The sequence below is a fragment of the Ascochyta rabiei genome, chromosome 2 (assembly GCF_004011695.2).
Source record: "Ascochyta rabiei chromosome 2, complete sequence".
Lineage (NCBI taxonomy): Eukaryota > Fungi > Ascomycota > Dothideomycetes > Pleosporales > Didymellaceae > Ascochyta > Ascochyta rabiei.
The window spans coordinates 893,564-1,941,437 of NC_082406.1; the positions used below are offsets into that span (position 1 = coordinate 893,564).

Below are 1,047,874 nucleotides of genomic sequence, written 5' to 3' on the forward strand. Positions count from 1 at the left end.
AGTCAGCATTTGAGCATGTCTTGTCTCACACGACACTGGCGGATAGCAACGTACACTTGTCTGGGCTGACAACATTGCCACTGTCATCTATCATTTTGAAATCGATTGCAAGTTCGTCCATGGTCATGCCTCCTGCAGCCAGTACAAAGGAGGTTACTCGGAGTACAAGAGATGTAAGTTTCATTGTAGCGGTCAGAGGTGAAAGGTATCAAATAGTTTAGTGCGACCAAACAGAGCTGCAAAAATGTGTGTTGGAAATGAAGACAGAAAGAACTCAAAATGACAACTAAGTAGGATTGAAAATAATACTAGCAGAGACAGATGCAAGGCAGGCTTCATTTATGCACCCGTCTTTGCTTAACAACTGCCCTGCTATATGGTGCCAAGACCTTGACTGTTGATGTAACAGCATACACATAGTCCAACAAGTAAGGCTATAAGTTTCCGATGGGTTTCAAACCTTTGATACCTCAGTAATCGAGGCAGCTTGTCGGCGTAGATATTGCGGGGACGCACAGACTGTATAATATGGCCGAGAAATGCCTTAGGCTGGTCGCGACACATAGAATAGTTTTAAGAAGAATCTGAAACCCTTTACACATTCCGATCGGGTGTGGTTCGGCCGACTCGGCCATTAGCTGGAGTCAACTATTTCATGCCGCCATGATTTTGGAGTGGACATTCATCAGCGTGCTAGTGCCAAGTTCGTCCGCTTCATGCGGGATGGGCAGACCGTGTGTCAGATGCCGCTCGCTCTACGTAAGGCTGAACACTTCGAAACTCCTCAGAGCATCAATCCTGCCATGACTGCTCTTGATGACAAAACAACAATGGGATGCGTGAGTATTCGTGTACCTTGATCATGTGTAACATGCCGAGACGATCCAAGAACTATTCGGCGTTATTGTAGGCTTTCAGAAGACATAAAGATGAGCTGGATCACCATCAATCAAAGTCATTATCATCATCACTACTCCTACATTCACAGCATTCCAACTTCTTCTTCTTCACACAACCGACTGGCTCGGCTTCTGTTCTCTCATAAACCGCCTTCTTCCACTGTCCAACCAATACACAATCCCTAAAACATCTTTTCTACATCCCGGACATATCACATCCACAACAAACCTATCAAAATGCACGCCTCAACCATCGCAGCCATTCTCGCCTTCACGGCAGGCATGGTCACCAACGCTGCGCCTGTTCGCACAAACACGTCTCTGGACCAGCTCAGCGCAGCCTTCCAACCCCTGCCTGCCGACGTCAAGCGGGAAGCCAACCCTAAAGGCCGCCGCCCTAGTGCTGGCGACGTTCTTGACGGAGCAGCCGACGCCGCTGGCATTGTTGCTGATGGAACCACCATCGCAGCCAACTCTAGGCGGGAAGCCAGCCCTAAAGGCCGCCGCCCTAGTGCTGGCGACGTTCTCGATGGAGCAGCCGACGCCGCTGGCATTGTAGCTGATGGCACCACCATCGCAGCCAACTCTAGGCGGGAAGCCAACCCTAAAGGCCGCCGACCCAGTGCTGGCGACGTTCTTGACGGAGCTGCTGATGCCACTGGCATTGTAGCTGATGGAACCACCATTGCAGCCAACTCTAGGCGGGAAGCCAGCCCTAAAGGCCGCCGCCCTAGTGCTGGCGACGTTCTCGATGGAGCGGCTGACGCCACTGGCATTGTAGCTGATGGAACCACCATTGCAGCCAACTCTAAGCGTGACCCCAAGGGCCGTCGACCCAGCGCTGGAGACGTTCTCGATGGAGCAGCCGACGCCGCTGGCATTGTTGCTGATGGAACCACTATTGCAGCCAACTCTAAGCGTGACCCCAAGGGCCGTCGACCCAGTGCTGGAGACGTTCTCGATGGAGCAGCCGACGCCGCTGGCATTGTTGCTGATGGAACCACCATTGCAGCCAACTCTAAGCGTGACCCCAAGGGCCGTCGACCCAGTGCTGGAGACGTTCTCGATGGAGCGGCCGACGCCGCTGGCATTGTTGCTGATGGAACCACTATTGCAGCCAACTCTAAGCGTGACCCCAAGGGCCGTCGACCCAGTGCTGGAGACGTTCTTGATGGAGCAGCCGACGCCGCTGGCATTGTAGCTGATGGAACTACGATTGTCAACAACTCGAAGAACTAGTTTTACAACACGGCAACTAACAACGATGCTGGTCATCTTCTGGTGTACGGGTTCTTGAGCTTGGAATTCGCCTGTAAGAGATTTAAGTCTCTGGAGGAGTTCTTTGTAGTTAGTGCTGTTAAAGAAATAAAAAAATTTACATTTGTACTTTGCAAGGCTCCACGTACTTTATAGGTCTAAGTCAGCTGCTTAATTCTGCAGGTTCCGTACTCTTGCTAAGAGTAAACTAATACTGCAACTACTTTGCAATACAACAGCGTTACACTGAGATGCTCTGGTAGAAAACTTATGCCCAATATGGAAATACGTAACCTATAGCATAGCGGCCAAGAATTCTTCGAGCAGAAGATACTACACTCCAATGCTGCATAATTAATCGTATAGCTCATCAAAACAAACAATCTCAAGCTCCTTAATTCGTCCAGACAGATTATATGGATTCAAGCACGAAACTCGGTCGGATAGCACGGACGTCGAACAGCCGCGCACGGGTGTGGGGTAGGTGTTTCAGTCTTCTAACGCTGTGATATGTATGATCGTTCTTAGCTGTCCCACCTAATCGGGACATATACTATATCAAGTGCGCCAAACGAGCGAACAGGTAGAGACGAATATTGGACTACTGCTGCAACGAGCATACTAGTCTTTTTTTTTCAACTTCAGCTCCTCTTCTGACCCGTTCGGGAGTTGCGTCTTAGCTATCATTTTCCTGGGGGTTCTCTCAAGGCCTGCTATAGACTGTCGCTCCCAGACACCATCTGCACCGTACTCTTGCTTATCCTAGCCGTCCAGCTCAAAAGCAATGGTCATAAAGATATTGTTTTTATGAAATTACGACCTTTCCTTGCTGTCAAGGACATTAGAGCCACGGCTAGCGGACGTGTACGTACAGCTCTTTACCATACGCGAAGCCTGTGGCATTTGCAGTGTCAAGGTTCACTGAACTTTGGATCCACATCGAAGCTTCTCTGGCCATGCGCTCAAGAGTACGGTAAAATTATCGTCGAAGTTCGCTAAAGGCGCAGTGAGGGAATGTGAAAAATTTTAAGGAAGCAAGCGTGTTGTATGACCGCCAGCCTAAGCTGTGGAATGAGCGGGAACTCCAGACACAAGAGCACTGTGTCGTGTTGCCAGTACAGCGATGTATTAGTTGGAGCATAAAGCTCTCACTCGTCCATTCTTCTTCGATGGTTTGGTCAAGGTATTTTCGATCGATGTCTGGTTGAGAAGTGGCGTTGTGAACGTCCAATACAATTTCTTTCATGTCCGCTGACGACAAATTGTCTTTTGTTTTGCCGTGATCGTAGTGCTTGACACAAGGCTTCAGAGAACAAGCAGTTAGAAACCATTTGGTGACGGCGCTTGGCTAATATTCAAGATCACAGAAATGATGAAAGTTAAGGCTCGTATCTGAAGATGCGGGATACCCCAAAAGTGTATTTGTCAATATCATCGAGAACGGCAACGGGTCTTGCGTGCATGGCAAGTTGGTATGGAATTCTTTGCGCCATATCAAATCTTCTCCTTCAAGACGAACGTCTTGCAAAGACGGCTGGTGGATTGTCCATCCGGTAGCATTTTTGGTAAACGTGCAGTTGTTGGCGATCCCGAGAACGCTGCCGCTGATCACCAGATCTTCGTACATGGCACAGACAGCTAGTCTGACAAACGCCAGGTAAGGATATGTTAAACTAGAACTTTGCATGACGGGTTTGTGGCTTCTGTCGCTACTTAAGTTTTGAAGCTTGTTTGGTGAGACGACGAGGCGGACTCGCGAATATGTGGGCTTACATGAACCGCGCAGCCCAAAAGAGCGAAAACAGACACAACACATGGTGATATGTGTAGACATGCAGAAATGCCTTACGTTTCGTATTCTGCGGAGAATCAGTTAGACCTTCGAAAAGTTGGAAGGTCTCGAAATCAACTTGGCACAACCTACTAGCAGATTCAAAAACCAAAGTGGCACAACCTACTAGCAGAATCTCGAAATCAACATGGCACAACCTGCCCGATTAGTTTGACAGGTCCGCAATTACCGGAGACGTGAATCCGTGCAATTGTTTCCTCTAAACTGTACCATGACAGATAGCAGGTCAGACAGGCCAGCTTGTTCCAACGTGCATGGCCTCGTGTATCAGCTCAAGGTTTTTCAATCATGATACAGAAATCACAATAGCCATGATCGCCTCAACAATAAGAAAATCAACAACTCCTCGAGCACGTATATTTCGATTTTCTTACTACTTCACAACCATCATCAGTTTTCCCTTGTAATGCATGCATGACGCTGTTACTAAAATGGGGAGTCCGTTGCTTTCCTTATTTGACCTGCGTCTATATAAACTTTTCCATCAGATTGGTTCCGGAGCGAGAAACAGCGCGCTCGATGATGTGACGTGAGTGCTATATCCATAAAGGAATAGCAGAAAGATGATGGGATGTAGAATAGCTTCTTCGACCATGATTAAGTTCGTAGATGAACGATGAGACGGAGATTGGACTGCACTAGCTGCATCTTCGCCTTGATGATTTTCGATCCGGGTGATGGCATTGATGAATGGAGTATGCGTCTGTGCTTTCTCAGTTCGAGGCAAGGAAGGAAACGAAGAGCAAGAGAGGGACATTTAAGAGGCCCTTGGTCTTTCTTAACAGATCCTATATTTGACAAAATCTTCATTTGCATCCATTGCCCTCAAGACATTTTGAATTGTAGACTGGTCGGCTCGTGAAGTTCCTCGTTGCGAAATTCGAAATTCAAGATTTGAGAAGCCAGGCTGGTGCATACGGCACTGAGTACACTGTTTTGAGTTCCCAGTGCACGCTTTAGGTTTCACATCTCGATTTTGAGGGAGAGGAAGCTGCATGGTGAGAACAGGTACTTTGTTCCGAAAATTGGATGAAATATGACTGCTACTCGGCGAGTGTAGTACAGCCAAAAGCAGATCAGGAAAGGAGAACATAATCGCAGAACTTTGAAATTTTCATGCAGACAAAGCACATATACTTCATTTGCCTGCTTTCAGATTGGAATGTGGTGGTGTGAGGAAGTTGGGAAAAGATATGGTTTGGAGGTTTTGTATACCCCGGTGTTGGAGTGGGGAAAAGATGGGACTTTGAGTTTTGTTTGTGCAGTTGGGTTTATCTCATTCTGGTTCTAAGAAAACAGAGGTCTCGTACATGGAGGCGTCGATCATATATCAGAAGAACAGTAGGTGACCGGACCTCGTGTTTGGTGAATGGAAGCCGAGATAAACGATGCTTGACTATTGCAATGGGATCTTAGTAGATCATATCGTGCATTCGAAAATTTAAACTTAGTTTGCAATATGAAGTAATCACGACAGCAGCGAATTGCCAGAAAGTAAGAGCGATTGTAGCATGTGTTTCTGCTCTTCGACTTTCGACTAAAGAAGTAGTAGTTTTGAGCGTTTATGAAACCCTAGCAAAGCCGCCTTTATAGTTTACAGGGTGTTCAACCCCATAGCTGAATATCGTGTATATGTGCATAAGGATTTCTGCCAGTCACGCAGCCAGAATTGCAAAAAAGCCCATGAACACAAATTTCATAGATTTAGAGAAGATACAGAACATCGGACCATCCAGAGAAATTCTCATGGCATCTCCGCAGTGGCGACTTAGGTGATAAGAGGAGCGAAGTCTAGTGAGGTCGGATACGATTTTTGTAGCCACGCCAGCTTCAACTGATATATAAAGCCAGCTCGACGTACATTCTGGTCAAACCAGAACTCTACTATCGACATTTATTTTACCTTTTCTTTTTCGTTCGGCCGGGCTAACAAAAAGAGCGGGAAAGAGCAAAGAGCCACTATCAAATTACACGGTGAATCCTAGGACGGAAAAGTCACACATGGCGTGAGCCGGACTCGCTCTCGATAAAGACTCAGCAAAGTTGGCGTGAAAAGTAGAGATGCAAAGGCTCTTAGTAGGTGCTGTGTACCGTTGACTTGGTCCTGAGGACAAAGGTAAATCTTCTAATAAGAATGGACCAGTATGCGTCTTTCCCATGCCTATTTGAGAAGACGGCCATGAAAGTAATTTGGAGTCTCCCAAGGTATATGAGTATGTCTGTCTCACGATATGGAAGGCAAGAATGACTTTTGGGCAGACGCTTGAAGAGAACCATGAACATGTTGCCGAGTACACTACAGTCGAACGGAGAAGCCTTTACGTGCCCATGTTTGTCCAGTGACCAAGCTGTTTGCCGTGGCGTATTCGCCTGTGTACAGCTCTTGTTCCCACCTCATTCACTGATCTACACTCTCATGCCACCCCGCCTCATACTCCCCTCTTCCGTCCCGCCGCTCTTCTCCCAACCGCCGGCTTCCCTCCTCCCCAAAGCTCTCCGCAGGATCCACTCCTTCGCCGTGACCGCCTCTTCTTGTCCTTCTTGCCCACCTCCGACGAGACTGCGCAGCAAGACGTCGTCTTCAGGACGACAGAAGTACACAAGACTATACCTTGTCACCTCACCCTGTTCTCCAGGGGGCGCAACAACGCGGTGTATGTTGCTCCGCAACTGGCCGTCCGAAAACTTAACCAGCGCATCGCCAAGATTAACCACGCAATGTCCCGGTAGAGGCTTGACATAGCACCACCCATCCTCACACAGCTTCTTCTCGACAGAATTCGCAGCCTGCGACGTCTCATTCGGCGGGACAGGTTCCATATGCTTCGGCAGCCTAACCTGCAAGCCCCCCAACCGATTAAACAGCACCGTCACACTCCCAAAATCCGTATGCTCGCCAAGCGCCACACCCTTGGTCCTCTGTTCCTGCGGCGGCGCTCTAACGAACCGAATCTGATCGCCCGACCGCTCCATCAACCGGTGCAGCGCCGCCAATCCACCGCTACGCCGCGCCGTCTCCGCGAGCAGAAGCCGGCTCGACAGCAGAGCGATAACTGCCTCGCAGATCCCATGACTGCGCTTGATATAGCGTGCAAACAACCTCCTCTCTTCATCAGCGCTCAAACACGCAGGACTCGGCAATTTCTCCGCCAGCCCAAGGACATCGTCTTTCGAAATCTGCTCACGCTCTTATCAGCACCGCCTCCCTGCAACACGCACGCAACATCATACAGCTAGCACAGCTCAACTCAACTCAACTCACATTATAGAATTCATTCCTATCCCTTGTCCCCTCTCTATCGATAATCCCCTCTCCATACCCCTTGTACCCAAAGTAACTCCCTCTACTCTTGAAATCGTACTTGACTTTCTCTGCGACGGACAGGTCGTAGAAGGCCGCCATGAGTTGGAAGAGTTGGTCCGCGTCGGCGAGGAGGGCGTCGCCGTCGCCCTCGGCTCCGCGTAGGTCCAGGTAGAAGAAGCCTAGCTCTTGGCATGCGTGCCAACACCGCTCTTGCTCTTCTTCATTGCGGTTGAGCAGCTTGGCGAGTGAGATGCGGAGGAGTGGTGCGGTGGGGACATTGTCAGGGAAGGGAGGCAATTTGGTGAAGGAGGATGCTAAGGACGAGGGCGAGTTGTCTGAATGTGGCATTGAGGGTGTTGGGTTTGTGTTTGTGAGTTTACTGCGAGCGAGAAAAAATGAATATTGAAGTGCTGTTGAAGATGGTCAGGGTGGACCGAGGTGTACACGACATGCGGGTGCGGGAGAGCTACTGGAAAACGCGGGGTAAGTCGGATGGATCGACGTCGAGACATCACAATAACATGTTTGTGGGAGCGAGTAGGAGACACACATTTCATTATCTATCCACAGATGTCACCAAAGATTCCAGTTCATACCCGAACCAAGCAGCACTTGCTTAGGCGCGAGAGTGAACCCTGCCCAAGGTAGTACGCCAGCCAAGCAATGAACACTAAGTTTATGAACACAATTCAAGACCGGAACGAACTCCCATTGCCTTCGTTATACATGTTGACCTTTCAGTAGTCAGTACAAGTAGGGACAGGAAGGGAGAGGAGTGGGACTCACCATCGACGTTGCAACAAGGGCTTACAGCCTGGAGCCGTGAACGACCTTGTAGTCAACAGCCATCTCGAGACCGTCGTCATTGATGACGAGGATACGGACGGAGCCGCGGCCGTTGTCGAAGGCCTCGGCAAGACGGGAGGCAAGACCGCTCTGGTCGAGGACGGGGAGACCCTGCTTGACATCGCCAGACTCGGTCATGGCAACAACACGGCCGTCTTCGCGGATGTCGAGAACGCGGTACTGCTTGAAGACAGGGCCGAGCATGTTCTGGACAATAACCGAGGGGGCGGGGTTGGAGATGAAGCTGGACTCCTCATGAAGCTGCTTGGTGAAGAGGTCGACACCAAGGTAGCGGTGCTGGCCAGTCTGGGAGGAGGTGGTGATGCGGATGACCTGGCAAGGGCGGCCCTGGAGGATCAGGAGATCGCCAATGCGGATGTGGTGGCAGGGGATGGTGATGGTGTTAGCGGAAGCCATCTTGCGTGCGGTTGCGGGAGCGGCCGGGACGTAAGGAGTAACTGCGGGAGCGGGAGCGCTGACACGGACGGGCCTCTGGACAGGAGCACCGGACGAGACGGGGCGGCTGGGAAGAGGGGCGGGGGCGGCAGACACGTGGGAGGGAGCGTGCGAAGGAGCGCGCGAGGGAGCGTGAGATGGAGCGGCAGAGACGTGAGAAGGAGCACTGGTGGTGTACTTCTCCTTGACAATGATCTCTTCCTTGTCGTCGGAGTACTTGTGTCCGGCGTAGGAGTGCGAGTCGGAGTGGTGGTGGTGGCGGTGGGGGTGGATGGGGTGGGCTACGCGTTCAGCAACCTTGTGGGCGACTTTGTGGGCAGCGTCGGAGATACCGTGACGGAACGAGTGGTATTGACCTTCGTTGTCGTAGTATCCCATAGAAAGGCGGCGGTGCTTGGGGGCGTCGGCAGTGGAACGAGCAGAAGACTCTACTCGGACCTCAGGATAGCGTCGGTCGACGGTGTCCTGGTGCTTGGCAGTGAAGGTCTCGCGGGTGACACGAGAATCCTCGACGATGGGGCGGGTGCGTTCACGGAATTGGCGCTCGGAAACGTCAATCTGGGTGGGCGCGTAGTCGGTGGCAGGGCCGTGGACAGTGTCGAAGTGTCTGTCGTAGGAGCGGTCCTTGATGTCGAGGTGGGAGTGGGAGTGGATGTGGGAGTGGGTGGCAGAAGGTTGGGGCGGGAAGCTGGTGGAAGAAAGGGCAGGTCAGCTATAGGCAGGGAAGAGGAGGTGAGGGAAAAGTGGGGACATGCGTGTCGCTCTGACAACAACAGAGCGATTGGGTTTAGCGGCGGCCCGAGGCTTCTAGTCGCCAAGCTCAGGGGCTGGGGTGGTTGGGCGCTTGTGTTGTGGGGTGGACTGTGCTGCATGCGCTGGCACAACACCGGGAAAGCAGGAATAACAATGCAAAACAAGGCTAAAAAACGTACCGGTCAGACTGGCGAGACTCAAACTGAGACTGACGGTCAAACTGCGCGCGCTCGGGCTGGCGGTAGCGCGTTTCCTCGTGGATGTGGACTTCCTCGTGGTGCTGGGGCGGCGGCGGCGGCGGCGGCGGCGGCTGCTGCTGCTGCTGCTGCTGGGGGCGACGGCGTTCTTCGAAAATGCGGACCTCCTCCTTGATGTGCGTGTCACGGGGAAGCTGCTGGGCTGGCTGGGGCTCCTGTTGCTGGTGCTGGTGCTGCTCCTGGTGCTGGTGCTGGTGCTGGTGGACGGTGGCAGAGAAGGATTCGTGCGTCTCTTCGTGACCTTCCCGTCCGTGTGCTTGTGGCTCAGGTAGCTTGACTTCGCCTTCTACCTTTGTGCTGGTGGTCTCCTGGATGACCGCGTTCCGATACGCAGACGGGAAGACACTGAAGGGGATCGGAACCTGGGCTGTCAGCGCCTGTCACCGTTTGACTTCACCGCCGCCTGGGGAAGCTCTTACTCGCGCTTCAAAATCCAGTTTGCCGGAGTCGGTGCGTTATTCTCAAAACCCTTCGAACCGTTCGAAAACAATTCGAAAGGAATCAAGAACAACTTCTTGGCTCCTTTGGAGGGTACGTGGGATTGCCGGTAATGTGCAGCGACGTGATGGTGCAGTAGCGGGGCGAGGTGGAGGAGAGACGGAGTAGTGAGGCGAGGAGGGGGTCAAGTAGATTGGCGGACAGGTGCCGTCAGCTGGGACGTGTTGTGAGCGACGGTTTCACAGGGCAGCCCGGCGCTGCTGGGAAGGAACGATGGGGAGCTGTCCGCATTGGGAAATGGCGTGTTTGTGCCTGTGTTTAGCGCGCTGCAGCCTCCTTTTTCCGCTCTCGACGCACTTCCTCCACAACGCCTTGTTTCGTCACCGAGGCATCTGGCAAGACGCAATTCCAGCTGCTGCGCACTGCGCGGCTGTTGCCCGGTCGATCGGCGCGCATTCAGCGACGCAATGGCGGCAAATTGACTTTGGACTCCACAGAGCTGCCGGGAGCTTCTCCCACCCTTGCGCCTGGACATCAGCATCACCAGTGGGCCCACCGCACACGCGTGGAGCGTCTCGATTGGCGTAAACAACGGCCCTTATCCCGCGGTTGATATGGTTCGCGCCCAAGAGGCATTTCCAGGCAATCTCGCAGCTGAGCCTGCCCGTGTTGCGTGTCCCCGCTGCAACACGCCCTGGCCTGTTCCCAGCCACTCATTTTCTTTCGCGCTGTGGTTGGCCACTGCTATCGAGGGGCTTGCGGGAGGCCGGGGTAGCTTGTCCGTCGATCGCAGCTAGTCGGCCCAAGCTTCACATGCAACAACACGCACAAACACAAACCAGCACGCTCCGACAGAATATCCATGCGAGCTGCCAGCTCTGCGCCATCTGGACGTCGCAGGTGGAAAAGCTCGAGCAAATGCTCGTTGTTTTAGCTGGGTGGAGAGCAGCTCGCCTGCACTGTACCACGGTTTCTCGGCGCTATCACACGTCATCGATGCCGCACCAAAGCCAACAACGGTACAACTTTGAAGAACCCACCCACCCTTTTACGTTTGCAGCAATGTGAGACCAAAGTGTGCAATTCCTTCCAAGAGGTTGTGGAGCAAGTCGGTCCTAAAAGAAGGTAGTCACTGCAATTTGGTGCGACAAGGGACTGTGATGTGCTCTACCTGCAACAGACAACTGGCTCGAGTCTCCTGACGACTTCCAGTCTCCACTGTAAATTCTCAGAATGGACCGTTGCTGTATTTTGCCTTCCTGCAACATGAAATCCATCGACGTTAGAAGATTCTTCCATACCCAACAACTCTGCATCTGAATTCGACAGAACGGCATTCTGCAACGATGGCATTGCTTGCAGTCGGGACCATCGAACTCGCGTGTTTGACGACGAGCAGTTTCCTGAGGGGGAGCCCAGCTGTGACCTTGCTGAAGGTCCACTGTGGCGTGTCAATCCTGAGAAGCTTCGGACACGTCTTCGAGTGGAAAGTTCTTCCTGGTCCTCCAAAACATCTGATCGTAGAGGGGAAATCTGTAAAGGTCGAATCGTTCGAGTATGGTCTCTGGTCTGCTTTGGAAGAGTGTGCTTTGCTCGAGTAAGAGGATGCAGTACAACCAGCTTCTAACAGGCGAAGAGATATCTGGCCGGAGTTTTCGTTCCTGCTGGTTTGTCTTGACCCCGTCATACGTCGCCTCGTAATAGTACTCGATAGAGTCCATGGCCACCCTCTCCCTCAATCGGTGCTGGTATGACACTCAATCCAACGAGTCTATGGCACAGTTACTTGCGGCTACAGTCAACCCGTGCTTGACAGACACTTGTCGATACCACCCAAGCGATCAATCCGTCTTGCGGTCGGAGTAGAGTCCAGTCTGAGAGATTGTGGCGTCTGTCGGCAGACAACCTGCATGTCGTGCAGCCATCAGATTTGTCCAACGGTACTCGATGTAGCGAGCATCTTCAAACCGTATCTGTCAACCAACACCACAAGCCGTCCGAGGCCGGTGCCTTCCGATCTGTGTGCTACGTCGAACGGCCGCAGGATGATTACCTGCATGAGTCTCCCAGCATCCTGATGCTGTTGCTGCCGAACCAGGAACTCGTCATGGCTATGCTCTCCACCCTGCGTGTCCAGTGATTGATACCCTGAGAGATGCCCCGCTCTTGTGCCCAGAAGTTCTCTGTGTTGCCCAGCTTGGACGCTACTGACATGGGTCAGGGTGACACAGTACCGTTTCTTGACGTCGGCAAGCGAACCGAAGCTCACCGACTTGCACACCTTATAACCGATCAGGTCCTCTCACATATACCGTTTACCGGGATAACGCTACTCTAAGTATAGCAGGCCCTGCGGTTATGTTACCTGATTACCTATTTGAGGGTATGACATTCCAAGCCACGGCCGCACTAAGGTACTCTACGAGCATTCCGATTACCCACCAGCTCCATCTCCACGCGCAGATGACAGCTGTCAGCAGTCGCCTGTCTCGCTCAGCGCCATCTATCTAAGTTACAGTGGAAGAGCAATCGCCCCGAAGCAGCCTCGAGGTGACTGAAAAGAACATTGCCACCAGATATGTCTTCGCAGGGTCAGCGATGTCAGGTCACGACCTAGATGTGAAAATCCCTGCCCATTCCAATCCAGTCCAGACCCGTTACGTTGCCTCGTAACCTTCAGCACTCAATTGGGAAAAGCAAGGCACTGAACGATCATTAGCTCCCTTGTGCCAAAGCGACAAAGCGATGTTCACTGTGGAAACGCGGGATGCGATTATGCGTGCTGTATAAAGATTCTTGGCCCCTGGATCTTCTGCACTTCACCGTGTTTGCTCTGCAGGTCGGAAGCTATTGAAGTCAAACCATTCATTCACGGTCATTGATTCCCCAACTACAAATAGCACTGTTCAATCACATCATCTGAAAAAACGGTCAGACCTGTCAGACTTCGACACAAGATGCGTTTCACAGCATCATGGGCGTTGTTGTCGGCACTCCTCAATTCGGCAAGTGCGAGATTTGTGATGTACGCGGATGAGTAAGTCTTGTGAAATCGACCCCCTTCTCTATCTTCCACTGAACCTAGACAGATGGCATCCCACTCGTCCAACTAACGCCCAAGATTGTGCTGGCATCGATCATGTTGTCCTTGCCTTTGGTGAGTTTGCCTCTGTGGCACTATGTGCCATTGCTAATATTCTTTTAGCCTACGCAAACAACACTGCAGGTTATTCGCCCAAGGTTCCGATATCTACCATCCGTTCAGAGTTTCCCAATGCAAATATCATGATAGGCAGGTACTACCTTATCGAACTTGGACGGGACGTGCTAACGAAAGACAGCTGTCGGTGGATGGGGCGACGACGCCGGGTTCAACACCGTCTCCAACTCGGACACCAGCATTCACAAGTTTGCAAACGATGTCAACACTATGCTTAAAAACACCGGTGCTGATGGCGTGGGTCAGTATGGAATTTTCACGTATGCAAAGACTCAACTGACACATGCAGATATCGACTGGGAGTACCCAGGTGGCAACGGTGCTGACTACAAGCAAATCTCCAACTCAGCCAAATCCTACCAAGTCGATGCCTTCCCCAAGCTCCTTGCAGCGACTCGAAATGCCATCGGCCCTAAGAAACTTCTCTCGATTGCTGTACCCGGCAAGAAAGGTATACGTCTCCCTGTTCTAGTACAGACTCTTACTAATGAAACTAGGTGATATGATTGGCTTTACTTCGCAAACAGGCCCTAAGATATGGCCCTCGGTCGACTACATTAACGTCATGTCCTACGACTTGATGAACCGCCGTGACAATGTAACACAGCACCATACTTCCGTCGCCGGCTCCGAGGACACGATCAAGAACTACCTCGACATTGGCGCGCCAGCATCAAAGATCAATCTAGGCTTCGCGTACTACGCTAAGTACTTCACCACCGCCGGCGATTGCTCTGCCTCTCCTCTCGACTGCCCTATTGTGCCCGCCGAGGACCCCGTTACGGGAAAGGACTTGCTCACAAGTGGGGCGTGGACATTTGAGAAACAGCACATGGCACCCGTGGATGCAAGCAGTCTGACAGTGAGCTACGATGGTACATGCGGGCCTGACAAAGGAACAAAATGCGCCTCAGGATGTTGCAGTCAGTATGGCAACTGCGGCACTTCTCCTGAGCACTGCTCTGGCGCGTGTCAACACGCTTTTGGGACTGGGTGTACCGACGCCGACGTCGCTGGATCGTGGCAAAACGCCGCCAAAAACGGAGTCACTGACCAGCGGGCTGGCGGGCAGTACTACTTCGACCCCGCCAACCGCCTTTTCTGGACATGGGACACACCTGAGCTCATCTCTCGTAAGTTCGATGATATTGTCCGCAAGTACAACCTTGGCGGCGTTATGGCGTGGAGTCTGGGTGAAGACAGCAATGACTGGAGCCACGTCAAGCGCATGGCGAACGAACTGAAAAAGTCGCCATCGAAGCCGTCAGCGACGTACGCACCGAAGCCGACAAGTAACAGGCCGAAGACGAAGCCGAAGCCGAAGCCTACGACGTACAAGCCTCAGTCTCCCGCAGCACCGACTTACAAGCCCTCTCCTCCCGCTCCGAAATACCCAACTTCAAACAACAACGACTACCACTCCCTCCCCGGCAACCCAACCCTTGAGTCTAACCCCAACCTGCCCTACGACGTGGTGTGGGTTGATGGCGTATCCGACGGCTCTGGAAGCGACTACACGACCGAACCAGGCTCACCAGACGGCTACACTGTGGTACGGGTGGACAAAAACGGCGTACCAGAGACCACGGAAGCACCAGCTGCTCCCACAGCGCAACCACAATACGCAGCTCAAGCAGCACCTCAGCCTCAGCCAACGTACGACGACGGCTCGTGGAGCCCGGGGAAGTACGACCGCCAGGCAGCCAAGGTCCCAGGGACTACGGAACAAGTGGCGCATTACGAGCCGCCGGCTGTAGAGAACGATAAGCCACAGGAGCAATCCTGCCACCTGCGTAGGGTCAGGAAGAGAGATTCGAGGGGGAAAAGCGCCAGGAAGAGCGTGTAGGTCATGTTTTAGGTTGGCTGTCAACCAAGTGTTGGAGTAGTGTGTGGGCTATGTAACTAGTGCAGTGCAGCACGGAACAGGGGCAGATATATTACTAGGTATATAGGTAGACTAGCTAGCCAACCACCATCACGATACACTGCATTCCTTCAAGGGCACCTGCTATCTTTTGGTCGAACAGAAGCATGTCTAGCCTTGCTACCCATCAACGGAGAGTTGTCGAGCATCTACATAGATGGAGAGGACGCCGCGAATGGAACGCGCATGAGTGGATGCAACGAACGTATCGAGAATGGCCCAATCGAATCATTCGAACCCATCTCAACCGGCTGATCATCCACCTTTTCCACGCCCCCGTACCTCAGGAACTGGATGCCTGATGCCTGATGACTGACTGACTGACTGGTTGACTAGTTGACCGTCTATCCATCACAAATCCCATCCCACCCCATCCCGCGAACCAAGAAGCTTAAATCCAGCGAGTAAAGACAAGTATGCATGCGCACGCAAACACCTCTACAGCGCAAGCCACCACCACCACCACTACCAAGCGAATGGGTATTTAGGCTTGTGTTTGCGTTTGCGTTTATTTCTGCGTCGAAGTTTATTTCAAAATCGCAGAGTATCACACACTCCCACCCCCCTTCCACCCATCGCCCAGCACCTGCTGAGGGCGTCGCTGGTGCAGAGAGTAGAGGTGGGGAGAGGGAGAATCGGGATATCATTGGGGTTTGCAGAGACTAGATGGGTAAGTAGGGAGGTTGTGAGTATGATGGTCGTATAAGGAAATAGAAGAACGAGTAAGATACAGGGGGAGTGAGAGACGGGGCAAACAGTGCTTGCAAGCGACTGCAGGGAATTACAAGAGGACTTTCTTTGATGATAGTCTGGTCATTACTTTCGCTTTTCGGAACTCGTCCGTCTTACAACGTTGATACAACAACACATCCTAATTCAAGACGTCTCCACCCACTTCAAACACACATCTTTGTCAAGCGCTGCGTAGAAACGCTCTAGAAAACTAAGGACTTGCATCATCGCCAGAGCGCAGGAAAGATGCAGAAATAATGACGATCTAAAAACCCCCAAACATAGGAGGTGCAGTGACTGGAAGAGGTCTCCGCTTGTCCACATTACCAAAGCCTTAATCGCAAAGGCTACCTACGCCTTGACGGTGCCCTTCTTCATGCCCTTCTTGCTCTTCTTCTCGCGCTCCTTCTCCAAGAACTTTCTCTGCTCGTCTGCGCTGAGCCTGCCGAGCTTGGCGTCGCGCTGCTCCTTCTTGAGCTTATCGGCAGCGAGCTTACGCTCCTCAGCCTTCTCCTCCTCGTCGAGGCGGCGGATCTTGGAGATCTGCTCCTCGCGTGTCTGGCGAATGCGGCGGAGTGCTTCGGGGCGGAAGTGCGCAGCCGAGGCAAGGTGGTCAGGGAGGCGCAGGAACTGGGTGAAGATGGGCAGGGTGTTGGTGTAGTCAGATTGCAGCTTCAGGGAGAGGTTGATGCGCTTGCGGGGCTTGGTGTCGTCGAGGCTGGAGGAGTCAGCAGTAGTTAGAGGCAAGGGTAGAGTATACATACGTCTTGGGCTGGTCCATGGGCTGGTCGCTGACAACCAGAGCTTCGAAAGCGTCGCCGGCGTCCTGGATGGCCTTGACGAGCTCAGGGGTCAGGAGTGTGTCAGTGACTTCGGCGCTCTCGCTCATGACGGTGGTCCAGACAGGGAGCTTGGCGTGGTCGCGGGTGGTGGTCAAGGACAGGTCGTAGCGGTCGTCACGCAGGCGCTTCATGATGTCCTTGTGCACTACAGCGAAGACGAAGCCGTCGAAGGTGCTGTTAGGGACCTTCTTGGCGTCTGTCTTGCCGTACACAGGGGCAATCTTGGTCTCCTGGCCGTCGAAGACATAGGCGGTGGCCTCGAGGCGCTCTTGCGGGGGCGGGAAGCTCTCGAAAAATAGCGGCAGGATGTGCTCACCAAAGCGCAGGAAGGGATTGAAGCGTTTGGCGAGGGTCAGCTTGAAGTCGATAAAGGCGGTGTTCTGGCGGCCGGTGGCGTAGGTCGTGTACTCGTCGGCCTTCTTCTCGCGGAGGACCTTGTCCAGCTTTGCAGCCTCGACCAGAGCGCCCGCAAGGTCATCGTTGCCGACGCCGGTCGAGCCCTCGGCGGGCTTGAGGTAGCCGACCTGGACGAACTCGTTCTGCAGGATGGGGACGTGCGACTTGGCCCAGTTGCGCGCCTTGCTGCGGTTACGTTTGGTGCCCCATACGTGGACGGCGATGATGGCGAACAGGAAGGGCAGAATGTACATCTCCAGCTTGAAGTCGTCGAGCGTCGTGCGCTCCCACACGCGGTACCATGCCGTGTACGGGCGGCTAGCAATGCCAGTCGCAGCGGCGGGCACCGACGACGTGGTCAGCGAGGCAAGATCTACCGGCGAGGGGTCGGGCGCGCCCGCGTAGTCGGCAAAGTCTGCGTGGCCGTGTCAGTCATGGGTCGCGTGGTGGTGGTGGTGGTGGTGGTGGTGGTGGTGGTGAGGGGATGGCGCATGGCCGCGAGAGCTCTACGTACCACCGTCATCAACAGGCGCCACCACGGGCTTCTGGGCGCCGAAAAATGCCTTGACAAAGTCGGCCATTGTGTTGTCTGGGGGCCTCAATGGATGGCGAGCGAGGATGGCGTGCGGTTGAGGCAAGACGACGGGAGCTTGGAGGAGCAGCTCGGTTAGCGCAATGGCACGCTAGCACCAACGTGGGGTGCTATGATGGAGCGGAGCCATGGAGCTACCCCAGCTGTTCACCTGGAGCTGTGTAACTGCTGCAAGTGGTGGTCTCGTGCATGTCACGCTTCACGTCATTGCAGGCTGTAGTCGCAGGTCGCAATCAATGGTGCATGCAACAGCATTGATCATGACTACCACCGGCCATCACGCACAGGAGTGCGATTGCGCTGCCAGCATCAACCATCACTCACAAGCACACACGCGCGATCAAATCTTCGCAACTGCATGCGGCACACAACCACTCAGCGACAAAGGGAACTGATATTTCAGGCTCTGTTATCTGTACATTGTCTATGCGGCCCCTACGGATATCACCACGCGTGCACTCTAGTTCTTGCCGAACCAGGTCTTGTGTCCCTGGAAGCTGTCAGTCACCAAATCGTCTCGAAGTCGCTCCTGAAGACTCACAAGAACAAGACGGCCCATCATGTACATGGAAGCACTGAGGGAGCCGAAGAGAACGACCTTGTAGGCGGGGATCATCCACTTGCCGCGGGCCTAGTGACTGGTCAGCATTGCGCCCTCCTGTTCACTTCTTGTCAAGCTGTTTCTCCGCAGCCGTTGCCACTGCCACTACTGCTGCTGCCTCGATGCAGAGTGTCCCAGCGTCTCCCGCCCAATCACATCCACCTCTTTCCAGCTCATCTTCCCACTCCTCATGTCGAACGCACCTTCTCCCAGGTCCTCAGGCCATCGTGCTTCTGGAACTCGCGCTGGTATGCGGGAACGTTGTTTTCGCGGAAGACCCAGCTGCAGGCGGTCAGTACGGATTATGACTGTGTGGGAGTGGGAGCAGCCGCGCCGCCGAGCTCCCGTTCGCTTCGAAATCGCTACGCGCAGCTGCTTTAAGGACGTACCCTGCCATTGTGAAGAGTGGAGAGGTGTGTGTGCGGTGTTGCGGGGGCAATGGGTGGTTTGGTGCGGTGTCGGTCAAAGTGAGGTTGCGTCGAATGATCCGGCAGCAGAAGGGCGAGCCCTGTCAGGCTTGGCGCCTCTAGCCGCATTCGGCCCGCAACTTTTGGATATGTCCAACGCGAAGAAGCACATCACGCGCTTCATTCGTCAATGGGTTCAGTCCACGCTCCTCTACCTCGAAGTTGATGCCACCGGCCTTGGACAGGCTCCTCGCCAGCCCCTCGGCCCTGCGACTGCTGCGATCCATTGTCACCGCCTCCGAGCTGTCTGCATGCCACACAACCGTTCAATGCTGTGCAGCTAAAAGCATCGCAACCAAGAGACGTTCCTACACGCAAGACCATGGAGTGTCGGTGAGCCGCAAATGGCGGCGGTGGAACGAGCAGAAGGCGGTTGTCAGCGATCGAGAGAACGTCCTCAGGGCGTTGCTCGACGACGACGTCCCTGTGAAGATTGAACACGCACCAGCAGCAGATCCCGCAGAAACACTCGATGCTGCTCATGACGAAATCGAAGAACCAGCCGAGGACCGTGACGAGGCATGGGCTTCCAGACTCGCCCATCACGAGCGTACCGACGGCCTGCGAGGCATCCAAGCCATATGGAACGCCCGGCGCAAGGAAGGATACAACCTCCCAACCAGCAACACGACCAACGCTCAATTTTTGTGGGGGACCTTCGCTAGGCACCCGAAGCTCGTGCCGTATATCATAGACCACGCGGTCGAGCTGCAGCAGGAGATGGGGGAGACGTATCCGCGCGTATACAATTTGGTCATGGCTCACTGGCTGGTGCGGAAGCCAACAGATGCTCTGGAGTATCACCACCAGATGCTAGTCAAGCTGCGTCTGAGAAAGCTACCACTGAGGGAGCTGGCATGCGCCGTACGGAATTATGGGCACACGGCGCAGGAAGCACTGTTGTACATCTACCGTAACAGCAACGAGCGCGACCTGTACGACGAGATCGTACCTCGTCTTGTCGAGGCCGGGAACACTGGCATGGCCCGTCGATGGCACAACCTCTGCACGTTTCGAGGCGACCTACCCTCCAGCTCCTTCGCCGCCCACCCTGCTGTTCAGATCTTCACCGCCGAATCCTCTGCACTCGCCAATCCGAACGTCCACTTCGACAAGTCCAAACGTGAGAATCCAAAGCTCAACAAAGACCTTATGCGACGGCTGCTCGGGCGCGACACTGCACCTGTGCGTTTCGAAGACTCCTTCACAGCGCGCATGTTCGCAACGAGAACCCTCCAGATTGAGTCCATAATCAAGGGATTGACAATGGTGGGCGTAAACGAGATTGGTCCACAGGCAGTTTCAGCCATGGTTTGGCGGACGCAGCCCATTACAGATCTCCCTCGACGTTTCGCAGAGCTCCGGGCTGCAGGCATTGCACTGCAAGGCAGCGTCTTCTCTCTTGCATTGGAGAAATTCGCCATGGAGCAAAAGTGGGATCTGGTGCGTAGCATGCTGGAGAGCGATCAACACCCAGATGTCTATGGAGATGTAGATACACAACGCTCGCTGCTGACCTACTACCTGGATCAGAAAGACTTGAGACAGGCCCAGCGCACGCTTGCCATTCTGACGCTCTTCTACAACGACGCAAGCCGGGAATCTTGGAACCTACTTTTGCAGCTGCGCATCAGGCACTCCGGCCCGCAAGAGGTATTCAACACACTTCTTGAAATGCGCAGCCACGGAACAACGCTATCCAGTACCACCATTGCTTCCGTCAGGGATATGCTAGTACGACGGCAGCGTGGCCACCGACCATCTCCTCGTCGCGGCTTCGATGACTTGCGATTCGTCACCCGCTTCTACGTCACTGCCCTCGAAGCCGGCATGGCACGCATTCCACCTGAAAGCTGGTACGAGATCATCCGGCGCTTCGGTATGCAAAGCCGTTTTCGTGAGCTAAAACGTCTTCTTTTGTGGCTATTGTGCTGGTATGCACCTCGCCGCAACTCTGAGTTCCCTGACCTCCCGCGGTCTCCCTTCTTTGATGACGCTACGACCAAGCTGCGACGTCTGTACCCAACCAACAGACAACACTACTACAATTTTCCTTCCGGCGTAAAGCAGGAAGATTCCGACCGTCATCCAATCCGTAAACTGTTCCCACCGTCACTACAACAAGGTATCGTTGTCTGGGGCTTCCGCGCCAGTCTGCTTCGCACGGCACCGCTCGAGCAGTCTATCCTCGGGACAATCGCAGCGAAGCACCACCATCGGCGCAGCCTGCTCAGGAAAGGCATCATTAAACGTCTGAACTGGAACACTGGCCTTAGACTGCTTGTTCAACTGCGCGACCTAGGGCTGCACGTGCATCGTCACACTGTTACCAAGGTCTTGCAAGCGCAGTTTGTCAACCTCTTTGGCCACGGCCACTCAAGGCTCAAATCCAACCGCATCATGGAGCAGACAAACACCACCCCATACGCCAAATACGTGCGCGAAGCCAACGAGATCTGGGGCAGTCCGCTGCTCACCGAGCCGCAGAACCTCGGGTTCGGGAAGCTGGACGCCCATCTGTGGCACCCACGGTTCAAGAGGAGAGTCGCCAGGAAAGACGAAGTCAGCCTCAAGCAGGCTATGCGCGAGCAGTGGGAGCATGGGTACGAAGCCGTAAAAGAGGTCGAGGTCGAGACCGAGCATCAACCAAAAAAAGAGCACAACCCTGCGCTCGACGAGTTGAGGAAAGTGGCTGAAGCGCACGCAAAGGCGAAGAAACGGTGATGAGGTTTGTATATCATCATGTAACATTATAGGCTTGCACGGCGATACCCCCAATGTACATATACCAATACCAACTTCAACCAACTCCTCGTGCAAAGTTCCACTCACATTCCATGTTATACCGTCCTTGCCTGGCTCACGTTCACTCACCATTATAAACATAGCGACGAAGCTCGTCTCTTCCTAGCATCTCTGCATTTCTTCAACAAAATCAAACCCAAAATCAAACTCAATCTCAAAAATGCAACCAAAACATCAATACACACCAGTAGCTTTTTTCCACACTTCGTGAGTTCAAAATAGTGCCGAATCGACAACAATATGTGTGCAGCTGCCGAGCTATGACCAGCCCCATGCTTCTGTCTCTCTGCCGTCGCTGTCCTCGAAAATTCGCTGCTGCTGATACATGTGCTGCCTGTATTCAGACTCATCGGATATGCACACATATATTTGTGCATCATTTTAGTATGTGATCACTGTCAATTCGCTCACTCCTTCCTACATCGCCATCTCTACCTCTGCTTCTTCGTCTCTTACTCATAAACGTCCAAGGTTTCAGTCTATGTTCCGTCGGTCCTTTCCGAAGTGTAAACCAGAAAAAATGAGACAATTATTTGATCAAATTGCTCAAAATTGAGGATATCGATCGGGATGACTGTGCTCCGTCGAGTCTACAAAGTATCGGAGCGTGCAACGTGTGTGTCACCCTCTAGCATCTCTAAGCGCGACAGTTATCACACATAAGACACACACACAACTTGACTTTACTTTAGATTTCTACTCCTCTGAGCCAGGCATAATACGGCATACCATCGTTGCCGTAGAGTAGGAGTACAAGAAACTAGTTGTACGTTTTTTCCCTTCTTTTCAAATCCCTACTAAACCGGATACCTCCCAGCTATGCACAGCTCACTTCCGCCCTCAGCCTCAATCATATCCCTCTCTCTTGAACAAGATAAACCAACTTCTTACTCGCAGTCGCTACAAGCCAATAGTCTGATATGAAAATTGAAATCTCTGCAACCCGGTTGGTTGAATCCGGAAGGCTTAACCAGGGTCGGTATGCCGTTTTCGCCTCATCACGCTGACTTTATCACTTTTCTTCGAAATTTCAATTGAGACATGCTCTCATTGAACACTGGCTGACAAGAGGGGTGAAGTTCCAAAGAAACAGCAACGACGGTACAGCCCTGGGCTAGGGGCGTTACGAAAAATAGATCTATCAGCTTATCCTGAACACAGAAACGCATGTTATGTATCCAGGCGTGTGTCATCATGCAAGTACGTGAGATAACGCTAAGCGGCCATCATAGCAGGGAGGTATCAATTTCCAACTCACGACGTATTTCTGCATCACTCTTATTCGACAACAGAGCCCGTTCATCGCGTCACGTAAAGGTTGCAGAATCCAAGTAGGAGGAGTCAGATTTGCGGTGGGAGTTTGGCGGATGTACCAAACGCCAATGCTGGAGAACTTTTTCTGTCAACGTTACTCAGACTGAAATACCGGCAGGTCATGAATTATCGTCAGGTCTCGACTATTGGCGACAAAGAATGAGAATGCGTTTGGGTTACCCATTGGGGTTCACCAAACTCGGTAACAGTGTGCTAGAGAAGGCACCAGGAGTTTGCGCGTCGGAAGTTGTATTTTAGGTGGAAGCAGGCGCAGTCTGATCTTGGTGGTGCTGCCGTTCAAAGCGACTTGCTCTTTCTTCCAGCACCGTTGTGTGTCTCCTTCTGCCAACTGTGTGCGTTGTTTACTGTGAAAAGTGGAAGTGTCTAAGGAAATAGTTGAGAGAACTCTCTACCCGCACCGGCAATATCGATAGATCAGCCCATTCCAAGGTACCGCACCCAATATTACTCTTGGAGCTAGCCGGTTGTTTGCTGCCGCATTCTTAGTGCTACGTACACATTTGTTATATCCCTGTTGATTCTCACTTTACTGGAGAGCTGCCTACCTACATCTAAGCTCTATGGCTGGCAAGAATCGCAGAAGACGCAAGAAGAAGCTTACTTCACCCACACCTACACCGAACGCCGAGCCCACCTCCCCACCGCTCACGACTACTACTACCACCGCCAATCATGGAACACCTCAAGCACACATCGATGACGTTCTTAAAGCGGAGAATATAACAGAGAGCGTAGGCCTGATGCTGAAACTGCAGCAACAGAAGATTAAGTCCTTGGTTCGCATGAACAACTCCAGCCAAAGCCTCCGTAGCGAGATGGTGCAGCTCATGAAAGAGAACGCAGAGTGGAAACAGGAGAACGAACACTGGAAGCAAGAGATTGAGAACTGGAAGAAAGAGAGCATGGTCATCAAAACGACGATGGTATGGGCTCAAGCTGGAGGCTGCACGCACCTTGACGGCCGAATTCTCGAGGACCTGGAAGATCTGCGCTGGCATATAGTCCAGGGCAAAGAGGACGAATTACTGCAGGTAATGGAGCAGATAGATCATAACTTTCATGATCCAGAGCAACGGCAGACCATGCGGAACAAGTACTGCGAGGATAACAAGGTGGTATTGAAGGCTCTTGAGCGCATGAGGATCATCGCAGAGGCTACCACCAAGAAGTAGCAGGTAGAAATCTGGGTTGAGCAGAGCTTAGAGTAGATCTTACAGTTGAAGGTGTTCAAGAAGATGAGGAACGAAGGATTGAGCAGGAGCTGGATCGACGACAAAAGACGCCTGACATTGAACTAGAAATGCAGCACACAGTAAGGTCGCCGGATCTTAAAGTGCAGTGGATATTCTTCGCTTGTTGTATCTACGTTTATGCATATCTGAACTTGCTTGGCTGGATATCTGCCTTAGTGTAAGCATACCTGACGTGCGAGAAGCCACCGCATTTAGATATACTCTCACTGCGCAAGCATAGCATCGTATCGTTTGCCTGTATACTATGCTCATTCCAAGTCATTGCAACGTCCGAAGAATGGGCCTTTTGAAGGCAGCCTACGTTGAAGTGGGACGTTAGGAGAGGAGATTTCGTAATGTGCAGGCCAGTCCGCGTTTCCAATCAGGGCGTTGTATTACAAGAAGCAAGTCTCTCAGTTCGTATCATTGAGGGGTATGAGCATCACTGTACTTCCTGAAAGTAGTCCATGACTGTCTGTCTTCGATCTCCACTCTACCAAGATGTCAATGGCCGTGTGCTTTGCAATCGTGATCACGGGCTGGTCACTTGATATCACTGGTCTCAAACCTAAAGCCAATGAAGTCGCAGCAGGATTCAGCGTAGGTCGACTTTTAACACGCCGAAAACACTGATGTTGTGGACATGATGCAATTCTGCGTTCGAGCGGGGTAGATTATCCTTCAAGGGGGGTGCCTGAACGGAGTAGAAATACGAGCCGCTTGCACTGAGCATCTAGTGATCTTTTACAAGAAGAAGACCCTGGCTGCAGCAAATCGTTTTTCTACTCCGTTCAGGCACCCCCCTTGTTTACGTCAGTGAGTTGTTGGACAGAACTTCGGGAATCTGCCCGTATTCTGTTGGCGTCGGGGCATTGAAAACAAAGCGCAGCGGTGTACAGACTGCGACCCTGTCTGTTTAGGTAAGTTTTCCATTTCGACAGCTACAGAAGACATACAATAGATGACGTAGTCGGTGAGAGCCTCATCGTGCCTGAGCTATTCGTAACGCTCGGGAGAGTGACTGCCGTATGCGAATGGGATCAGCGCAAAGGATCAACAAGCTCGTGGGGACGTTTAAAGATTTGCGCTCAGCATCGTGAGTCGTGCCGAGAGGTGTTGAGTGGTGACCTGATAGATCGTGAGGTATAGTCCTTTTCAAGTGGAGCAGAAGCTTGTGGCTGACGTTTGTAGACCAGTAAAAACGCGCATGATGCTCGGAGTTGGCATTTACCAGTACTCAGTGTTATGGTGGAAGCGGTGTGAGCCTCAGATGCTCGGCGTTGTTGATCGAGTGGGAACAGCAAGGACTGGGCACCTTGTCAGAAAGCGCCGAACGGTTCTGAAGGTAACAGCGCTGCCCGAAGAGAGTCCGACCGTGAGGTCTGTTGAACTCGGAAACAATGTGCAGACGTCAGTGCCCCACCAGGATGGCATCGTGTAGGGCTGTGGTCGTGAGGCTGTAGGGAAATCCTGGTCATTGTTTTTGTAAGCTAGCGGAACATAAGCGAGCAGTTGGTGGCGATACGTCTTATTGGCCGATGTGGAGTAGCGGTGTACAGCGGTGAATGCTTCGAAGGACGGCGATACGAATAAGGACGTTCTGCTGATGCAGCCTCGGTTGGATTTGTTGTTTGATGGCTTGCTAAGTGTGCTACAAACCATTCTCATCAGTGGGCTTATCGGAGGGCGTAATGAAGATGCACCTGCAATCTTGCCCTCGAAGATTGCGGCGAAAAAGTAAAACGTGCGGGGACGAGCTGTTATAATTAGCACGAGATGTTTTTTGTTCGAGCAATAGCCCTCTGAATGAGACCAAGAAAATGGAAAAGAATTATAAACCGACCGTGCTCAACTCGCTACTGCTACGTTTGGACATTAGGATACAAGGCTTAGAAACCGAGGTCCAGATCTCAACACCCTATATCGGAGGCGAACAGGTAGTACAAGATGGTCACAGATCTTGTCGGGTGCTCCGAACAAGGGGTTTGCATCAGGCACGACGTGACACAAACTTGGAGCGAAGGTTCTGACCCAGGTGATGCGAGCCAGGATGAGACGCGCAAAACTACCAGCCCGCTCACTTTGTGAAGGTATCGAAGAGAACAGGGGGTTGTAAGCTGATTTTGGAGGCTGATGGCATCGGCAGTCATGTGTCGGCACAGACTACCGGATAGTGAATCATACTGTCAAGTTTCGGCTGCGCTAACACCCGATGCTCCTCGAACAGGTGGTCAGAAAGAGTCTCTCTGGGTTCTGAGTGGCTGAAATCTTTCGTGTCCGCACAAATTGGAGAAACTTGGCTGGCTGGTCAGTAAAGGGTGGCTGGCTATTGGTGAGCGACATCCGATCACATGGCAATCTGCCATGGCCAACGCCCTCACCAGTCACACAGTCGGTATAACTGTCACGAAGTTGTAGCTTGTAATGAGATGGATGCACGTCGTAGTGGTGTACTGCGACCGCGTCATTTGCAACTCCTGCCAGGTTTCTTATCTGTCCATGACTGTTTGAAAGCACGCTTCAATAATCAACATGTATTGGGCATCAGGCGGCAGACCTGTTCACGCAAGCAACTCGTCACCTCCTTGGCAGAACGCGCAGGTCAGTCGTAATGAAGGTGAAGAGTACCTTCAACGGTTCTGTCGGCTTGCCCACAGCCACAAGCAAGCTGCAAGTGAGCATTTTCGGGATGGAACGCGTCGACAAAGTGGGCTCAAGCGGGGAGGTGTGAGAGAATGAGGCTGGGATCGAGGGCTCTGGTTGTTCTGGTCAGATGTCGCGATGTCGGTGTGTGCCCCGCACTTAGCGCCGGCCCTTCTTTCCACTCCCTTCCCTTCACGTCCCCCACCTCTTTGCTACATCTCGGTTGCGCGACTCGCGCTGGCGCTTCAGCAGCAGAAGAACGGGCGCTTTTTGTGGGACTTTCGATCGACATGACCTGCAGCAACGCTCAGTTCTTCGTGCTGCATTGTCTGGTGGCCGACGCATTTGAGCATGCAGCCTGCAGGTGCCATGTCCCACTCGGTCATCTGCCACCCAATGCTAGCTCTTCGCACCACACCCCTTCGGCCAGAGTGCCCACTTGACCTGTCATTCCTTTCCCTGCGCCTTGAAATCCCTAGCCTTTTCGTCCATAGTGAACTAAGCTTTCCGTGCTGATCCGCTAATGTAGGACACCCTGGACATGGCTGCATGGGCGGCATCTTGGTTCTGTACTCCAGTGTCTATATAGTGCTGCATGAATCCCCCAGATCTGTTTTGGGCACCCGGGAAGCTCGAGGAGGATTTCTAGGAAATAACAACAACCAAGGGCTACTTGACACTCATCTCAACACTGTTGCCTCCGACTAGTCCTCCGTTAGGCAAACACCATCACCACCCACCTGTCTTACATCGCATACTGCGCCTTCCTGTGACTCGTACCCTCGAGCTACACATAAAAACTTCATACGACCCGCCTCCACAACAGGTGGAAGCAGATCTGGCACAATTACCACTTCTGTTCCCATCGAACAGTAGTTGCAGACACCCTGCTCTGTTCAGTATTGACCAGCTGCGGGCCGAGGAAAGGAAAGGGGATATCATCCACAGATTCTGTCGTAAAAGTCGAATCTAGTGCAGCACCATCGATCTCAGTCCTCCCCTCTTCGCCGTTCAAAGCATTAAAAGACACCATCTCAGCTATGCCATCCTATCTGCGAGCACCCCATAGGTCCTTCTCATTTCCCCCATGTATCGATAGCGTCGAGGCCGAACCTGCGTACGATGCTGGGTTACCAGATATTGACGAGGAGCCCTTCGCTCACTTCTTGACTCCGCTCAGCGAAGAAGACGATCCCTACGACCCCATGTCGCTGAGCGCAGGGATCATTGGTCAAGATGGCCCACGCACGAGCAGAGCATCAAAGTTCAAGTCCAACGTCTCGGGCAAGTGGGCACGATATGTCAAGCAAAACCATACACAGCTACACACACGGTACCATGTCCCAGCGATACCCGAAGAAGACGAAGAATCCTTTATGGGTCTCGACGACGACCGTCTGAAGTACACACCACAAACAGTCGCACATACGTCTCCACGGATCACCATCACAGAGCCAACACGTGGTCGCGCTCAAGAACTTGTGCAACGCAAGGAGCGTAACCGACGACAACGATCTTCGCGTACGCTCTCCGGTCATCGCCACTCCTGGCGCGAACCAAGTCCTGAGCTCTTTACTGTCGACGAGTCAGAGGAAGATGAAGTGGTAGTCCGGCGTGCAAAGACACGCAAGGCGAAGGATGGCGCAGAACGCCGTAGGTCATCGACCCGCTCGAAGTCAAGAGCGAGGACCGACACGGCAGAACGAGCAAAACTGTGAGAGAGCATATTTTTGTGGAGAGAAGATAGAACATTTGCATTGGGAGGCGTTTCTGGTTTGTTTTTTTCCAGGTTGACGCATTTGCAAGGCGTTTCATGGCTTTGGCGCATCACATATCCGGCATTGGGTGGCGTTTTCGTATTGTTTGAGCATTAAAGCATAGCCAAACCTGCATTGGGCGGCGTTGGGGCGTGAGCATTTACGAAGCGATCGCATCAGATCGAGCGATGAGATGAGGTTTGGGGACTGAATGAAAACCATCGTGATCAACAACTCACAATTTTTTCCGTTGCAGTGATCTTTCACGACGATGTTTGCACGAGTCAGTCTTGCACCGACCCCCACACTTGCACCCACTAGTCATGCATACCAGACTTGGCACAGGCTCGTGACCTCACCCCGCATCTCTCACATCGATTCCGCGCTACCTTTGCATACGCAGCATCGTACTCTTGCGCGCTTACCGCTGAAAATCTTCCACTATACGAACTAGGGATTCGCCATTGGGCAACACATACTCTGTACCAAGAGCTACTGCTTTAACAGCATGAACCTCTAGAGTCTTCCTTTCTCAAGTTACACACCCTGCTAAACCCAGCATAGCGCCGCCCATCAGCTGTCACTCCACAAAGTCCCTGTCTCAGCCATGAGAAGCAGGGGCAACCACCACGGCTCCTCCCGCCGAAGTTTGACACTTTGCAAGTTGATCCTGATGATCTTTACCCGTACAGCACATCTAAGAAAAATAGTGTGTGACAGTGTTTTGTGCGGGCTTATCATCGGCGCGACTTCGTCACGAGGGGGCGCAGGTGATGTGCGGTTTCAGCTGCGCAATAGGTAAGTCGGTTTGGTAGCTCTAGGGTATTTCGTGATGTAGAAGAACAGGTGTGTCTTGGCCGGCTTTACAAGTGCGGGGCTGTATGTATAAGGGAAGGCGGAGCGAGGTTCGATAGGAAAGCTTTATGGAAATCTTCAGTAGCGTGCGCGTGCACTGAATTTACATTTTACACAACGACATGTGCAGAACATTGCTGTGTGTGAATATCGTTGACATTCGTATCTCTAACAAGATCGTGATACGTCATTGATCCATTACGGAGAAGCGGATGCATTGGTATCATTGTCATCGCCGCCCGCGATAAGCCTCAATGTCGGTTGCTAAGTAATACTGAGTACGTCGAAACTATTTGTGAGGGTTGCGGCAATGGGTATAACTTCCAAACGCAGTGAGCGTTTGCTGATTGTAAACTATGGTTGGAAATGGAGGTGCGGTACGTCACTATTGTCAATCAGTTACACTTTTCCCCTGTGCCGGAGACGGCAGCTTCCCGCTATCAATGTGCTGTTAAGCTTATGACACCATCGTGCACAAGGGAACTGTAGGGCTGGCACTAGGCGCGAAGCTCTTGGGCACCTCATAAAGCTCAATACACAAAACAAGTCTTCTTGCTTAAGGCGCCCATCTTTTCCAAATCCTGTTGCACCTACAGTTGTCAACGTGGCCGCGGCGTGCGGCCCCATGTATATCGTAATCACTTACAAGCTGGGTGCTATCAGCAGGAATCATTTTGTCGATCGTTCAACTCTTAGTTTACAGTATTACAGTCCGTGCCGATGGTATCATTGTAAGGTGGCCCTCTACGTGATATAGTGAACGTTTCGTCGAGATGGCGGCTAAGGAACAATAAGTGAAATAATTGGTACAAGGGATTGCCTGCACGGAGTAGAAATACGAGTTGCTTACACTGAGCATCTACCATACCTAATAGTGATCTTTCACAACAAGAAAACCCCGACTGTGGCAAATCGTATTTGTACTCCGTTCAGGCACCTCCCTTGTAGAATGATGTCGGATACAAGCGAGCTAATACTATGTACAGGCGGTGGATGCAGCAGTGAAAGTGGGGGTTATCAGTACTGACATGTACCCTTGCTCGTACCCAGGACATTTCGAAAACAGGGGCCTTGCATCGATCCTACATTTGCGTCAAGCACATTGTCGCGCAACGCAAAGTTGCTGAAGCTATCCCAAGCTTCCAAAATGCTGGAGAGTGCGCCGTTTTCCAGCTCGGGTAGCTGGCATCCTATTTTCTTGTCCAGGCGAGGTCTCGTTTATGAGGACGACATGTCTCGTAGGAGCTATGGAAGTAGGAGATTGTGGATGACGTCGCCAGCAGCACTAAAAACCTACTAGTGAAGAACGTCTAGGCCTTCAAGTATGACCCCATTCTTACAACGACACAACGACGCTGATGCATATCAAACCACGGATCTCACACATTCAGGTTGTCGGACTCACTGCCACAGCTTCCCGCCAGCTGCGAATATGCAACACTAGCAGCAATGCAGCACCAGCCACGTTGGAATTTCGACAATGAAACACTTTCATTCACGGCAATTTAAACCCGTTCTCAAATCTGGGCGCATTGCTCGGATAATAGACTATCGAGAACCTCTCGTTGATGTAGCAGGGGCCGTTTTGCAGCTCCCGGAGTAGACTTCCGGCAGACCATCTCCTTCCAGCAACCATGAGGCGGCAGTGAGCATACTGGTCGAATACATGCATAGCATGTAGGATCCTTTGCATTGCAGTGTGTGCATAACCACTTTACGCCGTTAGGTTGCGATGACTATGAGATCACCAATGACACGCGTTGATCGAGAGCAGTACACCTATGCATCAGATCGGACGGCGTTTTGAAAATTCGGCCAAACTGCAAGCCTGTAGGGATTTGATTGCATATTGTGAGACTGACCCTTCACTTACCTAGCAATCGTCTACTATACTTGGTAGCTGGCATAAGTAGTGTAGGTAGAGACGCTTAACAGGGGTACTCAGCTGTAATTTTTAGGTAAATTAAATTAATTACTTAGTATTTTGTAGCTTATCTGACGCGTACGTTGTGAAGATCGGACATAGGTCTCTAGATAGTTAATCTGGGCATCTGTGAGAGTGTGTGGGCAACTAGGTCGCCTCCTTAGAGTAACCTGTTTACTAGTAAGGGCATAGCTAACTTGTCTCTCTGTAATGTTTAGGAGGTTAGCAATAAACTAATAAGTATAGCCAGCCAGCCAGAGAGTCTAGACCTAGAGATTCTTATCTTGTAAGAGGTATTAGTAATAGGCAGGAGTAGATGGCTGAGTAGATAGACGAGATGGCTGAGATAGATAGCTAGCAGATAGTTAAGATGGCTAAGATAGCTGAGATGGCTAAGATAGCTGAGATGGCTAAGATATAAGGATAAGGGTGTAGGGCAACAGCACGTAGATGCTTCTAGAGACAAGAGACATTGTATTATATACAAAAATGGGGAGGATTTATATAATTTAGTTAATAGAGCCATTCCGCGACCTCCGGCTTATCCCGGACCCACCTACACTACTTTTGCCAGCTACCAAGTAGTAGTTGCGAATCTAATCCAATGCGCTGAACATCGGTTTCTAACAACCTGGACGAAGCTGGGCATATTGGACATTCTCTCAGTGAACTGGTTTGTAAGCCATTCTCGCGCCTAATCGATGATATGCATGCTCTTGAGACATCAAGACGAAGGTTTGTTGCAGACCTTCCCAAGGCCTACACACGCAAGCATTTTATCGTTGAGACACTTTTCCCCACTGAAGTCAGTTGCCAGACCAGTTGCCGACTATCGCAATTGTGGAGCCCGATGGTGAATTTGGGACGCGCCTTTCCTTTCTTGGCAATCATCCCATCTTGCACCGCAGCATGATAACCATGGTGCCTTGGATCCGAGACATTTCAATCGTGGACAAGATTGAACAGGGGCAGTCCATTAATCTTGACTCCAGTTCTTCGCAGAAGGGCCGTGTGCCGAACGAAACAGATACCTAAGGGCCCAATGTGGAAATCTCCGTCTGTAGTAGCATCCATCGCGTGCTGAACGAATGCGCGCCACCAGATTACGAATAATTGCCATCGATGGTGTTTCAAATATTGAGTGCACCTCGGAAGCCAAGCACAAAGTATAAGTTGACGGCGCCCAGGAAGTCTTGTACCAATGCTTGTCGAACGCCTGTAGCTTATTCTCTCGCGACCCAAGCTGTTAGCACGAGTCAAAACCATGGGTAAGTACCAGTCGATCTCTCCAAGACATGAATTCATCTCGTTGACAATACATAGCTGCCAACCACGACATTCATGAGAAGGACCTAGAGTCAGCATCTGCGGCCTCACACTCTTTGTCAACTACCGAAGACCATATTGCACCTACGATCGAAGAACATGCAACCCTGAGAAAGGCTGCTGGTGGCATCCCTCCGGTTGCATATCTTATCTGTGTGGTTGAGCTTGCCGAACGTGCATCATACTATGGCGCAAAAGGTGTCTTCAACAATTTCATGCAATTTCCTCTCCCTAAGGGTGGCAACGGAACGGGTGCTGTACCCAAGAGCAACCCGAACGGCCATGCTGGTGCATTGTAAGTCATGATTGTAGACTTTGGTTCGTGCACAGCTGACATGTCATAGGAATAAAGGTCTCCAATTCGCATCAGCTATGAGCATCCTTTTCACCTTCCTGGCCTTCACTATTCCAATCTTCGGTGCCTGGTTGGCCGATGCTAAGATCGGGCGCTTCAAGGGCATCGTTTTGGGCGTACTTATTGGTGGTGTGGCACATGTCATCATGATTGGTGGAGCCGCGCCTGCTTTGCTAAAAGCTGGCAAAGGCGTCGCACCCTTTATGATCAGCTTCATCCTGCTCGCCGTTGGTGCTGGTATATTCAAGCCACTCGTCGCACCTACCTTGCTCGACCAGTATGAGCATCAGAAGCCGTACGTGAGGACTTTGAAGAGTGGTGAACGGGTCATCATCGACCCAGAGACCACCATCCAACGCATTCTGCTTATCTTCTACGGATTCATCAACGTTGGAGCCTTTTTCGCCATTGCTACAACTTACGCGGAGAAGTACCTGGGTTTCTGGATCGCTTTCCTCCTCCCTGGAATTGTTTATTTTTTACTGCCACTCCTTTTGTTCTTCATGAACAAGCACCTAGTCAAGAAGCCCGCACTGGGATCTGAGCTTGTGCAGTTCTTTAAGATCATGGGTGCTGCAATTAAGGGCAACAAGGGAAAGCTTTGGGGCAAGGGTTATTGGGATGCCGCCCGGCCTTCAACTCTTGCAGCCAAGGGACGTACCGTTACCTGGACAGACAAGTCTGTCGACGACGTTTACCGTACACTCGAAGCTTGCCAAATCTTCTTGTACTTCCCTCTGTGGAACTTGAACGACGGTGGCATCGGCGCTGTTCAATCGAGTCAGGGCGCTGCCATGACAACCAGAGGTGTACCGAACGACTTGCTCAGCCATTTCAACCCACTGACAATCATTGTCTTCTCGCCGATCCTCAGTCATGGACTCTATCCTTTGCTCAGACGCTATAATATCAAATTCGGGCGCATCAACCGCATCACGACGGGCTTCATCATCGCGGCTATTTCAGGTGCCATTGGTGCTATTGTTCAGTGGCGTGTTTACAAGACATCGCCCTGCGGCTACTACGCGTCTGATTGTGATGGAGTTTCATCACTCACAATCTGGTGGCAGCTGCCTAATGTCATGTTGGGAGCCATCTCCGAAGTTTTTGTCAACGTCACTGGTTATGAGCTGGCTTACGCTCGTGCTCCTCCCAGCATGAGATCGATTGTCATGGCTTTGTTTTTATTCAACACTGCGCTCTCGCAGGCACTTGCTGAACTCTTGATTCCCGTGATCTCGGATCCTCATCTCATCGTAAGTCAACCCGCCTTCAAATTCCATATCGCGCCAATGCTAATCTAATGAACAGTGGGTCTGGGCAGGTCCGGCCATCGCTCTTGTTGCGCAGACTGTCATTTTCGTCTGGAGGCACCAGGGCATCAACGATGATGAGTTTATGGTGTACGAGGATGAGACTCCAGTGGAGATCGTCCAGGCTGTCGACACGGAGAAAAAATAAGGACATGACCGTAGAAACTGGAAACAGTGAGAGCCAAGTTCTGGTGGGATGGTCATCTGCTCTCGTAAATATGCAGAATGTTGGTGCCTACACACAATACCATTGTATCTTCATATGAAATCAAAGGTGTCGTTTCATGAAAGCTTGTCATGCCCGCAGAGATGCGCTTTGCCTGCTCCCAAAGCACTGTGGCGAATGTGACATACTACGAGCAGCACGAGCATGCAGCAGCATATTCTCCGCCTAGAAGACCAATTTCTCATCTCTCATCAACCCGACAGTTTTTCTCGTGTTTCATAAAGCCAAGACGCGGCGCCTCTAACTCCTTACAGCCACAAGTCTGCCTATGGGCTTCAAACAGCAATCCAGCCAGAGTCCCATCTAGTCAATAAACCCTGTAGTCTTTTATACAGTTCAAAGTGAGCAATACTTGAATGAAGTGGCTCCCAATGCCTCCAAGTTCAAAGAGAGCGCATATTTTTATTTGAGCTCTTCTGTGACAGAAACGAGTCTCTACATAGTCCCGGCTTATTAGTGACCATCGGTAATACGTCTGAAAACTGTGAGCCTGAGCTAAACGTTCGCAGCATTTTCACGAGAACTTCCTCGAGGCGGTCACTTCAGACTCCACCCTGGTTTTCAGCGCGTGAAAACATTCGACTGGCAATGTCCAACCGTCGTCATGACAGAGCAACCGAAGGCCGACCATTGAGGCAGTAGGGACGACCTTATAGCAATTTATTTTGGCTATGCTCTCACACAGCAACGCAGTAACAAGCAAGATTCAAACTGAAAGAGCACGGGGCTAGGAGCAAGCTTGACGAATTTGCTGAAGGCAACGGTGCTTTCAAGGAGCTTCTCCTACGTCTGCTCAAAACTGTGTCAGAATGCGATATTTTAACTATGAACTGCGAGACGGTCTAAATCAAATCGATGCTCTCTGGGAGAGGCGATTTGACATCAACGAGAGACTAGCTGAACCCTGCCTGTTTAGAGCTGTTTGCTAACGACTCTCGGACCAGTGCAGTAGGGTCGACAAGGAATTGCGGAGCTTGAGAAGTCGCAATGCAGCTCTATAAAGAAAGAAAAAAAGGAAGGAAGGAAGGAAGGAAGGAAGCGATGGTCAACGCAACACATGGTAAGGAAAAATCCACACCATCATCACGATTCCTTCCAGTTAGAGCCGGAATCTGAGATTACAGAAAATATGCAACAATATCTGACCGCGAGCTGCACAATGTGGTACTTGCTCACCTTGGGGCTTAAGAATACATCGACAGATTCTTGACCGATGATACATCCATAAGATGTGGGATGCATGAGAGGATACAACCGTGGAGTGGCTCAATCGGCATTGACGGCAGTCAACTCAACTATGACGGTGAACAGATCGACTTCGGCAGTTCATAGTACACGCTGAGAAAGGGTCCTCACAGAGATGAACATGATGAGCAAACGTCGAGTCATAATTCATTCCATCGTGCTATATAAATCTTCATGTCGTGAGCTTTCCTAGCTTTCCATACCTTGATGCAAGATGACAGTCCTAATGACTCATTGAAACCCAAACGCCGTCGCAATGCAATAAAACAAAACCTCATGGCGAATCGTCAAAACGTGTTCACACGCCAAAAGCAACAGCGACTACAACCGCCACGACGACCGCCAATAAACTGCCCTGCGCCTTCGCCACACCACCCTCGCTCTCTTGCGTTAATGGCGCTGTACTTAGACTCCTCCTGCCAGTGGCCCCTGTAACACCGTTTGCAGCATCTACGCTCGCGATCGCAGGCCCAACGTTGAAGAAGTCGACCATCACGGCCCACGGCGCCTTGCCGTACACACTAGTACAGTTGCTTATACTCGAACCGAGACTACCATATCCGGTCTGGGCGTTTGTGGTGCTTGCGTACGTCTCGTTAGGACTCTGGATACCGAAAAGCTGCGTCTCGTACAGAAAGTGGTTCATCACAAAGAGACGACCTGAAGAAGCGACGGTGGATGTGGTGAGTCCGGTCGGGCGGCTAGGTGTGCAGGAGTAGTTGCTTGGGTTCACGTTCTCGTAACTGTTCTCGAAGGTGTAGGTGAATTGGTCCATAAGGAAGGGATACTGTGGCGATGCTTCACTGAGCGAGGCAACAAAGGTCATCAAGCGCGTACCATTGCCGATCAGGTTATCAAGTGTAGGCCATGTTGTGGGGATGCTGGTAGAGGCCGGTGTGTAAGCGTATTCTGAGATGCCAGAGGAGTTGAATTGTGAGCCTAGGTCGGAGGCAGTCGCGGAGTCGGAGTTAACGATGAGGACCGTGACGACATCATTCTGGTTCTTGTCCATCCATGTTTTGATTGTTGAGAGCCAGGATTCGAGAGTACCGGCGTCGAGGAGATCGCAGGAGCTGTGGCAGAGATGCCATTCATTTGCACCGGTTCCGTTGTTGTTCTTGTGCACTTGCGCGGAGAGAAATCGCACGCCGGCATCCAGTTGGGTTGTTGTGTCGTAGTAATGGTTACCTGAAGTGGAGAAGGATGTGTTCTTGTTACGCAGGAAGGGCGAATCGTGCGCTCCGAGTTGTGTGATGTTGTTGTAAGCTCTCGAGCACAATGATGGCGAGTTGTTGCATGCTGTTTGTGCGGTGGCAGTCGAGTAGAGGAGGGCGGACGCCGCCACTATACTTCTGAAGAACATATTGTGTGGAAACAAGGTGGACGTTCTGGGATTTGAACGATTTTGAGCAGCAGTAATATTGCTTGACGGAGATTGGAGAGCAAAGAATTCGTCAGCTACAAATGGAGTCCGAAAGCGACAGTGATTGTGTTTGTTCGTTAATCACAAACCTCACAAAGAGCGAAATAAATCAAAAGCGTCAATGGCCAGGGCAGGCGCTATGTTATAACAAGCAGCGTCTCAGTGCACATACCGGTGGCACTATCGTCAGCATGGCTGTGGCATGCGTACCGCAGTCAAATAGTGGAGCCAGTCGTCTTGCACACCACACATGCACAGCCCCAGAGCCGCGAAGAAGTTTCAGGCGGCGTCGTCAGCATGCCGGCCGAGCACGCCGCGACGCGTCCGAAACGTGGGACATTATGCGATTTTCGAAATTCGCTGGCTGGTTGACAGCACTCAAACGGCCCAGCAACGGCGCCTTGTCATCCGGAAGGTTGGAGTGTGGATGCAGTGTGGTTGGCGTGATGACTGAAGTGATGTCAATCGGTGGAGTTTGTGTGGACCCTGAGGCGGGTGTCTGTTTTTAGAGTGGCTGAATCCGCGTGGATTTGGCGCCGATCAGTACCACAACGCTACGGAGGCGTTGGAGGCGTCATCTTGCCTCTGCTCATCAAACATAGGAACTGTCATAAAGAGAAGCCTCACCTGCTTGAAAACGTGCCACCGGTTCGTTGTGTGAGGGATTTCTCGCCGCGTTGGTCCACCTAGATCGACTTTTTATCGATCGTCGTGACCCCAGCCTCCACTTCTCTAGGCTACACGTCAGCACTTCTGTTCGACGGTCATTCTGGTTTTCACGCCGCATATGCTTGTAAAAGTAGGCGTTTGCTTGCATATCGCTTGTGGTCTTCGTTATTCGGTTCATGTTATTGCCCAACAAGTCGAGCGATGAGGATTAATTGGAGAAGCTGTTCAGCTGACATCCAAACAACGCCCAATCTCCGCGAGAATGCAGCTACGTAAATCAAAGCTCGCCTCTAGCATTTGAAAATCAGTTCCCGCCCAGGTACGATAGTGTCACTCTCATGTCGTGCCTGCTTACCCCAGTTACAGTTCAGCCTTCAATCAGTCTGCACCTGGTCAGGAGACGTGGAGCAGAGCAGCGAGATTTCAACCTGCCGCAATATTACCAAATCGTCCCGATATCCACGTTCAAAGCAATGGATCTACTTAGAGTATTTTAACGCGCCTCTTCTACAACAATTTTGCCTTCACGTTGTCGACGCGAACTAGTCGCCACCGCAGTCCCTCGTCCTATTTTAGTACAGCCTTACCTACCTTTGCGGTCTTCTGCAGGTCACTCGCATGGTACCCTTCCAGCTCGATCGCTTGCGGTTTATCCTGTAGATAAAAAAGCGACAGATCAGATGACTCCCAGACCTAGTTCGGTTGGTGCCATGGGCTATTGAGACCGTTATTTCAATTTGCCAAAGAACTGTGTGAACTAGCAGGGTGGTAGAGGAATAAGTCATGACCAGTCGAAATGTGTACATAAGGTCATCTGTCATGCGGATCTATTGGCAGTAGTCGGCGAGGCGGACCAGTTTCTTGCGTTGTCTGTGAAGCTTTCACATACGGAATCCGCGCGATGTCCCTTCCGGTCTGCGTTGAAAAGGTAATGATGCTCGTTCTGTACCCTCAGCAGTATTGACAGGGAAAGGGGCCGAATCTGTAGAATCTGGCCCCACCGCCTTCTTCTGACGTTTGGAAGTATTTTGAGTATCCTCTACAAGAACATGGTCCTAACGAACATGGTCCGTGCGAATAGCAGAAGGACCAGCAGTCTGCATGTTTGCTGCGTTAGCAACAATCGAGGATATGTAAGGTCCTGAATGGTGTCGTGCCATGTAGGATGTGGAAAGGCTCATTACAAAGGGCATCTTCAGCTTACTAGTACCAAGCACGTCTGAGCCTTCATGAGTATCTAAGCCAAGCGGGTAAATACAAGGACATGTGCAAGCAGTTATACAAATGGATTCTTGTTACCGGTCAGACGCAGAATATGACCACCCGTGTATCACTCCAGCCTCAAAGTTTGTCCCTGCCACCCATGCACGCCACACCTCCTTCACCATACTGTCTTGTCGTACTTCGAAGATATCTTTCCATGATGGTATTAGAGCTTTTGCACCAAACCCTGTTAGTATACGGTTATTTATACTATTGAGCACACGATATCGACTCAAATATAATACAGTGACACAAAAACTATCTATCAAGGGGTATCCGAAACGGATGCGCTTCCGTGTTGAATACAAAGTCATCCAAACTGACTAGACTCGGGTCGCTGAAAATTAGGTAAAAGTACTTGAGCGTCTCCGCCATCCAGAAGCTCTCCATGCTGTCTTCTTTCTCTGGCGGATTCTTCATGACATCTCGGATCGCGGCGTTAGCAAACTCTGTCTGAGTGCTGTTCTCAATCGCCTGGAACATGTCCCATGCTATGTCTTGATAGCGGCGCTCGCCTGTAATACGGTACATGTAGAAGACGGACTCAATTGTCTCCGGTCGGAGAATGTATCGGCCATCTGGGACGCTGCTGAAGGGATCTGATTCCGATTTTGAGCTGGGTTTCGAGACGTACTCGCATTCGGACAATGTCGGACAGGCCTCTAGTGTATAAAGCTCCGGCATGATGCCGTTGGGTGCATTTTTGTATGCCCAAGCGCAACCGTCGGTAAGTCTGCGACCAGTCTCGAGATGGGTGTGGTTTTCGAATATTTGCCCACCAAGAGCTAGCATTCCTCCTGCAAAACAGATCAAATGCTGTCCGATGTTATCTTTCTTCCCATCGTTGTTGCCAGTCGCAACCAGTATATCAGCCTTGTCTTCCACCATTGGCCGAAACAGCGTGTGTTCAATTGCCGTCGCCATCGAATATTCGTACATTTTACGATACTGTGCTCCCACAGTACCTTTTCCGCTTAGCAGTTGATACATCTTGGGGAGATACTCGTACGTTGAATCAGCCATGGCGCCCAAGGTGAACCCCGAACTCCCCGTCAGGTCAGGCTTCGACATATCCACCACAACCGGCCACATGCCTGGAAGCTTTGTTTTTCCCTGCTGGCTGTCCAATACGTCGGTTACCCTTGATATAGCATCAAAGTAACGCATATCTCCAGTAAGCTGCGAGAGGCGGCTGAACTCCAAGCCTGCTGAGGAATGCTCCGCTATCAGTCCTGATTGCATCGGTAGCTGCTCTTCTCCAGCGGCAGCTTTTACTGTATTCCATCTAGAGACTGGCATTCTGTTCGATGTGTCGAATGAGGCATACGCCATATCAGCGACCTCAAGAGCCTTCCTGAGCAGACGCGAGTCGTGGCAACCGGAAATGTCGTATGCACCTATGAAGCCACCTAGGTACCGTATGATGATCTCAAACATGTTCACATCGCCGGAACCGCTTGGACTAAAGTCAATTTGTAGGGCAGCGTCAACTGCTTCTGCGAACTCGGCCTCCATGCCCATGATCCAGAGAGTGTCTAGGCTGTCAACTAGTGTTGCCCCCCATCCTCCAAAAGTGGTTCTGGCGCTCCCTGAAATAGGAGTGAGCTCGTCTTGAGTCCATGCTCTGTCTCTGTACGACTGCCAGCCTCTTTTGAAGACCCTTTTCACTGCGGTCTGGCGCCTCACAATCTCAGCCTTGGCTTCCGATGTTGGAGACTCAAAGGTATGCTGGATAGGCTTTTTGGGTACGGACTCTTCTGAGGGCAACTGAACATATTTGTCGACCGGATGGTGCACAGGAATAGCTCTCCAGTCGAAACGGTCCTGAGTGTCGGGTTGTAAAGCTGTACTAGGCGGAACCGTTGGGCAAGCATGTGAACTTGCGATGTTGGACTCGGAGCACGCCGCCATCCCAGGGCGTGTTTCTGTTGCTGAAGAGCAACTCTCATGATTGAGTGTAGGGTGTGTTGAATTCCGAGTTGGGAGCGCGAATTGAGTGGACAATGTGGTTACGATGATGACAAAGATGCCGACTGTTGCAAGAACAAACGCATACCGCCATCTCTTGATAAACATGGTTGTGGTAGAAATGTCAGGTGCAGTCATCTGCGACTGTAAAGATTTGAGGTTTGGAGATGCTTGGAGGACTGAACAGCGACGCCTCTCACTTGGCGCGTCTAACTTTAGCCGCCAGGTACAGCTGTCGGACTCAGTGGTACGGTGGAAGGTCACAGCCGGCGCACGCGCCTCCTAATGTAATGCAGCGAAGATAGCACATAAAGACCCCTGCTGTTGTTGGTGTGTGGGACATCGTTGTGGAGAATCGGGCCAATCACGCGATGGTATGTATACGGCGTAGTCGACATGAGACGGGTGAACTACAATCCCACCGAAGGCCTCATCCAGTAAGATAGCCTCGAGCGTGTACCACTTCTACGATGAAACCTGTTGAGTAAAGGGCAATCTCTCGTCCCTGGGTCGACTTGCTACGTCGAAAGTCACCGATTCAATAGGTATTTTTTTAATCTAGTCATAATTGACAGTGTTCTCTGAAGTTAGAACTGATTCCTGGTCATGAACCTCAACAGAGGAATAGCACCACCTCTCACATTTTCTTACGTAGAATCACTCAATGATGTCGTTTGATTGACTGCTTGCTTTTTTCCACTGCTGCCCTGGCTATGCATAAGCGCTCACGAGATCCTGGTAGAAAGCGCTGCACGGGATAGCGGAGCGCCATGCATGCATGCATCGACTCGGCCAATGAAGGCAACGCCTAGGGCCGTACTCTTACACCGAAGGATGAGAACATAGCGTGTACTACATATCCGCGCGAGGCGCTAATCTCAAATAAACCTAGCTTGAAGCAAAATGCTCTTGTAGGATCTAGACTATGACAGGAACGGCCACTTCAAACTCCTCACAATAAGCCCCAGTAGAGATTGGTCAGAGTTTGAAAGACCTAAGCCGCCTGACATTAGTAGAGCTAGAAACCCTTCACTGCCATGGGAGCCTTTTGTGTATAGCAAGGTCGCGGTCTTTCAATCACACTCATTGCGCTGTCGTTACGATACAGTCTTGGTACTGGCTCGTTAATCACGATGCGCTTAATTCTTATATTCTTCTTATCAATTGCATATTCACCCTTTCTGGCACTGTGTCAGTCTGTACAGGAAGATTGGACTGCACCTACACTTCCGGACCGGACCTCTAGCGCGCAAGTAGGCACCTCGTACACAATCAGCTGGAATTCAAACTTGAAGAGCTGGTTTCCCACATACTGTGCTGCGTGTGACGCTGCAAAAGTCGACCTCTGGGTCACCAGTTTTAGCAGCTATGAATACACTTACAAGATTGCATGTGAGTGCAGTGCGTTCGTCGAGTATGGATACGACAAGGCAAGGAAATCTGACATGACTTGTAGCTGGCATCAATGTAGTTGCAACATCCTCGTATCGATGGAATGTCGATATAGATACATCTGCACTACTAGCAAGCCCTGATTGGGTATTTCGTTTTGTCCCTTCTGGAGCGGCAGCCAACAACAGACAGCAAATCTCGTCGGCTGGCTTCAACATCACTGCTCCAGCAGAGGCATCTCGATTTGCCAGCGCAACCTCTACAAAAGCGAGTAGGTTTTCTGGGCCATTAATGAGAGGGCGGACCTTGTACTAAGAGGCTTGTAGGTATCACCTCTCCAGCGAGAGATACATCCGGATCCGTCGAAGCACCTACATCGTCTGCTGTGGCTACTTCTCAATCGAACAGTAGGACTCTAAGCCGCCATGTGCGGGTGTCGTGCTAATATCATTGTCCAGCAATAGCAACAAATCCAACGACCATGCCACCAGCAATAACAAATTCAACCCCTGCACCATCCTCAGCACCGCAAAGCAAAGCATGGATAGCCGGTGTGATCATCGGACCCATCGTCGGTATCGCTCTAGGCGCCAGTCTCCTCTGGCTCTTGATACGGCGGAAACGAAAACAGCGAGCTGAACATCATTACCAGGGGAACCTGGGATACGAACCCGAGTACCACCCAGCAGCTTTCCCCAGGAATACAAACGCAACGGACAAGAACACTGTGCTAGTTGGTCACGCACCCATGTCGCCGCACGTCTCAGAGCTGCCGCCCGATTCTCAGCCGCGGCATTTACAAGCAGGATATCAAGCAGAACTGCCAGCGCCACTGCAATAATAGTAGACAGAGCCTCAATAATAGGCGCAGTACCGTAATGAGCTGTTTGGTAGGTCTATTTCTCAAGTCTGTATATTTCGGAGTAATTATCCTTAGATAGGATAGGCGGATAGACAGGAATTCTTCGTAGTCTACACGTAACATCTGTATATCTACTATCCTGTCATTGTTTGATTACTTGAAACTCTGATCCGGCATCTTGTCTGTATCCGCCCGTACTTCTGCTCTCTCTATCAATTGCACCACCTCCCCACCTATCCACTTGCAACAGCAGTTACTTGCTGCTCCTGCTAAAGTAAAAATCTTAGGTTAAACAAGTTCTCCCACACCCTTTTCTGAAAAGAGCAGAGCTTTAGCAGAGAGGGAGAGTTAGTAAAGAAAAGGCCTGAGAATAGGTGTGAGAAAGAAAGAATCATAACCCTACCATCAAAAAGGAATTTCACTCTTGGAAAAAAAAAAAAAAAAAACTGGAATCTGCTTATCAAAACTCCAATATTAGGTATAAAGCCAGACCTATCAGTAGTGAGCAGCTGTGCTTATTCGATTACAAGAGCTTACTCTCTGAACCAACCTCGATGAACGATACCCTCATTGATGTACAACACCCCTACTAACTACAATACATCTTACGCCTGCACGTAGACGTGCCAGTATTGCGAACTACTCGTCTACTTGCTACGATTCACATCACGTCTCCCACCGCGTAGTCATCAACATTAATACTCCGGATCCCAAAGATGTACAAAACCCATCCAAGTCTCACCTAAATATTTGTAAATGTTCTTAAATCTCCTGTGTGCAGTAATGGTGGCAAGTGGTAAAGCAAGAACTCATTAATTGTTGCCGTACAGAAACAAAAATAACACCTCCAAGTACCGCACCCAAGTACAAGACTAGCTACTATCTACCCACTTCGGTCATGTTCTTCGGTGTACGGTGATTGGATGGATTCTAAAGTGTGAAGCGTGAAGGATCTAGATAGGTTCAAGCAGAAGACGCCCGCTAATCCAAAGTACAATGCAGCAAAGAGAAGAAGAAAACGAACTCAGGTTTAAGCAGCACCGTACCGTCTAATGCCCGCTCGCGCCAAAAACAAGATTGATACCCAAACAAGTGATCATGACCAAGAGTCCATACACAGCTAGACCCAGCGCTGCATTGCGAAGGAGTCCGCGTCTCCAGTCGCGGTTCTCGTTGCCCTCTCTACTCGCGCCTCCTTCTACGCCAGACACGAATTCATTCTCGTCGTCCTCGTCCTTGACTAGGCGCTGGTGATGCGGCGAGTCTGGGTCGGAGATCTTGTAGTAGAACAGGCCGGGTAAGATGAAAGAAATGGTCGTTGAGCCGGTGCTGCCGACGTAGGCTAGCACGAGGGAGAGTGAAGAGACGGTCATGGCGGTGACGAAAGACAGGACGATGAGGATAGTCGTCACGATGGCAAATCGCATGTCGCTCATCTCGACCTTGGGTTTTGCGGCTTCATTGCCGACGAGCGAGTGGCGTGTAGGACTGCCTTCGCGGCTCGAGGGCGAGCGGCGGCGTGGGCGCCATTTTGCACATGCGTCAAGACTGGCGCGGCAGGGATGGATCTGCAGCGGATAGGAAAACATGACTAAAATGACAATGGCGAAACGACCGATGGTGGCTGCAGCGGCGGTGGGGTACATGCTCACAATGTTGCCTTTGATGTTGTCGCCGTAAGACAGGTAGCCCGTGATGCCGGTGAGGATGTAGAGAGCACAGGCGCCGCCGATGGATGCGCCGATAACGGTGGTGGTGCGGAAGTGCGAGTTGTTGGCGATCTCGTTGAGGATGGAGAACATGTTCTGGTGGCATGTGTACGCGAAGACAATGACGGGGAAGGCAGCAAGGGCACTGACAGGACCAGCCCATTCAAAGACTCGGACGGTGCCGCGCGAGGCAAGCGTGTCACCTTTGAGGTAGTGGGCCACAACCAGGATGACGAGGTAGGCGATGGAGAAGAGAGCGATGATGGAGGTGTATTTGAGCGAATCGAGACGGCGCAGGAAGGAGAGAGGGATGACAATGAGCCTGGACGTGTCAGTGTGCGAGAGAGGGAGGGAGGGAGAGAAGGGTAGGGTGGGCGTACATGAACGCTGTGATCCAGAACTGCCTGTCGACGAGGAAAGTGACATCCTTAGCGCTGGGCACGAAGCCCACGACTACGCCGGGCATGAGGTCGCCGATGATGATCAGATAGCTCACTGCCACGCCAAAGCACTTGATAGCGATGGCGGCGTCGAAGAGAATCGAGGCATTTGGGTAGGTCAGCTGAGACAACGCCGCAAAGGAGACGTGACCGCGGTCGATGTATCGTGCGCAGCGGGTCTGGAGGTAGAGACCGAAAGCTGCGGTGAAGCCAGCCCAGGCTATGACGAAGATACCGAGGAAGATGCCCATCTTGGAGAGGGCCGAGGGCATGGCGAGGAGGCCCGCGCCAAGGACTAAGCATGGTCAATGTCGTGTATCTTGGTCTTGTCACAGTGTTGGACGCTCGTACTGGTGTTGGCCAGATTGATAACGCTGGATATCCACGACGCCTGGCCCCGGTGGCCGACATCCTTCTTCCCACGCCCGCGCCTGCAGTCGTCAGTACCTGCATACACATGTCTCCCGGCCATGGCGCGCCTACCGTCGCCCTCGCAGCGACCCCGTGCTCGCGGACATGGGATCGTCGTGTGGCTCGGATGCGATCGCGGAGTAGTTAGCCATGCTCTCCGTCAGTATTGCGCGCGTCGTCGCACAGTCATGCGGTAGGGAGTAGAGGTGCCACGGAGAAGGGAAGTGAGGCGCAGATAAGCGAGTGTAATGCGAGGTGCGGACAGGCAACAAGCAACGGCCATGTCGAAATCCCCGGCCTCGCTGACGTTGAACTTCCCGGTCGCAATCCGAGCCAAGTGGGCCCACGCGCCAAGGGGCACGCGATCGCGTTCACATGCCGAACTAAGACAACACACCCACGGACACCATGGACGAGTACGACGAGGCGGTGCTGTTCACGTACGGCCTGCTGGAATCGCGGCTGGAGCGCTTGGGCTACCTGCTGAGCGGGCCCAAGAAGCCGGCCGAGGAGAAGCAGCAGACGATCCCGGACCGCATCCACCGCATCGAGCAGTCGCTGCAGCAGCTGGCGGGGCACACGGCGTTGCTGGACCATGTGAACGAGCTGTGTATGGGCTGTCATGGGCACAAGAAAGAAAGCAGCGCTGATGACGGCAGTGACCAAGCACAAAGACGTCCTCACACCTCCACGCCCCACCGCAGAAGACACCGTCCCTCTCTCGACTTCCCAAAAGTCTCTCCTTGTGGTTGAGCGCGCGACCTCCTTCGCGACTATCGCCTCTCAGCTCAAAGCCCTCGATGACCAGCAAATACCCACCACAGACGGCTTTGTCAAGCTTGCCAAGCTGCGTCCGCGCATCGCCGAAGCAGAGCAGCGGCATCTGCAGCAGGCGCTGAAGATTGCTGAGCTACGGAGACGAAGCGGGCTGCTGGTGCAGAGAGATAAGCAGGTGCATTGGGTGGCAGCAGGTAAATCCTGGGCAGGACATCAGGAGAGGCTCGTCAAGAGCTACAAGGCGCTGCAGAGGGAGGAGTTTCGCAGGAGGTCTGAGAAGGAGGGGAGTGAGGGCAGCGAAGGGAGTGAGGGGAGAGAGGGCAGTGAAGGGAGTGAGGGCAAAGAGGAAGGGAGTGAGGGGAGTGAGGGGAGTGAGGGGAGTGGTGAGAAAGTGAGCGAGCTGTGAGACGGCACAGTGCCTCCTCATACGACGAGTGCAATACCATGATACCCAGAGAATAGAAAGTTGGACTTCTCCACCATGCAGAGACGCAGAAGACAACCTTTCCAGGTCTTGCAACGACTAGCTGGTGGTCAAAACACCAACGACCATGGTCAAGTGCTGCCAGACGAGGACATGTCAAGCAGCCCTTGATCTCGGCCCACTTGCACCCAACACCACGGCATGATGACATAGATGCACCTATGACGTCTCCCACACGCCCAAACATGCCCACGGTTGGCTGCTGGCTGCTGCCCGTGGCATTGGGAAACACTGCGTCATGCCTCGACGGAACGACATGGACAGGTCAAACAGAATCTATCGGCAAGTCACATTCTTCACACGTGGAGGTGCTGAGATGACGATGGTGCGCGCTCCAATCCAGGTTCTGGGCGGTGCGGTTGTGAGGGTATCGGTGCCTGGTTGTAGGAGTCGTGTTTCAGCGGCGTTGCAGAAGGAGGGCGGACCGTGGCTAGCTGCGCAGAAGCGGTGATGTTCCGGGGGGTGGGTGAAGACACGTGCTGCGTGGAACCTGCAGTGACATGGACGGTGATGCAGGATGGGATTGTGAACAGTGCGAGCATGTGCAGTGCGCCTGGAGATGGGTGTGCGTGGTGACAGTGCAGACAGGACGTGTTCCAGGGGTCATGGCTGTGGGGTCAAATTGGTCTGCCATGCAATTGAACGAGTGTCCCCTCCCAGAAAGAAGGAGGTAGCCACTGCACGCAGACTGGGCCTGTCTCTCGACGGTCCCACTGCTGAGCTGAAGATGCTGCTGGAGTACTTTGTGTACTTTGTGTACTTTGTGTACTTTGTGTACTTTGTGTACTTTGTGTGCTCTGCAGCCACTCAGCATCAGTAGAGCACAAGTCGCGGTTGACCTGGCTGACGTGGTGCAGGCGCATCGCCAATCCAAATTTAACACGCGCGTCCCCTTCCAGACCCCGTTGAACAGGCCCGGCCATCTCCAAGCGGGCCCTCCCCCAGCCCTACTGCAGACCAGGAGGCCAATCGCTCGCAGCGGCTTGGCCCATCCTGAAACCGAACTGCTGTGCTGCACGCTGCTCCTCTCCCAGCGCAATACTTGACTGGCAGCTTCCACGGCCCTCGACACCCACGCAGCCCTCGAAGCCTCACCGACTCTGCAGCCGCCGCCGCTGCCCTTGCACAGAGTACCTGGCGACTGGCCATCTGCCTATCCGTGCCGCAGTCTGCCTCAGTGCCTGTGGTCCGCCTGTGATCCGCCTGTGATCCGCCATAGCCGCAGCGTCGTATTGCGCCGCGCGCCGTGTGCTGTCTGTACATAGCAGCCACCCTCCCCTCACGCGCGCCTGAACCACTGGACATCGACCCTTAGCTGGACTGACGCTCGACACCACCCGCCGCTCCTTCACCACCACCACCTCCACCACCGCCACCACCACCACCGCTGCCTGCACGCACGCACGCCGACCACCACGCTCATTCTTCCCACGGCCGTCGTTCTGCCTCGCATCCCTTAATCTCACGCCCGCCTGCTCCGCTACATGCCCGCGTACGGCTCCACCGCATCGCCCTCTCTGCGCAAAATGGAATCCGGCTACGGCAACGGCTACAACGGCCAGCGTGCCGCCTCGTTCAGCGTCGGCCGCATTATCGGCGACCCCTTCGCGCTGGCCACCATCTCTATCGGCATTGTCAGTCCGCCTGTGTGCTGCGCTTGCGGCTGAACGCTAACTGTGTGACAGCTCGCCTGGATCATCGCCTTTGTGGCCAGCATCATATCCGCCATTCGCGGTGGCTTCCCCAACTTCGCCTGGTGGACCCTGGTCTTCATGTTCTTCTGCATCGTCGGCGTCACCGTCACCGTCGCTTCGGACGCTGAGAGAACCTACCATGTGGCTGTAGGTCGAAGAACCCTTGGTAGCTGGATCGCCTGCTGACCCACCCAGATTGTTGGTTTCCTTGCTGCAGGACTCGTCTTTACCACTTCCTCGGTCAACTCGCTCGTCTACTCGCCAATTGCTCCCTTTGAGGCCGCCGCTGCTGGTTACATCTTGCTCTCCATGATCGCCGTACGCCTTCCCCTTATATTCAAGAGAACACACCACTGACAAGTGCAGATTGTTTGGATCTTTTACTATGGCTCCCAACCGAGTGCTGGCCACCGCACTTTCGTCGACTCGTACGCCCTGCACAAGGAGCAGCCCGGCTCACGCTCCTCGCGGCCCATCTCCAACGGCTACACCAACCGCCCACAAACCCAAATCTCCAACAGCCAGCAGCCGCAGATGTACACCTCGGCCCAGCTCAACGGCTTCGAAACGTCATCCCCCGTCTCCGGCTACCCCGGCGGTCCCCCAGGAGCTCAGGGCCGCAACTCAGCCGCCCCACAATTCGGCGGCATGAACGCGCAAACACCCACGCAAGACGAGCCCGCCGAGCAAGGCATCGAGTACCCGTACCGCGCCAAGGCCATCTACAGCTACGAAGCGAACCCCGACGACGCCAACGAGATCAGCTTCCAGAAGCACGATATCCTTGAGGTCAGCGACGTCAGCGGGCGGTGGTGGCAGGCGAAGAAGCCCAACGGCGAGACGGGCATTGCGCCGAGCAATTATCTCATCCTGCTGTAGAGGACTGGATCTTCTGCATTGTATCTTCTGCCTAATGACCTCACCACGACTCTCCTAGCTGTACGATACATTCGACCGACGAGACTATTTGGCAGCCCAGCTTAGCTGGGTGGAGGGATGTTATTTGAGAGGGCTTTTTTTCTAGGCCATTTTGCCGGATGAGAAGAAAGCCATGTTCGTCTGACTTGCATCTCATCCACCAAGTGTTTTCTTCAAGCCGCAAGAGGAAAGGACAGACGAACGGCGAGGAGAGGAGAGCTTGAGGCAGGGAAAATTCGCTTCGATTTTCTTCTGCACGATACCCGGACCATACCACACCATACTCGCGTCTGTCTTTTTCCTTTAGATAATTTCAAATCTTTTCGTCCACTCATCTTCTTCCTCTCCTTTCGCCATCTAGGGGTTGTTTGACACCACTTTTTTCTTCTTTTCCACTTTTTTTCTTCTCTTCTGACGCGTTGGCTTGCAACCAACCACCACCTCCAGTCCCTTGTACAAACTTTCATCCATTCATTCTTTTTCCCTTTTTCTTTTTTTTTCTCCATGCTGTTTGGCATGCTGTTTCATACTTGAATGCATAGCTGGTGTTTATCATCTATCCTCCGTTCGCCGTCGTTCGTCTTCCGTAGATAGCCTCAATGGCAACCAACAGCAGCACCGACCCAGCACAGCAACACCGTCTTCCCACCAAGTGACATGCCACGCTAGACAAAATAGCCAACTCGCAAATGAGCCACGTCGGCTCCCTGGATTCAAAACACTACCTCGCTATCCTGTCTCGTTCGTCTTGTTAGGGTCCTCTGGATTCATTTCGTTTACTTCATCTTGGGCTGGCTTCGTGTGCGTTTTTGCTTCCTGACGGCGCCACAATGGGAGTTCCTCTGTCCCAGACCAGGGGTGCCCGTGGTATGTCGACTGTTCTGTTCGGGGTAGAATGTGCTTGGAAGCTGGGATACTGGGATGCGAGTGTTTTGTGGTTTCATTTCCTCTTATTCCTTCTTGGTGTTGGTGTTACAGAATATACAAAGCCCTCTTCTTATACCAAGGATGGAAGATGGTATAATACGGTACAACATCCACGTTCTCTTCCTGTACTAAGAAACAAACCAGATAACGCCCGTCGATGCATCGTGTGCGGCTCGCCTGTCTGTCGCCATCTCTCATGTGCCCAACCTCCTAATCGGCGCTGCCCAACGTGTCCACCAAGGTCGTGTAGAGCGGACCGTAGACAGATAACGTGCTTGCTCCTCTCCATCTTGAATAGCTGCAACTCGAGTCCCAGTGTATCGCTCTCGGGGTACTCGTCATTTTCTCCTCCAAGTTGCGCGTTTACGCCTCGGCCTTCTGCTCCTGGGTGACGGCGGCTTCTGCGGGGGGTGTGGCAGGCGTCTCTGGTATTATCGACTTGGCGGCTGAGTCGGCCTTGATGACCTGGCCCTGGATCTGCGAGATGCGGTACTGCGGCTCGAGAATGCCAACCTTGGGTGTTTGTGAGTATTGTGCTTCAATTGTGGGTTTCAATCGCACTGCGCATGCGCCTTGCATCTTGTGTCGAATTGAAGGTCACAACGTACCATGCTCAACAACCGCCACGCCGTGTCACTCGGCTGCGCACCCACACCGACCCAGTACCGCGCTCTGCTTACATCCAGCTTGATGTCCTTCCACGGCCGTCCATGGGTGTCGCCTGGTCGTGGCGGCTGCGGGATTGGGTTGTATGTGCCGAGGACTTCGAGGGGCCGCGAATTGCGCGCGGTGCGGACGTGGGTAAGCACAATATTGTAGAAGGGTGCGTGCTTCTTGCCGAAGCGCGAGAGGCGGATGCGTAGGACCATGGCTGGGTGGCGGGCGTGGGGGCTTTGGAGACACGACGGGTGCAATGGAGATGCGACTGCAGTTATGGACGCGCGAGACGTTTTTGGACCGGGGTTTTGCCGATAACTAAAAGCACGTGATGCAGGTGAAGGAAGACTGAGGCTGGTTCAATTTCTACCTACACGTTTGACTTTTGTTATACAGGCTTGCAAATAGACTTGCAAATGTGTGCAAAGCGACACCTAGGTTCTGACGTTCTTCCATTCTGAGACGACCATCCATGTCCTCACTTGAGCTGTGATGTAATCGTACCGCTTGAATGGCTTGAGCAATTGTTAATCTTCACAAACGCAGCATAACCAGCAATCTCACATATCTCAACATGGCGCTTCGCGTACGTGTCGATCAACATCGCTCCTTATAACCACTGACTACTACGCCAGACAATCTCCGCGAAAAGCGCAGCAGCGCTCGACCAAGAGCTCATGTCCACCGGCGCATTTTCCATCGACCAGTTGATGGAACTCGCTGGCCTCAGTGTCTCACAGGCACTCTTCAAGCTCCAGCCTCTCAACAAGGGCAAGAGGATCTTGGTTGCATGCGGCCCAGGAAACAATGGAGGTGACGGGCTCGTTGCTGCACGTCACCTTTTCCACTACGGATACCAACCGACCATTTACTACCCCAAGCAGAGCAAGAATGAGCTTTACCAAGTGAGTTTAAAGAGTCTAGAACGGTGTAGATGCAGAGAACCTGACAGCCCCAAGCGACTGAAGAAGCAACTGGAGGACTTAAAGGTTCCATTCACAGAGGATTTCAACAGCGCACTACAACAAACCGACCATGTCGTCGACGCCATCTTCGGCTTCTCGTTTTCTGGCGAAGTTCGTGAGCCCTTTCCCAAAGTGATCGACGCTTTGGCATCAACCAGGGTTCCTGTCCTCGCGGTCGATGCTCCTTCGTCATGGGACATCGAGGACGGACCGAGGGAGGATGGACCAGGCAAGGGATTCATGCCGCCGGCTCTCATCAGCTTGACGGCTCCTAAGCCGCTGGTAAAGTGGTTCAAGGGAAGGCATTTCTTGGGAGGACGTTTCTTGAGCCCGGCGATGGCGGAGAAGTTTGGGCTGGATATCCCAAAGTACGAAGGGCTGGATCAGGTGGTTGAAGTACCTGTGGAGAGCGAAAAACTGTGAATATTACTAGAAAGGTATTGCATCTCATAATCACACATGGAACTGGGCATCAAAGCTCGGATTTACCATGGTGTCTGTTGTTGCGGCTTTCAGAGTTCTTTCGTACCTCCCGCCTTCAGCTAGTTCACTTTCCCCGCAACCGCGGCTGACGCTTTCCTTCGGTACATGCGGTCTAATCCCGTCGTGCCAACCCCAGCTTCTACGACGTGACAGCTCTTGTGCGTTTCTTGAGCCGCTTCATAACCGAAACGCGAGGTCGTGCTGTGCCGTGAAATTCTTCTTTCTCCCCTGCAGCTATTCATACCGACGTAGCAACCTCCAGTTACCGTCCTGTTCACATTTGTCTCTTTCATTGTTGTGGTACGCATCAGCAGGCAGGGATCAACAGTCGCAAACTAACAAAGTGTAGAGGGAGGTTTGGAAACATGGCCTCCAAAGCACCATCGAGGGAGGCTCTGACGCTTCTCAAGCACTCCATTCGCCCTGCGACAGCCATCCGTTCGCAGGTGCAGTCGCGTCTTGTTCCTTGCGCTGGTGCTTCGCTGCGTTCTCACGCTCACGCTCACCCGTCGCGACAAATATCACGGAGTACTGCGACTTTCACGCACTCCCACCATGCCGACGCCGTGTCTGTTATTCCTACGTTGGTGGACACCAACTCGGCAGACTTCAAGGAGAACAGGCGCGAAATGGAGGAGGTCACCGACAAGTTGAACGACTTGCACTCCAAGATCGCGCAGGGCGGACCACAGAAAGCAAGAGACAAGCACCTCCAGCGCGGCAAGATGCTCGTCAGAGATCGCATTACAGCGCTCATTGACCCGGGTACGCCGTTTCTGGAGTTGAGCCAGATGGCTGGTTACGAGGTCTACCCAGGAGAAGACACGCCTGCGGCTGGTATCGTAACTGGCATTGGAACAGTCAATGGCGTTCAATGCATGGTGGTTGCAAATGACAGTACTGTCAAAGGAGGCACATACTACCCACTTACTGTCAAGAAGCACCTCCGGGCTCAGGCGATTGCACAGGAGAACCGTCTACCCTGCATCTACCTCGTCGATTCTGGCGGTGCAAACCTGCCTCACCAGGCTGATGTCTTTCCAGACGTCAACCACTTCGGCCGCATCTTCTACAACCAAGCACGCATGTCCGGCATGGGCATTCCCCAGATCAGTGTCGTAATGGGCCCCTGTACAGCTGGTGGCGCCTATATTCCCAGTATGAGTGATGAGAGCATCATCGTCGAAAACCAGGGTCACATCTTCCTCGCTGGCCCACCGCTTGTCAAGGCGGCGACTGGCGAAGTTGTCTCGGCAGAGGATCTCGGTGGCGGCAAGCTTCACAGCGAAGTCTCAGGTGTCACGGATTACCTAGCGGTCGACGATGCACACGCGCTCGTCCTGGCAAGAAGGAGCATTGGCAACCTTAACTGGCACCGCAATCAGACTGTTTCCGTGAAACCTGCGTTCAAAGAGCCATTGTACGACCCAAAAGAGTTGAATGGCATTGTGGGAACCAACTTGCGCAAGCAGATTCCGATACACGAAGTCATTGCACGTATCGTAGACGGATCATCATTCTCAGAGTTCAAACCTCTGTACGGCTCCACGCTTGTCACTGGGTTTGCAACCATCTACGGGCATCCTGTTGGCATTGTAGCAAACAACGGCATCCTTTTCAGCGAAAGCTCACTCAAGGGTGCTCATTTCGTCCAACTATGCGGCAAGCGCCAGATCCCCTTGATCTTCCTGCAGCACATCTCTGGCTTCATGGTTGGTCAGGACGCCGAGAAGGGCGGTATCGCGAAGAACGGCGCTAAGCTGGTTACGGCTGTCAGCTGCGTCGACGTGCCAAAGTTCACAGTAGTCGTCGGATCCAGTGCCGGCGCTGGTAACTACGGAATGTGGTAAGTGATCCCTGCGTAAACTGGGTCAATAGAACACTTCGGACTGACATGATCCGCAGCGGTCGTGCTTATTCTCCTCGCCTTCTGTTCACCTGGCCTAATGCAAAGACATCCATCATGGGCGCAGAGCAGCTGTCCTCGGTCATGGCAGCTGTGGGCAAGTCGGACCCCGAGCTTAAGAGCAGGATTGAGCACGAGAGTCAAGCTACATTTGGATCGGCAAGACTGTGGGATGATGGCGTCATCCCTCCTGAGCACACAAGAAGAGTGCTTGGTATGGGATTGCAGATGGCATGTGGTGGACAGAACACCGGTGTTGAGAAGGAGAGTAAGTGGGGCGTGTTCAGGATGTAGATTTCAGGATATATATAAATGGCTCCAATCTAGCTTGCATGAGTGAGCGCTGAATTCACTAGCGTCTTGGCGTAAGCTACAAGCTTTCCGGATAGCGAGCCCCTGACCACAAGCTCCACCCAAGCCTCTTGCCAACGAACCCTCTATCGCAGAAGGACGTGAACTAGAGGGCTGTTTGGTCTATGCAGTGGTAATACCCCAAAAACCTTCCGCAAGCAGCGCTGGTGCGCGCGCAGTCACGACGTAATGCGCGATCCACACTTTTACCTCTCTACCGGTCAGCAAATCTCCAGTCTGACCCACAGTAGTGCCACTTTTCCGCAACAGGAAGGCCCCACCATCAAATTGAGATCGTATAGGGTTGTGTGAATGGTTGGAAGATCATGGACGGGTACACGCACACGAGTCTAGGATTGTTGTGAGGTCAACCTCGCGTGTGTGGTACGAGGGGTAGGGTTGCCAATCAACGAGCACGCCTCGTTGGATCCTGAAAGCGGAGTTCGCATCCCATTCCATACACGCGCATCCGGCAGTGTGATGTGCACGATTATCCTCGTGCTGCTGATTTTCGTCTCTCCTTAACACTCTTTCTTCACGCAGTGATTCCGTCGCTCGTTTTCTTACTCCTACGTCATTGCGCTTGAGTGAGGTTTCGGTGCCAGCTACTCGACTTGTTCGATTTATTCACATGCTCGCTTCGAGATGAGGTGGTTTAGTTCTGCGCAAGCGCTGGCAGCGCTTAGCCTGCTCTCGTCTACGTCCGTTGTGCGCCCGCTGGTTAATGCGATTGACTTGGATCCTACACAGCCTGGTGCGTAGTCTTTGTAGCCTCTTTCAGCACCCACAAAACACTAATGCGCAAGCGCAGACTCGATCAAGGATGCATCTTCAAAAATCGCATCAGAGCTGGTTGCGCAGTATGCCAGTAAAGATGCCAGTGGCGTGCACGTCCTCGGTGGCTACCCTGGAGTCCTGTACCCGCCGTATTACTGGTGGCAAGCTGGTGCTATGTTCGGAACGTTGTTGGACTACTGGCGTTATACTGGTGATGATCAATACAACGACATGATGCACGAAGGTATGGTACATCAATTTGGAGAGCATCTGGATCTGGTAGGCTTCCGCGCAGAACTTGCTGAGAATTCAATTCTGACACCGATAGATGCCAAGCAATCAGTCCAAGAACGAAGGAAACGACGACCAGGTCTTCTGGGCTTTCACTATGATGTCGGCCGCCGAGTACAACTTCCCGGCGCCTCCTGATGATAAGCCAGGCTGGCTCGCAATGGTCCAGTCTGTGTTCAATCAGTTTGTCAAGCGCTACAACAAGGAGGTCGAAGATGGCAACTGCAAAGGTGGGATGCGCTGGCAGATTTATCCCTGGTTGAACGGGTGGACCTACAAGAACACTGCCTCAAACGGCGGACTTTTTCACCTGGGCGCCAGACTGGCCATGTTTACAAAGAATGAGACTTACGCCGAGTGGGCGGAAAAAGCGTACGACTGGATGAACGACAGTGCGCTGCTGGACGACGACGGCACTGTCAACGACGGCATGTCCATGACCACCAACCCACCCTGCAAAGAAGCAGACAAAACGCCCTGGACATACAACTACGGTATTATGATCGCCGGAGCTGCATATGTAAGTTCAACTCCTTTGCTCCTATCCCTTTTTCTATCACTAACAGGCCTAGATGTACAACCATACTAACGGAGCTGACAAATGGCGCAAAGCTCTGGAGCGTCACCTGAACAAAACAGACCAGTTCTTCCCCCAGTACTACAAAGGCATCATGACAGAAATCTGCGAGGCGAAAGAACTGTGCAACACCGACCAAGAGTCCTTCAAGGCTTACCTCTCCCGCTGGCTAGGCATATGCGTCCAGATGGCACCCTGGACCCACGATCTGATCATGCCGCGGCTGCAAACCTCGGCCAAAGCCGCAGCGCAAACCTGCGTCGCCCCCTCCCAGCACGGCGCAGGAAGCTACGCGTGCGGTATGCGCTGGTGGTGGAACGGACACGACGGATACCAGGGTGTAGGGCAGCAGATGACGGCTCTCAACCTCATCAGTGTGCTGAATGTCGATCGCGTCCCGCCGCCGTACAGTAGTAAGACTGGTGGTGAAAGCAAGGGTGATTCGAGCTTGGGGACAGGGAGCGTAGACGATGATATTCCGCAACTGCATAAGACCCCCGTTACTACGGGGGATAAGGCAGGCGCAGCCATATTGACCATCTTGGTCGTCGCGTTTGTGTTAGGGGGTGGCTGGTGGTTATGCATTGAGTAAAGTCGAGACAGATTTGGATACCCGCCATGAGACGGCGATACGAGAGAACAACGGATTTTCGGCGTCTGTATATGGTTAACAAGGTCTGTATATACCAACAAATCCTATCTATACCCATCAAATCGCATTCACAGAACTCTAGCCTACAAATTCGATTAGGCTTGCTCGGTTTAGGAATACCTCGGCTCAATGAGTTGCGGGGCATTATACCGTGTCCGTGCGCGCAACAACTAGAGTCGCGCAATAACCAAATCATTACAACTACACTATACTTTAACGCGTTATAACTTAACAACTATAGCAGCTATTAATAAAGCGCTTATAGCAATTAATGTGCTAAAACTAGGCAAAAAACTTATATATTAGCATTTTGCTACTAGGTTTAGCGTTAACTGCGTAACTCTAGCTTAGAGACATAAGCACGTTTAGGACTCCTAGGAGACTAAGGATATTAACTAGCAACGTTTAACACTATAACAGGAGATAGAGCTTATAAAGTATATAGAGTTACTTAGTACTTATTACTTACTACCTACTAGAGAGATAATCTAGAATTTCGCGTTGCTAGTAGCTCAAAATCTAGTTAGTAAGAGCTAAGTTACCTACTTTATTAACAAGTACTCTATCTATCTTATCTTGCGTTACTCTACTAGGATAGATTAACTATATTATAATGCTAATTCCTATAATAAATATACACTCTACTTTAACCTACTACAGCACAAAATCTCTAAATACTCTATTAAGGGTTGCTACATAACGTACTCTACAGGTAAGCGGATTAAACAGGTAAGCAGATTACTCTGCCAAGACTACACTAAATTTCTACCCTATTATAGCTTACATTAGCCTACTTTAGCCTTATATACAGTAGTGTAGTATATAATATTATTTAGAAACATCTTCTACAGCCTTCTTATATATACGTAAGTTATGTCTAATATTATAGCACTTTGTACAGCGTCTTTAGGTTACTTCCCCTCCTTTAGCACGCACTTACTTCTTTGCCTTCTTACTATTACTACACGCCCTAAACTTAGTTAGAGTAGTTAATTAAAGGCCTTCCTTAGCTGTTAGGACTCCCTCCTGCTATAATTACTTTCTTTTATGCGATTTACGTCGCATAGCAGCCTTATTTGCTGCTTAAAGCCTAGTAATCTCCCTTTAAGCTAATACTAGCTTATACGCTACTATAGCTGCGCCTTTAGTAAGCTTTTTAAAGGCCTTAACTATTAAAGTTAGTAAGCTGCTTACATGCCTTTAAATCCTCTCTTAAACTAGTGTTAATTGCGACCCTAATTGCAGGGTAGTGCTTAGGGTTTAGGACTGCTAGGGCTTATCTTCTATAGTAGGTAGTAGTAGGGTACGTAGGCAGATATCAAGACCTATTATAACCTGTTCTAGGTTAAGAGGGACTATTCTAGCGCCTTAGAAGCCTTCTTAGATATTGCTAGAAGTAAATATCTCCTTATAGGCGTCTATAAAGTATAGTAGGAACTTAGTTTTAGTAATATAAGTAATATAGTTATATATAAGATTCTTAGCTTAGCGCCTATATACCTTCTTTAGAGGGGTAAAATAACCTACATCTAGTAGTTATAAGAGGTAAGATAAGTGTAGAGGCATACATAGTATAACAATCTTTACTTTCTTACAGTATTGTTAGAAGTTAAGGGAGTTATAGCTCTTGTAGCTGTTAATAAGGAGCAGCTAGTGCACTCTTTAGGTGCGCGTCTTTGTATAGGCATTAAAGTGCTTTAACTAGTCTAGACTAAGCTTGTTAGTAGTCTATCTGTTCTTAGAGACTCTAATAACCTAGTTATAGGTCAGATTGTCCTCTTTATACTAGGCAGAGAGGTAGTTACAGCCTTTAAAGATAATAAAGGGTAGAATAGCCTACCCTATACTATTAATGCCCTATATAACTGTTATCTACTCTTAATTACCCTACTATACTACCTTTAGCTGTCCTTAACGCTCTAAGCCTATAATAACTACTCCTATTAATATCTAGCCTATTATAAAGCCTATCTTATTAAAGTTGTACATGTTATTGTTCTAGATACTATACTTAGCTTTAATATTTGCTATAAGCCTAAACTAGCCCCTAATAATCTCTAGATTCTTATAGAGGGCTCTCTTGTAGTTATACTTACAATTAAACCTTACTTTAAGGTTAGGGCGGCGCTTAATAAACGTGTTAGGCTAGTTTATGCTAACATAGCCTATATTACGCTTAGCATATAAAGAATTAGCTATATTAGCTATAGTAGCTAGCTAAGGGGTAAATCCTTGTATATCTAGCTTAAGGATATACTTAGCAATTACGTCCTCCTTAGTCTAGTCTATAATCTGTTAAACTAGCGTATAATTAGCTTGTGTAGGTTGTTCTGTATATTAAGCGTGTAGTGTGCTGTAAGGCGTGTTATATATAGCTGCAGCGCGTTATACAGTAAGTATTACGTCTTATTTAATTGCCTAGAGCGCAAGCTGTATTGTAGCTTCTCTTAAGGGCGTAGATTAATGTTGTTGTTAAGGCATTGCGTGGTAAGGTGGAGGTTTGGTGTGGTCTTGGCAGAGTGATCCGCTCACCCGTTTGATCCGCTTACCTGTGGAGTACGTTATATAATATAAATAAGAAGGGCTTTATAATTAGTATTATAGGTAGAATAAAACATATGTTTAGTAAGTATATATAGATAAAGGGAGAGATTAAAGCATCTATCTAGGATAGTAACTAAGCTTAGCAGACGCTTATAGCGTGTGTGTGTAGTAATAGAACAGTACTACTACTAGGCATTATCTATAAGTTAGCTAACGCTAGCATTAAATTAGACTAGGTAGCTAAAATTAAGCTAGAAAAACACTCTGTAATAGTTATATTATCTTTCTTAGGGTAGACAAATAGGGATATAGGCCTTACCTAGCTTAAGCAGGTATTTAATTACTACACTAAGGAGAAAGCACAAAGAAAGTAGAGGCTTTTAATACTAGATAGCTACAGATCCTACGTAACAATAGACTTTATTAAGTACTATAATAACTACAAGATCCTCCTAGCTGTTCTTCCCCCTTACTTAACCTAAACGCTCTAGCTGCTTAATATAGTACTGTTTAAGCCTCTATTAATAGTATACTTAAAAGCAGTTATAATATATATCTATAAGGCTTAAAATAACACACCTATTACTAGAGTAGACTTCTTCTGCCTATTCTAGCCAGCGTAGATGTGTAGCTTTACTAAAAAGCTAATACTTAAGTTCTTTAAGGTAATAGGTATCTATCTACTTAATCCTAACATTATCCTCTACTACTTTGTTAAAACACTAGAGAGCTTAGATTTAGATAGGTCCTTATTGTCTATTTATAGCAATAAGGATTAGCTTAAAATAGAGATGTTGTTATAGCATGTAGTTAAAAACTAGAGTAAGAGTAACATTAAAAAGATAAGACAATTAATCTACTATATTTTAGTTAAAACCTTACTCCTCTAGTATAAGATAGATAGCCTTAAAAAGACTCTAAAGACACAGAAGAAGTACAAAAAGAAGAGTAAAACCTTAGACTTACAGTAACAGCAGGAGTACTATAGTAGTGCAGTGTTCTAGTTACCTAGAAAGGTTAACAAAGCACGCTTCTGTAAGCAAGTTAGACAACGTAAGAAGAAGGAGGAGAGGCTTAGAAAAGCTACTAGTAAGGAAGTAGCAGCTGCTAAGAAGCTAGTTAAGGAGAAGGAGAAGGAGGAGAGGCGTGTGGCATAAGAGGCAGCTAAGGTAGTACGTAAGAAGGAGAAGGCTAATACAGTAAATTAGAAGGCTAAACAGAAGGCTAAAAAGTAGTATTAATAATAAGAGCTTAATGCTGTAAAAGCTATATAATTACTTTAAAAGGGTAAGAAGAAAGCTTTATAAGTAACCTAGCTAAAAAAGCGTTAAAAACGTGGTCCTAGGGATAATGTTGGTGGTTGTAGTCCCCCATCGCCGTCCCTAGCTCCCCCACTCAAAACCACATTACGTGGCCGCAACGTTAAGTTACCAGCCAAATTTAAATAGTATATCTTTTTTGCAAGTAATTAATTAGTACTACACTATAAAATTATAAAATAATAGCTGTTGTAGGTGGCTCTATAGCCTTATCTAATTTTGAGCGTTGAGGTGGTTTTCGGTCGTTGCGCGCACGGACACGGTAGACCGACAGACCCAACTCCAAACGCCATTAAACATTGTTTCACAGCAACAATGCCACTCACTGTTCACTGATTCTTCTTTCAAGAAAGAAAGCAAGGTATATTAATGCTTACCACCATCGCTGCAACCTCTTTCAATCGCCCCAACTCGATTTTCTAGTCTAAGACAAGAGAATAGCAACCTGTACAAGCACCTGACGCACTCGAAAAGCCTCTATCAAGAACGAAACCCCGAACATATATCTTGAAACCTCTCTCACGCGACCCACAAATCCTCTCACGAATCTCCTCTCTGTCTCTCTCTCTCCATAGCTACCAAAATGACAACCCAAAACAAGCATCCCCTCCCCACTCCACCCTTCTACCCCATCCCCAACATCAACAACCTCCGCGACGCAGCTCTACATCCGCTGCCCACCCCCCATGGCAAGCTACGTCCCGGCCTCCTCTTCCGCAGCGCCGACGTAAGCAAGCTCGACCTCTCAGGCTGGCAAGCCCTGCACGCCCTAGGCATCGCGCACGTCTTCGACCTACGCAGCAAGCCCGAAGTAGAGCGCGGACAAGCCAGCAGCGGCACGCAACCAGAGTGGCAAGCAGCGATGGAGAAAGCAGACGTGCAGCGCACCTGGGTGCCCGTGTTCAGCGAACAGGACTACTCGCCCGAAGGCCTCGCGGGGCGGTACGCAAAGTACATGGCCTCGTCTGTGCAAGGCTTCGTGGCGGCGTATCGCGATATCCTGCGGAGTGGGGGGGATGCGTATCGTACCATCTTCCTGTACCTTGCCAATCTGCCCGTGTCGGCTGCTCACGGCGCAAACGACACGCCACCGCGCGCCGCGCTCATCCACTGCACAGCGGGCAAAGACCGGACGGGGGTTTTCTTCGGTGTTCTGTTCGACTTCCTCGGCGTGGAGCGCGGCGCTATCGCGGAAGAGTACAATCTGACCGAGCTCGGATTGCAGGACGTTCGTGAAGACGTAGTTGGGCGCCTTCTCCAGTCGCCGGGGTTCAGAAAGTACATGCTGAGTCTGATGACGGGGGAGGAGTTGAGCAAGGAAGAACTAGCCAAACTGATTGAGAAGGGGGATGCACAGGTGGAAGAGGAGTTGGCGGTTTCACCAGAGGTGCGCGAGGAAGGAAGACAGGCGGCGCTGAGGATGATCGGGGCACGCAAGGAGAGTATGCTCGCGACGCTGGACATGGTGGATCGCGAGTTTGGTGGGTCCGAGAAGTATATGAGAACGGTGTGCGGGCTGAACGACGATGATCTGGAGAAGCTACAGAGAGTACTGGTTATCAAGAAGTGACTCCCTGCAGGATCGTCCATGTTGTAGTGCTGGCGAACTTGGTCAAGCATTCGTACAGAAACAGCTGGTCGGTCATTGCCAAGGCTCGACAAAGATAGAAGAAGAGGAAAGCCTGTGGGGACCTTGGTTGGTGTAAATCATGCAGGCTAGACTTAGAATCTCATACGCTGAATCTAGACAGTAATCTTTTCATTGAGTAGCAGGTTTTACCTCATCGTCTCAACCCATCGTCGATGACCTGATTATCTGTAATTGGGCAAGTCTTATAGACATAAACGCTTAGGACTGTCGACCTAGCAACTTTTGATGAAAGATGAATGGCTTCGAAATCAAACATCCGCCCACGCTGGTAGTACTTTTAGACTGAGAAGTAGGAGACCAGGATACTGCAGAGACGAACAGCTATTACTCGGCATTTTTTTACACCACACTTAGGATGAGAAAATCAATGCGTGATCGATCACGATTGGACATCTGGGACCGGTCGGAGCACCAAAGTCTTCCACTTCTGCACAAAGCCCCTTTCAGAGACAGGAATCTTCTCTTGTGTATATGCGCCCTCAGTGCCCTCAGTAGCTGTGTCTGGTTCCTTCACTGTTTTAGGATTCTCAGAAAAATCACTTGGAACTTGGGGTGCGTGGCAAGCTTCGACATCGACGACGGTCTCCGTTGATTCGGATTTGGGAAGGTTCTTCGAGGGATGCTCAGCAACGTATTCATCGTAAGTCTTTCCAGCTTTCTTTGCTTCTTGGCGAATGTGTCGTACGCGCCAGAGCCAGATGGCTTGAGATGCGAAGATGCCCGTTTCAAGCAGCATACTATTAACGTCAGTAATAATCCACCAGTGACAAGAGAGCCACGTACCAAGCAATGTACAAGCTGCCACCGAGGGCATCAAACCACTGCTGTGCAACTAAACAAAATTAGTGGAAACTGATAGTATCTGGGGCGAGCAGACTCACTGAGAGCCATCAGAGAGAAGAACGCTCCAGCATAGTCGATGAGCAGAAACCAAAAGTCTGTTGCAGTCAGCAGAAGATCGCTCACTGCACTAACATGCTACCCACCGATGCCAATAACTCTGCCGCTGCGTTTTGCGAGCTCGAAGTACGGTGGTATCAACCCAGCGATCTGGATGAGCGTAGCTGAAATCGCCATAAGCATCATTGGCCACTTGACACCGCGATCATAAGGACCCTGGGCGTCGCAGATTAGCTATACAAGTAGACCAACGTCTCATCAATTACTCACCTGAAGAGCGAAGATCAGAATCACCTCCATGACTGCAAAGCTTGTCGCAAGAAGAATGGTAGCCACGGTTGCAGTCCAGGTTTTCCACTTGCTATTGATGCTTAACAGCTGAACAGAAATCTGGCATTCGAACTTACTTGTGGTAGTAGAGCGTCTGCCCCCAGGAGATGAGTGTGAGACCAGCAAATGCTTGAGGCTGGAACTGAAGAGCAAAGCTGAAGTTCTGCTTGAGATTAGCCGCAAGTCGAACATGGTGGTGGATGTTTGGTACCTGTACAATAGCGTAAACACCAAATGGCACGCCGCCTATCGAAGTCAGTATGAAGCTGTGATGGCGGCACCAGTGACTTGCATATCGACCAGAGAATCAGCATCGATCCGGGTAAGCCTTCGGTGCTCTTCCTCTGGTAGTTGTGCCATATTCTGGACTTGTTAAAGGTGCTTTGTCAAACACTTGGTGCGACGTACTGTGGAATAATCTGTTGAGGTTAGTAAAGATGACAAGGCTTATGCGTGTGAGCTCATCTTACCTGAACACACCAGCAGCTGGGTTCGAAGCATTGTTAGTGAAGGAGTTCTCGGGCCATTGAGAGCGATACATACACTGCAGTGTTGTTAGCAAATGAGAGACAAACATCATTGAGCGACTTACCAGTTCCGATCGTCTATGTTTGGCAGATACACATTAGTACAGCCACGCGTCTCGCTGTCGTCGATAAGGTCATGACTTACACCAAGCACATCTGCTGCCTACAGAAAGGTCAGCCCAGGCGAATTGGATTGTAGAACACTTGAGGCACTCACGGGCGGTATCGACACTTGTGGCCTGTCCATAGTCGAATTATGTCTAACAAGAGGAGCAGAGATCGGGAGGGCAAAGATCGATGGCCACGGATCCGTCCGGGAGCGAGGGCACGCAACAGTAAAGTAGGCGTGGAAATCGCACTGGTGTCAAGGTGAGAGAGGGTGTGTTGTGGAGTGAGAGTGAGGTGTGGGCTTTCAGTCTATGAGATTTTGCGCCACGACAACGATGATGCAGACTCTCAGTCACTGCCGCGAGCTGTACTATTAAACAAAAGCAAGAACGAAGCCGGGGAAGGTACCAACCACAGGGGCAGGCAGCAGCAATGCAACTAACCTGTCCCCACAAATATAGGACTGAACCCACAAACATCACTTGCAACGGTAATTGTGGCCCAGGGCTGGCTGCGGAAAAGGCGAATGTGTCTTAACGACAAACTACCAAACGACCTTTTTCTTAGCTCTGCCGCCGCAGTCGCGTGCAGAGGCAGTGGACGCGGCTCGAAAAAGATCCATGGTGAGCTTTTGGGTACACGCTAGAGTAGTTCAGTGACCGGGGAACTGCTGCCCCTGCATCCGCGCCGGAGCCGAACTGATCGCACGAAGCGATGGACTTCGCTAAGTGGTGAATGGCTTGAAGGGGCGTGCAGGGGGTTTGCTCACTTTCCTCTCGATCCGCAATTCGATTGGCGAGTGCAGTTTGCCTCTCGCATTTCCCCATCCGGTCTGACAAGCCACCCATCCTGATTGTGTTGGGATTGGTGACGGAGTGATTCACAGCTCTACTCTGAGACGTAAGAGTTCCCGGCATTGGCCGAGGAGACCCCGGCTACCGGCTGTGTGCGTCCTTTGGCAGAAGCCATTCTGCTTGCAGTCAATATCATCGACCCTTGTAACACGGCCTGAAGACGTCTCTGCGCTACTTAGGGAGGAGGGGATGTGACCTGCCGCGTGGCGTCAGATATCACGCTGCGAAATACTGTGCAATGCTCGCTCAAGCACGCGGAACGGTGCTTTGACACGGCGAATGAAGGAATGCTGTGAGACCCCCATGACCCGGTATTTCCGAGCCAGCACGAGGGATCTCCCACGCTGTGATGATGTCTTTACGATTGGCCGGCTTTGATGTTCGAACAAATGCCAGATGACGCTCGGTTGTGGCTAGCAGGAGGCTCTGCCATGTTCCCCATCTGAGCGTACGCCCCTGATGTGGCGGTTCCTGGATCCTACGGGCTTGCAGCGGTTTGCAGTACCTAGTCCTCGACTCATAGCACCGCATCTGGAGTATCGCTCTAGTTCAGTCCATTGCTTGATATCACGATGCAGCCCATATACAGCCAGTATGAAGCAGAACAGGCAGCAGGGCCAAGTCTCTGCGACGTTTGGGGATATGCTTCCTGTCGTGATAAAGTTCTCCTCGCACCGACTGGTGGCTGGGTTATTGTGACTAAAATTTAGCTTGGACTTCCGCTGGTCTGGTCTACCAGATCTTTAGAGCCCGCTAGTTGCCCAGTCTTGGATTTCTTTTGCAACCGCGCAAAGCGCGATAAATCACAGAATCCCGAGAAGACGGGTCGTGGTGATGAGGCGTCTTTCCACTAAGAGACGAAAGGACCTGAGTATGCAGGATGTATGCAGCTCCAGCCGAAAGACCAATCAACGAACCAAAGTTCATTAACTGCTACACCTCGATGCACCGCTTCATATCAAAGGGACGTTGCGCTCATGTCCGTCGCTTGTCGAGTATGCAGAGACCAGACCTTTGCGTCCCTTTTCCTGTTGCACATTTGCGTTAAGCCGCTGCTGCCGTCGCGACGTGTGCGTTTCGGCGCACTCACCGAACAGCATTCCTGAAATGTGGCACGACGTAGAATTCCAAATGGGGGCTCCCAGGGCCACGGCATCGCTGGACTGAAGGACATCATTATTCCTGGTAACACCGCTCTCTTGTCGCACACTTCTTTAGCAGAACCAATGGCAATCGCGAGGGAGGTGGCATTCTGGCTCTCCGCACGGTAGGCTGTGCCGAGTTCTGCGACCAGCTCGTAAACTTCTTGACAACGATCGTATCTCTTGTTGATTTGTCTATATTGGCACCACGTATCGGTGTGCATAGTACACGTTGGTAGGTCGAATGTGTAGCGAGATTCTCATTGGAACGGCCCGGACGATGGTGACCACGCCCTGGTATGCTACGGCAAGCCGAAGGTGAGAGTGACAACAGCAGCTCATTTTTCGACATGCTATGTTCTTCGGCACGTGCCAGAGCAATGGGTATCCCGCTGTGCATACGTGTGGAGATCCTAGACCAAAGAGAACAGACTCGATGGTGTGTCGGACAAGAATGACGAAGATGTCCAGGGTATTCGGACGGGTACCGATGTTGACGATATAACAGCTGAAAAAAAGGGTGTCAAGACTGGACAGTATGAAACCATCCATCTCTGCATACCTCTACAGGCAACACGGAAAGAGACCGTTCTCGCTCGGATAGCTCATAAAACAGCACAACTTCAAGAATCGGTTGGCTAGGTCCTGCAAAAACTGATCTGTGTGGTGCATGTAGCCACCAAAAAGGGAGCCGATCGTCTTGGGCCGCTATGTTGGAAGTGGCGTGGAAGGGAGATTGTGCTGACTGCAGCTGTTCCTTCGAAGCTGTTCGATGAGCGGCAGCCGCGGCGAGAAGTCAGAAATGATATCACTTGAAAGAATATGGAAGCCTGTACGGCTGGCAGGTGGAGGACCCCTAGCGACAGATGTTGGAGACATCTGCATGCTTGTGCTGAGCTGGGCTGGATCAGCGGAACATGGTACAGGTCCCAGTCTAGCTGCAAGTGCCCCAGATTGATTTCCAAGACAGAAAATCAGCGTGAATCACGAGCGTGTCTGACTGTGAACGCTCAATGGTGAGCTCATTAGCTCTGAAAATCCTCGCTGTTAGGTATTGTTCTCGCCACTGAGACATCAATCGTGAGAGTGTCAAATGTGCTGATGGCTGAGACCGTTTGGAATGACTGCTGAAAAGGAGGCAGCTACGGTTTCATTGTCGACGAGCGCAAAGTACAGTCGTTCGTTGATCATTCACATGCGTCGCGGCAGTGGCCAGTTGCTCTGCACATCGGCGAGATGGTGCAGAGGAATGATGCTCTGGTTGGCGAAAGGACAAGAAGGTCTTGCTGCCGGTGACATGAGAGTGCCTGGCTATGAGGGCAGAAGAAGGTCGCACGCAGCGATAGATTGAGCTTGCTGTAAGATGCGGTGTTGGAGTAGGCAAATTGGCTGACGGCGTGCTACCATTGCGCATGCGAGGGTTGCAGAGTGTGAACGCCGTCGTTATGCAGTCGAAAGGCTGAACAGAGGTGTTTGTGTGTGATGACGACGAGGATGTGAGAGCTTGAACGATTGGTCGTGCTCGGCAAGTGCCCAATCGAGCGACCACAGGAAGATATAGAGGACAGCCATCACTTTTGGGCAGATCTCGCAAGGGACTGTGATGGCCCTTTCACAAGCATGAGGGGTTGCGAAGCCGTGCAAGTAATTATAAAAGTGGATTACTATCTCCTACATGAAAACCAAAAGGCGGGGGAATAAGTATCGAAGCTTTAAAGAAACATATGAGAAGTAGCGTCATGTCGAGACGGCATGCAACACCGCCTGGGGTAAGAAGAACAAAATCCCAACGTCCCTATCTTCAACCTTGAGCATCCGCAACGCACACGCTCTTCATTACAAACGCCGTACTGTAATCGATAGGTTTAGGTCCGCCCAATGTTGTGTCGAATGGAAAATGCGCTACCCGCGGCGACCTGACCTATTGAGTGACGCCTGAGCCGGGAAGGTAGTCCGGATATTACAGTTGTATGTTGGGCGATTCGGCTTACGCCTCCTCCGGCACATTGTCTTGCAGATGACCGCTCTGCTCCCTGTGCATACGGGCTTCGATCTCCTTGAGCTGACTCTCGCGAGCCAACAATTCTTGTCGCTTCTCGTTAATTTCACGCTGTACCTTGACTTCGATCTCGCGGAGCTTCTCCTCCTCACGTCGCAGCTGCTCCTCCTTGAGACGGACTGACTGGCTGGCAAGGTCCTCAGGGTTCATCGACGAGCCACTGTGGTGTTGTTAGCAGTAATTAGCGGAATGCGGCAAGTGACGTACGCTTCAGCCCCGCCTTCCACACTCTTGCTGAGCTTCTCAGTACGGTAGTTCTCGTACAAGAAATCGTGGGTGATTTCCTTTAGATCAGCCAAATGGCTGTGGAGCAGTGCGCTACGGACGGCCAAGAAGTCTGAGTGGCGGGGGTTGTCGACTTCGACGATACCCCATGGGTACTGGCGGGCTCGTACACGTCGACCGTTGATCTCGACGACATCCTCGGATCCTACTATGGCAAAGGGCATGAGTCCACGCAGCTCAGCGTTCTCCTCGACTGTGTCTTCGTCGTCTTCCTCGATGTCGTAAGGGAAGTTGTAAACGGGGATGCGGTAGTGCTCAATGTCCTCCATCACAAGCTTCTTCGACTCGGCCAGCTCGGCGGGGGTGAGCGAATCGGCTTTGCCAATAACGGGGATAACGTTGACACGGGGCGAGAGGCGCTTCATGAGCTCGATGTCGAGTTCGCGGAGACTGTATTGGTCAGTACCACACGACACGTTGTCATTTGGCAACATACCCATGGCCGGTAGGTGTGATGAAGTACAGCAGGACGTGCACACGGTTGTCGCGGAATCGGGGGTTACGCTTAATACGCGATTCCTCTGCAAGAATGTCATCGTACTGACGCTCGAGGTAGCCAACGATCTCTCCGAAGCTGGGCAACTGTCAGCTTGTACGACCGCCAGAGCGGATGCGGCATTGCGTACCTGGCCTCGTTGTCTATCTGGTCGCCGAAACCAGGGGTGTCGACAATTGTCAGTGAGATGCGCGTGCCCTCCTCATCGAGCTCTGATACGACTTGTCAGCTATGCTTCCTTCCACGGCAGTTGTGCGCGTGTTGTCTGGGGGCCAACACACCGACTGTGACAGGCTGGATCTTGACGCCCTCCTCGACGTGGGCGGTGCTGGGGTCGTCCGACTCCTTGTGCTCGAGAACCGGCTTGCCGCAGAGAGTGTTGACAAAGGTCGTTCGGCCTATAGGCGGTATCGATTAGTACGTGCATGGCTGGCGTGTCGAGTGCCGTAGGAGCGTACCCGTGCCTGAGGCGCCGCAGACCATCAGACAGAACTGGATGCCCTTCTTGACATTCTTCTTCCTCCTTGTCTTGAGCATCTGTCGCAGCGTTAGCGGGGGCTTCTCACATAGGCTGATGTGGCCGCGGCGGGTGTTGCTGGGGCATGGCGGGCCGCCAGGGGAGGGTGCGGTCTCGGGGACGGGCGTACTGAAGACATGGCCGGCTCTGAAAGGTGGGCGTGGTATATAGCTGCGGGTGTCGTGACCTGGAGCAAGGCGGCTGCAGGCGTGAGGATGGGACGGGATGGGTGGTGAGACGAGCGCGTGGCTGTCAATGGTGTTGTGGAGGTGTCGTCGAGAATATTTGGAGACGTTGGCAGCAGCTCCCTGCGCAATGCAAAGGGGCTCGCTAGCGGCCGCAACCCCGGTCGTCGTCTCCTGTCTTGGCGCGAGCGCGTTGGCCAAACCGAGAAGGATGCACCACCAACACAGCAAACACGCAAGCAGTCAGGCTGGTGCAACGATGGCCTGCTTGGCGCTGACACGCCGACACCATGGCTGTTGAGATGGCGGACCAGGGAGAAAAGAACGGAAGCTGTGCGCTGCTTGACCGCATGCCTGGAGGGCAGGGAGGGAAAACGCCCGAGACCATCAAGCCCTCCTGAATGTGTTGCTGTGCTTGACTAGATCCAAAGCCTCTCTCTGGCCATCGAGAGAGTACCGCTACAGCTCTACGTCACTTCAAGATGGAGACCCGCGGCGCAGTAGGCGCTGTCGTCAACCTCGGACCTCCGCACCCTTCCAAGCATGCACGCACCTTGCTCGTCAGGATCATTCGGACAGACCAAGAGCGCAATGCAGCTACTGAGGTTGAGCAATTGGCCTACTTCCAGCCGCCAATAACGCTCCCCTTTCACAGCGTACGTGGTCAATCCTCAGGTATACACGAACCCACGTGCACATGTGCCGGCTCGCGGCGACTACAGAATAGCCCCGCAGATCCATGGGAGCTTGGACTTGGGCGTGGGTCCACGTCCGGAACCACAACCCGACCCTCCATCAACCGTACCGCGCATCCACCAAATATTGTCTCAGGCGGTGCTGAGGCTCGTCTAGCATGCTGCCATACCTCACAGCAAAGCTTACTGTGCCGTTTGAAAGGCTAACTCACACGCAGCCGTTGCCTTGACCGTGCTTTGCCTTGAACATCTGATGCCCCACACTCCATCACACAACATCCTTTTTATCGCTGTCTTCATCTTCAGCACGGCGAGATGAACACCCGCCCAGTCTTGGACTCTGACAAGGGCCCTTTCGCCCTGTCTGCCTCGTTCAACGCAGACAACTCCTGCTTCTCCATAGCACTCGAGTCAGGGTTCCGCGGTAATGGCTCTCGCCAGCAGCTCGACTGAATATTCGCTCACCCGCGCAGTCTACTCATCCAAATCTGGTGATCAAAAGGTCGCAAGAGGTACATATCGCCTGAGCACTTTCTGTCTACTAGCGACTAACACCACACAGAGGTTGGCGGAGGGATCGGTTGCGCTGAAATGCTCGGCACCACGCGCTACATCGCCCTAGTTGGAGGAGGGAAGCAGCCCAAGTTCCCGCAGAACAAGGTCTGTCCCGAGGACTCCAGCTGGCACCTGCTCTCTCATACTGACATTACCTACGAGGTTCAAATCTGGAACGACGCAACCCAGCAAGTCTCTACCTCGCTTGAGTTCAAGACGCCCATCCAACGCGTGCGCCTCTCGCAGACGCATTTGATCGTCGTCCTGCTCAATAAAGTCGGCATATACAAGATGAAGATGCCTCCCGAGAAGGTTGCCGACTACGAAACCATAAACAATCCCTTCGGCCTGTGTGAGCTGGGGAAGAACACGGTCGCATTCCCAGGCAGAGCCGTTGGCCAGGTCAAACTGTTCGACCTGACCACGCACAACGTCAGCATCATCCCTGCGCACGAATCGCCCCTGCGCGCCCTTGCCCTCAGTCAGAACGACTCCCAAGTAGCCACTGCAAGCGAACAGGGCACGCTGATCCGCCTCTGGTCCTTCCCAAGCTGCACCAAGCTTTCAGAACTACGGCGTGGCGTCGATCCAGCCGCCATCTTCTCACTCGCCTTCTCACCTTCTGCCACAACGCTCGCCGTAACAAGCGATAAATCCACCCTCCACATCTTCGACATTGCGCAACCCAGCACCCAGCCCCCAGATCCAAAAGACCACAAATGGAAACTCCTCTCCAAGGTGCCCCTCCTGCCGCGCCAGTTCTCAGACACCTACTCCAACTGCTCCGCGAAATTCGAAATGGGCGACGAGCCCGCCAATTTCGGCCCAGCAGCCAGATCCGCAACGCTGAATGCTGGGATACCGGGTGTGCCGGGCGGCAGACCCACGAAAGGGTTGCTCGGCTGGTTGGACGATCAGACTCTGCTCATCATCGGCGCTGGTCAGGATGCGCGGTGGGAGAAGTTCAACGTCGGGTTCGACGATGCGGGAAAGAGGGCAGTGGTGCGGGATGGGTGGCGGCGGTATCTCGACTAGAAGGCTGGGCCTAGCGTTCCTCCCATCGTTATCACGGAACATCAAGCAGGGTCAACGTGTCAAGGTTGACAATGCCTGCATGTACTAGGCGTTGAAATACCCGGGAGTTCGGTTCGTCTTCCATCACGGACATGCAATGCGCGTGCGCCAGAGACAATGAATGCATGGTGTGAGATAGAGAAGAGGAGACAATCTACGCGTCTAGGGCATGCATATCCTTTCGTGCAATTCAGTCGTATGAAAACATGATAGAGAAGTATTCCTCCTCTTCTTGCGATAAACCCACTGAAAAACGCCACGGCCCCTACAAAGCTTTTGGGTCGTCCTGGTATGACGTCCAGTAATGCAAAATATCCAGGATTCGCTCTACTTCTACGAGGGCTTGTCGCAGCCGATGCGACCCAACAGCTCCTTGTGATCCCCATGGCCGGGGATGCTGATACCACTGGCCCTCGAGCTCTCGCGCCTCGCCTGGCGCCTCTGGCTCGCACCGTTCATACGTGCGAACGTGAGCGCATCAACACCCACCTCTTCCTCCAGTGGCTGGCTCATGCCGCTTTCTGTGCATGTCGTTGCCATGTTCAGAATCGTGTTCGTCTTCTCAGTCTCCTCGATACCCTCGTCATCTCCCTCATCGTCAGAGCGAATATCCTCGGGAGCATCCCCCTTCATCACCTTGTACACAACCTTCGCGATTGTGCCAAACCATATGAGACAGAAGACCTGTAGTGAAAGGAGGAGTGCGAGGAAGTAGTATCGGAGGTTCGGATTCCAGCAGATAGGACCGTTCTGGTCGGTGTACGCTTTGAGTAGGTTGCTCCAAGGCGCGTTGCCGCCGAGGCGGTCAAATTCGGTGGTGTTGGACATGGGGACGAAGGCATTGTTGGAGTAGTAGCAGCCGGGTGCCATGTCGACAGGGGCGAAAGCGTAGATGGACCAGCAGACCATCATGTACAAGATGTGGCGGGTGAGGATCCAGGAAAGAACAAAAGCCCCAAAGGCAATATCACAGGCATTGGTGTAGCCCATGTATTTGAGGAGTTTAGCGGTCTAAGATGGTTAGCTGGTGAAAGGAATTTTACTACTGCATTGCGCTTACAGGGAGGATGATGTCGACAAAGTCCATGATGCACAGGATCACGGTACCGACGCGCATGTGGTAGTAACCGTAGGAGAGGAACATGAGCGCGGTCGTGAAAACATGGTGCGTGAGCATCTGCGTGTAGTCCTTGCGCTTCTCCTCAATGTTGACAACAAGAATCTGCTGGATCCAGAAGCCCCACTGCACAAGGTAGTACCACTTGAAAAGACCGTCAACCTCGCGGAAAGGCCAGCCTTCCCAGATGCCGTGGAGGTTCAGCCAGAAGTCCGAATGGTACATGATGTACTGTAGCGTGTTAGCCTCTGTATTGGCGCCTGCACTACTTGCGCAACCAACGTACCATGCCCAACGACCAGGAAATGGTGTAGTAAACGATCAGCCATGCCTGTTCCTTGAACCTGTCAAGGCCCTTCTTTGTCCTGATGCCTCCCAATCTGGCCAGCGGGTCCAGCATATAGTCCATAACCGCGACTCGAAGACCGGTGAAGGCCACAGTCCAGAAGATGACGTAGGGCAGATCGTCGGTGCCGCACCCGTACATGTTGGTGTCTGGGTTGTAGTAGGACATTTGGAAGAACTTGGTGGTTCGATCTCGCGCGCGAGGGAAGGAGAAGTGCGTAAGGAAGAGCAGCGAAAGGAGGTTGACAGAGATACCTGCAATATTAGTGTTAGCAGAGTGTATATGCGTGGACAGGCGGTGTCTCGTAGTGTGGTCATACCAATCTGGTGGTCGCAAATCAGCGTGCACAGCGAAGCCATCAGGCCCTCATCCTCGACCTTCTTGGGTACCGTTTTCCGCCGTTTGGGAGCGATTGCCGTTTTCTGATCCTGCGATTGGGCCATAGGTGCACCATTGGCGGTAACGCTGCCGTTTTGCAGCGCTGTTTTGGTTGGCATGCTAGGCTATGGTTTACGAGGCAAGTATGCAATGGCAGTGCGCAGCGCAGTTGAACAACAATCGAGAAGGTCGAAAGACTAGACGTGTTGCGGTGCGTGAAGAAGGACAATGTCGGTGCTGCAGAGTGCAATTGAGCGCTCGTCTTGCGCCGAGAGTGCGTACGTGGTCCAACAAGCCGCCGTGGTACCTGCCTGCGATTGTCTGTGTTGTAGCGAGCGGCTGGGTTTCTCCGTGATTCTTAGTAATGGGCAAGCATTGGGTCGTTGGGCGATAGCAAGGGAGATCGCAGGCGCTGTGCAAGTGCAGCTCACAGCCAGCGGGGGTTGTGGACGAGGTGTTTCGGCGGTTGGGCGGTGTGGAGCCAGAAGATGTTCGAGGTCCAAGACGTGATAGGCAAGCGCGGCGGATCCCACTCTCCTGATTTGGCGGCAGAGATGGCACAACGATTGTGTATTCAGAGGGGACAATGTCCCGGGCGTGAGTGCGCGTCTGTTTTCACAACACCTCAGCGCCGTGGGAATTCTGGACAGGTGTCGCGGAAGCTACTGTAGCTACTTGTCGCATTCGTGGAGAACGCTAAGAATTCGCTTGATTTTGCTAGTTCAAGGAGATCTTGAGAGGGCCGAGCGACAGCAATTGCGTGCCACACGAGGGGGTTGTTGAGAAAAGGAGGTGGCAACTGTTTAGATCTGCACATCCATACCGGACCCTGTCACCTTTTTCGTCGGAGCCCTTGCGAGTCTCCCTGCACCACGCCCGTCTGGTCTGATTGTCCCTTCACTTCTCGCCAAGTCCTCCGAGGTCAAGGGTCCACCAGCCTCGCCTGACAGCCAATCATGCACCCATGCATTGTCAACGCCGGCTCCATCGCTACCCCGCGGGCGCACGGGGCATGGAACATGCCTTCGGTCGAGGCTGTTGGCAGTTCAAACATTGCGTGTTTGCCTCTACTTTTAGGGGGTTGAGTGGATAAAAAGATGTATTAGAAATAGCTAACCACGCAAGAAGCCTTGTGATATCACAACCAGAGATGTAATAAACCAACGCCTTGAAAATTGTCGCAAATGAATGCCTACACCATTTACAGTGTACTGCTAACAACTGGAGCTTTGTGCTTTACTGCTGATTCTGCGAGTTCAAGATCCTCAAAATGGATAGGAACAGGTTGATGACGTCGAGGTAAAGCGAAATAGCAGCAGCAATCTCCTCCTCGACGTGGTAGTGGCGCATAATTAGCTGAGTGTCAATCAAGATGTATCCGGAGAAGATGAGAGCCGAGACAATGCCGTAGCCAAGCTCGACCTTGCTGTTGTATGGGAAGAACGCAGCCATGAAGCCAAACAAAATCAGGATCCAGATGCCACCAAAGAGGTATGGAGCCCAGTGCGTGAAGTCGTACTTGCTCTGGCAAGCAAACAGGCTCAGAGCAATGAATATGCCCACTGTGAACGCAAGCGCAGTGAGGACAATCCTGGATTCATACATGGAGACAATGACGGAGACCGAGTAAGCCTCCATGGCAGTGAAACCAGCGAGAAATGCCAGGTTCATGGGGTACGACTTGCGCTTCCAGAAGGTGAGGCCAAGGAAGACAAAGGTACCAATGAGCGACACCCACATCATCCACTGGTTTGCCTGGATCCAGTTCCGGTATGTGACAGAGGTCATGGAGAGTGCGCTGACACCGGCAGTTGCGATAAGCTGGACGGTCCTGATACTGTCAGTACATCGGACCTGAGAAATGTTGAGTGCTGGCCAGCTTACAAAATGGCGTACACCTTCCTGATGAAGGCCATGCGGATATCGAGTGTGGCCTCAGCTACTACGCCACCGAATTTGAAGTCATCCGGCAGGTTGTCATTTTCGCCTCGAGGGACTCCTCGCAGCAGAGCTTGCTGGGGATCTTCTGCCTGGTAGGTCGGTGGCGCCTGGGAGGGCGACGACTCCTCGAACGAGTCGCGCTGAGGAACGTTCTGGTATTTGGGACCGGCCATCGCGGTGTTGTATCGATGTTGCTATGCGATGCGCAACTACAGGATGTGTGCGTCAGGAAGTCGGATGCGGTGTTGGAGATCGTAGGGTAGGTCTGGAGGCGGTGCTGGTGTTAGATCATGAATGACGCGTCCGTGCGCGGCTTGACATCATGCACGTGGACCCAGTCTTTCTGGAGCATTCTTCCTGAACAACAGTGCGACCTACCTATACACAGTACAAGGCTTTATGTGGCAACAAACCAGGGTTATGGAAATCGATAAGCCAGTTAAACTCTCCTGGTCTCTCTAATTCATCAACTTATTGCTGAATCGCAAAATTGGTTCGAGCTCTGTCACGAGTGTCCTGCCCCCTCGTGCCGTACTATTATGTTCATTAACAAAATTCAACAATTCCCCTTCAGCAGTTCAACTCGTAATGATAGCCAGTCACTCGCCCAGGAAGTACTCTCGATGGATTTGTAGATTGTCGTCATACGTGTCGACAATTCACATGTGTCGTGTCGAGCAACAAAACTCGGTATGCGGCCAAGGGAGGGGTCGTTATCTCGCTCCATCTCTCAGTATCATTGCTGCACCACGCAAGGCACTCATTGCGGCCACGTCAGCTCACGCACCTCTTTATTTTGACGGCAAAGAAACCGGCCTTTTATGTGCGAGGTGCTCCATCCCTTTGAAGTCTTCAAGAAGTCTGGATTCGAGGTCGATCTCGCATCCGAGACGGGCTCTTACCAAGCTGACTGGCTTTTGCAACAGAAGGAGTGGCTGAAGGATGAGGAAAGAAGAGTCTGGGAAGACCACAACAGCGAGTTCCGTAGCAAACTCGACAAATTATTGAAGCCTGCTGATGTCAAGTGGGAGGAAGTATGTTGTAATATCATCAGGCGACAGGACCGAATTTGGAGCTGAAAATCGTACAGTACGGGATCTTCTTCGCTAACGCGGGCCACGCAAGTCGGATTCACTACCCTGACGCGAAAGGTGCAGTATCGCCTCATGTCCCGCGCAGCAGGCTTAGACATACTGACATGTCTGCATTCAGGTTTATAGTCCATTGCTGCCAACAAGTATAGCCGGGGTGACATCATCTCTGCAGTTTGCCATGGCGGTGCAATCTTCCCTGGCATCAAAGACAAAAAGACCGGAAAGTCCATCATCTCCGGCAAGGAAGTGACTGGCTTCACGACACAGGGCGAGATTGAAGAATGAGTTATATATACGATCAAGTCCTGATACAAGAATGACATGGACGAGCCTCATTGCACTGGAAAACTCAGCATCAGTCCACGCACCTACAATCGCCACTGACACCAAGCTTACGGTGGCGGCATCTGCGGCACGTGACGGACACCCTTTGTCGTTTCGTTTTCGGGAGACAATGGATCGCGAGTCAAGTGGCACGAATAAGGATCAGTAAACAGACACGTTTTGGAAAGACACTGGTGGGAAAGTCAACTAAATCCGAGTAGGTTGCCATCATTTGTGGAATATTAGCTACACCTTATAACTTAGTGCGATGAATGATGCTAGATCTACTTTATCAGCAAAACGTAGTACAAACAGTATTCCACCACATTTTGCATCAACAGAACTCTCTGAGGAAGCTTGGATAGTCAATTTTGCATTAACATGATACTTTTCTGGTGTGTACGGCCACTCAAACATTCGAGCAAAGTGTCAATCCTGCACCACCTGCTCCGCGGACAACAGTACAGCGTCCGTTGCGCTCGCGAGAACCGACTCCGCCGCATAATCGAGATCCACCGAGGCCGCTGAGTACGCTGTTTGTGGCGGAGGACGAGGACGCGGTGGGTGAGGAGGCGGATGACGCTGGGTTGGCGGCGATAACGGCGATGGCAATTGCGATCGGCAGGTGGATGAGCAGGTGGAGAATGCATTGGCTGTTACCACCGCTGTAGAAGAGAGGACTGCGGGCTCATCTGGGTCAGCTACTGCCGCGTCAGTGGCTCAATCAAGCCAGTGACAGCGTCCGGAGTCGTAAATTGAAGAACTTTACTTTGTTTGAGAGCTTCATTACAGTGTTATGCTAAGACATTATAAATAGAGTGGAGGTTAACCTACTCCAAGGAAAAGTAAGCTACTTACTCATGAGGTATGTATATAGATTTTAAACTCCATTCTAAAGCAGTACTGTCTGACGCAGAGCAGAAATTCTCAGCGTTACAATTAACATGCTAGGGACTTAAAGGCCAGCAAGTTGTGTTCTAGATCAGCACGAGGGTATCTTCGCAGTATACTAGTGACAGGACTACTGCTTTACTAGACAGCTACGCATGATACAAGAAGAAATGCTGCGTTGCACAAATACTACGTAGGGTGCAGACAGAAGAGCAATTAACTTACAATGCACAAGACTTAGGGTCTAGTATCTAAGCAAAACTGATACTTACTACGCTACAACTTTCTTGCATACACCACCTGCACCTGCAGCTGCTGTACTAACACCTTATCGTTACATCCACTATGACGAGCGGCAAAGGCTCCTCCAATGTCGTCGGCGTCCGCTACGGTGTCAGCAGGGAAGTCGGCGAGGGTTCCTTTGGCATCATCTTCAAGGGAACCAAATTGCGCAATCAACAATAGGTTGCCATCAAAGCTCGAGCCGCACGGCAACGACGTAATTCAACTACGCAATAAATCCCGCACTTCCACGACTCTTGCAGGCTCCCGTGAGTTCTCTTGCTCTCCTTGTCGTTCATCCCCGATCTGCGTGTGAGAGGCCGCAATGATCAGATGCACGGTGACAACATGGAAAATGTGTGGTTCGAGATGAGTAACATCAGAGGGTAGTGAGCAACTGTTTCCCCGGAGAATTTCCTCCAAAATAGACAGCAGTTGTGTGTATTTTTGTCTGCTGTATTGTATTCAAGCACCTGTACTTCGGAGGAAACGAACATGCATCTCGTCCAATTGGGACAGTCCCGGGGCAATACTGGGTTGCCGCATACATAGTATCATCTAAGCAAACATGAGCAGTCTCTCGACGTCCATCTTCCGCTGGAATACCCTCTTTGAGATGGGTACTTATTGTATTCTATGAAAAGTGTTGTGTGAGACATAGTCGACAGAACGCTATTAGTGTAAAGAGATCAAAGTTCATTGGTACATCTGCAACAAGCTAACATCACTAAATCATGACAATAAAAGACTGGAGATACGAATACTCTTCCAGCGAACTCAGTGTTCTCAAACAGCAGGCCGTACGGCAGGCACACTCTCCCCTGCCGCCGTAATATCAACCACAGTGTTTACCCCAATCAAAGGCATCTGTCCACTCATCCCTGCCATCTTCCCATTCGCGCACGTCGGCGTATTGTTAGGCGGTACCATCTTGCACGTCTGCAGCACACCCCTCAAACATCTCGCATCATCGATGTCGTAGAATTGGGTGTGTGTCGCCCAGAAAGACTGCGGCTCCGAAGCAGCACACTCGACGTATTTATTCGGACTCTTTGCAATCACAGGCAGTGTTCCGTCAGGCAAGATACCTACACACTGATCCATGGCCACGTGTTCGTACTTCACGCCGTCCCACTTTGCCTCAGGAAGCGTGTTGATGGTCCTCCAATCTGCGCCGTACTTGAGTGTCTTGTACGCGTCCATGGACACATCGTAGGACCCGCCAGACTGATCGATATGGAGGACAGTGATACTGTTGCCGTTTGGTGCGGTGAGCTTGATGCACGGGTTGTTGCACGGGGGTACAGTTGGGAAGTAGGCGATGCGATTGGTGTTGATGAGGCAACCAATTACGCCCATCGAGGACGAGTACTCGACGTGTGAGTCTAGCGCGATTGTGCCAGTCGTAGCACGGGTGGTGAGGTAGGCCTTGTCCGATTCGAAATGTGAGCGCCGAGGCAGGGCTAGGGTGGTGGGGGCTAGCCCAATGGCAAGTAAAGAAGCAAAGGTAGGGAACGTCTTCATGATGAAAAGAGTGTGGGTTTCGTTAATTGAAAGAGTGTGAGTTGACAAGAAGAAAACAGCAAGCCGTGCCTGATATAGAACGAGTGACAGGAGTGCTAGATGGTGCTGAAACGCAACAAAGAACGATTGTGCAAGAAACGAAGTCGACCAGCGAATGCACTATACAAAGCAGGACGAAAGATGTGGAAATGAGCGTTGGTGGTGCCTGCATGGTGCAAGTTTGCTGGTTTTGTACTTGCTGTTCTGAGAATCGGAGTTGGGACTATGTGGACAATCCATGCTTCACATTGCCCGTGCAACGGAGTATGGTTATACACTCGTGCTGCTCAACCATTGGAACTCCGCATTCTCCACTTCTCGCGCCCATGAACTCAAGCGTATGTTCTGCGCAACGGTCATGTAATGGGCATATGCAGGAAAACCAGCGCCACCAACTAGAGGCAATGCAAAGCTTACCATCCCTTGAAACATCCACAGAATCTTAGACACAGAGATGCTTTGTCAATTGCACATAGCTGCAGACCGTGGCGTATCTCCTTTGTTGTTACAAATCTACTATCGAAAAAGGGCATGTGCTGACGCTAACGGTAAAGATACTGATATCAGATGGCGTGGAAAGCAAGTAAGCACATCCGTCCATTCAAATAGCAGCACTGTACAATGTTAAGATGGTGCCCGGATTAAATCGTGGAGACTTTGTGCTGATAAAGCAGCTGTGTGTTATCGACAGGACCGGAGTGCTTCAGCAGTAGTACGTCATCTAATTCATGAGACAATGAACATGTTTTCGGCCGAAATCAACGGTTTCAAGAGTTGCCGTATCGGGCAAGAACGATTATATGTGACCGAGCCGAGGCGTCCTCTTTGATCGCTACTAAAGCCCTTAATTTTCTCTACTCTGCACCAATACTGCCAACGCCGTATTCATACTTTCAGACATGCAACAATTCAGCCGGAAGGATGAAGACAGTTACGACTTGACACACCTTGCTTTTTGATAGCTCGCTCGAAGGGCGAGGCGGGGGCAGCTGCATAGCTTCCGTCCCCCCGCGGGGTACATTAGACCCTTGCCATTTACTGACTGATATCTTCTGTGCAGCTATAAACATTAAATTTAAATAGCAATCTTTTCCAAGGCCATATTGTTGTCTAGTCATCGTCTTGTCGATCAACCCTCCCTCTGTTCCACAATGTCGGCCGCCCAAGCTCTCCGCGAGAAGCAAGCTCCCATCAAAGAAGGGTACCGCAAGGACCCTTCTTCTGCCATAGTAACCCTAAAGTCCACCGGCTCGCTCGACGACTCCTCGATAACATGCAAGCTTTCGACCGGGGCCGCTGTCAAAGAAGCCTCCCGAATCGCAGGCCTACACCCCAAAGCGGGCGGTGACGAGTTCGCAGTATCAGGCGAGCTATGCTCAGGCGACATGCTTCTCGACGCCTTGGTGGCTTGCTCGGGAGTTACTCTCAAGGCTGTTGCAACTGCGCTTGGACTTCCTGTCAAGTCAGGCACGGTTACTGCAGAAGGTGATCTCGACTTCAAGGGCACAATGGGCGTCGACAAGGCGGCGCCAGTGGGTATGACGGGCATACGACTGCAGTTCAATATTAAATTTGGGGAGAAAGACGACGGGAGCGAGGTCAACGAGGACGATCTTGAGAAACTGGGTAAGCTGACAGAGCGGTATTGCGTGGTGCTACAGACACTGGCCAAGAAGCCGACTATTGGCGTTGTTATGATCGGTAGTGGAAAGCAGGGAGACAGTATTGAAAGAGAGATCATGCATGGTAGCAAGTACTGATTGTTCGGAGCCATTTCAATCATGCATCGACAGCCGTTTGCACAAGATGTTTGTTCCTGCATGCACTTCCGTCGTCTGGTTTTAACTTCTTAATCAATGTCTCTCTTAATGCGTGCCACGGTCTTTTCCTGCACCCACTCGTAGCCATATTGTATTCTGCTCCTTTATACTTCGTCCTCTTTCTTCTACTTCACCACGGATCAACAGTACCCCTGAGTCACCAAACAAAATCAGGATCGATATCAGCAGACTGTTAACCAGCCCACGAATCCATTTCAGTGCCTTGCGTGTATTAAGCCTTGAGACCGAGAAGCACTCACCTCCGTCCGCTGCAAGCTAACATCGAACCCAGACAGGCAAGACCTGCCTAGCGGATATCATTTTAACGAGAGTGGTAAAAATGCAGGGGGCCGAGAGGCAGGCATCGCAAGCTGACGCAAAGAAAGAGAGAGAATATCACAATCTACACTGAAAAGATGTGTCAAGCCCCTTGCCAACTACCCCCTCGCTCGACATCTCGTCCGTGCCGACGGCAGAGGAGCTGGCTTTTCACTCGCCTCCTAAATTCTTCATGGGATCTCTCAACCCTTCTGATCGTTTTGGTCACGAACGCTGTTTGTGGCTGCCAGAGTTGAGTCCGTTTGCCCGACACGTTGTCGCGGGGGTAGCATGGAACTTGATATGCTTGGTGTCTGTGGGATCTGTGGGAAGAGAGTATTACGGAAGCGCAGGAATAGTAGATAAGGAGCAGTGGTACAAACACCAAGACTGCAAGAGAGCAGCTTCAGCGCCGCTGCCGCGTTGTTCTTCAATAATCTCCAAGCACTTCGATTGCGATGGCGCTCAGTGACTCTTCACCGAAGCCTGGATGCTACACATATATCGAACATCCACATGCAACTCTGAGATATCTCTACCAATACTCGAAATGGAACCAACGTGTTTTTCCCCATCTGAGAGACAAGAAGGAAGCGATGACACCTATTATTCCCAAGGCGGCTTTTTGAGCTGCGATAATTCTTAATCATGTCATGGTAGGGTTGACGGTTGCGTCAAACGTTAGATGTAAAAATGCCCGACTGTTAATCGCTACACCAGAATAAACAATCAGTGTGTGGATATTCAAGTGAGAGAAGATGTCTTTTTGGAGAATTCTTTTTGGGAATTCACGAGAAGCGTGATAGAGCGATTGAATAGACATGCACTGATGTCTGCACGTGGGATCACAAAGGCCACTGCAATCGCTCGCACCACGAGATTGAACAGCCCGCAAAAGCGGCCCTCAACAGCATGAAGCTGCGCTGAATCACCTACCTATCTATACACTTCAGGATTAAAAAACCCCATCGGAAAAAGAGGCAGAGGAGACCTGACTCTATTGCATCCACATCACTGCATCGTGCAATCCATCCGGTCAGCATGTCCGGTGAACATGTCCGGTCAGCACGATCTTAGCCTACTACTAGTCCACCTGCACGGATGGTGGAACACCGAGTTTGCGTGCGATAACAGCACGTATCGCCGGGAGCCTGGACCACGAGCAGTCAACACGACGAGATCTGGAAATATGATTGGACGTGAACGGGTTGACTGGTTTTCCAGCTGGTGTTCACGTTCGCGTCTGGTGCCTGGCTGCAAAAGCAGCGCTGGCATGGGCCTTGCAAGTCCAGTGGCAAGAAGTTTGCCGCTATTTCCGGGGCGTATCTTGGGAAATTGGTCCTGTCAGCTGCTGTAAGTTCTGCTAGGACACTGTTAGTTGACAGAGGAGATGTTCACAAGGATGCCACCGGTAATCGCGCGTGCCCTTCGCTTGTGTTCGGAAGCTAAGTCGTCGTAACTCCGACTTTTGTGACTTAACCAGGTTGGACCTATTACTGGAACATTCAGCAGTAGGATCGCTGGACTCTCACCATCACGATCCACGACAGATCTGCAAAGTATGTCTGCAGAGTGTATCTGCGTGAGTGGTCCCACGGCGGTGCGTTGAAGGGGAGACATCTCTCTGTGTATCTTAGAACAGAGCACACCTTCCAGTAAATGTACGAAGGATAGTCTCGAGAATATGACTGCAAAGGCCAGAACTCAATGTGAAATCACGTAAGACTCCCCAGTAGGATGAGAGCATTTCGTACCATTCATGAATGGTTGATTGAGCTTGCAGATTCAAGTGCAGCAACCTACCCTTGATCTTTGCACTCGCCCGCAACACGGAGCTTTTATCGCATGAGATGGGTGGATGCTGCGTTTCTGGATCAGCCGTACGCTCTAAAGTATGCAGGTGTATCGGGCCCAAAGCGATGGGATCAATACTCCTATTTACAACGGAAGATTTCATAGAAGCGAGCCGGTGGTTTCGTCCATGTGCACGCGTTGAGACAGTTATGACACTTGATAGCGTGGCGCCGCGCATCTTTCTCCATTCGTCGTGGAGTTTGGCACCTGCATGACAAGTAGCGGGTGTTGACAGAAGCGCGTGCAGATCTTTTTTAAAGACCTAGTCAGATGCAGGTCTGGCTTTTGTGAACACTGCTGGCTCACTCACTGTTACAGCAGGCTTGAGGCTTGCATAAGTTCCTTTGGTAAACACTAAGCCACCGTTTCGATGAAAATTTAACCTAGTGAGATCGCCGCAGCGAAATGCTCCAATTGAAGGTACTGAAGGGGTTACTTCAGACTCTGAGTGGACGGCTTGGGCAGCAAGATCAACGTCGCCAAGCTTCATAATGCTGTTTCGCTTATTGTACGGCTTCTGCAGTTGCAGAAGTTGGTGGTATTCGGAAGTTCCATATACGGTTGCTTGCTTCCGTTCAGTTGCTATCACGTCTGCCTTCGTGATCAACACCGACCATTATTTTCTCCGGGTGATGGGGAGAATGGTATAATGCTGATCCGGAAATGTAGAAGCTCGGAAATGCACTCGTGACTGTCGCTCTCCATCACAGCGAACCGATCGGATTGCATTGATTATACACGCCCTTTACTGGATAACTTACCGAAAAGCCCCACTGGAGCACGATTTATCTCGGAAGGGGTTCATCCGAGCTGTGTCGTACAAAAGTATAGGTTTATCCACGTCTGACCCACTGCGGAGAGTCAGCAGTAAAGTATGATATTTGCAGCTGTGAACCCGGAGGTGACAAATCTTCAGAACAGGCAGTTGCAATGCTATGAGTCATGCGCCCGTGAGATCGCCAAATCGATCTGCACAATCCAGAGTAGACAGGCAGGAAGAACCGATCTCGGCCGGATAAGGCTCACTGGCGCAAAGGGTCCGCACGTAGCGGGCACTCGCTCAACAACCGTGCAGGCCGAACCAAACCCTTCTATATATTAGCCTTTGAGCGAGACCAGAAGGAGGTCATGACATTTTGGGTCGCTCGACTGTGAAGACACCAGGAGAAATCGCCGATTTGTAGGGCGAAGCCACCCAATAGTTGTGTTTAATTTCAAGAGGAATGGGTTGACTAGCTCCAGATCTTAACACTGGTAAGATGGGTCGGCTCCACTTTGGCAAGTGATGCAGGCATGCAACGAGCATACGGCGATGACGCTGACGTGGCTGGGATACGAAAGCTCAGCAGCTGGCTGTCGAGGTGTTGTCGAGGATACGTGCCTGTTTGTGCAGCTGTGACCTTCCACTTGTGCACGCTACTTGTCTAGATCATTCTGAGCACTTCATGTGCCAACATGGCGGCAGGTGCGTTTCATGTCGCAGTAAGGTTTCGTGATCGGACACAGATGACAATGGTACATGCTATTCTGGGTGTTCTTGTGTGCAGGTAGCGGAAGGATGTACAAAGCAGAGGGTAGACTATGTTTCAGGTAGTGATGACACTGATGAGGTTCTCTTCGATCGAAGTACGTGTGTTGACTGGTTGCGCAAAGGTAAGATTAGAGCCTGCGCCAGGTTTGACTGATCTCGGTCTTGTTGGCAAGCAGTGAATTATTGAGGTGGCAGAAGAGGGGTATTGTGCACCGACAGCGATGAGATCTGTTCTACGTGACAATTGTATTCTTGTCCGACGATGTGAAGAGATGAGCTTGGCACTGGGCTGTCCATGGCGAGATTGTAAGTCAGAGAAGAGACCTGTGAAGCGTGAGCTTTTCTGTTCCAGAACACACGCGTGGGAGATGATTGCTTTGAAACAGTGAACCGAGTGATCACCAAAGAACTTGTTAAGACGATTGAACACTTGATAGTTGGAAGCGTTAGTGAATGTGATCGATACAGAGAAAGATATGGTATGGCTTGCTGTCGAGCACTGTGACGAAGCGTGCATGGAAGCAATCTGCAGCCCTGAAAGACCCCGAGGTAGTCCGTTATCGTGACTAAATTGTGGCTCGCCAGTTCACAAACCATTCGACCCGAACTGCGCGAGAGTGCATTTTGAGGCAGGGGTAATTCAGCTCCCAGTCAAGGGTATCTGTCCCAGGAACCGGGTATTCATTGATGTTGTGGATGTTGACGAGTGAATGTCAGAGCTTTTCGACTGGAGGGGAATTGACGCCACCAATCAACAGCGGCAGGGTTGCGCATGACACCCATGTCTCGTACCACGCAACGATGGGATCCGAACAATCGCACTCGCGAGCTGCATGCACGAACATGTGTTTCTCGTGATAAATTCGCAGTACCGTGACAGACGTTGACCCTGGAGAGAACGGACCATGTTCCGTCTCGGTGGCAGAGTGCAAGCCTCGGACGGGTGTCACGAATGTCACCACGTTCGTTTTGCTGGTTGGTGTTGCCTAGCACCCTGTTTCCCGACAGACACAGAGCGCGGCACCTGATTTGATCGATTGTACCACTAAGATCAGGACGGTGACCGGCATCGTTGTCACGCAGCACGGTCCTTGGTGTGGCACTACCAACAGCGTACGCTCAGTGATTATGCTGGCGAAGGTAATTTTACGGCTTTTTTTTTGTCTAGAATTTGCATCTGATCTTAGTGTGTTGTGGTCATGGCGCCGCCAGGTAGTTGCAAGCAGACTAGCGAACAGGCCGTCAAGCGCCTGGCCCGATGCGAGAGTTTCTGAAAACAATAGTTTGGACCGAATAGACCATGTTTGAAAGACCGGGTGCGGCGCAATCTTGAAGCCAGGTTGAGGGCTGCACCCGGCTGGAGGGCGTCTGTGGCCGACGTGGGATGGACCGTAGGACAGGATACTGTGTCCTGCTCATGCAAGGGTTTCTTCACGATCAGCGTGTTTCTTGTCGTGGGTCCTGCACCGCGATACCTACATGGTCACCGATGAAAGGCGCAAAGTCGAGCATCCGGCTCCGGCTTTGATGTTGGCGAGCAACCGAAAAAGGCTGCAAGCATGCTTTGAAGCTTGCTGCGTCTGCATTCTAGTCGTGACGCGATGGCGACGCTACGTAAACTGACAGCCCCTGGATGATGGCGCCAAAGAACGGAGGCTTGGCAAAGCAGCAACGAACAGCCATCGCGCACAAAACGAAGTGACGGACTGTCAGGCGGTCAAGTGCTGCCGTGCGACCATGTGGCGGTCCCCAGCGCTTCCGCATGGTCGCATCGTACCTTGTGCAAGGTCTCGTTGGAGAGGGTGAAGATGCAACTGCCCGTCCAGGGGATCAATCGCTGTGAGGTTCCGAGAAGGAGGCTCGCCGTGAGGCTAGGATCCTGCAGCCGAAGATGTTCGACAGTGGTCATAACCAACCCCAGCTGCGGCAGGCGGGGCCTGCGTTGGCACACAAGCCCAGACAGATGATGTGAAAGACGGGCGGGAGCTGGGCTTGGTGGACAGCACGGATACCAAACTCGACGGAGCGCAAAGACACGTGCTGCAGGTCCGGCTCGGCTGCCGAATCTGACAATCAACAGAAATTCGAGAATCAAGATTCGAGACTCGAGACGCGAGACGCGAGACCCGAAACGCGCTGGACAATTAAGGTGTTGACCATGGTTTCGCAGCATTTGAATATGTGCAACGTGGTGGCAGGCAGAGGCAGAGGCAGAGGCAGAGGCAGAGGCAGAGACGGACAGTCTGGAGGCCCTACCGCTGCATCGCTGCCTCTGAACTGGGTGAGCTGGGAGGCTGTGCTCGGCGCTGCGTGATGGGCGTGTGGAGGCGTGGAGGGCGTGGAGGGCGATGAGGGCGGTGTTTGGTGCCGTGTTTGATCGGCCGGCTAGCGGGAAAGATCAGCGCGTGTCGGGAAGGGGCGACCCTTGATCGAGGAAGGTGCGTACATCCCTGCTGCCAATCACGGCCCCCGACGCGTCGTTGCACCTCCCCCAAACTGCAATCGGCGGCGTTAGACAGCTGTCAACCGCCCGCACCCAAGAAAAAGGGGGCTTCCTCCACCCGCTACCAGGTCCAGCGCTGACGGCCAGTCGTAGTTTGACATCATCGCTGTCATTGCAGTCACCGTTAGTTTGGTGCTGTCCACCGCACGCGTGCACACGTAGCGTTTCTTCCGTCGAGGCTGACGTACGTAGCATCGACGCCAGCAGCATCGTCCACCGCTGTCCTCGAGAGTCGAGTTCCATGGCAGTCGTGACTTTGCTCGGCTCTGTACGTGCGTTGGCGGTTCGCGCAGGGCGACGACGTGATGGGCCCGTCCAATCCATTGCCGTCTGCACTGTCCACGAAATCGCTGTCCACTGTCCACTGTCCACCCACGGCTCTCCTCCGCCTCTGCTTCATGGCCGACAAGGAACATGACACCGCCGTGGACCGTGATGGCTGGCAAACCATCTCGGTTTCGTCGACGACAGGTAAGCATGTCGTTGTCCCAGCTGCTATTCCTGTAACACTTGTGACCGCCTCTTTTTCCGCCCAAAACTCTCTGCTGCAGCATTAGTCCATCTCAGCTGTCGACACGACAGCGAGCCTTCCGCTCCTGGCTGCTGGAATGTTTCTGTAGCACAGCTGTACACGCCCGTCAGCCACCATCCTGGTTTGGGCCTGCGGCAGCTGTCTGCCGGGCACGGTGCCATTTGCTGGGGCTACAAAGGAGCCATCAGCCTGGCTCCGGCGTGCACAACAGGTTACCATCTCGGATGAACCTCCACGCTGGTCGAGGGTACGGTCGCAGACAGTGTCGTTCACGTTGCGTCTGCCCCTGCGAACTTGCGGAGAGCCTTTCGTGGCCGTCTGCCCCAAAGCATCCCACTCGCATACCCCTTCAGCCGTCATCATGCTACCGTGCGACCGGTCCCTGGTACAGCTGGCTGGCAGCCGGTGCGAGCATTGGCCCAGCACCAGACAGCACGACTGGGATGCTTGGGGGCACATGCACGAACTGCTTTTGTTTGGGTGAAAATGCATCCGGCCTCGTCTGCGCCCACGTTGAGCGAGGAATGGGGAGGGCAGGGTCAGGGCAAGTGCACGCGAGCGAAACGCGAGGCTGTGAAGTGCGGAGAGGGTGAACTTTGTCATGCACAAAGTTGGTCGCGGGCAGGCGACGCGGGCCTTGAGACGGTCGTTTGCAGGCCAGCTAGATGTTGGCCCTCGCCCGCTGTCGCTCGTATGGAACGTTGTGAGGTCGCTGCAGCAGCCAGCGTGTGAGAGGTGGGAGCGCAGATGAGGTAATCGACCCGGAGCCAGTCAAAGGCACGCAACGAACGAGGCCGTGAACAGAAGCAACCCCTGCCCGTTTCCACGTCGAGTCAGATGCAGCAAGATCTGCGTCGATACAAGTCTGGCAAGTAGTCAAGAGTGGAGACAGGCGGCGACGCTCTCATGGCGCACCCGGCGTAAGGCCTGCAGCACATAGCGCGGCTTCACCACCGGCTCGTGCCTCGAGTCCTGCGGCGTAGTGGGAGGCCCTTCTGTTTCCTCTTCTAGCCAGAATCCGCGTCGCGCACGCTCGGAGAATACAGGCCAAACCTTAACTCGCACCTGTCAGAAGCGCAGACGTCGTGCTAGACGCGCCTGTCTGTCCCCCGCTGGCGCTTGCTAGCATTCCCCTGGCGCAGTACCTGGGTGCAAGATCGCGCTGTACGGCCCGTTGCAGTCTTGCTTGGCCCAGAAACGCCTCCGTCGTCGTGGATCTGTTCTTAAACACCTTGCGCCCGCTGACAACTCCTACGAACTGCTGCGTGCTTGCGCCGGCTCCTTCCCTCCCACTCAATTGCGACTCCACCACCTGTACATTTCTCCAGCCAACTCTAACTTGCTGTACTTAATTCCGGTCCCGCAGCGCACCAAGGTTCCTTTTCGAGACTACTATATCTGCGATATATTCCGTGGTTGTTGTTGCCCTGGTTTTTTGGCACCCCACGTCTTCCATCACCCTTTCCATCGTCACCACTTTGCGTGTTCGCTATTGGGTAAGTACTTTGTAACCAGCCTTGGGTCTCTGCTTCTTCGGTTCAACATGACACGATCAATCAGTCGACACACTGTCGACTGTCATTCGCTAGAGTTACCATCGTGAACCATGGATCAACTTCACTCTCCAACAGTCGACCATGTTCTGACATTTTCTCCATACAGTATAAAAATCGCACTGCCGGTCATGGAATATCTTACACTTCAAGATATTCCGCATCGCCACTGCAACCCAGTAAACTCACACAGAATGGCTTCCCTGTCAAGTGAGAGGCCTGTGGGACACATGGCAGCGGTATGTCAATATTCTTCTCTTTCTTCGCGCTCTCCAGACTCTCTTTATACGATCCTTCCTCCCGTCACCAAGTCCACTGGCTACAGATACGCCTGCCGTATCAAGAAACGTCAACGGGCAGCGGCTCAGCCCAACCGCCCCCTCCGCGAAATTTCCCTCCCTGAACACCCCGCTTCCCCTTTTCCCTCACCCGCATGCTCGCGTCGAGGTCTAGAGGGCGATCTCTTTCGTTACTCGCTCGAGTGCGATATAGACCCTCTCAAACGCGACTATGCTCTATCCGCCACCCACCCAGAACGCAGCCTTTCGAAGCGAGAGGAGTACACTGCTTGGTGCAATACTAAGACCAGATCGCAGAACCACCTTCAGCGAAGCTCGCCACCCTTGCAGCCCGGAGAGCAGAACCTCCCTGGGAAGCTACCCTCATTTAATGAGGTCAGTACCCTCCGCAGGTCAAGTCCCTCATGTACTAACAATCCTTGAAGTTTGTCCAGACCACTATTGAAAGAACACCACCACATACGCCGTCCCGGAGAAATGATTCAACCGAGAACTCCCCACGGGTACGCCCGCAATTCGATGATGTAGCCTGGTCAGACAGCAAGCGCAGACGCGTTGATACATTGGGCGACATCTACGCTCGTCCCTCCAACGCTGCAGAGTACCCGCCGGCTGATCTTCGCCGTATGAGCTCTGCCATTGATCCAGCACTGTATCATGCAGACTCTACTCGGACCCGACAGCAATCAGCAGGCCCTAGTCTCCATCGTCCAAGCTTGCCCTACCCTCCTCCTGCACCAGCGTCCACACACGCACGTCATCAGTCTCAACCAGTCGCCCAGAGTCATCCATCCTACCAACAACCTCCCATGCACGCACACCGAATGGTTGTACAGGGCTCTTACGCACAACCCCCGCCTCAACCTGGAATGATGTATGAGCGCAGACAGAGCTACTACCAAGACCCGCACATGCAGCAGCACGCCTATCCATACGATGACCGCCGCGAATCAGTGTACTACGCTAACCAACAGTTTGCTGCGCCGCCGCCTGCGGGGTACGAACAGGGCTACTACGATGTCAGGTTCCAGCAGCATGTTGGTGTCGATCACAACGCGTTCAACCGCAAGCGACGCGGTAATCTCCCCAAAGAAGCCACGAATCTGCTAAAGGAGTGGTTCAACGCAAACCGTCAGTCACCATACCCTAGTGAAGACCAGAAACTTGATCTGTGTCGGGCAACCAACTTGTCCTTGAACCAGGTATGTTGCTATCTTAGTCCATGTTCAGCACGCGGCCCGACGTTTGCACTACGTCTGCCATCCTTCAGTTGCGTTCAACGTGCTGTTTGGTTTCAAAACCTTCAGGCCGTCAATATCTAGTCCACATCGGGCATGAATTTTTAATAGAAACAATGCTGACGACATTACAGGTCAGTAACTGGTTCATCAACGCGCGTCGCCGTGCCCCGCAGAAAGAGCAACGAGAGCGCGAGGCCAACAACAGTACCGAGCAGTAGCCAGTCTTTGGCCCGACTCCAAACTCGGTAGCGTCGGTACTGCTGGTACACAGAAGCCGTTATTTTCATCATCTTGCAACTGGACATGCTTTGAAGTCGTCGGATATTTCGACGCAAAATTATTTCGTCATCAAAGGCTCAAAGCCCTTTTCTTACTGTCACACGGGCTCTCAACCGGTACACGCATCATCAGGTGTCAGGACGGACCATTCTTTCCTTACTGTACGTAATTCTCCTGATACCAATATGGAGCATCAAAAATTGGGCATGGGCGTGGGTTTGCACATCTCGGCAAGGCGTCACTGGCGTTCCCACGCATACAACACGACGTGGACGACGTTGGATTTCTGATTTCAGTACTTAGTGTTAATCAACTTGAACTCACCATCTTTGATCACCCCGTAATCATGATGCTTGATATTGGCCGCAATTGAGCTCGTGCAGCACTGACCGTGCAGGCCTCAGACCATGCAAACATCCAATCAACCTGACGCGGAAGCAAAAAGGGTCGAGAAAGAAACTATCGACCAATCCGCCACGAAAAGGTGACTTTTACTGGTGAAACGCGCGCACCCTGTTGCTCCATGCTTTGCGTCCGCACCATCAATGGCACCGACCGCCACCAGATCAACAGACTATTGAAAACCGCATCGAGCCACCGCCCAGCCACGGTCTCCGCACAGAGTTCGCACATAAACTCAGCACAAAGTTCGACAATCTGCGCAACTAACGGCTACCAAATCTTCCTTCCGCACTTGGAACATCGACAGGAGAGGCGCTAGCCAAAGCTACTGGTACAAACACACACAATCATTTGACAGTAGTGCATCGTAGCCGGGTATGTTAGCAGCCACCCTGTGCGGAGAATAGCTATTCTCGAGAACGACAGGGTTTTTGGTACCCTGGCTCGGCAGGTGCGTTGATGGTGTTTCATGCATGCCGTGGGTAAACCTTGCCTAGCGGGTGGGGGTCATGCACTGTAAAAGAAACTTGACGCTTAACGGCCGGCACATGCTGCTTACAAGGCTGTTCCAGGGGTTCTGTTTGGTCACGTACACGCAAGGAAGATGGCCAGCCTGGCGTCAAACGAAAACGGGGAGCGTGTTGGACGACACAGAGCGTGGCTGGGGTTGTGTGGGTGGTGTTGCAGGATTTGCGATCCAACGCAGTTCCCAGACGGTGCCTCGACCACCGAGTCTCCACTCGAGCCAGACAGACAGACGGCGGTTGTGGGTTAGCAGCACAGATAGCATCAACGCTCATCTGTCATGGCCGTCATGACTGTCCTGCACTTCACTTGTAGACCCAGGGTAGAGTATTGGAAAGCACACACACACACACACACACGTCAAAAGTGGATGTCGCAATAAACCCTTGTCTGATCGACGCAAGGTTTCCCTCCCCCTCCCATTTCACAAGCTTCCCACCACGATTTCCCACCCGCGCAAATCCGAGGCCTGCAGCACAGCACATCCCGCGGTCCGCATCATCCATCGCGCAAAGATCGAGATTGCTTGTCAGCTTGGAAGTGGCGATCAATCGCGTAGCGCAGTCTGGCCCTGATGGCTCCTCTGGTGCGGGGACCGGCCCGAAGTGCATTAGGTAGACCACACCCAAGGTCCATCGTGTACCATGTCCACAATCGCGAGTCAACGGCTTTCATGGGGGGGATCCTGGTGCTGACAGTGGCGATCACGGTGATGCAACGGCGGAGGAGTGAGGCGGTGCGGGTGTCATTGCAAATTCGCGGGAATGACCCGCAGAGGTGGGAGTGAGAGGCCTTGTGACAACCGCTTGAGGGTTAATGTTGGCCCATTGGCGTCGCGACGGGGTCTGAGCTGGAATTGAATCTAGACATGCAGACCGTTGGGGCGAGACGTCTGGATTGGGAAGCCGGCCAGCAAGCACCGGAGGAATGACGATAGGAGGGCCGTGGAGGGTGAAAACCTGCCACGGGAGATATTTCGCGTGCATCTTCTGTTACATGCCTACGACCGAACGCGTTCAGGGTGCTGCCGCCGGGGCACGTGTGTCATGCTGCAAATCTGGCCATTGTGTTCGAGCAGACTTGATTTCCGTACCAGCACTGGAAGGACAACGACATTACCGACACGAAGATTCAGTCTACAGCAGGGACACGTATGCAGGACTGTAGAGCCAGATGTCTCCAGTTCGCCTACACGCAGCCACAAGCGATGGACACGTCCAGCATCGTAGCTCACCCTCATCCACGGATCTCACGCCCTGATACCGGTCATCGCAACGTCAAGACGTTGCACGAAAGGCAGCGAGGTTCTGATTCGTGAGAGCCGCTGGTCCGCAGCAGCTATTGGCGCCTTGGGTGCTGCGAGGGGAGAAGCCGTAGTGTACCAGACTGGCTGCATCGGTACTGACCCACTGGCACGTACTGCTCGTGATGTCTGGACGACTGACTTGGATACGGCATCTACCGAACGAGGTGCTAGCAGGTGTCGTCTCGTCAGCGAACGTGTCGAACACATGTCGATTGCATGACGTTGGCGCAATATGTGGGTGAGCGATTATATGTGACACGGTCAGTACGCAAGTTTCCATGGCTCTAATCAGATAGTCATGCAGCAGAATGAAGTTCGTTACCAAGTATGTGTTAGCTGCGATGCATATGTATATACGTATGAGGGTATCTTCCAAACGCCAGGAGAATGCTAGAAGGACATAACTACCAATGTTCAATAAAGAAGTGCTAACTTCACGCCGGGATTGTGTGCTTCGTACTGCCTCGCCATATCGTAGACCAGCTCGCCCCACTCAAACTCGCCTCGATTACTTTTGTGTGTATTCGGGCTGTGCTTGATGGGCGTCAACCAGTCGAGAATGTTATTGCCCATGACGTCTTTCCAGCCCATCATGAGGCTAGTGTACCAGGGATGCTCGTGGGGCTTGGTCTGCATGACAACGTAGGTGCGTCCTGTACCGCGTTGAATGGTGGTCAAAACGGACCAATCGTCGTGGTCTTGCGATTTGTCTTTTGAAGAGAGTGTTGATGGGAGGCTTGATCGTTCTGGAGTAGCGATTAGGAAGGCGATATTCTGAACGCCGCCTCGCTGGATGCCTTCCACAGACGTGTAGTTGATACAAAGATTCCAGCCAGTCATGCAGCTCATGGTGAAGGTGAAAATGCAGAACAAAACTGCGACAGCGATCACACCTATCCAGGTGCCCGGGCGTGAGCCAGTCTGTATAGAGTCAGCATCGAGGTGCCAGGCCTTGCAAGAAGTTTGTTGCTCACCTTTGCAATCCGCTCGCCCAAAAATACCGCACTCACGATCCACGCGTAGGCTGTGTACAAGGCCCCAAAAGAGACAAACTGCATAAAAAACTTGTGCGTGGTCTCTGCAATGATACCGCCGGCCCAGGGACAGTAGTGATCCATTTTGCGTACACAGCGACCCAGCTCCTTGCAGTGATGCGTTCTATCTGGCTTCCAATTGTGGCACTTATCACACCATAAAGGCATGCCTTCGTAGTCACAAATGTACGCGTCGTATTCGCCAAGCCACGTGGTCGTGACTTCTTTTTTCTCTAGCGACACATCCCCTAAAGGCGTGAGGTCCGGTCTCGACCATATGACCTGTAGAAGGCGCAGCCATGGTATAAGAAGTAGGAGAAGGAGCACGGCGTATACGACGATAAGAGCGATGCCGGTGGCGCGTCGAGGCTGAATGTTGAAGTCGTGGCGGAATTCGGCGGAGGGATCGATCAGGTACTCTATGCATATCTGGTATACAAGAACCCAGGTCACGTAGCCTATTGCGCCGAACTCGAGTAGGGGCATGATTACCGATGTCGATTGTCCCAGGCGCTGCTCGAGGGCAGACTGGTCGCGCACGTCGGCCTTTGTTGCGCCCGCTGCTGGGGCTACCGGGGGCGCCATCTCGAGGCGAAGAAGGCGAGCCTCACGAGGGAGCGCGATTGTACGGCGAAAGACAGTGTGTCATGGTCTCTAGGCTGGGACGGTAATGAAGGCTGAGGTTGTCGCTTGGCGCTGCGCCTTGATCGCCGCCACGATTTCGAGCGGAGACGTCATGCCGATCTGTTTACCTCAAAGTCAACACCATCGATGTATCACCAGGTTGCTAAAACCAATTCTGGATCGCGTAAGACCATGCATTCGCGAACCTTGACAAGACCGTTGATCGAGGTAGCCATTGCACATGGAGTTCCACACTTGTAGCTGACGTGGACACGAGTCGTTGTCAGCTCTGAGCTGGCAACTGCAGCTACCGCACTGCAAGCACCTCGCAACTTCAAGTGCTACCTTTCACAGCCTGCTTTGGCTTTCTTCCATGTTCACTATCATTATCGCTTTTGCTAATTTACTGCTGGTGTAGCTGCGGTTGCGCATTCATTGTGCTCCCTTGCCAACGCGCTCAGCGGCCTACCTGACGATGCTGGTCCGGACCAACCGCTTCACTCACCGGTTCAGCCTTGCGGTATGCCTTTCTGCTCAGCCTGCTTCAAGGTTCGAGGTACCATGTTCTCGGCTGCGGGCTATCTGATGCATTGAGCCGGGCACTTCATTGTTGGGCATATCATAGGTCGCTTCGTAGTCGTCAAGTATCGCAATGAGGCGAGCGAGGGCAAACGACAACGAAAGAAGTAAACATAAAACACATCAGGGAGCCTGTATAAGTGGGTGGCGCTCTGAAAAACGAAAAAGGGCGGTCAGAAGTCCCTCACCGCAACATCCGTCAGGGCGCGTTCAAGGGAAACTTAGAGCACGAAGAGGGACGAGACGGTTTTTTGTATCTCAAGTACGGCCATACCCTTTGTTATTGAGTTCTATGCTGACTGATCGTGAACACAGCTGCACAAGGTTACCGACTTCTTCTTACTCGACTGGCGTCTGACCAGCTATGTACCCTGGCTGTCGGGAACTCGGCCGTCATCGAACATACTCAGTCCTGGCGGATGCTGTATATCAGTACCAACAGGCGCCACCGGATGGTCAGCTTGCACAGCAAGTCACCGGCGACGACTAGCGCAAAGGTCAGAGCTCTCAACCTGGTCCGAGGATCCAACGTGGTCAATTACACATCTTGCGCAGCCCGGGCCCGGTCTGACTGTCAAGCTCTGAGCACGCCCAGTAAAATCAACTGCAGTCTCGGCCATCTAGCATATAGCATTTCTGCGGCCTACGGCGACCGGTAAGATTGTGAAGTAGGCGCATGGACTTGTCGAAGCGAAGAGTACAGACGTGACCAAATCCGCAAACTCACAATTTCGCATCACAATCGGGGCAGATGTAGCCGTGCTCCTGGCATTTTCTAGAGTCTGTATGCAGGTGTCTCGCTAATTTTTACGTACAGCGTTTGCAATTTTCATAAACCCAAGGCCTCTGTTGATGATCAGGTACGAGATCTTGCGGCCTGGTATGCACAGTACGCCCACCACCCTGGAACTGAGCGCAGCTGAATACGAGCTGCGTCTGGCCGATATATTACAGTGGGACCAGGTTTAACTTACACTAAGTCAGGTATGCTGAGTAGCAGGCGAAGAAGGCAAAGACGCGCTAATCACGGACCACAATTCACGCCTGCACCAGCCTCACTTGCCTTAGGCAAAGTGCACCACGAAGACTAACGATTGTTGCCGCTGATTCACTGGGATACCTCTATCGGTGCTGTCTACTCGGGAAACCTTTATTTGTTACAGATTTCTAGGTCTATTTTAGCCAGAATGCCTGCCAAGACCATCTCAGAGGCCTTATCCGCGCTTGATACGGCCAATCATGGATGCGAAATCTGCCCAACATGCCCATCCATGGCCTCAGCACGACAGAATCCGTTGACAGAGCACGTGTAAGGTCGAGAACGTATGCTTTGGCCACGCCGCAAGGTTCCATCCTAGAAGTCCTCTGCCACAATGCTGCCCAGCTCAGGCCTCCAAACGCCTCCCGATGGCCATACTGCTTCACCACTACTGCCTTCAGACTTCGCCCCGGTAATGACCATCATGATTGCCCTCAGTCATTCTCGAGCAGAGACTAGGCAAAGAGAGTGGCAGTGATGTAAGCAGGTCCTCCGTCAGGACAAAAAGATATATCAAGGTCACTATGCTCCCTTATCATCATCATCACCATCACCACCACCCATCAACATCATCAAAGCATTGCTTCGGCACCAAGTTCATCGGCTTTAAACAATCGTCGAGATACATTCCACACCTCCCTCAGCAATAATGCCAGTTCAGTCCACCATGCAACCTCTCTCCACCGAGATCTTCAGTCTTCAGGAGCTCGCCCATGTCAAGGAAAGCCTTCGGTCGCCTTCTGCTTCAATGGCCGCCCCAGTGCTGTCTGCTCTCCATCTGTCGTCTTTCACTCTTCCACTGGCTGAACCCTTCGCCTCTGTCCTCCTCACCACGGCCAACCACCCTAAAAACGTTGGTTTCTATGGTGATAACCACCATGGCGGTGCCCCCAGTGACGGAGATACTTTGTGGTACTGTTGTGTCTGCGGAGATGGCGGCATGAGCGCCTGGCAGGCGAATTGTCACACCTGTGGTCACACTTGTTGTGGTGCATGCCAAGTTGAAGCCGTTTAAGCAGCTTCTTCAACTTTGGGTCCCACTATGACATCCTTAACGGCTCTTATCTACCGGACGAACTCTTTGCTGATGTTCTGTTGCCTCCATGACATGGTGGCTGCGGTCGACAAATACTCATTGACGATTGGGATGTCTTGCAATACAATAATAGTGTACTGTTGGTCATGTACAAGGCCAACCAGTCTTCTTTGATCTCCCCGACGCGGCTCAGTCTGTCCTTTCCTTGGTTTGTCGTTACACTTCTTTGATAGCATTTGGCACAAATTTCTTTGGTTCTCTCGCTCTACTCATTGAATTTGAAGATTGGTTCTTGGAGGTTTCTGTCGTTTCCCTAGGCGGGCATCTACCGGCGCTGGTCATCGTAGCTAGATACCCATCATTCAGCAATCTATACAAATCTCTTAGAAATCATGCGTCAACACTGTTGCAAACACTCGTGACTCTCTGCCACTGGTATCGGAGAGATTCAACTGATCTACGAACAAGGTTGCAAGCGAGAGCAGGATCAAGCCACCCGAGCATCCCAGTCTTCATATTTACTTGAGGGTGTAGGGAAAGCTCAAACACACGTTTGGAAATCCTCCGGGGGCCAAAAGAGGCTCTGAGACTTGGAAGGGTGGCAAAAGATTAGGTCAAGGCTGCAGTTGTAGCGCTAGTGGAAGAGACAAGGCAGTGCAGCGGAGGCATGATACAAAGTCCTTCGCCAAGACTCAGCCTTAGGCATCTTGCTTGGCCATTATTACGGGCAGTCAAAGTCGTGGCCCTCATCAACAGACTGTTGCCATGGGAACGACATCACCTTAAGAGCATGGCGGTGACGACATCAGTACATGCCCTTTGCGCAGCCTGGTTGCCTAGGAACGATGCCCCTGACCAACTGCAACGGGACTTGTCAGCTGACTCCCTAACGTCCCTCTTGCCTTCCGCCCCACTTTAGCTTTACTTTCCGAGAGGAAACCTAATTTTTGCCTGCTTTTCGTTGGAAAACTGTCAAGGCGCATTTGCACGACAGTGGAGAGAGGTCCACTTTTACTGAGTGGCCTCTTTGTTACCATACCTCGCAACTTCAACAAAACCTAAATCAAACTAAGTACAGTGTCTTTAGTCTCGACTTTGAAAGCAAAGCTGTCATGCAAGTGCATAAGACATGTTAGCTAAATCGCCATTTCGGATGCAGCCTTGCAGGATGATGGAGGCATCGCACGTGTCGAATCCTTCGACGGGTACCTTATCCGCACCATGGTCTTGTCCTACTCCCCAGATGTACTAGCAAGCATTGCCACAAGTCGGTGGCTCTGTCGGCGCGTCTAGCCGCTCTTGGCCTGCGAAGAAGGCTCCTAACCTCAGTGCTCAGGCTGCTGTCACTTGCTCAAGTCCGAAGGATGCGGTTCAAGGGACTTTTGGAGGAAAAACAAAGCCACCATGCCTCCAATAGACTGTCATTCTGAGTATTGTAGTGGATTGGGATGGGTGCCATTATTCCTTCTTGCAATTTTCAACTATCGAACGTTGTTTGCCACATACTCAGGCGTCCGTTCCAATCGTCTGGTAAAGAGGCACCACCTAACAGCCACAATCACTCCGGGCATACAACGAGGCGAAAATGAAGCATAGAACTTTGGTGATGACTTTTGAAGTGGGCCTGTTGCAAACGAGAGGGCAGAGGGCAAGAAGGGCAAAGTGGCGGTGCGATTTTGTGCGATGTCGGCCAACATCGTGAGTGAGGCATACCAGAGGACGTCGGAGTCCTTCATAGGTCTATAACAACTCTTTCTGCTCGTGTCAGGTTAGAGAACACCACCCAATTCCATCGCTTCAATAGCACAGTACCTTTATCATCAAGCTTTGATCCAAACTCTTTGCACACCTCGTCTTCTTTTATGAAAACTGTCTGGTACTGCTGCCAGTGCAAAAACGGACCGATGACTATCATCAATAACCCGAGGTGCTCGAGTGGCGAGTGCCAGCACACTCGATGCAGTGACTGCGAGACTGGAACCGCGCACGCCGAGTATGACTTCGCCCTCGACGACACCAACACTCACGGCTTCGCTCCTCTGAGGCACTTCCATGCTAGTTCTGTACACGTTCATGGCGAGCTTGTCGATGGCAATGTGACCTACAGGTGGCAGTGTTGCTACTGCCATGCCGACAACAGCTGCGATCACAATGCTGGGTGCTACAATTGCTCGCACTGGAGGGATGCTTGCTGTGCGGTGTATGCGGTCAAGAACTAGTGGAGGGCTAGGTGCTGAACAGGAAAGCCTTTGGTAGTTTCAATTCAGGTACGTTCTGTCCAGTCGCTATTTCACCAACTCTTGCTGATCATTTCAGATTCGCAATTTGATTAGGCGTCTGGGCCTGGCTATTGTTGTCCATGTTGTACTTTCGCTTTCGATCGCATGTGGCGTATGGCGTTCAGTAGATCGTACTTCACCACTATACCCTCTCTTTGTGTCTCTCTTCTATGTTTTGTCGTTGCTCTTTGCCAATGTATTGGTGTCAAGGCAGGAGGTCCGGTTAGGGAAGCTAGCGTAAGGTAGTCCTGCTTTACGCGCAGGCTTGTCGCGTGCTGAGCTATGATATAGCCTTCCCACACATAGTGTTGAATGCCATACTTTGTTCTCAAAGGCTTGATCAACTCAGATGTAATATAGAGTGATCTGTGGTGACCGACGACAGATAGAGTCGGCGATGTCCGAATTGCCGAGCGGCTGCCTGATCGCGTCCTGTTGGAGTCAGGGACCACAGCAACACACATAAATGCATGTAGATACTAAACTATATCTCACTGCGCCAAACCACAAGACAGTTAGTTTGACAAAATAGCGGGAGAGAATGGGTGGAGTGGAGTCGAGGTAGAAGCTGCGAACCAGCGATCGGCGGGGTAACGTTCCAAGCGAAGAAGTAAGATTCCCATTTAGTGGGTAAATCGATGGTTTCCCAAAATTTCCATATTGAGTAGTTGAGCTAGCGCCTTTCCTCTATAGCCGAAACTGTAGCCAATCATAGCTGGCAGCGCAAGCATATGCAAAAAGTAGTAGAATCTTGATTGCACCATTGGCTGTCTCTGATCGTCCAACCAATATATTCAGCATTTGCATGGAGGTATTCCTCGCGTCTACTGGATAACGTGAGCAGAGCGAAATGGACGATGCTAAATATCAAGCAGTTCTACAAAGTGTACTGGTAGAGAATCTTATAGTACTCATGTACGAAATCCACAATCTTTTCAACAGCTCGATTTCCTTTACATGTTATGGAGTCACATGATACCTACGCTACATATCCCCTAGAACAGCTTAAACTCCACAAGCCTGACCTTCTGACCATCCTTTGGCGAGAATACGATCCTGACCTGGCTGCTGCTCGCCTCCGACCATGACGCTTCTGTGATACCGTTGGCTACGGGCTCAGCGTACTTAGACTCGGACACATCAACCCACGAATCGCCGTTGGCAACTTGGACACGGTAGCCAGTTGGCGCATCGAAGCCCTGCTCTGCATTTGCAAAGAAAGCAATCTCAGCGCTGCTGATAGCGGTAGAAGAGCCAAAGTCGACCTGGAACCAGACATTGGTGCCGTTGCCCTGAGGTGTGCTCCAGCCGTTAGCGACTTCGGTCTCAGGGAAGAACCAAATCCGGCCATCAATCGCGCCGTAAAGAGAAGCAGCATCAACACCAGAAACCGAGGCGCTGCCGGCGGGGAATGCAGTATCGGTACTGAGCTTGACGGATTTGGCGATCTTGCGAGTGATAGCGGGGGGTGCAGTACGTCCAAGCTGAACGCTCAAGCGGGCGAGAGTAGGCGAAGAAGCAACTTCTTGACCATCGACTTCGACCTTGAGACCTGCTGAGCCGTAACGTGAACCATCGGCATCCCACTGCACAGCGATCTCATGGCCGTGATATATGATCGAGTCAGCACGGAAGTATGAAATGGCAGGCGCCTCGGCAGCAGGATTGATCTCAAGAATATCATCGGCACTGGGGCGAATACCGACAAAGCCGGAGAGAATCAAGTCAACGAATCCAGAGTGGAAGTAGTGAAGGGACCGCTTCAGTCCGACGATTGGATAGCCGGTATCTGGGTAGTAGTCCTCCTCAAGGTCTAAAATGTTGCCACGCTCAGGGTTGTAATGCAACCTAGCGTACTGTTGTAGGAGCTTAGTATAGTCGCTCCGACTGATGGTACCGGTGGCGGTTCCGTCGGGGTAGTGATCGAGAAAATTCGCAAGACCGGTAAGCACCTGAGTCGTCTGAAAAGCCCATGACGGGCCTGACCACTGGCATTCTGGCTGTGTACCGTTCTCTTCCACATAGCGGTACTGGCGCATGTAGTATTGGTATGTGGGGCCGACGGTGCGGAGGCCATGAGAGCCCGCAAACTCGTTGGTATCTAGAGCGTGCTTCCACGCCTCGGCGAACTCAGGAGTGTCATCTGGCAAATCGTGAGCCCAGGGAACGAAACCAACAAGCTCACGGCCACGGATGAAGTCCCAGTACTTGACGAATTCGTTGTTAACCTGGAAACGATCGATGAAGTGCTCCAGAGTCGAGTTCCAGAGGTCGTTTTGCACGCGGCTTTTGATGTCGGCAGCCCTTTTATTATAGGTTATGACGGTATCATTAGAGGTGCCCTTCAACTGAGCAAGCTTCGCGATTGAGATCGCGTTGTCATACTGGTAGGAGTTGATACTCGGTCGGAAAGCGTTGCCTCCGGTGAAGCCGTCTGTGCCATTGGTAGCATCAATACTGGAGATGGTGTATTCGGTGGCATCGCGGAGCGGCTCTACATAGTAAAGACCCTTTGATGTGTCGAAGGCGTCCTGCCATGCATCAAACACGGACGTCATAGCGTCCAAGCGCGCAGTAGCATCCGTAGCGACACCGTCAACAAGATAGCCCTTATAAACCGAGGCTGCCATGCTCTCAGAGAACTGACGGGTGTTACTATTCGAGCTAAACATGAACGTGGCGTAGTCCTCCTTGAAACGTCGATCACGGCACCAGCGGCCTTCAAGCAGATGGAAGCCCGTAGCATCGTTTAAAGACGCCCATGGCTTGGTCTGCCAGCCCACGTCGTCCAGAAACTCAGTCGAAATAAAGCCGCTTGCGCCAAGGTCGCGCTGGTGGGCGCGAAATATGTTCCAACGGTAGTAATAGACATCGGTGAGATCCCTGTCGCTGGTCTCGAAGAACGGGATGCGATTGCGGTACCAAGGCGCATCGTTGCCAAAGTACTGCTTCGCCAAAGCATCGCCATCAAGAGCAGCCTGCACCTCGGAGAGCAAAGGCAGCAAGGCAAGAGCAGAGATACTGTTTCGTCTCATCTTGGCAAAAAGGTTTTTGCTGTGCAACGAACAGGAAAAATGAGTTTGTGGTGGCCATGTACAGGTGCCGGCACGCTTTTATCCTCCATTGTTCCGCCATCGACGTGGGTGTCCGCTGGGGTGTAAATGGCAATGATGCGCAGAGAGGCGAACCGAGCACAATGAAGTAACCTTGCTGTAGCAAGTTTACCGTATTCGTCAAGAGATGAACCTCCGTCGGCATTTTGACCGAGCGAGGATTTATATTAACCCTGCAGGATTCCCCGCAGAAGTTCGGATAGTCGCCGTGGGGCTATTCCTCCGACGACGGCTCCGTCAGCTTTCAGATACGCGATTACGCGAGCCCTGGCTGGTGCAATTTATAGCGCATGGCCCGGGTCTCGTTCTTGTACGAACAGCGACATGAGATAGATAGTGACAGACAGTGGCATGCTTTTTGTGCGAACGCAGGTGCGAGGCAAAGATAGCCAAGAGACGTGGTTTCCACTGAACAAAGGCAATTCGCCGGTGGGCTGCGGTGGGTCCCGGTGGGCGTCTCTTGTCAGGCCACGCCGATCGCTCACATGTTGCGATGGCGATCGAGTTTGCAAATCCCGAAGATGGGTTTGAATATGACAAGATGAACATACGGGAAAAGTGCAAAGTACCATATTGCGCTCGCATTGTAACGCGTGAAGATCGCGGCGGCCGCCTGGCCTCAGACTTACCCAAAGCGGTTAGTGCCTGTTTCTCTCACTCACTCACTTCCCAAGCTGCGAAGTACCTCCGCTCTCCACACCACACCACACCACACGACAGCACGATGAAACGGCGAAGGGAAAGCGCAGGTCCCGAAATCGACAGAGCCTATGTTAAGTTCCAGTGGTGAATGGAGCCTTGGCTGTGTGGTGTTCTACTAACACGATTAAGTACTGAGTGCCGTCACTCACGCCCATTTTGGGTTTGAGCCTGAGTCATGGCTCGACCTTGTCTGTGAGAGTGTGATGATGATATATCTTGGTACCATCAACAATCCTAGGCTGAGGCACTCTGGATATCCTGAGTCTCCCTTCATCAACGATCACCTATACGAAGTGTTCGAGCAGATCCGATCCGATTGCGATCTGGATACTCCACTTGCGCTCGGCCTCAACTCAACCTGGAGTTTTGCACAGGGCAGGCGAGGCCCAGAAATCAAATCAGGGCGCGAAATGCGTCAACTATGAAAGTGTCGCTCCCCAGCCAGACGATCCACCGTTCAACCGTCGAGCTTGGAGGTCGGCCGATCCGACCAAGCCAAGAGCTGATCGGGTCAAGTGTTACAACTGCGTGAACTACCTCGATACCAATGGCAGAGAACGTCCAGAACGGTTAGAGGTCAGCCGAGCAGCCGACAGCCACGAGTTCCGGCCCAAAAAGCAATCAGGGTGAAAGCCGCCTGCACAATGCGAGCATGAAGGCTGCAAAGGCGCCACGTATCGTTTCTACAGTCGACACCTTAAATACTATTGCACCCTCATTATTGGCCGAGCGAGAGACGAATCGGACATGGATGCAGAGCGAGGTCCGACCCAGATCAAGTCGAAGCCAGATCGTGATCGGCCAAGCTGCTGCGAGGCTGATGGCTGCGCCAAGACCAAGATGAAATTCGTTGGGCTAAGCAAGAAGTTCTTCTGCAGACCTCACGAGCTTTGAGCGCGCAGCGGAAGGGACTTGATATTGAGATCCGAGAAGCCTCTTCAGTGTGAGGCTGGCCCTTGTGATCGGACGAAGTTGAAATTCTATACCGCGCATCGCAAGTGGTACTGCACAGCACACCAGACAGGTGCAGAGAAAGGGCGAAACATTCGCTCCTATCGCGTGCAAGAAGCCGAGAAAGTAGAAGAGAGAGGGTTCAACTTGCGATGGAATTTTTTGTTGGAAGGTGGTTTCCACGGGTGGCTATTACCGGTTCAGGCTACTCTGGTTATCCTCAACAGCGCGTCTTCCGACGTCTGAATCCATCCATCTTACACTTGACTTTCAATACTGTCGACGTGGGAGGTGGCTTCTGCCAATGCCAGGAGATTCGGGGGCGGGGTAATGTTGCGTCTGGAAAGCCTGATTCTACACGGGCTAAATGTATAGCGGCTCCTCGCGGCAATACCTTCCGAGTTGTTCCTAGGATGGATGATTGACGTAGCAGGTCGATAATGAGCTATCTGCTTATAAGTTCTCGGGTATATCTTGGTCTATCACAGCTCCACCACTCTACCCATAAACCCATTTGATCATAGCGTCCCATACTCTGGTCGCAGCCCGCTGATGGCCAACTAGACTGCGCAAAGTATGTAAACCCATTTCTGGGGGACCGAGGGTTCCATCCCAAATTACACCTTTGGCGGCGGCGCTGTTCTCGTTGGAGCTGCGATACCCCTTGGTGTGGTCGAATTAACGATGGACACATTCCTCAAAAACACCAGCTTTGCTGCGCTCCAGGGTGACTATACACTCACTAGTCTCATCACTGGGTTTTCCATGATACCAAAGGAAAATCAAAGCAAAGCAATCAAGTTGTCGGAACCCTCTACACACGAACCTACCCTTCCTTGCTCGCTGAACAAGCAGAAAAAGAAGAACTGAATTTTTCATTGGCTTCTGTTCCATTTCTGCTTTGCGAGTTCCAAGTCTTTGCGAGTTGAAAGCTCAGGGTGACTGCTTTGATGCGTAGCCGATGTGAGGTGTTTTCTGCTACTAGGCGCTGTGCTATAGACTGCTTCCTGTATACGCTCGGATGGAGACACTATTAGTCATAGCGAGGAAAGAGAGGAACAGATAGAGGAATAGGAAGAGGAAAGAAAGAAAGAAAGAAAGAAAGAAGGAAAGAGACAATTATCAAAGGTAGACGCGCTTTATGGTGAGATGGAAGGAGCTGCTATAAGTGCTGAATGTCATTACATTGACTGTTACTTGAAACATTGTGCAGTATTTTATTACGTGGCGTAGCATAACACAAGATGGCCTACGTACCTACATACATGTACTCTCGGAATCTCACCACATGCTCTGAGCATAGCTATCTTCAATATATAAGATAGGATGAATAAATACGTCCAGTTTTGTTTTTTTCAAACATCTGTCAACACCAGAAACGCCTCGACTTAGGGTATAACCGCAACTACCACAAAGCTGCGCCTCCTCCTCTCCCTCCCCTGCCCCTCTCTTGTCCACCCCTTCAGCCTGTACGCTAACAGAGTCCTCTCGCTCATACCGGCTAGCTGCCGTACGCAATCTCATAGCCCAGCAGGACCTCGGTGGTGGCGCCCTCCCAGCCGCGATTTCCACCGGTGCTGATCATGAAGGAGCAGGTGGGGTCGAGGTAGAGCTGGGAGATGACGCCGGTGCGGTGGCCGGGGACGATGAGGAAGGGGGTTGCCGATGTGTTTTGCGAGGGGTTAGAGCCGAGGGATGAGTTTGTCGTGTGCGTGAGGTCGTATTGGCGGAGGATGTCATAGGAGGCGCTGGCAGGTGTCAGTAAGCGGTACGTATAGTGGTGGAAGGAAATAGGTATGATAAGAGAATGAGCACGCACCACACAAGCGTCCGCCCGTTGGGCATGCTGCGCACTGCGCTTACGGGCCCGCTGACGCCGGGAAATCTAAAGGAGCGCTCGGGCTCGCGGAAGCCCTTGTGCAGACTGTACTCGTCGACGGTGCCGTTGCGCCGCCCGGCGTAGATGTAGTTGCCATCGGGCGACCAGCACGCATTCATGCACCAAGGCGGGGTCCCACGCGGAGGCTGCAGGCGCGCCAGGGGTGAGGGCTGGCGGCGGTCCCAGATGGAGATGGAGCCATCGATGCTGGCGGAGAGGAAGGTAGACTCGGAGGATGGCGGGAGGGACGGGGCGGAGGGCGCAGCGGGGGTGATTTCTTCGGCGTGGGGCAGGCCGTTGGTGAGCGGCGTGGGGTCCGAGGGCTGGGTTGGCAGGGCTGCGGACGGCGACTTGGCTGGCTCGTCTGGGGGCGGCTGTGGCTCTGGCTGTGTCTGCGTGTCAGGCGCCTGCACGGGCCCACCCATGTCCATCATGTCCATGTCGGCGCTGTTGTCGTCGGCGGCGGCCTGGATGCCGTTGGCGATGGCGCGCGAGAACTCGTCATCGTCGTCGTCGTCGCCCATGCCAGGGAGGGCGGCCGAGGGGTTGTTGTCGGCGCCATCACCAAACAGCGAGTCCTTGTCGCCGCCGTCGCCAAAGAGCGAGTCGTCGGGCGAGCCGGAGGCGTCGTCGTTGGAGGGCTCGTCCTTTAGCGCGGTGGGACGGGATGCGGCGTCGGTGGCGCCGTAGGGGCGGGGGCGGGCGGCGTTGTTGGAGGAGAAGGTGGTGCTGGAGAGCGAGAGTGCGTCGGTGTCATGCGGGACGGGCAGGGTGGACAGGGGCCGCTGCTCGATGGCGGAGATCTGGGTGCCGGTTGTGGAGAAGGTGCGTTTGATGGCGCCCGTGTTCAGGTCCCAGTCGTGGATGGTCTTGTCCCAGCTGCCGCTCAGGACGGACGTCTCGTCGTGGGCCAGGGTCAGGACGGAGACGGCCGAGGAGTGGGCGCGCAGGGTGTGGATGCGGTGGCCCTCGTTGTGGCGCACCGACTGCAGGTTGATGGCGCCGCCCTCGGTGCCGGACAGCAGCCACAGCGACTGGTGGTGGACGGCCAGCGAGTAGACGGGCGAGGGCGCGTCGGCACCGGGGGTGCTGTCCTCGTTCTCCCAGTACGACAGCAGCACGCCGGCCTTGGTGACCGAGTCGACAAAGGGGTGGCGCTGGGCGACGGTCAGGGCGAGCTTGCCGTTGGCCGTGTCGATCCAGTTGAACTTGCGGATGTAGCCGTCGGCGCCGCCGCTGAAGACCCAGCGCATGTCGGGCGTGGCCGTGATGGCGTTGATGGACGTGCTGTGCGGCGCCGCGATGGTCGGGATGATGTCGTAGACGGGCGTCGTGATGGCCTCGGGGCGCACGCTGGGCCGGAAGGACAGGCTGCCCCGGCTGCCCAGCGCGCCTGTTGCTGCCGCTGCCGCTGCCGCTGCCGCTGCCGCCGTTGGGCTGGGGGAGGTGCGTGTCACGCGGGGGTTCGAGTTGGAGGGGCCTGGAGTGCCGCTGTTGGGGAGGCTGTGGCGCTCGTCCTGCTCGTCATCGTTGTCGTTGTCGCCGTCGCCGTCGTTGTCGTTGTCATTGTCGCCGTCGCCGTCGCCGTCGCCGTCGCCATCGCCGTCCTGGTCCTGGTCCTGGTCCTGGTCCTGGTCCTGGTCCTGGTCCTGATCGTCGTCGTCGTCATTGTCGCCCTCTGCATCATCGTCATCGTTGTCTGCGTCGTCATCGTCGTCGCCGCCCTCGTCCTCGTCGATGTCCATGGCGTCGTTCTCCTCCTGCTCCTGCTCGTCCTCGTCCTCGGCGGAACCTGCACTCAATCAGCGTCCTGCAAAACACGGGCGCGCGCGAGATCATGTCCTACTTGCGCCGTTCTCGTCATAGTCGTCCTCGTTCATGCTGCCCCAGACAGCTCGCGCGCATCTGCTGCTGTGCAAAGTCCAGTCCCCCAACGCGCGCCGTCACCTGCGCGGGGGCCAATGCCCCGGAGCTACTGCGCGTCATAGGGCTGAATGCGCGCCGAATCAAGCACCGACCTCCAATCACGACATGACATGGCCCTGACTGCACCCTCGCTCACGTCAAGTCTCAACATCTGCGTCCTGTACCGCGACGTCGTGGGGTATGGCGATTTGGGTCATGTTGCTCGTGAATCATCTCCGCTTTGCCGCTTTGCCGCTTTGCTGCTTCCCGCCCTGCGCGGCGCGAGATCAAGGCTCCCCCGTGCAATGAATCAAACACAAACCTGTCTTCATGTCTAACCACGTAGCAAGACAACAGACTTGACCGAGACCGTCCATCCTTTCGTTGGCCCGTTTAACGAATTTCAAGCAATCTCGGGTTTGTGCGAGGGCCACTAGAACAACCAACAAGACTGCCCCCACCTCATCTCTGCCGTTCATGGCTTCACACAGATTGCAAGACTGCTCATGAGAAGCTCAGGCTCTCAGACCACTCTACACGGCCTTTTCCATCACCGAATCACTGCGCCTCATCTCTCCTTGTTGTCTCTGCTAAACGAGTTTGTCTCGTGCTTGTACCATGTGTGAGAGCGCACGCCTGGGTCTCTGCATGCCTTCCCTTCTCGTCTACTAGCAAACGACAACCGTCTAATCAAGCTTTACCTCACCTCCACACCACCTCCCCGTACAAACCAATCTGCAGAGATCTTCCATTCTTCCAACGCTCTTTTCCCCCGCACCTAGTTCGCTTCTAGTACCGTCTCGTAGCCCAACGCTGCTCCACAACTAAGCATGGCCAAAAAGCAGCGCAAAAGGTCTGGCAGACCCAATCAGCAGGGCCAAAACTCGACTGTCCGCGGCCCAGGTCAATTCCAAGCACAATCGAGCAACACGTACGCAAACTTGGACGGCGGTCCTGCAGATGGTGAGTGATCCCATGTCCGCACAGGCATCAGTGCCGTCGTAACCTCCCACCTCTCCTGCGGCATCTTCGTTCTTTTACATGCCCACCAATCTGAACCCTTACATGCGTCAGACTCACAAAGAACAGGTGGCGAATACAACGCTCACTTGACCGAACGATTCGGCAATACAGTGCCGCGCAACGCGCAGGTCCCACACGATGACATCCCCGAGTCTGTTCCTACACGAATCAACAATGATATCCGCAAGTACTACGAGGCCGCCAACAGACCTGTCGCAGGAGCCGGCGCCTGGCTCGACAGGCCCGAGATTCCACATCCGTCGGAGATTTTGCGAGACGAGCCCGCCTTCACCGCCAAAGAAGCACTCATCCAGACACAAGACGAGCCTCGGCCAAAGAAGATAGAGGGTGCCTATGACAACATCGAAGATTACCTACGCACCGAGTACGAGCTCATGCGTGAAGACGCCCTGCGACCACTGCGCGAGGCCGTAGCGGAGGTTCGCAAAGATGCATGGAAAGATGAGGCGCAGTACGAAAAAGACGTGTGCATATACGACCCTGTATATATCACTTCGCTGATTTTTTGCCCTCGAGGGTTGGCAACACGCGTGGCCTTGTCCATGTCGCGCGTCAAGAAATTCATCCGGTACGCAAAACGTAAACACTCGACGAGCATCTGCTGACTTCAACAGCTGGGAGCAATCCAAGCGTCTCATTACAGGCACGCTGGTGGCTTTGTCGCCGTTTGGCGACGCTTTCCAAAACACTTGCATTCTGGCAACAGTAGCTGCTCGACCCATGTCAGCGTTGCAATCAAATCCTCCTGAGATCGACCTGTTCTTTCCGCACTATCACCAGCAGATTGACCCTATGCAAAAATGGATTATGGTCGAGTGCCGCGGCAGTTTTTTCGAAGCCAGCAGACATACGCTTATGGCTCTCCAGCACATGATGAGAGAGCCATTTCCGCTCTCTGAACATCTCGTGGGCGTGAAGAAGGATGTAGAGCCCCCTGCGTACATCCAAAATAACCCTTACGTCGATCTCAGCTCTCTGGTCAGCATGGAGGAGGCGTCGAATTTCGAGAATGTTGATGTGCTAGAAGAATGGCCCCCGAACAACACAACTTCCCTAGACATGTCGCAATCACGGGCACTGAAACGCATGCTTACTAGCAAAGTTGCTATTGTACAAGGGCCACCCGGTACCGGCAAGACGTTTGTGTCTGTCAAGAATTTGCAGATCCTACGCGACAACCTTCGCAAGGACGATGCGCCAATCATCGTCACTGCACAAACGAACCACGCTGTCGACCAGATCTTGAGACACACCCAGTCCTTCGAGCCGAACTACATCCGACTGGGTGGTCGCAGCAAAGATCCAGACATCAAGAAGCGCACCCTGTTCGAGGTCCGTTCTGCCCTACCTCGACGAAAGCGTCCGCACAGCCAGAAAGTTCAAGCTACGATTGCGATGCGGAAGGCGACGGTGAATTGTCAGAAGCTGCTAGCACCACTCGAGTTGGGTAAGGGGGCCCTGGACCATCGCCTGCTGAAGCGGTTTGGCTTACTCACCAACGACCAAGCCGAATCACTGGAGATGGATGAAACCATTCTCGGCCCTCCAACGGATGCAGCGCCTGGCGAAATGATGGCACAGTGGCTTGGCAAAGCTCTCACAGACTGTCGCCGTCCATCTGGACCGGAGGAATTTGGTTGGGAGTGGGAAGAGGAAGATTTGGAGATCGAGCAGCTGCAGGAGCTTGAAGCGGAGGCTGCTGCTCAAGATGACGAAGACATTGAAGCCCTCAAGGGTCAGGTGCTGCTCCTGAGCGACAACTACAGGGGTAAGGCCAGCGGCATATTGAAGGATATCGACATTCAAGAAATTCTCAACACCACGCCAGACCTTACGACGATCGAATACACCAGGCGCGGACATATTTACAACTACTTGATGCGTCGGATGAAGAAGTTGCTGTTGACTGAAGTGCAGGTCATCGCAAAGACATACCATGATGCTGTCCAGCAGCGTCGTGTTGGAATGTGGGAGGAAGATGTCAATCTTCTCAGCAAACAACGTATCATCGGCATGACTACGACTGGCTTGTCAAAGTACCGCGCTTTGATATGTGCTGTTCGTCCGCGTATTGTGCTTGTCGAAGAGGCCGCCGAGACTATGGAAGCACCCGTCACCGCAGCTTGCATCCCCACCCTCGAACATCTCATCCTCGTTGGTGATCACCAGCAACTGAGACCACACACTCAGGTCAAGTCCTTTGAGGATGCTCCGTACCATTTGAACCTATCGCTGTTTGAGCGCTTGGTCAACAACGAGGTTGCCTACGACACGCTCACTCGACAACGACGTATGATTCCGGAAATCCGGCGTCTTCTCTATCCTATCTACAGAGATACCCTGAAGGACCATGCCAGCGTCAAGGACCCGAGCAATCGGCCGCCGGTCAAAGGTATGGGTGGCGTTAACTCCTATTTTTTCACGCACGAGTGGTCGGAGTCGCGAGACAGCAACTCGTCCTGTCTGAACGATGCCGAAGCTAGGTTCATTGTGGGGTTCTTGGACTACTTAATATTGAACGGCGAGCTACCAGCGGGTATCACTGTATTGACCTTTTACAACGGCCAGCGCAAGCGCATCCTGCAGCTGCTTCGATCCCATCCGAATCTTCGCACGTACCCATTGAAAGTCGTCACTGTAGATTCGTACCAAGGAGAAGAGTAAGTAATTTCCCGATGCTAGCCATTGCTTTACGCTGACTGTGGCTGCAAGAAATGACATTGTTCTTCTGTCACTTGTGCGATCGAACAAAAAACACTCAATCGGCTTTCTCTCGAACGATAACCGTACCTGCGTGGCACTGTCCCGGGCCAAACGTGGCTTTTACATGTTTGGAAATGCTGAGCTATTGGCTTGCGAATCCGGTACATGGGGCGAGGTCGTCAACATCATGTGGAGGACTAAAGTGGAAACTCGCCAGGAGCGCCGCATCGGGTACTTCCTCCCTCTCAAATGCACGCAGCATCAGCGTAAGATATGGATAGATTCCATCGACGATTGGGACCTTATCCATGGAGGTTGTGACCTGAAGTGTGAGGGCAAGTTATCGTGCGGCCACCAGTGTCCTTACAAATGCCACCCGTGAGGTACGTTTTTTTCCTGCATTGCATCCGCTAATACGAAACAGGTTCGAGCACAATCAGGTCAACTGTATGTTGTCGTGCTCTGTTAAGTTGGCTTGCAATCACCAATGCATGGGTACGTCAAGCATAAGGAGAGTCAGCATTCCAGAACGACACTGACGGAACTGTAGAAACTTGCTGTGAGCCGTGTAAGTGCCAAACTTGTGACCGACGTGCTGGCGGTCGTAAATCAATGCTCAAATCGACCACGAACGGCGCAACGTCGTCCCGGCACCCGACTTCAACGTCGCGCGGTCTCCTTCTCGACTCTGCATTTCAGACCCCGGCAAACCCACCTCCGCAGTCAGGTTCGCCCGAGCAGTGGCACGCATACGTCAACGGCGGTGCACAAGTCGATGACGCTCGGATGTTGCAGAAGCGTCGGGAGGAGGAGGCTCTCTTCCGGGAGGCTCACCGCAACGGCACGCCACAGCCTGTTGTCACTGATGCAGGCAAACTGATCGAGACTTCCCCTCGGAAGCCTGCCCCTTCCATCTCCAGCAACACTAGTCTGCTCGTAGATCTTGATGTTAACACCAGCTACGACGCGCATCCACTACATTCAGAACAGGCCTCATATGCGAGTGCTGCTCGCACTCGTGCATCGACGCACGGAGGTTCGGAGTGGAGTCTTCTCGACTAGGTTGTGTCGGCGGTCTCAATGGATGTTCGAAGCATTACCCATGCTTCATCAAAGCCCGAGAGGTGTGAGACGAGAGCGTAGATAGTACCACGGCAGATAGCTCCTGACGTAATGAGACTGAAAGTCTCGGGTATCTCCATCTCTTTACCTGTCCGCTCGCTTCAGTATCTCTTACTACACATTACACATTACAACCCCTCTGGCCACTTCTCGGACCTCCCTCTCTGCAATGTCCCCTTACGCGTCCCCCTCCCTCTCCCCGTCATACGCAACCTCAAAGAGCCCGCCCGCCAACTCAGCCACCCCGCCTCCCAAGCCCTCCAATGCGCGCGTAATCCCCTCCACCGTCTCATCCTGCAACTTCCCCCTGCGCGAGTAGAAGTCCACGCCCGCCGGCGTGAACAGCGTCTTTGCGAAATACGTCACTACCCACTCGTTGCCCGTGCTGCCTTCGGTACCGTAGCCAAGAATCTCCCATTTGGAGGTGGCGATCATGAGGAGACCGCGGCCGCGCCACGTGTATGTGAGACTTGAATTGTCCGCCTCTGCTGTTCCCTCTGCTGAAGCTGTGGCAGTAGGGGCGGTGGATGCAGATGCAGATGCAGATGCAGATGCAGATGTAGATGTAGATGTAAGTGTGGAAGAAGCTTTATCCACGCCGCGGACCCTCGACATCTTCTTCTTGCTCTTGTCCAGAGGCTGGTAGGTCACTACGTCGTCGAGATCTAGGACGCCTTGGGTTCGCGTCGCTAGCGCCGTGTACGTGATCCGTACGTTGCGGGATTTCTTCCACATGGGCAGCGTCGAGTGCGTTACGTTCCAGCTGCCGCTTAGCCAGGCGAGGGAGGGTGGCGGGACGGAGGAAGGACTGGGGGTGCTGGAGGTGCTGGGTTGGCGGAGGGTGATTGAGGGGTGGGGCGAGGTCATTGTGAGGGTAGTTGTGACGTTTGCTGATCGGACGGTGTGTTTGTCGCGCGAGAGGGATGTATTCACGAGGGCAATGTCTTGTGGAGTAGGTGAGACTGCTGCTGGAAAAGCTTGGAGAGTCGCGTTTGCGGTGAAGGTATCGCCGGAATGGACGTCTGAGGTGGGCGCCGGTCGTGCTGTTGTCAGTTGAGCCGCAATGTCACTGGGAAGAGTAGCTGCGAGGAGGAGATGGCTGTGTAGAGAGTGGATTTGCTTGGTGCTATGTGTTTTAATATCTATGTAGGAGGCGATCGTCGCGCCAAACAAGTGTCGACGCGTGTGGTGTGACGCGCCGGAAGGGAGAGGTTCCGGGTATCAACAGATATCGTGGTCCGTGCTTGAACCCTCTTCTCCCTGCATCACAGCTACATTTCTAAATTGTAGTTTCCTGAAGTTTTGTTTTGTGTTGTGGGTTTTTCTCGGCTTCTGGTGTACTTGCCTTGTGTAACCTAACGCGAGCTCTTAGTGCGACTCTATGGTTACTCTTACAGACCACAAGAGAGTGTCTGACGGTTATCAGAGACAAGCTTATGTAGCATCATCATTGATAGCATGCACAACATTACTTAAAATTAACAAGAGAACTTAGAAGATAGTTTGAAGACTTCATCCCAGTATAACCTTAAATCTAAGGAAAAACTCTTCCAGGTATCACTACAAAGCTCATACCCCAGCATCTCTCGCTGATATCATGGCACGACTACTGCTCATTAGAGACGGATGCCTGATTGAAACGATCGACCCGAAATAGGCTCTTCCAGTGAGCAGGTGTTGTAAGGCCGGGCGAAGCAATGGGCAGCATGCTGAAGAGCTATGTCAACCTATCGGACCACAGAAAAGTTGGTACGGGGCTCCTTACCGCAGACGACTGCCATGTTCACCTCGACGGAACCCAGAATGCAAAACAGAGCATAGTCGTGCGGCATCTGCGTTGTAGCTGTGTTGTATCTGACCAACACTATCAACGCCCCGGCCGATGTGGCACAGACTCTAGTTGACGTAACGTGGTAAGCAATGCGAAGACGCAAAGCGAAGGATGAGCTTACACGAAACCACTCATGAAAACACCCATGATCGCACATTTCTGACGGACGTTCAATTGGAGCTTATAGACTTCCAGAATGGGCAGTAGCAATATGATCATGTCCAAGAGGAAATGGATGGAAATTGTGGCCAGATAGAAGTCCGTACTGTCGATGTTGCACCTAGCGTGTGGGACTTTTGTGTTCCATATAGCGGGTACTGGAATGCAGCGAAACACCAGCATGAACGTTCGAAATAAAATCCACACAAACGAAAGTGCCAGCATTATGATGATCGGTATCCGGAGGACGGAGTGTTTGAATAGTCGCCAGTACAGCAGTAAGATAGAAGCTTTAGAAGAAGCGAGCGAGAAGGCATAGCATAATGAGTTGTAGAACGCAAGACGTCTTGAGTGGTATAGTATGCTCTCTCTTGCGCTGTTGTCGAGACACGAGGGTATCTTTTTGCCAAGCGACCAGTGAACGGTCCCTACGTATCAAGCGTCAGAACTGGGATGGAAAAAAAAATGGTATGCCAGGGTTCGGGCTATTACAATACAGCATAGTGGTACAATATCCAACTGCAAAAACCTGCGAGGAAGCCCTGATTAGCTTTCGACCAAGAGTCGGGTGTTGGAGTAATTTCTGGCTTACGAAAGCAGAGACGCAGAAGTAATCATCGAGCCACCAGTTGACCCGTGTGAGGCGGCGAGCGCAGGCGCGCAGTATGAGACTCGAAAAAGCAGCGATCCCTGTGACGCCGATACCGACGTAGATGCCAACTGGGAATCCGACCATGTTGGCAGGAACAAGTTCCTGAATTACAAAAAAGTATCCCAGTATTGGTCCTGACACCAGGAAAAGAGTCTTGCTGTGTTGGACACGTCGGATGGGTAAGTAAGGTGTGTAACAGGGTCGCCACTAATGCCGCAAAGCAGACGAATGTATAAGATCAGAATGTGCGCAAGAGTGGGTCGAGCGCCAGCCATGTATGGAAGCGGAAGTCAACTTGCAGGCTGCGAGATACTATGCTCAGCTAGTAATCACAAAATGCGTATTTACGGAAGGGTGTGGACATGTCTTTCTACTTCAGACAAACGATATCATAGTCTTGCCGCATTTTCTCATGGATCATGCTGCACACGAAGGTTTGCATGTCCACTAACGAGCTGTGTAGCGTTGTTGCAGTTCACAGGTAAAATTAGTGGTGCTAGGCTTATACGTGAGGAAAAAGCTGCTTCGAATTCTGGCTTAGTAGGTCATGGTTATGTACTGCCCTAAGCATAACAGCTCTGCTTCTTCTGAGGATATCGAAATGCAGTTTTTGCGTATATACAGAGGACTGTCTTGAGGAAAGACTACTCTGCGTCGAAAGAGTTGAGCCCGGCTTTGTATTGGGCTTGACGTGGCCCCAGTGCACCTGCTCACAAGCTATCTCGAGTAGACCAGAACATTCTGCATGGGATGCAGTCTCTGATTCTTGTTGGAACCTTTCGAGATAAAGTGACAAGGTCCGGACGGCGCAATTGGCTATGTGTTTCGCGAAATACAGGACAGGGAATGAAGCCTGATTCGGGACTACACAATGCTTCCAAGGCCACATTTCAAGCATCGACCAATCAAGCTCTAATGGTTACGGATCTTACCTACTCGGAATGCACACTATGGCAATGTCTTAAACAAGCACTGCTTACGGAACTAGTCGGTGGACTAGCGCCTGACCGGGTCTGGCACCAGTGACTCAGTTAGACAGAGTCTGGTGCTAATGGTTTAGCTAAAAGCATTGCACTTCAAGTGTGAACGCTGTTTGTTGTTGCACCAAGCGTTCGACTTTCAGTTCAAACCAACCGCTCAAAGTATACGCCTGATTGTCAGTCGACTCACTTCTCCTGCATTATCCTGGAATGGGATATTAGAGCTGCCTGGCGGTCAGGACAAATTAGATGTATTCACGCTCCATACATTACAGCCAGTGTACTCATAGCAAAGTGCACAATGATGGAGGTTGGAGTGACGTGGCCACGGAGGAGTTACAGACGTTGATTGTGCTGACGTTCTGGGACCAGTGCACTAGGTAGTCTGCTTACGTGAATAGCGCGTCTCTGACGTTCAACAACGAACTATCTTACACTTCAATTCAATGTTTTTTTGTTACAGGTTGCATGTAACGATTTCGCTGGAATCCTCTTTTTGATCGAGCACCGTCTCTGCATCATTGAGCACAGCTACTCGTAGAGTCTAGAAGTGTGAGCTTCACGTGTGGGTCTCACCAATCGGAGCCCTTTCTCTAAGGGTTTTGGCAGAGGTTGCAGAAACGTGACTTGCGAAGACTACCCGTGAGCATGATGGAGATGTCGAGGCTGCTGATGTTTTCGGACTAGCACGGTCGGCGGTGAGCGGGGCGGTGTGGGGGCCAGTCGCCGCCCGCCAAAAAAATAACTTGTTGATTGCTTCACCTGCTCGACCTGCTGCACTCGATTCGCAATCCGCCATGACAGTCAAGCGCGAATCCGACGACGACGCCAGCGCGCGCACCAAGCGTGTCAAGACGGAAGACGGGCACGGCGAGGTCAAGCGCGAGAACAACCCGTACCTCAGCCACTGGAACGAGTCGACGGCCGTCAAGCGCGAGAACAACCCGTACCTCAGCCACTGGAACGAGTCGACGGCCGTCAAGAGCGGAGACGGCCTCGCAGGCTTCCGGCGCCATGCCACATCGTCGGAGCAGGCCATGGCTGCCGAGGACGGGCCCAGCAATCCGTTCACCGGCCGTCCGCTGTCGAGCAAGTACATGAGCATCCTCAAGACGCGCCGCGACCTGCCCGTGCACCAGCAGCGCAACGAGTTCCTCAAGCTGTACCAGGAGTCGCAGATCCTCGTCTTTGTCGGAGAGACGGGTTCCGGAAAGACGACACAGATCCCGCAGTTTGTCCTCTATGACGATCTCCCCCAGCAGAGCGGCCAGATGGTCGCCTGCACCCAGCCGCGCCGAGTCGCCGCCATGTCGGTTGCGCAGCGTGTCGCCGACGAGATGGACGTGACGCTGGGCGAGGAAGTCGGTTATACGATCCGCTTCGACGACAAGACGGGCCCCAACACCATCATGAAGTACATGACCGACGGCATGTTGCTGCGCGAGGCCATGCACGACAACAACCTGTCGCGCTACAGCACCATCATCCTTGACGAGGCTCACGAGCGTACCCTGGCCACCGACATCCTGATGGGTCTGCTGAAGGAGGTGGTCTTGCGCCGCAAAGACCTCAAGCTCATCATCATGAGCGCCACCCTCGACGCCACCAAGTTCCAGAAGTACTTCCACAACGCCCCACTGCTGGCTGTGCCCGGTCGCACGCACCCTGTCGAGGTCTTCTACACCCCAGCGCCCGAGCGCGACTACGTCGAGGCTGCCCTGCGTACCGTTCTGCAGATCCACGCCACCGAGCCCGAGGGTGACGTGCTGCTCTTCTTGACCGGAGAGGAGGAAATCGAGGATGCCTGCAGGAAGATCAGCCTCGAGGCCCAGGATCTGACACGAGAGGGCGGTGCCGGTCCGCTCGTCGTATACCCGCTGTACGGATCACTTCCTCCTGCCCAGCAGCAGAAGATCTTCAGCGCGGCACCGCAACCGCTGACACCAGGCGGACGTCCCGGCCGCAAGGTCATCGTGTCTACCAACATCGCCGAGACATCGCTCACGATCGACGGCATCGTGTACGTTGTCGACCCTGGCTTCAGCAAGCAGAAAGTCTACAACCCGCGCATCCGTGTCGAGTCTCTCCTTGTTTCGCCAATCTCAAAGGCCTCTGCCCAGCAGCGTGCTGGTCGTGCCGGTCGTACACGGCCCGGAAAGTGCTTCCGTCTGTACACCGAGTCCGCCTTCAAGAAGGAGTTGATCGAGCAGACGTACCCTGAAATCCTGCGCTCCAATTTGGCGAGCACAGTTCTTGAGCTCAAGAAGCTGGGTGTGGATGATCTAGTGCACTTCGATCTGATGGATCCGCCTGCACCGGAGACGCTCATGCGTGCGCTGGAGGAGCTCAACTATCTGGCGTGTCTCGACGATGAGGGTGAGCTGACAACACTGGGAAGGCTCGCCTCGGAGTTTCCACTGGACCCTGCGCTGGCTGTCATGCTGATCACTTCGCCCGAGTTTTACTGCTCGAACGAGATCCTGTCCCTGACCGCGCTCCTCTCCGTTCCCCAGGTCTTTGTCCGCCCAGCAAACAACCGCAAGCACGCCGACGAGATGAAGGAACTGTTCGCGCACCCCAAGGGCGACCACCTCACCATGCTTAACGTCTACCATGCGTTCAAGGGCGAGGACGCGCAAGCCAACCCGAAGCAGTGGTGCCACGACCATTTCCTGTCCTATCGTGCACTGCAGCAGGCTGACAATGTCCGCATGCAGCTTAAGCGGATAATGGAGCGCTCCGAACTTGAGCTCATGTCGACACCATTCGAGAACAAGAAGTACTACGAGAACATCCAGCGTGCGCTGGTTGCGGGTTTCTTCATGCAGGTTGCCAAGCGCGATGGCAACGGCAAGCAGTACACTACCGTCAAGGACGAACAAACCGTACTGCTGCATCCAAGCACGGTGCTTGCTGAGGACAGCGAATGGGTTGTGTACAACGAATTCGTCCTGACGACCAAGAACTACATCCGCACCGTGACCAGCGTCAGGCCAGAGTGGCTTATGGTGAGTGCCGCGCCGAGCGTGTCACTACATGGCTAACGTGAACCAGGACATCTCGCCAAACTACTACGATCTGTCGACGTTCAAGAAGGGTGACATCAAGACGGCGCTGCAACGGGCGTCGACAAAGCTACTGCGCAAGGAGGCCGAGAAGGGGAGAAGGTGAGGAAGCGAGGAAGCGAGGAAGCGAGGAAGCGAGGCAGTGAGCACAACGTTTCGTGTTCTTGCCCCTGCCCATGCTAGGTCAGGACGGCGTTTACATGGGCAGATGTTTTGATCTGGAGTGTGGAGATGGATTTAGAATCGACTGCACGTATTATGGACTACAAGCAATCACCAAAAAGTTGTTCATGTCTCTTGATTCAAGATACGATCTGAGCATCTTTGCCTGCTCGTTTAGAGTAGGAGTCTTTGCATGCTCGTTTAGAGTAGGAGTCTTTGCCTGCTCGTTTAGAGTAGGAGTCTTTGCCTGCTCGTTTAGAGTAGGAGTCTTTGCATGCTCGTTTAGAGTAAGAGTCTTTGCATGCTCGTTAGGGTAGGACTGCACCAGGTTCTTAACGCGACGTGAGCAGCCAACGCCCCACTTGCCGCCCCACATGAACCTCCATGTCGGTGTCCCACCTCCAGAGCCTCCGACAACTTTTTCTCGACGCAGCTTCACCGAGTCGCAATCCGCATTGCGCGCTCCACCCACATCGGCCACGTTCAGAAAGCCGACCGACGCACCGCCAAACCGCCCGCCATGGCGCCGATGCCCGACGACGACAGCCCGCTCCTCTACACGGAGCGCATTTCGCAATTCGTCGCGCTCCCACCCGCGGCGCTCGCAACACCGCTCCCCGCCCTCTGCGCCTCGGTCCTCTCCCCACTGCTCCTCTCCTACCTGGCGCCCGCGCACGGCGTGGTGCTCGCGTACGAGGACGTCGCGCTCTCCTCGTCGCCGCCCGGCCCGACCAGCCCCGCCGCCTCGCAGCCCGCCACAGCGCCCGAGACGGTCATGCTGCGCCACGTCGACGAATACGCCAGCCCGTTCCTCTGGGTGACGGCGACGTTCCTCGTCTGGCGCCCCCGGCCCAACAGGTTCATCACCGGCCGCGTCTCCCACCAGAGCAAAACGCACTTGACCCTCTCGTGCCTGAATCTGTTCCCCGTCTCGATCCTCGCGACGCACTTGCCGCAGGGCTGGACGTTTGCGCAGCGCGACGCAACGGCGGCGGCGGCGGCGGCAGCGGGGGCGAACGACGGACGGCTGGCGGACGAGGGGGGCGTGTGGGTGGATCAGGATGGGGAGGAGGTGGGTGGGGATCTGAGGGTGCGGCTTTTGGATTTCGATGCCAGGACGGATGGCAAGTCCAGGGGCAAGGGACTGCGGCTTGAGGCCAGCTTGTTGAGCGAGGACGAGGAGAAGAGGAGGAGGGAGAAGGGCAAGGCCAAGGGCAAGGCCAAGCGGGGGATTCTCAAGGCGCAGGCTAGCCAGGAAGCGGATGTTGAGTAGGCGCTGGGGGGTCATGCATGGTGCGGCGTTTTATGGCGAAGGATTGTGTGTCAAGTCTCAAATGGGGGTATATTTTTTTGTTCCGGATACTCCACACCAAATGCCAGTATACGAATGCAACGAAGCAACCAATCAGTCCATCAATCACAAGTAGTCCTTCTTCCGCCCCGTGCGTGTGTACTGGTTCAGGTGCCACTCGACATCGCCCTCCTTGTTGTCCAGCGTGCCTGCCCGGATCTCAAACAGACGCATGCTCATGCGCGGCCCCACCTCGGCCAGCTCGACCGACTGGTAGCCGGTCTTGACGAAGACGTGGTGGCGGACTTCGATTGTGTCTTCGATGTTCTTGAAGCTGGGCGTGTTAGCGCGGGCTGTGGTGGACTTGGCTCACTCTGCAGACTTACGTGACGACACGGTTCCCGATCTTGGCGGTGGGCTCGCGCGGCGGGAACAGGTGCTTCAGGACCTGCACCACGCGCTTGCCCAGCTTCGACTCGAAGCCCTCGAAGATGAGGTGTGGGTACGACTCGGACACGGTGCCTCGCGCGCTGTTGGGGATGTCGGCCCTCAGCACGACGTTGTGCAGGCTGAAGCTGGCGGTGGGGCCGTGGGGGAAGTGGCTGACGGTGAGGGCGGTGGGCGTGCCTCTGTGCTCGTGCAGCAAGACAATGTCGCTGAGCCCGCTGCTCTTTGCGCTCTCGACCAGGTTGTTGAGGATCAGGTTGCCGCGGTTCAGGCGCACGCTGGTGGGCAGCAGCAGGCGCATCTCCTTGGCAAAGGTGCCCAGGCGCGACGACGGATCGCGCGACGTCGTCACCAGAATGCGCGGGTCCACGACGCCCGACAGCTGTGCGTACTCGTCGTCCAGCCCCAGCTCCTCTTCGACGGTGCGGTCTGCGCGGCTCTCATCGTACTTGAAGTCGGCGCGCAGGGCCTCGTCGTCGGCCAGCTCTCGGGTGAGCGGCTTGCCGGATGCCAGGGACGCCTTGAGCGCGGCGCGTTTGCTGGCGAGCTCGGCGTCGCGCAGTGTGAGGGCGCGCCGGTAGAGGTAGTCGCGGCGCTCGCGGGCCTGTTTGCGGATCATTGTGTCGCCGACGGACGGGTGGGTGAGGCGAAGCCGGGAAGAGGGGTCGAGGTTGAGGTTGAGGTAGAGGTTGTGGTAGAGGTTATGGAGCGGTCAGGGTGGACGGTGTGGAGCGGTCAGGGTAGAGGTTGTGGAGCGGTCAGGGTAGACGGTGTCGTCGTCCAAGGTTCGTCTCGTCGATACGCATGCAACGGTCGTGCAAGGCTCAAGCAAGGAAATTTTGGAGAACCCTGGCTTATCTCCGCTCGTCCTCCGTTAGCGTAGCCCCACTCCTCGAACACACGCAAGTGCTCAACTCCATCATGCAGACCGCTTGCAACCAATCGAGTAGGACAAGACTACCGCGATTCTGGTGGAAGTGGCAGACTATCAGTATGCGCGATCAAAGCCTCTAGCTGTACTATCAAAGAGTTTAGGACGTCGTAACCTATCTGTCCAGCAAGGCGAGTGCCCGCCCCGCTCTTGACAACAGCATCATGACAGGCACTGGGACTTGGCTCCCACCTTGACCTTCCCCATCAAGTTTCGCGAGCCTGCCAAAACGGCGGCTCAAGACGTCTTGCCCAGCATTGCCAACCATGATAAGACGGTGGCGAGTGGAGTGCTGGCGAAACGAGGCTGCTTAAGAGCCCGCAACGCCCAAGAACCATGTACCTGGCCAACAGAACTCACTACCTCTGCCATGATCACATGCTCCACCCCAGCGGCAGCCGTCGCGTTGCTTGCGCTGGCATCTTCTGCCAATGCACAGTTCCCTGCCGAGCCTGCAGGCATCAAAGTCCTAGAGTCCCGCTTCGGTGACGGCGTGACCATCTCGTACAAGGAGGTACTCGGCACCAGCACCCTTTGTGTACTTGGTGGTTGACCACACCACCCAGAATGACCTCTGCGAGACCACACCCGGTGTCAGGTCGTACTCGGGCCATGTGCATCTTCCACCCGGCACTGCAGAGCTAGGACAAGGCCAGGACTACCCCATCAACACGGCAAGGCGGCCCTACTCTCAACCCCTCGTCGACGACCCCACTGACGACAGCGTGCAGTTCTTCTGGTTCTTCGAAGCTCGCAACGATCCGTCCAATGCACCGACTGTCATCTGGCTGAACGGAGGACCGGGCTCCTCTTCCATGTACGGCATCCTCGAAGAGAACGGTCCCTGCTACGCAAACCCAGATTCAAACTCCACCCGTCTCTCCGAGTGGAGCTGGAACAATCAAGGTACGTCGGCTGTGGTGGTGCTGATTCTTCAGATACTGACGGATTAGCCAACATGCTATATCTTGATCAGCCTGTTCAAGTCGGTTTGTGAGTTGTCGTGTTTTATGTTTGAATCGTGTTAAAGGATTGCATTTGGGTTGTCATGTCTTCATGTTGAATCGTATTGAAGGATTGCATTTGGGCTGTCATGTTTTCATGTTGAATCGTATCAAGGGTTGCATTTAGGTTGTCATGTTTTCATGTTGAATCGTGTTGAAGGATTGCATTTGGGTTGTCATGTGCTGACCGGTCGCAGTTCATACGACACCCTCCAGAACGTGACGAGAGACCTACTCACGGGCGAGGTTAGCCTGCTGAATGCCACCGACCCGGTGCCAGAGCAGAACACCACCTTCCTGACCGGAACCTTTCCCAGCCGCGAACCCAACAACACGGCTTTCGGCAGCGTGAACGGGGCCGTGGCTGCATGGCACTTCGCCCAAGCCTGGTTTCAAGAGTTTCCGCACTTACTCCCAAACGACACGCGTCTGAGCCTTGCCGCTCAATCCTATGGAGGCCGCTACGGACCTGCCATGTTTACTTTCTGGGAGGAGCAAAACCAGCGAATCGAGAATGGCAGCTGGGACGGTGGAGAGGGCGAACAGTTCATCCTGCACCTCGACACGCTGCTCATGATCTCAGGGTGTGTCGATCGCTATGTTCAGTACCCATACTACCCGCAGCAAGCGTTTCGCGGCAACGGATACGGTATCGAAGCCGTCAATGAGACTGTATACAACGCCATGGTCGAGTCCGTGCCAGAGTGTCTCCAGCGTATCCAAACGTGTCGTGATGCAGCAGCCGAGTCGGATCCGGAAAACCTAGGCATAGACGCGACGGTCAACGAGCTCTGCGAAGAGGCCGAGGGTTTCTGTCGTTCCCACATTGTCAGCCCTTATACGCAGTATTCTGGTCTGGACTACTACGACATCACGACGCAGTCACCTCCCCCGTTCCCACCGCCTTTCCACGAGGGCTTTCTCAACCGGGAGTGGGTGCAAGCCGAGTTGGGCGTGCCGCTCAATTGGACGGGCAGCTCTCCACAGGCCTCGGCAGCGTACCGAGACATGGGAGACTATCCTCGAGACTCGTGGCTAGACGACCTGGCATTCCTCCTGGACAATGGCATCAAGGTCTCGCTCGTGCACGGTGATCTGGACTTTGCGTGTCCGGTAAGATGCCACCGCAAGTCTATCTGCATCGCTAACTGTGGCAGTGGGCCAGCGGTGACGCTGTTGCGAAGGCGATCAACTGGACCGGCTCCGCTGGGTATGCGGCCGCTCAGTACGCCGAGATTCAGACCAACGACTCGTATGTCGGCGGTCTGGTGCGCCAACACGGGAACCTGAGCTACGTGCGTACCTACCAAGCCGGCCACGCCATCCCTGCGTACCAGCCCGAGACAGCGTACAAGATCTTCACGCGCGCGCTGTTCAATCTCGACATAGCGACGGGCACCGAATCCACCGCCGGCAACTACACGAGCACAGGGCGCGACGATGCCAACGTGCAGCTGCAGGCCACGCGGCAGGACCCGACGTACTGCTACACGTATGCTCCCGACGGATGCTACGACTGGCAGCAGGAAGCCCTCTCGAACGGCACGGCGTCGATATGCAACTGGATCTTTGTCGACGCCAACTCGACACGCCTGTTCCCAGAGGTCATTGCACGCTGCCGGGCTGAGTGGGGTGCAGGTGCGCAGCATGAGACGACGCCGGGGAACAGCAGTCACGAGCTGGCCGAGTTTGAAGGCGCGGCAGGGAGGCTTGGTGGCCGTGGATGGAGTGTTTCGACTCTGGTCGCGGTGGTGGTTGCTGTTCTTGGCTTTGTTGCGTGAGCCTTGAGGCCTGCCCTCTTCTGCTGACCAGCCGATGTGCGAGAAATCGGCGAGGGTGTAGAGAAATGCATTTCCAGTCTTGCAACGCGTTTCTAGGTTGCCGATAGGTAGTCTGAAGCATAGCATTCAATAATTACCCCGTGTGTTGTCATGGACTTGTTCTCGCCTCGTGACGTCGTAAGAATGCACGCTTGCTGGGCCAGGGGGTGCGGCGTGCAAGGGAGGGGAGGGGGGGTCCATTTTTAGCCGTGCCTGGTTTTCCCCCCACCAACGCTGCACGGTAGGGAGAAAGCGAGTGCCCGTCTACTCCCCGCGGCGAACACGATGAGCACAGGCTACGGCGACGACATGGAGGCGCTGCCCGTCTTCTACATCGGACAGCACGAGCGCAAGCGGGCGGTGGAGGTGTCGGCGGAGCTGGTGCAGCACGCGCAGGACCTGGGGGTATGTAGGCACCATGGGCCATGGGCCGTCTTGCGGGCGCTGTTTGCAGGCGCCGTGCGTGGGCTGACGCCGGCAGTACGACATGCTCTCGAGCCCCATCACAAACCATCACTTCCACACGCGCGTCCTCGGCCTGCTGCGAGCCTACACCGACGCCACCTCCAGCACCGCCAGCCCCGACGCCACCTCCAGCCCCGACGCCACCTCCAGCACCGCCAGCCCCGACGCCACCTCCAGCCCCGACGCCACCTCCAGCACCGCCAGCCCCGACGCCACCTCCAGCCCCGACGCCACCTCCAGCACCGCCTGCACCCCCAACCCCGCCTGCACCCCCAGCACCGCGCAGCCACCGCCGCTCCCCCTCGTCGCCGCCCTCGAGCGCTTCGACACGGCGCTGGGCCCCACCGACACCATCAGCCAGCTGGTCACGTACGCGAGCTCGTGGACCGACCTGTCCTCGCCAGACCCCGTCATCGCCCACCTCTCGCGCCAGGTGCTCCACCTCGAGGTCGCCTACGCCTCCTTCTGCGGCGCCGTCAACATCGTCGTCCCGGGCCCGCGCCTCTCGCACGGCCAGCATGGCGTCGCCCAGTACGCCCGCGCGCTCAAGGAGGCCCTGTCCACGGCCGCATACCTCCAGTTCCACGTCCTGATGCCTGTCGACGCCACCAACGCCCCGCTCGACCACCAGGACGAGCTGGGCGACCTCGACCGCTTTGCAAACCCTGCCGCCGGCCCGCCGCAGAACACCACCACACACCCCTGGGCCTCGTGGGAGGCATGGAACACCGTCCGCTCCATCTGCAACTACCACCCCCGACTCTCCCTGGCCCTCGAGCTGCCACGCAAGCTCCCCTCCCTGCCCATCCAGGCCCGCTGGTTCTCCGAGCCTGTTCGCCTGCTCACCATCCCCTCGTCCTCGTTCCTCGTCAACGCACGCGCCTCTTTTGTTCTGTCCAAGGCACACCAGTGGTTCCTCTTCCGCTTCGCCCGCCTGCGATCCTCGCCCTGGCTGCTGCTGTCCGACATGGGCCCGCTGCCAGGCATCGACGACCCCGACATGATCATGTCCTACTCCACCGGCCACCTGTCGCCCTCGGCCGCCGAGGATGCTGATCCTGCCGCCGACCCCACCCCTGCCGAAGCCGCGCAGTGGAAGAAGAAAGCCGCAAAGACGAGCAGCAGCAGCAGCAGCGACCCCACCCCGCATCTCAGCTACCTCCGCTACCTGCAGCGCAACCAGCCGCCCAAGAGCCAGATCGAGCGCTTCGGTGGAGGCTTCCAGGACTACCTGCAGAGTCCGCTGCAGCCGCTCTCGGACAACCTCGAATCCATCACCTACGAAGTCTTCGAAAAGGACCCGATCAAATACGAATGGTACGAGCGCGCGACCGCACAAGCTCTGAAGGACTGGCACGGCCAGAACAAGTCGACCAGCTCGGAAAATGGCGCCGTGGTGGTGGCCGTGGTTGGCTCAGGTCGCGGTCCGCTTGTTACACGGGCATTGAACGCCAGCGCCAGCAGTGGCGTGCCTGTCAAGGTCTATGCCATTGAGAAGAATCCCAACGCCTACGTCCTGTTGCAGCGACGCAACGTGGACACCTGGGGCGGCCGGGTGACCGTAGTCAAGACGGACATGCGCGCCTGGAAGGGACCGACGCAGCCAGACGGCACCTTTGGCAAAGTAGACATCTTGATCAGCGAACTGCTGGGTAGCTTTGCCGACAACGAGCTGTCTCCCGAGTGTCTCGATGGCGTTCAGCATGTTCTGAACCCCCAACACGGCCTCTCCATACCGTCCAGCTACACTGCGCATCTCACGCCTCTTGCGACGCCGAGACTGTGGGCAGACATCTACGGCCGCAGTACCAGCGTGGACCCCACTGCCTTTGACATTCCCTGGGTCGTCATGCTCTCCCAGTTCGACTATCTTTCTACAACCAACGCCGACACCATTGCCTCCCAGCAACTGACCAACAGCACCAAGATGAACCACTTCAACCTCGAGGCGCCCCTTGCACCCATTGTCCGTACGGCCTGGCAGTTCTCCCATCCTTTGCCACCAAGTACGCTTGCGCAATCAGCCTTGCGCAGGGGCGGATCCGCGCTGGGTGGTGGAGGCGGCTTCGTTGGCGGGGACGGCGCCAACGAGCACAACTACCGAGACTGCAGCGTCTCCTTCCCCATCCGCGAACAAGGCGTGTGCCACGGTCTCGGTGGGTACTTTGAGACTGTGCTGTACAGCGGCTCGGAGGGGCCGGTCGAGCTGTCGACAAACCCAGTGACGATGGATGCCAAGTCCAAGGACATGATCTCGTGGTTCCCAATCTTCTTCCCCTTGAAGGTACGTTCATGACCACCTCTACGAGAGCAAGACCTACTAACGCGTGCAGACGCCTATGCAGCTGCCCGCTGGCTCCGAAGTCGAGGTGAGCATGTGGAGACAGACAGACGACCGGAAGGTGTGGTACGAGTGGCTAGTCGAGAGCTTCATGACGGTCAATGGGCAGAGGATCAAGCTGGGTGTGTCTGACCTGCACTCGAGCAAGAGCAGTGGATGCTTGATGTAGGTGTTTTACCATTAGATCTGAGTGTGGACACCGCCGTCTACTATGGTATCCGGCGAAAGTAGAGTCCCATGGTCAGTGCAATAGGGGGGAAAAGTACCAGGTTTGGCAAGTTCCACTTCCGAGGTTTTCTTGGTCTTACACCAATCAGCAAGCGCTTCCTCTCTTTGTCATATGCTTAAGCATCCGTGCACGCTTGTTATAAACACCGAGTCCGAGCTATCCGGGTGAGGTCCCGGCTCCGAGCTTCCGCACATCCGCGTCATAGCTCCAGCCCACCACCTCTACTTTGTCCTTGCTTCCCTACAAACACCCCAAGATAACCACCACAATGCCACCTTTCTGGACAATCGGCTGTCTCTATGGCGCGTCCAGCGTCATGCTCGGCGCATTCGGCGCACACGGCCTGAAGAAGCGCATCAGCGACCCATCGAGAATGGGTACGAGCGAAACTCATCTACTCTCCTTCACGACTGACTCCACATGCAGCAAACTGGGGAACGGCGGCACAATACCAGCTCGTCCACTCGGCCGTTTTGACCTTCGCCTCCGTCGCCGCGCCACAGAACACCGTTGCCATGGGCCTGCTCACCGCGGGCATGACCATGTTCTCCGGCAGCTTGTACCTGCTTGTGCTGGACCCCCAGCGGTTTGGAAAATACCTGGGGCCTGTGACGCCTCTTGGGGGGTTGTGCTTGCTTGGAGGCTGGGTTGCGCTGGCGCTTACGAAGAGGCCGATCATGCCCAAGTTCAAGTGAACGGATGCAAGTGGGGGAATGGCAATATGTGAAGGGAAGGATGCGTGGTGTAAGATGTGTTGATACGAAGACATTGCTGCATGGCTTGTTTCCACCGCTCTATACTAGTGCGATGCCCGTCAAGTCTCCCAGCTCTGGGAATAGCACTTTCTTCTTCCGCGACGCCAGATCGACTTCGTACACGCCGCCTGCCAGGTCGCTGACGTACGCTTTCCTCTCCTCCTTGTCAAGCGCCAGACCAATCGCTTCGTGGAATCGTGTGGCCAGGACTTGCACCTCACCGACCTCTGTACCACCGACGGAGGCGCTGTTCAGCGAATTGCCTCTCGGCGGATCGCCGCGGTCGGTCCAGTACAGCACGCGCCTCTCCTCATCAAGCTCGAGGTCGATTGGCTCAGGAAGGCGGTCCAACAGCAGCTCCTTCGACGCCTCGGCATTGTCAATCTTGGCCCGAAATATCCTGCCCTCGAACCCCTTCGACAGTCCCTTTTGGCTCCAGTACACATCTCCCCTCGGCGCATCGACGGCAATCCCAACGCACCAATTCCGCTTATCTTCTCCATCGCCCTTCGCTGCATCCCCAGCGTCGACTAGAACCTGCGGCTGCGCAGGCAGTGTGTCGACGCAGGCACGCATCACCTTCATCCCCTCCCTGTCACACCAGTAGATCCACTTGCTCCCCGCGTCCTGGACAAAGCTAATCTGCTTGGGCGTCCAAACGCCCACATTCCCCTGCTCGACTACGACGTGACGGTCCGATCCGTCGAGGTTTGCGCGCGAAATGCTGCCGCTGTTCGTGCTGAGCGCGCTGCCCATATGGGTCCAGTACATGTGCCCCGAGGCGTGATCGATTGTTATCCCATCCGGCAGCGTCGACATGTTGGAGATGACATTGTGCTCGTCGGTGCCTGACGTGCTGGAGGAGATGATTCGACCGCCTGAGAAGTTTGGCGTCGAGAGCGCGCAGTCGAGGATGTAGAGGCGCCTTGAGCGGGAAGCGGACGGGGGGAGTTCTTGAACCGACGGCATGTCCGTGAGGCGTCTGAGCTTTTGAAAATCGCGGTTCTGATCGTCTGCGCAAGACTATGCTGGGTGGAATTCTTGGTTGCACGCTGGGCGCGCGGCCTATATCACAATCTCACGGTATGCAAGCTTCAACCCATCTACAATCTCTCATTGCGTCGGTCGGATCCACATCTTCAAAGTTCCCTATCGGCGACACCATCGACACCGGTCGGCCAGATGTGCGGCGGCCCATGCCGCAGGAGACACTACGTGCGAGCAGGTGGTCGAGCTCGGCCGAGGGGCTCGGGTGGGTTATCAGATGGCGCTAGGAGCAGGGCCACGCTACACTGGACTTGTACACACACGCCGTCTAGGTCCTTGTTCCTTGCAGATGACGAGGAATTAACCATGAATCGACCGTTGGGGTCACTTCTGCAGGACGGTAAGAATGCTTTCAGTTACAGGAACTAACGATCAACTCTGAACCCATCACGAACATGTAGAGTTACGGTCTGAGATATCGAATACGGTCATCACCATCTACCCACCTATTCCTGCTGCCGCCCTTTCCTCGCCTCGGCATATCCGTCCCACTCCTTCCTCATATTCAACAGCTGCACCAACTCGGAATCGCGCTGCGTGACCAGATCATCAAACTTCCTCTCTCTGACGGCATCCATTGTGCTGTCGACCCACTTCTTCTTCAGCGCGTCGTCAAGCACCGGGTCTTCCTTGGCCCACCAAGTAGTCACTGGCTCGAGCAGGTGATCTGCCATGTGCTGTGCGCCGTGCTCGCCGCCCGCAAGATGGAACAGCATGTTAGGACCCATGACGCCCCATCTGAGACCTGGACCGTAGGCCATGGCGTCGTCCATGTCGGAGATGGTGCAGGTGTCGTTCTGCAGCATGGATAGCATCTCGCGCATGAGTGCGGCCTGCAGCCGGTTGGCGATGTGGCCGACGTTCTCCTTCTTGACGTGGACGGCTTTTTTCCCCATGGCGTTGTAAAATGCCATTGTTCGGTCGATGGTGTCTTGTGATGTCTTTGTTCCGCCGACGACTTCGACAAGCGGGATTAGATGGGGTGGGTTGAAGGGGTGGCCGACGATGACTCGCTCCGGGCTCGATGAGGCAGACATGCCTTCCTGGATTGAACTGCATGTTAAACCGCTGGAGGATGTCGCGAGGATCACATCAGATCGTACGAGACCAGCCATCTCCTCGAACATCTTCTGCTTGAGCTCCAGTCTTTCCGGTCCGTTCTCTTGCACAAAGTCTGCATGTTGCAGCGCCTCCTTCAGGTCGGTTGTGAAGATGATCTTGTCGGCAGACGCAAAGAGGGTCTTCTGCAGACCGAGAGATTTGAGCACGGGGAGGGCATGGGCGACCAGCTTCCGTAATGTTGTTTCCGCAGCGGCGTTGATGTCAAACGCCGTGACTGTCAAGCCTTGGGCAAGAAACAGCGCTGCCCATGAAGCGCCAATCGAACCGCAGCCGACGATGGAGACGTGTTGAACGGGAAGAGTGGTGGTGGAGTGAGGCATGATGGGAAATGATAGACCAGGACGAGAACATGCAAAGACAACCGTGAACCCAAAACGAGGAAATCTAGACCACGAAGGTTGGTATCGACAGAAAAAAGCTATATAGCACCGACCTATTTTACCACCAGTACCTTCGGCCGCAACTAAACACAGACTCGCACCATGCAGCATGCAGCATGCGATTTAAACGGTGATAGCTCGGACAAAGCATCATCGCGTCGATCTGATCTGATCTGATCACCATTTCACCGGTTCGGGCCGAGTTCAAAATTTTGATCCTGAGACAACCATCTTAATCACCGTCAACAGTGATGAGTGAGAGAGGCAGGTACAAGCAAGATAGGCTGCCCCAACCTGTCGGCCAATATCGGCGGGTGTACTTGCGGTGTAATGCGGAAGGTTGCCGCTGCTTGCACGGCTGCGTGGCATCTCAACGTCCGGCGATATTGCAGACGCGGCTCGTACGAGTTGCTGCTTGTATGCGGAGCTGTTGGACCCGCCATGTACCTGGGGACTGACAGGGGTGGTGCTGTGTATGGCAACGAACGTCAGAGGGTTGTCATATAAGTAAGTGCGGTGCCATGACTGCCTTCTCTCTGCTCCAACATAGTTCCCTTGATTCACCAGCTCGTCAACATGGCTTCACAGGATCGCATCACCAATGTCTACGGTCCAGGCACTTATACAGACAAGTCCTTCGTTCCAGTGCCAGAAGATACGACTCGAATCTTTCGACTCATTGCGTCGCAAACCCCGGGCTTTACACAAGATGAAGCACTTCTGTCCAAAGTCAAGTTCACCGGCGAGGAATATCCCGTCATCCCTGGACCCATCAAGGCCACTTCAGTAGCCGCTGCTTTACATGCCATGTGCGGTGTCGTTGCAGACGAAATCCTTACCTTGAGAGGCTCAAAAGATGGGAGCCGCCAAATCACCGTCAACACGACACACGCTACGTTATGGTTTGGCTGTGTAGCAACTGCCTACCTCAACGGCGAGGATGTGCTCAGCATGGCGGCGCAAAAGAAGTTGGGCGACGTCCTACCAGACTGGGAACAAGGCTGGACCGACACACCCTTGAAATACCGCGCAACAGCACTATACCCTACGAAATCTCCAGAGACGTGGTACTCGTTCCACGGCAGCATGGATGCCAACCCGGTCCTCGAGAGTATTGGTATTGACGCGGGCGCGAACGTGTCGACCAACGAAGAGGCTGCGAGGCTCATCGCCGAACACACGAAGAAGTACAGTCCCGAAGAGCTTGAGATGAACAACCTTGTCAACGGCTTCTGCGGCTCCATCTGCTTCACGCCGGAGCAGTGGAACAAGTCTACAATGGGCAAGTCTCTGGCAGCCCATCCCCTCGTCAACGTCAAGCAGCACACGCACGCCGTGCCGACTCCCCCCATCTCCTTCCCACCTCTGAATCCACAAGATCCCCGTCCGTTGGCGGGCGTAAAGGTCATCGAGCTCACGCGCGTCATCGCCGGTCCGGAAGTTGGCACGATCCTCGCTTCCTTTGGCGCAGATGTCATCCGCCTCAACGCACCACACTTGCCGGATATCAACATCATGCAGCTCAGTCTCAACGCAGGGAAACGCACATCCACGGTAGATCTGCGCAAATTCTCCGATCGTGAGCGGCTGCACGCGCTCCTCGCCGACGCCGACGTCTTCATCCAAGGCTTCCGGCTGGGCAAGATGAAGAAGTTCGGCCTCGGGGTGGAGGATCTCCTCGAGATGGCCGGCAAGCGCGGGAAAGGCATCGTCTACGTTTCGGAGAACTGCTACGGTCCTGACGGGTACTACAAAGAGCGACCGGGGTGGCAGCAGATTGCCGACGCGGCAGCCGGGTCAGCGTACGTGACGGGCCGCGCCCTCGAGGTTACGCAGGGACTGCAGAAGCACGAGACTGTCCTGCCCAGCTTACCCATCTCGGATATGTCGACTGGTGTCCTCGGCGCCCTGGGGGCGATGCTCGCGCTGAGGCAGCGCGCGACGAAGGGAGGCAGCTGGGAGGTCCACGCTAGCCTTGCCGGCGTCAATGCGTATGCGCTCAGGGAGGACGTGGGTTTGTACCCGCTGCAGACTGTCATCGAGTGTCAGGAGAGATTCCAGTGGGGCGAGATGAGAGGGAGTCACCACGTGCTCGATCTGATGGTCACTGTGTGGAAAGGGTGGAAGAAGGTGCTCGGCAACTACTTGAGAGAGGAGAGTGGGTGGTATCAGAGTTTCGAGGGCAGTGCTTTTGGAGGGGGGAAGCTCAGTATGCTGAAGCCCGTGCCGCAGTCTGAGGGGGATGACGGTGCAAGGTGGTTGACGCCTAGTGTGCCATATGGAGCAGAGAAGCTGGAAGATATGGCATGGTTATCGTAGACTAGTCTTCTAGAAACTGAAATGACCAGTAAGGTTTCCAGTCTGCAATGACTGCCACGCCCAATCGCCGGAAACCCGCTGCCCTTGAACCTTCACAGCTGAATTCCTCACCACCATGAGCTCTTTCAAACGAGTACACAGCCAGCCCCGAGAGCTTCAAGCGACACACCATCGTTTGCGCCGAACCCACCTCTCTAGACAGACTCTCGACTACTGTAAACCCAGCACCAGAAACAGCCGCAAAAGACGTATCACGACACCAGCCGTCCAAGCACCAGACACAGACCTCCCTGCTCAAAACACAACACACCGACTTCCCGCAAGCCCATCGACGCAACACGCACATGAGCGACACGCATGCACAAACCAACGCCACCTCTTTTCCAACTATCTATTTATTTATCTGCTACAAATATAAATACACCACATCACACTCACTTCTCAACCGAGCTTCTGTTCTATTAGATCACACGCCCTGAATATTAATTCACTTGGTGCCCTGCCTCTACACTATACTATACTATACTACACTACACTATACTATATTACACTACACTACACTACACTATATTACACTATACTACACTACACTATATTACACTACACTACACTACACTACACTACATTACACTACACTACACTACACTACACTACACTACACTACATTACACCGCACCACACTACATCACACCACACTCCTCCTCGCCGCAACCCCAACGCTACCAAGCAGCCGCGCCACCCCCAGCCAGCCCCCGCACACCTGCGGCTCGCTCGGGCTCTCGAGCCGCGCAAAGTACCCGCCGTACGCGCATTCCTGCTACAGGGTCGACGGCGCGGTGGCCAACCTCAGGGCCGGAGAAGGGTGTGGGTGTGAGTGTGAGTGTGGGGTTTTTCGGTGCGTTGCAGCGGGGCTGCGGGCGTGGTGGGCCGTTGTGCGGTAGGTGACTGGGCGGTGGGTTGGAAACGTGGAATGTCGTTTCTGGGCTGGGCTGGGGGGGGCTACTATTGTGGGCGGGAGTGATGGGAGTGGGGAGATGAGGGTGGCTGAAGTGTGTTGATTGAGTGGTGGACCGGAAGGCTAGGAAAGCTGTGTTTCTCCAGAATCACCTGGCGGTGTACGCGAATAGGGATTGTGGGTGGGTTTGGTTGGTGTTTGTATTGCTACGGGACCTGGTGGACTGAGAGGTTCTGACGAGTGCTAAGACATCGAGTACCTCTATCATGGTATCACGAGCTTGGCAGCGTGACAGGTCGTCTGGATATCAAGAATCAAGCCCCCGTCTTCTCCACGTCTCGCTGTACTCAAGATCGCTCAAAGCAGTACCAGCCCTTGAATTTCCGCTCCGTGGAAACGTAGTTCTCCCAGCCCGACCAACCCGTCCAGACCTCTGCATGTCCAGCGCCAGGATCGCACGGCTTTCTAGAACACAAATCAGCATATCCAACATTGACACAGACGTATCGTATCGTGACTCACTCGTAGAAGAAGCAGGTGCATCCAGCATCGACCTTGGCAGCAACCATGGTGCCCTCCTGGCCCTTCTTGCCGCGGAACTCGTACTTGAAGAAGCGGCACACCATCTGGTCGGCTGGGATATTGGCCCACACCTGGCTGTAGAACTCCTGCACTGTGCCGTCGTTGAACTTGTACTGGCCGCACGAGAAGCGGGGTGCGCCGCGCCCGTCGAGAGTGGTGTTGCCTGGGTCGACCTTGGGGTTGGCGGACATGGTCGAGGTGTCGATGTCGTGCGTCGGTGCTGCGTTGACGCTGAGGCTGACGGTCAGCAGTAGGAGAGTGGCGATTAATTTCATGGTGGCTCTTGTAGGAATTTGGAGGCTGGGGTTGAGTGAGTGAGTGAGTGAGTGGTAGTTGGTGAGTGAACGCAAAGACGGGATTTTGTAGAATCGCAGTGGGGCATAAGTGCACCTTCACCTGACGGGAGAAGCGGCAAACGGTAGAGAAATACGTCATGTTCTGGGATTTACTTGGCTCTCTCACATATTGAAACGAGATACGGGCCCTGCAATAGTAAAGTGAAGAGCTGAAAGAGATGAAGAATATGAGGTCCACCGCTGCTAGCGATACATCGTTCGCTCCACAATATTCACCACTTCTTCGAAGAAAGATTGGCGGCTTCGAACTTGGCGACCCATTCCTGTATGGAGATCAGTAAATACTCTGCAAGATATGCTCGCTGCTGCACTCACATAGGCCAACGACTCGCTAGTGAAGCATTTGTACCATTTCACTCCGCGGCCAGACAAGTCGACATCAGTATGGCCACCAGTCAAGTACTCCCAGGTCTCAGGCTTCGTGTCACTGCATTCATTGGTGTTGAATGCAACACACACGCACTCGTCATCAACGCTCCAGCTCTTGGCATCAGCCCCGATGCCATGACACTGGTTATCGCCAATTAGAGTCTCGCCAAGGCTAGTTTTGTCCTGGATGGTTCCGCAGCCTGGTGATGTTGGGCTGGCGAGAGCGAGAGGAAGGACGAGAAGGATTGCGTTGAGGAAGTGCATCTTGTAATGTCGGGTTGTGTGGAAGTTAGGGAAGCTGTGGATGTGGATGTGAATATGGCACTGATGATTGCTTCGAGGCAGTCACTTTTATATCGTTTCTTACTTTTATACACTCAACTCTCTTTCCTGTGATCTGAGTAGAGCTGATGCATCTGGCAGTCCCTACAATGGGGCGCCCTTGGCCGGGATGAGGCTGAAACTAACGTCTTTGTTCGCTTAAGATGTATGCATGCACTGAGCCTTTTGGGAATGCACCAGGGTTCTTATGCACTTAGAACTGGCCTCTCCATTGGCCTAGAAATCATGCTTTATTTATAGACTCATGTCTTGAAAATTATTGTAGCGGGATTACCCTGTGTGAGGAACCTATGAGCGACGTTCACAAGTCTCGGCCCACGTTCCCCAACTTCCTTCCTGTCCTAAATGATGCTTCACGCTTGAGGAAACCTGGTCATACTGCTCTCCCTCAATTCATTGATGCTTGAACCCTGCAAACGAGATTGTGTTCGAATGTAAATACAGCAGATAGCGGAAAGTTCGAAGGGGTACGTGCTGATATCGCATGTCAATTCTTAGGCACTGTTTTGGTTTTCCGGCTAATGCAGTGCGCGTTCCATACTCTATGGATGAACATCAATCGATGTTGCTGTTCCTCACAGAAGTGAAAGCAGCTCCCGGAGTGTCGCGGCGCCGTTTGTAGTCATATTTCGCTTCATGACCCCAATCGTGGCACTATTTGAGCAGAGCTCATTTTCTACCCTCGAAACTACGTCTCACTCAGTCAACCAAATAATGCTTCTGGAAATCGTAATCGCATTTCTTCTGGCACTCGCCAACGCTCGAGTACTGCAACTTTCGAGCGGCCACTACAACTTCACGAATGTCGCCGTCGTAGCTGGAGACGAGCCGCGTCCTTTCTTTCTGCCTTATCCTTTCGCCACCGAGGACTTCTATGACATATGCAAATGCAAAGGCCAGAACTTCTGGCGAGCCATGCATTCTCCGAGTGCAGACGCCGGCAAACTGTTCACGCCAGTCCGCGACTCTTCTGAGAGTGTTTACACCGACACAGGTAAGGCAAAACTTCCTGTGTATCTGCTTTGACTAAGACCTTTCTATAGCTGCCCTGACAACGTGGTCTTGGAAGGATGCGACAGTGCCTGCAATCAACTACAAGTTCGATAAGGCGTGGGGCATTGACCACGTCCTACGCGCCATTGGCGTCTCCGACAAGGCCACAAAAGACGGAGGTAGCATACAAGTCTTCAGAGTTGCCCATGGCGACGCTGATGCCGACGCTGGTAGCTTTGGGCCAACTCCATACGATAACCAGCCGCAGTACACGTCTGGCGGTCAGAGCTTCCGCGTCACAGGCAGCGAATACACGTTTGGTTTTGACACCAGTGGAGGTACATATTTGAGTGATCCAATCTCATGAAAAGACTAATAATTGTCAGTCCTTCTGGCGATGAATCGCAAGTCACCCCAATACGCCGGCGGCCAGCGTAAACCCAAAGTCGAGGGCGACGGCCTACCAGACCTCCAATCTTTCTCTGACATCGCTTGGTTGAAGTGGAAAGCGACTACGGGTACTGAACCCTCTTCTTTGCGATATTTCGCTAGCATCGCTATCACCAACTTGGAAACAAGAGGCGTCTTTGCAAAGGTGTTGGACAAGGCCCAGTACAAGGAAGTCCCAGCGTGGCCCGGATACGATGTTGATGCCAACACAGATGAAGGTGCAGCTCTCATGGGTAGGTTCCCGCTCGAAACACCCGATCTTGGTCTCTAGACTGATCATGGTGTTGAATCGACACTAACAACCCCTAGGAACACCCAACGCGCTAGCCTTCAGCTATATTCTTGTACAGCACAAGGCCTCGCTTGGAAACCTTAAAATCTCCAAGATAACACTCTTCAAGAACAGCCTGAGATTTGCTGATGCATGCATGCTGTTTCATGTCGATCGAGTCGCGTTGCAGGATATGGAGGGTGCAGCTCATGCTCGTTTGTAAGCCAGATTACCTGTAGTCAACCAGAAACAAATAGAGCGGGAAGCAGTGACCTCACCATAGCCTAAAGGGTAGTCAGCTGAAAAAAGTTATCCAAATCATTCTGTGATCCTGGGGCACTCAAGTGAAGGTGAAAGAAAGGCTCCACGGCTGATCCACTCCCCATGTTTATATCTTAGATTCTTGCCCCATCACTTGTACAAAAAACCTGATCTGACTGTCAACGACCTCAAAATGAAGCTCCGGAATCTGGTACTAGTGGGCTTCATTGTCGGCAGTCTCCAGTTGCACCTTCCGACACCACCTACCGGCAGAGATGTTCAGATCGCTGACTACCTCACAAACTACACGCTTCCAGCCACAGCCTTCAATACCACCGATGATTTCGCTAAACTTGCTGGTGATGGTACCCCTCCACCGATACCACCGCGCCCAGCCCCAAAGCCTCCCATCGGAGCACCCCTAAGACTCGTCTTAAGCGCAAGCGATGATGTCTGGGAGAAGGCCAAGTGCAAGGGTGCCAATTTCGTGCGGGCGATGCGCGGGTCTGACAGGGAGGCGGGCAGCATATTCAGACCGCCACGTGATTCTGCTGTCAGCAAATTCGATACTGTTGGTATGGTGCTCAACTCCAGGCTTCCACTTGCGTACTGACATATAGGAGTTGATAGTGACCTTGTAAAGTGGGGTTGGACTCAATCATCAGAAAGACTCAACGGCGAATTCGAGGCCTGGGGCGTCGAGGACGTTCTGAGAGACCTTGGTATCGACGATAGATGTGCTAACGATGGCGGATCCATCTTTTGCATCCTTTTCGCCCATGGCGAACGTTACCAAGATGCCAATAAAAACTGGGTCGATGTCGATCAGCAAACTTACAACGTCGATGGTAGAACATATCGCAAGACGGGTGCGCATTATGGTCTAGCTCTCGAGCCCCATCAAGGAGGTCAGTAGAATGCCACGTGTTTTGTGATCGTTTGTTAACGCAATGGACAGTCATCATTGCGATGGACAGGAATTCGCCACAATCTGCCGGCAAGGAGCGCATGCCTATCATTGAGGGTGACAACTTGCCTGCTCTTCGCCCATTCTCCGACATAGCATGGTTTAGCTGGAAATCTGTCGCAATCGATGTAAAGAACCTGAAGTACTTCTTGTCCTTGTCGATTGGCAACGAAGAAACCCAGTCTATTCTCTCGCGTGCTATTCGAGAAGGCATCCCTGGTGGGCAGGGCTTCCCATTGTGGGGGGGCTATGAGTTCAGCACTGACACTCCTGAGGGACAAGCCATCTTGGGTCAGTTCTGGTTGTAAAGTAGCGATGCGATATACTGATAGTCAACAGGCACACCAAATGCACAAGCCTTCAGTTACCTTCTCTTGCAGCACAAGGCGACACTTGGCAACCTGTACATCTCCCGAATTCGAGTCTTCCGTGATAACCGAGAGCCCGAGCCTGCACCAAATCTGCTCCTCATCGTGGAGCCAGTGCCGGCAGATAGTAACGTTGGTAAGCCGGAAGATCAGCTAAACGTAAAACAGGGCAGGAGGGGGCGTCGCGGTGCGCACGATCTGAAGTTGCGAGCGAATTTGTAATCTCGTAACGTGCTCTAAGCGCTTCTGTCCCACAGCTGTTGCAGTTGTAAGGACGTAGAACTCAGACGTAAAGGTTAGACGGCGGTCACTATTGGAGTCAAGATGACATATTGAAGTTAATATAGTTCAATTGATGATATTTAAGCGATAGTTCCACTTTCTCCAGTCCGAAACACTATCGTGTTGATTCGACGCCAATACTGTTTCAAAAATCAACAATGTATAGTCATAGAGCATTGTTCACCCGAAAGCCCGTAGTAGAAAATCACCGCGTTCTTTGACATTGCTACTTGCTTTCGTGGCAGGTATACCACGTCGGTCTCGGCTCTGCAAAAAGCGGTTCGTGCCATCGATCAGTTGAACCTGTGTATTGCGGGACTGGAGCGTTCTTCAAGCAGTCTTCGACAATCCTGTCTTTTGTTTAGCAGTGCTTTGTCAAAGTTGAAGGCTTATACACACGAGTAAAAGCGGCAGGTACAGCCCCCGTACAGAGTGTACGCAAATGCATCCTGGTAGTTGCCAATGGTTTCGTTGTAGTAGAACAGCGTGCAGCTTTCAAGTGCAAATATCCCAGCGACTGCACTGCTGTTCCAACGAGTACGCACGTAGCCGCAGTTGTACGGATCAGACGGTGGGGAGGAGCCCTCGATAGGTGCCGAGTACGTGACTTCAACTGCCGACAGCAAGGCAGCGACAAACGAAGCTACAAGCATGATCGGAAGAATTGTGTAGAAAATCAAGAAGCCTAGCTACGCTGCTGCTGCTGCTGCTGCTGCTGCTGCTAGTGAGTAAGTAGTTGTGGAAAAAAGCCAGGAAAGAGTCTAGCTTTAAATACCTCCACATTGGTTATGTACGTCGTCCTAGCGTACTCAAGATCCTACAAGTTGCCAGTCTACATATAGCGGCAACTTCAGGTGATTCGTTAGCAGATATTGGAATAGATGCGGTGTGGAGAATGCACAAATATTACGATCCACTCAACATACACCCATGCCTACTGGCTGAGAAATCGTACAACCAAGCTGTCAAGATGCAAGATTCCGATGGCAACGTGGTTACCTGTACCTCGGTGCACTTCTGAATGGGGCTGCCGAGCGTACCACAACCAGTCGTGCTCTACCTCATGACGCAGACATTGATAGTCTCGTCTCATTGTAACTAAGTGAAGCATTGGCGAAAGGCGGGCTTGCAAAGTCGGTGAAGCAGATGAAGCCATGTTGACGTATGCATACGGCCGCTACAGATGGTTGATTGCCAACCGTTTGGTGTACAAGCAAAGCCTGTTGTTGTAAGCATGATTTTTTTGATTGCGCTTGCTTTTGATCAGGGTGTCTTCTATCATGTCCCAGACGAGTGATTGGCTGTATCATGCCATGAACGAGAGCCGCTTGGACGTGTAGCTGTAACTGTGAGACGCTGGCCACGACGTAGCCTTTTCCGGCAGTAACACGAGGTCACAGCTACGGCCGTAGACCTAGACACCGCCTTTTCAACACAAAGATGTGAAGGTTAGAGCCCTCAGTGACGTTGCTGTATGTTATACCTGGGGGTCGTGGGCCAAACCTATTGCTAAGCAATATAGCTGGCTAAGTTGTACGATGAGTTCTTAGGTAGTAGAGTAAGTGTCTATTAGATGTTTCTTATCAGATTCCAAATCAACATTGTGTCGAAGAGCGTTTGCCCAGGCGAAAGCAGAACGAGTCGAGAGCACTGGGGAAGATGAGGTACAAAGGATGGACGATGGACAATATGATGTTGTAGGCTGCCCCACTTGTCGGCATTTAGCGTGCACATGAGAACGCGCAGCGACGCGTCGAAAGATCAACTTCCAATAGAATTGTGTAGACCGCCCATCCCTTCAAATGAGTAGGGCCAGCATCGAGCAAGCCCTGACTGGGCTGGTGCCCACTCTGAATGGGCCACTCCCTTCTGAGCTTGTTGACATTGCTTTGTCTCTCCTGGCTCGCTCACGCAGCGTTGCGCATTCGCTGAAGCCGGACGAGGAGATTGCGCGTCCGTACGCATGTGCGCAGCTGGCATGCGAGAGGTAGAACTACATCTTTCACGATGGAGATGGGAAGCTGACAAATCCATGTAGACTGAAGAAACGACTCAATCTTCCCTCAATAACATCTCGCCCACCATGTCCGCCACGGGTGTACACCAAGCTGTACAACTACCTCGCCAGCGCCTTGCCTGACTCGACGACCCCCCGCGAGCCACAAACACCACGAAAAAATCCAGTATCTGCTCCAGTTTCTGCCACAAGTACACCAAGGACCGCCAGAAGGACACCACAAACAGCCCAGAAGATCGACGTCAGAGCCGGAGAACCGCCAGCATGGGTCATGCCCTGCATCCGTACACTCGCAAAGACTTTCTCCTACCCACTCGCAGCACCCCATATTTACACCGGCGTTGAGTCCATACTGCCACTCATGGCGCGCATGACCGCCGCAGCTGTCGAGACACCCAGCAAACGACCACGACGACCTGCGAGCACAACACAAGCTACCATGGCAGCGATTTCAGATACCAAGATATTTGGTCTGGTCGTGGTGGTGTTTCTCTACGTTCTGACCAGGATGACGGATCAGATTGTCACGCCTGAGCAGTACACCGAACGCCGTGAAAAGGCTGTCCACACCCTTTTGGAGCTGCCCGCTGCCAAAAACGTTGCATATGATGAGCTATCGCCGGAGACAGAAGACTTGATGACCGTGGCACAGCAGGAAGGCTGGCTTCGGATGGAGTGGTTCTTGAACATCTCTCCTCCAAAGGACGTAGACGAGATGGAAGGCGTCGAGACGACAGACGAGAAAACATCTCTTTTGACAGGAGCCAGAACTCTAGGACTCAGAAGTGGTGGTAGCGACTACATCGGCCTTGGGACCATGCTGCAAGACGCGACCGACTATCTGGGCGAGCGTCAACGAGAAGACTACAAGATATGGAAGGCGAAGATTATGGCTCGTATTGAGGAGATGGAGGTTGGGTCATAACAGGTCGCTTGTTCCCCTCAACAACAAACAAAGAGACCGACTAGGGTGTCATTACAATCGCTTCAGGACTAAACTACGCCTTTGCCGTGGTGGGTTGCTTGAAGTATTTGCTGGGAACAAAAGGCATCTTGGTCACCACCGCCTTCCTCTTCTTTCCACGTACAACAACGTGCACCTCAGTGCCGGCCTTGTGCAAACCATCCTTGATGTACCCCATGGAAATGTTCTTCTTCAAAGTGGGCGAGGGGCAGCCGGAGGTGATGTTGCCGATCTTCTCGCCAGACTCGCTGACAATCTCAGCGCCTTCACGAGCAGGCGAACCCTCGACGATCAGGCCAATGCGGCGTCGCGACACACCACCACCGTCTGACTTCTTCTTCAGTTGCTGCAGGATTACGGAGTCTCCGTGGAAGCCGCCCTTTGCGCGGCGATCTTTTCCGATGATCCAAGACAGCGCTGCCTCGACGGGGGTTGTGGTGTCATCTAAGTCGTGGCCATAAAGACACATGCCAGCCTCGAGACGGAGGGTGTCGCGTGCACCGAGGCCAGCAAAACGCAACTCATCCTTGGCATTATCGAGAAGGAATTGGGTGACGGCTTCGGTAGCAGAAGAGGGGATGCTGATTTCGAAGCCATCCTCTCCAGTGTATCCTGCGCGACTCACCAGCACCTCGACGTCTGTACCCTTGATCGTCGCTGGGGTGCATTGACCAAAGTACAACGACTTGAGCGTAGTGGTTGACTCGTCGGCAAGGATGCGAGAGAGGAGGGTGGCAGACAGGGGCCCCTGGAGAGCAATCAAGCCCTGTCCATCAAGGATGTTCCACTCGACGGCCTGGTCAGGATTCTGCTTCTTCCATGATTCGAGTTGTTCAGACAGGTAAGCTTTGTCCTTCTCGCGACAGCCAGCGTTGGTGACGACGTAAAATCTGTCTGGCAGGCGCGCAATGACAGTATCGTCGACGATGCCTCCAGTCTCGGGGTGCAGTAGGGTCGAGAGAGTCGACTGATTCTCGGGCAGGGTGGAGAGGGAGGAGGGAGTGATGCTCTCAAGGAACGCTTCAGCGCCGGAGCCGGAGAAGTGGTGTTGTACCCTAGGGGTGCGTTAAAAGGATAGCTGCTGGAAGTGTCGTATTCTCGCTCTCTTACATATGTCCCACGTCGAACAGGCTGGCCTTCTCGCGGGTCCAGTGGTGTGAGTTGATAATGCTCTGGTCGCTGTACTGCACTGGCATCTCATAACCGCCAAAGGGCACAAACTTGGCGCCATGTTTGCTGTGAAGCTCATACAGACCCGTTCTCGCCGGTTTCTCTCCAGAAGCCTCGGACGAGGCGTAACGGACGCATTGCTGCAGCTGTCGTACCTCGAATTTGTGGAGGGCTATAGCTTGGCCAGCTATGGTTCGAGTAGAGTACTGTAGCTTTTGAGCAGATTCAAGTCTCAATGCGCGAGTTGCAGAGGCATTGACAGCCGGCCGCAGCATTGCAACAGCTCTTTTCGAGGCCATCTTCGAGGGGTGGAGGAGGAATGGTCCCCAGAGCTTCCCCGACGGCCAATAATACGGCAATTCACGGGCGTTGGCCATACGGCGCGCGAACAGACCAGTGACGCAGCTGGTCCAAGCTCTATGCCACCAAGGAAGCTGCGATCCATAGCCTTATGCGGGCATTACATCCCATACCCGCCTGTCACCACACTGCGCATCCGCCCACAACACGCCCGGCCACCAACATGTCCAAGGGCTCCAAGTACCTGCTGGTGTCGCTGCCGACGTCCATCTCGCCCAGCAACCATGTCGACGAAGCCCTGACGGCCCTGCGCTCCACCGTCACCAATGACGTTGGATCCACCTACCCGTTCGCGATCCCCGAATTCAAGATTGGTACCCTCGATGCGCTGGTACAGCAGGCCGATGAGCTTGCGAAGCTTGAGGCTGCCTGCCACGGTGTCGTAGGCAAGGTGGGGGACAGCCTGCGCACAATCTTGGACGGAGACGAGGACAAGGTGCAGCAGCAGAAGACGATCAACGACAAGCCCGTGGAGCAGTACCTGCGCACGTTCCAGTGGAACAAAGTAAAATACCGCGCAGACAAGCCCATCGCAGACCTGATCGACCTGCTGCAGAAGGAGATACAAGGCATCGACAACGACGTCAAGGCCAAGTTCAGCCAATACAACCAGACCAAGTCCGCCCTCGCCGCAGCAGAACGCAAAAAGACTGGAAACTTGGCCACCAAGTCGCTTGTTTCGGTAGTCAACCCCAATTCACTGATCCGCGACTCGGAGTATCTCGACACACACCTCCTCGCCATTCCTAATGTAGTGGTCAAGGACTTCTACAAGTCGTACGAAGAGCTCACACCCATGGTCGTTCCGCGCTCCGCCAATCAGCTGGCAAAGGACGATGAGTTCACGCTGTTCGCCGTCACCACTTTCAAAAAGTATTCGACTGAGTTTGTGCACAAATGCAGAGAGAAGCGGTGGACACCTAGAGAATACAAGTACAAGGAAGGCGGCAAGGAAGAAGAAGCCAAGGAGGCAGACCAGTTGACCCGGGATGCACAGAAGCAATGGGGTGAGGCCCTGAGATTGGGGAGGACGGGTTACAGCGAGAGCGCCATGATCTGGATCCACGTGCTTGCATTACGCGTCTTTGTCGAGACAGTGCTGCGGTATGGCCTGCCGCTGGACTTTGTCTGCGGTCTCATTCAGGTATGTCAAAATTCAACCGCACCAGCCCGACCCAAACACATACTGACCAATACTACAGACGGACGCCAAAGCTGCGAAAAAAGCAAAGACAAATCTCGACACAAGCTACTCTTACCTGGGTGGCAATGCTCTTGGCCGCGACAACAAGGGTCGGGTCAAGAAGGACGACTCTGCTTTGACAGCTGAAATGCAATCATCCGGGCATGCTGGTGATCAAGAGTACACGGCATACGTTTACTACGAGTTTGAGATTGTATAGATGGTTTCAAACGAGTTGACGAAGCATCATCAGGTGCATGTATAGAACACAAGCGAGCAATTTTACACATTTTGACAGCAAAATCAACTGCTCGTCAGGTGGTTGTTGCCCTGACATGTGAAGTCGTGGTGATAAGAATGTGGAGTTAACAACTCTTGGCGCGGCGCTAGAGGGATGCCGCTTCGCAGAAAAGTTCATCTTCAAGACCAGACACAATCTCACCAGCAGAGCGCCACAATGCCGTCCACACACAATGCAGAGAAGCCATGGGATACGGACGATATCGACAAGTGGAAGGTTCGCGCACAAAGGATTACTTTGAACGGGAAGATTTTGTTAACATTTCGTCCAGATCGAGCCATTCAATCCCGAAGACAACGTTGCCGGTCCCTTCACTGAAGAGTCGAGTTTCTCTACACTGTTCCCCAAATACCGCGAGCAATACCTCAAAGGCTCCTGGAAGTTCATCGAGTCGGCGCTGAAGAAGCATGGCATCACTGCTACGCTCAACTTGGTCGAGGGCTCCATGACAGTCGCGACCACACGAAAGACGTACGACCCGTCGGCAATTCTGAGCGCGCGCGACCTCATCAAGCTGCTTGCGCGTAGTGTTCCTGCGCCGCAGGCGGTCAAGATTCTCGAGGACGACGTGGCTATGGACATCATCAAGATCAGGAACCTGGTGGGCAACAAGGATCGCTTTGTGAAGAGACGGCAGCGCATTCTGGGACCGAACGGTTCTACGCTCAAGGCGCTCGAATTGCTCACAGAATGTTACTTGCTGGTGCAAGGAAACACAGTCGCAGCCATGGGCCCGTACAAAGGCCTGAAGACAATACGCCGCATCATCGAGGACACAATGCACAACGTCCACCCAATCTACGCCATCAAAGAGCTCATGATTAAGAAGGAGCTCGCGAAAGACCCCGAACTCGTCAACGAGAGCTGGGACCGATTCCTGCCCAACTTCAAGAAACGCTCCCTCAGCAAGCGGAGAGTACCTCACAAGGTCACCGACAAGACCAAGAAGACATACACACCCTTCCCGCCGGCGCAGGAGAAGAGCAAGGTGGACCTGCAGATCGAGAGTGGAGAGTACTTCCTTGGCAAGCAGGCAAAGGAGCGCAAGGCACGGGAGGACCGCGACACAAAGATGAAGGAGAAGATGGAGGACAAGCGGAAAGAGAGACTAGCCGAGTATGTTGCGCCAGAGGAGGACGGCGAGGAGAAGAAGAAGAAAAAGCGGAAGCGCGAGGAAGGGGAGGAGAAAAAAGAGAAGAAAAAGAAGAGGGCCTCAAAGGGGGAAGCAGAGGAAGCATCGTAGCGGATTCCTGGCCACGGTCGCGCCGAAGACAACAGACACAGCCGTGGAGAAAAGTCTGGTTCGATCAAGGAATTGTGTGTTCTCATATCACGTCGACTCGTGGCATGATCAGCGACAAGAACACTCAGCATTTATTGGTGTTCAGGATAGTTACAAGGTTCAATACCCATTGCATTTCCTCTCAGCTGCAACACCGCTTTTGACTTTTGGTTGGCTAGTCGCGAAGTTGGCGCACTAGCTTGGCTAACGTGGTCCAGACGACTTACGTCTCGGACGGTTTATCCTCCGATACCCCAGGCGTTCTTCATCTCCGAGGCTGAGGATGCCTATCTGGACGTCGCTTTCAGCTATTTCTCTGCAGGACCCTTCATTTCACTTATCACGACTATCATGTATCCTCTCGCGCTGTTTTCTGTTCTTTTAGCTGCGCTTATGTGCTCAGTTCATACGGCACGTGCGTACACCGTCCTCGATGGGCAATGCTGGCCTGAAACCACATTACAGACTGTCACGCTCCAGTCACACATTACAACTACCCCGTCCAGGACGGTTGAACTCGCGAACCCTATCATCAGTCCTCCCAGGCCGTCGCCAGTTTTCCATCTTCCGTGGCCCTGGACCTTCCCACCGCTGTGCACCTCTCCTCTTCCTAGCATACAATCCAGCTTGTGTGTCTTCACAAGCACAGCCTTTGCATCAGGCCGTGGCATTTCCATCGTCACTACCCCAGAACTCGCTGCACATTTTGCTTCCCTCCCTGCCTTCACATCTCCTGCACTAGAGACCGACAAGACCAACAAGTTCAGCGGATCATGGTTCACGTCTAGCATCCCACACAAAGGCACCGGAACCCTCGCCCTGCACAATCTAGCGCCCCACACGCAAATCCTGCGCTACACACCAGTATTTCTCGCCCACCTGGAAGCTGACCTTCCAACGCTCGACCGTGAGGCCCTCTGGCGCGTAGCAATCACGCGCCTCCCATCAGCAGCCCGCCTCTCTTTCTTGGACCTAACCTATATCTACGGCGACGCGCGCGTGCGCATCCAAGACGTCACCAAAGCGAATACGTTCCAGCTCTCCATCCGCGACGCCAACCACCTCGCCATCTTTCCGGAGACCAGCCGCTTGAACCACGACTGTGCGCCTAATGCGCAGTACGTGCTGGATCCGAACCTGCTGACGCACACTGTGCATGTCACGCGCGAAGTCCCCGAGGGTGATGAGATCACAATCGCGTATACGAGTCCCCTTGACAGCGTAGCCACGCGGCGCGAGCGGCTGGCGGATGGCTTCCACTTTGAGTGTCGGTGTCAGAGGTGTCTTCATAGCGAGCGCTCAGATGGAGTGCTGGCGCGTATCAGTGAGTTGCAAGGCCAGTTGAATGATTGGAGCGCTGCCTCGCGTGCGAGTCCGGACATGGCGGAGGAACTGCTGAGCTTGTATGTTGGGGAGGGGTTGGAGGGTTTTTTGGATGTGCCGTATGGGTTTGCGGCGTTGGCATTCAATGCAGTCGGGAGGATAGACGAGGCCAGAGTATGGGCTGGAAAGGCTAGAAGTGCGGTGATTATGAAAGATGGTAAGGATGCGGACGCGTTGAGGATTTGGAATAGCTTGTTGGACGACACCGAAGCGCATTGGAGTTTTAGAAAACGCTTGTAGATGGGTAATTAGACGCAACTGGTCATCGATGTTACCTGAGGCTGATATGAATACGCAATTGTCAAACTGTCTTTATAGACGACTCAGTATTTCTATAGTACTAGACAGCTGTCCAATGCCTGCCGACAACCTCCGGAATTGCTAAGACCTGCTGAGTGGTGATCGCTGGACCCAGACTATTCGCAATGGAGGTCCCTAGTATCTTTGACCTGGCAATTAACCACATGCCAGTATTCCTTCTCTTTTTTGCTCCATTACTGTGGCAACGTACTTGCTCGATCAACCCGGTTGCTCTATGATGATCGGAGAGATCCCAGCAGCGCTTTTTCTGCAACTTCACAGGCATCGTCTCGTCTTCAACAACGCCAGTACAAGACTCTGAATACTTGTAAGCGACATCCGAGTCAAGTCCATAATATGAGCAGGCATAGCGTTCCCACCAATTTGAAGGACAACGGCTGTCGAATTTTCATCGCCCAAGGACATCTAGCAGAGCGTTTTCAGCTGCAACTGTGCCCAGAGGTACTGTTCTAAAAACCCTCGAAAAGAGCATGCTCAATGCCGAGAGTGCGCCTGCTCGCGCTCACAAAAGTAGGAATGCATTCTACACGTTTGACGGCTACGATAGTGCCAAATATCCAAAAGTCTTACTTTTGCGGCGTCACCCCGTCCTTAACTGATGCAGTCGCTGCCTCCGCTATGCTTGGCCTCGGTGGAGCTTCATGCGGTTTCTCGACATCCTCTTCGATGGCACCCTCCTGCACCCTCTTCCGGTCGTCTTTTTTCTGAAGGAACTGAATTATTACCGTCAGAGATATCATTGCAGCGCCAAAAATCGCGGCCGCCGTAAAACCGGCGTGAAAGCGTGGTGCATCGATCGTTCTCCAGACCGCAATCGTGTACCAAATGATGTTAATGTAGCTGAACATGTTCGAAGCAGCGATCACGAAGCCACGCATCTCGTGATCATGCGGTATGAGGTCGGAGTACCATGCGAAATACGGTCCTGGTACGCCTGCTGAAAAGTACGAAAGGTAGTACGCAAAATACTTGACTCGATCAGAAACATTCCAGGCGGCCAGTATGCTAATGCCGATGAGTGTGCCCATCTGCATGACGATAATGACTGGCCATCTACGCCCTTTCAACAACGGCGAATCTGAGATCATACCAGCAGAGATTTGTACAACTACCCCAATGGCGACTTGTCCGGTAGGCCAGACGTTCCTCTGATATACGGAATGGCCGTTGGCTTTCAACCACAGAGCAAATACGGGTTGGTGAATTGGAAAGCTGGATTGGATGAAGAAGTAGCCAAGCGGGAGCACCCAAAACTGCCACTGTTTCGCGATGCGAAAGAACTTTTTCCGGTTCCATGGATTATGGCCGAGAGGCTTCTGACCTTCCGCAATAAGACGCTTGCGTTGTTCGTGGGCCTCTTCTTCGGTAATGTAGAAAGCCCTGGTCGTCTCGGGAAAGTCCGGAATGAAGAAGTAGCCGAGAAACGCAATCGGCAACGAGATGATGCCGCAAACAATGAACAGCCACTGTTGGAGTCAGTCGACGAACCCAGAGATGAGATTCTGAACCTTACCTGCCAGCCTTGCTTGCCGTATCTGCCGTCAAGACCTGAGTACGCACCAGCCTGCAGATAGCCACTGAACATGCTGGCAAGTGCTGTGGTACAGTAAAACAAGGCGACTCGTTTCCCCCTTTCGCCCTTTGTATACCAGCTTGACACCAGGTACTACGAGCCGTCAGCGTATTGTTGCGTTTGAGGGAAAAAAAAACCTACGATCATCACAGGGAAATAACCACTCTCGCAAAGCCCGACCAGGAAACGAATAGCATACAGCTGCGAGACGCTTGTAACCGAAGATGTGCAAAATGTCAGGATAGACCACAGGATTTCCAGGGTGGGGATCAAGATCGATGGACGCACTCGCGTAGCCAGCATCACAGCAGGCATCTGACCGATCACATATCCGGCGGTGAATACATTACTTGCGTACGTCAGCTCGCTGCCGTGCATATTAAGCGACTCTTTCATCTGGAATCGTGTTTAGTATACGCTGGTGCTGAATGGCAGAGCTGACATACTCCGGAGACATAGGCATTGCTGATGTTCGACTGATCGAGGTTCTTGCTGAAGTACCCAAGACAAGCGGAGGTCAACAGAAAGCAGTCCAGTTTGAATAGAAACCATTTCTCTTGCTTTGGCTTGTCGGGGTCGTCCCAGACTACTCTCTGAACAGCCCGATGTCCTCTGCGTAATGCTCCGACAAGTCCTGGTTTTTCCCATGGCTGGAGATCCTTCGTAGCAGGCGGGCTGGTGTCTCGCAAAGATGGCGACTTGTGGACGCCTTTGGCTTCGGTCTCAACCTCGGGCGGTACCTTGGAGGTCATGTTGGCAGAGACTGCAAAACTAAGTGTCGAGTGCGGACATTCTAACACTATGTTTATATGCCGACTATGCAGTGCGTCCCGTTCTGCTAAGCTATTACGACATTAGCCCTCCAAATCACTATCAGTTGTTCCGCTGTCAATCGATGTCTGGACAAACAGTGCAACGAATAGAGCTCGTCACAACAAAGTGTGTGCAGTAGCGACACCGGCGATCGCGCCATGATCCCAGTACTTTACGTTCGCAGCCTAGTGGATCACATTGAATGTTCAATAGATCCACGTGGAGAGAAGTATCCTACAAGGGGGGTGCCTGAACAAAGGCTGTGGCAAATCTTATTTCTGCTCCGTTCAGGCACCCCTTGTACGCGTGCCGCCCCGTGTCTATCAAGACTCATGTTTATTGTGCAATAGGACCGACTAACTCGATTGACACAACGCGAATCAGAGGCTCGCGAAGCTCGAGAACACGATCACGTGTCCTCTCATTCACCCTCGCGGTTATGGCAGTTAAGGAAGCTTCAGTGAGCAGTCAATCATAAAACACAACCCAAATTTACAACCCCGACAATCTCAATTATTCGAGGGTCCTGCTCATGAGAGCCTCGCAACGAGGTAAATTCGTCATGCGAGGATCCCATTACGCTATCTGATAACGGGTACCAACGATCACAAGCAACCTGCGGGGTAACTGCACAACCCACTTCTACTCGGGAACGGCATGTAACACCACATCCTTACAAATTCACAATCCAATGAGCTTGGTAGGATCAAGACAGTTGCTTGTGCTGCAGTCGTGTGCGCTTACAACCGGACTATCTCCGAACATGCCACTTGTATGTCCTGTGGAGTCGAGGTGCAGGTGCAATGAGTGGAGTGTTGATTGCGACATTCGAGGCTGAGGTGAGGGAATTGCTTGCTTTGTAAGAGGATAAAAACATGTCTTGGAAACGCTATTATACATATCATCGGTAGCTCTTTCGGTCACTGTCTAGACATACAGCCAAGGCTTGCTTCTTCGACCATGGCAACGACAACGATCGAGACGAGCAAAACTTCTGCTGCAGGACAGAGAGATCTGTCTCAATACGATTTCACTAACCGGGAGCCGTACGTACATCCGCCTGAGACGAAGAAAGATCTTCCCTGGGCCGAGCTTGTTACGCTTGACCTCGAAGATTACACTCGCCCGGGTGGAAAAGAGCGATTGTCGAAACAGCTCGAACATGCCGTCCATCATGTCGGGTTTGTATGTTGCACCTTATCTTTGTTGTTCGAAGACATATGCTAATGACCAGTTAGTTCTACGTAAAGAACTTTGGCCTCTCGCAAGAACAGGTCGACAGACAGTTCACACTGGCAAAGCACTTCTTCAAGCTCCCAACATCTGAAAAGGAGAAGTACGAAGTCAACTACGCAGAAGCCGACTACAATGGGTGGCGGCGTCCCGGTCGTTCTCTGATCGCGCAGGCAAAGGACAATATCGAGATCTACAACATCCCCAAATTCACCGATGACTTCAAGGGCAAATACGATCAGCCTGACCTCCTCAAGGCTCACCTCCCTGAAATTGAAGTCTTCCAGAAGGCATTGCACTCAAACGTGGTGCTTCCCCTGCTGCGTCTCTTCGCCATCGTACTCCAGCTGCCAGACGAGGACTACCTTGTCAAGTAGCACACGTACGAGCGCAAGAGCGAGGACCACTTCAGGTACATGATCTACCACCCACGCAGCGAGGAGGAGTGGGCGCTAGCCAAGCATGGCGCAACAGGCGGGCACACCGATTTAGGGACGGTAACACTGCTCTTCCGCCAGCCGGTCGCGGGGCTGCAAATCCTCGGCGAAGACGGAAACTGGACATGGGTGTCTGCGCAACCGGGTACCATAACCGTCAACCTCGCAGACACAATCTCGCACCTCACCGGCGGCTGGCTCAAGTCGTCGGTCCACCGCGTTGTGGCGCCGCCAGAGGACCAGAGACAGTACAGCCGCACGGGACTGCTGTATTTTGCGCGTCCACACAATGATACGAAGCTTTTGCCTATAACGGATAGTCCGGTGCTGGAGAAGGCTGGCGTGAGGCCGCGGTTTGACAAGATTGTGACGACGGAGGAGTGGGTCAAGGCGAAGCAGACGCTGCAGTTGAACCCGGAGATTGCGGCGAAGCGATGGGCAGAGCGTGGGGACGGGACAGTAGAGGTGCTCGCAGGTTTCCATGACAAGAGGTATAAGGAGTAGGTTGGGAGATTGGCGTAGATGTTAACATGAGTAGTTATGAGTGTTTGTCGTCGCTGTTCTGAGGATCTAGTATAGTCTTGACGGCTGCACAATGTTTCTCACAATCGAGAACACCTTGAATTATCCGAGCATTGTCGTTCATCTGCTCGTGTTCCAATTTTCTCCAGTTGTGCCTAGTGTTCCTAGAGACCTTCGCCGCAGCTTTGTTCAATCCCTCTCCGTTATCGAAATCATCATCGCGGCCACGCTTTTGACCCATGTTTCCCGATTGACCGTACGATTTAAGGTATTCGGTATCTTTTTCTTCTGTGTGCTTGCTCTTCTTTCCCTTGTCCTGACCTTCACAGAACTCGCAGCAGCCAAGCTCGACCCTTCATCATCGCCAACCTCATCGTCCAAGCTATACTCCTGGTGCAAAGATGCGTTTGAGTCGTCGTACCAGTTCTCGTCATAATTCGTAAAGTCCTCCAATTTCTCGACATCTTGCTCAATGACCAGCTCGTCAACTTCGCAAATCACTTTTCCGGGTCGCTTGCTATCTCCAGCCAGTGTGACCACGTACCGAGATGCAGACTTCTTGCCAGGGAAGTTTGCGGTTTTAGGGAACCTCTTCTTCGAAGCACGCAATATGTCGCACGCGATAGTGAGAGCGTTTACTGATATGTCGCGCTCGTCCTGGCCCATCTCGGCTACGCTTGCAAGAGCCAGAAAGGTGCTCAGAAGAGGATGGTGCTTGTACATCGGGTTTTTACAGAAGAATGCGATAAGCTTGAAGATAGGGTTGGTGTGTAGTGAGGCGCTGATAAGATAAATTCGGCTGCCAGTAGGAAATTTTGCTGCAAAAAGCCGGTCGATAAGCCAAAGTAGATCACCGGGGTTGGCAGACAGCTGGTGTTTAAGCTTTTGAACAAGACATGATCTTCTTCTTTGAGAACAATGATGTCTTTGCCGCCGACTCCTGTGTTAAGAACGTCATCCCCAAACAGCGCGATGAGGACCTGTTCTCGAAGATTGAGAACTGCGACATCCAGTTGCACATCTGCAGTTGCATCGGTGACGGTATGAACTGTCGCCGCAGACAGTATCTCGGGACAGTCTATGGCCGTAGCCTTGTAGAAGTGACCTAAGAAAGAGCGTAGCGACTTCGAGTACATGTCCGATGAATGGCGGTCCCATGGTCTGTTCTTGGACTGACCACAGTAACGTAACGTAAAATAAGCGTTATCGGCCGCTGCCTCGATCCTTTCCATCCATTGAAAGATTCGAGGGTTCGTGCAACGTACCTTGTAGAGTGCGTGGGAGATCGCGGACTCGCACCATGAACGTGCGGATGTAGAAGACGTGCGTGTTTTCGGGAGGATCATTGTCGCTCGCAGTAAATGGGTCTAATTTCATTATAGAGTTCAGCATCAGCAGTGTGACATGGAGCGCGTCTTCGAGAAGCAGGCGCCGCTGCCTCTTGGTCGAGGCTGACAAGACGCGTCAGTAAGAGCACACGAACATTTTCAGACCGAACGTACGAAACAGGTAGGCATCAACGAAAGTGCTTCACCTTCATTCGCGGTAGAACTAAGCCATGAAGCTTCAGTCTCTCAATGAGAACCTGAAATACGGCAGCTCTGAATAGCTTGAGCGTTGCAAAGCCCTTCATGAGGTGTCGGTGAAGCAAATAACCTCCTGATCACTGTCACTTCTGATGTGGCGGACATTCGAGAGTAGCTTCTTAGCTTCTATGTGGTTGTCTTGATGTTGAGGTACCAATCTGCGGATGAGGACCTGGGCCTGGGTCGATGGTGGAACGCCTACGCTCCATAGTCGGAAGCCACCGTTCTGGCAATCTCGGCGCTGTGAGTTATTGTAGGAAACCAGATAACAACTAGAAAATGGACGCCAGTTTGTGCGGTTTTTTTTTTGCCAAGCGTGTCTGTGCATCAAGGACCCCGTAGAAGCAGGGCGAAGTGAAGGATGGTGAAAGGGCAGCGTATGTGGCAGATAGAGCAGAACAACTTCCACCGCCGTACCATCATCAACGAAAGACATTCACGAAATCTCACATGTAGAGCGATGTATTGTTGGATATTGACGGTACATCAAGATCTGGGTTGGTTGGGAGAAGTGGGTCTGATCTCTGTGACCAGTGAGTAAAGATGGTGAACGTTAGCGCGAGTACCGAACTGGGTACAGGTGGTTTTGCATGCTGAAGTACAGCTGAGATTGGAATAGGTTGATGCGACATCATGATATGAGTGAGAAGACCCGGTGACAATGGAGAATTACACAAGATCAGGCGCTGTAGGATCCGAAATGAAAGGCTGTACGTTGCTGTGATGAGCGCAAAGCAGGGAGAAAATATGCGTATAAGGAGAACGTAAGAAACTTGAGCCCGACATGACTTACCCTCAGCAATAGCATATGAAATGCATCACTTTGATCGTTTTCCAGGCTCTGAACATTTAATCAACGTTGATGCAATCCGCCTTCTATTAGGGACCTGCATGTCAGCAATTCGTAAGCCGGAACGTCTCCCTGTAATGGCATTGATCCCTGGTCCTGCAAGTGCCCAAATTGTACGCATCAAAACACATCTGCCAACAACGCCTCCGTTTGTCCATGTTACGCCGTTATGCCCAGGGAAAATTACAACTCCACAGCACGCCTGTCTCGAAAAGATGATCATGCATAGCCCAGGCTTGCTTCATGGTCTTGTGCGCCATGCCTTGGGTGGGCTTGCCGCTGTAGCCACCCTTCGTCCCTCCACCAGGGCAACCTCCCCTCCTTGGGCTCGATGTCTAAGTGGGTGCTCGGGGCAGCATCGCACTCGGCAGCATGTAGACCCTCGAGATCGGCCGGCAGCCCTTGTTCTAGCCTGTCACGCTTCGTCTTTGCGATTTGAAACTCCATATAGTTCTCAAGCAGGACCTCCTTGGCGGCCCACTCGGCTTTGCGCTGCTTCTCGAGGGCTTCGGCTTCCAGGCGCAGTGCCTCGCCCTCCTCGGTCGCATACTGCAGGGTGCGTCGCAGCGCGTGGAACAGGGCGTCGGCGGGGAGCGACAGCTCGGCGGGCGTGAGGGAGATGTCGGGCGGGAACTGCACCATGGTGGGCGCGCCGGGGGAGGCGAGGTCCTGGATGTATGTGATGTTATTGTGGGCGTGGTCGGCGTCGGGCGGATGCGGTGTAGAGGCAGATGCGGACGCAATTGCGGACGCAGAGGCAGCGGGTGGGTGCAGCGACGAGGGCGAGGCGGGCGTGCTGGCCTTTGATTCCGAGGGCCGCTTGGCTTCGTTAGAGAGAACGAGCTTGATGCGCTGGAACTTGTTCGAGGGATTCGATGAGTGGTGCTTGGGGACGGGGTCGGAGGGCCGCAGGGCTTCAGTCTCGTGGACGGTGCGCATGTGCTTTGCGAGGGCGTCGGAGCGAGTGAAGGAGCGGTCGCATTCTGGGCTGGGTTAGCTTGTGGTGATGGAGGCTTCATAGCCCGAGGCTTTCGAGGCAGCGTACCGGGCAGAGTGCAGTAAAAGGGCTTCTCCCGTGTGTGGCTGCGCATGTGGGCGCGCAGAGCATAGCCGCTCGCGTGTGGGATGCCCTTGCGGGTGCAGTCGCTCCATTCGCAGCTGTACTTCTTCTGGCGCGTGCCGATGTGGTCGTCGTGCAGGTGCTCGACCAGGTTGTCCATGTTCTCCACGTCGCCAGCCTCGCAGCCCTCCCACTTGCAGACGGTGACCTGGTCCTGCCCGAATTCGTCCTCCTGCGACATGCCCGGATGGTGGTTCGGTGATGCCGGCAGCGAGCCGTCGCTGTCCTCGGAGATGTCGCCCACGTCGCCCGCGTCGCCTACACGGCCGACACGGCCGACACCGCTCACGTCGTCGACGGGCGGCGCGTGATTCAGGCGCAGACGCTTGCTGGGCCGCTCGTGTACGTCGGGCGTTGGCTCCATGCTGCGACGGCGGCCCTTGATCTCCTCGGGGAAGTCGTCTGATGCATAGTCAGACAGCTCCGAGGGCGAGTCCATGGCGGGTAGAGGGATGGAGGTGGAGGTGGAGGTGGAGGTGGAGGTGGAAGCAGAGGCAGAGGCAGAGGTAGGGACAGAGGCAGAGGCAGAGGTAGGGACAGAGGCAGAGACCGAGGTAGAGACCGAGGTAGAGGCGAAGGCAGGGCCTGTCGGGGTGGGCGGAGAAGTCGCGCTGGCCACGACAGTCCATGGCAGATCAATGGCACGTCCCGTCCATGTCAAGAGCTCCGCGCTAATGAGCTTGGGCCAGCCGTTGTCTTACCTGCCGCACTTTGAGAACTTTGTCACTCTCCCTCCAACACCACACAACACAACAGGTAAGCTTCCACTCCCCGTCCCAACTTTTCCATGATGATTTCAAAGAGTTCTGCAATTCCAACGGTCAGGCCTCACGGCTCGGTCGAGTGCGGATTACTCTATACACTACTATTTTTCTGATCTGCCACACCCATTCCCAAGTATACACTTTCTGCAACCTCTCGCACACCTTGCTAACGAGCATGTTCAGCTAGGCACTTTACCCTTCTCAAGCCCAGGACAGCGCCGCAACTTCCTTGTGGTACCTATCGCCAACAATTGGGAACTTTTCCAGAATCGCGGAGAGCTCCTTCATGTCCGCCTCGTCGAGCTGCGCAGGCTTCATGTTCTCCTTGACCCTCGCCGATGTGGTAGCTCCCGGGATGGGGATGAAGGTAGGCATTCCTGCCTTACCGCTCTGGTGCAACACCCACCCCAATGCAATCTGTCCAGGCGTGACGCCCTTCTTCTGCGCAATCCCCTCAACTGCGTGCACCAGCTTGACGTTCTCGTCGAAAACGTCTGGCTGGAACCGCGGCAGGTGACGCAGCATCGAGTCGGGCTCCAAGTCACTGTGCTTTTTGTACCTGCCCGTCTGTGATGCCGTTAGTGAGGCTGCAATTGCGTGAATCGAGTGCGTTTTACCAAGAACCCCCGGCCAAGAGGCGAGTACGCCACGATGGGGATGTTCAGCTCTGCGCATGCTTTTGCAACGCCGTTCTCGAGGATATCGGTACAGAAGAGTGAGAACTCGACCTCGACAGCCGAGATCTTGTGCACGCCGGCCGCCTTGCGGATCGAGTTTGCGCCCACTTCGGACAGACTGATGCCGCCGAGCTTGCCGGCCTTGACGTACTCGGCGATGTAGCTGATAGTGTCTTCAATGGGCGTGTTGGGGTCCACACGCGCACATTCGAAGAGATCAAGACTCTTCTTGCCATCGAGCCACTTCAAACACTCGTCGATACTGCGCTGCACGTTCTTCTGGCTGCCATCAGGCTTCATTTGGCCCGGCAGCAAGCCGCCCTTGATGGAAAGCACAACCTTGTCCGCGTCCTCTGGGTACTTTGTGAAGTACTCGTTAAGAAGCTGCAGTGAGTTGGCATCAGGAGGCCCGTACAGTTCGCCGCCGTTCCAATTGTTGGCGCCCAGAGACAGCGCCGTGCGCATCGTCTCGAAACTCTGCTCCTTGGGTGGGGGGCTTTGGCGCCATGTGAGGCCTGTTGTGTGTTAATATGCAATGTTTGCGTGACGAAAAAACACGAGACACTGACCCATGAGGCCGAAGCCTATTTGTCCGACTTGCTTGCCTACGAGTTCCGGCATTTTGATTGCAGGTTGTTTGATTGACCGATGAATTGATTTGAGTGTTTTGGTGGCGGTCCAAAGGCGGGGCAATTCAGAATGTCGATGATATCACAAAACCTCGCGTGTTTGCTGCTTCTTTCTTATTCTTGCTACGACGCCCTCTTGAATTTATACACTGTTTTGTTTCTCGACTTGAGCCCAAAATTGATGTTTCCCAAGACATGTCGGCAGCCTCGCGCTCAAAGTCTCCATCTTTGATATGGGTGGTGACGGTAGGACCCTGCTCCCGCGCTATGCCTTACCTCCTAACTCCGACCTTTACCATACACAGATGACGATGCAGATGACGACGCGAGATCTGGTTCGCTTTTCGGGCGGATAACTGTTGTCCGCTGGGGAACTGCGATGCAAGAGCAATGTGGGTTTTCAAAGGAGGGACATCTCAATGATTTGAAGACACATGGGTAAGGTTGCTAAGCATACGAAGGAGCTCGTTTTTTTTAGTCAATCATTCGCGTGGAACATAAAAAAATCAGCAAATCCTTACCAAATTATACCCTACAAATAGTAGAATAATAACAGCATAACGTAGTTATATCTTATAAGACTAAGCTATCTTATAAAGAAATACTTCTTTAAAAAAGTTATATAGAATTTTTTTTTTTTTTATAGTAAGAAAGTAGTAAAAGAGATCTTCTACTTCTTCTTAATAGTAGCTTTTTACACGTACTATATTAGTAGTAAAATAGATATAATTTTTATAAAAAGTAAATAACTATATAGGACCTTACTTATACTATAAGATAGTATAAATTTAATAAGTTAATCTAGGTTACGTAGCTAGGGTGTCTACACTGAAGTAAGAGGTGTGTTTTAGTAGGTAAGGGCGCGCAATTGGCCAAAAAAAAACGAGCTCCTTCGTACGGTAGTATGCAAGGAGAGCTACGAAAGTCACAACTCGGCACACGCAGTTTTCTTTATGACAACCGTCCATTTGTGTCTTTCAAGTCACCACTCAAGCATGTACTGTCAACAAGTATCTATAATCTATATCCGATGAGACATTCAGATTGAGCAGCGTTACAGGTTGATCTGGAGTTAAACTCCTTGCCACCTTATCGCTGAGCTGTCCTCCAGGTATAATACTCAGCTATTGCAGCGACAAGGTTTCGGGCCCAAGACATCACTCACGTCAAATGGACTACTGTCTAAGTTCACAATTCAGTGTTTGGGGACATGGTTCTTGCTACTAGAGGAACTTAAGATATCGAACTGCAGAGCAAAGAATTTCCTAGTCTCATCAGCTCATCTTCAAGCACAGGTTTGATTCGTTCATCGATTCAATCCTGGGATGGCTTATTTGCTCGCTGAGGATTTCCGCATCCAAGATCTATGGTCGCATGGGCGTACTGATTAAATGCACTCACAGGAAAGCAAGGGGCCTTGGAATGCACTCAACCCACAAGAAGCTCAATCATACAGTTAGTACCAGGTTTTCATTCTTAATGTTGTCAACAAATCAACATAAATCATAGGCCGATGTCTGTTCAGTTCTGGTAAAGGATGTAAGCATGGAAATCAACACTTCTGTCGTTAAGTTCATAGCATATACATGGTTTCTTACCTTGTTCTCACTCCATGAATATTCAATTTTAAAAACCTTAAAACCAGTGAGTCCTTCATGTAAGCTGGAAGATTATGCCTCCACTATATCCCGCGACTGTTGGATCAGATCTTTGGAAGTTCTGTTGTACTGTGTAGCCAGAAGGATGTCCACACATGACCCAGGCGAATCTCGGCCAGGCCACACCGCTACTATCCCAACCCCCCACTTCTGGACGTCCCTTGTAAGAGACGGCTTTGTGGAGAAGGGTACCTGTCGGACATGCCTGTTTCAAGTCTCCAAACCTAGTATATTAATAGTTAATGTGAGCCCAAATTCCATCAACAAATGGTCTTGTGGTGTAAGTTTCAACTCATCCCTTCACCAACAACACAACCTAACAACCAATCAGCTAGTGGTATGATTGTAAGTTAACCCAAATCACATTAACTGTTCATTCCTAACATTCAACAGCTCGCTTAGGGTACCTAAGTAAACGTGCGAGAGGCCCCGCGTTCGAGTCGCGGCAAGACCCATTTTTTGCCAACAGAAACATACCGAGCTTTCTCAGTCATGTCAGCCTACTTTGCGCCACTAAGCACCATCGACATACTCAGGGTCGATGAATCAAGCCTACACCGCATTGTCTGGACAAAATAGCTCTCTCTTTCTGTCGGTCAATTTTGTGAAATTCCGGTTTGGCTTGGGTTTCGACCAAAAACTCCCTTTTACTTTACTACAACCAACGAAAAAAGCAGTAGTCAGCTGCAGTAGCCTGATAGGACGCTGATGTAATCTATAGCCAGGAAAAGGTCCTGTATTTTTGTGATTTTGTTGCCGTCTTGGTTTACGGGGGGGAAGCCTCTGTCAGCACTTGTTGCTACAGTCACATTTCCCCGTCCACAACCAGATTATTTTTTATTGGCTGCGATCAGTTTTCCCTTTTGGTCGTTGACGCTCTATTACAAGATGTTTTGTATGTCATTAAAAAATGAGTTTAGGAGCGGGCGCATTGATGTCGACCGGGATCCATACGCCAAACGATGCAACACAACAGCGTTTATCAAAGGAACCGCGGAAAGAGTCACCGAACCGTCCCCCCCCCCCCCCCCCCCCTCTCTCAGAGATTGTTCGAGAGGAACAGTTGCAGCTTTTCTTTATTAGTCGTTTTTGGCACTGATGAGGTGCATTGAACTTTAATTGGAGTCAAGACACATAGTTGCAACAAAGATGACAAGCGCCTCAAGATGCAGAAGCATCAAAGCTTTCCTTCGTTTCTACCTTGGAAAGCATGAGCCGCAGACACCACAGGACCGCATAGATTCTGGTATGACTGTGAACGGCATGTTCGCAAGTCTAGCGCGCCACGTGGAGTTCTGGTCAAAGCTTGTCGAGCTTCACAAAACGTCGCCGCCCCAGAGACCGCGGAGAGCAATCACCAACACTCGCACGCGATAGCATCAACTTGCACGATACCAGCAGCATGCAATTCCGTTGGCATTACCCGTTGTCGCCTGGTACGGGTGCTTGGGGCGCACCCAATTCGAACCATAAGTATGTCCGCGATCAGCGCGGTACCTGCATTCGCGCCGAGACATATTGCATATAGAGGCTGACTTGCTATTCTCTTATAGCTTTTGCGAAGAAGTCCGTACACAACTACGACAGATTGCGTTCGCTGAGCTCACCATACACAGGATTACAACATCACGCCTTACATTGGTGAATTTGTCAACACAGTCACCAATTCCATCTATGGTACGACCCAAGTCCTTCCACTCCTGCATGTGCACTGTGACTCACCTTTTGCAGTCTTCTACGGCATTCACGGGCTTCGCAGAGTCCAGCCTTGTAAAGATGGAGGGCTTTGGTCTACGCTAGCGTTTCCGTACTGGGGCCTCATCGGCGTTGGTCTGCTTTCGATGTGGTTTCATGCCACACTCAAGTATCACAGTCAGATGGGTAAGTCACTATCAATTTTTTACACCTTCGCCATATATCTGTCGCGAGAGAGGAAGAGTCAACAGCCGGCTGTGACTTGTGGTGATGCGGATTTACCAAAGGTCTCCGGACAGATTCAGGCTCTAAAATTGTCGTTCGACCGGACACCTTCACGCAGTTACCATGCGACCTCTACATAGGGTCTCAGATTTGACTACCCACTACAGCTCACAAATTCCAAAGATCGGACTGACCGAATATAGGTGATGATCTGTCCATGTTTCTGGCTGTCGGCGCATTGCTCCATCAGCTGCTCTGCTTTGAGGCTACGCCAGCCCAACGGAGAAACTACACTGTTGTCATCCTTGGGATCTTGATTCCTGTTTCAACCTACCATGTCATGGCTGATGAGATCTACGTGCACGAAATCGTCTTCGCAGTGATGGTGATCATGGTGGTGCGAAAGACGCAAAAGTTGATTCGCGAACGAGTCACGAATGAAGAGCATAAGAAGCGCATGGGCCAACTGGCTACTTTTGGCATTGGTAGGTATCCAGGATGTACTTCTAGCACACCCGCGCTAATCACTGTCCCAGCCAACTTTCTCTTTGGCTACTTCCTCTGGAGCATCGATTTCCACCTCTGCAGCTATGTCACCAAGGTCAAGCACTACGTCGGACTTCCCTGGGGTTTCCTTTTCGAACTGCATGGGTGGTGGCATATCTTCACGGGCATCGGCGCATATATTGGCATGGCTCTCACCGAGTACCTCGTCACGATCGTCGAAGGCCAAACCGACCGTGTTGAAGAAGGCTTCGTTTGGCCTGTGAAGGCTGTCCTGAGGGACCTCGATGCAGCTGGACCTACGAAGAAAGATCGATAGTGGATGTTGGGCTATCGGAGTTTTTACTTTTTCCAGCGCAGCCACTTCTCCATGATCTTCAGGTACGAGGGTCTTGGCCCACAATTGATGTAGCATTTGGAAGAGGAATTGAGTTGTCACAACTACGTCACTGCATATCTAAGCATCTGAAACAAACGAGTTTGAAAGGTATAGGCTTTTGAAGATTTCGTCACATTTGCCCATGTCTCATCTGCATTTCCAAGTTCACAGCTACGCGTGTCGCTTTACCAGCCGAACACGCTGTCCCCAGACGCGTTAGTGGTTGCCGGAAGGAGCGGCCCTGTTTAGGATCACCATGACGTAGTGCCTTGCTTCGCTCGGAGGCACATTCCACACTTCAAAACCACGACAAACTCCTTACCTTTACCTCCCTTCAATCTGACCAAATTGCACATCTCTCCAAACACCACCGACCATTCAACAATTCCTCATTGACCTTCTATCCTCTCAACATGGACGTACGTGTTTTCTCGAAACGATGGGGAGGGACAACGGGCTGACGAGTTTGCGCAGGTCTACTACTTCTACAGCTACGGCACTGCCGCTTGGTTGGGTACATTTAAGCGTTGCGAACTTCTTGACATATGCTGACTGTATCGAAGCCACACAGGCTGCACCACTCATCGCTAGCCCCACGATGATTGCCGCGCTGCTCTCCCCGGAAGTGCGTGACGCTACAAGTACGTTCTCCGCAAGTGTACAACCACATCGTCAGCCACTGACCCATCTGTAGTGCTTGAAGTCTACTTCTCCCGCACGCTCGGCTTCACCCTACTCACGGTGGGCGTGCTCACCGTTCTGCTCACCGGCTCTGTCCCGCTTTCGAGTAGTCTTGCAGAAGGTTCGTCTCGTGCCGGTCATGGCAGCTTGGGTTTTATCTGACATGTGCAGGTGTTTCAACAGAGAATACCGACCCCAAAGCCCCCTACGCGCTTCCCACCCTGACCATCACCGCTCTCTTCCACGCCGCCACCGCCTTTCATTGCTACGGATTGTGGACCGAGACGGGCGTCACTTCGTTCAGCCTGGGAAGCTTTGGCTCTGGGTTCTTTGCATTGGTTGCGCTGTGGTGTATTCTGTTTGCCAGCAGCAACGGCAAGATCAGCCGGAAGACGGGCGCGGACAAGAGGACGAGTGGGTTTCCTTTCAAGAATAACGAGGCCGACAAGAGAAAGGCCAGGTAGAGGGTTTGCTGACGCTTTGCAAAGCTTGAACAACGACATATGAGCTGGCTGAGGGGAATGCATGTGGGAAAATGCAGATGATGGCTACGCAGCGATTGAAGCAGTTTCTGGTTGAGCCACGACAAGCTCTATGGCTGGTAGCACAAAAGAAAAGGGACATGCATATTGGCATAGGATTGGAGCGAGCATATACATTATTTGGAAAGCCAGTGAGTGAATTGGTATCGTTAAGCTGCCGTATCCTTGTGGACACGAATCCGTGTCCTATACTACCTTTGGCATTGGCCAGAACCACAGGATGCCTCTGTGGCCATCACAAGACCCTTGTTGTGCTTTGTTGAACAGATGGAACAGTTTGTAGTATATACTGGAAATCGAAAAAAAGTAGCGAAGCAGACGGTAGAGTTCGACGAAAAGCTTGGGAAATCACGTGCTCATAATCAGGAAGCACCATGGGAAGTTTGAGCGGCTTTGGCCAAGCAATGGTGGATTGCTGTGTTCCTTAAGTCATTCAGAATTGGGCTCGCTGCGAACATGAAAGAAAAGACAAAAGTTGGGCTATACCTTCAGACACAAAATTCAGGATTGGCACAGACAGGCTCATTTGTAGCAGTGACAGAGTACTTGAGCCTTGAGTGCTTTAACCAAAAGGAGTTAAGGACCCTTGCCGGCCAGTGTACTAAGTCATGACGCAAAAGCTTCCAACAAACTTTCGGCGACACGCAAGCTGCGCATTTAATGGCCTTTCAAGCTGCATCATTACCAGCTATCTGGGATGCGGAGCCATGTGCTTCAGGCGTTGAGCGCTTCAATGACTAATCATTGGATTGTTTACAAGATCACAACATTGTGAATCTCGAAACCCCACTGACTCAGCCCTGATTGCAGGCAGACTGATAGTTGCGAGGCGATGATAGCAGGAGAACAAACTGCAGGCATTGCGACGTGACTTTCTTTGTTCATGAATGGATCTTGTTTCATGACGTGAAGAGTTGCACTACTTCTCTAAGAGTCGCGCAACTACACTACGTGCTCGCTATATCAGACTGTGACAATAGTAAAATTTAGATTACACGTACAGGAATCTAGATGCTTGAAATCGTAAAGTGCGCAGAGAAGTGCTACATGCTTTACAGTGAGGAGAATGTGCGTACCTAGGTAGATAGCTACGTATCTAAACTTAAACGACCTAACAATTACACAGTGGAAATCTATAGGAATGGTCAAAGAGCACTTGCTTGCAACATTGCAGCAATTGATTGTAGTTGCAGCTATTAATCGACGTTGTACGATGAGCTACGTGGGTGATGTTGAGAAACTGCTTATTTTGGTATGCTGGCATTTTTGTCACCCTTCGCAACTTACAGAACCAAGCTCACCCAGCAGCTCGAGGTACCGTCAGCTGGGTACATGGGCTTCGCAGTGGTCACGGCCTGTCCTATCTCTTCTTCACAGCGTTCTAACACCAATTTGTGCAATCGGCGGGCCCAAAACATTCAGCTCGCAAGGTCACCTGAACGACAGGGCGCTCGCTCGGCGTACGGCAAGCATGCCCTCCTTTTCACAATCATCCACTTCATTCACACGCACTAGCACCTACTATATAACAGGCACATTCTCCATAGATATAACATCAATCCTAAACTCTTTTTCTGTTCTACACCGTGTTCTACGGAACCTTAGTACTAACATATCGTAGGACACTTTTCAATAACCCAGCTGGTATTGCCCAAGGTATCATTGGTGCCGCCCTTGCTCTTGGCTCAGTCATTGGCTCTCTCGCCGCTGGATACGTATCAGACAAACTTGGTCGCCGTGATGCCCTGCTCTTCTCGTGTGTTTTCTGGCTCGTCGGAACGGCCCTTCAGACTGCTACCACGGGGCGTGGCATGCTGATAGGTGGGCGTATCTTGAACGGGATTACAGTCGGTATCACATCATCTCAAGTACCCGTCTACCTTGCCGAAGTTGCGAAGCACTCGCAGCGTGGCACCATCATCATCATTCAACAGCTGGCCATCGAATGGGGTATCCTCATCATGTACTTCATTGGATACGGCTGCTCGTTCATCCCAGGAGATTCGTCATTTCGAACAGCCTGGTCCATGCAGTTCATTCCTTGTGTATTCTTCATGATCGGCCTGCCCTTCCTGCCTGAGTCGCCTCGCTAGCTTGCCATGAAGGACCGCACCGAGGAAGCCATCCACATTCTTGCAAACATCCAGGCCGGAGGCGACCTCAACGATCCTTACGTTATTGCCCAGTACGAAGAAATCGTCACTGTACTCGCTGCTGAGCGCGCTGCGCTCAAGGGATGGAGGAAGTTCGTCTACAATGGCATGTGGCGCCGAACCCTCGCTGGCTTCTCCGTCCAGGCGTGGCAGCAACTGTCTGGCGCCAATGTAATGACATACTACTGTTGTTCAAGACAAGCGACTATACAGTCAAACCTCAGACAAAGCGTCAAGTCTCAGACAACTGAGACATCTGGTGAAGATGTGCCTATATAAAGAGCACATCGGCCATAGTTAGATAGATAGAACTTTTATCTCAATGCAACTTAATTAGCATAAATAACAGGTTATAAGCCCAGGCAATTCAACTGCCATTATAACAACCACTAACCCCTTTAACGCATCTGGTAACAACCTGGGTGTTAAGGACCTGTCCTCTTACAAGATCACCAAGCTTACTAGACAACAAAATTACGCCAAATAGGAACAAGACATCAAAGTTGTTGCCCAATACCTCAACGTCTGGAACCAGATCAACAGCACTCAGATGTTAGTTGACAAACCTGAGATGCTTCTGTACCTGAAAGAAGCCTTTAAGGCTGTGCAACGTGACACTACTAGACAAGACGACCCAAACTTAACAAACGATCAACCACTTCCAAAGCTTGCGCCACTTATTAATAGGGCCAAGAAGAGCTTTTACTAAATTATTATAATAAAGAATGCTAAGAAGAAGTACAAGCAAGCACTTAAGGAGTATAATTAAATCAAGAGGAAGGGTGGCAAGGCACTGACTCTATTGCGAATCTATGTCTTAGACTCTATTCGCTCCATACTTAACGACTTTGCCGACGCCCACCTTGCATACTAATACCTCAGGAGGCAATACCAACTCAACAATTATTAGAACCTCCAGATCATCCACAAGGAGATTGAAGCACTCACACTCAAGGACTGCAAGGACCTTGATGACTTCTTTAGTCAACTGGAAGACAACGTTCTGCATCTGAGGGAACTTTAAGGATTATACGACGACGTCGCAGTACAGGCCAAGATCTTCAGGTTACTTACTCCTGAGTTTAACGAGACTGCGCGCTTCATGAACCTCCTTTACAACCGACAAGGTTCAGAATGGCCTTCTCTTCACAACATTAAACGACAACTACAAGACGCTGAGATTAACATTAAGCGCAACAAGAAGGACAAGAAGGACAAAAACACTAACGTCACTCCCGACAAAAAGAAAGACGAGGAGAAGGGCACTAAGTGTCAAGTCTAAGGTTGCAGGGGTTACAATCATAGTGAAGACAAGTGTTTTGTTAAACATCCTGAGCTTAAACTAGAGTGGCTTGTGCTTAAAGAAAAGGAACGCAACAAACACAACAACAAGTCCAGCAACAGGCCTAACAAGCAAGCAAGCTTCGTGTTCAACCTAAACAGTAGCGACATTTAACAAGCTCTTAAACAAGCCCTTAAACTCCAGCGAAGCACTTGTAAGCACACAGCATTTTACACTAACTGTCACTCATCTAATTAGCCTAACAATAACAACGTTGTTTAATTCCAACAATCGCTTAACACAGCACACCTAGTTATGGAAAAGCTTAAGACTGTAGTCACAACTACTACGACTGGTCCTGCCTTCCACGTCAACAGCTATTCATCTAACTGGCCCACCACGTTAACAGACGATGCTGACAACACCTTAAAGGTCCAGAATCCTGACCAAAGCAGTACGTACTCACTCCTAGTATCCCAAAGTCCACATGCTAATACTCTAAACAGACTAAGGCATGCACTAAAGGGTATCATAGGGTTTGAGGAAAGACTGGGTTTAGGAAAGGAACTGGAACTGAATACGGTAGTTAGATTAGCTCTCACAGATGACAAATGTAATTCCTTAACGGAAGAATGGATTATGGACTCTGGTGCAAGCATGCACCTCTGCAACAACAAGAAATAGTTTACTGAATTTGCAGACTTACCCACAAAAACAGTACATGTGGCCAACACTAAGGCTAATCTCAACATTACTGGCGGAGGTACTGTCACCCTTGACGTCCAGACTAAGGAAGAAAAGTGGAACTAAGTCACGCTTTTAAACGTACTCTACGCACCCGACGCTATGTGCAATCTCCTGTCTGTATTACAGTTAACTAGCAAAGGAGCAAAGGGCTACGTTAACAAAACATCCTTTAACATTATCTACAATGACGACCTACTTATGGACGCCACAAGCTACAAGGGCCTTTTTAAGCTTAACATGTACACTAGCTAACTATATACCTTTGCTGGCACATTATTAACTACTGATGAATCAGGCCAGCTCAATGCCGCTGAAAACAATGATGGGCTTGAGCAGTCTGATGCTGCCGAGAACAACGAGCCTGAACAACAAGCAGAGACGCTAGGCTTCAATTTCAACGATCGCGTATGGGCACTCTATAGAGATCTTGGACATATAAGCCTTGAAGCTATAAGTAGGCTTGCGGACATGTTAGAAGGCATGCCAGCGTTAAAGAAGGAGATTAAGGCTTGGATAGGGCAGAGCTGTCTAGTGTGCAAGGTCACCACAGCCATCGTACGAGTACCTAGGGATCTAGCCAGCTGCACCAGCTAAACCTCAGGGGATCTCCTACACCTTAATGTATGGGGACTATATAGGATCAGGGGACATGACTTAACCAGTTACACTCTAAACGCGGTTAATAACTTCAGTCGATACTAATGGAGCCGTTTGATGAAGTCAGCTAAGTCTACTAGTCATGTCATCGACCTTCTCCGCGAACTGAGAACAGCTGAGAACTTGACTATTCGGTGCATCAAAGCTGACAATGCTCTTATCTTAAATAAGCTTAAGGAATACTGTGTAAATGAGGGCATACGCATCATTACTAGTGCCCCGTATCGTCATCAACAGAATAGAGTCATCGAGCGAGCTATTCAAACCACACAAGACAGATCCACAGCAATGCTTAGAGACAGCTAACTTGGCGCAGACTAACTAATCTTAAAGACGATTCTTAGGATTATCAACATCAAGACCCAAGAATTAGTAACCAACATAAACTTGTTAGAAACTCTGTAGCCTAAGGCTTAGATGCACGCTGTCTACATTAAGAACTATTCACTAACAAGGGCACTTAAATTAAAAAAGACACCTTTTAAAGCGTTGTATAACCAGAAACCCAACATGTCTAATATAAGACTGTGGGGAGCACGTGCGTACGTATTAATCCCTGACAGCGCCAAAGTACAGTACCATGCCAGCAAGCGAATCTGTAAACTGCAGCCACAGGCCTGGATAGGATACTTCATGGGCTGTAAAGGCGACGCCAACTTACAAATCTAGAATCCTAAGAAGACAAAGGTAGAACGAGTTGATATCGCAGCTATCGCACGTAGTAAGAAGACTGATGATCCTTAACTAGAGGGAACACAAACTGCGACACTGAGACGCACTGACAACAATAACAAAGACTTGTCTAATAATAAGTCTGACGCCTCCAACAATCCTAACAGACCTAACAATCCTAACAAGTCTAGAGTTACCTTAAGACATCTCGTAGTCACACAAGAGACTAATAAATTAACCTTAACCCTAAATCCCAAATGTTGCTCTTGTGCAAAACAGGGATGCGTTTGTGACGGCACCCCTCCTTTTAACAAGAAATGTTCTAAATGCAAGAAGGCTTAACATGTGTGCGCACCTTAGAAACAAGCTCTAGATGTTAAATGTTGCGCTTGTGCAAAGGAAGGTCGCACATGCAACAGCACCTCACCCTTCTACAAGAAATGCTCTAGTTGTAAGAAGCATCGACAGAAGTGCGTGCCCCAGGACTACTAAGGAGATGCAGGCCACCTACCTGCAAACACTAGACTACCTACTGAACAGAAGTGCAAGGAGTGTAGAATGAGGAGTCAAACATGTGATGGGGCACCACTATTTAACAAACCTTGCTGGAACTGTAAATATTGGGGCGTTGACTGTTACGCGAAAGAAATGGGACCACCTAAGTCCTGTGGAGAGATGACCTGTAAGAACAAGTGCGCTTTATGCAAGACTGCCAAGTTAGCGTGCAATAGTAAGCAGCTGTGCAGCTAATGCGTTAAGCGACAAAAGAAGTGCGTACCTTAGAAGCTCAAAAACGCACTTAGGGAGACTAAGTGCGTTAGGTGTGGTACCAACTCCTTAATCTGTAAAGGACGACCCTGCACTTATTACAAGAAAGAAGAAAAGGTTACCTGGTGTGTATGTCCGAACGCCAACAATACTAACACTAAATATGCCACATTAAGAAACACCTCAGAGTTCTATAATAATCCTAAAGTGTGCAGACCATGTGTACAGTACAATCGCTCGCACACAGGACAGTAGAGGGAATGCAATAGTGAAATTCCATATAACTACTACAACAACAATAACAAGGCAGGGCACTATGGTGCTCCTAGTGAGACACAATTCACCTAATGTACCTACGACGTTTGGGAAGGCGTTCAACTACAACTCACAGATTTCTGGAGAACTAAGAATCGTGAAGCTTCACCACTACGCGGTGAAGCTTCAGGGGACAACTCAGATTCTTACCACTCCAGCGACGACAAGGACTATGAACCTAGTTTAGATAACAACAATAACGAAACCTCAGATAATGATAGCGATGAGTCTGACTCAAACAACGACAACGACAGCGACTAAGATGACGACAAAGGTGCTAAGAATGACACTAACAATCGTGAGATTAAAGATGACGAAGAAGATTCTCTATTTATCCCCAAAGAACCAGAAAACAACTCTTAACAGCAGACTAACTAACTAACCTAATACTTGCTTATGCTTACATTAGCAGAATTAAAGTAAACAGTACAGGACTCCATCACACTTTAACAAGCCAGGAAGTTACTAGACTGGCTACACTACCTTAATGCTATAAAGACAGAACACAGACAACTTATTAAAAACGAAACCTAGAAACTAGTTAAGCGTCCCACTGATAGAAAAGTACTTTTAGGACGATAGGTACTTCGCACTAAGACTAGAGCAGATAGAAAGATTAAGAAATACAAGGCTTAATACGTGGCACGAGGCTTTGAACAAGTCTACCTACTAGACTACAACGAGACCTTTGCAACAGTTATTAAAGACTTATCTTAGAGAACTCTCTTTGCACTTGCAGCACTATTTAGTTGGGACATCTATTAGATAGACTTTGTTACAGCATTCCTAAATAGCGAAGTATGTAAAGAGATCTACATAGAGCAACCTAAAGGATTTAAAGAAGGAAAGAAGGACAACGTGCTGCTACTACTTAAGGCACTCTACAGCCTTAAGCAAGCTCCCTAAAAGTAGTATGAGAAACTAACTAACTATCTTCTACTAAGCAGCTGGATAGTATCTAAGTTTGACCTATTAGTGTACCTTCACCCTAAGTTGAAACTACTGATAGGAGTATACGTTAATGACATACTTCTTACAGGAGCAGACATTAATTATATTAACTAAGCTAAGAAAGATCTTACTTAGAAGTTTAAGATAAAGGACCTAGGTAAGTGTGCGTACTATCTCGGTATGCACGTTAAGTGGCTTAATAATGGTATCCTGGTTCACCAGCGCAACTATGTTAAAAAGATCATTAAGCGACGCTAACTATAAAACCTTGTATAAACCCAAACACCATACAATGTCACAGAGCTGTCAGGCATTACAAAGAACCAAGAAGAAGCCTTAAGTAACCTTAAGAAAGAGTATTAAGCAATAGTTGGTGAGTTGCTGTATGCAGTAATAAAGACCTAACCTAACATCAGCTATATAGTCGGCGTCCTATCACGATACGCATCTAATCCCTCACAGTTCTACATGGACCAAGCGATTCGAGTGTACCAGTACCTGAACAAGACCAAGGATACTGGGATCTTCTTTCCCTACAATAACCAAAGCCCACTAGTTAGCTACACTGACAGCGACTGGGCCACTTGCAAGGATTCGCGCAAATCTACCAGCAGATAGATTGTTCAACTTGGCAACGCTCCCATTTTATACAGCTCAAAACGCCAGCGCATTATCGCACAGTCTACCTAAGAGGCTGAATATGTTGCCGCTGCAGAACTGTCGAATAAGCTAGTGTGGGTTCAGCAATTACTCTCTAAGATCCTAACTCACGTTGGTAAGAAGGATCTGGACATTAGACACATAAACACCGTTATTAAAATTAATAACAATAGTGCACGTCTACTATCTAAGAATCCAGAGCACTATTAAGTAGCAAAGCACTTTAGGATTAGATACCACGTACTTTGACAAAGGGTTAAGGAAGGCGTACTGCACCTTAATCGCGTGAACACAAAAGATAACACAGCAGACATCTTTACTAAGGCACTGAAGCGGGAGGACTTTAAGAGACTCTGCAACTAACTAGGTATGCGTAGTCTACAAGGCTCGACTGAGAGTAGCTCGTCAGGGGGGGTGTTGTTTAAGACAAGCGACTATACAGTCAAACCTCAGACAAAGCGTCAAGTCTCAGACAACTGAGACATCTGGTGAAGATGTGCCTATATAAAGAGCACATCGGCCATAGTTAGATAGATAGAACTTTCATCTCAATGCAACTTGATTAGCATAAATAACAACTACGTCGTTTACATATTCTACATGGCAAACCTCTCAGGCAACGTCAACCTGATTGCTGGAGGTGTTCAGTATGCCCTGTTCATCATCTTCTCCTCGATCATGTTTTTCTTCGTCGACAAGATTGGCCGAAGAACGCTCTTGATCTATGGAGCTCTGGCGATGGCTTTCTGCCACTTCGTCGTTGGTGGTGTTATGGGAGCCAACGGCGTTAGCGTTCCTGAAGGTGTCAACGGTGATGTCAACATCGTGATCCGGGTTACTGGACCGCCTGCTCATACGGTCATTGCCTTCTCCTACCTTCTTATCATCATCTACGCTCTCACCCTTGCCCCCATCTGCTGGATTTACGCTGCCGAGGTCTGGCCTCTTGAGACTCGTGCCACTGGTATGGGTATTGCGGCCATCGGTAACTGGCTGGTACGTCGAATCTCACTCTTTGCATCCACCAAAATACTGACATAGAACAGTTCAACTTTGCTATCGGCCTCTTCATTCCTCCTGCCTTCCGCAATATCACACACGGCCTTTTCTTGCTCTTCGGAGCATTCTGTGTGCTGGCCGCAGTTCAGTTCTGGTTTACCTACCCCGAGACTTGCGGCAAGACGATTGAGGAAATTGAAGTCCTCTTCAGCAACCAGGGCCCCTGTGCATGGAAGACTAAGAAGGGTTCCGAGCGTCTCCACGAGGAGATCAACGCCGTTGCTACTGCTCAAGCCAAGGGTGTGGCTCGCGATAGCATTGAAAAGGTCATTGCCAAGGACAGTGCTCAGCACAACGAGAAGGCTGGCGTCGTTTGAATTCTCAAGAGCTGAAGAGCTGTTTTGTGTTCCTGCCTAGGATGACGATCAGTACGAATAGGTGTAATGTTTTGTTGTAAAAGTTGATAAATGCTTGAAGAAGATACCCAACGCGACGATCACAGCCTGGGCATTCGATGCGAGTTCTAAATATAATTTATTTAATTATTTCCCCATAACTTAGCCTCGCGATGAAACTGGCACCATATCTGCCTGCGTGCCACCTCCATTACCAGTTATCAGTAGAGCAAAAGTCAACGTACCAGAGTTACAGGAGGTATTCAGTATCAATCTTCAGACTTCTGACAACTGGGACAACGCGCTAACAGACTAGAAATTCTTTCACCAAGACTGTAGAATACTCAGAGCTACATTCAAGGCCATTGCCAAGATTTTTAAGGAGGCGATTACTAGGATAGTGAAGTCACACCGCATTGACAGTCGACAGAAAGACTCTCCTTCGTATGCTGCTATCACCAAATTACTTTGCACACATCTCAAACGGAGATGAAAAGGAAGCCCTGACTCCTTGTCAGGTGTGGCTCGGTTATCTAAGCTGTGAGTCACGGCGATCTTGAACCACAGTAACAGCTCTCCAGCTGATCCAGGTTTCCACCCAGATTTTCTGAACAACAAGGTTTTCTCTCTTCTCTCATCAATCGTCCATAATCGATTCTCTACTCTGCTGACGGCCCAAATACACTAAACACCCCGTCTCCATCAAGCAGACAATTTTATCAAAAACCACCATAATGCCACCTCTTTTCACCATTGAAGAGATCGAGGGGACTGACATATCGGATGTCATGTTGGCTGAAGCTGCCGCACTCTTCTCGTCGTCGTATGGAGTGTGGGGTCCACTCGCCTCGGAGAAGATGGGGAAGTCCTGCAAACCCGGTATGAGTCTTTCTCTCTGATATCCCAATCTACTGCCTTCTCCGCCATTCAGGATTCATCGTCTCTCTACCTTCCCAAGCATCCCCTTCATCCACAACAACCACTCCCATCATCCCCCAGTTCGCGGCTGTAAAGTTCAGACCATCTCTCCCCTTACCAACCCCCTTCTCCCCATCCCCTAATTCTCAACTGAGAAAATCCACAGGCAACCGCATCACCCTCACGCCCTCGCGCCTACGCGATCAACACCTCCCGCCCGCTGCCCCCAGCATACTAATCCGCAGCCTCTCCGCGGGCCAGCTAGCTGGCCACGCACTCGCCACGCGCTGGCAGCACGCCGGCCGCACCATCTGCTGGGTGACGCAACTCTGCGTACACCCCGCACTTCGGCGACAGCGGGTCGCTACAGAAGTACGTCTCGCCGCCGTCATCTTCTATCTGTACATCCCACCCCATCCCATCCCATCTCATCTTGAGTGTTGGGATTAGCAAAGGATTGTTTGCATGCGCGGTACTAACACACCCACGCACAGATGCTCCGCGCGCTGAGAGAGCGCCACAGCAACGCCACCATCTTCGGGATTCTGTCGTCGCATCCAGCGGCGATACTGGCTGCGCTGCGGGCGTTCGGGCGAGGCATCGAAGAAGACGTTGATCTGGACATGGTGCGTGGGCGCGCGAGGGGCATCATGGACGCGTCGCCGGTCGAGTACGTCAAGGGTGCGAAGCTCGTGGGGAGTTTGTTCGGGCGGGAGCGCGAAGATGGGGAGGCGAGTGTGTATTGTGCGGATACAGAGTTCTGGGTTGACCATGCCGAGCCAATGGCTGCGCTGAAGGTGGTTAGGGAGAGGGGTGTGGCGTGACCGTTTGGCGAGTTGCCTGAGGGATGTGAGTTCCTGGTGTTGGTTGGGAAGTAGACGAGGAACCAAATTCAACGCAGCTCAATCACTGAAGATTTGCAGGTCAAGTGGATGCAAAGCCATCAAGCCGAGTTTGTCAATCGGCACAAATTGCTATATACCGATCCGTGACTTTACTTCAGCTTTGGCTATTGATACCGCCCTCACAGCACAAAGTGAGGAACTCCATCGCTAATGCAACAACGCCAACCATGTCAGACCCATCCAGATGTGGGGTATACGTGTACGTAAGGAAAACAGCGAGTATAGCCTTCAACAACAAAGAAGGAAGGCTGTGTACGAAGACATTACAGCAATACAAAGATACAAATTCTAGGGTTCAGAGAAACTGTTCTGCCGCGAGAGGCCACAGCCGGAAGAAAACGGGCCGTCTTGATCTGAAGCAAGCAGAGGCGAGAGTGGAAACATGCACGTGGGTGTCGTACTCTGTGTTGAGGAGCGGCGGTTGGAGAAATGACGGCGGCGTGTAGGGTCACCTGCTCGCACTTGTGCATCAGCTAAGATCCACAGGCAGACAGAGTAGAGTATGGATATGCACAGGACTAGCCGTAGTGGGAGTTTTGCCTACTGCTGCTCCCACTCTGGCTCCCCGAGTCTGTGCCGGGCGTCTGGGGCTCCAGACTGAGCTGTGCGCGCAACGTCATGATCCATTCGTGCTGGAGCAATTCGACGGCGCTGGCGCGCTTGTTCGGGTCACGGTCGAAGCACTTCATCAGGAAGTCGATGCCCTGTTCGCTGAGTTGGTCGCGGGTGGGAAGCTGCGGCGGATCGCCTTGCGCGATGTGGTACATAATGGCCCACTCATTGTCCATGGATGCCCACGGGCGGCGACCCGTTGCCATTTCAAGAATCACGCAGCCCAGCGACCAGATGTCGACGGCGCCATGGCGACCTGTACTGCCGCCTTTGATAACTTCTGGAGACATGTACATGGGCGTGCCGGTCATGGAGCCTTGCTTCTCGCGGCGGGTGGTGTTGTCAACGGCGAGGGTTCTGCCTTGGCGGGCGATGAGCTTGGCCGCACCAAAATCGACAAACTTGATGACACCGTTGTGATCGAGAAGGATATCTGTGAGGGTTAGTAGGATACGGGAAGACCACAGAAACAATACATACTTTCAGGCTTGATGTCGCGGTGAACGACCCTTGCGTCGTGGAGATAGGCAAGACCTTCCAACATCTGCAGCGCATAGACCATGATGACCGTCTCGTCTTCGATGCGACCGTGCTCAAGCAAGCCAGCAAGAGAACCGCCAGAGCAGTATTCCATGAAGATGTAAACCTTGTCTCTGTGGGGCTCGATACCGTAGTACGAGACAATGTTAGGGTGGTCCAGCACCTGCAGCACACCCATCTCATCCTTGATTTGAGCAACAATGGTAGGGATGAGCTGAGGGTCCTGGAGACGAATCTCCTTGACAGCCATAAGGTGACCAGAATCGAGGTTCATGGCGGCGTACACAGAACCGAATGTACCTCCACCGACGAACTGGCCCTGTTGCCATCGCAAAGTAACGTTGGTTGCCGAAGAAGACAGATAAGTGAGTGCGCGATCGGCCTCATTAGAATCTTCAAGCACCCTGCCCAGCGCCTGTCGTTCGGCTTCCTTCTCTTTCCTGAAGGTATCAATCTCTTCGAGCCTCTGCATCCACTGCATCTGCGTCATCTCGATAGACTCTTCGTCATCTTTCGAGTTCTTCGGGTCCAACAAGCTCTTGCCTGCGATGGCGTTGAGCCGTTGCCTCTCGGCTTGTGCAGCAATGGTCGACCTCGCACCCATGATGTCGAAATGTGATATCAATACTGACATGCACCCTGCCACCTTGGCGCGTAGCTTTGTATACTCCTCGTCGCTGATAGAGAGGATGTTCTGGCCACGCGTCATCATCATTGCGAATTCCAGCGCTACGACAGCCCATCGGAAGGTCTTTCGATCTGAGGCTACGCAGTCATCGCAGATGAAGCTGACCCAGTCCAGAGCCAGCCTGGTCAGCTTGATGTTGTTCATGGCTCGCCGGTTGTAGTCCATATACAGCACGGAACGCTGACCAAACTCAGTGGCGAAAGCGAAACAAGTCTGGATGAGATCCTGGCAGTCTAGACCGACCGTCTGCTTCCGGACAATCTCGACGCTGTTGATGATGGTGTTTGACAGCGTGTACGCCGTCTTCTTGATCTTCTGCAGCTCCGAGTTAACACGAGGAAGGTTGGCCCTCTGGTCGATGAGTGTGTTCAAGTACATGCCGATGGCCTGCAGGAAAGATGCGTTGGCGTTGGCAAGGCGCTGTTGAGAACCGTCGGCGACTAGTCGTAACCTCCCAGCCTTCAGATCGAGGTGCGGTTCGTGAATGTTGCCGGACATCCTCTTGCCAGACCAGTAGAGGGCGTCTTCTGGTCTGATGATCAGGACGTATGGGTTCGACGGATCTTCGGGACCTTCCTCAGCGTGGTAGCAGGTGGTGAGTAAGGATTGGATATCGTTGGGGCGGTTCTCCAGCGTCGGCGAGGCGATGATGTAGACGCCGGCGTTGTTGCCTCCAGTCGTCTCGACGAGAAAGTGTCCGTTGGCCATGAGGCACTCGTACAAGTCGTTGAGCTGCTCATCGTCGAGGTCAATATGGTTGATGTTGTACTCGGTGCAATTCTCGAACCTCTGCGTCAGGATCCTGGAGAAACGGAACAGCTTACGCTGGCGGACACGGACAGAGTCGAGGATCTGCTTGTACCGCTTCTCCATCTCAGCGCCTGTGAGCTCGTCGGGCCTGCGCTGCAGCTCACGCTCAAAGTGAGCGCTGAGGCGGGTAAGTGACTTGGAGGTAAGGATACTGAACTGCTCGGCAGTCTCGACATCGCCACCCTGGAGTTGCCTGCCGAGTCTGTTGCAAAAGTCCCACTCCTGCTCGAGGATTTCAGCTTCCTTGAAAGTGTTCTTGTTGGCAGCCAGCTTCCAGTTGAGCATCCTGAAATAGAACTTCAACGCATCGAGGACAACACTGTCGAAGTTCTCCTCAATGCAAGGGGGAAGGTCCCAGCCTGGCTCTGGCCGCGAGATGACCAGGTAGCTCTCCTTGACCTGACCAGCCATGCGGAGCAGGATCTGGAACTGGGCAATCATCTGCTCAGCCATCATGACGCCCTGCTGTGAGGGGTCCTTGATCTTCTTTGCGTACGACAGTCGGACACGGATAATCTCCTGCAGCAGGCGCGAGGGAAAGTTGATGAGGGTGAGCAGCTCCTCGATATAGGGTGGGAGATGGCGCTCAGCGAAGCCCTCTGCATTGGTGATCAGGGTGCTCTTGGCCTTTTGGATGACCTTCTCGAGCGGGATGAGCAGGTTGGTCTCGCCCTGCAGCGACTTGAGGCCGTCCTCCTTGAGGATGCGGTCGATGAACGAGGACTCGTCGGTGAGATGGTGGTCCTGCGAGGAGCGTGGGCGGGGCTTTGTGAAGTCGAGCTCCTCGTTGCCGACCCACATCTTCAGGATGGCCATCTCGGTGTTGATGAGGACGGTGGTGTTGTCCCAGGCGATGACGGCGTCACAGGCGTCGTGGTAGGCAGGCGAGGCGGCCCTGGGATAGGCAGCCTCGAGGGCCTGGCGGGTAGGGTAGGCGCTCTCGATCTTCTCGATCTTCTTGACAACGTCCTGGACCTGCTGCTGGGGCGTCTGGCCGGCCTCGGTGGCGCCCTCGACCTCGAAGGAGATGATGGTCTCGAGCAGCGTCTTGATCTTGCCGCGGGCGTCGTCGACGATGCGGCGCTGGGCCTGCAGCGAGCGGCCGCAGACGCGGGCGCGGATGCCCATCCAGATCTCGGCCTTGAGGGTGCTGTCGCCCTGCTGCTCGGTACTGCCAATCAGGCGCTTCTTCTCCTGCTTGACGACGTCGCCGGTGAGGACGCTGGCGAGCATGGAATGCCACTCGAGGCGCTCGCGGTTCTCGGGGATCTTGAGCTCCTCGATGGAGGGCTGCATGTCGTCGTTGCCGTAGTACAGCAGCGTCTCCTGGTCGTAGGGGTCGTTCTCGGCGTAGTCTGCGGTCGAGGGCGACTCGTCGTCGGTGCCGCTGTCGGTGCTGTAGCCCAGGCTCGGGGTGCGCATGGCCGGGTCGAAGGCGTAGCCATCCTGCTCGTCGCCCTGGGTGATGCGCTGGACGTAGGCCTTCTCCTGGGCGCGGTAGTCGGCGTTGGGGTTGGGGTTGCGGCGCGAGCGCGTGGCCGAGTTGTTGCGGCCGCGGTGCGAGGCGGTGGTGTTGAGCGAGAACTGCTGCGGACGGCGGGCGGGGTTGTAGGCGTTGGAGGGCGTGCGGACGGCGCCAGGGCGGGGGGTGCGGGCAGCAGAGGCGGCGCTGGCGTGAGGGGTGTGGGCGCTGTGCTGGGCGCTGTGCTGCTGATGGGCGCCCGGCGGCGGCAGGTCGGCCGTCATGATGCGGATGCTGCGGGTGCCCTGGGGGTTCTGGGTGCTGTAGCTGTAGGGCAGCGGAGGCAGCTCGTCGGCGCCGCTGCTCATGGGTTGCACGGGCGGCGCAAATTGATACTGGCCCTCGTCCATGGGCAGCCCGCCAAGGCTCGCGTTGCCCGCGTCGGCCTCGTGCACGTAGTCCGAGTCGAAGGAGCCGTCAGTTGAGCTCGAGCTCATGCGCTCCGGCGGCGCGGGCGCGTTGACCACGACGGGCTTGGGCGAGCTCATCTTGTCGTCGGCGGCCAGCAGCGGGTTGTTGCGAGCGACGTTGAAGTGCACCCTGGCCGGGGGCGAGGACGAGGCCATGGTGATGCGGGTGCCCTCTGCCTCTGGTTGGCTGGCCTGCTGGTTCCGCGGTCCGCGCAACGAGTCCAGCCGCTTTCTTCTTTCTTCTTTCGTCTTTCGTCTTTCTTCTCTGCTTATTACACGGTACGCCTGCCTGCACGAACAGGGGCACTGCAGTCAACAAGTGTGTCGACGTCCGCCGCGCATTCGCTGCTGATAGACGAGCTTCTCTCTAGCGTCTGCACGCTTCCCATGGCCTCTTTCATCGGCCGATGTGAGCAGCTAGGCCACTGAGCCACCGAGCCTGCGAGCCACAGGTGGCGAATGCGCGCCATCTGCAACAGGCCTAGCCCATCCAGGCCTGCACCGAACCTCCGCGACCTGTCCTTGCACGGCGCCTGAACAGTTTGAACGCAGCTCCAGAGTCCTCCAGAGTCCAGCGTCTCGGGATCGCCGCCAGGATGCCGCTCTCCAGCCTGCTCTGAGCCCCTGTACCAACGAGTCCAGAGCTCTTCTCGCAGGCGCCTGCAGCCTGCAGCTCGGCACTTTGCAGCCATGACACAATCTGACTTCTAACAAAGGACCATGTGAGCTGTCGAGACACAAAGAGTGAAACTCTGTGCAAATCGAGCATGGCAAAGCAAGGCTCGCGAGTCCAGGATAGAGAGCAAGAGCAAGGACGATAGTATACTATTCTCATTCTCATTCAACACCGATAACCAAAACCGTGCCAGACTCCGCGCTAATCCAACAACGCTCAACTCGACTAAAAAACAGTGTCGTGTGAACACTTGCTGGTCGTTGGCATACATGTCTATGCCACGACTCAAAGAAGCTCCTCGTAGATGTTCCTTAACACGGCTCGTCCGTCCAGGACCCCCTTTTTGCCTGCCATGACCACCTTGCCTGGGACCTTGGTCTCAGGATATCTCTTCTTCCTCAGGCTCCTTGCGTTGGCACCGTGGGTCGAACTCGTAATATCACCCAGCGCCTTCCTCTTCTTGCTCGGACTGGCATCGGGGCTTGTCATTGCAGCATTCGCCCTCGAGCTGTGTGGCTGACTGGCTTTGACCGGCGATTTGCCCGTCTGACTGAGTCCTTCGTCGAAAGCATGGCTATCCAACATGTCGCTCTGTAGGTCGAGAACCCAGCCCTTTTCGCGACACAGCCCGACCATGTCGCGCAGCAGCTCGTTGCCAGAGAGTGTCTTCTCGCTACCCAGAATCACGAGCTTGCTCCGCGCACGTGTGAGCGCGACGTTGACTCTGCGGCGGTCCTTGAGTAGATCACCGACTGTGCCTGTTTCGTTGCTGCGCACGCACGACACAAGGATAACTTCTTTGTCACGGCCCTGGAACTTGTCCGCTGTATGCAGTTCCACTGCAGGTGCTGCGGCTGCAGCAACAGGCGCGACGCGCTCCGAGGACTGGGTTTGCGCGTGTGTGGATGAGAGGCTGGTGCGCAGCAGTGCGAGCTGCGAGCGGTAAAAGGCTATGATGCCTATCTCGGACGCCGACACGCCAAGGCTGAGAAGCGAGATGGTGAGCTGGGTGATCAGACGGGCCTCGAGGGTGTTGATGATGCGGGAGCCGGATTGGGATTCGAGACAGGCAGAGATCGGGTCCGTGTTGATGAAGACTACTGGCTGGTCGGGCGAGAGAGAGCGAGAGAGCCAGCAGACGGGGGACTGTGGGCCCGGACACTGAGTGACCGCGGCTGAGCGAGGTGCGAGTGCCTGCCGGTGATGTGCACCAAGACCAGATGGTTTGGGCAGAGCGAGTCTTCGAGAGGCGACGCTTGGTGTGCCACACTTCAAACGACCGGAGTAGATAAAAGTGTTTGACAGGAGCATGACCTCGGCGCACATACGGTACTGATGCTCCAGGCTGACAACAGCTTGCGGATGTGACTCACACAGGAGCTTGAAGAGCGAAACGTCCAGACCGCCCTCTATAGCTTCTTTGTTCTGGACCAATGGAGGCAGCTGATAGTGATCGCCAACAAGAATAAACTTTTGCGACATGCGGATTGGTCCCAGACAGACGGGCAGCGTGATCTGAGAGGCTTCGTCAACGATGCAGTAGTCAAAGATGCGGCGACTGAAGAGCGGATGATTGATCGTGAGACATGTGGTAGCCACGACCGGCGGTTCCATCCAAGACTTCTCGAGCTCCTCAACACTGTCTTTGGGCTCCGCTACCAGCGTCGCAAACCCACGAACTTCAGGGTGGATCTTTGCCGTTGCTCCCAGGCGGAGGATGCCGATATCGTCATCGCGAATCTTGAGCAGGATATTGTCGACCGCGGTATGGGTGTAAGAAGTAAGGAGAACGCTCTTGCCCTTCGCGACGAGAGTCCGGATGATGTGGGCAATAGTAGTCGTTTTGCCCGTGCCAGGCATACCCAAAACCAGAGCATAGTCCTTGGCAGACATGACCTTGGCCACGGCAGCTTTTTGGTCCAAGTTCATCGACAGCTGCGACGATTGCGGAAGCTCGACAGCACTCAGAACCGGATGGAATACAGGTTTTCGTCCATCGACAATCAAGGCACGAAGATCTCGAGCTTTGTAGACGTTGTCATCCATGATCTGTATGAGGTTGTTGCGCGCTGCCGCCATACCGTTGCTGAACTCATCCTTATCCAATCGATACAGCACCGGTTCTTCGTCGACCTCGTATTCAGCTGCAGGCTCGCCCTCCTTAGTGACCTCCATGATGCCGGCGAAAGTCTGGTTGCTGTGGGCGTCGAAGCCGGGGAGTTTTGTACGAGAATTGTGCAAGCGTCTGTCAACGGCGACCGTAATCCGTCGCTTTCGGACGTTCGTGACGTAACCGTTCGCCAGTGCGAAGTGACCTTGCTCATCCGATACTACCACAGGTTCTCCAACAGTAAGCTGGGACTCAGTAAAGGAGAACCCTGGCGTGGAGTGTTGCTTGACGAAAGTGTAGCTGTATCGATTGATCTTCTGCCCGAGCTTCTCTTCTTGTCCTGAGCCGGGCTCTAGGATGACATTTGAAAAACAACGTCCTAGCTTCTCACGCTCGATGCTTAACATCGTCCATAGTTCCCGTCGGAACTTCATCATGTCTGTCTCCTCTTTGGTGAGCAACATGTCCCACTTCTTCATGAAGTCGCTGTCTGTGGGTTTCAGCGACTTAACAAGGTCATCGTACTTCTGCTTCGCTTTCTTGTTCAGTCGCTCACCCTCACCGTCCTCAACTAGCTTGTTGTAGAGGAAACATGACTCTTGAGCATAGCAATTGCCACACTTGAAGTCTTCTTTGAGCATTGGCGGCAATTCGATGCGATCTCGCACGTAGCATGCTAGTTCGTTGCGCTGGATGATCATATGGATGATATCATTTCGAACAGCGGGAATGCGGATAATGGCTGATGTTTCGAGGTAGTACAACATTCCGTATGCAATATCAACATCTACACGGGTCAGTGTTATCGAGAAGGTAAGGGCTAAACATACCGTATCGGTTGGAGAGCAGCAAATTATACAAGGCTGTTTGAACAGAATGTGCACTGTTTGACGAGTTCTTTCCTGTCTTGACTTCGAAAGGAACGGTCAGAGTGCGCTCGCCTTGATCATCTCGCATAGTCACTTGTACTGTTGCGTCGATGTTCCCCTTCAATCCATACATCGGCGACCACACATGCTCTTCAACATCGAGGAGTTTGTTGATGCTCATTGTCGACTGGGGTCCGTTGCGGTGCTGCACAACGCCATCGGCGCAAGGCTTGGCGCGAATGAAGATCTCGGCCCAGGCTTGCATTTCCGGCAACTTGCTGGTCATGTGCTCCTTGACCTCATTGCAGGTCGAGTTGATCTCAAGAATAGTCTCGAACTTGCTTGGAAGGAGCCTGTCAATCGTCGACAGCAAGAAGTCTGTGTCCCATTGATTCACTTTCAAGGCTTCTTGGAAAAGCTCGTGAAGAAGTGTTCCATATAGCATCGGCGCGTTTGCCCTACTGGTAGCCTTGATCCGGTCCTGCAGCACTGCTCGTCTCAAACAGCCATAGGAGTCTGCAACAACAGTAGCCGAGATCAAATGATCTGGGTGCAGAACCAGCATGTTGTGGTGATCATCGACGACGCATTGCCCATTCGATGAGAACGACCCAATGACATGAACGTAGGCACCTACGGTACATGGTGTGTCGTACCAGGCTTGTCGTAGGGATATTTGTTTTGATATTCTTGTTTTTTCCTCGTCGACCAACAAAATCTGCCGATGTGTTAGCTAGCCAAGGTATGACTGTGTCACACTACGTACCTTCTCAGGCCTTTGTTGACCTCTCTCGACGGGGTACGAGCCTTCAATCACCTGCTTGATGAGGTACCGTTGAATGGCCCGAGTATCCTGTTGGCTCTTACAAACTTAGTCATACAGATTCATTACGGGTAATAGCGTGTTCTACATACATTATTCGTCGCTGGCGTTTGAGTGGCTGCTACTTCTGCAGCGGCAAACTCATCAGGGTCTATCTCATCCCCAAAATCATCAGAGTCATCATTAACCAGATCAACAACCGGTGCAGCGCTGACTGCGGGTGCAACCTCTGGCAGAACCTCAGACAGATCCCCAGACAGATCATTGAGCTGTGCTGGTGATTCCAGCGGCCTATCATCGAACAGAGATGCCACCTGCTCAAGGTCTGCAGCAAACACATCATCGTCGTCCTCTATTCCAAACTCGTCCTCGCTATCGGCGTAGACCAGAGGTGCTGCAACGAGTGATGATACAGGCCGTGTTACAGGCTCTGCTGGTATCGAAGCATGTCTCTGTGATCGTGGCGACACCTCAGTCTCGAGGGTACCGACATTGACCGCATCAGCCATGTCGGTATCGAAGTCAACCTCGCCAAAGTCATCAGACGACGCAGAAGACTGCCGTTGCTCCGTAGCCCGTTGCAGACCAGCGTCATCTTCTGGAAAATCTTGATCATCGAGAGTGTCTGCCGCTTCGAGTTTGTAGTTCTCAGCTTGCATGGTTTCAGGTGCGTCTTCTTCAGCGGCTTCCCTCGGTGTATGTCTTTTGAGGGGAGATTCGGGAAACTCGATCAGTCCCTCCCCAGCGTCGGGGGGCGGAGAAGAGCTGGACGGTAGCTGTGCCTGCGAGTTCGAGATGGACTCCTTCATTCTCTGAACAATGCTGGCAAGGTTCGATGTCGGTGCGTGCCCTTGCATCACGCTGTCAGAACTCGGAGCAGCGGCAAACACGTCCTCGGCATCGTCTGGTTGATCACCGTGAAAGACGCCGTGTGTTCTGCGCTTCTTCCTCGTCGAAGCAGGGAATTCAACGCCACAGCTTGCCCAGCGCCGAAGTCCATTGACACTGCCAGCAGCAGCAGCAGCGGATCGAGGCGACGATTCGTTAATGAGGTGCGCAAAAGACACGGTCTTGTTCACGGTTGGTGTTCCTTTGTTGCTCGTGTACCGCGACCAGAGCTCCGTCGCAGGGTCAGCCTGGGGTGTTGTGAGGCCTGCCTTGAACGCATGCAGCCTTGGCTCTTCCTGTGACGGCCCAGCCGGGGAAGAGCTGCGGGCACGTTTCTTGTTCTTGCGCAGTACAGGTGTGTTGACTGGCTGCGACCCCCGCCAATACAGCTGCTCCTCAGGCGATAGAACTGCATGCGCCGCGTGTCTGGACGTGTCGTCGATGTTGCCTACCAGATCGGCCAGTGGCAGTCTGGCGCCCGGTGTCGAGGGTGGCGGAAAGGTCTTGTTCTGGGGCAGTCGCGGTGTCTCGAAGGCGTTTTCAATGTCTCTAATGACCTTTGACGTCTTAGGCGTCTCCTTCGCCGTCGACGCCTTGTCCGGTGCAGCGGCCCGGTTCTCCTTCTCGGCCTCGCGCTCCTTTGCAGTGTCGAGGGGCAGCGTGTCGTCAAACTGGAATGCCTTTAGCTTCGTGCGCGTCTGGGTCGAGGGCATGATAGGCGGGCCGGTTACGACGTGCCGCGCCACAGGAGCCCTGTCGCTATGCTGGTGGGGGGAGGGTGGAGCGTTGCGTTGGCGGTGCCATTGGCCTCTGGCGTGCTGGAAAGACGGTGTGAGTGAAAGGCGAGAGGGATACGAGTCAGCAGCGGTCAACGTACCTTGGCCCGTGGATCCTGGTCGAAGAATGACTTCTGACGTGTGGACATGAGGACATGAGAAATGCATGCGTTGGAGCGTCTAGCGGCGAGTGGAGCTCCGGGAACGCGACACGCGACGCGACTGGCACCCCTACGCGAACGCGAACCGAACTGCGGGCGGCGCAAGCAGAGTCACGTGCTCGGCTTTGGCCGGCGATATCGGTGTTGTTTGGATGGATGGAGAGCTAGGTAGCCGTCCGTGCATGTTAACGACTGCAGGTTGCAACGCAGTCGGCCAGGCGTTTGGACGAATACGGGGATTGCTGGGCTGCAAGGCGCCCACTCCTACGGTCCTTGAACGGCAGACCTGGGCAAAAAGAGCCTTGTCTCCCTCACCAGCAATCTGTTGATCAACCTCGCGGACGGACGCGGGCCGTGAAGCTCGGACGTGTTGGGATATCTTCCCCAGATCTTGTCCCACTCGCTCACTTGACCGCCAGCCGCTCCTTGCTCGCACTCCCCTCCTCCTTCTTGTCCTTTCCCTCAGCCGCCGCCAGCAACATGTCTTCCCCCGATGCGAAGCCCCTGCCTTTCGTCTACCAGTTTGCGGCTGGTAAGTCTCAATTGCCGAATCTCGGTGAAGCTCCGATGCGCCGGTGCGACGACTCACTGTGAATATTTGCTGTTTTTGCGGGCGTCGCATAGCACGCAATTGCACTCCAGAGGTGCAGCGCTGTTGCTCACGAGCTTCTCGGGTGCTACAATGAGCCATACAGGTGCTAACAGCTGACAGGTGCCGTGGCTGGTGTGTCAGAAGTGAGTGCGCATGCGATTAGAGGGTGCAGCTCTTCCCAGACCCAATATGCTAATGGAGCATGCGCATAGATCTTGATCATGTGAGTGTTTGCTGTGTTCACAAGACGCACAGAGCAATCGCTAACTTCTTTATCAGGTACCCGCTGGACGTCGTCAAAACCAGGATGTGAGCGAGCACACGAGCGGCTGCGCATTGCCCTTTCTAACACTATATAGACAGCTTCAGACCGGAAAGGCCACGGGTGAGGATGCCTACAATGGTATGCTGGACTGCTTCCGCAAAATCGTGAAGAATGAAGGGTAGGCTTGAAGCCCTCGGTGCGCTCGGTAATCATACTAACGCACAGCAGCGCCTCGAGGCTGTACCGCGGAATCAGTGCGCCTATTCTTATGGAGGCACCGAAGAGGTGAGGCTGCGCCAAGCATCAACCTCTTGACTAGAACGTGGTATTGACGTGAACCAGGGCCACGAAATTCGCCGCAAACGACTCGTGGGGTACCTTCTACCGCAACCTATTTGGCCAGGCCAAGATGAACCAGTCTCTCTCCATTCTCACCGGTGCGACAGCCGGTGCGACCGAGGCCTTTGTTGTCGTTCCCTTCGAGCTCGTCAAGATCCGTCTCCAGGACAAGGCCCAGGCGCACAAGTACAACGGCATGGTGGACTGTGTCACCAAGATCGTCAAGCAGGAGGGCCCTCTCACCCTCTACCAGGGCCTCGAGTCGACCATGTGGCGCCACATTCTCTGGAACGCTGGGTACTTTGGCTGCATCTTCCAGGTTCGCGCTCTCCTGCCCGCAGCAAAAGACAAGAAGGGCCAGATCACCAACGACCTGCTGTCTGGTGCCGTGGGTGGTACTGTCGGCACCATCCTGAACACTCCCATGGACGTTGTCAAATCGCGCATTCAAAACTCATCAAAGGTCGTAGGCACAGTGCCCAAATACAACTGGGCATTTCCCGCTCTCGGCACAGTTTTCCGCGAAGAGGGTTTCGGTGCCCTCTACAAGGGCTTCACACCCAAGGTGCTGAGATTGGGCCCAGGTGGTGGTATTCTGCTCGTTGTCTTCACTGGCGTCATGGACTTCTTCCGCAGCATGCGCGAGGGAAAGTAGGTCCATGAAGACCGAGCATAGCGAGAAGTGATTGGGTCTTTGAGTGGGCGAACGGAATCCCCATCTCTTCCTGCGAGCATACCAGCGGCAATTTTTGGCAAACGAACCGTGGTTGTAACGCTGTTCTAGCAGTCCGACAAATACATTTATCCTTCAAAAGCACAAGCTTTTATTGTTTTGAGCATCTGTGACTGAGGTCTGACTACCGTGGCTGTGCATACTCGACTCCTAGGTAGGAGTCGTTGGTAGTGTGAGCCAGATCCTTCAATAGCTGGAAAGAAAAAAGACCTGTAGTCTTTTAAGCATCTGTACACTTAAAACATCTGCGAGCTACTCCAAATGCCTGCTGATATATGAGGAACGGACGCTTGTATCCGGATGACTCATGCAACGTGAGAGCCTTTTGCCGAGCAATCGTGACGTATGTATAGACATTGCACAGCAGCGTTTCAGCAGACATCTCGAACATCGTCGACGTCATGGCCTAGAACGTTGAACGCGTTGGCATTGAGTCAGAGAGCCACGCGAAGCACAAGATCAGCCTTACAAATAAATGCACCCTCAGCGAACCTTAAAAGACGCCGAACAATGCTTTTCATCACAATGCCATTCGCTCGTTTCGCATACTGCCGAGCCAGCCGAGCCATGCAGCGCTCTCTTTCGTCGATGTCAGATCGCCTTGTGCGCTAGCGCCGATCGCGTAGAGCCGCACCGTCATTGACTTCACGATGACTGCAGATGATGCTGAATCGAGAAAATCTCATCGAGTCTCATCGAGTCTGTCCAGAAGAAATGTGTCAAGCTAAGCTTTTCACGGCCAAGGAAAGCTTGCTATCGCGCTTGATGCTCTTAATTCGCAACATTAGCCCAGGCATCCGCGGAACCTGAAATGGTAGCCTTTGTGGTAGTCGGTCAGGGATTGTCCGGAGTGTATGATGTCAGTGTCTGGACTATGATAAAAATGATAGCTGTGCTCCCTGCGGTGTACACGGTTGATATCTCGCATCCTCGCGTACCACCCATCGGTCAGCAGTCATGGTGGCCGACCTCATTCGCGACTCGCCGTTCGGGCATATCGTGCGTCTTGTCACTCGCAACAAATGCTTCCAGTACCCGGAGGAAAACGATCCCAACCTCTGGAAGAAATACGTCAACCAGGAAAAGTCCGGCTACGTTGCACACCACGGCAACACATCACCACCTGAGGAGGAGGTCGAGGAACTGCAACGGGCCCGCGGAGTAAGAGAACGCGAGGGTTCAGAGAGCTCGAATACAGAAGTCGGTGACGACTATAACTATGCGAGTGGCGTGAGGATAGACCAGGAGAAGGGCAAGGACCTGCATGTCATTGACTGGTATGGACCAGACGATCCACAGGTATGTCAGCTCTCCAAGTGCTAGCATATCATCACTGACAGCCAGCAGAACCCGCGCAACTGGAGTCGAGGAAAGCGATTCTTTGTCACTTTTGAAATCTGTTTCCTCACCTTTTCCGTCTACATTGGTTCCGCCATCTACACTCCCGGTCTCCAGGATGTCATGACTAGCTTCGGCGTCGCCCAGGTCCCGGCTACCTTGGGTCTGACCCTTTATGTCGCAGGATATGGACTTGGTAAGCACCTATCATACATCCACACAATGAAAGCGACTAATTCCTATGTGCAGGCCCAATCATCTGGTCTCCGTTGAGTGAAATCCCCCAAGTTGGACGGCTGTGGGTGTATATTGGAACACTGTTCATCTTCTGCTGCTTCCAGCTCCCCACTGTCTATTCAGTCAACTTTGGCATGCTCCTCGCATTCCGCTTCCTGACCGGCTTCTTCGGATCTCCCGCCTTGGCTACCGGGGGCGCCACCATCGCCGACATGTATCGACCGCAGAAGCAGGCCTACGGTCTCGCTGTCTGGGGTATTGGCGCCGTCTGCGGTCCTGTTGTGGGCCCCTTGATCGGTGGGTTTGCAGTCCAGTCTGGCGGCTCTGGCGTCCTCAAGGGCTGGAAATGGACCATCTGGGAGCTGTTGTGGTTGTCATCTTTCTGTCTTATTTTCCTGTTCTTCTTCCTGCCCGAGACCAGCTCCTCCAATATCCTGCACCGCCGCACCAAGCGCCTCCGCAAGCTTACCGGCAACGACAAGTTGACGTGCGAGTCGGACATGATATCTGCGGAGATGAAGCCCATGGATGTTGTGCAAATGTCTCTCCTCAAGCCCATCACGCTCAACTTCCAAGAGCCGATCGTCTTCCTCCTGAACTTGTACATTGCCCTCATCTACGGCCTACTGTACATCTGGTTCGAGTCGTTCCCGCTCGTCTTCACTGGGCTGTACGGTTTCAACCTCGGTCTCGAAGGCGTCGCCTTCCTTGGCATCTTGGTCGGCACGCTGATCGCTGCCGTCATCCTCTTCACATGGCTCTACATGTACCAGGAGAAGCAGTTTGACGAAAACGGCAACATCGCCCCAGAGAAGCGCCTGATCCCAGCCATGGTCGGGTGCTGGGGGGTCCCCATTTGCCTGTTCTGGTTCGGCTGGTCGTCTCGCGCGGACGTCCCATGGATCGTGCCGATCATCGGCACGGGCTTCTTCGGCATATCGGCCTTTACCCTCTTCAACGCCGTGCTGCCCTACCTCAGCGACGCCTATCCGGACAACGTCGCCAGCGTGCTGGCCGGCAACGACCTCATGCGTAGCGCGTTCGGCGCGGGCTTTCCCCTCTTCGCTAACGCAATGTACATGCGCCTCGGCATCGACTGGGCGAGTAGTCTGCTGGGCTTTTTGGGCATTGCGTTTATCCCGATTCCGTTCTTGTTGTACAAGTTCGGTAAACAGATCAGGCAGAAGAGCAAGAACGCTCGGAAGGACATTTGAGGATGTGAGACGTGGGTGTGGAGGTGCATTGCTGCGTTGCTGCGTTTAGCGAAACCAACTAGTGTAATGTCTTTATTAGATGCTTGAGCGCTGCTGTATGAATAATACATGTCGACTTTACTTCCACTATCTTCTCCACTACATGCCGTCGTGCGTTTGATCCTGTATCAAGAGGAGACTGGCAATGAACAGATACACGACAGAGCTGACGAAGCCTCATATTTACAACGAACGCTATAGTCCAAAAAAAAGTCCACAAGCGAACTATCATTAGAGATGCAGGGCCTCCTATAGCGCATAAGAACAGGATAGTCCTAATGGCCCCTGTGTCAGTGCGTATTCAACGCTACTGCATTCGTATGATTCTTGGTATAGAAAGTACATCGGCTCTCTCCAGAATAGATCGATTGACGTAAATCTACAGCAGATCAGCCTCGTCTACATTCTCCCCTCTCCGCGCCGCCAAATACACTCTTCCGCTCTCGTACGCGCCGAGATACAGTCCCGCGCCGACAAACGTCCACACGGCCCGCAGCGCCCCGCCGCGCCACAGGCCCTTGTAGCCCTGCTCTTGGACAATCTCCTGCGTGATCTGCCACGTGCTCTTTTGATTCTGACGGGAGTTCTTGACCGACTCGCCCAGGGCATCGACAAGCCCGGTCTTCGCACCGCCGTTGGATGTGCCGTTCTTCCGTGCGGAGTCGGAGCCATGCTCGCCCGAGGCGGCGCTCAGCATGATGCGCGTCTTGAGCACATCGACGGGTGTCGTGATTACGGCTGCAACCGCGCCCGCGCTCCCTGCGCTAAACGCCGTGATCATGCCGCTCTCGACTATCGTACCCCGTGTTAACCCTTTCTCGTCTCGGTACTCGCGGATGCCCTGCTTCAGCCGCTCGAACATGGGGAACTGCATCGCGGTGAAGGGCAGATTGCGGCCTGCTAACGAAGCGTAGCCGCGCCACAGGGCTAGAGGGTTCGAGCGAAACTTTTGAAGCGTTTGGATCGTGGCGTTGGAGGAGGAGCGGTCAGACGATACCATTTGTGCGTTTTGCTTGATGACTTCTGCTGGGGTGAGGATGGCGCAGGATACGAGTTCGGCCAGGGACGAGGCGGCAGCGTGGATGACGGGTGTGGGAAGGAAGCCATTGGGATATGAGGATGTCGAGTTGAGGTCAGTGAAGAGTGATTTTGTGCGTTCGTAGGTGGTGAAGAATGCTCCCGCTGCTGGTTGTCAGTTTGCAATTCTGAACCCAGCATCATCGTCTTCCATTTGAAAAATTCCCGGCTCTTTCTGCACGCTCAACGAGATAGGACGTTCATACAGGAAGGTAATGTTGCGATAATCACACTGCCGATTCCCTGATACATGCCGCGAAACAACGCGGGACTCGGCTTCCCCGTCGCCGAGTTTGTGTACAATCGTGCATAGTCTGAAGATTGGAACCGCGTCTTGAGTGTGTCGAGTGGGTATACAAGTAAGTCTACAGTGAACGCTGCAACTGCGCCAGCCTAAGCAGTGTCAATTGGTACCTTGTATGACTTGGTCAAGACGTACAATGAGAATATCGCTATTGGTGTTACCAGACATTTAGAGAACAAGAATTGGAAATAAATGTAGATGTCTGATTAGATTATGCATGTGGCCGATCAACTTTTCAGACGCGAGTTGACTGCAGGAACGCGACGAATCAAATACGTCACCGATTGGTCTCCGATAGGCCAAGCTGGACCGCACGTGAGCAACTCATTCACAGCAACAAGGATGCTGTTATGTACAAACCATCTAATCTGATAAACATCATTAGCAGACGGTCTGTCTGCTTATCAAGATATGTCGCGTAACGACTTCGTTTCAGTAGTTTGTATTCAGCTAAGGGGTATCTATAATTTCAACTAATAAGCACATCTCGCTGGGACTGTGTCGCTCACTCCGTGCCGTCTAATAACATCCCGGCGAAGTTTTATACCATACAGTATCGCTGAAGGGAGGGTATTCACATCCCAGAGTCTATACCAGTGCCATGAACTCCTGTGAGAAGATGACAGTAATGTCAGGATTCGCTTAATAATATAACGCCGGTGAAAACACTTTTCATGATTCATGTTTCATGTTGTTGCCAGGTCACAGCTTTGTGTCCTGTCGGGTTGAGTCACTCAGTCTCCGGTAGGGCGCAGGTAACGTTCCACTTGGCCCTGGCCGGGCACTAGGCCCTTGCGTCGTGCTGCGACTGGTCGCACCCGCGTTTGTGCTTGCAGAGGGTCTGGAAGTCGAAGTCGACGTGGAAGTGGTTCGCTGATGTATGGTTGCACTCATGAGCCAATGCAGCTGCATGCGCATGCTGTTGATGGCGGCGTTGGTGTGCAGCATCTCGTCCTTGTTGCGCTGGCTCTCATTGATGACCATCATGGTGGTGCGGCCTTCGACTTCTGTGAGCGTGTTGGCGATGCGAGACACTTCGTCGCGCAGGTTGTCGTGCAGCGTGAGGAGATGATGGATCTGCGAGTCGAAGGGTGGTTCGTTTGTGCCGTTGTCGTTGCTGTGGCCGGCGTGTGAGATTGAACCTTGCGGGAGGCGGAAGTCGGCTGCGGCATCGTTGGGATCCAAGTGATCGGCCACAGGGAACGAGGCGTCGTTTGCGTTGGACGGATACAGCATGTTGGTAATGTTTGTGAGGCCGTCCTCGAGGATGCCCACCTTTCTCGCCAACGGCTCCATGCGCGCTTCATTCCTCTCGATGCGAGCTTGCTGGTCCCGAAAGTGCGGGGCCATGGTGGCCATGGCGCATGCCAGCTCGTGCTGTATCACGTCGGCGCGCTCAGATCGGAACTTGCAGCCAACAATGGTACCCTGGCAGGAAACGACATGTTTCGGACACGCGTTGTTGATGTGGGACTTGAGGTCCAGTCGCAGCAGGATGGCGGCACAAAGGGCGCATGAAGTGGTGCGGTTGGGGCACAGCGCCCGCTGGTGTTCCTAACGTAATGGTTAGCCAGGGCTGGCGAGGCTGCCAGCGGGGCGGCGTACCTCGAGATCTCTCCTCATCAGCGAGGTGTGGCAGTCGTCGCAGGTGACGGTGTAGTGCAGACAGCCCTTGTGGAAGTCCTTCTGGGTGGTGTGCAGGCGGCAGTCGGCGGCCGGACACTCGACGGGCGTGTGCTCGCAGTACAGCATGACGTGGTCGTGGACATTGACGCGGTGGTCGAGCCAGGTGCAGCCGGACCTGGTGTTGGGGCACTTGACGAGCAGCTCGTCCAGCATGGTCTCGATGATCCTGGGGACGGGGCGAAGCGCGTGCTCGGCGTCGACGTGGCGGCGGCAAGTGGGACACGTCTTGCGGGCCGAGGGCTGCGGGGCCCAGGCGTGGTCGAGGCAGTCGCGGCAGAAGTAGTGCTCGCAGGGCAGCTGGACGGGGCGGTCGAAGGGGGCGTGGCAGATCAGACACACGAGGTTGCTGTCGGGCGCGGCCGGGTACTCGAGGGCGGCCATGTCCGGGGGCAGCTTGAGGCAGGTGCTCTTTCGACGCTTCGACGAGGGTGAGTGGGATGCGCGGAGGGCCAGGGGCGAGGGGGCGCTGGGAGGGCCACCGACCACACGCAGTTCGGACGGCTCGGACAGCGCGTCTGCTTCGTTGGGCAAGCCGCCGTGGCTGGAGGCCCGCGAGTTGCGCCGGTCGTTGGGCGGCGGGATGGGCGACGGCGACGACATGGCGGACGGGGCGCGGTCGGCGACGGGGATGAGGCTGACGAGGACAATGAGGTCGACGGTCGACGAGGAGCAGCCGTGCGACAGTGCGGAGGTGGAGCGCGTTCGACGAGGAGGAGGAGGAGGAGGAGGTGGTGGTGGTGGTGGTGGTGGCCGCTCAGGACAGCCGTCGTGACTGCAGGGCACCGGCGAGGGCTGTTATATGCGCGGACGGGCGGGCAGGAATGGAGGCATGGCTCTCCCCAAGCACAAGCACAAGCACAAGCACAGGCACAAGCACAGGCAGAAAGGGAGCCGCTGTGGATCAGCAATGTTGCGCCTGCGTTGTACAGAGCAGAGACATGGACGCAGCCACTGCGGAGCCTCCGACGCGGCTATGGTCCGGGGGCCGAGGCGCGTGATTGGGCGCCGGCGGCTGTCAGCAGGGCCCATGGCCAGCATCCACGACGACGGCCAGACAGCAGCCGACGCCAGTCCGTTGCACTTGCGCCTGTACTCGTCTGTGTGCTGCATGGGGGTGCTGTAGACCGCAGATCCATTCTACAGCCCGTGTCATTCGCACCCGCAGCCACCACGCGCGCACATCTCGCCAGCCCTCAGCCCAGCTTCGCCGTGTCTTGGGAGGCATCCATCCATCCGCACACTCCTCACCACCACACCACATTACACCACACCACATTACACCACACCACATTACACCACACCACATTACACCACACCACACCACACCACGCGCCACACCACGCGCCACACCACACGCCATGTCGACCAATCCGCCGCAGCTGTTCCTGCTCGCCGACCACATCAAGCTCTCGCTGCTCGAGCGCCAGCGCGCCGTCTCCCTCAACCTGCCCTCGCACAGCCAAGACAGCCAGATCTCGCGCTCGCTGGAGCAGTTGCGCTCGGGCATCGAATCGCTCGAGTCGCAGGTCGAGGACACATCCGATGAGCACGACTCCCCTCTGCTCCAGCAATCGTCTGCCAAGCCTAACAACACCCAGATCCATAACGTCCCAACTCCCGCGCCTGCGCACCCAGCTCACCGAACTCTGTGCGCAATTCCCATCCACCTCCACCTCCACCTCCACCACCTCGCCCACACTCGCCCAGCCCAACGATCCCTCGCTCTCCGCCGACTTCGCCGCCGCACAATCCAAGCCCCGCCACGCCTCCAAGAGCGTCCGCTTCACCGACAACGACGATGGAGACGCCGACCCCAACCGCTCGGCCCTCTTCAATGCACCCTACCGCGACGACCCAGCCCGCGATCCAGAAGCGCCGCCGGACCACACCCACCTGGACAACCAGCAGATCCACGAGTACCACAGCCAGGTGCTGCGCGACCAGGACGACCAGCTGGACACGCTGAGCGCCTCGATAGGGCGGCAGCGCGAGCTGAGCATGCAGATTGGCGACGAGCTGGACGGGCAGGTGATGCTGCTGGACGAGGTCGAGGAGGGCGTCGACCGCCACGATGCCCAGTTCCGCCGCGCGCGTGGGCGGCTGGACCGCTTCAGCAGGAAGGCGCGCGAGAACTGGAGTCTGACGCTGATCATCGTGCTCATCGTCACTTTGGTCCTGCTCATCATCATCACAAAGTGACGGACGGGCCGGGAGGGAAAAATCTCTCATGTATATATGGCGCTTCAAGCCAAGGTGCACTTTAGGCCAACGCCAACCTCCTCCCTCGCCTCGGCGCTCTGTTTCAACGTGACTGAGATTTCCACATTGGCAACGACTAGAACGTACACTACATGCCACAGATCCACCGCTCTCCGCCGCCACCACCGCCACTACCACCACCACCACAACAGCCACTGCTTCCGTCACGGCAGTCGCGAAAGCGATTCACGCCACTGGAAAAAGAAGCAAAATAGAACGATGACGACGACGACGACGACGGCGACGATGATGATGATGATGATTGTAGGTCCCAGATAAACGCCGTTCTATGCAATGGTAAAGTGTAGGTCGTAGGAGCCAAAGGCCGTCGCTAAAGAAGAAGATGAAGAAAAAAAAAGGTAAAGGAAGATGAGGGGACCAACACGAGGCGTGCTCAGCCTGCGCAGACGCGGGACGAGAGCAGGAAGGGTATCGCGGTGTAGAATATGCAAATGAAACGCTCTTCAATGGGAGATTCGCGGTGCTGAGCCCTGCCGCAGACAGCCAGCATGGCATGGTGACGGGTGACGGATGACGGGTGACGGGTAACGTGACCGGTGCATCGAATGAATGTCGAGTGTCGAGTGTCGGGTGTCGAGTGTCAAGTGTCGAGTGTCGAGTCCTGGCATGGGCGAGAGGACGGCCTGCTCGAGGTACGTATGGTGATGCAGTATGGTTGTGACCCATTACAAATGCATGTGTGCTTGCGCTCTCATCCGCTCAGGGCAAGTCGAGCGCCTTCTTCGACTTGTCGTAGACCACATAGGTAATGGACACGGCGGGAACAACCTTGAGTAGATTCGGGGTCAGGCCTCTAAACAGACCTCGAACGCCCTCGCCCTGAAGCGTCTGCCGTGTCACGTCCATGATGCCCGTGTACGTCTTGGGGTGTAGAACGGTTCCTTGGCTCTGCAGTCGAGTCCGCAGCACGTTGAGCGGGTACACCGCACTGGCTCCGAATGCGCCAGAGAAGCCACCAATGGCCGCCGTCATGAAACCGCCTGGTTCGGCGTCTGATTCGTGGCATCCGAGCTTTTTGGCGTTGCGTCTAGCGACATAGCGCTTGAGGTATTCGAAAGTCCCAAGATCGAGTGCCGCGTAGGGGAAGATTCCAAACAGACCCATTGGCAGTCCGCGATAACAGGCGACAATACCTCCACTCTGCCACATCTTCTTGGCTGTCGCCCAAATAAGGCGGTTGCCATGCAGTCCACCAGCGACCGTCTCACACTGCATCCGGCTGTAATCGATGAGTATGCGCGTTTGGCCAGGATGGTGCGGACTTACAATTTCAGGGTATCGATGGGGTAGACGGCGAACTGCGAGACCATACCCGCAACTCCGCCTGAGACGAATTTGGACCAAGAGTGGATGGCCCCTGGGTCGTTGTGGCCTTCAAATTTGGCAAATGCGCGCTTGGTAGCCTGCTCTTGTTAGGGATGCATTGGCGGCCTCTTGGTGATACTTGCCTCGTATGCGCCAAACTTGATGGCTGACTCTGGCATCACCTTGATGACGTTCAAGCCGTTTCCTAGTATGGTTAGCTATGTTGCTGCAGGTGGAACAATCACACCTACCAGCATAGAGACTACGCATGCCGCCGGCCCGCCATAGCTCCTTCATGGCCACGGCGAGTGGCTCCCATGCGCGGACGGCGCTCTTGAAAATATTGCCAGATTTCGCCGCAGCCACGACTTCTTGCTTGACGGCGGTTTGCGCGATAAGGTACACCTTCAGTCGGTCGAGGGGAGCGGTCGATGTGCGAGATACAATGCCTGCAATGCCTCCCGCCACGAAGTAGCCTGGATTGGGAACACAACCAATCAGCATGGTTCCGAAGCTCATGATTAGCCCCCTCTGCGACTCGATGAAAGGAGAGCCAGTCTCCCCATCGTCGAAACATGGCGGGAGTCGTTGCGACATGGCGGAATGTGGAGCAGAAGCCATGTCTAGCGGTACGGCGTGATCTGATGGAAAGCCATAGCGTGGCGTCTTCGCGACTAGAAACAGGGAACCAAGAAAGAAGTGAAGAAAACGCTTTGAAGTACCTAATCCTTGTATGGTGTCGTCGCTTACGAGGACGTCGCCTTCGGCGTTGATTTTTAGTGTTGCATTGAAGTATGACATGACGGCTTGGAGGTTCGGCGCATTGACGGGTATAAAGAGCAAAAAATCGCTGTTCGGCGTCAGCGTAGTCGATGCTAGAGGTGCAGATAGCCATACCGCCATTCCTCAAAACTGATATGTCCATCCCCGTTGGTATCCACTTCGGAGAAGAAGTTATCGAGCTTGGTGTTCGGGACCGCGAGGCCAGCGCGTCGCAACGCACTTCGAAGCTCGTCTTTGGAGAGCTTTCCGTCGCCGTTGTTATCGATGCCGCGGAAGAGCGCTAGTAGCTCTTTTTCCGTTTCCTCGACAAAGGTTCGAAATTCTGTGCATTGTCGGTCAACAGCCGTGGTCTATGTTCTCCAGGTAAGACGGACCCTTGTAGGTTATGCGACCATTGCCGTCCGTATCGACGACCTTCATGACCTCGCCAAGGAGCTCGTCCGCGTTCTTGAGAGCTGCAACACGCCTGTCAGCACACCTCCAGCTCGCGCCTGCAGTACCCCGGTAGGTGGCGTCTCTTACGATGGTCCAGTTTGCGCAGGCCCTTCTTCAGGCCTGCGAGGTCCAGGTGGCCCTGCTTGCGCATGTCGAGGGTCGCCCATAGCTCGTCTGCCTTCGCATCGGCGACGCTTGCCGTCTTTGTGTCGTCCATGGTGGCCTTGCTATCTTCGGTCTATCATGACTGTGCCGCGCGACGCACGAGGAGGGACGGCTCTCGACTGTGGGCGAGGAGAATGACTGAAAGGATGGGAGCGGACAGGGAGCGGATTCGTGGGATTCGCTCGTGGGGTATGAGATCAGAGGGCTGAGGTCGGAGGGCCAGGAAAAGGCTAGCGGAGCAGGAAAGGGAAAGCCTGCAGTTCGCCGGTTTGGCGCCTCGGCTGCTATTTCCGCGCTCTCACCGGCTACCATTGTGTACTCGGCCAACGACGTATCGCGTGAATACAATCGCTAGGCTGGGGACAAGTGAGTGTCGGAGCTGCACCGTGTTCGGATCCTCGCAGCTCAGCTTGTTTGTTAGTCGCTCCTCCAACATTGGGGTGAACAGGCGTTAGGCATGTGTTGTCTGGCTCTACGTATTCGAGCTTTCTGAACTTTGCTCTGGCTATGATTCTGACTCTCCCTCGAGGGCAAACAGGGTCTCTACCGCACGTCAAAGGGGCACGAGTCGGTGTGTTTCGTGTCCGCCATCTGAACAGCATCATGGCGTCGAATTACTGGGAGTCAACCCAGCGGAAGTTCTGGACCTTCACCAAGCAGCAGTTGGCACTGGAGCGCAAGATGATGGAAGAATCGGAACGAAATCTCGTCAGCCTGTACCCTTTACCAGACAGACGGCACTTGAGTATCTACTTCTATCACCGTACGTCGTTTTGACCATTCGCCGTGTCACAGTAGCATGCATACTAATCGGGGTAAGAGTTATCGAAGATGGCCAGACCACTGGGCATTCGACAACAGGCACTGGCTTCAGCTCAAGTCTACGTCCGGCGTTTCTACACAAAGGTCGAGATCCGCAGGTCGAACCCGGCGCTCGTCCTTGCAACGGCTCTGTATCTAGCCTGCAAGATGGAAGAGTGTCCCCAGCACATCAGGATGGTGCTGGCAGAAGCTCGGCATTGCTGGGGTGAGCGTCCTCCCGTGTACGAGATGGTGCCCTACTGACAGTCCGAGTAGACACATCCTTCAACGACATCTCCAAGATCGGCGAATGCGAGTTCAGTCTGATCTCGGAGATGAACTCGCAGCTCATCCTGCACCACCCGTACCGCAGCCTCAACGAACTACAGACGCAGTTCCAGCTCACACAGGAGGAAAACGCCCTTGCGTGGTCCATCATCAACGATCACTACCTCACCGACTTACCACTACTGCACGCACCTCACGTCATCGCCATTACAGCCATGACTCTCGCCATTGTGCTCAAGCCCACGCAAGGCGGGCTGCAGATGAGCGCCGCAGGGACGGCAAGCGCGCTCCAGGCCCTGGGTAATGCGAGGGGTGGTGGTGGAGCCGGCGCGCAGGGCAGGGTGCAGAAGCTGATAGACTGGTTGGCGGAGAGCAACGTGGACATTGACGCTGTGGTGGAGACGACGCAGGAACTGATCAGTCTGTACGAGGTGTGGGAGAGCTACACAGACAAGACGTGCAAAGATCAGATTGCAAAGTTTGTCAAGGCAAGGGGGCTGGACAAGTGACGGAGGATTGTGCAGCATTGACAGAGTTGAACTGCGACCTGACAGAGACATGCGCGAAGTAGAAGAGTGAGTACTAGTTATAATATAATTACAGAAACATGCACGAAATAGAAGAGTGAATACTAGTTATAATACAATTACAGAAACATGCACGAAATAGAAGAGTGAATACTAGTTATAATACAATTACAGAGACATGCGCGAAGTAGAAGAGTGAGTACTAGTTATAACATAATTACAGAAACATGCACGGAATAGAAGAGTGAATACTAGTTATAACACAATTACAGAAGCATGCACGAAATAGAAGAGTAAATACTAGTCGCAACACAATGACAGGAACAAAGTAGTTCATTTACAAAGATGGGCGAGAATGCAACAGCCAGTCCCAAAGGTGCCAACACATGATGACCGTTGTACCCGAACATGGGCGACATGTTCTGAGTGGGGAGATGCTGATATGAGGTGTTTCGAGCATGGGGAGATCAATGCGTAGCTGCTTGCTTGCTTGTCCCGCGAGTGTTTGCGCCGGGATTGGCTTGTCATTTTTGAGTCGATCATGTGAGCCCTGGCAGGCCAGCAAGCACGGGCAGGCCATGACCATGACAAGCGCAGACATGGGAATGTTTACTGTTGTGGAGGCTGTTTTGGGCAAGGCTGGCGAATTGGCATTTGGTGGGCGGCAGTTGGATTGTGCTTGAGCTCGATGGGAACGAGCAGGCCATGCGGGGAGGCGCAGCTATTTTGGTGGTCAGGGTCAGGGGCCACGATTGGTTACCGGAGGCAGACCGAGGGTTTCGTACGTCACACAGAAGACGGTGGGGCCATGCGTGGATGACGGAGCAAGTCAGACATGGACAGCGTCTGGCCGTCTGGACTCTGGACGAGGTGTTTGAGATGGCTGGGTGAAGATGTGTGGTTGCGCGATGCTAGTCACTGCTGCGAGGCGACGTGTGAGACATGCACCACCTCCGTGGGCGACCGTCGACCGTCGACAGATTTGATGAAGGGCGCTGGCTGCATTCCAGAACAACGGTAGGCGGCTGCATAGGGGAACGATATGCACCCGTCGCAGGGACGAGTCACGAAAGCCAGGCAGGACTGCCCGCGCGGCTCCCGTGCTCCTATAGGCTGCAGCAGCGTCGAGGACTGGCAGCGTCGAGAGTGGAGAGAGGAGGGTGCGCGCGCCCTTGCCGGCGAGGGACCGACAGCGCACTGCTGCTCTCGCCGTGGGACGACCAGGGGGCCAGCCAGACTGCGTGGTGCAGTGGCGGCAGCGTGCCTTCCCCTGGAGGCCGACAAGAGCGCTGGGCATGCGGGCTTGGGGAGGAGCGGTCAGGCCCTCAGGGCAGCAGTGTGGACTGTGTGGTCACTGGTCGTCTGCTAGCCACTGGCCGTCTGCTAGCCACTGGCCGTCTGCTAGCCACTGGCCGCCTGCTAGCCACTGGCGAGCTGGACGAGGCTGTAGCGTGCAGCAGCGCACAAGCGTGCTTTGTTTGACCCTCCGCGCCCGCCGTCCGGGGGTGTGCGGTTGTGCGGGTGTGCGGGCGTGCAGTTGTGCGAGGACGCTCTGCTCGACGCTCTGCTCGCCGCCCAGCTCGCCGCCTAGCTCGCCGCCCAGGGACTGGCACTGGAGGCTGCCGCCTGCTGGCTTGCTGGCCCAGGCACAGGCACAGGCGGCCGTCTGTCACAGTGTCACCGTGTCACGGCTGCTGGCAACAGTGCGCACGGCGGACCACGGGTGCGATGCGTGCGCGCCGGAGCCTCTTCGCTCGGGCGGGCGCGGGCCTGGTCGAAGACAACGAAACGAACAGACGTCCGGCCAAAGCGCCCGCCAGCCAAAGAGGCATGGTGCAGGCGCAGTGGCGAAGTGCGCGCCCAATCGCCGCCTAGCACCCACACAAGGACCCACCCTCTCGCTAGCCACGCCCGCTGACTCGCTGCGCTTGTGCGTGCCATTCAAATCGCCCCAACCCTTCCCTTCCTGCTCCTCGCTCTCGCCTGCACCCAAGCGCTCCCATTCCCACCTCCCGCCTCCCGCCTTCAAGACATCTGAAGACATCTGCTCCGCCTCGTACCGCAACCCGCGTAGTTACCCCCCTCGCCCCTCACACCCTCGACCGCTGTCTCGCGCCCTCTGCTGCTCACCACCACTCGACGCCCCCCCTCTGCCGGCTTTGCCTGGTTGTGACACCGATCCCTCGCTCCACCGCCCTTCTGCGCAGCCCCCCGCCACCGACTTCCATCCGCTCTCCCATCAGCACGACCAGCCACCATGTCACAGTTCTTCAGCTACGGTGCCCAGCACCACACCCACCACCTCAACGCCCACCAGCACAACAACAACAACAACAACACCAATAACAACAACAACCACCACCACGGCGGCCGATCGCGGCGCGCACCTCGCATCTCGGCCCAGCACCAGCAGAAGCAGTTCCGCCAGGTCCGCACGCCCAAGGAGTTCAACGTCGAGCCTCCCACGTCCATCGCATTCAAGCGGGACTTCGAGGCCGCCCGGTCCTTTGACATTGAGGACGACGAGATGTTCTGCCCCTTCCACCTGCTCACCGAGGATGATGTAAGTCATTCAGCCCGCGACATTCGCCACCCGGTCATGTCGTAGCATCTGCCACAACAGGCACTGACACGATGCATAGCTGCAGTCCATCCACTCTTCGGGGTCGGACCGCTCGTCACTGTCAAGCGGCTCGCCCGAGCAATCGCCGCTGCAGCATCAATTGCAGCCCACCCCCTCCTTTGTTCTGTCCACGGCAACCAACCCATACACGCCCTCCAACTTCCAGCAGAACAACGCTTCGCAGACCAAGCTGCACCAGCCACTAGCGCAGCGCACCCGCAATGCCATCCCCATCGTCGACCCCTCGACACGAAACATTGCCAGCCCACCACCGTCCGTCTCCCCCAACCGACAGATGCAGCAGCAGTTCATGTCGCAGCGACGCTGGTAGGCTTCGCAGGCACGAGGCTCGGCGACTGTCCGGTTCGGTGTTGCGGCGTCTTCCGTTGCTTGCTAGTGGCTGCCCTTCCACCAGGATCTAATTCTTCTTCTTGATATCCTCCGGAGGATCAACGTCTATACCATGACTCTCCCACCTGTACAAATCTACGATATCTTCTTCGACATCTTGGGTATACCACTCGCACCTGCAACGGCGTTGCACTGGCGAAACACACCATTCTCGAATAGACCGCGGGAGCCTCCTGTCTCCAAGCGATTACGCATTACGGCGGTTTGCACAATTCGGTGTTTTTGGGTCGCATTTGGGGTTATCATCAGCGTTCTAAAGACTTTGAAAATCTTCTGGGCTACAGATATCGGTGTTCTGTAGCGTTGCTGCTTACTTTGCTGTTGCCCGGCTTGCCTTCCCAGGCGGCCATTACACAGGGTAGATTTCTTTTGTCCGGTCGGTTCTCGGTTTCAGCGGTCGGTCTATACCAATTGGCGCGAATTTCGAAGCGGCGGTGTCAAAGCGTGTTGGGCTCATTGGTTCTGGGTGCATGTCGTCTGGGTGTCTGATCAATCATTGTACGACGCTGGGATGATTCTACGCAGTCACTTGGCGTGCCGGGTCTTGTTTTCCTTTTTCTTTTTTTCCTTTATTCCTTGTATGAGGCTTCACATACGACCCTATGAGCGGACGGTTGGGGCTGATCTTCTTGGATGTTTTGGTCTCATTTTCTGGATTTCCTTGGGGATGCCGTTTTCCTCATACTTGACACGCCTCTTATCGAGGGCAGTGAAATATCTTAGGATACGCAATCGCAACTAACCCACTCTTCATCACTCTACCTCCAATGCATTGTGACTCAGACTCAAATGATACGCACTGTTAGGAGCCTGGTCTGATGCATCAGCAACGGCAGCGGGGCATCCGAAGCTCTAGCTCCATGGCTTTGCTTTCACCGGCGTGTCACTGGTGACCGGCGACCTTCAGGAAGGTCTGGCGATATAGGAGATAGGAGACCCAGACAGCTTTGTGTGATCATGTGCGCATGCGGGGTACGTGACCATGCAGCTCAAGGGATCTCTCAAAGCAACACGAGTCTCGGGTGTGAAAACAACGACAGACCTCCCCAACACAAGGATAAAAGCAAAGCAGAACACGTTAATCCCACGCGGGGGTGCCCGTTGAGCACATGCAGGAGCACAGTAGCCCTCCCTATCCGCCCACGGCTGCGTGCCGTGGGGAATGTAAGTTCATCGGTCGCTGTCACTACCACAACAAGCCCTCCCGCCTGCGACACAATGGTCCAGGCACAGTATCTTGTGCGATGTGGGCGCGGGCCAGTGCTTTGATATTGGCGTTGCGTATTGGACGTTCGCGGCCAGACGCACCATTCGTAATGGTGATAGCTCCGTACTGACGTCATAAAGTCTTCCTTGGCCAGTACCGAGGATGGCTTCTTCAGCTTTGGTAGAGCTTGTGTTGTCCTTTCCTCCGCGAACTATCATCACTGCAGCCAAGCCAGACTTCCCTTCTCTCAATTCCATCCACGCTGTCAATTGAGATACTTGAGGTACCACGACGCCATAATCTATCACTAGAAACTCCAACAACCTCACCGCACCTCCAAACAACACGAGCAAGATGTTCTCCGTACGCTCCATCGCCGCCCGTCGCGCGCCTTTCGTTTCCGTCAGCACTGTCCAACGCGCTGCTTTCTCACAGTCAATAGTGCGCTGTGCGGGCAAGGAGACCAAGCTCCGTACGTGCAGTTCTGTCGACACGACGCGTGGTGCTCTCCGCGGCCGAATGACTAACACAACAACCAGACACCGAGGGCCGCGCAGATGAGGCGGAGCAGCTCAAACAGAAGCAGCTGAAGAACCAGAAGGAGGGCAAGCAGCACTGGGAGGAGGGTCTCGCCAGTGACAGCGAGAGCATTGTATGTATATCCGCATGAAGCACTCTTGAAGCTACACCTTGCGGTGCGTTTAGAGGCTATGCTAACACCTACGGCAGATCAAGGCTGACAGGAGCGAAACCAACGCCTCGACCGAGGACTCGATCAAGAAGCTTCAAGAAGAGACCGCCAAGGTCGCCGGCAAGAAATAGAGAACCCGCCCCACAAGAATTCAGCTGCCCAGGGCATAAGCGAAAAGAGGAGCGAGCAGATATCCACAGGAAGGGGCATTATACTGCCAGATGTATACGATCAGTTTTAACAAAGCTGAGACGAGGACATGACTGTCATATCTCTTTAAATTAACAATTCAAACGACCATGTTTCGAACCTGACGCACTTGAACATCTGACGCTGTTTAACATAGGCTCAGTTGCACTATCAACGATGGTGACTACTCACAGCGATCACCAAACAGCAGGCCCAACGATACAGACTCAAGCCACGAACCACGCAATCTCACTGCAGCTTCGCTAGCCTGTCACCAAGCACTGTGTATCACTCACAGCTGACTCGTCTTCAAACTACAGTCCCCGCAAAGTTTGAGTCATCTGTGGGTAACATAGGAACGGGTGTCAGCATTCTACCAGACGATGGTCGTACTTGAAACCGAGTATAGCCCATGGAGTGATTTGTCGGGGGTGTCAGATTCTGGGTGGATGATGTGTGTGTGTGTGTGTGTGTGTGTATGTACGGTACAGATTATATACCATGTCACACATGCTTCGACGGAAGTTGGAGCCTACTGAGATGACATGGAGGCACATAGAACCCGCAATCTTTCCTAGCAAGTTGCCGGGATAACAATCCGACCGGAAGGATGCAGTCACCGACTCGATATGCGGCGATATGCGATGGTTTAGTAAGAACCACGCACACCTTGTAGCGTGCTTGTGTTGTATCGTGTCTATTAGGGTGTTATAGATTATCTACTACTGAAGCGCCTGGGAAAAAATGCAGACTTGTTAATAAAGCAAACCGTCCCAATCTCCAGAATCAATCAAAAGGGTATATAGCGCCACAACCAACATCCCCAGCACCAGCACCAGCACCAGAGCAGCCCAAGAAAAAGAAAGAACCCCCCCCCCCCCCCCCCATCTCATATCAGGCCATCACCTCCCTTTCCCCTTGGGACTCCCCGCCCGCGCCCCAACCGGAAACCACCTAACGCCATCGCGCATCCGAATCGCAAACGCCAAATACGCCTCCAGCGCCTCCTCGGGCGTGTCGAACGTCTTGTCCCGGTGCGTCCACATCGTGAGGTACCTGTCCGACGTCGCGTCCTTGAGCGCCACGTACCACGCTCCCGAGGACCGCTGCTTGGGCACAACCGTCAGCCGCCGCCCCCCGAGCCCCGTCACGCCGGAGACTTGCTTCAGGCATGCGCTCTTCAGCATCGTGAGCGCGTCGGCGTCCGGGTCGGAGATGGGCGAGTCGACGCGCTTGGGAGGTGACTTGGACCGCTTGGATTGGGGGGGTGTCGAGGGCGTCTTTGCTGAGGCGGGTTTTGCGGCAACGGCGGGTTTTGGAGATGATGTGAGTTTGGGTGTAGAGGGAGCTTTTGCTTGGGATGCGGCTTGGCTTGATGATGTGGGTTTGGGGGATCCGATTTTGGGGGACGATGGCTTTGACGTCGGCTCCTTGGTGGCCTTTGTCTTTGAAGAGGGTTTCTTTGGTGTAGATGCTTTTGCAGGCGATGTGGTCCTCGGGAGTGTGGTCCTCGGGAGTGTTAGGTTCGGGAGTGTTGGATTCAGAAGTGTCGTCGTCAAAACTGTTGTTGGTGGAGGTGTGGCTTTCGGGGTTGCGACCTGTAGTGTTGGTTCCTTCGTCGGCGCAGTTTTCGATGACTTGGTCTTCGAGGACGAAGCCTGGGCGTTCGCAGGCGTGTCTTTGGAGGAGCTCTTCTTCGCTGTCGCAACACTCCCCGGTTTAGGTTCTGGCGTAAGATCGATCAAAGACGCGACTGGGGCGCCCGTCGGTGCTGCTGAGAACTGCCCGTTGGCGATCTGGCGCGCGCGCTCCTTAACACTGACAAACATCTTGGACGGAGCGGTAGAGTACACGTACAGCAGGATGACCCGGGGGATGTGCACACTTTCTATTATTCCCACGACTCGTTCAGCACGCTTTGGCCACTGTGTGCACAAGCCTGCACACCCCAGAGCTGCTAACGAGAGGCCATGTTAGAGTCAGGAGGATGGTGGCGACCGAACCGTAATTACCGCTCTAGGCACCAGGAAAAGGGGCGAAACTGTGCAACTTGAAGAGTAACCAGAATAGCTGACGGCAGAGCGCGGCTCCCGTCAGCAAGATATTATGGTCACTCTTGCAACTGTCCCCCCATGCAATATCTCGATGCGCATGTCTTGCATGATCGCGCATGCAGTGAGAGCGTGTGGGTGGGATGCAGCCCTAACGCGTCGATCTGGTTCGCACACTAACATTCCATCTGTGCATGAGCTTGGATCGCTATCACGTTTGATCCAAGCGTCTATGTGCGCATGCGAGCCAGTCTAAACACGGACTGTAAAATGTTGTCTTGAGCAGAGTTACCACTCCGTACTTGTGGGTCTCAATGCAGCGAAATCGCTCACGGGATTGTGGGCATGTCCACCATAATCTGACGTGTGTGCGCAGCACCGTGATTACACGCCCAGCCTGACAAGCTCCCACTTCTATTCCCTTGTCGTCATCTTGTTTGATGCAGATGCAGCCCTAAAGGTAGTCCACGTTAGTAGCGGCTATGGATCGTTCGATGTCTTTTCTATGACAAACGATGTCGAAGCGGTTGACTCGGTCGTTATGGGCGTATACAGTGTACCGTAATGTACGTCCACTTACAACAACATTGAGATGCGTTGATATCTACCTAATGTTTTACGCGTAGGAACGAATCGTTCAGCAGTGCAGAGGGTTCGTGGTTCCAGCTTCGCGCTGCTTATTGTCCAATCGAGAGCCCTGGTTCCTGCTGAGAACACCTACTGCCGACAGATGTGTGCGAGATTTATATGAAAAGGTTTTGTATACAGACAATTTATTATATTAAATTTCTACATACAACCATAGGACGTTAAAAACAAGATCTCCTGTCTAGACGGCCGTTTGTTGTAGCACTATTTTAAGAAGACCGTTGTGCGCATTTTTATTTTTAGAAACTACGCCTCTAAATAAGCCAAACTTTATCTAGATTAATTTACTGACCCTCTATATTATATAAACACTGAACTAGAAATAAGGTTCTAGTCTGTAGGCTTTATAACGTACTCCACAAGCGAGTAACCAGCACAAGCAAGTGACTGGAGCAATTTTACACCAAAAACTAGGATTTTTGCACTCTAATATCTCCTCCCACACTAGTTAGATCTGTCTAGAAATTTTAATTCTTAGCTGCACCTATATAATCTACAAGCTGCCTAGACAGCTAGGCTATAGCTGTTATATATGTTAAGGCCACAGCTCTGCCCACTATGCTAAGCATGCCTTAAAAAGGTAACAATGCTCACTTTGATAGTGAGACAGCGGCCAGAACAGTACTTATTGCTATTAGAGGTCAGACGTGGACGCATCCACATGCCTGAGGCTAAGAGTCTGAGGCCAAGAGCCTAACAATATACAAGAAGTTATTGAAAAAAAGCTAAAATACAGGGGTTATTTCGACCCACTCTTCTGTATCTCTACACCTGTTAAAAAATACGATTAGAGCTTTTTATAACTTAAATAATACCATTCTATAATATCTATTTTAAAATTGAAATGAATTTTATTAAGTAGTTTAAGAGATATTAAGCTCTAGATCTTTGGTTTTCTCTAGTTGAATCGCTCCAGTTACTCGCTTGTGCCGGTCACTCGATTGTAGAGTACGTTAACACGCTAACTGCTAATAACTAATAAAGCTATACTGGTAACTACGCTGCCTACATAAGTAAAATACAGACATAAGACCCTACACACCCAAAATTCATTAGAATCTAACGTACACAATAAAGCGAAATACAGATATAAGACTCTACACATTAAAGATCTATTATAATCTATCTTAACCTAGCTAGGATATACCCTCCTAAGCATCCTAGAGCCTATAGACGTCTAGTTACTGCACGCTGCCTAGTTATTTAACCTGGTCTTTTGTAAAAAGAATTGAATTTGTTAAACACAGACTACTCTCTTCTTAAACTATCTTATCCTATTAAAAAAGATCTTATCTTTAAAGAATATAGAAACTAAAAAACAAACTATCTACATAATAGATAGTACCTGTTACTGCTTAGAATAATAGAAGTCTCTAATAGGTATAGGTATTTACTGTTAGGCGCTAGGCATAGAGGTACCTCTGCTAGTCTTAGTAAGCTACTATAGGGCTAGTTAGCCCAGACTATATAAAGGTGTTAGATGTTATTACTAATACTCTAGTAATTAGTCTTATTACTACACACTACGTACCTTTATTTACCTACTATTATCTTTAACCCTATTCTTCCTTATAATTACCTTATATACTCTTTATATTCTAATTACTCTTATATTATAATTAAAGATAGACCTAAGCTACTATAGGTCTTAAACTAAATTATCTAGGCTTACTATCCTTAGAGAGGGACTAAGACAACCTACCTGTAGGAGAGCTAGTAGAGCGTAAGGTAACACCTCCCTTTGTAGATAAGGAGATACCTTAACAGACACTAAGTGTCTATAGTGCCTTAAGAGGATCTATAGGTCCTCTAGGTAGTATACCTTACCCTAGAATTTATATCTATAGGGTAGTTTTAGCTAAAGAGGGTTAGAATAGCCTAGAAGTAGGTAATTAGTAATAGGAGTTAGAAAACTTGTGTAAATAGTTGTTAGAGATAAAAGACTAAAAGAAACATTCTTCTTTTTATAAATTTAGACGTAAATATAATAAAGAAGATCTAGTAATAATCCTATACTTCTAAAAAGTACTAAAAGAAGTAGAGAAACTATAATCTTCTCTATTTATATATCTTCTATAACCTAAACCTTTATAGAAGTATATAAAGCATAACTACGCTATATATAACTATTAGAAGAGAGATTATAAGAAATAATTCCTCTAATCCCTAGTTAATTTCCTTATAGAGGAGTAAAAGATTAACTTTAGTATAAGGTACCTCTTAGAGAACCTAAAGACGTTGTAGTAGGCTTACTACACAACTAACTACTGTAATTAGCTAACCTAGGAACTATTATAGTAAGAGCTAAAAAGATTTATACTAGATACTCTAGGAATACTACCTAAATATAAGTAAGTAGTATATAAATCCTTAAAGTAATATAAGCTATAGAAATCTTAGTCTTCTATAAATCTATTAGACTTTATATGTCTACTATAGGAAGAACTAGGTAACTTATATATACTAGAGCTCTAATTCTAAAATATATTACTGTATTGCTCTCTAGTATATAAAATAACCTATTTCTAATCTCCTATAAATAAAGAAATTCAATCCTAAGGGTTAAAAAATAAGCTAATATTATTAAATAGAGACTAGGTTATTATAGCTAACAGCTACCTAAGAAGACTCTAGCTAAGGGTAAGATAACTAACAAAGGACTATAGAAGCACTAATTTAGTAACTCTAGGTTAGAAGGGAATATAAAAACCCTAAAAAGGTTATTTTAATTCTAAGAAGTTCTGTAAGGAGCTAATAAAGGGTAAAAAGGGCTAAGACAGGCTATATAAGGGCTAAAACGCGTACCTTAAGTGTAGAGAAACTAGTTACTACTACCCTAACTGCCTAAAGCTAAAGTTAAATTAGAAAGACCCTACTCTATATAAGTTAGGAAAAGACAAGAGGCCTAATGTAGTGGAGTAAAAGTATAAGGCCGACTAGCGAGGGCTTAGAAGGCCATTAGGGTTTAGGTGCACGTGATTATTAGGGGTGTTAACTAGCAAGGGCTTAAAGGGCTATTAGGGATTAGAGGCACGTAATTGTTAGGAGGGTATATTAAATAATCTTAGTAAGCTATTAGGGCTTGCTATTAAAGACAACTACCTTCTTACATTAAGCAATATTCTTACCTATAAGATAGTAACTAATATACAACTTAAACACCTATAAACCTTAGCTTTAGGAAGGCTAAGGCTACTATAGCTAGTACTTAATAGGACATTAATATACAGTATATAAAAAAACAGTATCTTCTTTATAATGTCCTTTTACGTAATTATAACACAGTGTTTATAGAACAGGTCTAGTAAGCAGTTACATACTAAGCAGTAGGCCTAGAAAAACAGCATAGAGCAAAAGGTGTTAGATAGATCTAACACTAACAGTACAGAACTAAGCTATACTTAGGAATCTATTAGGACTTACAGTAAAAAGTCTACACATACTAGTAGTACAGAACTAAGCTAGGCTTAGGAATCTGTTATAACTTATAGTAAAAAGTCTACACATACCAGCAGTATAGAACTAAGCTAGGCTTAGGAATCTATTAGGACTTACAGTAAAAAGTCTATACAGTTATAATAGTTACAGCCCTTACATACAGCATGCATAGTCCTAGTAAGAAAGTGTTCTTATAGTTTTGTTAATGCTATAAAACCCCTGCCTATTAGATAATTATATAGTAACAGGAAATAACAGAAAGGTATAACAGAACTAAATTATAAGGAAATACTAATAAGCTATTAGAATATAGCCTAGTAATCCTATAGGCGTTAGAATAAGGGTAAGTAATAGTAATATAGATATAGGAGCTATAGAAGAACTAAAGAAGCCCCTTAAAGGATACGTATAGAGAACACCTAAGCAAAGACTATTTAAATAAGATAAAAGAACACCTTCTAATAAGTAACTACCTATAAATTTTAGCATTAATAAATGCCTAAAAACAAAAATAGTAACTAAAACTTGCTAGTATGTTAAACACTCTAACGTACAAAGCTCTCTCTAGTACCTATTAAGATGCTGTAAGGGGAGGATTTACTAAATTACCTGTAGAAGTAGAAACTATAGCAGATTATCTCTATCCTAAAAATTTAGAGACCCTAAAAGCGTTGCTACTAAGTAATAATGCTTTAGGAGACCTAGACTTACGCTAAATCCTTTCTATTATTGCTAATGGAGTAGGACATATTGCCTAGGAGAACCAGCGCACCTACGCTAACAAGTAAGCCCCTTTTGCAGACGTACCCCTGGTATTTAGTAGAGAAAACATAACCTAATTCCTAAAGGAGATTGAACAACGCTCTAGTTTCTACTAATGGACTATTAAGGCAAGCTAGGTAATAGAGAAACTTAAAGCGTGTCTAATAACTACTCCTGCCTTAGTAACTATCGACTATACAGAACCTCTGCGGCTAGTAATTAGATTCGTAGACAGCAGCAAGAAAGGTTAGGGAGCAGTTATCTAATAGGAAGACCTAATAGGCTGTTAGCACCTAGTGCGTTACAAATTAGAAGTCTAGTCTACTATAGAACAAGGCTAGGACTTAGGCAAATATAAGTATAAAGCATTATTACTAGCTCTTAAAAAATTCTGGCTATAGATATATAGCATCTACTTTATTATTAAAACAGACGCCTGCACCTTAGTAGATTAGCTTAACCACAGTGCTACAGACCTTCTAGGAGCCCTAATTACCTAATAGTTAGCCTTACTTAATATATAGGAATTTAAGGTTTAACATGTTGCAGGAAAGAAGAACGTGGTAGTAGACGCACTCTCTAGATAACTAGAGAGAAAGGGATAGAAAGCCCTAAGCTAGCCTAAGGAAGATAGTAAGGACTTTATTAATAAGCATCTTAGATCTATAACAATATTAAACAACCTAATAAGCTATTAGGATCTGCAGCACGCATACTAGGTAAACTTAATTAACCTTACAGTATTAGAATCTTTTTATACAGAATACTTCTGTAATATTACATAATAGCTACTTATAATAAAGAACCCTAATAGTCTTTCCTAATTAGACCTACTCAAGCTAAGAAAGAAGGCCTTAAGATTTACTGTTATTAACAACGTCCTTTAGGCAAAAGTAGCACCTAATAAACTATTAAGACAAGTTATTAATAATCCTAACTAGTAGGAGGAGATTATCTGCACCCTACATTACAAATCTAGGCATTAAGAAAGAAAAGGAATATAGTAGAAGAGCTAGTGCTAATACTTCTAGCTAAAGATGTTTAATTAGCTTAAATAATACATTAAGGCCTGTAAAGAATGTTGGTTCTACTCTGCCTAGTAGTTTAATAAAGAACTATACTTTATAGTTAGCCCTAATAGTCTATAGGAATAGATTATAATTAACATTATATATATACCTATTAGAAGAGAAAACTATAAATATCTAGTAGTGTCTTAGGATTACATGTCTAGATACGTAGAAGCCTAGGCAATAGTTAAGAATAACTTAGCAAGCGTGGTTTAATTCCTAGAACAGGATATCTTTGTAAGGTAGGGTCTTCCCCTAAAGATATTAATAGACAGTAGACCTAAAAACTAAGTACTAGTTAAAGCGCTAACAAAGCTTTATAGGATTAACTAGGTAACAGTAAGTACCTTCTACCCCTAGGCCTAAGGACTTATTAAGTAAGGACATAAAGATATTATTAGCGCGTTAAGAAGAATAACTAGTAACTAGACCTTAAACCTATACCTAGCGTTATAGGCAGACTAAGTTACAGTAAAACAGTTAATAGGGGAGACGCTAATATACTTAGTGTGTAGGAAGGAACACATTCTACTAGTCTAATTATAGATACTAACCTAGTAGACCCTACTATAGTCTATAATCTAGACTACTACAGAGCTACTAGCACTTAGTGCAAAACAATTTAAGTACAGGGACGAGCAGCTTAGAGAGGTAGTAGATTGTGTTATTTAACTAAGGGAACTAAATAAAGAATATTTTAATAATTAGGCAACACTTAGGATAATTCTAGTAGACTATAGAGACTTAATATTACTATAAGACGTAGTCTGTAATATTAATATAAGCTAACTAAATAAACTTATACTAAAGTAGAAAGGTCTATTTAAAATTATAAGGAAAATAGACAAAGGAACATACATACTAGAGGAGCTTAGTAGAGTAGCACTAAAAGGAACATACGGTAGAATAGGTTAACTAAGTGCTATTAATAAGAAACAATAGACAAAAGAACAGTGCTAGCTAAGGACTTAGAAACAGAACCTAATAGAATACTATAAATAATAGTTAGTTAGGGTCTACTTACTATAAATAATAATAAATAAGTAAACAGTAGAGTATAAAGTATAGGATAATATTAACAAAAGCTAACTAATAGATTTTAGCTAAGGGTTAGCTAAATATTTAGGTAGGGGAAGGGGTTATAATAAGGAAATAAAAACTAAGATATTTTTAAATTTTAATACTAACAGAACTAAGGACAGCACTAGCAAAGGAACATATTAAACAGCACTAGAAGAACTACTACAGCCGCCACAACTAGATTTTTTAGGAGCATTACTAGGGCTATAGTAATAATATATAGAAGGAAGCTAGGAATAGTTATTATAACCTTAAGCTAGAGGCGTGTAAGGAGACTAAGCAGCAGGCTAAGCACCTAGGGAGCTACAAGCCAAATCGCCCTTAAGAACCTAGCTAATAGAAGAAGACTAACAGTAATAACCTAGAGGCCTATTAGGGCGTAGTAGAGAACTAGGCAGAGAATAACAAGGGCTGCTAAAACTCTCTATAGTATCCTTAAAAACGCTAGAAGACCCCTCTTAAGAGATAGATGTAGGACTATAAGTAGAAGTAGTATAAGTTATAGAAGAGAAGCTAGCTAAGCGTATAAACTACCCTAACCTACTATTAGTAACTAGGGGAGAACTACTAGGGGTATAGAGAGGCTTATCTAAGTCTATGTTATTAGCCTCTAATATAGTATTAGTAACGTACTCCACAGGTGAGCGGATTAAACAGGTAAGCGGATCACTCTGCTAAGACTACACTAAACCTCCACCTTACCACGTAATGCCTTAACAACAACATTAATCTACGCCCTTAAGGGAAGCTGCGATACAGCTTGCGCTCTAGGCAATTAAACAAGACGCAACGCTTACTGTGTAACGCGCTGCAGCTATATATAACACGCCTTATAGTACACTACATACTTAATACACAGGACAACCTATATAAGCTAATTATACGCTAGTTTAATAGATTATAGACTAGACTAAGAAGGACGTAATTGCTAAGTACATCCTTAAGCTAGATACACAAGGATTTACTCCTTAGCTAGCTGCTGTAGCTAATATAGCTAATTCTTTACGTACTAAGCGTAATATAGGCCATGTTAGCATAAACTAGCCTAACATGTTTGTTAAGCGCCGCCCTAACCTTAAAGTAAGGTTTAATTGTAAGTATAACTACAAGAGAGCCCTCTATAAGGATCTAGAGATTATTAGGGGCTAGTTTAGGCTTGTAGCGAATGTTAAAGCTAAGTATAGTATCTAGGACAATAACACATATAACTTTAATAAGACAGGCTTTATAATAGGCTAGATATTAACAGGAGCAGTTATTACAGGCTTAGAGCGTTAAGAACAGCTAAAGGTAGTGTAGTAGGGTAATTAAGAGTAGACAAGAGTTATATAGGGCATTAATAGCATAGAGTAGGCTATTCTACCCTTTATTATCTTTAAAGGCTGTAACCACCTCTCTGCCTAGTATAAAGAGGACAATCTGCCCTATAACTAGGTTATTAGAGTCTCTAAGAACAGATAGACTACTAACAAGCTTAGTCTAGACTAGTTAAAGCACTTTAATGCCTATACAAAGACGCGCACCTAAGAAGTGTACTAGCTGCTCCTTATTAACAGCCATAAGAGCTATAACTCCCTTAACTTCTAATAATACTATAAGAAAGTAAAGATTATTACACTGTATATACCTCTACACTTATCTTACCTCTTACAACCACTAGATATAGGTTATTTTGCCCCTCTAAAGAAGGTATATAGGCGCTAAGCTAAGAATCTTATATACAACTACATTACTTATATTACTAAAACTAAGTTCCTACTATACTTTATAGACGCCTATAAGAAGACATTTACTTCTAGCAATATCTAAGGAGGCTTCCAAGGCACTGGAATAGTCCCCCTTAACCTAGAACGGGTTATAATAGGTCTTAATGTCCGCCTACGTACCCTACCGCTACCTACTATAGAAGATAAGCCCTAGCAGTCCTAAACCCTAAGCACTACCCTGCAATTAGGGTCGCAATTAACGCTGGTTTAAGAGAGGATTTAAAGGCATGCAAGCAGCTTACTAACTTTAATAGATAAGGCCTTTAAAAAGCTTGCTAAAGGCGCAGCTATAGTAGCGCATAAGCTAGTGTTAGCTTAAAGGGAGATTACTAGGCTTTAAGTAGTAAATAAGGCTGCTATGTGACGTAAATCGCATAAAAGAAAGCAATTACAGCAGGAGGAAGTCCTAACAGCTAAGAAAGGCCTTTAATTAACTACTCTAACTAAGTTTAGGGCGCGTAGTAATAGTAAGAAGGCAAAGAAGCAAGTGCGCGCTAAAGGAGGGGAAGTAACCTAAAGACGCTGTATAAAGTGCTACAATATTAGACATAACTTACGTACATGTAAGAAGGCTGTAGAAGATGTTTCTAAATAATATTATATACTGCACTACTGTATATAAGGCTAAAGTAGGCTAATGCGAGCTATAATAGGGTAGAAATTTAGTGTGGTCTTAGCAGAGTGATCCGCTTACCCGTTTAATCCGCTTACCTGTAGAGTACGTTATCTATTTAGCAACTAGTATAAGAAGGTAGAGCGCTAAAAGCCTATTTATTAATACTTAAGAGAGTAATTTAAAAGCCTAAAGCCTGTAAAGGAGAAGTAAATTTCCTAGCCCTGTAAATTACTTTAGCAGCAGCAGTAACAGCCGAGAGTTAATTACAAAGGAAAGCATAAGAAGAAGTAACTAATAACCCCTTATAGCAAACTAAGTAAGAAATATCCTAAGTAGTAGAGATCTTATAGCTAAGGCTTACTACCTCTTCTTCTAAGGTTTTCTAAGAGTCCTTCTAACTAGCGGTAAAAATTTTTATTAGTAAAGTAACTGTAACTAGTAAAGGAGTTATTAGTGTCTTAGTAAGCGTAAGCTTTAGCGCAGCCTGCCTTATAGTAGTTAGCCTTAGTAGAACTAGGCATTATAGAAGTAGCGCAATAAGCAATAGCTAAGAAGAAGTTAGCAGAAATAAGGCTTAATAGGATATTAGAACTGCTAAAGAAATATTTCTTATAACTATTAGTAAAACACTTAGTATAACAGCCTAGTAGGTTAAGATTACTATTAGTATTATAAGCCTAAGCACATAGTGCAGACCTCTTCTAATAATAATTATAGTAAGCATTAGGATAGTTAGGGTTATTGTAAGTAGAGAATTAAACAGCAGCATTAGTTATAGTAAGTAAGAACCCTTAAATAAGAGGACTATAAGTATAAATAGTATATAGAGGTTAGGAACTATTATTAATAGCAGCTTAATTGTCCTGCTGTTAGGCGCTAAGAGTGTCTAGAGACGCAGGATTGCTAGAAACTTAGGTGCGTAAAGAATAGTAGAGGTAATAAAAGAAGTAGGGTGCCTATATATAGTATATAGTGTTAGAATTAATATAGTAATTCTCTCTAGAAGGTAGAGTGTTAAACTAGCAGATGCGTGTATAGGCAGCAGTAATATTATAAAAAAAAGAAGAAAGATTAGCTCTACTAATAAGGGCTATTGTAAGAGCTTCTATAATGTTATGCGCTTAGGTGCCGTCTATACTGTTGTTTAGGAAAGAAAGTACTAGGAAGAACTATTATTAGCCTATTAGGGTTAAAAGAGAAGAAATAAGGGTCTTATAAATAAGCTAAGCTTATTCCTATAGGGAAAGACAACAAGCTTTAGTTAGGCTAACGCTAGACCCTATGCGGCCTTAACCTTTAGGTAGAAGCTTCTTACTACTGCTGCTACTACGCTTAACTAGGGATCTAAAAGACAAGGTAGATATAATAAAAGAGGAGGTTAAAATAAGGGCTAAAAAGCCTAATGTGTTATTAAAGGTTAAGGAAGTAGGAAGTTAAGAAGTTTAATAAAGTAGAAGTTAAAAATAATAAGGAAGAGAAGGAGTAGATCCAGGGCTGCTTATAAAAGTCCTGGCTGCTACCCCCCCTATAGCTATAGTGCTTAGATACGTTATTCTAAAGGAACCTAAAGCTAGTAAAAGTTATTTGCTATTATATTAGTAAGAGTAATATTACCTAGTAAAAGCTAGTAGGTTGCTAGACTAGGCTAAACAACCTACTAATTAGTAGGCCTAGGGCTAGAGGGTTATAGGTTCTTAAACAGTCTAATAGGCTATTAGGTTATCTTCCTCTAATAACATAGGCGAACAAACATACAAGTAGGAGATTTACTAGATAAATAAACAGTAGGCACCTAGAGTTACCTTAGCTGTTATAGTAAGCAGATTAGGTTACATATAAGGTTCTTTCTTAAAGTCCTAAACTAATAGGGCTTTAGGAATTAGTTATAAAAGGCCTAGATGCCTAGATACTAGAGTAAATGTGTTTAGGTAAATGCAAACTATTAAGCAACAGCCTAATAAACTACTAGGTAGTGCTAGGAGGTTGTTTAAAGTAAAGAGGCTTAGAGGCAAATATTAGTAGGTCTTCTGTTAGGCTAGACAGTAGAGTTATAGAAGGGTAGAACAACAGATAGAGGCAGGCGTAAGCTTAAGGGGACTAAGCTCTAAGAGTAGAGGAGGAGTGTAGTAGAGTAAAAGTACAGGGTTAACTAGTAAGGGCTTAGAAGGCTATTAGGGTTAAGGTGCATGTAATTATTAGAGGTGTTAACTAGCAAGTGCTTAAAGGGCCATTAGGGATTAGAGGCACGTAATTGTTAGGAGGGTATATCAGATAATCTTAGCAAGCCATTAGGGCTCGCTATCGAAGACAACCACCTTCTAGCATTAAGCAATATTCTTACTTACAATATCTTAGATAACAGCGTTCTAAGCTAGACTTAGATTATATAGGAAGGAACACGCTTACTTACTCTAAGTAGCTAATAGAGAATTAATACTAAATAAACTGCTAAATAAGTTAAAATTAATAGTAGTAACCCTATAGATACAGGGGCACTATAAGGAAATAAAACTAGGCGTCTTTATAAAGGCTACGCACAACGTTATACTATAACTTCCCTAGTTATAAAAGCACAACCTATAGATAGATTAGGCATAAGAAAAACTTTTATTAGAAGGATGTAAATGCGGCACTAATGTATCTACGCCTACGCAGCGCACGCAGCAGCTAGTAGATAAGAAGGAGATTAACAATGTCTCTAGTACCTACAACAAACAACAGACACCTAAAATCCTCTATTTACTTCTTAGAGCATAGGCTCGTACTATAGGACTTTAAACACATATTTACTATCCCCTTTTACAAACACGCTACAGTAGCAAAAGGGTAGAGGTTAGGTAGGCGTAGGGTACATTACGTGATGTACCCCTACACTACCCTACCTCTTCCTACGCTAATTCCTTACTAAAAGGGTAGGGGCAGGCTAGGGTAGGGTTTGGGGTAGGGTCTGTAGGGAAGAGGTAGGCCTAAGTAGGGCCCGTAGGCGTCAGCGTGTAATTCTTTAACTAAAGCAGCTATTGCAAAACTTTGTACTGCAGAGATATAGAGAAAACAAAGCGCTTTTAAACAGTCCATATATTATAAGACTTTAAGCAAACTTAGTAGGGCTAGAGTAGTTGTTATGTTAGCCTATATTATAACATCCTAGAATTACAAAACAACTACTATAATTTAACTAGTCTTACCTAAAGTCTTACAGTATATAGACTGTCTAAAAGTGCTTCCTTTACTCTACATTTCTGCAGTACAAATTCTTATAATAGCTGCTTTAATTAAAGAGTTACACGCTAACGCCTACAGGCCCTACTTAGGCCTACCTCTTCCCTACAGACCCTACTCTAAACCCTACCCTACCCTGCCCCTACCCCTAGTCCATGCAGACTGTACCCTACCCCTACCCTACACTAGAGGTATCTCTACCCTACTTCTACCTAACATCTGTGCAGAACCTACCCTACCCCTACCCTATGTAGACCCTACCTCTACTCTACCCCTACCTAACGTCCATGCAGACCGTACCTAACCCCTACCTAACCCTAGGGTACCCCCTACCCTTTTGCCAGCGGAAAACACGCTCCTTAAATTACTAGAGTAGCTTAAACACTCTTGTCTTATATAGTCTTAGACTTATACAGGACGTTAAACTTATTAATTAACGTACTCTACAGGCGAGTCGCCTACATAGGTAAGTCGCCTACTTTTGCTAAGCCTCTACTAAACCTCACCCTATAATAGCCTAAAACACCACAAACTAGCGCTGTATAAGGCAAAATAAGCTGTAATATTACTTAGAGACTACTTCTATATTATTCTTATATGTTTACACGTTATGTCTAGTCTTACTACACTATCTACAGTGCCTTTAGGTTAGCTTAGCCCTATTAGCGCGCACCTACTTCTTTACCTTCTTACTATTACTACGCGCCCTAAACTCTGTTAGAGCTGTTAATTACTAGCCCTCCTCTACTGTTAGGTCCCTTCTGCCTTAACCTGCTTTTATTTATATGATTTCTGTTATGTAGCTGCCTTATTTACTATTTAAAGCTTAGTAATCTCCTATTACGCTAACACTAGCCTATACGTAATTATTACTACCCTCTTTAATACCTTCTTAAACGCTTTAACTATAGGGGTAGGTAAGCTATCTATATACCTCTAAATCCTTATTTTTACAAGCGTTAATTACAACCTAAGTTTAAGGGTGTTGCTTAAGGTTTACAGCTGCTAGAGCATGTTATTAATAGGTAGTAGTAGTAATAGAGTGCGCATCTTTACATTAAGGCTGCTTATAACCTGTTCAAGGTTAAACAGAACTTGTCTAGCGCCTTAGAACCCTCCCTAGATGTTGCTAGGGGTAATTACAGCGTTATAGGCGCGTATAAAGTATAGCAGGAACTTAGTCTTTATAATATAGTTAATCTAGTTATATATAAGTATTTTAGCTTAGTACCTATACACCTTCTTTAAAGTAGTAAAATAACTATATTAAGGGACTATATAAGGGGTAATAAGTAAGTAGGTAAATAGAGAGTAATAATCCTACTATCCTTACAGTATTACTAGAATCTAAGAGAGTTATAGCTCTTATAACTATTAATAATAAGTAAATAGTAGATGCTAATAGTACGCTCCTTTGTATACCTGTTAAAGTGCTTTATCTAGTCTAGACTAAGCTTATTAGTAGTCTAGCCGTTATAAGAGACTCTAATAACCTAGTCTTAAGGCAGTTCCTCTTCTTTATACTAGGTAGAGAGGTAGTAGTAGGCCTTAAAGATAAGGAAGGCTAAAATAGCCTATCCTTTAGCATTAATGTTTACTATAGCTGTAGCCTACTCCTAGTTACCTAGTTAGACAGCCTTTAGCTAACCTTGTTATTCTAAAGTTATAATAACTACTTCTAGAGAGATCTAGCCTATTATAAAGCCTATCTTGTTAAAGTTATATATATCTTTATTCTAGATACTGTACTTAGCTTTAACATTAGCTACTAGGCTAAACTAGCCCTGTAGGACCTTATAATCCTTATAGAGGGCTCTCTTATAGTTATACTTATAATTAAACTTAACCTTAAGCTCTAGATATAGCTTAATAAATCTACTAGGCTTATCTGTGCTAATAGAGCCTAGATTATGCTTAGTGTGCAAAGAATTAGCTATAGTAGCTACATCTAAAAGCTAAAGGGAAAATCCTTAAAAGTCTAGCTTAAGAACATGTTTAATAATTACCTTCTCTTTATTATTATCTAGCTTCTGTAAGTTAGCTATAGAGTTAGCGTGTAAAGGTTGTCTTATATATTAGTTACTTAGTGTCTTTTAAATAACCCTGTAGATAGCCGCAGCGCATTACTAAGAGAGAGTTACGTCTTGTTTGTAAGCCTAGAGCGTAAGCTGTATCTAAGCTTCCTTTAACGCGTATAAATAGTAGTGTTAAGAAGGCATTAGTGTAGGAAGGGTAGTTTAGTAGGGGCTTAGCAAAAGTAGGCGACTTGCCTGTGTAGGCGACTCGCCTATAGAGTACGTTAATTAATTAATTAAGTATAAACTATTAAGTAATAAATTATACTACAAGCAGGTAAAGGTTATTCCTATCCTGTTAACTGCTATGTATTACGGAGATAAAAGTATACAGAAGTAGCCCTATTAAGCCCGGTTAATGCTAGGAAGCTAATATTTAAACACAGGTGTAGTGCTAAAGATAGATAACGCCTTAAGTATTAACATACTAATACACATCGGCTTATCTACATTCTAGTGTGTTACTAGAATAGTAGGCAAAAGCCCGTCTACAGACGCGTACCTCTTCTAGTAGTAATGCTTGTTTAATTATACATAAATTTTTAGAGTAAGAGACTAGTATATAATAGTATAGATAAATAACAATCGTAAATATAGATTACGTACTTAATAGGTGTAAAATAAATCCTGTGTTAAAGTCTTATCTAAGTTCTATAACTATGTAGGCGTCTAAAGCTTGCTAAGCAAGATTACGTAAACATTAATCCATTGCAACAAAGCAAAATTTCGACATAGGGCCCTGCACACCAAAAAAACATTAGAATCTATCTTAACCTAGCGAGAATATACTATCCTAATCTTCCTAAAGCCTCTAGGCGTCTAGTTACTGCACGCTGCCTGGTTATCTAACCTAATCTGTTATAAAAATTTTCTAATTTGCAGAGCACAGACTACCTCTACAACAACAATCTTATCTTATCTTATCTTCTAAGATCTTATCTAAAAGAACACAATAACTAACAATTTATCCTATCCCTACTAGATAGCAACAAGCCTTTCCTTAGCTTTCTGCTTTTAACCCCTTCTTTCTACTCCTAGAGGTCTACTAGTTAGGCTAGTAAGAATAGAACAAAGGCAAGATTAGTAAAGCTTAGACTGCCTTTTCCTTGTTTTTTAGCCCTAAAAAGCAGATAGAGACTAGGTACCTCTTTCTGTGCAAAAACAAGCTCTCTTCTAGTTATTTCTTAGTTATTTCTTTTTAAAAGAGAAGGAAACCCCCTTCTAGGACCAGGACCTAGGACTATAGAACTAGAACTACCACCTAATAGAGAGCACTCTCTAAACACTAGGACAATGGAAATAAGCCCCTCTAGCTCCCTAACCCCTCTAGGAGAGATGTACTAGCCTACACTAATCCCTAAACCTCTGTCTATACTCTTATTGTTAACACTAGACCTATAATCTACTATAGGAATACACTAGCCTAGTATATTTAACAGAACTGTAACGTTACCTCTACCCCCTGCTCCCTCTAAACAACCAGCTAGCAGACCTGCTACTCTAACAGCACCTAGGCTCCCCCCTTTCTAATTTAACATAGCTACTAGGCCTATTACCTAAGCTCCTATTACTAAGACAGTAAAAGAAGCTCTATCTATCGCTAGGACAATAGTTATTTAGGCTTCTTCCCTGGCCACATTAAATAAGGAAAAATTAAACCTTCTAGACCTTCTAGAAATCTTCTAAGACTGTAAAGAAAACAACAGGATAAACAAATAAGGCCTCTCTATTCTACTGTCCTAAGTATTAAACCTTAAAACAGTGTCTAAATTAATTAAAACAAGAGCAAAACTCCTTTAAAAACCTACCCTAGCTACTAAGACTTCTACTATTTAACCTTCTACCTAGCCTACTTTATACACATCTGTAGCTTTAGCTAACCTCCCTAAGAACACAGACTAGCAAACAGTTACAAAGAAGAAGCAACCTACTATTATTAAGAACGCTCTAAGTACACGCTAACTAGTTCCTACACTAAAGCAAGAACTACCCTCTTTTACCCCTATAGAGATGTGTAATGCTTTTAATAAGGCCTTTATAGATAAAGGAGTAAGCCTCCCTATAATTGCTTCTGCTAGCCTAAGTAGAAAGAACAACATTGTTCTTACTACAACGCCCTCCTTTACAGCAAAATACCTACTTAAAAACTAAGTAATCTAGTAATTAGTTACTACCTATAAGGAAGCCCTCCTAATAGAACTATAGCACAAAGTAATCCTACACAACATCCCTACGTCTCTAGAAACAAACTAGGACCTAGAGGTGCTTAAGTTAGAAATAACTACCTTTAACAAAGGCCTAATAATAGTAGAAAACCTATTCTAGCTAACAAGCTATAAAAGGAGATAAAAGTAATAACTAGGATCTGTCTATATAGCGTTTGTTGTTAGACGCTAGGCCTAGGGGTACCTCTAGTAGTCTTGGCGAGCTACTATAGGGCTAGCTAGCCTAGACTATATAAAGGTGTTAGAGGTTATTACTAATACTCTAGTAATTAGTCTTATTACTACACACTACGTACCTTAATACACCTACTATCCTCTTTAACCCTATCCTCCCTTATAATTGCCTTATACACTCTTTACATTCTAATTACTCTTATATTATAATTAAAGATAGACCTAAGCTACTATAAGTCTTAAACTAAATTATCTAGGCTTACTGTCTTTAGAGAGGGACTAAGACAACCTACCTATAGGAGAGCTAGTAGAGCGTAAGGTAACACCTCCCTCTGTAGATAAGGAGATACCTTAACAGACACTAAGTGTCTATAGTGCCTTAAGAGGATCTGTAGGTCCTCTAGGTAGTACACCTTACTCTAGAATTTGTATCTGTAGGGCAGCTTTAGCTAAAAAAGGCTAGAATAGCCTAGAAGTAGGTAATTAATAATAGGAGTTAGAAAACTTGCGTAAATAGCTGTAAGAGATAAAAGACTATAAGAAACTTTTCTTTTTTTATAAACTTAGACGTAAATACAACAAAGGAGATCTAGTAATAATCCTATTCTTCTAAAAAGTACTAGAAGGAGTAGAGGAACTATAATCTTCCTTATTTATAAACCTTTTATAACCTAAACCCCTATAGAAGTATGTAAAGCATAACTACACTAAATATAACTGTTAGGAGAGAGATTATAAGGGATACTTCCTTTAATCCCTAGTTAATTTCCTTATAGAGGAATAAAAGATTAACTTTAGCGTAAGGTACCTCTTAGAGAACCTAAAGACGTTATAGCAGGCCTACTGCATAACTAACTGCTGTAATTAGCTAACCTAGAAACTAACGTAGTAAGAGCTAAAAAGAATTATGCTAGATACTCTAGGAATACTAGCTAAACGTAAGTAAGCAGCGTATAAATCCTTAAAGCAATACAAGCAGTAGAAATCTTAGTCTCCTATAGATCTGTTAGATTTTATGCGTTTAATATAGAAGGAACTAGGTAACTTATATACGCTAGAGCTTTAAGTCCTAGAATATATTACTGTACTACTCTCTAGTATATAAAAGAACTTGTTTCTTATCCCCTATAATTAAAGGGACACAATCCTAAAGGTAGAGGAACAAGCTAATATTATTAACTAGAGACTAGGTTAGCATAGCTAACAGCTACCTAAGAAGACTCTAGCTAAAGGTAAGACAACTAACAAAGAACTATAGAAGTGCTAATTTAGTAACTCTAGGTTAAAGAGGAACATAAAAACCCTAAAAAAGTTATTTAAGTCTAAGAAGTTCTGTAAGAAGCTAGTAAAGGGTAAAAAGGGCTAAAACAGGCTATATAAGGCCTAAAACGCGTGCCTTAAGTGTAGAGAAACTAGTTACTACTACCCTAACTGCCTAAAGCTAAAGTTAAACTAGAAAGACCCTACTCTAGATAAGTTAGGAAAAGACAAGGGACCTAAGAGCTAATCTTCTCTCTTATAGCCTATATTAAATTGTCTAAAGAGAAGAAGGAGAATATTTCTCTTTATAAGGTATTATACCTAGAATATATATGCCTACTTACAGTTAAAGTATCTATAGGCAATATAGAGAACGTAGAAGCCTTAATAGATAGAGGGTTACAACTAAACTTAATTTTAGTTCTCCTAGCAAAGGAGTAGGATCTAGGGGTTACACTATTAAATAAAATAGTAGCTAAAGTTGTAGGCAGAGCAGTATTACCTATCTATCGAGTAACTACAGTAGAAGTATCTATTGTTAACTCCTGTAGAAGACAGGAGGTCTAATAGATATCTTTTGTAGTTATAGACCTACAAAGGTATAAGATATACCTTAGATTACTCTAGATTAACTAGACAAACCCTAAGCTAAGCTATTTAAGCTAGCGTATGCTCTTCTAAGGGAAGAAGTATAGGAACTCTCCTAAACTAGAGAAAATAGCGTTAGAAGATGCTAAAGAGTTTAAACGCACTATAAGAAGTCCCTTAGTAGACGTTTATATATGTATAGTAAACTTAGTAGGTATATATAACCTAATATCTGCTAAAAAGGGCCTAATTCTAGAAGTGTATTGTAAATATGTGCACCTAGGATTAGAGGATAATACTTAGGTCTACGCTAGCAAAAGGGTAGAGGGTACCCCGGGGTTAGGTAGGGGTTAGGTACGGTCCGTACGGACGTTAGGTAGGGGTAGGGTAGGGGTAGGGTCTACATAGGGTAGGGGTAGGGTAGGGTCCACACGGATGTTAGGTAGGGGTAGGGTAGGGGTACCTCTAGCGTGGGGTAGGGGTACCTCTAGCGTGGGGTAGGGGTAGGGTACAGTCTGCACGGACTAGGTGTAGAGGTAGGGGTTAGGTAGGGTAGGGTTAGGTAGGGGTTAGGTAGGGGTTAGGTAGGGGTTAGGTAGGGTTTAGGTAGAGGTTAGGTAGGGGTTAGGTAGGGGTAGGGTAGGGTAGGTTAAAGTTACCTAATCTTCTATAATACTACAGACAACATACTTAATAGTATACTACTTAGAAATGCTATAAACATAAAGAACTTAATTTTAAAAGATTTAAATAGAGGATAGAATTCTAGGATATTCTCTATTTATAACAGCTATTTATTACAGAACTATGTATCCTAATAATGTAGTAGCCTTACTCTCTTTCGCGGCCGCCGCTCTTACTAAGATAGAGTTAATAGACTAGTTTCTTTAGTACTACTACTGTGTTGCTCTTCTTCTATCACCTCTGTTTCTAGACTAGGACAAGCTAGTAGCTTAAAGAGATTATCTAGCTTATCTAAAGCTACCTCCTCCCCTTCTTGTATCTGTGCTAAAGCAAGAAAATCCTTTAGAATTATAATCTAGCGTATTGTAGTAGCAGATAACCTGTGCTGTTAGTCTCTAATTACATCCCTAGCTGTGTTAAACACCCGTTTAACTCTAACTTCTGTTATTAGTACTGTAAGTATATCTTTTGCTACATAAGTAAGTTGTAGATAAGTTACAGCGTTAACCTTCTACTAATCTAGTAGATTAAATCTATCTCCCTGTTGTATGTAAGGGGTACTAAGATAGGCCTCTCCTTCTTAGTAGGTGTAAGCCACCTCCTCGTTATTATTAGACAGGTTTAAACTCTAACTGTAGGATAAGAAGCTCCTATTAGGTTGCTAGACTAATGTTGCGGGTTTTTAGAACTAATTATCTTCTACTAACTATTAAACAGGGTTGTAAAGTACTTATATAGAGCAACCTAAATTATTGTTATTATAACAATCTAGGTATTATAAGAATTACTCTTAGTACATATACTTATCTTAAACTTTCTAGGTATTATTCTTATAATGTAGTTAGTAATAGTATGTAATAAACTGCTGTAATAACATTACCTTATACATAGTAAGCTTCTAGCTTAGATCTAAAATAGTTGCATAGTTAAACAAGAACCTACAACTATCCTCTGTTTTAGAATAGTACTTAGACAGCTTAACACAACCCTTTTGCGCAGCTGCTTTTACAACTTCTAGCTATTCTAAGTTATTAGCGTGACCTAGGTTGTCGCTAAGCTCTTTAGTTATCTAATCTAAGAAATTAAATAGCTAGTTATACATTAGCTAGATGTGCTAGATAAGGGGCTTATAAGTCTTACTAAGGGTACTAGATGCCTTCTTAAATCGCTGTAGTATTATTGTAACAGCCTAGAGGTGCTACCACTAGTTGCTGCTAGTTAAAGTTTCTTAAGATCTTTAAAATTAGCTTCTGCTACCTTATTATATGTAGAAGCACCTTCTCTACAGCTTAGTGCCTTTAGTGCAATTTCTTGCTCTAACTATTTGTTAATGTAGACCTAAAGCTTTAGTGCGCGCTTACACATATTATAGGTAGAGTTCTACCTAGTCCTAATATCTTATATAACTAATAGTTAATAATTTACTAGAATATTACTCTATAGTGTAAGAAACCTCTTAAATTATTGTGGTAATAGATCTATTGCAATGTAGATAGCTTAGATCTGTGTTACACTTAGTATGTAATAAAATTATGTAATAAATAATATCTACCTTCTAGAGAGAGTTTAGAATAGACATGCTGTTTTTAATACCCCTAATATAGTGTTACTGCAGTCTTTATGCATACTCTAGTTCTAGTAATACCTAAAGGTAGAGATAGTAAATAATGTCTTATATAACAAGGTTAATTATATATACAGGATAAGGAACAGTATTCTCTCTACTATCCTAAGTAATGTTGTTCTGCTGTAGCAACCTCTCTAAGGTCTGTAATAATAAACTGTTATTACTAGCATTATTACAAGTAATAGCAAGCAGTTGTTTTGTAGTTTTAGTTTCCTAAAGAAGTTAAAGAACTTACTATGCTATAGAGGATCCTGTATGTTTTCTACGTATAGGAAAAAAGTCTAAAAGGACTTCTTATAATTTCTAGCTCTTGTTTATATAGTAACCTTTAATAGCTAGGAAGCTAAGGTAATTACTTGCAGTCTAGGCATCTAATGCAATAGACAATTTAGTACTAGAACTAAGATCCTAGAGAAGAGCGTGTTCAGTAGCCTTAAATTAGCTCTAGAATATCTGGCTAAATTTATAACAGGTAGTTATTACAGCTTCTAGCCTTAGGAAGTAGATAAATTGTTAGAATAACGGCCGTTTAATTGTTTAAAATAAGAGGTTGTTGTTAACAACTAATTACATAAGCTCTGTTTTAAAGGCTAAAGCAGAGTATACAGGATTAGAAGAAAACTAGTTTTTATTTTACTAGCGGGCAGTGTATAGATATAATAGGAGGTTTAACAAAGTATAAGCAGGATTCTTAATTTGTCTATAGGCTTATAAACTAAGGTATTAGATAAGATGCTTAGTCCTACAGCCTTTTATAACTAGGTACTAAAGAACTAACCTACAGTTATAACAGTATACGTATAGATAGCTATCTTATACCTAAGAGGCTTTACTATATCTACTCTAGATCTAGCCTAAGCAAGTTAGTGCATCCTAATGTAGCTTTTTAGAAGCAGGATTGCTTCCCTATAATGTAGTTGTCCACCACTAATCCTATGCTATAATAGTTGCCTTACTATTGCTAGTATTAGGGTCTAGGGATACTGGCTGTTTAATAAGATATAATTGTTTTAGAAACGCCCCTTTAACAAGTTGTGTAGCAGAGAAAGTAAGAGTAGAAGAAGCTTAGGTAGAGTAGAAGGTGTGTCTACTAGTAGTAATAACATATATGTTATATATAGACGTAACAAATATAGATATTTAATCCTAAGGTAATAGGATAATAGAAACACTTTTTAATAAACTGCCTAGGGCAAGCCTAAGCCCTAAGTCCCTAACAGCAAGATTGTTATATTTAGTGCTAGGAACTAGTTGTTTTACTATTTTCTTAGGGTTAGCTTAGATATATTAAGCGAGTTTCTAATTAGGTAGAGATATAAAATAATAAATTAAATACAAATTAGCAGATCTTACAAAAGAGGCCATGTATGTGTTAATTGGCTGTTATTTTAAGCTAAAACATTAGCTCTATATCTAATCTAGATCTATCTTATTATTGTTGTTAGATCCTTTAGATCCTAATTCCTCTACATCTTTTCTAGCTAACAACTTATAAAATTACTTATTAGTCTTATACACATTTAGTATAGATTAATAGTACTCCTCTAGCTTAGAATTAGACTCTTTAATCTCCTCCTTACACTTATTATTGTTAGGTGCTAGAATAAATAGGCAATAGCTGACAAGCTTAGTATCCTAACTAATCTTATCTAAGAGAGACAGAGGTTTAGTTTAACTATAGTAATTAGTAAGTGTATGTAATAATATAATGTAATAACTTACAGCTAGGTATTATTAGTTGCAACTACTATGCTCTTAGGTAACATATTATTACAGAAGGCCTCCTATTCTTCCTTCTCCTTCTTACTCTTAAAGGTGTTATCTTTAAGTTTTTAAAGACCTTACTAATACTCTTAGCGGAGCAGTTTCTTAACAACGCCGCTATTAGAAAAGAGCTGTTTGTTACCTTAGCCTATAGTAGTCTAACTAGTAGTAGAACTGTCTTAAGTAAGTTCTGCATGCTTTCTAAGTGCCTGTTAGTGTGCGCGAAGATCTATTTTATGCTTAAGATTATCCTACTTCTTATAAACAGTCTTAAGCTTGTTTTTAAGCTACTTAGCTGTTCTTAGTTAGTAAATGTTTGTGATAAGAAGCTGTAATAACTAACTACTAGCAGATAACTTAAAGCGTTGCTAATCTACATCTTCTTTAGTCTAGGCTACTATTACAGCTTAAACATTAAGATCTGCTAAAGCATAAGACTAGTCTTAACCTGACTTCAGCCTAGCCTGGTATTTTGCTGCACAATTAGCAGCCTTTGCCTTATTAATAATTTCCTTCTCTTTGCTACGCAAGGCAGCTTAATTTCTTTATTAAACTGCGCGGATACTGTTGCTAAGCTCTCCCTTAAATAAGACTTTTGTGCTAGTCTTTTAGCCTACAGCCCTAATCTAACTATAAGAATTAAGGACTTAATTAATCTTATAGTCTCTTAAATAGAAACCCTAGTATTGTTAGCACTAACTGTTATAACAGGCTGTAATAACTACCTTATTTAGTTAATCCTACTTCTTAGCGGTAAAGCCAGCTGGTATACTAGTACCTGTAGTGCTAGCAAAGATTAGCATATCTACCTCCTCCTCCTCCTCCTTCTTAATATCATTAGCGTTAGGTTTAATTATGCTGACTGTGATAGGAGGCAGTAATAACGTGTAGTATTATATAAACAGAAGGTATTATAGATGTAGAAGGTGTTATAGAAGAGCAGGGCAGTAGTAAGCTTTTTAGTAGCTAGTCTGTGCTTAACCTGTCCCAGTTTTGCTAGCGCAAAAGTAACAAACGCTAGCGCTGTTGCAACAAAAAACATTAAAACCCCTTCTAATAATATTAAAATAGCTTAGAGCTAGGTGCAACCTATGTTAAAAAAATATGCTTAGTAAATATGCAAAATCTATAGGTTATTATAGTTTAGTATTACATAACTGTTTATGCATTATAGTTGCAATAATCCCTACTTATAATAGATTTTAGTTTTCTTACGCTAGGCAGCAGCCTCTACTAGCGCTTAAACAACAAACGCTAGCGCTAAAGCAACAGGAAACCTTTACAACACGTCTTATAATATTAAATTAAATTAGAATTAGACGTAGCCTAGGTTAAAAGAATATGCTTAGCGTATTTGTACTATCTATAAGTTATTACAGTTTTTATTACATAACTGTTTATACATTATAGTTACAATAATCCCCTACTTGTAATAGATTTTAGTTTTCTTGCGCTAGGCAGTAGCCTCTACTAGCGCTTAAACAACAAACGCTAGCGCTAAAGCAAAAGGAAACATTTGCAACGCGTCTTACAATATTAAATTAAATTAGAATTAGACGCAGCCTAGGCTAAAAGAATGCGCTTAGCGTATTTATATTACCTGTAGGTTATTACAAGCTTTTATTACAGTTACACTAGTGCATAATAGTTGTAATAACTTTCTACTAGCTACAGATTCTGATTTTCTTATGTTAGGTAGCAGCCTAAACTTTTGCAGCGCATAGACCTCTGCACGCGTTATTACACTAACCTATTAACAAACTCTACTATTACCTTTTACACTATAATACTACACTATTACAACAGCTATACTACTACAATTTTGCTGCGTAACCTAGGCGTACTATAATATTACAGCCTACTATTACAGCTATTACAGCCTGCGAGCTATTACACCTGCTATTACACTTGTTTTTACAGCCTACTACTACAGCCTACTATTACAGCCTACTACTACAGCATACTATTACAGCTAACTATTACAGCTAATATAGCTAGAGGTTGCAGGAATAAGGCTGTCCTAAGCTAAGGATTAGCTGTAACTAGCGGCACGCTAGTAAGGAAGCCCTTAGCAGCTAAGTCTGCCTGTAAGGCGCCTACTCTGCTACTAAAGCGTAGGTACTATTACAAGGCTAGCAGTATATTATTATATTCTATTATTACATTTAATAACTAATTCTAAGGTAGTAGTTACGCTGCGCAATATCTGTTAATACTAGAGGTTAACTAAATTGTTAATACCTAAGATGCTATTCTTACGCGTAGTTTAGGAAGTTGCTCTTTAACTAAGAAATAATCTTTAGTTCTAAGCTAGCGCTCTAGAGGCTCTTTAGGAGTCTGCTAAGTCTTTTCTTATTAGTGTCTTTAAAGGTATATGTTAGTTTCTTACAGAAGTATATAAAACTAATATTTAAAGATGTAAACATAAACGCTATCTATGTAAGGTAAGTTACTATTTAGGTAAAGGATATAGCCCTTGCAAAGCGATACTACTAGAGGCTTATTAGTGCCCCCTACTAAATAATTATATATTATAAGAGGGGAAAAAGAGAGAACTAGGGTTTTATAGAATGTTTGTATAATATACGCTGCTAATTAATAAACACACCTATATATAATAATTGTCTGTAATAATATTTAAAGCTTAACAACTAAAATATTTAAACAAAAAAGGCTTTAATAGGATAGATGTGTAGTCACGTAATGTACCTAACCTCTACCTCTACCCTATGTAGACCCTACCCTACCTATACCCCTACTCTATGTAGACCCTACTCTACCTCTACCCCTACTCTATGTAGACTCTACCCTACCTCTACCCCTACCCTATATGGACCCTACCCTACCTCTACCCCTACCCTATGTGGACCCTACCCTACCCCTACCCTCTTAGCATGGAATTAGCGTGGGTAGGGGTAGGGTACGGTAGGGGTACATCACCTAATGTACCCTACCCCTACCCAACCCCTACCCTTTTGCTACCGTACTCTACTAGAGCATAGAGAGCACAACCTAGCAATTAATATTACAGAAGGATCTACTTCCCCCTACTAACTGTTATACGGACTATCCACAACAGAATTAGAGATACTTAGGAAGTATCTAGCAGAATATCTATAACGTGGCTAGATACAACACTTAAGGTCGCTAGCTAGGGCGCCTATTCTCTTTTTAAAGAAGAAAGACAGTAACCTATAACTGTGTGTAGACTATAGAGGTCTAAATAAAATAACAGTTAAAAACTGCTATCTATTGCTACTAATTACAGAGATACTAGAATAACTAGCGTAAGCTAAGTTCTATACTAAACTAGATGTATATAAGGCGTATTACTGTATCTAAATTAAGAAAGGGGATAAGTAGAAGACTACTTTTTAAACTAGGTATAGATATTTTAAGTACATAGTAATACTATTTAGACTTATAAATGCTCCTGCCTAATTTCAGGCCTATATAAATAAGGCACTAATAGAATTAGTTAATATAACTTATATTATGTATCTAGACAACATATTAGTATACTCTAAGACAGAGGAAGACCACATTAGACACGTTAAGGAGGTCTTAGAGAGGCTTTGCAAAGTAAACCTCTATATACGCTTAGATAAGTATAAATAGCACTGTTAACATATAGAGTACCTTAGGTATATAGTCTTGCCTAAAGAGGTAAGTATTAACCTAGACAGGGTTAAAACAATCTAAGAATAGCTAATTCTGTGCATAGTTTATAATATCTAAGTATTTATAGGCTTTATAAACTACTATTAGAGATTTATTATAGGGTTTTCTAAATTAGCCTTACTATTAACCTAATTAACCTAGAAAGGGCTAAATTTAGCTAAATCTAGTTAAGTAATAAGGAAGAAGGAGAGTTAGCCTCTTAAACTAAGTAAAGAATCCCTATAAGCTTTCTAGAATATAATGGATTTATTTATTAACGTACCTATCTTAGTTTATTTTGTACCTAGGAGACAGACTAGGATAGAAGTAGATGCCTCTAGAGGCGCTATCTTAGGAATCCTTAGTTAACTAGTCCCTAGGGAGGGGAAGCTGGCCTAATAGAGGCCTGTAGACTTCTATTTAAAGAAGTTAATCTAAGCAGTGTATAACTATAATACTTATAACTAGGAACTTCTTATAATTGTCTAGAGCCTACAGTATTAGCAAAGATACTTAGACAGTACCTTCTTTAAGATCTTAATAGATTACTAAAACCTAAAATAGTTTATAGAGATAAAGGTTCTTAGCTATTAGTAAGTAAGGGTATACTTAGTGTTATCTAAGTTTAACTTTATAATTACTTATTACCTAGAGTCTATAAACCCTGTAGATAGACCCTTACAGCATCCTAATTATATAAGAGAGGCGTAAGACCCCTTATAAAAGTAAAATAAGGCTTTTATATAACTACTTTAGGAGATCCTAACTAGAAGGAACCCTAATACTCCCCTAGTAGCGGCTATAACCCTTTATTTGTCTATAAAAGGAAGAAAGAATATAAGAGATCTTAAAAGAGAAGAATTAAGAGAGAATAGTTAGACAGAGCTAACAACAGACTTAGACAACACAGACAAACTCTCTAGCACTAAAACAGAGTTAAGCAACGTTAAAATAGGATAAAATAACCTAGAAAAAGACAATATAGCTAAGGAAAGGCGTATCTTGCTTATAAGGCTAAAAGATAAAGTGTAAGTTATTAAAGAACGTTACAATAACCTAATATTAGGACACTTTGGAGCACAAAGGACCTTAGAGAAGATTTAGCGCAGATATACCTAGAAGGGCATTAATAGGGATATATCTAAATACTACTATAACTGCTTAGTATGTAGGAGATTAACTGCTGCCTAACACAAACTATACAGGTTACTACAACCTTTACTAGTACTAAGCTAACTATAGAAAGACGTAATAATAGATTTTATTACAGAACTACCCTCTAGTAAGGTGGCTAGGTTAGTGTACAACTTAATACTAGTAGTAGTGTGTAAATTAACTAAAATGTTATATTATATACTAGCTAGAGCTAATTAGGATAGAAAAGACCTAGTACATACCTAGATTAGAGATATTATCTGCTTACACAGCGCGCTAGCACAAATTATCTTAGATTAGGGGCTGCTAATAAACCTAAAGACGTAGGAAACCTTTAACTACTATTTAAACTTAAGATAAGTCTTAACGTTAGCCTATTATCCCTAGACAGATAGCTAAACAGAAAGGCAAAATCAGACTCTTAAACGGTACTTACATTACTATTATACTCTAGAATAAGATAATTAGGCCTTATAGATTTTAATTGCAGAATTTGTATATAATAATAGTATTTACGCATCTATAAATATAACACCTTTCTAAGCCTGTTACAGTATAGATCTAAGGAGCACAGATTAGCCTACTCTAGTATTAAAATGCAGAGAATCTCCCCTTATAAAGGAATTAGCTGCTAGAGTTATTGCCTTATAGGCTACCTGTAAAGTAAATATAGAAAAGTTAAATAAGTATTAAAAGAAGCACTTAGATAAGAAACGACTACTAGCACCCTTTAAAGTAGGCAATAAAGTACTAGTCTCTAGTAAGAACATTAGGACAGTACGCCTAAAAGAGAAGCTAGACTAAAAATACCTAGGACCTAGAACTATTATAGCCTAGATTAGCCCTAGTGTATATAGAGTAGACCTGCTAGGAATAAAAGAGATCTACCTAGTATTCTATGCGTTACTACTAGACCTATACACACTAAGAAGTTAACTTCTAATTATATAGGAATAAATATAAGAACCTATAGTTAAAGGGGAAGAGAAGGTGTAGAATGTAGAAAAAGTCTTTAATAGAAGGTAACTAGATAATAGACAGTAGGAATACCTTATTAAGTAGGACAGATTCCCTAAATTAGAAAACTCCTAGGAAATTAGTATGAATCTATCTAAAGAAGTGCTAAAATAATACTAGAAAACTATAAAGTAACTGCTTAGACTACATAATAAGATATTAAGGTTAAAGTCTAAAAAAAGAGGGGACTAAAAAGGCTAAATACCTTTACTTAATTATAATTTTTCCCTATAGGGGTTTTTTTATTAATAAGTATTTAATAGTTTACGCTAAGGGAAAACATAACTCTACCTTACCCTAAGAAACACAGACTAGCTAAAGTAGACATCTTCTAGCCTATCATAGCTATTTCTAATATAAGGAAATAAAAAAACTTACACGCTATGTTATATAGTTATAATTGTAAGTAAATATAGAAGAATTAGTATAGAAGAACACCTTTCTAGTATTATTTAGACTATCTAAGAGTGTAATGTACCTAATTGCTATATTAGCCTAAGACTGTCTACTAACTACAAACTTAGGTATTATTAATCTAAACCTTCTATTATAAGGAATATCTATTAACTATAACTACTACTATAGGTATAAGTAGTAGCCTTATAACTACTATAAGGCTTCTTAGCAGTAGTAGCAGCGGCAGCAGCGTTAGCAGCAGCCTGTCTAGCAGCCTCCTGCTCCTCTTGTTCCTTCTAGAGTCAACTAAGGGTCTTTCTAGTGCTAGTAATCTGGTACTTTAACTAAAAGAAGTTAGACATTATTAAAATAGGTTAAAACGTGCTAAAATACCTTCTTGTAGGGGGTAATAGGCGTATCTAGATTAGACTCGCTACTACTCTCCTCTAACATCTTCTTTTACTTTATCTTAGCCTTAACAGCGCTAGCCTTAGACTAATCTTACTTCTTAACGTAGATACTAGATAAGGTTAACTTATATATATAAGTGTTGCTATTATAGAGTATAAGTAGCTCTTCCTATAGTAAAAAGTTTCTATAAAGGTTAGATTATACTATAATAAGCTAAAAAGAGACAGAACGTACTCTTAAATTATACCTAGCAACAAGCTAGCCTAGTTAACAATAGACTTACCTATTACAGTCTTCTTATTAATAGACATAGGCGTAGTAGTAGTAGGTGTTATAGGGGTAGTCTTAACGCTAGTTGTATTAATAATAGCAGTATAAGTAGTAGTAACTAGGCAGTAACTAGAGTAAAGGCGCGCTATGTTGCTAGAAAGCCTTAAATAGCTGTTAGCGTACTTATTAGGGCCCTAAACGTGTTAAAAGATGCTAGAACAAGCTAAAAGGAGACAAAATACGTACTAATAGGTAATTCTTATTACTATTATAACACTCTCTGTAGTAGTAGGCCTAGGCTTCCCTATAGCGCAGGCTACCCTACAAAGCTAGGTTAGTAGAGAAACAACAGTCCCTATAGACATTACTATTAGTAATGTAGTAGAGATAGAGTATGTAGTACTGCTTAGCGGTCTTACTATTCTTAGTAATGTTAATCTTGTAGTAAGCAGGCATTAACATAACAGCTATAGCAAATAGTAGTTAGTAATAGTTAGAAACAGTTAGTAGTAGGTAGTAGTAGTTAGGAGTAGTCTAAAGAGGTTACTAGGGCGTATTATGTAGTGCTATCTGCTAAAACGTGTTAGAACGTGCTAGAAAGACCTAGAAAGTCCCTTTACTATCCTTACAAAAGTGCTAGACAGAATAGGTTAGTACTTACTAAAATAAAGTAGGATGTAGTAGTAACTAATAAAACTAGGGGTATAGATAGCTTATATGCTGCTAGCTACCTAGTTAGAGCTTTAGCCTACGCAGGTGGCTGCCTAGACCCTAGAGGTAAAGTAAGAGGTAAGAGAGGATTTCTGTTTAACTTTTACTAGGGAAAGGTAGAATTAGGATTAAGCCCTATCTAGCCTTATAAGGCGTCTAAAACGCCTAAACCTAGTTAGAATTGGCTATAACAGGACAGACAGAGTAAACACGTCTAAAGCTAGGCTAAAATAATATAGTATTACTAATTATACTATTATTTAATCTAAACAATCTAGAGAAGGGAGGCATTATTAGACGCTAGGCCTAGGGGTACCTCTGCTAGTCTTAGCGAGCTACTATAGGGCTAGCTAGCCTAGACTATATAAAGGTGTTAGAGGTTATTACTAATACTCTAGTAATTAGTCTTGTTACTACACACTACGTACCTTAATACACCTGCTATCCTCTTTAACCCTATCCTTCCTCGTAATCGCCTTGTACACTCTTTACATTTGTAATAGAAAAAGAAGTATAATAAGCTATATAGAATAGACTATACCTACTAAGAGCTATTATAAGAGTAGAGAGGTTTATTACTACACCTTCTACTACATAATACTAAAAATGTTAGTAATTTAGACACATAGAGAACAGATGCCTAAATAGTACTATATACAAAATATGCGTAGATAAACACCCTACAACACTATATAAGTGTAATATAGGTAGTACTACAGGAAAAGCCTATATACACACTATTCCTAAGTGTATAAACTATAAAAAAGTATATATAGCAGATAGCATCTAATATGTAGCCTATAAGGCTATAATAAACGCATAAAAATATTTAGAATGCTAGACAACCTAAAGGTTCTATAGGTAAATCTAAATAAGAGCGTATAAGCTATAGAGAGCGCCTTATAACTTATAGTAGAACTACCTATAGACCTTACCTTAGTATAAGAACTATAGCTTACCCCTACTTAATAACAACCTTTAGACTACTTAGACACACACTCTGTAAACTACCCCTCCTTTACATAAATCCTACCTCTACTACAGGACTACAGTATAAGGCTACGCGTTCTTATCTACATTCTACGTTTAACAGCAGTATAAATCTCCCTAACTGCAGATTTAAGCCCTAACCTAGACTTTCTAGCTATTATAGTCTAGTAGTTTAGGTTAAACTTTATAATCTATAATATATACAACTAAACAAACGCATAAGGAACAATAACAGTAGAGAGAGAGCTTCTAAATAGCTGCACTCTGCCTAACTTAATCCTACTAGGGGACTTTAACACCTACCACCCTTAGTAGGACCCTACTATAACTACTATAACACTAAAAGCTAGTAGTTTTATTACCTAGATAGAAGAGTAAATCCTAGAGCTACTAAATAACCCTGGCACAGGCACCTTCTACAGGCTAAAAATAAGCAGGGAAATTATTCTAGACCTTTCCTTTGCTACACACAGGCTTACAAACTAGATAGAAGACTAGTAAACCCTAGCAGGTATAGGCTTAGACTACCTAGGCATTCTATTTATAATTATACTGTCTAGAACACAACTCCTAAATAACTCTACTCCTTAATTTAACACTAAGAAGGCAGACTAGAACCTTTTTTATAAGGAGCTAGCAAAGGAATTAGTAAAAGGCCCTGCTCTAAATACTATAAGCCCTAGACACTCTACTAGCACCTCCCTACTTCTTATCTAAGGAGAGGACAGAGAACTAGAGAAGCAGCTAGAAGTAATAGGGAAGGAGCTTACTATAGCAATAACAAACACAGCTAAAACTACAATCCTATAAAGCTCTACTAGTGCAAGAAGTAAACCTTAGTAGAACCTAGACCTAAAATTACTTAGAACAAATATGCTTAGTAAACAACGCCTCCTCTAGAGAGAACTAGTAACTAGCTCTACAACCACATATATATAGAAAAGGGACTACCTAATTACTATAAATAGATATCTATAACTAGTAAAAGTAGTAAAGCGCAACTACTAGAATTGATTCCTAGATAAAGAGGACATAAAATTAATCTTTAAGGTAATGTCTTATACTAGGTCTGTAGGTAACTAAAACATACCTGCTATATAAGGCCCTAGGGGAATAGAGAACTCCTTTTAAGGCAAGTGCTCAGCACTAAGAGACACTCTCTTCCCTAGCCTACCTTCCTCTCAGCCTATAGAGTGGAAAACCTACTAAAAAGGTAGCTAGGAATAGCTACCCCTTTCTAAAGAAGAGCTAGAACACGCCTGCTTCTTACAAATCTAAAGTAGCTCCCTAGGACTAGATATAATAAACTAGGAGATTATTACTACAGTATATAAAGTAGAAACAGAAGTATCCTTCTATATATTCTCTACCCTATTTAATTACAGGTACTACCCTTAAATCTAGAAAAGAGTAATAGGAATTATCCTAAAAAAGCTAAATAAACTAGACTATACAGCCCCTAAAGCCTATAGGGTAATTACTCTCCTAAGCTGCCTAGGTAAAGTTACAGAAAGACTAGTAGCTAAACAACTTAGTATACTAGCAGAAACAACTACCCTACTACACCCTTTATAACTAGGTAGAAGAGTACAAAAATTAGCTATAGACACTTCTTTACTGCTACTAAAGTAAGTGTAAGAATAAAGGAAACTAAAGCGTATAATGAATACAGTGTTACTAGACATTAAAGAAGCCTTTAACTACGTCTTACTAGGCTAACTACTTACTATCCTACAACAACTAAAGCTACTGTGCAGCCTAATAGCCTAGATCTAATTATTCCTCTCTAGACGCTAACTATAACTGTCCTTTAATAGAGAAATAGAAGAATTTAGTAATATAAACGCTAGAATCCTATAAGGAAGCCCTGTCTTACCTATTCTGCTCCTAATATATATTAGACCTCTATTCTAGTTAATTACAAACTACTTACTATCCTACCTAGATAACCTAGCTATTACAGTATTATCTACTAGCCTAAAGAAAAACATCTGTCTGCTAGAATAAGATATAGCCAGCCTATTTATTAAAGGATCTAGCTGTGCAATTTAGTTTAATACGCTAAAAACTAAACTTATCTACTTTACTATAAGCTAAAAAGCAGAAAACTACACTCTTACCCTACTAGACACGTCTACAATAACTCTAAAAAAGACTATTAAATAGCTAGGAATCTACCTTAGCAATAGGCTCTCCTTTAAGGAGCATGCTGCCACAAGGATTAGCTAAGTAAGAAACGCCTTCTACAGAATGTGCAGACTAGCAAACAGCAGTAAAGGCCTTACACCTACTACTCTCTAACAAATATACCTAGCCTATGTTACTAGCATAGCAGACTATAGATGCTAGGTCTTCTAGAAGCAATAAGCTAGGATAGCAAAACAACTACAAGGACTACAGAACCTAGCACTTAGAAGAATCTTAGGCACCTTCTAAACCTTACCTATAATTCCCTAAGAAGTAGAGGTAGCACTAGCCCCTCCTATAATAAGGCTAAACACTGTAATAAGAAAGTACGCCTTTAGAGCTAGGAAGCTCCTAAAGAACTACCCTATCTACACTGCTATAACACAGCTAAAATCCACCCTATAAAACACAGACCTAGACTCTAGTACAGAGTAAGGAGAAGATAAATATACTAGGCTAAGAATAGGACCTTCTATATAGCTTATGCAAATTATATAGTTTATAAAAAAGGCTATACCTAGTATAAGAGAAAAGAAACTAAAAGACTTCTACTTCTGCCTTTAGAATAAGGCTATTATATACTAAACTAAAATCTTAAGACTACTAAAAGAAGAAGAAGTAAAAGTATATAAAACACAGATTCTATAAAAAGTAGGAAGTAATATACTAGCTATCTACATAGACACTTCTTCTATAGAGGGAGGCCTAGAAATAGGAGTAGGAATTACAGTCCTAGACTATAACTAAGAGCCTAAGGAAATCTATACTACAAACTATAATATTAGCAAAGGCTAAATTATATATAATAGAGAACTAGAAGGAATAATAAGAGGCTTTAAAATTACAGCTACTATAGCTACTACAGGACAGGACGTCTAAGTCTTTACAGATAACTAGGCAGCTATCCTAAGACTAAAACCTCCTTTAAACAATCCTAGATAGGCTTAGCAAATACGCTGTATAAAGGCAGCTAAAACTATTAAAGATAAAGGAGCTACTATAAGCCTTAAATAGACCTCTAGCTACTAATACATTATAGGAAACAAGAAAGCAGACCTTCTAGTAAAAGAAGCAATAAAAAAGAGGCCTACCTTTAACGCTATAAGCATTGCTATAACTAGAATTTAAGTAAAGGCTAATATAATAGATAAATAGGATTATAAACTAGTTACCTACACAGCTAAAGTAAACCTAAGAAAAGTAGACACCTACACAGTAAAATACTAGCTAGGACTAACAAATAGGATAAAACTACCTAAAAACACAAAATAAGAGGTAGTAAGTGCCTACTACTAACTAAAACTAGGATATAGATAAAATAAAGCATACCTCTACAATATATAGAAGGTTAATAGCAATAGATATATCTGCAGATACACATAAATAACATAACACCTTCTACTTAGCTATAAAGAATACAAATAAGTAAGAAAAATAATACAGGATAGCCTATAAGGACAATAACTTTTAATACAACTACTACTACACACAACCTAGAGGCTAGGGAGTTCTAGCTACTCTAGCTTTTATTTTAGATACTAGAATAGGCACCTATAAGTAGTACCTACAATAAACAACAGACACCTAAAAATACTGTTAACTCCCTAGAGCATAGGCTCTTACTACAGGACTCTAAACCTATATTTACTAACGTACCCCACAGGCGAGCCGCTCAACAGGCGAGCCGCTCACTTTTGCCAAGCCCCCACCAAACTCCACCCTATTATGGCCCAAAACAACCTAGTTTAGTGCTGTAAAGTGCAGTATGGCCTGTAATACTATTTAGAAACTACTTCTACCTCTTTCTAACACGTTCGCGCGTTGTGTCCTGTCTGATTGCACTGTCCACAGCGTCTTTAGGAGGGCTCACCTCCTTTAGCGCGCACCTGCTTCTTTGCCTTCTTCCTATTACTATACGCCCCAAACTCCTTTAGAGTTATTAATTACAGGCTATCCTTAACTGTTAGGGTCCCTTCTGCCTAAACTTGCTTTCTTTTATGTAATTTTTGTTGTGTGGCTGCCTTATTAGCAGCTTAAAGCTAAGTAATCTCCTGTTACGCCAACACTAGCTTATACGCAATTATTACTGCCCCTTTTGCTACCTTCTTAAACGCCTTAACTATAGAGGTAGGCGAACTATCTATATGCCTCTAAATCCTTGTCTTCACAAGCATTGATTGCGACCTAAGTTTAAGGGTGTTGCTTGGGGTTTGCGACTGCCAGAGCTTGTTATTAACAGGTAGTAGTGGTGATAGAGTGCGCAACTTCACATTAAGGGCCATTATAACCTGGTCTGGGTCAAATAGGACTAATCTAGCACCTCAGAACCCTCTCTAGATGCTCTTAGAAGTAATTGCAGCATTGTAGGCGCGTATAAAGCATGGCAGGAACTCTGTCTTTATAATATAGTTAATCTAGTTACGTATAAGTATTTTAGCTTAGCGCCTATACGCCTTCTTTAAAGCAGTAAAACAACCTACATTAAGGGGCTGTGTAAGGTGTGATAAGTAAGGAGGCAAATAGAGAGTAATAATCTTGTTATCCTTGCAGTATTGCTGGAATTTAAGAGAGTTATGGCTCTTATAACTATTAATAATAAGCAAATAGTAGGTTCTAATAGTACGCTCCTTTGTATGCCTGTTAAAGTGCTTCAACTAGTCAAGACCAAGCTTGTTGGTAGTCCAGCCGTTATTAGAGACTCTAATAACCCAGTCGTAAGGCAGATCCTCTTCTTTGTACCAGGCAGAGAGGTAGTAGTAGGCTTTGAAGATAAGGAAGGCTGGAATAGCCTATCCTTTGGCATTAATGCTTACTATAGCTGTAGCCTACTCTCAGTTGCCTGGCTGGATAGCCTTTAGCCGACCCTGTCGTTCTAAAGCTGTAACAACTGCTCCTAAGGAGATCTAGCCTATTATAAAGCCTGTCTTGTTAAAGTTGTATATGTCTTTATCCTAGATGCTATACTTAGCTTTAATATTAGCTACTAGGCTAAACCAGCCCTATAGAACCTCAGAATCCTTACAGAGGGCTCTCTTGTAGTCGTACTTGCAATTAAACTTAACTTTAAGCTCTAGGTGTTGCTTAACAAACGTACTAGGCCAGTTTACGCTAATAGGGCCTAGATTGCGCTTAGCGCGCAAAGAATTGGCCATAGTAGCTACATCTAAGAGCTAAGAGGAAAATCCTTACGCATCTAGCTTAAGAACATGCTTAATAATTACCTCCTCCTTATTGTTGTCTAGCTTCTGTAAGTTAGCTATAGAATCTGCGCGTAAAGGTTGTCCTGTGTGTTAGTTGCTTAGTGTCTTTTAAGGGACCCTGTAGATAGCTGCAGCGCGTTGCTAAGAGAGATTTGCGTCTTGTTTAAGAGCCTGGAGCGCAAGCTGTATCTGAGCTTCCTTTAACGCGTCTAAATGGTGTTGTTAAGAAGACATTGGTGTAGGAGGAGAAGTTTGGTGGGGGCTTGGCAAAAGTGAGCGGCTCGCCCGTTGAGCGGCTCGCCCGTGGGGTACGTTATCTCCTTTTACAATCGCGCTCCTTAAATTACTAGAGTAGCTTAACTGCTCTCGTCTTATATAGTCTTGGACTCACACAGGACGTTAAACTTATAAATTAAATCAAATCAAATCAAGATTACGTAAATCAGTATTTCACTATTGGCCTTAGAGTACTGTATTCTATGCTATACCCAGCCAAGACAAAACATGACGTTCTTCCAGAAGTATTGATAGACGAAGAACTCACAAACAAGTTGCCGGATGTGCTTTGTCTTCAAACGGCCAAGCTTGGATCCATTGACTTCTCTCCTCTTCGGTTTTTGCATAGCGATTGAGAAAGTCCTCGCGACATCGGGCCAACCGTTCCTTGTACACGGAGTAGTTGTCATGATTGACCCAACCATCCCATCCCTGGTATGCACCAATCTCGGTCAGAATCTCATGCATTAGCTCAACACCCTGGCTCCAACTTGTCTCGAGACATTGCTGCTGGGTCCTATCCTTAGAATTGAAGGAAAGAGGGCACGGTATAGAAGACCCAACACACGTGGTCCACTCGTCTTGAAGTCGGATGAGCATTCCCTGGAGGACTGGCTCTCCATCACTGAAGATTGAGCTTGCCAGTCCAGTAATTTGACCGTGTAGGGTTTCTCGAAAGTGCAACGCATGAGCAATCTCTGGACATTGCCTGAGCATTAGTATCTCATAAAGCTTATAGAGAGATTGAGCAGCTCGAAGGTTCTTAGCTTGATGTTGTGCCTCCTCACTCATGTCATCAAAGCCATCGGGTAGTGTTATGGGCTTCAAGCCTTCTGGTATTGGCCCATCGAACTCGATGAGCGAAGGGTGGCGTGCTTGGAGGAAGAGCGGGGAAATGTTAACCGCTTGCCAGTCGATGATATTAAGGATTTTTGTCGGCTGGGAAGGGTCAACGAAGATGTTGTCACCATGCAGATCAGAGTGCCATAAAGTAGGCTTTGATAGGTTGACATCTTTGGGCAGAATATGGGTTGCGACTTTCAGATAATCCTGGAGGACTGCGATCTTCAGCGCTCTGGTTGGATGGTATTGGTTGGGGCCGCTGAATAACCCTTGCTGGGCAGGATACGACGAGAACTTATCAATGCACGCTAGCTCTCGGGCGGCGCGAGAATGGATAAATTCGCCAAGTGAAGGCCCTGTTATCTAATCAGCTTGAGATGAACATGACAGCAGAGGTAAGGGAACTTACACGGCCCTCGATTTACTTCGACGGAGTCTCTTCCTTGATCAAAGAAGGCTCTGTTAGTTGTTGGGCCAACTACAAAGGCTTCTCCGTTGTCTGTCGAGTTGACTGAGTCAAGGTGTTGACTTGGGCTCGGGGTAGGTAGATCCTTCGCATAATACAAGCTCCCGTACATGGGGAAATTGGCAGACACAAAGGCTTTCTCGTACCCGACTAAGGCCCTGACAACCTCAAGTCTCTCCTCCCAAGATACTTCATGCCATATCTTGCCCAACTCCACCCCTCCACTGCGCTCCATCAAGATGTACTCTGCTTTGACGGGATTGTCGGTCGAGGAGCTCCAGCCATATACCCGGGGCGCTGGGATATTAAGGACGTTTCGCACCTGCGACGTAACTAATTGTCAGCAGTTATCAGTTGTAATGGGTCAGGGAGCCTGTACGTAGTCCATAGTGGCGGCTTCGCTGGCTGTCGTTAAGTGCGGCCGTCCAGCATTCGGGTTCGGTAGTTTGGCAATTAATTCTCGGCCATCGTCCATGGTAATCAGGAAGACCTTGCTGAAGTTTCCTTCAGGCAGTTTTTCAACCTTAACGCAAGAGCGAGCTCCGATTGCTTGCGCTGAGACTTGGAGGAGTCCTGACAGGTCGAACTTAACGTAACGTCGAGCAAGCTGATACTTCTCATTCCAGAGCCACCGACCCGAGGTATAATTGTAAAACTGCTCCACATCGCAGTCTCGAGAGATGTCGACGTCGTGGGAAGTCATAGTGTACTGCCTGGAATGCGGTAGTGAGGACGAAGTTGGTTGAGCTAACGTCGCGAACTGAGAATAATTAAAGAGCTGTCGGCGAAACCAACTAATTGATAAGGATTTTAGAATCGCATTCGAGGTAGACGCTCGATAAACAGTAGCTGAGGCAGCAAGGAGTGCCATACTGAATGCGATCGAGGCAGAGAAACACTTCGCGTCGCGAGATAATGTCGAGCTGTGCTGGCGCGCGCGTAGGCGCGCTATTTGACGATCAATGCCACTACCGTGTCCGTGCGCGCAACGACCGGAGTCGCGCAACAACCGAAAACCACCTTAACGCTCAAAATTAGATAAGGCTATAGAGCCACCCACAACAGCTATTATTTTATGATTCTGTAGTGTAGTACTAATTAATTACTTGCAAAAAAGATGTACTATTTAAATTTGGCTGGTAACTTAACGTTGCGGCCACGTGATGTGGTTTTGAGTAGGGGAGCTAGGGACGGCGATAGGGGACTACGACCACCAACATCATCCCTAGGACCACGTTTTTAACGCTTTTTTAGCTAGGTTGCTTATAAAGCTGTCCTTTTACCCTTTTAAGGTAATTATATAGCTTTTACAGTATTAAGCTCTTGTTATTAATGCTGCTTTTTAGCTTTCTGTTTAGCCTTCTAATTTGCTGTATTAGCCTTCTCCTTCTTACGCACCACCTTAGCTGCCTCTTACGCTACACGCCTCTCCTCCTTCTCCTTCTCCTTAACTAGCTTCTTAGCAGCTGCTACTTCCTTACTAGTAGCTTTTCTAAGCCTCTCCTCCTTCTCCTTATATTATCTAACTTGCTTACAGAAGCGTGCTTTATTAACCTTTCTAGGTAACTAGAACACTGCACTACTATAGTACTTCTGCTGTTACTGCAAGTCTAAGGTTTTGCTCTTCTTTTTATGCTTCTTCTGCGTCTTTAGAGTCTTTTTAAGGCTATCTATCTTATACTAGAGGAGTAAGGTTTTAACTAAGATATAGTAGATTAATTGTCTTATCTTTTTAATGTTACTCTTACTCTAGTTTTTAACCACACGCTGCAACAACGTCTCTATTTTAAGCTAATCCTTATTGCTATAAACAGATAATAAGGACCTATCTAAATATAAGCTCTCTAGTGTTTTAACAAAGTAGTAGAGGATAATGTTAGGATTAAGTAGATAGATACCTGTTGCCTTAAAGGACTTAAGTATTAGCTTTTTAGTAAAGCTACACATCTACGCTAGCTAGAATAGGTAGAAGAAGTCTACTCTAGTAATAGGTGCGTTTTTTTAAGCCTTATAGATGTATGTTATAACTACTTTTAAGTACGCTGTTAATAGAGGCTTAAACAGCACTATATTAAGCAGCTAGAGCGTTTAGGTTAAGTAAGGGGGAAGGATAGCTAGGAGGATCTTGTAGTTATTATAGTACTTAATAAAGTCTATTATTACGTAGGATATATAGCTATCTAGTATTAAAAGCCTCTACTTTCTTTGTGCTTTCTCCTTAGTGTAGCAATTAAACACCTGCTTAAGCTAGGTAAGGCCTATATCCCTATTTGTCTACCCTAAGAAAGATAATGTAACTATTATAGAGTGTTTTCCTAGCTTAATTTTAGCTACCTAGTCTAATTTAATACTAGCATTAGCTAACTTATAGATAATGCCTAGTAGTAGTACTATTCTATTACTACACACACACGCTATAAGCGTCTACTAAGCTTAGTTACTATCCTAGATAGATGCTTTAATCTCTCCCTTTATCTACATACGCTTGCTAAACACATGTTTTATCCTGCCTATAATACTAATTATAAAGCCCTTCTTATCTATATTATATATATAGCAACCCTTAATAGAGTATTTAGAGATTTTATGCTATAGCAGGTTAAAGTAGAGCATATATTTATTATAGGAATTAGTATTATAATATAGTTAATCTATCCTAGTAGAGTAACACAAGATAAGATAGATAGAGTACTTATTAATAAAGTAGGTAACCTAGCTCTTACTAACTGGATTTTAAGCTACTAGCAACGTAAAATTCTGGATTATCTCTCTAGTAGGTGGTAAGTAACAAGTACTAAGTAACTCTATGTACTTTATAAGCTCTATCTCCTGTTATAGCGTTAAACGTTGCTAGTTAATATCCTTAGTCTCCTAGGAGTCCTAAACGTGCTTATGTCTCTAAGCTAGAGTTACGTAGTTAACGCTAAACCTAGTAGTAAAATGCTGATATATAAGTTTTTCGCCTAGTTTTAAGACATTAATTACTGTAAGCGCTTTGTTAATAGCTGCTATAGTTGTTAGGTTACAATGCGTTAAAGTATAGTGTAGTTGTGATGATTCGGTTGTTGCGCGACTCCGGTCGTTGCGCGCACGGACACGGTAGGCGCCTTGGCTGAACGTCACCCGCTGCCACGCGCCGACCAAGAAAGAGCCCGATCAGCGAATAGTAACAGAAACACCAAACGATACATAAATAGACTGCGCGTATGTTCATATAATCCCACAAATCAGTGGTATCCGCAGGGCGTGTCTGTTGCTGAGACGTTATCTGTTTCTATCAATGTTGCTTCGTACTAATGGACCACATCGAAGCTCCATAGGGTGAGATGAGGAGAGCCAGCTTCGCCACAATTTTAGCGCCGCAATGTATTACTGTCGCGTAGGCAGCTGGCGCTTCGATAAACGTATCATCAGTGTTCGAAGCAATGCCGAGATCAAGTTTCCTGACGGCAACACTGGCGATGAAAGCGGCACAGGCGTCCTGGAGTAATCTCCCGGTTCAGAAACTCGATAGAAAAGGTATAAGAGGAGCTCGATCCAGACAGAGTTGTAATCAAGTCAAAGACAAGAACAGTATACCAAGTATTGTACCTCCACCACCAAAGTTAACCCCCTTGAGAAGTTCTATCTTGTATGCAAATCCGATGTTGAGTAAGCTATGTCTGACATATCAGAGCTATAGATACAATGTCCAACTCGGTCAAAAAGGCTATCCAGAAGCTATTCGACGATGCTGCGAAGAGCAAATCCGCAATGTCCCGCCTTCTCAATCCAAGTGCAGACGGTGCGGGAGGTCGTGTCTACCCCGCCAGGAACGCTAAAAACGACGCCAAGTATGGAGTCCGCGTTGACAAGGGGGAAGCGGTCCACGGACAACCAAACAAACTCCGACTCCATCTGCAGATCAACTCCAATGCAGAGAGCAAGACCCTCCGAGATCTAGCGAAAAAAGATCCTCATCGTGTTGTTTCCACTGCCGATGTCGACACTCAGCAAGGTGCTACAAAGGAGGGTCTAGAAGATCTAGAAGCACAGTTCAAGAATAATCTCAGGGTTTGAATCTCTACAATCAACACGCTATCTCTATTTTAACCCTATTTCCAAAATTGTACGAAATGGGGCCTTACTCAGAACAGTTTAGCAATTAAATGGAAAGAATTTTGCTTGGTATAGCATTCTATGAACTATTTCTTAAAAAGGCCGTGCAAACTCTTCTAGGAAAAAAAAAGGCACATATGTACATTAACAATGTCTCCCTAACAGACTTCAGCAACGGGGCTCGCACAAATCACAGCAGTGTTGGGAATGCAGACGATCACTACTGAGCTTTAGCTATAGTATTTATTACGTGATATGTGCAAGCAAAACGAACAGGGTGATTCTTCTTATCTTATAAATTAGACACTCTCCAGAGCTTACGTAACCCTGTCTAACTAACAAATTCAGGCTAGATTACCTAATTAAACTTTCTAGCAGTATCTTAAAACGTCTTAGACTATCTAGAACTATATAAACTAATTAGAGGTAAATAGAGTAAAGCTCTATAGAGCGTCTAAAGGAAAATAGAACCTTATTTAGTATAAATCTAATTTGGCTTTACAGAACAAGGCATCCTACCTTTAATAGAGTACTTTTACACCTTTACTATATCTAAAACTATTATTTTACTACTGTTTAAAAGTACTTATTTAACAATGTTATATAAAAAACTCATTACTACTACTATTATTAGGGTGCTTATTAGTGTGTTGCCTATTTGCCCTATCTACCCATCTCTCTAACCTTCTAACTAACAACCTCTTATTACTCTCTTAAAGTAACGTAGCCCTGTTACTATCTTTAGAACACTTGCTGTTATAATACAAACTTGCTTTATTAAGCCTACTTTCTAATGCGCCTATTATCTACTTCTCTTTACTCTCCTAGCGTTGCTGTATACCTACTTTTAACCCTAATCTTTAGACACCTATTATACAGACTAGGTACAAAAAAAGTTATATTCTTAGTACAGGACGTAAGCTATAACAGGCAACTAATAATATGTTAAATAAGGGTCTGTTAACTGCAGGTCTATTAACTATAGAACTGTTAACTTAAGGCTTAATATTGTAAGGACTATACCTTATATCCAAGCGGAATTTAAATCTTATAGTTTAGACCCTCTAAAAGACTAGGTAGTTGTTTAAAGAGTTTATTTACGCGTTAGTTAGTATATAAATGCATAATTAGAGCATAATAGTGTATTACTAGCAGTATAGCTAGTTAGACTAATAGCAAAGAGTTATAAAGACAGCTATAGATAACCTTATAGGGTATTAGCTCTAGTAAGAGAAGCATTCTGTTAAGAAGTACATAGTAGAGCTAGATAGCCTTGTTATGTATAAGCTGTCTAGGAGGTTTACGTTTAATATAATACTTAAAACTCTAAACTATTAAAAAGTTGTTTAAGTAATCTACTATTACGCGCTACACTAGTACAGGCTTCTTAAGAAGCTTTATACTAACTGTTAAGCTAGTTAACTATTCTATCTAAAGACTAAGAAGGAGAAACTAAACTAGTTAATTCTTATGTTAACCGGTATAGTTTTTTTATGCTAGGTAGAAGAAGAGGTTAAACACTATATATTTCTGTATTAATCTAAACCTTTAAAAATTATCTATTAGCTAACATGTTATTACAACGTTATTTAGCTTAGGATATTACTAATTATATAAATCTAGTCTATAAATTATAAGTATACTTATAAGATAACGTACCCCACAGGCGAGCCGCTCAACGGGCGAGCCGCTCACTTTTGCCAAGCCCCCACCAAACTCCACCCTATTATGGCCCAAAACAACCTAGTTTAGTGCTGTAAAGTGCAGTATGGCCTGTAATACTATTTAGAAACTACTTCTACCTCTTTCTGACACGTTCGCGCGTTGTGTCCTGTCTGATTGCACTGTCCACAGCGTCTTTAGGAGGGCTCACCTCCTTTAGCGCACACCTGCTTCTTTACCTTCTTCCTATTACTACGCGCCCTAAACTCCTTTAGAGTTGTTAATTATAGGCTATCCTTAACTATTAGGGTCCCTTCTACCTAAACTTGCTTTCTTTTATGTAATTTTTGTTGTGTGGCTGCCTTATTAGCATCTTAAAGCTAAGTAATCTCCTATTGCGCCAACACTAGCTTATACGTAATTATTACTGCCCCTTTTGCTACCTTCTTAAACGCCTTAACTATAGAGGTAGGCGAACTATCTATATACCTCTAAATCCTTATCTTTATAAGCATTAATTACGACCTAAGTTTAAGGGTGTTGCTTGGGGTTTGCGACTGCCAGAGCTTGTTGTTAACAGGTAGTAGTAGTGATAGAGTGCGCAACTTCACATTAAGGGCCATTATAACCCGGTCTAGGTTAAATAGGACTAATCTAGCACCTTAGAACCCTCCCTAGATGTTCTTAGAAGTAATTGCAGCATTGTAGGCGCGTATAAAGCATGGCAGGAACTCTGTCTTTATAATATAGTTAATCTAGTTATGTATAAGTATTTTAGTTTAGCGCCTATACGCCTTCTTTAAAGCAGTAAAACAACCTATATTAAGGGGCTGTGTAAGGTGTAATAAGTAAGAAGGCAAACAGAGAGCAATAATCTTGTTATCCTTACAGTATTGCTAGAATTTAAGAGAGTTGTGGCTCTTATAACTATTAATAATAAGCAAATAGTAGGTGCTAATAGTACGCTCCTTTGTATGCCTGTTAAAGTGCTTTAACCAGTTAAGACCAAGCTTGTTGGTAGTCTAGCCGTTATCAGAGACTCTAATAACCCAGTTGTAAGGCAGATCCTCTTCTTTGTACCAGGCAGAGAGGTAGTAGTAGGCTTTAAAGATAAGGAAGGCCAGAATAGCCTATCCTTTGGCATTAATGCTTACTATAGCCGTAGCCCACTCTTAGTTGCCTGGCTAGATTGCCTTTAGCCGACCCTGTTGTTCTAAAGCTGTAACAACTGCTCCTAGGGAGATCTAGCCTATTATAAAGCCTGTCTTGTCAAACTTGTACGTGTCTTCATCCTAGATGCCATACTTAGCTTTAATGTTAGCTACCAGGCTAAACCAGCCCTGTAGAACCTTAGAATCCTTACAGAGGGCTCTCTTGTAGTCGTACTTGTAATTAAACTTGACTTTAAGCTCTAGGTGTTGCTTAACAAACGTACTAGGCCAGTTTACGCTAATAGGGCCTAGATTACGCTTAGCGCGCAAAGAATTGGCTATAGTAGCTATATCTAAGAGCTAAGGGGAAAATCCTTACGCATCTAGCTTAAGAACATGCTTAATAATTACCTCCTCCTTATTGTTGTCCAGCTTCTGTAAGTTAGCTATAGAATCTGCGCGTGAAGGTTGTCCTATGTGTTAGTTGCTTAGTGTCTTTTAAGGGACCCTGTAGATAGCTGCAGCGCGTCACTAAGAGAGATTTACGTCTTGTTTAAGAGCCTAGAGCGCAAGCTATATCTGAGTTTCCTTTAACGCGTCTAAATAGTGTTGTTAAGAAGACATTGGTGTAGGAGGAGAAGTTTGGTGGGGGCTTGGCAAAAGTGAGCGGCTTGCCCGTTAAGCGGCTTGCCTGTAGGGTACGTTATATAGAGGTATATATAATCCTATTATATCTATAATACTCTATAACTATATATAACTGTCTACTACTATCTACTACCTTCTTTTATAGCTTATAGCTGTTATAGACTAGCCTTAGAGTAGAATGCAATAAGGGTTAATATGGTATTGTATCTCTTATAGAGGTAACACGTTGCATGTCCTTCTAATATGTCTGTAGGGCACGTAATTGTCCTGTCTCGCTTAAGGCTTAGACAAGGTCTAAGCCTATAACATACCTTCTTTCCCTATCCCTCCTAGGCTGTCTGTACTTTTATTAGGTCCTTTTTATATTTAGCGTAGCTTAGGGGATACTAGTAGTAGGTAAACCCTAGCCTACTAGGGCTGGTTGTAGTTGCGCAGGGGTCTAGCTCTTAGTAGTTAGCTGCTTGTCTAGTCTGTAGTTTACCTAGAGTGGTCCCTATACGCACCTAGGTTGTTTTTGTTTTACCTAGTACACCTACCTAAGTTAGACACTTGTACTACTCTACGCTTCTACCTAACCTACCTATAACATACCTACCTAAAGTTTTATACGCGCTCTTACCCTACCTACTATATCTATTATTACCTCTAGTTATAGCTATTAGGCTACTAGTTAAGGAGCTAGTAGTTCCCCAAGAGGGGGTAGTTATAGTCTGCTATAGTCCCTCCCCTCTACCTATAACATACCTATAGTATTTCTTATCTATAGTTTCTAATCTAGTTATAAGGCCTAACTATATATGTAGAAAGCTTACTACTGTTATATAGGCAACTACAAAGTTAAGAGTAACTTAGATAATAAGGACCTAGTCTCTGTCTCTGCTAGCGCTATCCTATACTACCTCTGCTACCTTCTTACTATTCTTACTAGCTAGTCTTATAAGTGTCTATATCTGTTATAGGTCTACTTACTTACTAATTTCTTCTATAGCTAACTACATTCTAGGTGCTAGTAAGACCTATTATACCTACGCTAAGCGTAAGCGTATATATATTTATAATAATAACCTCTTTACTATAAATACTAAGCTCTACTATACCTAGTGTAATTTTAAGCAGTATATTAATATACATATTCCTGTTCTAGCCCCTTATCTCTAACTAATAGTAGCTAAGGCGTTAGTACGCGCTAGTAACGCCTATATTAAGATGCCTAGCACCTAGAGTATAGGTAGTAATAAGGCTAACTAGGGGCGTTAGCCCATTTTCTACTATAAGTTACCCCCTTATTACTACTGTAGGTTTTCCTTTCTAACGTAAAATTTTTACTAGGTGCCTACTATAAGCACTAGTAGGTATATAAGGCTGTGCTTAACCTAGCCCTAGCTAACTCTACACTAGTAAAGTAGTTAACCTCTACTTACGCTGCCTATTCCCCTGCTAAGCCTAGTACCTAGGTTACTCTGCCTGCTATGCTGTTGTCTAGGCATTATAGTAGTAACTAACTAGATACCTACTTCTAGTAGTTTATAGCTACTGTAGGGTTAGCCTTCTAGTCCTAGACTAAGCGTATAAACTACATAGAGGTAGTCTAGGCCTATACTACTATAAGAATTTCTGTCTATATTAGGTACGCAGCTAACTAGATCTAAAGGACGCAATTAACTAAGTTAAGCGCCTGCTTTCTACGCCCTGCTGCTGCCTAAAGTACACCCTGTTATCCTGCTTATCCTACTACTACTGCTCTAACTCCTCTAATAAGCGCTGCTTGTCTGTCTGCTAGCTCTGCTTACTACCCTACTATTACTGCTCTCTCTCCCCTACAGAGTTGCCTACGCCTCTATGCGCGCTGCTCTCCCTTCCTTATAAGGTCCCCTACGCCTTCTTACTATTACTGCTTCCTCTCCCCTATAGAGCTGCGCGCGCCTACCTACTGTTACTACTTACCTTCCCCTATAGAGCTGCGCACACCTAACTACAACTTTAAAGAAATATTATAGTTAACGCGTAGCAGTACTATTAAGGTAGATGTAGGGGGTGGCAATAATAACTATAAGGTTAACTGCTGCTGCTATAACACGCAGAACTAGGCCCTAGACGTAGCTACTAATACCTGTTATTCCCTATTGTGACAGAGCTTGGAGGACTATACTCAGGTGATCGATTGATTTGATTAGTGTCTATATATTTGATGTGTAACGTGTTGCTTAAGTACAAAGGAAATTTGGTCATCACGTGATCTCGCTTACTCAAGCTTTGTGGGCGACCCTTAGGAGCTCAGTGGTTAATTGTGGAGAAAGGAGCCACTCAACAATAATCCGCAAGCTTGATTGGATAGGGGAGCACCCCATTAGTCATCCACAGGCTCGGCTGCGCGACACACCCCCCAGGTGATCCCAGCCGGGATCGCCTGTCTTCTGAGAGCTGCTGCGTAGGTAATCAGGCTCTCAAATTCTTAACGTGTTTCACCAGTAAGCGGCCAACACCAGTATCCGGCCAACCCCACCAAAACCAGCCTAACTTGGCGTGCAATTACTCCACAACCACGCAGTCGAATTGAGTAAGGTTTCAAAGCATAATAGATTAGATAGCTCTACATTAAGTCCTGTTGTGGCCTTGCACGTGGCATTTGCTACACGTTAGTAGTGCTCGCTGACGCCGTAGGGCAGCGTCAACCTGGGCCTCCTCCTTAACCACATTATTAGCCTGTAAGACTAGTAATTAAGCTTCCTTAACCTGTAGAGCTCCCCTACGTGCTATATACTGTCTATGCTTTTAACACTTATATTACTAGCGTTAATTTAAAGCACGTAGCTTAGCGTTCTTCTAAGTTAAGATTGTTGCTGACTGCATTGCAAGCTAACAACTCTTAACAAGCTGGGATATAGCTTAACTAGTTAGACTCTATAACTAATGCTTAAGGAGATCTTGTATAAGGCAAGCTTGCTGCTGAAGCTGGTTAACTGTACGTGGTGTCTCTGCTGTCTACAGCCCTGCTAGTCCTGCTGCTGTCCCTGGTAGTGATAGTGTTCTAATAACAGTAAGGCATGACAGGACACGCTCTGGATTAAATAGGATAAGCCCTGTTGCTTGAAATCCAGCCTTAATATTGCTCTCTAATAGAGCAGTTGGTCTAATCCTCAGGTACATCTATAGGAAGTCAAGCTTATTAACATAGAAGATGCTTTAGCGGGCAAGCTTAGACACCTTATGTCCATACACCACCTTAAGAGGAGAGTAGCAGCTAACATCTAGTGGCTAGAGAAGGTGTGAGGTGTGAGGAGGCATACAGAGGGTAATAATCATGTTGTCCTTATAGTACTGATCAAACTTAGGTGTAGCGTGGCTGCTGTAACCGTCAAGGATAAGTAGCTAACAAGCACCTAATAAGCGAGTCTGTGTGTGCCTGTTAAAGTGCTTCACCCAGTCAAGGCCTAGCTCATCTGTTGTCCAGCCGTTGTCACTAACAGCAACAGTCCAGTCAGGTGGGAGGTCTTGATACCAGCTGGCCTGGTAGAGCTTCCCTGCTAGTATGAGGAAGGGTAGGATAGACCAACCTGACGCGTTAACACACTTAATTATTATTACCTACTTATAATTGCCTGGCTAAACGACAGTAGCGCGTCTAACTGTGTTAGAGCTAGTAACAACCTTAGACGTTAAGGCAATACCTATTATAAACCTAGTCTTATTAAAGTTGTAGATGTCCTTATTAGGTATCCTATATGTAAGGCGTGTCTCCTCTACTAGCCTGAACCACGCGCTAATCCTGACAGGATCTTTACAGCGTGCCCTTTGTGAATAGAATTTCCTATTCTACTTTGTCTAGAGTTCTAGCTGGCGCTTAATAAAGCGTGCTACCCAGTTCTTGCCTAGCGAAGGAGGAGGAGGATTTTGGCCGTAGGCAGCGAGGAGAGTGTCTGCTATTCGTCGCACATTAATAATCTAGGGTAGAAATCCATAACAATTAAGGTCTAAGATCTACTGAATAAGGGACTGCTCTTTAACAGGGCTAAGCTTAAGGTTGACAGACGTTGTCGCGTCTTTTAACTTAATGCTCTGGAGGCGGCGGCGGAGCGTTGTACAAGGCACCTGGTAGAGCAAAGCAGCCCTATTTTTTAACTAAACGCGTCCTAATTTAACAGCAGAGGCAGCAAGAAGGCATCTACCCTCTGTAAGGGAGGCTTAAGTACGTTGTGGTTGAGCCATCACAGTTGGGATGAAAGAAGTTTGACGCGTTTTGGTGGGGTTGGCCGGATACTGGTGTTGGCCGCTTACTAGTGAAACACGTTAAACCAGATTTCCGAGCTTGTGGTCGGTAGTTTCGATGCTCTCTAGTGGTCTTGGTTTGATCGTAACCCGTTGCTGACTCCAATTGTTCTGCCGAGCGGCTGAAGTAGGTGGCAGACGCTCGTTTAGCTGCAGATTCCTTGTTACTAAGCTGCTAAGTATCCTTTCCTATGCTTGTTTCTTACAAACCTTATTAGATAAGAGGGATAGTATAGACCAGTAATTGTCTATTTACTGTTAAGCTAGTAACGTCGTGCTGCCTAGAGAAAGTTGCATTCACTCTCACTTTTACTAGGCGTTTTAGAGATCTATATAACCAGCTTACCTGCTTGTTTTTCTCTGTTTCTTTAACTATCTCTATTAACATAGCCGTAAGTATACCAATTGCTGGTTTCGCGCTCCTCAGACCTACCCTACATGCTTCTTTGTTGTTTTGCTAGGTTTATGTTTCCTCTGTAGTTGTAATAGCTTAGGGGAGCGTCTATTTAAGCTTCCTGTCTTTGTTTACCAGCTCTTTTAAGTAGTTTTATTAGCTTTAGCGCTTTCTATAGCCTTAAAGGCTTTTTTAGACAGCGTCTGTTCAAGCTTCCTGGCCTTGTTTTACCAGCTCTTTTTAGAGGTTTTGCTGACTTTGGCCTATAGAGAGAACCTAAATTCAAGCGCCTTGCGCGCACTGCCGCCGCTACCGCCGCCCAAGCTGCTGCCCGTGCCGCCAGCGGCTCTGCCGCGCCCGTGCCTACACCCACAACCACGACCATAACCACGACCACAACCACAACTGCGCCTAAGCCTGCGCCTGCAGCTTTGGCTGCTCCTTCTGCTGCTGCTGCTGCTACTGCTGCTGCCGCCGCCCTCACCGCCGCCGCCTATGCAGCCTCGCTGCCGCCGCCGCCACCTTGCGCGCTGCCTGCGCCCCCCCTACCAGCTTGCAACCCGTCGCAGGGCGCTCGCAGGATCATTCCCTGCGAGCGCTGCGTCGACGCGCTTATAGTGAACAGTTTGGTGCCTGTGTGCGTTAATTGTGTTAGTAGGCAGGGAAGGCGCTGCTGGCGTTGCGCCTAAGGGTATTTGTGCCGCCCCCTGTAGGTTTTGTTTAAATAGCGCTTGTAAATAGTAGTCTAACAGCTTGTTTAGCAACATCCGCCTTAAGCCCTTTAGGATTAAGCTAGTTAATAAGCTTATTTACTTAGGTAGAGTGATAACTTCTGTAAGCAATTATAACTTGTTGTTTTTTATTAGCTAACAAGCTTATAGTAGGCGACTGATCTGCGCTGCGCTCTCTGCGTGGTGAAGGGCCTGATCAAGGATAGGTACTTCTTCTAAGTACCCTCCTTAGTTAGGTTAGGTTTTAGAGCTGCTAGATACCTATAGGGAGGGGGCTGTCCTTCCTATACATAGTTTAAAGAATTTGCTAAGCCCTATAGCTGTTAGTTAAGCGCTTAAAAGAGCTGCCACTAGTAGTTACAGGTGCTCTTTTGCCTATTTAGGGAGGGGGTTGTCCTCCCCAGCAATACCACAATCTTCTGCCTCTCCCTTAACCTGCTCTTTTTCTATGTAATTAATGCTAAACAGGTTCAGGTGTAAGACAAAGCGCTCGTAAGCCTGTCTGGGGAGCGCTTTTGTGAGACTGTTGGCTGGCATCTTGCTCGTTTTGAGGTACGTTACCTGGAGATTTCCCCTGGCGTACTCTTGTTTTAACTACATATTCTAGATATCTACATAGCGCAGCCAAGTAGTAAGCTGCTCGCTCTCTTCTACTACTAATTAGATTGTTTGTTAGTTGTTGCAGAAAATCTCCTATAGCACCCCTAAGTCTAGCTAAAGTTCGTGTAGAAACCGTTTAAGAGCTGCTGCTTCCTTAGCCACATGCTCTAACGCTAACAACTTAGCTTTAGTGGTTGAAGTTGTCACTGTTAATTAACGTGCTGCTTTCTAGATAATTAGACCACTAAAGAGCTGCACAATATACCCCTAAGAGGAGCGTCTAGTCTCCTAATTGTCAGCAAATAACGCGTCCCTACAGATAAGCAATTGGCTGCCTTAGTGAGCTCTGTACTGTATCCCTAGGTGCTTTGTTTAATAGAGGTAAGCTATAACCTAAGCTGCTGCCTTAAAGTAAGTAGCTCCTAGATTTGTAAGATAATAGGACAGCTGAGAGGCGGCATACGCTACATCTGGTTGGATCATAATTGCTGTGTAGAGGATAGATCCCACCCGCTCTTAAAACGCTTTAACTTCTTGCTTTAAAGCTTGCCTGTTATGCTTAAGTAGCTCTTCTATCAGGAAGGGGACTGTTAGGAAGGATCCCTTCTCTACTACTCTAAATTTGGTAGCAAGCTTGTTAATATAGGCGTCGTGCGCGAGTGTAATAGTTCTAGTAGTTCTGTCGCAGATAATACGCACTTCTAGAAACCATTCAGCAGCTCTATAGTCTTCTATCTGGTATTTAGCCATTAATGAGCTTATAAGATGCTTTGCAGCAGCTTAATTGTCCTTATAATAGGCTAGCAGAATATTGTCTATATAGAACAGTAGCACTATCTAGCGTTCAGCGTCATAGAACAAGCAAGGTTCCTCTTTTAACGCAATTAGGCTAAGCTTCTAGAGAGTAGCTGAGAGCTCTTTATACTATAGAACCAGCGAATCACATAACCTATATAGAGCCTGTAGAAGTAGGACTACCTTCTTAGGTTTTGTGAAGCCATCTGGCAGCTTGCAGAGCACTTGGGGTTGGTCCTGGCGGCTCGCGTTAAGAAACGCGCCTGCGACGTCATACTGATAGAGCTCCAGGTTAAACTGGGCAGCTATTGCCACCATGGTGCGAAAAGACCTGGAGGCGAGCGTTGTGGCGTAGGTTGAGACAATTAAATCCTTAGCCTGTAGATCTCCGCGTACACAGATCCTTGCCTTACATTTAAGGAAGTAACTATCTTAATCCAGCTTATATATAAAGACCTATTTAAGCGGCAGAGGCCTAGCTAAGGCGCTTGCTTGGTCTATTTCTTTCTAGGTTCTCTTTTCTATAAGTGTGGCTATCTCTTTCTTACAAGCCTGGCGAAATAGAGCTCCTAGTGGGTGGTAGGCGAGATCCTTCCATTTCTTTGGCAAAGGTGGGAGCTCGTCACGGTGCGTGCGCTGCTCTGAAGGGATTTTTTCCTTCTTTAAGACAGACGCCGCGAGCACCGCGTGGATAGTAACAAGCTCTCTTCTACTTATGCCATATTTGTTTGTATGTTCAAACAGTAGGTAGATAAGCCAGGAGTACCTGTGCTTTCTTATAGAGCTTATTACTAAGTACTGTCCTACTCTATCCTTATAATCATTAGCAGGTTCATTGCGCTCGCGGTCATCTATCCGGCGGCTCCGCCTTGTAGCTGGACCCCAGACTCTCCGTTAATACGAGCGTCTCGTTACTGCCTCATCTGCTCCTGTTGTCCTTTAAGAAGGTATTAGAACAATCAGCAATATAGGTCTTAGTAGATCTTCTTCCTTAAGATCCTTATTATCTACTAGCGCGCTCCCTTCCTGATCAGGTAAGTGCACTTCCTGTGAGCCGTTAGTTAGATTCTCCTCTTCAGGAGCTTCCCTGCCTAAGGCCAGTGGCTCTGGCTCGGGCGTTAGGTTGGGGGATGGGAGGCCTGTTTCTTGGTGTCGTTCTGCACAGATCTCTAGCGGCTTGCCAGCCAAGCTTGCTGCGCGTACAGTCTCTGTCTCAGGAGCTCCATTGTTACTAGACTAGCCATCTAGCAATTAAGATTGCTCCTAAGTGTTACCCCTAAGCTGATGCTTAGAGGACTTGCTGAGCGTCAGGTCTCTGTTAGGGAGCTTGATTGCTTCTCCTACGTTTGTAATCTCGCCAGGTTTATAGAGGATTTCTACTACTGCCTCTGCTTCTTTAGCGCTTATAGTAGTAGATTTATCTACTCTATTATAAAAGAGCTCCTTATTAAAGGTTACGTTACGTGTTGTTATAACCTGGTTAATTATAGGGACCTATATCTAATAGATGTTAGATACTTAGTACCCTACAAGGTAGCTAATATGCCCCCTTAGAGTGACTTTAAAGCCCCTCTAATTACGCCCAGCTGCTTGTTCCTTATTTAAGGGGTAGGCTCGGCAGCTGTAGGCGTAAATCCCGCTCTAATCGGGTCTTAGATCTGCTGTTGCTACCCTTACCTGCTCTGGCTTATACTATCAGAAATACTAAGTAAACTAGAGATTAAGCTCCTTATTTAGGCTCTGTAGCTTGTGTGCGTGTGATAGGCTTATGTTATAGAGCTATGCCGCCGCTACAACAATCTCTGGCCAGAGCTTCTGGGGTAGATTTGCTCCGCTCCTCATCTTGATAGATTTTGTGATTATCTCTTAACCAGCTCTTTCTGCTCCTCTATTCGGCTTGTGTGTGTATGGAGGAGAGGGATCTATATCTATTCCCTAATTAAGCGCCCAGCGCTTATATGCTAAGCTCCCTTTCTACAGAAGTGTTGCTATGTTATTGTCTTAGCTAATTTTACAGATTTAGAGCTTATACTAGGTACATACCTAGCTTATAAAGTTTGTAAGGACCTGTAAGATCTCTAGTTGCGTTTTATCTTATAAAGTAAACACAAAGAGCTTTCTACTATAGTACTCCTTAATCACAAGCGTCCATAATTCGCCTCCCCTGCCTAACAGCATATTAAACAGGTCCCAGCCAACTCTCTAAAACAGTCGTGCTGGTCTCTCTCTCTTTCTCTGTAATATTACTTGCTTGGCGTAGGTTGTTAAGCAAATCTTACAATCTTTTTGGAGCGTCCCGTTGATACGCACGCTGCGCGCCTTTGTTACCAGCGCTTAAAGAGCCTCTAGGCCTAGATGACCAGCTCGGGCGTGCCACAGCTGTTCAGGCGAGCTGCGTGGGTAAGATTTATAGGATCGCTTTGTTGTTACTGCGTTGAGGATGAGAGGATAGAGAGAAAGTGGCTTATATTTAAGGAAAGTGAGGTTATAAGCGCGCTTAAGAGTAGCACATACAACGCTCCTATTAAGATCTTTAATATATCCCACACAAAGAGAGCTGTCCAGACCTAGGTAGCAGACTCCTTTCTCTTAGAGGCGAGCTTCTGAGATTTGTTAATATAGAATCCTTCTATAACTACAATGTTCTAAAGGAGCAGGTCCTTAGTGTATAGGCCGCGCTTTCTGTACAAAGCGTTCTTAAACAAGCAAGCTCCTCGTCTGGATATAGGGAGCGCCTAGGTACCTGCTTCCACCGTGTCGGTGGGCCCAGCGGGGCAGAAAGATCCAGGTACCAGCCGATTTGCGCTGTTAACTAGGTGCGTAGCAGCTCTATTGTCTAAAATAGTACTATCTGTTAATAGATAAGCGTTGAAATCCATAAGGTTGTATACCCTAGATCCCACGTTCTCTACTAGATTTGTTATTAATTTTAGATTAATTAGAGCTGCTTAGACGTTGCCAGGAAACTCCACTTTCTTAGTTTGGCTAGTGGCAGCTGAAGTAATAGCTAATGGAGCGTTTGCAGTCCATCTGAGCCGCTCTATTGCCTTTTAGGTTTCTTTGTGCTCTTAGTATCTAAGCCTCTAGCAAGTCTCTTGCTTGTTCTTTTTGCTTATCTGAACAGGTGGTAAGGAGCTCCCTCTAACAGCAGTTTTAAGGAAACAGCAATTAGTAGGCTTCTATTTATAGGTCTTGCCTTTTTGTTTATAAGGGCAGACGTATCCTAAGGAGCTGCTAGCGTTGTTCCTAGAGCTCCTGCCCGCGTTATTTTGGCTAGATAGAGCGTCTGAGCGGGTACTAAAGGTTGCAAAAACGCCTAGGTTATCTTTACCTGATCTTATAGTATGCTTATGCATTAACCTACTAAAGACCCTTAAAACCTGGTCTAGATTAAGCGTTTCAAGCCCTAGGATACTGTCCTGGATGATCCTTTAGCTTATTGTGCGGGCCCACTCTAGGGCGATCTAGTGGCTTAAGGCATCTAAGAAGTCTTGTACAGCAAGCTCCCTAGTAACCTTAGAGAGCTTATATAACTTGGCTCGCATATACAGGTATAACTATTTCTAATACTAATCCTGTAGAGCAGCTCAGCCTTGCCTGGCAGCTCCCAGGTGCTGCCTGTACTCTGCTCTGACCTGGTTTTTAGTGCTTATATCTGTTAGAGCGAGCTCCTCCTTTAGGGCTCGTACAAGCGATTGTAGCGTTATAGTGTTTTAGGTAACAAGCTTCACCATTACTAGTAACAGGATCGCTAGGCTTACTGTAGTATTAACCCAGTTCCAGAGCTTCTGAAGGCGCTTGGCCTTAGCTGCCTACTTGCTTGCTCTTATTTTGTACCTAAGGAGCTCTTGGTTGTAGGTCTTAAGGATCGTTAGGCCTGCAGGAGGCTCGTCGGGTTGGACGCTCTGGGCTCGGGTCGATTGAGCCGGCGGTTGGGTGGGGGCGGAGCCTATGATAGGTAGCCTAGAGGCTCTATTGTGCATCCCTGGGGCGTCTTTAGCGTCTAGATCTACTAAATCCCATATGTTACAAAGCTTAGCGTGCCACGTAAGTTAAATAAACTAATTAGGCTAATCAGACCTTAATTTGAGTTAATAGGGTCCTGTTAGGATACCTAAAAGAGCTTAAGTATTATAGTTGACTAGCTCGCCTATAGTAGCAGTTGTGGAGTTAGGATAAAAAAGATAATTAGGCAAAATTAGAGCAGTTAAGCAATGTCTAACAAGCTCGTTGCTAAGTGCGCAGGGAGATCTACTGTGCTTAGGAAGCCAGGCTTATAACTGTAACAGAGCTTAGAGGACTATACTAAGGTAATTAATTAATTTTATTAGTGTCTATATATTTAATGTGTAACGTGTTGCTTAAGTATAAAGGAAATTTAGTTATTATGTAATCTTGCTTACTTAAGCTTTGTGGGCGACCCTTAGGAGCTTAGTGGTTAATTGTGGAGAAAGGAGCCACTTAACAATAATCCGCAAGCTTGATTAGATAGGGGAGCACCCCATTAGTTATCTATAGGGTCGGCTGCGCGACACCTATCTATAAATAATAATATCTTTTTTAAGTCTTAAGGCTTACTACTAGTTACTAGGTAGTATATAAGTAAGGTAGTAGTATACTATTACTATAAGGTCTCTAAGCTCTTCTATACTAGACTTTATACCCTATATAGTATCTCCTAATAGAACCCTATAAGGGTTATTATAAATAATAAAAGTTTCTTCATTTCTATATCTACTTTCTATATACTATATGTATTACTATAAAGACCTTCTAGGCCTTTATATCCTATAACCCTTCTAGTAGTTTCTACGTTAGCTTTATATATCCCTTCTATTTAACTAGAACCTAAAACTTATTCTGCCTATAAGCTCTCTTTTCTTTTAGCATAGACTCTACCTCCTATTTAGCTAGGGTTAGGTTATCCTCTTCTAGGATAACTAGCAGGCCTAGTCTACTTTCCTATAGGCGCTGTGTTAGTAACAGGTTAGAAGCTATACGTTCTAGTAGGTCTATATACACTATCTTATAGAGGTTACCTAGTAAATCTAGAGTAACTATTAGAGGGGTAGGAACTATAACTACTGTATACTAGGTTTGTAACTAGTCTAGCTTCTAGCTTAGCCTGTTAGTTTTTATATTATAGAGAGAAAACTATACCTTATCTTCTATATAGTACTGCTCTACAGGCCTATAGCTACAGTCTATTACATTCTAGGTGCGTTGTTACACCTATACTATAGCTACCTAAGTAAGCTCTATACCTTACTAGAGGTAGTTTAGAAAATAGACTGCCTATCCCTATAGTGTGTTCTAGCTAATAGTTAGTAGTACTATTGTGTGTAGGAGGTCTATATTATACCTATAGAGGAGTAGGTTAGAACTAACCCTAGTAACTAAAGAGTTACAATTGTCAAGTGCTAGTTAGTAGGCTAAAAGATAGTTAGGCTAGTTATCCTGTTTAAAGTTAACTATAACCTGTAGGACTGCCTACACCTCTTAGTTAGCACATTCTGTCCCTCTATCTATCTAGGGGTAGTAGGCTGTAGAGAGTAGCTAGTCTACCCCTATAAGGCTATATAGTGTTGTCTAAAAATATCCTAGCTAGTATAAGCTGCAGTCTAAGATTATAGAGCTAGAAAAGCCTTAAAACTACTACTATGTGTTATAGAAGACTTTAGCGTAATATTCTATAGTTATAGAAGTTATTACCTTAAGCTGTACATACTTAGAGAGGTAATCTATAATAACTAAGAGATAGCGCAGTGCGTTCTTATTAGCCTAAGAAAGGTTAACTATAAAGTCTATAGAAATCTAGAACTAAAAATAGTTAGTAATAGGCAATAGCTAGAGTAAGCTCTACTATTAGCGCTGTAACACATGTATACTAAAACAGTAGTAGTTATAGATATAATACTAAACGTTCTATAATATCCCCTTCTAGTAGAAGTTACGTCTAATAATGTAGAACGTAGTGTTAGTACCTAGATAGCCTGTTAGGTTAGATTTATATACCTTTTAGATTATTATAGTTATAAGTAGCGTCTAATATAGAACCTCTATAACTCTACGCTATAGTAGTATACTGTAAGTACTAAGCGTATAATCTATAATTTACTAAGTAGTCTTAGCCTTAGAAGGGAACTAGCAGGCCTTATTATAGATAGTAGACAGGTATACTATATACTCTACGTCCTGCTAAACATCTTTATTCTATAGTAATTATATATACATATTAATAAAAAGTAAGGGTATATTGGGGCCTAGTGTACTAATTACTAATACTAAAACTAGGGTTATTATCCTATAGACCCCCCCTAACCTCCTATTATAGTCCTGTTCCTAGCAGCATAGCACATCTAGTTAGGCTGCTAGGCGTTCTAGGCAGAAGCAAAGGTAGAAATAGAACTTGAACAGCTCCTCTGCCTATTAGTACTGCCTCTTACTTAGCCTGCGCGCTGTAGTAAAGTACTAGAGGTTCTTATAGTTAGTTAGGATAGTAAACAGCCTAGTAACAGACCCTAATTTAGCTACCTAGACCCTTAGGCACTTTATAACAGCAGTTAACTCCTTATTATAGATAGTGTAGTTCTATTATTCTATTATAAGTGTAGTAGAGTAGTATACTACTAGGTAAAGCACCTTCCTATACTATTAAGAAACGCAGCTACCTAGTACCTTACTAGAGTAGTCTACCTCTAATAGTGTTTCTTACTTAGGGTCCTACTAGGCTAGGACTAGTTCTGTTATAAATGTGTTCTTTAGCCAGTAGAACGCAGCGTCCTCCTCCTGCCCCTACCTAAACAGGGTATCCTTCCCTATAAGTTAATTAAGTAGAGCAGTAATATTAGAGAAGGCTAGGATAAAGTCCTAGTAGAAGTTAGTAAACCTTAGGAAACTGCGGACCCTGCATAAAGACCGTAGGGCTTTCTAATTATAGATAGCCTTAACCTTCTTAGGGTTAGAATAAATATCCTTTCTAGCTTCTATAATATATTGTAAGTAGTATACTTCCTTTGTTATTAATATACACCTCTTAGGATCTAAATACAGCTCTATATTACGCAGGAGCGTAAGGACTCTGCTAACCTTTCCTAAGTAGTCTGTTCTAGACCTGCTACTATAAACTAGGACATTATCTAGGTACGCAGTAGTATAGTTGCCTAATATCTCTTAATGCACACTGTTAATGTAACGCTAGAAGGACGCTAGTGCTCTAGCTAGGCTAAATAGGCAGACTAGCTACTTAAAGAGCCTAAAACGGGTACAGAACGTAGTAAGGTGTTTATCCTCTTCTATAACACAAATCTAGTAAAATGCTAAATAAACATTAACCTTAGAGAACTAGCAGGCACCCTCTAGTGTACGCAAGGTCTTCTTAATAAGAAGAAGTAGGTATTAGTTAGTAATTATAATGCTATTAAGTACGTAATAGTCTACCCACATACGCTACCTACTAGAGGACTTTTTAACTAGCAGGACTAGGGCCCTTATTGGGGAAGAGGAGGCACAGATCTACTCCTTATCTATTAGTGCTAACACCTATTTCTGTAGCTTAAGTAGCTAGTCCCTTAGCATGTTGTATAGAGGGCCCTAGGGTAGAGGCTTCTTCTTTCTAGACTAGTTGCGTTATAACTGTATGTAGTAATCTATCTAGCCCCTATATAAAGGAAGGCTAGCAGCCTTACTCTTATTAAATAGGCCCTAAAACTAGACTAACTTAGGGGGAAGAGGGTCTACCTCCTCTGCTGTCCCTTACGCTCCTAGAGATTAAACTAAGAAGATCTTAGTAATGTTATAGAGGCTTATAGAGACAAACTAGTCCCTAGGCAGGCGCTTCTAAAGCCTATTAGCTAAGGTCTTATTAAACTTAGTTACTAATAGGAGAGCTATATAAACGTTTGCTGTACGCTGTAAGGATTTATAGATAATAAGGTTCTCTACCTATTATATCCTTAGTATGCCCTTTTCTACGTCTAATACTACACCCTCTTATTAGAGCTAGGGTTTCCCTAAAATAATATCCTAGCTTAGACCTAGCACTACGTAGGCTATAGCCTGTAAGTGCTACCTATCTAAGTTATACCTAAACAGGACTAAATAGGAGATTATAGAATTTCTACTAGTGCCTACTACTTACACTAAGTGTTGTAGCAGCACCTTAATAAAGTCTCCTTCTAAGCGTGTAGTAAAGTTATTACTTACTACGCTAAAGCATTTACACCCTAAGTCTACTAGCGCGTTAGCCTAAATTACCCTATTAAGAAATAATAGAATATAGAATAGGGGCTTGTCTATAGAGTCTGTAATAGCTCTTCTAGCAGCCTATAATGCCCCTACACTAGTAGTCTCCTCTACTAATATACTTCTACAGCGCTTCTAACTTAGACTTATATTAGGAGTAGCTAGTTTCCCCTATATAAACTAGCCTCTTTCTTACCTAAGATTATTACTGCTTATACTGTAGTTACTACTATATTAGTATAATCCTAGCAAATATATCCCCCTTTACTGCAACAGGTACATAGGTTAGCCTTCTAGCGTTACTAAAATACCTTATTAGGAACCTACGTAGCCTAGTTAGGAGTAGACTACTTCTAACCCCTACACTTAGCACTACTACTAGTGCAAACTGTAGACATAACTGTTATCTTAACATTACAATTCTTATTATACCTAGGTAGCGCCTAGGTAGAGATATAGCATAGCTAGTTTTCTATAGCTATAGTCTTAACATCTATAGTAATAGACTTATACTCTATAATAGCTGCGTTATAATCTATATAAGTTACTTCTTAGTTTATTACTATATTATAGATGTTTGCGTTTAGGGCCTAGTAAAGCTTTAATAGGCGTTGTTCTCTGTCCTAGTAGAGGCCGCCACTTTACACTAGTAGCTGCTTAAACTAGATAAAAAAGTCTAAGAATAACTTATTAGGCCCTTAACAGACACTTTCTAGTTTTGCCTAGGCCTGTTCCTAGCTATAGTTATTGCTGTAGCAGAATTCTAGGTATGCTAGGAAGTCCTCTAGGGTCTACATACCTTAGGTACCTCTAATCTTATAGAACAGAGCTATATCTTATTACATAGACATACTAAGCTAGGACTATATAAAGGTAAACATGTCCTATAGCCTACTAATAAAGGACACGTCTACCTATAGCTTATATTCTATTATAACCTACTACACCTTAAATAAGAATTTATCTCTAGTAAAGGCCTTACCTAGAGGAAGAGGTTTCCTATAGGCTGTAGACGTCTACATAGAGGTATGTAGGCCTAGGGTAGACGCTAAAAACAGCGCTTTATAAGGCAGGTTAGGGGCTAGGGTAGACGTTAATAGGTACAGCATTACTCCTAAGGAGGATAATAGGACTGTAGACGTAGGTCTAGTATAGGCATTAGCTGTTTATACTAGAGACTCTATAAACATATATATATTAGAGTTATTACGCTTAAGTAATACTATACGCTTATTAGTAGCTAATAAGGCTTACTATAGGTTTGTTATAAACTATAACATCTAGGCTATAAATTCCTAAAGGGTTAAGGGGACAGATTTGTCTAAGGGGTTATTCTAGGAGCTAGCTAACATAGTATAAGTGCTAGCTATTCTCCTAGAAGAAGAGATATAAATGTTATAGACTAGCCTTAGGGTAGGATGTAATAAGGGTTAATATAGTATTATATCTCTTATAGAGGTAACACATTACGTGTCCTTCTAATATGTCTATAGGGCACGTAATCGTCCCGTCTCGCTTAAGGCTTAGACAAGGTCTAAGCCCATAACAATAGTAAGTAATAAGCGCTAGCTAATATATATTGGATTCTAGTTAGGTTTAGTAGCTTACTATTAGTATATAGAATCTTCTCTATCAGAACACATATAACCTCTAAGCCTACACAGTGTATAATAAAATAAACTTTACTAATTAAATACAATATAAAGAATTTATCTATAATATAGAGTTCTCTAACTTTATAAATACTACCTAGATAGTTTATTATAAAATCTTACGTAGTAGATTAACATAGGACATGCACACTTTAGCTATCTACTTAGTTTATTAGACGTTATGCTTAATAACAGTATACTTAATTAGGGTAAGATAGGTACTTATATCTTATACTTCTTTATTATAGAGGCTGTATAATTACCTTACGTAGTGTAGTTAAGAGTTTTGCTTAATGTAAGAAGGTAGTTGTATTAGAAATTACGCCCTAATAGCTCGCTAAGATTATCTAATATACCCTCCTAACAATTACATACCTCTAATCCCTAAAAGCCCTCTAAGCCCTTACTAGTTAACACCCCTAATACTTACGTGCACCTAAACCCTAATAGCCCTCTAAGCCCTCTTTACTTAACCCTATACTTTTACTCTACTACACATCCTCTCTACCCTAAGAGCTTAGTCCCCTTAAGCTTACGTCTAGCCTCTATCTGTTGTTCTACCCTTCTGTAGCTTTATTGTCTGTTCTAACAGAAGCTCTACTCTTATTTGCCTATAAGCCTCTTTACTTTAAGCAACCTTTTAGTATTACCTAGCAGTTTTTTAACCTGTTGTTTAAAAGTTAGTCTTTATCTAACTACGTTTACTTTAGTACTAGGCATCTAAGCCTTCTACAAACAGTTCCTAAAGCCCTATTAGTTTAGGACTTAAGAAAGAACCTTATATATAACCTAATCTGTTTGCTATAGCAGCTAAGGTAAGCCTAGGTACCTGTTAAATATCTATCTAGTAAATCTCTAGCTTATTTGTTTATTTGCCTATGTTGTTAGAAAAAGGTATCCTAATAGCTTATCAGACTATTTTTAAGTACCTGTTAAAGTTGTACTTTTGTTAAAGACCGTAAGCACTAATTCTATTGGTTCTTAGGGATAAGCACTAGTAGATTAGTTAGGGTTATTAACTAAGTAAAGCTTATGCAGATAGGGTGCAATAAATAGTACAGAGTAGACTGTCTAGGTTAAGAGTAGGTTAAGATTCTAAGGACAAATTTAATTAATAAGGTTAAACACAAACTATAAGGGTTATGTTCCTACTAACTATAAACTAAAGAGATACAGTACTTACTAATAAGTAACTAGAGTTAGTCTAATAAAATATATATAGGTGCTTATAGATAAGATTATTATACTATACTTATTAATAAGTAGTTATGTATATTATACTTGTTAATAAGTAGTTACATAATATCCCTATCTGTTTTGTCCTTATCTACAGTTTATTCCTTTAGGGTAGAGTTAGGGGTCCTAGTTAGCTAGTACTTAGGTTTGTACTATACTCTAGCACAGAATTATAACACTACCCCCCCTTTCTCTTTAGTTTGTTCTTAAACTATATAATTATCTATTAAAGTTTTATATAATCTTTAATCTCTATATCTAGTAACCTATACGTTAAGATGTTCTTATAGGCCTATAATATTAGTCTTACATTAGAAATCTGTTAAGCTAATACAGCTACTAAAGTCCTCTGTAATTATTATAGCTTTAGCAGCTATAAGTGCTATATTATGCTAGAAAGTCTAAAAGGTCTAAAGTGTGCTAAGTGTATAAAGGTGTTATAGACTAGCCTTAGGGTTAGATGTAATAAGGGTTAATATAGTATTGCATCTCTTAAGGAGGTAACACGTTGCGTGTTCTTCTAATATGTCTGTAGGGCACATAACTACCCTCTCTTACTTAAGGCTTAGATAAGGTCTAAGCCTATAACATACCTCCTTTCCCTATTTCTCTCTAGCTAAATGTATTTTGCTAGGTCCTTTCTACATTTTACGTGGACTAGAGGGACGCTAGTAGTAGGTAAACTCTAGAACTAGTTAAAGTTGCGTAAGGGTCCGCCTCTTAGTAGGTTAGCTACTAGTCTAGTCTGTAGTTTACCTAGGGTAGTCCCTATGCGCACCTAGGTTGTTTTTGTTTTACCTAGCGTATCTGCCTAAGTTAGCTACTATACTACTCTACACTTCTACCTAACCTACCTATATTACACCTACCCTATCTCTATATTATACCTACGCTCTACCTACTATATCTATTATTACCTCTAGTTATAGCTACTAGGCTACTAGCTAAGGAGCTAGTAGTTCTCTAAGAGGGGGCGGTTGTATTCTGCTATAGTCCCTCCTCTCTACCTATAATGTTCCTCTAGTATTCTTTTCTATAGTTTCTAATTTAGACGTAGGGCCTAACTATATATATAGAAAGCTTACTGCTATTGTATAGGCAACTATAAGGTTAAGAGTAACTTAGATAATAAGAACCTAGTCTCTGTCTCTACTAGCGCTATCCTGTGCTACCTATACTACCTTCTTACTATCCTTACTAGTTAGTCTTATATATATCCTACTTCTATTATAGGCCTACTTACCTGCTAACCTTTTATAGCTAACTACATTTCTAGCACTAGTAAAACGTGCTGTACCTACGCTAAGCGTAAGCGCACTTATATTTATAATAATAACCTCTTTACTATAAACGCTAAGCTCTACTATATCTAGTATAACTTTAAGTAGTATATCTAAGTATATATCTCTGTCCTAGCCCTATATTCCTAACTAACAGTAGCTAAGATATTAGTACGCGCTAGTAACGCCTATATTAAGACACCTAGCACCTAGGGTATAGGTAATAATAAGACTAACTAGAGGCGTTAGCCTGTCTTCTACTATAAGTTACCCCCTTAACACCTCTATAGGTCTTCCTCTCTAATATAATAGTCTTATTAGGCGCCTACTATAAGCACTAGCAGGTGTACAAGGCTACTCTTAACCTAGCTCTAGCTAACCCTACGCTGGCAAAGCGGCTAACCACCTCTTACGCTGCCTGTGCCCCTACTAAGGCTAGTACCTAGGTTGCCCTACCTACTACGCTGTTATCCTAGCGTTATAGTAGTAACTAGCTTAACGCCTACTTCTAACTACTTATAGCTACTATAGATTTAGCCTTCTAGTCCTAAACTAAGTGTATAAACTAGATAGAGGTAGTATAGGCCTATACTACTATAAGTGTTTCTATCTATATTAGGTGCGGAGCTAACTTAATCTAAAGAATGCTATTAACTAAGTTAAGCGCCTACTTACTATGCCCTGCTGCTGCCTAGAGTACGCTCTGCTGTCCTACTTATCCTACTACTACTACTCTAACTCCCTAAACAAGCGCTGCTTATCTGTCTGTTAGCTCTACTTACCTCCCTGTTATTACTACTCTCCCTTTCCTATAGAGTCGCCTACGCCCCTACGCTATTACTACTCTCTCTTTCTTATAGAATTACCTATGCCCCTATACTATTACTACTTCTCTTCTTCTATAAAGCTGCGTATATTTACCTACTATTACTACTTACTTCTTCTTATAGAGCTACACACGCCCTACTATAACTTTAAGAAGATATTACAGCTAACACGTAGCAGCACTATTAAGGTAGATAAGGTAGATAATAACAATAACTATAAGGCTAACTATTACTACTATATTATACAGAACTAGGCCTAAAATATAGCTACTACTACCTATTATTCCCTGTCTATTAATAACTCTATCTTTTTTAAGTCTTAAGGTTTACTGCTAGTTGTTTAGTAGTGTAGAGTATAAGGCAGCAACGTGCTACTACTGTAAGGTCCCTAAGCTCTTCTGTGCTAGGCTCTATGCCCTATACAGTATCTCCTAATAGGACCCTATAATAGTTATTATAAATAATAAAAAGTCTTTTCTTCTTTATATCTACTTCTTATATAGTATATATGTTGCTATAAAGACCTTCTATGCCTTAATATCTAATAACGCCTCTAGTAGTTTCTATATTAGCTTTATATACCCCTTCTATTTAACTAGAACCTATAACCTATTCTACCTACAAGCCCTCTTCTCTTTTAGAATTACCTCTACCTCCTATTTAGCTAGGGTTAGATTATCCTCCTTTAGGATAACTAGTAGGCCTACTCTGCTTTCCTATAGGCGCTGTATTAGAAGTAGGTTAGAGGCTGTACGTTCTAGTAGGTCTATATGCACTATCTTATAAAGGTTACCTAGCAGATCTAGTGTAACTATTAAAGGGGTAGAAACTGTAACTACTATGTACTAGGCTTATAACTAGTTAAGTTTATTACTTAGCCTATTAGCTCTTATATTATAGAGGAAAAAATACACCTTATCTTCTATATAGTACTACTCTATAGGCCTATAGCTACAGTCTGTTATATTCTAGGTATGTTGTTATACCTATACTATAGCTGCCTAAGTAAGCTCTATACCTTACTAGAGGTAGTCTAGGAAATAGACTGCCTGTCCCTATAGTGTGTTCTAGGTAACAGTTAGTAGTAATGTTGTCTATAGGAGGTCTATATTATAGCTATAAAGGAGTAGGTTAGAACTAACCCTAGTAACTAAAGAGTAACAATTGTTAAGTGCTAGTTAGCAGGCTAGAAGGTAGTTAGGCTAGTTATTCTGTTTAAAATTAACTATAACCTATAGGACTGCCTACACCTCTTATTTAGCGTACTCTATCCCTCTGTCTGTCTAAAGGTAATAGGCAATAGAGAGCATCTAGTCTACCCCTATAAGGTTACACAGCGTTGTCTAAGAATTTACTTGCTAGTCTAAGCTGTAGTCTGTAATTATAGCGCTAGGAAAGCCCTAAAACAACTTATATATATTATAGAAGACCTTAGTATAATATTCTATAGTTATAAATGTTATTACTTATAGCTGTATATACTTAGAGAGATAATCTAAAATAACTTAGAGATAGCGAAGTACGTTCTTATTAGCCTAAAGAAGGTTAACTATAAAGTCTATTAAATTCTAGGACTAAAAACAGTTAGTAATAGGCAATAGCTAAAGTAAGCCCTACTATTAGTGCTGCAACACATACGTGCTAAAATAGTAGTAGTTACAGATAAAACACTAAATATCCTATAACATCCCCTTCTAGTAGAAGTTATATATAGTAATGTAGAATATAGCGTTAGTACCTAGATAACCTATTAGGTTAGATTTATATGCCCTTTAGATTATTATAGTTATAAGTAGCTTCTAGCGTAGAACCTATATAACCCTACGCTATAGCAGCGTGCTATAAGCACTAAGCGTGTAATCTATAATTTACTAAGTAGTCTTAGCCTTAGAAGGGAACTAGTAGGCCCTACTATAGACAGTAGACAGGCGTGCTATATACCCTACGTCCTGCTAAACACCTTTATTCTATAGTAATTATATATGTGTGTTAATAAAAAGTAGAAGTATACTAGGGCCTAGTATACTAATTACTAATACTAATACTAGAGTTTTTATCCTATAGACCCCCCCTAGCCTCCTAATATAGTTCTATTCCTAGTAGCTTAGTATATCTAGTTAGGCTATAAGGCGCCCTAGGCAGATGTAAAGGTAGAAACAGAATTTTAATAGCTCTTCTACCTAGCAATACTACCTCTTACTTAGCCTACACACTGTAGTAAAGTACAAAGGTTCTTATAATTAGTTAGGATAGTAAACAGCCTAGTAATAGACCCTAATTTAGCTGCCTAGATCTCTAAGCACTTTATAACAGCAGTTAACTCCTTATTATAAATTATATAGTTTTATTATTCTACTATAAGTATAGTAGAGTAGTATACTATAAGACAAAGCACCTTTCTATACTATTAAGAACAGCAGCTACCTAACACATTACTAGAGCAGTCTGCCTCTAGTAGTGTCTCTTATTTAGAGTTCTACTAGGCTAGGACTAGTTCTGTTATAAATGCGTTCTTTAGCCAGTAGAACGCTACATCCTCCTCCTGCCCCTACTAGAACAAGATATCTTTTCCTATAAGTTAATTCAGTAGAGTAGTAATATTAGAGAAGACTAGGATAAAGTCCTAGTAGAAGTTAGTAAACCCTAGGAAACTGCGGACCCTGCGCAAAGACTCTAGGGCTTCCTAATTACAGATAGCCTTAACCTTTATTAGATTAAGGTAAATGTCCTTTCTAGCTTCTATAATGTATCTTAGGTAAAGTACCTCTTTTATTATAAATAAGCACTTCTTAGGATCTAAATACAGCCTAGTATTGCGTAGGACCATAAGGACTCTGCTAACCTTCCCTAAGTAGTCTATTCTAGACCTACTACTATAAATAAGGACATTATCTAGGTATGCAGTAGCATAGTTGCCTAATATCTCCTAAAGCGCGCTGTTAATGTAACGCTAGAAGGACGCTAGCGCTCTAGCTAGGCTAAACAGGTAGACTAGATACTTAAAGAGTCTAAAACAAGTGTAGAATATAGTAAGGTGCTTATCTTCTTTTATAATATAATCTAGTAAAACGCTGTATAGATATTAACCTTAGAGAACTAGTAGATACCCCCTAGTGTACGCAACGTTATTTTAATAAGAGGAAGTAGGTACTAGTTAGTAATTATAATACTATTAAGTGCGTAATAGTCTATGCATATACGCTACCTGCTAGAGAACTTCTTAGCTAGCAGGACTAGGGCCCCTACTAGGGAAGAGGAGGCGCATATCTACCCCTTATCTATTAGTGCTAACACCTGCTTCTATAGCTTAAGTAGCTAGTCCCTTAGTATGTTATACAGAGGGCCCTAGAGTAGAGGCTTCTTCTTTCTAGACTAGTTGCGTTGTAACTGTATATAGTAATCTATCTAGCCCTTTTATAGAAAGAGGCCTAAAGCCTTACTTTTATTAATTAGGTTCTAAAACTAGACTAACTTAGGGGGATAAGAGTCTACCTCCTCCGCCGTCCCTTACGCTCCTAGGGATTAGACTAAGAGGATTTTAGTAATGTTGTAGGGGCTTATAGAGTTAAACTAGTCCCTAGGCAGGTGCTTTTAGAGCCTATTAGCTAAGGTCTTATTAAACTTAGTTGCTAATAGAAGAGCTATATAAATATTTACTATATACTATAAGAACATATAGACTATAAGGTTCTCTACCTAGTATATTATTAGTGTGCCTTTTTCTACGTCTAATACTACACCCTCTTATTAAACCTAAGGTTTCCCTAAAATAATGTTCTAGCTTAGAGCTAACACTACGTAGGCTACAGCCTGTAAGCGCTACCTGTCTAAGTTATACCTAAATAGGACTAAACAGAAGATTATAGACTTTCTACTAGTACCTACTGCTTATACTAAGCGTTATAGCAGTACCTTAATAAAATCTCCTTCTAAGCGCGTAGTAAAGTTATTACTTACTATACTAAAGCATTTATACCCTAAGTATACTAGCATATTAGCCTAAGTTACCCTATGAATAAATAATAGAATATAGAATAGAGGCTTGTCTATAGAGTCTGTAATAGCTTCTCTAGCAGCCTATAATGCCCCTACACTAGTAGTCTCCCCTACTAATATACTCCTACAGCACTCCTAACTTAGACTTATATTAGTAGTAGCTAGCTTCCCCTATATAAACTAGCCTCTTTCTTACCTAAGATTATTACTACTTACACTATAGTTACTACTACGTTAGCATAATCCTAGTAAATATGTCCCTCTTTGCTGCAACAGGTACACAGGTTAGCCTCCTAGCGTTACTAAAATACCTTATTAGGAACCTACGTAGCCTAGTTAGGAGCAGACTACTTTTAACCTCTATACTTAGTACTACTACTAGTGCACACTATAGACACAGCTATTATCTTAATATTACTATCTCTATTACACTTAGGCAGCGCCTAGGTAGGGCTATAGCGTAGCTAGTTTTCTATAGCTATAGTCTTAACGTCTATAGTAAAAGATTTATACTCTATAATAGCTACATTCTAAGTTATATAAGTTACTTCTTAGTTTATTACTATATTATAGATATTTGCGTTTAGAGCCTAGCAGAGTTTTAATAGACACTGTTCTCTATTCTAGTAAAGGCTGCTACTTTGCACTAGTAGCTGCTTAAACTAGATAAAAAAGTCTAAGAACAACTTATTAGAACTATAACAGACGCTCTCTAGTTTTGCCTAGGCTAATTACTAGCTGTAGTTATTGCTGTAGCAGAATTCTAGATATACTAGGTGTTAGGCTCTTAGCCTTACTCTTAGCCTTAGGCATGTAGATGCGTTCACCTCTAACCTGTAGGAAGCCTTAGGGCAAATAAGTACTGTTCTAGCCGCTGTCTCACTATTAAAGTAAGCATTGTTACCTTTTTAAGGCATGCTTAGCACGGTAGGCAGAGCTGTGCCCTTAACAGTTATTATCTAAATATCTGCTACTCTAAAGGCTAGGGCACGGCCTAGGAATTATCCTGTTAATTCTAGACTAGGACGTTACTATTAGACCTATTATTTAGAAAACAAGAAAAACAAGTTTAAAATAAGGCAGGCATCTAGTTAACCTAGAGAAGCCTTAGCTAAGGGACTATCTTAGTCTAATTTCTAATACTTATTATATATATTATCTGCACAGTTCTACTTAGCCCTATTTCTTAGGATCTGCTTAGCCCTATTCCTTGGGACTTAGGACAAGAGGAACATAAAAGACAGAGACTAAGTTGCTCTAACAGACAGAGTAATTAAGATTACTTTAATTATAAGAAACTATTTTCTACTTAATATAATAGACTACTAAGGATTAATATACACTACTATAGATAACCCTTTAGACTCTATAGAGACACTGTCTTCCCTAACAGAAAACAGCTATTAGGTTGTTATTCTAATAAAGGGAAGGTCTATCTAACTATTCTTTAATAGAAAGGAGGTTATAGAGTTCCTTAATAACTATAACTATATAGCAGAATATAGAGGGTTAAGTAAGAAGTAGAAGGTTAGGGTCCTCTCTAACTACTACTATAATTACTGTAGGAGGTTTATTAAACGCCTAAAACTATATACTTTAGATAATTAGGTTAAGCTTTAGATAGCTATAAAGAATTACTAGAAAGACTAGGACACTGCTTAACGCATAGGTAATTAAGCGTTCCTTAAAGCCTATATTAAAGACACCACTTAAGCCTTCCCTAGACTATTATACTACTATACTAACTTTATAGTATATAGTAATATATATTAGAAGAATAATTAAATTCTAACCTCTAAGGAAGGATACTACTTCTTCTTAGGACTGCTAAAAGTTAACAAAGACCTTATCCTCTTTAACATACAAAACAAGCTAGATATAAAGGATTAATCTTTATTTATACTTAATAATATCTATAATTTTATAAAAAGAGTGTATAAGCAGCGCTAAGGCTTAAAGAAATTAGCGCTTAGAAGGGATAATAAATATACTAAGGAAACCCAGTGCCTTATAAACAGCACTAAGGAGCTAATTAACGCTAAGTCTATTATTACCTAAGCTAGGGATTAACTGGCTAATTAGGGTAGTAAGAGTAAAACACCCCTACCTCCTAGTGTTAATAAAGACGTTAAAGAGCTTGTCTAGGCAATAGGCAGATAGAAGCTATCCTTAGCAGAGGTTAGCACCCTTATAAACTCTAACAATTAGATAAGAGAGATCCTTTAGTCTCCTACTAATTACGCTTACTTTATTTCTTAAGCAACTAGAGCTAGTGCTACCTAGGAAAGGAACGATAGCTCTTACATTACTAACGTACCTAGAAACGTTAACCTAAGATAAGAAGTAAACTACTCCTAGGGAAGAGAGTATAGTAACTCTTGTAATATATGTAGAGAGCTAAACTACTAAGCCTATAAGTGTAAATTATATAGAGCACTTACCTACATAGGGTAGTGTAGTTTTTAACTTAACTAAGACAGTTAATGCAGATACTACTTTAGTCCTGCTTACTATTAAATTAAACCTATCTAAGGATCTGTCCTGCCTACTTATTAACTTAATTAGTTAAAACAGAAGATTTAAGAGTACTTTAAAGTTTTACAGGATGTCTTAGACTAGCTAGCCTCTGCAGTTAAGCCTAATCTATTTAAAGGTGTAGACTCTAGGCCTAGAGGGGTAATGTATAGATCTAGGCTAGGCCTAGATATAGAGGGAAAGATTATTAAAAGTATTAGCGCACTAACTATAATAGATACTTATAAGCTAGACTATAAGTTATTACACTCTTTTTAGAACTTCTAAATCCTTAACAATAACAATTATAAAGTTTATAGTCTTAATTATATTAATAACAGGGACATTATACTAGGGGCATATAACGTTAAAGATAGCTCCTTCTTAAACGCAGCAACTAGGTAAGATAAGGCACGCGACTACTAAGTTAATACTATCCTAGAAAGAGCTTAGAGGGCTGCAGTTAGGAAAGAAAGACCTTTAACGTTTTAATAAGCTACAGTTGAGCAAGTATACAAGAATGCTAGAGATAAGTTAGTAGTAGATAATAAAGACTTATTAGGGTTAAGCCCTTTGCTAATAGAGAGCAAGTAAGTAATAACTTTTACTAGTTAACCTTACAGTTAGCTGTATGCTATTATTAAACCACTATTATAAGAAAGGGTATTAGAAACTATTCTACTATTAAATTTGCAAAAGAGAAAGCAGTTAATAACTAGCTTAGACAATAGATTAGTAGACCTACTTAAACTATCTAAAAACAAGATTCTAACTGTAATTCTTTGTTAAGAAGTATAAGGGATTACTGTTAGAGACTTAGTCTCCTAGAGTTATATCTAAGCAATGTTCTAGAAGCTTATAAAGGAGTTAGACTCTAACCTAATAGTTAGTAAGAGCGTTAACGTAGCAATCCTAGGGGCTAGAGGTTCTAACTAATTAGGAGTTAACAGGTCTTACTAGTTAACTGCTAATTAGCTAGAAATTATAAGGGTCTGCACTAACGCTAAGTTAAGCAAAAATTACCCTATAATTAAGAACAGCAGGGCTTAATACTTTAACGTTAGATTAGAGAGGAATGCTTATAGGAGCTACTAAGTAGAAGTATACAGTAATACATAGGACAATAAAGATCCTCTAAATAAGCTAGCTAAAACTATAGAAACTACTAGGTTAGAGAAGCTAGTGTGCTAAGATTTACTAACATGCTAGGCTTATATTAGGTTACATGCAGTTAGCTACTTAATTAACACTAGAGCTTAGATAAATTTAATAGAGTTTAGTGTCTCTTAAGCGCTAGGAATAGTGTATAAAGAAATAACATACCTAATAGGAAAAGAGTAGGGCGTTATTACAGCTAATAGTAGCATAGATCTATTTGTTAGAACGTTGTAGAATGTTCTAGTCTAGATTAGAGAAGTTATAACCTTAACGCACTTTAGACTTGTAAGGAACCTAATAAGATTAGTTATCCTTAGAACGCTATAGTGCTTGTTAGCAAAACTAGCTATACAATAGAACATCTTTAGAAGAACTACGTGCTGTATTATATCTAATAACAGTAGAAGGAACGCTACCTTTATTGTATTAGACCTATCTCCTTACTACTCTACCCTAGTTAAGTATAACTAGGATAAGGGAAAAGTTAGGGGAACTCCTTAATTAGGCTAGGATGCTCTAATACTAGTAAAGACCTAACAATACTAAAGTTCTATTACTTAGTAGAGGTAAACTACTACTTTCTACGTACAACTATAGATTTATAAATCTTAAAAGGCCTAAGTAGTTTTATCTTTACACAGAACGATGCTAGCAATCTCTAATAGATCTCTAAGGGAGGGGACCCTAGGTAAGTAAATGCGGATAAGGACTTCCTTATCTTACTATCCTAAATAAACTTATAATTATTAAGGGCAGGAGGTTAGCATAATATAGTTAAAAACTAAGAAGTTAACACACTCTATAAATAAGTAGGTGTAAAAGTTTAACCTGTTAATAATTTACAACCTAATAAACCTATAGAACTTACTTAGGAAGACTAGAAAAGAGTTGTATATAAACAACAGCAGCTAATACTTAGTTTAAGGCTATATAACATTAGGCCTTTTAATTACTTACTTAAAAGGCAATATGCCCCTTTCCTAAGAGGGAAAAGGCTTACTTCCTAGAGAATAAAAGATTAGAAGTTTAGTAAAACTCTATTCCTAGTAGAGATAGTACTCTTTAAGGAAATAATCCTAAACAGAGAAGTAGCTATAGCTTTTACTTTTTCTAAATCTAGGTAGATTTAGAAGGAGGTTTCTCCTCTATACTAAATTAGGACAATTCTACATAAAGCTTAGCAGGTTAAGACCTTCCCTGTTGTAAGAAGCCTAGAAGGAGAACTTGTTAAGATGTTAAACGACAGGTTAGAATAAGAAATACTTAAGTAATGTAACAGCTAATACAGAAACCTATAGCATTTAGTGTCTAAGAAAGTATTAGATAACCGACCTTGCTAAACTAAGTTAGGGGGTTTAGGGTTAACCTTAGTTAACTTAGGGGCTAGCGGCACATACACATAAAATAAGCCATTAAGATAGATAATTATTAATTAATTACCTTTATTATTATCTTTGCACATTAAGCATATTATCTGTTATGGACTAGCCTTAGAGTAGGATGTAATAAGGGTTAATATAGTATTATATCTCTTAAGGAGGTAACACGTTACGTGTCCTTCTAATATGTCTATAGGACACGTAACCGCCCTATCTTGCTTAAGGCTTAGACAAGGTCTAAGCCTATAACATACCTCCTTTCCCTATCTCTTCCTAGCTAAATATATTTTATAGGGTCCTTTCTGCATTTTTTGTAGATTAGAGGGACGCTAGTAGTAGGTAAACCCTAGAGCTGGTTGTGGTTGCGTAAGGGCCCGCCTCTTAGTAAGCTAGCTGCTAGTCTAGTCTGTAGTTTACCTAGGGTAGTCCCTACACGCACCTAGGTTATTTTTGTTTTATCTAGTGCACCTGCCTAAGTTAGCCACTGTACTACTCTACGCTCTTACCTAACTTACCTATCTTATGCCTACTCTATTTTTTTGTATTACGCCTATATTTAACCTACTATGTCTGTTATTACTTCTAGTTATAGCCACTAGGCCACTAGCTAAGAAGCTAGTAGTCCCCCTAGAGGGGGCGGTTATAGTCTACTATAGTTCCTCCCCTCTACCTATAACATTCCTCTAGTATTTTTTTTCTATAGTTTCTAATTTAGTTATAGAGCCTAACAGTGTACGTAGAAAGCTTGCTACTGTTATATAGGCAACTATAAGGTTAAGAGTAATTTAGATAATAAGAACCTAGTCTCTATCTCTGCTAGCGCTATCCTATACTGCCTATACTACCTTCTTACTATTCTTACTAGTTAGCCTTATATATATCCTACTTCTATTATAGACCTACCTACCTACTTACCTTCTACAGCTAACTATGTTCCTAGTACTAGTAAGACGTGCTGTACCTACGCTAAGCGTAAGCGCACTTATATATATAATAACAACCTCTTTATAAAGAGTGTATAAAGCAATTATAAGGGAGGTTAGAGTTAAAGAGGATAGTAGGTGTATTAAGGTACGTAGTATGTAGTAATAAGACTAATTGCTAGAGTATTAGTAATAACCTCTAGTACCTTTATATAGTCTGGGCTGGCTAGCCCTATAGTAGCTCGCTAAGACTAGCAGAGGTACCTCTAGGCCCAGCGCCTAACAATACCTCCCTTCTCTAGATTGTTTAGCTTAAACAATGGTATAATTAGTAATACTATATTGTTTTAGCCTAGCTTTAGACGTGTTTACTCCGTCTGTCCTGTTATAGCTAATTCTAACTAGGTTTAGGCGTTTTAGACGCCTTATAAGGCTAGATAGGGCTTAATACTAATTCTACCTTTACCTAGTAAAAGTTAAACAGAAATCCTCTCTTACCTCTTACTTTACCTCTAGGGTCTAGGTAGCTGCCTACGCAGGCTAAAGCTCTAACTAGGTAGCTAGCAGCATATAAGCTATCTATACCCCTAGTTTTATTAGTTACTACTATATTCTACTTTATTTTAGTAAGTACTAACCTATTCTGTCTAGCACTTTTGTAAGGATAGCTAAGGGATTTTCTAGGTCTTTCTAGCACGTTCTAACACGTTTTGGCAGATAGTACCGCATAAGCCGCCTTAGTAACCTTTTTAGACCGTTCCTAACCGCTACCACCTACTACTAACTATTACTAACCATTACTAACTATTACTAACTACTATTTACTATAGCTGTTATGTTAATACCTACTTGCTGTAAGATTAACATTACTAAGAATAGTAGGACTGCTAAGCAGTGCTGTATACTATTTCTCTACTACATTACTAATAGTAATGTCTATAGGGACTGTTATTTCTCTACTAACCTAGCTTTATAGGGTAGCCTGCGTTATAGGGACGCCTAGGCCTACTACTATAGAGAGTGTTATAATAGTAATAAGAATTGCCTATTAGTACGTGTTTTATCTCCTTTTAGCTTGCTTTAGCATCTTTTAACACGTTTAGGGCCCTAATAAGTACGCTAACAGCTATTTAAGGCTTTCTAGCAATATAGCGCGCCTTTACTCTAGTTATTGCCTAGTTACTACTGCTTATACCGCTATTGTTAATACTGCTAGAGTTAAGACTACCCTTATAACACCTACTACTACTACGCCTATGTCTATTAATAAGAAGTCCGTAATAGGCGAGTCTATTGTTAACTAGGCTAGCTTGTTGCTGGGTATAATTTAAGAGTACGTTCTAACATGTTTTAGCTTATTATAGCATAATCTAACCTTTATAGGAACTATTTACTACAGAAAGAGCTACTTATACTCTATAATAGCAACACTTACGTACGTAAGTTAACCTTATCTAGCATCTATATTAAGAAGCGTAACTAATCTAAGGCTAGCGCTGTTAAGGCTAAGATAAAGTAAAAGAAGCTGTTAGAGGAGAGTAGTGGCGAGTCTAATCTAGATGCGCCTAATACTCCCTGCAAGAAGGTATTATAGCACGTTTTAACCTGTTTTAACAATGTCTAACTTCTTTTAGTTAAAGTACCAGATTACAGGCACTAGAAAGACACTTAGTTAACTCTAAGAGGAGCAGAAGGAGTAAGAGGCCGCTAAGCAGGCTGCCGCCAATGCTGCTACTACTATTACTGCTACTAAGAAGCCTTATAGTAGTTGCAAGGCTACTACTTATACCTATAGTAGTAGTTATAGTTAGTAGATGTTCCTTATAATAGAAGGTTTAGATTAATAATACCTAAGTTTATAGTTAGTAGATAGTTTTAGGCTAATATAGCAATTAGGTGCATTACGCTCTTAGATAGTCTAAATAATACTAGAAAGGTGTTCTTTTATACTAATTCTCCTATATTTACTTATAATTTTAACTATATAACGTAGCGTATAACTTTCTTTATCTCCTTATATTAAAAATAGCTATAATAGGCTAAAAGTTATCTGCTTTATTTAGTCTGTATTTCTTAGAGTAAGGTAGGGTTATATTTTCCCTTAGCGTAAACTATTAAATACTTATTAATTAAAAAACCCCTATAGGGAAAAATTATAATTAAGTAAAGGTATTTAGCCTTTTTAGTCTCCCCTTTTTTTAGACTTTAACCTTAACGTCTTATTACGCAGTCTAAGCAGTTACTTTATAGTTTTCTAGTATTATTTTAGCACTTCCTTAGAAAGATTTGTGCTAATTTCCTAGGAGTTTTCTAATTTAGGGAATCTATCCTACTAAATAAGGTATTCCTGCTGTCTATTATCTAGTTACCTTCTGTTAAGGACCTTTTCTATATTCTAAACCCTCTCTTCCTCTTTAACTATAGGTTCTTATATTTATTCCTATATATTTAGGAGTTAACTTCTTAGTATGTATAGGTCTAGTAGTAACGCATAGAATACTAGATAGATCTCTTTTATTTCTAGCAGGTCTACTCTGTATACACTAGGGCCGATCTAGGCTGTAATAGTCCTAGGTCCTAGGTATTCTAGTCTAGCTTCTTTTTTAGGCGTACTGTCCTAATGTTCTTACTAGAAACTAGTACTTTATTGCCTACTTTAAAGGGTGCTAGTAGTCGTTTCTTATCTAAGTGTTTCTTTTAATACTTATTTATCTTTTCTATATTTACTTTGCAAGTAGCCTATAAGGCAATAACTCTAGCAGCTAATTCCTTTGTAAGGGGAGATTCTCTACCTTTTAATGCTAAAGTACGCTAATCTGTGCTCCTTAGATCTATACTGTAACAGGCTTAGAAAGGTGTTATATTTATAGATGCGTAAATACTATTATTATACGCAAATTCCGCAATTAAAATCTATAGGGCCTAATTGTCTTATTCTAGAGTATAATAGCAACGTAAGTACTGTTTAAGAGTCTAATTTTACATTTCTGTTTAGCCATCTATCTAGGGATAATAGGCTAACATTAAGACTTGTCTTAAGTTTAAATAGTAGTTAAAGGTTTCCTACGTCTTTAAGTTTATTAGCAGCCCCTAATCTAAGATAATTTATGCTAGCGCGCTGTGTAAGCAGATAATTTCTCTAATCTAGGTATGTGGTAGGTCTTTTCTATTCTAATTAGCTCTAGCTAGTATGTAATGTAACATTCAAGTTAATTTACATACTACTACTAGTATTAAGTTGTACACTAACCTAGCCACCTTACTAGAGGGTAGTTCTGTAATAAAATCTATTATTACGTTCTTCTATAGTTAGCTTAGCACTAGTAAAGGTTGTAATAACCTATACAGTTTATGTTAGGCAGCAGTTAATCTCCTATATACTAAGCAGTTATAGTAGTAGTTAGATATATCCCTATTAATGCCCTTCTAGCTACATCTACGCTAAATCTTCTCTAAGGTCCTTTGTGCTCTAAAGTGTCCTAATATTAGGTTATTATAACGTTCTTTAATGACTTGTACTTTATTTTTTAGCCTTATAAGTAAGATACGCCTCTCCTTAGCTATATTATCTTTTTCTAGGTTATTTTATTCTATTTTAACATTGCTTAACTCTTTTTTAGTACTAGAGAGTTTATCTGTGTTGTCTAAGTCCGTTGTTAGCTCTGTCTAACTGTTCTCTCTTAACTCTTCTCTTTTAAGATCCCTTATGTCCCTTCTTTCTTTTACAGACAAATAAAGGGTTATAGCCGCTACTAGGGGAGTATTAGGGTTCCTTCTAGTTAGGATCTCCTAAAGTAGTTATATAAAAGCCTTATTATACTTTTATAAGGGGTCTTACGCCTCTCTTATGTAATTAGGACGCTGTAAAGGTCTATCTGCAGGGTTTGTAGACTCTAGGTAATAAGTAATTACAAAGATAAACTTAGATAGCACTAAGTATGCCCTTACTTACTAATAGCTAAGAACCTTTTTCTCTATAAACCATTTTAGGTTTTAGTAATCGGTTAAGATCTTAAAGAAGGTACTGTCTAAGTATCTTTGCTAATACTGTAGGCTCTAGACAATTATAAGAAGTTCCTAGTTATAAGTATTATAGTTATACTCTACTTAGATTAACTTCTTTAAATAGAGGTCTACAGGCCTCTATTAGGCTAGCTTCCCCTCCCTAGGGACTAGTTAACTAAGGATTCCTAAGATAGCGCCTCTAGAGGCATCTACTTCTATCCTAGTCTGTCTCCTAGGTACGAAATAAACTAAGATAGGTACGTTAATAAATAAATCCTTTATATTCTAGAAAGCTTATAGGGATTCTTTACTTAGCTTAAGAGGCTTACTCTCCTCCTTTCTTATTACTTAACTAGATTTAGCCAAATTTAGCCCTTTCTAGGTTAATTAGGTTAATAGCAAGGCTAATTTAGAAAACCCTGTAATAAATCTCTAATAGTAGTTTATAAAGCCTATAAATACTTAGATATTATAAACTATACGCAGGATTAGCTATTCTTAGATTGTTTTAACCCTATCTAGGTTAATACTTACCCCTTTAGGTAAGACTATATACCTAAGGTACTCTATACGTTAATAGTGCTATTTATACTTATCTAAGCGCATATAGAGGTTTACTTTAAAAAGCCTCTCTAAGACCTCCTTAACATGTCTAATATAGTCTTCCTCTATCTTACAGTATACTAATATATTGTCTAGATACATAATATAAGTTATATTAACTAATCCTATTAGTGCCTTATTTATATAGGCCTAAAATTAGGTAGAAGCATTTATAAGTCTAAACAGCATTACTATGTACTTAAAATATCTATACCTAGTTTAAAACGCAGTCTTCTACTTATCTCCTTTCTTAATTTAGATATAGTAATACGCCTTATGTACATCTAGTTTAGTATAGAACTTAGCTTACGCTAGTTGTTCTAGTAACTCTGTAATTAGTGGTAATAGATAGTAGTTTTTAACTATTATCTTGTTTAGACCTCTATAGTCCACATATAGTTATAGGTTACTGTCTTTCTTCTTTAAAAAGAGAATAGGCGCCCCTACTAGCGACCTTAAGTGTTATATCCAGCCACGTTATAGATATTCTGCTAGATACTTCCTAAGTATCTCTAATTCTGTTGCGGATAGTCCGTATAACAGTTAGTAGGGGGAAGTAGCTTCTTCTATAATATTAATTACTAGGTTATACTCTCTATACTCTAGTAGAACCTAAGTATTATCCTCTAATCCTAAGTGCGCATATTCGCGATTCACTTCTAGAATTAGGCTCTTTTTAGCAGATATTAGGTTATATATACCTACTAAGTTCACTATACACATATAAACGTCTACTAAGAGACTTCTTATAGTGCGTTTAAACTCTTTAGCATCTTCTAACGCTATTTTCTCTAGTTTAGGAGAGTCTCTATACTTCTTCCCTTAGAAGAGCATACACTAGCTTAAATAGCTTAGCTTAGGGTTTGTCTAGTTAATCTAGGGTAATCTAAGGTATATCTTATACCTTTATAGGTCTATAACTATAAAAGGTATCTGTTAGACCTCCTATCTTCTATAGGAGTTAATAATAGATACTTCTACTGTAGTTACTCTATAGATAGGCAATTCTGCTCTGCCTACACCCTTAGCTACTATTTTATTTAATAGTGTAGCCTCTAGATCCTGCTCCTTTACTAGGAAAACTAAAATTAAGTTTAGTTATAACCCTCTATCTATTAAGGCTTCTATATTTTCTATATTACCTATAGATACTTTAACTATAAGCAGGTATATATATTCTAGGTACACTACCTTATAAAGAGAGATATTCTCCTTCTTCTTCTTAGACAATTTAATATAGGCTATAAGAGAGGAGATTAGCTCTTAGGTCCCTTGTCTTTTCCTAACTTATCTAGAGCAGGGTCTTTCTAGTTTAACTTTAGCTTTAGGCAGTTAGGGCGGTAGTAACTAGTTTCTCTGTACTTAAGGTATGCGTTTTAGGTCTTATATAGCCTATCTTAGCCCTTTTTACCCTTTACTAGCTCCTTATAGAACTTCTTAGACTTAAACAACTTTTTTAGAGTTTTTATATTCCCCTCTAACCTAGAGTTACTAAATTAGCGCTTCTGTAGTCCTTTGTTAGTTATCTTACCCTTAGCTAGAGTCTTATTAGGTAGCTGTTAGCCATGCTAACCTAGTCTCTAGTTAATAATGTTAGCTTGTTCCTCTACCTTTAGGATTGTGTCCCTTTAATTATAGGGGATAAGAAACAAGTTCTTTTATATACTAGGGAGCTGTACAGTAATATATTCTAGGACTTAAAGCTCTAGCGTATATAAGTTACCTAATTCCTTCTATAGTAGACGTATAAAATCTAACAGGTCTATAGGGGACTAAGATTTCTACTACTTATATTACTTTAAGGATTTATATGCTGCTTACTTACGTTTAGCTAGCGTTTCTAGAGTATCTAGTATAATTCTTTTTAGCTCTTGCTATGTTAGTTCCTAGGTTAGCTAATTGCAGCAGTTAGTTATGTAGTAAGCCTGCTACAACGTCTTTAGGTTCTCTAAGAGGTACCTTACGCTAAAGTTGATCTTTTATTCCTCTATAAGGAAATTAACTAAGGATTAGAGGAAGTATCCCTTATAATCTCTCTTCTAATAGTTATATTTAGCGTAGTTACGCTTTACGTACTTCTATAGGGGTTTAGGTTATAGAAGGTTTATAGATAGGGAAGATTATAGTTTCTCTACCCCTTCTAGTACTTTTTAGAAGGATAGGATTATTACTAGATCTCCTTTGTTGTATTTACGTCTAAGTTTATAAAGAAAGAGAAGTTCCTTAGAGTCTTTTGTCTCTTACAACTATTTGCGTAAGTTTTCTAACTCCTGTTGTTAATTACCTACTTCTAGGCTATTCTAGCCTTCTCTAGCTAAAGCTGCCCTATAGATGTAAATTCTAGAGTAAGGTAAACTGCCTAAAGGACCTATAGATCCTCTTAAGGCACTATAGACACTTAGTGTCTGTTAAGGTATCTCCTTATCTGTAGAGAGAGGTGTTACCTTACGCTCTACCGGCTCTCCTATAGGTAGGTTTTCTTAGTCCCTCTCTAAAGACAGTAAGCCTAGATAATTTAGTTTAAGACTTATATTAGCTTAGGTCTATCTTTAATTATAATATAAGAGTAATTAGAATATAAAGAGTGTATAAAGTAATTATAAGAGAGGATAGAGTTAAAGAGAATAGTAGGTGTATTAAGGTACATAGTATGTAGTAACAAGACGAATTACTAGAGTATTAGTAATAACCTCTAGCACCTTTATATAGTCTAGGCTGGCTAGCCCTATAGTAGCTCGCTAAGACTAGTAGAGGTACCTCTAGGCCTAGTGCCTAACACTCTTTACTATAAATACTAAGCTCTACTATACCTAGTATAACTTTAAGCAGTATATCTAAGTATATGTCTCTATCCTAGCCCTATATTCCTAACTAACAGTAGTTAGGGTATTAGTAAGTGCTAGTAAGGCCTATATTAAGACGCTTAGCACCTAGAGTATAGGCGCTAATAAGGCTAACTAAGGGTGTTAGCCTGTCTTCTACTGTAAGTTACCCCTTTAGCGCTCCTATAGGTCTTCCTTTCTAATATAACAGTCTTATTAGGTACCTACTATAAGCATTAGTAGGTGTATAAGGCTACTCTTAACTTATCCCTAGCTAACCCTACGCTAGCAAAGCGGCTAACTACCTCTTACGCTGCCTGTGCCCCTGCTAAGCCTAGTACCTAGGTTACCCTACCTACTACGCTGTTGTCTAAGCGTTATAGCAGTAACTAGCTTAATACCTACCTCTAGTAGTTTGTAGCTACTATAGAGTTAGCCTTCTAGTCCTAAACTAAGCGTATAAACTAGATAGAGGTAGTCTAGGCCTACACTACTATACGTTTTTCTACCTATATTAGGTATGCAGCTAACTTAATCTAAAGGATACTATTAACTAAGTTAAGCGCCTACTTACTACGCTCTGCTACTACCTAGAGTACACTCTACTGTCCTGCTTATCCTACTACTACTACTCTAACTCCTCTAATAAGCGTTACTTATCTGTCTGTTAGCTCTGCTTACCTCCCTACTATTACTACTCTTCTTCCCCTATTAAGTTACCTATACCCCTACGCTGTTGCTACACTCCCTCTCTTATAGAGTTACTTCTACCCCTATACTATTACTATTTCCTCTTCCCTATAGAGCTACGCTTGTTTACCTACTATTACTACTTACTATCTATTATAGAGCTACACATACCCTACTACAACTTTAAGAAGATATTATAGCTAACGCGTAGCAGCACTATTAAGGTAGATAAGGTAGATAACAATAATAACTATAAGGTTAACTGCTACTACTATATTACGCAGAACTAGGCCTAGAACATAGCTACTACTGCCTATTACTTCCTATCTATTAATAACTCTATCTTTTTTAAGTATTAAGGCTTACTGCTATTTGTCTAGTAGTATTAAGCATAAGGTAGCGTTGTGCTAACGTTATAAGGTCCCTAAGCCCTTCTACGTTAGGCTGCGTGCCCTATATAGTATCTCCTAATAGAACTCTATAAGGGTTATTATAAATAGTAAAAGTTTCTTCTTCTCTATATCTGTTTTTAACGTACTATGTGCGTTACTATAAAGACCTTCTATACTATTATATCCTATAACGCCTTTAGTAGTTTCTATATTAGCTTTATATATCCTTTCTATTTAACTAAGACCTATAACTTATTCTACCTATAGGCCCTCTTTTCTTTTAGAATAGACTCTACCTCCTATTTAGCTAGAGTTAGGTTGCCCTCCTCTAGGACAACTAGTAGGCCTAGTCTACTTTCCTATAGGCGCTGTGTTAGTAATAGGTTAGAAGCTATATGTTCTAGTAGGTCTATATACACTGTCTTATAGAGGTTACCTAGTAAATCTAGGGTAACTATTAGAGGGGTAGGAACTGCAACTACTATGTACTAGGCTTATAACTAGTCTAGCTTTTAGCTTAGCCTATTAGTTTTTATATTATAGAGGGAAAACTATACCTTATCTTCTATATAGTACTACTCTATAGGCCTATAGCTACAGTCTGTTATATTCTAGGTATGTTGTTATACCTATACTATAGCTGCCTAAGTAAGCTCTATACCTTACTAGAGGTAGTTTAGGAAATAGACTACCTGTTCCTGTAGTATGTTCTAGCTAACAGTTAGTAGTACTGTTATCTGTAGGAGGTCTACATTATACCTATAGAGGAGTAGATTAAGACTAACTCTAGTAACTAAAGAGTTGTAATTATTAAGTGCTAGTTAGTAGGCTAGAAGATAGTTAGGCTAGTTATCCTATTTAAAGTTAACTATAACCTATAGAACTACCTATACCTCTTAGTTAGCATACTCTATCCCTCTGTCTATCTAGAGGTAGTAGGCTATAGAGAGTAGCTAGTCTACCCCTATAAGGCTATATAGTGTTATCTAAAAATGTCCTAGCTAGTCTAAGCCGCAGTCTAAGATCATAGAGCTAGAAAAGCCTTAGAACTACTACTACGTGTTATAGAAGACCTTAGCGCAATATTCTATAGTTATAGAAGTTATCGCCTTAAGCTGCATATACTTAGAGAGGTAATCTATAATTACTAGAAGATAGCGCAGTACGTCCTTATTAGCCTAAGAGAGGTTAACTATAAAGTCTATTAAAATCTAGGACTAAAAACAGTTAGTAATAGGTAATAGCTAAAGTAAGCCCTGCTGTTAGCGCTATAACACGTGCGTGCTAAAATAGTAGTAGTTATAGATATAATACTAAACGTCCTATAATATCTACTCTTAGTAGAAGTTACGTCTAATAATACAGAATGTAGTATTAGCCTCTAGATAGCCTGTTAGGTTAGATTTGTGTACCCTTTAGATTAATATAGTTATAAGTAGCTTCTAACATAGAACCTATATAACCCTATACTACAGTAGTATACTATAAGTACTAAGCGTGTAATCTATAATTTACTAAGTAGTCTTAGCCTTAGAAGGGAACTAGTAGGCCCTATTATAGACAGTAAACAGGCGCACTATATACTCTACGTTCTACTAAACGCCTTTATTCTACAGCAATTGCATATACGTATTAATAAAAAGTAGAGGCGTACTAGGGCCTAGTATACTAATTACTAATACTAAAACTAAGGTTATTATCCTATAGACCCCCTCTAACCTCCTATTATAGTCCTGTTCCTAGCAGCTTACTACATCTAGTTAGGCTACTAAGCGTCTAGAGCAGAAGCAAAGGTAGAAATAGAACTTTAACAGCTCCTCTGCCTATTAGTGCTGCCTCTTACTTAGCCTGCGCACTGTAGTAAAGTACTAGAGGTTCTTATAGTTAGTTAGGATAGTAAACAGCCTAGTAACAGACCCTAATTTAGCTGCCTAGACCTCTAGGTACTTTATAATAGTAGTTAACTCCTTATTATAGATAGTATAGTTCTGTTATTCTATTATAAGTATAGTAGAGTAGTACGCTACTAGGTAAAGCACCTTTCTATACTATTAAGAAAGGCAGCTACCTAGCGCCTTACTAGAGTAGTCTACCTCTAATAGTGTTTCTTACTTAGAGTCCTACTAGGCTAGGACTAGTTCTGTTATAAATGCGTTCTTTAGCTAGTAGAACGCTACGTCCTCCTCCTGCCCTTACCTAAACAGGATATCCTTCCCTGTAAGTTAATTAAGTAGGGTAGTAATATTAGAGAAGACTAGGATAAAGTCCTAGTAGAAGTTAGTAAACTCTAGGAAACTGCAGACTCTGCGTAAAGACTGTAGGGCTTCCTAATTATAGATAGCCTTAACCTTCTTAGGATTAGAGTAGATGTCCTTTCTATCTTCTATAATATATCCTAGGTAGTGTACTTCCTTTATTATAAATACGCACTTCTTAGGGTCTAAATACAGCTCTATATCGCGTAGAAGTGTAAGGACTCTACTAACCTTCCCTAAGTAGTCTATCCTAGACCTGCTACTGTAAATAAGGACATTATCTAGGTACGCAGTAGTATAATTACCTAATATCTTCTAAAGCGCGCTGTTAATATAACGCTAGAAGGACGCTAGTGCTTCTGCTAGGCTAAATAGACAGACTAGCCACTTAAAGAGCCTAAAATAGGTGCAGAATATAGTAAGGTGCTTATCTCCTTCTATAACACAAATCTAGTAAAATACTAAACAGACATTAACCTTAGAAAACTAGTAGGCACCCTCTAGTATACGTAAGGTTTCCTTAATAAAAGAGAGTAGGTACTAGTTAGTAATAAAAATGCTATTAAGTACGTAATAGTCTACGCATATACGCTACCTACTAGAGAACTTCTTAACTAGTAGAACTAGGGCCTCTACTAGGGAAGAGGAGGCGTAGATCTACCCCTTATCTATTAGTGCTAACACCTATTTCTATAGCTTAAGTAGCTAGTCCCTTAGCATGTTGTACAGAGGGCCCTAGAGTAGAGGCTCCTCTTTTCTAGACTAGTTGCGCTGTAACTATATATAGTATTCTATCTAGCCCCTATATAGGGGAAGGCTAGAGGCCTTACTCTTATTAAATAGGTCCTAAAACTAGACTAACTTAGGGGGAAGAGGGTCTACCTCCTCTGCTGTCCCTTGCGCTCCTAGGGATTAAACTAAGAGGATTTTAGTAATGTTATAGAGGCTTATAGAGACAAACTAGTCCTTAGGCAGGCGCTTCTAGAGCCTATTAGCTAGCGTCTTATTAAACTTACTTGCTAATAGAAGAGCTATGTAAACATTTGCTATATACTATAAGGATTTATAGATAATAAGGTTCTCTACCTGTTATATCCTTAGTATGCCCTTTTCTACATCTAACTCTACACCCTCTTATTAGAGCTAGAGCTTCCCTAAAATAACATTCTAGCTTAGACCTAGCACTACGTAGGCTATAGCCTATAAGTGCAACCTAACTAATTTATACCTAAACAGGACTAAATAGGAGATTATAGACTTTCTACTAGTATCTACTACTTACGCTAAGTATTATAGCAGCACCTTAATAAAGTCTCCTCCTAAGCGTGTAGTAAAGTTATTGCTTACTACGCTAAAGTATTTACACCCTAAGTCTACTAGCGCGTTAGCCTAAATTACTCTATTAATAAATAATAGAATATAGAATAGGGGCTTATCTATAGAGTCTATAATAGCTTCTCTAGCAGCCTATAATGCCCCTGTACTAGTAGTTACCCCTACTAATATACTTCTACAGCGCTTCTAACTTAGACTTACGTTAAAAGTAGCTAGTTTCCCCTATACAAACTAGCCTCTTTCTTACCTAAGATTATTACTACGTATACTATAGTTACTACTACGTTAGTATAATCCTAGTAAATATGTCCCTCTTTGCCGTAACAGGTACATAGGTTAGCCTTCTAGCGTTACTAAAATACCTTATTAGGAACCTACGTAGCCTAGTTAGGAGTAGACTACTTCTAACCCCTATATATAGCACTGCTGCTAGTGCAAACTACAGATATAAATGTTATCTTAACATTACTATCCTTATTATACTTAGGCAGCGCCTAGGTAGAGGTGTAGCGTAGCTAGTTTTCTATAGCTATAGTCTTAATGTCTATAGTAATAGACTTATACTCTATAATAGCTATATTATAATCTATATAAGTTACACCTTAGTTTATTACTATATTATAGATGTTTGCGTTTAGGGCCTAGTAAAGCTTTAATAGGCGTTGTTCTCTGTCCTAGTAGAGGCCGCCACTTTACACTAGTAGCTGTTTAAACTAGATAAGAAAGTCTAAGAACAACTTGTTAGGACCTTAACAGACGCTTTCTAGTTTTGCCTAGGCCTGTTCCTAGCTGTAGTTGTTGCTGTAGCAGAATTCTAGATATACTAGAAAGTCCTCTAGGCTCTATACACCTTAGGTACCTCTAATCTTATAGAATAGAGCTATATCTTATTATACAGATATACTAAGCTAGGACTATATAAAGGTAAACATGTCCTATAGCCTACTAATAAAGAACACGTCTACCTATAGCTTATATTCTATTATAACCTACTACGCCTTAAATAAGAATTTATCTCTAGAAAAGGCCTTACCTATAGAAAGAGGTTTTCTATAGGCTGTAGACGTCTGTATAGAGGTATATAGGCCTAAGGTAGACACTAAAAACAGCACTTTATAAGGCGGGTTAGAGGCTAGGGTAAACGTTAATAGGTACGGTGTTACTTCTAAGGAGGATAATAGGACTATAGACGCAGGTCTAGTATAGGCGTTAGCTATTTATACTAGGGACTCTATAAACACGTGTATATTAGAGTTATTATACTTAAGTAATACTATACACTTATTAGTAGCTAATAAGGCTTACTATAAGTTTGTTATAAACTACAACGTCTAGACTATAAATTTCTAAAGGGTTAAGAGGATAGATTTGTCTAAGAGGTTATTCTAGAAGCTGGCTAACATAGTATAAGTGCTAGCTGTTCTTCTAGAAGAAGAGATATAAATGTTATAGACTAGCCTTAGGGTAGGATGTAATAAGGGTTAATATAGTATTATATCTCTTAAGGAGGTAACATGTTGTATGTCCTTCTAATATGTCTATAGGGCACGTAACCGCCCTATCTTAGTTAAGGCTTAGATAAGGTCTAAGCCTATAACATTATCTAACAATTAAGATTCTTACTAACACTACTAAAATACCCTTTTAATATGTTGCTATTAACTATACGTAATTTAATCATAATTCTTATAGATTACATAACCTACACATATTAGTTACATTAACTATAGACCTACTGCGCCTCTCTAGACGTATAGGAGAAGATAGACCTAAACTAGACTATTCTTCTAAGGACTAAGCTATAAGTACCTAACGCTCTAGACATTACTAACTATAAGAGATGGCTAGCCCTTAGCAATAATAAATAAGGAAACCCTTAGCTTCTAAAATTCCTATCTAAATTATTAGCTAATAGCCTAAAGGTATAGAAGAAAGATAATAACTATTAGAAGAGCTGCCTTAAATCCTATAAGATAGCAGATAGAGACTACTATAAGGAATAAACTAACCTAGATAAGGTAGTAATGTTTATGTAAAGCTTAGTATTACCTTACCTTATAAAGAACTGCTGCTAATTAGGTAAATTAATTTAAACATAGCTTATTAGCCTTAAATACATAGTTAGTATTAATGCTAAAGAAGAACAATTACGCGTACGCCACTAATACCTAGCAGCCCTTAAACTAATAAGATAACCTAGGAGCTGGGATACCTAGCTCCTTAAGTATAATTATGCTGTAACTAATACTAAAATAGAGGGTATTGCTAAAATATATAATATATAAGACACTATCTAAGACTTCTTAGATTTAGTAATAAAGATAGCGCTAACCTAGGAAATAGCATTCTAGAACTATAGTAGACAAGAATAAAATATAACTTATAAAGAAATAATAAAACGCTTCTAAGAGTATATAACTAAGTACTACCCTAAGGGGAGATAGTAAAGGGGCGCCTTTGCTGCAGGGAATAACTTAAATCTTACTACTAGTAGTAAATCTACCCTAGACACTAATAGGGACGCCTCTTATGTTATTAAAGATATATTATCTACTCCTACTACATAGGAAGTTAGGGAAGACATTATTAAAAACAGAATATTAGTTAAATTACTACATCTAAGTAGTCCCTAAGAGGGGATACAGCAGTAGCTAGAGGAGCAGAATGCCCTACTTGTAGATAATGCTATAGACTAGAAGATTACTACTACGTCTATAAAGATAAAGCACTAGAATAGTTTACCCTACGTAATAGAATTACTAAGATAGTACAATTTAGGATAGAACAAAATGCTAACCTTTAATATTAGGTTAGATCTGCAAAACAAGCTTGCACTAAGACACTAGCTATTAAGACATCCTAAATACTAGAGGCACCTCTAGAATAACTTTAAGGATAGAAGATATTAATAATTAATATAAGTCTTGTTAAAGAATTATACAATATAGAGCTACTAAGCTACCCTCTTAGGAACTCCTTTATCTTTAACTTAGAATTAATAATCTATATTATAAACAATAAGAATTAAATATAAGACCTTACTCTACCTATATTAAATAATTACCTATAGGTAGAAACCTTCTAGGTATAGATATAGGGATATAGTACTGTCTATCTCTATCTATTAAATACAAGCTAACTAACTACTCTTAAACTACATAATATAGCATAGTGCCTACACATACCTTGCAACCTTATCTCTTTCTAATAACTACGTTAACAGGGCATCTAGTAGGACACAAAAGGAGATCTAACTTAGCTTAGACGAGTAGACAACATAGCTATTACGTCCTTAGATAAACAATATAGATAATAGGTACTTAGAGAACAGCTATAGGTAGTATTTATAATATAATTTACATAAGGCTAAACACCTAAGACTACTACTACTCGGCTATAGCATAAGCAAATAGGGCACCCTAGAGCTCCTACTATTAAACACCTTATCTAATAATCTTAGAGGGTAAGAGTTAGGGGTATTACTACAGTCTAATGTAATACTTACAGATAAGCTAAGAATAAGAGGTAAATTAGTTAAACACTATAAATAAGCAATAAAGGACTAGAAGAACATATAGTAATTAAGTTCTACTTATATAAAGAAGAAAGCTTTACTAAAGAAAAGAGCTAATTACTTGCTATTAATAGGCAATCTGGCTTCCTCTAGGACTTCTATTTTAAAGATAATTAACTAGAAAAGATAATTATCTACTTCTTAGACACTCTTATATAATTCCTATTAAAATAATATAAGATCTAGGTTAAGGTATTTAAGTATAATAGTAAAATTACTATAATAAAACTAGAAGTATTAAGATAGTGCGCTGCATAATTAATTAGGCTTAAGCCTTCTATACTAGACACCTAAGTATAGAATAGAGGTGCTAAACGCTTAGAAGGTATAATAAAAGATAAGGTACGCACTATAAGATTAGACGTAAACCTACTATAGAAAATATAGCTAGAGATTATAAGGGTAGTAGTATACCTACACAACTAAACACTAAGGTTATTAAATAACTAGAAAACACCCTATAATATGTTCTTTACCTATATAGCTTAACTAGCTAGCCTAAATATATAAAGTAGGAAACTAAACTAGGTATATCTAGAAGTATATAGATGTAAAGCCTTTACTCTTATAAGTAACACCCTTTAGAGAATATTATAACTCTAGTAACTAGACCTAAGAGTATAGGTAGGATACCTAGTAGGATACTAACCCTTAAATATATATTAGATATAGATTCTAACCTTAGTAAGAGTTATTAGCACAAGAGACGTAATCTTTAATAAGGATACTGTCTTTAGTAGCTAGACTTAGGACCTAATAGACAACCTTATACACAGTACTCTTAAAGAAATAGTAATATAGACAAGAAGCGTAAAGCTTCTACCTCTACCCTAAAATAAGGCTAAATTCTAGTTATTCTATAAGAATAACACTATTATACACTTAAATACTATAGAAGATTAAATAGAATATAATAATAGATAGAAAGCTAGACATATATATCTAACTCCTCCTCTAACTCTACTACTAGTTACACTATTAATAAATATGTTATTACTATTCTAATTAGTAAGAGGTAACAGCTAATTAGGAGTTAGCAGGTGGCACTAGTTAACTGCTAATTAGTTAGAATTAACGCTAGCGTAATCTTAAGGAACTTTATAAACTATTCTATAGAAAGCTATATTTATAGCTAGTATATAAGGCAGATATATAGGCACATACTAGGGTAATAATATTAATAAGGCTAGGTTAAAACAAATACTAATAAAAGGGCTTAAGCCTTATTAAAGCTAACTCCTACTAGAGCTAACAGCACAATTAAACCTAGAGGACCACCTGCTTTACTAATAGTTTAAAGAAGCTAAGAAAGAACACCTTAGCAGCTATTAGAATATAAAGTTATAGTCTAAAGTACCCCTAATAAAGACTAAGGTAGTAGAATACTAGATACTTAACTATATGTAGGTATATACATATAAGCTTAATAAGAACTACTACCTACTTAGATATAAGGCGCGACTAGTAGTCTAAGGTAACTAGTAATAAAATATTACTTCTAAAGATACCTACGCAGCAACACTAGCTAGCAGGTCCTTTGGAATACTTATAGCAATTCTAGCAGTATATAACCTAAAACTTAAATAGTTTAATATTATAAATGCCTTTATTTATATATTAATTAATAGAGAGGTCTATATAAGGATACTATATAGGTATTAGAAACTAGGTACTGTTCTATAGCTATATAAGGCACTATATAGACTAAGAATTTCTCTACTCTTCTAGTAGAAGAAATTTATATCTACTCTAATAAGCTATAGATTTACAGTTATTCCCTATAAACCCTACTACTTACTTAAGAATAGAGTTACTATCTTCTTCTATATAGACGATATTATTATAGCTTATTACCTAACTAGAAGATATAAGGCAGATAAGGCCCTTAGCTATATTACTAACAAATACTTTATTACAGAAGGAAACAATCTGTAATAGTTCCTAGGAGTAGTAATAACCTAAGATTAAGATAACCTAAGGATCTTCCTCTTATAGGCGTTATACATTAACAAAATTATCTCCCTAGTAGATAAGATAGACATATAACATAACACACTAATATTAAGTATTAAGCTTCTACTAAATAAAGGGGAAGCTGCAGCATTAGAAATTAACAGATACTAGAGAAAGATTAGATCTCTTCTCTTTACTGTAGTTACTACTAGGCCTAATATTATCTTTACTACATCTAGGCTAGTATAGTTTCTAACTAACCCTAGATAGTAGTACTATAACGTAGTAGATTAAGTACTATTATACCTATAAGGAACATAAGACCTATCCCTTACCTTTAGAGGTAACAAGCACCTAGTAGTTACTAGTAATGTTTTAATTACAAATAATACTCTTAATAGAAAGAGCTTCTAAGGATATACTATTAAACTATATAGAGGCCTTATTACCTAAAGAGCTAATAAATAAGATATAGTTACTACGTTAATAACTAAAGCAGAGCTACTTACCCTAGTATAGGTTGCTAAGAAAGCTATCTTTATCTTATAACTATTATTAGAACTTAGTATACACCTCTTATAGTTAACAATTACTATTTAATATAATAATACCTAGACTATCTAATTAATTAATAAGTAAGTCTTAAAACTTTAAACTAAACTATAATATGTAGACGTTTACAACTACTAGCTATAATAAGAGGTAAATAAAGGCACTATAATAGTAACCTATATCCTATCTACTAAGATGTTAGCTAATAGACTTATAAAGGCTCTGCCTATAAGTAAGTAGTTAACCTTTCTAAGGTAGCTAGGACTAAAGAAAACATACTAAACAAAGAAAGCTAGCTAATACCTAGATAGAATTACTTAACTAAAAGCTCTCTAACCTAGAGGTACAATAACAGCTAGTTATATCTAGCTTTAATTAGGGCCTTAAAGCTAAGGAGGTGTGTTAGATAACTAACCTTGCTAAACTAAGTTAGGGGGTTTAGAGTTAACCTTAGTTAACTTAGGGGCTAGCGGCACACATATAAAAAATAAGCTATTAAGATAGATAATTATTAATTAATTACCTTTATTATTATCTTTGCACATTAAGTATACTATCTAACAGAAATATAGTAGATTTTAGTTTATTAATAACGCTTAACACATAAATAGGGTCTCTGTTTAAGATATAGGAACCCTACTAACTACAGAAAGTTCTCTAAGAGGTTTACTAGCTGTAAGATTATTTTACTTATAGACTTCTTCTCTAGTTATAACTAGATAATACTGTATTAAGATAGTAGAGACATAACAGCGGTTATACTACTAATTAGCCTTTTATAATTATATACCTTAGTTTAAGAGGCTACTAACTTAATAGCTGTCTTCTAAAGAATTATAACTAAGATTGTTAAGGATTACTAGCTAGATACGCTTCCTTTTCTTAATAACGTTTCTAGCAGTAGTCTAAAGATAGATTATAATAGTAAGGAGGCTTTACCTAGTATTAGGTAATATATACTCAAGCATATCTAGTAACTAGATAGGGTTCTTACAGACGTAGAAAGAGCTAGCAGTATAGTATTAGGACTAAAATACTACTAGGGACATAATTAATTAGGGGTAGTTAGCTATAAAGTTTTAGTTAAAGGCGATATCTAGTATAAAAGAAAGTTAACAAATTTATAAATTAGCTAGAGTGTTAGAATACAAAGGAGGTCTAGATGTTTATAGGAATTATAGTGTACTACTACATCTAGATACCCTTATTTGCCTTAAAAGCAAAGCTACTATTCTAGTTATTAAAGAATAACGCAGTGTGGTAATAGGGCAACGTAGAATAGAGCTTAATGTTACTCCTAAAAGAGCACATTATTAACGCACCTGCGCTTATAATAATATCTTATAAAAATCCTAGTTTAGTGTTTCTCTTAGTTAATGTAAGTAATAAAGGCGTAGGAGTATACCTTAAGCAAATATACCTACATAGAAAACAACAACTATATAGGTTTAAAAGCACTGTCTAGTCTAAGGTAGAAAGTAGGTAGTACTTAATAAAGCTTAAATATAAGGTAGTTATTTAGGTACTTAAGAAGTTTAGGATATAGTTATATAGTATACACTTTATTATTAAGACTAATACCTGAATATTAATTACCTAGCTAAACAGGTTGTTATTAAACCTTTTAGGCTTAGTTATAAACAGGTAGCTTACTATAATTCTACTCTAGAACTTTAAAATACGCTATGTACTAGGAAAGAAGAATATAGTTATAGACGCACTATTAAGATACCTAAAGCTAGAGGGGTAGGAGAACCTAGACAAGCCTAAATCTGACGTTAAAGAGTTTGTTAAAAACCTAATAGTAAACGTAGTGCTAAGTAACTAGGTTAACATAAGGACTACCTAGATTCTAAGACAGGAATACTTCTAGGAAGTAGAGGATATTACTATTTTTCTACACTCCCTAAAGACCCTAGCTAGGTTAAGTAGGAAAGAGTGCAGAGCTTAGAAGAAGAGCGCTATAAACTTCTTTAAGAGAGACAGCTACTTATTCTAAAAAACATTAAGGAATATTACTATTAGGCGTGTAGTTAATAATGTAGATTTCTACACTAAAGTTATAAAGAATATCTACTAAACTATTAGTTATAGAAGTATAAACGTAGTATTCTCTATAGTCTCTTAACAATACTACTAGCTTAATATATATAGAAGTGTTAATAGAAAAATCTCTACATATAAGAAGTACTAACTTAGAGTAACTAAGATTATAAAAGATATACTAACTAGTACCTACTTCTATATACTATAGGAGTTAGTTACTATTAATATTATGTATATGCTAATAAGCAGAGGCTTCTAGTACCTAGTTACAGCTAGAGAATACTTCAGTAGGTAGATAGAGGTAAGGGCGCTTTATAATAATAAGTTATTAATAGTAGTAAAGTTTCTATATAAAGACATTGTCTATAGGTAGAGCACTATAAGAAGACTTATAGTTAACAGTAGACTAGACTTTACTAAAGTAGTTAAGAGGCTTACTTTAATCTATAGGATTAAGAGGGTATAGGCATCTGCATACACCTCTTAAGTAATAGGAAAAGTAGAAGGTAGACATAAACCTATTATTAATACACTTATAAAGCTTAAGGGGTTATAGGTAGACAACCTTCTAATAGTACTCTTAGCTAACAGGATCTCTATATAATCTATAGGATACTTAGCATATTAACTTATTACTAGCTAGAACCTAGTTCTTCTAATTAAACTGTTATTACTAATATAGCAAACACTACTATTCTAGAAGGTTAAGAATAGGGATTAACTACTTGTAATTAGAGGTATGTAGTTAGATCTCTAGAATTAGTTCCTTAAAGATGTAGTTAGCACAACTAATTAACTAAGAGCGTTAAAAAAGGAGTATTAGGACAATAACAACAACGTTTAGCATAAGCAGATTAACCCTAGAGACCTAGTTCTACTGTAGGACTTAATAGGATAAATTAACATGTCTAGAGATAAGAAGTTAAGGAAGAAGTAGCTTAGGCTATACTAAGTGTTACTTAACAGAACGCAGCTAGATAGGGGCACCTATTTACTTAAAGACCTTAATAGAACTAGTATACTATATATAGTACTAGAGTAGAGAATAAAGAAGTATTATAAGCGTTTACTAGAGGATATTTAGTTAGAAGAGATAGGACTTATAAAGGTATAGAGAGAGAATACCTAGAAATAAAACTATAAGGATATGTTTCTACAGAGCAGACAAAGTAAAGCTGCTAAGAATTTAAGCACCCCTATTCTAGTAGATAAGGGAAGAACACCTACTAGTTATAATTTACTAAGTATTAAAATCTACTCTTAACCTCTTATATAGTATAAAAGACTGTAATATAAAATATATAATAACTTATCTAATTTAGACTCTAATAATAAGAAATAGTAGTATGGTTTATAGAACAGACTGCTAAAGATAGAGAGGTAAAGTTCTAACTACTAAAGATACAAGCTAATTAGCAGTTGCTAGGTCTTACTAGTTAACTCCTAATTAGCTAAAACTTAACGCTAGTAAAAATAACTTAGCCTAGGTACTTACTAAGTATAGAGAAAGGTGTAAGCTAATAGCTTATAACTAAAACAATTATTTATAAACAGTTAATAATTATAGTAAGTAAATATAAGTAAGTAAAACTATAAATAGTAGGTAAAAAATATAAATAGTAAGTAAAAGCGTAGAAGAAAAGCGGGCCTATAGCTGCCTAGGACACTCTTAAAGCAGAGCTACTCTATTACTTCTAACTCTCCTTCTTATAATATTAGCTTATAACTCTTTATATCTACTTAACTATACCTAAAGTTTATAATATTATAGTAAAGGGCAATTACACAGAAAGAGCTAGAACTAAGAGAAGAGGTAGTGTAGTAGTTATTAGTCTTAAAGGCTATTAAGAGTAAGGACATTACTAAGGTTGCTAATATCCTAATGCTATATATAGAGAGATCTACAGTTAGCTAGTTTATAATAGAGATTACTTAAGAAGAGCTACAGGCGTAGAGGGAAAGGCTTAGCTTCTAGATATGTGTAGCAGTTACTAAGTTTAATAAATTAGCAGCTATAATATACTTAATATTAGATATTATCTAGTAAACACTAAACCTAGTTATATAATACAGAGGTATAAGTAACTTTAATAGTGAATACCTAATAATCTAATTAGTAATAGACTATAACTAGAGGAAGATAATAGAAATAGTATAAGCTATAAAATACATCTACAAAAATAAGAGTAGTAAAAATATTCTAGTAAATATAGTAATACTATACTGCCTATAGTCTACTTTAGAGTATATAATACTTAACTTAATTATATACTATATCTACTAAGTAGACGCTAATAACCTTACTAAGTTTATTAACTTAGTAATGTACTAACGCCTATCTATATTATAAAAGAGAAAGGATAAGTTCTATAACTTAAGTAACTAGAATACAATCTACTAAGCCCTTAATATGTTCTAGCAGGATATAATAAGCTTTGTTACGCACCTGAATAATAAGACCTACCTACTTATACTAAAGGTAAAAGCATTAGGTAAAGGCGTACTAAAGCTAAAAGCAACAGAGTAGAACGTGTGCCTAACTAGGGACCTAACTTTAAAAACATACTAATAGTAGATGTAAGCACTTACACTATAGAAGACCTAACTACTAGCACTAATCTTTAACCTAAAAGGTGTTAGAACACTCTACTTACTAAAAGAAAGGATTACTTAGGAGTAGGCAGTATTAAATACTATAATGTTTAGCTCTAAGAACTTCCTTACACTAATATAAGCAGCGCTAGAGTATATTCTTAATAGAGTTTAGACACTAGCCCCTTTAGCATTACTATCTTAGTTATAGTTACTTACTAAGCTAGTAATAAGTATAAGGACTGTAGGTTAATTAAGTGTTTCCCTAGAAGGATTATCTCTTACCCTAATAAGGCTATAGACTAATATAAAGCTATTCCTAATAGGTAACAAATTCCCTAAGGATGTTATTAAAAGCATTAAGTAAGAACACTAAAGAACCCTGTTGTCTACAACACCTAATACCCTTTACTAGATAGCCTTTAAGTTAGGTGTTAATAAAATAGAAAAGTAGTACTGTATAATAGATATAATTTATAAGTACTAATGGTCTAGAGGAATATAATTTAGCTCTAATACTTTAGTGCTAGAGGACTATTAAACTAGGGAATAATTGTTAATTAGGCTATTAGAATTTAGGTTATTTTAAGACGTTATAAGCCTAGAAGTTAACTACCTATTAATATTAGACATTTAGTCTATACAGAAAGACATAGAGATTAGTAAAGACGTAATAAATAATATCTAGAATAGTGCTAAGTGTAAATACACTAATAGTTAATCTGCCTTTTTCTTCTTTATATAAAGATTAGGTAAAAGCTTCTTAAGAATCTAGAGTGTATAAAGCTCCTAGATATATAGGTCTAAGAGTGCTGTAAGAGAGAAGAAACTTAAAAGAAGAAAGGTGCTAGTAGAAGAATAATTACCTACTATATAATTAACCTATTATAAGTTTACTTTCCTTATTTCTAGTATACTATAGGTAAACTTAGCTTACTAGTCTGCACTCTTAATACTACTATAATATCTAACCTACTTATACTAATACACAAGAATAAGACTAGTAAGAGAAAGTAGAGAAGTAACCTAAAAACTAGAATTCTGTTTTAAGAGCAGCTCTGTGCACTAAACACGATAGATAGTCTACAGTCCTATTAATTCTACCTAGTTCCTATAGTACTTAACCTTAACTAGAATAAATTTATCTCTAGGCACCTATCTTAACATTTTTAAGCTAAGGCAGATAGTCTAAACTAGAAAGGCACTATTATAGTCTCTATGTTTGCCTCTATGTTTTAAAATAATCTAGAACTCTAAAAAATAGTAGATAAATACTTTAATATATATAACTATTATACTTATATAAAGTATAGTAAAAGTAACCTAGGGTAGTATAGGATTATATACTACTCTATTATCTAATAGCTAGTAAGAGGTAATCTGTAGTACAAGCTTTACTATATAGTACTCTACTAATAAACTAACTTAATCTTCTACCTATACTACACTAAATACACTAAGCCTAGAGATTAGACGTTCTTTAAGCACGTAGATTATAACCTCTATAACACTATAGAGTTAGGTAGAGAAATAGACATAATATAGGGCTTAGTATCCTTTAATAATAAAGATATAGATAACTATACTATTTCTCTAAAAGGCTTCTACATTTTAGTTCTAGAGTACTTAGCTTAGAGAAAGATAATAGAATTAAATAACGTAATAGTTATATTAAGGGGTAGGTAGATATAGTTAACTACTCTAAGTTAGTATAAGATATAGTAAGTGCTAAGTAGAAGAAGTATCCTTATAATTATAGAAATATTAGAATCTTCTACCTAGCACTACTATATAGGTCTACTAGACTATCTATAATAAGGTGCTAAACTATACTCTCTTAGTACGTGCTAGTTATAGAGAATAGAGAAACTATAGAGATTTTAGAGATAGAATTATATAAGAATATTACTAGTTCTTATTAGATGCTTACGTTAGGACCCTTAATACTATTAGGTTATTTAAATAAGTATAGTAGTACTCCCTATGCTTTCCTAGCAGATATAGCACTAACTTTCTCTTTCTAAATTTCTAAAGCTATCTATTACTAGGCTTAGTATAACTCTTACCTAGTCTAGCAAGAGATACTCTGTATTTTTAGCCTTAATAATAAGGATCTTATAAAGTTTCTTTAGAAGAGTAGAGATAATAATATTGCTATAGTAAAGAGGCATTAGCAGTAGGTAAAGATGTCTAAGAAGTATTACTTTAGGGCTAATAAAGAGCTAGGTATCTCTAATTAATCCTTCTTTACTAATAAAGGAGTAGTACTAGAACATAAGAAAGGATAGAAGTTATAGAATAGACACCATATATAAGAGAGTACTCTTAATAAGTTATTTAATAGTCTAACTATTAAAGTAATAGAGGCTACTACCTAGATAACATACAAATTAGGCAGTACCTTAGACTAGGGTTTATTAAGACACGTACTAGACTCTCCTACCCCTAAGCTATTAGGAGACTCTAGCTAATAACCTACTTAGGAAACTAGGGCCTTAACAAGATTGCAGAAACAGGGAGGTAGCAAGGGAAAGGAATAAGCGGAGTAATAAGTAGGGTTAGTAATTAGTTTAGAGTTAAGTTTTAACTTAGTTTATTTACTTAATAGGGCTAAGCTCTTAGAGAGAGGAGGTTTATGCTAGTGCACATAGTAACTTCCTTAGTAAGAACTAGAATACTTAGCTAGTATATATAATCTAGCTAGTAGAAGGGTATAAGAGACCTTAATAGAAACTATTAAGGTACAACACCTATAACAACAACTAGAAACACTTACTTATAGAATCTAACTACTGTATTACCCTTCTCTTTAACTCTTAATAATAATAATAATAAGTATTCTTTCTAATGTGCCTACTAACAGGATGCTTTAATACTTATACTAGAACACTACTAGTACTATAAACATTAATAAGTCTAACCTTTCTATAGTAACTATAGTAAGCTTAATATCTAGCTTATATAATATAACCTCTTCTTTACATTCTAAGGTAAGAAGGTTTCTAAGATTAAATAAGTAGTCTATATAGCTAGCGTTATATATAGTAAGGTATTAAACTAGATTAAACTCTTTATACAGCAGTACTAAGCTAGTAAAGCTCTAGACAACGTAGATGTGTAGATAAGAGACTTTAACCTATTTTGTTTAATATAAAATAATTTTAAAATAAGTAATATAACTATAAATATAAACTAAGAGAACACTTCTTATATAAACTATAATAAAGACATTATAGGATAAACTATTTCTAAGTAGATATAGTTAAAGCTATAATATAAGCTATAGAAGTCTAGTAATACTTATAAGCCTAGTAATAGGTATATAATACCTAATAAATTAAATAGAGATATTATCTAAGCTCCACTAGTCCTAACTAAGCCTCTAAAAAGAATAGTAGTTAAGGAATAGAAGAAATACACAGATTCTGTAATAAAAACCTTAGAGTTAGAAGTAATCTGTTATTTATTACTAGCTAATATATAATATCTAAGATTAGTAAGCCTATACTACTAGCAGTACTAGTATAATAAACTATTTAAAACTAACTTTTTTATACCTTGCTTATAATTGTGTTAAAACGCGTTTTTAAAGGTTTCTTCCCTAATACTAGAATAAACCTAGTAAGACTAAGTAAAAATAAAGACTATAAGATTATAAATATCTAAGTATAAAAGCACTAAAACTAAATCTAAAACACTAAGTGTTTTACTAAGGGATAACCTAAAACTAGATCTAGCCCTATCTAAAACTAGATCTAGGCCTATCTAAAACTAGATCTAGGCCTATCTAAAACTAGAAGCTATCTATCTAAAATAAAAGGAAAACGCAGAGATTGTTTATTCTAGATTATCTAATCTTAGGAAGAATAATTACTACTTTCTGTCCGTAGTTACTAAATTAATTAGTTTAACTATTACTTCTAATTTTAACATATTTAAAGAAAAGATTAAGCTAATCTTTAGAGTCTCTACTAAACTACATATTACGTAACGTAACATCTAGAAGAGTAGACAGGATAAGCTAGCTGCTAACTACGCTGCAGAGTTTTAGCAGGTTACTGCTAACACTATCTAGAATAATACTACTCTAATTACTATATTCTAATAAGAATTAAAGCCTAAGGTAAAGGAAGAACCTATGCGCACTAGAGCGAGCACAGAAACCTTTAATAAGCTTATTAATACTACTAATAACATTAACGTATAAATCTACAAACTTTAGTAGAAACTTTAAGACAATTCTAGAGCACGCACTACTTTTATTGCTACTAACTAACGCCTACTTAGGAACTAGTAGCGTAACGACCTAAATAAAGGATAATATTAAGGCTGTAATTAGCTAAATATAGGTTACTATATTTATAGTAACACTTAGAGTAGATACTATAGACCTAAAGTAATAGACCTTCTAAACCTTAATAAGAGACTACCTAAGTAATAGAATAAGAAGCCTAGAGGGGGTAAGTAATTATTAGGCAGTAAGAACTACTATAACTGTAGTAAACTAGGCTACTATTTTAAAGATACTAGATAACTAAGGTTTACTACTAGTTAAATATACTTACCTATAATTATAATAATATAGATACTAGTAAATAGGAGATTCTTACTAATAATATAGGATAACTACTAGAAGACCTAAAGTCTAGTCTAAAGGATAATAATAATTGTATTATACCTCTAATTTATATATTAACACCTTACTAAGACGCCTAGACAGGTAAGAAAACAGAATACTACTCTAATAATAACTAGTAATACTACGCAGTAGAATGTAAGTAGACTAAGAGTAGCGTCTAAATAGGCAAGAAATATAATAGACCCTTCTAGAAACAAGGAATGCGCTACTTTACCTCTAATAGTAGAGAATTAATAGTTATAGAACTAAAAGCTTAAAGCGTAAAGAAGAATAATGTAGATAATAATATTATAGCTTATAAATAGACAGAAGATAGAGCTATAATATAAAAACTAGAATAATTAGCTAGATAGCGCTTTTAGTGCAAAAATAAAGATTTCTATTACTTAATATATAAAGAACTTATTAGCTCTATAGTAGGACCTCTAATAGAAGAATTTATACTAGGACTCTAAGAACTTATCTACTACTTCTAAAAAGATATTAATAATAGTAAACAGTTTACTAACAACCTAGAAAAAGCTAACAACTAGCTTTAGTATAAGTAAGAAACATAGCTTAGCCTAGAACGTATATAGAAGTAGAAAGAAGAGCTACTACTAAACAGGAGTAGAAAGCACCTGTTAGTAGGCAGAGAGAGAGAGATAAAAGAAGAGGAAGAGTAGATGTAGAGAGGTTAATTAATAGTAAGGTAGGTAATTAGGTGTCCGTCTATTAGATAGATAGATACCCCTCTTATACCTAGCATCTAAGGGATTACTAAGGTTATCTCCCCTATTTACTAGTATTATTAAGGTAGTTACTCTATGCACTAGTATAAACCTCCTCTACCTTAATAGTATAGTCCTATTATACCACAATAGCTACTACTAATACTAATTCTAATCTAATTCTAAAAAAACTAAAACTAATACTAATACTAATTCTACTATAGACAGATGTTAACCTTGTAAATAGTCTAAACAATCCTATTTTTAGTCCTAATTCTAATTCTAATACTAATACTAATACTAATACTAATACTAATTCTAGTACTAATAGCTATTAGTAGTATACTAGAAGAGATACTAAGAGGTACTAAGAGCAGTATATAATAGAAGAGGACTAACCTATAGATAGTTACTATTAATAGAGAGGTAGTACTAGGGTATAATCTATAGATAGCTAGGTAGATAGAGGTAGTACTAAGGTGTAATCTACAGATAGCTACTAATAATAGATAGAGGTAGAGAGATAGTGCTAAGGTGTAATCTATAGATAGCTACTAATAATATATAGAGGTAGATTCTCCTATCTAATTAGATACTACTAGGTAACACCTAGTAGGTACTAATTAGCTAGTATATAGCACGCCTTAGAATCTAATAGATTCTCTAGATCTACTAGATATACTAGATCTAAGTGCTAATAAATACGCTAGATATACTAGAAGAGGTACTACTAGATCTACTAGATATACTAGAAGAGGTGCTAAGAAGTGCAAAGTAATATAGTAAGAATAAGGGTCTCTCTCTCTACCTACTATACTAAGCCCCCTATTTAGGTTACTAATTTGAATAGGAGTAGGAAGCACCTATTAGTAGGCAGAGAGAGAGAGACAAAAGAAGAGGAAGAGTAGATGTAGAGAGGTTAATTAATAGGAAGGTAGGTAGTTAGGTGTCCGTTTATTAGATAGATAGATACCTCTCTTATACCTAGTATCTAAGGGATTACTAAGGTTATTCCCCCTATTTACTAGTATTACTAAGGTAGTTACTGTATATACTAGCATACTACTAATTAGCCTATAACTATAGTTTATTCTAGACTACTAAAACCTAAAATATAGAAACCTTATAACGTACCCTACGGGCGAGCCGCTCAACGGGCGAGCCGCTTACTTTTGCTAAGCCCCCACTAAACTTCACCCTATTATGGCCTAAAACAACCTAGTTTAGTGCTGTAAAGTGCAGTATAGCCTGTAATACTATTTAGAAACTACTTCTACCTCTTTCTAACACGTTTGCGCGTTATGTCCTGTCTAATTGCACTGTCCACAGCGTCTTTAGGAGGGCTTACCTCCTTTAGCGCGCACCTGCTTCTTTGCCTTCTTCCTATTACTAAGCGCCCTAAACTCCTTTAGAGTTGTTAATTACAGGCCATTCTTAACTGTTAAGGTCCCTTCTGCCTAAACTTGCTTTCTTTTGTGTGATTTTTGTTGTGTAGCTACCTTATTAGTAGCTTAAAGCTAAGTAATCTCCTATTGTGCCAACACTAGCTTATGCGCAATTATTGCTGCCCCTTTTACTACCTTCTTAAACGCCTCAACTATAGAGGTAGGCGAACTATCCATATGCCTCTAAATCCTTGTCTTTACAAGCGTTGATTGCAACCTAAGTTTAAGGGTGTTACTTAGGGTTTGCGACTGCTAGAGCTTGTTGTTAATAGGTAGTAGTAGTGATAGAGTGCGCAACTTCACATTAAGGGCCATTATAACCCGGTCTAGGTTAAATAGGACCAATCCAGCACCTTAGAACCCTCCCTAGATGTTCTTAGAAGTAATTACAGCATTGTAGGCGCGTATAAAGCATAGCAGGAACTCTGTCTTTATAATATAGTTAATCTAGTTACGTATAAGTATTTTAGCTTAGCGCCTATACGCCTTCTTTAAAGCAGCAAAACAACCTATATTAAGGGGCTGTGTAAGGTATAATAAGTAAGAAGGCAAATAGAGAGTAATAATCTTGTTATCCTTATAGTATTGCTGGAATTTAAGAGAGTTGTAGCTCTTATAACTATTAATAATGAGCAAACGGTAGGTGCTAATAGTACGCTCCTTTGTATGCCTGTTAAAGTGCTTTAACCAGTTAAGACCAAGCTTGTTAGTAGTCTAGCCGTTATTAGAGACTCTAATAACCCAGTCGTAAGGCAGATTCTCTTCTTTGTACTAGGCAGAGAGGTAGTAGTAGGCTTTAAAGATAAGGAAGGCCGGAATAGCTTATCCTTTAGCATTAATGCTCACTATAGCTGTAGCCTACTCTTAGTTGCCTAGCTAGATAGCCTTTAGCCGACCCTGTCGTTCTAAAGCTGTAACAACTACTTCTAAGGAGATCTAGCCTATTATAAAGCCTGTCTTGTCGAAGTTGTATATATCTTCATCCTAGATACTATACTTAGCTTTAATGTTAGCTACTAGGCTACACCAGCCCTGTAGAACCTCAGAATCCTTACAGAGAGCTCTCTTGTAGTCGTACTTGCGATTAAACTTAACTTTAAGCTCTAGGTGTTGCTTAACAAACGTACTAGGCCAGTTTACGCTAATAGGGCCTAGATTGCGCTTAGCGCGTAAAGAATTGGCCATAGTAGCTACATCTAAGAGCTAAGGGGAAAATCCTCGCACATCTAGCTTAAGAACATGCTTAATAATTACCTCCTTCTTATTGTTGTCTAGCTTCTGTAAGTTGGCTATAGAATCTGCGCGTAAAGGTCGTTCTATGTGTTAGTCGCTTAGTGTCTTTTAAGAGACCCTGTAGATAGCTGCAGCGCGTCGCTAAGAGAGATTCGCGTCTTGTTTAAGAGCCTAGAGCGCAAGCTATATCTAAGCTTCCTTTAACGCGTCTAAATAGTGTTGTTAAGAAGACATTAGTGTAGGAGGATAAGTTTAGTAGGGGCTTAGTAAAAGTAAGCGGCTCGCCCGTTAAGCGGCTTACCTATAGGGTACGTTATAGATAGTATACTCTAAGAATAGGTTTATAATCTACTATAATAAGAAGCTTAGTAGAGGATAGTTTTCTATATAAAAAGGCCTCTATTATAACTAATAGTACTAGTGTTATAATAACCTATGTAAACTTTATCTTATTAATAACAGCTAAAACGTATACTTTTCTAGGATAGATAACCTATAAGCTACAATATAAATATAAGTAGTATTTAATAGAAATAACTATAATATATAATAGTAGAACTACCTTAATATAGATTATTAGAAGTACTATAGTACTAAGAAATCTAAAGGGTTTAGTAATAAGGGGGCTTTTTTAGGCTAGCGCCTATAAGCCCTAGGGATTAATCTATTAATAGTGTTAGAAACAGTTACCTTATTAAGCTACCTATTAAACTAAATAGAGTAGTTTTAATAGTATTCTTATACTTAGTAGTATAAGTAAGTTATATATCTAGAATAGTAATATAGTAAGCTAGACTTAAATTATATTATAAGAAGAACACTTACTTACTCTAAGTAGCTAATAGAGAGTTAATGCTAGATAAACTACTAAATATATTTAAGGTAATAGTAGTACCCTTATAGATATAGAAGCACTATAAGGAAATAATTCTAGACGTCTTTATAAAGGCTACGTATAACTTTATACTAGGACTTCCCTAGTTATAAAATTATAATCTAAAGATAGAATAGATATAAGAAAGACTTTTATTAAAAGGATATAAATATAGTACTAATATATCTACGCCTATACAGTACACGTAGTAGCTAGTAGATAAAAAGAAGATTAAAAATATCTCTTTAATATATAAGACGTGCTAAGATAGAGAAGTTAACTCTATAGATACTAAACGCCCTATAGATTATAAAGTAAAAGTTAAGAAGGAGAAGGGTATACGTCTTACTATCTCTAATATTTATAGACAGTATATAGAGATATATAGAGAAGAGCTTATAGTAAAAGCTCTACCTAAGTATTAACCTTAGAATTACGAGATTAAGCTCTAGAAAAGAAAAACACTAACCTTTAGGCTATTATACTAGTTATTTTTAAGAAACTTAAAGTAATTTATAAGTATATTAAGGATAACCTTAAGAAGTAATTTTTTAGAAGATTATAATAACCTGTAGGGTATCTAATTATGTTTATTCCTAAGAAGGATAGTAAGATATAACCTTACATTAACTTTAGAAAGCTTAATAAAATTACTATTAAGAATTACTACCTACTTTAAAATATTATAGAGTTATAGAACTAGCTAGTAAAATCTTAGTAATTTACTATATTAGACCTATAAGGCGTATACAACCTTATATATATAAAGAAAGAAGAAGAATATAAAAAGGTATTTAAGACGTAATATAGACTCTATAAGTACGTTATTATACTATTTAGTCTAACTAACACACTAGTAATATACTAAAAGCTAATTAACAACGTTCCTAGAGCATACCTTAATAGATCTATAGTAATATACCTAGATAATATCCTAGTATACTTAAAGACACTAGAGAAGCATATAAATAACGTTACTAAAGTGCTAGAATAGCTAAGATAGGCATATCTATAGCTTAAACCTAAAAAGTATAATTAGTATAAGGAATAAGTTAAATTCCTAGGGTATATTATAGGACGATATAGAGTTAAAGTTAGACTAATAAAGGTAGAAGTAGTTAAGACTTAGTAAACGCTAAAAATATTTAAACAGATCTAGGAGTTCTTAGGATTTATTAACTTTAACTAACGCTTTATTAAGGTCTACTCTAAGATTACAATCCTACTAATAAGGCTTACCTAGAAAGATACACTATTTAAGTAGAAATAAGAATAAAATAATATATTTAAGGCACTTAATTAAGCCTATATTACACCTTCTATATTAATTATATTTTATAGTAGTAAACTAATCTATATAGAGTATAATGCCTTAGATCTTATATTAGGCGTATATATTATATAAAAAGAATAGACTATAGTACTCTATTACCTACTACTTATATAAGCTCTTAGAACCTAAAGAACACTAAAATATATATAATAAAGAACCACTTATAATTATATCTACTCTAGAACATTAGTAACTATATATAGAAAGTTACTTAGAACTTACTATCTATACTAACTACAAGAACCTAGTATACTTTATTACTACTAAGGTCTTAGATTAATAATAAGTACGTTAGTCTTAGTTACTTAGGTAATATTAATTTAAAATATTATATATACTAGGTAAGAGTAATAAAAGAGCTAATGTACTAAGTTAATGCTATAACTATACTAGAGAAAAAATAATTAACCAGTTTATAGTATTAGGTATTAATAACAATAGAAAACTAGGACTATTATAGTAGTTAAATAACATAATATAAATAAAAAACAAACAGCGTATTATATTAGACGTATTAGAGGAACTTTAGAATAAAGATATTAATAATTACTATAATAACCTTTTATATACATACTCTAGAATTACACATATAATAGAATTTATTAGGTAATACTATAAGTTTAGTAATATAAAGAATAAGGTTACTAAATATATTAAGAGCTATATTAACTATTAGTAAAATAAACATAGTACACACGTAAGTTATAAAAAAATATAGATAATAGAGCTACCTATAGCACTATAAATAAACATTAGAATAGATTTTATTATATAGCTACCTATCTTAAGAGGCCCTATTACTAGATATAACTATAACTTAATACTTATTATAGTTAAAAGATTTTCTAAGTACGCTAAAATAATACTATTTTAATATAATTATACTATAGAGTAGCTTATATAAGTATTTCCAGATTAACATAAAAGGTATTATAGTATACTAGAATTAAATATAAGTAATTAATATTAGCTCTTTACGTTAAACTACTAGACTACGCTCTTAGCAGCTATTAGTACTAAGAAGAAGCTTTTAACATTCTATTATCTATAGATAGATAGATAGACTAAAAGAAAAATTAGACTATAGAAACATACTTATAGATATACAGTAACTAGTAGTAAGATAACTAGGTTTTACTATTACCTATAGTATAGATTATATATAATAATAAATTATTAAAAGTAATAGAAGAATTACTATTCTTTCTTAATTATAGAATATATCTAAATTTCTTTTTAAGAAGTCTAAACACGCTAATTTAGACTAAAATAATAATATCCTTAGTAGTAAGTGTTTAATATAAAATAAATTAAAAAATTAAAAGTAAGTAATACAACTACAAAGATAAATTAAGAGAATACTTCTTTAACAAACTATAAAATTACAGCTTAAACTATTTCTAAGTAGATATATTTTTAGAACTACTTAAACTCTAATTATAAGGATTAATAAGGATATAAGAAACATAATAGATTTACTAAAGAGACTATTTTAGAACAGTGCTTAAGAGCGCTAGGGATTAATTAATTAAGTCTATTAGGGCTAATTGCCTTATAAAGCTTACTATTATATTTAATAGAGTAGAGCTATTAGTATTATAAGACTTAGAAGCCTAGAAAAACTATATATCCTATATAGTAGTAGAAGAAGCTAGCCTTTAACTATAGTATAAGGAAAAGCTATACCTATTATAAGTAGCTAATAGAGAGCTAATACTAGAGAAAGAAAGAATTATACTTAAAGCTTAAGGTACCCCTCTAAGGATATATAACTATAAAGAGAAGTTAGACCTTAAAATTCTTAAGATAGCTAGCTATAATATTATATTAGGACTAGTATAGTTTTAAGAGTATAATCTATAAGCTAACTAGAAAAAGAAATATATCTTATTTAATAGATATAAGCACTATATAGCTACACTAATACCTACGTCATATATACTATAGTTAGTAGATAAAAAGAAGATTAATAATATCTCTTTAATATATAAGACGCGCTAAGATAGAGTAGTAAGCTAGCTAATAACTACTAAGATAGTAGGAGATAGAAAGAGTACAGCTAAGAAGAAGGATAGTATATCTTCTAATATACTAGATAAATATAAAAGTTATATAGAACTCTTCTAGTAAAATAGAATAAAAAAGTATTACTATAGTATAAATAATAGGACTATAATAAAAAGCTCTAGAAGGGAAAGGAACTACCCTTTAGACCTATGTATAGACTCTTAGAAAATAAACTTAAGGTACTACGTAAGTATATTAAAAAGAACCTTAAGAAAGGATTTATTAGAGAATTAAAATTTCTAGTAGAATTCCCTATTATCTTTATATATAAGGAAGATAGCTTACTACGCCTATATATTAACTATAAAAAGCTTATTACTAAATATTAAGAAGTTATAAGATGGACTTAGTAGAGTATAGTACTTTACTATACTTAATTTATATAGAGCGTACAACCTTATACAAATTATGAAAAATTAAAAGTAATAGTTAAACTAATTAATTTTCTAACTACAGAGAGAGAGTAGTATTTATTTTCTATAAGATTAGATAATCTAGAACAAACAATCTCTGTGTTCTCCTTATAATTTTAGATAGTTTAGCTCCTAGTTTTAGATAGGTCTAGATCCGGTTTTAGATAGGCCTAGATATGTTTTTAGATAGCCTAGATCTAGTTTTTAATAGGCGTAGATCTAATTTTAGGTTAGCCTTTAGTAAAACACTTAGTGTTTTAAATTTATTTTTAGTACTTTTATACTTAGAGTATTATAATCTTATAGTTATTATATTTACTTAGTCTTACTAAGTTTATTCTAGTATTATAAATTAAACCTATAAAAACGCGTTTTAACACGATTGCAAGCAAGGTGTTAAAAAGGTTGTTTAGAATAATTTATTACACTAGCGCTGCTAGTAGTATAGGCTTACTAATCTTAGGTAGTATACATTAGCTAGTAATATATCTTATCTAAGAGGTGCTAGTGTAATAAATAATATATTACTCCTTTCCCTTAGGTTTTTAGTACAAAGTTTGTGTGTTTCTTCTATTTCTTAACTACTATTCTTCTTAGAGGCTTAGCTAAGACTAGTACAGCTTAGGTAATATTTTTACTTAGTTTATTAGGTATGTTATATCGATTACTAGGCTTATAAGTATTACTAGACTTCTATAGCTTATATTATAGCTTTAATTATATCTACCTTAGAATAGTTTAAGCTAAAATTTTAAAGTTTATTTAAGAAGTATTCTCTTGGTTTATATTTGTAAGTATATTACTTACTTAAGTATAAATAATTATTTTATATTAAATATACCCTCTTAAGCAATATAACTATCTTATAATATTTAGCTTATTTAATAAGGTAGTAAAGGTAGGTGTATTTAGTACTTTTATAAATATATTTACTAGTTATTCCTTAGTTAGTATAGAGTTAACGTCTATTATCCCTTCTAGATTCTTTTCTTTTATAAAGTAATATTGTATATCTATATACTTAGTTTTAGAGTATTATTCTAGGTTTTTTACTAGTGTAATAGCAGGTTAATTATTACTAAATAGATAAAATTTCTCTTCTCTAAGATTTAGAAGTTAATTAATATATAGTTGGTTATAGATACTTATTAAATAGGTATATTCTTTAATAGCTTCTTTTAGAGCTATGTATTCTACTTTACAGCTACTTAGAGTAGTTAATTTTTGTAGTTTATTAGACTACCTAATAGGGGTGTTATTAAACATAAATATATAGCTAATTATTCTTTTTTTAGTAGTTAAATTACCTTTCTAATCAACATCCTTATATCTAAGTAATATGAATACTTATTATAATTTAAACAATAATCCTTTTTTTCTTATGTAAATTAGGTATTTAAAAATTCTATTAACTGCTATAAAGTGTTCTTTAGTAGAGTTAGATATATATCTTACGCAGCTATATATACTAAATATTAATTTAGGTCTAGTATAGGTAGTTAGGTATATTAAATTACCTATATCTTACTAGTATAGTTTTTTATCTTCTAGGTTTCCTTATTCTTTATTCTTTTATATCTTTACACTAGCTTCTGCTAGTATACTAACAGGATTTAAATTTAGCTTACTATATTTTATTAATGTATCTCTAATATACTTAGTTTGTTTTAAGTAAAAAGACCTTCTTAGTCTATATCTTATTTTCTCTATCCCTAGAAAATATTTTGCTTTTCCTAGATTACTTAGTTTGTTTAATAAAAAATAATTTAAAAAGTAAGCAATACAACTATAAGTATAAAAACTAAGAGAACACTTCTTAAATAAACTATAACAAGAAATTATAATATAAACTATTTCTAAGTGGATATAGTTAAAGCTATAATAGAAGCTAGAGAAGTCTAAAAATACTTATAAGCCTAGCTATAGGTATAACACACCTAATAAACTAAATTAAAATATTACCTAAGCTCTACTAGTCCTAACGAAGTCTTTAAAGAGAATAGAAGTTAAGGAATAGAAGAAATACACAAATTTGTAATAAAAACCTTATAGTTAGGAGTAACCTATTATTTATTACACTAGCGGACCTTAGACTAGATACATTACTAGCTAATATATAATATCTAAGATTAGTAAGCCTATATTACCAGCAGCGCTAGTGTGATAAATTATTTTAAACTAACTTTTTAACACCTTGCTTATAATGGTGCTAAAACGCGTTTTGTAAGGTTTCTCCTCTAATACCAGAATAAACTTAGAAAGACTAAGTACAAATAAAAAATATAAGATTATAATACTTTAAGTATAAGAGTACCAAAAATAAATCTAAAACACTAAGTGTTTTACTAAGGGGTAATCTAAAACCAAATCTAGCCCTATCTAAACTAGTTCTAGGCCTGTCTAAAAAACCAGATCTAGAAATATCTAAAACCAGATCTAGGCCTTTCTAAAACCGGATCTAGGTCTACCTAAAACCAGATCTAGGCCTATCTAAAAACTAGATCTAGGCCTATCTAAAACTATAAAGGATAAATACTACTCTCTCTCTATAGTTACAAATTATTTAATTTTACTATTACTTCTATAACTATTACTTCTAATTTTTATAGGTTATAAGCCTAGGGCACTATTACCTAAACAATATCTAAACTAATTATCTCTTAATTACGGCGCACTATTACCTAAATAACATCTGAATTAATTGTTTCTTAATTAACACCTCTTAGAGTTAAAACAGTACAAATTTACAACTTTAAAATTAAAAATTTCGGATTCTCTTAAAATGAAAAAGCTCTCTAGCAAAGCTAATTACGAATTCTAGAGCAACTAAATAATTGCTATCCTTACTACTAAGGATCTCTATAATACTATCTATAACAATAATAATAAGCCTATTATTAACCTAACTACTATAGACAGAAAGATAAAAGTATATATTATACTTAGTTATAAAAAAGGCCCTAGTATATAAAATCAAAAGTGTACTACTACTATAGATTACTAGATTATTCTAGTAAATCTATATTCTCTAAAAGGACTTAAAGCTAGATTTCTTCTATTAAAAGATTTTTTTCAATTCTATCTCTAGAACCTCGATTTAATAGAAAATTTCCTAAGCAGAATTTAATATCTTAATAATAATTTAAGCTTAAAAGGAATTTAATTACCTAAGTAAGTAGTACTTGCTTATGTACTTAACAATTTAAACCTAAATTATAAGAGATTTGTTTCTACTATTACTTAATTCTTTTGTTAGAATTTAGATAAAATAAATATAGAAATACTATTTTCTAATTTAATTAATAAATCCTGTTGCTAAATAAGTATTAAAAAAGTACTATACTAAACAAAACATAAACTTTACTAAAAGAATAAGATTATAAAGTAATACTATTATAATAAATACAAAGTATATATACATTAAATAAGTAGTTATAAGTTTCTTAATATAGAGAAGAAACCTAATTAGTTTAAAACTAGATATACCTATAATTCTATTTAATAATCACCTAATCTAGCTAAGAATATACTAGAAAAAAGGGTTTAAAATAAATAAGATTAAGCTCTCTTATCTCTAGATTAAATAGATCTAGATTTACTAAGGGATTTAGATAATAAGGTATATTATAATAATAACCTACAGTTTAGTTTAACTAAAGCTAACTTAATACTAGATTTAGAAAGTACTTAGTATTCAATATGCAATAGGTTACTGTTTTTAAAAGGTAGTTTAGTAGATAAAGTAATTAAATTAGGCTAGGGTAATAATACTACTATTAATATTGTAGCTATTAGAAATATATACTTTATAGTAAATAATATAAAAGTTAAACTAAATAATTACCTCTTTCTACTAAGCTTCTCTATAAACCTTTTATCTATTTAAAAATTAATAGAAAAAGACTTTAAAGTAAACTTTTTAAAAGAAGAAGCTATCTTAATAAGTGATAACCTAGTTATTAAAGCTAAGTATGCTTATAACATGTATATACTAGACCTTATAAATAAGATTATTATTAAAGATAGCTTTATATATAATTTAAACTATAAGAACTATATACTCTACTTAGATCCTAATAAATCTACTATAGAAAAGATAGAACTATATTATAATAGATTTAGATATAAAAGTATAGATACTATAAGTAAACTACTTAATATTAGAGTATAATAAGATTCTTATTTTAACTATATAGCCTATATACAGGCAAAACAAAGTAATAATAAATTAAGAGTTATAATAGATAAACCTACTATTTATCTATAAAAAGTTGTAATAGATATTTACAGACCTATAACTTCTAGTTTAAAAGTAGGATATAGATATATTATCTTTTTCCTAGATAGTGCTACTAGGGAACTAAACTTTAAGCTCTTAACACAAAAATTAGAGGCTCTAGAATTATTTTAAGAATATAAAATAAAAGTAGAAAACTAATCTAATCTATCTAATAAGATAATAGGACTAGATAATAGCAAAAGATTTCAATAATTCTCTATTAAAAAGATTTACTATTAAAAATAGTATAATTTATTAATTTTAAGTACCTATACACCAGAATAAAATAGTTTAATAGAGAGAATTAATTAAACTATTATAGAAATAACTAGAGTTTTACTATTTAATGCTAATATAGATCTTATAAACGAGGTAGAGGTAGTTAAAACAGGTAATTATATATATAATATAACTCTACACTTCTATTTATCTATATTACTATTTAAAAAGATCTATAATAAAAAGCCTAATCTAGATAATCTAAGGATTTAGGGCTTAAGAGCATACTATTAGGATAAATTAATAGGCCTTATAAAGCTAGCGCCTAGAGCTAATAAATAAATTCTTATAGGTTTTAACTAATATAATTACTATATCTTAGATAAATTATCTTAGATAATTATACAAATAAGAGATGCTTTAATCCTAGAAGGTAAATTTAATAATATTATTAAAAATAAAGATAAAATTATAATAGACTTTAACAAAGAACTTAGTAATAATAAAAGAAGTTATTAAAAGTTTTATAATATAACTCTAAACCCCTATTTATCTATATTACTGTTTAAAAAAATGTATAATAAATAACTAAATTTAGATAATCTTATAATTTAGGGCTCTAGAGTAAAGTATAAGAGTAAATTAATAGGCCTTATAAAGCTTAAGCCTAAAGCTAAGAAAGATATTTAAATAGGTTTTAACTAATATAATTACTATTTTTTAGAATATTTATCTAAGAGGATTATATAAACAAGACATGCTATAATCCTAAAAGGTAAATCTAATAAGAATACTAAAAACTAAGATAGAATTATAATAGACTTTAATAAAGATCTTAGTAATAATAAAAGAAATTATTAAGAGTTCTTCTATAAGAATAATAAATAAGATACTAGAGTAGTGTTAGATAACCAACCTTACAAAACTAAGTTAGGGGTTTAGAGTTAACCTTAGTTAACTTAGGGGCTAGCGGCATACATACATAAAATAAGCTATTAAGATAGATAATTAAAAATTAATTACCTTTATTATTATCTTTACACATTAAGCGTATTATCTAACAATTAAGAGTCTTACTAACACTACTAAAATACCCTTCTAATATATTACTATTAATAATACGTAATTTAATAATAATTTTTATAGATTACATAACCTATATACCTTAGTTATATTAACTATAGACCTACTACCCCTCTCTAGACGTATAGGAGAAGATAGACCTAAATTTGACTATTCCTCTAAGAACTAAGTAATAAGTACCTAACGCCCTAGAAATTACTAACTATAAGAAGAGGCTAGCCCTTAGCAATAATAAATAAGAAAACCCTTAGCTTCCTAAAATCCTATCTAAACTATTAGCTAACAGCCTAAAGACATAGAAGGGAGATAGTAACTATTAGAAGAGCTGCCTTAAATTCTATAAGATAGCGGATAGAGACTACTATAAGAAGTAAGCTAATCTAGATAAGGTAGTAATGTTTATCTAAAGCTTAGTATTACCTTACCTTTTAAAGAACTACTACTAACTAGGCAAATTAATTTAAATATAGCTTATTAGCCTTAAATATATAGTTAGTATTAATACTAGAGAAGAATAATTACGTGTACGCTACTAATACCTAGCAGCCCTTAAACTAATAACATAACCTAGGAGCTAGAATACCCAGCTTCTTAAGTATAATTATACTATAACTAACACTAAAACTAAGAATATTACTATAATATATAATATATAAGACACTATCTAAAACTTCTTAGATTTAGTAACAAAAATAGTACTAACCTAGGTAATAATATTCTAGGACTCTAGTAGACAAAAACAAAATATAACTTATAAAGAAATAATAAAACACTTCTAAGAGTATATAAGTAAGTACTACCCTAAAGGGAGATAGTAAAGAGGCGCCTTTACTGCAGAGAATAACTTAACTCTTACTACTAGTAGTAAATCTACCCTAAACACTAATAGAGACGCCTCTTATATTGCTAAAGACGTAGTATCTACTTCTACTACATAGAGAAGTTAGAGAAGACCTTATTAAAAACAGAATATTAGTTAAATAACTATATCTAAGTAGTCCTTAAGGGGGGATATAGTAGTAGCTAGAGGAGTTAAATACCCTACATATAGACAACGCTATAGACTAGTAGATTACTACTACGTCTATAAAGATAAAGTAATAAAATAGTTTACCCTATATAATAGAATTACTAAGATAGTATAATTTAGAATAGAACAAAATACTAACCTTTAAGATTAGGTTAGATCTATAAAACAAACTTATACTAAGACACTAGCTATTAAGAGACTCTTTAGACACTTTAAAATTTAGACATAGAGCTCTATATACTAGAAAAACATTAGAATCTATCTTAACCTAGTAAGGATATACTATCCTAAGCTTTCTAGAGCCTTTAGGCGTTTAGTTGCTGCACGCTACCTAGTTATCTAACCTAATCTATTATAAAAAATTTTAGATTTATAGAGTATTAACCTCTCTAAAGAAAATAACAATCTTATCTTATCTTATCGTCTAAGATCTTACCTTAATAAACACAATAACTAATAAAACATCCTATCCCTACTAGATAGCAACAAGCCCTTTCTTAGCTTTCTACTTTTAACCCCTACTTTCTACTTCTAGAGGTCTAATAGTTAGGCTAGTAAGAATAGAACAAAGGCAAGAATAGTAAAGCTAAGACTACCTTTTCCTTATTTTTTAGCTCTAAAAAGTAGATAGAGACTAGGTACCTCTTTCTATACAAAAACAAGCTCTCTTCTAGTTATTTCTTAGTTATTTTATCTTAAAAAAGAGAAGGAAAACCCTACCTAGGACTAGGACCTAGAACCTAGGACTATAGAACCGGAACTACCACCTAATAGAGACTAATCTCTAAACACAGGGATAATAGAAATAAGCCCCTCTAGCTCTCTAACCTTTCTAGGAGAGATGTACTAGCCTATACTAATCCTAAGACCTCTATCTATACCTTTATTATCTATACTATACCTATAATCTACTCTAGAAATATACTAACCTAGTATATTTAATAGGACTATAACATTACCTCTACTCTCTACTCTCTCTAAATAACTAGCTAGTAGACCTACTACTCTAACAGCACCTAGGCTTCCCCGTTTCTAATTTAATATAGCTACTAGGCCTCTAAACTAAGCTTCTATTACTAAAATAGTAAAAGAAGCTCTATCTATTACTAGGATAATAGTTATAGAGGCTTCTTCTATAGCTACCTTAAATAAGAAAGAATTAAACCTTCTAGACCTTCTAGAAATCTTTTAAGACTATATAGAAAACAACAGGATAAATAAATAAGGCCTCTCTATTCTAGCTTTCTAAGTATCTAACCTTAAAACAGTGTCTAAATTAAATAAAATAAGAGTAAAACTCCTTTAGAAACCTACCTTAGGTACTAAGACTCCTACTATTTAACCTTCTACTTAGCCTACCTTATACGCATCTATAGCTTTAGCTAACCTCTCTAAGAATACAGACTAGTAAATAGTTATAAAAAAGAAGCAACCTACTATTATAAAGAACTCTCTAAGTATACGCTAACTAGTTCTTACACTAGAGTAAGAACTACCCTCTTTTACCCCCCTAGAGATGTATAATTCTTTTAATAAGGCCTTTATAGATAAAGAAGTAAGCCTCCCTATAATTACTTCTACTAGCCTAAGTAGAAGGAACAATATTGTTCTTACTACAACACCCTCCTTTACTATAAAATACCTACTTAAGCTCTAAGTAATCTAGTAATTAGTTACTACCTATAAGGAAGCCCTTCTAATAGAACTATAGCACAAAGTAATCCTACACAACATCTCTACGTCTCTAGAAATAAACTAGGACCTAGAGGTGCTTAAGTTAGAGATAACTACCTTTAACAAAGGCCTAAAAATAGTAGAAAACCTATTCTAGCTAATAAGCTATAAAAGAAGATAGAAGTAATAACTAGAATCTATCTATATAGTGTTTATAATAGAGAAAGAAGTATAATAAGCTATACGTAATAGACTATACCTACTAGAAGCTAGTATAAGAGTAGAGAAGTTTATTCCTACACCTTCTACTATATAATACTAAAAATATTAGCAATTTAGATATATAGAGAATAGGTACCTGAATAGCACTATATATAAGATATACGTAGATAAACACCCTACTATACTATATAAGTATAACACGTATAGTACTACTAGTAAAGCCTATATATATACTATACCTAAGTATATAAACTATAAAGAAGTATATATAGTAGATAGTATCTAATATATAGCCTATAAGGCTATAATAAACGTATAAATACACTTAGAATACTAGATAACCTAAGAATTCTATAAGTAAATCTAAATAAGAGTATATAAGCTATAGAGAGCACCTTATAACTTATAGTAGAACTTACTATAGACCTTATCTTAGTATAAGAACTATAGCTTACCTCTACTTAATAATAACCTTTAGACTACTTAGACACATACTCTATAAACTACCTCTTCTTTATATAAATTCTACCTATACTACAGGACTATAGTATAAGGCTACGCGTTCTAGCCTACGTTCTACGTTTAATACTAGTATAAATTACCCTAACAGTAGACTTAAACCCTAACCTAGACTTTCTAGCTATTACAGTCTAGTAGTCTAGGTTAAACTTTATAATCTATAATATATACAACTAAACAAACGTATAAGAAATAATAATAGTAGAAAGAAAGCTTCTAAATAGCTAAACTATACCTAACTTAATTCTGCTAGGGGACTTTAATATATACTACCCTTAGTAGAACCCTATAATAACTACTATAACACTAAAAGCTAGTAGTTTTATTACCTAGATAGAAGAGTAAAACCTAGAGCTACTAAATAACTCTAGTATAGGCACCTTCTACAGGCTAAATATAAGTAGAGAAAGTATTCTAGACCTTACCTTTACTATATATAGGCTTATAAACTAGATAGAAGACTAGTAAACTCTAGTAGGTATAGGCTTAGACTACCTAGACATCCTATTTATAATTACTATGCCTAGAACACAGCTCTCTAATAACCCTACTCTCTAGTTTAACACTAAGAAGGCAGACTAGGACCTATTTTAGAAGGAGCTAGTAAAGAAATTAGGAAATAGCTCTACTCTAAACACTATAAACACTATAAGCCCTAGACACTCTACTAGCACCTCTCTACTCCTTATCTAAGAAGAGGACAGAGAGCTAGAAAAGCAGCTTAAAGTAATAGGGAAGAAGTTTACTATAGTAATAATAAATATAGCTAAGACTATAATTCTATAAAGCTCTACTAGTGTAAGAAGTAAGCCTTAGTAGAACCTAGACCTAAAACTACTAAGAATAAACATACTTAGTAAACAACGCCTTCTATAGAGAGAACTAGCTACTAGCTCTATAACTATATATATATAAAAAAGAGACTACCTAGTTACTAGAAATAACTACCTATAAATAGTAAAAGTAGTAAAACGCAACTACTAGAATTAATTCCTGGAAAAAGAAGATATAAAATTTATCTTTAAGGTATTATCCTATACTAGAACTATAGGTAACTAAAGTATACCTGCTATATAAGGCCTTAGAGAAATAGAGAATTTCTTTTAAGGTAAGTGCTTAGTGCTAAGAGATACTCTCTTCTCTAAACTACCTCCCTCTTAGCCTATAGAATAGAGGACCTACTAAGAAGGTAGATAGAAATAGCTACTCCTTACTAAAGAAGAGCTAGAATATACCTACTCCTTACAAATCTAAAGTAGCTCCCTAGAACTAGATATAATAAACTAGAAGATAATTACTATAGTATATAAAGTAGAAATAGACATATTCTTCTATATATTCTCTACACTATTTAACTATAGATACTACCCTTAAATCTAGAAAAGAGTAATAGGAGTTATTCTAAAAAAGCTAAATAAACTAGACTATACAGCCCCTAAAGCCTATAGGGTAATTACTCTCCTTAGCTACCTAGGTAAAGTTATAGAAAGACTAGTTACTAAACAGCTTAGAATACTAGCTAAAACAACTACCCTACTATACTCTTCCTAACTAGGTAGAAGAGTATAGAAATTAGCTATATACACCTCTATACTACTACTAAACTAAGTATAAGAATAAAGAAAACTAAAGCATATAATAACTATAGTATTCCTAGACATTAAAGAGGCCTTTAACTACGTCTTACTAGGCTAACTACTTACTATCCTACAATAACTAAAGCTACCCTACAGCCTAATAGCCTAGATCTAATCCTTTCTCTCTAGACGCTAACTATAACTATCTTTTAATAAAGAAATAGAAGAATTTAGTAATATAAACGCTAGAATCCTATAAGGAAGCTCTATCTTACCTATCCTATTCCTAATATATATTAGACCTCTATTCTAGTTAACTATAAACTACTTACTGTTCTACCTAAACAACCTAGCTATTATAGTATTATCTACTAGCCTAAAGAAAAATCTCTTCCTACTAGAAAGAGATATAGCTAGCCTATTTGTAAAAGGATCTAGCTATATAATACAGTTTAATACACTAAAAACTAAACTAATCTACTTTACTTTAAGCTAAAAAGTAGAAAACTATACTCTTACTCTACTAGATAGTTCTACTATAACACTTAAAAAGACTATTAAATAGCTAGAAATCTACTTTAATAATAGGCTCTTCTTTAAGAAGCATACTGCTATAAGAATTAGCTAAGTAAGAAACACCTTCTATAGAATGTATAGACTAGCAAATAGTAGTAAAGGCCTTATACCTACTACCCTCTAATCAATATACCTAGCCTGTATTACTAGTATAGTAGACTATAGATACTAAGTCTTCTAGAAGTAATAAGCTAGAATAGTAAAATAACTACAAGGACTACAGAACCTAGCACTTAGGAAAATCTTAGGTACCTTCTAAACCTTACCTATAATTCCCTAAGAGGTAGAGGTAGTACTAGCTCCTCCTATAATAAGGCTAAACACTATAGTAAGAAAGTACGCCTTTAGAGCTAGAAAGCTTCTAAAGAACTACTCTATCTATACTGCTACTACACAGCTAAAATCTACTCTATAAAATATAGACCTAGACTCTAGTATAGAGTAAAGAGAGGTAAACTATACTAGGCTAAGATTAGAACCTTCTATACAGCTTATATAAATTATAAATCTATAGAAAAAGCTATATCTAGTATAAGAGAAGAGAAACTAAAAGACTTCTACTTCTACCTCTAGAATAAGGCTATTGCATACTAAACAGAAATCTTAAAACTACTAAAAGAAGAAGAAGTAAAAGTATATAAAACATAGATGCTATAGAAAGTAGGAAGTAATTTACTAGCTATCTATACAGACGCTTCCTCTATAGAAGTAGGAATTATAGTCCTAGACTATAACTAAGAGCTAAAGGAAATCTATACTATAAACTATAATATTAGTAAAGGCTAAATTGTATACAACAGAGAACTAGAAGGAATAATAAGAGGCTTTAAAATTATAGCTACTATAGCTACTATAGAATAGAACGTCTAAGTCTTTATAGTTAACTAGGTAGCTATTCTAAGACTAAAAACTTCTTTAAATAAGCCTTGATAAGCTTAGTAAATATACTGTATAAAGGCAGCTAAAACTATTAAAGATAAAGAAGCTATAATAAGCCTTAAATAGACCTCTAGCTACTAAGACATTATAGGAAACAAGAAAGCAGACCTTCTAGTATAAGAAGTAATAAAAAAGAGGCCTACTTTTAACACTATAAGCATTACTATAACTAGAATCTAAGTAAAAGCTATTATAAAAGATAAATAGGTTTATAAACTAGTTACCTATAAAGCTAAAGTAATCCTAAGGAAAATAGACACCTACGCGGCAAAATACTAGCTAGGACTAATAAACAGAATAAAACTACCTAAAAATACTAAATAAGAGATAGTAAGTACCTACTACTAACTAAAACTAGGATATAGATATAATAAAGTATACCTCTATAACCTATAGAAGGTAGATAGTAATAGATATATCTATAGCTATATACAAATAACGTAATACCTTCTACTTAGCTATAAAGAATATAAATAAGTAAGAAAAACAATATAGGACAACCTATAAGGATAATAACTCTTAATAAACCTACTACTCTACACAACCTAGGGAATTCTAGCTACTCTAGCTTTTATCTTAGATACTAGAGTAGGTACCTATAAGTAGTACCTATAATAAATAATAGACACCTAAAAATTACTATTAACTCTCTAGAGTATAGGCTCTTACTATAGGACTCTAAACCTATATTTACTACGTTTTACAACTATACTTCTTAAATTACTAGAGTAGCTTAACTACTCTCGTCTTATATAGTCTTAGACTTATATAGAATATTAAACTTATTAATTAATTAATTAATTAACTAGCTATTAAGACATCCTAAATACTAGAGGTACCTCTAGGATAACTATAGGGATAGAAGTTATTAATAATTAATATATGTCTATTTAAGAATTATACATAATAGAGCTACTAAGCTACCCTTTTAGAAACTTCTTTATCCTTAACTTAGGATTAATAATCTATATTACAAATAATAAGGACTAGATTTAAGACCTTACTCTACCTATATTAAATAACTACCTATAGGTAGAAAACTTCTAGGTATAGATATAGAGATATAGCACTATCTATCTCTATCTATTAAATATAAGCTAACTAACTACTCTTAAACTATATAATGTAGTATAGTGCCTAGACATACTTTATAACCTTATCTCTTTCTAATAACTACGTTAATAGGGCATCTAGTAGGATATAAAAGGAGATCTAACTTAGCTTAGATAAGTAGATAACATAGCTATTATATCCTTAGATAAATAATATAGATAATAGGTACTTAGGAAATAGCTATAGACAGTATTTATAATAAAACTAATATAAAGCTAAATACCTAAGACTACTACTACTCTACTATAGTAAAAGCAGATAGGGCACTCTAGAGCTACTACTATTAAACACCTTATCTAACATTCTTAGGGGGTAAGAATTAGGGGTATTACTATAGTCTAATGTAATGCTTATAGATAGGCTAAGACTAAGAGGTAAATTAGTTAAACACTACAATTAGTAATAAAGGGATAGGAGAGCGTATAGTAATTAACTTCTACTTATAAAAAAAAAAGCTTTACTAAGAAAAAGAGCTAATTACTTACTATTAATAGGCAATCTATCTTCCTCTAGGACTTCTATTTTAAAGATAATTAACTAGGAAAGATAATTATCTACTTTCTAGACACTCTTATACAATTCCTATTTAAGTAATATAAGATCTAGGTTAAGGTAATTAAGTATAATAGTAAGATTACTACAATAAAACTATAAGTATTATAATAGTGCACTGTATAATGAATTAGGCTTAAGCCTTCTGTACTAGACACCTAAGTATAGAATAGAGGTACTAAACGCTTAGAGGGTGTAATAAAAGATAAGGCACCTACTATAAGATTAGACGTAAACCTTCTATAGAAAATGTAGCTAGAGATTATAAGAGCAGCAGTATACCTATATAACTAAACACTAAGGTTATTTAATAACTAGAAAATACTCTATAATGTGTTCTTTACCTATATAGCTTAACTAGCTAGCTTAAATATATAAAGTAAGAAACTAAATTAGGCATATCTAAAAGTATATAGATATTGTTTAATATAATAATTTAAAAAGTAAGCTATACAACTACAAATATAAAAACTAAGAGAATACTTCTTAAAAAAACTATAAGTAAGAAGATTATAATATAAACTATTTCTAAGTAGATATAGTTAAAGCTATAATAGAAGCTATAGAAGCTTAGAAATACTTATAAGCCTAGTAAATAGGTATAACATACCTAATAAACTAAATTTAAATATTACCTAAGCTCTACTAGTCCTAACTTAGTCTCTAAAGAGAATAGAAGTTAAGGAATAGAAGAAATACACAAATTTTGTAATAAAAACCTTATAGTAAGGAGTAACCTATTATTTATTACACTAGCGCATCTTAGACTAGATACATTACTAGCTAATATATAATATCTAAGATTAGTAAGCCTATACTACTAGCAGCGCTAGTGTAATAAATTATTCTAAACTAACTTTTTAATACCTTGCTTACAATTGTGCTAAAACGCGCTTTTTAAGGTTTCTTCTCTAATACTAGAATAAACCTTATAAGACTAAGTACAAATAAAAAATATAAGATTATAATACTTTAAGTATAAGAGTACTAAAAATAAATCTAAAACACTAAGTGTTTTACTAAGGGGTAATCCAAAACCGGATCTAGCCCTATCTAAAACTAGATCTAGGCCTATCTAAAAAACCAGATATAGGCCTATCTAAAACTAGATCTAGGCCTATCTAAAACCAGATCTAGGTCTACCTAAAACTAGATCTAGGCTAATCTAAAAACTAGATCTAGGCGTATCCGAAACTATAAAGGATAAATACTACTCTCTCTCTGTAGTTATAAAATTAATTAATTTAACTATTACTTCTACAACTATTACTACCAATTTTCACAGAGTTAAAGTATCCTTACTAGATTTATTTTTAGTTCTTTAATAAGTTTAACGTTATTTTCTATTAGAAAAACATTATATATATAGATTATTAGATAGATATTTATCTTTTTATTTATTAAGATACCTTATTCTATAAATATAGGCTTAAAATCTAGTTTACTTAGTATAGCTTTTAGGTATAGATACTAGGCTCTAGGTATATATTTTATTTTATAACTTAGTTTATTTAATTTATAAACCTTAGTCTTATCTTTAAAAAGCCTATAGGTGATTATATATATATATCTAAATCTATAGGTATATATAGAAAAGTGTTTTTAAAATTAAGCTATATTATTTCTAAATCTAGAAATACTGTTATAAATAGTAGAAGTCTTATAATATCTATTCTTATTATATTTATAAAGGTTTCTAGGTAGTCTAGTCTATAGATTTAGCTAAGCCCTTTTATAACCTATCTTACTTTATATTTAATAATGTTGTAATTAGAGTCTTCTATAATCTTAAACACCTACTATCCCTTTAGTGCTCTTCTAGTTTTAGGTAGCTCTAGTAGTAACTAGGTATTTTGCTTCTTTAGTTAATTAAACTCTAATTTACAAGCTTTAAGCTATTCCTTATTATTTTCTAAATTTATTACTTTAAAGTAGGTAACTAGCTCTAGACTAGTATTACTAGTTATAAATACTAATCTATCTTTTAAGTTACTATAGTAGTTGTAAATACTACTATTAGTTTACTCTTAGTTTTATATACTATTAGAGTTACTAGGTAGACTATCTACTCTAGTATCTTAGTCATTATTCTCGTAGAAGAACTCTTAATTACTTCTTTTATTATTACTTAGTTCTTTATTAAAGTCTATTATAATTCTGTCTTAGTTTTTAGTATTATTATTAAATTTACCTTCTAGGATTATAGTATCTCTTGTTTGTATAATCCTCTTAGATAGATATTCTAAGATAAAGTAAATATATTAGTTGGACGCTATTTAAATTCCTTTCTTAGCTCTAGGCTTAAGCTTTATAAGGCCTATTATTTTACCCTTATAGTATGCTATAGAGCTCTAAATCCTTAGATTATCTATATTTAGTTATTTATTATAGAGGTTTTTAAATATTAATATAGATAAATAGAGGTTTAGAGTTATATTATATATATAGATAGCTGTTTTAACTACCTCTACCTAGTATAGAAGATTTATATTAGTATTGAATAGTAATATCCTAGTTATTTCTATAATAGTTTAAATTTTCTCTCTATTAAACTATTTTGTTGTAGCGTATAGGGGCTTCAAAATTAATAAATTATACTATTTTTAATAGTAAATCTTTTAATTAGAGAATTATTAAATTCTCTACTATTATCTAATCCTATTGTCTTAAAAGATGGATTAAATTAGTTTTCTACTTTTAGTTTATATTCTTTAAAAGATTCTAGGCCCTCTAATTTTTGTTTTAAGAGCTTAAAGTTTAGTTCTCTAGTAGTACTATCTAGAAAAAAGATAATATATCTATATCCTACTTTTTAACTAGAAGTTCTAGGTCTATAAATATCTATTCCTACTTTTAATAGATAAATAGTTAGTTTATACATTATAACTCTTAATTTATAATTAGTTTATTTTACCTATATATAGGCTACACAGTTAAAACTATAGTTTTATAGTATTATAATATTATATAGTTTACTTATAGTATCTATACTTTTATATCTAAATTAATTCTAATATAGCTCTACCTTATATATAGTAGATTTATTAGAATCTAGGTAAAGTACATAGTTCTTATAGTTTAATTTATCTATAAAGCTATCTTTTATAATAATCTTATTTATAAGGTCTAGTATATATATGTTATAAGCATACTTAGCTTTAATAACTAGACTATCTCTTATTAAGATAGCTTCTTCCTTTGTAAGGTTTACTTTAAAGTCTTTTTCTATTAATTTTTAAATAGATAAAAGGTTTATAGAGAAGATAAGTATAAAGAGGTAATTATTTAGTATAATTTTTTTATTATTTACTATAAAGCATATGTTTCTAATAGCTATAATATCAATAGTAGTATTATTACCCTAGCCTAATTTAATTACTTTATCTACTAAATTACCTTCTAAAAGCAGTAACCTATTACAAATTAATTGCTAAGTACTTCCTAAATCTAGTATTAAGTTTAGTTTATTAAACTAAACTGTAGGTTATTATTATAATGTACCTTATTATCTAAATCTTCTAGTAAATCTAGATCTATTTAGTCTAGAGATAAGAGAGCTGTATCTTATTCTTTTTTAACCCTTTTATCTACTATATTTTTTAGCTAGATAAGGTAATTGTTAAATAGAATTATAGGTATATTACGTATTAAACTAATTAGGTTTCTTTTCTAGATTTAAAAACTAGTAACTTCTTATTTAATGCGTATTTACTTTAAAGCTTTTATAATAGCATTGCTTTATAAACTTATTCTTTTAATATAATTTATGTTTTGTTTAATATAGTACTTTTTTAGTACTTTTTTAGCAAGAAGAATTATTAACTAAATTAGAAAATAGTTTTTCTATATTTATTTTATCTAAATTCTAATAAAAAGATAAAGTAATAATAGTAACAAATCCCTAATAATCTAGAGTTAGATTGTTAAAAACATAATTAAGTACTACTTACTTAGGTAATTAAATTCCTTTTAAGCTTAGATTATTATTAAGATATTTAATTTTGCTTATAATGTTTCACTTAAATTAAATTTCTAGAGATAGAATTTAAAGAATTTTTTTAATAAAAGAAGTTTAGCTATAAATCCTTCTAGAGAGTATATACTTACTAGAGTAATCTAGTAATCTATAGTAGTAGTACACTTCTAAATTTATATACTAGGGCCTTTTTTACAACTAAGTATAATATATACTTTTACCTTTCTGTCTATAGTAGTTAGAATAATAATTAGCTTATTATTATCATTATAGATAGCCTTATAGAGATCCTTAGTAGTAACAATAGCTATTATTTAGTTACTCTAGAATCCGTAATTAGCTTAGCTAGAGAGCCTTTTAGTTTTAAGAGAATTTAATATTTTTTAATTTTAAGTTAGAATTGTATATTTGTACTTTTTTAATCTAAGAGATGTAAATTAAGAAATATTTAGTTTAGATATTATTTAGGTAACAGTGCGCTAGGCTTATAAATTGTTAAAAATTAGAAGTAATAGTTAAACTAATTAATTTAGTAACTACAGAGAGAGAGCAGTATTTATCCTTCCTAAGATTAGATAATCTAGAATAAACAATCTCTGTGTTTTCCTTATAATTTTAGATAGATAGCTTCTAGTTTTAGATAGGGCTAGATCTAGTTTTAGGTTACCTCTTAGTAACACACTTAGTGTTTTAGATTTATTTTTAGTACTCTTATACTTAGAGTATTATAATCTTATAGTCTTTATTTCTACTTAGTCTTACTAGGTATATACTAGTATTAGGGGAAAAACCTTTAAAAACGCGTTTTAACACGATAGTAAGTAAGGTGTTAAAAAGTTAGTTTAGAATAATTTATTACACTAGCGCTGCTAGTAGTATAGGCTTACTAATCTTAGATAGTATATATTAGCTAGTAATATATCTAGTATAAGATACGCTAGTATAATAAATAATAGATTATCTCTAACCCTAAAGCTTTTTTTACAGAATTTATGTATTTCTTCTATTCCCTAACTACTATTCTTTTTAGAGGCTTAGTTAGGACTAGTAGAGCTTAGGTAATATCTTTATTTAGTTTATTAAGTATATAATACCTATTACTAGGCTTATACGTATTACTAGACTTCTACAGCTTATATTATAGCTTTAACTATATCTACTAAGAAATAGTTTATATTATAATCTCTTTATTATAGTTTATTTAAAAATTATTCTCTTAGCTTATATTTATCGTTGTATTGCTTACTTCTAAGTTATTTTATATTAAATAGAAGTAATACTAAAACTAATTAATTTTGTTACTACGGAGAGAGAGCAGTATTTATCCTTTCTAAGATTAGATAATCTAGAATAAACAATCTCCGTGTTTTCCTTATAATTTTAGATAGATAGCTTCTAGTTTTAGATAGGCCTAGATCTAGTTTTAGATAGGCCTAGATATAGTTTTAGATAGGCCTAGATCTAGTTCTAGATAGGCCTAGATATAGTTTTAGATAGGCCTAGATCCGGTTTTTAATAGGCCTAGATCTAGCTTTAGGTTACCTCTTAGTAAAATACTTAGTATTTTAGATTTATTTTTAGTACTATTATACTTAGAGTATAATAATCTTATATTCTTTATTTTTACTTAGTTATACTAGGTATATTCTAGTATTATAAAAGAAACCTTAAAAACGCGTTTTAATATAATTGTAAGTAGAGTGTTAAAAGGTTAGTTTAGAATAATTTATTACACTAGCGCTGCTAGTAGTATAGGCTTACTAATCTTAGGTAGTATATATTAGCTAGTAATATATCTAGTCTAAGAGGTGCTAGTGTAATAAAAATATATTATCTCTAACCCTAAAGCTTTTTTTACAGAATTTATGTATTTCTTCTATTCCCTAACTACTATTCTTTTTAGAGGCTTAGTTAGGACTAGTAGAGCTTAGGTAATATCTTTATTTAGTTTATTAAGTATATAATACCTATTACTAGGCTTATACGTATTACTAGACTTCTACAGCTTATATTATAGCTTTAACTATATCTACTAAGAAATAGTTTATATTATAATCTCTTTATTATAGTTTATTTAAAAATTATTCTCTTAGCTAATATTTATCGTTGTATTGCTTACTTCTAAGTTATTTTATATTAAATAGAAGTAATACTAAAACTAATTAATTTTGTTACTACGGAGAGAGAGCAGTATTTATCCTTTCTAAGATTAGATAATCTAGAATAAACAATCTCCGTGTTTTCCTTATAATTTTAGATAGATAGCTTCTAGTTTTAGATAGGCCTAGATCTAGTTTTAGATAGGCCTAGATATAGTTTTAGATAGGCCTAGATCTAGTTCTAGATAGGCCTAGATATAGTTTTAGATAGGCCTAGATCCGGTTTTTAATAGGCCTAGATCTAGCTTTAGGTTACCTCTTAGTAAAATACTTAGTATTTTAGATTTATTTTTAGTACTATTATACTTAGAGTATAATAATCTTATATTCTTTATTTTTACTTAGTTATACTAGGTATATTCTAGTATTATAAAAGAAACCTTAAAAACGCGTTTTAATATAATTGTAAGTAGAGTGTTAAAAGGTTAGTTTAGAATAATTTATTACACTAGCGCTGCTAGTAGTATAGGCTTACTAATCTTAGGTAGTATATATTAGCTAGTAATATATCTAGTCTAAGAGGTGCTAGTGTAATAAAAAATATATTACTCCTATCCCTAAGGTTTTTATTACAAAGTTTGTGTGTTTCTTCTATTCCTTAACTACTATTCTTCTTAGAGGCTTAGCTAAGAGTAGTATAGCTTAGGTAATATTTTTATTTAGTTTATTAGGTATATTATATCTATTACCGGGCTTATAATTATTACTAGACGTCTTTAGCTTATATTATAGCTTTAACTATAGATTAAGCTGTAATTTTATAGTTTGTCTAAAAAGTGTTCTCTTAGTTTATATTTATAGTTGTATTATTTACTTTTAATATATTTAAATTATTTTATATTAAACACACGTAAAGGAAGGTAAGGAATAGAAGATAGTGTTTAGAATATGTTATAGTTATTATATATAACGTGTTTTACTACTAAGTAGTATAACACTACTAGGTAGCGCGCTCTTACTAACATTATAACTATTATAGACTATTATAATAATACTACTATAGTACTATACGTAATAATCCTATAATAAAGGTATACTCTACCTTACTATCTAAACTATAGAAGCTACTATACTAGATAGTATAAAATACGTATCTAAGGTATTTAACATTCTAGAAACAATACTAAGATAGTAACACGCTAGAAAGCGCGCCTAACGTAACTGTTAACCTAACTTAAGTAAGCTAGATAAGATAGAAAAGGAGGTAATAGTAGTATATATATTTAAGCTAGATATATAAGAAATAGGCGCTATAAGAACTATAGTGTAAGAAATAGGTAATAATCTTCTTACTACACGCAGTAAAGAACCTATTAGTAAGAACTAGGTAGATAGGTTTAGGACGCATACTAAGGAGGTTAAGCTTTAACATAGTTACTTAAATAATTATTAATAAGCTCTAAATAAAGATCTAAATATTATAGAGCTCTAGATTAAGCTAGTTAGAAAATAAATAAGAAGTATAGAAATCTAGATAAAGACATATATAACTTTAATAAGTCTAGCTTTATAATAGGTATAATTACTACTTAAATAGTCTTTATAGGCTCTAAGAAGTAAAGTAATTCTAAGAAGATATAGCTAGGTAACTAAGACTAGGTTATAATTATCTAGGGTATCTGTACTAGTAGATAGGCTGTTCTACCCTTTATTATCTTTAGTAGTAAGGTTCTTATATTAAGCTAGTACCTAGACCTACCTTATAAATAGGTAATAAAGACTAGCACTAATAGCTAGATAATAAATAAGCTTAGTATAAAGAAGCTAAAGTACTTTAATAGGTTTATAAAGAAGCATACTATAGGTATATACTATCTACTAATTATAGATAGCTATAAGAGCTACTAGAGCTATAAATTTTATAAGTCCTATAAGAAATAGAGGATTATTACTCTCTATATACCTTCTTACTTATTATACCTACTATAGCCGCTTAATATAGGCTGTTTTACCCCTTTAAAGCAGGTATACTCTACTATAATTAATAACTAGGTGAGGTACTCTATTACATATAGATATAAAAGAGATGTTCTTACTAGCTTTTTATTATACTTTTAATTAGATAATTATTAAGAAAAATATTCTAGTAAGCTTTAGAGGCTCTAGTTTAGTACTCTATAACCTAGAGTAAGTGCTATTAAAGCTTAATATAGTGCTTTACACGCTAACACCTCTACTACTAGAGGCTACTCTATAGAAGTTAAAAACGCTAGCTACTCTAAAAGAGATAGAGGTGTAATTAACGCTAGGTTGTAAGCGCATATAAAGGCATAGAGAATTACTAGTCTTTTCTCTTCTATAGGCTGTTAATTTACTTATAAAAGGTATAGCTATTATAGGTTATAACCTAGTATTATAGGTATAGAAACTAGCTTATATCTATAAGGTAATAGCTACTCTAATAGAGTAGTATAGTTATAAAAGAAAGTATATTTAAATAGAGAAGATTTCTATAGTAGGTAACGTATATAATTTAATAGCTAAGAAGAACTATAGTAGTAGGTAGGTAGCTAAACGGCCTATAAAGAGGGTATGTAAGAAGAGGTACTATAGGTATTATAGTAACACTAGCTATAATATACATACCTATATAGGAGAAATTATAGATATAGATAATAGTAACACTTCTAAATAGTATATTAGGCTAGTATAATTATTAGTACAGTGTTATAGTGTAGTAGTAAAAGTCTATAATAGTTATAATATAAGTAAGAGTACGCTACTTAGTAGGGGTACGCTGCTTAGTAGTAAAACACGTTACCTAGTTATACGATTTAGGCTAACTAATATACTAGCTACGTGCTAGGCTCTAATTAATAACATATTAAGAGTGTATCTAGATAGAATAATAGTAGTATACCTTAAAAACATATTACTATATAGTAAGACGCTAGAAGAACATATAATCTACGTTAAGGAAGTATTAGACTACCTAGAAAGAGTAGACCTCTACTTAAAGCTAGAGAAGTGTAAATAGCATAAGGAAGAAGGAGAATTCCTTAGCTATGTTGTAAGAAGATATAGAGTAAAAATAAGCCTAAAAACGATTTAGGTTGTAAAGGATTAGTTAACGCTAAAAACAGTTAGGGGAATTAAGAAATTCCTTAGCTTTATTAACTTTAACTAATGCTCTATTAAGGACTACTCTATAAAGCACTACTACTTACTAAGCTAATAAAGAAGAATATTCTAATAGGTATAAGAAGACTTCTTCTTCTAGTTACTTAAGTAAGTATGCGTAGAACTACCTACAATAATTATATTTAAGAGTAGAAAGCTAATTTAAAATAAAACTAATACCTTAGACGTAGTATTAGGAGATTATACTATATAGGAACGAGATAGCCTATAGCACCTAGTTACTTACTATTTATAGAAGATTATAGAACTAGAAGAAAATTATAATATATATAATAAAGAACTTATAGTAATTATATTAGCTCTAAAATATTAGAGAATCTATATAGAAAGCTATTTAGACCTTACTATATATATAGACTATAAGAACCTAGTTTATTTAATAATAATTAAGGTTCTTAATAGAAGATAAGTTAGATAGTTAGAGCTATAAGGAAGGTATAAGTTTAAGATACTATATATCCTAGAGAAAAATAATAGTAGATCTAATACACTTAGTTAATAACATAACCTTATAGGAATAAAAAAATTAATAAGCATGCTATACTTAAAATTAATAAGAATAGATACTTAGAATTATTATAGCAGCTTAATTATATAATATAAGTTTAGTAGAAATAATGTATTATATTATAAGTACTAGAGAAACTTTAAGGAGAAATAATAGCTAGTTATTATAATAACCTACTATATAGACACCCTAGAATTACGTATATAATAGAATTTATTAAACGCATTTTAACTTAAAAAACTTAAAAAATAAGGTTACTAAGTATAGTAAGAATTGTATTAATTTTTATTAAAATAGGTATAGTATACATATAAAATACAGAGAAATAAAGGCTTTAGAGCTACTAACAGCGCTATAGATAAACATTACTATAGACTTTATTATATAACTACCTATCTCTAAAGACTCTTTTATAGAATATGCCTATAACTTAATATTTATTATAGTAGATAGGTTTACTAAGTACGCTATAATAATACCTTTTTAATATATTTATACTATAGAGTAACTAGCTTAAGTATTCTTAGACTAAGTAATTAGGTACTACAGTATACTAGAATCTATTATTAGTAATTAAGATAACCTCTCTACGTTAAACTTTTAGAGTACGCTATTAGCAGCTATAGGTACTAAGAAGAAGCTATTAACTACCTATTATCTATAGATATATAGATAAATAAAAAGAATAAATTAGACTATAGAAACATACCTATAGATATATAGTAACTAGTAATAGAATAACTAGGTTTTACTGTTACCTATAGTATAGATTATAAATAATATTAAATTATTAGAAGTAATAGATATATTACTATGCTTTGTAAATTATAGAAGATACCTAAATCTCTTTACTAGAAGCCTTAATATAACTATTTAGACAGAATTAGTAATCTTCTTAGTAGCTAAACTAAAAGATGTATACTAGAAATTACTAGAAAGTATTAGTAAAGCTTAAGAAAAAGCTATCTCTTATGTTAACTAGAAAGGAAAAACAGCACCTTAGCTAAAAGAAGGGGATAAAGTCTATCTTCTTATAAAAAACATTTAAACGCAAAGATTAACAAAAAAACTAGACTATGTTAAAGTTAGACTCTTTTTTATTTTAAAGTAGATAAGCCTAGTTAACTATAGACTTAAAATACTAAAAAATATAAAGATCTACCTAGTATTTTACATATCGCTATTTAAACTAGCTAACTCTAGAACGCCTATCTAGACGAACTTCTATTACTAAGCTAATAGTAAATACTAATAGGAAGTTAAAAAAATAATACAACACTAAAAGGAAGGTAGCTAGAATAAATATCTAGTTAATTAGTTAGTATACTCTAACTTAGAAAATATATAATAACTAACTACACACCTTATAAACTGCTAGCAGTTATTAAAGAAACTTAAAGAGACTAATTAGGCAGTGCTACGTAGTTCTCCTAGTACTCTAGAGGCTAGCCTTTAAAGGCGCTATAGGTACTAGGCAGTAATATATACTTATTAGATAGATCTAACTTAATAGTCTCTACCTCTAACTATTCTTACTCTTTAATACTATACTTCTCTACTATAATAGCCTTCTTTATATAATAGTCTAATAAATCTATTTATTATTATAACTACTTCTAACGCGTATAAGCTACATATAAGTCTTCTATAGCCTTTTTAAAAACATATAGTACTTTAATTTATATCTTATAACTCTCTTTTATATATATACATAACTTTTCTTTCTTAGACACTAGTTAAGTAAACTTAGATTAAATTACCTTTATGTTATAACATTACCCTAAGTAAATATACTTACTATATTTTCTATACTAGATATAAATCTTATATACTTAGTTATACTTTATATAGGTTTTATATTTCTATACTATAATATCTCTAAAGAACTTAAAAATAATTATATAAATAATAACAGTAAGCTAAACTTAGGACAGTTAGTTATTTTAGCATTATTAAGATCTGCCTAATAATTAAGGAAGGGCCCTGCGTTATATAAATAATCTTTAAAAGACTAAGCTTAAATAAAAGGGGGATAGTATTATAGTCTATAGAATATAGAAAGGATTTATCTTATTATAGTAGCTGTAGTATAGTAATTATAAGAATAAAAATAAATAATAAGTAAGTTATAATTACAGTGTTAGCACTTAGGTAACTGCTAATAGAACACGTAGCCTAATTAGGGCTTATCGTAATTAGTATAATAAGTAATTAGTATTATTAGTACTTAGTACAATTAGAGGAAGTATAATACTAATAAGTCTATATTGCTACTATAATTAATAAAGTATAAAGTTTATAGATATATGACTCTTATAGTTTATATTAAACTTTATTAATTAACTTTATTATTAGAATATCTTAACCCTGCTAATAAAACAGATAGTCTTCTCTTTACTCTTTCTTATATCCCCTAATTACTACAGTCTTTAACTAGATAACTACCCCCTTAAGAACCCCTACACCTACTTATTCCTAAGACCTAATTAAATAATTACTTACAGACTATATCTAATGTGTAAAACTTAATAGTAGCTTACTATAGATAATTAGCTCTACTAAGCTATAAGCGGCTTATAGTAGATAACTAGCTCTAACTATATATAAGCCTCTATAAGTTAGTCTATACACTTACTTATACAACCTATTTATATATTTATAGTAAAGTTAGTAGTATATATAACCTAAAAACTACTAAAAAGAGCTAGATTTAGGAAGTATAATGCAAATATACGTAGTTAATATTTAAAGATAATACTTAGGTTCTACTAAAGTATAGAGAGTATAATTTAGTAATAGATCTCTAAGAAGTGTAACGTAATAGTTACCTAAAGCCTTATCTAATTCCTCTCTAAATTATTACTAACTTAGTGCTGTTACATCTGTGTCTACTCTACACCCTAGGCTAGCACTCTAATTCTTTCTAACTCTTATAAGGTATAAAAGGCATAAGGTTAATAGGTATAGAGGGCTAGTCTTTAAGTATTCTTTTATATAAGACCTATAGAAATAGAATAATTCTCTATATAAACTATTCTAGTACTTCTATACACCTTGTAGCAGATACCTACCCCTTTTAGAGACTTCTATTATCCTACGTCGTTATAAGAAGGAGCTACTTCCTCTTACTAACTATTTTAAAGACTTTCTATAATAGAATTAGAGATACTTAGAAAGTATCTAGTAGAATATCTATAACGTAGCTAGATATATTACTTAAGGTCGCTAGTAGAGGCGTTATTTCTTTGTTTAAAGAAGAAAGATAGTAACCTTAGACAGTGTGTAGACTATAGAGGTCTAAATATAATTATAGTTAAAAACTACTATCTATTACCTCTAGTTATAAAGTTACTAGAATAACTTCTATAAGCTAGCTTCTATACTAAACTAGATATATATAAAGTATTTTACTATATTTTAATTAAGAAAGAGAATAAGTAGAATATAACGTTTTAGGCTAGGTAAGGTACTCTATAAGTAAATAACCGGTATAAGTAAGTAACTAGAGTAATTTTATACTACAAACAAGGTTTTTTACAGTCTAATATATCCTCTAATACTAATTAGATCTGTCTAGAAATTTTTATTTTTAGCTATACGTATATATTCTATAAGTAGCCTATATAGATAGGCTATAGCTACTATATATAAGGATTTATTAAGAAAAGCTAAAGTTTAGAGGTTATTTAGAACTACTTTTCTATATCTCTACACCTGTTAACAATTACAATAAGAGCTTTTAATAATTTAAATAATACTAGTCTATAATATCTAATTTAAAATTTAAAAGAATTCTAATAAGTAGTAAACAGGAGTAGGAAGCACCTGTTAGTAGGCAGAGAGAGAGAGAGACAAAAGAGAGAATAGATGTAGAGAGATAGATTAAGAGGTAGGTAGATAGTAAGGTAAGGTAAGGTCTATCTATTAGATAGATAGATGCCCCTCTTATACCTAGCATCTAAGGGATTGCTAAGGTTATCCCCCCTATTTACTAGTATTACTAAGGTAGTTACTCTATACACTAGTATAGTAGTAAACAGAAGTAGAAAGCACCTATTAGTAGGTAGAGAGAGAGAGAAGAAAGATAAGAATTAAAGATAGATATAGAGATAGATTAATTGTAAGGTAGGTAGTAAGGTGTCTATCTATTAGATAGATAGATAGCCTTTCTTATACCTAGTATATAAGGGATTACTAAGGTTATTTCCCCTATTTACTAGTATTACTAAGGTAGTTATTTAGTGTACTAGTATAAACCTCCCTAACCTTAACAGTATAGTTATATTATACTATAATAGCTACTACTAATACTAATTCTAATCTTAAAAATACTAATACTAATACTAATACTAACTCTAATATAGATAGATGTTAACCTTCTAAATAGTTTAAACAATCCTAATCTTAGTTCTAATTCTAATCCTAATACTAATAATAGTACTAATTCTAATACTAATAGCTATTAGTAGCGTACTAGAAGAGATACTAAAGGGTGCTAAGAGCAGTATATAATATAAGAGGACTAACCCTTAGATAGCTACTAGTAATAGGTAGAGAGATAGTGCTAAGGCGTAATCTATAGATAGCTAGATAGATAGAGGTAGAGAGATAGTGCTAAGGTGTAACCTATAGATAGCTACTAATAATAGGCAGAAGTAGAGAGATAGTGCTAAGGCGTAACCTATAGATAGCTACTAATAAAAGATAGAAGTAGTACCTTCTCTGTCTAATTAGATACTACTAGGTGTTACCTAGTAGGTACTAATTAGCTAGTATATAGTATACCTTAGGATCTAATAGATCTACTAGATCTGCTAGATATGCTAGATCTAAGTGCTAACAGATACGCTAGATATACTAGAAGAGGTACTAAGAGGTACTAAGCAACGTAGTAAGAATAAGGTTCTCTCTTTCTGCCTACTATACTGTGCTACCTAGTTAGGTTACTAAATTTAGACAGGAGTAGGAAGCACCTATTAGTAGGTAGAGAGAGAGAGATAAAAGAGAAGATAGATATAGAGATAGATTAATTATAAGGTAGGTAGTAAGGTGTCTGTCTATTAGATTAATAGATACCCCTCTTATACCTAGCATCTAAGGGATTACTAAGGCTATCCCACCTATTTACTAGTATTACTAAGGTAGTTACTCTGTGTACTAGCACAGTAGTTATAGACATATTAAGCTCTATATCTTTAGTTTTCTCTAGTTAAATCGCTCTAGTTACTTACTTAAACTAGTTCCTTACTTATAGAGTTTAGTAAAGATAATTTAAATATATAGTAACGCTGTTTAGACTTATAAATACTTCTACTTAATTTTAGGCCTATATTAATAAGGTACTAATAGGATTAGTTAATATAACTTTTATTATATAATGCAGTTTATAAGTAACCTATCTAACCTAAGTAACCTATCTACCCTACTAAAAGTTAATTTTTACTTAACTTCTTCTACAGTACTACTACTCTTTATTATATTTTATAGAAGACAGAAATATTATATAGACTTGTTACTATTAGATAGATCTCTAATTCTAACTATATAAGTGTAAGTGTTGTAGCTAGTCTCTCTATAACGCCTGTAGCGCCTCTATATACGCACTCTTCTTTTAGACTCTTTACTATCTTTCTCCCTACTACCCTCTTTTTTAGCAATTAAATCTGCTCTCTCCTCTACTATAAGCGTCTTAGCTGTCTAAACGTACTTTCTCTTTTAAAATTCAACCTCTGTTGCTATCTCTACTACCTTTTAAAGCCTAGCTATTTCCTATTATATAAATATAGTTTTATACCCTAATAACGTAACCCCTTTATTAAGGTGCTTAACAGCTCTAAGTAGTAGAGAAACTAGAGAATCTCTATGCTGTTGCACGCAATTATAAATTAGTGTTAATTAAGCCTTAATCTTACAAAGGTTGCCTAGTGTCTTAGAGTTCTAGGGAGTTGTTACGATCCTGTGCTAGGGCACGGCACAAACATAAGTACTAGCCAACTAAGACCCCTAACTCCGCCCTAAAGGAACGAACAGTAGAGAAGGACAGAACAGATAGGGATGTTACGTAACTGCTCGTTAACAAGCATAACATATGTAACCGCTTGTTAACAAGCATAATATAATATGCTTGTCTATAAGCACCCTTATGTATTTTATTAGACTAACTCTAGTTGCTTATTAATAAGCAATGTATCTTATTAGTATATAGTTAATAGGAACATAACCCTTATAGTTTGTGTTTAACCTTATTAATTAAGTTTGTCTTTAGAATCTTAACCTGCTCTTGAACTAGACAGTCTACTCTGTACTATTTATTGCACCCTATCTTTACAAGCTTTGCTTAGTTAATAACCCTTACTAATCCAGTACCCGTACTTATCCCTAAGAACTAATAGAATTAGTGCTTACAGTCTTTAACTAAAGTACAACTTTAACATTTTAAACACCCCTAAGATAAGTACTATCAGATCCTGTGCTACCCCTAGCAACTCTACGTCTAGCGACGTTGACATAGACGTAACTGCTACCACTAGCACTATAAACGTTAATAAGCCCGATCTCTACCACAGAGATTGCAGTAAACTCAACGACTGGCTTATACAGTGGGACCTCTTCTTTACCTTCTAAGGTAAGAAGGTTCCTAAGATTAAACAAGTAGTCCTTGCAGCTAGCTACATGCGTAGTAAGGCGTTCACCTAGATTAAGCCCTTTGTGCAGTAGTACTAAGCTGGCGAGGCCCTAGACAATGTGGATGTATAGATGAGAGACTTTAACCTATTTAAAGAGAAGATTAAGCCAATCTTTAGAGTCTCTAACGAACCACACATTGCCTGTCGCAACATCCAGAGGATTAGGCAGGACAAGTCAGCCGCTGACTACGCCGCGGAGTTTCAGCAGCTCGCTGCTAACACTGACTGGGACGACACTGCTCTAACCACTATGTTTCGACAAGGATTAAAGCCTAAGGTTAAGGAAGAACTTATGCGCACCGGCGCAAGCACTAAGACCCTTAACAAGCTTATTAATACTGCTATTAACATTAACGTACGCCTCTACAAACTCTAGCAGGAGCTCTAGGACAACCTATAAGCTCGTACCACCGTTATTGCTACTAACAGGCAGCTACTAAGGAACTAGTGGCGCAACAACCTAAACTGAGGACAATAAGGAGGCCGTAATCAGCTAAACACCGGTCGCCGCATCTACAGCAACACTCAGAGTGGATACTTTAGACCAGAAGCAATAGACCTCTTAAACCTCATTAAAGGACTACCTAAGCGATGGAACGAGAAGACAAAAGGGGGTAAGCAATCAGGAGGCAGCAAGGACTGCTACAACTGTGGCAAACCAGGCCACTTTGCCAGGGACTGCCAGATGAACAAGGTTCACTGCCAGTTAAACGTACTTACCTGTGATTACAATAATATAGAAGCTAGTAAATAGGAAATTCTTACTAATAATATAGGACGACTGCTGGAAGACCCAGAGTCTGGTCTAGAGGACGATAACGACTGTATCGTACCTCCAATTCGTGTAGCAACACCTTACCAGGACGCCCAGACAGGCAAAGAAACGGAATACTACTCTAACAACGACCAGCGATACCACGCGGTAGAATTCACGCCAGAACTCTAAGAGCTCGTTCACCGATTCCGCAAGGAAATCGACGACGGTGAACAGTTCACCAACGACCTGGAAGAAGCTGAAGACCAGCTTTGGTGCGAGCAAGAAACACAGCTCAGCCTAGAACGTATGCGGAAACAGAAAGAAGAACTACTGCTAATTAGCCTACAACTACAGTACATCCTAGATTACTGAAACCTAAAACACAGAAACCTTACATAGACAGCATGTACTAAAGACAGATATATAATCTACTATAACAAGAAGCTTAGTACAGGATAGTTCCTAGCACAACAAGGCCTCTGTCGCAACTAATGGTACTAGTGTCACAATGACCTGTGTGAACTTCATCTTATTAATAAGCGCTAGAAAGCACACTTTTCTGGTACAGATGACCCATAGGCCACAATACAAATACAGCTAGTAGTTAACAGAAGTTGCTACAACGCACACTGGCAGAACTGTCTTAATGCGGACTGCAAGAAACACCGCACTACCAAGGAATACGAAGGGTTCGGTAATAAGGAGACTTTTTTAGGCCAGCGCCTACGAGCCCTAGAGATCGATCTATCAATAGCATTAGGACTAATCACCTCATTAAACTACCTATCAAACTAAATAGAGTAGTCTTTTTAGCACTCTTAGACTTAGGAGCACAAGCGAACTACATATCACAGACAATAGTGTTCTGAGCTAGACTTAGATTATATCGCAAGAAACACGCTTATTTGCTCTAAGTAGCTAATAGAGAATTAATGCTGGACGAACCGCTGATCATGTTCGAAGTGATAGCAGCACCCCTACAGATACAGGGGCACTACAAGGAAATAAACCTAGACGTCTTTGTAAAGGCCACGCACAACGTTATACTAGGACTTCCCTAGTTACAAAAGCACAACCTAAAGATAGACTAGGCATAAGAAAGACTTTTGTTAGAAGGTTGTAAATGCGGCACTAATGTATCTACGCCTACGCAGCGCATGCAGCAGCTGGTAGATAAAAAAGAGATTAATAATGTCTCTTCGACACATAAGACGCGCCAAGATAGAGCGGTTAACTCTGCAGATACTGAGAGACCCACAGATTACAAAGCAAGAGTTAAGGAGGAGAAGAGTGCACCTCCTGCCATCCCTAACGTTTACTAACAGTACGCAGAGATGTTTAGAGAAGAGCTTATAGCAAAAGCTCTGCCTAAGCATAAACCCTGGGATCACAAGATCAAGCTCCAGGAAGGAAAGACACTAACTTTCAGGCCACTATACTAGTTATTAGAAAAGGAACTTAAAGTACTTTACAAGTACATTAAGGAGAACCTTAAGAAGGGATTTATTAGAAGATTAGAATTACCTGCAGGGTACCTAATCATGTTTGTTCCTAAGAAGGATAGCAAGCTACGACCTTACATCGACTTTAGGAAGCTTAATAAAATCACTATTAAGAACCGCTACCTGCTCCCGAACATTACAGAGTTGCAGGACCGGCTAGCAGGAGCTTAGTACTTTATAGCGTTAGATCTACAAGGCGCGTACAACCTTATACGCATAAAGGAAGAAGAAGAATAGAAGACAGTATTTAGGACGCGATATAGACTCTATAAGTACCTTGTTATGCCGTTTAGTCTAACAAACGCACCAGCTACGTGCCAGGAGTTGATTAACAACGTCCTAAGAGCACACCTCGACAGAACTGTGGTAGTGTACCTAGACGACATCCTAGTGTACTCTAAGACACTAGAAGAGCACACGAAACACGTTACAGAAGTGCTAGAATACCTAAAGCAGGCAGACCTACAGCTTAAACCTAAAAAGTGCAAATGGCATAAGGAGGAAGTCGAATTCCTAGGGTATATTGTAGGACGACACAGAGTCAAGATTAGTCTAACAAAGGTGGAAGTAGTTAAGACTTGGCAGACGCTAAAAAACAGTTAAACAGATCTAGGAATTCTTAGGATTTGTTAACTTCAACCGACGCTTCATTAAGGACTACTCTAAGACCGCAATCCTGCTGACGAAGCTCACGCGGAAGGATACACTATTTAAGTAGGGAAAAGAACAAGACAATATGTTTAAAGCACTTAAGCAAGCCTGTATCGCACCTCCTACATTAATCACATTTTGCAGCAGCAAACTGATGCGCATAGAGACTAACGCCTCAGATCTCACATTAGGCGCATATATTACATAAGAAAAGGATAGACTATAGCACCCTATCACATACTACTTGCGCAAGTTCTTAGGACTAGAAGAACACTACAATGTGCACAATAAAGAATTGCTTGCAATTGTCTTAGCCCTGGAACATTAGCGACTATACGTAGAAAGCTGCTTAGAACTTACTATCTATACTGACCACAAGAACCTGGTATACTTTACCACAAGTAAAGTCTTAAACTAACGCCAAGTACGTTAGTCTGAGATGCTTAGATAATACAAATTCAGGATACTATACACTCTAGGCAAGGACAATAGTAGAGCTAATGCACTTAGTTAACAACACAACCTTGTTAGAGAAAAAACAATTAACCAGTTCGCAGTGCTAGGAATCAACGACGATAGATCACTAGGACCATTGCAGCAGCTTAACAACATAATGCGGATCAAAATCGACCAGCGCACCACATCAGATGTACCAGAGGAACTTCAGGACAAAGTTATTGCTAATTATCACAATAACCTGTTACACAGACACCCTAGAATTACACGCACAATAGAACTTATTAAACAACACTACAAGTTTAGCAACATAAAGGACAAGGTTACTAAATACATTAAGAATTGTGTTAACTGCCAGCAAAATAAACACAGCACACACGCAAAATACAGAGAAATGCAGGCAATAGAGCTGCTAACCGCACTATAGACGAACATCACGATAGATTTTGTTACACAGCTACCTACCTTAAGAGACCCTGTTACTGGATACGACTACGACTTAATCTTCGTTATAGTTAACAGATTCACTAAGTACGCCAAAATAATACTGTTTTAACATAGTTATACTGCAGAGCAGCTCATATAAGTGTTCCTAGATTAACACATAAGGCATTACAGCATACCTGAATTAATTATCAGCAATTAAGACAAGCTCTTTACGTTAAACTACTGGACTACGCTCTTAGCAGCTATCGGTACCAAGAAGAAGCTTTTAACAGCCTATTATCTACAGACAGATAGACAGACTGAAAGAACAAATTAGACTATAGAAACATACCTACAGATATACAGCAACCAGCAGTAAGACAACTAGGTTTTGCTGTTACCTATAGCACAGATTGCATACAACAACAAATTGTTAGAAGTAACAGAAGAATTACTATTCTTCCTGAATCACAGGATGCACCCAAATCTCTTTACCAGAAGTCTGGACACACTAATTCAGACTGAATCAGCAATATCCTTAGTAGTAAGACTGAAGGAAGTGCACAAAAAGGCACTAGAAAACATTAGTAAGGCTTAAGAACAAGCAATCTCACATGTTAACTAGAAAAGAAAAACAGCACCTTAGCTGAAAGAGGGGGATAAAGTCTATCTCCTTACAAAAAACCTTCGCACACAAAGACTAACAAAAAAACTAGACTACGTTAAAGTTAGACCCTTTTTTATTTCTAAGCAGATAAGTCTAGTTAACTATAGACTTAATCTGCTAAAGGATGTAAAGATCTACCCAGTGTTCCACATATCGCTATTAGAACCAGCCAACCCTAGAACGCCTATCTAGGAAAACTTCCATTATTAAGCCAACGGCGAGGATAAATAGGAAGTTAAAAAAATAGTAACACATAAGGGAAATGGTAATTAATAAAGGTATCTAGTTAAATAGTTAGGATACCTGGACTTAGAAAACATATAGGAACCACCTGTGCACCTTATAAGTTGCTGCTAATTAGTATGTAAGTACTATAATTCGCAACAGACTCTTTAATTAAACCAAGAACGCCCTAGGTAGCTGGCGAGGCACATATGCTAATGGACGCTGCAGGACAGTTAGGATTAACTTCCTTAGCCAGGTCTAACTCGCCAGCCTTAACTATTCCATTCGCCAAACACAGCGCCTTTTGCCGCACACGTTCATTTGCCTGTTTTAGAATTTTCTTATTACGCAACAATCGCGCAATAACAGTTATAAGGAGCAACTTGTCTTCTTCTACCTTTTTCTTATACTCCTTGCAAGTCTTATCTAACAACGCCTAAGACATGTTTACACATGGCTTGCCAGCCTTTATACACTTGGCACACTTTAGACCTTTTAGACTACTAGGCATAATAAAGCACTTGTAGCCGCTAAAGAAACAACAATTGTAAGGGACTTTGGCAGGTGTATTAGCTTAGCGGATTTCTAATGCAAGACAGATGTTGCAGGCGTGCAAGGACATCTTAACTTACAGGTTACTAGATGCAGAGATTGCAGATTATATAAAACTCTAAAAGACAATTATATAGTTTAAGGACAAACTAAAGGGGAAGAGGGGATAGTGTTACAATCCTGTGCTAGGGCACGGCACAAACATAAGTACCAGCCAACCAAGACCCCTGACTCCGCCCTGAAGGAACGAACAGTAGAGAAGGACAGAACAGATAGGGATGTTACGTAACTGCTCGTTAATAAGCATAACACACGTAACTGCTTGTTAATAAGCATAATATAATATGCTTGTCTACAAGCACCCTTATATATTTTATTAGACTAACTCTAGTTACTTATTAATAAGTAATGTATCTTATTAGTATATAGTTAATAGGAACACAACCCTTATAGTTCGTGTTTAACCTTATTAATTAAGTTTGTCTTTAGAATCTTAACCTGCTCTTAAACTAGACAGTCTACTCTGTACTATTCATTGCACCCTATCTTTACGAGCTTTGCTTAGTTGATAACCCTTACCGATCCAGTACCCGTACTCATCCCCAAGAACCAATAGAATCAGTGCTTACGGTCTTTAACTAAAGTACGAATTCAACAGGGGTGTTCTTTAGCTGTAGTAGAGTAAATATATAGAGGACTACGTTAAGCTTTAATATTATAGCGTCTAGGTTATATAGGACTAGTCTAGCACCTCTAAAGCTTATACAGATATTCTCCTTTATAATTACCCTCTTAAAAGCTACTTTAAAGGCTAGTAGGAAGGCTTCCTTCTTATTCTGCTTAGTGCTGTACTATGCTAAGCTACTAATCTTATCTCTATATACCTGCTTTAAAGGTAAGAAATAACCTATATTAAGTAGCTATAGTAGGTGTAATAAGTATATAGGTATATAGAGAATAATAATCTTTGTTTTCTTATAGTATTTATAGAGTCTATATAAGTTATAGCTCTTATAGCTATCTATAATTAGTAGTCTATATAACCCTACACTATACGCTATTATATAGGTATTAAAGTACTTTAACTAGGTATGACTAAGCTTATTTAACGTCTAGCTATTATAGCTAATCTAAATAACCTAGTCCTAGGGTAGGTTGTAGAACTAGGAGGAAATAAGGACCTTACTAGGGAAGATTAGAAAGAGTAGTAGATCCTACTCTTCTACGTTTACTTCCTAGATATATATAACCTACCTATAGTTTTCTAGCTATATTCTCTTTACGCTTTACTTCTTAGAGCCTATAAAGACTATCTAGCTATAAATAACCTCTATTATAAAGCCTATCTTATTAAAGTTATATATGTCTATATCTATAATACTATACTTTGTCTTTATATTAGCTACTAGCTTAAACTAGGGTGTTATAACGCGTAGATCTTTATTTAGGGCTTACTATTAATTATATAGACAACGTCTTTAAAGCTTAATCTCTAGGTAACACGTTCTAAAGTTATCTACCTAGTACTTACTAATAGGCTTTCTACTATACTCTATAAGCAGACTATTTACTATATCTTACACTTTAGCCTTTTTAGTACCTATCCCTTATAAATTAAGGTTAAGTAACTGTTAGACGAGTGCCTTATCCTCTAGCTTATATAGCTTCTTTAATTTAGGCTTGTAATTATGTTTTAGGAGGGCTTTAGCGCGTTAGTCTTATAGAGTGCTTTAGGGAACGCTAAAGGCTGTAATAACATGTCTTTTACTCTTATTGTAATCTTTAATTATAGCCTAGATAGTAAGCTATAATATACCTTTAGTATAGAGTTATTATATATTATATTGTAGTAGTATTATAGTATAAGTGTAAGAGTGTTAAAATTTTAGTAGGGTAGATAGGTTACTTAGGTTAGATAGGTTACTTATAAACTATATTATCTAGATAATATACTAGTATACTGTAAGATAGAGGAAGACTATATTAGATACGTTAAGAAGGTCTTAGAGAGGCTTTATAAGGTAAACCTCTATATACACCTAGATAAGTATAAATAGCACTATTAATATATAGAGTACCTAAGGTATATATTCTTACCTAAAGAGGTAAGTATTAACCTTAATAGGGTTATAGATAACCTAAGAGAAGCTAATTTAGTATATAGTTTACAATATTTAAGTATTTATAGGTTTTACAAACTACTTTTAGAGGTTTATTATAGAATTTTCTAAATTTGCCTCGCTACTAACCTAAATAACCTAGAGGAGGCTTAGTTTAGTTAGATCTAGTTAAGTAATAAGAAAGAAGAAGAGTAAACCTCTTAAGCTAAGTAAAGAATCCTTTTAAGCTTTCTAGAATATAAAGACTTTATTTATTAATGTTCTAATTGTAGTTTATTTATACCTAAGAGACAAACTAAGATAGAAGTAGATGCCTCTAGAGGCGCTATCTCTAAAATCCTTAGTTAATTAGTGCCTAGGGAGGGGAAGCTAGCCTAATACAGGCCTGTAGACTTCTATTTAAAGTAGTTAATCTAAGTAGAGTATAGCTATAATAATAGTAATAAGAAACTTCTTATAATTATCTAATACCTATAATATTAGTAAAGATACTTAGACAGTACCTTCTGTAAGATCCTAACTAACTACTAAAACCTTAAATAGCTAATAGAGATAGAAGCTCTTAGCTATTAGTAGGTAAGGGTATACTTAGTGCTATGTAAGTTTATTTCTAAAATAAATTACTATCTAGATTTTACTTACCCTATAGATAGACTCTTATAGTGTCTAGATTATATAAGAGAGGTATAAGACCCCTTATTAAAGTATACTAAGGCTTTTATCTAACTACTTTAGAAGATTCTAGTAAGAAGGAACTCTAATACTCCCCTAGTAGTAGCTATAACCCCTTGTTTGTCTATAAAGAGAAGTAAAGGCATAAGAGATTTTAAAAGAGAAGAACTAAGAAAGAACAGTTACACTAAGCTAATAACAGACTCTAATAACATAGATAAACTCTCTAGTACAAAAGGCGAGCTAAGCAACGTTAAAATAGGCTAAAATAGCCTAAGAAAAATTAACTTTATAAAGAAAAATAAATCTAGCTTATAAGGCCTAAGAATAAGGTGTAAGTAATCTAAGAATGTAATAATAACCTAATATTAGAACACTTAAGAGTACAAAGAACCTTATAGAAGAATTAGCGTAGATATACCTAAAAGAGTATTATTAAGAATATATCTAACTATTTATATAACTGTTTAGTATAACGTGTTTTACTACTAAGCAGTTACTACTACTAAGTAGTTACCCCTTACTAACATTGCGACTATTATAGACTATTATAATAATACTACAACAACGTAATACGCAATTAACCTATAATAAAGGCACACTCTACCTTACTATCTAGGCTACCTAAGCTACCTCTTCTAATACTACAAAACATATTTCTAGAGTATTTAACGTTCTCTAAACAACGTTAGTATAATAACGCGCTAGAAAGCGCACCTAACGCAACTGTTAACCTAACTTAAGTAAGCTAGATAAGATAGAGGAGAAGGTAATAGTAGCACGTATACTTAAGCTAGATATATAAGAAATTAGTGCTAAAAGAACTATAATGTAAGAAATAGCTAATAATCTCCTTACTACATGCAGTAAAGAACCTGTTAGTAAGAACTAGGGAGACAGGTTTAGAACACGTACTAAGAAGGTTAAGCTTTAAAACAGTTGCTTATATAATTATTAATAAGCCCTAATTAAAGATCTACGCGTTATAGAGCTCTAGTTTAAGCTAGTTAGGAATATAAAGGAGAAGTACAGAATTCTAGATAAAGACATATATAACTTTAATAAGTCTAGCTTTATAATAGGTATAATTACTACTTAGATAGTCTTTATAGGCTCTAAGAAGTAAAGTAATCCTAAGAAGATATAGCTAGGTAATTGTAACTAGGTTATAATTATCTAGGGTATCTACGCTAGTAGGTAGGCTATCCTACCCTTTATTATCTTTAGTAGTAAGGCTCTTATATTAAGCTAGTATATAGGACTACCTTATAACTACGTAATTAAGACTAGCGCTAATAGCTAGATAATAAATAAGCTTAGTATAAAGTAGCTAAAGTACTTTAATATATATATAAAGAAGCGTACTATAGGCATATACTATCTACTAATTATAGATAGCTATAAGAGCTACTAGAGCTATAAATTCTATAAGTACTATAAGGAACAGAAGATTCTTACTCTCCATATACCTTCTTACTTATTACACCTACTGCAGCTGCTTAATATAGGCTGTTTTGCCCCTTTAAAGCAGGCGTACTCTACTAAGATTAATAGCTAGGTAAGGTACTCTGTTACGTAAGTAAAGAAAGAACTATTCTTACTAGCCTTTTATATTGCTTTTAATAAGGTAATTATAAAGGAAAATATCCTAGTAAGCTTTAGAGGCTCTAGATTAGTACCCTACAACCTAGAGTAAGTGCTATTAAAGCTTAATGTAGTGCTTTGCACGCTAACACCTCTACTACTAGAGGCTACTCTATAGAAGTTAAAAACACTAGCTACCCTAAAGGAGATAGAGGCGTAATTAACGCTAGTTTATAAGCGCATATAAAGGTATAGAGAATTACTAGTCTCTTCTCTTCTATAGGCTGTTAATTTACTTATAAAAGGTATAGCTATTATAAGTTATAATTTAGTATTGTAGGTATAGGAACTAGCTAGTATTTGTAAGGCAATAGCTACTCTAATAGAGCAGCGCAGTTATAAAAGAAAGTATATTTAAATAGAGAAGAGTCTTATAGTAGGTAACGTATAGAATTTAATAGCTAAGAAGGACTATAGTAGTAGGATAGCAGCTAAACAGCCTGTAAAGAGGGTACGTAAGAAGAGGCACTATAGGTGTTGTAGTAAGACTAGCTATAACACGCGTACCTGTATAGCAGAAATTATAGATATAGATAATAGTAACGCTTCTAAATAGTATATTAGGCTAGAGTAATTATTAGTATAGTGTTGTAGTGCAGGAGTAATAGTCTATAATAATTACGATTTTAGTAAGGGGTAACTACTTAGGGGTAGTAACTGCTTAGTAGTAAAACACGTTATAAGAGATTAAATACTATCTAATATAAACTATATAGGTTATTATAACCTTTACTAGTACTAAGTTAACTCTAGAAGAACGTAATAATAGAATATATTATAGGATTACCCTCTAGTAATGTAGTTAGGTTAGTGTACAACTATATACTAGTAGTACATAAAATAATAAAAAAATTGTATTATATACTAGCTAGACCTAATTAGGATAGAAAAGGTCTAATAGATGTTAAGATTAGAAAAATGATTTAATTACATAGTGCCCTAGCACAAATCGTTTTAGATTAGAGGCTTTTAATAAATTTAAAGATAGAGAAAACCTTTTACTATAATTTAAACTTAGGAAGAGTCTTACCCTTAGCCTATTATCTATAGTAGGATAGTTAAATAGAAAGGTACAATTAGACTCTTAAATAGTACTTATATTACTACTATACTCTAGAATAAGATAAATAGGTCCTATAGATTCTTAGTATAGAATTTGTATATAATAATAGTATTTATATATCTATAAATTTAATATCCTTCTAAGCCTATTACAGCATAGATCTAAGGGGCGTAGATTTACCTACTTTAGTATTAAGAGGCAGAAAATCCCTACTTATAAAGAAATTAGCAGCTATATTGTCTCTCTTATATACTACCTATAAAGTAAATATAGAGAAGTAAAACAATTACTAAAAGATATACTTAGATAAGAACCAACTACTAGCACCCTTTAGAGTAGGTAATAAAGTACTAATCTTTAGTAAAACATTAGCATAGTACGTCTAAAGAAGAAGCTAGATTGAGAATTACTAGGACCTAGGACTATTATAGCCTAGATTGGTTCTAGTGTATATAAAGTAGGCCTTCTAGAAATAAAAGAGATCTATCTAGTATTTTACATATTACTATTAGATATAAATTTACTAAGAAGTTAATAACTAACTATATAGAAACAAATATAAGAAACTATAGTTAAAGGGGGAGATAGGGTATTAAATATAGAAAAAGTCCTAAATAGAAGGCAGTTATTAAAGAGACAGTAGAAATATCTAATTAAATAGAAAGAATTTACTAACTTAGAAAATTCCTAGGAGATTAGCACAAATCTGTCTAAAGAAGCGCTAAAACAATACTAGAAAACAATATAGTAACTACTTAAGATACGTAAAAGACGTTAAGGTTAAAGTCTTAAAAAGGGTAGAATTAATAAGGCTAAATTTCTTTACCTAATTATGAATATTCCCTATAAGGGTTTTTAAATCGGTTAGTAAATAATAGTTTACGCTAAGAAATAATATTACTCTACCTTACTATAAGAAATACAGACTAGCTAAAGTAGATAGTTCTTAGCCTATTGTAGCTATATCTAATATAAGAAAGTAAGGAAAGTTACACGCTATATTATATAGTTATTACTATAAAGATATAGTAGAGAATTAGTATAAAAGAATATCTTTCTACTCTTATTCTAACTATCTAAGAGTATAATACATCTTATTACTATATTAGCCTAGAACTATATACTAACTATATACTTAGTTATTATTAGTCTACCCTTATTACTATAGAGAGACATTTTAACTAAAACTAGTACTATTAGTATAAGTAGTAGCCTTATAAGCGTAAATCTTCTTAGTAGTAGTAGTAGTAGTAGTAGTAGTAGTAGTAGTAGTAGTAGTAGTAGTAGTAGTAGTAGTAGTAGTAGTAGTAGTAGTAGTAGTAGTAGTAGTAGTAGTAGTAGTAGTAGTAGTAGTAGTAGTAGTAGTAGTAGTAGTAGTAGTAGTAGTAGTAGTAGTAGTAGTAGTAGTAGTAGTAGTAGTAGTAGTAGTAGCAGTAGTAGCAGTATTAGCGGCAGCCTTTTTAGCGGCCTCCTACTCTTCCTTTTCCTCTTAGATTTAACTAAGTGTGTTTCTAGTACTTATAATCTAGTACGTTAATAACAAAAGGAGTTAGATTTTGTTAAAATAGGTTAAACTATGCTATAATACCTTCTTATAAAGGGTGTTTAGCGCGTTAGGATTAGATTTACTACTACTCTCTTCTAACATCTTCTTTTACTTTATTAAAGCCTTAACAGCGCTAGACTAAGTTTAAGTATACTCTTTAATATAGATGCTTAATAAAGCTAACTTATATATGTTAGTGTTGCTATTATAGAATATAAGTAGGTCTTTTTATAGTAAATAGTTTCTATAAAGGTTATAAGATGCTATAATAAGCTAAAGGAGATATAACATACTCTTAAATTCTACCTAGCAGTAATTCAGCCTAATTAACAATAGATTTGCCTAGCGTAGTCTAGTTATTAATAGATATAGCTGTAGTAGTATATGTTATAGACGTAGTCTTAATACTAGTAGCATTAATAACGTAGTATAAGTAGTATTAACTGTATAATAACTAATATAAGAGTGCGCTTAGTTACTAGAAACACTTAAATAGCTGTTAGCATCCTTATTAGAGCCTTAAATATGTTAAAAGATTCTAAAACAAGCTAAAAGGAGACAAAACACGTACTAATAGGTAATTCCTATTACTATTAGAATAATTTCTGTAATAGTAGGCCTAAGTGTTACTACAGCGCAGACTACCCTCTAAAGCTAAATTAATAGAGAAATAATAGTCCCTTTTTATATTACTATTAGTAATATAGTAGAGATATAGTATATAGTGTGCTAGTATATAGAGTAAATACCTTAGTAATACTAGTAAATAGGGGGGATAACCTTAGTAATCCTATTAGATACTAGGTATAAGAGGGGTATCTATCTATCTATTCTCTCTCTCTCTCTCTCTCTCTTTCCTAATGTGCCTGCTAAACAAGATGCTTCGATACTTATACTAGAACAAAATAGTAACCTAACTATGGGGCATAGTATAGCAGGTAAAACTAAAACTCTGCTACTCTAAAGGCTAGGGCACTTCCTAGGAATTATCCCGGTAATTCTGGACTAAGACGTTATTATCTTAAATTCTGCCACTCTAATAGCTAAGGAACGCCCTAGGAATTATCCTGTTAAATCTAGACTAGGATGTTATTATTAGACTTATTAGCACGCCTCTTAGCACGCCTCTTAGCACGCATCTTAGCACGCCTCTTAGCTTACCTCTTAGCTTGCCTCTTAGCACGCCTCTTAGTACGCCTCTTAGCACCTCTTAGCACCTTCCCTAGCACATCTAGTAGATCTAGTAGTACTTAGATCTAGTATATCTAGTATATCTATTAGCACTTAGATCTAGTATATCTAGTAGATCTAGCAGATCTATTAGATCCTAAGGCATATTATATGCTAGCTAATTAGCACCTACTAGGTAATACCTAGTAGCATCTAATTAGACAGAAGAAAATACCTCTATCTATTATTAGTAGCTATCTGTAGGTTGCACCTTAGCACTGCCTCTCCCTATTACTAAGTAGCTATCTTATCTAGATTAGTATTAGTAATAGCTATTATAGCATAAAAGGACTATACTATTAAGGTAGAGGAGATTTATACTAGTGTATAGAGTAACTTTCTTAGTAATACTAGTAAGTAGGCAGAATAACCTTAGTAATCCTATTAGATACTAGGTATAAGAGAGGTATCTATCTGTTATAATCTATAGAATAAAGAAAGGATATAAGCTAATTATAGTATATATAGCATAGTAAGTATAATAAGTTATTAGGCTTAGTGTAAGTAAACATAACAGCGTTAACACTTAGTAAGAGGCTAAGGATTATGTAATATAATTAGGCTTAGTATAATTAGTACGATTAGTAATTAGTGTAATTAGTAATTAGTGTAATTAGTAATTAGTGTAATTAGTAATTAGTGTAATTAGAGAATCCTTAACACTAATTAGTCTATATTACTACTACTATTATTAAAGTATATAGTTAAGTAGGAACACAACCCTTATAGTTTATATTTAACCTTATTAATTAAGTTTATCTTTAGAATCTTAACCTGCGCTTAAACTAGATAGTCTACTCTGTACTATTTAGTGCAACCTATCTTTATAAGCTTTGCTTAGTTAATAACCCTAACTAATCTACTAGTACTTATCCTTAAGAACTAATAGAATTAGTGCTTATAGTCTTTAACTAAAGTACAACTTTAACATTTTGAACACCCCTAAGATAAGTACTATTAGATCCTATGCTACCCCTATTAACTCTTTATCTAGTAATATTAACATAGATATAACTGTTACTACAAGTATTATAAATATTAATAAGCCTAACCTTTACTATAGAGATTGTAGTAAGCTTAATAACTAGCTTATACAGTAGGACCTCTTCTTTACCTTCTAAGGTAAGAAGGTTTCTAAGGCTAAATAAGTAGTCCTTGCAGCTAGCTACATGCGTAGTAAAGTGTTTACCTAGATTAAGCCCTTTATACAGTAGTACTAAGCTAGTAAGGCCCTAGATCATATAGATAAATAGATAAAAGACTTTAACCTATTTAAAGAAAAGGTTAAGCTAATCTTTAGAGTCTCTAACAAACTACACATTACTTAACGTAATATTTAGAAGATTAGACAGGACAAGTTAGCTGCTAACTACGCTGTAGAGTTTTAGCAGCTTACTGCTAACACTAACTAGGATAACACTGCCCTAATTATAATCTTTGCATAAGAATTAAAGCCTAAGGTAAAGGAAGAATTTATACGCACCAGCGCAAGCACAGAAACTCTTAATAAGCTTATTAATACTGCTATTAACATTAACGTACAACTCTATAAACTTTAGTAAGAACTTTAAGATAACCCTAGAGCACGTACTACTGTTATTACTACTAATAAGCTGCTACTAAGGAACTAGTAGCGTAACAACCTAAATTAAGGACAGTAAGGAGGTTGTAATTAGCTAAATACTAGTTGTTACACCTATAGTAACACTTAGAGTAGATACTATAGACCTAAAGTAATAGACCTCTTAAAACCTAATAAGGGACTACTAAAGTAATAGAATAAGAAGCCTAAGGGGGGTAACTAACATAGAGGTAGTAGCGACTGCTACGACTATAGTAAACTAGGCTACTTTATTAGAGACTGCTAGATAAATAAGGTTTACTGCTAGTTAAATATACTTACCTGTAATTATAATAATACAGATACTAGTAAATAGGAAATTCTTACTAATAATATAGAATAACTGCTAGAAGACCTAGAGTCTAGTTTAGAGGACGATAACAACTGTATTATACCTCTAATCAATGTAGCAACACTCTACTAGAACGCCTAGACAAGCAAAAAAACAGAGTACTACTCTAATAACAACTAGTAAAAGGTAGATAACCTACTAGACACCTTAGGGTAAGAGTTTAACTAAATTAGCGCTCTACTAGTACGTAAATAAGAACGTATAGCTTAACAACGCCAGAAGGCATAATAATAAAGAAGCCTATTACTAAATATATTAAGAACTTGTTAGTCTAGTAGGAGTACCTAAAATTACAGAAATAACACTAGAACGCTAACAGCTTGTTTACTAGTTTAGGAAAGAAATTAATAATAGTAAATAGTTTACTAATAACCTAGAAGAAGCTAAAGACTAGCTATAGTGTAAGTAAGAAACATAGCTTAGCCTAGAACATATATAAAAGTAGAAAGAAGTACTACTAATAATTAGCCTACAACTATAGTATATTCTAGACTACTAAAACCTAAAATATAGAAACCTTACGTAGATAGTATACACTAAGGACAAGTGTATAATCTACTATAATAAGAAGCTTAGTATAGAATAGTGTCTAGCATAATAAAGCCTCTATTATAGTTAATAGTACTAGTGTTATAATAACCTGTGTAAACTTTATCTTATTAACAAACGCTAGAAAGTATACTTTTCTAGAATAGATAACCTATAGGCTACAATATAAATATAGCTAATAGTTAACAGAAGTACTACAACACACGCTAGTAGAACGACCTTAATGTAGATTATAAGAAGTATTGCAGTATAAAGGAATTTAAAGGGTTTAGTAAAGAGGGGACTTTTTTAGGCCAGCGCCTACAAGCCCTAGGGATTAATCTATTCATAGCATTAGGAACAATTACCTTATTAAGCTACCTATTAAACTAAATAGGGTAGCCTTAATACCACTCTTAGAGTTAGGAGCATAACTAAGTTATATATCTAGAACAGTAATATAGTAAGCTAGACTTAGATTATATTATAAGAAGAATCCTTACTTACTTTAAGTAGCTAATAGAGAATTAGTGCTAGATAAACTGCTAATTATATTTAAAGTAATAGTAGCACCCCTATAAATACAGAGGCACTATAAGGAAATAAACCTAGACGTCTTTATAAAGGCTAAGCACAACGTTATATTAGAACTTCCCTAGTTATAAAAGCACAACCTAAAGATAGACTAGGCGTAAGAAAGACTTTTATTAGAAGGATGTAAATATAGTACTTTTACATCTATACCTACACAGTGTACGCAGCAGCTAGTAGATAAGAAGAAGATTAATAATATCTCTTTAACATATAAGACGTGCTAAGATAGAGTAGTTAACTCTGTAGATGCTGAACGCCCTACAATTTATAAAGTAAGAGTTAAGAAAAAAGAAGTGTACTATCTGTTATCTCTAATATGTATAGACAGTACGCAGAGATATTTAGAAAAGAGCTTATAGTAAAAGCCCTACCTAAGCATAAACCCTAGGATTATAAGATAAAGCTCTAGAAAGGAAAGACACTAACTTTTAGGCTATTATATTAGTTATGAAAAGGAATTTAAAGTACTTTATAAGTACATTAAGGAGAACCTTAAGAAGGGATTTATTAGAAGATTAGAATTACCTGCAGGGTACCTAATTATGTTTGTTCCTAAGAAGGATAGCAAGCTACAACCTTACATTAACTTTAGAAAGCTTAATAAAATTACTATTAAAAACTACTACCTGCTTCTAAATATTACAGAGTTACAGGACTAGCTAGTAGGAGCTTAGTACTTTATAGTGTTCGACCTAGAAGGCGCGTATAACCTTACATATATAAAGAAAGAAGAAGAATAGAAAATAGTACTTAGAACGTAATATAGACCCTATAAGTACCTAGTTATGCTGTTTAGTCTAATTAACGCACTAGCAACATACTAGCAGTTAATTAACAACGTCCTAAGAGCACACCTTAACAGAACTATAGTAGTGTACCTAGATAATATCCTAGTATACTTAAAGACGCTAAAAGAGCACAAATAACATGTTATGGAAATGCTAGAATGCCTAAGGTAGGCAGACCTATAATATTAAACCTAAGAAGTGTAAATAGTATAAGAAGGAAGTTAAATTCCTAGGGTATATTATAGGACAATATAGAGTTAAGATTTATCTAATAAAGGTAGAACTAGTTAAGACGTAGCAGGCGCTAAAAACAGTTAAACAGATCTAGGAATTTTTAGGATTTGTTAACTTTAACTAAGACTTTATTAAGAACTACTCTAAGATTATAATCCTGCTAATAAAGCTTACATAGAAGGATACACTATTTAAGTAGAGATAAGAATAGAATAATATATTTAAGGCACTTAATTAAGCCTATATTACACCTTCTATATTAATTATATTTTATAGTAGTAAACTAATGTATATAGAGACTAACGCCTTAGATCTTATATTAGGCGTATATATTATACAAGAAAAAAATTGACTATAGCACCCTATTACTTACTACTTATATAAGTTCTTAGGACCTAAAGAATGCTATGATATACATAATAAAGAATTACTTATAATTATATTAGCTTTAGAACATTAGTAACTATACTTAGACAGCTACTTAGAACTTACTATCTATACTAACTATAAGAATCTAGTATACTTTACTACTACTAAGGTCTTAAATTAATAACAAGTATGTTAGTCTAAGATATTTAGATAATATAAGGTTAAGATATTGTATACGCTAAGCAAAGATAATAGTAGAGCTAACGCGCTTAGCAGATAATATAACCTTACTGGAGAAAAGACAATAAACTAGTTTATAGTACTAGGAATTAATATTAATAGGTTACTTAGACTATTACAGCAACTAAATAATATAATGCAAATTAAAAATAAACTGCGTATTATATTAGACGTACTAGAGGAACTTTAGGATAAAATTATAGCTAATTGCTATAATAACCTACTATACAGACACCCTAAAATTACATATATAATAGAACCTATCAAGTAACACTACAAGTTTAGTAATATAAAGGATAAGGTTACTAGATACATTAAGAACTATGTTAACTATTAGTAAAATAAACATAGTATACACGCAAAATATAGAGAAATATAGGTAATAGAGCTGCCTACAGCACTATAGATAAACATTATAATAGACTTTATTATACAGCTACCTATCTAAAGAGACCCTATAACTAGATATAACTATAACTTAATCTTTATTATAGTTAATAGATTTACTAAGTACGCTAAGATAATACCTTTGTAATATAGCTATACTATAGAGCAGCTTATATAAGTGTTCCTAGATTAACATTTAAGGTTTTATAGCATACTAGAATTAATTATAAGTAATTAAGATAAGCTCTTTATAATAAGTTATTAGACTACGCTCTCAGCAGCTATAGGTACTAAGAAGAAGCTTTTAACAGCCTATTATCTATAGATAGATAGATAGACTAAAAGAATAAATTATACTATAGAAATATACCTACAGATATATAGTAACTAGTAGTAAGTTAACTAAGTTCTACTGTTACCTATAGCACAAATCGCATATAATAATAAATTATTAGAAGTAATAGGAGAATTACTGTTCTTTCTAAATTATATAATATACCTAAATCTCTTTACTAGAAGTCTAGACACGCTAATTTAGACTAAATTAGCAATACCATTAGTAGTAAGACTAAAAGAAGTACACAAGAAAGTGCTAGAAAATATTATTAAGGCTTAAGAATAAGTAATCTTATATATTAACTAAAAAAGAAAAACAGCACCTTAGCTAAAAGAGGGATATAGACTCTATCTCCTTATAAAAGACCTTTGCACATAAAGACTAACAAAAAAACTTAACTATGTTAAAGTTAGACCCTTTTTTATTTTAAAGCAGATAAGCCTAGTTAACTATAGACTTAATCTGCTAAAGAATATAAAGATCTACCTAGTGTTCTACAAATTACCATTTAAACTAGCTAACTCTAGAGCGCCTATCTAGAAGAACGTCTATTACTAAGCTAATAGTAAAGATTAATAGGAAGTTAAAAAAATAATACAACACTAAAAGGAAGGTAGCTAGAATAAATATCTAGTTAAGTAGTTAGGATACCCTAACTTAAAAAATACTTAGGAACTAACTACACACCTTACAAACTGCTAGTAGTTATAAAAGTAATTTAAAGAGACTAATTAGGTAGTGCTACGTTGCTCTCCTAGTACTCTAAGGGATAGCCTTTAAAGGCACCCTAAGTACTAGGCAGTAATAAGAACTTATTAGGTAGATTAGATAACTTAATAGTCCCTGCCTCTAACTACTCCTAATCTTCTATACCGCGCTTTTCTACGATAATAGCCTCCTTAGTATAATAGTCTAATAAATCTATTTATTATTATAACTACTTCTTACGTGTATAAGCTACACGCAAGTCCTCTATAGCTTTTTCTAATATTTAAAGTACTTTAGTTTATGCTTTGTAACTCTCCTTTATACGCATACGAATTTTCTCTTTCTTAGAAGTTAGCTAGGTAAACTTAGATTATTTACCTTTACGTTATTACGTTGCCTAAGGTAAGTATACTTACTACACTTTCTAGATTAAACGTAAACCTTATACACGTAGTTATACTTTATATAAGTTTTATATTTTTACACTATAATCTCTCTAAAGGACTTAATAAATTTGTATAGACAATAACAGCAAGCTAAACGTAAGATAGTTAGTTGTTTTAGCATTGTCTAAACTACCTACTAATTAAGGATAGGCCCTACGTAATATAAATAAGCTTAAGAGACTAAGCTAAGATAGAAGGGGGATAGTGTTACAATCTACAGAATATAGGAAGGATATAAGCTAATTATAGTGTATAGGGCATAGTAAGTAAAACAACTTATTAGGCTTAGCGTAAGTAAACATAACAGCGTTAACACTTAGTAAGAGGCTAAGGATTATATAATATAATTAGGCTTAGCATAATTAGTGCAATTATTAACTAGTGTAATTAGTATTTAGTGTAATTAGTATTTAGTGTAATTAGTATTTAGTGTAATTAGAGGATCTTTAACACTAATTAGTCTATATTACTACTACTATTATTAAAGTATATAGTTAAGTAGAAACACAACCCTTAAAGTTTATATTTAACCTTATTAATTAAGTTTATCTTTAGAATCTTAACCTGCGCTTAAACTAGATAGTCTACTCTGTACTATTTAGTGCACCCTATCTTTACAAGCTTTACTTAGTTAATAACCCTAACTAATCTACTAGTACTTATCCCTAAAAACTAATAGAATTAGTGCTTACGGTCTTTAACTAAAGTATAACTTTAACACTATCTATCTAATAGACAGACACCTTACTATTAACCTATCTATCTATTCTCTCTCTCTCTCTCTCTCTCTCTGTCTTTCCTAATGTGCCTAATAAATAAGATACTTCGATACCTATACTAGAACAATAGTACTACCTAGTAGTTTTACTATAATTTTAAATTTTCATCTTATAGTAAGTAGGTATAGACATAACAGCAACAGTAAAAAGTAGTTAGTAGCAGTTAGTAATAGTTATTAGTAGGTAGTAGTAGTTAATTAGAGTTTAAAGAGGTTACTAAGGCGTAATATATAGTACTAACTGCTAAAACGTATTAGAAAGTGCTAGAAAGACCTAGAAAATCCCTTAGCTATTCTTACAGAAATGCTAGACAGAATAGGTAAGTACTTACTAAAGTAAAGTAGAATATAGTAGTAACTAATAAAACAAGGGGTATATATAGCTTATATCCTACTAGCCTTCTAGTTAGAGCTTTAGCCTGCGCAAACAGCTACCTAGACCCTAGAGGTAAAATAAGAGGTAAGAGAGGACTTCTGTTTATCTACTACTAGGTAAAGGTAGAATTAGTATTAAGTCCTCTCTAACCTTATAAGGTGCTATAAATGCCTAAAGCTAGTTAGAATTAGCTATAATAGAACAGACAGAGAAAACACGTCTAAAGCTAGGTTAAAATAATGTAGTAATACTAATTATACTATTTTTTTTTGCTAAACAATCTAAAGAAGGGAGGCATTATTAGGCGCTAGGCCTAGAGATTTCTCTAATAGTCTTAGCAAGCTACTATAGGGCTAGTTAGCCTAGACTATTTAAAGGTGTTAGAGGTTATTACTAATACACTAGAGATTAGTCTTATTACTATATACTACGTACCTTAATACACCTACTATCCTCTTTACCTCTATTCTTTCTTATGTTTACTGTATACACTCTTTATAAGCTAGATATACTAGTTAGGCTAGTTAGCACATAATTTAGCTATAATAGGCTAGTTAGTATACTCTAAGCTTATAAGCTATAGGTAATAAGCTTACTTACAGTAACAATAGTGTTTAGACAGTTAATATAGAGATATATAGGTAATTAGAGTAATTAAGCTATATTTTATAAGCTCTTTTACTAAGTGCGTAGGGAGATCTTCTACCTATAGGAAGCTAGGCTTATAACTATAACAAGCTTATAAAACTAGGCTTTATTAATTAATTATACTTAATTAGTGTCTATCTACATACTAATATTCTATGTTAAATATTTATAAAAGAGATTTTATTATTATATAATCTTACTATATAAGTAGCTAAAGTACTTAGAAGGAGATTAGTTTATAAGGAACAGCTTACTATCGATAACTAAATCTGCTAAGGTATAAGTAGCTTATAGTAAATAATTAGCTCTAACTACATATTAGCCTCTGTGTATAGGTCTACACGCTTACTTACGTAATATATATTTACTAGTAAACTGTCCCTTTACTATATACTAACCTCTTAACCTTTACTAATATATAGCCCTACTATAATATACTCTTAACACTTTTAAGGTACTAGGTGCTCTACCTTTTCTCTTAAAACTACTACTACTACTACTACTACTACTACTACTACCACCACTACTACTACTACTACTACTACTACTACTACTACTACTACTACTACTACTACTACTACTACTACTACTACTACTACTACTACTACTACTACTACTACTACTACTACTACTACTACTACTACTACTACTACTACTACTACTACTACTACTACTACTACTACTACTACTACTACTACTACTACTACTACTACTACTACTACTACTACTACTACTACTACTACTACTACTACTACTACTACTACTACTACTACTACTACTACCTGCTACGCTTACGTCTTTAATATAAGTACCTCTTAGGCAGTACTAAATAATAATATTACGCGGTTAGCCCTCTCTTACTAGGCTCTTTTAATTTTAGAATATCTACTTACTGTACTTTAAGCCTTCTAGCAGTAGTTTAATTAGGAACTTTGTATTAGACATTATATACTATGCCTAGAACTTTTTAAACTACTATAGAATACGTATACTAAATTTAAGAAGTCTATATATAAGAAGAGCTTACCTAACTCTCTATATACCTTATACTTATACTACGCTTATTACTTTAGAAAAATATAAATCTAGTATACTCCTCTTATAATCTAAATCTAGCGTACTACCCTGATACTTACACTATAGCAATTTAGTTATAATTTCGCTACCCCTTAAATACAGACTTATATTTAGATAATTTAGAACTAGACACTATATCTGCAATAGCTTCTAACCTAAAAAGTAACTACGCTTTACCTAAGACATTTTAGTTACTAGAAAACTACACTATAGTTAATAAAGACACTCTCTCTGTCTACACTAACAAAAACATAGAGACCTTAATATTACGATTCTGTGCTAGGGCACGGCACAAACATAAGTACTAGCTAACTAAGACCCCTAACTCTACTCTAAAGGAACGAACTATAGAGAAAGATAGAATAAAAAGGGTTATTGTATAACTGCTTATTAATAAGCATAACACACGTAACTACTTATTAATAAGTATAATATAATATACTTGTCTATAAGCACCCTTATATATGTTTATTAGACTAACTTTATTTAGTAATTAATAAGTACTCTATCTCTTTAGTATAAAGTTAGTAAAACCACGGCCCTTATAGTCTGTGTTTAACCTTATTAATTAAGTTTATCTTTAGAATCTTAACCTCCTCTTAAACTAGATAGTCTACTCTGTACTATTTAGTGCACTCTATCTTTACAAGCTTTACTTAGTTAATAACCCTTACTAATCTACTAGTACTTATCCCTAAGAACTAATAGAATTAGTGCTTATAGTCTTTAACTAAAGTACAACTTTAACATTTTAAACACCCTTAAGACAAGTACTATTAGATCCTACGCTACCCCTAGTAACTCTACGTCTAGCGACATTAGTATAGATATAACTATTACTACTAGCACTATAAATATTAATAAACCTAACCTTTACTACAAAGATTATAGTAAGCTTAATAACTAGCTTATACAGTAGGACCTCTTCTTTACCTTCTAAGGTAAGAAGGTTCCTAAGGCTAAATAAGTAGTCCTTACAGCTAGCTATATATGTAGTAAAGTGTTTACCTAGATTAAACCCTTAATACAGCAGTACTAAGCTAGTAAAGCTCTAGATAATATAGATAAGTAGATAAAAGACTTTAACCTATTTAAAGAAAAGATTAGGCTAATCTTTAGAGTCTCTAACAAACTACACATTATATAACGTAATATTTAGAAGATTAGACAGAACAAGTTAGCTGCTAACTACGCTGTAGAGTTTTATTAGCTTACTACTAACACTAACTAGGATTATACTACTCTAATTCCTATATTTTAATAAGTATTAAAGCCTAAGGTTAAGGAAGAACGTATGCGCACCAGCGTAAGCACAGAAACTCTTAATAAGCTTATTAATACTGCTATTAACATTAACATACAGCTCTATAAACTTTAGTAAGAACTTTAAGATAATCCTAGAGCATATACTACTGTTATTACTACTAACAGGCTACTACTAAGGAACTAGTAGCGTAATAATCTAAACTAAGGATAATAAGGAGGCTATAATTAGCTAAATACTAGTTGTTATATCTACAGCAACACTTAGAGTAGATACTACAGACCTAAAGTAATAGACCCCTTTAACCTTAATAAGGGACTACTAAAGTAATAGAGTAAGAAGCCTAAGGGGGGTAACTAATACTAAGGCAGCTAGGACTACTACAACTGTAGCAAACTAGGCTACTTTACTAGAGACTGCTAGTTAAATGTACTTACCTATAATTATAATAATATATATACTAGTAAATGTTATAGGTTTAGACCTTATCTAAGCCTTAAGCGAGATAGGATGGTTACGTGCCCTATAGACATATTAGAAGGACACGTAACATGTTACCTCTATAAGAGATACAATACTATATTAACCCTTATTACATCCTACCCTAAGGCTAGTCTATAATATTTATATCTTTTCTTCTAGAAGAACAGCTAGCACTTATACTATGTTAGCTAGCTTCTAGAATAACCTCTTAGATAAATCTGTCCCCTTAACCCTTTAGAAATTTATAGCCTAGATATTATGGTTTATAATAAACTTATAGTAAGCCTTATCTACTACTAATAAGTATATAGCATTACTTAATATAATAACTCTAATATACGCGTGTTTATAGAGTCTCTAGCATAAATAGCTAACACCTGTACTAGACCTACGTCTATAGTCCTATTATCCTCCTTAGAAGTAACGCTGTACCTATTAACGTCTACCCTAGCCTCTAACCTACCTTATAAAGCACTGCTTTTAGCGTCTACTCTAGGCCTATATACCTCTATATAGACGTCTATAGCCTATAGGAAACCCCTTCCTATAGGTAAGGCCTCTACTAGAGACAAATCCTTATTCAAGGCGTAGTAGGTTATAATAGAACATAAGCTGTAGGTATATATATCTTTTATTAGTAGGCTATAGAACATGTTTACCTTTATATAGTCCTAGCTTAGTATGTCTATGTAATAAGATATAGCTCTGTTCTATAAGATTAGAGGTACCTAAGGTATGTAGACCCTAGAGGACTTCCTAGTATACCTAGAATTCTGCTACAGCAACAACTACAGCTAGAAATAGGCCTAGGCAAAACTAGAAAGTATCTGTTAAGGTCCTAATAAGTTATTTTTACACTTTTTTATCTAGTTTAAGCAGCTACTAGTGTAAAGTAGTAGCCTCTACTAGGATAGAGAACAGTGCCTATTAAAGCTCTACTAGGCTCTAAACATAAACATCTATAATATAGTAATAAACTAAGAAGTAACTTATATAGATTATAATGTAGCTGTTATAGAGTATAAGTCTATTACTATAGACATTAAGACTATAGCTATAGAAAACTAGCTATGCTATATCTCTACCTAGGTACTACCTAAGTATAATAGGGATAGTAATATTAAGATAATAGTTATATCTACAGTTTGCACTAGCAGCAGTGCTAAGCGTAGAGGTTAGAAGTAGTCTGCTCCTAACTAGGCTATATAGGTTCCTAATAAGGTATTTTAGTAATGCTAGAAGGCTAACCTATATACCTATTACGGTAAAAGAGGATATATTTGCTAGGATTGCGCTAACGCAGTAGTAACTATAGTGTAGGTAGTAATAATCTTAGGTAAGAAAGAGGCTAGTTTATATAGGGGAAACTAGCTGCTCCTAATATAAGTCTAAGTTAGGAGCGCTGTAGAAGTATATTAGTAGAGGAGACTACTAGTCTAGGGGCATTATAGGCTACTAGGGGAGCTATTACAGACTCTATAGACAAGCCCCTATTCTACATTCTATTATTTATTAATAGGGTATTTTAGGCTAATGTGCTAGTAGACCTAGGGTATAAATACTTTAGTATAGTAAGTAATAACTTTACTGCGCACTTAGAAGGAGACTTTATTAAGGTGCTGCTACAACGCTTAGTATAAGTAGTAGGCACTAGTAGAAAGTCTATAATCTTCTATTTAATCCTGTTTAGGTATAACTTAGATAGGTAGCACTTATAGGCTGTAGCCTACGTAGTGCTAGGTCTAAGCTAGGATATTATTTTAGAGAAGCCCTAGCTCTAATAAGAAGGTATAGTGTTAGACGTAGAAAAGGGCACACTAAGGATATAATAGGTAGAGAACCTTATAGTCTATAAGTTCTTATAGTATAAAATAAATATTTATATAGCTCTTCTATTAGTAACTAAGTTTAATAAGACCCTAGCTAATAGATTTTAGAAGCGCCTGCCTAGGGACTAGTTTGTCTCTATAAGCCTCTACAATATTACTAAAATCCTCTTAGTTTAATCCCTAGGAGCGCAAGGGACAGCAGAGGAGGTAGACCTCCTTCCCCCTAAGTTAGTCTAGTTTTAGGACTTATTTAATACGAGTAAGGCCTTTAGCCTTTCCCTATATTAGGGCTAGATAGATTACTACATACAGTTATAACGTAACTAGTCTAGAAAGAAGAAGCCTTTACCCTAGGGCCCTCTATATAACATGCTAAGGGACTAGCTACTTAAGCTATAGAAATAGGTATTAGCACTAATAGATAAGGGGTAGATCTACACCTCCTCTTCTCTAGTAGAGGCTCTAGTCCTGCTAGTTAAAAAGTCCTCTAGTAGGTAGCGTATATACGTAGACTATCACGTACTTAATAGCATTATAATAACTTACTAGTACCTACTCTCTCTTATTAAGAAGACGTTGCGTACACTAGGAGGTGCCTACTAGTTCTCTAAGGTTAATATCTGTTTAGCATTTTACAGGATTTATATTATAGAAGAAGATAAGCACCTTACTACGTTCTATACCTATTTTAGGCTCTTTAAGTAGCTAGTCTGCCTATTTAGCCTAACTAGAGCACTAGCGTCCTTCTAGCGTTACATTAACAGCGCGCCTTAAGAGATATTAGGTAACTATACTACTACGTATCTAGATAATGTCCTTATTTACAGTAGTAGGTCTAGAACAGACTACTTAGAGAAGGTTAGTAGAGTCCTTATACTTCTATACAATATAGAGCTATATCTAGATCCTAAGAAGTATATATTTATAATAAAGGAAGTATACTACCTAAGATATATTATAGAAGCTAGAAAGAACATTTGTTCTAATTCTAAGAAGGTTAAGGCTATCTGTAATTAGAAAGCCCTATAGTCTTTACATAGGGTCTATAGTTTCCTAAGGTTTACTAACTTCTACTAGGACTTTATCCTAGCCTTCTCTAATATTACTGCCCTACTTAATTAACTTATAGGGAAGGATATCCTGTTTAGGTAGGGGCAGGAGGAGGATACAGCGTTCTACTAGCTAAAGAACATATTTATAACAGAACTAGTCCTAGCCTAGTAGGACCCTAAGTAAGAAACACTATTAGAGGTAGACTGCTCTAGTAAGGCACTAGGTAGCTGCCTTTCTTAATAGTATAGGAAGGTGCTTTACCTAGTATTATATAACTTTACTATACTTATAATAGAATAATAGAACTACACTATCTATAATAAGGAGTTAACTACTGTTATAAAGTGCCTAGGGGTCTAGCTAGCTAGGTTAGGGTCTGTTGCTAGGCTGTTTACGATCCTAACTAACTATAAGAACCTCTAGTACTTTACTACTACACGCAGGCTAAGTAAGAGGCAGCACTAATAAGCAGAGAAGCTGTTAAAGTTCTATTTCTACATTTACTTCTGTCTAGGGCGCCTAGCAGCCTAACTAGATATGCTAAGCCGCTAGGAACAGGACTATAATAGGAGGTTAGGGGGGGTCTATAGAATAATAACCCTAGTTTTACTGTTAGTAGTTAGTATACTAGGCTCTAGTATACTTCTACTTTTTATTAACACGTATATATAATTACTATAGAATAAAGGTATTTAGTAGAATATAGGGTATATAGTGCGCCTGTCTACTATCTATAATAGGGCCTACTAGTTCCCTTCTAAGGCAAAGACTACTTAGTAAATTATAGATTATATGCTTAGTGCTTATAGCACGCTGCTGTAGTATAGGGTTATATAGGTTCTATGTTAGAAGCTACTTATAACTATAATAATCTAAAGGGCACACAAATCTAACCTAACAGGCTATCTAGAGGCTAATGCTACGTTCTATATTATTAGACGTAACTTCTACTAAGAGTAGATATTATAGGACGTTTAGCATTATATCTATAACTACTACTATTTTAGCACACACGTGTTACAGCGCTAATAGTAGAGCTTACTCTAGCTATTACCTATTACTAACTGTTTTTAGTCCTAGATTTTAATAGACTTTATAGTTAACCTTTCTTAGGCTAATAAGGATATACTGTACTATCTTCTAGTTATTATAGAATACCTCTCTACGTATATACAGCTTAAAGCAATAACTTCTATAATAGTAGAATATTACGCTAAGGTCTTCTGCAACACGTAGTAGCAGTTCTAGGGCTTTCTAAGCACTATTATTATAGACTGTAGCTTAGACTAGCTAGGATGTTTTTAGATAACGTTGTGTAGCCTTATAGGAGTAGACTAGCTACTCTCTACAGCTTACTACCCCTAGACAGACAGAGAGACAGAGCGTACTAACTAAGAGGTGCAGGTAGTTCTATAGGTTATAGTTAACTTTAAGCAGGATAACTAGCCTAACTATCTTCTAGCCTGCTAACTAGCACTTAACAATTATAACTCTTTACTTACTAGGGTTAGTTCTAACCTACTCCTCTATAGTTATAATGTAGACCTCCTGCAGACAACAGTACTACTAACTATTAGCTAGAACATACTACAGAGATAGGTAGTCTATTTCCTAGACTACTTCTAGTAAGGTATAGAGCTTACTTAGGCAGCTATAGTATAGGTGTAATAACGCACCTAGAATATAACAGACTGTAGCTATAGACCTATAGAGTAGTACTATATAGAAGATAGAGTATATTTTTCCCTCTATAACGTAAAAACTAATAGGCTAAGCTAGAAGCTTAACTAGTTACAAGCCTAGTACACAGTAGTTACAGTTCCTATCCCTCTAATAGTTACCCTAGATTTACTAGCTAACCTCTATAAGATAGTGTATATAGACCTACTAGAATATATAGCTTCTAACCTATTACTAATACAGCGCCTGCAGGAAAGTAGACTAGGCCTGCTAGTTATCCTAGAGGAGGGTAACCTAATCCTAGCTAAATAGAAGGTAGAGTCTATCCTAAAAGAAAAGAGGGCTTATAGGCAGAATAAGTTATAGGTTCTAGTTAAATAGAAGGGATATACAAAGCTAACTTAGAAACTACTAGAAGCGTTATAGGATATAAAGGCCTAGAAGGTCTTTATAGTAATATATACAGCATATAAGAAGTAAATATAGAAAAGAAGACCTTTTATTATTTGATAATAACCCTTATAGGGTCCTATTAGGAGATACTGTATAGGGAATAAGGCCTAGCACAGAAGGGCTTAGGGACCTTACAGTAATAGCACGCTGCTACCTTACACATATACTACTTAGTAACTAGTAGTAAGCCTTAAGACTTAAAAAAGATATTATTATTTATAAATAGGGAATAACAGGTAGTAGTAGCTATGTCTAGGACTCTAGGGCCTAGTTCTACACGTTGCAGCAGTAGTAGTTAACCTTATAGTTATTATTACCACCCTCTATATCTACCTTAATAGCGCTGCTATATATTAACTATAATATCTCTTTAAAGTTGTAGTTAGGCGTGTGCAGCTCTATAGAGGAAGGTAAGTATTAATAGTAGGTAGGCGCGCGCAGCTCTATAGGGAAGAGGAAGTAGTAATAGTAAGAGGGCGTAGAGGACCTTATAAGAGAGGGAGAGTAGTACTAGTATAGGGGCGTAGGTAACTCTGCAGGGGAGGGAGAGTAGTAACAGTAGGGTAGCAAGCAGAGCTAGCAGACAGACAAGCAGCGCTTATTAGGGGAGTTAGAGCAGTAGTAGTAGGATAAGTAGGATAACAGGGCGTACTCTAGGCAGCAGCAGAGCGTAGTAAGCAGGCACTTAACTTAGTTAATAGCGTTCTTTAGATCTAGTTAGCTATACACCTAATATAGATAGAAATTCTTATAGTAGTATAGGGCCTATAGGCCTAGACTACCTCTATATAGTTTATACGCTTAGTTTAGAACTAGAAGGCTAACTCTATAGTAGCTACAAACTATTAGAGGTAGGTATCTAGTTGGTTACTGCTATAACGCCTAGACAACAGCGTAGTAGGTAGAGTAACCTAGGTACTAGGCTTAGCAGGGGAATAGGCAGCGTAAGTAGAGGTTAACTGCTTTGCTAGTGTAGAGTTAGCTAGGGCTAGGTTAAATACAGCCTTATACACCTACTAGTGCTTATAGTAGGCACCTAGTAAAAATGTTATATTAGAAAGGAACACCTATAATAGTAATAATGGGGTAACTTACAGTAGAACATAGGCTAACGCCCCTAGTTAGTGTTATAGACTAGCCTTAGGGTAGGATGTAATAAGGGTCGATATAGTATTGTATCTCTAAAGGAGGTAACATGTTACGTGTCCTTCTAATATGTCTGTAGGGTATATAACTGCCCTATCTTACTTAAGGCTTAGATAAGGTCTAAGCCTATAATATACCTTCTTTTCCTATCTCTCCCTAGCTAAATGTATTTTATAGGGTCCTTTCTGCGTTTTACGTAGATTAGAGGGACGCTAGTAGTAGGTAAACTCTAGAGCTAGTTATAGTTGTGTAAGGGCCTACCTCTTAGTAAGTTAGCTACTAGTCTAGTCTGTAGTTTACCTAGGGTAGTCCCTACACGTACCTAGGTTGTTTTTATTTTATCTAGCGTACCTGCCTAAGTTAGCTACTATACTACTCTACGCTTCTACCTAACCTACCTATCTTATACCTACCCTATTTTTTTTTTTATTACGCTTATAATTAACCTACTATATCTGTTATTACTTCTAGTTATAGCTACTAGGCTACTAGCTAAGAAGCTAGTAGTCCTACTAGAGGGGGCGGTTATAGTCTGCTATAGTCCCTCCCCTCTACCTATAACATTCTTCTAGTATTTTTTTTCTATAGTTTCTAGCTTAGTTATAGAGCCTAACAGTATATGTAGAAAGCTTACCACTATTATATAGGTAACTATAAGGTTAAGAGTAATTTAGATAATAAGGACCTAGTCTCTATCTCTACTAGCGCTGTTATATACTGCCTATACCGCCTCCTTACTATTCTTACTAGTTAGCCTTATATATATTCTACTTCTATTATAGGCCTACCTACCTACTAACCTTCTACAGCTAACTATATTTCTAGTGCTAGTAAGATATACTATACCTATACTAAGTATAAGCATACTTACGTATATAATAATAACCTCTTTACTATAAATACTAAGCTCTACTACGCCTAGTATAACTTTAAGTAGTACATCTAAGTATATGTCTCTGTCCTAGCCCTATATTCCTAGCTAACAGCAGTTAAGGTGTTAGTGCGTACTAGTAACGCCTATGTTAAGACACCTAGCACCTAGAGTATAGACAGCAACAAGGCTAACTAAGGGCGTTAGCCTGTCTTCTACTGTAAGTTACCCTCTTAGCGCCTCTATAGGTCTTCCTTTCTAATATAACAGTCTTATTAGGTGCCTACTATAAGCATTAGTAGGTATATAAGGCTACTCTTAACTTAGCCCTAGCTAACCCTACGCTAGTAAAGTAGCTAACTACCTCTTACACTATATATGCCCCTACTAAGCCTAGTACCTAGGTTACCCTACCTGCTACGCTGTTATCTAGGTGTTATAGTAGTAACTAGCTTAATATATACCTTTAGTAGTTTATAGCTACTATAGAGTTAGCCTTCTAGTCCTAAACTAAGTATATAAACTAGATAGAGGTAGTCTAGGCCTATACTACTATAAGTTTTTCTGCCTATATTAGATATATAGCTAACTTAATCTAAAGAATACTATCAACTAAGTTAAGCGCCTGCTTACTATGCTCTGCTACTACCTAAAGTACGCTCTGCTGTCCTGCTTATTCTACTGCTGCTGCTCTAACTCCTCTAATAAGCGCTGCTTATCTGTCTGTTAGCTCTGCTTACCTCCCTGCTGTTACTACTTTCCTTCTCCTATTAAGTTACCTATACCCCTATGCTGTTACTATACTCTCTCTCTTATAGAGTTACCTATACCCCTATACTATTACTATTTCCTCTCCTCTATAGAGCTGCGCTTATTTACCTACTATTACTACTTACTATCTATTATAGAGCTGCACACACCCTACTATAACTTTAAGAAGATATTATAGCTAACGCGTAGTAGTACTATTAAGGTAGATAAGGTAGATAACAACAACAACTATAAGGTTAACTACTACTACTATATTATGCAGAACTAGGCCTAGAATATAGCTACTACAGCCTATTACTCCCTATCTATTAACAACTCTATCTTTTTTAAGTATTAAGGCTTACTACTATTTGTCTAGTGGTATAGAGCTTAAGGTAGTATTATACTAACGCTGTAAGGTCTCTAAGCTCTTTTATACTAGGCTATATACCCTATATAGTATCTCCTAATAAGACCCTATAAGGGTAATTATAAATAATAAAAGTTTCTTCTTTTCTATATCTATTCTTAACGTGCTATATGTATTACTGTAAAGACCTCTTATACTATTATATCCTATAACGCCTTTAGTAGTTTTTACGTTAGCTTTATATATCTTTTCTATTTAACTAGAACCTATAACTTGTTCTGCCTACAGGCCCTCTTTTCTTTTAGGATAGACTCTACCTCCTATTTAGCTAGAGTTAGGTTGTCCTCCTCTAGAACAACTAGTAGGCCTAGTCTACTTTCCTATAGGCGCTGTGTTAGTAACAGGTTAGAAGCTATACGTTCTAGTAGGTCTATATACACTATCTTATAGAGGTTACCTAGTAAATCTAAAGTAATAGTTAGAAGGGTAGAAGCTGTAACTACTATGTACTAGGCTTATAACTAGTTAAGCTTCTAGCTTAGCCTATTAGTTTTTACGTTGTAGAGGGAAAACTACACTCTATCTCCTATATAGTACTACTCTGTAGGCCTATAGCTACAGTCTGTTATATTCTAGGTATATTGTTATACCTATACTATAGCTGCCTAGGTAAGCTCTATACCCTACTAGAAGTAGTCTAGAAAATAGACTACCTATCCCTGTAGTGTGTTCTAGCTAATAGTTAGAAGTACTATTATCTGCAGGAGGTCTATATTATAGCTGTAGAGAAGTAGGTTAGAACTAACCCTAGTAACTAAAGAGTTATAATTGTTAAGAGCTAGTTAGTAGGCTAGAAGGCAGTTAGGCTAGTTATCCTATTTAAAGTTAACTATAGCCTATAGGACTACCTATACCTCTTAGTTAGCCTACTCTATCTCTCTGTCTATCTAGAGGTAATAGGCTGTAGAGAGTAGCTAGTCTACCCCTATAAGGCTATACAGCGTTATCTAAAAATATCCTAGCTAGTCTAAGCTACAGTCTAAGATTATAGAGCTAGGAAAGCCTTAGAACTACTACTACCTGTTGTAGAAGACCTTAGCGTAATATTCTGTAGTTATAGAAGTTATTACCTTAAGCTGCATATACTTAAAAAGGTAATCTATAATAACTAAGAGATAGCATAGTGCGTTCTTATTAGCCTAAGAAAGATTAACTATAAAGTTTATTAAAATCTAGGACTAAAAACAGTTAGTAATAGGTAATAGCTAGAGTAAGCCCTACTGTTATTACTATTACATATGCACACTAAAATAGTAGTAGTTATAGATATAACGCTAAATATTCTATAACATCCCCTTCTAGAAGAAGTTGCGTTAAACAATGTAGAATGTGGTGTTAGTACCTAGATAGCCTGTTAGGTTAGATTTGTATACCCTTTAGATTATCGTAGTTATAAGTAGCTTCTAATATAGAATCTATATAACGCTACGCTATAGTAGTGTGCTATAAGCACTAAGCGTACAATCTACAATTTACTAAGTAGTCTTAGCCTTAGGAGGGAACTAGCAGGCTCTATTATAAATAGTAGACAGGCGTACTATATGCCCTACGTCCTACTAAACGCTTTTATCCTATAGTAATTACATATATATATTAATAAAAAGTAGAGGCGTACTAGAGCCTAGTATACTAATTACTAATACTAAAACTAGGGTTATTATCCTATAGGCCTTCTCTAACCTCCTATTATAGTCCTGTTCCTAGCAGCTTAGCACATCTAGTTAGGCTGCTAGGCGCCCTAGGCAGAAGCAAAGAGAGAAACAGAACTTTAACAGCTCCTCTACCTATTAGTGCTGCCTCTTACTTAGCCTGCGCGCTGTAGTAAAGTACTAGAGGTTCTTATAGTTAGTTAGGATAGTAAACAGCCTAGTAATAGACCCTAACTTAGCTGGCTAGACCCCTAGACACTTTATAACAGTAGTTAACTTTTTATTATAGATAGTATAGTTTTATTATTCTATTATAAGTATAGTAGAGTAATATACTACTAGGTAAAGTACCTTTCTATACTATTAAGAAAGGCAGCTACCTAGCGCCTTACTAGAGCAGTCTACCTCTAATAGTGTTTCTTACTTAGGGTTCTACTAGGCTAGGACTAGTTCTGTTATAAATGTGTTCTTTAGCTAGTAGAACGCTATATCCTTCTCCTGCCCCTACCTAAACAGGATATCCTTCCCTATAAGTTAATTAAGTAGAGCAGTAATATTAGAGAAGGCTAAGATAAAGTCCTAGTAGAAGTTAGTAAACACTAGGAAACTGCAGACCCTACGTAAAGACTGTAGGGCTTCCTAATTATAGATAGCCTTAACCTTCTTAGAATTAGAATAAATATCCTTTCAAGCTTCTATAATATATCCTAGGTAGTATACTTCCTTTATTATAAATATATACTTCTTAAGATTTAGATACAGCCCTATATTACGTAGAAGCGTAAGGGCTCTACTAACCTTCCCTAAGTAGTCTGTTCTAGACCTGCTACTATAAATAAGGATATTATCTAGGTACGCAGTAGTATAGTTGTCTAATATCTTCTAAAGCACGCTGTTAATGTAACGCTAGAAGGACGCTAGTGCTCTAGCTAGGCTAAACAGACAGACTAGCTACTTAAAGAGCCTAAAACAGGTATAGAATATAGTAAGGTACTTATCTTCTTCTGCAATATAAATCTAGTAAAACACTAAATAAATATTAACCTTAGAGAACTAGTAGGCACCCCCTAATGTACGTAACGTCTTCTTAATAAGAGGAAGTAGGTACTAGTTAGTAATTATAATACTATTAAGTGTGTAATAGTCTACGTATATACGCTACCTACTAGAGGACCTTTTAACTAGTAGGACTATGGCCTCTGCTAGGAAAGAGGAGGTGCAGATCTACCCCTTATTTATTAGTGCTAATACCTGTTTCTATAGCTTAAGTAGCTAGTCCCTTAGTATGTTATACAGAGGGCCCTAAGGTAAAGACTTCTTCTTTCTAGACTAGTTACGTTATAACTGTATGTAGTAATCTATCTAGCCACTATATAGAAGAAGGCTAGAGGCCTTACTCTTATTAAATAAGTCCTAAAACTAGACTAACTTAGAGGGAAGGAGGTCTACCTCCTCTACTGTTCCTTACGCTCCTAGGGATTAAACTAAGAGGATTTTAGTAATATTGTAGAGGCTTATAGAGACAAACTAGTCCCTAGGCAGGCACTTCTAGAGCCTATTAGCTAGGGTCTTATTAAACTTAGTTACTAATAGGAGAGCTATATAAACATTTACTATATACTATAAGAACATATAGATTATAAGGTTCCCTACCTATTATATTATTAGTTTGCCCTTTTCTACATCTAACACTACGCCCTCTTATTAGAGCTAGGGCTTCCCTAAGATAATATCCTAGCTTAGACCTAGCACTACGTAGGCTACAGCCTGTAAGCGCTACTTATCTAAGTTATACCTAAACAGGACTAAATAGAAGATTATAGACTTTTTACTAGTACTTACTACTTATACTAAGTGTTATAGTAGCACTTTAATTAAGTCTTCTCTTAAGCGCGTAGTAAAGTTATTACTTACTACACTAAAGCATTTACACCCTAAGTCTACTAGCGCATTAGCCTAAAATACCCTATCAATAAATAATAGAATATAGAATAGGGGCTTGTCTATAGAGTCTGTAATAGCTCCCCTAGTAGCCTATAATGCCCCTAGACTAGTAGTCTCTTCTACTAATATACTTCTATAGCGCTCCTAACTTAGACTTATATTAGAAGTAGCTAGTTTCCCCTATATAAACTAGCCTCTTTCTTACCTAATATTATTACTACCTATACTATAGTTACTACTGCGTTAGCACAATTCTAGTAAATATGTCCCTCTTTGCTGTAACAGGTATATAGGTTAGCCTCCTAGCGTTACTAAAATACCTTATTAGGAACCTACGTAGCCTAGTTAGGAGCAGATTACTTCTAACCCCTACGCTTAGCACTGCTGCTAGTGCAAACTGTAGACATAACTGTTATTTTAATATTACTATCCTTATTATACTTAGGCAGCGCCTAGGTAGGTATATAACGCAGCTAGTTTTCTATAGCTATAGTCTTAATATCTATAGTAATAGACTTATACTCTATAACAGCTACATTATAATCTATATAAGTTACTACCTAGTTTATTACTATATTATAGATGTTTACGTTTAGAGCCCTATAGAGCTTTAATAGTTACTATTCTCTATCCTAGTAGAGGCTGCCACTTTATACTAGTAGCTGCTTAAACTAGATAAAAAAGTCTAAGAATAACTTGTTAGGACCTTAACAGACGCTTTCTAGCTTTGCCTAGGCCTATTTCTAGCTGTAGTTATTGCTGTAGCAGAATTCTAGGTATGCTAGAAAGTCCTCTAGGCTCTATATACCTTAGGTACCCCTAATCTTATAGAATAGAGCTATATCTTATTACATAGATATACTAAGCTAGAACTATATAAAGGTAAATATGTCCTATAGCCTACTAATAAAGAACATATCTACCTATAGCTTATATTCTATTATAACCTACTACACCTTAAATAAGGATTTATCTCTAGTAAAGGCCTAACCTATAGAAAGAGGTTTCCTATAGGCTGTAAACGTCTGTATAGAGGCATATAGGCCTAGAGTAGACGCTAAAAATAGCGCTTTATAAGGTAGGTTAGGGGCTAGAGTAGACGTTAATAGGTATAGTATTACTTCTAAGGAGGATAATAGAACTATAGACGTAGGTCTAGTACAGGTATTAGCTATTTATACTAGAGACTCTATAAATATATATATATTAGAGTTATTATATTTAGGTAATACTATATACTTATTAGTAGTAGATAAGGCTTACTATAAGTTTGTTATAAACTATAACATCTAGGCTATAAATTCCTAAAGGGTTAAGAGGACAGATTTATCTAAGGGGTTATTCTAAGAGCTAGCTAACATAGTATAAGTGCTAGCTGTTCTTCTAGAAGAAGAGATATAAAAATTATAGACTAGCCTTAGAGTAGGATGTAATAAGGGTTAATATAGTATTATATCTCTTATAGAGGTAACACGTTGTATATCCTTCTAATATGTCTATAGAGCACGTAACCGCCCTATCTTACTTAAGGCTTAGACAAGGTCTAAGCCTATAATAGTTAGCCTTATTACTACCTATACTCTAGGTACTAGGCGTTGTAATATAGGCGTTACTAGTATGCACTAACGCCTTAGCTACTATTAGTTAGGAATAAGTAGCTAGAACAGGAACATTTATATTAATGTACTACTTAAAATTACGCTAGGTATAGTAGAGCTTAGTGTTTATAGTAAAGAGGTTATTATTATAAACGTAGACGCGCTTACGCTTAGCGTAGGTGTAATAGGTCTTACTAGCACCTAGAACGCAGTTAGCTAGAAATTAGCAAGTAAGCGGACCTATAACAGACGTAGGTACTTATAAGACTAACTAGTAAGAATAGTAAGAAGGTAGTAGGGGCGGTACAGGACAGCGCTAGCAGAGACAAGGACTAGGTCCTTATTATCTAAGTTACTCTTAACTTTGTAGTTACCTATATAATAGAAGTAAGCTTTCTACCTATATAGTTAGGCCCTATAACTAGATAAGAAACTATAGATAAGAAATATTAGAGGTATGTTATAGGTAGAGGGAAGGAACTATAGCAGACAACAACCGCCCTCTCTAAGGCGACTACTAGCTTCTTAACTAGTAGCCTAATAGCTATAACTAGAGGTAACAACAGATATAGTAGGTAGAGTAAGAGTATGTATAAAAAATTAGGTAGGTGTATTATAGGTAGGTTAGGTAGAAGCGTAGAGTAGTACAGTGTCTAACTTAGGTAGGTGTGCTAGGTAAAACAATAACAACCTAAGTGCGTATAGGGACTACCCTAGGTAAACTATAGACTAGACAAGTAGCTAACTACTAAGAGCTAGACCCTTACGTAACTACAACTAGCCCTAGGGTTTACCTACTACTAGTATCCCCTAGGCTATACTAAATATAAAAAGGACCTAATAAAAGTATATATAGCCTAGGAGAAATAGAGAAAGAAGGTATGTTATAGGCTTAGACCTTATCTAAGCCTTAAGTAAGACGGGACAGTTACGTGCCCTATAGACATATTAGAAGGATATACAACGTGTTACCTCTATAAGAGATATAATACTATATTAACCCTTATTACATCCTACTCTAAGGCTAGTCTATAATAGTAAATAGGATATTCTTACTAATAACATAGAATAACTACTAGAAGTCCTAAAGCCTAGTTCTAAGGATAATAATAACTGTATTATACCTCTAATTTATTTAGTAACATATTACGCAGCTAAGCCTGTAGATAACTAATAGGGTGCTTCTCTATCTAATCGAGCTTGTAGATTATTGTTAAGTGGCTCCTTTCTCTACAATTAACTACTAAGCTCCTAAGGGTCGCCTATAAAGCTTAAGTAAGCAAGATTATATAATAACTAAATTTCCTTTATACTTAAGCAACACGTTACACATTAAATATATAGAAACTAATTAAATTAATTAATTACCTAAGTATAGTCCTCTAAGCTCTATTACAGTTATAAGCCTAGCTTTCTAAGCACAGTAGATCTCCCTACACACTTAGCAACAAGCTTATTGGACATTACTTAACTGCTCTAATTTTACCTAATTATCTTTTTTATTCTAACTCTACGACTGCTACTATAGGCGAGCTAGTTAACTACAATGCTTAAGCTCTCTTAGGTATCCTAACAGGACCCTATTAACTTAAATTAAGGTCTAATTAGCCTAATTAGTTTATTTAACTTATGTGGCATGCTAAGCTTTGTAACATATAGGATTTAGTAGATCTAGACGCTAAAGACGCCCTAGGGATGTATAATAGAGCCCCTAGGCTACCTATTATAGGCTTCGCCCCCACCTAACTGCTAGCTTAATTAACCTAAGCCTAGAGCGTCTAACCTAATAAGCCTCCTATAGGCCTAACAATCCTTAAGACCTATTACTAAGAGCTCCTTAGGTATAAAATAAGAGCGAGCAAGTAGGCAGCTAAGGCCGAGCGCCTTTAGAAGCTCTAGAACTAGGTTAATACTACAGTAAGCCTAGTAATCCTGTTACTAGTAATAGTAAAGCTTGTTACCTAAAACACTATAACGCTACAATTGCTTATATAAGCCCTAAAGGAGGAGCTTACTCTAACGGATATAAGTACTAAAAACTAGGTTAGAGTAGAGTATAGGCAGCACCTAGGAGCTGCTAGGTAAGGCCGAGCCGCTCTATAGGATTAGTATTAGAAATAGTTATACCTATATATGTAAGCTAAGTTATATAAGCTCTCTAAGGTTACTAGAGAGCTTACTATATAAGACTTCTTAGATGCCTTAAGCTACTAGATCGCTCTAGAGTAGGCCTGCATAATAAGCTAAAGGATTATCTAGGACAGTATCCTAAGGCTTAAAACGCTTAATCTAGACTAGGTTTTAAGGGTCTTTAGTAGGTTAATATATAAGTATACTATAAGATTAGGTAAAGATAACCTAGGCGTTTTTACAACCTTTAGTACCTGCTTAGACGCTCTATCTAGCTAAAATAACGCAGGCAGAAGCTCTAGGAACAACGCTAGCAGCTCCTTAGGATACGTCTGCCCTTATAAACAAAAAGGCAAGACCTACAAATAGAAGCCTACTAATTGCTGTTTCCTTAAAACTGCTGTTAGAGGGAGCTTCTTACTACCTATTTAGATAAGCAAAAAGAATAAGTAAGAGACTTACTAGAGGCTTAGATACTAAGAGTATAAGGAAACCTAAAAGGTAATAGAGCGGCTCAGATGGACTGCAAACGCTCCATTAGCTATTACTTCAGCTGCCACTAGCCAAACTAAGAAAGTGGAGTTTCCTGGCAACGTCTAAGCAGCTCTAATTAATCTAAAATTAATAACAAATCTAGTAGAGAACGTAAGATCTAGGGTATATAACCTTATAGATTTTAACGCTTATCTATTAATAGATAGTACTATTTTAGACAATAGAGCTGCTACGCACCTAGTTAACAGCGCTAATTAGCTAGTACCTAGATCTTTCTGCCCTGCTAGGCCTACTAACATAGTAGAAGTAGGTACCTAGGCGCTCCCTATATCTAGATAAGAAGCTTACTTATTTAAGAACGCTCTATACAGAAAGCGCAGCCTATACACTAAGGACCTACTCCTTTAGAATATTATAGTTATAGAAGGATTCTATGTTAATATAATCTTAGAAGCTTACCTCTAAGAGAAAGGAGTCTAGTACCTAGGTCTAGACAGCTCTCTTTGTATAGGATATATTAAAGATCTTAATAGAAGCGTTGTATGTGCTACTCTTAAGCGCGCTTATAACCTTACTTTCCTTAAATATAAGCTACTTTCTCTCTATCTTCCTATCCTTAACGTAGTAACAACAAAGCAATCCTATAAATCTTACCTACGCAGCTTGCCTAAATAGCTGTAGCACGCCTAAGCTGGTTATCTAGGCCTAGAGGCTCTTTAAGCGCTGGTAACAAAGGCGCGCAGCGTGCGTATTAACAGGACGCTCTAAAAAGATTATAAGATTTACTTAACAACCTACGCTAAGCAAGTAATATTACAGAGAAAGAGAGAGAGACTAGCATAACTATTTTAGAGAGTTAGCTAGGACCTGTTTAATATGCTTTTAGGCAGAGGAGGCAAATTATAGACGCTTGTAATTAAGAAGTACTATAGTAGGAAGCTCTTTATATTTACTTTATAAGGTAAAACGTAACTAGAGATCTTATAGGTTCTTATAAACTTTATAAGCTAGGTATATACCTAGTATAAGCTATAAATCTATAAAATTAGCTAAGATAATAATATAGTAACACTTCTATAGAAAGGGAGCTTAGCATATAAGCGCTAGGCGCTTAATTAGGGAATAGATATAGATCTCTCTCCTCTATACACACATAAGCCGAATAGAGGAGCAGAAAGAGCTAGTTAAGAGATAATTACAAAATCTATTAAGATAAGGAGTGGGGCAAATCTACTCTAGAAGCTCTAGCTAGAGATTGTTATAGCGGCGGCATAGCTCTATAACATAAGCCTATTACACGCATATAAGCTACAGAGCCTAAATAAGAAGCTTAATCTCTAGTTTACTTAGTATTTCTAATAGTATAAGCTAGAGCAGGTAAGAGTAGCAACAGCAGATCTAAGACCTAATTAGAGCGGGATTTACGCCTACGGCTGCCGAGCCTACCTCTTAAACAAGGAATAAGCAGCTAGGCGTAATTAGAGGGGCTTTAAAGTTACTCTAAGGGGGCATATCAGCTACCTTGTAGGGTACTAAGCATCTAACATCTATTAGATATAGGTCCCTATAATTAACTAGGTTATAACAACACGCAACGTAACCTTTAATAAGGAGCTCTTTTATAATAGAGCAGATAAATCTACTACTATAAGCGCTGAAGAAGTAGAGGCAGTAGTAGAAATCCTCTATGAACCTGGCGAGATTACAAACGCAGGAGAAGCAATTAAGCTCCCTAACAGAGACCTAACGCTCGGCGAGTCCTCTAAGCATCAGCTCGGGGGTGACACTTGGGAGCAATCTTAATTGCTAGATGGCTAGTCTAGTAACGAAGGAGCTCCTAAGACAGAGACTGTACGCGCGGCAAGCTTGGCCAGCAAGCTGCTAGAGATCCGTGCAGAACGACACTAAGAAACAGGCCTCCCATCCCCTAACTTAACGCCTGAGCTAGAGCTACTGGCCTTAGGCAGGGAAGCTCCTAAAGAGGAGAATCTAACTAACGGCTTACAGGAAGTACACTTACCTAATTAGGAAGAGAGCACGCTAGTAGATAACAAGGATCTTAAGGAAGAAGATCTACTAAGACCTGCATTACTAATTGTTCTAATACCTTCTTAAAGGACAATAGGAGTAGATAAGGCAGTAACAAGACGCTTGTATTAACAGAGAGTCTAAGGTCTAGCTATAAGGCGGAGCTGCTAGATAGATAACCGCGAGCGCAATAAATCTGCTAATAATTATAAGGATAGAGTAGGACAGTACTTAGTAATAAGCTCTATAAGAAAGTACAGGTACTCCTAGCTTATCTACCTACTATTTAAACATGCAAACAAATATAGTATAAGTAGAAGAGAGCTTATTACTATCTACGCGGTGTTTACAGCGTCTATCTTAAAGAAGGAAAAAATTCCTTTAGAGCAGCGCACGTACCGTAACGAGCTCCCACCTTTGCTAAAGAAATAGAAGGATCTCGCCTACTACCTACTAGGAGCTCTATTTTGCTAGGCTTATAAGAAAGAGATAGCCACACTTATAGAAAAGAGAACCTAGAAAGAAATAGACTAAGCGAGCGCCTTAGCTAGGCCTCTGCTGCTTAAATAGGTCTTTACATATAACCTAGATTAAGATAGTTACTTTCTTAAATATAAGGTAAGGATCTGTGTACGCAGAGATCTACAGGCTAAGGATTTAATTATCTTAACCTACGCTACAACGCTTGCCTCTAGGTCTTTTCGCACTATAGTGGCGATAGCTGCCTAGTTTAACCTAGAGCTCTATTAGTATGACGTCGCAGGCGCGTTTCTTAACGCGAGCCGCCAGGACTAACCCTAAGTGCTCTGCGAGCTGCTAGATAGCTTTACAAAACCTAAGAAGGTAGTTCTACTTCTACAGGCTCTATATAGGTTTCGTAATTTGCTAGTTCTATAGTATAAAGAGCTCTTAGCCACTCTCTAGAAGCTTAGCCTAATTGCGTTAAAAGAGGAACCTTACTTGTTCTATAATGCTAAACGCTAGATAGTGCTACTGTTCTATATAGACGATATTCTGCTAGCCTATTATAAGGATAATTAAGCTGCTGCAAAGCATCTTATAAGCTTATTAATGGCTAAATACTAGATAGAAGACTATAGAGCTGCTGAATAGTTTCTAGAAGTGCGTATTATCTGCGACAGAACTGCTAGAACTATTATACTCGCGCACGACGCCTATATTAACAAGCTTGCTACTAAATTTAGAGTAGTAGAGAAGGGATCCTTTCTAACAGTCCCCTTTCTAATAGAAGAGCTACTTAAGCATAACAGGTAAGCTTTAAAGTAAGAAGTTAAAGCGTTTTAAGAGTAGGTAGAATCTATCCTCTATATAGTAATTATAATCTAACTAGATATAGCATATACCGCCTCTTAGCTGTTCTATTATCTTATAAATCTAGAAGCTACTTACTTTAAGGCAGCAGCTTAGGTTATAGCTTACCTCTATTAAACAAAGCACCTAGGGATACGGTACGGAGCTTACTAAGGCAGCTAATTGCTTATCTGTAGGGACGCGTTATTTACTAACAATTAGGAGACTAGATGCTCTTCTTAGGGGTATATTGTGCAGCTCTTTAGTAGTCTAATTATCTAGAAAGCAGCACGTTAATTAACAGTAACAACTTCGACTACTAAAGCTAAGTTGTTAGCGTTAGAGTATGTAGCTAAGGAAGCAGCAGCTCTTAAACGGTTTCTACAGGAACTTTAGCTGGACTTAGGGGTACTGTAGGAGATTTTCTGTAACAACTAACAAATAATCTAATTAGTAGTAGAAGAGAGCAAGCAGCTTACTACTTGGCTGCGCTATATAGATATCTAGAATATATAGTTAAAATAAGAGTACGCTAGGGGAAATCTCTAGGTAACGTACCTTAAAACGAGCAAGATACCAGCCAACAGTCTTATAAAAGCGCTTCCTAGACAGGCTTACGAGCGCTTTGTCTTACACCTAAACCTGTTTAGCATTAATTATATAGAAAAAGAGCAGGTTAAGAGAGAGGTAGAAGATTGTGGTATTGCTAGGGAGGATAACCCCCTCCCTAAATAGGCAAAAGAGCACCTGTAACTACTAGTAGCAGCTCTTTTAAGCGCTTAACTAACAGCTATAGGGCTTAGCAAATTCTTTAAACTATGTATAGGGAGGACAGCCCCCTCCCTATAGGTATCTAGCAGCTCTAAAACCTAACCTAACTAAGAAGGGTACTTAGAAGAAGTACCTATCCTTAATTAGGCCCTTTACTACGCAGAGAGCGCAGCACAGATTAGTTGCCTGCTATAAGCTTGTTAGCTAATAAAAAATAACAAGTTATAATTGCTTACAGAAGTTGTTACTCTACCTAAGCAAACAAGCTTATTAACTAGCTTAATCCTAAAGGGCTTAAGGCGGATGTTACTAAATAAGCTGTTAGACTACTATTTATAAGCGCTATTTAAACAAAACCTATAAGAGGCGGCACAAATACCCTTAGGCGCAACGCCAGCAGCACCTTCCCTGCCTACTAACACGATTAACGCATATAGGCACTGAACTGTTTACTATAAGCGCGTTAACACAGCGCTTGCAGGGAATGATCCTGCGAGCGCCCTGCAACAGGTTGCGAGCTGGTAGGGGGGGCGCGGGCAGCGCGCAAGGTGGCGGCAGCGGCAGCGAGGCTGCATAGGCAGCGGCGGTAAGGGCGGCAGCAGCGGCAGTAGCAGCAGCAGCAGCAGAAGGAGCAGCTAAAGCTGCAGGCGCAGGCTCAGGCGTGGTTGTAGTTGTAGTTGTGGTTATGGTTGTAGTTGTGGGTGTAGGCACAGGCGCAGCAGAGCCGCTAGCGGCACAGGCAGCAGCTCAGGCGGCAGTAGCAGCAGCAGTGCGCGTAAGGCGCTTAAATTTAGGTTCTCTCTATAGGCTAAAGTCAGCAAAACCTCTAAAAAGAGCTAGTAAAACAAGGCTAGGAAGCTTAAACAGACGCTGTCTAAAAAAGCCTTTAAGGCTATAGAAAGTGCTAAAGCTAATAAAACTACTTAAAAGAGCTGGTAAACAAAGACAGGAAGCTTAAATAGACGCTCCCCTAAGCTATTACAACTATAGAGGAAACATAAACTTAGTAAAATAACAAAGAAGTGTATAGGGTAGGTCTAAGGAGCGTAAAACTAGCAATTAGTATACTTACAGCCATATTAATAGAGATAGTTAAAGAAACAGAGAAAAACAAGTAGGTAAGCTAGTTATATAGATCTCTAAAACGCCTAGTAAAAGTAAGAGTAAATGCAACTTTCTCTAGGCGGCATAACGTTACTAGCTTAATAGTAAATAGACGATTACTGGTCTATACTATCTCTCTTATCTAATAAGGTTTATAAGAAACAAGCATAGGAAAGAATACTTAGCAGCTTAGTAATAAGGAATCTACAGCTAAACAAGCGTCTACTACCTACTTTAGCCGCTTAGCAGAATAATTAGAGTTAGCAACAGGTTACAATTAAACTAAGACCACTAGAGAGCATTAAAACTACTAACTACAAGCTTAGAAATCTAGTTTAAGAATTTAAGAGCCTAATTACCTATGCAGCAGCTCTTAGAAGACAGGCGATCCTAGCTAGGATTACCTAGGGGGTGTGTCGCGCAGCCAAGCCTGTAGATAACTAATAGGGTGCTCCCCTATCTAATTAAGCTTACAGATTATTGTTAAGTAGCTCCTTTCTCCACAATTAACTACTAAGCTCCTAAGGGTCGCCTACAAAGCTTAAGTAAGTAAGATTACCTAATAACTAAATTTCCTTTATACTTAAGCAACACGTTACACATTAAATATATAGAAACTAATTAAATTAATTAATTACCTAAGTATAGTCCTCTAAGCTCTGTTACACAACACCTTACTAGAACGCCTAGATAGGTAAAGACACAGAGTACTACTCTAACAACAACTAGTAGAAGATAGACTACCTACTAGACATATTAGAATAAAAGTTTAGCTAAACTAGTGTAAAGGTAACACGTAAAGAAGAATACATAGCTTAACAATACTAGAAGCATAACAATAAAGAAGCCTACTACTAAATATATTAAGAACTTGTTAGTCCTATAGAAGGACCTAAAATTACAGAAATAACACTAGATCTCTAACAGCTTGTTTACTAGTTTAGAAAAGAATTAACAATAGTAAACAATTTACTAATAATCTAGAAGAAGCTAAAGACTAGCTTTAGTATAAGTAAGAAACATAGCTTAGCCTAGAACGTATGTAGAAGTAGAAAGAAGCACTACTAATAATTAGCCTATAACTATAGTATATTCTAGACTACTAAAACCTAAAATATAGAAACCTTATATAGATCGTATATACTAAAGATAAATATATAACCTACTATAATAAGAAGCTTAGTATAGGATAGTTTTTAGTATAATAAGGCTTCTTATATAACTAATAGTACTAGTGCTATAATAACCTATGTAAACTTTATCTTATTAAGAAACGCTCGAAAGCATACTCTTCTAGAGTAGATAACCTATAGGCTATAATATAAATACAGCTAGTAGTTAATAGAAGATACTACAACACATACTAGTAGAACTACCTTAACACAGATTATAAGAAGTATTGCCGTACTAAGGAGTTTAAAGGGTTTAGTAAAGAGGGGACTTTTTTAGGTTAGCGCCTATAAGCCCTAGGGATTAATCTATTAATAACATTAAGAACTATTACCTTATTAAGCTACCTATTAAACTAAATAGAGTAGCCTTAACAGTACTCTTAGACTTAGGAGTATAAGTAAGTTATATATCTAAAATAGTAATATAGTAAGCTAGACTTAGCTTATATTATAAGAAGAACACTTACTTACTCTAAGTAGCTAATAGAGAATTTATACTAGATAAACTACTAATTATATTTAAAGTAATAGTAGCACCTCTATAGATATAGAGGCACTATAAGGACATAAGCCTAGATATCTTTATAAAGGCCACATATAATATTATACTAGAACTTTCCTAGTTATAAAAGTATAACCTAAAGATAGACTAGGTATAAAAAAGACTTTTAATAGAAGGATGTAAATATAGTACTAATATATCTACACCTACACAGCGTATACAGCAGCTAGTAGATAAGAAGAAGATTAATAATATCGCTTTAACATATAAGATGTGCTAAGATAGAGTAGTTAACTCTGCAGATACTAAACAGCCTACAGATTACAAAGTAAGAGTTTAGAAGAAGAGGAGTGCACCTTCTACTATCTCTAATATTTGTAGACAGTATATAGAGATATTTAGAGAAGAGCTTACAGTAAAAGCCCTACTTAAGTATAAACCCTAAGATTATAAGATTAAGCTCTACGAAGGAAGAACACTAACTTTTAGGCTGTTATGTTAGTTAATAGAAAAGGAACTTAAAGTACTTTACAAGTATATTAAGAAGAACCTTAAGAAGGGATTTATTAGAAGATTAGAATTACCTGCAGGGTACCTAATTATTTTCGTTCTTTAGAAGGATAGTAAGTTGTAACCTTACATTAACAATAGGAAGCTTAATAGAATTACTATTTAGAACTGCTACCTGCTTCTAAATATTACAGAGTTGTAGGACTAGCTAGTAGGAGCTTAGTACTTTACTGCGTTAAACCTATTAGGCACGTACAACCTTATATACATAAAGAAAGAAGAAGAATAGAAAATAGTATTTAGGACGTAATATAGACTCTATAAGTACCTAGTTATGCTATTTAGTCTAATAAACGCACTAGTAACGTGCTAGAAGTTAATTAATAACGTCCTAAGAGCACACCTTAACAGAACTGTAGTAGCGTACCTAGACAATATCCTAGTATATTTAAAGACACTAGAGGAGCACAAATAACATGTTACAGAAGTACTAGGATGCCTAAGGTAGGTAGATCTATAGCTTAAACCTAAAAAGTGTAATTAGTATAAGAAGGAAGTTAAATACCTAGGGTATATTGTAGGATAACACAGGGTAAAGATTAGTCTAATAAAGGTAGAAGTAGTTAAGACTTAGCAGACTCTAAAAATAGTTAAATAGATCTAGGAATTCTTAGGATTTGTTAACTTTAACTAACACTTTATTAAGGACTACTCTAAGATAATAATCCTGCTAATAAAGCTTACGCAGAAGGATACACTATTTAAGTAGGGATAGGAACAGAATAATACGTTTAAGGCACTTAAGTAAGCCTATATTACACCCTCTATATTTATTATATTTTGTAGTAGCAAACTAATATATATAGAGACTAATACCTTAGATCTTATATTAGGCGTATATATTATATAAAAAAGAATAGACTATAGTACTCTATTACCTACTACTTATTTAAGTTCTTAGGACCTAAAGAACGCTATAATGTGTATAACAAAGAATTACTTATAATTATATTAGCCCTAGAACATTAGTAACAATATATAGAAAGCTATTTAGAAATTACTATCTACACTAACTATAAGAACCTAGTATACTTTACTACTACTAAGGTCTTAAATTAATAATATGTATGTTAGTCTAAGATACTTAGGTAATATAAATTTAAGATATTATATACGCTAGGCAAGGCCAATAGTAGAGCTAACACACTTAGCTAACAACATAACCTTACTAGAGAAAAAACAATTACCTAGTTCGCAGTGCTAGAAATTAATAATAATAGGTTACTTAGACTATTGTAGTAACTAAACAATATAATACAAATTAAAAGCAAATAGCGCATTATATTAGACGTACTAGAGGAACTTTAGGATAAGATTATAGCTACTTACTACAATAACCTACTATATAGACACCCTAGAATTACATATATAATAGAACTAATTAAGTAATACTATAAGTTTAGTAATACAAAAGATAAGTTACTAAATACGTTAAAACTATATTAACTATTAGTAAAATAAACACAGTATATACGCGAAATACAGAGAAATATAGGTAATAGAGCTATTAACAGTACTATAGACAAACATTATAATAGACTTGATTACAAAGCTGCCTATCTTAAGAGACCTAGTAACTAGATACAACTACGACTTAATCTTTGTTATAGTTAACAGATTTACTTAGTACACTAAGATAATACTATTTTAATATAGTTATACTATAGAGTTACTTATATAAGTGTTTCTAAATTAATTAATAAGGTATTATAGCATACTAGAATTAATTATTAGTAATTAAGATAAGCTTTTTACGTTAAACTACTAGACTACGCTCTTAGCAGCTATTAGTACTAAGAAGAAGCTTTTAACAGCCTATTATCTACAGATAGATAGATAGATAGAGAGAATAAATTAGATAATAGAAACATACCTACAGATATACAGTAACTAGTAGTAAGATAACTAGGTTTTACTGTTACCTATAGCATAAATTACATACAACAACAAATTGTTAGAAGTAATAGAAGAATTACTGTTTTCCTAAATTACAGGATATAGCTAAATCTCTTTACTAGAAGTCTAGACATGCTAATTTAGACTAAATTAGCTATATTTTTAGTAGTAAGACTAAAGGAAGTACATAAAAAAGCACTAGAAGACATTAGTAAGGCTTAAGAACAAGCACTCTTATATGTTAACTAGAAAAGAAAAACAGCACCTTAGCTAAAAGAGTGTTATGGACTAACCTTAGGGTAGGATATAATAAGAGTCAATATAGTATTATATCTCTTAAGGAGGTAACACGTTGCGTAACCTTCTAATATGTCTGTAGGGCACGTAACCGTCCTGTCTCGCTTAAGGCTTAGACAAAGCCTATAACAAAGAGGGAGATAAAGTCTATCTTCTTATAAAAAACCTTTGCACACAAAGACTAATAAAAAAACTAGACCACATTAAAGTAAGACTCTTTTTTATTTCTAAGCAGATAAGCCTAGTTAACTATAGACTTAATCTGCTAAAGAATGTAAAGATCTATCTAGTATTCTATATATTGCTATTAGAACTAGCTAACCCTAGAACGCCTACCTAGGAGAACTTCTATTAATAAGCTAACAGTAAAGATAAATAGGAAGTTAAAGAAATAGTAATATATAATGGAAATAGCAACTACTAAAGGTATCTAGTTAAATATTTAGAATACCTAGACTTAGAAAAAATATAGAAACTACCTATATACCTTATAAGCTACTACTAATTAGTATAAAAGTACTATAATTTGCTATAGACTCTTTAATTAAGCTAAGAGTACTCTAGGTAGCTAGTAAGGCATATATGCTAGTAGACGCTATAAAACAGTTAGTATTAACTTCCTTAGCTAGGTCTAACTTACTAGCCTTAACTATTCTATTTACTAAATACAACGCCTTTTACTATACGCGTTTATTTACCTATTTTAGAATTTTCTTATTATATAATAATTACGTAATTACAGTTATAAGAAGTAACTTATCTACTTCTACCTTTTTCTTCTACTCCTTATAAGTCTTATCTAATAACACCTAAGATATATTTATATATAGCTTACTAGCCTTTATACACTTAGTATACTTTAGACCTTTTAAACTACCTAGTATAATATAGCACCTTTAGCTGCTAAAGAAATAATAATTATAAGGGACTTTAGTAGATATATTAGCTTAACAGATTTCTAATATAAGACAGATATTATAGGTATATAAGAACATCTTAACTTATAGGTTACTAGATATAGAGGTTACAGATTATATAAAACTCTAATAGATAATTACGTAGGTATAAGGACAAACTAAAGAGAAAGGGGGGATAGTGTTATAATCCTATACTAGGGCACAGCACAAACATAAGTACTAGCTAACTAAGACCCCTAACTCCGCCCTAAAGGAACGAACAGTAGAGAAGGACAGAACAGAAAGGGTTGTTATGTAACTGCTTGTTAATAAGCATAACATACATAACTACTTGTTTATAAGTATAGTATAAAATGCTTATCTATAAGCACCCTTATATATTTTATTAGACTAACTCTAGTTACTTATTAATAAGTATTATATCTCCTTAGTATATAGTTAGTAGGAACACAACCCTTATTATTAGTGTTTAATCTTATTAATTAAGTTTATCTTTAGAATCTTAACCTTTTCTTAAACTAGACAGTCTACTCTGTACTATTTATTGCACCCTATCTTTACAAGCTTTGCTTAGTTAATAACCCTAACTAATTCACTAGTACTTATTCCTAAGAACCAATAGAATCAGTGCTTACGGTCTTTAACTAAAGTACGACTTTAACACTTAAGTAATAATAAAACTCTTTCTGTCTACAGCTTTAATAATTTAGAAGCCTTAGATAATGATTCCTAGCAACATTCTAGTAGATCTAACCACAATTATAACATTAACTCCTCTAGATCTAACAACACTAGCTTAGCTTTTACTAGCTATAGTAATAACAACAATCACTATAAGTAAGCGCCTACTTAAGATAACTTCTATCTAGTTAGTCTATACCTACAATAAACCTATAGCTTTAGTAGGTTCTTACACTCTTAATCTACTATAATATAGCTAGTCCTGTATTAAAATAAGTAACAGGTTACCTAATACCCCTCTACTAAACAGTTTCTCTCTACTAAAACAGTTTTTCTCTACTAAACAATTCTCTTAACTAAACAGTTTTTTATTACTAAATAATAACTCTCTTCTATTCCCTTATATAAGCTCTAAATAAGCTAGAGGATAATTTTTAGGTTATAGGGTTTATATAGTGGAAAAAATACTAGAGATTTTTCTTTTATATAAGGATTAGAAGAGACCTACAGAACACTATTAAAGGTATATACCTAAATTATACTCTAATTACTAATAGGTTATTATAGAAGTTTTCTATATATACTTTTTATTTGTTTTTCTTCTACTCTTACTTAAAACCTATTAGTATTAGGCTCTTACAGCTACCTGTATACAGACTTCAGCTTAAAAGACTTTACTATTTATAAGAAGGGGCGCATGTTAGGACATCTGCTAAGGTAAGATAGTAGCCTACTAGTATGTGTACTAGCAGGCTCTATTAACCTTAGTCGAACCTTCCTTTACTTGCCTTTACTTTTTCTTGCAGAGAGCATAGCTGCATAGGCCTTACTACTATAAGTAGGTCTCTCTCTCCGCCTTCTTATAGCTTGCGGTCTGCTATTTTGTCCACTCTACTTTCGAATCTATCAGTTCACCAGATCGCTACTTTTATGCTTGTGAAGTCTGCCTTACATTTTACTAGTAAAATGCGTGCATCACGCGAATCCGCGCATCACGCGCACGGACACGGTAAGAGGCAGCTGCCTCCTTCCCCACTTTTCAAGTCTTCGACGCGCCTCTCCACGACTTCCCACGATGCCTTGTTGTTTTGGTCGGTGATATTTCAGTGCGTGACTTGCAGTCTCAACACGTTGCGCACTATGGTACAATCATCATCTGTGCTTGCAGGATGTGAGACCTGCGTGCCTGGGAGTGCGACGCGTGACCAACCACCTCAAGCCCGCACGACACATGCTCAGGAAACATGGAGCACGAGCTCACGTCACATATGCTTTGACTGAAATAACCGCTGCTGGACAGACATCCTGTCGCTTCTGATGTAGACCTAAATTCCCGCCAGCTAGAATCGCTCCCTCGTTCACAACATGGCAACTCTTTTGCGGCCAGCATCCCCTGCAGAGGACTTGCCGCAGTACTATCAAGACCTGGGCGACACCGACATCACAAACTGCTTCCGAAACTTTGATCTCGAGAAGAACTTTGATCGCTTCGACAGGCAGACGCGGAGCCCAAAGACCACCAACTTCTGCCTGGACTTTGGTGAGGATGAAGCGTTCTGTGCCTTCGATCTTGCTGCGTTCTCGTACTCGCGGCTCCTGGAAGCACCACGACCTCCACACTTGCACACACGATGGATCAACATATGGCAGCCCTACAATCAGAAGGACACACTCCGCTTGATTGGTCAACACTACGACTTCTCGCCGCGCTTGCTGAGTATGATGTGCAGTGATCCGGTACCGGCGCGCTCTGGAAGTTCGAACATGGACAGAAGCGTCTCTACACTTCGATCGAGACTGTCGCATCGTTCTAAGCACTCAAAATCAAGCAGCGAGAAGTCAAAATCTGGGTCAAATAAAAATACCATTGATTCAGAGGAGAGTATTGGAATGACAGAGCTGATGCACTCCACACAACTGGAGATGGTGCGTGACCTTACACACTACCAAATTGTTGAGGACGTTTGGCATTGGTCTACGGTAGACTGGGGTCGTCGATGTGAGTTTCGTAGTGTTTCGCTAGGCCGCAAACTGACAACTCTCAGATTTGTGCCTAGGGTACAACACACTCCACAATGTGCACAACAAGCAAACACACCACAGTCACCATCATGCAGGTCGACTCAACCGCGACCAGGACATACCCTATGGCAAGCGAGTATGGAACTGGCTTCTGTTGTGCGAAGACAAGACAGTGATCTCTATCTCTGAAGATCCTTTCCCATTTGCCAACGGCGAAGTGCATGGGTGGGATTTGAGAATGTTATACACAATCCGACGGAACCTGGTCAACGTGTTTCGACAACTGACTAAGGCACCAACGCCTTTGGCAGATGCTGCTCTTACTCAACTACCGATCCGACATCGTATCGGTCACAGCGAAGAGGAAACCGCACATCGTGCCACCGATACACCTGGTCTACTGTTCTACTACTTGTTCGAGGATTGGGGAACTACTTTTGGCCTAATATCGCGCAGTGAGGAAGGTTACTCCGCCGAGCTAGATCGTCTCGTAAGTTCGCACGAGCACAGCCGAATGATCTTTTTGCTAACTCTTCGTAGCGCAAGGAAATGTTGATTAAGGCGGATTTGACTCACGTTGATCAGCTGCACCACATCGGATGCCAGCTTGCGGTCCTACGCCGCGTTTACCACTCATACGAACTGCTCATCGAACGCATCCTTGAGAAACGAGAAGCTACACTAGCATCGCTCAAGAACTCGCATGTCATGTCCCATGCTGAGTCAATGCTCTCATCAATGCACAGTACAGAGTCTCCAAATCCGCTGCTACCAGAGCTTGCAAGTTCGCTGGGTGTAGCACTTAGTTCAGCTGCTAGAGTACGTTTCGAACGGCTCAAAGACCGCATCATTCTCTATGCCTTGAGCGAGATACAAGAGTGCATCGACCAAAAAGACTCACTGGTTATGATGAACTTCAATCTTATCGCTATTAAGGAGTCATTCAGTGTGGAACGTTTGACGTGGGTCACGCTAGTTCTGGCACAGATCACTATTCTCTTCACGCCGGTGACTCTCATGACTGGCTACTTCAGCATCCAGTTTAAAGACACCGAGTTTGAGATCAAAAGTTACTGGTGGGCCTTTGCCATCGTCTTGAGCCTTTCGCTGCTCATGTTGTTCATGTTCAGCTTCCTGAGTGGCACTTTGAATGGACACATCCTCTCAAGGAGCTGGAGCAGAATGATGTTAGACCTCAGCAAGCGGTGGTGGGCGCATCGAAAAAAGCGAGACAAGACCCTCTGATGCTATGCTTGCGCGCTGGCAGGGGCGAGGACTGATTACGCGCCTGATGCATAGAGTAGGCTTGAGTTCAGACTGTAGAAGCAAATACTGGCAATCGCAGAGTTTCTTTGCACTTTCCAAATGCCGTGTTTCGGTGCTGACAATTATCGGGTTCGTGATCCAGATGTCCCACACCAGTACAGTCCGTTCATCTGGCAGAGCTGCGTGGGGAAGACGTTTGCATCTGAGACACAAATTGTCAATTTCGTTGCCAAGACAGGGTGTCGTTACGAGATCAGTCACTACTCTTTTCAATCAGAATTTCGAGTCAATTACGCCGCGTGCCAAATTTACTACACCTCCCCGCGGAAGTACTTCCAAATCTCAGCACAATTCCCACAGACAGTGTTGTGTCCAACAGTCACCTCCTCCAACGCTATAAACACCATTTACTAACCGCTCAAGGCATCGCAAATTCTCTAAGTACCTTTTGTCCACTCACAACATCTCGCTCAGGATATCCACCCACAGCACATTCTAAGGGACTTTCAACAACACTTACGGCCGGAGGGCTGTAGTCTCGACTATCCAATGCGAGTCGGACCGAAACGATTGATCTGCTTCACATGGCATCGACGGAAGCGTAAGAGTCGCAGATCCCAAGAGGTGCGTGCGACTTGCCGAGCGCCTCTTATGTCGAAGCTACACAAAACGCCATACCGTGCCTTGACTGTTTGTCCTCGTCACCTTAATTTAACATGTCACTATCATTGCTGCGCTCTGCAAACAGATCGTATTGCAAGATGTCTTGGCTTGCTCACCGTTGAGTAGCTATTATTCTGCAAATCTGTCGTGCCGATGACGAACGGACGCTTCAAGCAGAGAGTCTCTACACGATCTCCAATCAATGAGCGCGACGAACGATGATCTGGAGGATAGATGGATTCTATATCTAGGAAATTCAGATCGACGCCCAAGGCTACTTGCAACAATGACCAACGACAGTATCGGGCAATCTGTACAGTCCTAGCGGTCCTCACAGAACACATACGAACCCACTGTCCGTCTTTCCGAGGTGTTTACATTACGACTGCCTGGTACGGCACGTGGCATTCACCGTATCGGCAACTTCAGTCTCCCGTGACTATGAGAACCGCGACCCCCGAAGAAGAAGCACTTTGGCCTTCGCCAAATTTCGAGAACCCTGAAAAACTTCATGGACCAATTATTGGGGTCACCATGACTACCTTCATCCTGGCTGTCGTCTGTAAGTCGAAGAATGACAATTTGATTCGGTGTTCTCGGTCTCCCTTGAGTACGAGTAGCCAAGGGGACCTGTCTTGAAACTCAATGCTTGGTCTTCCTCCCCTTCTGAATCCATTTCAAAATTTCATGATTTGTGCCTGCCTTCCATCTTCTTTCCATTAGTCTCTCTGTTAGCTAACGGAATCGAAACAAGTCTTGGCCACACGAACGCTCGGAAAAAGAATCCTTCGGCAGAGACTGGTAGCTGAAGACTACCTCATATTCGGTGCTATGGTACCTGCCCTAGGTACATTTGTGACTGCAGTACTAACCTCTCACAGCTGGTGGCCTTACCGACGTCGATTTTCCCATTAGTGTGTCTCAATCTAGGTCTCGGATTGCACGTATGGGACCAGAAGCCGGAGTGGCACACACTCTATGCAAAGGTACGCAAAACTCAGTTTCTGATGCTATCAACGGGACACTGAAACATGGTAGCTCAACTTCGCATCTGACATGTTCTTCCCAACGGCCTGTATGTTGACCAAGGTCTCTCAATGCTTTTCCTACTTACGACTGTTCCCTGGACGTTCAAACGAGATTTTTTGCCACATTATGATCGTCTTCATCACGAAGTATACAATAGGATGTATATTTATCACTTTGCTGCAGTGCCGTCCCATACGCGCTCACTGGAGTTCCAAGACTGGCTCAGATTGCATGAATACACGTGCTACAATCGCTGCCATCGCTACACTAAACAGCTTCAGCGACTTGATGATCTATTTGTAAGTGCTCAGTAGAGTTCAGAGGCCCATCTAAACAACACAGGCGGCCCATGAAGCCACTCTTGATCCTTCAAACGCCGGCAAAGCAAAGATGGGGACTCGTAGTTTTGCTTCTAATGAGTTTGCCTCCGTGCATAGCCGGGCTGCTGAGACTCTATTACGTGCAAGCCTTTTACGACTCCGTCGATGAACTATGTGAGTACTTCCAAAGCTTTACTAGCCACGAAAGCTAAGTTCCCAAGGGAACGCAAGTGTCGTATGGGCGCTCATGATGATCGAGATGAATCTTGGGATAGTGTGCAGCTGTTTTTTCGGCGTACAGCCGATGCTCGCTCTCCTCTTCCCTCGATTCTTCGCCGGTTTCTACCCGTCAAAAGATGGCTCACCACCACGAACTCATCGGCAGGGGAGTGGTTACCCTAGCGCCTCGGAAGCATATCCCCTCTCTGACCTGTCCACCAAGCCAGGAGAGCAGAGAAAGAATCAACCAGATAAATTCGAAGCTCTTTGGACGCCAGAGGGCAGAGGCTCGAATTTTGCTAGTGCAAGCTCGAGCGGTAGGACGCGTGGCGAACGGTTGGCGCCAGGAGTTATTACTGTAGACATGGAGTTTACTGTTGACGAGGAGATCTCACCGTGTAACTCGCCGATGATTGAGTACAGTGGGAAGATGGGTTTCCTCATGGACAGGCTCAGTGAGGATTGGACAGGTGCTTAATGATGTGTGTAGGGAGTACCAGAAGATTGAAATCCACGTTTGTGTCCTTTCGCTGCTTTCTCGTAAACGTTGGTGCGAGACCGCAATGCGAGTAAGAGTCAGTGTTCACTGCACTTCTCATCTTGTTGTAATGTTTCGAGCGCATTGTGCTGGTAGCCCGTGACAAAGATCAAATCTAACCAGAACTTGTGTAAACTACAGGGATGTCCTTGGTGCGGATAGTCTTCTTGCTAGCTATTAATGTTGCACGAGCCAAACGAGATGCAATCGTAGTCGAGCTGACGAGTGACTTTGACCGTCGCTTGGGAGCAAGTCTGTGTTGTAGTATGCGTGGAAGTCGTGCGCATGGTCATGGAAGCGCGCTCACGCATCGGCCGCTCGGCACTTTTCTCCCGAATAACTTGAATCTTTCCCATCGGACCTCCGCATCCTCCAATTCGCACACGCCGGTGTCGCACGCCATCCACCATGGCCTCGTTGCACTCGATACCACGCTTCCTGCTGCCGCGCCCACCTCTCCTGGTCCGGCAGCCGCGCCTTACGCAATCACTCCTCCCGTCCTCGTCCGCCGTGCGCCATGTCTCCAACGCGCGCCAGCTATCCGCTGAATTCGAGCGCCGCCGTGCCGCTGCCGCCAGCACAAAACAGCGCGTCATCCCCCAGCCGGACAAGTACCGCCCGCCATCGCACAGCAGGACATTGCCGCGCCGTGCAGATCCCGGTGTCGGCAAGGTGTACGGGCCCAAGTTGAGCGAAGAAGACAAGAAGCGCATGGCGACGAAGAAGTACCCGAACATGATGAGTCCCGAGGGCACATTCAGCCATTGGTTTCTGAACAACCGGATCATTCACCTATGGATCACCATAGTACGTCACATGCGGTCCTCCTCGTCTCATTTATCCCAAAGGAGATGAGATGATACCGAACAAGCAAGGACGGCCAGCTAAACTAAGTCACGCATAGGGCATCCTAGTCTCGCTCGCCGTTGCGACGTGGTATATGGATTTCATGTCCAAGACCATCTTCGCATCTCTCCTGCCCGACCGCCGCGAGTTCCTGCGCCACCCAATCCAAACCAGCAAGCGCTTCATGGAGGTCTACAAGATGCACGTGGCATACACCAGCCAGCTCTGCTCGGAACAGCGGCTGAAGAAGGCAGAGGAGGTCGAGAAGCGGAAGCAGTACAGGCTCGAGAGGCAGCGTGAAGCTGAGGAGAGGGGCGAGGAATATGTCGAGGATCCGAGGTACTATGTGGGTGAGGATGGTGTGAGAAGGAGGAGGGTTAAGAAGTGGTTTGGTATCTGGGAGTAGGAGCGAGGATTCCGAGTCAAGATGCGGCGCGGGAGAGAATTTAGTGGAGGGAGATCTTGATGAAAAGGAGCGATTGTACGATAGCTGAGAAGAGCCAGGTACGGACCTCGGGAGAGTTTCCGCGCTTCAAATGGTTCCATGACGAACAAGACCGGGGCAGATCACCTCTTGGATACATTGACGAGAGCATCACGTACAAGCATGTACAGAACCCGGTATACATACACACACAAACCACCATGACATTCACACTTCATCAACTATACGCCCCGGCCGCCCAGCTCTTCCTGCTCTCTTTGCTATCTTTACCCTCGAAGAAGATGTCCACTTGATGAGGATCGCCGTTCTTGCCCTCGCGGTAGTCGTACCTAATCTTCTTCCACTTGAGCTTAGGATGGTCTTTAATCTCATCACCACTCATGTTCATGCCGCCGCCCTCCTTGCCAATACGGCCCACAACGGGACTCAAGAGCATGGCCGTGCTGAAGAAGCTCTCGTCCCTGACAATGGTGCGGTTCGCGAAGAGCAGCAGACAGCACAGCGCGGCGAACTGGATGAAGCAGATCCCGCCCAGTATGCTGAAGATGTAAGGCCAGTCGACGGCAAGCTGCTGGCCCTGCGTCGGCACGACATACTGGTCCGTGACGTTGTGTCGGATGCCGTGGTCATCGAAGGCAGCGATGGCGCCGATGGTGAAGCGCATCAGCATGTCTTCTACTTCCGATGCGTTGACAATGTGCGAAGGAGACCATCTGGATCCCCGCGTATAGGTCCGGAATTGCATATCGTCCCAGTTGTCCCACGACGTGCCGGTCCATCCCATGGCTCCTGATGCCGTGCGGGCGAATTGATCAGTGCCGAAGACGGCGTCTGAGTCTTCTTTGCTCTGGAGGGTGATGTCATTCTTTTCCTTGCCAGATCGAATTTCAGAGACGGTGCTGTTGCAGAGGAACAGCGACGTTTCGTTGACAATGTTGCCGAGTCGGTTCTGGAGAACGGTGAAGTTTGTGCAGCGTGCACCACATGCCTCGGGAATCGAGGCCATCCATGTGAGCGCCCCTCCAGCGTATTGAGGAAGATAGAACTTATCCCATTCTTTGCCTGGCGCTTTGCCTTTGACGAAGGCAGTGTCGTCTGTCGAGTTTTCCACAATCTTCCCACCTACTTCAACTGTCACGCATGTCGTCGTAGTTGAGATGCTGCGGTTACTCAGGATGTAGTCGGAGTACGGATGGTTTGGGTTACGGTTGAAGAAGCGGTATTCATCGGATCCGTTGTCGAGCTTGTACAATGGTGTGCCTGCAAGTCCCGAGAGGTCTTTTTGCGTGTCGTTGGGAGCGAACTCTGGGTAGACAATGGCTTCCATACCATACATCCATGCCGCTTCGAGCGCGGTGGCGTTGCTCTTGGTTTCATTCCCAGCGGTCCACCGCGTCAGGTCTGCTACGGTGACATCACCATAAGTAAGAAGCGGAAAATCGGATGTGTCCATGGGGTAGAAAAGAGAAGAAACGGCCACAAGTACTTGCGACCCAACGTTGATGGCAAGCCAGATCAGACAGACAAGCCATGTCCACTTTGTGTCATCCTGTCGTACGTCCTTGAACCAACTGAACTTCCGCAGGTACTTTCGGCGTCGCACCAAAGGTAGAGAGATGACCATCAACTTGACGACGTTGCTCAGTCTTTCTAGCCCAAGCATCAGATCAAAGGCCTCCAGGGATACGTATCGCCGACTCAGCAGAGACCAACGAAGGATCCCCGCATAATTCTGGAGCGAGGCGAGCAGATTGAGACCCAAGCAAAGGGAAAGACCAATCATGAGGGAGTTGAACACCCTGACATCCTTCTTTGACAGTACGATGTGTCCATTGAACCCCTCCCAAGCTTTCAACGCGATACACATAAGTGCGCTGAAAAAGATGGTGACCAGGAGCTTGTAGCCCCCGGTCTTGAACAGATATTTCCGAGCTTCACTGTGATCGAAATGTTTGACGTGATGATGACGGCTGTGGTGATTTAACAGAGACTGGTTGTCAGAGTCGTGCTTGCCGAGAGGGCCGTTAAGCGATATGTATGAGCCACTCTTGTCGCCACGAGTGAATGCATTGGGTGACGTTAGCGGCGAAGCGTATATGTTCTCCATTGCAATATCGCCCCCATCATAGCTCTGTGGCTCATCGGACGGTGACACTGGTGTCGACGGAGATGGAGTTGATTGAAATCCTGATGCAGACCGCGGGGATAGGAGATTTGGATCCTGGCTCATGATTGTGGCTGAGGAACTTGTCTGTAGTGCTAGAGGCCAGAACAAGCGACGACGGTGGAGGGTTTCTGAACAGGCCGATTATCGATACAAAAGTCCCAAGAAAGAAGAACAGGATCCTCTTCAGAGAACAGAAATCACGCGCATGCTGATTCAAGGCGACCGTTGGTAAGGCTGAGTCGGGTGGTGGTCAACGTAGAGTGAGGAGGCCGCTGTATCTCAAAAATTCGGTAGCTGGGCGGAAATGACCTATTATGCACCTCCAGCCGTTGTCTTGACACCCACTTTCCGAAGGTGGTTTGCGTCTTTGGGGGCCAGAACGAGGGGCCCTAGCAGACTCTCAACTTTCAGCTGTCGCAGCCAAATCAAGCTCTAGGTGTTAGCAGAATCTTCCGAAATGAATGATTCATAAAGTTACAGCTATGAACAATCGCGATCAGTACCAGTCGTGAGAGTGAAACTCTGCCAACTCTTCGCGAGAGGTTGGGTATCATCTTCAACCACATGCGATCGGCAAAGGTTGCTAATTCTGGTAGACCTAACTTGTGGTTGGGCAAGCCACTGGATCATTCTATTCGCTTGTCATGATAAGGCCTACATTGTTGCGTGTTATCTAGGCTGACTGAGGCTAGATCACAAAGGACAATTTGGGGGCTGAAAAAGATGGCGTACCGGGAGCGTATCCTGTCCTGGCACTCACGTGCAGCACGTAGAAACGATGGAACAACCCGGATGGAAAAGTGAATAGAGCGATACGAGAGGTTCTTGTGAAGAGAACGGCCATGTATAAGACGCCGTACTGGACATGGTAATCATGCTGGAGATGAGACCAGAGAAGGTTGAAAAGCGGGGTGAACAGATCGCCAGCGCTTTTCCTGCTCCACACAACGTGACAGAATCAAGACTGCGAAGAAAGCACTGTGAACCATGTCGGCACTCTGACGATGCGTTTTAAAGCACGGCGAGTCACAGCTCCACGAGGCTGGGGTGAGATGCGGGACGACTACGCGCTTTGACGTTGCTTACATATCTCCGCCTACCATTGTGGACCCTCAACCTTACCGCCCTCGTGATACTGGATGACAAATGACAGGGTTTTAAGCAGTTGTCACAGAGTTTGCTGCTACTTGACTTCCTTGGCCCTGCAGCCGACTTGAAATACTGGAAGTTCCAACGAGACCCGCCACAATGCCATCCCAGACTATCTTGTACGATCTGCCCTCTCAGCAGGGTACAGCGTGGTCGCTCAACCCATGGAAGAGTGAGTGTAGAACTGCTCTGGCAGAGCCCAAAGCTGACAAACTCAGCGCGTTTGGTTTTGAACTACAAAGGTATCGACTACCAAACGGAGTGGGTAGAGTTCCCAGATGTCGAACCCAAGATGAAGTCATTGTGAGTATCTAGCTACACCTAAAATGAGGAAAGATGACCAATCTTAGACAGGGGACTACCGCCAAACTCCAAGGACGCGCCCGGATACTTCACCGATTACAGTATTCCAGCGATCAAGTATGAAGACGACACGTACGAGATGGACTCATGGCCCATCGCGCAGGAGCTCGAAAAGCGATACCCCAGCCCGTCTCTCCACCTGGATGACCCGGTGACTGTCAAGATTCGTGACCACATCTCCGTAATCCTGGGTCCTATCATCCTACAATTCCTGCCCAACGTTGCAGACCTGCTACCCGGAAGATCGCAAGAGTATTTCATTAAAACCCGCACGGAAACCTTTGGCAAGCCTCTTTCGGAAGTCCGCAAGGAGGCTTTGGCAAATGCCGAGGAGGGCTGGAAGGCGGCACAGGGGCCATTGAAGGAGGCAGCTGACTTACTGAAGAAGCACGATGGACCTTTCTTCCTGGGACAGGCCGTGTCATATGCAGACTTCATCTTCGTCTCCATGCTGTACTTTGTCAAGTGTCTCGACGAGCAAGTATACCAAAGGTTGGTATCTTTCGACCCGGCATTCACCAAGGTCTACGAAGCCTCTAGACAGTGGTTCACAAAGGACAACTAGGCCGCAGCTCAGTAGAATAGCATGCCGTCTCTGTTAATAGAGTCAGTATGAACGACAAGTCCAGAAGACCGAATTCACGGATTGAGAAAGTTGAGACGTTTCTGCCAGAATTTTGTCGTGTTGATAACCTCAACGGCTTTCCTGAGCACCTCTCGGTCCGATTCAACATGCAGATTCTGGACCGCATCATTGGCCGTGAAGAACTCGGGCTTAAGCTGCTCTTCCCCAGGCCCTCTCCGACTGTATGCGTCGTACTCTTACACTGCTATATACCACGATGCTTGGTCCCACTCCCTTTCGGTAGTGTTCTGATTGTAGATGAACGGCTCGATGATGTCTACCTGGGTGCGAGCTTCGTCAGGGACATCAGCGGAGTCGTTAGGCACACAAGCTCATGTGGGCATCGTGACAGGGAGCAGTCGACACTGCAGGCCAGTCTCTTCAGCCACTTCTTGTACAGCGGCATCTTTCAATGTTTCGCCATCCTTTAGGGAGCATCCATTCATTTGTGCTCAGCAGGCTGGCGAGACACACTTTAGCGTTCTGCGGTTTGGAGGAGATCAAGAGTACTGCGCCGCAACTCTCGACGAACTGGTCGGAGGCGTGCTGCTATGTGACGAAGCTCGACTCAGCCATTTTGTGATGGGTAACGTGAGTTGACAGTAGCAAGCTGCTCGACATCCCCTTATCGCGTGTGCACGTGGAGTGCTTGGTCTTGTTCCCCCCCCCCGCACCCCACCGTATCCTCTACTCCCCCTCTTGAGAGAGCTAGAGTGTGGTAAGCATCCATGGAGATCCTCCCACTATGTCCGTCCAATTCCCGCCCCCAGATCGACAATTTCCGATCCTCTAGGAGCGCGTTCCGACACCTCGGTGGCATTGCCGCGGACCCCTATGATCTCATCACCATCCAACGTCATGATGTTGACTGCGAGTACCTCAAGTAATTATCCGCATCTGCACTTTTGAGTACCAATCGCAGCACAAAATGTTTGCCTCTTCGCTTCGCACAGGCACGTCAGCTACCAGGCTATCACAGCTTACACGACAATTCACGACTACCTCAAGATTGGCATACAATGGCACACAATCGACGCTCAACACGGGCGCAAAGATCCCAGCCATTGGTTTTGGCACTTGGCAAGACAAGAACGCCCAGGAACCGTGAGTCTCAAAATAGCGTCCATATGTAGGTGCAACTATTTACAAGTACAGAGCCGTCGCCAAGGCACTGAAGGCCGGGTACCGCCATATCGATACAGCCCGCATCTACGGCACCGAGCCTGCAGTGGGCAACGCGATCAAAAAGTCCGGCATTGCGCGCGAGGACATCTTCCTTACGACCAAGCTATGGAACAACTCGCACCACCCAGACGACGTCGAGAAAGCACTTGACGCGTCTCTGAAAGATCTCGGCACCGACTACGTCGACCTGTACCTCATGCACTGGCCATCCCCATTTGCGCGCAGCGACGACATGTTCCCCAAAGACAGCGCGGGCAAGATCAAGCCAGGGTCCTCGGACTACGTCGACACGTACAAGGCGATGGAGAAGTGTTTTCAATCTGGCAAGGCGCGAGCCATCGGCATCTCCAACTTCAGCCGTGCCGAGCTCGAGCGCCTACTCAGCTCCACCTCGGTCGTGCCCGCAGCGCACCAGATCGAATGCCACCCGTACCTGCAGCAGCGGGGGTTCACGCAGTGGCACGCCGAGCACAACATCCACGTGACGCAGTACTCGCCCTTTGGGAACCAGAACGCCATCTACGACGCGGGTGCGGGCATGGGCAAGCTGATGGACGACCCCGTGCTCGTTGAGATTGGCAAGAAGCACGGCAAGTCGGGCGCCCAGGTTGCGCTGGCGTGGGGCATTGCGCAGGGCCACAGCGTGATTCCCAAGAGCAAGACACCGTCACGCATTGCGCACAACCTCGAAGGCGATTTTAGGCTGCCGCAGGAGGACCTTGAGCGGATTGCGGGGATTGATAAGAAGATGCGGTTCAACGACCCGTCGGACAATTTTGGGTGGGCGTTCTACCAAGATCTGGACGGTAAGAAGAAGTAGAAGAAGTAGAAGAAGTAGAAGTAGAAGAAGTAGAAGAAGTAGAAGTAGAAGAAGTAGAAGTAGAAGAAGTAGAAGAAGTAGAAGTAGAAGAAGTAGAAGTAGAAGAAGTAGAAGAAGTAGAAGAAGAAGATGAAGCAGCAGCGAATGGACGCTGGTGTACGTGGATGAGGAAAGCATGAGACAATAGCATTCAACCAATACGATCAACTCAAGTAATATCATGGTCAGGACTCCATCCCGATGATCAACGACAAACGACGAGTGCAAGTGCAGAACCAACGCTGCGAGAGGTATCATGGAAATGCAAAAGCGCGTGCAAGAAAATGCAAAGACGACCACGATCCAAGTCGAGACGGGCAAACAAAAACGCCTGGCCATCCATCCATCCATCCATCCATCCGTCCATCCGTCTATCGTTCTGCCGTGCAACTCCCAAACAGAGGACAATTAAACAAAGCAAGAAGTGAACTCTTCATCACAGCTCCCAGCGTCTTCCAGTGTCTTGAATTTTTTATTTTTTTCTTTAGAGAGCACACTCAGGTAAACCGAGTGACCCTCTTGACGCCCCTCCTCTTCTGACTCATGACCCTCCTCACAGGCCGGGTAGTGCCCCTTCTGAGCCCGCGCTCGCTCCGAGTGCTAGCAGCAAAAGCCGGCGTGAAGCGCGTGATGGCGCATATGGTGCAGGGCTTGCCGAGCTGGTCCGCGTGGGCGGCGTGGAAGGCACGGGTGCCGTAGAGACGCAGGGCCATGGCTTCGACGTCGATGCGCAGGACCCAGGCCGAGCCGGGGCCGGGTCCGCGGATGACGGGCGAGTTGAGGAGCGTGGGGATGCTGAGGTGGTATTGGCGCTCTACTTCGTCGACGGTCTGGGGGAGTGGGGTTAGCTGTGTGCGTGGGCGTGGGCGTGGGCGTGTGAGATGAGAGCAAGGGGCACGTACCAAGGTTTGTCTGTAGAAACAATCCTCGCATGCGGCGATTAAACGCTTCACTACGGGAAACGGGTAACAGTCCAGCCCGACGTGGCAGTATATGCAGAGTCTCGGCGCGTGCTGCAGCCACAGTCGGCGGTACACGATGTGGCTCAGGTCGGGATACACGCAGGCCGCGCCGTGCGTGTCGAAGTGGGCAAAGGGCAGGTTGAACATGTTGCACGTCCGCACCAGGTGGCCGCAGTAGCTTTCGACGAGGCCATGGAGGCGTCGCGAGGTCAGCGAGAGGACGTGGAAGGGATGGCGCAGGGTGTTGAAGTCGAAGATGTCGGCGGCCCAGCGGCGTGCGTCCGGCAGCGTGGTCAGGTCTTCGCGGTTCTTGATCTCGAGCTTGGTCTGGCGCGGGAAGTCGTGGGCGCTCTGGGCCTCGGTGAGGCCGGGCAGGCGCGAGCGGGGGTGGACGAGGTGGGAGAGGATCTGGTTGACGATTTCGACGGGGAGGCGTTCGAGGGAGCTCTTGGTCAAGGTGCTGGTGGTTTGGGTGTGCGAAGTGCTCAGTTGGTGTGCCGGGTACAGCGAGTCCAGCGGCAGCAGCGAGAGCGCAGGAAAGTCATCGTTGTTGTCATTGTTTTCATTGTTGTCATTGTTGTTGTCGTTGTTGTGGTTGTGGTTGTCATTGTTGTTGACGTTGTGGTTGTGGTTGTCGTCGTCGTCGTCACGGGCCAGCGTGGCATCGAGATGGTGGTGGTGGTGGTAGTGGATTACGCGGGGGAGGGACAGAACAGCGGCCATTGAATGAGCAGACACGCACGGCACACGGCACACGGCACGCACAGCACAGGACAGAGGGCAGAGGCGGGCAGCAGCGGGCAGCGGGCAGCGGACAGAGGCTGGATGAAGGATGCAGCCATGCAGACAGCCGGGGCAGGGCGTGCCTTATACTGGCTGGGCTGGCGACGAAGAAACGACCTGGCGACGAGATACGGCACAGCGGTCAAGCAGGCCAGCAGTCGAGGGCAGTCGGGATGCCGACGAGGAGTGCCCCTCGCTGTGAGTGGCCGTGGACGTCTGGTTGCGGCGCAGCGACGGGACTCGACGGGCACGGCTGCATGCCAGATCACGCACGCGTCGGATCGGTGCTAGATGAGGCCATGAGCAGATTGGCGAGCGCAGCACGGCGAGCTGCTTTGTCGTCGCCGCGCGAGTCGGTATCGTTGACCGACAGGGGGGTTGCGCCCAGCTCCGCGCCCAATGAGGAGCGTGGAACGGGTGCAGATACATAATTACTGTGTACATTCACACATGCGGTGTGTGTGTGTATTTGTTTCTTGGCGGATTTGTGCAAGAGAGTCGACCCGTGCTGTAGGGATGGAGTCTTAGCACGGGCTCTTATTCCAGGCCTGTTGGTTGCTGATGGATCCTCAAGGGCGTGCGTGCCATGTCGTTGCCGGCGACTCCATAGGGGGGGGGGTATCTTAGTAAGCATACAATACGTCCACACGTGCAATACTACGAGCTTTGTACAAAATTGGGGCTACACATCGCATGCCTTTGTCCCGGCCAATGAGCGGCGGCGACGGCAACCAGCGCCCCCAACTGCACGGCGACCCTTGACACGCAGCCAATAACCTCGTACCCACCACTGCGTCTCTCTACGCCGCTGCGTCTCACGTCTCGTCGGTCTTTGCGTCTGCGTCTGCGTCTGCGTCTGCGTCTGCGTCTGTGTCTGTGTCTGCGTCTGTGTCTGCGTCCGCGTCCACGTCCGCGTCTGCTCACTGGCCGCCCAGCAGACGACCATGGCTGCTCAGGCCCGCACAGGTCCTGAAGGCGCCCAGGCCCAGGCCGCCGTGCGTGGTGCGCCGAGCGCACAGCACCTCGCCAGGGACGCCTCTGCCGCCAGGGACGCCGCCGACGACGACGACGACGACGATGTCGAGGGCGCCGTGTGGGAGACGGCCTCGCTCTTCGAGGAGATACTCGACGACGTCGCCGCCTTCGAGCACTCCACCAACAGTACGCCGCAGCCACGCCACGGCCCACCACCCACCACCCACGGCCCGCCCACTGCTAACACCCCACCCAGACACCGAGACATGCACCGCCGACGAGGCCCGCCGCCTGCGCCAGCGTCTCCACGCCGTCGGTGCCAGCCAGTTCGTCATGGAGAACATCACCTCGGAAAGGATGACGGCCCGCAAGCTGTGCACCGCCTTCAGCGTCCGCATCCCCCGCTTCCTCGACGATGCCCCCGACGAGAGCTTCTACCAGCTGCTCGGCCTGGCCATCAACCGCGAGCTGAACAAGCGCCCGCGCCTCGACCAGTACCGCTCCCTCGACGACGCCGCCCGCCTGCTGCAGGACCGCTCCAACGTCATGGTCATCACCGGCGCCGGCATCTCCACCAGCCTGGGCATCCCCGACTTCCGCTCCAAGAACACGGGCTTCTACTCGCGCCTGCGCGCCATGGGCTACGACGAGCCCGAGCAGGTCTTTGACATCCACAACTTCGACGAAGACCCGCGCATCTTCTACCAGCTGGCTGGCGACATCGTCCCCGACCTGAAGAAGTGGACCCCCACCCACGAGTTCATCCGCCTGCTGCAGGACAAGGACAAGCTGCTCACAAACTACACCCAGAACATCGACAACGTCGAAGCCAACGCCGGCATCCGCAAGGAGAAGCTGATTCAGTGCCACGGCTCCTGGGCCACGGCCACGTGCAGAAAGTGCAAGTACAACGTTCCCGGCGAGGACATCTTCGACTCGGTGCGCGCCATGAAGCCGGCCGAGTGCAAGCGCTGTGTCGCCGAGATTGCGAGCCAGAAGCCCGGCCTGAAGCGGAAACGCACCTCCAACGGCCACGCCAACAGGAAGAAGCGCTCGAGCGACGAGGACTCGGAGTCGGACGGTGCCTTTGACATACCCCAGCCCGGCATCATGAAGCCCGACATCACCTTCTTTGGCGAAGCGCTGCCAAACGACTTCTTCGACCATCTAAAGGATGTCGACAAGGACAAGGTCGACCTCGTCATCGTCATGGGCACGAGCATGAAAGTCGCGCCCGTCTCCGAGATCCCCAACTTCCTGCCCCGCCATGTGCCGCAGATCTTCATATCGCGAGACGTAAGTCCAACACCCCGCATTCGACTGAGCTTTTCGCACTAACATCTGCAGCCCATCCATCACATCAACTTTGACATCCAGCTGCTGGGCGACTGCGATGTCATCGTCGCCGAGCTCGCGCGCCGTGCCGGCTGGAAGCTGGACCACGACATGCTGCCCGAAGACCAGACCGTGGACGTTGTGTGCATTGACGAGGAAGAGCACGAGTACGGCGTCAAGCTGCGAAACGCGAAGCCGGTAGTCGAGCCTCGGACGGAGCTCAGGCTGGAGACGATGAAGCAGGCCGAGCTCGAGATCGAGACCGAGCCAAAACACACGACACGCACAGACCGAGAAAGCAAGAACCCACAGCTCAAAGTCGAGTAGCACGAGGCGTTTGAGGATCCGCGACACAAAGACGACGACGGTTGGGCGAGGAGCGATTACTACCATTGCGGGCGTTGAGGGCTACAGAGGGCATTTCTGCACGGCGTTGTTCGGTACTGCATAATGAGCGGGCGGGATTGCGGGATTGGGTGTTCACGACTGGGCTTGGCAGATTGATACCAGAAGACGTGTTGCGATCTTTTCATAGACTATGCAGTTTCTCACTTTCTCTCATCTCGTACCCGAACGTCTACGAATGCCAAGCCATGTGCGTAGGGCTGGAGCATGTGCCCACGCGATGACTGGCCCCACACGGGACTACGCGCCGCGCTAGTGGGCTTTGGAGCTTCAACCTGCGGTTCAGCTTTCTCCACAGGAAAATACCAGCAACAGCCCTACACGACCAAGCTCACCCCTTTTCAGACGCCGGTCCGCGCACCATGCTGGACCTGCACCGCCCTGACGCCTCGAGCGATACCAAAACCTACTTCTCGCACAGCATCCTGCCCGCGTACATGGACCCGCTCAACACGTCGACCAAGAAGAAGCCCTTCTCCACATTCGCCGCACAACCGCACAGCCACACGCTCGACCTCGTCCTGCCTGCTGAGCTGTGGGATGTCGTGCGCGCGTACCCCGGGCCCAACGAAAGTGTGTACGCGCGCGCTTTCCTCAAGTTATCCGACATCCTCGACCAAGACTTTCTCGATGCCTATGTACGGCAGGGCATGGTGAGTCTGCTGAGCGCCGGGCGCGAGAAAGTGGACACGCGGATCGAGATCGTGCGAGGGGTGCTGCGGATCGAGATGGATCGGCCGACGTACGAGCGCGCGGGGCTGGTGGGCGTAGCCATGGAAGACGGGGGTAAGAAACACGCGCGCGCACGGTGGAGGGTGGAGTACAATCTCACGCTGCCGTCGGCGCGGAAGGGAAAGAAGGGATTTGAGCGGTTGCGCTGGGCGGCGCGGAACGTGCTGAATGAGAGCAAGAGTTGGCTGTTCTGTAGCGCGAATCCATCGTTTGGAGAGAGTGTGAGCGATGGGAGAGAGGTGTTGAGCCAGCATGCGCCCAAGATTTTCAAGCTGGAACCAGAGGTTACGACATTAAAGGGGACAGTCGTGCCCAAATTCAATGTTTGCGGGAATGGTTTATCCGGGTTGTACGACCAGGACGATGCGCTTGCGCTGCTAGAATGGCTGGACATGCTCAGCTTGGGCTCAAGCAGGACCAACGAGAGCGACAGGGTAGACAGCCATCTGTGCCGCTACGACGTCCCCGAGTTCGGTCACGGTACGGAAACGTGCGAGCTCGTGCGAGTGCGATGGCATGGCTTCATCACGCCCGAGTTCGCGAAAGATCTGTTTCTAGCGGTGTGGAAGAGCGGGTTTAAAGCCAAACACGAAACAAACAAAAGGAAGGGCAGCATCGTCCAGCACGATCAAGATGGTGATAGAGATGAGAATGACACTATGGAGGGCACACAGGATGAAAACAAGACAGAGAAGTGGTTCAAAATGAGTGCGCAGGCATTCGGAGGCAAGAAGGCGTGGTCGCTCATGCAGTTCCCCAACCGAGAAACGCTGGTGTGGGAAATCGAGGCTTGAACGGTCTGCTTGTTTCAAGCCAGCATATCGTGTACGCTACACTCAGCTTGGAGCGTCCACGATTGTCGTCCCGTGGTCCAACATCTGGGCCAAATCATCCAAATCCACAAGGTGTGCCAGTAGTCTAGCCTCACAGTCTAAGCACAACGACTCCGCGGTGACACATCGTAATGGACCGAGAAACAAAAGACAAAGACGCAGCTCCGACATCGCCAACAAGCACACTCCATGCGATAGCCACATCCAGCTAAATTGCTAGTTACGGCTAGCACCATCTGCGTGTACCACTCTGCATTTTGTAGACACATCCAGAGACGACGTCGAGCTCGACACCAACTATCGTCGTCAGCACATCCTCCGAGCCACGACTGCGCAAACGGCTATCCTTGCAATGTGTTGAAGCACATCTCTGCGAGCAGAGTGTCTAGGAAATGTGTCGTGCTGCTCGAGCACGGAGTCTCTCTCACCCTACCAGTCATCAAATCCGAGTCTTCTAACGCGAGTCTTCAAACCACGAGCAAAGCGAGCAAAATAGGCAAATCAGGATCCTCGAGAGAAGCACTGCAACACCCTCAGCCAGAATCTCGGCCTGGGGTCTCGATACCCCACGAACATGAGCGTTGAGCCTTGAGTGAGTGCTGTAGTATCACGCGCTAGCTCAGTCAGGCTGTTTGGTCTAAATAGCTCGTCAAGTGCCTCGCGAAGCAAGCAGAGTGAAAACTGGCGCACCTGGATCCTTGTATCAACGCCCGTCAACGTCCAGCACCCTGGGATCCCTCCGCCTGCCATTTCGATTCTCTTGGTGTTAGTACTCCAACCAGGACGTTACGAGTTGCCGTTGCGTTTGCTGGTACTGAATGCTGCATGTTTGATGAACTAGCAGGGCGGTGTTTGTGGATGAGGCGTTGACGTCGGGAGAGATGGATCAGAGTCAGTGAATGCAGTGGTGCTGTTCAAAAAGACTGCTTTACACTCTACTAGATTGGATAGTAGAGAGAATCAGTCTTGTACAATCTACCACTTGCTAGAACCAACAAACCCACTGTCCAATGTTCAACCTCTGTTCGTGTACAGATAGTTAGACGTAACACCGCCTCCCCATCCCAAGCCCCCTCCACGCACAGTCTCGCGGACCGAACACACAACGTACCTCTAGACTTGGTCACACGCAGCTACTTGACCCTCCACTCGTGCGCCTCTTTTCGAGATTATAACGGCAGCTGATTTCACGGCAAATACACCCCTCACGCGTATGTCCGTCTAACATGTATTTGCTCAATCAAAGTGTGCTCGGGCGCGGCAAGTGGCTACGTGGACAATCCCAATATACGGCAGATCACGTTGCAGTGTATGATACGTGCAATGTCTTTGGTGAACACCACTCCTGTAGACTCTGATTTGTCTCGTATCTAGAAACGAATCTACCGCTATCGAGCATTACTCTTCTACTCGCTCAAGTTTTTGGTAGTATGTTCCTCTTCCCCGTCCTATGACTATCGATGCTGGCACCTTGGATCTTCTCGAAGGGTGGATTGGTTCGGTAAGGTTGACCTGTGTGTAGTTGGTTCTGGCTGACTTCGATGCATGATGACGATGGAGATGATGATTGGAGACTGGGTAGATGGCATGGGAGAGGGGTAAGAAAAGCAGCCTTGAGTCTGAGACATCACAGCTTACCGTAGCAAGGCTCTTGAGTACTCGGAATCTCTCTAGGGCTTCCTCCCCTCCCACCTCAGTCGTGTGACAAGCAGGAACGTGCTGTGATACTCTGCAGAAAGCTCGGCTATTCTGAACACTGGCGAGGTGTCACAACCGCTCGAACCCCTACCCGTTGACCTTGACGATTGCGTCCTGGTGAGTAAATGCATTCACCGGCCAGTTTGGATGCCACAATTTAGTTTGCGGCCTCGAGCTAGAAACACACGCGAGAGATATCGAGTAGCACATCATATCATGGTGTTGATTACATCCGGCTCCAAGCCCACTACAGCGTCTTGCATGTTGACACTGACATGCCGGGTCTTAGTCGCAGTGGTGATTGGCCACTGTAGACTGCTGACTGAACACATGGGATGGACTGAGACAGGGAACCTGCTGCCGGTGTCGGCAGTTGAGAACCGACCTGCATGTGCCAGGAGATCATGCGAGTGGTAATAGCTGGTCTACGTAGCATATGTCCGTGTGACGCGAAGCTCCTCTGGTACCGAAGGAAGGTACCAGGTCTGCGTGAGGTTCTGACTCGACGTCTTGCTAGACCGATGAAGTGCTGAATCAAGGCTGATGTCTTGATCGTGTATTTTTGCCTTTCATGGAAATCTCGGTGAGTGGGCTCGTATGACGTGTCTGCACAGCTGCCAGGCATTATCTTACTACATGACATGTGCCTATTTGTAGACCATGAGCAATGGCAAGCAGGCAGGCTTTGCGCGTGCATCAGGGCAGCTGCTTATTCACAGCACACATTTACAGCAGCACTAGACGGTGCTAAACCTTGGAACCCAACATGCATGTTCAGCTTGAGCTTGTTGTTGGCTGTCCTACCGTTGTCTCGGTACTTGTCGGCATTTGTGTCCACTGAAGTCTTTTAGCTGCTATTTGATCGCATAGCTTAGTGCTTATGCTGGCGGCATGGCACGCTGCTTTATCAATAGCTTGCCCGTCGCTAGCTCAGCACTCCTAACGAGTCAGTCGAGACCATCACTAAGGCTCACCTGACATTGCTGAGTGAGGCGTACTTCGTACATCGTCTGCATTGCCCGCTGAGAAACGTGGGCAAGTCCGCCATATCCGTGCCCCTCGTATGTAGACACCGATCTGGTAATCTACGCTGACTGTGTTGTACATTGCAGCGTCCAAATATCCGCAAAATTCTGCTTGCTCGAATCTATGATCAGCACGGATGCTGCGAACTCTCCGCTAACGTGTTGTGTATCAGGAGTCAACTTTGCAAAAGGTTGCGCGATGCTGCGAGAGCAGCGTTGATTAGATCAGATGAGAGCAAAGACTTCTTGAACTCTTGTCTTGTTGTTGGTGGATACTGGTAGCGCGGAACGCCATTTCTGAAACCAACGAACCGATATCTCGAGCGTATACGTCCAATATTGATTTTATCGGTGAGCCTGCTGGGCCGCAGTAGAATGCACTGCAGTACGGAGGAGCTCGCAGTATGTCGGAAGGTCCGTCACATGTGCAGCCTCGTATCGCTCTCGACATATGCCGACCGACCAGTGATGGGAGAGATGAGAAAGCTTGAACAGACTCGTCGTATTGATGTGTTGCCGGGCAAATGTTCCGCGCTCGAGGGAGGCCTAAATTCGTCTCCGCATTTTGGGTTCCATCTCACACTAACATCCGTAGCGTCCACTCAACAAAACATGGTTTCTTTACCTGCAAAGACTTAAGCGCAGCGCGTGTGCAGGAATACCCCCGACTTTGTGGTAGTCGGTAGCGAGAGCCTGAATTGTTTGCGTGAAACATAACTGAATCCAGACATCCAAGTGCTCTGGTGCCGTTATTCTGGATACGCGGATCCCTCTCTTTCCGCGATCAGCTGATCACTTCGCGCACACCATGAGCAACGACTACCAAGCTGACTGCGGCTTGGCAACAAAGTCGTTCTACCACAGACACCACGAGTAATACTCCCGAACGCTGCAGTACTTGTCGTCGGAATGTCGAGCGTGCAGACCTGAATGATGAAAACGCCCCAAGAGGCACAGCACACCGTCGCGCCTCCATTGATGACCTTGACATTTGTCTGATGTAGCCCAAGCGCCAACCTAAGCGATTTCGGATATTGATTGAGGAGATCCATACCCTGGGGCGATCGGATTTCCGTTATCGTAGGCGCGCCGCGATTCTGCACAGCGTTGCCACGCTACCGCCCGTGTAACCCGAGATCCTCGTGTTTCTCACACTGCGGTCCGGGCCCAGAAGTCGTGGCACACGTACCTATCTGGACGGCGAGCAGTAACGCTGTGGCGGGGTAAGCGAGTGCTTTGCTAAGCATGGCAGGGGTGATCTGCAGGGATGATCTGCAGGGGTTGTTGCAGGGATGAGATCGCACAACCCCACACAACCTTGTGCTGTGGCGCAGTGGAGTCGCTTGTTCATGACTGCACGGATTGAGGCATCTCTGTGCATACTGCGAAGGTTTGTTTTTCTAGAACATGTCATGTCACGCGCATCATAAGCACCAAGATAGAACAAGCGGGTTAAAGATATTGTGACATCTCGACAGCGATTTAGCCTGGCGTGGGCGGAGGGAGATGCGGGGTTGAGTACTTGATTGAGATATTATGAACTCGTGCTACGTATTAATGCAGTGGATTATATGGTATCGACCAAGGGAATCAACGCCAAAGCGATGAGATGATGAAGATGCAGAAATGCTAGATCAGTCGTCGCCAGAAATCTATCAATTCCATCCGAAGTGCCCACCTGCTTTCTTGCAAGCTGACACCGAGGCTGTTGGAGTGACTGTAGTGTACTTTGTGAAAGTGGCGCCCCAGGTGATGGTCTTTGTGGTAGTCGCCCAGCCAAGTTGAAGTCGCGTCTTCGTACGTGTAGGCAGCGTGGTTGTGTGGGTGAGGACTCCAGAGAAGACAGTGGCAGGTGGCAGCGTTGACGTGCTGGTTTGAGTAAAAAGAACGGTCTCCGTGGTAGTAATAGGATCAGCAGTGATAGTAGTCGTTGTAGCGATAGGAGTTTCAGCAGTCAGAGTAGTAGTTGGAGTGTCTGGAGCGCGGCGTTCGAGGCCTTGAGCCTTTGCGTTGCGCTTCTGCTTGGCTGCTTCAACACGTGCACGCGCCCACTCGTAATCAATAGCACGATCAGATCGGCGTACGTGGCGGCTGTACTTGGGCAGACTGGTGGGTGTGGCCAGCGCCGCAGGGTGGAGAAGTGTAGGAGTGAAGCGGCAGGGCTTGTCTGGCTTTCCAGGGCGGCCGGGTGTTGTGCAGGTGGCGGTCGCTGTCTTTGTAGTTGTACTGAACACCCGTGTCGCATCCAGTCTAGTCTTTGTCATCGTCTTCGTCGACGTTGTCGTTACTGGTTTAGGCGTAATGGTCTTGGTCTTCTTGGCTGTTGCGCTTGGGACGGTGACAGTTTCGAAGGGACCAACCTCAGTCACAAGCAGCGATGTTGTACTTAGTATCTCAGTTGCGATAGGAGTGGTGACTGTGCTGAGTGTGACCGTTGGCGTGAATGTGCTCGTAATTTGTGTACCTAATGTAAGGTAGAGATCTGAAATCGTTAATATGGGAGTATCATGATAGGCACTTCTTACATACCTCGCTGCCATGCGAAGGGCTGAGCAGGATAATCACCATTGTTACCCAAGATCAGAAGAAGCCAGTGCCCAGAAGACATCTGGTTCTTCAAAATCGGACATTTCGACAACTGTGGTTCATCCGCCGGGGTGGTAGGAATATCGTCACAAAGATACTCAGTGTCATCAGGGTCGACAAGCAAGATGTCCGCAACGCCTGTATTGCACCCTTTAAAAGTGGAAACACTGGTAAACGGATCGCTGGAAAGCGAGTTGATGAAGTAAGACCCCTCATCGACAAAGTCGACACCGTAAGAGTAGCATACAGAGTCAGGGTCAAATACATCTGAGACGGCCAACGAGAGCAGAGCAGCAAAAGCTGTCAGGGAGAAAGAGCGAGAGACAAACATGACGAAGTGGAGTAATTGAAGATGATGGCCGAAGAACGATAGAAAGTGAGTAGTGTATACTTGGACGGGCAATATCGTCTTTTGTACCTTACAACCTCAGCGGGCTAGGTAATCCTACAGCTATCTCACCTAGTGACCCGCATACTGGATTCGAGTGTTTACCGAGTAGGGCCCTGATCAGACGGCTTGACGAACTGCAAATAGCTATCCGTAAGTGCTGTCTCGTCTCGCACGGTCAAGTGGAATCAGTACATAAGCAGACTAGAGGAAGAAATGGGGTGTATTGGCGAGTGCCCCACGGTAAGCTCGCAGGCAGTACAGCCCGCATGCATGTTCAGTCCATCGAGAGTCATGGACCGCTTGTTGCGTAGTCAGAGTCTGGTGAGGCCGAAGTTCTGCGTTAGCAAGCAAGGAAAATGCGACCTGCTGCAAAGCCACTCGGAACCTTGTCCAGTCGGCACTTGAAGTCCGTGCACGGTTAGCGCGAGATGCGTTTCCAATTTAGGCTTCACGTCACCACTCCTCCACATACACCTGCATGTTCTTACAGCCGATCTGATCCGGCAATCACGATGTTGCCATCGTGTGACAGTGTTCGTGCGATAATGAAATCTTTGATGGGGAGATTCAGCCAGGTTTATGTCACGCCAAGGCACATGCACTCCAACCTTCAACGACACGAACAACATGCAGCCCGTATTCACGCACTGATTTCCGTGCTTCCAATCCTAGATATTCTCCACCCTCACTACCTCATATGGTTTCAGGCATGTCGTAAGTCCGACCTGTCCCTAGCGCTCTCCCAACAGTACGAACCGGCAACTTGGCCTTGTTATTCAGGGTTCTGTAGCTCGAGCTACACCGCAGGATGAAAAGACAAGTCATCTCGTGTTCCGCATGATGACGGAGTACAACATAACCCGACCATTCGGGTCCCTGAATCCCTGCCAGCTGAGCCTTATGGAGCTGACTAGAGACGTGCAAGGTTAGGAAACTTAATCAATAAGTATCGAGAACCAGCTGTAAGCAAAGTAATGAGTAGTCATGAGCCACCTTGTCAGCCTTGTTGTACTTCCGTAACTTAGAGTCATCTCTCAGGTACATGTGGACGAGGAACTCTCAAACAGCACTCTATCGTTGCTAATGCACACTTCCTTAGCGGCAAAGACCGGCATGCAGTAGCCCGTTCTCTCTTTGGCTTTTAGCGCATCGCGAAATGTTTCCAATCAGGCCCACCAGGCTTTGCGGTCATTAGCTCGTTCAGGACCTATGCTTTGTATCCCTGCCCATTTTGTTGATGTCAGTCACAATATTTGCAAATTCCGGACGTCCAGTGCATGCTTCCGTGTGCCTTCGCCCCATCGGGTTGCAAGCGAAGAGGCGCCGCCGCTAGCCTGTTCGTATCAACTCGTCTAGTGTCGTCCATAATGGAGCCTCCTACGACAACCTTTCAATAGATTCTGCATGGCTTGATGCGAGATCTCAGCAGACCCACAACCTGTGGTGGGACGAACATCCTTGCGGATGTTGATCGAGTTTGGCCAGGCTCAGCTGCTTATGACGGACGAAAACTGCTGCCAGAAGCAGTAAGCTTGTGCATGTCAGCTAAACAATGCAGTCAAGGGAAGTCTAGTGTCGTTGCTCTCAAGACTGCCGGTATTCTCGTGTCCATTCCGTAAAGGCCTATGGTACACTTTCTGGCCTATCATACTGACCGACAGTCGGTTCTGACCCGAAAATAGGCTTTCCTTCCCCTTGCACGCGATCATGCTGTCGGTGTCTCCAACACATCGCCCGATAGTCATGTGTCAGGCCGTCAGGTGTCAGATCTAGCCTCGTGGTCGTTATCTTGGGTCTTTCTCGTGCCGACATGTAGTGGCAAAGCCACCAAGTATTGGTGTAGCTGTACAGACGCTTCTACCTTGGCATTCCCTTGAATGTAACACGCCGGGCAAGCGAGGTTAGCGTCCACCGAGCATTGCCACGCCCATCTTTGACGGCTGAGTATAGATTCAGCATAAATGAAGCTTCGACCTTGCTTTCGTCTAATTTTATGCCAATCCGACCAGAGATTTCACCATTCTTCTAGCCTGGCCGAGTCTTCTTACCTTCGTTCATCTATTTCTGGGCTTTGACAGTAACAATGTTGTTTCGTTCTTTGGCCTACTGGCTATCTGCCGGCTCACTCGCGTATGCCAGTGCCATCCCAACCTCTCTTGTTGAGAGACAAGACGGCGCATGTACAAACACAGCTCGAACACGCAATTGTTGGAGCGATGGGTACAGTATCGCCACTGATTTCGATGCCAAATCCCCTCCAGATGGTACAACTGTCACTGTACGTCTCCAAAATCCACGTGGTGCTATATACACTGACAATAAGAAAGTACAACCTTGAGATCTCGAACGTCACAAAACCACATCTTGATGGCAGTGCTGGAAGTCGACAATTTCAACTTATCAACGGTCAATACCCAGGACCGACGATTCGAGCAAAGTGGGGTGACACCATTGTCGTGAATGTCAAGAACAACATGCAAGACAATGGCACCGGAATTCATTGGCACGGCATTCGCCAGTTGAACTCATGTCAACAAGACGGCGTCCCTGGCGTTACAGAATGTCCAATTGCCCCCGGGAAGACTCGCCAATACAAATTCAGAGCGACCCAGTTCGGCACGACCTGGTACCACTCTCATTGGTCTGCTCAGTACGGGGATGGTGTGCTCGGGACCATGATTATCGATGGCCCCGCTACAGCCAATTACGATGAGGATCTGGGTGTGCTGCCACTTACAGACTACTACTACACACCAGCTTTCACTCTCAATGAGGTAGCACAGCACTCAACAAGGGGCCCTCCCGCTCCAAATAACATCCTTGTCAACGGTACTCATGTCAACGCAAGCGGCGGGGGCAAATATGCGAAGATGACTGTCACCAAGGGGAAAAAGTACCGCATCAGGATCATTAACACCTCCGTGGACAGCACTTTCAGTGTTTCTCTTGATGGACATCCCTTCACTGTTATGACTGCCGACTTTGTTCCCATCAAGTCTTATATCACCACTCAGGTGACGCTTGCTATTGGCCAACGTTACGATGTAATGATCAACGCAAACCAGACGGTGGATAACTATTGGTTCCGCGTAGCCGTAGGAACAGACTGTGGATCCAACTCTATGATCGCTTCTGGCGTCCAAATGGGCGCCATCGTTTCTTATTCAGGCGCGTCCAGTGGAAACCCTACGTCTACCGGTGTCGCCATGCGAACAGCCTGCGTCGATGAAAAGACCAGCGATCTCGTTCCCTTCGTCCCGAACACCGTACCCTCATCTGTAGTCGGCAGCGCTGGCAAGCTCGAAATCGGATTCAGCCAGGCAGCACCAGCCAACCTTGTCCGCTGGCTCATTGATGGCACACCGATGATCGTCGATTGGAACAACCCCACACTGGAGACAACACTCGCTGGATCGGATAAGTTCTATGCCAACGCCAACATCCATGAGATGTCCACTAGCAATTGGTATCTGTGGTGGATCCAATCAACAGCTGCTATCCAGCTTCCGCATCCTATCCATCTTCACGGCCACGACTTTTACATCGTCGGCGAAGGGAGTGGGACTTGGGACGGTTCGACTACAGGTTTGACGCTGAACAACCCTACCCGTCGTGATACTACAACAATGCCAGTTGGTGGTTATCTGCTGATAGCATTTCCTGCGGATAATCCAGGAGCTTGGGTGGTAAGTACTCGTACTTTCCCTCATTCGGTTATTTAGCTAACAACGATTTTCAGATGCATTGCCACATTGCATGGCATGCGAGTCAGGGACTTTCGATGCAGTTCCTGGAGCGCAAAGGTGAGATTCAGGGCGCGATTGGTGGCACGTCAGATTTCAAGAAGGGCTGTGATGAGTGGGATGGGTACTGGTTCGACGGAAACCATCCGTACAACCAGACCGATTCGGGGCTCTAGAGCTTTGAAGCTTTGCAGATCTTGAGCTGATATACGGGATTTCTATCGTTTAGCCTACATTCTGGACCTTTCAACACATATCTCACAAGCCATACCCATCCACTGCTCGCATTGGAATGTGTTTCTGTGTAATATTCGGCCAAATAGAGTGCTCGATCAAATAAAAATATTCTTGGACAGACACCCGGTAACGGTTCTTTTCGGCCGTCGAAAAACTGAGTAGCGTGATGCGCTTTTCTTGTGGCATTACGTAGTGAATAATGCCCAGTAACCCGGGATACAGTTTGTATGTCGCTTGGTTCGAGCAAACTTTCTCTCAAGCAAAGACCTTTCGTAGAGTCTCATGATGTTGATGGGACAGATCGTCGAACATTGCAGCCTGGCGTTGGCTGAAACTTTTCCTTGTTTCAGCAGCAGTCCAATAACGATTGACTTCAATGGGATTGGTCGCCCATTGGGGCTGCATGTTGTCTTCAATAATTAGTTACATTTGATGGAAAAAGCGTCTGAATGTGGTAACGAAAGGATTTACTCACTCGTGTGCCCAAACACTGATAATTCGCGATTTTTGAAGGTCAGAATCAAGGAAGCTATGTCACACAGCTCGAACTGACTGAAACAATTATGCCCTATGTCGAGTGCAAGCTGAATCTCACGACCAGGCGTCCTTTGCTTCACCGACCATTTTTGACGTAGCTCTTTTACCCGATTGGTCCATTTACATCTTTGTTTGAGTCCAGTTTGCATCAGTTGCTCGAGAGATACCATGCATGATCGACCTGAACGATTCAACACTCCCTGAGAAAGATGTTCTCCATCGGATTGCCCAACTGCTCAGCGGTAGCGTGAAATGTCTCGAGCAACGGAACATCGCGCATGAATTGACCCAATGGAAACTTGCAAGGATCGACTGCACATATATTGATCTTAGATGTCGATCGCCCATTGTTATAGGATCGCCAGATCGCGTATTGGATGGCGAAAAGGAGGGAGCTTGTCCAGGACATTAAGTTGTCCTGTTCCTCGCAGCCAAAAACGTATTTGTCCAGATGCATATGCAACAGTTTCGCTGCTCTCCTCTTCTCTACGCCCAGAATGTCCCTTTGGCCGCTGTTCTCTGATCCGACTATGCTTGCTCTAGAAGCTATTATACTGTCGTCGTTTCTTCCCGGACTCACCGCGTCGAAAGTCCGGAACAAATACTTCGGTACGTCCAAACTGAGGGATCTTTCGTGTAAGCCTACTGGCGGATGGAAGAGTGTTGGTCCACCAGGTGCATGGTTCAGTGCGCGGACCCAGAAGTCTACCCAATCTTGTCTGTCTTTCTGGCTCGCCTCAGACCTGCGCTCTGCTTGTGCTTGAAAATCTGCAGCATAACCATCATCCAGAATAAGCCGATTCTCATGTTCATAGTACTCCTCACTCTCAAAATCGGGATCGTATGGCCATTCTTGTTGGGCTTCTTCGAATGGATCGAAATAGTGATCAGCGTGCAACACGCCAGAAGGGTTGACAGATTGCTCATAGCTCTTTTCAGCAACCCTCAACAGTATGCTCTGATCGTTGGAGATGTTGAAGGATTCATGGACAATGTTTTTGATTTCTGCATCGAAATGGGACAAGAGTTGCTTTATCGGGGGTCTGCAGAACTCGATATCTGTCGTTCGATTGCCAAGCGAATTGAGCTGTCGGATGACCGATATTTCTATCGATTCCGTCATCTTATCGATCGTAGTTCTTAGGTCTGATATGATACCCGTGAGTTTTCTGGTCTGTTCATGAAGCGAGATCACTTCTGCAATCGGTATACAGCCGAAGGCAGGTGCATCGTCAGCTAAATCTCTGACTGATTGCGCTTGTAAGACGATCGTGTTTGTCGACTGATCAAGTCCCTGGATAGAATCTTGTAGATACGCCAAATGGTTGGGTATTGAGCTGGGTCGTTCTCGTTTGCGACTCTCAGATGCATTTCCAGAAAGAGTGAAGCCGCGAATCGAACCCTCTATGTCGTTGACGCTATTTTGCATTGTGGTCTGGAAAACTGGAAGGGCGGCAATTTCAAAAGCTCGTCATATGGTATGAACAGAGTTGGAGGGTGTGGAAGGTCTATGTATACCCCACTGTACACACGAGCGGGGTAATTCTACACATGGTATGACCTACGTGCTGCAGATATGGTAAGCTCCAAACCAATCGCGAACAACAGGTGCAACACTCGTTTCTGGAGATTTGCCAAAACTCAAATAACAATCCTGTGATCCGATGACGTTGATCTAGGCTATCGTGACTAAGCTTATGTTGTATTTGTGAAGGGTAGTTGGTGTTCCCATTCACTCTGCCCCAGGAGAACATGATATGATACGAAATGTACTAGACAACAGTGAGATTGGAGCCAAAGCGATTCTGTTCTCCTTGCGGAAGACTGCCAGTGAGATTGATCAAGTAAGTGCCACAACATTTGATCACGGCAGTAGCCAGAGCGAGACCCTAGCGCCTTGCGTACCTGATCTAGTGGTCATGACCTCGGCTGCAGTTGCTTGTTGTAGCGACTTCTTGCGAGCACTATCATCGACTTCTTATTGTCCCAGTTTTCCTTCGTTTTGAACGCGTAACATGGCGTCACCGTCACAAGAGGAGGACGCGCCTCTGCTCAGTGGACACACGACCTCTGTTCGGAATGACGCGAACAATTCTCCGAATGTTCTGTCAAAGATTCCAGCTCAGCTTGTGTTCAAGATAGTGGCTGCCATGTACTCGTTCGCCACACTCGGGCTTTTCAATTCGTCGATCGGCGCATTACTTCCTCTGATCGCATCTCATTACGACTTGTCAGATCTACACGTCTCTCTGGTCTTTGTTGTTGGCCCAGTAGGCTACATAGCTGCTGCCCAAACGAGTTCATTGATTCACCACCACTTTGGCCAGTTCGGTATCGCGCTCATCGGCCCGGCGTTGCAGATCATCGCTGCAATGCTGCTATCGTTACACTCGCACTTTGCTTTGGTCCTTGTAGGATTTGCCGTGCAAGGCCTTGGGACAGGATTGCTTGATGGGAGTTGGTGCGCGTGGGCTGGTAGTATGGAGAGAGCGAGCACTATCTCTGGGTTGCTGCACGGAAGCTTCTCTGCTGGGGCAGCAGCAGCTCCTGTGCTCGTCACGCTCATGACTACCAGCCGGTATGCTTGGTTCGAGTGGTACTATGTACTGGTAAGTGATCAAATGCACCTATACGATACTATAACTCATGATCAATCAAGGGCGCTCTTTCCGTTCTTGATGCTCTATTACTTTGTACTGCGTTCCGGTTTGAAACAGCATCAGTGTATCGTCACGGCCATCAGTCCGAAGAAATGGATAACAAAGGCCGCGCCAACGCAATGCTCAAATTCCCCGCCACATGGTGGTGCGCGGCGTACTTCCTCGCAGACGTGGGTGTAGAAACGGCAATATCAGGCTGGGTCGTCTCGTTCATGCTTCGAAGTCGGCACGCAACTCCCTACCTCGCAGGCCTGTGTTCATCTGGATTCTGGGCGGGTATGGCTATTGGCAGGCTTATATTGGGCCCGTTGACGGACAGAGTTGGGGTGCGGAAGGCTACTGCGCTCTATTTCGCTCTTGCCATCTGCATTGAAACATCATTTGCGATACTGTCGAACAATGTTTCCTCAGTTATTCTCATGGTAATTCTGGGGTTTCTCGTGGGCCCTTTGTTCCCATCTGGCGTTATCGTATTGACCCAACTGCTACCAAAAGAGCTGCACGTAGCTGCAGTCTCTTTCGTTGCGTCACTGGGCCAAGTTGGTGGAGCGTTGCTGCCATTCGGCATCGGCGCGGTCGTGGAAGGATTGGGGATTGGCATCTTCCGTTATGCGATTTTGGTGCAATCGATACTGGCAATGGTGATCTGGGTGGCCTTTGCCAGAATCCGACCGGCAGTATCTATCACTTTGGATAGAAGCTCAACGCACGAGGATTGAAGACAGACAATACACAAACATTAAAAGTCAAATAATACGGATCAATGAATTGTAGACACTGGTATTGGAGGTTTTTCAATTCAATGGAATCTTGTCGACCAGCGACTCGACCCTAAGTCTCTGTGGTAGGGATCCTGGGTGCACTTTCAAGAGTATAATCTATGCGCTTCTCAGTACCTGCAATAGGTCCCAATTTCGTCTCGCTGCCCCAATCATTGTCTGCCATCCCACTTTTATCATGGCTCCCCATACTCCTGCTTGTAGTTCCAGGCCATTGCCCGCTCAACACACGCCTAGGCCTGCTCTTAGCTTCGTAGCTGAAATGCCTCCCTCTGCTACAATCGCGAGTGTTGGATCTGCCTTGCGTCCGGCCAATCTTGCCATTGAGCAGGTAACGGAAAGCAGGCAGTGTTGCGACGATGATGGACACAGACGACTCGATGTGACTCCACATGCTCAAGAGCACGGGGCCATCAGCAACGGTGCTAGGGTCTCTGGCGACTTTGGAAGTGGCTTTCGTAACTTGTGCGAGGCGAGCGAAGGCAAATGCTATAATGATGGTTCCGAGCGAGAAGATGACGGCCAGACCGAACTTCTGGAGTGCAGAAACTTGAAGCTTGCGGAGCAGATTGAGGGGGAGGATCATGATGATGGCGTCTGCAACGACGTCTGCGCTGGTTGCAAACTTGATGGATGTATCTGCTCGAACGAGGTCCTCGGGATCACTGCAGCCGGCTAAGGAAGTTGTCAGTGAGTTTCTAACACTTGGCTACGATCAAACATACTAGCACTCCAATATTTTGGTAGTGGCCTGCAAGTTAGGAAGTTGGAAAGCATGCATGCCAGATACAATAGCAAAACCATGGTAAAGCATGCCCACCACGCTTTGATGTATCTGGGTAACCCGTTCAGTAGACGACGGAAGAAGAAAAGGATAGAAAACTTTGCTGTGAAACGTCAACATCTGTCCCAGCAATCCACTCAAACCGTAGCCTGAGACACATACCAGCCCATAGAGTGGTCCAGAAAAGAAGCATTTGACTGAACATGAGCTTGAGAGACGTCTGCGTCCTTCCGATGAATTCATCAGCTGGCAGTGGCATCGGAGTGGTCGGGTCTTGCATCATAGCAGCAGTGTATGCTCCAGCTAGGTAGAATTGTGGCAAGACACGAGTGATCACAACCGTAAGTCCCGTCAATGTCAGGAAACCAAAGAAGACGAAGTGATCATCAGCAAAGACTTGACGTTGTGAGTGCCAGCGTGTAAATACCCGCAGCGCAGTGAGAATCGATGATATACCCCAGAGCGTCCATATTAATAGCTATATATAGTGAGCAAATGGATGGTAATACACAGTGACACTCACCATGAGATGAGTGTAGTCCAGAGTTGCTAAGGTAGCCATCGTATCTGCAGCGAAAATTCCTGAACGTCTTGCACGAAACCCAAATCTTCGCACATCAGCAAGAAAAGTAGCGAGGCTACTAATCTACAGATCAAACCCCAAGCAAAGGTTCGTTGGTCGATGCCGGTTTGGTGTTCAAGGCCCGCTTCCATCCCGTGTCTGCACACGGCAAGCCGTGTCTACACAGGCTCGGGCTGCTCCTGCAGGAGTCAGGCCCCTGCATGTATGCAACACGGAAATTAGTTTATGCATCAGGTTACAAATGCATGAAGGGAACTTTTCTTCCGACAAAAACGTCAGTGGGTGGCGTTGAGCATTCAACGTTCGCTCGGAACCGCCTGAGTGCGACCCCGCGAAGAACAAAATCACACAAGGCGCCTGCTAATCTAGTAGCGGCTATGCTTGCAAATGTATTCGAGCAATTTATGCTGGTCATAGAAGTTTGAGTGTGTAACTTGGATGCTGACTCGGACTGAACTTTGCCTAAGCATTCGCAACCTTCCAACCACCGACCAGCAAGTTTGTATAGATTCTCAGGGAATCATACTTAGTACGGATCAGTTTGAGCTTTCGCAGGTTGGCAGCCGGATAGCTCTGGAAGACGCGCTGCCCTTTGCCAGCATCGTTCATGTAGAGGTATTTAGCACTGTACGACTTCTGAGCCAGACGGGCGTTGATGTCGGCGGTGATTGTATCCGCAATACTCTGGACAGTGTCATCGTCAGAAGCATTCGACCAGGTCCAGTTCTCGACCATCCAAAAGAAAGGCGCTTTCGAAACATCGACACCCTGCGGATTACCTCCATTCTTAACACTTTCCTCGAGGAAAGACTTGGTCACCGGCTGAAACGTAATGGAAGCTTGCAAGCCAGCGATGCCCGCCATCTTCGATGCTCCTGAAAGGAACATATCGTGAACATCTTGAACAGCTTCTCTGTTCACTACAGACGACAGTGTCCGGAATGCCTGACGCAGACCATTCGGTTGCAGAGCATCTGTCGCGGCGATGTATTCAGCCAGCGGTTGCAGTGTGTAAGAGTCGGCAACAGGCGGTAGTTGGGGGGCAGTGAAGTTTTCGAAGGCCGTTGGACTGTCTGTCAGCGAGTCGTAAAACTTAGCTGCAGCGTAGGCAGTCAGATTGATTGAGGGGAAGGTCAAGATTGTGGGGATGATGGCCGCTTTTGAATCGGCTGATGCGCCGAACTTTCCAAAGTTGTACACGCCATCGAGATAACCTTTGGACTGTGACTGGTCGTACTGTGCAATGCCAATGTGTACTTTACTCGATGGCACAGTCTTCAGATCAAATCGCGTCACGATACAGAAAGAGTTGCCGCCACCTCGGAGCGCCCAGAAGAGATCAGAGTACGCGTTTGTAGCAGTGGCTTCGACGATAACGCCGCTACTCAGTACGCACTTGTCCCGTCAGAAAGAGTGCGTACAGACGGAGATGGAACTGACCTCGTACTTCACTACGTTGTCTGAAGCAAACCCATGTTGCGAGGAGTAGAATGAGATGCCTCCACCGAGGAGCAAACCAGGTACGCCTACGTGGCCGATACGGCCTCCAACTGCTGCAAGGTTCGATGGTGCTAGGTAGGAATAGACATCTCCCCATCTGTTACCTGGGCCGACCGAGACTGTGGATTTGTCGGAGGACAGCGCCAGGGTAGTGAGATTGGAAGGCGACAGCAGTATACCCGAATTATTGATACCATTGTATCCAGGAATGGGCATGTGACCTCCACCTCTAACAGCGAATTTGGACAGAGTCAGTGTCACTGTTGTGACCGCCAAAGACACTTGTTGCGCATTCTGAGGGGCAAAGACGCAGGCAGGGCCGTTGTTGTTCGTCGCCGACCAATAGACTGAGGTGTCAGCCGTGCTTGTTACAGTGCCAAAGCGCATCTTACCTGACTGTGTTTCGTATGTGTACCCAGCAGAACCCGGGAAGTACGTCTGCTCAGGGTACTTCAGCTTGAACTTGGCACAAGCCACTTTCTCGCCACCAGAGAGGCTGCTGACACTGGACGTTGCAGCAAGTACTGGCGCAGCTAAGAGCAGCGTAGTAACAGATGTGAGTATCGCCATTGTTAAGATACTAGTGTGCCAACTGAGTGATGAAGCGGGTGAGGTGGGTGTCTATGCGGCTTTTATGTCGAGGCAATGGGCAAGTATTCGCCTGCTCGCGTATTTGACGGCTCATCTGTACCCATGTCTTTCGACCGTGGAGGGCATCCTTCGGTCGTGAGATGGGTCTAGCTGCGCAGGTACCTACGGCTCAAAGCCGAGTACTGAACTTCTCAATCGTGACGCAGCCGTGGCTGAAGGTTCCGTGCGAATAAAGCTGCATTCACGCGGAGATAAACCGATATCATGGCACGTCTATATTTTTTGTAGTGTGCAGAATTGACCGTAATGCTGGCTGTTCATTAACGTTGGAAGGGCCGCGGGTCGCGGCTGCCGCGTTAGCGTGGAGCTAGCAGGCCTCCTTCTCTGTGTGGAGGGGACACGGGAAGCGTCTCTAACCACGTTCTATTAGACAATTTTGGGGGTGGCAGAACCGATTTTGCAGAACCAGAGATCATGTCCCGTGGTCTGCCTATCTCCTATATTGACTGAGATTCCCGTCTGCACAGTCTTCGCTTGTTGCTTGCTAAAAGAATTGGATACGAAGATCAAGACACAAGAATTACTGTAACATTCAAGACGTGCTCTTCGAAGCCTCGCAGTGCTCCTTTCTACGTGTGTGTTGCTGTCGTGTCGTTTCTAGTTTTCCATAGTCCAACACTACTCTCAACCAAAAAACGCAAGGTGAGACTCACAAGAGGAAGGTGACCTCGGACTGAAAAGTCCTTCACACTTCGAGGAGCTTGTCTGCTGCCTGACCGAGTGATTCACTAATCTGAAGTGACCAGACATTCCAATAACATACACTGCCGTTCTATTCGTCTCTGATCTCTGCTTCAAGGCCAAGCCGGGTCCTCGACTCTCCTGAAGCAGGCCACGTACTTCATGCCATTATTCCTTGTGACTTTCTTCCCCTCCTCAGTCTCACTTCTCATAAGCCTAACACACTCATCCATACCCTCCCCAGTCTCTCCCTCCCCTTCCTCAAAAACCCTCTCCACCCTCTCAAAGCTCGGGTGCTTTTCGAAATGGCCCTTCATCCACTCATGCAGATCCTGCACATCAGTAATCGTGTACACAATTGCCCCTGGCTTTAGCACATACGCATACTCCGAGTTCAGCGTGTAAGAGACGATGCGAGCCTTGTGCTTTCGCTGCTTGAAGTGCGGATCAGGGAAACAGAGGAAGATTTTGGAGAGTTGCGCCTTCTGGAAGAAGTTGGGGAGGAACTTCATCGTGTTTGCGCGGATGCAGGACGCATTTTGGTAGGCGCCGGTCGCGGCATTCTGGACGCGCAGGGCGCGCACTTTCTCTTGCACATACTCTGTGACTGATGTTCTGATCTCTAGGCCTAAGTCATAGTTAGTACGGCTCTCGGAGGGGTTTGATGGCGAGGGCAGAGCAACGCACCAAGCATCAGTGTATCTGGGAATTTTGGTGCCAGCGCGAACAATAAGCCTCCAAATCCGCAGCCAATGTCGGCGATCTCGACGTTCTTTGTAAGTGCTTTAGTAGTCATGCTCTTCTCTTCCTCGTTTGAGTCATGTGACTCGTCTTTGCCCTCGACCGCATAAGTGGGGTACAAACTTGCCCAGTCCATATCTGCAGGACTTTTGGGACTACGCAGGCTTAGCAAAGTATTGACAATCTCGCAGAGGTGTATTTACTATGTGAGGGAGTGGTCCGAAAACGGGTTGGCATGGGCGCGCTGCCGGTAGAATTTCTTCTTTGGCAACGCTGCATCGTTCTCTATCAGCGTCTTCTTGTATTCTTCGCGCTTTTGGCGTTTTGCTGGCTCGCCGGGCATCGTGTCTGTTTTGCGCTTGCTCATGGAAGTTGTGCTGATCTGCAGGTTGGTGCTGGGAGAAGTTTGGTGTTGGAGGCGAGAGTGGATTGGCTGATTGACACGAAGCGAAGCTGAAGTGGAGTCAAGCTTTTTCGTTAGCCTCGCCCTTCATGATGCTCCGCTGGTTTTGCGGAGATGGCAATTCACCGATGGGTGTCGCGGATCGAACATGACGTAGTGTAACATATGCAGGTCTTGGTAAGCTGCCAACAGCGGGAGTGTCGAACTTAGATTCGATTTAGAATAGAACCCACGCCCTTCAATCGCGCACTGCGTAAAGAACGGTGAGGTGTGAAGTTTGATACACGAAACGTCAAGCCAAGCCCAAACACGCTGCGCCCAAGTGCTAATCCCACACAGTATGCCAAATCATGCAATCGTAATTAACAGAACTCATAGGTGCCCTGGCACCCGTGATCTTCAACATGCTCCAGCTGAAGCTTCTGGAACCTGCATGTCGTTAGTGCGATGAACCGCGGAGATGGTGAGGCTCACTTACTTTTCGCTCTTCGCGTGGAAGTAGATGCCTTCGATGCTGCCTGACACCTGATTGAAAGAGATGTAGTAGAAGCCCTCGAAGCTAGCCCCGCTGATCGTCCTGACTGTGTGGTCTGGCACCAGAAAGTACTCTTTCCAGCGCATGAACAAATGTTCTTTCTGCGTCCAGTCTTTGGATACGGCATCTGACCGCGACAAGTGTTTCGAGAGCGGTTTGTATGCTGGAAACCGCGCCCAGTGCTGCCGATCAACTTTCTCGTTCGAACCCCATTCCGGATGTTGCGTGATGAAGGTGTACTTGTTCCCGATAATCTCGCCTTCAAAATACGTAGTCAGACTGGGATGGTCATCGGTGAGACCTATTGTCGCATTAGTCTTCGCTCCCAAGTGGACTGAGCCGCCGGTGATGCAACATGCAATGCGCACCTTGAATGCGCAGGTATCCACACATGAATGACTCGCGCATATCCACATGTTTGATCTCAACATCCACTTCATATTGTTGGCGGTCGGAGGTCTGGCTGCCCTTAAAACGACTGCCGGGGCGGAGGAGCGACGAGGAAGAGTTGGGGAAGAACTGCCCGCTAGTCAGCGAATAACGCTCTGCACATCGGTTGTCTTTCAGGCATGGTATGGGCGCATACTCGACGGGCAGGGAATGGAGCAGCTAAATGGCTGGGGGTGAACCGAATGGCCAGCGGCGCAGCGGCGGAGAGCGGCGAGGCTAGAGATGTGCGCGTATCTTCGGCGCCATCGTCGGTCGCCGTCATTGGTGTTGGAGTGTCTCTGTTTGGTGCTTCTATGCTTGCGCTCGATGGCTTGCTATGTGTCTCGGCTGGCGACTGTTCGCGTGTGCCATGTGGCGGCGGTGTGGGCTGTTGCTGCATCGATCGGCGTTGTGCAGAGTCAATATCGTTGATGGCGCTACTGTCGCGGGTGCTGCTCGGTTCGTGAGCAGTCGAGAGGCGTGCATCTTCGGGTGGGCACGTTGCGCGGTTGGCGATGCTGCTCTCGTGCTGCTCCACCTGCGAGACCACCGCATCATCGGGAGTCGGCATAGTCCGATCGAGAAGAAGCCAGGGCCACAAGCTGAGAGTTATTGATTACGCATGGGTTGAATCCAGGTAAATGAAGGCGGGACGGTCGAACTCGGATAATGGTAGGTTTGCGAAGGGTTGAGGTATGCTTCTGTGAATGATGGAATCCGGCGCGATGAGTCGAGTGGATCCGTACTAGCTGGCCGCTTGCTTGCGTTCGCGGGGAAATCTAGTTCCACGTGGGGGCGACGGTTTGCATGCCGCAAATCACACAACTGCACTTTCTGTTTGTTCAGGTCGCACGAGGTATAGGCAAGGTGCTTGTCTTCTTCGTTTTAGTTTAATCGACTGTACGATCGTGGTTTGCAACCGCCAAGCTGCGTAGCTAACCTTGCTTCAGCCTCACAGATCAAATATTCTTCCCACCACATGGCTCCATGGACCCTTTTTGGAACTGGCAGCTATGTCAAGCCAGCCGCCACATACCCCAGGCGCCTGACCCTATAATGAGCCGGGTCTGGATGCATTCGTAATTCAATCGCGTGGGAAGTTGTCGCCCAACGAGACATAACCCGGCGCCTCCAGCAACCACCCTGATTTCTAGATAGGCTTGATCTGTGCATTGTGAGCGTTGTGCAACCTTAGAGTCGAGACTTTCGCACCTTGAAATGCAGAGAGATTAACGAGAAGACCAGGGCCTTCAAATCCTGAACTAGGTAGTAGAACACACGGAGTCCTTCCGGGTCTGATGAGTCTTGTACATCTTGCAGAGATCCGATCTTGGCAGTCTGTCAACGTCAGTATGTGCCTAGTCGTGTGGCCTCGGAGGGTCAACATGCCTCGAACGAGATGTGCTCGCTACCCAACCTGATCTCGAGCTCTTGACGACCATCCTTGTTCTTCTGTGGCCACTTCGTGTCGTCTTCCCTACGCCTAGTCAGCAGTCCGCTGTTGGATAGGCAGAATAAAAACACACTTCAAGATCTCACTTTCCTTGACAATGCGCTTGATCTCAGCGACCAGTGCATCGCTAACGCACACTAAAAGTGTCAGTGACACGAATCGTAGAATAGACGAGAGTTTCGTACTCTCTTTTCGAATAAGGGAGTCATTGCGATAGTTGGAGTTGTTGGCGTATCGTGCAGATGCACTGCGACCATCTCCCAGCACCCGGAAGTCGAATTCTGTTGGACTATCAGCACTGCTGCCCAGTGTCTTGGTGGCTCAACATGTACCCAGAAACTCGTGTCCAAATCGGCCTTGGTGACCTGAGCTGCACAGTGATCAGCATCAAACACGTGCACACGGTGATGACACGACCCACTAATATCTCAGATAGAATGGCTCGCTGCTCATCGTGACGGCTGGCGTGCGACTGGAGCGCAAGTCAAATTTTCAGTGGAGCTGATTGATATCTGTGCTTTGCGATGTCCTGCTCTGCGGCTCACGATCTTCGGCGGCGGGCGTGAGGACCCCTGCGACTTTGGCGAGCGGCTGCCAAGCGGACTAGTTCCACTTTGTCGAGCAGACACCTGGACAGTGTACGCGGTCCTTGAAGCAGCGCAACCCCATAGTCGAAGAAGCCACCGTTGCGCGCAGGGCAATTCGATCTCGTCGCCATACCCTCGCAAGCTGCAGCTCCACCGGGCCCAACGCCGTTCCTACAGCCGAGTCTGCCATCGATACACGTAGCATCCCACCTCCCACGGCCACCAAGGGCACCGAGACCTGACGACCCACGAACGTTCACCACCATTGCTGCTGGCAACAGACACTGCAACTGCACATAGCAGCGAGCACAGCTAGGCCGGCACCATGGCGTCATTTCTCGAGAATGCGTACAGTCTGGTACGAAGGGAACACCTGGCAGCATAGCGACGGAGCTCCAGCGAGCTGACGGACCACAACAGGTGCACCAGGACAATGCGGCCGACGTGCCCTCCGACAATGAGCTCAAGACAGCTCTGGAGAAAGGCAGCGATGAGCAGAAGATCGAGACAATGGTGCGTCCACATCATTGCGCATGCCCCGCGGCGGTCATGCAGCAGCACGGCTAATGACCAAACAGAAGAAGATTCTTGCCATCATGCTCAATGGCGACGCGAAAACGGGCCTTCTCATGCACATAATACGATTTGTCATGCCCAGCAAGTCGAAGCCGCTCAAGAAGCTCATGTACTTCTTCTTCGAGGTCTGCCCCAAGCACGATGCTCAGGGCAAGCTGCGGCAGGAGTGGATCCTGGTATGGTACGTATACGCTATGGAACGGCGGCAAGATGATATGCTGACTGTGTGCAAGCAATGCCATTCGATTCGATCTGCAGGCACCAAACGAATACGTACGAGGAAACACACTGCGCTTTGTGTAGGACCTTCGATGCTCAGGGTAGGAAACTTGCTGACACTACTCACAGCACGAAGCTGCGCGACGCAGAGCTTGTGGAGCCACTGCTACGTAAGCTAATACTTCTCAGTCGTGGCAGTAGACATGCTGACTTATCCCCTCAGAACCTGTCCGACAATGTCTTACACATCGGCATGCGTACGTCCGCAAGAACGCCACCTTTGCTATTGCATCCATCTTCACTCACCTGCCCGAGCTCATGCCGGATGCGCCCGACCTGCTTACCACTTTCCTCGACGACGAGAACGACCCAACTTGCAAGCGCAATGCTTTCGCCGCTCTCACATCGATTAGCCACGACAAGGCTCTCGAGTATCTGAGCACCGTTTTCGATGCGATTCCAAACCACGAAGAGCTTCTGCTTCTCGCTGAACTCGAGTTCATCCGCCGAGATGCTGCTGTCAACCCAGGCAACAAGGCTAAATACCTGCGCCTGATCTTTGACCTTCTCGAGTCACAGGTGTCAACCGTCATCTACGAAGCCGCACACGCCCTGACCACTCTTACAAGTAACCCTGTAGCTGTAAAGGCTGCTGCAGGGAAGTTTGTGGAGCTGGCTGTTAAGGAACCTGACAACAATGTCAAGCTCATCGTTCTGGAGCGAGTCAACCAATTGCGAGGTAAGAATGAGGGCGTCCTAGACGACCTGACCATGGAGATTCTCCGCGTTTTGTCGAGCACCGATCTCGATGTGCGCAAGAAGGCACTGCATATTGCCATGGAGATGATCTCCAGCAGGAACGTCGAAGAGGTGGTGCTGCTCCTGAAGAAGGAGCTGATGAAGACTGTCGATGAGCAGTACGAAAAGAACTCTGAGTACAGGTCGATTCTCATCTCCGCCATCCACCAAGCTGCTATCAAGTTCCCTGAAGTTGCTGCGAGTGTTGTTGGTTCGCTAATGGACTTCATATCCGATGTCAGCAGCAACGCATCCGCTGTCGATGTGATCTCCTTCGTCAAGGAGGTTGTCGAGCGCTTCCCGGACCTCCGTCCTTCCATCATCGAGCGCCTCGTCTCGACCCTTGGAGAGGTCCGCGCCGGAAAGGTCTACCGAGGTGTTCTTTGGATCATCGGTGAATATGCTCTCGAAGTCAAGGACATTCAGGATGCGTGGAAGGGCATCCGGTCATCTCTGGGCGAGATTCCTATTCTTGCATCCGAACAGAGATTACTGGACGATGCATCAGAAGGCAAGGAAGACTCTGACCAAGTCAACGGACACACCAAAGCAGCGGCCCCCACAGGTTCACGAAAGGTTCTGGCTGACGGCACGTATGCCACCGAAAGTGCGCTCACATCTTCGGCTGCAGCCAAGGCGAAGCTGGATGCGGTCAAGAACTCGCAAAAACCTCCGCTGCGTCAACTCGTTCTTGATGGCGACTACTATCTCGCTACAGTCCTCTCGAGCACGCTCACCAAGCTTGTTATGCGATACTCTGAGCTCTCAAAAAACGCTGCACGAACAAATGCTCTGCGCGCCGAGGCTATGCTTATTATGATCTCTATCATCCGCGTCGGACAGTCGCAATTTGTTAAGACTCTTATCGATGAGGACTCCGTCGACCGCATCATGTCCTGTGTACGGTCGTTGTCAGAGTTTTCGCAGAAGAAGGAACTCGAGACCGTCTTCCTGGAAGACACACGAAAGTCTTTTGCGACCATGGTTCAGACCGAAGAGAAGAAGCGTGCAGCGAAGGAGGCCTCGGAGAGAATGAAGTCTGCGGTCAATGTTGATGACTCTTTCAACATCCGTCAACTCAAGAAGAAGGATGCGGATGGCAATGACGAGATTGAGCAAGACTTGGAAAGGGCCACAGGAGGCGATACCGCCACTGAAGACCTCTCATCAAAGCTCAGCCGCGTAGTTCAGCTCACCGGTTTCTCGGATCCTGTCTACGCCGAGGCCTATGTCAAGGTATGTTTTGTTGTAGCAGATTCACTTACTCGGACTAATCTCTGTAGGTCCATCAATTCGACATTGTACTTGACGTACTTCTCGTCAACCAAACAACCGAAACTCTACAGAACCTCACAGTCGAGTTCGCAACTCTTGGTGATCTTAAGGTTGTTGAACGACCACCGACGCAGAATGTTGGCCCCCACGACTTCATCAACCTGCAGTCTACCATCAAGGTATCCTCGACCGATACCGGCGTCATTTTCGGCAACGTGCTTTACGAAGGCGAGAAGGGTGTCGATTCTAACGTGGTCATCCTGAACGACGTGCACGTCGACATCATGGACTACATCAAGCCCGCGCAGTGCACAGAGACACAGTTCCGAACAATGTGGACCGAGTTCGAATGGGAGAACAAGGTCAACATCAACTCGAAAGCCAAGACTCTGCGCGAATTCCTAAAGCAGTTGATGGCTTGCACCAACATGAGTTGTTTGACACCTGAAGCATCGATGAAGGGCGACTGTCAATTTTTGTCTGCCAATTTGTACGCCAGGAGCGTATTTGGTAAGTCGATCCAAGTGGCTGTCCAACAGTTCCACATGCTGACCATATACAGGCGAGGACGCTTTGGCCAACTTGAGTATAGAGAAGGAAGGCGACAACGGCCCAATCACTGGATTTGTCCGTATTCGCAGTCGGTCGCAAGGGTTAGCGTTGAGCTTGGGGTCGTTGAAGGGGTTGAACAAGGTCGGTGTTGCATGAGCGGTTTGTTGATTGGGTATGATTATGATAATGCGGTGCCCCAGCAAAAGTTTGGGTGTGGGAGATTAGAGTTGTCAAGCATTGCTCGTCGCGGTGTTGGCGTATGTAGCCTAAGACGTCGAGTTACTACACAGCATCAACGTGCGTTTCCCAACCTCCGCGGGCGATCCCAAGTTTCGTACCTGAACGCGCTTGCTCACCACGTGTGTGCTCTGATCACCAACTCGGGTCACGGCTCAACACTGGCGGCGCCACAACGTCACCTGCGGGAATATCGGAATTCTTCGTCCCAGCCTCCAGACTGCCGATATGGGCGTGCGGCGGTGATCATCTCTGATTGGCTGATTCACGGAAGTTGTACCGCGCAATCCCATGTAGACGTGCAGCTTCAGGGCAAGCTTGTCAAGCTTCAATGAAGCCTACGTGCGCCGGAATAAGCTCATTAGCAGCAGTGCGGGTCATGCAGCTATAAAATGAGGAGCTGCGCCCATGAAGCTGGGCAAAAGCTTGACAAAGCTTGGCCCTCAAACCCTCGTTCAAGATGCATTTCCGTCCTGCTGCACGCGCAGCTGCCGTGCTCGCAATTGCGGCGCTTTTTGAAGCAGCTCCTACAACAGTTCAGGCATCGTCTAATGCTGGCTCGCCCAGCTTCGATGTCTATCCTCCCTCTGGGAGTACGTCGGCTTCCCAAACGTGTGGATAGATGATTACTGACTTGTGCATCTACAGCTGTAGTCAACTCTTCGCTCTTCCCACCGGAGTCTGTTGTCGGCTTCCCAGGCCCAACGCCCACTGGTGTCGAGCCCAATGCCATCCAGACAGCTCCCTCGTACCCCTACAACGACAACAAAGCCAGCTCGTTTCCCCTCATTGTCCCGCAACCCCACGGCAATGACGCCGAATCCAAATTCGACATCAGCAGGTACTGGGGCAATTTGTCGCCATGGTATTCTCTCCGCTCCGCAGACTACGGTCTGCCTGACGCAAACCCTCTTATTCCTGAGGGATGCGACATCACCCAGGTCTTGTTGCTGTACAGACATGGTGCTCGCTACCCCACAAGCGGTGCCGCACCAGCCACTTTTGCCCAGAAGCTTGTAAATGCGACAAAGGCAGGTGGGGTGGCTTTCTCAGGCGAGTTGTCTTTCCTGGGCGACTGGACTTACAAGCTCGGCGCTGAACTCCTTACACCGTTTGGTCGTAGCCAAGATTTCTTGCTCGGCGTCGAGTACAGGCAGTTGTACGGACACTTGCTCAACAACTTCACTGCTGCGGGCACGCTGCCTGTGTTCAGGACGCAGAGTCAGGACCGCATGGTCAAAACGGCTGAGAACTTTGCTGCCGGTTTCTTTGGCGGTATGTGATATCGATGGGCAAGGCGCTTCCAAAGCTAACGTCAGAATAGTGCCGGAGTATATGAGTGAGGTCAACATTGAGATTATGGTAGAGACGCCGAGTGTGAACAACTCTGGTGCCCCCTACGAGGTCTGCTTGAACTCGAACGTCGCTAGCAAGGGAAGTATTGGAAGTACTGTTGCTGCAAAATATGCTGCGAATGCTTGTAAGTTACTCGCCGACTCAGCTGACTGCGAACATGCATATTGACATCCATGACAGTCAACGCCACCATCGCCCGCCTTCAGTCGCAGGCTAAGGGCATAAACTTCACTGCAACCGACGCCATTGCCATGCTACAGCTCTGCTCATATGAAACCCCCGCGCTCGGCTACTCCGCCTTTTGCGACCTCTTCAGCGAAGTACCTGTTCCCTCTCTGTCCCACACACCAAACCACTGACCCCTCTCCAGGAAGACTTCCTCAACTACGAGTACTACTACGACCTCTCCTTCTACTACAATAACGGCCCAGGCTCACCTGTCGCCGCTGCGCAAGGAAAAGGCTACCTGGACGAATACATAGCGCGCTTCACGGGTAAATATCCGTCCGCTAACTCAGCACTCAACGAGACGTTCGACAACACGACGACGTACTTCCCGCTCACGCAGTCCATCTACGCCGACGCGACGCACGAAGTCGTCGTCCTCGACGCACTGATGGCATTTAATTTAACTGCCCTCTTCGACGGCCCTCCGCTGAGCCCCACGGGGAACGAGCACGCCAATTCGTTTGTCGCAAGCCGAATCGTGCCCTTCGCCACGCACTTCACAACGCAGGTGTTGTCGTGTCCTGCCAAGAGCCCTAGCAAGCAGATCCGCTTCATTGTGTAAGTGCCCTGCATCCTCGATCCCCCCAAGAGAAAAGCCAACTGACATGGCCAGCAACGATGCCGTCATCCCCATCAACGGATCCTACCCAGGCTGTCCCGCAGACAAGGATGGACTGTGCTCCTTCGACAACGTCGTGAGCGTGCTGCAGAAGCGCAGCGCCGAGATTGACTACGCACATGATTGTCTGGGAAACTACACTGCGTCGCCGGGCGTGAACTACAACGGGCGCGCGCCGAGGTCGTGAAATCGTAGACGCTAAATAGTAGGAGTGGTAAATAGTGGCTTGAACACGTAAAGTTAAGTCAGAACTACCATCCATCAAAACCTCATTGTTCCCCAACAAAAGCCGGTCAACATTCCCCAACCCCACCGGCAGGCAGTGTGGAGTCGTCGATGTGCATGAACACAACCTGCTCCTTGCCAATCAAAACAACAGATGGAGACTTGAACATCATGTGCGATTGTACAAGCGCAGAGAGCAGCCGTGTTCTTGACACAGAGCCGTGAGAAGACCCCCCGGGAAAAAAAGAAACAAAAAAGAGGCATCGAAAAAAACTCAATCGGATAGCTGAGACTGGTTTCGATCCAGTGTCCTCCGGGTTATGAGCCCGGCGCGCTTCCGCTGCGCCACTCAGCTTATCATCCAATCGATACACAGCTCAACATATTAACAAAAATATAATGCCTTGTTCCAAACTCCACAGGAGCTGCTACGACACGGTGTGCAGCGACGGCGAGGCTGCAGTGGAGGAGCGTGAAGCGAGTGTTTCCGACGATGCCCGTTTCCCCGTTTCTGGCAGATGGGTGGGTCGAGGGCGGTGGTGGCGCTAACGGCAGGAGCGAACGGACGGACGCTACTGCGATTCTGTGCACCGTCTGCCTGCCTACCTACCTACCTACCGACCTACCTACCTACCTACCTACCTGTCTGTCTGTCTGTCTGTCTGTCTGTCTGTCTGTCTGTCTGTACAAATGAAGCCAGCCGGGCGTCCAGCTACGATGACAGGCTAGGTAGAGGAGCTAGAAGATGATTGGAAAAAGAAAAGAAAAGAAGAAAAAGAAAAGATAAAAAATGGAATGGCGATGCATCGTCACGGTAGAACAGACGGGCAAAGTAGGTAGACTGTGGATTGCGACTGCAGCGCTTCGGTGGTATCTTGGATCTACAAAACAAGTGAAGAACAATGGTTGATTACTGTGCGCCGTTCCCCTCTCTAGTGCCTATACACCGCGCGCTTCGCACAAATGTCCGCTCTTGCTCAGCACCGTGCCCAGGCCTCTGTGGACCTCGACCTGGAAGCCTTCAAAGGGAACCTTCTCGCCGTCGATGCTGATGTAGCCGTCTTCCTGCAGCTTGGGGATGATGCGGTAGGCTTGTATTTTCTGGTAATCGACGCCGTCCATGTCGAAGAAGGTGTGGTTCTCGACGGCCATGAGCATCTTGACGGCCGTCATGCGCGGGATGTCGCCGCGGATGCGCACGAGGTCGAGGCAGCCGTCTGAGGGGAGGGAGGCCGGGAAGAAGTTTGCGTCGGGCGACATGTAGGCGATGTTTCCGGCGTAAAAGTTGCCGAGCTTGTCGTGCGGGATCAGCTCCCAGGATGGCGGGAGCGGGTCATTGATCGTGCCGTGTTGGAGAGCTGGGAGGCCGGTCTCTGCTGTCGGTACGGGGCGGGCGTCATGCAAAGGCGGCGGTTGGGAGGCTTCGGCGCGGTAGGCTTCGCGAACGGCTGCCTTGTTGTCGTGGACGACCTTGACGGCGATATCGGCGGGGTATATGGTTTGGGTCATCAGGCGCACGAGGAAGCCCCAGGTGAAGCGCGCGCTCCCCATCCAGCGCAGATGCTCGGTCGCAAGGTCCGTTTCCGCGACGATGCCGACGGACTGCGAGAGGAACGAGAGGGTGCGGCGGTCGCCTTGTGTTATCGAGGCGAGGTCAAGCGGCGTCCGCAGCCCTTTGACCAGGGCAAGCGCAGCCAAGCTGGGGCTGTCAGAGCCGTTGAAGTTCAGGCTCAGCGCGTTGCCTGTGCCGCAGGGCAGCTGCGCGACGGCGACTTTGGCCAACGCTCTCGCAGCGTCTGGCCTCTTGCCCAAGCCGTTCCAGACCTCGTGCGGGATGCCGTCGCCGGAGCAGCATGCCACCACGTCGTATGCGTCAATGTCCAAGCCCTGCGCAATCTCGACGCCGTGGCCCTGGTGTTGGGTCTTCTCCACGTCCAGCGTGCAGCGCGCAGCGGCCAGGATGGGGGCGATGGACTTGTGATACATCTTGACGGCGCCTCCCTGCCCACCAAAGGGGTTCAGCAGCACCTTGATGCGCTTCTGCCTCTGCGATGCGCCGTAGGCACGGTCGAGCAGCTTCTCGATCCATGCCTCAGCCAGGCGACTGTCCGGCTTGTCGAGCTGGTAGCTGACAATGGCCGGGCGCACGACCTTGGGCGAGTCGGCGTGGGCGTACTGGATGGTGATGTCGCCGTTGTCCGAGTGCTCGGCCCAGAGGATGTTGTACAAGGGGATCGCGCGCGTCGACTTGCTCCTGCTGGGCAGAGAAAGGCCGCAGCAGCTGGCGCCCTTGGTGTCCTGCAGCCCTTGGTCTGGCGGCGTCAGCGTACAGTGACGTGCAATGCAATGAAGAAATGCACGCACCCAGGACGACCAAGGAGTCGGTGCCTAGTGTCAGCGAGGCATCGCGCGCGACAGCGAGCGTGTCCGGGGCGCTGGCTGCACCGACAGCCGGCTGGCTGGGTGTGGGAGCGAGTGAGGGGTCTCTGAAGGGATCGTCGTGGCCTCCATTTGCAGCCATGGTTACGAGAAGCGAGTGTAGGGCGACTTCGGCATGCTGGAGAGCGCAGATCAAGGCGCGACGTGAGATCAGACCAAGTGCGCCGTCACAGCTTCACGCTCCATGCCAACGCCCGGCACGGATGCCCGCGGGCTCACTAGCGGCATCACGCCGACGATCAGGAACGCTGACGGCTGACCGTACCTCTGAGCCTCACTGCCTTGGACATGCTCAGCGCGGATTCCTCGTGTGTCAGACAGTCCCCGGGCGATGTATCGACTCCTGCATCTGCAGTGCATGGTTGGAGTCTTGGAATAGATGGACTGGATTGCATTCAATTTATCGACTTGTTGTTTAGGTGCATGCACATGATATTGAACTGTGGTGATTGGGGGTGTGTGTGTGTGCATGTATCAAACTGCGTCTTACAATAGCACAGCCTCTGCGTCTGTTTATGCCAAGTACAGAAGTGATGAGAACCCCCCAGCACAAGACGATGCAAGCGCATTGGGTTTCGAGCAAAAGAGGCATGCAGGCCGAAAGTAGACGGAATCGCAAGACACAATCGTTCAGACATGTACTATTCATGTCATGGTGTGGACATGACCTGCTCTCCACCCCGCCGCCCAATGCAAAGCCCCTCTCGCAAGGGTATATGCTGGATAAATTGCGCCAAAAATAGCCCGGAATCCCCCTTTCCCTTCCCTTCCCTTCCCTTCCCTTCCCTTCCCTTCCCTTCCCTTCCCTTCCCTTCCCTTCCCTTCCCTAAACGCCAATGATGCTGAACGCTCAAAGTTTCGGCTCTGCAGCTGCGGCCGGAAACGGTAAAATCAGACGAGAAACAATCTGCGCGCAGAGGACTACCGGGAGACGAGGACTCTGTCCACGGCGGCCGTTGCGAGCTGAGAAACATCGGCGATGGAGCCCTTGACGTCGACAATCTCGACGTCCTTGAGCTGCTTCACCTCGAGCTCGTCGGGCTCCTCGAGTGCCGCGAACTGGCTCTCGACCATGCTGTCCTTCATGTAGTGTCCCTGTCTGCCACGGACGCGGGCGAGGAGCGTCTCCTTGTCGGCGCGGAGGTATACAAAGTGAACGTTGGCATCTGGCTCCTCGTCGTACAGCCTGGCGGTGCGGATCACGTCGCGGTACTTCTTCTTGAGAGCGCTGCAGGTGATGACAACGCCCTTGGCGCCCTGCTTGAGGTCCTGGAGGGCTTGGTCGCGCAGGAGGATCAGCCAGTCCCAGCGATCCTCATCGTTCAGCGGAATACCTGCGGCCATCTTGTCGATGTTGGTTTGGGGGTGATACTGGTGGCGGTCAGTGTGAGGGCACGGGCGATTCACAAGGGTCGTCCTACCTCGTCGCCCTCGATGTATTCGAAAGCGTAACGGTCGGCAAGGACCTTGGCGATGGTGCTCTTTCCGCAGCCCGCAGGACCGGTGACGATGAGGATGTGATGACGACTGGGGATGACCATTTCTGCGGTCTTGACGGCGCTCAGGTTTGCGGGTGAGGTGGATGGTGAGCCGGCAGTAGATGCAGGAGGCGTAGGCAGCGACACATAATGTACGGGAGTGGAGTGCGTTTGCTCGATGGTCTGCAGCATGTTGGCTGTTGGCTGTTGGCTGTTGGCAATCTGTTGAGAGGGGCGATTGTTTTCTGGTCAACGGGGGCTAGTAGGAGTGGGTGATGGAGTGACGGAGTGACGGAAGCTGGGCATCCACGCAGGCATGAGGAGATGGGGTCAAGCTGGGGACTATATAGTGCTGGAGATGGAGGCGAGGCAGGCTATGCTGGGCACTGGTAAGCAGGGGCGGCCGTCGTCTCTTTCAGCTGGGGCAGTGCGCATCATAGAACGTGGGTGCGTGTCTGGAAAGTCTGGAAATTCCTCCCGCACCCATGACGGCAAGGGTAGGACCAGAGTTTGGGAGCACAGCGGTGGGAGCCAAGGCTTGATCTGTGCCCATACCGGATGCGACGAGGGAGAGGGAGAGTCTCGTGTGCGTCGGCGTTTGAAAGTTTGGGCGTGCCGGTGCGCGTGGGATGGTGCAGGTGGCGGATCAGGCAAGGCGTCGCGTTGGCGGATGGAGACCCCGCAAACGCACCCCGGTCATGGTCAGGTACTGGTGCGTCGTGCGCGTGGCGGCATGGCCCTACTAGGTATGTATGCACAGCGCAGTGCAGCACACTGCCAACACAGCATCCGGCCCGGCAGCCCAGAGCTGCCATCGGGTGGTGCAGCACATCAGCCATCAGCAGCGGCGCAGTCTTCGGTCCAGAAGCTGAGCTGCTGAGCACATGGCTGACGGGCAAGCGAAGGGGTGAAGAGATTGGATAATAGCGCGTGGGGGTCACGCTACATGCTGAAGTCTCTTCCGAGCCGGCGAGAGTCGAGCCTTGAGCCTTGAGCCTTGAGCCTTGAGCCTTGAGCAGCAGCAGCAGCAACAGGTCGTGTGGGAGCAGCAGCAACACGTAGTGTAGGAGCAGCAACACGTCATGTGGGAGCAGCAACAGGTCGTGTGGGCACAGCGCCAGAGACAGCATGCTGGAAACCTTCCAGATGCGCTAGAGCAGCGCCATTCTGCGAGGCAGCACATCCCGAGGCAGCCTCCGCTTGCTGTGCAGTGTTGGTGCAGTGTCGCGCAGATTCGCAGTCCAGTGCTCTCCGCCGCAGCTCCCGTCTGGGCCGAAGCACGCAGACGGCCCACGTGATGGTTCCGAGGCACCGTGAGCGCTGACGTCGAGACCGGCCTTTCCCACCTTTCCCACAGGACAGGCACCGCTTAGGAGCTGTGGGAAGGTCACGTGCGCTAATCGACGCCCATCGGGGCAAGCGTAGATCAGCTGCTGTCTTTCCGGGGAGCTGCGCTACCCAACACCATTGCGACCGCGCCGACCACCGACCACCGACCACCGACGACCGCCGACCGCCGACCGCTGCATCGACTCCAGGAACGCGCCCAGTCATCTGCAGCGCCGTCGCCGCCATGTCCTACTTCTTCTCCACTCCGGTCGACATCGACATTGTCCTCGAGGACCTGGACGACCGCTCTGCCGTCGACGTCAAGCTCGACAAGAACCGCAAGGAAAAGGTGCCGCTGTACCTCGATGGCGAGTCTGTCAAGGGCCAGGTCACAGTCAGGCCCAAGGATGGAAAGCGGCTGGAGCACACAGGCATCAAGGTGCAATTCATTGGGACAATTGGTGCGTGCCTTCCTACCAGCGCCTGGCCCCTAGTCTAATGCCCTGTCCGTCGACACCATGGCGCTCCAATGCTGATACAACATGGCGCAGAGATGTTCTTCGATCGCGGAAACCACCATGAATTCCTCTCCCTCGGCCAGGAGCTTGCAGCCCCGGGCGAGCTCCAGCACCCCCAAACCTTCGAGTTCAACTTCAAGAACGTCGAGAAGCAATACGAGTCGTACAACGGCATCAACGTGAAGCTGCGCTACTTTGTTCGCGTGACCGTATCGCGCCGAATGGCAGACGTGGTCAGGGAGAAAGACTTGTGGGTCTATTCCTACCGGATACCACCCGAGACCAACAGCTCCATCAAGATGGACGTGGGCATTGAGGACTGCCTGCACATCGAGTTTGAATACTCAAAGTCAAAATACCACCTCAAGGATGTCATTGTAGGCAGGATATACTTCCTCTTGGTGCGGTTAAAGATCAAACACATGGAGCTGTCCATCATACGGAGGGAAACAACGGGAGCAGCACCCAACCAGTACAATGAGAGCGAGACGCTAGTCCGGTTCGAGATCATGGATGGCTCCCCATCGAGAGGTAAGACCCACGATACCGTGGCATGTACATTGCACTGATAAGGCTGTAGGAGAGACGATCCCAATCCGGCTATTCCTTGGCGGCTTCGACCTCACGCCCACTTTCCGAGAGGTCAACAAGAAGTACTCTACCCGCTACTACTTGAGCTTGGTACTTATCGACGAAGGTGTGTATCTCCTTATCACTTGACATCTGCCTGGCTAACATGCTTCAAGATGCTCGAAGATACTTCAAGCAGTCGGAGATTGTGTTGTTCCGACAAGCTCCAGAGGGATTGACATTGGCGCAAGAGCAGAATAAGCTCATGGCGGTACCTTGAGTAGTCTGTTAGATACCAGAGGGCCGGTACAGGTTCGCTAGGCGGCTCCACAGCCTCGACGTCCCCGCCTCAGAGAAAGAGCACCCGCGGGATTGGAGACCGCTGAAAGCTCCTCCGCACTCCAAGTGACAACATCCTTGGACAGGTAAATACCACTTCAATAATGATACCAATACCAAAATGGCAGTACGGCGAATCTGGCAATTCCCACCGATGTCACCCCCACGTGTCCAAGCGCCTGCACGCTAACAAAGCTGTTTGCCTGGATCGGGGCACTCGGCCCGGTACGCTACGCTTCGGATTTCTTTTCGACAGAAGTTGCTTCGACCAATTGTTTCGGTAGTCGGCCGTCTGCCGCGCTTTCACTCGGTTTTGGCCTGCAAGCCAGCTTTGGTGGGAAGAGAAATGCTTTGTTGGTGCCAAATCGAACAAAAATCTCATATCTCGAATGCTGCTGAATGGACAAACTTTCAGAATATACACGTCTCACATCAAACTGTTGATCAAGTCTAACTGAGCCTCTCGTCACGCACGATCGATCGCAACATCGCCGCGAAGAAATTGGAGTGATCCAAGCTGGTTTTGACCGCTGATGGATCGCTTAGCAGGGTCGAATCCACATCCATCGCGACGATAGCTGAGTGATCGTCGATCCATGTAAGTTCGCCACTGTGTGCAAAACCACAATGCCCACTTCTTCTTCCCTTTTTTTTTTACGTCCGGCGCCGTTCATTGAGGCTCTTTTCGGGTCTGCCCGCTGGCTGCCAAGCACCTAAGCTACTAATAGCCATTTATGGGCATACGCTCCTCAACGGCAAGGTCACAGCAGGAGCAACGACACATGTTCCACTCTGTCTTTGTCGTCTCGGCGGTGTCATGCTGACACCACAATGCGTCAATCTCAGGCGAATTGTCGCTGCTGATGAAGTGTGACTGCTTGACTTATCTTGCAAAAGGCATACGGACCACTTTTTCTGGGTGATCAACATTGCGATCGGCAGCCTTCCCTGTACCTGCGACGACACTGGGACGACACAAGTATCTAGATTAGGATCTCTCGCCTTCCACAGCCTGTTGCAGTCAGTAAAGAATGGAGCTCTGAGACGGGAAGAGGCCTGCTCATTCGCTGTGCAGACCATGTCTGGTGCGAGTTTGACCGAGAAGTGGAAACCAAAGTTTTGCTGCGATGACGTCGCACATGCAATTCTTTCGATTTCCGTGTTCAAGATGAAAGCTTTCCCATCTTTATTAGAACGATCAAGCTTCCACCGTCGTTGATCGGGTAAATCAGCCGCAGACTCTTCAGCATGGCGGAGTCCCATCCCAATACGTCCGGTAGGTACCCTACATCGAGCGAGCGTGTACTCCACCGTCCCCTCCCAGTGACGGCACCGAACAATGGAGCCCAATTCTGAGACTGACTGAATCCCTTGCAGAGCCACAGAATTACTTCGACCAACAACCTAACAGCCAGTCTGCACCACAGAGACCACTTCCTCGTGGCATCAATACCGGAAGCAGCATTGGAAGAACCAGCACTTCTGGCTTTGATGCACCACACGATCCTCGACTAGCAGCCAAGCGTAACGATACGACACGGTCCAATATGGAACGGACTCAGACCAACCAGACGGCAGGGACGAGCGATACCCAAAGACTTGAGAAGAAGCAGCAACAGTTGGTCGACGTGGAAAATGAATACTTCAAACTCAACCCCTGGTATAACCAGCAAAAGGAAAAGCCCGTGTTTGGTCTTGGCCAGCCCCTGCCGCATACTATGCGTCGTGGTATGTGGTGGGGCAAAAGTGACCTGAAGAAGAGGCTGGACGACCTCAAAGCAGAAAAAGACGACTTGCAAGCAGGAATAGACGCACGTGACGGACTGGATATAGCGAAGGAGAAGGGTAAGTTCTGGCGTTGACCCCAATTCCAATAAAAGCCGATTGTTAACCAGATATCCTAGAATCCGAGAACGAATCGGAAAGTTCTCAGACTCCCCTGAGGCGAGGCCAGTCTTCACAGCCCCAGAGCTTGGAGCAGTGCCAGTCCTACAGCCATGGTCGCATGCCAAATGTGCGACAACCAACATCCAATTCGTACTCCATGGCTGGAAATCAGCGCAACGATGATGCAGCATCACAACGTGCACCGATCAACGAACATGGCCTGACTGAAACTGATCAAGGGAATAATGGACGGAACAACTTTGGCCTCCAGGACGGCCTCCATCCACTTCAGGAACTCGACACTGGCGCTACAACGCAAACACAAAAAGAAGAGAAGGAGATCAAGAAGCGGGAACATGAAGAGCAACAGGCGTACTACAATCAATACCGCAACCCAATTGCAAGATTACGGGCACAGTACCCTCAGGCACCAGCTGAGTTCCTTGCTGTAGGAGTACCAGTCGCGTAGGGTTAAACATGGCTGACATTTCCAGACATTCGTATACCTTTTCCTCGGGATAGCAGCCAATTTGTCTATCGCGACTTCGGCAGAATCAACAGGCAACTTTGAAACACAGGCCTGGGCGTGGGGCTTCGCCGTGACGGTAGGTATCTACTTGAGTGGTGGTGTATCTGGTGGTCACCTTAGTCCTTGCATTACCATTGCGCTCTCTATATTCCGTGGTTTTCCATGGCGAATGGCGATTGTGTACATTTGCATGCAGATGCTTGCTGGCCTGGCCGCAGGAGGCCTGGCATATGGGCATGTCTCTACTCCGATTCTATCTCAAATCGTGCTAATTATTTATCAGCCTGTACTATGATGCAATCAACTCCATGGACCCAGGACATACGCTCGACATAACAGGCAAAGCTCTCTTTCCCAAGGGACCTGCCTTCACAGCAACGACAGCCTTCTTCAATGACTTTGTCTTCATGGCCGTCTACACCTGCATTGCCTTTGCCCTTGGAGATGACCAGAACTCACCTCCCGGGCAAGGTATGACTGCTTTGGTCTTTGGCTTCATGGGATACCTCATGATGGTCTCACTCGGCTACAACACCGGACTTGGAATCTCGCCTGCACGCGACCTGGGTCCCAGGCTCGTTGGCCTCTGGGCCGGCTACGATTCCTTCAGTGATGCGTACTGGGCGTATGGTCCATTCGGTGCAGCTATTAGTGGTGCGATATTCGGAGGATTCATTTACGACTTGTTCATCTTTGTGGGTGGAGAGTCACCGGTCAACTACAGGTGGCCCAAAAAGGGTGACATTAAATGGAAGCTCCACGAAAGGAAGGAGGAGGCAAAAGACAAAATTCACAGCGTAGCTTAGAGCGATGGTTGACCTGATAAAGAAAATTACGATTCGCCATGTTTCAAGGGTCGTGGTATTTGATCACTCCGGAAATAGGGGTGGCTGTCCCCGCATCCGATTGGGAACTAGGCGCAGCTTGTAGTCCGTCATCCTTTCCAGCGACCTCACTAACACTTACTAAACACCCACTAGTGTTCACTTCTCGTGGGGCTGATTGAGGTGGTTCCAAAACATTCCGGGCTACAAGGCCATAATGTCTGCGAAGAGTAGCTACCTTCATCCGCAGAGTCACGACAGATTTGGACCTGATACCTTGACCCGTGTCACCATCATCAAACTTCTATACCACGCCGGCAATACCTGTACTAGGCTTCACGCATCTGCCGGCACCACGATCGTCTAACTAGCAATGGCGCATTCGGCCGCTCTCGATATGCCGTCAGGAGGAAGCTCGTCACTAAAACCTACCACAGAGAAGGAAGAACACAGCAACAATTTGTCTACAGTCGGGATGCGCGAGCGAGTCAAGCACATTACATGGGCGTGGTTTTTGTCGACAATGTCAACGGGCGGGCTGACAATCGCTCTCGCGGAGACGCCACACAAGTTTACCGGTGAGCACGAACACAAGCTGACACAACGGAAAGAGCTGACTTGCGTGCAGGACTCTACTACATTGGCCTCATCGTTTTCTTCTTCAATATTTGCATATTCATGCTCCTTTGCATCTGCACGATAGCACGAGCCGTGTTACACTTCCAGCACTTCAAAAAGTCGTTCACTCACCCAGCAGAATCCTTCTTCCTAGGCTCTTTCTACCTCAGCATAAGCGTCATCATCGGATCCGTCCAACTCTACGGCGTCACGTATGGCTCCGGCTACCCATGGCTCGTATCCGCAATGAACGCCCTGTACTGGATATACGCAGCTATCTCCCTCACGAGCTCGCTTTTCCAATACTACATTCTCATAGCATACAGTCCAGTCCGGCCTGTTCCCTTCCTGCCGAGCACATTCCTTGCAGGCTACTCGGCAATGCTGACGGGCACCCTGTCCTCGCTCATCGCAGGACACCAGCCCCCGGGTCGAGCAATGGCGATCATCATATCCGGATGTGCATACCAAGGCTTTGGGTGGATCATATCGCTCATATGCACTGCATTCTTCATCAAGAACCTCATGGAGAACGGACTACCCCCAGCACATCTGCGTCCTGGCTTGTTCATCCCAGTGGGATCAGGCGCATACACGATAGTTGCCCTCATCGGGCAGGCGAACGCGATACCAGAATCGTACGGGTATTTCGCTGCTCATCCCAGAGCCAAGAGCATATTGCAAACGGTTGCCCTGTTCTGCGGCATCTTTCTGTGGTTGTACAGTTTTTGGCTATTCGCGTTTGCAGTCGTAGGGAATGTCATTGTGGTGGGCAAGATGCCGTTTTCGCTTACGTGGTGGGCGTTCATCTTCCCAAACGTGGGCTTCATGGTGTCTACAGTCATGATAGGGAACGAGTTGGAGAGTGAAGAGATACTCTGGGTAGGCAGTGTTATGACTGCGTTGCTGGCTGCCATCTGGTGTGTTGCGTTCATCGGATGTATTAGGGCGGTATGGACGAAGCGGATAGTGTGGCCTGGGAAGGACGAAGACAAGGACCGATGATTGCTCAAAAGAAGTCCAATATACATCAAGTCATTGAATCGCAAGGTTGTCGCTGTGGTTCGACATGTTCTTCCACGCTCACGCCAGGGGTAGTGCACCCCCAAGATTGAGGGACTCGACAATGCCAAGTATAGTCACGATGAACCTTCAGCCAAGAGATCGGAAAGGCGGAAACTGAGCCGCTTACAGATTTAGGCCTCCGCTGTGTGGCTTGGGCATTCTGTACACCTGCAGGGATCGACTTTGGCCGTGACCGCGCCTCCTCCGGAGTGAAGTCCACAGCATGCCGTTCAACATCTGGACCCCAAGGCGTATCTTCTTCTCATCATAGTTTGATGCTCACCGGTTGGCAAATGTGCAGGGTGTTACAGCATGGATGACATCATCTCACTTCGCTTCCAATTTCTCTGCATCCTTCTACATTCGCACTACGCCATTTGACCACTTCTCCCTGAACGCCTCACAGTACTATGACCAGATCTTGAAACAAGTAGCCTGAGATCAAGCACCTTACATGTGCTGGTTGAGGCTGGAAAAGGCTTGATCTTGCGACGAGGCGCAGTAGACAGCGCCATACGTGTACGAAGAACGGCTAGTCCTCCACAGCTGCACAAGTATGCAGAAGCGTGCAGTACCACAAGGCACACTGCGCCAATCGTGGTGCTGTGATGAGCTGAAGCAAGAACCGAGATGGGGCTTGACAAAGTTTGCAGTTTTGGCCCCCAAGCCCATGGGGGCCGTAAATACACAGCGGTCGGGGACGGGACAGTGCGCACCATTCTTAAAGGCAGCTGTCATTCTTGCCAACATCTCGACGTTTTCGCAAATTCCGTTATTTGGTTGACGACTTTTTCTTTGCGACTGCATCAAGAGAGGTTGACATTGAACGGTTACCGCATCAAGATGAAGTTCTTATCGACTGCCTTCTCGGCCATGTTTCTCTTCGAACTCGCACTCGCGCAGGTCTCTGGCCAGGCAACATGTTACTTTGCAAACGGAACCGCAACACCAAAAACACCAGACTATCTCCAGTACCAAGCTTGCAGCGGAAGCGCAATCTGCTGTGGATTGAACCGTTCCAACCCGTCAAACGGTGATCCAGCCAAGGGCTTCACGAAAGACGAATGTCTGCCAAACGGTCTGTGCCAGAACAGAGTGACAGAGAACGGGGTCGGAAAGGTGTCATATGTGCGTTACAGTCTGATCACGGAACCTTCACCCAGCTAACAGGTTTTAGTGGGTGGATTTCTGCACCAACAGTGACGTCTCTGGGGGCGGCTGTCTAGACGTCTGTCATGAAACGAAGAACGCGTTTGGAAACACGGCATTGACACCTTGCGACGGAACCGCTACCAGCGATCGTTGGTGCTGCGGCGGAAAAACTGACTGCTGCACATCTAACGTTGGCGTTGTCCAACTCGCCCAGGTATTGGGTGGCAGCTTATCAAGTATCGTAAGCGCATCGAGGAGCTCGACGATTCCGAGCTCGGCAGAAAGTTTTCGTGCAGCGGCAACAGAATCGTCGACTTCCCCGGCATCTGCGGACGCATCGTCTACGCCATCATCTACCGGCGCCGCTTCTGGACCAAACTCATCTTCCAGTTCATCCTCAGGCTCCGGCTCGAAGCTGTCTGGCGGTGCCATAGCTGGGATCGTCATCGGCGCGCTAGCCGGCGTGGCCTTGCTCGCAGCAGCCATCTTCTTTGCCCGCCGAGCAGCAATGTGGAAGAAGAAGGCGTCAGCTACCCCTGAGACAGGCGTAGTCCCGCCGTACACACAACACACCAACGGTTACGGATCAGCGGGAGCATACGACACGCCTACGAGCGACAAGTATGCGCATGCTAATCAAGGGGAGATGTACGGGAGCGGGCTGCCACATGAGCTTCCTGGAGGGGCGATGGACAGTGAGCTGCCTGCACAGGACTCCCCGAAGAAGTGAGTGAAGATGGAAGTCCTCCCAAAGAGGTTGCATTGGCCGAGGTGGATAGAAGGAAAGTAAAGAAGAAATACAGATGATTACTTCAACAGTAGTGAAGGTCCAACTCACCGAAACCTCGCCGTCAATAGTCGCCAACCAGTGCAATACAAGAGTATGTACGACCTGTCTTCGGGTAAATACTGGGCTCGATATAGCCGTTGCTCAAATATATGTACCCACCCAAATTTGGAACGATAACGTATGAACGGAGACTAGGAACGCAGACAGGTAGGTAAATAGCTAGCTTTCTGTGGTTGTCACGTTTTGCCCTGCATGCTGTCACCCGACCTGTCACTCTCACTGACAGCTGGCCAGTCGGAACCTCTCGCTTGTTCTCTCGCTTTTTCTATGACATGATTCCGATCGTAACAGTGTAGATACGGGGTGGACGCATACATTCGAATAAATACAAGGGGGGTGCCTGAACCGAGTAGAAGCACGAGCTGCTTGCACTGAGCATCTAGTGATCTTTTACAAGAAGGAAACGCCGGCTGTGGCAAATCATGTTTCTATTCCGTTCAGGCCGGCCCGCTTGTAGCATGCTACAGATCAGTGATTGTTGTACGAACGCTACCCGAGGACAATATTGGGATTGTACATGACCGGGTGGTCCCGCAACGACCAGACCCCCACATACCGGGACCACTTAACCGACTTTATACATACATATATATATATACATATATATATATATTAAACCACGGACGAGTGATCGCACCTCAAACGCAACCTGCTTGAACATCGACCCTCAAACCAAGACAGCAATGCATATCCTCGGCCTCGCCAACGGCAGCATAGACGGCAACTCAACCATCCTGCTCAAAGCCGCGCTCCAAGCCGCAAAGAACTCGAACCCCAACACAACAACATCATGGATCCACATACCCTCGCTCTCCTACCCGCCCAATGCCGGACCCCTTGCCAACGCACCCGACGTATCCATGGGGTCCAACGCAGGAAACAATCAGCACGGCCAATCAGCTAGCAGCAGCAACAACCCCATCCCAGACGACCGCCCAGCCCTCTACGAAGCAATCATGCACGCCGACGCCCTCATCTTCAGCAGCGCAGTGTACTCGCACCAGCCAGCGGGGTCGCTGAAGGCGGGGCTGGACAAGATCCTAGGGCCGTACACGGACCCAGTCTTCGCCTCGCGGATCCTCGACGGCCAGGCGCGGGGCGACGCAAAGTACGCAGGCATGGCCGTCGACGCGCGCGTGCTGCGGCCGCGCGTGGCGGGCTTCCTGGCCGTCGGTGGCAGCACGACGCCGGACCAGTTCGCCATGGCGCTGCCGACGCTGCATCTGTTCGCGTACGGGCTGCACGTCAAGGTCGTGGACCAGCATGTCGTCGGCGGCTGTGCGAATCCGGGGGCCGTGGTGCATGCGCAAGAGGGCGAGGTGCTGAGGCGGGCCGAGGAGCTGGGGCGGCGCGTGGCGAGCCAGATGGGGAAGGGGTTCGATGAGGCCGAGTATCTTGGGCCCGAGGTGGAGGGGGGTTGTCCGCATTGTCACTTGGCAAAGTATGATTTCTTTGGGGGCAGCGAGATGAAAATGGGCTGTGTTGTGTGTGGGAATACAGGGAGGTTCGTCGTGGGCGACGAGGGGAAGGTGAAGGTGCGGTGGGATGAGGACTCGGACTATTGCTGTATTACGTGGAGGGGGAAGCAGAAGCATCTTGATGATATCTTCAAGAATGGGAGTGCAGAGTGGAAGGGTCTGCAGGGGAGCAAGGAACAGTTGCGGGAATGGAGGGAACTGGATGTGGGAAGAGTAGAATTGCCTTCAGAACAGCAGGCCAAGTTATGAGCACCTTGGCTCGGATGCAGTAGTTGATTACAATATATACCATCGGTGTGAATACATGACGAGGCGCTATGCAAGACTCGTCCTGAACGTCGTCCTAGGCCTGAGGTAGAGCTTGTACCTTACGATGCAGTGACAAGCACATAGCTTGTGATCGCATCCATCCTCTCCTTGGTCAACTTCAGCCCGACTTTGAGCAGCTCTCGCGCAACGTCCTGGTGCTCCTGCTCCAACTTCTCAAATTTCTCCCTAGTCAACAACCATGCCACACTGTCGTTCTCTACCGCCACCGTTCCTGTGCGATCCGTTTCGCTGAAGAAGGGCAGCTCGCCACAAGTTGTACCAGGTAGAATGACTTCGAAGAAGCTGCCCTGATCAAGCTCATACTCTGCGCGGAACCGGCCCTTTTCCAGGATGTAGAAGCCGTCCGGGTCGTCTCCTCTCGAGTATAGAAGGGAGCCGGCAGCGAACTCACAGCGTGAGAAATACGGCGCAACTACATGCCAGAAGTCCTCGTTTTGAGTCGACACGTCCTCAAAAGTTTGAAGAATGATTTTCAGGGGTTGCGCAAAGTTTTTCCAGCGCGACGGTACACCTTGGACAGAGGGTGCAGACTCATTGTTATTGGATGAGTCCGGGAAGGAAGACGTGTCCGAGTCGGAATTATGAGCGGACTCGCGCATAGTCGAGCGAGCAGCCATGAGGCGGGCACCGCGGCGAGGCGAGGCGAAGTCGGGATTGAGCGAGCTCGGTCCAAGAGATGACGCTGGCGAGCCACCGGAGGGAATGGGTTCGGCGTTGAGGTTCTTGGCGCCGCTGATAGACATGGGTGGAGTGATCTGGCGCTTCTTGACGTGCGTGCTGCAGTGCCTGTGGAAGACTTCGAGAAGCTCGTTTTCGCACGATTCGAGTGCCGTGTTAAGATCCTCGAATACCTGAGGAGGCGGCGGGCTCTCCTCGCCTTCCGTTTCGTCAAGCAGGCCTACACTCTGAAGAGATTTCCCTACGTCGTTGGCGAAAGATACGCCAGAAAGGATCATCTTGACGTTCTTGCTGCCGAGGATGCGATTGATGCGCTGAAAGCCTTCGCAGCCCGAGAAGTCTACAGCGGTGACGTGGGTGAAGTCGACAATGATGAAGCTTACTGGTTGCTCCTCAAAGTGATCATCGTCAATTAGCGATCGCAAGTTCTCTTCGACAGAGACAATGGTTCCAAAGAAGAGGAAGCCGCCCAATTTGACAACGCGAATCTGGCCCCGGACCTTACTGAGGTAGCGGCAGTCCGCTCGAGGGCGTCGCACGGTCGATTCAGCAACAACGCCGCTATACGACCCTCGGATAGCTGGATGACGGGAGCTCTGGACGACATAGCTGACGCAGGCTAGAACAATGCCAACAAAGATACCTACAACGAAGTCGTGGACACCCATGATCAAGACAATGGCCACAATGGTAAGGTACTCGAGTTTGTGGCACTTGCCGAAAGTGTCCCACAGAGCTTCTTTCATGAGGTCAATGCCGAGCAGGAAGATGAGGGCTCCGACGAGGCAGATGGGGATGTAGCCGACCATGGCTGGGCCGGCGATCCAGACGGCAGTTGTGGCAGCAGCAAGCAGAGCGCCGGCAACGCGGCTGTCGCCTCCGTTCGCAATAAACATGACACTATTCGCGTACACCAGGTAGTTCTGGCGCTGTCAGTCCGATTCTCAAAGCGGGCGCGTTCACAGAAACGTACCTGGATGCTACCGACGAAACCAGACAGCGTGTTTGAGATACCATGTGCCATCAGCTCACGGTTCACGTCGAGATTGTCCTCTTTCACTGCAGCGCCCAAAGCTGGCACGTTGATGGGTACGTGGATGATACCAAAGAAGGAGAGAGCGAACATGGTCGGTATGCAGCTAGCCAGCGCTGATACATCAATGAGCCAAAATTCTAGGCGGTTGTCAGCAACGTGATATCGACGTGTTCGAGGGCCACTCACTGAAGTAGGAATAGAAACGGTAGAACTTGACGCCCGCCTCAGGCTGCTCAAAGATCCAGCCTGCGTCGCGAGCGTCTTGCAAGTCCACCCGGAAGATGCCTTTTACAAAAACGTAGAAGGTTGCAAAGATGAGAACGAAAAAGGCAGGCAGGACGAAGGGGCTCTTGACCATGCGTTGCATGAGCATGATCGAGATGGCAAGAACGAGGGGAATGATCCACAAGTACCAAGTGTCTGCGGAGAAGAGCTTCTGCAAGGTAGGAAGATCGTAGTTGAGGTTACCCTCGAGGCGGGCAGAAACTTCGATGCCCGTGACGAAGAGGAAGAAGCCTACACCGCCAATGCAGCCGATGAGGATGTGTCGAGGAAAGAAGCTGACCAAGGTGCCGAGCTTAAAGCCTCCCAGAGCAAGGAAGATGAGGCCAGTAAGGATGGAGCTAAGACAGTAGGAGGTGATGGTCGTGGCCATGATAGCTTCGGGCGACTCGCCCTCCATGCGTTCCATGATCGAGTATGCCATCTTGTGGAAGAAGGGGACAACCTCGATCATCTCCGAACCAACACCACCCTTGAAGGCGGACAGACCCAAGGAGTAGCATAGTTGCGACACTATGCAGCTGACGAAGAAGATGGAGATGCCGTCAGGGCCAGTTTGGCTGAAGATGGGAGCACCGAGGGGAAACAGGATGTAGCCATAGGAAAGTGCATCCAGGATGTTCAGGAGGAGTCCGAGGAAAACGGCCGTCAATGTCTGTGCACTGTTCAGGGCAGCTGACACGAGGGCGTCCTTGGTGTAGGTCTTGGGATTGGTCAAGGAGCGGCTGAATCCAAGGAGATGCTCTCGGCTTGTGGCCAAAGTGTCCTTGACACGCAGAGGAAGGCTTTTGTTGGGCGAACGGCCTCTGCTCTTGCTCTTGCTCTTGCTCTCGGTGCTCTTTTGTTTTGGCTGCGAGTCGACGCGCGGGAGTCTTGCGGCAGGTAGCAGCGGTGTTCGCTCCGTGTCCTGCACGACAACATCAGGCAGCGCTGAGGCGGTAGATGCCTTGCGGCCCATGTCCTGCCATGGATGCAGTATGGGGCTGAAGAAGCTGTGATCTGCGCTCTGTGGACCTCCAATGACGGTTACGGGCGTCTCCAGCTCGCTGTCTTCCTCGATCGTGTCCTCCCTTGTCGAGTCGATGGATCCTCTGCCATGCTGATGCTCAGATAGCGGGCGGGATCCAGGGGAGTCCGGCTCTGTGAAGCTGTGGCTGTGGCTGTGGCTGTGGCTGTGGCTGTGCGGTCGGTCCTGGTATTCTTCCGAGTCCAGGGCGTACGAGGCCAGTTGGGAGCTTCTCTCGCGCACACCCTGTGACGAGTATTGCGGCGTGTCTGGAGAGCAGTCAGCTACTGTGCGTCCGTGTTGGTCGGTTGCCGTGCCATACCGGTGAAGCCGTGCGAGGTCTGATGCGCAAACGAGCGAACGGGGTTGCGCGAGAAGGACTGGGAGAGCGCGGTGGAGGCGTTGGACTGCGCTCGTATGCGCCGGGCCCGGGCATGTGTCTGCGACTCGACGTCCGTGTTGTGCTGGTCATGGACAAACTCGCCGTCGTCCACGTTGTCGCCGGTGAAGGGAAGCTGCTGCTCGGCCGACTGGGTGCTCCAGTCGCGATGCGGGAAGAGCCGTGCGGGCATGGCGGCAGAGACAAGAGTACGGTAGGGAGACTACGGCGCTGTAAAAGGCATGCCACGGCCAGTGAGACAGCTCAATGGCCAGCGAGCTGGGGTTGGGGAGTCGCTGATCCAAGGACACGCAAGTGCTGGTTCCGGATGCGGATGCAGATGCGGATGCAGATGCGGATGCGGACGCGGACGCAGACGCAGACGCAGAGGGCGGTCGACCGTGGTTCAGGGCAGCGGCAACGGCAACGGCAACGGCAACGGCAACGGCAACGGCAACAGCAACAGCAACAGCACAGCAACGGTCACGGTCTCGGGGGGGAGCAGAGGGGCGGAACCTCAGGGACAGACATGCTATCGAGCATGGCTCGGTACCATTTAGATAGCGCCGGGCAAGGAGCGTGCTAGGGCTGAGCGCAAGTGCACAGGACCCAGGTCAGGTTGTTGAAGGAAGATTTTGCCCTCCGCCCATGCTGCCGGCTGAACCTATAATCCATGCAGCCTGGATTCCCTGGAACATGCCACCCACGTCATGGCACTACCGCGGCCCCATCGTGCCGCTGCCACCACCCATTGTCTAATTAGGTAGCATCAACGTGAAGACAGCACGCATCCCCACACAGGACACCTCCCCTTCTGCCTCTGAGAGCATCTTCGCCCGTCGCCATGATGGCGTGACATGGCTTCATCCTCAATCGCCGCGCGGCTCCACCAACCTTGGCTCGCTTCTGGCTCAACCGCACAAACGCCCTGCGTGAACGAGCCCCACCCACCGCAGCTGGCTGGCCCCTCGACGCGTTCGTGCGGAGACAGCCGTGCATCCTGGTCCTCCGATGCTCGCAGTGCCTACGGCTGTCGAGTGAGGTAAGCCGTCAAGGGGGGCGGACGACGTGGTCGGAATGTAAATGGCCCACTGCAACCAACTTCAGTGTGCAGCTGTCAGCACACTGACCCTGCTCGGACAGCTGTGTGCTCGACTCAGCCTGTGGAGCACCGCAAGCGCTTCTCCCCGACACCGCAGATGATGCTCGCTTGGGCGCAAAGCTCGAGAATGCGGTACAAGCGCGAATTCGCAAGAACTTCAGAAGGCTCATCGGTCGACGAATAGCCATACATCCCGGTACTGTGCCAATGCACTCCCGCAGGAACGGCTAGGATATGCACCATGGCCACAACGAGCGTACCCGCTGAACATATCTGCTCCATCTATGCTCTATTTCTTCCTCAACGCTGACCTACTTCCGTCAGCTCAACTGGACCATGATGCAGTGAGCGGCCCATGTATCCGCAGTTACAGTAAACCAGCAGGCCCAGCCACAGGCGGAGGCGCTGCGACGGTTGGAACTGACTTACCTCTTCGAATCTTGGTGAGTGGTGCTGCGAGTGCGAGATACGCGACATGTCTTGTTCAAACGGCGAACGCGGAAGGCGGGAGGAAGGGGCGGGAACAGACATCCCATGGTGCCATGGCGCTGGGGCGTCGCAGTGCGATCGAGCTCGTTGGCTTGTCCGTCAGTGGCTGGAGAGGGGAGAGGACGCAGAGGCGACTGGCTGGGCAGCGAAGCACCATCCAAGCAAAAGAAGCGTAAAGCGAAAGGGAATGTAACTACCTCTCCATCCCAGATCCGTGTACCACTCAACCGCGATTCTTCGTCCCAGCGTACCATGACGCCAACCGCGTCTCGATCAGCCGTCTTCTGCCCCTTCCACCTTGTCCCGAACGAACCAGTCACCTACACACCAGCCTTGGAACCCGTAGTCTGCTCGCAAAGAAAAACACACGGCAGACACGGCAGACTCGGACACTCCGCTCTCTTCTCTCCAACAGTGTTCCAGCCCAAGAGCTCCCGCGCGTTTGTTGATGTGGTAGTTATCCCTCATCCTCTGGCTGTGGTAGATGGAATCGTTGGCATGCAGAAGTGAGAGGTGGTAGTAGGTGTTGAGTGTTGAGTGTTGAGTGGAGTGTTGAGATCGTCGAGCGTCGAGCGTCGAGCGTCGAGCGTCGAGCGTCGAGTGTCGAGTGTCGAGTGTCGAGTGTCGAGTACTAGATCAGAGTGTACAAGGAAACAATCCCACAAACGACACCAGAGCTCTAGACGCGTCGGCACAGGGGGGTAAACGAGGAGGGAAGTCTGCGGGTCTACAGATCTGCAGGACGAGGCAACGCAACTCTAGCTGCGACGCCAGCACGGCGGTGAAAGCTCGCTGATGCGATTCTGATCCCCCCCACTCGTCCACTCATCCATCTATTCGTCCATCCGTCCATGTATCATCCATGTATCATCCATGTATCATCTATGATCATCCATGATCATCCATATATCATCCATATATCATCCATATACCATCCATACATCATCCATATACCATCCAGCAGATGCTTTCCGCTGTCAAAACCACGGCAGTCCACGTAGAACAAAGTCAATGGCATTACCTGCCCCATCCCAGCTGATGCGGTGCCATGCCGTGCGGTGCTGTGCTGTGCGGCGCATTGCATTGTGGTGCGCTGGCACGCGATACCGAAACGGGGAACCAGCAGTTGGGTGGGGGGAGGGGGGATATCCAATCGGCGGTTTCTGTCCATGAACGCGTGAATCGAATGTGACAACGCAGCACGGCGTAGTGCAGTGGAGTGCAGCACATGTGGGGGAGTTGACTTTGCGGGACGGAGTATATAGGGTGGGGAGATGCTTGTTTTGCTTGCTTGCTTGCTTGCTTGCTTGCCTGCTTGTTTGCTTGTTTGCTTGCTTGTTTGTTTGCATTGCACGTTTTGACGATCCCTGTTTTGACGGGTTGGTGGACACTTCGATGCAGATACAGGGGCAGTGCTCGCGAGGAGGAGATGTGCAGGGGTGGAGTGGTAGTGTTGGAGTGTTGGAGTGTTGGAGTGTTGGGGGGAAGAGAGAAGGACAGAAAGAAAGAGAGAAAGAGAGGGGAGGACGGTCTGCGGTCTGCGGTCTGCGGTCTACGGTCTACTCTGGGGGATGGAATGAAACGACAAGACAAGAGAAGAAAAAGGAAGAAGAGCATAAAGGACGAATAGCATCCCCCCGTTCTGCCAAACCCAGCACCTTCACTTCACAGCACCATCCCAAGCAGCCGCCTCACGCAGGGCGACACGAGGTTGCCCAGCGACTGCCTCCCCAGACGTATGCACCTATGTGCACACCGATGAAGAAAACGGCGCGAGAACAAGTCAGAAGAAAGAAAGAGTGCCGCCGCAGCCTTGGCCAGATCAGGAATCCTCACCTCGTGGAGGGTTATCGAGCTCGGAAGCCGCCTACACGCGAAGACCGGCTCTCGAGGCCGATATGGCAGAATATGCGTGTGGTGGCTTGAGGAGCTCGAATGGTGGAGTAGTAGGCGTGGTAAGAGTGAGATGATACGAGCTGATCCGAGCTGAGCTGAGATGTGAAGCCTCCTGACCCTACCTCAACCGACTGCAGCACGCACTTTCTGCGCGAGAACAAGATTTATCGACACGCGTCCGCGATCGGTGGCAGACAGGGTGGTGGTGGTGCTGAGAAGAATGATTGAAAGCAAGAAGAACGGACGAATGTGCTTACGGAGGCGGCGTCAGAAGCCACGCGCCTTCGATACGCGGCTGGGCTGCTAACCTTGGCGTCGCCACACAGAGCTCCCATTTGCACAAAAGAAGCTCGTGGACGACGAGATGAATGTTGAGAACGCGGCAGGACCAAGGTGTAGACCTTGAAGATTCCACCGCTTGGTTTGCATTGCAGACTGGACTGCGAGAGGGCACTGCCTGCTCCCGACCCTTCACGGGCGTCATGAACATTACTTCTCACATGGACCGGCAGTGTGCACCAGGGCCAATAAGCACCATCTCCCCAAGACTGTGGGTAGGGGAAGAGCAAAGGCGATTATGTCATGACTTGCACCTGGCCTACTGGACGCAGAGAAGAAGAGCGTCGCCAGCCAGCGAGGGTGCGTCATACGGGCTGTGGCGCGCGGTGTGCACAGGCGCCCATCCACTCGGGGAGAGGGAGTGCGGGGGGCAAAACGTCAAGCGGGATCCCTGCGCTTCACAACACCACCTCAGAGAGCGGCCGATGATCATGGGGCCCATCCGCTGCGCTCCGAAGGCGCTCCAGCCCCGATGCGCAAGAAGCTTAGCCGAGGACGAGCTTGTGCAAGCTCCTCGACGCTTCTGTCTTTTATTCTTCTGCTTCACCGCGTTTTGCGACCGTCCTTGGACGACGGACGTCGAGGATGCAGACTAAAGAGTCTCATGTCATGCAAGTTATATGCAGCGATAGTGCAGACCCCGCTCTAACGCAGAACCGTTAGCCGTCGTCCAGCCTAGAACGGCTGTCGGGACCTCTGCTTGCGATCGGCGGTTGGCTTGCGCTTGGTGAGGGCTGCACTTTCACCAGCCCACCCGACCACGGTTGCCTCACGACCACGCTCGCGACATCAGGGCAAATGGACGGGGCTGGAGTAGAGGTAAGACAGCTGGCGAATGTGAGGGACAGGGCCTGTCTACTGTGCTGATCAGCGGGTACACCAGAGGCACCCCGGGCGGAGGTATTGCATTCTTGGTCAAGGCGATCCATGACTCGCGACGCTGGTGGTCTTCTGCAAGGATGTGGAGAGGTCCGTTATCAAGAGAGAGGATCGAAGGTGCGGTGAAGGTGCCGAAAACTGCGCTAGATATCGAGTTGATTCTCCATGTCAAACGACGTCAAACGGTGTGCCACATCGTCAAGATTCGCATGTGAGCAGGCCGCACACCGATCAATCAGACAACGAGAATGGACTCTGTGAAAAAGGTGCGTGACGATAAGACGTGATTAGGTGAACAGCCTGTTTCAAGACCCTGGTAGCGGAAGGGTATGTTTCGAAGGATAGGTAAGGCTGGTCTGTATAGTCCACTGCTCGTTTTGCGCGTGTCACGTCGGCCCACTCCACCATGCCTATTCTAGCCACACATGGCAACCGCATTGCTCTGCTTAGTCGTTCATCCAAGCAGCGACGCGGTTTCCTGCAAAGCGCGCTCCAAACCGTAGACCTGTGGAGCCCATGGGGAAGTAGGAGACGGTGAACCAGAGCAAGGAAACCAGTTGCGCAATGACGGCAACAAAGGTGAGAACCGTGCTGTGGAGCTAATCACGCGGGCGTGGTTAGCGAAGAACACACAAGCTAAGAGCGAGGTGGGTGCGTTGGGGTAGATGGACAGGGGTTGCGCAAGCGTAGTGCGTCCAAGGGTTGGAGGTGGGAGGTGGGAGGTGGGCGGATGGCGACACTTACACCAAGAGAGAAATAGAGCGTAAGTGCAATGCTCCCGAAATAAGCGGCAGTGAAGGGAAGTCGCGGACCAGAGATAAGATGCTGCACTGGAGCGTCGTCAGCAGCTGGAATACGGGTGCGGGTGTGCAGCCAAAACCGCGACAAGGCTTGCTTACCGTACTGGATGGGGCCCATCATGACACTCCAGGCCGCCAAAAACAGAACACTGCCCATGGTCCACCTGGAGATGGTTAGTGCTCAGGCTCTACCAACAGGTCCTCTTGACGAAGCCGGGTGGGGAAAGGATCCGTCTGCAGGCTGCAACGCGCCGAACCTTAGACCCGCATGATCGCTGCAGAGGGTTCAGCGCCGATCGCCGGTGGCTAGGCGAGGCATGTCAAGTGGCAGATGGCGTCGGTTGTGCAGGCGGAAGTTGCACTGTCCGTGGGTGGGAGCGTTGCCAACCCATGTCGTGGGAATGCATGCGTTCGCATAGCCGTACCGAAGGACGGAAAGGGTATGTGCCACTGCCCATCTGCCCGATACGACTTGGTAGTCAAGTAGAAGGCAAATGAGGGGACGCTGCAACCAGCTGCAAGGGAGACGGAAAAGGGCGCAGATGACTTACAGTATGGCAAACTTGCGAGGTTTGACGATAAAGATGGGCGTGAACATGAGCCCGATGCAGGTAGCAAACATGGCCAAGGCTGCCAGTAGCAGTCCACCGAAAACGAGTAAACGGTCCCAACGACTCACTGCAGCTGTTTGTCAGCAAAGTCTGTCGAGACATGGGCGAGCCTCAAGGTGCATGCACCGACGTGATACGCAGGAACTCCCTTCCGTCACACGCAGCGAGTGGCCGTGGGCAGTGAGCAGGACCTGTTGACAGCCTGAGATTCAGGGCCATGGGACTTTGCTCAAGGCGACATGCGCTTCTCCACATTGCCATGGGCTCGGACTTGGATGACTCCCCTCTGAGGCTAGCCAGGCGGAGTGGAGCCAGTCTCACCTATGGGTCTGCTGAGGCCATCACCAGGACCCCCACGGCTCGCTGTGGCATTTTCAGGACACAAGAGGACCAGGGCGACCGCGCTCTGCAAGGACCCAACGCACTAGAGAATGAAGTGTCTCGGAAGAGCAGGAGGGAGGCCACAGACGGCGTAGAGAGCGATGGACGGTGCACGGCCAGGGTAGGGGATTTGTGTACTTACGCGCAAAGAAGCCCTCCTCCTCTTCTCTTCTGGTGGGCGCGGGGAGCGGGGCACCAGGGTTTGATTCTGAAATGGGAAGCCTAACGTAGCCACCTGCACCGAACAGGTTGGAGACTCTGTCCGCGATGGAGGGAGGCGCCGTGTTGACAGGCGCATCGGGCTCTCTCCTGGTCCAGCCTAGGGAGTTCATTGACTCGCGAAACGAGGCAGAGGCCATGTTGGTGCTTGGGTCGCAAACAAGGCCACGAGATACAATAGCGCCCTGTCCAAGAGCGGAAGCCTGTTTTGGGTAGTTGAGATGGAGAGGTAGCGGCGGCTCGTGCAAAGTGGTGTGCCAGAAGAAGCTTTTGCGCGAAGCCGCAGCTGGCGACACACGGATGTGCGGGAGCTTGATACTGGCTAGGTGGCAGGCGCAGAAGGTGGGCGCTAGCGATGCGTCGACTCAGCTGTCAGCCTGGTCGCGGTGCCGGGGTGTGGGGTTTGGTGATTGTGGGGGTGCACGGATGGCAGCTAGCACGACGGGCGATGACGGGCGATGACGGGCGATGACGGGCGATGACGGGCGATGACGGGCGATGACGGGCGAGCTAGAAGTGGTCGAAGTGGTTGAAGTGGTCGAGGTGGTCCAAGCGGTTGAAGTGGTCGAGGTGGTCCAAGCGGTCCAAGTGGTCGAGGTGGTCCAAGCGGTCCAAGTGGTCGAGGTGGTCCAAGCGGTCCAAGTGGTCGAGGTGGTCCAAGTGGAAGTGGTCCAAGTGGTCCAAGTGGTCGAGGGCAGAACGGTGCTCGGCCGGGACGGAGGATTTCGTGCAGATGATCGACTGCGGTGTAGAGCAGGTAGGGGAGGGGCAAAGGGCAGACGTCGGGCGGGCGGCGAGCGAGGCTTGTGACAGGCACTGGGGTGGTGGGTGGTGGGTGGTGGGTGGTGGTGTGTCTGCTAGCGACTGTGTATGGCGTCGACGCGGCGGGCAGGGCAGCTATGGCGAGGGAAAACACGAGGCACCGGGCAAAGCAAGGCCGTGGGGTGGGTGATTGGGTGGGAGACGATGGCAGGGCGACGCGTTGTCCAGAGCGCGATTGCACAGGCGGCAATGGAACAGTCACTACGATGGAGAGGCCTGGCTGCTGGCTGCTGGCTGCTCGCTGCTGGCTGGGGGGGAAGGGGGTGTGTGTGAGGGAGGTGTCGATGTTGGGAGGCGACTAGCGCAGCAGAGCAGCGAGCAGCGAGCAGCCGGCAGCCAGCATGGAAGCTCGAGCTTTGATTCCAGCGGACCCCGGACGTCTCAGGCTCTTAGCGCGCGATCGTCTCCCGCAGCAGCAGCAGCGAGGCGCATCGCCCACCGAACGTCTGCGAGCACCACACACGGACGCCCGTGTGCATGTTGCTTGCTGGCCTGCTGGTGGGCCTGCTGGTTGGCCTGCTTCTCCGCTGCTTTTGCTCGACAGCCGTTGTTGCCGTACACGAGGCACGGCTGTGTGCAGGCTTGTGGACGGATGCTCGCTGGTGAGTCATGTCGCGGCACGCTCTTCGTCCTGGAGGGTGGTGGTGGTGTCTGCTGGGCGGCGGGTGGGAACCATCTAAGACATGGGCTACATGAGCTTCACCCCCCACCCACTGCGCCCGCGGCTGATGGCTCGCAGGCCAAAAGCGCCCGACGACCAGGGGCAGCGGAGGCCTGCGTAGTCGTAATCGATCAATGCAGTGTGGGCAGACCGCCAGCAGCCAGAGCCGCACCCAGGACGGCAGGCGTTTGGGTATAAATGCAACACGACGCACACATACCACAGCACTCGGCTCCTCGTCTACCTGGTACATCGCCTGCTGTCCATCCATGCACCCATATACTACAGTGCTCGGCTTCTCGTCTACTTGGTGCACCGCCCACCGCCCACCGCCCACCGCCTACCGCCTACTGCCTCCCCTACGCCTCCTAGAGTAGCAACGCCGGACGACCACGGGCCGAACTTCCCTTTCACCGTGCACGGTACCTTCACCTGCCTCCGTCGATCCGTCAGCGCCAGCCAGTCAGTCAATCCATCAATCCATCCGTGCCAGTGTCCGTGCCGTGCCAGTGCCAGTGCCAGCCCGTCTCACCACAACGGCTGCCGCCCTCTCCGCCTGCACACAGCAGCATATCTGCTGCAGGCCCTCCTGTTGCTTTTGGCCTGGCTCGTTTCAAGCCCCAAACCCAGCTACCGCGCCCCGCCACTACTGCCATCCGCGCCATCCCTCTGATTCGCCCGCACCCTTCGCCTTGGCAGTCCGCGCCTAGCGACACGACACGATCCTCGCCTCTGCGCTGACCGCCTTCTGCCTGCTTTGGGCTCTCCCACACCGTGGCCCGACCCCGTCGTCTCGCCTCCGCTGCTGCCCCAGCGCTCCAGTGCCCCAGCGCTCCAGCGCTTCCGTGCTCCATTACTCTGTTGCTCCTTTGCTCCATTGCTCCATTGCTCCATTGCTCCCACTGTGTTCCCCTCCTGCACTGCACACTGCTGCACCCCCGCCGTGCGCCGCTGTTCTTTATCCACCAAACTCCGGCACCGGGGCCACAGCCCACCCTGGCACCTCTCCCCGCCATACACCGACCCTCTGCTCCCTATTCCACACCCAGCACCCTTCTCCACCCACGTTGCACAGAGCACTCCAGACCGCGCTCTCCTTCCGCACCCCCCCCCCCCCCCCCCCGGACGACGCCTCGCCCGCTTCCGCACCCATCTTCGCCCTGCCACCCCTCGTGGGCACGCAAACAGAGCAAACCTGTGCCACCAGAGCCGCACCTCCGAGCGCCTCCCTCGCCCAACTTTGCCGTGCCTTTGAACGCACCACCCAGCCGCTGCGGGACTACCATCGCCGGCCCTCGACGTCAGTGCCTCTGCCTCCGTGCTTGTGCTTGCGCCTTCTCTCCAGACCAGGTGAGTCAACCCACCCTCTTTCCCTCACCACCACCACCACCACCACCACCACTCCACCCGCCACCACCACCACCTCCTACTCCTCCCCCTCCCCTCCTTCTCCTTCTCCCCCTCCACTATCGCAGCATCGATAGCTAGCCGCAGCCTGCCTCGCGCGGTGAGATTCTCCGAGAGCAACACCGCGGTAGTGTGCGACTGTGTTGACTGCTTTGGTCCTTTGTACCACGGTCCCCACAGTGCCAGGGTGCAGTGCCGCTGCCGTCCTCTGTTGCTCGCTACCTGGCTGTGCGCCACACTCATGCAATCAACCTTGGATCCGTTCAACATTTCATGGACCAGGCCTCTTGCGCTGACACATTCCTTCCCAGACCTTATCTGCGCGTCAAAGCCACGAGCGCCCTCCATATCCTGCACCGAGAGCCTCCCAGAACCGGCCTCTCGCAACTCCACTCCTCCCTTCACATCTGTCAACACCCACCCCTTCGGGATTTCTGTCTCTGTTCAGAACAGAGTGGAGCTAGGTAGTGTACGTGCACTGCTCTACTGCACGTAGTACGGTGTCCGGTGAGCACTGCCTCCCAGACGGCCCTCGTCTGCAGACTGAGACGCGGCACTAACTTTCTGCCCGCAGGCGAGAACAAACCTGCCTCAAGAACACGAGGGGCTTGTTAGCGACTATCAAGCATCACAAGCGACTTGCCTAGCTTGCTCAGTGTCCTTGTGCGCAAGATAGCAATCGGTTGCCAAGGCCCTTCTTATAGGGTCACAGACCGTCTCGTGGTGCAATCATACTGCACCGCATTCCTTAGTCACTTGCCGGGTCGGAGACAGTTCGTTTCATCCACCAGTCCGGGAAACCAGCATCGGTCCCCTCGGCCTCACACCTACATTCCCCGGTCCACTGTAACCTAGTGATGTCAAGTAAGTGAAGCCTCCTCCCGTCATGAGCACCCCCTTTAGTCTTCTTGCCTCTTTTATATGGCTCCACGCCGCCCCTGCTCGTCCTCTACAGAACTTCCCTTCTCGGCCTTCCCATCATGTACTACGAGACCATACTGACTGTCCCTCAAGCGGACGCTCTCTTCACTCCTCCTTCATCCTACTCTCCACAGAAGACCCTCGCTAGGTTGGACCTTCGGTTGGATTCCCACTCTGACGACACACTAGACGCTGATATCTTCAACATGATCGGTACTGGATCGCCTCAGCCATACATCAAAGAGGAAGTCGACGACATGCAGTTCAACTCCGGCCGCTTTGGAGGCCACAACGGTTTCGACATGAACCAGCCATACAACAACAACAACAACAACAACAACAACAACAACAACCACCCCCACTTCAGCTCAGCACACGAGGGTGCAAGTGCAATCGACCCCTCGAACCTCACCATGAGCGGGAGCATGAACATCAACAGCCAGTTTGGATCGACCAGCTACGTCCACGGCGCTGCAAACATCGCAGACGACGAACTTGCAGACTCACTGGGATTCAACGGTTTCGGCCAGGACAACCTGAACCAGCCAGACTTGTTCCACTCCAATGCCAACGCCTCGAACATCAACCAGATCTACTCCAACACCCCAGACGATCTGCCCATCCAAAGCCCTTTTGTGCACCCGGGCGGCTTTGACTTCAACCAATACCAATCTGGACCCCAAAGAATGGGCTTCCCCAACAGCATGCAGACCAGCTCGATGCGACACCGAATGGCCATGAGCAGGACTGGTTCTGACACCCGCACCCCAATGTCGCCAAAGACTCCGGCCATGGCCAGCCTTCACCTTGGCACACCTGACTCGGGCAACTTTGCATCTCAACCCATCATGACCAACATGCACCGTCATCAGAAGAGCGTGTCTGGACAGTGGGAAGGCACGCCTGGCAGCGCTCACTCGTGGATCGACTCGCCCACGCAGTCACCTCACACAGCATCGTTGCACCACCAACAGATCAACGAGGTCATGCACGGCAAGCATGCGTCCTTGCCTAACAAGGTCGACATTGGTCAAACCCAGGACGCGAAGAAGCGCCGTCGCCGCGAGTCCCACAACCTTGTTGAGCGTCGTCGTAGAGACAACATCAACGAGCGCATCCACGATCTGTCTCGTCTCGTACCTCAGCATCGTCTCGAGGACGAAAAGATCCGCAAGCACATCAACAACAATGGTCCCCTCTCACCAACAATGGGTGCCACTGGTATGTCGCCACCACAAGCCACATCCTTGCTGGCTGGTGGTAGTGGCAGACGAGCTGCTGGCAACATCACCCAAGGCTTGCCCATGGAAGAGAAGGACAAGGGCCCAAACAAGGGGGATATTCTCAATGGAGCCGTCAGCTGGACTCGTGATCTCATGTGGATGTTGTACAAGAAGATGGAGGAGAATGAGGAGCTGGCCGCCCGCCTTCGACAGGCTACTGGGGAGGAGTGGCCCGAGATGACCGAAGACGAGAAGCGCATGAAGACTGAGATCTTGGAGGCCGTCGAGAAGAACGGTGCCGGTACTTTTCGATACTCTCGTGGCCCAGGCTCTGGCCTTCGAGTGCCCAAGCACACTACCCTTGCTGGCGAGCCTTTGTCCGGCCTGTCGCCTCAGAGCCTCAGCCCTGGCATGCAAAGCACAGGCAGTGGCTCCGGCTCCAACCAGCAACAGTACTGGTCGAATCAAGCTCTCAAAGAAGAAGACGAGTACGGCATGGACATGGGTTGAGCGCTTCCAGACTCGATTCCCTTCCCGATGCATCTTTCCTTGTCTCTCACTCGGCTTTTCGATTCCATGATACCCCGCGATACCCCGCATCCGTTTCTGCATCTGCAGATGCACTTACTAGACCCAAGTGGCGAAGAGAGTCCGATGCCCTGGACCATCATGTTCGAGCTTGCCAGATACGCTACTGTGATCACACTTCGACACCATCTACACATGTCGCCTGTCTCTGCTGGCCAAGGATGGACGGCAGTCGCACTCTGCAGCTTGCATCCCATCACTTCCCATCTCCTTACATAATATGTCTGGCCACACTATGGCTTCATCGCACAGTTGGCGTCTGCAACACACCTCACTATGGGGCCCGCATCATGAAGCAAGGATGGTTGTCCGAGCTTCAGACGAGGACCTATTGTCTTCATGTTCTGTTTACTTCATCACCCATTCCATCTCGTTTGTCAGGCTTGACAGATTGCATGGGCAGGCGTGTGTCGGTGTTCAAGGTCCGTCGCTTCTCCATGAGGGCAGACGCCACAGTCCTCGGACGAGGCAAGTCTGCCCATTGTCTTTTCGCAGGCATGCTTTTGCGATTCTGCTGTTGTCTCAATGATTTACTCTATTGTGGTATCTGTTTGCTAGCGCCAATAATCATATTCATGCAACCATCGCCCTTTTCCTGGCTCCGTCTGTGCTTGTGTGAAACCATGTGTGCCCAGGGCAAACCAAGGCTCACCCGCCACCTTGTCCATCAGGAATGGCAAGGCAACCGAAACCGCGTCTGTCCTCCAAGCCACCCAGGCAGAAATCGTCATAGCATGGGTCCCGCGCTGCCCAAATCCGTCTCATTGCCACTCGCACGACGCAGTCGCATCTTGACCTGCTTGCTTTTTTGTTTCCTTGTTCCTTCCTGCTCAAGACAGGGTAGGGTCAGTGAGTGAGCTTGGATACCTGTTCCAACGCCTCTCCTTTTCTCTTCCCTCTCTATTTATCCACGTCTTGACTCTGTCTGACCCTGATTCTGACTCTGACTCTGACTCTGATTCTGATCTCTGATTCTGATCTCTGATCTTGTCTATCCCTTACTCTCTGCATTTTCACTTTGGGACTTTTGCTGCATTCAGAGATGGAGATCCTGCCTGGCCTACCCCAACCTAACCCAACCCAACCCAAACCTGATCTGATCTGATCTGATCTGATCTGATATAACCTGCCACCGTTCAATACCCATGGTTGCGTGTCTGCATCTGCGTCTGCGTCTGCAGCATGCACGATCGCAGTAAGTGAGAGAGAGAGAGAGAGAGAGAGAGAGAGAGAGAGAGACAAGGCAAGGCGAATATGAAAGTGGCGTAGGTGGAGGAGCCACCCCAGTCGTGTGCCATGACTGCAATGCATGTATCCACTTCACTGCGCGCACAAACCCCCCAGCGCAAACCCGCATGATGGCGTCGCAAAGAACAATCGCGCACCGCAGCAGATGACGCGCAGCGCCACATGTCTCTACCCCTCCTGCTGAACCCTCCCTCCTGCACCCACACTCCAAAAGGGGGACAGGGACGCGCCAGCCGGCCCCGTGGGATGCCTGCGTGCTTTTTGGCTGGCTCAGCAGCTATGTGCACACAGACACGCACAGTCGCGGATTATGACGACTTGCAGCACGGACTTGGACAGTGTGCTGGGGTCAGTTGGGACCGGGGAGGACGTTGGAGGTGGGAGGGCACGAGACGCTTTGGTAGCCGTGCAGTTCGGGGTAGGAGGAACTGCGGCACGATGGGGGTTGGGGAGGTGTTGTGGGCACAGAAGGGGGGGCCTGCGCTGCTGTGAATGATAGCTAGCCCGCCCGCCCGCCCGCCCCCTGATGGATACTGCAGTGGAGGCAGAGCAAGAAGCGTAGCACGCAACCGAGTCATGTCACTATCCGAGACAGGTAGCTCAGCAACGCTCCAACGGCCGGCACGCCACCCAGTCTTGTCTGGCAAGCTACCCACCCGTCGACATCGTCGTACACTGACTGACCAAGGCAACCACAGCAGGCAAGCCAATCAAGCCCAGCGGAAGGTCCTCGACAGTATGCAGCGCAACCAGCGTCCCTGGCATGCGCGGGCGCATAGTACCATGATTATGATATCGGCCTTTGCGTGCCTGCTATCGCACTGCAGCAGGAGCATTAGCATGACTTCCCAAAGCCACTAGCAAGCAGCCTGCGCCAATCCCTAGTCGCGAGCTGGGTCCTTGGTAGCGATATCAAAAGACCCACTACCGATTGCACCGCATCATTTCCCCCATCTCGCACCACCTCGTCTCGACGTTAGCTCGCGGGATGCCACCCACACACGGATCTGATCGCATCATCCGGTCGCTTCTGTTTCAAGCCTGCAGTGCACGGTGGGCGCAAAGCTTGGTAGAGTTTGCGTAGCAGAGTCCTTGTTGGTAGCTAGGGTGGAGGATGAGGGGTCGTTCGGTAGTGTCAGCGAAGACTGTTGTGTGACGTTGCACCCTCTCGTCTTCCGATCGACAAGATCTTGCCCGTATCTGATCCGTGGGGGGTGGTGGACGTCTCAGTTGGGTCATCGGTGGTGGAAGAAGCAGTGCTTGCGGTGCAGAAGCGCTGGTTGTGCAAATCCGAGTTGGCAGCCAAGGAGCCTGGCGTACTGACGCGATCGTGATGAAATCAAGTTTATTGAGGTGCGTATTATGAACTGCATCCGGTGCCTATTGCAGATATCAAAGAGTACTTGCCACGCTGTGCGACCTGCACTGCCTGGGGGGCTCACCTGTTGTGGCGCATCCGGGTACAACGACCCTGTCGTCTACAGCATATGTCAATCTGTCAGTCATACTATGTCTTTCCCTTTGCTCTTTCCGATAACATCCCTTTACTCCAGATGCCAGCCCCCTTTGCCGAGACTTTGTCCCGCATCAATTGTGTCCAGAGGAAAAGTGGCTGGTAGCCTGTCAAACCTGCAGCCCTAGACATGAAGGCTCCACTGGAATCCCGCTGACGACATGGGCGTCGGCTGATATGGTAGGCGTGCCCAGAGGGGAGCGTAGGACGAGTCGGTGGTTTCTCGGTTGCTCGGTTGGTGCCGAACCAGTGTCCAGGAGACTAAGACCCTTCATTCCGACAGTGAAGGGGCAAATCTAGGAAGTGCGGGGTTTATCGTTCCCTTGAGGTTGCGGCGGATGGGCTGGGGTTGCAGTCGGAGTAGGAGCACTGGGGCCGCCGCCGTCCTCTCCGAAGCCGAGGTTCTTGAATGAATCAGGAGCCATGAGATTCCTGTGGGCACCAATCGAGTCAGTGACATGTTCTTCCTGATTCTGTTTGGGGCAGCGATGCGCTTTGTTCGGATGCTGCCGACGCAGTGCAACGGTGATGTGTGGAGATGTGGATATCGTTGAGGGGGCAACTGTCCCGTAGAGGACAGTGTCGGAGCGCTGGTGGACGGAAAGGGCTGGCAAGCGACCGATTTGACAGGCCAGACGTTTCAGATCTGACAAGAGATGAGGAATGAGGGCTGCTGCATCTCTCCCTTGCGTGCGCGCAGCTTCCAGGCCCAATGTTCCCAACGACCTGGTTCGAAAACTTTGACAGGTCGGTGTGACAAGCTCCTCTTCTCTCCCTTGCTCTCGCCAAGGGGTGGGGCCCTGGGAGATTGTCGCAACGAGACAGGCTGTGTGGAGAGGAAGGAAGATCCGGTACGTACCGATCCATCCGACAGGACAGGTATGCCTTGGACAGATTGCGGCATTCAGAGTCGTTGGTTCCACGGTGTGATTTGATGCACCTGAGGTAGGATAGCATCATGTCCTTGCACTCGCCTGGAATGCAGCGTCAGTCGCTGCGCGGTAGTGTGGTGGATGGACGAAGCGTACCGTCGTGATCGAGCGGGAAAGAGCCGCGCTCAGGACTGCGAAGATGGTATCAGCGGAGGTGGAGCAAGACAGGGAGGGCCCAGGGGACAGGTAGGTTTGGCTGTGGGAAATGCAGCAGATGCAGCAACGTACGGATTGGGCTTGATGACTTTTTGCCCGAGACCGGCGCCACCAAAAGAAGCCATGACGTTGAAAAGAAATCGTGGTCGGCGTAGTGTTGGTAGCCGTGTGGGCGTGTGGGCGTGTGGGCGTGCGGTCGTGTAGATGGATGGATGGATGGATGGTTGGGTGTTGGTCGAGTGAGCTCTGATTAAAGTCGCGCGCGAACCAACGAACCATCAGAGCGGAGCGTCCCGCAGTGGCGCGCCATTCCTGCAGTTCGAGATGACGTGACGTGCAGCACCGTTCCTGCACCACAACCAAGCACACAAGTTCTCAGATCAAGCTTGTCATGCAGAGTCGGCAGAGAGTATGAGCTGGTGTGCCCTCTCTTGGTTCCGTCCAGCACCGCTAGTGTTCAGGCGAGCTGGTGGCTGAGTGCGTCCTCTCTGCCCATGCTGCACCTCGGTTCCCTGTGGCTGGTGTCTGTGGAAGCTTGACACCTACCTAGGAACGATGGCTCGCCCTCCCATGGCAAAAGCAGCTGCAAAACAGACGCCTCGACTGGATGTCGAAGCAACAAACGCCTCGAATGGATATCGAATTAGACTCGAGAACTCTACCCAAAGCGGCTAGATCCCCCGCGGCTCCGCATCCAACAGCTCCCCCACCGCGACCTACACCCGTCTGAGCATGTCCGCACCACCCAATGGCGCTGCCGCTACCTCAATCGCCCAGTCTCCACGCAATCCTGCTAATTACCAAGTCGCGCTCGCTGGGACCTCGCCTTGTCTTCCACTACCCACCGCTATCGCCCTCGGCCGCGGCTCTCGCTGCAGCCAGGGACCCTTCCTGGTACCGCAACGAAGGCTCCACCGCAAGTGTTGATTCGCATAGTTCCAACAGCGACTGGGACAGCAGCACGGAAGCTGACGAGAACGATGACCTGGAACTGGGTAGCCGCACGAGCGGTCGTGGCTCTGGGCGAACAGGCCCCAGCGGAAGCCGAGACAGACTGAAGCTCGGTATCGGTGGCTGGGGCAGACAAGAGACTATCGACGAGGAAGACATCGGTGATGAAGAGGACGCTGGCGGGCGGCACCGCGGCGGTGACTACGACTGGAACTCGGTCCTCGGCTTCAAGGTTGATGCGCTTGAAAAGATACTGACGCCGAGTGAGGATTACAACAAGAGACGCTTCGAGCTTGGTGTGGAGGGCATCGTCTTTGTCGGCGCACCCATGTTTGTCAGGGAAGACGGCCTGTGGAAGAAGCTCAGGCGGAAGAAGAAGAAAAAGTCTGAGCTGCAGAAGATCGAAGACGGCGATCTAGTTGGCAATCTGTCCATCGCAGAAGAGGACTTCGAACCAGAGCCGTTCATATACCCCCCAGGCTTTGAGCCAGGCTATGGCCACGACTCGCCATCCGTACCTGGGTCCGTGGCGCCTTCCGAAGCAGGGTCTGACGCTCGTAGCAACTCCACAGCCGGACACGAAGACAGCCCTGATATGACCATGTTCAATGTTGTGTTCGTGCTGAATCCTCCTGCTTTGGAACACCAACGATGTGTCAAGGAGATGTACGACAACGTGACACGAAAGTATGCCAAAGCCCTGAAATACGAGCAAGCCAGGTTTCAGTACGTCTGGAAGGAATCGAAGCGCATCATCGACTTCAAGCAACGTGCGAAAGAGAACGGGGAATCAATCAGTGTAACATGGAGGTACCTTACCGCCACTTCACCATTGGCTAGGTCGATAGCCATATTGTACGATGCCATCTCGAATGACAAGATTGCGCACATCCATTTTGATGCTACCTTCAACACATCCTTTCAGATACCTCAAGCCATATCAACACCATACTTACCAAGCGCCCTCGAACCGCAGATGCCCGGCCTGTGGCTTACGACATCGAACGTTTTGCTAGATGAGCAGGAAGCACCCATGACACAGCATGCAGCTCTTCTCCTGCTCGAGGATCCTGAGGTCTTGATCAAAGATCTGGGCGGCGAGTCATCTGAGAACGGAGTCGCGATAGCTGGGTTAATCCGGAGAATCATACCCACAAAGTCTCTGTTTAAGATCTCAAAGAAGCACAACATCTCGGCCCATGACATGCAGTACATAGCCTCGCACTTGGTCTACTGGCGGCGCGCTCGGCTGATCGACCCTCTGTCGCAACGAGATACCTACATAGTGTCTCCAAACGCAGACATGAACTCCCTGCCTGCTGCAGCCGCCTCGTTTGCACGGCAGTTTCCAACTTTGCCATCGCTGCCGAAATTCTTGAGTCTACTATCGGGGACTCCTCGCATGTACAAGAGCTTCATTCCCACCTACGAGCACAGAGACACTTACCTCGAAGTACTTGCATGGCTGATGCGAGGCGGTTGGGTGACACAGCTGCGAACGTTTGCCTGGATCCGCGTCACTCCCGAGATCAAAGCTCACGTAGCAGTAGAAATGGAGCGAGAAGAGCGGATGAAAAAGGCCGAAGAAGCGAGGAGAGAGCTGATGAGCGAGAGCGGTTCGGTAAATGCATCGCTGTTCTCTGACAAGCGATCAAGTTTGCTGTCTGAAAGCACAGCTAGACCACTCACACCGATGAAGTGGCGTCGAGATAGGAGCGCCGACACCTTGGAAGAGATGGAGTCTAGCACAGTACTCAGCCCTCGCATCACAGCGACAGGCTCTGCCAACTACTACCGAGGTTCGCCGGCCCGCCCAGCCTCAGACGCGGGGAGCAATAGCAGCCAACGGACCACGATCGCTCTGAACGCCGCAGGTCGACCCGACTCGCCATCACATCTTCTGCCTCACAACAACAACAACAACAACAACAACAACAACAACAACAACAACAACAACAACAACAACAACAACAACAACAACAACAACAACAACAACAACAACAACAACAACAACAACAAGGTGCACAAGCCGAGTCGGCTACACCTCAAACCTACCTCACCATCGCTCAACGCCGTGAGCTCGCCACCTCTGCCGGTAGAAGAGGATCTCATCCCACAGCCGCACCTGTTCAAACCCAGCCTGATCCTCAGCCCCAAGAAAGCCTCTAGCGTCGAGGCCCGCTGGCTCGAAGCGATTGGGAAGACGTTTGAAGAGATCGACCACCACCATCCTCGACACCCATCTTATCCCGTCAACAACCCCAGTCCACCGAAACATACAGACAGCATCCTAGGTATCTCAGGCAAAGAGCTGAAAGAGCAGTGGCCGATGCTGCAGAAGCATTTGGACGGTAAACACGCCATTGAGGATGTCGCGCCAAGAGAGGGGATGAAGAGGAAGAGGGTCGCTGTGCTGTTCAATGCAGTGAGGGAGAAAGGGTGGTTGGTCGTTGTCCGGCATTGGTAAGATAGAACGTCGAATTCAGGGCCTAGCCGTAAGCACGACACAAGCAGCTCCGGGTTGCCCAAAGGGCGGCAATGGTTAGGATCATGTGTATTTCGCATGCTATCAACAGTGGTTTTAGCGTGAATGCTAGTATACCATTTGTGCTTCTTTCACCATCTCAATCTGTTTTGCAAATTTGGCTTGTCTTCTCGTTCACACACCGTGTCGCGACAAGCCCTACATTGGTTCGTCTGGCAGAAAGCTGTTACTGTATCTCAGAATGTGGTGGTGTGTACCCCGCCGCGCCTCAGCCACCCGGGCAGCCACTCAGGCAGCCACTTCGATGTCATAGCCTCAAGAGAATGCTCCCAAAACAATCACCACAGTGACTCCCAATACACTCGACTCGACTGCGCCCTTCCGCACGCTCGTGTTTGGCTGCCCGCATAGTGTGAGTTACCGCCCTTGCTTGAGTCATCGTCTGCCGCGTATTTTGTGCCTTTTTCTTGCTTTGTTGCCTGTATGGCAGCTTCTTTCCGTAAAATATCCCCGCTCCTGCTTGTTCAAACTGCATTGCACTCGACGTCGGGCTCACGTCTGCGCCTCCACCAGACGCTCCATACACTAAAAGCACCGGCGCAGAAACCGTCATCCCTTATCGTCCGCCTCACCACCACCGCAACCATGGCCCATCGCGACCGCGCCCCGTTCGTGGCTCAGGACCCAAAGGAGACCACAGCACTCATCCACTCGTTGCAAGCGCATGAGGGCAAGAAGGGAAAGGGTGGCTTCTCGGTCAAGAAGCACACATTCACCCTGCCCAATGGCCGGACCGTCGACTCGTGGAAGATGAACGACTGGGACTACAAGAAAGAGCACCTTCCCACATACGCGCGAGGCCTGTTCACATACACCAACCTTGACGGAAACAGCGAGATTGCTGTACGAGGCTATGACAAATTCTTCAACCATGGAGAAGTCAGTAAAACGGAATGGAAAAATGTCGAGCGGAACACCAGAGGGCCATATGAGCTGAGTGTGAAGGAGAACGGCTGCATCATCTTCGTCTCTGGTCTCGACGACGACACACTACTGGTCTGCAGCAAGCACTCCACAGGCGCACGCGGTGATGCCGAGCTCAGCCATGCGTGTGCAGGCGAGCGTTGGGTGGAGAGGCATATTGCGACCGTGGGAAAGACGAAGGAAGATCTTGCGCGAACATTGCGGGCAATGAACGCAACACTGGTGGCTGAGCTGTGCGACGACGAGTTCGAAGAGCATGTCCTCGCATACACACCCGACCAGGCTGGTCTGTACGTTCACGGCATTAACCTCAACCTGCCCGAATTTGCGACATATCCTGGGCACCTGGTCGACAAGTTCGCAGATGAGTGGGGAATGAAAAAGGTCGTTTATGTCATCGAGGACGACATCGCCAAAGTCAAAACGTTTCTGGACAAGGTCGCAGAGACTGGCAACTACAATGGGCGCGACACCGAAGGGTTTGTCATCCGATGTCAGGCACGAGCAACCGACGGTGCGCCCTACGAGGATTGGTTCTTCAAGTATAAGTTCGAGGAGCCGTATCTTATGTACAGGCAGTGGCGTGAGTGCACCAAGGCTATGATTGCTGGTAAGCCTCCACGCTACAAGAAGCACAAGGCCATCACCGAGGAGTACTGCGACTTCGCGCGCAAGAAGTTCGTGCAGAACCCCGGGCTGGCGAAAGCTTACAATCATAACCACGGTATCATCAAGTTGCGTGATGATTTCCTGTCATTCCGAGGCACCACAGGCGCAGAGATTATTCAGCAGGAGCTGAACAACGGTGCACAGGAGAGCAAGTCGGTCAACAGAAACATTGTGCTTGTGCCGATCGCGACCATCGGCTGCGGCAAGACAACTGTTGCGCTTGCACTGGTGAAACTGTTCGGATGGGGCCATTTCCAGAACGACAATGTCAAAGCAAAGAAGGGTCGAGGCCAGGTATTCGCTGACACCATCTCGTCACTGCTCATCACCAACCCTGTCGTCATTGCCGACCGCAACAACCACCAGAAGCGCGAGCGAGACCAAATCATCAACGATATCTCACGCACCGTGAAGGATGCTCGCTTTGTTGCACTACATTATGTTCACGAGCGATCAAATTATGATGCCATCCGGGACGCGACACGGAAGCGTGTGCTCGATCGCGGCGACAACCATCAGACCATCCAGGCCGGATCAAAGGGTTCGGGTGAAATTATCGAGATTATGGAGGGCTTCATGCATCGCTTCCAGCCTCTCGATCGCTCAGAGGCTCCTGACGATCTCTTCGACCTCGTCATCAACATCGACCCTGTTCTCGACTCACGCCAAAATCTGGAGACAATTATTGGCAAGATGGCGGAGACGTATCCTGCGCTGTTCGAAGGTAGAGAAATGCCTACTGATATTGACATGGACGAAGCAATCCAGTGGGCCATGAACGACTACACACCCGACTTCAAGATGGACCTGTCGCGAGGTGGGAAAGCCGGGCCAAAGAGCCAACAGCTCAACAACAACCAGATCCTCCAGAACATGCAGAAGAGCGACGGCGGAGGCGCGAATGGGGGGAAACAGTCGCAGGGTGATACAAGGTCCAAGAAAGCACCGCGCATGGAGTACTTTTCCGTCAAGCTAAGTGCTTCCCGTGTAAGCTCAATCCTCGATGCTGTGTTCAGCGAAAAAGGCCCCGAGGCTGCGCGTCTCTACAACCATCTGAAGCAGCAGCGTCGTGTTCAGAATGAGTTCCACGTCACGCTCATCCACCGGGCTTCAGCAGCTCAAAACCAGCCATACTGGGACAAGCTGATCAAGCTGAACGACACAGTCCAGACGACAGCCGCGAATGGAGGTGCCGGGGAACCTGAATTAGGCAAATGCGGCGTTCTCATGGAGCGCTTGATTTGGGACGATCGCATTATGTGCTTTGTGGTGCGTCTCAACGGCTCCAGCACGCTCCAGTTGGAAAGTGAGGCGGGCACGACGACCGAGGAGCTGATATTTGAGACTGTCAATCCAATTGCGCACGTCACTGTTGGTACGGCAAACCAGAGCATCAAGCCCAAGGAGAGCAACGACCTGCTGCAGCGATGGCTGAACGAAGGTTCCGGCGCGGAGACCGGCATTGGAGAAGCCATTGTCAAGGGCAATGTGGTGCTGGATGGAAGCGTCCGAGGTGTACTGGGACGACTGTAGATTAGTCGTGGGCGACGCAGGTTGGTTTCTCGCGAGCAGTTTGTGGACGACACGGTCGGCGTTCACTCCGAGAGTGCGAAACGTTCAGAGAGATCCAAGTCAGCGATAGGAAAAGTATGTTGAACAGGCCACGACAACAATAGGGTTTTCATGAACCGACAAGCAAGATAGCATACATGGCGTTTAGCGGCAGCATCTGAGCTACTGCGTTCTAGGAGCAGGTCGAGAAGTAGCACGCTTGCACGAAGCACGGTACCTACCTCGACAACCTTTTATGGTGATGATAAAATCATCATGCATTTTCTGCACACTATCTGTGCATTGGGTGTTTCTAGTTTCACAGCAAGTTGTCGTCATGCATAATCGCGTGTCATTATTCTGTTCGAGGTGAGGCCCAGTGAATGGTCCTTGCTTCTTCAGACACGTGCAGTCACCCGCTGCGACCCAGCTCGTAGCTCCCCAGCCAACAACGACTCGAAGACTCGAGGCGCGAAGTGGCCGATCCGTTTCCTCGCGCACACGCGACCGCAGATCGCAAATGGCGCCTCCCTCACGCGCGCGATCGGTGGGGAAAAGCTCCTTCTCGCCCGCCTTTTCTCGACTCAAGACGTCCGCATACGTCGATGTGCTCCGCCCGAACGCCTCGGTTTCCGCATCGCACTATGTTCGCACAATCAGCTGGAATGCATCGGGCACGTTCATAGCGACCGGCGCCGCAGACCGTACATTGCGCATCTGGAATCCCGAGAAGACGAATGTCAAGAACTCGACAGACCTGCGCACACCGGGCGCACCAGCTGCGACGTCACTCGAGCGCGTCGCCTTTCACCCCATCAACGAGAATGAGCTCGCAAGCTGCAGCACAGACGGCATGGTGAGATTCTGGGACATACGGTCAAAAGCGAGTGTAGGTGAAGTACGAGTCGGCGAGCAGCCCTTCACTCTAGCATGGGCCCCAGATGGCAACGGGATAGTCGCAGGGCGCAAGGTATGCTCTCCAGTCACCATACCCCACTCTCGCCATGCTGACCTGGCAGGATAACGTTCTCGTCTCGATTGACCGCACCGCCCTCCGCACCCTCGCCGAGCACCGCCAGCCCGTCCAGACCAACCAGTGCGTCTTTGACTGGTCCGGCGCACATCTCTTCCTGACCTCGGGCGACGGCAGCATCAAAGTCGTCGACTACCCCTCCTTCACCCCAGCCCTAACCCTCAATGCACACACGTCCTCATGCTACGCCATCAGCATGTCACCCTCGGGCGAATACCTAGCAGCCGGTGGCGGCGATGCGCTTGTGTCGTTGTGGGATACACAAGAGTGGATCTGTGTGCGGACGTTTGACCTCACCAAGGAGCCTGTCAAGAGCGTGGACTTCAGCTTCGACGGCAGCTACATCACCGCGGGCAGTGATGACAAGGACGAGAAGAAGATCAAGATTGCGCATGTCGAGTCAGGCGAGGTGGTGCACGAGGTCAGCGTAACAAGCGCGAGTAGCGTGGTTAGTTGGCACCCGTGTCGCTATGTATTGGCCTACTCGGCGGAGGCGCAGGGATTGAGGATTGTGGGGGGTATCAGTTAGGCTTCACAGAAGAGCACGGAGAAGAGGATACAGACGGGAGGCATAGCGTGGAGGCACAGGAGAAGGACAGAGAAAGGAGACTGAAGATTTAGGCAGGCACGAAGCTGGTTGAGCGTCAAAGAGCTCAGAGAAAAAGAGCATCTGAGATCAATTAGACAACCCAGCTTATCCATCAAGAGCAGGACGACATTTGGAGGCCAATATTCGCACGAAGTACCCCATCCATGCCACCACACACAATTGGACATAGCCTCCCAGCGCATCCACAGATCACGGTGGACGTCCCGCGGCTAAATTTAAAGCCGTGACGCCATCATGGGCCCGGGTCTGTAAGCAGCAAACCAGCGATCCATTCCTAGCACTCCGTGACCCTCCATAACTCTCGCTCCTGAAGACACAAGCGAAGCATCAACCAAGAATGGACATTCTCTCCCAGATCAACCCGGCCTCCCTCTTTTCGGCCAAGGGCCTGGTCGTGGTCATCACCGGCGGCGGAAGTGGTGCGTACCCAAGCTCGAGCTTCAAGCTAACCCCTCCATGTGCCCCACCATCAACACTGCTGATGCATCACCATTAAGGCATCGGCCTCGCCATCGCCGCAGCGCTGCACCAGAACGGCGCCTCCAAGATTTACCTCATTGGCCGTCGCAAGAACGTCCTCGACGATGCAGTCGCCAAGCTCGAGTCCTCGCCCTCGGCACCAAAATCATCCGAGTCCTCGGTCCTCTCCGCCATCTCCGCCGACGTGACAGATCTCGAGTCCATCCGGAAAGCTGTCGCCCAGATTGAGAAGGAGGTCGGCTACGTTGATGTTCTGATCAACAACGCTGGTGTCTTGGGCCCCAAGTCCGGGCAGCCAATCCACGATGCGCAGTCCATCGAGGCGGTCCGCGACGCTATGATCATGGGCATGAACGGCAACGACTGGAGCCAGGCCTTCGAGATCAACACAAAAGCCGTCGTCGGCGTGTCTGCGCTGTTCCTCCCACTGCTTGAGGCTGCGAACACGCGTCGGGGGTGGGCACCGGGTCGCGTGACCGGCACAGGGAATGCCAGGCAGCGCGACACAACCAAGCTGAAGGAGGCTGGTGTAGACGACGACGACGACCGCATGGCTCACATCATTACGGTCGCCTCAGTTGCCAGCTACATGCGCTGGATATCCGCCGGCCTTGCATACAATGCAACGAAAGCTGCAACAGCACAGATTGGCAAGATTTTAGCGACGTTTTTGGCAGAGTGGGGGGTCAGGAGCAACATTGTATGCCCTGGGCCGTATCCCAGTGAGATGACGAGTTCGAATCCGCCCGTGTATGGCACGAATCAAATTCCGCAGGGACGCATGGGAAACGTGAATGATATGGCAGGATTGATTCTATTCATGGTGGGCAAGGCTGGAGCGTACATGAATGGCACAAGCCAGCTTACGGATGGGGGCAGGACTGCGGTGTTCCCTTCCACATACTGATTGCTCGTATATAGGTGTGTGGTATAGCTACAGTGGTTTGATGGCTCTGTAATCTCTGAACACTATTTACCAAGTGCACCATAGGCACGACCAGTCCCTCCAATCATTTCAAGCTTTTGTCCGAAGCAACTTCAGTCTAGCAAGCGCCCATGTGCGATGCTCGAAGTCGCCTCAGTCTCCACGTGTGGATGACGTCAAGAAACTCAAGTCGCCTCATCTACTCAACCTCACCCTAGCATTACTCAGTATAGACACCACATTCACAGAGATCTTTCAAATCAATACCCAGTGCCTACCCACCTCAATATCTTAAACACACACACCACATACACACATCAACATGTCCGCTCAGCCCAACGGTAGCAACAACATGGAGAACCCCGGTCTCATCGCTAGCCACGCACAATATGTCAAGGGCGCTGCTGAGGTATGTCTTCCCTATATCCATATTTCACTGCAGGTTTCATCCGCATGCTTGAAGCCTCTCCGCACACCACCTCCATTATACTGACCTCAACAGGCGACAATTGGCTCCGTAACCGGCAACCAAGCCTGGGCAACCTCGGGCGAGCAGGACAAGAACCAAGCCATCGACGCAATGAAGGCCGCGAGCGAGAACAGAGATACCTCTCAGGGATACGGTGGCGTTGAGCAGGCGGCGGGGAATTTGGTTGGCTGTGAGGGTATGCAGAAGGAGGGTGCTGAGAGCAAGAAGCAGTAGGAGCGAGATCACATCGGCCTAGTAATACCAATAACGATGCGTTGAACACTATCCTGGTCCACATAACAGCACGTTCGAAGGCACGGCCTCAACCTTCAACCTACTTGTGACAAGTCGACGGCTTTGACTGACTGGCAGAAGCAGATGGTGAGGCATTCCAGCTGAATTTAAAGATTCATCACAGCATTGTCGACTTCGCATCAGTATAGATCTGAAGAAGAACACAACTGATTCGAAGTTGTAGGATGGGTGCGAGGGTGATCGACCCACGGCAGACTCTAGGCGAACCTCGGCATTAGTGGAGCTTTTCACCTTCCTACCCTGGCGACTTACAAATCAATACATTGCGCAATGCAACACACACTTTACTTAACATGAGTCCAAGTACCTCGCTTCTTCTCCTGCAGAGCCTCTAGAGTCAAGACTGTAGACAGTAGACCAGGCTCATCACTTGCAGTTGGTGCCTTTTCAAGTATCAACGCCCACACTACAGACCACACCGAAAGTATTTGCAAGAGAAAACACCATCAACATGGCACCACCCCCTGAGCTCAATGTCGGAGTTCCCGACCTCGAGTATTTCACTCCTCAGCACGTCACCTCCCCCGGCACGCCAGTGTCTTCGACACAAGAAAAGCCAGTTCCCGCACTGTTCCAACCGCTCACCATCCGCGGCACGACCCTTCGCAACCGCATTCTTGTCGCGCCCATGTGCCAGTATTCAACAGCGTCTCATGGTCCAGCAACCGGTGCGCTGACGGACTACCACATCGCTACTCTGGGCCACTACGCGCTCAAAGGCGCGGCGCTGGTCATGTTCGAAGCTACGGGTGTCCAATTCAACGGCCGCATATCGCCAAACTGCCCCGGAATATGGAGCGATGCACAGATCCCCGCATTGCGCCGCGTGAGCGACTTCATCAAATCCCAGGGCAGTCTTAGTGCCATTCAGCTAGCCCACGCCGGGCGCAAGGCGAGTACCTGCGCGCCCTGGATTGCTGGAGCGCAGCGCACGAGTGGGGGAAAGAGAAAGGTCAGTGTGCGGGCAAGCGAAGCCGCGGGTGGGTGGCCCGACGATGTTGTAGGGCCTATGGGGGGTGAGGAGTGGACGTGGGATGAGAAGAAGTTGGATGATGAGGTTGGTGGGTACTGGGCACCGCGAGCGCTGAGCGAGACAGAGATTGCTGAGCTGGTGGCGGACTGGGCCAAGGCGGCGGAGAGAAGTGTCAAGGCAGGTATTGATGTTATTGAGATTCACGGCGCCCACGGATATCTCATCCATCAATTTCTCTCGCCCCTCACAAACCAGCGGACCGACAAATATGGCGGGAGTTTCGAGAACAGGACGCGGCTGCTGCTTGAGATTATCCAAGCCATCCGCGCCGTCATTCCGCAGTCGATGCCGCTGTACTTGCGCATCAGTGCAACCGAGTGGATGGAGGAGACGGACCTGGGCCAGCGCCTCGGTAGCTGGGACGTCGAGAGTTCAATCCGCCTAGCCAAGATCGTAGCAGGGCTAGGCGTGGATCTCCTGGACGTCAGCAGCGGCGGCAACCACGTGCAGCAGAGGCTCAATCCCTTCGACACCAAGGACTACCAGACACGCATCGCCTCGCGCATCAGAGAGGAAGTCAAGAAAGACGGCGGCAAGCTGTTCATCGGTGCCGTAGGCCTCATCACCGAAGCCGAGCAGGCGCGCGACATAGTCGAAGAGGGCGGTGCTGCCCTTGCTGCGCGATCCAGCGACCCAGACATTGCACAGGAAGCGCGCGCCGCTGTGCGCATGACCGATTCCCACAACGGCGCCAACGGTAACGAGCCCCAGGCTGATGTCATCCTGGTCGCGCGGCAGTTTTTGCGCGAGCCCGAGTGGGTGCTGAGAGTGGCGTGGCAGCTGGACGTGGACGTTGCGTGGCCGAACCAGTTCCTGAGGGTGCGGTTCCCGAAGCTGTGAATGAAGTCAATAAAGAGAGACGCACATCATGATAGATTCTGGTCCTAGAGCAATGCTAGATGGATAGATACACGATGATTTATTGCCATCCCTTCATAGGAAAAACATGCCCTTCTCCGCATATTTTACCTCATACCACTCACACACATCAGCCTTCAAACCACCGCGCCCATTTATCCTCCAGTCCCCGCCGTCATTAGCTGGATCGTACCCCTCCCAGAGACAGACATCTATACAGATATCAGTTCCTCTTCACGTGCAATCAACCAGATACACCCAACCCGGATCAAACCAACAGGGAAAAAGAAAGAGATAGCTGGCAAAGCCTTTCTAAAGCGAGCAGATTGCAAAACGCCGGAATGAATGTCCTGGATCTTGCAGATATGTTTTCTACCGGTGAGACGGGTCAGCTTCTTTGCTTGGGAAGCACACTAATCGCTGTTCCTAAGGGGGTTTGTAATGTCCTGCGTGGGTTGGTGCTCAAGCTGCCAGCAAAGGCGATAACCACCAAGATGCCGATGCCCTGTGGTATTTATGTGAGTGGACCCTCACTCTCAACAGTTAGAGCTGTTGTACTAAGTTGGGTGTCTTTGAGACGAGGTGGCTGGTTGTTAGGTGGATGAACGAATAGTCCGTACGCTTTGCAATGACAGTGTGGAGACCTCGTCACGGGCAACTTGAACTCGGGGGAGAATGCGTGGGTCTGGGATGGATTGATTGTGAGACGAACTATGGCCGAATGACGCCCGTATCGGTACATGAACATGACCAAGACTAGGGGTGTAGCCTAGTCGAAGAACGTCTCATGCGAAATCTTGTGCTCTATGGAATCGCATCGTTGAGATAGTTTCGCCCAAAGTAGCCCGACAACTGCATCGCGTGCTGGAACCTGTGGATATCCTCATCTTTGACCCATGTCCTCCATTGCAAAGCCTCCATGAAGACCATTTCCGCATGCCGCAGCTCAACACCTGGAATCCGCAGAATCAGTTGCTAACCGCGCGCACTGACATCCAGCATGCTTGCACATGCAATTCTGACCGCAATGGTCGTCCACAGCATCGTATAAGCAACCCCAACAGGATGTTGGGCGGGTCTGCACTTGCGAAACCTCAGCAGCAAGATGAGCGCGTATGACAGGACGTTTTCGAGGTCGATGCACCGGGTGCCATTTGTGTATATTGTATTGATCAAGACGGCAACGATACAGTCCGCGTGCACCGTCCTGTAGTCTTTCAGGTGCTGCCGTTGCGACGCTGCCGCCGCGGGTACGAAGATGAGTAGCGCATCAGGAGGTGCGTTACAGATGAAGCTCGCAAGGAACGAGGCGTGTGCGAACGTGCCTACAGGCCAGGGGTACTTTATCGGTAATCCGGTCATGGCCGCAGCCATAAGAGCAGCTCGTGGCAGGAAACGGACGTTCATAGTCTAAGGTTTGTCAATTTATGCGGATTGCTAGAGTGACCTGTGTCCCAGAAGATGCAGGATATCATGCGCCTGTAGAATGTGCCTGTAGAATGTGCCTGTAGAAGACGAATGTTTGGCTTGCTTGGACAGCAGGAAAGATGGACTGAGAGTGTCGTCGGCTGTGGGACGTACAAGTAGTACTGAGCTAACAATGTTGCTATATGTGAGGCGATATAACGATTGCTGCCTCAATCAAGGCCATAGTTTGCATTGGCGTAGGAAGTCCATGGGCTTCAAGCCATACTCACCATCTGGCGTCTTAGAAACAAGTCGTTCCTTCCTATCCACGCCCTTCTAATGGAAGTTGTTAGAAATCTTCACGCAGGCGCGGAGTCAGTTGTCTTGAGTGTTGGGGATGCATGGCTGAAGACTCCATTGGACCTCCGTGAAGGTCAAGTCCAAATCGCCATAGCTCTCGTGAGTACCGGAACGTTTTGGTGAGCTGGAATCTGACATAGTTACAGGCCAGTTGTGCTCTTCCATGAGCCTTGCAGACTTTCGTGCCTACCGTTTCAAGCAGCTCTTAGGAAAAACACTTCTAAACATCGTGGGCTCTTTGACTGTTCGGCGACGTCTATCGATATCCATCGTGCTTGGTAGGCGTTGAGAGCTTTCCCTGTTTCATGCATGTTCGACACTACAAAATAATAGTTGACGAAATTGCAGAATGCATGAGCCTTGCCGTACCGCAAAAATAGTGTCCCGCCTCTGTGACTCGTGTGGACTGGTGGAGTGTGTTAGAGCGCATCGTAGTCGGCGGTGCTGGATGACGACAAAAGCACGCCAGTCCATGCCACATGGGGAGAAATCGCGCCCGGAAGATCGCCATGACGGGAAATCGTAGGCCTCCACACAAGAGCTTCATCGCTTCCTGCTTCAAGGCTTGTAGCGTCGCAGCACGCAGCCCATACTCTTACAGCGATTCCTGGACCATAGTGCTGGATACCAATACCAGGTCCATGGGTTCGTACTCGGAAATGAACGTGCATTCCAGAGTTCTCGGGTCAAGCAGAACTTTTCATCCATTCATGGTGCGTAGTATCACCTTACGTACTGCAGCACGCCTATGCATTGTTGTGACTGTCGTTCGATGAAGCTTCAAGCCACTGGAGTTTCACCGTCAAGGGTGCAGTGCCCAAAGTGGTCGGTGTAGGCACGGTAGCCGCGGCTGTACCTCCCAAAACCACCAAGCGCCTCACCAACCCCGACATCTCCACCAAACTAGCAAATTTACGCACCAGCACCTGACAACTAGCAGGGGCCACAAGCGGAGGACTATCCTTTGTAAGACCTCGATCGAGTAATAACCGGCACGACCAGGTCGACGAGGCTGGTTGTCGGGCGTCTCCGTAACCTACTCTGCAGCCGTGATCTTGCCGATGTAACGTCTTATCGGCACTGGGGCGTATTGCTCGGTAAATTGACAAACGGTTGGGGATCACTAGTGAGAATCTGGGGGCCCGCGTTCTCCCCACACCGCCTGTGCTCCATGAGGCGGGAAAGTATACATGATGCATATACTTACATTTAGGTCGCGCGAGGGGTGCATATAAGTTGGCGACGATCCCATATCTCCACGCTCATCCGCATCATCAGCTTTTGTTGCAGTCGGTCTTCTGTGACTTTTGGCACCATGGACGCCGTCCGCAGCGCTTCCGTCACCTCAGCTCGGGTTCGCACCGACGCCGCCTTCAAAAACCGCTGGCAGACTCTGTTTAAGAACCCCAAGATCTTGATCATAGCCTTTTTTGCTTCGTAAGGCTACAGAGCTCCCTTGTTTAGGCCCTCTCACTAACACTGTATAGCTTTGGAGGCTTCGAGTATGGCTATCAACAAGGTGTTCTGGGCCAGTCTCTGGTCATGACCCGTTTCAAGGACAACTTCCCTTCTGTCATCGAATCAGCCTCCGCCACAGGTTGGCTCACCTCCATTCTGCAGCTGGGAGGTATCATCGGATCCCTCTCCGCCGGTGTTTTCGGTGAAGTCTTCTCTCGAAAGTACACCATGTTCAGCGCCTGCTGCTGGGTCGTTCTCGGATCGTACCTCTACATCGGAGCTTCACACCACAACCCTGCTATGCTGTATGCTGGACGCTTCTTTACCGGTATCGGTGTCGGTACCTTCTCTGGCGTCGGTCCTCTCTACAACGCTGAGATCGCACCCCCAGAGCTTCGCGGCTTGATTGTCTCCTTTTATCAATTTGCAACTATCTTGGGTATCATGCTTTCCTTCTGGATCGGCTACGGCTCCAACTACATTGGCGGTATTGGTGAGGGACAGAGCAACATGGCGTGGATGCTTCCCTCCATCATCCAGGGCATTCCAGCCGCCATTCTCGCCGTCGGCATTTGGTGGTTGCCATTCTCTCCTCGCTGGCTGATCAAGAAGGGCCGCGACGAAGAGGGTCTCAAGACACTTGCTTACCTGCGTAAACTCCCCCAGGACCACGAGCTCATTCAAGTTGAGTTCCTTGAGATCAAAGCCGAAGCCCTATTTGAACGCCGCTCTTTCCAGAAGAACTTCCCCAACCTGGCTGCCAAGGAGCAAGGCAGCGTTTGGGTCCGCGAGTTTGCGCAATACTACCAGATTTTTCGCACCTGGGACAACTTCAAGCGTGTTTCTACAGCCTGGCTGGTCATGTTCTTCCAGCAGTGGAGTGGTATCGACGCGATTATCTACTACGCCTCAAATGTCTTCGAGTCCGTGGGTTTGACAGGAGGCACTCAGGCTCTGCTCGCCACTGGTGTTACCGGCGTCGTGTTCTTCGTCAGCACGCTGCCTGCTATGGTCATCATCGACAAGGTCGGCCGCAAGCCCATGTTGCAAGTTGGCTCCGCCGTCATGTTGGTCTCCATGGTTCTTGCCGGTATCCTGGTGGCCAAGTTCCAGCATGACTGGGTCACACACAGCGGTGTGGGATGGACTGTCGTCGCTTTCATCTGGGTCTACATAGGCGCTTTCGGTGCCACCTGGGGACCTGTGTCTTGGACACTGGTCTCCGAAATATTCCCACTTTCCATCCGATCCAAGGGTGCTTCGATCGGCGCCTCGAGTAACTGGCTCAACAACTTTGCTGTTGCCTTTTACGTTCCCCCGATGCTCAAGGCTTGGACGTGGGGCACATACATCTTCTTTGCTGTCTTCCTTGCTGCCGGCATGGTATGGGTGCACTTCTGTCTCCCAGAGACAAAGGGTGCCACTCTTGAGGACATGGACAAGGTGTTCGGTAGCCGTACAGGTGAGGAGGATGCTATCTTGCTGGCCGAGGCGAGGAGGGAAATTGGACTGAGCATGAACCTTGAGACGGAGGCGATCAAGGCGGCGATGCATGGAGAGCCTAACGAGAAGGGCACCGTCCGTGTCGAGCAGGTTTAGGAACAGACTACATGTGATGTTGAATAAGGTTATTAATTTATCTATCAACTACGACGAACCTTGTCTTTGGATTTTGTTCACGATCTTCGTAATTCATTGTCTTGATCTGGCATCTCTGCTAATACCCTTATAAGTACGTTATTATTATCGCGGCAGCAGTCAACATCGAAAGCTCTGCTTTTTGTATGATTGGCGAAGTTAGCTCTTCCTGTGGTACTGCAGCCCATCTCACGAACACAGCAAGCGTCGTGCGTGCATTGCACTCGTGCAAAAATAAAGCTCTTTGCTGGGGGTTGACAGGAAAAAAAGATGTCGCACGAATTGGCGGTACCGTGAATCGAACACGGGCTGGCGCGGATCTGGATCGGAACTCTAGGAGTTCGCCAGCCACAACGCGACGTCATACCACTAGCTGTAGAGTTGTTAGACGCTGCGAGGGCGATGGTTGGTTGAGTGAAACTTACACCATACCACCCAGGTGATGATTGATGGCGGCAAACTGAAATTAAAAAATTATATACGACACATTTACTACACAGTCTCCTTCCAAGACTCAACTGTCAGAGTTTGGCTTCAAGGCAGCTTCGTATCATTGTGGGGTGCAACGTGGACTTTGATGTTTACTAATGGCTTGCTGTGATGGCTGATTGGTCTTTCCCATTCGAGACTTCTCCGCGCCGACTTGCGGAAAGTAAAGTTTGGTCGCACGCGCAACAATCTTCAGCTCCCATCACCGCCAGCGCGCAACATGGCCCAACCTGATGCGAAGGGTGCAACGACCAGCGGCGTGTCCGCCGGGCCCGTCAAAGCTCCCAAACCTCAGAATCCTGTGTTCAGAATGATGGGTGCGCAAATACTGGAACCATCTGCCTACTCCTCTACTTACCGCATACAGGTCTCCCCAACATTCGCATGAAGCTTCCTTCGCGCAACTGGTGCATATTCTGGGGAGTCATTGGATCCTGGACAGCTGCAGTCCAATACGATCGTTACGAGAAAAGGCGGATACACAGAAAATATGCGAAGCTGGTAGAACACATCGCACAAGAGCCGTTGGACGCGCAACAGCTGCCTCGCAAACTTTCCATCTACATCTCTGCCCCGCCGGCTGACGGCCTTGTGTCTGCGCGCGAGCACTTCACCGAATACATCAAGCCCATACTGGTCGCCGCTGCGCTCGATTGGGATGCGGTCGAGGGTCGACGGGAAGGGGATGTCAGAGCTGGGCTAGCTGAGCGGATACGAAAGCTGAGACAAAAGAGGGGCGAACAGGCTCGCGAGCCTTTCGAGCCAAGTACAGAAGACGAGGTGGAAGCGTTGAGGCAGAGATCTGGTGTGAAGAGCTGGGATGGACCGGGCGGAGACATCGTCGTTGGGAGACATGCATGGAAAGAGTACATCAGAGGTCTTCACGAGGGCTGGCTGGGACCTCTCGATCCTCCCGCATCCGCAGAACTACCTGCTGAACTTGCCGCTCCTGCGGTGGAACCGACACCTACACCGACGCCAGCACCGACTGAGACCGCACCCGAGGCTCTTGCCGCTACCACTACCACTATCCATTCGTCGACCACCGATGATGCGTCGCCCACCGCTACATCCGAGGCTGCCAAGGCAACTGAAGCCGAGAAGCCAAAAGAGGAGGAAAAGAAGGACAAGAAGAAGAAGAAGCAGCCCGCACCGTTCAACACCACCGCCGACTATGAACATTCGACTGTCGCCCCGACGTGCCCACGTTCCCTCGGTCCTACCGCCGTTGTTCCTCTCCCTCACCTTCTCGGATTCTGGAATTTCCCCATCCGCATCTACCGCTACTTGAACAAGCGCCAGGTGGCAGAGGATGTGGGCAGAGAGACTGCTGCTGCTGTACTCGGTGCTTTCCGGCCCTTTGAAGCAGCTGGAGAAGCGTCCAGCCACGACGACAGCAGCGCACAATGGGAGCAGCAACAGGCACTTGCGTTTGAAGAGTCAAACTGGCACAAGTCTGTTCGCGAGCGCAAAGACGACAACGGCAAAGAGCGAGTATGGTTGGACGACATGGTGCTCGACCCTCGCATTGCTGAGCGCATGAAGAGGTTTGTGCTGGAACCTGAGGCGGAGGACCGTGCCAAGAAGGTGGACACTTCCTCCGACTCGTCGTGGATCAAGTCTCTGTGGCCTGCGGAGAAGAAGAAGCCCATGTGGCAGGGACTGACCGACGATGAGTAAGAGCATCTGGTCGTGCCATGCTTCGCCCGTGTTGTGTAATGGAAATATGTAAGAGTAGCTATGTAGCATGATGCATGGTCGGCGCACTTTGTATACCACTCGATTTCACTACCGTAGACGCAAGATGCTGCTCTCATCACCTGAGAAGCGAGGCTGGTCGAATCGGGCTCTCAAAGGTCAACCCCCACGTGGAAGCTAGCGCATGCACCCGCATGGTTGACGCGCCCCACTAAGATCGAAGCTTCGAGCCTACATTTACAACTACACGCACTATCTCGATCTACCCATCACACTGCACCTCCACACTGCACCTCCCATACGCTGAGTCGACAGCATAGCTTCTTGAAATACAGACATACCAGAGCTTGCCGACTTCTACCCTCTTACACCTTCACTCGCCGTCATGGTGAGTTTCTACCCCGCCGAGCTAGCTAGCGAGGTAAATATGTGCTAACCTTGCGCAGGCAACCAACCAACAGTCTAGGAAGCGCCTTGCGCTCGCCATTCTCGACTTCCTCCAGACCTCGCAGACCGATGGCTCGGTCACGCCAGACAACGCCGAGCAGCTCGAGGTTGCTGCCAACTGCATTGCCGAAGCCTTTGAGGTTGACGCCGACGACGCCGCCGCAAAGAAAGACGCTCTGGGCGGCCAGAATCTGCTTTCCATCTACAACGTCTATGAGAAGCTAAAGGGAAAGACCACTGCCTCGACAGAGGGCAGCTCATCCGCCACCGAGGCTCGCCCCGCGACCCCCCAGACGCCCTCGACCAGCGCCTCAGGGCCAGGCGGGCCGAACAAGGATGAGGCAGAGCGCCTGAAGGGCCTCGGAAACGAGGCAATGAAGAAGAAGGACTACCCTGCTGCCGTCAAGCACTACTCGGCCGCGCTCGACGTCGTGCCCCTCAACCCCATCTACCTCTCCAACCGCGCCGCCGCACACTCGGGCATGGGCAAGCACGAGCTGGCCAAGGAGGATGCCGAACTGGCAGTCGCTGCCGACCCCAATTACTCCAAGGCTTGGTCGCGTCTCGGCCTCGCAAAGTTCGTCCTCGGCGACACAAAGGGCGCCATGGATGCCTACAAGGCCGGCATGGATGCCGAGGGCGGCGGCTCAGAGGTCATGCGCAAGGGCTACGAGACAGCGAAAAGGAAGTACGAGGAAGAGGGCGGTGACGTCGGTGCTCCCGAGGCCTCGCGAGGCGCACCGGGCGCAGGCGCAGGTGGTATGCCCGATTTATCGTCGCTCGCTGGCATGCTTGGTGGTGGCGGAGGCGGAGGCGGCGGCATGCCCGACCTCGCGGGGCTGATGCAGAACCCTATGATGAGGCAGATGGCGCAGAACCTGATGAGCAACCCGGATATGCTGAACAACCTCATGTCCAACCCCAGGTTAGCTGAGATGGCACAGCAGTTTGGGGGAGGAGGTGGTGGCGCAGGCGCAGGCGCTGGTGCGAGCGCGGGTGCTGGTGCTGGTGCTGGTGCTGGTGCTGGTGCTGGTGCTGGTGCTGGACGTGGATCTGGCGGCGGGGCTGGTGGCATGCCAGACCTCGCAAGTCTCATGAACGATCCCAACATTGCTGAGATGGCACGCAACTTCATGGGTGGAGCTGGAGGGGCTGGCCGTGGAGCCCCGCAGTAGAGTGCTTTTGACTAGGTTTGCAGAGTCTCGGGACCACTTCATACATGCATTTGTGGCTCTTGCTCCTAAGATAATGATATCATGTCCATGTTCGAATCGTGTTTGACGCTATGCAGTGTTCCAAGCTGTACCTCGTCTTTATGCTCTGTCTAGCATACTTGCTCGGTTTCTGTGGTTTCACACATTCTTCTCCAGCCCTACTCTTTGAGGCCTGACAGTCAAAACTTCCTGTGCTCTTTCATGCAGTCTCATCCTCTTTACGATATCTGCATCGCTTGCTCACAAAGCCATGGTCCACAGCCCGTCTCCCAGGTAGTGCCCAGCCTCGCACGCCTGCCCCTTCTTCTTCTCCCTCATCTCTGCAGTCCCCATCTTCAGCACGCCAACCATACACGCCGTCTCCTTGCCCTCGGCCTCAATCACCACCACCGTTCCGGCCTCCAGATCCTCTGACCCATACCGCTCCTGGTCCTCTGGCGACAAATCTTTGCTTGGCAGACGGCCCCCAGGAGAAGTCATGCCCGGTGCCATGAGCGCGGCGCCCGAGAGCACGAAACGGATTGCGCCGCGATCGATGCGCAGGCGGTGGAAGGCGGTGGGGTACTTGTGTACGAGGGTCAGATGGGGGATGATGGCGTCGTCCATGTGTTGGAAGAAGAGGGGTGTCGAGTTGAGGGTGTAGAGGGACACGCGATCGGGTCTGGAGAGTGTCAGTCAAGGTCGCGCGGTGCCTATCGAGCTGTTCCTTGGAAAAGGTTGGCGAAACTCTCGACATGGTTGAAGGGACGCGGTACGACGTACAGCTTGACGAGGTCTAACTGCTCCTTCTTGGGTAGGATGTCTTCGATGTAGGGCTCAAGTTTGGGGTATTCTTCGAGGACCTTGGACCGGATTGCGCGCTGGGCGCTCGATTTTACTTTCGACTTTGCGCCGGCCGAGATGCTGATGGCGTTAGTCCCTAGGTGGTGGGTTGTCTGGAAGCACATCATACTCTTTCTTGAACATTTTGGCAGTTGTGTGGTGTTGTTGTCTGAGAGCTCCGTTTGAAGGTTCGCGGTTGTTGTTGCTACTCCAAGTGCCCCGCAGTTGCGCGTGGAGGGGCACGCACGGTGGAGCCAGACATGTGTCATGGGCAAGGCGTACAACATCGTTTGTCTGTTCCTCTCTCCTATACCCTGCTGCAGCTTTCAAACAACATCAACATCCGCGTTCGATCTCACTTCACAGCATCAGACCTTTGACCGGCGTGTCTCGCACCAGCGCACAACTCTTCTGATCCTTGACGGGCTGAAAACCTAGTTAGTCATGGAGACGTCAAAACCTAGGATGTAATCCGCGAATCCAAGTTCGGGCCACTGTGGGTCTTCTGTGAACTTTTTTGCCAAGCGTTTCCTAAATGTGGTAGGACGTATACGGTTTTCTTCTTTCTGTGTGTTCTGTTTTACTTCTCAACGTGGTCAAGACCCTTTCCTCTCTTCCTTCTTTCCTCTCTCCCGACTCAGTCTAGAATGTCGTCCAAGATAAGAGCACCGTCTTTTGGATCACAGACGTACTGGGAACATCGTTTTACCAAAAACACCGCACCGTTTGACTGGCTCTCCACACCGTGCGCTTTGGACCCATTCATCAAGGAGGCACTGCAAGATGTTGGCGAAGTGAACCCGCAAATACTACATGTGGGTTGTGGGTCGTCAATGCTGTCACATCATCTGAAGACGCATGTCCGAAGCGCGCAGCAAATTCATAACGTCGATTACTCAACGGTCGTTATCGAAACGGAGAGGCAGCGCGAGATTGCTACGTCGAGAGCTAGTGAGAAACAGGGGAACGGTGACGCCCCCATGCGTTGGGACGTTGTAGATCTCCTTGACTACACATCCGTTGCTAAGACCTGCGCCTGTCATCCATATTCAGTCATTGTTGACAAGTCCACCTGCGATGCTGTCTCATGTGCCGACGACGTAGTTTGCCCACTTCCGTATGCCTTGGCTACCAGAGAAACTACCGCAGCCGAGATGCGGTCTGAGGCTGAGCCCAAACAAGTTCGGGTCCAACCCCTGTATGTATTGGCCATACATCTAGCGCTCGTAACAGAGCCAGGTGCGAGATGGGTAGCACTTTCATTCTCCTCGGAGAGATACTCATTCCTCGAAGAGAAGACTGCACGTGTCGAAGAAGATGATACAGCAGACACTGGCATTCCAGATCCCAGACTTTTTTGGACGGTTGTTGTCAAGCACCCGATCGAGGCGGAACAGCAGGAGGACAGCAACGGCAATGGAGTGACGCATAGACCGAAACTGTATCACTGGGTATACTTGCTACAGAGGACGCCCGTGCCCCTTGTCATTCGCAGCGCTTAAATCCTCGTCTTCAGCCATTACGCTAACTTGCCCGGCACAAATGGCATCCCTCCACTCAGTCCACCATCCACAGCCCACGCCTGCGCGTTGACATAGCTACTCTCGTCGCTCGCCAAGAACAGGACCGCTCTCGCGATCTCATCCGGCTGCCCACCCCTCCTCAATGGGTTCAACTGCCCAATCTTCTTCTCGCTCCCCCTCGCTCGCGCCGCATCATACGTAACCCTGGTCATGCCCGTCTCAATGAGGCCCGGACACACGGCATTACACCGAATCCCGCTGCCAACCAGCTGGTACGCACACGTCTGCATCAGGCTGATGACTGCCGCCTTGCTGGCAGAGTAGTCTGTAGGCCCGGCATTGCTCTTCAGGCCTGCAACGGAGGCAGTGCCGATGATACTCCCACCAGGATACGGTTTCTCTGGACTGGTCTTGCGCATGGCGAGACTGCCATACTTGGCCGCCAAGAACACCGAGAGCGCATTGGTTCGCATGACCTTCATGAAGCCCTCGCTGTCCTCCTCCCAGAACAGCTTCCCACTGCTTATCCCTGCGTTTGCGAAGAAGACATCGAGACGGCCGTACATGTCCACGGCTTCCTGCACCACGGCTTTGACGGCAGCTTCGTCAGCGGCGTCGAACTGGCGCGTGTGCACTTCCACGCTGGGATACAGCGAAGCGAGTTCGCGCTTGTGTAGGTCAAGGTTGGACTTGTCAAAGTCGCAGAGGTACAGGGCGCGACTGCCGTGTCGGGCGAATTGATGGGCAGAGGCGCGGCCGATGCCGATGAGGGAGTTGGCGCCGGTGACGATTATCACCTTGTCTTTGACGCGTCTGTAGGGGGTTAGTCAGGATATCCTCAAAGTAGTAGGAGGGATAAGGAAGTACTGGTTGCCGAGGTCGCCAGCTATGCTTCGAACACCGGGCTGGCCTTCAAAGGTTGGCGGCTCGGGCAAAGGCTCGGAGAGCTCCTTGCTGAACCTTGTTGGCTTGACTTTCGGTGCTGCTGTTGGCATTGTGAGTTACAGCAAGCTGGAGTAACAGAGACAGATCGTAACGAGCAGTAAGGTTAGAGTTGTACTGTTGTAGCATTGAGGCGCGAGCTGATGTGTGACGGCTGTTGGATTGCGGAGTTCGCGGTTGCCAAAGCTGGGGAAAGACCTCGGCAATTCGGAGGTCCTCAGTGGGGCATGTGCATGGCATGCATCCAACTTTGTGTATCAGCTTCATTTGGGTCTGGCGTTTGTGGCTATGCTATCTCAATATACCTATTCATCGAGATCGGTGACAGTGTCAGGCCATCTGTTGTTCGTCATCGACCATGAGATGTCGATGCACTAAGCTCCGCCCTGGGTTTGGAAACGCTCTGGCACACCTGGGGACGTTTCGCCAGATAGCCAAGAGTGCTGGAAGCCCAATACGTCCCGAGCCACTCGGAAGCTCTCAAGATGGAGGCCTATGCGTGAAGTGACCTATTCCTCACACCCCTGACAGCACATGTTGAGATTCCATGTTTAACAAACATAGATCGATGCTCTTCTCAGCAATCGCCAATTTCATCTCCCTCTTCCTCTTCCCCTGCCCCGTCCTCGCCCGCCGCCCCTTCCTCGCCCACCTTTGCCTCTGGGCCCTACTCCTGATCGTTCATAAATCTTGACCTCGTCAAAGGGCGTATCAGCAACTCGGATGTAGCTAGGCACTCCGTTGTCGACGACGGCCAGAAGCACGTTTCTGCACCCGTGCTTCAGCTTCTGGTAATGCTGTGCGCCAACCTTGGGCCTGTCTTCGGGCACCTGTGCGAAGAGGTCGTTCAGTTGTGCGCTTGTCGGGATGGGGGTTTCGCGCGCATTGATGACACAAATTCGGAAGTCGGGAGCGCCGCGTGCAGTCTTGCGGAAGCCGGACGTAGTCCTGTAGACGTCGAAGTGTACACGGAAGGGGTTGTCGGCGGCCGGCGGTAGGATAAACGACGACGGCGCTTTGCGGTCGTGGGATGGAATAATGTTCAGGAGGCGATACACGTCGCTGTAGCTTCGGTAAAGCCCTGGCTTGATGAGTGGGCCGAAGGAGAGGCTTTCGGGAGTAACTGTGTTCGACGGCTGGCTTATGCGTCGCCAGATGTCCGAGAAGAAGCGTGTGAGAATGCTCGGTCCCGGCATCCCGTCGCTTTGCGCATTCGCGTCTTGGACCAACAAGTCTCCACGATCGTCGTTCCATGTGCCTGTGCGGAATACGACGTAGCCGGATCTCTTGAGTCCTGCGTATACGTTGTACATGTCCAGCGTCAACTTCCCACCGACGCCTTCTTCGTACCCAATGAAGGCAGCATAAGCTGCTTGTAGGCTCATTGGTGCGCCCTCTTCTGTCCTGTGGCTCTGTGGTACGCCCTCTTGCTCCTCGACAGGCCACCTGCAATCTAAGCTTCCCCTCTCAATCATGAAGAGCGCCTCTTCTGGCAGCAGCCATTCCTTTCCGCCTTTCGAGCGTCCGATGGTCTGGAAGTGCTGCGACTTAACTTTTTCGACACAGACCGTGTTTGTCTCTGGGTGGTATTGCGCTAAGATGTGGTTCTTCTGCGTGTGCGTTCGCTGCCAGGACAAGACGCCGTACATGGCCTGCCGCGAGGCTTCGAGGGTGTCGAGCTGTAGGTTCGTCGCGTGCGATTCAAAGTCTTTCTCCCCGCGCTTGGGTAGGGATAGATGCGCTACGTCGTGGCCTCCTCTATCGTGAGCCGGTTAGCTTCCATGCTGTACGCAAGTTGAAGTAGGCTTCGCACATTAGCTTGTCAAGGAAGCGGAAGTCCTGCGTTTCCTCGGCAGGGTCGTGCTCCACGCCTTCCTGCACGCCTAAAAGCGAGACATCTTCGTCTGCGTCGGCCATGGCGAGTGTAACGAAGACTTGAAGCCTCTAATCGTGCAGAATCGAACACTACCGTTGGGGGCCATGACTCGTGCAGGGCTGAACCCCAATCGATAACGAATCTCCTGCGTTTGCGTTTGCGTTTGCGTTTGCATCTGGCCGGCATTCATTTCTAAAGAAACGTCAACTCGAATAGAATAGTACTCCAAGGCGCCTGCTGTTCTTCCAGACAAAATCTCCGGTCAACGACAACAGCTCAAATTTGCACCTAGAACATTCGAGACATCTTCGAGCAACAAGTTCTGGGGTCAACATTTACTTCTTCAATCGTGTGATAAACGCGCAAGAAGTATCATCTCAATGCCTGTTCACGCATCTGGCCAAACCAACAGGACGAGCCTATCGAGCAAGGTGACAGCTCGTACGAACGGGCCCGGCTTTCAGCGCAAAAGGAAAGGAACAGGACGTTTGGAAAGTCTCGGAGCTGTCAACTAGGTTTCCCCATTCCAATCAGGGACAAAGATTCGCATCGACCTTGCAGCGAAAGGTACACTGTTCTCGGCACTGCAAATGACTGATGGAAATGCGCAGACGGCTCATCCGAGAATTACTGGAGGTGTTCAAGCAAGGTTTGCCTGAGGATTCATTGATGCATAGACAAGAGTGGCTTGTTACTGCGCCACTCCTCAGCCACCGCCACAACGCGCATGATACCGGTAATGAAGTTTCACGATGTTGCACAAGTTTGCGGGTAGCACCACACTATCGTCGGAGCACTGTCAATGAGGCCTTTCCGTGTCGAATATGCGATGTCAATGGTCCTAGCGGACGGTGCCCTTTCGACTTCTGCACCATAATGCCACCACATTGGCCTGACTTCTCTCTTCACCATAGGCTAACACGGTGGAAATCACTGTCCAGAGCTGGCCTCCAGCATCAAGATGAGTCCGCGTCATCAGGACACGTGGAAATAGATATGTGGCCCCTCCCTTCACTCTCAGGCAGACGTCTATCTTCCGGACCATCGCACGAGGTGCCGCCTCAAGTCGAGGTAACATTCGACCCCACACTATTGATGAGGACGCGTAGAGCAGGCAGCATGAGAGATGGATTCGGTCAGTGGGACAGGGTCATAGCGCGTCGGAATAATGGTAAAAGAAAAAAGGCGAAGGCAGTGCAAGCTTTCCCATGCCGGCAACTATGGAGAAGCCAAGCACTTGGCACCTTATTTTGCGACGTACGTTATCCACACCCCGATCTCCTGAGCGATTTGTTGCACGACCAAACTTCCTACCAGCATCATCGAAACAGTGCTGGGGCCAGGTCGTGACCTTAGGAGAATGGCGCTTTGCTTGCCCAGGCAATAATGGAGCTCACCCGCTCTGCATCGCAGACAACAGTTAGACTTGGCCATCGTTACCTCCTGCAGCTGTACCCCCGTCGTCATGCTCCGCTGATCGCAATCCAATGAACGCTCCCTGCTCATTGAGCCAGTCGATCCTGTAATCGTTTCTTCCACCGTTCAAACAGCCTGCTCTGCGGTTTCATGGTTCTTAGATTGCGAACCCGAAGAATCCACGCATTGCAAGCGCACTGTACTCGAGATATTATGCGTATGCCGTCTGCCTATGCAGCGAAAACAGTTCGCTCCGTCTGCTCTGCTAGTCTGCAGGTCGACACTGGTACGAAGAACGGTTGACAGGTGCCGCTACAGCATCACAGCCGCCGACATTGTCATGCACGACATGCGAAACAAAGTCTGACATTTCTCTAGCCTTTTCAGATTCACAGTATTGCTTCCTTACTGAAGCAAACTATGGGACAAAAGCCTGGAACGGATTCCTTGCGGACGCTTTCCCCCATTTTCGATCGCAGCCGCCACCCCAGTGTGTCCAGTTTCGAAAGAAATGAGCTTAGTTTCGCGCCAAAAAAAATCTCCGACCGCACTATGATCACCCTCTACCTTTCCTACATCGGACGCGATAGTAAGTTTCAAGCGATGCTTGGCATGGCGGGAACGCGAAAGTGTCGAATGCTCACTCTAGTTGCGGCTCCAGTGTTCATGCTGGTTCCCGCTGTGCTAGCTTTGATACAAGGGGGGTGCCTGAGCGGAGTAGAAATACGATTTGCTGCAGCCAGGGTCTTCTTCTTGTAAAAGATCACTAGATGCTCAGTGCAAGCGGCTCGTATTTCTACTCCGTTCAGGCACCCCCCTTGTAGCATTCGCGAAGCCCGGGATACCGGTATGGGCCCACCAAGATGGGCCGCGTGAGTATAAGAGGGAGCGGCAACCACACCCACCGTTTTCTGCACTCCTCATCGAGCCATCAACAGTCTCTTCAACTTCAAAGTTTCCTTCACTTCTTTCTCTATAGTTGCTTGACGCACACTTTCGCTACTCACACCTCCAACACTCCTTGAATCTTCCAACACTCCTTGAATCTTCCAACATTCCTTGAATCTTGCGATTCTCATCACCGACTCCCAAACAACCCAACAACCATCAACATGAAGGCTTCCGTCGCTGCTTCTATCTTGGCTCTTGCCACCTCCGCCTCCGCCAGCCCCTCCTACAAGGCGCCCAACAACTTCTTCAGCCTTAACAAGCGCGCCGCTCTTCCCATCCCTGCCTCCAAGGGCACTGTAACATTCACCGCGCCCAAGCAAATCAATGGCAGCTTCGACGGTGGCCTCAAGACCTACGGCCGCGGTGTTAGCTGCACTGGTCAGGCTGAGGGCGGCGACTCTGATGCCGTATTCTCGCTTGCCGACGGTGCCACTCTCAGCAACGTCATCATTGGCGAGGACCAGATCGAGGGTATTCATTGCCAGGGCTCTTGCACACTCAAGAATGTGTGGTGGGCCGCAGTCTGCGAGGGTAAGCATGGTCACAGTCTAACCCCATCTCTGCACATGCTGACAATCAATCAGATGCTCTCACCCTGAAGAAGGACGGTGACGCGACCATCACCGGTGGAGGTGCTACTGGCGCTGAGGATAAGGTCATCCAGCACAACGGTGCCGGTACAGTTACCATTGATGGCTTCCAGGTCGCCGACTTCGGCAAGCTCTACCGCTCCTGCGGAAACTGCAAGCAGAGCGCCGAGCGTCACGTTGTCGTCAAGAACGTCAAAGCCTCCAACGGTAAGCTTCTTGTCGGCATCAACCCCAACTTCGGCGACACTGCCACCATCGACGGCACCACATGCGCTAGCTCCGTCAAGGAGATCTGCGAGGAGTTCCAGGGAACCACCCAAGGCAACGAGCCCAAGTCCGTCTCCACCGGCGCTACCGACACCTGCAAGTTCAGTCCCATTGCTTCTTGCTAAGCGGATCGCTTCGAACACGGTGGGAACGAGCCTTTGGCTCATGGCCAACAAAACTCGGTGATTGGACTTTATAGCGCTGGGCGTCATTCTTTTCTTGTAGAGACTCTGTGTCAGCGATGCATGGATATTGAAAATCAACGAAAATTTACTTTCGTACATCTTTGCATTCGCATTTTTTTTTGATATGTATTGGTCAAAATCCGTCTTACGAACTTCAACTTCCTCCTTCAGTCATCACAATTTTCATGTCTTACTCTCAAATCGTCATTAGTTCCCATCTTGAACGCCAAAGTAGCCACGAGATGAGAGAATCCAAATCAACCTCAATCGTCAGAAACCGTTTCTGAATCACCTCAAATCCAACGTCACCGGACCTTTACTCCTTGATCCATCCGGGGTTTACTAGAGTCCTGTATCAAAGTCACACTCCTCCAATCGAAGTCCGCCCAACAATCTACCCATGTGCGTCTTTTCTACGCCCTCTCCCTCTTTCCGGATCTTCATAAGCAGAGCACGTAGAAACTGCACCGGTGAGGTATCCAGCCCACACGTTCCGCTGGGTGGATCGATGAAACCATCGGCGAAAACATGCTGATCGAGACCAGGTATACCTCTCAGAAGACCCAAGAAGTCGCACACAGCTTCGTACTCCGCAAAAGAGCGGAGATACAAGCTCCCCGAGAACAGGTTCAGCTGCACTGTGAGCGACAAAGGAACGCTACTCTCGTCAAAGCCTTGACCAACGTTGAAGAGCTTGAGCTTGTCGAGCGGAGCAAAGCTCATGTTGAATCGTGGCGCAAATAGGTGCAGCGTTACCTTTTTGCGTTTCGTAATTGTCGACTGCAACTGGTTCGCTTCGTGCGGGCTCAGTATGATCAGATGCTTGATGACGTTGAGGTGTGCCTGGTCAGGAACAGACAAAACCCACTGGACGGGTCTTTGGTAAGAATCGGAGACGAAGTCTGCCTTTTTCGAGCCAGCAGGGATCTTGACGGTCCGCATGAAGTCTTTTGAGACCAGCAACTGCTTCGGAAATCGAGTGAGGTCGCAATGCTTAGCAGCACTAGTCGATCCAAGAGCCTCGAATGCGGGCTCATATGCCGTTGAGGGATTGCGAAGCTCTCCAGTGTGCGCCAAATCTGTCAAGTCTGGATGTAATTGGTGCTTCTCAGCAGTCATCCTAGGCGGGCGTTCAATTTGTCTCTCTTCTTCAATCTCGGGGCTCAGCTCTCGCTACAAAGGATTAGCTCTGACAGGTAAATTGAAAGTCTATACGACATACCTCCTGTTCCTCCTGCAATGTGGCCGAGTTGATCCCTAGTGCCCCAAACTCCAAGCAACGCGATATCAGCTGCATGATACATGGATTGGTCAGATCCCAACCCGCAAATTGGTTGGTAATGCCAGTGACAGCCTTATACCGATCCTCAATGCTCTGTGCTTCATCTTCCAAGAAAGATTGGGCTTGTGCTAAGGTGGTTTTCGCGCCATCGAGAAGGTACTTGTGTCTCTCGTAGCGGTGACCTTGGACAGCCCAGAGCGGCATGCTTCTTGACAAATCGAGCCAAGTCTCGCCAATGCTCCAACACAATACATCAGTGACTGTGATGAGGGCGCCTTGTTGTCTCTGCGTTAGCTCACAGATTCTGGTAGAGATCTCCTCCGGGGCTACGAATACAACTGATTGCCCTTTACCAAGTTTTCGAAGGCGCATACAGGCTAGGGCGTTGTTAGCACATCATGGTTGCTGTCAATCGACTTGGTTGACTCACCCTGTACCAAACGGTCTTTCGTCAAGTTTGCGCCCAAAGTCACGGCAGCTCTGTAGTCTCGTGGGAGCTTCAAATCCGTTCCACGGGTATGTGCTTCATCCAGGTAAACAAGACATCGATCAAGCTGCTTTGCAAATGGTGATGTCTGGAAAGATTCAATGCATCCATGAATGTCTAGTACAGACAGCTCCTCATCCTTGAAGAAGACCACTGCTTCCGTTTGATTATTCTTGCGTTTAGAAAGCCAACAACGAGCGACTTCGGTATTGTTCATCTCGAGGATCAGTGCACCAACATCGAGTACTACACGAACTTCGGGCTGCATGCTGTTGATTACAGCAAGGAGATGCTCGGCATCAGTCCCGATCGTTCTAGCTGATAATCGTTCCACGGATGTCTCGTGCTGCAGAAGATAGCTGAGGACCAAAGCATTGGTATGACTCTGACTCGGCAGATCAAGATGCTTAACAGCGAGAGGCAATACGTGCAGAGTGTCGTTCGTGCCACTGAAGCCGGTTGTGGGATGCTTCTTCACAGCACCGAGATCCCAGCCTGATGCAGACAGCTTCGAAGGGAACTCCTTCATCGCTCTTGGAAAGATGAGGTATGTCAGATAGTAGTTGATAGCCGCTCGAGAGTAACGCAGATACGGGAAGATCTGCTGAACGCACATGATACGATCCTTGATGCTGACCCCAGAAAGCTGTCGAAAGCCAGCCGGAAGACCGGGAGCTGCAGTACAAACCCAATCATCATAATGAATGTTTGATTGGTCAGAATTGAGGAGGTGAATGAAGGTATCAAACAATTCGTCATCATCGAGGCCACCATAGTAGAAGCTTAACAGTGTCAGGAGAATGACAACGTCTGGGTGCGAGAATTCGGAGCGTGGCGATGGCGAGTCCTTGGCCTTATAGGGCACTGCAAGCTTCGTGCCTGGAGTTCGAGAGGCATCGAGACCGTAGTTCACGCGCCAGCGCTTTTGAGCCAAAGAAAATCGTAACACACCACCGGCTATAAGACCGCGCACAAGAAGGAGCGGCTCCTTAGTTGCTGGCGTCCAGAATCTGCTTTCCTCTACGGCACGGACATCTTTGGCGGACAGCTCCGTTGTCGATATGTAGCGAAGGACGGCCTCTTGGATTTCTGGAGGCTGACTGCGGATCGGCAATCCAGTCAGACCATACTTGACGATGTGTTTCATGAGTAAAGCGAGCAGGGCTTCAGCTCCATCATCGCGTAGGATTCTCACTCGAGGATATCTGCAGTCATTGCTATGCTCGACTTCGATCGAAAATGGTAAGATATCCTTGACTTGCGTCGCAAGTCTTGGAATAAAGCTCAAGACCTCTTGAATGAGCAGCCAACGGTCTGGGGCGAATCCAACGGATCGCTGAGATCCCATAGTGTAGACCAGCTCAAACTTAACACTAAAGTTTTCGTCGCTCTCATCGACGATATCGCGCGACTTATCATCGAACCAACGTGCGGTATCGAGAAGTACTCTTGCAGTGGCAGGCTTGTCGGTCAAAAGGCATTCAATGCCCATAAGTTTGAAAGAGAGAATGTGTTCTGGTTGGACCAAGAGGACTCCTCGGTGAGCCATACACTCTTGGCAAATCTCGAGAATAACTCGTGCATCACCTTCGTTCAGTCGGAGATCTCTAGAGAAAGGCATGTGGTAGATGCGGCGGTTTAGCAGGCCTCCCAGCTTGGCAACAAGCATCTCGAGCATTTGTTTACTCTGAGGTTTTGCTACTATCACTCTCACCAGCCTGTTTCAATAGTTAGCTACTGCTTTAGAATGCGCATGAAGGCCGAAATGGTCAAACATACTTCTTCCTATCTGTAAGAGCGGCAGCGACGATTGGGATGATTGTAGACGACTTTCCCTCGCCCATGTTCAACTGCATCACGGTATTCTCAGCATTTGGTGGCTGCATCATCTTTTCAGCAATCGTTGCTTGCACCTCGCGAACCATGATGCCACTCTCAGCTTCAAGGAGCAGTGTTTCTGGGAAGACTTCAGGGTTCCAATTGAGGTGGCCGACGTGGCGCAGTTCTTCGTTCAACTCAACAGGCTTATCACAGAGAGCGACTAGTCTCTGCGCTCGATGTAAGTTTGTGATAGCCAGGCCATATTCGATCATGACAGCCTGCCAGGGTCTTGAGAGGAGATCATAACGGTCATGATTTAGTTGACTGAGCCAGAAAGTTGGCGATGTACGCGGAACTTGGCCTGTCATGAAAGCAATTGAGGTACTATAAGTACTGCCAATCTCGAGAGGTTCAGTGAGCTTGAGGTTGAACTTCTTCAAGTATTTCTCGCAAGATGAAAGGTATTCTTGCAGCAAACCTCGAGTCTGGTCATTCACAAGACGCTCCCCCATGTGCTGTGCGTCTCCTTGTTTGTGGAGCGAGCAACAGCTGGCGCGTAAGCTGTCGACGTATTTTTTCTCGCAAGCAGAACTTGCACGTGACTCTAAAGTTCGACAGAACAGCTCGAGCCGAGTTTGAACCTCAGAGTCAGACGGGAGAAGCTTTTGGGGGACCACAGGCAGTTGTGGCTCATGTGGCGCGCGCAGTATGTTAATGTCCTTTGCTTCAGGCCAAGTGCTGGATTCGTTTGGTGGAGTCAACGCGAAGACTGTTTCTGGGGCGCAGTATCGTTCACTATCTCCTAAACTGCTCTTCTGTACTGGCTGAAATGCACCGAATCGAGGCATGCTAACGCTCCTAGCTGGTAAATGTTCGATGATACGCGCGATTGAGTCCATGTACGCCTCAAAACTCTGGTTATCAAACCAGTGTTGGAATAATACTCTCACCGTACCCATCGCAGATGTCGTATCCAAATACTTGTCAAGGTGCGTGGAAGATGGTGTTTCCGGATTTTCGCGCGGCCATTGAGTCTGCAGTCCAGAAACGAAAGAGTGCACAGCTGTTTGTTTGCGACCGCAGAAAATGTTCCTAATTCGTCTCAGGTGTTGGTTGTTTGTTTCAGATCCCTCTTTCGGCAACATGGCTTCCGACGAGCTCTCATAAGATCGGGCGTTGCTCTCAACTACGGCTTTCACCTCGTAGACATTGAAAGTGCTTCCTCGCGATAATTGATACTGTGGCTTTATCGGAGTCAGTATGGAGGCTAGTGCTGGTACCCGATAGAATGCAATAAGGGCGCGAATGACATCCATGTCCGCTTTGGAAGCGTAAGCCATGGTTGACAGCCATATCATAACATCAAATTGGTTGTGGATCGTTGGAGTTATGGCCAAAGAACGATGGAGTGTGCACCAAAGATCTTGCATCAGTGACGAAGGGGACTCCAACCACTTCGAGTCGTACCGTAGGACAAGGAGGCTACTATCAGTCCTGGGGCCTGTAATTTTTGCTTGATAGAAGTGGGTTTGAAGCACTTTGAACTCTAGAAGCGGTTGATCAAGCGAGGCTTGCTCTCGGACAGTCATCGAAGCAGCCAAGAACGCTCGACGCCCTCGTTCGGAACATGTTTGTCTGTCTCGCGCGTCGTAAGTAGTGTCGGTATCGGTTCTGAAGAGCTCGGCTCCAAACCCAGCAACCTGGAACGTGGACAGGCGGGCTGCAGCGCGCTGATGAAGTTCATGGTTCATCGAAGTCATCCAGGCAGTATCGTTCTGGTTAAGTTCTGCAAAAACGTCGGTTGAACGAAACAACATCATCTTTTTCTCATGAGTGAAGATTTCTTTGACAAGAACATGGAAATCGCCATGCTGAGAAAGAGGTGACAGATTGGTGTTCCATTTGATCTTCTGCATGACACGTTCGTTTGCTGGGTAAAACGACCTGCTCGGCGAAAGCACAGCTATCATGTTCAGCAGCTTGATGTTTTCTAGTGTGAGGCCGCTGAAGGAGCGGACAGCCGAAGACCTTAAGATTGTTAGTGCCGCTTCGGTTCCGGTTTTGCATGTGAGTAGATCGGGTAGGGAATGCGATGTGAGCGCGTGCAGATAGCAAAGCATGAGCTTGCTTTGCAGGGATCCATTATCCACGACGCGTCCAAGTATCGTATCTAATTGGTAGACATGAAGCGATGTCTCGGAGTCTCTCCGGATGTTCACTAACGTCTGATGGTTGGAGACTTTGCTGAATTGAACGACGCCGTCAGGAATCAACACCAGTCTATCGTTCGCAGCTTGTGGATGTCGCAGTACTAACTTGCTTGTCAGACCGACCAGTGTTCCCAAGCTTTGATCGTCATCCAAGATCATCCCTCGGTACTGGCGCGATTGAATTCGATCATCGCCACTGGCTACGTCGAAAACGAGTTTGAGCCGTGGTAATTCGACCACGGTTAATCTCAATTGCTTGTCATACAGTATGTGAGTATGAGATTCATCTTCAACCGATTTGAACAGTGATGAGATTATTTTTGCGGTGTCGCTCCTCATGTTTACAAGCAATTGCGAGCCCTTAAGGAGGCGCCAGGATTGTCCGTATCGTCGGAGGTGCCACTGATCAATACTGGAAGACTGCCATGGACTCTTCCGCGGACGAAAGACGATCTCCTGACTTTGATAATCGTACCAGTGTGTGAAATGAGAAACAAAAGCATGAGGCATTTGCTTTGTGAACACGTGTTCTGGTATCAGGTCCAGTCTGCCAAATGTAAGCGCATGACTTCGATAGGGTCAATTGCAGAAGATTAATTGGAAATTACAAGATTAGAGAACCAATCACTTACTTGTTGTCATTGAGGAATGCTACTACAAGCATATCGGCTCCAGTCATGCCAAAATGTAGCTTATGCTCGTGGTAAGCTGCTTTGGCAGAGAATCGCATACCAGGCTCGTCGGTAGGAGCGACTTCCAATGCAGAAGCTGAGAACAAAGATTTGTACATCGGGTGGTTCAAGTACTCCGACGGAAGACGAGACAATGGCAGACCATTCACCAGAAGCTCTGCTGTAAGCAAATTGATATGAACAAGAAGCTTTCCTGAGGCGATACAAAGCCACTGATGATAGGGACTGTCAAGCATACTCAAACTTGCATGTTTTCCCGGGTGAAAGGCTGACCAACAAGCCAGTATAGCGTGGTTGAGACCGGTGCAGTCTTGAAGGATACTGTCGCGCAGCTTCGGAAGGATACGATACATGAGCGAATGCCATGCCTGGAGCGCACAGTTCTGGAGATGTCCTGAACTCGAAACGAGAGTCTTGTTCTCTTGTACTGCAATGGAACATTGTAAGAGCATGGAAATTGCACCTTCTTGATGCAAAGCAACTTCAACGAAGTCATGCTCCACATCAAATGTACTTACTCCGAGTAACGCAATTTCTGTTGCTCTGGAGAACAGTTCTGTTCGCTGTTCGTCATGGGCTGATGAAGCTGCCCGTGTTCTGAGGCGGTGAAACCACGTGACGGAGACACGACGAGCTTCATGGAGAAAGTGTAGACTGCGTTGGCGGATGTCTGCCGATGATGCCAGGCTGAGTATGCGACAAGCAAGCTGAACGAACGTTGATACAGCCCTCCAGGACTCCCAGTTTTCCTCCACCCGTTGCAAAGCAGTCTCAAGCTGTGCCAACATTGTAGAGCCAAAAATTGGGTCTGTCAAGATGTGGTGGCTTGCACGCTCAACACGAGCACTAGGAGGGCCGACTTGAGTCACAATTTGCGATACTAGACACTGTGTCTCAACCTTCGTGAAATCTAGGGTTGGAGTTGCAAGTTGTGTGAGTATGTTTGAGTAGAAGATATTGCGACCTAGCGGGAGCGTCCCGAACGCTTTGTACTCTTCAATGGAAAAGTGAGGCGGGCAATCTGACTGACAAGCCATCACCTCGTTTGGTGCAACGCCGTCAGGCGCAGAGGCTGGCTTGCTGAGATACCGCTCAAGAGCCTTCGAGCGTCCAGGCATTTGATACATGCACCTCTTGTGGATGTACCCGGTCGGACTCTGAGGTGAGGTCCACATATTGCAATTGACATCATAATATGCATATTGCAATGCGTTTCGCAGGCAAACATCCTTGTCTTCGAGATGACACACAGCGCCCTTCTTCTTACGATGAGTTGCTGAGTGAGGTTTGACGGAGGATAGAGGAACAATCCGTCGTGAATGGTATTGGGTGTCGAGCAAGTAAGACAAATCGCAATGCTTGTTGAGTGTGTACGAGCTCTGAGGCGTCACTGAAGGACTCTGCTTGAACCCGAGCACATCACTAATGATGTATGTCGAGACATCTCGCCAGACACTGAATGAAACCGGAATGGCCAGTTCGAAGACGGTTGCCTTCGCAGCTGATTGATCAGGGGAGAGTGGCCACTCATGGATCTCGATGTCAAGAGCATCGGCCTGCTTCTTCAGTGAGCACCGGAAGCATCCCTTCTTGTGCACAGAATCGGTATAGCCATGGTAGGAATTGGTGACTATGGTGTGGAATTCACATTTTCTAGCGTCGTATCGATCCATAAGGTCTTTGTGTTTTGCTTTGAGTCGAACAAGCTCTTCACGTTTCTGCGCACGTTTCTTGCATGCATCTTGCTCGATTTGCGACAAGAGAGCATGAAGGCGAGTAGTCTGGTCGAAGTATTTTACGGCAAACGATTGACTGTTGCCGAAATCCCGGTAAAGTGACACTTTGTTGGTAGCAGCTTGCTCTCGCGATTGCACGTACAGCTCCACAATCTGTAAACGCCTCATCTGGCTTCGGAGAGGGAGTAACAGACATTGAAACTCGACCAATCGAATTTCGGGGTCGTAGGTTGACAGTAGAGGAACGTCCCTACATGCTGATTTGTCGCAGGCAATCCACAGCTCGAGAATAGTCAAGTACATGATGGAAATATTCACTGGTACTCTTGCGTATGCAGCACTGGCGAGACTATGATAGCTCTTGATCAAGGTGTGAAGTTTGCTGCAAGTACCCTGATCATTGCGTTGTGTCTCAATCCACTGTTGAAGGTGGTGCTCGACCCAGCTTTCCAACGAGGCGAGATGAAAAAGCCCATACTCTCCAGCAGCGGTGGAAATCTCTGGTAGCTTGCACTGCGTAGATATCGGGTATGGATGTCTGGGCTTGAAGTCGGCATGAGTTGTGGTTGCCTGTCTGGTGTGAACGCTGTCAAGGAAGGCGTCTAGCTTGGGCAGATACAGATCAAGGGAAGTCTCAGGTCGCAGAGACTTGAGGTCTTTGATCCTGATGTTCGCGTCGGTACTGTTCATCTGAGCTTTCCATTTTTCGTTCGCAAAGGAGAAAGCATTGACCACAAGAGTACGAATATCATGGATCCAAGAAGACTTCAGGCATTGCAGTTGTGACAGGCCTTCAAGCTTGCGCACTCGTCGGACAATCTTAGCATTGAGTATATGCGTGCGGTCGCTGCCAGATGTTGACCAATGATTCTTGGAATACCCGAGAGTACGTGCAAGCATGTGTATGACGAAGGCCTTGTACAGGCCATCTCCAATGGGGTAGTCGAGACCTTGGCGGGTGAAGAGCAGCTGCAGGGTAACGCGAATCATAAGCCACATGGGCGAGCGTCTCCATGGTTTGTAGGCGGTGTTCCACAATGTCTCCTCGCGAGTGTTCTTCGTAATTCGAACAACATCCTTAGGTCTTCCCAGGGCGGCGATGACGTTAAGGAGATGATCTGTTATCATCCCAGGATGGGTTGTGTCGCGCTCTTCATCGTGATCTTGACCTGCTTTCCGAGCCTGAGGCTGGAATCCAGGGGCGACCTGGGTACTCATCTTGGAGATGGTGTTCGCTAGCATGTCTGTCAGCCCTTGTTCTTGCAGCTTGGAAACCGAAATCTCCGCCGCAAAGCCAGGAAAGCTGCGAATGAGCCGACCATTGAGCATGGCGTTCTTGTTATCAGGGGACAGTTCAAAGAACTCAAAGGTGACTTGGCTGTCCTCACGGCTGATAAGGACGCCTGCGTTTTGCGCCTTGACCTGGAGTGGTATGGTGCCCGTGCAGTTGCCCTCAGCGGTCTGGTCCAACAGCCTTCGTAGCTGAACCTCACTGACGTTGCCGGAAGTGTCTTGGCAATACTTCAGGTTCTCAACTGTTGCGATGGCGTGTGTGACGATCGCTTCATGCTGGCTCGCAACTGAACACCTTAGGTCGCGGAGGGCCTCCAGCGTCGTACTTAGGAGACAGCGTTCGTACCCAGCCTCGTAGTCGTCTTCTTGGGGCAACTTTGGTGGCAGCGCGATGTGATGGACCAGATACGACGTCGCCGCGGCTGATGGAAATTGCCCACTTGAGGGAGCCATCGGGCTGGTCGGGCTGGTCGGGCTGGTCGAACTGGAGTCTGCGAATGGAATGTCAGCTTAATGGTCTCTTAGCCGCAGTGGAGCTACAAAACAGGTAGGACCCACGAGGATGATTTCAAACCGAAGATGTAGACCTCTGCTGGTCTTCTACAAAACTTTCAAGATGTAACGGATACAAAATCAATGAGGCGGCGTAGAGGCGGTTCGATGAGCGTATTGCGAGGCGGACGCGAACACTTTATGAAGGTGAAAAGAAGCCCTGTGCGGGTGAACTGAAATTCTCGTGTGTTGCTGCGCCCAATAAGTACTACAAGCAAACGAGGTTCCCCTTCACCGTGAAGCGCCCACTTACCGCAGAGCAAACTTGAGTAAAGACGTCGCGAAAACATCGCCGCAGGATTCTCCCAGGCAGCAATATATTTGCTGTGATCAAGCGCTATGTTTGGATATCAGACTGCGCCAATCCGCTAACAGGTCAGATAGCAACCTTCAAAGGTGTTGATGGGTTTGTACCTTACAGCCCTGCGGCACGGACAGGCACAGCCAGCATGCATGGCAAACCGCCTATGAGGCAGCCCGCACAATGGAGTACAAGCCCGTATGTGCACTCCGTCACGTGCTCTCTAGAGGGTTGGTTTCCTGCTGTTGAGTACTGAGCAAACATGTCTTCAGTTCCAATCGGTGCGTCCGTTCGAAACGTCACTAGGGAACTCTGCCATTGTGATCCGAGCTTCTTCCCTCTTCTTCAACAAACAGCGCGAATTTAGTCGTTAAATATTGACTTTATTCTGCGGCTCTTCCCCCATTGTTTGTGGAGAATTGTTTGAAAGGAACAATTCCAACAGTTGCTTCCTCAGCTCTTCTCTCTATCTGATACCACGTCGTATGTGCATCCTCACAGCACTCGTAATGTGATGAATCACTTATCTGAATGATATTCTCTATCGCTTTGATTGTATGCACTCTTTAACCTTGGGCCTGTGATTCGGAAGCTAGGTACGTGGACTTTGAACACTCGTCTACCTCGTCAAGGTACCCTATCAAACTTGCCATGCACTCCACAACTCGACTCCGACTCCAAGCACTTCGTTGTTGTTGAAACGCGACGTTTGACAAGCCTGTGGTGGCACCTGCCGCATGCCTAGCGCCGACAGGGTGCACCGCACCATGCCAGATGACGACACTGAACCGGCAACCGCGCGCCACTCGCACTTTGCTCACACGGCTCCAGAGGCTCGGCTGGTCACTTTTGAGAAGAGGTGTCGCGCGCCGGTGTACGGGATGCTGGTGCTGCTTTCGCATGACCAAGGGACCGCACAGCTGGTTGTGTCGGATCGAGGCGGCGTCGCTGTTGGTTAGGGTCGTGACTTGGTCGGAGGCGAGAACGTGAAGATTAGGATTCATTATTAAATGCTATCGTTACTGTACTGCTGCTCATCGTCATCAGATGTCGACATAGTGATTGTGATGCAGCGAGTGCCCCCAGCCCAATGCTTCGTGGGTGATGCTGCCAAAGCAACTCCTGAACGCCTGTAAGATCGGATTCGTTTTCGAATGTGGTGAGTGAGCCTCCAAGCACGCCGTCACTCTCTATCAACCGTCTCCCGTTCTCCGGTTTACCGAGTCTCAGCCGGGTCGTCGACAGATTGTCGTGGCATTGACTTCAGCTCTTCCCCTTTGCCACTCTCGGCGCGCTTTCGTCCGGTTAATGAGAAGTGGTGCCCTGCAGACGGCCTTTCTTCCTGCTTGCTGTCTGCATTGCTGTTGTTGTCGCCAAACCGCGAGAAGAGGCCGCGCTTCTTCGCTGGTGCGGACTTGGGCTCATCGTTCAATCCTACGTCCTCGAACCCCTCCTCTGGTACCCGGTCTGTGCTTTCGCTCGGGCGCGCTTGCTGCATGGACGAGCGAGGCGTTGCTCGTGAGCGACGTACGTCGAGCGAACGCCTGGTGTCTACGGACCTTCTGGCATCGAGCGACTGTCGCGGGTATGTTTCGGCGGTTATGTCTGTGATGGGCGAGCGGGCGGAGATGTCCTGGGGCTGTAAGTGGGGTACTCTAGGTCGCACACTTGATGCATTGCCAACGTACGAAGGATCGTCTGTACGAGTCAAAGCTCTCGCGGGAGATGTTGAATGGCTCCGTCTCGGCCAACAAGCTTCGGTGGTTGGAGGACGTGGTGGATGTGTTGGACTTTGAATGCCAGAAGGTGGGCTTCTCCTGTTGCGGGGACGGCTGGCGAACGTGTCAATATGGGAAGATGACGGAGGCGATGCCTGTAGTCGCAATGCCATGGCGATGGCGATGGCGATGCTTCAGGTGTCAAGAGGGCATCTTACGGGCAGGTACACTCCGCTGTCGTTGATTTCTAATGCTGCCGTAAGCGCCCGTTCCTACAAAAACGCAAGATGCGACCGCCTTTGCGGAAGCACGTGGGAGGCCTCACCACTCAGTTTGTATTCGGCCGAGTCTCTGGTCTGCAGCGGCTGCGCGCCTGAGACTGCTGTGCTCGTGAAGCTGTTGTCGGTCGCTGTGCGTTGCGCCTCGTCGCTGGCTTCAGCGCCCGGCGCACGACGGAATGGGTTGCGGATAGGCATTGTGGTCAGGCAGCAGGGGTGGAACAAGGGGATACGAGCGGAGTGCGGGGTGAAAGCGTTTCTGTTTCTGTTTCTGTTTCAGTTTCAAAGGCGTGGTGTTGAGGTCATTAATAACAGAGTCGGTCGTGGTCGGGCTGATCGGGCGTGAAGATGTCATGGACTGATAGGGAAGGAAGCCACGCCGAACCAGCTTGCAGTAGGTACCTACAGCTACGGGACTCGGCAACCATGTCATCCGGGAGCCATGGGCGCGAAAGCCTTCCTCCGTCTCTGTCCACCACCAGGCGTGTTTGTCTGGCATCAACAAATTCCAGTCACCTCAGCGACGAGTCGGGGGTGAGCCATGCACGTTGTTCGCAGTAGCCGCCAGGGACGCCTGTTCACCATGCCCTCGAGACCCTGCATCTGCGCGATCTCGACATCTCGAGACCAGGCACCCAACGCCCAACCCGGCACCAGCGCGTCTCAGCAGCCAGCCTCGAGCCGCACGCTAAAAACAGATGTTGTCTTGACGTCGAGGCGTGACATGAATTATCGCGAGGCTCGGCGCCTCCTACTGTAGCTGCTTCATCGAATTCGTGCGCATCTGCATCGTGGATTGGGAACCTTGGCCCTACTTTACCGTGACTTGGTACGATGACCAGATCGCCTCTGCTTGTAACACGCCTCTCTTCTTCCGCCCGACTGCAAGGCGTCGGTCTGGGTTGGTTGCTCTGATCTTCATCGTGCCAGTTAAGATTGGGGCCTGTCAGCCAAATGTAAAACACCTGTTTGACCGTTGAGCATGGGCCCTGGCGCCCTTGCTTGTCAGCGGTAGCCAGAGCACCATACCCGAGGGGCGTACAGCCTGAGCTCGAACAGCAAGTTGCACGTCGCAACGTTTTTCTTTGGGGACGCGACCGACATGACCTCACGTGGTGTTTGGTGTTCTGATCATGCTGCGTTGGTTCCATGCACTGGCCACGCCAGATTACCGTACAGCAATCTGATGTGCGAGCCGTGAGAATCTCGGTGAAATCTAAAGCTGTTTCCCGAATACGATATGTGCTGTGAAGCCTTGCTAGCGCACGTGTTCGGGTTACCCGTGAGACCAGAAGTCGTTCAAGCTGGAAGATGCCCATGTCCCAATGCTGTGCCATGTCGTGCTGACGACCGTGGATGGACGTACACGAGGGTACTGCTCCATCCGGACAAGAGGGGAGCTGGCTGACAAGTCTTGGGTAGACACCTAGCCATCTTGTGCTTACCTACTCTGTGCATGTTGATGCTGGTCGATGATCGGCTGGTCGTGGCTGTGAACAACTGCAGGGTACAGTTCAGGATTGTGTCTGCAGCCGTGACTGCAGGCCGGGTGTCTAGCAAACATGGAGTGGCAACGTGGGTTTTCCATGTCTATACAGTACAGCGAGGTACTGCATACAGCCTACACCTACACCACACCTACACTACACTACACCACACTACACCTACACTACACCTACACTACACCTACACTACACTATACCCACACTACACTATACCCACACTACACTACACCCACACTACACCTACTCTGGTCCTGCCGTGTTCGTAGATTACGCCTACGCAAGCCGTGTGTCTCCTGGCGCGAACTGAGCCTCGGTTGACCATGTTCGCGTTGGCCCAAGGTCGTCTGTTTGGAACATGAAGATCCCAATCAAAGCTGAACGTGACAGCGTTGCTTCGGTTCACGTGTGCGTGCGGCTCCGCTTGCGGACACGAGCACCGATGATGTGTTGTCAATTATCGTCTGCTTCGCACGCGAGCCTTGGTGGTGATGGGCGGTCGTCCGAGGCGGTAGGTAGCTGAAGACCAACACCAGATGCATCTGATGAAGCCGTCAGAGGAGGCGGAGCTCGGTGTCTGCGGCCCGGCAGAACAGCCCTGGCGCGTGGCAAGCGAAGGAGTGCATGGAAGATTCTGCTACCTCGCAGAAGCTCGATGCGAACTGGGATTCAGCGTGCTGCAAGGCGCTCACTAGCCGGATCGAAAGTCTGACTCTGCTAGATGCGTGGTCCAATCGAAGCTCCATGTGGGGGGCTGCCGCTAGTATGGGAAGCGCAGGACCACAGTCCACGTCCGAATGGTGTATAGGGTGACCAGAGAAGCAAATGCGTGGGCAGTGCATTGCCTCTCACGGGTGAGTGCAGCTGGAGCGGTGTGTGCTGGGGTGGTAGCCGTTACACAAATGCTGTGCTGGGTGGCATCAATATCGGTTCCCATGCAGTGCTTCGTTTTCGCCAGGTCCGAGTGCTGGCAGCAAGGACTCGAATGTGGTCCGCTCCGGTGGTCAGCAGCAGCATGGACAGCAGGGCCGTCACGCTGGGCTTCCATCATGGTGGAGAAGGTTGCAAGTCTTGCGCACTCGGATCACGATGGCGGAGTGGGACACACGGGTGGGCAGGTCGTAGGTGACGGGTGAAGGGTCGTGTGCATGACTCTCTGGTGTATTAGGTAACAGCTGCCATGGAGCCTTTTGGCAGAGAGCAGCCAAGGGCCCAACGGGTGCCCTGTGGACGCGGAGTGTCTCGGGGCGTTGATTAGCGAGTGGGAGATTGCACGCCTGATTGTTGAGTGTGGTGATGTGCGGTAGTGAGCTTTTGACTAACGTGTTTCACCAGTAAGCGGCCAACACCAGTATCCGGCCAACCCCACCAAAACCAGCCTAACTTGGCGTGCAATTACTCCACAACCACGCAGTTGAATTAAGTAAGGTTTTAAAGCATAATAGATTAGATAGCTCTATATTAAGTCCTGTTGTAGCCTTACATATGGCATTTGCTACATGTTAGTAGTGCTCGCTAACGCTGTAGGGCAGCGTCAACCTAGGCCTCCTCCTTAACTACATTATTAGCCTATAAGACTAGTAATTAAGCTTCCTTAACCTATAGAACTCCCCTACGTGCTATATACTGTCTACGCTTTTAACACTTATATTACTAGCATTAGTTTAAAGCACGTAGCTTAGCATTCTCCTAAGTTAAGATTGTTACTAACTGTATTACAAGCTAACAACCCTTAACAAGCTAGGATATAGCTTAACTAGTTAGACTCTATAACTAACGCTTAAGGAGATCTTATATAAGGTAAGCTTGCTACTAAAGCTGGTTAACTGTACGTAGTGTCTCTGCTGTCTACAGCCCTGCTGGTCCTGCTGCTGTCCCTAGTAGTAATAGTGTTCTAATAACAGTAAGGCATGACAGGACACGCTCTAGATTAAATGGGATAAGCCCTGTTACTTGAAATCTAGCCTTAATATTGCTCTCTAATAGAGTAGTTAGTCTAATCCTCAGGTACATCTATAGGAAGTCAAGCTTATTAACATAGAAGATGCTTTAGTAGGCAAGCTTAGACACCTTATGTCTATATACTACCTTAAGAGAAGAGTAGCAGCTAACATCTAGTGGCTAGAGAAGGTGTAAGGTGTAAGGAGGCATATAGAGAGTAATAATTATATTGTTCTTATAGTACTAATTAAACTTAGGTATAGTATAGCTGCTGTAACTGTTAAGGATAAGTAGCTAACAAGCACCTAATAAGTAAGTCTGTGTGTGCCTGTTAAAGTGCTTCACCTAGTCAAGGCCTAGCTTATCTGTTGTCCAGCCGTTGTCACTAACAGCAACAGTCCAGTCAGGTGGGAGGTCTTAATACCAGCTGGCCTAGTAGAGCTTCCCTGCTAGTATAAGGAAGGGTGGGATAGACTAACCTAACGCGTTAACACACTTAATTATTATTACCTACTTGCAATTGCCTGGCTAAACAACTGTAGCGCGTCTAACTGTGTTAGAGCTAGTAATAACCTTAGACATTAAGGCAATACCTATTATAAACCTAGTCTTATTAAAGTTATAGATGTCCTTATTAGGTATCCTATATATAAGGCGTGTCTCCTCTACCAGCCTGAACCACGCGCTAATCCTGACAGGATCTTTACAGCGTGCCCTTTGTAAATAGAATTTCCTATTCTACTTTGTCTAGAGTTCTGGCTGGCGCTTAATAAAGCGTGCTACCCAGTTCTTGCCTAGCAAAGGAGGAGGAGGATTTTAGCTGCAGGCAGTAAGAAGAGTGTCTGCTATTTGTTGCACATTAATAATCTAGAGTAGAAATCTATAACAATTAAGGTCTAAGATCTACTAAGTAAGGGACTGCTCTTTAACAGGGCTAAGCTTAAGGTTAACAGACGTTGTTGCGTCTTTTAACTTAATACCCTAGAGGCGGCGGTGGAGCGTTGTACGAGGCACCTGGTAGAGCAAAGCAGCCCTATTTTTTAACTAAACGCGTCCTGATTTAACAGCAGAGGCAGCAAGAAGGCATCTACCCTCTGTAAGGGAGGCTTAAGTACGTTGTGGTTGAGCCATTACAGTTGGGATGAAAGAAGTTTGACGCGTTTTGGTGGGGTTGGCTGGATACTGGTGTTGGCCGCTTACTGGTGAAACACGTTATGAGAAGCATTGATTACATCATTCGACGTTGAGCGCACAAAGGCCTGTATAGTCTTGACAGTCTTGTGCATGTAGCATGAAGCATGGAGGGAGCATGGAGGGAGCATGGAGCATGTAGCTTGTAGCTTGTAGCTTGTAGCTTGTAGGCTACCTAGCCGCAGCCGTGCAAGAGGAGTGGAGACGAGAATTTGCGTAGGTTTGGCAACTCGCAATCGATAAGCAGGCACGGGCGCCATGGAGACGAAGCATTCCGTTCCATGACGGCTGCCGCTACGTAGTGACCGACACGCTCACGAAACAAGGTGCAGTCGAAAGGCGGGCAGGAAGCGTGAAAGGCTTGAGGGGAGGGAATCCCAGGGCGTGGAGCAAGGTGATTGGCGTCTCTGTGAGTCTGTGTGCAGCCCTGGCCAACGCTCGCCGTCCGCAAACAAGGCAGAGGCGTTCGCTACGGGCTGGGCCAGGGGCCAAGGCCGTGAATGATGAATGATGAACGATGAACGATGAACGACCAGTGTTCAGTCTCCATGTCGGCCGCCAGGAGACGAGAGGAGATGGGCTGCAAGCGACGACGACGGTGACGCTGAGAATGCGCTGTCACACGGCGTGCTTGTCGCGGCGTCGCGCTGCATCACTGGCCAGCTGGCCAGCCATGGCTCCACGCACCGCCTCAACGCGCACGGTGCCGATCGACAGTCGGTCGACGTCCCAAACACTCGCGCCATCATCATTATTGTCTATTTCGGGGCGCGGTTTGGCTGTACCGCCGTCACCCGTGCATGCACCGACCCCTGCCTCGCTGCCTGGCTGCCTCGCTGCATCCCTGCATCCCTGCCTCCCTGCCTCCCTGCATCCCTGTACCCCTGCATCCCTGTACCCCTGTGCTCCCCCCCCCGCCTACGCGCCAAACCCCTGTCTTGTCTCGCGGCGGTGGCGCAAAGCCAGCAGACGAGACGCAGGCATGGCATGGCACCAAGGAGCGCGCCATGGAAGCGCAAGGATGCAGAAGTCTTCCCTCCGTAGCAAAGTTTCCGTCGTTTCCTGCGCACAGGCCGCGGGTCTCAGTTGGGCGCGCATCTCCTGCTGGTCTTACTACTGCTGCTGCTGCTGCTGCTGTTGAGCTGCTGTGCTGCGTGCAATATAACTCCGCTGTCCCCGTGCTTTGCCTTTGCGCTTACTGTGCCCCGTTCTCTTGACCATCCCCTCCCAGACCTCTCCCAGACTCCAAGACCTCCCCAGCACGTCTTCTTGGAAAGCCACTATCCTCAGAGCCAGAGCCCGAGTCAGACGCAACCCACCGGCACAAACACACCCAGCCGTCGTGCTCGCGCTTTCTGCGTCCTGCTACCTGCCTCGTTGCACACCTGTAGGGTCCGCTAGTGACACCCGTTCCCTCGCTCGCCAACTCGACGTTCCACACTCGTTTCCACTACCGCGCTGCTCTTCCCAGGGTCCTCGACCTCAAAACCCCCGCCTTGTACCCCAGCCTGGCCTGAACAACCTCAGCCGCTCGCTCTCGAGACCACGCTTCCACGCTCGCTGCCATCCACACGACCGTCGATCCTCATCTATTTGGACCCTCTCCCGCCGACGCCCGTTGACAGTGCGCCCAGCCTCTTCTCCGTTGCTGACAAGGCTTCGCCATTGTTTTGCATCTTCCCTTGTTGGGTGCTTGGTGACTAGCCTTGTTCCTGCCGAGCGTCGACGTCTTATTGTGCCTTCCTGCCTCTCACGCCTTTCATCCACTATTCTTACCCTGACCACCTACCTCTCACATTCTTACCACCGCAACCATGGCTTTCGGTCAATCAGACGGCAACGAGTTCTTCATGTCCTGGGCACTGTGGCAGAAGATGACTTTCGTGAGTGACGCTACTATCAACCGACAACGGTCCCTCTTGCTAACGAGTGCTAGGTCTTGGCCTGTGGAATTGTATAAACCCACCCATCCCTTCTTACCACCAAGCTCTGCTGACAATCGCAGGTGGTTACCATCTTCCTTGGCTTCTGTAAGCTCTACTACGACCGCAGCAAGCTCCGCAAATACACAAAGGTCGACAAGGGCAAAACGGCCGCCACGCCCGAGATGCTAGAGTCGCAGCCCGTACAGCAGCTGCACGCAGAAGAGATGAAGGACGACATTCCATTCGGTGTCCGCGCCATCGAGAGCGGAATCGAAGTCGACGGTGTCTGGATCTCACGCTCCAACACACCGGTTGGTAGCAGCCGTGCATCCATCATCTCCGAGAACCGGCTGCCTCGCAGCTTCAACAACTCTGCGCTCGAGCTTCCTCACATGTCGTACGCCTCGAGCCGTGGCAGTTCTGCAGCACCCAGCTCCTTCGACCGTGCCGTTTCTGCCGAAAGGCTTCCTACCAACGACTCGCGCTCTGCGTCGCCACCCGACCACGTGTACAACAATCGTCCTGACCCTTCGTCCGCGCGCTACAGCCAGTCCAACCTTGCTCGCAACTCTACCACTATGCCGAACCTTGAACAGGCCCGCTCGGGACCTCCTTCTCGTGAGTCTTGCCGTGATGGAATGCTCAAACGCACGCTAATCGGCTCGCCAGCACACAACGCCCAATCCGGAGAGTCCAGCGGCTCCTCCAAGAAGTCCAGCCGCCGCACCAGCGACGAGTCCGACTACATGGCCATCTCGCAAGACGTCCGTGCATACGAGACAGCACACATTAGGCCCGCTTCCGGCGCAAGCCCAATCGACCCCCGCACTGACCTCGATCTTCTCCAGAGCCATCGTATGTCTCACGTCGCCGAGACCGGACAGCTTACTCCACGAGTCCGCAAACCAGGTAGCAGCGGCGAGTGGGCCAGCGTGGCGGACAACCAGGTTGCTACGCACAACGGCGTCAGCTACTTCATGCCCCAGAAGACACCCTCTCCTCCTCTGCCTCCCCTCGTTGACCCGAAAGAGGAAGCCGCCGGCTACGCGTCCAGTCACGCCCTAGATTCGCAACCTCAGTACCAGTACCAGTACCAGGATCAGACTAGCCACGGTGTCCCACTTCAGGAGTCGTATGCACCAAACGCGCCCTACTACCCTGACACATACCAAGTCCGCGGGCCCCAGCACCAGCCGTCCTATGATGAGGTTCCTTATGAAGTTCAGACAATGCAGAACAACCAGCGTCCTGAATCTCAGGTCCTACGCAGCGTCAACTCTGGCTTTCAAGTGCTGAAGCCAGGCACATTCGCTACACCATCGCCCGAAGAAGTGGAGATGACAGACAGGAGTGAGAGGAGACAATCCACAGGAAAGAAGCTACAAAAGAAGCGTCGCTCGTCTGGGGAGTCCAGGAAGTCTGCCTTCACTGAGCAGGTCTAAATTCCTTGCTTTGGCCCTCCTCCTAGCAGAGTCCCACGGCGCTGGGTCATCGCGTACACGTCGCGACCGCCATCTTGGGTCTTCCGTACAGCTTTGTACCACTTTCACGGACCGGACTCTGCGCTAAGCCTCCGAATGCGTTGGCATCTATCACTGCATCGGAGTTTCTGAGCGTCTTTACCATGAACCGACTGAATCTTGGGGGCTTTTCTTGCATCCTGACTAGCTGCATGTATGCTAACTAAGAACATTACTGTCACGAGCGCGCACTGGACTGCCGCGCAAAAGGGGCACAAGGCTGCACCCAATCACCATTTTCGGCGTTACAGAGCATATTGGTTTAATTGACGATATAATGATGAGTACATAGCCGTTCCATCATCGGCACACAGGAATGCACAATACATATCTACCTGCCACAGACCTTCCACCCACTGCACTTCCGTCCTTGATCAGTTGTCAAGTGTTGCACCACTAACCTCACTACCAAGGCAAAGCACAAGCCCGAAACAAGGATTTGGGTTCCTACGTTGCAGCTCGGGCAGCTTAACCCTCGGCTTTCTTAGCACCGAGCCACGCCATCTTACGCACTCTGTCGTTTGTGCGTCTCTATGCTCTCCGTGGAAAAGTTGCCAAGTAGCGAGGCAAAATTAAGGTTCTGGAGCCATTGGTGACAAGTCATGTTGCGTTCTGACCGGTGTCAGAGCGGTACCGTGGGCCGAGTCAGCGCTTGTGGAAATGCTGCTGCCAGGCCGTTCGACGGCGCCATCTCCCCACCCATCGGCTTGCCGTGCTCGGGAATGCGACCACTCAAAATCGATGAAAGCGTGCGCGTTCCTGGGGCCGCCTGCTTTTGCCGGCGGTGTTTGTGAGCGATGCTTGGTCCTAGAACAGGTCGATGCTAGGAGACGCCATGTCTAAAAAAGGTGAACTACTTGTACATGGTCGGTCGATCGTACGGAGAACTTCGCTCAACGAGCTGTGACGTCTGAAGAACAAACGGTTGCTTGGACTGAGGTCCTTCGCTGGCAGTCTGACGCGCAAGGTCTGACATCGAACAACGAGACTGGGTGTAGAGGCGGGCGAGCGGGAGGAAAACAGCGCGGCCACGACTACGGCGAAGCAAGGCACAGCACGGGTGGAAGCCACGGCAAGGCGCGCATGGCACAGTTCGCTGGTTCACTGGCCACGACCCAATATCTCCACATCTGACCCGCCAAGACTCCTCGTTTCTCGATGCCCCATCAACAATCGATAAAGAAATTTGCCTAGCGCTGGCCATCTTCTTACAACCAGTGTGCATTGGGAGGCCCAGACTAGGGTGGGGCCCTGTGGCATTGGAGTTCAATCTGCCATCGCTGTTATACATCGTTTGTGTGGTGCGTCAACGTGGAGATGAGAAGCTTCGCGTCAAGCGTAGACGATGCACATCACCTTGGCAGAGAAGCAAGGCGCTCGCAAAGTCAAACACAACACACCTGCGGTTGGTGTACGGTGGGGTAGGTTCTGTGACATGGGCGCCCGCGTGCTTGCGCCCGCCTCTTACTTGCAAGCGAAGCTCACTTGCTTGCCATCGGGGCAAGGGATTGATGGAAGGAAACCGTCAGCGAGCTGAAGTGGCGTGCAGCCTTGCAGACCGATGAATGTGTCGGTACCGACCGAGTACGTACGGCCTTGCCTGAAAAAGTGGAGGAAGCTGGGCATGCATTTCCTCGTCCATCTCCAGCGTTGCTTTTGGCTCCAAGTCGAACCTTGCTGGATCTGCACAGGGTGTCTCACAGCATCACAAAGTCTGAACAGCCCATGCATGCACCTGCAGTACCCATAGCTGTACACACGTACCGACATGTAGTCATTGAGGCGTATGCTCGCTCTAGCGACAAAGATGATTCATCACGACAATTTGTATACTTTGCACGCCTTACACCGCAAAGCCTGCATCTCCCTGTCCGTTCGAGCAAGGCGACAACGTCATCTGCACAGCCTTCTCCGCCCGAAGCTTGGAAGAGGCAAAAGCGGGGTATATGTTGTGCGCTGTCAAGGCGAGACGCTGATGTTGAGGGTGGAGCAAAGTGGTTCGAGTTGAAAGCTTGACTGCATCTGCACTGCATCGAGCGTCAGGGCGAGTAGGCCTACATACAACACAGTTCAAGGGTGTATGTAGGACTGGACCCCAGTCGTCTGTCGTTCTAGTTGCACGAGCGCGTTATGACGGGCAGCACGGAGAAGATTGCGCACGCTTTGAAGAGGTCCCGAATTGCCGTGCGTCTGCAGGCGGAACGCCGAGCACAGGGACGGCCATAAAGACCTGCGTATAGTGAAGCCATGGACGGAGTTGTGCAGAACCATCATTAATCCGAAACGCAGCAGGTTAATTAGCTCATGTGCGAGAACATGAGGGCTTCTTGGAAACGCAACCGTCGTTGTTCAAGGGTGAACATGGGCACTGAAGAAGGATGCACCCACTGGTCAAGAAATGACGGAACCTGCTGTAAATGAAGTAAAAACCGTTGGTTGTGTTGACGACTAAATTTACACTGCAACTTTGCGCGAGGAGACGTGTGACCAACAACGCCGATTTTAAAATAAACAACATATCGATCATAAGAGTCAGAGAGGTAGTTCGCCATGTGTGACAGACAGCTCACTAACACCCTGGATGTGCCTTGTGTGCACAGTTGTTACGTCGATTTCTCGATTTTCGTGTCGCTCTTGAAGCCACCACCTTGCACTTGTTCATTGGCGATGCTTGAGCTCTATTGGTCATTCCTTCTTTGACCCTTTGTATCATCTTTCCATTCTTGAATAACGCCTTGTCCTTGTCATCACCTGCATGCCCATGACCAAACTTGCTATAGCCCTGCTAGTTGCCGAACTCGTCGCGGTTAGACTGATCTTGTCCCTTTTGCTGACCTTACTCTTGACACTTCACGTTATACTTCTACCCCTTGCTATCACAGCATCCTCACCCACCACCTTAGCTTCTCATCTCGCTACCTTGACCGATAGATTGTGGCTTATTGCTTGTGAGTAGCTAGCAGTAGAAGGGCGAGGTTGATCACGGTGGGAAGCTATTCACCAGCAACAGAAGTAACAGCACTGGACTGACCAGCAGACGAATCGGGAAATCTCGGATCACAAACGAGCCGGCAGCTGAAGACTGCCTGGGCGTTAAATGTAGCACAGCTGGTGATCTGTCAAATACCCCATGTGCGACTTTCAGATAGTGACAATGTTAGGCAAAGTAAACCCAGAAGTTTGCGAAGCCTTGTCTAATGACCTAGCTGTAACTGGAGTTTGAGGAAGACGCGGCAGTAGTTGACTCGGTGCTTGCAGGAGCCGAAGTCGAAGGCCGGCCATCAGTTGGGGCTGAAGCTGACACGAAAGAAGCTGATTTGGCAGCAGCTGGTGTGGAAAGCAAATACACTCCTTGAGGGTCTGTCACCAATAGGAGTTGATGTAGGAAGCAGGAGGAGAGCTTTCACAGATTGGCGTCGCTCAAACGTCAAAAACGCAGCCTTACAGCGGAATTAAGCGCAGTTCAATGTTGAAAAAATCAAGAATATAGACACCTGGAACGTGCCGTCAGATGATGACCTGACAAGCAGACGCAGGAGACATGGGTAAGAGAACCTCGATACAGACCTCATACTCTGGGGCAGACCTGCCGTCCTAATGAGCATAACAGAATGTGACGTTTAGCCTCGGTGAATCACTTCAATATATAGAGACTGGAGCAGCTGCAAGTGAAGCTAGAAAAGGAGCATGTAGACGAGGTTGCTGAAGCGTGCGTGTCCTATGTTTGCTTTCAGTGAACAGTGAGTTCAAGGCTGGAGCACACTTTAGCCACCAGTACCGAAATATTCGTTCCCAGAGCCCAGACCTGTACCGGTCGTTTGAGGTAGCTCATGATGAGTGCGCCGCTACAGACTTTGCTCTGAGGCTGTAATGATGCTGTATTGATGGCGGTCCATACAGAGACGGAGATGGTGCCCCACATGCTAGTCACTAGCGCGTATTCCATCAAAAAGTTCTGTGACGAAGCATACGCCTTGCCGAACGACAGATCCACGAAAACGCAGCAACATGGCCGGAATCAAGCGCGACTCTGCGGCAGCTGCTGTGTCGGCGAAAAGTAAGAAGGACAAGTTGGAGAAGAAGTCGTCCAAGGGCGAGTCCAAGCATGCTGTCAAGCCTGTGAAGAAAAGCCACAAGGTTGCTGAAGCCCTCGAAGAATCCGACACCAGCGAGCAGGACAACAGCTACGGCGGCTTTTCCGCCAACCCGGACGTTGACATGGCCGACAGCGACTCGGAAGAGCAGCCAAAGTCCAAGACGCAGAAGCGCAAAGCAGAAGACGAGCCCACGGAAAAGAAGAAGAAGTCCAAGTACGAGACGCCCAAGGAGATTTCGTCCAAGCTGGCCGACATGCATGGTAAGCAACCAGCCTCCTGTGTCTCCGCAATCCTCGACTCACCCAATCGCAGCCAGCAACTCGCGCGAAGCACACGCAAAGCAAAAGGCCCTTGCCAAAGAACGCAAAAACGCCAAGCCGAACGCCGACGTTATCGAGCGTTCCAAGAAGCTGTGGGAGAAGCTGCGTCTCAAGTCGCACGTCGACAAGGACGAGAGGAAAGAACTTGTCAAGGAGCTCTTTGAGATCATCACCGGCCGCGTCAAGGACTTCGTCTTCAAGCACGACTCCGTACGAGTCATCCAGACAGCAATCAAGTACTCCACCATGGAGCAGAGAAGAATGATTGCGCGCGAACTCAAGGGCGAGTTCAAGGTGTTGTCTGAGGGCAAATACTCCAAGTTCTTGATCGCCAAGCTGGTCGAAAAGGGGTGAGTTCATCAAGTACAGATTGACGTTGTGTTGACTGGTGACTGACAAAGCTATAGTGACCCAGAGATTCGCGACCTGATCATCACCGAGTTCTACGGACACGTCAAGCGCATGATCAACCACCCCGAGGCAGCATGGATCTTGGATGATATCTACAGAGCAGTTGCCACACAAGAGCAGAAGAACCGCCTTTTGCGCGAGTGGTATGGTGCAGAATTCTCCATCAAGGGCCTTGGGCCGCAGGGCACAGACAGTGCAGACCTGGCAACCATCCTTGAAGAGTCACCGGAGAAGAGAAAGCCCATCATGAGTTACCTCGAGAACCAGATCAATTCTCTGATTCAGAAGAAGCTCAACGGCTTCACCATGCTGCACGACGCCATGTTGCAGTACTTTCTTGTCTGCGAACCAGGCACAGAGCAAGCGAACGATTTCTTGGAGCACCTCAAACCTGACCCAACCCTCAAGGAGGGAGAAGAGGCCGACAACGTTGACTTGATGAAGAACCTAGCATTCACAAAGTCTGGCTCTCGACTCGTATCACTTTGCTTCGCATACGGCTCAGCAAAGGACCGAAAGTTATTCCTGAGACCTTACAAGGACACAATCGAGACCATGGCCTTCGACCAACATGCGCACCATGTTCTCCTTGCCGCCTTGGCCGTTACAGATGACACCAAGTTATCTTCCAAGTCGATATACAGCGAACTTCTCCCAAGCAACGACACCCTCGCCGAGAAGGTCCTAAATCTTTGCAACGACGCACGCGCCCGCACGGTTCTTCTTTACCCCTTCGCCGCTGATGCCAAGTGGTTCCTAGACGACAGCACACGCGAGCGTCTTACAGAAATCTACACAATCCGGCAAACAACCTCCAAAAAGGACCCCAACACTCGTCTCCAGGAGGTCACCAAGAGCATAGAGGCCCAGCTCCTCAACGCCATTACCGCACGTGCCGCGGATTTTGCATCCTTTACATTCGGTCTGCAATTTATGGGTGAGATCCTTGTTGGGGCGCCGGAAGTCGAACCAAAGACACGCAAAGAGGCGCTTGCTGAGGTTGCGCGCCTGTCGCAGTCGATTCTTGGCTCTTCGCTGCCGGCCAGTGCTGGCGACAGCAAGGCCACCAGTCACGGTAAGAACATGCTCAAAACGCTTGTCCAAGGCGGCAAGTTTGACCCCCAGGCCAAGAAGGTCGTGCCTGTCACTCCAGCGCTTGGGTTCGCGGACATGCTCTGGGCAGAGATCAAGGATAACGTCGTTGATTGGGCCACCGGCGAAGGATCGTTTGTTATTGTTGCGTTGACTGAAGCCGAGGCTTTCGAGAAGAAGAACGAGGTGCTGAAGGCACTGAAGAAGGACAAGAAGAAGCTGGAGACTGCTGCAGGGCCAGCAAAGAGCAAGGATGCAGATGCGAAGGTTAAAAAGGGGAAGAAGGGCGAGAAGAAGGAAGATGCGCCCAGGGGTAATGCTGGCGCGAGGATATTGCTTGAGAAGTTGTAGACTCAAGGCATGTGGCGTCGAACAGGAGTTATCTCGATAGGGCAAAAGCTTCAACTTGTGATACCCAGGACTTTTTTGTACTAGCACATCTGGTTGTCAATTGTGGCAAGCCTTCTGGACGTGGTGACATGGATGATGCATCAGACGCCTGACGAAGCATCGTGGCTGCACACGCAATATCTGATTGCACGTGTTGTCCTTACTAAAGAGTTGACACCATCTTGTATTCCGGCGGATCAGTGGGGTCTGAGGAGATTGACCAAACACAAGGCCTTGATCTTCCTCGTACATCTCTTCCTCCCTTGGGTCGTTCTGTCTGACCACCATGTTTCTGCATCGACTTCTTCTGCTGTACTGCCAGCCATGGCGCTTTTAATCCGTCCTCTGCCTCACGTTCCGCTCGCCCTGCTCCGCACCCATACCCGTGACGACTTCTTGGATGAGCTCCCTCAATTGCTGCTGCACTTCGTCCGTTTGGAAATCTTCTCGTGCCGCCAGCTCATCTATCCTTCGCCTGATCTCTGGATCGGGCGCCTCGCCAACAGCATCCTCTGCCATGGTTCCCATGTTGATCTGCACGCCGTTTGGCAGTGGTAGTGGAGGAGGAGGAGGATGCACACCATTCGTGGCTAACGTTCCAGCACTCGCGGGCTCACCATCCGTCCTCAAGGCCATTAAGAACTGATAGACCTCATGCCCCTCGCCTTCCTCTTCCCCAATCTTCTCCTCTGCCGTCCTGCCCTCTGCATTCCTGATGCTCACGTCGGCGCCCAGCTCTTCGACTAGGCATTTTGCAACATCTGTGCTCTCTGTCGCAAACAGTGCAGTTTCACCGTCTTCGTCGAGGAGGTTGACGTCTACCGAGTACTTCTGGACCAGCTCGCGCAAGACGCTGAGCTGGTTGTACGAGGCGGCGGCGTGGACGAGCGAGTAGCCGTGCGCATCGCGGGCTGAGGCAAGCTGGGGGTGTTGAGCAAGCGACTGAAGGATGGACTGGGGGCGCGTGTCGATGAGGTTTAGGAGGAGATCGATAGTCGGTGTCGGGAGCGCCATGTTGAGCGCGAGTGCGGGCGTGTTGTAAAGGGGCGTATCTGTGCTGGGCCCGTGTGATCGCACTGCTTGCTGGCAGTTGCAGCGCTTCTTCCTTCCCTCGCACAATTCAACATGACGTCGGCGGAGAATTCACACATTTCTAGGCGCGTGCCAAGCCCCGCCGTTGCCGGAAGGGAGACCGACCCAAGGCTGATGTTCGCCATGATCAACACAGAACAATTGCTGAAGAGACCCTTTGTGACCCCACGTGACCTGCCTCGTCAACAGCCCAGGAGCACAGACAGGTGTTGGCTGCGGCAAAAACTAGGACGCCGCAGCTGTTGGCTCTCGTTACGCCCCTGCAACGCCGTCGGGGCGGCTAGCAGCTGAGACGTGCCCAGAGTCCAGCGGGCGTCGACACCATACGGAGCTCTCAGGGACACAGCCTCAGCCAAACGTAATACGCGTGCTTGGCGCTGGTCGTGTGCCCTTCATCAGTGACCAGGCGCCATATTTCGTCTGCCTAATCTTCCAGCTTTGCAGTCTACTGCTACCATCTCTGTATCATCCCTTCTTCACCTGGTCGACGCAACACGTCAACCTGTGGCCGTCGTTGATTATCCAGAGTCATCACAAAGTGCGACCATAGATCGGCCCTTCAAGCCTTGCTACACTCAGCCAAGCCCTATGCGCTCATCTCTTTAAGCGTCTTGGATCCCTTTGCGCTGTGCGCGCTCGTTTCGCCCTTGCTGTCTTTCCACCTCGCAGTTGTTGTAGTCACACCACCGTGTACAACACAGTGCAGAATGCCGACCGTCAGAAGCCTCAGCATACCGTCAGTACGACTTGTACTGTCGTACATCTTCGACTGGATTTGCATCATCGCCATTGCCGCTGTCGGTGCAGGCTGGGAGTTCCTGACGCCCTTCAAACGACCCTTTTCGCCCGTCAACCTCGATATATCGTATCCCTTTGAGAATCACGAGACCATTCCAACATGGCTCATGGCTGTCATTGGACTCGTCATTCCTGCAGCCGTTATCTTCCTCGTGTGTATTGTATTTGTACCAGGACCGACGGCCAGCCGTGGCACGCCCAAATCGCTCATCTGGAGGAGAAAGCTATGGGAATGGAACACAGGTTGGATGGGTCTTGCGCTGTCTCTTGCGACTGCCTTCATGATTACCCAGGGCATGAAGCTGTTATTTGGAAAGCCGCGACCTGATCTACTTTCGCGCTGCCAACCAGACCTCAGCCGTCTTCAAGAGACGGCAATCAACGACATCGTTGGCGCCGAGTTTAATGCAGCATGGGTCTTGGTGACTGATGCCATATGTACCAGCACAGACGAAGACATCATGAAGGATGGGTTCAAATCCTTTCCCAGTGGCCACGCCAGCTGTATGTTCACCCTTCTTTTCTTGCCGACCTCTGTTACAGCTGCTAAGATCAACCAGTCTCTTGGGCAGGTCTGCTCTACCTGACGTTGTTTCTTGCATCCAAGTTCTCGGTTGCGATCCCCTTCCTCGCACCTCGCCCTTTCTCGACCAATACAGCCTATACGTCCGCCGTCACCCCCTCCAATCTCAAGTCGCGCGGCTCGACCGACCGCTCGATCCTCCCCGTTCACAAGCAGGAGTCCACACTGTCCACCTCCGGATACACCGAGAATGATACCGTAGTACCAATTCGCTATCAGTCGGCAGCGCCACCCGTGTACACACTCGTTTTGATCCTGACACCGGTTGGGACGGCGATCTATGTTGCAAGCACACGGTTCACCGACTTCAGGCACTTCGGTTTCGACCTAATTTTTGGGAGTTTGATCGGCATCACAACAGCATGGTTCTCGTTCCGCTGGTACCATCTGCCCATCACACGTGGAGCGGGGTGGGCTTGGGGCCCGAGGAGCTATCAGCGTGCATGGGGTATTGGTGTTGGGGTGGGCAGTTACGTTGGGACCGAGGGTTGGAGCAGGGTTGGTAAAAGTGAGATACCGAGGAACGGTGCACGTGTTGATGATGGCGTGACTGGTGCTCATTACCAAGGTTACTCGGCGGAGGCGACGAGCCAGGATGGAATCATTGAGATGGAGAGACGCGACGGGATGAGGGGTCGGGGCGATGGTACAACGGCGAACGAGCCATATGTGCCGCATACACAGGGTGGGCATGCTGTCTAGCATTCTTCAAGGGTGAGGGTAACGTGAAAATCGAGCATAGCACCAGTATGTTGGCTGGTTGACTTGATAATTCTGTACTTTGAAGACCGAAAAGTATACTGATGCCTCACTTTTATAATCTCTATGTTTACGTACAATACTTCCGTAGACGACGTTGGGTTCACAATGCAGGTTTACAATGCAATACATACGAAGCTATAAAGAGTGCCGAAGTACAAGCAGAAAACCGCTGTCTCAGCCATTCCACTCAGAAGAAGACAGTGTGTTGCTATTCTAACTAGTAGCAAGTCCATTGAATGTGTTTGGATACATTTGGATCAGGTTCGCTGACCTCTTGAACAATTCGGCTTCGCTGTCTGAATGGATATCAGTGCGTTTCGCTGTGTTGCAGGTTGAGAGGCCGGCGGTAAACATTCAGTCAGGGTCCACCATCGCTGGCCAATGTTAATCGTCGATCTGCGATTTCACCCCTTGATTTGCTAGCACGATCTTGCCCTGCTCCTTGCTCGCCAAACTACCTTAAATCAGATGTGAAACCCTGCTGGACGATGACATAGAAGAGGCTGTGCGCACCTTCTTCACTTTCATTTATAAGTATCACTATCTTACCTTCTTTGGCGCGTCTGCGACCGCAACACTTCTCGCCCATACGGCGTTTACGAGCCCCTTCTTCTCTACGTGCTGTCGATCAACATTCCAGTCTCACAAATGTTTAACGCTATCGGGAATTGTTCTTTTGTGCCAGAATCGGTGCAGACTGATGCGGGCGTTGCAGGTGCTGGCGTAAGCCGCCTCCTTGGTTGATATGAAGACTATACTAACAAAGCCACAGACATTGCTTTCATTCATCATCACCAACTTCATCTCCTTGTTCCTCAGCGCTATCATCATCGTCCTCGGCCTGCGCAAGTCGACTTCTGCGCCAGTATGCCGTAAGCTACTGCAGTCTCTATCTGATCAGCAGATCGTTACGGGTATTGGCATTCAGTCAATAGGTCTGGCAAAAATGCAATCGATGGTGCCGTACCACTTCTTCATCATCTGGCTTCTTTCGCTGCTTTCGACGGCAACAAACCTTGCGACTCTGCTTGCGCTTGTAAACGACTTCAGGCGTGATTGGGTGCTGAGATGGCTGAGGCAATTCTTCATGCTTATCAACCTGTTCCTTGGCGTTCTATCCGGTATCTTTATTCTGCAGACAGTATTAAAGAACGTGGAACCACGACTACCGATCGCTTGTGTGTGGGAGGTCGAAAGTCGTGGTAGCTCGCCCAACGCCGCGCTTAGCATTGTTGGGACTATCGCTGTCATTACCGCTCAAGCCGTCGTCTTCGTCTTGTCAACATGGTACCTACACAATCGCGCCAATCCGGCATGGCTCAAATCTGTCCAGGTCGTAGGGTTGTTCGCACTATTGACTATGGGTGTTGGAGCGACCGTCCGTGTGATCATGGAGTCCCAGGCCTTTGGCAGCCCACCTAAGACACTAAATCTCACTGGGCCCAGCGAGAAGTCATGGAGTTACGGTCAGTTACTTCCTTTGTTGTTGCTGGTGATGCCGTTTATCAGCACTATCGAAGTCATCAGGGGCGAAACCAGGATGCCACCAAGCAGGGTGGATGACGATACAGCGCCGCTTTTTGTAAACGACATGGAATTTCAACCGAACCCTTTGGTGGGCAGCAGCACTAACAGTCTGTTTCGAAAGTAAGCAAGTACGCTGATTGATGTGGGATTATCGAGAGATGAGTCTTGCAAATCACTTGTTGTGTGTTCAAAACGGGAGCATAAAGGAGAAAAATGCGGGACGTGATTTTACACAGTACATGAGCTCAAGGCTTCATAAACTTGACAACATTTTTCTTCGAAGACACGGCTGTTGGCCTACGTCCGCCCGCCCATAGCCCTCGCAGCCTCAACAATCGTCTTGAAACACAGTCCAACGCCCAAACACCAGACCCCGGTCCGTAGTGCTGTTGGCCCTTATGTCTTGTAAGTAGAGTATACGACCAGGTATAGGTTGTTTTTAAAGGACTAGGTACACCCCGTAACTAAGTGCCAGCTAAGGCGGGATTATACAACTAGACTTAAATTGTTAGCAGAAGCACACTGAAATTTCAGCTACCTGCATCCTTACCCTTTTAAAGCTTCTTAGATAACTTAAATAACTCTTTTATAATATAATCTTAGTGTAATACCTCTAATAGTGTAAGCTTTAAAGTAGAACCCTATTAATTAACGTATGTGTCAGGCGCTGGGCCCGGAGGTACCTCTGCCAGTCTTGGCGAGCTACCATGGGGCTAGTCAGCCCGGACTATACAAAGGTGTCGTGTCGGAGGTTATCGCTGATACACCAGCGATTCGTCTCGTCACTACATACTTCGTACCTCAATACACCTGCTATCCTCTTCAACCCTATCCTCCCTCGTGATCGCCTTGTACACTCTTTACATATATTAGATAATCTCAGCAAGCTATTAGGGCTTAGTATCTAATGTATCCACCTTCTTACATTAAGCAATACTCTTACCTACAAAATAGCAACCAATATGCAACTTAAACACCTACAGTCTTAACCTTAGGAAGGTTAAGGCTACTACAGATTAAGTACTTAATAGGACACTAATAAACAGTACGTAAAAACAGCATCTCCTTTATTATGTCTTTTTGCGCAGTCGCAATACAGTATTTGCAGGACAGTTCCAGCAAGCACCAAGCAGTCACATACCGGGCCAGGCCCAAAGCACAGCACAGAACAGTAGGTGTTGGACAGATCCAACACCAACAGTTACAGACCCGAGCTAGGCTCAGGAATCCAGTGTGGAGTGAGCGACTCGCTCGGTGAGCGACTCGCCCGTGGGGTACGTTAAGCATTTTTAAAAAACATTGTTCTTCTTAGGTTATTTAATACTGTGTTCTAAACACGTTGTGAGTTTGTTTAATTGAGCGAAAGCTAGGGCCTAAATAAGGATAGTCAGTGGTCTGCTCCCCAAGTCTCATGGTCCGATGACATGATGCCTCGTTGTTTAACTCCGGCAATCGGCCTTGACGTCACGACTTGGATACGCTCTCTAGTTGTAGAGCTGCCTGACTTTACCCATGATCCCTTTCTAAACACTTTTAATTTGCGGAGTTTATATTAGAGATGTCAATCCCAATCACCAGCAGCTCCAGCAAGGAAACGCGCGCTTCGGTATTGGAGAACGAGTTCGAGAAGTGTCCAGATCCGGTAGCCCTTACTCAGAATCCCGATCCATCGAAGAACTCATCATCAGGCGTGGACTACGAACCGTACCCGGAGCAGTCCATGCAGCTCAACGCGGAGAGAGAGAAGATTGTGCAGGCGATATGCAACTTGTACTCAGGCAGCGCGAGTAAAGAAGACATGATGGTCTACGCCGAGGAAGCCATTTATGACGATCCATGGAGTTACTGCGATACACGATACAAGATCGCTGGCCAGTGGTACGGTATGTGTTTGCTAAAACTGAAGACCACAATGTCTTTCACTCAGTCACTAATGCATCACCCAGGTATTCCGAAGATCATGAAGTCCACTAGGACCATTAAGACCCAGGTTGTGTCGTCAAAGCAGGATGAAATCATCTTCAAACTGCAACAAGAATACACGCCAAAGCCAATGCCTATTGCTAAGAAGGTGAACAGCCTGGTCACGTTAACACTGGATCAGAATGGGAAGGTGAGATATCACAAAGATATGTGGAACGAGAAAGACTACAGCCACGAGGGTCTCGGCAAGATCATGAAGGAGCTGAATGGTGACCATTTAACAAAAGTCACACAGCCGCCAGAGGATCTATAGATGTATGCAGTTTGCGCAGGTGATCCAAGTACCCCTTAGTACAATAAAGAGACCAACCTAGTACAAGAAATCTAATTCTGTCCTCAAGCCCGGCTTTGTCCTCCACGAGTTTCGTTAACACCTAGCCACCACGCGCGCGAGCACACAAGTGCTGTGTAATGGTCAACAACTGCATCAGTTAGCGTAGTAAGCAGTTCCAGTCAAGAAGGGAACTTATAAAAATGTGCCGTCCCAGCGTCTGGGACAGCTTTGAGAACCACCTACAGACCACCAGTCACCACAGGCACCCTCGTATACTTCACTGATTGTATGAATAACTGTTCCTGGCATTGCCTCAATCAAACTCCCGAGTTCCGACCAAAAGCATTTCGCAAGAGTACGACGTGGCGAACCATCAAGCCCAGAACAGCATGCAGCATGCAGAGACAGATCAAACGCTGCAGACAATGATCGTGGACAGGCCTAGGCCTTGAGCCTCGCTTTTAAGAGGTCCCACTCTCAAAGACGTTTATGATGCAATGCGCACATGATCATATCTCGCCACGTACAGCCGTTGGTAAATCTGACGGAAAACGTCTCGATTGCTCGATACTTCTGGGTAGCAGCCGTTTCTCAGAGGTTCGATTGAAGCTGTCCAAGTCAAGGTTCACGCAATCAGTGATGCTTGAGAAGAAGCCGCGTCAGTACCCCATCGAGCGTCGCTGGATTCTGCACCTCATCATGACTCCGACCCCGTAAACGGCACCCTAACCCAGATTGCAGAAACATCGCACGAACCCATCTTCGGCACTAGGATCCTGGGCAAGCCTGCACAAGAGCTTCTCTCTGTATGTGTTGGCATGACTCTCTGAGACAAGTTTTTGATTCCTCTCCAGTCTGTGATGAGCCAGAGGGCACTGGTACGCGGACAAAATACATCATCAAAAACCGCAATAATAACCACTGCAAGTATGGCTTGCTCGGGGAGAAGGTAGACGCTCGTTGAATAACATACGTTGAACGTACTTCTCGACGATTGATGCGACTGGTCGGACATCACACTTGTATGTGACAAATGTCGGATTGCGAAACCGCGACACGGACTCAACAGCTCTTCGGACAGCGTAGGTGGGTGGCAATCCAGGTAGGACCTACGTCCTTGTCGGAAAGATGCGCGGGAAGCATTGCCGAAGCCGTGTTACAATGCGATGTAGTCAACACAAGATACTAGCACTGCTGATCGTGTCCAACAAAGACAATAACCCTCGTACGTACCCAAGCAATCCCAGGGTTTCGGCTCCAGAGCGTGACGGATTGCCATAGAGAGACAATACCAACCTGAGACGCATTGAGACCTCGCTGGGCTTGCGCCTTTCCGACGAGTGGATCTTGCGACGGCCGAAGCCGAACAGGCTGGCATATCTGTGTGTCAGGCTTGTTCGCAACATCCGTGCTCTACCTGTGCCCATGGGTGGCTTCGAGAGGTCGTAGGGACACGCTTTTGATGTTGGTACTCGGTGTGGCAGCTCCCTTTGTGAGAACGAGCAAAGAATGAGAACAGAGCTCTGGCATGTTTCAGATCCCGAAGACAGTCCTCGTTTGAGGTGTCGGACATCTTCCACTGGATTACTCCAACCTATGTGACCATAGAAGCCTGAGAGTTGTCCTTCTTGACCAGAGTCTGTTGTACGGATGAGAGTGTCGACGTGGTTCTTGGGTAGAACTTTAACGCCCCAACAGGCACATGACAAACCAATTTGAGCCGAAGCTCCCGTACCTCGAGCCTCTCTTTAGCGCGTAGTCTCAGAACACTCACTCAGGGTGACATGTCAAGCGACCAAGGCCGGTCGAAAGGTCGGCGACGTAACCGCAAAACTCTACACCGCGCCTTGAGCGGTGAACACCGAAAGATGATTAGGGTTAAGATCCGAGCATGCCCTCCTCGCACAGCTAGCACAACCCAACACCATGAAGCTGGTTTGAGAGCCTCTGGCGCGTGAGGGCCATACAAACCGTGTGAGGCGCAGCGAACCGCATTCCAAATGGAAGACAAACATCGGTAACTGTATGGAGAGTGACATGCAATCGAGCTTGTAGAAAGCGAGAGAAGGTTTGGAGCCGAAGATGACTTGCGCGACGCTCCCACCATCCGGGGCATTGTCAGGTGCTGTTGCCGGGATCGATTTTGTCATGACTTCGGTTGAAGCAGACAACGACTGGAGAGAATGAGATGCGTTGTGTGGTGATTGTTTGTCGAGAACAGTGTTGTGTTGTGTTGGGCGACAAGAGCGACCAGCACGACGTGGACGCGACAGCGCTAGTGCACCTGCAGCATCACGTGGGCTTCCAAGTAAACAGCACATCCCCCACAGCTCCTTGCGTTACCACAACTAACATCTCAACACCAACTGTAACGTTATGGGAGCTGTCGAGCAAGCGATAGATGCCGCTGCAAACTTCGTCGGGCCCTTCGTAGACGCGGACGCGAAAAACGGTACGCAACGTAGTGGCGAAAAAAACTACGACACTGTCGCGCTGGTCCGTCAGGCTATAGAACACCTGCAGGCTATCAACACCGCAGACTTGGCCGCAGATCCCGACGCCCCCTACGATGTTTCTCTTGCCGGTGTTGTATATGGATTGCTAGATCTTACTATATCACTCGGGATCCTCCCATATCTCTCCTCGGGTGTTGCGTTCAGTCAGCGCCCTCGATCCGTCCTGGTGGCAACATTCACGGTGTCTTCGCGTCAACATGAAGGGCTCTTATCAGAGACTCTATCATCACTGCTTTCTATACTGAGACAAAGGGAAGGAACGGGCCTGCAGCCTCTCATCGCTCAGCGATCACTTCCTGACATCATCTCTGCCCTCGCAGAACTTGCGTTTGCCCCCCAGCGTACTCAGCAATCTCACTCCATATTCGAGCCAGCTTACAACGATCTGCTTGCTTGTAGTCCGATCTCGCGCCTGCTGCCACTACTCACAACTTTTCTCCAGCAACCGCTCCCAGCATGGCTGAAGCCCCGGATGGCAGCAGAGCTTGCAGCGGTTCCTACCCGCCCTCATGGGGTCCGACATGTTATCGAGTTCCTCTCGATCTCATATCTGTCCAAAAATACGCAGATCCCAAGGGATGCGTCTGGTCCACAGTCACGGGTTCCGATACCCTTGGAGGCTGTGACCCAGGCTTCCAAATTGCTGGTCTCGCCGCCAAGAGAAACAAATCAAGATGAGTGGATTCGACAACTAGCACCCCAGCTTTGGAGTCTTCTAGATGGAGACGAAGGGAGAGAATTAAGCAGAGCTGCAGGCCAAATTATCGCAGGGGGAATCCTCTGTAAGAAAGCCACTGGTGCACCGGGCACTGTTGGATGGAAGCTTTTCGCGCAGCCAATCCTTGAAATCATTTCCCCTGAAGGCACTGCAACAGCGGTGTCGCGAAACAGCACCCAAGACCGAGTCGTTGTACCCGACCAAGACTTGCTGTTGGGTTTGCAGAGGCTTTCAGTCATCACAACATCGTACTCACATGCGGGTCTCATCAGTAGACTTGTCGGCCCTGTTCTGCTTCCGCTTTGGGCATTGCTCAACTATGCTCGATCGAAGCGGTCGCTCGACAAAGTTTGGGGTGATCTACCACGTCGCATAATATCTAGATATATAACTGTTGCATGCGACCCGAAGCAGATGGACAGGGTTGCTACCAACCTGTTCTGGGATGGAAATTCTGACTGGACTTTTGGGCCAGGCACAAAGGGTGGCATTGAAATTCGAATGCGACAAGATGTAGGTGCCGGTGGCGCTGGAGAGATCGATGCTATCCTCTCACACATCGGCGACCTTACGGGACGGGTCGATCTTCTCGTCACACTACTTGCAGATGCTGGGGTTTCGGACGATATCGCAGGGCTCATCTTCCTCCAGGTGACAAAGCGCTGGTTGTGTCCCAATCAGAACAGCAAGGCGACAGTGCTTCTTGAAACCGAGCACGATCCACTCAGTGCCTTCACAGACGCAAAGCTGTCAGAAGCATTGGCCTCGAAATTCAAAGACAGCTTTGCAAGGTCGCCACAGCAAATCATTGAGCTTGTGAGTCAAATACTTCAGAACTACACCTCCGATCACCGCGTCAAGTTCGAACAGCGGTCAAAGTCCCACAAGCCAAGTAGAGCAAATTTGGGCAGCATAGTCACGGCCAAGTCAGGACCTGGAGATAAAGCCAGCAAAGGCGACACAGCAGACGAGGACCTCGTTTCCTTTGCCATAAGCATCCTCAACACGCTGGTAGCAGCGCCTGACTTTGAGCGAATCTGTTTGAACGATGCTCTGCTTTTGCAGGTTACTGGGCACTTGCAGTACTTGGTGCATCATTCGCACGAAGGGCTGGTCTCGCCCGTCATTGTGAATTCAGCGAGCAGCCTCTTGCAACTGCTCACATCTACAGCGCCAAGCTCAGATCCAAGCCGAGCCAATGTCGACGCTCTGGCCGAACACCGCATTGTGCTGAAAGAAGCGCTACAAGAGCTCACCTCGCCTGAAGCACCAAACCGCACCTGGGGGCTCTCTACGCTTCTCAAGGTTATTCAAAACACATACTCTTTTCCCGTCATCGACGTTCCCTTGACAACCTACCTTGTGCTATCCGCCTCGCTTGCCGATGCAGAATCTTACGTTCACACCGCTGCCATGCCCGTCCTCGTCGCTCTTGCCCTCCGCACCCCACACCCCGTGATCAACATCTTGGTGGAGGCACTCCTCGATGTCGACGAGCGCAGTTTCAAGTTGTCGAAAGGGCGCATGACAGAAGAGAAGGAGCAAGCACTCCAAGAAGCACTCGACTACCGCCTCCGCGTGGGTGAAGTGCTGAACAGCGTGATCCTCGACAACGACTTCTGGCAAAGCAGCTCGGATAGGGAGATCAAGCACACAAGCTTGCAACGAATCGCGTCGGCGTGTCTATCTATAGCCTCACGCAGGGGCCAAAGGCAAAAGACGCAAAGCTTGCGGCAGGCCATTTCTCTGCAGATTGTGCAGCAGCAGGAAGAAGAAGAGGCGGCCTGGGGCGGTCCGGTGCCCAATGTTTTTGAAGCCGACGAAAAAACCTGGGCTGCTGACCGTTCCGACTATGAAGCGTTGAGCAAGATTGTCAAGGGATGGGAAGGCAAAGGTATGGAAGAGGATGTGCGTATACGAGCGAGCGCGATGAGTATACTTGGCACGATATTCGAGAAGAGAATGCAATTTGTGGGACAAGCGACAATTGATGCGGGATTGCAGATTGTGCTGTTGATCCTAACCATGGAGACGGCTGAGGCATTCTTCCTCTTGCGACGTGCGGCGGTCCTGGTTGTTATGGGGCTTCTGCGGGCGCTGGATGAGCAATTGGGTGCTGGGAGGCACAGCGACGTGGGTCTTGGTGTGAGGCAGCAGGACGAGGTGGAGAGGGTGCTGAGATGGACAAAGGACGGGGATGGGGATGAGCTTGTGAGAGACCATGCAGAGAGTGTGATGGAGGGGTTGGAGACGCTGCAGATGAAGAAGTTGTATAGGATGAGAGACGAGGGCGTGAGGTTGGGTCCAGATCTCGGGCTGGAGGGTGGGCTGAGAGGTCTCACGGTGAGGCCCGAGGTGGGGGGCAGGCAGGAGAGACAGGGCAGGGCGAGGATGGTTGTGGAAGAGATGGAATAGCACAGCGGCGGCGTCTATATAGTGATCGAATCAGAGTTCGATGTCCATGCAAGTGTGTTCTCGACTTGCGCCGTATGGGCGTCTTGTAAGGGGGTCGAGTCGTCAGTCGTCTTGTGCCAAACCACGCAGTCGCACCCACCGTCAAGGGCGGGGGGTCAGCGTTTCGTGTCCTTCTTCCCAGTCGTAGCGTTGCTCGTTCGCTCGTCTGCTCGTTCGCTCGTTCGCTCCTTGCTGATCAGGTCATATCTTCCACCACGAGTCGACGGCGACATCAACCGCTCATGGCCGTGTCCTTGGTCGCCTTGGGCTCGACGCTGTCGGCCTGGCCAATCCACAGGACGTTGTTGCAGCGTATCAGGACCTGGCCGAGTGTGCCTGAGCTGACGCCATTGACGAATTCCTCCGTGTTGGAGAGCTGGATGTTCATGTAGAGGTCGACGGAGACGAGTCTGCCCTTGTACTCGGTCTCGCCCCACTTGAGGCGCACGACGATGTCTTTGTCGACGCTGCAGCTTGTCAGTAGTGAGTGAGAGGGGGGTGCAGCCGGTATGCTGGGTGTGAGGCGCGCGGTGCGCGGTGCGCGGTGCGAGGTGCGAGGTGCGAGGTGCGAGGGGTGGAGTGTGAAGTGTGAAGTGTGAGGTGCTGGGCCTCGGGCGACGTACAGGCTCTGGAGCAGCGGTCGGGGGTTGAAGGGGGCGACGGCCTGGAGGCGGTTAGCATTGCGCGCGGTGGGCGTGGCAGGCACACTTACAGCCATGTTTTGCGACGGGGACGTGTGTCGAGCTCGTCGAGGCAGTCTGGAGTCTCGAGCGCGAGTCGGTCGCGCATCTCGCATCTCGCACCTCCAAGGCGGACGCCGGACTTTTTTCCGAGCCGCCGATTGGCCGGTCTGATTGCACGACGCCCCACTGTGAGCATCATTCACGGCATACAGAACATCGCAGTCGACGGCACAAGAAAAACAACAATAGCAGCACAGCCAGACGCGGGCATTGCAGAATATTTACCGTCGCCAGCACAAGACAAAGCAATAACAACGACAACAACGACAACAACGACAACAACGACAACAACGACAACAACAACAACAACAACAACAACAACAACAACAACAACACAACAAGAACAGCAACAAGAACAACAACAAGAACAACATCAAGAACAACATCAATAACAACAGAAACAACAACGACAGCACACAACATGGTGCTCGCACTAGCCCTCAAGGCCGAACTGAACGGCGTCACCGACCTGCGCCCCCTCGACACCGAAGACGCGCCCTTCTACTACACCTTTAAAGTGCAATGCACCTCCTGTCGCGAGACCCACCCCAACTGGGTCTCGGTCAGCCGCTTCGAGCAGAACGAAGTCAGCGGCAGCAAAGGCGAGGCCAACTTTGTCTGGAGGTGCAAGAACTGTAAGGTCTCGCTCACTCGTCGTCGTCCCGTGCTCCTGCTCCAAGACGCTGACAAACTACCCAGCGTGAACACTCGGCCAACATCAAGGCCGCCCCAGCCGCGTACGAGCGGACAGACCCGCCCAAGATGATGAACATACTCGAGTTCGACTGCCGAGGGCTGGAATTCGTCGAGTTCAAGCCAGACGTATGTGCCTGTGTCTGTATACACACACACGCTTCACACGCTGACTGACGAGCAACAGGGCGAATGGCTCGCCAAGGGGGAAGACTCGGGCACCAAGTTTGAAAACATTGAGCTGCACGAGGGCGAATGGTTCGAGTATGACGAGAAGGCGAGCGACGAGGTCAGCATCACGAATCTGGTCTGGGAAGTACGACGAGCCTAGTCGAGCCTAGTCGAGCCCGGGCAAGCCCATGCAAAGGAGGTGGAGCGCAAGTTGGCGACCACTTGAAGAGCTGTGAAGTGGGAAAGCTTGCTGTACTGGGGGGATGGCATGGAATGAGCCATGCACAGACACGCAGTCTGATCAAGAAAGGCGGCGAGGGAACGAAGCATCAATTGCATACAAATTTTGCGACACCTACACCCACACCCACTCCATCATTTAACTCCTACTCTTTGCCCCAAGTCACTTCCGTGCTCGGCTTACCCAGCTCAATCGTACCCCCTGGCTGGCTTGGCTCAAACCTCTAGTCCCTTTCACCCCAGGTGATGATCGTCGAAGGCGGCGACAGCTCGATAGTATCCTTGGATTGGCTTGGTTTCAACACCAGATCACGCTTGCCCCAGGTAACGACGGTCGATGGTTTACCCAGCTCGATGGTCGATCCTGGCTTGACCTCGACAAGGTCGCGTCGACCCCAGGTGACGGCGGTCGACGGCTTGCCCAGTTCGATCGTGGATCCTGGCTTGCTGTCTACGAGCTGAGCCTGGGGAGGCGTTAGTGTTGGGTCCTGACGTGGATAGGGCAGAGGGTGCAGACATACCGCTGGCTCAGCCATGGGAAGCGCCTGGACCAAAGCTGTCAAAGCAGCGGCTACAAAGATAGTGAAGCGCATGATAGACAGCAAGATTTGGACGGTTGATTCTTCGGTTGGTGGACTTGTTGGCAGATTGATGTTAGCAAATGGGGGGGGAATCGACACAGCTCATATACCTCGTGGCTCTTACCCTTCCACCATGCCTTGAGATCCTAGGCTCATGAATAGGTAAGGGAGTATGGGTAAAGCGGAGTCATTCTACCCAAGCCATGCCGCCTGAGAGCTCTGACTGGCTGGTGTAGCACGCTAAACATGGTAAGCGGTAGCTATAGTAGCCATAGTAAGCACATGCCGCTGCGTTTCGGTGGTCTAGACTTGGCAACAATACCTATTCCCACACCATGGTTCTGGCTCACACCTCGTCTTGGTCAAGTCAGGGCCTGGATGATAGGACAGTACTTTTCAGTACTCTCCTCGGTGCCACAGCTGCAAGTGGAAGGCATTCGTCGAGAGCGCAGAGAAGCGAGATTCATATATTTATACTTTCTACAGTGCGGCTAAATGTACGTTGCCTTGGCCGAGCAAGGATCGCTCCAACGTCCGACCCCAAGCAGCCATAGAACGGCTAGTATACATTTACATACTGTACAAGTACACGATCAGACCTTGTCGTCTTCCATGCGTGTGGATGTGTTGCCCGATCACCAAGCCCGATGCAACCCAGAACGCCTATCAAATGCTTGAATCTGTGCAATTAATTACCACATGCGCCCAAGAAGGTAGGTGTAACCACTCAAGGCTCTGGATTTTTGGGTTTCTTCCCAAATTCGGCCTCAAGCCATGATTCCCAAACTTCTTTTGAGGCCGTAGGGGCTGGCTCCTTTTCACCCGGCTTACTCGTAGTTGCTGCCAACCAATCATTGGCATCCGGATCATTGGGCCTTTCTCCAAACTCGGCTTCAACCCACGAAGCCCACGTCTCGGTGAGTTCGGTTGGACGCTGCCCCAAAACTTCCATAGGGATACTGTCATCCCAATCGCTCAGATTGTCAACCAGCATATCGCTATCCCCCCTTGTGATCGGCTGTCCATACATCAGGTCGTCGATACTGAACTCTGGGGTGGCGCCAGGTCCTGTTTCTTTCAGGTCCTTGACCAAGCTGGAGACGGCGATGAGCAGATTGTCTGCAGCCCAAGCCGGCGCCAGATTCGACTTCTTAGCTTGCGCCCAGCGTGTTGTTCTCAGCGCGCCGCTGATGATGTTCTTTGGATCGAATCCTTTGTTCGCAACTTCCTTCAAGACCTGGTTGAAAGCGCTTGTGTTGCCCGTCACAGAACACAAGCTAAGCATGAACTCGTAAGCTTTGGCCATGTCTTTCGGCATAGCCATGTGCTTGATGCTATTGATTTCGTCCCACACATAGACACCGCCTTGCCAATCGGCTCGGCGGATACAGTCGCCTAGCAGTCGTGTAAGACCGGCCATGTCAAGGCCCCAACCGTCTGCCTTCATCTCGTAGTAGACGTCTAGGGCGCGATCGAAGCCACCAAACTTCATCACACCACCAATCAAGGCACCAAATACCATAGGGGTAGGGTGCACCTTCTGATAGACTTTATTCTCGTTCACGCGGATCAAACGGCCCTGACTCGCATCGTTGATAGTGATTTCAGGATCAGCGAGCATCAGTGAATCGCCAACGCCACGCATCCAGGTGACAAAGCGGGAAAATCCGTCCGGGCGTCCCTCCGATATGTAGTGGCCCAGGATGTACCGTATCGTTATCTCGTTGGGGCGAATCTTGGAAGCGTGGAAGGCGAGGATAGTATCGTCGACCATTTCAGGGCGGCGCCATCGTTTGAAGCCAGCCATGAGTATATTGAAAGTCTGCACATCTGGTGGGGCCGAGGACACGTAAAGGTTGTGACAAATCTTGGCGAGAGCGCTGGCAGCTTCTATGTCTGCTTTCCTGTCTCTCGATTCGTGATGCAAGAGATGTTTCAGACCACTGTTCAGCCGTTGCGTGACGTGGTAGAAATCGCCGTCGGGGTCTTGGTGGTATCGCGGAACCGCAGGTTGATCTGGATAGATGTGCGCCTTGAGGTCTTCGTCGACGGCAGCGTCAACGGGGACTAGGTGCAGTCGTACAATGTTGGCCAGTATCTCTTTGCGCGCGCTCTGGGCCTGAGCGTCATCGAAACGAGCGACTCTCTCGATCTGTGGGGATAGTCCTGTTCGTGGCTGCCATGGGACAACTACACGCCGTAGCAGTGAGTGTATGAGGGCTGCCGTGCACAGCTCCTGCATGGTGAGCTTCTTCCAGGTGTGGCGTCTCCGCATCGCAGCCAGTCGCACCATGTCGGGCGCCCACAGCGACTGAGGGGGAAGATTGTAGGGCTTCACCCGATGGCCTGTGTTGGCGGGCCACTGCAGCTGCTGCATGCCTGGAAACCTGGAGTCCCAACGTAGCTCGTCCCAGGCGCCATGGGGGTCGTCGTAGGCGCGCGAGTGCATCCTGTGAAACAGTCTCTGGTCGTCGGCCAGATCCATGCCGGCGACCTGGGTGAGACGGGCCCAGTCCAGGCCAGGCGGTAGCTCTTCGAGAGGCACGTGGTCAATGGACTCGTGCTCCGTGTTGGCGAGGCCTCTGCTCTTCAGCGGGCGAAGCAGGGGGCGCTCCAGGGCGTCCTTGAGAGACTCGATAGCCTCCTCCCATAGCCGGCCACTCTGCCTTGGGCGCGCATCCATGGCAATGCCGGCGGCGGGGACGGACGGGAGTGCGCATGCCGGAGACGTTCGACTCGGGAGTGCGTGGCGGCGAGGGCCCTTGTACGCTGTTCGACTGACGTACGAGACGCACGAGACGCACGAGACGCATCGGCAAGATCCCGGGCTCTGCGTCTGCGTTGCCCGGGACCAGAGAGCCAGCATTGCTACCGGGGCATGCTGCACCGAGCGCGGACGGGCGGCGATGCAAGTCGCGAGGCGAGGGGCGATGTGACGCACTTTGGAAGACGAGAGGGCGGGCGGAGGTGAGCTTGCGGCTTGCGGCTTGCGGCTTGCGGCTTGCGGCTTGCAGTCTTTGCTCAGGCAGTCGCGGGCGTGCAAGGCAATGTGAACGTCGAGGTGCCAAGATTGTCGTCTGATCGATCGGGCAACTGCTTCAGAAAACGCCGACTGCTCGCAGCTGAGTAAGCAGCCAATCTCCAAAATGTCGCAGCCCCCGTCCAAGCAGGTCCAAGCAGGTCCAAGCAAGTCCAAGCAATTCCAAACAAACCGACCAAATCTGGTGCCGAAGAAAAGAGAAGGGAACTCATTCAAGGCTGAAGACGACATCCATCCGTGCACCACGACTCACCCACGCATCACGACCCAGTCAGCCATTCCTTCCTTCCTTCCTTCCTTCCTTCCTTCCTTCCTCGCATCTGGACAATCACATCAACCTGGGACACGTGCCTATCCTCAGCGACATCACCACAGCACCTAGCACCACCCATCATGCCCAAGTTCCACGCCTCTCTCAACAACGACCATGCCGAATTCATCAACGCACAGCCTCTCTTCTACGTCGCCAGTGCACCCTGGGCAGGCGACCACATCAACATCTCGCCCAAGGCCCACCCAAGTCAGACCTTCAGCATCCTGGGCCCCAACACAGTCGCCTATCTAGATGCCACAGGCCACGGCTGCGAGACCATCTCGCACGTCTACGAGAACGGGCGTGTAACGCTCCTGTTCAGCTCCTCGGGCGTAGAGGCCAGGACGCTCAGACTCTTCTGCAGTGGACGAGTGGTGGAGAAATGGGACCACCACTTCAACGAGCTGCGTGCCAAGATGGCTTCGGAGAACGGTGACAGTGTTGACATCACCGGTGCGCGTGCCATTATCGTTCTGAGAATCAAGAAGGTGCAAACCAGCTGCGGTTTCAGCTTGCTACCCGGTGTCGACCAAGGCGATGCAACAGCCTTTGCCGATCACGAAGATGACAGGGACGGGCGTGAAACCCTAGAGGCCTGGGCCGCCAAGAAAATCGAGAGGAGAGAGATGATGGACTTTCAAAAGCAGAACAACACTGCGAGTTTGGACGGCCTGCCCGGGTTGAAGAGCGCAATGCTGGCGCAGGATCAGAACTTGGCCCTCGAGGATACCAAGGCGTGGCTCAGGAAGGTCAACAGGCAACGGGATACGGTGGCGTTTGGTGTTGGGCTGGGTTTCATCATCATGATCCTGCTCAGTCTGGTCGGCTTCATCCACATCGAACCGTCATTCCTCACACATATTTTGAACTTTCAGAAGAGGCAGATGGGAGGTTACCACGATGAGCTGTGAGGAACCTGTCGTGAGGTACAGTGCTCGTGCAATTGCAATTGCAATGGTAAAACTTGCATTGTGAGGATTTGTGACTTCTTACTTAATTCTGTCTAGACTAGATGTATTCTACAGACTCGTACTATAAACATAATACAGCAACGCGAAGAATTTCCGTGGACGCCAAGTGCTGTAGTATTACCAATAGCATACGCTCCTTTGCTGTTGATTACTGCTCGCCCTCACCTTTTGTCCAGTATAGGTCCGAGTTGTACTTCAACACCTCGTTTCCCCAAGACGCCCACCCAGCCACGAGATATCTGGCGAAGATTTCAAGAGCACTGTAGTCATCTGGGTCGGGCATATAGGGTTCAAGCATCTCCTTCAGACATGGCTTCCGCGAATGTACATCCGGCACTGCAGCAATTACCCTCCTTCTAGCGTTGGGCACATGCGTCATCCTGGTCCACGCATTTGGCGCTGCTCGTCCCAAGAGGAGAACCTCGTACGGCTTGCGCATTGGGTCATCAATATCGAACATTGGCTCTCCTCTTGTAGTCGTTTTGACCCAGATCCACTCCTCCACCAATCCAACGTTCCACGTCTCGAACAGTCCGCCTGGTCCGAGCACATGATCTCGCAGAGCTGGCTTGTTGGTAATCCAAATGCCCACAAGAGCGTTCTGCTCGAGATAGTTGTCCACGTCCATTTTGAACAACATCTTCTTCAAGTACGGCATACCTCCGATCTGCTCGTAGGCTCCTTTACGCTTAGCAGACCGGTTCGGCCACGGGGGATCTAGGAGGATCAAGTCGAAGTGTCTTGGAAGGTTGTGCTCATCTGTCATCTTACGGAAGAGCGAACGGAAAGCTTCTGGACGACTGCAGTCCCCGAGGAAGAACGTAGACCGGGCCGGTATGGTAAAATAGTATCTTTGGAGAGCACGCTCCTTCTCGACTCTTTCTTGGGTGATGCTCAGGCCCATTGAGTGGTTGTCTGCGTTGTGGAATGCAGGTATCCAGTCTGCTGTCGCTGCGCTGGATTGAGCTGTATTCTCAGACCCAGGGAAGTATCTCACCGCCCACGGCTGTGCAGAATGTCCTGCAGTTGGTGCCTGAACCTCTGGCGCGCCCAGAGATGCCATCATGGTCTGGAAGTCAAATAAGGTGTCGTCAATGGCCGTCTCCGCGAAAGTAGCCCATTCTCGAAATCGTCTCTCCAACTCCCTCTCTGGGTCTTCGGTCTCCCTGGTGTGTTTACCGTGTTGTGACAGCTGAGGGAGTATTTCCCGCGGAGCACACCACGACCCCAGAACGTGAGCACTGATGTCAAGCAGAGCTTGCTGGATCAACGACTTATATAACTCATGGTGCACTGTATCGATCGACGAGACCGCTGTGCTTTTGCCTGCCTTTGATTGGTAGTCTTCCTTGAAGTGGATTGGATGCTCTAGTGGTGAAGTAGATAGGAGCGTGGTGTCACAGCGGCCTTGAGCGGTGGCAATGGATGCGGGGATGTCAACGAGGGTGATCTCACGGTCGGCGCTCTGGTAGAGTATGGCGCTCTTTTGGCCTTGTGCAGCAGCCATTGCGCACGGCGTGGGAGGCAGAGGAAGCCAGAGCACCTTTGAAAAGGGAAAGAAACGAAGAGTTTACCCACAGTCGCTGCTGCCGCATTAGGCAGCACCTGCACATTCAGCAGCGATTTCAAAGTTACAACATGTTGACCGAACTGCACAGCACCTTGACGCCAGAGTCCAGTGGCTACTGGAAGCACTCATCAGAAAGCCGGCGTTGTCGCGTGACGCCGAGCCGGCCGTGGAGCATTCCCGCGTAACGTCGGTCAAGCGCTGGAGATTCAAAGATCCTCGGCTGATTAACGTCATGAGCCGCATCTCGATCTCGACCACACACGGGGGCGGCGCTTTCTAACCCCCCACGAAGCTCTCCACGTTCCGAGGCTGGTGAAGCTGCCAAAATCGTCCAAACACGCACACGCACACGCACACAGGTACTGCACTCCATGTCGCGGTAGCCACAAGCCCTGGCATGTCCTCGCCCGCCCTCCGCCATGACGATCCCCTCATGGACACCCACCTCCTGACCCGGCATGCGGACAGGCACGCCGAGACGAAGAGCGCCAGCAGCAGCAGCAGCAGCAGCAGCAGCAGCAGCAACAACCGCACAAAGACACCGCCGCTACGTTCCACCGACGGTGACGCCATGGCGCCTCCACGGCCAAAGGAGGAGGCGCATCTCGGCGCACCAGCAGGGACAAAGGCCAAAGTGGAAAAGAAGAGCTACGAGTACCTGGTCAAAAGCGGCATCGCAGGCGGCATAGCAGGCTGCGCAGCCAAGACCGTCGTCGGCCCCCTCGACCGTGTCAAGATCCTCTTCCAGACGCAAAACCCACAGTTTGCAAAATACAGCGGCTCGTGGACCGGCTTCCCCACCGCCGTCCGCGACATCTACCTGCAGGCCGGCGTGCAGGGGCTGTTCAAGGGCCACTCGGCAACCCTCCTACGTATCTTCCCCTACGCCGGCATCAAGTTCCTCGCCTACGAGCAGATCCGTACGCGCGTCATTCACTCCCAAGCGCAAGAAACCGCCGGCCGCCGCTTCGTGTCCGGCAGTCTCGCAGGCATGGTCTCCGTCTTCTTCACCTACCCACTGGAAGTGATCCGTGTGCGCCTCGCCTTCGAAACCCGGGCGGGAGAGAGATCGAACCTCTCCAGTATCGTACGCAAAATCTACTCCGAGACGTCTGCACCGACGTCACACAACCCTACCAACGCTCTCACCGCAACAGCGACCCAGGCGGCCGAGAAACTGACACCACAGACCGGTCTGTCCAATTTCTTCCGCGGCTTCACGCCCACGCTGCTCGGCATGGTGCCCTACGCCGGCGCCTCGTTCCTCGCACACGATACCATGAGCGACGCCATGCGTTGGCCCGCTCTCGCGCCTTACACCGTCCTGCCCAACACGGGTCGCGAAGAAACGTCCACGACAAGCCCAAAGCCCGCACAACTGCGCTACTGGGCCGAGCTGAGCACCGGCGGAATGGCAGGCTTCGTCTCACAAACCGTCTCGTACCCTTTGGAGGTGATACGGCGGCGGATGCAGGTCGGCGGTGTGGTGGGCGATGGGCACAGGCTAGGGATTGCCGAAGTGGCCAAGCGCATCTATGTCGAAAGGGGATGGAGGGGATACTTTGTAGGCTTGACGATAGGCTACGTCAAGGTGGTGCCCATGGTGGCGACGAGTTTCTTCGTTTACGAGCGCGGCAAGTTCTATCTTGGAATATGACATGACCAGGCACGCCCGAGGCAACCCGGACGGCGACCTTGGTAAGTGGCGTTCGGGCGTCTTTTGAGTAGGCGGTGGTATGCATCGTCTTCTGCACCTGCTTGTTTCGTTGTCACATGAACTTGGCTTGGCGTGTACATAGAGTCTGCATCAGCAAGCGCGTTGGAAGGATCATGGACGTGATTTTACAATACAAACAGTACTGAGGCTGCCCCACCCCCTTTATTACGCCAGCTGGCTCTGTTTCCATAAGCTACCTTCAGCTAATCCGTCCTGTCGAGGCCATTGCAGGCTCGCCCTGCCCGTGCCTGGCTACCGTGCGTCTCGCTCAGGCCCAATGCCACGAGGCTAGGCTCCAGTATGTCTGGCGGGATGCTCTGTAAACGAGTGCATTGGCAAAGAAACCCTACATCGTATGTGATAGTCTTTGTTAGGTAGAGAGAGCCGAGAGTCATGCTGGTGCCGTGATATCGATGGGGTTCCACCCTCATGTCCAAGTGTCGGAACCTGACCCGACCATTCCTAGCCTCTGGGCGGGCTCGCGACCTGCTGCAGCGAGGGTATCGGCATTCTCGACGATGCAAAACTTGTCCCGCGAATACTTCATGTAGGCGTGCCAGCAGGAGGCACAGATGTTGAGGAAGCAGCAGCAGCGGCAGGAGCAGCAGGCGTAGTGGAACCAGAGGCTGCGGCAGGACCAGGACCAGGACCAGCGTTAGCGTTTGCATTGGCTCCTCCTCGCGCACCTCCACGCCCGCGTCCCCTAGGCGCGAACCCACCACGGCCGCCGCGAGCTGGCCCAGGCGGCGGTCCGTGAGGCGCTCCCGCGGGGGGTGCGTTGAAGCGAGGGCCTCTAGCCACCGGTGCTTTCCGTTCCAGGACCTGAACGGCACCCTGCGCAATCTTGATAGGGCTAGCCGCCATGGCCTTGTGCAGACCTTCTGGCTCTAGGAAGTCGACGTAGGCGAAACCCTTGCGCTTGTCAATCTCGACCTTTTCGAGTCCGCCAAACACTTTCAGTGCCTCCTCGATCAGCGGTTCGGTGATACCCTGTGATGGGTTGGCATGCTTGAGGAAAGCTTGTTTGCTTATGGCATCGGGCACTGACCGAGATGGTGCGCACTTGGCAGTAGGTGCTGCAGGCACGGTTGAAGACGAGGCTGCTGTTGGTGCTTGCGTCTTCGCTGGCCCAGGAGTCTGCTTCGTCGCGACGGGCTCGGTAGGCGGACCACGTGATGTGGCCGGACCTTTGGGTGTCGTTGGTGTCTGCGCAGTCTGTGTTTTCTTCAAGATGTGGGGAGCTGGTGTTGCCGATGCCTTGCCCTGTGTCTGCGGCTTCGCGTCGCTCTGCGCAGCTTTGCTGTTGGTCGTGTCCGCCAAAGAAGCCTTGAATGCTCTGCGTTCGGCACGCGTCGGACGTTCCTTCTTCTGCGACGCTTGAGCTGCCTTGTCAGCCGACGATGGCGCACTCTGAGCCGGTGTTGCGTCCTTGGCCTTTTGCTCTACGGCAGGGCCATCTTTGGCGGGAGATGCAGCATCGACATGGGAAACCTCGCGCTTGGTTCCGCGACGACGGTTGGGGGCAGGCCCAGGTCCTAGACCGAGATCGCGCTGAAGCATGGACTTTGCAAGGGCGACGCTGCCACGCTTGCGCTCTGGTGCTGGGCTGGCCGAGGCCTTGTCTGCGGCCGTGCTTGCGTTCTTCGTGGACGACGCCTCCTTGTTCAGGATCTTGACAGCCTCTTTAGCCACTTGAGTCTTGTCGGCTTTGGCTGATCTACGGCCCTTGTCTCCTGCGTTGGCTGCATTTTCCTTGCCCGGTTTGGCAAGAATCTTCTTCTCGGCGGTGTCCTCCTTGTCTCCACGCCCGTGTCTCCCCTTGCTGTTTGGCTTCTCCTTGTTCGCCTTTTTCTCGCGAAGGGCCTCGATCAACGGCGTTGTCTTCACCTTTGCGTCCTTTGCGTGTTCGTTGTCGGAGGCAGCGGGTTTGGTGATGGGGTTGGTCAGACTCTCGAGGAAGTCCTTGAAGTCCTGGTCTTGGTCGATGGTGCCCTGGCGGTTGTCATTCCTGCGGCGGCCACGGGGCATCTTCGGGAAGGGTGCAAATTCGAGGGTAGGGGCGCCGACGAGCGCAGGGTCCTGCCATGATTTTGCGGCGTCGTGGAAGGTGAGGGTGCGAACGTGGTCACCGAGTTGGGCGACAAAGTCCTGCTTGAGAAGGTGGCAGTAGGCTCTAGAGGGCTTTGACGGTTTGGCCGCGCTGACAAGACGTTAGTGCAGACGTGAAGGGGATGCTGGACGACACGTACTCTTTGGAGATGCTGCCCTTTCTGTAGCTGAACCAGTCGACTTTGCCAGCACCCGGCTTCCAGTCGTCGCCCACAAGAGCCTCGAACTCGGCCTTGGTCAGGCCTGGGGGCAGTCGGCGCAAGACGAGCTTCAGGCGCGGCTGGGCAGCTTTGGGACCGCGCGGGGCTGGAGCAGGGGCGTTTCTCTGCAGGACGGCGACAGGCAAGACGCCGTTGACGCCCGCCTGGGGGGCCATGGACGGGGCGACGTCGCAGTATGTGGTCGGGTGGAGTGGTGGTGGAATGGTCGAGGTGAAGTGGTGGTGGAGTGGTCGAGGTGGAGTGGTGGTGAAGGTGTAGTGGTGGTGGAGTGGTGGTGGAGTGGTGGTGGAGTGGTCGAGGTGAAGTGGTGGTGGAGTGGTCGAGGTGGAGTGGATGGCTCGTAGCGTCGTTGCAGGGCGGTGCCGAGCTGTGTAGAGCTGGACGGCAGCGGGCAGTGGGCAGCGGGCGGCGGGCGGCAGGGGCAAACAAACAAGCAATGACGCAGCGTGCAGACGTCGCACTCGCAGTGGCAGTCGCGCTCGCAGTCGCGCCTTCCCCGTGTTGGGCCGGCCAGGCTAACGCCGAGGGGCTGCTGTGCGCCACAGGGCAGCTCTGAGCCTCTGCTGCACGCTGCGGGACCCATTCAGCCTCCCACATGTCTGTCTCCCGCTGCTAGACGCCGTGCCTGGAGCCCCCCAAAGCCCCTGTCGCCCGTCTGCGCCCTGGACCGATACATCGATACCCCCGCCAGCCCCTGCAAACCGCACCGCACCGCACCGCACCACACCGCACCGCTACGTCACGCCTCGAGCCCCGTCACCCACCCAGATCCCTCTCTGCTGCCGCCACAACGCCGTGCCTGCGCTATTGACGACACACCGCCCGCCCTGCTAGTGACGTCTGCGAGTGACGACAGACGACAGACGACAGACGATAGACGATAGACGATAGACGACACGCCGCCCGCCAGAGCCACAGCCACCGCCACAGCCACAGCCATGCCCAAAGACAGCGACGTGCCCCAGCCGGGCCCCGCGCGCCTCGCCAAAGGCGCCGGGCCCGACGAGTGGCTGGAGCAGGCCAAGCAGTGCAAGTACCTGCCCGAGGCCGACATGAAGAGGCTGTGTGAGATTGTCAAGGAGTGCCTGATGGAGGGTACCGCGCTCCTCCCCCGCCCGTGCTGCCCTCGACGGCTGACGTGCCTCCAGAGTCCAACATCCAGCCCGTCCGCACCCCCGTCACCGTGTGTGGAGACATCCATGGCCAGTTCTACGACCTCCTCGAGCTCTTCCGCGTCGCCGGAGGCATGCCCAACGACTCTCCCCACGCCCCAGAGGCCCCTCCCGTCACCCTGCCCAGCAAGATCAACCCCGCCGACCTCGAGCCCCCCACGAGCATCACAGATCCAAAGGTCAAGCGCAAGATGAAGAGGCGATTCCAGCGCGACCCAAACTACATTGGCCCTGCCAGCCCCCCGGGCGGCGACGGCGACGACATCGAGGGAGACGACGAAGAGGAGGAGACGCGCGGCCGGAGCAGGAGTGTCCACGACAGGCGGAGTACAGGCTCCATGTCAGACGCCGGCTCCACCCGCAACACCGTCGTCGGCAACGGTCAGCAGAACTTTGTCTTCCTCGGCGATTTCGTCGACCGTGGCTACTTTAGTCTGGAGACGTTTACGCTGTTGATGTGCTTGAAGGCAAAGTGAGCCTCCCACCCAAGCGCCCCAGCCTGCCCACAGCCCTGACGTGCACAGGTTCCCCGACCGCGTCACACTGGTCCGCGGAAACCACGAATCCAGACAGATCACCCAAGTCTACGGCTTCTACGAGGAGTGCCAGACAAAGTACGGAAACGCTTCCGTATGGAAGGCTTGCTGTCAGGTCTTCGACTTCCTCGCCCTGGCCGCCATCGTCGACGGCAAGGTGCTTTGCGTCCACGGAGGCCTGAGTCCCGAGATCCGCACCCTGGATCAGATCCGCGTCGTGGCCCGCGCACAAGAAATCCCCCACGAAGGCGCCTTCTGTGACCTGGTGTGGAGTGACCCCGAAGACGTGGACACATGGGCCGTTTCGCCCAGAGGAGCCGGTTGGCTGTTCGGAGACAAGGTCTCCTCGGAATTCAATCACGTCAACGGCCTCCAACTCATCGCACGAGCACATCAGCTCGTCAACGAAGGATACAAGGTGAGCGGCCGCCCCCCTTTGCGCAGGCTACTCGATCGAGCACCGCTAACCTGTGGCATAGTACCACTTCAAGGACAAGGATGTCGTCACTGTTTGGTCCGCCCCCAACTACTGTTACCGCTGCGGTAACGTCGCCTCCATCATGAACCTTGGCGAAGATCTCAAGCAAGAGTTCCAGATCTTCAGCGCCGTGCCTGACCATCGCCGTGCTGTTCCAGCCGGACGCGGTGGACGAGGAGAGTACTTTTTGTAGCACGATGCCAGAGGAGAGTACTCTTTGGAGGACGATGCCGGAGGAGAGTACTTTTGGGAGGATGATGCCAGAGGAGAGGCAGGGGGTGACATACGGCGATTCTGGTTTGCACAAGCATGATCATGGATGGCATTTCTACAATGTGAAGAGACGAATACCCACCGACGGAAGGAAGCACTCGACTTGACCTCACAAACAGCGCTTGTATAGTGACGCGTTTCAGCTAGCTTCGATGATTGTACGATAACGATACTTTGATGATGCTGTTCTTCATCCTACTTCATCTCCACACGCACGACTCCTTTCCACTTTTTTCTCCCTCTCAATTTACTGTTTCATATATACCAGACAACATCTATCTACTTTCTTTTAACTAATCTCTTACTATTATGTGTATACTAAACAACTTCTATCTACTTTCTCTTCACCAATGTTTTATGATTTTGTATGTACTAGACCACTTCTATCTACTTTCTCTCCAAACTACTTCTTAACATCTCATATACTGGACGACTCCCATCTACTTTCTCCCTAAATCATCCTCTTGACCTCCTATCTACTGAACGACTCCCATCTACTCTCTCTCCAAACCAACCTCTCGACATCTTATATATACTCCCTCTCCGCGTAACTCGCAATCATCCCCTTGGGATCCGCCTCATACTCCCTCAACTCCACCTTGCCGTCCTTCTCCACCGTATTGGCCTGCACAAACACCTTCCTCGCCACCTTCTTCCTCAGCACCGCCGGCCGCACCAGGTTCTCATAAAACGGCTCCACGTCCGTAATGTCGTCGTACAGCTTCTTCGCCTGCTTGTAATCCGCCGTGCTCTTGAAAATGTGCAGTTTCTGCAGGTACTCATTCACCGCCGCCCGGCCCAGGTCGAGGATCCGGTCACGCTCCAGGCGGATGGTAAGATCAGAGAGGTCGTCTTCCTTCCACTCGAGTTCGCAGAATTCGACGCCCGCGTTGAGGAAGGTGCGCAGGATGGAGAAGCGCGCTTGCATGTGTGCTTGGCCCCATTTCCGCGACTTGGGATCCCAGAACTCGAGCGCCACAATGCCCGCGCGTGCCATGGACAAATAAGCCGTGTAGAGCACATCGCCAGCCTTCGACTTCATGTCCACGCTGCCATCGCCGAACCCGAAGAGTTGCAGGATAGAGAACTCGCATGATAGCGCCATCGCCACGCATTCAGCACGGCATTCCTCATAAGATGCGGCAATGGTACCGAACACAGAGCCCCAGGTCTGGCCTGGCTTGTACCAGGTGCGAATGGGAGTGTGCGTCACTGGGGACGTGGGCGGGTTCTCGTGATCAAAGTTGAACTCACCAGGGGCGGTCTCTTGAAGCAGCTTGCCGCAGCCATGACCTAGGAGCTCGTGCAGACCGACTTGAACCTCGAAAGCTTGATCGGCGTGCTTCTTGTAGAGGTCTTGTTGCTCGTCTTTGATGAAAGGGATCTTCTCGTTGGGGGCCTTGGCGGAGAGAACGTTGCCGAGAGAGACGTTTTTAAAGCCGAAGTTCTGTCGAATGTCGTCGTAATTGGGGATGTTTATCCCTGCGGGTATGCTGGGGCATGTCAGTGGGGTAATCTTGGAGATCTGGTGTTGCTACGACTTACCCACTGCCGGCGAACGTGAGCACCTCCAGTGATGTGAAGTCCGGGCTCAGAAACTTGTCTTTCTCAAACTCCTTGCCCCAAGGAAGCTTGGGGATGTACTGTGGAGCAGACTCAACAAGCTTAGAGAACGCTTTCGTCCGCTCCTTGTTGACCATGGCTACAAAGCCCTCCCATTCGCCTCGGATGCCGTGCGGGTCGCGATATGTCTCGATGAAGCCGATGTCCGACTCGACTGTCGGTCCCTTATCCATGATCCAGGCCCTTTGGCTCTCCTTGAAAGCTTCCAGCGAGCCAGTCCTAAAGCTCTTTGCGTACTCTTCCATCATCTTGATTTCGTTGTCATTTGCAGCGTGTTTCTTCGCTTGATCGATGTGGTGCGCAATCGTCTCCATCTCCTTGGAGTGGTCGCCAAACGCCAACCTGACCTTCTTCCCATCGTCCAATGTCCACTGGCTATCCTTGAGGTCTCTCTGCTCCGACGACGGATTCTCCAAGGCCGACGCGATCAGAACCTCGAACCCGTCACCCGTCTTCTTGATCCTAGTGTTTTCTGGCAGCAGCCCTTTGCTCTCAAGGAAGTCGCTCACGCCAGCAATCTCCTCTTTGGTGATACTCGGTGATTCAGGGTAGTACGTCGATACATGTCCTGCGCTCGGGTACCCCAAATGCAGCTTGGCCACGTCGTCACCCGCATATATTGCGTCCTTGAACTGCTCGTACAAAGCCAGAGCCTCCTTGGACGTAGTTGCCAGCGCCTTCAGCTGCCGTGGCTCCAAACGCGGGACAAACTTGGAGTCACCAAATGATTTGTAGTTGCCGAGATTTCCAAGAAATTGTGCGGCATAGTCCAGATATGCCTTGAGCTCTTCTTGAGATAGACCGGTCTCGTTTGCGAGCGCGTCGTAGTCGCCGTTACTGTGCTTGTGCAGGACAACAATGAAGTCATAGATAGGCTCCGATTCGGGCGAGAGCTGGCGGAGGACAATGCGAGTACCGGCGAAGCAAGCTCTACAGGTTTATCAGTATCGAGTGTCGAAGATTCAAAATTCAGCACTCAATAGCCAATATCTAGTATCTGACACCTGGTCTCCCGTATCTAGTCTTCAGAGTCTGGTCTCCATAATCTGATCTCCAGGCTCCAAGATCTCCGGAAAGCTTACAGTGAGATGTGATGGGCGTAGAGCTTCTCCTTGTCCGTCAGCGCCTCAAAGTGGGGCCTGATCGCGAGCGGGACAACGGTGGGTGGGCTGTCGGCCAGATAGTGCTTGAGCGTCTCTGCTTCTATGGCTGCTGTCATTGTGCCGGTATGCCAACAACCTCGGGGTGGAGGATAATAAAGGGCGAGCGGGGAGTCGTCAAGTGAGGTGGAGCTCTGGGGGCAATCGCGGGGTCTTGTCGTGCCCCGCGTCCTCATGCGAGCGCGCGCCTAACAAGGAATCCAGGGTACAGCACTTTGACAGTTGGCTTGGTATCATGAGACATCGAATTCGCTATGCAATGCGTTGTAGGGCAATCTCGAATAACGACTACAACCCAACGAAGAGGACAGCAGCACCAACCACCGCCAACAGACCCCACGACACACTCATAGCAGCAGCAGCACTCTTGTTGACACTGACCACCTCTGGTGTACCAACCTGCTTCACGCCGTCAATCTTGCAAATTGTCTCACACCCTTTGCTGGCTCGCCTCTGGTTGCCTTCGTACGGCCCGCTGGTGTTGAAAGTCATCTCAATCCACTGCACGTGGAACTCGGCCGAGTGGCCCTCGGTCATGTTTCCACTCCACTCCCCACCATCGCTCCACATGTTGAGCACCATGTAGCTCTGCTTCCTAGGCACCGAGTACGAATTCGCAGCGACCTGCTTGCCGTTAAGGTACCAGTAGCTGTTCTTCGGCAGCCAGTCGATGCGGTGCGTCTGCCAGTCCTCCCAGCTGGGCAGGTCGGTGCCCATGATCGATGCTTGGGCGACTTCGTTACCATCCTTACCAACCGAAGGTTGATTGGTGTAGCGGATTGTATCGAGAGGGTCGCGCGTCAGAATCTCAATATCAGACTCGTTTTCGTCGTTGACGAACGTGAAGAAGCCGGCCACGGCACCCTTGTCGCCTACTACTCGCCCGTACATGCGCATCGACACGTGCATCAGGTTCTTCTGCTGGTTTTCCATCTCACCGGATGACTGGTAACCCGGCTCACGCGACGTACGGAGGGCGAGATAAGAGCTGTCGTCCTCTTCCGCAAGGTAGATGTTCGCGTACGAGTTCGACATGGGTACTGGGAAGTCATCTGTGGCTGGCTTGCTCCAGTTCTGCGTGGCCCAATCGTATTTCCAGTCCTCGCTGTCGAATAAATCAGGTTGCCATGTAGGCTCCAAACCCATGCTGTCGTTCACTTGCCCTGGTGGTTGAGAAAGACCACCCGGCAGGTTACGGAAGTCGTAGAAACGGTAGTATTGGAAGTACTCTGGCGTGTTCGCGTCGGCGCCAGACGAAACGACATAGCAGTTGCAGTCTGCGTTGTTGTCTTTTGGCGTCTCATTTTTCGACGATGTATATGGGCTTGTGGCAAGAGCACATGTAAGAAGAGCTGTGAGGGGCAAGAGCGAGGCGCCTAACGTGGTAAAGGAAGGCATGCTGGCTATGCTAGTATCTTCGGTACGCTTCGGACAAATAGCAATTAGACACCAAAGATCAAAGTGAGAGTGTCAGGAATTCGTGAAAGTGAACCAAGCGAGTGTCACCTGCAAAAGGCCATGAAGAATCAGAAAACCGCGCAGGAAGGATTGCGATGGCTGGCACACCAAGACACTTTCCGAGGGATCAATGAGCTCATATACGAGTGTGCTGCAGCAGTTAGGCGCCTAGCACGGGAGCCAGGCTTGATGCGCGCCTGCCCTTCAGTAGCGTCGACGTGCAAAGATGCAGCGTGTTTCGCGTTTCCTCCAAAGCTCTGAGCCAAGGCTCAGCCACAGCGCATCTGGGCTGCGAAGGCGAAGATGATCTCCTGAGTTAGCCGGATTCGGCACCTGGCGTGAATGACACGAGCTTCACGACGGCTCGGACGGATCCACGGCGCATCGCCAAGGGTCTGGGTGCGATGCGTGAGGGGACGACAGGAGACGCAGGGGGTTGTCACCAGCCACAGCCTCCCTGCACCAGCAGCGATAGCTTGATCATTTGATGCAGCGTGATGCTAAAATAGCCTCCAACGTCGACGGACAGCACGCCAAAGGCGAGTGTTCAACAAGATGATGGGCAGATTCTTCCTCTTGTTCCGAGTACTCCTGTCATCGATGCACCATCGCGGCGTACCGGTGGTTGGGAGCTGAGACGTTGCTTCGTAACAAGTTTGATGCTGGGGAAGAGGAATGCTGCTGATGTGATGGGAGCATCCGTTGTTGTCTGACACGAGCTCTCAATATTCTCTGCATTTCCAACATTCATTGCATCTCCAACATTCATTGCATCTCCAACATTCATTGCATCTCCAACATTCATTGCATCTCCAACATTCATTACATCTCCAACATTCATTACATCTCCAACATTCATTACATCTCCAACATTCATTACATCTCCAACATTCATTGCATCTCCCATATTCTCTGCATCTCCCCCACAGTAAGCATGTCAGGGGTCGCAACGAGCCACACCAGCTATCACTCCATGCGCACCGCAGCGGACGGCTTGTGGCTGGTGCTTGCGTTGCCTGTGGCAGGAGCTTAGGGTCACCATAGCGGATGATTCCGTGCCGCTGTGCAAGGTCATCACCCCGCACCCGTCTTGCTTACTTACGTTTAGCGCAAGGTTTGATGAGTGCTGCCTCCTTTGAGAAATGATACGATTTGAGTGTAGCACGACACCGACACAGCCCCTTTGAAGTATCCTGCACCGCCGTGGCCATCGACGTCGTCCAGGCCCAAATCGACTTTGAAAACTCCGGTGTCGCTATGCATGCAATGTACAAACGCCCGACTCGATGGTCAAGGCTTTCAAAGTCGCCCGATCCCAGTTCGAGGTCCAAAATCTCCACGATTGTATCTCTTCAGTTCACACCCAGCTTTCGCAAAGCGCTTCATCTCCCATCTCCTCCTCTTTTCCAAGTCCTCGCCCGCTACCCGTTTTCTCGTCCCATCTTGGCTTCCTCCGTCCTTGGCCAGACCACCTCCATGCAACCTTCCCGAGTCCATCCACGAGCAAGAAAACTCCTTGAAAAGGGGGTGGCTTTGCTTGTTCGGTTGTATGGCCGCGAATGGGTTGTGATGTGAGAACTTGAGGCGCTCCGGGGTTAGGGTAGTAGTTTGGGTTGGATGCGATGTCGTCAGATTTGGTGATATAGGTAACACGAAGGAGGTCTGTGCATGTGCCGTGCGCTTTGAAGTCACAGTCGTGAAGGGATCAGTATTCTCCAACTCTGGGGCGACTAGCCCCTCTGTTTGTGAATCAACAGGAGGGATCCGCTTGGAGGCATCGTCGAGTGCTACACTGGGATCCAGACCGCGAATGCCAAGGATGTTGCTCTCTTGCCTAGGACCGGGAGCTTTCTTGGGCGACCTGTTGGGGCGCGGTATCCAGTCGCTCTCATCGCTCTCTGGTTCTGCTGTACGCCCTTGGCGCTGTGCGTTCTCCTCGTCTTCGACAAGCGGTGCGCGTTGGGCTTTGGAGGGCGCCGTAGGCGTGGCCTTGACCCGCTCCTTGCCCTTGCTGCGAGACTCAAGCTTCGACTGCTTCTGTGGCGGTTCGGCGTGTTTGTCTTCGCCGCGCATCTGGGCGTCCCGGACCTCCTCCGCCAGGTGGCTCGGAACGGCAGCATGGATCTCGGTCATGAGCTTCGCTCGGCGACAGAAGCCAGCCCAGTCCTCGTTCGCGAGCTTGCCGGCTTCTTCATTGAGGGCACTCGCAGGGTTGGGCTGAATGAGCAAGCATGATATCGTGACCAGTACGTCGCGTAGCTTGAGCGTGCTGCTCCAGTCTCGCTTGAGTGTCTCCACGCAGACGGCGCCCGTGGCCTCGTCGACGTTGGGATGCCAGCACCTTGTGCGGAAGAAAGCGGTGGGAGCGGCTGTGGGGTAGGTGGGCGGTATGTCCAGGTGCAGTCGCCACACGCCGCCCACGTACGGCGTGCCGACAGGGCCCGACAGGAGGACGTCGAGGGAAGTGAGGTCGGCCGCGGCGTCGGCGTTGGGAGGGAACAGGTAGTGGGGCGGCAGGCCGGCTGTGTGCAGAGAAGCGTGGTCGCCAGCAAGGCGCCTGAGCGACCTGGAGTTCTGAGGTACGTGAGCAGAGACGCAGGTAGCCGAGGCGCAGTGGCCGCGCACTTCGCCGAGGCTCGGAGAAAGAGGACAAGGAGCCTACCATGGTTGCGTGTGGTGCTCGTCAGGCATGAGCGCCGAGGTTGCAGTCGTTCGCACGGGCTGAGGGGTGGTGGGCGGTAGGAAGACTGGCGTTGCGTTGCAGGACACGCTTGAGCTGACCAACGCTAAGAGCTCTCACCAGACGCGTTCGCCATGCCCCCACATCGCGCTAGCTCTAGCGTCGCCGTGGACGCGGGAACGTGCGAGGATACACTTGAGCTGACCAACGCTAAAGCTGACCTAACCACTGACTTACCAACTTAGTCCAGGCAACACGCATAAGTACTAAACTTAAAATCTTTAAAGCTGCTACACTCTACATTAATAAAATATGATGGATTCTAGATAAAACTAACCTTAGAATAACCCTAACCTTAAGCTAACCCTAACCTTAAACTAACTCTAAACCTAATGTTCTCTAAGATTTTATTATAAACATAATCCTAATAATCCTAAGATATTTATATTGTCTTCTAAAGAGGTTTAGAAGATAATCCCTAGCGTTGGTCAGGTGGAGCTGCCAAGGCAAGGTTGAGCTCTTAGCGTTGGTCAGCTCAAGCGTGTCCTGGGAACGTGCTGGGGCTGGTGCTTCGCTCTCGGCTTCACGGTGGGCACGCGCTGTCGTCACCGGTCCGTCGGTCACAATACCTACAAAGTACACCTATGCCCATGCCTTCACCGTGTACCATGCATGTTTCGTCTGCACGCTCACGTGCAATTTCTGCCTAGTGTGCTTCGTCTCCTCCGAGAAAGCGTCAGATGCTTCGTGCGACCCCCAACCTGCCCCTGCCGTGTCTGCCCTAGATCCCTCCCCTTGAACGCCGCGCTGCAATGCATCCCACAATCACAAGATATCCATATCGTCCGCCGGGTCCACAAACGGAAACTGCCCGCTCTCAATCGCCGCTATCCGGTCAAGCTCAGCCTGGTACTCTTTCCTCAAGCTATCGAGCGTGACAATCTGCCTCTTCAGCAGCTTCTTCGCCTTTCCCAGCCCCCACTGCGGCGGCCCGCTCTCATCCATCTTCTGCTCAGCCACTATGTATGCGTCTTCCTTGTTGACCGAGGAGAGCGTGTTGATAATCATGAGGTAGCACTGGATCAGCGAGTCGTCCGCAGGGTCGTGCACTTTGGAAGACGTCGTCTTGAGTCGTTGCAGTCGTTCGTGCATAATCGAGGCCGCACCGCGGAAGTTGTTGCGCGAGATGCGGAAAGAGTAGAGGATCTGATGGTACCGCGGTCCCGATGCCAAGTTCAGCGTCTTGTGGCATAGCGATGAAAGGATCGAGTCCACTTCGTCCGCCAGCCCAACCAGCGGAAACTTGAGCAGGGCCGTCACTTGCGACTGTCCCACCATGGACATGATCAGCGTCTGGAGGGACGAGTGTTTCCTGCACGTGGTTTGCGTCAGTCGAGACCTGGTGAGTGCGGTTTCTGGTTGCTTACAGAGCTGCATCACTGTGCCTGGTCATGGCCGTATACGCTCCCTGGAACCTAGCCGTCTGTATACATGCAGTGAACAGACGTTGAAGAAGCTCGGTTTTTGTCTCTTCGTCCTCTCGACCCGTCAATGATCGAAGACCAAGTTGTGCAAACTCAGATACATACGAGTAGGCCTTGACCCTTTCAAACAGGCCCAAGACATGGCTGTAGTAGTTAGCAAGGCCTTCGGAGAACAAGTTGCGATCGGTCTCGGATACAAGGCCCGCAGTGTCGTGATCTTCGACGCTAAACATGCCCAGCGCTATTGAGGTTAGTAGCTGTCAGCATGGACGGTGCTCGGGAGCCTTACCGAGAGTATACGCCACCTTCTGGAAGTAGACAGAGGCAAGTGCGTGTTCGCCGAGAGCGATGTGCAACCGGGCTTTGAGGTACGTCGCCCAGTTACCATCCGTGAGAAACTTTGCAAAGTCCAGTGCCAGGTCATACTCTTTCTGAACGAGCAAAATGCCCATGTTATCCTCTACGACAGAGTCATACATGGATTCCTCTCGGAACATAGACGCCACCCAAGCACGACCCCAATAGGTGAGCTGGCCAGCCTTCAGACCCTTTGGCAAGGGCAGATCAAAGAAATGGATGCCGTATATACCCTCCATAACCGTTTGTGTGATGGGCAGCTTCTTACCTGTCTTCAGGCTCTCGCTGACAGTTCGGTTCACGGCTTCCGAGGCAGGTCCGGTGGATGTCTGGTGAGACCAAACTGTGCGGGCCAGCCACGATACAGTCATGTAATCCCTGAACTGCGCTGCCAGCTCTACAAAGACTTCGGATGCGTCGAAACCTTCCGGTGTCTCCCCCTCCAGCTCGACGAACATGACCAACAAGAGTACCAGTAGATCGAGTACCGCATGATAGTCACGCTCGAGAGTCTCCTGGGAGACGCGAAGTAGCGCGTTCAGACCGAACCGTGCAAGCTGCTTCCGATTGTTGGGGCGGCCCTGCTCATTGTATGCTAAGATACGGATGGCCTGTAGAAATGTTTCTGTGCTGAGGTCTTTGATCTCGGTCCCGACTTCGTCTACAATGAGCGCCAGATCGTCGTCCGTCACATGCTGTACAAGCTCGCTTTGTGACTCTATCAACTCCATACGATCGACGACCGTGAGAGACCGGCTTTGAAGTGCGTCAGCCTCGAGTTGGCGTTCAACCCCACGTTGTACAAACGAAGGAAGTCGTCGTCGGAACGAGGAAGCTGCGTTTAAAAGTCGAGCAACCGAGGATGAGTCGGGTCTGTCCATTGCCCTGGCAAGAGGCCCCGTAAGAGGCTCCGATTTGGTGAGTGCCGCTGCGTTCAGCGTTGTGAGCTCAAGATTGCTGCATGTGCGGATTGCTGACAAGTGGTCGCTCAAGACCAGCCATGGCATAGCTGTCTCAGCATCATAGACGAGTGACAACGACTCCCCTCGTCGCTTGTGCAAATCCTTGACCAAGCCGTAGAAGGCCTGCCATTGCGCGGAAACCGCGTCTTCAAAGTCGTCTGCATCTCGAGCAATGCTAGGTGTCTTGGCTGCAAGTGATGATACGGCTGTACAGATCCGCTCTTTCAAAGACTCAGTAGTTGCTACTCTACTTGACCGCTTCCTATCAAGGCCTCTTGCGAAGATGTTGAGAGCGGTCTCTAAGGTAGCCATTGGGAAGCGTCCAGGATAGAACAAGAAATCTAACCACTGCCCAGATGCATCGACATCGTCGTTGGCTGTATCCTGTTGATCTGGATAAGTTGGGCTGCGCTTCAATCCTTCCACTGTCAGTGGTCCCGCATCGACAGAGACCCAGTCGTATTTCCAGGTTCTTTCCAGATCGTCCGGCTCATCGTTCAAGTCAAAGCTCAACTTGTAGACTCTGCTGCTTGGCCCAGATCGTGCGCGAATCCATAGTTCTGATCCTCTCCAGGTTCCGGCTGGGCCAGGTATAACGTGGAACTCCTCCATGGACCACACGGTCGTGTTCATGAGCTCATCAATCGGGGGCACAAATTCAACAAGCGTTTGGACATCGACAATTCCGTTGTGTACATCGTCTCCATCTCGGACACCCCAAAACTTGAATTGATGTTGCTTTGGCGAGTAAGTCACAACGTAGTAGTTGGCACCTTCGATACCACCAGGAATATCCAGGACAGCCATGAGCTTCGATTGGGAGGCCCCAATGAAGTAAGAGCCATTGCCGTTGCCATTGCCGTTGCTATTACCGTTGCCGTTGGCTCTCTCTAAAGCGCGGTCTGCTCGGCCCAGTAGATCGGTCTGCGCACCTGGTTTCCCCGATGCTACATTCCATGCTCGTAACGTATGGTCCAAGGAAACCGATAAGATGTGCTGCTTGTCCGGTGACAATGCCACCGCAGCAGCAGCAGATACGGCAAATTCTGCGTTATCGAACCTGACCGTCGGCTGCGCCTTCCACGCCAGAAGACCGCGGACCGACCAATTGCTGTTTTGATAGCGCGAACCGTCCCACACTTTGTTGTCCCTATCCCATAGCATGCGACATATGGCGCCATCGTCAAGGGAGACAAGGAGATCGTCCGCAGCCAGGCTTTCGAGTCTGTAGGGAATACGGCCGCTGAACAGGACCGGTTCTGACGTCTTGCACCAGTTCTCGATTTCTTGCTCAGATGCTGCGGAATTTATGAAGAAGTCGCGGTGGAGAGTGATTGTGTATAGCTCGTTTGCGGCAGTGATAGCGAAGACGGTGAGCGCATCTCGGTCATTTGGTTCTGCAAAAGCCACACAGAAAGGGCGAATCGGCGAAGGGAACTTGAGTAGAAGCGTGAGGTTAGCCTCGAAACCGTGACTCGAGTCGTGATCCAGGTCGGCGGCTTGAATCTCGAGCATCTTCCTATTGTCCAGGACGCGCCAGAGAAACGTCCGCGGGTACTCATGGTGTCGTCGAAAGAACAATGAGCCGTCGGTGGCCAGGTGCCGGCGCGTGAAGGATTCCTCGTCTTGGTCGGCGTGCAGCTCTGTGATGACGGTGCGCTTCGCCGTAGTGCGCGTCCCGAATGTCGAGGTAGTGTGCGCGGGTAGCGTAAATGCGATGGTAGATCCAGGAAAGGCGGGCTCAATGTTCAGCCGCGCCTCTTTGTAGAGACAAGCGCCTCCATTGCTGACCATCCTGCTCGCATGCGAAGGTTATGTCGGCGTTGCGCAGGCGGTTGGTGTCGTGCACGGTGTGGCTGCGGAAGCGGATGCGGAGGTGCAGCTCGAGGCAAACAAAAGTTCCAAGGTCGCCATCCAGCTTGCGCACAGACGACACGCGAGCTTTCATCATCTGCCGGCGTCACCTTTGTTCGTAGCTCGACGACACGCAGATATTGCGAGTAGTATGCGACTGTTGATTCACACAGTGAAAAGGCTCATCTCTAATGGATAGGGGCATCTACATCAATGCTGCTCGCTGATTCCCAGAAACGCCACCCAGTGCTCAATCATACACAAGAAACAAGACATGAGAATCGATCGCCAGCACAAAGCTCACCGTGCTGTTGATCACCTGTTGTTCCTCTCCTCGAGATCCTTTTCCTTGGGGTCGCCAATGCCGTCTTCGTTGATTGCAAACAAACAATCACTCTCAGGCAAGCAGGGACTGTCGTAGATCTTGCACACTCGCGTCTCTCCTCTACCCTTCCTCAAACTGAGACGTGTTGTACTTGCGTGTGCGATGATGTTTCCGCCGACAGGCTTTTTCGGATCCGGGTTGAACATGGCACTTGGTCCACCATCTACTTGTGCGACGACTTGGTTTGTGATGACAACGGCGATACCAAACTCATCCGCAAGGCGCTGTAATGTTCGCATAAACTTTGCCAGATGCGTCTGTCGACTCGAGAGCTCGCCACGTCCAGAAAAGTCCGTACGATAGAGTGATGTTGCAGAATCGACGATGAGCAAGGAAAACCGTGTCTCGGTCATCATCTGTGCGGCCTGATTGAGCAGCTCCAGCTGGTGGTCGGAGTTGTAGGCTCGTGCATACGCCACATTGTCCAAGACCTCTTCACCAGACAGACCGAATCGATTAGCCACGGCCAGACAGCGCACAGGACGGAAAGTGCCTTCGGTATCGATGTATAGACACTTGCCTTCACCACCACCCATGTCAAAAGGCAACTGGCATGTTACCGCCAGTGTGTGGCAGATCTGGCTCTTTCCCGTTCTGAACTCGCCAAAAATCTCTGTGATAGAGCCGGTCTCGATACCACCAGCCAACAGCGTGTCTAGCTGCTTCGATCCGGTTGTGATTGAGATGAGCTCACTTCGTCGTTGGTGCATCTCAGTTGCTGTGGTGAAACCCATTGGTACGAGTTTAGACGCCTCAGCCAGCAGCTTCGACGCCTTCTGTTCTGAAATGCCTTTGATCTGCTCCAGCGCTCGTCGTGGTCTACATCGTGTCAGCTGCGGGGTCGTCTTCTACTGTGTGTGTCGACTCACGTGTATGCAATCGCCTCGACAGTATTGAAGCCGCCTTCAATTACAAGCTTAATGTCTCGTGCAGTCAGACCGTTCACGCCCTTCACGAAGTGTCAGCTAGCACGCGTCCATGGTAGTAAAGAAGCGTACCTCGAGCGCAGAGACGGGTGTAGGAGCACCAGGCCCTCCAGCCTGGCTCTCGTCCTCGAACTGTTGCTCCTCGGTACTCATTTTGGCTGTAATCGTAGTTGCAAAAGTTCTGGTTGTGCAGAGTAAAGTCAAAGGAGCAGAAACGTGGGCGCAGTGGCAATGTACGCGATATTAAGTTTGCTCCGAAGCAGACTAGCGCAGTCACGCTCTCACGTGACTTCTGACAAATCAACTCTCATGTCTCTAGGCAACGAAAGACTGGCGTTTTAGATGTTGTAATCAGCTAAACTTATGCTGTTCAGTAAGCGGCTAGCCATGTAACCTCGCTGTCAGGTTGCTTCGGAATTCGCAAAATATGTATATCACAAACTCACATCAGACAGTATTCCGAGCCTTTGTGATATCTGATTTTGTGTGTTCAACTTTTTGTATTCATGCGTACTTCTGTGGTATCATAGCATCATAAAATTTACAATTTTACTCGTCATCACCGAAGAAGACCTTGACAGGTAGCCAAGAGTCACCGCAGACCTTAAAGCGCTCAGGCAACGAGTCAATCACCTTGACCTCATCATCGGTAAGCTCCCAACCGTCGAGCTCGAAGTTGGCTTGAATGCGCTGAGCAGAGACCGACTTGGGAATGACGCTAGAACCACGTTGCAGGCCCCAGACAAGGAGAACCTGCTGGACGGTCTTGCCCTTCTTCTCGGCCAGCTTCTTCAGCTCCTCGTTCTTGTAGAGAGGCGAATCGGTGGAACCAAGGCAGGAGTAGGCGGTAGCATGTATGCCCTTCTCCTTGAGGTAGTCGATGAGTTTGGGTCTAATCTTTTGTAAGTTTGAGACCAGCTGAATGTGCGGGTTATACTTACGAGGGGTTGTTAGGATGAAGCTCGACCTGGTTCACAGCAGGTGTAATCTTGAACCTTGAGTCGGCGAACAGCTTCTCGAGATTTTTGATGGCGAAGTTGGAGACACCAATGTTCTTGACACGACCAGACTCAGGAAGCTTCTGGAGCTCAGCCCATGTGTCACGGAAATCCCAGTCGGGGTAATGCTTGCTCAAATCCTCAGGATCGGTGGACGATGGCCAGTGCTAACATTGTTAACAAAGTATAGACGAAATTGAAGAACTGAGCTCACCATAAGGTACAGGTCAACGTAGTCGAGTCCAAGGCTCTTCAGTGAGCTGTTAATGCCATCTTCCACACGCTTGTGCCATGGGTTGTCCAGCTTCGTGGTAACCCAGATCTCCTCGCGGGGAACACCAGAGTCCTTGATACCCTCGCCAACTTCCTTCTCATTGCCGTAGGCAAGAGCAGTGTCGATATGACGGTAACCAGATTGCAGGGCAACCTTGACGGCCTCACGGACCTCGCCAGGTTTGGACTGCCATGTTCCCAGACCAACAGCGGGAATCTTAGCACCAGTGTTGAGCGTGAAATGCTCTTTCGTCCAAGTCTTGGGTGCCATTCTTGAGAGTGTACGGAGCATAAGATGAAAAAGGGAAGTATGTAGACGAGCGGAATACGTTTTGAGGGCAGAGGGGCGACATGATTATTTGAACAACAGCCCGCCTGACGTCAATTGCTTCCTCCTCGGTCTGCGCACCGAACAGTACGCGACATCTCCCACCGGGTAATTATCAGGCTATAAAGCTTCCACCAATGATGAACCGATCAGCCCGCAGTGGGCCGTTTGAGGTTGCAACGGCCCATCATTATCAGCCTCAACTGTGGAGACCAACTGGAGTACGGTAGTTAGTCCAAGAAAGGCATCGTTTCCTGCGTTCGTAGGATTAACCCCCACCACAAGTTGCCATCAGCTGGATGGTGTGCTGAGATTTGCATCTTCCGAGCGTATCGCGCAAATCTGGGAGAGCCCCCAGGTCGCTCTATGCCGTCAAGGCCCTACTGAGCCAAAGAATTGCTGTCAAGATACTGCTTTTTGTGACTCAGCGAAGTGCAGTATGTTTAGAAGACGATATGTTCGAACGTTCAGCAGGTGCCTTGATGACCACAAGTTCATCAGGATGATCGCTAGAGAGCTTCTGAGTCGTAAACGGACCAAATTCAAGGGCGCAAACATTGAAGCTGGAAGAAGGCACAAATTGGCTGGTTGGGCTTAGTCACAGCAAGCTCGAGCTTGAGCGCCGGGGTTCGAGCAACACAAAATTACATTTTCAACACCGTACACCCACCCGGTTGCACAACATGTCTTCTGGCTTTGTCTCAGGAGGCACTGCGGACAATCCAATTGAGCGCGACGATGAGTGGAAACAAGCCCAACGTGAGATTGAAGAGAAGCGCAGAGAAAAGGAAGAGCTAGGAAAGCAGAATGAGGGCAAAAGTCTCTACGAGGTGCTGCAGGCCAACAAAGGTGATACAACCCACAGCGCGTGATTCGAAACTTTTGACTAACATGTCAGATTGATGCTTAAGATGCCAAACAGGAAGCATTCGAACAAGCCGCACGCTACAAACTACACGTTACACTTGATGACGACGAAGCCGACTACCTTGACAGTATTCTCGAAACCAAGCGCAAAGAGGAGGAGAAATTGAAGAAAGAGACTCGCGAACAGCTAGATCTCTTCCGTCAACAGCAAGAAGAAGCAGAGAGGAAGGCACTAGAGGACGATAACATCGAGGTGCCTAAGGAAGACCAGGTGCAATGGGTCGCGCCGGGGCGGAAGAGGAAGAAAGGCGCCGAGGCCAGCCTTTGGAAGGGCATCAAGCTACGGAAGTCTAGCTCAGCAGCTGAGGAGAGCAAGTCCGTTCACGCTGTCCCCGAGAGAGAGAAAACGGCGAGCGATGCACCAGAAGCTGCCACCGCAACTCCTACCGCTACAATTAGCACGGCATCGGCTGCATCGCCTCCAACCAAAGCTCCAAACACGCTCTCGTTAGGGCTTGGTTACGTATCTTCAGATGAAGAAGAGTGAGCAAAGTGTCGGGCAAGTCAAGTGCAATAACGAAATACTATAAGGCAGCACCGAAGTCTTAATGCACACTGGATTGACCAAACCTAAGATTGCGAGCATATTTGCTCTGAGCAATGAGCTTGCGTAGGGACTCGGACAACTGTGTAGTGAAGAGATCTGCAGATTGTACAAAGCGCACGCCTCTAGGAGGAGCACTGGCAATCACAGTGCCTGCTCGTTGTTACGATTAGTGCTTTGAGATCCGTCATTCATCAAAGTCCGAAGCTCATAACATCGCAGCGAGATTCAGGTATCGTTGCAGTGCAAATTGGAACCCGTTTGAGACAATAGCAGCATTGTTGTGTCGTCAAGGTATACGTTTGGTCGTGTGAAATCACCCATGTTGGCATTGCCACATGTGGCATCGACCTAATTAATGTACAACAATCCACCACGTAAACCCCAATATATCCAAAAGAAAAAGAAATGTATATCATGTCCTCACCCAACACACCTAAACACCAACCGTTGGTAAATACTGGCGCTTAGTACCAGCACTTTCCGTTCTTCTTGTCGCAGCCAAGCCCGCAAGACCAAGGGTCAGCGGAGCAGCGCCCGCTCTGCTTGCAGCAGCACTCAAGCTTGAGGCCAAAGCTGTTCTTGTAGCCAGCGCAGGTCTGGCCGTTCTTACCCCCGCACTTGCCGTTCTTGGAGACGGGTTGAGTGGGGATAGGAGTAGGGGTCGACGGGGTGGTGCAAGAGGTGGAACTGGCAGAGCGGACCGAGGAGGCGAGGGTGGTAAGGTAGTCGGGAGTGGGCGAGGAGGCAGGGGAATGGGCGGTCGAAGAGGAGACCTTGTAGGCACCGGTCGAGGACGCGGCGGAGTACGCTGCAGAGGAAGTCTCTACAGGGTGCTTACCGGTCGATGAAGCCACGGAGTGTTCGGCAGACGAGGATGTAGCGGTCGGGTAGTCATCGGCGTAGACCGAGCTAGTTTGACTGGGCTTGGTTGGTACAGAGTCGGATGAGGTGGCTGAAGGGTAGTTTGACTCGTGCTTGTCGGAAGCAGAGGACGTTACGTCTGAGTAGACAGAAGAAACGGTGCTGGAGTGGTCGTCGTGCTTGTCTGAGGCAGAGGAAGAGCTGGAGGGGTAGATAGAGGTAACGGTGCTGGACTCGAGCTTCTCTGAAGCAGAAGTAGAGTCGTGGTGAACTGAAGAAACTGTGCTGGACTTATCGCCAGACTTATCGGTAGAGACTGAAGGTGTAGCCGATGAAGAGTGCACCGCATTCGAAGTAGCGGAAGAAGTGTGAACTGCTGAAGAAGAGGTCGGATCGTGCTTGTCTGATGAAACGGGGGCCGACGAAGACTGGGCGACCGAAGATGAGACAGAAGAACTTACTGAGCCACAGTTACCAGCGAGGGGATTGCATCCGGTTCCGCAATGGTCAGTGGAAGCACCGCAGTATCCGTACTGCGAGCAGCACTCCGACTTAGCACCCTCATGAACGAAGCCAACGCAGGTGAAGCCGGAAGCAGCGCCACAGGAGCCGTCAGTGGAGGTCTTCAAGGCACCTGTGGGCTGGGGAGCAGACGACGAGGTGGCTGGGGAGGCAGGAGCAGAGCTAGGATTAGCGTTGGTGCCGCAGCTGCCGAAGAGAGAATTGCAGCCAGTTCCGCAGTGGTCAGTCTGGATAGTAGTTAGCTTGGAGATATCTTCGAATCAAAGCCTAGAAAGTCACTTGCTGTAGCTCCGCACCAGCCGTACTGGGAGCAGCAGTTTCCGAAAGATGAGCCTGAGCACTTGTAGCCGTTGGTGCCACCGCAGGATCCGTCAGTGGAGACGGCACCAGTGGGTGTGGAGGTTGGCCCAGCTGTGGATGAGACGCGAGTGGACGAGGGAGTGGGGGTACCGGGGGTAGAGTCACGGTACCAGTTCGCCTCGGGCTCGTTCATGCACTCACCCATGGTGACGCCCTTGAAGCCACGCGCCTGGAGGGTCTCGATCATGGTGACAGTCAGGTTCAGAGCAGTTAGCTCATGGATATCGTGGCCGATAGCAAGCTTGCTTCCACTGGTGGGCTCGACGGTACTCATGTTGCCAACGAAGTTGTCCTTAGCGATCTGGATCTTTTCGGGAGTGAGCTGGTTGTAGTCATCGGTATCCAAGTCGAAGTAAGAAACAACGTAGCCAAGGTTCTTCAAGACGTTCTGGCAGGTACCGGTGCAGGACGAGTAGGGAGGGCGCATGTAGGTGGGGTATTTGCCAATGATGTTGCGGATGGCCATCTCGTTCTTGACCATCTGGTCGTAGACCTGGGCCTCAGTGATTGCTGAGAGATCCTGATGAGACCAAGTGTGGGAAGCGACCTGGTGACCTTCGGCATACATACGCTTGATGACCGCACTCCATTTCTCATCAATAGCACCCTTTCCGATGTTGATACCAGTAACAAAGAAAGTGGCCTTGAAACCGGCAGCGTTGAACTGGTCAAGAACCTGGTCGGTGTAGATGTATGGGCCATCATCATAGGTGATGGCAACGGTACCTGGCTTCAAGCAGTTGTAGATACCAGCACCACCATATTGGACACTGCCCTTTTGAGGACGAGCGTCGTTGCGAGTGCTGGCTCCAACAGGCGTCTTGTTGGCATCACAGCCAGGACCGTAGTTGAAGAGGCAGTCGGGGGCGTTGCAGTGCTCGGGGGTATTTCCACAGTATCCCTATTACTAAGTAAGCATACGTTAAATCAAGCAGGCTTTTGGGCAACGTACAGCACCAGAGCAGCAGTATCCTTCAGCACAAACAGCGTTTCCGAAACTCGGTCCGCAACGGTTGTTTGCGTCACCACCCTGACGGGCAAGCAAATGGTGGGGACCCTGAGCGGCGGCGGCAGCACGGGCAGCACGAGGACTAGGAGTCCTGATCTTGACGTCGCTGGGAAGACCGAAGAGCTTAGGGGCTCCCTGGATACCACCATGAGCAGCAACCAGGGGCACCACCACAGAGGCGGCGAGCACCTCGGAAAAACGCATTATTTCGACGTAAAAAGTATGATATAATTCTTCTGTTCCTGAGGAAATGGACAGTTTGGGTAGCGAATGTGATTGTCGACTTCAATTAAGGATTAAGCCCAAGTTCATAAACGAATGACTGTCGCTTTGGACGTGCAAGTGACGAGCAAACCGGGTGAGGATGGAGACACCAGGAACCCGCCTATACTTATACCGACGAAACCACAACAAGTCAAGGCGTGGCGTACCTGGTTCAAGCCACGGCCGTCCGCTAACTGACTGTAGCCAGCGCACTATCAGCAGCAGCCAAGATCGACCGCCTGGAGAAAGTTCGTGGAATACGAGCGACTACAGCGGGGCTTCAACCATGCCCACCGTCTCCGGTGAATGTGTTGCTGCTTCGCTTTGTCTGGATTCCACAGGAGTTCCTTCATGGCTTTGGCTCCATCAACGAGCCCACGTCTTGTTGACGATGCTCTGAGCGTGTTTCCATTGTCAGTAAAGTCAAGTGATTGACAGTGGAAAATAGTTCGAGTCTACAATCCCAAAGGGGAGAAGACCTCATCCCGCCTTGTGAGGGCCAAGATGTCAAGGCATGGCGGGCTAAAAATATGAACCGGCGTCACGCACGCTTCCGTGTCACACAAGAACCGAAGAAGAAAGATCGCCGCGCCCGCCAAGACTAAGCTAAGGCGTCTTGTCAGCCAACGCGTTTGTGTTTTGCATGCGCTGGCTGAGGACGGCGGGAAGCCGATGCACCTGTTGGGTAAGGGGCCACGCCCGGAAAACCGTCGTTCGCGAAGGTCCACCACAGTTTGGCTCCCAATCCAGGAAAAATGAACATTGCTTCTGTAGACCCCTGACGTTCCGCTATCGATATGTTGCTGGGCTTGGCTGCCGTGAAGGTACTGTAACATTGTCATGCACCTTGTCATACTCCAGGCTCGAAGGATGCGCAGGAGCCACGGGTGACAGTCGACCTAGTTTGCAGGCCTTGGCTGAATAGGCTGCAAGAGCACCTGCCTCTGTCAGCGACCTCATACAATTGTAGTACCCCTCTATCGTATTTTCGAGAGGAAGGTTGGGAGCGAGGATCGAACGTGCCGGCATTACAGGCGGAATAGGCCTACGATCTTGGCAACCTAAGGCCAAGCTAACCTATGTGGAGATTAATGTCAATAGGGGTCGCTAGAGCTAAACCGATGTGGAATCCTGACGATTGCGTTACCAAGAAGCCGACGTTTGAGCTTTCGCTTGTTGTCGAACGATGTTCATCCCGAAGTGGAGATGCCGCTGTGTCGGATAAATTGCCAATCGCTCACGTCAAAAGCACGCGTAACAATGCGTGGATTTCTGTCCGTCGTGAGTACGCAAATACTGTGGGAGAGGCGACGCCCGGGATACAGTAAATCCATGCGAGAGCGACGTCAACGTGCGCATTGTTGAGCAGACAGCAGCCGCCGCCTTGCTGTCATAGAGTTAAGCTTGCGTGTAGTGTGACAGTCGCGGGTTGCCGGAACGAGCAACACGGGAGACGCAAGGTCTCTATTCCTAAGTCGTGATGCATTCAGTTCGATCATTCTGGACCCAAGATAGTTCGATGGTTACCGCCTAGTTACTCTATCGGACTCCGCGAGGTTTTCAGCCAGATCACAATAACAATACAACTTGTCGTCCAGAAGTGCATCCTTGGGCCGCCGGGCTCGTATTCTACATGGTAAGTGATGAAAGGCTCGGCGCACCACGCTCGAAGCCGCCTCATGAAGGATGAGTACACACACACAACTTCATTGCAAAGTGGATATCGTTGAGTAGAACATAAGATCAGGACGTCACCATCCCAGCCTGAGTGGTTACCAGATACTTTAAATATAAGTCTGGTCACTTTTTCATCACCCGTAGTAGAGGAGTGATTCTTGCTCGCTTACTTAGCCCCACACGATAGGAGACTTTTGCCCTGTCATTCGAAGGCTGTTCTCGAGCCTCAGGCTTCTTGATGCGCTCCGGGGTTATGGGCTCTACCTTAGGGCGGTCTGGGATCACCGGAGGCCCAGGTATTGGTTTTGAGATGACAGTGCCAGTTGTTGTGTCTTCGAGTTGGAACGTCTCAAAATCATTACTTGCCTTCATGGCAGCCGCAGCGGTGGTATGTTCAGTGGCCTGGCCATGTGGAGTAGTGGGTTGTGCGTCTTCAAAGGCAGGAGGACGCGGAGGGCCTCTCGCCTGCCCAGCTGATGTCTCGTGTTCGTCGTCTTGTACAATTCTTGTAGACACAGGAGCTTTGATTGCCTTTTTTGGACGACCTCGGCCTCGCTTCTTTTCAACCTTTGCTTCATTTACGGCACTGTAAGTTGCTACCGGCTCAGGAAGATCTGACGTTGTCTTTCTGCGTTTGGCCTTCTTACGGATTGTCTCCATTGTGGCCGGTGTGTCAACAAAGGTCCCAGCCGCTTTTGTAGGGATGACTACCTGAACTCTTGCAGGACTTCTGACATGGACTAAGGGGTTGATGGTATCCGCTTCCGCAGAAGCTGCGTTGTGATCTACAGCAGCTGAGTTGACAGCAGTGTTTCTCATGGATGTCTGCTCGGTACCGTGATGGTTGGTTTGGATTTGAACTCTCTGTCCTCGCGTGTGGGTGCCTGGTTCCGACATTTGTGAATTGTGAGAGACAAGTTCGTCATCAGCAATTCTGTTGGTGATGAGCCAATCAACGCTTTGCGTGACGTCACCTTTGTTTCGCTTCAACGCCCTCTCACTTGTAGAAGGAGTGAAACCCATGTCACAGATTTGTTGGATTTTCTCAGGTGTATGTAGTGGCTTTGCGAGGCTTGCAGTCCCTGGGGTCGATGTCCTTCGTTTGCTTGCTTTCGTGGCCTTTTCAGGTCTGATCGAGTAGTCAATAGACTCTTGTGTACCGATCTTGAGTGACCTTGAACGGCTGGGACGTGGCCTATATCTACAAGGCCTTCATCAGCAAAAAACAGCCGAGATAATGGATGTAGCAAGCTCACTGTTCCTTGGGCACGCCTAGATCTGTTAGGTCGTCGTCTAAGGTCAGCGCAGGGCTTGGTCTCCTCTTTCGTGATAGGTGGCGCAAGCCCGGAAGCTCTTCTTGTGGGGGGCCATCTACTGTCAAGCTTAGAATATCCGAACTTTGGTCCTTGTTTTCTGTAAACATGGTAATGTCTTGGGAGTCGGTTGCAATCGGACATGTCTCGTGGGCCAGTGGACTGTCTGCGAGCATCGAAGAGCCTTGTCGACTATGTTGCGATAGTGGGGCGGCAGAGAGCTCGTGGAGTGGCAGCCCCGATACGGCAGCGGACGTGATCCGCGAAATATGCGGTTCTTGTGCGGACGACCTCGGTCGGTCTCCAGTGTTTGTAGGCGACTTCAGGTATTCCGACCAGGGTATGGACGCGTCTGGTTGGAACGCGGCTCTACCAGGATCAATGTCAGAGCCCAGGAGAGCTGGGGCCAGCACTCCTTCCAAGACGCGCTGCTGTGTCAGGGTTGCGTTCGGTACTGTACTTGAAGGCTCAGGGAACATTGCATTGGGGTTGTGTTGAGCGTATGCCTCACGCATGGTCCCATCCAACACCCAGTCCATTTCGCTGGTAGTGCCAGTAGGTTGGAGAGACTGACGCAAACAGTCCTGGTGTTTCTGTTGGCACGGAGGCGAGCTGGTGAGGATACCTGCTGCTATTTTGCCGTAGGTAATGTGCACTTCCTTCGATGCAAAGTGTTCACTTGAAGTGCTGTTCGAGTCAAAGTCGGCCGGCGTCTTCCCCTTCTGGCGGGTTCCATGGACAACAACTGGCGTACGACCGTCATGCACTGAGAATTGAGATTGCAGATGCGCCCGGTGAGCTGCTTCTATTTGTCTTCGTAGTGCTTCTGTTCAGGCTGGTGAGCGAAGTGAGACATATCCTCGGCTGCTCGCTCTTTCTTACCTGTGGAGGAAGTATCGCTGGTCGAGTGCTTAGGCGACGCGTCTTCTTTCTCGGGTGGAAAGACGTCCACCTCGAGATCATCGTCCAACTCGTCGTCCGAGTCCTGGATCACCCGCGACATTGTGCTCCATGCCTGAATGTTGTTTGTGTTAGAAGAAGAGTACTGGCGTGTGTGGGCGTTGATTGGCTCGACGCGTCAGCGCGCTGTCACATGGCGGACGAGATCCTGGCCCTTTCCGTTCTTGGGATGGTGTCCCAGCTGCAGAGAAGGCGCGGGCGGCCTCGTACTTGCGTCATCTGCACTTCTGCTGACATTCGAAGAATGGATAAGTTTGGGCCCTCTGGCGAAAGCTCACGTAGTGGGACACCAGGCGGCGCGCGTTTCGCTTCCCAAGCAGCTACTGCGGAGGATCTGCTCAAGGCGCAAACGGTTGGCCTGGTCAATCTCAACGACTACCGGAAGAGACGCGCGGAGGCCATAGAGCTCAAGGAGCGAGGCAGTCCTGCCGTTGAACCCAGCACTGACGCACCACAAGAAGGGTACAGTTTACCTTGGCATCACACGCCTGCGTACGAGCTAATTTGAAAAGTACAGAACATCGACGCCAAAGCCGGTATTCACGAAGAAGCGCAAGATAGCCGCAAAGGGCAAGCTGTCATTCGGGGTAGACGAGGATGATGAGATCGACTCTGCTGTTTCGAAAGCGCCTACACCCCGCGAGAATGCAGCTGCCGACATGTCCGCCGTCAGCTCGGACGCAGAGACTAAGACCGTGAAGAGGAAGAAACTGGGTGCGAACACGAGCGTTGGCACGAAGCCTCGAGTGATGACGAAATCGGCTCTTCAGCGCGAAGCACAGCAGGCAGATGTTGCGCGACAAGAGTTTTTGAGGATGCGAGACAGCGTGAAAGCGACGGAGGTTGCCATCCCATTTGTTTTCTACGACGGCACCAACATCCCTGGAGGGCTCTGTAGAATCAAGAAGGGCGACCACATATGGCTGTTTTTGGACAAAGCTCGAAAAGTAGGCGCCGAGTTGGGTGTGGGTGGCGACAACAGTCGGAGGAATTGGGCAAGGGTCAGTGTTGATGATCTTATGCTCGTGCGCGGAGAGGTCATTCTGCCTCATGTGAGTTGCAATTGAATGATTGCATACGAGACATCAGCTGACTTTGTTCACAGCATTACGAGTTCTACTACTTCTTGTTCAACAACGTCACGGGGTTCAATGGTCCCATCTTCGATTGGTCTGCACAGCCAACCAAAGCCACTCCCTCCACCAGTCCTGTTGATGAAGACTCCAACGCCGCCGACTACGATCCAATGAACCCGAAGAAGAGCAAGGGCAAAGCATCAAGCTTTGCAGACAAAGAACTTGAGGGGTACCATGATGATCCATCCGTGACCAAGGTCGTGGACCGACGATGGTATGAGAAGAACAAGCACATCTTCCCCGCAAGTGTTTGGGAGGAGTACAGTCCTGAGAAGACGTATGCAAAAGCTGAGCGGAAGGACGCCGAGGGCAACCGATTCTTCTTCTCTTGAGGGTGGCATCTTTCCACTGGGACGCTGTCCGTCATGACAACGAGTGACGATTGCAGTACGTGCATATGCGGCAGGTAGCGCCCACAAGGTACTGCGCGACAAGCAACACGTACGGTCGGACCTCTGCCAAGTGGCTACCAAAACGTGGAGATGATTGCCCCGCCTTGCAGCATGTCTTGCATGCTGCATCAAATGACGGACCTGTCAGCTAGAAACATGCCGTGTAGCATCTTTCATAGCCAATGTTAAACTCAAGCCACCATCTGCGCTACAATGCCTACGTGATACCCAGGGTCCGAAGCGGTGTGACCATGCCTGTGAATGCGAGAACAAGCACGGGCGGTCATTTGACGAACTCGCTAGGTACTGCCCTCACGGTCTAGAGAAGCGGAAGTGTCGCGTGACATGTGAATCGACCGAACTCTCCGGCATACTTGCAGACCAGCATTACCAATCCGTGTTGGCATATGCTCGGCTACACCGTGCTGTCAACATCGCAGCTCATGTGTGGACGGTCTCGCATGCAGGATTGTTCTCGCTTCTATCTGGGGGGCCCGGCCCTGCAAGAGCATGTGCCTGTCGCCCTGCACGACATCGAAAGCCGACAGCATGGGTAAATCTGGCATTGCATTGTGGCTTTTCGCCGCTACCAACCGCGGTTGTCGTGGCGCAAGTCGGTGGATAGGCTTGTCATGGCGACAGGTCTGCCGACACAGTCCGACAGAATCTGCAAGCTTCCGAAGCTTTGACACGTTGAGCTATGAATGGCAAAGATGGTTATATAACCAGAGTGGCCCTGCTCGACTTGCACGAGACAGAGAACTTCTGTCGTCATCGGTGCGCGGACTCTACGCAGCTATCAACACCAACACCATCACCATCCTTATCAGAAGCCACGGACTTTGAGCACCGCGACCACACTCCTCAGCGACCGACCCGCTTCCGTGTGCTCCCCCTTGCTTCAAGCTGCTGCTGCTGCTTTCACATTTGACAGTCCGTTTAACCATGTTACAGGAACGGTCTGGTCTGCACGAGCCCTCTCTCGTCCAATGAGATTGAGCGACTCGTGCACACCCTGATTTACCAGCACTCGACGCGTCAACTGCCTGGGCTTGATCGAGTGAGCGCGACGTTATCGGACGTTGCTCAATCGCCTACTTCTTGCGCTCGTCTGCGTACGACGACACCGCTAAAGCCGCGGGGGCTTTGCTCAGGTACTCAATACCTTCCTCCATCAACCATCAACGGCGACCTACCAACATGAAGTTTGGGCACGACTTGCCGCGAAACCAGGTCCCGGAGTGGGCTTCGTCTTACATCAACTACAAAGGCTTGAAGAAGCTCATTAAATCTGCAGCCGCAGCCTCGAACCATGGCTCCGATCCAGATCTTGCTGGTAGGTGTCCGTCATTCTCTGGGTACTTGAAAGCATAGCTGGGCGTCTGATGAGCGGGAGAACTACCTGTTCATTCTCTCGCCGTTCAACCGAGCAGCTGGAGTCCATGCCTGGCCTAGACACAGTGCACTCGATGGATTCCGCTGACACAGTTTCACAGAATTCTTCTTCTCCCTCGACCGCAATCTCGAAGACGTGGACACTTTCTATAATCGCAAATACGCAGAGTATGCTCGTCGGCTGAGATTGCTGCAAAGTCGTTATGGCCGCGTGGCACAAATGCCTGATGGCATCGATAAGGATGAGGCGCAGGACCTCATGGACGCACTGCTAGAGTTGCGCAGCCAACTGCGGAAGCTCCAGTGGTATGGCGAGGTTAATCGCAAGGGCTTTGTCAAAATCACGAAGAAGCTGGACAAGAAGATCCCCACCGTGTGTACGCAGGAGAGATACCTGGTCTCGCGGGTGAACCCGCGGCCATTTACGCGCAACTTCTCGTTGAATCAGGACGTGAAGACAGTGAATGAGTGGCTTTCTGGACTAGGCGACATCAAGACCTTCGACGATAGTGGCTCCACCTACTCCGCAGCATCCTTGGGTCGGGTCCCTGGTCGTTCACTGAACCTCCCTTCAGCTTTATTGGATGCTTTCGAAGACACGATTCGCAGCGACCGTGTTGACGATGTCGACCGGCTTCTCTCAGAGGCAGCGATCAGCAACGAGACGACGAGTGCGGCTTTTCGGCAAGTCCTCCTCAACTTCCTCCAACGCGCTGTTTCGTACAGAGCCAAGTTGTGCATTCCGAAGCTTCTGCAAAACGTCGCAAGTCTAGATGAAGAGGACGACATTAACAAGCGCAACGTCATCCATCGTCTCGTAATCAGCATTGGTCGCTCCAAGACTGGCGAGACGCTGGATGGCGAGGCTCGTCTGCCACAGAGCTTGCTGGATGCGCGGAATTTCATAGTACCAGCTACAGCTCCAAACAGACAGCCGCGGCCATGCACAACCACTGAGGAGGAGTCTACGAAACTCCTGAGCCTGAACGACGAATCTGTGCGGCTACTGGTTTATCTGCTCGACCAACTGCAACCACATCAACGCATAGCCCTACAGTCGCGCGATGCCTTTGGGCGCCTTCCACTCCACTATGCTGCTGGTTACGGCTTCGTCGTGATTTGCCAGGTTGTCATTAAGCATATGCAAGACTGGGGTCAATTTGACGTCAGTCGGGGTATCGATGCACAATACTGGCAAGACGACGAAGGCGACGCACCACTCCATCTTAGTGTTAAAGGGGGGCATCCGCTAACCACCAAAGCTCTTCTTGAGGCTGAGGACTGGTGTGGCCCCAGCGAGGAGAGGTTAACTTCCAGAAAGACCGTCTCTCAGTCAGGAGAAGCACTGGCTCTGGCAACGAAAATGAACTTCGTAACCATCGTCAAACTTCTCGTGGATGCAGGAGTGGACGTCAACTATCAGAACAAGCAAGGAGAAACTGCATTGCACATTGCGGCGCAGTATGGCCACGTCGAGTGTGCTAGAGCCTTACTGGAAGGCTCCAGTGTTAACAAGATTGATGTGGACATTCCTGAAAACACGTTCGCATGGACTCCGTTGTTCAATGCTTGCGTTGACAAACATCTTCCTGTTGTCGAGCTCCTTGCCGCTGCTGGTGCAGACCTGCAGCGACACGACAACTCCGGATGGACTGCTAAGGAACAAGCAGCACTCCGAGGCCACATGGAAATTGCTTACTACCTCGCAAAGCTCTGTCCTACGACAGGGTCATCGCTGCAACCAACAGCAGATACTAGAATTGCTCGGGCTGGATCACCTCCTCAATCCTCTCTTGATGAGAAGACATCTAAGAACATGGCTCGTGAAAACAGCCAAATCATGCAGAAGGTGCCAGATCCTGTCAAAAGCTACGGACACCGGTATTTGGCGAATGAGACCATGATTCTGGTCAGCCTGGGCTCGATGGACATGCGGAAGAACGTGCCAGCTATCGCGCTCGACGATATTCCCATAGCCGATGCACATGCTACTCAACTCGACACCGCCCTGTCCGTTTTCGTTTCGGCTTCTGGTGCCACAGGTGAGACCTATCCAATCGACCTGCCTGTCCAGGATATTGCTACGGAGCCGATCACCTTCATGACCAAAGATGTCAGCAAGGTGCAGCTACTGTTCGACATTTGCCCGACTTATGCAGGGTCGAAAGATAGCATCGTTGGACGAGGTGTTGCCCTTCTCTCCACCATCAAGACTCACATTGGCTCAAAACGCATCCCACTACAAGGAGACGTGAAAGTTCCGATCGTAGCGGCCTCAACTCTACAAGTCATCGGTACCGTCAACTTCAACTTTCTGATCATTACACCTTTCCAACATCCGAACATGTCCATTACAGAAGAGCACACGTACTGGAAGAAGATGGCATCCACCATGGTCATTGGTCACCGCGGACTTGGCAAGAACACTGACAAACAGAGGACATTGCAACTCGGCGAGAACACTATCCAGTCCTTTATTTCTGCTGCCAATCTGGGAGCCGAATATGTTGAGTTCGACGTGCAGCTGACTAAGGACCTTGTGCCTGTAATCTACCATGACTTCCTGGTCAGCGAAACTGGAATAGATGCTCCGGTGCACACGCTCACCCTGGACCAATTTCTGCACATTGGGGAAGGTCAAAAGCCCAGACCATCACGTGCTGGATCGCCGGAGACTGTTCTTCCAAGCAATGGGGTCCTCAACGGAGAAGAACAACGCTCAAATCCTAAGAGACTGCGATCGTACTCGGTCGACAATTCAACTCAACGTAACATTCATACTGAGCGTCAAGACGAGCTCAAGGAACGGATGAAGTACACTCGTGACTATATCAAGAAGGGCTACAAAGGCAATAGCCGTGCCATCTCAATTGGATCAGACTTCACGACGCTCGAGAGGATGTTCAAGAGCAAGGACATTCCAGCAGCGACAGGTTTCAACATCGAGATGAAGTATCCCATGCTCCACGAGTCAGAAGAGGAAGAGATGGACCAGTACGCCGTTGAGCTGAACTCGTTCATTGACACAGTTCTGCAAGTTGTTTACGACCACTCAAACAAACGCAGAATCGTATTCTCCTCTTTCAACCCGGACATATGCCTCATGCTGTCCTTCAAGCAGCCATCAATTCCAGTGCTCTTCCTGACCGACGCAGGCACTTCGGACGTCGGCGACAAGCGTGCTGCTAGTTTGCAAGAAGCTATCCGATTTGCTAGTCGATGGAACTTATTCGGTATCGTGAGCGCAGCGGACCCTCTCGTCATGTGCCCAAGATTCATCAGAATGGTAAAAGAGAACGGTCTGGTCTGTATGACGTACGGAGTGCTCAATAACGATCCCAAGAACGTTCGTGTAAGTACCGACCAATTGACTCTGTCAACAGCAATTACTGACCATCTCGCAGCTGCAAGAGAAAGAAGGGATTGATGCCGTCATCGTTGACAGCGTGCTCAGCATTCGACAAGGCTTGCAGGCACCTGACGAAGCAAATCTCAGCGGAACACACGTTACGACGCTTCCGATTAGTTCACCGCCTATTCCAGTCATCAAGGAGGGTAACGAAGGCACACCGGCGGTGCGACTGAACGGACACTTGCAGATGGCATAACTACGATACTATCAGTCGCATTGGAAAAGGCACTGAATTTTGGGTACATGGCATCAACATGGCATCAAAATGGCGTTGGAGAGGTTGTCCCTCAACGGACGAAGGGCACGTGGAGGCACATTCAATCACGGTTCGCCGCTCATGGCACGGCTGTGTCATTGCAGTATTATGTTTTCGAATCAGATCGAGATGTTTTCATCTGCTCAAATTACGCCTTAGAGATGAACGCGTGAAGGCCACTCATGAACCCGCGCTATACACATTGCGTCAATCTCCACATCCATCTTGTGTATGCCTTTTGAGAGGTGCGGGAGACAAGTCATGTCTCTGCAAGTCAGGGACGTTCAGCCATCAGCTTTCGGATAGACTCCGCTCCACTTTCTTCCCATCCATGCTTCTCTACAGTACCCTCGATCAGCCTTTCATGCACCTCGCTCCTCGGTAGGAGCTTAACATCGAATGGTGTGGGTCTTCCGATGACGCCCTCCTGGAACCCGTGCGTAAGCTTGACCTCCTTTCCCTCTTCATCCAAACCAGGCTGGATCCTAAACACAGCAAGCGCCTGCACTATAATCAGAAACAAACTCGCATCCGCAAACAGATGACCTGGACATCTCCTCCTACCAAACCCAAAAGTCACATTCGTAGCATACGGCTCGTTGTAAGGTGCCTCGAACCTTTCGGGTTTGAACGTCTCTGGATCGTGATACACAGCTTCATCGCGCGTGTACCACCACATTGCCGGTAACAATACCGAGCCCTTTGGGATACGGTATCCCGCGATAGTGTCCTCCTTGGCGGTGGCGTGTGGCAGGCCCATGGGAGCTACTGGATGCCAGCGCTGTGCTTCTTCGACTATCAAGGAAATGTAGGGGAGCTGTGCCCGGTCGGTAAATGTGGGGAGACGGGTTGGAGTTGGACCGAGTAGAGCATCGAGCTCGGCCTGTGCTTTAGCTTGAACGGTGGGGTGCATGGCCATGGCGAGGAAAAAGGATTGCATCGTGGATACTGCCTGGGTCAGCACTCATCGTTTTCACAAAAGGTGGGTGTTCCAAACCCGTTGTGTCGGAACCTGTGTCTAGATTAGCACTGATTGATCTCAGGCAGAGTGGATATTGCATACCTCCGGTGTAGAGCGAGAAAGCCGCCCACTTGATCATGGAGATATCTGTAGGATCTGAACCACCCTCTTCTTCCTCGCGCTGGGCGAGCGCTTTGGAGACAAACGAGTGGTTGTTGCCCTGCAAAAGTTTGACGTACTCAAAGGGAACGTTGAGTACATCGGTCGCTGTCTTATTCCACAACTTCGCAGTCTGTTGCCAACTAGTGCCCGGGAACCAACTTGGTACATGTCTTAGAGCTGGAATGCTGTCCACTGCCCACTTGCCTGGTACGAAGGCTTGCGAAAATTGGTCCATCACTTCATCGACCAGATCTACGAGAGGATCTGCGCAGTTCTGTTCGGTGGTGTATCCGTAAGTCGCTTTTAAAATCAACTCTGCTGCCTCTCTGGTCATTATCAGCAGGAAGTTTACATCTAAGCTGAGGGAAGCCATCACCTACGTCTTTATATGCTGCTCCAGGCCCCGACCATTATCTTTGCTGGCACGCCAGAGAAAACGTGCTACAACAATTTCTTGCAGAGGCCAGTACTTGGAAACTGCGTTCTTCGTCCCGATTTGCTGAAAAAAGTGCTTTCGTTGCGCTCTGAAGGAAGCGTTGTTCTGCTGGGCACCCATACCTCCTTCCCAACCACACATATTACCAAAGGGCATGATAGGTCTTCCAGAATGAATCGCTGCTCGCTTCTCCATGAGTTCGATTGCCATGTCCTTGTCGTGGATGAAGACTAGAGTCTGTCCCAAGACAGTAAGCGAGCTGATAGGTCCGTACGCATCTTTGAGCTTAAGCCAGTGAAGATACTCCTTCTCACCAGGAGGCGGTAGATCTTTTATATTTCCGATCAAAGGTAGGCCTCTGGGGCCTGGAGGTAAGGGCAAACTCTTCGCACCGCGTTTCAAAACCAGCTCGTTGATGATGTATAGAGCAACGAGTATTATTGCCCCCGAAAATAGCGATGTGATGGCCATATTGAGCGACAGGATTCTGACCAGCTAGATTTGGACTATGGCCATCTGCTCAACCTTTATACTTCATTCAGGTACAGTACTGACATGTGATGATGGTTGCCCCTGGAAGTCAGCATTACCAGACGGGCTAGTTAAGTTGTAAAAGCGAGGTGTCACAGGCAGGGCGTACAACATGACTTGGGAGCCATAGAAACGTGGTTGGGAGGCAACAGTCAACCAATCGAATCGATTATCGCCGCTGATCTGTTGACCCGAAATGCTCTGCTCAGCACGCTGACCGTCCAAGGCTTACGTCAGGCCGAGACCTCCATCGGCATGTAAATATGCGTTTTGCATGGGAGCATATATGCTAGAAAGCACGAATATTAATATGTTGTGCTCTTTGCTCAAGAGTGTTGCTAGAAGAATAAGGGCAAGCCTAGCGAGCGCCTTCCCTGTTCCGTGTTCAAGGTGCCGCGGGAGTGCCTCTCCAACCTCATCTTACACACGTGCATACGTATCGCAACAACAACGACAACGCTTGAATTTACAACTAATTTTCCGGTTGATTGGCAGGTAGATACATGTTATCTTTAGCATGGGATTATATACGGAGGATGCGCTGACCGAGCTACAGCAGTAAGGCTAACGAGTGCGGGGTGAGCCATGCTGACGTGATCGACAGGGCTCGAGATGCCACAGATAAAGCTAGACAGAGGGCGAAAGATGGCAAACGGACTGCAGAAGAAATAGAAGCGAAGTGGGTGCACTGTAAAAGGAAACCAACGCAAATGTTGACATCTCAGGCTTCAGCGGCTAAAGCAAGAGCATGATGATTGTAGAGCTGCCCTTACAGTCGCTAGAGCGTACGTGAAGCCGGACGAGTAGCCATCTCTGAATCTTACTCATCAGGCATAGTGTAGAAGAACGCGCATACACAAACTATGCTCAGACGATGTCACGAAGCTTCACCACGGCTTTCCTAAACGCTTTGCCGAGAGAGCTTCGCGACCATGTGTACTCGTACCTGTGGGATGACGAAGACATGATACGTCAAACGAAGCGCTCCATCCGAGAGTATGCTTGGAGCTATAGGATGCCTGAATTCTGCGCTCCACCTTATGTTCAACCGGATCACGTGGGACAAGTTGTTGCAGAGGAGCTTGCCTTAAGCGTCTACAAGAAAGCCTTCAAGACAAGCCTTCACGTTACAATCAGCGCGGGACATATACACAAGTTCCTAGCAGCGAATCCTCTAAGAAGTAACCTCAAACCTGCGGACTGTATAAAAGCACTGGACATTGAATGGTATCCAAACGAGTATTCCGATGAAGACGTTGCGCGGTCATTTCAGGACTTATCAAACTACAGCTTTCCAACCCCCATCCCAGTTAAACTCATACTTGGCAAGGTTCTGGGAGACGCTGGAGGGGTTTTAGAAACTACGACAGTATTGACTCAAGAACTTGGTGTCTTCCGACCTGTATACGAGGCACTAGTGAGCAGGAGTTGTCCGGTAACAATCGAGAGGTTGGGATAAGGCCGATCATGCTGATCAACTCAGCGCACCTCGGCAGCCTTGACTCATACTCAGGGGCTTGCTCGTAGCACTCGGCTCCACGCAGACTCAACCAACCTCCAGATAGGCACTGAATGCGTTTGCAGACCGTACTACTAAGTGTGCCTTGGTGAAGCTGATCCGCAGCGAAGCATGCTCAGGTGCTTCCATGCCGATAACTTTTTTCTTTGTTCAAATGGGATCGCAGCTTGATATCGCTTTCTTTGGACTGTTCATCATGACCGTGGTGCTATCCCGTGAACATGTAGCGTCACAAAGTCAGACTTCTGATAAGGAGAAGATCATGCTGACATCAAATGTCACTTCGACCCTGATCCTTTTTCGATCAAGTTCTCCGAGATAAAAAAATCCAGGCCCGTGCCCGAGACTGTACAATTCTCTTCAGCATCAAAAGCGTAGACACCGCTCTACTTCAAGCATATCGAGACCCGACTTTCAACCTGTAAAGATCCTAATATCTCAAGAAAAGGCCAACACTGGACAGTATACCCGGTGGCAGACTCTAATACAACGGTTCAGTACACACTTAAAGCATTTCCCAACCCAGAAACAGCTCTCGTCAAGACAGTGGACAGGTTGGGCAGGTGGCTTGGCGCTTCTAGCCAGATGGCAACATACCTCGGAAGATAGACCTACAGCGGGACTTTCGACTGAGGAAACAGCCATTGGGAAGACTCTTTTCGGTGGGGCGAGAGTATTGCACGGGAGTCTGCATGTATCGATCGTAATCCCAGCTTGCCTTGGTACTGATAACGTAGGATAGACACTTGCAGTCCCTTCTAATGGTTGTGTTCCTCCATTAGCACTTGACAGAAAAGTGACTGAGACGAATAAGGACCAGAAGTGGTGTGATGATTCGCCTGTATTCTATCTGAACTTTTATTCTAGCTAGCCATGCTTAGTTTGCCCGTACGAGCGGATGCGCCAACACAACAACACTATGCTAAACACAGAAGAACCCGACATACTCCGGTGAAGCTTATGCACTTAGATTCGCTCTACTTCTTGAACACAGTAGCTTCGCTCCACTGGCTCGCAGCCTTGGTCCTGTACTCATCTCTGACCTTCTCATCGCTCTTCCACTCGCCCAGCAAAGCTAATCCCTGCTCAGCTTGCTCAAATGTAGTGTTTGGCAAATCCAGTGTTTTGATGAGGTCCGCCTCGTTTTGACTCTGGGTGCTGTTGTCGAGAAAATAGCGAGTAGTGTAGGCGGCTTGGAGGTGTGATGCACTCTCGGAGTGCTTCTGGATGAAGTCGTTGTTGTACGCCTTCAGGTCAGCATCCGCGGCTGGTGTAGTGAAAGTCTCCTTGACGACCTGAGACACCTCGACTGGAAGATCGGAAACTTTGCTGACTGTCGAAAATTAGCAAGATGGCTAGTATAGACCGTAAAGCTGACTTACGGGCTTGACGGAGGCGCACGCTCTGCTCATGCGCCTTCGGGTTCTCGGCATCTAGCTCGCGTGCTGCTTGCAGACACTTTAGAGCGAGCAGGTACTTGTTGCTTCTTAGGTAAACCTCAAACCCGACGTTTTGCGCTGCAATAATTTGTGTGCTGAGCTCAAGCATCGGCTTCAAGAACCTCTGGGCAGCCTCCAGGGGCTCCTTGGTCTGCATGAGCTTCTCGCCATTAGGATCGGTGTCTTCTTTCTTGGTCTCTCCGTCATCTGCCTTAGCGGTCGCACGGGCGGCAGCGGCCGCTTTCCTGTCAGCCTCCTCCTTTTCCTTCCTCTCTCTCTCTTTCTTTGCTTTCTTCTCGGCCTTCTTTCGTTCTGTTGGATCAAGCTTGTCAAGGTCTAGCTGATCAGGATTCGCAAGCTTGGGATCGTCTGCCAGCGTGAGGTAGATTTTGATTGCATTAACAGCCGCTCGTGTGAAGAAGGGGTGGCTGCGCAGACGGTCTTCCCATCTGATCATGTCGATGTATGCGCGAATCTGTCCTTTTCGTAGCGAGAAGCTGTGAAAGTCAAATTGGTCCTCGTGCCAGACGTCGAAGATATCTGCTATCGCAGTGAAGCGCTTGAGGGCCAAGCCGTATTTTTGCTGGCGCGCGTACGCCTCACCGTCTTCAATTAGATACCACATACACTGCATGTCATGTAAATCTCCGAGGGGGCCGCCGACCGCCTCGTTACGTGTAAACTTGCTCATGGTCGCTAGAGCGTTCTCGTTCTCATTGTTGCGAAGTTGGTACTTGGCGCACTTCGTGTTGATGTATCGGTCGCGCTCGTCGAGTTCACGGGCGTGGTTGATTGTCGCAGACGCCTTTTGGACGTCACCAGCATGCTTCTGGATACGTGCCTTGGTCTGATGGTAGTCAACGGACTTGGGGTCCATCTCGATAAGGCGGTCAATGTATTCATTTGCCTTCTTGAGATCGCGGCTCAGCACATAGTTGTAATGCTGAGCTAAGAAGTATAGCACAGACTGCTCGAAGCGACCCGATTTGTCGTCGTTTGTCTCCCCCTTGGCGGAACCGTTTGTCTTCTTGTCCGACTCGTATCCAAGAACCAGCTCTTCGATGATGGCCTTCTTCTCGGAATCGGCGTACAAGGACTTGATGTTGGGGAATGTCGAAGGAACGCCCTTATTCAGCTTCCAGCGAAGGTATGAGTCTGCGGCGGTCTTGAAGGCATCGCCGGACAAGAAGTCGAGAGGGACTCGCCTCGTGGCATCGTTGCGGCTGTTCTTGTCGGCGTATGACTGGTAAAGCTCGGCTAGCTTCTTGATGTCTGCTTCGTTCTCACGGCTCAAGCCAAGCGCCTTTTCCAGACCGTCGAAGTATGCGCGATACTCGCTGTTCCTTTCTAACAACTTGCGGTATGCCTGCTCAGCCTCCTCATTGCGCCCAAGATCGAGCAGGTACCTGGCCTTCAACTCGTATGCAGACGTACGGTCCAAGTTGCTCTTGATGATCTCATCCAAATGCTTCAGCGCGCGCTCAGTATCTCCAGACTCGGCAATAATCGTGTTCTTGTATAGGACAGCTTCTGAGTGTTCCAGATCACCCTTCGGTGGGGTTTGCTTGAGCGTCTCCTCGTAGGTCTTCAAGATGTTTTCGGCCTCGACCAGGTTGCCTGCCAGATGGAAAGCCACAGCCAAAGCAGTCCAGTTCTGCCTCAGCTGCGGGCGCTCCTGCATCATCTTCCGCCTGCTCTCGATGTAGCCATCGTAATCGCGAATCTGGCATTGCAGGAGGGCAAGGTCGCGCAGAATATTCAACGAACCCGGTTCTATCCGCAGCGCAAACTTGTATGCCTTAATTGCCTCTTCGTAGTTCTTGACAGATCGCCATAGCAGACCGTAGACGTGCCAGCAGATGTGCGACTTCATGTCGTTCTTCAGGGCGAGCTTGCAGAGTGTGAAAGCTTCGTCGCCGTGTCCCTGAGAATTGAGGATGAGGGCCTTCATCGCTTGTGTGTCGCCATGGCTGGGGTGCTTCTTCAGGATCTGGTCGGCGGCTTTGATGCCTGGCGGGGTCAGCAGTGCGAGTCGGCGCTGTTGCGAGTGGACGCACCCTTCTTGTGTTGCTTTCCCTCATAGTATTTGACGACAGAGCGAAAGAGCGTCTGCTCCTTGCTGGGCAATGGTTGCGGCATGGTGGCGGCGGGTGTACGTGGTGATTGGTATGGTTTAAGAGCTGCCACACACGAACGTTTCGGTGGAAATCAGGTTTGTCGAGTAGTTATAAGGTTGGGAGTAGTATTGGCGAATGAGGGTACAATGCAAGATCAACAGGAAATCATTGCGCCCGGACAATCATACAAAGCGAAAGTGACAGTCTGATGTCGAGAAGTGCGTTACGTCGTCGATGTGGGGAGCTTCGAATTTCGATGTCGGCCTGCAGTAGCGCCCGCATCGAAGCACGTGCCTTCTACATTCATCAACCCCACCATGTACAAGTCAAGGACTATCAGAACTACGGTGAATATCACAGATTATTATTTTTGGATATTTGTCTATGAAGAGTGATTATAATGCTGAGGTTTCAGTTGGCTTGGTGGTATATACATCTCAATGCACCATATCCTACACTTCGTGTACAAGTTACAACTGGTCCTGGATCACCTGCAACAAAAGTCGTGGTATTCTCACTTTGCCGTACGACCTGACCGTCGCCGCCCATTTGTTTCTTCACTCTTGACGACCTCCTTAGCTTCCGTACTTTCAGCCTTCTTTGCCGAGGTGCCGGCAGTCTTTTTGGCTTTACTAGCAGTGGGAGCCTCCTTAACCTCAATTTCTTCTTCGGGCGATTCGTCCGATTCCTCTCTAACTGCCTTGGCCTTCTTCGGTGGGGCTTTACTAGAAGTCTTCTGCCTTTTTGGAACAGGGGCTTCATCCTCGCCCTCCTCAGACTCGTTCTTGATCTCATAATCAACCTTTTCCCGCTCCCGCTTTGGCTTGTCTGCTGCTGTTGCTGCTTTGGCCTGCTGATTCTCTTCGGCATTTTCGATATCTTTCTTCTTTGTTGCGCTCTTCTTTGGCTTGACCTCCACTTCACTCTCCCCACTCTTGTCGTCAGCGCTTTCGGACACATCACCAGCGACGGCGGCTGTCTTTTTCTGTACGCTAGGTACAACCGCAGACGTGCGTCCACCAACCGTCAAGAACGTGATCTTTGCACCGTTCGGTAGTTTACCGCCGGTTTTCTTGCCCTTGTCCCACCGGTACTTCATTAGCCAATCCTTTGGAAACTTGTCTGACTCAGCGAGTGTTCCAACCGCTGTATCACAGACGTACATGATCGCATCATGAAGCCTTTTGATCTGCTCGTCGCTGAACGTGTTGCTGTATTGCTCGGGGTGGAGTCGTGCCTGATACATTGTCTCGTCCGCGACCCAGTTCCCTATCCCGGATATGTTCGCTTGATCAAGTAGCAGTGCCTTGACCGGTACCTTCTTTCGCCTCAACAACTGCGTCAACCACTCTACGGTAAGCACATCCTTGTCAATGACTGGATCAGGTCCATTCTCTTTCAGCGGACTTGTTTTCCTCATGTCTTCCGCCTCCGCATTGATCAACCTACATCTCCCCAGCCGCCTCGGATCCACAAAAGCAACTTCACATTCTGGTTTCCCCTTCAGACTCAGTACGAATTTCCAATACCTAGGCGGCCAATCTGTCTCTTCCTTTTTCGGCTTGTAATACGCGCTTGTATCGTCATGACTGAATTTGATCCATCCAGTCATACCAAGATGCATGAGTGGGTGCGGTTTGGAGTCCATGATGAGCCAGAAGTATTTGCCTTGTTGGCGGGCATCAAGGATCTTTTTCCCAGTCATTGCAGTCTTGAACGCTGATGCTGATGTGCCAACTTTGCCGAAAAGTAGGTCATCTTCTTCTGCGCGGACAGAGGCGATTGTGCGACCCACTAGGTGCTTTTTAAGGTAATGCACTACGCGTGCTACCTCTGCGATCTATTTGTTGTTAGCCGGGGGTCACAGACTGAGCGTAGATGAGCTTTCGAAGCGTACCTCAGGCATGGCGAGGTTGTTGTCAAGACAAGTATAGTGAACAATACGAAAGATTCTGCGAGGGGTGCGCTGGGACTTCCGCAGTGTAGTAAAATATGTCGGTTTCAATAGTTGCTGATTGATGTTTCGAGAAAGAAGCAATGACGACTTGACTCTAAAGTCATAGCTTTCGCGACGCGCTTTCTCGTCGCGTTCTCACGGCTAGCGCCCACACGACGTCATTGGCCAATTCGACATCAACTTCCATCACCAGCCCCTATCACAATGGCATCTCGAATCCGCCATGTCCTTATTACAGGCGGCAGCCGAGGTATTGGCCTTGCAATCGCACAAGCTCTCGCCAGACAGTCGTATCGCTGCACTCTAATCTCCCGCTCAGAAAAGCATCTCAAAGCCGCCTTGACCACCCTCAGTCCCATCACAGCAACACCACACGGGTATGTCGCAGGATCGATTGCGTCACCAGACTTCTGGACTACCACAAACTTCTCCTCAAACGGGCTCGTCAAAGGAGATGATGCATCCAAGATAGACGTTCTTGTGAACTGCGCGGGCATAACGCAATCCCGTCTCTTCACTACCACGCCTACAGAGGATATCGAATCCATAGTCGAGACAAATCTCACAGCCCTAATGCTCGGCACGCGCTTCTTGCTACGCAACAAATATCTGCACTCGACAACTAGGTCACGCTCTTCTGTGGGGCAAACAGGCCTCACGCCAAGTATCATCAATGTATCAAGCTTACTGGGAGTGAATGGAGGATACGGTGCCGTAGCGTACGCAGCAAGCAAAGCAGGGGTTCTGGGTTTCACCAGGGCGTTGGCAGCAGAGTACATGGGACATGGAGTGAGAGTGAACGCGATTGTGCCAGGGTATGTGGAGAGTGATATGACTAAAGGTACGTTGGCGTATGGTTGCGGGTAAGGTATACAAGATGCTAATAGTCATTCGATCTCAACACGCCGCAGTTGAAGGACAGGATACCACTCAAAAGATTCGGTCAGCCAGAGGAAATTGCACATGCAGTGGTGTTTCTCATAGAAAACCAGTATGCGCATAATTGCGTGTTGAACTTGGACGGAGGCCTATCGGCGGTCTAAATACGCGATAGTGAGAGCAAAAAGGCTTTCTCGAGTTGTCGAGCTCGTGAGAAATCATCGACTGCCTCTCATGATCTATGTGGAAAGCTAAAGCAGATGTGACTCAGGTATACCCGTTCCCCGAAACGCCGCCTGAGATCGCGCCTATGCTGATATAAGTACAGAGGATATCCAGAAGATCAGCGCGTCGATGTGTATGCTATCCTGGAGGCCGATGGTGTATCCGGGTCGATGTAGTCATCGCAAAGGGCGCGTAAGACTTACGAAGGAGCTAGGAGAGATAATCTGGTTAACTCAATCGAGTTCGATGACACCATCGTCCTTCTCGTCCTCGATCACCAATATGTCATCAGCGTCCATGATCTGTTTACCTTCCATGGCCTTGCCCCTCTTCCTGACTAGACTATCCTCAAGACTGGCATCTTCGGCTGTTCGCTTGAGGCTTCCGCTTGTTGTACCATTGGTGGTGCCATTCGTCTTTGCATGCCTGTTCGCTGCAGGTGAAGCAACAGGTACTGCAGCATTAGGTCTTGTTGCAATCTTCGGGTCTGACAACAGGTTGATGGGTTTGTCTGTTGCCGGCAGATCCTTCGCAACAATGGAGAACTGCACGTTGACTTTCTTATCTTCGTCTGCGTCATCAATGACAACAACTGAGCTGTCCGTTGCTAGGCCAAGTTCGGCAAACGTCTTGTCCAGATGAGCGTCCTCGTCAGGGTCGTAAAGCAGGTCGCCATTCTTGGTGATACTGAAATCCTCGCCATAGCCCAACTGCTCTTTCAATACATCGTCTACTAGGTCGCTAAGCTTTGCACGTTCTGTGTCGACGGTCAGGGCAATGTGAGCGACACTGCAGGTCGGGCACTCGGGGTTCGGATTGCGAAGGGACTCAGCGGCGAGAACACGTTCAGTAGTCCTAGTAAGGAAGACCATCTTGGCTTGTCGCTTGAGTTGTTCTGGGTCGGTGTAGCGCAAGATCTTGTAGGCTTGGAGAACACAGAGGCCAGCAGTCATGGCGTTGGTCGTTGCGATCGCAGGAATGATGTTTCCGGCCATTTCTATATTGCCATGTCAGAAACCACATTTACGATCATCTAGATCGGACTTACGCTTGATATCGAATTTTGACCGGGGCTCAATACCGAAGATGGCAGCGCGTAGGTTGGCGCTTGCAACGACGAAGTCCAAGGTGTCTACATCATCCTTGTCGAAGCTCAGGATGGGAGCCGCGTTTCCAACCTCTGCCTGTGCACGTTCTGTCTCCAGACGGTTGCTGAGCCGATGCAGACTGTTCACGAAGATAGCGAAGTTTTCTGCTGTGTTCCATACCCTTTGGTCGTCCTGCATGATCGTTGCTGCCGGGGCCGTAGTCTCCTGCGACAATCTGTCAAAATCCAGTGCGACTGGTGCATTCTTGCCCTTCCACATGTCTTCCATGCTCAGTAAGCGCTCGATATCCTCTTTGAAGACCATCTCGAAGACAGCGCGCGGGAAGCCTTGTGAGCCCATTTGGTCCCGTATGCGCTTCAACTTGGTCGCTTCCTTGCGCAGTTCAGCAATTTCCTCAGCGTTGTTTGCATCTTTCTCCAAACTCTGATCTAGGTCCGGTGCATCATCCTCCGAGATGCCAAACAGCTCGGCAAACAGGTACGACTTGCCCCACACAATGCAATGGATGAGTTGTGAGGGTGTGCTTCGAATCGTGCATGTGGCAAAGACTTTCGGTGTGGCCTTCGGTACGCAGTCGTAGCATTCGGTGTCTCCCTTCTTGATGACCTGCACCTGCCCGTTGAAGCCTGTGGTGCCACTCTCGATCAGCGGTACGTTGGCAGCCAAGCACATCTTGTTGACATGGCGACGTGCATCGAGGTTGTCGAGCGCGTTGAATACGATGTTGAAGGTCTGGAACCATGCAACATTGAATTGCGGGTCCTTGATGTTGTCGTGGTAGGCTTCGATCTTGACGTTGGGATTGAACTGATGCGCCGACTCCTTCGCGACCTGCCATGGTATTAGCGCATGCTCTCTCACCTTGTAAGACACTCCAGGCCATCCATACCAATGCCTTCGACTTCTTTATGTGTTCGTTGCGGAACAGGAATTGTCGATTGAGGTTGCTGAGATCGATGGTGTCCAGGTCGACAATGTGGATCTCACCGAAGCCAGTAAGAACAAGATTCTTGAGCAGCTCGCAGCCAATGCCGCCAGCTCCTACCATGAGCACGCGAGCCTGCGTGCTGTTAGTGACCCAGATAGATTGTGCGATTGGTGTCTCAGCCGTACCTTCTTGACCATGCCGTGCAGCGTGCCGCCGAGGCTCTGCTGCGCATACCTGTCGCGTGCCATTGCGGTGAAGGGGTGTGGTTCGGCGAGTGTGGTGTAGGTGTGCAGGTTGTCACGACATGTGCAAGGAGTAAGAGCCGCCGGCGCGCGGTTAAGTGAAGGCCGCAAGGTGAGAGAGCCTCGACGTCAGTGCTGCGGGTTCTGGCGCTGATCCACTCGCCCCAGAGCCTCAAAGCGTCGCGCTAGTGCTCTTCGCGAGCGCCCCAACGCGTGCGTTGTGGGACCAAGTCTCACCGAGTCACATGCTCGTCCCCGGCTTGAAGGTTACGGCGACTGGGGATTGATTTTTTTGTCTTGAGCACAGGAGCCAAATACCGGCACTGGATGTGGGTCTTGCCTTCAGAACGACCCTGTCTAGCTAGTGCAGCAACGGATTCATTTTTGGCCACCAGCGCCGCCCATCACCATGTCAGACGACGAAGTCGACCACGAACTGCTTGATCTGCTACGCAAACGCTTTGGTATTGGTGTGCAAGATGATGGACCTCCGGAGACCAAGGTGCTCGAGAGCGCCGAGTTCATCTACGACAACAGCATCGATGTGGCCTTGGACATGCGCTCGACAAAAGTAGCTGCGCAGCTGGTTCTCGACGAGATGGAGAAGCGCGAATACAGCACCAAGACCTGGTCATCCCACGCGCTTCATCCCAAAGCCAAAGACGAAAGCACCGTGAATTTCATCTTCACCATGGATCTTCTAAACTTCAGCTTCTGGAGCGAAAAGAAGGAGGAAGAGAGGTTTGCTGTTGAGTACAAGGAGAAGAAATGGACAGGTTACTGGGGGCTCGTCGCTTTGCTGCAGCGAGCGCTGGACGAGGATATCCCAATCACCTCACCCGGGTTCTGGATAGATGAAGAGAAGTGCACGGACGAGTTGCTCAGAAGCGTATTTCGCAGCGTGAACGACGAGCAAGCACCGATGCTGGACCAGAGGATACGTTGCTTGAGAGAAGCTGGGAGGGTGCTGAAGGAGGTATGCTAGTTCCGTACGATCACGCATTGCGATTCGCAGCTGATGACTTACGATTGTAGGAATTCGACGGCAGCGTCGTAATTCTCATAGAAGACGCGAAGAGGTCGGCTGCTGGGTTGGTCAATCTCCTTGCTGAGAAGTTCACCTGTTTCGCAGATGAAGGCACCTTCGAGAGGAAAAAAGTTCGCTTCCTGAAGCGCGCACAGATCTTCGTAGCTGATCTCTGGGCTGCATTCGATGGCGAGGATTATGGGGAATTCAAAGACATTGATAAGATTACCATGTTCGCAGACTACCGCGTACCGCAAATGCTGCAATCTCTTGGTGTGATGTGGTTCTGTCCCTCCCTCGAAGCGAAAATCAGAAGACTAGAAGTCATCGAGAGCGGCCACACATGGGAGATGCAGATACGAGGTATGGTTTTCCACTATGCCGAAAATGTGAGCTGACTGGAGATAGGATGCAGCATATGGGCCGTTGAGCTTCTTCGCCGCGAGATATTGACGATCAAGTCAGACGCGAAGGTCAACGCTATCCTCATCGATTTCTTTCTGTATGACCTGGCGAAGGAGAAGGAAAAGGAAGGGGTTGATGCGATACCCCATCATAGGACGCGAAGTATATGGTATTGAGCAACAAAAGATACAAAGGGTACCATAATCCAAAGACGAAGTGATGTGTAGTGTTCAGTTATCTCCACGTGCAACTCTTCCTGTTGTCGGTCTTTTTGTATTGCACAACAATATCAGGACAGACGAGACGTAAGACTAAGCTCAGGCTCCGTTACTTGATGTACGTTGAGCGTGTTGGCCCCTCTTGTTTCAAGGGCTACAGAGGAAACAACTGACCTACCAATTCGATAGACAGCCATCAATGGTCAACGATAGTCAGTCCGCCGAAGCGGACAATCATGTCTGGGTCGTACATATGTGCAACACACCTCCAGTACGCATTCATGATCTGCCAGTTGGAAGTGATTCCACTCATATTGCTAGGGTCATCGAGCTCCTCTAAGCCCTAGTTGATCTGGGAGCTGGGCTAATCGGCTTCTCCTCCGGACGCTTAAGCAACTCAAGGCAGGCGGGGTCCGTAGGTTTGCTCTTCTTGATAGTGACCGAATCCCTCCATGCTGAAGAAGACTTCAACGTCATTCGGACGCAGGTTCGGCTTGTCGGTATTCCAGTTCATATGCGCGAGGTCGCTTCTGTCAAATCGTTGCTTAGCCACAATGTAGTCGTCCCTCCCATGGTCTTCATGTTCATCGAGAACGCCGTACGGGACTGTTTGACTGAGTCGCGAATTTGAAGCAAGTTCACGAAACGAGGTTTCAGATTCATGGGCAAGGGTAGGAACACGTGCGCTTACACTTAGCTTTGGTCCGCAGCTGATCTGATCGCTAATAGAAACAGGCGTGCTTGTGCTCTTTGCTGCTATATATCCTGGACAGCATTTGCCGCCGGCGTTCCTTACCTGTTGGCTCTGCACGCAAAAGCTTCGCAATCAGGACAAGGGATTACCACTAACTTACCACCAGAGTATAACAGAGTACTCTGACGGAACTGCTAGGGATGTTGGTCAGAGAGTGTGGACCTAGACTATAGACAAGATAGAAACTGCGTGCTGCACTACTATACCTATACTCTTGCGGTCCAACATCTACAATATCTTCCTGTCTTGTAGGTAGTCTGCCGCAAAGACTCAGTCTTGAGAACCTTCTCGCTTTATTCTAATAGCAGTCCCATACAGTTTTACCCTTGCAGGCTATTAATAGTGGTGCTCGTAGTACGTTTTATATGAGACGAGGAGGGCATATGCCTTTCTCATTCCCTGATTATGTAGAGGTCCTAGTCTAGTTCCCCTTTTTCAAGGTGGTAGAGGCAGAGTCTCTAGAAGATTGCAAGAAGATTCTGGAAGCATAGCAGTGTACTCCGTAACAAGCAATGCTCCTAACGCACTTAACAATCCACAGGAAAGAAAATCAAGCACTGCCTGGTTAGTTCAAGGTATGAAGTACTCACATAGGCGTACTCGTTGCGTTGGACAGGTTGTGATGTCTTGTAGGCGCCCAGGTGGAGCTGTTGCGGCGTCAAAGCAATGCAGAGGCACACACAGCCCCGCATCATAAGTCATAGGAATTTATGGCCCTGTTATTTACCATGCTTATTACTTCCGCTCAGGGGTGTGCTGACTTTGCCTCCTCCTGCATGCGCAGCAAACTGCTTATAGTAATTTCTATTGTCGGACCTATTGAGCTACGTCTCAGAGGAGGCGCCTTGTCTCAACGGCGTTGCCTACCTCAGTATAGCACTTAGAGGTAGTGTTCACACACACAAAGCAGGGTACGCATATAGATTCAGATCTGTAGGGGTAGCATGCTACTTCACCTGTTACAACGGAAACGAAGTGGGCCAATAATAATTTACGCGAGGGAAACGTTCGCGAGTCAAGCTGAAGGGTGAATCAATGTAGAATCGCACTTGCTTATGAAGGTCTACGAAGTTGTGGTGAGTACTTCTCAGGTCGAGAAGTCACTTCGTGTATACGGGGGAATACGATCGATCGGCCTCGCCTGCAGTAAGCGGCAGTAGCTGCCCCGGTCCTCTAGCTTGATGTCCTCATCGACCTCAGCTTTTCGGAACTTGTTTCAGGACAAACAGGGAGGCCTTCAGACCTGATCCTACTCTCACAAGTTTTCTGAAGCTGCAGGCTGCTGTCCAATACACGCCAGCTACATTATTCCACAATTGCAAGCGGCTGGGGGGTCTCGTTAAGTACAGGCTGGTCTGCATGATTGACGTGTCCGGCACGCACGAGCAAGTGGAAACACGATCCTTCGTTTACCTCTTAACCCGTCTCTCTAAAACCATCGTTGGGCTTATCGGACAATTCGATGCGATTTCCCACCTTAAAAACGTCGCATTTCGTTTTTGGAATTGGAATGAAGTTCCCACCAATTTAACACTCGCCATTTACCCATCACTCATGCTTGTAATTACAAGCAGTTATCATATCTGGCTAGTACGTCTGCCGCTCTAATTCTGATGTCGCGCTCCATTCGTGGGAAATTAACCGTTGACCTGCCCACGAACCGCGACGTCTTGCTCGAACGCCAACCTGCATGATCTCCCGGGAAACAACCTCACCCACCAAGCTACTCCAAGCTGCCCCAAGCTTTATCCAAGGATGCTTAGAATACTTGGGGCTAGCGCGCGGGGACCCCGCATACACCGATGCGTTGTGGAGATGAACAGCGGCTTGCGATGAAGAATCACGCTCACAGCGGAGAAATTCAACCAACATCACCACAGAGCCAAGAATAGCCAAGACATAGAGGGCTGATGGATGAGGTCAGGGAGGGACTATAAAATGCCGTAGACTCTTGGAAAATGACAGTCAAACAGAAAACATCGGTGATCGAATCTACAGTATGAGATCAATTTCAGTCTTTCTCGCCCTCGTGGCTTCTCTGACATCGGCGTCTGCATTTGCATTCGGCAATGACTTCATTCCGGTTGGTGCTTCCATTGAAGTCGCGCGATCAGATTCGCTTCTGCCCAGGAAGCCTAGACAGAAAGACAATTGGGGCAATGCCGTCGCACACGATCGCAAGAAGATCACCATTCGAGCGTCGAAGAACGAGACAGACGACATCAGTGATGATTTCCTCTGGGCGCTTAAGAAGGCCAACAACGGCGGACTTGTGCACTTGAAGAAGAATCACAAATATGTCATCGGCAAAAAGTTGGACCTTAGCTTCCTCAAAGACGTCTATGTCAACATCAACGGCGAGCTAAAGTATACCAACGACATCAAGTACTGGCAAGCCAACAACTTCTACTACCCGTTCCAGAAGAGCATCACCTTTACAGTCTGGGGTGGCAAGTTTGTCTTCCGGTCTTCCTTCAGCCTACACAAAAGCTAACGACTATTAGAGATGTCAAGATTTACTCTGACTCTGGCTCGGGCGTGATAAATGGTAACGGACAAGCCTGGTGGGATGGCTTCTCAGGCGCTGAAATTCTTGATCCAAACAACAAGTTCTACCGCCCGATCCTCTTCCTCACCGACAACGCAACCAACGTCGAGGTTTCAGGCCTTCACCTCAAAGACTCACCCTGCTGGACCACTTTCCTCGTTCGCACCAAGAACGTCGTCTTCGACAACATCTACATTGACGCCGTATCCACAAATGCCTCCTCACTCCCCAAGAACACCGATGGCTTCGACTCGCTCAACGTCGACGGCCTGACCGTAACAAACACCCGCGTCAACGTAGGCGACGACTGCTTCTCGCCCAAGCCCAACACCACCAACATCTTTGTCAAGAACCTGTGGTGCAATGGCACGCACGGCGTATCCATGGGATCGATCGGCCAGTACCCCGGCGTCAAGGACTACATCAGCAATGCATGGATCGAGAACGTGACGCTGCTGAACGGACAGAACGGCGCGCGCCTCAAGGCCTGGGCAGGCCCGAATGTCGGGTACGGCTACATTGACAACATCACGTACAAGGACATCCACATTGAAAACACTGACGCGCCCGTTGTGCTGGACCAGTGCTACTTCAACATCAACGAGACGACGTGCGCGGCGTACCCGTCCAACGTCAATATTACAAACGTCAACTTCATCAACATCTCTGGCTCGAGCAGCGGTAAGAACGGAAAGGTCGTCGCGGATTTGACATGCAGCCCCGGCGCTACGTGTGATGGTATTCACCTTGAGAACATCAACATTACGAGTCCTGCGGGTTCACCATCGCAGATCGTGTGCGAGAACATCAAGGGAGATATCGGTGTCGACTGTATCCCTGCGAGCGAGGCGGATGACTAGATGTACACAGATGTACAGGTTGATATGTAGTAGAACGGATGAGTGGTATCAAATGCATTACTAAACGCTAAACTATACAAGATCATTTCCTTAACCGTATCTACAGCCTCGCTTCTACATTGGCGTTTACATCTACCTGCTTCCCTTCCCTTCGCCCCTCTGTCTCTGTCTTGGGCTGCAGCGCCTTCTCAAAGATGGCCATGAACTTCTGCACATCCGCGAAAGTGTTGTACAGCGGTGCAGGTGCGACACGAATGATGCCGGGTTTCCTCTTATCGCAGATGACGCTGTTCTTCTCGAGTCCTGCGGCTACGTCCTCCATAAGGTCTTCTTGCAAGAGGACGCTGAGCTGGGCGCCGCGGAAGCGCGGGTCCGTTGGCGAGATGATTTGGAAGGGGAAATCGCCGTCTTTGATGTTTCGGGTGGCAATGGCGGAAAGCAAATGCTCTGCGTATGCGGTCAGGAGGAGGGACTTTGAGCGCAGCTTGGCCATTTCGGTCTTGTTGAAGACGCTCAGGGAGCCGGATAGACATGCCAGGTCGACGATGGAAGGGTTAGAGCACTGGAAGCCCTGCGCGCCGGGTGTGGGCTTGAAGTTGTTGTCCATGAGGAAGCGAGACGACTTGTCGTGACCGTACCACCCTTTCAAACCAACGTTGTGCTCGTTGTTGCCGTGTTTCGCGTGCACAAAGGCGCCTGCTACTGAGCCGGCACCGGCATTCATGTACTTGTAGGTGCACCAACATGCGAAATCAACGTCCCACTCGTGCAGCTTCAATTCAACGTTTCCAGCAGCGTGCGCAAGATCCCAGCCGATGGTAAGGCCGTGCTTGTGCGCGTGAGCGGTGATGGTGGGGATGTCGAGGAGCTGGCCGGAGTAGTACTGGATTCCAGGAAGCATGACTAAGGCGATCTCGTCTGCGTTGTCGGTGATGAGCTTGCAGATGTGCTCAGTGGTCATCAGGTAGCCCTCATCCGGCTCCACGGTCAACATGGACTTCTTGGGGTCGAGACCGTGCCATTCGATTTGCGATTCGATTGCATACCAGTCGCTGGGAAACGGCCGCCATTCGCACATGATCTTGTGCTTCTTCTCCGTGGGTTTGTAAAACGCGGCCATCATCAGGTGAAGGTTGATGGTTAGGGTGTTCATGGCGACGATCTCCGCAGGGGATGCGCCGACGATATCGGCCATCTGTTGTGAGCATTGTGCAGCAAGATCTTGGTAGGGTGGCAATGGCGAGTCCTCGAAGTTTGTGAAGTGACCACCAACAGCAATGGACCCCCAGGTCTTGAGGTATGTGTTCAGATATTCGCCAACGGCCTTAGGCTGAAGACCGAGCGAGTTGCCGCAGAAGTAAATACCCTCATCATCCGCACTGGTAGCTTTCGCTGCAGTCTTCGCATCATCCTTGAGCTGTTTCCGCGCGAGCTGGGCCTTTGTGGGAACAACGAACTCATCTCGGAAGGTCTTCAGAATATCACTGCTGCTATCGAGAGACTGTGCGAACTCGAGCGAGTCGGCGTTAGCTGGCCATTCCGGCTTCTGGCCTTGTCGGAGCTGATTGATAGCGGAAGTTGCGTCCATCTTGATTCCGTACTTGAAGCTGATATGGGTCGCGCGGTGCCGGAAGAGTAATGTGGTATCTGAATGAGCAGACGGTGGAATGATACATTGCCGGTATATATACATTACGTCTCGCAAAATCTATGGCGTTGCTTCCGATGACTGCTTCCGATGTCGAACGTCACCATTGCTAAGGTTCGTCAAGCACCTTCCGCTTTCGGAGAGGATCCGTCGCGCATTCCGTGGAGCTTCCGTTCCGATGTTCCGACGCTGCACCAACGTACCAACGTTAAGCCTTCACTATGCCGTGATCATGAGATTCTTGGATGGTAACAGTAAAGTGGATCCTGTTTTTCACATCATAAAGCGGTGTCAGACACCGTGAGTATCGATGCATTCTCCCAAAAGCCAATTCAGCATTTCATTTTTCACACATCACTCACCATGAGCCCTCACAAAGTCGAAACTCTTCCCTCTGCGGCTGCCCTACCATCATACGGCATTTCCAAAAATGGTTTTTTACCCGCGAAAGCACCGCTGACCTGTCTACCAAACGCCTATTACCAGCCATGGGAAGCTATCATCGAAGTGCTGCCGACCCTTATCGAGACACAACAAATCCGCCAACGAGTAGACGAACTGGCTCTCCTGGACACAACACATCTCCAGACCGAAGCAGAATGGCAAAGAGCATACTCGATACTGGCAGTCATTGCGCAAGGTTACATCTGGCAAGGACCAGAGCCCTCAGAGGTAGGTTAGCGGCAGCTATTTCATCATGGTTACCATTTGCTGACAAGGGCACTAGCACTTACCCTCTGCCATCTCCGTTCCCTTCTTGAAGGCAGCTGAGCGTCTCGAGGTGCATCCGGTAGCGACCTATGCAGCATTGAACCTCTGGAACTGGAGGCCTCTTGAGAAGGGTGCCAACCTTACGCAGCCGGACAACTTGGTCGCGCTCCACACCGCCACAGGATCCGATGACGAGTCGTGGTTCCTCATCATATCAAATGCCATGGAGGCTAGGGCAGGGCCTTTACTACACATCATGCTGGCCGCTATGGAGGCTGTCGACCATGATGATGTTCAAGCGATAGTCTCTGGACTGAGGTATTTCACGGAGAGCATGAAGGATATCGGCAGACTACTCGAGCGCATGGACGAGCGTTGCAACCCGCAGAAGTTCTACTACACCATTCGGCCGCTGTTAGCGGGTAGTATGAACATGGAGGCAGCTGGCCTGCCGAACGGTGTCTTCTACGATGAAGGTAATGGCAAGGGACAATGGAGGAAATACCGCGGCGGTAGCAACGGGCAAAGCTCGCTTCTGCAGTTCTTCGATGCTGCACTTTCAGTCAACCATTCCCGATGTGGTAACTTCCACGCGGAGATGCGCGAATACATGCCCGGTCCACACAAGAGGTTCCTGGACGACGTTGAGTCTATCGCAAACATCCGCAGTTACGTTGACTCGCACCAAGACAACGCCGAACTTCTGGAAGCTTACAATGAGGCTGTTGCAGCCTTGAGCCGCTTCCGAGACATCCATATCGCTCTCGTTACGAGGTACATCATCATTCCTGCTCGTCAAGGAAGACCAGCACACTTTGCGAGCCGCAAGGACATCGCGTCGATGACTACCAAGATGGCGTCAGAGAAGCCATCAACGCAGGAGTTGGTGGGCACTGGCGGGACCAAGCTCATCCCGTTCCTGCGTACGTCAAGGGACGAAACAAACGAGGCTACTGTCTCGTGATTGAACAACAAAGTAGTCCGTCCTAACCTGGGGTTATTCTTCCATGCACAGATGTCGGTGCTGACTTTGGCACTCATTTCTTTATTTAATGGCGTTGTTGATCATTGCATAGCGAAGGGCGTTTTTTTGGACCGGCTCAGAGGAAGCCTCCGCCACTTTGCTGGTCGTACATTGGGAAAAGTGGGATGTCGGCGATGGACCCCCCATCAAATGTATGCGTCCCAGGTTGCAAGAACCCTTGCAAGCCCTGATCGTTCTCGTTCATCCATGGCATTGAGAAGAAGTCCGCATCATAGATAGTCCAGTCAGAAGGAGCGGCAGTGACAGTGTTGTCCTGCTCAAGGACAGAGGAGGCAGAAGACTGCACTGTAGAATGGCGGCGACGATAGACAACATCCGACCGAGGTGTGTTCGTAGCTGGAGGCAGTAATCCGAATAACTGTGAAGAAGCCTGTTTCTGTTGCGAACGCAAATGCTGCTCTCTCTCCCTGATGTGAGCTGTGGTCGTCTGAAGCAAAGATTGTACAGTAAGGGAGTACTGTCGAGCGTGTGGGTCGACTTTGCCAAAGTAGTCTAGACATCGGATTGAAGTGTGGCAGTCGTCTTTGAAGGTGAGCCCTGAGTGACCAAGCACACCAACTGCCAGCACAAGTGAGGTAGTGAAGAGCCACGATCTATCTTGATTAGTCGTGCAACCTGGCATATCAAATTTTAACTTACACAATAAGTGGCATCCTGCGAGGCATTTTGCCAGCATGAATAACTGTTTGCAGTGTATCTACAAAAGATGAAGCGGCGTCGAGTGCGGCGTCAGCATACTTCCGCTTCTCTTCATGCTCGACTTGTGTTCCGCCACCCTTCAGAGAAGCGCCCATGTACTCGTACAGCTCATAGATCAGGAAAGGTCTGGTTAGCAGCATGATGCCATAATAATATGAGCACAGCGTAGAGCAAGCGCCAACAACTGCATTTGGTGAGGAACTGCTTAAGTTCGCCCGGCTGGTAGTTTCGTGCAAGGCCTCAAGCCATGTTGATGCCCAAGCCTTGAGTTGGCGAGAGACATAGTTGGCGATACGCAGTGAGATTCGTTTGCGAGAATATACCTCAACAACCACGCGTTCGATGATCATGAAGATCTGTACGCTTGCGTCCAGTGCCTGTGCTTCCATGTCTTCGCTTACTTCGGTGACACTATACTTGACCGTACAGTCTACATCCGAAGTTGATGGCGGTCGGCCCAGCAAATTACTGATAAGTTGATCGACAACGCGAACACTTTTCCATATGCGGTCCCTTACAACCTTGATCGAGTCTCCAAAAGAAGCATTGACTTCAGTGCGATGTAGGCCAATCGCGTAAGCAGTACGAGCGGCCAAAGCTGGAAGCCGTCAGCATCGTCATGAATCGTTGATCGTCAGGTAACTCACAAAAGTAAAGGTAGGCGCCATTAGGCTGGAACGCCCGAAGCATGTAGATGGCCACAAGCGCAAACCCCTGAACGGTTGAGACATTCATGCTGTTGACCAGATTTTTCAGCAGTATATCTCGGGCATGTGTAAACCAGGCCTCTGCTTTGATGCACTGATTTTCTTGCCCACCAATGGCAAGCACAAGGTAAAAGACTGCGGCGGCCGATTCGTTAGGTTGTGCAATGGAGCCCGTAGCCCACGAGCTCATCTCAATCACAAGCTCATTGTGCTCGAAAAGATCTACCAGGCCACTGACAGCTACAGTGTACTGCTGTACAAGTGGCCGCACTTCGTGCAGAGACACCGATAAAGATTGTTGTTGATCGGCTGGTCCTGGACGAGCGGCTTCAATGATCGAATCGCGAGAAGATTGTGCAGGCAAAGCATCCGCATCGACCGCGGACGCGATCAGATGTCTGACAGTCTGCAGGAAAGACAGTGGCGCGCAATCGCCTACAAATATCACTTTGCCTTGTGCATCACGTAGAATGCGGCCTTCCAAAGGTACAGCTGTATCTTCCGAGTGTTCATCTCTGCTGACGGTGGGTGAGAGCGATACCCCGATCGGCGCGGCGCCCTCGTGACTTCTACGACGGGGCGTCGAATATGCGGTTCTGTGTCCTTCGCTTTGACTAGTCAGCATCAACGTTACCAGCATGCTGTCGTTGTCCGAGAAGACCCTTGGCTATGACAGCTAGTTTCACCATGACTCACGTGTGCGAAGGCGTGGGGCCATTCGGTGTACCCCCAGCAGACCGTGCGCCACGTACTTTTGGGGCTGTAAATGTGCATGTGTCTGCGCGGCCCTTGCGTTGGCAATATGCGCATGGCTGTTCACCATCACATTTGACTTTCCGCTTCTTACAAAGGTCACATGCCGCTGTGACTCGATCGACTCGACGCCGCTTCTCTGGCGGTTCTGTGTGATCAGGAGTCATCTGCAGCGCTGATGGATCCGATACCTAATCCCTCAATTATTTCTGCGTAGGATTGGGTCTTTGATTCAGCTGAGAGGGTAGCTATCGCTGTATGTTCGTCAAGTGCTGCCAAGATCACGTCAGTCTACATCGATGAATCGCCATGTCAAAATGGTCACTGTACCTTTGGTATCGTGTAACGTAAGGGCAACCCCAGATGCGGATGTTGTTGTCGGAAGGAAGTCATTTCAAGCGCTGAAGTTCCGAGACGGGCCAGCTTGGCATTTCTCTCGGACCGCTAGAAAAAGCCGGATATCGGCGCGCAAATCATTGAAGCAGCATTACCTAAGCATTGTAAGTTGCAAGTAGACAGTGCACTTCCAGATGTTTGCATTATGTTAGAAAATCGCTTAGGATTTGCTGTGCAGCTGCAGATTGACTTCTATCATCTGTTCTGTCTGCAACGCAAGAGCAGGTCTCCGCTGTCGGAAGGCACGGCGCCAATACCAATGATGTGGAGACTTGCGCTTAGCGGTGAGGATCGAGTTTGACCGGTGGTTTCCGAGAGTTGATTTGCCGAGGGTGCAACTGAGGTGCTGGAACTTTCACTCGAGCACTTGCTGTTATCGATAGAAATATCATACTTTCCGCATCCGGTAGGTTGGATCCGGGGTTTGTGCTCCGCTGTCAAGTCACCTGCTCCGCCGCAATGGATGAGGAATTACAATTTACCCTATATAGCAAGTTCACCGTGCGTAAACCCTAGTCATATGTCCATCTGTCAACCACTGACGAGCTCTTCGAGGGTTGGAACATAACGGTAAGCATGCAAGGTCGCTACAAGATGTTACGCACGAATAAGGTGGTACTGATGCGGCGTTTGAATTTGGGGTATCGTTGTGTTCTATCTCAGAATCATAAGGTTGTAAAAACGCTGCAAGTTCAGGCGTCGACCTCCGCCCTGAGTCTTCCCCTCGCAATTGCATCACCCAGACCCACGTTCGAAGAGCCACCCATGCTGACATTGAAGCGTCTGCCGCCGTTCAGGTTTGCCTGTACACGCTCCTCCTCTTCAGCATCCTTCTTTGCTTGCTCACGAACACGTTCGGCGCGCTGTTCTTCTGTAGACGAGGCATCTGCTTGCATCTTTGCGAGACGCTCAGCGGCACTTTCCTTCGGTTGCTCTTGGACAGCAGCTGGTGGTGAACGAGCCCTTCGCGGGCGGTCCTGGTTGGAGCTGTGACGGGACTTATCGAAAGGCCTTCCAGGCGGCGTGCGAGAACGGTTGCGCTGATCGTTGCGGTCGTCGCGCTCCTCTCTTCTGCGTGGCGATCTCGACCGCCTGCGATTGTCGTCTCGACGGCTCCTGCGGTATGGGGAACGTGATCGTGAGCGAGATTTTGATCGTCGTCGATGACCGTCTCGGTCGTCTCTGCTGTCCCGATCTCGCCGGCTGTGCTTTCGATCTCTCCTATCTCGATCGTCGCGATCTCTTGAGCGCGAGCGAGAACGGTCACGGCGGCTGCGGTGGTGTCTGCTGCGATCTCCATCGCGATCCCGGTGCTTGCTGTCGCGCGCCTTCTCCTTCGACCGCTTCTCCTCATATTTGGCTTGCTTTTGCGCGTCCTTCATGGCCTTCAGTTGCATCTCCATCTTCTGCTTCTGGATCATAAGGAGTGGGTCCTCGAGGACCTTTTTCTGTGTGTCGCGTGCCGAGTTTGCGTTTGCGTTTCCAAGTGCATCGATGCCGACCGCGGCGCCTTTCTGCAAGTCCTGTGTGTCGTTCGACTTGAGCAGCTGGTCGATTCTGCGCTTGCCGAGCAAGTAGCCCTCGCGCTCTTCGGTGACACCTGTGCCGTCGCCCCCAGGCCCAGAGTACATCCAATCCACGCGCTTTGTGACAGTCCTGCCGCCAGCGGCTTCTTGAAGCTTCTGCAGCTCTTCAAGTGCGCGCTCCTCCTCGCGCTCTTTGCGCAGCTTCTCGATTTGCTTGCGTTCCTCAAGCGCCGACTTCTCTTCTTTCCATACTCGCTCCTGGTTCTTGCGCAGGTGGGGATGCCAGGACTTCTTCAAGTTGAGGTCGCCACCCATGGCTGCGGCCTAATCTTTGACGGTATAGGAGATTGGCGTGTGGTTTCTAGGACCGGACGATAGGAGGATTGTGCTTCGGTGTATTTCGGGCTCGGACTATGCGAAGCCTCGTTTGACGGGTGGTGCTAAGGCGCGAAGGTGTTGTGGTGTGGTGGGTTGTGAGGATAAGAAGGGAAGGCTGGTTCCAAGGTCGACTATAGTACGAATAGGCCCCAGTTGCGCCACGCACTAAAACGGCCCCACTGAAACTTTTGGCTTTCACGAGACAGCAGCGGAAGGAGCAGATGACATACTCCACACAACAGACCTCTGAGCATAGCACTCCAGGCGCAGATCCACAAGGCCAAGTCGGGGTCCCGCATTCCCACACCATGTCAGCACGCAAGCGCAACGAATGGCTCGACGCCGAAGAAAGCGACGACGATGAGCGAGGCTACGAGTCCGTGGAGGAAAGCAGAGCGCACACCCTGCCCTCAGCCAAACGACAAAAGATAAACCACTCGTCCGAAGACGAAGACGAAGACGAAGATGCCGACTTCAACTCAGAGGACGTGGCAGAAGCAGATGACGACAATGAGGATCCCCTTTCCAGCAAAAACGCCGAACTCGCACGTCTCGAGGAGCTCGCCGCAGGCCTGCCCCAAGACCTGAAGCTACAGACCGACAAGCTCGGCGGGAAACCCATCGATCTCAAAACACCCAAAAAGGACAAATCCGGCGTACTCTACGTCTCCCGCGTCCCGCCCTTCATGAAGCCCACGGTCCTGCGCTCCCTCCTCACTCCCTACGGCGCCGTCGGCCGCATCTTCCTCACGCCAGAAGACACAACGTCGCGCCAGCAGCGCATGCGCGGCGGCGGCACACGGCGCAAGCTGTTCCTCGACGGCTGGGTTGAGTTCCTGCACAAAAAGGACGCCAAGTTTGTCGCCGAGAATCTGAATGCGCAGACAATGGGCGGCAAGAAGCGCGGGAGGTGGCACGACGAGGTCTGGAACGTCAAGTACCTGACGGGCGTCAAGTGGGCCCATCTCGTCGAGCAGATCCAGAACGAGAACGCAGAGCGCGCGGCGAGACTGCGGTTCGAGATTCAGCAGAGCAAGAAGGAGAACAAGCGCTTCCTGGAGAACGTGGAGAGGGGGAAGAAGGAGAGCGGTATCGAAGCGACGAGGAAGAGGAGAGGCGACGACGCGGATACGCAAGTGGCGCACACAAGCGGGACGACCGAGAGCAAGCCGAAGAAGGGGAAGAGGAGGCTGGAATTCACGCAGCACGCGGCGACGAGCAAGAGCGACAAGAAGCCTGAGCCGGGCCAAGATGTGCACAGAGTGCTTAGCAAGATCTTCTGAGAGTGTGCGAGGCGCAAATGATACCAAAGTTGCAATACCAGCAAGTCTGTCTGCGATAAATAGACCTCTCATGCACATGTCGTGCGTGCCATGTTTTTCCTGACCCCAAAACGCCATATCCAACCATGCTAGCCAGGGTATTTCCGTCTCCTCCATCTCCACTCGAACTTCGTTGCCCCGAATCTCTATATCGCCGTTCCTCTCTCGAAGTTCTCTCGGATCTCCGTTGTATACCGGTTGTAGAACCTCCCCAGCTTGTCGTTGAACTGCTTGTTCTTCTGGTTGATATACGTGATATCGCCCTGATCCTGCTCATCCCTAATCCCCCTCTTCCTCCTGGCCTCCAGGCGCGCCTTCTCGCCCTTTTCGATGTCGCCAACGAGCCGGTCAATGGCCTCCTTGCTGGGCTTGTGGTCGTGACTGTACGCCTCCTCGACTGCCGTGTTGATGCGCCCATTCGGATCCACCGTGTATATCTCCCCCGAATCTGTCTCGACGAGTTGCAGCAGTCCCGACTGGACTTGGCGCTGCAATTTCGTTGCTTTCTCCTCGGCGTAGGCCGCGAGGTCGACTTTGCTCATCTGCCCTATCTGCCGTTTGTACACCTTGTTCGCCTCGCCTCGGTAGTCCGCAAACGCGTTATTGTCCCTCGCGCGCGCCTTCTTCGCTAGCCTCTTGTCCCAGCTCTCGCTCTCCTCAACTGTGTAGTCCCAGTTCCGCTTGCGCTCAAAGTCCGGGTCGTCGTTTTTGAGCAGCTTGTAGGACGCTTTGGTGTGCGCGTCGGCCAGTTTGGAGAGCTTGGCAAGTCGTTCTGAGCGATCTTCGGCATCGCGCACTTCGCGCTCTGTGGCTTTGCGGCCGGATTCTTTCTGCGCCTGGAGAGACTTGAAGCGTGCCATGCGTGCTGCGAGGGCGGCTTTGGGGTCAGTGTTGGCGTCGGTCGAGGTGGGCTTTGAGTCTGAGGGCATCCCCTCGGAGCTGGTCTCAGCCTTGATCATTGTGGCCGGTGTGGTTTTGGGTTCTGTTGTGTCGGCCATGTTGTGTTGCGTGGTTGTTGGCTGCAATGATCGAGAGACACAAAGTGAAAGTGAATTGACGACGCCAAGGTACTAGCGCCTTATGCACCTTCCTCTCGCTCTGTCAAGTGACACCTACTTTTCTCACGACCTTTACAGCGCTCTTTGGAAAGGCTGCCAGCTCGACGTCAAGCACACTCAGCGCTTTTCAAGATGTGACAGTTGTTCGCACCTGGTAGCTGTACTAATCTCAGCGTTGTATTGTTCATTTCCTTGTCCTACGACGGCACGCACGAGGGCGACGTTCATCTATTGCGCAGGGACCATGACAGCGTCCTGGAGCTAATGCGTGGCTGGACCCGTAGCCCGTTCGTTCAGCCAACAGCGGGACAACAAGGTAATTTCATGTTGCCAAGCTCGACCTTAGTATGCATGGCATGGATACAACGATGTAGGCGTGGCCTGATGGACAAAGGCCGAATGTGCGAAACTATGCGCCTGGAAAATACGACCCCGTGCGAATCTCTTCTGTTGAACCGTTTCTCTCAAATCGCTCAGGCTCTCACTTCAGAAGAGAAGGTGCATCCTTCTACCTCTTCAGTGTCTGCCAGAAACCCAACTAGGGCGTCCGACTTGAGTGGTTTCGGCGAAAGCTTGCAAAAACCCATTCCACCTTGTCCCTCACGCAAATGCCGGCAACACCAACAGCCACAGCATTATGGCAAACACTTCCACCACAGTGCTTGCAATCATGCCTCTCACAGCCTTCACACTGCACGAGCTTGTCCTTCGACGAGTTGAGGTCGACAACCTGACCCTACCAATCCTAGCCATCAACAGCGTCGTGTATGCGATCCTTATTCACTATACAGGCGTCCTCTACGCGACGGAAGTTGCTTTAGCACTTTGGTTGCCACTATGGACATATATTGGAGCATATCGCGCGTTCTTTCACCCTCTTTCGAGCTACCCAGGACCATTAGGGGCGAGGATCTCTAAATGGTACGCCGTCAAGAAGGTAATCGAAACCCAATGGCACTGGCACAGGGTACAACAGGATTTACAAAAACAATATGGAGACTATGTGCGGACTGGTCCGAGAGAGCTATCCATTTTTGATCCGGACGCGGTGCAGGTGCTTCTGGGTTTCCAATCGAAAACCAGCAAAGGGCCATTCTACGACGTGATGGAAAAGTCACTACACCTGAACCGTGACAAGCCATGGCACCGCCAGAGAAGGAAGATCTGGGACAATGCAATGAAGACCTCCCTGTCAGACTTCGCGCCGCGTGTCGAGGAAATGTGCGATCAACTGCTCGCTCGACTGAGGCAGGCTGATGAGAAACCAGTACTTCTCCTCGAGACGATGACATACTTCAGCTACGACACTATGTCTGCACTTGCTTTCGGTAAGCCGATGGGCTTCACCACAGGCGAGTCGAGCAAGATAGCAGATAGTATTCTGAACACCTTCACACAAGGGCTGAGCGCGATGGGCATTATGTACCACATGCCCTGGCTAATGAACGCGCTTGGAATACTCACCTCACTCGCCGGCCCCTTGAGAGATTGGACAGATTGGAGCATCAGCCAGATGAAAGCTCGCATGGCAGTGAGTTACGCCGCCTGACCACAAGCAACACACAACTCACATATCTCAGCTCAAAGACGCCCCCTCGGATCTGATTGGGGAGTTAATCAAGCATACACCTGACGGCGATGCAGGTCAGGCCTTGCTCTACGGTGAATCACGTCTCATCATTAGCGCAGGCAGCGAAACCACCTCTACGGCCCTTACATTCATATTCATGCAGCTCGCCACACATCCGCAATATACAGACGCCATCCGCGCCGAGCACTGTGCCAATGCTTCCACCTACCACTGCGCTCGCTCCCTTCCCCTGCTCGACAGCGTCATCAACGAATCAATGCGGCTTTGGCCGTCAGTCTTCTTCGCATCTCAGCGCGTCACGCCTCCCGAGGGTCTTACCATCAACGGACACTTCATCCCTGGGAACACAATTGTGCAGATACCTCCTTTCGTGCTCAACCGTGATGCTCGTAATTTCGTCGATCCGGATTCATTCGTGCCGGAAAGGTGGACGTCGAGACCGGAGATGGTGATGAACAAAGCTGCGTTCCTGCCGTTCTCGACAGGGTCGTATAGTTGTGCGGGGAAGAATTTGGCATGGATGGAGTTGAGAAGTGTAGTGGGTAGGGTAGTAAATGAGTTTGATGTGCGGCTGCCGGAGGAGTTTGTAGAGGAAACGTATTGGGAGGGTATTAGGGAACATTTCACAGCGGGACCCCCAAGGCAGGAAGTCAGGTTCATTAGAGTGGGTGAATAGCACCACATATTCAGATCATGTCAGGCATGTGGACGCCCTGCTGTTTAGCCGCTCATACCCCAGAAAGCAATCTCTGATCTCGATTCGCATAGACCGCAGCATCACGCGCCGTACCGTCATCATTTGCTTCCTGTCCATGTTGCGCCCTATCCATCACCAAACCTTTTCGGTCGTTAGCGAATCATCTTCGAAGGACGCAAACCAGCACATACCCGCCAAACCTATATATTCCGCATCCTTGACTACGATCTTGCCCTCTGCAGCAGCCCTGCGCATTTCCTTCGCAAACTGCAGCTCTTCCCGGGCCCAACGGAACCACACTTCAAGTGATAGGTCGTAATCTTCCAAGCAACCTCGATACTTTAATTGTCCCGTTACAGATGCTTTCATGTCATAGAGACTCTCGGGCATGCTCTTTAGCTAAGCAGCAAACCATTGGGGAATCGGCTAGAGAAACAGGCTGGATGCAACGAGTGAAAGCCGCATAAGTCAAGTTGTCGCTGGCCTTAAGCGAGGGGCAAAAAGGAGGCCAAAATGGCAAAATATCAGTCGAGCCACCAGCCCAACACACGCCCTTCAACCCAGACGGGAGTATTCCAGCGCCGCCGTCTCATGGTGAATACCTGACTGCTGAATTTCTTCACTCGTCGATTGCATTCATTGCTTAGGTTCGTCCAGCATCCCTGGTTACCCAAGGGAGTGAAGCGAACACCACAAGACTCGAACTGGGCTCCTGCCAAGGTGTACACTGAAAGGTGTGCGTGGATAACGGTGAACCTTCTGATGAAGACCCATTACAGGTAACGTGATATCTAAATATAATGGTATATATTCTACAAGTTAATTGGAGAGAGTTTCGTCGAAGTGGCCTTTGGTGGGGCACAATCCGTCGCTAGGTCCGATATGTGATCATCCGCTTATGGTTGGTCCACTACTCTTTGCAGCATCATAACTCCCTCACCCTCACCCACTTACACCTTGGGTACCTTGCCCACGTCGCCTAGTAATTGTGCAATCGCTCTTGACAGCTCCACCTACACTAGTCTCGTAGGACCCTGCGGTATGAGGCCGAGGGAGCGTCAGCTAGGCTCAGCTTGAGCTCATGGTCGTTTCGCTTGACTACAGCGTTTGCAACCCTTGCTCATCGGCCACCACTTCGCGCGCATCATGGCTTTGAGCACAGGACACATGTCCACTTTACCATTCACAAACATGACAGAATCGTGTGCATACTATTGCGACAGCGGACTATCATCGTCAACGCGAGCGGACAACAAGGTACTCGATTGGTCGTGATCATCCATCACGGTCTTCACTGTTCACGCGTCACATATATGAACTATGGTATGATGTAACGGCAACATGCGCAACGCCTACGATTCCCTCGATAGTCTCGAAAGCTTGCCCTGTACCTGCTTCGAGCACACGGATCACGTCAAGGACGCTACTGCCGAACAATCCACGATCAGCCAGTACATCTTCACTTGCATTTCCTCTGTCCCTCCCCTCTCCTCATTGCACACCAAGCACACTCTTTACGTCGACACTATAACATACAAGGATATATCGACATGGTCACCCGATCTGCTACTCTATCATCGCAGCTTACCTTGATCTCGGCTTCTATACCACCAGAGATCATCCTCAAGACCATCCAGTATCTTCCGTTCGAGAACGGGAAAGACATCATCAGGCTTCAACATGTTCACCCGCGATTACGAGACCTCCTGAGAAACTACGAGCGCTCGCTCACAAGAACATTCATGAATCGAGAGCTGCCGCACGCTTCCACAGACTTCCCGTGCTGTGCCAAATATGGATATCGATGTCTGGCAGACTGCGTAAAGAAATACGACATAGTAGACGACCTGATGGACGCGCTGGTCTCGCGGCAGAATTGCTACGCAGTGGAAGAGCACAACATGGCTTTGTTGAATGCCGGGCTACTGCTCATATATCGTGTGGCATTTATGAGTAAGTTCCAATAGCACGAACTGTAGGAGGACGGTCTCTAACAAATTCACAGAAGATCACAGCGCCAAACTCGCATTAATCAACTCAATCTCTCGAGATCCTCTCACAGCGATATACCTTGCCCTACACAACTCTACCCTCACAGCGCGGTACCACGGCTCTGGCTGGATCCACCAGCGTACATACGGACGCTTTATGGACGCCAATCAGATCTCCCTCCGCAACGAACTCGAGTTCTGCTTCGCCGAGGCCGCCCTCACATTAGGGCCGGAGTTCATCTCAGACCTGCTCCTGCGACCCACAAGAGCAGGTGCGGAGGCGACGTTTCTGAACTTCTACCATGACTACGGGACGCATGACTGGGATTGGCCTGGCTGGGGCGAGGGAAAAGGCGAGTTCAACCCGCCTAGGACGCAGGGGCCGAAGAAGGAGCCTGGGAGTCGAGGGAGAAGTCTCTTCACTACTGTACTGGAGAGATTGGCGGAGTGCGTGAAATGCTCATTGGATGAAGTACGGGCGAAGATGGAGGAGCAGACTAACGACCCAGAACACTCCTTGTCGTACTTGAACCTGTATGGTAAGGCGCGGTTGTTGGAGGGGCGGAACTGGAACTGGGCAGAAGAAGAGCAGCACAAAGGGCGTCGAGACTCAGTACATTCCTAGCACGTCCAAATACGAATGGCAAGTTCTACTCAACTCAACTCAGCGTAGACATCCGTCCGTCTCGTCAAAGGAATCTCCTTCCTGATCTTCTCCACATACTCGATGTCAATCTCCGCACACGCAATCTCGCCCTCGTCCAATCCCCTCCCATGCTCATCCGCCTCGCCTCCCAACTCCGCAACGATCCTCCCCCACGGGTCAATGATCATACTATGCCCGTAGCTGTGCCTCTTGCCCTCCTCGTCATGCTTTCCTACCTGCCCCGCAGCAACGATGTAGCTCTGCGTCTCGATCGCACGCGCACGCAACAGCATATGCCAATGCCCCGCCTCGCCTGTCGCGGTGGTGAATGCAGAAGGGTAGGTAACGATATGCGCGCCGCGCTTCGCATACACCAGGCCGGGTTCGGGAAAGCGCATGTCAAAGCAGATCTGCATGCCTATCTTGCCCAGGGCGGTGTCGAAGGGCAGCGGGAGCTCGGTGCCGCGCTCCACGGACTTGCTTTCCTGCAGACTCGGCCCGTCTTTGATGTCGACGTCGAAGAGATGCAGTTTCTGGTAGCGTTGGGTGATTTTACCCTCCTCGTTGATCCAAATCAATGTGTTCTTGGTTTTGTCTCCGGCGGCTGGTTCGTGAATGCCTACGGAGATGGGCAGCTTGTACTGTTTTGCGGATTGGAGGAGGCCTTGGACGAATTCAGAATCGTCGACAGATTTGCAGAGCTTCAGAGAGGGATTGGTGTTGATGTAGTCGGAAGCTTCGGGTAGGAAGAGTGCGGCTGCACCTGCTTCTGAAGCCTGCTTCACCAGCTTTTGGCATTGTTGAAGGTTGTGAGAGAGGGAGGCTGTGGAGCAGATTTGTCCTACGGCCTAGGTTGTGTTAGCATATGACGGGCTGATAATGCCTATGAATGCATTATTAATGGCCTTGGAATGCATATTTAATATGTATAATATGAGGCAAAAAATTCGGTGGCGAAGTCTATGTGGTGGTGTCTTATCACCACAACGTTTTGTTGGGTGATTACAAGATGCATGTGAGTCGGGAGTGGCTTGAGAGATGAGCTCAACAGAAACTGCTTACTGCCAGGGGCATCTTGAGAGCTTGCATGTAGTTCTCGCTCGGGCACTGAGGTTGTTGTTAAGAAATTGAAGAGAGAAACCGATTGAATCACATCGTCACTGCGATGGACGGCGATGCACTAGGAAAACTAAGCCAGATCAGGCGGACGTGTTGAGACAACGCGGTACTGCCCGTCGATCTGTTACACCCATGTGAGCCTGCATAATCGGGTCTGGGGATTCTATGGAAGGATTTCAAGAGGTCATGAGCGTTCAGAGACGATGTAAGGTCGATGGTGCTTTGCCCTGCAGGAGGTCCCGATCCAATCAAAGACCCTGCAAGGCTGTGTAGCCGTGCTCAAGGCGCATCATTTGGCAGCGCGCCGTGGATCTCAGCATTGCGCGGCTGTCTGAGGCCACAACGACGCTGTTGACACGTTTTGCGGGGCAGAGCGGCCATTACCACAGCTTTCCACTACCGGAAGTCGGGGTTCAGCCAAGCTACGAGTGAGTCCCGTCTCACCTCCGAGCTCCCTACGACACGCTCTCTCGGCGTACGACGTGCACGTATTCCACGCTGGCCTTTGGCGTGCACATGCAATGCATAGACCCAGGCGAAGAACGAGCCCACGGTGAAAGCTAGTAAAGCTGCAGATACCTGGCACAAGCACGTCTGTCAACCGAAAGAGAAAGCAGCAAGATGAGTGGGAAGAACTGGTGGAACAGCGCGATATCCGGCCTCGAGTCGCGACTCGACACCATCCTGGCTGAAGATGGACAAACGAGCGCAAAGCCGGCGGATGCTGCCACGAAGCAAGACAGCGGTGAAAAGGCGACGGTAGACAAGAAACTCGCAGTCGAGCAGGCCGGGCTGTCACGCAACTCGTCTCGGAGCAGACCAAACTCCAGGCTACAAGACCGTCTGGCGAAGGCTGTGACGAAAGGCACAGAGAGGGCCGACTCGAGACCATCTTCAGACCTGGGGTCCCGGCCAGAGAGCCCAGCTCTGCGGAGCCCAGGCATCGCTGCTGTCGCTGACCTGGTTGGGAGAACAAGCATAGATTCGAGGGTCTCAGAGCCCGTGGACGCGCTGGCAGCAGCTACCGAGGAAGAGCCAGCGAAAGAAATGGAGGCGAATGAAGACGGACCTACAAGGCCATCCGCCGAGGAGCCAGCGCCTGTTGTGTCTCCTCCTGTCGCATCACCGCCGACGACACCTCTCGTATCAGAGCAGCCACCGGCCACGCGCTTGCCTACCATGTCCATACCGTTCATCGGTACGCCAAAAACGTCCTCCCCGCGCCAATCAATTGACAGCAACCCCTCACGACCATACAGCGACGTGCCAACGCCTGTAGAGCCCGAGTTCCCTTCCACACAAGACCCCGATGTTCTTGCATCCGAGCTGTCGAGTCTACAAAGAGCGCACGAGGAAACGGTCCGTGGGCATCGAGATGAGCTCAACTCACATCTTGAGCGCATCGATGCTTTGCAGTCCAAGCTCACCTACTTCTCCCAACAGCTGGCTGCTTCCGCAAAAGCCGCTTCGGTCGAGGTAAATGCGACACCACTGGAGAAGAAATTAGCAGAGAGGGATGCTCAAATAGCCGCGCTTATGGACGAAGGGCAAAAACTTTCCAAGACTGAGATGAAGCACATGACGACTCTGAAGAAAATGCGCGCAAAGGGGCAAGAGCAGGACAAGGAGATTAACACACTGAGACAGCGGCTCGCCAAAGCCGAGAAAAGCATTACAGAACAGTCTGAGAGGGCGAGACGTGCAGAGGCTGCCGAGAAGGCTGCACTAGAGAGACTGAAGGTTGTGGACAAGATCGAGAAAGATATCAATACGATCAGAGCAGAGCGAGAAGAAGCTGGTCTGACCATCACGGAACTTCGAAAACAGTTGAACGAAGCGCTATCACGAGCTGAGGATGCAGAAAAAAGAGTCAAGGCTGGAGCTCTGGAAGCAGAGAAAAGGGTTACAGCATCGCTGCAGGAGGATCTTGATAACCTGCGCATCGAGAAGAAGCTCGCTGAGGACCGCGCAAAGAAGGAGTTCCAGGCTGTGAAAGAGCAATCGACGAGCCAGCAAGAAAAGGCCAATGTTGTTGAGCTCGAACTGCGTGGTGAGATCGCCGTAAGTCAGTCCCTTCACGTTCAACCAAACCATCGCTCACCGTACATCTAGAACCTCGAATCCAAACTTGAGCTTTTGCGCAGCCGCTCTGAGGAAGCCACATCGTCCGCAACAGGCGATTCACAGGCCAAGCTGTTACGCCAAATCGAGACACTGCAGACGCAGTACTCACTCGCATCAGATAATTGGCAAGGCATTGAGACCACTCTGACCTCTCGAGTTACAGCACTTGAGAAGGACCGCGACGAGACTGCGAAGCGTGAGTCCGATATCAGACGGAAAGCGAGAGACGTCAACTCGAAGGCGCGCCGCCTTGAGGATGAGCTGGACAGCATCAACGAGCGAGCAAGGGCACTCGAGCAAGACCTAGCAGAGCAACGATCAACTGCCCAGAGATTGCAGAGTAGGCTCACGGCGGCGGAAACAGCAGCACAAGATGCCAAAGCAGATCTTGAGCGAGAAAAGAAAGTATGGGAAGCCGAGTTGCAGCAACGTCTCGAGGAAGAGAGGAACCGATGGCAGCTAGAAACGCAACAGCACAATCCTCTGTCCGCCTCGACCCACCTCCGGACTGAGTCGCCCTCAATATCGAATCGTCAACGCTCCCCTGACCCGCTGGGCATCTACAACAGGAGAACGCCGCGTTCTACGATTTCCGGCATGGACACGACGCTCTCGCCCATCGACCGCATGCTGGAAGAGGCCCGGCGACCCTCCAACAACCGGCAGAAATCATCACCCAGTGTCCGCACCCCTGAGATGGGCACGCCACAACGCCAGAACTCTATTCCGTCAGGTCTATCGAACTTCAACGGCGGCACGAACGCGCCGAACGCGCCGTACACGCCTTACACGCCCTCCATCCACACTGTCGACTACGACGAACCTTTCGAGAGTGTCTCCTCCCCTCACCGTACCATCAATGACATGGTGTCCGTCTCCACTGTCGGCGCCGGTCCCTCAGTTCAACTCGTCGAGCGCATGAGCGCCGCCGTGCGCCGTCTCGAGTCAGAAAAAGCGACGCACAAAGAAGAGATGGCGCGTCTAAGCGCCCAGCGCGACGAGGCTCGCGAGGAGGTTGTTGCCTTGATGCGCGAAGTGGAGGAGAAGAGGGGGCAGGAGAAGAGGGTGGATAGGCTCGAGAAGGAGCTGGAGGAGGTCAAGGAGCGGTACGAGACGACGCTGGAGATGCTGGGCGAGAAGACGGAAAGGGTGGAGGAGTTGGAGGGAGACGTGCAGGAGGTGAAGAAGATGTACAAGGAGCTTGTTAGTACGATGGGGAGGTGAAGAGCATGAGTTTTAATCGAGACGCGTGGAATCATGGAGCGATTCCACAAATTTGATATGTTGTGCTATGCCAACGCCATCCAATGCAGGGTATAATCGTCACTCTTTTCTTTTCTCGCCTCTTCCTCCCCTTCAGTGCAGGTCAATCCCCTCCCGCTCCGCACTCTGCAAGATAAAGCTCCTCGTCTTCGCGTCTGGCACATAGTCCAACGCCACCTTGTCCCATGTATCCTTCTTATCCCACTCGGCACCCCTCTGCAACAACAGCATCGCCGCATCTCCATGCCCCTCGCTGAGCGCATGATGCAGCGCCGTCTGCCCATCTACATCCGTCGCGTTCAGCGGACTCTTGCCTGTGTCTAGCAGCGCTTTGATGATGGGCACGTTCCCTGCAGCAGCCGCACGGTGGAGCGGCAACTGGCCACGCCTGTCTTTGACACGGGCTGAGGCCGGAGGCTTCTGCGCCATGAGGGTCCGCGCAATGTCGAGGTTGTTCTTGCTTACGCAAAAGTGCAGCGCTGTCTGTCCTGTGTTCGTCTTGGCGTTGACGTCGGCGTCTTTGCTCAGCAGTAGATCTACAATCTGCTCGGCGTCTTTGCGCGAACAGGCCATGTGCAGAGCGGTCCAGCCTGAGCCGTCTGTGGCGTCGACGTCGAAGTTTTTCAGTTGTACGAGCACCTGCACGATCGCGAGGTGGTTGAAAGAGGCGGCCCAGTGGAGAGGTAGGCGGTCGTCAGGGTCGCGCAGGGAGGACAGCTTGGGGTTTGCGGCAAGGAGAGACTCGACTTTCGATGCTGGGTGGGCGGTGTTAGTGGGGGTAAGGACGAGGTGGAATGATTCGCTGAGTGGCAAGCGTACTCTGGCCTTGACGACAGGCTTCGTGGAGGGCGTATTTGGACTTGTACTCTTCCATGGCGGCAACCGACATGGCGCTGGTTGTAAGGCGGGTGGTGATCTTGGCTGGCCTCTGCGTTGGAGCTGGAGCTGGAGCTGGAGCTGGCCGGATTTAGAGATGCGCTAGTGAGCTTATCTCCACAAACCATAACGCTGTGCAGTTGAAGTCCTCGTGGGCGCCTACCCCTACACTACAAAGTCTTGGCCCTGACACTTTCAGATGCCGTCTCTACAGACACTGGTCGACACTTCGATGCCAGAAAGGGCCTTAGCCTTGCGTACTTTCCCCATGGGGATGCCCTGCAAACCCCGCATCTTGAACCAGGGCATCTCGAGATGAGCTGCATATCCGCACCACAAGGCGCTCTAGCGCAAGCGACAGCCGACGCCCAAGGCCGAGATGCGTGTTCAAAGACGTGGAAGACTTCCGATTCATGGAGTTTCCATTCTCTGTGTTACACCATGAAGATCACGTCCCGCGCATGTCATGGAGACGCCGTCTCCCACAGCAGAGTCAAGTTCCGGCTCAACGAATCCGGGGTCGAATTGTCCCGCATCCTTTGGTAGTAGAGTACATAAATAACTGAGTGCGGTGTTGTTGAAGTAGAGCTACGGTAGGCTTCGTCTACCAGCCTTCGCGATGCGTCAACACTTTCTGACTGGGGTGACTACTGTTGTTTTATCATCCATAGTACATGCTCAATTGCCTCCTTCACCAGAGGACTACTGGCAGGTATCACCCCCTATCAACTACTCCGAACCCCTCTACGCAGGCTGGCCCCAGCTCAAGGTCGACGCCGAGGTCCTAGTCTACAAGGGTACAGATATCAATCGCACCTACGCTCACCACCCGGAGTTATATCACAATGGCAAGAGGACCTTTCTCATGTATTCAACAGCGCCCATCGATGAAGACGCTACAGGCCAGGACGCTTGGCTGTCAACCTCCACAGACGGTGGCTTCAGCTGGTCAAAGGGCTATCCCATACTGCCAGACGCACTGCTACCCAACCAAACCAGTCCTGCTAACTACACCTACTGGTGCGATAACCGTATATGGCAGCGAGCCCATCACCCCGTGGCATGGGTACCAATTGACAGGAAGACCCTGTACGCCGTATCCCAAACGACTCTCCGCTATTGCTGGGGCGATGACGCAAAAGGAACAAAAGCTGCAGGCCGCATCGCTCGAGTCATTGACAAGGCTGGAAACCCAGTAGGCGACCCATGTTGGACTTCGCAGAACAACTGGACAGAAGTCGTCCGCTTCAACGAAACCATATACGGCCAATATGGCATGAAGTTCTGCAAACACGCCAAACAGATCGAAGCGTACCTCAAGGAGCCAGCAAAAGTACCGGCGTGGGGCACCTGGTTGTACCAAACAAAGTTGTTCGCTGCGGTTGGCGCCCACGACATGCAAGAACCAACACACTCGGTCTGGTTCGGTAACAAAGTCGGTGGCTACTGGGAGCGTTTCTGGCGTGACATCTCAGGCTCCGACATCATCAGCACAGCTGTTTGGGTTGAGCACACCAGTTCGCGCAAGGGCGACGAGTGGTACCCCAAGGTGGAGAAGCAGCTTGGTAACCAGATCTTCAAAACCAACATACCAGATGTGGGTAGTAAGCAGCACTTAGGCCTGCTGCCGAACGGAGACCGTTACCTCGTCCACAACCCACGCAACAACACGGAGAGATACCGCCAACCGCTCACTATTGCCACGTCGCGGAGGAGTAACGGGTGTTATACTGGCATTGGAGTGCTGAGAACAAACGCTAGCACGGTCATTGCACCAGATACGAGGAAGCTGAAGAGACTCATGTTCAGCTACCCCACGGCAATCATAGTGAACGGGAAGCTGGTGGTGGCGTACAGTGAGAACAAGGAGAACATTTGGGTCAGCGTGGTGGATCCAAAGAACTTGCATTAAATCGTAGTGGCTGAACTCCACTTTATTAAAAGGCATGACCTTTGCTACAGATACTCTCAAACATGTCCGTAACCCTTGCCGTGAATCTGTGTTCGAAAGCCTGTTCTATTTTCCCGTGCTCGCCCATCCACACCGGGCGCAGCCACGTCTGCCAGAATGCGAATCTCAGTCGTCTCCAGTATGCTGAACTGATCGTGCCTCCTCCCCTTGCTCCTGATCGAATGCATCGGGTGCGAGCTGCCGTCGCCCCGGCTGCTCTGTTTCCCGTAGTAGGTTGTGTCGCAGTGAGGGCGGTACGAGGGGTTGGCGAGCTTGTACATTGCTTGGAGCGCAGGGCGCATAACCACCAGCGTTGCGACAAGGATGCCAGTGTGCATCTCGATGACCGCGAGTACGTTGTTGAAGACGTGGGTGTATTGCGGTTCGGTTTTTGTAAGTGGGTCGGGATAGAACATGATGACGAAGCGGGCGATGGTAAGACCTGTGTGGACAGATCCCAGCAGGATAAGGCCGATGAGCTGCTTTACCTCTGGGCGGTGCTTCTTGAGTCTGACGAGCGTGGGGATGGGAATGGCGATGACTAGGACGCTTGTGATCAGGTTGAACACTGCAGTGCTCATGCGAAACGCTACTAGGTCGATGCATGTGCCGTTCACTTTCTTGTCCCAGGTTTTGCTGATGGGTGTACACTGGAAAATGCTGATCAAGAATGCGGAAGAGTAGACCCCTAAGATGAGGTATATGGTGCAGCGTATGGCGTGTCTGGTCATCCTGATGATACGGTCCGTCGATGTGGAGCACATACTTCGATACAACAAGCAGAGCGACAGCTTGCAGAGAGGCGTCGTGAGTTTGAAGACAATCTGGTTGATGTATGCCAGTTTTGCGGGCCACACAGAGCTCCTCAAGTTGGCCGGAATGTCTGCTTTTGCCTTTCCATAGTCAAACACTGCGACGAGGATAATCTGAATAGCGCTCTGGATGATGCCGCACATCTGTTAGAGCTGTTAACAACATGGTCAAAGTGTCTCAAGGGAGAGTGAAGATACCATAGCGGCAAGAAGGCAAGTGTCAGAAACGTCATACTTCTTGTTGCGAACCCTGAACCCTATTCGTACTGCCAGAGTAGCGAGAGCCAGAATACTGAATACTAAAGTGACAGTAACGAGTTGATGGCCAACCGGCTCAAGCTTTGCCATGGTGCCAAGATGTTTGAGTGCAGGAGTGATCGCAAAGCTGAACCTGCCATCATCTGCGTTGCCGTAAGGAACAGGATATATGCCGTGGTTGAGTGTTCTGCACAATTACTGTATACGACGGTCTTTCTCCAGTGGTCTCCTTCGTTTCAGATTCTTGCCGCAAGCAGCGAGAAGCACTGCTGCGTCCGAAGACCTTTGATGTGATATCTAAATAGAACGTGCAGCGCCACGTGCAGGGGCATACACAAAGCGGCTTGGCTAGGCTGTAGGATGTTTGAGTTTGCTGACACCAACGCTGAAGTCCCTTTTACGAATTCTTTATCGGTCTCATAGAGCGCACGCAAGCTGTGTCATAAGAGGCTAAAAAAAAGCCCCTCTCGTAAGCTTTGCAGAAGACACCACAGAGATCGGTTATTCAGCGTTGTATTACGAGAGCGGTCCCCTATGCAACTGATGTTGCCTCACCGCTGCGGGACTTGCTTACCATCAGCATGGCTGTCTCGCTGTGGTCAGGCGACTTTCGCGCAGCCTCCCATCAATTCTCCTAATGCGCCGTTGTCCAGATAGGTCAAGCTTGGCATTAATACATTTGACATGTACCGGTAGCTGAGCTGTGCATAATTCGCATCGTGATGCACGAGCACGTTGGGTTTTCGCGATCCTGCCGGGAAAAGCGCACGCTGCATATGCAACTTCCTACCTCGGTCCTAACGCCGTTGTCCACTCTTGAAGCAGGATTCCGACATGCTTGCTATCGGCCTCGGCAATATTGCTAGGCTGATCCTGAGGTCTGGACATTGCTTTGAAAGCAGGGTGTCGTTTGCTGAAAGTGGTGTGGAGTCGATGAATGTGGTTGTACTTACTTACACCTCTCAAAACTCAACTTTGCTAGCAACGTCATGTTGGACCCTGACATCGTCTCTACCCGCAGATGCCCCTTGTCTGTTAATTCGTCCAACCAAACGTCCACACTCAGCGAAGGGGCCGAAAATAACTTACTTGCCGTGTAGCGTGTGATCAGTCATGCAGAATGCATCTGCCAATGAACACGAAGGATTGCAGGATTTACGTGTAATCTCCAGACGTTCAGGCCAAGCGACCGACGATGCTCCATTGAAAGCACACTTCCACCGTGGTGTCTTCTGGTCTGCGGTAAGAAATTACAGCTCCACTGAATTGTGGCGCGGTCATCTTCCCGTTTCCCGCCCGTCCCGTGCGACATGGAGTGTTGTGCCACAAACGAGATGGCACGAACGCGTTCACAGCCATTGTATTCACAGAGCGAGTCATGGCTTCTTCACCTAATGACTCTGCTTCTGACCCTATAAACTCTCTTAGCAGCTGACTCTGCCTGAGAGTAGCTCAGCGTCCAGTAGCCATCATGCTCGTCTCCCTGATCTCAGCGTCGCTCTTCCTGCTTTCGACCCCTGTCTTAGGATCCTCTACGTTCGAGGAGAAGTGCCTCGCGTTCAAACCCGAGAAACTCGTTCCTGGAGCCACGCGAAATGTTCTCGAGTACGTTGCTGCTGGCACGACGCTACGGTTTCCGGATAATGTCGCAGCTTGCAATCGTGGTAGTCAAGCCGTAACAGCCAATGTTTGCCGCGTCGCCCTATCAATTAAGACATCTGAACGATCGAACATCACATTCGAGGCTTGGCTGCCAGAGGACTGGTCAGGACGTTTTCTCGCTACCGGCAACGGAGGAATCGATGGGTGCACGTTTCCCAATACTATGGAGTGTTTGAAATATACGAACTGACCTTTCTAGGCATCAAGTACGAGGACTTAGCTTACACCTCGGCAAACAAGTTCGCGGCAGTCGGCTCCAACAACGGCAAGAACGGAACCGATGGTCTGCCTTTCTTCAACAACCCTGAGACTGTGATCGACTTTGCGTGGAGGTCGTAAGTTGCAGACATGTGAAACCCTATGGATGAAGCTAACAATCCATGCAGGCTTCACACAAGCGCAGAAGCCGGCAAGTCCCTCGCAAAGAAGCTCTATGGCAAGTCACACTCAAAATCATACTACCTCGGCTGCTCCTTAGGTGGACGTCAAGGTGTGAAGAGTGCCGAGAAATTTCCTAATGACTTTGACGGAATCGTTGCAGGGGCACCAGCTGTAGACTTTAACGACTTGGTCTCATGGCGAGCTCGCTTCTTCACTATTACTGGAGCCATTGGCTCTTCGGACTTCATACCGCCCACAGCATGGAAGACGTGGATTCACGATGAAGTGCTGAAGCAGTGCGACACAATCGACAAGGCGCAGGATGGAATTATCGAAGACCCAACGCTGTGCAAGTTCAACCCTTCGACCCTGCTTTGCATTGGAAATAGCACAGCCAACTGTTTGTCGGAACCGCAAGTCCAGCAGCTCAAGACAATCTTCAGCGACTTCAAGGCCCCAGACGGACGCCTCATATTTCCAGCCATGCAGCCTGGCAGCGAGGTGCTTTCGGTCGACCGACTGTACGCTGGTGTCCCCTTTGCGTACTCTGATGACTGGTTCAAGTATGTGGTCTACAACGACCCCTCTTGGAACGCATCTGAGTTCGGCTACGACGACGTGCGAGCAGCAGAACGCCTCAACCCAGGCGACATCCGCACTTACCCGACCGACCTTCCACGGTTTGAGCGACGAGGTGGAAAGCTACTGACATACCATGGTCAGCAGGATAATCAGATCAGCAGCTTCAACACCATCCGCTGGTACAACGATCTGAAAGGTCGAAGAAGTACCGCAGCCATGGACGAGTGGATCCGCTTCTTCCGCGTTTCAGGCATGAACCACTGCAACTCTGGACCAGGTGCCTGGGTTCTCGGCCAGGGTGGCAACGCAGCTGCGGCCGGCGTGCCCTTCGAACCCACGAAGAATGTCCTCAAAGCCATGGTGGACTGGGTTGAGAAAGGCGTTGCGCCCTCATACATCGAGGGGACCAAATTCGTAAACGACACCGTCTCGCTTGGCGTCGACTTCACACGGCGCCACTGCAAGTACCCGCTGCGTAACACGCTTGTCGGTACAAATTTTAAGGACACGAACAGCTGGAAGTGTGCATAGGAGCCAAATTAAAGTAGATATGCCCTGTATGTTACGGGAAAGACCCAATACAAACGCGCAATTCTCAGAACCTGAAGATGGTCACTACAGATATGTGTGTCCCAGGAGACTACAGTTAATGAAAAGACTATGAAAGCTCTCCCTGCATTGGATTAGCGCCAAGAGATGCCAACCCCTGCCAGATGTTGGATCAAAGATTAAGGATGAGCAGGTATTACGTCCAACACATGTACAATAACACGAGAAACAAGTCTTTGTATGCCAGACCAGGGTTCGATCGGCCTCAGTCAGCGCCCGAAGAGCGACCAAGTGGTACGGAGCGTCTCGAAACCAAGACTCCATCCAGTCCTGCGTCAGCTTGCGAAGCACGGCGAATCCGACGACGCACTCGATTTCCCCGGCCGCCTCGTCAGTGGAATGCCACGGATCGGTGCGCAACACCGTGTACGCCAACTCGTCCTTCAACGCCTCCACGGCCGCCGTGGCCGACTGGCGCCGCCCTCTTCCTCGTTCCCCCCTGCGCATTGCAGCCCTAGACGCTGAAGCCCAACGATCCATTTCCCACAGCGATGGACGATTCACAGAAGAACCAGTCGATGCCAATGCTGGCGGTCCACAAGTCAGGATCCAAGCTACAAACTCTCGATCTGATAGTGTGAAATGTCTCGCTGTGTTCGATACAAGAGAACGCGAGGGAGGGTAAGGCAAGACAAGGCGAGACAAGTGGGCCAAAGATGCTATTGGAGCATACGCGCATCCAAAGCAGATAGATGGTCGTTACAGCAAGTCCTTGACCACCATGCGTTGAATGTGAATACAATATCAATATGTGACTACTACACTACGTTACTCTACTCAACCTATACACACACACACACACACACACACACACACACACACACACACACACACACACACATTGACAAAGAAAAGCTATTCGGGGGTATGTACACCAATATACAATTTAGATGCCAGGAATATCCAATCGAGACGGTCTTGTGGGTATATGTCCAATCCAATCGCTTCCGCAGGCGATGCTTGCTTGATGCCAAACCAAAAGCCAAAATCCAGAGAGAGAAAATACAAACATGGAAGGGAGAGAGCGAATGAGCAAGTATTAGGTACAAGAAACGCGTATAGCGAGAAAAAGCTCGTGACAAGTCAAGGAAAGCAGCTACAAAGGAAAAGTATAACTGTGCTGAAGTTATACGGGACGATATGGTATCGTGTCTATGAGACACTCACTCACGCTCTCGGCGCATTCTCAACTCTTGCCCAAAGTTCAATGCAATGGGTGTCACGTCTCCAGCATCGCCATCGACTGTGCTTTCGTCGTCGAATCCACCGTCACTGAACTGCTCAACCTCGGCATCGCGGTCGTAACTGGTCTTTCTGAGCAGTGGCGGCGTGCGGGGCGCAGCAGACTGCTTGCCGAGTGCAGGGAAACCCTGCTCGGTTGAAGCTGAGCTGCGCGAGCTGATTGAGCTTGAGCGCATATCCTTGGGCTTCGAAGAGTTTGACAAGTCTGGCGTGCGACGCATGTTGGATGTAGGGGGTGTCATGAGGCCAGAGAGGAAAGACTGAGCGGAGTGCGTAGCAGGGCGAGAGGGGGTTTGGTTGCGTGAAGTGCTGGCGGACGGGCCTGCGAGAGCGGAAGTGGCGTTCTGACGGCCTTTGCGCCAGTTCCCAAAGGCGGCAGCGACTTGAACAGCTTTGGGCGAAGCAAAATTGGAGAGAGTGGCAAGCGTCGGGAAAGTACTTTGACCGCCAGAGATGAGACGCTCTTTCTCTGATTGCTCCATCTGCAGGTTGGTACGGATGCGGATTGCCGCGTCACGGACACTCTCGCGATCGAAGGTTGGCTGTGCGAGGGCGTTGATGAGATCGTTGATGTCGTCGACACGTACACCCAATAGCTCGCGGAGCCAAGTAATCTCGGTATCACGCTCCTTCAACTTAGCAGGAGCTTCGGTGTCAACTTCCGATAGCTTCTGGTCGAGAGATTCTATGCGTAACTCGCGCTCCTGGAGCTGTTCTTGCAGGACGGAGATTGACTCACGCAATGCTTGAGGAGATATCTTCTCGTGGCTGCCAAGAGTGGACGGACCGGTAGCTGTAGGAGACTTTGCAGCAGCGGCAGCAGCGGCACTGGCAGCTTCCTTGGCAACAACGAGCTTCTCCTCAAGCAGTGAAATTTTGTCTTTGAAATGATCGAGTTTGGCATCTGCCAATGCAAGCTTATCGTTATGGAAGGCATCAGCACGCTGCTTGTCCTCTCGAGAGAACTCGAGAGCGCGAATGTGCTCCTGGTTGAGACGTTCAAAGCCGCGCTCAAAAGCCTGCTGTTGTTCGTGAAGAGCTCGCTTGTTCTTCTGAAGGGCCTCTTCAACTGCCTGTTTTGTAGCATCGGAAGCTGCCTCTAGTTCAAGTTCATGCTTCTCCCTAGCAGTCTCGGCTTCCATGCGCACACTATCGAGCTCAGCACGGACACGAGTAACTTCGCTTTCCAGGTTGTGGCGGACAACATTGACCTGGTTGTTGGCGGCGTCGAGGTCAGCTTCCATGAGCACACGCGTACGTCGGATTTCAATGTGGGCAGCTTCCCTGGCCTCTCGCACGTCTCGCTCGTACCGGGCAGCGTTATTCTGATACTCCATCGACTCCCTCCTCAGCTGCTCAACTGTTTCCTCGAGCCTGGCGTTGTGCTTCTGGGACTGCTCAAAATGAATCCTCAATTTCATGCCTTCGCCCTCTTGCATCTCAAGCCTCTCCAGCTCTCGCTCGAGACGTTCGCGTGTTCGACCCTCGGCTTCAATGCGTGCACTGAGAACCTCGTACTTCTCGAGAGATGCCTGTTCGTTCTTCTGCCACTGAGAGCGCTCGGTAGCGATTTGCTGGGATGCAAGGACCATGTCCTGCTGCAGCTTCTCAAACTTGCCACGCATTGACTCCCGAACACGAGCCGCTTCTTCGGCCTGATAACGAGCTTGATCGATAGCTGCTCGTAACTTCTCGTTCTCCTGGTGGGCTTCTTGGATGTCGCCGCGCCATTTGTTGGCAGACTTGCGGTGCTCTTCCAGGGTGAATGTGAGTGCCTCATTCTCAGCAGTGATAGTATCGAACTTCTGCTTCAAGTCTTCCTCGGAGGTCTCCAGGGCAATGTTCTTCATCTTGAGCTCTTCGTTCTCGGCCTCAACACTTGCGAGCCTGTCACGGACATCGTCGCCGTCAGTCTGATAAGCGTTCAGGCTGCGGCGTGTGACGTCGCGTTCTTCGGTCAAGGCACGGATCCTGCTCTCGTCATCCTTGGCAGCCGCTTGGAGCAGCGTAAGCTCCTCCTCGGTGACTCTGAGCAGGCGTGCCGTGTCGGACTCGCGAACTTCGAGAGCCTTGCGTGCCTCTTCCTCAGCCTCGTGGCGAAGGGTGCTGTCCTCCACCATGCTCTCAAGCTCAGCAATACGCGCATCTCGCTTGAGGATAGCTTCTGACTCCTCACGTTTGGCGACCTCCATGCTTTGGCGCTTGAAAGCATCGTCGACTAGCTCGCGGACATCGTCAGCCTGCAGGTGGTTGCTTGTAGTCTGGGCAATGGATGCCTTCAGACTACCAATAACCTGGTACATCTCAGAGATGTCGAATTGAGGCTGAGGAATGTCGATCGGCGCCTCCAGCGCACTTGACTTTTGAGAGGCCAGAGCCTCAGCAACGATAGAACGAATCGTATCAGGCTGCATAGGTTCGACAATAGATGGGACAGGGCCTGGGACCTGGTGCGATGAAAGAGTCTCTGCGATGATGGAGCGGATAGCGTCCGGAGAGAGAGGCTCTGCAACAGGTGCTGGTGGGGGAGCGTGCGTTGCGAATGCTTCCATCACGATTGATCGAACGTCATCTGGTCTGATAGGTTCAGTCGGCTGAGGGCCGTAGAGCGCGAATGTTTCAGTGAGCATGGATTTGATGTCTTCCGGCTTGATGGGCTCCACAACCGTCTCTGGCACTGAAGGCTTGTTAGAGGCGATCGCCTCCTCGACGATGGCGCGGATCTGCTCAGTAGAGACATGCTCGACAGGAACAACGGGTGGTTGGTGTGACACAAGAACGTCAGCAAGGATGTCGCGGATCTTCTCAGGTCCCAGTGGCTCGGGTGCAGCTGCGGGCATGGAAGCGGTCTGTGCCTGGTGCGACTCCAGCACGTCGCGAACAACAGAACGTATTTTCTCCAGCCTCCTATCTTTCCTGGGAGACCGATTGCGGTAATGCGCGTCCGTGCCGATGTCGTCGTCTTCATCGTCTGCATCACTGTCCAGTCCGGCAGTGGACATGCTGCGACGGCCACGTGATGGGCGTTGCGACATCATCGTGAGCGCATTTTGCACGCCCTGCAGGGTCTGCTCTAGCGGACCAAGGCGGTTCTGCAGGAGACGGCCCATCATATCGTCAACACGCTTGTCGAAGAAAGAGCTGCGCATCTTGACCTGTTCTTCGCCTTCCGTGAGAATATCGTCCCAGTCGCTTACGGGCAGGTCTTCAGCATGATTCAGGCGGTGCACTGGCGATGTAGATATAAGAGCAGCACGCTCGTCGTCGAAGGGGTTCTGCAGCGATGTCGCAGACCCTTGCATGTTGCCATAAATTCTGCGAGGGCTAGGACTGGGTGCATCGCTACGCAGGTTGACCTTAGGTCGTAGGTTGAAGCGATCAAACTCGTGCGGTGTTTGTTGAGGAGAGGATTGATCCCATGAGTTGTCGTCACGCTCGACACCAAAGTCTGAGCCACCTTCATCCATCTGCTTCATGACAGCATCAATATCGTTGAACGAAGGATCAAAATCGACGCTTTCGCTCTCAGGGTACGCGCGGCCAAGTGCTGTTTTGAACGAGCCATCGTCGCTGGGTCGGAAAGTCGTTGCTGGACTCCTGCTGGCATGCCTTGGTGGCGAAGTCTGGGGCTTGTCGTCAAAATCGTCAGCCCTGGAAGGCTTGGTGACATGGAAACCAAAGTCATAGCCAGCGCTGCCATGCTGGGGCTTGAATTCAAAGGGTTTGGCCGAAGCAGACAGCGAGCTTTTCTTGTGTGCGTGCTTCTTAGCTGGGTCCGCGACAGGTTCGGCCGTAGCCTTGGGCACAACAACAGGCGCAGCCTTGGCTTGCTCCATTGGCCGCTTTTCTTCAACAGGAGGCTCAACCCGCTCTGGACTCCTCGACTTTGTCTTGGCATTTATACCGTCAGGCGAGCAGTTCTCCTTGTTCTCCGTGGGTTCCTCTTGCAGATCTGCTTTCTCATCGAACATGGGCCCCGGCTCTGCCAGCGGTTGCGAGGCAAGGACAGGCTGGAGAGCAAATTTCGGCACCTCGTCTCCGTCAGCACGAACGTGGCGGGCACGCTTCTCACGGGCTTCAGACTGCATAGGACGCCCCTCTTCGTCCTCGCGATCCTCCGTCTCCTTGACCGTCTCTGGCGATGATTCGCGGGCCGTGTCTGGACGTACAATAGCGACAGCCTTGGATCGGGTTGCTGGTTTAACAATATCGCTGGCTGAAATGTTGACATCACCAAAGATCTTCGAAGAGAAGCTTGTTGGCGCAGGTACTGGCTTCTGCGGATTGAAGGTGGAGACGTCACCAGGGTTTGAAGCTGGAGCATCAGGCTTGAATGCAGGCGGACTGGGAAAGTTGAAACCACTAGAAGGAAACGCGGGACCGTTTGGAGCAGCAGGTTTACCCACAGCAGCTTCCACTACGGGCTTAAATGCGGGGGCAGTGGGCTTGAACGATGCAGCATCTGGCTTGAACGCAGGAGCTGTAACATTGAAGCTCGACAATCCATCGATGCTAGGTTGGCTGTTGGCTGTTGTTCCGGGACTGAACGAAGCAGCAGGATTGAACTTGAACTCCTTCGCCTCGACGTTGAGCTTCGAAAGTGACGAGTTGGAAGCATGTTTGCTATGTGTTGCTGAAGCAGTCTTGTTGTATGCAAACCTTGAGTCTTTCCATGGGTTGCTGACTTGCGAGGGTGCCTGTGAGTGCTGGTTCGAGCGGATTTCTCCTTCCTCCAAACTGGGGTTCGTGTTTTCTGACATGTTGGTCCTGGCTCCGTTGCTGTCATCGCGAGGGTTTTGCGACTGCTGCGCAGGGAACGCAAAAGGTATCTGTTGCTGAGACTTTGTGAGCGAGTGTGCTCTGTTGTGTGGCTGAGGCTGGTGCAGGACAGGGCGAGTGTTTTCCCACGCAGAGTTAGTGACATTGTTGCGCTGAGCAGTAATCTCGGGTTCCGTGTTAAAGTCACCCCCTTCCGCAAACTGCTTGTCAATTACTTCCTCCAGATGGTACTCAGCCTCAGCGGCTTCACGCTCCATGTTTTCACTCAGGTTGTGACGATGGTTGCGAGGAGTGGGGTGAGCAATCTCTGGTACGGACTTGGTGAGGTTCTTCAGAGGAGGCAAAGACTCTTCCTCCGACTCGTCTTCAGGAACTTCTGCAAGCGTAGACGATGGTCGTAGGCCCATGAGCTGCTGCTGCTGCTGCTGCTGCTGCTGTTGTTGTTGGAACATATGCGCCTGCATTTGTTGCTGCTGTATCTGCATTTGAACCATAAGATCGTCCTGCGCCAACGGAGAAGGTGGGAACTGCTGGCTCGCTCTCCTGCCGAACGGAGAGTGTGGCGAGACAATGCCGGCCAGATCAGGCCTGCTCAATGGCAGAGCAGGCAGGGCAGGTGAGCCACCACGCCCATCTTGAGACCCAAAGTAGCCACCGGGAGACCATGTACCAGAGGGAGACATGCCATGGTGAGAAAAGCTTCCAGGGCCTGCAAAAGTCGAGTGACGGTGCATGTGCATGCTCGGTCTAACATTTGCGAAGGAACCGGGGGAGGCGATTGACTGACGAGACATGTGACCAGGCGATGGTCCAAATGGGAAAGGTCCAGATATGACACTTCCTTGCCTGCCACGATGACTGCCTCCAGAGGGTGTTGGTAGTGGTGGCGAGAAGGGCAGGCCCGGATACTGTCCAGATAGCTGGCGCGACATTGGCGGCGGCGCTTCATCTTCTCCACCTAGACTCACGCCCAGAGCTGCAAGTTTTGCCTCTACGAGTGAGTTCACGTAATTGTCCCACTGGCTCTTCTTTGGCACGAAAACTTTGTAATTCGATCCAGTGCTAGCCCGCTCTGCCCGCACATCATCTTCTGTTGGCCATATAGCTCGGTTGTGCGCCTGTTGATCCCCAACACCCACGCCATTCCAGTTGCCAAAGCCACTTGTGTTGTAGCCCAGACGTTGCAGGTGCTGCATCTTCGCCTCGACTGCTCCAGGGCTCATGGGCTTTGGTGGGTAGCCGTGTGTCCCTCTCGGAATGTCGTGGGGTATCGAAATAACGCAGCCTTTGCCCTTGACCATGATCTTCCTGCGAGTGCGCGGAGCGGGGGTTCTTGTGGGCTCCACTGGCGTAGGAGGCTTGTTGGGCGTTTGCTCCACTGGCTTCGGTGAAGGCGAGGGCGAGGCATTTTGAGGCAAGATTGGCGATGCAAATAGGTTGCGTGCACTCGAGGTACGAGGAGGGAATTGTGGAGCTGCAGAGCCGGAGGCTGAGGTCTCTTTCGGGTGCGAGGCGGGCTCGGCCCCAGCGTACTTTGAGGCCATCATCTTCCCAAGTGCTTCTTTCTGATCCTTGCTGATATGGCGCCAGAAATCCTGCTGGTTCAGCGTCTTGTTGTTGGTCCTCGTCTTGTGGCCTCTTTTCGGTGGCCCTTGGAGGAAGAAATCCTGGTCCTGGTCCTGGTCCTGGTCCGAATCCGAGTTGGAGTCGACGTCGAAGCTGATGTCGCTCTTCCACCTGTTCTTCTCGCGGTTCCAACGCTCTTCCAAAAACGAACGGACCCACTCTTCCGAGGTAGGGTTCTTGTCAGAGGCGCGCGGTGTGAAGCCCGAGGATTGGGATTCCCTGATCGGCGTTATCGAGCGAGGCAGGCGAGACTGGATGAGGTTCTCGAGCGTGAACTGGTTGGGCGAGCCGTCTGGGTCGAGGCGGGGGATGAGATGGTCGAGGTTGAAGCGGCCGGGCGCGTCGTCGTCTACTTCGAGCCGGGGCGGCAGCAGATGCCCAAGACCAAAGTAGAGGGCAGAAGAAGCGTCGTCGAGATCGTCGCTGCCGAAGTTGGTCGAGACGTGGCGGTGGGGGTTGAAGACGGGGGGCGGGTGGCGGTAAGGACTGCCCCAGCTGGCCGTGTAGAAGGAAGTGTCGTCGGGGCGATCGTTGCGGGCGACGGTCGAGGGGGTGCGCGGTCTGCGGCCGAGGGCGGACAAAGTAGGGAGCGTGGGCAGCTCAGGGCTGGAGTTGGCAAGCGTGAGCGTCGGGGACAGGGCGGTCCACAGCGTCTGGGTGGGCGAGGCAACGCTGCGCTCTTCGGACAAGTCGAGTGCTTCAGCGTCACCAAGACGGCCGAGGTGCTGGGCGGCGGTGGGCGGAGACGAGGGCAGGGCGGGCGGGGACGAGGGCAGGGCGAGCGAGGACTCCGAGATGCGTCGAGCGTGCATTCAACTTCAACTCGGCGCGTCGAGGACCACGGACGGGGGCAGGCCAGGCCGGGAAGCACGCGTCGCTGGGGGGGGGGGGGGATGATTATATACAAAACGGACGGCTACCACAGCGCACGGCTAAGGGAGCGGCATAAGGGTGATGGAGGTAGTGGAGGCGGTGGAGGCAGTCGAAGCAGTCGAGGCAGTCAAGGCAGTCGAAGCAGTCGAAGCAGTCGAAGCAGTCGAAGCAGTCGAAGCAGTCGAAGCAGTCGAAGCAGTCGAGGCAGTCGAGGCAGTCGAGGTGGTGGAGGGGACTGGGGACGACAAGACGAAGACGAGCACGCATCCTCTGGCTGCAGCAGCAAAACGAGCTCGTAGCAGAGAGAGGGCCGTCAGTCGTCAAGAATTTAGGGGAGCTGCGTCGAGCTGGCCCAAGCTAGCAACTAGCACCAGCGCCTGCTGATTGGCCGTGGGCGCTGGATTGCGGGCGACGGTGCAATGGTGAAGCTTCCTCGACCACTGCCGCCAATCCGCTGGCCCCTGACACGTGGGACTTTGTACAGCGCATCCCGCCACGCCCACGTCCATGTCAAAGGGAACGACGGCGTGAACCCTCCGTGGACATCTCAGCATCGCCGCGGGAAGCTTCTGGATGTGGTCCCAGAAATGGATGAGGCATCGTGTCACGGCGTGTGCTTCATTTCCTCGCAGCACTGGCAGTCTGGCACCTACCACCGCCCCAGAGCACGGTTGCATTCGCCTGCAAGCGAGCGCGCCCACTTGCTGCACGCTGTCACACTGCCTCTGAAACCTGTCGCTCGCTGTCACCCGCCGTCACTCGCCGTCACTCGCCGTCGCTCGCCGTCACTGCCTCTTGCGCCGACTTGTTGACCAACAACAAACAGTGCGCCGACTGTTGTTTCACAACGGCCACTTTACGCGTCTCCACGCGAAGCGGGCGAGCGCGCGGGAGCTAGGCTCGAAGCGTGGGCCCTGACAAGGACGCGTTGCATAATATCACCACACCTGACATGATGTTGATGGTAATGACAACTATAATAACAACCAGAACAATGACCATTATAATAAATCTAATAATAACCATTATAACAACCACCATAATAAATCTAATAGTTAATAACCACAATGATAACCATAATAAAAACTATCATAATAAATCTAATAATAACCATAATAAAACCCATCATAACAGCCATCATAACAACCATCATAACAATCATCGTAATAACCATAATTATAAACACAATAATGATAATAAAAATGACCACAATAATGACAATAAAAATAAACACAATAATAACAGCAATGACAAGAATAATAACAATGCTAACAAGCTAGACAGTGCGCGTGGTGTATGCACAAAATCACACCATCTGCCACTTCACCAGCCGCTTCAGAAACGGGCTCTTCTTAAACCCCTCTGGGACACCGTCTGAACCCTCACTGGCCACCGCAACAGGATCAACATCGGACGCGCTCTTCCCAGCAATCGCTGCCTTCTCCTCCACGTCGCCAATCTTCCATGCCCGAACCCCCCACAACACACAAGCGGCCGCAATGTACATCCACCCAGTAAACAGGATTGCGCCGGTGTAACTACCACCGTTGTGCGCCACAATCTCCAACCCAATAGGCTCGGAAAACGTCGTGGGCAGCACCAGCACCAGCCACGTCAGGCTCAGTGCGCTGGGGAGGTCTACCAGGCCCACAATCTCCGTCGTGACCGGCGCAGCGACAGCCCAGAAGGTGCCCGCGACCCACCCGCCCACGATGGCGAAGAAGACCAGCACGCCAAACGACTTTGCGAACATCCAAATCACCAGCGAGAACAACCCGGCCAGAAACGTCATGGTGCTCGCCATGTTCAACCTCCCAAACGAGTCGGAGAAGTACCCAATGGGCGGCCGCCCCATGGCCTGTCCCAGATTCAACACCGCGCCGACTATACTGCCCTGCTGTGCCGTCATGCCCACTGTCCTGGCGTAGTTGGGCAGAGAAAACAGAAGCACGATGTACGCTAGCATGCTCAAGAAGCCAAACGCCACCAACCCCAGAAACTGCGGTTTCTGGAACAGCCGGTAATCGAAGCTCAACTGGCTGCTGCCAACCTGCTTGTTCCGGTCTCTGATGATCAGCGCACACGTTGTGTTGACGACGAACGCGAGGATGGCCAGGATGCGAAACGCCCACGGCAGCCCAATGTTCTTGATCATGGCCTGCGCAGCGAGCGAGTAGATCAGCCCGCCCAGGCCAGAGCCCGCAGCCGCGATTCCGTTGGCGAGCGAGCGGCGCGTCGTGAACCACTGCGCGCTGATGCCCACGCTGCCCACGAACAAAAACCCCATCCCGTACCCAAAGCACAGGCCCTGCGTCAGGAACAGCTGCCAGATCTCGCTTGCGAAGCTGGCCCCGATGAAAGACACGGTTTCGAGCGCGACGCCGATGAGCAGCGTCGTGCGCGTTCCGAACAGCCGCGTGGTGAGCGTGGCAAGGGGGGACACGATGAGGGCTTGGCTGATGGAGAGGCCGCCGATGAAGGCGTACGAGAGGTGGGACGCCCCCGGGAAGACATTGTTGGCGAGGTAGTAGGCGAGGAAGACGGCGTAGGCCGAGTTGAGGCCCCATGTATGACTGGACCAGGTCAGTCGCGCTGTGTAGATGGGGAACGAGAGAAGATGGCCCACGCGTTAATGGTAGCACACGCTGCTACGCACACCCATCCATACCCACCGTTCGGAGGAACATCTGCTTTCTTCTCTCCAACCGCCACATCGTCCTGTCCTGCACGTGCATCCTGGTCCTGAGTGACACCCTGCTCTTTCTCACCGCTTGGCCCATCCGCCACCTCTACACCTTCACAGCTCTTCTCGCTACTCTCAGCCCCGCCATCATCCCTCGCATCCACCTCAACACCATCCGAAAATCGTCGAGTCGTCATAACAACTCTTCTATCCCCGACCTCGGATCGTCGCCCGGGAATAACCTAGCCGCAAACAAAACCCCCTCTCTCTCTCTCTCTTTCTCACGCAAGTAAACCTCCTACGGTGTATCGATCCCTGGCAGTAATTGCTCCAATCCGCAGCGCCGTCCGTCTCTTTACATACATTCCATGCTCCCGTGAGGAAAAGACGGAGGCGAGAGTAGAGTAGAGTAGAGCAGAGTAGAGCAGAGTAGAGCAGAGTAGAGCAGAGTAGAGTAGAGTAGAGTAGAGCAGAGTAGATGGATGAGTCCTAGAGAGTGGAGCGAGTGCCTTCCCTGGACCAGGTCCCCATGCGCTAGTGCGGGTATAAGCAACTGAAGGTTTTCCGTTTGCCGCGGACGCGGGAGTGCGGTGAGGCCGCATGCGAGGCGATTGATTGGCCGTGCAAAGGAACGGACAACACGCCTGGCTTGCTGGGGGGTTGGGCACGCGAGCGCACACGGAGTGTCTCTGGGAGCGATGGACACCGCGGCATTCTCCATCGTCGACAGAGAAACAGTTTCGAGAGCTTTGTAGGATGCAGTGCATGGCGTTACATCAATGCAGGTGTGGCGATTGCACGACACAATGTGCATTGGCCGCCATGGATTCGACTGCAGACAGTTGCGGTTCGATTACGGAAAAGTCACGAGCAAGCCAAATATGCTTGTGTGGTCTATCACTGCAAGACTTGCAAATATTCAAGATTATGAGGTGTTCATAGAGATAGGAGAGCGAGAACGACAGTGGTTCTGCGTAGACAACATCAACGTTCCATCAATTTAAATCCAAGTGGTATCATACATCCCCTCGCAACGCCTTTGATCCCATGTCTACCGCACACCCGTCTCGCAGTGTGACATGAACCTGTACATGCCCTCAACACCTTGGTACTCGAGCGGTGCGTTGTGGTTGACCTCGTCTGCCTCGCTTGTGTGCAAAGATTCGTAACCCGAAGGCGAGGAGGATGATAGCCATGGGTTGGTGACTTCCTCTTCAATGTCGAGACATTCGTCGAAGCCGTCTTCTGAATGGGTTGAGTACTCGTCGGAAGTCAACACAGACGGTGAAAGCATCTGCTCCCAATCGATAGGCTGCACGTGTTGTCGACCGGTAACTGGCTTCTCAAAGAACGAGCATTCGGACGGCGTCCTGCTCGAAGCAAAAGGGAAGAGCAGAGCAATTTCAGTGCCAATAAAGGCGTCGAAGTCTTCGTCTTGATGTACTACGCCCCGTTGTACTTCAAAGTCGCTGCAAATCGTTTCAACTGTGTCGCGGTCGCAGCCGGGAAAGTGTATCTTGAGAGTGGAATCCTCGTACGTAATGGGCAAGTCACCGAGCTCCGACAGTCGTTGCAAATCTTTCAAGACCGCAGCGAGTTCCTTGACTGCACGAGTAAAGTCGACAGAGAGGATATCGAGGAGACCCTCGCTCTTCAGCGAGTCCTTCTCTTGCGACGCGGCGAAGCCCTTGACGGCCTTCAAAGGGGTGAGAGCGGTAACGGTAGGGTTGATGCTGAAGCTGACGTAGGAGCCAGGCGTAGCCTTGGGCACCTTGTTGAGTGTACGGTTGACCTGGTCTTGCAGGGCAGTAACAGTCTTGAAGCGCTTCTCACCACGATGGGGATCGATGCCATCGTACTGCGCCTTCTGACCAGAGATCAAGAAAGCTCGGACGGCCTGAGAGACATTGTTGATGACCTGTGCAGGCGCCGCTGGGCCATGAGAGAAGTACCTGGCACCTCCGGCTCGACCAGAACCCCAGCCATAGCCTCCAGCTGTACGGCCAAGTGTGCCTCCGGTGATGTTCGGTCGTAGGGTTGAGGCAAACGGTGCGCGACCAGCCTGGGCGTTGACGATGGTGCCGATGCGTGACTTGGGGAAGGACGACTTATCGAACTTGACGCCCGAGGAGCGCGATGCAGCAGTGGTAAATCGGCGTACGGCGGCCGAAATACTGCTGTGGGTAGTGTACCAGCGCCCCTTGCTCTGCTTCAGATACGCGATGCGGTGAAGAGGGTGTGTAGGAGTGTTTCGAGCGAGGATTGGTTGGAGTTGTGCTTGTGTGGGACGTGAGCCTGCAGGTAGCTGGTTCTGTATGAGCTTCGCAGCATGTCGCCAGGCAGCCCTTTTGATCACATGTTAGCGCCTGGCCTGCAAAACGACAGCGACCTACTTACTTCAACGCTTTCGCATTCCTGACCACCAGCGTATGTAAGTGCACCGCGGCTGGTGCCATGATGCTTTGTATGACCAGTTCCTGGACGAGGAGAGTGATGGTGACTCGGTGTGGGGAAGGCGGTTATGAGGCGCAGGCATTCGCCACCGCGGCCTCGGCGATTGGACCCTGCGTCTTCCGCGACTGATGACAATGACAATCTCGGCCGTTAGTTTTGCGGAATGCTGGGATTGGGCTACAACATTCGTGCGTGTATGAAAAAGACCAAAGTCCATCTGCTTGGCGAGTGAGGTTTGCAAGAAAAGAAACACTGTCAGATTTGATGTTCGTACTTTACAAGCAGAATCCCACGCCAGACGATCCCATGCCCGTCACTCAATATGTACTTGCGGGCCTAGACTTCTGGCAGCTGGAGAACAGATCCGTATGCTGCTATGCTGAGATGCACGAGAGAGAAGAAACTGGGTTTGTGTGTGATGATGAATTGAAGTGCAAGAGATGCCCCCACTCACTACCATTGCCCATCCTGGTTCCTAATTCCGAAGAAGGAAGAATTTCAAGATCCAGGACGCCGGAGGTATTCCGAGTGTGGGAATCATGCCGTGTGAACGTTGAAGGGATCCGGGATATGCGCAAAACTTCTATTGGAACGGTGACTGATCGCCTGCCATATACTAACGCCGAAACACAAAAACTTTTTGTGGAAATGCGTAGAACGCCCTGATAAATGCCCAGACGGTATTAAGGGCAACAAATTCGAAGACCGAAATGAGATCCGTGATAACAACGCCGCATACTGAGAAGCACTCGAAATCAGGACCCGAGTAACGCCAGAAGGTTGTCATCATTCAGCAGCTGTTGTAAGCGCTGCTGGCTGCCAGTATGGAGACACCCGTTTCTGAGATTTGATCGCAGTTGCTCGAGAGCTGGACAATGGTCCTGTTCCTCTGATTTGACAAGAGCAATGTAGTCGCTGGCTACACGATATCGAACCACGGTCTGTGACGATAACAGAGACCGACTAAACAGATTGATCAAACTCAAAAGACCAACGTCAGTCATGTGGTGAAAGGCATCCTCGAAAGCAAGATTTCGAAATTCTTCGTACATTTGGGAATTGAAGTTTCGAATCAGGAAATGCGACCAAAACTGGTAAAGAGCGTCCATGTCATAGCAAGTTGAACCAAAGGGGGTATTTTGACGCTACTGGAGCGCTTTCGATCGAAGGTGGAAGTCTGATTCGTGCGTGATGTCGGAAGGAATGTAGTCAACAGGGTTTTGGTGGTCCTTGACCCAGTAGAAGCGAACAGGAGGTGCGTCTGAGATTGAGACGCTCTTGGGACTTTGATGACTTTCCCACTCAGCATTCCTTGCCCCGTCAGCAAGGCGTTCAGATGTTTGGTAGACATGCAGACTTACTCATGCGAGGCAACAACACCGTTAGCCCCAGATTGGCGATTGAGCGCACCGTCCAGTTCATCTACAACACCACTTTTACTATCGAGGGAACCGTTAGAAAACGTTCATAAAGCTGAAGGGCGCAACGCTGGCAATAACTTATTTGTCTTGCGAACAATAATTGCCAAGTTTCCCAACTGCGCGTCAGAAAATGAATCGGGTTCTGCACTCACAGCCTTGGTCGATTCCTCGACGGGTCGACCATTCGATATAGCAGCGCCGTTCGCGCCGTCCGGGTTTGTACCGTTGGTCAAGTCCTCGGTTGGTACCGCGGCGGCGTCTTGAGGAGCGCTTGGAACGAAAGGGTTCTGCTGGGGATATGATACATCGTTTCCGTACCCAATGTGCATGGTCGGGTACTGAGGAGGATTGGACTGATCGAAGCCAGCAGGATTAGGGACTGGAGGGTTGTGCAGTTCCTTTGGGCCCTCGTTCTGGGCAGACTCGTCTCGGTCGGACATGCTAAGTACCCACTGCTCCCATCCCTCGCGGCGGCGGAGCCTGTCACGGCCATCCTCGCCAGTGCGATATTGAACGTGGCTAGACTGCTGGCAGACAAGCTTGAGCAGCTCTACATCGGTGGTCAAATTCTTGACACGGTTGAAGGCAGCGATGAAGTCAAGGGATACAAAACCTTGAGAGTCCATGTGCCTGCGCAGGTACATGTCTTTCAACAAGTTGTCCACTGAGAAGTAGTATTCCCTGGGTACATTAGCAAAAGCTTCGGCAAAATAACGGACAACCTACACTTGAGTCGTGATCATCTGGAACAGAGCGAACTGGTCGACACCATATGGGTTGTAAGGGGCAGCGCTCATGGGCTGCATCATGTTGTAGTCGTACGCATTGTAGGTGTTGAGAGGAGCCATCTGAGGAGCACCTTGGAACGGCGGGTAGCGGAAAGTCTCGGCAACAGACTGTGAGCGATGGCTGTTGCGACCGAACTTGCTCTGGGGTGCTGTGAAGAAAGAGTTGTTCCCAGGGTTGAAGGTGGTGGGCGAGCTGGGGCCCATCGAGAACGACCCACTGCTCGGCTGAGCGTGTCCATTAGTGAACTGGTGACCGTTGGTGAACCCACCACGGCCTCCTCGACCACCACCGCGCGGCCTGTCCCGCCCGCCAGCGTACGAGTTGTTGTACCGGCTCTGCTTTGAGTGGACGCCGTTCGGCCCGTCGAACGGTCGTCGCTCGTTCTCACCAGAGCCATCGGTCTGAGTGGCGGCGCCATTGGCATCCTTGATAGGGGACGCATCACCCTCCCTTCTTCGCTCGGAGCCGGCGAAGTCGCCCCTGCGACCCTTACCAGGCCTGTTGGGGTACTGACGAGGGAATGTTCCATTCTGGTTAGGCACATCTCCCGTGGTGGAGGCACGCTTGGGTGCCTCGGGCTCAAATGGTGCAGCACCAGGCCCCTTCAGAGACTTCTCTCCGTTGACTGCTGGTACTTGCTCCTTGAGAACCGGCGATAAAGCACTTCCTGTGCGATTGGGTTTGGGAGACGCATCTCCGGCAACACCGTTGACTTCACGTTTAGGCTGCTCGCCGTTGGGTGCGGTGTCTGTTGTTGATGCATCCTTTTCAGGTTGCGCAACACCGTTCGCACCTAAGCCAGCAGGTCTGCCGCCAGATTGAGCTCCTCCACGACCCCCAGGCCTGCCACCCCTGCGTGAGCTTGTCGCACTAGGTAACGGTGTGTTGAAGACAACGGATGGTGTGTACGGGACCTTTACCCATTCCTGTTTGCCTGAGGTGGCGCTGGGTGCGCTGTCTTTGCGCTCCTTCTCACCCTTCTCTTGAGCCTTTTTACGGTCCTCGTCCACCACTATCTCCGGTGTCGGCCAAGATTTCTGGTCTTGGTTAGGAGGAAGGGGCATGGCGCTTGACGCTGCCTTTGCATCCTTCTCGTAGGGCCTGCCCTTAGTTCCCTTCTTCTCCGCATCTCCCCTTGTATCCTTTCGCGAAGGAACCGACTTATCCTCCTCACGGCCCTTTGACTTGCTCTCAGTAGCTGCGGTTCTCCCTTCAGGGGTGCTCTTCTTGGCCCCTGCCGTTGCGAGTGGCGAAACTACAGGCTTTGCCTTGGTCTTCTGCTCATCTGCGCGCTGTTGCCAGATGTTCACCGTGGGCAGAGGTGCCTCCTTGAGAGGCTTAGCTGGCTCCGTTTCCTTCTCCTTCTCTTTCTCCTTCTCCTTCTCCTTCTCCTTCTCCTTCTCCTTCTCCTTCTCCTTCTCGCCCTTGTCGTGGTTCTTCTTGCCCTTTTTGCTCTTTTCGCTTCTCTCTGGCTTCTCTGATGTCTTCTCCACTGGCTCAACAGGCTTGTCGACCGAAGTAGAAGCCTGCGACTTGTTGTCCCATGTGGACTCAGAGGACATGTTAGGCTGGGAGGACACATCGTCGTCCTTTGTCACTGTCGAAGCTGACAGAGAATCAATGTCAGGAGTGGGTGTTTCAATCGACTCGGCGGACTGAGCAGGGGTCGTAGGCTTCGAGGCGGATGTTCGGAGCTCGCCGTTCGTCGCGGGTCGGTCGGTCGAGGACTCAGTCTCGGCATCGTCGGCCCAATTGTTTACTTGAGTGACGGAGGTGATCGCGGCTTTAGAGGCATCGACCTTGGCCGGTGTTGCAGAGCCAGAAGCTGGCTTGCTGATGGAGACTGGGCTCGAGATGCCTTTCGCGGCTTGCGCGTATGAGAAGGTTGCTGCCATTTTGGAAACGGTTTATTCTTCAGCAAATGTGTTTTGCAGAGAATGTGGAGGCGTTGGTGGGTGCTGAAAATCCCCAGTGGGACCGCTAGAATGCGCTGGCCAGTGCAAGAGCTGGCGCTGGTGTGTCCGGAGAGGCAAGCTGACCTCTCCGCACTTTAAGCCGGGTAATGTAACCAGGCGTTGGTTTTCGCGAGGTTCGCAGTTTCCCAGGAGATTACTCTGCAGAGTGCAATGCGGTGAAAGGTCGGATTCAAAAAGAATCGGCGCCTCGGTACTGGTGGAGTCGAACGCGAAGGCGACGGAGAACAAGAGAACCCCCGGAGCACTTGGACGAGCTCTGAGCCGAAAGACGTTAGCAAGGATGTCGACCTAGTAGCCGGCGGCTGGGAGAGTGGAGGGCAAAAGGGAAAGTTGAATCGCCAGAAGGAGCGATTAGAAATGTATCTGCGGCGGATGCCCGGCAAATGTACGGAATTTAGACAGTTCTCGTGGGCCCACGTCACAGCAATACAGCTGAGGCGGGGTGACGGTGAGCAGCAGTGGCTTCTCCGCTGTGCTCTTGACAGGGCAGTAGGCTGGGTGAAAGGGCGCTGCGACTCCAGAAAAGCCTCAGGCGCGAGTGACAGGCGGGCGGCAAGCGGAACTGACCTGTGGGCAAAGCCTGGGCTGGCTGTTTGGCTGACGCGCACAACGAACAAGCAGCAGACACGCAAACGGCGGTACGGTGGGCTGTGTGAGCTGTGTGGGTTATCGGTGCGGAGAACGAGGGTGTCGGCGTGCAGCGTTTATGACGGGCTCCAGGCACACACACGAGTGTCCGAGTTGCAGCGATATTGGGCGTGCGAGGAACAACAACGGGCCGGCTGAGCGTCTCGAGTGTCCTAGGCGACTTTATCGAAGCAGACCGAAAGCCAGTAGACCTGACAAAATTGAATGTCGTGTGTGCGGAAAGTACAAGCGCAGGTAATGAGGGGAGACGCAAAAAATCGTCCCGGAACTGCTGCTAGTTGCAAGACCCACGCTTTCACTAGACTTAAAATCCCAGATCCACGCCCAGCAGGCCGAGGAACGCGCTGCAAATCCCTACTACAGGTGCCCGACTCGCGCCGACACCGTGTACCTCTGCCTGCACGGTATTGTGAATTGTGAACCCTCGACGCCCACAATTGTTGGCTCGAGGCATCTCAGATGATGACCTCACTTTTCACCCCTCACTTGAGACATTGCTGCCTACTCCACGCTCTCCTCAACTGCATGTATCGTGCAGCTGGAGAGCCCAACGCGGGCATAGTGCACCCAATTTGCCAGGGCATGTAATTGGCGCTTCAGTGCAGGGCTGCTGACGGCCTTTCCTTCGAGCAAATGTCGGTGCATGCACGCGCGAGCCATCTCCGTGCCCACGGAAGAGCGGGATGTGGCCATTGGGTCTTCCGAATACTCCCGCCCGCATGGCAAAGCGTGCCTGTGTCTGACTGAGATAGGAAGCTGTTTCGGTGCAGCCGTGTGGGACTTTGACGGTGCGCTCACGTGAGTGACGGTCCGCAGCGCTTTAGCCTTCCAAGCGCTATCATGTTTTCCGATGCTATTGATGCTAACCAGTGTACAACTCAATAACATGTTAGCTGTTGATTCTAACCGTGTTCACTCGCTTTGTTTGGCCTCTTTCCACATGGCTTGATCTGCATTCCTTTCGTAGCGTACAATTTGAAGTTACTTGCTGTTCTTCCACGTTCGTCAATTGCATGTGAACACCATCAGCGGCGTGTTGTGAAATTCCAAACGAACCCTGTTTGCTGGCGACGTCAGGGCAATCGATATAAATTGGCCACACACTGTGAAACGCAGTCAAAGTATGACATATGTTGTAGCTGATATTGAGCGCAATCTACAGATCAGGTAGCGCCTCACACCACTTTACAGGACAACACTTTTCAATCTGACAAGCACTCTAAGCCCGTCGCAAGGCTCCTGACGCTGACATATTGAGCCTATGACCACCAGGCATGATCAGAGTGACATGTACTCCATTTCGAAGAGGACAGCTGCGCATCTCATATCACACATATGCAGCCAAGTGGTGTCATGGGTGTCGTCCATGGCCGCGTTACCACGGGCAATCATTAGGCAGCCGCGTGAGGCTCTGTCGTGTGTATGGTGCGCCCACCGGAGCTCTCACTCTTGATGTACCGGACTTTGGTATCAGCCGGTGGTTCCACAGTTCTGGCGTAGCAGTACCAGTGTCGCTCGGATTTTCGTCTAACGACTCGCGGTGGAGAGAAACAAGTCGTGTGCAGAGTGAAGGCAGTGCGCAGCGAGGTTGGTGATTGGCTCGGGATCGACCTGGGCTTGGCGCGCTCACTTCCGCATCATCCTCCGCAGTCCACCCCACGTCACCCACCTGTCTGTACATTGCAGCCGCGACAAGATGTCCGACAGCACGTCTCAACCACCTGACACCAAGATGGAGGTTACCGAGGACCTCGATCCGTCCGTCGAGAACGAGATCAACCATGACGCGACGCAAGCAGACGCCATGAACCTCGACGGCGCAAACGATGATACACCCACTGTGAATGGAGTTCCCGAGCCCAATGCTGCGTTTGAACAACGCATACCCGCGAAGAAAGACGCCACGCTTCGTGAGTTCCTAGGCAAGATGGACGAGTATGCGCCCATCGTGAGTGGCCCCCTACACGAACAGGTGAGAGGTACACTAACACGAGTCACAGATACCTGATGCAGTGACTAACTACTACTTGACGCGCGCCGGTCTACCTCCTCCGCCTCAGACGTCGCAGCACCTCGCCCGTCTCCTGGCCCTTGCGACACAAAAGTTTATCGCAGATATCGCAGCCGACGCGTACCAGTTCTCGCGCATTCGAACGTCCAACACTACCAGCAACAACCCTATGGGTGGACTGGGCGGCGCGGCAGGAGCACCCGGTGCAGCAGCTCCTGCGCAAGGCGGCAAGGACAGTGGATCGAAAGCCAAAGACTACAACCTTGGCATCCAGAGACCGGGGTACGGTGGTGGAGGCCAGGGTGGCAGCCAAGGGCGGACAGTGCTCACCATGGAAGACCTTGGTATGGCTGTTGGGGAGTACGGCGTCAACATCAAGCGCGGTGAGTTCTACCGGTAGTGCGCGCAATAGATCGCAGTTGGGCATGGAGTCGTGGTTTTGGAGTCCTGAAGGACATGCATTACTGGCGTTTGGTTCGGTCTCACAGGCGCATGGGAAGTCAGAATGATAACGAGGGAGCGCAGCCCCCACACGAGAGGCTGCTCGTTTTGTACAAATAGCAGTACATCCAGATCAACATAAATGATACCCAAACTCCCCTATGATGCACATGCAGCCGAGCCTCTACTTGTTCTTGGTCTGCTTGTATGTGAAGTTCTTCCGTGTCCTGTCCATGCAACGTTAGCCATGCAAGCGAGTCCGCCGTCCTCTGATGGGGACCTGCGTTTCAGTGAACGTACGGCGCAAATTCTCCAAGCTTGTGTCCGACCATGTCCTCCGTTATTGTGATATCATCGTACTTCTTGCCGTTGTGGATCTGGAACTTCAGACCGACAAAGTTTGGAAGGATGGTAGCTGAGCGTGCCTGCGTCCTGATCGGGGCCTGTCGTTCACCAGCCTTTGCTCGTGCAATGGGGAGGCTTTGCACGTTTAGTCAAGCAGTGGGAGAGGAGCCGTGAGAGTGCCTACGGGACGATATTGGGGCCTAAATGTGCCGTTAGCCTTGTCGCATGTGTTCTGACAGCAATTCAACCCACCTTTCCAGACAGATCGCGCGCAGAGCGCCCTTGTGGAAAACATTGCGATGTGCTGCGGTGATGAGAGGTCGGCGATTCGATTCGATTTCTCCGTTCTGCATCACGGCCACCCACGTGAGAGCGCGAGACGAGCTAAAGCCTAGGCGGAAGCGCGTCGCGAGCGGCAGCAGGCAGCACGCATTTGCTGCCTGTACTTTGCAACTCACAGTCACTCGACTCTAAAAGTACTCTTGAGACTGATTGTCGTAACTTGCACGTCTGCCTTATTGCCCGGCACTTGCTAAGGGCCTTCCGCCCCAATACAATGCCACCACGAGCGCAGGGCACGCAGCGAGGTAAGTGGCTATGGCAGTGGGAGACGGCGAAGCAGCTGACAAGCCATGCAGGCGCTGATACCATTCGCATACTCGTCGCCACAGACAGCCACGTCGGATACAACGAACGCGATGCGCACCGCCAGGACGACAGCTGGAAGACCTTCGACGAAGTAATGAGTCTGGCCAAGGAACATGACGTCGACATGGTCCTACACGCTGGAGACCTGTTCCACGAGAATAAGCCGTCACGAAAGTCCATGTACCATGTCATGCGCTCGATCCGCCAGAACTGCCTGGGGGAGAAGCCCTGCGAGCTAGAGATGCTGAGCGACGCAAGCGAGAACTTTGGGGGCATTTTCGATCATGTGAACTACGAAGATGAGGACATCAATGTCGCCATACCAGTGTTTGCGATTCACGGCAATCACGACGATCCGTCTGGCGAAGGGTCGTTCTCACCGCTGGATTTGCTGCAGGCGTCTGGCTTGGTCAACTACTTTGGGCGAACTCCAGAAGTCGACAAGATCGCAGTCAAGCCAGTGCTTCTTCAGAAAGGCTGTACGAAGCTTGCACTGTACGGTCTCAGCAACGTCCGTGACGAGCGACTGTTTCATACTTGGCGGGACGGCAATGTCAAGTTCTTCCAACCCGGTACACAGAAGGACGAGTGGTTCAACATCATGAGCGTCCATCAGAATCATCATGCGCACACAGCAACAAGCTACCTGCCTGAGAACTTTTTACCCGAATTCATGGACCTCGTTGTCTGGGGCCACGAACACGAATGCCTGATCGACCCGCGCTATAACCCTGAAATGGGCTTTTATGTGATGCAGCCAGGCTCTTCTGTTGCGACATCGCTGATGCCGGGAGAAGCTGTACCAAAGCACGTTGCTATCTTGAGCATTACTGGGAAAGACTTCATAACAGAAAACATACGCCTGAAGTCGGTCCGCCCTTTCATCATGAAGGAGATCGTTTTAGCGGAGGAGAGGGAGATCAAGGAGAAAGAGCTGTGGCGCGTGACCGACAACCGTGCGAAGATTACACAATACCTCAACCAGATTGTTGAAGATCTCATAGAAGAAGCTAAAAGTGAATGGCTTGAGCTTCAGGACGATCGCAACGAAAACGAGGAGATGGTAGTTCCTCGACCCCTGGTACGACTGCGTGTGGAGTACACGGCTCCTCAACCGGGTGAATTCAACGTCGAGAACCCACAGCGCTTCTCGAACCGATTCATGGATCGCGTCGCCAACGTAAATGACATTGTTCAGTTTCACCGCAAGAAGAAGGCTCCGAATCGTAGGTATACTCTCTCGATGTCTCGTACTGTCTAACTGAAACATAGGTACGCTCAAGAATAACGCTGAGATGCCGGACGAGAAAATCAGGCAGGAGATCACGTTGAGTACCATTGGCGTGGACAGACTTGTCAAGGAATTCCTCACAGCCCAATCATTGACCATCCTGCCGCAAAACTCGTTCGGAGACGCCGTGTCGCAGTTTGTCAACAAGGACGACAAGCACGCCATGGAACAGTTTGTTAACGAGAGCTTGAAAAATCAATTGAAGCACCTGATGGATGCGAATGAGGTCGATGAGTCTGACATCGCAGACGAGATGGAGCAGTATCGGTCGCGATTAGAAGACCTCTTCGCTTCGGGCCAACTAAAGAAGGCTCGCAAGTCTAAGACCAAGCCGAAGCCACTTACATGGGACAGTGAAGAAGACGGACCATGGAACGACCAACCTGGAGCCCTGATACGTTCAGATAATGAAGCTGAGAAAGACGGCGATGACTTGGGCTCCATACCAGCACGAAAGCTTGCTGCACGAGGTCGTACGAAGGCTGCAGGAAGCACACGTCAGACGGCTGTGACAAAGAAGGCTGCTCCAGCTCCCAAGGGCACACGCGAGAAAAGAAAGGTTGTAGAAGAAGAGGAGGAAGACGAGGACGAAGATGCCGATGCAATCATGATTAGCGACGATGACGAGGAGAGCGCAGAAGATCTGTTTGTGAAGCCTGCCAGGAAGCCTCTGACAAAGAAGGCTGCGCCAGCTGCAAAGGCACCAGCGAGGGCAAAGTCACCCGTCAAGAAGACACCAGCAACTTCGCGGACAAGAGCACCAGCAGCCAGCAAGCAGACAACATTAAGCTTTTCTCAGCCTTCCACGCAACGCAGCCAGCCCACGCGGGGTACTGCGTCACGAGGAAAGAAAGCTGCTGAACCTGTAAGTGACGTCTTCAAACCGAAAGTGGGGTGCTGAGAATAATTCTGGTTATAGAGCGACGATGAGATATCTGATGATGACGACGCGTTCGAGCCCGTACCAACCGCACGAGCCACCCGTAGGAGGTGAGCCAGCCATATGCCTCGACAGATATGGAGCTGGTGTCGTAATAAGAACATGCAAACTTCAATTCGGCGTTGCATGGTCCGCTTCTATTCTGCATAGCGAAGGCGTTTGCATTGGTAGAGCATGGCTCTGTAAGCATGTTCCTGCACGTACCATTTTTTTCTAACACAGCTTGATAATAGATTGACACTGTCGCGAGGGCGACTGCTTTCCATCTTGCTTCCAATCCCCAAACTTCACTCGTAGTTACATATGTTGTAGAACGTCTGAACGAAATAGTGAGAAGCAATGCTCGATTACCCGTGTTGAGACCAGACCTTCAGTGCTCCTTCTTACATCGCGCACCTACTTCAGAAGGAGTCACATCCACCACTTCCTCAATCCTTCTCATCTGTCCTCCCCTCGCCGCTCACTCTCGACTTCCCTTTCTTGCGAAGCACGACTTGAGGGAGGTGCTTGAGGATATGTCTCATATCCTCCCGCAACCTGCTTTTTCCCTCCATCATCTCGACACACTCATTCGTCTTCCATCTTCTCGTCCGTCTTCTTTCGCATTGCTGTTCTTCGGCTTTTTGGATAGCTGTCACTTGTTGTTCGCTTTGCGCCCCCTTTGAATCAGCATTGAGGTGTGTTGTTGTCGCCACCACGTTTCCGGGGTACTACCTCAAGTGATAGATTGGTGCTGATATGAGCATAAGGATATTTGCATCACACCGTTCCACATCTTGCTCGTCTGAATCAACATCGTTCGTCTCGTTGACATCGGCGCCTGAACGTACCAACCCGCGACACACCCGCACAGGGCGAAGGGCCACCCATCATGGCTCCCGCATACAAGGTGGAAGAGCTGCTAGCCTTACGTGGCTCGGTCTCGGAATCGGCTGTGTCGTTGGACAAGTTCGCCGACGAGGATGTGATCAAAGGTAAGCGTCGATCCCGCTTTCACCACTCACCTTCACCTCACTGGCCCACATCCTTGCTTCCGCACACCAATCTCGATTGTAGTCTCTCTCGCTTAAGCAACTCGCCCTCTTTATCAACCAGCCTTCCTTCTCATCCACGTCGTGCTGTCTGACAACACTAACTCATTTGCAAGAACACGTCTTGCGCCCCTCCGCATCTGCGCAGTTGATCGGACGCAGGTCTGACAGGAGCTTACGCCTATTTGTGCCAAAGCCAACTGCACCTGAAGTGTCTCGCGAGGTCACTCCAGAAACTGGTCCAGCGACTGTCTCTACAGAAACTTACAAGCGGCCATCGCCATCACCCTCCGTTAAACGTGGCAAAGCCGAGAGGCTTCTCAAAGAACACGGAAGTCCTCCTGGGTTGCGAGTGACAGCAGGTGGGCGTATTGTTCCTGGAGATCTTCCCCCGCTAGGTACCCGACCCAGCTTTAATATCTACAACCCACAAGCTCTGCGCGCCGCACCTGGCAATGCCATGGCAGCACAGTCACAGCCTTCTTCGAACAACTCCGCTCGGATTGAGATCGTTGATGGTCAGCCCGTCGTTGTCGTTGGAGATCGCATGTTTGCGCTCCCAGCAGTCAACAGCGGTTCTGCGTTGCCCCCAACAACATCAGCAGCCAACGATACACTACCCAAGCTGACTACAGACGACGCTTCGTTCCCAACGCAGGGCGTTCTGCCAGGGCTCTCGTTTGATCCACCACGGGCCAGCTCTCAGACACCGTTTGCAGGAATGGACCTCCCAACACTGAAGGCCCAACAGGCTGCTAAGAAGCAAGAGCTGCGAACCGTTGAGCAGACTGAAGTATTGCAGTCTGGTCACCAGACTGAGGCTTGGCGAGCCAGCATTATTGAGAGAAAGAGGAACCTGATCGTTGAGCTCGACGCACTTCGAAAGCAAATCTCAACCCTTGGGTCGAATCCGGCAATCGTAAGCCAGCACGATGCTTCGACAGATCCAGTAGTTGAGGCAATGACGGCATCAGCATCCTTGTCGTCATCATTTGCACCTTCTTACCAGCAGCCGCTGGCTCAGTCCATGTACGGTTTCCCTGCGACGAACCCATACGCGCCGATGATGATGTTTCCACCGCCTTTCGGCTCCTTCTCAAGTTTTCCAGCCGTGGATCCAGCACCGTTCGTTCCGCCTCCAGTGAAACCGCTCCCGCACTCCCCTGGGTCGATTAACCGACGCTCGCGTGCTATTGAGATCAAGCCGCCTCATGAAGAGTCGAAGAAGCAAGCTTCATCAATCTTGGACCCCAAGAGCCCAACATACGAACCGAAGAGTGGCTCGGCTCAAGATACTGTCCCTCCTACTCCGTCGCCGAACAAGCGCTCATCCTGGCGTCAACAAGAAGCGTCGGCGTCAGAGAAGCAACGAGATCGCACACTGTCGCACAAGCCCAGCCTGTCGAGTGTAGATACGACAGACTTCTTTCCTACCAACACTCATGAGCATTCATCCACTCGAGTGGCTCCTACAGCCGGCGCAGCCCAGGTAAATCAAGACGAAAACACAGCCATTCCGGCGACTCCAGAGAAGAGCTGGCCTGCCAGTCCTTGGAACGAGGGAAATACGAGTCGATCGAGGAACGACAAGCCAGCGCCGAAAATTGGATCATGGCCAGATGCATATGGAAAGCCACCTTGTCTTTCCGCTCTCAAGCAGGAGGCGTCAAACCCATCTTCCGTGCCTGCACAAAGCCATGCTCTGCAAACGGGCAGCTATTTGCACACTACGTCCAGCAACACGAAGCTCAATCGATCCTACTCGCAACAGCGGGCGGCGACAGAAGAAATCTGGCCTTTCTCCATGCCTAAAGCTGTTGCGCACATACCGTCTACCTACCAAGAGGGTTTCCAGGCGGGCTACGATCACGTCGGAATGCCTGACAGCACTGAGGTGCTGCAAGGATACATCCAGGGCCTGCTGACTTTCCTAGCCGATTCGTTGAACAATCGATGCAGCAATGCGTCTGCTCGAGACTCGCGACGACAGATGGCCGACTCGGGAACCCCTTCGCTTCACGGCCTCGTGGCAGAATCTACGCCTCACGACTCGGCCGTCAGCATGACGTTCAATCGCAGCGAGGCACTTGTGAGCAGTCAAGAGAACGTGTGTGTTAGCCAGGGGCATGGGACCTTGAGCTCTCATCGGGAACCAGTCTATGCTCCACAAGGTACTGCTCGAAACGCCCCAGCATCCTTCGGTCCAGGCAACGACTGCATGCAGAATGCACGCCAGCTCAACGACATCAAGTACCCCAAACCTGCTGGCTTGTTTTCGGAGAGGCAGTTCAATGGATACCAACACAGAGGGCCGCCTTTTCCAAGTTGCAACGAAGATGCAAGCAAGACACTGGAGAAAGGTATTGTCCCCCGTTCGGACGTACCAGTGTCGACCCACGGCCTCGGCCGTCCGTTCTCTGGTAACCAGCTTGCCAACCGTGGCCATTCCAACTCTCAGGCGATGCCTCGCTTCTACACGGTTCACAAAGAAGTCGGCCCTAGCGGATATGGCGGAAACAACGTGCTTGCAGCTCGGCCTTTCGCTAACCATGGGATGTCAGGACTAGACGGCGCGATGGATGATCTGGCTGACTTGGTGATGGAGACCAAAGTCGGAGATGGCCGCTCTTCTGTCAGTCGTTGCGCTCAAGCTACTGGGGTTCCGGCTTCTGTGGACACTGAAGAGGCGAGCGCATCTTGCTTCAAAGGCTCTGGGGGAAAGGGCAAGCAGAAGGCGGCTTCTTCTCCAACGAAGGCTACTGAGTCCGTGCAAGAGATGGCGGCATCGTCTCCGGCGAACGCATCCAGCTCGCCCAAGAAGTCTGGCGAACACTCTCCAGCCAAGGCGAAGCTCGAGAAGGTGACGAACCGGTTCAGGCGCTCGAAGAAGGATGAGGCTCGCACGATGTCGTCGGAAGAAAAGGTGAGGCGATCGGAGAAGTGGAGGCAACGCTTCGATTACATCAAGCAGACGGAGAAGGCTGAAATTGAGGGATACGGCGAAGAAGAGAGGCGCAGGAACGGTGGTCGACGCTGAGAGATCAGTAGGCGATGCGAGTTGCGACTTTGACGTGCTCTCGACGTTTGGCTCGAGCACGCGTATTTGATTCATCTTGGACCGGGCTCGATGCAGACAGGTGTGTATGAGTTTTGGCGTTTGAACATGGATGCTACTGTGAGCATTGCAGCTAGAGGTGGCAGAGGGCAGGTACATGGTTTACAGCAGCAGAGGGCTATGGGAGTATTGGTAATGGGTTGTTGTGGGCCATTGAAGTTGAGCTCACGTCGAGGCTCTGCAGTCGGGCTTTGGCTTTGGTTATGTTCTTTTGACAGCTTGCTTAGTACTCTGACGCTGGTATGGTTAGCTGGCATGGTTAGCTGGCATGGTTACGTAGTAGAGACTGCCCACGTTTTCGATAGCATAATCAAGCGATGAGGGAGATTGCAGTCGTTGGTTGAATGAAAGGGGAGATGGTGAGGTTGGTTTGTCATGATAGGGTGAGCACGTTCACGATTTAGCAGAGGGGAACGGGGAGGTTCCGGGGCGTAGCGTTTCCCAGAATGGCTAGGGCTAACCAGATGGGCGGGGCTAACCAGATGGGCACGGCCAAGACAGCTGAAGCGGTGCAAGAAGGTGCAAGACACAGAACACGGAGATGCTGTGGTCAAGGGCAAGGGCAAGGGCAAGGGCAAGGGCAAGGGCAAGGTGAGGTTAGGGATGCAACATGAGCAAGACGGACAGAAAGCGAGAGGCGAGAGGCGAGGGGCGAGAGGCGAGAGGGGCAGGCACGATGACGTTTGCGTGCTGTGGTGTGCTCGCTCGTACTGCTGATAAATCGAGGTTGGTTGTCCTGGTGGGGGAGCAGGCGTTGGCGAGGCACGGATGGCGGATGGCGGATGGCGGATAGCGGATGGCGGATAAGTGAGAAGGGACAATTGCTTGCCGCGAGCGCGACAGCCAGCAGTCAGTGCGCGTGCGGTGCTTTGCTTGGAAATACAGCTGGAAATACAGCTGGAAATACAGCATGTCTGGGGTCTGCAACATAGGGGCAAGCGGGCAAGCGGGCAAGCGGGCAAGCAGGCAAGCAGGCACGCAGGCACGCAGGCAAGTAGGCAAGCACGGCAGCGTGTCGAAATGATGGCCAGTGCCATGCCAGTGCCAGAAGGCATCCACGGCATCCACGGCATCCACGCCGTCTGTCCGCGTCGCTGTGGTTTCTCCGCTGGTCGTGTCGAGCGGTGCTGGTTCCAGAGGCCCGCTTCTCTTTCCGTCCGTCGTACCATTCGCCGCTGCCCTCTCGCCCAGACCTGGCAGGCCTAGCACCGGCGCTGCACACGTACATGGTATAGGTAGTGAGCACTGCTTCACCCTGCCGTGTCCTCAGTCCCGCCGGGAACGTGACCGTAACCGTGATCGAGACCGTGAACACGCGAACGAGTCTGAGCTGCTGCTGCTGCTGCTGCTGCTGCTGCATCCTGCTCTCGTCCGCACTCCGCATTCCTCCCCTCCTGCCTGCGTACTGTGCTCCCCCACCCCCCCGGTGAGCGACATTCTTTCGAGTGCGGCCGCAATACACGCACAGGCACAGGCACAGGCAAAGGCACACGCACACGCACACGCACACGCACACGCACGCTCCGCTCGCTGCGTTGCAGCCACCGACGCCCCGGCGAGCCCTGATATCGACCTCACCCACGCTGGCCATGGCCCACTGACCACTGACCCACCCACGACACTCACGACACACACGACACTCGGCACCACGCCGCCCTCACGGCACCTGCATCACTCTCTCCACCACGGGCCCGCAACGCTGCACTCCCCCGTTGTTGCTGCACCTCGCACCCCCCCGGCTATGACGCAGCTCTTCAGCTCTTCGCACTCGTCCACCCACTCCACCATGACGGAGAAGCGCGCCTTCTCCGGCAACCCGCTGTCCACCAACAAGCCCGCCACCGCAAAGGACGGCCAGGTCTCGCAGCGCATCAAGAACTTCTTCCGCATCAACAGCAGCATCGACACCCGCAAGCACTCGGACGAGGCCAATGGCACCCCCACCCCCAAGCCAGACAAGTCGGGCTCGCGCCATTCCCGCTTCCTGCCGCACATTTCGCGCAACCGCTCCACCACCGTCACGAGCGAGGGCAACCCGCTCGACGACGCCGTCTCCCCCACCGCCCACGCCAACCCCTACTTCCAGCACCAGGGCCCCCCCGCCATCCGCCACCACAATGCAGGTAGCGTACCGTCCACTCCACCAGACACGCCTGGCGTACCAACCACCAAAGTAGATGCCGCCAGCGGAGCAAACGACCAGGCCACCGCCGCCGGAAAAGAGGAGCTGGCCAGGAAGCTGCGAAGGGTAGCCTCCGCTCCCAATGCGCAGGGCCTCTTCTCGTCGGGCAAGTCCGCTGAACGCCCGCAGACCGCCGAGCTCGCCAAGCAGCCCGTCCTGCTCCACCCCAACTCTTCCACCCTCAGCATGGTAGAGACGCACCAGCCCGATACCGACCATCTCTCGCCCATGGACACGTCCAAGGGCATACCCACCCCCGGTCAGATTCGCCAGTCGGTCGCCTTCCGGAGAACATACAGCTCCAACTCGATCAAAGTCCGCAACGTAGAAGTCGGTCCCGGCAGCTTCGACAAGATCAAGCTGATCGGCAAGGGCGACGTCGGCAAGGTGTACCTGGTGCGGGAGAAGAAGTCGAGCAGGCTATATGCCATGAAAGGTACGCCTCACACGGCCCGCAGCGACGTGTCAGAGTATGGACTAACAGACTGCAGTGCTGAGCAAGAAGGAGATGATCAAGCGCAACAAGATCAAGCGTGCCCTGGCCGAGCAGGAAATACTGGCTACCAGCAACCACCCCTTTATTGTTACCCTATACCACTCCTTCCAGTCAGAAGACCACCTCTATCTCTGCATGGAATACTGCAGCGGCGGCGAATTCTTCCGAGCCCTCCAGACCCGACCGAACAAGTGCGTGGACGAGGACGCGGCGCGTTTCTACGCAGCTGAAGTCACGGCTGCACTCGAGTACCTGCATCTGATGGGCTTCATCTATCGCGACCTGAAGCCAGAGAGTACGTTGGCTGCCTTGCTACACTGGCTCATTCAAGCTAACCCCCCTCCCAGACATTCTCCTGCACCAGTCCGGCCACATCATGTTATCCGATTTCGACCTGTCGAAGCAGTCTGAGCCCGGCGGCCGCCCAACCATGATTCTTAGCGGCCGCAACGGCACTTCGTCGAGCAACCTACCAACGATAGATACGAAGTCGTGTATTAACAACTTCCGTACAAACTCGTTTGTGGGCACCGAGGAGTACATTGCTCCTGAAGTGATCAAGGGCTGTGGACACACGAGTGCCGTCGATTGGTGGACACTCGGCATTCTGATCTACGAGATGCTCTACGGCACAACGCCTTTCAAGGGCAAGAACCGGAACGCGACTTTCGCCAACATCCTGAGGGACGAGGTGCCGTTCCCCGAAGGCTCGGGTGCACCACCCGTGTCCAAGTAAGTAGCTGGTCATCTGTCACTCTCGCAGCCACTAACAACAAGCAGCCTCTGCAAGTCACTCATTCGCAAGCTCCTGATCAAGGACGAGACGCGACGACTGGGGTCTCGTGCTGGTGCCTCTGACATCAAGACTGCACCCTTCTTCCGCACCACATCATGGGCACTGTTGCGCCACTCGAAACCTCCCATTATTCCTCACCAGGGCCACGGAATCGAGACACCCAACTTCAGGAACGTCAAGGAGAGCCAAAGCGTGGACATTGGCGTGTCCAAGGTCAAGGGTGTGCCGCTGGACTCTGGCCTCGCCACACCCATGGGCGAGATTGCGGATCCCTTTGAGGAATTCAACAGCGTTACGCTGCACCACGACGGCGATGACCACCATGGGTCGACGGACCAAGTCCACCTCGCACAGCAGAACTCGGGCTCGCGGTAGTACTGCAAGCCGGGCTAGCGTTTTGCAAGCGAGGGGCTGGTCTTTTACTTTGTACATGTCGATATGGGAGGCGTTTTGATGCGTTGCTCTCAGCTCCACTCCTTGACCACGGCTGATAGACATTGGGTTTTTGCACGGCAACGGCGTTTGTTGAAACATTGGCTTCGGGCTCTGTATGCAGAACAGGGCTATGAAGCGTCGCGTAAAATTCTTCGGCGTTTATTGTTATGATTATTGAGAGCGTTATTGTTGGTCGAGGCCTGATTCGACGCGCATCCAGGGAGGATTGTGCGCAAGAGACAGCATAGCAACAGCAGAAGTGCAACGATTTGAATTCCTGTTAGGTGTGTTGTGTTTATTAAAAGTTAGTAACTGTAGCTTCATCATTGACCATGTTGAGTGCGTTATTTATGGAAAGATTGCATGGACAGAGAGAGTGCGGTTCTGATGCCAAGCCGAGCCAAGCCGAGACGTGACGTGCAGCCGAAGCAATCGGAAGTCGCGTCTTCCCCGCGCTGCCCGAGGTGGTGGGTGGGTGTGTTAAACGTCAAACACCACACCACACCACACCACACCACGCGCTCTGAACTCCACCGTAAACAACTCACCGCTCACTCCCACGTTCCTACCCTCTTCGACTCCTTGCGGCCGAGGAGTTTGGAATTGAACGCTGCTAAGAGGAGATTTTACACGTGGATTCCTTGGCCTCGCGGTCCTCTCTGCTGATACCATACCATACCTTGCGGTACGATACGCAGCGAAGCGAAGCGAAGTGAAGTGCATCGAGGCTTTTATATATATACCGAAGTGAGGGAGGGAAAGAGGGAAAGAGGGAAAGAGGGAAAGAGGGAAAGAGAGGGAAAGAAAAGAGAAGAGAAGAAAAGAGCAAGAGCAAGAGCAAGATCATGGCAGACGCACCACACGCGCTACACGCCTCGTCGACGACAACGACGGGGGTACACGCCGGCGAGCCCTTTGGCGACGAAGAGAGCCTGACGCCGCTGGAGCAGGAGGTTCTGGACGAGTATGCGCGGTTGCTGGCGAACATGAACTCGGTTCGTCTCTCCTTGCTGTCTGTCTTTTGCACCTTTTACACCCGCTCTTCTTCTTCGCTCCGTTGCAGCGCATTACACACCATCAGCAATTCAATACGATACGACACAACACAATACAACACAATACACACAATCGACAACAAGCAACAACACAACACAATACAACACACAACCAAGCTAACAGACCCTGTGCTGGAATAGATGGCCGCCCTCCTCGCGTCGCTCAGCGAGCAGCCCAGCGCGGCGATTCTAGATGGCCTGAGGGGGCTGGAGCGGAAGACGAGTCTGGTGTTTACGCTGCTCAAGGCTAGCGTGTATAGCATTGTGCTCAATCAGCAGATTCAGGATGGGGGACAGCAGCAACAGGAGGATGGTGCGCGGGAGGGGGGGAGTGAGGGGTGGGAATAGGGTGTGGGGGTGAAGGGGAAGGGGAAGGGGAAGGGAAGGGGAAGGGACTGGAGTGTAGAGGAGGTAGAGGAGTGAGATGATACCCCGGATACGAAGATGCAGAAAAGGTTTCGATGAATGTAATGTACAGAATTTCCACATGCTTGTCATCCCACCTCGACGTCATTTATCCATGCAGCAGCCTCGGCTGATGGGCTTCTTCCACACTTGTCCTACTCCATGGCCGTCGTGCAAACGCTTCCTCAGCAGGATACCACTAATGCACGCTGCCGCCGTAGTAGACCTTGCGCACATCGACCAGCTTCTTCCCGCGGGCGCGCGCAACCTCGTCGGGCAGGCGCTGCTTGGTCAGAGCCTCCCAGGTGGCCTTGATGACGTTCATCTTGTTGCGCGAGCGCGGGGTCTTGGCGGCGAGGTCCTGCAGGCCGGCGGCGCGGGCGAGCTCGAAGATGAGGTGCTGGGTGCGGAGGCCGAAGCCTGGAGGGGGTGTTAGCCATGTGCATGGATGCACGGATGCACGGATGCACGGATGCGTGGTACTGGGCAGAGGGGACAGTGTTTGGGAGGAACGTACCGGGCGGGCGGGCAAAGAGCTGGACCTTTGTGGCGCCCACCTTGGTCTCGACATCGCCAAAGGTGGTGCGGTTCTCGTAGCGCGGCACGGGCTTCATGTTGCGGATGGCCGACATGATGCTCTGCTTGCGGCCCTCGTCGGGCTCGACGCTCTTGCCCTCGCCGACGCCGAGCAGGCCGTCCTGGTTGCCGGCGATGGTCAGGTAGTACATGCTGCGGATCTTGCCCATGCGCGTCTGGTTGGTGACGCTGTGGGAGACGAGCGTCTTGGTGCGGATCTTCTTCAGCTTCAGCTTGTCCCAGCCCATGTACTGCAGCAGGCGCTTCTGGCGCGGGTCCTCCTCCTCCTCGGTCGACAGGCGGCGCGTCTGGCGGGCCATGCGGTTCTCGAGGCGCGGCAGGTCGGGCGCGATGATGGAGTGGCGCGGGTCGGCAAGGGCGTCGAGCGCGGCCGGGTTCTTGCTCGTGTACGAGGAGCGGGGGTCGAGGGCGGCCTGGGTGAGGGCGGCCTCGATGGCGCCCTGCAGCTGCGTCTGCTGCACCGCGTCGAGCCGGCCCTCGGGGATGCCGTGCGGGTAGGCCTTGGCGAGCTGCTCCGAGGCGAGGCGGGCGATGGTCTCGTCGCGCTCGACCTCGTTGGCCTCGCGCACGGCCAGGCGGCCGGGGATGTCGCGGGCGCTCAGCTTGTCCGCGTGGTCCGTCACGGGGTCCAGCTGGGCCAGGTCGTCGGCGTACGGCAGCCGCCACGGGTCCGTCCGCTGCGAGGCCTGCGTGACGAGGTCGCGCCGGTCGATGGCGGCCTCGGCGGCCTGGATGGCGGCCATCTGCGCGGGCGTGTACTGCTTGGCCAGCAGGCTCGTCTCCGCCGTGTCGTACTGCGGGTACGCGCCCGCCGCGAGCTCGCCCAGCTGCCTGAGGTCCTCCGCCTTGATCGATGCGTAGTGCGGCCGCCGCTTGCGCGCTCCGAGGGGCGCCGACGAGTGGAACGCCCGCCGTGTCGCCGTCGCTGCTGGTGCTGCTGCTGACGTCGCCCGTGCGAAGAGGCCTGTCGCAGGCCGGCACACGCTCATCGTGCTGGGAGCCGTCGCGGTCGCGGCCAAGAGGGCGGGGGGCAAGGGGCAAGGGGCAAGGGGCAAGGGGCGTCGGGCGTCGGGCGTGGGCGTGGGCGTGGGCGTGGGTGGGCGGGCGAGCGCGGTGTGCGTGTCCTGCAATGCCTCTGCCTCCCCTTGCCCTTGCGGCCGTCGAGTTGGAGCCGCTGCGAAAATCGGCTGACATAACCACCCCCGCCCGCCGCCTTGCCCTTCTGCGTCGCCAGCTTTTCCTTTTCCGTCGCCGCCTCGGAGACTCTGCATGTTCACCCGGGCCTGCACACGACCGCTGCGGACGCTTTGCACGAGCCGGAGCCTGCATCGTCACGCACCACGCTGCACAATGGCTTCCTCCGCAGACTCCGCAGCGCCCGTCGAGAGCAATGGCGCAAAGCGGGTCCTGGAGACTCCACGCAGGAGCGAGGAAGACTCACGGGGCAGCTACCGCTTCAAGAACAAGAGGATGAAGAACGGCCATGCTGTCGGCAGCCAGATCCTGAAGACCAACGGAAGCACCGAAGAGGTCTTGCTCGAGGACGTCACTGCTCTGATCACCAACTTCTCCCTCGAACGAGACGGAAAACACGCCCCGACATGCCTCCCAGAAAAGTTCAGTGAGATCACAGTCACCGTCCGGGAGCTCTCGTCCACCGGAGACGGTCTTGGATTCCAGCAAGGTTCTGGCTCAGACCAGGTCTACGCCATCCCCTTTACAGCACCTGGCGACACCGTCACGGCCAAGATCTTCAAGCACTTCGACAAGGAGAAGTACTCCATGGCCGACCTCGTCAGAGTCACCAAGCCCTCGCCGCACCGCGATGATTCTCTCGTCCAGTGCCCCTACTTTTCCCAGTGTTCAGGATGCCAGTTCCAGATGTTGCCCTACGACTACCAACTACAGCACAAGCGGTCTATTGTCGACCGCGCCTACAGGAACTTTTCCAACCTCTCGCCCCAACTCATCCCTACAGTTGGCGACACGATTGGCTCACCACTGCAATACGGCTACCGCACAAAGCTCACGCCTCACTTCGACGGCCCTCCCGATTCCCGGCGCAGTGACGGCCGCAACGGCATCAAACGCACGTTCAAGCAAGTCCCCAACATCGGCTTCATGAAAAAAGGAACCCGCATCACCATGGACATTGAAGACTGCCCGATTGGTACTGCTGCCGTGCGCGCCGGCAACAAACGCGAGCGCAAACGTGTCGTCGACACCCTCTCGTCCTATCACAAGGGTGCCACGATCCTGCTCCGCGAGAACACGCAACGCATACCCAAGGACCAGTACGATCCGAGCGTAGAGAAAGAAGACCCAGACACTGTAGACGAGGACCGAGGACCGCACATACACCGCAAGACGTGCGTCACAAACCCCAATGCCCGCACCACAGAGTACATCGACGATTTCCAATTCGTCAACCCAGCGGGCTCCTTCTTCCAGAACAACAACTCCATCCTGCCCCCCTTTACGCAATACATCCGCGAGCACATCCTGCCCAAGGACCCCACCCACAAAATCCGCTACCTAATCGACGCCTACTCAGGCTCAGGCCTCTTCACCATCACGCTCTCAAGCCTCTTCGAATCCTCACTCGGCATCGACGTAAGCAGCAGCAGCATCACCTCGGCGACCGAAAACGCCGCGCTCAACGGCCTGTCACCGCAACAAGCGCGCTTCCTCGCCGCCGACGCCTCCAAACTCTTCGCCTCCATCACGACCCCCGCGGCCGAAACGGTCGTCATGCTCGACCCCCCGCGCAAAGGCTGCGACGAGTCGTTCTTGCGCCAGCTGGTGCAGTACGGCCCTGCGCGCGTCGTCTACGTCAGCTGCAACGTGCACACGCAGGCGCGCGACGTGGGCGTCCTGGTGGGCGGCATGGCGGGCGTCGACGGCGGGTCTGGGACGGGCCAGGGGTGCTATGAACTTGAGAGTGTGAGGGGGTTTGACTTCTTTCCGCAGACGGGGCATGTCGAGGGTGTGGCCGTGTTGAGGAGGAAGGCTGGGGTGGAGGTGGAGGAGGAGGAGGAGGAGGAGGAGGAGAAGAAGAAGAAGAAGAAGAAGAGAGAGGCGGAGGCAGAGGAAAGTGTAAAAGCCTAAGGGCGCGGGTGGCACACAGGTGCAGTGGTACGATACCATCTATCGGTCTGTTATAATTTGAGTCGCACCTGAAGCGTCAAGAAAATCCAATCCGCTGCTGCAACGACTTGAGCATCCCTGGCTGGCCGTGGCTAGAGGCAACCTCAAGTGAACAGTACGGTAAGCACTTCATCTCAACACGAAAAGTCGTGTCATCATCTGGCTTGATAGTCTTGGATTTTCGCTGTCTTCGCAACCACGCTCAACAAGCCCCGCCTCCATCTGCACCTTGGCTTCCTCTCCCGCACATCTAGGTGCTGCCCGGTCCGCCCAGCAGCGCAAATCGTCGGACAATGCTGGGGCCAATCTCATCGTACTCTGCCTTGGTGTGACAGTAACTCCTAAACTCGGGCGTCTGACCGAGCAAACTGCCTCCGAACCATGGGCCGTGTCTTTGCCTCTTGTGCGTAATGACCTGTACATCCAGACCGCCGCTCTTGGCGCCTCCACTGCGTGCCTCGGATGCCTTGATGCGCGCGTCAACCAAGTGCCTGATGTCGCGCTGTAGACGGCGACCAAAGTCCTTGTACAGCGTCGAACCACCAGACAGTACAATGTTCTTGTACAGTCCTCTTCGCACGTCGATGGGCGAGGTCTGGATGACGTTATCGACAATCGTGGGGAGAGGCGTGAGGAAATCGGAAGAGTAGATCTCAGGGTTGAAGAAAATCTCAGGCGCCAAGAAGCGTTCGTATCCAACATCGACGGTAGTCGTCTTGCCATTTGCGTACGTGACCGTGTGCTGCTTGAACCTGTCGTCCGACTCGCGGTCGTAGCGCGCAAACTCCTTGACAATGTCCGGGCAAACGTAGCAGTACTCCTCCTTGATGCGCTCGGCGGTCGCAAGAGACGAGTCTGGCTCGCCACGCTCTCGCAGAAGGGACTGCACAAACTGGGTGATGTCGCGACCAGCGATAGGCACACTCTTGATCGAAGAGCCAATGACGTAGCCTTCGGCGACGGGGATAACGTGGGTAACTCCAGCACCCGAGTCGATAACAGTACCGGTGAGCGATCGGTCTTGGACCTTCGAGCTGGTCCAGGAGGCGGCGAGGGCAAGCACAGCCTGTACAGCGATGTACAGACCGGCGACGTTGAACGACTCGAACATGATCTCGGCGGTAGCTTCGCGGTTCTCCGGAGGGTTCAGTGGCTGCCTCAGATTAGCTCATCTCATATCGTTCAGTGCTGCAGTTTAGCTCACAGGCTCAGTCAGGAGGAAGTGGTGGTCCTCGGGCTCAACTCTGAGGTACTTGAATATCGAGTTGGACCAGAAGCGCTCCATGAGGTCCTGCCATTCATTAGCACAGCACTGTTTCCTACATGCTCAGCTCTACATACCCAGTTGTCAATCTGGCCGTGCCTGATCGGGTAGTTGATGCCATAGCCGGAGCCTCCTGCAGCGGAGAGAGCTTCGTCGCCAATGTAGAAGTCCAGGTCCTCAGTGCCGCGTTTCCCGGACAGGTGGCCGCTGGGGCCAGCACCGCCGGTCAAGAAAGAGGGCTTGTTCGCAACTGCTGGGCGGCCAGAGCCGGAGCTACCGCCGCCGCCTGTTGGTCCTCGTGTGGCTATGGCGGTGGGGAAGACGAAGGAGGGGGAGTCGTTGCCGGCGAAACCTGAAGCATGCTGTTACTACAAGTTGCATCAAGTTCTGGCGAAGTGTCTCATACCGAGCTTTGAGTATCCCGTACCGCTGTAGGCGTCCGTCAGTACTCAATCGCTATGCAAGGGCCCACAGGCAGCTAGGAGCTTACTTGTCCATGACAACGGCAGGGGTTTGGGACGCCATCTTTGTTGTTGGGCGGTACGCTCACAAGCTGAGGCTGGTATAAGTGTGCCCGCGGGCAATGGCTCGTATGCACAAAGAGGATGCGAGGCTGTATCGTCGCAAAGTGGGCGGCCAGCGTTGGGATGGCGGAGTGGATGGCGTGTCGTGGTTGAACCAGGCACCGCTGATGCGCGCCAAGGGCGGGGCGGGGCGGACGAACAAGATGGCGGGGAAGCTCTTTAGAAACTCCTGCTCGAGCTAGCTGCTCGTTCCTTCTCCCGTCAATCCAAGTCAGTGCTGTGATTTGCATCTGTTGGCACAATCAGAGATGTTTGTGCTCGGTCGCCGCATGACCTGAGCAGCTCAAGTGGAAGGAGCTGCCTGTTTGCACTGCCAACGCGGCCTTGCCATTGATTTCTCTCACTGACCACCAGCGCTCACCGAGCCCATCCGCTCATTACCACACCGCCCACACGGTGGAGTTTCCTCATTATCGCGGACAACACTTTCATTCATTCCTATTGTTTCCCGCTTCTCATTCTCAGCGTCACTTACCTCTCACCTACGTACTTCTCTGACTCGACCTATCTCAGTCTCCAATGAGCACTTGACTGTCGTCTACACCAGTCCTGATCGTTAGCTCCCTCGCCATCCAGAAGATTGCGACAAACTCACTGATCAAGCGGGGTCTGTATCGTTCCAGTACACTGCCACACGCTTGTGCAACGCCCCAAGACAGCGCTTCGTCCTTCGAAGTCTGGGTTCGCGATTCTTGAGCTGCTGTCGACACCTGTTTCCCCCCAAGGACATGTCGGCCTCCACTCGCCACTACGATGGTGCCTACCCTGCTGAGCAACTTGTTCGAAAAGCAACGCGTAGTCCGCCTGCCGAAGAAGTATGTGCCATATATGTTCATGCAGGCGCTGGTTATCACAGCCACCAAAACGAGAGAATACATCTAGAGGCATGCAACGAGTAGGTGTATCCATGGAATTTGCTGCTGGGAGGAGAAGATGTATAGAGAGCGTGCTGACCGGTCTGTAGTGCTGCTGCAATTGCCATGTGCATCATGAAGAACGGCGGCTCTGCGATAGATGCCGTAGAGGCTGCCATCAAATTGCTCGAAGATCGTGAGATTACCAACGCCGGCTACGGAAGCAACTTGGCCATGGATGGAGTGGTAGAGTGCGACGCGTCGGTCGTCGATCACTTTGGACGCAGTGGCGCTGTAGGCGCTGTGGCTCGTACGTACTGTGCAAGACCTGCTCGTTGCTTACTGACCGTTCTAGAAATCAAAAACCCGATCTCGCTAGCACGTATGGTTTACGAGCATACCAGTAAGCCGTTGACACTTCGACGTGTTCCTCCGAATCTTTTGTGCGCCCAGGGAGCGACTGAATTCGCGGCGGAGCTAGGCATGCCTGTTCTTCCCCACGATGCCCTCATCTCGCCAGCTGCAAAGGAGCGCTGGCTTCGATGGAGAGCCGATCTTAGATCTGCTGAACGGAAGGCAAAAAAAGCTGGCCAACACCCGTCATGTTATAGACTGCGAGCCGACATCGCACCAGAGGATGAAAATGAGCACAGACAGATGCGACAAAGACACACGACCGACTTGTTGCGAGGCTATCCTTCTTTGCTGCAGTCACCATCGCCCGAACCGTCTGACGAGTCGCTCTGCTACTCAACTGAGAATGCTTCAAGTACACCTTCTGAACCAGCAGCGCTATCCGGACCTTCTTCTGGCTCATGGCTTAGCGACGACCGTATACAGACGCCTGATTTACCAATCTCATCTCCTGGGCCTGGCGATTTTGGCTCCGCAGCAGTGATTGAGTCTTCCCGAAGCGCTTTCGTCAACAGCACGCAGAAAGTGCCTACACTCAGCCAGTTCAAAGCTGCTCGGACTACTTCCTCTGATCAGCTTCTTGAAGATGCGGAGATGGAGGATGTGCCTCGTAGGTTGACAAACGGTTCCTCAGCTCGTAAGATCTGGGGTGACTGCTCAGGTGAGGAGTCCGACTCGGCTGAAAGTACAAAAACCATCAATGCATCTCAGCCTGCTACCTCTTCGACCAGCACAGTGAACAACAACCATCATGACATTCCACTTGTCGAGGGTGTGCCGACCAACATCAAGAGCACTACGAGCGATGTTCAGAAGAGCGATCCCCTGTCAGAGTCGGACAAGCCGGACCACATCACAGACACCGTTGGCGCTATCGCCATAGACAGCTGGGGCCGCATCGCCTGCGGTGCATCATCTGGAGGCATCGGCATGAAGTATCGCGGTCGCGTGGGACCTGCAGCCCTTGTCGGTGTCGGCGCTGCTGTAGTTCCGCTCGACCCTGATGATGATGAACAGGTCTCTGTCGCGACTGTTACCAGCGGTACAGGCGAGCACATGGCAACTACAATGGCAGCAACAACATGCGCGGAGCGATTGTACCAAAGCGTAAAGAAGAGCAGGGGCGGCGAATATGCTGAAGTGACTGAGGACGAGGCTCTCAGATCGATGATCGAGAACGAGTTCATGGGCCACTCCAGCGTCAAGAACAGCAACTCAGCCGGAGCCATTGGTATCTTGGGAGTGAAGAAGATGCGCACTGGAATTATGCTGTTCTACGGTCACAACACCGACTCGTTTGCCCTGGCTTCCATGTCATCAGATGACGATGTACCCAAGTGCACCATGTCTCGCAGCAACGGCAACGGACAGATAGCTCAAGGCGGTCGTCTCATGTCATACAAGACTCGCAAGAGGACCAAAGTCACTCCCCGCCAGCGACAATTTGGGTAGCCCGGTGTCAACCCACGCTTCTAAGGTGGCAGGCACATGTCGGCAAGCGTGGTACTGCGTTCCTTGCACGTCAGTTCCTATCGTACGATCTTCAGTCCCAAAGTCCGCATATCGAGTTCTGACACACTCCATAAGCGTTTCAGTTCTATACCCTATGCATAGCGTCTGTCTTCTTTGTACTTTAGTCCTGAATTCATACCCTGGAGTTTCCTCTGCTCTACGAGAAGCATTTCGATGATATTTCTAATGCTGAGACCGTAGAAATCAATGAAAGACTAGAAGCATTCGCAATAGTAGTAGACGTCATGGTCGTGAGAATCTGAACATTTTTATCAAGTGTTTGCGTGAGAGGGGACCCAAATACACTCTTAACGACCTCCACGCCCACGCTGATGAAGCCGAGACGACCAAGGATAAGATCTCAGCTTTGACACTGCTGCTTCTGGAGCCGCCGCTGCACACCACAGGCTTACTAATTATCAATTGCGTCACTCGGCTCATGTCGGTACTCCGCATATGCACGTCTTGTGTACAATGGCGAGCTTCAGCATTGGGATTACAACACTGCAATTACTAAACACCCTTTCAGTTACAAAGCATTCACATAAATACAAGTCTTTTCAAATAGTGCTACCACACCATCTTCTCTTCCTCCTCAAGTTCGTTCTATAGCTGAGCAAATCCAAACCACCACAACAACAAAATAATGGCCTCCAAACTCATCGCCATCGTCGCTGGCGTCGGCGCCGGGACTGGCGCTTCCGTCGCTCGCAAGTTTGCCAAAACCTACCCTGTCGTGCTGCTCGCGCGGAAGCCAGAGAACTTTGAGTCGCTGGCCGATGAGATCAACAAGAGCGGCGGCAAGGCAATCGGTGTATCCACCGACGTATCTTCTCAAGACTCACTCAAAAGCGCTCTTGACAAGATCAAGCAAGAGTTTGGCAATGACGTGGGCGCCGCGGCAGCCATCTTCAACGCCTCCGGCGGCTTCCTGCGCAAGCCGTTCCTCGAAACCGACGCCTCTGTGTTCGAGCAGAGTTTCAACGTCAGCGCTCTGGGCGGAGTTCTGTTCAGCCAGACATTCTTGCCCTTGCTGCTTAAAGGGAAAGAGCTTGGATCTGAGCACCCACCTAGTCTGATCTTCACGGGGGCTACTGCGTCGGTGAAGAGCAGCGCGCAGCTGGCGAGTTTCTCGACGGGCAAGTGGGCGCTCAGGGCGTTGAGCCAGAGTCTGGCCAAGGAGTTTGGACCCCAGGGTTTGCATGTTGCGCACGCGATTATCGATGGAGTGATTGATATTCCGAGGACAAAGGAGTGGTTGAAGGATTTGGGACCCGAGGCGAAGCTGAGCTCTGATGGGGTGAGTTTTTGGCTCTTGATGAAGCCGCGCGTACAAATATTTGCTAACGATGCTTAACAGATTGCAAACGACTACTGGTATCTGCACACACAGCCTGTAACGAACTTCACTTGGGAGCTGGATACCAGGCCTGCGGTAGAGAAATGGTAAGGCGTGTTGACATCATCGCATACCATCATGCTGAGAATAAGGAGGGATGGTCAAATCGCTACCAGCCCAAAGACATTAATAAGATCCTGTATCTAGCGCGTATTCGTTTTATTGATTGATTGATCTTTTGTCTAACTTCGTAATTCGTCTCGTCATGTGGCACAGGTTGCCATCTTATGCCCTTCCCGCCCTGCCAACCTGGATCATCTCACCAGTCAACCTGTCGTCACTTCGCAATACTGGCCAGCTTGTACTGTCTGCCTTGGCTAGAGTCATCTCCAGCTTCGTACCCAGGACTCGAAACTTGCTGTCTTCTGGCTTGATGCCCGCGAACAATGGGAACTTGGTGTGGTAGCGTTTGCTGTCAGACGTGCGGAGGTCGAGGTTGACGTGGTCAGGCTGGAAGTCGACAATGGCGTTGGCTTTGTCGATCTTCTTCAGGTAGAGAGAGGCGGTGACGGTGACTGCGGTCTGGTAGAAATCGTGTCTGTTGGACTGTTAGTGCAAGGCTGCAGCTTATGCTGAGAGTGTTGACCTACCGAACAGTGTCGACCTTCTCCTCCTCGCCCTCCTTCTTCGCCTTGCCCACAAACAGATGCCTGTCCTTTGTTTTGCAGCCTTCCATGTTCATGAACTGGTCGAATTCCAGCACTCTCCGCTTACAGCAGCTATACCCTTTACTTCCTTCGTGAAAGATGGGCACACCAGGGTGATGCACGCACTTCTCACCCTCCCTGTCACCACCCTTGAAGGTCTCTCCACATCCCTTCCTCTTGCAGACCATGCCCTCTTTCAGTGTCGCATTTGGATCATCGTCCTCAGACTCTGGTTGTGGAGCAGGAGTGGCCGTTCGCGGCGTAGCCTGGGCAGCGGGAAGACGAGGTGCAGGCGCTGGCAGAGATTCTGATAGCGACCCAAGGTTGACGGACGTGCCATTGGGGACATCAGGTGTTTCGACCTTCTCAGGCACGGGTGTGTCGTCCACGTCTGAGTGGGTTCCCTTGGTGCAAGGCTCGATCGCGAGGAATTCGTCAAAGGTCAAAACGCGTGGCTTGCAGCATTTCCAGCCTACGGGCGCAGGTTAGCTCACACTTCCAAACTGGCAGCTTCAGACCCATGGTACACACCCTTCTGCCCCTCGTGAAAGACTGGTGGACCGGGGTGGTACACGCATTCCTCCTCTTCATTCTCGTAAGTCTTTCCGCAGCCTTTGTGAACGCACTTTTTCGCCATGACTAGGGAGCGTGTGTGGAGTCAACGAGTGGTTTTGCGAGTGCTTCCGTCACTGCGTGCGTTGGTTTGTTCTCCAGATTTAATGTTCAAACTCGGAACATTCTGGAAGCCCGCCGTTGGCTGCCGCACATGTCATAGTCGCTTATCGATAAGGAGCTGAGTTTGGCGGTGAAGCTGCTGCGGCTTTCCTCTTCCGTACTTCCTTCTGAATATCTGAACAGTGATTCCTGTTGCCTGCTGCATCATTTCCCTATGTTCCGTGCAACGTCTCGTCTGCTCGACTGTCGAGTTACCTTTTTCACCCGGAGTCCGTGTGGGCTCTGTGATACTGCCAAGGCTGTGGTGCAGAACGTGAACAAGACCAGGCCGCTTCAATATCAGGAGATCAACGTCATGGAGCCAGGTCAAGAGAGGTGGAAAGAAGTATACGAGTTTGATACCCCGGTGGTAAGCTACTGTTAATGTACTTTGATTGTCGAGTACCTGAGTGGTCTTACAGATCCACATCGACAAAGCAAGTGCTCCCGAAACAACGACTTCATCATTGAAGCTCATGCATCGATTTAAGGAAGAAGAGGTGACCAAGCTGATGGACGAAGCCGAGCGATCGTAGATCAGCATATTCAGTGGCTCAGATCGAGCGTGTGCGCCTCGGATGGGGGTGTTCATCTTGACATTCTCAACCAAATGCTTCAATTATCCTCGTGAGCAGACATTGTAGCGTTTGGTCGGCATAAAAGTCACTATACGGTCTCGGACCACACCCCGCAACGACCTGCATAAGCCTCGGGGTGATGCTGTTGCTAGCGCGGTGGGAGTGGGGTAAGCTCCATCAGCGGAGGGGTGGTTGTACCTCCGAAGCATGAAGATGGCTCTTTCTTTAAGAAGGAATCTCTGCTCAAGAACAGCCACAAGAGCAATCAAACTTAATATCACACCCACAATTACGCATCTCCGATCATCTTCTAACACCAGAAACATGAACACCCTTCAAGAAGCAAGCACCATCTACAAGTCTTTCAAGAGGGGAGGTCCTGCATTCGGAGGATGGCAGGTTAGGCGAACAGTGCCGCAGTTGATACTGAGGGTGCTAATGGTCACGTAGATGCTACCTGGGACAAACCACTCTCGAGCAATCGCCCGTTCAGGTGTTGATTGGGTTTGTGTTGACTGCGAACATGGCAACATTGATGGTAGGCGTACCCAGTCAAAAAAAAAAAAAAAGCCAAACAACTGACAGCCACAAGATGGAGAGATGCACGAAGCCGTTATCGCCATAGCACGCGAAGGCGTCAGTCCCATTGTTCGCATACCCGCCAACGAAGCCTGGATGGTCAAGCGTAAGTGATGTCTCTTAGCTTGATATGTCAGCCCGTCCGCAAGGTACTTCTACACCATGAAATTGACAGCGGTTGGTTGCTGGCAATACTGGCGCATATATCACGTCCCTATTCAAGAACCAGCTGATGCTATCACAGGAGCCCTTGATGCTGGCGCGCATGGCATTGTTGTTCCTTTGATCTACACTGTAGATGACGCTAAACGGCTTGTTGCATCAGCAAAGTTCCCACCCGAAGGACACAGAGGTTTCGGGTCGCCTTTCTCACCTCATGCCTTTACTGGTGAGGCGCTCACGGAGTACCTTCAGAACGCCAACTCCTCAATTCAAACGATCGTTCAGATCGAAACAAAGTCAGCCCTAGAGTCCGTCAAGGAGATTGCCGCGATACCTGGCGTTGACTGTCTGCTCATCGGCCCTTTCGACTTGGGCAACAATATCGGACGACCGATTCTGGGTGAAATGCACCAAGAGCTGAAGGATGCCATCGAGCTCATCAAAGAGGCAGCTCATTCAGAGGGCAAAAAGGTGGGCATCTACTGTGCGGATGGTCAGCAGGCGCAAGGTTACGCACAGAGGGGCTTCGATTTTATCAGCGTATGCACTGACTTCCCTGCCATCACTGCGGCGTTCGCAGGTGCAGTCAAGACAGCTAAGGGCGAAGCCACCGGAGATGACAACGGTCGTGTGAAGGGTTACGATGGACGGTAAGGACGTGCATGATCGAGGTCTGTCCATTCCACATTGTACGACAGTCAATATCACAAGCTCCATTCCACACGTTACGTCCAACATCATTCCTTCAAGACCTTTCTGCCCCACCGCATTACTGACATGACAGTCAGTTTCTCTTCTTTTGTACAGCTCTGGCCTTTACTACGACTACTACCTTACTATCATGAAATTCTCATTCGCCCTGTTCACTTTTCTACAGCTATCACATGCCTTGCATATCCGCCTTGAGGGGCGTAACGCCGAGAAGCCACAACTCAAACGCATAATACAAGACTTGTCGTCGACCGAGCTCAGCGCAACGCTTTCCACAGCTGCCTCCAATGCACAGAAACCGAAAAAACCAATACCATGGTGGAAGCTCCCTAACACTGACAACGGAGAGATGAACGCCCTCACTGGACAGCAGTTTTATCCCTTCGATGACGACGACGACAACAACGGAAATAACGACAACACGGGCGTCACTCCAGGCAACATCGTCTGTCCTATCAGCAAGTGCCAGATTGGTGGAGTGTTGAACAAAGACTACTGTGGACCGCATGCGCGATGCGTAGGAAACTACTGCCAATGCAACCTTGGATGGAAACCGGCAAGCAACATACCCATGGCTCGAGGTTGGACCGGTCTTGAGGCACTCACTGTTTGGGTGGACATGGCGCACACAGGATGTGCTGAGCGTTGCAACAGTCTATCGTGTTCAGAGGTTCCGCAGGTGAAGGGGTGCTTTGATGCGCAGGGCAAACATGACGAGAATAAGGTGGGGGATGATCAGGAGCTGGCAACTGATGGTCTACACTTGGGCGCGATCAAAGCTCCGGGGGCAGATGCCGGTATGGAATATGTGGCCGGAGTCGCCGATGCTGGTGGTATTGGGCAGGCCACCTGAGCGTCGCATGGTATGTTGTCCTGAGCAGTACGGAAAACCGGTCAGATGCTGACAGCAAACAACAGTCCTAAGGGGCAGCTACAAGAAAAAGTCTTTACTGAATTCCTCGTGGTTCCAAGGTGTACTTTTACCTTATTTTCGAGGATGAGTGCCAGATTCTTTTTGTAAAATTCACCTTAACTTATGTGTATTTTCTTTCACCTTGAACCTCAGATGAACCTTTCTACTGCGTCCCTGTAGTACAACACCCCGATCTTCCATCACGACTTTCTCTCTCAATTTCTCCATTCTACACCTTTTCGAATATGCCTGGCCTTGGCGACAGCAAGCGAGCTCCAAGGCCTGCAGACAACGCTGCTACTCAGACGCCTACGAGCAATAGCAACCGCCTAGGAACTGACAGGTCCGTGCTCAGTAGCCTCTTGTGATCTTCAACACAAAGATGCAAAGTCGCAGGCACCAATCCCCTTGTTTCTGGTAGCCTAAAACAAGTCCACACGGCCAAGTACACCGTAAATACCGCTCCAAGAAAAGTAGGCTTGCCCTTGGGATCCTATTTGCTCCGATTGAGCAAATACGGGGATATACCAGAGTCGACGGTGGACAGGATGTAGCAAGTTACCAGCTGCGTTCACTGATTGCAAGGGGATTTCAAACCGTAAGCATCTATGCTGGCGAACGTGACAGACTGAAAGAGTCTTGCAAAGATTTGAGATTTTTAAATAGCACAATTTGAGCGTCGGCCTTCATGTGGTTTACTTTTGACAAAAGCATATCGATGCAGTATCATGTGTTTTGGTGGCGTCCTTTTCTGCAGGTTGCTTTACGTGCCTCATCGAAATTTAGAAGTCTTCTGGTTTGACAACATGAAAAGCCAAAAGATGTAAACGTGAGCGCAGCCTGCAAAATGGAAAAACAGAGAAGACGTCGTTCGCCTTCCACCAAAGGCTATGCTTCGTGGACTTTACTCTCTAATAGGGGGATTGACCGCAAGGTACGCTGTGCTTAGCAACCATTGTAAAGGTCTTCCCAGCCTCATATTGAACGTTCTGTTATTGAGCAAGGAGTCCTGGAGGACAATTACGATCTCCCAATCACACGGCCCGTCACCATCTCGTTTCCGGTAGCGTTTCCGGTAGCGTTTCCCGCTCTAGAATCCACCACGCCACGACGTGAACGGTGGACCCACCTGCATTAACACAGCACACCTTCACGAACCTTCGAGACATGACCAGGCAAACACTTATTTTTAGCTAGCCGGCTGCGAGATGTATTGGCCGCGTCAGAGTCTGGCGGGCGTCCTGACAGGTGCGAAACAGTTGCGCTCGACAGGAAACAGACGCCCGTTAGTATCGATTGTGCGGGAAATTGGCCTGGGGAAGAGAAATTGCACCGCGGGTGATGAGTCGCTCGCGGGGGCTGGAGACGAGAAGGGCAAGCCCGAGAAAGACGATGGGTGGACGATCATGACATCAAAAGAAGTGCTCACGTCTCCGTGTCTCCATAGAAACATGCCTGCAGTGTCTGCTGCGCGTGGAACCACCGAGAGGCTGAATGGTTGCTGGGCCTGAAACTGAGGTGGCGAGCAACCACCAGCCATCTGTGCGGGCTCGGGGTCTCATCCGAGGGCAGGCAGCCTGCGCGACGAGACGCTTCGTCTTCACCAGCGCGTCAGCTCACGTCCGATCTTGGTCAACACGAATGCAATTCAACAGAAAATTCGCGTGAACACACGTCTGGCCCACGAATGGAAGGGATACGCACGCACCGGACGTCTGGGTGGGCAGCTATTCTCGGCGGGTGGGCCGCTAGCAGGGACGTTGACCGCATCTGGAGTTAGCGCGGTTGGATGGCTGTCCGTGGCGTTGCCAGGGGTTTGTTGTTCCGAGCTGGGCTGGGGGAAAAGAGAGAAAGTGATAAAAGGGAGACGCGTCCCGCCGAAGGACAAACTGCTCTCTCATCCAGCGGTCTACTATCACTACAGTACTTGAGACCTTTGCCGTCTATACCTATCGTTCATTCGACATCAATCGTTAATTTCTAAACCACCACAATCGCCACAACATCAAAATGCGTACCGCCTTCGCTGTCACTGCTTTCGCCGCTGCGGCTTTCGCCCAGTCCCAGTCTGTAGGTTCATCTCCTTCGTGGCAGATCAATCCACAGCACTAATAATCGCTCAGTCCTCGGTCGACCCCTTCCCCCAGACCACATTCCTCCAGCAGACCAACTCGCTGGGTGTCGTGACTGGCCAGCCCGCTGCTGCCACGTCCATCCCCAGCCAGCCGCCCGTTGACACTGTCATCCCTACCCAGCCCACTGTTGTCACCTCGCAGCCTGCTGCTGACACCAGTGTTGGCATCCCTGCCTCCATCCCCGCTGTTGCCCCTGGCATCTACACCATCCCTGTTGCCGGCAATGGTAACTCCACTCGCACTCTCGTTGTCAGCGCCAACAACTCCACCACCATCGTCCTGAACCAGCCCACCTCTGGCTCGGCCGCTGCCTCCAACAGCGCCAACCCCACTGGCTCGGGCGCGTCGGGCTCTGGTACCGGCCGTCCCACTGGCTCCCCTACTGGCTCCTCGACTGCCTCTGGCACTGGTGCCCAAAGTTCTGCCGGTGCCGCGGCCAACCTCAAGGTTGCTGCTGGCTCCATGGTCGGTTTCGGTGCCTTCGTTGCTGCTTTCTTGTAAGCGTGTCGCAGCATCAAGCTTTTGATCTCGCACGTGAGAAACATGGCACATTGCATCGTGCACTCGCGCCGCGCTCGTCGCGTGGCGAGGAGTTCTTTGGTTGTTACTTCGAAAAGGGTCGTCAATTGACGCCCGACTGTCCTTAAGATACCTTGGGTTTGCATATTGCATGGCAATCGGCGCCGGTTAGCACCATTGTCTAGGAATTTGAGTTTGGATTGGAAGTAATCGTAATCGCTCATCATTGTCATGTTGGAGCGTTGGTGAAGGATTCGAAACGATGCAACATGTAGCATTGTCGAGAGACTGAATGAAAACAATGAATCGTCCAATGACTCGTGTTTCTCTCCGCTATGCAACTGTCTAGTCGTGCATGAACACCCCGCCAGACATCCATCCCCAAACATCACTCACCCCGCAACATGACACAATACCCTAAAAGAATCCCTTCCATCCCTTACGCGGAGTCCAAGAACCCGCTTCAAACACTCGACATATGGCTTCCCCGCCCTCTCGAGCAATCTGACCCCAAGTCAACAACATGGATCGTGTAAGCCTCCGACATGGGCTTCCCAGTTCCACAACACCGAACACTCACACAGCACAGCTATATCCACGGCGGCGCCTGGCGCGACCCAACCCAGGACTCGCGCTGCTTTGAACCCACCCTCTCCCACCTCGTCGCCTCGCACACATCCACGATTCAAAACATTGCTGGCGTAGCATCACTCAACTACCGCCTTTCGCCCTATCCTTCACACCCCACATCGCCCAGCTCACCCTCGGACGCAGTGCGCAACGCGACGCATCCAGAGCATGTGCGCGACGTGGCCTCTGCCCTTGCGTTTCTGAGGAAAGAGTACGCGGTGAAGAGGTGGGTGGGCGCAGGTCACAGCTGCGGGGCCACGCTGCTGCTGCAGCTCGTGTCTGGCATCGGCTTGCGGGACGAGGACAAGGCAGGCGTGGGTGCTGGACCCGAGGGGCTGGTGCTGCTGTGCGGCATCTACAACGTCCCGCTGCTGCTGCGCAATCACGATCCACCAGCCTGTCCAGACGACATCTCTCGAATCTACTATGAGTTCGTTGCAGGCGCGTTTGGTGAGGATAGGGAGGCGTATCGCCGTGTCTCGCCCATCGCTGGAAACTATGGCACTCGGCAGTGGAAGAATGGAAAGCTGATGGTGCTGGCGCATAGCTATCAGGATGAGCTGATTGAGCGGCAGCAGCGAGATGTCATGTGTGTTGCCCTTGACCGCGAGGGGTGGAGTATCGTCATGGAAGAGGGCGACGGAGAGGCGGAGGTCGGCGAGAACAGTCGTGTGCTGGAGGTCAGGGACTTGAAAGGTGGGCATGATTGGATTTGGGAGGATGGAGCACAGGTTGCGAAGCTCCTTGCTGACGTCGTTGCAAGGCTGACAAAGTAGATGATTGAGTTTAGACACAGTATCGAGTTGAAACTGTTCGCTTTGGAGGGCATGTCCAAATTGAACTAAACGCTCAGCTCGCGTGCTGACTTTTGCTAATGGTACAGCATGGTATAATGTACATCGTGTCGTATCCAGCTCTTTGCCTTCTGCACCTCTTCGAGTCTGTCTACTTCCTCAGCCTCTGATCCATGACCTTGTGGATCTCGTCCTGAACGCTTGTAGCACCGTTCTCGGCCTCATTTAGACGGCTTTCGAGCTCCTTGATCTTCCTGGCAGATTCTGAAGAGTCCTGCGAGCCACCCGTCACCAGCTTCGATGCCGTGCTCTTTGCCGACTCGTTCACCTTGCCGTAAACTGCCATCGCACTCGCGATCATGCCACCAATGTCGCCAACATTGCCGGGAATGATAACGCTTGTGCCCTCCTTAGCCAGGTTGCCGAAGGCATCGACATACTTCTCGGCAACGGACAGAGAGATGGCATTCTGTGCTGCGCCCTGCCCCTGCTCGATAGCCTGTGCGACTGCATCGATGCCCTTGGCAGTAGCGTGTGCCTTCAGCATGATGGCTTCAGACTCTCCGCTTGCCATGTTGATCTGCTCGGCCCTCAGCGCCTCAGAGGCGAGGATGACCGACTGCTTCTTTCCTTCGGCAATGTTGATAGCCGACTGCCTCTGACCTTCAGACTCTAGAATCTCGGCGCGCTTGGATCGTTCGGCGGTAACTTGGCGGTGCATGGCTTCGACGACAGGCTCAGGAGCGTGGATATCACGGATCTCGTAACGCAGGCAGGTGACACCCCAGTCCTGGGCGGCCTCGTTGATTGCAGCGGTGATGTTGGCGTTCAGGTTCGCACGCTCCTTCAGGACGTGGTCGAGCGAGAGCTGACCAATCTCAGAGCGCATTGTAGTCTGCGCAAGCTGGGAGATGGCATACTCGGCATCCTCGACACCGTAGCTGTAATGTGTCAGCAAGCGCGTCTATCACGTACGCTCTCCGCCATGCTTACCTTGCCTTGTAAGCATCGAAAACCCTGGTATAGAGCACGCCGTCGAGCTCCAATGTGACATTGTCAGCCGTGATAGCACTCTGACTAGGAATCTCGATCGCGTTTTCTTTGAGACTCCTGACATAGGCTATCCGGTCGATAAAAGGGATCAAGACGGCTAGGCCAGGCTCCAGTATTCGATTGAACTTTCCCATGCGCTCGACGATCCATGCTGTCTGCTGCGGTACAAATCGTACGACGGTGTTTGTAGGCAAGCGCTTGTGTGACCCAAAGTATGAAGGAGGTCCAGCCTGTGAGTTGAGCTGGCCCAAGTTGAAGATGCTGGTGGGGTTGGACGATGGGGCGGAACGCGAGTTGAGCTGCGTGAAGCTGCGCGTGGCTGGCGCATTCAGGATAGCTGCGAGCGGTACTGTTCTTGTGGCCAGTGGCCTCGAGCTCCTCAGTAAGCCGGAAGCCGTAGAGGCTGCCAATCGATTACGCGACGCCATCGTTGAAGTTGAGGCGAATGGTGAATAGCGGACACGCGAAGCTCTAGGAAGTTCCACGGCTATCGGTGACAGTTGCGACGAAACGCCGACCATGACACAACCACTCAATGCCAAGCTCGTCTACAGTCAGTGCTTCTGCCCACTCGGGTAACATCAACCACATGAAGCTGACTGACCGTCCAATAGTATTCCAACATCCTCTGCTTGGACGACAAGTACAATATTACGCGATGCCAGAAAGCGCTCCTAAGACGCCAACAAGCTCTCACAGGCGATGACAGCTCCTGTAACAAGACCGCGTCTCGTTAATTCATCGCTACGTTCTTTCTGAAAGCAAAGAGAATAATTAAAGATTCGGCAGTACACACACTTGCTATACCGTCACTCATTATTCATGGCTTCCTTACTGAGTCCTCTTATCTAAACCCCTTCCTGTCTTGTCTGCATCTTCGTCCAGCCTTTTCAACTCGGCTGTTTCCCTTCGTCCAGTACAAGTCGATGCATTCTTATTCGCCAACCCAGGCACTTCAAATGCGGAGACTTTTCAACGTAGTGCCGCATGCTTCTTCTTTGTTTGTTCTGCGCTGTCACTAAAGAGATAGTTGAGCCCAAACGTGTGGTCGTTGGGCAGATGGTAAAGTCCGAATGACCTTGTGAACCTGGCACGCAGCTCTTCTGGCCTCCGCCTGAGAAGAAAATTTACTTCAGACATCCGAGTAGCACTCAGGGCGCCTTACAGTGCCTTCTCTTTTTGCAACCTCGCCGACTCTTACCTCGATTGGCAAGAACTCGCAGCTGACATCGAGCTAGAAGTGGTCTTCATCAGCTCGGATCGTACGTTAAAGACACAAACGGTCTTGAATCTAGTTTTCGAAGAGAACACCGCACTCGGTGATTACCAACTTACATCTCGTGTTTCTCTGTCGGCTTGCGTACGAACAACTCAATTTACTCTACGTCATAATATCCTCGACTTTGTGAACCGGAATATCACATCTTTCGGTGAAGTCGCTGATACAGTCATTGAGTAGTTGCCATTCCCATCCCCCGTACATTGCTCTCCAATAGATCTAACCTCCCTCTCAAAAGCATGTTCTACCTGATCCCAGCAATTCATAAGATGCCAAAACCCATCTTCCCCAGCCATGGTGTCCACACCCGTAATCTCAAACTCGAAAACATCCAGATCGAAACGAAACCCAAGCAAAGGACTCAAATCAAGCCTCCATTCTTCCGCCTCTTTCATGAGTCGGCTCCAGTACTGGCAGTACACACAGACGTTGGTGAACGCAGCTTTGATGCGCAAGGTGTTCAGGTGTGATCGATGCACTGTGAAGCGACCTCCGCTCATGTCGACCACGGTGTGATCGAGAATATGTTCGATGGCGTAGATGTCGGTATCACTGAAAGTAAAACAGGCCCTACGAGGACCATATGTGGATAGACCGCCTACCCATATCGTCATAGTACCTCTTGCTGCTGGGTTGATTCGTGCGGTGTGGGGGTGCGCACTCAAACGAGCATGGTGTGGACCGATGGTTGATTCGTAGAGCAGGTCGAATTCTTGCATGCCTTCTATGAAAAAGCTCTTGCAGGTCAAAAGCCACAGTGGAAGACCTATGGAAGGTCCTGCGTTGCTATGTCGCACGCTACCACGGAGGTATAGTTCAATCGGCATAAAGTTGAACTGAGCTCTAATGAGCGGCGTGAAAGACCACAACTTGCGGAGGATATGAATGCGCAGCTCCCGAGGCAACAAGAAGAAGTAGCATACGAGTGTAAAGAAGGCTGAATCTGTGTTTTTCATCCTGGAACTGAGCGCTAGTGTAGGAGATGTGCATCTGCAGTGGTTGTGGTGGTTTTTGTGTCGTAGCAAACCCCTGCGGGTCCACCAACCACTAGGTGGAAGGAGAAGGAAGGGGTGCAGGTAAGAAGGGCTGTTGTACTATGGTACAGATCAGCTTTGACTATTAAAAAAATCCTGCAGCTCACCATCCTCGTTTCCGCGTGCTGGGGTAGCTCTCTACCGAGGGAAATCCGTGGTAAATGCGTGGGGTGGCCTTGGCATAATATTCAGATGGTTGATACGCTCACACGCAGAATGTTTCCTCTGTACAGACTCTTATGTCTTTCCGATAAGCTGATATTGAATTATTCTATGTGGGTGATATTAAATCGCGGTTTGCTTGGTTTGCCGCAGTAAAAGGCAGTGCAGATGGAATCTGACCAAAATGGGCTCTTGGCTCCAACTGCGGAACATATCGTCGATATTATGTCTACCTAGGTAGAATGAACCATCTTGAAAGTAGTGGTTAAACCAAAAAGTATTGTACACTCAGCGTGGGTCATAGAGGTTCGAGAAGCATGTCAGTAATTAAACGAGCAGAGGGATAAGCAGGAGAACAAGAAAATGAGCAGTGTGGGAGAATATTGAGATAGGGAGTCACTATGTGGGTCTCCCCCCCAGCCGGGGCCGGCCAAAAGAAGATAAGGTGAAAGACATTTCATAAACAGTAACCCATGGCTCCTAAGTGCGATACTCGTATCTAAATTGTAGCGTTGAAGCTTTTAGAGAATCGCCGCCACTAACTTTGCAGGTTAGATACAGACTGGTCCCGACCCTCTCCACTCTGCAAACCGTGGCGTCTTCTTGCGGATCGTCAATAACAGGAGAAGCTTCTACTGCACCAAGCTCCCACATTCCAAACCAACGACAAAACTCTCTTTGATGGATTTAGAAGGAACTAGTTTGCTCTGGTTGCGCTGGTGGATGTGAAAAGCCAACGTTTAGGCCTGTACTCGTCGCTCATCGTAACGTCCACGTTCCTAGCACCGTCTTCTTTCATGAAGGCCTTTGCGAAACGTTCGATTTCTTTGCCAAATGTGACTTGCAGCGTCTCCCAGCACCATTCAGGTCCCGACACGATGTGTTTATCTGTAGGGGTAATCTCAAGCTCAAATTTGGTGACATGAGACGACAGGCCTTCGAAGATATCCGTGTTGAAGCCTCTCTCGACTTGTGCCTAGTAGGGGTCGAAGACGTAGAAAGCCCAGGGAAGGAAACACTTCACACAAAGCGTATGCACTTCGTTGAGAATCTCTTTGCAGTTAAGGATCGATCGAATGTGTTCTTGGTTGTCCTCGCAAAAGTATTAATTAACTGTTGCATCGCACACGTATTCAATTCTGTTCATCAAGATCGTAAGTCTACCCGTCGCGGCTGGGTTTAGCAGCAGGGTATCGCTTCGCTCCTCGTCCCCCTGGTCACAAACTAAGCTGCCATCCTCTTTGCCCCAGGTGTCTGGTTGGCGGTAGGGTCCCACTGTCCAGGAAGCCTTGAGTCACAGCTGCTCTAGCCCCTCGTGCAGAAACGTCTTACAAGTCTGCAGCCACATTGGAAGGCCTTCCAACTGGTCCGTGGGTAGCTCAAGTTGGCTTCCAGCGTCGTGTAAGCAAAACTGCATGTGAATACCTTTAAATTTGGCGCTGATGATTGGATGGGAACGCCAGAGCTCGTTATAGATCATGTTACGAAGCTCACAGGACAGTCTGGTGAAGTGGCAGGTGCGGAATATTCTGTTAATAGTACCGCTATTCTTAGAAGCGCTGTCAGGGGTGTTGTCGATAGAGACATTACCGATAGAGCCGTCGGTGGTAGGGAACCCCATTGCGGCTACGGGAGAAATATCGAGTTCAGGCTCCATGTTGACTGTGAGAGCTTTTTGTAGAGGCCAAATACTAATGACGTGGAAGACGGGAAACAGAAGAAGCAAGTTTACGATGCAGAAGTACAACTCTCACTAGCGTGCAATTGGCGCTAGAGCGCGCAACCATGGAAGGCAGTGACGATTCTCTCACCCACGACTTTATATTATTGGTTGATATAGCGTTGGATACGAGTAAAATATCGTTCTTGAGCTCTCACTAACAGTTCGTGATGTTCGCTTATCAAGTGCCTGCCCCACCCGTCTTGGAGTCTCTCTCCTTCACCACTTCATTCTCAAACTCCAAACCCGCCCTCTGCCTCACCACACCAAACACACTACTGCTATCCAGGACTCTGTCACTCTTCTTGTTCCACTCCTTCGCCTCCTTCGCAGCTTCCACATAGCTTTCCGCAACATCCAACTTCATGCCATTGCTCCTCGCAAGATCAACACCATGCTGTACGTCCTTGATCCCCAGCTCTAGGCCACTCTGTGGCGCCTGACCCTCAGCCGGTACGTAGACGCCAGAAGTGAGTCGTTTCGACACACCGTGCGCATAACTGCCAAGGTTCTGCTCGATAAGTGACTCCAGGACCGAGGACGGAAGTCCAGACTTCTCAGCGAGCGTATGCGCTTCCGAGATCAAGTACATCATGCCTGCAGTCAGCATGTTGCTCGTTGTCTTCAAAAGCAGAGCTTGCGCTGGGTCTTCGCCAACACGGATAACCTCACGCGCTATAGCGCCCTTTAGGAAGGGGAAGATGGTCGACACAGCTGTTTCCTCGCCAGCGACAGCCACAAGGAGCTGGCCTATTTGCGCAGTGGGCGTAGATCCAAAGACTGGAGCGGCAACGTAAGACGCACCGTGAGCTTTGAGCCGAGTGGTGATGGAAGTTGTAGTCGAGGGGTGAACAGTTGTCGTATCCACAACAATCTTGCCTTTGAGGCTGCTGCCTAGCTTCTCTATCTCATTGATGACTTTGTCGAGAGTTCCATCGTCGCTAACCTATCAAGCATTGGTATCGGGGTTACTTCTGATTAAGCAATATGCATACACAGATAAAGATCACCCCGCAAGAAGAAGCCAGGTCGCCCACAGACGGACTTGGTTCACCAGTTATCTTTTTCAGTGGATCGCCTTTTGACAATGTACGATTCCAGTATTTCAAGCTAGGTTGGCTGTTTGCTTGTAAATTTTTCTGGATGTTGAGGGCCATAGCAAGGCCCATGGATCCGAGGCCTATCCATCCTAGTTGGAGATTCCCTACTTGAATTGTTGACGGGCTGAGCATAATGATTGTTGTGTGCGCTTGCAATCACGATACTTTGATCAGAGTGTGTTGTGTTGAACGGAGCAAGTGACAGACTGACGGAGATGTAGTCAGCGGTGACTCACGCCTATTGGGCGTCCCGTCGCGCTAGAAAGGATCAGGCAGGTACTGACAGAGACGTGTCGGAGTCGGAATGCGAGATGGGCACTTTTGAAGCCGATGGAAAGGCTAGTACAAACACGCTTGTTGGTTTGTTACGAGGTTGTTACGAAGGTCTCTAACGGTGTGATGTCTATACAAAACGCCTCCCAATGCACGTATCTTCGTTGTACGCCCAGAAACCAGAACATGCAACGCTAAAGAGCAGAAGATAAACCATAAAGACCCAATAGTAGCCCGCTACAGGTGGCTCCAAAAATATTCGCACTGACGCGATCTCACAGTTCCATAATGTCTTCTTGCACCTCTTCAAGTGCTGGTGCTGCTTGCCCAAACACTTCCTTAATTTCACGCGGATCCATAGTACTCACAAACGCGCGCCTGACGAAGGTGAACCACTCCTTTGAAGCCTTGCGATGCTTCTTTCCTTTCTTGTGTTTTTTGTGTTTCTTACCCTCTGCTTCGAGCTCGTCTTGTTGCTCTCCTAAGTCTTGCTCAAGCTCATCCGCCTCTTCATAATCGATGATCTCTGCTGCCTTCGCGCCGCTACCACCGATCTTTCTCGCATACTCAACCCACCGCCTCACAGTGAGGTCGGGGAACCTCTTCTCCTTGGTGTCGTACTCGACTTCATACGTGAACTCTGTCGGATGGGGCTCTGGGCGTGGCTTCTTCCCCTGGTGCTTACCGTGTTTGCCTTCTTTCCAGCCCTTGGACTCGATCTTTCCGTTGCTGACTTGAAGGCCGAATATCTGACGTGGAGCGAGATCATTCGTGGAGCTGAATTCGCTGTCAACATCAAGTTGGTGATGCAGAGGATCGACGAAATCGTTGTTTATGCGCGTCAGATTCGCAAAGTACTGAGTGTAGCGAACCCAAGTGAATACTTGCGGCGAGTATGCGGGACCGGGTGGTGCAGACTTGGAAGGTCCCTCAGGCACTTTGAAGCGATACTTCTTCGAACGCTTTGCGACCTTCTCCTTCTCCTTCTGCTTCTCTTTCCGTTTAACTTGAGTCTCGATTTCCCTCTTATATCCCTCGTCATCTGAAAATTCATGCTTGATAGATGGTTGTTGATCGTCGGGAACATCAGGAGAGCTGCTGCCATGGATGTGCAGATGCTCGAGACCTGTGATGTTGTACTCAACGATGCGGAGCGTGGGAAAGTAGTTCGGTACTACACTGGGGGAGACGAGGGATGCACTGTAACGTTGGGCATACTTCCCTCCAATCTTTTCGAGGTACTTGTTCTTCGTGCTCTTCCCGGTCTTCCTGCGTGCTTGCGAGCCGGAAATCTTGAACATCAGCCATTCCCATGTGGAGCTTTCGTTCGTCTCCTCCTCATCATCCCAAAACTCCGACTTGACTCGGGACTTGCGATCTGAACCTGCGAGAGGCGACGGAAGCCGAGCCCAGAATTTCCTTAGACTAAGCAGGTAGTCTGACGCAGATGCCACTGTGATCTCACCATCCTCAAGCAGTCTGATCTCGCCAGCAGTGGTCTTGGCCCGAGCCCGAGCTGCCATATCGCCCTTCTTTGTGTGGTCTTCGATCTGTTCGAAGTCCTGGAGCATGAAGTGATCGATGTTCATGTGTCCGTACAGCGAACCAACGATCACATCCCGATACTGCTGAACCCAGAGTGTGTACTTCTGCCAGCACGTTTCGTCCCAGCTCTCCTTGCCGTCGACTCGAGCAGGTGGCACGTGTCCCATGAGTATTGCTTTCATGCCGCGATCGCGCATGATCTTGAGCTGGATGCGCAACCAGTCCATATGCTCGTAGCCCGGTTCGTGCTTGTTTGCGCAGCCGTCGACACCGGAGTTGGAAGTGAAAAAGTAACTAACGTCTAGTTAGGGTCTCTGCCTGAGTCTCCAGGGTTTGTTTTCCTCACATTGTGTTTAAGCTGATGACAGCCAGCTTTCCTGGAATGACCTCGACTGAGAACCAACCACCTTGCTGGAACTGATGTCTTTGCGCCTCAGGAATAAAGCTGCGCCAGATATCTAGGTATTTCATAGTCCACTTATTGGGTCCAGAAAGGAAGATGTTGTGTGGCATAATGTCGTTGTTGCCAAACGTTGGCACGATTGGGATCACATAGTCGTTGATCCCTCTGCGGTCCTTATCGGGCACGCCAAACACCTCCCCGAATTTGTCGACGAGGAATTCGTTTTGGCTTATAATCTGCTTCTGCGTACGTACGTGCTTCTCATCATTGTCGTGTCGCGCGGAGTCGCCCGTCCAGATGACAAAGTCGATCTCGTCCTTGACATTGTCGTTGATCCATCTAAATGTCTCATTGATCAGAGAAAAGGGCGAATCGCAGCCTGATGTCTCTGCGCCGTAGACACCCGCCGGCCCTCTATGGCGGTGGCATGCTGCTTCAGCTATGGTGCTGGAATAGGTCTTGTAGAAGGGGTCGGGATGGAAATCTACAACATGCCGTCAGTCCTCGTCTCGTATTCAGCGCCCCAATAAAGAGCCCACAAACCCACCTGTGATGTGCAAAAACCGGCCTGTGAGCTTTCGCCCGCTCTGCATAGCCCTGGCATCGCTCGACCCAGTCTCGCCCAGCGCGTCTGCAGAAGCAGCGCTAGGCGGGGCGACCATGGAGGCACCCCCCAAAACGAGCAGGCTGCACACAAACGCGTCGCGAGGCCGTAACATGATGGAGAATGCGGGTTTAGTTATTGTGGACACACGAGCATCTGGGGACGCGCAAGATTGTATATTGGTTGGAAACCACGTCTTAGCACCCTGATGAGCTGGTGAGTTGAGGCTCGTGCCGCATTCTATCCCTGCCATTGGACGTCATTTTCACGGCTTCTTTTTGCACTAAGTGCGCCTGACCGCTACCACAAGCCAACGTGCCACCCCACAGTAAGGCCGTCCATCTGCCATGATGTGAACATGTGCAATGTTGGTCTAGACGTGCTGTGCTGATCACGAGAGCACAACAGTCATTGCTTCAATCAAGATTACATAAATCACGCAGAACAAGGACCAGTGTCATGCACGTGTCTCTTCAACTATTTCCAGGCAGCCATACCACCACCTTCGATGTAAATGCAGCATCTCGTGCAAAGAGCGCTGGCGCTGTTCTGACAGTCGCGCCAGCTTGGAGTAATAGAATCATGCACGTGTCCCTGCCGGATATCGTAAATGCTCATGCAACACCCCGCAATGTTTTGTTCCTTGTGATGCGCCGCCTTCTGAATCCATGTAAAACACCGTATTGAGCGCGCCAGTAGCGGCCGATGCAAATAAAACAGTCAGATGCTGCTCGAAGAAAATGCCTCGAGCAGTCCAATAACCGAACACCTACGCTATGCCCAAGAATCAGGGTTGTGCACCGCCACAATATCAAAAACGCCGTACAAGTAGAGTAATCTTCAAGTTCAACGCCGAAGCGGGCCACCTCTTCAAAGAAAGAAAGAAAAACACTACGATTTTGTCTTCTGCCCGTTGCTCTGTTGTGGGGTTGTGGACTGTTTGCCGTTCATTTCAGAGCTTCGCATTTTGCTGTACATTCCCTTGACCTGGGGAACCGTGACGCCGGTGCGTGGCCAGTGGTTGTTAACCATGTAGTTCCTAGGATATCAAATTAGCCACTTGCCTATAGTTTATGATATTCCACTTACCACAGACGCTCCTCCAGCTCGGCGTTCTCACGGGTCTCTGCACGGATGAAGTTGCCAATAGCAATCAACTCGGTCTTGAGCACTTTGACCATAGTCTCTTTCTGTGGATAGTTCTTTGCCGTCGCCTTCTTCAGACGGCTGAGATTGTCGCGCACTGGTCGCATCTTACGCTCTACGAAATCTTCAGGCTTCTTCTCCTTGCTCATCTTAGGAGTCAAGTCGACACTACGGTTGGGGTTTTGACCCTGACTTGGCGCACGAGGTCGTTCTTCCGAGGGACGCGGTCGATCTTCTCTAGACCGTTGTCGCTCTAAATCACCACTGACCTTTCGCCGGAATTCTGGTGTATCGGTGCGTTCAGGGTGCTCCGAACGTCTGTCAACACTGCCTCGATCGTCGCGATTGCGGGGCGTTTCGGAAGGGCGGTACTGGTCACTATGTCTAGGCTTGTCGTGTTGTCGGTGGTCAGGTCGACCCTCAGACCGTCGATTCTCGCTGTTGCTGTGTGTGCGTTGAAGTGGACGACTGAGATCGCGCGATACCACCTTTCTGGCGTGACCAGCAGGCGCAGGACTCGCTGAAACGCTGGATGCCTTGTCGGTCCGGCGAGCAGCGCTCAAGTGATGCTTCTTGTTGTTGCGATGATGGTTTTCCATGAGGCGCTTGGCGTTGGGATCGGCACCCGTCTTGTCTTTGAGGACAGTAAGGAGATAGTTGGCACGGCGAACCAAGTGCACAGCACCAGGGGACTTCGCATTCTTCTCGTCGCCTTTGGTCCGCTCCTCCTTCTTGTCGACACGGTGTTCCTCCAAGAAGAACTTGTCCGTCAATCCTAGTTCGGGGTCGTCCCGAATCTGCACCCAAGCACCATAACCGTGACGGGAAATACCTACGCTAAGCATCCCATCCTCGCGAGCACCCCAAGGGCATGAGTAGTTTGCTGGCTTGATAGCATCCGCGATGCGGAAATTATGCCAATCTTGCACGCCCTCAACTGCCTCTTTAAGGATACGCATCTCAATGGGTCGATCGATGATCGTCTCAGCATTCAGCTTCTTCACGCCATTGAAGTCGAATAGTACAGCCTTCTTGTCCTTCTTCGTGATAGCACGGTTCTCGTCGGCCTCCAGCTTCTTAAGCCTTGCTTGCTCTTGTTTAACAAGATCTTGGCTGGTGGTGATGACTTGGTTGAGGGTATTGCTGACGACGTTCATGTCACGACCGCTCAGTTTCGCGGCCTTGAGCATCTCTTCAGCCCGCTCGTCGAGGGAACCGTATCGCTCATAGGCACGAATCAGGTTCCGTGTCTCTTTTGTGTTTAGAGGGCGCTTTGGGTCACGTTTGACGTTGTCATCCTCTGACGGCTCATCGTCGTCCACGTCAACATCTCGGGAAGCCTCCATAGCGCGCTTCTTCGCCGCGCGTTGCTCGCGTGCACTCGCGGAGGCTGCCTTACGTTTGCGGGGAGCACTCTCATCAAGGAGTTTTTGGGTTTGCTCCTCGTCCTTGCGCTGCTGGATCTCGGCTTTCACAACCTCCAGCTCTTCCTTGGGAATAATATCGTCCCACTCGAGGTCAATCTTGACATCGGTATACTCAAAGTTCTTAAGAAACTCTGCACCGCCGTCAGAGGTCAAACCTGCAGCCTGCTCAGTCTTATGTTCTTCGGCGTTTTCGAGGACCGAGTCAATGTCAAGCTCTTCAAGCTTCTTCTGGTTCCCTGACTGCTCAAACATCTTCTGGCCACGGCGCTTCAGGATATTATTGATGTCGTCTGCAGAGTTTGGTTCGGTAGCAGCACGACTCATTTTGTCGTTCAACTCTTTTTGCTGGCGATCTGTGACACCACGCTGAATGGTGATGAACTCCAGCATACGCTTGTTCCGAGCTCGCTCCAGAATCTCCTCTTCGATCGTATCCTTCGAGACGAGACGATAGACACTCACAGGCTTCTGTTGACCAATACGATGAGCTCGAGCCATAGCTTGCAGATCAGCCTGGGGATTCCAATCCGAATCAAAGAGAACGACCGTGTCAGCCGTCATCAAGTTGATGCCCAGCCCACCGGCACGAGTTGACAAGAGAAAGCAGTAATCGTCACTTCCAGGAGCGTTGAAGTGGTCTATTGCAATTTTCCTCTCGCTCGCAGGGACAGTTCCATCCAGGCGCTGATATGTGTAGTTTCGGAGTTTGAGGTAATCTGTCAAGATGTCCAGCATGTGAACCATCTGGCTGAAGATCAGCACACGATGACCATCCTTCTTGAGCTTGGTCAGAAGTCGATCTAACAACATCATCTTTCCACTCGTAGTGATGAGGGCCTTCAAGGTCTCGTCCTTGGTAGCATCGCCTTTTATGAATTTTGCCTCGGCGTTTGGGAAGAGTAAGGCGTGGTTACTGGCTTTCTTCAGCTCCATGACAATGTTTAACAAGGACTGCTTCTGGCCAGAACCGCCCTCGTTGAGAGCCTCGTAGTTCCGAGTGAGGATGTTCTTGTAATACTCCAGCTGGATGTCCGACAGTTCAACGCGAAGAATTTTTTCAGACTTAGGTGGCAAGTCATTCTCGACTTTCTCTTTCGTACGGCGAATCATGTACGGCTGAATTGCATCGCTAAGCTCGGCGAGCTTGTGGCTTGCGTCCTCTGACGCAAGGTCGACTTCTTCATCGACAGTGATCTTGCCTGGCATGAGGAAGTCCATCAACGCAGATAATTCACCCAGGGTGTTCTGGATTGGGGTGCCCGTAATGAGAAGTCGACTTGGAGCGCTGAATCCTCGCAGCTTCTCATACAATTGAGACTCGCGATTCTTTAGTCTGTGCGCCTCATCGACGGCGAGGAACTGCCATTTGATACTCGACAGAAACTGCCAATCCGCAAGAACATATTCGTATGTCGTCAACAAGACGTTGAATTTGATTTTCCTGGGATTGCCATCGACGAGAAGTTCTTTGTCTCGAATGATGCTTCGTGCATCTTCTCTGCCTGTGTAGATGACATAGTTGATGTCGGGTGTCCAGTTGTTGAAGGTATCAGCCCAGGCCGGCATTGTCGAAAGAGGCACGACGCAGATGAACGGCCCGTCTTGACCCCGATCATGGCGCAGCCAGTTCATGAATGAGACGGTCTGCACAGTCTTGCCGAGACCCATCTCGTCAGCTAGGATGACATTGGTTCCCCTACACCAGTTGTGTGCAAGGAAGTTCACGCCTTGCAACTGGAAAGGTCTCAAACGGCCGAACTTGATATAATCAGGCTGGTCGTCGAGTTTCACGAACTTCCGTCTTGTCTTTATGTTCGACTCACTCAAGTCGGACAAGGGACGATTCGAGGAGCGGTCGAGGAAACGGTCGATCTCGATCTGCGAAAGACGGCTGACCAGGGAAGCAGGCTCCCATGTGCAGAACTCGTATGTCAGACCTTTCCCTAATACCAGTTTAGCTATGTTCGAGCAAAGGTAGCAAACACGGGACCACTTACACTTGACGAAATACTCCGTCTCATCTTCACCATCTTGTGAATCAATGACACGTTCGACGACTTGGAAGTCAAGCTGGCTTTGACGCTCAGTCTCACGGGCAACCATGTGCTGCTCGTACTCCTCAGGCTCTTGCTTCCTTCGGTAGGTAGCGTACATGTCAGCCATGACGGGACCTTTGAAGTAGTTATCCAGCTTCCGAAAGCCTTTATATGAGGCTGCTGTCCGGTAATCTTCCCATGTAGAGTGATAATGTGCTTTGTCTTGCCATTTGATAAGGTACTCGAAGTCCTTCTTCTCGGCGTACGAGGGGTCGACTTCTGTTCCCTCTGGTGGGCGATGATCGAGCACCTTGTCGATGATGGGACCGGTCTCTTCAGGCACATTGGCCCAATAGGCGGGTGTGTTCTCATCTTCAGATTCTAGGAAGGAATCTTCATCCTCTTCTTCGTTGTAATTGGTAGCTTGTGCAGTGCGCCGCGAGGAGAAGCGGACCTCCGCTTGTGACGGGGGCAGCGATCCTTGGGCCACGAGCAGTTGCCGTCGTCGGTCCTTCTTGCTGGGCATGCTACGACGAGGGCCAACGTAGCCATCAGAGTCAGACTCAGAGTCTGCTGATCGAAAGACGGGTGTGGGTTGCTTAGACGCTATGACGATGGATCAGTACTACTTGGGATGAAAACTGATGGAAGACACACCTTTGCGCGAGGCTGTGCGCTGTCGCTTGCGAGGCATATCAGAGCCAGATTCATCCTCTTCATCGCTGCTATCGACCTAAAACTTATAAGCATCATCTCCTTGGCTCCTCGAAGGGTAGCTTACGACTCGACGATGAGGCCTGGCGCGACCCTGGGTTGCAATTAGCTCACGAACATGGCAGAGGGTCGTGTCACGCACGCTACGACGCAGGCCATACAGCTCGGGATTCTGTGTGATGTAGTCATCTCCTTCTGGGCTTGCCTTCCGTTTCGACGGTCTGCTGGACTCTTGAGAGGCTGAGCTGCGGGCGTCGTCGCTCTCTGCCTGCTCCGGCGGCGGTGATTCAGAGTCGTAGTCGCCGTCTGCCTCACCTTCCGCATCGACATCATCAGAGGAATCCGAGTCTTGCGCCATCTCCACATCTTCCTCGTCGTCGTCCTCGCCAGGTGCATCGGCATCAGAGGCTGGCTCCGATGCGGCAGCTTCGTGGGCGTTGGAGATATCGCTGTCACTATGGGGCGCCAGACCGTTTGTCATTGTTGTGTCGGCCGCGTACGGAGACCCATGGCCGTTTGTGAGTGGGAGAGAGACCACATGGCCCGGTGAAGTGGGCATCATGATGGACGTAGCTGTGAGAGATGGTCAGCGTGATATCTCGAGACGCGCACGGATCCAGCGGGCGAGAGCGGGTGCGTTGGATAGAGCAGAAATACGCGACTCAAATGGACCAGAAAGCAGCCAGGGACCGAGGGAAGGGCTTCATCAATGCAGGTCTGATGGAATGGGTCGATCGCTGATGACCGAGTGATGAATGGTAGGCGGCTGAGCGGCGGGGCTCTGTGGAAGGGCGGAGCGAGTAGAATGGGCGAGAGAGGGCGCGCTGAAGCGATCGAAGCGTCGTGTGCGTCCGTACGAGGTGTCTTGGGCGCGTTCGCGCATGCACCGACATGGATTCGTGATGGGATTGATGGACTTGGGCGAGGCCGGCGACGCGCGAAAGAAGGGCGCGTTTGCAAGTGCTAGGCTCGCAGACAAAAACAACAGAGGGCCAGGTACTCACAGTCCATGACGAAGCTGCCCTCGGGCTGGGTGGCCGGGGTGGGCGCTTGGTGTGATTGAGGTATGGGGTAGTGTGTGAGGATATCGAAGTCGGATTCCAGGGCTTGGGCTTGGGGCACGACGGCACGACTCCAGCCGAAGAGCAGGCGCGCTAGCGCCGCAGCCATCCACCATCCACCGGCAGCCACCCAGTGGCTTCCCAGCGGCCAATGAGCGGAGGGGACTTTTGCTGACTGCCCCAGCGACTGTTTGTCGTGCAACGTCACAGGAAGAAAGCCCTGCGAATCTCTCCACGGTTCACGGCTCACGGTTCAAGGTTCACGGTTCCTCTTGCGCCTCCTCCGCTCTTGCACCTGTCGCAGTGTTGTTGCTGTTGTCTGCATTCGGTCCCTCGTGTTTGTCTGGCGTGCAGCGCACAACTCGTCCTCTGCCCAAACCCTCGTCTCGCGCTGGCACACTCCAAGGCCAAAATTCACCACCCCGCCCAACACCGTTTTTCGACATTCGTTGACGCCGCGTCCGCTCGCCGTCAACCACCCCCATCGCAACCATGTCGGACAAGCTCACCCGGTATGTCGAGCCCGTCCACACCACGACGTCCATTTTGACTGACTGACGACAGTATCGCCATCATCAACTCGGACAAGGTACCCCGCGCTGCCCCTCCACACACAAAAATTTGGCATGGCTAACATGAGCATGTTCGTGACGACAGTGCAAGCCGAAGGTGAGCGTCAGACCCCCGCGCTTCTCGTCCGTGCACTAACATACGGCAGAAATGCAGGCAAGAATGCAAGAAGTCGTGTCCCGTAGTCCGCACGGGCAAGCTGTGCATCGAAGTCACCCCGGAGTCCAAGATCGCCTTCATCTCGGAGCGCCTGTGCATCGGTTGCGGTATCTGCCCAAAGAAATGTCCCTTCGACGCCATCAACATCATCAATTTGCCCACCAACCTCGAGACCCAGGTCACCCATCGATACTCGGCGAACAGCTTCAAGCTGCACAGGCTGCCCATGCCCCGTCCCGGACAGGTCCTCGGTCTTGTCGGAACAAACGGTATTGGCAAGAGTACTGCACTGAAGATTCTCAGTGGCAAGCTCAAGCCTAACTTGGGACGCTTCGACAACCCACCCGACTGGGAGGAGATCCTGAAGTACTTCCGTGGGTCTGAGCTGCAGAGTGAGTACACCAAGGTGGTATACTGCCTGTAATCGTACTGACGACCTGCAGACTACTTCACCAAGATCCTCGAAGACAACTTGAAGGCTGTCGTCAAACCCCAGTATGTCGACCAGATCCCCAAGGCCATCAAGGGGCCAGAGAGAGCTGTTGGAAAGCTCATCGGTGCGCGCGCGCAGATGGACAATCTGGACGACATGATCGACGAGCTCGAGCTCAGGCACATCTTCGACCGCGAGGTCAACCTGCTCTCTGGCGGAGAATTGCAGCGTTTCGCTATTGCCCTTGTCTGTGTACAAAAGGCCGATGTCTACATGTTCGACGAGCCTTCTTCGTTCTTGGATGTCAAGCAGCGTCTTGCTGCTGCTCGCAAGATTCGTAGCCTGCTCCGCCCTGACGACTACGTTATCTGCGTCGAGCACGATTTGTCCGTTCTTGACTACCTTTCCGACTTCATCTGCGTTCTTTACGGAAAGCCTGCCGTTTATGGTGTTGTCACGCTCCCAGCATCCGTCCGTGAAGGCATCAACATCTTCCTTGACGGTAACATCCCTACCGAGAATTTGCGTTTCCGCGAGGAATCGCTCCAGTTCCGCATTGGTGAGGCTGGCGATGACGAGTTCATGATCGATCACAACCACGACTACAGCTACCCGAAAATGTCCAGGACCCAGGGCAACTTCAAGCTGAACATTGAAGCTGGACAGTTCAACGACTCCGAGATCATCGTTATGATGGGTGAGAACGGTACTGGAAAAACCACCTTCTGTAAGATGCTTGCCGGTGCTCTGCAGCCTGATGGCACAACCAAGATTCCCAAGATGAGTATTTCTATGAAGCCTCAGACAATCACGCCCAAGTTCCAGGGTACCGTCCGCCAGCTGTTCTTTAAGAAGATCAAGGCTGCTTTCTTGAGCCCTCAGTTCCAGACTGATGTCTACAAGCCGCTCAAGATGGACGACTTCGTGGACCAGGAAGTTCAGAACCTGTCGGGTGGTGAATTGCAGCGTGTCGCCATTGTCCTCGCTTTGGGTATTCCCGCCGACATCTATTTGATCGACGAGCCCAGTGCTTACCTCGACTCCGAGCAGCGTATCATCGCTGCTCGTGTCATCAAGCGATTCATTATGCACGCTAAGAAGACTGCCTTCGTCGTCGAGCACGATTTCGTCATGGCCACCTACCTTGCCGACCGTGTCATTGTGTTCGACGGTCAGCCCGCCGTCAACGCTCGCGCCCGCGCCCCTGAATCCCTCCTCTCTGGATGCAATTCCTTCTTGAAGAACCTGGACGTTACCTTCCGTCGTGACCCCAACTCATACCGCCCTCGTATCAACAAGTACAACTCTCAGCTTGATCAAGAACAAAAACTGAGCGGAAATTACTTCTTCTTGGAGGACGATTCTTGAAGTTGTTCATGACCAAAAGTGCCACGCCCACCTCCAGCGCCGCCCTCACGGGCATGCGGCGTTCGGGGGCACCAAAAGGGGAAACAAGAAGCGAGGCCTGAGGTCGTGCTCGAGCTCCTTGGATGACGAGCTTGAGTCTGACGAGGTAGACGAAGAGGATAAACGATGTTGGTGGCGGTCGACCTCCTGCGCTGTTTGATCAAACAAGAAATGTATGAACATAGTCAAGCAGCCCGGGTCAAGCTAGGTGTCCGCCATCGTCTCTAACCAAGCCAGACAGTATGAGGAACCTGTGTGTGCGAACTCTGCTTTACAGGTCCAGTAGGTGTAGACAGATAACTTACTATACCCAGACAAACGAATGATGTGCTCAAACTTACCAACTGCCACATCAATTGTGAATTAACATTACAGATTCAGCCTCTCCAGAACGCCACCGAGTTCCTCTCTCATCTCCACTTCCACCATCCCCGGTCCTAAAACCTCCCCAACCCTAAATTCTACTCCTGTCTCTCTCAATACCTCTAAAGGCCTCAACAACGCTTCCATCTCGCACTTCACACTCCACTCATGGTTCCAACTCACTCTTCTCATCGACACAACCATCACCTCCAGCTCCTTTGCCTCATCCCTCAGCAACCGTACATGCTCCTCTAACCAGTGCGCGGACATTTGCTTGACCGTGATTGAAGCAGTAGAAGGGTCCGTAGCACTAGCCTTCATCGTGCCGGGAAGGAGCAGCAGTTCGATTCTCCTTGCTTTGCGCAAGACGAGTAGGGAGCCGGGGCTGATGGGCGAGAAGTGGGTTGTGAAAGATTGGGCGACGAAGCGGAAGGTGCAGCGAGAGAAGTAGTAGGTTGAGAGTTCTTCGAATAGCATGCGGTTCGTTAGGAGGAGGCTTGTTGGCGGCCCGCGGGTGTCGATTGAGGTTATTGGTGAAGGACTTGGGTAGGGATAGCTGAGTGGTGAGGAGAGGCAGAGCTGGTCGTATATTGCGTAGCGGAGCTCAATGGGGAGACAAAGTAATGGTGCTACTGGGCATGAAGTTGCCATTTTTGGGGTTCGTAGTAGTGGGTTTGAGGGTGGTCAGGTCAATGATGCAGACTGATGATACAACAACGATAATGTAATTCTCGGTATGTGATTGAACACTGCTGATGCCCAGTTATATTGCGGGGAGATCAAAGCAAGTGGTTTAGCAGATGCACGGATGATGTGCAAAGTAAACTTTATCGTGACAGTACGTTGAGTCTCCAGCGCATGTGTTGCGGTTCGACAGGACCCTGAATGGAGTGGGGCGTTGACGGCAATGACGTGCATACCGTTAAACCAGCCAGTCGGTGCCATCTTCAATGCAGCACGTCGAAATGCTTGTTTATCTGCGTATTCGCTACTTGCATGGCGCAGATAGGACACTCCACGAGCGTCTTTTTCTCGACAACAAGCACATCGTCGTCGCCCTCCTCGCCATTGGCGTCCGCTCGTGACCGTTTCTGGCCTGCGCTGGATATTGACGACTTCACAACATCCCCAACCACCACCTTAGAAGGAGTTTCATCCCCTTTGTCGAGAGCGACAAGCTTATCAGAGGTTTCACCCTCGGTGCTAGCATCCTTTCCCTTCGATGTCATGACCCAATCGTCGAGCTTGTTCTTCTGTCTTCCTGCTCTCTCCTTGCTGCTTAGATTTTGCAACTGCTTCTTCGTAAGCTTGGGCTCACTGATCTTTGTGTAAGTCCCTCCGCATTCGGCATCATGTCGCGACCACCAGGTATCGCCTTTCCCAGGTGGTCGGTTCATGCTACGCTTCACCTGGCCGAAGAACGGTGGCTGCGATTTGCATGGCCCGTTGCACTGCCAGACATGTGTTCGGTAGCTATCCACTTCGTCGTGGAACGTGTGGTAGATGGTAACCTCATAGTTGCCGTGATTGTTAATCGCGTCCGCAAGCAGCTGAAACCCGGCTCCATGTCCCGTTCCATCGTCACCCCGCGAATGTTTCCACGACGTGGTGATGAAGAAATAGGCATGTATAGCTTCGTGCAGTAGCGTGTTGATTATATCAGAACGTGGACGGTACTGCAACAAAGGAGTGCTCAGCTTCAGACGGATGCGGGTGAAGTGATTGGTTGAAGGATCCTTCGAAAGTTCGCAGATGCCAGCACATCTATATTTAAAGTTAGCATATGTTTTGCATGTGAATCTGGATGCACGTGGGCCGGCCCGGAGACCCTGCTCCAGACATGTTTCGGTGAGACAGTCCCAGATGGCAACCCAGCGCAACACATGGAAGCAACGCTTACAAGGTCAATCGTGGCGACCAGATCACCTCGACACGCGGCACCAGCAGATTCCTGAAATACAATTTGTCAAAGTACTCGAAGAGCTCGAGGACATCGACAAACGGCTCTCCATCTTATATATATCTTATATATAAACAGGTTAAAGTGATCTCCCCAACAAAGCCCCTGTAAGCCCTGAAATAAGTGCCAGATAGCTGATAAAACTCGCCGCTACCTGCCTATCTGCTTGAGACAAATTAATCAGCCCTGTAGCGGGCGCAGCAGACGTGTAAAGTTGTCGTTTTCTGGCCGTGCACCCTCTAGCGTCAACTCTCAGCTATACTGACGTCCTACACCGCCCGTAGCGGCCCTATATTGTTCCGGTAATCTGCTCCTGTAAACTCCTGTAAAAAGCTTTACAGGTCCTGTACAGGCTCGCTACAGGTTCGTATGGCCCGTCCACGGCGTGTTCTAGCCCCCCCCCCCTCCAGTCTTTTCCCTAGCCGTCAGCCAGCCATCATCCCAAGTATTTTGCAGCAGCTGTAGGACCTATCTCCCATCTGCTAACTTCCGCCGCAACCGGATAGGGGGCGTCTACCAGCCATGTAGCAACTGCAGTGCTGTAACTACTACCTCCCCCTCTCTCTGATTACGCTTACAGTCAGTAGACGTCCCGTGCAGGCCGCCGGCGACGCCGTCTCTCTACACCTCCACGTCCATCAAGCCCCCAGAGGGACCGCCTAACTGCCTCCCAGCCAGCGCCCAGTGCTAGCGCCCCTGAACAGGCCTCACGCCGTGAGGGCAGTGCCAGTAATACTCCTAATAACCCGGCTGCTGCTGCTGCTCCAGCTGCTGCCCCTAGCTCCCAGTATAGTGATAACCCGTTTGACGACCTGCCCGAGACAGTCCTTGTAGGGCTCCAACAGGACACCACCCCGCTCCTGCGACGTCGTCCTGATGGTGTATACTACGATATTGGCAGCATGCAGGTGCCCTGTTCAGCCTGCGGCGCCTTACACTGGATAGATGAGCGGAAGAGCACTACCTCTGTAACAGACCCGCGATTTACTCTCTGCTGCCTGGACGGCGAGGTCGACCTGCCAGCCCTCACACCGCTGCCGTCGTACCTGTATCAGCTACTCAACACGAATACTCTAGCAGCGCGGCACTTCCGTAAGGAGCTACGGGCCTACAACGCTGCCTTTGCGTTTACCTCGGTAGACTGTACACCTACCAGCTGTGGGGCGCAGGGCCCTGGCGTGCAGGTGTTTCAGATCCACGGGGCCCTATACCACCGCAGCGGCCCTGTAGAGGTTCTCAAGGGAAGCCTGCCGCAGTACGCTTAGCTATACTTTTACGACCCACAGTACGCTGCCAACGCCCGCCACCAGCGGAACAGCCACTTACAGCTCCAGATTCTCTAAGATCTAACGGCAATGCTATATGAGATCAATAACCCATATATATCTATATACCGCACGGCCCAGGATCGGCTCAACAGTAGCGCTGCAGACGCCCGCGTCATACTAACCAGCAGGCTTACACTAGCCCTAGAGACTGGGCAGGACCGCCGCAGGGAGAACGTACCTACTAGCGATGAGCTAGGCCTAGTGATACCTGACGCAGCAGGTGCAGAGACGTCCCGTCCCATCGTCCTAGCGGCCCGTAACTCCAGCGCCCTGTTTACTATCAGCGCCGCCCACCCATCTTACATGCCGCTACACTACGTACTGATGTTTCCCCACGGGGATTCTGGGTGGCGGCCGGGGCTAACGCTCCGTAACCAGGACGGATCCCGTCTGCAGACGTCGCTGACCCAGCAAACCTACTATCGATACTATCTACACCCCCGCCCTGGGCAGACTACAAATCCGTTCCGCTTCTACAGGCTGTTTCAGCAGTACGTTGTGGATATCTGGGCTATCTGCGACCAGGCCCGGCTGGCCTGGATCCGAGCAAACCAGGCACAGCTGCGGGCAGACCTGTATAGCGGTGTTGCTGATGCCGTTATGGGCAACAACGACGCCCAGGCAGGCCCTGTTGGACGCCGCGTTGTCCTGCCGTCGTCCTATCTAGGCAGCTCACGATTTGTCAGCCAGTGCTATCAGGACTCTATGGCTATCGTCCGTCGATATGGCCGCCCTACCCTGTTTATCACTTTTACAGCTAGCCCATACTGGCCAGAGGTTGCCCGTGAGCTCCGCCCTGGGGAGACAGGCCTGAATCGGCCTGATCTAATCTGCCGGGCCTTCCATCTGAAGGTGCAGAAGCTAGTAGCCGATGTGAAGAGCAACCTGTTCGGCACCCATCTGGGCCACGTGTACACGATTGAGTACCAGAAACGGGGCCTGCCCCATATACACCTGCTGCTGTTCCTGACCCCACACGACCGCGAGGCGTTCACGGATCCTGTAACAATTGATAGCACTATCCGGGCTGAGATCCCTTCCCCTGTGGATGACCCAGACGGCCTGCTTACAGAGGTTGTACGGACCTTCATGCTTCACGGGCCATGTGGGGAGCACAATCTGCAGGCCCCGTGTATGGTGCCTCAGCGCGACAGCGCCCCGCCGCGGTGCTCTAAGAACTTTCCCAAGCGTTACTGCCCATCTACAGTGGTCCATGAGGACGGGTACCCTGAGTATCAGCGCCGGGATGATGGCCGCACGCTTGCTGTACGGTGTAAGGGCCGTATTGTACACCTTAATAACAGCTGGGTTGTCCCGTATAACCCTGGTCTGCTCCGTAAGTACTGGGCCTATATCAATGTAGAGGTTTGCGGCACTATCCACGCTATCAAATACGTCCACAAGTACATCTACAAGGGCACTGACAGGGCAGTACTAAACGTCTCAGAAGCAGATGAGGTTAAGCAGCATCTAAACGGGCGATATATCAGTCCATCTGAGGCTGTTTGGCGGCTGTTTGAGTACCCAGTACACATGGAGCGGCCCACTGTAGTGCCCCTAGCGGTCCACCTACCGAATGAGCAGATAGTTACGTTCCCTGCTAACGCTACCACTGCAGAGTTATCAGCCCGCCTGGAGCGATCTGTAACTACGCTTACGGCGTTCTTCCAGCGCAACGCTGACCATGAGTATGGCCGTGAGGTCCTATATCAGGACTATCCATCCCAGTTTGTTTGGCACCTCCCGTCACGGACCTGGCACGTGCGTCAGCGCGGCACTGCGATTGGCCGCATGTACTTTTGCAGCCCGCTACAGGGTGAACGGTTCTATCTACGGCTTCTCTTGACTACCGTACGGGGTCCACAGTCCTACGCGGACCTGCGTACCTTTAGCGGCACAGAGTATCCTACTTTCCAGGCCGCCGCAGCTGCCCGCGGGTTACTGCTACACGATGGAGACTGGGTAGCCTGCTTCCAGGACGCCGTTACGTTTGCCACAGGCCAGGCGTTACGGTACTTCTTCGTTGCTGCTCTCTTAAATGGGCCTGTTACAGATCCAGCTGCTATCTGGGCAGCCTTCCAGGCGGATTTGTGTGACGACTTACCTGAGGCTGCTGCTGCCCTGCTAGTATCCGCAGATCCAGACGCGTACCTTGACTACGGCCTGTATCTGATAGAAGGGCTGCTGGCAGAGTCTGGCAAACGTCTTACGGATTTCTCACTCCCTGCGTGCCAGTTCAACTGGGGAGTACGGCTGCAGAATCAGCTTCTTGCCGCTGAGCTGGCCTACGATACAGACGGGCAGGACACTGCCTTCTAGGACACTGTTACAGGGCTGAATATGGACCAGCGCGCCGTATTTGATGCCGTTACTGCCGCTATTGAGGCTGACCACAGCACTGCCCACTTCTTCGTACAGGGCCCAGCAGGCACAGGCAAGACGTTCCTCTGGCGCTGTATATGTGCCTACTATCGCTCTACAGGCCGGGTGGTCCTGTGCGTTGCGTCGTCGGGTATAGCTGCTGTCCTGCTGCCCGGCGGCCGCACTGCCCACTCCTGTTTCCGGATCCCGTTGGATATCCACGACGATTCCATCTGCCCTGTTGCTCCAGGCTCGGAGCTTGGGCGGCTGCTGCAGGCCGCTACTCTAGTTATCTGGGACGAGGTGCCTATGCAGCACCGTTACTGCTTTGAGGCAGTCCACCGTATGCTGCAGGACGTCCGTAGCTCCCCTGCCCTGTTTGGCGGCCTCCCTGTAATTGCCAGCGGCGATTTTGCCCAGATCCTACCCGTCGTCCGCCGGGGCCAGCGGCCTGCCATCGTCAACGCCTGCCTGCAGCAGTCTACGCTCATATGGCCGCACATGACCGTACTGCACCTGCGTCAGAATATGCGGGTGCTATCTGGGGCTGACAACACCTGTTTTGCAGCCTGGTGCCGGGGACTGGCTACCCGTGAGATGGATGGCCTGATCTCCATCCCAGACTGGATGACCGTCTACTACAGCCTACAGGGCTTCCTGGATCACGTCTATCCGCCGCACCTCCTCCAGCAGGCTGCTGCGGACTATCAGGTCCTCAACGGCCGTGCTATACTGGCCGTACGGAACGACGCAGTGGCTGTAATCAACGCCGCAATGCTTGCTGCCTTCCCTGGTGAGCTAGTAGAGCTGGTTGCAGTGGACTCTGCTGAGGTTGAGGACAATACAACACAGGATCTGCCTCCCGTAGAGCTGCTGCAGTCCTTTGAGCCCCCGTCACTGCCCCCGTCACGCCTTCTGCTTAAGGTAGGCGTACCAATAATGCTTCTACGGAACCTGTACCCAAGCCAGGGGCTCTGCAACGGTACCCGTTTAGCGGTTACACATATATCCTCCCGCTGTATCCAGGCCCGCATCCTATCTGGCGAGTTTGCAGGCCAGCTCTGCCTGCTGCCACGTATCAGGCTCACTTCAACCAGTAGAGAGCTCCCGTTTATCGTCAGCCGGGTCCAGTTTCCAGTTCGCCTCTCCTTTGCAATCACTGTAAACAAGTCACAGGGCCAGTCACTCTCTGTTGTAGGCGTTGATCTGCGTCACGCTGTGTTTACACATGGCCAGCTATACGTAGCTATATCCCGTGTAACTACACTTGCAGGCCTGTCAATCCTGCTGCCAGCACCTGATACTAGCGATGAGCCATCCCGTACGGTCCCTAATATCGTATACCCAGAGGTGCTCCTGTAGCCAGCCACAACCTACTAGTATATCAGCCCGCCAACGTCGCCGCTACCAGTATATCAGCCCGTCAACGTCACTGCCACAACCTACTAGTATATCGGGCTAACGGCTATCAATAGTACGTCACCGCCTAGTTATTCTGCCGTTACAGGTGCTATTGTGCCCGCAGGTTGACCTTCACCGTGAGCTTACAAACCCCCGCGTACCAGTATCCAGCACCAATCAGGCCACGTACAGTGACCGTACAATCCAGATACAGTATAGCCACAGGCCCTATAACGTCATTTGATGGCTGCCTATTCACTGTTTTGGCCCGACAAACAGAATATACTATTCACGGTGAGCTACAACACCAAAATATCGCAGGTCTTGGCAGCTGCTAGCTGGCTGCGATATACTATATAGGCAGCCGCCCTCCCCCGTTTTACTACTCTCTAGGTCATCAATATGGACTCCTCCGCCCCCGCCGACGACGTCGCCGCCCCCGCCAACACCGCCGCCGCCGACGCCGCCGCTGCCCTCGCCGCCCCCGCCAACACCGCCAACACCGCCGCCGCTGACGCCGCCGCTGCTGCTGCTGCTGCCACTGCCGCCGCCGCCCTCGCTGCCGCCCCCGCCCTCCCGCCGCTCCCCCTGCCCCGGCCCGCCCACCGCCGCCGCCCTGCTCGCCATGCCGCCCGCCTCGCGGGCCTGCACAAGGCTGGCTTCTCGGCCAGTCCAGCGCCAGCTGGAGTTCCGCGCGGGCTACGAGCCCAGCAAGTTCAACCTCGCTGGTAAGTAACCCCCTGTAAGTGTCCTGTAGAGCCCTGTACTGACAGTAAGCAGTTCGGCAGCAGAACCTCGAATCTGCGCTCGCGCAGGTTGTCGGCCGCGTCGCCCCCACCGAATGCGACTCCTGCCAGCGAGCAGCTGGCCCGTATACTACCTGCGTGGTAGTTACAGGCCAGCTGCTCGACTCGTGCGCCAACTGCCACTATGGCAGTGAGGGCGCCCGCTGCTCCTTCCGCCGTAAGTTTACAGCCTCCACATTCCCCATACAGACCTTATTGACCCTGCTACAGCCACGCCCGCCCCCGTCGTCCCCGTCCCCGCCATCGCCACCCCCTCCAGGTCCCGCCGCCAGGTCGCTGCCGCTGCCGCTGCCGCTGCTGCTGCCCCTGCCCCTGCCCCTGCCCCTGCCACCCCCTCCAAGAAGCGCCGCCGCACCACCGCCACCCCTGCTGCCTCCCCGCCGCCGCTGCCGCCGCCGCCACCACCGCCACCGCCTCCAAGAAGGAGAAGAAGAAGGAGAAGAGGAAGAGGAAGAAGAAGAGTAGGTTACAGGCCTGTAAAAGAAATCTACTGGCTGCTAACATTTTTTACAGAGGTCCGTAAGTGCGTACGGGACGTAAAGAAGTCCGTAGCGGCTCTAGAGCTTGCTATGGATTCCTCCTCCTCAGAGGACAGTGATGAAGATGATGAGGATTAAATAGTTTACAGGTCTGCACATGAATGAAACAGTGTTTACAGTGCTATTTACACTCCTGTTACTGTTGTGATTTTCCCTTGCTTACTAACTCTCTACCCCGCTACCCCTGTAAACGCAAAGCTCTGCACCCGCTGGCCCAAACACTGGCATTGTTGACGATGTTGTGAATGGCGTGCAGTGCGCCCTGCTGCTCGGTAGACAGCGGGTCCAGAGTCGTAATGGCCTGCAGTGCGGCGTCCTCGTCCGTAATGGGCATTGGGGCATTGGGCGACAAAAGAAGCACGTTTCAGGCGAGCGTATCGATATCGTTCCGGGACACGAACCGGTAAGGCAAAGTGGACAGGCATTGGCTGTCAAAGCACAGGTTAGCATGTGGCTTCGTGGCTAGTGAATGGGGATCGGCGGCGGCGGATTGCTGTCCAAACCGTCCACGCCCAAAGCACGCCCGAGAGTTGTGCCTGGAGCCCCTTGCAGTGCGTTTTATTGCAGGCCCATCCCTTTCGCCGTGATTACCCCTGATGCGAACTGTTAGCTGCTTTGAGGAATTTTTGAACACGTCGAAGGCGCACATCTAGAGAGCATAGCGAGCGTCCACGACGCACACTGTTATGACGCACACCTGTCCCACATGCACGCAGCGCCGCCCACAAACAACACGAGCACGCAGCAAACATCCAACCGTCACGTCCTCTCCAACATTATTGCAACGACACCCTCACGTGCGCCCTTTATTCACCACACGCATGCGCGCGCTCGCAGCAGAGCCTGAACGAAATGGCGGCCGTCGACACTCCACGGTCTGCTGATCTCGTGCGCACTGCCTCGCAGACTTCAACCCTCTCGAACCCTAGAAACCGCAGCATACAACGCGTACGGCCGAGCAAGCGTGCTTCAAATACATCCCTGAGCCGCAGCCGAAGCAGACACCCTTCTCCACCTGAGGATACGAAGAGCCTGACATCGTTTCCCTCGCTATCACCGAGTCCAGAGCCATCCCCAGTGCAGTCGCGCATAAATGGCTGGTTTCGCGCAACTAGCGTTGTCGTAGATGAGGTTGCCAAAATCGGAGAAAACGCGACTGTAGCGTCGCCAGATACTGTGAAGGCTGTCCCGCCACCGGATGCTGGGAAGAGCCCACTTCCTGCGGCCACAGTGAGGAAGGTGACAAAGTCAACACAGCAGATCGTAGGCAGTTTGATGGGTGCACCCGCAGCCAGGGACCGCTCGGCGCTCTTTGACGACACACCGGCCGAGCCCTCAAAGGTCCCCGGCAATTTACACTTCTCTACCGACCACAACATCAAGGATGCAATTGACCAGGCGGGTGCTGTTGCCTTGGTTAAGCAGCTGGCTGGTGACTTGGCCCAGCGAGATGCACAGATCACTGCTCTACGACGAAGGGCAGAGGAGCGCGAGAGAATCCTAAAGAGGATGCTGCAGGAATGCGAGGTGTCGAACATGGACATCGAAAATCGACTACGCGATCTTGAGAAAAACAGGGAGCAACCAAACGGCCTCACCAAGCAAAGGACACGGGGCGATAGTGCGCTCTCTGGACTACATCCAGATGATCCTATGGAAGATAGACTGGCGCGGGCTATGGAAGACGAAGTCGCACAGCACCCTGACGCTTTGGGTATCGATACTGGACTTTCAGTGCCATCTGCTGAGGCAGGGTCCATCTACTCGGTTGCTTCGGACGCACCACGCGAGACAGGACGGCCTGGCTGGAAGAACTACATCTTCAACGGGACGAGCAGGAAGAGCAGCAGAGCCCCATCTGTCGCAAGCATGGTTGACAGAGAAGCGTCAAGCCTTTCAGGACAAACACGATCCCGAGGAAACAGTGGAGCCAAGGCTCCTCGAAAAGCCCTTGTGAATGATCTCTTCGTACCACCTGGCACTGATAAGACAGGCAGTGCAGTCCCTGCACTACGCCGACTGCAGAGTCATGACCATTCTGCTGAAAACTCAAGTCGCCGATCCTCGTCAGTGTCTATTGCCAGCTGGGCGCTCAAAATGGTAGCTGGCAACACCCAATCGAGTACCACCAAGGCTAGCACTGTCAGGGGCCGTAAGCGCACAGATTCAGATGCGGCGGATCGCACATCATCTGTGGTCTCGGCAAGGACAACTCAGTCTGCAAAGTCTTCTCTAGCAAACGTCCAGAAGCGTCAGAACCTAGGCCCCAATGGAACGATCAAGAGCGTTGTAGGAGACACACCCAAAATCGGCACCAGCATTGCGAGTCCGCAGCCTTCCCGTGGAATGAGCAACCTCGGACCAGTTGAAATGGATCGTATCCTACCAGAAGAATCACGACCACCCACCCTGGTCCAGCATCACAACAGGTTCGTTGGCAGCAGCGAATATTTGACCGACAGGTTTGGATTTATCTACGATCAGCGTCGAAAGAAGAGACAGAGTGAGGCTGCTGCTGCATTAACCCAGCACAAGCGAAACAACAACGTTGAGTCACTTGGCGGTGGCAGGTCTGTTGTAAACCTGATGGGACTCGACGAAGAGAATGAAGACCCTACATCCGCAGCGAGCGGCGACCCTTCACGACCCTATAGTTCAGGCTCGGATGACCTGAGCAACAAACCTGTGTCCAAGTCATGGGTCGACTATCTCAAACTTGCAACACAGCCAACCGAGCTTCTCTCGCACACGCCATCAGCAGCACCCATCACGACAGTGACCGTAGAGTCGGCAGAGGCCGAGCTATCAGTCCCAAAGAGTCAGATCACAATGACCAAGCGTGGATCCCTACCATCGTCGAGTGCCAACCCAGATCCTGCGCCAACCCGCATATCTTCAAACCATGCCGAGCTCTCTGTTACTACACCTTCTGCGCCTACAACACCCATCAGCCCATATCCACCCACTCAAGCTGACCCTGTAAAGTCGCTTCTTGATCAGATGAGCGAACTGCACGACAACATCCAGAAGGACCGTACTCAAATCTGGAATGAGTTCCACAAGAAGGCCCGCGCACAGCAGAAACGTGAGGGTGATGCTGCCGCCGACAGTGGCTCGAAAGCTATGCCAGAGACTCTCCTCACCGATGGCGAAATCATCGGCATTGCCAGCCTGGGCAACAAGGGCAAAGTCGGCCGCGCCAAATGGCAAGAATTTCGTCGTCTTGTTCTTGGTGGCATACCCGTCAGCTATCGAGCTAAGATCTGGGCGGAGTGCAGTGGTGCCTCTAGCCTCCGCATACCAGGCTATTATGAGGATCTTGTCAACAACGGCGAAACCGATCCTGCCATTGCAACACAGATCGAGATGGACATCACACGCACACTCACTGATAACATCTTCTTCCGCACGGGACCCGGCGTGCAGAAGCTCAACCAGGTTCTGCTCGCATACTCACGCCGTAACCCAGAAGTAGGGTATTGTCAGGGCATGAATCTAATTACGGCCTGTCTCCTGCTCATCATGCCTACCGCTGAGGATGCTTTCTGGGTCTTGGCTACTATGATTGAGAACATCCTGCCTCAAAACTACTACGACCAGAACCTGCTTACCTCCCGCGCTGATCAGACGGTGTTGCGCTCCTACGTTGTCGAGATTCTTCCCAAGCTTTCTGCACATCTCGATATGCTGGAGATTGAGCTCGAGGCTTTGACCTTTCAGTGGTTCTTGTCCGTCTTCACCGACTGTCTCTCAGCCGAAGCACTCTTCCGAGTCTGGGATGTTGTATTGTGTATGCATGACGGTTCAACGTTCCTCTTCCAGATCGCCCTAGCTCTGCTCAAGCTCAACGAGAAGGCGCTTTTGCAGTGCGACACCCCGGCTGGGGTGTACCATTATATTAACCACCAAATGACGAACCACGCCATCTCCATCGACGGTCTGATTCAGGCATCTGACGCTCTTGGTCGCTTCATAAAGCGTAAGGACGTCGAAGAGCGACGTGCGCGTGCTGTGGCTCAAGAACAAGAGCTTATGCGGCAACGCGAGGAAGCACGACTTGAGCGTGCCAGAAAGAGGGCGAGCAAAGCGTCAGCTACTACGGAAGAGCCCTCATCTCCGATAACGCAAGAAGACACCAAGTCCATCTCTGCCAGTCTTGATGCAGAGCTATCGATGCAGACGAGTCCTATGCGGACACCGCTGTCTGGACATAGCCAGCGAAGTGAAGAAGAGGAAGATGCTGAGCGACTGAACAGCGAGCTCGAGCTTACAGGCCGCACGCCAATGCCCATGGAGGAGGAATTTTTATGGCGAGCGTAGAGAGGGGTCCGAGTTCGTCACTGTAATTTTTCTGTTCCCTTCTTCATTCTATCAGATACACTGCATCGATCGGCGCTACATATCGCAGCTTTGGTTTCTCTTGGAAAGTACAGCATACATATACCCTTTTCTTTTTACATTGCATGCTGCATAGCTACCTAGTCATCGATACTCACACTTTCTTTATTGTATCAAGCCGTCTTATCTGCACTTCGCGTTTTCAATAGTCTGCTTGCACTGGAATAGAGTATTATGTTCGAAAGTTTTGAGCAGTGTGAAACAACCGGGCTGTTTGACGTTAAGTGCCAGTTCGTAGCCGCTGTATGACTGTGTTTTCTCGACCTGCCACGAGCCTGCATCTCGAAGAGTTCCTTCCTTCGGGGCAAACTCGTGAGCAGTTAGTCAAATGCAGGTGCTCAGCTCACTTGACATTCAGTTAATACCCACCTGTCTGTCAAGCCAATCATTACCGTCGCAGATGTAACGCAAATCAGCTACTCCATCTCCAAACCATGCTCTACGTCCTATTTGTTGGACTAAACAAGCTATCGCGCAGCTCACTTGCGCATGCAATGTCTGACAAGGGCCAAGCGAAGTCTTTCTAGTACGAAGAAAGTTCTGTCTTTCATGCACGTTCTCAATAGGATTTGAGAAAGTGGTTGCAGGGCAAACTTGGAGGCCGACTATCTCTACGCCTACTTTGGTCATCCGAAAGCGTCAAACAATGGCACTACCATCATCCCCGTCGAATACCTCAGGCCGACGTGGGAAATCTTTGTCGACTTCGCAAAAGCTTGTGTGCAAGGTCCAGACGGTCTGATGATATTCTCATGCGTGTACCATAAAAATCAGGAAGCTATACCCTGGACCATGAGTTGGATCCCAAGCTGGAAAACCTCAAAACCGTATTTAGAGCTAGGCGGAGCCTTGGGTTCGAACATCTACCAGGCTGGCACACGGACTCGCCATGGTCTACCTCTCAAAGGGAAGGCAAACATACAAGGTCAAGCATTGCTCGTCGAAGGCTACACGATCGGAGCCGTCAAATCAGTCTTCAGGCCTTGTGTTGAGCAGATATTCTTCGAAGAGCAGTTTCTAAAGACTTGGGGAATCTTACGCAAAGTCGTTACTGCCGAGCAGGGGACAGCCCCGACCCCCGAGTTCATGATAGGACTTCTGACTGGAGGCTATATCGGACACTGGCCCTCTATGGCGACGCCTACAGTTTTCCAGTTTCACCACACAGATTTGATCATACCAGAACGCTTCAAATGGACAAGACGATGGGAAGCGGAAGAGCCATTCAAAGAGTGGCTGATTGACACTGTTAGTGACAATGCCCGACGATTCTGTAGAGGGAGGAGTTTCTTCATAACTAGCAGTGGACACATCGGCTTCGGTCCGCATGTTATGCAGGAAGGTGACCTGTGTTGCGTTTTGTATGGAGGACATGTACCGATGATATTGCGAGAAACCCCTTCGGGAAGTTTTCGTTTGGTGGGCGAGACTTACGTTGAAGGCATCATGTTTGAAGCCGAGCCAGAGTTGTACAAAGAACGTGATTCTCTGATCCTCTAATAGCATTGTTATCGAAGGACCCTCTAGGATGGACGCAACGAGATTGAAGACTGTTGTGATGCCACTCGAGAGTTTGCTGGATGATTCGTGATGATTGGGGGCAGCGATGTGTTGAGAAGTTTTCGATGGACGAGTAGCGGGGCTCACTGCTAATGTGAGAACGTACTGGGTTCACGAACTTATGGACGAAGTAGAGAAACACGGCAGAGATATGCCCTAGTCGTAATTCATTCCATGTCGTAAAGCAGCTTCCTTGTCTGCATTTAGGCCTTGTCTAACCAGATTCTTCGTGAATGTAAGACACAGATCGTTCCTCCAAAATGTCGTGGTACGTGTGGGACGCTCATAACTCATCTCTAGTACGGTATGACGTATCCGTACCCTGAGACAAACCAACCTGCGTGTCTCTGTAGCTCGACCGAAGTATCTATCGAGGAGGTATATCACTGGACATTTGGTCTTCAACCGTTCTGTCCCAGTCGATAGGCCTGGTCTCGTTGGTAGTCGTCGAAGCTTGATTCGATGCGTGATTGCACCAGCATGAAGAAGGTTTCCATCGTAATTCCCCCCTCAACGGTATATGGTGTCCAGGCTTTACAGCGATAGGAGGGATCGAAGGTAAAGTCACACTCCATAGTGATGGTGTGCGCAGGAGGCCGAGATATCAGCATCTTTCTCCATATAGCCCCTGGCAACCCTCGCGTAGTAAAGCAGAGCGATGCAAGATCATTGCGGTCAAAGTCTCCAGCCTCGGGTGTAGAAGGGGAGCTGCAGGTCCCCAAAGGACGTGCAGACCGAAACATGTTTTGAAGGATCGGATTGAACACAACGTTTTCACCGGAAATTTTTGGTCGCTGGAGCTTGTGTGAATGGTTGTAAGGCTTGCCGGCATCAATCCAAAATATTGGCTCCTGTTGACGCCGACCTGCTCCAAGGTTTCGTGTGTCTATGACGAGCTTGAAGACAAGTGCTGGGCCATCGATGGCATCCTCGACGTTCGCATTGAGGAATAGAGCCTGCCGCAGCTGCGGAGACCGAGATATCGCCGCATTCCAGTACTTCGACACTCGGAGGCATCGAGCCAGTGTCCAGAAGTCGAGGTGTCGTAGAATCGTTTCTAATATTTCAGTAGGCAAGGGCCCCAGGGCGGCGACTGCAGTAGTACCTTCACACAAGGCAGACGTACGTCCGGCGTCTCCATGCCCCTCAAGCGCCGATTCCAGTATAGCATCGCGGTATGTGTCTCGGAGATATTGACAAATAGACTCGGCGTACACGGCGCGGCGCATCAGGGATGGAAGGTTCCTTTAGACATGCGCACAGGCGTGTCTACAGAACGCAATTGCGTGCAACACTGTCAATCATTGACATAGCAGTCAAAATCGACACTCCGGAACAATGCATAGCGAATTAGTATATGACAGCATGTGCCGCCACTAAGCCCAGGGAGGCCATTGGCGGGTCTCGGATGACATTGCTCGTCGTACACAGGTCCAAACGTGCAATTATCCATTTTCGATCCTCAGCGAGGTCTTTGGATAGATGAAGATCGAGGGAAAGATCGTCGGTGGGGAGGCGTTTATATGCTCAGTCAGCTACAAGCTTGGCGATTGCTGCCCCGAGCCAATCAGCCGCCCGCCCGCCCAACCTCACTGTAGTGAATGCCGGTTCGGGAAGATCACACCTGAGAGCTACTTCGGTGTAGCAACGTCAATCTCAAAGAGCAGTGCACCTCCACAAACGCAGTTGCATCTGCCTCGCGCTGGCGCAAATCCATCCACGTCGACTGCCTCAGGCTTGCGCCTAAGCTTTCTGTGCATCAGCACGAGCTGCTTATCTCGAACATCGTTACGCAAGATGCCAGCACTAATCACGCTACCCCTCGAGGTTCTTTTCTGGATATTTGAGTTTATTCCGAATCCGTGCGGTCGAGCATCATTCCTGTTCCATCCGCTTAACAGCCTTGCTGCGACATGTAAGCATTTGGATTCGGCTGTGGAAGAGTACACACGTGCTCTGCTCAAGCAACATGCAAATTATGCACCCCAAAGGAAAATCAAGAACTACACAAGCCGGCGGAAATGGCTTGCAGAAATATGTCAGCTCTGCTACAAAAAAAGCAAACGAAAATCGACACTGTGGCCAACTTTGACGTGCTGCTTGGCTTGTGATAAGAGGCACTTCCCGAAAGTGGTAAGTTGAGCCTTCTTTCTTATCATTGAATAGTGACTGAGGAGATACAGACGATGACGAATGCCTCCAAGCAATACAACCTCTCAAAGCTTGACATCTTCACGCCAAACCGTCTACATCCAACGCTACATCCTCTGGCACACGGCGAGTACTCGGTGATGGGCGGCGTTGCTACCAGTATGCATAGTCAATTCGTGCGGGACGATTAAACCCACTAACAACATAGTGATCTACGAGCCCGATCTCGTTGCGCGACGTGACTATATTCATGGACGCCTCAGTAGTGTGGACAAACTTGATACGAGTCTGCGTAAACGGATTAGAAGACATGATGGACTGATTGCACACATGGAAGTTGCATACTATGCTTCTCGCAGAGCATGGTACCGAAGTCCCCGGGCCCAGAAAGGAGGGCACGAAAATTCGGAGAGAGCAAGCATGGAAACACGAGAGAGTCGAGATGAGTTTGTGCGGAAAGTTCTGAGGGAGGAGTGGACTGCGATGCGCACAGAAGGTGTATCAGAGAAGACTGATGTTGATCTCGACTAACATATTCTGTATAATAAGCATATACGGATGAGCACACTGTTGCTTGCAGCATTGGAGCCGACGTAATAACCGCCGAATATTCAATTATTCCGTCTTTCCATCTTCCATCTCGTTGTTTATGACGGTGAAATACACGCTATTAATGATGCTCCTCATTCCACTATCCAGTTAACAAAGCCTTACACTGCGTTCCTGAGTATGGCAGATAACAACATTAACCCCAGAGATGGAGCCAGATTTGTCGCGAGGATGACTTTGACTACCAAGGGGTCTGCAGTTGATATTTCAGAGCAAAAACTGAAATACCAAGAACCGCGAAGAAAGCCAATAATGTTTGACCGAACCAGGAGCGTTCAATTAGCCAGGCAACAGTGACGATAATAATGAGAAGATCCCAAGCTAAAACATAGAAGGGCCTCTCACTTCAGAGAACATCCCGGGTCGAACCGTGGATGCTTCAAGTTGTCCTAGTCTGCGAAGACGCAAGGCTAATGTTACGATCAAGGTCCCCGTATGGACGATTGCTGACTGATGACCTAAGGAGAACAATGGATAAATCCTCTTTCTTGCTTACTCGAGCTCTTGGATTGCCTGGTAGTGCTATGGTTCAGCTGTGCGCAGAAAAATCCATAGACGATAGTCTGTTTTCAACATCATCCGTACTTTTGAAGCACAACGTCTGCAAGCTCGAGCGACTCATTATGTGTATGTTCGACAAAGTCATGCAAAAGAGTCGGAAAGGATGCGTCACGAAAACAATCCGGAGTAGCGAAAGACAAGTATGAAGAATATTGCTTCGAGACTTGAAGGGAAGGCTACGAAATCACTGATAGAAGTGCAACTATCCTGAGATCGTAAGCCACGATATTGAGTAAATATGCAGCGGGCATATAAGAAAAGGCGCAACACGCAGTGCCACGTAACGATCAATGTTGTAGCACTGTTCGACTGAAACAGCGTCTAGCAATACAAAGAGCGCTTCAAACTTCCTTGGACAACGTAGGTCTATCGGCGCATTGCTTCGTGTATGAGTCCAACTTATGCAGCCTACTCTTTCATACCATAGGACTCATACGGAAAGTCCTCCAAGCTGTTCAGCAGCCTTGCCCAGCCGTCATCAAGCTCCCCGGGCATGCCTACCTGCCTCTTACCTTGCTTGACCTCGACTTCCGTCTTCTGAAGTTGTGGTTCTTCGTCATCCTTGTGCTCGCCAGTCAATCCAGCCAGCACCTCCTTCTCTCTTCCCTTATACTCATTCAAGAGCCCGGGATGGGGTACCCACACTGCCTGCATACCTGCTCTTCGCCCTGACTCGACACCAGGCACACTGTCTTCGAATACCAAACACTCCTCTGGTTGTATCAGTGGTTGCCCTTGCGCTTCAAGGGTCTTGTTGAGCGTAGAAAGAGCGAGGAGATAGATATCTGGTGCTGGTTTGCCGCGACCAGCAGGTATCCTTGGGTCGTCACCGAGGACTTGGTGATCGAGCTCGAAGTTCTGGAAGAGGTCGCCGAGATGTTCGCTCTTGATTTTGAAGTTATTCTTGTTGCTGCTGGTTGCTAGTGCCATGTATACGCCTCTCTTTTTCAGACCTGACAACAGATCCATCACACCCGGCAGTGGCTTTGTGTTTGGGAACAGCTCCACCTGAAGCTCCCTCTGCTCCTTGAAGAACTGATCTTGATCAATGGGTAGGTCGGCCCATGAGTGGAAAATCTGGCCAGCTTGAGGGCCAGGACGACCTTGCAGTTGCGCCTTGATGGACCATGGCAGGTTTGGCTTGCCGTAGCGAGCGAGGATAGTGTTCGTGATCACTGTGTAGATATCTTCAGAGTCGATGAGCAGACCGTCCATGTCGAACAGCGCTGCGCGAATGCGGGGTGGTGGGGTAGTGCTTTTGAGAAATTAGCATTGCCACTCACGATGTGTTTCGGATGCCGTGTTAAACTTACGTCGAGCTCATGTTGACGATATCCCGAGATTGGAAACTATTCGTGAGGCTATTGACTCCGCAAGGTACTTTTATTCGAAAGTGAAGCCGCAACCCCACGGACCGAGGCTAGCCGCTAGTGCTCAGGGTTCGATCGACGTCACTTCGAAAACAAATCCAAGTCACCACATAGAAGCGCGTCTTGACGACCCCTTGGATAGTCCCGCCACCTTCACAGCTATACCTAAAAATGGCGCCCACCGAGGCTGAGCCCCTCACTAAGACCAATACTGACGCGACTTGCACGCCTGAAATCTTCCCACCAGATGAAGAGAAGCAGCTCCTGGACGAGTCGAACACAAAAAAGACATTCGCAAACAAGACCTTTACATCAGGCGACTATACTACAGCAATTCAAGGCTACGAAAAAGCCCTCGCTGTGTGCCCGACATATCTCGAATACGACATCGCCGTTCTCCGCTCAAATATCTCCGCATGCCACATCAAGCTGGAAGAGTGGAAGCAAGCTGTCGAATCAGCAACAAAAGCTTTGGATACTCTAGACAGGATTGATCCACCTCCAGTCAAAGAAGCAGAGGAGAATGGAAGGGGAGAAACGGTGGGAGGTGTAAGTGAGATTGACGACAGTACGGAGGTACTTCTCGACGCACTCATCCGCACTGGACGCAGCATAAACGACGTACACAAGCTGCGCACAAAAGCTTTGCTACGCCGCGCGAAGGCACGACATGAAGTTGGTGGTTGGGCGTCGTTGCAAGGGTCGCTCGAAGATTATCAGGCGCTGTCGAAGCCGCCGCATCAGTTGTCCAGCTTGGATCAGAAGGCTGTGCAGGCTGCGATGAGGACATTACCCACGGAGCTGAATACTGCAAAAGACACGGAGATGGCAGACATGATGGGGAAGTTGAAGCAGCTGGGTAACGGCATACTGAAGCCATTTGGACTGAGTACAGATAATTTTCAGTTCCAGCAGGATCCGAAGAGTGGAGGATATAGTATGAACTTCAACCAGAATCCCGGGAAATAAGGAAGACGAGACCAGGGCGCTGTTGAGTTGTTTTGTTTGGTGGAGTTATTGGAGACTTGTCGATCTGCCTGATACACCCTAGACTCAAGTTCACCGAGGTATCATGTCCTCGCAAGATGCTGAACGCTCATGTAATATATCTGGATACTTTCCATGCTTCTGTCGTATGCGTATAGCCTGGTGAATTAGGTCACTCAGCTCTTCAGCGCCTCGAGCCTGCCTCTCATCTGTGCTAGCATTTCTGCCTGATCATCTTCCTCTTCCTCCTCTGGCTGTGCGACAGATGGCAGTTCGTCCTCCTTGGCTTTGCTCGCCGGTAGCCTGTCCTTGAGAATATCTGACAGGACCTTGTCAACCTCCTCCTCTGCTTCTTCGTCTTCCTCTAGGCCCTCGGTGTCCATTAGGGTATCATCCACCATCTCCTCAATAATGCCAGCCTTCATGAGCTCAGAAGATAGCTCACGCATGGTGCCCGTCAGCTCCGGTAATCTGACGAGCGAGTTGACATCTTTCATAATACCAGTGCTTGCCTTGATGCTGCCCTCGATCTTCCGCACGGAAAACGCTTCGTTGACCTGCATCTGAACAGAGTTGAGCTGCGCCTTGCTCGTCTGCAGTCGCCCGCTCTGTTTCCGCACGCGGATCAACTCTCGAGCAAAGATCCGCACCTCCTGGTTTGCCTGCTTGGCCATAGAGGGATTTCGTTGCGCGCGCTTGGAGGATTGGAGGATAAGGTTCTTCGTCTTTTGTTCGGTTGTCTTGAGACCTTGGATATCGCGGTCCAGTTTGCGCACATTCTGCCGCACAAGAGCGTTGCATTTCCTCTTCTATTACAATGATTTTGTCACCATGTTGTACACCGAACAATGTATCAGGTCGCGCATACCTGCTCCTCCGGCGTGGGCTTCCACAGAAGACCACGAATGGTCTCCATAGCGAGATGTCAATATACCCACACTCGAAGATGTTCGCGATCAGGCAGCCGCTGGGGTCGCTCCCTGCGCCAAATGCGCGATAAAGGCTGGCGGTCACAAGAAACGACACGCACTTCTAAGGCTGATCGAACGAGATCGCTGGTGCTGTTTGTACAGTATGGTGGGTATGAGCAGAAGCTATAGTCCGTTTCAAGTGCGTGGTGGTTGTGTGAAGGTCGCAATGGTGGTGCCTTTTTCTCGAGCCAGGTTCCAGTGACCTCACGTCGCGGGGCAAGCACTAGCCATCCACCAAAGCAATAGTCTACGCTTCACAACTACTGCCTCACCTCCGCGCACGGGAGATTTGCTATTTCACGTAAAGCAGGGAGCTCTATACTACATTCGTGAAATTCGGGCTGCAGCTTGCTAACAAACACTAAACACAACAATCGGGGCTGAAGCTCAATGTTCTACAGCTTCCATTGCTTTCTACGCTAGTCTCCAGCACCGCATTTCTTCCGCCTTCTCGACCTTGACTTTGCAGCAACTCAACTTCGTCATACGACACATAAAGCCAACTTATTTGCGCAATCTCGACATCCTTCTACCAACTCTCCCAACTTCATACACATCCACATATCTACAATCATGTCTACGCCTACCGTTACACCTGAAGGTAAGTCACAGCCTTGTCGAATATGCAAGCTCCAAACCTGGCCCCGCAACACCACTGCACAAGCTTGTTGTCCAACCACGACATGGCAATCGGCAGAAGCGAGCTTTGCGCTGCCCTTTTCTCAGGAAACCACGCTAATCCAACGCAGTCACCTGGGCGCAGCGTTCGTCTGACAGCGACCCCGAGAGGAACTACGTCTTCCTCACCATCGTTGCCGCCGATGTCCCCGAGTCAGATCTGAAGCTTGACCTGCAACCCACAAAGCTCAGCTTCAAGGGCGCCTCGACATCGAAAAAGGTCACCTATGCCGTCGACCTCGAGTTCTTCGCCGAGATCGACCCCAAGGAGTCGAAGATCCAGCACAGTGGTCGCGATGTCACACTTGTCTTGCGCAAGAAGGAGCTCAAGGAGGAGTTCTGGCCACGTCTGCTCAAGGATAAGGCGAAGGTCCACTTCCTGAAGACCAACTTCGACAAGGTAAGCCACTCCCGGCAACAGCGAGAGCCGACTTCGGTGCGCCCCTGAGAGAGTGCAAGGCTAACAGGTTACAGTGGGTCGATGAGGACGAGCAAGACGAGGCTCCTGCCGACGAGGAGATGATGAACCAGATGAATCCTATGGGTGGCGACGGCGGCTTCGGTGGCATCGACTTCTCGAAGCTCGGTGCTGCTCAGGGCATGGGCGGCCTCCCTGGAATGGGTGGCATGCCTGGCATGGAAGGTCTTGAGGGAATGGAGGGCGAGGACAGCGATGATGACGACGAGGATATGCCTGAGCTCGAGAACGATGAGGACAGCAAGGACAAGTCCGCGGCCGCACCCGCATCAGGAGACAAGCCCAAGATCGAGGAGGTCGCGTAAATGGTTGATACCCTCGTTACGATTGAATGACCTGAAAAGCGGAGGCATTGAGTTTACGACTGTATGGCGCTGTGGGGGATTTGGACAAGATTTTTGTCCAGACATAGTTCAGCATGGGGTGTGTGTTGGGGAAGCGCTGCGTAGTCTTCGATGATACTCGCATGCGCATATAATTGACGACTTCTACACGACAGATGAATCAAACGATACTCTTAGCTAGACCTTCCAAAAATGGGTGTGGCGTTCGTTGACTGCAAAGAAGTTTGTGGTATCAATCGTTCTATGACAAATGACCGGCCAAGTGCTTTTCGCGTCGAGTTGCGCGCTCGACATTAGAACCTCCAAACAAGTGTGTCTAATCACCTCTAATGATCTTTCCCAAGAATTTCAGTTCCCACTCCGCCGGATCCTCGCCCACAAACTTTGCATTGGCCCTCTCTTCAAGTATTTGGGTCGTAACGGCAATACCCTCGTACCACTCCCTAATCGTCTCATCTACATCGTCACCCCACATGACCAGCATTCCATCAGTACTGCGAGGAATCGGCTTAGGCGGTACACCGCGCATCTTGAGCAGCATATTCAAGATGTCGCTGAATCGTTCACCTTGCTGAGAGAAAGACGCAGCGGGCTTGTCGAGCGGCCACTTGGGGTGTCGTAGAGCAGGCTGTGGGTTTACGGATGGTGGTGGTGGAGATTGCAAAGCAGATGCAAGATCGTTGTCCACAGTCAAGGTTGAATCGTCAGTAGCAGGGTCAAGTGGCGTCTGAACCTCCCACGTTCGGAAGAGCCAGCACATGCGCTCTACACTGGCGAGGAGGATGACGGCGACGAGGAACGTTTCGAAGGGGTTGGCTTGTTGGCGCTGCAGGAGGCGACGTTCTAGATCGTTCATTACGACGCGGGCTACGCAAGCGGCGCGCTTTTCAGTTGCTCCCATGAGTTGCATCCTGATAAGATTGTAGGATGAAGGGTGGTCGAGCGCTGTGATGGGTGAGCGTGCTGCGTCTTCCATATCCGAGGAGGACAGTGTCGGTGCTGACAATGTGGGCGGTAGCGATGGGTTGGAGAAAATATGCCAGTGCAGGTTGCGGGACGTAAGTATCCGCGTGTAGTGCCAGAGCTCCATCACTTTTGTTAACAGACCATCTTGATTAGGCGATGCCAGCCTCGATATGGTCTGCTGTGTTATCTTCATAAAAACTGAGTCCTCCGATTCAACAAAGTGAGGATCAATCTTCTTAATGTATATGTCTAGTTTCCCACTGATGTCATCATCTCCGTCTATGAGCTCGAGGTCTGGCGTGCCGACAGCGGTGAAGATTGCTGGATCGATGTCGACGCTCTGGACCACCTGGTTCTGGTGGCATTTGAGAGGAGTGAAGGTTGAAAAGATCCCGGATTCCGGGTGATGAGAGGCTTCTATGCGACCAGGAGTCTGGTCCAGGCGTATCTGTCCTTTGGCTTGGTTAGTTGCATGGTATGCCAGCACCCCATGCAGACCAGCTGAGTAGAGATTGAACTCTTCGGCAATACGTGTCCGTATGCAAGGCTGCTTCCATAACCGCGCGCTCTCTACATTCTGGCAGGTATTGCATGGATTGTCCCCTGAGCATGGCTTCTTGAGCATACGACACCGAATGCATGCACCTCGCTTGCGGACCTCCTGCACCTCTTTGCGCCGGCTATCGGTGAATCGGCCTCGGACTTTGGGCTTTAGCGGCTTCTGATGTATGCTGAAATCTGTTGTGAAATGGGTCTGGGTGTTTGGATTTATCGCAATTGGTCGAGGTTGTGGAAACTTCGTTATACCCTCAGCTTTTGGCATCAGCTGATCCTTGCTGCTGTGGTCGTGCAACAAAGGATCCAGGGGATGGGGTTGCAGGTTGGACCATTGCGAGCGCTGGAAGCTCATGCCGTTATGCGAAAGGTTGAGATCTGGATCCATAGTCATTCCACTGGCGAGCGGCATGAGATCGTTAGCCGCAGAGGCTGCCATGACAAGGGAAGGCACCATTTGCGCCATTGAGCCTGAGCTCGAGAGGGGCATGTTGCCCATGTGAGGCGAATTCGTTGGTGAGTGGTGCAGCGGGCCGTTAAACTGATACATAGACGGCAAAGCTGGCGCGCCAGACAGGTCCATAGCATGAGACAGGCTGCTCAAATCGGCGCCTTCTGTCCTATCATCCTGGATCCATTCGTCCAGCAGTTCTCCGTGTCCAGCATTGTGATGCGCCTGTGGAGGCAGTCCTCGCTGCTGATGCTGTTGCTGGTGCTGTTGCTGGTGCTGCTGGTGCTCGATTGGCCGCTTTCCTGATAGATCCAGATGTTGTCGCGACACCTCTGCAAGTGTCTCGAGCGCCGAAAGTTGCTTCGAAGGCGTGTATGAGAGGTTCACTTTCTGGCCGTTGTGAACTGGCCCAGGCGCATTTGCGACGGGTTGCGCCATGTTGTCAGGGAGGGGCAGCTCGTGGAATTGCAGCAGCGCCCGCTGGCGGTCGCGCAGAGGTAGAGCGGGACATTTCTTAACCAGGTGGTTCGTGAGGCTGTCTATGCGGCCCTTGGGGAACTGCGTGCGCGGTCAGTTGCTGGTCTATACTTTTTCCGTGGTGGGGTTGGTCGCACTCTCTCACCGCATGATTTGCACGTGTGCTGATAGCGATTGCTCGCGTCTTCGAGCTTCGGCCCGCGTTCAAAGTACTCGAGAATCAGCTGATTCGGCCTCCTGTAGATTTCATCAGCATTTGCGCATCCTGTGTGATGTTGTGAATGCGTACCTGCCCATGGCGGTGAGTCGAGCGGTGTCAGAGTAAGCTGTACGGACCAGGGTCAATGAAAGTGCGGCAGAAAGCTCGCGGCTACACTAGCGCGAAACTCACGACCGACAATGCCGATGGGATGCTGTCAATTTTACATTGGAGTGAAGGTCTCAGGAACTCGCTTTCGAAGACTACTTTACTCCAGCAACACTATGTGTATTTTCGACCTTTGCCTTTGATGTAAATACTACGCGCAAGCAGACTGAAGCACATATGGAGGGCTCAGAACTGGTACACAGCAGGCTTCGAAAAGCAATCATAAGGCACGTGCTAGCTGGTGCGAGAGCTGGGGTCTGTCGACTACCATTTGTGTGACCCTTGGTTGCCTGATTCAGCTTGCGACTCCGCAAAAAGAGTTCTAGCTTCCGGCGCGAGACATCCCCCACATCACGTGCCAATGACTATCGACTACCTCAACTACCTCAACGTCCCGTCAGGCTCTGTTCGCTTTTCATATTCATCTTTTCTCGCAGAGCGCCGAACTATCGACGTTGCAACTGTCAACAGGCGAAGCACGTAGCAACCCCAGACGCCACCCATAAACATGACCCAGATAGCGTCTACAATCTCATTCAACACCTCTGTAGGCGTTACTGATGCGCTAAACCTGCTAGCAAGCATAGTCATTACTATGCTTGTCTGCTACGTTTCACTATGCCGAGGTTTGAGGTATCTCAGACGGGACCAGCAGCATTCGCAAACGCCCTACAAGACTCGCGAAGACTTCCGGAAAATGACTGCCGAAGATGCTTGGCAGATCGCCAACTATGTTCAGAGCCTTGAGTTTCCATGGATAACCAAGAAGGCGCTATCGTTCGCCCTCTTCAAGTACGTAAACATCACTTATAGATATGCTTTGAACCATATCTGACCGTGACGTAGAACTTATGGCATACCCTCAATCTCCAAGTTGCTCTGCGAAACGCAACAGCTCGGTAAAGTTGAGTACGCTGGACGCCGTTATGCAGACACGAGTATCCTCATCGCGGAGTTTCTTGGGTACAGTCCTACTTCAGAGCGAGCCAACTCGGCCATTGCTCGAATGAACTACTTGCATAGCAGGTACCAGAAAGCAAATAAGATTAGCAACGAGGACATGCTCTACACATTATCGCTTTTCGTTATGGAGGTTGAGCGATGGATCAAGCTCTATGAGTGGAGGGTGCTGACACCAATGGAGATCTGCGCCTTGTAAGTAACCTGGAACGAAGCCTCCCTTCGGCTGTACCAAAATCTGACATGAGACACAGCGGTACACTCTGGAAGGCCATCGGTGATGCTATAGACATTGACTACTCGAGTCTTCGTCATGGTCCAGAAACCTTCAAAGATGGCCTCGAATTCTTCGAGGATATCAAAGAATGGGCCGAGAAATACGAGAGCAAGTATATGGTTCCTGATAAGTACAACCACCAACTGGCCGAAGAAACAACTCGAATTCTTCTTGCCAATGCACCCGAAGCCTTGAAGCCATATGGACAGAACGTAGTCGCAGCCCTCATGGATGACCGACTCAGACGCGCTATGCTGTACGGCGAACCGCCGCTGATGTATATCAGGATTGTCAAAACTATCTTCGGTGTGAGGAAGTTCATATCAAGGTGGCTCCTTCCGCCACGACCTTATGCTTTTCGAGCTAGGCATGTCACTGATGATCCAGACCCCCAAACCGGAAGATACTTCATGACTGAATATGAAAACGAGCCATGGTAGGAAGACGGTCTTGAAGAATATTCTGTACAACTAGTGTTGACCAAGATATAGGTACATCAAGCCTACATTTTCCATGCGTTACTCACCGCTTGCGTGGCTACGCTGGGCTGCAGGTAAACCCTACCCCAACGGGAAGGGTTACAACCCTCAGGGCTACAAGATCTTCGAGGTTGGGCCGAAGAAGCTGGAAGGCTATGGTCTGGACGAATGCGAGGCGACGCGCGATCGACTGATGGGTAGCAACCGAGGCCAATGCCCATTCGCTTTCTCGTAAAATGGTTTGCGCGTTTCCATGAAGCGAGCGTCATTGTACTACTATCACTTCTGGACATACACAGATCTCAAAAATTTACTGTTAGTATGTGGATTAAAAAGTCCGCGGAAATGGATCGCGTTCGAACTGATCCAACGCAGTGGCTTTGGGCCATTGTCTCGCGTGACGTCACCACACTCATGACGAGTATATATCACCATACGTCTTCTTGTGTTTCCGGCGCTATTCTAACACTTCAAATTCTTACTCATATGCTTTGCATCTTCCCCACCTACACCACATCATAGATCACAGTCAACATGCCAACGACCAAATCTCCCGCCGCAAACCCCAACATAAAGCCGGACCCCAATGTCAATGGCTCCGTAATCCGCAAAGCTTTCCTCGCCGAAGCAATCGCAAACCTCTTCACCGTCCCTCTTGTAACAAACACATCTTGGGTGCTCTCCCTCATTCTCAATCACCCATCCGATATCAATCCTTCTTCGGTCCTGTTCGCACGTCTATTCGGCGGCATCATAATCGGAGGTTTAACATCCGCTTTGCTTGCTGGCTACACCAACACTCGCAATGGTATTGAAAGTAGAAGGCCAACCTACTTGCTGCTGGGTGTGGGAGAGACATTGCTGATTCCGATCTTGGTAAATGAGATGTTGAAAGACGGAGGCAGGGACGCGGCGATTAGTAAGAAGGTTGCGGGAGTAAGTATTGGGATGCTGCTGCCGCCGCTGCTTTGGAGGCTGTATGTCCTCGGTGTAAGGCCAGATTTGTTGGGGAGATATACCGAGAAGAAGAGCGGAGGGGAACGGGGCGACTGTAAGTCTGATTGAACCTGAGAGAAAGGGTGATGCTGACGATTGTGCAGATGGCTCAATCAGCTCGCGTGACGAGTAGTATAAATACAGAACGAATTCGGTTATGACGAGTTGTTGTGTGATAATGTGATTTTGTATCCGCAAGTCCGTAGAAATGTATGTAGCATGTCTTTGGAAACCTCAGGGTGTGTTTTGTAGACCTTTCCATATCTCCAACCCCTTTGAAACCTGGGTCTCGATATGCATCCGCCGTAACGCCGCGCTGGAACAAATGCGAAGTCTTCCTGTCCTCCTCTTCATCGCTAATCTGCTCCACGTCTAGTCCTCAAAGCCACCCCACTCATCATCCTCTTCTGACTCTGGCTCCGCCATAGTTTCATCTTTCTGTCCTCTCCACGTACGCAACGTGTCCTCTGCTAACGTCTCCTTTGCAGCTTCTCTGACGACCTTGAGACCGGTGTTCTTCGCCAGCTTTTCAATCGGCTGTACTAATGTCTCCAAGACCTCCTGCTTCTTCTCATTCTCCCAATCGGACTCGACCTTCTCGAGTTCGTCAACCCAGACATCCAGCACATGGTATCGCAGTCCGTTAGGAATCTTCATATTGGTGGGGTTTAGTGGTGTCTCCTCCACAATTGTGTTCCACTCCTCTAGAACTGCCTTCTTCCACTTCTTCGTCGCAAGGTACTGGAATGATGCGTGCATGTATTGACGAATAAGGTAAAGGTACTTGTCGAGGCGTAGCGCTTCAATGTTGGTCCACTCGCGGGCCATTGTGAGAAAGAATGCGCGGATGAAGGGGAGTGCGACGCCGGAACGGAGAGTCGAGACTAAAGAGGCGAGGTCGCGCGAAAGTCGCTGTTGCAAGGCAGGCTTGTCCTGCATCCACAGGCCTGAGCATCGGTCAGAGGGGATTTCCATTTAGAGCAATGATTTGAGGGCGCAAGGCGTCGCATAGCAGAAGCTGGGGCACAAGGGCGCCGTATGTAAGAGGTGAAAGACGTACAGTAGAACAACCCCTTCCAGAGCTTTAGCAAGTCGAGTTCTGAGATCTCTGAGCGCCCTCCGAGATACGTTCGCAGAGAGTCGAGCGCATTGTCGCGAATCTCCTTGTCTACGAAGACGGTCAGTTTTGCAAGCTTCTGGGCCCCAAGGGTCGACTAACCGCTTGATGCGAGGTTCCTGATGAATGGACTGTCAGTGGCCATGGTGGATTATACAACCTGCAGAAAGTATCTCGGACGTGAGGCTTGTGTCGGCGGGGACTTTTTTCTGGCAGGCGCGATGCAATCGATAAGCTAGCGCCTGAGCTTTACGCTAATGGAGTGGAGAGCCCTAGAATCAAGGCCGAGGGTGCCGAAGGAGACTTTGATGTATACCTCTGACCAAAAGCACAGAAGCAGATGCCTGCATCTACAGAATCTGCGCTTAAGTGCGGTATCTGCGGGCTGCAGTTCCTCGTCCGCCGCAGCGTGACAGCAGCATGTTGATTGCGAGCAGGAAAGTACGTAAGATCAAGCAAGTCTTTTATCTTGAGACGACGTCACCTCTTAAGAAACCAATTTGAGTACTATGATTCTCGCACTCGACATTATTAGAGCTAGGCCATACATAAATGTTCTACCATGGTAACAGGCGCAAGTAGCGTAGGTGGATTGCGCAGTAGCTAGCGATTAATTTCCACGTGTCAATCTTTTACCACTCTGCAAAGGACCGATAGAACAAAAGAACAATGTTTGCGTATTTAGTCTCTTAGAAACTCTTACTAAAGAAGCACTTACCTATTTACAACAGACTGCAGCCGACAACACTTCTGCCTAATACATTAATATAAACGTAAACAAGTAAATAGCTAGTGGTCTTGGTGTGCTTACCTAAGCGGGAATGGTTGCGCTAAACCCCTTAACTTAGCTGCTGCAGCGCGCACACGCTCCAGCTCCAGTATTTGCTTATTCAGCAATAGCACTCGTGCGGCATTAAAGAGTCGCTAGCGACTTTATTCTAGACAATCACTACAGGAGTAGCAGCTTGCCTACAATAAAGAAGGTAATATCTCTAGGTTACTACCTTATGTCTAAGGTTTTTGCCTCTCTATCTTTCTAGCTTACATAACCTTAAACCCCAGCTTTTACCACAGCTAAAAACGGCTTAGATAAGCAGATGGCCTTTTTAGGGTGTAGAAGAGCAAGCTAATGTTATGTAGGTGGTTATGCCTGCAACAGTCATGATTCCAAGCAGCAGTCGTCACATGCGTCGCGTTGCTGTAGACAAGGTAAGAGAACTTCTAACACGTTTTTCTACGCGCAAATTGTTATTGACACTATATAGGTTCACTCCGTTGTCTGCAATCGCGTTAAGGACGGTGTGAGTGCTTCACATTCACATGTGGTCCGTGCGTAGACATACTTACAGTCGTCTAACGCCGCCATTCTAGGACGAGCAGTACCTTGTCCGTTGGCATACTGAAAAGAAGACACAGCATCCTCCTCTCAGCTGGCACCTCGTGAGCGAATTGCAGCGATGTCTAGAACACGTTCAAGACTATCTGGAAGAGCGGGAGAGGCCAGTGACTTCAGAAGAAAGGTTGAGGAAGATGCTGACTTCACTTTAGTTTGCGAAAGACTTTACCACAGAATCTGGTGTCCTCGAAGAAACGCAAAAGCCCAGCAACTGGCCTAGATATCGAGGGTCAAGCCTCGCCCTTTGATCGACGCCTTCAGCATAACAGCCGGACACCTTCGGCCTCAAGATCACCGTCAGTATCTTCCAGCATAATGCCAACACCTTCTACATACCCTGATATCTACAACGGTGTACTCAGCGTGGATGAGCATGGCTTCTTATCCTGTCAACTTGTAAGTGCAGATACTTTCTATGTGTGCAAACTCTAACCAGAACAGGCATCTGGCCCGGACATCGCTACCGCCTCTATCACTGATGTCCCTACTGCTGATATGAGTCGAGCTGCATACGAGGCAGATGTTCGAACTGCCAATACTCTCATTCGTGCTGAATATGTTCGAAGACTAAGAAGAGTCCCTGGCGCACCGATTCAACTTGTCAATACTATTGATGCATCAACGCCTTCGCTCCGCTTCCGCTATATTCCCCAATATGTACTGGCCAAAGGTGTCTATCAGTACGGTCTAGATACAGCGACAGGATGCCAGCGATGCTCCCCCCGCATGGGTCGCGATATTGGTTGCGAGTACACAAAGACGTGTGACTGTCTGGAGTATGCTGCCGTTGATGAAGCTCGGCTTAGCGAGCAACAGCAAGAGGTCTACAAGCGGTGCAAAGCCGAAGGTCTCTCAACTATGGGTCTTCCCAAAAAATTCCCTTACTTCACCGAGGGTACAAAGATTCAACACGCTGGAGCTCTGGTACCGTTCTATCTTCACTCTCGTCGACCAATCTACGAGTGCAACGACAATTGCCGTTGTGGTCCAAACTGCCGTTCCAAAAAGGTACAATTCGGTCGTAAAGTAGAAGTGGAGATCTTCAAGACGGAAAGCGGCAGAGGCTGGGGCCTGCGATGCACTCAGGACTTGCATCAAGGACAATTCATCGACACCTACCGTGGCGAGGTGATCACGGACGAGGAGGCCACTCGTCGAGAAAACACGTCTTCCAAGGCAAAGGCATCATACTTGTATTCGCTTGACAAGTTTGAGGATGACATGCAACACGAGGCCTATGTGGTGGATGGTGAATTTATGGGTGGCCCAACGAAGTTCATCAACCACTCTTGCGAGCCTAACTGCCGCCAATATACAGTCAGCTACAACAAGAACGACCCGCACGTCTATGACATCGCCTTCTTCGCTTGTCGCGACATTCCGGCTTACGAAGAGCTGATGTTCGACTATCTCGATAAGGACGAGAATGAGGAGATGGAAGACCCTGGGGAAGATGCAATCCCATGTCTTTGCGGGACCGCGAAGTGCCGCAAGTGGTTGTGGACCTAGAGCAGTCTGCTGTGAAGCTGTCCAACTGCTTAGGTACATTGCCTCGGTCTCCACCTCGGCACTCAGCTGGACATGATATCCCATTTGATCATGGTTGCCGTTCTTGGCTCTGTTTCCGGTTCATAGCATATCTTTGAGCATATATGGCGTTCTATGGGTCCAGATCAACACGAGCGAGTTGGCGCAATGGTTCTCGTAGAGTCTTGCACATTAGCGACAGGCAAGCGGTCCACACTAGTTATCAGTAGCATTTTGGCATCAACGAGCATCTAGTTACCGCTACTCAGCTAACGAACCCACGGTGAACGTCTCTGTTGCAAGGCAGACGCTGTCATGTGTTTGCGCTGTTCAAGTCGACCCATGTGGATATCTTGAGTCCAGGTAGATGAGAGATGCTGGTTTCTACTAAGATATAGCCTTCCCGTCTTGTCAATAATGCTTTTAAACAATCATCGTTCTCAGAGGAATCTAACTAATGATTTACGACAGCTGTGAACCTGAAAAGCTCCAAATCCATGCATTATGATACAGCCAGATATACACTCTCTCCTCGTGCTCGCTCATGCCTTGATCGTGTAACGACTCGACTCATCACTTTGCACAACTTTCCCTGTCCTCTTCTCTTCCCAGAACTTCAATGCCGACATCTTCTCGTTCTCTGCCTTCTTTCGCATTGCGGTCTCCTCCTTCTGCAGCTCGTCGGGCGTAAGATCTCTACCTTCCGCCCTCTTCTGTGCAATACTCCTATCTACCAAAGGCTCCTTCTTCGTCATGAGCGCCTTCACCTGCTCTCTTAGTGATTTAGCCTTTTGCCTCTTCTGCTCTACAGTCACGATTCCGTTGGCCTCAGCCGCCTGCGCAGTCTCCGACTTCACCTGTCCCAAACCCCAAGGTTTCGTATCCGCTGGCACTTCGGGCCACACGAAGGGCTGTTCCATCTCAACTGTCATGTACTTCTTCGACTCGTCGCGGAACCAGTGGCGCGGTTGTTGTACTGTGTCGCGGATAGGCATCTGCTTAACGTATGATCGAATGTTGAAGCATTTGACATTGTACGCATGGTAGAGGTAGTCACGGAGATCGTACTTGGAGAAGTCGAGTGGGACAAGGAAGCGTGCGTGGTATGGAGAAAGGCCTGGTGCGCGCACCATTGCAACCGTGAACTTGGGCCTGGAAGGGAATGTCAGCACGGAAATCTATACCGTGCAAGGAGGTCCCGCGACGTACAGATAGATCTTCTTGCTGCCGAAGGCGATCAGCTTCTTCGAGATCGGTACCGCGTCCATGATGAGTTGTATTGATTGCGCGAGGGCCCAATGGCGTCTGCTGACTGCGTGGCAGCTTCTGGGAAGGGACTTCAGGCGGAGAGATGGTCGACAGCACCTGCACGGGGATGTGGAGCGCGGGCGACTTGCGATGGTTCACCATCCAGAAAATCGCGGAGTTCTCGCAGCACCTCCGTGTCTTGGCGCGCGCGAATGAACGAACGAACGAACGAACAAGGGTTCTCGTCGTGTACACTTGCATACTTGCACACTCAACCAACCACCTGCACTTTCGAAGCCTTCCCCCTACATGATACTCACTGGCACTGGATTTTGTGGTAATCACAAGCTGATGGCAAACAAAGTCTGCTTGGTGCCTGAACACTCTGCAGCTGCATTCGTGAATGGAAGTGTCCAGACTGTGAATTAACGTGTCCAGAACCTACACCGCATGGGCAGATCGTAGAATAGTAGGCACCTGGGTCCAGGCAATTGACACCTATGCTGTCGTGCTCAAATGTAATGAGAATACGATACTCACCAGTACCTATATTCTGCTCCCGACTTGGGCACACCAAATCCGGAAGTGCTCCAACAAGCATGCTTAACTTGACAATATGTATGCAGCTTATCGACCAATCCGGTTCCAAGAGGTAGTCCCCAATCCCGTTTGTGCTGCGCTGCAACACTCGAGACAGCGGCAGAGTCTTTCTTCTACCTCTTTCTTGCCGTCTGCGCTCTGATACCTCGCATCTTTGTCGGCCTGATACTGCTCGGATCTCCAATTTCGCGCCACAAGAGAGTATAATGATGCTTTAGGTCTTCATGCGATCAAAACATCAAGAGCATAAGCCTATTGTTGTCAATCTGATGCTCTCATTTCTGTACTCAGGGTCACAGTCGCCTGATTGTATCTGGAGGTGCAGCAGGATACAATTCAGATAACGATAAGTCTCTTCAGAACGCTCGATCAATATTGCCCTGGTACGTCATTGTCGGGTGCTCTTGCCAAACTCGCACTCACCTTGACCTCACCTCACGATAGTCGTCCCCCACCAAAACTCATACTCCTTCACAGTCACGCAGTATCCAGCAACCAGCACTTGGAGAGTATTTACCCCAGTACAAGCTCACAACAGGCCATGGAACGATTCCGGCAAATATCTTGGCCAACCAGTGTTCAGGAGTCTACTCTCAGGCCGAAGAAAGTCAGCTGCACGATTGCCGTTCACGCAGAATACCGACGTGGCACGCATAGAAGCGAAGGCGCTACGCTCGTTGATAGTATCTACAAGGACACAGGCTGCGTTGTGGTGGCTTACTGGGAGCAGTCTACAATCAAGCGCTTCGACGTGTACCCAGGTGCTGGCTTGACGGACGCTGTTGCTGCTATCAACAAATGGATTGCTCGAGGCGCCCAGAAGAGCAAGGAATCTGCCGTTTGGGCAAAGACACCCGCCTTCAACCAATCCCAGTGGTACCAGGACCAACTTGAGCTCCTAGAACAGGAGAGGATGGAGCTTTTCCTGGGCCCAGTACCAGACACGCGAGAGAATGAGGCTGTACGGCCAAGAGTACGCATTACTCGAGCTCATGATAATACTATCAACTGAACCATAGAACCAGATCACCATCGATTGGCCCGAAGACCTTCTCGGCATTGAAGTCACACCTCCGACCGTCTTTGGTAACACGCTGCAAGCCTTGGACGACATCAGAAAGCGAGATGGAGTCTTCATCACACTCTTACCAAACAACAAGATTGAGATCCTCGGGTTTGACATCATCAATGTCGAAGCAGCAGAAGCTCATTACAGAACATTGGTCGAGAGGATACGGAGTGAGAAGTGCAGTCTTCAGCAAGTGACCAACATGATATTGGATGAGCGAGAAGGCATTGATGTCGTGCTTCTTCCAGCCGAGAACTGGTGGCCCAATCACGCCCACAGAGTTGTTCCGCGTTTGCTACCATCCCCCATCATGGATCAATCAGGAAGCTTTCGAGAAGATGGACTGGACGATACTCAGATCATCGTAATCCGGAATTCCATCAAGCACGCGCTTGAAGCAGTGAGTTACAAGAAAGGTTCCTATGAATTTGTTGTGCGTCTCGGCTGCATCGCTCTTGACTCAAAGAAGGTGGGAGAAGACCAGATTGGGAGGAGACATGGGAAGGAGAAATTCACCAAATCGATCGATGGCACAATCGATCTGGTGCCGAAGAAATGGTACGTTTGCCACCTCTCAGTCCGATATTTGCTAATCCTACAGGCTCCTCGCCAACGTACTCGGAAGTCAACTCTATCATCGTCTTGTTGCGGCTGACGAAGTTCTGGAACCTGTCAAGTCAGCTGGCTACTGGGGTACTATGCCTGCCAGCTTGAGCAAAACTCACCCGTCGTTGCGTGGAATCTGGATCTTTCGAGACCCCAATAGCTCTCAAAGGCAACCTCAACCGCTTGCTCGTAATGTTGGGCGACCGACGCCTTTGGGGCAGTCATTACCCGCTGCAGGTACCAGCATACCAAGCAGTTTAATCATAGTTCAAGTCGACTGGACCGACGATGGGGAGGGCTTGTATGACAAGACTGATTCGAGATTCTACAAGCTTGAGGCAGGTAAGGGCGGTGCCAAAGTGAACATGGATATCAATTTGCTGGAGTTGGGAGAGCAAGTTCCACCAAGTCTGGCGGTCCGACGTTAAGAACTAACGACTTTTAGATCAAGAGCTTGGTCCTTTGCTCTAGAGTCGATGATGCCCATGACGCGATCGACGGCGCCCCCTGTACTGACGGGTTTTGCACAACGAGTTACTATACAGCCAGGTTACGATATGGCTTCAGCAGAAAGCTTCGCCAAGTGGGACAAGAGCCCAAGTGTCGACGCATCTTTGCAGCACTGGCGACTGGACAAGATCTACTCTTTCGGGATTCGAGAGACATGCTACAAGGCAGAGCTTACCGCCATGTGGTATCCGAAACAGTCGTTGCCATGCTGGGGTCTCGCTGTACGTCACACTGAATGGGCCACCCATCTTGCAGAGCTTGAGCGGCTGCAGACCGGTCATCAGGCTAACTGGGGTGACACTGTTTCCACCTTCTTACCCGCTGATGGAGGCTCTTCGATTTTTCTGGACGAAGATGACGATTTGGGGGTCAGCAAGTTGAAACTCGACAGCGACGCGGAGGGGCTGCAGCAGGGACCGTCTTGGGAAGGGGTTCGCATCTTGACGAACATACTGCTGCAGCTTTCCGGGATCGTCAGTGCAGTGAAAATGGGCGAAGGAGATGCTGAAGTCTGATCATATCCTATGGTCGTATCGTCGGGCAAAAGAGCAACAAGTGGTTTCAGAGGGAATTGAGTGAGTGCGGAAGATCTCTCAAATAGTGCGTACTGCGTTCAACGCCAGGCCAGTACGTCTGGCTACCCTAACGACCCATGTAAGAGTCTCGTAAAGACAAAGCATCGAATGCATACTTCGTTTTCTCCGTTCTACGAGACATCCTACATACCAGTGACTAAGAGCTACCTTTCTCGAAGTCAGGCGAGTTCGTTGTTTAGGAGGATATTCTCTCAGCACAGTTGGTCGCAATGACTTAGCTTTGATTGACATAATATTCTTCCCTGCTCAGCGGCTTGCTGTCTTCGCGTGTGCTCAATGCTGCGCCGTCCATATTTACGGCTGATGTGCGACGTGCACCTTTCTCGCGAGAATGCGCAACCCTTATGGAACCTTTGGTCCCTCTTCGATGTGTTCACCCGCTCTTACCCTTGCTCTCCTGCTCTTGTGCATTCATGACCTTCAATCGTATGACCTCCTCCACCACCCTGACATTTTGCGCCTTCGAGTTTACCACACCCTCGAGATCCTTCAAGCTGTCCTGAAGATCCTTGACCTTTCTCTCGTAAAAGTCTTTCGCCCCAGGGATATCCTTCTCCACAAAGAACCCAGTGCCGACATCGACTAGCACGTGCTCGTGGTCCGTAAGTTTGCCCGGAACGTACAGCGAGCTCGTAAGGGGCACGAGGAGTGTTTTCTCGGCAGTCGAGGAAGAGAGGCCTGTCGCAATTGAGGCTAAGCAGTCTCTGAACTTTGCCTGCGCGGTACGTAGCGATTGGAAGGAGGTGGTCAGGTGCTCGAGTTCGCGGTCAAGTTGGGTTTTTAGTTCTTGGAGCTGCGGAACGGGGAGCTGTGTGACGTCGACTGCAATATGTCAGGAATGTTACCACAGTCATCAATAAAGACCTACTTTGGCCGGAGCCTGGCTGTCCCTGTTTTGAGGCCATGTTGTGTAGTGCAGAGCTTTCAGTCCTCGTGGTGTTTGGTATGGCAGGTTCTGGCGGGGCTGCAATGTGGGGAACGGCTACACGTGCTTACGCGCTTCTTTCGAGCTTCCGAACACATTGACCATCGTCATACCTTACATCTCTTGTCTCATGTCGAAAATCCGTCGCGTATTGCCCGGATTACCGTACCGACGCTGCTACTCGACGAACACGCGCTTCGTCCATGCACAATGCCTCAACGATGATATCAGCGGCTTCAATGCGAACGAACCTGTGATATTCAACAAGTACTTCAGCAGTCTGCCTGCTATCACGAATTGGTTTACACCTTCTGCCAGTGACGCAAGCTTACATGATCTTGATCTCTCATATCTTGAGCAATACAGCGCTTCCAAGGTTCCTCTCGAACTCACACGCTCGCCGCCAGCTGAACCTACGACTTTCGAACGCTTCGAAGCCCCCCTCTCGCTCCTGCTTGCCCACATGTCCGGTCCTCCAACACCAGATCTCCGCATGTACCTTGCACAACACTCCCTCGCCGACCTACCAGTCCCTCTCCAAGCCGACCTCCCTACGCCCACGCTCGTCGCCAAGCTCGGACGTGGTGACATCTATGCTTCGAGTCTGTGGATGGGAAGACCGCCAACACGTACACCTTTACATCGCGACCCGAACCCAAACCTATTCGTACAAATAGCTGGGCAGAAGGTTGTGAGGTTGATGAAACCAAGTGTTGGACGAGAGGCGTACGAGAGGGCACGGCTGAAGGCTGGTGGAGGCGGTAGAGCCAACATGAGAGGTGAAGAGATGATGGTTGGAGATGAGATGCAGGCACTCGAAGAAGCTGTCTGGGACAGTAAAGACGAAGCTGTAGAGGGCCTTGAGGCTCAGCTATCGGCTGGAGATGGACTGTACATTCCGTTAGGCTGGTGGCATGCAGTACGAGGGACTGGCATGGGCGCAAATGCTTCAGTAAGTGGGAACATGTGCAGCCAAGGATGTGAGCTGACAAGTTGTAGGCTAATTGGTGGTTTCGCTAAAGTGCTTCGATGCACCAAACCATCCATCCTGTCAAGCACCGCTCCTGCAAGACGACTTTGGCCACGTATCTTTGCTGCGCAATCAGGAATTGACATTTGGGTACGGCGCTTGCTCCTCTGCTCCTCCAAAAAGACTTTACGCAACAAAGTGAGGCAATGTCTACTTTGCACTCATGTGGGCCTCGTATCTTGATCTCATTGGTACAGAGATCAAGTATCGAGCAGGTAGTGTGTCCAGGATGGGAGGTCATGAGAGCATCCATCCTCGAGATCATACCTACAGTTCGCCCTACCGTTCCGCACCCTTGCATATCATTGCAGGAAAAAAAGAAAGGCCAAGGTGATGACGGGAAAGTCAACCGATGCAAAATTCAGCAATAACATTTGCAAGGACAGGGGCAAGGACTTGATGAACACGGCACGCGCTCCACGCTCTCACGTGCCAGCAGTTGACGCGTCATCGCCGTAGGGAATCGAGGTGGGAAATGACTGTCTCAGCGATGTTTTCGCCCGCCAATCACGTACAATACTGATTTGGATCGCTGTGGCTTCTGGGAACTGTCATGGAACAGTGTCGCGTGGGAACGAGTGTTTGTACCCTCACTACTGATACATTAGTACAGGATGCGGCACGGGATAGACAAGCAGACGCAAGATTCCGCATGTCTAAGCCCGAAAGCATCAAGTGTCTGGATAATTGTAAGCTTCAACCTGTCCGACAGGAGACATCGCTGCCATGCGCTCCCACTCTCACTGGCCGGCATTCAGAGCCGAGAGAAAGTAGCTCGACGCTACGGTTATAGGTATTTGCAATACACACACGACCATGTGATGTGCACACAGCCCTAGCATTGGCGACCCTTTCTGCTGCACTACAACGTTCACGACTCCTGACATCAAGACAGCCCGCAACGGGAAGTCGTGCCCGAGCCGATTGCGCATCAAGTCGGCGTCCATCGACGCACAATTCAGGAGTTTACTATAGTAGTTTAGATGTGCTTCGCCGGGCCCCGACGCAGCCGCCTGATTGGCGCGGCCGCAGCCGAGCGTATCCTCGTCGATATGCGAGATATGAGCCTCTCCGGCTCTGCCGAGTCAGAGGAAAAAGCATCGATATCCTTGCCGTGCCTTCCCTTCCCTTGATTTCTCTTGCAGCTTGTTTCGTCCTGTCCACTACTGCTAAGCGCATCGCCGCGTCTTTCTCTGCTATGCCATGACTGGTGGGTGGGTGTGTGCGCGCGCGCGCAGCGCGCGCAAGGTTTCCACAACCTCAGTATCGAGCCAATGAACTGAATCACTCATCTCGCAGACTCCTTGACCACCATTCCTAGGTTTTGAAATGTCAAAGCCAAAGCCAAAGCCAAAGCCAAAGCCAAAGCCAAAGCCAAAGCCAAAGCCAAAGCCAAAGTTCCCATCCAAGCAAAGCGCAGAAGCGTAAGCCTAAGTGGTAAACGCCAACCGCCGCATTCCAGCAGTGCGGCTGGGCCTGGTTGGGGGACTGGAACGCAGTCCCACGTTGGTGATCTAAAAGTGACGTTTGGGATCGAGCACGAGGTAGGCGCAAGGCAAGCAAGGGGCTGTCGTCCTCTGGAATGTCGACGTCGAGTTACTCTGCTTCAAGACCCTGCAGTTGGACTGTACCCGGGGCCGTAGAGGCGGGTCGTGGGCGGTTCGCTGACGCAATGGAGACCTGGTGGTACAATAGGATGATGTGCAGCACTGGTGCGCCCCCGAGGCGAAAGCTGTAGGTTGAAGAGTGAGGTGAGGATCAAGTCGAGTCGTACGACATGGAGATGTGATTGGGAACGCGAAACGATTGGTATTAATATTACGGGAAAGCAAAGGCAACACTCCTATGCGATCCCAAGTCTCTCTCTACTTCACCGTGTCCATGCAGCGTCATCCACCACCCGCACTTCATCAACGTCTTTCGTCGCCATCACCATGGTATTTCCTATATATGTCCTACCGATATCCACCTTGCATGCAAGCAAACACCAACGCCACTGCATGAACCTTATGAGACAATTGGAAAGGGGGAATCTTGTGCAAAACCGGGTATTCCAACTCTACTGCCAATGGAACGGATGGGGGCTAACTATGTATTGAAACGACAAAAGCATTCTGGGTGGAGAAGGAAGAAAGGGGACAACGAAGCGCCGACGATGCAGAAATCCCAAGCCTAGCAATATCGATATACCCCGCAATCCCATGCAATGTGAACAAATGTAGACATGCACTGAGACCCCGAGAGAAAAGCCACACAGGGCGCGGGAAAAGAGATCGGACGGATCCTTGGCGCAACGTGCTGTGCCATGCTGATAATGTTGCAGATAACATCCTTTGTAGCAACTGACACAACTGATCGTACTTCGTCTGCAATGGATGTGGTCGTTCGTTGCTGTAAAGCATGCGATATGTAGTGGGTGTTGAGCGGAGTATTCTAGTACTGGCCAAGGTGATGATGCTGATGTTGTTTGGAGCAGAACTGTCCAGTGCGGCGCCGGGAGTCAAGGAACTGACACAGACTTGAACGCTTATCAGACTTTGGCGGGCGCTTCCATGTACGATAAACGTCGTCTACACCTTATTCACTAGATGCCACGTTTGTAACCCAGCAAAGGACATCGAGAAACTTGGCGATAGTTTGGGGAGAGATTTCGGACAAGATGGGTTTGTTGCATTTGCTGGATGATGTCTTCAGAAGTTCAACTCCTGCTCCGAGAGGTGTTGTAAGCACGGTCGTCTGCCCAGCCAACGAGTGCTGCGGGGTTGCTGTTTGGTCTGGCAACTTCTCCTAGTAGGACTGCCATCCTTGCTGAGACTGAGGCTGACTCATACCGTACATGCTGGGCTGTTGGCCAGCACCGCTTTGATGTTGCATGAACTGGTGTGGGCTCGGGCTAGGCTGGTAAGGGTTCTGATCCATACTGGGAAATCCATTCCCTCCCATCGCGTTCATCGTCTGATATTGCTGGACGGGGGTGCCATGCATCGAACCACTACTCTGGGCGTGATGCATTTGTGGTGATGCATGCATAGGAGACTGCTGCGGGTGTGGTGACTGCTGTGGTGGCGGCCTTTGAGCATATTGCTGCATGTTGTGTTGTTGGGAGAGAGGCGACGGCTGAGGCGGACCACCCTGCCACATGTGGGAGGGAGCGTAACCCTGACCTGGATTCTGAACGCCTGGGAGCATACCGTTTGGGCCCATCCCTGGCGGCATGCCCTGTGGTAGACCTAGGCTTGGTGGACGGCGGTGCATTTGGTTCGGCAGTGGGGTGTGCTGCTGTGCCATGGGGGAGGGGACCATGTTGTTTTGCGGCAGGGATTGCGGGCGGTAAGACTGCGCACCCATGCCTTGGCCCGGTCTTTGTGGCGTCTGGGCTGTCATGCCGTACTGATTGCCAGGTATGCTAACGCTGGTCGAAAGCATGCGAGGTGACTGCACAGCTTGCGAAACTTGCGGTACCTGACCAGCGTCTGCCGTGGTTGGACGTTCTGGCTGCGCAGGCGGCTCATGCGGTCGGTTCCAGAGATCGTCCAAGTACTGCTTGCGGTTCTTACGTTGTTGCTCGAACTGCTTGTTGATCTCAGCTGTCTGTGCAGCTTGGTTGAGAATCTCGCCCGAAGGAGAGGGCCTCGTAGCGTCCTGGTACGGCGCACCTGCAAGTTCATGGCGCGGTCGCTGTACACTGCTGTAATCTCGAGGTTGCAGATCAGTCGTCGTGGGTTGGTTGTATGGCTCCAAACCCCCGATCGGCATAGTGCCTGGTGCTGGCGTCAGGCCACCAAAGGGTTGCAGAGGGTTGGATGCAGCACCGAGGTAATCAGCGTTCGCACCTGCAAACGCTCCTGGGTGGGCAAAAGCCATGGCGCTGGCGTGGTTGGCTTCGGCAGCAGCAGCTTCTCTCGCCTTTGCTGCACCAGGCCGCTTCTCTCCTGCAGCGTCTTCCTCCGTGAAGCCCTGCTTACGGGCCTTGCTTTCCCAGTAGTCGTCCCGTACTCTTCTTCCGTTCACGATTAGCCTGCTTCCAAACTGCCTGAACATGGACCTCGCTGTTACTATTGCAATTTGTCGAGAGCGGTACGAGTAGGGCAGAATCTCCTGGTGGATCAGATCGTCCTTTTCAGCTTGCGTGGCGATGATCTTGAACAAAGACCTGTTCTTGTTGAACAGCAGGTACGAATCACGGTAACCAAGAACGCGTGCGCACTCGGTCGCAAGCATGAACAGCTTGTCGCCGCGGTGGGGTACGAAGAAGGTGCGGCAACGGTACTCGCGGTTTTCGAGGGGATGGCCGGTTTGTGTGACTTTGCGTTCTCCAGCTTCGTCGATCTCGCGGGGTATGTACTCGTCGCCTTCGGGGTTCAGCTGGTCGGTGGTGTGATCGCGCACCGTCGGCAAAGCCTTGAGGACGGCAGGCTTCGTAGGCGTCGATTTGGCAGAGGGTGATGCATGCGTGGGAGAAGTCTGGGGCAGCGGCGAGGTCTGCAGCCGCGGCGTCTGCACGGGGGGCGCGACGCCGGCGTGCGTAGGCGTAGGCGGAGGCAGCGATCCACGGGTGGGGCTCCCAGCAAACGCGGCCTTTGCGGACTTGGGTGGACGGCCGCGCTTTCGTGGTTTCCCGGTCTCGTCCGCATCGGCGGGGTCGCCATGCTGCGCGTCACCGTAGCTGTTGTCTGGCGAGCGACTGCGCTTCAAGCCCTTGGACTGTTGCTGCGCAACGCCCTGCGGGCCAGCGAGGACTCCTAGAGGGCGCGTTAGCGACTCCATCAATGGCTCTGCGGAAGGCTGCGGCGGATGTAACGCGCGCACACGCGCGCCAGTGACAGTGACAGTGACAGTGACGGTGATGGTGACGGTGATGGTGACGGTGACGGTGATGGTGACGGTGATGGTGACGGGGACGGTGATGGTTACGGTGACAGTGACGGTGACAGTGACGGTGACAGTAACAGGAACAAGGCGTGTGTTTCGTACCTGCTGAGTTGAGGGCAGACGGATCAATGGTCCCTTGGAGGTCCATGACGCCGTTCCCAATGCTACCATTTGACATGGTGTGGACGGGATGCGCCGAGTACATTCCAAGGCGGCGCAAGAGCAACCGAGGGTGCAGGCGGCGCGGAAGGAGCTGCTTGCAATCACAGTGAGGCCCTTAATTGGCGCACGGCGGGCGGGTGCTAGGGCGCGCAAGGCTGGCGCAGTGACGGCTCGCGACAGACGGGCGCGACGGGATGGGCATATGTGGGTGGTGGTGGTGGTGGTGGTGGTGGTAGTGTTGGGGTTGGTGTCGTTGTGGATGCGCCTGCACGGTCCCGAGGAAAGCGCGGGACGAGCAGCCAAGCACAGAAGGCAGAGGGAAGCACCGACGGCAGGATCAGCTAGCTGGGTAAGAGGAGCGCTCAGGTGAACTGCAGTTCGTGCGCGCAGACCAGGTAGGCCAGGTAGACCAGGTAGACCAGGTAGGCCAGGTAGGCCAGGTAGGCCAGGTAGGCCAGGTAGGGCAAAGCAGAGCCAGACCAGACCAGACCAGACCAGGTGGACCAGGTGTGCTGGTGTGCTGGGGAGTGCTGGGAGTGCTGGGGAGGAACAGCCGGCAGCAGCCAGTAGGTGGAGGGCAGTCACGGCGGTGCAAGAAGGCTGCGCGATGCAAGGTGTGTGCGGCGGCAGCTAGGCAGGTAGAGGCAGACGTCTGGGCGGGTGCGACGATGGAGATGACGAATCGCGGGCGGATCGCCGCCGGTACGCGAGGCAGGTCTTGTCTGTGGCAGCGTACGGCGGGAGGCAGCAGGCAAGCGAGTGGACGACGAGTAGGACGAGTGAGACGGATGGAGCGCCCGAGCACTCTGACACTATAAGGCACCTGGCGATGCTGCCCGCACTGCGCACCGATTCATGCAGCCACGTGAGCGCAGGCAATGCACGACGGGCGCCCAGGGTGGAGGGTGTAGGCTGCTGCTTGCCGCTGTAAGGGTTTGGAACTGGGATGGCCGCGCGCGCAGTGAAGGTCCCCGTCCCAGCCAAGTGACAGCTTGTCTGATCCACGACGGCGGCAAGACCAAGAGCAGTCAAGCACTGCTGTCTGTTGTGGGCGCGGCTACACGCTCCCACTCGGCATCAGTTGCGAGCTGCTGCTAGCCGGCCGGCGTGCATTCACTCTTCACTCTGCACTCTGCACTCTGCACTCTTCACTCTCCACTCTGCACTCTTCACTCTTCACTCTCCACTCTGCACTCTTCACTCTCCACCCTGCACCCTGCACCCTGCACCCTGCACTGGATGTGAAGGCGCTAGTCTGCTCCGCGGCGGGAACGAGCAGGCGTGAGGCAGAGGCACAGGCAGAGGCAGCGGTACAGGCAGAGGCAGAGGCAGCGGCTTGAGCGCGTCGCCGTGAAAAGCCACACGCTCCACGCCTGTCTCGGACCCTCTTCCATGCATTGTGTCTCTCACGGCCGGATTACTTGCAGCGCCTGCAACACGGCAGCTTCGAAATCAACACTAACCGCGGCCAGTCCGCGATTGCGACCGCTAGCTTGGATCTTGATATGTCCCCTACTGCCGCCAAGCCCATGGGCCGACGCGAACCAAAAACACGCCTCTTCAGCGCCCCTCAGCGCTCATGAGCGCTCCTCAGCACCTAGCCACCTTGCCCGTCTGAGCTGCCTATCGCGGAGCCCTGCACGGAACGGGCGACCAAAGGCAGCCTTCATGGCCACTTTGCCCTTCCTCCACCACTCACAAGCACCAACGCTGCTGATGGAGCAATGCGGACATGTCAGCAGGCTTCCTGCCAAATCATTGATTGCTAGCCTCCAAGGTCCTGCAGCTGCCCAAGACAGACAAAACTGGGACGTGCATAAGCGGCCGTCGTCATGCATTCACCATCCCCCGGTCTATCCATTCGTCCCGTGTTGTCTGATGACTCCCCCTGCCCGCAACAGTCGAGCTGCCCGCTTATGCTTGCCGCAACAGCCGGAAGAGGCAGTATCACTTATTACATGTGGCCTGGATAGACCGCCCTAGGCTCGACTGGAGAGTGCATAGTGCAAGACGCTTTCCTGCTCGCATGGACCGCGGCTTCGTCTGAGGAGCTGTGCGGATCGGCGAGCACATGGCTCACACTCTACCAGGTAGGACGTCTGCTACGCGCCTGGAGACCCGCAGCGGCGCTCGTCTTCAGCCTGTTACCGGCTCTCTGTCAGCTTGTGGCAGATGCAATTCCGTCACTCCGGACCCGTCTCCCTACTCTCTGGCTAGGCTGACCAGTGAAGAACTGCCCTCGAGCGATGGAATTCATGTGGACAGAAGCTTTGGTCAGACTGGACGATCCGTTCCACAAGGACGCCCCGCTCGCCGTCGACAAGGGCGTACATCGATACCCTTGACTTGCCCGTGCTCCCATCGATCTTGCCGTCATACCTTGCCTGTATCTCGCATCCCTTCCGTAGCTCGCGCCACTGTACCCTAGCGGGGCTTGAAACGCCATGGCCGTCTTTCACGCCGTCTGTCGCTTTTTGACGTTTGTCTGTGCATCTACAGACGATACAAGTCATGAAAAAGCAAACAAGCAACTTCTCCGTGACCATTGCTGAGACGCGGAGAAAATGCTTGCCCTTTTGTTTGAGTAAACAGACCTGCTTGGACCCCCGAATTGCCTACCGTGGATGACACCAAACGTGACGCTTGCCCGTTTCTTGTGCATCTCTAGTGCGTCCATTTGTCTTCCAAACGTCCGCCCTGGCTGTGCAGCAGTGTTTGAAATGTCTCAGACAACGAGCCTGTCAGGTGTCTTCTCGGAGCGTTCGGTAACCGTCTAGATCTAACCGGACAAGGAGGATTTACGTTTCATTTCGTTCCTCGACGAGACATGGTCAAAAAGCAACACAGCGGCCCGATTGTTTGCAAATAATCAAGTCTTCTGCACGCAAGAGATGCTGTTTTGGTGCAGAGACGTGACGAGACAATGACCATTGTCACAAGATCCGGTCCATAACATGAGTCCACTTTTCTCCAGCTTCCGTTACTCACTTGCTAGGTTCCTGTAGTCAGTCTCTGTAGAGCCAATCTCATGCTGGTCGATTGACGCTTCAGCGGCGAGACAGTCCAAGATGGCAGCAAAGTCGCCATCGTTTCCACACGCGTACCCAGACGAACACGGAACGCTGATTCATCCGTTCCTTTGCGTTGTATTTGGTGTCGTCACCCTTGTTGAGCGCGGCGTTGACGCGTCAGTAGGTGCAGAAGAAGCAGACCGTTGAGACGATTGTGTGCAGGGTCAAAGCCGGATTCTCGTCCATCTCTTGGCGCGACGCTATGGACCGGCTGGGATGTGTACTTGATTGATCATATGATTCCACTCCACTTTACCCTGGAGCCCGCAACTCAATCAAGGTTAGACAGGCAAACTACCCCACTTCGACTCCTCGGGAAGAAATCATGGCGAGAAGCCAAGTATGCATGGACATGAGACTCCGCTGTGATTTGATAGAAAGCCTCGTTTCAAGTTCCCGAGGAATAGGTTCAGTGCCAGATGTCTCACTTCACAAGTGGATTATCCGTAGGCAGTGATATTGTTCGTGCTCGGGACGTGGTCGTTTTCCGTTTGGCTGAATGGCCAAGTGGCGATTCCTTTGGGTTGTACAACTCTAGCGGTGAAGTGTTCTGCATAGCCGCTTATCTCCACAAAGTTATCATGGCGTGGGAGTCGAGTGTGTTCTGCGCAATGGCACTCCGCAGCACGAGAACCGAACAGGCGTATGCTTGTAAATGTTCCAGGTGTTCCATGACAGTGCGAGAGTCACGCCATCTGGAGCGCTAGAAATGGGTGCAAGGCCAAAGAAAGACCATGGCAGATCTGCGGATCCCTCGAGACGGTGTGCGGAAATAGGAAATGACAAGTAACTCAACAGGGAATATCGTACAAAGGTCGAGCAGCCTGCAAAATGTGACTGCCATGGAAACCGCTGCCTCATCGCCCATCACTCCGGATTGTACTACCCTATTCATACCGGTCATGCTAGGCTCGAGCGTGGTCCAGAAGAGGGTGTGTTGAGATGAGCAGGTTTGATATGTCGCAGCAAGGCTCCGACAAGGCCACTGTACGTTGCAGTTGATGGTGACGAATCAGCAGTCGAGCCTTCGCCCTGACCAGTCACAGAACAATCATGTGAGAGGTAGGGGAGACGCAATGGACTCTGTCGAGGCTTGAGGCGGAGTATGGCGCTATGTAATGGTATCAGATGACCATGGCCGGTAGTAGCAGGCCGTAGGAAAGCAAGAGAGTATGCTCTGGGCGTTTGGAGGTATCCAATCCAAGTTTGCTGGTCGAGTTTCCTAAGATCTGAGAACGATAAGAACCCAACTTTAATTGGCGCAAGTCCAGAGGTTCTGTTCGCAGAGTTAGCCCACAGGGCCCGAGGCCTCAGCTTGACACGAATGAGGCAGCCAGTCTACACATCTCGAGGCCTCCGTGCTAAGCTCACACTATTGCACGCCTCCTGTGTTTACGCGCACGCCGAAAAGAGTGCGGTGCGGATCTGCCATGTCAGATCACGCTCTTGTGTTGGTACATTCGAAGCTGGGACTACCTACAGTCCAAAACATCCTGTTAGTCTCCTGAACATATTTGCTGTAATAAACGCCACCGATTAAACGCCATGCCATCCCTTCAATAAAGACGTGAACAATATTTGAGAGAGCTGAGAAGTTATCCAGGTCCGCGACCCTCTCTGTACGCGAGACGCAGGAAGACTTGTAGAGTAAAGCTGCACCATAGAGGACGCTTACTTGCGACCTGGTGCCAATCCAGGAACAGCGCTGAATCGTTCGTCGCGCTCGGTCTTGAAGAGCAGTTGACACCAGAACTCCTTGTTATCGTCGTCGAACCAAGTCCAGAACTTGCCTTCCCGGCGGTCCACCTCGCGTGCTTGCAGTTTGACCGCAACTGTCTCGTAGGGCTCTCCGGCTACAATGAAATACTGGTAGTTTGGGTCGGGCTCTTCCATCTTCTGCTCGTATGCGCTCATGAATCGGACCCGCGGGATGGTGTCTGGCGTAATATCTGGGAATTGGAATTGGAACAAGAGTCCATTCTGACGGGTAATAGGATCGCGAACTTTCGTTATCCGGTACCCAGGTCGGCCAATCTTGATGACGTTCTTCTTAACTTGCACACCAGCGAGTAGACCCTGCTGTCCTGCATCATCCTTCTTTCCTTCACGCTGCTCTTTCGCAGCACGTCGCGCCAAGTTTGTCTGATGCTTCCTTCCTTGTGTATGGGCTAGATATGATCCATCGTTCTGGTGTACTGTGAGACATAGACGGCATTCGAAGCTTCCGACATGATTCTTAAAGAAGTAAGGGTCCTTGTCGAGGTCGATGGTTTCAAGCGCAAGCTTTCGGAGACGTTCTCGTCGGTCGGCGTTTGTCGCTGAGCTTGAGGCGACACCACCACCACCAAATTTGGAACCTGCTCGATTCTGTACAGGTTAGCGACTTCCGTTCACTACCAGTAACTGGAAGAGCGTACCTGATAATCCATGCTTGCACGTAGTCGAGATGGTATGCGTCTTTGTGTTTAGATCGACGCGATTCCGAGCTTCTGGTGGAGTCGCAAAGCTTTAGTGTGAGTGGCGTACTGCTGCGCGTTCAAGTTGATGTGAAGCCCACAAATTGTAAAAGCGCCGCCGCGATCAGGAACGGCGCTAGTGTCGTTACGTAAGCCGCGATCTGGAGGCAAGCACAAGTTCATCCCGACTTCTCACATGTGCATAGACCGTGCTTGACCACGTCCGGATTGCGAATTTAAAGCAGCAACGAGTTAGCATCCAGAGAGGCTGTAGTCGCATCGGAAGTACCGTCCTGTACCCGACATCCAAGCTCAAGAGCCGAGCGGTCAGATTTATGGCGACAGATATCTACATTGGAAAGAGACTCTCCTTCGATGGCCAACTCTGCACCGTTCGATTTCGCGGCGCAGTCGAGGGCACCAAAGGAGAGTGGTTGGGTGTAGAGTGGGACGATCCAACCCGTGGAAAGAACTGTGGCGAGCATAATGGCCACAAATACTTTGACTGTAATACGGTCATCTTCAGTTGAAAATTGCATCAGTAGCTGATTGCAGCTAGGCCTCAGAAGACATGCGCCAGCAGGTTCTTTTATCAGACCAACTCGCAAGCCTGATCAACCACGTTCATTTGTGGAGGCACTAAAAGCAAAGTATGCAGACGATGACTTTGAGGATCCCAGCGTAAAAGTAGTGTTTGTTATGAAAGAAGGTGATAATGCCAAGGCAAGGAAGGACCCAGCCGCGAAGTTGAGTCAGCCGATACGATTCAACGGTAAGGTCGCAGAAGAGGTGGGCTTTGACAAGATCAGAAAACAGCTTGCTCAATTGGAGGAGCTCAAATTCGTGATCTTGGATGGCTTAAGGATGTGGAGGCCGGAGGTGAGGCCAAGTGCGAGAGCCAAAGAAGAGCTGGAATGGCCACAAGGCGCGACAGACATCAAAGATGCGTGCCCAAAGACATACGAGCTGGATCTCAGTCGGAACCTATTCGAAGAGTGGAGAGAAATTGCTGCAATTTGCGAGCAATTGAACCGACTGAGGGTTCTGAGAGTCGACGGAACACGGTTCAGAGATACATCGTTAACAGAGGTCGAACTCGATCGTTGCCTCCGGGTTTTCGCCAACATCACAACTTTGAAGCTGGAAGAAGATCTGCTCCCATGGGAAGAGCTCGTCAACATCACGCACCAGTTCCAAGCCCTCACCACATTCTCAGCATCCAGCAACTTCTACTCAAGCTTAACACCACACCTCTTGAACCCAACAATTACCGACCTGACGTTGGAAGATAACCTCTTCCCGTCCCTATCCGTCCTCGAACCACTAACCAAGATACCGAATCTTCGACGCCTCGTCTTGAAGTCAAATAAAATTACCGAAATTGGCATACCGCCACCAAACTTTCGCGACTCACTCAAAGAAGTTGATCTCTCCTTCAACGAAATAACAACCTGGTCTTTCATCGAGCAGTTGGAGCACACCTTCCCAGGCCTTACCAGTCTTCGCGTGTCTCACAACCCACTCTACGAAGCCCTCCAAGCGCCGGACGGCCGTTCTCTCACCGCAGACGATGGGTATATGCTCACAGTGGCGCGACTCGGCAACCTCAAGACATTGAATCACAGTCCCATAAGCGACAAAGAGCGGCTCAACGCCGAGTCATACTACCTTTCGCTCATAGTGAAGGAAGTGCAGTTTGCACCAGAGAAGCTACGAGAAGAAATCCTGAGCAGTCATCCAAGATACAAATTGCTCTGTGAAGAGTACGGGGAGCCAGATATCAAGCGGAGCAAGAATGCGGTCAATCCAAACTCACTTGCTGCGCGGCTGCTACGCATCAACTTCTACCTGGCAAACGATAGATCAAAAGCATGTGAGGCTGAGATACCAATGAGCTGCACGGCGTATACGGTCCTCGGTGTCGTGGGTAAGCTGTTCGGTGTCGTACCAACGGGTTGCAAACTTATCTGGGAAACCGGCGATTGGATGCCAGCGAGAAGGACAATGGCTGAAGTGGAAGAAGAGGACTGGGATTCTGAGGATAGTGAAGATGAAGCAACCACAAGTAGAATGATGCGAGAGGTTGAGATCACACCAGGCACAAGATCGATTGGGACGTGGATTGATGGCATAGAGGCTACTGTGAGGGTTGAGCTGGAAATGTAAGCACACCGAGCCTCAATAGACGTCGATACGAGAAGCAAAGAGACTCCAACAGGTGGACTTCACATGCTCGCAAACGACAATAACGAAAGTTTTACCAGCCGTCAATGTATATAATGTGATGCAAGCACGGTCTATGTGGCCAAGAGCTGACCTGGCCTTGCCATGTATACTGACAGAAAAGGCGACAGCGCTTCAAAGGGGACTAAACGACTCGGTAATCTTCTCGTCTTATCTCAAAGGCAGCTCGCTCTTCGACTCGAAGCTGTACCTAAGCCATTCACCAACGGCCCTCAAGCTTTCCCATCTCACGCTCTCGTCCGCTTCCTGCATAAGCTCCATAACTCTACCCTTGAGGCCTAACTTCTCCAATTGTTGCCTCTTCTCGGGTACCTCCTTGACCAAGCATGCAACGTCGTTGCAGCCAATGGCCAACACCTGCTTATCATTTTCCCAGCTCTTGGAGAGGATTTCCGCAAGCTTCCTGGGCAACTCACCCTTATTCTCGTCTAGGATACGGCGAGCGTTATCACGCCAGAAAGTGGGGTTGCGATGCGGTGGCGACCAGCGGAGATGACCAGACTGTAGCTCTGCAGCATACTCGTCGAAGGTGGTCTGTGTTTTGGTGTACTCTTCGAGAAGCTCTGTGAGAGTCTTGTGATCCTCGAGCGCATCTTCATCAGTCAAATGGCGCGACTTCAGGCTGTTGAGCAGGGCTGGCAGACGAGCAAGGACAGCTGTGGGCAACAGTGTCTGACGGTTCGTGGTAAGAAGATTGACAAGAGTGGAAAGAAGGAGACGAGTAGTCTTTTCTTTGGGCGAGACTCGTAGGAGACCTGTGTAAAGAAGGACAATGTCGTGTTCACTGAAGTCTGTTAGCAAAAATTGTCTCACACTCTACTCTAGATACAACGCACTCTTGAAGGCCGTTACCAACAAGCTCGCCCTCGAAGCTGAGCTGCCAGATGACAAGTAGGATATGGTAGAGGAGCTGCAGTCCTACACCACCAGACAGGCCGCTGTCTCCAGCGCTACGAATGCTGCCACCGCCACTGTACAAAGTTGATTCCCGGTCATTGCTCGATCCTACTGCTGAGCGCAGGATGTCAAACAATGGATCAAGGGTCTCCTTCCTTTGCTTCCAGAACAAATGCCTCGCCTTCGAACTACGAAGTACTGCGGAGGATTCTCGTACAGCAATGTCCTGAAGCCCAGCGTCCGAAGCCTTTGCCAGTGTCGAAAGGTAGGTGTAAAGCTGCGGGAGCGCTTGGTCGAGTTGTGTGGTGTCTTTCGATGAGGTTACTACGGCGTGAGAGATTAGGCCAGAAAGGACTGAGGAGGTGAGCAGCGGTACAGGGTCTTCGTTGTTCGAGGAGGCTTTCAGAAGCGGCAGAAATGGCTTGAATGGTGCTGGATGCTGGACGAGGGCTGACGTAAGTGCAGGAATGTCTACATAGGTGTCAGTGATCCATTCGAGGTGCCTCGAGTGCATGAAGGCCTCATACCATCAATGATGTCCCCTAGCAACACCAGCATGTAATGAATGATGTCCTGGCGTTTCGCTGCGGCCTCGAAGATGCTCTGCGACCCATCACCGCCCAACAATAGCGTGACAAAGCTGTTCACGTCGGACTCAATTGTCTGCTTGCGCTGCTCCTTGCGCACTTTGTCGATTGACTTGATCTTTTTCAGGTCTTCGTCGGTGATCGTCTTGGCCCGCACTGCGCCTTCCCATGATATTGGCCGTGCGCGAATGTTGTTCTGGATCGAGGTGAGATACGTCGGTGGGTCTAGCGACGACATCGTGAGATTACACTGCGAGCAAACAGCAAAGATCGCGGTCGGAGTGCTGTGGAGGAGCGTCGAGGATGGGATGTTGTGCCTCGTCTATCGCGAGCCTACCAAGCTCCTGCAACGTCATTCTGGAGCTTGCCCTTTCGAGCCTAGCTGGGCGACTTCGATGTCTTGGCACGAAGCTGCACTTTTTCGAACAAGCGACCATTCGGCAACAGCAACGCCGTGATTTCGACACAGTCACGTTCGAAACCATGGAGTACTTCAGCCTGAAGAGGTCGACTGCCGCCGATCGCGGTCATGCCAACCTGTCAAGTAAGGTTTACGTGCGCTCAACGAAGAGTGGCAAGGTCCAGAAGATTGTGAGGGAGCTGTATCTGCGACAAGACATCCCATGCTCTTCGAATCTGTGCAGAGAGTGCCTGGAAATCGCGCCGACAGATTACTCGAAGAAGGGTAGGTTTGGTGAATTCGCATGCAAGGGTAGGGCTAATGCTGAGCAGTTGCCCCATTCGTACTTTCAGATACACCAGCTGGATCGAAGAACTTTCCGAACGGACAGTACCTAGTGCCCGATACCAATGCATTTCTTACAGGAATGGATTTGTTCGAAGTCGAAACAGCATTTCATGATGTCATAGTACTTCAGACTGTACTTGAAGAAGTCAAGAACCGGTCGCTACCACTGTACCACCGTTTGATTGCCCTGACGAAGAACGAGGGGAAGCGCTTTTATGTCTTCTTCAACGAGTTCCGCCAGGAGACCCACGTCCCGCGCGATCAAGGAGAGAGTATCAATGATCGCAATGATCGAGCTGTTCGTGTAGCAGTACAGTGGTACAACCAGCACATCACTGAAGCGGTGACTGCACGAAGCAAGAAGCAAAAGCGTGTGCCAACCGTGGTCATGATTACTGATGACAGGGACAATTTGCGCAAGGCGAAGGCAGAGAGCGTCCCTGGCATGACGTTGTCTGACTTTGTGTCTGGTCTTGAAAACGCCGACGAGCTGCTCGACATGATCAGTGCTGCACAAGAGCAGAGAGAAGTCCGCTCGAAAAAGCCCGAGGTGTTCTACCCAGATCACTTCTCGATATCGAAGATGATGACTGGTGTAAAAGCCGGTACCATGCATCAGGGAATATTCAACGTCTCACAGTACAACTACTTGGAGGGCTCGGTGAATGTTCCTGCATTCGAAAAGTCCCTTATCATCCTAGGCCGCGAGAACAGCAACCGAGCAGTTTCTGGCGACGTCGTAGTTGTGGAAGTATTACCACAGGACCAGTGGAAGGCACCCTCAACAAAGATCGTCGAGGAAGACACGGTAGCCAAGAATGACAACGCCGAGCAAGAAGAAGGCGAGAACGTCGTGAATGAGAGGGAGAAGCGAGCGCTGCAAGAGGAGGTCAAGCGTGCACATGGGCAAAGCACTGAAGGCAAAGCGCAACCAACAGCACGTGTTGTGGGTATCATCAAGCGTAACTGGCGGCAGTACGTAGGACACATTGACCGCGACTCTGTGCGTTCGACGGCAAAAACGAGTAGGCAGCAACAGACGGTTTTCCTCGTACCAATGGACAAGCGCGTCCCAAAGATCAGAATACGCACCCGCCAGGCTGGAGAGCTTCTCGGTCAGCGTATTCTCGCAACCATCGACTCTTGGGAGAAGGACTCGAGATATCCCGTTGGCCACTTTGTGCGCTCGTTGGGCGAGCTCGAGTCTAAGGGTGCTGAGACGGAAGCTCTCTTGTTGGAGTGGGACGTACAGTACAAGCCGTTCCCTAAGACAGTACTAGACTGCCTGCCTGCTGAAGGCCATGATTGGAAGGTACCCGCGAGCACAGAAGATCCAGGCTGGAAAGGACGAAGAGATCTGCGTGATCTAATCGTCTGCAGCATTGACCCTCCCGGTTGTGTCGACATCGACGACGCGTTGCACGCAAGGAAGCTACCCAACGGCAATTTCGAGGTCGGCGTGCACATTGCTGACGTGTCGCACTTCGTCAAGCCAAACAATGCCATGGACAAAGAGGCTAGCCAACGTGGTACAACGGTCTATCTTGTTGACAAGCGTATCGACATGTTGCCGATGCTGCTTGGAACAGATCTCTGCTCCCTGAAGCCATACGTCGAGCGATATGCATTCTCCGTTATCTGGGAGGTCAACGAGAACGCTGACATCATCAACTCTCATTTCACCAAGTCCGTGATTCGATCGAGGGAAGCCTTCAGCTACGAACAGGCACAGCTACGTATCGACGATGCATCTCAACAGGATGAGCTCACAACCGGGATGCGAACACTGTTGATGCTGTCTCAGAAGTTGAAGCAAAAACGAATGGATGCTGGAGCACTGAACCTTGCTTCCCCCGAAGTTAAGGTACGGTCAGAATCTGAGACTTCTGATCCAGTTGACGTTCACGTCAAGAAGTCACTTGCAACCAACTCTCTAGTTGAAGAATTCATGTTGCTCGCCAACATCAGTGTCGCAGCAAGGAACTACGAAGCGTTTCCGCAGACCGCTTTGTTGCGTCGTCACGCTGCGCCACCCAAGTCCAACTTCGAAGAGCTCGCAAACCAGCTCAAGGTGAAGAAGGGCCTAGAACTGCGAAGCGACAGCTCTGGCGCAGTAGCAGACTCTCTCGACCAATGTGTGGACCCGAACAACCCATTTTTCAACACTCTTGTCAGAATTATGGCAACACGTTGCATGATGTCCGCCGAGTACTTTTGCGCGGGGACACAAGCATACCCTGAGTTCAGGCATTACGGTCTTGCGAGTGAGATTTACACTCATTTCACGTCGCCCATCCGTCGTTACGCCGATCTCGAGGCGCATCGACAGCTTGCCGCGGCCATTGAGTACGAACAGCTTGACGCCAGTCTGCACTCAAAGGCCAAGCTCGAAGCCGTCTGCAAGAATATCAACGTTCGTCATCGCAACGCACAGATGGCTGGACGTGCCTCGATCGAGTACTACGTCGGCCAAGCGCTCAAGGGCAAGGATCTCGAGGAAGAAGGTTTCATCATGAAGATCTTTTCGAATGGGTTTGTCGTCTTCGTGCCGCGCTTTGGTATCGAGAGCTTGATTCGTCTGAGGGATCTGGCTACGCCTGAGCCCGATGCCGAGTTCGACGCCGACAACTACCAACTGAACATCAAGGGCGAGCTGAACAGGAGTGTAGAGCTGTTCGAAAAGGTCATGGTCCGGATCACGGACGAGATGGAGGAGAGCACAGGAAAGAGGAAGGTCAAGTTAACGCTGGTGTAAGATTCCAGCAGGAACAGACGATATCATCTTCACGCAGTCCAACGATGCGAAATACAAATGTTCATTTTGATGTACCCCGTGCTGCAGCCAGGTGACCTCCTGTGCCCGATGGTTGTTTCTTGAATGTTATCGTTGAGCACGATGCGCGGACTTTGGTCTCCCCGCGCAAAGATCTCGATGAAGTATGGTCGAGGAAGCAGCTGAACATGGGGCCCATGATGCCATGACTGCGTACTCTCGTGCTGTTGCTAGCTACCTAGATCAGATCAAAAGAGCCGAGACTGAGAGGCTGCCATCTGAGAGCGGGTCGGAAGAGTCTACCGAACGTAAAAGACACGGAGTCGCCGAAGCGAAGCAAGGGCGACCATCTCATCCAATAGCCAAGTGCAAGTGAGGCATTGGCACAGCGCTCAGTGTCAAAGTCACTCTTTGTTGCGATCCACAGCCCTTGTCTTGAGGAGCAAAGACGACAACATGATCTACGCCACACGCCCGGGAGACCCCTCCCTTAGCTTTCCGCTCCCAAAGCGCCGAAGCGAAGCACCGAAACGCTGTAGACCGTGCGCTAATTATCCTTTCTGGCAAGATACCCTTACTCTAGCCCTACAACGCATCATGGCTGCCGGATCAGCGCCCGATCTGTTGCTGGGCGCAACAACGCCAAGCGATGTGATGAAAGCAGGGTTCTTGCGCTACAAGTACATGTTGCTGCATGCGCACTTGCATCGCAGATTGCGACATGGAGGGTTCTGTGGCGCAAGAGAGTTCGAGTGCGAATTTGGTTCGATGAGGCGCTAGTGCTGTAGGTAGTGTCTTGTTGTCCTGCCTTTCTAGAGCCTTGGTGCTGGAATAAGGTTTGGAGGGCGTGACAAATGGGCGAAGGGTTGCCTGTGCTACGACGTACAGTGGAAGCCTACGGGAAGGACCGAAGAGTTCGCGAGAGGTTCGGATAGGTACACTGCGATTGCTGGGTGGTCTAGGTGAGCTGTGCGTTGTGAGGGACATGATAGCGAGCAAAGGAAGGTTTTGTAATGATGGGGAAAGTTTGATAACGCTCTGCTGTCGATGATCGCGTTTAGACAAACTCAAAACAGCGATTTGGAAGACTTGGTTTGCAGTTCCAGTTCGCCTGATCTCTGCAAGTATCTACACGGCTGGAGTGATGGTTGCGGCTTTGTGTATGCTGGCGACGATGATCAAAGTGGCCACTCTTTATCGCTGAAGGTTACGACATGATCTCTATTGCTATGGTACAATGCAAGACCACGCATCGTGTAGGAGCGATCCACGAAGCTCCTACGGGTCAAATGATGGTTGCATGCGTTGTGCCCTGTACCTGCATGAACGCAACCACCAGCAGTATCGAACGATTCAGGGTCAGGCCGAGGGCCGTCCACGTGTTCGCATGAGACGCGGCGCGGCGCAAGACTGTAATTGAGATGCGACGATCCAACATTGCGTCAACAGCCAGGAAAGAACGGTGACGTACGTAATTCACGGTTGAAATTACATTTTATTGAGTGTTCTGAACTACTCCACTGGTCTCAGAGCCAGCAGCACTTACGATTCATATCCATCAGACCTCCAGACCTCCAGACCTCAACATGAACACGACGTTAGTGCACGGCGAGCCGTATTATCAGCAACTATGATTGCCATGACATGACTTGGAATGCTTATTGAGAGCGGCACGTAGTGATGCAGGTTGCGCATCGAGATAAGCGTCGAGATTGTGGAGCTTCAGTTCTGGCATGTCTAACGAGACCGGTGAAAACACGAGTTTGCACAAACTGTGTGTTGGCGCTTTAGCCGATGCCATGCCGAGCTCACAACGCCATGCACGATGATCGGCTGTTGCAAAGCGTGAAGAGGTTCTGGATGTTGTCAGGGTCTTCACGCTTGTGCCCAGTCTTGACGTCTGGAGGGAAATGGAGAAGACCGGCGTGGACTGCAATTGCGCGCTATACATGACGGATCTTGCAAACGGGCTGCGGCAGCATGGCACATGGTGGATTTGATTGGATCCGTTGCGATCATGCAGGCTGTTCGTGGCGTTGCTTGACACCTTCTTTCTTGGTGTATCCAGCGGTTCGTGGTGCTGGAGAACCGGTTGTCTCAAGGCAAAAACAAAACGCACCCTTTCACACTATAGCATTGGCTGCATGAGAGTCGCGAAGGACCTCTTGTCTGGCTTCTGTCTTTCCCGCGCCACCCCTCTGCGAAGTGGGCCACCTCGCTTCGTGGCGTTGACGATCAGGTCCACGTGCAGGCACGCACATTAGCCGGTGAAGTTATCCCTGTCGAAATCCAGGAACAGACTGCACGAAGCTCGACGGATGCAGCGGCAAATGCGTGTCGACTCGTCGACCTCGGAATCTGAGGAAACCGTGATGGACTCTGTCACCGGTGGATGCTCGTTTTGTACGGTCCCGAGAGCCCGGGCTTCACCTAGACAGTTGACACTTGCGTTGATATGAGCAGGACCGTCGTTGGCGCTGTGGTGAAATCTTGGGTGGACCATGAAGTGTCTGGTTTTGCTTCTTCTTCTTTACGAGCATCTGTGAAGGTCATCTGAGATTGCGCGGCTTGTAGTGAAGAAGACATTGATTGCGTGCCACCCAGGTTCTTTCTAGCAAGCCGAAGACGGTCAGATTATGATATTAATTGCTCTTTTGAGCAAAGCAGAACCTCGGGTGAGTCTCAGGTGGTGATTGGTTCTACAAGACGGCTGCACTGGGACAGATCCAGGCCAAGAGCCATACTCTTTGATTAGCCCGACGAGACGGATTCATGTCACTGTTGCTGCTAGACAGAAATTGTCATCGAGCTGAAGGAAAGGCCCTCACAGAAGTGTTTCATCTGAGCCTCCTTTCCCACGCGGCATGGAAACATGAAATTGCCATTGGCCAACGCAGGAAATAGCTCCCGAGTGAAGCATGCAAAACTGCGAGTAAGCAGAGACTGACCTGGCAAAACGTCGTCCAAGCAACTCGTCAGTGCGGCTCGCGTGCTCGAGTCGGTTTCCTGCAGGAGCAGGCCGTTGGAGCTAGGATCCAATGCACGCGTTATCAGCTCGCTGTATCGGCGGCTCGCATCGTCATGACCTCCTCCCAGGCTCGTCATCATGAGATGCCCTGCATGGCGCAAACTCGCCGTGTTCTCGTCTCCGGTGTTCACTCGTCCAGAACATGCACCACCCAGGATGTGTGTCCTTGCTGTCTGAAGCTAACCCAGCAGGTATCGCGACGGCACGCACCTAGAGCCCGCTTGCGAACGGGATTGGATCCAGCAGCCCATGTCATGTAGGTGACGCCATGCTCAAAGGGCGATGGTCGTGTTTCACAGATCGACGTGGTGCCAGTGCGCCCCACCAAGGCGAACATTGCTTGTCTCGTTTGGACCGCTCCTCCGAACCAGCAAGGAGCTTCTCGAAGAGGACTGCGGGATGGCGCGAACATGTGCGCTGTCGTCAAAGCAAGTGTGCCACCGTCCTTGGAAGCTGGGCTGCGAAGCGTGTCCGGATGGGAGCGCGCCCCAGCCTCAGCATCTCGGTGAACAACACATGCACGCTGGCTGTTCATCAGCGCCACGTCTCTCTCAGGTACTGGTAAGGAGCAACTGCCTATCGTGGACTGTGCACCATCTCAACGGCGGGGTGAATTCAAGGCAGGCCAAATTAGTTGGCTAGCTTGTCCATGGTCTACCACCTAGTGTCATGCTCACCGATACTTCACAGCCTTTGCCCTACTGACAGACTTTGCAGCCCACCATCAGGTAGTTGCGCTCTGTACCTGCATATCGCCCCAAGCCAAGCTTCACCGTCTCTACAAGCTGCAGCACTGCTCGCTCGGTGCGCCTCCGTGGCTTCTTGCCGAACGAACACTCTTTGTTCCACCTCGTTCTGCTCCACTAGTGACTAGTCACATACCATAACTGCCTGCCCGGGATCGTGTGGAGCGAGCCACACGCGCATGACCAGGTCTCCGCCTTCTGAGCCCCTCCGCCTGTCCCGCAGTAATACTATATCCGTATCAGCTCTCCCAGGTTCAGATCCGTAGTTACGTCGGACGATTGTTTCCTCGTTCCAAGTCTATCGATTGCACCTGCGATCCACCATGGTCGAGGTCGACTGACCGCTCTGTTACTCCTTCTATTCTTATTCGGATCGACTTCCTTCTGGCCACCAGCGCTTGCTTTGTCGACCTGTTTGACCAACCTTCCCGCCTGTCATTCAACTCTACTCTGACTCTCCTGTCGTGACTTTACGTCAGCGTCTAATATCCATCCATCCATCCATCCATCCATCTATCCATCCATCCATCCATCCTATTGCTTTCTTCCAAGGATCGCTCCCACTTTGCATCGTCGTCATGGACGAGACTAAGCTTTACATCATCCTTGGTGCCGTCTTGGGCACATTGGTCCTCTCGGGAGTCTCTGTTGCTGTTTTATTCTGCTGGAAGCGTAACAAGAGAAGGGTTCGAGGCTTCTCTCTCCGCGCAGTCACGCCTCTGGACGACTCCGTCTTCGAATCCTGGCGACGACCCAACGAACATGCACAGGGCAACGAGAAGTACGGCATCCGGCCTATGCACTCGGCAGTTGTGCGTCATGCAACATCGCCTACCATGTTCGAGAAGGAGCTCGATCTGTACGATCACCCTCGGTCACCTTCACCAGAAGATATTCCACCTCCCCTCCAATCTCCTACCCACTCGATACGCAAACCAGAGCGAGCAAGAAGGAAGTCTAGCGTTACATCTACCATTGCAGACCGACCACCCACTCCCTACTCGCCCAGTCCTACCCACAGCGACTTCCTTGCTGGGTCGTATGGCTCTCGCAAGTCGCAATCATTGATCCGCCACCAGCCTTCTATGTCAGAAGCATCCGCCTTCCGATTCGAGTTCGAATCGAATCATGAGGTCTACCAGAAGAAACCCGAACACTGGGTTTGAACGCCCGCTGCATTCCGCAGCGCTACCACGTGGACGACTGTGGGCACGAGCACAAGCAACCATCGGAAGAAGCATCATTACCGACTGGACGGTCCTCTCCCTGCAGGGCAATTTGACGCTCCAAAGTTGCACAGAGACTGTCAGCCCTGCATCTCCGACCCTATCGGCCCTCGCTGTACGACCGTGCCACCGACCACTGCGACCGACATTGGCCGGCGTGCTCTCATGTCATCACTTGACATGTCGGTTCTTCACCTTTACTTTGACGACAGCATATGACTTTATCATCCGGCGTTTTGGACATGTTTTGCACTGTGATACCAGACACTTGTCACCTACACAGGCTCCGGCCTCTTTTCCTTTCTGTACCGCCGTGGTGCGAAGCAGATGATTACAGGTGGACTCGAGGTCACACCATGGGGTGGAAATGCTGCAACGCAACAAGCAAGGGGAAGATATATCTAGGTAGCAGACAGACTGCGAGCAAGAGCTCACAAGCAATCGAACAAAATGAAGACAACTCTATGCTATTATCGCACGGTTACACTTGTCCTGACCAATGTTGAGGTATCGTCACATGGGAACCGCTTCTCATGTTGGACGCACCTTCATGTCGGCGTTCTCCTCCGCGCCTGTGCTTTGGGGCGCCGGCAGCCAGACGTCTAGAAAAGGCCTCACCGCCAACTCGTAGGAACACCCCTTGGATCTCGAAGCTAATCGCCAAGCAGTGGCATCCCGCCATGCGTGCCGACCCACATCGCTCCCATGAAAGGGAAAGAAAAAGCCCGAGCTAGGCGCACGAAGCGGTGCAAGTCAGCCACCACATAGGCTCGCTCGAGCAACCAGGAACACCCCGCAATGCCCTGCAGTCGTGATACACCCAGCTGGGGCTTTGTGGGGGTGCGCCGTGACGGGCTAAGCGGGAAGAAAGGGGCCAGCCACAGGCCAGCGCCACAGGCCAGCGCCACAGACGCAGTGAGAGGTGAAGCGCAGACAAAAGACGTGTGGATCGTGGCGAGACAGCCGTCACCGCCCGCACAGACGCATCGTGAACCACACCGACTGAAGGGCACGTCTCAGCAGTCGCCCATCGCTGCACCATCGCATTGACGCTCGACTTCCCTTGACCGGTTCACCGCTTCGCGCCGCTTTCGCGCCGTTCCACGTGCAAACCACCGTCGCAACACTTTTGCGCCCCGCGTGAACGCGTCTCCGCGTCCCGCACACGACCTGACCTCACCTCACCTCACCTCACCTCGTCACCCGCGCCCACGCCCACGCCTCACCATGGACTTCATACAAGGTGCGTAGCCTCAAACACTCACCGGCTGCGTAGCCACCCGCTGACTAACTGCCCACAGACTACGTGACCCTCCTGCCGCGGCTGCTCCCGCCGACCATCGCCTCGCCGCTCCTCACCTTCGTCACAACCGCCTTCGGCATCTTCCGTACGCTGCAAACACACCTCACGCCACTCTTCACACGCCTAGTCACACAGCCCGACGCAGCCTCGATCCTCGTTGTCGTCGCCGCACTATTCATCAGCTTCAAGATCCTCGACATGATGTACCGTGCCGTGCTGTTCTGGGTCAGTCTCGTCTTCAGGCTGGTGCTGTGGGGTGGCATGGGGTTGGTTGGGCTGTGGGTGTACAACCGGGGCGTCGATGGCTTCGTGCAGGACGTGCAGGATCTGGCGCAGAAGTGGGCGGGCGAGTATGAGAAATACAGCGGCGAGGTGAAGAGGTTCCAGCAAGATCAGGAGGCGCAGATTAGGTTGCAGGCGAAGCAGCAGGGCGGGCGCAAGGGATGGCGGTAGATGTTGTTAAGAGGCAGAGCAGGTGCATGTTGGGAGATATTTGTAGGGGGAAGAGGAGGGTGTTTGATGAGCACGACGAATCATGCCTTACGATTGTACATTTGGAGTAGGCGCCAATGCATGGCATGGCAAGGTATTATTAGCATAGAGCTTGGTTGTTTTAAAAGCTGGGATTTGTATATGACCATGGACACCATCAGTATAAGGCCGCCGTGCAACATCAATCATCTGTCGAACGACGTCTCGCCAACCGCTTCACCGTGCCTGTCTTGAAAGCAGGTTTACCTAGAGACGGCTGTTGAACAACACCCTCGAACCAGCGTCTCGTGCTTTCTTAGTCCAGGAGTGAAGCCACTGATACCATCGTCGCTGTCACTCAGCTCTCATGTTGCAGGAAAATTTGTGGACACAAGCAAGCACACATCCCTTTTCCAGATACTGGGACTGAGAGGCACTCGGAAGGGTGGCTCTGCAAAAGTGTTACAAGCCTACAAGGCTGCAGGAGCAGAGGCGCGCAGAGCCACATCTGCCTCCACTTCACTTCACTTCATTTCCACCTTCACCTTCATCTGGACTGAAGCTCGGACCTGATAACCCACACGATCGTCACTCGTTAATCTGTGCTCTCGTAACACCTTCCTGCCAGATTCTCGGGAGACGATGCTTGTCACCGTTCCAGCAGTCCAGAAGCTGAGCATTGACATTGGTATTGCCTTGGGACAGGTCTCGCAGGCGCTCAAGGTGGGATTCGAGATGGCAGACCGAGATGGGAGTGGCCGAGCAGGAACTCTGGGGTCGGGGAAGTAGTCGAAGCATGGAGCTGTGCGTGATGGTAGACAAGAGCAGTTGAACAAACAGGTCATGGAACGCAAGAATGGTTTCGACGGCATCAGTACCTCGACAGCTCCCAGGTGGGTCGGCGCTTACAAATAGCTTTCCCACTGAGCAGTCGTGCTCCCAGACGCATGTGTGATGCAAAAAGAAAGAGAATCAAAGCTTTGACTCCGCCCTCGCCCTCGCCATCAAGCCATTCATTTCATCCACGAACCTCTTGCTCAGCACGCTCCTCTCAACACCTTTCTTGCTGCCCCATTCCTCCTTTGTCTTCTGTTCCCAATCCCGATACCTCACCATCTCCTTCCCAATCCATTTCCCAACATGCTCTGCAGTCTCCACAACCTTCTCCATCGGTATCAAGTGGCCCGCGTCATGCAACAGAACGCTGTCGACCCTGCCCTCCGCTCTGCCACCACTGCCTCCAACACCAGATCCCGTTATCGCCAACTTCTCCTCGATGATGGCGTCGTTGGTCAGGAACGATTTACCCCCAAAGATATACAAGACCGAAGGTCTGAGAGCGGGTAAATGGTTGAATACAATCGTGCTTTCGCCCCTATAAAACGGCTCTTGCGGCTGCACGTCCGGCGTGATATCAGGGTGCGTCCTCCGATTCAGCTTTGGATTTGTCAATGTGAAGTCCGCAGAATCTGGTTCTGTCTCGCCGCCGGAGTTTCGGAAGTTGGGCCGCAGGAACGACATGACTTCTTGGTGCTTGGTCGTTGTTAGTGTGACTTGGCCTTCCTTCGCATCCGGGTACAGCTTCGTGGGGGTGTCGCGGAGGCCGTGCTCGATCCAACGGTCCAGGACTCGTGGATCCCAGGTTTGGTAGAACCTGTTCTTCTTGAAGCTTTTTGCTGCTTCGGCGCGCGAGGGCCAGAGGTCGCGTCTCTTCGCGCTGGCGAACGCGGGACTCACGTTGCCGATGATAGAGACTCTGCCTTGGATCACAGGGTCAATGAGGACTAAGGTTTCGAAGAGGCGCGGATGCAGGAATGCGAGATGGGCGAGTTGTGCACCGCCCATGGAGTGGCCTACGCCGATCAGAGGACGTGGCATATGGCGTGCGAAGGTGTTGACCATGTGCAGGAGGTCGCGACTATGATCGAGCCATGATGCTGGATTGCATGAGTCGAGCTTCTTTGAAGATGGGATTGGGATAACCTACGATCGTTTCCCAGTGTGTCTTCGTTTATTACACCGCTATGGCCTTGGTAGGCTGCATCTGCAATCCATATACTTCGAATCTTGAAACCGAAACCTTGACTCCTTTGCAGAAGTTCATCCCAGAGTGGTTCGTATAGTTCCTGTCAAAGTCAGTACTGTTGTCCACGTAAATCCCTGAATCTTCCAGTCATCGCATGGGCGCTAAAAGCCAGACAGGCGATTGTCAACGAATGGGCTTGTGAGAGTGCGGTGGTACTAGCCCCTGCTCTGGAGCGCCATATGGCCATACCTTTGGGAATCCATTAGCATGTGCCCCGATGATGGTGATATCTCCATCTTTTGGGCTGAGATTGTCGAGCGGGGTATACTGCTTGACAGAAAGATACAGAGTATCGTTTTCATGCGTTGAAATTGCTCTAGGGAAGTTGCGGATGTGCGAGGCTTCCACCTTGTGCTCATCCAGTCGGAAATATCGGGAAGACATGACGATATCGCGTCTGTCGAGAAGACGGACGGCTTAGTCAAGTACGAGTAAGGAAGAGTGAATTCAAATGACACCTTTAAAAGGTTGAGGAGGCCAGATTTGTTGACGCGGGTACGGTTTGGAGGTCATAGCTCGTGATGAATTGCCGTAAATCTGGGGGGAAGCAAATGCCGAGGTCCGCGCTAGTGCGGCGCTCCTACAGGGCTGCAACCCACACTACGAGCAAGATGAGTAAACATAATCATCTCTCACAAGCTTGTTGAATACTAGAATTTATATGCACAGCTGAAGTAGAGCCTACAGCGATCAAATATGTACAAAAGAAAAGAGCACTTCAGACCGAGACAGCCGAAGTAGAGCCTACAGCGATCAAATATGTACAAAAGAAAAGAGCACTTCAGACCGAGACAGCCGAAGTAGAGCCTACAGCGACCAAATATGTACAGAGGAAAAGAACACTTCACACCGAGAACATCATCCGACTAGACATCAGCGCGCGTGGTAGCACCGATTGCAGCACCAGATCCAGGAATCAAAAAGTCGCTGGCTGGGACCCTTCCGTCTGCGCCTCTTGCACCCTTCAACGCAGAAGGGTCTACGCTCTTGAAAGTGCTGTTCGACCAGGATCCTGACTGCCATGAGTTGCCAGACGCCTTGACAGTGTTGACCAGAGTGATTTGAGCGGTACCCTTGTTAACAGCCGCGATGTTGTTTTTGAGTGTGGATGAAGAGCTGCGGAAGTTGAATCCGACATCGCCGTTGTTCCACGCAGTGTTACGCTCCATGGTCAAGGCTCCCGGGTTACCGTTATCAATGAAACCCTTCTTCGCATTGGCGAATGCCATCGAGTTGCGCAAAACGTGGTTGGCAGGCGGGTTATCGGTAATGCCGAGCTTGAAGCCGTTACCGTCGCCATTGAAGCCCGAGAAACCCCATCTGTTGAAGCCATTGCCCCAGGAGTAGACTTCCTCCACGGTGACGGGAGATCCGAACATGAACAAATCAAGACCATCGTCGACGTTGTCCCACAACCTAGCGTTGCGCAAGACGTTGCCTTCACCCTGCCCAGACTTGCAAGCGAATCCATCTGCGCTCTCGCCGTTCTTACGGGGGTCGCGGTTGCGGTAGGAATCGAGGTAGAGCACTGTGTTGTTCGAAGATGCACCTTCTAACTGAAAGCCTGTTTCGTAGTTGTCGTGGGTCGTGATCAACTCGTAGTAGTTGTGTGAAGCGTTACGAGCGTACACGCCATACGGTCCGTTGATTAGCCTTGGATACATGTCAGCTTGACAACCACAAAATAGTCTCTCAATGGTTGTATCGACTTACTCGAGGTTGTAGAACTTCCAGTAGTTGCCCTTCTCGATGTGCAGGATACCGCGCTCCTTGTTGGGAAGGGACTCGTCCAGCCCGTAAGGAGTTCTGAGTCGAGATTAGTATGGATAGTTGATGTTTGACCCCTAAGCAGTGGCTCTTACCCCGGAAGACCCTCTCCGTCGATGATAACCTTCTCCTTGTTGTAGGAGCGCAGAGTGATTGGTGATATTCTCGAACCACTCTTGGTAATCTGGATGTTGGTAGTGGGCTTCAAGTAGTCAGTACTACGTGACTCAGCTAGAAGATACGATTATACCTTGTAAGTACCTGCGCGCAGGAGGATGTTGTCTCCAGCAGCAGCAGCGTTCACAGCAGACTGGATAGAGCCATAGGGTGCTGTGACAGATCCGGTACCAGTTCCGGTAGGAGAGACGTAGATATCCTTTGCCAGAGATGTGCCGGTCAAGGCCACAAGTGCAACTACCCAACCCTTAGACATGGCTTAACTTTTAAACAAAAGCTTGAGAACGGAAAGACGATATAAGAACCGAGTGCTGTGAAGAAAAAGAGCAGAAAGACACATGTTTGTATTCCAGTGGTTTACTCTTTTGGTGTATTCCATGACTTGTTCACCCCTGTCACACGCGATTAATCACTATACGCGCGACAGTGCCAAGGTGTCAGCGGAAGCTTGTCTGCAAAAATCCCCCGAGTCCGAGGGAGTTGTTTTATTGCAACGGAAAAATGTAATTAATCCCACAAATGCGAGTCAACCTGTATAGCTGGTAAGCCTGTGCGTCAGCAAGGGTTGAGTCAGAAGGGCAGGTGCTCGGTTTACCAATATATACCGAGCGTAACGGCATTGCCAGTAACAGAGCCTGCAAGTGCAGCAGTAAGAAACGCAATAACTACGCCTGGTGTCATGCTTAATTGGATTAGGGGTTAACCCGACCGCAGTAGACGTTGATTTCCTTTGAGGTGGATAGAGAACATGGGGCTAGGGCTGGGTATATCGCCCCTGGCACTGCATTGGAGCAGCGTCTTAGAGGCATCAGCATGGGTGAAAGCAGCTACCACAACCTCAAAGTAAGGAGGGGGGGGGGGGGGGGCTTGATCCCAACGGTACGCGTCCGTTGTAAGAGTAGATTCAAGTATCTATGCGTATCACCAGGAAAGGTTGCTGCAAAACTCAAAACGGATCAGTACCACTACGTTCGTATCTGTCTTCCCATGCACTGACATCCCATCGCTCTCTAGTCCGCGTCCAAACTCACCGTAACTCTATGCTCATGCACAAAATCCCTCTTCCCCATCTGTTGAACCGCCACCACCACTCCCCCCTCATCCTGATCCTCACGCTTTAGCTTCAGCGCCCGCCTCCGCCCCACTCCAGACGCATCCTCCATCTCGGTATCCGAATCCGAGTCATCAACTTCATCAGGAGGCACATCGAGGATCCTAAACAGCAACTGGACCTCAGGTATTGCACCGGCAGACGTATCCTCGGGGAAATTATCGCGGAAGACATGGATGGCCTCGAAGTTCTTGACGCCCAGGGCCGTCTTGTGCTGGAGGAGAAGGTGCGCGATTGTGGAGCCTATTGGGGAGCCTGGTTTGAGTTGGTTAGTGCATGTATTAAAGGACGAGTAAGAAGAAGAGGTAGGAAAGTCCGGCCTGCAGTCCAACTCACTTACCCAAAAGCGCTTCCGCATCCTCACTGTCCATCGCCAGCTCGACCCCCGGCCAATAAGGTAACCGTTCCAACCCATGGTTCTTCAGCACCCGCGCGATCAACGGCAATGTCTCATCATTGCGGACGTGGTTCACGAAGTAGTTGAACAGATTCTTCAGGTTGGGGTTGTCGCGCACCCAGTACCCCCACAAGATATCCGACCCACGATGCAGCTGGGGTAGGAGGCTGGTCGGGACGTCTTCACCTAGATTCTCGAGCACGGCGGAATCGGGCTTGAGGAGGTTTTGCGCGAAGATGGCGCCGCCTTTCTTGTTCAGCGCGAACCGGTAGTAAGCGCCTGTGCAGGGGTAGTCGAGGCCGTTGATGTTGTAGTATTGCTCGTCGATGGGTATCTCGTCGTCCTCGTCTTCCATCAGCGTTTCGTCAAAGTGCTCGATCGAGTAACATTCGTTATCTCCGCCTGCGCTGGCGGGCAGTGGGCTGAGTCCGAGTGCGGATAGGGCTGTGCCGATTCGATTGGTGCCCATGGTTGGGTCGTCGCGGAAGTCGCAATTCACTTCTGGCATGTAGTAGGCCTCGTGCCAACCCCATTTGTGGATCTCGTCTGGAGTTTTCGTTAGTCGACTGCATGAATCTCGAGTATATCGGTTGCCGTACTTCGAAGATCACCTTGCCAGACAGACTCGGCAGATGGTGGGATTCTCAGGTCTTTCATCGCCTTCCCGGCGCTCTCATTAGACATGTCTAGCAGACAGCCGTAATACAAACCTTTCGCCTTGTACTTGTTCCATGCTTCGTCAGAGGCGATGTCGTTCAAGTCGATATTGCCCGTTGTCTGGACGAGTGATGGCTCGGAGAGCTTGACATTGCTGGGTGTACCAAACGGTACTGCGACCAACGAGTTGGATGTGTTGTAGAAAGATCGCGAAGGCAATGGCTGGATGAAGGTATTGCCAGCAACAGAGTTTGCAAGTGCAGCAGTAAGGAACGCAAAGACTGCGCCTCGCATTGTGCCTACCAGGGGTTGACTCAATACCAGTAGGAGAAAGTGGGTGTGAGGGGGACTTGCGGCTTGAGTTGATTATATACCACCTGTAGCACTGCAGTGGAGCAGCATCTCGGAGGCATCAGCATAAGTGAAAGAGCTGCCGCGGCCTCGAAGTGAAGGGCAGTCAACAAGAGGAACCTGTTCCAGGCAGTATGCGTCCGTCATGAAAGCAGATTCAAGTCATGAGTTTCACTGGAAGACAGTGTTGCAAAGCTTAAAACGGATCGGTCATACTATGTTCATACCCATATTTCCATCTACATAGGCCTCGATAGAACATACCGGAATATCAAAACGCCAACACTATGCCTTCCCTGTAATCCGAGAGTCCTGTACTCCACGCTATGCTTGCCGGAAATCAAATGTCCAATGTAAACGCATCTCTCAGAGCTTGACCTTCTTCACTGGCTTCTGCTCTACGGCATCATCTTTCTTGCGCTTGAAAATGCTCTGGCTCTTCATCTGACCAAGCCCAGCTTTGTTCGACGGTGCAGCTTTTGCCTTCAACCCAAAGCTCAGCTTCACCGGCGCCGCAGCTACTATAGGCTCCTCTCCATCCTTCTTCACTTCTTCCACGGGGGTCGCTTCGCCCTTGTTTTCCTCTGGTGGCGAAGCGCCTTCGGCCGGTGGTGTGGGGTTCTGCTTTGGTTGTTCCGCTGCAGCAGCTGCCGCTCTCTTCGCTTCGATGACCTTCTTGGCTTCCGCCTCCTCTGCAGCGCGCTTCGCCATCTTCTTCAACATCTTGTCTTCACCAGCCCCGCTCCGCGCCTCTGCAGCTTCTTGCTCGGCGATCTCCTCTTTGCGCTTCACTGCCGCAATGCTGGTATCTCGCCACGCGATCATCAGCCCGTCTTTCTCGTCTTCCTTGACATGAACTATTCCCTCGCGACCCAAGTGCTTGACGAACTCAGTCAAGCTTGGCCACTTGGTCGCGTTCATGTGAACATGCTCCTTGTCACGAATGTATTCGTTGTAGAACTTGTTCGAGGATATCCACTTCTCGTTGTGGGCTGTGCGTAGCAGGGAGACGAAGTCGCGCTGAAAGTCGCTGCTGAAGTTGTTGATGAACTTGCGAGGGTCTTCACCAACGACCTGCATTTGGCGAACGTGCGATTCTGACTGAACATGGCACTTAAAGCCGTTGGCATCGCGACACTGTTTCTGGCAGATTTCGCACCACCAGCGGAGCCTCTGAAGTCCCTTGGACTTCATCTTGTTGGCGACCCATTTCGTGCTTCCTGCCTCGGCCTTTCCCATTTTCTCGACTAATCGTGGCTTTCGTCCGTGAGATTTTCGTGTTTTCGCAATGCTGAAGCGCAGCTTTCGGCGTCTAAGGCTACGCGAGTTGTGGATTGTAGGCGCAACTTATAAACGTTGGAGAGCGGAGGGTCGTAAGGCTGAGCTGGCGCTCGACGCCACCGCGCTAGGCTTCAGTCAGCCTAGCATATGCGCACGTGCGATCATATTCACTCTCACGGAATCGCCCTTGATTCTTCTCATTATAGTAACGGATCGGACACGCTCTTGATTATTGTACTAATCGTTCAGCTATGTCAGCCTCACGCTTCTGTTTTTGATGGTTTCCCAGTCCTTCCTCCCAAATGGCTGATAACGATCGCTACTTGGCGGCAACCAGTAAAGTTTATCTTCGCCAGTGATCTTGTTGGGATCTACACCTTCCCTCTTCAGCCTCCCCTTCTGAATTTTCATCGTCCCTGTGTACTCCAGCGCAGGCGTCACCCTCAGAAAGAGCGGTACAGCATACCCAGGCAATACAGCTCGAGCATGTCTTGCTAGAGCCTGGAAGTCAAATGTAGACAGCGTTACTCCCTCGGCCATCACAATAGAGGCGGCACCTGCGCGTCCATCGTAGCCTGGAACCTGCACCCCGTAGACATTGGTCTCTGCAATTTGCGGAAACTTGCCGACCATGTCAGACACTTCGTTGGTCGATACGTTTTCCGACTTCCAGCGGAACGTATCGCCCAGTCGATCAACAAAGCAGACGCGTCCGTCGGTGTCTTGCCGCATCATATCGCCGGACTTGAACCACCTGGGTTTGTTACTATCCAATCACCACTGACATAGGGGATGAGCTTACATGTCTCCCTTCTGGAAGACGTCCGTCATTCTCCGCTTCTCTGTCGCACTCGCATTGTTATAGTACCCCGGAACACCTGGCAATGTTTCTGGAGTCAATCGATGCAAGACCTGCCCTGCCTCATTTGTACCACATCGTATCGCAAAGCCGTTGTTGTCACGCATGATGTCTTCGGTATCCACGTCCATCCTCACTCTGACTTCTTCGTTCCTGAATCTCCAGTTCCAGATCAACCCTCGAAGACCAATGGTGTGCGCCGTGAATGGCCCAGCGTTTCGGTTGAAGGTTGCGCCGAGTCCATCAGTAGCTGCGTAGAGCTCATGAATGATAGGTATGTTGAAACGCTCGCGGAACGGCTCCCACACATCTGGACGCATGCCATTCCCCCATGCTACCTGGACGTTATGTGTGCGCTCGCTAGGGTTCGGAGGACCGTTGAGTAGGTATCTGCACAGCTCTCCGACATATTGAATATGATTTGCGCCTGAGGCTGCGACCTCCGGCCAGAACGTCTTGTGCGAGAACTTCCTCCCCAGTACGACAGTGCTGCCAGCGTGTATACAAGGGGTAACACATAAGCCATGTGCTGCGCCGTGATAGAGCGGCATGCATGTGTACATCTTGTCTTCCGGTTTCAGGCCCAAGTATTTTGCTGTCGTGTATCCGATGAGCAGGTCACGACCTGTAGTCATGACCACGCCCTTGGGCAGTCCAGTCGTCCCACTTGTATAGATCAGACCGCGGACTGAGTCTACGCTAACGTTCTCCCGTCGCGATTCGGGAATTGGCGTACTGTCAGACAACGAAGCCAGGAAGGTCGGGTCGTAATAATGGATCTCAAGGCCAAGATCCTCAAGCTCTCCCCGGCTCGCCTCAACGTGGCTCTTAACGTCAATGTCGGCAATAAGGTGCTTGGTTTCGCACAGCTAAGGTGTTGTCAGTTATCAATTTTTTTTAATTCAATCGTGCTGAAGACTCTCACCACGGTAAGAGACTGTACTGACCTTTGCACAATGTACGAGACCAGCTCCTGTCAGATTCCAGTTGATGTAGCTGATACTTGCGCCAATAGCGTCCAACGCAAACCAAAGCATCAAATACTCTGGGCTGTTCCCTCCGTCAATCGCGACCATCTCTCCGACCTGTACACCCAGGTCATTCATAAGCCAATTGCCGACTCTGGTGATTGCTTCAAAAAATTCTCTGTACGTCCATGTCGTGCCTTCGAAGATTAGAAACGACTGGTTCGGGCGGTTGTGTAGAGCTTGGTCTTCCCACACATGGTATGTCAGGACCCGTTTCTTCATTGCCCGATCAGTCATGTAGTCGAGCACATCCCGCGAGGGTGCAAGACCGCCACGAGCATGTTTCAGGTCGTGTACGATGTGGAATTTCGCGTTGAGGTAGGCGGCCAGGCCTGCTGTGCCTGCTGCTCCCGCAGCGATCACTGAAACAGCTTCGTCAGCTTCCGTGCTTGCTACATGATGTTTGCCTATGCGATACTCACGAGCCATATTTCAGTTGTTCCGGTGTATTGCAACCTTCTCTGTACGCCAGGGAGAGCACAGGGAGAGAAAGCAGTATCGTCTCAGTCAAATACACTCCGAAGAGAACAAGATCACACCAGAAGAAACAGGAAGTAAGCGAACGGCGATACATCGTTGCTACTAGCTCTCAAACGGGGAGCTCTCGTGCACCAAGGTTGCTGTTATGGTCCGAGTCAGCGAATGAGGTTGTTCATTGCTCTTCCCCGCAAGTCTCCTTCCCCGCATTCTCGCTATCTCCGGTGGGGCAGGAGCGGTCGCTAAACTGGCACAGAATGGAAATCATACAACATGAGCCTAAGTTTTGGATGTTTCAGTAAGTAAATAGGCGTACCGGCATATCGATATGCTTGGGTCAGGCACGAGAGCACGATAAAGCAAATCAGGTCAGTCTAGTCTCCCCATCTAGTCACAAATACTGACATTGAGGCTATAAGCATCTCCACTACCTGTCGCAGCCCGGATGACCTTGGATACCGCTTCACAGCGTACGCGGCTTCGTGGTTGATTGTTTGTTGATTACGTGCGCTGTAAATCAGTGTTTATGCAGGGTTCTCATTTGATCGTTTCGAGCAACTACCCATTGTTACCCTCCGGTCCTTTGCTAGCGCTCGGCCAAATAATCAAATTTTCAATGGAAGCATACACATCCAGGTGTTTCTACTGTCCGACCTTCTCCGCTTTGGTAGTACCGCGCCGCCCCGATACTACGAAGTAGTGTTCGGTGATACAGTCACATTTTTATGGTATACCTAAAGGATTTCTGGGCACGTCGCGAAGACTGGACTTCGAGGCTCTGCAGTGATGAAATGGTATTGATGTGGATGGTTTCGGATGGCTGTTTGCAAACGTTGATGAGCTCCAATGGACTATTCTGTTTCTACTGTCAGGTGCTGTGGCTTTGATCATGAACCGTACCATACCTACGAGTAGTAGAACACGGATCAGACGGGAGACAGCACACGGTCCGTTGACCAGTCTGCCGTAAAGCTGGCAAGTAAACGTACTCAACCCTCGTCCATCAGCATCTACAGATTATCTCCTCAGTTGCCAATCTTCACCTCATACGCCTTCACAGCAACCTCGGCCTTCTCCTGCGCAATCTGCATGCCTGCACCTACCGCCGCTTCCAGGCCCTCAGCCATCGCTATCGCAGCTTGCTTCATCATCAAAATTGTATCTCCGGCCGCAAACACACCTCTCACGCTTGTCTCATTGAACATTGGGTTTACAATCTTGATGTGCCCACCCAGCGCTGGATCCACCGTCTCGATACCCAGCTGGTCAATGAGATGCTGCGACCTGTTGACAGTGATTGGCCTATGGACGATCAAGCCTAGAGTCACCGGCTCGCCAGTTTCGAACTCGATGGTCACGCCATCCTCGTAAGAATGTCCGTTATTGAGGAGGCAGGTAATTCTGCGGGAGTCGACTTTGGCGCCAAAGGCTTTTGAGGTTTTGAGGGCTTGTTGAATTGGTGCATCGTCTGAGATGGGCCGGTTGCTGAAGATGGTAATCCTGCTGTCGAAAGCTGTGGCCATCTGGACGAGAGGCGTACATGACATTATTGATACATCGCCTCCTCCTCCGGAAGTGTAAGCTTACACAGCCTCTAGAAGAGTATCGCCGGACAGTTGCTTCTTGTGTGAAACAAGTGTTGGCTCTCAAGCGCGCCACGACAGGAAAAGTCGCCGAGGAAGTCTCCGCCAACCTACAAAGCTTTCGAGCAGCGAATTATTGCCATGGAAGGCAAATACCGTTGAACGACAACGAACAGACACGAGAGTCTGTTAATTTATCTCAGTCGAACGGCCCACGACAAGTCATAAAAGGTCGTAATTACGAGTATCCTCGCATTGGCGGCTTTCCAACCGGTGCGAGACTTGACCTAGCTTGAGTCCCCAAGTAGACTATCCCGTAGTGTAGAGGGCTCTTGAGAACATGTCCGTCGCCATGTCATTGAGAGGCTTATTGTTGATTGGGAGTGTGGACATCACTGCAGCTTCTCCCATCGCGGTTTCACCGCCATCCACCAACTCGGCCCTCATCCCATCTTTCCTTGCGCTCTGCCCTCAGGTAGGCGACTTTCCGTCCGTCTCTTATGCGTCTCACGAAATCGATCACTTCTCGTTCACTAGCAACCGCGTCGTTTCCGCCTACCCCCTCTCCCTCCAAAAAGCTCTCTTCGAGACCTCGACACAAAGCTTCTTGCTCACTGACTGCAGCGTTTAAACGCTGGTACAGCGCTGGTGGGCTGAACTCTCGTAAAGCTTCGTCCTGCTCTGCTTGCTTAGCTTTCCATTGGCGTTCTAGGGCTCGGAGAGACAGCAGGCGTGATTGGGTGCCGTCACGCTGGTGCTGTACGTGTGCCTCAAGTTGCTTCAGTGACTCTGCAAGTTGAATGTTCTGTGTGAGGAGTGCCTTCAACGGTGCTGTCGATGCTTGAAGCGAGCCATGTGCCGTGTCTGGGTCGTGTATGATGGCGTGCTGCAGATCGGGACTCTGCAATATATGGTGGAGATCTTTTGTTCTGTAGCTGAATAAGAATCATGAATCTGCAATTGCAATGATCAACGCACGCTTTGTCTCGGACAAGATCAGGCAACCAGCCATCATTGGGCGGTTGGACGGCTAGCTGATATGGATCGACCTGGGGCTCGTTTTGAGAGTAAGTCAATTGAGAACCGCCATTCGATTGAGAATGGCCAGGCGGTGGCGGCGGTAGTGGAGGACCTGTTGATGGTGTCGCTGTTCCACTTGAATTGCCTGGCTTTGGTGGGGGTGGTGGAGGGGTAGATGCATCATATTGGTAGAAGCTCTGAGAATGGCGAGGTGACTGGAAAGCCATAGTCAAGGCGATGAAACCAACAGTTGTGTGATACTCGCAGGCCTATCCAACACGTGGAGCGTGACAGTCGTCTCGGGCTGTATCATGCACGTGGTGACGGTGTTCGGCGGGCCGATGTTGGAAACTTGGCCCAAAAACCGCTAGTGGCCGTGCCGTGCGCATGGCGTATGGCAAATGGCAAGTAAGTCTGTTGGAGCCAAGCAAGGCAAGGCAAGGCAAGGCAACGAACGAGCGATGGCGCGAGTCAGCGACGTCGCAATCCGTCGTCGGAACATGGATTGGCAAATTGATGAGGCTGCGGTTCAGGGGCCTTTCCTCTTCACAAGAACTGATCCCCCGGGTTAGTGGAAGCGCGGCTGGCCAGACTTGTCTGCCCTCTTCTCCACAGAAAGCGTCGTCTGTCATGGTCACCGAGCGCCCCTGCCGCTCGCCACGCACTCGCCCCATCGAGACCTCGGCCTCAGGCACCTTTCCTTATTCAGCCATGCGCCCAGGGTCCAGGAAGATTGCTTGCGCCATATGCAGTGCACGGCGCGGAAAGATGAAGCAGGTTGCAGGCCACCCGCTGGCTCGAGTCCGATTGAATTTGTGCACGTTGTTGTGACTGACAGGACGGACTTGTTTCGCGTGCAGCATGGCGTTCGAAGTTGGAACGGTGTTCGGAGACTGTTTCACTGCCGTGTAGTGAAGGCCGGGGGCTAAGACATCAGCATCGACGTCAACTGCCAGTTCGGAGCGGGCGAGAGCTAGATGGTAGTCTGCCGACCTCGATCTGACATGTGCGACAGGTCCTCGAATCAACAGCCAAAGCTCACGACCAATTCTCCGCCTCGACTCGCCCTTTGCATGTGTCTTGGCTGTGCTGCGGCTCATTGGCGGACAGCGAGTGTTCCTGCAGCGGCGGCGACACCACCCCTGGCGCGGCGCTCCACTCGAGCAGCGCGAACCGCCCTCGGTCAAGAGTCAAGACTGGCCAGGGAGTGATTGATGGGCGCGTGGGTAGCGACCGATTCCAGCATTGCGATCCGCGTCGAGGCCTCCAGGTGCTCTTCGCCCTGCGCGGCAGTCACCGTTCCCCCTTTACGAGCGCCTTCTAGCGGTTACGATTTGCAGTGCACACTCGGTCTCCCACTCTAGACCCGCGATTTGTGCAGAGTAATGATCCCCCCCGGGGCATAGAATGGACAGCATGCAAGACGCCCAAGCGCCTGGCGAGGGCGCGCTTCCCTCACAAGCTCAAGCCTCGCCGCCTCGCCAGAAGCAGTCGACACTGGCTTCCATTGCCATTCAGTCCTTCGCTGTCTTTCGCTCCCAGACATCGTCACAGCCTGTCCCTATCGCCGTCCAGTCGCCGGTTCGACGCAAGCCCCTCCCAGCAGACTCGCCAATCCCTGCTCGCTTTTCTCAGTCGAATCTGCGCTCGAACAGCATTGCCAGTAAAGACAATCCCCCGACTAGTTCAGTCCTCTCGCCGCCCTTGACCGACGAGGGCTTGTTCCTACCCAGGAACCTTGACAGGTGGGCTTCTTGCGTGCTACGCGCCTGCCACTTGCTAACGACCGTCGCAGCAACCCACACGGAGCCACGCCCTTGACAGGATCCGCGCCCAAGCCGTTCGAGCCCCGCAAAAGCTCCCTCTCCGTTACAGCCTTGAGTCCCATTGTCTACCCTCCGCGGCATGAGAGGTCGGTCAGCAGCGTCCAGCCACAGCGACCGACGAGAGCAGGAGACCTGAAGGCGCACGCTCGCTCACCCACTATGCCCAATATGCCTCTGTATGCCTCCGAAACACGGTCAGGACCCGATCTCAAGATTAAGCTAGACGGCGTCACGGAGGACTTTATGGATGAATACTCTTACGGTGCCGAAGACGACGCGCCGCGCGACGTTACACAACAAGGCAAGCCCAAATCTCCCGGCGGCGGGTTCACTTCCTTCTTTGGCTGGAACTCATCGAGACCCCAAAACGGCGCCGACTCGCCGGCTACCACATTCTCACTGTCCCCAACTGATTCTCCGCGAAACAAACAAGGCAACATGCCTGCCGAGACAAAACCCAATGGTTTGGATATTCCCGCTGCCAACTCGCTATCTTCATATTTCAACGTCCCTGGCACACCGCTTCTCTCATCATCGCCCCAAATGAATGCTCACGTCGAGGAACTTGAGCGCGAGTTGCGCGAAGTCAGCTCTGAGCTGGCTGCCTCAATTCAGAGAGAAATGGAACTGGAAGACGAAGTCGAGCGCTGGAAGGCCGAAAGCGCTTCGGTCACGTCTCCAGACAACAGGAGAACAAGCGACTACTATTCGGACTCAGGAATAAGCTCCATTCGATTTCCCATCAGTGATCCCGAGGCCAAGCTGGAAGAAATAGATACACAACGCAGGAAGGCAGAGCAAGAGCGTGCTTCTTTGAAGGTGCACATGGCTGAGCGCCTACAAGATGAGCTGAGGCGCCGCAGAGATTTAGAAGAGCAGGTACAGCAACTCGAAGATCAGGTTACCGACCAGTCTAGAGCAGGGTCTATGGTGGAAGGGCCCCGAGTCAAGGAACTATCGATGTCGCTGGAGGATGCGAGAAGACGTTTGGCGGAAGAGAGACAGGTCAAGGAGAACTTCGAAGATCTATTGACAGCCTTGCGGGGAGAGCTTGAGAAGCATCGCAACGAAGCCGACAACCTGCGGGAAGAAGTGGTCCCTCAGCTACAATCACGACTCCAGGTCCTCGAAGCAGAGGCCGCCGACACAGAGAGGCTTGTGTACGAGACCACACGTATGCAGCAAGAGATACAGCAATTACGGACCGAGAACCAAGCGCTTGCTATTGCACAGAAGTTACAGCAAGAGGCGCCGCAGCCACCGCAGCCAAATCTTGGCTTCCAGTCAATCGCCGAGGAGGAGAACGATGGCCCACCATCGAACCTACGTCTTGGCTTGACACGCTCAAACTCCCTTGCTCGCAGTACTGGCTTCAACCCCAAGAGAAATTCGCTCATGCGATCGAACTCCGTCAAAGTTAGGTCAGGTGATGCTTCTCCGGTAGAAGTGCCAAATGTCAGCAACCCAGTGAAAGATTTAGAGGAACAGCGTGACGCGCTCCACAAAGCTTTAAAGCATCTCCTGCACCGACAGGAGATGCAACAAAGAGATTTCCAGAGACGTATTAAGGAGCTTGAAGCTGAAAGGGACGCTGCTCTTAACTTGACGCCTCGTCGAACCGCGTTCCATAGAGAGGTTGGCGATCTGAGACAGGAGGTTGATGCACTTCGACGTCGTGCAGATGACGCACTGGAGCAGAAGTGGCAATGCGAAAAAGGTCTAGGCGGACTACGAATGGATCTTGATCGAGCACAACAAGAAACGAGCTCTCTCCGCGAGCTCCTTCGTGAGCACGACATCACGATCCCTGAAATCCGCCTTGAGAACGAGCCCATCTCACTCGACAAAGCATACAGCGAGCTTCAAACAACACAAGCCCTGTCTCTCGCACGTATCCAGCAGCTGGAAAACAGCGAAAGCGGATCCTTGGGCGCTGCCAGTGCTGAGGCTGAGCGAACGCTTGACCTCTTGAAGCGCAGCATCTCAGATGCAGAGGCGGAGCGTGACTTCGCTATGAGCGAGGCTGAGCAGTACCGCCAGCAAGCACGTCAGTTGCAAAAGTCGGAGCTTGAACACCTTGGCAAAGAGCAGAAACTTAGCACCGAATTGTTTGCTGCAGCGGGTCGTATGGATGAGCTTTCCAACAGGATTCAGCGACAGCTTGAGGCCAATGGCTCCTTACGCGCGCGATTGACCGACGCAATCTCTCGCGGAGAAAAAGAACAGCAGAAGTCAACAGAGCAGATTATTGAATTAGAGCGACGTCTGAAGACAGCGGAGGATAAAGTCATGCTTGCTCAGCAATCATCCGAAGAGGCTATTGCTAAGCATGAGACGGAAGTTCAAGCCATCAAGGAGAGCCACAGCAACCATCTCCGTCGCGTCAAGAGTGGCTTGCTGAGCCCGTCAGCCTTCTCGCCGAAGATGCCATCCTCGCCAGTGTTTTCTCAACGGTCTCCTCGCCTGGACATGACCACAAGTGGACCCGCTATGACTATGGCCGAAGCCACCAAGACGGAACTGCTCGAGAAGCGTGTCGAAGAGCTTGAGAGAGCTCTCCGTGACGCCGATCGCGAGATGGAAGAGGTCGTTAGCCGTATGAACATTGCTCAGATTGAGGTTGCTGAGCTTCAATTTGAAAAGTAAGTTGCACGATGCTGATCGTTGAATGGAGACTAACAATCACACAGGGACGAAGCCCTCCGCCAGACACGGAGACTGCAGGCTGACATTCTCGCTGAGCGCGAGAAAGTCAAAGCACTGATGGCCTCCAACGAATAATTTACTAATCCAGACTACGCTTGCTGGACACGACGTTCTGACCTTACCTAATACTAGCCGACAGCGTGCATCAGCATCTGCATACGGATGAGCTCACCAGCCATCGTCCTCGACGAATTTCCACACACTGTATTCACACTTGGCGTCACGACCGTACGCACATTACCCTTCACCACACACACCATTCTGGATGTTTGGACACGTATCCGAGCCCTGTATTGTGGCCTTTGTCTTCCTGGTCACGCTTTCTATACCCTCTAGCGATTAAGGCGCTATGTACTTTTCTCAATTGGTGGTCTTTCTGCAGACATACTGCAGTTTCGCTTTTGGTTGATGTGGCTCTAAGCCCCCTTTTGGATATCTTATAGACTGGCTGGTATTTGCCAGCGTTAGTTGTACTGTAACGGTGTAATGTACCAATGCGGGCTTGTGTACGTTGGGCGTCTTACTACAGTCGAATCAATGCAATGTTACACTCGCCACACAATGCCCCTCTCTCTCGTGCACCGTTACTTGTGCTCTAAATGCCGTATACTGCATAAAGTGGCTGGCGGACTCAGAAGCTGCCCAACATACGCAGGTGTCTGGAAATTGGATTACACCACTATGGCGCTGACGAAGGCTGAACGAGCCACCAGAAAAGGGATAGATTTCTAGCTAGTCAGCCCTGAAACTTAGCACGTTCTCAAGGTGCGCGTGTGAACTTTGGGTGCACACATTTTGTGCAAACAAGCAGCTCAGCCGTCGCGTGTCTGATCATCAGCAACATGTCTAGAATTGCACTTGACGAATTCACAAAACGAACCGGGTCGTCGTTGGCTCGGCCCGTGGACTGGCGGCATGGCCCAACGCTACGCTAAGAACCCACTCCCTGACTTGAGCTCTTGTCGAAACAAGCCCCCCGTCCGCCTTCCCCTCTCGCCAGCTGTTCGCTGTGATTTGCCTCCGGAGGTTCGTTCAAAGCTCTGTGCAGTCTGGAAGAAAGCGCGCAGCATTATTCCTCCGCCCGCTCGCCCTCTTTCCACGGCAGCACTCCCCTACACCCCTCTCCTCCGAAATCATCATTGCGGACCTCTCCCCCGAACCACACCCCCTACGGCACACTTCGATCCACCACACACTCAGGAGGCTTTCATAGGCCACCTCAGCACCGCACTCGCTTCACAATGAACAACCAGCAGCAGGGAAACCGGTTGCAGCTCAACTTTGGCTTTGGTGGTGGAGGGGGTGACCGCAACAACCAGTATGCCCAAGAGCAAGGCCGTGCGTTTCCTACCACGCCGTCGACCTTCCCGCAGCCTGTATACCCAAACCAGGCCGGCCAACAGGAAGTCTGGGGTGCGCAGCAGCAAATGGGCGGCAATGGCTATGGAGGCTACTTCCAAAACCCCTACCAGCAGGCCCAGTACCAGGGACAGCAGGGAAACCTCCAGGCCCCAGGGGCAACTCGCTTCGATCAGAGCCCTAACGGCCTGGCCCAACAGCTTTCCCAGCAGCACCTTGGAGGTGGCAGCAACCGCTCCGGAAGCCCGTATGGCCGCCAGGCCTCGCCGAACCAACAGCGCCCTCGCACCGCCGATAACAGAGGATTTGGATACGGCGGCTATGGAGGCGGCTCTGCGCCTCGACAGCCGTCACAGTCATTGTACGACGAGGAAGCACCGGCCAGGAACCCTGACAAGTACTCGAGCAACGTCGCTCAGCAGGCGACCATGTCCAAGGGTTTAATCAACACCTTCTTCAAAGACAGCGTTCAGCGAGCACGCGACCGAAACCAAAGGTACGAACAGCCAACAAAGCCGCCCTCCGGTCTACTGACACATGAACAGAGCATTGGAACTCGAGTCCATTATGAAGGAGCCTTCTATCTCAGACAACCGTAAAGCTCAGAAGGAGAACAGCATGCGCAACGCCGAGATCCACTACCTACGGTTCTTGCGAACAAAGGAAAAGCCGGAGAATTTCTCGACATTGAAAGTTATTGGCAAGGGTGCTTTCGGCGAGGTCAAGCTTGTTCAGCGTAAGAACGACGGCAAGATCTATGCGCTCAAATCACTTGTCAAACAGGAAATGGTAGGCTTCGATCCTCGACGCAGGCTACGAAAGAGGCTTATGCTGACACTGCACAGTTCAAGAAAGATCAACTGGCCCACGTCCGATCCGAACGAGACATTCTCGCCGAATCAGACAGCCCATGGGTTGTCAAGCTGCACACCACGTTCCAGGACAACACCTTCCTGTACATGCTTATGGAGTTCTTACCGGGTGGTGACTTGATGACTATGCTTATCAAGTACGAAATCTTCACAGAAGACATTACGCGATTCTACATGGCGGAAATCGTCCTGGCCATAGAAGCTGTCCACAAGCTGGGCTTCATTCATCGGTGGGTCTAGCAATACCTGTAAAGAGATTGGAGGCGCTTATGCTGACATTACTCAGTGACATCAAGCCTGACAACATTCTGCTGGATCGTGGCGGTCACATTAAGCTGACTGATTTCGGTCTGTCGACGGGTTTCCACAAAGAGCACGACGCTGGCTACTATAAGAAGCTGCTTGCTGGCGGTGCACACAAGTCGAACCGGGATAACCGAAACTCGATGAACATGGACCAGATCCAGCTGACCGTCAGCAACCGAACCCAGATCAACACATGGAGGAAATCCCGTCGCCAGCTCGCATACTCCACTGTTGGCACACCCGACTACATCGCGCCAGAGATTTTCAGCGGCCAAGGATACGACTTTGGCTGCGATTGGTGGTCTGTTGGTACCATCATGTTCGAGTGCCTCATCGGTTGGCCACCTTTCTGCGCAGAGGAACCGCATGACACCTACCGCAAGATCGTGGATTGGCCACGCAACTTGCACTTCCCCCCGGACCAACAGCTTGGTGCAGAAGCAGAGGACTTTGTGAGACGGTCAGTCTCCCTTGCGTTGTTGTCATTGACTTGTTGCTAACAAACATTTCTTAGCCTGATTTGCGACGCCGACCACCGCCTTGGTCGTATCGGCGGTGCCAGCGAGATCAAGCAACATCCGTTCTTCCGTGGTGTCTCATGGGATGGTCTGCGACGCATCCGCGCACCGTTCGAGCCTAAACTGCAGTCGAATGTCGATACACAGTACTTCCCCATTGATGAGATTGACCAGAACGACAACAGTGCTGCCTATAGGGCGCAAGCTGCGCAATCAGGGGACGATGAGTACGCCACTAGCTTGCCCTTCATTGGCTACACATACAAGCGCTTTGATGCTTTCCGGGGTGCATAGAGTGCTCGTCGACAGGTTGCGACGGTACACTGCACTTGTGCATGTCCTTTTTTGCAGGCTTTGGCATCGTACACAAGCATTGCCTAGGCGTTGGGCCTCGTTCTTCTCAGACTCATTTCTATGCTTCTTTGTTCTGCACATCTCACTGTGGATGATGGGAGTCCGGAAAGTCTGAGGGTGCGTTGGGCTAGAATCATGGGAACGGCTTCCTTGTGTCACCACCACTCAGGCGAAAGCTACAGTGATCGGGTCAAGCTGTCTTGTGACAGCACTTTAGTCATCGACACATCCGGGGAGAAGTATCAGACTAGCTATTGGGATATGTATGGAGGAGTTTGGAGAGGAATCAAACAATATGAAACTGCACTCTGTGCGCATTGCGAGCTCTGTGATACATCCCAGGCACTCATCTCGTCCGGTCCAACACAGCATAGATCGTATGCGCTTGTTCGGTTTTCGTCGTATGGACTGTGGAAGCAAAAATGTCCCCGTATCGCCATCAACTCCATGCTCCTGAGGCCTAGCGCTTATGCACTGCATCTCGCCATTCTTTCAGCCTGGATTTTGCTTCGACTTCAACGTCTTGTTCGGAAGTACGCACATTCGAAAGAGACTTGCCACGCTCATCGCGCCTCGAATTGTACCATGCTACACAACCGTCAGCACTCGTCCACTCGCGCGTCTTTCCCCAGCGGTATGCAACGCTCTTCATGCAGCGCTTCTTCACACGCACACAGACACTGCTCGAACCCTCCTCTTGTCCGTTTCCACGACTCCCCTCTCTTTGCCTTCTGTTCTCATCGTCTGCGCCCTCAACCCCAGTCACAACCACCAGCTCGCACAAAGAGTAATGCAAACCACTTACCGGTTGGTCCTCTGCTTGTACAGAACACGGTGCCCGCACTGTCTGCAGCGGATAGGCTCGCCGCGCTTCAGAGGAACGTCCTGGTCGCAGTCGCCGCACTTGTAGTGCACGGTGCGCGCGTTGATGTCGACCTGCTGCTGAGCCTCGGAGGTGTTGGCTCCGCTGTAGCCGCCATACTGTTGTGTGGACATGTTGAGAGTTTGGTGCTGGGAAGCGGTCGCGAAGGCGGTAAGAGGAGTATGCGGTGAGCGTGTGTGCGAGAAAGACAACTGGCCGTTGGGGGGTGTCGCGAGCTGGCGTTGGATATCGAGAAATTGTCAAAGGCGCAAGGCGGAATGGCGGCGCGGGAACATTGGTCTTATCGATAAGGGGCCCTGATGCTCGAATGCGAAAGGGCACTTTCACATGGCGCTTATGTCAGGCAGTGCTAGCTAAGGATCCTGACTTCTTGGTGTTTGTATTGTGCGGAATGTGTTAAAGGATAAGATCTCTTCTTTGATTTGATCGCAGCGCCTGGTGGCATTTTCTCCCTACCTTCCGCGCACCTCGTCTAGGTGTCCAACTGGCTCGCCCTGACATGCCTTGACCTTCTCGGCGCGGTTCCAGCTGGCAGTCTCAGATCGCATTCGCAACCCCGAAACCTCGACACGTCCGCAGAACGGCCCATGACGTGCCTCCCTCGCACTTGAACGATTTCCGCGCGGGCGAATAGACCACAATGTTCTCCAACGCGCTGAAGTCGTTTCAGTCGAACATCTCGGGCAACTACACTCTCAGCGCCCAACCTACATCTTACTCAGGACCATGGAAGATATACGATGCGAAGAAGAAGTCTACGGGCAAGGCAGCCTCGGTCTTTGTCTTCGAGAAGAAGTCGCTAGAACCCCCTGGCGGTGCAGGGCTTGGTGGTCGTTCAGGCGCATCACAGCTCAAGCGTGCACACGAGGAGGTGGTGGAGAGGTTGAAGAAAGAAGCTAGCTCGCTGGCACGTCTGCGACACCCAAGCGTCCTAGAGCTCGCTGAGCCAGTAGAGGAGACTCGCGGCGGAGGTTTGATGTTTGCCACGGAGCCTGTCACAGCATCCCTTGCTGGCCTACTACAGGAGAAGGACCAGCAGGAAAAGGCCGGGGGCGTCGGTGGGCGCCGAAGCCGCTACGTCGTCGAAGAGTCTGATGGACAGAAGCGCAGACGAGAGCTCGAACTTGACGAGCTCGAGATACAAAAGGGGCTGCTGCAGATTAGCAAAGGCTTGGAGTTCTTGCACGAGAGCGCTGGGTTGGTCCACGCCAACCTCACGCCAGAGGCTATATTCATCAATGCTAAAGTAGGCAATACCAATTCGTCTCTTCATGTACTTTTGCTGATGGACGTGACAGTCTGATTGGAAGATCTCAGGTCTCGGTTTCTCCACTCCCCCAGAGAACTCGACGAAGCCAACCTCCGTAACGCCCATTTCTCTGTCCGAAGTTCTGAACTACGATGCTCGACTTCCTAAATATGTCCAGCTCAACATCGACTATACGTCTCCGGACTTCATCATAGACGGTAATGTGACGCCAGCTGCGGACATGTTCAGTCTTGGTCTGCTGATCATTGCACTCTACAACTCACCACACCAAAGCCCGCTCGAGTTCAACGGAAGCATGTCGTCCTACAAGCGAGCGTTTTCCTCGTCTTCAACGGTACCGAACAAAAACAACAACTTCATGAGCTCGCAACCGCTACCGCGAGATGTTGCAAACGGAGTGCTTGATCGACTCATCACAAGACGGCCAGCACAGCGCCTGGATGCAAGGGAGTTCCAGCAAGCACAGTACTTTGACAACATCCTCGTCTCCACAATCCGATTCCTCGACTCCCTTCCAGCGAAGACACCAAACGAGAAGTCGCAGTTCATGCGTGGGCTTCCTCGAATACTCAACCAGTTCCCCAAATCCGTGCTGGAGAAGAAGATACTTCCAGCTTTGTTAGAAGAGATGAAGGATCGCGAGCTACTGACCCTGATTCTGCAAAACGTCTTCAAGATCATTACAATGCTACCGTCAGGCAAGCGGACGTTCACCGAAAGAGTCATACCCAAGCTACGAGAAACGTTCTTGGCTGGTGGTGCTGCTACTGCACCAAACGCAAAGGGTGGTACCCAGGAGCGTGATAGCCTGAAGGAGGCAGGTCTTATGGTGTTACTTGAGAACATCCAAGTCGCGGCAGACAACACAGGCGGAAAGGAGTTCAAGGATGACATACTGCCCGTTGTCAATTATGCTTTAGAGTCTCCTACACACTCGCTCGTCGATGCAGCGCTGCGTACACTTCCTGTTGTCCTGCCAATCCTCGACTTCTCGACAACCAAGAACGAGCTTTTCCCTGTCATTGCAACAATTTTTGCGAAGACCAGCAGCATGGGTATCAAGATCCGTGGACTAGAGGCCTTGAAGACTCTGTGCGGCGGCGGTGGTAACGACGACCAGAACGACTATCAGGGCGATGGTCTGACGGGCATGGTCGAGGCTCCAAAACCGAAGAGCTCTAGTGTTTCCATCTTGGATAAGTACACGATACAAGAGAAGGTGGTGCCGCTGCTCAAAGGCATCAAAACTAAGGAGCCTGCTGTTATGGTATGTCCGGCTTGTCACACACAAATCTCTTCACTGACACTGCAGTAGATGGCTGCCCATGATGTCTTCAAGGCCATAGCGCCACAAGTCGATAGTGACTTCCTCGCTATGGAAATCCTTCCTATCTTATGGCAATTCAGCTTGGGACCCTTGCTCAACCTCCCGCAGTTCCAGGCTTACATGACATTGATCAAGTCGACTTCAGCACGCGTTGAACAAGAGCAGACACGGAAGCTACAAGAGCTCGGCGCCAACAACACCACAGCTACCTCAAGAAACGAATTTATGAGTTTCGGCGGCCCACCTGCGTCAAGCGCCTTCGACTCCTCAAACGGCGGTGACGACACAAATTTTGAGGCATTGGTACGGGGAGGTACCCAGGGTAGGGCTGGCGGTTCGGATATGCTTGGAGGCGATCCATGGGCCAACGCTTCAGCATCATCGGCCACAGCTCTGCCTTCTCGACCCGCAAACCGCGCCAACACTGCTTCACCAGCCCCAGCAACCTTTGCATGGTCCACACCGCCCGTCTCTCCACCCCCACCGACGAACCTGTCTGCACCTCAGGGTAACCGCAAGGCCATCACACCAGACAACACGTTCTCCACTCTCAACTCTTCTTTCCCAGCCATGAACCCCACCAACCCAGGTATCGGCAGCCCGACATTCTCTCAGCCGCCAAGCAGGCCTACAATGGGCATGAACAGCATGATAACCCAACCAACAACGGCACCCTCATACACTGCGCCTAATTCAGGTATCGACTGGAGCAAAGCGAACGCCTCGTCTACATCAGGCTGGGGCAGCTCGTCTACATCCAATACCACGTCTAGCCGTCTCTCGAATTTCTCAGTCATAGCTCCCTCTCAGCCCCAACCGCAGCGTCAGGACAACACTGCGAGTCCATATTCGAGCTTCAGCATCGCACCACCGCCTATGAAACATGCGAACAACGGGACGTTCAGCATAGCGCCACCTCCGAGTTTGGGTGCGAGCAATAGGAGCACGAGTGCAAGTGGAGGACTAAGTATGAACAGTATGGGCGGTATGAAGGGCGGTAACATGAACAGTATGGCAGCATTGAGGGCGCAGACGCAGACTCAACAGAGTCAGAGACCACCGAGCCAAGCACCGACGAATTGGGGGAACGGCAGCGACAGTTTGATATAAAGTGCCTGCTGGATAGGCTTGAATTAGAGTCCAGTCAAATCAGAGTGCAGGCCTTCCGTGGTTCCACAATTGGTAACAACACACGTGCTGGGTCCTGAGGAGCCGTGACGATTTTACTGCTGTCCTTGATCACACAATAGCAAATCTGGAGTCGATGGCGGCTAAAGCCTCCGACTTCGCGAAGCTGGTCGTAGTGCTCCTGTTCAAGGCCTCCCGTTGATCGCAAAACTTGGTCGAAGCAGCATGATGATGTGCACACTCTTTGCTCGCCTGCATACGATAACACGCACGCTAATGATACGGCACAGCTGATCTGCAACGCATCCAAAAGGCCGCGTGAGATGTCCCGTCAGATCAGTGCAGCCTCATGTGGATCCCGTTCTCGGGATATCCGAGATGGTGCCAGAGGTCAGGAGACGAAGGCTCAAAAGCCTGTGAACAAGCAAAAATTCGAAGAAAAGAGGATGCGCTTGCACCATATTGGCAGAAGCTTGGTGTCGCAATCGCAGGGGCGGTATTGCGAAAAACCAAGGAACGAGAGCCGAGCTGGACCCCACTCCTCTTGGCTCTGATGCTTGCGTGCAGCTCGAGTGCTTGTGTGGCGTGCAACGTCATGGGTTCGTCCTCAACCACGCTTTGCGACCGACTTTTGCGCTCTGAGCGGCGCCGGCCAAACGGAGAGCGGCGGGAGTGCCTGGAATCGCTGGTTTGCAACCAAAGCCTGGCGAAATCCACAATTACCACATTCGTGTGGGTACGAGAAGACTCCACATGGAACTGCGAACTTGGTGCACGAAGCAGACGGCAACGCGCTCCGGTGTGGCCTATCCATGCTAAAGCGTGCTGGCCAGTGGGATAGTTCCATACGTCACGCCAGCCAGCCGTAACGGCCTGGGAAAGACTGGGATCACTGCTGTATGAAGCGGTACCCGCGCGTCAGCCGAGTTTCGAAGAGCCAACGAAAACTCGAACGGCCGGGTTAATTTTCGAGTGATGAGCATACTAGGCGAAGTTCCAGATCTTGTGTCGAGTCGTGCTGTAATTGCGCGGGGTATGGATGTTTGCTTTGTGCGGTGTTTGATAGGCCATCTTCATGGGAAGGCATCTTCAAACAGGGTCGATATCTGCTGGAGGCCCCACTGGCCCCCAGCACCTACCTGCGTCCCAGGGTTCGCCATTCCGGCCATAGCGACTTCCACCCCGCAGGATTCCCCTAGCGGCACTACTACCGTTCGCTCGCGCCTCAGCATCATCTTTAGCCACCTACTCTCGAATCGCGTGGCCCCACCTGCACTTTATATCCCGGCTCTCACGCTCTTCAACGATCATCTACCAACAACCGTTCGCCTTCTCAGGATTGCAATTTCCGCAGCAGCTTGAGACCACTTCGCCTGCTTCACCCATCGCACAGCTTGTGCCGCCAACCACCAGCAAGCGGTTAATGCTACCGGAAACGAACATCCGTCGTTTTAGTTACACTCCCCACAAGAGGACTCTCCGCTGTTTAAAATGGCGTTAGGACTCTTCAGCAAGGCCAAAACGGCCGACAGCGACTCTTCTACCGACCACAAGTTCCATTCCAAGGACGGCGACTATGATCTCGCAGCCATCGGCCCTGGCACGAACAGGCTTGCCGACCCTGGCGCCAATCAAGACCCTGAAAAGGGTGTAGACAGCGACAGCGAAGCCAGCATTATTGGAAAGCAGATGGCAATGGAAGCTGAGAATGCTATCAAGTATCGCTCATGTAGTTGGCAAAAGATATGTTCTCTTGGCAGGAGCTCACTGCACATCGCTGACTGATTGGTTAGACTGCAGCACTGCTGTTCTCCGAGTACATCTGTCTCGCCATCATGTCCTTCCCATGGTCCTACTCGATCCTCGGCCTCGTTCCTGGTGTCATCTTGACCGTTGTCATTGCTGCCTTTGTGCTCTACACGTCGCTGACCACCTGGTGAGTTTTGCTATTTCCATGCTCCCTCCAACAAGTCACTAATTCAAGTTTAGGCACTTCTGCATGCGCCACCCTGAGATTCGTGATGTGTGTGATCTGGGCCAAATGATCTTCTGGAACCAAAAGTGGGCGTTCTACTTCACTGCCGTCATGTTCATCCTGAACAACACGTTCATCATGGGCCTGCACTGTCTTGTTGGCGCCAAGTGGTGGAACACTATCACCGGCCATGAGCTTTGCACAATCGCTTTCGCTGCCATCACTGCTGTAATTTCCTTCTTCGCCTCCCTCCCCAGGACATTCTCCACACTGGCCAAGATCGCGACCTTTTCCGCCCTGTTCACCTTCATCTCCGTCATCCTGGCTGCGATCTTCTCTGGAATTGGTAAAAAGCCTGCCGGCTATCCCGATATGGGCGAGCTGGAAGTATACGCCGTCACGCCCTCTGGTACTACCTTCGTTGCTGGCATGAATGCATTCATGAACATCAGCTACACCTTCATTGGGCAGATCACGCTTCCAAGTTTCATCGCGGAGATGAAAAACCCCAAGGACTTCCCCAAAGCACTTTGGTGCGTCACAATTGCGGAGGTCATTGTCTTCAGCTGTGTTGGTGGTGTTGTCTACGCATACACAGGCACACAGTACATGACCGCACCCGCATTCGGCTCCATTGCAAACGAGACACACAAGAAGATTGCATTCACATTCATGGTGCCAACCATAATCTTCCTGGGTGTCTTGTACGCATCTGTCTCTGCACGTTTTATCTTCTTCCGCATGTTCAACAACACGCGCCACATGGGCAACCACACAGTTGTTGGCTGGGCTGCTTGGGCTGGCATCCTCGCAGTCCTTTGGGTTCTGGCTTTCATTATTGCAGAGGTCATTCCTTTCTTCTCTGATCTGCTCTCGCTCATGAGCTCGCTATTCGATTCGTTCTTCGGCTTTATCTTCTGGGGCGTTGCTTATTTCCGCATGAGGAAGGAAGACCATGGTCCTAGGTTCTGGGCAGTACGCGGACTCAGGGGCTGGGCGGGTTTTATCCTCAACGTTATTCTTTGCGGTATTGGGCTGCTGTTCCTGACGGCGGGCACATACGCGACCGTACAGTCCATCATCGATGGATACAAGGCGGCGTCCTTTGGAGGGCCGTTTAGCTGCGCAAGCAACGGACTCTAGAGGGAGAAGTGGAATGATTCCCTCGATTATCTTAATTCAGGACACGCTCCTTACGATACTTGATACATGTTTAATGACTGGGAAGATACGGCGTCTTTCGGATACAAGACTGATTACTACGAACGGAAAAGCAAATGTAATATAATGCCCCTGCAACCGAAAAGCTACAATTTGGCAACTAGGCACGTACACAATCGAACCTTCAACTCATCTCTGCATTGATTCTACGTGGCGGGTACCACGTTCCGCTTCGGCAAAGCTCGAAGCTATGACGTCTCGCGTAAGGCACATGCTGGACAAGCTGTCAAGATCCCCACCAGCCTGCCCCAACTACTGCTCTCTCACTTTCTGCAAACTTAGCAAACTTCTGTCCCAGCGCATTTTCAGTTCCCGCCATCATGTTCGACAACATTGACTTCACTCAGCCCACCCTATGGGGTAGGTTCTCTGTCAGCCTAGTTGCGACTAAGATTGTTGACAGTAAACAGTCTCTGCCATTAGCATTGCGTTCAACCCCACATTTTGGAAGTAAGTCTAGGCATCAACAGCTCATGGGTCGTGCTCGAGCTGACATGCGAACTAGCATTGCTGCGCAATCAGGTACGACCCTGCCGTCCACCGCCTCGTCCCTGCTGTGCGCGGCGTTCGCTCCAGCGTCAGGTGGAGAGTCCGAAGAAACATGTCTGACGGTGCACAGAGTACCACAACAAGGTCATCACCAATCTTTTTGGCGGTAACAGTCGATACGGGTGCTATGCGCTCGCCGTCACCATCTTCTCGCTTGGTATCTTCAGGGACTATCTGTACGTCTTTACAACCAAGCAGCCCGGACGGTTTTTGTTCTGGATTGAGAAATACTAACGTGGTTTTCCTCTCAGCTACAACGAGGCCCTCGCTGCGCAACCCGTCTCTCCTCTCCTTCAGAATCCGCTCGTGAAGTACTCTGCCATTCCCCTCTTCCTCACCGGCAACACCCTGGTCCTGACCTCGATGTGGGCCCTCGGCGTCACCGGTACCTACCTCGGTGACTACTTCGGCATTCTCATGGATGCCCCAGTCACGTCATTCCCATTCAACGTCTCGGACGCGCCCATGTACCACGGCTCGACACTCAGCTTTCTCGCTACTGCGCTGTGGTACGGAAAGCCCGCAGGCTTGCTCTTGACTGGTGTTGTGGCCGTTGCGTATAGCATCGCGAGGCAGTTCGAGGACCCCTTCACCGGCATGATCTATAGGAAGCGCGATGAGGAGAGAGCCAAGGGCAAGAAGGGCTTGTAAGCTCTCGAGAAACCTCTACCGTCTTTGGCAACACGGTCAGCTGCCCTGCTGGACGCGAGGTCAAAGATACAACACAAGACACAGGAAGACACGGAGGCGCAAAGCTTTGTCAGGAGAAGCACCATGAGGCAACGACGGTGGTATGCGGTGAAGTTGGGGGGGTGATACGTTGATTCAACACGGCAGCTCAGCACAGCAGCGGTGTTTGATGTTGATTTCGTCGGGGTTCAACAGGCCGGCAGCAGAAGTAGATACAGCATGGAGAGAGAGTACAGTACATATTGACACGATTACAACAGCCCAAAAGCGACAACCCCCCAAGCGACACAACTCTCTTTGGAAGCCTGAGGTAGGTCTTAGCGAGTGATTCCGGTGCTTTTCATACATCATCTTACATGCTGTTCATCTCCTTCACTACTTTTCAGCTAGCCGAGTGTTTCGACAGGCGAACGGGCGGTCTCGTCATGGGCTTTGAGCATTTGATTCTGCGCAGGTTTTCCTTAGACAACACTCGGCACAGATACATGCTGCATCAATCACATGAGAGAAGATTTCAATATGCAGATTGTGGTCGAACTTAATTGATTATAGAATCTTTTGCATTAACAAGAATCGCTCTGGCGCCAATGTCATCATGCTGCGACCTCAACCAGTCTCGGCGGTGACAACAAGTGTATCCGCCAATGACACGTCAAAAGATGCAGCTAGGATGCCCCAAGCATGAAATAAACAGCGACAAGATCGGCTTCTAGCACTGCTAAGCTACTTGTACAAGCTCAGCCTTCAGGCCAAAAATGTCGTTTCGAGCCGTGGTAGTCTACTCTTCAGCCTCAAGAGGAGCCTCCTCATCGTACTCCTCCTCGGCATCGGAGACGGAAGCCTCCTGGTACTGCTGGTACTCGGAAACCAAGTCGTTCATGTTGGACTCAGCCTCAGTGAACTCCATCTCGTCCATACCCTCACCAGTGTACCAATGCAAGAAAGCCTTGCGCCTGAACATGGCAGTGAACTGGTCACCGATACGCTTGAAGAGCTCCTGGATGGAGGTGGAGTTACCGACAAAGGTGGAGGACATCTTGAGGCCGCGGGGAGGAACGGAGCAGAGAGCGGTCTGGACGTTGTTGGGGATCCACTCGACGAAGTAAGAGGAGTTCTTGTTCTGGACGTTGCGCATCTGGTCCTCGACCTCCTTCATGGAGACCTTACCACGGAAGTAGGCAGAGCAAGTGAGGTAGCGACCGTTGCGGAAGTCGGAGGCAGCCATCATGTTCTTGGGGTCGAACATCTGCTGGGTGAGCTCGGGAACGGTGACGGCGCGGAAGGAGTGGGCGCCACGGCTGGTCAGAGGAGCGAAACCAACCATGAAGAAGTGGAGACGGGGGAAAGGAACCATGTTGACGGCCAACTTCCTCAGGTCAGAGTTCAGCTGACCGGGGAAACGCAGGCAGGTGGTAACACCAGACATGACGGCGGAGACGAGGTGGTTCAGGTCACCGTAGGAGGGGTTGTTGAGCTTGAGTGTCCTCATGCAGATATCGTAGAGGGCCTCGTTGTCGATACAGAAGGTCTCGTCAGAGTTCTCAACAAGCTGGTGGATGGAGAGAGTGGCGTTGTAAGGCTCGACAACGGTGTCGGAGACCTTGGGGGAAGGCACGACGGAGAAGGTGGCCATCATGCGGTCAGGGAACTCTTCGCGGATCTTGGAGATCAGGAGAGTGCCCATACCGGCACCAGTACCACCACCGAGGGAGTGGGTAATCTGGAAACCCTGGAGGCAGTCGCAGCCCTCGGCCTCGCGGCGGACGACGTCGAGAACCTGATCGACCAGCTCGGCACCCTCAGTGTAGTGACCCTTTGCCCAGTTGTTACCAGCACCAGACTGGCCGAAGACGAAGTTGTCGGGACGGAAGAGCTGACCGAAGGGGCCAGCGCGGACAGCGTCCATTGTACCGGGCTCTAAATCGACGAGGACGGCACGGGGAACGAACTTGTTGCCGGAAGCCTGCGATAGGTCAGCACTCAAAGTCCGTCATGGTGAAGCGTGTCATTCCTAGTACCTCGTTGAAGTAGACGTTCATGCGCTCGAGCTGGAGGTCCGAGGTGCCATTGTAGACACCGGAGCCGTCGAGGCCATGCTCGCCGGAGATGGTCTGCCAGAAGGCGGCACCGATTTGGTTACCCTGTCAATTGTGAGCTGCTGCTGACACATGGAAGACGTAGTGGTGTACTTACGCACTGACCGGTCTGGAGGTGAACCTGTTGCGCGAAGAGCAGACGTTAGCTAGTGTTTCGTCCAATGTTGTGCTGCCTCCAGGAGAACGCGGGGTTTTGTTGACTCTCAGGAGGCGCGCCCTGTTCGCGACTGGGAGGGGGCAGACGTACAATCTCACGCATGTTGGTGATTCGGGTGAGTAATGGGAGCTACGGAAGCTGAGGATGCGAGAAGCTGGGTAGAGGCTGGCGGTGGTGCGAGTGGAGAGCGAGGAGGGAGCAGAAGAGCGGTCAATCCTAGAAGTTGTTGTCGGTTAGCTTTAGCGCCGGTCTGTGCACTAGCGTGTTTACTGCGCGCAGGCAACCACAAAACACCACCGCAAGGTCAGCATGCGATGTGAAAGAGGGGAAGGAACTTCGAATTGGCCATCGTTGTAATGCTCTCTCGTCTGGTGATTGGTTCGGTTGTGTGGTGTTGCCATTGTGATCCTTGCGGCGCTGCTGCAATATGGAAAACACGCTGCTACATTTGGCAATAGCTCAGGAGTTGCTTTGTGCTTAGCAGCAGCTCCACCAGTAGCTTCTTGCTATACACAGCACTGAAAACGTGCTACATAACTACCCATCAACTGACCTGCGCGTGAAGTCATTCCATTTCACATCGCCTTTTTCGCCACCCCTTCCGCCGAGCTTCTTGCCTTTACGACCTCAGGCATCGTTACCCAGTTGGGCCAGTACAGCTCGTACTCATCGTGCCTATAGTTGAGGCAATGTCTCAGCCAGATCCCCCAAACTATGTAAAAGTATGCTCCAGTTCCTGTCATCAGGTGCCTAGAATTGTTAGCTTGTCAAAGCAATATGCTCGTCGCGCCGAACTTACCACCAACCATGGCCTTCAAGCAGAAAGCCCCAAGGCATGCCAATCTCTCGCCGCCACCTGATCAGCTTCGAGCAGTGCACGTTGTCCAGATGCCAGATAGCGAACCCACCCAGAAAGATGCTCAGACCCGCAATGATCATCTTCCACATCGTGCGCAGGATCTCTTGATCCCTCAAATCTTCCTGTTTTCGAACGGCCTCTACAGCTCGGTCAGCACGCGGGTTCAGTGCTTTCCTCTCATCAGACTGGAAGCGAGGTCGGATGGCGACCTCCATCATATACATGGCGCGGAACAGGACGGTGGCTGTAAGCAGTGCATAAACATTCTGGTGGAACGCCGGGTCCTGGATATGGTGATAATACAATGTGACAAAGGCAGCCAGAGATAGTAGGCCTATTGCAAGGAACGTGGAGTAGCGCAGAGACCTGCCGTATGAGAAGGTTGCGAAACACATTAGACATGTTGTGTATATCATGGAGAGTTCGTCCACAAGCTGCATGGGGTCTGCAGCACATCAGAAAAGAATGAGGACTGGGCTATTGCCTTGAGCTTACACTTCAGTGTTGCGTGGAAGAGAAAACTACCGGTTCCGACGAGCACGTAGCCAATGAACGCGACCAGGAAGACTGTATCGTGGCCATGCTTGAGACAGCTCCGTATGCCTTTGCTCGCAAGGTACATAAAAAGCAGATTCGTGAGCGTATTGATAATCTCCGCAGCGTATGTCGTAACAACGTAGTTCTGCGTGACAATCAGTAACGTTCACGACGCACGTCTCGATTTACTAGCCTCTTCACACCAGTCCAGTGTCGATGTTACAGGGCTCCAATAGCCGTCCTGCTCTACAGGGTATGGAAGGCTTGGAAGCCAAGAGAAGAGTGAGACCATGTTGCAGCAGTACAAAAATTGCAGAGGTACTTTTTGGTACAACGTAAGAGAGTTGCCAGCCCCACTAATCTTGTTTTCGGATGTCGGACTGCTGAGCCTGCCGCTAGCGACAGGTCACTATGCTCAATCGATAAGCTAATTGTGAGGCAGCGCGACAGACAGCAAAGAGGGGCTGATTTGCGATCGGTTCAAAGAGGCAACGGTCGCGAGGTGCTCTATTTACGTGAAGGACTTCGTTGAGATACCACATGCAAGGCGACAGTGAATCTGCAAAGAGAAAGTCAATCTGTTTGTTTGCTGACTCCGTCGCGCAACGCGTCTGCCAATCAAAAAGAAGACAGGGATGTCGAACCGAGACGCTTGACCCTTGCACAGGCGTTGCCTCCAGCGCGCCCACTTACCATCGCCAACCTTCCACATCAAGAAATCAAGTCAAGATGTCGGGGCAAAATGAGGCCCTACAGAAGGTTAGCTAGTGCTGCTTTACCTGTTTACAATAGACAGCAGCTGATAAACGCAGATGCTGCAGGAGATCAGCCAGAAAAAGGCTTTCGCCGAGCAGCAACTCCTGATTGTGCGCCAGCAAAAGGCGGCGCGTACACGAGAGGGCCGTATGTTGCAGTTGACGTCCGCTGAAGTCTCATCGCTGCCTACGGAAACAAAGGTGTACGAGGGTGTCGGAAAGATGTAAGTTCAGTCCAGTGATGTTAAGGGCTTGACAACCCCGCTCTAATATCAAGAAACGTGGTACTGATTGTTGTAGGTTCGTCTGTACACCGATTCCAGATGTGCAGAAGCGTCTTGAGTCTGAAGAAAAGACAATGAAGGCTGAGATGGCGAACCTGGACAAGAAGGAGGATTATCTGGAGATGACCTACAAGAACAGCAAGAATGCTCTGGAGCAGGCACTTGGAGGACAAAGCTGAAGTACAGTCAGTGCTTCGAAAGGAGGAACCGAGTGTGGATGAGCATGCACACTCGGTGTCAAAGATGGCTCTCAAGCAAGGGCATTATCCCCCGGGCATATGGCGTCTCGCGAAAGCATCGCTTTTAGCAAACTATTGCAAAAATCCAAGAGAGCATACTGCTTTGATAGCAGTATGAAGTTACTTAGAAGCCGCGGCATTGAGTACATAACATCAAACAAACGCATCAAGCAAAATCGAAGGCTTTCAGTCCACATCCGTCGAGAACAAGTACTGCGACATGACCACGAACTAAAAGCTTGATTAAACGAGTATAATTCGGCGCAGTGCAAAACCACCCTTCGTACTGCACGGACGCTCTGGACTAAGGATGAATGGCAGGAACGATGCAACACATGCTGAATCTAACAAGTCCACTAGGCTTTTACCACGTCGATTTGCTTCCTAAGATGCTGTACCATGAGCCTTATTGATTAGCTTCATCATGGTTGACATCACGGACTGCTGTAAGTCGCGGATATACTAAACACTAAACGACGCACGTAAACGAGAATGGAATGTCGAGAGACTTCAGATACTATGGCGCTAGAGAATTCTACATGTGTGCACGTCTATCTCGAGGGTATATCTAAGAGACCTAGCCGCAGGTGCAGAGGAAAGAAAGGACGTGGAAGGATTCGTGTAAGAGGATATTTATTGAGTATGCTCGAAAATATTCATCCGAAAACGACAAAGGTCGCTTAGCTCAGTTGGTTAGAGCGTGGTGCTAATAGCTTTCATCCTTGATACGCCAAGGTCGCGAGTTCGACCCTCGTAGTGACCAAGTTCTCTTTTTGCCCTCTCCAACCGCCCAGAGATCAACGGTGTCGATCTGCGAACGAGTCTTTTTGCCTACGTCGCCGCTCTGCGTGAAAGCGATGGACAATTGCCATACACAGCAGTTAAAATGGCATGATTGGTGTCACATCTCTGAGCAGCTAGCCCACTGACAGCAAGAGGTTCATCACAGGCGAGGTAAAGATAGGTTGAGTAGTCTGAAGGCAAGAACGATTTGCATTCACGATTGGGTCTTTTGCAAGCCATGTATCCGAGATGAAATACATATTCCCCCAAGCTTGCTGTCCCGACTTTTCTACTGGTTCATGCCGTCCTGCAACGCGAGGGCAAGTTCGCAGAAAGATTCCAGGAGAGCGTACCGAAGTGCCACCCTGAGATACATATATAACCTCCAACCCCCCCCCCCCCTAAATGACGATCTTCCAGTTGTCGAGCAGGCTAGCGCTGCACTAAGTAGATATATATTTCTTACAGAGATGTAGAGCTCTGCATGGCGCCTCTCAGCCGCGCCATCCTCCTCACAGGCGGTGACTTGGTCCCTGTTCTTAGCACATACGGCGATGCGCCACCTGACGGTTGTTACGAGAGGTGCAAAGAGAAGAGCAACCAAGGCCCGGGCGAAGAAATGTATTCTGTGATCTCTTAAGAAGTGTATAGTTGTCTTGAATTAGCATTGTGCGTGAGATGCACAACCGCTCTGCTTTGGCAGATTGCGTAGCATACCTTGTTGTGGGACACTGGCGGTCGCAGCGGAGCTCATGGTTTCTGGTAACGAGTGATCTCGTACAGTCTCTTCGTCCACACACTCCGGACGAGTTGTAAAGCTACCTGTCTTATTAGTGCACCCGCTTTGCCAAATGCTTATCCTCAAGGCGGGTCTTATCTAGCCGCTGTTCTTGCGGTCGTGCATGTTGTATGTTCCGTTGGTCGTGCTGGTGAGTTTGGAGTTTTTACCTTGGCAGGGACAATGCTTGTCAACAGAGCGAAGATAAGTGGGATGCGAATAGTGGCCGTGTATAGTTCCAACATGACAACAAGGTAGGCTGTCTAAAGAACTGAACAGTGCATGAAAGTTAGGATATAGTATGTGTGTTGAGCGATTGAACATGCGTTGGTGTTTTTGAGGATTCCGATTCCTTGCTTGACAACCGCTAGGTGTTTTGATCGATCTCACGAACTGATCTGCCACACTGCTATACCAGGGAATGTGACCATAAATATGTAATGTATGTTATGCTGGTTCTTTCGAGGTTCCTTGGCCATGGATGGCGCCTTGCGCGTAGGACACATTGTACCCAGATACCATAGACCTCAACTCTCAACTCGTACACAGTACCAGTATGCCTGTCAAGGTGCTCGGTCCCTTCTCCATAGCTGCGGCTGAGGCACCGACAGATTCACTGCCAAGAGGGTGTCGTGACAAGTATGCTGATCATGTTGAAATCCATACACCCTGGTAAGGGTCTGTGGCCAGGAATCCATGGACGCGGACATGATGATGCACACAAAGCGACGGCAATCATGCCTGGACCGTTTTTCTGGAATTTTGAAGGAATTATCGACCTGGAAAGGCGGTGCAACAGTGCCGCGGAGACGGTCTATCGACTTGCTCAAATCACGTCCATGTGCAGCTCATCAGGCTTGCCATGGAGCCTGTCCTTTCTAACACCAAAAGCATTCCACAGATCAACCCCAACAACATGAGCGGGCCACTCTATCAGATACCAATTCTCAATACCGATCGCCATGGCTATGGCGGTGACAAAGTCAGCACCCAGGCCTTCCAGCCACCATACGTTACGTACTCGACCAGGCAGTACAGCATAATGTGCAAGGATAACAAGAGCATCGCGATCTTTGCTTTCGAGGAGCTTTATGAACTCACGCGATATGAGAGTCGACCATACAAAGATGGCACCACGGTCGGTAAGCACGCCCGTGGTGGTGTCGTCAATTGCGTAAGGAACCGCTGTCATTGGGGGGAATACTCCAGGGAGTGTGAGTTGCGACACCAATGCGTACGTCTGGCGCAAAAAAGCCAATGCCTCGTTGAGATGATGACATTGCGGTTCCAAAGCCTTGTCTGTAGAGATCCAAAGTTCATCGATCTTGCGTAACCGTTCATCTTCGGCTTCTGCACGAGCAGTAGCTGGTGTGCATTTTTGTGGCCACCACTTGCGTGCCGCAACAGGATGCATTGCACCATTGACAACATGCTTCCAGCCACTCATCAACACGGTAAGTGGACCACGAAGACCCCAAACTGTCCGCAGGATGCAGGACATCATCTTATCGACCACGCCAGGGGGCGGTATAACGGTGCCGTAGGGTATGGTTTCGCGCAGTATCTCGATGTCAATAGCCGACGTGCGAAACAAGTACACAGCCGTTAGTGTTGAGCTTGCGAAGAGCGCTGCTGCATTTTCTGCTGTGATGTTCTCCAATGCAGGGCGATATCGTATCAGGGCTTTGTTCATCCTTGATGCTGCCACAGCATTCATGCTAGTCTTCTGAATTCTGTCTTCATGAAGTCGACCAAGATGGAGTGATGCAACCGACAGCACACAGTTGACAAGGAACTCATGCGCATGTGCCATTTCCGGTATGCATGACTGCCAGGCGGCCTTCGCTGGGTCATCAGTGGCGAGTGTAAGACTAGTCGTGTATTCGTAATGGTACAAGACGTCTTGAAGCGAAGGGGGCAGAGGCTCCCTGATGCCTTTCCAGACGTCGTTGAGGCGAAGATATGGTGGAATGGAGACTGCATACTGTTCAAGTTCAGGACAGTAAAAAGGCGCCGAGTGTTGAGAACTCAATGAACCTTGAGACTTGAAGGCTCGCTCTGACGGAGGAACATCGCTTTGAAGTGGTGTTGGGCGATGAATCAGCTGAATGGCAGTCGATGGAGATGAAGACCGAAAGCTTTCTGGCTGTTCAATAGCATCAGTAACAGCGATAGCTGTACTCGGCGGGGAGAGTGTATAAAGGCTAGAAGCTTCAGAGATGGGCGATGTCGAAGTGGCCGCCGATCTTGACGATGTGGGGCCTGTAAGTCGTGATGAGGGAACGAGAAGAAGGAAGCTACAGGTTTCGCTCTTCTTGTCGCAATTGGCACATGTTGGATGTTTGCCGTCACACTACACGTGCTGTCAGCACTGAATGCACTGAAGAATATGTGCAGTTGCACTAGTCTCAGCAAGCACGCCCTCGATGGGTTCACGTATAAGTCACAACAATGAGTGACACTCGGGGAGGTGCCTCATCCTACCGAGAATAACCTGCCGTGGTCTCACCCATCGATGCAACGGATTTAGTGTGCGTCGTTACGAGTACTCGCAGATGGGCACAAGTCAAATGGATACATGCATTGAGCGCGATAGACTGCGTGATTGGACGGATGAGATTAGTTTGGGGTATATGTACCTTTATTCGTCTTCTCTTGCATTGGTGACAACCCAGTCTCGTCTTGTTGTGCGTTCTCCTGGTTGGCATTGCTCTCCTGATTTAGATGCCGCTAGTTGATACGGTTTACGGTGCGTGGATCCACTTCGGACGGAATGCGGCGCATGGAGCAGTGCACCCGGCTTGCGCGCTTATGAGGTCTCGAGCTTTGTCAAGTTCAGAGAGAGGCTGTACGTGAAGGACGCTGAATGCTCGCGTTCCATGTTAGGTGTAGAGTGGCACTTGCAATTGACGTTTTCCACGAGAGTTGATCGGCAAGGCCGGCACGCGTACTTAGAGCTTTGTGATTGGCTGACTCTAGGCTGTGTTCAAATCGTGTCGGCGTTGCGATGGAGCAGACTGAATGCCTCAGCAATCGTCCCCTAGAAGCTGCAGCCGATTGCCAAGATCGTCTGTAACATATAGTGTCCTTTCGAGGCTCATCAAGCCTGTCTCCATATCGACTTTCGCCATGTTCGACGCTTAGTCACTCTTCAACCTATGTCGCTCCTTTGCATCAGGCTCAGCACACTGACCGAAATATCTCTCGCTGCCTACCCCAGAGTACACTGTAACATATGTCAAGCCTAGGAGAAGCCGAAAACGTCCAAACAACGTCTTACGTTGCTGGCCGTATTCGTATTTCGTACTTCGAGCGAAGACGGGACCCACCAACACGGGCCGTAGATCTACCGTAGGCGAGCATTGCAAGTTTGAACGAATGAAAGAAGGATTTACAGTGGAGCGTTTTAGCGCTGCATCGCCTAGTCTCATCCATCTATGCCAAGCAGCCGTATAGCGTATACAACACACGTTCCATAGTAAAGGGGATCTGTTAGAGTAAACAGCACTGCGCCTCTACGCGGTAGTCGTTTGCCGAGAAAGCAATGTATATAGGAAGTTTCCGTTCCCTTGACTGTAAAACTTTTCTGGCCATACCTCCCGTTGTAATTGACGATTCTTTCCATCTTCGTAGCGCCTCCCACCCCGAATTTCCACACGGCGCGAAGCTTCTATAGTCTGTTCAGTCCCGAACAGGACTACGAACGTCCCACCGTGTCATCACTATCGTCGTTACCACCGCCGCCATGGTTAACTCCGAGCCCGAACGCGCTTATGTTCTCTATCACTACCAGCCCTCGCTAGCTGCGGCGGCAGTATTCGTTGTTCTCTTCGCACTCACAACCGGTTTCCACATGTTCCAAACCTTCCAAAAGCGCTCCTGGTTCATGACACCCTTCATTATCGGCGGTCTCTTCCAGGCAATTGGCTACATTGGGCGAATCTTATCCTCGAGCGATCGCAACCGCCTCTCGCCTTTCATCATGCAGTCCCTACTTCTGCTTCTCGCGCCTGCGCTGTACGCGGCGTCCATTTACATGATCCTTGGCCGCCTCATCCTCCTGACGGGCGGCGAGAGATACTCGCTTGTACGCCGAACCTGGTTGACGAAGATCTTTGTCAGCGGAGACGTTATATCGTTCATGATGCAAGGAGCCGGCGGAGGCCTCATGGCTACCAGCGCATCAGGCATGGAGATGGGAGAAAAGATCATCATTGGTGGTCTCTGCGTGCAGATACTCTTCTTTGGACTGTTTTTCATTACTTCAATCGCTTTCCAGATGCGGGGCAAGGAGTACCTCGCGACCGTGGACAGCAGCATTCCTTGGAAGAAGCACTTGTTTGCGCTTTACGCGACTTCCATCCTCATCTTGATCCGATCGCTCTTCAGGGTCATTGAGTATGCTCAGGGCAACTCAGGGTACTTGCTCAGGCATGAGGTATTCTTGTATGTCTTTGACGCAGTGCTTATGTTTGCTGTTATGATCATCTTAAATGTTTCACACCCAGGAGATATTGCGTTGCTACTCAAGGGTCAGGGAAAAGAGCAACCACAAGAGTTCGAGATGTTGAGCGAAGATACGGCGGAGCGTGGTGTTACGGTCAAGCACGACCGATGAGATACTCGGGCGTTGCATTAGATGATTGTTTCCACTCCTGCGGTTCTGATTAGCAATTTCATCATGGCGTTTGAAGGCACTCATGTTGGGTGTGCAAAGTGTGCATATATGCATATGAACTTTGGCATGTTAGACGAATAGAGAATAGGAGACAATCAATGGTTGCCTCTTGGTAGCTTTTTGTTCCAGCTGTGAACAAACACCCGCACGCTGTAACAATGTGTACCTGATTGTGATCTGATTACGCACAGTCTGGGTTTGTCAGCTCGCGACGCACACAACAAGAGCAGGTGCTCAACCCATCTGCAGCGCTTTGAAGGCGTTTAGATAATGTGCAAGCATGCGCCTTCCGCGGAGCGCTTGTAAGAGCTCGTCGTGGCTTGCTTTGAACCGGTAGACCTCCTGTCGGCTCTTCGTCACGATTCGCACAGCGTAAAGGACGTATTCCTGCTTCGTGTAGGGCAAGGCTGAGAAAGCCAAGTAATAAAGTGTATTCTGATCGGTACACTAGAAGGAGGGGTATCATACGATATGCTGTACTCGACTGCAAACGACAGTGAATAGAGAGTTTATAGTGCTGGAACAATTGGACACGACAAGGGTGGTCCTTGAGAGCACAGCGTGCACGAGTTATGAGCGAGTAAGGCTCTCCTCACGATCCGAAGCCCATGCCCTTGACTGATTCGTCTTCGCCAAGCGCCAGACGAACCTCGTCCTCGCCAACACCGAGCCTTACACGACCAACGCGCTCGCCATGTCGGGCTTCGATGCCTATGATGCCCGCTTCAGCGAGGTGTACGGCAGCGGAGGAGAGACCGAGGACTCTTGCAGCCTTGACTTTTGCGTGTTTCAATGCCATGTTGGCAGGCTCAGTATTCTTCGACGGAGTTGTTGACTGAACGTCGAAGGCGAAGCTACCGTTCATGCCTTCGGGCGCAAGAAGATAGTCGTGTACTGGCTGCAAGTGGCTCATAAAGCCCAGTTTCTTGACCTCATCTACGACGTCTCCGAGCACAGCCTCACCAATACCTGTCCGTCGTATCCGTGCCAAGAGTGCAGCGAGGAACAACTTGGAAACCAGTGGCAGCGCTCGGAGCGCCTGCTGCAGGGGGCTGCTCGTGGCCTCGTTAATGGCCTGTCTGATCGTCGCGAGGGTGACAACACCCTTGTGTCGAGCCGCCGGCCCTCCACGTTTTATTACAGCGGCCTCCGATTTTTCGGTGACGTTCTGAGATCGGGACGACTGAAGGGGTTGCGCTTTGTTATCACGACCGGTCCGACTTGGTGTTGAGGGCTGCGTTTGCGCCTCGTCGTCCTGATCTTGTGATGCGACTTCTGTTTCCGCGATTTCTACAGCGCGTCTGCAGATGTCCAAAGCGCGTCGGGCGTCGCCACTGACAGCTGCGACTTTACGGGCCGCGAACTGAACGGCGTCCGAGAGCACGATGTTACCTGGAACTCCCTCCAGGCGAGATTGGATGATTCGCATCAATTGGTCATGCGTGTACCCGGGGAAGGTGATTCGGGTTAGGCCTAGGGTACAGGTGGGTTAGCCTTGCTCCAATAAGGTTTCCGCAGAATACCGGTGAACAGGGGTTCGCGAGACCATCACCAAACGGGACGTATTGGGCAGAGTCCACGCGGCGTTTGCGATCGGTACGGTTGGAGGGCAACTCGGGATTGCAGTCTGGGCTGCAACATTGCTGGGCCGCATTTGCAGGAAGGATTGCTGGTACATACCTAGTCGACTACTGATCTTGTTGCTCAGGGTGCGTTCCGGGAGATCCATGGTGTTTGCAACAGCCAAGACGACTAGCCTACTGTGCCGCAGCTGGGGCCAGTTGAAGAAATTATACATGACAGACTGGTTCTTGGTCACCAACTGGTCCAGTTCGTCCATCAAGACAACACATGGTACGCGGCGAGGGCTAGGCGCAGAGAATTCGCGCTCCAGAAGTTCGAGTGCATGTGACGGACTGACTCTGTCGCCGCGAAGCGCCTGCCACAACAACGAGTACGATTGATGAGGATCTGTAACTTTCATGCCGTTAATCTCAACAAATATGAAGTCATCTAGCTCCTCGGCTTGAACTGAAGCGTGCAGCTGTGCTACGACCTCACGTACTGTGGCGGTTTTCCCAGTACCTGGAGTGCCCGAGATGTAAATGCACGAACCAGACCCATCGGTAATAGCTGCCTCCAGATGGCTGTAAACGGCTGAAAACTCCTCTTCACGACAAGGAAGTGCCGCTGGTACAGAGGAAACGTGGAGTTGAGTTCTTGCAATCTGAAACGGCGATGCTAAAGCTGAAGGTGAAAGCACTCGTGTACCAAGCGGGGTGAACTCCAACTGCTTCTTCAGCACAATTCGTTTATGTGAGGGAGTCAAGAACTTTCGGGCAGCCGGGCTCTTCCTTGATGAGGTGGGGGTGGTCGCGTTGTTCAATTTCCGGCGTTTCCGTGGTGTCTTCGGTGCACCATCGTCCTCAGATTCTTGTACTACAAAATTGTCCAGGTCTTCTTGGTGCTTTTTTGACCGAGAGGACCCTTTCCTCGTGGCCTTGGTCTGGCTCTCGACCAGCTCGACCAGCTCGAGGATATCATCAGCACCGTTGTAAACATCCTCCCACTTGAATTCTGGTGTGTATGTTGTTGTGCGGGTGTTGCAGCCTCTCCTGCACACAAAGATCTTGCCGTAGTCTCTCGAAGACTTCTTGATCTGGCCGGTGGGGTGCAGTTTCTGGAACTTATCGAGAGACATAATCTTCGCTGTACCGTTGATCGACGCAAGCGGATTGTCATCGAAGGTGGCTGATATGTAGAGTTCGTTCTGGCATCTGTCAGTGCTTTGTTTCAAGCTGAAGGTCCTCGTAGCGTACGTGTAAAAAGTCGGTGCGTTTCTTGTTCTTATTGCGTATCTCTTGTTCAGAGGAGAACCACAAGAATCTTGCCATCTTCTCCTTGTCTTGGTCATCCTCGTGAAAGTCGCAGATGATACCCACCCATGCTTGGTTTCCATCTGCCTTGAGCAAGACAGCGTCACCAAGCTTGCATTGGAAGCTACCCATGCGCGCACCCACTATGCGCCTTGTCTGCTTCGTGGGCGCCAGCCTTCGTTTCCTGGGGGTGGCATCGTCGTGTACGAGTGCCTGGTGAGTGCCTGCTTCTTCGTATATCCATTCCCATGGGTGGTCTTCGTAGCCAAGCTCGTCGTCGGAGTCTTCGCGCAGCACAGCACCAGCTGTGAGAAACTGCCGTGCTTTTTCAGCTCGTGAATGTTTTGTGGGAGTCATGAGCTGGCGTGGGTGGTTGCTGTTGACAGTGTTGTTGACAATGTTTACGCTGACGTTGGATCGTCTAACGCGTCGCGTCTTGGCAGGTCAGACGCGCGCAAAGTGGTCGACACTCGAGATCTTCACTCGAGGTCCCGTCACATCAGCCACCACCGTGCCTTGTTCGGTTTTACAACGTACAACAGCATCATCACTTCGCGTGTGCTGAATGCATGGTGATGAGATGAGGGGTGATGGTCATGTTCATTGGTTCTCGTATACTCCAGCGTGCGCACTGCAGCACTGGGTCTCTGCATCAACGTACTTTCCAAGCCTACTGCTGCTGGGTCCCCAGTCCCGAGCATTCCACCTTCCACCTTCCACAAATACAGGAAACGCCAAACACCTAGTGTCCAGGGTCAAGCGAGGGACCTTGACCAAAACGACCACTCGCTGAAATGCTGTACAAAAAAAGGCTGATCACAAAAGAGCACCGAAGCACGGAGGCTCAGCGACGAAACAGAAACGAAGGTTCACAAGAGCCATGCTCAGATGGAGTGGAGTGAAAGCAGAGGCGGCGTCCGCGGCATCGAGTTTGGTGTGGTGGGATATGCGAACTCATCGTGCTCAAGTGGTGGCGTCTACCATGAGCTGTCAGCGAAGGCTCGTCGGAGGAACGACGGTGGTTTTAAGAGTCGGAGGCTCATGCATAGTAGGGCTGGCGGCTGGGGAGCCTTACATGAGCATTGTGGTCTGCATATGCTTGAGGAGGTGGAATATCGATTCCGCCAATGGCTGCGTAACCAACGCCGAATGGGCTGAGGTCCTCCTCGGCGTAGTAATCGTTCTTTGTGCTGGGTACGAGGCTGGGCAAGGCTGTGGGGTAGGCCGAGGAAAACGGAGGGGGCAGGTAAGCATACGAGGACATGTCGTGTGTGAGTGTGGAAGGTATTGTGTGATAGGAGGCGTTTGTGGAGTATGGCACGGAGTATGCTACTGCATCTGGGGCCGGATAGGTTGAGGAGTACGATGCCACCGAGAAGGGCGGAGGGCTGGTGGAGAGCTGTCGGGTGTACTGGTGCGAAAACATACGATCCTCAGGAGGCGTGGTGTAGGAGGAATCCGAAGATGTTGGCGAGGGGAACTCGCGGCGCGGCGAGGTCTGGGGTCGTTGCAGCTCCGCGGGTCTCTGCTCAGGTGAAGCTGAGCTGGAGGCAGCACGACGCTCCTGCTACATGGTTAGCGTGCTGTTCCGGGCGGCACCATGTGCGGCTGAGGCGTGAACTCACAAGGTCTTCGAGCCTCTTCTTTAGCTTCTTGCGGTAGTTGCGTTGGGCAATTCGGTTTTGTATGCGCCTGCGCTCAGCAAGGTCCGAGATCTTGGTCCAGTCCTCGTTTGGATTTGCTGAAGCCGAGAAGGCCGAGGATGTGCCCGAGTATCTTGTGGTAGTGGATGTGGTGGTGGTGGGTGCGGCAGTGGCATACTGCTGGTAGGACTGATGTCTGTGCATGGTGGGGGGATGTGAAGCTGAAGCTGAAGCTGAAGCTGGAGCTGGAGCTGGAGCTGTATGGGAAGCTGTGATGAAGCCACAGAAGCTGGTATGTTGACAGGTAGGCAGATAGGTAGGTAGGTATCCAGGTAGGTAGGCAAGTATCCAGGTAGGCAGGTATCCAGGTAGGCAGGTATCCAGGCAGGTATCCAGGCAGGTATCCAGGCAGGTATCCAGGTAGGCAGGTATCAGCGGGATAGATGGTGCGAGGCTCAAAGCAGCCGGGAACCACGGTGTATTTATCTCGCTGTCAAAAGCGTCCGCAGTCGTTCAGGTGGAGCACAGACTGCCTAGTGGTGGTTCCCAGCTTCAGGCCCTCACCTGCACCAAGGACTACTTGCGGCGGATACAACCCTGTCACTCACCGACAGGCAGCTTTGTAAATTTAGGATACCGCTAGACACAGGGCTTGTAGCGGGCCACTCAGCGCGCGGGAGAGTCGGGGGCCGTACGCATGGGCGGGCAGTAGAGCGCTTCTGCCATCGGTCTGCGTTTCGATACAGCGGTCAGTTCACTCGACACTGCGCCGCCGCCCACTTGCTGCTGCACGGCTGCACCACCACCCAGCCCTACCGCGCTTGGCCAGCGTGCGTTTCGGGTCCGTCAGTATCTCCGTGTGCGCAGCGTGTGCAGTGTGCAGTGTGCAGTGTGCGAGAGTTGCTGGCCAACCTGTGGTCCGCTGCTGCTCTGATGGCGCCGCGAGCTGCCCTGCACAGCAGCAGCCAGCATCCAGCAGCCAGCAGCCAGCAGCCAGCAGCCAGCGACGGCTTGACGGCACACCAAGGCACAGCGCCCACTGCCAGCCGTCTCAAGCCCCGAGCGCAGCCGCTGCTTGGGGGCCAGAGGCAGCAACAGCAACACGTCGGCGACTGGCTGCTCTGGGTAAATTGCGCCCACTGCTGGGCGGAGTTCCGGAATGGGCTTGCACCAGGCACCCTGCACCTTTCCTAGGGCGGTGTTGGCGAGCGAACGGCCACGAGTGTGTTGGGGCTTGACGGCTGGCACCAGACCAGCGCAGTCGCACAGCACAGCAGGCCCGTGGATTGGCTGCCCCCGCCGCGTCCTCGCGCGTGCACAACCTCGCAGAATGCTGCACAGTGCACACCGCGACTCGTCGGGCACTCGGGTCAATGACGTAGTGCACTCCATCCCCGAAACGCCGCACCGTTAGACGTTGGCGGGCGCGCACGGCACCTTCTCTCCACATCTCCTCCACCTCCACAACAGGACCTCGTTGCTTTGAACACCAGATCCCGCTTCAAGCCTAGCAATGCCCTCCCATCCCGTGTCTGCCCATGCTTTTCGCATACTTTGCAAAGCCGTCTCAATTCGCTGTGGCTTGGCTCTGCGCCCACTCATTCTTGGTCCAGCAACCGCAGCCACTCGTCGAGCTCCACGCAGCCCACCAAATGGCCGTCTTATAAGCAGCAGCCCTACGCACTATCCCCACCCTCTCCCCCCGCCTCATCAGCACTTTGTTACTGCAGAGTCGGTGAAGGCCCTTCTCACTCGCAGGTACGGGCAGCCAGCCCAAAGCTTGTCTTCCGGCTCCTGTGTCTCAGCAAAGCCAGGCCAATGAGTGCCGGAATGCGCCTGTTCCAAACACTTGGTCGGGAGGGCCCCAAGGCGCTGGTGATGATTGGGTTTCTCATGCTCAAGTGCTACACCACCTAGTGGCACGCCTTACGCCTTGCCCGAGGCTCCGTCGAGCGTCAACCTTCGCATAGCTGCGCCAGCACTACCACGTCCAAACCACTGCAGCACAATTACCTGATCAAGGCATTTGACTGCCGTTTCCTAAGCTATGGAGTCCTCGACACGTGCTTGGATCGACACTTCCTTGCTCCTATCCCGTCATCCAGTATCGTCCAAAGACGTCAAGTCAAGTCAAGTCACAAGTGCCATATGGTTGCAATCTATTTTCACCCACAGTACAGGGTCTGCCCCAGCACCGCTAAGCACAGATATCTTGTCAACATCGTGAGTCGTTTTTCTTGTGCATGGGAACGTGGAGCTGCTGAATCCGTATGCGTCCCATCAAGTCCCAATTCCTGCAACTGCATAGCTGTGCTAGCAACCAATGTTTTCCAAAAGAGCAAAGAAGAAGGAGCTATCAAGTCAACGGACTTGACGCTCCAAAGACCCCACAGGTAGCAACGAAGCTGCTTAGCCTCAAGGCCACGGACACGCCGGTCTTCAGCTCTCCACAGCGTTCTTCATGCAAGGAACACACCCCAGAGAAGAAAAGGTCTCTCTGCCCGTTGACAGCTGCGCGAAGAACATGGGTAGTCGTCGCGGTGTGCACGTCAAGGTCCCACTTCAGCCCATGAAGCCGCCTTAATGCACAGCATGTCTCAAGGAACAGTGACGACGCCCTTCTTGGGACCTCATTGGGTTTGTTTGAGCTCCACTCTCATGGACAGCTCTTAGCCGTGTAAAACCAGTGCGTTGTACACAGCCATACGGGGGGCTGTATTGCACCGTCTCCGCGTAAGCATCCTTCACATCAAGATGCAGGTCATTGGACCACAGCTGCGGACCGTACCCACATCAAGGGAGATCAAGCCGCCAGATGCTGTCCCATGATTTGCCTTCCCAAGTTGTTTGACCAAGCAGACAAACCCCCGCGTTGTCGCCTTTGTAAGCTTGCTTCGGCCTTCGGCTCGTAAACCTAGTAGTGCCAACCGTGAGAACAAACAGTGGCACAGTTTTCGGAAGATAGTAATATGTGCCAAGCAAAGAAATCGAACAGCTTCGGTGCATGGTCAGCCTCCGAGACGGTTGATCGGATTGCATAGCAGGGCTGACATGTATGCACAGGGGCGGAGCACTCTAGGCGGTCGCCTTTGTGTGACCCTTCTGGACCTGCGAGACACTTCTGAGCGGCAGCACTAAGAAAACTCAAATATGTTTTTTTAAAAAAAGACTCACATTTTGAAAAGGCGTATAGTATGTCTTGCAACCTATGTCGCCATCCAAAGCTTATAAATCACAATCTGCAATCACTAAGCCGGTGCCTAAACTCTTGACCATCGCAGTCCACCAGTACGCGAAAGCAAAGGACTCGGAGCAGTCGACACAGCAGTGTCCCGTCCGTCCAGGCATTCCAGACGCTACAGCACTGCCCTGCTGCGAGGGATAATCGGGACTTCGCAGTACGCCCCGTTACGACCATGCATTCTGCACAACATGCAGCCAGCGAAAGGGTCAAGATCGCAAAGGGCGCTCGAAATTAGGAACACATTGCTTGTCAACGGATCATCGCCGACGTTGAAGTCGACGAGTTCAGACGCGGTGAGATGAAGAGCGGGTGAATCCACATGCCATCCAGAATGGGTTAGATGTGCAACCGACCCATGCTGGCAGGCCCTTGGATCTCGTTCTGAGTGGTTGCAATGAACTTCCTACCCGCTTGGGTCACTCAAGTAACCACTCGCTCGGTATCTCCGTACTTTCCACACCGCTGCACGCAATCCAAGCGGGGAGGTGGTTTTTGCGAGAATGTCATGTGACTAATGCGACCCACAGTATAGGGACCTTCGAATGCACCTCTGGGACATGGGTGCCGGCCTCTTGGTCACTGTTCTATCCACGTCAAGCATCCAATGCGAGCGGCTGCTAAAACGTTTACTACCTCATTCTGCTTTTGGCCCTGACCAATGCAACAACACGTGACATTGGCAGACACAGCGTTTCCTTCCGGCTGTGTCTGTGACTTTGAGTGCATAGTCGTGATGTTGGTTGGCGCCAAACAGAAGAAGCCACTATTTTTAGCGGCCGTTTGCCAAGGCACACGAGACAGACAGCACCTCGCGCCTTCTTTCGACCACACATTTACTTTTGCAGCCCTACAGCCCTACCATGCACACCAGCAGCGAATCACCACACACTTGCACAAATGCAAATAGCTACGATGTGTGGGCCTCCTTGTACCTCCTGGGCGCTGTGTGCCGCCCAATGTATGGGTAGCGACGAACTCACGACTGGACATGGCATGAATGGACGGATGCGGATGCACCTGTCACTCGGCAACTCCGCGATCCAAGTGCCAGCTCGCGTCCGAGTTGATGTCGCCTAGGTATCAAAGCTCAACCACTAAAACCCTGTGCTTTCACTTCACCGTTCGCGGGACGGTGACATGGGAAGTGTCCGCCTTGCACACAGACTTGGGTCCGGACACACGTCCGCGTGGCTGTCGTGGATGGGAACCTTCTCCATGGAAGGTGCTTGTCCACGTCCCGGGGTCGCTCACGGTGACGCCGCATTGTCAGGAGGTCGTTTCGAAACATACCAGCGGTCGGGCTAGTCGTACGGGTGTCTTTGGCGTTACACACGCCAGTGAATCGTCGGACGTTCAACTTGTTTATGCGGTCGACGACCCTGGAAACTCCAGGCGTAAGGCTGCATGGACATGCAGCATGAACACGTAGGCACGATTACAGGTTCCAGACGGTAGATTACCAGAAGCCGACATTCTCGTCGGCATGGTTGCGACACGGTTGCAGTGCTGTCTTCCTAAGGAGATCCTTGGTCGTTGTGTTAGAAGCGATCGCTGCATCGCTCGACTTGGACTTTTCGTCCGGGCTGTACGGACCTGTCTCGCTGAGTCACAAGCATGCTGTATCGTACCGTGTCCAGGCAGATGTCTCCACTGGCAATACTCGCGTCGTTGAACTACATCCTGTACAGCCCGCATGTTTCCCTACGACGATGATCGACGCCCTTTCCCTTTTCAAAGAAACAGGCACACCACGCCATTGCATATCCACCGAAGAGGCCGTGCTCAGTCTCAGAGACGTTCCACCAATTACAAGGTGGTGGGTGTTCACCGATCAAGAACAGCTCTCATACGATGCTCAACAGCCACGCGTCGAAGCGAAGGCGCTAGCCTCGAAGCACTTCAGGGGTACGGGTGCAAGGCTAAAGGCGCTATGACGGTGAGCAGGGCTGGCGCATGATGGATGGGATGACAAAACACCACGGTTACTGCAGTGCAGTGCAGTGCAGTGCAGTGCTTCGATGCATCCTCAAGAACGCGTTGGTCTGTCTCCGCGCCTTCACAGTCCTGGACTGATGAAACTTGTTGGTTTCTGCCTGTTTCCAGACGATTCAGACTAGAAACCAGCAACGGCCAAATCGCCGAACCACCGGCCTAGCAATCGTTAGGAGGCTTTGTTCACGGCCATAAATCTCATTTCCAGGGCGCACTATGGAGACAAGGTGTCACCGATGCAGCGCGAACAACGGAACGACCATTCAGATGGATTTGCCTTACCATGCCCAGGGATCGTCCTCGTCAAACCTAGTAGTGCAATACCCTCAAAGGGCGCAAAACAACCAAGGACGTCGATCATACCCCTCCGCCCTTTCGCCGCGGGCCGATGGCTTCCAAGCCGTCGGTCCCCGAATACGACGTAACGAGTATCGTGCTTCGTGTAGTCGTTCCACCTTCGGCTTTTCAAAAGTGGCTCACTCAAGACAGGTATATCTTCTTTCGGTGCTATCGTTGTCTGCTTTGCGTCAAGGGCTCCCAACCTTGTTACCAGCTTGCTAGTTCAGATGTTCCAACACAACAGGCGTTTGCGGCTTTTGTAGTCTTGCCTGACTTTGCGCAATGATACCGGCTCTCAGTGCTCAACGACCTGAAGTGCAGGAGGAACGCTTCTTGTCGGTACGCTCCTAAAATGAACGTTTCCCTTCCGTCTCAGTCGGTAGCCGGGCCATTGACCATCTTGTAGACTGGATAAGATTCAAAGTCCCCACAGTTCAGAACCGAGGTTCGATGGCCGCTGTTACCTGCAAGTCGGTTACTAAGAAAAGAGAGGGCTTTTCGCACACCAAACCACAGCTTCGGATGCGCCTTCGTCACCAGCCGCATCCTCACATGTTTGGTGCTGCGTTTAGGAACAAAATACAAAACTCATTTTAGAGATTCAAACATAAGTCAAACTCTTCATGGTAAGCAAGAGTGAGCTTTCCGCGTTAGGCTCACAATGAAAAGCAGCATTGCATGAACAACGTCCAGCATGCAACTGCTCACGCGCCGCCAGTACCGGTGGCTCAGAGGAATTAGCCGAGCACTATTCATTTGCTTTCCTACTATGCCTATGCAGTGCAATCAGGCCTCCAGCTGCTTGTGATATAGACAGACCAGACCGAAATCATAACGTGCTCCGAGCTTTGATTTCAGTGTTGTTGATCGCTACTGACCTGAAGACTTTCTCCAATTTGCATTGCAGTCTAGTGTGGCATTTATGAGAGATCCTCATTGGCCGAATGTGAATGACTAAAACGGTGTAACCGAAGCCCGTAACAAGACGTGTAGCGCCGAAAACCACGCCAGCCCGCCAACCCCAGCGGAAATTCTTTGCTTGATGATCGGTATTAAAGCTCGCGAACCAAGACGCGTACCCTTCGTCGCGCACTGAGAAACGGAAAGCAGCATCTTCCGCGGCGGCGCGGCCATTGCGGTGAAAACTTGCCGTCATTGCTGGCCTTGACGCTACTGTACGTTCACAGCAGTGAGTGGGATATTCAGCCCTACTTGGCTCGAGCACGGTGCCAATCGACGCCTAAGACCCGCATATAGAGGCAAGGTATAGCGAAGCGTACTAACCGTGAGAGGAGCATGCGCAACGCCTGCCTAATGAAGCACCCGGAAATCCCGAAAGCTGAGGGGTTCGGTGGGCTCGTATGCAACCCGCGATGCGATGCGTACGCGAAGCAGAGCTAGCATCTCTGACCTGCACAACCAAATCCCTTGTTACGCAACAGCTCCAGCAACAAGCTGTTTGCCCACCTTCAACCCCAAATTCCAAGTCAGCACTCAAGTTCGCCAAGCATCTGACGCGGAAACTGTGCGAACGGGATCTGTGCACAAGCGCTTACTGTCACAAAGAGGCTCTTCCCGCAGGGCTAGGGATGGTCACAGTCCCACGTGGATACGAGGTCAGATACTCTCGAATTGCAAAACACTACGGATGAACTCCATGATCCAACTCTTGAACGCGCAACGCGAATGTGCCTATAATTAATAGCGTACCGCATGCGCGGCGTTTGCGTACGACATTTCCAATTGATACCCTCATACAGTCACAAGCTGCGAGCTGCACTCCACATCCAGCAGATTACGAAACGCAGAACCGCTGTAGTCCAATCCTTCCAACACGGAAAGCGGAGCAGACAAGAATCCAGATCCCGGTGCAGGTGTTCACGGCCGTTCGCAACATTTTCCAGCTAGCCTCACTTAACCGATCTTGCATGTTTTCCACACCAACTTGCAGAAAACCGGTGTCGAGTCTGAGATTCCATGTTCCTGCCTGCATGCTAACCAGCATCTTACTCATCGGCCACACTCGCTCGCACTCGAGTGCGCGATTCCGCTCCGACGAATCAGGACGCTGTGATAACGTCGGGGCTGCGTGGCGGGTTGGGGGCCGAAGCGCGTCCAATTGGAGAGATTGGCGATGTCTGGCAGCGCGTGGAGACACGTCCGAGCATACAACACGCAACGTGCATTGGAGGATGCAATTTCGCAAGTCGTCGCAAATGATTCGATAGTCTGAAACACCGCAGAATGGCGCTTTTTGCCCTGGATCCCCCCGGGATTCAGACTGTGCCGATCTCTGGGAAGTGGTGACAGTAACTTCAAGAGCACTGTCAAAGCACAGGGCACAGGGAGAACCACGGGACGAGCAACATGCACAACAGGGCTTGATTTGTGATTCCTTATGCTGATGTCCTTCTGCGGCGTCGTGAATGTCCCTGGGGCTAACAACGTGGTGCTGAATCTCTCCATCGGGAACATGGTCGTGACTGACAACGCCGCCGCAAATACCATCCACGCCGCAGCAAATACCGTCCACGCCACAATCGTGCAGAGTCCAAATCCACTCTCAAGAGTCTCGATGCCAAACCCGCAGCAGCCCCTGAGTCGTCTTGGGGCGGGGATCTTCCAGACTCAGTGGCTGGGTTCGCTCCATGCACGTGTTGCACAGATTGCACCTCCGTTGCCAGAATCATGACCCGCAAACACAACACCACGTTTCCTGTCTCAGTCCCTAGCCTAGGTTCTGCTCCACTCTAGCCAGGCGTCTCCACTAGGCCATCTCCAGGCATAGGCGACACGGATGGGCTTGTTGTTGCGAAGCCGACTCCGTGCGTGACCCACCGTACCAGCACGCGCGTTCCCACCACATGCCCCAGCCACAATAGCGAACCCCGATATTGGTTTCACAGCATTCATACAGACCTGTATCGACCACATGTCTTCCATGACAAATTTCTCGAGCTACGGACAGTTTGGCCGCCGGTCGCTGCATGCGCGTTGTGTAACGGCGCGGCAGTGGCATGCTTACAGAACACAGGGCTGATTTCAAATGATAGCTCGGCCCTCGCCGTCATGTTTCGCGGCGCTGTCTGCTCTGAGGCGGGTTCGAGATTCTCGTTACTACCATGGGACCTGATACGCGGGGGTGAATTGGCAGGTGGGCGTACAGCGACAATCTTTGGCGGCTAGGCAATGCAACGCTGTACGGCGAGCTGTTTCGTCGGGTTGCCTAACCACCACGAGGCAGTGTTACATGCAGCTGAAGCGGAGAGTATAATGTGCAGACGGACCCGAGGCCGATCTTCGGGCGGTGATTGGATGGGTAAGTTAAAGTGTCTCAGCCCTACGATAAACGGTACGTCTTACTCCGATGCTTTATGCAGAGGTGCTGGCTTTGGGCATGCCATGTGTTCTGTGGATCACCTGAGATGTCGCTTCTTGGAACGGGCACGACAGCTCACCACACACCATGTATACCAACTGTATCATCGGCGATCCGACAAAGTATGAGTGCTCGAGCTGCAGGGTCTAGCCGGAGGGTTTTGATGTCATGCGCTATCTTGCAGGTTTCTGCCTGCCATGTCTATGTCGTTTCCATCGAAACCTATCGATGTAACCCCCATCTTCCGTTCCTCTGCTTCCGTTCGAGCAATGGTGATGCACGGCGGCAATCTAGACAAGGCATTCCAAGCAGTCGAAAACATAAAGTATCAGCCTCGATCGACAGTAGTTCTGAGGTCCTGACAGTAACCGGCACGATATCCTCGACAGCTCTGATCCTCATCCTTTGCCATGTACCTCAACTTGCCGTGTACGGATCGAATCTGATAACAAGCGCGATTGCACCACCGCGTATGCCACACGCCACAGTTCTCATGTCCTATTCAATGTACGGCGGACAAATGAACGGGGCACATGCTGATAACATGTCGACGCTAGATTCTAGAATCTCCGCTGCCACAAAAGCGTACAATCACACATGGTAAATAGGGAAGAGACCCAGCGGGAGTGCATATATCACGTCCGTCATACTCGAGACCAGACCAGACCTATTGGGAATGTCAAAGTACGAACCGCTCCGTGTGTCCTACCTGTAGCGCCATGTGGTAGTGGATGATGCAGTCTGTAAAAGCACAAAACAATCTACAGCGTCACTTGCCATGACCCCACCCCATAGCTCGATCGATGATCTGAAATGCGACATCCCCAACTCGACTCGCAAACAAGACAACTGTCTAATCGCCTAGTCGACAACTTTGCATCCGCTGCTCTCGCCACATCACAATGCCACCCACCCCCTTCCACAGACGGAACCGCTCAACGCCGCGCCCTAAACAACGCCGAGGGAGAGAGACTCTGTAGATTCCGTGCTGTCTGTCGTTTGCACGCGAAGAACAAGAACAAGTCGATCCACATCCACCCATCTCCTCCGATACAGCGCCACGCGCCGTTCAGCCGGTGCCCAAGTTCCTGCTCTCCACCTGCGATTACCGATTGCGCCTCGCTTGCATTAGTTTTCCGTCGCGAAGTAAAGGGATCGTCAGATGGATGATGATGGGTGTGTCACTGTTTGAGCAGTGGTCGGCGCGTTGACGGTCATGGTCGCTTGCCCCAGCTGCAATCCCCTTACACTCGACACGAGAAGATGGATCGATGACGATACAGCTGACTGCGAGGTTCGTGGCAGAAGAAGGAGGAGGAGATGCACATAGTCTGCCAACGCTGGATATTGTAGGGGGAGGACCTTGTAGCTAGGCAGGGCTGGGAAGAGCGCTGAAGTGAGTTCAGTCCGGCTTGTACTTTGCTAGAAACTCGATGGAGAGATGGAATGCGCCATGCCACGCTTAAGTAGTATGTTACGCCAGATCAGTGTCGAGTTCTACAAGGTAGCACCGAGAGCCTAGCAGGTTTGATACAAAATACGGTAGTTCTTTCTTCGTACACCTAAACATGAAAGGAGAGTGGGCACTCAGAGCCCAGGTATCGACCATCCTGATCCCTTGAACGCCTTATAATGCAAACAAAGCTCCCAATAAGCGCCGCCAATGCCTTTCCTTTCGCTGCCTTTAGCCCACCATCTTCCCGTTACTCTGTCCTAGGTTTCTTCATAGGCAGAGCTGGTACCTTGAAACCTCCGGCGTCGGTCTTACCTCCAAGCTGCGTGAACGATCCACCCTTGAACCACCGATCTTCATCGGCCTTGCGCTTTCGATTCGCCTCTTCTCTCGCCCTCGGATCAACAAGCTCCAAGCCCTGAACAGGAGTGAAGGCAACAGAGCTCACGCCTGAGCCTTGGAGGCCAACACCACCAGTTCGGAGTCCCTGTGCACGCAAACTCGTTGCTGTACCACCAGCGCCAAAGCCCTTGAGCGAAGAAGCAGCGCCGAGCGTCGTGTCGCCTCCCCAGCCAGGGTTCTTCTTTGAGAGCTTCGCTCTTGTCTTGGGATCGATTTGCTGTGCGCGCAGACGGCCAGTATCGGTGGCGCCAATCATGCCCATACCCTTTGTTGAATCGCCGTAGCCGACTTCCTTCTCTTCCTTGCCAAATGCCATTCTGTTTTGTGCTTTGCGGATCTCCGTCATAGCTGTTGCTTCCTTTGCCTTGCGAGCACGTCGACCACCACGTTTGCGGGCGGGCTTGTCGTCTGGGGCGGGAAGAGCGCGGACGCCCTTGTTCGCCGGAATTTCGGTAAGCTTGTCGAGACGTCTTTCGCATTCTTCTTTGAGCTGACGACCGGTGGAACCATCAGGCGCTTGATGTACCATGTCGACACGGGCGGCGAGAATCACTTTAGCGGAGACGATGCGGAGTGCTTGCTTCTTGAGGTCTTGACGCACGGCTTCGAGGATAGGGCTGTGGTAAAGGAAACCCTGATGCCTGATCCCAATGTTGGTTGCGAGACCTAGGCCAGTCGCTTTGTTTGAGCCCAATGGTGCGATATTACAAGCAGGTGTCTTCGCAAGGCCCGCAAGACCTCCAGCATAGTTGATGAATTGGGCCGCAGTCAGAGAACCAATCAGTTCCGTAAGGTTCGGCGCAAATACGCTCATGCGTGACTGGACATATTCGGTGAGGATGTGCTTCGATTTGTCGAGACTCAATAAAAGTTTACAGGCAGTCATGACAGCAGCAAGCTCAACATCTTGAAGTTCGCGGCCGGTAGCTCGAGTTGCTTCGACCGTAATGACCATGAGTGACGGCGCATCCAGAATCGTCTTCAGCGGCACTCCAACAGTGTTGTTTGCATCCTGCGCAATGTTCTTTATGTCGTCTAGCGGGCGGTTTCCGAGAATAGCAACTGTCTTTGCATAGTCGACGGGGTTCTTGACGAGCTCTTCGAGGTAGGGGAAGCGCAGCGAATAGTTATCGCGGATGAACTTGTGCACCGCCTGGATCTCACCGTCAATCTGGGTCGAAAACTCGTTTGCCTCCTTGAGTAGCTGGTACTCAAGGTTGTCCTCGATCGACTCGCCGTCCATTACTTCCTCCATCTTGTCCTTGACCTCGTCGATCTGTTGAAGCACCGGCTGTAGGTTGGCCATTAGGGTCTGCGCATTCCTTATATCCGCTGGCCCTTTGTCTTTCTTCTTGCCTTCTTTCTCTGCGTATTCTGCCTCCTCATCCACCATCTCCTCGTCCTCACCGTTTTCTGGTTCTGGAGAGCCAAAGTCTCCGCCAGTAAAATCGTTCTCGAGATCTGCTACATCTTCGTCGCCAGAATCCGCGAAGTCAGCGAGCAGTTCCTGCTCGAGTGTCGCCATGATCGCTGTTGTGAGTTACAGAGATTGGTGGTTGGCGAAGAAAGAGAAGGCGCGCATCATACCTAAGAAATCACCGCGGGAGAGCTACTAGCGTGGGCACGTGCGCCGCTGCCTCTGAATTTCCATGTATCTTCGTGACAGCAACCTCCACTACCAACCTCAACCGACGTTCGCTTCTAACAGAATCAACTCCCACAAGCTGGGCAGCGCAAAAGACGCTTTTTCACGCACCTCGACTCCTACGGGACCGACCGCAACCATGGAGGCGCGAGGACCTCCGCGCGTCAAGAACAAGGCGGCCGCGCCCATTCAAATCAGCGCGGAGCAGCTGCTGCGCGAAGCAGTCGACCGCCAGGATGAGAAACTCAATGCGCCAACGCAGCGATTTGCGGACCTGGAGGAGCTGCACGAGCACCAAGGTCGCAAGAGGAAGGAGTTCGAGGATTACGTGCGTCGCAACAGGATCAACATGAACAATTGGATGCGCTATGCTGCCTGGGAACTTGAGCAGAAGGAGTTCAGGCGTGCGCGATCAATTTTCGAGCGCGCGCTGGATGTCGACAGCACGCCGGTGGCCCTCTGGTTGAGGTATATCGAAGCTGAGATGAAGCACCGCAACATCAACCACGCGCGAAACCTTCTCGACCGCGCCGTCACTATCCTTCCCCGCGTAGACAAGCTCTGGTACAAGTACGTCTACATGGAAGAGACCCTTGGCAACATTGATGGTGCTCGCTCCGTATTTGAGCGCTGGGTACAATGGGAGCCTGAGGAGTCTGCATGGTCGTCCTACATCAAGCTCGAGAAGAGGCACGGAGAATTTGAAAGAGCAAGGGCTATCTTCGAGCGCTTCACTGTCGTTCATCCCGAACCAAAGAACTGGATCAAATGGGCCAAGTTTGAGGAAGAGAACGGCACCAGCGACTTAGTACGAGACGTGTACGGCACCGCTGTTGAGACACTTGGCGACGAATTCATGGATGAGAAGCTGTTCATGGCATACGCCAAGTTCGAAGCAAGGCTGAAGGAGACAGAGCGAGCAAGAGCCATTTACAAATTTGCGCTGGACCGTATGCCACGCTCGAAATCGATCAACCTTCACAAAGCCTTCACGACATTCGAAAAGCAATACGGCGATCGAGACGGTATCGAGGATGTCGTGCTGTCAAAACGAAGGGTACACTACGAGGAACAGATCAAGGAGAACCCAAAGAACTACGACGCATGGATCGATTTCGCACGGTTGGAGGAGACGTCAGGGAATACAGATCGTGTACGAGATATCTACGAGCGTGCAATTGCACAGATCCCACCCACACAAGAGAAGCGCCATTGGAGGAGGTACATCTACCTGTGGTTGTTTGTGAGTTTACCCTCTCAAATGCCGTAGACCATCGCTAACAGTTCTGCAGTACGCCGTTCACGAAGAGTCCGTCACGAAAGACATCACCCGTACACGGCAAATATACCAGGAGTGTATACGGCTGATACCTCACAAACGCTTCACCTTTGCCAAGCTTTGGCTGCAGTTCGCATCTTTCGAGATCCGCCAATCCCAATTAACAGCAGCGCGGAAACTTCTTGGCCAAGCAATCGGCATGTGTCCCAAAGACAAGCTCTTCAAAGGCTACATTGAGCTCGAGATGAAACTCTTCGAATTCACTCGCTGCCGTCAACTCTACACAAAATTCATCGAGTTCAACGGTTCAAACACACAAACATGGATAAAGTTCGCCGAACTGGAGCGTGGCCTTGACGACTTGGACCGCGCTCGCGCGATTTTTGAATTAGCAGTAGACGAACCCCAACTCGATATGCCCGAGCTGCTGTGGAAAGCATACATTGACTTTGAAGAGGGTGAGGGCGAATACGAACGCACAAGAGCTCTGTACGAGCGATTACTTGAGAAGACAGACCATGTCAAGGTCTGGACGTCATGGGCACAGCTGGAAATCGGCATCCCTGACTCTGAAGCCGAGGACAACGACGACGAAGACAAGCCTGTCAGTGAGGCAGCTAAGGCTCGTGCGCGCGCCGTATTTGAGCGTGCGCACAAGCGCATGAAGGACAAAGACCTCAAGGAAGACAGGGTCGCGCTTCTCAATGCCTGGAAGAGCTTTGAAACAATTCATGGCAGCCCAGAGGATCAAGAGAACATCGACAAACAGATGCCGCGAAAGGTCAAGAAGAGGAGAAAGTTGGACGACGACAGTTTCGAGGAGTATGTCGACTACATCTTCCCCGCGGACGACGAGAGCGCTGCCAAGCTTGCGAAGCTCATGGCCAACGCGCAGAGGTGGAAGGCGGCGAAGGCGGCAAGGGAGGCAGAAAACGGGGAGTAAGCCAGCTTTCTGTAGGATTGGAACGTGTATTGAGACTCGCACGGTGGTGTAGACCGTACGTGCCGACTATTGTTCACTGCTCCCACATTACAAACATAAACGCTGCAGATCGAAGTCAACAGTATCGATGTTCTTAGACGGGGTCCGGACCTGTTGTGCTCGTTCCGGCAGATAGAAGGAACGAAACGTTCATAACAAGCAGATACAAGGAGAGGGCTAATCAAACCATCACAACATACCTGCCATACATTAAGCTCGTCGAACGCGACACAGGTAACGCGGCACGAGCTAGTGCCTTTCGATTCGAGTCTCGAACCTCGAGAAATCAGAGTCTGGCTCTTTTGCTTTCCTGCGTTGTGACGCTTCTGACGTGATTCAGATCCTGAACCGTACTTCTACAGCCTATCACAACAACTGTGGATATGTCTTCACCCCTTGCATCTTACGCACGTCTTCACGCCGGCTCATTTACAGAAAACGCATTCAGGGAAAGCAGGGATGCCAGATGTCATCATTGCACTACAAAGATATTTCAAGCAAAAGCGTGGGCTGACACTGAAGAGGTCGCGAAGATGTTATTGAGAACAACGGCCGTTTGTGATCGCACTAAACACGATACACGTCTTCTTGCTGCTCGCACTCTGGCTGCGCTACCTATACGCTTGGCAGAAATTCCGACCAACTCTTCAAGTCGATGCGACAATCCTCGTTCCCTGCCATAGGTAATGATGACTTCACAAACGAGACAGAAGGCTATGGTACCGAACATTTGCATTGATGCTAAACTCTATAGAACACTCAATCATCCAAAACAGTAAACCAAGCGAGTGTTATCAGTAATGACAAGGGAAAAAGGTAGGCTTCTCGTGCACCATATGTGTACAATATTGTCGTCGCAGCCCGCTCAAGCAGTGCGTCCACCGCTCCAGCCACCACTCATCCCATCAACATCCACCAGCGTGATATCGTTGCTCCTAGAGCTTCCAAGAAAGCCATACATGTGAAACTTATGCGTTTAGATGGAGCAGCCGGTATCGTAGGCCTTGAGAGCGTTCTTTTGAGCAGCCGCGACAGAGTAGAGCTTGCAGACCATGGCGTTGTCAACCTTGCCACAGGTGAAGGACTTGCAGCTGGAGTTAGCCTGGCACTTGGCCTTGCAAACGTCCTCAGAAGAAACAGAGGGAGCAGAGATGGGCTGGTTGTTAGTACTGGCGGTGGGCCTAGTGCCGCATGTGTTGGCAGATGAAGACTGCTTGTTCGAGCTGGAGGACTGCTTCTGAGCGTTAGAGTTGGAGGAAGCCTGCTTCCGGGTGCCGTAGCTGTTCTCATTGCTGGCCTTGCTAGCATCGATTTTTTTTGGACTCCTCAGCCTGTTACTCAGAGGTCTTGGAGCCGGATTTGGAGTTGCTCAAGTCTGCTGGTTGTCGACCTTCTTGCCAGTAGGGTTGCTGGAGGTAGGAATAATGCTAGGGACGGCGGAGCAAGTCTTGTCATAGACTACGAGGTTGGTGCTGAACTACTTGGGAACAGCGGAAGCATCGCAAGAGTAGAGCTTGCACTTGGTGCTGTCGACCATGCCGAAGCAGGAAGACTTGCAAGAACTGCTGGACTCGCACTGAGTCTGGCAAGCAGCTGAGGTCTAGATACCAGAAGGCTGCGAGATAGGCTGGTTGTTCCTGTTGCTGCCAGCTGGGGCGGCACCACAGGTGTTGCTGCGGACCATGAGAGGAGAGGCAGATGCATATGTGGCCGCGAAGGCAGCGATAACAGTGGTGGAAAAGTACATGTTAATGGTTGAGTGAGAAGTATGAATGAAATTGGTTCTGAAGTGAGTGTAGTGAGCGATGGTATTTTTAGGATGCCGGATGATGCTGAATGATGAGTTACTGACTGAGGACTTGCTTGTCTTATATACCTGCATTCACTGCACCTCTGCACACCTGAAGGTATTGACAACGCTAATCCTCCTTTCCATGACCTCTCAAAGGAAAGCTAACGAAGTGAGCTCCACAGACGACTGACGATATAAAGCATCTAGGCCATGCGGTTGTGGAGTGAACGGCGTTGTGGCTTGCCTCGGCGTGTTCGAAGCCACTCCCTTAGCACAATAAGGGTAGCAAATAGGCGCAGTCACGCTCGTACCTGGATCAGAAATCCTAACAAGGTACTAGTTTTATTTTTTTGCGTCCTTGCAGCGCTAAAGTACGGGTTTTGTCGTGGAATGCTTTCGTGCAGGGTGAGCGTCCACGTATGCATCACGTGATTTCACTATTCCCCACAACTGACGAGCGTTGATCCGATCTGGAAGCCTGTATACTGTTTTTTGGGTCGACCCCTGGCAGAATCTAGATTTCTATGACAGCTGTCAGACAAGTATAGCCGAAAGATGCGGATGTATCGGGATGACATGTACTGGGACGGAATCAATTCACTGCCTCCTTGTTAGGGATCTGTCGACCCGAAGCTGAGCGACACTGCTCAGGCTATTAAGCTGAGAGATTAAGTCACATCGGTTTGGTCTGCACATGAGAAGGCATAATCCACGCCTGGATACGCAATGCCTTCACATGGCGGTGGCTCAGCTCCATCGTAAGGAAAATGGCGTGGTCCAAGTGGAGTTGGTATACAAGACTGCTGTCGAAGGCTAGAAAAGAGGGTTTAAAGTGTGGGAACACAAAAACCGTTCCCATATCGATCAGAGTCGTTGACTTTGAGATCTTCGCTAGTGCCTGGAAGCTTTGATTGCGCTTCGAATTTCTCTCCCCTCCATCTCCTCCAAAAGCGCTCTTTCCGCAGCTGTCAAGTCCTCCAAGCAACCATCCGCATCCCACCTCGCCAACCACTGTGCTTGAAACAGCCTATGCCATTCATCTGTGTGTGGCGGATACGCTCCCTTCATTCTTAGCCGGCGCACTTTCTCCTTCAGTGCGTCCTGGGCATCTTCGTCCTCCCTACGCTGTCTCTGCTTCTCTCGCAACTCTTCCATTACGTCCTGAGCTGAGAGATGAAACTCACCGCTTCTTGCCTGGATAGCGGTAATGTTGCCAGTGAAGCAGGAGTTCCGCAGGTCTTCGATCATTCTTTGGTCTCGATGGTGCCTATGTAAAAGTTCCTCAATATGATCGTCCTTACCGGCACTGGCTCTCGACACGCGGCTCAGCTCTTCAGCTAGCCTAGCCTGGTCGTGTTCGAGGCGCTTGTTCTTCAGGATCAACCCATCTTTGTCCCAACTCCTGCTGTCATTGACCTTACTTTGGTATTCGGACACAGAACCGATCATCTCCTCGTGCTGAAGCCTGAGTTGTTCGTCGAAATGCTCTGTGCGACGTTCAAACTCTTCTTTGTATTGTTGCATCTCGGCCTGCCATGACCTTGCTTCTTCTTGAGCCTTTGTGAGGTCATCAGCCAGACTGGCATTGCGGTCTTGCGCCTCGGTGAGATCGGCCTTCAAGTCTCGACACGTTCTTTCCAGATCTGGCTGGTACATGCGCTCAGCATCAGCTTTGAACTGTTTATATTGTGCTTGCAGTGACTTGAAACGATGCTGCTCTTTTTCGAACAGATTCTGCCAGTCAGCCGAGCCGCGCCGTGAAGCATTGTCACCCACCAAGACTTCGCGACGAGTACTTGATGTTGCGTCGCAGGTCGTGATCAGTTCGTCTTTGCGGTCGGGATCCGAATATGGCTTCTGAGTTTCCTCCTGCAAGTAACTGATCCAGCGGCAGAGCTCGTTAGCTGTGAGCTCCTCACGTGCTGCAGCTCTACTGTCTGTGTCTATTTCCGAGTCGGTGACAAGGAAATGGAAGTGTGATATAGCATCTGCGCTCACGGACGCTGCAAGACATGCCGTCAACCAGGCAGTGCACAAAAGATCAATGTCTTCTCGCAGCAGCGCCGAATCTTCTTCAAGATATCGACATCTTTCATTGACCCGCTGAAGCTCTTCATGCAAGTCCCCGTTCAGGTTCAGCGGGTCCTCATACACCAGGTCAGATGATTTTTTGGCATTATTGGATACATCCCTATCTCCGCGTGCGATGTCGGCAATGATCTCGTCCAGCTCAGATAGCTGGCCACCATTGCTTGTACTAAGAGCAGCCACACCAGGTCCGTTGTATCTGTGCTCTTCGGCCCGAGACATTGCCGCGTCGTTAGCCTCAGAGAGCAACGAAGGACTTTTCTCTGGCTCATGAGGAGGGCTGTGGTAGCCCTCGCTTCGCCTTGGCCTCGTGTCGGTCTGGCTGTGCGTACGGCTTAGGTAGCCGAGAAAGATGCTCTGATTCGCACTACCCGGCCTTGATACCGATGGAGAACCGGCCGGGATCCAAGGCGATCTTGAGGATGGCGAAAATTGGTGTCTCTCGGTCTGCCAACCAAGAGACGCCCTTGTCGGGTTTGTGAAGTTGGACCCAGGGCGACTATGTGGTGGGTGTTTTGGTGTTGTGTGTGCCTCGAGCACTTCGTCTGTGCTGTCTGTGAAGTTTCGACCATCGTTCTGGACACTGCCTGTTTTCTTTACGTTGTTCTTTCCTCTTTGAGAAAGATCAAACATGTCTTCTGGCACACCTGTGTCGTTCTGATGGAGATCTCGTTCCCACTGGGGTCCGACCTCGCTCAAAGTGCTTGCAGTTGCAGACCTCGCCATGTCGACGTCGCGGCCTGGGACAACTGCTGCTCGTGGCGCACGTGTTATCGATTCCGCATCATTCACGGACATGATCCGAGGATCGTCACATGCGTTCATCTGCTGATCTGTTGGTTCTGTACCGGGTAGCGATAATCGTCGATCTGTTTGCATCGTATCCGCCATGATGATGGGTTGAGAAGTCAAGGGTCGGTGTCTGAGGGGTCTGTAGATCGTGCGAAAGGAGCTTTGCGCTCGGGGAAGTGTCTATTCGCGGTTCACAACCTCTTCGATCCCCATAGCCTTTGTTCCACGTTGCACTGACTCCTGCACAGCCGCATCCAACGCCTCTCCCGCCGCACAAGAGCCCTTCCTCGTCGACGTTTCACCCTTCCAAGACAAAGCCCCCCCTGAGCCCAGACCACCCCGCTGTCCCCATCGTCATCCATTCACATGCTCCTCCTCGCTCCATGGCTCCAGTTGCTTTGTCCACCTCTTTGCTTCCACATGCTCCTCGCGGCTTCCGACAACCTCCACCCAAGACACGCCCCGGTTGCGTTTGAAATAGATGTTTCAAGGGCTGCTTTGCCGGCCGGCCAAGGGCCGTAGAGTTAAGTATACGCACTGAAAGAAAGGAGGGCCAATCCAGCATCAAAGACATATGAGATTGAGACGCTTGCGGCGAGCTCGTGGACTGCTGCAATGGAGAAATGCTGTGTAACCCAGCAGCGTGGGCTGTGTTATGTGACTAGCTGGTTGCGTAATGAAAATTATGATGCTGCTTTACGTGGGAACATCACTGTCGAGGATCACTGTCGAAGAACAGGAAGGTGCGACTTGTGGAAAGACAGTGGTTTGAATAGGAAAACTAGCCAAATTGTGTACAGTCCCCTTGTTGATTGAAAACCGTTGGAATAGGAAGATTGATGCTCTCAAGGTGGGCTTGTGACGACACCGGAAAGGGACTAGTGAGGTGTGGGAAGAGATGACTCGCATGAACACATGTTCTCTCCTGGAACATCAAGATGTCGTAGAGCTCTCGATTGAATGATCGCCGCAGGTCCACGGACGTTATTCAGTTAGCTGTGGCCTGTGGAGCGGGAAGACGCCTTGGACCGAGAAAGCGCTAGTAAACGATCGATCTGAAGAGCTGAAGAGCTGAATCGAGCTGCTAGTGTCTCCTTCACATCGTGTGTCCCTATCGTGCAGCTCGCCTAGGGATTTATACTGCTACGAGTTAGTCTTCACCTGTTATACCACCGTCTACATCATGATGGAAGCTCGTAACCACAAACGGGTAACGTCCACGGGTGGAGGCGCTTTGCCAAGTTAGTCAGGCATTGCGACAGCAAGGTCATCTCGCAGCCGTAGTCTCAGGCTAGGATGCCGCGCTGACTACCGTAACCGAGTTCATCAGGATGCAGTCACGTTTGGCAGCTCGTGATACAGGTGGGGTTGGCATTGTCAATGGTCCACAGGTACCCAGAAAGACTGAAAAACATCAGACCATGAGTGCATGGTTTTTCGAGTCACGATTCCACAGGTTGTGAAAAACTTTGTCTTGTACCGGCGGGAGTGTCGCACGGTCCGAGGTTGACCGTTGTGCTACTGGCAGCCCACCGAGATAGCGTACCATCGTGTAGAGGTGGCGATGAGGTTGTTCAGATGTCGCTGTTGTTGTAGCTGATGTAGAACTTGCAGACATTCATCTTCACTTGCTGCCGTTGTGCGATAGCCAGCGTCTATGACGATGGCAATGCTGGTGTTGACCCTGTGACATGTTCGCACGGCACACGTCCGAGCCAGGTCGCCGTTCCATGGTCGAGGGAGTCACCGATGTGGGGTGAACCGTCTAACCCTTCCCTTCCCCGCGCAAATGTTCAAAACTAATTAGCATTTAGTCTCATGCGCGTAATGCGTGCGCGGCACGAGAGACCAAGTCACCTATCTTGCTGACCACCGAGACGAAGACCATGAACACCTGACAAGGTGTGGACGAGTCTAACATCGATCGCGCCAAGGCAGAGATAGGGACGAGTCGCCATAAGGCGTTGGCGATTTAGCTCCTGGGAGGTATCTTGGTACTGGGATATTGGTATCGAATCTGCGGTGTCAGGCCAAGGGGCAAGACACGGAGTACCTGCCAGAATGAGCGGTATAGTGAATGGCTCTGTGGGTGCAGAGAACATTGCCATCGACTGCCCAAACAGAGCTGCGTCGCCGATGTCGAGAGCTGTCTTGCGCTTATGGACCAACCAATTGGGCCGCTCTTGCAAAAAGTCTCCCCATGCTTGCTTCACGCAAGCTACGTTCAACCCGGACCGTCCGGTTGAAGGGAGATGCTGGGAACCCTGACGAGGAGCCGCATGCGCATGTATGGCGTTTGTCTCCGGACTGCGCGTCCGGTCAACGTGCTTCCCACGCCAAACCCCACAAACCCCTTGGTTCAAAGACTCAAAATAAACGATGCAGGGGAATGCATGTTCGTGCCATGCTCGCTTGCTCAAACCAATCATCCATGTCCTTTGATGTTGGCTTAAGCTTGGCCACACAGGGTTGACGCTGTGTTTTGTTGTCATTCCCAAGCGGTCATAGTGTGCATTCCACAGCGTGAACAGACATCAGCGCGCAAGTTGAAACGATCGGCCGGCAGCATCCGAGTTTTGCTGCATGCGTCGTGCAAAGCATCTGTTCTGACGTGTGTAAGCTCCGCGGGCCTGTAGCAAGACGTCGCTAGTCTCTAGTCTACCGTAGCGGGCTTGCCGACGGCCTGTCGATCCCAAGCGACGAACTGACCAGACCCAGCGCTGTGAACGGAGTGGTCAACAAGATTTTCCTCTAATCAGGCTGAATCAAGAACCACCACTGAGCTGTAGCGCGTCTAGTCTGCCGACAGTAGCAATAGTTTTGCAGTATCTAGCCATACTGTCTCGACGGATTACCCAAACGCCTCCCCCCGGCAGCACAATCCGGTATCAGCGACTGGGATCTTTTAATTAGAATCATCGCTTGTACCTGATGTGGGGTTATGTGTGGTGATGTGTCCTAGGGTTGGCTACAGTCAGCCTTGCCATGTTCGCAAAGGCGTTTGGGAACCGACCTGCAAGTGCCCCAGAGAACCTCTGACCAGGATGTATCCGCGGAAGGAAGCTGCTGTTGGATGTCTTGAGCAAGGGCTGTCATGCCAGCATCAACGGATGCTATTGGCGAGAATTGTCGTCCTACGATCTGGTGGCGCACACCCCTGCCTCAAGGAACCACCGTAACGGCTGAGAGTACCGAAGGACGTGTGGCTTACGAGGTGGGCGTTAGATGCATAGGACTGCTGCAAGTCGTTCGTGGCCAATCCTGTAAGGTTAGCAGACAGAAGGCCATTGAGGAAGGGCGGCCAAAGTGGGGTTGAGTCGCAAGTCATGATGACCTGTGCCGTGGAAGGGCTGGCACCTGTTTTCAATGGCAAGCCACAGCAGGTATTTTGGACTTCGAAACGAGTGGGTCTCTGGTCCAAGTGCTCACGCCCTTATGAAGACTTGATCGACGGTGATGTTTCCGCCCAAAAGCAGCGCAGGGTTCCCAACGTGGCAAGGTCAAGACGCTAACACCAATCCGGCAGCCCTTTGTCCGTTCTCAGACACCTGGGTAGACTCCTCTATAGTGTGAGCAGTTACTTGTGAAGCTCAGTAGCCGCTACAAATACCTTCTGGTACCTGAACACTGGACAAAGAATTGCTCATAGTCGACTTGCCTTCACGCGTCCCCAAGCTACCCTTCACCGACAAAGGACCGAACCAGAACACCGAACCTTAGACAATCCACTTGTCTGCGTGCAATTCAGAGTTGGAAAACCAACCAAACGGACTGTGTGTGCGCACTGCAGCCTGGCCGGTGAAAAGCAAGTATCCGCAAGAGGTGCGTTCCCTGACATGTCTGATGCACGGTTGCGAGAGCAAACTGTAGATGTGAATATAGCTCAGACCCAATCTAATACAGTTCCAGGACACTCAATATACATCCACTAAAGCTGCATCTTTCTCGGACAGGGTACAGCAATTTCTCGTCCTGTTTTGTCTTAGCCAGTCCAAGTCAAGACCGTTACTGCAGGGTGGCTTTTCCTTGCGCGCTTCATTGCCATTGACGTCGGTTTCGTGCCGAGCCCGGGCACTGTATCTCTTTGCTTCAGGATCTCGTAATCTCCGCCGACGCATCCGGTGTTGGCTCAATCGTGCACGGGGACTTCAGGTAGCCATGAGGGGAGATACTATCATCCAGCGACACCCTCCCACTCCACCAACACTTGTGGGAGACTACCAGTCAGGTCTGCATCAGGTTGTGCAATACAATGCAGATCGCGGGTACCCTTACGATGAGGTAAGCTATGGCGTTTCTGGGGCGGCCGTTCACGAAGGGATCCCTTCGCGTGCGTCACATGTTGGCAGCCACGCGGGACAAGGAGTAGGTCTAGGAATACAATATGTAGGTACAGTCGCACCTTGATACAAGCAACGATGCTGACGAGATCCAAGGATGGTTATGGTGCGCCAGAGTACTATCATGACAGCCACCAAGTTGACGGTCGTCCGGTAGGTCGATGCCTCCGATGGGTCGTATTCAGCAGCTGATTTGCGTAGGGAAGTCAAGGTGTTTTCTCGCCGCCAACTCCAAGATCGACAACGGAAGACGACTACGCGCCACGATCTTCTCTCAGTGTACGATCGAAAGCCACAGCAAGCCCCCCCCGAAGACATGACAGTCCTCAACCAAAGCCGACGCCAAAGGCAAGGAAAACGAAGGCGGCCAAAGGGGAGAAGCCAAAAACGCCTAAGCTGACTGCACCGTTGAGTATATTGACCGATAGCCAACACCACATCCCTGTCAAGGACATGGCGGCATGGGTCAACCGACCAGCAGAGGTCAGGCGCAAAGAAGCTGAGAAGAGGAATGGATACATCACTCGACCGATGAACTCGTTCATGCTGTACCGTTCGGCTTATGCAGAGCGAGCCAAGTCGTGGTGCTTGCAGAACAACCACCAAGTGGTGTCGTCGGTCGCCGGTGAGAGTTGGCCCATGGAGCCCCCAGAGATTCGCGATCGTTACAATGAGTATGCCAAGATCGAGCGGATCAACCATCAGAGTGCCCACCCAACGTACAAGTTCTCGCCCAGCAAGGCAGCCGCGCCTCCGCGAAAGCGCAAGGACGAATGGTCGGACGAAGAGCCAAGCGATCTCGAGGACAGCGAGTGGGCGCCAAACTATGGCAGACGGTCCAGACAGGCAAAGCGTTTCCAGCGGTCGATCAGCTACCCACCCAACCTTGGTCCTCCAGAGTACATGGAGAGGCCCTTTGGTTCCAATGCCAACGGCATGATGAGGTCCTCCTGGGAAATGACAAACGAAGGACGACCGATGCCGATGCCGATGCATCACGACATGTACCAGCAGTACTACCAGACCGCTGTATATCCCAACGTACAGATGGGTGCGCAGTACAGCGAAGACCTGCGCATGCGAAGAGTAGGCATGCCGGCTGCTGCACCGGCTCCGGCCTTGCAGTTCTCTTCCAACCAACTGTTAGGTTTGCCTGGTGGTGATGCGAGCGATCTGATGAACCAACTGCAGCCTCAACTGGCAACGCCCTTTGAGGAAGGCCAAGTCGATCCGTTGCTGTTGGCATACGGTGGCGGTCACCGTGCCGAGGTCGATCCTGTCATCGTCCAGCAAGACTATCGGAGCGGCTATTCGAGTATGATGCCAGACGACAAGTACGACCAGCAGGAGATTGATCGCCTGTTGGAGATGGAGCACGCTCACGACAGCTACCACTCCTCCTGGCAGTCCGACCCTACCATGTCTTCGCTTGACCAGGAATCCGAGTTCGACAAGTGGGTGGGAGAGCATTGATTGACAGCAGGAGAGATGACGACGATGTACGACAGCATACGCGTGATTGTGAGTTGCATGACGGATACCCAATGTTGATTCTCGCTTCAGCACGGCGTTGGAGGACCCCACCAACACCTGTGTGCATTTACGGCGCCATTTGTTATTTTGTAGAGTAGTTCCATGGAGTTTGCGTCTCAGCAGGTTGGTTTCGCCGAATAAAGGTCCTTACTCTGATCGCCACTTGCAAGGACTGTGTGAAGTAGCGGACTGCGTGAAGTAGCGGACTGCGTGAAGTAGCGGACTGCGTGAAGTAGCGGACTGCGTGAAGTAACGGACTGCGTGAAATAACAGACTGATGAAATAACGGACTGATGAAATAACGGACTGCGATGGACGTGGGATGGCTCAAATAGGCGTGATGATGAAGTTGCGAGCGAGTGCATGGACCTGCCCCACCCCACCTTGTTCGCGACGCGGACGCGACTGTCTGGAGTTTCTGGTGGGGACGCGACAGCAGCCATCCATTCCCTACACCTACCGAAGCATATCACTTCTGGGCTGTTCATTTGTTGACAATGTACGGCGAGACGGCCAACAAGCTGGTGAGTGTTGCCCTCCGACATTCACACAGGTCATGCAGGCCATGCAGGTCAGAAGAGAAGGGCTGCGCAACTTTCTCGACGACAGGCATGCGTGTGTTGCTTGATGTGATGGACTCGTGCACGTGAATCCGCTGGCCTCTCCTTCTTGCAGCCAATCGACCTGGATTGACGTGTGTGCAGGTCCAGAATGCCAAACGCACACTCGCGCTGCCCCACCTGCCCCCTTACCAGTCAGAACTCATCAGATCTGTCGTGCGAGAGGTGCGGGACCTGGACCAAGATGTAGCCTCGCTCCTGGCGCCATACTCGGGCTCCTTCAACCCCTCGTCGTCCCCCGAGACAGCATGCGCCTTGCTCGTCAACCACCTGTGCATGCGGCGCGATAAGCGATGCTTGCTCGCGTACCACAAGGTGCGCAGCGACAAGCTCGAGGAGTACTGTTGGAACGGCGTGGACGTACTCGAGCAGCAGGCCCAAAAGGCAAACGGCAACGGTGCAGGCGAGGGCGGCGCGGCTGGCGCAGAGAGCAGTCTGTCGCCGGAAGAGGAGGAGTACGTGCGGCAGTACAGTGATTTGCTGGCTGCGTACAAGGGCCAATGGACAGACATCGATCTGACCGGGAGCCTGGAACCGCCAAAAGACTTATTCATCGATGTGCGGGTACTGAAAGATGCTGGCGAGATCCAGACAGAGTATGGGTAAGCGCAGGCTCTTGGTGCCACACGTCTTGTGGCTGCAGCATAGTAAGAATGCCTACTGACCACGTCGCAGTTCCATCACGTTGACAAAGAACAGCCAGTTCTACGTTCGCCATGGCGACGTTGAGCGGTTGATCCAACAAGGCTATCTGCAGCGGCTGAGCTGATTACGGCCGTCGATGGGCGACAGCAATGTGCACGCTCCCATCTCCACTCACAACCTTGCCGCACCCATGCACACGAGCAGGCCAACGTGATCTCCGCCCCAGGCCGCGTCTAACGGGTCTCCACGTGGTCCTCCACAGATCCCTGAGCCCTCGAAGCCCCTGTCTTTCTCGAACGTTCGGAGCCAACACCAAGGGATTCCCCCGTTCGGACACGCGGGACGTGCCCAAGACCAGCAACGACGCGACAGGGAGACGGCATGCAGGTACGGGTGTGGAGGACGACACTGCCACTCTGGAGGATGTAGGTATGAATAGACGGTGGAGCCCGAGGGTTTGGATCAAGACCACGCGCCGCCTGCATTGGATATCCAACAACGCTCGGTCTCGCGACGTTGGATGACGACGGCCTAGCCTGCACGCTACGTAGCGCTCGAGCCTTGCCGCCAGGATCGAGCGCGCCTGACGAGTGCAAGCGCCACGCTGCAGCAGTTGGAGCCCTGGCTGTGCGTGACGCCAGGATTTCAAGGAGCGCGCCCGCCGCCTGTCAGCAGGGAGGAGCGCGCCGCCCATCAAGCAGAGAGGAGCGCAGCCATGAACAACAAGCCAATTCCCAAGAAGCTCGTTGGCGTGTCATGGAATTAAAACATGGAACTTGGACAAATCAATCATTTCCTGCTGAACAATACTTGATTCTCTCCTCTCTTCCTCTCTTCCTCTTCCTCTCTTTCCTCTCTTTTTCAACTTCCTCTCTTTCCTCTCTTCCTCTTCCTCTTCCTCTCTTCCTCTTCCTCTCTTCCTCTTCCTCTCTTCCTCTTCCTCTCTTCCTCTTCCTCTCTTCCTCTTCCTCTCTTCCTCTTCCTCTCTTCCTCTTCCTCTCTTTCCTCTCTTTCCTCTCTTTCCTCTCTTTCCTCTCTTTCCTCTTCCAATCATACCCCGCCATCCAGCACTATCCAGCACCATCGATCCTCCTGCATCCTAACCGCGACCAACCCCGCGAACCCACCCCATCTACACGGCCAGCGCGTGGTGTGTGGAGTAGTGTGGTGTGGTGTAGTGTGTGGTGTAGTGTGTGGTGTGGTCTGTGGAAGTAGTGTGGAAGTAGTGTGGAAGTAGTGTGGAAGTAGTGTGGAAGTAGTGTGGAAGTAGTGTGGAAGTAGTGTGTAGTGTGTGGTGTAGTGTGTGGAAGTAGTGTGTGGAAGTAGTGTGTGGAAGTAGTGTGTGGAAGTAGTGTGTGGAAGTAGTGTGTGGAAGTAGTGTGTGGAAGTAGTGTGTGGAAGTAGTGTGTGGAAGTAGTGTGTGGTGTAGTGTGTGGAAGTAGTGTGTGGAAGTAGTGTGTGGAAGTAGTGTGTAGTGTAGTATGTGGAGTAGTGTGGTGTAGTATGTGGTGTGATGTAGTGTGTGGTGTGGCGTGGTGTAGTGTGTGCTGTAGTGTGTGGTATGTGGAGTAGTGCGTGGTGTGGTGTGTAGAAGTAGTGTGTGACTCTAGTGACTCTATTGACTCTAGTGACTCTATTGACTCTAGTGGTTGGATGGCGTTGGATGGCGCTGGTGGGGTGGGGACGGGGTGGATGAAGATGTGAAGATGAAGACGAGACGAGACGGAGACGGAATCACCTGGATTTCTTTACTATTTCCCTTCTCGAACTTGAGAGAGAGAGAGAGATGGAAATGTAGATAGGATTCAGATGAGATTCAGATTGGTCTTCCTTGCTACTCCTGGACGCCGTTGCCATTGCCGGTTGGATACAGACATGTGTATCTGGGACTTTGTGTGCTGGTACTGGTACTGGTACTGCTACTGCTGCTGCTACTGCTGCTGCTACGGCTACGGCTACGGCTACGGCTACGGCTACGGCTACGGCTGTAGATTGTATAGTGCCGTCTGCACATGTTCAAGCTTGAGCTAGTCTAATTCCACAGCCGTATCGTGCCGTCTGCGCCGGCACTGACACACCAGGGCTCGCGCGGATGCCACTGGACGTCCATGACGCCGAGTCGCTGCCTGACCTTGTGGCCCTTGAGGACCTTGAGCGGGACAATGGTCGCGTTCTCCATCAGGTCGGTGACGACGTTGCCGTGGAAGATCTGCAGAGTGCCGTCGTCGCTGGCGTCGGCGAACAGGGGGTAGGCGGCCTGGTGGAAGGCGACGGCGCGGATGGCAGCGGTGTGGAAGCGGAGGGTTTTGTACGGCTTGGTGGAGAGCTCGAGGTCGTGCCAGAGCAGGCGCTTGTCGTAGGTGCCGACGATGAGGTTGTCGCCGCCGGGGTGGACGGCCATGGAGGAGATCCATTTCGCGCCGGGCTGCAGGATCTTGACGAGCTCTTGCTTGGCCAGGTCGTAGCTGCGGATGGTGTTGCGGGTGGCGACGAAGAAGATGGCTTTGCTGGGGTGGAACTGGGCCGTCTGGGCGATGCCTTTGAGGCGGCGGAAGGGGAGTTGGGTCAGGTGTTTGGAGACGGTGTGGATGGCGACCGAGGAGGACTGGCCGCGGGGGGAGACGGTGCAGAAGTAGTCGCCGCGGCGGTGCCAGGAGAGGGTTTTGATGGCGCTGCGGACCTCGACCTGGACGAGGATGCCCTTGTCCTCCCTCTTCTTCTCGGGTCGCGACCAGAGGCCGGGGGGTGTGTTGGGCGCGTCGTGGGCGTTGGTGCTGGTGGACTTGGACGAGGCGTAGCCCCAGCCGGCGTCGACGAGGTCGCGCGAGCGCTGCTCGACGTCGGGGGAGAGGAGGGCGAAGGGGACGATGAGGTAGACGTGTTCGCCGGCGGCGGCGGCGAGGATCGAGGCTTCCTTGACGGGCCGCCACGAGACGGCGTCGACGGCGTCGTCGGACGAGAGGCGCGCGTTCCACAGCTGGCGGCCGGTCAGGATCTCCCAGATGCGCACGTAGCCGTCGTCGCCGCCGCTGGCAAGGAAGATGCCGAGCGGGTCGACGGAGACGGAGCGCACGCGGCCTTGGTGGCCGCGGGAGATGGCGGCGCAGGTGGTGGGGAAGGGCTTGAGATCGTCCGGGTCGGGCAGCTTGGGCAGGAGGGAGTCGGGGTCGATGTTCAGCCGGTTTCGGCGTATGCGGGGGGCGAGGTACAGGTCCAGGCTGCGCTCGAAGCGCTCCTTGACAAAGGCGTCGTAGCCGGGGACCTTGCGCAGGGCGTCGTAGCTCTTGGGCAGGAACTCTCGCTCTCGGTCCTCGTCGTCCTGCTCGCGCCAGGCGTGCTCCTCGGCCTTGTCCGGGAGGTACTCGGGCGGCGGGTGGTAGCTGGCCTCGTAGCCAGGCGGAGGCAGCTTGGGCGCGGCGATGTGCATCGAATTGTCTGGCCGCGGCTTCTCGTCGGCCCAGACGTCGAAGGAGAAGGGGTCGGCGTCTTGCTCGAGCTCGGGCGGCCTGTAGGGGGCAATGCGGCCCTCGCGGATGGCCTTGACGATCTTCATGACGCGCTTGGCCTCGTGCTTGGAGGGGACAAAGCGGCGCTTGGGCTCGGGGGCGGCGCTCAGCGGCATGATCTCCTGGTCGACGCCGGAGAAGTAGGCGACCATGTCCGGGTAGGGGTCGTAGCCGTCCTCGACGACCTCGTTGCGCGCGACCTTTTTCAGCACGCTGAGCTCCTCGTCGGTCAGGTTCAGCGGCTGGCCGGTGGCGGGGTCGGTCAGGCCGGTCCAGCCCTTGGGGATGTCGATGCTGTCGAGCAGGGCGTCGAGGGCGTCGCCCTTTGCGGGCCGCATGATGCGCCTGCCGTTGATGTCGTAGCCGATGTGCGGGTACTCGTCGTAGTAGGCGAGGTCGATGTTGCCGATGGTGTTGGTCTGCTCGGCGTCGGAGTCGTCCGACTCGTAGACGGGCTCGATTTCGCGGTAGAGGTAGCGCGTGTTGCCGTTGGCGTCGGTCTGGACGGTGTAGTTGGGCTTGAGGCCGTCGTCGTCGTCGGCGGGGTCGGGGTCCATGTCGTGTGTGTGCTGCCGGGGCTCCGAGGTCTTGAGGGTGCGCATCTGCTCGCGGATGGCCTGCTCGTCTTCTTCTTCTTCTTCTTCTTCTTCTTCGTCGTCGTCGTCGTCGTCGTCGTCGTCGGACAGGCCCTCGATTATGCTGCTGGCGTCTGTCTCGTCTCCCTCCTCTTCCTCGTCGTCGTCGTCTTCGGAATGCGACAGGATGCCCTCGAGCAGGCCGTCGCCCAGTTCGTCGTCCGACTCGCTCTCTGGCGGTGGCGGCGGCGCCTTGACCGCCGCCTTTCTCTTGCGCGGGTTGACAGACATGGCGGTGGGCGGTGGGCGGTGGGCGGTGGGCGGTGCGTGTGGTCGGGCGCTCCAGTCCACGCGCAGCTCGGCGTGCTCGAAAAAAAAGTTGGGCCACGGCAAAAGCTTCGGCGGGTCCCGCGCTAGCAGGGGTCGTGGGCGGTGGGTGCGGTGCAACACCAACGCGGGCTGCTCCTCGACCGTTGCTGCATCGCGGCCTCGCTGTCTGGCTGCACCGCGACATCGACATCAACATCACCGCTCTCCCACGCCCGCGCCACTTCTCCCACGCCCGCGCCACTTCTCCCACGCCCGCGCCACTCGTCCACCACGCCCGCGCCCCGTCGAGCGCGCATAGCAGACAGTATTGTGCCACGAGCCGCCATGGCCACGCGCCACGCTGATTCATCAAGGCACGACCGCGCTCGCTACTCTCCGCCCCGCCGCGACCGATCCCGCTCGCCCGTCCGCCGCGACCGCTCGCGAGATCGCTACACCGACCGCTACCCGGCCACCGCCAGGCGCGACGACCGCCACACCGACGACCGCCACATCGACCGGGACCGCGACCGGGACCGGGACCGGGACAGAGGGGGCCGCGACCGCAGAGACGACCGCCGGGACGACCGCCGGGACGAGCGCAGAGACGAGCGCAGAGACCGCCGCCGCTCGCGCTCGCCCCCGCCCCGCCGCGACAGGGACCGTTCACGCGACCGCCGCCATGCCCGCGACGACCGCTACCGCCGCGACGACAGGAGCCGCGACCGCCACGACACCCGCCGCCGCTCCACCTCCCGCCGCTCCACCTCCCGCCGCCCACCCTCCTCCGCCACCACCCCCGCGCCCGACAGCAGACGCCCCGACCGCCTGACCTCCCTCTCGCGCGACGACAGGACCCACCCCGACAAGCACCAGGAAGACAAGCAGGCCGCACGTGCCGCCAAGCTCGCCGAGTGGAAGAAGCGCAACGCAGAGCGCCTGGCCAAGGACAAGGGCCCCGACTCCCCGAATGCCGTCGCCTCGCCCACCCCCACCCCCACCGCCCCCTCGACCCCCACCGCCGCTGCTGCTGCCACGCCGCTGCCGAGTGGGTCCGCCGACGAGCCCGCAAAGCCAAAAGCACCCCTCAAGACCGCTACCGAGAAGCTCAAGCAGAAGCAGCCCGAGAAGTCGACCTTCAGGCTCGACGAGTCGGCCGCCGCTCGACCGCTCGCTGCCAAGCCCGCCGGCAAGCCAGTGACGACCAAGCCTGCCTTTGCACACGCCGCCAAGACCAACGCCAAGACCAACACCAACACCAACACCAACACCAACATCGGCGCCTTTGGCCTCAAGCCCAAGCCCGCCCTCGACGAGGCAGCCACGACGAAAAAGGCCTTCCTCGAAGACGACACCGACACGGGCAAGCGCAAGTTCCAAGCCCTGCCAGCCTTTGCCCCCATCGACCATGCGGACGCCCTGCCCGACCCCGACGCCGACGACGACGACGAAACCGCCATGGACGACATGGGCAGCGACGACGAAGAGAACAACGCCCAGCTCCAGGCCCGGCTCGAGAAGCGCCGCGCTGACATGGCCGCCAACCAAGACACCAGCATGCAAGAAGCCCCCGCCGCAGAGGCCCCCGCCGCCGACGACGCCGCAGAAAGCATGGACGTCGACGGGGCCGCTGCCGCTGCCGCTGCCGCAACCGCTGCCGCCGAGCAAGACGACGTCGACCCGCTCGACGCCTTCATGGCCGACCTCACCGAGCCTGCCCCCAGTCGAGCACCGCCGCAGGGCACCGCCATGTTCAACGACGACCACGAGCCCGAGCAGACGTCGGTCGAGGCCGAAGACCTCCTCGCCATGAGCGCGGCCAAGAAGAAGAAGAAGGAAGTGCCCGTCATCGACCACGCCAAAGTCGACTACGAGCCCTTCCGCAAGAACTTCTACACGGAGCCCTCCGAGGTCTCCGCCATGACGGCCGAAGAAGTCGCCGATCTGCGCCACGACATGGACGGCATCAAGGTCAAGCCCGACGACGTGCCCCGTCCCGTCACAAAGTGGGCCCAGATGGGCCTGCTGCAGGCCACCATGGACGTCTTCCAGCGCGTGCACTACGACCGACCCACTTCCATCCAAGCCCAAGCCATACCCATTGCTGAATCAGGCCGCGACCTCATCGGCGTAGCCAAGACTGGCTCGGGCAAAACACTCGGCTTCGGCATCCCCATGATTCGACACATCCTAGACCAGCGTCCACTGAAGCCCTCCGACGGCCCCATTGGCCTCATCCTCGCGCCCACGCGCGAGCTGTCCCTGCAGATTGTCAACGAGCTGAAGCCGTTCCTCAACGCCTCCGGCATCACCATCAAGTGCGCCTACGGTGGACAGCCCATCTCCGATCAGATCGCCATGATCAAGCGAGGCGGCATCCACGTCCTCTGCGCTACCCCGGGACGTCTCATCGATCTGCTGCAGAGCAACTCGGGTCGGGTCCTCAGCTTCAGACGCATCACCTATGTCATCCTCGACGAGGCCGATCGCATGTTCGACATGGGCTTTGAGCCACAGGTGATGAAGATCCTTGCCAACGTTCGCCCGGACCGCCAGACCATTCTCTTCTCCGCCACCTTCCCCAAGAACATGGCCGCCCTGGCTCGCAAAGCACTCCACAAGCCCGCCGAGGTCATCATCGGCGGTCGCAGCAAGGTCGCCCCCGAGATCACGCAGATCATCACCCTCGTGCAGCCCTCGTACGAGAAGAAGATTTCCAAGCTGCTCCTGCACCTCGGCCAGCTGTTCTCCGACGACGAGAACGCGCAGGTCCTCATCTTCACGGAGAAGCAAGAGACGGCAGAAGACCTCCTCTCCAAGCTGTTCAAGGCGAAGTACTACTCGGTCAACACGATCCACGGAGCCAAGGACCAGACAGATCGCAACGAAGCCATCAACGACTTCAAGCAGGGCGTCCTCTCCATCCTGATTGCCACATCGGTCGCTGCTCGTGGTTTGGATGTGCCAGGCCTGGCCATGGTCTTCAACTTCGACTGCCCCACCCACCTCGAAGACTACGTCCACCGCTGCGGACGCACTGGTCGCGCCGGCAACAAGGGCACGGCCATCACTCTGCTCGAGGACCCAGGGCAAGAGCGCTTCGCCGTCCACATCATGAAGGCACTCCGGGAGAGCGACACCCAGGTCCCCGAAGGCGTCCAGAGCATGGCCGACACCTTCCTCGAGAAAGCAAAGGCGGGCACCGAGAAGTTCTTCGGCGGCTTCGGCGGCAAGGGTCTCGACCGCCTCGACGCCGCCCGCGCGCTCGAGAAGAAGCGCGAGAAGCGCGCCCACAAGGTCGAAGGCGAGGAGGAATCCGACGAAGAGCCCGAGCTCCCCGCGCTCAAGAAGCCCGAAGTCGCCGGCCCGGGCATCGTCAAGGCAACCGAAAAGGCCGCCGACAAGGCCGAGGAGGACCAGCCCGTCTGGATGAAGCTGCTCAACTCCAAGATCGTGGTCCAGAAGACGGAACGCCCCGAGGCCGCGGCGAGCGGCAAGCCCATGTCGGCCAAGGAGCGCGCCCTGGCCGCCGCCAACAAGGTCGACGGCCGCCTCAGCAAAAAGGGCATGATCCACGCCGGCCAGCCCATCGACAACAAGGGCCCAGACGCCGGCCTGTACCACAGCACCATCGAGATCAACGACTTCCCGCAAAAGGCCCGCTGGGCCGTCACGAACCGCACCAACGTCGCCAAGATTCTCGAAAACACGGGCGTCTCCATCACCACAAAGGGCACCTTCTACGGCCCCGGCAAAGAGCCCGGCGAGCTCGATCTGCCCAAGCTGTACATACTCGTCGAGGGCGACACGGAGAACGTCGTCACCCAGGCCATGATGGAACTCACCAGGTTGCTGCGCGAGGGCACCATTGCCGCCGAAGACGCGAGCGCCGTCCGCGGACCCACGGGCCGCTACAACGTCGTCTGAGCCGTGCGAGGCGGTTGACATCTCCATGCTTGGACCACCCCAGGCATGGGGCGCCGGCGTTTGCTTTCTTTGGCCACGGGCCAGGGCGGGCACACGTCCGCACCGAGACGTACGTTGCATCCACCCCCCTCCCCCATCAGCGTTTCCTCTGATCGCGACCGCCCAGTCCCAGATGCCCTCTTCGATGCCCTCTTCGATTCCCTCTTCGATTCCGCCTTGACGGCTCGGCAAAAGCGTTGACGCGTTGGCGTGTATAGTCCCGTCTCAGACACGGGCGGGGGTGGGATCTTGATGCTGGGGTAAGTAAAGTAAAGGATCAATAACATCTCATCTCATCTAGTCCAGTCTTGCGTCTTGCGTCTTGCGTCTCGCATCTTGATAAAAAAAGTAATCCAAACACGGTTGACAACCCTCCACGTCCCCCCAACCCCATTTCCATCCATCCACGCAATCCCCTCCCCCCACAACCCACAACCCAACCTACCTCGCCTCTCCCCCCTCTTCCTCCTCTGCCAACCCCTCCAGAAACCCCACGAGCCGCTTCTTAATCACAACCCCCACCAGCGCCCCCGTCCCTTCCTCGGTAACGCACAGGTACCGCAGCCCCAGCTTCCCAAACATCTCGACGGCGTACTCGAGCGGCGCGTGCGCGCTGACGCTCAGCGGCGTGCGGTCTACAAACGGCGTTAGGTCGAGCTCTAGTGCATCGGGCGCTGTGGAGTCTTCCGCCGCGTTGGGGGAGTGGTGGTGGTGGTGCAGCAAGCGCACCGCGGCGTCGTGATGGCCGTCACTGTCCGACGACAGTGGTAGCAGTGGTGAGGGCCGAGTCGGAGCGAGTTCGTCGAGGCCGAAGGCGAGTTCAGCCTGCGAGAGGTAGCCCTGCAGCACCGGCACGGACGAAGGGGCGCGGGCCTGCACGAGCACGAGGCCGGCGTCCATCAGGCCTCGTTGCCTGAGGGCGTTTAGTTTGCGCCGAAGCAGCGAGGCGCGCACGCAGCCTGCGGCGGGGACGTCGACGGTGATGTCGCGCATCGTTTGCTGCGGGGGCAGCAGCGCGGCGACGTTCAGCCCCTGCCCCCGGCGGCGCGAGACGAGGAGTTGTGCGCTCTCGGCGTCCAGGAATGGGTGGCCCAGCACCGTCTGCGCGACGTCATAGACGCCTGCGGCGGAGATGGCGTCGGCGGTCCATTTCGCAACGAGGATGGCGAGCATCTGCGGGACTACGTAGTCGAGTGCCCCTGTCAGCTCGAGCATTATCACCGCCAGGCTGATGGTCATGCGGCTCACGCCGGCGAGGAAGGCGGCGGCGCCCACGAGCGCGAAGATGCCTGGCGACACGGTAGAGGGCGTGGATGGGAGTGCGTAGCCAACCAGCCGGCCGAACAGGGCGCCGGCGTCGAGCGCGGGGATGATGACACCTGCCGGGACTTTGCAGCCGAAGGTTGTGATGGTCAGGAGCAGCTTGGTCAGCGTCCCGTACGTCAACCAGGCCATGTACGGCCAGTCTGTTGCGGCTGCGTTTGCTTCGTGCGCGCAGATGAAGGAGCGCGCTGACGCGGCGTCGTTGCAGTCGACGAGCACGGTTTTGAGTACCACGTCGCCCGGCTCGCGAGTCAACGGGTTGGGGAACTGCAGGAGCGCAGTGGCTAGCACGACGATGGCGACTTCGATAACGGGGTTCTGGCGCACGAGAGGGATGCGGCGGAAGGTTCGGCTCCAGGCAAAATTCGCTCTGCAGAAGAGCCCGCCGAAGACGCCGCCTGCGATGCCGAGCAGTACGAAGACGAGGTAGTGCACTGGTTCGTACTGCGTACCGTAGTTTGTTTCAAACAGGACGAGCTTGCCGGTCCCCGTGGGGTTGAGTTGCTTGAGCACTATGGCGGCTGTCAGACTGCAGAGGAACGCGCGCCACAAGACCTTGCGCGGGAAGTAGGTGCTGATCTGCAGCTTGTCAGTCGACGAGACGGCATCTGGCTTTGGTAGCTACAATACCTCTTCGTAGCTGAACAGCACACCTCCAATCGGAGCGCCAAACGCTACGCTCAACCCGCTCGAGCACCCCGCGCTCAACAGCTCTCGCATCTTCCGCCCGTTGTCTCTGTACTTTGGAAACCGCAGCCCCACTTGATACGCTACTGCGGTTGAGATGTGAACAAAGGGGCCTTCTTTGCCGAGACACATGCCCGTGCTGACGGCGAAAACGGCACCAAACGCCTTAACGACAAGGACCCGGAGCGAGAGGAAGGATGGAATGGAGAAGCCGCTCAGGATGGTCTTGATCTCAGGTATTCCGCTGCCAGCGGCCATGTACATGACTTTCCCGCCCCCGGTGGATGCGGGCGTAGGAATCCGCGAACCAGTCGAGGGATGAGAACTGTATGGCTTCGCTGCCGGTGGAGGCGATGGCTGCTCGCTTGGCTCCTCTGCAGACGGCAGCTGGCTCCTTGTCAGCATCGTCGCGCTCGAGCTGATGGTGCCGAAGACGAGCGCCAGCGCGACGTAGATTGCGAAACTCCTGGCATAATTGTCGCTCCACGCGTGCCACTCGTCGCATGCCGGTGCTGCGCCACCGTCTTCAGTAAACATGTAGAGTCGCGACATCGATACCGTCGGTGTGTCTTGCCTACAGCAGTTCTCGCGGCTCTTCCATGGGTTGGTGCTGCAGTACCCCATCTTCCAGTCCGCGACTGTGGCTACAGCAATGTCGACTAGAAAGGCAACAACAGCCGTCAAAGCGCCGATCATCACCACAGCGATCCATCCTGAGCATGCGTCGAGAAGGGAGAGAATCTTGTAGCGCAGTCCAGATAGGGAGTTGAGCTGGCGGACACGATACGAGTCTTTGACCTGTCCAATATCAGCACGCACGTGAGGACGATGTGACTGAACAAACCGTACCAGATCATGTAGCCAGTCAATGGTTGTGTAGTCATTATACGGCAGGCGCTCGCCGACTGTGCTGTCGACAAGCTGTTGTTCCTCCTTTGATAAGGTTGAAGAAATGGCAGAGACTGTTTCCAGGTCCTGTTCCCGCTGCAGCTGAGAGAGTCGAGGATCATGGAGAAGAGGCGTCTGTTCACCTGCCGCCTCTATATCTGAGGGCATGGTTCACACCGCTGAAGTCACGTAGCTTGGAGGGAGTCGCGGCATGGCTGGCTGATAGCCATGTGATATAGTCGGACGCAAAAAGCCACAGTGCATAGCGACGATGGGGTATCTCCGGAACCGTCGCTTATCAGACCGCGGAGGTACTGGCATGTTTAGTGACAATCGGGGAAGCTTGTCGTGATGAACCAGATCGCTGGCGTTGATTGCGGAGAGATAAGCGTGCGTCGAGTTGCTGGACCTGATAGGGCAAATCGCGTATACAACGCTAGCCAGACTGGTCGCGTCATCAACGTCAAACTATAGATTGTGACCGTGGCGAGTGCGTGTGTTAGAATACTCAATTTCATGTCGTGTGCTCGAGGAGAGAAATGCTGGGCCAGATCAATACGCATGCCCAAGAGTCTGAGGGACGGGGGTCTCGAGAAAAGTGTGGGAATACACGCGAAGCTACAGAACATATCCTTACAGACGTTTTGCAAGACAAGACCGCTCACGCTCCGATGTCCTGATCAGACGCGCCCAAAAAACCACACTGGACGTGAATAGACGACGACGGTCTAGGTCGAATACAGTGTTGATACCACACGCTTGCGTCAGGTCTGATCCGTCCAACCACCGACCCGTAGGATGCCAAGGGAAATTCGAGCCAAGTGAGGTGAAGTGAGTCGCCCGAGAGGCCGTGTAGGTGACCTAGGTAGAGGAAGAGGCAAGGGCAGATGTTTCACGGGTCCATCTTTGCTTATCGGCCGCGGCTTTATCTTCATACTTCTGTCGTCACGCGTTAGCCCACTCTTCACGTCCACGTCCACGCACACCACAATAACATACCTTCCTCTCGTTGGCATCCAGCGCCTTCCACTCGGCCGCAAGAAGATTGGTCCTGTCGGTAATCCTGATGCCAGTGAAGTCGGAGCTCTGAGAACGCTCAGCAAAGAAGAAGGTCCACGAGGACCTTGGGCGCAGGACTCGGCGCTCGTCCATGAGCGGTCTGGTGTGCGAGGGCTTAGCGTTGCTCTTCAAGGTACCTGCGAGCTTTTTCCGAAGCTGAGCGCGCGCGTTGTTGGCGATGCGGATCTGGTCTGGTGTGTGCGTCTCGATCCATGCCTTGTACGCGGCTGCATTGGATTCGTTGCGCTCGGCAGCGAGGTGATTGTAGCGCTTCAGGAGATTATCAGCATACCATTTCTTGGCCGAATTTGAAGAGTTGGGTTTACCTCGTGCTCGGCAGGCGTGACGTTCTTCCAGGTGGCCGCCTTGCTGCTCAGTGCTGCGGTGGCCCCTGTGCCTGTACCCTTGAGAGCTTCGGAAATGTAGATGTTGAAGGCTGTGACAGGGTAGTTGGAGACGGGCTCTTTCAGAGCAAGCAGTCTCAGCTTGCGGATGACCAGCTTCTCCTTCTCTTCAGGCGTGAGCACCTTCTTGGGCGCCCTCTTCGTGGCCGGCTTCTTGGGAGCAGCCTTTTTCTTGGCCTTCTTTGGTGCAGCCTTCGTGTTGGCAGCTGCCTTCTTCGTGGTCGACGTCCTCTTCGCGGTCGTCGTCTTCTTCACCGACTTGCCGGCTGCGGCCTTGGCCTTGACGGCCTTCTTGACCGTCTCGGTGGGCGTTGTCGCGGCCTTTGTGGTGGCATAGGAGCGTGTCTGGAGCTGCGACCCGCGCGACAGAGTGCGGATGGCCAGAGCGGAGCCGTGGCGGGTGGTCTGGACGAGAGATGCAAGCTTGGGCAGGTCGTGAGTAGCTTGTTTGGACACCTCGGCCGCCAAGCGGCAGAGCGCGCCGCGGGCCAGCATCGTGAACCTGTGTGGTCGCGTCGATGTGTGTATGGTCTCACCGAGGGTCGGACAGGAGGCGGCTGTGCGGTTGGCGGGCAATTGCGCGAGGGGACGGTGCGTCGTGTTCCGGATTGGGACGCGATGAGACAGAGCTTCCAAGGCTGGTGTTGGCAGCTGTGGCCCCCTTGCATAAGCGGGACGCGGGCGTTTGGCGGCCCCACGATCGGCGGCACGTCAACAGTCCATCAGCCAAGCACAACGGCGTAGTCCGGGAAATCAGTCGCTTTCCATTGCATGCAGATGTAAGCACAACAGTCGCAATGCCACGACCAACGTCGCCCCTGCGCAGCTCTACACAATGTACACCCCAAACAAACGCGCCCCCCATTCCCCAGAGTCCAAGTCAGGCTAGATCGGCAGAGCTTTTGGAAAGGCAGGCTGAAACAAATGAGATCGCGCCGTTCAAGCGAGCTTGTAGCTGTTCAAAGTCAGCACTGCACGGTAGCAGGAGTCGGCGGAAATCTTACCTCCACGGGTGGTCCTCGTCGCCGTACTGGATGGCCTCCATCCATTCCTTCATCTGAAGCGCAATCGGTCCAGCCTCGATGTGGTCCTCGAGACCGCAGTCTACGAGGCGTCCCCTCCAGCTGATCTTGCGCACAGGGCTGACAATCGCAGCCGTGCCAGCGCCAAAGATCTCCATCATGCGACCCTCATCGGTCGCATCCGCAATGTCCTTCATCGTGAACTTCTTCTCAAGGACCTTCCAGCCCTTGGGCTCCAGACGCTCCCTCGCAAGACCCAAGATCGAGTCTCGTGTGACTCCCTCAAGGATGGTTCCGTCGAGCGGCGCGGTCAGGAGCTCCGGCTGTCCGGTCTCCTTGTTCTTGATCGCGGCGAACAGGTTCATGGTGCCGACCTCGGTGACGTACTCCTCCTCGCCGAACAGCCAGAGGTTCTGGTGGAAGCCACGGCTGGCGGCCTGCATCTGTGGGACAATGCAGGGCGCGTAGTTGGCTCCGAGCTTCTTGTCTCCAACACCGCCGGGCCACGCGCGCACAGCGTAGTCGGTGGCCTCGAGCGATACAGCCTTGAAGCCTGTGGGGTAGTATGGGCCAACGGGCGACGCGATCACGTAGAGCAGTGCGGATGCGGGGGGGCCTACGCCGAGGGTGCGCTGGGTTCCAATCATGGTCGGGCGCAGGTAGAGCGAGTATCCGCGTGCGCTGTCCAGTCATCAGCCATCTTCTCATCTTGCCGTCATCGTCGTCGCTGCTTACTCGGGAATGAAGCGTGCATCCTCCTTGACAAACTTGCCAATGAGCTCAATCAAGGCATCTGGGTCGAAGGTGGGCAAGGCAATGCGTGCCGAAGACTTGTTCAGACGCGCCATGTTCTTGTCCGGCCTGAACAGTCTAATGTTGCCGCTCTTGTCCTTGTAGGCCTTCATGCCCTCGAAGCATTCAAACGCATAGTGGAACACACACGTCGCCGGGTCGAGACTCAGGTTCTGGTACGGGGTGATGCGCGCCGGCAACCATCCTTCTGAGGCCGTCCATTCGAGCGAGAGCATGTGATCTGTGACCGTCCGTCAGCTACACGCATGGCTGTGACGCGTGGAGAGCTCGAACCTGTGAAGTTGCGCCCAAAGATGAGGTCCTCGGGGGGCAGCAGGTCCTTCGGTGAGGTTGTCCGTGTGATGCTGAGCTTTGTCGGGTCAATATCCAGGATCTTGTTGCCCACAGAGGCGTCCGCGTGAATGCTGTACGGTCGCTGAGTCCGACATCGCAGTGATGCGCTGAGCGGTGCAGCTGTCGAGCGAAAGGCGCAATTGGAGAGCGAAGAAAGCAACCGTGACGATCGCTGCTGCAACATGGCGGTAAGAGTGCTGCAAGCTGGGGAAGGACGTGTGGGGATCGATTGCGTTGGGGGAGCTGACTGTCCTCGAAATGTTGCAGGCTTCTAATCACCGCTTTGACTCGGCTTTCCGCCATCTGCCGCTAACGGCCCTAAAGTCATTGGCCCCTTTGAGCTTCCCTCGTAAACTCTCCGATATCCGCAAGACGCAGGGCGTGCAGTCCGTGCAACGCTGATAACGGATAGCGGAGGTTATTCACGTCACTAACCCGTGTGCTGGTGGTGGTACGGACTCATGTAAGCGAATACTGGATATGAACGTGTCTTCTCTAAATTTTGGGAGGCATCTAGAGTGGCCCTACAAAACAGCAAAAAGCATACAGCCATCCTTGCGATTGTAGATTAGTATAAATGTCCAAGATACTTTCTGAAACATAATTCAACGCCTCCAAGCACCTCTGTAAGAACAAGATGGAAGAGCTGTCACGTGTAGACTTCCTGCAACGCGAAAAATGAACACACATTTGCTCCCTGTTCTTACCCCTGTGATGACTCCTCAGCTCCTGCAGCTGCTGGTTTGGGGAACGTAGGTGCATAAGCACTCTTCTGCCTGATCTTCGCACCTCTCAGATAAAACCACACTGGGACAGGAACCAGCACCGCAGCCAGAATGCCAAGCAGAGTGGATGCCCACTGGATACCCATACCCTCGAACATCTGTCTAGCGAAAAGGGGAAACGCAGCTCCGCACAAACTACGCAGGAATGTGTTGGCGGCGATGGCAGAGGCAGCGAACATCAGATATGCATCGACGAGGTAGTTGAGCGACTGGAGGAAAATGGCGAGGAGACCGAAACCTGTCAGTAACCCGCTCACTGCAGGTACCGCCCAGTGAACGTTGGGATTATAGCCTGACCACCCAAACCAGAACAAGCCAGCGGAGAAGCACGCCCCTCCAACGATAACCTCCGGAAGACGCCATTCAGGGATCGGGACGTTGTTGTTGGCAGCGAGCTTCCTCTGGTATCCAGGCTGGCGCAAGAAGATCAACGTTCCAGCGAGCAGCTGTCCAGTGATCATGCCGAAGAACGGGAGGCCTCCGACACCAAGGTTCATGCCGTGGACGCCTTGGAACACCAACGGATAGGCCGTAAGGAAGAGGTAGAGTAGCCCGTAGATGAAAGCCATGTAGATGCTCAGTAGCAGGACGATACGCTCGGTAACCAGCATCTTGAGCGGCCTCGAAAAGTTCTTCTCAACAAGTTCCATTAAGTCGATCTCGATTTCTTCTTGCTTGGCATGTATACCCCAGTTCTTAGTCCGGCGGCGGAGTTCCGATGCTTTGGCAACGAGAATCTGTGGTGGGTACGACTCAGAGAGAAAAAGAAGGTTGCAGGCGAAGCAAAAAAAGCCCATGAAGGATACAATATATTCCGTCCAGCGGTAACCAAGGTCAGACATGACGATGAAGCCTCCAATAAACGGAGCCATCAACGGCCCTGTGAATACCGACACTGAGAAGATGGTGATGGCCATGCCACGAGTGCGGTTGTCGAACATGTCCGAGAAGACAGCGGCGACACAGGTCAGTGGACAGGCTCCGAAGAAACCACTGAAGAAACGACAGATCAGCAGTGTCTGTAGATCTTTGGAAACCGCGACTGAGATGTTGAAGATGGAGAAACCAAAGGACGCAATAACGAGCGGTAATCGTCGACCTTTCAGCTCCGAGAATGGCGCCCTACGTAATTTTTAGCATGGGATCGACCCATTGAACACCGTGGAGCCACTCACCAAAAAATAGGACCAGTTGCAAATCCAAGAACGTACAACGAAGTCGCCAATGTTGCAACAACAGATCCAACATCGTAGATCTGCGCAATGGCTCCGGTGGCCGACGAAATGATACTCGAACCGAAAGCCGCCGTAAGTGTAGTGAAGCCAAGCATAGCGGCAGTTACAAGTTTCTTCTTGATCGGCCAATTCTGAGCATGTAGTGGATCGTCATGCCCATCGAATTCCACGACGTAAGCCTCGCGGTCCGGAAGCGGTGGTGGATACGCCTTGCCGGCTCCAAAGGCTGGCAGGGGTTTCCTGCTCGCTCTACTGCGTAGGCTGGCGCCTACAGTTCCTGAGTGCTGGCTTCGCTGCGTGTGAATTCGACTCAGAGCTGTCTCATGGCGCTCGAGCTCACCGCCAGTGTCGCGTTGCGTAGATACCCGAGACATGGCGGCATCACGCTCGATGTCTGAGGCTTCCGAGGACGATGTAGAGGCACTTGATACCGTCGATGTTCGCGCAATTGACTCATGTCTTCCTTCTTTCTCTGCATTTCCCGCTACAGGTCCAAATCGGTCTGGACTGGCGTCTCTCTCTGCTCTCTCGATAAGGTTGTCGATGTTAGACTCGACCATGTCGTTGGTGTGGTGCGTCGGTACTGGCGAGCTGAAGTGGTTGAAGAACGAACGATGGTCAAGATCCTAGTGCGCAAGAACGCAAGCAGTGATGCAACCTTTTGACAGCCCCCTTCAGTCCGGTTAACTCCAGAGCTAGCGGGTACCCGCGCTTCTTTCCGGGCACCGGGCGATTACGATGGTGGGTCTACTATAGCTTCCAGGGGCTTCGACACTATAAATTTATATTATTCGGAGAGGGAAACCAGAGCAACGATCGGTTCTCACGAACATGATAAGAATGGAATCTCCTGCCTCAGATACTTGAGCGCATCGTGAGGTCATAAGAGTGAATGCACCTACAGTGACGTGAAGCAGAGTAAGGTCTTTGGCAAGGACCAAGCTCACCTACTCGCGAAACGCATGGACTAGCGTTAATGGCTAAGCGGCAAGCTGGTTCCGCGGAACGCAATGAATACGGAGGGAGCCGAGAACTGCAGGCTCCACTAACACTGGGTTGATCAGCAATCTTGTTTTCTCTTGGATTCCTGAAGGCACACAGAGGTTCTCTGGTCGAAGCGTTGTGAGCCTATGACTACATAGTAGACTAAGTTTTTTTAAACTGCTTCAAAGTCTAGCTACATTACCGATGAGGACCTCCAGGCATGATTGTAGGAACAAGAACCAGGAAAGAGAGGACGTCGATGACCATCAGGGTCGATGCGCAACGACCAGCACTGGCGCCCGAACGGCGTCCTGTCAAACCCACTTCAACGGCATGCTGTTTCAGAACACCAAATTACTGTGGTCCTCTCTGTACTGAACATTGCTTCACAACTAGTTCCTGGTTCACTATAGTATGGTCATTTGCTCGATACTGCAACCTTGGTGCTATAGCGGTTTGCAGATTCTAATTGGAGTCGTTGTCTAACAGCATTCGCCAAGGCCCTCGTACGAGCATCTACGCCGCACTACACGTTCGTCTACTAGACTCAGGCTTAGGCGCAGAAGTTTGCCACTCAGTAGTCTGTGATCATGCCTGGAGACAACATTCAGTTCTAAGAGCATACATGCTACAGGGCGATGAGCGAAGCACAGCGTTCTCAGCAGAACAGGGATTGCTGATAGTGCAGCACGTAAGCACGAAGGCTCATGTATTTCACAATGCAGTAGTAGCCTGTGTTGGTGGGTGTCTGCAGAGCAGAAAAGACTGGCATGTCTGCCAAGTCGTGATTTGTTTTGTCGTCTAGCGGTGCTCATTAAGACGTCAATCCGTAACCGGGCCCAACCTTCCCATCATAAACATCATAATAAAGGCTTTCTTCTACAACTTCTGCATAGCAACGACGTCGGTGGACTGGACGTGGTCCTCGAATTCCTCAATCTGCTGCTGGAGCTCGTCGAGAGAGACCTTGTCGTCCTCAACGACCAAGTTGATCTGGAGCTTCTTGATACCGAAACCAACAGCGACCAGCGTGGAGGCACCCCAGACAAGACCTTCCTTCTCGATGGAGAGGACGTTGGCCTTGAGCTCGTCCATGTTTGTCTCATCGTCTACGCGTTGTTAGTGGCTGGTCATACTGCAATGGAACAGCAACTTACCCCAGGGCTTGACGTCGAGGGTGACGATGGACTTGGCAGCAGGCTTTACCTTGCCGGCCTTCTTCTTGTTGTACTCGGCAAGACGCTCAGCCTTGATGCGCTCGGCCTCCTCGTCGACCTCGTCGTCATCGGAGCCGAACAGGTCGACCTCGTCGTCGTCATCCTCGGCCTCCTTCTCGGGTGCCTTGGCGGGGTTGAGGGTGAGCTCGCTGGACTCGGGGCCGTAGGCGGTAGCCTCCTTGGTAGGGTCACCGGGGAGGGTCTCGAACTCGCCCTCGAAGGTGAGCAAGTGGTTGTACCACCTCCAAGCGTAAGGGAACTTCTCGGGGGCAGGGATCTGCTTGATCTGCTGGAAGACCTTGACGTCGGCCTGCGACGGGGTGTAGCTGTGGATTGTCAGACAATGACTCTGCAGGGAACATTGGACAGAAGCAGGAACAACGAGGGATAGATCAGAGTTGCGACAAGCGCTGTGGTTTTGTATTCAGATAGCGGGGTCTTAAGCCGCCTCATTAACACGGACCAAATGTTCTCATCACGAAAGGAAGGGGGTTTGTGGTGGTGCAGCAAAAACACAACACAGAGGGGGGAGCCCATGGTGGGGTAGCAACTTACCCAACGATGTAGCTGCGGGTCTTGACCCAGTTGTTCAGGAGGGTGAGACCTGCGTCGGAAACGAAATCGGTGAAGCCCATGGTTGCGGTTGGTGCGAAGCTGTGGGAGAGAAGATATGCAGTCGCGTTGAATGTGGTGGGAAGAAGGGGGCAGCACTGGGTTTTGTGAAATGAAAACTTACTGCGCTCGGAAAACCCACCAACAAGGGGCTAGCGTTTTGCCAAGGATGGACTAAATGCACGTGCTTTCGTTCACGCGTCGGGCGCATTCGAGTCAACTGTCGAGTCAACCTTGGAGTCACCTTCTAGACCTGACGCTCTCTGCATTGTTCTCGATTGCCCTGGTCAACCTGCGATTGCTGCTGTCCGTGTTGTGCTCCAGGGCCCGCCGAGAAGCGTCGCGCGACGTCGTAGAAATTCATCGAACCACCGCGGAGCTTCGAGCTCCAGCTGTGGCCGCGCGCCAGCTATTCAGAATATAATCATGCTTTTTCGCTCCATCTGATCTCCCTCGATTTTGCACACATTCAAGTTCATCATTGCGCACCACCATGCTAACAAGCAGAGCGCGTGCCGCCGCGAGGCGCATCACTGCCAGCCCTCGACCGCTGCCCATCCGCCCTTCGCCACTATGCCGTCCCCCCACGACGCGGTTGAGCCAGTCATCCAACCTGCTACGACCAGTCGCAATAGTCAGAGGTTATGCAAGTGGTCGACCGCACCCGCCAGGCGGGACACATCGTATGGACCTGGGCGGTGAGCCAGAGAAGGCTGCACTTGAAGAGTTCGGTGTCGACTTGACCGAACGAGCTCGCAACGGAAAGCTCGATCCAGTCATTGGCCGAGATGGCGAAATACAACGGACGATACAGATTCTCTCGAGACGGACCAAGAACAATCCCGTCGTGATAGGACAAGCTGGTACGGGTAAGACAGCCATCATGGAAGGGCTGGCTCAGCGCATCGTCAAGGGCGATGTGCCTGAGTCGATCAAAGACAAGCGTGTGATAAGTCTCGATCTCGGTTCCCTCATAGCTGGCGCAAAATTCCGAGGCGACTTCGAAGAGAGGCTGAAGAGGGTGTTGAAGGAAGTGGAAGAAGCGCAGAAGGGGGTTATCTTGTTCGTCGACGAGCTCCATACACTACTTGGCTTGGGCAAGGCCGAGGGTAGCATCGATGCCAGTAACCTGCTGAAGCCAGCCTTGTCTCGTGGCGAGCTTCAGCTGTGCGGCGCGACAACTCTGAACGAGTATCGATTGATCGAGAAGGACGCTGCCCTCGCGCGACGCTTCCAACCAATTCTAGTCGGTGAACCTACAGTGCAAGATACCATCTCCATCCTGCGTGGCATCAAGGAGCGGTACGAAGTCCATCACGGTGTAAGGATTACGGATCCGGCCCTGGTAGCCGCTGCAACCTACAGCAACCGATACATTACGGACCGCTTCTTGCCTGACAAGGCCATCGACTTGGTGGATGAAGCTGCAAGTGCTCTTCGTCTCCAGCAAGAGAGCAAGCCGGATGCCATCCAGGAACTCGACCGCCAGATTATGACGATTCAGATCGAGTTAGAATCGCTGCGCAAGGAAACGGACATAACCAGCAAGGAAAGACGTGAGCGCTTGGAAGAGACGCTGAAGCAGAAGCAAGCCGACGTGAAGCTGCTTACGGAGAAGTGGGAGAAGGAACGTGCCGAGCTCGACGCAATCAAGAACGCGCAGGAAAACCTTGAGAAGGCCAAGGTTGAACTTGAGCAAGCTCGACGTGAGGGCAACTTTGCCAAAGCTGGACAACTACAGTACAGCACCATACCTGAGTTGGAGCAAAAGCTGCCCAAGGACGATGAGATGGCCGCGGGCGGCCGTCCAGATTCACTGCTCCACGATTCTGTCACTGCTGAAGATATCGCTTCGGTTGTCTCGCGTTCTACCGGTATCCCGTTGTCTAAACTCAACGCTGGCGATATGGAGAAGCTCGTCCACATGGAAGATACGCTACGCCAGTACGTCAAAGGGCAAGACGAGGCTCTCACAGCTGTGGCCAATGCCATTCGCATGCAGAGGGCAGGTCTGTCAGGAGAGAATAGGCCAATTGCGTCTTTCATGATGTTGGGACCCACCGGTGTGGGCAAGACTGAGGTTTGCAAGAGATTGGCGGAGTACCTTTTTAGCACACCTCAAGCTGTACTTCGCTTTGACATGAGCGAATTCAGCGAAAAACACACTGTGTCACGGCTGATCGGCAGCCCATCTGGATACGTTGGTTACGAAGATGCCGGTCAGTTAACAGAGGCGGTACGACGCAAGCCCTACGCTGTGCTTTTATTCGACGAGTTTGAGAAAGCACATAAGGATATCTCGACGCTACTCCTCCAGGTACTCGACGAAGGCTTCTTGACTGACGCACAAGGCCACAAGATTGACTTCCGGAACACCATCATCGTCATGACATCCAACCTTGGCGCCGACATCATTGTCGGAGACAATGTCGTAGACTCGACTGGCAAAGAGTCAAGTGAGATTTCGCCCGAGGTTCGCGAGGCGGTCATGGCAGTAACTCAATCCCACTACGCCCCAGAGTTCATCAATCGCCTTGACGAGTTCATCATTTTCCGACAATTGTCTCGTGAGGCACTGCGTGACATAGTGGACATCAGGCTGAAGGAGCTCCAACAACGATTGGACGATCGTAGGATCGTACTCGATTGCTCGGACGAAGTCAAGCAATGGCTCTGCGACCGAGGATACGACCCAAGGTTTGGCGCACGCCCGCTGAACAGGCTCATCGCCAGGGAAATTGGCAACGGTCTAGCAGACAAGATCATTAGAGGAGAGATCAGAAGCGGCAATGTGGCCAAAGTTAGCATCCATGAGGACGGATCTGGACTCAATGTGGCTGCAGAATCCTGACTCTGAGGAGATTTTACGACGAAACGACTGTAACATAATGTCTACTGTGTATTCCTTCTTGTACAACATGTAACGTCATCACATCTAGCAGGTAGACTCAATCTGTCAAAGAAACCAATGCATGGTTCTATTTCTTTCATATTTGCCCTCCACTTAGTTGAGATCTGGCGACAGGAACGCGCCGTGCGCGCTCAGTCGTGACTTCCTCTTTTGAACTTCCCGCTAGATATTTGCCTCACCTCAACTTCCAGACTCAGTACATACTACGCGTCCATTGACTCTTCTTCGATCAATACGGGCTACAGCATGCCGCTCAAGAAATCGCTTCGGCATCGCTCTATGGCGCGCTCAACATCCGTCATAAGCACAGGTACTTCGAGAGCCCGTCGGCAGACTCAAAGAGTACCAGTGGTACAAAGCAGTCCAAGGATTGCCCCTTCGGAAGCCCAGCATGATAATCTGCACAATGACGGCAACGACGATACGCTCAGTGAGGTAATCATGGCGGTCGACTTGACACCCCGTGGTACAGTAGGATGTTGTTACTATGTCGCAAGAGATGAGAAGCTGTGTTTCATGGAAGACATGCAGATCGGCGGCGCCGACATCGTCGATACTTGTAACTGCATTCTCTTCCAAATCGCGCAATTCCTGTGTTGACGTGTTGCAGTGAAGACATTCATCGATCCCACAGTCATTCTGGTCTCAACAAAGATTGATGATGTTGTCATCGATCATTTTGATCCTGAAGCCAGGAGCGGTGAGCCGGTCAGTAGCGACAACGATCAGTTCCGTCTGGCTTTTCTGCTCGATATTCGCCCTCCAAGCGAATTCTCTTACGACGGGGCGAGAAGTAAACTTATGACCTTGAGGTTGGGCGAAGATGACGGCACACGAGTGAGCTTTAACGTGCCAGGTGATCAGCTGGGTGGCTATGAGGATGGGGGCTTGTCCGGGCAGCAGGGCCAATTACTTCGACTTGCAGGCTGGATCGATATGGAAAGTCGCATAACGGTAGGCGGGTCAAGTCATTGTTGTCTCAGATCTGATTCAAAGCCTAGGTCGGATGTGCGGGTGCGCTTCTTACCTTCCTTCAGCGACGACGTGCTGCTGCGTATTTGCCTGGCGATGATGCCGCGTATACGATGTTTCGCATCAGTACGCTCGAAATGTTCAGCCTTCGAGAGACCATGTTCATCAACGCAGACACGCTCCATTCGCTCGGCATTGTCGATGCAGAAGCACATCCACATTCACACAACAGGGGCCCAAACACCAACTCTGGATCGAAAGAAGGTCTTTCTGTGTACGGATTATTTCACCATCTTGCACGAACACCACAAGGAAAATTCCTACTCCGTCAGTACTTTCTACGTCCGAGCCTCAACATCAACGTCATCAACGAGAGACTAGACGCTGTGGGCACCCTCTCTCGCTCAGAAAACACATTAGCATTTGACACTCTGGTACAAAATATGCAGAGTGTCAGAAACATGCGCACAATGATGATCAACTTAAGGAAGGGCATAGGCGGTTCCGTGCCAGGAAGAAGCGGTCTATCGAGAAGCGTATGGGCCTCTCTCAGAGGGGTAATAACTGTGTAATCTCCTTTAACTACGTCGTACTGATGTTGACGGTACAGTTCGCATTCCATGCTCTCAAGATCAAAGATGCGCTAAATGACGTCCTTGGTGGTGACAACCTAACCATCAAAACTAAGGTTGGTGGTTCCATGATTCCTCCAAACTAAAACTGAAACGGGCAGATTTTCGAAAAATTCGAAAGCTACCATCTTGCTCAAGTTGGCCGAAAGATCAGTGAGACTATAGATTTCGACAAGTCAGCCGAAGAACGAAGAACAGTGATCTTGCCGGGTATTGACGAAGAGCTGGACCACATGAAGCGAACACTTGATGGACTCGAAGACATTCTCAACCAGGTCGCTGGCAAACTTTCCGAAAGAATGCCTCCAGATTTGCGAACGTCCCTCAATGTCATCTACTTCCCCCAAATTGGCTTCCTTGCTGTCGTGCCGATGGACCCTGCTACAGGAGCCGCCATGTATGAGGGAGGCTTTGACAATCCGTGGGAGATAATGTTTTCCGCTGGGTCCGCGAACTACTTTCAGGATCATGAGAAATTTTACTGACTGAAAACTTAGGTGTCACGTCTACTTTAAGACTGCTGAGGTAAGGGAAATGGATGATCACTTCGGAGATGTGTACGGTATCGTATCAGACCGTGAAATCGAGATCAGCCACGAACTTGCGCAATTTGTACTGCAGTACGAGGGTCTATTCACTTCTTGCTCAGATCTATGTGGCGAGCTTGATAGGTATGTTACACATCCACACCATGTAACTTGGGCTAACAAGCCTTCAGTCTATTGGCTCTTGCGCAAGGTGCAACGACCTACAACCTTGTACGGCCACACATGACTCTCGAAAATATCATTCAAATAAAGAATGGCCGGTGAGCACAGCTGATCGATAGTTACGCTCTGCATGCTAAACATCAGCACAGTCACATAATCCAAGAACGAACAGCCCCGTCCTTCGTCCCAAATGACACCTCTATTGTTGGTGGACCTGGAGATAAAGGATTAGATGCTGGCCAGCAATACGGCTCTTCCAGCGATCTGCAGGGTAACTCCATGACCTACGAAGGAGGGGCCAGCATGCTCGTCTTGACCGGGCCAAACTACTCCGGGAAGAGCGTTTACTTGAAGCAAGTCGCACTGATCATCTTCATGGCACACGTTGGATGCTTTGTGCCCGCGGAACGCGCAAGGATCGGGCTGACCGACAAAATCTTATCCCGCGTCACCACCCGCGAAACTGTCTCTCGCGCCCAAAGCGCTTTCATGATCGACCTGCAACAGATCTCACTTGCACTCAATCTGGCAACTCGTAGAAGTCTGCTTATTATAGACGAATTTGGAAAGGGAACGGACGCCAGCGATGGAGCGGGACTGGCTTGTGCAGTTATGGAATATCTACTCAGCCTGGGAGATGAGAGACCAAAGGTTATTGGAGCAACTCACTTCCACGGTAAGCCCAGCAACCTCCATGAGGTCGCTTTCTGAGACGTGACAGAGATCTTTGAGACAGGCCTGCTGAGGCCGAGGCCTACTCTTGCCTTTGGGCACCTCGAGGTGAAGGTCGACACTGAGGAGTCGCAAGTCGATGACCAGATAACGTATCTGTATAAGTATGATGGCCAGTGTCCCAGTTTTGCGCTTAAAACCTGACGGTGTCCAGTTTCCGTGAAGGCCGGAGCACCTCAAGCTTTGGTACATGGTAAGATCCTCAGCACTTGCCAGAATTTCTTACTGATTTGTGCTAGTTGTGCTGCTATGAATGGAGTACCACGCGAGGTCGTGCAGCGCGCAGAAGACTTGATTCTACTAGCTCTGAAAGGCGAAGACCTTGTAGCGGCATGCTGCCGTATGCCGGAAGATGAAGCTGCAGAGCTTCAGGAAGCTGTGAGTGCATCACAATCCACTCGGAACCTCTTCTGATCTTTTCGAGGAGCAAATCGCAAGACACTTCCTCGGGGCCGATGTTCAGAAGGCTCCAAAGAAAATTCTTGCGGACATCCTGAGTGTTTCAGCAACGACGAACTCACGCTCATAGGGTCGGGTCTTGCGTGTTCGTGATTTTAATTGGCGGACTTATCTGCTGTGAAGCATGCAAATGTCGCAAGCTGCAGATGTCAGCAATCCATCATTGGCTCTGTAGAGTCTAATTCCAACACGTTTCAGGATTTCGACTTAGATTGAACCACAGCGTCGCCAGCGTTTTGCGAATAACGTAACGCTGATGCTCAGTCAGACACGTCTCGTATTGCGCATACACTCTACATTCTGAGTCCTCCTCCTCTTTCTTATGCTGTCTAGGTACCTTCGCCCTTCTAGCATTTACTTGATACAGCTCTTCGAGAATGTTCAATAACGTATGCGCCAGTCTGAGCTCGTCCAAACCGCTCTTGGCTGCTTGGTGAGTGTGGGTGTTGTGGCACAGCAGAACGCTACGTATCTCGATGGTCATCTCTTGGTCTCTCAAGTTTCCATCTCCATCTCTGATCAAAGATCTTTAGAAATAGCTATGGCTGTCGAAAACACGTTCGTGGCGGTCGTACCCTAAGCGCTGGGGATGTGTGGCTGCATGTTGTTGACAAAGGGGCACCCTGTGTGCTTGAGAGCCTTGCTGATATATGTCCTCAGACTCCTGTCATCCACAGAGATCTTCTCCAAGATCACTATCTTCCATGCAGTTACCTTCAGTCGGCGCTACGTTCATCACCGATCACCCTAACCAGGGTTTCTCCAAGTTACTCTCTACAGCATAATCGCCGAGTCGCAATCCGCGTCAAGAACATACCATCCTACCAAGGAGTGCAAGCTGGATGAACGAGGCTCCACACGCAAGGAAAATCTGTAGAAGGTCAATGATTGGGCAAGAGTCTAGCATATCGATGCGGAGAACGCGAGTGGGTGCAAGGTAGCCCGGTCGAGCATTCTGGACAGCAGTGGCTCCTGTTCCAATGCTGTAACACGCGAATACGTTTCAGCCTCCTACTGTCTAGTGGCAGCCACAGGGCAAGGTTGTGTTCGGAGTTTTAAGCCCATGTCGGTGAATCTATGATTTCGCTGATCCAACACCAGAAAGCCCGAGACAGAGAACCATCTAAACCTGGATCCATTCCACTGTTGGGGGTTTGTTTCATGTTACGAAAAAGACTACTTGAAGGGAAAAGCCGAATTTACTTGCCTAGGGCACAGTGGGTTCCAGACTCAAGTCAGAGAGTCGAATATGGAAGATCTTACTTGACACACATTTGGAAGCCGGCCATGCTTATCCTAGAGAGTTTTGTGGCCCCCATTGCTCTTCTAGGAACCAACAAGGCCTATCGTTCGATCAAGACATATAGCCCATGAGGGTTAGCATCTCTGTAGATCTCGGTCACCGAAATTGCGGATCAACAGCAACTGTTGACAAATTATGAGGGACGGCATATCAGGCACCCGTTGGATTGTTCGAGCGACTGGTCTGCTTTCTTCTCGCCACAACGACATGTCAAAGATCTGAATATGGCTGCCCTATGAAGAGCTCGTTCTGCGCGCTATGCTGACGACGATACGCCTAGGCTGATTTGAATGTAGAAACAGTCATCAGTGGAGCGTGCAGTTGTGTTTGGCATGTTTGCAGAACGGTATGAGTAACAGCATTCGTGGAAAGTCGAAATGTCGTGAGCTACTGTACGCTACCACGCTGAGGGGCTGGGCCGGACACCAGCACGAACCGAGGTAGGAGAACTAGAGATCGCGCAAAGTACAGGTGGACAACATCGTCGACAGACGAGCACACGAGCAATTCAAACTTCGCAGGGAGATTGATACATAGATCTTGTCGACGGTACAGCTTTGCGGCAACCAGCACGATACGTCGATACCTGTACGGAACAGAGACGACGGCGCGCGCCGTACCGGTACGTACCTGAGGAAATCCGCCCCACCAGTGTCAGGAAGGAACTCATGATTTACAACATTCGACCAAGTCTGTGGCTAGCGTTATATGTGGACTTTGAAGTTCGGGTCTACAACATGCCTCATGCTTGGTGATGCTATTTCAGGGTTTGTCGCCAGGCACATGCCGCCGCAGGTTGGGGAGCGAGGCTGAGCAAAGTCCCACACATACCCTGAGGCTACGATGGTTTCTATTTCGCGACGATGGGAATTACACGAACCCCAGAGACGCATCAACATCTCAGCTTCGCCAGTGCCCTCAGCGAAGATTACAAGATTGAGTACAGGAACAGGCAGTACCCCGTGCCGTTTCGCCGACATCGCAGTCTCGACACACAACTGAGCACTGATCGGACGTCTTGCGCAAAGCTGACAGCCAGTGTAACTCCAGAGGCTTCATCAGTGTCAACGTCAATAAGATTTGACAGTAATCTCAGACCGCAGAGCAGGCGCACGCTTATCTGTCGCCGCTATGTTGTAGCACCCAGCCGAGGGGAACGTTTGCAAGCGCTGCCCTTGCATGCAGCTGGCAGACTCTAGACGCGGTTGCTGCGATTATCTGCGGCCATGATGTCGATGGCCATCTCACGAACCATTCCCGTTCAGACGGGAGAGCTAGCAAAGCACGGTTCATTTTTGTGTGGGCACATCTCCCTTCGAGCAGGTCAGCGCTAGAAGCAGTCTGCAACACAATATGGACCTTTTTCAATGATTGGATGGGAACCGCAAGTTTGCCAACAGTCAAGGGCTGACAGAATGACGGCCCAGTCACGGCCTGAATGGACGAAGACTTGTGATGGGAGTAGTTCATGTGCGACCCGAACAGGGTAACTAATGCCTTCCTCGACACCAGCGCCGAGGCACGAACGATCGAATCTCAACATGCGCAGCCTCGCCGGAAGTCACCATGACGTTGGTACATTGGTTTCACTGGTATGCCTCGCCAGATTTGGAGTGTTTCAATTTTCGAGGCTGGTAATGGCGCGAAGCCCAATGCTAGACCGTCTTCAAGAGGCAGCACTCCGGCAGCACTCCGGCAGCGAAGGGTCCCTAGACCAAGAAGACGGCAGGTGTGAATTGAAGGGGCCCACCGCCAAACCGGCCCGAGCCTGGATGTTGGCACTAGTAGGCGCGCTCAGCGTGACCTGCACAGCTCTTGGACTACACTAAGTCTGGAGTGGGTACTAATGTTACTGTAAGCTCTCAGCCCCATTTCAAGCATCCCTGTCGCGGTAGCTGCAGCACACCCTGCTCCTGGTTCACCAGGGGTCAGCTTCAACGCTTGTCCACTCTGCTCCAGCAAACACAGCCTGCACATGCACTTCAAGCGCATTCCAAGACGGTGGCTTCAGTGATCCTGGTTGACGTGCAGCAGTACTATTCTCAATACCAACCATATATAACATAACAACCTCTGGACGGTACTTCTTCACTCAAGCCAACCAAACAGCTATTCCAGATGTTCCGGACTGTTCCCCAGATTCACACTCCTCAATCTTCTCCGTCTCCTCCAACGGATAACATGCTCGCTCTGCCTCTAAACACAGCGGTGTCTACTGGCCCGAATGATCAAGCCAAGCCCAGGAAAATGAGGGCTTCTTGCGATGCTTGCTCTCGCGCGAAGGTCAAGTGCGACAAGGTCCGACCTACTTGCCAACGCTGTGGCAACATGAGCATCTGCTGCAATTACTCTCCTTCGATGAGGTACGCTCTTTTCCCATGTGACACCTTTGGGTCTCTGTAAAACTCACACGCAATTACAGGTTAGGCAAGCCGCGCAAGAACAGGAACCCTGATGGCAGCATTGCTCGCGACATCTCCAGAGCTAGCTCATGTGGCCCATTTGGGGCCAGGCCCGATATTGCTCCACGAGCTGCTTCATACACTGTGGAAAGCTCACCGGAGCCTATGACTGATCCGCTCTATCTTCGCCCTTCGACGCCAAGCTTCCATTTCCAAGACACCTTCGCAACGAATAACTTCGATGGCAATCAATCTCCTCCATACTCAGAGGCCAGCTGGTCGAACGAGGAAACAATGACGTTCCAAAATCAGGCAGAAATGATGGTCTCCCTGCCTCAGTTTGCTCCTCTCTCGCCATATCGCGGCGCTGGACACACTCGCTCCACAAGCCTGCAAAGCCAACCAGAATTTCTCGCCCCCATGGACAACGGATTGATCTCGCCACCTATGGCTAGCCCGCTTGTTTTCGGCCTGCAAGATCAGCAAAGTCTTCCCATGTTCGAGCCAGACGCTTTCTCCCTGTCCCCACCTTTGATGGCGGCGCCGCTGCCCAGTCCAGCCTTTCCTGCTCCTGTTCAGAGTCATGGTTGCACTCAATTCGCGTTCCAGGTTTTGAACAGCCTTTATTCGCCTCCGTCCTCTCAGACTTCCTTCGATGACTTCAACGGCACTGATGATGGTCTTCCTACCCTTGACGCCGTTTTGTCAGCAAACAAGGCTGCAGTCGAGAGCCTCTCAGCTCTCCTGGGCTGCCCTTGCTCGGCAAACCCGCACTTTTCTACCACGATTGCATTCTCCATTACTAAGATCCTGTCTTGGTACCAAGCCATTGCCGGCGTAGCTCAGGATATTGTCTCTCCTATCAACACTCGCATGGAGGCATTCACACACACTCCCATCCTCCTCGGGGATTTCAAGCTCGAGATCGAAGACGAAGAGACCTTCCGCACTCAGATTATCCTGGGCGAACTCCGGAAGGTTGAGAAGCTTATCGACATGTTTTCTGAGTGCTACTGCAGGGCTTCGAGCGACGGCATTGACTGCAGCGTTTATACTTCTTTGGAAGCTCTGCTCCGCACTCGCGTCCGTGACACTTTCCAGGTCACCATGCGCACAGCACCGGCCGATGTGAAGCGCCAGGTTGCCTCCCGTACGCAGAATCGAGTGCGCGTCAATACTTTGTAAAACTTCTCCTTTGTCAGATTCTGCTGCTGCATTTCAGCGCTACGATACCCTCGCTTAGCCTATTCATTTTCACTGCATTTTCCTTTTCTCGCACGATCGAGCATTATGCATGTCCGGGACGGACCCCAGGACGCTTTTGAGAATTCAATTACACATCGAAATCATCATCTCTTATCATTTTCAAATCGAACATTTCAGACCAAAAGTCCTCACATTTCGTTGTACATACTGTGACCGCATCGGGTTCGTGACAAAGTGCAATTGGTCTTGCACGATAATCAAATTCACATACTAGCTCGCCACACATCCTGAAAACTTTCGCATGATTTCTGGAAAGACTAACTTGCACGGTCTGTCAGGCACCCATCCTTGGCCGTACATGCAAAACGATGTGCGAACCCCCACATACTTGGACCCGCAACGAGCCTTCGCCGGATCCAACATCCGTCGGAATCGGCAGACCTAAGAGGCCCTCAAATACGGTGCTGGGATTATGGCTCAAGCAATGGGTCAGTGTGCAGGCGTCCCTGGTACCTGTAGCGTAGCTCGAGGTAGACTTCAAAACTTGGTTGCTGCTAATTCAGAGAGCCCAGAAACACTTCGCAGACAAGCGCTCAGAATCCGTACAATCTAGATCTTTACCTGGGGCTCGAGATCAAGTGTGCAGGAGTGCGTATAGCATGGGGCTGCGTAGTGATCGACGATCGAAAGTGTGCACGTATATCTGAAAGTCATCATTAAAAGATGCCGTCAGACGCACCCTATCTAGCCTTCATAGCACTGTCACAATATCATCCGATTGCCTTCTCCCTCAATCGGGCACCCATCTTTTCCTCCCCGCCAACTCACTCATTCGATCTCCAAGCACCGAGAGAGCCCCCAAGCACAGACCCATGCGGGTGGCTTCGCGCCACTGTCGCTACCCCTGCTACAAGCGCCAATCGTAAAATAGAATTAGCCGTGCCGCGCTGCGGCATGCCTAAGATGGATACGTCTTGGTCGGGGTGGCTGAGACTTTCAATAGGTACGTGCTTACAGTGCGCAGGGCGATGTGCAGGGGACCGTTTATGTGCGACGAGCGTGGGAATCCTGTGCGAGGTGGTGATGAGTAAGATCGATATCAGGTGGTGTGGGTGACGAAAAAGGAAGGAGAGGTCGCTTGGAGTCGTAGGGCAGTAGGATTACTGCAGGATGCAATTGATGACGAACGTGCAGCCTCTACCGAATCCGAACAGTGATATGATTGGGCCTTCAGCGTCATCTTCCCCATTCCTTCTGCAAGGCCTTCAGCCTCGCGCGCACGTGCGCGTAGGTAAACCCACCTCTGCGCCGGTCCTTCCGTCCTCTCCCCCACGCTCGTACGTGGTTTGCTCGAGCTTTAGAACGCAAAATTGTGCGTCGATTTAGACCGTGCGTCGTCTTGCAAACCAATCTCCAGATTCGACGTTTCTCTCTACTTGAGTCCAAGCCAAACTCGAAGATTGGCGCGTGCATGCTTCCCACCACTCCATGCCGCGCCCACGCCCACGCCCACGAACCTAAAGCAGCACGTGCGAACTATGACCCCTGCGTGCATCTGCACATTATGTTTTCCCTACACATCAGCAAGGTCAACCGAGCCAAGCTTTCAAGCTCATGCGAGGGCGCCCAATGTGGTAGTTAGGCTGTTAAAGATTATAGTAAGAACTCCCATTGGCCAACATATATTAAATACCAATACTATGGCAAGAACCAATACACAAGTGCAGACAGACAGTCAGGACAGAGACTAGCCAAGGTCAATGCGGTGGGTTATGCTTTACTTGGGTTGATTAAATGGTAATTGCCGATTCAGAGGAGGAAGTAACCAATGAGGGTCGGTGGGAACCGCCGGTGAGCGCAAGAAGGCACTGCCTCGCCGCAAAAAGACACGCTTTGGACGGCTGAGATGTCCCTGGCTTCGCCGTATGCAGTCTATTTTGCTTGATAGTAGAAGACGCTAATGTCCAGATTGAGGCAAGATAATGGTGCCAAATATAGGGTCCTCAGACTCGAAAAAGAAGACCTGTCGGACTGGCCAGCGGCTACCGCTCAGCCTTGTGGAGTGTGCAAAGGGATGGCTTGTTGTGATGTATGATGAAGACACAGTCGTGTAGCTGAGCGTTCACCATGTAGCCGCCTCGTTATCTTTCTCTGGTTGAATAGATCTTGCCAAAAGTGCAGCGCCTCGAGTTCCATCATTGCGTATACCTAGTGTACTCAGGTCGTACACGAGGGAAAACTCCGGTTCATGCGTGGCCAGGTCGGCTCCATATGATCCCAATATAACAGCTGCTCAGGCTTGTAATGGCTCGACCCAAAAGAGGTAGGAGCTCCGATGCATTTCTCAGGAACTACGACTAGAGGTACCCTTGCACAGGGATACATTCTTTTCAAACCGGAACATTGCTTGTGCAGCTGTTGTCTTCGAACCAGTGCTACTAGAATGAAACTGAGCTCGTATGGCGTCATTGTGTATGGATGTCTTGAGGGTGTCCAAAACCATGTCGTTTGGTTAGGCTTGGGGAACAAACCTTCTTGTTCTTAGATCTGAAACTCTACAATCGAACTCAGCACTTTCTCCGCCATATATTGCTTCCTTAACTGAGCAGCACTACCTTTGCACGTTTCTTGTATGTCGGACAATCAACATGGCAGGTGACCAACGGAAGGGAATAACTTAATTGGGGAGATAATGGAGCGCGGAGATACTCAGAAAAGAACGTGCAAGCTCTAGCCGTAGTGTCTATGTAATTAGAATTTCTCTACTGGCAGCTCCGAGCAAATGTAGGATATGTTTCCCAGTTGGCAATGGTAGTCTGATTTGAGCCACGACTGGCGTTCGATGAACAAAGGCCTGAGATCTTGTTCTGACTGGGACACATTGTGTCGACGCGATCAGCTGCAGAGTGGGCAGTTATCCCCGGATGTATTCGCGATGATGTCGTAGCGACCAATCGTGTCGTCCTTTAGCCTTTAGCAAATGACAGTGTAGGGTCAAACTGCGGTTGAGCGCACTCTATCATGAATACTGTCAAAAAACTCTGTGTCCTACGAACGTTAGCATGGCACGAATATCTGTTTGACACAGTGCGTACCCACAAAGCCCGGTGGATGTGTGTGTGTGTGTGTGTGTGTGACAGCAAGGAGACCCCACCGGTCATGCAACCATTCAACGATGCAATCTTCCTTCGATGCGCATTGGTGTTGCACATAGGCTATGTTATTCATAGATATACGCCCTCCTCATCCTCCCCGTTCTGCGCTGCAGTGCTGTTCTGCTCTTGCGCTGCAGGAGGGGCACCTGAAGTGATTGTATTAGTTCCGTTCTGTATCGGTGCTGTACCATTCAGCCCAATATCGCCCTCCTCTTTCCTGACCTCGCCCTCGTCTCTCGGTCTCCACGGCAGTCCTCGAACTTCTTCGACTTCTTTCCTGATCAGATCCATGCGCTCGTTGAAGTTCTTCATGACCTGCCGATTCTCTAAGAGTGCCTCATAGCAATCGCGATCGTCGTGCTCACGCGCGAAGTCTTCTAGTTGTTTGTTGCTGGACTCGAGATGTATGATGTTGTTGGTAAGCTCGGCGTGCTTTGCGTAGAGTGAGGATATGGGGAGATCGGCGAGAGCAGCGGCAAACCGCGCAGGTGTGATAGGCAGTGCTTCGGCGGACATAGTAACAGCTCGGTATGTATTGGGTAGCTGCGAAGATACGGGTCGTCGTGGCAGTTGAAACTGGCGGATGTAGTAGAAAGCATGAATGACGTGGGTTCGGTGCTCTTTCGAAGCCGATGTGGGGCACCCGGTGGGGAAATTTCTGCACGCCCTACCGCATTCTTTGGTGAGCATGGCCTGTTTTAGGCTCCTTTGGGACATCACTGAGGGCCAATCGGATCGTTATGGTGACCTACCGCTCAACGACGCTCCTTCAATCACTCTCCAGCATCACAATAGTATTAATTGCAGCCAAAATAATGGCCTAAATATGATTACAAATGGTTGCAGGAGTGTTTGTGAGTACAACGGTACCCATTTCCAATTTTCTGCTGTTTAGGAGGGGTTTCGGCAGCAAGGTCATCATCCGTACTGTTAGGCTCTTAGCCTTAGACTCTTAGCCTCAGGCATGTGGATGCGTCCACCTCTGACCTAAGGGCAATAAGTACTGTTCTGGCCGCAGTCTCACTATCAAAGTGAGCATTGTTACCTTTTTGGCATGCTTGGCACGGTGGGCAGAGCCGTGGCCTTGACACGTACGAGATCGTTTGGGACAACTAATAGTAGTAGGTTGTGGCGTATCCAGATTGCCTGATTAGGTAACCCACAGCTTACAAACGTCTCCTGGCTCCCCTGAGTACTCCCTAACGGCTGGCTATTGGACGGTGTTATTAGAAGCGACGATAACGTTAATTGTGAAGTCCTATTGAGAGAGATAGGCGTAAGTGGTTCACGATTGACCTGCTGCTGGCTTAACGGAGTCCTAGGTAACAGTGGCGGCTGAGGGGTCGGCTGCCTCGGCTGAGGGGTTAAGGATTAACTAATACAAATAAGTTGCGCAGGGGTTGATAGAGGTCTCTAAACATCGTAAGGTATCGAAAATGAGCTATGAAAGGGCATATTAAGGGCCTGTCTACTTCGCACGATCTATCCGATTCTTGGATCCAATAATCGGATCAATCGGACGATTTAAGGAGTGTCTTGTAAAATCGGATGGTGGTGTCTACTTACATTATCTGATTACCGGTAGGGTTGTATTTTAGCTGCAGATGCTAGTAAATAGCGTTGTTAACCTATGTTAATGACTATATAAGGTATAGAAAATCAGACGGTTGTAAAATCGGACTGTAAAGCCAAAATCGGGTTAGAGAGGTACCTGAAATCGATTGAGTTGTCCGATTATTGTTGCACGTGACCTGGCTCATAGTCGCACGTGACCTAGGTCTGATCAGCCCCTTAGGTAGACTCTCTTACAGATAGTCTTAAAATCCTATACAGTACCATACAAATTATAGACTCGGTCGAAGTAGACACCCCTATCCGATTATTGACGTGCCCTCACGACTCCTGCTGCGACACACTAGCAGGCACCGGCAGGTGCTAACAACGCTGAAATCGACTAAAACGCACCTACCACACTCTATAGAAATCGGATAAATCGTGCGAAGTAGACAGGCCCTAATGTTGAGACTACTGATTTACTACTACAGACGCATCCTAATAAGATTCTAACATCTTAGCATATGCAGAGCCCCGCACCCCTCACCTAACTGGCTCAGAGGTTTGCCCCAAAATAGCCTAGAACAGCCCATGTTCACCAGAGAATGCGGTATCGTTCACGCATGGTCGACTTTACCTCAAAGTATTACAGTAATCGAAGCTCAGTTCGCATTCTATACAATGTAGCAGGTCTAAGTCAAGAAATATAACAGTCCCCATTACGTACTCCCGTGTCGCCCATACATGGAAATCAGAAGTCTGCGGGCTTGGTGAAGTCCCTACGAAGAAGCTCGTTTATTTCTAGTCCTGGCCCGTGCGCACCACGCCGAGCTTTTAGTGCGCACGGGCCCAAAAGCCAGGACTCAATAGTAACGAGCTTCTTCGTACAAGCTTTGTATTATCAACAATAAGATTACGCGTGTTGTACTGGAATGCGATGCCGGCGTTGCGGAGAAAGCTTAACTCATTTACCGAGGCGTCGTAAGAGCGGCCTATTGGCAGAGCCAATATTGCATGTAGTCCGGTCCTATACTAAGCATTGAACCATACGCTTAGAAGGCTTAGACTCGCCACCATCCCCCTGGGTCGACACGCAAACCACACGGCCTGTTCGACTATGCTGTAGACCTGGGCTATTTTCTAGAGTTAGAATTAGGCTTGTAAATTGTCATGAGCAAACTCGGCTCGGACATGTGATACAACCGGTGTGAGATGGAAGTATAAAGACGCAAGGCAAGCTCTTTCTAGAAGGCACAAGCAGAAATCTCCTGACGAGCCTTCATCACTACAACGTATGCACCATGCCACAACATTTCTCGATGTCGTTTCTCACGCTGTGCCTCTGCTCTCTCACTATACATCAAGCGTTCGCTGCACCAGTTGCCGCAGGCCCAACTGTGACCATTTCGGACGGCACAATTATAGGGACTGCGATTAAGCCTACCAACCAACCTTCCCTTAACGCCTCAGCAAACGCCTACCTTGGTGTACCATTTGCAAAGTCGCCCCCAGAACGATTCTCTCCACCTGAAGCAGCATCGTCATGGTCAACACCTTTACAGGCGCAGGCCATCAAGCCTGCATGCATACAGCAGTTCTCCGGTTCAGCCCAAACGCAAGCACGGATCGAAGAGTACTTCAACAACCCTAACGGACCAGCTCCAGTCGAGAGTGAAGACTGCTTGTATCTCAACGTGTATACACCGCCTGGCGTGACGCCTGACAGCAAGAAAGCTGTTATGTTCTGGCTCTTTGGTGTACGTACACAATTCCCTTAGTAGCGGCCAGACGATACTGACCATTCTAGGGTGACTTGCAATTCGGCACTGGCAGTCTCCAGTACTATGACGGCAGTTCTCTCGCCATAACTCAAGACGTTGTCGTAGTTAGCATTAATTATCGCACTAACAGTACCGACCCCATCCGACTCATTGATCGCCACCCACTAACACCTCCCAGTCTTCGGCTTCTCCAACTCCCCTGACGTCCCCTTTGGATCCCAAAACTCCGGCTACCTCGATCAGCGCCTCGCCCTTCAATGGGTTCAGCAAAACATCGCATCCTTCGGTGGCGACCCCTCACGCGTAACCATCTTTGGCGAATCCGCAGGCGGCGAGTCCGTAAAGCAGCTCCTCGCCAACCCTCCCTCACCTCGGCCGTTCTCGGCCGCCATTCTACAGAGTGAAAATGCCATTTTCACCGGTGAGGGGCTGGCGAGCTACAAGCAGGTGCTTGCTAATTTCGGATGCAACGATGTCGCGTGCTTGAGAGGGGTTGATGCAATGCAGATCAAGAGCTATATCGGGGCGAACAGTCTCAATTTCCCGCCGGTCAATGGCGACGGTACGAGCATTGACGATGTAAGGCCGAGTATTCAGGCGAAGAAGTGGGCGAATGTGCCGACGTTCTTTGGCACAAATCTCAACGAGGCACGAGCGTTCCTTGCGGTGGCGGGCTTGAACAATGGAACAGCTATTGTCAATGGCGCGTTGGCAAGTGTGGGGATTACAGATCCGAAGATCACACAGAGTGTCTTAGCCAAGTATGCGGCACAGAGTGTGGTGGATCAGTATCTTGTCGCTGATCGGTATGTCATCCCTCATCTCTCTTTCTCTAGCTCTCACTGCGAAACACGAAGCTAATAGCTCATTGCAGGATCATAACCGATTACGAATTCACTTGCTCGACCGCTACGATATCCTCATTCTTGGCTCGGAATGGCTACACAACATACCGCTACCGCTACGACGCGTCGTTCCCCAGCACGGCCCTCTTCGCCAACTCGGGTGCCTACCATACGTCTGAGATACCTGAGGTATTCGGCACATACCCGGCGTCTGACCAATTTGGCACTGCCACGACACAGCAGATTGCTCTGAGCGCTTTCATGCAGAAGACATGGGCTGGATTTGCAAAGAGCCCTGCGGGAGGCGTTGGATGGCCAAAAGTGGGGAGCGCGCTGGGCAAGGAGCTGGGACTGTTGGGGAGCAATGGGGGCAGTGGTGTTGACGTTGTGAACACCATTGTTGCAGACTATCCGTGCGCTCTGTATGCGAATATTGGAGATCCGCTGAAGTTATATTGGAAGTAGGTGTGCATTTGGAGGACTGCTCCATTGCCAAAACGCTACATACTGTGGTATCCGGCGAAAGTAGTGTAGGTGGGTCTGGCATGACCAGGGTACTATCCGAGTCACCCCTTTTTCTGTATATAATACATTGTAAACCTGTCTTGAGCATGAAGGATAGATGCCAGGCAGTTATAGATGCCCGTGGTGGGTACACAAAATACTGAGTAATCAATTCAATTCACTCAAAAAATACAGCCGAGCACCCCTGTCAAACGTCCCCACCTACACTACTTTCGCCGGATACCACAGTAGGTTCTCGTCAGTATGTAGTACTGCAACATATCGCTCACTTCGAGCTAAGTAACTTGTCATCTTCAATGCATTGAAAACTATAAGTGTACGTCTAAATGCTGTCTACACTCCAACGCCCCACAACCCCGCCATACCAATCATACCAGGCAGATACTAGTGACAAATCGACGCTACACACTGAACGAAAATTAAGAACGAAGTGCGGATCGCCTGCAATGCTGCTCCCTGCTTAGACCCTCATAGTGCCATCTCATACCCGTACAACAACCCGTTCGTAGGCAGAGACTTAGATAGCAGTGCGCTGGTGACGATGAGTGAAGTCGCGGCGAGCAATTTGGCCGTTCGAGCACTTGGTGCCAGAGGCAACAGGCTGCCAGACAACCTCGCCGTTGGAGCAGATACCGAACTGGGAGTCCCCGTTGCACATAATTGCACCGTTCTCAGAGCAGGCAGAGCCGCCACCGGTAGAACCGCCAGTGGAAGGGGCTGTAGGTGTAGCAGGAGCGGCGGTTGTCGCTGGTTCCTTAGGAGCGTCGGGAGTGGCCGGAGCAGGATCAGCAGAGCCAGAGGGAGCGGAACCACTAGTGTTACCACCCTCAGAAGCAGCACCGCCGCAGAGTTCCAAGAACGGGCCCGTACCGAGTTTGGCGACAGAATCGCCAGAGTTAGCGAAGGTGTAGTCCGATCCTTCGGTTGTCTTTGCCTTGCATGCGCCTGGTACTTCGATGTTTGCGATAGCCATGTCTGGAAGCGAATCGAAGCCGTCGCCTGTACCGCCGGAGACCTTGATGGGAGCACAGTTCATGTACATCTCGCGGTTGCCGCGCTTGTTGAACCAAGTCCAAGCCATGGTCAGCTGGCCTTCAGGGAGTGCAGCGGGGACCTTGAAGCCGAATGTGCCATGTAGACCGGAATTTGCAGAGCCAGTTGAAGGGCAGCCACCCTCAATGGAGTGGATGACCTTCCACTTAGATGCAGGTGTAGGCTCCTTGTCCTTAGTGACGGAGATCTGGCAGGATCCACCACCGTGAGTAGCTGTATGGTCCTTGGGGAACGAGACGGTGACGTCAGAACCGACGGCCCACTTGTTCATCTTGTCGATTTTGTAGGCACCACCAGAGCCGACCTGGCACGGAAAGTTCGCGCCACTCTCTAGCAATGGGTCCTTTGCAACCCCGATAAAGGGAACAGGGTTTTCAATGAACATGTGCGCGGAGGTGGCAGAGGCCATGGCTAGCACGGCAGCGAAGAGGGTAGTCTTAATCATGGAGGAAGGCATTGTTGCTGATTTGGTGGAGATTGTAATTTTGTTGAAAAGAGCGAAGTGATCGAAAGCAGTATGTCTAGCTTGTCAAAAGCGTGAATTTTGAGAAACTGAAAGTTGAAGGAGTGTGAATGTTCAGAACCAGTCTGACCGTTATTGAATGAATGTGGTTGTTGAATGCGTTGCTGAAGCTTCGATGATGTATGAGAGAAGACTACTGAGGTTGCTTAAGTAGCTTTTCGGGGTATAGAGAACTTGGAGGATGTTGTGTAGCGACGAAGAACTCCGCTGACGTTGTGCAGCGGCATGCTAGCTGGCCTATTGCGCTGGGACTCCACAATGAGACAATAGACGGACACCGTGAAGACAAGGTGAACGGCGGTATCCGTAATACATTGTGAGAGCCCGACGACAGCGAATCAAATTGAAGGACGCAGACAGCGAGACGCAGAGAAGCGGAGTCCAGGATCTCATCCATCATCGGCCTGCGTGAAGGTGTGGGATTTGGTCAGTCCGTGTTGTGAGTCCGATGCAGTTAGGCGCCATGCTTCGGCGTCCGGATGTATGCAGGCAAGCAGATTGCAGACTTTGTAGACAAGAAGACAAGAAGACGTAGAGAGACCGACTACAACCCACCTAGCTACAATGGTTAAGCATACTGTGAATATGTCCCTAGAATTTATTAAGATCCTAGCAGCCGATAGCGAGCGGAGTCACGAAGTCTCAAGACAAGGCATGCCAGGTATGCGTCTGCCCGGAGGTGAAGGCAAGGCTGCGCCTCCATGTCTGTCAGCGGGATTGACGTCGGGCTTCACAGATAGGCTTCGTTGTCGCAGTCACTACCGCTAGCTCGGCCACGTGGAGCTTCTGGTGCCAGAAATCGGCAGTGTCAAAGCACGATGGACTGTAATCCTGCATGTCGTGGAAGTAATATGCAATGAGGAGGGTGATGGATGAGGTAGCCGTGAAGTCGATGCTTGGAAGAATGCTGCAAGTGTCTAACCGGATCCAGCGTTAGGTCGTTTGCTGACTTGGCGAACGACAGCTGCTGCAGCGACCGCGCCGTGCGTGCGTGCATCATGCTGATCGCAAGAAACGCGAAACGACCCTCAGAACTTGAACCAGCCGGTTAGGCAAGGGGAGGAAACACGTCAATCTGCATTTCAGCCTCTTTTCCTGACGGTTTGCGCACGTCAAGACTCGATTAGTCACCGACCACAACGTTTGCGACGCGTCTGCTGCTCGCCAGCTCTTTTGAGCTTCCTCACTGTCCGCATACCTCTCGTGGCGCACCCCAGCAGCCATGTTCACCACCACGGGAAAGACGGCGCCGCCGCAGGCTTTCATTTCCAGCTATGCGCCGCGACTGCGATCCCACGGCAACTCGCTCATGTCCCCAATTGTGCCGCCGTCAAACACGCTCCCTGCGCCGCGGATAACGAAGCGCGGGACTGCCGTGCTCAGCTATGCCGAAGATGCATACGACGACGACGACTTTGAAGACAGCGACCGCCCCCGGCGGGCAACCGGCCTGCGCAGCTTGCAAAGGGATGCCACCATGAACCTTGATCAGACGGCGCAGATAGCGGCGCTGGGGCAGGAGCTCACGGCACCTGTCGAGCTACAAGGCATCTGGAGAGACTGGATGGGACGTCCCAAGCGCACACTGTGAGTCCACGCATCCAATGCAAACGTGAAGGCGTGAAAACGTGGAAGCAGTAGCTAATCGCGTATGCAGAACGGAGAAGCAGGTGCAGGTGCAGTCTGCGCTGCCCGTCACCTTGATCCCCATACGAATAGACATGGACGTCCAGCCATTCCGACCGGATGCGCCGCTGCCCACTCCGTCCAATGCTCGAGACTTCGGCATCAATGAGAGCCTGCCAGCGTACAAGCAGCCCGACATCACGCCTGCATACCGGCTCAAGGACTCGTTTCTGTGGAACCTCCACGAAGCGCTCATGACACCAGACCAGTTCGCAAAGCAGTTTGTTGACGAGCTCGATCTGCCTACCGACCGCAAGCCGCAGATCATATACAACATCGCTGGTCAAATACGACAGCAGTTGGAGGAGTATGCTGGAGTTGCTCTGCACCCTCTTTTCCACTCGACTGCCGCGCCATCCCTCCAAGGCACTACCGCGAAGTCAACACTACTCCTTGCAACTCGCGACGGAACCTCCACGCCTGCGCTGCCACCAACAAATGGTGCGTCGACCCCTATAGCAAACGGCGCTCTCCAGACAAATGGTGCAAACACCCCCGCGCCTACTGCGATACCGAACAGCATTGCCGCCTCAGCCACGGCGTTACCTTCCGAAGAGCTTCACAACCCAGATGACACCTACCGTTGCATAGTCACGCTGAACATCAACTTGATGAACCGCCTGTACACTGACAAATTCGAGTGGTCGTTGCTGCACCCTCCTGGCTTTGCCGAGATGTTTGCGCAAGTCACATGTGCTGATCTAGGCTTGTCCGGCGAATGGGTGTCCTCGATGACCCACGCCATTTACGAGGCTGTGCTGCGGTTGAAGAAAGAAGCCTGCGAGAACGGTGGGCTTGTTGGAGACGGAGAGATTGATAACGACGCCGTGGAACCATCCATCGGTGCAGGCTGGAGATACGACCATGAGCATCTCTGCGACGAGTGGGAACCCAAGGTCGAGATGCTTTCACAAGAAGAGATCGAGAAGCGTGAAGGTGACCGCGAAAGGCAAATAAGAAGACTGCGAAGAGAAACAGCGCGCTTCTCGTCAACAGCAAATATGTCAGGCACTCCGCAGAATGAGTTCTTCAGCAACATTGAGCAGCAAGAGAACATGGGTCGCGGTGAGCGAAGCAAGAAAAAGAGAAGGTTCAGAAGTCTCAGTCCTGTTGGGCGAGACACGCCTGGCGCAGGCTCCGGTTATGGTGGAGAGGGTGGTGGGCTACAGGAAGGGTATGTATTCATCACGAGCACTGTCTTTTACCTAGCTAACAACTTGTGTGCAGGGAGCGACAAACATGGCGGTGCGCACACTGCTACGTTTGGGGCACTGCAGTGTGGGCTGTCCGCGACGGGCCACGAGGATCACGCACCCTGTGTCACAATTGTGGCTACTTGTATGAACGTGACAAGAAGCTTCCACCGTGGTCGGAGAACCTGTTCTTTAACGATCGACCGTTCCATGAAGTTCCACAGTACAGGCCGCAGCGGTAGTAAGGTCTTTTAAAGCTAGTCTGTTATCGCACCCTTGTTTCCTAAGGATAATCCTGTATCCATCGCACGATCGCCGACCGCAAGACGGGCTATTGTGTTTTGTCTTTGTAGCATTTACCAGCGCGGCGTCCTGGATGTTTGATAGAATGCGTGTCAGACACCGTTGTCCCGAGGAATTTGATGAAGGGGCGAACAATAGCCGTTCAGGAATGGAGGACGAACTGTGTCTCGATAAGCAGCGACCACTGCGTACTATTCGACGCTCGAAGCGCCTTTTGACCTCAGCCTCGAATGCCAGCTACAAGCGCAGTCTTAAACGCTGTTACACAGTACGATCGCAACAACAATACCAACAGATTCCGCCATCTTACCGCATCAGCAGCAGCATCATACATTCCATGCTGCTATTGGCTAGGCAGATACAATCAATGCGCGTCACCGGAGAGTCCAACGACTCAGCTTTTCAGTCGAGGTGAATTATGGATGGAGCACAGGCTGCATGGCTGTCTTTACTTTTCGAGGGACACAATAGCAAAAAAACCTAGGAACAATAGGAGAAATCCAATATTTGCTGCATCATATCCACGGCAATTCATGAGTCGGCGTCATGCGCCCGATCGCTTCTCCACTATGGTTGACTTACTATACAAGATTGGATCAGCCTGATTTATGCAGCATTACTTCCTGCTGCATATGGAAGGATCAAATCTTCCGGCTATATAGCAAAAAGGTGACACTGCTGCCCCTTTCCAAACGTGATTGAAACAGTGAAATGCCTAAGATCTTCCGCCGCAAAGACAACGTACTATGGCTCTCCGATCTTGATGCGCACATTTCCAGCCCTGAATAACAAAGAACAATAGCAACTCATTAGCCTCTCCACCGCGAATCAACAGTTCACACCAGATCTTGGACAATCTTGCATCACTTCTTGAAGCGCTTCCGCTGCACGATATTGGCTAACCCTCGACACACTGACACAAGGTGTAGTGCATCCATGTAATACTCCCCCACTCAGCCCGCACTAGCGCTCGGCTGCCTTATTGACCACAATAGCAAGCTATCGGGCCGTATGTGTGTGCACCCATGTAAATGTGCTATTGTGTGCATGTTTCATGGCGGCATCAATACCAAGATAACTATCGTGCTACGATGATTGAACGGTGAAGGGGACGGGCGGGTGTGGCGCTGACGTGGACGGGTGAGTGCTATCATACATGGACGACGTCCGTCCAGCTTTGAGATTTGACTCTCACGTTGTTGTATTTTCGCACTGCTGTTGCTATCCAGCATATCCAGCCGGACTATATGTGAGTATTCCCATCGTACATTGAGGGGTAGTATACTGATGGTGCGTCCAGATAGCTTTAATGTGCAACAACTGCCGGCTTAGGAACCACGAACATTCGACTTCTACGCCAAGTACCTTCGCACACCCGGACACGGCCGCTCAAGTAGGATTAGTCCAGGGTACCTACGTAGAGGATCAGTCCACCCGGAACATAACTACTGCAAAACCGAAGACGTCCCGGTAGAGGTCTCATCCAGTTTTCGTGGTCACTTGTTTGTGTAACCCAGGAAGAAAAAGCTCAACCCACCATCACGCCACACCTCACCATCACGATACCCCGACAACACCCTCCAGACACCTGATCGACAACGCAGCCGCCAGTCTTATATTGTGTTATGGATCCGTGGAGGAACTCTGCTTTGCAAAACGCAAAATTGCAAGCTGTCTACTCATCATACCGGAATTCATCCAACTCCAATCTAGACCAAAGCGGTAGTGAGCAGGATATGCCAGCACCGCCAGCCTACCACATGGTTGTCGATCCAGAAGTCTCCACACCAAACATGTCGGTGCCATACGACCCCGAAGAGGATGAACAGACACAAAGCAGCGAAGACGAAGAGACGCCCGAGATCACAATCAACGCCGCGACTCAAATCCGCGGAAATGGAAACATCATCTCCATCGCACAAATGGACAGTGTACGGATAGCAAACCTCGTCGCTACAATACTTTCCGGCGACCCTGTACCATCGGATACGACCACACCACCCACACCCACATCGACGCCCCAAGCACCCGTCACGAGTATCCACTCGAGCCGAACGGAGCGCAAGAAGAAGGGCGGTCTGAATGTGAACATCACCGTCAACTGCGGCGCAACCATCATCGGTGACCGCAACATAGTGGGCCCCGGACTGGGTGACATCGCACGTCAAATGCAGCTCGCGCAGCGCAACGCCGCCCTACAAGCGCACCAGCAACAGCAACAGACCCAGGCACTCCAGCAACAGAAACTTGCCCAAGGGCTCGCGCAAGCCCAGGCACAGAAACAGGCGCAGATGAATTTGCAGCATAGGATGGACAGGACGGCGAGTGTGCCAGGGCTGGCACAGTGTCATCAGAATCTATATCAGAGTCAGGCAGGGTTGGCAGGAGTAGGTCAGGTGACGCCGCCGATGAGCCGGAGTGGGAGCTTCGGGAGTGAAGAAAGTCCCAAGGGGAAGAGGAAGGCAGAGGATGATGCTGGAGAGGGTTTGTTGTTGCTGAAGAGGAGGATGTGAGAATTTGGGGTTGGTGTCTGGCGCACGAACTCTGATTTGATGCATTTACAGGCGTCCTTTGGGTTGCCAATGGGTAAGCGGGTGTATGTGATGTCATGATGTTGTCGCTGATTTCCTTCGTTGCTGTGTTAGCTCAGATATCCACCATCTCGATTGATTATTTGCCTTGATCTCCCAGCATTACCCATTGGTCTTCGTCGTGTATCGTGTGGTTGAACATGGCTGAGGCGTGTAACAACTGACACCATAGCACGTTCACGGCCACGGAATGTCTTTCAGGCTGTTGTCATAAGATGCAACCGGCACATGGAGCTGTACCCGTAAAGTCTCCCTTGTCAAGCAAAGAAATTAAGAGGAGCCAATTGTTCCAGGTGGCCCTGAGAAGACAACAGCTAGCTGTCATCGTCCAAGGGAGCAGAGCGCTAGGGAGTTTCAAGGCGTGTCCGTTATTCGCTTGGGACGGTGTAACCTTGGGAGACGACCATTTCGTAAGACAATCGCGATTTCGAGAGGGCAATGGCCTCAAAGAAAATCCGTGTACAGCACAAGGCGTTGGAAGGCTATTTGTGCTCACCGCTTCATTTATCAATATATAGTAGTGCAGGCTGGTGTCATAAGTCGGGCGGACGCGGAGGTAAAGCTATGTCGACCGTTCGGAGGTGGTCAGTGAGTTCGCGGTGAACGAGCTGCCGACACGCAAGGTGGCCTCTTTGCCACCCGTGCGCGGAGGTCCCTGAGGTGCTCCAGTACAGCAACAGTTGTGGACATACAGAAATGTTGAGCAGCCGCTCTATTGGAATCTAGATAGAATAATTGAAAGCGTGTAGAGCTCTTCACCCACGCTCCGTTCTTGATTTTCCTGGTAGCAGTGATTCAATTGCCAAAGCTGACGCAACTCGTGAACCCTTGTGTTTCTCCGCAATAGCGCCTTACCAAACGGGCAAGCACTACGCTCAACCTCACCTCCGAGCTCCTTCCCTCCACAACATCACCATTCCTTCACAGTCTACCCATCTTGTCCTTTTTACGCGTCACAATCCTAAGCTGCAGGCTGCGACCGAATTGACTCGTCTTCGATCTGCTACACCCATCGTCATCCGGGAACAGCAGCTGCTACAAAGCAGACGGCCACCTTGCCAATCCCTTTCCCGCGACGCTGCAGCGTGGGTTGTGCGACCAACGAGGTACCTGACATACTGTCGTCTGTTGAGCAGTTTGCTCCCTCGCCAGAGAGCTCAGTCTTCACTGCTTGCCTTACATAAGGGGTGATCGACCTTCCTCAGCCTTCCTCGTCAACCAACTTGACACATTCACGCCATTGCTACAATTCCAGAAAGTGTTTAGTCGTCACACTAACGCTTGTTGGAGACAGCTACCTCAAACTATCACCACATCTGTCCGAACGCATCTCCTCGACAAGATGCAGTCGTGGATGAGCTGGGCCACCTTTTTGGCCATCTTGGCTGCAGGCTACTTCTACTACGCGCCGAAGCTCAACACCGATACTCGAGGCCGGTCTACGGCACGCACAACAACAACCAGCTCCAAGCAAGTGGACTGGAGCGACTCGGAGGGCAAACCAAAGGCAGCTGCAAAGCAAGCCAAGAAGCAGGCCAAGGCCCCCCACAAGAAGTCGATTCAGGATGCTGTTCAGGAGGCTGGCAACAAGGCCAAGGCTGAGTTCAACGCAGCTACCTCTGCTGGTGCTGATGCCAGCGACGACTCCTCGTCCGCCTCGTCCGTCCGCGCTGCGCCCAAGGTACCGAGCGGTAGAGATGTCTCTGACATGCTTAGTTCCTCCGGTGCCTCTGCCAATGTCCTGAGCATCAAGGCTTCCGACAAGCCCGCAAAGGCTACCAAGCCCAAGGCGCAGAAGGTCGAGACTCCCCAGGAGACCAAAAAGCAGCGCCAGAACCGACAGAAGGTGGAGGCTCAGAAGGCTCAGCGTGAGGAGGACGAGAAACAGCGCCAGATCATGCTCGAGAAGCAGCGTCGCACGGCTCGTGAGGCCCGTGGAGAGCCCGCCAAGAACGGCGTAGCTGCTAAGCTCCCTACCAACAACCCCTGGGCCGGTCAGTCTTCTGGCGGTGCTGTCCAGGCGCCTTCTTCTGCCCCCAGTGGCCAGCTTCTCGATACCTTCGACGTCGCTTCCACAGCTAGTTCGAGCGCCACCAATGGCACCAACAACACCCCCGACACTGTCTCCAACAGTGGCAGCTACAACGGCTTGCCTTCCGAGGAAGAGCAGATGAGATTGGCCATGGAGGACAACTCGGCTTGGACCACTATCCCTAAGGGAGGCAAGAAGCAGAAGGCTACCCAGGTGACCGAAGAGAGCACCGCATCCACGGCTGTCCCCGCACAATCGACCAAGCCCGCTCAAGCTCTCCAGTCCAAGAAGCCTGAGAACCGTGCATCGACCTCGAACTCGCGCTATGGAATCCTTTCCGAGCCCTTCACCACCACTGAGAAGGATTCTGACTGGCCCGTCATGTGAGCTTGGGCTTTACGAATAGCACATACGCCATTCTGAGCATTTCTGGGGGTTGCATACGCTCATGTACGTTCTTATGCGGCGCTTGCCGTTCTCAGGAGATCGTGCCTCCACGCCGTCACATTACGATCGGTTGACGAACTACTTCGAATGGGGAAGTTTAGTTGAAGGGGAACTGCGTTTTGTAAAGCATCTGTGAGATATCAACAGCGAGGTTTCGGTTGCCGCCGTGGCACGAAAAGTGGCATTGGAGTCTGGGTTGCTTCTGACTTTCGATACCTGCAGTGATAAGCCACCAGCTTTATGTGTACTTTATTCCCTCTTGTTTAGTCTACAATACGCCAGTCGTCGTGCATTGTCACGCGTTGGCAGCCAGGCCAATGAATTGAAATCGGAAAAAAAAATCCCTGGTTACTTGGTTAATTCTAAGATTGGTCCAGTTTGCATACGGGCTACTTAGGACAAGCTGTCTTGCACTATTGTAATCCGGCACTTAACATAGGATCAACCATGTTTGTGCTGATGTCACCGTATTGGTCACGCGTTCACATAACCTGAATTGGCTGCGTATAGCCGTTATGTACGTATCCAGGGGTGCATTGTTTACATGATTGTCTCTAGAAACATGGCTTCAGCTGCAAAGAGACGCTGACCAGCGTGATCGCGCATGACTATGCCTTGACGAACCACAGCTTCTGCGATACTAAAGTGCATCTCATTCCTGAGTCTTGGGCCTCGGAACGAGCTATGCAGCATCAGTAGGCGTTTCAGCAAGAACTACTGCACACGTTTCCAAAACTCGAAATTGCATGTTAACGACGGAAGTCCGCACAAAAGGGACGTGCAGCTACGGAATTGCTCTAGAATAAGAACTTACGCTGTCTCACCAAGCTTCTGGGTGCAGATCTAGGGTGAAAGCACTAGCTTCCTTGGCAGCGACACCTGTCCTCTCATGGACGAGCTTCACAACACCATATCCGCCCACCCAGCGCCACTCCTTACATCTTCAACCTGCTTCTCTCTTTTGCTTTCGACCGCAGCTATGGCGCAAATACGGGGTACAGCGGGCTACCACCTGGGAAACCAGAGCCCCTTCGGTAACGCTGGACGGAACGATGGCACCACGAACGATCCGAGCCCGCTCGATCAGCTCAGGGAGCAGACGAACAAGATTGAGGATTTTCTGGACACGCTGTCCGACCCGATTAAGCCGTGAGTTTCAGTTTTCCTGGAGCTTTGCACGCTCAGAGGGCCAATTCGCGGCAGCATGCGCTTCACTTGGTGGCCATAGAGCTAACGTAGTTCTGAATAGGTACCTTCCAGCTGTCGGCCGTTTCTTGATCGTTGTCACTTTCCTCGAAGATGCGCTGCGCATTTTGACACAATGGAATGACCAGCTCACTTACCTTCATGACTACCGAAAGAGTACGCGACCCTGCATATTACGCAGCCCTCTCGAGCAGCCGCTAATCTGATCCGTCTACAGTCTGGAACGGTTTCACCCACGCATTCCTCATCATCAACGTAATCGCAATGATCGTGTGCTCGATCATGGTTATCGCACGAAAGCACTCGGAATACGCTGTAGCTGGTCTTATGAGCGTGGTAGTCATGCAGGGCATTGGATACGGTCTGGTCTTTGACCTGAACTTCTTCCTCCGCAACCTTTCGGTTATGGGTGGTCTCATGATGGTGTTGTCCGACTCCTGGGTTCGCAAGAAGTTTGCCCCCGCCGGTCTCCCGCAGCTCGACGAGAAGGACAAGAAGATGTACTTCCAGCTCGCTGGACGTGTCCTGCTCATCTTCCTGTTTGTCGGCTTCGTCTTCCGTGGCGACTGGGGTTTCTGGAGAATTGTGGCTAGCTTGCTTGGGCTCGTTGCATGCGTTATGGTCGTTGTCGGCTTCAAGGCCAAGTTTTCGGCAATCATGCTCGTGCTCATCCTCAGCATCTTCAACCTCTACGTCAACAACTGGTGGACTCTGCACCCCCACCACCCCCACAAGGACTTTGCGAAGTACGACTTCTTCCAGATTCTCTCTATTGTGTAAGTCTCAGACCTCAGCTTGCAAGAGCCAGGAGCTAATCAATTGTATAGTGGTGGGCTCCTCCTCCTCGTCAACATGGGCCCCGGCCAGTTCTCCGTCGACGAGAAGAAGAAGGTTTACTAGACGGTACAGCCTTCGGTATACGCTATATCTTCACATTTCAGTATTCGGCTGCAGGCCAGGTTATACACTATATTGAGCTTAGTACAACGACGCATACGAAGATGTTCCAGCGCTCATAGGCCGGACACTGGAGGGAAGATTACGGTCAAAAGCATTTGAGCGCACGAGAGAGTTGAACATGTAGACTATGAATTCGGCGTTTGTTCAGCAATTGGAAGGGCGATTGCGATCTTGGATCATCATGCCCGATTTTACAGCATTGCAGTAATGTCAATAACAGGCAACCAAGTGCCAATAGAGTCTGTGCAGCCACTTGAACACGGGAATCGTTGGGCTTTGTGGACACATTTCTCGTGCCCCACACACTGCCTCGGGACGTCATTAGTCCTAGAATGCGGAGGTCGGAACCCGCCGACTTCAGTGCAGCGTTCACCTGCCTGACAGGGTTTGACAGGCGAACACATTAGCTAATCAACTGCCGATAGTAGTCTGCCACGTGCCTTGTCGTTGCCAATGACCTGCAGCGTCTCCCTTGTGCAACAATCGCGACATTCCTTTTTTGATCTGTATAGTTATAAGACTTTAGACAAAATGGCACCGAACAAAATTATTATAGACACCGATCCTGTAAGTACAATTGCGGGGTAGCTATGAGGAATCTGGAGAAATGTGTGACTGATAGTAAGATAGGGTGTGGACGATGTTATTGCCATGCTTCTCGCCTTCTCGGCGAAGCGTGAAGAGTTGGATATTCTCATGCTGAGCCTGACATTTGGGAATGTCGACGTTCAGAGGTAAGCATTCACTTGTTCTTCGAACCACCCCACCCGCAAGTTGAACGTTCATCTGCAAGCAGAAAGACCCGGCAGTACTAAGACCCTGCATATACTGATCACTTGGCAGTTGTCTAAGAAACGTTGTTACGTTGTTCCATCACATCGGAAAAGAAAGAGCATGGAGGGAGAGTCAAGGCAGACCGAAGGGTTTCGAGACGCTGGACGAGCGGACACCTATCGTTGCTGTAGGTGCTACTGAGCCTCTGGCAGAACACATGATGGTTGCGGATTTTTTCCATGGAGTCGATGGTCTTGGTGGAATTCACAACAGCCACCCCCACCTTACTCCTGCTGAGACGTGGAAGTCTCTCTTCAAGCCTGCGCCGGAAAACTTGTCTCCTGAGGATGCGGCTGAGTTGCAAGCTGTCAAAGATCAGCACTCGCTTTTTGAGCCATCTCTGAAACCAGCCCACGAGGTAATGCTCGAGCTGCTGAGGGACAACGAGCCCGACACGATCACCATTGTAGCTGTTGGCCCATTGACAAACCTTGCTCTTGCCGCGGCTAAAGATCCCGAGGCTTTCTTGAGAGTGAAGGAGGTCGTTGTTATGGGCGGTGCAATTGACGCACCTGGAAACGTAAGTTTGTGTTCAATTCCTCCTTCAAACACCCTGCAATGCGGTCCTGAAGCTATCCTTGTAGCCGCCACCTCTAGCACGCTTATATTCGCCAGAAGTGATGAAAATACCTGTTCCAAACTTTGCACTTGTCAAACAACCCGACACTCCACTGCGCAGAAAGCTGAATGAAAGAAATCAGATGACTCCCGGGGCCGAATTCAACACATACGCGGATAGCGTAGCTAGTGCTCGTGTCTTTGCACTGACCAACCCCAATCCACGAACAACCATGCCTCCTACACTGAGTGGCAAAGGCAAGCTACCGCCGTACCCCGAGAAGTTGTCACGGCAACTAAAGTTGAAGTTGTTCCCCCTTGGTACGCATCAATGTCTTTCCGCAGCATGTACAACAAGATCTAACGCCACTCAGACACGACGGAAAAGCACATGTTACCCCAATCGCTGTATATTGAACACACTGCCGCGGAGGCCCTCATCAACTCTCCGCTTGCAGACTGGTCAACTCTGTTCCTTCTGACAACGTTCAAAAAACTGCTATCCTTGAACCCCAATCAAGATGCCTCGAAACTCGGCCTGCAGCTGCATGACCCGCTGTGCGTGTGGTACGCACTCTCATCCTCGCACCCCGGCTGGCAGTTCAAGACGGAGGATGTTAGGGTGGAGACAGCGGGGCAGTGGACGAGGGGATGCTGCATCGTTGATCGCAGAGGCAGGCCCGTGACTGAGAGGGAGGGTGAACTGGACGATGAGGTTGTAGGGGATGCAGGGTGGTGGGGTGATAGCAGGAGAGGGAACAGGGTCAGTTGGTGCACGAAGAGCCCTGGGACGGAGTTGTTTGCCCACGACTTGTTGGAGAGGGTGTTTGGAAAGGTTGAGCAGTGAGGCCGGGATTGAAAAATGGCTCATGAAAAGATGTGCAATGAGTCACAAGCGCATTTCTGAGCCATTTTTAGTGTCAGATATCTCTCAACCCGCGTGAGGCGCGAATTACGATGTAAAACTACCCCTGTCTTGAGCGCTTTCTCAAGCATCCACCCGTCGTCTGCTTAAGGGTTGGAGCTTTGAAAGGCAATGTGAGCCATTCAAAAAGTAGGATAAGATATCATCAAGTCATTTTGTGGTCGCCGAGCTGCTTTAAGTGGTTTTATGATATCCGTATGTTCCTGAGTTGATCGTCGATGCGGTGCAGCTTCCCCAGATATCAGAAGATTACGTCAGGAGTGAGACCCTGGCTCCAGTGTCGCCATCAACACCACGCTAACAAACTGCTGCTCGCACTGCTACAATTCACGCAGCCGCTCCCACCTTCTTGATTCGCACTCGCCGACCGACTGTCGCGGCAGCGGCATTAACAAGATCCCAGCGACCACCTTTCTATAACCTCAAACCATCTTCAAGTGATGGAAAGTCGCGCTGAACGCACGAAAATCACGCACGTGCTCAACGAATAGGCGCAGGAGGAATAGCCTGGAACTGCGCAATGCTTGCCCGCCCGTTCAGCCCCTCAGATGCTTGAGCCAGCCTGGTGTTCGCAGCGCCCACGCTGCGTCGTTTGCGCTCTCATTCGAGGCGCAATCGAGCGATAGGAGCGGAATGGGCCAATCACAGCCCTGAGATCTGGCACGCGTGGGCTCGACTTCCTCTACTGCGACAAGAGCCCACGCGACACCTTGTCTGTGGTAATGTTGCCCTCTGATCGTGCCCGCAGTCTCTTTCCCCTCTTCTCTTCAGTTTGTTTCTTTTCGCAGACACTGGACAGCGGCTTGAACTTATTCTATAAGCTCGAGTGCTTCAAGAGCCATAATGCCACGCCCCAGCTTCCCCCCAACGCCGCAGCCTTCAACTGATATTACCGGCAAGAGCAGCGCAAATGCTCCCCAGCTAGAGAGCAGCTTCACTCTACCTCCAGCAGCGTTGAGCGGCAGAGGCAGCGTCGCCAGCTCGTCTGGGCCATCCGAAACCGCTTCAGACTCGTCTTATCGACCACTTTCACCTGCATCTCCCGTAGCTACGTCAAAGCCCAGCCAGAGCCGCAAGCGTTCAAGCACGGCCTCACAAAAAGGCATCATCACCAAAGATGACTACTCTCTGCCACCTCCGCCGACGAGGTCGCGCAAGATCATACAAATGAAGCCCAAGGACGTGCAAGAGGCACCCAAAGCACAGCCGGAGAAGCACGATGCGAAAGCCTCAGCTGAAAAGACTGGGGGAGCCAAGAGGAAGCAGACGGGCAACACAACAGCTGCTGGTCGCAAGATTGCTCGGAAGACTGCACACAGCTTGATTGAACGGAGAAGGAGGTCCAAGATGAATGAGGAGTTTGGTGTACTCAAGGATATGATCCCCGCGTGCAGGGATCAGGAAATGCACAAGTTGGCGATCCTGCAAGTACGTGTCTCCACTGACTTCTCCCCACACGCTGCATGGCTAACGCTGAGAAGGCATCCATTGAGTACATGCGCTACCTCGAGCAATGCGTTGCCGACCTCAAGACGGCCAACCAGACACGACATGACTCGCCCTCGTCTGCTACGTCGGAGCTCGCTCCTCCACCACTCAGACGAGCTTCGGACGAAGAGGAAGAGGAAGAGGACGAAGAAGACGAAGACGAGGAGATGAAGGATGTGGCATCACCAACCCACGTGGTCAACACCATCCCGAAGTCCACCTACCACTTCGCCACCGCATCGCCCGCCATATACCCTTCTGACAGGGGGAGTGTTTACTCACAGTCCACAACCACTTCTCCTGCTATGTTGCCTCAGGATCGCAACTACTGTTCTGCCCATGCTTCACCAGCTCTCCAGCCATCTGATCCCCATCGATACTCTTTGACCTCTGTAACATCACTGTCCATCACAGCTTCACCAGCATTCAGCGCCCAAGCATCGCAAACGCCTTCAGCCGCAATGTTCAGCAACCCTTTCCATACCGGCCCACCGAGCACCGGGCCCGTCGCCGCCCCAGGCTCAGCACATGGTGTGGCACCGTTTGCGCTGACCTCACCTGCGCTGGGACCACAAGCAGATCGCGAAGATCAGATCGCTACCGAGGCACTCATGATGTTGAACTCGGCGGACCGCAGAAGCTGGACAGGAAGTGGTGTACGAGGTATGAGCGTCAAAGATTTGCTAAGCGGGTAGCTTGCCACAACACAAGTGAAAAGAACGAGATGGGCGCCATAAGGCGTTTGCGGTGACGAGCAAAAACGAGCGAGCATCTCTTAGAGTGAACACTGGGTGGACTGTTTGGGTATTGTTGGCGCTGGTGGTCTTTTGTTGTCCTTTTGGAGCTTTTATGCCTTTATGTTTCTGTATTACCCATACCAACAGCGCATGTGCAGCTTGACCTTGCAAGCAGGAAGGTAGTACTACGTAACAACAAAAGTATCAATTATGAGCAAACGTACGTACTCACTGTTCTTCTCGTGTCTTGCATCCTATCTCGTATCTCGTAGCGAGTTTTGGAAGAGTTCGGTACCGCGCGGCACGGCAGTACTCGGCCGCAAAGCGGAGAGCCGACATGGCTACAAGTATCTTCGACTCCCTTGCATTTCCCTCTCAACCTCACGCTTCTTTGCTCAATATTCAGGCGCTTTTCCAAAAAAACCCGCCACTATGTGTTATTGACTCTGCTATTTGCCATTGCGAGATGTCCGTACCGTGTTGGTGACTGTATGCATGTACTGCAGAGGACGATGTAGCTACAAAGGTGGCAGGTACGACCAGGTAGGTCAGTTCATACGTACTCAGTCCGTTGTTGTTTTCGTCCAAGTACGGTGCGGGTGAGAAGGAAGAGTTGGACATGAAAGAGTGCAACCTCCTGCAAGTTCGTATCACATGTCGAGGCTGTGGGCGCACAGATGGTCAGCGTACAGCGTATCTGATACACATGGACGAGGATTACGACACAGCAGATCAAACACAGAAGGAGGCGCACAGTTAGGAAAGCTTGGTGTATGTCTCACCGGACGGCTGTCGGCCTCCTTAATACCGGTGCGGGCGCATTGGTGATAGCGATTCGCCAGTCATCCCAGGGCGCATCCTTCCGTAAAATCAAGTCACCCAACCAAAGCCATGAGTCCTCATCGGTGTTTTCAAAGCCTCGACCACCGCCTCCACCTTGTTGTCATGCGACAACACGAAGCGGTCTCGGTCCCGAAATGGAGAGCGGTTGCCGCACCGCCCCCGCGCTCTCGGGCTCTTCGCGCCTTCGTAGTCTCCGTACCGAGCTCAGGAGCGATCCGCAAAGGGGTTAGCCTCGAAGCCGGTGTCGGTGTCAAGCGGTCCTAGAGACGATACTCTCGTACTTTACCCACTTGTGTTGCTGCTTTTGGTTGCCTTGTAATATGAGTCTGAGGGTGTGAGTATATGGAGAGAGCTGAAATACTGTGCGGTATCGAGTATTTAGCAACAAGTCTTGACGGAACATTACGCATCGACAGAACGGCAATACCACGTCGCAGTCACCAACATGTTAACTTTAAACGACAAAGAGCTCCTATCGAGCCGCAGTTCCCATACAGACGTCCCGGATCTTGAAAAGGGCGAAGCATCACCAGAGAAAGGAGCAGTGACTGACCACCAGGCATGTGATACTGGACATTACGAGGAGCAACTCAACTAATCAAGTACGCAGGACCACGAAGAAGTCGCTGAAGATGATGAGATTGGCGCCGAACTAGAGAAACACCTGACCCGCAAATCCACCAAGAGAGACGAACTCCCAGTTGAGAAATACCCGTTGACAGATCTCGACCAAGGTCTTGTAGGATGGGACACACAAGATGATCCTCTCAACCCACGAAACTTCGCCCACAGGAGCAAATTGTTCATTCTCTCCCTCGTCGCAGCCATTACATTCCTATCGCCTCTCGCCTCCTCCATCTTCGCACCGGGTATCCCCTTCGTCAATGCAGACTTCCACAATACCGCCCAGCTGCTGGGGAGCTTCGCAGTCAGTGTCTACGTTTTGGGCTTCGCTGTATGTATTCTTGTCGCATCCACTGTTATCCAGAAGAGTTATTCTTGTTACTAATTGATAGTCGTAGGTAGGACCACTCTTTCTGTCTCCCCTCTCCGAAATCTACGGTCGCTGTGTAGTCCTCAACTTCAGTAATGTCGTCTTCTGCGCCTTCACGCTCGGCTGCGCACTCGCACCCAACCTCGGTAGTCTCATTGCTATGCGCTTCTTAGCCGGTGTAGGCGGCAGTGCCTGTCTCACAATCGGTACCGGCGTCATTGCTGATCTGTTCGTTGCGTCGCAGCGCGGAAAAGCGGTTGCCATGTATAGCATGGGCATCCTCTTCGGCCCAATTGTTGGGCCGATTTGCGGCGGGTTCATTGCGCAGAGAGCTGGTTGGAGGTGGGACATGTGGGTCGTACTCATTGTCGGTATCCTTCTCACGGCGGGCTTGTTCATTTTCAACACAGAGACAAACCACAACGTCCTCTTGAACCGCAAGACTCTCAAACTCCGCCGAGAGTTGCAACGCCCGGAGCTGCAAAACGTAATGAACGCTTCCAAGCTCGCTGCAGCACTTACACCGAAAGCTATCCTTCTCAGTGGCATCACTCGGCCCCTAAAGATGCTCACCACGAGCCCGATCGTGCTCTTCTGCTCGCTATACATGTCCTTCCTCTTCGGCCTACTCTTCCTGCTATTCACGACCTTGACACCCGTCTTCCTTCAGACCTACGGCTGGGCGCCAGAGATGACTGGACTTGCCTACCTCGGAATAGGAATCGGCAACTTCCTGGGCATAGGGTTCGTCGCGAAGACATCTGACGCGACCATCATCAAACTGGCAAAACGCAACAAGGGCGTTTACGAACCAGAGATGAGATTGCCACTTTGTGTGTTCTTCGGCTTCTTGATCCCTGTGTCGTTCTTCTGGTACGGCTGGGTGGTTCAATACAAGGTGCACTGGGTCGGTAAGCTCGGCTCTTCTCACCCTTCACCCTTTTCAAATCGTTCCTAACTTTCTCGCTAGTACCTATTATATCTCTAATACCTTTTGGCTTCGGTTTGATGGGCATTTTCGCTCCTCTGCAAACTTATTTGATAGATTGCTTCCCACAATACGCCGCCAGTGCAATCGCAGGTATGACCTGTCTTCGATGCCTGTTCGGCGGTCTACTTCCGCTTGCTGGACCTTCAATGTACGAGACCTTAGGCCTAGGCTGGGGAAACAGCATGCTAGGCTTCATTGCGATTGCCTTCATTCCAGTGCCGGCGCTACTATTCAAGTATGGCAAGACGATCAGAGAAAGGTATCCCATCAAGTTTTAGGACGGAGCCGGGCAATGGGTATGGATGTTTAGTGATTCGAGGGGAGACGGGTGGATGGAGAGATTTGTGATGATATGATACCCTGTAATACACATGAGAATGTAGAAGTTTCAAAATACAACTTGCGCATATACACGTCTGCATTACGATACTACAAGTCTGTATCGATGACACCACGGCAGACTCGTGGAAGGTGATATCACTCCAGGAAGACGTAAAAAGCAGAGCACAAACACTGCACACCACCAGACCTCATTCCCACACTCAAACCACAAGACCAGTCTTCAGCCGCAGCTGGAGCTTCTGCATGGCGCGGCGACCATCTCACGAAACCAATGGAGAAAGAGGTCCAGCGGCTCCAACAAAAGCCTTCTTCACTTCCCAGTACAAGTACAACAAGTACAACAAGCCAGAAAAAAAGCCAGAAGAGCTCCTCAATGACTTCAACGACCGACCAGATATCCAGCCCACGATGGCATTTCCATGGCCGTGCGCCGCAGGACCAGAGCTCCGCTACTACGTTCACGTGCAGCGTAGCAATGGCGCATACGAGGATCTCCACAGGGGGAGATGCTGGGGGATGCAAGGAAACTCGCCGAGCTTTCAGAGCTTGACAAGATGGACAATCTGTAGCAAATCATGTATGGGTCCCCGCAGGCGTCATGTCGAGATGTAGCTTTCATTTACAATCTGTCCCTTGTCTCGGTCCGGCTCGTCGCCGTCCGTCTACCTCTGGCGCATCATCGGCTGTCACAGCACCTTCGCCAGTGTCAGGTGGGCTCAAGTCATCTACTTCAGGATGATAGGACGGCAGGGGATGAACTAGCAGGCTGTGTTGTTGCGGAGAAGGTCGGATACAAGCGCGCGGCCCTCTGTTCCAATGGATACGGTCGGGCTGCTTATGTCTGGCGGAGATCATAAACCGTAAAAACACCACGAAATACGTTGTCTTCATCTGCCAGATGACTCAAGTGCTTGACAATCCCGGACTTTGCTGCCAGGAATGAGAAGTGACCTTAGTTTCTGATTCTCTAGGCAGCATGAGAGGGTAGGCTCTTTCAAGAATCAGATCCACTTCTTTCCCTTGCAAAGAAGCGTCTCACACACGAAGCTGTGCCATGACGACACGGTTACACATTAAAGTTGCTGAAGTAGTGGAGATAGATAGGCTCAAGTGATGAGTGAAGTAACAAGCAACGCCTCCGTCCTGGGCGTGGCAATGACACAAGAAAAAGGGTATCTGAGAAGCCACCAACCCGCAATGCAATCGAGTGGGAGTGGGAGCTGGGGTTGTCATGCAGCATTCGACGCTCACATCGACAGGACTTCCAACTTATCTAGACACGCGTACCACCACGCATAGCTCTAAAGACTTTGAACCGTCGGCACATGCCTCGTTATACTGGGATAGAGTCTTTCGGTCCAACGTAACATGTGAGGATGTAGTCATTTTCATAGTTCCAAAAGCCGTTTGTTTCAAGGATCTCGTGGTCGGCGTAGATTCGCCCGCCGTATGCGATTCGAATCCTCTCGTCTGGGTCCAACTAGTCTTGTCAGCATACTATGTTATGTCCGACATAACAGATGTCGCATAGGTAATGGAAAAGACGCAAGGAATTACTCTAGGATGTAGTATATTGTAAACATACCTGTGCCTGCGTCTTAAGCTTCTCGCGGATGGACGCGATGGTTTCTCGCCTCCACACTGAAATCCGAAAATCTTGCGATGTGCTGCTGATGCGTACGCGAACGACAAAGTCCTGATCCAGGCCCAAGGCTTGCTCATCGACTGCATCGGCAACATCAGTGTTATCCTCGACCGCACTTGCCAACATGTCCTCTTCAACGAGACCAGCGGGCTCGATGATCAGCCACTCAGGCACCTTGTAGAGGGTACCTCTGTCATCGTAGACACCGCCCCAAAGCTGACCATTTGGACATGTGCACCCAAGGGCGTCAAGCAAGCCCTGCGCAGTGGCAACATCGCCGGTCTGTAGAGCCTCAGATGCGACACGAAGGCAGGCCCACACCTCAGATGAGCCCGTGACCCGTGTGTCCCACCAGTCTGCCCGCTCCTTGTCAAGTCGTCTTTGCGTCCAGGCCTGACTTGAAGGTCCTGTGAGCGGCTTAACGCGGTTTCTGCTCTTAGCGGTTGTGGGCGAGGCAAGTGTGTTGGGGAGTGTGGAGCGCTGATCGGCGGGAATGGGCGTGAGGGCCTGATTCGGGCGAACATTGGCCGCAGGCTGAGCGTTTGAACTGGAGGATGCAGCTACGTGAGAGCGGCCCAGGTTCCGAAGCGAGCCGCGCGAGGAAGGCACCGAGGCTTGCCGCGAGGACGGCGCATTGAGATTGCGCGACGAAGAGTTGGAGACATTGAGGTGGGCGACTGGAGGAGGAGGAGGGTCAAGTGCGCCGTCATTGTTAGCCGGAGAAGCGGCAGGACGAGAAGAGCAACAGCCCTAGGAGGAAGTCAGCGTCAAGCATTGCACTGAGGGTTGGCCATTGTTGTGAGACATGTCGCGTGCACACGACTAGTGACATACCATGGTGAGCTCGAGCACCCCTCAGCCCTGTCTCGGTACTATGATCGCTAATGATACAGTGAACGAACGAAAAGATGTGACAACAACGAGAAACGATTATCGAGAGTGATGATAGAACGATCGCATGAGCACAAGCTGTGCACAGTGAGAGCTTGGGAAGTCCAAGTGGCTGCGCTGTGGGGGAGTCGCTCTCCTGTTCTACTGTGTTCGAGGTGCGCCTTCCTCCAAGTTGAACGACCCAAGACGCCTGCCTCACTGTGTTAGTAGCCGCCGCCGCCGCCGCCGCCGCCGCCGCAGATGTGCCTTGTCTTCCCGTGATCAGTTGGAAGGAAGTTGGCCATTCGTGCCTTGCCACAATGCGCAGGGAAACCTAGACCAGTCTGATGATTTGAGTTGGCATTTGCGGCTAAATCGACGACCAGGTAATGCACGTCATGCCATTATCGACACGCGTTTGCGCCATTTCAACAGCCAGCGGCACAGATTACCACGTCGCAGTTCTCTGCTGCTGCATATTGCGTTGTAATACGTTTCACATCGTGAGCGCACATGTCACTCGCAGTTCGGCTTGCACCTTCACACTCGTATCGTGTGTAGCGAAGCTGAAATACATCATCAACCCTGGCGACGACCATTAAGCGCCGTGAAAGACAAGCAAGTGGCTCGATTGACAATCGCACCTGTCTCTGATCTACATCGTCCAGGTTCATCACGTTCGACTCATTGTCAACCTGTCCAACATCAGATCACTTTCATCACGCCATGTGCAGCACCTTGTCAACCCGGCTTCGTTGGAAAAACAAGAGTCTATTAGAGATTATTATGCGAAAGATGCCCGAGTGGCCGCTTGGGTACATTCCTGATAAGGCTGTACGCAGGGTATCAGGGGGTATTGTGCGATAAACCGACAGAAGCGACAGCCAAACGACCAAACCCCGGACAGTGGTATCAAAAACGAGAGAAACAAGTGCAGAGTGGTATCAATCTAGACAAAGGTGCGCATAACACAGAAAAGGCCAAATGAGACGTCTCCAACATGCCAATGCCGCACATTGCGTGACCGAAGGAAATGAGCGACGGAGAGTTGGTCCAAATACAAAACAGATCGGTTGCGAAAGGGTATATGTGATCCAGATCCTGCGTCTGGATCCGTATTGAAGATCCAAACCAGAAAATGGGGGTATCGGTGTCGTGGCCGTGCGGTCAAACAAGGGACTTGCGGTATCTTTGCTTTTCCGTCATTCCATCGTGACTGTCATCGAGAAAGGTCGGGTCTTCCCACCACACCTTACGCAGTTGTAGCGACAGGTGCGCTGCTTTTCGGAGCCTCACCAACGTTGACGGACTCGGGGGTGACATCAGCAATGGTGGACTGCTGAACGGGGACAACAGGTGTCTCCTCCTTCGCAGCAACAGCGGGAACCTCCACCTTGTCGGTGGGCTCAGCGGACTCCTGCACGGTAGCAGGAGTAACGCTCTCCTTCTTCTCCTTGGGCTCCTTCTTGCCTCCAGCCTTGGAGACGGTGCGAGCCAGGGAGCCGAAGATGCTGCTCCTCTTCTCCTTCTTGGGAACAGCAGGAGTCTCCTCCTTCTTCTCCACGATGGGTTCGGCGGTCGAGGTCTCGGGAACGGGAACAGCGGACTCGACACCGTTAGCGACGACGGGAGCGGCTGTCTCCTCGACCTTGGGTGTCTGCTCGGCCTGAGCGAGGGTAGGGGTTGTCTCGACGGCAGGAGACTTGGCCTTCTCCTTGTTACCAAAGAACTTGCCGAACGAGAAGTGCTCCTTCTCCTTGACGGGAGTCACAGGCTTAGCAACCTCAGTCTTGGGGGCGTCGAGCTTGGCCTCAGCAAGAGGAGCCTCGGTGGTCTCAGCAGCAGGAGCAACAGCGGGTGTCTCCTCGACTGGCTTCTGGACCTCAGGGACAGCAGTGGTCTCCTTGGTAGCATCCTTGGAAGCGATGGCAGGGATAAGGTCAGCCTCCTTCTTCTCGTGAGATGGGCTCTTGACCTTCTCGAAGAAGGAACCGAAGATGGAACCACGCTTGGTGGGCTTGGGCTTCTCGAGAGTCTTCTCGTCCTTCTCAATAGGAGCAGGGGCGACGACAGGTGCTGCAGTCTCAGTCTCAACAGGGGCCGGAGCAGCGGTCTCAGCAACAACGGGAGCGGGAGTAGGCTCAGCCCTCAGCTCATCGCCGGTCTTAGGGATGTCGGAAGTGATGACGGGAGCAGTGGTGGTGGTCTCGCCGATCTGAGGAGCGACGGACTCGTCCTTCTTAACCTCTGGCTCAGCGACGTGCTCGTCGGCCTTGTTGTCCTTCTTTCCAAGGAGACCCCCAAAAATGCTGGCACGCTTGCGAGAGACAGAGCGGCTCTTGCTCTTGGCGGCCTTCTTCTTGTTCTTTTTCTCGGCGTCGGAGGAGGAGCTGCTGGAAGACGATCCAGTACGGGTGGGACCAGCGGCCTCAGCAACTGGGGCTTCGGTCTCGGCAGGCCTGGTAGCGTCGGTGCTCTTCTTCGGGGCGGTGGGGGCTGTGGTAGCGGCCGCTAGTGTGGTGGGCTTGCCTACGCGTGATGTCAGCGCGCTGCTGTGGGTCTAGCCGGATCGTCTCGAACAAAAAAGTTATAACGACGCGACGCGTCGAAACAGAAAAGAAAAAGCATATATAGTCAGACTTACCAAGCTTGGTCTTCTCCTCCTTGTAAGCCTCGCTAGACTCGATACCATCCTTGGCTTCCTTGGCCTCAGCGATGGCCTTCTCGACGGCGACAAACCAGCCATCACGCTCAGTCAGTGTCTGAGCCTCAAAGGCATGCTTGTGGCCGTGGATCTTGAATGCGAATGCAATGGTTCCATCCTTGACGAGGTCGGTGGCATAGGCCTAGAAACAGTTAGTTGAAATCTTACAAAAGTGTGCAGGTCGATGCGCACCAAGTTCAGGACACCAGCAGGGCTATCCTTCTTGTCTGCGTGCTTGACAAAGTAAAGGAGGCCCTTGCCAGTCTGGCTGGACCACGCAGCGACGGGGTGCGCAACCTCAGGCTTCTCGCCGCGCAGGTATTCACCCAGGCTTGAAGCTGGGACGGGCTCCTCGCCGAACCAGAAGTACTTCTTGGCGAAGCGGAAAGCGCTGTCACGGTTAGCATGTTGCCGACACTCATTGCGCTATATGCTACTCACTTCTTCAGGCCAGGGGCCTTGTAGCCCAGAGCACCGCTGTAGATGGGCTCGGCGACCTTCTCCTCGACCTTCCCGTCCTCCTTCTTCTCCTCAACGGGAGCAGCGACAGCGGCGTCGCCCTCCACCTGGGGCTGCTCCTCGAGCTTGGGCTGCTCTTCAACCTTGGGCAGCTCGGCAGCAGGCACAACTGTCTTCTCGCCGGCAGCCTCGGAGACGGCGACGGGTGTGAATTCAATAGGCGCAGGGGCGGCCTCAGAGGCAACAACGGGCTTGGGTGCTTCGATAGACATCTTGTGTAGTTTGGGTGGGAGGGAGTGTGGGGAGAGAGTGCGCGAGGCGGGCGTGGGAGAAAAGATCAAGTAGGGAAGGAGCAAGCTTAGTGTTTGATTACAAAGTTTAGTGAAGGAAAGCTTGCTCTGGCAGGTACGGCGAGAGTCAAAGCAGGCTGACCTTGTGTGAAAATTCTGAAGCACAGCGGTGTGAGGAAGGGGAATAAGGAAAAGCTCAACAAATGACCAAGGGCTGCGAGATTCTTAAGGTGAGGGCGCGTTGCTAGGGGTTGGATTCGATGTGCAGGGATCCCGGCACACGAAATTGGTCTCGCGGCAGCACGCCCACTAGAGGACCCGCTTTGCTCTAGTCGTACCAGGCTTGGTCGAATAGCACGATTCACCAGCGTTATGCACACCTCACGTCCTGAAACGAAAAGCTGTGCATGCCAGCATCAGCCTGCCCGTGGGCGCTCGAGGGCGAGCGGCGCGGTGTCGTCCTCAGAGGCCACGGCAGTCTGGGACTTTGCCCTGCACGTGTCGTGATGGGCGTCCCGCTGGGTGGTGAGATGTTGCGATATCCATCTTGGAACAAGGTCGCCTGATCAGCCTGCCCCTCCTTTCACGACCCTTCCTCGGCGCGATTGACCAACCTGTGGAAGATCCTGACGAAGCAGCATGGAAGGCCACGACATTGCAGCCATCCAGCGTATTGGATCGAAGACGTGCGTGATCGTTGTGTGGCCAGGAGCATCCACCCTCTCACATGGAGGGACAGCTATTACACCAAGCATAGGCACGATCGACGACGGTATCGTGCGATAGACAGCCGCAGCTGCAGTACCGCATGCTCTTGCTGCTGCTGCGTCTCAACGTACCTGCTATCGGCAGGATCTGTAACTCTGTAACTCTCTGCCCGCCACCTTTCTCTCGTCGTGTAACAACACCATAGCACTTGCCCCAAATATCACCAACTTTCACCTTTGCACAACTCCAGCCTTCACGCCATGCCAAGATTGTCCGAGCATGCAAACCTAAACAGCAGCTAGTCTCCGTCCCAACGAATCACACGCTTTGCTCACCGCCCGAGCGCCGATCCCCGTTGGTGCTGGAAAGTCAGAGCCTTTGTTCACAAGAATGTTGACACCCAAATACCAAGTCATGTCGCATACTCAGACCATAGCCCAGCTCACACAGGCTTCACGACTGGCAAGGTCAAAAAGCTCGCACTTCGTCATGCTCAAGAGCTCGATGCTTGCTCGAACTTGCACCAAACAGCCATGCTCTCGTACTCCATGAAACCAGCACCGCTAACTCTGGCGAGCGCCCACATGTGTACGTGACACAATATGCACGATTGCACGACTACGAGAAGAACAACCTGCTAAATTGACAATCACAACCGGGCCTTCCCAAATGAGCACCACGGCAGCGCAGACGCCGATATAAAATCTTGCAGACTAAGAAATGACTCTGCAGCAGATCAGCCGAACCAGATGGTGGCCAGGATGGAGCCGGTCTATTGTTATCGAATGGCCATGGCTCACGTGAAAAGGAGACATTGTTCTCGTCCATGTCCACGGAGCAAAACCGCTGTTACGTTTCAGGATGCGTCGCCCAATTAATCTACCTTGGGGTGTCGACCACTACATTCACCCGAATATCCAGTCCCAGACGCGGGATGGATTTTCCGCGCATGTATGTATGTGCAGCATGCCTTCAACTCAAACGGTTGTTGCGGCGCGCACAGAGCATACCGCCTACGATATCCTCCGTTGAATGATCTGCCCGCAATCTTATTGGCCGTACCGATCCTCAATCGACTCACCGCCACACGCCCAATTTTGCGACTTGGGGCGCGTACCAAATTTTTGTGTTTGGACTGGTGCTGTCATACGACTCATTGAACATTTGGCGGCTGGCGCGTTCATTTAGTCTACAAGGAACCCTGAACCGCAATCAACCTCTCACAGACAGCAGGACCTTCAGATTGGTATACAGGACACATCGCGGAACTGTCGTGGAAGAATGGAGATGAAAGGCCGCAGATCTTAGCCCTGAATCTTCAACTTCCAGGGGCCTACTGCCAAGCGGCGAGCGGTTCGCAACAAGCCACACTCCACTTGACGAGTCAAAACGATAAACGTGCGACCGAGTTTACGAGATGAGGCTCTTCGCAGGTCGAGAGCAAACGAAAAGCCCAACGGTTCGGTGTCGCAAAGTGAGACGAACAATCTCTAGTCAGCTAGACAATAGAATTCTGATGGTTGAACCTAAAAGATTGACAAGTAACATCACTCCCGCGAACTCGCCTGCGACGTCCGTAAATTACACATCAACCCCATGCACCATCGCATCTTGACCCAAACTTGCACATCGATCACGAACATATTTTGGGTGTCAAAATAAGCTCAGACACTGGCGTTGACTTCCGCTGCAGTGACGGGAAACGTGCAAAGCAGCGCAATGCGTGTTGGTGGAGACGCGATGAGTGCCTTCCTCTTCTGGGTTCAGTGCGCGCGTGGCTTAGAGACACAACGTCACTTTAAACACCAAGGCACAACATCAATGTACGCCCTTAATGAACAGTAGTAATGGTGCATACTGGACACTTTTCAAAAACAACGACGATGCTTTTCGAAACATGGCACGATCTGACAGACTCTGCACTTGCGGCTTTGCGATTCACGACACCTCGTCGTCATCGGTACCACAGTCGCGACTACATGCAACTGGGCTCACTCGTACGGAAACGAAGCCAAACTCGTTGGTTTTCACATACTCAACATGGATTCGTGGTAACTCCAAGAGAGCCTGAGCACAGACACACTTCAACAATCACCTTCCCTGGTATGCATATCCGGGGTACCCGGAGATCCTCGCCTCCGCGCCTACCCAGTTCCCTGACCCCAACTTCACACAGCCTCCATTTCGAGGACGCATGATTGTTTGACGTCACGCGGGGAAGTGATCACTGACAGCACGTGTTCATGACAGCCGCAATCCCTGAGCAGCCACGCAGTACGGATGCTGCCGGAGGGGCGCATGAACAGACTTACCGTCATCGCCAAAAATGAAACTCGCAGAGACCTTGGGTCTGACCGTAGGCTCGCGACGATTTGACCAATGTTTCCAAGCGAACATTAATTGGCTGTCTTTGTTCTGACATTCCACAATCAAAACAGTGCACACCAGGCGGCATCTATATTGACGTGCGATCATACCGTGCTAAAGATAGAGACGCTTCAAACATGGCTGATACAGCGAGTGCGTTCATGTCCAAGCTTCACTCTCGCCGCTAAGTGGTACTCTCTCCCTGGCCTGTCAGGCTGTACGATGCAAATGTCACCTTCAGAGAAAATCTGGTACCTCACAGGCTGACTCTTATGCCGTTGTCTACGATGGTTCATACAGAGCCTCTTAAAATTACTCCCTTGATGGAAAGGCAGGAAGAGGGAAGCAGCACGACACTCTCATTCTTCCCGCTGGTCTGTCGTCCGCAAAAGGGGCTGATTCTCGCCCTCTGGTACTTCTGCACCCGCTGGGCCAGACTCTGAAGCTGGAGCTTGTGATAGTCCATACCACGCAATAGCCGCTACCATCGCAAGTCCATTCAGGGTACTAACTACTAGCGCGAAAATTCCTTTAGTAGTAAATCCGGCAGGCAAGGGTGCCGGGGGCGCAGGTTCGCCTCTGAGATCGAGCAGATCAACGGTATTACCAGCAGCGTTCCCTAGAGTAGAAATCGGCGGGCTGTTTCTTGCGCAGAGACTGTAGTGCTCGGGTGGGATAATGGTCGATTTCTGAATCTCGAGCGGCGCTTCGATAAAGGTTGCGATGAGGCCGGAGGCAACATGCCTAAAAGAGAGTGTTACTTGACGAGCAAGCTTCTATCATGCAAACACTGTGCGTGAAGAAAGGGAACTTACCATTCGATGTGGCAGTGAAACAGCCAGACTCCAGGGTTGTCGCTGCGGAATCTGAGAATCGCATGGCCATTGGGTTGAACCAGTACAGTATCGCGTCTCATGGGAACGGATGCTACTTTCGCTGCAGTATCTGCCAAATAGCTTCCGGCGTCTTCGTCTGAGCGCGCTATGACTTGGAAGGCATGTCCGTGAAGATGGAACGGATGTTTCTGGAAATGATCAGCTATCATCACAGGAAATAGAGATACAACAAACCCCATCGTCGTTGTTGTTGATAATGATTTCAACTGTCTCGTTCCCACCCAGCACGAACGAGTTGGTGTGACTGCCATACACGATTGGGTTGCTGGCATCTTCGCCAGAAGACATGACTGTGTAAAGGGTCGGGACCCACGGTTCAACGTAGGTATTGTCGTTGAAGAAAGCACTGTGGAAACGTGTCAACATAACCACTAAAGATCGAAGGCTGATGCTTACTAGTTTGCGCCATCTCCTAGGTTATCCATCTTGAGATCTAACGTGACTGTTCTATCAACAGTGTCGAGTGCAGCCAATTGATCGAGCGGTTGGATCGAAAAATCATCCAAGGGATCGAAAAGATCAATTTCCACGGGTGAGGGCAATTCTTGTGTGCTGTCAACCACGAGCCACCCAGTCACATTAGAGTTCAAGCCATCTGGAATCTCATCAAACAATTCCTTTGCACCCATTAGATGGCGATAATTCACGAAGACATGCTAACTTACCTCATCCATACTTGCTACAAAGGGAATGTTGGCCAGACTGTTGCTGTCGATAGTGAGAAGTACAGAATACCGTTGCCCCGCCGTGAGATAGAGCATACTTGCTTCAGTGGGCTTAGTGTAGATGCCATCCACTTCGACGACTCTCATTGAGCAGTCTTGAAACCACACGTATATGCCTGCAAAAGCAGCCATGTTCACCTGATGAGGTAAGCTCCTATTCATTCTATACAAGGTGAAGCTCTGTTACCATGCGTATCAAATACGTCCGCCCTGGCTGAACAGCAATGGTGACGTTCTGCGAATCGTTGATTAGAGCCGAATTGGGCACGGGTTCAGCGCCAGTTGGATTCGTGACGCTGATGAAAGACTTCAGAAGCGGCACCATCAGATCGTGGTACCAATCAGAGAATGACAGCACAACTTCCTCATCGAAATCATCTTTAAAGGGATCCTCCGGGTTGTGTACAATGAGCGGAGCACGAAGTCCGTCGGGATATTGACCTCTTGTGTGGGAGTGAAACCAGTATGTGCCTGGCTGATCAATCTACCCATACGTAAGCATTTCAAGATGCATCTTGAATCTGCCATTGAACTCACTTTGAAGTCATAGACAATGCTATCACCAGGCGGGATCTCGCACTGTGTTATGCCTGGCGGGCCATCCATATGGGCAGTACCGTTCATGTAAAGGCCATGCCAATGCAAGCTGGTTGTCTCGTTGCCTAGATGATTCCGCACCGTGACTACCAACTGCTCGCCCTTCGTGACATGAAGAGCAGGTATGGGCCATTGGTTGTTTATGCCCATTACAGGCCTGTCGTGTAGGGCGTCAGGATTGCGGTTGACCCACGTGACATTGAAATCGAGGTTCGTGACCTTGACGCAGGCGGCGCCATAGATGAAAAGCGACAGCGACCACAACGCGGTGAGCATTGCGTTGGGTGGTGCCGCGAAGCAGGCCAACAGTCGAGGTGTGAATCAAGAGAGGTCTACAAAGCCATCATGACCTGCCGCCCGCTTTTTCGGCAAAAGAGGAGCGGCAACTAGTTGTGGGGCAGAAGTGATGCCCAGAGACTTTGACATTCAGACCCGCAGGAAAATGGAGACCATAAGATCTGTGACTCAAGATCTGAGCCATTGGCCAGTTAGGCTTTGTTGATGGGAGTCCCTGTTGTGCGCTGGTAGGCATTACGTTTCACGTTTCTCTTATCTGATCAAGCTTGACCGCATTGGGCAGAAGCTCTGCTTGATCCGTCGACGCTAATCTTATCTGATGTCTTAGACCCGGACTGCTCCACTTGTACACATGTCTCATGAGCAAAGCAATTCTTTCCAATATGCCCTTGCAGAGGCGCACCAGATGTCGGGCGGTTCATCAAAGAGCGACTTGGGGCACTAAACATACCCGGAATTTAGCTTCGTGAGTGATTGCTCACGACAACGACCTGCCCAACTCAAAGTCATTTCAGCGTTGGGCAGCGTCACGCCCGCACATCCGCCATGGTTCAAATTTTCGCTGCTCAAGGAAAGCCTTTGAACAAACAGTCTATTTCATCATACTGACTGATGCAGTGTTCTTCATATGCTTGCGCGAAAGCCTGGAGACCAGCATCATCGTCTCAGTCCTACTCTCCTTCCTGAAGCAGACGTTAACTTCTGAAAATGACAAGCCTGTCTATCGAAAACTGGTTCAGCAGGTTTGGCTTGGAGTCATCCTCGGCGTCGCGATATGTACTGTCATCGGCAGTGCAATCGTAGCCGTGTTCTATCGTTTGGAATCCGATGTGTTCTCCCAGTATGAGTACATCTGGGAAGGCGTGTTCGGCCTGATCGCCTGCGCAATCATCACCCTCATGGGTGCAGCGCTCCTCCGTATCTCCAGAATGCGCGACAAATGGCGCGTCAAGATCGCTACTGCTCTCGAAGCAAACAATGATGCTTCGGGCTCAAGGGGTCTCCAGGTGTGGGGAGAAAAGTATGCGATGTTCCTGCTTCCCTTCGTTACAGTACTTCGAGAGGGTCTCGAGGGTGTCATGTTCATCATCGGTGCCGGTCTTGGGTTACCGGCGACATCTTTTCCACTGGCAGTGGCGTGCGGGCTGGGTGTCGGTGCGGTGATCGGGTATCTGCTTTACAGGTAAGGCACTTCGTGCTAGACGGCTGTTGTACGACTGACGGATCATAGAGGAGGTAGTGCGGGCTCTTTGCAGGTGTTTCTCGTTGCGTCAACATGTTTCTTGTATCTGATAGCCGCTGGCTTATTGAGCAAATCTGTGTGGTTTATCGAGAACTACCTGGTAAGCTCTCAGACGAATTTTCGATATAGAATTCCGCTCACAAAGTGTAGTGGAACGTCGCAATTGGAGGCGACGCAGCGGAGACGGGCGCTGGCCCTGGATCCTATGACATTCGCCGGAGTGTCTGGCATGTGAACGTAAGTTAGGCGTCCGTAACTTCCACTAGATGGTAGTTTGCTAACGGTAAACGCGACATCAGTGTTGTAGCCCTGAGATCGATGGAGGTGGCTGGTGGGGGGTCTTTAACTCGATCTTTGGCTGGCAGAACTCTGCTACCTACGGCAGTGTGGTCTCGTACAATCTCTACTGCGTTGCGGTTGCTACGGCATTCTTGGTTATGTCCTTCCGTGAGAAGCACGGGAGCTGGGCTCAGTACAAAGGCAGACGCAACGCTCGCATGTCCACATGAATATCGGCCGCGGCAGGGTATCTACGTGCATAAGATGCATCAATTGGGTGCAGCATAGCAGTAAACAAGGGATATCAATGAGAGGTTTCTGCGGCCTCCAGATCATCACACATGTAGTCATTGGTGAGAATACGCTGCCAATACTGCAAAATGTGAGCCCTTGCTAGTCAGTCTGTGAATGGATCATGGTGCGCCGCTGAAACCAGTCGACATTGAAGACACAATTTTACCATAACATCAGGCTTGGCCAGAAAGTCGATACCTGAGATGTTTACTTTACTCTCCAACGCGATTTTAATAAATAGACAATTCGGCAGGCTGATCGGTACAAAGTAGCTTCTTGAACGATTAGCCAGTCAGCGCCTACCTGCTGGTTGTTTCCTCTGACGTCACTCTTTCACTAGTGGCGGTCCGGTTCTTCAGCGCGGCACGACAAGTCACCCTGGACGAACCATGCAACATGGACTACCTCCAGCAGATACGCGCAAAATACGAGGTCAACAAGTATGCCATCAAACATTCTCCTTCTTATGGTATGTTAAATTATTGTCTAGGTACCTGCAGCTTATCGCAAGCAACGATGACGCTGTGGTTCGACCAAAACCTTCAATCGTCAGCGACTCTCTCAACGACCGTCTTGGCTATGCGATCGTACGCCTTGGTAATTAAGCCTCCTGGCCAACAACGAACCTGTCTGCTCACAAAATCTCACAGCGGTGCATGGTGCGTTCATAGTGCTTACCGAAGGCAGTTGCGCACACTTCGTTGCAGGTGGCAATAAAGTCAACCAAAAAGGCGCCTCCTCAGAACTAGAGTTCGGCACTGGGAAAGATGCCTGGTTGCACTCCAATGATGCAGATCTCCCAACGTGGAACTGGTTGTTCCGGAAAACTATCGCCAGCGATGCGTCTACAATACCAGCAGACCAGATAACCACGGTACCAGCACTGCAAAATACGAGTGAAACATCCGGGCTATCGACTGTAATCGGCCCACCTCATCTGACTTTCTATGCTGGGGTGCCATTGACATCGAAAGGTGGCCAACCTATTGGGGTTCTTTTCGTAGTCGACATAATCGAGCGTTCCTCACTATCTAGATCTGAGGCTTCTTTTCTGAAAAGTATTGGCGTTAAGTGCGTAGAAGTGCTCGATCGTGCCCGGGAACAGAGCTTCCACAACAGGTGGACCATCATGCGAGAGCAGCTCGACATGTTCGCACAGTCACACTCCATGTATAACCAAACGCTTGAAGAGTCACAGAATTTTGATGGGAGAAATTCACTTGACACCAGAACCAACGATAAGGGACTGGAAGGAGCGGCCCCTGACACAACGCCACCAGAAACACTGGCACGGTCGAAAACTCTGGAGACAGAGGACCAGGCGTCTGGAGAAACAGCACGCTCAGAAACTGACCACGTTAATCATAACACACGGCGCGACGGCACAGACGACGCACGCATCTCAACAGTGGAAGCTGGCAAAAACGATGAGCGCAGAAAGCGCAGTGGAGGAACAGGAGGAACAGTGCACAGAAAGGTCTTTCGAAAAGCTGCTCAGTGCTTACAACGTGCGTTAGATGCCGACGGGGTCTTATTTGCAGATGGTCTTGTTGGCTTCCATGGGGAAGTCCAACCCACGGCAGAACCAGAGCTCGAGCTTGTCAGGGAATTCGCACAACCGCCTTGGGGAGAAAAGGACGTATGCGAAGGCAAACCACAATCGAACACTCGAACCTTCACAAGCTCAGAATATCTGAAAGGCGTTCACATTGATCGGCCGACAGAAGTATTTGGAAGTGCCGACCGTTCCGATCAGCTGAACCCCTCGCCCACATCAAAGCTTTCTGCTGGGCTACCTGGCATCGACGATGGCTTCCTTGGGCGACTAATGGATAGCCATCCTGCAGGTGCTATATGGTATCTTACCGATACGTACATCCTGCAAGTGAGAGAAGAAACACTATTTGAGGTGGATCTTCAAGAAGAGTTGGCACGGTTACGTGTCACGTTTCCGAATGCTAAGCAGCTGATGTACGTACCGCTCATCGATCCCACATCTGCAAAACGCCTTTGTGCGTGTTTTGCGTGGCGAAACCAAACGAGCCCAACGTTCACAAGCGCAGCCGACCTTAGTTCTCTTCAAGTGTTTTTGCATGTGGTGGAATCAGAGATTGGAAGATACGACACAGCAGCTGCCTCAAAACAGAAAGAGATTTTCGTCTCTTCTGTTAGCCATGAACTCAGTAAGGCGTACCACGGCTTGTATTTCTTTACACGCTGACGTTATAGGAACTCCTCTTCATGGTATTCTCGGCGCTGTACAGCTTTTGGATGAATCTGGATTAGATCCTTTGCAGAAGTCACTTGCCAGCATTATCACTTCCTGTGGCTCTACACTCCATGAAACACTTACAAGTGTTCTATCGTACGCAAAGATCAACCAGTTTGAACGACGCCAGAATGAAAATCGTCACCGCCGTACCTCAGACCCTCAGTGGGCGCTCACCGAAAAACAAGGACTTGCCTCTGGTCCGGATCGAGATTTCAAAGGCCTGTATACCCGTACGAATGTCGCGATTCTATGTGAGGAAACAGTCGGCGTTGCGGAATCTGGAAGATCCTTTCAGAACTCTGCCGACGAAGAAGTCATTGTCGTTTGCAACATCAGCTACGAAGAGAACTGGTCTTATTTCACAGAGTCCGGCGCACTGCGGCGAATCGCAGTCAATCTCATTGGAAATGCTTTGAAATACACGAAGAAAGGCTCGGTGATTGTCTCTCTTACTGCGTCAAGATTGGTCAAAGACCCCCTCAGAGCGAGCAACGAGCTCACCTATGGACGAACGCTCACTCTGAGTGTCAAGGATACTGGGAGGGGTATGTCCAAGGACTTTCTGCAAAATCACCTGTTCATTCCTTTTACCCAAGAGGACTCAACATCCTCGAATGGTGTGGGATTGGGCATGTCAATTGTAAAAAGTCTGGTAACTCTTCTCAGTGGTGAAATACAGGTTCGAAGTGATGTCGGCTCAGGAACTGAGATTGAAGTTCGTTTACCAATGAGAATGTGCGATTCAAAAGACGAGAACGAGTCGTCGGCGACATTCATATTTGAGCAGAACATAAAGGTATTGCGTACTCGACGCCTTTCTATTATCATGTTTGGCTTTCCAGAGTTTGTTCGCGAATCTCTCAAGGCCTACCTCTGCGAATGGTACAATTGCGTCTTGCTGGACCATTCAGAGAACGCAAAGCCCGACATTGTGCTAGTTGACGAGGGAAATGAAGAGGTATTAGACGAGATCAAGAGGACCGCCCATGTGTACGGTCTGCAAGCCGTACTCCTGAGCGCTGTTCTCGTCATTAGCAGGATGGGCAAGCGCATGGATACCATACGTGGATACAAGAAGTGGGAAAGAATACCACGCCCAATCGGACCCAGGAATGTGGGTAAAGGGCTTCTAGGGTGTCTACCCAAGCTCGATGAGTTGAGGAAATACGGAAACGACGCCAAATCGGACACTTTAGACAGCCAATCGAAATTCGACGAGCGAACTGGAGAATTATCGTCTGACAGTACGAAAAACGTCCCGAATGAGCTTCCCATGTGGGCTCTGAAGAGACTCCAAGTGTCACAACATGCTAGGACTGAAGCGTTGAAAGCGGAGCGACCAACCTCACACAAATTCGCGAACCGAGATCAAGAGCCTGTTAGACCCGATCAACTGTCCAATCCGGACTCTGCCAAGTCAAACCTCGTACCGAATACCGGACTCCGGATTCTTCTTGTAGACGATAACGAACTGAATCTCAAGCTACTGGGGGTATTTTTCAAGAGGAATGGTTATCACAATACCCAGAAAGCGAGAGATGGGTTGGAAGCAGTTCACGCGGTGAAAGAACGCCAAGAGGGTTTCGATGTTGTCTTCATGGGTGAGTTTTATCATGTTTTCTGGAAACATGGTAGTCTACAGACTAATAATGCCTCAGACTTGTCGATGCCTATCATGGATGGCTTCGAAGCTACCCGGACTATCCGAAAGCTGGAAGCCGAGCAGATCCCTCCCGCGGCTACGAAAGCCGTTTTCATAGTAGCTTTGACAGGGCTGGCGAGCGCAAACGACGAGAAAAAAGCTTTCGACGCCGGTGTTGACATGTACCTCACCAAGCCTGTACAGTTCTCCAGGTTGTCGGTATTGCTGCGTGAGTACACCGACAGGACGTCGGAGACATCTAAGCTAGCGGAAGAGAGCCAATCCTAAAAGCATGGCTGACCTGTAATGGCTTTAGTAAGGCATACAGGCGTGTCGTTCACCGTCTTCGTCAGAGACGATAAAGCCATGTCACTTGTACTTGAAGAAGCACATTCTTGGTCGAGCGTGCGCTACGATCCTGCAAGATATCTCAGAAGATAACTCCGGAAGCAAAAATGCGTCTGATCTTCAATGAAGAAGCATTCGAGCGCAAGCGAAGTAGGGTACTCATTCAGAGTCGCTAGGTGCTGCTACACTGCAATGTCACAAGCCTTCCAGCATTTGGCCAAAGTGCAAGGTATCCCGTGTTATGACAGAATCGACAACGAATTTCAAGAAGTGGGCGCCTCGGATACATGCGATTGGTCGCGTAGACACTATGTCTGTTCGTATGGTTAGCTATGTCTAGCAGAGGAATATCATTGTCGTCAGAGGATTCTGGAAAAAGCCGTAGAGGTTTCATTTTAGGAATCGCCGAATGATACGTTCTGTAATTGGCAGACCTCATTCTGACTGGTAAGATCTCATCTCCACTTGCCGAGGAAAGACCAGACAGACCTTGTAGTCGTGGGCTGCAGCAGTCGAAGCGTAAAAGGTTCACTGTACCCTTGCGTTCCATTGTACTTAAACCAATCATCAGTCTACTGCTATTTTGTGTTTTCACTTCCTTTTTTGTTTTGTTCATATCAAGCACCGTCCTCGTCAAGTTTCGGCAAAGTCTCATCATCATGCCCTCCTTCAACCAGATTAGCAGGTCGGATGTAATTCGATGTTGCAAACACGAGATGTCCATATCGCGGCATGGAATGATGTCGTTCTGATAAGACCCATGCCGTCGGAGCTTCTGCATTCCGTAACAGGCCAATATGATAGCACCGCGGAGCTTGATGTATAAGCATTCCTATTGCCCGCATACTTCTTGTATTAATGAACCTGAGAATGCTGAAAAAAGGGGGAGTATAAAGTCGCTCAAGAAGTTTCAGATGACCGTTGTCTTCGTCGTTACAACTTCTCGCCATCAACAAACATGAAGTTCCAATCGGTCGCGCTCTGTGCGCTTAACCTTGCTTCTGTTACTGTTGCTCTGCCAACGTCGTCGAAAGGTATGTGTGATGATTTATCTGTAATCAACACCGCTCATGCAGCGTAGATCAGGATAACCAGAACAACGTCGCGTCGTCAAGACTTTCGACCTCGCCCATCTGGCCGTACACAAGCCCTTCATGGTATAATCCGTGGCTCAACCCATGGCTCAGTCCGTACATCCCGAAGTTGCCAGGACTTAATGGCCTCACAAGCGGTCTACCCGGAATCTTTCCTGGCAGTACAACTGGAGGTTCACTAGGAAGCGGAAAGGGAACTATAGCAGCACCCGTATCCCCTACCGGCATCTCTGCAGGACCCTTAGCAGACGGACTAGCGGCTCTCCTAGCAGGTCTTTCCATACCGATTGCAACACCTGTGGTTCCGGCAATCGTGCCAGCCAAGCTACCCACACAGGTCTCAACAGCGCTCCCCTCGCTACAGGCGGCACCGTTAGCCCCTGTAGTCATTCCAACCAACGTACTGCAGAACATTCCAGTAGCTGTACCAACGACTCTCGTTACGCAAGTCTTAGCCGCAGTGCCTACCCAGGTCGTAGCTGCCGTGCCTACCCAGATCGTAAATGCTGTAGCCAGCAATGTTTTGGCACTGCTCCCTACAGGATTGCTTCCCAACCGGGTCCCCGCTGCTGGTCCAACTCTTCTACCCTTCGGGCTTCTCGGAGGAGGCCAGTGATTTACAGGTGTCTGAATGAAACTGTGTTGTTTGGTGTTTTTTTTCTTTCTTCACACGGTTCGCGCAAATTGACAGACGATCGGGTTCTAGACATGGTTCTAGGCGGGGAATCTGCCAGCCTCAAGCATCGACCAAGTAATGGCCTTGTATCTGAGACTGGGATTTACCATCAGAAATTCCATGCATGAGCTTTGAGAGTCCCAAGCACTAGGCATCTACGCCAGTCAGGCGAACAGACTTCTTTCTACACCGCGAGAGCTCGCAGTTCTTACGTAGGCAGGGATGTTGTACTCGGAATACAATTCGAACCTCCAGTCACTGGTCTGATGCAGGATCTCCTTTGTTTTCCGCCGCATTCACCTCCCGGGATGTGGCTTGCGCCGGTGATGACTCTGATTACACGCATAGCTCCGCACTGGGCGTGCAGCAGTAATGCACCACCACCTCTGCACTCCCTTTGTACAACCCTCCATCCCCTGCACCATACCATCTGCATTCGTTTCTGGCTTGCGCCGATCCCCAAATAGGGGGTTAAGGCGAGGAAAAGCCTGGGATTGATTGGTACGTGGCGTGCTGAGACTCGGATTCTCAAGTCTACGCCAGACCTGCATTGCAACTATTGGATACCATGTGCTACGGCAGCAAGGACTGCAAGTGCGAGGACTGGGAGACGCATGGTGGTGGGTTGAATACGTGCTTCTCTATGTGCATCTAACGCCGTGCTACTCTGCATCGCAACTGAACCATAACTATCTAGCTCGTCCCATACACGGTACCGTAACTTTCTTCTCTGTTGTCGCTTGCTAAAAAGACCCATTGATTATGGTCTCCACACTTGGTGTCTTACTTGGCTTCTTTGAACAATGCAGGATAGGAACCATTCATGACGGCTGAAACAGCCTCTCGGTTTGCATGTATGTATACGTGCCAAAAATAGCGACCATTCTTTGCTAGGCGACGCGATAGATAGGCTCAGTTGGTCATCTGGTGTGGCTGAGCTCGTCCGTAGTCATCTGTCGACTTGTAGGTTGACGGGAACATTGGAGAACTTGGTTCGTTTTGAATCTCTGGCTCTTTCCCCCCGACATCTCTTTCATGTAGCCACAAGACCCTGACGTATATACACTGGCTCGTCTACCTCAGAAGCAGGCGTGGAAGGCTCTGTAGCAGGTGTCGAGCTCCCTGAAGCCACGCTTGAGCCGGTCGTTGTCCAGCGTGTAAGAGACTCGGAAGTAGAAGATGTGCGTGAAAGTGCACAGATAGACTCGTAGTCGGGCGCAAACTCTCTCGACGGCTCTCTTGGCGTGTAGACAGGAAGCGGCTCGACGTCATCGCCCTCGATGGACGACGGCAGTAATGAAGGTGGAATGCGAGGCAGAATCTCAAGGGGAGCGTTGTGACGGACAGTAAACACCTGGTCCTTGAACTTGATGCCTATGGTGATACCGAGTACGTAGCGTCTGGTAATGGTATAGGTCCTGAAGGTCGGTACGCACTCTGCGTCATTCACTAAGCGAAAGTTGGAAGTCAGGGCTTTGGTTTTGCCGAAAGCAATGGCTTTGTTCATGTTGGTTCGTGCGATGCAATAAACATGCTTTGAGACAACATCCTCAGGTTGTGTAAGGGTGTGGCCACACATGATTGTGGAGTATGTTGATATTGTTACTGAGAGAGAGTCGATGACACATTCTGCCTGTGCTTCGTTCGTTCGATCCCGAGTATTCAGTAAAGAGATGAAAAGTGGAATGTGTTGTCCGGGGGCGATCTTCTCGGGGTAGAGGATCGTAGGTACAATACTTGGCGGCCTGTTCGATGACCTTCGCAAGACCTTGTCGACCGTTGAACGGGACTGCCTATTGGCAGATTTCCATGCCTGACCGTACAGCACACCAGTCGTTAAGTTTGGCTCTCGGAGTGAGTTCTCGCGCAATGTGGGCCGGTACGACAAATTCTGCTTCACCTTCCATGCGCCTTTCGAACCGCCTAGAGTTATTCTTGCTTGAACGAAATAGGCTATCTGAGCCGCACCCCCTGGCACACTGGTTTTGATTTGGAAAGAAGGCGGGAGTGGGTGCGGTTCTCGCAGATAGTGAGCTCCCCGTGTAAGCCGGTTGTACGATTGTTGGGTTGTTTCCGGGAACGTGAACTCGAAGGTCCATGAGTATTTGTTTGGACTGAGCGTAGAGCGTGGCACGACCTCCCGTTCGTAGCTGAAGAAGCGTATGCGCTCTTCGAAATCCTTCCTCGTGTGTGAATCGGTGGAGGGCCGTGTCGTTCTCGTAATGCAGCTGCCGGCGAAGATGAGTTTGAAGGAATTGATGTGTACCTGCTCCTCCGCTATGAATGCAACTCTGCCGGTGACTTTGTCGCCCTGACCATACGTTCTGTCACTATCACCATCGATCAGGACGCGAAGTGTAGGTACAGCCATGTTGGATATTTGCTGGGTTACTGATCAGCAGCGCAGGGTCTGGCCTAAGATATAAAGAGCTCCAGATACTCCAGGTGATTCGCCCAACGGTCAGGCACGCGGCTTTCGGTCCTGTTCGGAGAATGTTTGCCGGGTTCGTAGGCAGCGCCAAGTAACGCGGGATTACTAGGCATGCAGTGAGGTTAGAGACACGGCAAGACCACAGAACACTAGGCTTTGGAGAGAGGCTGGAGAAAACTACTTGATCCCAGCATTATCACTGATTGCGCTGCACTGAACCTCTGGACGACTTGTTGAACACGCAAAGAATCCAGGAAATTGTTTAGAAGTGAGGCGTTACGCACACAATGTCCGGTACAGCTGAAGCTGCGTTGTACAAGGCATTGCGGCTGTGCGCAACCATGGAGCGGGACTTCTGTTGATCTAAACTCGCAACGACGGATTAGCACTCCGCTAGGGACCCTCGGTGCTAGCTGAGAAGAGCTGTCAGTCCGGAAGGTGTCTTCAACTTGCCGCCAAAGACGTCCTTGCTCGAGGAGCAGCCAAGGCAGCGTGAAGGCCTCGGCCAGTGGTCTGGAGCAAGCCACATTCGCACCCCAGGTTCGCCCCGCGATTGCGATAAGGCGGATCCTCGACGATTCTCAAGGGATTCAAAGTCTCCACGTGTATCCAAAGGATCCCCTGGTCTTTTTACCCCGTACTCCAACCCCCTGAGAGTTGATGAAAGCGTGGTTCTGCATGAGTGGTTATTGTGCAGGATACGAGCATTGGCACGAGTCGAGGAGGGGTAGCAGGCGGACTTGACTGAGCCACTTGCAACAGAGGTGCCCAGGCTACGACTCGGGTTGGAGAGGAACCGCATTGATGCATTTTCCAACACCGCCTTGGCTGGCGCCCAAGATGTCCACGCGGACCGACTCGCCAGAGAATGAGCCGGTGGATGCAGAGGCCCGCTGCATTCGTTGTCTTGGCATCACATCCGCCATAAGCTCGTGTCGAGCGGTGGAACAAGCGGCGGCGCGACGCTCAGAGCGTTGGTTGATGTCTGAGGCCAGGTCGGCCGTGGAATGTGGAGCAGCCGAGAGCGTGGGGCGAGCTCGGAGCACGTGGCTAGGTATCGATTGCAATAGACCGATAACGCATCTCGCAAACCAGAGCGGTGGTGAAGCAAGCAATCACAGTGTGGACAGACGTCATTCTGGACATACATGACTGATGCTCTTCTACCCATATCTGACCGACAATGCGATCGACGGTCTGGCGGTGAAGCTCGCGAGAGGCATGTGTTGACTTTGGAACATTGCTTCTCCGCCAAATCTGAAGTTGCGTGATGTACATCTCAGGCCTAGCTGACAGACACACTGTTGGTTGTGAGTAGCAAGTATGTAGACTGCTGTCTGCACACGGGATTCGCGACATGGAGAGGCGCCAAGTGCCCGCGACGCGCCTTTCACGCGTCAGGGTCTAGCAGTTGTCGGCGCACCGACGCAATCATCAACACCTTCACACATGACCCCTCTCACAAATCCACCACGCCGGTGACACCCCCGACCACTGTATTCACACAATGCCGCCTCGGAAGAGCAATCCGCCTGCAGTCCCGATCGAGGACACAGAACCAGCTGCTACAGCGCCCACCGATGAGCCTACCGAAGCATCACCAGCCTCGCCCATACCGACAAAAATCTACAAAGAACCCAAGCCGCCCAAACCTCGAGAAGACGATGCCCTGAGCGTAGAAGATCTTAACCTCCCCAAATCCATCGTCCAACGCCTCGCAAAAGGCGTCATGCCACCCAACACACAAATCCAGAAAGATGCACTCCTGGCCATGTCGAAAGGCGCAACGGTATTCGTCAACTACCTCACATCTGCGTGCGTCCCCACGCCTCCTCTCTCCCCGCGCGACCTTGCGCTCTTCATCTGCGCAGTGCTAACTCTGAGCACAGCGCCGCAGAAGAAGCCCTCCGCAGCGGGCGCAAGTCCGTCATGCCGCAGGATGTCTTCGCTGCCATGAAAGAGCTCGAATTTGATTTCATGCTCCCCCGCCTCGAGGCCGGAGTCAATAAGTTCACGAGCATACAAGCAGACAAGCGCAACACGTATCGCAAGAAGATTCGCGACGAGAAGAGGGCCAAGAATGACCCGGACGGTGTGTCGGAGATCACAAACGGAGGCACAAGTTTTATGAGTGCAGGTCCTGCGGGCGCGGAGGACGACGAGCCACGGGCGAAGAAGGCGAGGATGGATGGCGATGCTGCGGAGGCAAGTGATGAGGAGGTGGGAGATGAGGCGCAGGACGTCGAGGATGAGGAGGTCGAGGATGATGAGATTGTCGAGGACGAGGCGCAGGAGGAAGGGTTGACGGAGGATCCCATCGAGGAGCGCGAAGAGAAAGAGGACGAGCAGGACGATGACATGGGTGATGGCGACGAGAGTGATTGAGTGCGCCATGAGCATGCATACCATCGGCGTTTTGGCTCAAGGCCATGGAAGGATATCCAAATCGAATCAGGCCTTACAGGAGAGACTTCAAAAAGGTCAACTTCTCACAGATGCATGTAAACATAAAAGCTGCTGTGCGTGTTCATTCCAAGCTCGTATAATCATGTGCCTAATCGACGTTTCATTGCAGGGTGCCTTCGGGGCCTTCGAACGAGCAATGCGTGGAAGCCGTTGTGCCTGCTGCATATTGCCCTAGGACCGCGACTCGGCATGGAACTGGCTCCTTCGTGCTGTTGGTATTGCCATTCGTTTCATTATGGTGGCTGTTCACAAGGGTGGCTTTCTATCCTTCAGCGCCTCAACGTGGCTGGGACGCTCTCGTCAAGAGGGTCGCCATAGCGAGCTACTGCGGTCAGCGAATGCTCATTAAACTCCTCTGCCCAAACTCACTCTTGATCTGCGATCCCTTGTCGATAATCTGATCCAGCGCCCTCATCTCATCCTCCCTCGCCCTCTGGTTCTTCCACTCGAATCCTGGCTGATCTTCTGCCCTTGACCACTGATATCCAGTTTCGGGATCTTGATGCGTCGCGCCCGTTTCCCCCGAATTCGAAGCTGGATTCAGTGATAGAGGGCGCTTGCCATTCTCGTTCACGTTGGAGGCAATCGTTGCTGTGAAGCTGTCGCCGCGGGGTAGGTTGGCGGGGCCCTGTGAGTTGGGAGGAGAGAGCTCAGAGCCTGCGTTCAAGACGAGAGAAGCAGCATTGCGCGGGGTAGATGGAAGCGCCTCATCGGGGAACATCTCGTCGTCGTCTGCAGCCATGTCCGAAGAGGAGTGCATGCTCGAGTCTTGATCTGAATCCGGGGTCAGCAGTCGCGCTCGCTTTGTCATAGTGGGTAGTGGTGGGTAGTGGTGGGTAGTGGTGGGTTGTGAGGGCAACGTCGCGCTTACCAGACATATTCACGGCTGCTGTCTGTTTGTATGTATGCCTAATAGAGCGGCGGTGAAGATGCGGTGCGGTGCAGGGCCGTTTGTTTGTGAAGGGCGAGTGTATGTCATAGCTCCAAGGGAAGCCGCGGCTCACTAGCCTTCCCGTGCTAAGCGGCAGTAGCGCCCGAATTGTTCGATGTTCCATGCAGTTATGGCTCCGCATTTCTTCACACCCCTCCATGTGCAGAAGGTCTCCTGACATTCGAGAGAGTAGAGCCCTCACAAGTGCTACCAAGACGAGTCTGTGAACACAACATCCTGCTATCATGGCTTCACAGAAAGGCGCGCTCGCAGACGCATGGGACGACGACTGGGAATCACTTGCAGATGTACAGTTCTGCTGCCAGCATACGACAACTCTTACTCACTACCTGTCAGAAAGAGGAAGTAAGGCCAGAGGTCGCCAAACCCGCCAAGCTCTCCAAAGCCGAACGAAGAGCGCAGCACGCACAACTGAACCGTGAGATATGGGAGTCCGCGTTCGTCTACCCCTCCCACCATCCATTCGAGCCTGCACAAAATTGACTGTGGTCGCAACAGCGAGAACCCAGAACCCATTTTTCTCCAAGCGCGTGACCCACCTGTTCAGCCGACCTTCAAGCCCGCCGTCACCGTCCTTGCGCGCAAACCTACACCTCATGTCCTCTCGAGAAACGGCGGTATGGCGGGGCTGAGCCTGGAAGACGACGACGACAGTGAAGAGGAGCGGCAGAAAAAAGCAGCAGCAGACTTCGAGGAGAGGAAAATCCGTGCAGCGAAAGAGCGCGCGGAGAAGGAACGCAAGTACGCCGAAGCACGAGAGCGCATCTTTGGCTCGCCCGCCGCTTCAGAGGAGTCGCGCAGTAACTCGCCCAACAAGCCTACAAGGGGGAAAGGTCGAGGGCGTGGGGGAAGAGACGGCCAGCCGAGATCAAGTAACGAGCAGTCACCTGCACGAATGGCTGCACCTGTTGGACGGCAGCTGTTCGAACCATCTTATGCGCCGAAGCCAGGATCAGCCTATATCCAGAGGAAAGACGATGCGAATAGTCGACCAGTCAGCCGACCAGGCAGTCGGCCAGGCACACCGAGTCTGCAAGAGAAGCCTGTCCGTGAGCCTCGTGGACCCGCAAGAGGAGGCGGACGAGGATTCGCTAGTCGTGGAAACCATGGCACTCTCGCTGGCCCGTCGTGAAGAGCCTTAGAGGTTCACGCTACAGGATCCACGACCAAGTCGGCTCGCTGCGAGGGTGCACCCACGCATTGCAAGCTGCTGATGATGTCGCTAACAAGTTTGCAAACAGCGATGAAGTCGCTCAAAACGAAACCGAAACTCATGGCGATGAGGTGTGACAGAGTGAGAGATGAAGAAGTGCTGCCAAGAAGACATTAAGAGGGGTGCAAAAGTGAAGACAGTGGCAGTTCAGCTGCAGCAAGGCACTCACTGCCAGCACTGCCTTGCTGTGGTAGCCATACCAGCGAATCATCCTCCACAACGAATCAGAAGAATGTAGTGGAAAACAGGAGTATTGTTCCACATGAGCCCATGTTGTATTCGTAAACACGTTGTGCAAGCCGATATGTATGTCTGTTAAAGTAGGCCCAGGACGAGGCTTAGTATCAAGTAACATGGCGAGCAGCGTAGTTGAAATTATAAGTCTCGAGAAGCCTTTACACGGCACTGCTAATGGCTTTTCTACTGCATCAGACACTATAGTGTGCTTGGACCGTCAATATCTCACTTCAAGTCACTATGAATCTCAAAAAGTAACATCTAAGGCTGAGCTCTGTCTTCACGCACAATCTACTAGATAGTTCATCGCAAAATCTCACTCTCGTTGGGGGATCACGATGTACCTCCTGAGTGAAACGTCTTTTCATTAGCCGTTCAGGACCTGGATAAGTTTAAGCTTTTCAACGTTCACTCCGCTGCCTACTTCTCTATCCTTTACACGAGTCACACTGGAATCGTGCACCGATATCTCAACGCGGACACTCGCTACTACTGTTATGACCACCCCACAAGAGCCCGGTCGCTTACTCGCCATGTCTTTTCTCTCATCAGACCACACCACGACCGTCCTCTCGTCGGTCAGTATGAGCGCCCCAACCTTTTTGGATTTGTCCTTCGAAATGCTGCCTCGTGAGCTCCGCAACATAATCTATGTGGAGCTGTGGAACAACACTCCTGTCATCAAAGCCAGATACAAGGGCGTCCACATGAAACTACGATTCGGAGCAGCCAAGCTGGATGAATGAAACAAGAACAACAGGCCTAATCTACCCATCTGGTTGCGCACATGCAAGATGGTCCTGCACGAGGGATTAGAAGAGTTGCGAATCAAGTCGACATGGACTGTAGGACCTTACCACGCACCATACTCTCAAAAGCATCACAGAGCCGGTGGAATAGCTCCACAAGATGCAGGACAGCTATTCGATCCTACTGTCGCTGGCAAAATCACACTCTGGACAAACGCACTACAGCTTGACACCCGTGAAGGGACCGAAGCAACGTTCAGGATGGAAGCAGACGATGTGGAGTACATTCGTGCACTCGCGGTCCGCTTGGAGGTCGCCAGCAGAGTACCGATATTGCGCATCAAGGTCAGGGTCGACCCCTGCTGCAACACTCGTTACAGACGGCACCAAGAAAAAGGAAGGCATCTGGATCTGGCTCATCTCACACGACTCCCATTCCAGCTGGGAACCCACGAATTCGAAATGGTACACGTTAAACAAATCGCGGGTATTAGGGTCGAAAACTGGACATTCTGCCACAGCTTTTTTGCGGAAGAGATGGAGCGGGTTGGTAAAGTGTTAGTTGGAGAGGAAGGCATTCTGACTTTACAGACATCGCCTGGGCTTGAATACTGGTACGGCACTTTGCTGTTCACTTATAGCAACACCCGAAAGTGAGGATAAACTATGAGAGTGAGTCTTCAATAGTTGAACAGGTACACTGTAGCCTAAGATCGAAACGTGTAATAAATTTTGCATCACCACTTTCTGCAAGTGTTTCCCATCTACGTAGCTAATATCCACTCTTACCAGGCACAAGCTTATAGCATTGCCCTTTTTTATCAAACATCTCCTGCAGGTCTCTAGCAATCGCATCGGGCCTCTCCCAGGCAGCAAAATGGCCTCCTTTGTCGTTATTGCTTTCCAGTACAACAGGACCTGATATTCGTCAGCACATCTCTAAATAGCTCACTCTAGACACTCACCCATTGTCCTACCCCAGATCTTTGGCACAACGCTCAGCTCCTTCGGGAAGTGTGCAAGACCCAACTTCACTCGGTCCACCCACTGACTTGCACGGTCTCTATTCGGGATCTTGTCCGTCGGGTTGTGCTGTGCCTCATAGTAGATCCTGACATGTGCGTTCGGTCCACTCGTACTAAACCAGTAGATGCTAATCCACGTCAGAATCTCGTCGTCAGTCCAAGGATAGTTATCCGTCCAATCCACTAGCTTCTCATAGATCCAGGCCAACAACGCTACGGGGCTGTCTGAAAAGGCGTACGAGATGGTCTGCGGTTTGGTCGAGTGCAAGATGCGGTAAGCTTGGCCTTGGTCGATGAACCAGTCGGAGCGCTCGATACCCTTCTGCTCCGCCTCGGTGTACGGAGTCAGCGCATGCTGGAGTGCCAGTGCAGGCTGAGACGCGAAGCTGGGCGGCTGTGCTCTTATCATGTTGATGTGGTTCGCCAGAACGTGATCGGGATACAAGATGCCCAAGATACGGGTGATGTAGAATCCCCAATCTCCACCCTGGGTCACGTACTTCTCGTAGCCTAGCTGCAGCATCAACCGATGGCAAGTCTCTGAGTATTGCGACAGTGCAAATCCGGGCTTCGTGACTCTCGTACTGAAGCCAAAGTTTGGCAAAGACGGTGCAACAACGTGGAAGGCAGGCCCACCTTCTTTTTCGCCCTGCTCGAGCAATGGAAGCAACTTGGTAACCTCGATGAAAGACCCAGGCCATCCATGGACAAACAACAATGGGATGGCATTCGGGTTCGCACTTTTGTTCCAGACAAAGTGCACATCGATTGGGTCGAAGTTGTCGACCTTGACACTTTGGCGATAGTTGGGTAGTTTGTTCAATTTTGCTTCTGCGTCGCGCCATGAGAATTGCGTCTCCCAGTACTTAGCGAGGCGTTTGATATCCGCCAAGGGAGAGCCGTAAGGCCATTGGTTTGGTGTATCGAGCTCGTCAGGATAATCAGTATCAGAAAGCTTCCGCTTCAGCTTGTCAATGGCGGCATCTGGGACAGAGATGGTGTAGGGTTGAGGCAAGGCCATTGTGGGAATGTGATGCTGCAAGATCAGAGTATTCGGTTACAGAAGGTTATTGATGAGGGGTGGTTGACGGATGCCCTATGTCGGTTTGTAAGATGCTCGCTCACAAGGGAATTGCTACAGCCAGTCGTCGTCTGCCGGAGACCCTTCCCCGCATCTTAGCCTCAACATCACCAGTAATCACTATTTCCCTTCACTAACATGACTCAAAGAGTAGACATAGATTTTCATTTTCTCAGGTCAATGCTCGTAGAGATCGAGTCGTTGTTTACGCTTTCATCGCCTTCATCAATCTCATACCTGTGACTACGTGCTTTAATCTCGCAAAGATACCATCATGAAATTGTCTCAGAGATCACCTGGAAGTACCGTACACCGTCCTGGTCGGAGTGTGATAGGATGACCATGAAGGAGGCTGGACAGCATTTTGAGAGGCCGAGATTAGCGAGCCGTGTCTGATTTGGGGGCCGTTTCTCAGCCACCTTCTGGACCTCCTCCATCTACCCCGGCCCATGCTCGACAGTGCGCAAGCCTCAGCTTGAAGAATAGTCATTGGCCGAGAGTCCATTAGACTGAATGTTTTTGTATCACCACATCGGCGACGCAAAGCCACGATAACGCCATGTTTAAAATGAACGGCTGCGCCCACGCGCGAGAAACCAGGCTCCTTGCTTTTCCTCATTGGGTGGTCTCGCCTTCGTCTTGCAAGCCAACGTCGTTACATCTCTCGCTGTGTTTCAGACAGAGTCAGTGTGTTGATAAGTGCCAACATGGGCTCTGGAGTCCTGACAACTGGCGCTCAGATATTTGTACTTTTCTGGTCGATCATCTCTGTACTGGCGCACTCGTCATCTACGCAGTCACCGTCAGCCTCTTTCGCCTACCCACCGGCAGAAAGCCGTGACTGGCAATAAATGTGTTGGAAACCGTCGATGTGGAATGGGACTCGAACTATGGCCAGACGTGGCTGTACTTGTGGTGGGATGAGTACAAGTCTGAAGATAATGGTAAAACGGCGACCTATCGATGTGAGTAACTGTGCAACTACAAGCGACCTGATATTCATCAATCGCCAGGCTTTACAGAAGAAGTGTTTGCCTCTGGCGATACCACATACAGACCATGGGATGCGCTCGACAACCGAACGGGAAAGTATCCGTACTCTTGCCACTTTGAGCTCATCTACTCAAACGAGGAACAACAGGGCGTCGTTGGGCCTGACCTTAACATCACCTCGAGAGCGGGCGAGACTGTCGCGACGACCTTCGCACGCCGTGCAACTCAAGTCGGCTCGATAGTAACGCCCACATCAACCTCTCTGTCTTTGGCCGTGAGCTCAATCAGCCATACTGCTTCATCCTCGAGCTCCCCTACAGCAACCTCTTCGCCCTCTGCAAGCGTAGCACCCCCAGCAGGTGACAATGGGCTTTCAACAGGAGCGAAAGCAGGCATTGCCATGGTTGCTATTTTCGCTGTGATTGCATTGGCAGCAATAGGATATCTTTTCTACCGCAACCACCGCAAATTGAAAGAGTTGGTCCTGAGGATACCCTCTCGAATCCAAGACTTGGAACCAAAGAATGTGGCGACTGAGTACTACAGGCAAGACTACCAGCCTGTGCCGCCGTCAGAGTTGGAGCAGCATCAGACCTACGAACTGCCAGCGCAGCCGCAAGAAATGGAGGGAGTGGAGCACGCGAAGCGATGACATTTTGAGAAGATGCGAAGTTGATACCCTTTCTAGCATCATCAGCGATTGAACAAAGCGTTTGGTGTGTTTGAGAGAATCGTATATCTTTGATTGAGTACGAAGGGGAGGGTCGGGCTTCCGCCGTTTCTGTCCGCTTGCCTACGTCCAAACCGAGGCACACTGCACCCCGGAATGAAGACGAACCCCAGCACCCAACTCCACTGCATCGTACCACAGTACCTACTCCAGTCACACACTGCGCAAAGCCACAAGGCAAGACCACACAAACAAGGCGCGAGGCTTCTACAGCATGTATGACAGGCGCGAAACCGCAGGGTTCGCGTACAAGCTCCGTGTATTTCGCGTGCAGACCTCGTTAAGGAATTCCAGATGACAGAATAGGAGATCAGAAGGAAATAAGCGGGCCCCCGCTCGAAATAGAAGCACAGCACGGACCGGGTAACCCGGAACAGAATGATAGCCAAGAGCCTGCATCCATTCCTCTCTGCTCTCGTGATGGCATCAAAACAGAGCTTCAACCGCGTCGTAGAGCTTGTAAAAACTCCAAGATGCGCGTCAGGGGCTCAGGAAAGGTGTGACGGGTTCTCCACAAGCCACAAGTCCAATGCTGCGTGGCCTGGTGCGAAAAATCGTGCTCAGACGCCCAAAGGGTAAGCTTTGGAGCTTCCGTTGTTTCTTGGCACAACCAAATAAAGTTAGCAAATCAGTAACACGGTTGGCCCAGGCATCCAGGAACTCGCGCCTAATGACCGGCACGCCTGGTTCAAGCCACCGCAGCACGACTCCTTGGAGCGTACATAAGATGGAGGGGACCGCGCGGGGCCAGTTTGCTCTTCAGCGTGTGTTGTCGCGTTGTCACTCCTTCATCCCTTGTGTCTACATTCCTTCTATCTGCGGAGAACCCTGACGGAGATCAGACCGAGACCGAAACTGCATTGAAGATGAAGCTCCTTGCTGCTCTTGTCGTGCCTTTGGTTGGTGCCCGCGTCATTCGATTGGAGCAGGCACCCCTCTTGCCAGAGCATACTGAAAGTGTTGCACCTGGAATCGGTGTGCACTTCACAACTTCGTATGCAACTGCTGCTGCAAAATACGAGAATGGCACGACGGTCGACTTGGTCAGAGTACGTGATGCAGGATACCGTTAGCGTCCCTTTTGCTGATAGTCATTCAGGTGCAAGCAGACGCAGACTACATCGAGTTGATGTCGCGGTGGACAAGATCGTGGAGGGAATTCGACTGTGAAGGGCCGGTCCAGCGACTACGATGCGACCTCGAACATGTACGGCGCGAAGCGAGAAGAAAGTTGGGACTACCCGTTACAAGAGAATCGGCGACACTCAGCAAGTTTGTGAAGAAGGTGCAAGCCGCCATTGAAGAAGAGCTAGGAACGTTGGTACACACAATCGCTCCTGTTGCACCCCAACTCGTTGGCTGGGTCTCCGAAGACTTCCAAGATGCTCTGGACCTTGCTGGCTTGACCTCTACAAGACTGGGCGACCGCAGCTCCAACGACAAGCCAACGTACCGGGACACGAACGCCGCTTTCGCAGGGCTGGGCCATGGTCTTTGTGAATCTGGAACGACCCTGGCAGACTGCTTGGAAGAGGAGCGCCAGATGCCCTACGAGCACGTACTGTTTTTAGATTTCGACAACTCATCCTTTAGTGCAACGGTGCAATACTTACAGCACGTAAACCAAGAATGGACCTACTCCAACAGAGTTGACATGGAGCTTGGGTGGTGGAATCTGCCCATTTTCGAAGCAACAAGGGCGAGATTCTGGGCGCAAATCCACGAGGTCATCCTCGAAGTAGCCGGAGCACTACAGCGAGCGCCGAACAAGATTGTTCTTCTTGGGGATCATGGCACGAACGCAGAGTTCCTAGACGTTATCAAAGCTGCTCTGTGGGATGTCCTGGAGATCGACGTCTCGTTGATGTTGAGTGCGAACGAGGCCGAGGATACCGGTATGTTGGCTGCACGTGGTGCAGCAGAATTGGCGTGGAGAGCGGAGACATGGAGCAACGAGAAGAGCGCGCAAGAGGATGTTGAGAGCATTGAGCTCTGAAGATGACACTCGTCAATTTCCTATTTCATGATACCCAAACGTAGTCGCAATGTAGATATACAGCGATAATGTAACACTATGGTTCGAACCTCTCAGAATTTCCTATAACAGGCCGCCAATGAGTGCAGGTCGTACAAAATTATTTCGTCCACGTCAGATGTAGCGAAACATGTTGTTTTTGACGCTCCGCTTCATGGAGACTGGTTTCCCGTCTTCGTACTCGATTCCGGATGCGCCGCCGTCTCCTGCGTGTTCTTGCATTCTTAGTTGAAATGCAGCGTCGAGCTCTGCTTGTGTCTTCACCTTGGCCTTGGCTGCCTCGACATGGTCTACGCCTTGCTTTGAGTTCGATTCGCCCTCTGGCTTGATAGACGATTGCTGTTCTCTATGAGTTGCGACGCATTGCAAAAGATAGAGCTGAACTCACGGGTTCCTGAACCTTGTCGTGCTTTGATCCGCTGTTGCTTACTTCAGTCATGGACGACTTGCCGGAACAGCAAACCCTCGAGGTGCTGAAAGCACGAGTCGTAGGAACGCGGCAAGCGATAAGTCGCAGGTTCATCATCTTGTATGTTTGCGCTGGTGTCTGTGACGGGTGATCAAGGTATCAAACAGCACGACGAGGCGCTACTTCTGGAGCATATACATTTACGTCACCGTGACTGCTGCTGGTGATGGTTGCTGAGTAAGGTCGAGCGGCGCCAAGATACGCTAGTCTCCGCGGTCCTCAAGATTCTAGCTTTGCGACTTGTCGCGAATCGACAACGACCAAGCACGCGTTTAACGACGTCCACCGGAGACGCCCAATTCTACACCGGCGCACGCCAGTCCCTCTAAACTTCCCTTGGAAGTGCCGTCAACATGGTCGTCACCAAGGTCGGACAGTGGAGCAACGTCGAGGACGAGGTGCTCAAGGCGGCCATATCGAAATATGGCCTGAACCAGTGGGCGCGATGCGCCTCGCTGCTCGCGAAAAAGACGGCCAAGCAGTGCAAAGCGCGATGGAACGAATGGCTCGACCCCTCGATCAAGAAGACGGAATGGTCGCGCGAGGACGACGAGAAGCTGTTGACCATGGCCAAGCTGCTCCCCACCCAATGGCGCACCATCGCCCCGATCGTCGGCCGGACCGCGACACAGTGCTTGGAGCGATACCAGAAATTGCTGGACGAGCAGGAGTCGAGGGAGAGCGGCGACCTGAGCTTGGCCGGCCCTGAGGGAGGAGAGTCGGCCGCACCCACCGCCGACGAGGTCCGGAGACTGCGCCCTGGCGAAGTCGATGCCTACTCGGAGAGCCGGCCCGCAAGGCCTGACGCCATCGACATGGACGAGGAGGACAAGGAGATGCTGTCTGAAGCACGTGCGCGTCTGGCCAACGTTAGCGGAAAGAAGGCAAAGCGCAAGGCGCGCGAGAGGCAACTGGACGAGTCCCGCCGACTTGCGCTGCTCCAGAAGCGACGCGAGCTCAAGGCGGCCGGCATCAACATCAAGATCACACCAAAGAAGGGCAATCACATCGACTACAACGCTGACGTACCTCTTGAGAAGGAGGTGCCCGCCGGCTTCTTCGACACCGTGGAGGAGCTCGATAGCAACGAGCGGCAGAGAGAGTCTTTCGACCCGCGGAAACAGCAACTCGCAAACAAGCGCAAGGCAGATCAGCAGGACGATGGAGGAGAGAGCAAGAAGAAAAAGAAGGAAGAAAAGTCAGGAGGGCTTGCAGCGTCCTACGCAAAGGCTGCGCAGATGCAGAAGATTCGCGAGGCGGAGCAGAGCAGCAAGCGACGCGGTCTGGTGCTGCCAGCGCCGCAGGTCGGCGAGGCTGAGATAGAGGACATTGTCAAGATGGGCATGCTGGGAGAACGAGCCGTTACTGGGGTCGGCAGTGACAATGTCGCAACACAAGGCTTGGTTGGTAATTACTCTAGCATCGTCAGCGGTACACCCATTCGCACACCGATGGCACCGAAGGAAGAGGATACAATTGCGAACGAGGCACGCAACGCTCGTCTACGCACAGAGACACAATCTGCACTGCTAGGAGGCGAAAATCCCGACTTTGAAGAGGATGAGGCGCCGGCCTCGTTGTCTGCGCCCTCGACACGACACCAGATCGTCACACCGAACCCCATGGCAACCCCATACCGACAAGGCCAGGTAGGTGCCACGCCCATGCGTCAAGGGCCGGGAGCAACGCCAATACGCACACCCCGAGACACATTGCGTCTGAACGGTGAAGATGGCGCAATGCAGCTTGTCGGACAGACACCGCGCGATATCAGACTCCGGGAGCAGGCAAAACGATCAGACTTGAAGAGTAGACTCGCCGCCCTCCCCAAACCAAAAGAAGAGAGCTGGGAATTCGAACTACCCGATGAAGCCGCCGAACCCCAACCCGTACAACTCAGCGAAGAAGACGCTGCCGAACGCGACCGCCGCGCACGAGAAGCAAGAGAAGCAGCCGAGCGCGCCGAATTCGCCCGCCAGACACAAGTTGTTCAGCGTTTCCTCCCTCGCCCATCCGTTGTCGACATCGACGCACTCATGAAGCGTGCACTTTCTTTCTCGGACCCCGTCGAGCGTGAAGTCGAAGTAGAAATGGCGCACCTGATTGCCCACGACGTGCAGAAGTTCGGATCCGGTCGTGTCACAGGAGCGGTAAAGCCGCTGCAGAAGCACTCGGACGATGCGCTACGAGCAGCAAAAATGGAACTTGCTCTCGAGTACGCCCTGCAGTCATCATCAGACAAAGCGCAATTCGCCACCGACTTTTCGTCCTCGTGGACCAACCTGCACGGCTCCACCGTCCTCCCCGGCATCGCAGGCTACGAAGAAGACGAAATCGACGAGCACCAACTCCTCATCGAAGCCTTCGACGCCAGCCAGGACTCGATCGTCACCAACGCTGAGCAGGCGAACCGCCTCGAAAAGAACCTCGCAAAGCACCACGGCGGGTACAGCGCGCGCGCGCGCCTGCTGCGCGACAAAATCGCCCACGCACACGCCGCGCTGGCCTCGCACCGCTGCGACGTCGACAGCCAGCGCACCATGCAGTACGCCGAGCAGCTGGCCATTGCCCGCCGGCTGGAGAGCTTGCGCGACGAGGTCTCGTTTGTCACGAGGCGCGAGCGTGAGGCTCAGGAACTGTATAGGTCGCGCAGGGACGAGTTGGATTCCCTGCTGCAACAGCAGCAGCAACAGCAGACTGTTAATGGGGTGGTGCAATGAGCTGTATCTATTAGAACTTGTGTCAGGGATTCTCAATGTCCATTTTATCCATTCCAGTTATCACACACTCCAAGCTTTCATCTTGTTTTCTTTTCTTCTCTCGGGTGCTTGACACACGGCGTTGGCACGGCATGGCACGGCACGACACGGCACGGCACGGCACGGCATGGCATGGCATGGCATGGCATGGCAGGGCAGGGCAGGGCATATCACATTTCATTCTTGCGTAGCGGGTCACCGCACGAGTAGCTAGTACAGAGCAGGACGCGTACCAATGTGTGATTGAAAAAAAAAAGGAAAAAAAAAAAGAATAGTTTCCAAACTCCCTATTCCATCTATCTGTGTGCTGGACCGCGGAGCAGGAAACCGCGCTAGCTGTCGGGGGGGTATAAAAGCTCAAGGACGATGACGGTGCCGTGCCGCACCGCAGCGGAGGATCGAGCGGGCGAGATGACGAAGAAGAGAAAAAGAACACGGAAGAAATGTACAGGGATAAAGAGGAAGAAGAAACGAAGACACCCCTGCGCCGCCCATGTTCGTGCAGAACGTGGTTTCTAACCCAGTGGGAGAATTCCCGGTTTCCCAAGCATAAACTCCGTCTCGGATACCTCGTCAATCATTTGGTTCGATTCGATTCGTTGAATCCACGACTATCAGCGTCGTCGTCGTCGTCGTCGTCGTCGTCGTCGTCGTCTACTACTTGCAAGAACAAGAAGCCTAGCACTTCCCGTCCAGGACCTCGAAGATGCCCACGACGCCCGCATGCTCGACGCCCCAGGGCCGGGGCTCGAGGACGTGCAGCTCGCTGCCGAAGGTGCGGCTCTCCATCTGCATTTCGAACTCGAGGGAGCTGGGGCGCCGGCGCACGGCGAGCAGCTCCGCCAGGCTGTGGCGCGAGCAGCTGCTCTGCGGGGACGAGGCGCGCGAGTACGAGCCCGAGCCAGATGGGTTGCGGGATTGTGTCAGCGGGGAGGTGGTAGAGGTGCTGCTGTAGCTTGTGGCGGATGCGGAGCGCGAGGAGCGCGTTGGGCTGAAGGCTGTCTTGAGGGTGCGCATGGTCTGCGAGGGGTTGCGCAGGGGCTGGAAGGAGCCAGAGAAGCGGTTGCTGCGGGTTGGCATTGTCGGTTGATAGAAGAGGGTGTGGGGGGTGTTGTCGTTTTCAGAGCCTTGGAAGGAGTGATGGTATGGTCGAAGAGAAAGGCCGTTCAGAGCAGATCCAGCTGTTGACACGTTTTTGGAAATGAGGGGTCTGAGGTTCTTCAAAAACGTAGTTGTAGTTCCGCAAGGGTTGGGACTGGCAAGCAAAAGAATGTTATGACGTGTTTGGTCCGCGCGTTGTTGAGGTGGTGACACGGGTGTTACACGTTGTCAAACTCAACAAGTTGTGTATCTTCGACGGCAATGTATGTCTACAAAGCAAACAGTCGATGCAGGCCAAGAGTGTTGAGGGTGAGCGAGACGAGAAACAGAAAACGAAGCTGAAGAGCAGATGTAGGTAGAGAAGCGGAAAGCAAAGGTGAGGGCCGAGCAAGCTTGAAGTAGTATGCAGGATGCAGCTCTCACACCCGCGACCACCAACGACGGATGTTTAAGGATGCGTGTCACAGGTCGCACACCCGTGCGCAATATGTCCCAGGTGCTCAAAGTCCGGGTCGATCCCTGCGCTTGCCATCCCCTCACAGCTTCAAGGTCGGGGATGCATCCCGGCTGTCTGATCAGGGTGCAGAAACAAGCGAAATTCTGCCACGGAATGATTGCGCCAACAAGCTGTTTGCCTGCTACGTACCAGAGCCGGCTGACTGGACGGACTCGAAGGCGTGAGCATGATCGCGGAAATTGCGAGCCCGACTGTGGATTTTCTGACGCTGCGCGTCGGTCTTCACCATCGCCAACCACCATCGCAAACATGCTCAATACAATCGTCTTGCACCAACACCTCGGCCGAGCGCCCACAAATCACGCCTGACGATGAAGCCCCCCAACGTCGCCGTCCAGCAAGCGAGCCGTCTCAACATGGCCGTGTCCGCGCAGCCAAGTGCGTAGCAAGACCACGTGTGACGAGAGAGGGGCCTTCTGGAACCAGCAATGGCGTGCGCTGCGGCTGTCTGGAGTATGCACCAGTGTTTCAGCGTGGGACGGACATGGATTTTCGCCTGTCGGACAAATCTTGCTGCATCGTTTGCGATGCGTGAGCGAGGCGATGTAAAGAGAGGAGTGGGTGGCAGACTGGAAAGGTTGGGTGTGTGGGTCAGTGCGTACGTGATGGAGAGATGGTGGTTAGAGGTGAGATGTGCTTGATAGCGGTGCCGGAACGACCGAAGTTCACATTTCAGTCAAAACAACAGCAACGACAACACGCACGTTACGCACTCAGCATCCCACCAGGTAACGAGTCAAGAAGTGAAATAATCGCTATTCAACATGACGCCACCGCTATGCTATGCTGATCTAGGAAGCTCATCCTCCGCTAACCCCATTATCGTCTCCATCATCATACTCCTCCTCATCCCCATCATGCCAAATGAATACATACAAAACTCTAGTCTATCCTGTAATGTGAGACACGTCAACATGCCATAGTATACCTCTTATGTGTCGGGTTGATGCCGGGGCAATGCCCTTCTAGGCCATTCCAAACGTTCATGCAACGTCTTTCGTACCAGCTACCCCTGCCCCCAGCACCTATTCTAGGCATGGTATTTGTTCGTCTGTCCGTTGTTCCTGCATGTGTAGAGGTAGCCTTGAAAATTTCGCGCGGATTCAGGATCCTGTTGTACTCCGCTCCGACGCGCAAGATGGTCGTTTGCGTAACAAGGATCGACCGGACGCTGCCGAGCTGCTCAACTACGCTTCGTTTAGTGCGACGAGGCTGTGTAGTCGACGATCTCGATCATCCCTGGAGAGCGTTGATTATGCATGGGTTTCTCATACGTTTCTCGTATACGTATGGGATTAGTGTCCAGGTCGTCGCTGCGTGAAACTTCTGCGGATACTCTCGCCCCAAGCAGAGCTGTCCAGAACTTCCAGAACGTCGGCTGCACTGACCGCGCTATTTGCTCTGTTACGGGTATCTGTCGGTGCAAGTTGCTCTTCGAGCGGGCTAGGCGGTCGGCTGAGAGTAAGAGCCGATGCAAAGTGCCAGTCAGCATCGGCAGGTGGCGATAATGGCGATGCTCGTGGTGACGACGGCGAGAGCGGTCCTCCTCGAGTGGGCGAGCCCGTGGGTGACATCTGGATCGAGTTCGATCGGCTGCGCATCGTCGTGTCTAGACTTGGTATCGAGCGGAGACTGCCGCCCGAAAGTCGATCCCCAGAATGCAGATCGGTGGGTGAGAAGAGTGGACTTCCGCTTGGTGATTGTTGTCCGCGCTGCGCGTCTGTGATGTCTTCATCGTCGATGAAGATCTCGGGCACGTTGAACGTTGGCATCGTCGCCATGCGGCCTTGCTTCTTCTGCTCCATCGCGCGTCGGAAACGACGAGCCCAATACAAGGTGTCAAAAAAGCCAACAACGACGTTGCGCCGCACAGCTTCTTCCACACGCTGCAGGCGAGCTCTGCGCCGTAGAAACTCCTCGAGCCTGGTCCAGTGTTAGAATAATGCCGACGAGCCATGTCAAGAATCAACGTACCTCAAGCTCTTGTTGTCGTTAATGACCTTGTGGTGAGCAAGAATCATGAGCAGCGAGGTGAACTGAATGCCTCGGTCTGGGTCACTCGACACGAGTACCTCTTCGTAGAAGGTATTCATGCGTGCCCTTCTGCGACGGATTTCCAGGACTGGAAGTTGCGCAAGACGGCGATTGAGCTTGTCAAGATCAATCTCTGGCGAAGGTTCACGGCCTCCGAGGTTGAGGTTCGACGCGCGGCGCGATGTCGTGGCGCACTCCTCAATCAACCGACCAATTGTGAAGTCGCCGTCGTAAATTCGCATCTCAAAGATCCCAGAGAGTTCCTACTGATGTCAGTACAGCGTCGCCACCTGGCACTGGAAGTACTTACGCCCAGAAGTCTCGGGAAGACATCTCGTGAGATATAGCCTGTCCCGTTAGGATCGAACTCAGCCCAAGCCTGCTTGAATCGCCGGACTTCTTCTCGGCTGATGACCGACAACCCACTGCTCCGCTGGTAAACGTAACTGAAACTTTCGTAGATCAACGAGACGAACAGATTGACGAAAATGTACATGCTGAGAATGTTCCAGCTGATAAACAGCGCTCGCGCCCATTCAGGACTGCCACAATCGCTCTCGAAGTATCTTTCTCCTTCTGTACAGTAGGGTTTATCGACATTGGCGTAATCTTCCATGAACTCGTTCCAACCCTCGCCCATGCTCATTGAGAACAAGAAGATGAGCGCTTTGGGTACCGTGCGGAAGTTTTGGTTGGCGGTTTCGTTGGCACCGAATCGAGTGAGACCAAAGGTCTGTGTGAGCGCGATAGAATAGACGAGGAACAACACAAACCATGTGGCGAGCAAATTTGCAATAGCCGCCAAACTCGCCGCTGCGGTTTTGAAGAGTTGGTCGAGCTGATTGTTTCGAGGAATCAGCATGAGAGCGATCGATACAAGGCACAGCTTATGCAGTTGAACAAACACTCTCTCGTCTCGTCGCGCAAGAATGAGGATGGACGTAGCAAACGTGCCAGAGACGGCAAAGAGCGAGAAGACGTCCCAGGAACTCCTGCGAAATCGGTGCCACGTAAGGCCAAGGATACGAATTACAATGTTTGCAATGAAGACGCATGTCAAAGCGAGAAAAATATAATCTGTTGATGCGTTAGCGATTTCTTAGCTTCAAGATGGGGAGAGCTTACCTCTGGCCAGGTCCCACCCTCCATAACCTGGATACCATTCTAAGCAAAGTAGGATCAGATGCAGAATGAGCACTCCAGTGATGAAGCGTTGCCATTTGCCCGTCTTGCGCACAGCTCGATGATAGCACCACTCTTCCCAAGATTCACGCTGTCTTGTAGACGAAGGGCGCTTCGATGGCGATACTTGTCGAAGCAACTTGCGCAATTCGAGCCAAGAACGTTGATCGGTTGTGAGGAACGCTACTCCGGTCTGTTCGGTATAGTTGCGCATGAAGACGGAGATGAAAAGCGTCAGGACGAAGACGGCACCGAGCAAGTTGAAAACAATGAAGAACACGCCGTTGCCTCTGCGGCTGAAGTCTTCGGGTTGAGTGTTAACACCAGTAATGGCCATGCTTGAAAACAACAAATCTGTCCAGCCTTCCTGTGAAACAATCTGAAAGAGAATGAAGAGCGAGTCTCCAAAGTTGTCAAAATCATAGTAAGGGTTGGCAGCTAGGCGTGGCGCCAGAACGTCCCAGTCAAAGGGTGAGCTGTTGTACTCCCCAACACAATCTTTGAGATTGGTAGAGCCGAAATCGTCGTCGTTGCAGGCCTGGAATTGTCCGACGAAGATGTTCAGTCCGTATATAGCGAACGGGATCAACAAGCTCAGAGACACAAAGGCGGCCTGAAAACGTTAGCAATGCGGCGACGACGAAAGCATAAGCAAGAACTCACCGAAAACAGTTTCCACCATCCCCGAACTATGAGCGAGTGAAAGTGATCGCGAGTACTGTCACTGACGTTGAGTAGTCGAAGGGCTCTGAGGGCTTTGAAGGCGCCAACGGTCCTTGTAACTTGCCCTTCGTTCAGAAGGGACGTGGCGACGTTGACCCACAAAGTAACCAACACAACGCCGTCAATGAAACCCCATGAGCCACGAAAGTAGGCGTTTGGCGTCCAAAAGAATCCATCAGCGATAACTTTGACGAGCGCTTCGAATGTAAACAGGACAGCAAAGCCCATGTCAGTCCAAACAAACCAATTCCTGACGCTGAATTCATGCTTCATGAAGTATTCTCGCTGATAAAGAGGCGTAGTGACACAGGCCAAAAGCACCATGGCGATGATGGCAGCGTAAACAAAGGCCGAGAATGCGTACCAAATTGGAACCGATGGAGCTAATCCCTCGATGCGATCACCGCCGCGACCGGGTCCCACTACACGCTGACAGAGCCTGCGGATGGGGTTGCTAGGTCTAAACAGGAACAAGGAAACGTTGTAGTTGGGGTGGTTCCGCAGATACTCTCGCTGTGCCTTCTTCCGTCTTTCTGTAGCAGACACTACTTCTTTCGCCATCTTTCTGGGGTCGAGGTCCTCGTATGCCCGGCCATAATCGAGTGGGGCATAGAAAGGATTTGGCTCTCTGTGAACGGTTCTGCGCAGGATTCTCTGCCATATGGTGGACATGGTACCCGAGCCAACGACTGTCTTTGCAGGGCGAATGCCGGGTCGAGGCTCTTCATTGTGGGGTGCAGCATCTTCATCCCCTTCGTCCAGGAAGTCGCGAACAACGGCGTCCTTGAGCAACATCTCGGCTGCGGCAGAGCCGTAATCCAGCGGATCCCTCCGGTTCGCATGACCAAGCTTGAAGATTGACGACAGAGACAAATTACTATTCAACGTAAGCCAGCACTCAATGAGCATGTGCAGCTACTCACCCATAGGCGGAGCTGAGCCCCTGCTCTTTTTGTTGCAGGAAAGCCTTGACCTGTTGCAAACGTTTCTCGTCTTCCGATACGTCAAAGTTTTCTTGGATGACAGCAATGAACATATTCAGGACGATGACTGAAATGTGTTAGCTGGGTTTTTAGACAAAGCCGTCCATACTTACGATTGGCAAATATGAACCAAAGGATACAGAACGAAGCTCCAATCCAAGCGGTACCAAAAGCCCGCTGGTAGTTAGTGACGGTGTACAAGATATCAGTCCAGTTTTCACTGGAGAAGATGATATACATGCCAATGAAGGAGTTGAAGATGTCATTGAAGGATACGCGGATCGTAGCGCCATCAGCTTCTTCAGGTATCTCGCCACGAAAGAGCTGAGAAGCAAAGATGGATGCAAGGAACGTGAGGAGGAATACGAATAGGATCAGGTTGAGCAGACCGCCGACGTTGCCGAAGACGACCATCTGAGTACACGTCAGCTCTGGTAAACCAAAAGAAGGTGAATGGACTTACGATGAGATCCCGAGTCACAGGAACAGCCAGTACAATACGGTAGACCCGCATGATCTGAAAGATACTCAGCCAAGCATAGGCCCTTCCACCGTGTGCGTGTTTGATCACCGGTATCTGGATGACGGTGGTGATGATGGCAATAGCCAGGTCGGTGAGGTTGCGCTTGCTTCTGAAGAAGTGTCTCCAGTCCACAATAAACCGGACAATAATCTCAACGAGCAGTACAAAGGTAGTGACGATCTCGGTCACATCGATAAAGTTCCGCCGGGAGTTGCTCATGCCGGCGCTTTTCATCATCTGGGCGACCAGACCAAAAGCGATGACCACGACCCATACTCCGGATGTCTTGTCGTACATGCGCTTGAGGCTGCTGACGCGCTGGTTCGCTTCTTCTTTCTCATTGTCTTCTTCGACAATCTGCTCGCCTGTGAAAGCGCTGGTTTTGCTCTCCTCGCGGATGATTTGGAATGTGGAAGTGATGACGGCGATCAAGAGCGATACAAGCCATAGACTGAGGACTAGGATTCCCACAATGAAGAAGAGCGCGCTGATAAGGTAGTCGGTATCTGACACGGTGTAGAGCAGATCGGACCAAGTGTTGGACGACATGATGACGAAAACCAGCTCCAGGGACTGTAGAATATTGTCAAAGCTCTGGGTGCCGTTGTAGGGGTTGTCGGCCTCAACGCAACGGGAGTTCACGGGACACAAGAAGCCCTTGCCGTGTTCAGGACCGGGAGACCGCTGCCCCGAGGCAAGCTCGTAGCCCTCGTGGACGAGCACTCCTGAGCCGTTCCTTACCAAATGGCCGCCGCAGAATTGGTCCGAGTTGGTGAATGGCTCGAATACGCCGTCGGGATCGGTCCACACGCAGTTTCTTCGGAGACTAGACTTGAAGCTTTGCACACCGACGATGGAGAATAGAAGCCAAAAGAATCCGATCAAGAACGCTACGTTCAAGAGCAGGGGAGCCGCTTTTTTCAAACTTCTCAAGATGACCTACGCTCTCATTAACAAACACACGTCACGATTTACAGATGGAGGCTTACCGAAGTACCGCTCGTAAGGTTCAAGAGGCGAATGATACGTAAGCAGCTGAGCATTTGGAAGACCAGAATCACGCGGGTGTTTTCAATGTCAAGGGCACCTAGGAGTAGGGCGATCCAAAACGAGACTACAGCAACAAAGTCGGTTCGATTGAAGGAGTGCCTCAAATAGGCTCTGTGCGCTAGGCGAACACGTTGTCGCTCGCGCGGATCACTCAGTCCAACGTCAGGGTGCATCTGGGCAGTTGTGAAGGTCCGCAGCACAGAAGGCTGTTGAGGGCCCATGGTTGAATCGGTGTCGGTACCGCCTCTTCTTTGCGACGGCTGTCGTTGAGGCCCGCCAAAGAGTTGGTTGGCTTTGCTGAGCACGGCCTCTCGCAGGCCGACCTGTCTGTTGATGGTACTGTACTCGACTGGGTTGATGATGAAGCCAGACACGATGATTCGGATGATGACTTCGATTGTGTAGACGATGAACAAGCCGAGAAGGACCCAGTCGATGGGTTGAAATTTTTGCAGTTCCTTGACATGACCAGGCCCGTACTGCGCCTTGTTCCTCGCATCAACCGCCAGGAGGACGGTTTGCACGACGATGAGGACAAGGAGTATGGGTTCCGTGACTGGGTTCACGAGGAGGTTGCTCAACTTCAACCGCAGCGTGCTGTCGGCGGGAAAGATACCCAGGCTCTTGCCGCGGAAGGGATTGGAGGGCCTCTGCCATTGGGCGCTTGACCTGCGGGAGCGTACGGTGGGTGTCTGCGGTTTCTCAATGGGGGTTGTGGGCCCAGGCGAAGAGGGGCCATCCGTCATGTATTCAGGTAACACGGTCAACGAGGGTGGGCGTTGGGTACGCGGCCGATTCAGGGTGGATTTTCTCTGGATATGGCGCTCGGCTACCTCTGAGTCGTTGCTGACGTTGACGACACGCTGAGACATGTTGCGCACGATGGTTCCGGCGCGATGCAGCGGCGACCCCAAGTGGCCGGGCGAGAGCGAGCGGTTTCTGCTTGGCGAGGGACTGAGACCTGTCGCAGTTTCCGCGTTTCCCACATCGCCGCTGTACGTTGCGCGTGGCGACGTGCGTCCGGGACTCAAGAACTGCACGCTCTGGAAGCTGGAGCGGTCCATGGAGGGCGGCGAGATGTTGACTGCAGCGCCGCTGATGGGCTGCAGATGGCGGGAGTCGGTCAGATGCGCAGTGTCGTCTTCCATGGGCGAGAAGTAGCCATGGTCCTCGGAGGTTGCGCGTGGCGCATAGGGATCTTGGCTGTATGGGGGGTAGGGGGGGTAGGAGTGATCTGACGAGCCTGGGGTGGGCAGTATGGGCGACAGCGGCGGTGAGGTGTCGCCCTGGAAGCTCATGTCCATGCCGAAGCCAATGGCCGACTGGAAGGCGCCTGCGTCTATGGGCGAGTCGATGCCGTCGTCGTGCACCCTGCGTATCCCGCCATGGCCAGCTGCCGTGTTTGTGTTTGTGTTTATGTTTGTGTTTGTGTTTGGGTTTGGGTTTGTGTTTGTATTTGTGTCTAAGTCTAGGTGGGGACGGCGTGTTGGGCTTGGCGAGACTTCTGCGATGGGCGCATACTGCGACGTCCGGTACTGGCCCGTGGCTAGGGAGCCCGTCTGCCTGAGCAGGTTGCGCCCACGGTCGCTCAGGGTGCGGCGGTGCTGGTGCGGCGCGGGCGTGGGGGCGTCGTCTTGGTCCGGCGGGCGGCTGAGGTCCTGCAGCGGTATGGACTGATGGGTCTGGCTTCGGCGGTGGCTGTGGTTGCGGCCGGGATCGGGGTAGGACATTGGAGCTGCTCTCCACTGCGCATCTGGCCCGTCTTCAGCTGGTGAACACTACCGCAGGCACATGGAGGACGACGGAAACGGAGGCCGGGCGGGCGTGGGGGCGGTAGAAATGCGAGGGAGACGCCGAGGATGGTATGCGCACGCTGGGGAGGGAGTTGTAGGAGGGAGGTTTGCAGGGCGGAAAGTTGCAGAGATGCGGGATGGCGGCAGTGCCAGCTCGCATGTGGATATCCGTAGGCCAGGGCAGGCCAGGGCAGGCCAGGGTCGCCGCAGGGCTGAGCTAGGGGAGGGTACGCGTGTGTGGTTAGCCCAACGCTCTTTGGCTGTGGGGGCCGTAGAGGCTGCAAGGAACATGATGGTGTTCAGCCTACGGACGCTGGCTACACATATACCCTGACGCACATGCATGCTCTCTGCTCTCTGCTCTCTGCTCTCTGCTCTCTGCTCTCTGCTCTCGGCTTTGGACTTGGGCTTGTGGCTTGGGCTTGTGGCTTGAACTTGGGCTTGTGCTTGTGCTTGTGCTTGTGCTTGATGACACGAACCAGCTCAGCCACACGACGGTGCTCGTGCTTGATGACACGAACCAGCTCAGCCACACGACGGTGCTCGTTGCCGATCGATAGCCTTTGCTTCCTCACGGATCCCCCGTTGGCAAATGCAGGCCCCTGTCAGCCGCACGCGTTTCAGCCACACTTGCAACACGCATTGACAGCCTTGCAACGCCTGTCTCTTGACTGCGCTGTGTCGGTTCACCACGACTTGGTCAGTGAGCCTCGAGCACCGTCTGTCGTCGAGGAGCCCGAGGAGACGGAGCACCGAGTCGAGTGGGATGCAAACTGGCCACAGCCATACCATGCGAGTGACGGCATCCCTATGGCCGTGAACGCACACAAGCCCGAAGAGCCGCCATGACGCGTAAAGAAAGGCCCATGTGCGCGCAGTGGGATGATTGCATCAAGATCTGCCGGCTGCAGTGACGTGAAGGGAGAGCGCACGCTAGCTAGTCCTAGTCCTCTTTGGGCTTCTTCCGTTTTGGCCGCAATTCCAGGCTACGCGCCCTCGTCTTCACCACCTCACGCCCTGCACACCCACTGCACCGCTCGATTCGCCCTCCACGTGCCCGTCTTCCACTCCACGCACCCGCGCCCACCGTCTAGGAGCCGTCTTCGACTACCGCCGACCACCGCCGACCACCGCCTGCCACCTGAATCCGCCCTTGGAACGCGTCGCCTACGGCACGCTCCACCACGATGCCTGCCCGCAAGCGCGCCGCGAGCGAGATGGAGCGGGAGGAAAGCACCGAGACGCCGAGCACGTTACAGAGACTGCGCAGCATGTGGCAGTTTGCCAACCTCGCCCAGTACGTTGCCCTATTCGGCGACGCCGTAAAGATCGACAAGGACTTCGACATCGAGGTACGCCCACTTTGCGCCGGACACAGCCGTGCATGCGCTGAACACCCTTCTGACGAACCGGCCACTGATTGAGATGCAGGAGCTGGAGTCCGAATGCCTGAAGCCTGGGCCGTCCGAGAAGCTCGCCGCCATCGGCCTGGCGCTTCTGAAGCATGTGTCGTCACACAAGGGCCTCACGTACGCTTAAACCACTCCCGCACTGAGCTGCATCTGACCAATCCCAGGCCAGCCATCTTCGATGAATACACACGCCGCCAATACCTCGCCAAAGCACCCGAGCGCAATCCTTTCGGCGAAGAAGACGAGCCCAACAAGTTCGACGACTTTGACGTCTTCACCAAAATACGCGTTCTGCAGCAGCTCTCCACGTGGACACTGAACAACCCAAACTCGATACGGGAAAGGCTAGCCGCCACCGACAGCGAACAAACACTATGGGTAAGCATTCCAGTCATCACCTCGTGGGCAATCGCTAATCGACCTACCCAGCGCATGGAACCTACCGGCTGGGACTCGCAAGATCGAGTTCTGTTTGTGCTCGACGACAACCGCATGTACCGCCGAACCGATCCCCCTGCTTCCGCGCCTCCACAAAAGGCAAAAGCCAAAGCCAAATCGAAGTCAAGGGCGAACAAGTCAAGAGGTACCCGGGCTAGCAAGCGTCAGAAGCAGTCGACGCCGGAAGTAGAGGACGAGGACGAGGACGAGGACGAGGACGAGGACGAGAACGAGGACGAGGACGAGGTCGAGCAGGAAGAGGCTCCCGCGGTTCAAGAGCCAGAAGTAGTCGAAGACGGTCTTGGCGGCATGAAGTGGGAGTGCCTCTGTGTCACCCTGGAGGATTACCGCGACTACCTCAGCGGCATCCGGAGAAGTCGTGACCCCAACGAAAAGATACTGTACAAGCGTCTCGAGGAGGAGGTGATTCCGGTAATGGAGGGGTTGGCCGAAGAACAGGCGCGGAAACAAGCTCGCAAGGCAAGAGAGTTGGAAAACCTGCAGAAGCTCGCCACAGCGAAACGCTCTTCTCGCATTTCGGCCAGGGTCGAGAAGCAAAAGGAGGTCGAGGAGGTCGAGGCTGCGGAGCGCAAGAGACAAGAAGAGCTCGCCATGGCCAAGGCCGAGCAGGCGAAACAGAGGAAGCTGGAAGAGGTAAGAAGCTACCAACGCTTCCAGGATGAAGCTGACATGCGGCAGGCACACGACTCTCGCAGAATGACACGAGAGCAGCGGCTTCGTGAACGCGAGACTGCAAAGGTCCTGAAGGAAGAAGAACTGCGCAGGCTACAGGACAACGAGCAAAAGCTGGCTTCCAACAACGCCCGTTTGTCTGAACGACATCTCAAAGCGATGATGAAACAACACGAGGCCGACCTCAAGAGACTCAACGAGGAAGAAGACTGGTTCTTCGACTGCGAGAAGTGTGGTGTCTACGGGTCGAATCTGAACGACAACTCGCCGCAGGTGTCGTGTGAGAAGTGCAACGTGTGGCAGCACGTCAAGTGTCACGGCATCTCAGAAGAAGAGGTGGAGGATCCAAAGTTCGAGTTCATCTGCACATCGTGTAAGCGCAAAGAGGAGGATGCTAACCAGCCCAAACTGCCGCCCCTAAAACTACGAATGACTTCGGCTTCACCAGCTTCTCGAGCAAACGGCGAGGTTTCTTCGACTTTGCAACGCCGCTTGGAGTCTGTCACAATCCCTGCACCCCGTCCTGCCTCGTCACAAAGCCATCAACCACATTTCCAGCCTGCACAGCCTTGGGTCGATGGGCCTAGTCTGTCTCCTCGTGGGCAAGCTCTCGGACCTCCTGGCATCCAAAACTCGGAAGCTGCTTACGGATCACCGTCTCGCATCCCAGACGGCAGTTCTTCACCAATACGGCAGCGACCGGCCTCTTCCTCACGACCAGCTGAAAGCTCTTTCAGGTCGAATGGCCTTGGTTCTTCGCCGCCGCCCTTCAATCTACCGCAAGCACCAACAAGTCCGTTCAAGAGCATTCGCATGCCTCTTCCCCAACAGAACGGCGGTTCATTTGGCTCGTCAAATCCATTCGGTCCATCACAGCACACGCCCGTGGCCCAGACCTTCAACCAGAGCTTCAATCAGAGCTTCAGCCGACCAAGCACAGCCGCTGGACCCGCTGGATCTCCAGTAAAGCATTCGCCCGCAAACTCACCGCGCCCCGCAAACGGCCTCCCAACCGTCTACAACTTCAACAGTCCGCACTCTTCCTTCCCTCCCAGCTCCGTACAACGACCCTCTTTCTCACCGATAAAGCACAGCTCGCCAGCCCCGACGCCACACATGTCTTCACCCGTACCCGCGCCGGCGCCTGTGCGCATTGCTCCCTCGCCAGGCCAGATGCCGGCGCAAATCTTACCCGACGCCATCCCCGCGCCGCTGAAGCACGACGGCGCGCGGCCGACGAGCAGCCACGAGATGAGCGAGACGCCCATCTTCCCGCCCATCAAGAGCCTGAACCCGGACGCGAGTCCGCAGATTCTCAGCCCGCCGGTCAAGAAGAGCAGTCCGTCGCCAGACCGGCATCGACTTGTCCCGCTTGGCGAGAACGGGCTCGGCTCGGCTCAGTAAGCCTTTGTGGTTGCTGTGTTTGGGTTTCTTCTTCTATTTTCCCACTTGCTTTATTTTTCTGCGCAGTCTGGTTCACTGCTCGCGCACGCGGGGGGGGGGGGGGGGGCGTCTAGCGTGTTTGTGAAAACAAAACAACCGCCATGTTGCCATTTCTTTTTGCATATCAGGGTCAGAGTCATTCAGGGTCAGTCAGATTCGAGTTGGGGTGGAAACGGTAAACATGGACGCAAAGAAAGCGTGTTTGCTCGCTTGCATGTACCGTATCTCCGGGCTCCATTTTCTTCTTGTCTGTTCCTCACTTGGAGCTGAAACGCGACGTCTGCAGAGACAACCATCGAGTTGGCTAGACTCTTATGCATTGCATTCCTTTTCTACCGTAGCCTGTCCTGTGCACCACTCACTACACGCAGCACCAACCACCCAAAACCGAAGCAAACGAGTCCATTCCCTCTCTCCGCCAACCACCAGATCCGCCGATTGTCTAGACCTGCACACGCGCGATACGGAGTAGTGTCGCTCTTACACAACTACCTCTTCGGTTTGGTTCTTTGTTTTTATAGTCGTGTAAGTGCACACAGACGTGCTTACAGGTGTTTGGTCCAAGACCAGCGTACCTTTCCCCCTCCCCGACTAGCGCGACCCCCCCACGCTAGGCAACTACAGATTCATACATACATACACTACACTACACTACACTACACTACACCACACCACATTGCACGAACGATCCTACGCGTGTCCCTTTCGCCGTAGCAAACGCACGTTCTCAGAAATAAAATAAATCTGGCGTCGGCCTCTACGCAAGAGAGATTCAGACCCCCTTCCCCCCCTCCCAAAGGTCTCACGTGGCAAGCTAAACTAAGCTGACTAGCTACTTGCACTTCCATCCTCTCGGTGCGGATAGAGGATATGGAATCTGCAGGCAAACTGCACGCCGCGTGCGATGAATGCCGTAAGCACCCCGTTTCCCCTCGCCTTTCTCTCTCTCTCTCTCTCTCTCTCTCTCTCTCTCTCTCTCTCAAACAAGACTTTTCGAACCCCCGTACCTTTCTCCTTCCCCCGTTTTGCTTTGCTCACAGCTGCCCTGTTCAGGGATGCGCAAGTTGAAATGCTCGGGGCACAGACCGGCGTGTGGACGCTGTGCGCGGGAGGAGAACGAGTGTGTGTACTCGCTGCGCAAGACGATGGGGCGGCCGAGGAAGAGGCGGAGAGAGGGCGAGGACGAGGGCGAGGGCGATGTCGAGATAGGGGGTGAGGGTGAGGCTGAAGTTGAGGCTGGGGCGTTGGAGCTACGGGGTGCTTCTGCACCGGATAGTGGACGGCTGGATGGGGGGTTTGAGTTTGGGGGTGTGTTTCTGCCGGAATTTGGAGAGGGGCGGAGGTATGCTCAGGGCCAGGTTGATCTGGGTTTGCGGGGATGCAACGGGCCGTCGCCTCCGATGACGAGCTTTGAGTGAGCTGCCTTGCGTGAAGAACGAAGACGGTTGGCACGGTGCTGATGTGATGCTTGTAGTTTTGGTGTCACGCCGCCACTTGATCCGTCGCTATGGAGACTCCACTCCACCCGGCCGACATGCACATCGCAAACCCACCCACAGCTCTGGGCCCTTGCACCTGCCTCTCCCTCACCTACCTAACGCTGACCGACCTGCAAACAGTCCCCAGCCTGTCCTTCCCACAAGTCATCTTCCCGCTGCGCAAAGCCATGACCGCCGTCTCCGCGGTGCTACACTGCCCAACATGCCCTCTGGACCCCTTCTCCGCACTCCAAAACGTGTCCTCGCTCACCTCCCTCTTCAAAGCCATCGTCTCGCGCTTCGCAAAGGCACTGGCCGAAGTCGATCTCGAAGCACAGCGGCTGCGCGCCCAGGCCGCCAGGAAGCCGTACCGCATCGGCGACAACAGCCCCGCGCTTTCGCACCTGCACACGGGCACGCTCGACTGTCCGATGGGGTTTGATGTCGAGCTGCAGCCGGACGTGTGGAAGACGTTGGTCAAGGCGGCATTGAGGACCGAGATGGACGGTGGGGGCAGCAATCCTACGCCGTTGATGCGGTTGCTGAGGGAGACCGAGGAGAGGCAGGCGAGGTGGCATGGTGATGGGGGGCTTCTTGCTAAGGAGCGTAGGAGGTTGTGGGGCCAAGAGGATTGTGAGAAGGAGGAGTTGGCGTGTGAGGGGTTGGGGAGCGAGCATATTAGGAGGGTGATTGGGAGGCTGAATTGGGAGTGATGGGTACAGTAAATGGTTTATTGCTATCTGTGCAGGGACTAGGCGGTCTAGCCGAGCAGCCTGGCAGCCATGTCTTCCATGTCTTCGAGAGTTTCGGGCTGCTCCACGACGTGTCGCGCACCGTGGCCCTTCTTGCGCTTCTTCCTGTTGCTCCCCTCGTCGTCTTCCGAGTCGGACTGGAACCACTTTTTCGGCTTCTTCTCGACCAGCTGCGGCGCCTCTTCCTCCTCATCCTCGTCGTCGTCGCTGGACGCTGCATCTGCCCTGAAGTTCGCCAGGAGATCTTCACCGGCGTCTGAGAATTCCGCACCACCCTCCTCATCGTCGGAGGCATCAACAGTCTCGCCTCGCTCCTTCTCCTTCCGCTTGCGCATCTTCTCTCTCCTCTTCTCGCGCGCCGCAGCCTTGTCGTCGACATCAGCCTGCTCGACAAGCTGGCGTGCAGACTCAATGAACTTCTGTCTCTGCTCCTCGGGCAGCCCGCGGGCCTTGAAGTCGTCTTCGTTCTCAAGCTCGTACACCTCGTGCGGGTTGCCTTCATCGTCGTAGACGAGCTTCTTGCCCTTGTCCATGAATTGCAACAGCTTCTTCTTGGACTTGAGCAGCTTCTCGCGTCGGTTCGAGTCGATGACGAGGGGCTGCGAGGCGCCCGCAAGGTTGACGACTTTGCCTCCTGGTACAGCGGGGTCGGTTGTGGCGTCGATGCCGAACGTCTCGTTGTCGTCGGCCTCGTCGTCGCTGTCGGCGGGAATCCTGCGCTTGACAGCCATAAAGTCGTCGTCGCCGCCATTGGTGGCACCTCCAGCGCCGGTGAATTCGTCTCCTGCTGCTGCACCCTCGTCGCCGTCCCGGACGAGTTTCTTGTAGTGGTCTGCAAGGACGTCTTGGTTCTGGCGCTCGAACATGCGGTCGTACTTTGTTCGTACGGGCTTCGACTCCTTGGGTGTTTCCTCTTCGGACTCGGACTCGGATACTTCGATTGTCTGTCTCGATGCTTGCTTCTTCTGTCTGCTGTCGTCGTTTTGCAGGAATTTGATTCTCGGTGTTCCTGGTAAGCCCAGGCTCGCTGCGTACGCTTCCAGGTCGTATTCCTTCAGCTTGAAAACCTCCTTGTCTTTCTGTAGGTACAGGGACTTGACGTGCGTCATAAATGCCTTCTGTCCTAGATACTTAACTGCCGGGTCCTTGAAGTTCATGTTCTGCAGTTGTTCCTTGATGGATGTCTTCTTCTTCTGTCGCACGTTGATGAGTTCGACTGGGACCCTCTTCTGCTCCAGGCGCTTCAGCATGCCTTCTTCCTCGCTCGGCGCCAGGAATAATACACCTCGCCCTTCACGGTTGTAACGGGCCGTGCGACCAACGCGATGAATGTACGTGTCGACGTCGTCTGGGCAATCGACCTGAATAACGAAGTCGACGGCTGGGAAATCCAAACCTCGTGCCGCCACATCTGTAGCGAACAGACATGAGTTCTTCGCTGCAGAGAATTTGGCTGTCACGTCCAGTCGAGCACCCTGCTTTTGGCGACCGTGAATATGAAGCAGCGGTATACCGGGCTGCATGTGTCGGAAAGACTCGTAGACGAATCGAACCGTCTTGGCTGAAGAGAAGAAGCATAGGATCTTCGACTTCTTGCTCGCTTGGATGAAGCTCCACAGCGTGTCCATCTTCTCCTCGATGGGGCAGATGATGTAGTTCTGCGTGAGACCCTTGGGTGTCGCGCTCTTGTCCTCGGCGTGCACAGAGACGTACTCAGGGTCTCGAAGACTCAGACGTGCTAGGTCAGAAACCTTGCGTGACTGCGTTGCGGAGAACAGCATTGTCTGACGCTCTTTCGGCAGGTATTCAATGATGGCGTCTACGTCTTTCTGGAAACCCATATCGAGGATTCGATCCGCCTCGTCCAGAATCAACATCTTTAGATCGTCGACGTTGAAAGCTGCCGTCTGCGATAGATGCTGCAGCATGCGCCCCGGTGTTGCGACCAAAATGTTCATTCTTGTCAAGGCCTCCCTCTCAAACGCCAAGCTCTTACCGCCGATGAGCAGACCGGCTGCGAACATGTGCCCGTGCTTTCCAATCTTCTTCAGCACATCGAAGATCTGGATGGCCAGCTCGCGCGTCGGCGCGAGGATAAGAGCGCCCAGGCCTGCGTCTGCACCGACGTGCTGTAGTCGGTATAGGTTTTCGAGGACGGGGATAAGGAACGAAAGGGTTTTGCCGCTGCCAGTCTTCGCGGCGCCGAGGATGTCACAGCCTTGGAGTGCGAGAGGGATTGCCTTGGCCTGGATGTCGGTCATGACGGCGAAGTGGCACGACTTGAGGCCTTGCTTGGTGGGGTCTGAGAGCGGGAGGTCGGTGAAGTCTTTGTATGTGCCCGTCTTAGGTTCCTACACAGCGTCAGTCGTGCATCTCGCGAAGTCGTCATGGTAGCATTATCCTACCAAAGCCGCAACAGCCGCCTCCAACTTCTCGACGTCGACATCGTCCCGCTTCCTCTTGGCGGCAGAGGCCTGCTTCTTGACCTTAGTGGGTCGCGTGCGACCAGTGATTCCGGTTCCGGCCATGGTCCTAGTGCATCGTCTGCCTCGAGGCTATGGTGTTGGAGTTCGAAAAGCAGTCGCGACCGAGAAATTTTGGTGGAGCAGCCGGCCCGTGCGCTTCGCCGCGGGGGTCTCGACACTCAAACGTGGATGAGGCTATCGCCAGCCCGGCGCGCGTGCACACAAGACGTCGAACACTTCCAACCTCAATCTCCACAAACGGCAGCATGGCCGACGACATCGAAGCAGAGCTGAATGCCGCTGGCAAAGAGCTGGACAAGGTACGTCACATCTACGGACTACTGCATCCTACACTAACGCGCAGCCAGGATGCCGAGATCGAGCGTATGTCAGGCGCAAAGAGAACGACACACTGTCTACAGTGGTGCTGACTGACTCCAGGTATTCGCAGCGTCTTCAGCCTTAATGCCTACGCCGTCCTCGATCTGCAGCCGGGTATGCCCGAGTCGGACATCAAGAAAGTCTACCGCGCCAAATCGCTGCTCATCCATCCTGACAAGACGCCCAACCCCAACGCCCCGGATGCCTTCGACAGACTCAAGAAGGCGCAGACAGTGCTCCTCGACGAGAAGCTGCGCGCCGAGCTGGACGAGAACATTGCCGACGCGCGCATGCTGCTGATGCGCGACAAGAAGCTGACCGCCGACGACGAGGAGACACGCAGCCCCGGGTTCCTCAAGGAGTGGCGCGAGAAGACAGCCTGGGTAATCCGCGACAACGAGCTCAGAAAGCAGCGGCAGCTGAAGGCCCAGATGCGCGAGGAGGGCCGACAGCAGAAGAAAGAGGACGAAGAGCTGGCCGAGCGCAAGCGCAAGCGCGACCACGAGCAGGCTTGGGAAAAGTCACGCGACACACGCATCAACAGCTGGCGAGATTACCAGCAGGGCAAGAAGCCGGACACTGAGGGTGGCAAGAAGAAGAAAAAGAAGGTCAAGGCTCTTGGTTGAGTGCTGCGCAGCAGTGCGTGTCAGGCCATATCAGAGCAAAGCGCAGCACATGTGCGTGTGCATCCTCGCACAGCACCATATACCACATCCTTGTGCGTCTTTCCGGCTCGCAGCCAGTAACAACACACCCCTCCGCGCGCCATCGACTTGGAAACAATGCATCCCCTTGCATCCTTACGATGCTTTTGGCAGCCATCATACCTATCAAGACTTTCGCAGCATTTAGAGTTTAGCAATGGCGCCAAGGACAGGCTGGATGTTTCATCTCTCGAGCGGCCGCAGCTCACCACGCCAATCTTGGGCTCCGTGCCCATTATCCTGGTTGCTGCGATAGGGAATCTCAACGGTGTCTCAGGTAAAGCGAACAGGCGTTCACGAGCTGGCGAGCCGTATATCTGAAACCCATAAATCCACGACACGACACACCGTCGACAGAATGCCAACATTTTCTTACAGTAACTGCCAAACATCTACCTCCTCCTCCTCCCTCTTCTCTCTGCAACGTGCTCGTGCTATCCAACAAACTTAAACCTCTCCCCTTCCCTTACCCTCCCCAGCGCCCACTTCGCGCAAACAAACTTCCGGCACCGACTCCGCCAGGACACCAGAATAGCAGCGCGCCCTACGCCCAACCACTCGACTATCAAAACCAGCAACACCCTGCAATTTCCCCTCTCCCCCAACCAGCCAGCCAGCCAAACAAAACGCAACGCACGCAACTCAACGTTGCGAGTGCACAAAAGCGGGTGCGACAGGCGATGCAGTAGCAAACGTGAACAAAAGCACGAACAGCTGCATACAGAACGGGAAACCCACCACAGCACGGCGCGGCTCCAGCGAGCTCGAGCTGGATACCCAAATTGGCATTTTGGACTGCACTGCACTGTACTGTACTGTTCTGCACTGCACAGTGCTGATCCACTCGCTGCTCGCTGCTCGGTTGCCCGCCCCAGGGAACCCTGCCGTGAACCCTACCCTACCCTACCCTACCCTACCCTACCCTGTCCGGCTGTCCTGTCACACAATTGCAAAGCCCAACCCCCCTCTCTCCTCTCCTCGTCTAGGACCTGCATATAGCTCCGATCTAAATTCTCCGGGTGGCCAATCACACACGGCAGGCCGCCAATTTCGTGAGTGATGCACCAAACGCCATTCCGCCATGCATGGGAAGGCGAGACACGTCCGTCCGCGCGCAAAGAGTGAAATCTTGCTCGGTGCTTGGTGCTTGGTGCTTGTCTTGTTGTTGACTTGTGAGATTGCGGAAAGGCGTCACACGGTGAAAGAAAAGCCCCAATGAAATGTGAAACACTACCGCAGAATGCACGGATCTACCGGTAGTTCGCTGTAGGTTCATGCGCTGCTGCGCACAAATCAGTTGTAGTGTATATACCTAGAATCAACCGCATCTGCAGCGGGATTTACGAGTACACATAAGACGCAGAGTGCGCCCCGGTGGCTGAAAACGAAATCTCAACAGGATCGTATGCTAAGAGCCCAAAGGATACGCACACGCAGGAGAAGAACAAAGCCAAGCAGGTGTAGGGTTCTATCCGAAATGACAGCACCCATGGTATCTCAAATTTAGGAACAGGAAAGGTAGGATGTTCGAAAAATGCTAGGGACATGACGTTGAACCATGTGCACCGTCACGCGTCAAGTGTTTCAAGCTGACCAGGGTGCCACGGTCCGCAACGGCATACCATGTCGAAATGAACGATCGCTAAACAAGCTGTACCACGTTGGACTGCTTTTCAACCGTCTTCGCGGCATTTGGACTCTTTTGCTTCTACTCTAGCACCTCGTGGATATTGAGGCGTCGACGCTTACCGGCTTCTCCAGGAGTATCCGGACGTTTGTCGACACTGGAACTTGATTCTCTCCGCCGCCCGCGCTCTCGATCGCTATCGATTGTGCTATGGCTGGTCGCAAGGTGGAGTGGTGAGCCCAGAGGAGCTGGCCCCGTTCGAATGGGAGGAAGCTGCAGACCCTCGAGTCGGGCTGACCGATTGAGCTCGTGTAGGGGCTCTGATGTTGCCGGCGCTGTCCGTGGTACAGATGCGTAAGGGGTAGCATGTGCTGCTGACTGTGGAGGATGGTAGGTTGGGAAGTAGCTGGCCTCCGGACCAGCAGTGGGAGAGTAGCCATACGTCGGACTGCTTGCGTAAGAGGTGGGACTGAAGCTTGGCAACGAGGTGCGGACTGACGAAAAGTTGAAAGAGTAGGGCGAGTTGGGAGCAGAGCTCGCCGATGAAGGCGGTCGAGCTTGTTGTGGGGTGTAATGCCCAGTCCTTGACGGAACAGGTGTCGGTGCCGACATGGACTGCAACGCATGGATGGGTGCCGGAGGCGCCAGCTGTTGCGTCAAAAGAGGAGGACCAAGAGGCCTAGACGGGGCGGTACGCACAACCATCGTGACGAAATACAACGACGTCCTGGCGAGTCGAATCTGAGTTTGAAGAGACTGGTATTGTCCATTGGGAAGAAGATAGCTCAGGAAGATGGGCCTGTCGGTGAAGCCATGGCTGACATGTTCGACGTCTCGATCTGCCACAGAATCCATCACTGATCGCATCGGGTCGTGCCCAATTGGTGTGATAGGTGCCATGTACGTTGGCTCGCGTTCGTCCCGCTCATCACGGAGCTCATTGCGCAACCGCTGCAAGCCTTCGGCGTGTCTCGTTTCAAGTAGCTCTCCGAGATGTTTTCCCACGACATTGCCTAGGAAGGAGACCAGATCTTGGAACGCTTGGTTTGACTTCTGGATGACTAGGTCCAAGTTCAGGAAAGCGACAGGCAAAGACTGGTACGCCAAATCCGGTCCCATAGCGTAGGAGGGTGCCGACATCCCACCATAACTGCTGATCTGTTGGGTGCGACCTCCGATAGATGATGCGACTACGCTTGGAATACTGTTCTCTCTTTGTGCAACACTTGTATGGGGTGAATCGACGACTCGATGCGGATGTGGATGCGATGCTGGGTGAGGCGCCTGGTGTGCGAAAGCATCCGTTACCGGTAAGCTCGAACCTAGAGACCGATCAGGCTGTTGTCTTCCCTCGTCCGGTCTAGTGAAGTCTCTATCGTCTCTTAGTCGTGGTCTTCCTCGTTTTTTATGTAACACGTCCTTGCATGTGTCCTGTTCGTCTCAGAGTCAGTCCCGATATATCTCCATACCCGTACCATTCTTAGCGCACCCAGTTACGAGATCGACTTACCTGTTTTCCAGATGCGACGCATCTTCCGCACGGCCGTTGCACATCGCAGCTAAGATGCGCCTTTTTGCAGTTGACGCAAGCGGAGGCTACATGGGCTTTTGTTCGTCTTGCGGGTTTAGAAGGCCTAGCAGGCGGTGGGGCTGTTATTGTCGCAGACTGCGCCTGACCCCCGGTGTGCTGTGCTCCCAAAATGTATGGGGACGCGCCAGGAGGCGGCGGATAGTTGTAGGCATAACTTCGTGGAGTTGAGGTTGCTCCATAAGAAGTATGCTCCACTGGACGGCCGTGCTGGTAGTGGTGCGCCTGGTGTTGAGGGTGATGTCCGCCAGAATACAACGACCTCTGCTGTGGGTTGCTTTGGCTCGGTAATGGCTGGCGAGGGTCGAACAATGCTGAAGAAGGTGGTGGTAGAGGTAGGCCAGCTTCGACTCTGTGTGGTACACTAAACGGTGCAGGGTACTGAAGACGCTCAGATTCAACAGTACGTGCTGGGCGTTGAGCGGGAGAATGAGGCTCTGACATGGGAGGGGATGGATAGCCTTGCTGTTCAGACCGGCTGGGACTGAACTTGGAAAAGAGCCTTGCCAGACCGAATTCTGGCTCTGTAGGTCGCCCAAACGGCGTTGAGGGATGTGAGTTCGGACGCGGTAATGACAGACTCTGCATTGCTTGACCTCTGCAATGCTCAACCGCCGCACCAACAGCGAAAGCACGGTTATTCAGACAAACAGCTCAGGATCCAAACAGATGCGTTGCCAATCAAACCGCACTCGTGTCTCCGTCTGTGACGCAAGATTAGGATGTGGTGGACAGAGGCTGATAGATGGAGGAATCTGCACGATGACACATGTAAGCCCACAAACAAGCAAAGAAAGAGCTGAACAACGTCGAACAGGCAGTTCGGCCAGCCCTGTTGGCAAGAGTAACCACCCAAACTTCGCTCCGAATTTACTTCAGCGATCATCTTTCTCTGGAGTTTCGCAAGCACGCCTGTCTGTACCAAGCCGATATGCAGGGGGCAGGAGGGTGGGGGAGGGACAGGGTTCGTCAAATACCTTTTTGATATTGCCCTCCAGCTACCCAAGATACACTACTCAACACCTTCAACGAGCCCTCGGAAACGAGTGCGAAAGATTGGAGCAACGTTGAGGGTGTCAAAACCGGTCAGGCTCAAGACGATGGGGCGAATCCGGGTGGGACGTAAGGCGTTGGGGTTGAGGACAAGGGAGCCAATGAGCAATAGACGGCGCGAAAAGGCAGAGCAGGTTCTGCCCAGTCGGCGGAGAGGGTCTTGTAATAACCAAAGTCGGTTATGGAGATTCTGTTCGCTGCTGGCTGTGGAATCCCTGCTAAGACTTGCAGATGACGGACCACGGCCGTGAGACGGGGCCACGATGTGTTCAGGGCAACGGGAGCAGGGAAGGGTGCCTGTCGGGGACAACGACATGCTGGCCTCGTTCGGCTGATGGTTCTTCGACCAAAAGGTCTGCCGCTCTCCAGGAGGGTCGATGCAGCCGCGGAAGTATGCACAGCAGCCGTGGCGCGGAGAATGCATTGATACGGCGGGCTGTCGCTGAACTGGGGGCCCTGTCACTTGTGCTGGCCCCTGCTATCCGAACCGTCTTCGGCCAGGGCTAGCTGACGATACCCTAGCGCGCTCACTATTGCACCCATTGTTTTGCAGCCGCCCGAGCAAACCTTGGGAACAAGACAAAGCATAAGCTGGCGTCCTTAATCCACATCACGGTTGGCGCTTGCATGCGGCGCGGCAGGGTGCATTGTTGCTGAGGAAGGCAAGGCGACCGGCCAGAGTGAGCGACATGTCGAGTCCTCGAGGGAGAAGTTCCATCAATGGGCGCACTACTTGGCCAGCAGAGCTGACGCAGCACCCATAACCCGCAGGTGACGGCGAGTGTGGCTATCCAGGCCAGTCCCGCGATGCTGGTTCACGCTTGCGTCTGTCACTTGGCCATTTGGGCCTTGCAGGCCAACCACCGTCACCGGCACTTCGCAGCGCTTTCTGCATGGACCTTCTACCGCACGCTGAACCTGCTGGCCCTCCCTCGCAGCTACCGAAACCTTGTCGACAGACCCTTGCTGTCGCGCATCAGCATCACCAAGCGACAAGCCTCCCGATAGCAAGCAGGGCTCGGGTACACTCCAAGTCCTATGACGAGGACTGAGAACAGACCCCAGCCGTGATCGACGCGGCGGCCTTGCGGTTATGGCTTGACGACTTGCGGCGCTATTTAAACATGATCGTCTGCGGAGGGCTCTTTTTGTTTTGGCCCGTATGCACACGCAACCGCGTTCGGTGGCCTGGACGTGAGGCGTATATAGGGTTGCAAGGCGACAGTCAGACGCATAGACGCCAGAAGCATGCACAGGCTGTAGTCACACAGCGTGTATTGCCGTGTTGGAAGCGAGCCGCGAAGTCTGACGCCAAGCTGAGCTACAGCGGACTGATACTTCCAGAGCACATGCAAGTGATGGATCTGGCAGACGCTGGTCCCGAGCACGGCTGGTGGATATAGACGCCGTTAGCTCTGACCGCTTGCACTCGTCGCCGACTCATTCGCTGCCCTACGCGGCAGGTCCATCGAGCAGAAGCAGCACTGGTGACATGCCTTCGCGGTGCAGTAATGGATCCCAAAACCCACGTTCGCTCTCGCCGAGGCTCGAGGACTACTTGCAGGAGTGTCAAACAACGGACTGGCCGCAGCAGAGGCGATGGTGCATTGGGTGTAAGGGCTGCAAAAGAAAACCCCACTGATGAGCAGCGCTGTCTTCCAATCGCCAACACGAAGCGCTAGCGGTGGCGTCCAGTCTCCAGGCAGGCGTGTAGTCATATTGTTGTCGCGAAACCGCCAGAGGTATATTGGCTGGCTGCTATAGGACCGGGATGCGCCGTTTTGGGATGGCAGAGAAAAAACTCCGGTTGACATCGATCTGAAATCGCCGTCCGTCGAGGATCGCCGCAAAGTGTCCGAGAGGGTCATGGCACTGTGCATATGCCTGTTGCGGGGCCGAATCTGAGTTTGCAGTGACATGCATGGGCTGGGGTACCACGCAGGAGACATAGTGCTCTGCTGTCTAATTGAACTCAATCGTAGTGGTGCTGCGCGTGACGTTGAAATGCATGGTTGTCAATAATTGCGAGGCAGTCGTTGCCCAATCGCCAGTGCAGCTGCCCGCCAAGGCGCAGTCGTATGCTTCGACATTCAGGCAGGCAGGCACGACCACAACAGTCAGACAGGCGCAATGTCAACACTAGCACGAGCAGACTTCAAAAGCCAAACGCCTGAAGCCCTGGACGCCTGAAGCCTCCAGGCCACTCTCACCGTTCAGGCGGACGGGGCATGATGGTAGGCCCAACTCGGCATAGCGGGCCGTGGACGAATCTATGCCCCAGCCGTGGCGGAGCTGTACGGGCGACAGTGTAGCTGGTGACGCTTTCACTGTCGTGAACCGGTCAGCCATGTTTGTCGACAACCCACTGCACATGCACTGGTACCTATCGGCCCTGCATCCTTCTCCAGCCAAAGAGGCAGACGCTGCACACCGCATTGGGCGGGTCCAGCACGCTTTGCGGCAACAAGTGGGATGCAAGATGTGAGACGCAGGGAACAAGGTAACAAGGTAACAAGGTGCACCTGCATGACCGTTCCGTCCTCCACCATGTCCAACCAGCCAGCGGAAATTAGACCGTCCAATCCTGCTTCAGCCGTGTCACCATGCTCATGCCAGCCCGGCGGAAAACATCAGATCCCTCGCTTGCCTTGCGGGACCCAGAAATACCGTCGGACTTGTTGTCGTTAACAGAAGGTCCAACATGACCTTCATCTCTCAGTACGAAGCATGCCCCGAGGCCACGGCCCACGGCTGACAAAATCTGCCCAACGGCCTGCGGGGAATGGCAAGCTGCTGCCCTTCCCGTGGCGGACGCTGCCGCTGTGTCACTCAGGGCTTTGCTCCGCGCCATCAGGATTGCATCGAGCCCATGCTACCGCCAGTGCCTTTGCGGGCGTGTAGACGAGCGTACACGGCCAGCAGCTCGAGACTCAAGTCGATGTCCTCGAGACCAGCCAGGATGCGTGCTGCGACCAGGGCACACGCGGATTGGACCGCGGGATCTACGAACCGGTGCCTGGGCTTCTGGACAAGTTGTTTGTGCCAAAAGTAGCGAGGGCCAGGGGTGTTGCTATTCGACAAGTCCTTGCACCTTGCTCGATTTGCGACTGGGTACGGGCCGAGTAGGCGGCTTCGTAGCATCGCTGGCACATGCCGACTGCCGTTCGCGTACTTGGTGCTGTACGGTAAACGACGTCTGCCCCTCGCCGTCTTCATGCACAACCAGCCCACATACAGCGCCTCTCATGAAGCTTCATCCCTGCATGCCTTGATGCCCACCACCATCCATGTCATGTGTATGTATGCACCGCTACAAGCCCGGGCCGTCCGCGGAGCGAGAAATTCCCGTCTGTAAGGCGTCGACATGCCGCTGCTGTTCTGCTCAACCTTGTATCAAGTATGAGCCGCAGCGTACAGCCTTTAGCGACACCACCACGCCACAAGTGGGAACGAGTCCGCAGACGCATCGCGCTCCTTGCTTGTTCGGAAGCGGGCGATTCTCATTTGAAAGCTACAGCAGACTTTGGCGAAGAGATTGCGTCCTACTTGGGCGGCACGATGATATCAGAAAGCCGTTGGGAGGACGCTGGGAGATTGCATTTGTGGCACAGCAAATATTGCCAAAACCGTCCGGCGACTGGGGTACCGAAGTTTGCAATATTTGTACGACCAGTTGGCCGTAGTCGCCCTCGTGCCTCTGTCACACGGAAGCATGCTGTTGTCGAGCATGTCGTGGCGGCTTCTAGAAGGCCGCATAAGCCGCGCCACTTCACACATGGATTCATTGAAGCTCTTAGCAACCTCAGGGCTCTGAGGTGGGTTTTCTCGACTCAGGTAGCGCAGGCATCTTGTCCCGGCTTGGAAAATCTCCTGCGCGGATGACATGCGTGCTGGCCATGCATGTGCGCCTAAAGAGGGCCCGCGATGCCTGCTTGTCTGAGTCGGGCGTCGTCGTGGGCGCGGTCGCCTGTCAAGGTGTCACCTCCACCTCGTGTCGACCACGCCGCCGAATGAACTCTATCTCGCGTGTCGCAAACGCTAGGACACTCGCCTACAGCTGGTCAAGCTCAATTCTAATAAGCAGTCCCGGTCGACAGCCACGCCGAACCCAAAAGCTTGGGCAATACTTTGAAGAAATCATGTCGTGTCCTGAGTTTCGGTACCGCCAATTGGCTTGCAGGAGCGTCGTGTGCAGAGCCACTATTGGCCTCATTTGCGCTGTTCGCGTACGGCATGAGCAAGCCATCCCCACTACCGCACACCTGTGGCACAGCAAACCCGGCCATTCTATGACTGCTGTATATGGCATCTTCCGCGAAAAATTGCGCAGATCAAGTGGATTGGCAATGTCTGAACAGTGGGCGCAGACGCTGTTGAAGGGGGCCTTCAGGCCAATCCAGGCCGCCTTGCAGGATCCAACAGTCCCACGACTATATATCCGAGGCACCTAGACACGCAAACAATGCATGTGGCACAGAACAAGCAACATTGAAATCCTGTAGGATCAAGACGGTGCTGCTTTCTGCGCCTCTAACCGATGAGGCGGGGGCCTTAAAAAAATCAATGGTGGTCTGACATGGCAACACATTTGGCAGTAGAAGAGGCAATTGCAAATCATGTGCCTTGCCATCTTGGTCCTCACGTACTCGCCTTGAGATGTGCTGGCGCAAAAGGTAAAAGCCACGGTGCTTACGCCTCACTGCCCCAGCGCGAGAGCCATGCTTTACCGGGCTCAATCACGCCACAACGTTGGCTAGCGTACGAGTCCAGCATGTAGGATACGGGAAGTAACCTTCCGTCGACCAGATAAACTCTGTATTGATGCATTCTGCTAGATGGCAAGCCGGGTATTGAACAATAATGAACTCAAAACTTTCGCTTCTTCGCCGGCCTGGCGTTCTTCTTTTGACGCTGCTCTTGGACTTTGCGCTGCTTTTGCACGGCGTTGACGTCCTTGAGTTCGCTCTTGCCTGTGCCGTCCTTGAACTTGCCAACACGCTTCTCCTTGGCTTCTTGCACCCTCTTCTTCTGCACTTCGTAGTCGTCACGGTACCTGTCCGCCTCCTTGGGCGCTTTCTCCGCCTTGTGCTTGTAGTGTTGCGTCTTTCCGGGCGCACGGCCTGGAGCTTCCAGTTCACCTACACGCGGCATGCGACCCATCTTGTTCGCTTTGCGCCAATCGTCGAAGCGTCCACTGCGGAAACTGGCAGCAATCTTCTGTCCGCTCTCACCGCGAATCATCTTGGCGCCCTTTGATCCGTCTTCGTCGTTGGCGCGAGCAACGTATTTCTTGGACTTCTTGTCCCATCTCATACGCGCTTTGCTCGCATCTGCGAAGCCCTGGATTTCGTCGTTGACGAGCGACATTTCTGCTGATCTTGCAGCTGACACAAAGTTGTTGCCAGCATCTCCGCCACTGACACCGTATGCTTTTTCTTCTGCGTAGTTCTCCTTTGGCAGGTACGACATGAAAAATTCCCCTTCTCGGAAGTCGTCGTTCGCAGGTTTCTTCGAAGTAGGCATCGATACGGACACCTCGAGCTCATCAGAATCAGAGTCGTACGCACCGTTGTCAGCCGGCTCGTCGTCATCATCATCTTCTGGGTCGACTTCCATCTTCTCGGACTCGCCGGCAGTTGCAAGACCAGCCACAGGCGCGTTATTAGCAATTGCATTAGCTCTCTGCTTCTGCTGCTGCCTTTCAACCTGCACTCTTCTCCTGCGCATGATCTCAGCGGTTTCGCTCTGCGTTCCACGTCTTCCAATCTCGAAGACGGTTTCCGCAGGCCTGAAACCCTGGATCCTCTGCAACATCTTCTCTTTCTCCTGCAGTGCATCATGGACCTCGTCCTTGAACAAAACGTGTGTGTCCGCAAAATGGGGATTTGCAAGCAATTCCTTGGTTCGGTGAACGCTCGGTGCGCTAGCTTGATTGCGTGTCCTCTGGTACTGTCGCTCACCCTTATCCGCTACACTCTGTAGCAACGCCAAGTCTTCATCGTCGGACAGCTGCTTGTTTACAACCTCAACAGAGCCCTCCAACTGATAAGGGGCTAGACTTCCAACGACAAAGTCTTCGGCGAAGTTGGCGTCCTCGGTGGATCTTCCGACCAGTAATCGTTGACCGAGGAACAGCTGAAGATCCAACAAATAAGGGAGATCGACATGTCTTATGAGACTGTACGCCCAGCCCTTCCGTCCGGCACGAGCAGTTCGTCCGACTCTGTGCACGCAGATCTTCGGTTGCGAGGGAAAGTCGTAGTTAATGACGTGATTGATGTGAGGCATATCCACACCACGGGCTGCAACATCGGTGACCACAAGAATACGAGTAAGACCGGAGCGAAACTCTTCGACGTGCGCCTTTCGTGCGGTCTGGTCCAGGTTACCGTATACTACGAATTGGGATTAGCCAAGGCTCAAGATCTGTCGGTAGGTGAATCAAACTTACAATACGACACTGGGTAGCCAAGAGACTTCAGAAGCTCAGAGAGATACTCGACCCGATGCTTTGTGGCGGCGAAGATGATTGTAGACTCGGCCACGGCGACGTCTTTCGCGGTGAACTGTTTGCGTTTGCGCTTCGCACCAACACTCAGGCTGCCCTCCTGCTTGCGCGCCTTCGACGCCTCGGTTTCGCCCGCTGGGACTTTGATAACCTGCTCCAATAGGTACAGCAGTGCTCCATCTCGATCTCCAGATTTGATCGTAAAGTATGCGCTTTTGAGGTCTGGTGAGATCTTGCTCTCAGCATCAAGTCGAATGAGCTTAGGTTCTTGCAGACCTGCTCGTGCGAATTCCACAAGCGACTTAGGGAGAGTGGCACTGAACAACAGTGTCTGTCTTGATGTTGGTAGTGCGTGAAGGATCTCGGCCAACTGTGAGGCAAAACCCATCTCGAACAAGCGGTCGGCTTCGTCAAAGCAAATGTATCGAACGGAGGATAGGTCCAGGCCCATCTCGACTTTGAGATGAAGGAAACGACCAGGTGTGGCAATGATGATATCCGGGTTCGTGGTCATAGAACTGAACTCTGCAGCGAGGGTTAGCATAAGCTTGACACATGTTCTCCATGCAACATACGTTCTTCCAGACTGTCACCGCCAACGAGTAAGATAGTCCTGAGATCTGTGCCACGGCCCAGCTCCTTGACGACCTTCAGAGTCTGCAGTGCAAGCTCACGAGAAGGCGACATGATGATTCCACGTGCGCCGACTTTCGCGGAATGCGTTTTGAGCTTCTCAATCATAGGAATGACGAATGCAGCCGTCTTTCCCGAACCTGTTCTTGCCATGCCCACGACGTCGTCGCCCTGGAGGAGGAGTGGGATCGCCTTGCGCTGGATCGGAGTCGCCATCTTGAAACCCTTCTGCGCAATCGCTTTCAAAAGCAGCGCATTCAAGCCCATGGCCTGGAAACCGCCGCCCTTCTTGCCCGTGCCCTTCACATTTGCAGCCTTGCGATTCGAGGCAGCCTGCTTGGCCGCGATGAACGCCTCATCGTCGGAGCCTCCATCACTGCCAACTTCCAGGTCAAATCCAAGATTTGCGCCCGAGTTGTTTCCTTGCTCTTCTGTGTCGGAACCGGCGAGGTTGTCGAAGATGTCGAAATCGTTTTCAGAGAGCGCCGGCGAGGCTGCACGAGGAGCCATGGTTGGTCCGTCGTGAGTGTGTTTTGAGCGCGGCGTGCGATGTTTGACTGCGGCGACGACTGGCCGGGTTCTCAAGAAAACCTATGGTGGCCGTGCACTGGATGAGAAATAAAGTGGGCTTCTCTTGGCGGACACTAATCGATAGTCGAGCAGGTGGGGTCGCGGTCGCAAAGTGGCAGGCGCGGTAGCGCGTACTGGACGCGTCGCCCTTTCTGCTTTGCCCTCGCATCTGCCTGCACCCCATACCCGCCACCTGGCGATTATGAGTACGGACGCCGTTCTGCACTCGCGTGCGCATCCATTTACTGACAACACCTAGGTTACAATAGCTACGAGCAAACGTCGTACACGTCGTACGGCGCCGGCGGCGGTGCTGGCGGCGGTGGCTTCATCCCAGGCGAAGGCAGCCAGCAGAGCCCTGGTGGGCGAAGAGACCAGCAGCAAGACTCTCTTCGTCCTGTCACCATCAAACAGATACTCGATGCTCAGCCTGACGCTGGCAGCGACTCCTTCAAGATCGACGGCCACACTGTCTCCCAGGTACGTGGTGTCGGTCTGCGATATCCAGCACCTACTAACGTCTATGGCAGCTTACCTTTGTCGGACAAATTCGCAACATCTCGACGCAGACTACCAACACTACCTACCGACTCGACGATGGCACCGGTAGCATCGAAGTCAAGCAGTGGGTCGACTCGGATACTGTTGACCAAAACAACCCTACCAAAGCTAAGCTTGTCGAAGGTGCATACTGTAGAGCATGGGGAAAGCTGAAGAGCTTCAACGACAGGAGATCCGTTGGCGCCCAAATTATTCGCCCCATTGAAGACATGAACGAGGTGTCGTATCATTTGCTTGAAGCCACCTCCATCCATCTGTTCTTTACTCGCGGGCCGCCAGGAGGGGCCAATGCTGGTGCAGGCGCTGCCAACACCAGCGGTGGAGCCGTGCAGCAAGGAGCTGGCGCTTATGGGGCTTACGACCTCTCTGGCTACAACCCTGTCGCCAGGAAGGTGTTCCAATACCTGCGAGAAACGCCTCAGTCGAACGAAGGCATCCACCAACATGCGATTGCGGGGAGTCTCAGTCTTGAATCCGCTGATGTCTTGAGGGCTGGCGATGATCTTCTGGCAGGCGGTCTCATCTACACGACTGTTGACGACCACACATGGGCAGTGCTCGAGGCTGATTAACAGGCTTCAAGGAACACTATATCCACGAGGTGACGAGCGGGACTTGTTGGTCGTGTCGAGTTCGCAAATTATCGACGGACAAAGCGACAGCTTTATTCAAGGAGGTTGAGCGAAAGCTCTGGGTATCTACGAAGTACACGAATGTGATGGGGCAATCACCGATGTTGCGCATTTGTAGATAATAGCAACACGCAAGTGGCGACAATGGCTGCTGCAACTACCGTGAAAACTGTTTGTGTCTTCCAACCCGTTTGTACGAGTGCCTGGCGGTGACTGTAGCCTGAAACCGTACCGATATAGTTGGACACCCCAGATAGCAAGCACGCCAAGGAGAGTAACCAGAACACAATCCCCAGCGGAAGCGACCATCTTCTCTCTAGGTCTCGTAAGCACTGTCATGAGCATAGCATGCCTCTGGAGACCTACCAAGCGCTGATGGTCTTGATTTCAGGTGAAAGTTCAGGACAATCGCAACAGCTACAATGGACATGTACACACTGAGCTTCAGCCAGGATAGGAAGGCTGTCTTGTTTAGTATCAATGTTACCACCGAACAGCCGCATACGTACTCCTCTCATTGGCAGCAATATCCCGTGCCTCCGAGGCAACATTGTCGAACAACAGCACACCGAGCAAGGGTCGCTCTCTGAAAGCTGCGCGATCATAATCATTGTCTCTGGTACTGTATTAATGCAGTCCGTTCGTACGTATGGGGACAAATTACTGCTTGACGAACACAGGTTTAGCTGGAAAGATGTTGTAAAATGGGCGATATGGCTCTTCCAAGATGGCCTCATCTGAGTCACCCATACAATCTAGACTTCTAAAATCCATGGTGATACTAATGTCAATTAGGATAGAATGTGTTGATGCTATGCAAGAGTGCTCACGGTATCGGCTGCTCCTTGAGCACGGCACGCGATTCAGTCACGCTTTTATTGCACGGGCCACCTAACGAACTGCCGATGAAGTCATCGCCCAATACTGTGTCCGTGCGTGTGACGCGCGGATTCGCGTGACGCGTACCCCCCACATATTATACTCTACTTTACAACTACACAACTTAACCCTATAATATTACTAGACGCTGCCCTTTAAAAGCTAGGTGCTCTAAAGCCTAGAGAAAAATTTAGCTACTTAGTAATTATAAAAAAGTTTAGTATTATATAATTAACATTAATATAGAGGTATAAGATAATGTCTATCTTAATAACTATAAAGAATGCTAACTAATAATATTTAACTCTATAATAGGAGATAAAGCTTATTAAGTATATAGAGAGCTTACTAGACGTTGCTTACTACCTACTAGAGAGATAATCTAAATTTTACGTCTCTAATTACTTAAAATCTAGTCTTTAAGAGCTAGGTTATGTACTTTATTAACTAGTACTCTATCCAGCTTATTTTACGTTACTCTACTAGTATAGCTTACTAGTGTTATAACACTAACTCCTATAATAGATATAAGCTCTATTTTAACCTACTATAGTATAAGATTACTAAATACTTTATTTAGCCTTACTATATGTTTAATATAGATTAAAAGGGCTTTATAATTAGAAAGATTATTTAAGTAAATTATATGTTTAGTAAGCGTATATAAATAAAGATACGGTTAGAGAGTTAATAGTAGATAGTAATAGAGATTAGTAGACCCCTTATAGCGTGTATATATACTAATAGATTAGTATTATAGGTAAGAATATTGCTTAATGCAATAAGGTTGTTGTATTCGATAGCAAGCCCTAATGGCTTACTGAGATTATCTGATATACCCTCCTAACAATTACATACCTCTAATCCCTAATAGCCCTTTAAGCCTTTGCTAGTTAACCTTGTACCTTTTACTCTACTACACATCTCCCCTACCCTAAAGAGCTTAGTCCCCTTAAGCTTACGCCTACCTCTACCTATTGTTCTACTCTTCTATAACTCTACTATCTATCCTAACAGGAGACCTACTAATATTTACCTCTAAGCCCCTTTACTTTAAACAACCTCCTACTATTATCTAGCAATCTATTAGGCTGTTGCTTAATAGGTTGCGTTTACCTAACTGCGTTTAGTCTAGTATTTAGGCATCTAATCCTATTATAACTAATTCCTAAAGCCCTATTAGTTTAGGACTTTAAGAAAGAACCTTATATAGGACCTAATCTGTTTACTTATAACAGCTAAGGTAAGTCTAGGTATCTATTATTTATCTGTCTAGTAAATCTCCTACTTATGTATTTGTTTGCCTACGTTGTTAGAGGAGAGTGACCTAATAGCCTATTAGATAGTTTAAGAACCTATAACCCTCTAGCCCTAGGCCTACTAATTAGTAGGTCGTTTAGCCTAGTCCAGTAACCTACTACCTTTTACTAGGTAATATTATTCTTACTAATATAATAGTAAACAACCTTTACTAGCTTTAGGTTCCTTTACACACAACAAAGCAAAATTTCGACATAGGGCCCTGCACACTAAAAAAACATCAGAATCTATCTTAACCTAGAGAGGATATACTATCCTAAGCTTCCTAGAGCCTCTAGGCGTCTGGTTGCTGCACGCTGCCTAGTTATCTAACCTGTTCTGTTGCAAAAAATTTCAGATTTGCAAAGCACAGACTACCTCTGCAATAACAACCTTATATTATCTTATCTTCTAAGATCTTATTAAAAGAACACAAAAACTAATAAAACATCCTATCTCTACTAGATAGCAACAAGCCTTTCCTTAGCTTTCTGCTTTTAACCCCTTCTTTCTACTCCTAGAGGTCTACTAGTTAGGCTAGTAAGAATAGAACAAAGGTAAGATTAGTAAAGCTAAGACTGCCTTTTCCTTATTTTTTAGCTCTAAAAAGCAGATAGAGAATAGATACCTCTATCTGTGTAAAAACAAGCTTTCTTCTAGTTATTTCTTAGTTATTTTATTTTTAAAAGAGAAGGAAACCTCTACCTAGGACCAGGACCTAGGACTATAGAACTAGAACTACTACCTAATAGAGAACACTCTCTAAACGCAGGAATAATAGAAATAAGCCCCCCTAGCTCCCTAACCCCTCTAGGAGAGATGTACTAACCTATACTAACCCCTAGACCTCTATCTATACCCTTATTAGCAACACTACACCTACAATCTACTCTAGGAATACACTAACCTAGTATATTTAACAGAACTTTAACTGTACCTCTACTCTCTACTCCCTCTAAACAACCAGCTAGCAGACCTGCTACTCTAACAGCACCTAGGCTCCCCCCTTTCTAATTTAATATAGCTACTAGGCCTATTACTTAAGCTCTTATTACTAAGACAGTAAAAGAAGCTCTATCTATTACTAGTATAATAGTTATTTAGGCTTCTTCCCTAGCTACATCAAACAAGAAATAATTAAACATCCTAGGCCTTCTAGAAATCTTCTAAGACTATACAGAAAACAATAGGATAAATAAATAAGGCCTCTCTATCCTAGCGTCCTGAGTATTAAACCTTAAAACAGTGTCTAAATTAAGTAAAATAAGAGTAAAACTCTTTTAAAAACCTACCCTAGCTACTAAGACTTCTACTATTTAACCTTCTACCTAGCCTACGTTATACACATCTGCAGCTTTAGCTAACCTCCCTAAGAATATAGACTAGCAAACAGTTACAAAGAAGAAGTAACCTACTATTATTAAGAACGCTCTAAGTGCACGCTAACTAGTTCTTACACTAGAGTAAGAACTACACTCTTTTACCCCCCTAGAGATATATAATACTTTTAATAAGGCCTTTATAGATAAAGAAGTAAGCCTCCTAATAATTACTTCTACTAGCCTAAGTAGAAGGAATAACATTGTTCTTACTATAACGCCCTCCTTTACAGCAAAATACCTACTTAAAAACTAAGTAATCTAGTAATTAGTTACTACCTATATAGAACCCCTTCTAATAGAACTATAGCACAAAGTAATCCTACACAGCATCTCTACGTCTCTAAAAACAAACTAGGACCTAGAGGTGCTTAAGTTAGAAATAACTACCTTTAACAAAGGCCTAATAATAGTAGGAAACCTATTCTAGCTAACAAGCTATAAAAGGAGACAAAGGTAATAACTAGAATCTGTCTGTATAGTGTTTATAATAGAAAAAAGAAGTATAACAAGCTATATAGAATAGACTATACCTACTAGGAGCTAGTATAAGAGTAGAGAGGTTTATTACTACACTTTATACTACATAATGCTAGAAATATTAGCAATTTAGACATATAAAGAATAGATGCCTTAATAGCACTATATACAAACTATGTATAGATAAACACCCTATAATACTATATAAGTATAATATATATAGTATTATAGGTAAAGCCTATGTATACACTATCCCTAAGTATATAAACTACAAAGAAGCACATATAGTAGATAGTGTTTAATATGCAGCCTATAAGGCTATAATAAACGCACAAACATATCTAGAATACTTAACAACCTAAGGATTCTATAAGTAAATCTAAATAAGAGCGTATAAGCTATAGAGAGCGCCTTACAACTTACAGTAGAACTAGCTATAGACCTTGTCTTAGTACAAGAACTATAGCTTACCCCTACTTAACAATAACATTTAGACTACTTAGACACACACTCTGTAAACTACCCCTCCTTTACACAAATCCTACCTCTACTATAGGACTACAGTATAAGGCTACGTGTTCTTACCTACATTCTATGTTTAACACTAGTACAAATCTCCCTAACTACAGATTTAAGCCCTAACCTAGACTTTCTAGCTATTACAGTCTAGTAGTTTAGGCTAAACTTTATAATCTATAATATATACAACTAAACAAACATATAAGGAATAACAACAGTAGAGAAAAAGCTTCTAAATAGCTACACTCTACCTAACTTAAGCCTACTAGGGGACTTTAACACCTACCACCCTTAGTAGGACCCTACTATAACTACTATAACACTAAAAGCTAGTAGTTTTATTGCCTAGATAGAAGAGCAAAACCTAGAGCTACTAAATAACCCTAGTATAGGCACCTTCTACAGGCTAAACATAAGCAGGGAAAGTGTTCTAGACCTTACCTTTGCTACACATGTAAGGAGTGTACAAAGCGATTACAAGAGAGGATAGGGTTAAAGAGGATAGCAGGTGTATTAAGGTACGTAGTGTGTAGTAACAAGACTAATTACTAGAGTATTAGTAATAACCTCTAATACCTTTATATAGTCTAGGCTGACTAGCCCTATAGTAGCTCGCTAAGATAGGTAGAGGTACCCCTAGGCCCAGCGCCTAACAATGCCTTCCTTCTCTAGATTGTTTAGCTTAAATAATAGTATAATTAGTAATACTGTATCCTTTTAGCCTAGCTTTAGACGTGTTTACTCTGTCTGTTCTGTTATAGCCAATTCTAACTAGGTTTAGGCATTATAGACGCCTTGTAAGGCTAGATAGGGCTTGATACTAATTCTGCCTTTACCTAGTAAAAGTTAAACAGAAATCCTCTCTTACCTCTTACTTTACCTCTAGGGTCTAGGTACGGTGGCAAAAGGGTAGGGGTTGGGTAGGGGTAGGGTACATCACGTGATGTACCCCTACCCTACCCTACCCCTACCTACGCTAAAACCATGCTAAGAGGGTAGGGGTAGGGTAGGGTCCACATAGGGTAGGGGTAGGGGTTAGGTAGGGGTTAGGTAGGGGTTAGGTAGGGGTTAGGTAGGGTAGGTGTCAGCGTCTAACTCTTTAACTAAAGCAGTTATTGTAAAACACTGTACTGCAGAAATGTAGAGCAAAACAAGCGCTTTGAAAAGGTCTATATTCCGTGAAATTCCGATTAAAAATCGGTAGAGCTAGAGCAGTTGTTACGTAGGCCTACATTGTAACAACCTAGGACTTACACAACAACTGCTATAACTCTACTACTGTTAATCAGAATTTTACAAAATATAGACTGTTTAAAAGCGCTTGCTTTGCTCTACATTTCTGTAGTACAAAGTTTTATAATAACTGCTTTAGTTAAAGAGTTACACGCTTACACCTACAGGCCCTACTTAGGCCTACCTCATCCCTTCAGACCCTACCCTAAACCCTACCCTACCCTACCCCTACCCCTAGTCCGTGCAGACTGTACCCTACCCCTACCCCACACTAGAGGTGCCCCTACCCTACCCCTACCTAACATCCGTGCAGACCCTACCCTACCCCTACCCTATGTAGACCCTACCCCTACCCTACCCCTACCCCTGGTCCGTGCGGACCGTACTTAACCCCTACCCAACCCCAGGGTACCCCCTACCCTTTTGCCAGCGTAGGTCTAGGCAGCTGTCTGCGCAGGCTAAAGCTCTAACTAGTGTTAGGCCCTGGGCCTAGAGGTACCTCTGCCTGTCTTAGCGAGCTACTATAGGGCTAGTCAGCCCAGACTATATAAAGGTGTTAGAGGTTATTACTAATACTCTAGTAATTAGTCTTGTTACTACACACTACGTACCTTAATACACCTGCTATCCTCTTTAACCCTATCCTCTTTTATAATTACTTTATATATCCTTTATATTCTAATTACTCTTATATTATAATTAAAAATAGACCTAAGCTACTATAAGTCTTAATGTAAGGGCACTGTAGGCAGGTAATAGAGTAGAGCAAGATAGGACAAATAATAGGGTAATATTTAAGAGATAAGACAAATCCTTAATAGATAAGTCTTAAGGTTTGTGAATATTATATACGTGTGTGGCTAGTAGGTCCCTAGGCTTAGCCTAGGACCTAGCTAAGGTATCTCCTGGCGTAGGGAGAATACTTATAATAATAGCCCCCCCCTTTTTAAAGGTTTGTCCTAAACTATAGAGAGGTCTCTAGCAATGTTATTAAGCTCTAGAAAAACCTCCTGTAGAGGGAAAAACTTAGTAGGAGAGATATAGTGCTAGTAGGGGTCTATTAGTTAGTATCTGTAGGGATAGGAAGCTGTTTAGCACGCAATAGACGCTAGTAATCCTATCCTTCTAACGTTTGCTTAGTAAGCTACTAGGGTAGTGTTACTGCGTAGCTAGGTGTATAAGTCTTATTTGCAAGAGACTAGCTAAGGCTAAGTCTTCCCTTATACCTTTATTAGCTGCTAGTTAGTAAGCTGTTGCTTCTGTTAGACGTTACTATAAATAACGCCTTAGTAGTTATTAGCTCTAAAATGTATATAGCTAAGGCTATAGAGAGTATAATAATTATATACTAAATAGGTAATATATAAGAGGTATTATTTACTCCCTATATAGCGTATACAGCGCCTAGCACTAGGCTAAGAGTTATTCTAAGCGTGTCTGCTATTTGCTCTCTACAATCTCCTAAGTAATTAGGTGCCTTAATCCTAGGGCTAAGGCTGCTAGAGGCATAAGTAGTTAGACGTTGTCTGCCTTATAGGCTAGAGCAGTAAGTCCCTAACTAGTAACATCTACAAGAGGATTGCTAGCAGCTTCTACAGCCCTGTTCCTGCGTAAACTAGCCTAGGATTTGCTTATTTATAGGGGATCTTGTCTGCATACTAGTAGTAATAGTAAGCTATTAGCCTTACTATACTTAGTGCCTTACCTAGACCCTTATATAGTATAGTCTAGGCTCTAGTATTTGTTTATAACATAAATCTTAGGTAAAATTACTAGTTACCCTTCTAGTAGTTAATAGACCTATGCCTAGATATTTATAATAAGAATTATCTTCCTATGCAGTAGATTATAACAGGTAAGAGAGTAGTAAGAGGTTAGGTTATTACTAGAGAGCTGCTAGGTAGAGGGAATTTAGTGTATATAAGGACTATATCTGCTTACTTATAGTACCTTATTATCTCTACACCTTTATCTATATCTACCTTCTAGCCCTTACCTTCTATACTATAATGCCCCTTCTAATATATATCTCCTATAAGGCTCTACTTAACTATATCTACTAGCTACCTAAGAGTATACAGCCTTAGCTGTTGCTTTTACAGTACTAGTACTGTACTAGTATTACATACTTAACTACCTTATCTAAGAGTAACCCTAATAGCACTATCTTATCCTTTATTTATGTCTTTTGTTAGCCTAGTAGGTATAGGCTTTATAAGGACAACTTTAGTATATACCCCTACTATGTCTAATTAAAGGAAGAGAGGTATGTTAAGGTATTTCCTGTGCTACCCTAGTGTCTACTTCTACTAACTTTTATATATTAACCTTATTTTCTATTAAGCCTGTAACATGCTTAATTTCTTAATTAAGTATGCCCTCTCTAAGACAAATAATAAGACAGTTACCTAAGGTAACTAGGTAACTAATAATAATATAATTACTTAGGTGCAGGTATACTAGCAGACTACCTATAACTACGCTAAGGCTTATTATAACAGCTTTATTGCCTATAATACTATAGTTTATCACTATTTTAATAAGTCTAGTTTAAGTAAGACTAAGTACGCTTAAGCCTGTTAGGTGTCTTAGTTATATAACCTTAAGCAGTATATTATAGGTATTTTTCTTCCCCCTCTTTCTTATATAGAGCTAACCTATTATAAGCTATAGTTAGGACTATTAGTATAAAGCTTCTTAATAATATTATAATTAATAGTATAATTAAGGATTACTTCTAGAAGACAGGTAGTGCTTATAACGCAGAAAAGCGGTAGTACTATTATAGTACTAACCTGCCTTCTGCTGTTTAGGCTCTGTTAGCTCCTTTTAAGCAGTTTTTGTTGTCTCTAACTAAACCTACCCTAGGTAGTTATTATTATTACAGCCCCTTCTATAAGATAAGCCCTTCTAAGGGTTATAGAGGAGCTGCTTAAGCTGCAGTTATAGTTATAAAGACCCTCTATTCCTATAATACTTCTTAATAGACTAGTAGATAATAATAAAACTCTCCTCTCCTATAAATGTGCTAGTCTTTGCCAGTAATGTATTAGATAGACGCTAGGCCACCTTCAGCCTCTAGTTACACAAGTCCTAGGACTATCTATCCTTACTTTCCTATTAGCTATTTTAGAGTAGGGTTTATAAGGCGGACCTCTAAGGACGTCCCCTCTTTTACTTTAGTTGCGCTAGTCTGTAAGTTGTTGTAAAGAGTGTACAAAGCGATCACAAGGGAGGATAGGGTTAAAGAGGATAGCAGGTGTATTGAGGTACGTAGTGTGTAGTAACAAGACTGATTACTAGAGTATTAGTAATAACCTCTAATACCTTTATATAGTCTGGGCTAGCTAGCCCTATAGTAGCTCGCTAAGACTAGTAGAGGTACCTCTAGGCCTAGCGCCTAATAATGCCTCCCTTTTCTAGATTGTTTAGCTTAAACAATAGTATAATTAGCAATACTGTATTATTTTAGCCTAGCTTTAGATGTGTTTACTCTGTCTATCCTGTTATAGCCATTTCTAACTAGTTTTAGGCGTTTTAGACGCCTTGTAAGGCTAGATAGGGCTTAATACTAATTCTACCTTTACCTAGTAAAAGTTAAACAGAAATCCTCTCTTACCTCTTACTTTACCTCTAGGGTCTAGGCAGCCGCCTGCGCAGGCTAGAGCTCTAACTAGGTAGCTAGCAGCATATAAGCTATCTATACCCCTAGTTTTATTAGTTATTACTATATCCTACTTTATTTTAGTAAGTACTAACCTATTCTGTCTAGTACTTTTGTAAGGATAGCTAAGGGATTTTCTAGGTCTTTCTAGCACGTTCTGACACGTTTTGGCAGATAGTACCACACAACACACCCTAGTAACCTTTTTAGACTGTTCCTAACTGCTACCGCCTACTACTAACTGTTACTAACTGTTACTAACTACTATTTACTATAGTTGTTATGTTAATACCTGCTTACTATAAGATTAACATTGCTAAGAACAGTAGGACTGCTAAGCAGTGCTATATGCTCTGTCTCTACTACATTGCTAATAGTAATGTCTATAGGGACTGTCGTTTCTCTGCTAACTTAGCTTTATAGGGTAGCCTACGTTATAGGGACGCCTAGGCCTACTACTATAGAGAGTGTTATAATAGCAATAAGAATTGCCTATTAGTACGTGTTTTGTCTCCTTTTAGCTTATTTTAGTATCTTTTAATATGTTTAGGGCCCTAATAAGTATACTAACAGCTATTTAAGGCTTTCTAGCAACATAGCGCGCCTTTACTCTAGTTACTGCCTAGTTACTACTACTTATGCTGCTATTATTAATATAGCTAGCGTTAAGGCTACCCCTATAACACCTGCTACCACTACGCCTATATCTATTAATAAGAAGACTATAATAGGCAAGTCTATTATTAACTAGGCTAGCTTGTTACTAGGTATAATTTAAGAGTATGTTCTAACACGTTTTAGCTTATTATAGCATAATCTAACCTTTATAGAAACTATTTGCTATAGGAAGAGTTACTTACACTCTATAATAGCAACACTTACGCACGTAAGTTAACCTTATCTAGCATCTATATTAAAAAGTAAGATTAATCTAAGGCTAGCGCTGTTAAGGCTAAGATAAAGCAAAGAAAGTTGTTAGAGGAGAGTAGTAGTAAGTCTAATCTAGATGCGCCTATTACCCCCTATAAGAAGGTATTATAGCACATTTTAACCTATTTTAACAATATCTAACTTCTTTTAGTTAAAGTACTAGATTGCAGGCACTAGAAAGACCCTTAGTTAACTCTAGGAGGAACAAGAGGAGTAGGAGGCTGCTAAACAGGCCGCCGCTAACGCTGCTGCTGCTACTGCTGCTGCTGCTGCTAAAAAGCCTTATAGTAGTTACAAGGCTGCTACTTATACCTATAGTAGTAGTTATAGTTAATAGATATTCCCTATAATAGAAGGTTGAGATTAATAATACGTAAGTTTGTGGTTAGTAGATAGTTTTAGGCTAATATAGCAATTAGGTGCATTACACTCTTAGATAGTCTAAATAATACTAGGAAGGTGTTCTTCTATACTAATTCTCCTATATATACTTATAATCATAACTATATAATATAGCATGTAACTTTCTTTATGTCTTTATGTTAGAAATAGCTATAATAGGCTAAAAGATATCTACTTTAGCTAGTCTGTATTTCTTAGGGTAAGGTAGGGTTATATTTTCCCTTAGCGTAAACTATTAAATACTTATTAATTAAAAAACCCCTGTAGAGAAAAATTATAATTAAGTAAAGGTATTTAGCCTTTTTAGTCCTCCCCTTTTTTAGACTTTAACCTTAATATTTTATTACGCAGTCTAAGCAGTTACTTCATAGTTTTCTAGTATTATTTTAGCGCTTCTTTAGAAAGATTTGTGCTAATTTCCTAGGAATTTTCTAAGTTAGGGAATCTGTACTAATTAATAAGGTATTCCTACTGTTTATTATCTAGTTAACTTCTGTTAAGGACTTTCTCTATATCCTACACCTTCTCTTCCCCTTTAACTATAGGTTCTTATATTTATTCCTATATAATTAGGAGTTAACTTCTTAGTATATATAGGTCTAGCAGTAACGCATAGAATACTAGATAGATCTCTTTTATCTCTAGTAGGTCTACTCTATATGCACTAGGGCTAATCTAGGCTATAATAGTCCTAGGTCTTAGGTATTTCTAGTCTAGCTTCTTTTTTAGGTGTACTGTCCTAATGTTCTTACTATAGACTAGTACTTTGTTGCCTACTTTAAAGGGTGCTAGTAGTTATTTCTTATCCAAGTGTTTCTTTTAATACTTATTTAACTTTTTTATATTTGCTTTGCAGGTAGCCTATAAGGCAATAACTCTAGCAGCTAATTCCTTTGCAAGGGGAGATTCTCTGTCTTTTAATGCTAAAGTAGGCTAATCTGTGCCCCTTAGATCTATACTATAACAGGCTTAGAAAGGTGTTATATTTATAGATACGTAAATACTATTATTATACACAAATTCTGTAATTAAAATCTATAGGGCCTAATTATCTTATTCTAGAGTATAGTAGCAACGTAAGTACCATTTAAGAGTTTAATTTTGCCTTTCTATTTAGCTATCTGTCTAGGGATAATAGGCTAATATTAAGGCTTGTCTTAAGTTTAAATAGTAGTTAAAGGTTTCCTACGTCTTTAAGTTTATTAGCAGCCCCTAATCTAAGATAATTTGTGCTAGCGCGCTGTGTAAGCAGATAATTTCTCTAATCTAGGTATATGCTAGGTCTTTTCTATCTTAATTAGCCCTAGCTAGTATGTAGTGTAATATTTTAGTTAATTTATATACTATTACTAGTATAGAGTTATACACTAGCCTAGGTACCTTACTAGAAGGTAATTCCATAATAAAGTCTATTATTATATCCTTCTATAGTTAGCTTAGTACTAGTAAAGGTTGTAATAACCTATACAGTTTATGTTAGGTAGTAGTTAATCTCCTACATACTAAGCAGTTATAGCAGTAGTTAGATATATCCTTAGTAATGCCCTTCTAGGTATATCTGCGCTAAATCTTCTCTAAGGTCCTTTATGCTCTAAAGTGTCCTAATATCAGGTTATTGTGACGTTCTTTAATTACTTACACCTTATCTTCTAGCCTTATAATTAAGATACGCTTCTCCTTAGCTGTATTATCTTTTTCTAGGTTATTTTATCCTATTTTAACATTACTTAACTCTTTTTTAGTGCTAGAGAGTTTGTCTGTGTTATCTAAGTCTGTTGTTAGCTCTGTGTACCTGTTCTCTTTTACATCTTCTCTTTTAAGATCCCTTATGTCTTTTCTTTCTTTTATAGATAAATATAGGGTTATAGCTGCTACTAGGGGAGTATTAGAGTTCCTTCTAGTTAGGATATCCTAAAGTAGTTATATAAAAGCCTTATTATACTTTTATAAGAGGTCTTATACCTCTCTTATATAAATAGGACGCTGTAAGGGTCTATCTGTAGGGTTTGTAGACCCTAGGTAATAAGTAATTATAAAGTTAAACTTAGATAACACTAAGTATGCTGTTACTTACTAATAGCTAAGAACCTTTATCTCTATAAACTATTTTAGGTTTTAGTAATCTGTTAGGATCTTAAAGAAGGTACTGTCTAAGTATCTTTGCTAATGCTGTAGGCTCTAGATAATTATAAGAAGTTCCTAGTTGTAAGTATTATAGTTATACTTAGCTTAGATAAACTTCTTTAAATAGAAGTCTACAGGCCTCTATTAGGCCAGCTTCCCCTCCCTAGGGACTAGTTAACTAAGGATTCCTAAGATAGCGCCTCTAGAGGCATCTACTTCTATTCTAGTCTGCCTCCTAGGTATAAAATTAACTAAGATAGGTATATTAATAAATAAATCCTTTATATTCTAGAAAGCTTATAGGGATTCTTTACTTAGCTTAAGAGGCTAACTCTCCTCCTTTCTTATTACTTAACTAGATTTAGCTAAATTTAGCCCTTTCTAGGTTAATTAGGTTAATAGCAAGGCTAATTTAGAAAACCCTGTAATAAACCTCTAATAGTAGTTTATAAAGCCTATAAATACTTAGATATTACAAACTGTGCGCAGGATTAGCTATTCTTAGATTATTTTAACCCTGTCTAGGTTAATGCTTACTCCTTTAGGTAAGATTATGTACCTAAGGTACTCTATATGTTAATAGTGCTATCTACACTTATCTAAGCGCATATAGAGGTTTACTTTACAAAGCCTTTCTAAGACCTCCTTAACATGTCTAACGTAGTCTTCCTCTGTCTTAGAGTATACTAATATGTTGTCTAGATATATAATATAAGTTACATTAACTAATCCTATTAGTGCCTTGTTTATATAGGCCTAAAACTAGGTAGAAGTATTTATAAGTCTAAATAGTATTACTATGTACTTAAAATGTCTATACCTAGTTTAAAAAGCAGTCTTCTACTTATTCTCTTTCTTAATTTAGATATAGTAATATACCTTATATACATCTAGTTCAGTATAGAACTTAGCTTGCGCTAGTTGTTCTAGTGACTCTGTAATTAGTAGTAATAGATAGTAGTTTTTAACTATTATCTTGTTTAGACCTCTATAGTCTACACACAGTTATAGGTTACTATCTTTCTTCTTTAAAAAGAGAATAGGCGCCCCTACTAGTAACCTTAAGTGTTCTATCTAACTACATTGTAGATATTCTGCTAGATACTTCCTATATATCTCTAATTCTATTACAGATAGCCTGTATAATAGTTAGTAAGGGGAAGTAGCTCCTTCTATAATATTAATTACTAGGTTGTGCTCTCTATACTCTAGTAGGACCTAAGTATTATCCTTTAATCCTAAGTGCGCATATTTGTCATACACTTCTAGAATTAGGCCCTTTTTAGTAGATATTAGGTTATATATACCTACTAAGTTTACTATATATATATAAACATCTACTAAGAGACTTCTTATAGTGTATTTAAACTCTTTAGCATCTTCTAATACTATTTTCTCTAGTTTAGGAGAGTTCCTATACTTCTTCCCTTAGAAGAGCATGCACTAGCTTAAATAGCTTAGCTTAGGGTTTGTCTAGTTAATTTAGGGTAATCTAAGGTATATCTTATACCTTTTTAGGTCTATAACTACAAAAGGTATCTGTTAGACCTCCTCTCTTCTACAGGAGTTAACAATAGATACTTCTGCTGTAGTTACTCTATAGATAGGTAATTCTGCTCTACCTACACCTTTAGCTACTATTTTATTTAATAGTGTAACCTCTAGATCCTACTCCTTTACTAGGAGAACTAAAATTAAGTTTAGTTATAACCCTCTATCTATTAAGGCTTCTATATTCTCTGTATTACCTATAGATGCTTTAACTATAAGTAGGTATATATATTTTAGGTACACTGCCTTATAAAGAGAGATATTCTTCTTCTTCTTCTTCTTAGATAATTAAATATAGGCTACAAGAAAGGAGATTAGGTCTTAGGCCCCTTATCTTTTTCTAATTTATTTAAAGTAGGGTCTTTCTAATTTAACTTTAGCTTTAGGCAGTTAGGGTAGTAGTAACTAGTTTCTCTGTACTTAAGGCATGCATTTTAGGTGTTATATAGCCTATCTTAGCCCTTTTTACCCTTTATTAGCTCCTTACAGAACTTCTTAGATTTAAATAACTTTTTTAGAGTTTTTGTGTTCCCCTCTAACCTAGAGTTACTAAATTAGTGCTTCTATAGTCCTTTATTAGTTGTCTTGCCCTTAGCTAGAGTTTTCTTAGGTAGCTGTTAGCTATAATAACCTAGTCTCTAGTTAATAATATTAGCTTGTTCCTCTACCTTTAGGATTATGTCTCTTTAATTGTAGAGGATAAGGAATAAGTCCTTTTATATGCTAGGGAGCAGTGTAGTAATATATTCTAGGACTTAAAGCTCTAACGTATATAAGTTACCTAGTTCCCTCTATAGTAGGCGCATAAAGTCTAGCAGATCTATAGGAAACTAAGATTTCTACTACTTATATTGCTTTAAGGATTTATACACTACTTACTTATATTGTAAGAGCACTGTAGGCAGGCAATAGAGTAGAGCGAGATAGGACGAATAATAGGGTGATATTTAAGAGATAAGACAAATCCTTAAAAGATAAGTCTTAAGGTTTATAAATATTATATACGTGTGTGGCCAGTAGGTCCCTAGGCTTAGCCTAGGACCTAGCTGAGGTATCTCCTAGCGTAGGGAGAATACTTGTAACAATAGCCCCCCCCTCTTTAAAGGTTTGTCCTAAACTGTAGAGAGGTCTCTAGCAACGTTATTAAGCTCTAGAAAAACCTCCTGTAGAGGGAAAAACTTAGCAGGAGAAATGTAGCACTAGTAGGGGTCTATTAGTTAGCGTCTGTAGGGATAGGAAGCTGTTTAGCACGCAATAGACGCTAGCAATCCTATCCTCCTAACGTTTGCTTAGTAAGCTACTAGGGCAGTATTGCTGCGCAGCTAGGTAGATAAGTCTTATTTGCAAGAGGCTAGCTAAGGCTAAGTCTTCCCTTATACCTTTATTAGCTGCTAGTTAGTAAGCTGTTACTTCTACTAGACGTTACTATAAATAACGCCTTAGTAGTTATTAGCTCTAAAACCTGTAAAGCTAAGGCTATAGGGAGTGTAATAATTATATACTAAATAGGTAATATGTAAGAGGTATTATTTACTCTCTATATAGCGTACACAGCACTTAGTGCTAGGCTAAGAGTTACCTTAGGTATGCCTACTGTTTACTCTCTATAATCTCCTAAGTAATTAGGTACCTTAATCCTAGGGCTAAGGCTACTAGAGGCGTAAGTAGTTAGACGTTGTCTACCTTATAGGCTAGAGCAGTAAGTCCCTAACTAGTAATGTCTGTAAGAGGATTGCTAGCAGCTTCTGTAGCCCTGTTCCTGCGCAAACTAGCCTAAGATTTACTTATTTGCAGGAGATCTTGTCTGTATGCTAGTGGTAACAGTAAGCTATTAGCCTTGCTATACCTAGTGCCTTACCTAGACCCTTATATAGTATAGTCTAGGCTCTAGTATTTATTTATAACGTAAATCTTAGGTAAGATTACTAGTTACCCTTCTAGCAGTTAATAGACCTGTGCCTAGATATTTGTAATAAGAATTATCTTTCTGTGCAGTAGATTGTAACAGGTAAGAGAGTAGTAAGAGGTTAGGTTATTACTAGAGAGCTACTAGGTAGAGGGAATTTAGTGTATATAAGGACTATATCTGCTTACTTATAGTACCTTATTATCTCTATACCTTTATCTATATCTGCCTTCTAGCCCTTACCTTCTATACTATAACGCCCTATCTAACATATATCTCCTATAAGGCTCTACCTAACTATATCTACTAGCTGCCTAAGAGTATACAGCCTTAGCTGTTGCTTTTACAGTACTAGTGCTGTACCAGCATTACGCACTTAACTACCTTATCTAAGAGTAACCCTAATAGCACTATCTTGTCCTTTATCTATGTCTTTTGTTAGCCTAGTAGGTATAGGCTTTGTAAGGACAACTTTAGCGTATGCCCTTGCTGCGTCTAATTAAAGAAAGAGAGGTGTGTTAAGGTATTTCCTGTGCTGTTCTAGTGTCTACTCTTACTAACTTTTATAGATTACTCTATTTTCTGTTAAGCCTGTAACATACTTAATTTCTTAATTAAGCATGCCCTCTGTAAGACAAATAATAAGACAGTTACCTAAGGTAACTAGGCAACTAATAATAATATAATTACTTAGGTGCAGGCGTACTAGCAGACTACCTATAACTACGCTAAGGCTTATTATAACAGCTTTATTGCCTATAATACTGTAGTTTATTACTATATTAATAAGTCTAGTCTAAGTAAGACTAAGTATGCTTAAGCCTGTTAGGATTTTTAGTTATATAACCTTAAGTAGTATATTATAGGTGTTTTTCCTCTTCTTCTTTCTTATACAGAGCTAACTTATTATAGGCTACTATTAGGACTATTAGTATAAAGCTTCCTAACAGCATTATAATTAACAGCATAATTAAGAATTACTTCTAGAAGACAGGTAGTGCTTATAACGCAGAAAAGCGGTAGTACTATTATAGTACTAACCTGCCTTCTGCTGTTTAGGCTCTGTTAGCTCCTTTTAAGCAGTTTTTGTTGTCTCTAACTAAACCTACCCTAGGTAGTTATTATTATTACAGCCCCTTCTATAAGATAAGCCCTTCTAAGGGTTATAGAGGAGCTGCTTAAGCTGCAGTTATAGTTATAAAGACCCTCTATTCCTATAATACTTCTTAATAGACTAGTAGATAATAATAAAACTCTCCTCTCCTATAAATGTGCTAGTCTTTGCTAGTAATGTATTAGATAGACGCTAGGCCTCCTTCAGCCTCTAGTTACACAAGTCCTAGGACTATCTATCCTTACTTTCCTATTAGCTATTTTAGAGTAGGGTTTATAAGGCGGACCTCTAAGGACGTCCCCTCTTTTACTTTAGTTGCGCTAGTCTGTAAGTTGTTGTAAAGAGTGTACAAAGCGATCACAAGGGAGGATAGGGTTAAAGAGGATAGCAGGTGTATTGAGGTACGTAGTGTGTAGTAACAAGACTGATTACTAGAGTATTAGTAATAACCTCTAATACCTTTATATAGTCTGGGCTAGCTAGCCCTATAGTAGCTCGCTAAGACTAGTAGAGGTACCTCTAGGCCTAGCGCCTAATAATGCCTCCCTTTTCTAGATTGTTTAGCTTAAACAATAGTATAATTAGCAATACTGTATTATTTTAGCCTAGCTTTAGATGTGTTTACTCTGTCTATCCTGTTATAGCCATTTCTAACTAGTTTTAGGCGTTTTAGACGCCTTGTAAGGCTAGATAGGGCTTAATACTAATTCTACCTTTACCTAGTAAAAGTTAAACAGAAATCCTCTCTTACCTCTTACTTTACCTCTAGGGTCTAGGCAGCCGCCTGCGCAGGCTAGAGCTCTAACTAGGTAGCTAGCAGCATATAAGCTATCTATACCCCTAGTTTTATTAGTTATTACTATATCCTACTTTATTTTAGTAAGTACTAACCTATTCTGTCTAGTACTTTTGTAAGGATAGCTAAGGGATTTTCTAGGTCTTTCTAGCACGTTCTGACACGTTTTGGCAGATAGTACCACACAACACACCCTAGTAACCTTTTTAGACTGTTCCTAACTGCTACCGCCTACTACTAACTGTTACTAACTGTTACTAACTACTATTTACTATAGTTGTTATGTTAATACCTGCTTACTATAAGATTAACATTGCTAAGAACAGTAGGACTGCTAAGCAGTGCTATATGCTCTGTCTCTACTACATTGCTAATAGTAATGTCTATAGGGACTGTCGTTTCTCTGCTAACTTAGCTTTATAGGGTAGCCTACGTTATAGGGACGCCTAGGCCTACTACTATAGAGAGTGTTATAATAGCAATAAGAATTGCCTATTAGTACGTGTTTTGTCTCCTTTTAGCTTATTTTAGTATCTTTTAATATGTTTAGGGCCCTAATAAGTATACTAACAGCTATTTAAGGCTTTCTAGCAACATAGCGCGCCTTTACTCTAGTTACTGCCTAGTTACTACTACTTATGCTGCTATTATTAATATAGCTAGCGTTAAGGCTACCCCTATAACACCTGCTACCACTACGCCTATATCTATTAATAAGAAGACTATAATAGGCAAGTCTATTATTAACTAGGCTAGCTTGTTACTAGGTATAATTTAAGAGTATGTTCTAACACGTTTTAGCTTATTATAGCATAATCTAACCTTTATAGAAACTATTTGCTATAGGAAGAGTTACTTACACTCTATAATAGCAACACTTACGCACGTAAGTTAACCTTATCTAGCATCTATATTAAAAAGTAAGATTAATCTAAGGCTAGCGCTGTTAAGGCTAAGATAAAGCAAAGAAAGTTGTTAGAGGAGAGTAGTAGTAAGTCTAATCTAGATGCGCCTATTACCCCCTATAAGAAGGTATTATAGCACATTTTAACCTATTTTAACAATATCTAACTTCTTTTAGTTAAAGTACTAGATTGCAGGCACTAGAAAGACCCTTAGTTAACTCTAGGAGGAACAAGAGGAGTAGGAGGCTGCTAAACAGGCCGCCGCTAACGCTGCTGCTGCTACTGCTGCTGCTGCTGCTAAAAAGCCTTATAGTAGTTACAAGGCTGCTACTTATACCTATAGTAGTAGTTATAGTTAATAGATATTCCCTATAATAGAAGGTTGAGATTAATAATACGTAAGTTTGTGGTTAGTAGATAGTTTTAGGCTAATATAGCAATTAGGTGCATTACACTCTTAGATAGTCTAAATAATACTAGGAAGGTGTTCTTCTATACTAATTCTCCTATATATACTTATAATCATAACTATATAATATAGCATGTAACTTTCTTTATGTCTTTATGTTAGAAATAGCTATAATAGGCTAAAAGATATCTACTTTAGCTAGTCTGTATTTCTTAGGGTAAGGTAGGGTTATATTTTCCCTTAGCGTAAACTATTAAATACTTATTAATTAAAAAACCCCTGTAGAGAAAAATTATAATTAAGTAAAGGTATTTAGCCTTTTTAGTCCTCCCCTTTTTTAGACTTTAACCTTAATATTTTATTACGCAGTCTAAGCAGTTACTTCATAGTTTTCTAGTATTATTTTAGCGCTTCTTTAGAAAGATTTGTGCTAATTTCCTAGGAATTTTCTAAGTTAGGGAATCTGTACTAATTAATAAGGTATTCCTACTGTTTATTATCTAGTTAACTTCTGTTAAGGACTTTCTCTATATCCTACACCTTCTCTTCCCCTTTAACTATAGGTTCTTATATTTATTCCTATATAATTAGGAGTTAACTTCTTAGTATATATAGGTCTAGCAGTAACGCATAGAATACTAGATAGATCCCTTTTATTCCTAGCAGGTCTACTCTATATGCACTAGGGCTAATCTAGGCTATAATAGTCCTAGGTCCTAGGTATTTCTAGTCTAGCTTCTTTTTTAGGCGTACTGTCCTAATATTCTTACTAGAGACTAGTACTTTGTTGCCTACTTTAAAGGGTGCTAGTAGTTATTTCTTATTTAAGTGTTTCTTTTAATACTTGTTTAACTTTTCTATATTTACTTTGTAGGTAGCCTATAAGGTAATAACTCTAGCAGCTAATTCCTTTATAAGGGGAGATTCTCTACCTTTTAATGCTAAAGTAGGCTAATCTGTGCTCCTTAGATCTATACTATAATAGGCTTAGAAAGGTGTTATATTTATAGATATATAAATGCTATTATTATATATAAATTCTGTAATTAAAATCTATAGGGCCTAATTTTCTTATTCTAGAGTACAGTAGCAATATAAGTACTGTTTAAGAGTCTAATTTTACCTTTCTATTTAGCTATCTGTCTAGGGATAATAGGCTAACGTTAAGACTTGTCTTAAGTTTAAATAGTAGTTAAAGGTTTCCTATATCTTTAAGTTTATTAGTAGCCCCTAATCTAAGATAATTTATACTAGCGCGCTATATAAGTAGATAATTTCTCTAATCTAGGTATACGCTAGATCTTTTCTATCCTAATTAGCTCTAGCTAGTATGTAGTGTTACATTTTAGTTAATTTACATACTACTTCTAGTATAGAGTTATACACTAGACTAGCCACCTTACTAGAGGGTAATTCTGTAATAAAATCTATTATTACGTCCTTCTATAGTTAGCTTAGCACTAGTAAAGGTTATAATAACCTATACAGTTTATGTTAGGCAGCAGTTAATCTCCTACATACTAAGCAGTTGTAGTAGTAGTTAGATATGTCCTTAGTAATACCCTTCTAGGTGTATCTGCGCTAAATCTTCTCTAAGGTCCTTTGTGCTCTAAAGTGTCCTAATATTAGGTTATTATAACGTTCTTAAATAACTTACACTTTATCTTTTAGCCTTATAAGTAAGATACGCCTCTCTTTAGCTATATTATCTTTTTCTAGGTTATTTTGTCCTATTTTAACGTTACTTAACTCTTTTTTAGTGCTAGAGAGTTTATCTATATTATCTAAGTCTGTTGGTAGCTCTGTGTAACTGTTCTCTCTTAACTCTTCTCTTTTAAGATTCCTTATGTCCTTTCTTTCTTTCATAGACAAACAAAGGGTTATAGCCGCTACTAGGGGAGTATTAGGGTTCCTTCTAGTTAGGATATCCTAAAGTAGTTATATAAAAGCCTTATTATACTTTTATAAGAGGTCTTATACCTCTCTTATATAAATAGAATACTATAAGGGTCTATCTATAGGGTTTATAGACCCTAGGCAATAAGTAATTACAAAGTTAAACTTAGATAACACTAAATATTCCCTTACTTGCTAATAGCTAAGAACCTTTGTCTCTATAAACTATTTTAGGTTTTAGTAATCTATTAGGATCTTAAAGAAGGTACTGTCTAAGTATCTTTACTAATACTGTAGGCTCTAGATAATTATAAGAAGTTCCTAGTTGTAAGTATTATAGTTATACTTAGCTTAGATAAACTTCTTTAAATAGAAGTCTACAGGCCTCTATTAGGCCAGCTTCTCCTCCCTAGGGACTAGGTAACTAAGGATTCCTAAAATAGCGCCTCTAGAGGCATCTACTTTAATCCTAGTCTGTCTCCTAGGTATAAAATAAACTAAGATAGGTATATTAATAAATAAATCCTTTATATTCTAGAAAGCTTATAGGGATTCTTTACTTAGCTTAAGAGGCTAAATCTCCTCCTTTCTTATTACTTAACTAGATTTAGCTGAATTTAGCCCTTTCTAGGTTAATTAGGTTAATAGCAAGGCTAATTTAGAAAACCCTATAATAAACCTCTAATAGTAGTTTATAAAGCCTATAAATACTTAGATATTACAAACTATACGCAGGATTAGCTATTCTTAGATTGTTTTAACCCTATCTAGGTTAATGCTTACCCCTTTAGGTAAGACTATGTACCTAAGGTACTCTATACATTAATAGTGCTATTTACACTTATCTAAGCGTACATAGAGGTTTACTTTACAAAGCCTCTCTAAGACCTCCTTAACATGTCTAACGTAGTCTTCCTCTGTCTTAGAGTATACTAATATATTGTCTAGATATATAATATAAGTTTGTTAGATAATATGCTTAATGTGTAAAGATGATGATAAAGGTGATTGATTTATGATTATCTGTCTTAATGGCTCATTTTATGTGTGTGTGCCGCTAGCCCCTAAGTTAACCGAGGTTAACCCCAAAACCCTAACTTGGCTTAGCAAGGTCGGTTATCTGACACACCCCCTTAGCTTTAAGGCCTTATTAAAGCTGGACACTATTAGCTCCTATTGTACCTCTAGGTCAGCGAGCTTTTAGTTAAGTAATTCTATCTAGGTGTTGGCTGGCTTTCTTCGTTCAGTATGTTTCTTTAGTCCTAGCTGCCTTAGAAAGGTTAACTACTTGCTTGCAGGCAGAGCCTTTGTAAGTCTATTAGCTAACATCTTAGTAGATAGGACATAGGTTACTGTTATAGTGCCTTTGTTTACCTCTTATTACAGCTAGTAGTTGTAAATGTCCACATGTTGTAGTTTAGTTTAGAGTTTTAAGACTTCCTTGTTAATTAATTAGATAGTCTGGGTATTGTTATATTAGATAGTAATTGTTAATTATAAGAGGTGTATGCTAAGTTCTAACAATAGTTGTGAGATAAAGATAGCTTCCTTAGCCACCTGTGCTAGGGCAAGTAGCTCTGCTTTAGTTGTTAATGTAGTAACTGTGTCTTGTTTATTAGCTCTCTAGGTAATAAGTCCTCTATATAGTTTAATAGTATATCCTTAGAAGCTCTTCCTATTAAGAGTATTATTAGCAAATAATGCATTACTAGCGACTACTAGGTGCTTATTGCCTCTAAAGGTAAGGGACAGGTCTTATGTCCCTTGTAGGTACAATAGTACTTAATCTACTGCGTTATAGTGCTGCTGTCTAGGGTTAGTTAGAAATTGTGCCAGCCTAGATGTGGCAAAGGCAATGTTAGGCCTAGTGGTAACCGCAGTAAAGAGGAGAGATCTAATCTTTCTCTAGTATTTGTTAATTTCTAATGCTGCAGCTTCCCCTTTATTTAGTAGAAGCTTAACACTTAACATTAGTGTGTTGTGTTGTATATCTGTCTTATCTGCTAAGGAGATAATTTTGTTAATATATAACGCCTGTAAGAGGAGGATCCTTAGGTTGTCTTAATCTTAGGTTATCTCTACTCCTAGGAACTATTGCAGATTATTTCCTCCTGTAACAGAGTATTTGTTAGTAATATAGCTAAGGGCCTTGTCTGCCTTATGTCTTCTAGTTAAGTAATAGGCTATAATAATATTGTCTATATAGAAGAAGATAGTAACTCTATTCTTAAGTAAGCAGCAGGGTTTATAGGGAACAGCTGCGAATCTATAGCTTGTTAGAGTAGATGTAAATTCCTTCTGCTAGAGGAGTAGAGAGATTCTTAGTCTATATAGTGCCTTGTGTAGCTATAGGACTATACCTAGTTTCTAATGCCTACGTAGCATCCTTATATAGACCTCTCTATTAATTAATACATAAATAAAGGCATTTGCAATATTAAACTGCTTAAGTTCTAGGTTATATGCTGCTAAAATTGCTATAAGCATTCTAAAGGACCTGCTCGCTAGTGTTGCTGCGTAGGTATCTTTAGAAGTAATGTTTTATTACTAGTTACCTTAGACTACTAGTCGCGCCTTATATTTAAGTAGGTAGTGGTTCTTATTAAGCTTATACGTGTATACCCACATATAGTTAAGTACCTAATATCCTACTGCCTTAGTCTTTGTTAGGGGTACTTTAGACTATAACTTTATAGTCTAATAGCTGCTAAGATGCTCTTGCTTAGCTTCTTTAAACTATTAGTAAAGCAGGTAGTCCTCTAGGTTTGATTGTGCCGTTAGCTCTAGTAGGAGTTAGCTTTAATAAGGCTTAAGCCCTTTTATCAGCATTTATTTTAATCTAGCCTTGTTAATATTATTACCCTGGTATGTGCCTATGCATCTGCCTTATATACTGGCTATAAATGCGGCTTTCTACAGGATAGTTTATAAAGTTCCTTAAGATTGCGCTAGCGTTAATTCCAACCAATTAGCAGTTAACTAGTGCCACCTGCTAACTCCTGATTAGCTGTTACCTCTTGCTAACTAGAATAACAATAACGTGTTTATTAACAACACAACTAGTAGCAGAGTTAGAGGAGGGGTTAGATATATATGTCTAGCTTTCTGTCTATTATTATAACCTAGTTAATCTTCTGTAGTATTTAAGTGTGTAATAGTGTCGTCCTTACAGAATAACTAGATTTTAGCCTTATTTTAGGGTAGAGGCGGAAGCTCTACGCTTCTTGTCTATGTTACTATCTCTTTAAGAGTGCTGTGCATAAGATTGTCTATTAGGTCCTAAGTCTGGCTACTAAAGACAGTATCCTTATTAAAGATCACATCTCTTATGCTAATAACTTTTACTAAGGTTAGAATCTATATCTGATATATATTTAAGGATTAGTATCCTACTAGGTATCCTACCCATGCTCTTAGGTCTAGTTGCTAGAGTTGTGACTTTCCTTAAAGGGTGTTACTTATAAGAGTAAAGGCTTTACATCTATATGCTTTCAGATATGCCTAGTTTAGTTTCCTACTTTATATGTTTAGGCTAGCTAGTTAAGCTGTATAGGTAAAGAACACATTATAGGGTGTTTTTTAGTTGTTTAATAACCTTAGTGTTTAGTTGTGTAGGTATACTGCTGCCCTTACAATCTCTGGCTATATTTCCTATAGTAGGTTTGCGTCCAATCTTATAGTGCGTGCCTTATCTTTTATCACACCCCCTAAGCGTTCAGCACCTCTGTTCTGTGCTTAGGTGTCTAGTGCGGAAGGCTTAAGCCTAATTAATTATGCAGCGCACTATCTTAATACTTCTGGTTTTATTGTAGTAATTTCACTATTACACTTAATTACCTCAACCTAGATCTTGTATTGTTTTAACAGGAATTGTGTAAGAGTGTCTAGGAAGTAGATAATTGTCTTTCCTAGTTAATTATCTTTAAAATAGAAGTCCTAGAGGAAGCCAGATCGCCTGTTAACAGCAAGTAGTTAGCTCTTTTCTTTAGTAAAGCTTCCTTCTTTATATAAGTAGAAGTTAATTACTATACATTCTCTTAGTCCTTTATTACTTATTTGTGGTGTTTAACTAATTTGTCTCTTAGTTTTAGCTTGTCTGTAAGCATTACATTAGACTGTAGTAATACCCCTAACTCTTACCCCCTAAGATTGTTAGATAAGGTGTTTAATAGTAGCAGCTCTAGGGTGCCCTATTTGCTTGTGCTATAGCAGAGCAGTAGCAGTCTTAGGTGTTTAGCCTTGTGTTAATTGTATTACAAATGCTGCCTATAGCTGTTCCCTAAGTACCTATTATCTATGTTGTTTATCTAAGGATGTGATAGCTGTGTTGTCTACTTATCTAAGCTGAGTTAGATCTTCTTTTGTGTCCTACCAGATGCCCTGTTAACGTAGTTGTTAGAAAGAGACAAGGTTGCAAAGTATGTCTAGGCACTATGCTACGTTGTGTAGTTTAAGAGTGGTTAGTTAGTTTGTGTTTAATAGATAGAGATAGACAGTGCTATATCCCTATATCTATACCTAGGAGTTTCCTGCCTATAGGTAGTTGTTTAATGCAGGTAGAGTAAGGCCTTATATCTAGTCCTTGTTGTTTAAAATGTAGATAGTTAATCCTAAGTTAAGGATAAAGGAGTTCCTAAGAGGGTAGCTTAGTAGCTCTATATTGTATAATTCTTTAACTAGACTTATGTTAATTGTTAATATCTTCTGTCCCTGTAGTTATCCTAGAGGTGCCTCTAGTGTTTGGGATGTCTTAATAGCTAGTGTCTTAGTGCAAGCTTGTTTTGCAGATCTAACCTAATCTTAAAGGTTAGCATTTTGTTCTATCCTAAATTGTACTATCTCAGCAATTCTATTACGTAGGGTAAACTATTCTAGTGCTTTGTCTTTGTAGATGTAGTAGCAATCTTCTAGTCTATAGCGTTGTCTACAAGCAGGGCATTTTGCTCCTCTAGCTGCTGCTGTATCCCCTCTTAGGGACTGCTTAGATATAGTTATTTAACCAAAGTTCTGTTTTTAACAAGGTCTTCCCTAACTCCCCTGTGTAGTAGAAGTGGATAATACGTCTTTAACAACATAAGAGGCGTCCCTGTTAGTGTCTAGGGTAGATTTACTACTAGCAGTAAGAGTTAAGTTATTCCCTGCAGCAAAGGCGCCCCTTTACTGTCTCCCCTTAGGGTAGTACTTACTTATATGCTCTTAGAAGCGTTTTATTATTTCTTTACAAGTTATGTTTTGTTCTTGTCTACTATAGTCCTAGAATGTTATTGCCTAGGTTAGCGCTATCTTTATTACTAAATCTAAGAAGTCTTAGACAGTATCTTGTATATTGTATATTTCAGCAACACCCTCTGTTTTAGCGTTAGTTGCAGCATAATTATACTTAAAAAGCCAGGTATCCTAGCTCCTAGGTTGTCTTATTAGTTTAAGGGCTGCTAGGTATTAGTGGCGTAAGCGTAATTGTTCTTCTTTAGCATTAATGCTAACTGTGTGTTTAAGGCTAATAAGCTATATTTAAATTAATTTACCTAGTTAGCAGTAGTTCTTTATAAGGTAAGGTAAAACTAAGCTTTAGATAAACATTACTACCTTGTCTAGGTTAGTTTGTTCCTTGTAGTAGTCTCTATCCGCTATCTTGTAGGATTTAAGGCAGCTCTTCTAATAGTTATTATCTTCCTTCTATGCCTTTAGGCTGTTAGCTAATAGTTTAGATAGGATTTTAGGAAGCTAAGGGTTTCCTTGTTTATTATTGCTAAGGGCTGGCCTCCTCTTATAGTTAGTGATGTCTAGGGCGTTAGGCACTTGTGGCTTAGTCCTTAGAGGGATAGTCTAATTTAGGTCTATCTTCTCCCATACGTCTAGAGAGGCGCAGCAGGTCTGCAGTTAATGCAACTAAGGTGTGTAGGTTATGTAATCTATAAGAATTATTATTAAATTGCGCATAGTTAATAGCAACATATTAAAAGGGTATTTTAGTAGTGTTAGTAAGACTCTTAATTGTTAGATAATATGCTTAATGTGCAAAGATAATAATAAAGGTGATTAATTTATAATTATCTCTCTTAATGGCTAATTTTATGTGTGTGTGCCGCTAGCCCCTAAGTAAACCGAGGTTAACCCTAAAACCTTAACTTGGCTCGGAAAGGTCGGTTATCTGACAAAGGTATATTAACTAATCCTATTAGTGCCTTATTTATATAGGCCTAAAATTAGGTAGGAGCATTTATAAGTCTAAACAGCATTACTATATACTTAAAATGTCTATACCTAGTTTAAAAAGCAGTCTTCTACTTATCCCCTTCCTTAATTTAGATATAGTAATATGCCTTATGTATATCTAGTTTAGTATAGAACTTAGCTTACGCTAGTTATTCTAGTAACTCTATAATTAGTAGCAATAGATAGTAGTTTTTAACTGTTATCTTATTTAGACCTCTATAGCCTACACACAATTATAGGTTACTATCTTTCTTCTTTAAAAGGAGAATAGGCGCCCCTACTAGCGACCTTAAGTGTTATATCTAGCCACGTTATAGATATTCTGCTAGATACTTCCTAAGTATCTCTAATTCTGTTGTAGATAGTCTGTATAACAGTTAGTAGAGAGAAGTAGCTCCTTCTGCAATATTAATTGCTAGGTTATGCTCTCTATACTCTAGTAGGACCTAAGCATTATCTTCTAATCCTAAGTACGCATATTTGCAATACACTTCTAGAATTAGGCCCTTTTTAGCAGATATTAGGTTATATGTACCTACTAAGTTTACTATACATATATAAACGTCTACTAAGAGACTTCTTATAGTGCATTTATTCTCTTTAGCATCTTCTAACACTATTTTTTCTAGTTTAGAAGAGTCTCTATACTTCTTCCCTTAGAAGAGCATATATAAGCTTAAATAGCTTAGCTTAGGGTTTGTCTAGTTAATTTAGGGTAATCTAAGGTATATCTTGTACCTTTGTAGGTCTATAACTATAAAAGGTATCTGTTAGACCTCCTGTCTTCTACAGGAGTTAACAATAGATACTTCTGCTGTAGTTACTCTGTAGATAGGTAATTCTGCTCTGCCTATACCTTTAGCTACTATTTTATTCAATAGTATAACCTCTAGATCCTGCTCCTTTACTAGGAGAACTAAAATTAAGTTTAGTTATAACCCTCTATCTATTAAGGCTTCTACATTCTCTGCGTTGCCTATAGATACTTTAACTGTAAGTAGGCATATATATTCTAGGTACACTACCTTATAAAGAGAGATATTCTTCTTCTTCTTTTTAGATAATTTAATATAGGCTATAAGAGAGGAGATTAGCTCTTAGGTTCCTTGTCTTTTCCTAACTTATCTAGAGTAGGGTCTTTCTAGTTTAACTTTAGCTTTAGGCAGTTAGGGTAGTAGTAACTAGTTTCTCTATACTTAAGGTATGCGTTTTAGGCCTTATATAGCCTATCTTAGCCCTTTTTACCCTTTACTAGCTCCTTACAGAACTTCTTAGACTTAAATAACTTTTTTAGGGTTTTTATATTCCCCTCTAACCTAGAGTTACTAAATTAGCGCTTCTGTGGTCCTTTATTAGTTATCTTACCCTTAGCTAGAGTCTTCTCAGGTAGCTGTTAGCTATACTAACCTAGTCTCTAGTTAATAATATTAGCTTATTTCTCTACCTTTAGGATTGTGTCCCTTTAATTATAGGGGATAAGGAATAAGTCCTTTTATATGCTAGAGAGCAGTATAGTAACATATTCTAGGACTTAAAGCTCTAGCGTAACGTACTCCACGGGTGAGCGGATTAAACGGGTGAGCGGATCACTCTGCCAAGACCACACCAAACCTCCACCTTACCACGCAATGCCTCAACAACAACATCAATCTACGCCCTTAAGAGAAGCTGCAATACAGCTTGCGCTCCAGGTAATTAAACAAGACGCAACGCTTACTGTGTAACGCGCTGCAGCTATATATAACGCGCCTTACAGCACACTACACGCTTAATATACAGGACAACCTGCACAAGCTAATTATACGCCAGTTTAACAGATTATAGACTAGACTAAGAAGGACGTGATTGCTAAGTATATCCTTAAGCTAGATGCATAAGGATTTGCCCCTTAGCTGGCTGCTATAGCTAATATAGCTAATTCTTTGCGTACTAAGCGCAATATAGGCCATGTTAGCATAAACTGGCCTAACACGTTTATTAAGCGCCGCCCTAACCTTAAAGTAAGGTTTAATTACAAGTACAACTACAAGAGAGCCCTCTGTAAGGATCTAGAGATTATTAGGGGCTAGTTTAGGCTTATAGCAAATGTTAAAGCTAAGTATAGTATCTAGAACAATAATATATACAACTTTAATAAGACAGGCTTTATAATAGGCTAGATATTAACAGGAGCAGTTATTACAGGCTTAGAGCGTTAAGGACAGCTAAAGGCAGTGTAGTAGGGCAATTAAGAGTAGACAACGGTTATACAGGGCATTAATGGCACAGGGTAGGCTATTCTACCCTTTATTATCTTTAAAGGCCGCAACCACCTCTCTGCCTGGTACAAAGAGGACAATCTGCCCTATAACTGGGTTATTAGAGTCTCTAAGAACGGATGGACTACTAACAAGCTTAGTCTAGACTAGTTAAAGCACTTTAATGCCTATATAAAGACGCGCACCTAAGGAGTACACTAGCTGCTCCTTATTAACAGCCATAAGAGCTACAACTCCCTTAACTTCTAACAATACTGTAAGGAAGCAAAGATTGTTATACTGTGTATGCCTCTACACTTATCTTACCTCTTACAACCACTAGATATAGGTTATTTTGCCCCTCTAAAGAAGGTATATAGGCGCTAAGCTAAGAATCTTATACGCAACTATATTACTTATATTACTAAAACTAAGTTCCTACTATGCTTTATAGACGCCTAGAAGGAGACATTTACTTCTAGCAATATCTAAGGAGGCTTCTAAGGCGCTAGAATAGTCCCCCTTAACCTAGAACGGGTTATAATAGGTCTTGATGTCTGCCTACGTACCCTACCGCTACCTACTATAGAAGATGAGCCCTAGCAGTCCCAAACCCCAAGCACTACCCTGCAATTAGGGTCGCAATTAACGCTGGTTTAAGAGAGGATTCAAAGGCATGCAAGCAGCTTACTAACTTTAATAGTTAAGGCCTTTAAAAAGCTTGCTAAAGGCGCAGCTATAGTAGCGCATAAGCTAGTGTTAGCTTAAAGGGAGATTACTAGGCTTTAAGCAGCAAATAAGGCTGCTATGCGACGTAAATCGCATAAAAGAAAGCAATTACAGCAGGAGAGAGTCCTAATAGCTAAGGAAGGCCTTTAATTAACTACTCTAACTGAGTTTAGGGCGTATAGTAATAGTAAGAAGGCAAAGAAGCAAGTGCGCGCTAAAGGAGGGGAAGTAACCTAAAGATGCTGTACAAAGTGCTACAATGTTAGACATAACTTATATACATGTAAGAAGGCTGTAGAAGATGTTTCTAAATAATATTATATACTGCACTACTGTATACAAGGCTAAAGTAGGCTAATGCGAGCTATAATAGGGTAGAAATTTGGTGTGGTCTTGGCAGAGTGATCCGCTCACCTGTTTGATCTGCTTACCCGTGGAGTACGTTATATAAGTTGCCTAGTTCCTTCTATAGTAGACGCATAAAATCTAATAGATCTGTAGGGGACTAAGATTTCTACTACTTATATTACTTTAAGGATTTATACGCTGCTTACTTGTGTTTAGCTAGCGTTTCTAGAGCATCTAGCATAATTCTTTTTAGCTCTTGCTATGTTAGTTCCTAGGTTAGCTAATTACAGCAGTTAGTTGTGCAGTAGGCCTACTATAACATCTTTAGGTTCTCTAAGAGGTACCTTATACTAAAGTTAATCTTTTATTCCTTTATAAGGAAATTAACTAGAGATTAGAGGAAGTATCTCTTATAATCTCTCTCCTAATAGTTATATTTAGCGTAGTTACGCTTTACGTACTTCTATAGGGGTTTAGGTTATAAAAGGTTTATAGATAGGGAAGATTGTAGTTTCTTTACTCCTTTTAGTACTTTTTAGAAGAATAGGATTATTACTAGATGTCCTTTATTGTATTTGCGTCTAAGTTTACAGAAAGAAGAAAGTTTCTTATAGTCTTTTATCTCTTTTAACTATTTGCGTAAGTTTTCTAACTCCTGTTGTTAATTACCTACTTTTAGGCTATTCTAGCCTTCTTTAGCTAAAGCTGCCCTATAGATATAAATTCTAGGGTAAGGTGTACTACCTAGAGGACCTACAGATCCTCTTAAGGTACTATAGACACTTAGTGTCTGTTAAGGTATCTCCTTATCTGCAGAGGGAGGTGTTGCCTTACGCTCTACCAGCTCTCCTACAGGTAGGTTGTCTTAGTCCCTCTCTAAAGACAGTAAGCCTAGATAATTTAGTTTAAGACTTATAGTAGCTTAAGTCTATCTTTAATAATAATATAAGAGTAATTAGAATATAGAGAGTGTATAAAGCAATTAAAAGGGAGGATAGGGTTAGAGAGGATAGCAGGTGTATTAAGGTACGTAGTGTGTAGTAACAAGACTAATTACTAGAGTATTAGTAATAACCTCTAACACCTTTATATAGTCTGGGCTGGCTAGCCCTATAGTAGCTTGCTAAGACTAGCAGAGGTACCCCTAGGCCCAGCGCCTAACAGTTGTAGGGCAGCCTACTCTTAATAGAGTACCTACCTAAGTATATTAGTAATAATCCTAAAGGATATTATTGTAGTAGTTAAGGTTCTTAAGTAGTTTCTAGGTGGCTTCTTTACTTAGCTAACCTAGCTACTTAACCCTATACTCTCTTCCTTAGGTAGTAGTATCTCTGTGTAACAGTATACCTTTAACTTTAAACCTATTACTAGGTAAGACGTCTTCTAGTATACTAATAGGACCTGGCTAGAACCTACTACTTATAAGGGGTTCCCTCTAGTGCTTAAGAAGTAACATGTTAAATACTAGGTGCACTTTATCTATAGATAGGGGCAGCTTTAGCTTATATGCTAGCTTACTTACCTTCTTAATTACTATAAATAGCCTAAGGTATTAAGCGTTAAACTGTTTTAAAGAATAACTTGTTATTAGGTTCTTAGCCTAAAGGAGAATAGAGTCTCCCTTAGTAAAGTGTTGTTTAGACTGTTTTATGTTATACTACTAGGCGTTGCCCTTTTATACATACTTTAAGGCCTCCTTTACTATTTTCTATATTTTATGCTAGTTTAATAGGCAGCTAGCAACCTACTAGCATAGTTCTAGTGTTACCTTGTCCTTATCCTAGACAGTTTAGGGTTTTTATAGCTAGTGCTTATTAGGTATCCTATTAAATCCTTTAGGGTCTATGCTAAAGGTAACCTTTATAGGAGATTCTCTATAAGTAGAGTAAGCTTTAGAGTTATAGGCATACTTAGCGTATAGCAGGAGGTCTACCTAGTTATCCTGTTAGTAGTTTATATATATATAGAGGTATATTTCTAACTTCTAGTTTTATTACTCTACCTGCCTATCTGTCTAGGGGTAGAAAGCTATACTTGATTAGTAGTTAATTTTAAGGTAGTAGTATATATTAAACTAGAATTAACTAGTAAATACTAAACCTTAATCTAATAATAACGTATCTAATAGTCCTTGCTTTAAAAAGCTCTGCTCTATAAGCAGCTTAGCTAGGCGTTAGGTAGTAATTGTCTTAGTGTAGGGTCGGTATTAGACGTACTTACTAAAGTAGTCTATAAGAACTAGTATAGAGTTATACTTATTCCCCTTAGTATCTATTAACTTTAGTAGGTCTGTTACAAAGTTAAGGGAGAAGTGCTGCTAGGCTGTGTTTAGCACTAGTAATAGTATAAGCAATCTCTATAGCTTATATCTTCTAATCTTATATAGTTAGTATATAGGACACCTTTAGATGTACTTATATACGTCCTTTATTAGTTATAGCTAGTAGTACTTTCTTTTAAGTACTTTAGCAGTCTTATCTATACTGTAGTAACCTCCTATAGGGTTATTATAATTCCTTAAAAGGATAGTTTAGCGCAGTATAATATTATTAGGAATCTAAACTTTCCTACTTCTGTGTAAGGTCCTACTAGCGTTAACCTCCTAGTAGTGCTGTCTCTTCTTTGCTTTGCTGTCTGTCTAGGTTATTAATAACTAGTTTATAGGGTATGCTGCGTCCTATTACTAGACCTACTTAACAAAATCTATTAGGAGTTCTAGGGTTTCTAAGGTGTAAGCAGAATCTTCCTGTACAGCTTTATTTGTAAGGTGTGTAGAGGTACTAACTCTGTTGTCTAGGCTATAAAGGAGAGCTTCTGTAACATTAAAGTCTAGTCCCCTAGCTTTAGTGTCTTTAGATTAACCCTAGCTCTAATAGCTATTAGATAGAGGGTTAAGAGCTAGAAGAGACAAGTCTCTAAGGCTAATCTAATGTTAGCAGAATTCCTTAGGGACAATTTTAGGTAGTTATTAGACCTCTGCTAGGTCTTCTATAGGTATATTACTCCTAGATATTACCTATACATCTTTTTAAGCCCTAGACTTTTAAATTATCTAGATCTAAAGCTTCTGTTATAAGGTAGGTAGTATAGCGTCCCTAAGGGCTTACTATTCCCTAACCTTAAGAACTTATACGTAATCTAGATATCTTAAGGGACTATCTACTACGTTCTCTAGTTCTAGCTTATATTTAACTTTAAAGTTAAACCTTACTAGCTCTTCTACCTAATAGGCTTATTTTAAAGAGAGCTTTATTATTATTATAAAGTATCTTAGGTTATTATAGTCTAAAAGTACCTAGATTATTATAGGGGCGTGTTTAAGGTAATACCTCTACTACCTAAAAGCTTTAATAATTACTAAGAGTTCCTTATTATAGGTATGCTATCTAATAGATAGACATTAGAACTTCTAGCTCTAGAACGCTACTAGTTTCTAGTGCTGCTCTGTTGCTACTTTAGACGTTTAGGGTTATAACAGGATAGCTGCTATAGTAAAGTCTAACGCGTCTATAAGAATAATAGTACGCTTATTAGGATTAAAGTGTTATAGCACTAGAGCTTTTATAAACTTTTTTCTAATTGCAAGAAATACAGTATAGGCTTCCTCTAGCTAGTACTATAGTTTATACTATTTTATTAGTCCCTTTTAGCTTTTCTTTAGTCTTACATTCTCTTTTTTTAGACTAGGGACCCCCTAGTCCTCTGTTAGGTTCTAGGCGGCTGTTATATAGTCTATAAGCAGTTAAATAATTTCTAAGTAGTTAAAGATAAATTGTAAATAGAAGTTAGTAAAGCCTAAGAACACCTAAATATCCTTATAGCTTAATAGCTCTAGCTATTTAGTAATAGTGTAGACCCTCTTAGGGTCTATAACTACACTATCTAGTGTAATAATAAATCCTAGAAACTCTACTAACTTACTAGAGAAGACGCACTTGCTAGCCTTTGCGAATATCCCCTACTTAACTAGGCAATCTAGGACCTCTTTAACGTGCTTGTTGTAGTCCTTCTTATCCTAGAAGTAGATAAGGATGTTATTAAGGTAGACTACACAGGTTCTATCTAGTAGGCCTCCTAAGGCTTAGTAGATGTAGGATTAAAATGTGGCTAGTGCGTTTGCTAGGCTGAAAGGTATTACTAGGTATTTGAAATAACTATACTGTGTCTTAAACGCAGTCTTCTACTTATTACATTTCTTAATCTAGAGCCTGTAGTAGGTGTTATATAGATCTAGCTTAGTAAAGACCTTTACTTTTAATAGGTAGTCTATTCTCTTACTAACTAGCAGTATAGGGTACTAGTTTTTAATAGTTACCCTATTTAATCCCTAATAGTTAACGCATAGTCTTATAGTGCTGTCTAACTTAGAGATAAATAGGATAGGGGCACCTGCTAGCAACTTGCTTAGGCAGATCTAGCCTTTCTCCTGTGCTGTCTTAAGGTACTTCTAGAGGATATCTAGCTCCCTATAAGACAGGTTATAGATTAGGAGGTTAGGAACTTTAGCTCTATCCTTAATCTTAATAGAGTAATTATACTCCTAGTATAGTGCTAATACACTTATTTACTATTTACTAAAGGTAAACTATTTATAATAGAGGTGTTTAGGCATGTACTTAAGTTCTTCTACATCTAGAGTATTGTCTTCTAGGATAGCACTACTATCAAGTGCTACTACTATAATTCTTAACTGTTTAGTAAGACAAGCTGCCTCTAACATCTGTCTAACGTCTGCCTAGTAGGTGTCTGTTAGACTGCCTATATTTAGGCTTCTAGAATATAGCAGATATAGCTGCTTAGCTAGACCTAGTTTACTAAATAATTATTTAGCTGTTAACAGCTAGACTCTCTTAGTGTTATTAGTAAACTACTTATAGGTTTCTGCTAAGAAACAGATATATAGGTCTGCTTTAGCTAGCTATAGGTAACCTAGGACTAGGTTACGGTGGTAAAAGGGTAGGGGTTGGGTAGGGGTAGGGTACATTAGGTGATGTACCCCTACCGTACCCTACCTCTACCTACACTAATTCTATGCCAAGATGGTAGGGGTAGGGTAGGGTCCACATGGGGTAGGGGTAGGGGTAGGGTAGGGTCTACATAGGGTAGGGGTAGGGGTAGGGTAGGGTCTACATGGGGTAGGGGTAGGGGTAGAGTAGGGTCTACATGGGGTAGGGGTATAGGTAGGGTAGAGTCTACATAGGGTAGAGGTAGGGGTTAGGTATATTACATAACTACACATCTATCCTATTAAAGCCTTTTTTATTTAAATATTTTAGTTGTTAAGCTTTAAATATTATTATAGATAATTATTATATATAGGTGTGTTTATTAATTAGTAGTATATATTATACAAACATTCTATAAAACCCTAGTTCTATCTTTTTTCCCTCTTATAATATATAATTATTTAGTAGAGGGCACTAATAAGCCTCTAGTAGTATTGCTTTGCAAGAGCTATATCCTTTACCTAAATAGTAACTTACTTTACATAGATAGCGTTTATATTTATATCTTTAAATATTAGTTTTGTGTTTTTCTATAAGAAACTAACATATATCTTTAAAGACACTAATAAGAAAAGACTTAGCAGACTCCTAAAGAGCCTCTAGAGCGCTAGCCCAGAACTAAAGATTATTCCTTAGTTAAAGAGCAACTTCCTAAACTATGCGTGAGAATGGCATTTTAGGTATTAACAATTTAGTTAACCTCTAGTATTAATAGATATTACGCAGTATAACTACTACCTTAGAATTAGTTATTAAATGTAATAATAGAATATAATAATATACTGCTAGCCTTATAACAGTACCTACGCTTTAGTGGCAGAGCAGGCGCCTTGCGGGCAGACTTAGCTGCTAAGGGCTTCCTTACTAGCATGCTGCTAGTTACAGCTAATCCTTAGCTTAGGACAGCCTTATTCCTGTGACCTCTAGCTATGTTAGCTGTAATAGTTAGCTGTAATAGTATGCTGTAGTAGTAGGCTGTAATAGTAGGCTGTAGTAGTAGGCTGTAAAAATAAGTGTAATAGTAGGTATAATAGCTCGCAGGCTGTAATAGCTGTAATAGTAGGCTGTGACATTATAGTACGCCTAGGTTACGCAGCAAAATTGTAGTAGTATAGCTGTTGTAATAGTGTAGTATTATAGTATAAAAGGTAATAGTAGAGTTTGTTAATAGGTTAGTGTAATAACGCGTGCAGAGGTCTGTACGCTGCTAAAGTTTAGGCTGCTACCTAACGTAAGAAAATCAGAATCTGTAGCTAGTAGAAAGTTATTACAACTATTATACACTAGCATAACTGTGATAAAAGCTCATAATAACCTACAGGTAATATAATTACGCTAAGTACATTCTTTTAGCGCAAGCTACGTCTAATTCTAATTTAATTTAATATTATAAGACGCCTTATAAATGTTTCCTATTGCTTTAGCGCTAGCGTTTGTTATTTAAGCGCTAGTAGAGGCTGCTGCCTAGCGCAAGAAAACTAAAATCTATTATAAGTAGGGGATTATTACAACTATAATATATAAACAGTTATATAATAAAAAACTATAATAACTTACAGATAGTACAAATACGCTAAGCACATTCTTTTAGCCTAAGCTGTGTCTAATTCTAATTTAATTTAATATTATAAGACGTGTTGCAAATGTTTCCTATTACTTTAGCACTAGCGTTTGTTGTTTAAGCGCTAGTAGAGGCTACTGCTTAGCGCAAGAAAACTAAAATCTATTACAAGTAGGGATTATTGCAACTATAATGCACAAACAGTTATATAATACTAAACTGTAATAACCTACAAATTTTATATATTTACTAAGCAAATTTTTTTAACATAGGTTGCACCTAGCTCTAAGCTGTTTCAATATTATTAGAAGGGGTTTTAATGTTTTTTGTTGCAACAGCGCTAGCGTTTGTTACTTTTGCGCTAGCAAAACTAGGACAGGTTAAGCACAGACTAGCTGCTAAAAAGCATACTACTGCCCTACTCTTCTATAACACCTTCTACATCTATAATACCTTCTGTTTATATAATACTACATGTTATTACTACCTCCTATTATAGTTAGCATAATTAAACCTAACGCTAATAATATTAAGAAGGAGGAGGAGGAGGAAGATATACTAACCTTTGCTAGCACTACAGGTACTAGTATACTAGCTAGCTTTACCACTAAGGAGTAGGATTAACTAAATAAGGTAGTTATTACAGCCTGTTATTACAGTTAGTGCTAATAATACTAGGGTTTCTATTTAAGAGACTATAAGATTAATTAAGTCCTTAATTCTTATAGTTAGATTAGGGCTATAGGCTAAAAGACTGGTATAAAAGTCTTATTTAAGGGAGAGCTTAGCAACAGTATCCGCGCAGTTTAATAAAGAAATTAAGCTACCTTGCGTAGCAAAGAGAAGGAAATTATTAATAAGGCAAAGGCTGCTAATTGTGCAGCAAAATACTAGGCTAGGCTAAAGTTAGGTTAAGACTAGTCTTATGCTTTAGCAGATCTTAATATTTAAGCTATAATAGTAGCCTAGACTAAAGAAGATATAGATTAGCAACGCTTTAAGTTATCTGCTAGTAGTTACTTATTACAGCTTCTTATTACAAACATTTACTAACTAAGAACAGCTAAGTAGCTTAAAAACAAGCTTAAGACTGTTTATAAGAGGTAGGATAATCTTAAGCATAAAATAGATCTTCGCGCACACTAATAGGCCCTTAAAAAGCATGCAGAACTTGCTTAAGACAGTTCTACTGCTAGTTAGACTACTATAGGCTAAGGTAACAAATAGCTCTTTTCTAATAGCAGCGTTGTTAAGAAACTGCTCTGCTAAGAGTATTAGTAAGGTCTTTAAAAACTTAAAGATAACACCTTTAAGAGCAAGAAGGAGAAGGAAGAATAGGAGGCCTTCTGTAATAATATGTCACCTAAGAGTATAGCAGTTATAACTAATAATACCTAGCTGTAAGTTATTATATTATATTATTATATATACTTACTAATTACTATAGTTAAACTAAACCTCTGTCTCTCTTAGATAAGATTAGTTAAGATACTAAGCTTGTTAGCTATTACCTATTTATTCTAGCACCTAACAATAATAAGTGTAAGGAGGAGATTAAAGAGTCTAATTCTAAGCTAGAGAAGTACTATTAATCTATGCTAAATGTGTATAAGACTAATAAGCAATTTTACAAGTTATTAGCTAAAAAAGATATAGAGGAATTAGGATCTAAAGGATCTAACAATAATAATAAGATAGATCTAGATTAGATATAGAGCTAATGTTTTAGCTTAAAATAACAGCTAATTAACACATACATAGCCTCTTTTGTAAGATCTGCTAATTTCTATTTAATTTATCATTTTGTATCTCTACCTAATTAGAAACTCGCTTAAGATATCTAGGCTAACCCTAAGAAAATAGTAAAACAACTAGTTCCTAGCACTAAATATAACAATCTTGCTATTAGGGACTTAGGGCTCAGGCTTGCCCTAGGCAGTTTGTTAAAAAGCCTTTCTATTATCCTTTTACCTTAGGATTAAATATCTATATTTGTTACGTCTACATATAACATATATGTTATTACTACTAGTAGACACACCTTCTACTCTACCTAAGCTTCTTCTATCTCTTACTTTCTCTGCTACACAACTTGTTAAAGGGGCGTTTCTAAAATAATTATATCTTATTAAAAGGCTAGTATCTCTAGACCCTAATACTAGTAATAGTAAGGCAACTATTATAGCATAGGATTAGTAGTAGATAACTACATTATAGGGAAGCAATCCTGCTTCTAAAAAGCTATATTAGGATGCACTAACTTACTTAGGCTAGATCTAGAGTAGATATAGTAAAGCCTCTTAGGTACAAGATAGCTATCTATACGTATACTGTTATAACTATAGGTTAGTTCTTTAGCACCTAGTTATAAAAGGCTGTAGGACTAAGTATCTTATCTAACACCTTAGTTTATAAGCCTGCAGACAAATTAAGAATCCTGCTTATACTTTGTTAAACCTCCTATTATATCTATACACTGCCTGCTAGTAAAATAAAACTAGTTTTCTTCTAATCCTGCATACTCTACTTTAGCCTTTAAAACAGAGCTTATGCAATTAGTTGTTAACAACAACCTCTTATTTTAAACAATTAAACAGCTGTTATTCTAACAATTTATCTACTTCCTAAGGCTAGAAGCTGTAATAACTACCCGTTATAAATTTAGCCAGATGTTCTAGAGCTAATTTAAGGCTGCTAAACACGCTCTTCTCTAGGATCTTAGTTCTAGTACTAAATTGTCTATTACATTAGATGCCTAGACTGCAAGCAATTACCTTAGCTTCCTAGCTATTAAAGGTTACTATATAAACAAGAGCTAGAAATTGTAAGAAGTCCTTTTAGACTTTATTCCTATACGCAGAAAACATACAGGATCCTCTATAGCATAGCAAGTTCTTTAACTTCTTTAGGAAACTAAAACTACAAAATAACTGCTTACTATTACTTGCGATAATGCTAGTAATAATAGTGCATTATTACAGACCTTAGAGAGGTTACTACAGTAGAACAACATTACTTAGGATAGTAGAGAGAACACTGTTCCTTGTCTTGTATATATAATTAACCTTATTATACAAGACATTATTTACTATCTCTAACTTAAGGTATTACTAGAACTAGAGCATGCATAAAGACTACAGCAACACTATATTAGGGGTATTAAAAACAGCATATCTGTTCTAAACTCTCTCTAGAAGGTAGAAATTATTTATTACATTATTTTATTACATACTAATTGTAACACAGATCTAAGCTATCTGTATTACAATAGATCTATTACTATAACAATTTAAGAGGTTTCTTACACTACAGAGTAATATTCTAGTAAATTATTAACTATTAGTTATATAAGATGTTAGGACTAGGTAGAACTCTACCTGCAATATGTGTAAGCGCGCACTAAAGCTTTAGGTCTACATTAATAAATATTTAGAGCAAGAAATTACACTAAAGGCACTAAGCTGTAGAGAAGGTGCTTCTATATATAACAAGGTAGCAGAAGCTAATTTTAAAGATCTTAAGAAACTTCAACTAGCAGCAACTAAGTAGCAGCACCTGCAGGCTGTTACAATAATACTATAGTAATTTAAGAAGGCATCTAGTACCCTTAGCAAGACTTATAAGCCCCTTATCTAGCACATCTAGCTAATATACAACTAGCTATTTAATTTCTTAGATTAGATAACTAAAGAGCTTAGTAATAACCTAGGTTACGCTAATAACTTAGAATAGCTAGAAGTTATAAAAGCAGCTACGTAAAAGGGTTGTGTTAAGCTGTCTAAGTACTATTTAAAAACAGAGGATAGTTACAGGTTCTTATTTAACTGTGCAACTATCTTAGATCTAAGCTAGAAGCTTACTATGTATAAGGTAATATTATTACAGCAGTTTATTATATACTATTACTAACTACGTTATAAGAATAATACCTAGGAAGTTTAAGATAAGCATATATACTAAGAGTAATTCTTATAATACCTAGATTATTATAATAACAATAATTTAGGTTACTCTATATAAGTACTTTATAACCCTGTTTAACAGTTAGTAGAAGATAATTAGTTCTAAAAACCCGCAACATCAGTCTAACAACCTAATAGGAGCTTCTTATCCTACAGTTAGAGTTTAAACCTATCTAATAATAACAAGGAGGTAGCTTACACCTGCTAAGAAGGAGAGGCCTATCTTAGTACCCCTTGCATACAACAGGGAGATAGATTTAATCTACTAGATTAGTAGAAGGTTAACGCTATAACTTATCTATAACTTACTTATATAGCAAAAGATATACTTATAGTACTAATAACAGAGGTTAGAGTTAAACAGGTGTTTAACACAGCTAGGGATGTAATTAGGGACTAATAGCACAGGTTATCTGCTACTATAATACGCTAGATTATAATTCTAAAGGATTCTCTTGCTTTAGCACAGATACAAGAAGGGGAGGAGGCAGCTTTAGATAAGCTAGATAATCTCTTTAAGATACTAGCTTGTTCTAGTCTAGAAACAGAGGTTATAGAAGAAGAGTAACACAGTAGTAGTACTAAAGAAACTGGTCTATTAACTCTATCTTAGTAAGAACAGCAGCTGCAAAAGAGAGTAAGGCTACTACAGTATTAGGATACATAGTTCTGTAATAAATAGCTGTTATAAATAGAGAATATCCTAGAATTCTGTCCTCTATTTAAATCTTTTAAAATTAAGTTCTTTATATATACAGCATTTCTAAGTAGTATACTATTAAGTATATTATCTGTAGTATTATAGAAGATTAGGTAACTTTAACCTACCCTACCCTACCCCTACCTAACCCCTACCTCTACCTATGGTCCGTGCGGACCATACCCTACCCCTACCCCACGCTAGAGGTACCTCTACCCTACCCCTACCTAACATCCGTACAGACCCTACCCTACCCCTACCCTATGTAGACCCTACCCCTACCCTACCTCTACCTAACGTCCGTGCAGACCGTACCTAACCCCTACCCAACCCTAGGGTACCCCCTACCCTTTTGCCAGCGTAGACTAGGTTATACCTAATAAATAATATAGACTAGAACTTAGTTAGTCTAATTATCTTAGGTACTCCTTTACTGTTATAGTAGACTACTATTAACTAGTACTAGTTAGTTAAGGACAGCTCTGTGTTGTCTAGGACTATAGCCTTTAGTTGTTAGTTAGTGCCTGTTAGGTTAAGCCCTAGGTCCCTAGCTGCATCCTTAGTAATAAGGTTTAGCTCTAAGCCTAAGTTGTATAGGGCCTAGAGGGTCCTAGGGTTACTATTAGCGTTATTAAGCTAGACTGTAACTGTTATGCAGGTTTGCTTCCCCTTAGTTTTTAGCCCTAGCTGCAGGTAGGACAGGTTAGCAACTAGGGCTTGCTATTTCCTAGGTTTGGCTTACTACTAGACTGTTGTTAGCTGCCTCTACAGCCTCTCTAATAGCCCTACTGCTAGTATTCCTAGGTATATTATCCCTAGTTCTATAGTTAACCTTAGGATTATTAATAGTTATTTCCCTTAGGGTTCTATCTTCTACCTAATAAATTAGCAGCACTAGTTATTAGCTAGGGGTCTCTTAGGTGCTTCCTAGTGTTGCTCCTAGAGGGGGTTAACGCCTAACTGTTATGCCTTTTAAACTTTCTCCTAGCATCTAAAGAAAGAGGTCTCTTATTTCTACTGCTACTTTTAGTCTACAACTCTAAGTTTAAGAAGACTGTTAAGGTTTCTGCGTTTTAGAGGGCCTATTTAAACTCTGCCTACTTAGTAATATGTTCTAGACTACTATTCTACTAGATTTTATATTAGAGTGTAGGGGGTGTAAGGCTCTATATAAATACTATCTTAAACTTATAGTTATTACTGCTATCTTTAAACTTTATAAAGTTACAGAGTAGTAGAGACTCCTGCTTATTTAACTTTATTAGGAAGGTATTAACTAAATTATTAGACTTCTACTTATAGTTAAAGTACTTATTATAGTTTTTATACTGTGTAAAGACTAGATCTTAGACAAGCTACTCCTCTTCTACGCAGAGGTTAGCCTAGGTCTAGATTAATTCCTTATTAATACGTTGTTAAATTAATTCCTAGTAGACACTATAGTAGATAGTGCCTATAATCTAGTAGGTACAGGTTATAGAGTCTTTAAGTACTTAAGTGTACTAGAACGCTGTGTCTATATCCTTAATCTACTAGTCTACCTACTAGGTTAATAGAGGCTTGTTATTTGTCCTAAGTTTTAGCTTAGGCTAAATATTATTAAGGACTTATATTATTCTGCTAGCCTTATTAAATACTAGGCGTTAGCTACCTAGTGCTTGTCCAGCATACGTCTGTTATAGGGTTTTAACTGCCTAGTTAAATTATTATTACTAGATTTCAATTTCCTGCTTAGTGGCACTAGACAGTTCTACCTTATTAAGTGCTTCTAGTAATAATAGGATAGAAGCTTGTAATAATTCTATTATAGGTTGTGTAGCGTGTAGTGTTAGGATATCTAGTGTTATAATGCCTACTATTATAGCGTCTAACTTGCCTCTAATATAAGGGTTAAGTAGTAGCTCTATAGGTAATAGTAATACCCTAAGTACATTATTACGTTGTTAAGTATCTAGCTCCTAACTAAGGTTATTATAAGGGGGTAGCTCTTCTATATTACTAGTAGTTAAGTAGAGGTTATATTGTCCTCCTGCTATTATAATAGCTAGGTTTTTCCTGCTCCTCTACTACTAATTAGCTGCCTGTTCTAAGAGGAGTATAAAGGATTTAAATTGTAAGAGTACTGTAGGTAAGTAATAGAGCAGAGTAAGATAGGACAAATAATAGGGTAATATTTAAGAGATAAGATAAATCCTTAATAGATAAGTCTTAAGGTTTGTGAATATTATATACATGTGTGGCCAGTAGGTCTCTAGGCTTGGCCTAGGACCTGGCTAAGGTATCTCCTAGTGTGGGGAGAATACTTGTAACATATATTTAGCTAGCGTTTCTAGAGTATTTAGTATAATTCCTTTTAGCTCTTGCTATATTAGTTACTAGGTTAGCTAATTACAGCAGTTAGTTGTGTAGTAGGCCTGCTACAACGTCTTTAGGTTCTCTAAGAGGTACCTTACACTAAAGTTAATCTTTTATTCCTATATAAGGAAATTAACTAGGGATAAGAGGAAGTATCTCTTATAATCTCTCTTCTAATAGTTGTATTTAGCGTAGTTGTGCTTTATATACTTCTATAGGGGTTTAGGTTATAGAAGGTTTATAGATAGGGAAGATTATAGTTTGTCTACCCCTTCTAGTACTTTTTAGAAGGATAGGATTATTACTAGATCTTCTTTATTATATTTACGTCTAAGTTTATAAAAAAAAGAAAGTTCCTCTTAGTCTTTTATCTCTTGTAACTATTTACGTAAGTTTTCTAACTCCTGTTGTTAATTACCTACTTCTAGGCTATTTTAGCCTTCTCTAGCTAAAGCTGCCTTATAGATGCAAATTCTAAGGTAAGATATACTACCTAGAGGACCTACAGATCCTCTTAAGGCACTATAGACACTTAGTGTCTATTAAGGTATCTCCTTATCTATAGAGGGAGGTGTTACCTTACGCTCTACTAGCTCTCCTATAGGTAGGTTGTCTTAGTCCCTCTCTAAAGACAGTAAGCCTAGATAATTTAGTTTAAGTGTCACGAGTATTCTCCCCACGCTAGGAGATACCTCAGCCAGGTCCTAGGCCAAGCCTAGGGACCTACTGGCCACACACGTATATAATATTTACAAACCTTAAGACTTATCTATTAAGGATTTGTCTTATCTCTTAAATATTACCCTATTATTTGTCCTATCTTACTCTGCTCTATTACTTACCTACAGTACTCTTACAATTTAAATCCTTTATACTCCTCTTAGAACAGGCAGCTAATTAGTAGTAGAGGAGCAGGAAAAACCTAGCTATTATAATAGCAGGAGGACAATATAACCTCTACTTAACTACTAGTAATATAGAAGAGCTACCCCCTTATAATAACCTTAGTTAGGAGCTAGATACTTAACAACGTAATAATGTACTTAGGGTATTACTATTACCTATAGAGCTACTACTTAACCCTTATATTAGAGGCAAGTTAGACGCTATAATAGTAGGCATTATAACACTAGATATCCTAACACTACACGCTACACAACCTATAATAGAATTATTACAAGCTTCTATCCTATTATTACTAGAAGCACTTAATAAGGTAGAACTGTCTAGTGCCACTAAGCAGGAAATTGAAATCTAGTAATAATAATTTAACTAGGCAGTTAAAACCCTATAACAGACGTATGCTGGACAAGCACTAGGTAGCTAACGCCTAGTATTTAATAAGGCTAGCAGAATAATATAAGTCCTTAATAATATTTAGCCTAAGCTAAAACTTAGGACAAATAACAAGCCTCTATTAACCTAGTAGGTAGACTAGTAGATTAAGGATATAGACACAGCGTTCTAGTACACTTAAGTACTTAAAGACTCTATAACCTGTACCTACTAGATTATAGGCACTATCTACTATAGTGTCTACTAGGAATTAATTTAACAACGTATTAATAAGGAATTAATCTAGACCTAGGCTAACCTCTGCGTAGAAGAGGAGTAGCTTGTCTAAGATCTAGTCTTTACACAGTATAAAAACTATAATAAGTACTTTAACTATAAGTAGAAGTCTAATAATTTAGTTAATACCTTCCTAATAAAGTTAAATAAGCAGGAGTCTCTACTACTCTGTAACTTTATAAAGTTTAAAGATAGCAGTAATAACTATAAGTTTAAGATAGTATTTATATAGAGCCTTACACCCCCTACACTCTAATATAAAATCTAGTAGAATAGTAGTCTAGAACATATTACTAAGTAGGCAGAGTTTAAATAGGCCCTCTAAAACGCAGAAACCTTAACAGTCTTCTTAAACTTAGAGTTGTAGACTAAAAGTAGCAGTAGAAATAAGAGACCTCTTTCTTTAGATGCTAGGAGAAAGTTTAAAAGGCATAACAGTTAGGCGTTAACCCCCTCTAGGAGCAACACTAGGAAGCACCTAAGAGACCCCTAGCTAATAACTAGTGCTGCTAATTTATTAGGTAGAAGATAGAACCCTAAGGGAAATAACTATTAATAATCCTAAGGTTAACTATAGAACTAGGGATAATATACCTAGGAATACTAGCAGTAGGGCTATTAGAGAGGCTGTAGAGGCAGCTAACAACAGTCTAGTAGTAAGCCAAACCTAGGAAATAGCAAGCCCTAGTTGCTAACCTGTCCTACCTGCAGCTAGGGCTAAAAACTAAGGGGAAGCAAACCTGCATAACAGTTACAGTCTAGCTTAATAACGCTAATAGTAACCCTAGGACCCTCTAGGCCCTATACAACTTAGGCTTAGAGCTAAACCTTATTACTAAGGATGCAGCTAGGGACCTAGGGCTTAACCTAACAGGCACTAACTAACAACTAAAGGCTATAGTCCTAGACAACACAGAGCTGTCCTTAACTAACTAGTACTAGTTAATAGTAGTCTACTATAACAGTAAAGGAGTACCTAAGATAATTAGACTAACTAAGTTCTAGTCTATATTATTTATTAGGTATAACCTAGTCTACGCTGGCAAAAGGGTAGGGGGTACCCTAGGGTTGGGTAGGGGTTAGGTACGGTCTGCACGGACGTTAGGTAGAGGTAGGGTAGGGGTAGGGTCTACATAGGGTAGGGGTAGGGTAGGGTCTGTACGGATGTTAGGTAGGGGTAGGGTAGAGGTACCTCTAGCGTGGGGTAGGGGTAGGGTATGGTCCGCACGGACCATAGGTAGAGGTAGGGGTTAGGTAGGGGTAGGGTAGGGTAGGTTAAAGTTACCTAATCTTCTATAATACTACAGATAATATACTTAATAGTATACTACTTAGAAATGCTGTATATATAAAGAACTTAATTTTAAAAGATTTAAATAGAGGACAGAATTCTAGGATATTCTCTATTTATAACAGCTATTTATTACAGAACTATGTATCCTAATACTGTAGTAGCCTTACTCTCTTTTGCAGCTGCTGTTCTTACTAAGATAGAGTTAATAGACCAGTTTCTTTAGTACTACTACTGTGTTACTCTTCTTCTATAACCTCTGTTTCTAGACTAGAACAAGCTAGTATCTTAAAGAGATTATCTAGCTTATCTAAAGCTGCCTCCTCCCCTTCTTGTATCTGTGCTAAAGCAAGAGAATCCTTTAGAATTATAATCTAGCGTATTATAGTAGCAGATAACCTGTGCTATTAGTCCCTAATTACATCCCTAGCTGTGTTAAACACCTGTTTAACTCTAACCTCTGTTATTAGTACTATAAGTATATCTTTTGCTATATAAGTAAGTTATAGATAAGTTATAGCGTTAACCTTCTACTAATCTAGTAGATTAAATCTATCTCCCTGTTGTATGCAAGGGGTACTAAGATAGGCCTCTCCTTCTTAGCAGGTGTAAGCTACCTCCTTGTTATTATTAGATAGGTTTAAACTCTAACTGTAGGATAAGAAGCTCCTATTAGGTTGTTAGACTGATGTTGCGGGTTTTTAGAACTAATTATCTTCTACTAACTGTTAAACAGGGTTATAAAGTACTTATATAGAGTAACCTAAATTATTGTTATTATAATAATCTAGGTATTATAAGAATTACTCTTAGTATATATGCTTATCTTAAACTTCCTAGGTATTATTCTTATAACGTAGTTAGTAATAGTATATAATAAACTGCTGTAATAATATTACCTTATACATAGTAAGCTTCTAGCTTAGATCTAAGATAGTTGCACAGTTAAATAAGAACCTGTAACTATCCTCTGTTTTTAAATAGTACTTAGACAGCTTAACACAACCCTTTTACGTAGCTGCTTTTATAACTTCTAGCTATTCTAAGTTATTAGCGTAACCTAGGTTATTACTAAGCTCTTTAGTTATCTAATCTAAGAAATTAAATAGCTAGTTGTATATTAGCTAGATGTGCTAGATAAGGGGCTTATAAGTCTTGCTAAGGGTACTAGATGCCTTCTTAAATTACTATAGTATTATTGTAACAGCCTGCAGGTGCTGCTACTTAGTTGCTGCTAGTTGAAGTTTCTTAAGATCTTTAAAATTAGCTTCTGCTACCTTGTTATATATAGAAGCACCTTCTCTACAGCTTAGTGCCTTTAGTGTAATTTCTTGCTCTAAATATTTATTAATGTAGACCTAAAGCTTTAGTGCGCGCTTACACATATTGCAGGTAGAGTTCTACCTAGTCCTAACATCTTATATAACTAATAGTTAATAATTTACTAGAATATTACTCTGTAGTGTAAGAAACCTCTTAAATTGTTATAGTAATAGATCTATTGTAATACAGATAGCTTAGATCTGTGTTACAATTAGTATGTAATAAAATAATGTAATAAATAATTTCTACCTTCTAGAGAGAGTTTAGAACAGATATGCTGTTTTTAATACCCCTAATATAGTGTTGCTGTAGTCTTTATGCATGCTCTAGTTCTAGTAATACCTTAAGTTAGAGATAGTAAATAATGTCTTGTATAATAAGGTTAATTATATATACAAGACAAGGAACAGTGTTCTCTCTACTATCCTAAGTAATGTTGTTCTACTGTAGTAACCTCTCTAAGGTCTGTAATAATGCACTATTATTACTAGCATTATCGCAAGTAATAGTAAGCAGTTATTTTGTAGTTTTAGTTTCCTAAAGAAGTTAAAGAACTTGCTATGCTATAGAGGATCCTGTATGTTTTCTGCGTATAGGAATAAAGTCTAAAAGGACTTCTTACAATTTCTAGCTCTTGTTTATATAGTAACCTTTAATAGCTAGGAAGCTAAGGTAATTGCTTGCAGTCTAGGCATCTAATGTAATAGACAATTTAGTACTAGAACTAAGATCCTAGAGAAGAGCGTGTTTAGCAGCCTTAAATTAGCTCTAGAACATCTGGCTAAATTTATAACGGGTAGTTATTACAGCTTCTAGCCTTAGGAAGTAGATAAATTGTTAGAATAACAGCTGTTTAATTGTTTAAAATAAGAGGTTGTTGTTAACAACTAATTGCATAAGCTCTGTTTTAAAGGCTAAAGTAGAGTATGCAGGATTAGAAGAAAACTAGTTTTATTTTACTAGCAGGCAGTGTATAGATATAATAGGAGGTTTAACAAAGTATAAGCAGGATTCTTAATTTGTCTGCAGGCTTATAAACTAAGGTGTTAGATAAGATACTTAGTCCTACAGCCTTTTATAACTAGGTGCTAAAGAACTAACCTATAGTTATAACAGTATACGTATAGATAGCTATCTTGTACCTAAGAGGCTTTACTATATCTACTCTAGATCTAGCCTAAGTAAGTTAGTGCATCCTAATATAGCTTTTTAGAAGCAGGATTGCTTCCCTATAATGTAGTTATCTACTACTAATCCTATGCTATAATAGTTGCCTTACTATTACTAGTATTAGGGTCTAGAGATACTAGCCTTTTAATAAGATATAATTATTTTAGAAACGCCCCTTTAACAAGTTGTGTAGCAGAGAAAGTAAGAGATAGAAGAAGCTTAGGTAGAGTAGAAGGTGTGTCTACTAGTAGTAATAACATATATGTTATATGTAGACGTAACAAATATAGATATTTAATCCTAAGGTAAAAGGATAATAGAAAGGCTTTTTAACAAACTGCCTAGGGCAAGCCTGAGCCCTAAGTCCCTAATAGCAAGATTGTTATATTTAGTGCTAGGAACTAGTTGTTTTACTATTTTCTTAGGGTTAGCCTAGATATCTTAAGCGAGTTTCTAATTAGGTAGAGATACAAAATGATAAATTAAATAGAAATTAGCAGATCTTACAAAAGAGGCTATGTATGTGTTAATTAGCTGTTATTTTAAGCTAAAACATTAGCTCTATATCTAATCTAGATCTATCTTATTATTATTGTTAGATCCTTTAGATCCTAATTCCTCTATATCTTTTTTAGCTAATAACTTGTAAAATTGCTTATTAGTCTTATACACATTTAGCATAGATTAATAGTACTTCTCTAGCTTAGAATTAGACTCTTTAATCTCCTCCTTACACTTATTATTGTTAGGTGCTAGAATAAATAGGTAATAGCTAACAAGCTTAGTATCTTAACTAATCTTATCTAAGAGAGACAGAGGTTTAGTTTAACTATAGTAATTAGTAAGTATATATAATAATATAATATAATAACTTACAGCTAGGTATTATTAGTTATAACTGCTATACTCTTAGGTGACATATTATTACAGAAGGCCTCCTATTCTTCCTTCTCCTTCTTGCTCTTAAAGGTGTTATCTTTAAGTTTTTAAAGACCTTACTAATACTCTTAGCAGAGCAGTTTCTTAACAACGCTGCTATTAGAAAAGAGCTATTTGTTACCTTAGCCTATAGTAGTCTAACTAGCAGTAGAACTGTCTTAAGCAAGTTCTGCATGCTTTTTAAGGGCCTATTAGTGTGCGCGAAGATCTATTTTATGCTTAAGATTATCCTACCTCTTATAAACAGTCTTAAGCTTGTTTTTAAGCTACTTAGCTGTTCTTAGTTAGTAAATGTTTGTAATAAGAAGCTGTAATAAGTAACTACTAGCAGATAACTTAAAGCGTTGCTAATCTATATCTTCTTTAGTCTAGGCTACTATTATAGCTTAAATATTAAGATCTGCTAAAGCATAAGACTAGTCTTAACCTAACTTTAGCCTAGCCTAGTATTTTGCTGCACAATTAGCAGCCTTTGCCTTATTAATAATTTCCTTCTCTTTGCTACGCAAGGTAGCTTAATTTCTTTATTAAACTGCGCGGATACTGTTGCTAAGCTCTCCCTTAAATAAGACTTTTATACCAGTCTTTTAGCCTATAGCCCTAATCTAACTATAAGAATTAAGGACTTAATTAATCTTATAGTCTCTTAAATAGAAACCCTAGTATTATTAGCACTAACTGTAATAACAGGCTGTAATAACTACCTTATTTAGTTAATCCTACTCCTTAGTGGTAAAGCTAGCTAGTATACTAGTACCTGTAGTGCTAGCAAAGGTTAGTATATCTTCCTCCTCCTCCTCCTTCTTAATATTATTAGCGTTAGGTTTAATTATGCTAACTATAATAGGAGGTAGTAATAACATGTAGTATTATATAAACAGAAGGTATTATAGATGTAGAAGGTGTTATAGAAGAGTAGGGCAGTAGTATGCTTTTTAGCAGCTAGTCTGTGCTTAACCTGTCCTAGTTTTGCTAGCGCAAAAGTAACAAACGCTAGCGCTGTTGCAACAAAAAACATTAAAACCCCTTCTAATAATATTGAAACAGCTTAGAGCTAGGTGCAACCTATGTTAAAAAAATTTGCTTAGTAAATATATAAAATTTGTAGGTTATTACAGTTTAGTATTATATAACTGTTTGTGCATTATAGTTGCAATAATCCCTACTTGTAATAGATTTTAGTTTTCTTGCGCTAAGCAGTAGCCTCTACTAGCGCTTAAACAACAAACGCTAGTGCTAAAGTAATAGGAAACATTTGCAACACGTCTTATAATATTAAATTAAATTAGAATTAGACACAGCTTAGGCTAAAAGAATGTGCTTAGCGTATTTGTACTATCTGTAAGTTATTATAGTTTTTTATTATATAACTGTTTATATATTATAGTTGTAATAATCCCCTACTTATAATAGATTTTAGTTTTCTTGCGCTAGGCAGCAGCCTCTACTAGCGCTTAAATAACAAACGCTAGCGCTAAAGCAATAGGAAACATTTATAAGGCGTCTTATAATATTAAATTAAATTAGAATTAGACGTAGCTTGCGCTAAAAGAATGTACTTAGCGTAATTATATTACCTGTAGGTTATTATGAGCTTTTATCACAGTTATGCTAGTGTATAATAGTTGTAATAACTTTCTACTAGCTACAGATTCTGATTTTCTTACGTTAGGTAGCAGCCTAAACTTTAGCAGCGTACAGACCTCTGCACGCGTTATTACACTAACCTATTAACAAACTCTACTATTACCTTTTATACTATAATACTACACTATTACAACAGCTATACTACTACAATTTTGCTGCGTAACCTAGGCGTACTATAATGTCACAGCCTACTATTACAGCTATTACAGCCTGCGAGCTATTATACCTACTATTACACTTATTTTTACAGCCTACTACTACAGCCTACTATTACAGCCTACTACTACAGCATACTATTACAGCTAACTATTACAGCTAACATAGCTAGAGGTCACAGGAATAAGGCTGTCCTAAGCTAAGGATTAGCTGTAACTAGCAGCATGCTAGTAAGGAAGCCCTTAGCAGCTAAGTCTGCCCGCAAGGCGCCTGCTCTGCCACTAAAGCGTAGGTACTGTTATAAGGCTAGCAGTATATTATTATATTCTATTATTACATTTAATAACTAATTCTAAGGTAGTAGTTATACTGCGTAATATCTATTAATACTAGAGGTTAACTAAATTGTTAATACCTAAAATGCCATTCTCACGCATAGTTTAGGAAGTTGCTCTTTAACTAAGGAATAATCTTTAGTTCTGGGCTAGCGCTCTAGAGGCTCTTTAGGAGTCTGCTAAGTCTTTTCTTATTAGTGTCTTTAAAGATATATGTTAGTTTCTTATAGAAAAACACAAAACTAATATTTAAAGATATAAATATAAACGCTATCTATGTAAAGTAAGTTACTATTTAGGTAAAGGATATAGCTCTTGCAAAGCAATACTACTAGAGGCTTATTAGTGCCCTCTACTAAATAATTATATATTATAAGAGGGAAAAAAGATAGAACTAGGGTTTTATAGAATGTTTGTATAATATATACTACTAATTAATAAACACACCTATATATAATAATTATCTATAATAATATTTAAAGCTTAACAACTAAAATATTTAAATAAAAAAGGCTTTAATAGGATAGATGTGTAGTTATGTAATATACCTAACCCCTACCTCTACCCTATGTAGACTCTACCCTACCTATACCCCTACCCCATGTAGACCCTACTCTACCCCTACCCCTACCCCATGTAGACCCTACCCTACCCCTACCCCTACCCTATGTAGACCCTACCCTACCCCTACCCCTACCCCATGTGGACCCTACCCTACCCCTACCATCTTGGCATAGAATTAGTGTAGGTAGAGGTAGGGTACGGTAGGGGTACATCACCTAATGTACCCTACCCCTACCCAACCCCTACCCTTTTACCACCGTAACCTAGTCCTAGGTTACCTATAGCTAGCTAAAGCAGACCTATATATCTGTTTCTTAGCAGAAACCTATAAGTAGTTTACTAATAACACTAAGAGAGTCTAGCTGTTAACAGCTAAATAATTATTTAGTAAACTAGGTCTAGCTAAGCAGCTATATCTGCTATATTCTAGAAGCCTAAATATAGGCAGTCTAACAGACACCTACTAGGCAGACGTTAGACAGATGTTAGAGGCAGCTTGTCTTACTAAACAGTTAAGAATTATAGTAGTAGCACTTGATAGTAGTGCTATCCTAGAAGACAATACTCTAGATGTAGAAGAACTTAAGTACATGCCTAAACACCTCTATTATAAATAGTTTACCTTTAGTAAATAGTAAATAAGTGTATTAGCACTATACTAGGAGTATAATTACTCTATTAAGATTAAGGATAGAGCTAAAGTTCCTAACCTCCTAATCTATAACCTGTCTTATAGGGAGCTAGATATCCTCTAGAAGTACCTTAAGACAGCACAGGAGAAAGGCTAGATCTGCCTAAGCAAGTTGCTAGCAGGTGCCCCTATCCTATTTATCTCTAAGTTAGACAGCACTATAAGACTATGCGTTAACTATTAGGGATTAAATAGGGTAACTATTAAAAACTAGTACCCTATACTGCTAGTTAGTAAGAGAATAGACTACCTATTAAAAGTAAAGGTCTTTACTAAGCTAGATCTATATAACACCTACTACAGGCTCTAGATTAAGAAATGTAATAAGTAGAAGACTGCGTTTAAGACACAGTATAGTTATTTCAAATACCTAGTAATACCTTTCAGCCTAGCAAACGCACTAGCCACATTTTAATCCTACATCTACTAAGCCTTAGGAGGCCTACTAGATAGAACCTGTGTAGTCTACCTTAATAACATCCTTATCTACTTCTAGGATAAGAAGGACTACAACAAGCACGTTAAAGAGGTCCTAGATTGCCTAGTTAAGTAGGGGATATTCGCAAAGGCTAGCAAGTGCGTCTTCTCTAGTAAGTTAGTAGAGTTTCTAGGATTTATTATTACACTAGATAGTGTAGTTATAGACCCTAAGAGGGTCTACACTATTACTAAATAGCTAGAGCTATTAAGCTATAAGGATATTTAGGTGTTCTTAGGCTTTACTAACTTCTATTTACAATTTATCTTTAACTACTTAGAAATTATTTAACTGCTTATAGACTATATAACAGCCGCCTAGAACCTAACAGAGGACTAGGGGGTCCCTAGTCTAAAAAAAGAGAATGTAAGACTAAAGAAAAGCTAAAAGGGACTAATAAAATAGTATAAACTATAGTACTAGCTAGAGGAAGCCTATACTGTATTTCTTGCAATTAGAAAAAAGTTTATAAAAGCTCTAGTGCTATAACACTTTAATCCTAATAAGCGTACTATTATTCTTATAGACGCGTTAGACTTTACTATAGCAGCTATCCTGTTATAACCCTAAACGTCTAAAGTAGCAACAGAGCAGCACTAGAAACTAGTAGCGTTCTAGAGCTAGAAGTTCTAATGTCTATCTATTAGATAGCATACCTATAATAAGGAACTCTTAGTAATTATTAAAGCTTTTAGGTAGTAGAGGTATTACCTTAAACACGCCCCTATAATAATCTAGGTACTTTTAGACTATAATAACCTAAGATACTTTATAATAATAACAAAGCTCTCTTTAAAATAAGCCTATTAGGTAGAAGAGCTAGTAAGGTTTAACTTTAAAGTTAAATATAAGCTAGAACTAGAGAACGTAGTAGATAGTCCCTTAAGATATCTAGATTACGTATAAGTTCTTAAGGTTAGGGAATAGTAAGCCCTTAGGGACGCTATACTACCTACCTTATAACAGAAGCTTTAGATCTAGATAATTTAAAAGTCTAGGGCTTAAAAAGATGTATAGGTAATATCTAGGAGTAATATACCTATAGAAGACCTAGCAGAGGTCTAATAACTACCTAAAATTGTCCCTAAGGAATTCTGCTAACATTAGATTAGCCTTAGAGACTTGTCTCTTCTAGCTCTTAACCCTCTATCTAATAGCTATTAGAGCTAGGGTTAATCTAAAGACACTAAAGCTAGGGGACTAGACTTTAATGTTACAGAAGCTCTCCTTTATAGCCTAGACAACAGAGTTAGTACCTCTACACACCTTACAAATAAAGCTGTACAGGAAGATTCTGCTTACACCTTAGAAACCCTAGAACTCCTAATAGATTTTGTTAAGTAGGTCTAGTAATAGGACGCAGCATACCCTATAAACTAGTTATTAATAACCTAGACAGACAGCAAAGCAAAGAAGAGACAGCACTACTAGGAGGTTAACGCTAGTAGGACCTTACACAGAAGTAGGAAAGTTTAGATTCCTAATAATATTATACTGCGCTAAACTATCCTTTTAAGGAATTATAATAACCCTATAGGATGTTACTACAGTATAGATAAGACTGCTAAAGTACTTAAAAGAAAGTACTACTAGCTATAACTAATAAAGGACGTATATAAGTACATCTAAAGGTGTCCTATATACTAACTATATAAGATTAGAAGATATAAGCTATAGAGATTGCTTATACTATTACTAGTGCTAAACACAGCCTAGCAGCACTTCTCCCTTAACTTTGTAACAGACCTACTAAAGTTAATAGATACTAAGGGGAATAAGTATAACTCTATACTAGTTCTTATAGACTACTTTAGTAAGTACGTCTAATACCGACCCTACACTAAGACAATTACTACCTAACGCCTAGCTAAGCTGCTTATAGAGCAGAGCTTTTTAAAGCAAGGACTATTAGATACGTTATTATTAGATTAAGGTTTAGTATTTACTAGTTAATTCTAGTTTAATATATACTACTACCTTAAAATTAACTACTAATCAAGTATAGCTTTCTACCCCTAGACAGATAGGCAGGTAGAGTAATAAAACTAGAAGTTAGAAATATACCTCTATATATATATAAACTACTAACAGGATAACTAGGTAGACCTCCTGCTATACGCTAAGTATGCCTATAACTCTAAAGCTTACTCTACTTATAGAGAATCTCCTATAAAGGTTACCTTTAGCATAGACCCTAAAGGATTTAATAGGATACCTAATAAGCACTAGCTATAAAAACCCTAAACTGTCTAGGATAAGGACAAGGTAACACTAGAACTATGCTAGTAGGTTGCTAGCTGCCTATTAAACTAGCATAAAATATAGAAAATAGTAAAGGAGGCCTTAAAGTATGTATAAAAGGGCAACGCCTAGTAGTATAACATAAAACAGTCTAAACAACACTTTACTAAGGGAGACTCTATTCTCCTTTAGGCTAAGAACCTAATAACAAGTTGTCCTTTAAAGAAGTTTAACGCTTAATACCTTAGGCTATTTATAGTAATTAAGAAGGTAGGTAAGCTAGTATATAAGCTAAAGCTGCCCCTATCTATAGATAGAGTGCACCTAGTGTTTAACATGTTACTCCTTAAGCACAAAAGGGAACCCCTTATAAGTAGTAGGTTCTAGCTAGGTCCTATTAGTATACTAGAAGACGTCTTACCTAGTAACAGGTTTAAAGTTAAAGGTATACTGTTATATAGAGATACTGCTACCTAGGGAAGGGAGTATAGGGTTAAGTAGCTAGGTTAGCTAAATAAAGAAGCTACCTAGGAACTACTTAAGAACCTTAACTACTGTAATAAGATCCTTTAGGATTATTACTAATATGCTTAGGCAGGTAATCTATTAAGAGTAGGCTGCCCTATAACTAACAGACTAGCGCAACTAAAGTAAAAGAGGGGATGTCCTTAGAAGTCTGCCTTATAAACCCTACTCTAAAATAGCTAATAGGAAAGTAAGGATAGATAGTCCTAGAACTAGTGCAACTAGAGGCTAAAGGAGGCCTAGCGTCTATCTAATACATTACTAGCAAAGACTAGCATATTTATAGGAGAGGAGAGTTTTATTAGTATCTACTAGTCTGTTAAGAAGTATTATAGGAATAGAGGGTCTTTATAACTATAACTACAGCTTAAGCAGCTCCTCTGTAACCCTTAGAAGGGCTTATCTTATAGGAGGGGCTGTAATAATAATAACTACCTAGGGTAGGTTTAGTTAGAGACAACAAAAACTGCTTAAAAGGAGCTAACAGAGCCTAAACAGCAGAAGGCAGGTTAGTACTATAATAGTACTACCGCTTTTCTGCGTTATAAGCACTACCTGTCTTCTAGAAGTAATTCTTAATTATGCTGTTAATTATAATGCTGTTAGGAAGCTTTATACTAATAGTCCTAATAGTAGCCTATAATAAGTTAGCTCTGTATAAGAAAGAAGAAGAGGAAAAACACCTATAATATACTACTTAAGGTTATATAACTAAAAATCCTAACAGGCTTAAGCATACTTAGTCTTACTTAGACTAGACTTATTAATATAGTAATAAACTACAGTATTATAGGCAATAAAGCTGTTATAATAAGCCTTAGCGTAGTTATAGGTAGTCTGCTAGTACGCCTGCACCTAAGTAATTATATTATTATTAGTTGCCTAGTTACCTTAGGTAACTGTCTTATTATTTGTCTTACAGAGGGCATGCTTAATTAAGAAATTAAGTATGTTACAGGCTTAACAGAAAATAGAGTAATCTATAAAAGTTAGTAAGAGTAGACACTAGAACAGCACAGGAAATACCTTAACACACCTCTCTTTCTTTAATTAGACGCAGCAAGGGCATACGCTAAAGTTGTCCTTACAAAGCCTATACCTACTAGGCTAACGAAAGACATAGATAAAGGACAAGATAGTGCTATTAGGGTTACTCTTAGATAAGGTAGTTAAGTGCGTAATGCTGGTACAGCACTAGTACTGTAAAAGCAACAGCTAAGGCTGTATACTCTTAGGCAGCTAGTAGATATAGTTAGGTAGAGCCCTATAGGAGATATATGTTAGATAGGGCGTTATAGTATAGAAGGTAAGGGCTAGAAGGCAGATATAGATAAAGGTATAGAGATAATAAGGTACTATAAGTAAGCAGATATAGTCCTTATATACACTAAATTCCCTCTACCTAGTAGCTCTCTAGTAATAACCTAACCTCTTACTACTCTCTTACCTGTTACAATCTACTGCACAGAAAGATAATTCTTATTACAAATATCTAGGCACAGGTCTATTAACTGCTAGAAGGGTAACTAGTAATCTTACCTAAGATTTACGTTATAAATAAATACTAGAGCCTAGACTATACTATATAAGGGTCTAGGTAAGGCACTAGGTATAGCAAGGCTAATAGCTTACTGTTACCACTAGCATACAGACAAGATCTCCTGCAAATAAGTAAATCTTAGGCTAGTTTGCGCAGGAACAGGGCTACAGAAGCTGCTAGCAATCCTCTTACAGACATTACTAGTTAGGGACTTACTGCTCTAGCCTATAAGGTAGACAACGTCTAACTACTTACGCCTCTAGTAGCCTTAGCCCTAGGATTAAGGTACCTAATTACTTAGGAGATTATAGAGAGTAAACAGTAGGCATACCTAAGGTAACTCTTAGCCTAGCACTAAGTGCTGTGTACGCTATATAGAGAGTAAATAATACCTCTTACATATTACCTATTTAGTATATAATTATTACACTCCCTATAGCCTTAGCTTTACAGGTTTTAGAGCTAATAACTACTAAGGCGTTATTTATAGTAACGTCTAGTAGAAGTAACAGCTTACTAACTAGCAGCTAATAAAGGTATAAGGGAAGACTTAGCCTTAGCTAGCCTCTTGCAAATAAGACTTATCTACCTAGCTGCGCAGCAATACTGCCCTAGTAGCTTACTAAGCAAACGTTAGGAGGATAGGATTGCTAGCGTCTATTGCGTGCTAAACAGCTTCCTATCCCTACAGACGCTAACTAATAGACCCCTACTAGTGCTACATTTCTCCTGCTAAGTTTTTCCCTCTACAGGAGGTTTTTCTAGAGCTTAATAACGTTGCTAGAGACCTCTCTACAGTTTAGGACAAACCTTTAAAGAGGGGGGGCTATTGTTACAAGTATTCTCCCTACGCTAGGAGATACCTCAGCTAGGTCCTAGGCTAAGCCTAGGGACCTACTGGCCACACACGTATATAATATTTATAAACCTTAAGACTTATCTTTTAAGGATTTGTCTTATCTCTTAAATATCACCCTATTATTCGTCCTATCTCGCTCTACTCTATTGCCTGCCTACAGTGCTCTTACAATATAAGTAAGTAGTGTATAAATCCTTAAAGCAATATAAGTAGTAGAAATCTTAGTTTCCTATAGATCTGCTAGACTTTATGCGCCTACTATAGAGGGAACTAGGTAACTTATATACGTTAGAGCTTTAAGTCCTAGAATATATTACTACACTGCTCCCTAGCATATAAAAGGACTTATTCCTTATCCTCTACAATTAAAGAGACATAATCCTAAAGGTAGAGGAACAAGCTAATATTATTAACTAGAGACTAGGTTATTATAGCTAACAGCTACCTAAGAAAACTCTAGCTAAGGGCAAGACAACTAATAAAGGACTATAGAAGCACTAATTTAGTAACTCTAGGTTAGAGGGGAACACAAAAACTCTAAAAAAGTTATTTAAATCTAAGAAGTTCTGTAAGGAGCTAATAAAGGGTAAAAAGGGCTAAGATAGGCTATATAACACCTAAAATGCATGCCTTAAGTACAGAGAAACTAGTTACTACTACCCTAACTGCCTAAAGCTAAAGTTAAATTAGAAAGACCCTACTTTAAATAAATTAGAAAAAGATAAGGGGCCTAAGACCTAATCTCCTTTCTTGTAGCCTATATTTAATTATCTAAGAAGAAGAAGAAGAAGAATATCTCTCTTTATAAGGCAGTGTACCTAAAATATATATACCTACTTATAGTTAAAGCATCTATAGGTAATACAGAGAATATAGAAGCCTTAATAGATAGAGGGTTATAACTAAACTTAATTTTAGTTCTCCTAGTAAAGGAGTAGGATCTAGAGGTTACACTATTAAATAAAATAGTAGCTAAAGGTGTAGGTAGAGCAGAATTACCTATCTATAGAGTAACTACAGCAGAAGTATCTATTGTTAACTCCTGTAGAAGAGAGGAGGTCTAACAGATACCTTTTGTAGTTATAGACCTAAAAAGGTATAAGATATACCTTAGATTACCCTAAATTAACTAGACAAACCCTAAGCTAAGCTATTTAAGCTAGTGCATGCTCTTCTAAGGGAAGAAGTATAGGAACTCTCCTAAACTAGAGAAAATAGTATTAGAAGATGCTAAAGAGTTTAAATACACTATAAGAAGTCTCTTAGTAGATGTTTATATATATATAGTAAACTTAGTAGGTATATATAACCTAATATCTACTAAAAAGGGCCTAATTCTAGAAGTGTATGACAAATATGCGCACTTAGGATTAAAGGATAATACTTAGGTCCTACTAGAGTATAGAGAGCACAACCTAGTAATTAATATTATAGAAGGAGCTACTTCCCCTTACTAACTATTATACAGGCTATCTGTAATAGAATTAGAGATATATAGGAAGTATCTAGCAGAATATCTACAATGTAGTTAGATAGAACACTTAAGGTTACTAGTAGGGGCGCCTATTCTCTTTTTAAAGAAGAAAGATAGTAACCTATAACTGTGTGTAGACTATAGAGGTCTAAACAAGATAATAGTTAAAAACTACTATCTATTACTACTAATTACAGAGTCACTAGAACAACTAGCGCAAGCTAAGTTCTATACTGAACTAGATGTATATAAGGTATATTACTATATCTAAATTAAGAAAGAGAATAAGTAGAAGACTGCTTTTTAAACTAGGTATAGACATTTTAAGTACATAGTAATACTATTTAGACTTATAAATACTTCTACCTAGTTTTAGGCCTATATAAACAAGGCACTAATAGGATTAGTTAATGTAACTTATATTATATATCTAGACAACATATTAGTATACTCTAAGACAGAGGAAGACTACGTTAGACATGTTAAGGAGGTCTTAGAAAGGCTTTGTAAAGTAAACCTCTATATGCGCTTAGATAAGTGTAGATAGCACTATTAACATATAGAGTACCTTAGGTACATAATCTTACCTAAAGGAGTAAGCATTAACCTAGACAGGGTTAAAATAATCTAAGAATAGCTAATCCTGCGCACAGTTTGTAATATCTAAGTATTTATAGGCTTTATAAACTACTATTAGAGGTTTATTACAGGGTTTTCTAAATTAGCCTTGCTATTAACCTAATTAACCTAGAAAGGGCTAAATTTAGCTAAATCTAGTTAAGTAATAAGAAAGGAGGAGAGTTAGCCTCTTAAGCTAAGTAAAGAATCCCTATAAGCTTTCTAGAATATAAAGGATTTATTTATTAATATACCTATCTTAGTTAATTTTATACCTAGGAGGCAGACTAGAATAGAAGTAGATGCCTCTAGAGGCGCTATCTTAGGAATCCTTAGTTAACTAGTCCCTAGGGAGGGGAAGCTGGCCTAATAGAGGCCTGTAGACTTCTATTTAAAGAAGTTTATCTAAGCTAAGTATAACTATAATACTTACAACTAGGAACTTCTTATAATTATCTAGAGCCTACAGCATTAGCAAAGATACTTAGACAGTACCTTCTTTAAGATCCTAACAGATTACTAAAACCTAAAATAGTTTATAGAGATAAAGGTTCTTAGCTATTAGTAAGTAACAGCATACTTAGTGTTATCTAAGTTTAACTTTATAATTACTTATTACCTAGGGTCTACAAACCCTACAGATAGACCCTTACAGCGTCCTATTTATATAAGAGAGGTATAAGACCTCTTATAAAAGTATAATAAGGCTTTTATATAACTACTTTAGGATATCCTAACTAGAAGGAACTCTAATACTCCCCTAGTAGCAGCTATAACCCTATATTTATCTATAAAAGAAAGAAAAGACATAAGGGATCTTAAAAGAGAAGATGTAAAAGAGAACAGGTACACAGAGCTAACAACAGACTTAGATAACACAGACAAACTCTCTAGCACTAAAAAAGAGTTAAGTAATGTTAAAATAGGATAAAATAACCTAGAAAAAGATAATACAGCTAAGGAGAAGCGTATCTTAATTATAAGGCTAGAAGATAAGGTGTAAGTAATTAAAGAACGTCACAATAACCTGATATTAGGACACTTTAGAGCATAAAGGACCTTAGAGAAGATTTAGCGCAGATATACCTAGAAGGGCATTACTAAGGATATATCTAACTACTGCTATAACTGCTTAGTATGTAGGAGATTAACTACTACCTAACATAAACTGTATAGGTTATTACAACCTTTACTAGTACTAAGCTAACTATAGAAGGATATAATAATAGACTTTATTATGGAATTACCTTCTAGTAAGGTACCTAGGCTAGTGTATAACTCTATACTAGTAATAGTATATAAATTAACTAAAATATTACACTACATACTAGCTAGGGCTAATTAAGATAGAAAAGACCTAGCATATACCTAGATTAGAGAAATTATCTGCTTACACAGCGCGCTAGCACAAATTATCTTAGATTAGGGGCTGCTAATAAACTTAAAGACGTAGGAAACCTTTAACTACTATTTAAACTTAAGACAAGCCTTAATATTAGCCTATTATCCCTAGACAGATAGCTAAATAGAAAGGCAAAATTAAACTCTTAAATGGTACTTACGTTGCTACTATACTCTAGAATAAGATAATTAGGCCCTATAGATTTTAATTACAGAATTTGTGTATAATAATAGTATTTACGTATCTATAAATATAACACCTTTCTAAGCCTGTTATAGTATAGATCTAAGGGGCACAGATTAGCCTACTTTAGCATTAAAAGACACAGAATCTCCCCTTGCAAAGGAATTAGCTGCTAGAGTTATTGCCTTATAGGCTACCTGCAAAGCAAATATAAAAAAGTTAAATAAGTATTAAAGGAAACACTTAGATAAGAAATAACTACTAGCACCCTTTAAAGTAGGCAACAAAGTACTAGTCTATAGTAAGAACATTAGGACAGTACACCTAAAAAAGAAGCTAGACTAGAAATACCTAAGACCTAGGACTATTATAGCCTAGATTAGCCCTAGTGCATATAGAGTAGACCTACTAGAGATAAAAGAGATCTATCTAGTATTCTATGCGTTACTGCTAGACCTATATATATTAAGAAGTTAACTTCTAACTATATAAGAATAAATATAAAAACCTATAGTTAAGGGGGAAGAGAAGGTATAAGATATAGAAAAAGTCCTTAACAGAAGGTAATTAGCTAATAGATAGTAGAAATACCTTATTAAGTAGGACAGATTCCCTCACTTAGAAAGTTCCTAGGAAATTAGCACAAATCTTTCTAAAGAAGTGCTAAAATAATACTAGAAAATAATAAAGTAACTGCTTAGACTGCGTAACAAGATGTTAAAGTTAAAGTCTAAAAAAGAAGTTAACTAAAAAGGCTAAATACCTTTACTTTAGTATAATTTTTCCCTATAGGGGTTTTTAAATTAATAAGTATATAATAGTTTACGCTAAGGGAAAATATAACCCTACCTTACCCTAAGAAATACAGACTAGCTAAAGCAGACACCTTTTAGCCTATTATAGCTATTTCTAATATAAGAAGATAAAGAAAGTTATATACTACATTATATAGTTATAATTATAAGTATATATAGGAGAATTAGTATAGAAGAACACCTTCCTAGTATTATTTAGACTATCTAAGAGTGTAATACACCTAATTGCTGTATTAGCCTAAACCTGTCTACTAACTACAAACTTAGGAATTATTAATCTAAACCTTCTATTATAGGGAATATCTACTAACTATAACTACTACTATAGGTATAAGTAGCAGCCTTATAACTATAAGGCTTCTTAGCAGCAGCAGCAGCAGCAGCATTAGCAGCAGCCTGCTTAGCAGCCTCCTACTCCTCCTGCTCCTTCTAGAGCTAACTAAGGGTCTTTCTAGTACCTGTAATCCAGTACTTTAACTATAAAAGAAGTTAGATATTAATAAAATAGGTTAAAACGTGGTATAATACCTTCTTATAGGGGGTAATAGGCGCGTCTAGATTAGACTTAATACTACTCTCTTTTACCATCTTCTTTTGCTTTATCTCAGCCTTAACAGTGCTAGCCTTAGATTAATCTTACTTCTTAATATAGATGCTAGACAAGGTTAACTTACATGCGTAAGTGTTACTCTTATAGAGTGTAAGTAGCTCCTTCTACAGTAAATAGTTCCTATAAAGGTTAGATTATGCTATAATAAGCTAAAAAGAGACAGAACGTACTCTTAAATTATACCTAGTAACAAGCTAGCCTAGTTAATAATAGACTTGCCTAATATAGTCTTCTTATTAATAGATATAGGTATAGTAGAAGCAGATATTATAGAGGTAGTCTTAACGCTAGCTGTATTAATAATAGCAGTATAAGTAGTAGTAACTACGTAATAACCTAAGTAAAGGCGCGCTATATTACTAGAAAGCCTTAAATAGCTATTAGCGTACTTATTAGGGCCCTAAACGTGTTAAAAGATGTTAAAATAAGCTAAAAGGAGACAAAACACGTACTAATAGGCAATTCTTGTTACTATTATAATATTCTCTGTAGTAGTAGGCCTAAGTGTCCTAATAGCGCAGGCTACCCTACAAAGCTAGGTTAGTAGAGAAATAACAGTTCCTATAGATATTACTACTAGTAATATAGTAGAGATAGAGTATACAGCACTACTTAGCAGTCCTACTATTCTTAGTAATATTAATCTTGTAGTAAGCAGGCATAGACATAACAGCTATAGCAAATAGTAGTTAGTAACAGTTAGTAATAGTTAGTAGTAGGCAGTAGTGGTTAAGAATAGTCTAAAGAGGTTACTAGGGCGTATTATGCGGTGCTATCTGCTAAAACATGTTAGAACGTGCTAGAAAGACCTAAAAAATCCCTTAGCTATTCTTATAAAAGTGCTAGATAGAATAGGTTAGTACTTACTAAAATAAAGTAGGATATAGTAGTAACTAAGAAAACTAGGGGTATAGATAGCTTATATACTGCTAGCTACCTAGTTAGAGCTTTAGCCTGCGCAGACAGCTACCTAGACCCTAGAGGTAAAGTAAGAGGTAAGAGAAAATTTCTGTTTAACTTTTACTAGGTAAAGGTAGAATTAGTGTTAAGCCCTATCTAACCTTATAAGGCGTCCTAAACGCCTAAACCTAATTAGAATTGGCTATAACAGGACAGACAGAGTAAACACATCTAAAGCTAGGCAAAAATAATACAGTATTACTAATTATACTATTGTTTAAGCTAATTAATCTAGACAAGGGAGGTATTATTAGGCGCTAGGCCTAAGGGTACCTCTGCTAGTCTTAACAAACTACTATAGGGCTAGTTAGCCCAGACTATATAAAGGTGTTAGAGGTTATTACTAATACTCTAGTAATTAGTCTTGTTACTACATACTACATACCTTAATACACCTGCTATCCTCTTTTACCCTATCCTCCCTTATAATTGTTTTGTACGCTCTTTACATATAGAGAGCTAGTTTTTAAGTATTCTTTTATATGAGACCTATAGGAATAGAACAATTCTCTGTGTAAACTATCCTAGTGCTCCTATACACCTCGTAGCGGATACCTACATCTTTTAGAGACTTCTATTATCCTGCGTTGTTACAGTGTCTATTAAGGTATCTCCTTATCTACAGAGGGAAGTATTACCTTACGCTCTACTAGCTCTCCTATAGGTAGGTTGTCTTAGTCCCTCTCTAAGGACAGTAAGCTTAGATAATTTATCTTAAGACTTATAGTAGCTTAGGTCTTTTTTTAATTATAATAAAAGAGTAATTAGAATATAAAAGGGGTATAAGGTAATTATAAGGGAGGATAGGGTTAAAGAGGATAGTAGGTGAATTGAGGTACGTAGTGTGTAGTAATAAGACTAATTACTAGAGTATTAGTAATAACCTCTAACACCTTTATATAGTCTGGGCTGACTAGCCCTATAGTAGCTCGCTAAGACTAGCAGAGGAACCTCTGGGCCTAGCGCCTAACAGGTAGGTTCTTAATAATTTCTAAGTGTTTATCTTAGCGTAATCTAATACAGCTTTTTCTAAAGGTAATCCTAGAGTAGTAAGTTATAGGAAATTTTAAACCTAAAGGCTTTTGTTAGTAGAAGGTCTCTAGAATCCTTACTGTTGTATTAAATAATAATTAGGACCTAGTTTTAGCTTGTAACTATAAGGGATCTAAATCTAAGGGTACTTAAAATAACTAAACAACCTTATAATATTATTTAGAAGCTGTTACTAGCTAGGATAGGTTTTTAAGTGTAATATAATAATATAAAATAATAGAATTCTCTAATAGATGTAGGTATCTGCTATAAGGTGTATAGAAGCACTAGGATAGTTTATATAAAGAATTATTCTATTCCTATAGGTCTTATATAAAAGAATGCTTAAAAACTAGCTCTCTATGCCTATTAACCTTATGCCTTTTATACCTTATAAGAGTTAGGAAGAATTAGAGTGCTAGCCTAGGGTGTGGGGTGGACACGGATGTAACAGCACCAAGTTAGTAATAAGTTGGAGAGGAATTGGACAAGGCTTTGGGTGACTAATGCGTTACACCCTACAGCTACTATACTTAGCTACGTTATTCTAAAAGGACCTAAACCTTGTAAAAGTTATTTATTATTATATTAGTAAGAGCAGAATTACCTAGTAAAAGCTGGTAGGTTGTTAGACAAGGCTAAATAACCTACTAATTAGCAGGCCTAGGGCTAAAGGATTATAGGTTCTTAAAAATAGTCTAATAAGCTATTAGGTTGTCTTTCTCTAACAACATAAGTAAACTAATAAATAAGGTAGAGATTTACTAAATTAACAAACAGCAGGCACCTAAGCTTACCTTAGCTGTAATAGCAAGCAGACTAGGTTACGTATAAGGTTCTTTCTTAAGTTCTAAACTAATAAGGCTTTAGGAATTAGTTGTGGCAGGCTTAGATGCTTAGTGCTGGAGTGAACGTAATTAGGTAAAGTCGAACTATTAAGCAACAGCCTAGTAAACTGCTAGGTGGTGCTAGGAGATTGGTTAAAGTAAAGAGGCTTAGAGGTAAACAATAACGTAAGCTTAATAGGACTAAGCTCTTAGGGTAGGGGAGATGTGTAGTAGAGCAAAGTATAGGGTTAAGTAAAGAGGGCTTAGAGGGCTATTAGGGTTTAGATGCACGTGAATACTAGGGGAGTTAACTAGCGAGGGCTTAGAGGGCTGTTAGGGATTAGAGGCACGTAATTATTAGGAGGGTATATCAGATAATCTCAGCGAGCTATTAGGGCTTAAGATCTAAAAACAACAACCT

General features: G+C 48.8%; 295 protein-coding genes across 310 annotated transcripts, besides 801 other annotated features; 157 read left to right on the plus strand and 138 right to left on the minus strand.

Annotated features, from left to right (window-relative positions):
• Positions 1-4,067: 4,067 nt before the first annotated feature.
• Positions 4,068-4,149: a repeat region (potential rRNA).
• A 2,265-nt stretch (positions 4,150-6,414) lies between these two features.
• On the minus strand, positions 6,415-7,660 carry EKO05_0001223 (uncharacterized protein; the record flags this gene model as incomplete). The annotated part of the gene is made up of 2 exons (XM_059635618.1): positions 6,415-7,185; positions 7,271-7,660. 2 exons carry the CDS (start codon positions 7,658-7,660, stop codon positions 6,415-6,417), a joined length of 1,161 nt encoding a protein of 386 aa, XP_059491601.1.
• Positions 7,661-8,119: 459 nt separating this feature from the next.
• Positions 8,120-10,518, minus strand: EKO05_0001224 (uncharacterized protein; the record flags this gene model as incomplete). The annotated part of the gene is made up of 3 exons (XM_038937462.2): positions 8,120-9,302; positions 9,547-9,986; positions 10,420-10,518. 3 exons carry the CDS (start codon positions 10,516-10,518, stop codon positions 8,120-8,122), a joined length of 1,722 nt encoding a protein of 573 aa, XP_038801982.2.
• Positions 8,715-8,779: a tandem repeat.
• Positions 8,861-8,894: a tandem repeat.
• Positions 9,652-9,678: a tandem repeat.
• Positions 9,679-9,698: a tandem repeat.
• Positions 9,784-9,827: a tandem repeat.
• Positions 10,519-13,019: 2,501 nt separating the features above from the next.
• On the plus strand, positions 13,020-15,128 carry EKO05_0001225 (Chitinase; the record flags this gene model as incomplete). The annotated part of the gene is made up of 5 exons (XM_059635619.1): positions 13,020-13,099; positions 13,152-13,219; positions 13,404-13,523; positions 13,572-13,733; positions 13,780-15,128. The coding sequence occupies 5 exons, from the start codon at positions 13,020-13,022 to the stop codon at positions 15,126-15,128; spliced, it is 1,779 nt and encodes a 592-aa protein (XP_059491602.1).
• Positions 14,539-14,608: a tandem repeat.
• A 367-nt stretch (positions 15,129-15,495) lies between the features above and the next one.
• Positions 15,496-15,540: a tandem repeat.
• A 116-nt stretch (positions 15,541-15,656) lies between these two features.
• Positions 15,657-15,677: a tandem repeat.
• A 75-nt stretch (positions 15,678-15,752) lies between these two features.
• Positions 15,753-15,793: a tandem repeat.
• A 496-nt stretch (positions 15,794-16,289) lies between these two features.
• Positions 16,290-17,757, minus strand: EKO05_0001226 (uncharacterized protein; the record flags this gene model as incomplete). Its single annotated transcript, XM_038937437.1, has 3 exons — positions 16,290-16,656; positions 16,703-17,591; positions 17,691-17,757. 3 exons carry the CDS (start codon positions 17,755-17,757, stop codon positions 16,290-16,292), a joined length of 1,323 nt encoding a protein of 440 aa, XP_038801984.1.
• Positions 17,620-17,655: a tandem repeat.
• Positions 17,758-18,228: 471 nt separating the features above from the next.
• On the minus strand, positions 18,229-18,766 carry EKO05_0001227 (uncharacterized protein; the record flags this gene model as incomplete). Its single annotated transcript, XM_038937101.1, has 4 exons — positions 18,229-18,258; positions 18,310-18,399; positions 18,573-18,651; positions 18,759-18,766. 4 exons carry the CDS (start codon positions 18,764-18,766, stop codon positions 18,229-18,231), a joined length of 207 nt encoding a protein of 68 aa, XP_038801985.1.
• Positions 18,454-18,487: a tandem repeat.
• A 159-nt stretch (positions 18,767-18,925) lies between the features above and the next one.
• On the plus strand, positions 18,926-21,560 carry EKO05_0001228 (uncharacterized protein; the record flags this gene model as incomplete). Its single annotated transcript, XM_059635620.1, has 2 exons — positions 18,926-19,081; positions 19,137-21,560. 2 exons carry the CDS (start codon positions 18,926-18,928, stop codon positions 21,558-21,560), a joined length of 2,580 nt encoding a protein of 859 aa, XP_059491603.1.
• Positions 21,561-21,766: 206 nt separating this feature from the next.
• Positions 21,767-21,800: a tandem repeat.
• A 1,736-nt stretch (positions 21,801-23,536) lies between these two features.
• EKO05_0001229 (uncharacterized protein) lies at positions 23,537-24,148 on the plus strand (the record flags this gene model as incomplete). Its single annotated transcript, XM_038944930.1, has 1 exon — positions 23,537-24,148. One exon carries the CDS (start codon positions 23,537-23,539, stop codon positions 24,146-24,148), a length of 612 nt encoding a protein of 203 aa, XP_038801987.1.
• A 2,872-nt stretch (positions 24,149-27,020) lies between these two features.
• Positions 27,021-27,052: a tandem repeat.
• Positions 27,053-27,891: 839 nt separating this feature from the next.
• Positions 27,892-28,569, plus strand: EKO05_0001230 (uncharacterized protein; the record flags this gene model as incomplete). Its single annotated transcript, XM_038944931.1, has 1 exon — positions 27,892-28,569. One exon carries the CDS (start codon positions 27,892-27,894, stop codon positions 28,567-28,569), a length of 678 nt encoding a protein of 225 aa, XP_038801988.1.
• A 2,784-nt stretch (positions 28,570-31,353) lies between these two features.
• Positions 31,354-31,451: a mobile genetic element.
• Positions 31,451-31,746: a mobile genetic element.
• Positions 31,701-31,752: a tandem repeat.
• A 1-nt stretch (position 31,753) lies between these two features.
• Positions 31,754-31,804: a tandem repeat.
• Positions 31,805-31,830: 26 nt separating this feature from the next.
• Positions 31,831-31,974: a dispersed repeat.
• Positions 31,975-32,651: 677 nt separating this feature from the next.
• EKO05_0001231 (peptide transporter ptr2) lies at positions 32,652-34,529 on the plus strand (the record flags this gene model as incomplete). Its single annotated transcript, XM_038937491.1, has 4 exons — positions 32,652-32,655; positions 32,711-33,008; positions 33,058-34,324; positions 34,380-34,529. The coding sequence occupies 4 exons, from the start codon at positions 32,652-32,654 to the stop codon at positions 34,527-34,529; spliced, it is 1,719 nt and encodes a 572-aa protein (XP_038801989.1).
• Positions 34,530-35,619: 1,090 nt separating this feature from the next.
• Positions 35,620-35,646: a tandem repeat.
• A 504-nt stretch (positions 35,647-36,150) lies between these two features.
• Positions 36,151-37,215, minus strand: EKO05_0001232 (uncharacterized protein; the record flags this gene model as incomplete). The annotated part of the gene is made up of 1 exon (XM_038944932.1): positions 36,151-37,215. The coding sequence occupies one exon, from the start codon at positions 37,213-37,215 to the stop codon at positions 36,151-36,153; it is 1,065 nt and encodes a 354-aa protein (XP_038801990.1).
• A 2,250-nt stretch (positions 37,216-39,465) lies between these two features.
• On the minus strand, positions 39,466-41,118 carry EKO05_0001233 (Mannosyl-oligosaccharide 1,2-alpha-mannosidase; the record flags this gene model as incomplete). The annotated part of the gene is made up of 1 exon (XM_038944933.2): positions 39,466-41,118. The coding sequence occupies one exon, from the start codon at positions 41,116-41,118 to the stop codon at positions 39,466-39,468; it is 1,653 nt and encodes a 550-aa protein (XP_038801991.2).
• Positions 41,119-43,857: 2,739 nt separating this feature from the next.
• Positions 43,858-43,875: a tandem repeat.
• A 603-nt stretch (positions 43,876-44,478) lies between these two features.
• EKO05_0001234 (uncharacterized protein) lies at positions 44,479-46,141 on the minus strand (the record flags this gene model as incomplete). The annotated part of the gene is made up of 4 exons (XM_038937570.1): positions 44,479-45,460; positions 45,519-45,873; positions 45,930-46,009; positions 46,062-46,141. The coding sequence occupies 4 exons, from the start codon at positions 46,139-46,141 to the stop codon at positions 44,479-44,481; spliced, it is 1,497 nt and encodes a 498-aa protein (XP_038801993.1).
• Positions 46,142-46,397: 256 nt separating this feature from the next.
• EKO05_0001235 (uncharacterized protein) lies at positions 46,398-47,172 on the plus strand (the record flags this gene model as incomplete). The annotated part of the gene is made up of 2 exons (XM_038937525.1): positions 46,398-46,599; positions 46,649-47,172. 2 exons carry the CDS (start codon positions 46,398-46,400, stop codon positions 47,170-47,172), a joined length of 726 nt encoding a protein of 241 aa, XP_038801994.1.
• An 816-nt stretch (positions 47,173-47,988) lies between these two features.
• Positions 47,989-48,044: a tandem repeat.
• A 555-nt stretch (positions 48,045-48,599) lies between these two features.
• Positions 48,600-48,636: a tandem repeat.
• Positions 48,637-48,734: 98 nt separating this feature from the next.
• On the plus strand, positions 48,735-49,823 carry EKO05_0001236 (Transmembrane osmosensor; the record flags this gene model as incomplete). Its single annotated transcript, XM_038937304.1, has 4 exons — positions 48,735-48,884; positions 48,936-49,091; positions 49,140-49,262; positions 49,311-49,823. 4 exons carry the CDS (start codon positions 48,735-48,737, stop codon positions 49,821-49,823), a joined length of 942 nt encoding a protein of 313 aa, XP_038801995.1.
• Positions 49,824-50,241: 418 nt separating this feature from the next.
• Positions 50,242-50,275: a tandem repeat.
• An 877-nt stretch (positions 50,276-51,152) lies between these two features.
• EKO05_0001237 (37S ribosomal protein S16, mitochondrial) lies at positions 51,153-51,658 on the minus strand (the record flags this gene model as incomplete). The annotated part of the gene is made up of 2 exons (XM_038937305.1): positions 51,153-51,302; positions 51,398-51,658. 2 exons carry the CDS (start codon positions 51,656-51,658, stop codon positions 51,153-51,155), a joined length of 411 nt encoding a protein of 136 aa, XP_038801996.1.
• A 362-nt stretch (positions 51,659-52,020) lies between these two features.
• On the plus strand, positions 52,021-52,834 carry EKO05_0001238 (NAD(P)H-hydrate epimerase; the record flags this gene model as incomplete). The annotated part of the gene is made up of 3 exons (XM_038937562.1): positions 52,021-52,032; positions 52,082-52,351; positions 52,406-52,834. 3 exons carry the CDS (start codon positions 52,021-52,023, stop codon positions 52,832-52,834), a joined length of 711 nt encoding a protein of 236 aa, XP_038801997.1.
• A 425-nt stretch (positions 52,835-53,259) lies between these two features.
• On the plus strand, positions 53,260-55,094 carry EKO05_0001239 (Methylcrotonoyl-CoA carboxylase; the record flags this gene model as incomplete). The annotated part of the gene is made up of 2 exons (XM_038937414.1): positions 53,260-54,740; positions 54,800-55,094. 2 exons carry the CDS (start codon positions 53,260-53,262, stop codon positions 55,092-55,094), a joined length of 1,776 nt encoding a protein of 591 aa, XP_038801998.1.
• Positions 55,095-55,796: 702 nt separating this feature from the next.
• Positions 55,797-57,388, plus strand: EKO05_0001240 (Mannan endo-1,6-alpha-mannosidase; the record flags this gene model as incomplete). The annotated part of the gene is made up of 4 exons (XM_038937289.1): positions 55,797-55,905; positions 55,963-56,207; positions 56,257-56,739; positions 56,792-57,388. The coding sequence occupies 4 exons, from the start codon at positions 55,797-55,799 to the stop codon at positions 57,386-57,388; spliced, it is 1,434 nt and encodes a 477-aa protein (XP_038801999.1).
• Positions 57,389-57,608: 220 nt separating this feature from the next.
• Positions 57,609-58,165: a mobile genetic element.
• Positions 57,896-57,925: a tandem repeat.
• Positions 58,129-60,012: a mobile genetic element.
• Positions 60,013-61,576: a mobile genetic element.
• A 282-nt stretch (positions 61,577-61,858) lies between these two features.
• Positions 61,859-61,881: a tandem repeat.
• A 13-nt stretch (positions 61,882-61,894) lies between these two features.
• EKO05_0001241 (uncharacterized protein) lies at positions 61,895-62,881 on the plus strand (the record flags this gene model as incomplete). The annotated part of the gene is made up of 1 exon (XM_038944934.1): positions 61,895-62,881. One exon carries the CDS (start codon positions 61,895-61,897, stop codon positions 62,879-62,881), a length of 987 nt encoding a protein of 328 aa, XP_038802000.1.
• Positions 62,882-63,341: 460 nt separating this feature from the next.
• Positions 63,342-64,506, minus strand: EKO05_0001242 (uncharacterized protein; the record flags this gene model as incomplete). The annotated part of the gene is made up of 8 exons (XM_059635621.1): positions 63,342-63,699; positions 63,746-63,794; positions 63,844-63,900; positions 63,949-64,078; positions 64,133-64,223; positions 64,270-64,355; positions 64,404-64,438; positions 64,485-64,506. 8 exons carry the CDS (start codon positions 64,504-64,506, stop codon positions 63,342-63,344), a joined length of 828 nt encoding a protein of 275 aa, XP_059491604.1.
• A 4,304-nt stretch (positions 64,507-68,810) lies between these two features.
• EKO05_0001243 (Cell division control protein 11) lies at positions 68,811-70,319 on the minus strand (the record flags this gene model as incomplete). The annotated part of the gene is made up of 7 exons (XM_059635622.1): positions 68,811-69,042; positions 69,090-69,557; positions 69,604-69,741; positions 69,794-69,875; positions 69,945-70,061; positions 70,122-70,200; positions 70,311-70,319. The coding sequence occupies 7 exons, from the start codon at positions 70,317-70,319 to the stop codon at positions 68,811-68,813; spliced, it is 1,125 nt and encodes a 374-aa protein (XP_059491605.1).
• A 1,056-nt stretch (positions 70,320-71,375) lies between these two features.
• On the plus strand, positions 71,376-72,650 carry EKO05_0001244 (Phosphatidylinositol 3,5-bisphosphate-binding protein; the record flags this gene model as incomplete). Of its 2 annotated transcripts, none has more annotated exons than XM_059635623.1 (3): positions 71,376-71,572; positions 71,623-71,720; positions 71,778-72,650. In XM_059635623.1, 3 exons carry the CDS (start codon positions 71,488-71,490, stop codon positions 72,648-72,650), a joined length of 1,056 nt encoding a protein of 351 aa, XP_059491606.1. The 2 variants fall into 2 exon arrangements, with proteins under 2 accessions (XP_059491606.1, XP_038802003.2); XM_038937601.2 differs by having other exon boundaries at positions 71,376-71,484; positions 71,534-71,572; positions 71,623-72,650.
• A 372-nt stretch (positions 72,651-73,022) lies between these two features.
• On the minus strand, positions 73,023-74,649 carry EKO05_0001245 (Sphingosine N-acyltransferase; the record flags this gene model as incomplete). The annotated part of the gene is made up of 4 exons (XM_038937235.1): positions 73,023-73,700; positions 73,750-74,037; positions 74,093-74,406; positions 74,472-74,649. The coding sequence occupies 4 exons, from the start codon at positions 74,647-74,649 to the stop codon at positions 73,023-73,025; spliced, it is 1,458 nt and encodes a 485-aa protein (XP_038802004.1).
• Positions 73,101-73,142: a tandem repeat.
• A 1,117-nt stretch (positions 74,650-75,766) lies between the features above and the next one.
• Positions 75,767-76,644, minus strand: EKO05_0001246 (uncharacterized protein; the record flags this gene model as incomplete). The annotated part of the gene is made up of 2 exons (XM_038937620.1): positions 75,767-76,361; positions 76,415-76,644. 2 exons carry the CDS (start codon positions 76,642-76,644, stop codon positions 75,767-75,769), a joined length of 825 nt encoding a protein of 274 aa, XP_038802005.1.
• Positions 76,645-77,292: 648 nt separating this feature from the next.
• EKO05_0001247 (D-lactate dehydratase) lies at positions 77,293-77,691 on the plus strand (the record flags this gene model as incomplete). Of its 2 annotated transcripts, XM_059635624.1 has the most annotated exons (4): positions 77,293-77,301; positions 77,398-77,505; positions 77,562-77,622; positions 77,684-77,691. In XM_059635624.1, the coding sequence occupies 4 exons, from the start codon at positions 77,293-77,295 to the stop codon at positions 77,689-77,691; spliced, it is 186 nt and encodes a 61-aa protein (XP_059491607.1). The 2 variants fall into 2 exon arrangements, with proteins under 2 accessions (XP_059491607.1, XP_059491608.1); XM_059635625.1 differs by having other exon boundaries at positions 77,293-77,505.
• A 2,157-nt stretch (positions 77,692-79,848) lies between these two features.
• On the minus strand, positions 79,849-80,586 carry EKO05_0001248 (uncharacterized protein; the record flags this gene model as incomplete). The annotated part of the gene is made up of 1 exon (XM_038944935.1): positions 79,849-80,586. One exon carries the CDS (start codon positions 80,584-80,586, stop codon positions 79,849-79,851), a length of 738 nt encoding a protein of 245 aa, XP_038802007.1.
• Positions 80,587-81,776: 1,190 nt separating this feature from the next.
• On the plus strand, positions 81,777-82,385 carry EKO05_0001249 (uncharacterized protein; the record flags this gene model as incomplete). Its single annotated transcript, XM_038944936.1, has 1 exon — positions 81,777-82,385. One exon carries the CDS (start codon positions 81,777-81,779, stop codon positions 82,383-82,385), a length of 609 nt encoding a protein of 202 aa, XP_038802008.1.
• A 5,480-nt stretch (positions 82,386-87,865) lies between these two features.
• Positions 87,866-88,321, minus strand: EKO05_0001250 (uncharacterized protein; the record flags this gene model as incomplete). The annotated part of the gene is made up of 1 exon (XM_059635626.1): positions 87,866-88,321. One exon carries the CDS (start codon positions 88,319-88,321, stop codon positions 87,866-87,868), a length of 456 nt encoding a protein of 151 aa, XP_059491609.1.
• Positions 88,234-88,284: a tandem repeat.
• Positions 88,322-88,344: 23 nt separating the features above from the next.
• Positions 88,345-88,382: a tandem repeat.
• Positions 88,383-88,984: 602 nt separating this feature from the next.
• Positions 88,985-89,023: a tandem repeat.
• A 1,766-nt stretch (positions 89,024-90,789) lies between these two features.
• EKO05_0001251 (homeodomain super) lies at positions 90,790-92,494 on the plus strand (the record flags this gene model as incomplete). Of its 2 annotated transcripts, XM_059635627.1 has the most annotated exons (4): positions 90,790-90,975; positions 91,333-91,410; positions 91,461-92,237; positions 92,408-92,494. In XM_059635627.1, the coding sequence occupies 4 exons, from the start codon at positions 90,790-90,792 to the stop codon at positions 92,492-92,494; spliced, it is 1,128 nt and encodes a 375-aa protein (XP_059491610.1). The 2 variants fall into 2 exon arrangements, with proteins under 2 accessions (XP_059491610.1, XP_038802009.2); XM_038937386.2 differs by having other exon boundaries at positions 90,790-91,410.
• Positions 92,495-93,820: 1,326 nt separating this feature from the next.
• Positions 93,821-93,841: a tandem repeat.
• Positions 93,842-95,202: 1,361 nt separating this feature from the next.
• On the minus strand, positions 95,203-96,407 carry EKO05_0001252 (Protein S-acyltransferase; the record flags this gene model as incomplete). The annotated part of the gene is made up of 2 exons (XM_038937270.1): positions 95,203-95,709; positions 95,763-96,407. The coding sequence occupies 2 exons, from the start codon at positions 96,405-96,407 to the stop codon at positions 95,203-95,205; spliced, it is 1,152 nt and encodes a 383-aa protein (XP_038802010.1).
• A 691-nt stretch (positions 96,408-97,098) lies between these two features.
• EKO05_0001253 (uncharacterized protein) lies at positions 97,099-97,610 on the plus strand (the record flags this gene model as incomplete). Its single annotated transcript, XM_059635628.1, has 2 exons — positions 97,099-97,287; positions 97,341-97,610. The coding sequence occupies 2 exons, from the start codon at positions 97,099-97,101 to the stop codon at positions 97,608-97,610; spliced, it is 459 nt and encodes a 152-aa protein (XP_059491611.1).
• Positions 97,611-98,583: 973 nt separating this feature from the next.
• Positions 98,584-98,639: a tandem repeat.
• A 2,808-nt stretch (positions 98,640-101,447) lies between these two features.
• On the minus strand, positions 101,448-101,843 carry EKO05_0001254 (uncharacterized protein; the record flags this gene model as incomplete). Its single annotated transcript, XM_059635629.1, has 1 exon — positions 101,448-101,843. The coding sequence occupies one exon, from the start codon at positions 101,841-101,843 to the stop codon at positions 101,448-101,450; it is 396 nt and encodes a 131-aa protein (XP_059491612.1).
• A 531-nt stretch (positions 101,844-102,374) lies between these two features.
• Positions 102,375-104,414, minus strand: EKO05_0001255 (uncharacterized protein; the record flags this gene model as incomplete). The annotated part of the gene is made up of 1 exon (XM_038944937.1): positions 102,375-104,414. One exon carries the CDS (start codon positions 104,412-104,414, stop codon positions 102,375-102,377), a length of 2,040 nt encoding a protein of 679 aa, XP_038802012.1.
• A 772-nt stretch (positions 104,415-105,186) lies between these two features.
• Positions 105,187-105,215: a tandem repeat.
• Positions 105,216-107,225: 2,010 nt separating this feature from the next.
• Positions 107,226-107,259: a tandem repeat.
• Positions 107,260-107,646: 387 nt separating this feature from the next.
• Positions 107,647-109,904, minus strand: EKO05_0001256 (Transcription factor spt8; the record flags this gene model as incomplete). The annotated part of the gene is made up of 3 exons (XM_038937287.1): positions 107,647-107,893; positions 107,965-109,816; positions 109,871-109,904. 3 exons carry the CDS (start codon positions 109,902-109,904, stop codon positions 107,647-107,649), a joined length of 2,133 nt encoding a protein of 710 aa, XP_038802013.1.
• Positions 108,346-108,419: a tandem repeat.
• Positions 108,523-108,543: a tandem repeat.
• Positions 109,423-109,454: a tandem repeat.
• Positions 109,537-109,628: a tandem repeat.
• Positions 109,629-109,676: a tandem repeat.
• Positions 109,677-109,812: a tandem repeat.
• Positions 109,905-110,759: 855 nt separating the features above from the next.
• Positions 110,760-113,637, plus strand: EKO05_0001257 (RNA helicase; the record flags this gene model as incomplete). Its single annotated transcript, XM_038937630.2, has 3 exons — positions 110,760-110,892; positions 111,019-111,541; positions 111,588-113,637. 3 exons carry the CDS (start codon positions 110,760-110,762, stop codon positions 113,635-113,637), a joined length of 2,706 nt encoding a protein of 901 aa, XP_038802014.2.
• A 651-nt stretch (positions 113,638-114,288) lies between these two features.
• EKO05_0001258 (RNA helicase) lies at positions 114,289-114,738 on the plus strand (the record flags this gene model as incomplete). The annotated part of the gene is made up of 1 exon (XM_059635630.1): positions 114,289-114,738. The coding sequence occupies one exon, from the start codon at positions 114,289-114,291 to the stop codon at positions 114,736-114,738; it is 450 nt and encodes a 149-aa protein (XP_059491613.1).
• Positions 114,739-114,970: 232 nt separating this feature from the next.
• Positions 114,971-115,002: a tandem repeat.
• On the minus strand, positions 114,976-115,665 carry EKO05_0001259 (uncharacterized protein; the record flags this gene model as incomplete). The annotated part of the gene is made up of 1 exon (XM_038944938.1): positions 114,976-115,665. One exon carries the CDS (start codon positions 115,663-115,665, stop codon positions 114,976-114,978), a length of 690 nt encoding a protein of 229 aa, XP_038802015.1.
• Positions 115,325-115,370: a tandem repeat.
• Positions 115,666-119,217: 3,552 nt separating the features above from the next.
• EKO05_0001260 (RNA helicase) lies at positions 119,218-121,591 on the plus strand (the record flags this gene model as incomplete). The annotated part of the gene is made up of 2 exons (XM_038937506.2): positions 119,218-121,428; positions 121,475-121,591. 2 exons carry the CDS (start codon positions 119,218-119,220, stop codon positions 121,589-121,591), a joined length of 2,328 nt encoding a protein of 775 aa, XP_038802016.2.
• Positions 121,590-121,625: a tandem repeat.
• A 542-nt stretch (positions 121,626-122,167) lies between these two features.
• On the plus strand, positions 122,168-122,920 carry EKO05_0001261 (uncharacterized protein; the record flags this gene model as incomplete). Its single annotated transcript, XM_059635631.1, has 1 exon — positions 122,168-122,920. One exon carries the CDS (start codon positions 122,168-122,170, stop codon positions 122,918-122,920), a length of 753 nt encoding a protein of 250 aa, XP_059491614.1.
• Positions 122,634-122,693: a tandem repeat.
• A 144-nt stretch (positions 122,921-123,064) lies between the features above and the next one.
• On the minus strand, positions 123,065-124,004 carry EKO05_0001262 (snoRNA-binding rRNA-processing protein imp4; the record flags this gene model as incomplete). Its single annotated transcript, XM_038937106.1, has 2 exons — positions 123,065-123,272; positions 123,325-124,004. 2 exons carry the CDS (start codon positions 124,002-124,004, stop codon positions 123,065-123,067), a joined length of 888 nt encoding a protein of 295 aa, XP_038802017.1.
• Positions 124,005-124,048: 44 nt separating this feature from the next.
• Positions 124,049-124,088: a tandem repeat.
• A 598-nt stretch (positions 124,089-124,686) lies between these two features.
• Positions 124,687-126,610, plus strand: EKO05_0001263 (uncharacterized protein; the record flags this gene model as incomplete). Of its 3 annotated transcripts, XM_059635634.1 has the most annotated exons (5): positions 124,687-124,830; positions 124,883-124,990; positions 125,048-125,222; positions 125,270-125,309; positions 125,518-126,610. In XM_059635634.1, 5 exons carry the CDS (start codon positions 124,687-124,689, stop codon positions 126,608-126,610), a joined length of 1,560 nt encoding a protein of 519 aa, XP_059491617.1. The 3 variants fall into 3 exon arrangements, with proteins under 3 accessions (XP_059491617.1, XP_059491615.1, XP_059491616.1); XM_059635632.1 differs by having other exon boundaries at positions 124,883-125,222; XM_059635633.1 differs by lacking the exon at positions 125,270-125,309 and having other exon boundaries at positions 124,883-125,222.
• An 815-nt stretch (positions 126,611-127,425) lies between these two features.
• Positions 127,426-130,115, plus strand: EKO05_0001264 (Type II protein arginine methyltransferase; the record flags this gene model as incomplete). The annotated part of the gene is made up of 3 exons (XM_038937477.1): positions 127,426-127,545; positions 127,622-129,889; positions 129,939-130,115. 3 exons carry the CDS (start codon positions 127,426-127,428, stop codon positions 130,113-130,115), a joined length of 2,565 nt encoding a protein of 854 aa, XP_038802019.1.
• Positions 128,723-128,740: a tandem repeat.
• Positions 130,116-130,155: 40 nt separating the features above from the next.
• Positions 130,156-130,320: a dispersed repeat.
• A 123-nt stretch (positions 130,321-130,443) lies between these two features.
• Positions 130,444-130,870, plus strand: EKO05_0001265 (uncharacterized protein; the record flags this gene model as incomplete). The annotated part of the gene is made up of 2 exons (XM_038937568.1): positions 130,444-130,552; positions 130,602-130,870. The coding sequence occupies 2 exons, from the start codon at positions 130,444-130,446 to the stop codon at positions 130,868-130,870; spliced, it is 378 nt and encodes a 125-aa protein (XP_038802020.1).
• A 99-nt stretch (positions 130,871-130,969) lies between these two features.
• EKO05_0001266 (3-hydroxyacyl-CoA dehydrogenase) lies at positions 130,970-131,899 on the minus strand (the record flags this gene model as incomplete). Its single annotated transcript, XM_038944939.1, has 1 exon — positions 130,970-131,899. The coding sequence occupies one exon, from the start codon at positions 131,897-131,899 to the stop codon at positions 130,970-130,972; it is 930 nt and encodes a 309-aa protein (XP_038802021.1).
• A 524-nt stretch (positions 131,900-132,423) lies between these two features.
• On the minus strand, positions 132,424-133,419 carry EKO05_0001267 (3-hydroxyacyl-CoA dehydrogenase; the record flags this gene model as incomplete). Its single annotated transcript, XM_038944940.1, has 1 exon — positions 132,424-133,419. The coding sequence occupies one exon, from the start codon at positions 133,417-133,419 to the stop codon at positions 132,424-132,426; it is 996 nt and encodes a 331-aa protein (XP_038802022.1).
• Positions 133,420-134,055: 636 nt separating this feature from the next.
• EKO05_0001268 (uncharacterized protein) lies at positions 134,056-135,798 on the plus strand (the record flags this gene model as incomplete). The annotated part of the gene is made up of 1 exon (XM_038944941.1): positions 134,056-135,798. One exon carries the CDS (start codon positions 134,056-134,058, stop codon positions 135,796-135,798), a length of 1,743 nt encoding a protein of 580 aa, XP_038802023.1.
• A 505-nt stretch (positions 135,799-136,303) lies between these two features.
• Positions 136,304-136,483: a tandem repeat.
• A 1,159-nt stretch (positions 136,484-137,642) lies between these two features.
• Positions 137,643-137,679: a tandem repeat.
• Positions 137,680-139,116: 1,437 nt separating this feature from the next.
• Positions 139,117-140,339, plus strand: EKO05_0001269 (uncharacterized protein; the record flags this gene model as incomplete). Its single annotated transcript, XM_038937138.2, has 4 exons — positions 139,117-139,396; positions 139,446-139,733; positions 139,782-140,078; positions 140,155-140,339. The coding sequence occupies 4 exons, from the start codon at positions 139,117-139,119 to the stop codon at positions 140,337-140,339; spliced, it is 1,050 nt and encodes a 349-aa protein (XP_038802026.2).
• A 1,007-nt stretch (positions 140,340-141,346) lies between these two features.
• On the plus strand, positions 141,347-141,934 carry EKO05_0001270 (uncharacterized protein; the record flags this gene model as incomplete). Its single annotated transcript, XM_059635635.1, has 2 exons — positions 141,347-141,635; positions 141,684-141,934. The coding sequence occupies 2 exons, from the start codon at positions 141,347-141,349 to the stop codon at positions 141,932-141,934; spliced, it is 540 nt and encodes a 179-aa protein (XP_059491618.1).
• Positions 141,935-142,220: 286 nt separating this feature from the next.
• Positions 142,221-142,647, minus strand: EKO05_0001271 (uncharacterized protein; the record flags this gene model as incomplete). Its single annotated transcript, XM_038937340.1, has 2 exons — positions 142,221-142,344; positions 142,394-142,647. 2 exons carry the CDS (start codon positions 142,645-142,647, stop codon positions 142,221-142,223), a joined length of 378 nt encoding a protein of 125 aa, XP_038802027.1.
• A 40-nt stretch (positions 142,648-142,687) lies between these two features.
• Positions 142,688-142,717: a tandem repeat.
• A 1,079-nt stretch (positions 142,718-143,796) lies between these two features.
• EKO05_0001272 (uncharacterized protein) lies at positions 143,797-144,936 on the plus strand (the record flags this gene model as incomplete). The annotated part of the gene is made up of 2 exons (XM_038937176.1): positions 143,797-143,981; positions 144,033-144,936. 2 exons carry the CDS (start codon positions 143,797-143,799, stop codon positions 144,934-144,936), a joined length of 1,089 nt encoding a protein of 362 aa, XP_038802028.1.
• Positions 144,937-145,009: 73 nt separating this feature from the next.
• On the minus strand, positions 145,010-146,444 carry EKO05_0001273 (Aminomethyltransferase; the record flags this gene model as incomplete). Its single annotated transcript, XM_038937456.2, has 2 exons — positions 145,010-146,030; positions 146,086-146,444. The coding sequence occupies 2 exons, from the start codon at positions 146,442-146,444 to the stop codon at positions 145,010-145,012; spliced, it is 1,380 nt and encodes a 459-aa protein (XP_038802029.2).
• Positions 146,445-146,668: 224 nt separating this feature from the next.
• EKO05_0001274 (Vacuolar ATP synthase subunit C) lies at positions 146,669-147,908 on the plus strand (the record flags this gene model as incomplete). Its single annotated transcript, XM_038937208.1, has 2 exons — positions 146,669-147,649; positions 147,708-147,908. 2 exons carry the CDS (start codon positions 146,669-146,671, stop codon positions 147,906-147,908), a joined length of 1,182 nt encoding a protein of 393 aa, XP_038802030.1.
• A 237-nt stretch (positions 147,909-148,145) lies between these two features.
• On the plus strand, positions 148,146-149,232 carry EKO05_0001275 (ribosomal RNA assembly protein krr1; the record flags this gene model as incomplete). The annotated part of the gene is made up of 2 exons (XM_038937460.2): positions 148,146-148,205; positions 148,261-149,232. 2 exons carry the CDS (start codon positions 148,146-148,148, stop codon positions 149,230-149,232), a joined length of 1,032 nt encoding a protein of 343 aa, XP_038802031.2.
• A 432-nt stretch (positions 149,233-149,664) lies between these two features.
• Positions 149,665-150,894, plus strand: EKO05_0001276 (uncharacterized protein; the record flags this gene model as incomplete). The annotated part of the gene is made up of 1 exon (XM_059635636.1): positions 149,665-150,894. The coding sequence occupies one exon, from the start codon at positions 149,665-149,667 to the stop codon at positions 150,892-150,894; it is 1,230 nt and encodes a 409-aa protein (XP_059491619.1).
• A 647-nt stretch (positions 150,895-151,541) lies between these two features.
• EKO05_0001277 (uncharacterized protein) lies at positions 151,542-153,300 on the minus strand (the record flags this gene model as incomplete). The annotated part of the gene is made up of 4 exons (XM_038937222.1): positions 151,542-152,441; positions 152,489-152,641; positions 152,690-152,944; positions 152,995-153,300. 4 exons carry the CDS (start codon positions 153,298-153,300, stop codon positions 151,542-151,544), a joined length of 1,614 nt encoding a protein of 537 aa, XP_038802032.1.
• Positions 153,301-154,321: 1,021 nt separating this feature from the next.
• EKO05_0001278 (uncharacterized protein) lies at positions 154,322-154,971 on the plus strand (the record flags this gene model as incomplete). The annotated part of the gene is made up of 2 exons (XM_038937632.1): positions 154,322-154,546; positions 154,600-154,971. The coding sequence occupies 2 exons, from the start codon at positions 154,322-154,324 to the stop codon at positions 154,969-154,971; spliced, it is 597 nt and encodes a 198-aa protein (XP_038802033.1).
• Positions 154,972-155,010: 39 nt separating this feature from the next.
• EKO05_0001279 (uncharacterized protein) lies at positions 155,011-155,535 on the plus strand (the record flags this gene model as incomplete). The annotated part of the gene is made up of 1 exon (XM_038944942.1): positions 155,011-155,535. The coding sequence occupies one exon, from the start codon at positions 155,011-155,013 to the stop codon at positions 155,533-155,535; it is 525 nt and encodes a 174-aa protein (XP_038802034.1).
• Positions 155,536-155,742: 207 nt separating this feature from the next.
• EKO05_0001280 (uncharacterized protein) lies at positions 155,743-156,276 on the minus strand (the record flags this gene model as incomplete). Its single annotated transcript, XM_059635637.1, has 1 exon — positions 155,743-156,276. One exon carries the CDS (start codon positions 156,274-156,276, stop codon positions 155,743-155,745), a length of 534 nt encoding a protein of 177 aa, XP_059491620.1.
• Positions 156,277-158,208: 1,932 nt separating this feature from the next.
• EKO05_0001281 (uncharacterized protein) lies at positions 158,209-159,548 on the minus strand (the record flags this gene model as incomplete). The annotated part of the gene is made up of 2 exons (XM_059635638.1): positions 158,209-158,972; positions 159,035-159,548. The coding sequence occupies 2 exons, from the start codon at positions 159,546-159,548 to the stop codon at positions 158,209-158,211; spliced, it is 1,278 nt and encodes a 425-aa protein (XP_059491621.1).
• Positions 158,700-158,750: a tandem repeat.
• A 14-nt stretch (positions 159,549-159,562) lies between the features above and the next one.
• Positions 159,563-159,596: a tandem repeat.
• A 1-nt stretch (position 159,597) lies between these two features.
• Positions 159,598-159,657: a tandem repeat.
• A 417-nt stretch (positions 159,658-160,074) lies between these two features.
• EKO05_0001282 (Pyridoxine 4-dehydrogenase) lies at positions 160,075-161,171 on the minus strand (the record flags this gene model as incomplete). The annotated part of the gene is made up of 3 exons (XM_038937332.2): positions 160,075-160,440; positions 160,491-161,065; positions 161,120-161,171. The coding sequence occupies 3 exons, from the start codon at positions 161,169-161,171 to the stop codon at positions 160,075-160,077; spliced, it is 993 nt and encodes a 330-aa protein (XP_038802036.2).
• A 2,681-nt stretch (positions 161,172-163,852) lies between these two features.
• Positions 163,853-163,872: a tandem repeat.
• Positions 163,873-164,239: 367 nt separating this feature from the next.
• EKO05_0001283 (uncharacterized protein) lies at positions 164,240-165,580 on the plus strand (the record flags this gene model as incomplete). Its single annotated transcript, XM_059635639.1, has 6 exons — positions 164,240-164,310; positions 164,391-164,403; positions 164,454-164,514; positions 164,569-164,718; positions 164,961-165,242; positions 165,294-165,580. 6 exons carry the CDS (start codon positions 164,240-164,242, stop codon positions 165,578-165,580), a joined length of 864 nt encoding a protein of 287 aa, XP_059491622.1.
• A 473-nt stretch (positions 165,581-166,053) lies between these two features.
• EKO05_0001284 (uncharacterized protein) lies at positions 166,054-166,785 on the plus strand (the record flags this gene model as incomplete). The annotated part of the gene is made up of 5 exons (XM_038937334.2): positions 166,054-166,059; positions 166,115-166,154; positions 166,204-166,281; positions 166,335-166,442; positions 166,493-166,785. The coding sequence occupies 5 exons, from the start codon at positions 166,054-166,056 to the stop codon at positions 166,783-166,785; spliced, it is 525 nt and encodes a 174-aa protein (XP_038802038.2).
• A 2,412-nt stretch (positions 166,786-169,197) lies between these two features.
• Positions 169,198-169,202: a direct repeat.
• Positions 169,203-169,364: a long terminal repeat.
• Positions 169,203-175,645: a mobile genetic element.
• Positions 174,224-174,360: a mobile genetic element.
• Positions 174,227-174,360: a mobile genetic element.
• Positions 174,236-174,360: a mobile genetic element.
• Positions 174,815-175,020: a mobile genetic element.
• Positions 175,484-175,645: a long terminal repeat.
• Positions 175,646-175,650: a direct repeat.
• A 1,546-nt stretch (positions 175,651-177,196) lies between these two features.
• Positions 177,197-178,204, plus strand: EKO05_0001285 (uncharacterized protein; the record flags this gene model as incomplete). Its single annotated transcript, XM_038937633.1, has 3 exons — positions 177,197-177,341; positions 177,547-177,752; positions 177,875-178,204. The coding sequence occupies 3 exons, from the start codon at positions 177,197-177,199 to the stop codon at positions 178,202-178,204; spliced, it is 681 nt and encodes a 226-aa protein (XP_038802040.1).
• Positions 177,785-177,813: a tandem repeat.
• A 599-nt stretch (positions 178,205-178,803) lies between the features above and the next one.
• Positions 178,804-183,023, minus strand: EKO05_0001286 (Mitogen-activated protein kinase kinase kinase; the record flags this gene model as incomplete). Its single annotated transcript, XM_038937231.1, has 2 exons — positions 178,804-179,330; positions 179,378-183,023. 2 exons carry the CDS (start codon positions 183,021-183,023, stop codon positions 178,804-178,806), a joined length of 4,173 nt encoding a protein of 1,390 aa, XP_038802041.1.
• A 72-nt stretch (positions 183,024-183,095) lies between these two features.
• Positions 183,096-183,141: a tandem repeat.
• Positions 183,142-183,828: 687 nt separating this feature from the next.
• Positions 183,829-189,158, minus strand: EKO05_0001287 (DNA helicase; the record flags this gene model as incomplete). The annotated part of the gene is made up of 5 exons (XM_038937260.1): positions 183,829-186,440; positions 186,484-187,240; positions 187,289-187,384; positions 187,438-189,051; positions 189,111-189,158. 5 exons carry the CDS (start codon positions 189,156-189,158, stop codon positions 183,829-183,831), a joined length of 5,127 nt encoding a protein of 1,708 aa, XP_038802042.1.
• Positions 189,159-189,650: 492 nt separating this feature from the next.
• On the plus strand, positions 189,651-191,021 carry EKO05_0001288 (uncharacterized protein; the record flags this gene model as incomplete). The annotated part of the gene is made up of 7 exons (XM_038937463.1): positions 189,651-189,702; positions 189,883-189,905; positions 189,975-189,985; positions 190,042-190,071; positions 190,122-190,205; positions 190,256-190,312; positions 190,370-191,021. 7 exons carry the CDS (start codon positions 189,651-189,653, stop codon positions 191,019-191,021), a joined length of 909 nt encoding a protein of 302 aa, XP_038802043.1.
• Positions 191,022-192,056: 1,035 nt separating this feature from the next.
• Positions 192,057-193,888, plus strand: EKO05_0001289 (GTPase-activating protein; the record flags this gene model as incomplete). Its single annotated transcript, XM_038937221.1, has 3 exons — positions 192,057-192,398; positions 192,447-192,633; positions 192,687-193,888. 3 exons carry the CDS (start codon positions 192,057-192,059, stop codon positions 193,886-193,888), a joined length of 1,731 nt encoding a protein of 576 aa, XP_038802044.1.
• Positions 193,889-194,306: 418 nt separating this feature from the next.
• Positions 194,307-195,476, minus strand: EKO05_0001290 (uncharacterized protein; the record flags this gene model as incomplete). The annotated part of the gene is made up of 3 exons (XM_038937240.1): positions 194,307-195,109; positions 195,211-195,397; positions 195,444-195,476. The coding sequence occupies 3 exons, from the start codon at positions 195,474-195,476 to the stop codon at positions 194,307-194,309; spliced, it is 1,023 nt and encodes a 340-aa protein (XP_038802045.1).
• A 534-nt stretch (positions 195,477-196,010) lies between these two features.
• Positions 196,011-197,594, minus strand: EKO05_0001291 (uncharacterized protein; the record flags this gene model as incomplete). The annotated part of the gene is made up of 2 exons (XM_038937531.2): positions 196,011-196,862; positions 196,914-197,594. The coding sequence occupies 2 exons, from the start codon at positions 197,592-197,594 to the stop codon at positions 196,011-196,013; spliced, it is 1,533 nt and encodes a 510-aa protein (XP_038802046.2).
• A 240-nt stretch (positions 197,595-197,834) lies between these two features.
• Positions 197,835-197,872: a tandem repeat.
• A 370-nt stretch (positions 197,873-198,242) lies between these two features.
• Positions 198,243-198,349: a tandem repeat.
• Positions 198,350-198,352: 3 nt separating this feature from the next.
• On the plus strand, positions 198,353-199,193 carry EKO05_0001292 (uncharacterized protein; the record flags this gene model as incomplete). The annotated part of the gene is made up of 2 exons (XM_059635640.1): positions 198,353-198,567; positions 198,593-199,193. 2 exons carry the CDS (start codon positions 198,353-198,355, stop codon positions 199,191-199,193), a joined length of 816 nt encoding a protein of 271 aa, XP_059491623.1.
• Positions 198,657-198,695: a tandem repeat.
• Positions 199,194-199,356: 163 nt separating the features above from the next.
• Positions 199,357-199,409: a tandem repeat.
• Positions 199,410-199,469: 60 nt separating this feature from the next.
• Positions 199,470-199,515: a tandem repeat.
• Positions 199,516-199,769: 254 nt separating this feature from the next.
• Positions 199,770-199,800: a tandem repeat.
• Positions 199,801-199,824: 24 nt separating this feature from the next.
• Positions 199,825-199,874: a tandem repeat.
• A 99-nt stretch (positions 199,875-199,973) lies between these two features.
• Positions 199,974-202,014, minus strand: EKO05_0001293 (uncharacterized protein; the record flags this gene model as incomplete). 2 transcript variants are annotated; one of them, XM_059635642.1, is made up of 8 exons in its annotated part: positions 199,974-200,493; positions 200,541-200,677; positions 200,723-200,784; positions 200,831-201,055; positions 201,302-201,429; positions 201,477-201,684; positions 201,737-201,817; positions 201,885-202,014. In XM_059635642.1, the coding sequence occupies 8 exons, from the start codon at positions 202,012-202,014 to the stop codon at positions 199,974-199,976; spliced, it is 1,491 nt and encodes a 496-aa protein (XP_059491625.1). The 2 variants fall into 2 exon arrangements, with proteins under 2 accessions (XP_059491625.1, XP_059491624.1); XM_059635641.1 differs by having other exon boundaries at positions 199,974-200,784; positions 200,831-201,429.
• A 436-nt stretch (positions 202,015-202,450) lies between these two features.
• Positions 202,451-202,483: a tandem repeat.
• Positions 202,484-202,565: 82 nt separating this feature from the next.
• On the plus strand, positions 202,566-203,560 carry EKO05_0001294 (RNA polymerase II holoenzyme cyclin-like subunit; the record flags this gene model as incomplete). The annotated part of the gene is made up of 3 exons (XM_038937236.1): positions 202,566-202,725; positions 202,783-202,989; positions 203,040-203,560. 3 exons carry the CDS (start codon positions 202,566-202,568, stop codon positions 203,558-203,560), a joined length of 888 nt encoding a protein of 295 aa, XP_038802049.1.
• Positions 203,561-205,132: 1,572 nt separating this feature from the next.
• Positions 205,133-205,179: a tandem repeat.
• A 360-nt stretch (positions 205,180-205,539) lies between these two features.
• Positions 205,540-205,603: a tandem repeat.
• A 232-nt stretch (positions 205,604-205,835) lies between these two features.
• Positions 205,836-206,532, plus strand: EKO05_0001295 (uncharacterized protein; the record flags this gene model as incomplete). Its single annotated transcript, XM_038937498.1, has 2 exons — positions 205,836-206,141; positions 206,221-206,532. 2 exons carry the CDS (start codon positions 205,836-205,838, stop codon positions 206,530-206,532), a joined length of 618 nt encoding a protein of 205 aa, XP_038802051.1.
• Positions 205,862-205,896: a tandem repeat.
• Positions 205,897-205,934: a tandem repeat.
• A 1,641-nt stretch (positions 206,533-208,173) lies between the features above and the next one.
• EKO05_0001296 (uncharacterized protein) lies at positions 208,174-208,641 on the plus strand (the record flags this gene model as incomplete). Its single annotated transcript, XM_038937593.1, has 3 exons — positions 208,174-208,291; positions 208,359-208,471; positions 208,549-208,641. The coding sequence occupies 3 exons, from the start codon at positions 208,174-208,176 to the stop codon at positions 208,639-208,641; spliced, it is 324 nt and encodes a 107-aa protein (XP_038802052.1).
• A 511-nt stretch (positions 208,642-209,152) lies between these two features.
• Positions 209,153-209,177: a tandem repeat.
• A 331-nt stretch (positions 209,178-209,508) lies between these two features.
• Positions 209,509-209,553: a tandem repeat.
• A 14-nt stretch (positions 209,554-209,567) lies between these two features.
• Positions 209,568-209,585: a tandem repeat.
• A 16-nt stretch (positions 209,586-209,601) lies between these two features.
• EKO05_0001297 (uncharacterized protein) lies at positions 209,602-210,528 on the minus strand (the record flags this gene model as incomplete). Its single annotated transcript, XM_038944943.1, has 1 exon — positions 209,602-210,528. One exon carries the CDS (start codon positions 210,526-210,528, stop codon positions 209,602-209,604), a length of 927 nt encoding a protein of 308 aa, XP_038802053.1.
• Positions 210,529-211,741: 1,213 nt separating this feature from the next.
• Positions 211,742-211,887: a mobile genetic element.
• Positions 211,888-211,936: 49 nt separating this feature from the next.
• Positions 211,937-212,081: a dispersed repeat.
• A 9-nt stretch (positions 212,082-212,090) lies between these two features.
• Positions 212,091-212,354: a mobile genetic element.
• A 110-nt stretch (positions 212,355-212,464) lies between these two features.
• Positions 212,465-212,742: a mobile genetic element.
• Positions 212,697-214,307: a mobile genetic element.
• A 10-nt stretch (positions 214,308-214,317) lies between these two features.
• Positions 214,318-215,727: a dispersed repeat.
• Positions 215,728-215,912: 185 nt separating this feature from the next.
• Positions 215,913-216,250: a mobile genetic element.
• A 1,328-nt stretch (positions 216,251-217,578) lies between these two features.
• Positions 217,579-218,373: a dispersed repeat.
• Positions 217,694-217,766: a tandem repeat.
• Positions 218,215-218,265: a tandem repeat.
• Positions 218,374-220,254: a mobile genetic element.
• Positions 220,173-220,271: a dispersed repeat.
• Positions 220,239-222,369: a dispersed repeat.
• Positions 222,238-222,273: a tandem repeat.
• Positions 222,263-222,480: a dispersed repeat.
• Positions 222,477-222,830: a mobile genetic element.
• A 1-nt stretch (position 222,831) lies between these two features.
• Positions 222,832-222,942: a mobile genetic element.
• Positions 222,943-223,067: 125 nt separating this feature from the next.
• Positions 223,068-223,451: a dispersed repeat.
• Positions 223,123-223,530: a dispersed repeat.
• Positions 223,531-223,579: 49 nt separating this feature from the next.
• Positions 223,580-223,661: a dispersed repeat.
• A 20-nt stretch (positions 223,662-223,681) lies between these two features.
• Positions 223,682-223,786: a mobile genetic element.
• Positions 223,774-225,688: a mobile genetic element.
• Positions 224,597-224,667: a tandem repeat.
• Positions 225,167-225,200: a tandem repeat.
• Positions 225,649-225,689: a tandem repeat.
• Positions 225,690-226,135: 446 nt separating this feature from the next.
• Positions 226,136-227,808: a mobile genetic element.
• Positions 226,332-226,365: a tandem repeat.
• Positions 226,646-226,681: a tandem repeat.
• Positions 227,805-227,808: a direct repeat.
• Positions 227,809-228,017: a long terminal repeat.
• Positions 227,809-230,002: a mobile genetic element.
• Positions 227,809-241,860: a mobile genetic element.
• Positions 230,014-230,097: a dispersed repeat.
• Positions 230,113-230,155: a tandem repeat.
• Positions 230,158-230,279: a dispersed repeat.
• Positions 230,282-230,323: a tandem repeat.
• Positions 230,435-230,584: a dispersed repeat.
• Positions 231,036-232,358: a dispersed repeat.
• Positions 233,021-233,061: a tandem repeat.
• Positions 233,142-233,303: a dispersed repeat.
• Positions 233,304-233,577: a dispersed repeat.
• Positions 233,942-235,593: a dispersed repeat.
• Positions 234,555-234,575: a tandem repeat.
• Positions 235,961-236,139: a dispersed repeat.
• Positions 236,463-236,571: a dispersed repeat.
• Positions 236,581-236,634: a tandem repeat.
• Positions 236,648-236,677: a tandem repeat.
• Positions 236,693-236,720: a tandem repeat.
• Positions 236,693-236,738: a tandem repeat.
• Positions 236,735-241,859: a mobile genetic element.
• Positions 237,189-237,355: a mobile genetic element.
• Positions 240,202-240,237: a tandem repeat.
• Positions 240,701-240,772: a tandem repeat.
• Positions 241,657-241,860: a long terminal repeat.
• Positions 241,858-246,193: a mobile genetic element.
• Positions 241,861-241,864: a direct repeat.
• Positions 243,762-243,925: a mobile genetic element.
• Positions 243,777-243,877: a mobile genetic element.
• Positions 243,777-243,919: a mobile genetic element.
• Positions 246,177-248,059: a mobile genetic element.
• Positions 246,184-246,187: a direct repeat.
• Positions 246,188-248,060: a long terminal repeat.
• Positions 246,188-256,944: a mobile genetic element.
• Positions 246,986-247,146: a mobile genetic element.
• Positions 246,986-247,191: a mobile genetic element.
• Positions 246,986-247,194: a mobile genetic element.
• Positions 246,986-247,197: a mobile genetic element.
• Positions 246,992-247,188: a mobile genetic element.
• Positions 247,202-247,332: a mobile genetic element.
• Positions 248,060-248,169: a mobile genetic element.
• EKO05_0001298 (uncharacterized protein) lies at positions 248,284-250,199 on the minus strand (the record flags this gene model as incomplete). The annotated part of the gene is made up of 3 exons (XM_038937519.2): positions 248,284-249,218; positions 249,272-249,650; positions 249,708-250,199. The coding sequence occupies 3 exons, from the start codon at positions 250,197-250,199 to the stop codon at positions 248,284-248,286; spliced, it is 1,806 nt and encodes a 601-aa protein (XP_038802054.2).
• Positions 250,298-252,431: a mobile genetic element.
• EKO05_0001299 (uncharacterized protein) lies at positions 252,754-253,387 on the plus strand (the record flags this gene model as incomplete). Of its 2 annotated transcripts, none has more annotated exons than XM_059635643.1 (2): positions 252,754-252,959; positions 253,003-253,387. In XM_059635643.1, 2 exons carry the CDS (start codon positions 252,754-252,756, stop codon positions 253,385-253,387), a joined length of 591 nt encoding a protein of 196 aa, XP_059491626.1. The 2 variants fall into 2 exon arrangements, with proteins under 2 accessions (XP_059491626.1, XP_038802055.2); XM_038944944.2 differs by having other exon boundaries at positions 252,754-252,847; positions 253,011-253,387.
• Positions 253,848-253,884: a dispersed repeat.
• Positions 255,028-255,075: a tandem repeat.
• Positions 255,078-256,944: a long terminal repeat.
• Positions 255,078-256,945: a mobile genetic element.
• Positions 255,872-255,984: a mobile genetic element.
• Positions 256,462-256,493: a tandem repeat.
• Positions 256,944-256,998: a tandem repeat.
• Positions 256,945-256,948: a direct repeat.
• Positions 256,946-256,998: a tandem repeat.
• A 28-nt stretch (positions 256,999-257,026) lies between these two features.
• Positions 257,027-257,948: a dispersed repeat.
• Positions 257,442-257,485: a tandem repeat.
• Positions 257,508-257,572: a tandem repeat.
• Positions 257,949-259,010: a mobile genetic element.
• Positions 259,008-259,011: a direct repeat.
• Positions 259,011-259,343: a mobile genetic element.
• Positions 259,012-259,265: a long terminal repeat.
• Positions 259,012-268,208: a mobile genetic element.
• Positions 259,345-259,899: a mobile genetic element.
• Positions 260,038-260,096: a mobile genetic element.
• Positions 260,097-260,751: a dispersed repeat.
• Positions 260,147-260,256: a mobile genetic element.
• Positions 260,264-260,463: a mobile genetic element.
• Positions 260,270-260,463: a mobile genetic element.
• Positions 260,752-261,176: a mobile genetic element.
• Positions 261,177-268,205: a mobile genetic element.
• Positions 261,913-261,953: a tandem repeat.
• Positions 261,965-262,091: a tandem repeat.
• On the minus strand, positions 262,093-262,314 carry EKO05_0001300 (uncharacterized protein; the record flags this gene model as incomplete). Its single annotated transcript, XM_059635644.1, has 1 exon — positions 262,093-262,314. The coding sequence occupies one exon, from the start codon at positions 262,312-262,314 to the stop codon at positions 262,093-262,095; it is 222 nt and encodes a 73-aa protein (XP_059491627.1).
• Positions 263,825-263,997: a mobile genetic element.
• Positions 267,955-268,208: a long terminal repeat.
• Positions 268,208-273,465: a mobile genetic element.
• Positions 268,209-268,212: a direct repeat.
• Positions 268,398-268,438: a tandem repeat.
• Positions 271,907-271,910: a direct repeat.
• Positions 271,911-272,611: a long terminal repeat.
• Positions 271,911-281,603: a mobile genetic element.
• Positions 273,578-273,752: a mobile genetic element.
• Positions 273,842-274,055: a dispersed repeat.
• Positions 273,983-274,484: a dispersed repeat.
• Positions 274,496-275,240: a mobile genetic element.
• Positions 275,202-275,286: a mobile genetic element.
• Positions 275,287-281,393: a mobile genetic element.
• Positions 275,693-275,764: a tandem repeat.
• Positions 276,960-277,030: a tandem repeat.
• Positions 277,117-277,188: a tandem repeat.
• Positions 280,907-281,603: a long terminal repeat.
• Positions 281,604-281,607: a direct repeat.
• Positions 281,608-281,703: 96 nt separating this feature from the next.
• Positions 281,704-281,854: a dispersed repeat.
• A 5-nt stretch (positions 281,855-281,859) lies between these two features.
• Positions 281,860-283,736: a dispersed repeat.
• Positions 282,629-282,680: a tandem repeat.
• An 11-nt stretch (positions 283,737-283,747) lies between the features above and the next one.
• Positions 283,748-285,905: a mobile genetic element.
• Position 285,906: 1 nt separating this feature from the next.
• Positions 285,907-286,055: a dispersed repeat.
• Positions 286,056-303,505: a mobile genetic element.
• Positions 286,961-286,965: a direct repeat.
• Positions 286,966-287,167: a long terminal repeat.
• Positions 286,966-294,268: a mobile genetic element.
• Positions 287,650-287,726: a tandem repeat.
• Positions 288,611-288,634: a tandem repeat.
• Positions 290,444-290,480: a tandem repeat.
• Positions 294,067-294,268: a long terminal repeat.
• Positions 294,269-294,273: a direct repeat.
• Positions 294,879-294,960: a tandem repeat.
• Positions 295,133-295,185: a tandem repeat.
• Positions 296,318-296,352: a tandem repeat.
• Positions 301,506-305,634: a mobile genetic element.
• Positions 305,615-312,589: a mobile genetic element.
• Positions 308,380-308,457: a tandem repeat.
• Positions 308,662-308,736: a tandem repeat.
• Positions 309,198-309,242: a tandem repeat.
• Positions 310,652-310,707: a tandem repeat.
• Positions 311,213-311,280: a tandem repeat.
• Positions 312,519-312,536: a tandem repeat.
• Positions 312,572-312,621: a tandem repeat.
• Positions 312,590-312,843: a mobile genetic element.
• Positions 312,839-313,420: a dispersed repeat.
• Positions 312,844-313,649: a mobile genetic element.
• Positions 313,423-313,499: a tandem repeat.
• Positions 313,625-314,942: a mobile genetic element.
• Positions 314,943-315,173: 231 nt separating this feature from the next.
• Positions 315,174-315,271: a tandem repeat.
• A 49-nt stretch (positions 315,272-315,320) lies between these two features.
• Positions 315,321-315,380: a tandem repeat.
• Positions 315,381-316,110: 730 nt separating this feature from the next.
• Positions 316,111-316,176: a mobile genetic element.
• Positions 316,161-316,250: a dispersed repeat.
• Positions 316,177-318,044: a mobile genetic element.
• Positions 316,971-317,209: a mobile genetic element.
• Positions 316,977-317,209: a mobile genetic element.
• Positions 318,045-321,227: a mobile genetic element.
• Positions 318,212-318,220: an inverted repeat.
• Positions 318,212-318,497: a mobile genetic element.
• Positions 318,223-318,278: a tandem repeat.
• Positions 318,489-318,497: an inverted repeat.
• Positions 319,917-319,926: an inverted repeat.
• Positions 319,917-320,142: a mobile genetic element.
• Positions 320,041-320,051: an inverted repeat.
• Positions 320,041-320,839: a mobile genetic element.
• Positions 320,107-320,115: an inverted repeat.
• Positions 320,107-320,831: a mobile genetic element.
• Positions 320,133-320,142: an inverted repeat.
• Positions 320,178-320,186: an inverted repeat.
• Positions 320,178-320,277: a mobile genetic element.
• Positions 320,269-320,277: an inverted repeat.
• Positions 320,353-320,361: an inverted repeat.
• Positions 320,353-320,759: a mobile genetic element.
• Positions 320,400-320,428: a tandem repeat.
• Positions 320,711-320,719: an inverted repeat.
• Positions 320,711-320,993: a mobile genetic element.
• Positions 320,751-320,759: an inverted repeat.
• Positions 320,823-320,831: an inverted repeat.
• Positions 320,829-320,839: an inverted repeat.
• Positions 320,983-321,061: a tandem repeat.
• Positions 320,985-320,993: an inverted repeat.
• Positions 321,212-321,221: an inverted repeat.
• Positions 321,212-321,392: a mobile genetic element.
• Positions 321,216-321,351: a mobile genetic element.
• Positions 321,354-322,416: a mobile genetic element.
• Positions 321,383-321,392: an inverted repeat.
• Positions 322,390-322,750: a mobile genetic element.
• Positions 322,751-324,163: a mobile genetic element.
• Positions 323,609-323,617: an inverted repeat.
• Positions 323,609-323,806: a mobile genetic element.
• Positions 323,798-323,806: an inverted repeat.
• Positions 323,995-324,164: a mobile genetic element.
• Positions 324,163-324,666: a dispersed repeat.
• Positions 324,330-324,334: a direct repeat.
• Positions 324,335-324,833: a long terminal repeat.
• Positions 324,335-337,291: a mobile genetic element.
• Positions 324,667-325,421: a mobile genetic element.
• Positions 324,979-325,010: a tandem repeat.
• Positions 325,422-326,572: a dispersed repeat.
• Positions 326,760-327,439: a mobile genetic element.
• Positions 326,884-326,892: an inverted repeat.
• Positions 326,884-327,680: a mobile genetic element.
• Positions 327,439-327,814: a mobile genetic element.
• Positions 327,486-327,527: a tandem repeat.
• Positions 327,672-327,680: an inverted repeat.
• Positions 327,824-327,880: a dispersed repeat.
• Positions 327,881-329,238: a mobile genetic element.
• Positions 328,013-328,051: a tandem repeat.
• Positions 328,589-328,649: a tandem repeat.
• Positions 328,614-328,626: an inverted repeat.
• Positions 328,614-328,680: a mobile genetic element.
• Positions 328,668-328,680: an inverted repeat.
• Positions 329,241-335,338: a mobile genetic element.
• Positions 329,431-329,466: a tandem repeat.
• Positions 329,519-329,560: a tandem repeat.
• Positions 329,745-329,796: a tandem repeat.
• Positions 331,594-331,645: a tandem repeat.
• Positions 332,838-332,980: a mobile genetic element.
• Positions 334,926-334,965: a tandem repeat.
• Positions 335,309-335,349: a tandem repeat.
• Positions 335,338-336,618: a mobile genetic element.
• Positions 335,401-335,442: a tandem repeat.
• Positions 336,238-336,304: a tandem repeat.
• Positions 336,615-337,123: a dispersed repeat.
• Positions 336,794-337,291: a long terminal repeat.
• Positions 337,124-337,488: a mobile genetic element.
• Positions 337,130-337,139: an inverted repeat.
• Positions 337,130-337,732: a mobile genetic element.
• Positions 337,258-337,266: an inverted repeat.
• Positions 337,258-337,831: a mobile genetic element.
• Positions 337,292-337,296: a direct repeat.
• Positions 337,304-337,312: an inverted repeat.
• Positions 337,304-337,831: a mobile genetic element.
• Positions 337,348-337,356: an inverted repeat.
• Positions 337,348-337,831: a mobile genetic element.
• Positions 337,371-337,379: an inverted repeat.
• Positions 337,371-337,831: a mobile genetic element.
• Positions 337,455-337,463: an inverted repeat.
• Positions 337,455-338,205: a mobile genetic element.
• Positions 337,484-338,975: a mobile genetic element.
• Positions 337,556-337,600: a tandem repeat.
• Positions 337,685-337,716: a tandem repeat.
• Positions 337,723-337,732: an inverted repeat.
• Positions 337,748-337,756: an inverted repeat.
• Positions 337,748-337,996: a mobile genetic element.
• Positions 337,823-337,831: an inverted repeat.
• Positions 337,988-337,996: an inverted repeat.
• Positions 338,197-338,205: an inverted repeat.
• Positions 338,307-338,382: a tandem repeat.
• Positions 338,597-338,649: a tandem repeat.
• Positions 338,643-338,651: an inverted repeat.
• Positions 338,643-339,300: a mobile genetic element.
• Positions 338,664-338,672: an inverted repeat.
• Positions 338,664-339,258: a mobile genetic element.
• Positions 339,167-340,312: a dispersed repeat.
• Positions 339,250-339,258: an inverted repeat.
• Positions 339,292-339,300: an inverted repeat.
• Positions 340,313-340,941: a mobile genetic element.
• Positions 340,545-340,597: a tandem repeat.
• Positions 340,656-340,659: a direct repeat.
• Positions 340,660-340,836: a long terminal repeat.
• Positions 340,660-342,476: a mobile genetic element.
• Positions 340,942-341,444: a dispersed repeat.
• Positions 341,352-341,493: a mobile genetic element.
• Positions 341,442-341,816: a mobile genetic element.
• Positions 341,817-342,317: a dispersed repeat.
• Positions 342,225-342,366: a mobile genetic element.
• Positions 342,303-342,476: a long terminal repeat.
• Positions 342,315-342,689: a mobile genetic element.
• Positions 342,477-342,480: a direct repeat.
• Positions 342,690-343,180: a dispersed repeat.
• A 24-nt stretch (positions 343,181-343,204) lies between these two features.
• Positions 343,205-343,297: a mobile genetic element.
• Positions 343,298-343,327: 30 nt separating this feature from the next.
• Positions 343,328-343,337: an inverted repeat.
• Positions 343,328-343,408: a mobile genetic element.
• Positions 343,399-343,408: an inverted repeat.
• Positions 343,409-343,472: 64 nt separating this feature from the next.
• Positions 343,473-344,278: a mobile genetic element.
• Positions 343,503-344,945: a mobile genetic element.
• Positions 344,129-344,197: a tandem repeat.
• Positions 344,882-344,952: a tandem repeat.
• Positions 344,953-345,091: 139 nt separating this feature from the next.
• Positions 345,092-347,359: a mobile genetic element.
• Positions 345,552-348,504: a mobile genetic element.
• Positions 347,527-347,535: an inverted repeat.
• Positions 347,527-348,075: a mobile genetic element.
• Positions 348,060-348,069: an inverted repeat.
• Positions 348,060-348,451: a mobile genetic element.
• Positions 348,067-348,075: an inverted repeat.
• Positions 348,072-348,115: a tandem repeat.
• Positions 348,269-348,541: a mobile genetic element.
• Positions 348,442-348,451: an inverted repeat.
• Positions 348,542-348,627: 86 nt separating the features above from the next.
• Positions 348,628-348,779: a mobile genetic element.
• A 251-nt stretch (positions 348,780-349,030) lies between these two features.
• Positions 349,031-349,089: a dispersed repeat.
• Positions 349,085-349,466: a mobile genetic element.
• A 345-nt stretch (positions 349,467-349,811) lies between these two features.
• Positions 349,812-349,819: a tandem repeat.
• Positions 349,820-349,869: 50 nt separating this feature from the next.
• Positions 349,870-349,899: a tandem repeat.
• Positions 349,900-349,920: a tandem repeat.
• A 119-nt stretch (positions 349,921-350,039) lies between these two features.
• Positions 350,040-350,096: a tandem repeat.
• Positions 350,097-350,198: 102 nt separating this feature from the next.
• Positions 350,199-350,269: a mobile genetic element.
• Positions 350,270-350,274: 5 nt separating this feature from the next.
• Positions 350,275-350,335: a tandem repeat.
• A 41-nt stretch (positions 350,336-350,376) lies between these two features.
• Positions 350,377-350,450: a tandem repeat.
• A 446-nt stretch (positions 350,451-350,896) lies between these two features.
• Positions 350,897-350,931: a dispersed repeat.
• A 28-nt stretch (positions 350,932-350,959) lies between these two features.
• Positions 350,960-350,967: a tandem repeat.
• A 142-nt stretch (positions 350,968-351,109) lies between these two features.
• Positions 351,110-351,147: a mobile genetic element.
• Positions 351,148-351,242: 95 nt separating this feature from the next.
• Positions 351,243-351,359: a mobile genetic element.
• A 431-nt stretch (positions 351,360-351,790) lies between these two features.
• Positions 351,791-351,928: a mobile genetic element.
• Positions 351,928-353,600: a mobile genetic element.
• Positions 352,749-353,035: a mobile genetic element.
• Positions 353,593-358,563: a mobile genetic element.
• Positions 354,869-355,086: a mobile genetic element.
• Positions 354,875-355,095: a mobile genetic element.
• Positions 354,881-355,095: a mobile genetic element.
• Positions 354,905-355,092: a mobile genetic element.
• Positions 355,166-355,449: a mobile genetic element.
• Positions 355,166-355,455: a mobile genetic element.
• Positions 355,166-355,497: a mobile genetic element.
• Positions 355,166-355,524: a mobile genetic element.
• Positions 355,169-355,455: a mobile genetic element.
• Positions 355,169-355,506: a mobile genetic element.
• Positions 355,172-355,467: a mobile genetic element.
• Positions 355,196-355,494: a mobile genetic element.
• Positions 355,545-355,630: a mobile genetic element.
• Positions 356,229-356,389: a mobile genetic element.
• Positions 356,764-356,843: a tandem repeat.
• Positions 357,108-357,298: a mobile genetic element.
• A 17-nt stretch (positions 358,564-358,580) lies between the features above and the next one.
• Positions 358,581-359,456: a mobile genetic element.
• Positions 358,809-359,610: a mobile genetic element.
• Positions 359,262-359,309: a tandem repeat.
• A 100-nt stretch (positions 359,611-359,710) lies between the features above and the next one.
• Positions 359,711-359,770: a tandem repeat.
• A 23-nt stretch (positions 359,771-359,793) lies between these two features.
• Positions 359,794-359,827: a tandem repeat.
• Positions 359,827-361,186: a mobile genetic element.
• Positions 360,455-360,510: a tandem repeat.
• A 214-nt stretch (positions 361,187-361,400) lies between the features above and the next one.
• Positions 361,401-362,207: a mobile genetic element.
• Positions 361,431-362,899: a mobile genetic element.
• Positions 362,900-362,994: 95 nt separating this feature from the next.
• Positions 362,995-364,636: a mobile genetic element.
• Positions 363,385-363,393: an inverted repeat.
• Positions 363,385-363,591: a mobile genetic element.
• Positions 363,489-363,538: a tandem repeat.
• Positions 363,583-363,591: an inverted repeat.
• Positions 364,637-364,848: a tandem repeat.
• Positions 364,849-365,674: a mobile genetic element.
• A 93-nt stretch (positions 365,675-365,767) lies between these two features.
• Positions 365,768-365,800: a tandem repeat.
• Positions 365,768-365,806: a tandem repeat.
• Positions 365,801-365,851: a mobile genetic element.
• Position 365,852: 1 nt separating this feature from the next.
• Positions 365,853-366,045: a dispersed repeat.
• A 133-nt stretch (positions 366,046-366,178) lies between these two features.
• Positions 366,179-366,276: a tandem repeat.
• Positions 366,277-366,589: 313 nt separating this feature from the next.
• Positions 366,590-366,594: a direct repeat.
• Positions 366,595-366,763: a mobile genetic element.
• Positions 366,595-367,109: a long terminal repeat.
• Positions 366,595-373,503: a mobile genetic element.
• Positions 366,764-366,828: a tandem repeat.
• Positions 366,829-368,207: a mobile genetic element.
• Positions 367,171-367,223: a tandem repeat.
• Positions 368,208-372,351: a mobile genetic element.
• Positions 369,710-369,930: a mobile genetic element.
• Positions 369,752-369,900: a mobile genetic element.
• Positions 370,174-373,504: a mobile genetic element.
• Positions 371,614-371,676: a tandem repeat.
• Positions 372,989-373,503: a long terminal repeat.
• Positions 373,504-373,508: a direct repeat.
• A 42-nt stretch (positions 373,509-373,550) lies between these two features.
• Positions 373,551-373,575: a tandem repeat.
• A 1-nt stretch (position 373,576) lies between these two features.
• Positions 373,577-373,627: a mobile genetic element.
• Position 373,628: 1 nt separating this feature from the next.
• Positions 373,629-373,709: a mobile genetic element.
• Positions 373,634-373,643: an inverted repeat.
• Positions 373,634-373,749: a mobile genetic element.
• Positions 373,711-373,758: a tandem repeat.
• Positions 373,740-373,749: an inverted repeat.
• Positions 373,759-373,763: 5 nt separating the features above from the next.
• Positions 373,764-374,438: a mobile genetic element.
• Positions 374,435-374,786: a mobile genetic element.
• A 282-nt stretch (positions 374,787-375,068) lies between these two features.
• Positions 375,069-375,367: a tandem repeat.
• Positions 375,368-375,623: 256 nt separating this feature from the next.
• Positions 375,624-375,655: a tandem repeat.
• A 271-nt stretch (positions 375,656-375,926) lies between these two features.
• Positions 375,927-376,177: a mobile genetic element.
• Positions 376,178-377,395: a mobile genetic element.
• Positions 377,394-383,555: a mobile genetic element.
• Positions 378,513-378,546: a tandem repeat.
• Positions 381,969-382,030: a tandem repeat.
• Positions 383,550-390,797: a mobile genetic element.
• Positions 383,943-383,984: a tandem repeat.
• Positions 385,100-385,133: a tandem repeat.
• Positions 387,552-387,620: a tandem repeat.
• Positions 390,387-390,452: a tandem repeat.
• Positions 390,770-391,851: a mobile genetic element.
• Positions 391,848-391,961: a mobile genetic element.
• Positions 391,959-391,962: a direct repeat.
• Positions 391,962-399,318: a mobile genetic element.
• Positions 391,963-392,209: a long terminal repeat.
• Positions 391,963-399,313: a mobile genetic element.
• Positions 392,158-392,187: a tandem repeat.
• Positions 398,074-398,173: a tandem repeat.
• Positions 398,209-398,254: a tandem repeat.
• Positions 398,255-398,317: a tandem repeat.
• Positions 399,071-399,313: a long terminal repeat.
• Positions 399,267-399,296: a tandem repeat.
• Positions 399,314-399,317: a direct repeat.
• Positions 399,319-399,438: a mobile genetic element.
• Positions 399,439-403,070: a mobile genetic element.
• Positions 399,770-399,779: an inverted repeat.
• Positions 399,770-399,865: a mobile genetic element.
• Positions 399,856-399,865: an inverted repeat.
• Positions 402,722-402,799: a tandem repeat.
• Positions 403,069-403,219: a mobile genetic element.
• Positions 403,219-403,607: a mobile genetic element.
• Positions 403,261-404,668: a mobile genetic element.
• Positions 403,445-403,493: a tandem repeat.
• A 405-nt stretch (positions 404,669-405,073) lies between the features above and the next one.
• Positions 405,074-405,194: a repeat region (potential rRNA).
• Positions 405,185-405,639: a dispersed repeat.
• Positions 405,640-405,654: 15 nt separating this feature from the next.
• Positions 405,655-405,697: a mobile genetic element.
• Positions 405,698-406,051: 354 nt separating this feature from the next.
• EKO05_0001301 (uncharacterized protein) lies at positions 406,052-407,953 on the plus strand (the record flags this gene model as incomplete). Its single annotated transcript, XM_038937478.1, has 3 exons — positions 406,052-406,685; positions 406,732-407,198; positions 407,249-407,953. The coding sequence occupies 3 exons, from the start codon at positions 406,052-406,054 to the stop codon at positions 407,951-407,953; spliced, it is 1,806 nt and encodes a 601-aa protein (XP_038802056.1).
• Positions 407,954-411,151: 3,198 nt separating this feature from the next.
• Positions 411,152-411,995, plus strand: EKO05_0001302 (uncharacterized protein; the record flags this gene model as incomplete). The annotated part of the gene is made up of 2 exons (XM_038937468.1): positions 411,152-411,550; positions 411,648-411,995. The coding sequence occupies 2 exons, from the start codon at positions 411,152-411,154 to the stop codon at positions 411,993-411,995; spliced, it is 747 nt and encodes a 248-aa protein (XP_038802058.1).
• A 256-nt stretch (positions 411,996-412,251) lies between these two features.
• EKO05_0001303 (uncharacterized protein) lies at positions 412,252-414,264 on the minus strand (the record flags this gene model as incomplete). The annotated part of the gene is made up of 1 exon (XM_038944945.1): positions 412,252-414,264. One exon carries the CDS (start codon positions 414,262-414,264, stop codon positions 412,252-412,254), a length of 2,013 nt encoding a protein of 670 aa, XP_038802059.1.
• A 1,185-nt stretch (positions 414,265-415,449) lies between these two features.
• On the plus strand, positions 415,450-416,278 carry EKO05_0001304 (uncharacterized protein; the record flags this gene model as incomplete). The annotated part of the gene is made up of 3 exons (XM_038937258.1): positions 415,450-415,522; positions 415,569-415,653; positions 415,705-416,278. 3 exons carry the CDS (start codon positions 415,450-415,452, stop codon positions 416,276-416,278), a joined length of 732 nt encoding a protein of 243 aa, XP_038802060.1.
• Positions 416,279-417,266: 988 nt separating this feature from the next.
• Positions 417,267-418,343, plus strand: EKO05_0001305 (Alcohol dehydrogenase (NADP(+)); the record flags this gene model as incomplete). Its single annotated transcript, XM_038937153.1, has 2 exons — positions 417,267-417,442; positions 417,494-418,343. 2 exons carry the CDS (start codon positions 417,267-417,269, stop codon positions 418,341-418,343), a joined length of 1,026 nt encoding a protein of 341 aa, XP_038802061.1.
• A 374-nt stretch (positions 418,344-418,717) lies between these two features.
• Positions 418,718-418,751: a tandem repeat.
• Positions 418,752-418,879: 128 nt separating this feature from the next.
• EKO05_0001306 (uncharacterized protein) lies at positions 418,880-420,067 on the minus strand (the record flags this gene model as incomplete). The annotated part of the gene is made up of 2 exons (XM_038937489.1): positions 418,880-419,212; positions 419,285-420,067. 2 exons carry the CDS (start codon positions 420,065-420,067, stop codon positions 418,880-418,882), a joined length of 1,116 nt encoding a protein of 371 aa, XP_038802062.1.
• Positions 419,885-419,992: a tandem repeat.
• Positions 420,015-420,035: a tandem repeat.
• A 19-nt stretch (positions 420,068-420,086) lies between the features above and the next one.
• Positions 420,087-420,165: a tandem repeat.
• A 795-nt stretch (positions 420,166-420,960) lies between these two features.
• Positions 420,961-421,047: a tandem repeat.
• Positions 421,048-421,071: 24 nt separating this feature from the next.
• On the plus strand, positions 421,072-422,764 carry EKO05_0001307 (NAD-dependent histone deacetylase sir2; the record flags this gene model as incomplete). 2 transcript variants are annotated; one of them, XM_038937654.1, is made up of 3 exons in its annotated part: positions 421,072-421,288; positions 421,359-422,398; positions 422,450-422,764. In XM_038937654.1, the coding sequence occupies 3 exons, from the start codon at positions 421,072-421,074 to the stop codon at positions 422,762-422,764; spliced, it is 1,572 nt and encodes a 523-aa protein (XP_038802063.1). The 2 variants fall into 2 exon arrangements, with proteins under 2 accessions (XP_038802063.1, XP_059491628.1); XM_059635645.1 differs by having other exon boundaries at positions 421,072-422,398.
• Positions 421,177-421,219: a tandem repeat.
• Positions 421,300-421,337: a tandem repeat.
• Positions 421,338-421,363: a tandem repeat.
• A 440-nt stretch (positions 422,765-423,204) lies between the features above and the next one.
• On the plus strand, positions 423,205-424,368 carry EKO05_0001308 (Ribonuclease P; the record flags this gene model as incomplete). The annotated part of the gene is made up of 1 exon (XM_038944946.1): positions 423,205-424,368. One exon carries the CDS (start codon positions 423,205-423,207, stop codon positions 424,366-424,368), a length of 1,164 nt encoding a protein of 387 aa, XP_038802064.1.
• A 1,579-nt stretch (positions 424,369-425,947) lies between these two features.
• Positions 425,948-425,975: a tandem repeat.
• A 2,810-nt stretch (positions 425,976-428,785) lies between these two features.
• EKO05_0001309 (uncharacterized protein) lies at positions 428,786-430,047 on the minus strand (the record flags this gene model as incomplete). The annotated part of the gene is made up of 2 exons (XM_038937584.1): positions 428,786-429,612; positions 429,660-430,047. The coding sequence occupies 2 exons, from the start codon at positions 430,045-430,047 to the stop codon at positions 428,786-428,788; spliced, it is 1,215 nt and encodes a 404-aa protein (XP_038802065.1).
• Positions 429,027-429,103: a tandem repeat.
• Positions 429,384-429,415: a tandem repeat.
• Positions 430,048-432,190: 2,143 nt separating the features above from the next.
• Positions 432,191-434,026, plus strand: EKO05_0001310 (laccase, multicopper oxidase, benzenediol:oxygen oxidorectuctase; the record flags this gene model as incomplete). Its single annotated transcript, XM_038937247.1, has 3 exons — positions 432,191-432,385; positions 432,435-433,793; positions 433,847-434,026. 3 exons carry the CDS (start codon positions 432,191-432,193, stop codon positions 434,024-434,026), a joined length of 1,734 nt encoding a protein of 577 aa, XP_038802066.1.
• Positions 434,027-434,814: 788 nt separating this feature from the next.
• EKO05_0001311 (uncharacterized protein) lies at positions 434,815-436,053 on the minus strand (the record flags this gene model as incomplete). Its single annotated transcript, XM_038944947.1, has 1 exon — positions 434,815-436,053. The coding sequence occupies one exon, from the start codon at positions 436,051-436,053 to the stop codon at positions 434,815-434,817; it is 1,239 nt and encodes a 412-aa protein (XP_038802067.1).
• A 2,062-nt stretch (positions 436,054-438,115) lies between these two features.
• EKO05_0001312 (uncharacterized protein) lies at positions 438,116-439,130 on the minus strand (the record flags this gene model as incomplete). The annotated part of the gene is made up of 3 exons (XM_038937282.2): positions 438,116-438,738; positions 438,789-438,950; positions 439,010-439,130. 3 exons carry the CDS (start codon positions 439,128-439,130, stop codon positions 438,116-438,118), a joined length of 906 nt encoding a protein of 301 aa, XP_038802069.2.
• A 762-nt stretch (positions 439,131-439,892) lies between these two features.
• EKO05_0001313 (uncharacterized protein) lies at positions 439,893-441,500 on the minus strand (the record flags this gene model as incomplete). Its single annotated transcript, XM_038937589.1, has 3 exons — positions 439,893-440,825; positions 440,871-441,277; positions 441,323-441,500. 3 exons carry the CDS (start codon positions 441,498-441,500, stop codon positions 439,893-439,895), a joined length of 1,518 nt encoding a protein of 505 aa, XP_038802070.1.
• An 875-nt stretch (positions 441,501-442,375) lies between these two features.
• Positions 442,376-443,346, minus strand: EKO05_0001314 (tRNA (guanine(46)-N(7))-methyltransferase; the record flags this gene model as incomplete). Its single annotated transcript, XM_038937514.2, has 3 exons — positions 442,376-442,890; positions 442,950-443,158; positions 443,207-443,346. 3 exons carry the CDS (start codon positions 443,344-443,346, stop codon positions 442,376-442,378), a joined length of 864 nt encoding a protein of 287 aa, XP_038802071.2.
• Positions 443,347-443,768: 422 nt separating this feature from the next.
• EKO05_0001315 (uncharacterized protein) lies at positions 443,769-444,941 on the minus strand (the record flags this gene model as incomplete). Its single annotated transcript, XM_038937271.1, has 4 exons — positions 443,769-443,835; positions 443,885-444,242; positions 444,310-444,460; positions 444,528-444,941. The coding sequence occupies 4 exons, from the start codon at positions 444,939-444,941 to the stop codon at positions 443,769-443,771; spliced, it is 990 nt and encodes a 329-aa protein (XP_038802072.1).
• Positions 444,942-445,520: 579 nt separating this feature from the next.
• EKO05_0001316 (Protein mago nashi) lies at positions 445,521-446,276 on the minus strand (the record flags this gene model as incomplete). Its single annotated transcript, XM_038937433.2, has 7 exons — positions 445,521-445,535; positions 445,583-445,708; positions 445,760-445,847; positions 445,897-445,960; positions 446,009-446,104; positions 446,156-446,193; positions 446,245-446,276. The coding sequence occupies 7 exons, from the start codon at positions 446,274-446,276 to the stop codon at positions 445,521-445,523; spliced, it is 459 nt and encodes a 152-aa protein (XP_038802073.2).
• Positions 446,277-446,735: 459 nt separating this feature from the next.
• EKO05_0001317 (coatomer subunit beta) lies at positions 446,736-449,986 on the plus strand (the record flags this gene model as incomplete). Its single annotated transcript, XM_038937602.1, has 8 exons — positions 446,736-446,768; positions 446,831-446,923; positions 446,989-447,167; positions 447,220-447,285; positions 447,335-447,375; positions 447,429-449,239; positions 449,287-449,788; positions 449,841-449,986. The coding sequence occupies 8 exons, from the start codon at positions 446,736-446,738 to the stop codon at positions 449,984-449,986; spliced, it is 2,871 nt and encodes a 956-aa protein (XP_038802074.1).
• Positions 449,987-450,527: 541 nt separating this feature from the next.
• On the plus strand, positions 450,528-452,457 carry EKO05_0001318 (uncharacterized protein; the record flags this gene model as incomplete). Its single annotated transcript, XM_038937108.1, has 6 exons — positions 450,528-450,660; positions 450,716-451,342; positions 451,392-451,547; positions 451,604-451,743; positions 451,794-452,209; positions 452,265-452,457. The coding sequence occupies 6 exons, from the start codon at positions 450,528-450,530 to the stop codon at positions 452,455-452,457; spliced, it is 1,665 nt and encodes a 554-aa protein (XP_038802075.1).
• Positions 451,807-451,841: a tandem repeat.
• A 632-nt stretch (positions 452,458-453,089) lies between the features above and the next one.
• Positions 453,090-453,137: a tandem repeat.
• Positions 453,138-453,181: a tandem repeat.
• A 67-nt stretch (positions 453,182-453,248) lies between these two features.
• Positions 453,249-453,286: a tandem repeat.
• Positions 453,287-453,434: 148 nt separating this feature from the next.
• On the minus strand, positions 453,435-455,016 carry EKO05_0001319 (Sphingosine kinase; the record flags this gene model as incomplete). Its single annotated transcript, XM_038937490.1, has 2 exons — positions 453,435-454,807; positions 454,860-455,016. The coding sequence occupies 2 exons, from the start codon at positions 455,014-455,016 to the stop codon at positions 453,435-453,437; spliced, it is 1,530 nt and encodes a 509-aa protein (XP_038802076.1).
• Positions 455,017-455,691: 675 nt separating this feature from the next.
• Positions 455,692-455,762: a tandem repeat.
• Positions 455,763-455,855: 93 nt separating this feature from the next.
• EKO05_0001320 (Gluconokinase) lies at positions 455,856-456,604 on the minus strand (the record flags this gene model as incomplete). The annotated part of the gene is made up of 2 exons (XM_038937449.1): positions 455,856-456,305; positions 456,356-456,604. The coding sequence occupies 2 exons, from the start codon at positions 456,602-456,604 to the stop codon at positions 455,856-455,858; spliced, it is 699 nt and encodes a 232-aa protein (XP_038802077.1).
• Positions 456,436-456,475: a tandem repeat.
• Positions 456,605-457,390: 786 nt separating the features above from the next.
• Positions 457,391-457,429: a tandem repeat.
• Positions 457,430-457,890: 461 nt separating this feature from the next.
• Positions 457,891-457,921: a tandem repeat.
• A 64-nt stretch (positions 457,922-457,985) lies between these two features.
• Positions 457,986-459,109, plus strand: EKO05_0001321 (Vacuolar protein sorting-associated protein 26; the record flags this gene model as incomplete). The annotated part of the gene is made up of 4 exons (XM_038937163.1): positions 457,986-458,202; positions 458,293-458,790; positions 458,840-458,956; positions 459,006-459,109. 4 exons carry the CDS (start codon positions 457,986-457,988, stop codon positions 459,107-459,109), a joined length of 936 nt encoding a protein of 311 aa, XP_038802078.1.
• Positions 459,110-460,416: 1,307 nt separating this feature from the next.
• Positions 460,417-462,390, plus strand: EKO05_0001322 (uncharacterized protein; the record flags this gene model as incomplete). The annotated part of the gene is made up of 5 exons (XM_059635646.1): positions 460,417-460,444; positions 460,546-461,013; positions 461,073-461,503; positions 461,550-461,818; positions 461,868-462,390. The coding sequence occupies 5 exons, from the start codon at positions 460,417-460,419 to the stop codon at positions 462,388-462,390; spliced, it is 1,719 nt and encodes a 572-aa protein (XP_059491629.1).
• A 391-nt stretch (positions 462,391-462,781) lies between these two features.
• On the plus strand, positions 462,782-464,031 carry EKO05_0001323 (uncharacterized protein; the record flags this gene model as incomplete). Its single annotated transcript, XM_038937358.1, has 2 exons — positions 462,782-462,986; positions 463,037-464,031. 2 exons carry the CDS (start codon positions 462,782-462,784, stop codon positions 464,029-464,031), a joined length of 1,200 nt encoding a protein of 399 aa, XP_038802080.1.
• A 903-nt stretch (positions 464,032-464,934) lies between these two features.
• On the plus strand, positions 464,935-465,973 carry EKO05_0001324 (uncharacterized protein; the record flags this gene model as incomplete). The annotated part of the gene is made up of 2 exons (XM_038937090.1): positions 464,935-465,219; positions 465,269-465,973. The coding sequence occupies 2 exons, from the start codon at positions 464,935-464,937 to the stop codon at positions 465,971-465,973; spliced, it is 990 nt and encodes a 329-aa protein (XP_038802081.1).
• A 696-nt stretch (positions 465,974-466,669) lies between these two features.
• Positions 466,670-466,706: a tandem repeat.
• A 70-nt stretch (positions 466,707-466,776) lies between these two features.
• Positions 466,777-467,820, plus strand: EKO05_0001325 (uncharacterized protein; the record flags this gene model as incomplete). Its single annotated transcript, XM_038944948.1, has 1 exon — positions 466,777-467,820. The coding sequence occupies one exon, from the start codon at positions 466,777-466,779 to the stop codon at positions 467,818-467,820; it is 1,044 nt and encodes a 347-aa protein (XP_038802082.1).
• Positions 467,821-467,939: 119 nt separating this feature from the next.
• On the minus strand, positions 467,940-471,475 carry EKO05_0001326 (uncharacterized protein; the record flags this gene model as incomplete). The annotated part of the gene is made up of 4 exons (XM_038937539.1): positions 467,940-469,502; positions 469,553-469,752; positions 469,802-471,172; positions 471,226-471,475. The coding sequence occupies 4 exons, from the start codon at positions 471,473-471,475 to the stop codon at positions 467,940-467,942; spliced, it is 3,384 nt and encodes a 1,127-aa protein (XP_038802083.1).
• Positions 468,519-468,547: a tandem repeat.
• Positions 471,045-471,080: a tandem repeat.
• A 132-nt stretch (positions 471,476-471,607) lies between the features above and the next one.
• Positions 471,608-471,653: a tandem repeat.
• A 39-nt stretch (positions 471,654-471,692) lies between these two features.
• Positions 471,693-471,765: a tandem repeat.
• Positions 471,766-473,396: 1,631 nt separating this feature from the next.
• Positions 473,397-473,430: a tandem repeat.
• A 2-nt stretch (positions 473,431-473,432) lies between these two features.
• Positions 473,433-473,502: a tandem repeat.
• A 410-nt stretch (positions 473,503-473,912) lies between these two features.
• Positions 473,913-473,969: a tandem repeat.
• A 187-nt stretch (positions 473,970-474,156) lies between these two features.
• Positions 474,157-474,225: a tandem repeat.
• Positions 474,226-474,400: 175 nt separating this feature from the next.
• Positions 474,401-474,434: a tandem repeat.
• Positions 474,435-474,832: 398 nt separating this feature from the next.
• Positions 474,833-474,872: a tandem repeat.
• Positions 474,873-476,433: 1,561 nt separating this feature from the next.
• Positions 476,434-478,138, minus strand: EKO05_0001327 (protein transport protein sft2; the record flags this gene model as incomplete). The annotated part of the gene is made up of 5 exons (XM_059635647.1): positions 476,434-476,586; positions 476,732-476,817; positions 476,887-476,951; positions 477,339-477,465; positions 477,922-478,138. The coding sequence occupies 5 exons, from the start codon at positions 478,136-478,138 to the stop codon at positions 476,434-476,436; spliced, it is 648 nt and encodes a 215-aa protein (XP_059491630.1).
• A 300-nt stretch (positions 478,139-478,438) lies between these two features.
• Positions 478,439-478,507: a tandem repeat.
• A 310-nt stretch (positions 478,508-478,817) lies between these two features.
• Positions 478,818-478,847: a tandem repeat.
• A 189-nt stretch (positions 478,848-479,036) lies between these two features.
• Positions 479,037-479,071: a tandem repeat.
• A 49-nt stretch (positions 479,072-479,120) lies between these two features.
• Positions 479,121-479,162: a tandem repeat.
• Positions 479,163-479,794: 632 nt separating this feature from the next.
• Positions 479,795-479,829: a tandem repeat.
• Positions 479,830-479,967: 138 nt separating this feature from the next.
• Positions 479,968-480,003: a tandem repeat.
• A 324-nt stretch (positions 480,004-480,327) lies between these two features.
• Positions 480,328-480,381: a tandem repeat.
• Positions 480,382-480,585: 204 nt separating this feature from the next.
• Positions 480,586-480,604: a tandem repeat.
• A 252-nt stretch (positions 480,605-480,856) lies between these two features.
• Positions 480,857-480,905: a tandem repeat.
• Positions 480,906-480,946: a tandem repeat.
• Positions 480,947-481,868: 922 nt separating this feature from the next.
• On the plus strand, positions 481,869-483,542 carry EKO05_0001328 (uncharacterized protein; the record flags this gene model as incomplete). Its single annotated transcript, XM_038944949.1, has 1 exon — positions 481,869-483,542. The coding sequence occupies one exon, from the start codon at positions 481,869-481,871 to the stop codon at positions 483,540-483,542; it is 1,674 nt and encodes a 557-aa protein (XP_038802085.1).
• Positions 482,125-482,162: a tandem repeat.
• A 1,009-nt stretch (positions 483,543-484,551) lies between the features above and the next one.
• Positions 484,552-484,606: a tandem repeat.
• A 73-nt stretch (positions 484,607-484,679) lies between these two features.
• Positions 484,680-484,711: a tandem repeat.
• Positions 484,712-484,741: a tandem repeat.
• Positions 484,742-484,821: 80 nt separating this feature from the next.
• Positions 484,822-484,859: a tandem repeat.
• Positions 484,860-486,677: 1,818 nt separating this feature from the next.
• Positions 486,678-487,594, minus strand: EKO05_0001329 (Cytochrome c oxidase assembly protein cox19; the record flags this gene model as incomplete). 2 transcript variants are annotated; one of them, XM_059635648.1, is made up of 4 exons in its annotated part: positions 486,678-486,813; positions 487,241-487,355; positions 487,410-487,444; positions 487,542-487,594. In XM_059635648.1, 4 exons carry the CDS (start codon positions 487,592-487,594, stop codon positions 486,678-486,680), a joined length of 339 nt encoding a protein of 112 aa, XP_059491631.1. The 2 variants fall into 2 exon arrangements, with proteins under 2 accessions (XP_059491631.1, XP_059491632.1); XM_059635649.1 differs by having other exon boundaries at positions 486,678-487,355.
• Positions 487,595-487,672: 78 nt separating this feature from the next.
• Positions 487,673-487,700: a tandem repeat.
• A 517-nt stretch (positions 487,701-488,217) lies between these two features.
• EKO05_0001330 (Nitrogen permease regulator 3) lies at positions 488,218-490,887 on the plus strand (the record flags this gene model as incomplete). The annotated part of the gene is made up of 1 exon (XM_038944950.2): positions 488,218-490,887. The coding sequence occupies one exon, from the start codon at positions 488,218-488,220 to the stop codon at positions 490,885-490,887; it is 2,670 nt and encodes an 889-aa protein (XP_038802087.2).
• Positions 490,328-490,439: a tandem repeat.
• Positions 490,888-491,550: 663 nt separating the features above from the next.
• Positions 491,551-494,091, plus strand: EKO05_0001331 (RNA ligase (ATP); the record flags this gene model as incomplete). The annotated part of the gene is made up of 1 exon (XM_038944951.1): positions 491,551-494,091. One exon carries the CDS (start codon positions 491,551-491,553, stop codon positions 494,089-494,091), a length of 2,541 nt encoding a protein of 846 aa, XP_038802088.1.
• A 538-nt stretch (positions 494,092-494,629) lies between these two features.
• Positions 494,630-495,671, plus strand: EKO05_0001332 (uncharacterized protein; the record flags this gene model as incomplete). Its single annotated transcript, XM_038937400.1, has 2 exons — positions 494,630-495,079; positions 495,129-495,671. 2 exons carry the CDS (start codon positions 494,630-494,632, stop codon positions 495,669-495,671), a joined length of 993 nt encoding a protein of 330 aa, XP_038802089.1.
• A 418-nt stretch (positions 495,672-496,089) lies between these two features.
• EKO05_0001333 (uncharacterized protein) lies at positions 496,090-497,139 on the plus strand (the record flags this gene model as incomplete). The annotated part of the gene is made up of 2 exons (XM_038937532.1): positions 496,090-496,171; positions 496,250-497,139. The coding sequence occupies 2 exons, from the start codon at positions 496,090-496,092 to the stop codon at positions 497,137-497,139; spliced, it is 972 nt and encodes a 323-aa protein (XP_038802090.1).
• A 313-nt stretch (positions 497,140-497,452) lies between these two features.
• Positions 497,453-497,474: a tandem repeat.
• A 5-nt stretch (positions 497,475-497,479) lies between these two features.
• Positions 497,480-497,860, plus strand: EKO05_0001334 (uncharacterized protein; the record flags this gene model as incomplete). The annotated part of the gene is made up of 2 exons (XM_038937367.1): positions 497,480-497,566; positions 497,660-497,860. The coding sequence occupies 2 exons, from the start codon at positions 497,480-497,482 to the stop codon at positions 497,858-497,860; spliced, it is 288 nt and encodes a 95-aa protein (XP_038802091.1).
• A 532-nt stretch (positions 497,861-498,392) lies between these two features.
• On the plus strand, positions 498,393-499,814 carry EKO05_0001335 (12-oxophytodienoate reductase; the record flags this gene model as incomplete). The annotated part of the gene is made up of 1 exon (XM_038944952.1): positions 498,393-499,814. One exon carries the CDS (start codon positions 498,393-498,395, stop codon positions 499,812-499,814), a length of 1,422 nt encoding a protein of 473 aa, XP_038802092.1.
• A 3,100-nt stretch (positions 499,815-502,914) lies between these two features.
• Positions 502,915-504,656, plus strand: EKO05_0001336 (uncharacterized protein; the record flags this gene model as incomplete). The annotated part of the gene is made up of 2 exons (XM_038937375.1): positions 502,915-503,036; positions 503,087-504,656. The coding sequence occupies 2 exons, from the start codon at positions 502,915-502,917 to the stop codon at positions 504,654-504,656; spliced, it is 1,692 nt and encodes a 563-aa protein (XP_038802094.1).
• A 748-nt stretch (positions 504,657-505,404) lies between these two features.
• On the plus strand, positions 505,405-506,864 carry EKO05_0001337 (uncharacterized protein; the record flags this gene model as incomplete). Its single annotated transcript, XM_038937178.1, has 2 exons — positions 505,405-505,501; positions 505,552-506,864. 2 exons carry the CDS (start codon positions 505,405-505,407, stop codon positions 506,862-506,864), a joined length of 1,410 nt encoding a protein of 469 aa, XP_038802095.1.
• Positions 506,865-507,267: 403 nt separating this feature from the next.
• On the plus strand, positions 507,268-508,504 carry EKO05_0001338 (Small glutamine-rich tetratricopeptide repeat-containing protein 2; the record flags this gene model as incomplete). The annotated part of the gene is made up of 2 exons (XM_038937285.1): positions 507,268-507,270; positions 507,329-508,504. The coding sequence occupies 2 exons, from the start codon at positions 507,268-507,270 to the stop codon at positions 508,502-508,504; spliced, it is 1,179 nt and encodes a 392-aa protein (XP_038802096.1).
• Positions 508,124-508,150: a tandem repeat.
• Positions 508,325-508,374: a tandem repeat.
• Positions 508,505-508,783: 279 nt separating the features above from the next.
• On the minus strand, positions 508,784-509,509 carry EKO05_0001339 (translation machinery-associated protein 20; the record flags this gene model as incomplete). The annotated part of the gene is made up of 3 exons (XM_038937574.2): positions 508,784-509,204; positions 509,306-509,446; positions 509,496-509,509. 3 exons carry the CDS (start codon positions 509,507-509,509, stop codon positions 508,784-508,786), a joined length of 576 nt encoding a protein of 191 aa, XP_038802097.2.
• Positions 509,510-510,884: 1,375 nt separating this feature from the next.
• EKO05_0001340 (uncharacterized protein) lies at positions 510,885-511,883 on the minus strand (the record flags this gene model as incomplete). The annotated part of the gene is made up of 2 exons (XM_038937301.2): positions 510,885-511,701; positions 511,756-511,883. 2 exons carry the CDS (start codon positions 511,881-511,883, stop codon positions 510,885-510,887), a joined length of 945 nt encoding a protein of 314 aa, XP_038802099.2.
• Positions 511,884-512,422: 539 nt separating this feature from the next.
• Positions 512,423-512,476: a tandem repeat.
• Positions 512,424-513,747, minus strand: EKO05_0001341 (tRNA-splicing endonuclease subunit sen54; the record flags this gene model as incomplete). The annotated part of the gene is made up of 2 exons (XM_059635650.1): positions 512,424-513,588; positions 513,644-513,747. 2 exons carry the CDS (start codon positions 513,745-513,747, stop codon positions 512,424-512,426), a joined length of 1,269 nt encoding a protein of 422 aa, XP_059491633.1.
• Positions 513,748-513,852: 105 nt separating this feature from the next.
• Positions 513,853-513,879: a tandem repeat.
• Positions 513,880-516,234: 2,355 nt separating this feature from the next.
• Positions 516,235-517,055, plus strand: EKO05_0001342 (uncharacterized protein; the record flags this gene model as incomplete). Its single annotated transcript, XM_038937628.1, has 2 exons — positions 516,235-516,604; positions 516,658-517,055. 2 exons carry the CDS (start codon positions 516,235-516,237, stop codon positions 517,053-517,055), a joined length of 768 nt encoding a protein of 255 aa, XP_038802100.1.
• A 402-nt stretch (positions 517,056-517,457) lies between these two features.
• Positions 517,458-521,217, minus strand: EKO05_0001343 (uncharacterized protein; the record flags this gene model as incomplete). Its single annotated transcript, XM_038937135.2, has 4 exons — positions 517,458-518,288; positions 518,338-518,774; positions 518,828-520,602; positions 520,664-521,217. 4 exons carry the CDS (start codon positions 521,215-521,217, stop codon positions 517,458-517,460), a joined length of 3,597 nt encoding a protein of 1,198 aa, XP_038802101.2.
• Positions 521,218-528,705: 7,488 nt separating this feature from the next.
• Positions 528,706-529,683, minus strand: EKO05_0001344 (uncharacterized protein; the record flags this gene model as incomplete). The annotated part of the gene is made up of 4 exons (XM_059635651.1): positions 528,706-529,122; positions 529,178-529,321; positions 529,426-529,454; positions 529,533-529,683. The coding sequence occupies 4 exons, from the start codon at positions 529,681-529,683 to the stop codon at positions 528,706-528,708; spliced, it is 741 nt and encodes a 246-aa protein (XP_059491634.1).
• Positions 529,346-529,399: a tandem repeat.
• A 2,627-nt stretch (positions 529,684-532,310) lies between the features above and the next one.
• Positions 532,311-532,865: a mobile genetic element.
• Positions 532,866-534,142: a mobile genetic element.
• Positions 534,143-534,210: 68 nt separating this feature from the next.
• Positions 534,211-534,256: a tandem repeat.
• Positions 534,257-534,289: a tandem repeat.
• Positions 534,290-534,616: 327 nt separating this feature from the next.
• Positions 534,617-534,651: a tandem repeat.
• A 566-nt stretch (positions 534,652-535,217) lies between these two features.
• Positions 535,218-535,277: a tandem repeat.
• A 656-nt stretch (positions 535,278-535,933) lies between these two features.
• Positions 535,934-537,486, plus strand: EKO05_0001345 (uncharacterized protein; the record flags this gene model as incomplete). The annotated part of the gene is made up of 4 exons (XM_059635652.1): positions 535,934-536,002; positions 536,056-536,073; positions 536,125-536,662; positions 536,714-537,486. 4 exons carry the CDS (start codon positions 535,934-535,936, stop codon positions 537,484-537,486), a joined length of 1,398 nt encoding a protein of 465 aa, XP_059491635.1.
• A 4,086-nt stretch (positions 537,487-541,572) lies between these two features.
• Positions 541,573-543,835, plus strand: EKO05_0001346 (Pumilio y domain member 6; the record flags this gene model as incomplete). The annotated part of the gene is made up of 3 exons (XM_038937420.1): positions 541,573-541,921; positions 541,974-542,331; positions 542,389-543,835. 3 exons carry the CDS (start codon positions 541,573-541,575, stop codon positions 543,833-543,835), a joined length of 2,154 nt encoding a protein of 717 aa, XP_038802104.1.
• A 372-nt stretch (positions 543,836-544,207) lies between these two features.
• EKO05_0001347 (uncharacterized protein) lies at positions 544,208-544,888 on the minus strand (the record flags this gene model as incomplete). The annotated part of the gene is made up of 1 exon (XM_038944954.1): positions 544,208-544,888. One exon carries the CDS (start codon positions 544,886-544,888, stop codon positions 544,208-544,210), a length of 681 nt encoding a protein of 226 aa, XP_038802105.1.
• A 785-nt stretch (positions 544,889-545,673) lies between these two features.
• On the plus strand, positions 545,674-547,049 carry EKO05_0001348 (uncharacterized protein; the record flags this gene model as incomplete). The annotated part of the gene is made up of 2 exons (XM_038937510.1): positions 545,674-546,268; positions 546,325-547,049. 2 exons carry the CDS (start codon positions 545,674-545,676, stop codon positions 547,047-547,049), a joined length of 1,320 nt encoding a protein of 439 aa, XP_038802106.1.
• Positions 546,112-548,260: a mobile genetic element.
• EKO05_0001349 (uncharacterized protein) lies at positions 547,758-548,760 on the plus strand (the record flags this gene model as incomplete). The annotated part of the gene is made up of 2 exons (XM_038937350.1): positions 547,758-547,832; positions 547,882-548,760. 2 exons carry the CDS (start codon positions 547,758-547,760, stop codon positions 548,758-548,760), a joined length of 954 nt encoding a protein of 317 aa, XP_038802107.1.
• Positions 548,761-549,251: 491 nt separating this feature from the next.
• Positions 549,252-549,502: a mobile genetic element.
• Positions 549,502-549,867: a dispersed repeat.
• Positions 549,868-549,873: 6 nt separating this feature from the next.
• Positions 549,874-549,918: a mobile genetic element.
• Positions 549,919-550,007: 89 nt separating this feature from the next.
• Positions 550,008-550,069: a dispersed repeat.
• A 125-nt stretch (positions 550,070-550,194) lies between these two features.
• On the plus strand, positions 550,195-550,872 carry EKO05_0001350 (uncharacterized protein; the record flags this gene model as incomplete). The annotated part of the gene is made up of 2 exons (XM_038937662.1): positions 550,195-550,519; positions 550,583-550,872. 2 exons carry the CDS (start codon positions 550,195-550,197, stop codon positions 550,870-550,872), a joined length of 615 nt encoding a protein of 204 aa, XP_038802108.1.
• A 2,210-nt stretch (positions 550,873-553,082) lies between these two features.
• Positions 553,083-553,129: a tandem repeat.
• A 140-nt stretch (positions 553,130-553,269) lies between these two features.
• EKO05_0001351 (uncharacterized protein) lies at positions 553,270-556,542 on the plus strand (the record flags this gene model as incomplete). Its single annotated transcript, XM_038944955.1, has 1 exon — positions 553,270-556,542. The coding sequence occupies one exon, from the start codon at positions 553,270-553,272 to the stop codon at positions 556,540-556,542; it is 3,273 nt and encodes a 1,090-aa protein (XP_038802109.1).
• A 187-nt stretch (positions 556,543-556,729) lies between these two features.
• Positions 556,730-556,769: a tandem repeat.
• A 44-nt stretch (positions 556,770-556,813) lies between these two features.
• Positions 556,814-557,299, minus strand: EKO05_0001352 (uncharacterized protein; the record flags this gene model as incomplete). The annotated part of the gene is made up of 3 exons (XM_059635653.1): positions 556,814-557,048; positions 557,205-557,245; positions 557,294-557,299. The coding sequence occupies 3 exons, from the start codon at positions 557,297-557,299 to the stop codon at positions 556,814-556,816; spliced, it is 282 nt and encodes a 93-aa protein (XP_059491636.1).
• Positions 557,097-557,154: a tandem repeat.
• A 37-nt stretch (positions 557,300-557,336) lies between the features above and the next one.
• Positions 557,337-557,381: a tandem repeat.
• A 193-nt stretch (positions 557,382-557,574) lies between these two features.
• Positions 557,575-557,746: a tandem repeat.
• EKO05_0001353 (uncharacterized protein) lies at positions 557,746-558,348 on the plus strand (the record flags this gene model as incomplete). The annotated part of the gene is made up of 3 exons (XM_038937291.1): positions 557,746-557,964; positions 558,024-558,146; positions 558,205-558,348. 3 exons carry the CDS (start codon positions 557,746-557,748, stop codon positions 558,346-558,348), a joined length of 486 nt encoding a protein of 161 aa, XP_038802111.1.
• Positions 558,349-558,652: 304 nt separating this feature from the next.
• EKO05_0001354 (uncharacterized protein) lies at positions 558,653-559,021 on the minus strand (the record flags this gene model as incomplete). The annotated part of the gene is made up of 2 exons (XM_038937588.1): positions 558,653-558,892; positions 558,950-559,021. The coding sequence occupies 2 exons, from the start codon at positions 559,019-559,021 to the stop codon at positions 558,653-558,655; spliced, it is 312 nt and encodes a 103-aa protein (XP_038802112.1).
• Positions 559,022-559,736: 715 nt separating this feature from the next.
• On the minus strand, positions 559,737-561,692 carry EKO05_0001355 (uncharacterized protein; the record flags this gene model as incomplete). The annotated part of the gene is made up of 1 exon (XM_038944957.2): positions 559,737-561,692. One exon carries the CDS (start codon positions 561,690-561,692, stop codon positions 559,737-559,739), a length of 1,956 nt encoding a protein of 651 aa, XP_038802113.2.
• A 288-nt stretch (positions 561,693-561,980) lies between these two features.
• Positions 561,981-562,021: a tandem repeat.
• A 148-nt stretch (positions 562,022-562,169) lies between these two features.
• Positions 562,170-562,215: a tandem repeat.
• Positions 562,216-562,327: 112 nt separating this feature from the next.
• Positions 562,328-562,364: a tandem repeat.
• A 78-nt stretch (positions 562,365-562,442) lies between these two features.
• On the plus strand, positions 562,443-563,273 carry EKO05_0001356 (uncharacterized protein; the record flags this gene model as incomplete). Its single annotated transcript, XM_038944958.1, has 1 exon — positions 562,443-563,273. The coding sequence occupies one exon, from the start codon at positions 562,443-562,445 to the stop codon at positions 563,271-563,273; it is 831 nt and encodes a 276-aa protein (XP_038802114.1).
• Positions 563,274-563,481: 208 nt separating this feature from the next.
• On the minus strand, positions 563,482-564,840 carry EKO05_0001357 (uncharacterized protein; the record flags this gene model as incomplete). The annotated part of the gene is made up of 1 exon (XM_038944959.1): positions 563,482-564,840. One exon carries the CDS (start codon positions 564,838-564,840, stop codon positions 563,482-563,484), a length of 1,359 nt encoding a protein of 452 aa, XP_038802115.1.
• Positions 564,841-565,300: 460 nt separating this feature from the next.
• EKO05_0001358 (coenzyme A transporter) lies at positions 565,301-566,560 on the plus strand (the record flags this gene model as incomplete). The annotated part of the gene is made up of 1 exon (XM_038944960.1): positions 565,301-566,560. One exon carries the CDS (start codon positions 565,301-565,303, stop codon positions 566,558-566,560), a length of 1,260 nt encoding a protein of 419 aa, XP_038802116.1.
• Positions 565,393-565,427: a tandem repeat.
• A 603-nt stretch (positions 566,561-567,163) lies between the features above and the next one.
• On the minus strand, positions 567,164-569,105 carry EKO05_0001359 (uncharacterized protein; the record flags this gene model as incomplete). Its single annotated transcript, XM_038937405.2, has 2 exons — positions 567,164-568,820; positions 568,870-569,105. The coding sequence occupies 2 exons, from the start codon at positions 569,103-569,105 to the stop codon at positions 567,164-567,166; spliced, it is 1,893 nt and encodes a 630-aa protein (XP_038802117.2).
• Positions 567,203-567,274: a tandem repeat.
• A 228-nt stretch (positions 569,106-569,333) lies between the features above and the next one.
• Positions 569,334-569,370: a tandem repeat.
• A 34-nt stretch (positions 569,371-569,404) lies between these two features.
• Positions 569,405-569,439: a tandem repeat.
• Positions 569,440-569,650: 211 nt separating this feature from the next.
• Positions 569,651-569,685: a tandem repeat.
• A 113-nt stretch (positions 569,686-569,798) lies between these two features.
• Positions 569,799-569,847: a tandem repeat.
• Positions 569,848-569,855: 8 nt separating this feature from the next.
• Positions 569,856-569,889: a tandem repeat.
• Positions 569,889-571,329, plus strand: EKO05_0001360 (Protein-serine/threonine phosphatase; the record flags this gene model as incomplete). The annotated part of the gene is made up of 4 exons (XM_038937261.1): positions 569,889-570,045; positions 570,099-570,594; positions 570,647-571,076; positions 571,138-571,329. The coding sequence occupies 4 exons, from the start codon at positions 569,889-569,891 to the stop codon at positions 571,327-571,329; spliced, it is 1,275 nt and encodes a 424-aa protein (XP_038802118.1).
• Positions 570,370-570,415: a tandem repeat.
• Positions 571,330-571,935: 606 nt separating the features above from the next.
• Positions 571,936-574,251, minus strand: EKO05_0001361 (Dipeptidyl-peptidase III; the record flags this gene model as incomplete). The annotated part of the gene is made up of 3 exons (XM_038937419.1): positions 571,936-572,902; positions 572,955-573,962; positions 574,115-574,251. 3 exons carry the CDS (start codon positions 574,249-574,251, stop codon positions 571,936-571,938), a joined length of 2,112 nt encoding a protein of 703 aa, XP_038802119.1.
• A 229-nt stretch (positions 574,252-574,480) lies between these two features.
• Positions 574,481-575,590, minus strand: EKO05_0001362 (uncharacterized protein; the record flags this gene model as incomplete). The annotated part of the gene is made up of 1 exon (XM_038944961.1): positions 574,481-575,590. One exon carries the CDS (start codon positions 575,588-575,590, stop codon positions 574,481-574,483), a length of 1,110 nt encoding a protein of 369 aa, XP_038802120.1.
• A 1,359-nt stretch (positions 575,591-576,949) lies between these two features.
• EKO05_0001363 (E2 ubiquitin-conjugating enzyme) lies at positions 576,950-578,315 on the minus strand (the record flags this gene model as incomplete). Its single annotated transcript, XM_059635654.1, has 2 exons — positions 576,950-578,224; positions 578,313-578,315. 2 exons carry the CDS (start codon positions 578,313-578,315, stop codon positions 576,950-576,952), a joined length of 1,278 nt encoding a protein of 425 aa, XP_059491637.1.
• A 100-nt stretch (positions 578,316-578,415) lies between these two features.
• Positions 578,416-578,446: a mobile genetic element.
• Positions 578,447-578,517: 71 nt separating this feature from the next.
• Positions 578,518-578,875: a mobile genetic element.
• Positions 578,675-578,723: a tandem repeat.
• A 280-nt stretch (positions 578,876-579,155) lies between the features above and the next one.
• On the minus strand, positions 579,156-582,927 carry EKO05_0001364 (uncharacterized protein; the record flags this gene model as incomplete). The annotated part of the gene is made up of 3 exons (XM_038937274.1): positions 579,156-579,702; positions 579,758-580,055; positions 580,104-582,927. The coding sequence occupies 3 exons, from the start codon at positions 582,925-582,927 to the stop codon at positions 579,156-579,158; spliced, it is 3,669 nt and encodes a 1,222-aa protein (XP_038802122.1).
• Positions 581,974-582,016: a tandem repeat.
• Positions 582,928-583,302: 375 nt separating the features above from the next.
• EKO05_0001365 (RecA recombinase Rhp51) lies at positions 583,303-584,451 on the minus strand (the record flags this gene model as incomplete). Its single annotated transcript, XM_038937572.1, has 3 exons — positions 583,303-584,191; positions 584,242-584,321; positions 584,371-584,451. 3 exons carry the CDS (start codon positions 584,449-584,451, stop codon positions 583,303-583,305), a joined length of 1,050 nt encoding a protein of 349 aa, XP_038802123.1.
• Positions 584,452-584,847: 396 nt separating this feature from the next.
• Positions 584,848-585,840, minus strand: EKO05_0001366 (Glycerol 2-dehydrogenase (NADP(+)); the record flags this gene model as incomplete). Its single annotated transcript, XM_038937150.1, has 3 exons — positions 584,848-585,190; positions 585,240-585,463; positions 585,511-585,840. 3 exons carry the CDS (start codon positions 585,838-585,840, stop codon positions 584,848-584,850), a joined length of 897 nt encoding a protein of 298 aa, XP_038802124.1.
• Positions 585,841-586,580: 740 nt separating this feature from the next.
• On the plus strand, positions 586,581-587,311 carry EKO05_0001367 (uncharacterized protein; the record flags this gene model as incomplete). Its single annotated transcript, XM_038937230.1, has 2 exons — positions 586,581-586,746; positions 586,809-587,311. 2 exons carry the CDS (start codon positions 586,581-586,583, stop codon positions 587,309-587,311), a joined length of 669 nt encoding a protein of 222 aa, XP_038802125.1.
• A 524-nt stretch (positions 587,312-587,835) lies between these two features.
• On the minus strand, positions 587,836-590,327 carry EKO05_0001368 (uncharacterized protein; the record flags this gene model as incomplete). The annotated part of the gene is made up of 3 exons (XM_059635655.1): positions 587,836-588,981; positions 589,038-590,015; positions 590,067-590,327. 3 exons carry the CDS (start codon positions 590,325-590,327, stop codon positions 587,836-587,838), a joined length of 2,385 nt encoding a protein of 794 aa, XP_059491638.1.
• Positions 590,328-592,187: 1,860 nt separating this feature from the next.
• On the minus strand, positions 592,188-594,380 carry EKO05_0001369 (uncharacterized protein; the record flags this gene model as incomplete). The annotated part of the gene is made up of 3 exons (XM_059635656.1): positions 592,188-593,247; positions 593,321-594,122; positions 594,260-594,380. 3 exons carry the CDS (start codon positions 594,378-594,380, stop codon positions 592,188-592,190), a joined length of 1,983 nt encoding a protein of 660 aa, XP_059491639.1.
• Positions 594,381-594,581: 201 nt separating this feature from the next.
• EKO05_0001370 (uncharacterized protein) lies at positions 594,582-595,805 on the plus strand (the record flags this gene model as incomplete). The annotated part of the gene is made up of 3 exons (XM_038937124.1): positions 594,582-594,799; positions 594,855-595,389; positions 595,443-595,805. 3 exons carry the CDS (start codon positions 594,582-594,584, stop codon positions 595,803-595,805), a joined length of 1,116 nt encoding a protein of 371 aa, XP_038802128.1.
• Positions 595,806-597,065: 1,260 nt separating this feature from the next.
• Positions 597,066-600,868, plus strand: EKO05_0001371 (Glycerophosphodiester phosphodiesterase; the record flags this gene model as incomplete). The annotated part of the gene is made up of 3 exons (XM_038937233.1): positions 597,066-597,201; positions 597,362-600,612; positions 600,665-600,868. The coding sequence occupies 3 exons, from the start codon at positions 597,066-597,068 to the stop codon at positions 600,866-600,868; spliced, it is 3,591 nt and encodes a 1,196-aa protein (XP_038802129.1).
• A 334-nt stretch (positions 600,869-601,202) lies between these two features.
• Positions 601,203-602,958, minus strand: EKO05_0001372 (uncharacterized protein; the record flags this gene model as incomplete). Its single annotated transcript, XM_038937374.1, has 4 exons — positions 601,203-601,876; positions 601,926-601,940; positions 601,992-602,377; positions 602,432-602,958. The coding sequence occupies 4 exons, from the start codon at positions 602,956-602,958 to the stop codon at positions 601,203-601,205; spliced, it is 1,602 nt and encodes a 533-aa protein (XP_038802130.1).
• A 934-nt stretch (positions 602,959-603,892) lies between these two features.
• Positions 603,893-604,477, plus strand: EKO05_0001373 (uncharacterized protein; the record flags this gene model as incomplete). The annotated part of the gene is made up of 1 exon (XM_059635657.1): positions 603,893-604,477. The coding sequence occupies one exon, from the start codon at positions 603,893-603,895 to the stop codon at positions 604,475-604,477; it is 585 nt and encodes a 194-aa protein (XP_059491640.1).
• A 1,037-nt stretch (positions 604,478-605,514) lies between these two features.
• EKO05_0001374 (uncharacterized protein) lies at positions 605,515-608,115 on the minus strand (the record flags this gene model as incomplete). The annotated part of the gene is made up of 3 exons (XM_038937177.1): positions 605,515-605,870; positions 605,920-607,986; positions 608,034-608,115. The coding sequence occupies 3 exons, from the start codon at positions 608,113-608,115 to the stop codon at positions 605,515-605,517; spliced, it is 2,505 nt and encodes an 834-aa protein (XP_038802131.1).
• Positions 606,238-606,290: a tandem repeat.
• A 492-nt stretch (positions 608,116-608,607) lies between the features above and the next one.
• EKO05_0001375 (uncharacterized protein) lies at positions 608,608-609,999 on the minus strand (the record flags this gene model as incomplete). Its single annotated transcript, XM_038937451.1, has 2 exons — positions 608,608-609,933; positions 609,991-609,999. 2 exons carry the CDS (start codon positions 609,997-609,999, stop codon positions 608,608-608,610), a joined length of 1,335 nt encoding a protein of 444 aa, XP_038802132.1.
• Positions 610,000-610,254: 255 nt separating this feature from the next.
• Positions 610,255-611,053, plus strand: EKO05_0001376 (3-oxoacyl-[acyl-carrier-protein] reductase; the record flags this gene model as incomplete). 2 transcript variants are annotated; one of them, XM_059635658.1, is made up of 2 exons in its annotated part: positions 610,255-610,891; positions 610,962-611,053. In XM_059635658.1, the coding sequence occupies 2 exons, from the start codon at positions 610,255-610,257 to the stop codon at positions 611,051-611,053; spliced, it is 729 nt and encodes a 242-aa protein (XP_059491641.1). The 2 variants fall into 2 exon arrangements, with proteins under 2 accessions (XP_059491641.1, XP_038802133.1); XM_038944962.2 differs by having other exon boundaries at positions 610,255-611,053.
• Positions 611,054-611,387: 334 nt separating this feature from the next.
• Positions 611,388-613,439, minus strand: EKO05_0001377 (E1 ubiquitin-activating enzyme; the record flags this gene model as incomplete). Its single annotated transcript, XM_038937434.1, has 4 exons — positions 611,388-612,151; positions 612,203-613,094; positions 613,153-613,323; positions 613,377-613,439. The coding sequence occupies 4 exons, from the start codon at positions 613,437-613,439 to the stop codon at positions 611,388-611,390; spliced, it is 1,890 nt and encodes a 629-aa protein (XP_038802134.1).
• A 403-nt stretch (positions 613,440-613,842) lies between these two features.
• Positions 613,843-615,041, plus strand: EKO05_0001378 (uncharacterized protein; the record flags this gene model as incomplete). Its single annotated transcript, XM_038937659.1, has 3 exons — positions 613,843-614,409; positions 614,469-614,823; positions 614,869-615,041. The coding sequence occupies 3 exons, from the start codon at positions 613,843-613,845 to the stop codon at positions 615,039-615,041; spliced, it is 1,095 nt and encodes a 364-aa protein (XP_038802135.1).
• A 2,795-nt stretch (positions 615,042-617,836) lies between these two features.
• EKO05_0001379 (Galacturonan 1,4-alpha-galacturonidase) lies at positions 617,837-619,245 on the plus strand (the record flags this gene model as incomplete). Its single annotated transcript, XM_038937356.1, has 2 exons — positions 617,837-618,291; positions 618,342-619,245. The coding sequence occupies 2 exons, from the start codon at positions 617,837-617,839 to the stop codon at positions 619,243-619,245; spliced, it is 1,359 nt and encodes a 452-aa protein (XP_038802136.1).
• A 100-nt stretch (positions 619,246-619,345) lies between these two features.
• EKO05_0001380 (Kynureninase) lies at positions 619,346-620,833 on the minus strand (the record flags this gene model as incomplete). Its single annotated transcript, XM_038944963.1, has 1 exon — positions 619,346-620,833. The coding sequence occupies one exon, from the start codon at positions 620,831-620,833 to the stop codon at positions 619,346-619,348; it is 1,488 nt and encodes a 495-aa protein (XP_038802137.1).
• Positions 620,834-621,256: 423 nt separating this feature from the next.
• Positions 621,257-622,568, plus strand: EKO05_0001381 (Indoleamine 2,3-dioxygenase; the record flags this gene model as incomplete). The annotated part of the gene is made up of 2 exons (XM_038937355.1): positions 621,257-621,565; positions 621,621-622,568. 2 exons carry the CDS (start codon positions 621,257-621,259, stop codon positions 622,566-622,568), a joined length of 1,257 nt encoding a protein of 418 aa, XP_038802138.1.
• A 136-nt stretch (positions 622,569-622,704) lies between these two features.
• EKO05_0001382 (uncharacterized protein) lies at positions 622,705-624,975 on the minus strand (the record flags this gene model as incomplete). The annotated part of the gene is made up of 4 exons (XM_038937641.2): positions 622,705-623,242; positions 623,289-623,946; positions 623,996-624,663; positions 624,752-624,975. The coding sequence occupies 4 exons, from the start codon at positions 624,973-624,975 to the stop codon at positions 622,705-622,707; spliced, it is 2,088 nt and encodes a 695-aa protein (XP_038802139.2).
• A 921-nt stretch (positions 624,976-625,896) lies between these two features.
• Positions 625,897-627,045, minus strand: EKO05_0001383 (RNA-splicing factor; the record flags this gene model as incomplete). The annotated part of the gene is made up of 1 exon (XM_038944964.1): positions 625,897-627,045. One exon carries the CDS (start codon positions 627,043-627,045, stop codon positions 625,897-625,899), a length of 1,149 nt encoding a protein of 382 aa, XP_038802140.1.
• Positions 627,046-627,416: 371 nt separating this feature from the next.
• Positions 627,417-628,391, plus strand: EKO05_0001384 (RNA-binding ATPase activator esf2; the record flags this gene model as incomplete). Its single annotated transcript, XM_038944965.1, has 1 exon — positions 627,417-628,391. One exon carries the CDS (start codon positions 627,417-627,419, stop codon positions 628,389-628,391), a length of 975 nt encoding a protein of 324 aa, XP_038802141.1.
• Positions 628,392-628,576: 185 nt separating this feature from the next.
• On the minus strand, positions 628,577-629,428 carry EKO05_0001385 (SYF2 splicing factor; the record flags this gene model as incomplete). Its single annotated transcript, XM_038944966.1, has 1 exon — positions 628,577-629,428. One exon carries the CDS (start codon positions 629,426-629,428, stop codon positions 628,577-628,579), a length of 852 nt encoding a protein of 283 aa, XP_038802142.1.
• Positions 629,398-629,448: a tandem repeat.
• Positions 629,449-630,158: 710 nt separating this feature from the next.
• Positions 630,159-631,755, plus strand: EKO05_0001386 (uncharacterized protein; the record flags this gene model as incomplete). The annotated part of the gene is made up of 2 exons (XM_038937606.2): positions 630,159-631,019; positions 631,069-631,755. The coding sequence occupies 2 exons, from the start codon at positions 630,159-630,161 to the stop codon at positions 631,753-631,755; spliced, it is 1,548 nt and encodes a 515-aa protein (XP_038802143.2).
• A 52-nt stretch (positions 631,756-631,807) lies between these two features.
• On the minus strand, positions 631,808-632,166 carry EKO05_0001387 (uncharacterized protein; the record flags this gene model as incomplete). Its single annotated transcript, XM_059635659.1, has 2 exons — positions 631,808-631,917; positions 631,968-632,166. 2 exons carry the CDS (start codon positions 632,164-632,166, stop codon positions 631,808-631,810), a joined length of 309 nt encoding a protein of 102 aa, XP_059491642.1.
• A 1,160-nt stretch (positions 632,167-633,326) lies between these two features.
• On the plus strand, positions 633,327-634,392 carry EKO05_0001388 (uncharacterized protein; the record flags this gene model as incomplete). Its single annotated transcript, XM_038937264.1, has 2 exons — positions 633,327-633,729; positions 633,782-634,392. The coding sequence occupies 2 exons, from the start codon at positions 633,327-633,329 to the stop codon at positions 634,390-634,392; spliced, it is 1,014 nt and encodes a 337-aa protein (XP_038802144.1).
• Positions 634,393-634,421: 29 nt separating this feature from the next.
• On the minus strand, positions 634,422-635,487 carry EKO05_0001389 (Beta-ureidopropionase; the record flags this gene model as incomplete). Its single annotated transcript, XM_038937312.2, has 2 exons — positions 634,422-635,261; positions 635,476-635,487. The coding sequence occupies 2 exons, from the start codon at positions 635,485-635,487 to the stop codon at positions 634,422-634,424; spliced, it is 852 nt and encodes a 283-aa protein (XP_038802145.2).
• Positions 635,488-636,153: 666 nt separating this feature from the next.
• Positions 636,154-638,880, plus strand: EKO05_0001390 (uncharacterized protein; the record flags this gene model as incomplete). The annotated part of the gene is made up of 2 exons (XM_038937604.1): positions 636,154-637,593; positions 637,645-638,880. The coding sequence occupies 2 exons, from the start codon at positions 636,154-636,156 to the stop codon at positions 638,878-638,880; spliced, it is 2,676 nt and encodes an 891-aa protein (XP_038802146.1).
• A 132-nt stretch (positions 638,881-639,012) lies between these two features.
• Positions 639,013-639,808, minus strand: EKO05_0001391 (putative ankyrin-repeat protein; the record flags this gene model as incomplete). The annotated part of the gene is made up of 2 exons (XM_038937609.1): positions 639,013-639,674; positions 639,739-639,808. The coding sequence occupies 2 exons, from the start codon at positions 639,806-639,808 to the stop codon at positions 639,013-639,015; spliced, it is 732 nt and encodes a 243-aa protein (XP_038802147.1).
• A 45-nt stretch (positions 639,809-639,853) lies between these two features.
• Positions 639,854-639,880: a tandem repeat.
• Positions 639,881-640,414: 534 nt separating this feature from the next.
• EKO05_0001392 (uncharacterized protein) lies at positions 640,415-641,707 on the plus strand (the record flags this gene model as incomplete). The annotated part of the gene is made up of 1 exon (XM_038944967.1): positions 640,415-641,707. The coding sequence occupies one exon, from the start codon at positions 640,415-640,417 to the stop codon at positions 641,705-641,707; it is 1,293 nt and encodes a 430-aa protein (XP_038802148.1).
• Positions 641,708-641,763: 56 nt separating this feature from the next.
• EKO05_0001393 (uncharacterized protein) lies at positions 641,764-642,906 on the minus strand (the record flags this gene model as incomplete). The annotated part of the gene is made up of 2 exons (XM_038937127.1): positions 641,764-642,702; positions 642,757-642,906. 2 exons carry the CDS (start codon positions 642,904-642,906, stop codon positions 641,764-641,766), a joined length of 1,089 nt encoding a protein of 362 aa, XP_038802149.1.
• A 1,381-nt stretch (positions 642,907-644,287) lies between these two features.
• On the plus strand, positions 644,288-645,972 carry EKO05_0001394 (Feruloyl esterase; the record flags this gene model as incomplete). The annotated part of the gene is made up of 3 exons (XM_059635660.1): positions 644,288-644,624; positions 644,678-644,813; positions 644,865-645,972. 3 exons carry the CDS (start codon positions 644,288-644,290, stop codon positions 645,970-645,972), a joined length of 1,581 nt encoding a protein of 526 aa, XP_059491643.1.
• Positions 645,973-646,836: 864 nt separating this feature from the next.
• Positions 646,837-646,891: a tandem repeat.
• A 322-nt stretch (positions 646,892-647,213) lies between these two features.
• Positions 647,214-654,726, minus strand: EKO05_0001395 (uncharacterized protein; the record flags this gene model as incomplete). Its single annotated transcript, XM_038944968.2, has 1 exon — positions 647,214-654,726. Exon 1 carries the CDS (start codon positions 654,507-654,509, stop codon positions 647,214-647,216), a length of 7,296 nt encoding a protein of 2,431 aa, XP_038802151.1. The 5' UTR covers positions 654,510-654,726.
• Positions 648,100-648,128: a tandem repeat.
• Positions 652,481-652,508: a tandem repeat.
• Positions 653,737-653,763: a tandem repeat.
• Positions 654,446-654,476: a tandem repeat.
• Positions 654,676-654,791: a tandem repeat.
• Positions 654,792-655,308: 517 nt separating this feature from the next.
• Positions 655,309-655,360: a tandem repeat.
• Positions 655,361-655,876: 516 nt separating this feature from the next.
• EKO05_0001396 (uncharacterized protein) lies at positions 655,877-657,450 on the minus strand (the record flags this gene model as incomplete). The annotated part of the gene is made up of 2 exons (XM_059635661.1): positions 655,877-657,143; positions 657,197-657,450. The coding sequence occupies 2 exons, from the start codon at positions 657,448-657,450 to the stop codon at positions 655,877-655,879; spliced, it is 1,521 nt and encodes a 506-aa protein (XP_059491644.1).
• A 65-nt stretch (positions 657,451-657,515) lies between these two features.
• Positions 657,516-657,536: a tandem repeat.
• A 113-nt stretch (positions 657,537-657,649) lies between these two features.
• Positions 657,650-657,732: a tandem repeat.
• Positions 657,733-658,304: 572 nt separating this feature from the next.
• EKO05_0001397 (uncharacterized protein) lies at positions 658,305-659,709 on the minus strand (the record flags this gene model as incomplete). The annotated part of the gene is made up of 2 exons (XM_038937402.1): positions 658,305-659,598; positions 659,651-659,709. 2 exons carry the CDS (start codon positions 659,707-659,709, stop codon positions 658,305-658,307), a joined length of 1,353 nt encoding a protein of 450 aa, XP_038802154.1.
• A 1,434-nt stretch (positions 659,710-661,143) lies between these two features.
• EKO05_0001398 (uncharacterized protein) lies at positions 661,144-663,812 on the minus strand (the record flags this gene model as incomplete). Of its 2 annotated transcripts, XM_059635663.1 has the most annotated exons (3): positions 661,144-661,146; positions 661,281-661,809; positions 661,855-663,812. In XM_059635663.1, the coding sequence occupies 3 exons, from the start codon at positions 663,810-663,812 to the stop codon at positions 661,144-661,146; spliced, it is 2,490 nt and encodes an 829-aa protein (XP_059491646.1). The 2 variants fall into 2 exon arrangements, with proteins under 2 accessions (XP_059491646.1, XP_059491645.1); XM_059635662.1 differs by having other exon boundaries at positions 661,144-661,809.
• Positions 663,271-663,338: a tandem repeat.
• A 2,425-nt stretch (positions 663,813-666,237) lies between the features above and the next one.
• Positions 666,238-666,952, plus strand: EKO05_0001399 (uncharacterized protein; the record flags this gene model as incomplete). The annotated part of the gene is made up of 2 exons (XM_038937245.1): positions 666,238-666,489; positions 666,542-666,952. The coding sequence occupies 2 exons, from the start codon at positions 666,238-666,240 to the stop codon at positions 666,950-666,952; spliced, it is 663 nt and encodes a 220-aa protein (XP_038802156.1).
• A 225-nt stretch (positions 666,953-667,177) lies between these two features.
• On the minus strand, positions 667,178-667,633 carry EKO05_0001400 (mitochondrial ribosomal small subunit component; the record flags this gene model as incomplete). Its single annotated transcript, XM_038937587.1, has 4 exons — positions 667,178-667,220; positions 667,294-667,473; positions 667,523-667,538; positions 667,591-667,633. The coding sequence occupies 4 exons, from the start codon at positions 667,631-667,633 to the stop codon at positions 667,178-667,180; spliced, it is 282 nt and encodes a 93-aa protein (XP_038802157.1).
• A 261-nt stretch (positions 667,634-667,894) lies between these two features.
• On the plus strand, positions 667,895-670,271 carry EKO05_0001401 (meiotic recombination; the record flags this gene model as incomplete). The annotated part of the gene is made up of 4 exons (XM_059635664.1): positions 667,895-667,925; positions 667,977-669,212; positions 669,259-670,142; positions 670,197-670,271. 4 exons carry the CDS (start codon positions 667,895-667,897, stop codon positions 670,269-670,271), a joined length of 2,226 nt encoding a protein of 741 aa, XP_059491647.1.
• A 1,437-nt stretch (positions 670,272-671,708) lies between these two features.
• Positions 671,709-674,285, plus strand: EKO05_0001402 (meiotic recombination; the record flags this gene model as incomplete). The annotated part of the gene is made up of 1 exon (XM_059635665.1): positions 671,709-674,285. One exon carries the CDS (start codon positions 671,709-671,711, stop codon positions 674,283-674,285), a length of 2,577 nt encoding a protein of 858 aa, XP_059491648.1.
• Positions 673,632-674,649: a mobile genetic element.
• Positions 674,650-674,914: 265 nt separating this feature from the next.
• Positions 674,915-674,955: a tandem repeat.
• Positions 674,956-674,993: 38 nt separating this feature from the next.
• Positions 674,994-675,029: a tandem repeat.
• A 99-nt stretch (positions 675,030-675,128) lies between these two features.
• Positions 675,129-675,168: a tandem repeat.
• A 128-nt stretch (positions 675,169-675,296) lies between these two features.
• Positions 675,297-675,373: a tandem repeat.
• Positions 675,374-675,638: 265 nt separating this feature from the next.
• Positions 675,639-675,674: a tandem repeat.
• An 18-nt stretch (positions 675,675-675,692) lies between these two features.
• Positions 675,693-675,721: a tandem repeat.
• A 100-nt stretch (positions 675,722-675,821) lies between these two features.
• Positions 675,822-675,883: a tandem repeat.
• Positions 675,884-675,977: 94 nt separating this feature from the next.
• Positions 675,978-676,003: a tandem repeat.
• Positions 676,004-676,014: a tandem repeat.
• A 135-nt stretch (positions 676,015-676,149) lies between these two features.
• EKO05_0001403 (serine/threonine protein kinase, AGC) lies at positions 676,150-678,212 on the plus strand (the record flags this gene model as incomplete). Of its 2 annotated transcripts, XM_059635666.1 has the most annotated exons (5): positions 676,150-676,486; positions 676,538-676,981; positions 677,037-677,336; positions 677,389-677,773; positions 677,822-678,212. In XM_059635666.1, the coding sequence occupies 5 exons, from the start codon at positions 676,150-676,152 to the stop codon at positions 678,210-678,212; spliced, it is 1,857 nt and encodes a 618-aa protein (XP_059491649.1). The 2 variants fall into 2 exon arrangements, with proteins under 2 accessions (XP_059491649.1, XP_038802159.2); XM_038937545.2 differs by having other exon boundaries at positions 676,150-676,981.
• Positions 678,213-678,431: 219 nt separating this feature from the next.
• Positions 678,432-678,463: a tandem repeat.
• A 198-nt stretch (positions 678,464-678,661) lies between these two features.
• Positions 678,662-678,699: a tandem repeat.
• A 64-nt stretch (positions 678,700-678,763) lies between these two features.
• Positions 678,764-678,790: a tandem repeat.
• Positions 678,791-678,937: 147 nt separating this feature from the next.
• Positions 678,938-678,966: a tandem repeat.
• Positions 678,966-679,001: a tandem repeat.
• Positions 679,002-679,025: 24 nt separating this feature from the next.
• Positions 679,026-679,068: a tandem repeat.
• Positions 679,069-679,073: 5 nt separating this feature from the next.
• Positions 679,074-679,118: a tandem repeat.
• Positions 679,118-679,675, plus strand: EKO05_0001404 (uncharacterized protein; the record flags this gene model as incomplete). Its single annotated transcript, XM_038937439.1, has 2 exons — positions 679,118-679,267; positions 679,469-679,675. 2 exons carry the CDS (start codon positions 679,118-679,120, stop codon positions 679,673-679,675), a joined length of 357 nt encoding a protein of 118 aa, XP_038802160.1.
• Positions 679,354-679,436: a tandem repeat.
• Positions 679,676-679,686: 11 nt separating the features above from the next.
• Positions 679,687-679,721: a tandem repeat.
• A 210-nt stretch (positions 679,722-679,931) lies between these two features.
• On the minus strand, positions 679,932-681,600 carry EKO05_0001405 (28S ribosomal protein S5, mitochondrial; the record flags this gene model as incomplete). The annotated part of the gene is made up of 2 exons (XM_038937110.1): positions 679,932-680,152; positions 680,250-681,600. 2 exons carry the CDS (start codon positions 681,598-681,600, stop codon positions 679,932-679,934), a joined length of 1,572 nt encoding a protein of 523 aa, XP_038802161.1.
• Positions 680,174-680,208: a tandem repeat.
• Positions 681,357-681,389: a tandem repeat.
• Positions 681,601-681,679: 79 nt separating the features above from the next.
• EKO05_0001406 (tRNA (uracil(54)-C(5))-methyltransferase) lies at positions 681,680-683,437 on the plus strand (the record flags this gene model as incomplete). Its single annotated transcript, XM_038944969.1, has 1 exon — positions 681,680-683,437. One exon carries the CDS (start codon positions 681,680-681,682, stop codon positions 683,435-683,437), a length of 1,758 nt encoding a protein of 585 aa, XP_038802162.1.
• Positions 683,347-683,380: a tandem repeat.
• A 289-nt stretch (positions 683,438-683,726) lies between the features above and the next one.
• Positions 683,727-685,265, minus strand: EKO05_0001407 (Arp2/3 complex subunit, actin nucleation center; the record flags this gene model as incomplete). The annotated part of the gene is made up of 5 exons (XM_038937639.1): positions 683,727-684,629; positions 684,681-684,767; positions 684,818-685,092; positions 685,147-685,169; positions 685,231-685,265. The coding sequence occupies 5 exons, from the start codon at positions 685,263-685,265 to the stop codon at positions 683,727-683,729; spliced, it is 1,323 nt and encodes a 440-aa protein (XP_038802163.1).
• An 812-nt stretch (positions 685,266-686,077) lies between these two features.
• Positions 686,078-688,044, plus strand: EKO05_0001408 (uncharacterized protein; the record flags this gene model as incomplete). The annotated part of the gene is made up of 3 exons (XM_038937485.1): positions 686,078-686,139; positions 686,289-686,488; positions 686,534-688,044. The coding sequence occupies 3 exons, from the start codon at positions 686,078-686,080 to the stop codon at positions 688,042-688,044; spliced, it is 1,773 nt and encodes a 590-aa protein (XP_038802164.1).
• Positions 688,045-688,750: 706 nt separating this feature from the next.
• Positions 688,751-689,554, plus strand: EKO05_0001409 (uncharacterized protein; the record flags this gene model as incomplete). The annotated part of the gene is made up of 2 exons (XM_038937536.1): positions 688,751-689,404; positions 689,465-689,554. 2 exons carry the CDS (start codon positions 688,751-688,753, stop codon positions 689,552-689,554), a joined length of 744 nt encoding a protein of 247 aa, XP_038802165.1.
• Positions 689,555-689,728: 174 nt separating this feature from the next.
• EKO05_0001410 (uncharacterized protein) lies at positions 689,729-690,787 on the minus strand (the record flags this gene model as incomplete). Its single annotated transcript, XM_038937443.1, has 3 exons — positions 689,729-690,041; positions 690,094-690,622; positions 690,682-690,787. 3 exons carry the CDS (start codon positions 690,785-690,787, stop codon positions 689,729-689,731), a joined length of 948 nt encoding a protein of 315 aa, XP_038802166.1.
• A 393-nt stretch (positions 690,788-691,180) lies between these two features.
• EKO05_0001411 (uncharacterized protein) lies at positions 691,181-691,400 on the plus strand (the record flags this gene model as incomplete). Its single annotated transcript, XM_038937202.2, has 2 exons — positions 691,181-691,234; positions 691,287-691,400. 2 exons carry the CDS (start codon positions 691,181-691,183, stop codon positions 691,398-691,400), a joined length of 168 nt encoding a protein of 55 aa, XP_038802167.2.
• Positions 691,401-691,766: 366 nt separating this feature from the next.
• EKO05_0001412 (4-hydroxy-2-oxoheptanedioate aldolase) lies at positions 691,767-692,837 on the plus strand (the record flags this gene model as incomplete). The annotated part of the gene is made up of 4 exons (XM_038937480.2): positions 691,767-691,841; positions 691,893-691,980; positions 692,035-692,127; positions 692,266-692,837. 4 exons carry the CDS (start codon positions 691,767-691,769, stop codon positions 692,835-692,837), a joined length of 828 nt encoding a protein of 275 aa, XP_038802168.2.
• Positions 692,838-693,024: 187 nt separating this feature from the next.
• EKO05_0001413 (uncharacterized protein) lies at positions 693,025-693,747 on the plus strand (the record flags this gene model as incomplete). The annotated part of the gene is made up of 1 exon (XM_059635667.1): positions 693,025-693,747. One exon carries the CDS (start codon positions 693,025-693,027, stop codon positions 693,745-693,747), a length of 723 nt encoding a protein of 240 aa, XP_059491650.1.
• Positions 693,748-695,817: 2,070 nt separating this feature from the next.
• EKO05_0001414 (uncharacterized protein) lies at positions 695,818-696,443 on the plus strand (the record flags this gene model as incomplete). The annotated part of the gene is made up of 2 exons (XM_038937398.2): positions 695,818-695,877; positions 695,931-696,443. 2 exons carry the CDS (start codon positions 695,818-695,820, stop codon positions 696,441-696,443), a joined length of 573 nt encoding a protein of 190 aa, XP_038802169.2.
• A 422-nt stretch (positions 696,444-696,865) lies between these two features.
• Positions 696,866-697,867, plus strand: EKO05_0001415 (uncharacterized protein; the record flags this gene model as incomplete). The annotated part of the gene is made up of 2 exons (XM_059635668.1): positions 696,866-696,993; positions 697,051-697,867. The coding sequence occupies 2 exons, from the start codon at positions 696,866-696,868 to the stop codon at positions 697,865-697,867; spliced, it is 945 nt and encodes a 314-aa protein (XP_059491651.1).
• A 169-nt stretch (positions 697,868-698,036) lies between these two features.
• On the minus strand, positions 698,037-699,366 carry EKO05_0001416 (Synaptotagmin-like protein 2; the record flags this gene model as incomplete). Its single annotated transcript, XM_038937663.1, has 2 exons — positions 698,037-698,826; positions 698,879-699,366. The coding sequence occupies 2 exons, from the start codon at positions 699,364-699,366 to the stop codon at positions 698,037-698,039; spliced, it is 1,278 nt and encodes a 425-aa protein (XP_038802170.1).
• Positions 699,367-703,314: 3,948 nt separating this feature from the next.
• On the minus strand, positions 703,315-704,365 carry EKO05_0001417 (uncharacterized protein; the record flags this gene model as incomplete). The annotated part of the gene is made up of 2 exons (XM_038937348.1): positions 703,315-704,079; positions 704,129-704,365. 2 exons carry the CDS (start codon positions 704,363-704,365, stop codon positions 703,315-703,317), a joined length of 1,002 nt encoding a protein of 333 aa, XP_038802173.1.
• A 416-nt stretch (positions 704,366-704,781) lies between these two features.
• EKO05_0001418 (Endopolyphosphatase) lies at positions 704,782-707,173 on the minus strand (the record flags this gene model as incomplete). The annotated part of the gene is made up of 3 exons (XM_038937379.1): positions 704,782-706,345; positions 706,398-706,938; positions 707,002-707,173. The coding sequence occupies 3 exons, from the start codon at positions 707,171-707,173 to the stop codon at positions 704,782-704,784; spliced, it is 2,277 nt and encodes a 758-aa protein (XP_038802174.1).
• Positions 707,174-707,949: 776 nt separating this feature from the next.
• On the minus strand, positions 707,950-713,551 carry EKO05_0001419 (DNA helicase; the record flags this gene model as incomplete). The annotated part of the gene is made up of 7 exons (XM_038937582.1): positions 707,950-708,097; positions 708,148-711,574; positions 711,629-712,273; positions 712,325-712,400; positions 712,449-712,475; positions 712,524-712,954; positions 713,386-713,551. The coding sequence occupies 7 exons, from the start codon at positions 713,549-713,551 to the stop codon at positions 707,950-707,952; spliced, it is 4,920 nt and encodes a 1,639-aa protein (XP_038802175.1).
• Positions 712,745-712,784: a tandem repeat.
• Positions 713,552-713,675: 124 nt separating the features above from the next.
• Positions 713,676-713,711: a tandem repeat.
• A 686-nt stretch (positions 713,712-714,397) lies between these two features.
• On the plus strand, positions 714,398-715,972 carry EKO05_0001420 (Fe-S cluster-binding ribosome biosynthesis protein; the record flags this gene model as incomplete). The annotated part of the gene is made up of 2 exons (XM_038937430.2): positions 714,398-714,563; positions 714,615-715,972. The coding sequence occupies 2 exons, from the start codon at positions 714,398-714,400 to the stop codon at positions 715,970-715,972; spliced, it is 1,524 nt and encodes a 507-aa protein (XP_038802176.2).
• Positions 715,973-717,321: 1,349 nt separating this feature from the next.
• On the minus strand, positions 717,322-717,771 carry EKO05_0001421 (uncharacterized protein; the record flags this gene model as incomplete). The annotated part of the gene is made up of 1 exon (XM_038937145.2): positions 717,322-717,771. The coding sequence occupies one exon, from the start codon at positions 717,769-717,771 to the stop codon at positions 717,322-717,324; it is 450 nt and encodes a 149-aa protein (XP_038802178.2).
• Positions 717,772-718,396: 625 nt separating this feature from the next.
• Positions 718,397-724,504: a mobile genetic element.
• Positions 719,084-719,109: a tandem repeat.
• Positions 719,202-719,557: a mobile genetic element.
• Positions 719,205-719,557: a mobile genetic element.
• Positions 719,220-719,596: a mobile genetic element.
• Positions 719,679-721,888: a mobile genetic element.
• Positions 719,682-721,960: a mobile genetic element.
• EKO05_0001422 (uncharacterized protein) lies at positions 719,690-721,981 on the plus strand (the record flags this gene model as incomplete). Its single annotated transcript, XM_059635669.1, has 1 exon — positions 719,690-721,981. One exon carries the CDS (start codon positions 719,690-719,692, stop codon positions 721,979-721,981), a length of 2,292 nt encoding a protein of 763 aa, XP_059491652.1.
• Positions 719,691-721,762: a mobile genetic element.
• Positions 720,312-721,645: a mobile genetic element.
• Positions 720,579-721,627: a mobile genetic element.
• Positions 721,998-723,307: a mobile genetic element.
• Positions 721,998-723,379: a mobile genetic element.
• On the plus strand, positions 722,003-723,385 carry EKO05_0001423 (uncharacterized protein; the record flags this gene model as incomplete). The annotated part of the gene is made up of 1 exon (XM_038937122.2): positions 722,003-723,385. One exon carries the CDS (start codon positions 722,003-722,005, stop codon positions 723,383-723,385), a length of 1,383 nt encoding a protein of 460 aa, XP_038802179.2.
• Positions 722,013-723,199: a mobile genetic element.
• Positions 722,070-723,310: a mobile genetic element.
• Positions 723,147-723,307: a mobile genetic element.
• Positions 723,827-724,156, plus strand: EKO05_0001424 (uncharacterized protein; the record flags this gene model as incomplete). The annotated part of the gene is made up of 1 exon (XM_038937425.2): positions 723,827-724,156. One exon carries the CDS (start codon positions 723,827-723,829, stop codon positions 724,154-724,156), a length of 330 nt encoding a protein of 109 aa, XP_038802180.2.
• Positions 723,834-724,061: a tandem repeat.
• Positions 724,505-724,559: a tandem repeat.
• Positions 724,560-724,996: a mobile genetic element.
• Positions 724,575-724,648: a tandem repeat.
• Positions 724,649-724,691: a tandem repeat.
• A 625-nt stretch (positions 724,997-725,621) lies between the features above and the next one.
• On the plus strand, positions 725,622-729,089 carry EKO05_0001425 (uncharacterized protein; the record flags this gene model as incomplete). Its single annotated transcript, XM_038944972.1, has 1 exon — positions 725,622-729,089. The coding sequence occupies one exon, from the start codon at positions 725,622-725,624 to the stop codon at positions 729,087-729,089; it is 3,468 nt and encodes a 1,155-aa protein (XP_038802181.1).
• Positions 729,090-732,524: 3,435 nt separating this feature from the next.
• Positions 732,525-733,409, plus strand: EKO05_0001426 (uncharacterized protein; the record flags this gene model as incomplete). Its single annotated transcript, XM_038937325.1, has 3 exons — positions 732,525-732,860; positions 732,911-733,037; positions 733,087-733,409. The coding sequence occupies 3 exons, from the start codon at positions 732,525-732,527 to the stop codon at positions 733,407-733,409; spliced, it is 786 nt and encodes a 261-aa protein (XP_038802184.1).
• A 1,047-nt stretch (positions 733,410-734,456) lies between these two features.
• On the minus strand, positions 734,457-735,372 carry EKO05_0001427 (Pseudouridine 5'-phosphatase; the record flags this gene model as incomplete). The annotated part of the gene is made up of 2 exons (XM_038937148.1): positions 734,457-735,303; positions 735,362-735,372. 2 exons carry the CDS (start codon positions 735,370-735,372, stop codon positions 734,457-734,459), a joined length of 858 nt encoding a protein of 285 aa, XP_038802185.1.
• A 217-nt stretch (positions 735,373-735,589) lies between these two features.
• EKO05_0001428 (uncharacterized protein) lies at positions 735,590-736,387 on the plus strand (the record flags this gene model as incomplete). The annotated part of the gene is made up of 1 exon (XM_038944974.1): positions 735,590-736,387. The coding sequence occupies one exon, from the start codon at positions 735,590-735,592 to the stop codon at positions 736,385-736,387; it is 798 nt and encodes a 265-aa protein (XP_038802186.1).
• A 194-nt stretch (positions 736,388-736,581) lies between these two features.
• Positions 736,582-737,321, minus strand: EKO05_0001429 (Vacuolar protein-sorting-associated protein 24; the record flags this gene model as incomplete). Its single annotated transcript, XM_038937185.1, has 2 exons — positions 736,582-737,214; positions 737,274-737,321. The coding sequence occupies 2 exons, from the start codon at positions 737,319-737,321 to the stop codon at positions 736,582-736,584; spliced, it is 681 nt and encodes a 226-aa protein (XP_038802187.1).
• A 628-nt stretch (positions 737,322-737,949) lies between these two features.
• EKO05_0001430 (p23 chaperone protein wos2) lies at positions 737,950-738,837 on the plus strand (the record flags this gene model as incomplete). The annotated part of the gene is made up of 3 exons (XM_038937330.1): positions 737,950-737,977; positions 738,126-738,454; positions 738,529-738,837. 3 exons carry the CDS (start codon positions 737,950-737,952, stop codon positions 738,835-738,837), a joined length of 666 nt encoding a protein of 221 aa, XP_038802188.1.
• Positions 738,838-739,192: 355 nt separating this feature from the next.
• EKO05_0001431 (uncharacterized protein) lies at positions 739,193-741,622 on the minus strand (the record flags this gene model as incomplete). The annotated part of the gene is made up of 3 exons (XM_038937646.1): positions 739,193-741,406; positions 741,463-741,562; positions 741,615-741,622. 3 exons carry the CDS (start codon positions 741,620-741,622, stop codon positions 739,193-739,195), a joined length of 2,322 nt encoding a protein of 773 aa, XP_038802189.1.
• Positions 741,093-741,133: a tandem repeat.
• A 578-nt stretch (positions 741,623-742,200) lies between the features above and the next one.
• Positions 742,201-743,643, plus strand: EKO05_0001432 (uncharacterized protein; the record flags this gene model as incomplete). Its single annotated transcript, XM_038937339.1, has 4 exons — positions 742,201-742,484; positions 742,539-742,847; positions 742,907-743,365; positions 743,421-743,643. 4 exons carry the CDS (start codon positions 742,201-742,203, stop codon positions 743,641-743,643), a joined length of 1,275 nt encoding a protein of 424 aa, XP_038802190.1.
• Positions 743,644-743,942: 299 nt separating this feature from the next.
• EKO05_0001433 (uncharacterized protein) lies at positions 743,943-744,537 on the plus strand (the record flags this gene model as incomplete). The annotated part of the gene is made up of 2 exons (XM_038937548.1): positions 743,943-744,459; positions 744,509-744,537. The coding sequence occupies 2 exons, from the start codon at positions 743,943-743,945 to the stop codon at positions 744,535-744,537; spliced, it is 546 nt and encodes a 181-aa protein (XP_038802191.1).
• Positions 744,538-744,776: 239 nt separating this feature from the next.
• EKO05_0001434 (uncharacterized protein) lies at positions 744,777-745,666 on the minus strand (the record flags this gene model as incomplete). The annotated part of the gene is made up of 3 exons (XM_038937303.1): positions 744,777-745,351; positions 745,465-745,572; positions 745,624-745,666. The coding sequence occupies 3 exons, from the start codon at positions 745,664-745,666 to the stop codon at positions 744,777-744,779; spliced, it is 726 nt and encodes a 241-aa protein (XP_038802192.1).
• A 1,566-nt stretch (positions 745,667-747,232) lies between these two features.
• EKO05_0001435 ([Histone H3]-lysine(4) N-trimethyltransferase) lies at positions 747,233-748,426 on the plus strand (the record flags this gene model as incomplete). Its single annotated transcript, XM_038937140.2, has 2 exons — positions 747,233-747,313; positions 747,359-748,426. 2 exons carry the CDS (start codon positions 747,233-747,235, stop codon positions 748,424-748,426), a joined length of 1,149 nt encoding a protein of 382 aa, XP_038802193.2.
• A 560-nt stretch (positions 748,427-748,986) lies between these two features.
• On the minus strand, positions 748,987-749,712 carry EKO05_0001436 (mitochondrial 54S ribosomal protein YmL41; the record flags this gene model as incomplete). The annotated part of the gene is made up of 2 exons (XM_038937204.1): positions 748,987-749,596; positions 749,654-749,712. 2 exons carry the CDS (start codon positions 749,710-749,712, stop codon positions 748,987-748,989), a joined length of 669 nt encoding a protein of 222 aa, XP_038802194.1.
• Positions 749,713-749,901: 189 nt separating this feature from the next.
• Positions 749,902-749,926: a tandem repeat.
• Positions 749,927-750,833: 907 nt separating this feature from the next.
• Positions 750,834-752,395, plus strand: EKO05_0001437 (uncharacterized protein; the record flags this gene model as incomplete). Its single annotated transcript, XM_038937266.2, has 3 exons — positions 750,834-751,265; positions 751,318-751,919; positions 751,963-752,395. The coding sequence occupies 3 exons, from the start codon at positions 750,834-750,836 to the stop codon at positions 752,393-752,395; spliced, it is 1,467 nt and encodes a 488-aa protein (XP_038802195.2).
• Positions 752,396-752,524: 129 nt separating this feature from the next.
• On the plus strand, positions 752,525-752,992 carry EKO05_0001438 (uncharacterized protein; the record flags this gene model as incomplete). Its single annotated transcript, XM_059635670.1, has 1 exon — positions 752,525-752,992. One exon carries the CDS (start codon positions 752,525-752,527, stop codon positions 752,990-752,992), a length of 468 nt encoding a protein of 155 aa, XP_059491653.1.
• Positions 752,993-753,446: 454 nt separating this feature from the next.
• EKO05_0001439 (subunit of tubulin prefoldin) lies at positions 753,447-753,978 on the minus strand (the record flags this gene model as incomplete). The annotated part of the gene is made up of 2 exons (XM_038937538.1): positions 753,447-753,895; positions 753,942-753,978. 2 exons carry the CDS (start codon positions 753,976-753,978, stop codon positions 753,447-753,449), a joined length of 486 nt encoding a protein of 161 aa, XP_038802196.1.
• A 150-nt stretch (positions 753,979-754,128) lies between these two features.
• On the plus strand, positions 754,129-755,018 carry EKO05_0001440 (uncharacterized protein; the record flags this gene model as incomplete). The annotated part of the gene is made up of 2 exons (XM_038937114.1): positions 754,129-754,950; positions 754,998-755,018. The coding sequence occupies 2 exons, from the start codon at positions 754,129-754,131 to the stop codon at positions 755,016-755,018; spliced, it is 843 nt and encodes a 280-aa protein (XP_038802197.1).
• Positions 755,019-756,252: 1,234 nt separating this feature from the next.
• Positions 756,253-756,273: a tandem repeat.
• An 88-nt stretch (positions 756,274-756,361) lies between these two features.
• Positions 756,362-756,426: a tandem repeat.
• Positions 756,427-757,815: 1,389 nt separating this feature from the next.
• Positions 757,816-760,078, minus strand: EKO05_0001441 (uncharacterized protein; the record flags this gene model as incomplete). The annotated part of the gene is made up of 2 exons (XM_059635671.1): positions 757,816-759,770; positions 760,003-760,078. The coding sequence occupies 2 exons, from the start codon at positions 760,076-760,078 to the stop codon at positions 757,816-757,818; spliced, it is 2,031 nt and encodes a 676-aa protein (XP_059491654.1).
• Positions 759,848-759,972: a tandem repeat.
• A 191-nt stretch (positions 760,079-760,269) lies between the features above and the next one.
• Positions 760,270-760,296: a tandem repeat.
• Positions 760,297-760,453: 157 nt separating this feature from the next.
• Positions 760,454-760,525: a tandem repeat.
• A 6-nt stretch (positions 760,526-760,531) lies between these two features.
• Positions 760,532-760,560: a tandem repeat.
• Positions 760,561-761,174: 614 nt separating this feature from the next.
• Positions 761,175-761,266: a tandem repeat.
• Position 761,267: 1 nt separating this feature from the next.
• Positions 761,268-761,298: a tandem repeat.
• A 47-nt stretch (positions 761,299-761,345) lies between these two features.
• Positions 761,346-761,394: a tandem repeat.
• Positions 761,395-764,804: 3,410 nt separating this feature from the next.
• On the minus strand, positions 764,805-765,562 carry EKO05_0001442 (CWF complex protein sap62; the record flags this gene model as incomplete). Its single annotated transcript, XM_038937392.1, has 2 exons — positions 764,805-765,500; positions 765,551-765,562. The coding sequence occupies 2 exons, from the start codon at positions 765,560-765,562 to the stop codon at positions 764,805-764,807; spliced, it is 708 nt and encodes a 235-aa protein (XP_038802199.1).
• Positions 765,563-765,924: 362 nt separating this feature from the next.
• Positions 765,925-767,755, plus strand: EKO05_0001443 (uncharacterized protein; the record flags this gene model as incomplete). Its single annotated transcript, XM_038937542.1, has 2 exons — positions 765,925-766,096; positions 766,149-767,755. The coding sequence occupies 2 exons, from the start codon at positions 765,925-765,927 to the stop codon at positions 767,753-767,755; spliced, it is 1,779 nt and encodes a 592-aa protein (XP_038802200.1).
• Positions 767,756-767,983: 228 nt separating this feature from the next.
• Positions 767,984-769,555, minus strand: EKO05_0001444 (H(+)-transporting V1 sector ATPase subunit H; the record flags this gene model as incomplete). The annotated part of the gene is made up of 3 exons (XM_038937515.1): positions 767,984-768,617; positions 768,670-769,201; positions 769,258-769,555. 3 exons carry the CDS (start codon positions 769,553-769,555, stop codon positions 767,984-767,986), a joined length of 1,464 nt encoding a protein of 487 aa, XP_038802201.1.
• Positions 769,556-769,800: 245 nt separating this feature from the next.
• On the plus strand, positions 769,801-772,820 carry EKO05_0001445 (exosome catalytic subunit dis3; the record flags this gene model as incomplete). The annotated part of the gene is made up of 2 exons (XM_038937314.1): positions 769,801-770,002; positions 770,050-772,820. The coding sequence occupies 2 exons, from the start codon at positions 769,801-769,803 to the stop codon at positions 772,818-772,820; spliced, it is 2,973 nt and encodes a 990-aa protein (XP_038802202.1).
• Positions 772,821-777,099: 4,279 nt separating this feature from the next.
• Positions 777,100-777,147: a tandem repeat.
• Positions 777,148-777,190: 43 nt separating this feature from the next.
• EKO05_0001446 (uncharacterized protein) lies at positions 777,191-777,778 on the plus strand (the record flags this gene model as incomplete). The annotated part of the gene is made up of 1 exon (XM_038944976.1): positions 777,191-777,778. The coding sequence occupies one exon, from the start codon at positions 777,191-777,193 to the stop codon at positions 777,776-777,778; it is 588 nt and encodes a 195-aa protein (XP_038802203.1).
• Positions 777,779-778,711: 933 nt separating this feature from the next.
• Positions 778,712-778,745: a tandem repeat.
• A 261-nt stretch (positions 778,746-779,006) lies between these two features.
• Positions 779,007-779,036: a tandem repeat.
• A 29-nt stretch (positions 779,037-779,065) lies between these two features.
• Positions 779,066-779,594, plus strand: EKO05_0001447 (uncharacterized protein; the record flags this gene model as incomplete). The annotated part of the gene is made up of 2 exons (XM_038937535.1): positions 779,066-779,081; positions 779,140-779,594. The coding sequence occupies 2 exons, from the start codon at positions 779,066-779,068 to the stop codon at positions 779,592-779,594; spliced, it is 471 nt and encodes a 156-aa protein (XP_038802204.1).
• A 530-nt stretch (positions 779,595-780,124) lies between these two features.
• Positions 780,125-780,162: a tandem repeat.
• A 422-nt stretch (positions 780,163-780,584) lies between these two features.
• On the minus strand, positions 780,585-782,082 carry EKO05_0001448 (uncharacterized protein; the record flags this gene model as incomplete). The annotated part of the gene is made up of 3 exons (XM_038937335.1): positions 780,585-781,549; positions 781,600-781,738; positions 781,888-782,082. The coding sequence occupies 3 exons, from the start codon at positions 782,080-782,082 to the stop codon at positions 780,585-780,587; spliced, it is 1,299 nt and encodes a 432-aa protein (XP_038802205.1).
• A 482-nt stretch (positions 782,083-782,564) lies between these two features.
• Positions 782,565-783,898, minus strand: EKO05_0001449 (uncharacterized protein; the record flags this gene model as incomplete). Its single annotated transcript, XM_038937550.1, has 4 exons — positions 782,565-783,351; positions 783,412-783,504; positions 783,561-783,667; positions 783,716-783,898. The coding sequence occupies 4 exons, from the start codon at positions 783,896-783,898 to the stop codon at positions 782,565-782,567; spliced, it is 1,170 nt and encodes a 389-aa protein (XP_038802206.1).
• Positions 783,899-784,489: 591 nt separating this feature from the next.
• Positions 784,490-784,508: a tandem repeat.
• A 144-nt stretch (positions 784,509-784,652) lies between these two features.
• On the minus strand, positions 784,653-786,101 carry EKO05_0001450 (uncharacterized protein; the record flags this gene model as incomplete). The annotated part of the gene is made up of 3 exons (XM_038937482.1): positions 784,653-785,008; positions 785,094-785,696; positions 785,750-786,101. 3 exons carry the CDS (start codon positions 786,099-786,101, stop codon positions 784,653-784,655), a joined length of 1,311 nt encoding a protein of 436 aa, XP_038802207.1.
• Positions 786,102-786,524: 423 nt separating this feature from the next.
• On the minus strand, positions 786,525-787,397 carry EKO05_0001451 (uncharacterized protein; the record flags this gene model as incomplete). Its single annotated transcript, XM_038944977.1, has 1 exon — positions 786,525-787,397. One exon carries the CDS (start codon positions 787,395-787,397, stop codon positions 786,525-786,527), a length of 873 nt encoding a protein of 290 aa, XP_038802208.1.
• A 291-nt stretch (positions 787,398-787,688) lies between these two features.
• EKO05_0001452 (long-chain fatty acid transporter fat1) lies at positions 787,689-789,755 on the minus strand (the record flags this gene model as incomplete). Its single annotated transcript, XM_038937309.1, has 4 exons — positions 787,689-788,193; positions 788,242-789,167; positions 789,246-789,688; positions 789,749-789,755. The coding sequence occupies 4 exons, from the start codon at positions 789,753-789,755 to the stop codon at positions 787,689-787,691; spliced, it is 1,881 nt and encodes a 626-aa protein (XP_038802209.1).
• Positions 789,756-790,828: 1,073 nt separating this feature from the next.
• EKO05_0001453 (uncharacterized protein) lies at positions 790,829-791,350 on the minus strand (the record flags this gene model as incomplete). Its single annotated transcript, XM_038944978.2, has 1 exon — positions 790,829-791,350. One exon carries the CDS (start codon positions 791,348-791,350, stop codon positions 790,829-790,831), a length of 522 nt encoding a protein of 173 aa, XP_038802210.2.
• Positions 791,351-791,804: 454 nt separating this feature from the next.
• On the minus strand, positions 791,805-792,633 carry EKO05_0001454 (uncharacterized protein; the record flags this gene model as incomplete). Its single annotated transcript, XM_038937423.1, has 2 exons — positions 791,805-792,315; positions 792,365-792,633. 2 exons carry the CDS (start codon positions 792,631-792,633, stop codon positions 791,805-791,807), a joined length of 780 nt encoding a protein of 259 aa, XP_038802211.1.
• Positions 791,822-791,859: a tandem repeat.
• Positions 792,634-792,827: 194 nt separating the features above from the next.
• Positions 792,828-792,857: a tandem repeat.
• Positions 792,858-793,822: 965 nt separating this feature from the next.
• EKO05_0001455 (uncharacterized protein) lies at positions 793,823-797,013 on the plus strand (the record flags this gene model as incomplete). Its single annotated transcript, XM_038937199.2, has 3 exons — positions 793,823-794,151; positions 794,202-796,874; positions 796,923-797,013. 3 exons carry the CDS (start codon positions 793,823-793,825, stop codon positions 797,011-797,013), a joined length of 3,093 nt encoding a protein of 1,030 aa, XP_038802212.2.
• Positions 797,014-798,179: 1,166 nt separating this feature from the next.
• Positions 798,180-800,287, plus strand: EKO05_0001456 (Serine/threonine-protein kinase; the record flags this gene model as incomplete). The annotated part of the gene is made up of 5 exons (XM_038937522.1): positions 798,180-798,793; positions 798,843-799,086; positions 799,143-799,399; positions 799,456-799,935; positions 799,990-800,287. The coding sequence occupies 5 exons, from the start codon at positions 798,180-798,182 to the stop codon at positions 800,285-800,287; spliced, it is 1,893 nt and encodes a 630-aa protein (XP_038802213.1).
• Positions 800,288-800,407: 120 nt separating this feature from the next.
• EKO05_0001457 (uncharacterized protein) lies at positions 800,408-801,400 on the plus strand (the record flags this gene model as incomplete). 2 transcript variants are annotated; one of them, XM_059635673.1, is made up of 2 exons in its annotated part: positions 800,408-800,935; positions 801,153-801,400. In XM_059635673.1, the coding sequence occupies 2 exons, from the start codon at positions 800,408-800,410 to the stop codon at positions 801,255-801,257; spliced, it is 633 nt and encodes a 210-aa protein (XP_059491656.1). The 2 variants fall into 2 exon arrangements, with proteins under 2 accessions (XP_059491656.1, XP_059491655.1); XM_059635672.1 differs by having other exon boundaries at positions 800,408-801,400.
• Positions 801,401-801,870: 470 nt separating this feature from the next.
• On the plus strand, positions 801,871-804,937 carry EKO05_0001458 (Protein kinase domain-containing protein ppk32; the record flags this gene model as incomplete). The annotated part of the gene is made up of 3 exons (XM_038937657.1): positions 801,871-802,476; positions 802,529-803,767; positions 803,816-804,937. The coding sequence occupies 3 exons, from the start codon at positions 801,871-801,873 to the stop codon at positions 804,935-804,937; spliced, it is 2,967 nt and encodes a 988-aa protein (XP_038802215.1).
• A 1,509-nt stretch (positions 804,938-806,446) lies between these two features.
• On the plus strand, positions 806,447-808,073 carry EKO05_0001459 (uncharacterized protein; the record flags this gene model as incomplete). Its single annotated transcript, XM_059635674.1, has 3 exons — positions 806,447-806,700; positions 806,751-806,891; positions 806,945-808,073. 3 exons carry the CDS (start codon positions 806,447-806,449, stop codon positions 808,071-808,073), a joined length of 1,524 nt encoding a protein of 507 aa, XP_059491657.1.
• A 398-nt stretch (positions 808,074-808,471) lies between these two features.
• EKO05_0001460 (uncharacterized protein) lies at positions 808,472-809,351 on the plus strand (the record flags this gene model as incomplete). Its single annotated transcript, XM_038937467.1, has 5 exons — positions 808,472-808,511; positions 808,562-808,601; positions 808,657-808,673; positions 808,771-808,876; positions 808,952-809,351. 5 exons carry the CDS (start codon positions 808,472-808,474, stop codon positions 809,349-809,351), a joined length of 603 nt encoding a protein of 200 aa, XP_038802217.1.
• An 817-nt stretch (positions 809,352-810,168) lies between these two features.
• Positions 810,169-811,745, minus strand: EKO05_0001461 (Tubulin beta chain (Beta tubulin); the record flags this gene model as incomplete). Its single annotated transcript, XM_059635675.1, has 4 exons — positions 810,169-811,353; positions 811,409-811,531; positions 811,584-811,607; positions 811,734-811,745. 4 exons carry the CDS (start codon positions 811,743-811,745, stop codon positions 810,169-810,171), a joined length of 1,344 nt encoding a protein of 447 aa, XP_059491658.1.
• A 473-nt stretch (positions 811,746-812,218) lies between these two features.
• On the minus strand, positions 812,219-813,331 carry EKO05_0001462 (alkaline ceramidase ydc1; the record flags this gene model as incomplete). Its single annotated transcript, XM_059635676.1, has 4 exons — positions 812,219-812,393; positions 812,443-812,947; positions 812,998-813,184; positions 813,233-813,331. 4 exons carry the CDS (start codon positions 813,329-813,331, stop codon positions 812,219-812,221), a joined length of 966 nt encoding a protein of 321 aa, XP_059491659.1.
• A 437-nt stretch (positions 813,332-813,768) lies between these two features.
• Positions 813,769-814,257, plus strand: EKO05_0001463 (uncharacterized protein; the record flags this gene model as incomplete). Its single annotated transcript, XM_038937157.1, has 3 exons — positions 813,769-813,798; positions 813,852-814,018; positions 814,095-814,257. 3 exons carry the CDS (start codon positions 813,769-813,771, stop codon positions 814,255-814,257), a joined length of 360 nt encoding a protein of 119 aa, XP_038802220.1.
• Positions 814,258-816,704: 2,447 nt separating this feature from the next.
• Positions 816,705-817,951, minus strand: EKO05_0001464 (uncharacterized protein; the record flags this gene model as incomplete). The annotated part of the gene is made up of 2 exons (XM_059635677.1): positions 816,705-817,862; positions 817,916-817,951. The coding sequence occupies 2 exons, from the start codon at positions 817,949-817,951 to the stop codon at positions 816,705-816,707; spliced, it is 1,194 nt and encodes a 397-aa protein (XP_059491660.1).
• Positions 817,952-819,623: 1,672 nt separating this feature from the next.
• On the plus strand, positions 819,624-820,496 carry EKO05_0001465 (uncharacterized protein; the record flags this gene model as incomplete). Its single annotated transcript, XM_038944979.1, has 1 exon — positions 819,624-820,496. One exon carries the CDS (start codon positions 819,624-819,626, stop codon positions 820,494-820,496), a length of 873 nt encoding a protein of 290 aa, XP_038802222.1.
• Positions 820,497-821,148: 652 nt separating this feature from the next.
• Positions 821,149-823,789, minus strand: EKO05_0001466 (Origin recognition complex, subunit 1; the record flags this gene model as incomplete). Its single annotated transcript, XM_059635678.1, has 3 exons — positions 821,149-822,029; positions 822,237-823,326; positions 823,376-823,789. The coding sequence occupies 3 exons, from the start codon at positions 823,787-823,789 to the stop codon at positions 821,149-821,151; spliced, it is 2,385 nt and encodes a 794-aa protein (XP_059491661.1).
• A 527-nt stretch (positions 823,790-824,316) lies between these two features.
• EKO05_0001467 (uncharacterized protein) lies at positions 824,317-825,279 on the minus strand (the record flags this gene model as incomplete). The annotated part of the gene is made up of 3 exons (XM_059635679.1): positions 824,317-824,409; positions 824,508-824,996; positions 825,058-825,279. 3 exons carry the CDS (start codon positions 825,277-825,279, stop codon positions 824,317-824,319), a joined length of 804 nt encoding a protein of 267 aa, XP_059491662.1.
• Positions 825,212-825,236: a tandem repeat.
• Positions 825,280-825,291: 12 nt separating the features above from the next.
• Positions 825,292-825,335: a tandem repeat.
• A 699-nt stretch (positions 825,336-826,034) lies between these two features.
• Positions 826,035-826,080: a tandem repeat.
• Positions 826,081-830,305: 4,225 nt separating this feature from the next.
• Positions 830,306-830,333: a tandem repeat.
• A 689-nt stretch (positions 830,334-831,022) lies between these two features.
• Positions 831,023-831,196, minus strand: EKO05_0001468 (uncharacterized protein; the record flags this gene model as incomplete). The annotated part of the gene is made up of 1 exon (XM_059635680.1): positions 831,023-831,196. One exon carries the CDS (start codon positions 831,194-831,196, stop codon positions 831,023-831,025), a length of 174 nt encoding a protein of 57 aa, XP_059491663.1.
• A 4,536-nt stretch (positions 831,197-835,732) lies between these two features.
• Positions 835,733-837,409, minus strand: EKO05_0001469 (U4/U6-U5 snRNP complex subunit prp31; the record flags this gene model as incomplete). The annotated part of the gene is made up of 1 exon (XM_038944980.1): positions 835,733-837,409. One exon carries the CDS (start codon positions 837,407-837,409, stop codon positions 835,733-835,735), a length of 1,677 nt encoding a protein of 558 aa, XP_038802224.1.
• A 259-nt stretch (positions 837,410-837,668) lies between these two features.
• EKO05_0001470 (NineTeen Complex (NTC) component) lies at positions 837,669-839,751 on the plus strand (the record flags this gene model as incomplete). Its single annotated transcript, XM_038937461.1, has 2 exons — positions 837,669-838,772; positions 838,822-839,751. The coding sequence occupies 2 exons, from the start codon at positions 837,669-837,671 to the stop codon at positions 839,749-839,751; spliced, it is 2,034 nt and encodes a 677-aa protein (XP_038802225.1).
• A 2,722-nt stretch (positions 839,752-842,473) lies between these two features.
• EKO05_0001471 (uncharacterized protein) lies at positions 842,474-844,561 on the minus strand (the record flags this gene model as incomplete). The annotated part of the gene is made up of 1 exon (XM_038944981.1): positions 842,474-844,561. The coding sequence occupies one exon, from the start codon at positions 844,559-844,561 to the stop codon at positions 842,474-842,476; it is 2,088 nt and encodes a 695-aa protein (XP_038802227.1).
• Positions 844,562-848,880: 4,319 nt separating this feature from the next.
• EKO05_0001472 (uncharacterized protein) lies at positions 848,881-850,275 on the plus strand (the record flags this gene model as incomplete). The annotated part of the gene is made up of 2 exons (XM_038937333.2): positions 848,881-848,955; positions 849,004-850,275. 2 exons carry the CDS (start codon positions 848,881-848,883, stop codon positions 850,273-850,275), a joined length of 1,347 nt encoding a protein of 448 aa, XP_038802228.2.
• Positions 850,276-850,832: 557 nt separating this feature from the next.
• On the plus strand, positions 850,833-851,724 carry EKO05_0001473 (DNA replication protein psf1; the record flags this gene model as incomplete). Its single annotated transcript, XM_038937529.1, has 3 exons — positions 850,833-850,859; positions 851,040-851,557; positions 851,631-851,724. The coding sequence occupies 3 exons, from the start codon at positions 850,833-850,835 to the stop codon at positions 851,722-851,724; spliced, it is 639 nt and encodes a 212-aa protein (XP_038802229.1).
• A 1,476-nt stretch (positions 851,725-853,200) lies between these two features.
• Positions 853,201-853,248: a tandem repeat.
• Positions 853,249-853,304: 56 nt separating this feature from the next.
• Positions 853,305-853,333: a tandem repeat.
• A 38-nt stretch (positions 853,334-853,371) lies between these two features.
• Positions 853,372-853,422: a tandem repeat.
• Positions 853,423-853,495: 73 nt separating this feature from the next.
• Positions 853,496-853,542: a tandem repeat.
• Positions 853,543-853,587: a tandem repeat.
• Positions 853,588-853,632: 45 nt separating this feature from the next.
• EKO05_0001474 (Ribosome biogenesis protein erb1) lies at positions 853,633-855,972 on the minus strand (the record flags this gene model as incomplete). Its single annotated transcript, XM_038944982.1, has 1 exon — positions 853,633-855,972. The coding sequence occupies one exon, from the start codon at positions 855,970-855,972 to the stop codon at positions 853,633-853,635; it is 2,340 nt and encodes a 779-aa protein (XP_038802230.1).
• Positions 855,728-855,757: a tandem repeat.
• Positions 855,758-855,787: a tandem repeat.
• Positions 855,813-855,856: a tandem repeat.
• Positions 855,973-856,007: a tandem repeat.
• Positions 856,008-856,216: 209 nt separating this feature from the next.
• Positions 856,217-856,293: a tandem repeat.
• A 42-nt stretch (positions 856,294-856,335) lies between these two features.
• On the plus strand, positions 856,336-859,917 carry EKO05_0001475 (RNA helicase; the record flags this gene model as incomplete). Its single annotated transcript, XM_038944983.1, has 1 exon — positions 856,336-859,917. One exon carries the CDS (start codon positions 856,336-856,338, stop codon positions 859,915-859,917), a length of 3,582 nt encoding a protein of 1,193 aa, XP_038802231.1.
• Positions 856,507-856,539: a tandem repeat.
• Positions 856,963-856,974: a tandem repeat.
• Positions 856,975-857,013: a tandem repeat.
• Positions 857,014-857,037: a tandem repeat.
• Positions 857,219-857,266: a tandem repeat.
• Positions 857,401-857,485: a tandem repeat.
• Positions 857,557-857,594: a tandem repeat.
• Positions 857,617-857,651: a tandem repeat.
• Positions 859,918-860,397: 480 nt separating the features above from the next.
• EKO05_0001476 (uncharacterized protein) lies at positions 860,398-863,022 on the minus strand (the record flags this gene model as incomplete). Its single annotated transcript, XM_038937591.1, has 3 exons — positions 860,398-861,858; positions 861,910-862,764; positions 862,816-863,022. 3 exons carry the CDS (start codon positions 863,020-863,022, stop codon positions 860,398-860,400), a joined length of 2,523 nt encoding a protein of 840 aa, XP_038802232.1.
• A 693-nt stretch (positions 863,023-863,715) lies between these two features.
• EKO05_0001477 (uncharacterized protein) lies at positions 863,716-864,812 on the minus strand (the record flags this gene model as incomplete). Its single annotated transcript, XM_038937249.1, has 3 exons — positions 863,716-863,793; positions 863,854-864,183; positions 864,240-864,812. 3 exons carry the CDS (start codon positions 864,810-864,812, stop codon positions 863,716-863,718), a joined length of 981 nt encoding a protein of 326 aa, XP_038802233.1.
• Positions 864,530-864,570: a tandem repeat.
• Positions 864,813-865,256: 444 nt separating the features above from the next.
• EKO05_0001478 (Branched-chain-amino-acid transaminase) lies at positions 865,257-866,669 on the minus strand (the record flags this gene model as incomplete). Its single annotated transcript, XM_038937184.1, has 4 exons — positions 865,257-865,272; positions 865,322-866,020; positions 866,075-866,372; positions 866,426-866,669. The coding sequence occupies 4 exons, from the start codon at positions 866,667-866,669 to the stop codon at positions 865,257-865,259; spliced, it is 1,257 nt and encodes a 418-aa protein (XP_038802234.1).
• Positions 866,670-867,188: 519 nt separating this feature from the next.
• EKO05_0001479 (uncharacterized protein) lies at positions 867,189-869,065 on the minus strand (the record flags this gene model as incomplete). The annotated part of the gene is made up of 2 exons (XM_038937635.1): positions 867,189-868,392; positions 868,446-869,065. The coding sequence occupies 2 exons, from the start codon at positions 869,063-869,065 to the stop codon at positions 867,189-867,191; spliced, it is 1,824 nt and encodes a 607-aa protein (XP_038802235.1).
• Positions 869,066-870,368: 1,303 nt separating this feature from the next.
• Positions 870,369-871,341, minus strand: EKO05_0001480 (uncharacterized protein; the record flags this gene model as incomplete). The annotated part of the gene is made up of 3 exons (XM_038937186.1): positions 870,369-870,598; positions 870,647-871,032; positions 871,262-871,341. 3 exons carry the CDS (start codon positions 871,339-871,341, stop codon positions 870,369-870,371), a joined length of 696 nt encoding a protein of 231 aa, XP_038802236.1.
• Positions 870,748-870,813: a tandem repeat.
• A 470-nt stretch (positions 871,342-871,811) lies between the features above and the next one.
• On the plus strand, positions 871,812-874,169 carry EKO05_0001481 (Non-chaperonin molecular chaperone ATPase; the record flags this gene model as incomplete). The annotated part of the gene is made up of 1 exon (XM_038944984.1): positions 871,812-874,169. One exon carries the CDS (start codon positions 871,812-871,814, stop codon positions 874,167-874,169), a length of 2,358 nt encoding a protein of 785 aa, XP_038802237.1.
• A 501-nt stretch (positions 874,170-874,670) lies between these two features.
• Positions 874,671-877,254, plus strand: EKO05_0001482 (uncharacterized protein; the record flags this gene model as incomplete). Its single annotated transcript, XM_059635681.1, has 8 exons — positions 874,671-874,788; positions 874,840-875,183; positions 875,231-875,758; positions 875,812-875,889; positions 875,935-876,278; positions 876,331-876,504; positions 876,552-876,641; positions 876,693-877,254. The coding sequence occupies 8 exons, from the start codon at positions 874,671-874,673 to the stop codon at positions 877,252-877,254; spliced, it is 2,238 nt and encodes a 745-aa protein (XP_059491664.1).
• Positions 877,255-881,155: 3,901 nt separating this feature from the next.
• EKO05_0001483 (uncharacterized protein) lies at positions 881,156-882,624 on the plus strand (the record flags this gene model as incomplete). Its single annotated transcript, XM_038937512.1, has 2 exons — positions 881,156-881,400; positions 881,460-882,624. 2 exons carry the CDS (start codon positions 881,156-881,158, stop codon positions 882,622-882,624), a joined length of 1,410 nt encoding a protein of 469 aa, XP_038802239.1.
• Positions 882,625-885,757: 3,133 nt separating this feature from the next.
• Positions 885,758-885,781: a tandem repeat.
• Positions 885,782-885,869: 88 nt separating this feature from the next.
• EKO05_0001484 (uncharacterized protein) lies at positions 885,870-886,490 on the minus strand (the record flags this gene model as incomplete). Its single annotated transcript, XM_038944985.2, has 1 exon — positions 885,870-886,490. The coding sequence occupies one exon, from the start codon at positions 886,488-886,490 to the stop codon at positions 885,870-885,872; it is 621 nt and encodes a 206-aa protein (XP_038802240.2).
• Positions 886,491-886,744: 254 nt separating this feature from the next.
• Positions 886,745-886,885: a dispersed repeat.
• A 1,770-nt stretch (positions 886,886-888,655) lies between these two features.
• EKO05_0001485 (uncharacterized protein) lies at positions 888,656-890,445 on the plus strand (the record flags this gene model as incomplete). The annotated part of the gene is made up of 4 exons (XM_038937623.1): positions 888,656-889,111; positions 889,162-889,264; positions 889,314-889,941; positions 890,010-890,445. The coding sequence occupies 4 exons, from the start codon at positions 888,656-888,658 to the stop codon at positions 890,443-890,445; spliced, it is 1,623 nt and encodes a 540-aa protein (XP_038802241.1).
• A 40-nt stretch (positions 890,446-890,485) lies between these two features.
• Positions 890,486-890,733: a dispersed repeat.
• Positions 890,590-890,645: a mobile genetic element.
• A 289-nt stretch (positions 890,734-891,022) lies between the features above and the next one.
• EKO05_0001486 (uncharacterized protein) lies at positions 891,023-892,015 on the minus strand (the record flags this gene model as incomplete). The annotated part of the gene is made up of 1 exon (XM_038944986.1): positions 891,023-892,015. One exon carries the CDS (start codon positions 892,013-892,015, stop codon positions 891,023-891,025), a length of 993 nt encoding a protein of 330 aa, XP_038802242.1.
• A 1,288-nt stretch (positions 892,016-893,303) lies between these two features.
• On the plus strand, positions 893,304-895,202 carry EKO05_0001487 (Chromatin structure remodeling complex protein sfh1; the record flags this gene model as incomplete). The annotated part of the gene is made up of 3 exons (XM_038937104.1): positions 893,304-893,668; positions 893,739-894,941; positions 894,995-895,202. The coding sequence occupies 3 exons, from the start codon at positions 893,304-893,306 to the stop codon at positions 895,200-895,202; spliced, it is 1,776 nt and encodes a 591-aa protein (XP_038802243.1).
• A 1,797-nt stretch (positions 895,203-896,999) lies between these two features.
• Positions 897,000-897,776, plus strand: EKO05_0001488 (uncharacterized protein; the record flags this gene model as incomplete). Its single annotated transcript, XM_038944987.2, has 1 exon — positions 897,000-897,776. One exon carries the CDS (start codon positions 897,000-897,002, stop codon positions 897,774-897,776), a length of 777 nt encoding a protein of 258 aa, XP_038802244.2.
• Positions 897,467-897,510: a tandem repeat.
• A 1,420-nt stretch (positions 897,777-899,196) lies between the features above and the next one.
• Positions 899,197-900,273, plus strand: EKO05_0001489 (uncharacterized protein; the record flags this gene model as incomplete). Its single annotated transcript, XM_038944988.1, has 1 exon — positions 899,197-900,273. The coding sequence occupies one exon, from the start codon at positions 899,197-899,199 to the stop codon at positions 900,271-900,273; it is 1,077 nt and encodes a 358-aa protein (XP_038802245.1).
• A 949-nt stretch (positions 900,274-901,222) lies between these two features.
• Positions 901,223-902,439, plus strand: EKO05_0001490 (ER-derived vesicles protein erv29; the record flags this gene model as incomplete). The annotated part of the gene is made up of 4 exons (XM_038937648.1): positions 901,223-901,482; positions 901,583-901,695; positions 901,757-902,315; positions 902,367-902,439. The coding sequence occupies 4 exons, from the start codon at positions 901,223-901,225 to the stop codon at positions 902,437-902,439; spliced, it is 1,005 nt and encodes a 334-aa protein (XP_038802246.1).
• Positions 902,440-903,030: 591 nt separating this feature from the next.
• Positions 903,031-904,738, plus strand: EKO05_0001491 (uncharacterized protein; the record flags this gene model as incomplete). 2 transcript variants are annotated; one of them, XM_059635682.1, is made up of 5 exons in its annotated part: positions 903,031-903,066; positions 903,130-903,233; positions 903,343-903,853; positions 904,035-904,212; positions 904,266-904,738. In XM_059635682.1, the coding sequence occupies 5 exons, from the start codon at positions 903,031-903,033 to the stop codon at positions 904,736-904,738; spliced, it is 1,302 nt and encodes a 433-aa protein (XP_059491665.1). The 2 variants fall into 2 exon arrangements, with proteins under 2 accessions (XP_059491665.1, XP_059491666.1); XM_059635683.1 differs by having other exon boundaries at positions 904,035-904,738.
• Positions 904,739-905,659: 921 nt separating this feature from the next.
• Positions 905,660-906,999, plus strand: EKO05_0001492 (uncharacterized protein; the record flags this gene model as incomplete). Its single annotated transcript, XM_038937344.1, has 2 exons — positions 905,660-906,244; positions 906,298-906,999. 2 exons carry the CDS (start codon positions 905,660-905,662, stop codon positions 906,997-906,999), a joined length of 1,287 nt encoding a protein of 428 aa, XP_038802248.1.
• Positions 906,427-906,471: a tandem repeat.
• Positions 907,000-908,329: 1,330 nt separating the features above from the next.
• Positions 908,330-910,147, plus strand: EKO05_0001493 (uncharacterized protein; the record flags this gene model as incomplete). Its single annotated transcript, XM_059635684.1, has 4 exons — positions 908,330-908,443; positions 908,495-908,839; positions 908,907-909,789; positions 909,849-910,147. 4 exons carry the CDS (start codon positions 908,330-908,332, stop codon positions 910,145-910,147), a joined length of 1,641 nt encoding a protein of 546 aa, XP_059491667.1.
• A 1,397-nt stretch (positions 910,148-911,544) lies between these two features.
• On the minus strand, positions 911,545-912,688 carry EKO05_0001494 (uncharacterized protein; the record flags this gene model as incomplete). The annotated part of the gene is made up of 3 exons (XM_059635685.1): positions 911,545-911,691; positions 911,797-912,606; positions 912,677-912,688. The coding sequence occupies 3 exons, from the start codon at positions 912,686-912,688 to the stop codon at positions 911,545-911,547; spliced, it is 969 nt and encodes a 322-aa protein (XP_059491668.1).
• Positions 912,689-912,956: 268 nt separating this feature from the next.
• Positions 912,957-912,985: a tandem repeat.
• Positions 912,986-913,978: 993 nt separating this feature from the next.
• EKO05_0001495 (uncharacterized protein) lies at positions 913,979-916,161 on the minus strand (the record flags this gene model as incomplete). The annotated part of the gene is made up of 4 exons (XM_038937166.1): positions 913,979-915,255; positions 915,371-915,572; positions 915,623-915,821; positions 915,872-916,161. 4 exons carry the CDS (start codon positions 916,159-916,161, stop codon positions 913,979-913,981), a joined length of 1,968 nt encoding a protein of 655 aa, XP_038802251.1.
• Positions 915,927-915,963: a tandem repeat.
• Positions 916,162-919,613: 3,452 nt separating the features above from the next.
• On the minus strand, positions 919,614-921,748 carry EKO05_0001496 (uncharacterized protein; the record flags this gene model as incomplete). Its single annotated transcript, XM_038937188.1, has 7 exons — positions 919,614-919,998; positions 920,070-920,278; positions 920,325-920,496; positions 920,547-920,767; positions 920,816-921,013; positions 921,063-921,359; positions 921,413-921,748. 7 exons carry the CDS (start codon positions 921,746-921,748, stop codon positions 919,614-919,616), a joined length of 1,818 nt encoding a protein of 605 aa, XP_038802252.1.
• Positions 921,749-922,698: 950 nt separating this feature from the next.
• Positions 922,699-923,521, plus strand: EKO05_0001497 (high-affinity iron permease; the record flags this gene model as incomplete). Its single annotated transcript, XM_038937459.2, has 4 exons — positions 922,699-922,952; positions 923,001-923,112; positions 923,163-923,249; positions 923,312-923,521. 4 exons carry the CDS (start codon positions 922,699-922,701, stop codon positions 923,519-923,521), a joined length of 663 nt encoding a protein of 220 aa, XP_038802253.2.
• A 1,193-nt stretch (positions 923,522-924,714) lies between these two features.
• Positions 924,715-927,787, plus strand: EKO05_0001498 (uncharacterized protein; the record flags this gene model as incomplete). Its single annotated transcript, XM_038937165.2, has 3 exons — positions 924,715-925,768; positions 925,815-927,458; positions 927,516-927,787. The coding sequence occupies 3 exons, from the start codon at positions 924,715-924,717 to the stop codon at positions 927,785-927,787; spliced, it is 2,970 nt and encodes a 989-aa protein (XP_038802254.2).
• Positions 927,788-928,805: 1,018 nt separating this feature from the next.
• Positions 928,806-929,557, plus strand: EKO05_0001499 (uncharacterized protein; the record flags this gene model as incomplete). Its single annotated transcript, XM_038937607.1, has 2 exons — positions 928,806-928,881; positions 928,929-929,557. The coding sequence occupies 2 exons, from the start codon at positions 928,806-928,808 to the stop codon at positions 929,555-929,557; spliced, it is 705 nt and encodes a 234-aa protein (XP_038802255.1).
• Positions 929,558-930,650: 1,093 nt separating this feature from the next.
• EKO05_0001500 (uncharacterized protein) lies at positions 930,651-931,988 on the minus strand (the record flags this gene model as incomplete). The annotated part of the gene is made up of 1 exon (XM_038944989.1): positions 930,651-931,988. One exon carries the CDS (start codon positions 931,986-931,988, stop codon positions 930,651-930,653), a length of 1,338 nt encoding a protein of 445 aa, XP_038802256.1.
• A 1,567-nt stretch (positions 931,989-933,555) lies between these two features.
• On the plus strand, positions 933,556-934,433 carry EKO05_0001501 (DNA-directed DNA polymerase; the record flags this gene model as incomplete). The annotated part of the gene is made up of 2 exons (XM_038937590.1): positions 933,556-933,863; positions 933,938-934,433. 2 exons carry the CDS (start codon positions 933,556-933,558, stop codon positions 934,431-934,433), a joined length of 804 nt encoding a protein of 267 aa, XP_038802257.1.
• Positions 934,434-934,783: 350 nt separating this feature from the next.
• On the minus strand, positions 934,784-935,392 carry EKO05_0001502 (uncharacterized protein; the record flags this gene model as incomplete). The annotated part of the gene is made up of 3 exons (XM_038937369.2): positions 934,784-934,836; positions 934,884-935,288; positions 935,386-935,392. 3 exons carry the CDS (start codon positions 935,390-935,392, stop codon positions 934,784-934,786), a joined length of 465 nt encoding a protein of 154 aa, XP_038802258.2.
• Positions 935,330-935,360: a tandem repeat.
• A 3,221-nt stretch (positions 935,393-938,613) lies between the features above and the next one.
• Positions 938,614-939,711, minus strand: EKO05_0001503 (uncharacterized protein; the record flags this gene model as incomplete). Its single annotated transcript, XM_038937428.2, has 1 exon — positions 938,614-939,711. One exon carries the CDS (start codon positions 939,709-939,711, stop codon positions 938,614-938,616), a length of 1,098 nt encoding a protein of 365 aa, XP_038802262.2.
• Positions 939,712-940,622: 911 nt separating this feature from the next.
• EKO05_0001504 (uncharacterized protein) lies at positions 940,623-941,006 on the plus strand (the record flags this gene model as incomplete). The annotated part of the gene is made up of 2 exons (XM_038937226.2): positions 940,623-940,736; positions 940,785-941,006. The coding sequence occupies 2 exons, from the start codon at positions 940,623-940,625 to the stop codon at positions 941,004-941,006; spliced, it is 336 nt and encodes a 111-aa protein (XP_038802263.2).
• Positions 941,007-942,360: 1,354 nt separating this feature from the next.
• On the plus strand, positions 942,361-943,490 carry EKO05_0001505 (uncharacterized protein; the record flags this gene model as incomplete). Its single annotated transcript, XM_038937308.1, has 2 exons — positions 942,361-942,543; positions 942,594-943,490. The coding sequence occupies 2 exons, from the start codon at positions 942,361-942,363 to the stop codon at positions 943,488-943,490; spliced, it is 1,080 nt and encodes a 359-aa protein (XP_038802264.1).
• Positions 943,491-943,643: 153 nt separating this feature from the next.
• On the minus strand, positions 943,644-944,055 carry EKO05_0001506 (uncharacterized protein; the record flags this gene model as incomplete). 2 transcript variants are annotated; one of them, XM_059635686.1, is made up of 3 exons in its annotated part: positions 943,644-943,744; positions 943,794-943,868; positions 943,918-944,055. In XM_059635686.1, the coding sequence occupies 3 exons, from the start codon at positions 944,053-944,055 to the stop codon at positions 943,682-943,684; spliced, it is 276 nt and encodes a 91-aa protein (XP_059491669.1). The 2 variants fall into 2 exon arrangements, with proteins under 2 accessions (XP_059491669.1, XP_038802265.1); XM_038937508.1 differs by having other exon boundaries at positions 943,644-943,868.
• Positions 944,056-944,351: 296 nt separating this feature from the next.
• EKO05_0001507 (Pre-mRNA-splicing factor cef1) lies at positions 944,352-946,718 on the plus strand (the record flags this gene model as incomplete). Its single annotated transcript, XM_038944992.1, has 1 exon — positions 944,352-946,718. The coding sequence occupies one exon, from the start codon at positions 944,352-944,354 to the stop codon at positions 946,716-946,718; it is 2,367 nt and encodes a 788-aa protein (XP_038802266.1).
• Positions 946,670-946,694: a tandem repeat.
• Positions 946,719-946,840: 122 nt separating the features above from the next.
• Positions 946,841-946,926: a tandem repeat.
• A 77-nt stretch (positions 946,927-947,003) lies between these two features.
• Positions 947,004-947,029: a tandem repeat.
• A 346-nt stretch (positions 947,030-947,375) lies between these two features.
• Positions 947,376-947,412: a tandem repeat.
• Positions 947,413-947,435: 23 nt separating this feature from the next.
• Positions 947,436-947,837, minus strand: EKO05_0001508 (uncharacterized protein; the record flags this gene model as incomplete). The annotated part of the gene is made up of 1 exon (XM_038944993.1): positions 947,436-947,837. The coding sequence occupies one exon, from the start codon at positions 947,835-947,837 to the stop codon at positions 947,436-947,438; it is 402 nt and encodes a 133-aa protein (XP_038802267.1).
• A 1,337-nt stretch (positions 947,838-949,174) lies between these two features.
• Positions 949,175-949,234: a tandem repeat.
• Positions 949,235-949,670: 436 nt separating this feature from the next.
• Positions 949,671-956,600, minus strand: EKO05_0001509 (calcium channel protein; the record flags this gene model as incomplete). Its single annotated transcript, XM_038937095.1, has 9 exons — positions 949,671-950,298; positions 950,350-950,672; positions 950,720-951,486; positions 951,535-952,204; positions 952,255-953,191; positions 953,238-953,364; positions 953,411-953,711; positions 953,761-954,759; positions 954,810-956,600. The coding sequence occupies 9 exons, from the start codon at positions 956,598-956,600 to the stop codon at positions 949,671-949,673; spliced, it is 6,543 nt and encodes a 2,180-aa protein (XP_038802268.1).
• Positions 956,269-956,332: a tandem repeat.
• Positions 956,601-957,007: 407 nt separating the features above from the next.
• Positions 957,008-957,056: a tandem repeat.
• Positions 957,057-957,131: a tandem repeat.
• A 719-nt stretch (positions 957,132-957,850) lies between these two features.
• On the plus strand, positions 957,851-960,610 carry EKO05_0001510 (DNA-directed RNA polymerase; the record flags this gene model as incomplete). The annotated part of the gene is made up of 5 exons (XM_038937476.1): positions 957,851-958,015; positions 958,095-958,192; positions 958,240-958,453; positions 958,505-959,167; positions 959,213-960,610. The coding sequence occupies 5 exons, from the start codon at positions 957,851-957,853 to the stop codon at positions 960,608-960,610; spliced, it is 2,538 nt and encodes an 845-aa protein (XP_038802269.1).
• Positions 958,703-958,765: a tandem repeat.
• An 89-nt stretch (positions 960,611-960,699) lies between the features above and the next one.
• Positions 960,700-960,716: a tandem repeat.
• A 562-nt stretch (positions 960,717-961,278) lies between these two features.
• Positions 961,279-961,321: a tandem repeat.
• Positions 961,322-961,588: 267 nt separating this feature from the next.
• Positions 961,589-961,630: a tandem repeat.
• Positions 961,631-961,704: 74 nt separating this feature from the next.
• On the plus strand, positions 961,705-962,067 carry EKO05_0001511 (uncharacterized protein; the record flags this gene model as incomplete). The annotated part of the gene is made up of 1 exon (XM_059635687.1): positions 961,705-962,067. One exon carries the CDS (start codon positions 961,705-961,707, stop codon positions 962,065-962,067), a length of 363 nt encoding a protein of 120 aa, XP_059491670.1.
• Positions 961,802-961,892: a tandem repeat.
• An 89-nt stretch (positions 962,068-962,156) lies between the features above and the next one.
• EKO05_0001512 (uncharacterized protein) lies at positions 962,157-962,840 on the plus strand (the record flags this gene model as incomplete). The annotated part of the gene is made up of 1 exon (XM_038944994.1): positions 962,157-962,840. One exon carries the CDS (start codon positions 962,157-962,159, stop codon positions 962,838-962,840), a length of 684 nt encoding a protein of 227 aa, XP_038802270.1.
• A 47-nt stretch (positions 962,841-962,887) lies between these two features.
• Positions 962,888-965,407, minus strand: EKO05_0001513 (RNA helicase; the record flags this gene model as incomplete). Its single annotated transcript, XM_038937592.1, has 2 exons — positions 962,888-965,230; positions 965,285-965,407. 2 exons carry the CDS (start codon positions 965,405-965,407, stop codon positions 962,888-962,890), a joined length of 2,466 nt encoding a protein of 821 aa, XP_038802271.1.
• Positions 963,551-963,587: a tandem repeat.
• A 203-nt stretch (positions 965,408-965,610) lies between the features above and the next one.
• Positions 965,611-966,351, plus strand: EKO05_0001514 (DnaJ sub C member 8; the record flags this gene model as incomplete). The annotated part of the gene is made up of 3 exons (XM_038937297.1): positions 965,611-965,664; positions 965,713-965,728; positions 965,786-966,351. 3 exons carry the CDS (start codon positions 965,611-965,613, stop codon positions 966,349-966,351), a joined length of 636 nt encoding a protein of 211 aa, XP_038802272.1.
• Positions 966,352-967,220: 869 nt separating this feature from the next.
• Positions 967,221-967,260: a tandem repeat.
• A 59-nt stretch (positions 967,261-967,319) lies between these two features.
• Positions 967,320-967,354: a tandem repeat.
• Positions 967,355-967,559: 205 nt separating this feature from the next.
• Positions 967,560-967,604: a tandem repeat.
• A 533-nt stretch (positions 967,605-968,137) lies between these two features.
• On the minus strand, positions 968,138-970,232 carry EKO05_0001515 (uncharacterized protein; the record flags this gene model as incomplete). Its single annotated transcript, XM_038937382.1, has 2 exons — positions 968,138-969,487; positions 969,567-970,232. The coding sequence occupies 2 exons, from the start codon at positions 970,230-970,232 to the stop codon at positions 968,138-968,140; spliced, it is 2,016 nt and encodes a 671-aa protein (XP_038802273.1).
• Positions 970,233-975,563: 5,331 nt separating this feature from the next.
• Positions 975,564-978,348, minus strand: EKO05_0001516 (RNA helicase; the record flags this gene model as incomplete). The annotated part of the gene is made up of 3 exons (XM_038937131.1): positions 975,564-977,092; positions 977,149-977,730; positions 977,781-978,348. 3 exons carry the CDS (start codon positions 978,346-978,348, stop codon positions 975,564-975,566), a joined length of 2,679 nt encoding a protein of 892 aa, XP_038802274.1.
• Positions 978,349-978,610: 262 nt separating this feature from the next.
• On the plus strand, positions 978,611-979,541 carry EKO05_0001517 (Replication factor A protein 2; the record flags this gene model as incomplete). Its single annotated transcript, XM_038937123.1, has 3 exons — positions 978,611-978,614; positions 978,668-978,888; positions 978,939-979,541. 3 exons carry the CDS (start codon positions 978,611-978,613, stop codon positions 979,539-979,541), a joined length of 828 nt encoding a protein of 275 aa, XP_038802275.1.
• Positions 978,705-978,735: a tandem repeat.
• A 982-nt stretch (positions 979,542-980,523) lies between the features above and the next one.
• Positions 980,524-981,234: a mobile genetic element.
• Positions 981,161-981,198: a tandem repeat.
• Positions 981,235-981,237: 3 nt separating the features above from the next.
• Positions 981,238-981,970: a dispersed repeat.
• Positions 981,971-984,610: a mobile genetic element.
• Positions 982,173-982,202: a tandem repeat.
• Positions 982,483-982,527: a tandem repeat.
• Positions 983,802-983,868: a tandem repeat.
• Positions 984,611-985,053: a mobile genetic element.
• A 10-nt stretch (positions 985,054-985,063) lies between these two features.
• Positions 985,064-985,091: a tandem repeat.
• Positions 985,092-985,106: 15 nt separating this feature from the next.
• Positions 985,107-985,136: a tandem repeat.
• Positions 985,137-985,185: 49 nt separating this feature from the next.
• Positions 985,186-985,577: a dispersed repeat.
• Positions 985,250-985,658: a dispersed repeat.
• Positions 985,588-985,756: a tandem repeat.
• Positions 985,656-985,789: a dispersed repeat.
• Positions 985,790-985,824: 35 nt separating this feature from the next.
• Positions 985,825-985,864: a mobile genetic element.
• Positions 985,859-986,122: a mobile genetic element.
• Positions 985,861-986,429: a mobile genetic element.
• Positions 986,055-986,604: a mobile genetic element.
• A 2-nt stretch (positions 986,605-986,606) lies between these two features.
• Positions 986,607-987,147: a dispersed repeat.
• Positions 986,759-988,594: a mobile genetic element.
• Positions 986,816-986,820: a direct repeat.
• Positions 986,821-987,680: a long terminal repeat.
• Positions 986,821-996,505: a mobile genetic element.
• Positions 988,591-990,228: a mobile genetic element.
• Positions 989,287-989,329: a tandem repeat.
• Positions 990,229-990,258: a tandem repeat.
• Positions 990,259-994,947: a mobile genetic element.
• Positions 993,103-993,233: a mobile genetic element.
• Positions 994,324-994,343: a tandem repeat.
• Positions 994,944-995,428: a mobile genetic element.
• Positions 995,431-995,971: a dispersed repeat.
• Positions 995,511-997,417: a mobile genetic element.
• Positions 995,549-995,590: a tandem repeat.
• Positions 995,649-996,505: a long terminal repeat.
• Positions 996,506-996,510: a direct repeat.
• Positions 997,414-999,051: a mobile genetic element.
• Positions 998,110-998,152: a tandem repeat.
• Positions 999,052-999,081: a tandem repeat.
• Positions 999,082-1,002,051: a mobile genetic element.
• Positions 1,000,191-1,000,230: a tandem repeat.
• Positions 1,001,926-1,002,038: a mobile genetic element.
• Positions 1,002,052-1,007,178: a mobile genetic element.
• Positions 1,002,877-1,002,986: a mobile genetic element.
• Positions 1,007,179-1,007,235: a dispersed repeat.
• A 9-nt stretch (positions 1,007,236-1,007,244) lies between these two features.
• Positions 1,007,245-1,008,848: a mobile genetic element.
• Positions 1,008,849-1,010,715: a mobile genetic element.
• Positions 1,009,578-1,009,708: a mobile genetic element.
• Positions 1,009,812-1,009,924: a mobile genetic element.
• Positions 1,010,714-1,011,783: a mobile genetic element.
• Positions 1,011,780-1,015,560: a mobile genetic element.
• A 10-nt stretch (positions 1,015,561-1,015,570) lies between these two features.
• Positions 1,015,571-1,015,598: a tandem repeat.
• A 15-nt stretch (positions 1,015,599-1,015,613) lies between these two features.
• Positions 1,015,614-1,015,643: a tandem repeat.
• A 508-nt stretch (positions 1,015,644-1,016,151) lies between these two features.
• Positions 1,016,152-1,016,330: a dispersed repeat.
• A 367-nt stretch (positions 1,016,331-1,016,697) lies between these two features.
• Positions 1,016,698-1,018,347: a dispersed repeat.
• Positions 1,017,717-1,017,738: a tandem repeat.
• A 243-nt stretch (positions 1,018,348-1,018,590) lies between the features above and the next one.
• Positions 1,018,591-1,018,634: a tandem repeat.
• Positions 1,018,635-1,018,711: 77 nt separating this feature from the next.
• Positions 1,018,712-1,018,985: a dispersed repeat.
• Positions 1,018,986-1,019,147: a dispersed repeat.
• A 783-nt stretch (positions 1,019,148-1,019,930) lies between these two features.
• Positions 1,019,931-1,021,254: a dispersed repeat.
• Positions 1,021,255-1,021,705: 451 nt separating this feature from the next.
• Positions 1,021,706-1,021,855: a dispersed repeat.
• A 117-nt stretch (positions 1,021,856-1,021,972) lies between these two features.
• Positions 1,021,973-1,022,051: a dispersed repeat.
• A 22-nt stretch (positions 1,022,052-1,022,073) lies between these two features.
• Positions 1,022,074-1,022,174: a dispersed repeat.
• Positions 1,022,175-1,022,209: 35 nt separating this feature from the next.
• Positions 1,022,210-1,024,158: a mobile genetic element.
• Positions 1,022,966-1,022,974: an inverted repeat.
• Positions 1,022,966-1,023,083: a mobile genetic element.
• Positions 1,023,075-1,023,083: an inverted repeat.
• Positions 1,024,155-1,024,860: a mobile genetic element.
• Positions 1,024,855-1,026,808: a mobile genetic element.
• Positions 1,024,857-1,024,860: a direct repeat.
• Positions 1,024,861-1,025,065: a long terminal repeat.
• Positions 1,024,861-1,039,709: a mobile genetic element.
• Positions 1,025,934-1,025,942: an inverted repeat.
• Positions 1,025,934-1,026,051: a mobile genetic element.
• Positions 1,026,043-1,026,051: an inverted repeat.
• Positions 1,026,844-1,026,944: a dispersed repeat.
• Positions 1,026,967-1,027,045: a dispersed repeat.
• Positions 1,027,163-1,027,312: a dispersed repeat.
• Positions 1,027,764-1,029,087: a dispersed repeat.
• Positions 1,029,871-1,030,032: a dispersed repeat.
• Positions 1,030,033-1,030,306: a dispersed repeat.
• Positions 1,030,384-1,030,427: a tandem repeat.
• Positions 1,030,671-1,032,320: a dispersed repeat.
• Positions 1,031,280-1,031,301: a tandem repeat.
• Positions 1,032,688-1,032,866: a dispersed repeat.
• Positions 1,033,375-1,033,404: a tandem repeat.
• Positions 1,033,420-1,033,447: a tandem repeat.
• Positions 1,033,458-1,039,139: a mobile genetic element.
• Positions 1,038,679-1,039,219: a dispersed repeat.
• Positions 1,039,056-1,039,102: a tandem repeat.
• Positions 1,039,222-1,039,705: a mobile genetic element.
• Positions 1,039,504-1,039,709: a long terminal repeat.
• Positions 1,039,702-1,046,044: a mobile genetic element.
• Positions 1,039,710-1,039,713: a direct repeat.
• Positions 1,040,306-1,040,325: a tandem repeat.
• Positions 1,041,417-1,041,547: a mobile genetic element.
• Positions 1,044,142-1,044,178: a tandem repeat.
• Positions 1,044,388-1,044,420: a tandem repeat.
• Positions 1,044,432-1,044,455: a tandem repeat.
• Positions 1,044,869-1,044,957: a tandem repeat.
• An 86-nt stretch (positions 1,046,045-1,046,130) lies between the features above and the next one.
• Positions 1,046,131-1,046,189: a dispersed repeat.
• Positions 1,046,189-1,046,627: a mobile genetic element.
• A 19-nt stretch (positions 1,046,628-1,046,646) lies between these two features.
• Positions 1,046,647-1,046,905: a dispersed repeat.
• Positions 1,046,844-1,046,870: a tandem repeat.
• Positions 1,046,906-1,047,142: 237 nt separating the features above from the next.
• Positions 1,047,143-1,047,874: part of a dispersed repeat that runs on past the window's edge.